This window comes from Bos javanicus, chromosome 27 (assembly GCF_032452875.1).
Source record: "Bos javanicus breed banteng chromosome 27, ARS-OSU_banteng_1.0, whole genome shotgun sequence".
Classification (NCBI taxonomy): Eukaryota; Metazoa; Chordata; class Mammalia; order Artiodactyla; family Bovidae; genus Bos; species Bos javanicus.
The window spans coordinates 29,295,570-30,449,002 of record NC_083894.1 but is presented as its reverse complement, the minus strand read 5'-3'; the positions used below and the strand labels follow the sequence as shown (position 1 = coordinate 30,449,002).

At 40.3% G+C, this 1,153,433-nt stretch overlaps 1 long non-coding RNA gene and 1 other non-coding gene across 2 annotated transcripts; one reads left to right on the top strand and one right to left on the bottom strand.

Annotated features, from left to right (window-relative positions):
* Positions 1 to 193,358: 193,358 nt before the first annotated feature.
* On the top strand, positions 193,359 to 193,431 carry TRNAK-CUU (transfer RNA lysine (anticodon CUU)). The gene has a single exon. It is a non-coding gene; the product is annotated as a tRNA-Lys (tRNA).
* An 850,205-nt stretch (positions 193,432 to 1,043,636) lies between these two features.
* On the bottom strand, positions 1,043,637 to 1,048,007 carry LOC133239981 (uncharacterized). The gene is made up of 3 exons (XR_009734062.1): positions 1,046,935 to 1,048,007; positions 1,044,497 to 1,044,570; positions 1,043,637 to 1,044,107 (listed from the first exon to the last, which is right to left on the bottom strand). It is a non-coding gene; the product is annotated as an uncharacterized LOC133239981 (long non-coding RNA).
* Positions 1,048,008 to 1,153,433: the final 105,426 nt, after the last annotated feature.

The window sequence follows — 1,153,433 nt, the reverse complement described above, 5'->3', positions numbered from 1 at the left end:
TTGCCATGCCCTCCTGCAGGGGATCTTCCCAACCCAGGAATCAAACCCAAGTCTTTTATGTCTCCTGCATTGGCAGTCAGGTTCTTTACCACTAGGACCAAATGGCAAGCCCCAAATTGCTTCTTGGCAGCAGTAGGAGTTGAACCAGTGCCCCTCCTCCCCGAAGAGACTGGAGTCTTAATCCAGTGCCTTAGACTGCTCTGCCATGCTGAAAGTGAAAGTGAAGTCGCTCAGTTGTGTCTGACTCTTTGTGACACCATGGATTGTAGCCTATCAGGCTTCTCCCATCCAAGGGATTTTCCAGGCAAGAGTACTGGAGTGGGTTGCCATTTCCTTGTCCAGCGGATCTTCCTGACCCAGGGATCAAACCTGGGTCTCCTGCATAGCAGGCAGACGCTTTACCCTCTGAGCCACCAGGGAAGCCCCATCTGCCATGCTACCTGGTGCTTAAGGGAGTACAAGCCCTGCTTATACTCTAATCTTATCTGAGATCCTATCTTTGGTTCACTGTTATAAAGCCTTTCATCAAATCCTTTGGGATTGAGACATATTTTTTCAAGGCAAAAGCCTATTGTGTCTCCTTTTGCTTGTGAAAGCAATAAAGCTGTATTTTCCTACTTCACCCAAACCTCTGTCTCTGGGATCTGATGATAATGGCACTGGTGTACAGAGAGGCTGAGGTTTCAGTATTAGTCCAGCTTCCAACAATGTTTCCATAGAATTCTCAGAAAGTTGAAGATCTTAGGAAAAATGATGGATCAATCTTCAGATGATTATCATGAGTAGGGCCCTTGATTAATAGTCTGTGATTGACCTGTCTGTGTGTGCACTCACTCATGTCCAACTCTTTGCTATCCCATAGACTGTAGCCCATGAGACGCCTTTGTCCATGGGATTTTCCAGGCAAAACTTCTGGAGTGGGTTGCCATTTCCTTCTCCAAGGGATCTTTCCAACCCAGGGATCAAAACTGCACCTCTTGTGTCTCCTTCATTAGCAGGTATATTGACCTAGACCTTCCCTAATCTGATTATGAATGCTCATTCCAGGGAGATAAGGTATAAGAAGGCTTCCCTGGTAGCTCAGCTGGTAAAGAATCCACCTGCAATGTGAGAGACCTGGGTTTGATCCCTGGGTTGGGAAGATCCCCTGGAGGAGGGCAACTCCTCCTGGGTTGGGAAGATCCCCTGGAGGAGGGCAACTGGAAACTTACTCCAATATGCTTGCCTGGAGAATCCCCATGGACAGAGGAGCCTGGTGGGCTAAAGTCCATGGGATTGCAAAGAGTTGGACATGACTGAGCGACTAAGCACAACACAGCACAAGGTATAAGCCAACTGTTCGGTAATTTTCAGGACGAGGAATGCTTAGGAGAAAGACTTTGTGAGACAATGCCAATCTTTGGTGACTATTTGTTTGCAGTGGGGAAAACAGGTAGTTCTTTAACTGCCCCAATTTTCTAGCTAGGAAGGTAGAAGTATTAGCAGACAGACAGGCAGATCATATAGAGAAGCATGGTTAAACACCGCTCCAGAGTCAACCTTAGCACATTTCCCCCTCCGTTATGGTGGGACCTGATAGCTAATTGGGTCTCTGTCCTCTTCTCAATGTTGTAGCCATAAGTGCTAAAACCTGGCATCACTGACTGTGAGCTCTTGATTCAAATGTGCCCAAAGCCAGAGATGGCCTTAGACAAACCTAGCGAAAAACTGATGTGACTCAGTTCAGGGTCAAGCCAGCCTTAGTTCTAATCTCCTTTTTCCTTTTTTCAGTAACATTTAAGTACCAGGCTTTCCAATATGGATTTTAGACCAAATTCTTATCTTACACTCTAAATCCTATAACTGGATCTCCATTTCTCTTGGCTCCTGAATTGCTAACTTGCCTGGTATTCAAGTATTTTTTAGAACTTCAGCAGTGTAAATCACTTACCCAAGGATCCATAATCATCAGCCACAGAGCCGAATTTCACCCAGAGTTGTTGGACTTCAGGGCCTCAACTATTAGTTACAAAGCTCTGATGACTTTGAGATTTTTTTTTTTTCCTTTTGTGGGTCATATTGCTAACTCTCAGAACTTTATGACTCATTTACCCTCCTCTTTGAAATTCTATTTAGACACACAAACTCTGAAATCACAGCCATCAGATTTCCAGGAACAAGAACAACAACAAAAAGCAAATAACTGCCAGGCTCCTCTGTCCACGGGATTCTTCAGGCAAAAATATTGGAGTGGGTTGCCATGCCCTCCTCCAGGGGATCTTCCCAACCCAGGGATTGAACCCCAGTCTTTTATGCCTCCTGCATTGGCAGGTGGGATTTTTACCACTAGTGCTACCTGGGAAGCCCAAATAGAATGATACATACTGCTAAATTAGAATGCTATAAGGTCTGCGGAAACTGTTGCATGTGCCGTTTCCATAGTCAAGTGCAGAGACTAAAGTGCCAGGTTGCTGGTTTCAAAAATTAGCTTGTGAAACCTTAGATAAGTTATTTGATGCCTTAGTTTTCTCATCTGTATGCAGTGATAATAATACCTCCCTCACAGTGACGATTAAACTAATTATTATATGTAAAACACTACACTGGGCATACAAATGTAACACATGTGTTTGCTATTATTATTATTCAGCCTGGCACATAATTGCTTGAGGAATGGTTTTCTAAAAAAACAACAGAACAATGTTTGCTATGTGGTTAGTCAGCTATCCCTTTGACTTTCCTACCATCAATAAATGAACCTCAGGTATAATGAAGCCTTTAGAGGAGGTCTCAACTGATTATGGAATCATTTCTAACCCCACAAAGCCTCAGGATTAATATTATAAAAGAAACATCTTAGGATCAAAAGGGATCCCATATCTGGGATTTCTGCTCCTAGATGATACAATTTTTTTTTTCTAGAAGGAAATTCACAAAAATATTTTAACTGCCCCCTTTCATCCTATTCCAGGAAATTTTGGATTCAGAGGTTGTTTTAAATTATTAGGGCCTAGAGTTAAAAGGTATTTGCTCCTGAGTCAAATATAAGTCAGATGTAGGTAATGTACCCTCCTGGTGTAAGATCAGGGGGACTAGATTCCTGGCAGCCACCAACCATATCCCAGTTCAGATGTGGTTGAAAGCTGGAGGGCTGATACTGGTCCTGAATACATCACACAACCGTGACCCTACATCACGCTGAAGGGGAAAGTGGACGTAAATGTGTGCATGATCATTGGGCCATGAATATACTTTTTTCCCCCAATATTAACAAAGTTATTTAAATGCCTCCTGAAGGATAACAACATTTAAAAGATATTCTCCATCTCGTATTTGGAAATTGTTTTAAAATGTACCTACTCCAACTCCCCCATTTTACTTTTTTCAGATAAGGAAACTGAGGCTCAGAAAATGGATGTGCCCTAACACTCGTCACACCATTTAATTTATGCTCTCTGACTCTAGCCACAGGACTCTTTCTAGTGTTTTCACCTGAACTATCACTGGATTCCACTGTGTTGAATTAACTAAATCATGCCTGGGAAAAAGAAGGTGTGCATATGGGCCCTTGTGAATCTGGCCCCAAATCCTTGGGGAGCACTGCTTACCTGCAGCTTTTAATGAACAAATGAAGTCCATGTGTAAATAAGCACCATCATTTCCACTTGACCCTAAAAAGCTGATCAGGTTTTCCAGTTGGGTCCATTGCCAGCAGTAACGTTCAGATCAGGTTGATGTCTGCTTTCTGTAACATTAAATGTATAAACTTATTTTCTGTAACATTAAATGTATAAATTTTTTCTTCTTTGAATCTATTGCTTCCTCCTTTGGTTCCACAGTAAGATTTGCAACTACAGCTGCCTTCTTCAAAAGGAGGGCTTGAAATAAAGATTAGTATATCTAAATGTGCCCACTACAGTTCTAAATGAAACCTCTTTCTAAAATAAAGGAATCAGCACTCAAGTATTAAATTATAAGACCCAATTAATAATTCATTTTTATTAATACAGATAATTCCTCTGAGTCATTTAAAATGCTTATGGTAGTGCAGCAGGAACCAAGACAACATAAATTCATTTTCTCAAGTCAGTCTTATTTTTCTAAGATAAACGTAGGCAACCTGACACACTGTGGAGGGAAAAGAAAAACACAATATTTCAGATGGAAAAAAATAAAAAGACAGTGCCTAACAATAAATAAATTCACCATGGCCTTCAAAAATCGAAAGAATGCAGGAAACTTTCACAGTCAGAAATAAGACAGAACAGTGTATGTCTGGTATTTCTCCGCCCTTGGCAAAGAAATATCTGATTTTTCTAAATTGTGAGAAGCTATCTGAGTAGAAAAAAGTCCTTTCTTCTCTATAATTAAAAGGAAAAAAAAGGAAGTGCTCTAGTCTCATGGACATTAAACACCGGATCATTTGGGGGGTAAAAGACTGTCAGTTTCAAGCATGGTAACTCCTCAGCTGCAAATAAATCCCAAGATATGCAGTCCAATAAAGTAAAATTTCAAAAGTAAGGTTAGAAAGTAGAGCATATCTCTGGCCCTGAAGAAGACACCATACATGGATCAGGTTATAGCATCAGGATGTGGACACATGACTCAGGTTTGAACTGGACTTCATATTAAACAGCATGGCTCAGACAGTAAAGAATCGCCTGCAGTGCAGGAGACCCAGGTTCGATCCCTGGGTTGGGAAGATCCTCGGAGAAGGGAATGGCAATCCACTCCAGTATTCTTGCCTGGGGAATTCCATGGACAGAGGAGCCTGGCAGGCTACAGCCCATGAGATCGAAGAGTCAGACATGACTGAGGGGCCAACACTTGCCTTTCCTTTCATGGCACTCAACTAGCCTCAGCTTTTCTCACATTCCTGAGAGTCAGAAAAAGTCCCTGCAGCTCTGGATGCTGCTGTTCTATGCAAGTGCAAGTGCTGCTATTCTATGCAAGGCCACACGATTTCTCAGTCCTCCTAGGCAAGGTGATACACGGAGCAGGAGATAGGCCTCCATCCATTTGAGACACTGTACATGTCTCTGTGGTTTAATTTTAGCACATCCTTTTTTCCCTCTCAGGAAATGGAATGCAGCTTCCCCAGGAAAAAAATGGAAGAATGGCTTCTATATTGAGGCTCTTAATAGATAATTAATGATTTAGATGGGGTTTTTATGGAAGCTTAAGTCCGAACTTTGGATTCACCCTTAATGAATCTACGTTCAAAATACTTTAAGAAAACCACCACCTCCACACACCGCTGTTCCCACCTGTGTCTGAGACATGGTATTTCTCACCTGGGTTTCCGCTGCTGGATCTCCTCTCCAACAGAGTTCCCTGTTTTCAGCCAAGTGTCCTGACACATGACAGTCTGTTCTCAGTACAAAGACAAATAGGATCCTTCTAAATTGTGTTGACCTGAAACAAAAAGACAGATATTTTTCCAGGAAAGCAGGATTTCTCAGCAATCAACAGAGAACTGTAATTCAGGGTCTGCAACAATGGCGAGCCATGGTTAAGTCCCCACCCAGCAAGGGAAGGAGAACATTTTCAAAGAGAGGAAAAAGAAGTTGGGAGGGTTATAATAAAAAGTCCATGGATTTTTTCCTTAGCTGAGTTTTTGCCAGGAAAGAACTGGAGTCTTTCCTCTTCCTGTTGGGTTCCCCTTCCAGGGGACTTCCCAGGTGGTCCAGTGAGAAGGACTCCACAATCCCACTGCTGCAGAGGGTGTGGGGGGAGGAGGGCTGGGGGAAGCATTCAATCGCTGGTTGGGGAACTAATACCCCAGACGCCTTGCAGCACAGCCAAAAAGAAAAAAAAAAATAGTAATAATAATAAAACTAAAAAAAAAAAGCCAACAAAAAACCTCACCCCTTCCCCTCTGGTCTCCCAATTCTATTTAATTATGGATATCTTAATTAATTTTTACAGCTGTAAGACAGATCATGCCATTCATCTGCTCAAAATCCTCTGACAATTTCTCCTATAGGAAACTGGCCTTCACTACCCTACTGTCCTTATTTCTCTTACTCTCTCATTTCCTTTCTCTCTCCCCACTGACTCTCTGCTCATTATGAAATATGTTAGGTATACTTCCAACTCTGGACCTCTGAATTTGTTTCGGGGAATTCTCCTTCTCCAGATTACCACATCGCATCGACTCTCCACTTCTTAAATCTTTACTCAGATATTCCGTTATTAGAGAGGTCTTTCCTAACCAAATCTGAACAAAATGTCACACTCATCCATTCTCCATATGCTTCATCAACTTTGTCCCTAGCATTTATGATCATTTGACTGGTTTGCGTTGATAGATGGCCGAGTTGCCTTCTTCCTCTAGCTCCCTGAGAATGGGGATTCACTGTGGTGGATCCTGCATCTAGAAAAGTGTCTTGCATCTAATAGTTGCTCAAAACTTACTTACAGAATGAAGGAGGATTGCAAAGATTATTCTAATGGGTTACAACTGGTTAAATTCATTCTGAATGGTCCACACAGATTTTGGTTGCATCACAGAAGGTCCAAGATGTGAAGTCCAGTTTTCACACACTTTCCCACCAACTCAAGTGACTAACTTCTGGAAACTAACTAGACTGTGAGGTCCTTCATGGAAGGGCTACCTCTTTGTGTTGTTTTACCTCCAGCAATGAACACAGGCATGACCCGTTGCTGTTGTTCAGTCACTAAGTCATGTCTGACTCTTTGCAATCCCATGGACTGTAGCAGGCTCCTCTGTCCTCCACTATCTCCCGGAGTTTGCTCAAATTCATGACCTATATCAGGGACTTAGTAAATGTTAACAAATTAAAATTTTGCCAACACAGGGTACAATTCTTTCGAATCAATATTGCTCAGTTTGCACAAGATTCACAGACTTAAAATTCATCTTTAAATATAATAACATATTAAAATTACTGCAACAGCATACTTAAACAGATTAACTACTTTTACATTACCCTTCCAGAACAAAACATTATTATTATTATTTTGTAATTGCATCTTTTTCTTATTGCAGTTGCCTTACAATGTTGTATTAGTTTCTACTGTACCATGAAATGAATCAGCTCTATGGATACATATATTCCCCTCCCTTAGGCCTCTCCCATCCCCTCATCTCACCCCTCTAGGTCACCACAGAGCACTGAGCTAAGTTTCCTGTGCTTTATAAAGACTCCCACTAGCTGTCCATTTTCCAGTACAAAAAATTATATTAGCCATAAAGATCTTCTCTTTTACAAATTCCATTGTCAAAATTGCATAGAAAGTTGGTGCACAGAAGTGTTATGAGTCTTATAGTATGAAGTGAAAGAGATTAAGATTAGTACAAATAGGATATCTGAACTTTTAAAAAATACTGAAATTTCAGTATGGCAGAGTTGAGGATTTTCTTCCAAATTAATAGTATGACCAGCTCTGTCTTTTATAAAATTCTCTGGGGAAAAAATACTGGATGCTTGGGGCTAGTGCACTGGGACGACCCAGAGGGATGGTATGGGGAGGGAGGAGGGAGGAGGGTTCAGGATGGGGAAAACATGTATACCTGTGGCGGATTCATTTTGATATTTGGCAAAACTAATACAATTATGTAAAATTTAAAAATAAAATAAAATTTTAAAAAAAGTCAAAAAAAATTTATTTGTGTGCAAAGTTTCTAATGGTCTTCATTTAAAGAAAGAAATTATGAAAATTTCTGCTGCTACTGCTAAGTCACTTCAGTCGTGTCCGACTCTGTGAGACCCCATAGACCACAGCCCACAAGGCTCATCCATCCCTGGGATTTTCCAGGCAAGAATACTGGAATGGGTTGCCATTTCCTTCTCCAATGCATGCATGCATGCTAAGTCACTTCAGTTGTGTCCACTCTGTGCAATCCCATGGACAGCAGCCCACCAGGCTCCTCTGTCCATGGGGTTCTCCAAGCAAGAATACTGGAGTGGGTTGCTATTTCCTTCTAGCCATAAGCAATTAGCTAATTACAAATTGACAGTTCCTGTATTAATACACTTGATATTACTAATACTTATAACATTTCTTGAGTACTTCATCAAATGTCAAGCACTATGTTGAGAGCTTTAGATATAATGCTTATTTAAGCCTTAAGCAGACTTGTGATGTGGGTACTAATATTATCTCTATTTTGTAGACAAAGGAATTAATATGTAGATATGTTAGTTTTCTAAGATCACACAATTAGTACTTGATTGAACTTGGTTCAAATTCAGATCCTTTCAGCCCCAAAGTCCAGGGTATTAGTTTCCTGTTTTATAAGCTCTAGTCAATTATTTGACTGGGGAATGTGCCCTGTTTTCTCATCAAAATATATGACTTAATTACAAAATATTATCTAAAGTATACTATTCTTTATACAAGAAAGAAAGTTAAGAAATTATGCATGTATCTGCTAACCTATGCAAAAAAAAAAAAAAAATGGAGGGTGAATAAACCAGAAACTAATGAGCTGAGTTACCTAACAGTTCAGTTCAGTTCAGTTGCTCAGTCATGTCCGACTCTTTGCAACCCCATGGACTGCAGCATGCCAGGCTTCCCTGTCCATCACCAACTCCTGGAGCCTACTCAAACTCATGTCCATTGAATCAGTGATGCCATCCATCCATCTCATCCTCTGTCTTCCCTTCTCCTTCTACCTTCAATCTTTCCCAGCATCAGGGTATTTTCCAATGAGTCAGTTCTTTGTATCAGGTGGCCAAAGTATTGGAGGTTCAGCTTCAGCTCAGTCCTTCCAATGAGCATTCAGGACTGATTTCCTTTAGGATGGACTGGTTGGATCTTCTTGCACTCCAAAGGACTCTCAAGAGTATCCTCTAACACCACTTCAAAAGTATCAATTCTTCGGCACTCAGCTTTCTTTATAGTCCAACTCTCACATCCATACATGACTACTGGAAAAACCATAGTTTTGACTAGATGGCAGAGCTTTGACTTTGATGTTGGTAAAGTGATGTCTCTGCTTTTTAATATGCTGTCATGGTTAGTCATTCTTGCCTGGCGAATCCCAGGGTTGGGGGAGCCTGGGGGGCTGCTGCCTGTGGGTTCGCACAGAGTTGGACATGACTGAAGTGACTTAGCAGCAGCAGCAGCATGGTTGGTCATAGCTTTTCTTCCAAAGAGCAAGCATCTTTTAATTTCATGGCTGCAGTCACCATCTGCAGTGATTTTGGAGCCCAAAAAAATAAAGTGTGTCACTGTTTCTACTGTTTCCCCATCTATTCCCATGAAATGATGGGACAGGATGCCATGATCTTCGTTTTCTGAATGTTGAGTTTTAAGCCAGCTTTTTCACTCTGCTCTTTCACTTTCATCAAGAGGCTCGTTAGTTATTCTTCGGTTTCTGCCATAAGGGTGGTATCATCTGCATATCTGAGGTTATTGATATTTCTCCTGGCAATCTTGATTCCAGCTTGTGCTTCATTCAGCCCAGCATTTCTCATGATGTACTCTGCATATAAGTTAAATAAGCAGAGTGACAATATACACATACATATGTGTGTATGTGTATATGTATATATATTTGTGGTCTTCATCCAATTTCTGACACAGAGCTCAGAAAACCCTTGGTATTTCCTAAGAGATGAGAGTAATAAAAGTGTCTTTTGTTGTGTTAATGAGGTGACTTTTGGAAAGTGCCTATGGGTGGGGGCTGGTTGCCAGGAGAAACAGCCACCTGATTAGAAGGCTGCAACTTTCAGTCCTCACCCCCACCCCACCTCTGAGGAGGAGAGAGGGGCTGTAGGTTGAACTGATGGTCAACAGCCAATGATTTAATCAATCATAACTGTGTAATGAAGCCTCCACAAAATCCCAAATGGATGGGGTTGAAAAGTTTCTGGGTTGGTGAACACTCAGAGATTTGGGAAGAGTGTTGTTCTCAGAGAGGTCAACGAAGCTCTGCACTCTTCCTACAACCTCACTCTATACATCTTTTTATCTGGCTCTTACTGGTTCCCTGAGCTCTGTGAGCCAGTCTAGCAAATTAAATGAACCTAAGAAGGGGGTCTTGGGGCTCTCTGATTTACACCCAGTGGTCAGAAGTGCAGATAACAAACTAGACTTGAGATTGGTGTCTGAACTGTGTGGGGGGCAGTCTTGCAGGGCTGAGTCCTTAAACTGCAGGATCTGACGATACCTCCAGGGAGTGTCAGGGTTGAGTCAAACTGTGAGACATGCAGCTGCTGTCCAAGAATGGTTTGTTGGATCTGAGGGGAAGGTTCCTCCGCCTTACCACCACTACATCACAAGCCGGTGACGGGAACCCCTTCCTCAAAAATAAATAAATAATTGAAACCAACCCCAGGATGCTGGGGAGATCCCAAATGGAATTCAAACGATAACAAATGAGTTTGTATTATGCTTGAATAACTTGAATAAAATAATCACATTGAAGGGCATGGAACAGAGAAGAAGTGACCTAAATACTTTGGAAAAGATGACTTTGGTTACATGCTGGAAGGATGATGACAACAAAAAACTGTATACTGATATGGTATTCTTGTTAGTAAATTTGATTTTCATGGAGATATGGCTAGTAACTCTAAAACTAATTTATGTACATGTTAGGATTGAGAAGATAAGCTAATATATAGCAACTAACGAAAGTCATGTTTCTCAGTGTTGGAAAAAGAAGTTACAGTTAAGAAAATGGATAAGGCTCTATCTCTGTAAAAGTGCATATACAGGCAGGCCTTGTATCATTGCACTTGACTTTATTGCATTTTACAGATATTGCACTTTTTACAAATTGAGGATTTGTGGCAAGCTTGTCTATGGCACCATTTTTTCCCCCCAGCATCATTTGCTTACTTCATGTTTCTGTGTCACATTTTGGCAATGCTCCAGATATTTGAAACTTTTATCATCATAACTGTATTTGTTATTGTGATCTGTGATCAGTTATCTTTGGTGCTACTACTGTAATTGTCTTTGAGGTCCTACCAATCACACTCGAACAAGACTATGAACTTAATGCTGTGTGTGTTCTGACTGCTCCACCAACTGGTCTTCCCCTGTCCCTTTCCATCTCCTTCAGCCTGTATCGCCTAAGACACAATACTGAAATTAGGTCAGTTAATAATCCTACAATGGCCTCCAGGTGTTTTAGTGTAAAGAAAAATTATACATCTCTCACATTAAATAAAAATCTAGAAATGATTAAGTTTAGTGAAGAAAGCATGTCCAAAGCTCAGACATGCCAAAATCTAGGTCTCTTGCACCAAAGTGCCAACCAAGTTATGAATGCAAAGGGGAAATTCTTGAAGGAAATTAAGAGTGTTCCTCCAATGAACACACAAATGATAAAAAAGCAAAATAGCCTGGTCTGGATAGAAGATCAAACCATTTACAAGGTTTCTTAAAGTGAAAATCTAATCCAGAGCAATGTAATAACTTTGTTTAGTTCTATGAAGGCTGAGAGAGGTGAGGAAGCTCCAGAAGAAAAGTTCAAAGCCAGCAGAGTTTGGTTCATGAGGTTTAAGAAAAGAAGCCAACTCCATAATATAAAGTACAAGGTGAAGTAGCAAGGGCTGATGTAAAGGCTGCAGCAAATTTTCTATAAGATTTAGCTAAGATAATTAATGAAGGTGACTACAGTGAACAACAGATTTTTCAATGTAGATGAAAGGGTATTATATTTGAAGAAGATTCCATCTAGGACTTTCACAGCTAGAGAGGGGAAGTCAATGTCTGGCTTCAAGGCTTCAAAAAAACTGGCTGACTCTCTTGTTAGGGGCCAATGCAGCTGGTGACTTGAAGTTGAAGCCAGTGTTCATTTACCATTCTGAAAATCCTAGGGCCTAAATCTACTCCATTTGTGCTCTGTAAATGGAATGACAAAGTCTAGATGGCTTTGTTTACAACAAGATTTACTGAATACTTTAAGCCCACTGTGGAAACATACTGCTCAGAAAAAAAGATTACCTTCAAAATATTTCTGCTCATTGATGATACACATAGCCATCCAAGAACTCTGATGGAGATGTTCAACAAGATTAACGTTGTTTTCATGTCTGCTAGCCCAGCATTCATTCTCCAGCCCACTGATCAAGGAGTAATCTCAACTTTGAAGTCTTATTATTTAAGAAAGATATTTCTTAAGACCACAGCTTCCACAGATAGTGATTTCTCTGATTAATCTGGGCAAAGTAAATCGAAAAGATTCTGAAAAGGATTCACCATTCTAAATGCCATTAAGAACATTCTTCCTTCGTCATGGAAGAGGTCAAAGAATAAATATTAATGGGAGTTTGGAAGAAGCTGATTCCAAATTTCATGGACTTTGAAGGGTTCAAGACTTCAGTGGAAGACATAACTGCAGATACGGTGGAAATAGCAAGAGAATTAGAGAACTAGGATTAGAAGTAGAGACTGAAGGTGTGACTGAATTGCTGCAATCTCAGAATAAAACTTGAATGATTGAGAAGTTGCTTCTTGTGGATGAATAAAGAGAGTGGTTTCTTGAGATGGAATCAACTCTTGACGAAGATGCTGTGAAAACTGTTGAAATGACAACAGAAGATTCAGAATATCTGATACACTTCAGCCTTGTGTGTTACAGAAAGATCACTGATGAAGGGAAGAGTCATTCAATGTGGCAGATTTCAATGTTGTCCTTTTTTAAGATATTGCCACAGCTACCCCAGCCTTCAACAACTACCATCCTATCAGTCAGCAGTCATTGACACTGATGCGAGACTCTCCACCACCCAAAAGATTACAATTCATTGAAACCTCACAAGATGGTTAGCACAGTTTTTAGCAATAGAGGATTTTTAAATTAAAGGAGCCAACTGAAAGACCCTTAAATGACCAAACATGTGACAACTTGAACAATGACAAAATATGACACTAATAGATTATAACACAAAGAATAAATATTCATAAGATTGTACTGATATAAATAAATGATGGAATGAATAAATAATTTAGGGAGAAGGGAAAGCCCTTCTCTAGAAAAATTTCAATTATACAGTGTGGAAGAATGATGGAGATGAAAAATTATCACTAGGAAAAATTTCAGTCCTAACAGTTGCAGATAAGAATTACTGCTGCTGCTGCTGCTAAGTTGCTTCAGTCATGTCTGACTCAGTGTGACCCCATAGACGGCAGCCCACCAGGCTCTGCCATCCCTGGGATTCTCCAGGCAAGAACACTGGAGCAGGTTGCCATTTCCTTCTCCATAAGAATTACTGATGGATGCTAAAATTGGTGGAAAAAATAAGGAAAAATTATATTTGCATAATCTCAAATTATCTCCCCACAAGACAGTTAACAATTTTAAAGGAAAGTAACTGTAAAGTGGAGATATGTGACTGATACTACCTTAACAAAGTCATCAGAATCAACATCATCAGTAACAAGACATATCAACATCATGTGCCCCTGCGATAAAGCACTGAGAAGCTCACAATTCATTTCTGTGCTTTTCTTGCCAAAAATGGATAATCTCAATCAAATCCTGAGAAAATAGCAAGGAAATCTAAACTTTAAAATATTGTATAAGAAAACTAACCAGTATTCTTCAAATGTCTAAGCACCTGAGAGAGAAAGGTATCAAGTACTTGTAACTGTCACAATTTGGAGAAAAGGGATAAATAATAATATGGAATCCTGAATTGGAACCAGAACTATGAAACAAACATTAGTTGAAAAACTAGTAAAACAAGAACAGAGTCGATAGATTATTTACTAATACCCCATATATTCCAATGCTAATTTTCTGGATTCCATCATTTCATTCTGGTTATATATGATGTAAACCTTAGGAAAAACCAAGTGAAGAGTACACAGAAACTCTGTGTCCTAGCTTTGCAATTTCTGTAAGTCTAGTGTTTTGAAAATCAAGTTTAAAATATAAAAACATTTGAAAATAATTCTAAGAGGGCAAGATGAAAGAGGCTAGATTATATGAAATATATTCATCACTAAGAGGAGAGAAGATAATTTGGAACATGCATTTTACTGAGCACTATATTCATCTGCTTAAGTTGCCATAATAGAATGTCACAGATGGTGTGGGTTAAACAACAAAAATTTATTTCTCACAGTTCTAGAGGCTTGAAGTCCAATCAAGGTGCCGGTAGGGTTGATCTCTAGTGGGACCTCTCTTCCTGCCTTGCAGACAGCTGCCTTCTTGCTGTGTCCTCACAGACTGAGAGAGTGAGAAATCTCTGGTATCTTTTCCAATTCTTCAGTTCAGTTCAGCCGCTCAGTTGTGTCCAATTCTTTGTGACCCCATGGACTGCAGCACACCAGGCTTCCCTGTCCATCACCAACTCCGGAGCTTGCTCAAACTCATGTCCATCGAGTCGGTGATGCCATCCAACCATCTCATCCTCTGTTGTCCCCTTCTCCTCCCACCTTCAATCTTTCCCAGCATCAGGGTCTTTTCCAATGAGTCAGTTCTTCTCATCAGGTGGCCAAAGCACTGGAGCTTCAGCCTCAGCATCAGTCATTCCAGTGAATATTCAGGACTGATTTCCTTTAGGGTGGATTGGTTGGATCTCCTTCCTGTCCAAGGGATTCTCAAGCATCTTCTCCAATACCACAGTTCAAAAGCATCAGTTCTTTGGGACTCAGTTTTCTTTATGGTCCAACTCTCATATCCATACATGACTACTAGAGAAACCATAGCTTTGACTAGACGGACCTTTGTTGGCAAAGTGCTGTCTTTGCTTTTTAATATGCTGTCTAGGTTTATCATAGCTTTTCTTCCAAGGAGCAAGCATTTTTTAATTTCATGGCTGCAGTCACCATCTGCAGTAATTTTGGAGCCCAAGAAAATAAAGTGTGTCACTGTTTCCATTGTTTCCCCTTCTATTTACCATGAAGTGATGGGACTGGATGTCATGATTTTAGTTCCCTGAATGTTGAGTTTTAAGCCAGCTTTTTCACTTTCTTCTTTCACTTTCATCAAGAGTCTCTTTAGTTCCTCTTTGGTTTTTGCCATAAGGGTGGTGTAATCTGCATATCTGAGGTTACTGATGTTTCTCCCTGTAGTCTTGAATCCAGCTTGTGCTTCATCCAGCCTGGCATTCTGCATGATGTATGCTGCATACAAGTTAAATAAGCAGGGTAACAATATACAGCCTTGATGTACTCCTTTCCCAATTCTTACAAGACTCCTTCCTATTCTTACAAGGACTCCAGTGTTCTGGGAGTAGGGCCCCACCCTATGACCTCATTTAACCTTAATTACTTCCTTAAAAATCCTACCTCCGAAATCACAGTGGGCTTAGGCTTCAATGTATGCTTTTTGGGGGAACAAGATTCAGTTCACAACAAGGACCAAATAGAAGCATAACCTTCATAAGTAAAAAAAGACAGTGCATATGTTGATGGCCACTTTCTATCGATGAAGGGAGATAACAAGAAGGAAGGTGAGAAAACAAGAGATTAGTTCAGTATAAGATAAAATGCTGGAAAAAATAATTTCTTCTGCTGCTAAGTCGCTTCAGTCGTGTCCGACTCTGTGCGACCCCATAGACGGCAGCCCACCAGGCTCCCCGTCCCTGGGATTCTCCAGGCAAGAACACTAAACTGGGTTGCCATTTCCTTCTTCAATGCATGAAAGTGAAAAGTGAAAGTCAAGTCGCTCAGTCGTGTCCGACTCTAAGCGACCCCATAGACTGTAGCCTACCAGGCTCTTCCGTCCATGGGATTTTCCAGAATAGGGCAGGCAGTACCCACAATTTGATTCTCACATAAATTATACAGTTAATGGCACAAGAGAGCATATGGACTGTGTGATTCTGTGTGTGTGTGTGTGTGTGTGTGTGTGTGTGTGTGTGTGTATAAGGCATAAAGACATGCTGATTTCACATCATACTGCCCAGATTTTCATATAACCTCTGAAAACAAGAGGAAAAATGGTACTTAGTAGCAGAAGTAGCTCCATTAACTCATACTTGCTGAATCTCAGTTATATTCAATCTGACATAAAACTCCATGAAACAGACAAGAATGACATTTAAATGCAAAGAACTGACAGACCTACCTTCCCCCCTCCACTCTAAATAATAATGTACAGCCACATTCTCCAGCCAATTCCACTTCCTAAGTACCTTGTTTGACATTTTCTTGCAATGAATGGAACCCCTACCAGCATCATTAGCTGTGTAGGATTTTCTCCCGGGAATGGGCAAAGCAGCTGCCAATTCTAACCAGCCAGGATAGAAGGGAAAAATAAAGAAACAAAAGGCAGAATAAAATAAAGTAAATCCCTGCAGTAAATTTGAGAGGTTTTGTTTGCAAAAGTAAAAGATGAAGCAAATGTTACAGCTTTTGGATATATCAGTGAAAGTAAACCAAACACTGGTGTGTGTTGATTTGCAGTCCAACAAAATCAGAGACTACAGTAAATCAAAGGATAAAATAAGCACAAAAACAGCACTATCTTCCATGACATATATATCTGTAGAATTTTATATGTATGGTTTGGGTAGCTTGTCATCATTTTTTGTTATTGTTTAGTTGCTAAGTTGTGTCCAACTCTTTTGCGATCCCATGGACTATAGTCCACCAGGCTCCTCTGTCCATGGGATTCTCCAGGCAAGAATACTGGTGTGGGTTGCCATTTCCTCCTCCAGGGAATCTTACAGACCCAGGGATCGAACCTGCATCTCCTCCATCAGCCGGCAGGTTCTTTACCACTGAGCCACCAGGGCAGCTTCATGTACAATACTTTGGATTGAGGTAAATAGCCAAAGTGATGCACATTTGAAGCTGTGGGGCACTCAGGCTCAGGCCTGTGCAAGTCCACTGCATTTTTCTGAATCATTCATGATCGATCTTTGGTACTCTTGCTTCTAGTGGCACCAAAATGGTAGGAAAGAATCAGACAAAAACAGGAAAAAAAAGGAAATTGTGGCTGTTTATAAAATTACCTATGGATTACAATGGTGAAAGGTTAGCAGATAAATGCTTATAATAAACTGAACAAACTCACTAAGGTTGATGAGTGACCCTTCAGACAGTTGATAGGCATTCATGAGGGGAGAGGAGAAGGAAGTCTAAAGCTTCGGCAGGCCTTTTGCTGTGGACTAGGATTTGGTCTCAAGGAGTATCAGGGGACATTCTGTCAGTCTGTACTTCAGAAAAGCAAACGAGACCCATAAAGGATGCTTTAGACTCAGAATTATCATTGTTTTGCTTGCCAAGTTCTCATCAATCTTTGATTAATTGTTAGTCTCCAGAAACCATCAAGTGGTAAAGAGAAGAGGTGAAAGTAAGACAGAACATGGAAACATAAACTACAAAACAGGAAGGAGCCAAGGCACTTGAAGCTAAGAAAGAGAAAATGGGGAGAGCGCTGCATCACAGTGATGTGTGGTCTTCGATGGTTCTCTGGCCAAGAGATAGTACAGCAATGCCCAGAGTGACGTGCACAGCCAGCACCCAGGATTGAAGACCTTGGTCTCTCAACAGTCTTTGACATAACATACTGAGCTTTAAATTTTTCCTCCTACTTCATTTCCACCCTTGTCCTGTGTTTCTAACTTCCCATCTATTCAGCTCTTCGGATGCAGTTATCTGGATGAACTCTCCTCCTTCTCCACTCTTGTTTCTGATCTACTGCATAATTCCTCCCTTCAGAGATGGCATGTGCTTTTAATAACAGACCCAATGGTTCACAACTCTTTGTCTTTCACCTTCCTTCACAGGAAGTCTGGATTAGGGAATCTTGATATCAGGACTCTGTCCAATCCCTAGCCCAGACCCTAAAGCCTAAGTCCAAAGGCTTGGAACAATGTAAAGGCAGCCTTCAAGGGAAGTTATCTTGACTCTAAATATCCATGTGGCCTTATGTAAGTCACTTAAACTTCAAATTTTTTTCTTTTAGAAGTTTTTTTAATCTATAAATCTTTTTTCTTTGTGTGTGACCCCATGGACTGTATCCAACCAGGCTCTTCTGGCCCATGAAATTCTCAAGGCAAGAATACTGGAGTGGATAGCTATTCCCTTCTCCAGGGAATCTTCCTAACACAGGGATCAGACCCAGGTCTCCCTCATTGCAAGCAGATTCTTTACCATCTGAGCCATCAGAGAAACCTTTTTATTATCTATAAATATATCTACAATTTTTGTTTTTATCTATAAAACAGATTATCCATGCTTCCAACATGACAGGGATACTCCTCTGGTCCATGAGGGAGTGTACTAAAAGCTGCGAAGACTGTGGGAATCCAATGTACTGGAGAAAAGCGGCTAAATTCTCAAGGCCATCAGGCATTTGCTCTCCTTCTATCACAGGAGAATAGACTTGTAGGACCTGATCCAGTACCCCAGGCACCAAATATCTCTTCATGGCCTCCACATGGACTACAGGCATCTCAATGCTCCCTGGGAGGGTGTGATATGGAGGGACCATAGCCATCCTCAGGGAGTTAGAAGCCTGAATGCCAGGGTTGAAGTGTGGCTTCATGAAGCTTGAACAGACATATATCCATCTCATCTCTTCCCTCCAAGATGGTGGGTTACAACATAAGACAAAGACAGAACGAGGTATGTAACAGTTAAAAATACCCAGGAGGAAGTCAGGGGTTGGGCACTGGAGAGACCAACTGGAGACATCTTTTAATTTAAGATACAGTAAGTACAGAAGAACAGTGCAGTGTTTCAGAACTCAAAGGTTCCCCATCAGTGGAAGGAACCTTTGGGGTGAGCTTTCTAAGACAGTAAGTGTGATTCCTAGTAACTGTTTTCAGTTTGCCTTCATGGACTTTGATCTGTGGTGACTATGGTATGACTGGCTGAAGATCACATTCAGGAAAACAGAATCACATTGGTAAGAGAAGTCTATTTGAGGTGGGGAAGAACCCCCCAAACTCATCAAATGATGGTGGCAAATGTCAGAGAATCTTTGATAAACACAAAAATGAAAATGTAGCTGGCACTATCATAATTCCATACAATTTTCCATAATGTATGCAACAAAGTAATAACAGCATATCTTGGTGCAATGAAATCTTGTTAAATTGATATAGTTTTATTCAAAACAGCATGAATTTGAAGTAGCTATTTCTCCCTAGTTGACTCAAATGTCTTACTGCTCTTAAATAAAATATCAGATAATATATACTTAAAGTTCTTCTTTTCATAGCTCCCTTAATATAGAATTAACAAGGTGTTACTCAATTATTTAGAGTTTTCTGGTAAAGGGCCCATAAAGCTTTCACAAAAATAATGGGAAACGTGTCCATAATTCTCATCTGGCATGTGATAAAATTCAAATTTGGAAAGTTGCAGGAACTTCTTCAGCCAGCAGGGCTAGTCTTTCAGAGCGTGAATCTAACTATTGTGAGAGCAGTCAGGATGATGCTGAGATCTGGAGTGAGTCGTGGTGAATGTGTGAGCCGGAGCGTGGGGAAGGTGGAACCACAGCCAAGCTGCCAGAAGGAATCAGCGTTCAGAGAACGTGGTGTCAAGGAAATCTGATCTGGGCAAATGACTGCCTTAGAGAGAAATGGCAAGACCAAGACATGTCCCAAAAGGAGCAAGGAAGTACAACTGCAGAGTGCACAGGCGTGGTGTGCAGGCGAGGTGTGCTGCCGTGGGATGCTGCAATCCTGCCTTTGGAGTTAGGTGTGCATTAATTTTTGGTGTCTGCCACTTTCAAGCTGTGGGACTCTGTGGCATTTCCAAGCCCCATTTCCTTTATTTGTAAAATGGAATGTCAATCTAAAATTTATGCCAGAGCTGAAGTGAGCCCAGGTGGCTCAGTGGTAGAGAAACCACCTGCCAATGCAGAGATGAAGGATACATGGGTTAGATCCCTGGGTCAGGAAGATTCTCTGGAGGAGGAGATCACAACCCACTCCGATATTCTTGTCTGAAAAATCCCATGGATAGAGGAGCCTGGTGGGCTATGGTTCATGGGGTCGCCAAGAGTTGAACACAACTGAGCAACTGAGTATGCATGCATGCTGAAGTGAGAGGACCAGAGAAACCAAGTCCAAAGATTCTAATACTTTATCTTATAGGATTGCTGAGGGGACCACGTGAGCAAAGTTATGTCAAAGTGTTCTGTAAACTCTTAAGGAAATACATGACTCGTACTCATTTTTTTAAAGTGTGCCAAATGAAACGAAAAATGTGTTTTTTCAAATTAAAAAGAAATAAAAGTTTAAAAATTCTATATGTTGAAAGAGTTAATCATACTACTAAAAATGTTAAAAAATGATGTGGGAAAATTTTCTGCTGTGTTGATATATATGTATGTGCATTTGTATTCCTATTAGAATTATAGTGTACAGTAGACAGTCCTAAAACTATTTTTTCTTCTTATCTAACAGCACTTTTCCATATTCTTGAATATTTCATTTTTAAATAAGGGAAAGGAAGATAATGCTGACTTAACCCCAATAAAATGAATCAGTGAGTGAGTGAAAGTTGCTTAGTCGTGTCCGACTCTTTGTGACTCCATGGACTGTAGCCCACGAGGCTCTCCTCTGTCCATGGGATTCTCCAGGCAAGAATATTGGAGTGGGTTGACATTCCCTTCTCCAAAATGAATCAGAGGGGACTTTTATAAGAAAAATATTTTTATAGACATTTGTTGGCAAGTAGTTACTACTAGCGGCTGTGATTTTTGTTGCTTCAGCCAAAGATTATGAATAAAAGGTTGAAAAAATATATTCAAAGCAAAAGTCAATATGGAAATGAAAAAATCTGTAGGGAGAAAAAAAACAAAACAAAATTGGCTATGTAGTAAAGGTTACAGAGCAGTATTGAGGATTTAAAATATATTATCAGACAGTGAGGTCTAGACTACCTAGACCTTACTGTGAAAATAAAAATATAAACAAAGCCCTATTAACAAAGAGAAAAGCTAATTCTGTAACACAGTGAGTAGTTGAAGAATGCAGACACCAAACCTTTAGTAAAATTTAGAGCCCTCATCATCAGCCCTTTTTGGAATAAGTAACTCCAGATTACCCTATAAACATACATCCAGCAAATGACCTGAGTTGTGTGTAAAACTCTTTCTTATTCTGGAGTCTGCTCCAATTAAAGAATTTTCACTACAAATGAGTATTTGATTCAAACTACAATGTCCCTTTCACTTTATTGCTTCAAAAATGCCATTCCTCTAAATTCCATCCTACTAAAGATAAGCGACAAGGATATATTTTATAGCACAGAGTAATATAGCCATTATTTTGTAATAACTTTAAGTGGAATATAATCTATACAAAATATTACATCTCTATGTTGTATACCTGAAACTAATGTAATATTGTAAACCAAGTATACTTCAATTAAAAAAATACTGTCCCATATTCTCTTCAGGTCACTGGCACAGGAATGCAGTACACGCCCCAGGCATACCCCTGCTTCTTGGCCAAGCAAGTTGTTTATATGCTATTTAATCATGATCATGTTCTCTATTGCCACATAACCATTTTGAAATTAGTGGTTTAAAAGAACGATGGGGCTTTGTGCTTCTTACAAGTCTGAAACTTTAGTGTATTGTGTGCTGACTCACCTTTGCTTCTGGGGTCTCGGACAGGCTCACCCAGTGGCTAGAGGCCCAAAGCGCTGAGCTGAGGCTTCTCTCTCCTCCTGTGTGGTGGCCATGGCTTTCTACGTGGGACCTTTAGCGTGGTGGCCAAGAGTTAGCTCTCTTGCAAGGCAGCTTAGGGGTCCAAGATGGAATGTTCCCAGAGGCCTGGATGAAAACTACAGGGCTTTTTCCTGGCCTAATTTCAGAAGAACTGGAATAATTATTGATCAGGCAAGTCAATAAGACCACCCCAGACTCAATGGGAGAGGGGTTAGATTCTGGCTGTCAATGGGAGGAGAAGCAAAGTCTGGGAGATCATCTTTAATTTACCATATGTTCTCCTGTTTAAAAAAAAAAAAAAAAAAACTCTTTCAAAGAATTATTTGAAAGAACTGGAGAGAAATAAGAATCTGTGAGAATTCATCCTAATTTTGTGACTGATGTAAAGAGAAAAGGATGACTTACGGGATCTTTTCTCCAGTTTGCCTTTTTGTTGCTTTGACTCTAATACAGATGACTTGTTCTCAGTTCCTCAAAATACTGGCATCTGGGGCCCACTCATTTACACATTCAGGGACTTACACTCCCACTGTCTTACATTTTTCATCTTACTTAAAAAAATAAGCAAGCTGCCTTATAGTTCATAAAAATGTCAGAATTATTGGATGTTTTAGTTTTTAGAGTCTTCATTTTAATTTTTCCTTTCAGTAGGCCATAACTAATAGTGTCCCTATAGGTTGAAACTGAGAGAAGAATTTTTGTTATTGCTTTAATATCATCAGGTGAAATGTGCATAGGAAAATTATTTCACGTCTATTCAAATTGCCACTGAACATCAGTGATATTGTGGCAGTTGATGAGCAAAATAAACTGAATGAAAGGATGATGGATTTAATAAAAAACAGAAATTGAGAAGTACATTGCTTACAGATTACAGAACAAGCAGTGGGAGAATGAAAAATTAGAAGTGTGAATTAGTCTCAGTAATCTCTACGCTTGGAGAAGCAGTACTTGAGCTGAGGGAAAAACAGGAGTGAATGACCACTTTGCATGATGTTAATTTCAACCCTCTTGAATCATGGCCTCATTTATCAACACCTGTTGCTGGTTTGGGTATAACTCATAGACCTTCCCTCAGTTGTGAATCAAAAATCTCTTCATTGTTAAGGTCCCTAAAGCCCTATAATCTCATCCAGTTTCCAAGGTTATGAAGACCATCAGACCCTCCTATTGGAGAGGTAGTAATAGAGAACATGCTCACTTCATCAGAGTTGGAATGAGAACATAGATCAGGAAAATACTCTCATTTACATTTGAGACACTCATAATGATTCTCTATATACATCCCTTTCTGGATATTGCCTACACCCTGTGTTATTCAAGGGGCCTAACTTCAAATGGTGGCACATTCTTATTCAGTCTTTTTCTGATAACTTGACATTATTCAGAGCGCTTTTACTCTTCAGTTTTCAAAAGGTCATTATTTAAAGCTGTGGAGTTGTCCTGAAGAAGCAGGGCTGTGTAATTCTACCTGTGAACTACAAGTCCTGTGATACACACTATTTCCCATGTACTGTTCAGAGCACTTTATATATAATAATATCTTTTATCCTTTCAGTTCAGTTCAGTTGCTCAGTTGTGTTCAACTCTTTGCAACCCCGTGGACTGCAGCACAGCAGGCTTCCCTGTCCACCACCAACTTCCAGAGCTTATTCAAACTCATGTCCATCAAGTCAGTGATGCCATCCAACCATCTCATCCTCTGTCATCCCCTTTTCCTCCTGCCTTCAATCTTTCCCAGCATCAGGGTCTTTTCCAATGAGTCAGTTCTTTGCATCAGGTGGCCAAAGCATTGGAGTCTCAGCTTCGGTATCAGTCCTTCCAGTGAATATTCAGGACTGATTTCCTTTAGGATGGACTGGTTTAATCTTGCAGTCCAAGGGACTCTCAAGAGTCTTCTCTGACACCACAGTTCAAAAGCATCAGTTCTTCGGCACTCAGCTTACTTTATAGTCCAACTCTCACATCCATACATGACTACTGGAAAAACTATAGCTTTGACTAGACAGATCTTTGTCAGCAAAGTAATGTCTCTGCTTTTTAATGTGCTGTCTAGGTTGGTCATAGCTTTTCTTCCAAGGAGCAAGCGTCTTTGAATTTCATGGTTGCAATCACCATCTGAAGTCATTTTGGAGCCCCCCAAAATTATCCTTATAACAACCCAATGAAGTAGTTACCATTAATTATGTCCATAGTACTAATGGGAAAACAGAGACACTGGATGGTTAAATTAATCACTCAAGACATTATTCCAATGGCGAGTGGCAGAGCTGGGATTCAAACGTAGGCAGTCTGAATCCAAAGTTATTACATCACTTCATAAAAGGCTCATACAGCACATTGTTATAGAAAACTATTAAATGTTCACATTTCAAAGAAAAAAGTGATTTTTATCCAAGTTCAAATTTAGAAATAAGAATTGTGACTTGTCAGAGTCTTCTCAAATATCAAGCCGTGTTTACCCATTGCTTTGTCCACTGCAGCCTGGGTGGAACGGAATCTAGAGCTATTACTAACTTACACAGTGGGAGAGATGCTGAGAGATGGTCTCGGTGGGAACAGCCATTCCAGCAGGTGGAATATAGTTTCTAATGAGTATATATGTTGACTATGAGGAAGTGTAGATGTGTGTTGTAGTCAACATTATGGGGATATGTTAATCATGAATAGAGGGGCCTGGGCATAGCAATTCAGCAGCTGGTATATGGAGGTCAAAGTGATACATGGAGGTAAAAGTGATCTACTAGTTGTCATTGGATAAGTCAGTTACTGAGGATCCAAGGCATGGCTCAGTTATGGATACTGGTGAATAGGAACAGAATCATTAAAGAGAGGTGTGACTTATTTTTGTGTCTTAGAATATTGGAGTAGAACTTCCTAACTTGCTCCTTTTGAAGAAAAAACACATAGATCAGTTTAGCAAGAGTAAAGAGTATGATAGGAAAGATGAGAAAGGAAGGCTATAAAGTCAAGTCTAGATTTGAAATTTGAATGAGAACAGAATGAAATAAAAAACATGCTGTATTATTAGTATTTAATTATTTAAAAACAGCAAAAAAAGCCAACTTAAATTTCTTTATTTATAAATAGCCACTGTTCAATACTTGATATATTTTTCTAATTTGGCTAATAGAGTTTTCCAAGAGAACACACTGGTCATAGCAAACACCGTTTTCCAACAATACAAGAGAAGACTCTACACATGGACATCACCAGATGGTCAACACCGAAATCAGATTGATTATATTTTTTGCAGCCAAAGATGGAGAAACTCTATACAGTTAGGAAAAGCATGACTGGGAGCTGACTATGGCTCAGATCATGAACTCCTTATTTCAAAATTCAGACTTAAATGGAAGAAAGTAGGGAAAACCATTAGACCATTCAGGTATGACCTAAATCAAATCCCTTATGATTATACAGTAGAAATGAGAAATAGATTTAAGGCACTAGATCTGATAAACAGAGTGTCTGATGAACTATGGACAGAGGTTCATGACACTGTACAGGAGACAGGGATCAAGACCATCCCCAAGAAAAAGAAATGCAAAAAGGAAAAATGGTTGTCTGAGGAGGCCTTACAAATAGCTGTGAAAAGAAGAGAAGCCAAAAGCAAAGAAGAAAAGGAAAGATATACCCATTTGAATGCAGAGTTCCAAAGAACAGCGAGAAGAGATAAGAAAGCCTTCCTTAGTGATCAGTGCAAAGAAATAGAGGAAATCAATAAAATGGGAAAGACTAGAGATCTCTTCAAGAAAATTAGAGATACCAAGGGAACACTTCATGCAAAGATGGGCTCGATAAAGGACAGAAATGGTATGGACCTAACAGAAGCAGAAGATATTAAGAAGAGGTGGCAAGTATACACAGAAGAACTGCAGAAAAAAGATCTTCATGACCCAGATAATCACGATGGTGTGATCACTCACCTAGAGCCGGACATCCTGGAATGTGAAGTCAAGTGGGCCTTAGAAAGCATCACTATGAACAAAGCTAGTGGAGGTGATGGAATTCCAGTTGAGCTATTTCAAATCCTGAAAGATGATGCTGTGAAAGTGCTGCACTCAATATGCCAGCAAATTTGGAAAACTCAGCAGTGGCCACAGGCCTGGAAAAGGTCAGTTTTCATTCCAATCCCAAAGAAGGGCAATGCCAAAGAATGCTCAAACTACCGCACAATTGCAACTCATCTCACACGCTAGTAAAGTAATGCTCAAAATTCTCCAAGCCAGGCTTCAACAATACATGAACAGTGAACTTCCAGATGTTCAAGCTGGATTTAGAAAAGGTGAGGAACCAGAGATCAAATTGCCAACAACTGCTGGATCATCAAAAAGCAAGAGAGTTCCAGGAAAACATCTACTTCTGCTTTATTGACTATGCCAAAGCCTTTGACTATGTGGATCACAATAAACTGTGGAAAATTCTGAAAGAGATGGGAATACCAGACCACCTGACCTGCCTCTTGAGAAACCTGTATGCAGGTCAGGAAGCAACAGTTAGAACTGGACATGGAACAACAGACTGGTTCCAAATAGGAAAAGGAGTACATTAAGGTTGTATATTGTCACCCTGCTTATCAAACTTCTATGCAGAGTACATCATGAGAAATGCTGAGCTGGATGAAGCACAAGCTGGAATTAAGACTGCTGGGAGAAATATCAATAACCTCAGATATGCAGATGACACCACCCTTATGGCAGAAAGTGAAGAAGAACTAAAGAGCCTCTTGATGAAAGTGAAACAGGAGAGTGAAAAAGTTGGCTTAAAGTTCAACATTCAGAAAACTAAGATCATGGCATCCGGTCCCTTCACTTTATGACAAATAGATGGGGAAACAGTGGCTGACTTTATTTTGGGGGGTTCCAAAATCACTGCAGATGGTGACTGCAGCCATGAAATTAAAGACACTTGCTCCTTGGAAGAAAATCTATGACAAACCTAGACAGCATATTAAAAAGCAGAGACATTACTTTGCCAACAAAGGTCCGTCTAGTCAAAGCTATGTTGTTTTTTTTTTCTAGTAGTCAGGTGTGGATGTGAGAGTTGGACTATAAAGAAAGCTGAGCACTGAAGATTTGATGATTTTGAAGTGTGGTGTTGGAGAAGACTCTTGAGAGTCTGCAAGGACTTGGACTGCAAGGAGATCAAACCAGTCCATTCTAAAGGAAATCAGTACTGAGTGTTCACTGGAAGGACTGATGTTGAAGCTGAAATTCCAATACTTCGGCCACCAGGTGCAAAGAACTGACTCATTGGAAGAGTCTGATGCTGGGAAAGATTGAAGGCAGGAGGAGAAGGGGAGACAGAAGATGAGATGGCTGGATGGCATCACCGACTCAATGGAGATGAGTTTGAATAAACTCTGGGATTTGGTGATGGACAGGGAGGCCTGGCGTGCTGCGGTTCATGGGGTCACAAAGAGTCGGACACAACTAAGAGACTGAACTAAACTGTGTTTATTTTATAGAACTGGGATAATATTTATACCTGAATTTGTATCCTAAATATTACATTGTAAACATTATTCTATTAATAGTTATATTATGAATAATACAATCTGATAACATGTTTTAATAGATGTATAATATTGCATCCTATGTATTTAATATCTTCATCCCCAAATCCCCCAACATTTAAATTATTCAATTTATTACTAACACAAAGTGGATATCCTTATATGTAAAACTTTATGTACAGTTTTGGTTATTTTTAATACTAAGCACTAAATTTGTAGAGAAACTATTAAAAAATGGATAGTGGAACTTCTTGAAATTTTTACATTTTGCCCAATTGTTTTTCAGAAAAGTTGTACCTGTTTATGCTCCCACCACAAATCTGAACTATTACTTATGAAAATTTATTCTCTCTCCATCCACTTTATGATTGAGAATAGAATTATGTCATTCATTCATTTGATAAACTGAATATTCATTAATGGGTTACTGCATAAATACAGTGTACCCATGTCTGCTCTAAATTCCAGGGAATCAGTCTCATATTTGCTTTATTTTGAATTTTTATAGTAGCCAGGTTTTTCATACATGCATTGATTACTTATCTTCCTTTTTTGCAAGAAGAAAACTTGTGATTTTTCTTTCTTAAAAGAGTAAGAATTAGTGTCTTTTATATGAAAGGAACATAACAACTGAATTGAAGTTAACTGTAAGAATATAAAAGAAACACAATTCTGGCTCAGTTAAGCAGTGAAGAATTGAAGTTGGCTTCATTTATAATTTGTATAAAACACATTTTTGGGGGGTTTTATTCTGCTTTTGTTTTGCATGTTGTTTGGACTAAGAACCTTACTTTAAAATTACTAGAGTATGATTAGCTGAACCTATCTAATAATGGAAACTCTTGACAGAATCCTGAAGAGAAGTTCTTCTCATGGAAAACTTTGGTCTTTTTGCTTCAGCATTGTTTTACCAGTCCTTGTAGCTCGATCAGTGAAGAATCTGCCTACAGTGCAGGAGACCTAGGTTCAGGAAGACCCCACAGAGGAGGAAACGGCAACCCACCCCAGTATTCTTGGCCAGAGAATCCTATGGACAGAGGAGCCTGGCAGGCTACAGTCCATGGAGTCGTAAGAGTCAGACATGACTTAGTGACTAAACCACCATCTGGAAACCACCATCCACCAGTCAAGGAAATCTTATTTTGGGGCATCCTGCCTTTGGAATTTGTACTTTTTTCACCTTTAAATATAACTCATACAGGTACTGCTTGATATATATTAATGTTTATCACATGCCTTTTTACATAAACTATTTTGGAAAAATGACTATCTTATATATATCTTTGTGTTATCGTAGTGCTAAGAATAAAATAAACATTTATAAATTGTTGAATAAATTAATTATTGGGAAAGAAAAGTTAAAAAGAGGCAAAAGTAATGTCTAATAATATTAAACAAAATAGATGTCAGATATCATTTTGCTTCATGAAATCAAAACATACAAAGGCTATGTGATGTACTGAATCGTTTATCTACTGAATAAGAGAGTTAGGCAGTTTGATATAGGACACAAATCTCCAATGAATAAAGTTCAATGAAGTTCATTGTTATACATGCAAGACCATAAGAGTCATTTTCTACCTCCACAGGTTTTTAAAACCAAATTCATCAGCTTGAAACACTATTAAAGTATGTTATTGGCATATATCTAATCACAAAAAGCAAAACTAAATTTAAATTTTATTTCTTCTTCGCCTTGACTTCCCTTTCAAATCGACACAAGTTACCCAAAATCAAAGACTGTGAAACAATGAATAAGCTAAAATAAGCACTCTGTATTATTCACTACTTTATCACAGTCATATTTAAGGAAGCAGGCCCTGGGGCTGAAGCTGCGGGAGGTGCAGCGGGACAGGTGAGGCGGGCCGGGGAGCGCGGGTAAGGGGCGGCGCCCCGGTTCGTGCCGGGGCTTAGCGACCGTCTCCGGGCGTCGGCGGAGCCCGCGAGCCCGCCAGGCGCCTCCTCTTGAGATGCTCGAGGCGTCCCCAGTGGTCCTCGTCCTGGCGAACTGTATGGTCCTGACAGAAGGTCTCCCTTAGATCGGTGCCCGGGAAGCACCCCCCTCCCCCCAGCAAAAATGTGACTCTTAAGCCAAGACCTGAGGGAATGAGATGGAGCCAGTCACCCCCACCCCCGCAAAAAAGGTGACTTTAAGCCAAGACCTGAGGGAATGAGATGGAGCCAGTCAGTCAGAGAGCAGGGCCCTACGAAAAGCTGTCATGTCACAATGATGGTCAGACAGACGCAAGGAGGTGTAAGCCCTACTTGACAGGATGCTAGGACTCCTTTGAGACCTTACTGTTGGGTATTGCCCTCCTGCCACACTCGGGAAATTAGGCCTACGAGGACCTGTCGTTTGCTAAGTTGAAGGCTGCTGCTACTGCTGCTGCTGCTGCTAAGTCGCTTTAGTCGTGTCCGACTCTGTGCAACCCCACAGACGGCAGCCCACCAGGCTCCCCCGTCCCTGGGATTCTCCAGGCAAGAACACTGGAGTGGGTTGCCATTTCCTTCTCCAATGCATCAAAGTGAAAAGTGAAAGTGAAGTCGCTCAGTCGTGTCCGACTCTCAGCGACCCCATGGACTGCAGCCCACCAGGCTCTTCCATCCATGGGATTTTCCAGGCAAGAGTACTGGAGTAGGGTGCCATTGCCTTCTCCTTCTCTTAATTCTTCCTTGCATGGACTTCAGTTTCTCCTCTGTGAGCAGTGCCGCTTACCCAGAATTGGTTGGGGGGTTCAGACAGGAATCTAAGTCCAGCTTTATAGGTCCAGCTTTTTGAAAGAACACTGGGTAAACAGATGGGATAGTAGGAGGGAGAGAATGGATGATGGGAAGGAAAAATGACCCCAGGAAGAGGGATATGGATCCAGGAGTGTGGAGGAAAGAATAAAAAGGGTAGGGAGAGGGGAGGAGATCAGTTAGCATCCCCATTGTGGGGGTAGGTAAAAGTGAGTCTGGTTGCAGGAGTGTGGCACTGTGGAAGAGGCAGTATAAATAACAGCCTGGCTATTGTTTCTTCCTTCATCTGGGGGCTCAGCTAGGCGAAGAGGCAAGAATAAGATGAAGCTGAAGACCATACAGAATGGCCTTAGCCTTAATCGTGGAAGAGGGGCAGGAAAATGTTTTTTGGATTACATTATGTTGCACCTTATTAATCAAGATTGTTTATGACCTGGCCTTAATTTACCTTTCCCAGTTTTCCTACACAGAGAAGGCGATGGCACCCCACTCCAGCACTCTTGCCTGGAAAATCCCATGGACGGAGGAGCCTGGTAGGCTGCAGTCCATGGGGTCTCGAAGAGTCAGACACGATTGAGCAACTTTCACTTTTCACTTTCATGCATTAGGGAAGGAAATGGCAACCCACTCCAGTGTTCTTGCCTGGAGAATCCCAGGGACAGGGGAGCCTGAAGGGCTGCTGTCTCTGGGGTCGCACAGAGTCGGACACGACTGAAGTGACTTAGCAGCAGCAGAAGCAGCAGGATTCTTATCAATGGTATAGCATTATACTACTTTTTGATTATTTTTGAACATAGGTTCTGGTTTCATGGGACTATCTAAAACTTTATCAAACTTCAGGCTTATGATTTATTCGATTTTGTGTCATATTAATAAAAATTTTTAGTAAAATGCTGTATGAAATAAGCTTTTGTATTATTTGGACTTTAGTAAAACAATGAGAAGGCAATGGCACCCCACTCCAGGACTCTTGCCTGGAAAACCCCATGGACGGAGGAGCCTGGTAGGCTGCAATCCATGGGGTTGCTAAGAGTCTGATACAACTGAGTGACTTCACTTTCACTTTTCACTTTGATGCATTGGAGAAGGAAATGGCAACCCACTCCAGTGTTCTTGCCTGGAGAATCCCAGGGACGAGGCAGCCTGGTGGGCTGCCATCTATGGGGTCACACAGAGTCGGACACGACTGAAGTGACTTAGCTTAGCTTAGCTTAAAACAATGAAAATGTAAAATGAAAATTTGCATTTAGTAAAAAATTAAAATGTAAGACAAGTTTGTTCTATTTTCATGTTCTTACATATAAAAAATTAAAATGTAAAACAAGCTTTTTCTATTTTCATGTGATTTTGCTGAGTATAATATCATAGTATAATGCACCAATTGTTAAGCATATAGTTCAATGAAATTTTCTAAACCAAACACACCCACAGATCAAGCAATAAAATATTCCCAGTACTTCACAACTTCAGTTCTTGTGTCCCTTTATACTATCCTGACTTGAAGCTCCAAAACGCGTTTTTAATCCACTGGTATACACACACACAAAACTCTAAATGCATATGATTTTTTATTTGTTCCCTTTGTCAACATTATGTTAGTGATGTTATAGCTATTCCTATATTTGTGTGCAGCCATTTGTGTTCTTTTCCACTGCTATGTAGTACTCCTTTCCATCATTATACCATATGATATATTTATCTATTCTACTTTTGGAAAATATTTGGGCTGTTTCTAAATGGTACTCATATGTACATTCTTGTACATATCTTTTGGTGAGTACACACACACACAACGTCTGTCCCAGTACATACCTGGGAAAGGAACTGCTCAGTCAAAAGATCCAAAATTATACAAATTTAAAAATAACAGACATGAAAGCATATTTAGGAATGAAGAAGAATTATTAGGCATTTATACGATTCAAAATGGTCTCCCCAGAGAACAGATTTTCTCAAGTGTGTAGCTCAAACCAGTTGGCAAATATCTACAGCAGCTTATTTGAGCATCACCGCTTAGCCTTGGAGGGATATTTACATATCTACCTGTGCAAGACTGTCTCTATTTAAATAGACTCTGAAGTGGGTCCTATGCTCCCGAGGCAAATTAAAAATGAAATCCAGGAAGAATTGACAGGCTGTTCCCCAGAACTCTGAACAGCTCTAATTATATTACAATATGTTTAGCTGGTTTAGCACAAGTAAGCTACCTGCCTTTTGAGAACTGAAACCCAAGTAGAATTTCCCCAAAGTGCTTCTCTTGATGTGCTCAGGGAAGCTTCAACATTACTCATTAATGTTGTAGGAACAATTGCAGGTTTTTGTACTACTTTGTTCATTACTGTGTTTGACTTCTGTTTTTACATTCAGTAATATAGACAGTTTCACAATGCTGGATCCATATTTGAAGTTCTGAGCTTTACAGTTTAAGTCATCCCCATCATCAACACCATCTTTGCAGTCGTGCAGTATACAATGTGTGATTCTAGTTCATCAGCCACAAGCTGGGCAAAAACCCTAGTCCGAGAGAAGCACAGAGGTGAGAGGAAGGGAGCACCCAAGTAGGAGAGTAATTTGCTCAGCCTCCACTCCTGCAAACAGGAACTTCTCTGGGAGACATGATTAACTAGCTGTCCCTAGCCAGCCTGCAGGAAGTCCACACAGTGCCAGTTCTGTGTGACAGCGTGAACAGCAGGAGGCGAAAAGTTTTCCCGACCATCGTATCCTACTTTTTTTATACAAGCATCCTATGTGACTTATGCTGGAAGGAGAGGCATACAAATAAGATGGTAATAAATGAGCAGCTCTGTCTCAGGCGGTAATGTATTTGCAAAGGTGTCTGTGGGGAGTCGGCAGGGCTGTCATCCTTACTGCCTAATTTGCGTGGCTTCCTATAATCATTTCCATTTATCTGCAATCTAGTTAAAAGCTACTAGCTAGTTTATCCATTTCTACATGGAGATCCATTATAAGAAAGCACTTCTCTTTGTAAAGTAAGATCCATTCTTCCCTATTCCCCAGAGTGAACGATCAAAGGTTAAATTATTTTCTAGACAGGCGCTCCGCGCTGCTGAACAACTCAATCTGTGCTCTTTCATCTTCCCACCTCTCACACTCTGTGAGATTCTGTGCTAGTTCATTAGCTGTATACAGGCACGTCTCCCCGTTTTCTAGCAGGCTCTACAGCCCCAGAATGGTCTTGGTTTGGGCTCCCTTCTCAAAACTTATTTTTCTGTTTACATTGAAAATTACAGGTGGGTAAATTTCCAACAAAGATGGTACTTTGTTTTTATTTGCTAACTTAACTATATTTTGCAATTCTTGTTTTTTGAATGGGAGGAATTAATGGTAGATTTTAGGGGCCACTATGCTAGATGAGAGAGTCAATTCCTAGGCAGGTTGATAAGAAGTCCGGGGTCCCTGAGGAGGAGAGAGGGGTCTGGAATTCTCAAGGAGGAGGAAAGGATATACTTTTATTTTCTACATTCCTTAGTCTGCAGTTCAGTCACTCAGTCATGTTCAACTCTTTGCGACCCCATGGACTGCAGTACACCAGGCTTCCCTGCCCATCACCAACTCCCGGAGCTTGCTCAAATTCATGTCCATTGCGTTGCTGATGCCATCCAACCATCTCATCCCCTGTCGTCTCCTTCTCCTCTCACCTTCAATCTTTGCCAGCATCAGGGTCTTTTCCAATGAGTCGGTTCTTCACATCAGGTGGCCAAAGTATTGGCATTTCAGCTTCAACATCAGTCCTTCCAATGAATATTCAGGACTGATTTCCTTTAGGATGGACTGGTTGGATCTCCTTCCTGTCCAAGGGACTCTCAAGAGTCTTCTCCAACACCACAATTCAAAAGCACCAATTCTTTGGAACTCAGCTTTCTTTATAGTCCAACTCTCACATTTATACATGACTATGGAAAAACCATAGCTTTGACAAGATGGACCTTTGTTGGTAAAGTAATGTCTCTGCTTTTTAATATGCTGACTATGTTGTCCATAGCTTTTCTTTCAAAGAGCAAGCGTCTTTTAATTTCATGGCTGCATTTACCATCTGCAGTGATTTTGGAGCCCAGGAAAGTAAAGTCACCCACTGTTTCCATTGTTTCCCCACCTATTTGCCATGAAGTGATGGGATCAGATGCCGTGATCTTAGTTTTATGAATGTTGAGTTTTAAGCCAACTTTTTTACTCTCCTCTTTCACTTTCATCCTCTTCGCTTTCTGCCATAAGGGTGGTGTCATCTGCATATCTGAGGTTATTGATATTTCTCCCAGCAATCTTGATTCCAGCTTGTACTTCATCCAGCCCAGCATTTCACATGATGTATTCTGCATATAAGTTAAATAAGCAGGGTGACAATATACAGCCTTGAAGGACTCCTTTCCCCATTTGGAACCAGTCTGTTGTTCCATGTCCAATTCTAACTGTTGTTTCTTGACATGCATACAGATTTCTCAGGAGGCAGGTCGGGTGGTCTGGTATTCCCATCTCTTTAAGTCACAAAAAATGCTTTATTTTTTTCTTTAAGTCTGAAGCTGATGATTACACAACAAAACAACTCTGCTTAAACTCTGTACTAAGGATTGGACTATAAAGAAAGCTGAGTGCCAAAGAATTGATATTTCTGAACTGTAGTGTTGGAGAAGACTCTTGAGAGTCCCTTGGACTGCAGGGAGATCCAACCAGTCAATCTTAAAGTAGATCAGTCCTGAATATTCATTGGAAGGACTGATGCTGAAGCTGAAGCTCCAATACTTTGGCCACCTGATGCAATGAACTGACTCACTGGAAAAGACCCTGATGCTGGGAAAGATTGAAAGTGGGAGGAGAGGGGGATGACAGAGGATGAGATGGTTGGATGGCATCACCGACACGAGGGACAAGAGTTGAGCAAACTCCAGGAGTTGGTGATGGACAGGGAAGCCTGGTGTGATGCAGTCCATGTGGTCACAAAGAGTCAGACATGACTGAGCCACTGAACTGAACAGAATTGAACTGAGGACAGTTTCTCCTTCTTGAAAACCTTCTGGCTAACCCTGTTATCTTAAAATGTGTATTATGGGAGTGGGTCTGATAAGATCTTTCTATTGTTAATTCTAAACCTGTCATCTTAAAATGTAAATTATGGGAGTGGGTCTAGTAAGATCAAGTACAACCTTCAGACATTCTTTTCATTTATTGTAATAGGCAATTAAAAAAAGTGTACAGCTCCCTTGCTAAGCCTAGAGAGAAGGGCACTTTCCATCCCCCTTCTGGTGTCTATGTCAGAAGTTTTCTCTGTCCCTTTTTATACTTTAATAAAACTCTGCTACACAAAAGCTCTTGAGTGATCAAGCCTGGTTCCTGGTCCCAAAGTTAAAACTTCTTTGGAGATCAGGAATTTGACATCATTCACCGTAACCTATCATAAAGCTATGTAAATTTAAATTGATTAAATTAAACACAATTAGATATTTTGATCTCAGTCACACTGGCCACATTTTAAGCACTCAGTTATAAAGGATTCATGAGATAAGTCCTGGGTGTTCATTGGAAGGACTGATGTTGAAGCTGAGACTCCAATACTTTGGCCACCTGATGCTAAGAGCTGACTCATTTGAAAAGACCCTGATGTGGGGAAAGATTGAGGGCAGGAGGAGAAGGGGACGACAGAGGATGAGATGATTGGATGGCATCACTGACTCAATGGACATGAGTTTGAGCAAGCTCCAAGAGTTAGTGAAGTATAAGTCTGGCATGCTGCAGTCCATGGGGTCACAAAGAGTCAGACATGACTGAGGGAGTGACTGAACTGAACTGAACACTTCAATTTAAAAATTAATAAAAAAAGGAAAAAACAACTTCATCTGATACACAAATGACAGAGGAATGGAACTGATGTCCCAGTGATCTGAACTGCAACTTATTGGATTTTCTAGTTAGGAAACATTCCTTCCACCTATAGAGGTCTTGAAAATTTTATGTAATTAGCAAAACAATAGAAGGAAGAAAAAAAATAAGTATATGACCTGAGAAATGAGAGATTTAAACCCTCAGATACATGCCATTAAGCAAGTAATACTTCAAGCCAGTGAAATAAGAAATGTCATCCGGAAGCACATGATCAATTGCAGGATGGACTACAATTGTTGTATAAGAAGTCTGAAGAATGAGAGAGTGAATGGGTGGGTGATCAGTGAATGACACAGAGGAACCAGAGTTCTGCACATCATTATGGTGTGAGTGGTGTGATCAACACCTTCTAGTTGTGGTGAGAGGTGTGGAGGTGGTCTGGGTCCACCACCATCAGCACGCCTTTCATCACTAAGCATAGTTTCAGAGATCTTCAGGTTAGACAGGAGCCCTTCCTAGTTCAGTTCAGTTCAGTCACTCAGTCATGTCCGACTATTTGTGACACCATGGAATGCAGCACACCAGGCTTCCCTGTCTGTTACCAACTCCCAGAGCTCGCTCAAACTCATGCCCATTGAGTTGGTGATGCCATCCAAGCATCTCATCCTCTGTTGTCCTCTTCTCCTCCTACCTTCAATCTTTCCCAGCAGCAGAGTCTTTTCCAATAGTCAGTTCTTTGCATCAGGTGGCCAAAGTATTGGAGCTTCAGCTTCAGCCTCAGTCCTTCCAGTGAAAATTCAGGAATGATTTCCTTTAGGATGGACTGGTTGGATCTCCTTGCAGTCCAAGGGACTCTCAAGAGCATTCTCCAACACCACACTTCAAAAGCATCAATTCTTTGGTGCTCAGCTTTCTTTATGGTCCAATTCTCACACCCATACATGACTACTGGGAAAAACATAGCTTTGACTAGATGGACATTTGTCAGCAAAGTAATGTCTCTTTTTTTTTTAATATGCTGTCTAGGTTGGTCATAGCTTTTCTTTCAAGGAGCAAGCGTCTTTGAATTTCAAGGCTGCAGTCACCATCTGTAGTGATTTTGGAGCCCACAAAAATAAAGTCTGTCACTGTTTCCATTGTTTCCCCATCTATTTGCCATGAAGTGATGAGACCAGATGCCATGATCGTAGTTTTCTGAATGTTGATTTTTTTAAGCCGGCTTTTTCACTCTCCTCTTTCACTTTCATCAAGAGGCTCTTTAGTTCCTCTTCACTTTCTGCCATAAGGGTGCTGCCATTTGCGTATCTGAGGTTATCAATATTTCTCCTGGCAATCTTGATCTAGCTTGTGCTTCATCCAGTCCAGCATTTCATATGATGTACTCTGCCTATAATTTAAATAAGCAAGGTGATGATATACAGCCCTGAGGTACTCCTTTCCCAATTTGGAACCAGTCAGTTGTTCCATGTCTATCTGTTGCTTCTTGACCTGAACACAGATTTCTCAGGAGGCAGGTCAGGTGGTCTAGTATTCCCATTTCTTGAAGAATTTCCCAGTTTGTTGTGATCCACAGAGCCATAGGCTTTAGTGTAGTTAGTGAAGCAGAAGTAGATGTTTTTCTGGAATTCTCTTATTTTTTCTATGACCCAACTGATGTTGGCAATTTGACCTCTGATTCCTCTGCCTTTTCTAAATCCAGCTTGAACATCTTGAAGTTTTTGGTTCATGTACTGTTGAAGCCTAGCTTGGAGGGTTTTGAGCATTACTTTGCTAGTGTGTGAGATGAGTGCCATTGTGTGGTAGTTTGAATTGTTCTGATGGTGGAGTAGAAGGAATGTGCTCACCTTCTCCTGTGAAAAACTGCAACTAACCACTGAACAACCACAGACAGGAGAATGTTGGATCCCACCACCAAAAGATACCCCATCCAAGGGCAACGGAGAAGTCCCAACAAGATGGTAGGAGGGGTGAAATCGCATTTAGCATTGGTCTCATAGGAAGCCCTTCCCAGCTTCCTATGTAATTCCCAGTATTGAATACTCTTCCAGAGAGAGCCCTCTTTACTGATGGAGAAATCCCACCTTCTTCAAAAGATTATTGTAGCTTGGCAACCTCCCCAGGATCAATGAACCAGTCTTCACCAGTCTTGCACTGGGTTCTCTGGGCATCTCCACCACAGGAGCCCAGGCCTGCTTCCCCAGGATCCCATCCTGCCGACATCATAGAGACTGCCCACTTCCATAAAGGATTTAATTAGCTCTGGCAATGGAAGGAAGGAGGATTAAGGGCTGATTAAAGAGCTTATGGAAAAAAATATACAATTAGGAGAATAATCCTCTGGAAACCCAAGGCTGCAAGAGACAAATCCTGCCCAGCTGACTACTCTGCCAGTCACCACCACTCCTGAATGACATACAGCAAGAGGTCATGCTGGAAAGTTGGGGCCCATAAGAGATGCTCCATGTGGAAGCAATTTAAGGGATGGACAGCAACACACGCAATATATCTTTCCTCAAAAAGAAAAATGGAAGTGATTGTTCCCCACCATTTCATGAAGAAAGCAAAATAGGAAGTGTTGATGGAATGTGATTTATGCAACACAGTTTTTCTAGGTAATATTTTATTAACACTTATTTACCGAGGTCAGCAACTACTCTGACAAACACCCTATTTAAAGTTTAATGTGAGAATCAGAGTTAGTGGAAGTGACATGGAAGGCATGGAGTGGTCTCAGCCCCATTTTTAACACCTCTGTTAAATATTTGATATGGCACTAAGGGGCAAGTGACCATGCTCATTCCAGGGAGGGATAAAACTTGCCACTAGAGAAATTTCTTTCTTCCTCAGACTAGATCACAACCCTGAAAACATTAGCTGCCCAGAAACGTTCCCTGCCACCTTAAGTTGTCAAAAGTAGAAGGAAGCAGAGGCCAGGGGAGGGCACAACTCCAATCAGCTTTGTGAGACCCCTGGCTGCCTGGTTTTTGCTTTAAGGGACCTCAGTTCAAACCCAATCAGCTGTTATTACACAGGACAGCATCTTGATGAGCTTGTAACCTTATCAACAGTCCTCTGGGGGAGATGTGGTGAAGTTATTTGAATATAATTCATCCAGGCAACAAATTGGCCCATCACTCAGCTCACAAATCTCTCTGTTGACCAGGCTGCCAAAAATGGGAAAGGCATTCCTTCTGTAGAAAGCTTCCTCTAGAACTATGCTAATGTATAGAAAATCCAGAGTCCTTTGGGAGTAAAATAACAATAGAAAAGTAAAAACAGTTGTAATTTTTTAAAGTACTGGGTATTTTTTTTTTTTTATATATTTTTCCAACAATCCTGCAAATTAGGAGTTATTTACAAGTTACGTATGAAGAAGACTGAAACTCTGAGAAAGTACAATTTTTAAGTTATACAACCTATCGACGGAGAAAGTCATGCTCAAATTTAGGTCTTTAATTGTTTGAAAAGAGAGGCTCTGTCTATTGAACCACATGGTTCCCTCATCTTCTGCTGTGAAAACAAAGTTGCAAACTATATGAAATATAGGAAAGAGACTTCTGGTTTTTATGATGGAAGAGAGTTGGTTTGATTTTTTTTTTTTTTAACATGGTTTAACAGATGATCTTCTACCTGCTTGACCCTATGTTTTAGAAAGTGTCTTAATTTCTGATCACAAGGAAACAGCAAATTTCTCTCTGTCACATGTGTCAAATTAGGGTTTTTCAACTATTGTGATATTTTGAGAGCCTGACATAGGCTGAATGGGAATAGGGGTGATTATTACCGCACAAAGTAATATGAGACAAATGCTTAGGACAAAGAACAGAATCAAATGCCAGACAGTAATGCTGGCTGCGTCTACCTAAGGGGCAGGAGAGAAAGAAAATTCAGTATCAGGCAATGACAAGAGCATCCTTATGAAAATTCTAGGATTATCTGTAATATAGTTCTCATATATCTCTAATTAGTTCTTCACTTTCTTTGTTGAAGGTATAAATAAGATGATGGAGTAAAGTAAAATGGTAGTACATTAGGATTCGAATTGCTACAGAAGAATCTAGATGGCTACCAAACCTAGTCAACAGGAAAGGAGACTTCATTTCTAGTTGAAGATGTGAATAATTGGAGGTATTGCCTGAGCATACAATTAAGGAATAAAATACTAATAAGGAACAGTAATTATCATCATAATCATCACCATTCTTATTCAGAACTTTGACAACATTGATTTATTGTATTCCAGCAAGCACATTGCAGTATAGAACTCAAAAGCCAATTTATTCGTCACTAATTAAATTATTTCCAAAGCACTTTAAGTATCTTTCAAGCTTTGTTCTTTCTGTTTTCTACTCCAGAGTCTCCTATTAAAGCTGTGCTAATTGTCAGCTAAGTCTCAGTGCAATGTATGATGGGATTTCCATTCTTGTTTTTTATTTTGGTCATGCTGCTCAGCTTGTAGTATCCTAGTTCCCTGAACAGGGATTGAACCTGTGTACTTCGCAGCAAAAGCACAAAGTCCTAAATACTGTATCTCAGGTGACTTCCATTCTGAGTGGTCTGATATCTGTTATGACTGTCTGGTATCTTTGCCATATGTTTAGCTAAATATTGAAAATATTTCTCCTTTTCAGTGGGATATTAAATGTTCAACACAGTTACTCCATTCTTCTTCATTTTTTTTTTTAATCTCAGAATTCTTATTCTTTTTACTCTTATTTTGGCAATCTGAAAGACACTTTGGCTTGATCTTTCTGCAAACTAACAAATTCACATATTTTAATATTTGTAACCTGTGAACTTTCTGCTCTTTAGTCCAACTTTTTTATTGTTGCAGCATCATTTCAGAATTTAATTTCCAATAACTCTGATTATTGCTCTTTCATAGCATTTCCATTCTTTCTTTCTCCCTTACTCCCTATCTTTCTCATTTTCCTTTTCTTCCTATCACATTATTTTCTAAGAATTAAAGGTCTACTTAGATTATATTGAAAACTTAAATATAATATAATTATATATGTAAAATATAATGTAATAATTTAAAATGTTTCTTGTGTTAACTCTATTTCCTTAATAACTTTCTTGTGTGTTCATTTCTTTCTTTTTAAATTTTATTCATTTATTTTACTTTTGGCTGTGATGGGTCTTCATTGCTTTGTGCGGGCTTTCTCTAGTTGCGGCAAGTGAGGGTTACTTTTTGTTGCAGTGTGACGGCTTCTCACTGTGGTGGACTCTTTTGTTGTGGAGCACAGGTTCTACACAGGTCAGGAAGCAGCAGTTAGAACTGGACATGGAACAACAGACTGGTTCCAAATAGGAAAAGGAGTACATCAAGGCTGTATATTGTCACCCTGCTTATTTAACTTCTATGCAGAGTACATCATGAGAAACGCTGGGCTGGAAGAAACACAAGCTGGAATCAAGATTGCCGGGAGAAATATCAATAACCTCAGATATGCAGATGACACCACCCTTATGGCAGAAAGTGAAGAGGAACTCAAAAGCCTCTTGATGAAAGTGAAAGTGGAGAGTGAAAAAGTTGGCTTAAAGCTCAACATTCAGAAAACGAAGATCATGGCATCCGGTCCCATTACTTCATGGGAAATAGATGAGGAAACGGTGGAAACAGTGTCAGACTTTATTTTTGGGGCTCCAAAATCACTGCAGATGGTGATTGCAGCCATGAAATTAAAAGAGGCTTACTCCTTGGAAGGAAAGTTATGACCAACCTAGATAGCATATTCAAAAGCAGAGACATTACTTTGCCAACAAAAGTCCGTCTAGTCAAGGCTATGGTTTTTCCAGTGGTCATGTATGGATGTGAGAGTTGTACTGTCAAGAAAGCTGAGTGCCAAAGAATTGATGCTTTTGACCTGTGGTGTTGGAGAAGACTCTTGAGAGTCCCTTGGACTGCAAGGAGATCCAACCAGTCCATTCTGAAGGAGATCAGCCCTGGGATTTCTTTGGAAGGAATGATGCTAAAGCTGAAACTCCAGTACTATGGCCACCTCATGTGAAGAGTTGACTCATTGGAAAAGACTGTGATGCTGGGAGTGATTGGGGGCAAGAGGAAAAGGGGACGACAGAAGATGAAATGGCTGGATGGCATCACCGACTTGATGGATGTGAGTTTGAGTGAATTCTGGGAGTTGGTGATGGAAAGGTGGCCTGGCGTGCTGCAATTCATGGGGTCACAAAGAGTTGGACGCGACTGAGCAACTGAACTGAACTGAACAGGCTCTAGGTGCATGGGCTTCAGTAGTTTTGACACAGAGGCTCGGTTGCTCCATAGCATGTGGAATCTTCCTGGATCAGGGATTGAACCTGTGTTTCCTGCCTTGGTAGGCAGATTCTTAACCACTGCACCCCCAGGGAAGTCCTCGTGTTGATTTCTAAACTTTATTTTCATAATAATTTTTTCTCAAACTTTTTGAGTGAGGTTCTATGTTTGACCAATTTTTGTCACTAGGGAGAATTTCCTCAGCTTTGGGGAAAATCTCAGTTTTCCTGGTAATCAACAAGGATTCCAGATATGTCACCTTTGCCCCTGGCATATTAAAGAACTCTTAATTATTTTGTGGAAGTAAACTAGACCTGTAGTTTTATCCTAAGGGCAAATACTGGAATCTACTTATGTGAAAATGGATCCTTGACACAACCTTTCAACAACAGCTATTAATTACTGTCTGGCTATGGCAAATTGAAATTTTATTTAATATCTATTCATTTCTGTCTTACCCTGTCAGTGGAAGAATTATACTCACCTGCCCTAATATGCTGGGTTGGCCATATCTTTGGCTATTACAAAGACATCTCGCTCTAGCAGGGAGCCCTTCCAAATATATTTGTGCTTTTTGCTTATGCTCTTTTACTCCTCCATTCAAGCATGAGAAGAAAATGCCCCAGGCAACTGCTGCTCCTTTAGCCTAATCTTGGAAAAAAGGGCATATATAACAGATCTCAGCTCACCTCTCTCCACCCCAAACTCAACTACCAACATTCTCTCTTCCTACTGAATCAACCAAAGACAGGGGTTCATCATATTTTGAGTACATTCAAGATACTGCAACACAGAGTGTTGGTGGTTGAGTTGATCGCTACTGGTAGGGTTTTGAGAAGGTTCTATAAGAAAATGATACTGGCTTAGAGGAAAACAACACACACAAGAAGAGTTTAACTTCTTTGAAAATAGGAGAAGAAAGAGAAAATCCATAAATATTGTCGCTTACAGGGCTGAATGATATAATTCCCTTTGACTGAGAAAGATCTAGTGAGATCAAGTTCAACACTGGACCTGGGAGCAAAGAACTAACAAGGGCATGACAGTAGCAGCTTTTTAAGAACCCACTTTTTGGATTAATCTGACCCATCATCCTTTCAGCTGGTCAAAATGATTCTTATAACAGGTTTTAAAGGCATGTTCCCACAGACAGCCAAGAAATTCAAAGTCACATCAGAAACTCAGTCATAGTTTGCAAAGAATTGTGGATAAGGACATTTGCATATGGAGCTGATTAAATAAAATAGGTAAGAATAAACCTAACAAACAAGCACACCAAGTTCTGACAAATCCATTTCCAATCTGAATTAGAGTTATCATGACTCTTTGAGATGTAAAATGACCCTTGCACACTCAAATTTTGGGTAGGCAGAAAGCTGGCTGAGATGCTGTTCAGCCATCCTGGAAATATTTTCTAATGCCCTTCTCAAATGTGTCCAAGGAGAAAAATGAATAAGAGAAGAAATTTCTAAGGACAGAGTCAAGAGCTAAAGGAGCAGAATGGAATAAGCATTACCAGGGAGTAAGACTGGTGTCTAATCAGTGCTCCACCACGTGAGGGGGAACCTTGCAAAGTTTGTCCTGCTAGATTTCAGAATTACTGTGGATCAGTGACTGCCATGTGCCTCCCATTCTTACCCTTCTGAACATGAATTTTTTTGCTGGTACGTTGTTTTCTGTTTCAACATCATATGTTGTGAGATATGAGAGCGGATAATTAGCATTTTAGGTCAGAGGTCTCTGGATCAATAAGACCTATATTTGGAACCAAAAAGAGGAGTATCCTGAGGTCCTGGACTTTAAGCGTGATGGAAAATTCAAGTGGAATTTTGGAGCTTCTGTATTGAGGATAAGGTGAATGCACTTTTTATTTTGAATGAAGTGAATATTTGTGACTAAATGAGAAGACTGTGGTAGATTTTATTATTAAATACTTAAACTGTCCTCTTGCTATGCTATGTGGATACAGGAACACTTTCCCAAACACTGATGTGGGGCTTGATCATGTGACTGCCTTTGGTAAATGGAATGTGTCCCAGTTCTTAGCACAAGCTTTGGAGGCCTCACAAGTTTGCACTCACCCTGTTGTACTCCATTCTTTGGTCCTGAAGACAGGACACCCTGGATAGGATGTGTTATATATTCATATGATATGCTCTAGCCTGGGTTTTGGAATTAGAAAACTTTTGAAGAGGACTTGAACCTAACTCACATGCTAAGCTAAGATTTCCTAGTCAATCTTCATATAAAAGAGAAAGAAACTGATATTTATTGCTGCAAGCCAATGAGATCTGGGATGTGTTTATTGATAGAGCAAAAGTTTATTGATACAGCTGGTGATTAATACACCACTCTACTAGCCTATGGCCCATTGTTTGAACTGGACTCCACTAACTGAGTCCTTATTATAAGTTTCTGCCAAGAAGACTCATCATATTTAAGAGGATTTTCTGTTCTTTTGTATATGTTTGTAAGTTCCTCCTTTCTGTTGAATTTTACCTCATAGCATATATTTATGGTCTTCTCAGGTGACATAGTAGTAAAGAATCCACCTGACAATGCAGGAGACACAAGACTTGGGTTTAATTCCTGGGTTGGGAAGATCCTCTGGAAAAGGAAATGGCAACCCACTCCAGTATTCTTGCCTGAAAAATTCCATGGACAAAGGATCCTGGTGGGCTACAGTCCACGGGATCGCAAAGAGTCCAACACAGCTGAGCATGCACACACACACAATATATTTATATCTTTTAGAAATCACTCTTTCAGCCTGGGCATTAGCATTCTTTCATTGTTCCAATATTACTGCTGGTTTCTTCTTATATTTTCATTTATTCTGCCTTTTCAGTGGAATTTTAAGAGACAGAAATAACTTGCAAATTTACTTAGTCAAATTTACTATGTCCATCTGATTAGATTCTCTTTAATCCCATTGGAGTTAGAAATATGTACCATAAGAAGGTTTGCTAGAAAAGGGGGACAGCTCGTTTGTATGAAGGTTTGTACTGTGTCCGACTCTTTGCAACCCCATGGACTGCAGTCCACCAGGCTCCTCTGTTCATGGGATTCTCCAGGCACAGATACTGGAGTGGGTTGGCATGTCCTCCTCCAGGGGATCTTTCCAACCCAGGGATCGAACCCTGGTCTCCTGCACTGCAGGTAGATTCTTTATCATCTGAGGCACCAGGGAAGTCCCTTCTCCATATAACTGCTCCTAAAAATTCTTTGTTTTTTTTCTAAGATGATTGGTCATCTCTACAGTTTTTAATTGCTTGCCTGACATGGGACAGACAATCTTTTCCACACGTGTCTCAATGACAAGAGCACAGAGCTGTGCCTACTAGTTGGTGTCTTCTCTTTGTTTTTCCTGTCATGTACACTTTTATATCTTGAATTTACACCATGAAGATCTGTTTCTCTGCTCCTCTGCATATACAATGACTTTCATTTTAATACAGCATCTCTGTCTCATCAAATGTGCCATTTTTCTGAAAATACTTTAAACATTAGAAATCCAAATGTAAAACTCAATTAATTTTTGGTTATATTAGTGCAAATATTGCAATAAGATGATAATTAGGTAAACAGAAGCATGCTATCCTTGTATAAGTTTATAAATACAAACAAGACTTAAAATTTTAATGAAATATGTTCTAAATTGAGGGACTAATAGAGTGACTGCCTATCTTATAGGGAGCACTTTCACATAATTTTTTATTTAAGCTTACCAGCAGCCTTTTTGGGTTCCAAATGAGGACACTACTGCTCATGAAGCTTAGATAACTGTTCAGGCATGTTAAGATGTAAGAGAGCAACTCAGAATTTAATTCTCAGTTTTCCCCTCCAAATATTGTGCTCATTCTAGCATACACTGCTGCTTCTCAAATGATATTATTGATTTTACTGTAGTCTTTAGCAATATCGGTGAGAACAAATTCGGTTTGCTTTCAGCTTGGGAGATGGAAAAGGATCTAATGCTCCTGTTGTTGTCTCAATACTCACCCTGCGACTGACCTCAAACTCTGTGTGCAAGTCTTTCTGGATAAAACTTCTCACCTTTTCCTTTAAAAGCTGTTCTATATGTACCACATCTGAAGAGCAGCACTGACATACATATATACACTACCATATGTAAAACAGAGAGCTAGTAGGAAGTTGCTATACAGCACAGGGAGCTGACCTCAGTGCTCTGTGATGACTATGATGGGTGGGATGGGAGGAGGTAGGAGGGAGGCTCAAGAGGGAGGGGGTATAGGTATACAGATGGTGGACTGACCCTGTTGTACAGCAGAAACTAACACCACATTGTCAAGCAATCATTCGTCCAATTTTTCAAAAAGAGCTGTTTTAGCTTTGGTTTCAGAGAGGTGGGCAAAAAAGGAGTAAGTAAGTGATTACTGGCAAGGAAATCTAAGATTTTCGCAGAAGATAACTGATTTCACCCATGATAACTCAAAAAAGTCAAGCATCCAAAAGGCAGGCTGTTGATGCCAGATATTGTCTTTGAACATCTTACAGATGAGATGCTATTGTGCATAAAAGAATCTGCGTATGTGAACCAGAAAGTGCTAGATGTAATATGTTTGTTCAGAGAAACATGTGTGAAAAAGGAAGAACTTTAATTCTATTGCCTCCATCCCCAAGATTTCTCTCCAGTTACTTAAACAAAATAGTTTTTTTTAAATTAAGGGGACTCTCTATAGAGAGACTGCATGATCAAATAAGGCCGGAATCCAACAGAGGCAACTTAGCAATTCAGGGTGATATGTTGGCTACAGTTATGGAAACCATTTCCCCAACCAGTTAGCTGCTGCTTTATTTACCTTTCTGGTCAACTACACCTATTACAAAATCCAAAAATCCATCTATTTTGTTTATCTTAATCTTCCTGTCAAAAATATGATGGTATCGAAACAGCTTTTTCTAAAGATGATGGAAGTATTATCATGTGTCTTCCAGATGCAATGGTGGCCTTCTGCAATTTTGGTGTTTGAGACTTCATGTTAATGTCTTCTAATTTTTAGATGAAAACTTTAGCTGTGTGCCTATGTCAAAAATGCATGCTCCTATAGAATTCCCCCCCATATAAAGAAAATGCCATAGAACAAAATAATTGTATATATAAATTTTTATGATAGTAAAATGACAATACTTAAGAGATCAGACTATGATGTGTTAGAATTTGTAGAAATCGTGTTGACCAGCTTCTGTTCTAGTTGAGGAAATTGAGTTTAGTCTAAGAAACATGTTGTTCAAACACACGTGTTCATGCTAAATCACTTCAGTCATGTCCGACTGTGTGACTGTATGGACTGTAGCCTCCCAGCTTCCTCTGTCCATGGGATTCTCCAAGCTAGAATAATGGAATGGGTTGCCATGCCCTCCTCCAGGGGATCTTCCTGACCAGCAACTCTTATGTCTCCTGCATTGGCAGGTGGATTCTTTATCGCTAGTGCGACCTGGGAAGCCCCATTCAAACACATACATTTTTAAAATACTGAACTTTTTCTCCATTGTCACTTGCTACTCTTGTGATTTCCTCAAACCTCGGGGCTTTAAATGTCATATGTATGCCACTAGCACCCAAGTTTGTATTTCCAGGCTGTTACCTCCTCCCTGAACTTCAGACTCAGATGTCTACCTGTCTACTTGGCATCTTCTCTGTGATGTATACTGTGCATCTCAACTTGACTATATCCAATATAGAGGCCCTAACCTTTGCATGGAAGACTGCCTCTCTCAGTCAGCCCCATTTCGTTGAATGGCAGTGCAGTTCCTTGGACCACAGAATGTGAGTCATACTTGATGACATGCTCCCTTTCTCTCTCTCTCTCTCTCTCTCACACAAGCAAGTAACATTAGCTCTACCTTTAGATTAGATACAAATAGTCATTACCTCTTACTACCTCCACTGTCTCTACCCTTGATGATGTAAACATCAAAACATCCTGAGAGATTGTGTTAAAACTCAAGTCAGCTCAAAAGCTGGTTTCCCTTTCCACCCAGAGTCAAAGTCAAAGTCCTGTAGAGGCTCTTGGATCCATACCCACCCTTCCCTAGCCTTCCCTCTTCCTTCATACCGCTGACCCCTTCATCGGATGCCTACTATTTACATTTGTACTTACTCTGGTCTCACTGGTTTCTTGCAGTGAGTCCTTCAAATGTGGCAGGCAGGTTCCCTACCATATGTGTTTGCCTCATCCTGTAACATTTTGCCCTCAAACACTCATGTGGCCAGCTCCCTCCAATCAACGCTCAGATGTCACTTTCTCAGTGAGGTCTTTTCTGCCACTCTCTTTAAAATCACAATCCCAGCTCCAGCATTCCTTATCCCTCTTTCCTGCTTCATTTGCTTCTCTATTTGGAGTGAAAGCTTCACAAGGGTGAAGACTGTGTCTGTTTTGTTCAGTCATATATACATAGTATAAAGGACATTGCATGGCATATAGTCTGTGTTCAAGAAATAATTGAATGAGTGAATAAAGGAAAGAGCAAATATATTTTGTTAATTTCTAGTAATCAATCAATACATTAAAGCCTTAGGAAAATATCTGAACAAGATGCCCCCAATAGGAAATGTTTTTTGGGCATTAATCATTGTATTTTAGTGACATTTGGTTACTGAATGATTTAAAGGCTACCATGTAAACAGTTTTCCATTCATAAAGTGCCAAAGTCACTTGAGGAATGAATGCCACTCTGGGACATATGAAGATGTACTTTCTATCTTTGAAAGAGAATGACTTAGGAATTACCTTCTTTGTTAAATGATGTTGTAGATGGTGGGTGAGGGGGGAGAGATGGTGGGTATCTGGTCGACATTCTCAGTTAAGATTAGAGGATTACAACTTATATTTTTGAAATAATGTGTTTAGGTCTAATAAAGGACAGCTGCAGAAATCCACTTGATACTTGCTTAGAACACTCAAACCCCAGCCCCCATTTAAACCATCTATTCATGTGACTTTTAATGCATCATGTCAGAGCATTTATGTAAGCAGTTAACTTTTAAATATAGGAATTTAAGTAACTGTGAATAAGTTGTGTTGTCTCTTATGGAAGGAGTCTGTTCTATGTTACTCTGAACTTGACAGAAGACTGGAGACTCAGCAGCCAAATGATAGCTGACTTGATTGAAAACCAAGCAAAACAAAGAATATTTACTTAGAAAAGTCTGTCAATTCTTGGCGTATATGAACACAATGTAAAATTTTCCTTCATTTTATCACCTTAATGCCATGCTGCATAAGTACTGTCCATTTTTCAGCATAAATTCCTAGCAGGAAGCACTTTTGGCTGTTGAACCTTTCTCAGAACAGAAGTGTATGCAAAGGGATGTTTAGTAAATGCCATTAGACAATGACTGCCTGTGTTTAATATTTATTGAGCATCAATAGGGATCTTGAGACCTTGGTCCAGAATGAAAAGCTTCAAAAAAAGTCTATACCTAATTAAGAAAAACATGGTACCTGCTCCCAAGAAGCTTATCTGCTGAAGCAGACAACAGTGGTGTGGGTGTACAGAGAAAATTAATTTTTTTACTTAAGTACGGAAAACAACCACTACCTTTATGAAATTGCAGGATTTATCTCCTTCTCTCTTAAATTTGTTTTTCTTTGTGAGGTCCTCATGTTAAATGTCTGGCAAAGAATGAAGATAGAGAAGGCTGGCACAAGGACAGGGGGATGAGGCAATGAAGAAAAGGGATAGTAACAGATGGTGTGGTGGTAGGCTCTATGGCCTGAGGGAAGGAGCAGTTGGGGAAGAAATAGAGTTCCTATAGGTGGCTGCTGTATTTTCTATGTTTTAAAATAATTAAAATGTACCATCATCATTATGATTAATTAATATGTAAGTTCAGGTTGCAAAGGAGACCAAACAGGAGTGAACCAAACATTGATATCTTTTCTTTCAGGCATACTAAAAGCACAGCTGTGATAGAAGGCAGGATTGGCATGGATTTAAAACATATCACAGTTTATTAGGAATGACTTCATAATGCATCCCTATTTATTGCCAGAGATTAGAGAACTGAGAATAAACGGAAATAATTACAAACTATGGTTCTGTTTATACTCCCATAGCAAAAAAATTAATGTCTGTTAGTTTATTCACATTCCATATCTTGTATATATTAGGGTCAGCATGGAAAGTTTTGCTTATGTGTGGAAGATACAGCTAATTGTATAATTAAAATGTTTGTTTTATACAGAACATTTTTTGATCCAATCAACAAAAGAATTTTAGTCCCCAGTCTACATGTTCCAAAAGTTATCTTTTGCCACATTGATTGGTATTTGATTTCTGTGTGATAATTTCATCCCAGGTTTCCCAGTTCAGAATGACTATGAATTTAGGGAGATAAGACAAATAGTCAAAATCCAAAAAAAGGCTGGAAGTGAAGTTTTGGAGAAACCAAACAGATGTTAATTTCCCAAATCACAGAGAAGTAAAAGGCAGGGACAGCAAAGACTGTTCAAGGTGAAGGAAAAGATCAAGAGAGAGATGGTAATAACTAGCAAAGGAAGCAGACACCCAATCATGTTCTTGAAGCCAGTGATTCCTTGGCAGAGTTGACATTAGATTAAAATCTTAAAAGGCACTGCTCATCTGCGCTGTATGGATGGAGAAGTCTTGAGGCTACAGTAAGAATAAGACTGAAAGCCAGAGGCAGGAGGCTTAAATCCAAAACATGAGAACACCAGAAAACTCCTGGCTCTGGGGAACATTAATCAATAAGAGCTCATCCAAAAGCCTCCATACCTACACTGAAACCAAACTCCACCCAAGAGCCAACAAGTTCCAGAGCAAGACATACCATGCTAATTCTCCAGCAACGCAGGAACACAGTACTGGTCATTAGAATACAGGCTGCCCAAAGTCACAACAAACCCATAGACACCACAAAATTCACTACTGGACACTTCATCGCACTCCAGAAGAAGAGATCCAGCTCCACCCACCAGAACACAGATGCAAGCTTCCCTAACCAGGAAACTTTGACAAGCCACTAGTCCAACCCCAACCACAGGGAGCAACCTCCACAATAAAGAGGGACCACAAACTTCCAGCCTACAGAAAGGCCACCCCAAACACAGAAATCTAAACAAAATGAAAAGACAGAGAAATATTCAGCAGGTAAAGGAGCATAATAAATGCCCACCAAACCAAAGAGGAGGAGATAGGGAGTCTACCTGAAAAAGAATTCAGAATAATGATAGTAAAGATAATCCAAAATCTTGAAAACAAAATGGTGTTACAGACAAATAGACTAGAGATAAGGACTGAGAAGATGCAAGAAATGTTTAACAAGGACCTAGAAGAAAATTTTAAAAGTCAATCAATAATGAATAATGCAATAACTGAGATCAAAAGCACTCTTGATGGAACAAGCAGTAAAAAACTGAGACAGAAGATAGGATAAGTAAGGTGGAAGATAGAATGGTGGAAATAAATGAAGCAGAGAGGAAAAAAGAATTAAAAGAAATGAAGACAGCCTCGGAGACCTCTGGGACAATGTTAAATGCCCCAACATTCAAATCATAGGAGTCCCAGAAGAAGACAAAAAGAAAGGGCATGAGAAAATACGTGAGGAGATAATAGTTGAGAACTTCCATAAAATGGGGAAGGAAATAGCCACTCAAGTCCAAGAAACCCAGAGAGTCCCAAACAGGATAAACCTAAGGCAAAACACCCCAAGACACATATTAATCAAATTAATGAAGATCAAACACAAAGAGCAAATATTAAAAGCAGCAAGGGAAAAGCAACAAATAACACACAAAGGGATTCCCATAAGGATAACAGCTGATCTTTCAATAGAAGCTCTTCAGGACAGAAGGGAATGGCAGGACATACTTCAAGGGATGAAAGATAAAAAAGCTACAACCCAGATTACTATACCCAGCAAGGATCTCATTCAAATATGAAGGAGAAATCAAAAGCTTTACAGACAAGCAAAAGCTAAGAGAATTCAGCACCACCAAATCAGCTCTTCAACAAATGCTAAAGGATCTTTTCTAGATAGGAAATGCAGAAAAGGTTTATAAACTTGAACCCAAAACAATGAAGTAAATAGCAATGGGATCATACCTATCAATAATTACCTTAAATGTAAATGGGTTCAATGTCCCAACCAAAAGACAAAGACTGGCTGAATGGATACAAAAACAAGACCCCTATAAATGCTGTCTACAAGAGCCCCACCTCAAAACAAGGGACACATACAGATGGAAAAAGACATTTTATGCAAATGGAGAACAAAAGAAAGCAGCGGTAGCAATACTCATATCAGATAAAATATATTTTGAAATAAAGGCCATGAAAAGAGACAAAGAATGACACTACATAATGATCAAAGGATCCATCCAAGAAGAAGATATAACAATTATAAATATATATGCACCCAACATAGGAGCATCTCAATATGTAAGGCACATGCTAACAAGTATGAAAGGGGAAATTAACAGTAACACAATAATAGTGGGAGACCTGAAAACCTCACTCACACCTATGGATAGATCCACCAAAAAGAAAATTAGCAAGAAAACAAACTTAAAATGACACAATGGACAAGTTGGATCTAATTGATATCTATAGGACATTTCACCCCAAAACAACGAATTTCTCCTTTTTCTCAAATGCACACAGAACATTTGCCAGGATAGATCACATCCTGGGCCATAAATCTAGCCTTGGTAAATTCAGGAAGATTGAAATCATTTCAAGCATCTTTTCTGATCACAATGTGGTAAACTTAGATGTCAACTACAGGGAAAAAACTATTAAAAATACAAACATATGGAGGCTAAACAACACACTTCTGAATAACCAACAAATCACAGAAGAAATAAAAAAAGAAATCAAAATACGCACAGAAACAAGAGAAAATGAAAACACAACAACTCAAAACCTATGGAATTCAATAAAAGCAGTGCTAAGGGGAAGGTACATAAGAATACAAACTTACCTCAAGAAATGAGAAAAATCAGATAAAAAACCTAACTCCATACCTAAAGCAACTAGAAAAAGAAGAAATGAAGAACCCCAGGGTTAGTAGAAGGAAAGAAATCATAAAAATTAGGGCAGAAATAAGTGGAAAAGAAACAAAGGAGACTATAGCAAAACATCAACAAAACTGAAAGCTGGTTCTTTGAGAAGATAAATAAAACGGACAAACCATTAGCCAGACTCATCAAGAAAAAAAGGGAGAAGAATCAAATCAGCAAAATTAGAAATGAATATGGAGAAATCACAACAGACAACACAGAAATACAAAGGATCATAGAGTCTACTATCAGCAACTATATGACAATAAAATGGACAACTTGGAAGAAATGGACGAATTCTTAGAAAAGTATAACCTTCCAAAACTGAACCAGGAAGAAGAAGAAAATCTTAACCATCATCAGTATGGAAGTAGAAATTGTAATAAAAAATCTTCCAACAAACAGAAGCCCTGGACCAGATGGCTTCATAGGTGAATTCTACCAAAATTTAGAGAAGAGCTAAAACCTATCCTACTCCAACTCTTCCAGAAAATTGCAGAGGAAGGTAAACTGCCAAACTCATTCTATGAGGCCACCGTCATTCTAATACCAAAACCAGACAAAGATGCCACAAAAATGAAATCTACAGGCCAATATCACTGATGAACATAGATGCAAAAATCCTTGGCAAAATTCTAGCAAACAGAATTCAACAACATATTAAAAAAGATCATACATCATGACCAAGTGGGCTTTATCCCAGGGATGCAAGGATTCTTCAATATTTGCAAATCAATAAATGTGATATACCACATTAACAATTTGAAAGATAAACACCATATGATTATCTCAATAGATGCAGAGTAAGCCTTTGACAAAATTCAACATCCACTTATGATAAAAATCCCCCAGAAAGCAGGCTAGAAGGAACAAGCTCAACATAATAAAAGCAATATATGATAAATCCACAGCAAACATTATTCTCAGTGGTGAAAAATTGAAAGCATTTCCCCTAAAGGCAGGAACAAGACAAGGGTGCACACTCTCACCGCTACTATTCAACATAGTTTTGAAAGTTTTATCTACAGCAATCAGAAGAAAGAGAAATAAAAGGAATCCAGATTGGAAAAGAAGAGGTAAAACTCTCACTGTTTGCAGACGACATGATCCTCTACATAGAAAACCCAAAAGACTTCACCAGAAAATTACTAGAGCTAATTAATGAGGATAGTAAAGTTGCAGGATATAAAATCAACACACAGAAATCCCTTGCATTCCTATACACTAACAATGAGAAAACAGAAAGAGAAATTAAGGAAACAATTCCATTCACCATTGCAATGAAAAGAATAAAATACTTAGAAATAAATATACTTAAAGAAACAAAAGATCTATATATAGAAAATCTATATATAGTGTCATATAAGACACTGATGAAAGAAACCAAAGATGACACAAAGAGATAGAGAAATATACCATGTTCATGGATCAGAAGAATCAATATAGTGAAAATGAGTATACTACCCAAAGTAATCTATAGATTCAATGTAATCCCTATCAAGCTACCAGGGGTATTTTTCACAGAACTAGAACAAATGATTTCATAATTTGTATGGAAATACAAAAAACATCGAATACCCAAAGCAATCTTGAGAAAGAAGAATAGAACTGGAGGAATAAACCTGCCTGACTTCAAATTATACTACAAAGCTACAGTCGTCAAGCAAAGAGCTGACTCATTTGAAAAGACCCTGATGCTGGGAAAGATTGAGGGCAGGAGGAGAAGGGGATGACAGAGGATGAGATGGTTGGATGGTATCACTTATTCAGTGGACATGACTTTGGGTAAACTCCGGGAGTTGGTGATGGACAGGGAGGCCTGGTGTGCTGCAGACCATGGGGTCGCAAAGAATCGGAGATGACTGAGCAACTGAACTGAACTGAACCATCATCAAGACAGTATGGTACCGGCACAAAGGCAGAAATATAGATCAATGGAACAAAACAGAAAGCCCAGAGATAAATCTATGAACCTATGGACACCTTATATTTGACAAAGGAAGCAAGAATATACAGTGGAGAAAAGACAATCTCTTTAACAAGTGGTGCTGGGAAAACAGGTAAACCACTTGTAAAAGAATGAAACTAGAATACTTTCCAACACCATACACAAAAATAAACTCAAAATGGATTAAATATCTAAATGTAAGACCAGAAACTATGAAACTTCTAGAGGAAAACATAGGCAAAACACTCTCTGACAAAAATCACAGCAGGATGCTCTATGACCCACCTCCAAGAGTAACGGAAATAAAAGCATAAAAACAAATGGGACCTAGTTAAACTTAAAAGCTTTTGCACAATGAAGGAAACTATATGCAAGGTGAAAAGACAGCCTTCAGAATGGGTGAAAATAATAGCAAACGAAGCAACTTACAAATAATTAATCTAAAAAATATACAAGCAGCTCATTCAGCCCAATACCAGAAAAATAAACGACCCAATCAAAAAATCAGCCAAAGAATTAAACAGACATTTCTCCAAATAAGACATATAGATGGCTAACACATGAAAAGATGTTAAACATCAGTCATTATCAGAGAATTGCAAATCACAACCATAATGAGATACCATCTGACGCCGGTCAGAATGGTTGCTGTCAAAAAGTCTACAAACAATAAATGCTGGAGAGGGTGCACAGAAAAGGGAACCCTCTTACACTGTTGGTGGGAATGCAAACTAGTACAGCCACTATGGAGAACAGTGTGGAGTTCCTTAAAAAAGTGGAAATAGAACTGCCATTTGACCCAGCAATTCCACTGCTGGGCATAGACACCGAGGAAACCAGAATTGAAAGAGATACATGTACCCCAATGTTCATTGCAGCACTGTTTACAATAGCTAGGACATGGAAGCAACCTAGATGTCCATAGGTAGACAAATGGATAAGAAAGCTGTGGTACATATAAACAATGGAATATTACTCAGCCATTAGAAAGAATGCATTTGAATAAATTCTAATGAGGTGGATGAAACTGGAGCCTATTATACACAGTGAAGTAAGTCAGAAAGAAAAATACCAATACAGTATCAGTTCAGTTCATCGCTCAGTTGTGTCCGACTCTTTGTTACCCCATGAATTGCAGCATGCCAAGCCTCCCTATCGATGACCAACTCCCAGAGTTGACTCAAACTCATGTCCATTGAGTCGGTGATGTCATCCAGCCATCTAATCCTCTGTCATCCCCTTCTCCTCCTGCCCCGCAATCCCTCCCAGCATCAGAGTCTTTTCCAATAAGTCAACTTTTCGCATGAGGTGGCCAAAGTATTGGAGTTTCAGCTTTAGCATCAGTCCTTCCAAAGAACACCCAGGACTGATCTCCTTTAGAATGGACTGGTTGGATCTCCTTGCAGTCCAAGGGACTCTCAAGAGTCTTCTCCAACACCACAGTTTAAAAGCTTCAATTCTTCAGCACTCAGCTTTCTTCACAGTCCAACTCTCACATCCATACATGACTACTGGAGAAAGCATTGCCTTGACTAGATGGACCTTTGTTGGCAAAGTAATGTCTCTGCTTTTGAATATGCTATCTAGGTTGGTCATAACTTTCCTTCCAAGAAGTATGCATCTTTTAATTTCATGGCTGCAGTCACCATCTGCAGTGATTTTGGAGCCCCCCAAAATAAAGTCTGACACTGTTTCCACTGTTTTCTTGAAGATACCTCTAGTCTTTCCCATTCTGTTGTTTTCCTCTGTTTCTTTGCATTGATCACTGAGGAAGGCTTTCTTATCTCTCCTTGCTATTCTTTGGAACTCTGCATTCAAATGCTTATATCTTTCCTTTCCCCCTTTGCTTTTCACTTCTCTTCCTTTCACAGCTATTTGTAAGGCCTCCCCAGACAGCCATTTTGCTTTTTTGCATTTCTTTTCTATGGGGATGGTCTTGATCCCTGTCTCTTGTACAATGTCATGAATGTCAGTCCATAGTTCATCAGGCACTCTATCTATCAGATCTAGTCCTTAAATCTATTTCTCACTTCCACTGTATAATCATAAGGGATTTGATTTAGGTCATACCCCACTTCCAAGGTCAGGGGCGGCAGCCAAGAGGAGCTACCCCACGTCCGAGGTCACGGGTGGCGGCCAAGAGTGCCAGGCTGCAATGGCGCAGAAGCGGTGGTGAAGAGCTACCCCATGTCTGAGGTCAGGGCAGCGGCCGGGAGGAGCTATCCCACGTCCGAGGTCAGGGGCGGCGGCTGGGAGGAGCTACCCCATGCCCGAGGCCAGGGGCTGTGGCCGAGAGGAGAGCAACCCAATGTCCAAGAGCAGTGGCTGTGCGGGCACAGAAGGGCCTAAAGGAGCTACTCCACGATCAAGGTCAGGAGGGGTAGCGGTGAGGAGATACCCCTCGTCCAAGGTAAGGAGCAGCAGCTGTGCTTTGCTGTAGCAGCCCTGAAGAGATACCCCATGTCCGAGGTAAGAGAAACCCAAATAAGATGGTAGGTGTTACGAGAGGGTATCAGAGGGCAGACACACTGAAACCATAATCACAGAAAACTAGTCAGTCTAATCACAGGGCCCACTGCCTTGTCTAACTCAATGAAACTAAGCCATGCCGTGTGGGGCCACCCAAGATGGATGGGTCATAGTGGAGAGGTCTGACAGAATGTGGTCCACTAAAAAGGGAATGGCACACCACTTCAGTATTCTTGCCTTGAGAACCCCATGAACAGTATGAGAAGGCAAAATGATAGGATACGGAAAGAGGAACTCCCCAGGTCGGTAGGTGCCCAATATGCTACTGGAGATCAGTGGAGAAATAACTCCAGAAAGAATGAAGGGATGGAGTCAAAACAAAAACAATACCCAGCTGTGGCTGTGACTGGTGATAGAAGCAAGGTCCGATGCTGTAAAGAGCAATATTGCATAGGAACCTGGAATGTCAGGTCCATGAATCAAGGTAAATTGGAAGTGGTCAAACAGGAGATGACAAGAGTGAATGTCGACATTCTAGGAATCAGTGAACTAAAATGGACTGAAATGGGTGAATTTAACTCAGGTGACCATTATATCTACTAATGTGGGCAGGAATCCCTTAGAAGAAATGGAGTAGCCATCATGGTCAACAAAAGAGTCCGAAATGCAGTACTTGGATACAATCTCAAAAACGACAGAATGGTCTCTGTTAATTTCCAAGGCAAACCATTCAATATCACAGTAATCCAAGTCTATGCCCCAACCAGTAATGCTGAAGAAGCTGAAGTTGAATGTTTCTATGAAGACCTACAAGACCTTTTAGAACTAACACCCCAAAAAAGATGTCCTTTTCATTATAGGGGACTGGAATGCAAAAGTAGGGAGTCAAGAAACACCTGAAGCAACAGGCAAATTTGGCCTTGGAGTATGGAATGAAGCAGGGCAAAGGCTAATAGAGTTTTGCCAAGAGAACACACTGGTCATAGTAAACACCCTCTTCCAACAACACAAGAGAAGATTCTACACATGGACATTACCAGACAGTCAACACCAAAATCAGATTGATTATATTCTTTGCAGCCAAAGATGGAGAAGCTCTACACAGTCAGCAAAAACAAGACCAGGAGCTGACTGTGGCTCAGATTATGAACTCCTTATTGCCAAATTCAGACTTAAATTGAAGAAAGTGGAGAAAACCACTAGACCAATACAGTATATTAACACATATATATGGAATTTAGAAAGATAGTAACAATGACCCTATATGCAAAAGAGACACAGATGCAAAGAACAAACTTTTGGACTCTGTGGGAGAAGGCAAGCGTGAGATGATTTGAGAGAATAGCATTGAAACATGTATATTACTATATGTGAAATAGATCGCCAGTCCAGGTTTGATGCATGAGACAGGGTGCTCAAGGCTGGTACACTGGGATGACCATGAAGGATGGGATGGGGAGGGAGGTGGGAGGGGGTTCAGGATGGGGAACACATGTATACCCATCGCTGATTCATGTCAATGTATGGCAAAAGCCACTACAATATTGTAAAGTAATTAGCCTCCAATTAAAATAAATTAATTAATTAAAAGAAAAAAAGGCACTGCAGTTCAGCTAATACATACTACACTCAGGAGCACGCATAGACACATGTGTACATGCACACACACACACACCAACATCTCTCACACAGTCTCACTGCTGTTGAGTCAATTAAAGAAAATTCCATCTGAATAAAGCTGAGGAAAAACTACAGATCCAGGTATATTCAACAAAATGACATGATTCTTTTACTATGTGCTTAAATTCTCTGTTGCTGGTCCCTTTGTTAATTGTTCTCTGTTTCTAATCACTTTGCCATCAAATTCTGCTTTGTATCAAGGTCTTTCTCAAAAGCCACCCATATCATCTTTTATGTGATTCATCAAACAGACGTGATTTCTCCTATCTCTGACCCCTCAGTAATTTGTTTCGATGATTCATATGAAATGTATTATACCCCACCATACACTATTATTCTTCTATTTCTCTTCAATAGAGTAGAAGATCTTTAAAACAGATCTTATTCACCATCGCCTATCCTGCATCTAATCAAGAGTCAGTGAAATTTTGTGACATTTGTAAATATGGAAGGAAAGACTTGGTTTTCAACACATACCTGGAAGGTCATGTGTAACATCATCTATCTTTTATCTGTGTCTTTCTTCATCCAGCTGATAATCCTTAGATGCCCACTGTAGTGAAGACCCTCAGCTGTTACTAATAATCTATAGGATAAAATTAGTAAGACATTATGGATACATCATGAAGAACAAGGGGGGGAAAAAAAACACTGCACTATACATTTTGATACTTCAGCAAATATTTTAATATAGAAATCTCTAACTTTGCTCCTTGGGGAAAAAATGCATTCACACAGTGAGAGTCAAGATATATAATTCCATTTGAATTTCACGTATATCCTAGACCTGTCCTTCAAATTCACCTTTTCTCTTGAGATACATCTACTTTCTGAATCTGATTGCTGACTCTCATTTCAGGCAGTATGGCTGATGTGGGCTTGAGGCATCTCAAAATAATTATTAAGTTTTCAATTTGTGTCAATCCCTGTGAGGTATACAGAAATGAATCAGATACAAATCGTATTCCTGAAAGCTTCCTAAGGTGGTAGGAGGCTCAACTCTGTTTGCAGAAAGAGAAAGCTGTAAGAGGGTCAGGGGAGAAGACAGGAGGCATTTGCCTTCAGTCTAGAAGGATAGAGACACTTATTAGAGAGCAGGAGACAGAACTGTCCATTGAGGAAACAGCAGCTGTCATAGGCGTTTATCTTACATTTGTCTCCCAGGTAGAAATTTACCTGAGCATGTCCAAGAGGACACATGCTCTTCAAAACTGTATCCAGTTTGTCTTTCCTCCATGGAAGGTGGATTATAAACCATTTCTTCATTGTCTTCACTCTCCTGTCAACGAGGACACTTTATTTTTTATTTTTACTGGAGTATAGTTGCTTTACAATGTTGTGTTAATTTCTGCTGTGCAGCAAAGTAAATCAGTTATATGTATACATATATCCACTCTTTTTTAGATTTCCTTCCCATTTAGGTCACCAGAGAGCACTGAATAGAGTTTCCTGAGCTATACAGTAGGTTCTCATTAGTTATCTATTTTATATATAATAGTGCATATATGTCAATAAAGGGACACTTTAAATGTGAACTAAATCCATGATTATAGAGTAACTGCCACTCTTAGAGGACAAAAAAGTTCAAGATAAATCCAATAAGGTGAGATAATCTTCTGTCTCTGAGCTTTCCAATCTTTTCAGTCTTTGCTCAGTAAGGATGTAGAATGTTGTTTTTTTTTTTTTTTTCTTTCTTGGGAAAGCAGTGGGAGGTGTGAAGTAATAAAAACCTATTCTGTGTTGCCCTGGGAGGTCTCTGTTCAGTAGTTAGTAGCACATGGCTGGCACTTGAGATTGAGGGTTTGGGGAGTTAACCAGAGTGCACTAAAGCTTGGAGGAAAGGTTCCCTTGGGGAATTAGACATTTTAGTGGGACAATGAAATTTCATCGACTGAGAAGGGCTAAACAAAAACTTTTACCAAAGGTTCTGGGAAGTGGAAAGAGCACTGGGAGAACTGCGATGTGGAAAGAGCACTGGGAGAACTGTGATGCAGAGGAAACCACTGCATAGTGTACCACATATTCAAGTTTGCTTGAGGGACTTGCTGCCTCCTGCCCTGGTCGGCCCAAACCCAGACTAGTGCATACACCCAACACTTGGACTGGGGGACCCTACTCTTCCTGTCTGGTGTTCCAGCTCTTGGCACCCGCTGAGATCCTGGGCTGGGACCTCCATTGTCAGAGGTACGTGAGGCTTCAAGCTGCCAGAGCACCTTCCCTGGTGCAATGGTACTGAGACCAAGCAGGATGCTATGGGGCTCCTGGGCACAAAAGCCTTTTTATGTCCATTTCTTGATTGCAGGCAATAGGCTCCATTCAGCACCCACGATCTCCCCTGAGTTCCAAAGGGCTGGTTCAAATGGCTGCTAATTAGGGAAGGGAGGGGATGAAGAGACAGAGGAGGAACAGTCAAGAGACATTAGTAGCTGGACTTCCCTGGTGGTCCAGTGAGCTTCCACTACAAGGGGTGCAGGTTTGATGCTTGGTGGAAACGAGGATCCCATATGTGGAGAGGTCAAAAACAAGATGAAATAAAACCGAAAGAAACAATAGTGCAGCTGTGGGTCAAGGTCCCGGTTCTCCCTCAGCAGATATACATAATAATATCTCTGAGCTGTTTGGTAGATGCTGAAATCCCTGCCAGGTAGAAGTAAACTATATGCTACCCACAAGCACATAGACTCAGACCTATTGGAATCAGAAGGTTGCCGATGCTAACTCCCATTTACCTCACCACCAACCAATCAGCAGAATGTCCACAAGCTGGTCACTCCCTCTTTGAACAATTGCTGCAAAACTTCTCACCATGCACTCCAGGTTGGGACACAGTTTTCAGGGCATTAACCTGCTGCGGCTCCCTTTGCCTGGCAAAGCAACAAAGCTATTCTTTTTCTACTTCACCCAAAGCTCTATCTCCAAAAATTACTTTGGTGTCAGGGTACAAAGACCGGATTTGGCTTCATGGGCAAGTTAAACCCACAGAAAAGTATTTGTGTGACTCTTGCCTTGGTTCTTCCCAGGATGGTACCTAGTTTGTAGATATATTCTAGATGCATAAGAGAGAAGCTATTTCATTACACTCTTGGATGTTTTTAGTCATGAGGTCTAAAGTTTTTTCTGCACCCTGAGGAAGTCACCCCTGGGTTTTAGTGGTGCCATAAAGTGGAAAGATCCTGAAACCCTGAGTCACTATTTGGCAGGGAATTGCCAGGAATTTTCACATTTAACTTCACAGAAGGGAAAAATCAGTGACTTTTGTGCATTCTTTCTAAGATTTGTGAACTGAAGTATTTAATAGGATTAGCCTACTGGATAATTCATCTCCCAACTAGCTTTATCAGGGGGAATGTTTCTTCTCTCTTCTTCAAGGTATACCCACGTTAAAGTGTGTCTGTTGTGAGATGAACTTTTGTGTAACCTTCCTGTTCTGTCTAATCATCACTGCAAAACATGCTTTCTTTGCCCCTGCTCTCCTTCAGGCCCAGCAACAGGAACAGGATGATTCAGTCTGGCTTGAAGTAAAAGTCATCTATTGGGCTGGCCAAAAAGTTCATTCAGGTAAGAAGTTATGGAAAAGCCCAGATGACCTTTTTGGCCAACCCAATACACAGGTGATAATAGAAAACAACAAAAAAATTTGTTGAGATATGCTGAAAAGACAAAACCAAATACTTCAGAAAGTAAACCTAGGGAGTAATACTTATATTTCTTGAAGAGAATATGTAGAAATGTGCCTATTGTTCCAGGAAACTGAATTTTTTCAGTTATTTCAAGGCTTATGAGAAATAGGATGAGACTTTTATGATACTGATACATAGGTTAAAGTTTTAAAGCATATTTTATGGTCTGGATCTGACATGGGAGAGGTGGGAGAGGGCCCTGTAGATTGCAGTGACTTTACACAAAGGTATCCTAAACACTTCAAGTCATCTTATATTAGCAGGAAAAACAAGGAAGAGGGAGAAGAGGAGTCAATGAACTTTACCACCCAGAAGCTGCTTCAAAGTCCTCTCTTCTCTGGGAGGGAAGTCAGGCTAAAGATCTCTAAAGTTTCTAATAAGTTAAAAACTTAGGAGAGGGTGGGACAAATTGAGAAAGTATTGACATATATATACTACCATGTGTAAAATAGATAGCTAGTGGGAAGCTGTTATATAGCACAGGGAGCTCAATATGGTGCTCTGTGATGACCTAGAGGAGCGGGATGGGGGATGGCTGGAAGGAAGGCTCAAGAAGGAAGGGATATATGTATACATGTGGCTGATTCATGTTGTTGTGCAGTAGAAACTAACACAACATTGTAAAGCAATTATATTCCAAGAAAAAGTAAATTAAAAAAAAAACAAAAAACAACTCAGGTAGTAAGAAACAGAACAGATCCTGGCAATGGTAATGTAGCATCGGCCTCAAGCCTCAAGTCGTGGGGAGCGGACTGAATGAAGTAACATTTGATGAAAGCCTAAGCATTCTCACTCGTACGCTTTCAGGACGCGTGGCTGCGGGGCTTGCAACAGAGCCTTACTATACAAAGAGAAGATGACTGTGGCCTCATTGTTTCATATGTTCCCAACTAATCTCTACGCTTCTTGAGAAGAACTCAGTTTTATATTCCTTTTTACCCGCTGGCCATCGTTACTCAGTCATACCTAGGAAAGCTTTCAGCGTTTAATAGGTGCTGAGACTGATTTATTGGTCTCCACATGTGACAAACTGCATGCTCTCATTGTGTGTGACTCGTATTTATGAATTGTTAGAAAAATAATGACTAACTGTATTTTTGAAGACTAACATGAAGCTCAACACTCATGGTTTAAAGACATTCATACAAAACTTTATTATAAAGGCAGTCTTTATTGTGTGAGCAGTTATGTACTGCTTTACGCCTCCAAGTTATAATAATAAGAACATTAAGTTTATAGCATGAATATTAACATAGTTGAATATTTTAATCATGCAAAGTAGTAAACACTTTTGAATTTAACTCTTTTCTTACTTCTGCTCTCTCTACCAGTTTCATTTGAATAAACTGTCACTTTAAATACTTGTCTACAGTGGTGATCATTTTGTAAAATGTAGAATACTGAGTTACTTTGTTGTGTACCTGGAACTAGCATAGTGCTGTAGGTCAATTATTCTTGAAAAGAAAGTTTGTCTATGATATAAATATTTTCCTTTTACTGCTACACCTCCAGAGAGGGAGCACATCATCATTTCAGACTCATGTAGTATCCATGTGGTGTCATTCTTCTCTGGAGTTTTAATATAAACAGTATTTATTGAAATAAATGTGAATTTTCAATCACAAACACTGATTGGATATCTTTTGTTTTTCAGGAAATGTGTCAACTGCTTTTGGCCATGAGAAAACACAGGGAAATAGGAAATTCATTTTAAGATCCAAGATCCATTGAGGAAAGAAGACTGCTAGCTCTCAAAGAAAGAAATTTTGCAAGATCTGTTTTATAAGTGAATGCATGAACCATTCAGCTCCCCTCAGTATGGCACGGAGTAAGTCCTAATTTCTATTCTGAAGGATCCCTCCATCTGTAATTTCTAAATCAGGGTACATGACTGGTTAACCTAGCTGATTCAAGAACACAGGGCTAAGGGTTTGTGGCTTGAGAGTTGACCTTGTTGCCAACCTCACTTATTTCAATGACACAAAATGTGCCCATCCCCAGTCCCCTAAGCCTACAGTGATGTCACTCAAAGTGTGGTCCTGGTGTGAGTGGGGACTAATGGGCCATGGTACATAAAGAAAGTGAGAGTAAGCACTGGGAAAGCATTCAGAAGTCTCTATAGCAATGTACAGGGTAATTGTATGCATTTTGAATCTAATGGTCATTTAAGAACTGGAGTTCTATTTTAGGTATCTTCTAATTTCATTTTTCTACTAACTGGTTTTTAGTGCAGTTTATAAAAGTATCTGCTCATAAGACACTAAAAAACAAAATAAGCCTTTGACCATCATGACGGCTCAGAGTCGGACACGACTGAAGCGACTTAGCAGCAGCAGCAGTATGAGAAGAACTGGCATGAGATACATTGTCTTGGGTACAAGAATGTGCCTTAGAGGAAGAGTTCATGAGTTTAAATGTCAAGTCCATTGTTTTCTGGTGGTGTGAAAATAAGTCAGTTAATTAACTTCTCTGTGTTCACTTTTGTTGTTTCATTGTGAGGTTACTTTTAGTACATCCTCCTAGGATCATTTGGTAATGTACAACAATTAAAACAGAGTCTGATACATTGTGAGGGTTCCTATTCTTACAGACTAAGGGGACAAGACTGTAGCAAGGTGGTTTAGCTATGATGAGAACTCTGAAGGGCAGAATCTAGGAAAAAGTTTCTGTGAGCCTAATGGATTCTGCAGTGATTCTCTCCAGAAACAGATCTCTAATGTGCTGAGGGGTCTAACCCTGTAAGAAGTTAAATCCTAAGAGTTTAATAGTTTCATTACACTCTGTCCTATATCAGCTTGTCAATGGATGGTAACAAGGCTGTACAAAAGTTAACGAGGTCTAAAGTACCAATAGGAATGACTGTTTCTAACACCTTTCTTTGCATTGATCACTGAGGAAGGCGTTCTTATCTCTCCTTGCTATTTTTTGAAACTCTGCATTCAAATGGATGTATCTTTCCTTCTCTCCTTTGCCTTTCCTACCCTTCTTTACTTAGCTACTTGTAAGGCCTACTCAGACAACTGTTTTGCCTTTCTTTTTCTTGGGGATGGTCTTGATCATCACCTCCTGTACAATGTCCCAAAGCTCCGTCTATAGTTTTGCAGGCACTCTGTCTATCAGATATAATCTCCTGAAACTATTTCTCATTTCCACTGTATAATCGGAAGGGATTTGATTTAAGTCATACCTGAATCTAGTGGTTTAGGTCTAGTGGTTTACCCTACTTTCTTCAATTTAAGTCTGAATTTGGCAATAAAGAGTTCATGAGCTTAGCCACAGTCAGCTCTCAGTCTTCTTTTTGCTGACTGTATAGAGCTTCTCCATCTTTAGCTGCAAATAATATAATCAATCTGATTTTGGTATTGACCATCTGGTGATGTCCACGTGTAGAGTCTTCTTTTGTGTTGTTGGAAGAGGGTGTTTGCCATGACCGGTGCATTCTCTTGGGAAAACTGTTAGCCTTTGCCATGCATCATTTGGTACTCCAAGGCCAAACTTGCCTGTTACTCCAGGTATTACTTGACTTCCTACATTTGCATTCCAGTCCCCTATGATGAAAAGGACATCTTTTTTGTGGTGTTAGTTCTAGGTCTTGTAAGTCATCAGAGAACTATTTAGCTTCTTCAGCATTATTGGTTGGGGCATAGACTTGGATTACTGTGATACTGAATGGCTTGCCTTGGAAACAAACAGAGATCATTCTGTTTTTTTGAGATTATATCCAAGTACTGCATTTTGGACTCTGTTGACTATGATGGTTACTCCATTTCTTCCATGGGATTCTTGCCCACAGTAGTAGATATAGTGGTCATCTGAGCTAAATTCACCCATTCCAGTCCATCTTAGTTCACTGATTCCTAAAATGTCCACATTCACTCTTGCCATCTCCTGTTTGACCACTTCCAATTTGCCTTGATTCATGGACCCAACATTCCAGGTTCCTATGCAATATTGCTGACCTTACTTCCATCACCAGTCACACTCACAACTGGGTATTGTTTTTGCTTTGGCTCTGTCTCTTCATTCTTTCTGGAGTTATTTCTCCACTGATCTCCAGTAGCATATTGGCACCTACTGACCTGGGGAGTTCATCTTTCAGTGTCCTGTCTTTTTGCCTTTTCATATTGTTCATGAGGTTCTCAATGCAAGAATACTGAAGTGGTTTGTCATTCCCTTCTCCAGTGGACCACATTTTGTCAGAACTCTCCACCATGACCCCTCCATCTTGGGTGGCCTTACATAGCGTGGCTCATAGTTTCATTGAGTTAGAGAAGGCTGTGGTCCATGTGATCAGATTGGTTAGTTTTCTGTGATTGTGTGGTTTTCATTCTGTCTGTCCTCTGATGAATAAGGATAAGAGGCTCATAGAAGCTTCTCCATGGGAAAGACTGACTGTAGGGGAAACTGGGTCTTATTCTGATGGGTGGAGCCATGCTCAGTAAATCTTTAATCCAATTTTCTGTTGATGGACTGGGCTGTGTTCCCTCCCTGTTGTTTGTTCCCTCCACCAGAGACTCCTGGACACTCACAGGCAAGTCTAACTCAGTCTCTGCTCCTTTCTTCTGGCTCCTGGTGTGCACAAGGCTTTGTTTGTTCCCTCCAAGAGTCTGTTTCTCCAGTCCTGTGGAAGTTCTGTAATCAAATCCCACTGGCCTTCAAAGTCAAATTCATTGGGGGTTCTCAGTCCCTTTGCCAGATCCCCAGGTTGGGAAACCTGTCGTGGGTCCTAGAACTTTCTTAACAGTACAAGAATTTCTTTGGTATAATTGTTCTGCAGTTTGTGGGTTATCTGCTCAGCGGCTCTATGGTGGGGTTAATCAAGACCTTCTTGAAAAGGGCTTATGTATGACCCAGGTCTGCTGCAGCCAGAGCCCCTGTCCCCATAGCAGGCCACTGTTGACCACTACCTCCACAGGAGACACTCAAACACTCAAGGGCAGGTCTGGCTCAGTCTCTGTGGGTTCTCTGGGTCCTGGTGTGCACAAGGCTTTGTTTGAGCCCTCTGAGCATCTCTGGCAGGTATGGGGTTTGATTCTAAACATGATTTCACCTCTTCTACCATCTTGTTGGGTCTTCTCCTTTGCCTTTGGATGTGGGGTATCTTTTTTTGGTGGGATCAAACATCTGTCATTTTCCTGTTGATGGTTGTTCAGCAGTGAGTTGCAGTTTTGGAGTTTTGCAAAGAAATAGAGTAAAACAATAGAATGGTAAAGAATAGAGATCTCTTCAAGAAAATTAGAGATACCAAGAGAACATTTCATGCAAAGATGGGCACAATAAAGGACAGAAATGGTATGACCTAACAGAAGCAGAAGATACTAAGAAAAGGTGGCAAGAATACACAGAACCATGCAAAAAACATCTTAATGACACAGATAACCACAGTGGTGTGATCACTCACCTAGAGCCAGACATCTTGGAGTGCAAAGTCAAGAGGGCCTTAGGAAGCATCACTACAAACAAAGCCAGTGGAGGTGATGGAATTCCAGCTATGCTATCTCAAGTCCTGATAGATGATGCTGTTGAGGTGCTGCAGTTAATAGGCCAGCAAATTTGGAAAACTCAGCAGGGTCCACAGGACTGGAAAAGGTCAGTTTTCATTCCAATCCCAAAGAAAGGCAATGCCAAAGAATGTTCAAACTACTGTACAATTGTACCCATCTCAAATGCTAGCAAAGTAATATTCAAAATTCTCCAAGAGAAGCTTAAACATACATGAACCAAGAAATTCCAGATGCTCAAACTTGATTTAGAAAAGGCAGAGAAACCAGAGGTCAAATTACCAACATCCATCGGATCATAGAAAAAGCAAGAGAGTTCCCAAAAAAATTCTACCTGCTTTATTAACTATGCCAAAGCCTTTGACTGTGTGAATCACAACGAACTGTTGAAAATTCTTCAAGAGATGGGCATACCAGACCACCTTATCTGCTTCCTGAGAAATCTGTGTGCAGGTCAAGAAGCAACAGTTAGAACTGGACATGGAACAACAGACTGGTTCCAAATTGGAAAAAGAGTAAGTTAAGGCTGTATACTGTCACCCTGCTTATTTAACTTCTATGCAGAGTACACTATGAGAAATGCTGGGCTAGATGAAGCACAAGCTGAAATCAAGCTTGCAAGGAGAAATATCAATAATCTCAGATATGCAGATGACACCACACCACCCTTATGGCAGAAAGCAAAGAGGAAGTAAAGAGCTTCTTAATGAAAGAGAAAGAGGAGAGTGAAAAAGCTGGCTTAAAACTCAACATTCAAAGAACTAAAATCATGGCATCCAGTCCTATCACTTCATGGCAAATAGATGGAGAGGCAATGGAAACAGTGACAGACTTTATGTTTTTGGGCTCCAAAATCACTGCAGATGGTGATTGCAGCCATAAAATTAAAAGATGCTTGCTCTTTGGAAGAAAAGCTATGAGCAACCTAGACAACATATTAAAAAGCAGAGACATTACTTTGCTGACAAAGGTCCATCTAGTCATAGCTATGGTTTTTCCAGTAGTCATGTATTGACATGAAAGTTGGACCATAAAGAAAGCTGAGTGCTGAAGAATTGATGCTTTTGATCTATCGTGTTGGAAAAGACTCTTGAGAGTCCGTTGGACATCAAACAAATCCATCCTAAAGGAAATCAATCCTGAATATTCCTTGGAAGGACTGATGCTGAAGCTGAAGCTCCAAAACTTTGGCCACCTGATGTGAAGAACTGACTCCTTGGAAAGGACCCATATGCTGGGAAAGATTGAAGACAGGAGAAGGAGATGACAGAGGATGAGATGGTTGGATGGCATCACTGACTCAATGAACAGCAGTTTGAGTGAGCTCTGGGAGCTGGTGATGGACAGGGAAGCCTGGCATTGCTGTACCCATGGGGTCATAATGAGTCAGACATAACTGAGCGACTGTTCTGAATTAAACCCCTTTCTATCTAATTCATCTCCTTTGTCCTGATTCAGGTAGATGAACTACCTATTATGTCCATATCCCCCTCTATAGATGATGTGTTTAGTCTTTCCTAAAAGTTTTTCTCAGTCTCCAAGTGTGTCTCCATTCATTCACCTTAAGTTGTTCTATGAAGTAATTTAAGTGAGCGCCTCCCTCCCACAGTTTTCCTTCCTCTCCTGCTGCTCACAACCAGTTACATCCTCCTCCTCTAATGTACCTCTTTACCAGCAAGCATATTCAACCAAGAACTAAAATCTCATGAAATTTGGAGAAAAAAAGCCAAGGTAAAGAACTGGAGGTTTCTTTAAAAAATTTTTGTTATTTGTCCAGTTTATGAGTTCTAGAGTGATGGAACTAATAGTTTATATATTTGAGTGATATGTTTGAGTCTTTTTTCCCCCTTCCAGCTGGGGATCTTGGGCAAGTCAATGAAATCTGAGCTTCTGTATCCTCATTACTAGAATGATAACCACCCTAAGTCACATGGCTCATGTTACAAGTCTTAAGAGTTCCCATTTAATGGGAGGCTCTCTATTCTATGAAGTGTGGAATTTAGGTATAACACTTAAATTACGTATGGATTGTGATCCCAACAATGACATTAGGAAGGTGGGCATGATCATCCTCCAATTTATAGACAGAGAAACCTTTGTGCTTAAAGAGCATTCATAATTAGTTCTAGGTAATACAACCAGTAGGAAGCAGAGCTGGGATCTGAACTGAGATCTCTGTCTGAAAACCCATATTTTTGCCATTCTATTTTCAGATGAGTTCACAGAAGTGAGTGTGTTTTGTAAACCAAGTTTTTCATAAGAATCTCACAATCTCATTATCCATTCTCACTCCAGAAAACTCAGTCCTACCCATGGCAGGTCAGTAGCATGATTTTCAAAGCCCAGGAACAATCAGTTCCAATACTTTACTAGCCAGGAGCAGACAACTTGAAACTGCTGTATTCCCAGGCAGCCAGAACTGTTTGCCATTTTTAGCCTCTGATACCAACTGCGTCTCCTACAGGCATCTTTACTGGTGCACCAGTTGCCAGAGCAGATCTATCTTTTTTGAAGCTTGCTTTTGCTCAAACTCCATGGGCTCATTTGATAAAGAGGTTGACTCCAAGCCATGCTTAATCTCTTGCTCCATGGGCTATGCTTGGGAGCTGGTTCACAAACTGCCCCTCAAAGGGAGGAGGGAAAGTGACAATAAAAGGAGAGTTATGGACTGTGAAACCTTGCCCGACAGGCTCACTTTCCTGGAATAGCTAGGAAAGCAGAAATGGATGTTATTAGAGGGCAAGTGTCTGGCTTTGCAGCTCTCAATGGGCTCTGTCATTGGTAAGACTCCTTAATGGCTGAGCTTGGAAAGACTACACAACAGCTGTGCCTGGAGATAGCACACATTGAGTGTGATTAGGGTAATGTTTTCTTCATTGCTTAAGCAATAGAAGGAAAGAGCAGAGCTAATGCATCAGACTTTCATCTCAGGCACAGGGGGACAAAAGGATGCCAGACAGCTACAAAATGGTAGTCCCTGTGATCCAGATAGAATTGAGTTGTTCACTCCAAGCACAATTGGAAGAAGGAAAAAAAAAAAAAATATATATATATATATATATATATATATATATATATATATATATCACCTCCCATGATAAAACAATTCAAAAAGACCTTGGAATGATCTAAACAGAAATATGCATGAAAACCATGAAGTTATTTATGGGACTGTGATATGAAAGTTAGAAAGTCTATCCCCTTTTTAGATCTGCTACTCAATTTTTGTGTAATAATCCTCCTGGTAGTAAAGAATCCACCTGCCAAGCAGGAGACATGGGTTCAATTCCTGGCTTGAGAAGATTCCCCTGGAGAAGGAAATGGCTAGCCATTATTGCCTGGGAAATCCCATGGACAGAGGAGCCTGGTGGGCTACAGTCAATGGGGTTGCAAAGAGTCAGACATGACTTAGTGACTAAACAGCAAGGAAATATATTATCCAGAATTGTGTCTCAGTTTTTCCATCTGTAAATTGAAGATAAGACACCTATTGTTATCTCCTATTTGACATCCGAGCCATTTTATAAGAATCAAATACATTAATGGATCTGAAAGTGTTCTTAAATGTACCTATGTATTATTGTATTCATATTAGTAATTTATTGATAAAGAATATCCAGCATCTGATTTCATTAATACATGGAAGAAAAAATCAGAAAAGTCTTATGTGCATTGTGTCAGGAGTTTAAAAATAAACTCTCAAAAATCACATTTAGGTAACTATTGCTAAAGCCTTCTTACATTTTTCTTTGTTTTGATTTTTACCTGCTCAGCTTCTTTTAAAAAGTGCTAATTACAGACAATGCTTTTCAGTGCTTTTCCCAAGAAAATGACAATTGTCAAGGCTATTCTAAAGGTAGAGAAAATCTTGATTCTATTTTATGTTTGCCTTGTCTGCCAGTGAAGGAATAATCAAGAAAAACTGCAAGAGTTAAATCTGTCACACATACACATATTGCTAAGGCAATACATACCCTTCCATGTTTATAACCCGAGTCAAGGCAGGAGTAAAATGGTTACTGTGTGTTTCTTTAACTCTCAGTTCAAGATAACTGGATTACATCCCTATTTGGGTTTTCATATAACCTAAACTTAATTTTGGATTTCTCTTCTTGGAGGTCCTTGTTCTTTGCAAAGACACTTGATTTAAGGTCATCATGTAAGTGTTTTTGCCACAAATCATTGCAATGAACATATGTTTTTTTAGACAGAAATAACATCAAAGGTCCATATTATTATTCGTTTTGTAAGTTCTACATATTTGTTATAACATTAGTTTCTTTTAGTCATTGTGATGGTTAATTTTATGTGTCAACTTGACTGGGCCACAGAGTACCCAGATATCTGGTCAAAAATTCTGGGTGTTTCTGCAGGATGTTTTTGGGTGAATTAGCACTTAAATTGGTGAACTGAGTGAAGCAGATTGGCCTCTTGCTGTCAGTGGGCCTTTCAAATCAGTTGAAGGCCAGAATAGAACCAAAAGGCTGACTCTCCCTCAAGTACTCAAAAATAAATCATCAATTCTCCTGGGTTTGGCAGCTCACCTTACAGATTTTGGGATCTGTTAGCCTCTGCAGTTGCATGGGCTGGTAAGTCAATTCCACATAATGAATCAACCTCACATAAGTCCTGGGGATGTAATGTATAGTGTGGTGAGTATAATTAATAATACTCTGTTGTACATTTCTAAGAGAGTAAATCTTAAAAGTTATCATCACAAGGAAAAACAATTTGTAACTAGAGCCTTTGACTGTGTGGATCACAAGGAACTGTGGAAAATTCTGAAAGAGATGGGAATACCAGACCACCTGATCTGCCTCTTGAGAAATTTGTATGCAGGTCAGGAAGCAACAGTTAGAACTGGACATGGAACAACAGACTGGTTCCAAATAGGAAAAGGAGTACGTCAAGGCTGTATATTGTCACCCTGTTTATTTAACTTATATGCAGAGTACATCGTGAGAAACGCTGGACTGGAAGAAACACAAGCTGGAATCAAGATTGCTGGGAGAAATATCAATAACCTCAGATATGCAGATGACACCACCCTTATGGCAGAAAGTGAAAATCAAAAGCCTCTTGATGAAAGTGAAAGTGGAGAGTGAAAAAGTTGGCTTAAAGCTCAACATTCAGAAAATGAAGATCATGGCATCCGGTCCCACCACTTCATGGGAAATAGATGGGGAAATAGTGTCAGACTTTATTTTTCTGGGCTCCAAAATCACTACAGATGGTGGCTGCAGCCATGAAATTAAAAGACACTTACTCTTTGGAAGGAAAGTTATGACCAACCTAGATAGCATGTTCAAAAGCAGAGACATTACTTTGCCAACAAAGGTTCGTCTAGTCAAGGCTATGGTTTTTCCTGTGGTTATGTATGGATGTGAGAGTTGGACTGTGAAGAAGGCTGAGCACCGAAGAATTGATGCTTTTGAACTGTGGTGTTGGAGAAGACTCTTGAGAGTCCCTTGGACTGCAAGGAGATCCAACCAGTCCATTCTGAAGGAGATCAGCCCTGGGATTTCTTTGGAAGGAATGATGCTAAAGCTGAAACTCCAGTACTTTGGCCACCTCATACGAAGAGTTGACTCATTGGAAAAGACTCTGATGCTGGGAGGGATTGGGGGCAGGAGGAGAAGGGGATGACAGAGGATGAGATGGTTGGATGGCATCGCGGACTCGATGGATGCGAGTTGGTGATGGACAGGGAGGCCTGGCGTGCTGCGATTCATGGGGTCGCAAAGAGTCGGACACGACTGAGCGACTGATCTGATCTGATCTGATGGCTAGATGTTAATTAAATTTATTTTGGTGATAATTTCACAAAAACACAAAATATTGAATTTGCACACTTGAAACTAATGTTATATGTCAATTATAACTCCAATAAAAAATCCATCTCTTTCTATATAGGTAGAGAGATATAAATATATGTGTATATATGTAATCGTTTTATATACACACATCCTTTCAGTTCTGTTTCACTGGAGAATGCTGAAGAATACGGTCAGTCACATTTTGTACTTTGAGAGAAGGTTGGCCATTACTCAGTATTCTGCTGTTTTCTCTGCACTGGTTTTCCAAGTAAATTTCAGAATAAATTAGTTGGGAAAAAAAAAAAAGATATTACTGCATGTGTGTGTATGTGTGTGTGTGTGTTTACATAACAGTTCATATACAGAAAATTCTTCCAGTGTAAAGGATCCTCAAACTCTTTTATGTGCATCTAAAATATTCCTACCTGTTACTTGTTTTCCTTCACTTTTGATCAGTAATCCTTTTCTTGGCTAGTTTGCTGATGTTCTCCATCTCAGATATGCCACAAGATTGATGGCTTCAAACCTTCGACTTCAGCTTTCCTTCTTTTGCAAGTTGGGGTTGGGTTTGGGTCAACTCTGGGTCAAAAATATATTAGGTTAGTCTTTTCAGATTGTGTTTAGACCCATATATCAAGAACACACTGAAATTGAGATGGCTTCCTCGGCTGCCCTCTCCTGCTGTTTGACCTTTCCAGATTCTTTTTTCCAGTTGTGGTTTCCTCTTTGCACTCTGCCTATACACAGTTTATGTTGAAAGTGCTACAGGAAAGCATTTCTTAAAACCTCAAAGTCCTACACATATTTCATTTCTTTAAGTTTCTTTTTTTATTCCAGGAAACAAAGTGCTCCAAATAATCTGTGGGCAATTAGGTACGAGTATATTAGGAAGAACACTGTGCTGGGAGTCAAATCACTCTTAACGTGCTAGAATCTTTACTTGGAGCTGTGTTACTTTTGGTAAATCACTGAACTCTGATGAAAATTACACTGTCTGCCTTAGTGATATTGAGGAACAGAGATGATAGTAGATTTGGAAAATTAATTTGTTAGCTGTCAATGAATCTTAAAATGGATTAAATTTTTCTTCATCTTCTAAATAAATAGTACTTTATTTGTGGTCCCATAATGACCACTTCCCATTTTCACATTAAATCAAAATTATATCCTTAGTTTTGGACTGTGAAATAGGCACACTGAAACCTCTAAGCATATCTGATCTAGGTGTTCCTCAATGTGTTATTGTATATGAAAATATATGATATAATTTCATTGGAATTACAATTAAAATATAACCTGGAAGTTTCATGCTGAGGACATGTGGTCTCTTCACTTCCTACTTCTTCTAGTGGGATTCATTTGATCCTATTATTTCAGTGGCTCTCAAGGTGATAAACTGATCTCCACAGAGAGGACTCAGGTTTTCACAGGATAGATAAGGTATATTAAATACATAGAAAGTAAAGCTGCAAGACTGCAAATAATTCAACCTAGAAATGCTTAAGTTTGGAAAGCAATTTAATTACAGACAAAAATTATAAAAAGAGAAGAATGACTTCATTGAACAAATGATGGGAAAATCCACAGATCTGAATTTTAATGTTGTCTGTACCATGAAAGAGCAATAGGATTTTAAATACATCTTTTAGTTCTGGTTCAGAGTTTTCATTCATTTAAAAAATAATGAAAACTGCCTTATGATCCAGCAATCCCACTGCTGGGCATACACACTGAGGAAACCAGAATTGAAAGAGACACATGAACCCCAATGTTCATTGCAGCACTGTTTGCAATGGCCAGGACATGGAAGCAACCTAGGTGTCCATCAGCAGATGAATGGATAAGAAAGCTGTGGTACATATACACAATGGAGTATTACTCAGCCATTAAAAAGAATACATTTGAATCAGTTCTAGTGAGGTGGATGAAACTGGAGCCTATTATTCAGAGTGAAGTAAGCCAGAAAGAAAAACACCAATACAGTATACTAACACATATATATGGAATTTAGAAAGATGGTAACAATAACCCGGTATACGAGATAGCAAAAGAGACACTGATGTATAGAACAGTCTTTTGGACTCTGTGGGAGAGGGAGAGTGTGGGATAATTTGGGAGAATGGCATTGAAACATGTATAACATCATATATGAAACGAGTCGCCAGTCCAGGTTCAATGCACGATACTGGATGCTTGGGGCTGGTGCACCGGGATGACCCAGAGGGATGGTATGGGGAGGGAGGAGTGAGGAGGGTTCAGGATGGGGAACACATGTATACCTGTGGTGGATTCATTTTGATATATGGCAAAACCAATACAATATTGTAAAGTTAAAAAATTAAAAAAAAAAAGATTCAGAAAAAAAAAATAATAATGAAGATGTTTGTCCCAGGAGATCTTTAAGAAAATTTCTAGCACTAACTCTCTAATTCTGCCTCTCTCCTCAAGCCTCTAGTTCCTAGAACAGCCACACAATGTCTATTTGCAGGAAATAGCATGATAGCATCTTCCTACCTCCAGAAAAAGTAACATGAGTACTGAAGGAACTGCCTTTTCTAGCAGTGAATATATATTATAATACAATCACTCACAACAAACAATATGGCACTTACCTTCACAGAGCTTTTTTTTTTCCATTGCTACCATTTAAGGGCTAGTTCTGATCCAGGAACTTATCAATTTGAACATCAAGTGGATACTGTTAATAATAAAAAACACAGTTATTAAGACTGACAATAACTTCCATTTACTAAACAGTTATATTACACACATAACATTCTTATCTCACTAAAACTTCACAATGATACTGCAAAATAGTTACTATTAGCATGTTTGAGATGAAGAAGTTAACAATATGGTCAGATCAGACAGGTAGTAAGCAACAGAGTCAGGAGATGGATCTCTTTCCAGATGGCTTTTTTGATGGGTCTTCCTGTGAGCTAACGGTCATCTAAATTCAGCAATGTTTACAAGAAAGCCAATGTGTGAATGTTATTCTTGATCGACTGTGTGTCTTTAATTTTCCTTTCTTTGAAACAGGAACACTAAATTTCATTAAACCTCACATGGACATTGTGAAAGTTACATGTGACAAAACGATCAGACATCCATCATAGATGCTGCCAAGTGGTCTTTATTTTTTAACTTTTATTTTATATTGGAGTACATAATGATTTACAATATTGTGTTAGTTTCAGGTGTATAGCAAAGTGATTTAGATATACTATCAGTTCAGTTGGGTTTAGTTGCTCAGTCGTGTCTGACTCTTTGTGACCCCATAGACTGCAGCACACCAGGCCTCCCTGTCCATCACCAACTCCCGGAGCTTGCTTAAACTCATGTCCATCAAGTCGGTGATGCCATCCAACCATTTCATCCTCAGTCATCCCCTTCTCCTCCTGCCCCCAATCCTTCCCAGCATCAGGGTCTTTTCCAATGAGTCAACTCTTCATATGAGGTGGCCAAAGTACTGGAGTTTCAGCTTCAGCATCAGTCCTTCCAATGAATATCCAGGACTGATCTCCTTTAGGATGGACTGGTTGGATCTCCTTGCAGTCCAAGGGACTCTCAAGAGTCTTCCCCAACACCACAGTTCAAAAGCATCAATTCTTCAATACACACATCTATTCTTTTTCAAATTCTTTTCCCAAATATGTTATTACAGAGTATTGAGTAGAGCTTCCTGCGCCATACTGTAGGTCCTTGTTTATCTGTTTCATATATACATAGTTGTGTATGTGTTAATCCCAATCTCCTCTTCACAATTTATCCTTCCCCCTGCCTATCCCCTTTGGTAACCATAATCAAGTTGTCTTTATTGTAACATTGCCCACCCTGACCTTGATTCTGAATGGATTTCCAATCATCTTTTAGAAGTTATTTTAAAGCTCAAATAACAGAAAAAAGGCAGAATTTTGACTATACTTAGGGTGATCCTACATGTGCAGAGAAGGCTCAATAATTCTCAATTCTTGATAATGATAAATTAATTTTTAAAAAGTATTACTTTAATTTTACAGAGAGATTCCATGTTATACTTATTTGTGGTTTCAGTGTTTCCACCTTACAGATGAGGCATCATCTTAAAAGACACACAAGTTCTAAATGGTGAAAAAAAAAACCTTGGAAAAGAAATTATTTCCAAAAGAAGAGTAAGTTGAAAACAAGCTATTAAATATTTTCTTTAATCATTCAGAACCTCATTAATAGATGTCTGTGCCCTGTGTCTGAAATGTTTTCTGTTTCCTTACTCATAAATTCTCACTTGCCTTTAAAAATTTTCTTGAAGTCTTTGTTGATCATGAGTCTTTTTGTCTTATGGCAAAGAAATGAGCAACTTATTGATCAATTTACTAAGAATATTTCAGTACATATATTCATAATGTTATTGCTTGTCATATATTACATTTATATATTATATTACATATAATCATATAGATATAGAGATCTCCAAAGATTTGTTTTGGATTATAGGACAAACACAATTTGATTTTAGCCAACATGCTAGCTGGAGACACATTATATGTATCTGTTTGATCTTTTATGTGTAATTTACATTTCCTAAGCCACAGTAACCTGGAGGAGTGCCCTCAAATGAGTGGGTGTGGGTTGTCAAAGCCTTAGTCTTTAGCTCCAAGGCTCATTGGTTTAACTGTGTGAACCAGCCTAGCTTGTCCCTCCTTCCCCTTAAGGTAGGGGTTCTTAACCCTTGCTGAATATTAGAACTCCTAAGGATTCTAATCACTGATCATGAGGTTTCATGCCAGACCTGCTTGAATCTGGATCCCTGAGGGTAGGATTCAGGCATCAGTGTTTTGAAAAAGTTTCCTAGATGATTCTACCACGTAGCCAGGGTTGAGAAACACTCATTTAGAGCAAGACTTGACCCCTGTTGTTGTAATGATCTCTTTGAGGCATCCTCTGCCCAGTGGAGTCCATCCTTGGTAACAGAAACCACTTCTGCTCTCTGTTGTAGGATCTGTTGCTCTCAGCTGATCCTGAAGTTGAATTTGGAGTTTGCAGGCATCATTCATGTGTTGCCTCCAGTGTTGTTGTAGTTACTGATGTCTAGTATCACTTCACGGAGAAGGCAATGGCACCCCACTCCACTACTCTTGCCTGGAAAATCCCATGGGCGAAGGAGCCCGGTAGGCTGCAGTCCATGGGGTCGCTAAGAGTCTGACATGACTGAATGACTTCACTTTCACTTTCCACTTTCATGCATTGGAGAAGGAAATGGCAACCCACTCCAGTGTTCTTGCCTGGAGAATCCCAGGGAGGGGGGAGCCTGGTGGGCTGCCGTCTATGGGGTCGCACAGATTCGGACACGACTGACGTGACTTAGCAGCAGCAGCAGCAGCAGTATCACTTCAACCATCATATGCTGGAATGGAGGACTCTATCCCCTCCCTGTTAGGATTAATTATAAAACCAATAAGAGGAGGGGCCTGGATGTCCATTTCTTTATAAAAGACTACTCATAATATTATTTCTGTTATTTAATACTGCTGTTCAGTTGATTTGGACAACAGTTGTGCATGTCTTCCCTGAGAACTAGGTCACAAAATGCTTTGGTTAATACCTCACAGGCCTCACTCAGCACGGCCTGCTCACAGAAGCACATGACTGTGGGAGGAATGACAAAGTCAAGGTTATTCCTCCAGGTTAAACAGTGGAGACAGGATACGGGAAAGGGGAGGGGAGGATACAGGAAGTTGATGGAGGCATGCTCCCAACCTGTCAAATCATTTCTCACACTGATATTCATGATAAGATCATAAGATATTAAGATCATAAGATATTCATCATCACAAGATGCATACCAACTTGAAGTGATTTTCTTTACTAATAAACTTCCCAGGAGTTTAAAGGATTTTTATTACCTACAGTTATTCTATTGCTCCAATTTGGGCATTGGTCATTTACCATCATATGCTGGGAGGGATTGGGGGCAGGAGGAGAAGGGGATGACAGAGGATGAGATGGCTGGATGGCATCACTGACTCGATGGATGTCAGTATGAGTGAACTCTGGGAGTTGGTGATGGACAGGGAGGCCTGGCGTGCTGTGATTCATGGGGTCACAAAGAGTCGAACACGACTGAGCAGCTGAACTGAACTGAACTGAACCTTGACTGTAGTAAATAACCAATGCCGGATTTGGAGCAACAGAGTCATTGTAGGCAATAATACCATTTACAATCATATACCTTAACTGGGCTTCCCTTGTGGCTCAGCTGGTAAAGAGTCAGCCTGCAATGCAGAAGACCTGGGTTTGATTCCTGGGCTGGGAGAAGGGAAAGACTACCCACTCTAGCATTCTGGCCTGGAGAATTCCATGGCCAGAATGGAATAGTCCATGGGGTCACATGGGCTTCCTAGGTGGTGCTAGTGTTAAAGAACCTGCCTGCCAATGAGTGGATGCGGGCTTGGTCCTTCGGTCAGGAAGATCCCCTGGAGGAGGACATGGCAACCCACTGTAGTATTCTTGCCTAGAGAATCCCATGGGCAGAGGAGCCTGGCGGGCTGCAGTCCAGTGGGTCACAAAGAGTCGGATACAACTGAAGTGACTTAGCATGCGGGTACCTTAACTGTCTCTCTCATTGGGCCTATTGGGTGTTCGTGTAAAAAGAACCTCCAATCACTCAACTCCACAATGCTCAATTGCAGCAGACTAACCCCCTTCCATCTCCCCTGGGACCTATATATTTATAGGAATTTGTTCAGTTCAGTTTTCATAGTCATGTGAATCAAGATCTTATGGGACAGTAGCTAGACATCTATAGAAAGTGTTAGTCACTCAGTCATGTCTGCCTTTTTGCAACCCCATGGACTGTAGCCTGCCAGGCTCCTCTGTCCATGGGATTAACCAGGCAAGAATACTGGAGTGGGTCCCCATTCTCTTCTCCAGAGGATCTTCCCAACTCAGGAATCAAACCCGGGTCTCTAGCATTGTGGGCAGATTCTTTAATATCTGAGCCACCAGGGAAGCTCCCTATAAACAATCTCAATTAATCTATAAACAATCTTAAGACATCTATAAACAATCTCAATAAATGTTGCATGAATGAAGAGTGAACAGTACCCAGTAAAAGACAACCAACAAGTGAAACCAGCCTCAAACATTACTCTTCATGATGGTCAAAGAAGTGGAGTTGGGAGTTTTGAAGAACAGGAACACAATTTCACATCCTGTTGTTCCCTTTCCAAGTTCGGCACATACTCCATCTCTATCTACATATTTACTCTATCTCTACTGCATAGATTAAGGAGAGGCTGGTCCAGAACCTTTCAGGGAGAAGCAGTTCCCAAGGCCAAATCAGGTGGGACTGGATCCCATGTTCCCCAAACCCTTGACTCCTGCACAGACTGGTTACGATAATCAATGCTGCTGTGACAGGTAAGTGCCAAATTAGACATCAATGCCATGGCTCAGTGAACAGAAGCAGACATTCTCTCTCAAATGTGTAAATCCATTTAGCTGTAATACCTGGCTGCCTCAGCTAGAGTTAAGTCCCTGACAAGTTAAAAGGATGCCTGACATGTATTCCTGCTCCTCCTTAGGGAGATGATGAGACAGGGGCAGATGGGACAGAGAAAGCACCAGAGGAGGGGAAATTGAATCCCTTGGGGTTTCATTTACAAGCTGTTTACTGAAAAATTTAATGTCTGAACACATTGTGCTGGGTGGCATCCTCAGCCTTTTTGCTCAGCATCTGGCCATTCTCCTTCCCTCTGCCCGCCAGCCCCCGTCTTCATGGCTGTCTGACTTGGATGGGAAATAACCATCTTCTTTCCCAAAGACCCGGTAAAAATCAGTAATGTAAGGGATCAGTCAGGCCAGCCTGCCGGCCACTCATTCCTTATGAATCATCTGACAGTTTTTTAGTTTGACAATTGCACCTCATATATTTTAATATTGGTTTTCAAAGAAGAAAGCGGAGAACTTACATTTCTTTACAGCTCCCTGTAATTTCAACTTGCTCTTTACTTATGTATGAAGTCGACTTGGGTGGAAAGGTTAGAGGCAGATGAATTTCTAGTTTCAGAGCCTAGGAAAGGCCAATAAAATGTGCAATAATCTTAATGCTAAGGTTTCACAGAGCTGAAAGTATGCTTTATATTCATGGGTGACACTCCTTGAAAATGATGACAAGGACCTCATATTTTCAAAGGTTTAAAAAAATTTTTTTCTACATCTTAACCCATTTAAACTTTCTTAGACAATTGTAAAAGATATAAGAAAATAAAACAGAATAAAAGAAAACAAACAAAGAGCCCATCATGATTGAAAAGTTTTCCTGATACTTTTAGGTCCAACAAGCAAGGAATGTGTTTGTTTGATTTAAACCCTCCCTATACCATTTAGAAAAGAGCTGACTACTTTTCTAACCTCAAATATTTACCAATCTTCCTATGTATGAACTCTGCTTCTCTTAATTTTTATTCATGAATCAGCTTGGACTTATTGGAAAAGACCCTGATGCTGGGAAAGGTTGAAGAAAAAAGGAAAAGGCAGTGGCAGAGCATGAGATGGTTAGATAGCATCACTAACTCAATGGACATGACTTTGAGCAAACTCAAGCAGAAACTGGAGGATAGAAGAGCCTGGTGTGCCCCAACCCATGGGGTCAGAAGGAGTTGAACACAACTTAGCAACTGAAAAGCAACAATGAACAATTAAATGATTGGATTAAAAATTCTGGAAGACATCATAGAGGATTACTTATTTCTGTTTTATAGGTGTAAATATAATATCACAGGGCAAAAGTTACTTATTTAAATTCTTATATTTACTATGACAATGAAATAAGAAAAAAACTTTGATTGTACCTTCTTTCCTTCCTATTGTCCTAGGGTAAATAAAATAAAGCAGAGAATCAGGAAGTAAGGGAAGGAAAGAAATGAAGAGATGGGCTGTCTTTTCAAACATGAATTTTGGGGATTTGAACCACTATAGCATACATCTACCCTAAAATTGTCTGTTCCATCCCATTCTACGAGTTTAGATTCTATTCAGTGCCAGCAATTGTATTTATCACTACACTACAAAACATCAAAATAATAGCGTATTTTTATGGAGATTCGTACTTCTCAAAGTACTCTCATTTTCATTACACCATTTTATCTTAACAACAACCCTTGAATCATAAAATTGTATAGTTAGAGAAGGACCCTCCTATAACATTACCTCTAAAATAGTCCCCCAAATTATGATCTCGTCTCTAATTTTGGAGCATTTACCATTATCATGAAACAAACAATTCCATTTAAGAAATTTTTTTTTCTTTATATAAAAAAGTAGCACTTGTTCAGTTTTGAAAGTTTAAGAATCACAGAATAAACAATACAAGTAAAATTACTTTCATTTCTACCACCAAGGATTAACTGCTATTAATATTTTGGTAGACTCCCACGTTGTCTTTAATCTACACAGATATGTGTATAATTGGTTGAGAATATTATTACTGTAGTGGGCTTCCCTCATAGCTCAGTCAGTGAAGAATCTGCCTGCAATGCAGGACACCCGGGTTTGATTCCTGGGTTGGGAAGATCCTCTGGAGAAGGAAATGGCAATACACTCCAGGATTCTCTCCTGGAGAATCCCATGGACAGAGGAACCTGGCAGGGTACAGACCATGGGATCGCAAGGGTTGGACATGACTTAGCGACTAAGCCATCAAACCATTATTACTGTAACAGCCAACATATATATAACTGTTTCTAGGGTTCAGACTGAGCCTCCCCTGGATGTGCCACTATTGCATGAGGATTATTTGGAGCTAAAGGCAATTGAGACCCTGTAGGTTCAAGAGAAACTACTGCCCTCCTGTAGCTTTCTGGAAGAATTTATATTGGGGATTTTTCCCAGAGAAGAGTTTTTAGCAGAGATAGATTTTATCTAAGTGGCTCTGTCATCATAGCAGTTCAGTTTAGTTCAATTCAGTCACTCAGTCGTGTCCCACTCTTTGTGACCCCATGAATCACAGCATGCCAGGCCTTCCTGTCCATCACCAACTTCTGGAGTTCACTGAGACTCATGTCCATCGAGTCAGTGATGCCATCTAGCCATCTCATCCTCTGTCGTCCCCTTCTCCTCCTGCCCCCAATCCCTCCCATCATCAGAGTCTTTTCCAATGAGTCAACTCTTCGCATGAGGTGGCCAAAGTACTGGAGTTTCAGCTTTAGCATCATTCCTTCCAAAGACATCCCAGGGCTGATCTCCTTCAGAATGGACTGGTTGGATTTCCTTGCAGTCCAAGGGACTCTCAAGAGACTTCTCCAACACCACAGTTCAAAAGGATCAATTTTTCGGTGCTCAGCTTTCTTCACAGTCCAACTCTCACATCCATACATGACCACAGGAAAAACCATAGCCTTGACTAGACAGACCTTTGTTGGCAAAGTAATGTCTCTGCTTTTGAACATGCTATCTAGGTTGGTCATAACTTTCCTTCCAAGGAGTAAGCATCTTTTAATTTCATGGCTGCAATCACCATCTGCAGTGATTTTTGACCCCCCCCCCCCAAAAAAAAAGTCTGACAGTTTCCACTGTTTCCTCATCTATTTCCCATGAAGTGATGGGACCGGATGCCATGATCTTTGTTTTCTGAATGTTGAGCTTTAAGCCAACTTTTTCACTCTCCACTTTCACTTTCATCAAGAGGCTTTTGAGTTCCTCTTCACTTTCTGCCATAAGGGTGGTGTCATCTGCATATCTGAGGTTATTGATATTTCTCCCAGCAATCTTGATTCCAGCTTGTGCTTCTTCCAGCCCAGCATTTCTCATGATGTACTCTGCATGGAAGTTAAATAAGCAAGGTGACAATATACAGCCTTGACGTACTCCTTTTCCTATTTGGAACCAGTCTGTTGTTCCATGTCCAGTTCTAACTTGATTCTTGACCTGCATACAGATTTCTTAAGAGGCAGATCAGGTGGTCTGGTATTCTCATCTCTTTCAGAATTTCCCACAGTTTATTGTGATCCACACAGTCAAAGGCTTTGGCATAGTCAATAAAGCAGAAATAGATCCTTTTCTGGACTCTCTTGTTTTTTCGATGATCCAGCAGATGTTGGCAATTTGATCTCTGATTCCTCTGCCTTTTCTAAAACCAGCTTGAACATCTGGAAGTCCACGGTTCACGTATTGCTGAAGCCTGGCTTGGAGAATTTTGAGCATTACTTTACTAGCATGTGAGATGAGTGCAATTGTGCGGGAGTTTGAGCATTCTTTGGCATTGCCTTTCTTTGGGATTGGAATGAAAACTGACCTTTTCCAGTCCTGTGGCCACTGCTGACTTTTCCAAATTTGCTGGCATACTGAGTGCAGCACTTTCACAGCATCATCTTTCAGGATTTGAAAGAGCTCAACTGGAATTTCATCACTTCCACTAGCTTTGTTCATAGTGATGCTTTCTAAGGCCCACTTGACTTCACATTCTAGGATGTCTGGCTCTAGGTGAGTGATCACATCATCATGATTATCTGGATAGTGAAGATCTTTTTTGTACAGTTCTTCTGTGTATTCTTGCCACCTCTTCTTAATATCTTCCGCTTCTGTTAGGTCCATACCATTTCTGTCCTTTATCGAGCCCATCTTTGCATGAAATGTTCCCTTGGTATCTCTAGGGCAAATGTCTAATTTACAAATATCTGCTCTTCTTCTTGTTGTTGTGCTGTGAGAGACTCTCCCATCCTTGGAAGCCCCAGGGCTGTAGTCCATTCCTTAGCTCAGGATGGCATAGAGACCTCATTTTAGCCTTCTGTCCCCAAACTTCTTGTTTATGTGGGGTCTCTAACCCTCTCATGTATGTGGGATTTTTGTACATATGTAATGAAATTTGATTTTTTCCTGTTAATCTGTTTTGTGTGAATTTAATTCCTAGACCAGCCAGAAAAACCTACAAAGGTAGAAGGAAGGTTTTGCTTTTTTTTTTTTTTTCTGCCCAGCACCTTCTTTGTTGATCCCTAGGCAGGGCCTGGTTATCAAATGGCACCAAAGCACCCGAGGGAGGGGGTGAGGCCCAAAGGTGAGTGGAGGGGCAGGGGTCGGGGAGGAGGAAGTGTGGAGGCCAACAGAGGTGGTAGAAACTCCAGGGCCCTAAAGTGCAGCTCCTCCCTGTAACCCCACCCCCTTATCTTTAGTGAATTCAAGAAAAACTCATCCTTTGCTTAGTGTGAGTGGATATATTATGGAAACTGATAAAAGGATGGGATATTTTACCTGAGGTGATGAAGCCTGAAATTGACATCATCCATAAATTTAGGCACTGGATCAGGAGCACTTGAGCCCTTGGGAATGAGTAGAAAATTGGGGAGATGGTTTTGCATTTCTACAAATCATGACTAAAGGATGCAAATCAAGCTTTCACGAATTTTCTGAGAGCCAGTGTGCTCCTGGATGACCTCTGAGTTGCATATACATGTGCAATATGACTTTATGCAACACTGTTCAAATGATCTTGTACTTTCCTTTTGTCTTTCAGTTTTACACAGTTATTTACCCTGTAATTACATACTATTTATAAAGTGATTTTTTAAAATTTACTTTTTACTGGAGTATAGTTGAATTACAATGTTAATTACTACTCCCCGGCAAAGTGACTCAGTTATACATATATATAAATACATTCTTTTTCATATTCTGTTCCTTTTTTTTTTAAGTTCAGTTCAGTTCAATTCAGTTGCTCATTCATGTCCTACGCTTTACGGCCCCATGAACTGCACCATGCCAGGCCTCCTGTCCATCACCATCTCCTGGAGTTCATTCAAACTCACGTCCATTGAGTCGGTGATGCCATCCAGCCATCTCATCCTCTGTCGTTCCCTTTTCCTCCTGCCCCCAAATCCCTCCCAGCATCAGAGTCTTTTCCAATGAGTCAACTCTTCGCATGAGGTGGCCAAAGTACTGAAGTTTCAGCTTTAGCATCATTCCTTCAAACAACACCCAGGACTGATCTCCTTCAGAATGGACTGGTTGGATCTCCTTGCAGTCCATGGGACTCTCAAGAGTATTCTCCAACACCACAGTTCAAAAGCATCAATTCTTTGGCGCTCAGCTTTCTTCACAGTCCAACTCTCACATCCATACATGACTACTGGAAAAACAACAGCCTTGACTAGATGGATCTTTGTTGGCAAAGTAATGTCTCTGCTTTTGAATATGCTATCTAGGTTGGTCATCACTTTCCTTCCAAGGAGCAAAGTAAAAGGTTTATTGAAAAGAAAAGTGCACGTGGAAAGGCGCATGGGCAAGCTCAGAGAGAGTTGCGCCTTTGGGAAGTTAAAATCCTTTGTAAAGGGGCAGTTTTCCAGGTCTTCCTCTTCCCTCAGGCCAGTCACCTTTCTTTGTCTCCCTCACCACCCTCCCCCCACCCCAGGTTAATTTGTCTCAGGACCCTCCCCTGGGGTGTGCAAGCACATCCTAGCCAAGATGGATCTAAAAGTGAAGGCTTCTGGGAGGAGCAAGACTGCTTATGGCCTGGAATTATCTTCTGACTTTTGATTCCAAGGAGCCTTTCCATGCATGTGTAGTCTCTTCCCTTATCAGACATGATTTTTTCCGTACTTTGTCCTTGCCATGAACAAGTATGAAAAGGCAAAATTATAGGATACTGAAAGAGGAACTCCCCAGGTCGGTAGGTGCCCAATATGCTACTGGAGATCAGTGGAGAAATAACTCCAGAAAGAATGAAGGCACGGAGCCAAGCCAAAAACAATACCCAGTTGTGGATGAGACTGGTGATAGAAGCAAGGTCTGATGCTGTAAAGAGCAATATTGCATAGGAACTTGGAATGTTAGGTCCATGAATCAAGGCAAACTGGAAGTGGTCAAACAGGAGATGGCAACAGTGAACATCAACGTTTTAGGAATCAGTGAACTAAGATGGACTGGAATGGGTGGATTTAACTCAGATGAGCATTATATCTACTACTGCGTGCAGGAATCCCTTAGAAGAAATGGACTAGCCATCATGGTCAACAAAAGAGTCCGAAATGCAGTACTTGGATGCAATCTCAAAAACGACACAATGATCTCTGTTCGTTTCCAAGGCAAATCATTCAATATCAGTAATCCAAGTCTATGCCCCAACCAGTAACGCTGAAGAAGCTGAAGTTGAATGGTTCTATGAAGACCTACAAGACCTTTTAGAACTAACACAAAAAAAAGATGTCCTTTTCATTATAGAGGACTGGAATGCAAAAGTAGGAAGTCAAGAAACACCTGGAGTAACAGACAAATTTGGCCTTGGAATATGGAATGAGCAGGGCAAAGGCTAATAGAATTTTGCCAAGAGAACACACTAGTCATAGCAAACACCCTCTTCCAACAACACAAAAGAAGACTCTACACATGACCGTCACTATATGGTGACACCAAAATCAGATTGATTATATTCTTTGCAGCCAAAGATGGAGAAGCTCTATACAGTCAGCAAAAACAAGACCAGGAGCTGACTGTGGCTCAGATCATGAGCTCCTTATTGCCAAATTCAGACTTAAATTGAAGAAAGTATGGAAAACCAGTAGACCATTGAGGTATGACCTAAATCAAATCCCTTATGATTATATAGTGGAAGTGAGAAATAGATTTAAGGGACTAGATCTGATAGAGTGCCTGATGAACTATGGACTGAGGTTCGTGATATTGTACAGGAGACAGGGATCAAGACCATCCCCATGGAAAAGAAATGCAAAAAAGCAAAATGGCTGTCTGGGGAGGCCTTACAAATAGCTGTGAAAAGAAGAGAAGTGAAAAGCAAAGGAGAAAAGGAAAGAGATAAACATCTGAAAGCAGAGTTCCAAAGAATAGCAAGGAGACATAAGAAAGCCTTCCTCAGTGATCAATGCAAAGAAATAGAGGAAAACAACAGAATGGGAAAGACTAGAGAGCTCTTCAAGAAAATTAGAGATACCAAGGGAAGATTTCATGCAAAGATGGGCTCGATAAAGGACAGAAATGGTATGGACCTAACAGAAGTGGAAGATATTAAGAAGAGGTGGCAAGAATACACAGAAGAACTGTACAAAAAAGATCTTCACTATCCAGATAATCATGATGATGTGATCACTCACCTAGAGCCAGACATCCTAGAATGTGAAGTCAAGTGGGCCTTAGAAAGCATCACTATGAACAAAGCTAGTGGAAGTGATGAAATTCCAGTTGAGCTCTTTCAAATCCTGAAAGATGATGCTGTGAAAGTGCTGCACTCAGTATGCCAGCAAATTTGGAAAAGTCAGCAGTGGCCACAGGACTGGAAAAGGTCAGTTTTCATTCCAATCCCAAAGAAAGGCAATGCCAAAGAATGCTCAAACTCCCGCACAATTGCACTCATCTCACATGCTAGTAAAGTAATGCTCAAAATTCTCCAAGCCAGGCTTCAGCAATACGTGAACCGTGGACTTCCAGATGTTCAAGCTGGTTTTAGAAAAGGCAGAGGAATCAGAGATCAAATTGCCAACATCTGCTGGATCATCGAAAAAACAAGAGAGTCCAGAAAAGGATCTATTTCTGCTTTATTGACTATGCCAAAGCCTTTGACTGTGTGGATCACAATAAACTGTGGAAAATTCTGAAAGAGATGGGAATACCAGACCACCTGACCTGCCTCTTGAGAAACCTGTATGCAGGTCAGGAAGCAACAGTTAGAACTGGACATGGAACAACAGACTGGTTCCAAATAGGAAAAGGAATACATCAAGGCTGTATATTGTCACCCTGCTTATTTAACTTCTATGCAGAGTACATAATGAGAAATGCTGGGCTGGAAGAAGCACAAGCTGGAATCAAGATTACCGGGAGAAATATCAATAACCTCAGATATGCAGATGACACCACCCTATGGCAGAAAGTGAAGAGGAACTAAAAATTTTCTTGATGAGAGTGAAAGAGGAGAGTGAAATAGTTGGCTTAAAGCTCAACATTCAGAAAACGATCATGGCATCTGTTCCCATCACTTCATGGGAAATATATGGGGAAACAGTGGAAACAGTGTCACACTTTATCTTTTTGGGCTCCAAAATCACAGCAGATAGTGACTGCAGCGAAAAAATTAAAAGACACTCCTTGGAAGAAAAGTTATGACCAACCTAGATAGCATATTCATAAGCAGAGACATTACTTTGCCAACAAAGGTCCATTTAGTCAAGGCTATGGCTTTTCCAGTGGTCATGTATAGATGTGAGAGTTGGACTGTGAAGAGAGCTCAGCACTGAAGAATTGATGCTTTTGAACTGTGGTGTTGAAGAAGACTCTTGAGAGTCCCTTGGACTGCAAGGAGATCCAACCAGTCCATTCTAACGGAGATCAGCCCTGGGTGTTCTTTGGAAGGAATGATGCTAAAGCTGATACTCCAGTACTTTGGCCACCTCATGCGAAGAGTTGACTCACTGGAAAAGACTCTGATGCTAGGAGGGATTGGGGGCAGGAGGTAAAGGGGATGACAGCGGATGAGATGGCTGGATGGCATCACTAACTCGATGGACGTGAATCTGAGTGAACTCCGGGAGTTGGTGATGGACAGGGAGGCCTGGCATGCTGCGATTCATGGGGTCACAAAGAGTCGGACAGGACTGAACAACTGAACTGAACTGAACTGAAGAGACAAAGATTGGCTATTTACCCTGTGTTTGTTCACTGTAAATTCCTCATCTGGAGCCCTCCTGTATCTTATCTCAAGAAATGCAAAGCCATTATGGTTTAATCACAGGGTATTTAATGCAGTTCCCTGTGCTATACAGCAGGAGCTTGCTGTTTATCCACTCTCTAGATTCCACTTTGCCTGTGCTAACCCCAAGCCCCCAATCCATCCCTCTATCACCCCCTCCGACCCTGTGCCCCCTTGGCAGCCACCAGTCTATTCTCTATGCCCCTGAGTTTGTTTCTGTTTCACAGATCGGTTCCTTTGTGTCATACTTTTGATACCACATATAAACGACATCATATGGTACCTGTCTTTCTCTTTTTGACTTATTTTACTTAGTATGATAATCTCTATTTGCAAATACCGTGATTTTTAAAGTGCATCATCTTTGACACACATTCTGTATATATGTATGTATAGGTAGATATATCACTAATGTGCTTAATTTTTCATCTTTACTATTTCAGACAACTGTGGTGTTGGAGAAGACTCTTGAGAGTCCCTTGGACTGCAAGGAGATCCAACCAGTCCATCCTAAAGGAGATCAGTCCTGTGTTCATTGGAAGGACTGATGCTGAAGCTGAAACTCCAATACTTTGGCCACCTCATGTGAAGAGTTGACTCATTGGAAAAGATCCTGATGCTGGGAGGGATTGAGGGCAGGAGGAGAAGGGGACAACAGAGGATGAGATGGCTGGATGTCATCACCAACTCGATGGACATGAGTCTGGGTGAACTTCGGGGGTTGGTGATGGACAGGGAGGCCTGGTGTGCTGCGATTCATGGGGTTGCAAAGAGTCGGACACGACTGAGTGACTGAACTGAACTGAATGAGCATTCATGTATAAAAACACAAAATTAAACAGCATGTATGGTTATTTCTTTGACAATATCCCTAGGCATGAGATGTTTGATTTAAAGCTTTTTTTATGTTTTTGATGTGTTACCAAGTTTCCAAAAAAAGCATATCAGTCAATTTACAATTTCATCAGTAGTTTATGAGAAGACCCAGCACCCATTCCACAGTTAAATCCACACTTAAATCCACCAACTCCAGCTTGTCGAAACATTTTTGAATTTTTACCTTGTCACCCATTGTATTAGAAGTCTTAATAGGTTGGGGAATCAAAAGCATGAGATCTACCTCATTCAAGGTGACAACTACAAAAATGTTAAGTGAGGTAAGGTCGGGTTACACCCTTTGGGAAAACCATGTGAAACTTCCATGCGGAGAACTGCTCATTGATTTAACATTGCTTTCTGAATATGCCTCACCAATCATCACCTCATCTATATTTCCACTGTATTTTTATGATCACTGTAACCTATTATAATCATTAGGCTTTCCTGGTGGCTCAGAGGTTAAAGCATCTGCCTGCATTGCGGGAGACTGGGGTTCAATCCCTGGATCGGGAAGATCCCCTGGAGAAGGAAATGGTAACCTATTATGATCACTGACTACCATTTATATCTACTTTACCATATTGCAATCTACTAATTTGTCTATTTCCCCTCCCCACCACATTGTGAAATAATACCAACTGGTACAACATCCTGAGAGGAAGATGATTTACTCTGCCGATAGAAACAGGGATGCATGCCTTAGAAAGTGCCTCAGAGATGAAGTTACATCTGACGTTGGCTTTGGCAAACACTTCAAGCAGCCTGCGTAGGGCTGCGACTAAAGGGAATTCCAGGGATAGAGAACATTTTCCTTAAAATGCAGAGAGAGAAATAATAGATTGTAGGGAACACACACAGTAAATGGTTTGGTATAACTGAAGTGCAGCATGAGAGGATAGAGAGGAGCAATCTGCTCCATGGCATCTTCAGGATAAAGCTGACTTAACTCTGGCTGGACTTAGCAAGCTTCTCAGGTTGATTTTAATCCAGATGACACCAGGTTCAGAGGCAAGAGATTCACTCCTAACTTCCAATGTACACTCAACTAAGACGTGAAGAGCAATGAAAGGAAAATGGAGCTCTCCATATCTAGTCTGCTTCTTATCTAGGCTTTGTAATCACTCTATTGGTTTACTGAAGTAATTCCTCCTTCTTCCCTCCCTCCTTCCCTTCTTTCCTCTTTTCCTTCCTTCCTTCCTCCTGTAACAGACCAGTACTATTTAGACTCCTTTAGGAAATGGGACTGGATGAAGAAAGCAGAATTATTTCCCCTATTCCAGCTCCCCATTTGTTCAAGATGCTTCAGACTTTTGTTCCCTGTGGCCTCCTTGTCCTTTGGAAAAAATGGGCCCACCTTCCTCTTCCAGCTGCCTGAGCTGCCAAACAGGGTGTGCCCTTTGAATGATACCAATATCGGGGTGTGCTAAGATGGAGGGTACTGGGTGTCTCATGAGGAAGAGTCAGAAATCCAAGTCAGCAGTCCAAGAGCAAGCTGAAGATCTGATCTGGATTATCCTGGTGCTGTCAGCCAGAGGTGAGGATGGATGAAGGGTAGGGACTGGAAATCAGGACGGAGTCAAAGTGGGATGTAGTTGGCTTCAAGAATCTTAGAGATGGACATGAGCATTTAGGTAAGTTCAAGTGGGGCTCTATTTACCCTCTGAGACTACAGGGCTCAGATCCAGAACATGGGGTGCTGGACACTGGTATAAACTAGATGGAGAGGAATGAGTAGGAAGTTCAGTTCCTCTGTCAACCGACCTACAGTTTACTTCGAGGTTCTAGTCTTAGTAGGGAACTAAATTTTCTTCTGAAACTATGTGAGAGGACAAATTAGATGGGCTGGGACTTAACACAGCAGTTTGGTTCTCATATGGGTGCCCTCAGATAGAGGCTTAAAGCCATGAACTCACCCACTCACGAGGAAGGCTCCCCTGATTTCTGTCCAGACTTAGCTATCATCGATTCAGGGAGCTGAGTAGAATCAAGTTGGTTGTAGGGTAATTTGAGATACCTGGGGGCCAACATCGATTAAACCCAGGGCAAGTGTAGGTTGGAATCCTTGATGAAGCTCTGCTCCCTGTTGCTGTGAATTCTTTTGTGACAGCATCTGAGGTGAAACATTGCCAAACAACGTGCCAAGAGGCCTTTAAATGGGTCATAAAAATGCTATAAAAACATGAAAATTGCTGCCATAAAAAAAAGAGTTATGGCAAAACAGGGAACCTACTAAATTTAGAAGCATAAGAAAGACTGAGAAATGAGACCATTCCACACAGTGCAAGGAGTTGGTGGGTACGCCCACCACAGCCATTTACACAGGTAAGAATTACTTGTGTTTATACTAGAAGATCTCTCAGCATTCTGCCATTAAGTATGTGGTCCCTGGTGGCTCAGAAGGTAAAGAGTTTGCCTGCAATGCTGGAGACACAGAGCCAGGAAAATTGATGCCTGGGCCAGGAAAATTCCCTGGAGAAGAGAATGGCAACACATCCCAAATATTCTCATCTGGAGAATTTCATGGACAGAGGAACCCAGTGGGCTACTGTCCATAGGGTTGCAAAGAGTTGGACACGACTGAGTGACTTCACTTCACCTGGCTTTCCCTGGAATTCTTCTTTACTTGAGTCCCTCCTTAGCTTTGTTGGTTAAATTGAAGAGTGTGAATTTCTTCTGCTCTGTTTTTATTTTGAAAACACCTATTACATGGGAAGGGGTGTTTATATTCCTCTGATGCCTGGGAGAAAGGGTGCCATGTTAGAGGGATAGTTCATCATGAGGTCATCAATTGGAAATCAATAAAAAGCTTATTTGAAATAACCCTTATTAAAAAATCTGAGGATCAATCTTCCTGAAAACTACACCTTAGCTTTTATATCCAGTATTTGTTTTTCCAATAAAATTTCTGAATATCCATTAACACTGGTAATTTGGGGTAAAGTGTGCAGAGGGAATTCATCTCCATATGCCTTTTATGCAGATGTGGTTTATACTGAGATACAGTAAGTACTATTCATAACTCCGTACATAAAATTCTGAACATGCTTAAGCAATAGTCATAAACACATTAAATGACACCATCCCAAGCACTAAGAACCTCTGTCTGCCAGCTGGGTGAGCCCCTTCTATATGTCATTTTGATGTAATGCACTCCTATTTCTGCTGTTATTAGATGCAAAGTATTTGAGAAGACGTTAGATTGAATGGAAATCTGATTACATCGCAGTTTGGGTTTTTTAAAATATTGCCTATTTTCCTCAGATACACTGTTCTGTTTTCTTTTTAAACTCACAAATATGTACAGCCACTCCTACTCTTTCTTTTCTATCTTCTCTTCTCTACATTCATGGATCATTCATGGGATTTCTGATTCTTATTTTAAAATGTAATTGAGATATAGAAATGATGAAGCAGTAGATGACAGACTCTAACACAGAGAAAGCAAGATAAAAGAAGGAATAGAAAGAAGGAAAGGAAAAAGAGGAAAAAAAGAAATGTTTAGCCTTTGATATGGTTATAGATTAACGATCTGCTGCATGTTGAAGTCCAAAGTAAGTTCACTTGTATTAATACTTCATTAAATTATAAACCTGTAGGTCATTTAAGAGCATCTCTATAATCAGAAATTGTTTCTTATAGTATTGCTTTCCTTATGCAAGCACCTTTCACAAGGAAACTTAAATAAATAGGAAATATTTGATTACTTCCCACAATTGCTTTATTGTCTGGAAGACAAGGAAGACGTGGTGGTTCAGTATGAGTCACCCAGGCCTGTGTGAACCGAGACCATGGGACTCTCTCACAATTATTCTCTTAGATTTTCTCTTTGAAAAGTGACATCTACTTATGAATATTTTATCACAATCAAAATGTGAGCATAGATCAGGAAAATTTTCTCTATCATACCTTCCAAAATGATGAAATTGTATCAATTCATTAATGATAGAGAAGAGAAGATAAGAAAAGAAATGGTAGGGATGCCTGTACATATTTGTGCGATTAAAAAGAAAGCAGAATAGTGTATTGAGGAAAATAGAAAATATTTAAAAAAACCCAAACTGCAAAATTTCAATTCCTCCAACAAGCCTCCAAGGATGAAATAGAGAAGTTACATCTTAGCTAGAATGGGGATAGTCCCATCTCTGCAGTTTGAAGGGAACAGTGCTGTGAGATGGGTAAGGAAAGTGCAAAGGGAAACAAAAGGAAGTGGCAAAGCTAGTGTAACCAGCACCAAAACAAGACCCTAAGAGGAAGCATGACCTTGGTTACTTGGGCACAGTGAAGAAGTGGTCTCAGAACCTCTATTCTGTCCAAGCCCCAGAGTTAACCAGACCCAGTGAGACACATTTAGTTAGTCAAATTTACAGGCAACATATGTGTAAACCAGAATGCCAAAGATTCTTGTACCATGGGGATAATACTTTCTAGAGTCTGTATAATTCATGATCTCTAGCCAGTACTTTCCTGATGTGTGTGTGTGTGTGTGTGTGTGTGTGAAACCAAATAAACAATTACTAATAGAAATGTGACTGGTGGTGAGCTTGGGTACAGAATACAGGGCATGGGTTACACATTTGCAGATAGTCTCTTCTTTTACATCCACAGATAACTGATCTCTTCCATGAAGGCTGAAATTCACTACATGAAGTCTCCCTCTCTTACTCTACTGGACACTCTATCCTGCCCTCATAGCATCTACCGAGTAAATACTTTCATCCTTCTTCACACAACCAGCTATGTTAGAGAGTCATAAAGTCTTGTTTCATCTTTAAAACATGTGAATTCCAGTACTTCTCACCTTACTTCTGCTTCTGAACATCACTTGCTGGAAGCCTTTAATATCTTATAGGATTTCCCTGCTTTCAATCTCTCAGGATTCTTGAATTTCCCAAATAACTCTGCATGTTGACACCTAATCAATTTTCCTAAAACAGTAGACTTCACTCAGCAATTGACCTCTTTTACATTTTGATAGTTCTCTGTTTTATGAAGTCCAGATTCCTCAGTGTGGTCTTGAAAATCTACACCCAACCTACCTATCAAACATCACTTGCCACAGTCTCCAACAAAAGCAAACTTCTGTTCCCCCAGTCTCCCAGCATACCATGTTATTTTCACTTTACCCCTTTCTTGATAATATTAGTCTCATTTTATTCTTTTTCTTTAAAACCATTATATATCCAGAATTACTCAATACTTAAACCTAGATTAAGTGTCATTGTTAGTTAACTCCCTTCTCTGACTTTCGATGTCATGTCATGAGCACTTGTGCTTGTTCAGAATTTTTATTTATGAACGTCTATCCCAAAACTAGAATACAATTCCTAGGTGATTTACAATCTAGTTAATTGTTACCAAATTAACATGGCCACAGCACTAAATACATTTTATTGATAACTCATGACAATTCTATTTTTAGAAATCCTCCTCTCACTTAGCTTAGCCAGTGCTGGCTGTCCTGGGTGATAAAAGCTCAGGGAACAAGAACTGACTTTGTCATTTTGCGGCATGTCACAGACACTTAATAGTTTACTAAGCGATCTGCAATGACAAGTATAATGAGAAGGACGTCTCTCTGACTTAAAAAACAAAAAGCAAACAAAAGAATCCTCCCCAAAACAGAAAGTGATCTTGAAAACAAAGGTTACAAGAATTTATCTCACTGTTTTCTGTTAAAGGGTCAATTAGTATTTGCGAAACCACATGTACACTGAGCTGTAACCTCTCCTTCTCCTCTCTTAATCCAGTGCCTGCTTTTCCACTCCGTCTCCTGATGGTTCTAATCTAGTTGACCTTCTCTGTCTTGCCCAAGAGCACTGTCCTCCTAGGCACAGACCAAATGCTTCAGGATTTTCTCTCCAGACTCTTTACCTAGCTGTAGCTAGCTGAGGACTGAGTACCAGACAAGAAAAGGGCTCACTCCTTCTCAGTTTCAATAAACTGACACAGGCGTTTTCCATATTTGGAGGTTTTCTGGTGAGTCCATGAAGCAGGATAAGCAGTCTTAATGAGGGAAAGTGCGGTGCAGCAGAAAAGTGTACTGGTTTTGAAACCACTCAGAAGAATTTCCATATCTTAGCTCCATCACAATCTATGTGACCTTGAACAAGTTATTCAGATTACCTGAATGTCCTTACAGTTCACAGAGGAGCAAAAACAAATAAATAAGTAAATTGACTAATGGCGCTATAAGGCAAACACTCTATAGGGGCTAAAATTGTAGTTTTGAAGACAAAAGTCCATGTATGCTCATGGCAGTACTACTGATGAAAGTCCTTCAAACTTCCCCACCAGTAAAATGGGGAATAATAATAGTACTAATCTCCTAGAATTGTGATGATTGCATATATAAGTAATATATGCAAAATGCATGGAAAAGTTTCTGCCATGTGCTAAGTGGGTGAATGCTCACTGAAGATCAGATATTAGTACTGAGAGAACAAAATGAATTAGCACGCAGGAAGTGGCCAACATGCTGTCTGGATAGTTGTGATGCTCTACAAACATCACCTTCCCTCTCTTTGTGGCCAAACATAGTCTTTCCTCCCACTGCTCTTATGATCAGTCTGGCAGTTTACAGAGTCAGGCTTCCACTTCCTGGTGGTAGGGAAGTACCAGGCTCCCCATCTTGGCTCGCTCCTACTCTCAAATTTGGACTTCCTTGACCCCTAGCTGGACACTCAGCCCAAGCCACCGTGGACCCAGGTTTTGTGCAACTCAAAATTTGTACAATTTTGGGAGCCCTCTTTGAGAAAAAAGACTACAAAGTTATGAATACAAAATCACATGCAAAAATGGATAAAGAGAAAGCTCTGGGAAAAATTAATATGTTTAATATACGATATGTAGCACAGTTATCAGAAAATTCAGAGAATAGTATAACTTTTCTTAACTACTTGACATTTCTAAATTCTCTTTGATCCTCTGTGATTTAGCTACACACTCTCTGAAAGCCTCTTCTTATAAGGATTTTTAAATATACTTTCCTATAGAAAAATAGATAATTTATTTTGATTGGCTAAACTTTTCGACTGTGGCTGCATGGCTTGCAAGCTCTCGGTTCCCCAATCAGAGACTGAACCTGCACCCTGGCAGTGAAAGCACCAAGTTCTAACCACTGGACCACCAGGGATTTCCCTAAGTTGTTATGTTTTAATGACTGTTAGTTTTAAAAAGTATCAGCTTTACAATTTATTAAAAAAGTCATAAAAGTTTTATTGTGCTGTCAACTTTTAGGAGCTTTTTTGAGGTGTTTTTTTTTCCTTATATAAGCTGTAGAGTTTGGAGAATCTTGCCTAAGATTAACTTCTGGCTTCATGCAATTTGCATTTTGTTTTTGCTCCATTGTCCACATCCTTTGGTACCAAACACATGGCTACCTTCATCTGGCTAGACAACCTGAGGTCATCCACTTTAATGTGATGGCCCTGAAAGAATAGAGGATGGTAGGAATATTTCTGCAGGATATTTCTATGATGAAGTAATGGTCAAATTTTATCTCTACATTTGTATCTGTTAATATAAACCACATTGCTATTTCACTAAAAACAAATTAAATATATTCCTAAATTAAATTCCACTTAGATAGATCCCTCCAATGCTCACAGCCATTCTTTGGTTACCTGACACAAGGAGAAGCATGGTGGAAATGAAGCTGGAGTAGAAATATATAGCAGTTTTTATCAATTATAAAAATATCACATGTTTTTGAAATTGTACAAACACATATGACGAAGAATAACATTATTAGGGTCCCTCTAATTTTTAGGAGGAGTAAGCATCTTTTAATTTCACGGCTGCAGTCACCATCTGCAGTGATTTTGGAGCCCAAAAAAATAAAGTCTGACACTGTTTCCCCATCTATTGCCCATGAAGTGATGGGACCGGATGTATGGATGTGAGAATTGGACTGTGAAGAAGGCTGAGCACCGAAGAATTGATGCTTTTGAACTGTGGTGTTGGAGAAGACTCTTGAGAGTCCCTTGGACTGCAAGGCGATCCAACCAGTCCATTCTGAAGGAGATCAGCCCTGGGATTTCTTTGGAGGGAATGATGCTGAAGCTGAAACTCCAGTACTTTGGCCACCTCATGCGAAGAGTTAACTCATTGGAAAAGACTCTGATGCTGGGGGGGGGGGGGGTTCGGGGCAGGAGGAGAAGGGGACGACAGAGGATGAGATGGCTGGATGGCATCACTGACTCGATGGACATGAGTCTCAGTGAACTCCGGGAGTTGGTGATGGACAGGGAGGCCTGGTGTGCTGCGATTCATGGGGTCGCAAAGAGTCGGACACGACTGAGTGACTGAACTGAACTGAACTGAATTTTTAGGAGGAGCCTGTGAAAATCACAGGTCCTGAAGGTAAGTTATTATATTGGCTTCACCATAAGTCTTCTTTCAAGTCAGTTTCCTGAGTCATGTGTGACCTAACAAGCCAAAGTCTTGCTTCAATATTGTAGGTAAACACAATCAGTTATTTTCCCTTTATGTGACCTAATTTTTCCCCTTTTCTCCAGCACTATTCAAACCCCCTTTTCTCTTTGTTCTGCAAATGTTCTTTCTTTACTGGCTCTTTTCCTTTACAACTAAAAATAGATGCAAAGATTTCACATTATAGAACAAGTGTTAAACCCTTCCTCTCCACCACTGCCTTAATCTCATAATCAAAATCCAATCTTATCTCTCACCTGTCCTTCACCACTGTAAACTTCTTATAAGAAAAGCTACAACCACTGCCCATCTTCCTTCACTTTTATTCTTAATTCAGTCTATTGCACTCTGGCCTCTTCCTCTGTCATCTATTAAAATAGATGTGTGGTGATCAGCCATGACCTACTTGTTAAATTCAAATGCCCTTTAGTTTCTCAATATGGAAGACATCAACATGGCATTTTGGGTGCCTGCGACATTTGGAATTTTGAAACTTTGTAATTATTCTAATCCTATCTGGCTAAATAGACACCTACTGTCTATATGGAGGTTCATCTCTGAGCATGTGACCCACTGAAATTGCATTCGTGACGTTCCCGGATCCTGGCGCATCCCACTCTGACTCCTTCTGCTGCCTGCTGAGATCTCAGTTCTTGTTGTGACACTTCCCTCCTTGAAAGGCTGTAAATAACATTTTCAGACCACATATGGGGCCCTGTGAGAACTGATGCTCATTAAGTGTGTTAAATGAAAATCATGAGTGGAGTACCAAACATTATCTATAAATCAAAATTAACAAATGTGACTTGCATTCTCGGGAGGCAAAACACACTGAATCTTAAATAATATGGCTGTCAGGAATCACATTGAAAGACCCATTTCTTCCCAAATATGTGCACAGATGAAATGCAAAGAAGTAAGCTGTCAAGACAGTCAAGAAGAAGGAAATATGTCACTTGGCCCTTGAAACAAGTTAATTTAGCATTATAAACCATTGGAGTTTCCCTTTCAAATGGATCCATGTGGAAAATCCAGATGGCCAAACACTCAACTCACAAATGTGGAAACTAAGCTTCAAGGCCTGAATATAGTCAAAACATTTTCCTTACTTATTGCTGAACATTTTTAATCACTTTTCTTTAAGAGAGAAACATCTAAATTATTCCTTAAGAAAACAATATTAATTCATGCTGACTTTCTCAAAGGGAATCTGTTTGCAGGGCTGGATAAGCAGCTGTATTAAAAGGAGTTGGATCACTTAGAATCAATTAAAAATTTACAAAACATCAACTCTGTACCAAAACACTCTGCTGCTAGATCTCCAGGGGAGAAAAAGTTAGCTCTTTGGGGGAATTTCCTAATTCAGTGTATTGCTTAAGCCAGAAAGGTGGAAATCATCATAGACTACTTATTCTTTGTCCTCTTCTCTACCACCTCAAACATTACCAAGAAGCATCATTTTTACCTTTTACAAGTCTCTTCAGCATCTTCCTTCTTCTTATTCATACTGGCACTGTCTACTTTAGGCTTCCATAATCTCTTAGCAAGATAATTACAATTGCTTCCTCTTTCCAGGCCATCCTTTCCCCTACATTCCAAAAGCCCTTCAAACTAGAAAATAACTTTGTGCTGGCCTCCTGATGAAAATTTCTTAATGGTCACCTATTGTCCACGTGATAAGGTTTCAGTTTCTTCCTAAAGCCCAAAGCCCCCACTGCTGGATTATCTGAGTTCTCACTTTTACCCTTCACACAGGCCAGTCTTTCCTCTGAGTTACCAGCTATTCTCCTGAATATGCTATGTTCTAGCTCGCCTTCATACCTTTGCATCTCTACCCCTTCTGCCTGTAAACTCTTCATTTGTCTTGTTGGCTTGGAAATCTGCTGCTGCTGCTAAGTCACTTCAGTCATGTCCAACTCTGTGTGACCCCATAGACAGCATCCCACCAGGCTCCGCCGTCCCTGGGATTCTCCAGTCAAGAACACTGGTAGTCATCCTCAAATTTCACCTGCAATATTACTTTATCTTTAAGTCTTCACTGGCGACCAGGGAAACTCATGTAGTTCTTGCTTTCTATTTCCTCTTATACCAACCTTCCCAACTCCCTGCTGAATTTCCCTTAAGGAAGGGACTGTGTCTGCATGTTTTCAGGGACTAAATACCTACTACAGTAGCTGGCATCTAATAGGCAGGCACTGAATACATACTAAAAGGCAAGAAATGCCAAACAAACTCATTCTCTGCCTTACAGGGTATCTCAATCAGGTCTTCCCAGCAAGAAGAGCCAGAAACCAAAAAAAAAAAAAAAAAAAAAAAACCAGTACACTCGTGGCAGATTCATGTCAATGTACGGCAAAACCCCTACAATATTGTAAAGTAATTAGCCTCCAATTAAAATAAACAAATTTATATTAAACAAACAAACAAACAAATCACACACCCATACTTTATCAAGAAGCACACTATCCCCCTAGATGATAGGGAAAATTTGAGAAACAGGGCAGGAAGAAGCCGATATCACTGGTATATCATTAAGAAGCCTCCCACAATAGATGGTAGAGAAGAGCAACCAGCCTGGGTCCTACTCTACATTTTCAAGAGAAAATGTTAAACCTCACTTTTTTTCTCAAGAAGGGTGGTACAATTTGAACAGTTGGCCAGTCACAGCCTCTGAAAGGTCTCAGTGAGAGAAGTTTCTCTAAACAAGCTGTGCTCTCTGCTGCTGCAGTGTGTTCTGAGGATGCCGCTGATTTTCATCCTCTTCCTCTTGTACCCTTCAAACAAGAGGAATCCCACCTTCACCAGCACTCTGTGCTTTGACTTTTCTGGTAACCTGCCTAGTGGAATGACCAAAATCACATCCCTAAAGGGCCTCGCAGTCCTTTTTGCCTGGTTTCTCTTGGGCCATGGTTCCAATGATTCTCTATGGTTATTGCTGTTGTTCAGTCATCCAATCATGTCCGACTCTTTGTGACCCAATGGACTGCAGCACGCCAGGCCTCCCTGTCCCTCACCATCTCCCGGAGTTTGCCCAAGCTCATGTTCATTGCATCAGTGATGCCATCCAGCCATCTCATCTTCTGACACCCTCTTCTCCTTATGTCCTCAAACTTACCCAGCATCAGGGATTTTTCCAATGAGTCATCTGTTTGCAATAGATGAACAAAATACTGGATGACCAGTGATACTATTGTTATTACTGGCAGGAAACCATCATGAGATGTCTTTTAGTAAATCCCAAGTTTCAATTATACTACTTATTTCCTACTCTGTGTGTGTGTGTGTGTGTGTGTGTGGTGTATGTGTGTGTGTGTGTGTGTGTGTGTGGTGTGTGTGTGTGTGTTAGTTGCTTAGTCATGTCTGACTCTTTGCGACTCTATGGACTGTAGTCTGCCAGACTCTGTCCATGGAATTCTCCAGGCAAGAATATTGGAGTGGGTATTCACTCAATGGGAATGGGAAGAATGGGAAGAGCCATTCCCTTCTCCAGGGGATTTTCCAGATCCAGGGACTGAACCTGAATCTCCTGCATTGCAGGCAGATTCTTTACCATCTGAGATACTGAGGAAGCCCAATTTCCTTGACACTAACCTACATTGGCTAATTTCAATTCCATATATAAAAATATATATATTTTTTGTTTTTCTAGGTTCATTACTCTGTAAGTATACTAAATGCTTCCTTGTCTGTTGATCTGCTGACATGAACAGCTCAAAGTAACCACATGGCAGTAGAGGAATCTAGTTCATTGGAATACTTACCCTACTCTGAAAAGAATTATTCCTCTTTTTAGAATGAGAAACTGTAACCTAGCAGAAGCCAAGTTTGTGAGGCTAGCGAGTAAATTTTAGAAGTAGGGCTCTGAGATGATGTGAAAGGCCAGTACTATGGCCCACAGTTCCCAGATCCATGTGTGTCAACTTTTGAGGAGTCAGCATCGAATCTTGGCTTTTGGTTCAGCATAACAGATTTCTTGATCTTACAAGAACCTGAGAAGATATACAAGTTCCTGAGTCTCAACACAATGTATCTAAATTAGAGAAAGAGAGAAAAGCAGATCCTCTGACATCTCATATATACAGGAGACACCTCCATACAAATCCCTCCATATATGACGCCTCCATACAAACGGAGAACTAGGGATGAGAAGTGCCTAATGTGAACATAAGACTAGGCACAATCGGAATTTTTCATCTGAAACCAGTCACATACCAGGTGGTGTAAAGGAAGTAGGCAAAAACATCAGAAGCAACACAAAAGATATATCTGATACACAGGGATTTACAGTATAGATGGAAAAACGGGCTTGCAAATAAATTATAAGACTAACACATACACAGTCCTTGCTTTGCACCATTCCAATATATGTGAAATTTAGTTATGATACACAGTTTACACAAAAACCACTAGTCCCTTAACAACATGGTTTAAACTTAATTTCGACAGTACCTTTACTATGAGTAATTACAAAAATGACAAACCCCACTGCCAGCTCTTTCATTCACCAATAATGTAAATAACAGATGTGTATCACAATCAGTGATGAACACATCAATTCTTTTCAATTCTTGCATTGATTCTTCACAGACAAGAAAGTGTGTAGTTGTGTTTTTGTTATTTCCTAGTTGTAAATCCATATGATATTTTCTAAGTATGAGTAACTAAAAGAGGAAAGTGGCTAACAAAGATAAAATCTGTACAAAGAAATAAAAAGTGATGACATTGGAACTGACACCCGAATTGAACTTAAAACAAAATATAATTGGCTGAGGGAATGCTGCCACTGCTGCCACTTGAGAAACCCTGGCTATGCCTCTGGAAGAACTCAATAAAGGCAAACTTGCCAACAGAAATGAGAGAAGAGACTATAGCAAAAAGGATGGAGATGTATCAGAGGAAGTGATCCTGGCAAAAATAATCTTCCTGTTAAAGAGAACCTTCGAGGTACTTCAGGACCTTGACAGTTCAAAGAACAAAGTGTTGGAAGCTGATTCCAACTTATAGAGGATATGACAACTTGCCAAGGCGTAGAAAAGGTGCTTGCTCTATAACACGACGAGGAGGAAAGCACTGTTACCTTCTTTACAAGGAAATTAAAGGTTTTCAATTTCAGTCTCTAATGTTTTTAATCACAGTGTATTAAATACATGTTTATTCCTTTTTTACTTCTCTATATGTTTATAGTTGACACAGTGATTTTAATTTATTAACAAAAAATTCAAAGTTAAGTTCAGTTACTTAGGTGTGTCCGACTCTTTGTGACCCCATGGGCTGCAGCACACCAGGCTTCCCTGTCCATCACCAACTCCTGGAGCTTGCTCAAACTCATGTCCATTGAGTCAGTGATGCCATCCAACTATCTCATCCTCTGTCATCCCCTTTTCCTCCTACCTTCAATCTTTCCCAGCATCAGAGTCTTTTCCAATGAGTCAGTTCTTTGCATCAGGTGGCCAAAGTATTGAGGTTTCAGCTTCAGCATCAGTCCTTCCAATGAATATTCAGGACTGATTTCCTTTAGAATTGACTGGTTTGTTATTCTTGCAGTCCAAGGGACTCTCAAGAGTTTTCTCCAACACCACAGTTCAAAAGCATCAATTCTTCGGTGCTCAGCACTTTTTATGGTCCAACTCTCACATCCATACATAACTACTAGAAAAACCATAGTTTTGACTAGATGGACCTTTGTTGGCAAAGTAAAGTCTCTGCTTTTTAATATGCTGTCTAGGTTGGTCATAGCTTTTCCTCCAAGAAGCAAGCAGCTTTTAATTTCATGGCTGTAGTCACCATCAGCAGTGATTTTGGAGCCCAAGAAAATAAAATCTGTCACAGTTTTCATTGTTTCCCCATGTATTTGGCATGAAATAATGGGACTGTATGCCATTTTCTTCATTTTTTGAATTTTGAATTTTAAGCCAACTTTTTCACTCTCCTCAAAGTTCATGAAACAATTATAATTTTTCATAGATTATTAAAATAATCTCACTTGGTTTTAGCTTGCACCGTCATCTTATGGTCTCACACTATTGTTCAAAATAGAGACAGGACTGCCTCTGTGTATGTATGTGTATATACATGTGTACATATATACATATAAAACAAAGAGTGTTGCCAATCATCTTGTTCTGCAAGGACCGAGTCAGCCACTGCAGTTACTGACCTACAATACATTCTGAAAAGGATTTCAGGGTGAAGATGAGGAAAACTGTGCTCTAGGAAAACAGACAGAACATGTCCTCAGATAGAAATATTTCAGGATAAATTTTTTATGAACCTGGATTCTTGCATCTTCCTGTATTTAGAAAAGTACTAGAATTATTACCTGAGTATTTATTCCTCATGATTAGTGGTAACCTTCTATGAGATGCATGCTTGAATGCCCTACCCCTTTGCCAAAATCACACATGTACTGACCTCTCCCCCGACCTCTTCAGAGCACGTCCGCAGAACTATCTGTGAGGCTGTCTCCAGGCTATAGTCCTCAGGAAGACACTGAATAAACTCAACTCACAGCTCTTGTGTTGTGAAGTTTTTTCCTAGTTGATGTACATATATCTGCACATACATACAGTGAGATAAGATTGTATTGGATCTCAGTCTTAAAGAAAGGATAATTGTTCACCAGTAATAAAAGAGATGGGGAGGATTATCATGGTCATCACTGACAGGTGAACAGCATGTGCAATGACCCTGTGGATAAGGTACGGCAAGTTGGGAGAATGAAGGGGGTTTTGAACAGATAATGCTCAAGTGTGCATGAAATAAAGAGCAGCAGGAGATAAAACTGAAAAGGTCATCTGGTGCCAGGACTAACAGGGATTTCTCTGCTTGACTGAGGATTCTGATCTTTATCCTTCAGGTCATGGGGAACTCTGAAGGGTTTTCAGCAGATGAGTGATACGATTAGACTTTCACTTTAGGACAATCACACTCAGGATTTCGAGTTTGGATGGGATGGGAGTCTCGAGCGTTGCATAGGAACATTAGACACTGAACAGATGACTGATGTGGGTAGGAAATGACGAGAGAATGAACTAAGATCCATGGGAAATGCAGCCCCCTCACTCTGCCCTTTGATCACTAGAAGGTGTTTCCTCACAATTCACTTTTCCTAATAACGTCTCAGTATGTCTCCATTTAACTAGACTGAATAACACACCCTCATGGACTGCAGTCAATCAAATATGCCAGGGATTCTACACAAATGCAGTCAGAGTGCCATCCCCACTGGTCAGGCCGAATACCTTAATCAGTGATTCTTTTCCTTCTCCTGCGTGGGCACTTTTTGTTAAACATAGCTTTGTTTTCCCTGGCCTGATTAGTAAAAACTTGTTCAGGTAAGATGCTTTATTAACAAATAGTGTTCTCTTGTTCCTTTCAAGCTGTCTCCTACATTTTAATTTACTGGGCAATGCTAATGAACTCAACAGGAGACTTAATAGTTTCCCCCGAGGATAGAGAAAATTAGAAAATTGCCAAGCAAACATAGCATAGTGAAGACAAAGCAATGGCAAATTCAGATTTTAATGAAACCACCTGTTGCACCAGTGGTAAAGGGTAAGAATGTCACCCAAGCCTGCTTTTTCATACACTACCATTTAAAAAAGACTAATAATATTCCAGGAACAACCCCGCTGTATCCTTTTGCATCCAAAATGATTGGAAAAAATGAAAATATTTTCTTCTTTATATTACAGATTCCAGCCTCTCAGCCATCATAATCACAATCAGAAGTTTTTTCATCAGAATTTTGCTCTTTGAATCCAGAAGCCAAGGCCTTCTAATAATAGTAAAACATCTTTGAATTATATGGTTCAGTCTTGTGGATCTGAGTTTTACTCCATAAGAAAGGGAAAGAAACCTATTATAAGTGTGCACTGTGATTTCATACTCCTGGGTTACATCATTTTCTCCAAGGATGTTCACCATCCTTCAACCAATGTGTTTATTTCGTTCATGTTGACTCTATATTATTAGTTCTGCCCTTGGATGTGACTTTATTCTTTTCCAGAGAAAACACGTCCTAATTTTTTTTTCCCGTTGTTAAGACATTTTATGTTGTAAAAGATGGCGTTTCATGATCTCACCACACACTTGGCAGATTTCCTTATTCCTCAAAATAATCGCATCAACATCAGCAATGAATATCTATGATAATAATGTCCCTCTTCAGGCTCTTTCCTCGCTGATGCATCTGGCCTCCTTGAATGGCACTCATTAGAGCTCAGGCACCAAGATAATAATGTGCTGAAACCAGTGATGCCAGATTTTCACTCTGACCAATTACCTCCTGGACCTGAAGACCCTGAGTAAGTTTACTCAACTTTAGAAGTTACAAAAATACATGAGAAGCTACAAATAATATTTCAGAACTCTTTATGATGGAAAAGAGATACTCATCGTATCTATATAATAGCAGCACTTGAATATATTATTTGTTGCAGCAGCAGCTGTGCAGAGTGATAGCTTTCCATGGACATTCAAGGTGATAATGCATGGAATATTGGAAGTTCAGGGCACCTACTTGTATCCACAACTTTATGTAAGACAACTTTTGTAAGATAACTTTATGGTCATTAAATTGAAGTCCTAAACTACAGAGAAAATGGATTGAGAGTTTTCTGAATTTCTATGTCAATTGAAGGAATCATATTATTTGAATGATTAGTGGCTATGTTTCACAGGTGCTTATCACAACATAGTTATGTGAAGAATGAGATGAAATATAGACGGGGTAGTAGGACATACATGTAGGAAAGGCAATTACTAGATTTTCAGGCTCAAGAAACACAGTAAAACATGGTAATCGGGAAACCACAGGAAAGGAACGGAGTTGTCAGAAATATTGCAAAACCAGACTGAATATAAATCAATGTGTCACAGAGATGTACATATTTGTGGAAAGAAAGCAGCTGTCCTTCCGCCTCAAATCACAGGTTACTCTCTTTGAAAGGACTAATTTCCTGCACTGACATACGTTATTGCCATTTTATAAGTATAATTCCATGCATGCTGACGCACATATTTATATATAGATACAAGAATAGTTATACAAATAAGCTCATATAAGACTTAGCATAGCTTTAAGTGATTCTATGCCATTTAAATCTATAATCTCGATTATCTAACATTCTGCTTTTCATAACTGTAACTGGCATTTCAGAAGATATACAGTACTATTATGCTTATAATAATGTCAAATAGCTTAATAATTAAGAGAATGGATTTTGAACTTACTGCCAGTGAAAGGTAATTCTCTGGTAGACATCAGAGTTTAACCAGAATATTCCATTTTAAACAATACTAGGTAACCGAGAGTTAATATTTTTGTATTAGTTACATCTGTTTATGTTCATTGATACCTGCATTTCTTCTCTACTTATAAGCTTCTCAAGAGCCAGACTTTTAAAAAACTTTATTTCTGGACCTGTGATGGTCATTGAATATGGACTCAGGGTTTATCTCTAATGGTACCTTTTACGAGATCATCTCATAGGTTATACTCATTTAGATACTATTGGGTCATAGTTGTTACAGCTCAATTAATGGATACACTCAAGACCACAGGTAACAAGTGTCTAAGATGTAGGTCTGTTCAGAGGTTGAATGATCTGTGGCCTACTCATGAAGTGAATACAGAAAGAATTTATCAACCATGAGCTTGGCACATGTGAATGAGTAAGCAATGTAAATCTTTGCTGGGAAGAGTTCAGCTCTAATCAGATACATTAAGCATTCACAGAAGGAAAAAATGCTTGGCTCCTAAAGAGAAACCAAACCAAACAAAAACAAAAAAATAGAGAATTTAAACGTATATTGAAGAAAATTCTGCCACGTCTCCTTAGTCTAAGGGGAGAAGTAAAGCATGTTTCCAGAACATCTATTTCCCAAATGGGTAAATGTTAACATTTTATTAGTATTTGGATGGTTATTTCTTTCTAGCCACAATATATCAACTTGGTGATTAAAAAAAAAAAAAAGATTTAAAACAAAACAAGAGGATACTTTCCCCTCTTCTGTTTGAAAAGAAAAGTACAGTCATTAGAGCAATAAGTATCTGGAGATTTGGAGGGAAATGGAGACAATAAAAAGCCCCTCATTTTTCACAGACAAAAGTCTCAGGAATTTGCTTACCTGAAGTCTATCCTATCACCTACAATCTACTAGAAAAGTCAAGGCAGTTGGAGAAAGAGGGGAAGCCCGTGCCTCAGGGTGGAGCAATCTTTAAGCTCTAACTATTCTGCAGCATCACCTGTGGGGCTCAGAGTGGGCCAGATGGATGGGGTGTGACATCCATGAGGAATAATTTCTGAAGGAAATAATGTTTATAGGGGGACATTACATTAAATGTAATGTAAGCCTTACATTTATTGGGATGGGGGAAAGGTGAGGGCAGTCTATGTGGACAAAGAAAACGTCATTCTTATCTGTTCTCACACTCACACACAGCCCTGTATGTGTTCACCACACACCCTACACACATCGGTGAACACTTCCTTGGGCTTCATGCCTCCCTTTGTCTGGAAGAGAAGCGACCTTCTGGGCTACCACAAATGAGACAGTTGATGACACCTTTTAATTTGACTCACATCATCCAAACATCAAAGACACACCGTCTATATATACTAGCTATAAACAGTTTCTGGTTTCATGATGCCTGTTTGTTGGGGTTGCTCGCTCTTCTCTACACAGGCAAGGTTAGCGCTGTGTGTGGGCTGACCAGGCGGAAAGACAACTACCCGTTCCCTGTGATTTGAGGGCTGCTGACAGCTGCCCACCAAAAATAGATTCATCATATGCATATCTCAGTCACCAAAAGACAAAAAAAAAAAAAAAAAACTCCATCATGAATAACTACAACACAGACAATCATAGGCTATTAGAAGGAAAAAGGTTTTGAAAAATTCAGTCAAATTCCCTCATTATACACAGGAGAACATAAGGCCTGGAGGGAGGATGATTAGTCCACATTTTTTTTTCTCCAGTTACTTCATGATTATCCTGTGTCAGCAAGTAAAGAACAGATATCTTGGGTAGAGGCATTCCTGAGAGATATTATTAATGCAAGAAGTGCCATGCAGGCATAGAATCCTGTAACAGAGCTGAAAGGTCTTCAGAAGAAGACCCTTCTCTTCTCTTATTCATAAATTTACCATCTAAAGGTAGCACATATGCATATAGATGGGGGAAAAGTGGAAACAGTGACAGATTTTGTTTTCTTGGGCTCCAAAATCACTGTGGATGGTGACTGCAGCCACTAAATTAAAAGACGCTTGCTCCTTGGAAGGAAACCATGATAAACCTAGCCAGCATATTAAAAAGCAGAGACATCACTTTGCTAGCAGAGGTTTGTATAGTCAAAGCTATGGTTTTCCCAGTAGTCATGTATGGATGTGAGAGTTGAACCATAAAGAAGGCTGAGTGCCGAAAGAATTGATGCTTTTGAAGTATGGTGCTGGAGAAGATTCTTGGGAGTCCCTTGGACTACAAGGAGATCAAACCAATCAATCCTAAAGGAAATCAACCCTGAATATTCATTGGAAGGACTGATACTGAAGCTAGGGCTCCAATACTTTGGCCACCTGATGCAAAGAGCTGACTCACTGGAAAAGACTCTGATTCTGGGAAAGACTGAAGGCAAAAGGAGAAGGGGGCGGCAGAGAATGAGATAGTTGGATGGCATCACTGACTCAGTGGACATGAGTTTGAGCAAATTCTGGGATATAGAGAAGGACAGAGAACCCTGGTGTACTGCAGTCCCTGGGGTTGCAAAGAAGCCCATATCAAATCCCAATATTAATAACTATACATTCACATAATCCTTCTCCTTTAGTAATTCAGGGCATGAATATACCATGATTTGTTTAGCCAATATTATTAGTTCACACTTAGGTTACACCCTATTTTTTTTTTTTTTATTTACATTTTTTTTACATTTTTTTTTACACATGACACAGATATTTTTTAAATTCTTCAAATTTCCAAGGTGTAGTATCTTTATACACACATTTTTTTAAAAAAAATTGAAGTGTAGTTGATTTACAATATTATCTAAGTTTTAGGTTTACAACATAGTGATTCAATATTTTTACAGATTGTCTTCCATTTAAAGTTTCTATAAAACTTTGGCTACATTCCCTGTGCTGTATAATATCTACACACATCTTGGGTTTTATTTCTATTAATAAGAATATAGTTTTGAAGATGGTATCTCTTAGGTCAAAACTAACTATTATTTTAAAGATCTCATAGAATACAACAGCATTTCTTTATGAAAATAAGAGTATATCTACTACCAGCTCCACTGGTAGGAAAAACTATTCTCAGAGATCTGTAACTACTTCAATGCACAGCCATTCCCAGTGAGAGGAGGGCAATCTCTGGCCCCCTTCTGTCCTTTTGTGTTCTGCTTGCACTATTTCTTTTTGACATTCTTGTTTTGAAAAACCTGAGGGTCATTTGAAGTGGACAGAAATCAGACAGAAGAGGGGAGAGGAAAAGGGCTGAGAATAGAAGAATGAGGTAATGACCAAGGAAATAACTCTTCATGTGATCAGCTCTGCAATCATAGCAACCCCAATTACTGAAGAGAAAAAAAGATTCCATGCAGCATGAAACATCACAGGAAGACCAGCCAATCAGAGTAACTGTAATAGGACCTGCCATCACTACCAGAGAGACAGTTTTTACTGGGAGGGGAGAATGAAGAGGGTGAGAGGGCTGTGAAGACTGTTGATTGTGCAAGAATTTCCCACTGTCCTTTGTAGATTTCAACCCCATCCCTGTGGGAAGGGTAAGGCCTCTTCAAAGCTCAACTAAGCCAGGCTCCAAGGTAATATTTAAATATGCCTTGAGTCATGAGCAAAAGCGAATTATCAGGTTTTCCAGCTCTGTCATTCTCAGGAAATGTCTGCCTTTTTAATTGCTCAGCTAGGGTTCACTGGACATAACTGAACAGCTACCTGATTAGAGGGCACAGGCAGGAGAAGGTAGGAGCAGCTGCCAGGAGAGTCTCTGGCACCTTGAGGGGCTCCCTCTGCCTGTTTTTGCCCTGCTGGGTCAAAGGGAACTGAACCCTTTGCTAAAACTACCTTGACTAGGGAGGAGGACAGGAATTCTCCATGATCCAGCCAGCCAGTCAGCAGTACCAACACAGCCTGCCAAGAGTTTCTCTAGCACGGCCTGATGTTAACTGAAAGCCTCAAATTTCAGGGGTTTCATTAAATTTGAGAATCACACCTTTTTCTCATCACCTGTAAAGCACGGCAGGCTCCCCGAGGGAAAAAAGCAGCTCCCTGGCTGAGTGTCTCTTTTCTGACTCCCTGCTGACATTGTGAATAGGGCTGATGCCATGAAAAGGACCTTGTCTCTACTCTTGAGAGGCCTCAGGACAGAAAGCATTCACATGGAAGGAGGGAGACCACTTTTCATGAGCATTTATTTCTGCCATGGCCAAGGTTACACTTCCAGCAAGGGAAGCGTTCCTCTGAGTCTGAAATACAATTGTCTTGCAAACAGTTGCTCCAGCTTGATTTTGCTGATGGTTTTCAAAACATTTCAGGCAAAAATTTCTTCTTAGCCCACCCACGAATTTTCATTTGTACCTCTTTCTCACACCGGCTGAAGCAAATCTCTCATTATTATCTATAATTTCTCCCACTCTTTATATCTAACTAGATAGAATTTTAGAGTTGGTAGGAGTGAAGTTTTTTGGAATAGCTTTACTTTCACAGAGTTTGTTTATTTACGATAGCAATAATAAAAGTGTTGCCAAGCCAGGTTTGTTTATCCGACAGGCAGCAATCTAAAAGCTGAAGACATCGAGGTTTGCAACAAAGGGTTTATTCATGAGGTGGTTAAGTGAGGAGACAAGAGAACAAGCCTCAGATCCACCTCCCCTAAGAGAAGAAACTTGGGATATTCATGAGTGAAGAGTACAGGGCGGACAGAGTGCAGAGGGAGGTGACTGAGGCAGGAAAAAGGTAAGTAATCACTGCTCTGAGTTATATCCTTCTTCATGAGAGGCATATTCAGAAAATGGGGACATTAGAATGATCTGAGATTGAGGTTTTTGTCCCTCTGACATCAAATGGTCAACCATCAGCCACTTGCCCAGGCCCAGTTGGAGAGTTGGTGGTTCCAACTAGTCGAAACTGGCTTGAACTCGAACTGGACAAGAGTTGACTCTAAGTTCCTGAAAAAACGATTTCAGCAACTGTGAACAGAGTGACTCATTTGTCAGAGGTGTTATCTATAAAGGGGCCATTAAAGGAGTCTTGTGACGTACTGTCTAAGTTATATGAGACACATTGTCTAAGTTATGTGACTTGGAGGGCACGCAATTTGTAGGAACGATTAAAGCAAGCTTGATTGGTGAAGACAGGCTATAGAATATTATTTGTTAAGCAAGTTGTAGTTCAAAGACTCTAACTGATGGTTAGCCCTTGGTTTCAAAATATAACCTTATGTGATTGAAGATGCAAAAAATAAGGCCAGTTGAGCATACATTATATTTGATTTAACAGATTACTTCTTTTAACCTCTATCCAGCAACTCTTCACGGGCAATGTAAAGGTGGTAGAAACTGGTCACAATTTATTTTTCTCCGATGGAATGATTTTAGATAATTTTTTCCCAATTGCACCCTTCATTGAAGTTTAGTACTACAGATACACTGCCTGTTTATATAACACATATACATTGAATATATACTATTTTATATGTGCATCAACAAAAATTGACTACTTTGTGGTTAAAAAAAAAAGTGCATTAGTTGCTCAAAAATGTCCAACTCTTTGTGAGCCCATGGACTGTAGCCCACTAGGTTCCTCTGTCCATGGAATTCTCCAGGCAAGAACACTGTTGTGGGTTGCCATTCCCAAAGTACTCACACATAAATATATATGTACATGTCTAGGTGTGTGCACATATATATGTATGTATACTTGTGTATATAGTGTAAAAGGAAAATCAAAATGGGGTTCATTTTGCTGTGAGAACTCCCTAAAGTGGAGCTGGGAGGCCACTGAGGAAGGGTGACTTATGCATGTGAACTTTGCCCTCTAGCTGTCTTAACATAGCATCGGAAACATCCAGCCAGTGTTCCAGAAATTCAAGACACTTATCAGACCCTCACCCTAAAACAACTCACGTCAGCCTGTCGCTGAGGACAAACATTTCCTTTCTCGAATCAGTCGATCATAATTCCTGTCAGACAACTTTAACAACCTTGTGCTTTCGCCTTTGTAAGTCCCTGACTCTTTTCTCTTCCCTGGAACACTCTTTTGGTTTTACTGTGTCTCCCGAATTGCAATACCTAAGACCCCAAATTAACTTTTTTCTTGTTTCTCTGGTCGACATTACCTAGATGTCACTTTTTTTTTACCACATGAGAATCAATTTTGCCCCTCGGGGAGTGATATTACCTCTTTTGAGAATATATGATCTAGAGAAACATGTCTGGGACCTCCTTCAACTCTACCTATACATAGCTTCTGTTTCAAAAACTAACAACAACAAAATCCAAAATATTAGCTTTCACACCTTCAAACTTCTTGCTAAGCTCAGAATGCATATCACTAGCTAGGAAATTAGCCTACAAACTTTTGTGTACTATCCCAAGTCTATGCTATGAACATGTCTTCATTTTAATTACAATTTCATGTTCTTAACTTCTGAGGTCAATTCTACTCATGGTTATCATTAGAAGGGGATGTTTTCAGAACAGATACTGACGCAAAGATAGTGATGGGGTTCAGGAGACTTTATCCAAAATCGGTAGCTTTGCATATTGAATATTTCACTCTGAAGGAGTCAGAAAATGGCAGCAACAGGAAGGTTAGTCCAACCTTCCCACTACCCTTCTCCCTGAAACCAGTCATAGACCCTCATGTGAGTGGCACCCTCCCTACCTCTGGAGGAAAGGAATATCCCTATTCCCAAAGACAAAGGGACACAGAGAATAATTCGAACAAACAGGCCTTACTCTTTCCCTTGATTTATTACACTCACCCCATAGCCTTTCACTTATCATATTTCTCCATGACTATCCACTCTTCATCAAACCTATCATGAAAGTACTAGGGGTTAATCATTACTTCAAGTCTTTGTTCTCTTATGAAGCCTTCTGTATCACGTAAAACTTATATTAAACAAACCTGTATGCTTTTCTTCCTGTCAATCTGTCAGTTTAATTTTCAGACCCATCCAGGGACCCTGAGAGGGTTGAGGAAAAAAAAAAAATGTTTCCTCTCAACAATAACAAATTATTCCCTGCAATCATGAAAGGGCCATGGATTATCCAAGTCCTAGAAAGATAAGCTTCCTTCCAGCTTATCAATTTCATGAGAAAGAGATGGATTGAAATTCTCTGGGCATAGATACTTATTACAAAGCCAATTTGCAATATGGAATGTCTTTTTTTTTCCTTTTCAATAAATAAGGCAAAGAGGAGACTTCCCTGGTTGTCCAGTGGTTAAGAATCTGCCTTTCAGTGCAAGGGATGGGGGTTTGACCCCTGGTCAGGGAACTAAGACCCCATGTGCCCTGGGGCAGCTGAGCCCACGAGGGGCATCTACTGACCCTGGGAGTTACAACGAGAGAGAAGTCCATGTGCTGCAGCAGAAGATCCGAGTGCCACAACAGGGTTCCTGCATGCGAGGACTAGGACCCAACACAGCCAAAAATGGATAGATAAATAAATACTAAAAGAAAGAAACTTGACAAAGAGTGCTGCTGGAACAGCTCATCCCTGGACAATGGGAACACCGCCACTGGGTTTGACCAAGAATTGGATGGGAAACTACCTGAAAGAAGAAAAAGTTGCACAGATAAAGGACTGTAACACTTCTAGCCAGATCTCAGGCAAAGAAAGAATGGTCTAAGAGTGGTCGTGAAACAACAAAAAGTACCACTTTTCCTAAAGACAAGATATAACTTTCCTGGATCTTTTTCAATGATATTCTATGGCTTGATAAATGATCTCTTTTCTTGCATGAAGACATGGCAAGAAGACTAAAGTAACTACAAAGTATTTACTTCCATACAGCAACTAGTTAACCATGGAATGAATTTAACTCAGCTTGAAACAGATAGTATAATTTAAAGCAATTTTCTCTCTTGGAATTATATTGCTTAGGCCACCTTGAAATTACATTGCCAAAGCAGGACACCTTAAAAAAATATCAGTGAAATCATCAATCCCCATTTTATCTTGTTATATGAGTTTCTTTTATGTCTAAATCTCTTTACCATAACAACTCCTAAAAAAAGAGAGATACAAGGGTTTTTTTTGTTTTGTTTTGTTTTTTTATCTAAGGAGGAGCTATATATAGTAAGCAATGAAAGACCAAATGGGAAAGGGTATGAGAGAAACTGAAAACAGTCTATCAAGAACATGTGCTTACTGGATGGAAAATCAGGCACCCTTGCACTTTCAAGGGTGCAAGCGTGTGTGATGTTCATTGCTTAGTCTTGACTTTTAGTCTTCATTCAACAAATGGTCATTGAGCACCTATCACGTACAAATGATTATGCTAGATGTTCTATGAGATTGGATTCACACTGTAGAATATATTTCTCCTAATTCTGTCTTCTGAAATATTTATATATATGTTTACAAAGTTTCCTCTCTATGGCAATTAAAGGCTCCCTCCTCTTCCCCACCTCCTACCCACCTCAGACAGAGCTTAAGGCTGTTTCATAATTAGCTGCAAATGGCTGTGAATAAGGCACATCCAGGAACATATATAATGGCTAACCTTCATGCGTCTATAAAAAATTCAGTGCTTCAGTACCATTTCTCCTAGTTATATTAAATCTACATTTGGAGTGAGAAAGGAAGCAGGGAAGATGAAACTGGACCTTTTAGCTGAGAAATTTTGTTTCCTAGAGACTCAAGCCCTCCGGCTAAGAGTTTTGTTCTTGGTGGTGGTGGTGGTAGTGGTGTAAGATCTATGTTGGTTTCACCATTTGGAGTACAAGTAAGGTCACTTTTAATTTTTCCAATTAATTACTTAAAACACTACCTCCTGGTATAACTAAGAGAATATTCAGCACCTGCCTCTTAATGACTTTTCATCATTACTAAGTAATCCCAGAACCTCAGTAGGGGAGACAGTCTTGGTCAGGAGCCAGTATTTTCCATTCACTCTCCATACAACTTATTCTGCTTTATTTCCCTCATTCTGATCCCATCTGAAATGATTCAATTTCCTTAGTTGCCTGTTTATTTTATGCCTCTGCTACTAGGATTTAAACTCCTTAAAGGCAGAGATTAGGTCTGTTTTGTTTGTAGCTGTAGCCCCAGTGTCTGGGGATGAGATGAGATCTCCTTACACTGTAGTCACTCAATAAATATTTATTAAACGAATATTTGAACTGTCAAGGCAAATAAGATACCACTAGGGAAAATGAGTCTCATCTAGTTGCAAGCACTCTTGCCCACTGCTACACTGCTTTTCTTAGTTCACACCTTTGGACATCTGCAGCAATGCTGCACACTTACCTTGACTAAGTAGCAACCAATCTTAGTTCCTAATCACATTCTCTGCTTTTGCACTTGTAAAGGGGGAAAAATAATTTTCCTTCTTTCCTTCTAAATTATTGACTGGAGCTCCTATAACAAAAAACAGATTAACAAGAGAATCTACCTCATCTTGAGTACAACCTTTCAGATTCCAAGAAACCACTGGATTATTAGGCCAGATCTGCTAAGTTGGACTATAAAAAAGGCTGAGCACTGAAGAATTGATGCTGTTGAACTGTGCTGTTAGAGAAAAATCTTGAGAGTCCTTTGGACTGCAAGGAGATCCAACCAGTCCATCCTAAAGGAAATCAGTCCTGAATGTTCATTGGAAGGACTGATGCTGAAGGTAAAGCTCCAATACTCTGGTCACATGATACGAAGAACTGACTCACTGGAAAAGAGCCTGATGCTAGAAAAGATTGAAGGCAGAAGGAGAAGGGGACGACAGAGGATGAGATGGTTGGATGGCATCACCGACTCGATGGACACGAGTTTGAGCAAGCTCTGGCTGTTGGTGAACAACAGGGAAGCCTGGCGAGCTGCAGTCCATGGGGTTGCAAAGAGTCAGACACAACTGAGTGACTGAACTCAAGTTCTCCCTTAGTTTTGTCGCTGGTTCTTTCCTGCCAATGAATCTCAGTAATATCTCAGTAGAGATGTAGAAGATTATCTACTTATAGTATTAAATCTCAAAAGGGAAGAGGTCAGGGGCTCTACTTTTTCCCTTTCAGATAATATTTAGCAAATTTACCAGTGACTAGTTTTGCTTATCAAAGCATATTTGGAAAAGAAGCTTTGAGGTCACAAAAGGTCCTCTTGCTCAACTCCAGGGCAGTGGGAGTCTACTAAAATTATACTACCTCCATAACTAAAGGAGGTTACTCAAGGAATGCTCTCTCAACAAAGATTTGCTCTGAGGCAAATTTGTGTGTTCCTCTATATCTAGCAGAAGATATTAAGAAGAGATGGCAAGAATACACAGAAGAACTATACAAAAAGATCTTCATGACCCAGATAATCACAATGGTGTGATCATTCACTTAGAGCCAGACATCCTGGAATGTGAAGTCAAGTGGGCCTTAGGAAGCATCACTACAAACAAAGCTAGTGGAAGTGATGGAATTCCAGTTGAGCTATTTCAAATCCTGAAAGATGATGCTGTGAAAGTGCTTCACTCAATATGCCAACAAATTTGGAAAACTCAGCAGTGGCCATAGGACTGGAAAAGGTCAGTTTTCATTCCAATCCCAAAGAAAGGCAATGCCAAAGAATGCTCAAACTACCACACAAATTGCACTCATCTCACATGCTAGTAAAGTAATGCTCAAAATTCTCCAAGCCAGGCTTCAGCAATACGTGAACCGTAAACTTCCAGATGTTCAAGCTGGTTTTAGAAAAGGCAGTGGAACCAGAGATCAAATTCCCAACATCTGCTGGATCATGGAAAAAGCAAGAGAGTTCCAGAAAAAAACATCTATTTCTGCTTTATTGACTATGCCAAAGCCTTTGATTGTGTGGATCACAATAAACTGTAGAAAATTCTGAAAAAGATGGGAATACTGGACCATCTGACCTGCCTCTAGAGAAACCTGTATGCAGGTCAGGAAGCAACAGTTAGAAGTGGACATGGAACAACCAACTGGTTCCAAATAGGAAAAGGAGTACGTTAAGGCTGTATATTGTCACCCTGCTTATTTAACTTATATGCAGAGTACATGATGAGAAGTGCTGGGCTGGAAGAAGCACAAGCTGGAATCAAGATTGCCTGGAGAAATATCAATAACCTCAGATATGCAGATGACACCACTCTTATGGCAGAAAGTGAAGAAGAACTAAAGAGTCTCTTGATGAAAGTGAAAGAGGAGAGTGAAAAAGTTGACTTAAAGCTCAACATTCAGAAAACGAAGATCATGGCATCCAGTCCCATCACTTCATGGGAAATATATGGGGAAACAGTGGAAACAGTGTCAGACTTTATTTTTGGGGGCTCCAAAATCACTGCAGATGGTGACTGCAGCCATGAAATTAAAAGACGCTTACTCCTTGGAAGGAAAGTTATGACCAACCTAGATAGCATATTGAAAAGCAGAAACATTACTTTGCCAACAAAGGTCCATCTAGTCAAGGCTATGGTTTTTCCAGTAGTCATGTATGGATGTGAGAGTTGGACTATAAAGAAAGCTGAGCTCCGAAGAATTGATGCTTTTGAACTGTGGTGTTGGAGAAGACTCTTGAGAGTCCCTTGGACTGCAAGGAGATCCAACCAGTCTATCCTAAAGGAGATCAGTCCTGGGTGTTCATTGGAAAGACTGATGTTGAAGTTGAAACTCGAATACTTTGGCTACCTAATGCGAAGTGCTGACTCATTTGAAAAGACCTTGATGATGGGAAAGATTGAGGGCAGGAGGAGAAGGGGACGACAGAGGATGAGATGGTTGGATGGCATCAGCAAGTCAATGGACGTGGGTTTGGGTGGACTTCAGGGGTTGGTGATCGACAGGGAGGCCTGGCATGCTGCAGTTTATGGGGTCGCAATGAGTCAGACACAACTGAGCAACTGAACTGAACTGAACTAGATCTAGCTGGGGCCCCCTGTGATGTGTGGTCAGTCTAACTCTTCTTTAGAAATGAATGTATGAGCACAGCTTCTTGGACAGCCAGTCTTTAGGAGTTAGCTCTCTGTAGGGCTTGTCTCACCAGGAGAAAGCCAAAATCATACCCCTCGCTGAGGGACTGCCTACATTAATGATTAATCTCGGTGGGAGGAGAGATTAGTCATACCGACTTGGAATAGCTTTGTAGCTTCAGAATTCTCTGCAGAGTTGGCTGCCACTTCCATCAACTCTATACTGCATTCAACTTCTCCTTCTGACCAATTCTGCTTCCTATCCTTTCTTTCCTGGCTGCTTTTTCTAAAAGTCTTCCCAAAAAACCCTTTTGCCTGGGGACACAACATCAGGGAGCCTGGTAACAGTTGCTATTTTTACTGTTGAAAAATTCATCTTATTATAATGGGAAATAATCTGTGACAATGTACTTAGACTTTATTTACAATTTGAAAATACAGCTTCAATGTGATATAAACAACATCTAAGGTTTTGTTGGAACTTCTTGTTTAGTCGCTAAGCCGTGTCCAACTCTTTTGCAACCCCAGGGACTGTAGCCCACCAGGCTCCTCTATCCATGGGATTTCTCAGGCAATATAATGAAATAAAAAGATAGATGAAAAGGGCGGAAGTAAAAGAAAAGTTCAAATCATCAGAGTAGATGAAATTAAGATGGAAATGTATCAGAAAAAGAGGCAAATGGCTTGCCCCATATTTTGCATGTGGTCCTGACTGGTGAGTCAAATAATTCACATTTACATTTTGTTTTAAAATTTCTAAAGAATTTTTATACACATTGACTTATTCTGACAGCTGAACAGATCTGGGGTGAAGGAGGTTAAAAAAAAATAGTAGATTTGTAAGAATCAATGACACTCCTGGAATACATTCGGTCTCTCTAACTATAAGAATATGCCTTAGATTTATCATCTGTAGGGGTTCTGGGAGAATAAAGCAAAATATTATTTGTAAAATATTTACAATAGTGTTTATATTGATTAGTGGAATACATTCTGTCTAACTGTAAGAATATGCCTTAGATTTATCATCTGTAGGGGTTCTGGGGAGAATAAAGTAAAATATTATTTGTGTTTATATTGATTAGTGATCAATTAATATTAGTGATCATCACTATCCACAATCAGCTCCCCAGATCCTTTATAACATCCTTCCTGAAGACAGAGGGTAGAACTTTATAGTTCACTACTGCTTTTCATGTTTTGGAACTTATAATCAGGATGGGAAAAACTCTACTGAAGACTAACGAGATAGTGTTAGTGGCAAGACTAAACCTCCTGAGTGTCGGTCCAAAGCCTGTTCCAAGAATTTTCGAAATGTATTGGAACTCTGCGTGAAATGTAAGAGTCTGGCTTCTTCCATTTGGTAGATACCAAAACTGAGAAACCATGAGAAGTGATATAATGTTTGAATGTGAGACAAAATGTTTAAGGAACTTCCATTCCCTGGATACTCAATCCAACCCATCCTATAGCAAGGGTGAAAATAAACACTAGGTATTACACATTCAACAGGGCCGAGGTGGACCAGATGATTAAGTTAAGGGATCAGTTAGATCTCTATTACTTATAATAGAGACATACATAAGGTTCTCAATGTGAGCTGATTCACATTATTGACTCAATCCCCTCAGAACCTCTCCCTGTCCACGAAAAAAGTCAAAGTTGCTCAGTCTTGTCTGACTCTTTGAGACCCCATGGGCTATGCAGTCCATGGAATTCTCCAGGCAAGAATACTGGAGAGAGTAGCTATTCCCTTATCCAGGGCATGTTCCCAACCCGGGGATCAAACCCAGGTCTCCTGCATTGCAGGCAGATTCTTTAGCAGCTGAGCCACAAGGGAAGCCCTTGTCCATACTCCCTGTCCGTACTCTTGTCTAAACCTCTTCCCTTTCTCCTTTCCCTCTCAATTTTCTTATAAAGTACTACATATTGCATGTATTTCCTTAATGCCTTGGAGATGCTGTTCAGTTGGTTATTTTTATTTACTAATCTATTTACTTCTTGGTTTTTAAGAGGAAGGTTAATTGAGGAGATTTACATAGGCTTGTGAGGAGCTTTGGGTACTGTTGCCTGGAAAATCCCATGGATGGAGTGGCCTGGTGGGCTGCAGTTCATGGGGTCGCTAGGAGTCGGACATGACTGAGTGACTTCACTTTATTTTTTCACTTTCATGCACTGGAGAAGGAAATGGCAACCCACTCCAGTGTTCTTGCCTGGAGAATCCCAGGGATGGGGGAGCCTGGTGGGCTGCCGTCTATGGGGTCGCACAGAGTCGGACACGACTGAAGTGACTTAGCAGCAGCAGCAGCAGCTAAGGGAAAAGTTGAAGAGCTGCTGAGTTGTTTTGTAACTTTATATTTGTTAAGAAACAAAAGCAACAACAACAAATCTCTCAGCACCTAGTTCTCTGAATGAAGATGGTAATAAAGACAGAGGTGTTGTAGGATTTTCTACTGTGGTCCTACTTAATGGTTGCAAAGAATGCTGTCTGTAGTAAAACTGGCATGTGTGGAATCCACATTTTTCTTCTCATTTTGTGAAAATGGACGACAGAGTGAGTAGGATTGAAAAAAAAAAAAAATGAAGTCCTGACTCAGGTAGAGCCCTGAGGAGAATTCCTGAGTGTCTGAGTCCTAAAATATAGAAGACTTGGAAAATCATTACATTCATTTCCTTTCTTCTTATTTAGCCTTTCTGGAAAATTAAACACAAAATGTAGGGAAGTTTCAGCTATTTTTGGTGAAATGGTTTGCCATGGTCTCTCAGTGCTAATAGTGGACATCGAGAACTGAAGCCATAAAAAGGAATGATACTGGGTCATTTGTAGAGACGTGGATGGACCTAGAGTCTGTCATACAGAGTGAAAGAAAGAGGAAAAAAAATGCTGCATGTTAACACGTGAATGTGGAACCTAGGGAAAATGGTACAGAAGAACCTTTATTATTATTTTTTTTTTTGCAGGGCTGGGGTAGAGATGCAGACAGAGGTAGAGAAGGGCCATGTGAACAAGGTGGGAGGGGGATGAGCTGGGAGCCTGGGGTGGACGTACGGACACTGTCACGTGTGAAACAGACAGCTAGTGGGAATCTGCAGTGCCGGGAGCTCAGCTCAGAGCTCTGTGGTGATGTACACGGGTGGATGGGTTGAGGGGGCGGTCCAAGAGGGAGGGGACATACGTACACATACAGCTGACTCACTTCCTTGGACAGCAGAAACTAACATTGTACAGCACCTACACTCCAATTAAAATAAAGTTCAAGCCTTCAATAGGCTGTATTTATATGAAAATAAAAGTTTTGTTACTAAAAAAAAAAAAAAAGAATTGAAACCAGAAGGGATATCACAAGGTAAATCTAAGTGATGACCTTTAACGTTTCTGAATAATCTGTTTTTGTTGCTGACACCAATTTCTCTTTCCTGATAATCTCCCTCTTGGCCTCTGAACTTGAGATCCTGTAGAGGTCTCTTTGTAACTGTTTCATAAGCATGTCTTAAATTTTAAAGTTTCTCATAAAAACAACAATAAATGACAACAAAGGTCAAACAGGCATGTTCAAATTTCATAGAAAAATTAAATATTTATTCCCTGAGGCCAAAGAACTTTATGTTGTGTTTAGACCAAGAATCAATTTTGGAAACAAACTGCAAGAACCTCTAAGGCACATTTCTAAAATGGAAATATCGAAAAAAATGTCCCTGTAACAAAACTACCACTGGAAAAGGGTACCACTATGAAAGGACTAGTTTCCTCGTCTCAGATCTTTGTTCAGAACTAGGATTTCTCCTTTGCCAACCTGAAGGGGGGCAGTTTTTGAGCCTTTTATTGAAAGAAGAGCCTACAGCTGACACTAAAGTAAGACTCTGTTGATAGCAAGGACAGGGTGATTTTTATTTCATTTATTTTATTTTGTTATGTTTTTTTGTTTGTGTTCAACTTTTCAAAAAATTTCCCAACATTTTATTAATGAAAAAATGTTAAACATATTGAGAAGCTGAAAACCTGTTCAGGTGAACACCCATGGACTCGTTACTAGATTTTAAAATTAGTGCTTTACTCAACTTATTAACATCACCCACCAACTGTCCTTCTCATCACTCCATCTTGTTTTGTTGATGCATTTTACAGTAAGTTATAGAATCCAATACTTTACACGTGTTAATTAGCGTCGTTCGTTTTCTTGGTTTCTGTTTGTTTTGGCCTATGCCTCGAGGCCTGTGGGATCCCAGCCAGGGATGGGACCTGCACCCCCTGTGGAAGTGCTCCACTGGACCTCCAGGGAAGTCCCAAGTTTTCTTGCTTTTATTCATTTACAATTCTGACTATAAGAAAAGTTTGTAAAGAATCTAGACATGTTGAGGTAGATCCATAGCACTGGTCCCCATGCTCAACTTTTACAATTATTCTGATGTATCAGAGAAGACGATCTACAGTGATCCAAAATAGCTATTAAATTACTCCTCCCTTCTGCAGCAGCAAGTCTGTGTGAAGGCAGATTTTCTGCCTAGAGAGCAACCCAAAAAACCAAATCCTAACAGATTATAGGCAGAAGCAAATATGATAATCCAGTTGTCTTTCATTTAAGCCAAACATAAAAGAGATTGGCAAAAATGTATGAACAATGTCACTCTTCATTATTTTTTTGTTGTTTTTCATAGTTACTCTCCATGTTAATTTAATGGCTTTATGATTACCACTTAAAAATAGATCAGTAGTATTTAATTTTCTCAGTGTTGATTTCTAATATGATAAGTATAAACAAACATAACTTTATAAACAAAACTTGATGCCATTGGCTTTCTGTCTTACAGAAATGGGTTAAAATCTTCTATCCAAAGACTTCCTTTTTTCTACCACTTCCAGCACTCTTGTGGTGTTACTTTCTTTTAATACTTTTATATACTAGAAGTATATAGAATAAAAGTAATACTACTATATAGTAGCTATATAATGAATAGTGTTATTATTATTCCTATCATCATTATTACTGTTATTTCAGTAGAATTTGGAGTGAAACAGGAGTTTAATCACATAGTCAAAAAAGCTACCTATTTAAAACCAAAATTCATAGCACTGAAAATATTACTTTTTTATATCCAATATATAAAATGCGGTGTGATTTTTAAGAGAATCAGTCCTTTTATGAAAGAATTAACTGATGTATATGAGAGAGAGATAAATAATATACATCCTTTAATATAATTTATATATGTATGCTCAGAGATTAAATGTCAGAAAAAGCATGAAGTAGTAGGAAAGAAGCAAAATTCAGGAGTTTCAAAAAGTTACTTTTAAGCTGTGTGTTTTACATTTTTGTGATTGAGCTCTCCCACTTGAAATGGAAGTCACATCAAAGTTCTTACAAGGTTCTTTTGGGTCTGCATATTGCTATGTTGCTTCATTTCATTCAGTAATACATTAAAAAGAAATCTACTACGTTAAAAATTTTTAGCTGGGAATGTTGAGATTCCAGCTAAAATGCATAAAACATACATTTCTCACTCACAAATAATTTATGATTCTTTTGATATATAGAAAGTATAAACAAAAATTAAAAGTAACAATTAGTAATGGGATTTTAAAATTTTCTTTGTTTTCCTTTCTCCATTTTTTTTTTTTCTTTTTTTCTGTGGAAATAAACAAAGACTAACCAAATGAGAAAAGCAAAGGCTATTTATTCAGAGCTACTACCGCAAGAGAGTCAAACACTGTTATTTGCATTCTGGCAAAGACTCAAAAGTTTTATAGTGGAAGGCCTCGGCTATGTTGTAACTGGAGGCTGTTGGCCTAAGGAAGCTGTAGGTGGGCCGACTAGAAGTAGGGCTGCTGCTGCTACTGCTAAGTCACTTCGGTCGTGGCCGACTCTGTGTGACCCCATAGACGGCAGCCCACCAGGCTCCCCCGTCCCTGGGATTCTCCAGGCAAGAACACTGGAGTGGGTTGCTATTGCCTTCTCCAATGCATGAAAGTGAAAAATGAAAGGGAAGTCGCTCAGTTGTGTCTGACTGAGTACTGGAGTGGGTTGCCATTGCCTTCTCCTAGAAGTAGGGCATCCTTTGCCATTGGGAGGGTACAGATCTGACTTTCCCTGGTTGGTGCTAAGGTGAAAGTGAGGACAAAAATTAGAGAACCTGTCAATTATTAACCAAACCCTGGTCATTGGGGGTGGGTTGTTTAGAGAGATTATTGCTTAGCTTTCTGGATTGTTACTAGAGATGGCCATCTGACTTCCTATATGTTCCCATGCCCCCTGCCCTGGAAGCAAGGAGTCAACTACCGGCCCCACCAGGGAATTAATTCCCTGACTTCTCGGAAATCTCATTTGTAGCAGGCTAGCTTCCTGGGCTGGTTCTTGTAGATAAGGAGTTTGGTTTCTGGGCAGATTCAAATTCTATTTTTATATAAGGGCTGGCCATTGTCCATTTGTATATTTATCTTTCCTCCCTCTTCTTCCACTGATTTCCCTCCCTTCCCTCTTTCCTTCCTAGTTTTTTTGTTTGTTTTTCCCTGCTTCTGAGAGGAAGGGGGAAAGGAGAAAGAAGAATGGACAGAGAAGAAACAGAAAGAGAACAATGATTGGATAGGGTGTCTGGGACCTAAGGTGTTATCAAAGTGTCTCCACAGAGAGGTCAATAAAGGACATGTTTAAGAGGAGGGAGCCAAATATTCTGTTAAGCTATACATTGTAAATACCATGTGTCACTCTCTCCCTTCCCTCTCAAGCTGCCGTCCCCAACTACCATGTCCAGAAGACTCTAGCAAAAAGTACACCTGTGTGTGTGCCTGTATCATATTGTCAAAAATGAGCAAGTAGTTAAAACTGCTCACGCAGATACCTGGATAGGTTAGGTAGATTAATCTTCAATTAGCATGTTCTGCCATGCCACAAATGAGCACCAAAGTTCATCATTGACCACAAATAATTAAAAATAGAAAGACAAAATTGGTTCACCTGAAAAACCTCAGCACATACCCCTGAGGTAGCTACAAGGAGCAACAAGTTGACTGTGGCAGATGACTTGGCCTCACCTCCCCCTACTCATCCCCAGCAAACTGTCCTTTTCAGAACTGCCCCTCTGCGTGAGGAAGGCACTCTGTGTGGCGTGTCAATCTGCGCTTTAATACCAGTCCAGCCAAGCGGCTCAAGTTCAAATCTTTGGACTGTGAGTTATGCCATTTTACAGTTCCCAGCCCTTTGTAACTCCACCCACTTAATGTGCTTTCCTCTGACTTCACTGCAAGATTTTAATTTTAGACTTGTAGCTAAAACTAACAATCATTTTTATAAAGCAAACAAAAACACCAAACAACAAAACTCCCAAGAAATTGGGAAGGCCCAGAAAGTTTTAGTCTCCCCACAAATTCAGCTAAGATCTTTGAGAGAGAAAACTATAAGAAAAAGAAAAATTGCTAAAATCCAGCTGGAAGCTTCTGACCCACTGAGCCATTCAAAATAGAGTCCATCCATTTTGTTCTTACCAAGATGGCTATTTTTTTTTACCTGCCATGGGGAAGGAGAAAGGCAGTGTCCTCCAACATTTTAGAATTTGAAATCCATTATTTGATTTCTAAGCCACAAGCTGCCCTCCTAAAATCTATGCCTTATTCATTTCTTTGAATTTTAGTTCAGTTTAGAGAATATTTTATTAAAGGAGAGCATACCAAAATGACTAAGGACACTGGGGTTGGATGCCATGGTTTTAAATCCTGACTCTATTGATTACTGGCTGTATGATCTTGAATTAAGTTTTTAAATTTATCTTCACCTCAATTTTAGTCATTAATGAAATGGGATAATAACTGTTCCTGGATCATTAGTTTTCTGCAGAGTTAAATGAGATGATTTATAGAAAGTTATTGGCCTACTGTCTCTCCAGCATATACCAAGGTTTCAATCAATATTAAAATAACAATGAGTAGAAACTGGAGAAATGGGAATCATTGCTTTAAGGAATTTGGTGTTCAAGAAGCAAATGTTAGGAGAAAGATGTTCAATTAGGCAATGTGTTTAAGTTTTCTAATATTGATATTTTAAAGCTATTTTTTCTTTAATTTCTTACCTTGTCAAAATTTAATTTGCTTGAACAAACAGACACTGAGTTTCATGCTTAGGGTATTACAGATATTATTTATATTTTCTATTTCTCCAAGGGTTCTTTAAAATTATAATAAATTATTATTATTGTTTTTTATTTTGTGGCTGGGGATACAGTCTCTAGGCTAAAGATCGATCATAAAAAGTGATTATTAGAAATGTTCACAATAAAATAATGTTTCTTTCCTCCAGGCATGTATAACCATTTGCCTATTTGATTCTGAGGACTCCCAAGTTTATTAAAATTGTTATTATGAGTCTGAATGGTCCTATCAAGGGGCCACTCTTGGTCAATATTATTTATTAAGTGTTTTGAAAGGCCTAGGATACTCAAGCAACAATGTAATTAAATGTTACAACAAATGATTATCATGGCTCTAAACATAACTGTTATCTCTGGACCACTAACTTGTCTGTGAACTTCATACCAGAAGAACAAGTATGTGGTCCTGTTCATTTCCATATTCTCACAATCAAGCCCTGTGACACCTGGTAGGAGGTTGATATTTATTAAAATGAATGAAAATAAAAGATCACAATTCCCTTTTTAAGAGCATGGCCATTATGGAACATCAAAGATTGGAGTAAAAGAAACCTATTCTCATTAGACTAAGTAATAAGGTTTCTTTCCTGCTGTGGAGTATTGTGAATTTTGAATTGAAAAGTGGGTGGTTTGGAGATGAAAAGTTATTCCAGAATACTGAATTTATATAAAAAGCCCAATAACTAAGGTAAAAGAAAAAAAAAATCAAAGAATTCACTTTTTCCTTTACTAGAAAAAAACTAAGAAACTAAAATTTCACTAACAGATGTTGCTTGACTGAGATATAGGAAACATGAAAAATAAAGAAATATAAAAAACACTGTGTTCTAGTTTATTGTTCTTATTTTGAACGTGATGTTATGCTCTAAGGTTCCCTATACACGTATCTATTCATACTCTTATCCATTTATCTGTTGAATAACAACAAAAACACATACTGAGTTCTTATAATGAGCAAGTTTCCAACAGACTCTGTCCCAGTTTCATGGAGAATCTGACTTTGTGAGGCAGTCAAGATGGGACAGGCACAGAATAAAGGAACATGTGAAAAAAGCGAAGTGGACATGTGAAAAGGAGGCGGGTGCTTCAAAGAAAAGGAATCTAGTTTAGCTTGTGGGTCAGGCAAGCCTGTCTCAGGAAGCACTGGCTTGAGCTGAGGTCAGGGCTGATTATGAATTTACGCTATGACAAAGAAAGGACAGGTATGCAGACACCGCGAGCTGACTGGGTTAAGTCCCCGTTAGAGAGGGAAAGTGGCACACTGGAGGGATTTCAGGAGAGAGGGCCGGTGTGGCAAGATTCCAGACCGTGGGGCCAAGAATACAGAGGAATAGTCGTCAGGGATGGTCAGGAGCTGGGCCACAGTCCCATCTGTTCTCCTTATCCTTAGAGGAATGGGACACACTAAACATTTTTGACAGGAATGAGATTGAGCGAGCACAGCCATATTTGTATTTTGAGACAATCAATTTAGCTTCATTTTGGAAACTAAATTATAGATTTGGAGGACCTAGTAATAGACTATTATACGACTCTAGGTGAGAGAAGATGGCAGCTTGGGCTGTGTTAGCAACCATGAAGATGGAAAGAAGGCATGGAATTTAAAAGATATTCGCAGTACAAAGGCTATGAAGGGACCAGAGCAGTAAATGGAAATGCAGGTTGGTGGACAGGGAGAGTCAGGTTTGCCCTGAGGAGTCTGGTTTATTTAACTGGGTAAATGATTATGCTATTCCACTGAGATTAATGGCAGCACACAAGAACCAATAGCATGTTCTCCTGTTCACAACAGCAAATTATACAATCACTTTTGACTATGCAATACGTAGAGTATATTTGATGTATCCAGGTAGTGTGGAGGATTGTGGTCAAGTCATAAAATATTCAATAAATGGGCCTGGGTGGCTGGTAGGTGGGTGTACCTAGTGGACGATGGGGTAGCATAATCTGATAGCACAGACTGAATGACCAGAGCTTTTGAGGTGGTAGGATAGACACACACATGAAGAACTTACCTGCAGTAAATGTGACAAGTGCTTCAGTGACGATCTAAAGCACAGTTGTTCTCACAATAGAACAAAGGGTTCAGTTCAGTTCAGTTTAGTCGCTCAGTCGTGTCCAACTCTTTGTGACCCCATGGACTGCAGCACGCCAGGCCTCCCTGTCCATCACCAACTCCCAGAGTTTACCCAAGCTTATGTCCATTGAGTCAGTGAAGCCATCCAACTATCTTATCCTCTGTCGTCCCCTTCTCCCACCTTTAATCTTTCTCAGCATCAGGGTCTTTTCCAATGAGTCAGCTCTTTGCATCAAGTGGCTAAAGTATTGGAGCTTCAGCCTCAACATCAGTCCTTCCAATGAATACCCAGGACTGATCTCCTTTAGGATGGACTGGTTGGATCTCCTTGCAGTCCAAGGGTCTTTCAAGAGTCTTCTCCAACACCACAGTTCAAAAGCATCAATTCTTTGATGCTCAGCTTTCTTTATAGTCCAACTCTCACATCCATACATGACCACTGGAAAAACCATAGCTTTGATGAGATGGACCTTTGTTGGCAAAGTAATGTCTCTGCTTTTTAATATGCTGTCTAGGTTGGTCATAACTCTTCCAAGGAGTAAGTGTTTTTTAATTTCATGGCTGCAATCACCATCTGCAGTGATTTTGGAGCCCCCAAAATAAAGTCTGCCACTGCTTCCACTGTTTCCCCATCTATTTGCCATGAAGAACAGAGGGTACTGGCTCTATTTGGGAGACGGGTCCAAAGAAGACTCCCAAATGATATGAAAATTTAGCTACTAGCACTCATTTGAGCCATTGCTGTTAACATACTAATTATAACTCAGAGGTCAATTCTTGTAACAAGAAATATGTCCCTTGTAATGTTCAAATTAAGTTCTGTAACAAAAAGACGACTTTACCTCCAAACACTTCTTCTCTTTGCCCAAAACTGTGCTTTAAAAAAATAAATAAAGCCCTTAATCAGACTGAACCATTTCCAATGGTTTCAAAGCCTGAGAATTTCCATGGTTGGCACATTGTTTCCAACACCACCAACCAAGATGAGGAATTCCCTAGAATATTCAAAATCCATTGCAGACTGCTAAGGAATCAGCTTGGGGTGCTGTCGTGGGCATGCCTGTCAGAGGAATAACTTTGTCCTCATAGTTGTTTAGCTCTCGCATCCAAGTTTTCTTCAAAGCCGTGACTTCTCCGGATGTACATGGTTAATGAGAAAATGCTCTGCTGCATTATTTCTGCCATACTTATGGTTTCTGGCAAGTCATTTATGTAGTCACTATGTTGTTTCTGAGCATTATACTGTTCTTTACTCACTTTTAATATGTAAAATGTTTTAAAAACCTTGCAACCATCAAAGTAAAAGATGCAGCACAGTGCCTCATTTTCCAGCGTTGCCACAGGGCTCAATAATCTATAGATCATGTAATAATTTCATTTAGCAGCACAATAAAAGTCAAATTAGTTTCCATGAGACAGTTATGTATGATAATCTGGACTACTGCGGCCTCCTACTGACTGTATTAGCATTGTAATGTTATTTCCACTTCTGGGATTCTGGTGGAATTTTTTCTTTCAGTTTATATTTATTGAATAATTATGAAAACTGAGTTCTTAAAGTCTAGAAGAAGTGGATTTATACCAAAAAAAAATTAATGGACAGTGATAATGATCTTAACTTCCAATGTATCACTCCCTCCTTTTAAAGACGTTACTTCAACTGCCAGGGTTTCAAAGTAGTTGAAAATGTATCTTAATGAGTTTGCAGCTAAACACTGCCAGGTAAAACTTACTTCTGTACTGGTGAGGGCCAGCATTTGCCAGAGGCTTTCAAAACCATGTGTAAGTTGGAGTTCATACAAAACTTGAGTAGTAAGAAACTTGTTTACCTGCAGAGGACTGATAGGGCTGCTTAAAAAAGGGAGGACTTTTCAATGCAAATCCCAAATAAATCCTAGGGGATACTTCTGTAGAAACTGACAAGCTTAAGAGACACTGATGTATAGAACAGTCTTATGGACTCTATTGGAGAGGGAGAGGGTGGGAAGATTTGGGAGAATGGCATTGAAACATGTATAATATCATGTATGAAACGAATTGCCAGTCCAGGTTCGATGCACGATACTGGATGCTTGGGGCTGGTGCACTGGGACGGCCCAGAGGGACGGTATGGGGAGGGAGGAGGGAGGAGGGTTCAGGATGGGGAACACATGTATACCTGTGGCGGATTCATTTCGATATTTGGCAAGACTAATACAATATTGTAAAGTTTAAAAATAAAATAAAATTAAAAAAAAAAAAAGAAAATGCAAAAGACCTAGAATGGCCAAATAATTTTTTGATAAAATAACAAAATTGGAATTCCTATTGTACCTAATTCAACACTTATACCAAAAAGCTACAGCAAATAATCAAGAACAGTTTGGTTTTGGAGAACAGACAGACATGTATATCCACTGAACAATACAGTCCAAAAATATACTCAAACTACTATGTATCATATTGTACACTTTTAATGCTAAGTTACTTCAGTCGTGTCCGACTCTGTGCGACCCCATAGATGGCAGCCCACCAGGCTCCGCCGTCCCTGGGATTCTCCAGGCAAGAATACTGGAGTGGGTTGCCATTTCCTTCTCCAATGCATGAAAGAGAAAAGTGAAAGTGAAGTCGCTCAGTCACGTCCAACTCTTAGCGACCCGGTGGACTGCAGCCCACCAGGCTACTCTGTCCATGGATTTTCCAGGCAAGAGTACTGGAGTGGGGTGCCATTGCCTTCTCCGACACTTTTAATACACACATTTTATTACACACGTTTTATTATGTTTCCATTGTACCTCAATAAAAGTGCAAAAGAGGAGGAGGAAGAGGAAGAAGAAAACAGGAGAGGAAGAAGGAGGAGAAGAAAAAGAAGAAAAAAGGAAGCAGGAGACAGAAAGACTAGAACTTGGGCACACTGCCCTGGAAAATGCCATTCAAAATATCACAGTAATGAGTAGGTACACATTGGAAGACATAAACCAGGGGCATTCCTATTATTAATTGTGGGAGATCATGCAAATTACCTTATCTGAACTGTAACTCTCTCAGCTAAAAACAGAGGCAAAAATGGTTCTTCTCACAGTGTTGTTATGATACAGAACATGATTTATTTAATATTCTGGACATTCTATTAATGCTTAAGTTTAAGTCAAGGTTTAGAGCTAACTTCCAAAGTATCAGAAATACAGAACACAGAAGTGAAAAAAAAAAATGACACTAGGAGAAAATAAAGAGCCAAATCCAGAGAGAAAGAAAGTTTTCTGCAGGATAACGGAGTAGAGTTTTGTCTGTCTGTTAGGTTTTGTTTTTTAAATAGGGCTCTGCTGTTGAAGAAGGAAACAAAGAAACAAACAAAACCTCTCTCCTAAAGCAAGAGAGAATTATTGGGTGTATAATGATACGTGATGCTTGGTCCTGGATCAATTCTGGTTTGGACACCTGACTGCAAAGGCATTTTGTGAACAATTAAAGGAATTTGAATATGGGCAGAATAGAGACAGCATTAAGGGATTGCTAACTATATCCACTGTGACCAGTTATTGAGGTGAGATGGGAAATGTTCTTGTTCTGTAAAACTCTACACTAAAGTTAAACAAAAACAGGATTCTGGGTTAGCTGTCTCCTACTCAAACATATAAGAGAGAGAATACTGTCTCTATGGAACTGTCATGTGGAAGCTGTAATACTTCACACCTCTTTGAAGGTAAAGAATAATAACTGTAATAAAGTTGTTCATACTCTTCTAAATTTGCTTTATAAAGCAAGTCAACATACACTTCATACTGTGATGCTCCAAGCTGGCTGCCCTTAGACATGGCACAAGTTCACTGGCTGTCCCTGAGTTCCATGTATCGATATGTTCTTATCTGCTACAGAGCTTTCCTTCAAGTGCATTGCAATGGAGAGCCCATCACTCTGGCTGAATTTTCAGACTAATTGGCCATAATCCACAATCTTCTATATGTGTTCCTCCTATACCTATCTTTTGATCTATTCATCAGTCATCCATCTATCAATAATTTAACCATCAGGTACAGTCTGGTGTATCCTATGTGACAAAAAGAAAAAAAAAAACAACAATGAAATAACTCTTCATAGGATTAGCCAGCTATTTCTCCATGTTTCCAAAGCATTGTACCTCATACTTTCTATTAAGTCACATGGGTAATATTCTGAGCTATCTTCCAAATTGTCCAACTTTTTTTCAAAATTGACACCATTTGTGGTGATCCTGGTATGACCAAAGAGACTGACAATTAGGAAAGCTTCCCACCTTAAGAAAAACAGAAAAACATCAACCTAGGAAGTTTCAGTATCAATTATTATGGCCTCAGAGTCAGCTAAAATGTAGTTTTCAATTTCTACATACCGGGTCATCCTGTCTGCTTCCCCGTTACCTAGGAGCTCCTGCTATGGCAGATTGCTCATCTCCATGCTTCGGTACACCTTTTAAGTGTTTTTTCACCCTTCTTACTTGCAGCTGCCGCACTTCAGCTCACCCGACAGCATCGTCTGAGTATCCTGTTATTTTAGTGCTGCCGTGTGTGTCCAGCTCAGCAAAGCTATGCACCAGAGAGCGTCATTTCAGGGCTGTGAGACTGGACTCCAGAGCAGGAGCCCCGTGAGCATGCTCCTTCGGGGGCATTTTTCATTAGGCGCAGTGGAAAATGAAGAAAAGTAAAACACGCACTGTGTTTGCGATCCAATATACATTTATGAGAGGAATGGAAGGATGCAGGTATGATAAGGGGAGGAAGAGAAGGAAAGAATTAAGGAAGAGAGGAGAAAAGAAAGTGAGGGGATGAGGGTGGGAAAGACAAACAGGGAAGGAGAGAAGATGGAGCAGATTGATAGGAAGACATTTGACTTTATTTCTCATTTAAGGCTTCACCTTCTCGGGGCATTTACCTCCCCAACAGAAAGCAAAACAGTGGTTGACAATGCTCACTCACCATTCTGTGAATGTTGGAACTTTGGTCTATGTTCTGCCTCATTGCTAAATAGGTCCACCCACCTGAGAATAACTATCTTTTAAAGGTTTCTAAGTGTATATAGAAAAACAACAAAACTGCTTAAAAAAATGATGGGAAAAAAATCCTGAAATGAATGAGTTTACCAAACTATTACTAACTATGCAGAGAGACAAAGTGAAAGCCCGCTATACATACCGTGTGCAGGGCCAACTCCTGCCTACTAAGGACATGGCAGATCTACAGCTGGGGGCATCTGTAATGAATTCTCTCAGCTTTAGTACCTTCCAGATCTTATTCTGATTTCATGCCTTTTGTTCATTGCCTGTACTGTTCTTAATCGTGAACTTTTTTCATGATTGTGGCTTTTACAATAAATGCAGAGAATTCTCAGTCTTTTAGCTCAACTGCAAAAATATCAAGATTTCAAGACACATATTCTTTATCAGCTGTAAATCCATAGCCCTATTTCTCTCTCTTCTGATTTCCTATTTTATGTTAAAAGCTCCATTTCTGTCAGTCTTCCCTACAAGACGACTGGTACCAGTTACCCTCAAATGACAACTTTCTTTGCTCTGCCTTTGGATGTGGTGGTTGAAGAGAGTGTGTAAATTGCCCTGTTTTGGGGTATGAAGAAAAGATTTTCAACTTGGGCATTAAGTGAAAAAACCTACCCTGTTAAGCAGAAGCCAATGATTGGATAAATTTCTCTTCCTATGTTATAAATTGACTCTTCTCTTCCCCCTTTAATGCTATCTCTTCACCTCCAGCAAGCAGCTCTGTTGGCACTGATGGATTTTTTTTTTTTTTTCTATTTCAAATTTTCAAGCTCCAGAGTACAGACTGTACTGTCATGGGACAATAGTTACTGCGTGTATGAGGCATGATGTCCGGTGAAATCCCACTGGTTTTTTAGGGGACAATCAGTTACTCAGAAGTCATATGACATTATTAAGAATGACAATTAACAACGAGTCCTAGAGATTCTGAGAAATCTGTGCCACAACTACTCAGAACTTTAAAAGTAGTATTTATAGTTACTCTTCCATGACTCAAGTTCTGTGTATTTTATTTTAAAAATAAGAATGCAGCCTGGGTCATGATAACCTCCTGAAACAATATGCTAAAACAGGGATAAGCAGCATAAACATTAAAGAAAAAGTTATCGCTGTTTAGACAGATATAAGACTTCTCAGGTAGCTTAGTAGTAAAGAACTTGCCTGCAAATGCAGGAGATGCGAGTTCAGTCCCTGGGGTGGGAAGATCCCTTGGAGAAGGAAATAGCACCCCACTCCAGTATTCTTGCCTGGGAAATCCCATGGGTCACAAAAGAGTCAGACACCATATAGTGGTTAAACAACACAACATGATAAATATGAAGTCAAACCTTTACTATTTCTAATTCTCCTGGATTCTTAAACACTTTTGATAGGGAAAAAATTTATTCCTGGGGGGAAATTTGAGATAACAAAAACAAGAGCATCACCTACATCTGAAAAGTACATATTCCTGAGATTCCAATTCAATAGGTCCATGACTAAGCACAAGAATTTGAGTATTGAAAAGGCTGTACAGGTTATTCTGATGCAGACTCATCACTGACTGTTGGCCTTAGGTTACAGAGCTCACCAAGAACAGAATCTGGACCAGAAACAAGTTGTAATATATTTTAGTAATATTTCTATTATGACATCTAAGGAAAAAAATACAAATACAGTCATTTCTCTTGTATTGCCATATTCTGAGGATGAGAAACTTAAGTCAAAGATAAAGCCCTGCACACCAGGTGAGACAATCTAGACGGGGGCAGCTTTGGGAGTAAAAGGATCTAAACGGTCCAATCCGCAGTCACTGGTAAACTGTGTGAGTCTGGGAAAGAATGAGACTAGAGGTGGAATAGTAGGGGTGGCAACATTCAGAGTAACAGAAACAGGGGAAGACTTTGGAAGAAAGCTGAAGCATCAGACGTAATCACAGCCTACTGAGAACAATAATCAGATGGTAATCATCCAAGGAAAGCAGACACAGAGGTGGAAGCCAAGCCAACCGAGAGACACAAGATGCTGTGGGGAGCATCAAAGGGAAGAAAACCAAGATCTGCAAGCAATGGTCTTATGGCACAATTCCATAGGATGGGCACGACTGCTCCACTTGGCCTTGGAAGGTGCTTGTCAGCAGGGCAGGACTCCCATTTCCCACCTCCCCTCTCTATTCTTCGAGGGGACTGGGCGAGCTTCTGACACCAACTTGAAAGACTATTGCAGGACTGGTAGATTAAGTTAAATTTTTCACACATCAAACATCATATTTGATCGTTCTTGATTTCTTATAATGAAACAATATGAAGAGAGAAATTTTAGAACGCATGAATAAACTAATACTAGCATTATACAAAAAAAGCATAAAATAAGGTTTTATTCAAGATGGTCTTAAAATGGCTGCCTGTATCTGAACACATGGCACTTTAAAGAAGAATTTAAATTGTTTGGCAATTTCACTAATAGCCAAAAGTAATTTATGAAAGGCCTGAAAACCAACCATTAATGGAAAGGAAATGAGAGAGAGAAATGTCATTGGGTTGAAACAAAGAAAAGTGAAAACTCAAGCCAGCACACTCACACTGATGATCTGACACATCTAACAGCTATTCTTACTGGACTAAAATTACCTCACAGAAGCAAAAAGCAGATCGAGACATTCTGAAAAAGGACTCAGACGTGTGATTTATTTACCAAAAAAGGTCCAGGGAGAGCAAAACTAGGTGAAAGGATCTCTGATTTCTTTGGTTCTAATCCTAACTGGCGGCAGAATCAAAAGGACAGCTAAAGCAGTTGTACCAAATCAGTTCAAAATGTAATGAAGAGCACTCATATCTGGTGTAGGCCAGTCACTCTGAATAAAATGACATCTATTGGTGTGAAACCTGGGAGCTTCCCTGAGTGAAAACTGGTCCTCAGACTTAGAAACCATGGAGAGACCAAAAAAAGAGGCAGTCCACTCAGATTGGTGGGTGGCAGATTTAATAAGCAAGGGAATCTTCATACAGACTTGTGTTGGACACCACAAGATGAGTAATCTCTGCACCGAACTCCAGAATCTTCAGAGTTTATGTAGAAGCCTTAAGGGGGTTAAGTCACATATACTGTCCAAATGGTCTCAATGTGTGGGAACAATGGGTAGAATGCATATTTCAAGAACAGAAGATCCGTAAGGAGACTTAATTGCCTAGGTCCAGCTCAAGGGTCAATCTATAGTCACATACTATCAATGACCGTCAATGACCTCCTGCAACACCATCCATGCTTTAAAGAGCTAGAGCAGTAAACAGTCACCAATGACATAAGATACATTCCGGCATGATGGAAGATGGATCACAGTGCCATGGAGTAATCAAAAGGCGTCTAGGGACAGGAGGTGGGCAGAGAAATTCACAGGGGACAGTGACATTGGCGGCCTTGGAAGATGGAGTTTCTCCAGGTGAGCACAGGGAAGAGGGAAGGGGAGGAAAATCCCAGGCAAGCGTGGGCACATCGCAAACAGTAGGCAGTCTAGTGGAGTGACAACACAGCACGCATGGGAGTGAGAGGGCATTACACTAAGTGAAGTAAATCAGACAGAGAAAAACAAGTACTGTATGATGTCAGTTAAATGTGAAAGCTAAGAAATGCAGTGAATTAGCAGATATATCAAAAAAGAAGCGGACTCACAGATATGGAAATTAAACTAGTGGCTATCAGTGGGGAGAGGGAAGCAGGGAGGGGAAATATAGGTGTAGGGAATTAAGAAGTACGAACTATTAGGTATAAATAAGCTATAAGGATATACTGTACAATACAAGCAATATAGTCAATATTTTATAATAACTACAAATGGAGCATGATCTTTAAATATTGTGAATCACTATATTATACACCTGTAACTTAGATCCAAAATCACTGCAGATGGTGGCTGCAGCCATGATATTAAAAGACGCTTGCTCCATGGAAGAAAAGCTATGACCAACCTAGACAGCATATTAAAAAGCTGAGACATTACTTTGCCAACAAAGGTCCATCTAGTCAAAGCCATGGTTTTTCCAGTGGTCATGTATGGATGTGAGAGTTGGACCATAAAGAAGGCTGAGCACCAAAGAACTGATTCTTTTGAACTGTGGTGTTGGAAAAGACTCTTGGGAGTCCCTTGGACTGCAAGGAGATCCAACCAGTCCATCCTAAAGGAGATCAATCCTGAGTGTTCATGGGAAGGACTGATGTTGAAGCTGAAACTCCAATACTTTGGCCACCTGATGTGAAGAACTGACTCATTGGAAAAGACTCTGATGCTGGGAAAGATCGAAGGTGGGAGGAGAAGGGGACAACAGAGGATGAGATGCTTGGATGGCATCACCAACTCCATGGACATGAGTTTGAGTAAGGTCTGGGAGTTGGTGATGGACAGGGAAGCCTGGTGTGCTGCAGTCCATGGGGTCACAAAGAGTCGGACATAACTGAGTTACTGAACTGAACTGAACTTAGATTAACTATACTTCAATTAAAAAAAAGTAGAAAATGTAGCCTGTGACCAAGTTTCAGTGGTTATCAATCCTGAGTGTGGGCCCTGGAAGAAGAGGGATGTGTGGTGCAGAGTTAGAGGTTTTGAATCTGTATCCTGTCCTCCAATTTAGTAACAGTGTGATTTTAGCAAGTTATCACCCTATGCAAGCTTCAGTTTTCTCTTCTGGAAGTCAGGAATAGTAAAGCAATTCCAACTTCATGGTATGATTTAAAGGATCAAAAGAAATTTTTACCTAAAGAACTAAGAACAGTGCCTGTCAAATATAAGTATACTAAATAAGGTTAATAACATGTATAAATAATGTGTTAACATAACTGTTAATATGCATAAATAATACATTAATAATATGTGTAATGTTAATAATGAAGAACTTGGGAGGCAATGTGAAATGACATGTAATAGCCTGGACTCGAGAGTTAGCATTTTGCACTCAACACTCATAGAACACTGAGGGAGTTACTTCTTTGTAGGTGTGAATTAAGGACAATTAAGTGTGAGGTGTCACAGCCAAGATGCAAAACTCTTATCAAAATTACCTGTTCTTTTAGAGTCATTAAAGAAGAGGTGAGATTCATGAATTTATATGGGTTAGGTAGGAAATTAGATACACTTACCTACTATAGAAAAATATTTCAAGAAAGCAAAAGTGAAAGTAAAATGCAAATAGTTTATTTTGACTTTGGAAAGCAAATGGCTAATGGCTTGGCAGTGGTGGTGGAGATGGTACTGCAGTATGGTTTATGTGTGTGTGTGTGTGTATTTCCTTTCAAAACATAGCTTTTAACTGTTTTAAAAGATCAGGCATTTGTAGCATTTGCTTGGCTGATATACTGGCTTTTAGCCCTTCCATTCATCTGAATGTAATTGCTACAATCAAGCAGGGCCAAAAATCTCTCTCAATGCAGTGACTAGCAAGACTCCTGCCTCTGAGCAATGAAAATGTGTTTACCCTATGCGGTAGTTTGGCTTTGCTGGTGATTACAAATGGCAGAAGCCATGGTGTGATGGGGGGAGGAGAGACAACAGTCTGGGAGAGAGAGCCCAGAAGGCTCTACAGACTGAAACTAACAGGAATCCTTAAGCATTTACCTGTTTGTTAAAAAGCAGTTTTAAAATGTTATGTTTTAACTCTCACAAAGCATTCCTGGTTATGATTATTCCGTTTTCCAGATGAGAAATGGAGATTTCAGATGTGTGAACTGATTTACCCCAAACTTCATAATAAAGAAACGGCGGAATGTATCTGTGTTTTGGTATCTGTGTTTTCTTGTATATGTTCTAAAATATCTTACTGCATGTAAAGTGTGTGTCTGAGGTTTTATGCCATTGGAGGTTGGGGGCAAAGGTCTAGCTGATCATGAGATTCAACAGTAGGTTTTCCAAAGAGACATTAAAGAAACTAAAATGTATCATTCTGCCTTCCTGGTCACAATGCTTGTGTAAGTGGTCATCTCCAATTCAGCATTAGGGATATCCTGATAGAAGTATCATTCAGTTGATGTGTACATTTGTTGTGAAAAATTCAATAAGATATTAATCACTTCTCAAAAAGAAACAAAGACAAGCCATGGGCTCATATAAATGAAATGAACCTTATCACATTCTTTCATCTCATAATCACTCAGCATCTGTGGAGGAGTAAGAATTGCATTTATGTTCTCAGACACTTAGTAGTATCATGCCACACCATTCTTGAACTGTTTCTGTTCTGTCTCAAGGCAGTGATTTACATTTGCTTAATTTTTTTCAATCCTATTGAAAAGATTCATTTCAATGCTTGGTACATAAAAATCTTCAAATCTGGAATTTGTATATAAATATAAATAATAAGACGGATGGGACATGGTGGAGAGTTGTCACAAAACGTGGTCCACTGGAGAAGGGAATGGCAAACCACTTCAGTATTCTTGCCTTGGGAACCCCATGAACAGTATGAAAAGGGAAAAAGATATGACACTGAAAGATGACCTCTCCAGGTTGAAAGGTACCCACATGCTACTGGATAAGAGAAGAGAAATGACTCCAGAAAGAAAGAAGAAACAGAGCCAAAGTGAAAACAACATCCAGTTGTGGATATGACTGGTGATGGAAGTAGAGTCCAATGCTGAAAGAACAACACTGCATAGGAATCTGCAATGTTAGGTTGGTGAATGTCAGGTAGGTAAATTGGTAGTGGTCAAATAGGAGCCGGCAAGAGTGAACATCAGCATTTTAGGAATCAGTGAACTAAAATGGATGGGAATCGGCAAATTTAATTGAGATGACCATTATATCTACTACTGTGGGCAAGAATCCCTTAGAAGAAATGGAGTAGCCCTCATAGTCAACAACAGAGTCTGAAATACAGTACTTGGGTGCAATCTCAAAAATGAGAGAATTATTTCTGTTTGTTTCCAAGGCAAACGATTCAGTATCACAGTAATCCAAATCTATGCCCCAACCACTAATGCTGAAGAAGCTGAAGTTGAAGGGTTCTATGAAGACCTACAAGACCTTCAAGAGCTAACACCAAAAAAAAAAAGATGTCCTTTTCATCATAGGGGATTGGAATGCAAAAGTAGGAAGTCAAGAGATACCTGGATTAACAGGCACGTTTGGCCTTGGAGAACAAAATGAAGCAGGGCAAAGGTTAACAGTTTTTCCAAGAGAATACACTGGTCATAGCAAACACCGTTTTCCAACAACACAAGAGATAACTTTACACGTGGACATCACCAGATGGTCAACACCAAAATCAGATTGATTATATTCTTTGCAGCCAAAGATGGAGAAACTCTATACAGTCAGCAAAAACAACACAGCAAAAACAACTGTGGGTGGCTTAGATGCTGAACTCTTTATTGCCAAATTCAGACTTAAATTGATGAAACTACAGAAAACCATTAGACCATTTAGGTATGACCTAAATTGAATCCATGATGATTATAGTGGAAGTGACAGATATATTCAAGGGATTAGATCTGATAGACAAAGAGTACCTGAAGAACCAGGGATGAAGGTTAATGACACTGGACAGGAGGTGGTGATCAAGACTATCCCCAAGAAAAAGAAATGTAAAAATGCAAAATGCTTGTCTTAGGAGGCCTTACAAATAGCTAAGAAAAGAAAAGCAGTGGAGAAAAGGAAAGATATATCCACTTGAATGCAAAGTTCCAAAGAACAACAAGGAGAGATAAGAAAGCCTTCCTTAGTGATCAATGCAAATAAATAGAGGAAAACAATAGAATGGGAAAGACTAGAGATCTCTTCAAGAAAATTAGAGATACTGAGGGAACATTTCATGAAAGACAGGCACGATAAAAGACAGAAACGGTATGGACCTAACAGAAACAGAAGATATTAAGAAGAGGCGGCAAGAATACAAAGGAGAACTATACAAAAAAGATCTTCATGATCCAGATAACCACGATGGTGTGATCACTCACCTAGACCCAGACATCCTGGAATTAGAAGTCAAGTGGGCCTTAGGTACATCACTATGAACAAAGCTCCAGATGAGCTATTTCAAATCCTAAAAGATGATGCTGTGAAAGTACTGTGCTCAATATGCCAGTAAATTTGGAAAACAGCAGGGGCCACAGGACTGGAAGAGATCAGTTTTCATCCCAATTCCAAAGAAAGCAATGCCAAAGAATGTTCAAACTACTGCACAATTTCACTCATCTCACACTCTAGCCAAGTAATGCTCAAAATTCTCCAAGCCAGGCTTCAACAATATGTAAACCAAGAAATTCCAGATATTCAGGCTGGATTTAGAAAAGGCAGAGGAACCAGAGATCAAACTGCCAACATCTGCTGGATCATAGAAAAAGTGAGTGTTCCAGAAAAATATCTACTTTTGCTTCATGGACTACACCAAAGCCTTTGACTGTATGGGTTGTAACAAACAGTGGAAAATTCTTAAAGAAATGGGAATGCCAGATGACCTGACCTGACTCCTGAGAAATCTGTATTCAGGTCAGGAAGCAACAGTTAGAACCAAACGTGGAACAAGAGACTGGTTCCAAATTGGGAAAGGAATACATCAAGGCTGTACACTGTCACCTGCTTATTTAACTTCTATGCAGAGTACATCATGTGAAATGCCGAGCTGGATGAAGCACAAGCTGGAATCAAGCTTGTCGGGAGAAATATCGATAACCTCAGATATGCAGATGACACCACCCTTATACCAGAAAGCAAAGAAGAACTAAAGAGCTTCTCGATGAAAGTGAGAAGAATAGAGTGAAAAAAGCTGGCTTAAAAGTCAACACTCAAAAAGCTAAGTTCATGGTATCTGGTCCCATGACCTCGGGGCAAATATTTGGGAAACAATGCAAACAGTGGCTGACTTTCTTTTCTTGGGCTCCAAAATCACTGCAGATGGTGACTGCAGCCATGAAATTAAAAGACGCTTGCTCCTTGGAAGAAAAGGTATGACCAACCTAGACAGCATACTAAGAAATAGAAACATTACTTTGCCAACAAACGTCCATCTAGTTAAAGCTATGGTTTTTCCAGTAGTTATGTATGGATGTGAGAGTTGAACTATAAAGAAGGCTGAGAGCTGAAGAATTGATGCTTTTGGACTGTGGTGTTGGAGAAGACTCTTGAGAGTCCCTTGGACTGCAAGGAGATCCATCCAGTCTATCCTAAAGGAAACCAGTCCTGAATATGCATTGAAAGGACTGATGTTGAAGCTGAAACTCCAATACTTTGGCCATCTGATGCAAAGAACTGACTCATTGGAAAAGCTCCTGATGCTGGGAAAGATTGAAGGCAGGAGGAGAAGGGGATGACAGAAAATCAGATGATTGAATGGCATTACCAATTTGATGGACATGAGTTTGAGCAAGCTCTGGGAGTTGGTGATGGACAGGGAAGCCTGGCATGTTGCAGTCCATGGGGTTGCAAAGAGTCAGACATGACTGAGCGAATGAACTGAACTAATAAATATATATATATATATACACACACATATAAACACTGGAGTGTAAATACACTTCCACATCCCTGAGCTCTTCTGTAACCCGCATGCATGTGTGCCTAGTCACTGAGTCGTATCCAACTCTCTGTGACCCCATGGACTGTAGCCTACCACTTTGGTACAAATTCTGTTTTCTCAGCTTTAAAAAAAATGCAATTCATATAAACCAATGTGTAGCAGACTTTTTGAGGAAGATCAAGAGAATAAATGAGATTACACAGAGTCATGGGAGAGTCAACACTTGAACACTAACATGTCTCTTCTAAAATGTTCAGGCATGCTCACCATCATGTCTCGATTGCTTTTTCCTTCAGATACCAGGTCTCCTGCTATAGGACCACCTCTGCCTCTTGTTCCTGTTTTCATGTCTGTCTTTTCTTCTCTCCATCCCTGGGCCCTCCCATCCTGTCTTTCCAGGCCACACCTAGAAACTCCATTGTTTTCCTTATTTTATCATGCATAGCAACACAGCTTTCTCTTAGTCTTACTCCTCTCGTCTCTTCTTCTCTGAAATCTAACATCAAAATAATTAATCAAGTCTTTTTGGTAAACAAAAGACAGCTCATTTCCCAATCTAATTTTCCTGCCTTGAAAGAGCAAAGTCTTACGGTGGAATCTCAGTTCGGGTGCAATTCAGTAAAAGACCATTCAAAGTAAACTTTTGATGGGGGAGGGAGCTTAGACTTAGGTCAGTTACCAGTGAGCTTCCCAGCTGCTGCTAATGGTAAAGAACTGCAGGTTCCATCTCTGGGTCAGGAAGATCCCCTAGAGAAGGAAATCCAATCCACTCCAGGATTCTTCCCTGGAAAATCACATCGACAGAGGAGCCTGGCTGGCTATAGTATAAGAGGTCGCAAAGAGTCAAGACACAACTAAAGTGATTTAGCACACACATATACCAATGAGCTAGCTTGAGGATAAGAAAGCAATGTCTGTTTTGTTTCATGCTTTTTAAAACAATGTAACTAGAAAGCGTTCAAATGTACCAGAGAAACCTATTAAAAGTGCTTCACCCTTGGTTTAAGAAGCATTTCAAAGGTGCTTCTGAACTTTGTGGGTTTTGATAGCTTGTGTCAAATGCCTCTTTTCCAGTTAAATATTTCATTAGAGTTTAGGTGTGGCATTGAGAAGACGCACAGTTGTATGTCCTATAAATATACAAGAAAAGCATGAATAAGAAGAAAAGCATGACCAGGTGAATAAATAGCTCTGAGTACATATTCATTCAACTCTCCATGGTATGATGCCGAGAGCTCCCTTTCTGACTCAGAAAAAGAAGGATCTCAACAAGCTATTTGAAAAAGTCCAGCAACTGAAAAATATGTATTTATCCAAGAATCAGTTCTTAAAACCAACTAAGTAGATGGAAAGACTGACTTTTTACCAGTCTTCAAAACATCCCAGCACTCACTCTGTCTGTCTACTCAGCACACACAACAGTAAGCACCAGAGTTCTGCTCTGTGGCTCCCTTTCACTCAGGAAGACCATGGTTAGTCAGAAGAGTGGTTTGTCTGAAGCCACACTCAAAAAAGAGGAAATTTTGCTATTCTGAGCATGAATGTCCCTGTGACCTAGTATCTCTATTGAATTTATAGACTGGTATTACGAATACATGTTGGGTAGACGGGTACATGGCTGGGTTAAGGGTCCCTCCAGCTATTGATCTCAGCATGAAAGAGTAAGTGGTGCCACTGGAAATTAGATTTTTATGTGAAGGAAATGTGCTGGGTCATCGATTATAGTTCTACCCCATGTGTTTCAGGGACATTTATAAAGCTATGGGGCTAAATCAAATCAGATTTGGAGAATCTAAAGAAAATATTAGCAGCAAGTGCACGTGGGTCATCAAAACTATGACTTGAAAGAACAAGGTTTAGGGCCTCCCTGTAAGAATGCTGTGCCAGATGTTTAAAACCACTTTTGAGCATGCCTGCATTAACTGAACTCCCAGAAACTAAATGCAACTGGAACAATTTTACTAACATAATATATAAGAAGGGCACAAGAAGGCTTAGGTATTGCAATGTCTATGAATAGGTTTAAAACATCAAAAATATCAGGCAAATAGTAAACATCCCTTACATGTACATCTCCTCCTATCAAACATGGGAGGGTAAAAAGATAATTCAGTGATTTGGAAACAAGTAGATTTTTAAACATTCTTCATATAACCTTACATTAAGCAGGAAACTAGCAGATGAATGCTGATATGGAAATCTATAAATGTGTGAAATTTTTAAGTGAATGATGATAAATGTTAGGGTGTAGAAAAAACACAGCAACACTTAATATGGGGATGGGGATGTTAATGATATAAATTTAACTGCACCTTCAAATTTTAACTGGAAAAATCTCATGAAGAAGACTGACTCTGTTGTGAATAGCCTGTTATTGTTTCTGATTTGTTGGAGAAAACGGGATGGCAGTAGCATGCAGGCTGATGGAAGTGACGTAACACATTGGTAAAGCCTGGCCACCCTGTGTGGTTTGTAAGCACATTGTGAGGGGATATGTTTCTTTTCTGGGTCATCTCACCTGATCAAGTAATGTAAGAGACCCTAGGCACCGGCCATTGCCAGAGTGTTTGGTATTGGGTATTATCTGAACCAAGAAATCCATAGTTTAAACTTTTCTTTTCCATAACTAGATATGTGACCTTGGGCAAGCCATTTAATTTCCCTGGGTACTGAGATGAAATAGTATTAATAATTCTAGTTTATTAAATGCCAATACTCTGCTAAGTATACTTTCTTATCTCATTAATAACCCTTTTCTAAGTAAATACACTCTTCATTGACACAGAGAAAAAACTGAGGTTTACAGATGTAAGAAAACTGCCCAAGGTACAGAGCTAATAAAGACTAGAAATGGGATTTTAATTGAAACCTCTTTGTTCTAAAACCAATGTCCATCATTACTATGCTATGATGCCTTCCTAAAGAAGTGTGCGTCTTCCAAGTTGATGTGGTCACTAAATGGTTAACAGCACAGATTAAGGGACTTAGAAAGTCCGAGTTCAAATCCCACTCGCTGACACTCTAACTTTGTGGCTTTCAGTATGCGACTGATCCTCAGAGGGTCTCAACGTTTGCATCTGTAAATTGGGGACGATAAAAGGATTGTTATGTTGTTAAAATACATTTACAATAACACACTTAGAAGAATGACTATACACACTAAGTACAATACTAGTCTTCACTAGTATTTTTCTTGGCACAGAATTTATAGACATAAACCCTGCCCCCCTGCAATGTGAAAAATGTGAGTGAATCAGTGAACAAATATTTATCAGTATCTTAATATATTTTATTAATATAACAATATAAGTATTCATATTATATATAAAATAACCTGTGTGATGTGTTCAAGGAAACACAACATTAAAAAAAGATTTACACAGTCCCCGTTCTAAACCGTAACCATTCTACATAGGGAGATCTCTACTTTCCTGGAACTTCCCTTTAAAGTATTAATGGTCGTAAGGAATTCAAACTCCACGGGAGAAAATAACGTCTCCTGCACCGTGTTCTTTGCTCTGAGATCCTGATCACTATCACATTACACACTCCTGTGTCTTTTATTGTGTGTAGTACGGTAGCATTTTTTTCCTATTTGGGAGGAAAATATTAAATGACTTATTACTAGTAACTTGATTTTTAGATTATTGCTTTATAAACATGCTCTTTCATTATGATTCTAAAGATACTTGGAGTCTCTTCATTCATTTATTCATTATGGCTTTTTTTCCTTGTGGCCTGGAGAGGATATGTTAATACTTCATGAGAACTTATTTATAGTAATAAAGTTTCAAAAAATGAAGCTTCAAAGTCAAAGATTTTGAATTTGGGACTTATGTATTGTAACAATTGATGTCTGAAAGGCTGGAAAGTTCATGATATTCCCTGAAGTGGAAAGTGGATTTTACTTAAAACCAGTTCAGTTCAATCACTCAGTTGTGTCTGACTTTTTATGACCCCATGGACTGTAGCACGCCAGGCTTCCCTGTCCATCACCAACTCCTGGACCTTACTCAAACTCATGTCCATCAAGTCAGTGATGCCATCCAATCATCTCATTCTCTGTCATCCCCTTCTCCTCCTGCCTTGAATCTTTCCCAGCATCAGGGTCGTTTCCAATGAGTCAGTTCTTCACATCAGGTGGCCAAAGTACTGGAGTTTCAGCTTCAGCATCAGTCCTTCCAATGAATACTCAGGACTGATTTCCTTTAGGAAGGAATGGGTGGATCTCCTTGCGGTCCAAGGGACTCTCAAGAGTCTTCTCCAACACCACAGTTCAAAAGCATCAGTTATTCAACCCTCAGCTTCCTTTTTAGTCCAACTCTCACATCCATACATGCATGACTACTGGAAAAACCATAGCTTGGACTAGCCAGACCTTTGATGGCAAAGTAATGTCTCTGTTTTTTAATATGCTGTCTAAGTTAGTCATAGCTTTTCTTCCAAGGAGCAGCTTTTAACTTCATGGCTGCAGTCACCACCTGCAGTGATTTTGGAGCCCAAAAACTAAAGTCAGCCACTGTTTCCATTGTTTTGCCATCTATTTGCCATGAAGTTATGGGACCAGATGCCATGATTTTCATTTTCTGAATGTTGAGTTTTAAGCCAACTTTTTCACTCTCTTTTACTTTTATAAAGAGGCTCTTGAAAAGTATGAAATGGCAAAATGATAGGATACTTAAAGAGGAACTCCCCAGGTCCATAGGTGACCAATATGCTACTGGAGATCAGTGGAGAAATAACTCCAGAAAGAATGAAGGGATGGAGCCAAAGCAAAAACAATACCCAGTTGTGGATGTGACTCGTGATAGAAGCAAGGTCTGATGCTGTAAAGAGCAATATTGCATACGATCCTGGAATGTTAGGTCCATGAATCAAGGCAAATTGGAAGTGGTCAAACAGGAGATGGCAAGAGTGAACATCAACATTCTAGGAATCAGCAAACTAAAATGGACTGGAATGGGTGAATTTAACTCAGATGACCATTATATCTACTACTGTGGGCAGGAATCCCTTAGAAGAAATGGAGTAGCCATCATGGTCAACAAAAGAATCCAAAATGCAGTACTTGGATGCAATCTCAAAAATGACAGAATGGTCTCTGTTCGTTTCCAAGGCAAACCATTCAATATCACAGTAATCCAAGCCTATGCCCCAACCAGTAACACTGAAGAAGCTGAAGTTGAACAGTTCTATGAAGACCTACAAGACCTTTTAGAACTAACACCCCCAAAAGATGTCCTTTTCATTATAGGGGACTGGAATGCAAAAGTAGGAAGTCAAGAAACACAAGGCAAATTTGGCCTTGGAATACGGAATGAAGCAGGGCAAAGGCTAATAAGAGTTTTGCCAAGAGAACGCATTGGTCATAGCAAACACCCTCTTCCAACAACACAAGAGAAGACTCTACACATGGACATCACCAGATGGTCAACACCAAAATCAGATTGATTATATTCTTTGCAGCCAAAGATGGAGAAGCTATACACAGTCAGCAAAAGCAAGAACAGGAGCTGACTGTGGCTCAGATCGTGAACCCCTTGTTGCCAAATTCAGACTTAAATTGAAGAAAGTAGGGAGAACCACTAGACCATTCAGGTATGACCTAAATCAAATCCCTTATAATTATACAGTGGCAGTGAGAAATAGATTTAAGGGACTAGATCTGATAGATAGAGTGCCTGATGAACTATGGACGGAGGTTCATGACATTGTACAGGAGACAGGGATCAAGACCAACTCCATGGAAAAGAAATGCAAAAAAGCAAAATGGTTGTCTGAGGAGGCCTTACAAATAGCTGTGAAAAGAAGAGAAGTGAAATGCAAAGGAGAAAATGAAAGGTATAACCATCTGAATGCAGAGTTCCAAAGAATAGCAAGAAGAGATAAGAAAGCCTTCCTCAGCAATCAATGCAAAGAAATAGAGGAAAACAACAGAACGGGAAAGACTAGAGATCTCTTCAAGAAAATTAGAGATATCAAGGGAACATTTCATGTAAAGATGGACTCAATAAAGGACAGAAATGGTATGGACCTAATAGAAGCAGAAGATATTAAGAAGAGATGGCAAGAATACACAGAAGAACTGTACAAAAAAGATTTTCATGACCAAGATAATCACGATGGTGTGATCACTTACCTAGAGCCAGATATCCTGGAATGTGAAGTCAAGTGGGCCTTAGAAAGCATCACTATGAACAAAACTAGTGGAGGTGATGGAATTCCAGTCGAGCTATTTCAAATCCTAAAAGATGATGCTGTACAAGTGCTGCACTCAATATGCCAGCAAATTTGGAAAACTCAGCAGTGGCCACAGGACTGGAAAAGGTCAGTTTTCATTCCAATCCTAAAGAAAGGCAATGCCAAAGAATGTTCAAACTACTGCACAATTGCACTCATCTCACATGCTAGTAAAGTAATGCTCAAAATTCTCCAAGCCAGGCTTCAGCAATACATGAACCATGAACTTCCAGATGTTCAGGCTGGTTTTAGAAAAGGCAGAGGATCCAGAGATCAAATTGCCAACATCCACTGGATCATCGAAAAAGCAAGAGAGTCCAGAAAAGGATCTATTTCTGCTTTATTGACTATGCCAATGTCTTTGACTGTGTGGATCACAATAAACTGTGGAAAATTCTGAAAGAGATGGGAATACCAGACCATCTGACCTGCCTCTTGAGAAACCTACATGCAGGTCAGGAAGCAACAGTTAGAACTGGACATGGAACAACAGACTGGTTCCAAATAGGAAAAGGAGTACATCAAGGCTGTATATTGTCACCCTGCTTATTTAACTTCTATGCAGAGTACATCATGAGAAACGCTGGGCTAGAAGAAGCACAAGCTGGAATCAAGATTGCCGGAAGAAATATCAATAACCTCAGATATGCAGATAACACCACCCTTATGTCAGAAAGTGAAGAGGAACTCAAAAGCCTCTTGATGAAAGTGCAAGTGGAGAGTGAAAAAGTTGGCTTAAAGCTCAACATTCAGAAAACGAAGATCATGGCATCTGGTCCCATCACTTCATGGGAAATAGATGGGGAAACAGTGGAAACAGTGTTATACTTTATTTTGGGGGGCTCCAAAATCACTGCAGATGGTGATTGCAGCCATGAAATTAAAAGACGCTGACTCCTTGGAAGGAAAGTTATGACCAACCTAGATAGCATATTCAAAAGCAGAGACATTACTTTGCCAACAAATGTTCGTCTAGTCAAGGCTATGGTTTTTCCTGTGGTCATGTATGGATGTGAGAGTTGGACTGTGAAGAAGGCTGAGCACCGAATAATTGATGCTTTTGAACTGTGGTGTCGGAGAAGACTCTTGAGAGTCCCTTGGACTGCAAGGAGATCCAACCAGTCCATCCTAAAGATCAGTCCTGGGTGTTCTTTGGAAGGATTGATGCTAAAGCTGAAACTCCAGTACTTTGGCCACCTCATGCGAAGAGTTGACTCATTGGAAAAGACTCTGATGCTGGGAGGGATTGGGGGCAGGAGGAGAAGGGGACGACAGAGGATGAGATGGCTGGATGGCATCACTGACTCGGTGCACATGAGTTTGGGTGAACTCCGGGAGTTGGTGATGGACAGGGAGGCCTGGCGTGCTGTGATTCATGGGGTCGCAAAAGTTGGACACAACTGAGCAACTGAACTGATACACACTACGTACAATATTAGTCTTCACTAGTATTTTCCTTGGCACAGAATATACAACGAATGACACTCAGTTGGATGAGCGACTAGGAAAAAAAAATCCAGTAACTCAACAAATATTTACTGGATGCCAATATATGCCAGGCAGTTTCCTTCTCAGTTCTCACAAAGCAATTTCAGAGCCCCATTTGTTACCATGACTTTTAATTTAAGGAATAATCCGTACTGGGGTCTGGGTTCAGCAAATAGTTTTACCTCACCCTCTGGGTAAAGAACAGTTTCCTACATCATTGATTGTGAGCTTTGCCATATCTTTGATTTGGGTAAAAGATGTTGTAAGATGTAATACAAGCAAAGGGTTGAAATACATAAACTGAATCTTGCTACTCCTCACTGTTACTGTCTGCTGTCTCACTCATTAAGAATTTAGTTTCTTGTTCATTGTCTCTTTCTCCATGCCAAGTCCTGTCATTATCCTGGGAAATTAAATGTCTAACATGCTCTAAACTGCTAAGCTTCACATTTCAAGCATTCATTTCCTCTTTCGTCTTGAGTCTTTTTCTCTACCTAGTCATCCCCTAGGTTCTTTTCAGAGTGAACTTTTCAATAGCAAGGATATAATGATTTCACTTTCCTGCTTAAAATCCTTCTATGGCTTTCCATTGGTATCAGTATGAGACCCAAACTTCTTGAGTCATTCTTCCATAATGTAACTCCTAGCTATTTCTAGGGTCTCTCATTAAGCTTCATACACTCTTACATTCTAGGCTCTACCTATATTACACTTCTTTTAGATATTCAAATATACTATCAAAGGTCATCTGAATATGTGGTTTTTTCTTCCTGAAGTTCTCATACTTCTTTGTTTTCCCAATTCCTCAATCCAGGTTCAGCCTTTCCATCTCTGCCCTTAGGATGCCTATACCACTGTAGTAGGTACAGGAGATCAATCCTCCTTTTCATTTGCTAATACTTCCTAATATGCTCACTATATATTATTTTCAGAATTTATGATAATTCCTTGTTTAACTGTGTCTCATTTTTTTCTACTAGACTGAAAGTTCATGCATTAGTGATCACAAATGTCTTATTCATTCCTGTATCTCTGGTGCTTAGCATAATACATGGAACATGATGGAACCCATAAATATTCATCAACTAAACAATTACACTATTAGAATGTTGGTTAGCTGCACTGCAACAGACCCAGTGGCTCAGTATGATCAGGGACAGGTTAGGTTGTGTTTTGAGTTAAAGATCTATGGGAACTGTCAGGAGTGTGGAAGTTAGGAAGATAATTTGAGGATAAATGATTGAGGGATTTGAGTCCTCCAGGACTTCCTGCAGGCAATAAAGGCAATACCCCTCAGCGCACACCTTCTCTGAAGTACTTCACCTGAGTGCCCTCTTCTCAATTTATTGTCAACTTTCTAGTAAGGTAAGTAAGGAGAGCTAGCAATTGCTTCTGCTCAATCATTTTTGATTCTGGGGCATCCAGACACAGGGTATCATCTACAATTACACTGGCAGCTAAATGGTGACAATTGAGGGAAGATCTGATGTAAATACAACAAAGAAATTCTGATCTTTCCTGAGGATGCTTATTCTATTGCACTTAAAATGAAAGCATTCATTACTATAACCCTCAAAGGAGATGGCAGAATTCATATTGAAAGTGCAAGGTTAGAATTTGATGGGCCACTTCTGTTACCAACAACACCTTTGTGATGACAGACAATCTGATTACAGAAGGTGGATCAACATGTACATCTCCTTTCTTAAGAAAGAGCTGGAGAACAAAGAATTTCTTGTTTTATTCTGGTTTCAAATTAAAGGTTTAGCATTTTGACACTCAACCTCATGGAGAAATCTTCAAAAAAAATCTGATCTTTTGGTTTTTAATAAAGTCAATTCAGAAGCATGACATTCAACCCCAATGATTCAATTAAATTTGTCTGTGGATAAATAGAAGAAAATGATTTTGAGGATAAAATTCACTGATTCACATAATGAAACTCAGATTTAAACAGTTTTTTCTAAGAAATGTGTTACATATTAGAAAGTTTTTTGGTATATGGGATTTTTTTTTCTCCATTGTGACTTGGGTCTAGTTACCAATGGTGCAGAGAAGGAACTGGCAAAACATAGATTGCATTGATAGAAAAATTAAATAGACATGTTGGATGTTATCAAGATCAATGTGCCATGTAGCATATTCATGACTTGCATAACAGCTACTCCCTTTAAGACTAAGAACCCTATATAGCAGATTTAGCCTCACAAAGGGGTTGGGAAGATCCCCTGGAGGAGGGCATGGCAACCCACTCTAGTATTTTTGCCTGGAGAATCCCCATGGACAGAGGTGCCTGGCTGACTACAGTCTATGGGGTCGCAACGAGTTGGACATGACTGAGTGATTAAGCCCAGCCTCAACAAAAGAACTAAGGCTCCCTTTAGCTATCTTTCAAAGCTTTATAGATTTTTGTATATAGTGATGATGTTACTGATATAGATATTTTGTACCCACACAAATATGAGTAGAAAGATCAATGAATGACTAAGAACTGGGAGGCAGATGTAGAGAGAGAGAGAGAAAGAGGAAAGGAGGAAAGGAGAGAGACAGAGATGAGAGAGGAAAGTCTGTTTTAACAAAGGTCTAAGGCTCTGATGCTTACTGACTTTCTCCAATAGGTTTCCCTATCTCATGGTCTTCTAGAACAAGCCCTCTTTTCATACATTTCCTTATAAAGTTTCTCTTTAACAAACCTCCTTCCTGTTCAGCAAAAAACATTTTTTCTCAACCCTATAAGATAAGCTAAAAATATTGGAAACCTAGACAGTCTATTAAAAAGCAGAGACATTGGTTTGTCAACAAAGGTCTGTATAGTCAAAGCTATGGTTTTTCCAGTAGTCATGTATGGAAGTGAGAGTTGGATCATAAAGAAAGCTGAGCAGCAAAGAACTGATACTTTTGAACTGTGGTGTTGGAGAAGACTCTTGAGAGTCTCTTGAACTGCAAGGAGATCAAACCAGTCAATCCTAAAGGAAATCAGTCCTGAATATTCATTGGAAGGACAGATGCTAAAGCTGAAGTTTCTACTTTGGCTCCCTGAAGCGAAGAGCTAACTCACTGGAAAAGATCATGGTGATGGGAAAGACTGAGGGCAAGAGGAGAAGGGGGCAAGAGAGCATGAGATGGTTGGATGGCATCACTGACTCAACGAACATGTGTTTGAGCAAACTCTGGGAGACAGTGAAGCACAGGGAAGACTGGTGTGCTGCAGTGTCCATGGGATCGAGAGTTGGAGAAGATTTAGTGACTGAACACAATGAGGAGGAAATAGGTTGATCCCATGTCAACTTATCCCCAAGTGATGTCCTAGAAACCCCATCTGCATAAATGAAGGCCTGGTTTGTTTATTATAAGCACATATTTCTGAATCTTTCCAGAGATTTATAATGAAAGAATCTCTGGGGATATGTCCTAGGAATGTGCATGTAGAACAGTCTTCCCACATGATTCAGATGCAAACTATACCTTAAACATGTCATGGTTTGACAATGAGAGAGTTGAGATAGGTATGAACCTTAGCCAAGGCTGGATTTGTCACCTGGGAAAGAAATCTATTATTGGCAAAATGAAAGTAAAGGTTGCTCAGTCATGTTTGATGACTCTTTGTGGCTCCCTGGAATTCTCCAGGTGAGAAGACTGGAGTGGGTAGCCTTTCCCTTCTCCAGGGGATCTTCCCAACCCAGGGATAGAACCCAGGTCTCCCCCACTGCAGGTGTATTCTTTACCAGTTGAGCCACAAGGGAAGCCCAAGAATACTGGAGTGGGTAGCCTTTGCCTTCTCCAGGGGATCTTCTTGACCCAAGAATCGAAACAGGGTCTCCGGCATTGCAGGTGGATTCTTTACCAACTGAGCTATCAGGGAACTGAGACTTAAATCACAGATACAGTAACAGGGACTAACAGTTAGCATTTATTGAGTTCATAAAATATGCCAGAAACTGCCAAGTAAAATTATAAATGTTTTTCCTCTGTGATAACTCCTTCTGATAATTCCTGTATAGAAACGGTCTAGCACTCACAGTGATTGTCCACTAGGTACCGGGCCCTGTGATAATGTTAAGAATACTGATGAGGAAGAAATCTTAGCACTTTGTTTCACTTCCACATGAAACTAAGTGTTTAAAAAGGCTGAAATAAAAAAGCCCCTGGAGAGACCAATTTTAATTGGGATGATCAAGGAAGTCTTCCTTGAGGAGGTTGCATTTATGCTGAGACTCACAGAAAGGAGGACAGAGGGAAATCATCTCATAGAGGGAGAAAATACAAAAGTTCTGAGATGACAAAGACCTTGCATGTTAAAGGAAGCTTTGGTGGGGCCGCTTTCCAGTGAGAAATGGGGATAGTGATTTATTTCTGAGACCATTTCATGCAGGGATGGATTAAAAAGTCAGGGTTTCTTCTGAGCTGATAGGGAAGCCACTAAGGGATTTTGTACAGGAAAATATTATTTAATTTACCCCGAAGAGGACCCCTTTTCCTAAGATGTAGAGAAGAGATGGAGGGAAAGGAAGTCACTGAGAGATCAGTCAGTAGTAGTCAACCACAGTAGTTCAGACAGGAGACGGTGGTTGTCTGACTAAGGGCATGATTTTGGAAAGAGACGAAGTGGATGACTCAGAAATATAACTTATATAATTAACAGGAAATAAGAAAAGAATCAAGGATGACCCCTTAGTTTCTACCCTTGAGAATTACTTAGATGGAGAATTCAGAAAGAAAGAGGTTATTTCTAGGGCACATGCGAAGAGGGGGAAAGATTTTTATAATAAAATCTTGTCCTAATAAAATTTAAGAAAATCAAGCCCAGATGACAATTGGATATGCAATCATAAAATGCAAAAGAGAATTATATAGTAGAAATATAAATTTGAGAATAATCAACATCAATATGCTACTTAAGTCCACAGAAGTGAATGAGATCATCTAGACAGAAGGATTTAGGATAGAGCCCTGAGGAGCTGCAGTACTTAGAGGTCAGATGGAAGAAGTCAGACATCAAAGAAATTTAAGTAAGAATAGCCCTAGAGGTAAGGGGAAAAAAATAAATAAGATGATGTTGTCATGGAATCCAAGTTAGAAGTGTTTTAGAAAAAAAAAAAAAGCAGATGTGGTCAAGTGTATTGAATGCAGGTCAAGTAAAATAAAGACAAATAATTTGTATAGTCAATTTAGCACTACGGTTATCACCAGCGACCTTGACAAAAACAGCTTCAGTCAAGTGTGGGAGAATAAAACCCGATTACACAGGGTCAAAGAGTAGTGGAAGCAGAGCATGATTTCAGAAGACTGTACTGTAATCCAATGCACAGAGTCCAAAAATTTCAACCACATAAGATGTGAAGTTCCGTTATTTCAAGGTTAATGAAATGACCTGTGTAACTATCATGCTGGTAGTTAGAAGGGTCTGGCTACATGATCCACATTTGTCCAAGTCCTGGCTGCACCTTTCCACCACACAGTAGCTGTCTGCTCCTGGTCAGATACAGACAGGGATGACTCTGGATCCTATGTCTGTCTGGAACTCCTGGGACATCTGCAGGGACTCTGCTGTCTCCTGCTATTAGACCGACTGAGATTGTGCTGGAGAAACATTGGGCATTTGCCGGTCACGCTGCATCAGCTTAATTCAAATCCTAAGATTTCCCAGCCCGGACACTCCTTGTATTCTCTATTTCAAGGTAAAGAAATTCATCCCACCTGCTCCTGCAACTGCTGGTTGGTTAAGAGAACAAGATTAAATTTGGCATTTACTCCAGATGTTCATGTACCAAGACAATATACAAGTTTTCTGTTGCTGAGGAAGAGGGGAAGCCTAGGCAGTAGAAGGAAACTAGAGATTTTTCTGAGACTGAACCAGAAAGATAATTTTTCAAAGTGAGTAGTAGTGGTAGTTACACAAGAAACAACTTGGATAAAGAAAAAGGCTGTGGTTGACATGAGATGTTTAACTGAAGTTTGGGAGGTGGAGCAGTTATAAATAATGAAACAGCCAAGGCAGGGGGGAGAATGTCCTTGGAAATGAGGTGAGGAACTGAGAGGCATGTTTGGATGAGTCAGGGAAATGGATGTTAATGTTGTTCCAACTGAGAGCACCCCTTGGAGCAGGGAAGAAGCTTGTCCCAGGTACCAACGTTTTTGATGAATGAAAAGGAGTTATCAGAGGCATGATAAATGATAACAGTGAAGAGCAGAAAGGATGATATAACAGAATGTCATGGGCCTCAAAGGGATAGGCTGTTAAAATTATATTGGTAGGATAATGATCTGAAGGCAGCAGTGGGTAGCAAGTATGACTGTAGATCCATCTCTAGTTTGAGGATAGGATGTTTGAGAAAATAAACAGCCACCACCTCAGAGGGTCTTAAAGGAGGTAGGACCCTCAAAAGATTGGCAAATGTCAGTTAAAGTAATGAGAAAAGAAGTCTAGTAATTGATAAGTGTTTTTTGTTGGTGGTGGTCAGAGCTGCAATTTCATGGAGGGAGAGGTTGGGGGCAGTGGGCGCATAGAGGACAGGATGTGGGAATGCTTCAGAGAAATACAGAGACGACCACTTTCAAGAAGGCTAATAGGAATATCTTAAAAAAAAAACAGGGCGGAAAAGAAGGTATGTGCTATTTCGGTGTCATCCTGAAGGGAATGGGCACTGTATTTAAAGGACAGCAGACTTCTTACTCTGGTGGAATGATGACAATCTCGACCTCAAAGCCTTGAAGAACACTGCTACATAGGCAGGTATTAAAACAACAGAATAGAGGTCTCTTACAGAACCAGTGCCCTCTTCCCAACCCCTCACTTCCACAGCACTTTTTGTTACCCTCTGAGTGTGTCCTGCTCTGAGGGTCTGTTCAGGCAGCAGCCCTCTGTGCTGCTCTGGGACATCTCTCTCATGTCTCCATTTGACCAGCTTTGTATGTAAAGTTGTGTGTCCACTTACTTTTCATCGTCAGTGTAAGTTGTGGGTGGATCAGGTCTGATCCATCCATCTTTCCTCCACAACAAGCACTCTCTCCCAGGCAGGGTGGACTTCCACATTGGAAGTCCAATGTTTGCTGAATATATGACAAAAGAAATCTGCTCCCTTTTCAGAGTGACAGTGTATTATTTGACTTGACAGAGGGATGAAGAAAGAAAGAGTGAGGAGTGTTGCTGCTTAACCAAGGCACAGAGTGCCCACTGTCCAGAGGCACTGCCAGGGAAAGAGGTTGTTTAGAGGATGTGAGCTGAGGAGGAGGCTGCCCCGAGAGACTGAGGCCCCCTGAGGATCACACCATGTATACAGAGATGGGAACGCTCAGGTTAGTCTGACATATCTTTCAATGTTTTTATTATCTCTGTAAACCAAAGTTCTGAAGTGTATCAGGACTCAAAGCCAGTCTTTTGCAGTGAATAATGAACTTAAATGAGGCCTTTTGTGTTGATTATCTGATGATTCATTCCAATGTAGCAGTCACTTTGGGCTGTGCTGAAGGGAAAAAAAAAAAAAACAGGATGTGTTCAGGTGGCATTTTTGATTCATGGCCTTTCTCTTATGATTTATTATTCTGAGATATTCAATTTGAAAAGCAAATAGTTTGATGCTAAATGATAGATTATTTATCTTCAGTGTGAAGAAAGCCATGTTGACAATTCTGAAAGAAGTAACAGAGACAGGGGAACGCTTTCTTTCCTCATGATCCATCACCAAGTGGGGTTGACTCTAAAAATAAGAGACTCTCTGGATAAAAGAACCACTTGTGGAAGTCTTTTGTTCCTTTAATAAACAATTTTGAATGCCAGCCTAACTAATGTCAAGCTCTTTACTAAGTCCATTGGAGGAATGACAAAGCAGAGCAGTCATAGGCTCTACAAGAGAAAAGACATGACAAGCAACAAAAAAAAGAACAGAGAACCAAAGACCACTGAAAAGGCCTTATTACAACTGCACACTGAAGTTCAGCAAAAATATATGTGGAAGTGGAAAAAGAGTAAGAAAGGGATCCTGATGGGATAAAATTTACCAGGGAAGACTTCAGAGGAAAAAAAATAGGGTCTTGAACTTCTATTGGATTTAGGCATTTTTAGAAATCTGGAGCTGGAACAGCAGCTGCGCAGAGATACCCATGTCCAAGGGCAAAGAAGAAGCCCCAGAAGAGGGTAGGAGGGGTGAAATCACACTTAGAATCAAAACCCATACCTGCCAGAGATGCTCAGAGGGCTCAAACATACTTTGTGCACACCAGGACCCAAAAACCCCACAGAGACTGAGACAGCACTGTATTTGAGTGTCTCCTGCGGAGATATGGGTCAGCAGTGGCCTGCCGCAGGGGTAGGGCCTCTGGGTGCAGAAGGCCTGGGTACGGCATAAGCCCTCTTGGAGGAGGTCACCATTAACCCCACCATAGAGCTGCCTGAAGTTACACAGGACTGGGGAAATAGACTCTTGGAGGGCTCAACAGAAGCTTGTGTGCACCAGACCCCAGGAGAAAGGGTCCCCACAAGAGACTGACGCAGACTTGTCCGTGAGTGTCCAGGAGTCTCTGGCAGAGGCATGGGTCAGCGGTGGCCTGCTGCAGGGTCAGGGGCACTGAGTGCAGCAGTGCATGCATGGGACCTTTTGAAGGAGGTCACCATTGTCTTCATCACCTCCACCATAATTTGGCCCCAGGTAAATAACAGGGAGGGAACACAGCCCCACCCATCAACAGAAAATTGGATTAAAGATTTACTGAACATGGCCCCGTCCATCAGAACAGACCCAGTTTTCCCCTCAGTCAGTCTCTCCCATCAGGTAGCTTCCATAAGCCTCTTATCCTTCTTCATCAGAGGGCAGACAGACTGAAACCACAATCACAGAAAACTAACCAATCTGATCACATGAACCACAGCCTTGTCTAACTCAGTGAAACTATGAGCCATGCTTGTAGGGCCACCCAAGATGGATGGGTCATGGTGGACAGTTCTGAAAAAATGTGGTCCACTGGAGAAGGGAATGGCAAACTTCAGCATTCTTGCCTTGAGAACTCCATGAACAGTACAAAAAGGCAAAGAGAAAGGACAATGAAAGATGAACTCCCCGGGTTGTTAGGTGCCCAATACGCTACTGGAGATCAGTGGAGAAATAACTCCAGAAAGAATGAAGAGACAGAGTCAAAGCAAAAACAACACCCAGCTGTGGATATGAGTAGTGATGAAAGTAAAGTCAGCAACATTGCATAGGAACCTGGAATGTTAGGTCCACAAATCAAGGCAAACTGGAAGTGGTCAAATAGGAGATGGCAAGAGTAAATGCCAACATTTTAGAAATGAGTGAACTAAAATTGACTGGAATGGGCAACTTTAACTCAGATGACCATTATATCTACTACTGTGAGCAAGAATCCCTTAGAAGAAATGGAGTAGCCATGATAGTCAACCAAAGACTCTGAAATGCAGTACTTGGATGCAATCTCAAAAATGACAGAATGATCTCTGTTTGTTTCCAAGGCAAACCATTTACTATCACAGGATTCCAAGTCTATGCCATGACCAGCAATGCTGAAGAAGCTGAAGTTACATGATTCTAGGAAGACCTACAAGACCTCCTAGAATTAACACCCCAAAAAGATGTCCTTTTCATTATAGGGGACTGGAAAGCAAAAGTAGGAAGTCAAGAGATACCTGGAGTAACATGCAAATTTGGCCTTGGAGTACAGAATGAAGCAGAGCAAAGGCTAATAGAGTTTTGCTAAAAGAACATACTGGTCATAGTAAACATCCTCTTCCAACAACACAAGAGAAGACTCTACACATGGACATCACCAGATGGTCAACACCAAAATCAGACTGATTATATTCTTTGCAGCCAAAGATGGAGAAGCTCTATACATTCAGTAAAAATGAGACTGGGATCTGACTGTGGCTCAGATCATGAACTCCTTATTGCCAGATTCAGACTTATATTGAAGAAAGTAAGGAAAACCACTAGACCATTCAGGTATAACCTAAATCAAATCCCTTATGATTATGCAGCAGAAGTGAGAAATAGATTCAAGGGATTAGCTCTAACAGAGTGCCCGAAGAATTATGAATGGAGGTTCATGACATTAGACAGGAGAAAGGGATCAAGACCATTTCCAAGAAAAAGAAATGCAATAAGGCAAAATGGTTGTCTGAGGAGGCCTTACAAATAGCTGTGAAAAGAAGAGAAGTGAAAGACAAAGGAAAAAAGGAAAGATATACCCATTTGAATGCAGAGTTCCAAAGAATAGCAAGGAGAAATAAGAGAGCCTTGCTCAGTGAACAATGCAAAGAAATAGAGGAAAACAATAGAATAGGAAAGACTAGAGATCTCTTTAAGAAAATTAGAGATACCAAGAGAACATTTCATGCAAAGATGGGCTTAATAAAGGTCAGAAACGGAATGAACCTAACAGAAGGAGAAGATATTAAGAAGAGGTGGCAAGAATACACAGAACTGTACAAAAAAGATCTTCACGACCTAGATAACCACGATGGTGTGATCACTCACCTAGAGCCAGACATTCTGGAATGTGAAGTCAAGTGGGCCTTAGGAAGCATCACTACGAACAAAGCTAGTGGAGGTGATGGAATTGCAGTTGAGCTATTCCAAATCCTAAAAGATGATGCTGTGAAAGTGCTGCACTCAATACACCAGCAAATATGGAAAACTCAGCAGTGGCCACAGGACTGGCAAAGGTCAGTTTTCATTCCAATCCCAAAGAAAGGCAAAGCCAAAGAATGCTTAAACTACCACACAATTGCACTCATCTCATACGCTAGCAAAGTAACGCTCAAAATTTGCCAAGCCAGGCTTCAGCAATACATGAACCATGAACTTCCAGATGTTCAAGCTGGATTTAGAAAAGACAAAGAAACCAGAGATCAAATTGCCAACATCCCCTGGAAAAAGCAAGACCTCCAGAAAAACATCTACTTCTGTTTTACTAACTATGCCAAAGCCTTTGACTGTGTGGATAACAAACTGTGCAAAATTCTTAGAGAGATGGGAATACCAGATGACCTGACTTGCCGCCTCTTGAGAAATCTGTAGGAAAGTCAGGAAGTAACAGTTAGAACTGGACATGGAACAACAGACTGGTTCCAAATAGGAAAAGGAGTGCGTCAAGGCTGTATATTGTCACCCTGCTTATTTAACTTATATGCAGAGTACATCATGAGAAACACTGGGCTGGAAGAAGCACAAGCTGGAATCAAGATTTCCAGGAGAAATACAATAACCTCAGATATGCAGATGATACCACCCTCATGGTAGAAAGTGAAGAACTAAAGAGCCTCTTGATGAAAGTGAAAGAGGAGAGTGAAAAAGTTGGCTTAAAACTCAACATTCAAAAAACTAAGATCATGGCATCTGGCACCATTACTTCATGGTAAACAGATGGGGAAACAATGGAAACAGTGACAGATTTTACTTTCTTGGGCTCCAAAATCATTGCAGATGGTGACTGCAGCCATGAAATTAAAAGACGCTTGCTCCTTGGAAGAAAAGCTATGACCAACCTAGACAGCATTATTAAAAAGCAGAGACATTACTTTGCCGACTAAGGTCCATCTAGTCAAAGCTATGGTTTTTCCAGTGGTCATGTATGGATGTGAGAATTGGACTATAAAGAAAGCTGAGAGCTGACTTGATGCTTTTGAACTGTGGTGTTGGAAAAGACTCTTGAGAGTTCTTTGGACTGCAAGGAGATCCAACCTGTCCATCCTAAAGGAAATCAGTCCTGAATATGCATTAGAAGAACTGATGCTGAAATCGAAACTCCCAAGACTTTGGCCACCTGATGTGAAGAACTGACTCACTGGAAAAGAGCCTGATGCTGGGAAAGATTGAAGGTAGGAGGAGAAGGGGATGACAGAGGATGAGATCATTGGATGGCATCACTGACTCAATGGACATGAGTTTGCATAAACTCTTGGAGTTGGTAATGGACAGGGAAGTCTGGCATGATGCAGTCCCTGGGCAAAGAGTCAGACAGGACTGAGCAACTGAACTGAACTGAGAAAGCTGGGCCCTGGGAGAGCAGGTGTCTCGAGGTTACTTTCAGAATTCTACAGAAAGGAGAAGGAAAGGGAAGAGAAAGAAGTATAAAACTGTAGGAAGAGACATTTTAAAAGATCTAAGTAAATGAAAATATATATTATTTCATGGAGAAGAATATTGTGATAATATAAATTCTAACTAAGTTTACCTGAACCTTCAATCCATAGGTAATAATTCCTAAATCTTTCATGAACTTGATATGGACAACATAGTATCATCATAACATTTACTTGGAAGAACAAGGAGCTAAGAATAGACAGGAACTTCTGGAGCAGTGGGGGACGTTCTTGCCTTCCCGGATCAGAACTTTTTCTAAAGCTCCAGTGACAAAGAAATGTTGTGAATCCAGAGGTAAACCATTATCACAGAGGAACAGACAGGAAAGCTTCGATCCAATCCACATCTTTCAGGGTCCATGGATGAAAGAGAATATAAAGTTCATTTAGAAGAAAACCCTGATTTCAAAGTAACTTAAAAAAAAAGTTTAAGTCCTTGGCTAGCAAAAGTGAATCTGCTTCATTATGGGGCCCACTCCCCAGTGAATGCCAAGGATTGTCATTCACTTAGCCAACCATTTCTTGAATACATACTTTTAATTTTTAAAATTTAAAAATAACTGTAACTATGTCCTCATTTGATTTTCAATCTATCATTTTAAATTTAAAAAGGGTTGTTAATGGCCTTACTTGTGCATCTTTAAGTATGAACTTCCTGGTGAAGCTATTTCTTCTCCTTCCCTGAGGCACAATAAACTATTCTGTCCTCTGGGATTTTCCCCAGCTAGGATCTACGCAAGTATTTATCATAATGTCCACTTTTCCTTTTATCCTTGGTATCTGTCTTCTCCAGAGAGTGAGCTCAGCAAAAGAAGAGGCACTGTCTTTTCATCTTTTGTGTCACGTGGGCTAGGTGGGGGTTTTGGGTGCATGGTAAGCATTCAATAACTATTGAATGCAAGAATGAATGGATCTCTCCAAGATGGTCTACAGGAAGTGCTTTCTGAACATAGGAATAGGGCCTGGAAGAGTACTTAGGGAATCATTTCTAATGCTTTTATGATTCAGTGATGACATAGGAGTGGGGGATGTTAAAGATCACAGGAGTAAAAACAAGTAAGAATTCAATTCATCCAGAAAGCATTTCCTTTTTCAATTGCTGACATTTTAAAGGCACATCATTATTCTCAGTACTAAGACAGTAATTTCAGAGCAGGAAGAAAAAAGTTTTATTTTATGTTGCCGCCACAGCACAGAACACATTAATGTATTTGTGTGAGCTGAATAAAAGGTATCTTGAAAATTCCAAACAAGTGATTTCTCAATGACAAGAGGTGAACCAATTAAAATCAGAGACTGGAAAGAAGAGTTTGGCAACTGCTTTGTGATAAGACATTTTTGAGAGAGCTTCAGGGAAAATGATGCACGTACATCATTTGTTTCAACCTAAGACTAGAAAAAAAGAGACTTGACACGAGAATACTGCATGAATCAAGTCATGAACTAGCCCAATGTCTTGACTTTGGGATAGGCTTGTAAATTTCCAGGATGGACTTCTCCATCTTATGTCATATAACTAATCAGCTGTTCAGTCATGTCCATATATATTCCTCTCTCCCCAACTGTGTTATGGGAATTTGATTTAAAAAAACTTCAGCATGTTTCCTATTTTAAGGCTTTTTCTTCTTAGAAATCTTTATTAGCCAAGGCTTCATTCATTGCCAAGTAAGCAGTTTATTATAATTCAGGGCCGTGAACTCTGGACATACTTTTTAAATTATTAATTTAGATAGCTGATAGACTGTGGGGGTTAAATCTACTATAAAAATTGTTTAGCGTGGTAACTCTCATTTGGTATGTTCTACTTTGCATTAGCTGAAACATGTCCATCATCAGAGCATACTATTGGACATCATGACACTTTGGGATATTATCAACTGCAAAAGCTGAAGTACATTTTATAGGGAATATAAACAGGACTGTTGGAGGCAGGCTACCTGGATTTAAATCCCAACTTTGTCACACACCAGCTTCTTGAGCTTGGACTCATGACTTAACCTCTGTGTACTTTTATTTCCTTATCTATAAAATGGTGGTGATCATAATAAAAGTAACCACTCATTAATTTTATTTTAAATTTTGAACAACTTATTTTACATTTAGAATAGAGCCCAGAGTATAGGGAACTTTGTAGGAATTTATTACTGCTCTTATTATTTCCATTGCGAAAATAGACTTCTGAAAGATCCCATACTGTCTTACTATTATAATTTTTCAACCTACTCACTAATTAAAAAAAGATGTCCAGATGAGGAAAGTAGATTCTACTACAGTGGAATCAATGGTTGAACCATTGTGATGTCTTTGACTACAAAGTAAACACTGTTTATGGGGCACAGAAGCACTTATTAGAAAGGCATATGGGGGTTTAGGGGGAGAAAACCACCCGGCAACCCTGTCTTAGCACCACTACCCCTACACACAATACAGGGCACTTTACATGTTCTGTTTCTGCAGATTAAATGCCAGCAAACGTTTTCCATAAAAATCAAGAGGAAAAAAAAAAAAATATATATATATATATATATATATGGAGAAGGAAATGGCAACCCATTCCAGTATTTTTGCCTGGAGAATCCCATGGACAGAGGAGCCTGATGGGCTACTGTTCATGGGGTCACAAAGAGTTGGACATAACTGAGTGATCAAGCATACACACACACACACATGCACAGTTCTGTTGGTCACATAATGTGCTACATGACCCCTCCAGATGTTATAACTACCCATCTGGAGATATGTGAAAGCAGCCCAAAGCAATAAGTAAACAAATAGGCTTGAATGTGTTTCAATAAAACTTAAAAAAAAAATAAGCATAGTTTCCTGGATGTGCTTGCCAAGACCAATTTCTATAGTCAAGTTAGCTGCCCCAGGCCTGTATTCACAACTCAGACAAGGGACTCCGACCAAGAGGCTTCATCTTGAGTCACTGCATGATGCTCATCTTAAGTTTTTCCCATTCTAAACTCCTACTATCTTGATCTATCTGAAAATGCACTATGCTTCTTGACCTTGAAAAATCCATACATTTAGACACACACACACGCACGGAATGTAAAATGCCCTTTGATATCTAACCGCAGTTGGTTAAAAGCAACAAAATGGAAGTGTGAGGAAGTGAGAAAGCAGAAAAAACATCTACTGAGAGTCAGAATGCAGAACTAGTCATGATTTCAATCTTTGCAAGCAAAAAAAAAAAAAAAAAATCAAAACAGGCCAAAAGTGACATATGAAGAGTGAGAAAAGTGCAAACTAACGGGTGGCTGGTTAAATTCATCCTCAATAATTCATTTAGAAATGAGTAGCAGAAAAAAAGCCAGAGAAATCTGAAAACGTCAAGAAGAGAGACCTATTAAATGACTTTCCAACTGTTACCCAAGGTCAGGGGAAACATGAGCTTGAAACCATGAAAGTCCTGGCTCCCAGGTTCCAATTTTAACAGCAAGATGGCATGCCTTGTTCTGGAAGGTATAGTCCCTATGCTTAAAGGAAGGGAAAGGAGACAAACCCAGATATAAACAAATTTAATCCAGATTACTCTGGCCTTATCTGTTAAAAGGCATTAGTTTAGTAGAAGTGGCACTGGGTGTGAATTATTCAATGCCCATATCCTTCCCAACTTTAAGGATTTTTTTTTTTAAAGCTAGGTATCAAGACCATTAATAATTGATAAAGCATTTGTAAACCCTTTGCAAATGAACAGTCAAGGGACACATTAATAAAACATCTTTAAAAATCTCCATCGCTGTGCTGATTCTCATCACGCTTCCCCAAAGCAGAGTAAATGGGCAGCTCATCCTCCAGCTCAAAGCAAAGGCCAGCGCCTCTGACAAGGTGACACAGAGGGTGGAGGGCACTGCCTTTTAGGAAACCATGGCCATCTTTTACTTTTATCCACACCCCTCCAGCTAACTCTGAGCTTATGAACCATTCCCCCAATAAATTAATTCTTGGGCCAAATTTTTCTGCTGGGTCACTCTAGTGATATAAATTCATAAATAAACCTTTTGACATTTCTATTTGCAAAGAAAACATTTAAGATGCTGGAGGAATGGAGGGTTAGGCATTTAGGAAGGGTCAATGAAAATCTTCACCTTGAGGTCACTGCACATTTAGCTCAGGCTAAGAGAGCGGTCAGGGTTGCCGAATGCCACAGCTTCAAGGCAGTTAAGTGGCTTGGCTCATCTTATTCTCGCTGGATAATGCAAAAGGAATAAAAACGTATTTTATTGACATGGCATCTTTCTTCTTAGGATTGAATAGTGAAGGCACAAGAAAGAACTATTAGCTTTTAGCATATCAGCCTGTCACTGCCCTTGGACAGAGAAGAGATTGTCAAAAATGCTATGTAAATAAGATCAGTGGACCAGGGTCAAGATTTCCAAGCAGGAGGTCATGGGTCATAATCCTTTAGAGAGAACTATCCACCTGCGTGTGATCTGAGATGACCTAGTAAGAATTCCTTCATCAGGTAAAGGCCCTTCCCTCATGTCAAAGTACAGAGGTCATTTTAGAGGTGGTGATTTTCTCATTAGTAGCACCCTAAAACATTTATTGAACACTGCTGTATGCATGACTTCACAGGTGTTGAGAGTACAATGTTAAGACTCCAACTATGCTTTTCCAAATATTTCATTTGAATTTTTGCAGGCAAAATTCATAGATAAACAGAGAAGTGATTTCTCAAGGGGACAAAAAAGCCCAAGGAAACCACGTAAATAGAATCCTACTGGAGTACTGAGGTGGGTATTTCAAGGATCTGCAACTGATGTAATCAGGGGCATTATAGGATAATGAAACATAGGTTCTCTTGATTCCTGTAATTTCTGGACTAATTAATTTAGTACTGCATCTGCCTAGATTCTCAGTAGTTGATTCAGCTCTGTTCAGACAAAAAGAGAGAGGAGAGCCCCTTACTTGGGGAATATTAATTAAGACATAGAGTCTGTTTTTTCTGCTCCAATAAATTTCAGAGTCTTCGGTCCATCTTTAAAATTGCACTTTTTTTTTCCCAAACCTGTATCAAAATGTCCAAAGAAGAATAAGGCTTTTCCCAGTATAATCCTTTTAGTTTGAGTAGGGTTAGGATTTGGGTTAGGGTAAGATTGTGAATTGGGCTTCCCTGGTGGCTCAGAGGTTAAAGCGTCTGCCTGCAATGTGGGAGACCTGGGTTCGATCCCTGGGTTGGGAAGATCCCCTGGAGAAGGAAATGGCAACCCACTCTAGTATTCTTGCCTGGATAATCCCATGGACAGAGGAGCCTAGTGGGCTACAGTCCACGGGATCACAAAGAGTTGGACACGACTGAGCGACTTCACTCACTTCACTAAGAGAGTGAATTAGGGTTTGGGTTAGGACTGCCTCAGATTTTCAATTTATGAAAGGAAATTTCCAAAATGGAGATATTCTTATCCCAGGAAAAGCTTCCTCTTCATTTATTTAACCTCCTCTAAATTTGTTACTGTTCAACAAAGCTCAGCGTTATATGCTACAATCCACCCTAGTCCAAGCCCCATGCATTCTCACCTGTACTAATGCTTCATCCTCATAACTGGTCCTCCTCCTCTATGGTGGTTCCCTCACAATCCTAACCTACACAGCATCCAGAATGATCTCTACTAATGAGAATCAGTCTGTGTAACCCCTGGACCTAAGATCTTCCTTTTCACAGCCAACAAGTTCCTATGTTATTTGCTACCTGATGGCTCTTCCAACTTCACCTTCAACTTCTTCCATTTTCCATTCTCCTTCCACACATAATAGTAAGCTCATGATTATCTAAGGGACTTTCTCATTCTATTTATTTTCCCTAAAATCACCTGATCCCAGATATTGGCATTTTCTTCCTGTCTTTTCATTCAGGCTTCATTTTGCACAACAGAGTGGTCTTCCCTGTCTATTCAACTTACCTACAGCCTACTTCTGCTTGCAGACAATTCCCCCTCCTCAGCTCACTCTCTGCCATCTCATTATTTTTTTCAGAAATTATTACTGTTCATATGTTTATTTACTTGCTTATTTTTCTATCTTCCCCACCCCCCATCTCCAACTAGAAATAAGCTGCATGTGATCAAGACCTTGTTGAATGAATGTTGAGTTTATACATCAGCCCATTTAAGACATAGTCCCTTCCTGTAGAAAGTAGAACAAAACAGCTATTAAAGATAACATGTGAAAAGTATTACAGATGAGGTCAGGCCACAGAGTATAGGTGTTCAAGGCAAGATGGCTTGTAGCTGGAATGAATAGGGAAAACTTCATGATGCAGGAGATCTTTTACTTAATTGGTCAAGGGTCTGAGACCTGCAGTTGGTTTTAGATAAATATGATCCCGGAGAAAAAGTATAGCTAGATATTCTTCAAGACGTGTGGATGATGAACCCCAAATCTTGTTGCATGAATAAGGGAAGGGATGCCAGACAAGGCAGCCATGGCCCTTCCAAGGAGTTCATTATTGGTTTTTTTATGATGTGGGGTGGGGGGGAACTTCCTTGTTACTAAAATGAAGAAATGTGTGGCACTTTTTCTTTGCGATTTAAAAATGAAAGTGAAAGTCATTCAGTTGTCTCCAACTCTTTGTGACCCTATGGACTATCCAGTCCATGGAATTCTCCACGCCAGAATACTGGAGTGGGTAGCCTATCCCTTCTCCAGGGGATCTTCCCAACCCAGGAATCGAACCCAGATTTCCCACATTGCAGGCAGATTCTTTACCAGGTGAGCCAGGGAATTTCAAAGCCAAAAATAAATAAAACAGGAAATAAACTTATTTTCCTAAATTATATCCTTCTAGTAAAAAAAAAAAATAAGTGCACCTAGCCTAATATATCTGGCTAGCTGTGATAAATTGATTTAATGTTCAATAAATAAGAGTTTGTCTCTTAAATAAACTAGAATTAGAGATAAATTTCAAAGACTTATATCTGCTGTTTCTTCCTCTCACTTATCCTCTCCCCAAAGACAACACACGGACTTCTTTAAAAAGAAACTAAAATAAACAATATCTGTGACCATAAATATAAAAAGCCTGGGAATAATTCTTTGTTGTACGTAAAGTTGAAAACAAAGTGCCCTCCCCTCCCAGATGACATTTAAGCCCTGCCAGTATCCCAATCACTCACTCCCTGTCCCTCACCCAGATATTTGTTCTTGTAATAATCTTGTTCCTCTTGTAGCAACAGAATTCTCTCCAGCAGCCTCCTATATCCTTGCAGGCAATGGGCTGTGTCCATCCCCATCAGCACAAAGGACACAGTAATATAGATCTGGAGACACACTGTCTAGTGAGGAGCCAAGGAAAGAGGTTTTGGCAATGACATGGCCCTGATTACTTATGAGCGCTGTCAGCGCAATCACCCAGTTAGAGCCCTGCCGCCACCTTGCTTCTGTGCTGTGGTGGTTTGATCTTTTTCAAAGCAGAGTCCACCCAGCCGTTAAAATAGATAAGGAGGCCAATATGGCCGTTCAGTCTCCTCACAGAAGAATAAGTTACCAACATCAACACACACAGCCACGTACACACTCCAGAAACCAGTGGCACTGAAGATTTCATCAGCTGTCTGACAAGAGGATATTTAATTAACTCTTGTACCTGTCTCTCCCTGCATGAGACAAACAAATCAAGGAGCTCTGGAAGAATAATTAGTTCAAGATGTAAAAGCAGCATCTGACTTTTAAAAGAATTAAAAATAAGTAAAAACCCTTCAAAACGAGAGACAGAAGCAGTGGGAGTCCAGAGTGTTTAATTATCATGGATTAGGAGCCCAGGACCCTCGCTAAGTGCTTTGCCACCAAGCATTCTTCTGAGATCAGGAGCCAGCTGGGCCCTGATGCACCAAAATATATACAATAAAACCCAGAGTCTGAACATATGGCCACCTCAGAAGGCAAAACGTGTGTCTTTGAAAAATGCACTTGGAGTATAAAAGCTCTACTCTCTCACGTTTGGAAGTGTGTGTACTGGGAGTTATTTTCCCAGTGGTGTGGATGGGTGTGCAGTATTAGAGAAGAACCAACTTTCCTCACTACTAATTTATGCACAGAGAGAGACGCTCGCCTCTTCCCCCATCTTTAATCAGTGTGCACATGGAAACAGAAATTAAGTTACTTGATTGATGAATTTGGAAAGTATACCTGAGTGTGCTCAGTTCCACCCCTTTTACACTCAATCTGTTGGCAGGAAGCTTCTATTTTCTGCTAGACAGATCCCCACGAAGGAAGCCTTTGATTCTCCTGTTGCTCCTGTGCTAGAGACGTGGCATTAACAAGATCGCTGTATCACAGAAATTTTAATAGAGATGTGGTGTTAACAAGATCACTGTTATCACAGAGATTAAACCACATTCTCGGATTTTGTTGTTGTTGTTGTTTACTTCATTTTTTGTTTGTATTACAGATGCTGTTTTGTTTTCTGCCTTCTGATGTCTGTGCCTGTCTTTCAATTATTTTAGAATTTAGACACAGAGGATGAATGTATTTATTGGTGCCTCAAACACCTCTTTCACCTAGTGGGAGAAATGCCTGGATACCATAATGAGAACTTTTAACAATCTTCTGTTATCCTTTGTTACATTAATGGACTCGTAATATCTTTTTGACTTAAGGCAAACCAGGATAAAGATAAAAGGAACAGTCACAGAGCCAGAAATAATTTTTTAATATGCATCAACTTGAAGTTATAAAAACTGGAGAACTGTCTTAGGGGAGAATTCTTGAATGGAGGGATGTGGGTCAGGAAGCCCTAGATGCATTCACAAAAAAAATGTCAGAAAGAGAAGAAGTCATCATTTTTACTTCCCATAGCCTAAATCCATTACATTTCCATCAATAATAGTCGAGAATTTTTTTTCCCCCAAAAAAAGCGCACTTGCCAGCCCTTCTGCAATGAGTCATTTACTTCCTTTGTGGCTTTAACAATAGTTTGCTATCCATTCCCGGCAAAGGACTCCATTCACTGTGGCCTTGGACTTTTTCTTCTGACTTTGATTTTCTTCTCCCCAAACACGTTGGTTCAACTGGATTTGCAGATTCTTTTATGTCATGTCGAGTTTAATCCTCCTCTTTCCTCTTGGTAGACTTTGTCCTTTAGACTGTCTCTTGATTTCCCACCTAGGATATTTTTTTTCCTCTTTATACACTGGACATGAGTAGTCAATAATAACCTCCTAGAATGCACTTCTGGAGAAGGCAATGGCACCCCACTCCAGTATGTTGCCTGGAAAATCCCACGGATGGAGGAGCCTAGGAGGCTGCAGTCCATGGGGTCGCTAAGAGTCAGACACGACTGAGCAACTTCACTTTCACTTTCCACTTTCATGCATTGGAGAAGGAAATGGCAACCCACTCCGGTGTTCTTGCCTGGAGAATCCCATGGATGGAGAAGCCTGGTAGGCTGCCGTCTATGGGGTCGCACAGAGTCGGACACGACTGAAAGGACTTAGCAGCAGCAGCAGCAGAATGTAGCTCAGGCCCTCTCATGCTTGGAAGGATTGGTAACTAACATTTATTATATACCAGAAACTATAAAAGTATTATAATACCTTCAACAATACAAAAATATATCTATACAAGTTTATTAATTTCAGCATTCTTTATTAAAAGCAAAATACTGGAAATATCCCCAATGTTCATGCATAGAAGAAGGACTGAATAAACTATGATATATCCTAACAGCACAGAAACCATGCAACTACCAAAGAATGTGAAAGATCCCTAAAAAGTGATATGGGGAAATTTTCTGCATATACTATTAAGTGAAAGTGAAAACAAAAAGCACATACAAGTATCTACAGTGTGCTACTTTTGAGGAAGGGGGAAAAAAGGGACATAAGAAGCTATATATGTCTCTGATTATATGTGCAAAAATAAATACAGGAAGACTAAACTAGAAACTTATGAGACTGATTACTTAAAGGGGGAAGGTGGGATTGGGATGAAAAGACTGTGAGAATGGCAATGAGCTAATACGATGAGGGAGGACAGCACAGCTCTGAGGACAGCTTTTGTTACGTCCTGACCTTTAGAATATCCTAAAATGAAAGAATGAATGAATCATAAATCAATGAAACCCACTGAATTGCTGGGGGAATGCAAAAGGGAATACAAACAAATGAATCCAACTGTAGTAAAAGTAAATAAGTACATTGAAATACATGAAGGAAGAAAATAAATAATTTAAATAACTGGAATATAATGTTTTGACTATGTATTTTGTAATTTAAAAAGACCAAAGAATCCATCCACACATAGTGTCCTCTATTTTCTAAGTTCAGTTTTCATAGGAGTATAGTTTAGCAATTCTGAAACAACTTTGTGCACATACAGAGACTGAACAAATAAGTAAACAGACTGCAAGTAACGAGAGTCACATTCCTCAATGCTGGAAAAAGGAATTCTGGACAAGGAAAGAAGGAATGTTAAACTGAACTCTGTAGTACTTAATTGAATTCCTAACTTAGAGGTGGAGAAGGCAATGGCACCCCAGTCCAGGACTCTTGCCTGGAAAATCCCATGGATGGAGGAGCCTGGGAGGCTGCAGTCCATGGAGTCCCTAAGAGCCGGATACAACTGAGTGACTTCACTTTCACTTTTCACTTTCACGCATTGGAGAAGGAAATGGCAACCCACTCCAGTGTTCTTGCCTGGAGAATCCCAGGGACAGGGGAGCCTGGTGGGCTGCCATCTATGGGGTCGCACAGAGTCGGACACGACTGAAGCGACTTAGCAGCAGAAGCAGTAGCAGTAACTTAGAGGACAATAGGAATCAGAATGAATCTGTGTGTTCCTATATATATAAAGACAGATAAATACAAAAATGTAGATGTGTGAATGTAGGAATATATAGATAAGAATTTCCTAGCCCTGTCTGAAGAGAGGACCTAGAAGAAATGCTATCTTGATAGAAAGTAGCACACCTTGTATCCAGATTTTAATTTCTAAATTCCATTCTTCAATAAAAGGAACCAGAGCTCCCTGGAAAAATAGCTGATCCCAAGGCTGGTGTAGAAAAAAATAAAAACAGAGCTTGGGATAAGTCTTTGTGGTGCCTGAAAGTAGATAAATGTTCAAAAGAAGATAGGGGCATGTCCAAATAGTACAGGGGCCAAGATGTACTCCCAAAGGCCAACTCTTGGACACGTGAGCAACAAAATGTGTAACAGTAGTAATGGATTATAATCCACAGAATAAACTAATGATGCACAAGTCTGTACTGAGGTAAGTAAATAAACGAAGAACAGCTCTTCCTTATAGTAAAATTCCAACTAAAAAGCAAGAATAATGGAATGAAAAAGAAATTACCATACTCAGCATATTAATAACTGTTGTAGGCAAGGATAAAGAGAGTAAGAACAGATAGAAATTATAAACATTAATATTACTAAACAAATAAGATGTTAGACCCAAATTGAGCTGACTACTATGAACGGGTTTTCCCAATATGCTAAACCGCTAAATCTTTCCCTGGTTGATGAGCTCTAAAACTGAATGAGATAAGTATCATCTCTTTTATTCCCATCACCTAATGCAACAGACACTAACAATAACATATTCCTACTTTAGAGGACAACAGAGGCCAGGAATAGTTCTGCAATATCACAACCAAACGGACAGTGATTGAGGAAATAAGTGGTTCCAAATATACCTAGAATCAACATCAATTAACCAAATTAATCAAAAACAGTAACTTCTTCCAGATCTTTATGCTTTCCATTAGATGACAAATTCCTTTAGTGCAAGGCAAGGAGCTTATTTTACCTTAAATAGCTAACATTTCTTAAGGGTTTTCCATGTGCCAACCTCTCTGCTTATAAATTTATGTACACGACTGCACAGCTTCATCAGAGTCCTTTACGGATTAGAAACTAGCATAACCTCCATTATCACAGGAAAACTTGGAAGGTGGTAGACAACGTGCAAAATCTAAATCCAGGCTTTCCATCTGACTTGCTCTTATAAACTACACAACACATTTGGTGTAAAAGGAAGAGACGTGCATTGGATCTAATATGCTGTCCTCATGCCTTCCTCTGTTGGTCTCCTTGGAAACTCAGTGTGTTTCTAGTGCATAATTACAACTGCTGATTTCTTGAAAAGGTCAGGCAGTGCCCCTCAAGGTGCATTTTTTCCATCACATGCCATGCGAGCATGACTCTTCCAGCTCTGTCATTTACTGTGATAGATTTCCTATATTTCCAATAATGTTCTTTTGGGGGAAAGTTTTAAATCAGATTTGAGGGCAATGAAGGGTTAATGAAATGATCTTGGTGTAATTATTCACTATAAAACATCTTCCTTTTTAGTCGTGGCTTTAGATGATTTAATTTATGAATAAAAACAAAAAATCTCCTGGGGCAACAGAGAAAGCTGATACGGAGAGGAGAGGTACCTATTCTGTAACAATTTTGATCACAAGTGGAAAACCATGTTACTTGTCAAAGGCACTATTAGGAAACTCACTAAGACGCAAAGCGGAAACAAACCACTACCACAACCACAACAGCCTGCTTGCCTTTTCCTGTTGCTCAGAAATATCTGTATTTTTCCATCTAGAACAACTGTTTGAAATGTAAGACAGAAAATCCCTGGGTGACATGAGTCAATGTTTTCTGTTCTGTGTCCATTGTATTGAATACATGGGGATTCAGACACACCCAACTCCTGTCAAACCTTCTCCCTCTCCGAAGTGGCTTCACAGCAATGTGATTAGAATCCTTAGAACTCAAGCAAAGTTGTTTGATGTATGACAGAAATCAAACCAATATTGTACAGCAATCGTCAATCAATTAAAAATAAAATAAATATTAAAAAAATAAGAAAGTCAGAGGAGGATGGTAAGTATGCAGGGTGTCTTTTACCTAAAGCAAAATGGGTCTCTCCGCATTTAATCTTTATTACAGTGCCATTTTGTGGAAGGTTTCTGGTTGATGCTTTACTTTTCTGAACCAAAAAGCATTTATATAACTCAGCTGTTAAAATCATGGGGAGGAACAGCACAGGTTTTTGTTTTTTCTGTGTGTTTTCTCCCCCTGTGTAGAGGCATGGTATATCAGTGTCCAGCGCCCTAAGTCCACACACCCCTTGTACTGACAAATTATTGCTAAATAAAGCTGGATGAAAAGCAAAGGTCAAGACAGACTGGGCTTCTCAGGTCATTCAATTGATAAAGAATTCTGCCAAGCAAGAGATGTGGGTTCGATCCCTGTTTCAGGAAGATCCCCTGGAGAAGGCAATGGCTACCCACTCCAGTATTCTTGCCTAGGAAATCCCATGGACAGAGGAGCCTGGGGGACTACAGTCCATGAGGTGGCAAAACAGTCAGACATGACTTAGCAACTAAACCACCACCACAAGGCAGACCATCTCAAGTGATCCACGTCTGAGATATTTGATCAGCTTTCTGTGTGACACCACCAAGGAGCAGAAGGCAGAAAAGCCCTGTGTTCTAGTCAGACTTCTGCCCTTAACCAGCTTGGATGCTTGCAAAGCCTCTCACTAATATCTTACCCACTGTGCTCAGTGAATTTGTCTTTTCTTCTCCCAGGCCTTCCCAAAGAGCAACATTAATCATGACACTTCCCTGTGTAAAAACATCTTTTAATTGCAATTAAATAAAATTAGAATTCTTTAGACAGACATATAAGGCCCCTCATAACCGTATCAGAAGTGTCCTTCAGAAAGTCTATTGCTGTACAGCCTCTTCTAGGATTGTCCCACCTGTTATCTTTTTCAGGGGGATGACCTGGAAAAATGGAATGGGATGACCAGTAGCTTATGACACAACCTGGTGGGGAAAATACTGCCTGAATATAAATGATGATTATTAAATGAGCCAATCTGATTCACTTCTTGGAATCTGTGCTAGAAAACAAGGGGAGAAATTAGCAAATTAACAGAAACGTGGACAAACAGAAAGGATATGAATTAATGGTAGATAACCAGAGTGAAACCTCATAAGTTTTGCTTCCAAGATTCCTAGACCTGCTTTGGATTTCAAATGATCTCCCTAGTTCAAGCTCAGGGCCCTTAGTTTTGCTTGGTTCCTGCTCTCCCCTGCCCGGATGTTTGGCTTTGCCTAGCTTCTCTCCAGCTTCGGGCATATGACTAAGATCCTTGCTTACTTACTCTCATGTGTATCCTTAGAATACACTCACCATAATTTAAGATAACCATATTGAGTGTATTGCTGTTCAAATACCACCTTCACTACCAACTTCATCTGCAACAACAGAAATAAAACAGAAATATGACTTTAAACTTACTTCACTTGAAACATACTTATTCTTTCTTAAGATTCTGGACTAAATATCATGTTGTCTAGAAAACCACATGGCTCTGGAGGCCAGACTTTGAAACTGAGATGGTGACAGCGCCCTGCTCCCTCTGAAATCTTAGATGGTGACTCTGTCTTAGGGGCTTCTGCTTTCTGGCATTTTGGTGGTCATCCTTGAAGTTCCTTGCTTGGAGATACATCACTGCTCCTTGTCACATAGGAGATACAATAGCTGCTCCTTGTCACATAGGAACTTTGTCCCTGTGGGTCTCTACCCTTGTTTTAGGAGGGCACCAGTCATGTGGTTTATGGTTAACATATTATCCTACTATAATATGACCTTGTCTTAACCAACTATATCTGTAAGCACCCTATTTCTTAATAGGGTCACAGTCTGAAGTCCCAGGGGGTAAGACTTCAATATAACTTTTGAGCAAGATGCAATTCAACCCATCAGATCAGATCAGTCGCTCAGTCGTGTCTGACTCTTTGCAACCCCATGAATCGCAGCACGCCAGGCCTCCCTGTCCATCACCAACCCCAGAGTTCACCCAGACTCACGTCCATCGAGTCAGTGATGCCATCCAGCCATCTCATCCTCTGTCGTCCCCTTCTCCTCCTGCCCCCAATCCCTCCCAGCATCAGAGTCTTTTCCAATGAGTCAATTCTTCACATGAGGTGGCCAAAGTACTGGAGTTTCAGCTTTAGCATCATTCCTTCCAAAGAAATCCCAGGGCTGATCTTGAGAATGGACTGGTTGGATCTCCTTGCAGTCCAAGGGACCCTCAAGAGTCTTCTCCAACACCACAGTTCAAAAGCATCAATTCTTCGGCTCCCAGCCTTCTTCACAGTCCAACTCTCACATCCATACATGACCACTGGAAAAACAATAGCCTTGACTAGACGAACATTTGTTAGCAAAGTAATGTCTCTGCTTTTGAATATGCTATCTAGGTTGGTCATAACTTTCCTTCCAAGGAATAAGTGTCTTTTAATTTTATGGCTGCAGTCACCATCTGCAGTGATTTTGGAGCCCCCAAAATAAAGTCTGACACTGTTTCCACTGTTACCCATCTATTTCCCATGAAGTGGTGGGACCGGATGCCATGATCTTCGTTTTCTGAATGCTGAGCTTTAAGCCAACTTTTTCACTCTCCACTTTCACTTTCATCAAGAGGCTTTTGAGTTCCTCTTCACTTTCTGCCATAAGGGTGGTGTCATCTGCATATCTGAGGTTATTGATATTTCTCCCGGCAATCTTGATTCCAGCTTGTGTTTCTTCCAGTCCAGCGTTTCTCATGATGTACTCTGCATATAAGTTAAATAAACAGGGTGACAATATACAGCCTTGACGAACTCCTTTTCCCATTTGGAACCAGTCTGTTGTTCCATGTCCAGTTCTAACTGTTGCTTCCTGACCTGCATACAAATTTCTCAAGAGGTAAATCAGGTGTTCTGGTATTCCCATCTCTTTCAGAATTTTCCACAGTTTATTGTGATCCACACAGTCAAAGTCTTTGGCATAGTCAATAAAGCAGAAATAGATGTTTTTCTGGAACTCTCTTGCTTTTTCCATGATCCAGCAGATGTTGGCAATTTGATCTCTGGTTCCTCTGCCTTTTCTAAAACCAGCTTGAACATCAGGAAGTTCATGGTTCACATATTGCTGAAGCCTGGCTTGGAGAATTTTGAGCATTACTTTACTAGCGTGTGCTGCTGCTGCTGTTAACTTGCTTCAGTTATGTCCAACTCTGTGTGACCCCACAGATGGCAGACCACCAGGCTCCGCCATCCCTGGGGTTCTCCAGGCAAGAACACTGGAGTGGGTTGCCATTTCCTTCTCCAATACATGAAAGTGAAAGTGAAGTCGATCAGTAAGTGTCCGACTCTTCGTGACCCCATGGACTACAGCCTACCAGGCTCCTCCGTCCATGGGATTTTCCAGGCAAGAGTACTGGAGTGGGTTGCCAAGATCAGTGCAATTGTGCGGTAGTTTGAGCATTCTTTGGCATTGCCTTTCTTTGGGATTGGAATGAAAACTGACCTTTTCCAGGCCTGTGGCCACTGCTGAGTTTTCCAAATTTGCTGGCATATTGAGTGCAGCACTTTCACAGCATCATCTTTCAGGATTTGGAATAGCTCAACTGGAATTCCATCACCTCCACTAGCTTTGTTCATAGTGATGCTTTCTAAGGCCCACTTGACTTCATATTCCAGGATGTCTGGCTCTAGGTCAGTGATCACACCATCGTGATTATCTGGGTCATGAAGATCTTTTTGTACAGTTCTTCTGTGTATTCTTGCCATCTCTTCTTAATATCTTCTGCTTCTGTTAGGTCCATACCATTTCTGTCCTTTATCGAGCTCATCTTTGCATGAAATGTTCCTTTGGTATCTCTGATTTTCTTGAAGAGATCCCTAGTCTTTCCCATTCTGTTGTTTTCCTCTATTTCTTTGCATTGATCGCTGAAGAAGGCTTTCTTATCTCTTCTTGCTATTCTTTGGAACTCTGAATTCAGATGTTTATATCTTTCCTTTTCTCCTTTGCTTTTCTCTTCTCTTCTTTTCACAGCTATTTGTAAGGCCTCCCCAGACAGCCATTTTGATTTTTTGCATTTCTTTTCTATGGGAATGGTCTTGATCCCTGTCTCCTGTACAATGTCACAAACCTCAGTCCATAGTTCATCAGGCACTCTATCTATCAGATCTAGGCCCTTAAATCTATTTCCTACTTCCACTGTATAAATATAAGGGATTTGATTTAGGTCATACCTGAATGGTCTAGTGGTTTTCCCTACTTTCTTCAATTTAAGTCTGAATTTCACAATAAGGAGTTCATGGTCTGAGCCACAGTCAGCTCCTGGTCTTGTTTTTGCTGACTGTATAGAGCTTCTCCATTCAACCCATAACAGGAGTCAAAAATTGTGATCCCTACCACCTTTACCGCTAACCAACTGTGTGCATTTAGACAAGTTATTTTTTCTAGGTCCTCTTTTTCTTTTCCAAACTAGGAGTTCAGTTCAGTGCAGTTTAGTTGCTCAGTCGTGTCTGACTCTTTGCGACCCCATGAATCGCAGCACGCCAGGCCTCCCTGTCCATCACCAACTCCAGGAGTTCACTCAAACTCACGTCCATCGAGTCAGTGATGCCATCCAGCCATCTCATTCTCTGTCGTCCCCTTCTCCTCCCGCCCTCAATCCCTCCCAGCATCAGAGTCTTTTCCAATGAGTCAACTCTTCGCATGAGGTGGCCAAAGTACTGGAGTTTCAGCTTTAGCATCATTCCTTCCAAAGAACACCCAGGGGTGATCTCCTTCAGAATGGACTGGTTGGATCTCCTTGCAGTCCAAGGGACTCTCGAGAGTCTTCTCCATCACCACAGTTCAAAAGCATCAATTCTTTGGCGCTCAGCTTTCTTCACAGTCCAACTCTCACATTCATACATGACTACTGGAAAAACCATAGCCTTGACTAAGCGGACCTTTGTTGACAAAGTACTGCCTCTGCTTTTGAATATCCTATCTAGGTTGGTCACTTACAGTGCCCAAATAACTGGTTTGTTGTAAACAACCAATGAAATACTTTACTAACAGGTTCCTCTTACAAGGCAGGTATTCAACACTATTAGTCCACAGAGAAGTAATATTTAAAAATCCCTATCTTAACCAGTATCCAAAGGGGAAAATAATCCTCAGGCCCATCCACGTTGCTGCAAATGGCATTATCTCATTCTTTTAAATGGGTAATATTCCATTGTATGTATGTACCACATCTTTATCCATTCACCTGTCAATGAAGGAACCTGGAGACTATCATACTACGGACTTAAATTAAACAGAGACAGACAAATATCATACACTATCGTTTATATGTGGAATCTAAAAAAAAAAAAATACGATACAAATGAATTTATTTAGAAAAGAGAAACAGACTCACACACAAAAGAACAAAATTTATAGTTATCAGGCCGAAAGGTGGGGGAAGGGGGAGGGATAGATTGGGAGGTCAGTATTGACAATTACACACAGCTATATTTAAAATATAATCAATAAGAACCTCCTGTAAAAATAAATAATTAAAAATCAAAAGGAAAAACAGGAAAAAAGCTAGCATGAATTCAGGGCCTATAACGTATCAAGCTCTTTAAGAAACTAAGAAACTATTCAGGAGGCATGGGTGGGAGGCCCCCCTCAGGATGCGACAGAATCTATTTTGAGACCATTAGCGTCTCCCTGTACGTACCTCAAAGGTCGATCCACAGCACCTTCCACGGCTCCATGCAGACCAAGTTCTAAGAGGCCAAACTGGAGCCACAGGCCCTGCACTTTGACTAACTTAACCAAAGTGCACTTTTGACGGACTTACCCGTTTTAAAGTGACGGCTCTGTCTGCCGATTCCTGCGCTCCCTGAAGCCCTCCACCCCAGACTCGAGCTGAGCCTCCACTTCCTGTTGAACTGGGCCCCAGTTCCAGAAACTCGTGGATCTCTACGGGGCGCTGGAGGGGCCACACTCTGCGGTGACGGAAGCCGGGAGGCTTTCGCGTAGCCAAACCCAGCCGTTCTGATCAGCTGCTTCGCGGACGAGGAGCAGTCAACTGCAGGAACGGGACCAAGCTGAAGGTAAGGATGCCGGTGAGATGGCGAATGAAGCTCTTCCTGGATCAACTTAACTTGGTTAGATTAAGTTAAATAATTTAAAAAGAAACATGGGAAGAGAGGGGAAGAATCTCCAATGACCTTTTCTCTTTCATTTTTTGAGATGCTGTGTTCAGAGGCCTGGCGTTCAAGGCCAAGTGTGGCGAGCTGGACTAGGCTTTTTCATTTACTAAGGTGTTTGCCGCTTTGCCACCTCACAGAGGCTGTGCTTTTCAATTCAGAGGTAGCAATTGAAAACAGAAAGTTCTACTCGCCGATTCTTTTTTTTAATCTTATTTTTTCTTCCATTTAAGAGTTTTCTTGACTCATGCAGCACAAACCGACCGACACGAAGGATTACTGAAAAAATTTTCCCTTGTGAAATTAACCTACTTGTTCTGGGATGGATGGAATATTTTTTTAACTCTTAAAACTTGATTAAGGCCGACTTGGCCTTGCATGAGGGTTGGGGGCGGGGAAGGGGGTGGAAGAAGGAAGAGGCCTTGACTTTAAGCTCAATTTAATGCCTGAAGCTAGAGTTGTTGAGGTTAAAACAAATCCACCTAGATCAAGTCAGATGCTCTTGTTCTCTCAGCTCTTTAAATGGAAATCAGAAAAATCTGCCTCTTTTGAGCTATTGATGTCTCTTTCATGTGCCAAATATGGAGATGAGATGCTACAAGTGAAAGGCAAATAAAAACAAGCTGGTTTAAAAAACTGAAACCTACTTTATTCCACACTTGACACCTTGCTTTAGTTTTGTTTCCTAGTTTGTGTTTTAGTTAGTTTTGTTCTCAACTGGGAAGTATAATTTTTGATTTACTTTGTTCACCAGGTAAATCGACTATCCTTTATTTTTGTTGGACTGTTTTGACTTTGCTTATGGGTGTATATGTATGTATTCCATTATTTTAACTATTATTTGCCTGATTTTGTAACTGCCATTTGTCTGGGATTCATCTTTGGTTTCTCTTTTTTGGGTATTTGCTTTAATCTCACTTAATGCCATAACAAACCACTTGTGAAATCTTTGTTCCTGACCAGAGATCAAGCCCCGAGCCTTTGGAGTGGGAGCACTGACTCCAAGACCCTAGACTATGAGAGAACGAACCATAGGTAGTATCAAATAGTGAGAACTAACACAAAGGACACCACTTGAATACAAGAGCCAGCTTCACCCAACCATGAGCAGCACCCTGTGCAGTATGCCTCATCTAAACAACAAACAAAACAAAAATACAAACCCAGTCATCAACAGACAGGAGTATGACCTCACTCAACCTTGCCCATCAGAGAACAAACAAACAAAAACTCAGCACAAATCTCACTCTATAGGAAACTTAAACAAACCACCAGACCAACCTTCAGTTCAGTTCAGTTCAGTCGTTCAGTCATGTCCAACTCTTTGCAACCCCATGAATCGCAGCACGCCAGGCCTCCCTGTCCATCACCAACTCCCGGAGTTCACCCAGACTTACATCCATCGAGTCAGTGATGCCATCCAGCCATCTCATCCTCTGTCGTCCCCTTTTCCTCCTGCCCCCAATCCCTCCCAGCATCAGAGTCTTTTACAATGAGTCAACTCTTCGCATGAGGTGGCCAAAGTACTAGAGTTTCAGCCTCAGCATCATTCCTTCCAAAGAAGTCCCAGGGCTGATCTCCTTCAGAATGGACTGGTTGGATCTCCTTGCAGTCCAAGGGACTCTCAAGAGTCTTCTTCAACACCATAGTTCAAAGGCATCAATTCTTCAGCGCTCAGCCTTCTTCACAGTCCAACTCTCACATCCATACATGACCACAGGAAAAACCATAGCCTTGACTAGACAAACCTTTGTTGGCAAAGTAATATCTCTGCTTTTGAATATGCTATCTAAGTTGGTCATAACTTTCCTTCCAAGGAGTAAGCATACCTTACGAGGGCAGAAACCAAAAGGAAGAAAGAAATCAACCTTAAAGCCAGGGAAAAGGAGACCTTAAACACAATAAGTTTAAAAAAATAATGAAAAGGCAGAGAAATACTACACAAATTAAGGAACAAACTAGAAACACAGAAGTCCAAATAAATGAAGATGAAATAAGCAAGCTACCTGAGAAAGAACTCAGAATGATGATAGTAAAGATGATCAAAAACCTTGAAAACAAAATGGAGAAAATACCAAGAATCAATTAACAAAAACCTAGAAAATTTAAAGAATAAACATATAGAGACGAACAACACACTTACTGAAATTAAAAATACTCTGGAAGAAATCAGTAGCAGAATATCTGAAGCAGAAGAACGAATCAGTGAGCTGGAAGATAAAGTGGTGCAAATAACTTCTGAAGAGCAGAATAAAGTAAAAAGAATGAAAAGAACTGAGGACAGTCTCAGAGACCTCTGGGACAATATGAAACACACCAACATTTGACTTATATGGGGTCCCAGAATAAGAAGAGAAAAAGAAAGGGTATGAGAAAATTTTTGAAGAGATTATAGTTGAAAATTCCTCCAACATGAACAAGGAAATAGTCAAATCCAAGAGGTGCAAAGAGTCCCATACAGGATAAACCCAAGGAGAAAAATGCCAAGACACATACTAATCAAACTAACAAAGACTAAACACAAAGAAAGAATATTAAAAGCAGCAAGTAACATACAAGGGAAACCCCATATGTTTAACAGTTGATCTTTCTGCAGAAACTCTGCAGGCCAGACAGGAATGGCAAGATATATTTAAAGTACTGAAAGGGGAAAATCTACAACAAAGATTACTTTACCCAGCAAGTATCTCATTCAAAATTGATGGAGAAATAAAAAGCTTTTCAGACAAGCAGAAGTTAAGAGAATTCAGTACCACCAAATCAGCTTTACAACAAATGTTAAAGGAACTTATGTAGTCAAGAAATACAAGAGAAGAAAAAAGATCTACAAAATCAACCCCAATTAAGAAAATTGCAATAGAAACTTATATATCAATAATTAAGTGTAAATGGATTAAATGCTTCAACCAGAAGACACAGACTGGCTGAATGGATACAAAAATAAGACCCATATATATGCTGTCTACAAGAAACCCACTGCAGACCTAGAGACACATATAGACTAAATGTGAGAGAATGGAAAAATATATTCCATGCAATTGGGAAACAAAGAAAGCTGGAGTAGCAATCTTCATGTCAGACAAAACAGACCTTAAAATAAAGAAGATTGCAAGAGATAAAGAAGAACACTACCTAATAATCAAGGAATCAATCCAAGAGGAAGACATAACAGTTGTAAATATCTATTCACCCAACATAGGAGCACCTCAATACATAAGACATACACAAACAGACATAAAAGGAGAAATTGACAGTAACACAATAGTAGGAGACTTTAACACCCTACTCACACCAATGGACAGATCATCAAAACAGAAAATTAATAAGGAAACACAATTCTTAACATTAGATGAGATGAATCTCATTGATATCCTGAGGACATTCCAAATGCAGATGAATGCACCTTCTTCTCAAGTGCACATGGAACATTCTCTGAGATAGACACATCTTGGGTCACAAGTGAAACAACTGACAAAGGATTAATTTCCAAAATATACAAGCAGCTCATACAACTCAATACCAGAAAAACAACCCAATCAAAAAGTGGGAAAAAGACCTAAACAGACATTTCTCCAAAGAAGACATGCAGATGGCTAAAAAACACTTGAAAACATGCTCAACATCGCTCATTATTAGAGAAATGCAAATCAAAACTACAATGAGATATCACCTCACACAAGTCAGAATGACCATCATCAAAAAGTCTACAAACAATTAATGCTGGAAAGGGCGTGGAGAAAAGGGTGTCTCTTGCACTGTTGGTGGGAATATAAGTTGATACAGCCACTATGGAAGATAGTATGGAGATTCCTTTAAAAACTAGGAATAAAACCACCATATGACCCAACAATCCCACTCCAAGGCATATAACTTGAGAAAACCAAAATGGAAAAGACACATGTATCCCATTGTTCATTGCAGCACTATTTACAATAGCTAGAACATGGAAACAACCTAGATGTCCATCAACAGATGAATGGATAAAGAAGTTGTGGTACATATACATAATGGAATATAACTCAGCCATAAAAAAGAACCCACTTGAGTCAGTTCTAATGAGGTGGATGAACCTAGAACCTATTATACAGACTGAAGTAAGTCAGAAAGAGAAAGATAAATATCGTATCTTAATGCATATAGAAAGATGGTACTGAAGAATTTATTTACAGGGCAGCAATGGAGAAACAGACATAGAGAATAAACTTATGGACATGGTGGGAGGGGAGGAGAAGGTGAGATGTATGGAAAGAGTAACATGGAAACTTATATTACCATATGTAAAATAGATAGCCAATGGGAATTTGCTGTATGGCTCAGGAAACTCAAACAGGGGCTCTGTATCAACCTAGAGGGGTGGGATGGGGAGGAAGATGGTAGGGAGGTTCAAAAGGGAGAGGATATATGTATACCTATGGCTGACTCATGTTGAGCTTTGACAGAAAACAGCAAGGTTCTGTAAAGCAATTATCCTTCAATTTAAAAAAATACATTAATTTAAAAGAAAAAACATTTCCATGTCATGCTGTTTGTTTTTATGTTGTAAGACAGAAAAATATGGATACCAGTTTATACTCCCCCCAAGTTAATCTTCAAATAGCTGATACTCATGTAGTATGTATACACACTGACACACACCCAACATTCTGCATATGATTAGGGTTGTGTCTCTGATTATGTAATATATAATTGGAAGTACTGAAATAAAATGTTCTTCTAGTTTAGAGACTGTTTTTATATTCTTGTTTAGTTCTAAGTGAATCATTTTAGAAACTATATATATATGGTTTCCCTTGTGGCTCCGCAGTTAAGAATCTGCCTGCAGTGCAGGAGAGGAGGGTTCGATCCCTGGATTGGGAAGATCCCCTGGAGAAGGAAATAGCAACCCACTCCAGTATTCTTGCCTGGGAAATCCCATGGACAGAGGAGCCTGGCGGGCTACAGTCCATGGGTCATGAAGAGTCTAACATGACTTAGCAACTAAACAAGAATATGTGACTATATGTTGTATATAGAAACTATATTGTGTGTGTATATATGCATATGTATATTTTGTTTATCTTGTTTCTCTAAGACATTAAGAACAAAGAAGCAAACCCCCAAAACTTTTGTTTGGTTCATGGTTCAGTAGCAGAGTAAACTCAAAATAAAGTAAAATAAAATATCTTCTGAGCTCAGGTTTGTATTCAAAGTATTAATGTTGCTTTTTCTGGCTTTTAATTCACAATATCATCCCACTTAAGTCTCCTGTAATGATTACAGCCCTTTTGGTTGGTGTAAAGGATGGATGGTTTTTCCTGTTATAGAATGATTATTTATTTGCTTTTTTACTTGTGGGTGTAGCAGCAAATTGAAATCAAAATGATAATTTAAAATGTCCTCTTTGTTGTTGATTCATCTTCAGCTTCCAGTGGACTGTGACAAGTGCTGCCAACCCATTTGTGCCTCCTGCACTTGTGTGTAGCCTCACACGAGATAAACACCCCCTCCTCTCTGCTGGTTATAAATTGGATCTTTGTGTCATTGTTAAGTGAGAAGGTAGGGGCACAATATAGTTTAAGATAACAGCAGACTTGTGCTAGATGCCTGAATGAAGCTAGAACAATAAAAGCCCTGTCCTGTTTTCAACAGGATGTGTGTGCAGTGTACCTGGAGCATATTTTTTGACAGAAGATCATTCATAAAAGGCACTGCACTGCAGAAAGTAAATAGCGCAACTGAAGGAAAACAAATCTATCTAAAACACTAATATCTATTTAGCCCCTTTGGGATACAGTAAGAATGTTAATACAGCTTAGTTTGGGAGCAATGACATCTTGGCCTCTAGGCTCAATTTATATCAGGTTAGCGTTTTAAGAATCATAATTTTTAGAAGATTTAAACTTATTTTTTTACTCATTCTCCTGTTATGCAAATCAATTCAAAATATAAACGATATTTCTCAATATTCATTCTCACTCTGCTATTTACATTGATAGACTTTCCCTGACTGTATCATTCAGTAATTCCATTTGACTTTTTGGGTCCATTGATACTTTACTTTTGTTAATTTCATATTCATTCCTTGCTGACGTTTCTCCTGTAGACAACAGCCTCTTTACTCATCCTGAATCCTGCATAATTTTCCATACTTACAGCTATACCTCTAATAATTGGTTTTCCATCTGCCTCCCTTTTTTCCTATCCCTTAGGTCTTCCTATAATCCCCTTTGATGCTGATTGCTGAGTCTGTACCACTAAGAATTAAGATGGAATGCCCATCAATGCCAATGCGGATTTGAATAGAATAAAAGAAATACAATGGGAGATCATCAAGACTTCTGGCTAATTCTCTCTCTCTCTAGGACAAACATCTATACATCATCTGGTAACTTCAGGCACTAGGGAGAGTTCTTAACAAAAGGGAAAGGAAGGGAGAACGAGATCTTAGGTTGTTCAAGTGAAGAGGTATTTGGGGTACTGAGAATCTCAGCCTGGGGAGAACAGCATGGGGTACAGCCATTCAGTTGAGTGAGGTGTATCCTGCAGGTTCTTCCAGGCCATTAGAAGAAGTTTTGAATGTATCAAAACCTAACAGGAAGTTATTGAAAGAGTTTAGATAGAAGAATGGTATTACCAATTAACTCTGTTTTCGAAAGATTCTTCTGAGTGTGTCAAGAAAAATGAATAAAGAGGATGACAAGGATAAAAGCTAAAAGACAAGATGCTCAAAGAAAGTTAAGTGCAGGGTGAAAGATTCTGCTCATAAGTATTTGTGGACATCTCTCAAACAGTTAAAAAGCATCTTCAAACCAGGACACAAAAGTGAGGTTTCTATTTCTAGATTTTCTTTCTCCCTGCTACCCCAAAGGAATTTCTATTAGCAGATGGCAAAGTCTCCAGAAAATTCAGAAAGTTAGAATGATTGTGGTGCAAGTATATCTCTCTTCAAAAAAAATTATTTGCTTATTTTTGGCTATGCTGGGTCTTTGGTGCTGCATGTACTTTCTCTAGTTGCGGTGAGTGGGGGCCAGTCTTCACTGTGGTGTTGGAGCTTCTCACTGAGGTGGCTTCTCTTGTTGTGGAGACAGGCTCTAGGCACATGGGCTCAATAGTTCCAGCTTGCAGGTGTAGTTGCTCTGCAACATATGAGATCTTCCCGGACCAGGGATAAAACCCTTGTCCTCTGCATTGGCAGATAGACTCTTAACCACTGGACCACCGAGAGAATCCAAGTATGTCTCTTCTTGTATTTCCCAAGGCTTGGCGTCCCACTGTAACTTGGGTTATAAGCAGTCTACCTAACAGACGTCATCTAGATGTCCAGTTCCAGTATCTTGCTACTTTGTGAACTGCTGTGTCTTTTTATTTATAGGGGAAGAAAAATTTCCTTCTACCCTCCTAGATTCTTTAGGTCATTTATTAATTAAGTTTACATAGACAGATTAATAGGAGAAAAGTGGCTTAATTTCTTGTGTTTGAGACACTCATAAAACTCTTGAGACTCAAGGGCAAGTCAGGCAATTAGTGTTTATATGCTATCATCCTGAGCTAAGGAATGGGATGCGGGATGGGGCTTCAAAGGGGAGGAAGATAATTCACGTTGATAAGATGGGCAAATGTTTGGTAATTAGATGTTTGCCCCACCACACAGGTAAGTCTTTCAAATGAGAATGTTATCTCTGACCATATGCAGGAGACATAAGAGATGTGGGTTCCAACCCTGGGCTGGGAAGATCCCCTGGAGGAGGAAATGACAACCCACTCCAGTATTCTTGCCAGGGAAATCCCATGGACAGAGGAGCTTGGCAGGCTACAGTCCATGGGGCCGCACAGAGTTAGACATGACTGAACATCCAAGCACACACACACATCTCTGGTACCAGCTGTCTTTCTGAGCCAGGTTCCCTATCGGAATTATTTTAGGGAGTTAGGAAAAGGTAAAAGTTCCTCCTGAATCTGCTGGGTCTTGATTGCCTTCAGCTCAAAATAATTCATATGACAAAGTGGCACATTTTGGGGTGGCCTTTTCTGCTCCCCTTCAGTATCTTAGAGTTGATCACATCATTTCATTTTTAACTTTGCTTTGATCAATATAGCTGCTTGTTTTTTTCTTCCAGTTTTATTGAGATATTATTGATATACAGTACTGTATAAGTTTAAGGTGTACAGCATAATGGCTTAATTTACATACATCATGAAGCAATTATCACAATAAGTTTAGCGAACAATCCATCATCTCTTATAAATACAGTGTGATGAGAACTGTTAGGATTTACTGTTTTCAGTTCAGTTGCTCAGTTGTGTCTGACTCTTTGTGACCCCATGGACTGCAGCATGCCAGGCTTCCCTGTCCATCACCAACTCCCAGAGCTCACTCAAACTCATGTCCATTGAGTCAGTGATCCCATCCACTGTTTTAACAACATTCATATATACCATGCTGTCGCTGTCGCTGTTTAATCTCAAAGTCATGTTTGACTCTCTGCAACTCCATGGACTGTAGCCACCAGGCTTCTCTGTAGGTTGCCATACCCTCTTCCAGGGGATCTACCCAACCCAGGGGCTGAACATGCGTCTCCTGTATCTCCTGCATGGCAGGCAGATTCTTTACCGCTGATCCACCAGGGAAGCCCGACATTCTGGCAGGAGGCAAATACCTTGCTGTGTTCTTTTAGGTAATGGCTGTCTGGCTAGCTCAGTTGGTAGAACATGAGACCCTTAATCTCAGGGTCCTTGGTTAGAGTCCAAGGTCAGGTGGGGTTTTCACTGCTTATTGTGGATTCCAGTCCTATGTGGGTTTGCTTTCTGTTCCCAGCTGTCCACTTCTATCTAAAAAAAAAAAAAAAAGCTCTGTTAGGGAAAAGTGAGTTGATTCAGGGAAACCATTCAATTCTTTACAGGTGCTCACTCATGTCTCATCATTTCTGTTTAATATGCCTCCTGCTCTGATTTCCTTTCATCTTTATTATCTTTCCAGTGTTCACCAACCATCACTCTTTACTACTAACACCAGAGACAACTGTCTGTAAAGCTCTTCTCCTGTGAAATTATTCTACTTCTTTGAAAATTCCTATAATGTAACACTTTGTATCCCTCTTGTGTCCTTTGTGTTTTTTCTGCTTTGATATTTTTTCCTGTTGTTTATTAGATCTTGGTTAACTTAGAAAGACATCAGAAATAAAGCTTTAGCAAGATTTTTCATCTCACTTTCCTGGCCTGTGATCTTTCTGACTTTTTTCCCAAAGCCTGTTATAGGTCTTCCCTGCAAGGTGGCAAATTCAATATAATGCCATTAGCTGTTTCCCTGGCTTTTTTTTTTTTTTTGAGAAGAATGGCAGGTATAAATCTTGAGTTTCATCACCATTCACATTGCCATTTCTTAACATCTGTCTAATTGCTATTGACCACAGAAAGTAGTTTTTGATTGAGGCACAATGTAAAGGAATATTGATTGCAGTAAATGAACTTTTGTACAGTCACTGAGTCAATTAAGCAAGAAGATATCTAGCATTGCATCTCATGTAACAAAGTCCAGTTTTCATGTCGCTGACTGGTAGCCCTGGTTCCTTTGCCTCAGCCTGGATATTTGCAGTAAATCCCTTCCTTTGTTTAATATAAAAATACCATCGCCTTGAGCAGAAGGATAGTAAAAAAAAATAAGTCTGTACTCCCGCTGTCCAAAGAGAACAGAAGGAAATTAGAACAAAAACCGATTTTACTTTTAATCCTTCAAATAAGAAGCTTTTCTGCATGCATTTTTTTATCAAAGCAATATACATTTTATTCTGGGTTAACAATCAAGAAATCCGTATCAAGAGGATATCAGCAGCTTGCAGCTGCTGTCACACTGGAAGGAAGCTCAGCTCTGATTTTGCTGAGATGACTGGTAATGATAGCATTGTAGGGGGATAGAGCACCTTTCACCCCAAAAGGCTTTCCAGACATCACTCCTGCCAGCTGTGACTGCTGACGCTGAGGCCTCAAGGGACTTAGATGCAGTGACACAAATGCCACGTGAAGGGAATGGAGAGAAAAAAAAGCACGAGGCCACAGGACACATATAACCTTATGACCAGAGACCCTTTCAGGGACAGAGAGGAAGTCTTAAAGTCACACAGACTCTTGAGATTTGAACACGGGGGCAAGAAGTTTACAACCCTGACCTCTGATGTGTTAACCTAGCCACAGAAATTCACCCTGGCCTTTGATCCTAGGGCTTGGGTATCCCTGGGGTGTAAAAGGAGACAGCGGGTTCAGTATGTTGTTGCTGTATCTCTTACTCTATTAAGTTTTCATTCAATGGTGATAGCAATTGGTGCTGTGAAAACAAAATATAAGTGAGTTGGCATGTTGCTATGTGTTGGAGGATTCAATGCCTAGCAAATCTAGTGTCATTATTCCTAAAATGCATAGCTCGTTTTTATTATTGCCTTGTAGTTTATGAAATGATATCATAGTTTTTGCATTTGAGCCTCTAACTGGCATATGTGATGGAAAGGCACATTGCTGTTGTTATGTGTATTTTGTCTCTGGTAGTAAAAAATGGAAGACTTGTGGAACTTAATTTATACAAAACTATGCAGGCAGCAATGATTGTTGAATACTAGACCCAGAGATGCCTTCCTCTGGAAAATGCTAGTTAGTCAATGGTGATGAAGGTTAGTTACATTTTTGTTGACATAGATCTCCAAAATATTTCTCACAGAAAAATCTTGCACGCTTATGCCAATGAGTCTCAAACTTCTGATTCACTAAATATCTTCCCCTTTTTAATAGGGTTTTCTTGGCAAGTGGTACCCTATGACTATTGAATTTCATTTGATTTAGAGTTCATGTTGTATGATTTGAGTGATCCATACTGGTTTTAATAAAGACTACTATGCCAATATTAGCCTCTGAGCTTTTAGAAAAGTATACTCCTTAATAGGTCTATTTTATAAATTGCCCAATGAATTTAAGCCTGCTGGTTTCCAGGCCAAAAGTGCTGAACAGCTCCATTATAGAATTTTATCACTGCTAATTTATTATAAAATAATAATTAGTATAATTTTATTCTCCTGCTGAATAAATCAACCACTATCCCCTGACCTGCCTTTCTGTGGATGTAATACACAGCCACAGTTCTGATATTAGAGTGATCAAGACTTTTGTCAAGGTAATAAATCATGTTATCTTGAGTACTGGGGGGAAACTGGTTTAAATAAAAATGTCTCACTTACCCCTTATAACTCTATAACTCTTTTATGAAGATTAAATTATAGCATAAAGGGTTTTTTGTGCTTTATCCTTCAGTGGCTGCCTCCCATGGGTGGTTGGGCAGGTTGTGCACTGTGCAATCGTACTTAATGACCTTGCACGCACACTGAGGACAGTTATTATTTCATTCAAACATTGAGGGCTAATTGTGTGTCTCTTCCTAAAAGAATGAAGATGTAGTTTAACAAGATCTAATTATCTGTTTTATAGAACTGGTATTTTAGTGTATGTGGGGAGGGGTAAAAATAAATAACCAAGAAAATATATCACAACGAGATACTACCTTACTCCTGTTAGAATGGTGGATGGTCAATTTCTTCCCTTAGTTTTTCTCAGACTTTTACTTCATCCATTTTGATGCACACAATAACAAATATTAGGTGACTACATGTTTATAATTGTTTTATCTTTCTGCTGAATTGATATAGGTGTATGTGCGATTAAAATAAAGTGGGGATACTGTGAAAGTGACTTGTGGGCCCTTTTAGCATAAGTGGTCAGGAAGGGCGTTTCTGAAGAGACAACATTTAAGCTAAGCTCTGAATGGTAAGAATTCTCCAGCCAAGCAGTGATCTGGAAAAGAACGTTTGAGGCAGAGAGAAGAGGAAGTTCAAAGGCTGTATGATGAGAACACGTGTGCCTGGAGTGTAGTGAGCATTAAGACAGCGAGACTAGATAAACCCAGTGACCTAACGAGAGGAGGGACAGATTGTGTAGGTAAAAAATGACAAGAGTAAAGAGTTCAGATTTCATTTTAAATGGCCCATGAAGTTACTAAGATGCTTTGTGAAATCACCTGAATTTCACAGGTGAATGAGAAACCCAGCATATTACAAGGGTACAAATTCACCTTTTGATCGGCACAGGTGATATATTTAGGTAAAGCTTTGGACATGATGCTAAGTTTAAATTTTCTTCTGAAGTTACTGGGAAGCAAAGATGAATGACAATCTAATTTCCCTTTTAGACAAGATTCTCTGGGGGAATAGATTAGAGTTGAATAACACTGGACACTGGTTAACTATTGTATTAGTTTTCTATTAATGCAGAACAGATTACCACAGATGTAGTGGCTTAAACAAAACTCATTTACCGGCTCACAGTTCTGTAGATAAAGAAATCTGAGCGAGCTTGGCTGAATTTGTAGCTTAGGGTCTCACCAGTCTGAAAGCAAGTGTTGGCTCTTCAGGTGTTGGCCTCTTCTGGAGGCTCTTCTTCAGGTGTTGGCCTCTTCTGGAGGCTCTTCTTCAGGTGTTGGCCTCTTCTGGAGGCTCTTCTGGTGCATATTCAAAGCTGAGTCTCCCTGGGGACCATGCTGCTGCTAAGTACCTTGAGTCGTGTCTGACTCTGTGGGACCCCATAGACAGCGGCCCACCAGGCTCCCCTGTCCCTGGGATTCTCCAGGCAAGAACACTGGAGTGGGTTGCCATTACCTTCTCCAATGCATTAAAGTGAGAAGTGAAGTCGCTCAGTCATGTCCGACTCTTAGCAACCCCATGGACTGCAGCCCACCAGGCTCCTCCTTCCATGGGATTTTCCAGGCAAGAGTACTGGAGTGGGGTGCCATTGCCTTCGGGGCTATATCAGAAGCTAAATATTGAAAGAGAGAAATGCATGTCAGTAGAATAGATTGCAGCCATGAAATTAAAAGACGCTTACTCCTTGGAAGGAAAGTTATGACCAACCTAGATAGCATATTGAAAAGCAGAGACATTACTTTGCCAACAAAGGTCCGTCTAGTCAAGGCTATGGTTTTTCCTGTGGTCATGTATGGATGTGAGAGTTGGACTGTGAAGAAGGCTGAGCACCAAAGAATTGATGCTTCTGAACTGTGGTGTTGGAGAAGACTCTTGAGAGTCCCTTGGACTGCAAGGAGATCCAACCAGTCCATTCTGAAGGAGATCAGCCTGTGATTTCTTTGGAAGGAATGATGCTGAAGCTGAAATGCCAGTACTTTGGCCACCTTATGCGAAGAGTTGACTCATTGGAAAAATTCTGATGCTGGGAGGGATTGGGGGCAGGAGGAGAAGGGCATGACAGAGGATGAGATGGCTGGATGGCATCACTAACCCGATGGACGTAAGTCTTGGTGAACTCCAGGAGTTGGTGGTGGACAAGGAGGCCTGTCGTGCTGCGATTCATGGGGTCGCAAAGAGTCGGACACGACTGAGCGACTGAACTGAACTGAACTGAAAATAATATAACTAGTAACTAAAGAAATAAACAAGCTAGTAACAGTAACAGCCCTGGACAAGAAACAGTACCCCAAATTGCTACAATCTCTTCTCTAAAAATCCAATTTCCAACAACAAAATAATGAAACATACCAAGAAACAAAGTATGATCTATTTGCAAGGAATGAAAGAAACAAGTATGCAACAGAAACTGACTATGAAAGTGACTAGATGTTGGATTTAGGAGAAAAAGACTTCAAAATAATCTGTTATAAGTATGTTTAAAGTAGCATGGAAACATATACATTACCATAGGTAAAATAGATCACTAATGGGAAGCGGCTGTATAACACAGGGAGTTCAGCTCAGGTGCTCTGGGATGACCTAAAGGAGTGAGATAGGGAGGGAGTGTGAGGGAGGTTCAAGAGGGAGAAAACATATGTATACTTACGGCTGATTCATGGTGTACAGCAGAAACCAACACATTGTAAAGCAATTATCCTCCAATTAAAAATACATTAAAAAATAGAAGGAGACAGAATGGCAACTGGAACTTATGGGGAAAAAAGAGAAATAAGTTTAAAGAACTAAAGAAAGTTGCAGTTAATGAAGGAAAGATGTGGGTAAGAACAAAGTTGTGCAAGGGTAAGAAAGTGACTCCAAATAGTGACTTGAATCCATCAGAAATGTTTAAAAAAAGGTTAATATGTCAAAACCTATAAACATGTACTTGATCGCTTTTCTTCTCTTGGCTGCTTTAAAAGAAAACTATATAAAGTAATAATTATAAAAGTGAATTGTTGGATTTGTAACATTAGTAGATGGGAGATAGATACATATATATATATATAGATATATATAATCATACCATAAAGAGAGGGAGCATTAATAGAGCTATACAGGAGTAGTGTTTATGTATCTTGAAAGTGAAAGTGGCTCAATCATGTCCAACTCTTTGTGACTGCATGGACTATACAGTCCATGGATCTCCAGGCCAGAATACTGGAGTGGGTAGCCTTTCCCTTCTCCTGGGGATCTTCTCAACCCAGGGATCAAACCCACGTCTCCTGCATTGCAGGTGGATTCTTTATCAACTGAGCTGCTGCTGCTAAGTTGCTTCAGTCATGTCCGACTCTGTGTGACCCCATAGACGGCAGTCCACGAGGCTCCCCCATCCCTGGGATTATCCAGGCAAGAACACTGGAGTGGGTTGCCATTTCCTTCTCCAATGCATGTAAGTGAAAAGTGAAAGTGAACTTGCTCAGTCGTGTCCAACTCTTAGCAACCCCATGGACTGCGGCCCATCAGGCTCCTCTGTCCATGGGATTTTCCAGGCAAGAGTGCTGGAGTGGGGTGCCATTGCCTTCTTCATCAACTGAGCTATCAGGGAGTTAAAATAGTATAAACTTGAAGTTGTTCTGATTAGTTCTGTTCAGTTCAGTCACTCAGTCATGTCCAACTGTCTGTGACCCCATGGACTGCAGCACACCAGGCCTCCCTGTCCATAACCAACTCCCCGAGTTTGCTCAGATTCATGTCCACTGACTCAGTGATGCCATCCAACCATCTCATCCTCTGTCATCCCCTTATCCTCTGCCTTCAGTCTTTCCCAGCATCAGGGTCTTTTCAAATGAGTCAGTTCTTCGCATCAGGTGCCCAAAGTATTGGAGCTTCAGCTTCAGCATCAGTCCTTCCAATGAATATTCAGGACTGATTTCTTTTAGGATGGACTGGTTTGATGTCCTTACAGTCCAAGGGACTCTCAAGAGTCTTCTCCAACACCACAGTTCAAAAGCATCAAGTCTTCAGCTCTCAGCTTTCTTTATAGTCCAACTGTCACATCCATACATGACTACTGGAAAAACCATAGCTTTGACTAGATGGACCTTAGTTGGCAAAGTAATGTCTCTGCTTTTTAATAATGCTGTCTAGGTTGGTCATAGCTTTTCTTCCAAGGAGCAAGTGTCTTTTAATTTCATGGCTGCAGTCACCATCTGCAGTGATTTTGGAACCCAAGAAAATAAATTCTGTCACTATTTCCATTGTTCCCACATCTGTTTGCCATGAAAATCATGGCATCTGGTCCCATCACTTCATGGGAAATAGATGGGGAAACAGTGGAAACAGTGTCAGACTTTATGTTTTTTGGCTCCATAGTCAAGGCTATTGTTTTTTCTGTGGTCATGTATGGATGTGAAAGTTACTGTGAAGAAAGCTGAGCGCCAAAGAATTGATGCTTTTGAACTGTGGTGTGGGAGACGACTCTTGAGAGTCCCTTGGACTGCAAGGAGATCCAACCAGTCCATTCTAAAGGAGATCAGCCCTGGGTGTTCTTTGGAAGGAATGATACTAAAGCTGAAAGTCCAGTACTTTGGCCACCTCATGAGAAGAGTTGACTCATTGGAAAAACTCTGATGCTGGGAGGAATTGGGGGCAGGAGGAGAAGGGGACGACAGAGGATGAGATGGCTGGATGGCATCACTGACTCAGTGGACGTGAGTTTGAGTGAACTCCGGGAGTTGGCGATGGACAGGGAGGCCTGGCATGCTGTGATTCATCGCAGGGTCGGACACGACTGAGCGACTGAACTGAACTGAACTGAATGGTGCCAGATGCCATGATCTTAGTTTTTTGAATGTTGAGTTTTAAGCCAACTTCTTCACTCTCCTCTTTCACTTTCATCAAGAGGCTCTTCAGCTTCTCTTTGCTTTCTGCCATAAGGGTGGTGTCATCCACATATCTGAAGTTACTGATATTTCTCCCAGCAATCTTGATTCCCTGATGATTCCAGTCTTGATTCACATGATGTACTCTGCATAGACATTAAATGAAACAGGGTGACGTACTCCTTGATGTACTCCTTTCCCTATTTGGAACCAGTCTGTTGTTCCATGTCTGGTTCTAACTGTTGCTTCTTGACCTGCATACAGATTTCTCAGGAGGCAGGTAAGGTGGTCTGGTATTCCCATCTCTCAAAGAATTTTCCACAGTTTGTTGTGATCCACACAGTCAAAGGCTTCAGCATTGTCTGTAAAGCAGAAGTAGATGTTTTTCTGGAACTCTCTTGCTTTTTCGATGATCAGTGGATATTGGCAGTTTGATCTCTGGTTCCTCTGCCAGGAAACTTATGACCAACCTAGATAGCATATTAAAAAGCAGAGACATTGCTTTGCCAACAAAGGTTCACCTAGTCAAGGCTATGGTTTTTCCAGTAGTCATGTGTGGATGTGAGTGTTGGACTATAAAGAAAGCTCAGTGCCGAAGAATTGATGCTTTTGAACTGTGGTGTTGGAGAAGACTCTTGAGAGTCCCTTGGACTGCAAGGAGATCCAACCAGTCCATTCTGAAGGAGAGCAGCCCTGGGATTTCTTTGGAAGGAATGATGCTAAAGCTGAAACTCCAGTACTTTGGCCACCTCATGCAAAGAGTTGACTCATTGGAAAAGACTCTGATGCTGGGAGGGATTGGGGGCAGGAGGAAAAGGGGACGACAGAGGATGAGATGGCTGGATGGCATCACTGACTCGATGGACGTGAGTCTGGGTGAACTCCGGGTGTTGGTGATGGACAGGGAGGCCTGGCATGCTGCGATTCATGGGGTCACAAAGAGTCGGACACGACTGAGCGACTGATCTGATCTGATCTGAAGTGGTTTCTAGAAACAATATAACAATGTTTCTAAAGGTGTATTATTAATATGATTATAATATTGTATGCCATAAAAGTTGTATGATTCTTTCATTACTGTTTGTAGTAGGCTGCCATGAAATAATTGTATCAATTGTATTGATAATACTAGGTTACCCTGGAGCAGTCATATTGCTGCTTCTTTATTATCAATGCATGAATAATTACAACTATAAATATATGTGAATTTCTTTTTCATATTGTTGTTTTCATTTTTATTTTTATTTTTTTATTTAATTTAATTTTATTTTTTAACTTTACAATATTGTATTGGTTTTGCCATATATCAACATGAATCCACCACAGGTATACATGTGTTCCCCATCCTGAACCCTCCTCCCTCCTCCCTCGCCATACCATCCCTCTGGGTCATCCCAGTGCACCAGCCCCAAGCATCCAGTATAGTGCATTTCATATATGCACAATATATGAAATGAGGCGACTCATTTCATATATGATATTATACATGTTTCAGTGCCATTCTCCCAAATTATCCCACCCTCTCCCTCTCCCACAGAGTCCAAAAGACTGTTCTATACATCAGTGTCTCTTTAAACACAAACTTTAAACAATACAATAGACCAGTTAGACCTAATTGATATCTATAGAACATTTCATCCCAAAACAATGAATTTCACCTTTTTCTCAAGTGCACATGGAACCTTCTCCAGGATAGATCACATCCTGGGCCATAAATCTAGCCTTGGTAAATTCAAAAAAATTGAAATCATTCAAAGCATCTTTTCTGACCACAATGCAGTAAGATTAGATCTCAATTACAGGAGAAAAACTATTAAAAATTTCAACATATGGAGGCTGAACAACACGCTGCTGAATAACCAACAAATCACAGAAGAAATCAAAAAAGAAATCAAAATTTGCATAGAAACGAATGAAAATGAAAACACAACAACCCAAAACCTGTGGGACACTGTAAAATCAGTCCTAAGGGGAAAGTTCATAGCAATACAGGGATACCTCAAGAAACAAGTAAAAAGTCAAATAAATAACCTAACTCTACACCTAAAGCAACTAGAAAAGGATGAAATGAAGAACTCCAGGGTTAGTAGAAGGAAAGAAATCTTAAAAATTAGGGCAGAAATAAATGCAAAAGAAACAAGAGACCATGGCAAAAATCAACAAAGCCAAAAGCTGGTTCTTTGAAAGGATAAATAAAATTGACAAACCATTAGCCAGACTCATCAAGAAACAAAGGGAGAAAAATCAAATCGATAAAATTAGAAACGAAAATGGAGAGATCACAACAGACAACACAGAAATACAAAGGATCATAAGAGACTATCAGCAATTATATACCAATAAAATGGACAACGTGGAAGAAATGGACAAATTCTTAGAAAAGTACAACTTTCCAAAACTGGACCAGGAAGAAATAGAAAATCTTAACAGACCCATCACAAGCACGGAAATTGAAACTGTAATCAGAAATCTTCCAGCAAACAAAAGCCCAGGTCCAGACGGCTTCACAGCTGAACTCTACCAAAAATTTAGAGAAGAGCTAACACCTATCCTACTCAAACTCTTCCAGAAAATTGTTTTCATTTTTAATGTGTAATGTAAGTCGTACATATAACATAGTCCACAGTGTTCTATGTGAGACAATATTGCCTAGGATAAATCATAATGGAAAAGAATATCAAAAAAAGAATGTATATATGTATAAAACTGAGTCACTTTGTTGTACAGTAGAGATTGGCACAGCATTGTAAATCAATTATACTTAATTTAAAAAAAAGACAATATTGATGTAGGTACTAACAGACCATCCTACAAACAGAATATGAAACTTATGATTATTGATAAATATAGTACAGTACTGTAAATGTGGGGCTTTCCTTGTGGCTCAGCTGGTAAATGTATTTTCTCTTAGGATTTTCTTAGCAACGTTTTTTTTAATTTTTAGTTTTTATTGTAAGAATACTGCATATAATGCATGTAGCATACAAAACATGGTATTAACCAACCATTTATTGTATTGATAAGGCTTCCAATGAACAGTAGTATATTAGTAGTTAAGTTTTGAGGGAGTCAAAAGATATTCATAAATTTTCAACCATTGAAAGTTTGGAACCCTTAACCACTGTGTTGTTCAAGGGTCAAGTATACATCAAAAATAACATGAATTAAACAGAATTCATTCAAAAGTCAGAGTTTGTCATACTGAACTAAAAAAACACAATCCAACTATATGCTATCACACTTCAGATTAAAAGGTAACGATAGATGAATGTAAAAAGGCAGAAAAAGTATATCATGCAGTCAGTAATCACAGAAAGAAGTGGCTATACTAATATGAAACAAAATAGACTTTAAACTAAGAACTGTAGCAAGAGATAAATAGGGATGTTTGTAATGATGAAAGGATCAACCCAGAAAGCTAGAAGAGTCATAAACATGTTGGCACCAAATAACAAAGCATCAAAATACATGAAGCAGAAGTCTCACAGAAATGAAGGGAAAGGGACTTCTCTGGTGGTCCAGTAGTTAAAGGTGTAAGGAGATACCTCATTATGGTTGTCATTTGCACTGCCCTCATGATTAGTGATGTTGAGGCTTTTCTCCTGGGTCTATCTATTCGTTATTTGTCTTTGGAAAAATGTTTCTTCAGATCCTCTAGCAATTTTTTTCTGTTGATTTATGTGAGTTCTTTATATATTTAGATATTAACCCCCTTATTTGAAATATGTTTTGCAAACATTTTCTCCCATTTTTTATACTGGTGACTTCTATGGCATATGGATTATATATGAATAAAACTGTTTAAAAAAAAAGAAAAAATATATTTTAAAATGGTAAAAAGAGTTAATGCTGATCTCCATGAAAATTTAGTTCTAATATTTAAGACTTTATAAAAATGTATTTTAAAAAGTAAAAATCCTTAAAAATGACACAACAACTATAATTTATTCCAACTATTTCATGTTATATGTATTGCTTTGAACCTATCCACTATATGGATCTTCTATTTTAAATGACCTCTGTATCATCGCTTTAAAAAGCTGGTACCCCACAGTGAACATAATGATCATGGTGAAATAGAACTCTCCCTTTTCTTGTCCAAGGCAGTAATAGAGTTCTAACCTAACTGACAACTACATCCCAATTTATGGCTATTAAGCTTAAACTACAGTGGAGTCAGAAATAATTGTGGTAAACCAAAGACCTTGAATGGACATAACCGTCATACCAGAACACCCCTTCGTCACTACATCTTTTGTCTATCACTTTTTGCCTAGCTTATCATATCTCTAACTGAAACCTCTGTTGTCTCTATATATCTTTAAATACTTTAAAACTGATACAAAATAAAATTCAAGGAGAAAGCCCTCAAATCATACTAGGATGTTAAATACTACCCGTTTGTAGTTAAGCCTACCTCCTACTCTGGTTTCATGTGTGGAATGAGGGGGGTGGAGCGAAAAACTCTGAAAGTTGGGCAGATTTAAAATTGATTGATCATGAAATGAAAGAATAGCAAGGATGTCTTCTGCTATGGAATGAATAGTGTGAGGGATAAGAGAAGGGACATAGAAAAGGTACATGAAAAACGTGGAAAGAAACATACAAACATAAATGTTCTTCTATTGCAATGAGCTCTCCAGCAGATTCTCAGTCCCTAAATACAAGAGGTAATAACTGTGTTTATAATGCTTTGTACAGTATTTGGCATATCATAGGCTCTCAATGAATGTCTTTCAAACGAGTGACCTTTATGCGATCCCAGGGGCTGTTGCCTTTCAGGGTTCTCTCTCCATGGAATTCTCCAGGCAAGAACACTGGAGTGGACACCCATTACCTTCTCCTGGGGATCTTCCTTACCCAGGGGTTGAACCTGGGTCTCCTGCATTGCAGATTCTTTACCATCTGAGCTGCCAGGGATGCCCCGGGCTCTCGATGAATATCTTTGAAATGAATGAAGTAATGGTGGCTTTGGCTTGATAAGAAGCAAGCCATTTTGGAGCTGGAAGGCATCTTAAAGTCTGTCTAGCACAACTCCTTATTTTATACTCAGAAAATTGGTTTCAGAAAGATGATGTAATTTTTCCAATACTATTAATATCTAGTTACAGATTTTTTTTTTAATCAAAATACAGTTGACATCCTATAATGTTATGTTAAATTTCAGCTCAGTTCAGTCACTCAGTCGTGTTCACTCAGTCGTGTCCAGCTCTTTGAGACAGACTACGGCACGCCAGGCCTCCCTGTCCATCACCAACTCCCAGCGTTTACTCAAACTCATGTCCATTGAGTTGGTGATGCCATCCGACCATCTCATCCTCTGTCGTCCCCTTCTCCTCTCGCCTTCAATCTTTCCCAGCATCAGGGTCTTTTCAAATGAGTCAGCTCTTCGCATCAGGTGGTCAGAGTATTGGAGTTTCAGCTTCAACATCAGTCCTTCCGATGAACACCCAGGACTGATTTCCTTTAGGATGGACTAGATGGATCTTCTTGCAGTCCAAGGGACTCTCAGGAGTCTTCTCCAACACCACAGTTCAAAAGCATCAATTCTTTAGCGCTCAGCTTTCTTTATAGTCCAACACTCACATCCACACATGACTACTGGAAAAACCATAGCCTTGACTAGGTGAACCTTTGTTGGCAAAGTAATGTCTCTGCTTTTTAATATGCTGTTTAGGTTGGTCATAACTTTCCTTCCAAGGGGTAAGCATCAAATTTAGATATACTTAAATCTATTTCTGGTGATGTTAAAAGCAAACAAACTTTATAAAATCTTTGGCTCCAGAGATGGAGCAGCTGTTCATCAACAAGTATTAGAAGAATTTAAATTTAATATGTGATGCTTGAAAAACGGTCTCCTTAAATTTTGAATTGATACAACTCGAACAAATCAGGATGTGAAACCTGTCTTTCAGATGAAAGACTAGAACAGTTTGAATTAAAAGAGGCTTGCAAGGAATAAGTTTGCTAATAAAAAATAAGGATAGGGAAAGAGATAAGTTATTTGTACCATTCTGCACAAGAAGAGCAATTAACACAGTTAATTTATTAAATGTTAGAACATTAAATATGGACAAATACCATTTTATACCAGTTATATGAGATATCTAGAATAGTCGAATTCATAGAGTCAGAAAGTATATTGGCAGATGCCAAGGGCTGAAGGGTAGAGAGGGGTCATAGGGACAGAGTTTCAATTTAGGAAGGTGAAAAATTTGGGAGATGGATGATGGTGAGAGTTGTACAACAATGTGAATGTACTTAGGGAACTGTATAGTTAAATATGGTTAAAATAGTATGTTTTATGTGTGTGACTCTTACCATAATTAAAAAACGTTAAAAAAATTACCAATGTTATAGAAAATCTGTAGCGGTGGAAAGAAAGAGTTTTGGGCAGTTGTAACTCAGTATGATACCAGCTAGGGTCTTTGTTGTAAGTTCCAAAACATACTTTCCATGTGTGTACCCGTTTTATCTCTCCCTGACATATACCAGCTATGAGTTGTTAGTCAGACAACTAAATATTTAAACTTCAGGATCTTTATCTGAAAACTAGGGGAAATAAAAACAGCTCCTGCTGCTGCTGCTGCTGCTGCTGCTAAGTCGCTTCAGTCGTGTCCAACTCTGTGCGACCCCATAGACGACAGCCCACCAGGCTTCCCCGTCCCTGGGATTCTCCAGGCAAGAACACTGGAGTGGGTTGCCATTTCCTTCTCCAATGCATGAAAGTGAAAAGTGAAAGTGAAGTCACTCAGTCGTGTCCAACTCTATCGACCCCATGGACTGCAGCCCACCAGGCTCCTCCGTCCATGGGATTTTCCAGGCAAAAGTACTGGAGTGGGGTGCCATTGCCTTCTCCGAAAGATAGCTCCTAACTAGGGCTAATGTGATAATCCATGTGAAATTCTTCTATTTTTTTAGAGCTCACTTTAGATAACGATGTGAACAATGAGTAGCAAGGCAAAAAGCAACATACTTTTCTGGAGGAAATGTGTGCACAAACTCTGGTGACCGACAGCCTTGGGTCCTTTGCTTTTCTTCTTCCACGGGTGACTGTAGATAAATCATTTCATATCTTTGAACTTCAGTTTTAGGTGTTTTTTGTTTTTTTGTAAGATAAATGGGTTTGGTAATGATTACTTCTCAAATTCTCTGTAAGAATTGAGAAATACATATAAAAGAAAATAGTATTTGGTTATTCTTTGTGTGTGTCATTGGCATCCTGGCTCCCTATTTGTGCCTCTGCCTGATCCTGGTAGCCCTGCTTCTTTCTGGTGGATGAATGTGTGACTTATTCCCCAATGACCTTCCTCTTAGGATATCATTCAAACCACTTCAAGTATATGGACTAGAAACACTCTAACACGTTATTCCTCCCCTAAGGTACATGTTTTAACGGCAATCCTTAAAAACCTAAAAGCCTTAAAAACCAAAAGAAATCAATGTTTAATGGTGGAATCTGAAACATTATGACAGGGGAGAAGAGCTAAAAGGGATTTTAGATTTCACTGAGTGCAACCAATTCATCTTATGGATGAGAAAACTTAGGAGAGAGAATGACAGGTCACACCCAGTAGACCCTGCTTTTCAGACTCATAACAGGCTAGTCTGCTTGAAGTCGCAAGTGCCCTATAGGAACCCTTAGGAGCTTCCTTACCACCAGCAATAAAGATTTCCTGTTCTTTCTACCCAACACTCATATGCAACAGCAGCTGAATCAGCTTCCTGGCTTCCAGGACCCAGAGCTGGTATTCTCTTCCAGGCATTTCATCCTAAAGTACATTAATACTTTGCATCTAGAAGTGGTGAGGAAAATGGTGAATACCTTACTTGGAGGATACAAATGAGGATACAAAGGAGGATACAAATTATGCTGTTATTCACAGAGCATTCTGTTACAAGAGAGCATAAATTATCTTTATATTTATTTCACATCACACAGAAGCAGCAGCTAAGCCTTAAAAGCATAGATGAGAAAACCAGAATGTAACAACTTGTTTATTCCTGTATCTTTTTTTTCCCCCCATCCCAAGTTAGCTCATACAGAGGTCGAAGAGAGGACTGTCTTCACTTTAAGTGCAAGCCTTATGTCTGAGTCAGAAACTTGGATTTTAGTTTCCAATAGAGAGAGAGAAAGTAAAAGACACCAGAAGCCCACCAGGCAGCTGTGTTTTCTTGGGCTGATATCGAAAACCACTGAGTGTATATGGTGCAAAAGACCTATAAAATCCTACACCTTAACCTAACTTGAACTTTGAAGTCATAGCTGATATCTAGCTCTGTCTCTCAAGTTGTCATCTCTCAGGTCTTGCTCATTGCTTTAGGTGCTGAGGGATATTGCCAGCTAAAAAAAAATGCACAATGTCAGAGTTGCGAGTTAAGTGTTATTTGGGGCAAGTGAGAACTATAACTCAGGAGACAGCATCTCAGATAGCTCTGAGAGACTGCTCCAAAGAGGTGGGGGTGGGGGGCAGGGAAGGTCAGTATGTATGTGATTTTGTGAAGGGGAAGTGCATGCAATCAAGCACATGGTTTGTTGTTTTTTTGTTTTTTTTTTTGCAGAAGGTTCTGCTAGTCACAAGGAGCAGAAGTTACTATGAACGATTTTAGTGCTTCTCTAGATATGAGGAGATAAAAGAACTGACCTCATAAAATCAGCTCCTGAAAATTTCTATCTGAAGACCTGTTCTGCTAGTTTTTCCCAGAGCACAGTGTCTCATTCCTGATCTCCACCTTGAACTCCTTTCAGAGGGTGTTGAAGGTCAGCAGCTGTAGCAGCACCTGATTTAATCCTTGAGGAGGTAGATGGCAAGTGCCAGTTTGTAGTGGACAATATCAGTTTGATCCTCCTTTCAATAACTAAGAAATCCTGGGGACCCATTGGAGGGATGGATTCTAAACAAACAGATAAACAGCAATAATGATAACAAAAAACCCAGAAAAGTAGAAGACAGAAATTAACTAAGAGAATAAAGAATTTAAAACTGTAAGGTTGAGTAGGGGATGGGACAGATGGGATAGAAACATTAAAAAGAAAGTTGGGGGGGCAGATCCTGTTTCAGAGACATCAAGGAAAAAAAGTAAAGACATCGAGAGCAAACTGTAATAAAATTGTCCAAGGATGATCAGAGACAGGCAAACAAAGGGCATTAAATAAAAAAAGAATTTGCATAAAAAGGGATTAAAAAGAAGTGAAAAAATTACAAAGTGAAAGATCTAATAAAGATTACTGGAAAATGAATGAACACAGCAACAAGAAGCGTTTGCGAGGAACAATAAATACATTACAGCATTGCGAGAGGAACACATCAGAGAGACACAGCAGAGCGAGGAAAATAAAAAGAGGAAGAATAATTTAAAGTTCAGCCCACAGAGGAACCGAGAAGATGGAGATAAAAAGGATAAAAGACGCGAGTAAGTGACAGATACTATTACAATACACAGAAGGCACATGAGATCTATTCAAAGCATTAAAGAAGGGAGGTAGGTGACAGACACAGGCGTGAAAAGAAATGCATGCAGCACATAGGCGGAGCTTTTTTAAAAAAAATAAATCTACTGAGAAAGCATTCCCTGCTTTACATAGCATTGACATGATAAAAAGTATTTTCAAAACTGTAATTAAGAGTTTATTCATGCATAAAGGCAGCAACTGCAATATTAGAAAAGTCACAGACCCTTATATCTTCGTAAACATCTAGAGAGCCAACTGACTGCACAAGAAATTTAACAGATTTCTATCACCTGAAGCAAGTATCTTGGAAGTTTGCATTTCAGTATCAAAGGAAAATGGTGTTGAACTTTTTCTTCATAGATATGACATGAATTTCAGGACATTTGGAAAAACAAGACTGAGTTCTAAGTGTAGGGCTCTCAACAATGTGGGGATTTTCTTCCTCTGTACCCTTCCTCCATCTTGAAGACCCAGTTGAAAATAGAAGAAGAATCACTTACTTCCTAGCATCTGGGTAACCGTAGGTACCTAGGTGTCAATACCCAGGTGCCCAGGGTCTCCCCCTGGTGTGCTTTATTTTGTACATACCTGAATAAGTGCAACCTTCATACACATATCACAAATTTGGTCTTTAATAGTGACTGATAGATATCCAGAGGGGAAAATAGACAGTAAACCACAGATTCAACAGATTTGAGGTTCCTTACAATCCTTAAACAAAATGGAAGCAGGAAATCAAACCCATGTGCTCAGAATGAAACTGTTAAAATGCAGTTTTATTTATTTCTAAAATATCTAGAAAAAATTATTACCTTCAAAATAATAATTAAAGTGAAATGTCACTCTTTAGCCAGACAATGGGAGAAATTAATGTTTTTGTCATTAATATGTCAAATATATTATGATTTTTAAAATATTTTTTCAAACCATAATTCAAAACAATAGATGTACCCCAGTGTTCACTGTAGCACTATTTATAGTAGCAGAACTTGGAAACAACCTAAGTGTCCACTGGTGGATGAATGGATAAAGAAGATGTACTGTGTGTGTCCTTGGAAGAAAAGCTATGACCAACCTAGACAGCATATTGAAAAGCAGAGACATTACTTTGCTGACAAAGGTCCTTATAGTCAAAGCTATGGTTTTTCCAGTAGTCATATATGAATGCAAGATTTGGACCATAAAGGAAGCTGAACCCCAAAGAACTGATGCTTTTGAGTTGAGGTGTTGGAGAAGACTCTTGAGAATCCCTTGGACAACAAGGAAGTCAAACCAGTCAATCCTAAAGGAAGTCAACCCTGAATATTCACTGGAAGGACTGATGCTAAAGTTGAAACTCCAATACTCTGGCCACCCGATTTGAAGAACTGACTCACTGGAAAAACCCTGATGCTGGGAAGGGTTGAAGGCAGGAGGAGAAGGGTACGGCAGAGGATGAGATGGTTAGATGGCATCACCAACTCCATAGACATGAGTTTGAGTAAACTCTGGGAGTTGGTGAAGGACAGGGAAGCCTGGCATGCAGTGTATCTGTGTGTATACACACACACACACACACACACACACACACACACACATGCATATGGATATGTATACACACACACACGATGGAGTATTACTCAGCCATAAAAAAGAACAGCCTAATGCTATTTGCAGGCTTCCCTGGTGGCTCAGATGATAAAGAATCCGCCTACAATGCAGGAGGCCCAGGTTTGATCCCTGGGTCAGAAAAATCTCCTGGAGAAGTATTCTTGCCTGGAGAATCCCCATGGACAGAGGAGCATGGCAGGCTACAGTCCATGGGGTCACAAAGAGTCAGACACAACTGAGCAATTAAGCACACAATGCCATTTGCAGCAACATGGACCACATAGATTTTCATACTGAGAGAAGTCAGAGAAAGATATATATCACATGATGTCTTTTATATGTAGAATCTAAAACAATGGTGCAAATGAACTTATTTATAAAACAAATAGAATCACAGATGTAGAAAATGAGTTTGTGGTTGCCAAGCGATAGGCTGGGGGGATACTCCCTTATTGGGTCATTGCTTTTAGACAGAAGATGTATTCTCTTCCACCTAAACTGTGGTGGGATTGCAGTGGGGTGGGGTTCTCCTCATCCTACCCCCTGGATGACTCTATCATGAGATTTCAAGAATTTTTCAAGTTTATAGCACCGTATAATACTAGAAAGGATTTGAGGGTATAGAATACATGCTTATTTCACAGGTGAGAAGGTCAAGATCAACAGTGGTGATGTGACTATCTTAATCCCATGGTGACACTAATACATCAGAACACTGATGGCTCTGCAAGTTGTCCAGGAGGAGCACATGTAAAATATTTTATTATGTTTAGATTGGGTAAAAAATAATTTCTTGAAACCCCCATAAAAGAAGAAGGGAATTTTAACACAGAAATGAATCAACTGTGGAGTACTTAGCTACATAGGAAAATCAAACATTTTATTGCATTAGGCAAGAGACTCCCAATTTTTCTTGGTTTTCAGTGTCCTTGATGGCTCAGTAATTTTTTCACAGCACTCTCAGATAAAAAGAAACACCTCACAAGTTGTTCATTAAGAAGATACGTCCAAAAAACTTAGTAAGTATTTATGTCTTAACAACTTATTAGTTGTCTGAAGAAAAAAAAACACATAAATGATAAGATATGTTTATTTAATTCTTAACTCCGGTACTGAAGAACAGGATGTGTGTACCTCTTGGGCACTGCATGACTTCCCAAACTTTGGAATCAGATTGTACATTGCAATTATCATTTCCTGTTCAGTGTCAATTTTCACACCGTGTTTGCTTTTTTATCACAACCACCAAGACAAAAGATATATGATACATGCCATTGAAAGGAGGACAGCATGATTTAGGGTTGAAGCTCTGAACTAGTAGTTAACACAGGATCCAATAAAAGTCAACTATTACCATGTTTACCTTGAAAAATTTAAATATCCCACTGGAGTGTCTGTGAGGCACCTTGGCACAGGGATTGGGATCCACAGATCAAAATTTTTGTTTTGACCTTAGAGGACTATCTTTATTCATGGTAATCAAGGGAAAGAGTTTAAACCTTCAAAACAAAATCAAAACTAGTTCCCTGCTACAGTAGAATATTTTATGCAAAAAAGCTCTTTCTTCTTTCTGTCTTTTAAGTTGCATAACAATTTCCTAACGAGCCTGCAGGGTTGTCTTCACGACTGGATTTAGCTCAGATCTGGAAAAAAAAACCTCCAAAGTCATCCACTTAGATGCAAACCATTCAGTGCATATTTGGAATTTGTTTTCTTTGCTTTGATGATATTTCAAAGAAGGAGGCAAGAAAGTATAGCCTATAAAATAAAGAACAATTTCAACGGAATTTGCTGTAATAATCGAATGCATGTCCGTAGTAGTAGTGTATCATTGGAATAATTTTCCTTCTAATACCTGATCCCCAGGATACCATATGAGGCAGGCAAAGGCATCGTCGGTATTTCAGTTTGACTTCCCATGCTCATTTAATACGGGTAGTAAAGAATTGAAGCATTAATTGATATATCAAAATGCTTTACTGAGTACTTTCCTTTATCAGCATTGTGCCTCAAACTGTGGAATTCAAGAGAAGTATAAAACATGTTTCCTCCCCTCCAAAGAAGAATTTAAGCTAACTGTTGTGAAAGAAGGTACACACACAGAGAGAACAATTAATGAGTTATTACAGAGGACAATGACAAACAATAGCTTTACAGAACAATTAAAGCAGAGAACAACATATAATACCTAGCAGATGTGCAGTGCGGCCAATAAATACAAAGTGAGTCAAACCGCAGAGAGATCAATGTGCCTGCAGTCCTCCGGGGGTTTTATCCTCAGGATAAGGTCACCAGTTGAGAATCTCAAAGACACTCCGTTCAGTTACCTAGTTTATATCTGGGATAATTAGGAGGGCTGAAATGATGATTAAGAGCATCTGTTTTTAGTTTCAGTTTTGATATTGTCATTAACAGGTAACCTGTAGACAAAGGTGACTGTCGTATTAATCTTCACATGGCAATTAAGAGATTCTGACTCTTAGAAAAATAGAATCCGATAGAAGAATTCTCTGTTATCTACTAAAAATCTGCCCAGAGTTTAACATAGCTAAACTGGAGGCAGGATTTTTTTTTTCTAATGGAAGATGAAAAATATGAGTGAAAGGTGGGTGAAAGAGAACTCCTAGAATCAGAATCTACTGCCGCCACACTTAGGAGAAATATCACCTCTCAAAGACTAGAGACAAGTACTGTGGAGCAGACAATGAACAGGTTCAGGTACGCTGCCTTTGGAAGGCAGAGGCTTAACCACTGGATGCTTGGGAAGTCTCCAGCTCTGCTTTTGGATACAACGTGCGCCAGTCCCCCGGTGGGAGAGCAGACAGCGTGCAGCCCAAGTGTAACTGAGATGACAGATTTTTGACGCAGCATTAAGTGGATATAAGGTCTATCGTATCATCATGTAATGACTAACAATGCTGTCATTACACACACACCCCAAACACCTTCCCATCAAATACTCTGAGGTGAATGGGCATCTTTTTTTCACCTCTCAAATGTCATTTTTTCTACAGTTGGTACTCTGTGTCCATTTTTTTCTTATTCCATATTATCTTCCTTGGCTATATCACTGACTCCTACATCTTTCTATCTACAATGTAAATACTATAAGAGACAAACACCAACTTTTACCTTTAACCTGCTATCCTGGACTCTGGATATTTGACATCTCCATCTGGAAACTCAGGTTTGATAAGACAAATTTGAAATGATTGTTTTCCCTAAGTCTGGCCCTCTCTGTACACCTGTGTATTTCCACTCTTAGGAAATAAGCATTTTCTTCCCAGTCTCCCCATCAGAAACTTTGGGGTCATTTCTGACTCCTCCCTCTTGCTTATGGCCATGGCCAGTCTGTCTTCCCTGATCATTTCTGTTACTTTTTCTCTATTTCTTCTTTCCTTCCTTCCTTCTCCCCTTGAGTGCACAAGGTAATACCATCCAATAACCTCCTGGTCACAGTCACAGTGGAAGCCGCTGCTGTGGGGAGGGTGCACCCAGCGGGGCTTTCAGCACTATGAAAATGGAGAATGCAAGCAGAAAGTGGTGCTGTCTGTAAAAAGAGATTGAAGTGCCTCTCATCACTAATGAGAACCAACTGTACTGCACCGGGAACTCTGCTCAGTGCTCTGTGGTGACCTAAACGGGAAGGTCAAGGAAGAGGGGATACATGTATGTGTGTGGCTGATTTGCTTTGCTGTACAGCAGAAACTAACACAACATCGTAAAGCTACTGTACTCCTATAAAAACAAAATGATCAAGTGCCACTCATCATATTAGAAGCACTGAGAGTGTAGACCCTACAAAAAAAATGTGACGGCCATAGGGAACACAGAGAACTGAGTGTTCTGTTTATGGATTAGACAGTTACAACACCCCATGGCGGCTCCCAGTACTTTGGTGGTTATGTTAGAAGAGAGTAACTCTTTCCGTGCAAATCAAGTGAAAAAACAGTTGCATCTTAAGAAATTGATCTCGACCAAATGCATAAGTCTCATTGGCAGAGGTCTTGATGTAAGAAATCGACTCCCTGGTGCAAGGCCCTAAGAAGAGAGGCAAAAAGACAGAGCTCCCGGTAGAGATTCAGACTGTCAGAGCTGTTCCTGTAGGAACCCCGATTGAACAGTTATTAGTTTCCTGGTTAAAAAAAAAGCATCTGGAAATTGACCAGAAATACAGGGTTACTCTCACTTTATATTGTTTCTTTCTATATCACATTGCAGAATGTGGGATTATTCGTTTCTTGAAACAATTTCTCAACTTCATAAAATCATATAGTGTAGAGCCCCTCCTGGAGGAGGACCTAGAGGAATATTGGGCATGATGAAAATGTATATTTTTATAAGGGTGGTGGTTACATAGGTGTGTGCATATGTGCGGAGAAGGCAACGGCACCCCACTCCAGTACTCTTGCCTGGAAAATCCCATGGACAGAGGAGCCTTGGAGGCTGCAGTCCATGGGGTCGCTAAGAGTTGGACACGACTGAGCGACTTCACTTTCACTTTTCACTTTCATGCATTGGAGAAGGAAATGGCAACCCACTCCAGTGTTCTTGCCTGGAGAATCCCAGGGACGGGGAGCCTGGTGGGCTGCCATCTATGGGGTCGCACAGAGTCGGACACGACTGAAGTGACTTAGCAGCAGCAGCAGCAGCAGTACATATGTGAATTAATCACTGCACATTTAGGATTTCTATGTTTAATATAGTTTGAGAATACATTTTAAACAAGTTTATTCCCTCTAGATATTAAATGTATAGCTAGTTAGCATGGTTTGTTAGAACTTACCTATTAGAGTTAATATTCTGGGGCTCAAATGAACTAGACAAAGGTCTCCCCTCTAATAATCACTCCAGCATTAGGAGGTTCTTGCTGTAGAAGCCTATTTCTCTCTGTGTGTGCAACGGACTACCGCATACACATGAGAAAAAGCCATGGTACAGCCTCACAAGTCTCTCCTTTACATTTGCCTTTGCCCAGGCTGTCAGCATTTATTGAGAGCTGGAAGTAGTCGTGTTTCAAAAAGGCTTTTATTTTGCATTGGGATTTTATTTTAAAAAGGCTTTTATTTGTATTTTATTTTGTATTGTATAGCCGATTAACAAAGTTGTGATAGTTTCAGGTGAAAAGCGAAGGGACTCAGCCATACATATACATGTATCCATTCTCCCCTACATTCCTCTCCCATCCAGACTGCCGCCTAACCTTGGGCAGAGTTCCTTGTGCTTTACAGTAGGTCCTTGTTGGTTATCCATTTTAAATATAGCAGCGTGTACATGTCCATCCCAAACTTTCAACGTCTCATCAGGCTCCCTCCTTTAACGCCGGCCACGTTTCTCTTTCTCTGTCTCTCTGATCTTGGCCCTCAGGAGAGTGTGCACACTTGTGCTTCCGATTAAGTTGGTGCTACACACACCTTCAAGCCCCAGCAAGCACAGGCGGCCTCTAGGCCCTTGAGTCCTCATGCAAAGTCCTTCACACTTCGTGATGGGGCTTCCTTTTTCCTAGAAATTACTTTTCTCTTTCTACAGCTCTGCTGAGGCCAGCTCAAGGCCAGAGAACACTGAGTGTGCCGATGACAGATTGGATGAGAGAGAAGATTGGAAGGAGGAATGGCAAAGAAGATGAACTAAGTTCCAAAACAGTGACTTTAATTGCTTTTGCCTGTAAAATAGTGTGGGAGGACAGCTGGGGTAAAACTGAACGAAGCCCTATGCATTACTGAAACCGGCCCAGCAGCCTCTAATAATGGGATCTTTCATGATCTGAATTATTTCAGATTCCTCCATTAACTCCCCCAAATTATAATGTTACATTGAGTCAGTGTTTACTGAGGTTTTATCATGATAACAACTAACATATTGTACCTACAAGCACCAATGAGTCTCCAGACAGTTCCAGAAAGAAACATAAACTCTAATATATACGCTAATTAGAGAAAACCCTTCTGTCTCAACCAGATCTAGAGAAGGAGTAAAAACGTACTATAATTGTGTTAAATTTAATATAGTTGGCCAAAGTGTTTCGTTGCTCAGGCTCTACTGTCCATGGAATTCTCCAGGCAAGAATACTGGAGTGGGTTACTATGCCCTCCTCCAGGAGATCTTCCTGACCCAGGGATCAAACCTGCATCTCCCACATTGCAGGGAGATTCTTTACCATCTGAGCCATCAGGGAAGCCCAATAGTTGGCAAGGAAGGTGTAAATGTGAAATAACACCAATACTCATTTTTTAAAAAATAGAAAATATGTAGTGCCCACTTTCCATGGATAGTAATGGGACATTTTAGGAATTATCTGGTGGCAGATGTGGAAGTTGCTGCAGACGGAACTCTTGGGATGTCTTGGGTTGTCTTGGGTTTGGGTAGCAGAGTTGTTTCTGGTTCTCTTTCTGATAAGCTGTCACTCAGTGGCCTTGGAGCAGTGAGCAAAGCATGAGCTTTGGATTTAGAGTGACCAGGCCAGCTATATTTCTCAGTCTCACTCTACTCTAGACCACTGAATTTAGAAATGTCAACTGGACATTGTGCTGGATGCTAATCAGAGGGTGATGGACATAAAAAAATGACATTCCTACTCTTGTAAAAGGGCTTTCCAGGTGGCACTAGTGATAAAGAATCCACCTGCCAATGCAGGAGACAGAAGAGATGCAGGTTTGACCCCTGGGTCAGGAAGATCCCCTGGAGGAGGAAATGGCAGTCCACTCCAGTATTCTTGCCTGGAGAATTCCATGGACAGAGGAGTCTGGCAAGTTACAGTCCATGGGGCCGCAAAGAGTCAGACATGAATGAGCATCTAAGCAGCTCTTGTAAAACTGACATGCTGATAGTTAGGAAATAGACATCAAACAAAGAAATAAAAAGATAAGAAAAATAATATTAAACAATGCTAATTATCAGAAAATAAACCTAAGAATTAGGATAGAAAATGAAGCAGATGTTGCTATTCCTCTGTATACTAAATATTTGGAAAAGTCTTCTGCAGTCACTGTTTATGCTCATGAATTTTTAGCGAATGATGTAGTTACCTTCCAGAGACCCTATGGACATTTTATGGAAACATCAATAGTTTCTACCTCTCCCTGGACTCATTTCCCTTATTTACAAAATACTACCAAACACTGGTAGCTCATCTATGACTCGTTTCCTGACATTTAATTATTGTTCACTAAATCATTCACCCAAATAAAGAAAAATCGTGTAAAGGGATTTTAGAAATATTTCCTCATGATTTACTTAGCTTCTTGGTAATAGCACAGAATCCCTCAGTAAATAAAAGAAACCAGAAAACACACTTGAAAATGAGAATAGGGAAAAGGATAAAAACAAAAATAATTACAGCTACAGTTTATTGATCACCTATTAAAGTCAAGGTTTATTTGAGGATGCTGTATATTTGTTCTGAGATGTTCAATAGCCTTCCAAAGGAAGCACTGTGCCTAAATGAGGAAACAGATTAAGACAGTTTTGTGGTTAGCCCAGTTCCACACAGTGGGCAGTTTTGAGGTTGGTGTCCTCCTGGATAACACATACATGCTGTTTATTTCCCACATCAACTACTGATTCTCCAGTTCTCTGGCATCCTCTGGGTGTCTAGCAGTTCAGTTCAATTCTGATACTTTCAGAGTTAGATCAGACCCTCCATTGCACCAGACAGCCCTGTTTCAGACACACCCACCACAAATGGGTTGCCCAGGCTACCCCAAGTGGCACTAGTGGTAAAGAACCCACCTGTCAATGCAGGAGACGTCTGAGATGTGAGTTCGATCCCTGGGTGGGGAAGATCCGCTGGAGAAGGAAATGGCAACCCACTCCAGTATTCTTACCTGGAGAACCCCATAACAGAGGATCCTCGTTGGCTACAGTCCGTGGGTTCGCAAAGAGTTGAACATGACTAAAGTGACTAAGCACAGGCTACGAAGCATTCTTTGGCATGCCTTGCTTAGGGATTGGAATGAAAACTGACCTTTTCCAGTCCTATGGCCACTGCTGAGTTTTCCAGATTTGCTGACATATTGAGTGCAGCACTTTCACAGCATCATCTTTTAGGATTTGAAATAGCTCAACTGGAATACCATCCCCTCCACTAGCTTTATTCGTAGTGATGCTTTCTAAGGCCCACTTGACTTCATATCCCAGGATGTCTGGCTCTAGGTGAGTGATCACACCATCGTGATTATCTTGGTCATGAAAATCTTTTTGTATAGTTCTGTGTATTCTTCCACCTCTTCTTAATATCTTCTGCTTCTGAAAGAGATGGGAATACCAAACCACCTGACCTGCCTCTTGAGAAACCTATATGCAGGTCAGGAAGCAACAGTTAGAACTGGACATGGAACAACAGACTGGTTCCAAATAGGAAAAGGAGTATGTCAAGGCTGTATATTGTCACCCTGCTTATTTAACTTATATGCAGAGTACATCATGAGAAACACTGGGCTGGAGGAAACACAAGCTGGAATCAAGATTGCTGGGAGAAATACCAATAACCTCAGATATACAGATGACACCACCCTTATGGCAGAAAGTGAAGAAGAACTAAAGAGCCTCTTGATAAATGTGAAAGAGGAGAGTGAAAAAGTTGGCTTAAAGCTCAACATTCAGAAAACGAAGATCATGGCATCCGGTCCCATCACTTCATGGCAAATAGATGGGGAAACACTGGAAACAGTGTCAGACTTTATTTTGGGGGGCTCCAAAATCACTGCAGATGGTGATTGCAGCCATGAAATTAGAAGATGCTTACTCCTTAGAAGGAAAGTTATGACCAACCTAAACAGCATATTAAAAAGCAGAGACATTACTTTGTCAACAAAGGTCCGTCTAGTCAAGACTATGGTTTTTCCAGTAGTTATGTATGGATGTGAGAGTTGGACCATAAAGAAAGCTGAGTGCTAAAGAATTGATGCTTTTGAACTGTGGTGTTGGAGATGACTCTTGAGAGTCCCATGGACTACAAGGAGATCCAACCAGTCCATCCTAAAGGAGATCAGTCCTGGGTGTTCATTGGAAGGACTGTTGTTGAAGGTAAAACTCCAATACTTTGGCCACCTGATGCGAAGAGCTGACTCATTTGAAAAGATCCTGATGCTGGGAAAGATTGAGGGCAGGAGAAGAAGGGGACGGCAGAGGATGAGATGGTTGGATGCCATCACCGACCCAATGAACATTTTGGTGGACTCCGGGAGTTGGTGATGGACAGGGAGCCCTGGCGTGCTGCGGTTCATGGGGTCGCAAAGAGTCGGACATGACTGAGGGACTGAACTGAACTGAACTGCATATCTCTGCTCCACTGACTGCAATGTGGAGCTCCCCATGACTACCCCTCAGGCTCAAGACTTTGCTAGAAGGAGTCATAGAACTCAGGAAAGAACTTTAATTATTATTACATGTTTATTATGAAGGATGTAATACAACTCAAATGTAGTCACACGAAAGAAATGCATAGGCCAAGATGGGGTGGTGGGGGTGGAGGAGGGCTGCCCTGTCCTTGATGGATGAGCCATCCTCCCTGAACCTCAGTGTGCTCACCAGCCTGAAGGCTTTCTGAGCTTGGTCACTTAAGGGCTTTTTATGGAGGTGTCTCATGCAGAGGAAGAGACGGCTGGTTAACATCACCAACTTAATGGACACAAATTTGAGCAAATGCCAGGAGATATTGGAGGACAGAGGAGCCTGGTGTGCTGCAGTTCCATGGGGTTGCAGAAAGTCAGACTGACTTAGCAATTGAACAACAGCATTATGTAGGTGTGATTGATTAGATTATTGGCCATTGGTGATTGAACTCAGTCTTCAGCTCCTCTTTCCTTCTCAGAAATTAGGAGATGGGGCAGAAAGTTTTTTTAAACAAGGTTTGTTTTTACTGGTAACCAGCTCCATCCTGAAACTGTCTTGGGGCCCCCTGGGAAGAGTCAGTCTCATTAGCATAAACCCTGGTATCTTTGAAGGGTGCTGCTTATGAATAACAAAAGATGCTTCTATCCCTCTAATGACTCAGGAGATACCAGAGGTTTTAGGATTAGGGGATTTTTGCCAGTAACCTGAAATAAAAACCATATCTATATCCCCTACCATGCCCTGTGGTGGAGGTGGGAAAAAAAAGGAATGCTTCTTCCACACTCTTTTTCACACCTAAGTGCGGTGCTGTGCCTACTTCAATTGCAAAAAATGAGATTTACAAACTAATTGGAAGAAGCTTATTAGTCACCTCAGGCAAGGTCCATACAAGTAGCAAAACTCAGTGGCTTAAAACAACAACATTTATTTTCTTATAGTTTCTATGGGTCAGGACTCCCACATGGCTTAGATGGGACTTTACAGGCTGTGATCAGGATGAAGTCGGTTCATGTATTTGTTTTCTTCATCTTTGTCTGTATTTCTGCTTTGCAAATAGGTTAATCTGTGTTGTTTTTCTAGATTCTACATATATGTGTTATTATACAATGTTTGTTTTTCTCTTTCTGACTTACTTCACTCTGTATGACAGTCTCCACTTGTTCGAGGTATCTGGAATAGTCAAATTCATAGAGTCAGAAAGTGCATTGGTAGATGCCTGGGCACGGGGCGAGGTGGAATTCGTGTTTAAAGGGATCAGAGTTTCAGTTCAGGAAAGTGAAAAATTTGGGAGATGGCTAATGGTGAGAGTTGCACAGCACTGTGAATGCATTTAGTGCCGCTGAGCTGCACAGTTAAATATGGTTAAAATAGTATGTTTTATATTATGTGACTTTTACTACAATAAAAAACATTAAGAAAAGAAAAAAAGATGACATCTGGTTCAGCGGTCATTGCAAAGATCCACTGGGGAGAGTCCTCTTCCACGCTAATTCACCCGGGTGTTGCAACCAGACTGCAGCCTCTGTTTTCATTGGCTGTTGCCTGGAGACCACTCTGAGGCCCCTCCCACGGGGACCTCTCTGTAGGGGCGCTCACAACAACACGGCTTTCTTCATCCGAGAAAGAGAAGAGCCAGAGAGATTGTAAGCAAATGGAAGTAACCGTGTTTCATAACCTAATCTCAGGAAGTCATTTTGCCACTTTTGTCGTACCGTATTTGTTAGAAGGAAGTTACGTGGTCCCGCCCACACTCACTACCAGGAAGCTGAGATCACCAGGGGTCACCTTAGACGTCTGCCGACTGCATCATCCAATTTGTGGCCAGTAATTCTGTAGAGCTCGATGTGCCATTTTCATTTCCAGACAGAGACAAAGGGTCACGAAAAGAGAGTGTTAGGAGGGTAAAATCAGTAAGACCTCAGGGTGCAAACTGACTTTTCTGCTTCCACACATCCCGCCTACTCAGAGCTGATAATAAGGCAAAATGTGCCAGAAATGCCAACCTGACACACCATTTGAAAACTTTTCCTTTTCTCCTCAGTTGAATTCAAATAAGTAAAAATCTCCAACATACTCTCCAAATGCCTTTCAGAGTGGTGGAATTTCTCTGATTTCAGAAATCAGTCTGTACAATCATCTTAAGGTTGTATGCTTTTGTATCATGTGCTCACCCTATGATGAATTTTGAGATTTTTAATGAGATTTTAATGATTTTTTAAAATTGTGAGATTTTTGAGATTTTAAATGAGAAATTCATCTCAAATATTCTTCCCTTCACTACTTTTTTCAAAAAGTCAACTGAGGGACTTCCCTGGTGATCCATTGCTCCCAATGCAGGGACCCTGGGTTCCATCCCTGGTCAAGGAACTAGATCGTACATGTTGCAACTAAGAGTTTGCATACTGCAGCTAAAGATGCTGTGTGCTGCAACTAAGACCCAGCACAGCCAAATAAATAAAAAATTAAAATAGTGAACTGAATTCTCTCTGCCACTGCCTGAAGAACAGAGAGCATTTTCCAGGACTTCAGTGGATACCAGGAGAAGGGGACGACAGAGGATGAGATGGCTGGATGGCATCACTGACTTGATGGACATGAGTTTGAATGAACTCTGGGAGTTGGTGATGGACAGGGAAGCCTGGCATGCTGCCATTCATTGGGTCGCAAAGAGTCAGACACGACTGAGCAACTGAACTGAACTGAACTGATGCCTTCCCAAGGTTAGAAAAGAAACATCATAGAGCTTTCCATCTCATCCACAGAATCAAATGTCCTCTAGCTGATGTAATTCCACCCTTTTCCACCTGACTTTGATCTTTGCCTCTTTATCATTCCCATTCTGAGCCCCGAAAGTAACACAAAACTGACAGAGATGTCACTTTAGTATGTTGGGAAGCAATTCAACATAGTTCTAAGCTCGTGTCATTTCTCCTTTAGCGATATGGCATCATAGTTAAATGTGGAAATCTAGTGAGAGATAAAAGTGATGGAGGAACAGAATCTTGGAGGTTATAAATTCATTGTCCAGTGTTTCTCCAAAGTCCCCTTGAAAGTGAAAAGTGAAAGTGAAGTCACTCAGTTGTGTCCAACTCTTTTCGAACCCATGGACTGTAGCCTCCCAGGCTCCTCCATCCATGGGATTTTCCAGGCAAGAATACTGGAGTGGGTTGCCATTTCCTTCTCCAGGAGATCTTCCCGACCCAGGGATTGAACCTGGGGCTCCCTTACTGTAGGCAGACGTTTACCGTCTGAGCCACCAGGGAAGTCCATAAGAATCCCCTTAAGATTGTTGAAAAACTTCTATTCCTAACCCCTCCAGGTGAGTAAAATAAGGAAGGTGGAGAGTTTGAACAAAGGAATGGTGTAATTCGACTAACATTGTACTTATATTCATCTGGCTGCTGTGGGAAGAATGGGCTGTTTGAGCACAAAGGTCAAGGCAGAGAAAGATGCCATTTCTGTGGGTCCAGGTGAGAGACGATGGTAGCAGCCTCCAAAGAGCTAATGTAAAGTGGTATGGTTCTGGATGTATTTTGAAGACACAGACAAGCTATGCAGAAAACCTATTGTAGATTGTGAGAGAAAGAGAGGGATCAGGATGACTTCTCAGTTTTCCTGGCTGAGCCTCCAGACTTGTGGAGTGCCATCAGCTGGTGCAGAGGCCATGGATGGAGCAGATAAAGGTGAAGACTGGAGTTTGAGTTTGGACTTGACTTCTGTTAGACATCTCTGTAGGGATGCCAATACACAGGGGTTTGTTTTAAATACAAAACAGAAACTAGCAGGGTTAAAGTGAGAGGATGAGTGGAGAAACAGTGGATAAATACTTTCTCCATGCTTACTCATCTTTCCGGTTCTGCAGCTTTAGATGTAACTCTGTACCATCTCAGCAGCCTTTGTAACAAATCTTAAAAAAATTAACCTACTTCACCATCCTCATTTATAAATGTAGAAACATGTTGTTCAGTCCCTAAGTCATGTCTGACTCTTTGTGTCCCTGTGGACTGCAGCACACCAGGCTTCCCTGTCCTTCACTGTCTATCTCCCTGCGTTTGCTCAAACTCATGTCCATTGAATCGGTGAGGCTATCCAACCAGCTCATCCTCTGTCACCCCCTTCTTCTCCTACCCTCAATCTTCCCCAGCATCAGAGTCTTTTCCAATGAGTTGGCTCTTCGTATCAGGTGGCCAAAGTATTGGAGCTTCAGCTTCAGTCCTTCCAATGAGTATTCAAGGTTGATTTCCTTTAGGATTGACTGGTTTGAGCTCCTCACTGTCCAAGGAGAAACATGGGTTCCCTGTATTTACATAGAAACAACTAGTAGATGATTTCATATTCAGATAGTAACAGAATCTGGGCTTAAACCCTGGCCCTTTGACCCCCAGTTCACTGTTTTTCCATCTATCAACAATGGCACTTTGGGTTCTTGAAAACTCTCTTATTCCTAAGACATGGGCTTTTCTGGATCAGTTAGATTTCAAAAATCCTTAAAATTTCCACAAAAGTTTTGCTATCTTCTTTTTTCCCTCATATATCCACTCTATTTTAAAAAGATTTGTTTCTCATATATGCCATTACAGAGAATCAAGTATAGTTTTCTGGGCTAAATATCAGGTTCTTATAAGTTATATATTTTATATATAGCAGTGTGTATATGTCAGTCCCAATCTCCAAATTTAATCCCTCCCCCACATAATCCCTGGTAACCATAAATTTGTTTTCTACATCCATGATTCTACTTCTGTTTTGTAAATAAGTTCATTTAAAGTATTACTACATTCTAATTTGTCCCAGTAGAAGTCTTTTAAAAGAAAAAATAAAAAAGCTAACAAAAACAAAATAGAAACCAAAGAACAAATGTAACACTATCACCATCATTTCTCATAAGCCAGCAAATACTGACAGGCAGAAACTGGAAAGGATTTAATCTTGGAATGAAGGATAGTGCTTCTTAAGAAAGGACAGTTGGCAACTTGACATTGGAGCTCTTACATACACATCTATACTTGTGTATTTGTATGCCCCTTGTTTTTCTTAATTTCCTGATTTATGCAGTGTCATAAAAATTTCAGCACAAAATAACTTTACCTGCAGGGTTTTCTAAGCTATTGTGTTCTACCAAAGGGCATGTGAAAAAAGTAAGATTGATAGAAAATGTCTTGATATACTCGTAAATGCTTTCCTATTTATCTTACCCACTCACCTTCTTTTGGTAGATCCCAATCATTTTATCTCTGAAGAGGAAACAGCTGTGCCTCTCTTGACAGCCAAGCTGGCTGCAGAAGACAGAATGTTTGTTTTAAGAAGAGAACGAGTGATGCTCCATTCCTCTGTAAACTCAAAAGGGCACATGACCATCATTCTCCTGACGTTAAAAGGTCTCCCAATCTCTTATACTCAATAGCATGACTATCTGTTATTGTTTAGTTCAATTTAATTTATTTGGGTTCTGAAGAATTCAATCACTGTTTGTTGCACGCCGGTTAGATGTCAGACACTATACAAAACATCAGAGGTTCAAACATAGATGCCTTCTAGAAATAGCTTCCATTACAGTAAATCTGGCAAGGTGCTAAAAGAGCTCAGAAAAGTATGAATGAAGTGTTTTAGGAGCATAGACAGAAAACAGCTAATGTTGGTGTGAGGCTATGAGAAACATAATATCAGAGAAGATTGCAGAGGGGAAGGTATTTCTGAGTTAGGGTTTGAAAGGTAAGTCAGTGATTATTAGGTAGAAACACCTGTCAGCGCAAAGGAGAAGCATGAGCAAAGGGGGATCCGTGGTAAAGAATCTGCCTACCAACGCAGGAGACACAGGAGATACGGGTTCAATTCCTGGGTCGGGAAAATCCCCTGGAGAAGGAAATGGCAACCTACTCCAGTATTCTTGCCTGGAAATCCCATGGATAGAAGAGCCTGGTGGGCTAGTCCAGGGGGTTGCAAAGAGTTGCACATGACTTAGCAACTAAAACAGCAACAGCAAGATGAAGAGACTTGAAATGACACATGTGGGAGAAAAGAATCATCTGGCTTGTCATGAAGTGGCTGGAAAGGAGACTTGGTCTCTGTGAACGTATGTCCCTTCATGCAAAGAATTTGAGCCTCATCCTTCAGAATTGTTAAGCAGGAGAGTGATACAACCTGATTACTTTAGAAAATTCACTCTAGTGGCAAAAGGGATGCTGGATTTGAGGGGACACAGAAGAACAGCTAGCGTGCTGCTAAGATAATCTGATCAAGAGATGGGAGGGTTCTGGGAAGCTTGAGGGGAAGGGATAGTTAGGGAGTTGGGGATCGGCATACACACACTGCTGTATTTAAAATGGGTTACCAACAAGGACCTACTGTATAATTCAGGGAACTCTGCTTAATGTCATGTGGCAGCCTGGAGGGGAGGGCAGTTTGGGGGAGAATGGATACATGTAGATGTATGGCGGTCGCTTTCCTGTCCACCCGAATCTATCACAACATTGTTAATCGGCTATACTCCAATACAAATTAAAAAGTTTAAAAAAAGAGAGATGGGAGGCTTCTGAAGTAGGCAGTGTGGATACAGAGGAAGATAAAGATTCAAGACGTCTGGTGGTCTGACCTGCAGAGAGTTGCCATAAGGGTCCCATCATCCTGCCCTTTTGACACAACTGCCATTTGTTTGAAAATAGCGGTATTAATTTTGGTAAAGCAAAGCACCCTAGTAAAAAGAAAAATATGGTAACCACCTCAGGCTGCATCCTGGAATCACCATGATGGGCAGTAAAAGCCATCCATAGCCAGGCGCTAAGTCGAACTCCATAGAAATTCTTAACAGCAGTAATAAAAATAATGCAGCCCTCTAGAAAGCTAGAAATGTATTTGAACACACAGATTTTTATCAGTCCTACAAACTTTCCAACAGGCTCCCACATGTGAGTATCTGAGCAGTGATGGGACATGTGAGTAAACCTAGTGTCATCAAGGTGAGGAACGGGTCTGGGGTTTTGTGTTTCACCCTGAGGTTTATGGGCTTTTGTGGTGTCAGTTGGTAAAGAATCTGCCTGCAATGCGGGAGACCTGGGTTCAACCCCTGGGTTGGGAAGATCCCCTGGAGGAGAGCATGGCAACCCATTCCAGTATTCTTGCCTGCAAATCCACATGGAAAGAGGAGCCTGGCCGACTGCAGTCCACGGGGTCGCAAAGAGTCAGACACGACCGAGCGACTAAGCAGTAAGGACCAAGCCCTGGGGTTTACTGGCCGGGGGGCTCTCTTCATGTTCATCCGAAACCCCCTGGCTTTTGTCTTGAAATAGGAATTTGATGTACTTGATTTTCTTTAGACTGTTGGAGCTGGAAAGCCCAGAAATTCTGTCTAAATTCTAGCCTTACTTCCAAGCCCTCATTATATCTATAAACATGCAGGCATGCTCAGTCGCTTCAGTCATGTCCAACTCTTTGCAGCCCCATGGACTATAGTGCTCCAGGATCCTCTGTCCATGGGATTTTCCCAGCAAGAATACTGGAGTGGGTTGCCAAGCCCTCCTCCAGGGGATCTTCCCCACCCAGGGATCAAACTGGCGTCTCCTGTGTCTCCTGCATTGCAAGTGGATTCTTTACCGCTCAGCCACTGGGGAAGCCCCTGTGAATATGAGATGCCACCATCTACTCCAGCCACATGCAGGATCTGGAGCTGATCTAGGATCAATGTCCTGAATTCAGTATTTTTCCATTGATCCCTGCTCTTTTCAAGGAATTCCTCCAGACTCTAGCTCTTATGTCTCTACCGCTCAATGATTTAGTTCCTATTTTAATGCTAATTCCACTGCTCTTGTCCTCATCCTTCATCTCAGACTGTGTCCTGCAAATTCTGTCCTTAATTTATTTATGCTCCCTTAGGGTAGCATTGTTGTTTTTCCTTGGCTTTTTCCTCCCTCATCTTTAGTTTTTCTATTTCGTTTGATATTTTGTGTTCAGAGGACCTGCTTTCTTCTCTAGCAACAGAAGCAGTTTTATTATATAGTGTTTATTACTTTACAAACACAGGATCAGAGAAAACCCTTCAATATTCTGCTAAGTTAACCAGTCATTCCCTTATGGAGCCATCTTTCTCCAGCCCTGTTATTACCCAAAGGTTTAATGTCACACCTGCCATTCCCTGCTGTCCTTTTCTGCAGATTTCTCATAATTGGAAGTTTTGGTCCCAGTAAAACAACCCAGGCAATTCGATATTTCACTTTCTCTATAATAAGAAACTAGGTTTCATTCATTCATTCAGCCAGTAATTTGAGCTATACGTTGAGCATTGTTCTACATCCACAGGATATACATATACAGCTGAACAAAATAGGTATGATATTTATTTGCTAGTGGAAGAGATAAAAATCAAACAATGACACAAATATGTAATTCCAGTTTGAGAAAAGTATTATGGAATATAATCAACATGTATAGGAGGATAATTTGTTTGCCATGTGGGTTGTAGGACAAAGAGGGAAGGTCAAGATAAAGGTTTGTGAGAAAGCAATATTCAAGCAGAAACCAAAGGAGTGGTCCAGGTGATGGGAAGACAAGCAGGAACATTCCAGGCCAAAAGAATGTTGTGTGTGAAGACTCTGTCCAAGGCATAATCTGATTGGTATTTGAAGACCTTTAAGGCCAATGTGGCTGGAACCGGGCATAAGATGTTAATGAACTTGTCAGGACTTGGATTGTCCAGGACCTTGGTCAACGTAGTGAAGCTTTTGAGATTTTATTCCAAGTTCAATGGAAAGTCTACTGAGGTTTGTAAGCAGGAAAACAATGAGATCAGTCTTTCTTTTCAGGAAAATTGCTAATTTCTTCATGAAGCATGAGTGGGAGAGTGAGAGAGTTGTGTGGAATTGTAAGGAGAAACGTTAGAAAGCTTTTGTCCAAGTTTTGTCCGTGGATAATGGTGGCTCTGGCAAAGAAGAGCCTCTTTATTGCAGGGTGGAAGAGACAACCCCCTTCTCTGTAGAAATGGTGCCCACTGGACTTTTGCCAAAAGATGCCACACTCCTTTTCCCCCTTCTTCCCTTCCTCCTCCTCCTCCTCCTCCTTGTCCTCTCACCCCGCCCCTTCTCCTCCTGCTTCTTCGTCTCATTTTTTGTCTCCTTCTTCTCCCTCCTCTCCTCCTCTCCCATCGTCTTTCTTCTCTCCCCTCCCTCCCTCTTCCCCCTCCTCTTTCTTCTTCTTGTTTCTTCCAACATTGGGAACTACTTCCTTTTAGAGTTTGAGTCCATTCTAACTATACCACCAGAGACAGCACACATGGTATTTAACTAATGCTCTGAATGCAATATGGCCATTAACGATTATGAGATAAAGGTGGAGTCCTTTGGCATAAATGTTTATTCAGTGTCTTGTAATACTCTGATTCTCCTTGTTCCATCCACAATTTGAATTTTGTTTTCAAACTTGTTTTTTGAATTTACCATTAGAAATGCATGCCTTTTCCCCCTCAAAAAATAAACAACACACATTTAAAATGATAGACAAACGCACCAAATACAGTGGAGGTTTTCCAAATGGAACTCAAGATGTTGGTGCTAAAGTGAAAGCTGTTTCCGAATAATTTATAATACAGAAGTATTTTAGAGCTGGGAGACAATTAGAGATCGTGTATACAATATTCTATTTTTAAATAAGAGGAAACTAAAGTTTGGAGCAGGAGACCTGGCCCAGTTCACACAGCCAGAAAAAGCAAAATCTAGAGTAAATATAGGTGTCTTGACTTCTGGGCTAGTATTTAAGTATTTTATTGTTGTTGTTAGTCGCTCGGTCATGTCCAACTCTTTGTGGACTAGATCCTACATGTTGCAATGAAGAGTTCTCATACTGCAGCTAAAGATGCTGTGTGCTGTAACGAAGACCCAGCACAGCCAAATAAATAAAAATTCAAATAGTGAACTGAATTCTCTCTGCCACTGCCTGAAGAACGGAGAGCATTTTCCAGGACTTCAGTGGATACCAGGAGAAGGGGACGACAGAGGATGAGATGGCTGGATGGCATCATGGATTCGATGGACGTGAGTTTGAGTGAACTCCGGGAGTTGGTGATGGACAGGGAGGCCTGGCGTGCTGCAATTAATGGGGTCGCAGAGTTGGACGCACCTGAGTGACTGAACTGAACTGAACTGAACTGATGCCTTCCCAAAGTTAGAAAAGAAACATCATAGAGCTTTCCATCTCATCCACAGAATCAAACGTCCTCTAGCTGATGTAATTCCACCCTTTTCCACCTGACTTTGATCTTTGCCTCTTTATCATTCCTATTCTGAGCCCCGAAAGTAACACAAAACTGACAGAGATGTCACTTTAGTATGTTGGGAAGCAATTCAACATAGTTCTAAGCTCGTGTCATTTCTCCTTTAGCGATATGGCATCATAGTTAAATGTGGAAATCTAGTGAGAGATAAAAGTGATGGAGGGACAGAATCTTGGAGGTTATAAATTCATTGTCCAGTGTTTCTCCAAAGTCCCCTTGAAAGTGAAAAGTGAAAGTGAAGTCGCTCAGTTGTGTCCAACTCTTTTCGATCCCAAGGACTATAGCCCACCAGGCTCCTCCATCCATGGGATTTTCCAGGCAAGAATACTGGAGTGGGTTGCCATTTCCTTCTCCAATTTAAGTATTTAGGTAACTATAATTCATTGATTTTTTTTTTTGCTTCTTTTTATTTTTCCTTCCAATCTCTAGCTTTTCCACAAACTGTCACTGTCTTTCAACCACTGTGATTTCCACTGCAAAAATCCAATAAGGTAAGCAAAGAAATCTTGTTGGATGATGTTTCAGACTAATAGCTTTTCCCATTTTCAATTGAATTGAAACAGTAATTTTCCTACTCCAAGCCCAGTATTGTATTTGTACAGCCATATTTGACCATAAAGAAGGTTCATTCAGCTGATTAGGATCAGCTTATAATTTCTCCTGTCATCTATTATTATTTATACCAATGGAAATCATCCTTAGTTTCCTGTTCACTCCTCTTATTGCACAAGCTGATAGAAATATCATACTTATGAGTCAATGCGAATTCAATTACAGCCATTTAAAGACTGGTATTAAAAACTTAATGGACTGTTTTCTCTCTCTTATTCTGGAAATTCAGCTCATTTCCCACAGAATAATTGAATGTGCTTTGTTGATATTTGACAAATGGCCTCTGTTCTAACCTTTGAACTTTACCCTTTCACCATGCATAACCAATCTACACTTTGGTATTTCATCACTGAAATGTTTGAAGGCACATCTCTGCCTTGTTTTTAATCCATAATTGCTAGTTTTCTTTTTTTATTGGCAGTGTACCCAAAACTATAAGCTATAAAGACCCATGTATTGTTGGTCTGAGGTCCCTGTTGCTTAGAAACTGAGGACCTCAATTGCCAGAACCATCAGTTAGGACTGTGTGCATTTTGCTCTGTAGTACAAGCCAGTCCTCAGCTACAGGTGGAGGTTATGATCTACATGTTGCCCTTACTCATAAGCTGGAAAGAGAAGGCTAAGAATCTTGCCCCCTGCTCAGTCTTGGAAGTATTTTGACTGGCTGTGACAGCCATAGAGTAGGAAACATTAGCACAGGTAAATTTTTGTGTGTGAGAGTCTAGGCAGCCTTTGCTGCAACTGAACTATTCAATACTAAGCTCTACATCTCCAGCAAACCAATCCAAACAAAATACTCATCCCACAGCTGGCTCAAGTTTGGATTAAAATCGCTCAATATATTCGTCCTAAGGGTTCAGAACTCTTTTTCTTACAAAATGCATACAATGGCTAGGTAAAGAGCCATCACAAATTTGAGAGGTTTAGTTGGGACTTCGAACTGTAGTTGTTGGTGTGATACATGAAAATAGTGGAGAGGATCCCAAACAGCCCTCGTCTCTCAATCCAGTCTCTGTTCCCAGTTCCTTTCTGCTGCCTTGCTAGAGAGGGATTCCAACGGCAAGTCATATTTTATTTATTTGGCTGTGCCGTTCTTAGTTGTGGCGCATGGCGTCTAGTTCCCTGACCAGGGATCTAGTTCCCTGCTCTGGGAGCCTGAATTCTTAGTCACTAGACCACCAGGGAGGTCCCTGAAGCAGTCCTATTGATGAGCAACGACAGAGCCTCGCTGACTTGCATTCTCAGTTTACATGACTTGGTCACCAGGGTCAGTTTCATGCAGATTATAGCGGAGAAGAGAAGGCAGCATTTGTGGGGTAAGAAAAGACAGAATGAGTGTTGGAGAGTGTGCAGGGAAGAATAGGTCTATTAAAATGAGGGGACTAACTGCTTTCTCTTGTCTGTAGACAGATACACTGACCATGATTATTCTTTTAAAATGTAATTAAGTAAAGTGATTTCCTTATGGTTTTTCTTTGAGCCCTTTTATGCTCACAAAACTTCTACCCCTCTAGAATTATTGTAACTCTGATATAATTATATCCTGGAGATATCTATGTAAGTGGTATCAACTTTTACCTTCTCTTTTTATTTGTTTTTCTTTTATTTTTTACATTTTCTTAGATTCAAGGACTATACATATGATACTCTATCTGATTGCGTTTTTAAAAGAAACAAAATGCCCACAGCTATATAGTGAATATGGTGATACCCATTCCTCCTCCTTTCTTATAAAATCTGAATTACTTCAATTTAGGAAAAAAGATGCTATGACTTAAAAAAAAAGTAGACTCCAAATAGGAAATCAAATTGCTTTATTCTTTCCATTTTTTTGGTTTCCACAGCTAAGTTTCAAGGACACCATAATGGAGACAAATGTAAACTGGGTGTGATTCTTCGGAATCAGGTGCAAAATCAAATATAGCCTTTATTTAAATTAATAAAAATTAGTTACAATTTGTCCAAGTCCTGAAAGGTACTTAACCTCTGAAACCAATGGGGTTACTTTCCCTGAGGGACAAATCTTTATACTTAATGTGATCTCAGTCTCCATTGCAATTGATTTCTGTGTTTCTGAGATTGGTATCAATGTGAAGCATCTGAAAATAGAAAGGCAGAATATCATTTCCATCCCTGTCTTATCATAAAATCCCACCCACTGAGTGGATAAATAGATGAACCAGATCTAGAAATCACAGGTTGGGCTAACAGCAGGGTTATTTATAAGAGCTGTTTATCTCTTTTCCTTTTTGCCTTGTGAAAAATATATTCACTATTTGTAATACCTTAAGTACCAAGACTGTATCTGGGACTAAGGGATTGGAAAAAACTATGTACCATAACGATACCTTAAGTTTCCCATCAGTAAGTGTTGTTGACTTTCCATAAATTATGGGTCCCCATGACTGAAGCGACTTAGCAGCAGCAGCAGCAAGGCAATATCTATTCAGCAACTCAGTGTCACCTTGACAGTTCAAAATATTAAACAGATGAGGATGGTCACATAGAAAGCCCATGCCTCTCATATTCATTCTTAGTGTCTGTTTCACTGAAACCTGCAAGGTTTTCCCCCCAACCTCTTATTTCAACTGTGCTTCACCTTATGTTTTTCTTGAAGCAGTAAAAGCTGTTTAAGAGTACTTTTAAATCATTTGAGAATATTTCCTAGTGACAATGCAGTTGCCAATTTTGGAGCCATTCATTGAGGGGATCCTGCCTTGGTGATCCACTACTTTAAATGTAAACAAACATTTATAGCTCTTACTATGTATCTAGAGCTTCCCTGTGACTCAGACAGTAAAGAATACACCTGCAATGCTGGAGACCTGGTTCAATCCCTGGATCCGGAAGATTCCCTGGAAAAGGGAATGGCTACCCATTCTAGTATTCTTGCCTGGAGAGTTCCATGGACAGAGGAGCCTGGCGGGATACAGTCCATGGGGTCACAAAGACTTATGCACTAAGTGAGGTTTATTATCTCATTTAACCTTTGTAGGCAATTTTGAGACATAAGTATGTTATTTGCATTGTAAAGAAGAGAAAATGGATGGTGAGAAAATATATGATCCCCTCCAAATTCACCTAATCATTAAGTGAAGGGTTGTATAATTATATAATTAAGTGGAGGATTGTATAATCATTAAGTGGAGGACTGTATAATCATTAAGTGGAGGATTTGAAGTTAGGTCACCTGGACATGAAATTACAGCATTTATTATTGTTTCTCATCTTATTTTCTATGATTTAAGATTCTTTAAAATAATAAAGAACTAAATTAAAGATAAATCATGGTCTATTGTTTTATTTTGTTTATTTTATTAATCAATGACTATTTTACTCGTTTGTTTGTTTTTTTTCCAGTGGTGATGATATAATGAAATAGTGATCCATTATCTTTAAGTGTAGAGTAAGAAGGTAGAAATTTCCACTCTATATAAATAAGAGCACCTATTACAGTGAGCAAGTCTTTTTCTCCTTTCTTCCCCTCCCTTCCCAGTCCTTCCTTCCTTCTTCATGTGGCACTAATAATCTCATCATTGCCAAGATTTAAACTCTCATTCAGATTGGGTGATTCCACCATGAGAATAACAGATGGTAATGTCTGACCTATTTTACTGGGAATTTCCAAGAAGCTCTCAACTCAGAATATTATTACAATAATGTATGTAAATAAGGATACAGATCACATTAATGGGTCTGTGTATGTACACAGTTAACAATGGAAGGGCAGGAGTGTGTGCCATGCACCACTTTTGAAATGGGATGTTTAATTACCCATAGGTCAAGATTAGAGAGAATGTTACTGAAATAAACAACAATTTGATATCATTGTTTAAATATTTTATTAACTATTTAATAGGGTTTGGAGAGTAAGGATAGACAACTTTGCAGTGTAATTACCAAATAACACTGAAGATTAAGTGTAAGAAAAAACTTACAAAACTCTCAGAGGGGTTCACATTTGCATGGGGGAAATAACTTTGTTATTTATGCTATGATTTGCTTTCTTTTACAAAGTGGAGTAATTTTCTTTAATTTTTCTACAGATAATATTGCCTAAAAGAACTTAAGAGAAATAATTCAGAGACATAAACCTTTCAGCTGAGATCATTAACATAACTTTAACCACAGTTAATGTGACTCCAAATACCTTAACTGTTCTGTATCATTTTCTGTTTTATATTGTGAAAGGCTTAAAAAAGTCTCAATTAAGTATCCAATTATCTTGAATTAATGCAGTAGCAGGAATCATTGCATTTAATTTGGTTTTTTTTTTAAATAAATTGAATCTTTCAATACTGGATGAATTTCCCTAGAGTCACTGGGAAGCCATCATCCAAATTCATGAATCCTATTATGTGCCCCTTCCCCATATTTAGGAAAATGAGAGTTTCTGTGGCTTCCTGCAAGTTTCTTTCATCCAAGAGAATCCCACTGACAGATAAAAATATGATTTTATACTAATCTATCATTTCACTTTTTTTTTTAAATTTCCTGAGCCATACAGCAAATTCCTGTTGGCTATCTATTTTACATATGATAATGTTACTCTTTCCATGTTACTTTCCATGTTACTCTTTCCATACATCTCACCCTCTCCTCCCCTCTCCCTGTGTCCATAAGTGTATTCTCTATGTCTGCTTTTCCATTATCATTTCACTTTTTAAAAGGAACATCTTGCCTTTACTAATGCTTTCAAACACTAATCACAGCTCTGAAAGTTCAAGCACATCGGTTAGGTCTAGAAAAGGACTTCTGTGCAGATGTGAAATGAAAGCGAATAGGATGCTACCTTGAAAATAAAATTCAGTCCAGTGGTATCATTCTGCAATTAGGCAGGCAGAGTCCTGACGTGATTTACCGGATGTCACCGTCTAAATTAAAGGCGAGTTCCAGCCTAGAGCATCCCTCTTAAGCTCTCTCTCTTCTTTCTGTCTTTGTTCCCTGTTTCCTGTTCATTATTCATCAGCAATCACTTCCTTCCTTTGTCCTTTAATAACTCTTGTTTCGTTCTCTCATCCAGCTTTAAATGATTTAAATATTTAAAGAAGACTCACCCCTCAGACTTGCTTGCCTTTTGTCATAGACACGCCTTTGTTTTCTCTTTGGAGCTGTGGGCACTCAGAACCTTATTATAGTTCCCAAAGAGTCCCTTGAAGCATATGGCATGGTATAGTAAATTAGTTGGCATGGTTACTTTTGTGGTCGCCAAGAAGTGTTCACTGTGAGCAAGACTCATGGTGAAAGCAGAGGCCATACATTCATGTTCTCTTGTCGGTTCAGGCTTAGCTCTTGGTATGGCTGAGTTCCTGATGTGCCGTCAGCAGTAACCAACCTGGAGCCTGCATGTGGTACCCTAACTTCTAGGAGCGGTCACGTCCTTGATGACAGGGTGCTTCAACTGACCCCTTCTATCACAAAGAGGGCACCATTTGTTCTCACAATCTAGGCAGCTGACCTCTGGAGAGAGGGAAATTTTTCTCAGGAAAGTTCCTGGGCATATGTGTGTGCATATATATATATATATATATTTTTTTTTTTTTTGAGCTAGCATTTGTTTGGAAGCCCAGGCTGACGATTGTTCAGTGTTCACTATGTAAGATTACTGATAAGGATCTTGGGGTCAGAATAAACCTCTGTCTTGAATGAACTTATTGCTGTGGGGAGGATGGCGTCGGAGGGGTGGGATAGTTAGGGAGTTCGGGATGGACATGTACACACTGCTGTATTTAAAATGGATAACCGACAAGGACCTACTGTAAAGCAAAAGATAAATAAATGAATAAACCTTTCTCTTCTCCACTGTATCTATCTTTGCCTTGGGACATGTTCTCTTTTAAGACAAACAGTAGTAGCCTTTGGTGGACTTTCATGGTGTCATGATGGCAAGCCATTTTTAGATTTTCTAGGTCAAGTGAAAGCTGCTTTGGCTTTAACACAAAAAAGTATATTTCTGTGTTAACATGTTTAAATGGGAATTTACCAAAAGTATGTACATGTTTTGCTTTCTCATTTAGCTAACTCACTGCTAATTGGATATCTAGGATGCAATTCAAATAGCTAATCCTTTCTATACCTCCTCTAAAACAAATTCATCTTGCTATACATACAAATATATTTTCAAAGGTCTGGTCCCCCTTTAATCATCAAAGCTAAAAGATCTTGATTTTTTCTTTTATCTGGCACCAAATTAATTATAAAAGCTGTATGTTAATATTAATATTGCTCCACTGTAGATCAATAGCTTTTATTATCTTTGAATCAAACATTTCCATTTTATGACAAAACTTCACAGTACAATTCAGAAAATCCAGGCTGATAAATTTAGGTAAAGATTTAAATGGAAGTGTTTTATCTTTTAATCATTCAACCAAGCTCCAGTTCAGGAGCATAATCTGCTTAAACTGCAGAAGTCCTCACATCAACAGGAATCAAATGAAAGGAAGGTTTATGACATTTTTCTGTCATTTTCACCAGTAATGCTCCATGATGGATTGCTGGGATTCACGGGGCTGGGAAGAATTACTGCCTACCAGCCATTCAGTCAAATCCAGTACGCTTTAGTACAGTTCCAATATTACCCTCTTCCTTCATGGCTGCATGACAGCAAGCGTGAGAGTTATCCATGAATCCATCATATTGTTCTCTCTGAAGTAGAAGAAAAAGAAAGAAAATACCCTATTAGTTAAACGCAGTCTGGCGTACAACCTTACCCAGTCTCAAGAGGAGCAATATCTGATTTAACACTCCAAGGGGTTTTCCTTGTATGGTTCTAGGCTTAAGGAGTGATAGCAAAAGTATCACTTTTGATACTTTTAAAAAAAGTGATAGCAAAAAGATGGCGGTGTTTCCTTTTCTAGCACCACACCCTCAGAACAAGAGGGATGGACTCAGATCCTCGATTTCTAGACCTTCTCCTTGATGGATGCTATTTCAGAGGAGGATAGAGGGAGAAGATGGAGGTTGCCCCTCTTGTTGGAAACACTTCCTTGTCTACTTCTTCTTATAGACAGGTCTACATGTAATGGATAAATGATCACACAAGAAAGTCCTCATTATTAACCCTTCATGGTGCTAACAGCCTCAGCAGTAAGTTGCCAAAGAATTGCCTCTTGGGAATCCATTAAGCAGAGTTTGGGGTACGGAGATGTCTTGAGGCTTAGACGGACCAACACTGAGAATAATTCCAAGTGTGAGTCAATGGCCGGCATGTATGGGTCATGAAACCATCAAAAGATTAAGGAGACACAATCTTCTATCTTGACTCTCTTATCCACTTTTCTGTGGGCTTTTCTATCCTTGCATTTATTCCTTTTCTTGTTTGTCTTACACTTGGTTTAGTTCCCTTTTTATTTGTCCTTTTTATCCAGCTCATGAAAATCTTACTACAAATCATTTTCCATTAAAATCTTACTCATATGTTTTTCTTTTGATAGTGACAAAGAATGCAGGTGGTACAAAGAGCTTTTGGGTCACTGAAAATCACACAGCCAGAAACAAAATTTTCAAAAAAAGAAACGAATTTGTGAATTGCTGCTCTTGCCTTAGTATTTGAAAACTCTCTGTTTAGACTTGTTTCTAAAAGCTTATGGTTTTGGAAACTAGTTGAATGAATTGGTTGCTGTGTTAACGTTGCGAAACTGTCACTTTAAACAGAAAAACTAAACAATGGGTGCATAGATGACAGCATGTAAAAATTACAGTGGTTTCCAGCAATTCTCTGATGTTGGATTCAGCCTCTCAGGTGAGAGTGAAGGTAGATTTCACATGCAAACAGTACATCGTGTATGCTTCCATACTGAACAACGTATTCCATTCTTAAGTTTCAAATCTTCCTCATGAAACAGATATTTGTGGCCTATTCTGTGAAAAACAAAAAACAAGAGAACATATTCTCTGATTCTTTGGGTCATAGACATCCCAGTACCCTGGGAACAGAATATTAGTCAGGAAATGCATATGTATGTATATGTGCTTAGTCGTATCCAGCTCTTTGGGACCTCAAGGACTGTAGCCCACCAGACAGGCTCCTTTGCCCGTAGAATTTTCCAGGCAAGGATACTGGAGTGGGTAGCCATCTTCTACTCCAGGCAGGAAATTTTTTTAAATTTTTATTTGATACTAAAGTATAATTGATTAACAATGTTGTGTTAGTTTCAGGTGTACAGCAAGGTGAATCAGTTGTACATATGCAGATTCTTTTCCCATTTAGGTTATTACAGAATATTGAGCAGAATTCCCTGTGCTGTACAGTAGGTTCTTGTTGCTTGTCTATTGTAAATGTAACAGTGTGTGTATGTCCATCCTTATCTGCCAATCTGTCCCTCCCCACCACCTTTACACCTTGGCAACCAGAAGTTTGTTCTCCAAGTCTGTGAGTCTGTTTCTGTTTTGTAAGTAAGTTCATTAGTATCATTTTTTTTAAGATTCTGCATATAAGCAATCTCATATGGTATTTGTTTTTTTCAGACTTCCCTTAGTATGGTAATCTCCAGATCCATCCATGTTGCTGCAAGTGGTCTTATTTCATTTTTTCTAACGGTTCTCATATCGGAGAAGGCAATGGCACCCTACTCCAGTACTCTTGCCTGGAAAATCCCATGGATGGAGCGGCCTCGTAGGCTGCAGTCCATGGGGTCGCGAACAGTCGGACACGACTGAGTGACTTCACTTTCACTTTTTCACTTTCATGCATTGGAGAAGGAAATGGCAACCCACTCCAGTGTTCTTGCCTGGAGAATCCCAGGGACGGGGGAGCCTGGTGGGCTGCCGTCTGTGGGGTCGCACAGAGTCGGACATGACTGAAGTGACGCAGCAGCAAATGGTTCTCATCGTACCACATAGAAAGTGTATTCTTAATGTGCTAGATTGAACATCCAACTGCCATTCATGAAACCATTTTGTTGGCTTAAATAGCAGATTTTCCATTAACTTATTTGCTGAAAACAGTACAGTTCATCTTTTTGGCCTTAATTCTCTCATTCATGAAAGGCATTGATCAGATTAAACCATCATGTGAATTCCTTGGGGATATAGCATTCTGATTTTAAAGACAAACTGGTGTGTATCGCCAAGACAATATAATTTCATTATTCTCTCTGCTTGGCGTAGACTGACTAATCAAACTCTTTTTGCTAATATTTTGACTGTTCATCAATACCATAGTTAATGCTAGTTTTTACTCAGTTACATTCCAATCTTTAGTTGGGCTGTGTTCCTGGCCTGGGATTAGAGATAAAAGGGAGTGATCACAGAAGAGGAAAAATAAGAGCTTTTGAGTATTAAACCTGAACTACACTCTGGCTAGATACAGATGCATAAATCTCAGAATAATTAGAGTAGGGCTTTCATAAATTTTATTATTCAAGAAAGACCTGCGAGCCCAAGGTCAGCTGTCCCATTTAAAGTCACTATGTAATTAAGTGGTAGAGCCAAGATTTGAGACTCAACTGCTTAATTCCAACACCCACCCTATACCACTCCCAGTTGCTAAGTCATTAGAAGGCTCTACTGCTGCCTATGGGGTCCTGCCATGCTCAATTCCAGACTGAAGACTGTTCTACATCTGTTTAAAGACACAGAATGAAGATTAATATTCTTCCTCAGATATATCTGTAACTTCCACTCAATCTATTTATTTTTTAGTAGGTTGCCACTATTTCTGAAATAATCATATTATTTTAATAATCACATCTTCGGTTCTGTGTTATACACAGTCTACCCTTATAAAAGACAACAAACAAACAAGAGACAAAGCAAACAAAAATCCACTGCTCACATTACAGAAAACCAAATTCTAATTGCTCATAACTCTCACCATTAGAAAAGTTTGTTTTTAAGATGACACATTCTAAACCCAAACAAACCATACCTTGTTTTCTCCTGAACTTTCAAAGAATTATTTTGGTTTTTCTCTCTCTCTCCCCCTCTGTGTATGTTTAAAGGAAATATGGTGGAATCTTGACTGGATTTCTGGCAGGAGCAAACTTCTAATGAGTTAACTTTGCACGGCCAGATAACAACAAAGTCAAACTTTAAACTTCCCTACTCTTGTTTCACTGCAGGTTCTGCTGCCTTTCATCTATCGGCAAAGACACCGAAGTCTCACTCACATCCAGGGGGTTAGTTCACATTAAGGGTTTGTAGAGGGAAGCTTGTTTATATGCCACACAAAACTATTTGCCTCTCAGCAACGAAGGGAAGCCACCATATTGAGGTCACTCTAATTACTCATCTGTATGCAAGAAACAGTCTTCTAGAGGAACCCTTTCTACCCCTTTTTAAATTATGCTTTGTTCTCTAACACTTAAGAAATTAAATTGAAGGTGTCAAATCAAGGTAGAGAAATGACAGCCTTTAAAGTGCATTGAGCCAGTGCTTAAGCAAAATATGATGACTCAAATCATGGTAAACAATTTGGAAAAAAAAAACTATCATCATATTTTGCTTAAGCACTGGCTCAGAAATGAGCTAAGAATTTACAGAAATATTATAACCACTTTTTTAAAGGCTGGTTTAAAACCATAGTTTTTTTATACCATCAAGTAAAACAAAGAGTGAGGAAACAGACTTTTTTCATGAATTATGAAAGGCAACTTGAGGCTATGGAGGAGTTGCAATAAATTTAGAATGGTATATAGTGAATTTCAGGGAGACTGATGTTCAGAAAACAAACCATAATTGTAAATACTAATAATTATTATTGATAGTAAAAGATACTATATATGCAAAGTTTTATGGTTATGAAACTTCTTAAATTGCATGATTTCATACGATGCTTTTGGCAACTCTGGAAGTCAATTGTAACTATAATATTTTTATCTTTTTTTCCCCCCCAAATAAAGACATTAGAAGCCCCTCTCACACATGATTTGGACGTTTAATGTCTAATATCTATAAGATTCTGTGACAATTCCATATATGAGTAAGTAAAAATATATGACAATATGAACTACTTTGTTTAAAGTTTCCTTTTTCTTTTTTATGGATAAATATGTCTCCCTCCTAAGGAAATGAGTTACATAAACAGGACTTCTAATAGAAAGGTTAAATTACCTAATAGAAAAAACATTATATACTTAGTGTTTTAAAATACTTGAAAACACTCATTGACTATACTGAAATTGGTGAATGAATTTAAAATCGTACTAGTTAAGTGATCAAAGTATTTGTTTTAGACCTGGACATTTCAGGAATTCTATTCATATGTTGCATTATTTGCTTAAATATCAGTTAGGGATAGCTTTGCATCCATGATGATGGGCCAAAGAAATATCACTTTGAGTACCAACAATCCACCAAAAAGAAGAAAAAGAAAACTGAGCAAACTATTCCACTTACTCTAATCATCAGATTGTTTTTTTGTTTGTTTGAGTGATATAGTATTTTTAGTGTGCCTTTATAACAAAAAACAAAGCAAATCTCCATTTTATTCAAAATCTTTTTTCCTTTTTTAAAATTGATACAGAGATTTTCCTTATAGACCTTACCTCATACATGCCTCAGTTCAGTTCAGTCACTCAGTCGTGTCTGACTCTTTGCGACCCCATGGACTGCAGCACATCAGGCCTCCCTGTCCATCATCAACTCCTGGAGCCTACTCAAACTCATGTCCATTGCGTTAGGGATGCCATCCAACCATCTCATCCTCTTTTGTCCCCTTCTCCTTCCGCCTTCAATCTTTCCCAGCATCAGGGTCTTTTCCAATGAGTCAGTTCTTCCCATCAGGTGGCCAAAGTACTGGAGTTTCAGCTTCAGCATCAGTCCTTCCAATGAACACCTAGGACTGATTTCCTTTAGGATGGACTAGATGGATCTTCTTGCAGTCCAAGGGACTCTCAGGAGTCTTCTCCAACACCACAGTTCAAAAGCATCAATTCTTCAGCACTCAGCTTTCTTTATAGTCCAACTCTCACATCCACACATGACTACTGGAAAAACCATAGCCTTGACTAGATGGACCTTTGTTGACAAAGTAATGTCTCTGCTTTTTAATATGCTGTCTAGCCTCCCCCATTATCAAATCCTCCACCAGAGTAGTATATTTGTTATAACTGATAAACATACATTTATACATCACCATCACCAAAAATCTATAATTGGCATCAAAGTCTTGGTGTTGCACATTCTGTGGTTTTGGACAAATGTATAATGACACGAACTCATCATTATAGTATCGTAGAGTAGCTTCACTGCCCTAAATTTCCTCTGCGCTCTCTCTGTTTTTTCCTCCCTCCTCCCTAACTCTTGGAATCTTCTTTATTTTAATTGAAATTTGTATTTTGAGATCATAGTAAGTTCTCATGAATTTGTAAGGAAAAATAGAGAGAGGTCCCTTGTATCTTTTGCCCTGGTCCTTCCGTGATAACAACTTGCAAAACTATAGTACCATATCATAAGCACAGTATTGACATTGATATAATAAAAGTATTTACACATCAGTCACCGCCAAAAGACTAGCTTGTGTTATTTTCTATAAGCACACTCACTGTCCTCCCTCCTCCACTCCTTCCTTAACCCCTGAAACCAGCTCATCTATTCTTAATTTCTACAGATGTGTCATTTCAAGACTAGTATATACATGGAATCATATACTCTGCAAGCATTTGGAATTGGCTTTCTCTCATTCACCCTAATTCTCTGGAGATTCATACAGGTTTTCAAGTGTATCAATAGCTTATTTGTTTTTCTTGTTCTTATTCCATAGCATGAATGTGCCACAATTTAACATTTACCCATCACTGAAGGACATCTGGGTTGTTTTTATTTTTTTGGCTATTATGAATAAAAATGCTATATACATCTTTGGATAGGATTTCTTGTAAACATGTTACTGAGTGCAAGCATACACTGTTTTATTACAACCAGCCAATACATTGAGAAATGAGGTCTTGGGGCAAACAATAGCAACTTTATTCAAAAAGCCAGAAGGTGGAGAAGATGACAGGCTAGTGTTGGAAAGAATCGTCTTACCAGAGTTAGAATTCAGGCTTCTTTTATACTGAAAGGGGAGGAGGTAAAACTGGTTGCTGCAAACTTCTTGATACCTTTCAGACCCCAGAGGGGATGTGATAATCCTTTGTTCTTGCAGCTGTCCACATATAATCACAATGTTCCAAGAAGCCTCCAACAAAACAAACGTTATTCTCAGTTCTGCAACTTTTTATATCTGTATGACTGAAAAGTGTTATATTTTAAAGGTCAAGCCTGGGAGGCAGAGCCTTAAGAACCATGTTTTTTTTCAGGGTTTAGGTAACTTTCTTTTACAAAAGGTGCAGAGTCAGCATGACTCAGCACAGACAGCAGAGCACAAGGGTTAGAACTGAAGGGAAAGATCCAATATGGAGTCAGGTTTGTTCTTCTCTATTACAAACATGTCTTTTTTTCTCTGGTACAAAGCCCAGAAGTGCAATTGCTAAATCATATAGTAGTTGTATGTCATTTATTTTTTTTTTTTTTTAAAGAAACAACCAACTGTTTTCCAAAGGGGCTGTACGATTTTATGTCTTCACTAATGGCACCCCACTCCAGTACTCTTGCCTGGAAAATCCCATGGACGGAGCAGCCTGGAAGGCTGCAGTCCATGGGATCACTGAGAGTCGGACACGACTGAGCAACTTCACTTTCACTTTTCGCTTTCATGCATTGGAGAAGGAAATGGCAACCCACTCTAGTGTTCTTGCCTGGAGAATCCCAGGGACGGGGGAGCCTGGTGGGCTGCCGTCTATGGGGTCGCACAGGGTCAGACACGACTGAAGCGACTTAGCAGCAGCAGCAGCAGTGCCATTTTACATCCCTATCAGCAATATAGGCATGACCTGGTGTCTTCACATTTTACTGGCATTTAGAAGTTGTCACTGTTTTTAGTCATTCTGATTTGTAAGGATACCTTTTTATACTTTTAACTAGCTTTTGCCTAATACCTAATGATGTTGAAAATTGTCCTATGTGCTTATGTCAGATCTGAATTCTCTTGGGAGATAAATTTATTTTGCTCTTTTCTAGTTAGACATTTTGTTTTATTCAGTTTTTTTTTTCTTTTGCTGTTGAGTTTTGGGGGAAGTATATAAAATATGTTCTAGCTACTCGTGCTTTGTCAGATAGGTGGTTTGCAAATACCTTCTCCTGTCTCTAGCTAGTCTTGTCATACTCTGATCAGAATCTTTCACAGAATAAACAGTTTAAATGATGATCAAGTCCAATTTACTTTTTTTTTTCTTTTATGAATTTTGTTCTTCTTTGTGTCCTATGCTACTTTCTGAAAACAAGCATATTGGATAATTAATCATTTTACCTAAGGTAGAAGTCTCTATGGTGTAGTGTATCTTAGAAGAAAGCAGACAAAAATAGCTAAATTCTGTATGTGTTTCTTTCTTAATCTAAAAGCATAAAGAAGCTATTGAGCTTTAGTAAATGAATCAATTGTCTATTCATATAGATTATAAAACCTTAAATTTTTATTGATAAATTTGCATTATAAAAGTCAAAGTTATGGAGAGCATTATGAAGAGTTCTACTCAGAGTTTCTTTTCGTTTTGTGTATCTGTCGGTTAGTCAAATTTTTGATACATCGACCTTTTGCACTGTTCACATTTTCTTGATGGGAAGGTCTTTCCATATGCCACTTTACTGCAGTTGAGTCTTGTTAGATAAATGTTTTAAAATAAACAATTTGACCATGTAAGCAATACTAACCATGTACATTCAAGAATAAATATCAACCAAAGCTGAAGAGCAGAGAGGATATGTAATGTATTAACATTGCTTTTTATTTGTGTCATAAAATCTCTGCTAATTGACAGATTCTGAGAATATTTCTATTGGCATGAAATAGCTATACTATATTTGTTTATTTTTACCACTTAATCACTATGTATCTTTATAGTGATGTTCAATTGTGTTAACTCCACAGCGATATGGAAAGTGATGTTACATTAAAACTTTGACATTGTAATCCTTGTTTAATTGCCTAATTTATAGAGAAATCAGTTAGACCTAAAGACTAGTTATTAGGCACAGACCACTAGTTAGCTCAGTTAGTAGCAGGATTTGGTAAAATAGAAAGGAAGCTAGGAGCTAGTAATGGTGGGAATAGAGTAAATATATTTAAGATTGTCTTGGAAAAGAATTGTCTTGGGGAGAAACTTTTAACAGTTTACATTGCTCCAATCCTGTACTTGCTAGCATTTCTTTAATTATATTTCTTTCAATGTAGCAGTGGCTTAAAAATGGGCAACCAGGTGTAGATACAGCTTGATTTGCTAAACAGTAACACATTATCTCGGAGAAGGCAATGGCACCCCACTCCAGTACTCTTGCTTGGAAAATCCCATGGATGGAGGAACCTGGTAGGCTGCAGTCCATGGGGTTGCTGAGGGTCAGACACGACTGAGTGACTTCACTTTGACTTTTCCCTTTCATGCATTGGAGAAGGAAATGGCAACCCACTCCAGTGTTCTTGGCTGGAGAATCCCAGGGATCGGGGAGCCTGGTGGGCTGCCATCTATGGGGTCGCACAGAGTCAGACATGACTGAAGCGACTTAGCAGCAGCAGCAGCAGCAACACATTATCTTGGTAGAGATTCAAAAGAAAGGACAAGACAGGGACAGTAAATGCATGTCACACTACTTGCCATGCTTAATGGAAGATATTTTTTTGTTCATCAAAGCACTCTCCAACATTGAACCTTCAAAAGCCTTCTTATTATGGTGTTCCCAGGAGACAAATTCAATTAACTGAAATTACTAGTTGACATAAACCTCTTGCTTTTGCTAAAAAAAAACAAAATTAAGGATGAACTGAAAATTATAGTTTTATAGACAAAGATCAACTTTGACCTAGATCGCTAACAAAGTTGAGGCTAAACCATCAGAAATAGAATCAGGAAGTTCACAGTAGAATCATTGTGAAGAATGAGCCTCAAAAATGGTACTTCATTGGCTCAGGAGCAGCTAGGACTTGGCATGATGTGAGCAAAGACCAAATTAGAAATAATAAAACTGAAATCCTGGAGCCAAGACCAGAGATGATATGAGCATTGGCTCTTAATCTTTATGTTTAGACAGAAGCCATCAATATAGAAAACTTTAAAGATGCCAGAGTTATTTTTCTTTTAAAAACAAGTTTTTTTCTTTATATTGATTTTTATTGCAGTATAGTTGGTTTGCAATGTTGTGTTTCTACTGTACAATAAATTGAATCAGCTATATGTATGCATATATCCCCTCCCTTCTGGATTTCCTTCCCATTCAGGTCACCACAGTGCATTAAGTAGAGTTCCCTGTGCTCTACAGTATGTTCTCCTTAATTGTCTATTTTATGTTGTTGTTGTTTAGTTGCTAAGTTGCATCTGACTCTTTCCCACTCCAAGGACTGTAGCCTGCCAGGCTCCTCTGTCCATGGGGTTCTCCAGGCAAGAATACTGGAGTGGGTTGCCATTTTCTTTTTCAGGGGATCTTCTCTACCCCGGGATTGAACCTACATTTCCTGCATTGGCAGGCAGATTTTCTACCACTGAGCCACCTGGGAAGCCCTATCTATTTTATACTTAGTATAAATAGGGTATGTGTCAATTCCATCTCTCAATACCTTGCACCCCCATCTTTCCCTGTTCTTTCCCTATATTTCTCTCTTTGTGAAATCCAAAGGCCCCAGAGTTTTAGGGACTATTCTGACTTGCCATACCAGTAACATCATTCTCTAACGTCCAGGAGCTGTTGGATATTTGCTGGGACCCACAGATTGGTGGCACAGCTGGGGCTACAGAACATTTCCTGGGATATGCAGAGGGCAGTCTCCCAGAAACAATGGTTCCATCTGGTAGGAGCCTTCTTCATGGGACCTCTTTAATTCCCTCTTATAATCTTCACATGATGAAATAAAAACATGGTTTGGAGAGATAAGAGATAGAAAACTTTTTTTTAATATATATGTTTAGTGCTATGTTTTATATATATTTAGTGTTTGCTTTGATTACACTCAAAAGCATTTGAACAAAACGTGGCATAATTCCTACTCTTTGGATGGCTCTAGCCCCAGAGTCATGGTCACAGTTTATAGTTGTATACAAATATACGTGATAGTAGGTAGGGCTCTTTCATTACTGCTTTTTTAAATGAAACTAGTTATTTTCCAGTTGGCTAGTTTCACGAGTGATCCCTCTCTCTAGACAAATTCTGACTCTGATCATCAGTCAGAAACACAGAAGTACTATAATTTTATATAATCCTTTCTTGCTCTCTCCAGCCCCACCCCACATCCCCTTCTCATTTTCTTTTTTTCCCCCCTTTTGGGCAAAAAGCAGTTACTTCAACTCCACCCATCCACCTAATTTGATCAACACAGGAAAAGGGGGAAAATAAAATTTTAATTTGGCTAGTAAGATTAGTACCTTTCCTACCTATCAGCAGGGAATAGGAGGGGAATACTGTCATCAAGGTTAAATCTACTGCTGTGTGCTTGTGTGTGTGTGTGGATTTGTAAGTATCTGTTATGTATCTTTTTATAAAGTTGAGTTACTTTCAATAGTGTCACTTTATTTCAAAGAAATGAGTAGCATGTGATTGGTAAGAGGTGAAAATTCTTTTCCATAAGCAACTTCAGTTATTGGAACCAAACTATATTTTACTACGGATCACTGTCATGAATCAAACATAATTTGAAAAAAAATGATTTAAAACATTTCTGGTGGGAACAGGTGGATTAACTCTGATCCTTATGCTGGTACATTGCTCGGGTACCATCAACATAGTCTTCTCACTTGACAGCAAGCCTACAACAGTTGCCATTTTGTGGTTTCCAATTAATTCAAAAGTCTTTTCTAAAATAAAAGTGTTTCTTTCCAATCACTGCCTTTCAAATATTTGATAAAATTCCTGTGAATAAGCAGAATTTAAATAAAGTCAGATAGTGTGAAGACTGCCTGAACAAAACAATTATTTACAGAGTGCCATGAGTTTAAACTGGGACTCTTACAAATCAAACTTCTTATAGTTGAGGTGGCTAATATTCCACACGTTCCTTTCCATGACATGAAATTGGTTTATTGTAGACATTTATCTTTACAAAAATTGGTGAAGGTGGAGGTGTTATAACATTAGCAAGTTAGAATTAGGTTTCTAGACAATTTTGGGAAATGAGTTTTTTGCTTCTAATTGCTTACTTTACATATCATCTCAACTCTCATTCCACTCATGAGTTGGACTAAGAATGACAATGTGCAGGAAATGAACCCTCCTTGGGCTAAGTGTTGGGAAATGTGAGTTCTCCTGCTTACTGTGGCGTCAGCAGCCTTCGGTACAGTCACTTCAAAAACTCGAACCTTAGATTTCTTATCTGGACAACATGAAAATTGAATTTGATATCCTCTGAAGTCATTGAAGATTTTGATTCATTGCCTCCAAGAGTGAGATCAACAGTTTATTATTTTTTTTTAAAGATTCTGCCAAGTTCTTATCCATAGCTGAGTCTGGAACAACTGATGCAGAATTCTGTTTCTTACATTTGATGATTTATGATTCAGGCTTTTGGAAAGTAAATGCTTATGTGGTAGATGAAATTGTGTGCCCCAAAATTTGTATGTTGAAAACCTAACTTCCCTTCTGACTGTTTTTGGAAATAGGCTCTGTAAAGGAGGTGATTAACATTACCGCAATACGCTTAACTAGAGTCTTTATTCAGATTTTAGCATTTTCCCATCCTTTGCCCTATTCCTGTTCCAGGACCCAACGCAGGCACCGCGTTGCATTTAGCTGTTATGTTTCATGTATCTCTAGTTTCCTCCAATCTGACACCATTTTCTCAGTCTTTCCTGGTTATCTATGATACAATGCCCTCAAGAAGTACTTGTCAATAGTTCTGTAGAATGTCCCTCAATTTGGATTTGTTTGATATTCTTTCATGATTAGAGTGGACATAATGGCTTTTAGGAAGAATACCACAGAGATGAAATGCCATTCTCCTCACATCATGTATCAGGAAGTTCATGATAGACACATCACTTATCATTGAAAATGTTTATGTTTGTTAAGAGTGTCTGCCTGGTTTCTGCACTGTAAAGTTACCTTTATCCCCCATTCCATATTCTGTTTATTAAAAATGCATAATTAAGCACAGTATACATTCAAAGGGAGAGCAATTAAGCTCCCCTTTCAGGAAGAAAGAGTAGCAATGACCTTGCAGCTGTCTGGTAAAATTGCCACAGTAATTAATAAGCAATTTGGGGCAGTTAGTCTGGGACTGGGCAAATATTGTTACTTTGTTACTTTTACCCAGTGATTTTTAGCATTCATTCCTGGATATTGCCTGAAGTCCTTTTAACCAATGTTCTAATTGTGATCTTCTGTTTCTCTCATTGTTTTTGTATTTATTATTGGGAAATAATATGTAAGGAAGATTTGTTCCTTCTCCTCTATTTACTTGCATAATTACTTATTTATATCAGTAATATACTTGTTGACACATTTCATTCTTTGAACTTCCCCAGTGGCTCAGTTGTAAAGAGTCCACTTGCAATACAAGAGACAAGGCTTTGATCCCTGGGTTGGGAAGATCCCCTGGAGAAGGAAATGGCAACCCACTCCAGTATTCTTGCCTGGGAAATTGCATGGACAGAAGAGCCTGGCAGGCTATAGTCCATGGGATTGCAAAAGAATGGGAGACAACTTAGCAACTAAATAACAACATTTTATTCTTTGAGTTTTATTACAGTACTACCCTTATCAGGCAACAGGACTTAGGATGGAAGCACCAAATGGATACTTCCTCAGAGTTTCCAAAAGGGAGCAGCCTTGCTGACAACTTGATTTAGGATGTCTGGACTACAGAGGTGTGAGATAATAAATTCCTGTTGCTTCTAGCCACCAAGTGTATAATTTACTATGGCAGTCCTAGGAAACTAATATAGTAATTAGAATATACACTGAATTGGGTGAATTAGATAAGATGATATTAAATCTTATGTAAGAATAAATTACCAAGAACAACAAATGATATTATGAAAAAGTAGTATAATAAAGCACCACAGGCTTATCAGATGATAGACAGTATTATAAAGTACTTGCCATTAAATAATTACAAAACAATTATGACTATGACTCAGGTATTTTTCAAAGTACATGAATTTGAAATAGACCCAAAATATATGAAAAATTAATATATAGATCCTAATTGGATTCAGACACAAAAGGCAAATTAATTCACAAATAGTACTGGTGTACTCATCTCACACGCTAGTAAAGTAATGCTCAAAATTCTCCAAGCCAGGCTTCAGGAATACGTGAACTGTGAACTTCCTGATGTTCAAAATGGTTTGAGAAAAGGCAGAGGAACTGGAGATCAAATTGCCAAAGTCTGCCAGATCATCAAAAAAGCAAGAGAGTTCCAGAAAAAACATCTATTTCTGCTTTATTGACTATGCCAAAGCCTTTGATTGTGTGGATCACAATAAACTGTGGAAAATTCTGAAAGAGATGGGAATACCAGACTACCTGACCTGCCTCTTGAGAAACCTGTATGCAGGTCAGGAAGCAACAGTTAGAACTGGACATAGAACAACAGACTGGTTCCAAATAGGAAAAGGAGTACGTCAAGGCTGTATATTGTCACCCTGCTTATTTAACTTATATGCAGAGTACATCATGAGAAGTGCTGGGCTGGAAGAAGCACACGCTGGAATCAAGATTGCCAGGAGAAATATCAATAACCTCAGATATGCAGATGACACCACCCTTATGGCAAAAAGTGAAGAACTAAACAGCCTCTTGTTGAAAGTGAAAGAGGAGAGTGAAAAAGTTGGCTTAAAGCTCAACATTCAGAAAACGAAGATCATGGCATCTGGTCCCATCACTTCATGGCAAATAGATGGGGAAACACTGGAAACAGTGTCAGACTTTATTTTTTGGGCTCCAAAATCACTGTAGATGGTGATTGCAGCCATGAAAGTAAAAGACGCTTACTCCTTGGAAGGAAAGTTATGACCAACCTAGACAGAAAATTAAAAAGCAGAGACATTACTTCGCCAACAAACGTCCGTCTAGTCAAGGCTATGGTTTTTCCATTAGTCATGTATGGATGTGAGAGTTGGACTATAAAGAAAGCTGACTGCCAAAGAATTGATGCTTTTGAACTGTGGTGTTGGAGAAGACTCTTGAGCGTCCCTTGGACTGTAAGGAGATCAAACCAGCCCATCCTAAAGGAAATCAGTCCTGAATATTCATTGGAAGGACTGATGCTGAAGCTGAAGCTCCAATACTTTGGGCACCTGATGCAAAGAACTGGCTCATTTGAAATGAGTGATGCTGGGAAAGACTGAAGGCAGAGGAGAAGGGGACGACAGAGGATGAGATGGTTGGAGGGCATCACTGACTCAGTGGACATGAATCTGAGCAAACTCGGGGAGTTGGTGATGGACAGGGAGGCCTGGAGTGCTGCGGTTCATGGGGTTGCAAAGAGTCGGACACAACTGAGTGACTGAACTGAACTGAACTGAATACTGGCGCAGCAGATTTTCATCAAGAGAAAGATAGCTGGACTATTATCAAACCTACTCCAGAAATTAAATCCAGACATAGTAAAGATTGAAATGTTTTAAAAATTCTTGAAATAAAGAACTCTGACACTACATTTAACCTTGGGAGAAACAAGACAAGAATTCCAGCAGCTATTAAAAAATATTGACACACTTGATCATATAAAAATTAAAAACAAACACATGTTTTTATACAGAAGCAGACACTTGAAACAAAGTCACCAAATAAATATTTAGGGAAATTATATTTGTAAAGCTCAGTGTTCATAAAATGTTAATATATGTAATCTAATACAAAATGATATATATAATTAATGCTTTTCATTTTAATAAGGGACAAAATGATCTAATAGAAAAATGGGTAATTCAAGAAAAGGATATTTTAAAAGCTGACAGATTTATTAAAGTTTTTCATATTCTCAGATTGAAAAATGCAAGAACAAGTCATATGAAGATGCTAGTGTGTAACCATTAAACTGGTTAAGAAAGGGGGAGAACTATTGCTGACATCAATGAACAGAAATTTTAAAGGCTAACTGGAGACTTACCAAGAGATATCTGTTTATGAACAAAAAATTAGGGCCTTCTCTGGTTGTCTATGGGGTTAAGACTCTGTACTCCGAGTGCAGGGGGCCCAGGTTCGATCCCTGGTCAGGGAACTGGATCCCACATACCACAGCTACAAATTCCACATGCTATGACTAAGACCTGGCACAGCCAAAGTTAAAAAATAAAAACAGAAGTAAATTATCATTTGACTCAGACATATCACCTTTAAAATATCTCACATATATGTAAAACCTCCTGTCTATGAAGGAAGTCTTGGTTTCAACACTTTGACGGTGACCAAACACTGGGGAAAAGTGAATGCATATTATCATTATGAGTGAAGTAACTTAATAAATCATGATGTTTTTATTATATAATAGTATGCCATAATTTTTAAAGAATATAGCAAAAATATGACTGGACTTGAGTGATGTGCCATTATATAAGATCAGCATCGTTTTTAAAACCACAGTAACACATGTTTATGAGTGAGAAGATAAAAATGGAAGATGTGTCTTTTTAGAAGAAGTCATTTGACATAGGGTTATAGGTGATGCTGGAAAAGAACGGAAAGAGATTAGAAATAAGAGAAGCAAACATGAAAATGGAGAAATAAGAACTATACTAAGAAGAAACATGGATTTCTTTTATTCAGTAATTATGTGAAGTGGAAGTGTTAGTCACTCAGTCGTGTCCTGACTCTGTGACCCCATGGACTGTAGCGTGCCAGGCTCCTGTGTCCTTGGGATTCTTCAGGAAGAATACTGGAGTGGGTAGCCCTTCTCCTCTCCAAGGGATCCTCCTGACCCAGAGATCGAACCAGGTCTTCTGCTTTGCAGGCAGATTCTTTACCATATGAGCCACCAGGGAACAATGTAGTTATGTGGATAGTATATTCAATGTGTTTAAATTCCATAAGTAAAACCCTAATGCTCTCAGATGTGTGTATAGGTGTGTATGTATTTGCATCAGTAAAAAGAAATTCATGGAAAGAAAAAGAGGCTGTTAGGGGAGTGGGTAAATAGTAGTAAATAATTTGTTTTGTCTTCATACGTTTTGCATTGTTTGTTATATGATGGGGTTCAGAACATACTACTGCAAAATGTTTTTCCTTGGCAAATCGAATATCTTTAAGTTGAAGGAGTCTGAGAAACAGCAGAAGCAGAAAGGTCATGCTGACCTCCCCACCTTTCTCAACCTTCTTCCCTGAAATGATCATCTATCTTTCGTGTAGAATTTACCCTTCCAGTACTAGAAGGAAAGAAGTCATTATTATTACCAGAAACTGGAAATTTAGGGCTGAAAAAGCGGTACAAATAAACCTCGTTATACTAACCCTTATCTTCCTAACTTATTCCTTCACCATTTACTACCCCCTCCCAAACTCTTTCGTCTTGTTAATTCTTCACAAATGTATTGTTTCTTCATCTAAATGCTATAAAAGTTTCCCATTCTGGAGACCTTTTCATTCTCGTGTGAAGGCCCCGTGTGCATGTGAAAGTTAACACACTTTGTATGCTTTCCTCTTAGTCTGTCTTTGTCCCTTTACTTTCAGATGCAGCCAAAGACCCTAAGGGGTTGAGAAAAGCTTTTTCCCATTCCTACATTATGCACATATTACAATGAAAATGAGGGGGGAAGAAAACCTCAAAAAAAAGAATTAATTTGATTACATAAAAATGTTTAAATTGCTGGCACAAAATGCCAAAAAGCCACCAAGAAAATACAAAGAAATATTTACTTCAAATAAGAAAATTTTAAAATCCTTAATATTTAAGGAGTCAAACTGAACATGAAAAACAATGAGAAATAGAGAAGCCAAGAAATAGATTAATCATTATGAAATTTCTGAATTTTCAGAAAAGAAGAAATATCTACATAAATATTCAAATTTACTATAAATCAGAATAATAAATATTATAGCTGCAAAGTTTTTACTTGTCACCTTTCTAATTAGTAAAGTTTAAAAACTATATTGGTGAGAGCACAGCATGAAAAACACTACATTATTCTGCTGATGAAAGTGTAAATTAGTAGATATTTTTGGAAAAACATTTGACAATCCATTTTAAGTAATATAAAATATTAATATTCAGTGATTAAAAGATTCTAAGTTTAGAAATACTCTTAAGAAAATTTAAAGAAAAGTATGAATACAGAATGGAGAAGGAAATGGCAACCCACTCCAGTGTTCTTGCCTGGAGAATCCCAGGGACGGGGGAGCCTGGTGGGCTGCCGTCTATGGGGTCGCACAGAGTCGGACACGACTGAGCGACTTAGCAGCAGCAGCAGCATGAATACAGAAATTGAAGAATTATATAACATTTTGAATAATTATAAACAAAAATGTCAGTATTAACTTAGTGGTAAGGAAATAATTTGTATCCAACAGTAGAATTGGATGTGGTATGATCCATAGCGATAGGCTACTGTTTTTAATGACATTAAAAGATGCTTATTATAAAATTATAAGCATGTAAATAAGGTAAAGTCCTGTATATTATTTTGATTTTATTTGCAGATTATTTAACATTACTGAAAATAAAGATCCTACAGTATCATTAGAGCTAGAAATGGAATGTTCTGTTGTATAAACTTGTAAATATTCTGTTTTTTCATAATGAACATTTATTGATTTTATGAAAATCCAAGTTAAAAGTTAGTTGCATAGTTGTGTTTGACTGTTTGGGATCCCATGGATTGTAGCCTGCCTGACTCCTCTGTTCATAAAATTCTCCAAGCAAGGGAATACTGGAGTGGGTTTTAATTTCCAAAAGTAAAGAATAACTGCTTGAATATGTGTTTGCTTTTTGATGATATTTACTTGTGTTAATGTCATTTTGAAATAACTAGAGTAGATTGATGCAACTATTGTTAGTTTCTGAGTTTAGTAATTCAGTATATATTGGATATAACTGCACCTAGAATTCCCAGGTCAAATTTCATGTTCTTTTCCCTCTCCTACACTCATCTGTGTGTTGGTTGAATAAGAAATTGATCTTTTGTATGTCTTATGTGGTAATTGACATCATTATTCTGATATGTTTGTCTGTTTTTGGTTATAGATTAAATCACTGCTCCTAAGAGTTAGGGGAAGAATTTCTTCTGAAAAATAGAGTCTTTCTAAATATTGGTCATTCAAGCAGGAGGAAAGTTGTTTCTTTTTTTTTAATAAGTTCTTGCCTTATTAATGAAGAAACTGATCAGTTCTTTTACACTAGGTAAACACAGATATTGGATGCTATTTATAAATAAGAATTCAGAACTGTTCAAGCTCAAAGCAACTTTACATAACTTTAAAAATTAATTACTTAGTTAATGGGCCCTTGGTCAAGGGCCACCATGCTATAGATAAAAAGAGAATGTCTTTAAATGGATGAGTTATATGGTGTGTGAATTACATCTCAATAAAGCTTTTCAAAATAAAATGCATAACTTTTTAACCAGGACAACGAAACTCAATTTGACAATGGAAATAAAGAAAAATATTGTATAGAAAACATGAAAAAATGATGGCAGAAATAAATTTTAATATTGTATAAGTGGAAACACTTAAAAGCAATATTTCTCAGATTAAATTTAAAAATGTGATAGTATGTTCTCTATAAAATTATACTTAAAAATACACAAATAAAGGTTGAAGACTAACTCAAAAGAATGTATAAAGCCAATATGGTGGAGGAGAATATGCTATAAATGTTACATCTCTCAAAATTAAGAACCAAAAATATAATAAGAGACAATGAATGAATAAATGAATAAAGTGCAAAACTAAAACCTTTTTAGAAAAAACAGGAGAAAATGTAGGTCTGGTTATACATTTTTAGATATAACATCAGAAGTACGAGCCATGAAACAAAAGTTGATAAGATGGACTTACTAAAAGTTAAAAAAAAAATTTTGCCTTGTAAAAGACAAGGTTAAGTGAATGAAAAGGCAAGGAAAAGGTGAAAATAATTGCAAAGTCCTCATATCTTATAAAGGACTTGTATCCAAAATATGCAAAGAACTTTTAGAATTCAACAATAAGAAAATAAACGATCCAGGTTAAAAATGGGTGTAACAGATTGTTCACCCAAGAAGATAAACAAATTATAAACAAGCACATGAAAAGTGCTCAGCGTCTTGTATCGCTGTTGTTGTTTAGTCAGTAAGTTGTGTCTGATTCTTTTGTGGCCCCATGGACCGTAGCCCGCCGGGCTCCTCTGTCTGTGGGATTTCCTAGGTAAGAATACTGGAGTGTGCCATCTCCTACTCCAGGGGATCTTCCTGACCCAGGGCTTGAACCTGTGTCTTGTGCATTGGTAGGTGGATTCTTTACCACTGAGCCACCAGAAAAGCAGCCTTGAGTCCTTAGGGTTTTGCAAATTAAAGCAACAGTGAAATATAACTAAAAACTATTACATTGGTACAAAAAAGAAACCCTGCCAATATAAATTGCTGACGTGCATGTAGATCAGTAGGAACTCTGTTCATTGCTGATGAGAGTGAAAAATGGTACAGCTACTTTGAAAGATAGTTTGACTATTTCTATTTGTCTACTTTATTTTTTAAGTGTTTATTTATTTATTCTTGGCTGTGCTGGGTTTTCATTGCTGCTCGGGCTCTTATCTAGTTGTGGTGAGCTGGGGCTACTCCATAGTGTGGTGTGCGAGCTTCTCACTGCAGTGGCGGCTCCTGTTTGGGAGCTCGGGCTGTAGGGTGCACAGGCTCCAGTGCTTGAGGCATGTGGGCTCAATACTTGCAGTTCCTGGGCTCTAGAGCACAAACTCAATAGCTGTGGCACACAGGCTGAGTTGCACAGCAGCATGTGGGATCTTTCCACACCAGAGATCCTCTACTGCTAGGTGGGTTCTTAACCACTGAGCCACCAGGGAAGCCCATTTGGCTACTGCTTACAGAGATAAACATAGCTTTTCCTTATGAGTCAGTAACCACTCATCTCGATATTTACATAATTGACTTGAAAATGTATGCTTACATGAAGCTCTGTACATTTATAGCAACTGTATTTTGTATTTTTTTTGTCTGCACTGTGTGGCATGTAGGATCTTAGTTCCCCAGTCTGGGACTGAACCCAAGCCCCCTGCGGTGGAAGCACAGATTCTTAGCCACTGGACCACCAGGGAAGTCCATGGCAACTTAATCATAATTGAAAAAAATCTGGACACAACCAGGATGTGCTCCAATAGATGGAATTAATAAACAAACATTGGGTCGTCCATACCACAGTATTCAGGAATGAAAACAAGTTAGGTATCCCACCATCAACAGCCATTAAAGAATATTAAATATATATTGTATCTGTTTAAAAAATGAAGCCTTGAATACAGTTAATGGACAGATGACAGTGTATGTTGTACATAATATAATGTTCTACAAATCAACATGAAGAAAGGCACCTCAATAGAATAACTGGTCAAAATATGAAAATATATGATGAGGCAATTCATATAAGAGTAAACCCAAAAGGCTGCCATGTTTACAAATATCCAATTTCATTAACAATAAGAAAAATGTAAGTGAAACCAACTGTGAAAAATCACTTTATGCTGAAAAGTTTGATGCTCTCTAGAGCAGGCAGGCTGCAGAAGGCAATGGCACCTCACTCTAGTACTCTTGCCTGGAAAATCCCATGGATGGAGGAGCCTGGTAGGCTGCAGTCCATGGGGTCGCTAAGAGTCGGACACGACTGAGCGACTTCACTTTGACTTTTCACTTTCATGCATTGGAGAAGGAAATGGCAACCCACTCCAGTGTTCTTGCCTGGAGGATCCCAGGGACGGGGGAGCCTGGTGGGCTGCCGTCTATGGGGTCGCAGAGTCGGACACGACTGAAACGACTTAGCAGCAGCAGCAGCAGCGGAGCAGGCAGTGATGAATGGCTGCTGGAACTCTTCTATACTGCCAGTGAGAATGTAGGCTGTTACCTCCATCAAACAATGTGGGAGAGCAGGCTAGTAGTTTTTACTGAAGTAAACATACACAGTGCTGGCCATCCAGTACTGTGTTCCACTCCTGTATGAGCCTTATGGAGATTTCTCATAGATACATGAAGAGACACGTGTGAGGATGTTCCTCACAGTGTTATTCAGAGGGCCACGCATTTAGAAAAGGAGACTTGGCCATCCAGCACAGGAGAAGTGTCCGTATAAAGTGCAGTGAATGCAAACAAGAGTACTAAGCACCTGTTAGAAGAAATAGAGTAGAGATAGCAGCGTGACAAATCTTAAAAATCAAGTGCTGGTTAAGAAAAAATAAGAAACAGAATACCATTAGGTAAATAAAAATTTCATACGCACAAAATAACAATTCTTAGTTTGCAAGAATGCATAATTCATACTATCTTGGTTTGAGAATCTAGCAAAGCAGAGGCAGAAGCAAGTTGTCAGTCCTAATTATTTATTGGAAGGCACAAGTCCAGGGAAAACAGAAGCGAGGTGGCGAAGGATAAGATGCTAAAGCAGAGTGATGGTTACTGCTGTGGCCACTGCTTTATGGAGAGCTACAAAAAGATACAGCTTGTCTCTCCTGTGTCCTGTGCACGTGCTTGGCCATGTGAGATATTTCTGGACAGACTCTATGGAATAATGCTTTAGAAAAGTCAACAGAAGGTTGGAATAAAGAGGGAATTTGTTGATCTCGTCTCCTGTCTCCGTTGGTCAAAATCCTTCACAGGGAAATCATTCCACTTCAATTCAAGGTTGAGAATGGTAGTTGGCTCTTTGGGAAGTCAGACCCCATGCCTCCTGGGTGGCATGTTGTGGAGTGGTGGGAGAATTTAAAAATCCCAAGCTTCAGATGAAGGATGCGTATGGGCACTCATGGGTTCCTGGCTTCGGCCGTGGCCGAGGTAGAACAAGTAGGCAAGATTCAAGAAAACTGATTATGAAGAGACATGTGTCATATATGACACACATGTAGTAAAAAAGGTGCACATGGAACATGTTAAAATGTTCGTCTCTGCTGGGAGAACAGAAAAGAGAAATGTGGATAAAGGGGATACATAAAACAAGAGAGTACTTGCTGGGTGTAAGGATGACAGTCATGAATCAGAGTTTAATCAACTTCACTTCTTTACCTAAATTCAAAAAGAAAAGGTGATGGAGAAAGTTCAGTAGACTTTATCATAATATCAGCAAATAAGTGGGGCGTGCATGCATGTTCAGTCATGTCCGACTCTTGCCACCCCACAGACTGTAGTCCGCCAGTCTCCTCTGTCCATGGGATTCTCCAGGCAAGAATACTGGAGTGGGTAGGTATTTCCTCTTCCAGGGGATCTTCTTGACCCATGGATGGAACCTGCATTTCCTGCATTGGCAGGTGGATTTTTTTTTTTTTTTTCACCATTGAGCCACCTGGGAAGCCCAAATAAGTGGGGCATGAGATCCTAAATCTCTTTACCTGTTCCATTATTAGACAAGCACAAGATTGGGTATTGTGGTTGAAGATAAGCCATTTTCCCCTCTTTTTAATGGAGAAAACTAAATCAATATTGATTTTGTTTAATTAAAGCTGTGAATAAAAGTGGGATAAAAGTAACATTTCCCATATTACAAATATTATCAAGAGTACTGAGAAGGGCCAAGCATGATTTGTGTGTATCCATAAATCCAAATGGAGAGAAATTATTTGCTAATGCCTTGCCAAATGTGGAGCTTCCCAGGTGGCTCAGTGGTAAAGAATCCACCTGCCAATGCAAGAGACACAAGAGACATGGGTTTAATCCCTGGGTCGGGATCCCCTGTGTTTAATTTAGAAAAGTATTGTTTATTAAGTATTAATCCCGGAGGTCTTGAGTCAGCAAAATGCTATCTCTGTGAAAGAGAAGTGCTGAATATTTGAGGGAACAGTACTTGTGTCCCGTTCAAATTCCCATGTTGAAGCCCTAACTCCCAGTGTGATGTATTAGGAGGTGGGGCCCTTGGGAGGTGATTAGATTTAGGTGAGATCACAAGGGTGGGGCTTCTCAGGATGGTACTAGAATAGACATTTGCTTCATTCCTTACAAATTAAGAGGTGCAGTTATTCTCGTTGCTGAACTGAATCTATAATCTCAAGCAGTATCGGGAATTTAGTGTCTGGCCTCCTGTTCTCTCCCTTTTCATTGTCTTGTCACAGCTTCTGTCATTGTGTTGACCCTCTCTCCAGTTTTTCTTGGCCAGCACTCTGAACTTTTAACTGTACAATAGCACAGCATAAAAGTTGAAAGAGAGAGCTGCAGCTCTGTCTCAAGTTCGGGCGATTCCAGAGAAGAGCTCTGAGTGATCAGAATCTCAGCTTTGTAGCCACAGAGTGAGTGGGGCTTGAGGCATGTTAGAACGAAATGGAATGAGTGAGGAGTGAAAGCAAGTCTTCAGATGAAGATTAGGACAATATAACCAGGAGGTAGAAATAAAAGTTGGTCAGGAGCTTAAAAAAAGGAAATTATGATTTCCTAGTGTTTGCAAATACTTAACAAATATTAATTTGGGGGATTTTAAAATAAAGTTCCAGGGATTTCTTGAGAAGTCTCCAAATCATATTATAATTAAAGATATATGTTATAATTCTGATAACATATATCTTTAATAATGATAAATGATTATAATACTAAAAAATTAATCATTTTTCTGTGATAGAAATCTGTGATAGAAAGTTTTGGAGTTTTTCTATTAAAATATACAGTATTAACAGATGCATGTTTTGTTATCAACAAACATTTTGTTTAGATTATAAATTTCAATATCTTGTACACATAATCAGTATCTAAATAGTATATTTCATGATAGATGGGAAGATGATTATAAAATGCCTACTAGGAGTCATTTTACAAATTGAAAAATAATATCACAAAAATTTATCACACTCCAAATGAAGTTTTAAAACATCTAAAACATTGATTGCCATATCCTTTAGTTTTGATCTTGACAAAAATTCTAGATGTAGAAAAATGCCTTCCAGTTTGCAGTAAAATTGGTTGAAATATCAAGTGTCTGAAACACATTTATTCTGGGCATTTGAATACAAATTGTTTTACATAAGCTCTTTTTTGGTTTTTTTTTGTTTGTTTGTTTAATGATTAAGGTAAGTATTTTGTGTGCTTGCCCTGATTTTGATATTGATATTGTTTTTTGCTAATTCATATTTTAGATCAAATTTTCATCTTATGTGCACATCTTTTCTTCGCATTTCTTCTGCTAATGGGTTATAAAGAAGAATCAAATATAGCCAACATGCAAAACTGGAGAATGCCAGTGGTCATTTTTACATGCTATGCAAACACAGCAGCATTAATATATTTCGGCAAAGATAACATCTCTAAACGTGGTCATGTGTCAAGGTTTCTTTTGCATCCAAACTTATTATTTCTTGGAATCCTATTTCCTGGATTAGTATGATGCATCCTTTGAGTATGAACTTGCTAATATGTATTTTATTTGCAAGAAATAATGCATTGCTCTTAGCAGCAGACAGGGTCTCAGTACACTTGAATAACATATCAGTGGCTACAAGTGAGAGGGACCGAGAGGGACTGATTACATCATGAACACATTCCTTTCCTAAGCAGTTCTTATCCTGGTTTCCAGAAATCTTGGTCATAAACCCCTACTTCTCCTGCAGCCTCTTTTTTCTTTTCTTTCTTTTTTTTTTTAACTCTGCTTCAACTTGACCTCTGTGGATTCTTTCAAAGCATGAACATTTATGTGTTGATAGTTCAGCTTTAATTCTCTCAGGAGAATTATAATTTCTTATTTCCTTATTTCTCAATTCATTTATTCTCAGAACTCAGGATTAGGAAGAACATAAATTTTCTAAGAGGTGTTGCTAAGGGATCCCCAGGTGAATACACTACATTTTTCTGAATCCCTTAAATACCTCATCTCAAAAAAAAAAAAAAATTGTTTGATTCTGAAAGATGCGATGACTTTTGATGTTACCAAGGGAGACTGTGTTCACAAAACAAGCTCTTAGCTGGTTGTTCATCCTTTCTCTTCCACTAACAACCTGTCCCTTCAATCCCAATTGCTATCACTGAGGGGAAGAGCTGCTCCTTAGGGCAACTTAAGCTCAAAAGGAAATTTTATTCAATGCATGGATCTCTTCATCCTAGAGATAAAATTATGTCTATTTTATATTGTATATTTAAAACTGCTTTTGATAAAACAGCACACATTTGATCATTGACTTCTGTAAGATATGAAAATACAAGAAAAATAGGTCTAAAAGCAAGTATAAAATTTTAAAAGTAATAAAATATCTACTGTTGTTGTTGTGTTGTTTTTATTTAGTCACTAAGTCATGTCCGACTCTTTGTGACCCCATGGACAGGAGCTTGCCAGGCTTCTCTGTCTGTGGATTTCCCAGGCGAGAATACTGAAGGGTATTGCCATTTTCTTTTCCAGAAGATCTTCCTGGCCCAGGGGTTGAACCCATGTTTCCTGCTTGGCAGGCTGGTCCTTTACCACCGAACCACCTAGGAAACTCAAAATATCTATTAGTGTCTCCTTATCTTTTATTTTGTTTCTTCTTTTATATTAGAGGATGCCACAATCTAAATGCTTGACTGAAACAGTTCTTCTAACTTGTTATGATATTATTTAACCTTTTTTCAGTTATTTCAATCATTCCTTTCTTCAAGCAATAATTAAATAGTACAACATTTGTTCTGCTGTTCAGCTAATCTGTGTTTTGTGCTTGATTTGTGTCTGGACTTCCAAATGGTACATTCTCTGTGATAATTTTCTTATCAGTTCAAAACAAATAGATGTTTTCAAAAGATCTTTCTCCTTTCCAAATTCAGATCTGGAGCTCTACAAACCAAAATCAGGATATGGTTACCCGGGTAACTATGATTCCATGTAGGATTCTCTTGCCTCTATATTCTTGATTTTTTTTTCTTAATCAGTAGTTAATTCCTTTAAAAAAAATCATTTTTTGGAGAATGGGCATTCCCAATAGCCCAAATGGTTTACAATTCTTATTCAATAGTTCAACCTCTGTCTTTCCTCCCGAGGAGTTAAATTGGTGTCCAGGACACAAACTAAAGACACACAGTGCTGCAGCAGAGTGAAAGGTTATATGATCAATCAACAAGCTGTTGGGAAAGGTCAGTAATATTACAATTATTAAAAAGTACATTTTCTTTGGGGATCAGAAATAAAGATCCTCAATGAAGAACTAATGAAGCTAAAGTTTGCTCTTCTCTGTTTACACATTCCAGGTACTCTCTGACCTTCAGAAATTGTACATTGTCTCAGATCCTGCACGGCAATTTTAATTTTCTTGAATTGCAGCAGAGCTATGCTCCTGTTCTATTTGTCCGTATACTTAGATTTATTAAAGTCGAATATTTCAAATATGTCTTTCCCTTCTTTTGGTTCTGCAATTTTCAGGTGGTTGTAAACACTTTTTAAAAATAAATGAAAACAAGTAAAATGCTGAGCTTGGCTCTTAATCTCCTTTTTTTCTAGAGTTGTTATCTGAAATCAGTTACTAACAGCTGGAAAGGTGTATAGAAATATGGGTCCAAAATGACCAATGATTATCTCTATCTGCCTGAGAGAGGTTTTAGGGATTGAACTGAAGGATCTGGAGGAGTACTTGGCATATTTCAGCATTATTTTCCTTTGGTGTTTTTTGGACCATATATTTTAAGATTTTTATATCAAGCTTTAGAGAATGCAATATATTTTTCCAACTGTTACAGCAAACATAACTTAAAATACATAAAAACACTATGGAGCACAAGTTTGAAAATCCTGCATGTAAGTGTTCAATATCATCATACTGATTAGCATTGCATACACAAAACCAGAAGAAATCTTCCTAGCTTACCAACTCAAAGAGGAAATTTTCCAGTAGATAGTTCATGAAGGCAGGACAGAATAGAAACAATTCTAGTGTGTATGTTCTGTAAAAGACAAGGTAACATAGTGAAAAACACTTTTTAAATACACTGGTAAGTAATAGAGAAATCAAGTATTTTGAGCCCAGTTCTTCCCTACATATAACAGCAGAATATACCTATATGTTTTTTTTCCCCTAAATTATCAGATTTTATGAGAACCACTGATAGACACTGATCCTAGAGAAATGGGGGAAAAAAGTTGGGATAGACATGTACACACTGCTATATGTAAAATGGACATCCAACAAGGACCTACCGTAGAGCACAGGGAAATTTTCTCAATATTATGAAGCTGTCTGGATGGGAGGGGAGTCTGGGGGGAAATGGATAAACGTACGTGTTATGGATGAATCCCTTTGCTGTCTACTTGAAACTATCACAACATTGTCAATCAGCTATACTCCAAAACAAAACTGAAAAGTTAAACAAAATTAAAAATACAAAAAATTGAAGTGAACACTGTTATTGTTCCAGCTTACTGACTTATAGCACAGGGAAGAGGAAACTTAGACTCTGGTGGATTCCTTAAATTGACAAAGCAAAGTTGAAAATCCAATGAGACAAAAATACAGGTAACAGGACAAAGTACCAGAGAAGAGAGGGCTACACAGATAAAAAGCGAATAGGGTCCCTCTCACATATGCAGCCAAATACTAGGCAGCGCCCTCATGTACCTACGCCATATGTGTGAGGAAAATACTCAAAGTCAGGGAAAGAGCCAGAAATGTTTCAGAGGAGAGCGGTACTTGGTGCCTACAATGCTCCACAACCAGGCTGAAAGCATCATAGTTTATGGGGCATTGGGTAATACACTCAGAAGTGTTTTGCTTTAGTAATGAAATAAAAAGACGCTTACTCCTTGGAAGGAAAGTTATGACCAACCTAGACAGCATATTAAAAGCAGAGACATTACTTTGCCAGGAAAGGTCCATCTAGTCAAGACTATGGTTTTTCCAGTGGTCGTGTATGGATGTGAGAGTTGGACTATAAAGAAAGCTGAGCGCCGAAGAATTGATGCTTTTGAACTGTGGTGTTGGAGAAGACTCTTGAGAGTCCTGTGGACTGCAAGGAGAGCCAACCAGTCCATCCTAAATGAAATCAGTCCTGAATGTTGATTGAAAGGACTGATGTTGAAGCTGAAATTCCAATACTTTGGCCATCTGATGTGAAGAGCTGACTCATTTGAAAAGACCCTGATGCTGGGAAAGATTGAAGGCAGGAGGAGAAGGGGACGACAGAGGATGAGATGGTTGGATGGCATCACCAACTCAATAGACATGAGTTTGAGTAAACTCCAGAAGTTGGTGATGGATAGGGAGGCCTGGAGTGCTGCAGTTCATGGGGTCACAAAGAATTGGACATGACTTAGCAACTGAACTGAACTGACTAACTGAATGAATGGGATAAAATTTGAATGTGGAAATGCCTAGTAATGGCTTCCCTGGTACCTCGGTGGTAAAGAATCTGCCAATGGAGTTGAGTTCGATCTCTGGGTTGGGAAGATCCCCTGGAGCAGAAGTGGTAACCTACTCCAGTATTCTTGCCTGGAAAATCCCATGGTCAGATAAGCCTGGTGGGCTACAGTCCATGGGGTAACAGGACTTAGCAACTGAGCAACAACAATGCCTAGTAAGACCGATGGGAAAGGAAAAATTATTTTTTTGCCCAGTAATTTAAGAATGAAGCTCAACGATCCTTTAAGGAATATAAACAGATCCAGCTCTCAACAAGAGAAAATTCATAAAATATGGCATCAATTAAAAATTGATACATGTATAGAAACAGGAATATGCAAATTATTACAAAGGAAACTCAATCATCAAAACTCACCCAGAACTCATGCATAGCCTAGAAATAGCAGAAAGACATATTCAGACAATTATTATAACTGTACCCTGCATATTCAAAAAATCAAGTAGAAACATGACAATATTGATACTTTTAGAAAGACCAAAATTGAACTTGAAAGGTGAAAACTAAAATATGTGAGGTGAAAAATATACTGGACAGAATTAATGGTGTGGTCAGTACAGGATTACTACTTGGTGATTTTATCCCCATCTATTTAACTTTTCTCGTTATGGGTTTCTTTAAGCTCATGTCAAAGTCTAAGGTGGCTGCTTTGCATCTGGGGCCAAAAGAAGAATAAAAGGTAAAATGGCAGAACAAGATTTGCAGACAAGCCAGCTTCCTTTAAGATTAACCACAAGCTGCACAAAACTTTTCTCCTTATATCTCATTGTCCAGAACTTAAAAAAAAATGGTTACCCATGTTTGCGCATTAGGCAAGCAAAGGTAATATTTTATTCCAAGGGAATAGCAAAATGTGTAGCTGACAACTAGAGAAAGAAAAGTGAGCTTTATGGATTTAAGAAAAAATAGAATTAGTTGCTTCAATAGGACTGATCTTTCAGTTGAAATTCTTAGTGTTTTGGGGAGGATCTATTTGTAGTATAGATTAAAGTTGAAAGGTCAAATGTAATGAGGAATAAATAGATTGTTGCCTTTTTAGATTAGAGAGAAAAGCCTTAAATTACTTGATTCAGTGATTCATGAATAGTAGACATTCAGTTAATATTTGATGAATGAATGAATAATTTCCTATAAAGCATATTCTTACTAAGCATTGAGAATTTCATTAGTGTCAGTCATGATAGGCTCATGTTATTGTGCAAAACCCTTCACTTGGGATCCTCTACCATGGTTGCAAAAGATCTGGAGAAGACAAAGCACATTTCTGTTAATAAAGTTTTCCTATTTGAAATAATCCAAAGGAAACTAGTATATCTGGTTTAATGAAAAATATCGTATTTATGTTTGTTATTCTCTGCTTCTCATCTCCTCTTGAAAGCAAAATTCAGTTTGAATAGTATTAATTCAGCCACAACATGGCATTTCCCTGATAAACTTGAACTGAGGCAGAGAACATAAAAGCCTCAAGGTGCATTTTTATATAATAGGACCATGTGTTCCTTGGTTTGCAAATCTTCCTGACTTAGTGATGGTACCTCTCACAATTCCCCAGACCTTACAGACAAGTCTTAGGAATTCAATTCTGAGAAGCAACAGTCTAGTGCATATATTTTTCTTTTGACAAATCCTTGCTCAGAGGATTTCTGAGCAAGTCTCAGAGGGATTTGTCATAATACACTCGTTCCTCTTGGGTAGATCAGTTGTGTAAGAAACTATTCCAAAGGGTATCTGTGGGACATACTTGAGAATATTCTAGTAGCAAAAAATTCAGTTTGATAGAATTCTATCAAATAAATGAGACTCGCTTAAATGTAAAAGTTAACAGAAATGTATTACAAAATCCACTTCATTGGCCCATTGGCAATCCAAAGATCACTCAATAAGCATCTAAAAAAAATTTTTTTTTCATTAAGCTGGTTTTCCCTTTCAAAGAGCTTTCTAAGAAAATCAGTAACTTTTTTTATCTGTCCTTTCTACATGCATCTTGGTATTTCAAAACAACGGGGATGTTTTTGGAACATCACTAAATGTTCCAAGACATCCACTTATTTTAAGTGATATTCTTTTGCTCATTTTACATTCCTTACTTAGTGTAGTTTGTAAGAGAGAAGTCAGCATTTGGACGCAGAGAGTTGTGAGACTGTGCCAGTAACTAAGCTATTAGTTGTCAGTTTCAAACTAACTCTTTGTAATGCTGGGGCTAGGACTCCGCCATCTGCATTCAGTTCCTCCAGCTTCTCTCTTTTAGCCCCTGATCATCTGGAGCCCTGGAAAGAGACTCAAAACCAGGAAGAGGGAGGACATACTTCTTCCAATCACAACTTTCTTCTGTTTTTTTTTTTTTTTGCTCCCAGTTTTAACACTGTCATTCCAGCAATACTTCACTACAACAGGAACAATTTGTTTATAGCAGCAATTAACTACAGTCTGAAGGGTTTTCTGCTTTTAACCAGACTTCTGTTAATAGAACCAGCCTCACAACCCTTCAAGTAATTCAGCACCTGCCAGCTGATGTCCTTCACAGAGGTCTGTCCCCTAGCCCCTAAGGTCTCTCTTTGAACTAATAGACAACAATGCCCACCGATAAGACCTACTACTTAACGTAAGTTCAGCTCTCAGGAGTTCTCCACCAAGCTTCTTAATCTTAATAACTCCAACCTTTTCCATTTTCCTCCAGCGACTAAGGGTTGTGGCTGTGTCCTGTAGCTGTTTGTCATAGAACACCTTAGTGTTGCCTTTCAAATTTTCAGGTTTTCAATAATTGGTCAATAATTGCTTATCTTAAATTCTCTGTTAAAATAACCGATGTGATTTTTTTTCTTATGACTGCACTCTAGCTAACATGCTTTGTGATCCCCAAACTTAGAATAATTACCATATTTATGGGAGTAAATGTTTTCATTTCATGATTAAAGTGTTATCTAAGACTAACTTTTTTCAAAACACTGCTTTGGCACCGAGGAGACATACATGTGTTGTGCTGGGCACTGCAAAGAATTCAGAGAATCATTAGCTATGACTTCAGCTGCAAGTGTTTAGGCACTTTTAAATTATAGAACCTGGATATGTATGTAATAATTATAATACATTAAGTACTTTGTGAGTATTATACAGAATGAGCTTTAGAAAAGCTCAGAGAAGGACATTAATGTCTTTGGAAATCAGAATATATCTGAAGAATTTTAATAAGGCTAAATGATAGTAGCTGAAACTTAAAAGATGTTTATAAGGGAAACTAAAAACACGGTTGATAGACATTTTGAGGCATGGGGAAAAATAACATGAACTGGGGAGAATATCAGAAGGGTTCACATAATTGCATCAATATTTGGTAGGAACAGAGACCTTGTCAAACATCATGCTGCTGCTGCTAAGTCACTTCAGTCGTGTCTGACTCTGTATGACTCCATAGACAGCAGCCCACCAGGCTCCCCTGTCCCTGGGATTCTCCAGGCAAGAACACTGGAGTGGGTTGCCATTTCTTTCTCCAATGCATGAAAGTGAAAAGTGAAAGTGAAGTCGCTCAGCCGTGTCCGACTCTTAGCGACCCCATGGACTGCAGCCCACCAGGCTCCTCCATCCATGGGATTTTTCCAGGCAACAGTACTGGAGTGGGGTGCCATTGCCTTCTCCGTGTCAAACATCAGAGTGGGAGATAAAATTCACAGGGAAGTTTAGCGTGAGATAGTAGATCTTCAGTGACTGTTTAAGGATTTGAGGGTTTCTCAAGTAACACAGAACAATGACTGGAAGGGAGAAACAAAAATAGAATATTTTAAAGTCCTCATACCATGGATGTAATAGTATAAAAATTGAAGGTAGATTGCAATAAGTTAAAGCTATACACTGTAACTGTTTGAGAAATCACTGAAAAAAGAAAAAATAATAGAGCTAATAAACCTATGGCAGAGGTAAAAAATGGAAAAATCAAATTTGGGTCTAAAAAAGATATAAAATTGAAAATGAAATAGCATATGAGATTAATAGAAAGCAATAATATGAAAAGTTTAAATCCAACTGTGCCAATAAACACATTTTAAAATAAATTGAATATGTCTATCAATTAAAAGACATAAATAATCATATTGGAAGTAAAAGTTCCAATTATATGCTGTCAACAAGAACAAATTAATTACAAATTGCAGATAGAGTTAAAGGAAAAGTATAGATAAAAAGGAAAGCTATACCATGCTTATATTTATCAAAGAATATTGGAGTGGCTATATATTTGAAAAAGTAGATTTTGGAACAAAGAATTTTATAAGGAATAAAAAGAAGCATTTTACAGTAATAAGGAATTGATTCATAAAGAGAGCATAATGATCTCAAATATTTATGCAGCTAATAATATCATTTCAGTATATATAATATAGAATCTGATAGAACATCAAGGAGAAATACATGAAAATTCTGTACGTTTGTCAATAATGAATAGAACACTATTGACCAACTTGAGTTAATCAACATTTATAGGATTCTTCATCCCAAGACAGCAGAATATATGTTTTCTTCAAATATACATAGAACATTTACCAAGATAGATCATATATTTGAAGATATAAAAGTCCTTATTTATTTAAAATAGTTGAAGTCATATAAAATAGATTTTCTGAGTACAAAAAAGTTAAACTAAAGAGGAACGCAAATATTTGAAAAATCTTTAGATTTTTGGAATTATAAACATATCTTGAAATAATTTATGCATCAAAGATAAATCATAAAATTATGTTTTTTGAATGGATGGGAAATATAAAACATGACATATATATGTATATATATATGTCAAATATCTTTATATATACATATATATGATGGTTACAAAATGTCAAGAGGATTCAATGGAAGAATGGTAATCTTTTAAATAAGAGTAGGATTATTTCGATAACTATTTTTAAAAAAGACTTTAACTTTTACCTCATACTACATATAAAAAGTAATTAAAAATGGATCATAGATGCAGTGCATGAATTAAAAAAGAACCTCAAGAAGTTAAAAAAAAAGAGAAAATCTTAATCATAATGATCTTGAATGAGGCAAAGATTTCTTAAATAGGGAAGAAGAACCAGGAGACAGAGAAGGAAAATTTATAAACTGATCTTCAGTAGAATTTAAAACTCACTGTTCCAATAATTATGTGAAGAAACTGAAAAGGCATACCAAGAAGACATTATTTCAGCAAAGAGAAAATATTTGTAAGAATGCGGAACTGGACTTGTGTCTTGAATGTAAACTCTATCAATTCAATTTTTAAAATGAACAGTAGATTTTAAACGACACTTAACCAAGAAGGCTGAGCGCCGAAGAATTTATGCTTCTGAAGTGTGGTGTTGGAGAAGACTCTTGAGAGTCCCTTGGACTGCAAGGAGATCCAACCAGTCCATTCTGAAGGAGGTCAGCCCTGGGTGTTCTTTGGAAGGACTGATGCTAAAGCTGAAACTCCAGTACCTTGGCCACCTCATGCAAAGAGTTGACTCATTGGAAAAGACTCTGATGCTGGGAGGGATTGGGGGCAAGAGGAGAAGGGGACGACAGAGGATGAGATGGCTGGATGGCATCACTGACTCGATGGACATGAGTCTGAGTGAACTCCAGGAGTTGGTGATGGACAGGGAGGCCTGGCGTGCTGTGATTCATGGGGTCGCAAAGAGTCGGACATGACTGAGCAACTAAACTGACTGAACCAAGAAGATGGAAGGGTCACAAATAGCACAAAAAAATTGTTGAAAATTATTAGCAGTGGGGGAAATGCAAATCAAAACCACAGTGATACTACCATATATTCTTTTGATTTGCTGAAAATGTTGATAGCTTAATTTCTCATTGTCCCAAATGGAAATAGTACAAATATAATGCACTGGTGAATGGATAAATTCTGTTACTTTCTTACAGTAGAATTAAGTTCAGTCCAGTTGCTTGCTATGCTATGCTATGCTATGCTAAGTCGCTTCAGTCGTGTCTGACTCTGTGCAACCCCATAGACAGCAGCCCACCAGGCTCCGCCATCCCTGGGATTCTCCAGGCAAGAATACTGGAGTGGGTGGCCATTTCCTTCTCCAACTCTTTGTAACCCCATGGTCTGCAGCACACCAAGCTTCCCTGTCTATCATCAACTCCCAGAGCTTGCTCAAACTTGTGTCCATCAAGTCAGTAATGCCATCCAACCATCTTGTCCTTTATCAGCCCCTTATCCTCCTGCCTTCAATCTTTCCCAGCATCAGGCTCTTTTCAATGAGTCAGTTCTTCACATCAGGTGGCCAAAGTATTGGAGCTTCAGCTTCAGCATCGGTCCTTCCAATGAATATTCAGGACTGATTTCCTTCAGCATTGACTGGTTGGATCTCCTTGCAGTCCAAGGGATTCTCAAGCATTGTCTCCAAAACCACAGTTCAAAAGCATCAATTCTTCGGTGGTCAGCTTTCTTTATAGTCCAACTCACATCCAACAAGACCACTGGAAAAATCATAGCTTTGTTTAGATGGACCTTTGTTAGTCAAGTAGTATCTCTGCTTTGTAATACGCTCTCTAGGTTGGTAATAGCTTTTCTTCCAAGGAGCAAGCATCTTTTAATTTCATGGCTGCAGTCACCATCTGCAGTGATTTTGGAGCCCAAGAAAATAAAGTCTGTCACTGTTTCCATTGCTTCCCCATCTATTTGCCATGAAAGTGATGGGACCGGATGCCATGATCTTTGTTTTCTGAATGTTGAGTTTTAAGCCACATTTTTCACTCTCCTCTTTGACTTGCATCAAGAGGTTCTTTAGTTCTTCTTCACTTTCTGCCATAGGGTGGTATCATCTGCACATCTGAGGTTATTAATATTTCTCCTACCAATTGTGATTTCAGCTTGTGCTTAGTCCAGCCCAGCATTTCACATGATGTACTCTGCATATAAGTTGAATAAGCAGGGTGACAATATACAGCCTTGATGTACTCCTTTTCCAATTTGGAACCAGTCCCTTGTCCCATGTCCAGTTCTAACTGTAGCTTCTTGACCTGCATACAGATTTATCAGGAGGCAGGTCAGATGGTCTGGTATTCCCATCTTTTTCAGAATTTTCCACAGTTTCTTGTGATCCACACAGTCAAAGGCTTTGGCATATCAATGAAGCAGAAGTAGATGTTTTTCTGGGACTCTCTTGCTTTTTCAAAGATCCAACGAATGTTGGCAATCTGATCTTTGGTTCTGCTGCCTTTTCTAAATCCAGCTTGAACATCTGGAAGTTCATGGTTCATATACTGTTGAAGCCTGGCTTGGAGAATTTTGAGCATTACTTTGCTAGTGTGTGGGATGAGTGCAATTGTGTATTGTTTGAACATTCTTTGGCCTTGCCTTTCTTAGGGATTGGAATGAAAACTGACCTTTTCCAGTCTTGTGGCCACTGCTGAGTTTTCCAAATTTGCTGCCATATTGAGTGCAGCACTTTCACAGCATCATCTTTTAGGATTTGAAATAGCTCCACTGGAATTCCATCACCTCCACTAGCTTTGTTCGTAGTAATACTTCCTTAGGCCCGCTTGACTTCGCATGCTAGGATGTCTGGATCTAGGTGAATGGTCACACCATCGTGTTTATCTGGGTCAGGAAGATCTTTTTTGTATAGTCTTCTCCATAGTCTTCTGCATAGTCTTCTGTGCTTTTGTTAGGTCCGTACCATTTCTGTCCTTCATTGAGCCTATCTGTGCATGAAATGTTCCCTTGGTATGTCTAATTTTCTTGAAGAGATCTCTAGTCTTTCCCATTCTATTTTTCCCCTCTATTTCTTTGCATTGATCACTGAGGAAGTTTTTCTTATCTCTCCTTGCTATTCTTTGAAACTCTGCGTTCAAATGGGTGTATCTTTCCTTTTCTCCTTTGCCTTAAGCTTCTCTTCTTTGCTCAGCTATTTGTAAGTCCTCCTCAGACTGCCATTTTGCTTTTTTGCATTTCTTCTTCTTGGGGATGGTCTTGATTCCTGCCTCCTGTACAATGTCACGAACCTCCATCCATAGTTCTTCAAGCACTCTATCAGATCTAATCCCTTGAAACTATTTGTCACATCCACTGTATAATCATAAGGGATTTGATTTAGTCATACCTGAATGGCCTAGTGGTTTTCCCTACTTTCTTCAATTTCAATCTGATTTGGCAATAAGGAGTTCATGATCTGAGCCATAGTCAGGTCCCAGTCTTATTTTTATTGACCAAATAGAGCTTCTCCATCTCTGGCTGCAAACAATATAAACAGTCTGATTTCAGTATTGACCATCTGGTGATATCCATGTGTAGAATCTTCTCTTGTGTTGTTGGAAGAGAATGTTTGCCATAACCAGTGCATTGTCTTGGCAAAACTATGTTAGCCTTTGCCCTGCTTCATTTTGTACTCCAAGGCAAAATTTGCCTGTTACTTCAGGTATCTCTTGACTTCCTACTTTTGCATTCCAGTCCCCTATGAAGAAAAAGACATCTTCTTTGGGTGTTAGTTCTAGAAGGTCTTGTAGGTCTTCATCGAAATGTTCAACTTCAGCTTCTTCAGCATCACTGGTTGGGGCATAGACTTGGATTTCTGTGATATTGAATGGTTTGCCTTGGAAATGAACAGAGATCATTCTGTCACTTTTGAGATTGCATCCAACAACTGCATTCTGGACTCTTTTTTTGACTATGAGGGCTCCTTCATTTCTTTTAAGGGATTCTTGCCCACAGTAATAGATATAATGGTCAACCAAGTTAAATTCATCCATTCCCATCCATTTTAGTTCACTGATTTCTAAAATGTCTGTGTTCAGTCTTGCCATCTTCTGTTTGACCATTTCCAATTTACCTTGATTCGTGGACCTAACATTCCAGGTTCCTATGCAATATTGCTTTTTACAACTTTGGACTTTCCTTCCATCACCAGTCATATCCACAACTGGGTATTGTTTTTGCTTTGGCTCCATCTCTTCATTCTCTCTGGAGTTATTTCTCCACTGTTTTCCAGTAGCATATGGGGCACCTACTGACCTGGGGAGTCCGTCTTTCAGTGTCATATCTTTTTGCCTTTTCATACTGTTCATGGAGCTCTCAAGGCAAGAATGCTGAAGTGGTTTGTCATCCCTCCTCCTGTGTACCACATTTTGTGAGAACTCTCCACCATGACCCATCTGTTTTGGGTGGCCCTACATGGCATGGCTCATAGTTTCTTTGAGTTAGCCAAGGCTGTGGTCTATATGATCAATTTGATTAGTTTTCTGTGATTGTGGTTTTCATTTTGTGTGTCCTCTGATGGATAAGGATAAGAGGCTTACGGAAGCTTCCTGATGGGAGAGACTGACTGAGGGGGAAACTGGGTCTTATTCTAACAGGCCATGCTCAGTAAATCTTTAACCCAATTTTCTGTTGATGGTTGGGGCTGTGTTCCCTCCTGTTCTTTGACCTGTGTCCAAACTATGGTGGAGGTAATGAAGATAATGGTGACCTCCTTCAAAAGGTCCTATGCAAGCACTGCTGCTCTCAATTCCCGTGACCCTGAAGCAGGCCATTGCTGACCCATGCCTCCATTGGAGACTCCTGGACACTCACGGGCAAATCTGGGTCAGTCTTTTGTGGGAGCACTGCTTCTTTGTCCTGGGTCCTGGTGTGCACAAGCTTTTATTTGTGCCCCCCAGCAGTCTGTTTCCCCAGTCCTGTTTCAGTTCTGGTGACTCTATGGTGGAGTTAATGGCAACCTCCTCCAAGAGGGCTTATGCCATACCCAGGTCTGTGGCACGCAGAGCCACTGTTGACCCATACCTCCACAGGAGACACTCAAACACTCAAAGGCAGGTCTGGTTCAGTCTCTGTGAGGTCTCCTGGTTTGCCCAAGGTTTTGTTTGAGCCCTCCAAGCATCTCTGGTGGTTATGGAAAGTGAAAAGAAAGTGAAGTTGCTCAGTCATGTTTGACTCTGCAACCCCATGGACTGTAGCCTATCAGGCTTCTCTGTCCATGGGATTCTCCAGGCAAAAATATTGGAGTAGGTATAGTGGTTGATTCTAAACATGATTTTGCCCCTCCTACACTCTTGCTGGGGCTTCTCCTTTGCCCTTGGATGTAGGGTATCTTTCTTTGGTGGGATCCAACATTCTCCTGTGAAGAAAGCTGAACATTGAGGAATTGATGCTTTTGAACTGTGGTGTTGGAGAAGACTCTTGAGAGTCCCTTGGACTGCAAGGAGATCCAGCCAGTCCATCTAAAGGAGATCAGTCCTGGGTGTTCATTGGAAGGACTGATGCTGAGGCTGAAACTCCAATACTTTGTCCACCTCATGCGAAGAGTTGACTCATTGGAAAAGACCCTAATTCTGGGGGGATTGGGAGCAGGAGGAGAAGGGGACGACAGAGCATGAGGTGGCTGGGTGGCATCACTGACTCAATGCACATGAGTTTGGGTAAACTCCGGGAGTTGGTGATGGACAGGGAGGCCTGGCATGCTGCGATTCATGGGGTCGCAAAGAGTCAGACACAACTGAGCAACTGAATTGACTGAACATTCTCCTGTTAATGGTTGTTTGACAGTAAGTTGTAATTTTGGAGCTGTCGCAAGGGAAGTTGAGCACACGTCCTTCTATTTCGCAATCTTGTATACACTATATACTGTGGAATACTACTCAGAAATAAAAGAGTAAGCTATTGATATGAATGTTTCAAAACCATTATGCTAAGAAATAGAAGCTAGACAAAGAAAGAAAAAGTAAAACATAATGTAGACTTAATTTTAGAAAATGCAAACTACAGTGGTTCCTTAAAAATGAAGATGGGGAGAGAGAGAGATTACAAAGAGCATGAGAAACTCTTAGTGCTGGTGGACACACCAGTTATCTTGACTATGGTGATGGTTTTATAGACAGATGTATTTCAAGCTTTATGGAATTCTATGCATTAAATATGTGCAGTTTATTATATATCCAGTTGATCTCCATAAACAGTTAAAATAAAAATCCAAGTCAATATATATATATATATTTTATCCTCCACACAGCAAAGAAGAGGAATAGTTGAGATACAGCAAAACTCTTTGGGCAAAGAGAATGCCAGTTTTTTGGAGACAATCATGCAAATTATCTGATAATTCAGAAACATAAGAAGAAATTCCTCATGACTATGGTGCCCTGGCTCAGGGGCCATACACAGTATAGCATCATGAAACTTAAAAAAATACACCACTCCTAATCCATGCAATTCGTACTGTGAGCCAAAGGAGAAATTTATTTTGGTACATTTTTTTAAAAAGGTTAAATGTTAATGTTTTTAAAGACTGTCTCTTATATGAAGTAAGCAGTCAAGACAGTTGAAGATTTGTTCATACAAAGTGAATTTAGTCAAAGACCTCAAGGTGCTTCTTTCCACTGAAGATAACACAAGGAGAAAAATGAGATTTAGGTGATAGTAAAGGTGTTAGAAATGCCAGTAGGAAAAAAAAGTCTTTGAAGGTGAGCATCATAAAACACTATTTTTCAAGATAATTGTGAACCATTACTGGATGTTATAATTTTATAATGCACCCTCATTTCTTGTTCCTGTCTTGAAGTAAAAAATGTTCTACTATTTACTCATTCCAAAATAGAAATACTAAGATGGTTAAAATTTTATATTTTGCATAGTTCTTAAACACTTGTTGGCTCAGACATGCTCTCAGAAAGGCAAGGGTTTAAATTAGTATTTCTTAAACTTCTTTGATTGTAAAAGTCCTCTGGAGTGCTTCTTTAATAATCAGTTTCCCAAGTCCCTTTTATGGGGTTCTGGTTAGTAGTTCAGGGACTGAAAATCTATAATCAACTTTGCAGGTGATCTAGTGACTGTTCAAACTTCAGAAACACAGGACTGAAGCAAAGATGGCTTACTCTATTCCCAGGTTGCCTTTGAAGTTGAACATGTCTAGGTCTTTATGATAGTGGAACGTACATTCTTCAAATTAGGTATTACTAGTCTAACATTTCTAACAAACAGCTAATGAACAAATTAATTTTAATAACTGAATAGCTGAAAGAAAACATTGATAATTCCCTTCTTAGAATGCCATGGTGAAAGAGTATCAAATCTATGGAGTATCTAGGTATCTACCTAAATTTGAATCCAAATTCTATAAATTGCTGTCACTGACTTAATGGACCTGAGTTTGGATAAACTCCGGGAGTTGGTGATAGACAGGGAGGCCTGGCATGCTGCAGTTCATGGGGTCACAAAGAGTTGGACATGACTGAGTGACTGAACTGAAACTTGGCAAAGCTTTAAAGTCCATGTTATATACTTGGATATATGTACATTTACCTACCATAAACATTGTATAAATTTTACAAACACAATATATAGAATATCTGTATGTTATATATACCTATAGTAAGTTTTACATAATATATATACATGATATATACATTAGACATTCTACAACATATAAAATATATATAATGTGGCTTCCCTGGTAGCTCAGTGGTAAAGAATCTGCCTGCCAATGCAGGAGACACAGGTTCGATTTCTGGTCAGGAAGACCCCTTGGAGAAGGAAATGGCAACCCACTCTAGTATTCTGGCCTGGGAAACCCCATGGACAGAGGAGCCTGGCAGTCTACAATCCATGGGGTAGCAAAAGGTTGGACATAATGACAAAAAACTACATGTTATATATGTGCACTGTATATTATAATATATTAGATATATATTGTATGTATTATATAATATATATCTTATATAATATAGATATATAAAGTATATAATAGGTTTCTTATAAATATTTTATATATTATATAATATATACAGTGTATGAGTATTATGTAAGTATTATTTAATATATGATACATTATACATATGTATCTTCTTTGTCATGAATGCAATCATTAGATTGCATTAGATGACCTTGTGAAAGTTCTTTTAAAGCATAAGTTTTCATATAAATTTAAAGTGATAATAGTCAAACCCTTCTTTCTATGTTCTTCAAACCTATGTTAATTAGTGATATTTTCTAAGAAGAATGTAGCTGATTATTTGAATGTAGTTGTCAGCTGTCATCATATTTGATTATCATTTTTTTTTTTTGGACAGTCCTGATGCTTGAATCTTATTCATTCTGTACAATTACAGTGAGAAAACTCTTTGCCCTCTCACTTGTGTAGCTGAAGTAATTCATATTACAGTTGATACATTTCAATTGACTTTCCTCCCTGACGGACCATTCAGATAGTCTGTTTCCATCTGCTTCCCAGTGGCCCAGATGGTGAAGAATCTGTCTACAATGCAGGAGACCCAGGTTCAATCCCTGTGTTGGGAAGATCCCCTGGAGAAGGGAATGGCTACCCATTCCAGTATTCTTGCCTGAAGAAGCCCATGGACAGAGCAACCTGGCGGGCTATGGCTCATGGGGTCACAAAGAGTCAGACACTACTGATCAGGGAACACTCTATCTGTTCTAGTAACACTGGCCTCTTTATTACTTTGCTTGAACTACAGCGGTAGTGTTTTTGCGAGGGATTTCTTGCACTTTCTTTCTTATACATTTCTTATTATTTCCTAAGAGCTTTTCTTCCCTCCCTGTCATCCATCTCCCATCTGTCCTCTATTCCTGCTGTTGTTTCTTGTCTTTGGGTCTAGTAAAATCCTTTATTTTTCTATTTTAATTAAAGAAAGAGATACATAGTCTTCATTATTCAATTATACATACTTTTAAAGAAGATGTTAAATACTCATTTTTATGATTACAGCACCACACAGCAACTTCCATGACTCCTGGGACAATCAAATTCACACTCATCATTCAGCATACCCTCTGAGAATAAAGAAGTGACAAAGCTCTGCATCTGATGATACATTACAAGCTGTTCTCAGTCAACAAGATTTGCTGTCCCCACTTAAGCCCCTTGCTGTCCTCAAAGGGCTTTTTTTTTCCATTTGGAGGTTTTACACTTGTCAGTTGTAGGAGTTCATGACCTGACTTGTTCTCCTTTGACTATTATTGGCAGGTCACTCATCTCTAGTGGTTACTCTGACAATGGATGAAAAACAATGGATTAATGGCTTTCTAGGAATATTTCTCCAGAGAAGGCGATGGCACCCCACTCCAGTACTCTTGCCTGGAAAATCCCATGGATGGAGGAGCCTGGTAGGCTGCAGACCACAGGGTCACTAAGAGTCAGACAGGACTGAGCGACTTCACTTTCACTTTTCACTTTCATGCATTGGGGAAGGAAATGGCAACCCACTCCAGTGTTCTTGCCTGGAGAGTCCCAGTGATGGCGGAGCCTGGTGCACTGCCATCTATGGGGTCGCACAGAGTCGGACACGACTGAAGTGACTTAGCAGCAGCAGCAGCAGGAATATTTCTCAGACATAATTAATCCCGGCCTTTGGTTTTTACACCTCTTGTACCAGTGCCATTGTTTCCTGCTAAATTTCTATTCTATCAGGCTTTGAAAGAACCCTCAGTTTATCTTCCTATTTCAGTACAACTAAATTACCTACTTCTCTGCAACCCGAAAAGTGTTCTCCTTTTATTCCTTTCCTCAAATGGATTTTTTGAATAAAAAAAAAAATCAAGCCATAAGCCCTATTTGGATCTTGATGTATTATCATTTGGAGTTCATTAACTCATTGTCTACCACAGGAAAGACATTTCAATAAATCAAGAAGTAACAATTTGAGTAAGGGAGAAAACTAGAATTCTCTTCTGCAAGAGTAATTCATAGATATAATTACTTCTGGTTCAATATCTGTATTAGCCAGGAGTTTGCTAACTTCAGTAATAAACAATCCTAACATCTCAGCAGCTTAAAAAAAAACAAATTGACTCACTCAAAAAGGACAGTGGAGATGCCTGTGTTTGAGGCAATCTCCTTGGAATTTCTATTCTAAATGTGGGAGATCTAGAATCCAGGCTGTCTTCCATCTCACGCAATCCCAACCCTTCAAAACCTTGAGAACCTCTTCCGTATCCTCTGCATTTGATTGATTGATAGACAAAGAACAGGGGAGCATCTTAAGGGTAAAATTGATTGTGGCCCTCCAGGGGCATTCGAACCTTTCTGAGCATTCCATTGGCACTGACTAGTTCCTGGCTCCAAATGATGCAAGTGGTAGAAATCCTGTCTTCCTGCATGCCCATAGCATTCGTGAACATTGTCTCTGTCACAATTACATTTCACTTTTCACCACTATGGGTATTCTGCCGTAGCTTTGTGTGCTGATACTTGGCTTCTACTTTTCCTGCTTCACTGGCTAGCTGGGAGACCTTTAGGTTCTAGAGCTCTGTTGCTGTTGTTTCCTCACTAAGTTATGTCCAGACTGCGATCCCACACACTCGCACTGTAGCCTGCCAGGCTCCTCTTTCCATGGGAGTTCCCAAGAAAGAATACTAGAGTGGGTTGCCATTTCCTGCTCCATCTAGAACTCTATGAGTCCCAGTTTTTTTTTAAGGAAGTGGAGTCCTAAACAGTCCTAACAGTCCTAAAGAGGCATTGTTGACGTATGGCAGAGGCCATCACATTTTTGTAAAGTAATTATCCTCCAATTAATATAAATAATGAAATTGAGAAAAATAAAAAGAAATAAAGAAGAATTGTGAGGATCAAATATAGCAATGAGTAGGAAAGTGCTTCAGGTGCAAAAGTTTTGGATAAAAGTGGATTGCTACTAATATATATTGCCAGTTTGTTGATTTCTGTGGGGGAAGGAAAGTGGAGATTAAATAATGTCTCAAGACTCACAGACAAGCCAATCAGGTGGTCCAGAGGTTAAGACTCCATGCTTCCAATTCAAGGGGCACAGTTTTGATCCCTGGTCAAGGAACGATATCCCACATGCCATGAGGTAAGGGCCAAAAAAAAAAAAAAGCCAGTCACCTTCTGATCAAAATATTAGAAGACTTCCTACCCTATCCCATACAATGACCCAATGCCACGTATTGTAAAAATCTAATTTATACTCAAAAGTAAGAAGGCAGCAGGAAGTCATTAGATTAATTGGGAACAAGGAAATTATCTTCCATATCTTTCCTTATATAATGCTATCATACATTGGATTGAATACCCTCAGCAGCTGTTGTTTAGTCGCTCAATCATGTCCAACTCTTTGTGACCCCATGGACTGCAGCACGCCAGGCTGTCCTGTCCTTCACCATCTCTCAGAGCTTGCTCAAAGTCATGTCCATTGAGTCGGTGATGCCATCCAACCATCTCATCCTCTGTCATCCCCTTCTCCTCCTGCCTTCAATCTTTCCCAGCATCAGAGTCTTTTCCAATGAGTCAGTTCTTCACATCAGGTGGCCAAAGTATTGGAGCTTCAGCTTTAGCATCAGTCCTTCCAATGGATATTCAGGGTTGATTTCCTTTAGGATTGACTGATTTGATATCCTTACTGTCTAAGGGACTCTCAAGAGTCTTCTCCAATACCACAGTTTGAAAGCATCAATTCTTTGGCACTCAGTCTTCTTTATGGTCCAACTCTCACATCTGTACATGACTACTGGAAAAACCATAGCTTTGACTATACAGACATGTGTCAGCAAAGTGATGTCTCTGGTTTTTACTACACTGTTGAGGCTTGTCATAACTTTTCTTCTAAGGAGCAACTGTTTTTTAATTTTGTCATTGCAGTCACCATCCTCAGTGATTTTGGAGCCCAAGAAAACAAAATCTGTCACTGTTTCCACTTTTTCTTCATCTATTTGCCATGAAGTGATGGGACTGTTTGCCATGATCTTCACTTTTTGAATGTTGAGTTTTAAGCTAGGTTTTTCACTCTCTTCTTTCACTTTCATCATGACCCTCAGTAGAACAATATACAAACATGACACATTTCTAAATTTTAAAAATAATTGTTGTCACCTTAGTGTTGTCTATTCCCCATCCTTCCCTTCTCTAGGGCAAAAAATATGGAGTGGCTGGAAGAAATAATAGGAAAGCATATTAGAGCTGTCTGTGATGAGTGCTTGTTCCCTCTAGGATTTTTAGTCCCTTCCAGTGATTTATTTTCCAATTCATCTTTATGTTGCATTATTTGAGGGTAAATACTCAATCCCAGTTGGGCTTCCAGTGGTGCTAGTGGTAAAGAACTTGCTTCCCAAGGCAGGAGACTTAAGAGATGTGAGCTCGACCCCTGGGTCAGGAAGATCCCCTGGAGGAGGGCATAGCAACCCAATCCTTTATTCTTGCCTGGGGAATCCCATGGACAGAGGAGCCTGGCGGGCTATAGTCCATGGAGTTGCAAAGAGTCAGACACGACTTAGTGACTGAGTACGCAGGGTGCATGCAATATATCAGAAGGAACCGAGTCACTTCAGTTGTTGGAGTAGAGAGAAATTGTGTGAGTTATTCAGACACAGCCATGTATTTAAAACTTGTGCTTTCCTGACATTTGTTTGTCAGAACATTGAGCTAAGTATTACTTGCTGCAAATAATCTAGAGTTTGCAAAGACATATTATTCATTTAAATAGCTTGAGCCTTGTCCTGTGGTAGATATAGTTTGGTTAAAGTATATGCCCATGCAGTAATGATGAAAATGTAAGCAATTCCATGGATAAACATGCTTAAAATAAACAGGAAAAAAGCTGGCCATTGCTGACAATAAAGGCGATGCATCTGTAAATTTACTGCATAATTCTGTCCTAGTTACAACAATGTACAGCAATGATGAGCAAGGCTGCTTTTCAGAAACAAATTTATTACTTCTGGTCGCTCTTCTATTGCTTTCAATAAGAAATGCCAAAATAACTGTGATTTAAAAATGCTATCAGCTGATTTGAGTGCTCAATAGATTCAGTGCATTATAATAAAACTTGCCTCTAAGTGTTGTACTTCGGGGAAAACACTGTACGGACTTAAATCCTCTAGTTTGGCTCCACGTTTCTGCAGATGTATTTTCTGCGGACCACTGGTAGTCAGTTTGGGGTTTCTTATCTGCATATTCATAAGGCTGTCAAACAGCTTGCAGAGAGTTTTTACTTCATTATCCCATTTTAAATATTAGGACTTGCTAATGTTCAATTAGGATGTGAGAGTTGGACTGTGAAGAAAGCTGAGCCCCGAAGAATTGATGCTTTTGAACTGTGGTGTTGGAGAAGACTCTTGAGAGTCCCTTGGACTGCAAGGAGATCCAACCAGTCCATTCTGAAGGAGATCAGCCCTGGGTGTTCTTTGGAAGGAATGATGCTTAAGCTGAAACTCCAATACTTTGTCCACCTCATGCGAAGAGTTGACTCATTGGAAGACTCTAATGCTGGGAGGGACTGGAGGCAGGAGGAGAAGGGGACGACAGAGGATGAGATGGCTGGATGGCATCACCGACTCGATGGATATGAGTTTGAGTGAACTCCAGGAGTTGGTGATGGACAGGGAGGCCTGGCGTGCTGCAGTTCATGGGCTTGCAAAGAGTTGGACACGACTGAGTGACTGAACGGAACTGAACTGAGTGTTCAATTTATGCAAATCTTAAGTTGGGCTCAAATCCTTTCTCTGATGTGAGTCATGATTTTTCTGCAACACAACCCAGAGACTACACAACAGCTGGAACATAGGCCTGCCTTTGTATTAATACCTGTACCTCAGGATTCCTCTAGCCATTGAGAAGTTGGGGAACCGACACCCTTCCAAGAACAGGTCAAGGACTTAACCATGACCCCGTTTCACTGAGGAATGAGAAAACATAGGCAGCAGGTAGCGCAACTAGCCCCCTTGCCATGAACCCTTCAGACTGAATTTCCATCATGCCAAAGTGCTGGCTTTCTTTTTTTTTTATGCAGACCATTTTTAAAGTCTGTATTAAATTTGTTGCAATACTGTTTCTGTTGTTTATTTTCTGGTTAATTGGCTGGGAGGCATGTGCGATCTTACCCTGAACAGGGATTGAACCCACACCTCCTACATTAGAAGGTGAAGTTTCAACCACTGGACCACGAGGGAAATCCCCCAAACACTCTTAAATATACACTTTTTAACTGTAAAGAGCTTATATGTGTGTGCATGGGTGATTGTGTGTGTGTGTAAGACCATCTCAATTATCATGAAATTGTCATAGTCTTTTGAGAGTCATACTCTGTCTTTTGAATTTGAATTCATTGCTGATGTTTTAACTTATCCAATGGTGGGAACTCTAGGATTGGACACACTTCTATTAGGGAAAAATTGTAATCATCTCTGGTAGCTTCCGGTTTGCCAGAACATTTCAGAGTTAGTCCAGTTCAATTCAGTTCAGCTCAGTCGTGTCTGACTCTTTGCAACCCCATGGAGTGCAGCATGCCAGGCTTCCCTGTCCATTACCAACTCCCAGAGCATGCTCAAACTCATGTCCATCGAATTGGTGATGCCATCCAACCATCTCATCCTCTATCATCCCCTTCTCCTCCTGCCTTCAATCTTTCCCAGCATCAGGGTCTTTTCCAATGAGTCAGTTCTTCGCATCAGGTAGCCAAAGTATTGGAGTTTCAACTTCAGCATCAGTCCTTCCAATGAATATTCAGGACTGATTTCCTTTAGCATTGACCAGTTGGATCTCCTTGCAGTCCAAGGGATTCTCAAGAGTCTTCTCCAACACCACAGTTCAAAAGCATCAATTCTTCAGCACTCAGCTTTCTTTATAGTCCAACTCTCACATCCATACCTGGCTACTGGAAAAACCATAGCTTTGACTAGATGGACCTTTGTGAGCAAAGTAATGTCTCTGCTTTTTAATATGCTGTCTAGTTTGGTCATAGCTTTTCTCCCAAGGAGCAAGCGTCTTTTAATTTCATGGCTGCAGTCACCATCTGCAGTGATTTTGGAGCCCAAAATAATGAAGTCTGTCACTGTTTCCATTGTTTCCCCATCTATTTGCCATGAAGTGATGGGACTGGATTTCATTATATTAGTTTTCTGAATGTTGATTTTTAAGCCAACTTTTTCACTCTCCTCTTTCACTTTCATCAAGAGGCTCTTTAGTTCTTCTTCGCTTTCTGCCATAAGGGAGGAATCAGAGGACAAATAATCCAAGAGTCATTTCAGAGTCATAGGATAAATAATCCAAGGTTTGGAAATGATAGGCCAATTTAGAAAGCAATTGAGGTTAATGGCTGAAGGACTGATTACTCATAGGAAACTATGAGTATTTTAACCTATCCAAGTAAAAGGGAATTTGGTTTGTGTGTGTGTGTTTACCTGCCAAGGCTATTGGTTTTCAAAGATGAATGCTATCTGATCCAAGTTAAACTTCCTATTTCATGTCAGGACTTCTGAAATCTTTTTCCACTCCCAAGGGTGCCCTCATCATCCAAAGAAAATAATGTGTTATTTTCTTAGTTAGTTAAGTGTGAATTATGTGTGATCAACTCCATCACTTCCCAAGCCATTCTTATTTTAAATTAATATCTTTATTAATGTGGTTATAATTTTCCTGAGTGCAAAATTGGCTCTTCAAAGATAGAAGCTAAATGAGAAGTGCTTAGGAAAAAATAGACATCGATTTGTTGGGGTTTTAGAAGTGGAACTTTATGCATAAGCAAAGAATCTGACAAGATAATGTCTGATGACCCTACAAAATTTGAGATGCTACTGGAATTGCAACTAGTTTGAAGAGTATGGGTGAAAGGACTTTGGGAGCTAAATGTAACAGACATGAGTTTTATTTCATTCTGCTGCTGCTGCTGCTAAGTTGCTTCAGTCGTGTCTGACTCTGTGCGACCCCATGGACTGCAGCCTACCAGGCTTCTCTGTCCATGGGATTCTCCAGGCAAGAACACTGGAGTGGGTTGCCATTTCCTTCTCCAATATTTCATTCTATGGGCCTCAAATAGTAACCCCTTTTCTTACTTATGAATGAGCTGGATGTTCAGTTATGCAATTGATTTTTACAGTAAACATGCTCTTATCTATGTAAACAAAAGGTACCATTGTTTAAAATTCCTTCTAGATAACATTTGACATTACTAGGGATGATTTAGTCGGTAATAGAGACTTGGAAAGTGTTCAAGGTTTATGGGGGCTGAGTTAGATCCATACATCTAAGATGTCTAGAGGAAGATGGTCTAGATAGAGATAGTATTCAAAGAATGGTTGAACGGACAGATAAAAGCATAAAGCTGAAGAAACAGTGAATTATGTAAAGTGCATTATATATATTATTTAGCAATGATAGATTCATTATTATGTATATCATTTAGCAATGATAGATGGTTAAAAGATTTAAAAGAAGATGAATCCAAGGTCAAAAATAACGAAGAAGAGAAAAACAAGAGAAAATTTGTTACAAGATAGAGGAGTCAAAGTGGTTCAACATTAGGATCATAAAAATATATTGGAAGCATATACATGACATCAAATGTGTCATATACAGTCGGTGACCAGAGAGCTCAAAAATACAGAATTCTACAACACTGGGTTCAAAAAAACATTAATTTTTCCAGTGCACTCTTTGCTCTGAAGTGCCACTCTTTGACTTAATTTGTTCAAAAATCCCTGTGCATTAAATATTTCCCATGAAAACAGTTCCAATGAGTAAACTGTTCCCTATAAGATTATGTGTTGCCTCTCAATTCCAGTTTCATTATAGTTCTCTGGTATGATATCCCTTTTGAACAAAAATATGTTGGTATTGGATTAGATTGGATCTGGCAGCTAACTAAAGGGAAAGGTTGTAGGCCAACTTATTGGCTGCTGTAGTACTTTCCAGATTTTAGACAGTTGAGAATTAAAGCCATTCTCTGTGTTGCTTTAATGGATATACAACTGAAGTGCAGTCAACATGATAATAAGTACATGAGCATTGTGAAAATAATCTTTTAGATTATTACAGAGTCCAAAAGTCCAAAGGCTACAGTGGGATGTCACTCAAGAATGTGAATATAGAGAAAATAATGTTGTTGTTGTTGTTTATAATTTGGATATATTATCTAATGATAATGGGTCACAGCAGAGATAGACATGGTCACCTTGAAGCGACCTTGACTCAGTTACATCCTGGAATGTGCTACTCTCTATGGATACAACAAGATGGAGAATTTTTATTTACCAGAGCTTGTCCTTGAGAATTCTATACTAGAATATCTCCTGAGAAATTCAGGCTAAATGAGAAAAAAATTCCATTCCCAAGGTCCTCTGTGAACTTTATTGCAGATGGAGGGAGACTGAGGCATGGAAAGTTGCTGGTTTCTCCAATCCTCTAGAAACAAGTTGGCACAGCTGGTGGGCACGACCATAAATGTAAATGGCCCCTCTCAGGAGGGGGTTGCTGCAGGATGCCAGGGAAAGCGGAATGCAAAGATCCCACATGGGCAGGACGTCCTGGGGTAGTTCCTGGAGAGAGTTGAAAGAAATGAGCCAATGGGAGTTCAAGGTACCTGCAGTCTGTGAGAGAATTGAAAAGGAGAAGAAAGGGAATTCTTTTTGTGGATTCCTGCTGTGGGTTAAGAATTGGATGCTCATTAATGTTCATTGAGAGCTTACAAGTAAAGGCTACAATTGTCTTTTAATTACTCTTGCTAAACTGTGGTGTCTTTAAAGTGTTGCCATGTAAGAAACAGGCCATATGGGACCCCAGTTACTGTTGCGCTACGCTGAGAAAAAATGACTTCAACCCTAAAACCAGGGAAAATGGAGAAATACTTGGGCAAATACTGGCAGTGTTCATTGGAGCCCTTTCTTTCTTTCTTTCTTCCTTTTTTGTATTTTTTTAAGGTTTTGTTGCTGGGTTTTATGTGTTTGTTTAATTCTGGCCATCCTGGGTCTTCCCTGCTGCTCTAGCTTTACTCCAGTTGCGATGAGCGGGGCCACTGTCTAGTTGCGGTACGCGGGCTTCGCACTGCCATGGCTTCTTTTGTTGTGGAGCGAGGATTCTATGGCTGGCAGGTTTCAACACTTGTGGTGTGTGGGCTCAGTAGCCACAGTTCCTGGGCTCTAAGGCACCAGCTCAAGAGTTGTGGCACATGGATTTAGTTGCTCTGCAGCATGTGAGATCTTCCCAGACCAGATTTCAAACCCATATCTCCTGCACTGGCAGGCATATTCTTTACTCCTGAGCCACCAGGGAAGCCCCTGTTGGAGCCCTCGCTGGTGGACAGGTAGGTCTAAGGACTCAATCTATCTGTATTATTGATAGTAAGAGTCATAGCTGGATATCCGTAAACATTAAATTATTTAACTATTTTTGTTCTGATTCTGTGCAGTCTTCTCATTACACTCTGGCTTTTCACGTTATCTGTCCACAGAAACAATGCATTAGAAGAAGAAAAGTTTCCATCCCCTTAGTAGTCTCAATTTTTAATACACATTCATAGGTGGATTTCCTGATTTTGCATCTGAGGATCTGTAACCTTGGTTAAATGTGAGTTTGCCTCCAGTTAGACAATGCATGCCCTGAGGCATCTGAACACAAAAGACTAAGCAATTTACACTTGATCCTGGAAAATTTTAAACTGGCTCCATAATGCTAAGATATCTTCAATCTCCCTAACTTCATGTGACCCCTTTGCCTTTTCTATTCAAAGTACCCTATCAGCCAAGTCAATCTAGTTAGGGAAGAAAACCCACTCACTCACAGACACACACACAGAAAAAATACTCACCCAATAAGAAAAGAAGGGAAATGGAAAGAGACAAGAGAAGGCTTTCTGACCTGTACCAGAAAGCACGTTTTTATTTCCGCCCTGTCCTGACATGGTGAGCTCTGGATGGATGGTCCCCAGACAGTTAGGCTGATTAACTTCTGCGAGATTTGTTTTTACCATTTCTTTCTGAGACTGAAAAGACCAATGAAAACAATTGAAAACCATGTACATAGTTTTTTGCCCAATGATTGCCTTATAAACACTCGCTAAGCACTTAAGCTGTTAACTGTTGTTGCTGTTTTTGCTTTCTGTGGGCATTTTCTGAGAATCAGGTATGATATTTATGACCACAATGAATCATGTGAGTATCCTTTCCAGCTTTAATATTCTATGATTCTTATAAGACTGAACACGATTTTGAGAAGGTGCAAATGAGCAAATTTATAGACTTGAATAAATAACATCAATGAGTCAACAGTCACCCAGGTTCTTCCCTGGCTTACAACTTCACACAATCCTGGGCCTTAGCACCTTTCTAACTTCATCTTCTATCTCCTACTAACCTACCCTCTTCCAACACATTACCTTCCTTGTTGCTTGTTTCTTCCACAGGGTGTGTGTGAGTATTCTTCTTGATGGTTCTTTGACCACATGCATGGCCTGTTCTTATCTCCTTTTAGTTTTGGCTCAGATGCCATCTCCTCAGGTAGACCTTCCTGATCTTCTATTTTAAAAAATTGCCCGTTATTTTATTATTTTTATCTTCACCTTCTTTATTTTACTCCGTAACTCTTCAAACTTTAACACAGAGTGTCGTTACATTTTATGACATACATTTGTCTGTACCTGTCTTCCTGAGTACAAATTCCATTAGAATAAGAACTTGGCTTCAGCCCCTATCATAATCTCACCACCAAGAACAATGCCCAGTGTGTAGAAAGCACCAGAAAATATTTGTTAATCTCCCTTGTATTTCTTTTTAAAAAATTTAATTGGAGGATAATTGCTTTATAATGTTGTGTTGGTTTCTGCCATACAGTAACATGGATGAGCCATAAGTATACATACGCCCCCACCCTCTTGAACCTCACATTCCCACCCCTTCCCACCCCTCTCATTTGTTACAGAGCACTGGGTTGAGCTCCCTGTATCTCCCTTCTATTTCTTGTAGTGTTCACTGTGCCTGGAATTGCGCCCCCAACTGCTTACAAAGTGCATTGCTGAAAAATAATGAATTGATGAATATGTAAATAGGAGTAAACCCAAAAATGCTGTTTCTTTATTATTATGATTATTATTGAAGTATAGTTGACTTACAATGTTATACCAATGTCAAAAATGCTATTTCTTTCCTCACTTGTGAAGTTGCTGGGCAGAAGCTTATTGTTCCAATTGGGAAAAGCCAGTGTCTAGAAAATAGAATGTTCCTGGGAAATATGCATTTGGCCTTGGGAATAATGCAGAAATCCAATTGTCAGAGTTAGGCTATGAGATTAGAGCTTACCAAGCGACAAATAAATTCACTGAAGCCCCTGATGTGTTAGTTTAGAATTTCTTAAACCCCTGTTGAGGTCAGAATTGGCTCCTGAGCCTCAAGGAAACAAACTCTAGAGCCAAAGAACACATGCTCAAATTCTAGCTTAATGACCTTGTGACATTTCTTAGAGTTACTTAATCTCTGTATTTGTTTCCTAACCTGTGCAATGAAATAATAGCACCTATCTTTTTTGATCCTTGTGATGATTAAATGAATCATTTTACGTGAAGTGCTTTAATACTCGCTGCTCATGAAAATGCTGTAAAATTGTTAGCTACAAGTATAGTGAGCACAGAGTTGAGGGGTAAGGGACCTCAGCCATGGAAAGAGGCAAGTATCTAATTCCTACAATTCACTACTGTCTCTGCACCAGAACCTAAAAATTAGTACTTTAGTTCAGCCTGGAAAAGAAGTAGGATCTTCATACCTATTACATAATCATGATTTTGCTGATGATAAACTGTATCATAATCTAAGGGTTTCTATTTTAAATGAATTTATCTATAAAACAGAAATAGGGTTACAGATGGAGACAACAAATTTATAGTTACCAGCTGGTAAGTGGGGATGGACAAACTGGAAGATTGGGATCGACATAGTTAATACACATATTACTGCATATAAAATGGTGGCTTGGGGTTAAAAATCCACCTGCAATGCAGGAGACTTGCAGGAGATACAGGTTCAATTCCTGGGTTGGTAATGTCCCCTGGAGCAGAAAATGGTGACCCACTCCAGTATTCTTGCCTGAGAAATCCCATGGACAGAGGAGCCTGGTGGGCTGCAGTCCACTGGGTCACAAAGAGTCAGACATGACTGAGGGACTAAACAGCAACAAGCATATAAAGTAAATAAGTAATAGGGATGTACTGTATAGACAGGGAGCTCTACTCAGTCCTCGGTAATAGCCTATATGAGAAATGAAGCTGAAAAAGAGTGTGTGTGGGGGTTCATTTGGCTGTACATCTGAAACAAACACAATGTTGTGAATCAACTATTGTTGTTCAGTCACACAGTAGTGTCTGACACTGCAATCCCACGGACTGCAGCATGCCAGCTTCCCTGTCCTTCACCTTCATCTCCCTGAGACTACTCAAACTCAAGTCCATCGAGCTGGTGATGGCATCCAACCATCTCATCCTCTGTTGTCCCCTTCTCCTCCCACCCTCAGTCTTTCCAAGCATCAGGGTCTTTTTCCAATGAGTCAGTTCTTCACATAAGGTGGCCAAAGTACTGGAGTTTCAGCGTCAGCATCAGTCCTTCCAATGAATTTTCAGGACTGATTTCCTTTAGGATGGACTGGTTGGATCTCCTCACTGTCCTAGGGACTCTCAGGAGTACTTTCCAATACCACAGCTCAAAAGCATCAGTTCTTCAGTGCTCAGCCTTCTTTTTGATCCAACTCTCACATCCATACATGACTACTGGAAAAACCATGGCTTTGATTATAAGGACATTTGTGAGCAAAGTAATGTCTCTGCTTTTTAATATTCTGTGTAGGTTCGTTATAGCTTTTCTTCCAAGGAGCAATCATCTTTTAATTTCATGGCTGCAGTCACCATCTGCAGTGATTTTAGAGCCCAAGAAAAGAAAGTCTGTCACCATTTCCATTGTTTCCCCATCTATTTGCCATGAAGTGATGGGACCAGATGCCATGATCTTAGTTTTCTGAATGTTGAGTTTTAGGCCAACTTTTTCACTCTCCTCTTTCACTTTCATCAAGAGGTTCTTTAGTTCTTCTTCACTTTCTGCCATAAGGGTGGTGTTATCTGCATATCTGAGGTTATTGATATTTCTCCCAGCAATCTTGATTCCACCTTGTGTTTCATCCAACCCAGCATTTCACATGATGTACTCTGCATATAAGTTAAATAAGCAGGGTGACAATATACGGCCTTGACGTACTCCTTTCTCAATTTGTAACCAGTTGATTGTTCCATGTCTGGTTCTAAGTGTTGCTTCTTGACCTGCATACAGATTTCTTAGGAGGCAGATAAGGTGGTCTGGTATTCCCATCTCTTGAAGAATTTTCCAGTTTGTTTGATCCACACAGCCAAAGGCTTACGCATAGTCAATGAAGCAAAAGTAAATGTTTTTCTGGAATTCTCTTGCTTTTTCTGTGATCCAGCAGATGTTGGCAAAGGTGGTGGAGTAGAAGGATGTGTGCTCATCTTCTGGAAAAGCACCAAAATTGCCACTAATTGCTGAACAAACATCGACAGGAGAATGTTGGATTCCACTAAAACAAGATAACCTGCGTCCAACAGCAAAAGAGAAGCCCTAACAGATGATCGGAGGGGCACAGTTGTGTTTAGAATCAAACCTCATATCCACAAGAGACGCTCGTAGGGCAAAACAAGACTCTGTGCACACCAGGACCTGGGAAAGGAGCAGTGACCCCACAAGAGACTGAGCCAGCTCTGCCTTTGAGTGTCTGAGTTTCTCCTGCAGAGGCACTGGTCAGCAGTGGCCTGCTGTGGGGACAGGAGATCTGGCTGCAGCAGACCTGGGAGGTGAGGTGTGTGGTATAAGTCCTCTTGGAGGAGGTCGCCATTAGCCCCACCATAGAGCTGCTGGGCAGATGACCCAGAAACTGGAGAACAATTATACCAAAGAAGTTCTCACACTGATGCAAAATTTCTAGGGCCCCCCAAGTAGGGTGTTTTCTAGTGAATTGGCTTTTTGCATCAGGTGACCAAAGTATTGGAGCTTCAACTATAGCATCAGTCCTTCCAATGAATATTCAGGGTTGATTTCCTTTAGGATTGACTGGTTTGATCTCCTTGTTGTCCAAGGGATTCTCAAGAGTCTTCCCCAGCACAACTCAAAAGCATCAATTTAGTTCAATCAAATCAATTAGAGCCATAGGAATATTTTATCAATTTTCTGGAAAATTGTCCCTATCTTCCTAGTTGCTTTGACTGTGGATATCAGGCCACAGTGTTCTGAGATGAATTCCCAAAATACCCATGGACCCTCCTCAGAACAGTACCTCCAGTGCAGTTAAAGCTTGGGTTCTGAGGTTGCCAAGCAACAAGTCACGTACCTGGCATGGTAGTTAGCCTCCTGGAAACATTAGCAGAAGCAACTCAGACGTGTTTAACTCTGCAGGTGTGTCCAGGTCTGGCTTCCAAGTTATTTCCTGACATTAGATCAAATTGTGATAAGAATCTTTGGAACACACAGCCTATCAGTCATCATATTCATTCCATTCAAAAGCAACAATGGGTTGGGTGAAAAAACAAAACCCTTTAAAATAAGAAAATAAACAATGATTACTGCTAAGAAATCACCTGCTCTTCTCCATGCTGCTTCTGACCTCCATGTGCCAGCCTCTTTTGTCTTTTTTTCACTTCCCAAAGTCAATACATTGATCAAGTGGCAAGTCTTATAATTCTACCATGACAGGCAAATGTGTTGGAACTTCATCTTCAGCATCAGCACCAGTCCAGCATCAGACAGGCATATTTTTTATCAGGTGCTTAGAGGTTAAAAGTCTTGTTTTTAATACAGTTACTATGCTCTACAGTTTTTACCATTCTTTGAGAAAGTCAAAGATTTTGGAACTTTTTACTCCCTTGATGGTAATTAGGAATTTGAAGAAGGGGAGAGATGAACAGGCAGGATGCAGTTAGATATTTAGGGCACTGAAATCTTCTGTATGATGCTATATTTATCATATATATATATATATATATATCTCATACACATTTGTCAAAACCCATAGGATGTACAATGCCAAGAATGAGCCCCTAATGTAAACTATGGGCTTCAAGTAATGATGACCCTAACTCTAACCCTAACCCTAACTCTAGCCCTTCCACTAACCCCATCCTGGTGTAGAGTCACTGATTTTTATAATTGCACTATTATTAGTAGTGGTGTGAGATGTTGGTGGTGGGGAAGGCTATAGTGCGTGGGGCAGGTTTAGGAGCACCCTGTCTACTTTCTAGTCAGTTTTGCTGTGGACCTAAAATACTCTAAAAATAAAATTTATTTTTAAAATAAATAAGTGTTGATGCAGTGTGTCTCCAGCTATGAAGAGAGGCAAATCAAGATAAGAAGTACCAATGGGAAGGCTGTTTCAGAGAAGGTGAGCAGGGAAAGGATTTGAAAGGAGAGGCCAAAGGCTCAGATGCCTGTAGGAACTGAGTGAGCCATGGGAAGAATGTTGCAGGCAAGTTCAATCACAAAAGATAAATAGCAAAGAATATAGTCCTGCATTTCTATTTGAGACTATTAACCAAGTAGTGCATATGCAACAACAGACAATAAAACAGATGAGAAAAAAACTCTCAAACCTCCCAATACTTTTAAAAGTACTGCTTAGCTAATCTACCTTTTATTTTTGCCAATGGGTACCTATTAGGGACAGTTGTTTTCTTTAAAGTTATACTTAGACATACTGATCCCATTAACTTTTACGTAATGACTCCTAAGTTACCAGTCACTATCTTTCCTTGTTGAACCCTTTGTCACCACTTACCTGCCGTATTACAATTTCTTTCTTCATGGTCCCATGGACTTTCAACTCGCCTGTACTGATAAAGTCTCTCTTAATCTACAATAACTTTGCCTGTGGGAAAGAGATATCCAATGCTTTCTAACCTTAACACTAAAAATTACTGTTATCTACCAAAATGAGCCAAATATCTGACTGCATGATGGATTCTATGAAATAAACATGTAATTAAAGATCCAAAATTTGGGACTAAAGCAAAACATTGACTATGTAAAAGTTTAATATCATTCTGGAATGGGTTGTCCAACATTTTACCTAAGTGCCAACTGACTCTTTTGGGGATTTTATGTTTAACATAAGTTTAACTATCAAGCATGGCCCAAATTTAACTCCATAAATCTAGACGTTAACTTGTGATAAGACAAGGTGATTTTATTTTTTTGTAACTAGGAAAGGTAAATTAAATCCATGATTTTAATGAAATATAAGATGTGAATGTTTATTTTAAATCTAATGTAAAAAATCTCAGGGCAGTGTTTTACTTTACTTCACTGACTATATAAAATCCCATTTCTTTTATGTATTTTTGAATCAGTTTTTTTTTTTTTCAAATCGCTGCTTTCCCCATTTAAGAATTAAATTAAAATGTTGACAAATGATCACTGTTTATTTACATAAAAATTACGTTTTTAATATTTTGAGAATAAGCTTTGACACATGATTGATTTTATGATATCAGATTCAGCTAGCTAAGACCAGAATTAAATATAGCTTTCTTATATAAATTCTGAATATTATCTATGTGTGAAACTGTTCCACAGATGTATTCAAACACTTCTACAATCACACTTGCAAAATATTCTTTGGGGAGTTATAAATGCTTTGAAAATCAATTTTGCTTAATTTGATTTAGGATTTCCTAGCAAATACGAATTCTAAATAGGATTTCAAAGATGGGAAAGTTTGATTTAGAACATTTATATTTGGGTAGCATTTCTGTGTAATATTTTGACTGCTTTGTATGAAACTTCAGTAAAGAGACTGAGTAATGAATGAGTACCTTTAGCTACCATGAAAGAAGAAGATAAAGTATTTTTAATTATTGACGCAAAGTGCACAGTAACCTGAAGCATCGAGATGCTGGTAGCAAACTTGTAATTTTAAAGCAAACAAAGCCATGGTCAAAACTACTTATAGAAAATTGTTTTAGATGGACCAGAAATAAGAAAACCTGGAGCTTTTTCAAAAAGGCTGCATAATTCCTTGAAAGCAGAGGTCTTATTATTACATGTTGTAACATGATGCTACCCACATTTCAAGGTGCTCAGGAAATTCTTGAAGTTATTTAAGGTGAATTGGCATCAACATTAATTAGGAATTTACTAGTAGGAATTAAAAGATAAGAATCAATCAAGACAGAACCCAATAAAGTATGGAAACAGCAAAACTGTACCAATAAACTAGGTTCAGAAGAGCATAGTAGTGAGTATGAATATTGGAGATAGACTTCCTGGGTTCAAATTCTAGTTTAGTCTAGTATTAGCAGCAGGACCCTGAATAAATTATTTAAACCCTCTGAGTCTCATTTTCCTCATCTGTAAAATGGGTTAATAATTCCACCAATTTTACTGAGTTGTAAAGATTAATCTAGTTGACAAATAGAACTTGAAAGAATTCCTAGCCCAAAATGCATGCTGTGCTTAACTACCATTATTATATTGAGTATACATAGGAGACTTTTGTTAAAGTAACTTCAAGGTCAGATAATACTGTTGCTTCTAGTGGTTCATAAGTTAAATAAAACAAAGTTTATGAAATATACAAAGCTTTCCTGGTTTGGTGACAATACGATGTTCTTAAGAAATTGTCTGTTAGATTTTTAACTGATGAACAATTTTGAACACATTTAATCCAGATTTATAAACTTAGAAAGTCATGAGAGAAAGGATTCTTAGAAACTGTTGGTCTACTCTTGAGTTTGTCCCAAAATCACTAGTAGGTTGCTTAATAATACAGACATCTGGTTAATCTCCAAAATCAACTGACTCAGAGATTACACAGAAATATCTTCTTCAGATTATTCTGATGCAATTAAAACATGGGAAATACTAATCTATTGTCCAATTACCTCCTTTTACACATTGAGATTTACACGAGATTCACATTGGAATGTTAAGTCAAGTGGGCCTTAGGAAGCATCACTACGAAAAAAGCTAATGGAGGTGATGGAATTCCAGTTGAGCTATTTCAAATCCTGAAAGATGATGCTGTGAAAGTGCTGCACTCAATATGACAGCAAATTTGGAAAACTCAGCAGTGGCCACAGGACTGGAAAAGGTCAGTTTTCATTCCAATCCCAAAGAAAGGCAATGCCAAAGAATGCTCAAACTATCGCACAATTGCACTCATCTCATACGCCACCAAAATAATGCTCAAAATTCTCCAAGCCAGGCTTCAGCAATACATGAACCGTGAAATTCCAGATGTTCAAGCTGGTTTTAGAAAAGGCAGAGGAACCAGAGATCAAATTGCCAACATCTGCTGGATCATGGAAAAAGCAAGAGAGTTCCAGAAAAACATCTATTTCTGCTTTATTGACTATGCCAAAGCCTTTGACTGTGTGGATCACAAGAAACTGTGGAAAATTCTTCAGGAGATGAGAATACCAGACCACCTGACCTGCCTCTTGAGAAACCTATATGCAGGTCAGGAAGCAACAGTTAGAACTGGACATGGAACAACAGACTGGTTCCAAATAGGAAAAGGAGTACGTCAAGGCTGTATATTGTCACCCTGCTTACTTAACTTATATGCAGAGTACATCATGAGAAATGCTGGGCTGGAGGACGCACAAGCTGGAATCAAGATTGCCAGGAGAAATATCAGTAACCTCAGATAGGCAAATGATACCACCCTTATGGCAGAAAGTGAAGAAGAACTAAAGAGCCTCTTGATGAAAGTGAAAGTGGAGAGTGAAAAAGTTGGCTTAAAGCTCAACATTCAGAACTAAGATCATGGCATCCAGTCCCATCACTTCATGGCAGATAGATGGGGAAACAATGGAAACAATGGCTGACTTTATTTTTTTGGGCTACAAAATCACAGTAGATGGTGATTGCAGCCATGAAATTAAAAGACACTTACTCCTTGGAAGGAAAGTTATAACCAACCTAGATAGCATATTAAAAAGCAGACACAACTTTGTCCACAAAGGCCCATCTAGTCAAGGCTATGGTTTTTCCAGTGGTCATGTATGGATGTGAGTGTTGGACTATAAAGAAAGCTGGGCACTGAAGAATTGATGCTTCTGAACTGTGGTGTTGGAGAAGACTCTTGAGAGTCCCTTGGACTGTAAGGAGATCCAACCAGTCCATCCTAAAGCAGATCAGTCCTGGGTATTCATTGGAAGGACTGATGTTGAAGCTGAAACTCCAATACTTTAGCCACCTGATGCGAAGAGCTGACTCATTTGAAAAGACCCTGATGCTGGGAAAGATTGAGGACAGGAGGAGAGGGTGACAACAGAGGATGAGATGGTTGAATGGCATCACCGACTCAATGAACATGATTTTGGGTGGACTCTGGGAGTTGGTGATGGACAGAGGCCTTGCGTGCTGCAGTTCATGGGGTCGCAAAGAGGCAGACATGACAGAGCGACTGAACTGAACTGAACTGACACATTGAGAATCTAGGTCTAGAGACACTAAGTGGCCCTGGCAAATTCCCATTCTTAATGACACCTCTGGGTTCAGAATTCAATGGCACCCCACTCCAGTACTCTTGCCTGGAAAATCCCATGGATGGAGGAGCCTGGTAGGCTGTAGTCCATGGGGTCGCGAAGAGTCAGACATGACTGAGCGACTTCTCTTTCACTTTTCACTTTCATGCACTGGAGAAGGAAATGGCAACCCACTCCAGTGTTCTTGCCTGGAGAATCCCAGGGACGGGGGAACCTGGTGGGCTTCATCTATGGGGTCGCACAGAGTCGGACACGACTGAAGCGATTTAGCATATTCAGATTGGCACATATCTCAATGAACAGTGCAGCGTGCAAGGACCCTGATGAACACTGAAGACCCTGATGAACAGAAAGCTGATGCATCCTTGTGGGCTCTGATTGAGCAGACATTATACCTTCCTATTTACCTGCATCTTGAACAGAAATATCTGATCTGTTGCTTAGCAATGGCATTGTTCCGGAGTTTCAGATTTCAGCAAAGAAAAGAAAAGAAAAGGAGGGAGCAGTCGATTGCTAAATAAGCTTCCATATCTCATTTTCATGCTTCTTCCAACAGAGTGTTACATTTCTAACCTGTCTACCAATGAAGAGAATGCAGAAGCTTGGCAAAGACGATAGTGACACAATACCATCTTTTATTTGCTAAAGATGATGCCTTTTGTGAGACTAGGGCTAAGAGAGATGGCTGAGGTGACAGAAGACACACTGATTTTTTTTTCCCTTTCTCATCAAAAGAATAAGACATAGCCTAGAAAATTGTTGTATTTAAGAGCTACTTCTCGCCCTTGCTTTAAATGTCCCCCACCCTATATTTTCACTGCACTTGAAATTTCTTCTGCAGGAAATTCCACTCTAGGCTCAAGAAGACATCTGGCAGTAGTGAGTAGTGAGATCTGCTTGGTGGACAGTTGCTGGAAAGATGTGATAATTCCATTTTCTTTCAAACAGCTGAGTGCATGTTGGTAAATGTCAGATCTCTCCACTAACAGCTGGAAAAATGAAGCCACAGAAAGTCTTGTTTATTACCCCACAGCTTCTTAGCCTGTACAGGAAACATAACTTTATTTGAACATGTGGTTCAGAATATTAATAGCATCTCTATCTGGGATAGATTTATTCTCTCTTTTAACAATAAATATGTCTATTTTTCTTCCTCTCATTTTTCTTCCCACCAGTTCAACTCAACATCATTGGAGGAGGAGATTTGCCAAATCAACTCAAGCTGCGAAAAGGAGACCCCTCATACAGATTCTTCAGGCATATAATAGTATTATTATGCTGTGTGAGGATTGATTGAGTTATATAGTAAGATCGTGAAATACAGTCATTATGAAAAAGAGAATTTAATCATTGTTATAATACAGGCATCTCCTAAATATCAGGAATCAAAATCATATGATCATTTCTTGAAATATCAACATATAAACCCTCTCTTCTCTGTGAATAGTCTACCCAACCTGATTAAAAGTCTATAATTTCTGGATATTGTTATTGAGGATACATCTGAATTCCCTTTTACGGATGCTATTTTGTTCTGGTAAAACTATTTCGATAAACCAGAGCATATATTGTATGTGCTGTGTGCTGGTTGCTTCAGTCGTGTCCTATTCTTTGCAACCCCATGGACTGTAGCCCACCAGTCTCCTCTGTTCTGTGAGATTTTCCAGGCAAGAATATTGGTGTGGGCTGCCATGCTTCTCCAGGGCATCTTCCCGGCCCAGGGATCGAACCCATGTCTCCTGTAGCTCCTGCACTGCAGGCAGATTCTTTATCACTGAGCCACTGGGGAAGCCCAGAGCATCATATTACAAAATTCATGTAATCAAATGTTTCTTCTATAGATTATGATATTGAGGCTAAAATAGTAAAGTTAACTCAAGTTATAACATCAACTTGATAGAAGTATCATGGTCTCTTGTTTCTCTGTCAGTTCAGTTAAACAAATACAGTGAATGAGAGAGTTCATTTTGCAGGCCCTGTGTTAGGCAGTAGGGCAAGGGAAGCAAGACAGCAAGGGGAAAGGTGATAAAGTCCAATGAGCACGAGAGAACAGCTAAGGTGAGTGTTGTTGGTGGGACAGGGATCAGATATGACACCTTGGAATGAGTGTTAGCCAACGTGGGACCTGAATGTGAGTTAACATTTCTTAGAATCCGCCTGCAATGCAGGCAGTTCGATTCCTGGGTCAGGGAGATCCACTGAAGAAGGGATAGGCTACCCACTAAAGTATTCTTCGGCTTCCCTTGTGGCTCAGCAGGTAAAGAATCCACCTGCAGTGTGGGAGACCTAGGTTCGATTCCTGGGTTGGGAAGATCCCCTGGAGAAGGGAAAGGCTACCCACTCCAGTATTCTGGCCTGGAGAATTCCATGGGGTCACAAAGAGTTGGACACGACTGAGCAACTTTCACTTTATTTCACTTCATTCTTGCTTCATCTCTTCCTGTCTGAGACAAGAAAATAATGAAGTCATGGAGTTGAAAGAAAGACAGAAAGAGAGTGAGACAGAGAGAGCGCACAGTGTAAGGAAATTAATTTCATTATGTCTGGAATGACTGGAACACAGAGAGGAAGCCTAGAGAAATGTAAACCAATCACATTATACTAAAGACTTGACTGTTACTCTAATAACAACTGGGAGTTGCTAAAAAGTTTTAGTGGAGTAGTTGCACTTCTCATTTCATCCTATCACACGACAATTTTGGACTGAAGCAAGGCAAAAGGTGGCATAAAGGACATGTGCAGAGTAAGCAGAATGATCTGGGCGATTTTAGATTCAGGTCCTTCTGTCCCCAAATAGATCGCCTGTCCACCTCTTACTGTTCTCAACATCCCAGACTTTTCTGTCTCCATTCAGCATCATCAGTGTGAGGTCCTGATCCAGAGTAAGGTGTGGAGCAGTCAACAAGGGATCAAGGGACAGATACCCTCAAACATGGAGTGAGAAATGATATTAATGGGGACCAAGGCAGAAATGATATGCATAGTTCTCATTTAGTGCTATTCAGCTTAATTTTTTCTCATGAAATGAAATCATGATCCCTAAAGGAACTTTCAAAACACCTTTAACCCCACTACACTATGACCCAGAGAAGGTAAGTGACTTGCAGGTGTCATGTAGCCAGGAAGTAGCTATAGTTGTACTAAGTGGCAATGAGGTTCCTGGCTTCTGATCCAATATTCTTTCCACTACACTACAGCTGTTTTTGAGGATGAAGTTCAACTCTTCATCCTTTTACCAAGCACTGCCCATCCACCATGGCTGTCATTTACCATGAATTCATCAAGTGTTCGTGCTGTTTGCTCGCAAGACCCAGGAACCACTGCTGTTCATCCATAATTTTTAATAATCCAGATAAAGAAGCCAAGTTCATCCTATTGGGATGATGTAGAAAAGTTATACATAAAGAGATAAAATGAGAAAAAAAGTCTGTGATTAGAGGTTACTGCTAACCTCTGGGAACATCTCCCTACTTATTTAAGATGTTGCCTTGGAACCTTTCATTTAAATATTATTAGCCAAAGCTTAATTACTCTGCTGGTATCTGGGATATTACTTAGCACCCTACCCACACACAAACTTTCTTCTTTTTTGGCCCAGTCACCACCTAATCCAGTAAAATAAAGTTAGTGCTAAAATCCTTACTTGCCAGATGCTCTACACAGTCCTGCCACTGCTACTAATTTGCAAAGAAAAAAAAATTCCCATACTTAGGTGCCAAATAAAACAATCAACTTCAACTACCATTTTAGCTTAATCAGAAAGATGAAATGGATTTTATTAAGTTTTGTTCCCCCCTCCCCTCTTCCATTAGAGCAAATGTTCATGCTGGCTCTTTGAATATTTTGTCAGCATAAATAAGTGCAATGTTTTGAAGGCTTTGATTTCTCATTCTGTTTTTCTCCAAGGAAAAATGTACTCAACTCCAAGTCTGGCCTGGGTACCCTGGGCAGCCCTTCTATCTGCTCCTAGGCTTCAATGCTTGGTCCAAAAACATCTAGCATGGAATTTGGCACAGAATGAGGACCCAGGAAATGTTAGCTAAAAGTGAATGCTTTCCTGTTCTATTTCCAGAAAAACGAAAAATATAGACCTCTCAGCAGGTAACCAGGGTGACTGATGCTAATCTCCAGTTAGGACAAGGCAGGCTGTCAACATCAAGATTTCTCACCATTCATGCGATGGTGAGAATGTCAGGGGGTGCTTCATAGTGATGAGGTGACTCAAGCTTAATAATGATCAAATTTGTTTTACTTTTCTTGAGATATTGCTCAAAAAGACAACTTCCCGCTATCCACTGCAGACTTGAATTTCCTATGAGCCAGGCCTGGGCTCTGGCCAATGGATTGCTGATTGGTTTGGGAAGAAAAGTCTTTATTGTAAGTACAAAACGAGAGAATCAACTTAAAATCTCTCCTCTGGGTGTATTGTGTTTTCTTTCTCCCAGAGATAATCAAGGGGAAATCCTAGCCAGGGTTTAAAAGCTGTGTTTTACTCTGAGATGCAAATCAATGCAATGTCTTTTGAGACTTCCGCTGATGATCAGTTATTCATGAGGGAGAAATCATCATACTCTTTGTTACAGACAAAAAATTTTAAAAATAAAAATAAATACATTCTAACATCTAGCAGACATGGTCACCCTTCAAGAAAGCAAGGCTTAATTGGAGTGAAAATTCAAGGGCAGAGCAAACGCTTGCTTATTTTCTTCAAAACTAAGGTTTTATGAGCTCTGAAACCTAGAATTTAAAAACTTTGGTTTCAAGATTTTGCTGTAAATTACTCAGTTATTGAGAATTTGACTGATGTTGGGAGAAGAGAAGACACAAAAATCATTTGTGAGAAAATGAAATGTCTTCTAGGATCAGATCTTTTTATCAGCTCCTGAAGCAAAGACCCATGAGTTTTGCTAGAGAATATATACCACCAAGGAGAAGGCAATGGCACCCCACTCCAGTACTCTTGCTTGGAAATACCATGGACGGAGGAGCCTGTTAGGCTGCAATCCATGGGGTCCCTAAGAGTCGGACACGACTGAGCAACTTCACTTTCACTTTTCACTTTCATGCATTGGAGAAGGAAATGACAGCCCACTCCAGTGTTCTTGTCTGGAGAATCCCAGGGATGGGGGAGCCTAGTGGGCTGCCATCTATGGGGTCACACAGAGTCGGAAACGACTGAAGTGACTTAGCATAGCATAGCATATCTACCACCAAGTGTTAACATCAACGCAAAAAATGACAAGGTCTGGATAAGAGCCCAGGAGTAAGGGGCTCCAAATTCCCATTTGTGCTCAGCTGTCTAATCTTTTTTTTTTTTTTTCAATGCATTTATCTATCTATCTATCTATTTATTTATTTATTTATGGCTCTGTTGGATCTTTGTTGTTGCACGCAGGATTTCTCTAGTTGTGATAGGTAGGGGTATTCCTTATTACAGTGCACGGGCTTCTCATTGCAGTGGTTTCTCTTGTGGCTTCTCTCTGTAGAGCACACAGGCTTAGTTGCCCCGTGACGTCTGGGATCTCCCCAGGCCGGGGAGGAAATCCATGTCCCCTGCAATGGCAGGAGGATTCTTAACCACTTAACCACCTGGAAAGTCCTCAGCTATCTACTCTTATCTTTTATGTTCTGGTCTTGATGCCATAGAGGAGCTGATTCTCCATATTGCTTAGACTTCACTATAATAATCAACAGCTATAAGAATAAAGTTTCCACTTCAAAGTATATAAAATTGCTATATGTCACCATTGATCTGTCATATGTCACATTTGAAAGCAATGGTTGCAGGTAAGTTACTCCATTGTATTAAGAATAAATTTTTCATGAAAATGGAAATAAGAATATCTACTTCACAAGGTCCTTGTATTAATTATGATGTTTGTAAGGTGTCAGGTGGAAACCACATATTTGTGATTATTATTATTCAGTTCAGTTCAGTTCAGTCACTCAGTCGTGTCCGACTCTTTGCGACCTCTTGAATCACAGCACGCCAGGCCTCCCTGTCCATCACCATTTCCCGGGGTTCACTCAGACTCACGTCCATTGAGTCAGTGATGCCATCCAGCCATCTCATCCTCTGTCGTCCCCTTCTCCTCCTGCCCCCAATCCCTCCCAGCATCAGAGTCTTTTCCAATGAGTCAACTCTTCGCATGAAGTGGCCAAAGTACTGGACTTTTAGCTTTAGCATCATTCCTTCCAAAGAAATCCCAGGGCTGATCTCCTTCAGAATGGACTGGTTGGATCTCCTTGCAGTCCAAGGGACTCTCAAGAGTCTTCTCCAACACCACAGTTCAGAAGCATCAATTCTTCGGCACGCAGCTTTCTTCACAGTCCAACTCTCACATCCATACATGACCACTAGAAAAACCATAGCCTTGACTAGATGGACCTTTGTTGGCAAAGTAATGTCTCTGCTTATGAATATGCTATCTAGGTTGGTCATAACTTTGCTTCCAAGGAGTAAGGGTCTTTTAATTTAATGGCTGAAGTCACCATCTGCAGTGATTTTGGAGTCCAAAAAAATAAAGTCTGACACTGTTTCCACTGTTTCCCCATCTATTTCCCATGAAGTGATGGGACCGGGTGCCATGATCTTCGTTTTCTGAATGTTGAGCTTTAAGCCAACTTTTTCACTCTCCTCTTTCACTTTCATCATAGGCTTTTTAGTTCCTCTTCACTTTCTGCCATAAGCGTGGTGTCATCTGCATATCTGAGGTTATTGATATTTCTCCCGTCAATCTTTATTCCAGCTTGTGCTTCTTCCAGCCCAGCGTTTCTCATCATGTTAAATAAGCAGGGTGACAATATACAGCCTTGATGTACTCCTTTTCCTATTTGGAACCAGTCTGTTGTTCCATGTCCAGTTCTAACTGTGGCTTCCTACAGGTTTCTCAAGAGGCAGGTCAGGTGGTCTGGTATTCCCATCTCCTGAAGAATTTTCCACAGTTTCTTGTGATCCACACAGTCAAAGGCTTTGGCATAGTCAATAAAGCAGAAATAGATGTTTTTCTGGAACTCTCTTGCTATTATTAGATGATCCTTAAATACCTCCCTGCCTTGACATTTTTAAAAGTCCCAGATGTATAACTCTGCATCACTGAATCACATCAGAGATGGTACTGAGTGATTTGGAGAGTTTCCAGAGTGCACATGAATATGTATCATCAGGAGTGAATTATTACATCTCACTGGACTTCAGTTTCTCTTTAGTAGGAGAATTTCAGTTAGCATCTTTGCTCTCAGTATCAAGTATCAAATGTTATACTTAACATTTACTTAACATATATTTAACAACTAGAAAATTAAACCCTCTAGATTCTGATATGATGACTTACTTAAAACTTGTAGGTGCTTTTGAGAGAAAATCAGCAAGGTATTATTGATCTGTATATTTTTGCAACATGTACCCACACGCACATACATACACATAGGAAATTCTTAATTTGGCCCAAATGAACTCAGAATTCAAGCATCAACTATTTTAACTAATAGATGGCAGGGGTGCAAAATTTGGAAGGTTTGGGGATAGAAAATACTGGGATGAAAAAGGGAGAGTCATTAACGGTAATAGCTATGTGTCGGAAACTTTGTATAATAGAAAATGGAATAAACTAAGTGTGAAAACAGGTAACTACAATGTCCACATTTAAGAAAAGAAAGCATTGATAACTAGTAGACTCAGAAAAGGCTTTACAAGGAGTTAACATTTGAGTTAATTCTTGAATGAAAAGATTTTTTGGTATATGCAAAGAGATAACTTGATAATTCTAGGATGAGGGTAATTCTAGGATATGTATAAAGTCAGGAGGAATTGAAAGTCTCTGCCCAGTGCAGGAATGTTCATGATCAGCTGTGAAAGGAGTAAAAGAGTAAAAGAAGATGCTGGAGGATTTTAAGTCAGAAGAATTGGTTGGTACCATCACATGGGGGACTCTGAAGTAAAAACTTGGACTTGATTGTCCAAGTTCTGAGGTTTTAGGTATTGGAGTAGAAAAAAATAACATGAACTGATTTGTTCAGATAAGAACTTTGACAGCCATGAAGGATGAGTTGAAACACCATTTATAGTTCCAGAGACAAGTACTAGCAATGGAATAATCTCATCAATATGGGCAGAAGCAATAGGAATGGAAAAGAGAAAAACGATGTGAGATGCACTGAGTTGGTGGAGGTTTTACTTGAAGAGCTGGGCTGCCATTGCTGACTAGTCTCTCCTGCTTTGGGTTTTGTAGGCCCTCTTCCTGGTTTTCTTCCTTCATCTTCAATTCCTTTGTCCCAGCCTTCTCCACAAGCTCTTTCCTCTGTCTACTCTGTATCATTGAGTTCTGACCTTGGCCATCTTCATGGGTTGAATAACTCAGTGCATGATTAGATATAAAAAAATAGATTAAAAGCTGGGGTTAAGTGTTCCTGAAGTTTACAGTCTGAGTGATTGGGAAATTAATGACCCCAAATGCAGGTCAAATCTAATCCATTCTCCACATGCTTACTGTCTTTACCTATTCAGCTGAAGATGGCTGAAGAAAAATATGCCATCTTGATTGGATATATTTCAATTTTATCACCTCAAATCTCAAGCGGTTTCTCCATACCACCCCATAATTCCACCACATTGTGCTTAACAATATAGTGTCCTACTTTCCAGGTCACTATGTTGTACCTTATTCCCCAGCTTAACTTGTTAACACATCTTCTGCTTATGATCTTGCCTCTCATTTCACTGTGAATAGACATGCAAAAGAAAAACATCCATATTCCTTACCTCTTTTACATTCTTATTTCTTTCCATAGTACTTATAAATTAGAACGTTTATAATAATCATTTATTTTAACTGTCACCAATCTGCCCTTCAGTCCATAAGAATGTAAACTTTTTAAAGGTAAGGTTGGTTCTGTGGGTTTTTTTTGCTTCTGCACTCCAAGCTCTCAGGATAGTATCTGGCATGTAGAAATCAATCAGTTAATCTATATGAATAAAATAATGAAATCTTCTACAAATAAACCTACCTCCTCTCTAATGGTCCCAGCGTACTGTGTTGTACTGTTCATTTTACTGGGTAAACTATTCTTCCTCCTAGGATCAACTTTTATTCTCATGATCTGGAAACAGGGTCACCATGTTATTAGCATGTAATTCACTCACTGTACAACAGCGAGTGGGCATTGTGGGGCTGAAAATCATCTATCTAGTAAAAGCGTTTATTTCTTTGTGTACTTTTTTACAGGTAACTACAGTATGGAATAGCAACAGTCTTCATTACATTTTATAACGTTTTGCCTATTCAAAAACTTTTAGTCAAAAATGTCATAACTAACTCCCAACTTATTAAAAAAAAACTCATCTTCAACTCTACCTCCTTTTTTTCTTGCTAACCTTTATAGCAAAAATTCCTGAAATGACTATCATATCACTGGAGGTAATCAATAATATTGTAATATCTTTGGATGGTGACACATGGTGACTAGATTTACTGTAGGGGTCATTTTGTAATGTATAAAGATATGTATAATAAACGCATAAACACTATGCTGTATATCTAAAAGTAATATACTATGGTAAATCAATTATACCTCAATTAAAAATAAATGCATAAATAAGTAATGTGCAAAACTGGACACATTTTAATATGTATGTGTATATATGCATATGTTCATATATCTGTGGGTCAATCATAATCAAAATATTGAATATATTCATTACCCTATAAAGTATTGTTACAGCTTTTGTAATTGTTTTATCCTTCTAATTAGATTAGTTAGAAATTTCTAGACTAGTTAGAATTCCCAGAATTTTAAACAAATCAAATCATACAGAATATAATTTTGTGTGTCTTAAACTCCACATAATTATTTTGAGATGCATCTATGATATTGCATATATGAAGAGTTTATTCCTTCTCATTGCCGAGTACCATCCCGTTGTATGAATATGACACATTAGTTTATCTATTCCGGTATTGCTGGGTACTTTGGTGGTTTCCATTTCTGGATTATTACAAGTAACATTGCTATCAACATTTAGGTACAGTTCTCTGGATGAACACATGCTTTACTTTCTCAGGAGTAAACATCTAGGCATGTAACGGTTGAGTATTTTGGTTGATAGGTCTAACTTACAAAACAGTGCCACAGTTTGCTCAGGAAGGTGGCTGTTTATAAGCCAGGAAACAACTTCTCATCAGAAACCAAATTTCCCAACAATTTCATTGAGGACTTCTAGCCTCCGGAACCATGAGAAAAAAATGTCGCTTAAGCCACTCCATCAGTATTATTTTGTTATGGCAGCTCCTGCAGATATTACAAGATGGACAACAGACTGATGAGAGTCGGTTGAGAAGACAGTGGGTAGTCAAGCAAGTGATGACTCAACGTTAGACAATTCTTTCAAATGCTGTTAAGGAGCAAAGAAATTGAATGGTAGCTGAGTAGGTGTATGAAACAAGGGAAGACATTGTTTCCTTAACATGGGCTTTATCGCCATAGCTGTGTGCATCAGAGAATAGACAGAGGAAATGTCTCTGCAAGCAGAAGAGGAAATGACTGTTGTGTTGATTGCCTTATGCAGGTGAGTATGGGATCCAGAACAATAGCGGAAGAATCACAGGGTGTGTGGATTCATAAGCATCTCAGCTAGATGGTATGAGAATTACCCCGTCCTTCTCTGAGGTAGTGTAGTTAGAAGTCTAGAAATGCAAGCAATATAAGATGAGAAGACAGCTTGATAAAGATGGAGGATCAGGAAAGGTAGTTATTTTAAATGTTCTTCAGTCTATTTATAGACAGTAGATAATGAGGGTTGTCATGTTTATGATTTTAAAAATGATGGTTTAATAGAGAAAGGGAATAACTGATAATAGCACCAGTCAAATTTTCAGCTAAGGAAGGGGTATTTGACTTTTTTCTCAAAGAAACAGGAAAGAATGAGTCAGGAGGCAGGAAGGAAAATGTGGGGAAGGAGGAGAAAATTGGCAGAGACAGAGTTGAAGTCACCTGCTAAAAGTAAAGACAATAAGAGGTCAAGGGTTGAGGTTTTCTTTTTAATATTTTTGTTTAAGTTTTTATTGAATTTGTTACAAGGTCATTTCTATTTTATGTGGGGTTTTTTTTGTTTTTTTGTTTTTTTTTTGGTTGGTTGGTTTGTTTTGGCTGCAAAGCATGTGGCATCTTAGCTCACTGACCAGGGATTGAAACCACACCCCCTATGTTGGAAGGGGAAGCCTTAACCACCGGACCCCCAGGAAAGTCCCAGGCACTAAGGTTTTGAAAGAGCAAAAAAGGACTAAATGGCCACATGGGATACTGGGGATATTAAATGGGGAAGAATGAAATTGTTTGAGATGGATTACCAGCATTACTGGTCCTGGGTGACTTAACAACAACAATAAGACCATAAAGCAAATATTTTAATTTCTGCAGCAAGTAGCAGAATAAGAGAAAATGGGCCATTGATTTTTCCTTTGGAATGCAAGTAGGTGGGGTGAGAGCAGGAAGAGATCTACTGGCCACCAGGGAAATATCGAGCGGGTAGACAAAGTTGTGAGATGCACGAAACAATGAGTGTGTGCATGCTTAGTTGCTTCAGTCGAGTCTGACTCTTTGCAACCCCATGAACTATAGTCCACCAGGCTCCTCTGTCCATCGGATTCTGTCACAAGAATACTGGAGTGGGTTGACACGCCCTCCTCCAGGGAATCTTCCCAACCCAGGGATTGAACCTTCGTGTCTTTAGTCTCCTGCATTGGCAGGTGAGTTCTTTACCACGAGCACCACCTGGAAAGCCCTAGGAGAGCAAATGCAATCTCACTTGATTGGTAGCCTAAGTTAATTGGCTAATTATGAACCGATTGAGTAATATTAACCATTTTAGTGAGGAAAGCATCAGAAACATGTTAATAAGTAACGATATGCTTCATGTCAGAGCAGGCAATGGCACCCCACTCCAGTACTCTTGCCTGGAAATCCCATGGATGGAGGAGCCTGGTAGGCTGCAGTCCATGAGGTCACGAAGAGTCAGACGCGACTGAGCAACTTCCCTTTCACTTTTCACTTTCACGCATTGGAGAAGGAAATAGCAACCCACTCCAGTGTTCTTGCCTGGAGAATCCCAGGGATGGCGGAGCCTGGTGGGCTGCCGTCTATGGGGTCGCACAGAGTTGGACACGACTGAAGCGACTTAGCAGCGGTAGCAGCAGCATGCTCCATGTATTTCAGTCTATGGGCACAAGTAATGTGCAGTAGATCTCTTCCAGCAACAAAATACAGAGAAACTGTGTGGGACTAAAAATAACGCATTTATGGGCAGTTAGTGCAAATTATGGGCAAAAGATACCAAGAGACAAAAAACCCAGCTGTCTTTGTTCCAAAGAACTTGGAGCAAAGGCAGAGGATCGGGAGCAAAAGCAGGGTACTGTGCATTACCCCCTCACACACAGCACCCAAGGGGTGGGAAAAATAGCTAAGCTATCCCTCCAGCCCAATCCCTGGACCTACATCATATAAGGAATAACTCAGCCCCTCCTTAGGGAGCAAGCAAGCAAGTGGACCTGATGTTTGTCATTGCTCCCCCCTGCTGCAGCAGGGGCTCCAATAAAGCCTTGCCTGAAATGAAGGTGAAGCTGAAACTCCAATACTTAGGCCACCTGATGCGAAGAGCTGACTTATTTGAAAAGACCCTGATGCTGGGTAAGATTGAAGGCAGGAGGAAAAGGGGACAACAGAGGATGGTGAGATGGTTGGATGGCATCACCGACTCAATGGACATGAGTTTGAGTAAACTCCGGGAGTTGGTGATGGACAGGGAGGCCTGGCGTGCTGCAGTCCCTGGGGCCACAAAGAGTCAGACATGACTGAGCGACTGAACTGAATTGAACTGAAATAAAGATCTAAGGAAAAGCATGAACGAGGGTATGAGATTCATTAAGAAAGAGTAAGTAGAATCATGGGTGATTATGGGTGTAGATACACAAATTATGGGTATAGATACACCCTTTTTAAAGCTGTATTATAATTTTACACCTTTTCTCACTACAAAATGACTACTCTTTTAACATTCCAGGGGAAACTTTCTGAGTAGCATTGAGAATATTTATAAGCTTGAGTTCAAGCATCTTTTTATATTTAAAAGAAAATAAAATCTTTTTATCATGAAAGCAAGATAATATACTGTGCAGCAAACATGTTCAGTTACTATAGTTTGGGTTCCATAAATGCCATGTGAAAAGGGCTATGAATTAGTATTATGAATTCATTTCATGGTTTCCACCTATCTCTTCTTAATAGAGAACGTTGGCAACACAAGAACTTCTATAGCTCAGAGAAGCTAAGTCCTTGGTGATAGTGAACATGTTACCTTAACTTCCAAAAGGCTAGGTTTTGCAACATCAAGGACCTTTCTGAGCTGGATAATGAGTGCAAACTGTTTATAGTGAGCATTTGACCATGGTAAATCTTCCCATGACACTGGTGTGCCCAGGGAAGGGAGATTTAAATTTCTATGAAATGACTCCCTTTTGATCCTACGGTTTAGAGCCTGAAAGATAAAAATGACCTCAGCACTCCTCAAATTTCACCTTGATTTTACTGCTTCAGAAATTTCAATAAAGTCCTACTACTTAAAAAAGATCTCTTATTCTACCACGTGGTGTTTATCATCTTTGGTCATTTTAGATGGAAGAGCTGGCATGCGGCCAGAAGCAGAGAACTAGAAGCGTTTTGGTCCTCTTCTGGCTATTAAAAATATCCTCATGCATAAAAGAAAAAAGAACAATGCCCCAAACAAGGTATTCCTGTGCCATGTAAACAATGCCCCAAACCAGGTACCATTAAATCACATGTTGTGATTTAATTTGCTAATTTTCAAATTTGCCTTGGAAAATAAAGGGCTACCTGTCAGCTGCCAGCCTGGAGAGAAATCTTATTGTTAGTTTGCTAGCCTGATAGCACACTTTTTAGGATTAGATCTGCTCATTGTGTGGGAGCATGACCTCTGCATATTCCATGAGCAAAAGAAATCAAGAGTGTGGCTTTGATGAGCGATGTTCCTGCATGAATGCCATGTGAGGGAATCATCTAATGGAGTGGTTTCCTTAAAACTAGTCAGAATCTCTTACGTCTGCTTAATAAGTTGAATCTTCCATGATAGTCACTCTCTAAGTAAGGCCAGGAATACCACAAGAGACTTTCTGAAAATAGACATGATCAAAAAAGGATTAGGCTCCCACCTTTGTGAAATAAGCACCTTGTATTTGGGGAATGAAGAGCCAATATCAGCAAATGTTGCCTCTGAGTAGAGAAAAATCAATAAGTTTGTTTTTACATTTGACCTTCCAAGCTCCAAGGCTACTATCTGGATCCATTTTAATAAGGCTATGTGCAGGTAATGAAAAAAATTATGAGTGTCCCCACTAAAATATATGTTGAAGCAAAGTGGATCATAACTAATGTTTAAAGTGCATTTTGAATCATTTCCTTTTTCCAATTAGGTTTGAAAGTTCTTAAGTAAGATGATACTGTGTGGTACTGCTGTCTGTAGGTTTTTCCATCTATCCTTCTGTATAAACAAACTTGAACCAGGTCCTTTTATCAATTCCACTTGCCAACAAGATCCCATTGTCAGTTTTTTTTGTTTTAATGATGTCATCATCATTCAACATTTCTTGAGTGCTTTCAGCTTTCACGGAACTCTACTATTTATTCATGGTCATCATTTTACTATACTTACTTATAGTGATTTATTACTTATTTATAGTGATTTATTATTTTACTCATCATTTGTTTGTAGTCACCATTTTACTAATCCACTTTACAAATTACTCTATATAAATGTGTAAGTGAATTTGTGTACATGTAACAATACAGTTTGCTTGCCTTAGTTGAGGCTGAAAACCCTCCCCTGCTACCATAAATATCTGTTTATAGCTATTGTTGTATATGAAAACTGGGAGAAGAGAATTCATTTGTGACACCATAAGGAGCTTAATGCTCACAAGGAACTTCTCAGAAATAAACATAGAAAAAGCTAGGTAAATACAGACAGCATACTTTATAATACATGAATAAAGAGTTAGCCAAAGTAAAACATCCATAGAAGGAAGTTATGAAAAAGTGGAAATACAGGTGTTTGTCATGAATGTATGAAGCCATTATTCAGCCTAGGATATTTGCAAATCATAGAGGCTAGAGCTTAATTACCTACAATATGAAAATGCAGGAGAAAAAAAAAAAACCTAAGGCATAAGCAAGAAGAAGAGTTAGATTGGAGGCCATTAAATAAAGGTAAATTTCCTCTCACAACATCCCACCAAGAAAAATAAGAAACTCTTGAACAGTATGATAAGTAACAGCAACAAGAAAAACTCTTGCAGAGAGAGAGAAAAATCAGGATTGGCTGCCAGTCTTGACTTGGAGGAAAGGAGATGATGAGAAGGGAGAGAAAAAGTGTGTCTTATAAGAAATCCTATCATAAACTCACCCATACTTATTTGTGTGATAAAATGCATAGTATCCATCTATATCACCAACATCCAAATCCAATAACCTTCAACTGAATGCTTAGCCCAAAGTGGCCCTGGGGTGCTGTTGTCTTCAGACACCAGACAGAAGCAAATTCAAATCATCTTTGGAAGAATATATTTCAGATATAGAAACTCAGGCAACAAAGAAAAAGTTACAGGGGGAATAAGTTTGTAAAAATATCAATAATCACAGCATGTACAAATTAATAATCCAGTACTGATTGAAAGCAAGAAAAAATGTTGCAGAATTAGAGTCTCAATAAGTTATCAGAATTTGATTATGAAACATGAAGACCTGATACACTTAAGAAAAACATGGTCATGGTATACGGAAATACAGGAAGGAAGTACAAAATGACCAAGGAAAAAAGTTTAATATAATAAATCTTTTAGAAGCAAGTCATATGATAATTTATATTACTAGAATAGTCAAGTGTAAAGAGATATTGAGTGAAAGGACAGATGGAAAAATATCTAGGATGCAGTGTGGCCAAAGAAAAGGTACATATGAAAAAGAGATGAAGAGCAATGTAAGTTGAAGTCACAGAGTCTGGCTTGTTCTCTAGATATCTGAAGTTGCGGACTTAGAGAAGGAAGAAATTAGACTGTGTTAGTTGGAGTAATGCTAGTTGTTCCTACAGATTTGTCCCATTGTCTCAGTAGATTATTAAAAAGCAAGTTTATTACTCTATCATATGATCTACCAAATGTTCCCAATCACTAGGTCACCTATTCCATGACCAGGGAACATGTTTTTCTTGAATATATTAGGTCTTCATGTTTTGTAATCAAATTCTGATAACTTTTTGAGACTCTGATTCTGCAGTATTTTTTCTTGCTTTCAATCAGTAGTGGAATATTAAATTGTACATGTTGTGATTATTAATATTTTTACCAACTTATTTCCCCTATAACTTTTTCTTTGTTGCCTGAGTTTCTCTATCTGAAATGTGTTCTTCCAAAGATGATTTGAATTTGCTTCTGTCTGGTATCCTTCATGGCCAGAAATGGGGATATCTTCTGACTGTGACTAAAAATGGTTGTGTTTGCCAGCATCATGTCAAAGGGAAAAAAACATGAGGGATCACCCACAGAAGGACCCTTCTGGTATAGGTAGGTCTGGAGATGATATTTATCACTTTCTGTTCAATATCCATAACTAGAACTTCCTTGACCATCATACCTAATTGCCAGGAAGATCAGAAAACATAGCCTAGCTGAGTGCTGGGAAGAATAGGAAATGGATCTGAAGATCAGTCAGCAGGTTTTGTCATAGTCAACACTTCTGATCATCAGATATGCATTTCACCCTCCTCCAAACATGTTAGACACACTCAGGCCCTCCTTAGTGGAACTAAAGTCCAAACCTTTTACAGCAGAATCCAGGATTCTGCTGATGTCCATTATTCCCCATTTATATATATGGCTTCTCATATTCTGGCAAAGTATTACCTGAAAGAGACAAGTTGTAGCTATTCCCTCTTTGCCATCACTAAAATATAACAATGGAAAATGGGGCAAGGAAACCACAATAGATGTTCTCATTCAGAGGAGGAGGGAAAAGGAGACACACAGAAGCTACTGATTCCAAAACAAGACAAAGACAGTACAAATATATGAAAACTGTGGGCCAAGCTCATGAATATTGATGAATACATCTTGAACAAATTGTTGACAAATCAAATTCAACAATCCGGAAAAAGGGTGACATATAATGACCAAATTGGTTTTTCTAGTTATACAAGGTTGATTTAACACTGGATACCCAATATGGTTATATTGTTAATAAAAAGGCAGTTGAAATATAACACCAAGTTTCTCAGATGTTATTCAAAACATCTGATGAGGGCCACAGTGCATATTCGTTTCATGGTCATGCTGATATGGGTTCCATTCTTGAATTAAATTTTTACAGTGTTCCAAAGCCCCTAACCTGTAAGGCAAGTCCACATTCTTAGCCTCTGGTCTTTTGATCTAGCACCTTAGAATGAGTGAAGAGACTTGAACAGAGCCACTTGATTTCCTTAGCTTGCAACACATTTGATTGTTTGAGTTGACACAGGACTCGATAGCTTTGCCTCGTGTTCAAAGCTTCTGTGGCTGAGATATTGCAGTCGAGTCTAATTGCATAAAATAACTACAGCTAGAAATTCACTTACTGGAGCACTCAAAAGCACAAAGACTAATGGTGGGAAAATGCTTCCACAATGATGATTTCAACAAACTGCCCTGGCATTTATTCCTGTCCTTTGTATTAAGTCATTCTAAGTCAGATCTCTTCTTCCAGCTACCCTAAAAATGAAGCTTTTCTATACAGTTCAACCTGCTTACCAGGCACATTCCATAGACTTATTATTATATTTTAAAATGAGCTTCTCCTCTCTTACTTTCAAATGGATCGAAAAGCAAAAAGCAACATCCATCAGATGAGGTCATCTCAGCAGGAAGCCCAATTAACTCAAACTAAAATCTCAAATCTTAGATGAACCAGAACTTATAAATAAGTCTTCCCTATGGTACCATGGCCAATTCATGCATTAAAACGTTTTAATATGATCTTTCCCCATCATTTCCAGGCCTGTTGCCTCTTTTACCAATATATTATTATCTTTACTTTAATGTGTAAACTATTAGGTAAATGCATATATACATATATATGTATGTACGGTTTTCTCACAGTTACCTGGACAGAAACATTGGCTTTTGTCAGTTTGCAAAGACTAAAGATTACAGGGCTTTATTAAAAATTTATCATAGCATAGTTATTTTCTGGGAGGTTGGCAAAAGGGGCTAAAGAAGATAGGAGAGGAGAGAGAGAAACAGAGAGACTGAGAGAGACAGCAAGAAAGACAAGGAGTCTAATTATGCACCAGATGTTGGGAGTGGTATTTATTCACCAAAACCACATGGGTCATTCATTAAAATCTCAGTTTTAATTAGCAAACACCTGTTTTCTGTTTGATTTTACACTGATATCTACTGTCTGCAATTTGCTTTCTTCAGTACAAGCAATTAGATAGCCCTGACAGTAACAGTTAATCTAATTAGTCCAGAGGTGCTCTGGGAGGCAACCATCGACTTCAAGAAGTTTTGGGATATAGCAATCATTGCTTCCTTCACCTGATTGGATAAGATTTGTATCCGATTATTGGTGGGCATCACCTTTACCCCTGGCCCTTCCTTTTAAATTCAGATTTAGCAGTAAGAGTGAACTAAGGGAAAATTTGAAATGTTTACCATACACCAGTCAACACACTAGGTTCAGAAAGAAGAAAGATTCAGCTCCTAGCCTAGAGTAGATGCTACTCTGATGAAAGAGACAGTTACATAAACAGATTATTTTACATGTGAAGGATTTGGGAGGCCAGAGAAGTTGAGATGAATCCAGGCACTTATAAGCAAGTATTAAGATACTTCTCTAATAAACTCTAAGCTGACTCCTCAGTGACTCAGTGGTAAAGAGACCACCTGCAATGCAGGAGACTCTGGTTCAATCCTGGGGTCAGGACGATTCCCTGGAGAAGGGAACGGCAACCCCCTCCAGTATTATTGCCTGGAGAATTCCATGGACAGAGAGGAGCCTGGTGAGCTACAGTCCATGGGGTTGCATAGAGTAGGATACGACTGAGCAACTAACACAAACTCTGGTTGCTGCCAAAAGAACAGGATAATGACTTTGAACTGTGCAACTTGTGCTTGTTTTCAAGTGGGTAGAAATTCACTTATAACTGTGTAATCTGAATCTGAGTGACTCTATCAGCAACTATCGTGAAACTTAACAATGCAATCTGACATCTCTCTTTCTATAGATTATGGCATATAAGGTGTTCTGTCTCCTAATTCTGAAGTTTGGGGAAAGCAACATGTCTTTAGGTTCTCAGTTTAGTTCAGTTCAGTCGCTCAGTTGTGTCCGACTCTGCAACCCCATGAATTGCAGCACACCAGGCCTCCCTGTCCATCACCAACTCCCAGAGTTCACCCAGACTCACGTCCATCAAGTCAGTGATGCCATCCAGCCATCTCATCCTCTGTTGTCCCCTTCTCCTCCTGCCCTCAATCCCTCCCAGCATCAGAGTCTTTTCCAATGAGTCAACTCTTTGCAAGAGGTGGCCAAAGTACTGGACTTTCAGCTTTAGCATCATTCCTTCCAAAGAAATCCCAGGGCTGATCTCCTTCAGAATGGACTGGTTGGATCTCCTTGCAGTCCATGGGACTCTCAAGAGTCTTCTCCAACACCACAGTTCAAAAGCATCAATTCTTCGGCGCTCAGCTTTCTTCACAGTCCAACTCTCACATCCATACATGACCAATGGAAAAACAGTAGCCTTGACTAGATGGGCCTTTGTTGGCTAAGTAATGTCTCTGCTTTTGAATATGCTATCTAGGTTGGTCATAACTTTCCTTCCAAGGAGTAAGTATCTTTTAATTTAATGGCTGCTTTAGGTTCTAGAGTCTAAGAAATACACATCAAAGAGGAGGCAGTCATCAGTTCTAATTCTGTACTCATATTTCAAAACTGGTGTAATTAGATATAGAGTGAATGTGTCCATAAGTAAAAACCAAAAAAAAAAAAAAAATGATGCTGATAAAGATGTCTGGTAAAGCTTCTCTTCCTCTGCTCCAGTCTCAGTTTAATATACTTGTTTGAAAAGATGAGAGCCTTGGGCTTCACTTGACTCAGTTCATAAATTGGGCCCAGAAGGAGAAAACCTATCTATCAAGCACAGGCAAGTTGATGTCCCGGCCGGTTTAAAGAGGCATCTTCTATGCGTTACACAACTTAATGCAAATAGCCTCCGACTGTGAGCATCACATTATGCTAAATGTTGTGAAAGAGGGATGGCATGCAGACGTTTAACAGTCCTACAAAAAATTAAGTTATGCTCTGCCTAAAACTTCCCAAAGGCTTTTCCTGGAAGACATTTGTCTGCTGGTGTGTTGATAGTGGTAATTAATTGACTGGAATTTTGTTTCTTCTTTGTAGAACAGAATTACACCTAAAGTGACCTGGATTTTAACTTTCTTAAAGAGGTTAGTTACTAATATATGAGATCATCACTTTGAAAAGCTTGTCCGTAGAAACTCCATTTGTGCTGAGGATGACTGTTGTGATTGAAATGATAGAGATTCACATCATTGGGCAGTTTGGTCTGTACAAAGGTTTTACTACGTAGAAGAAAGGGAAAGGAATTAATATCTGTCAAGCACCTACTATACATCAACAATGGTGCTGGTTACAAGCGTCATATTATAATATCTCATTGCAATTCTCATGTTAACTCCATGAGCTAGGATTTATATACTTATAAATTAATGTGGAAATGGGCTCAACATGGTTTGCTTAAAGCTTAAAGTTACATGATTTTCTTAAAGCTTATACAGTTGAGAGGCTTCCCTGGTGGCTCAGATAGTAAAGAATCTGCCTGCAATGCAGGAGACACACGTTCAGTCTTTGGGTCGGGAAGACCCCCTGGAGAAGGGAATGGCAACCCACTCCAGTATCCTTGTCTGGAAAATCCCATGGACAGAGGAACCTGTACAGCCCATGGGGTCACAAATAGTCGTACAGGACTGAGGGGCTAACACTTTCACATACAGTTCAGAAGTGGCAAAACATTGTTTTGACCAAGATCTTTCTTATTTTTTAATAGTATCTGACTATCGCCAATGCATCCAACAAATACAGATATTCATATCATGCTCTGAATTTTTTATCATTCTTTGGAAAATATATTTGAGATTTCTACCTAGGAGAGTGGCTGGCAGTTGTCTTTTTTCGTGTTATTATCACAATAATCTCAAAAGATTGTTGGGACATGTAATATTTTCATTCTATTAGAGGAAAAGAAATTTGAAGGCAGCCACTCTAGAAACCATCGGGGCTTTGTTAGAAATGACCAAACACTGGATACATGAAAATAAGTCATATGCAGTTCTAGCCTTAAGGAAATCACCTTAAGGTTATGGATAAGAGGAATATAGGGAACTAGATCAATATCTATTCTAACGATAAGAGATTCAATAGAAGCAAGTGCAGGGATTAGAGGGGAATATAAAAATAGCATTTTGCCCTTCAGAGCAATAGCACGTATTGCCATTTCTAACTAACCTGTGACTCATTCAATATTTACCTTCCTATTTTACATTCCTGCTGGAAAAATCTAACCCAGGTGAGAGTATTTGTGGTGGTTTATCAGCATGTTTGGAGACAGGACTGTCTACCCACTCCAGTATTCTTGCCTGGAGAATTCCAAGGACAGAGGAGCCTGGTGGGCTACAGTCCATGGGGTCACAAGAGTCAGATACGACTGAGCGACTAACACACAGGCATGTTACTTATGATGGATCAGCCATAGTCACATGCAAATTTGTCGATGTTTGCATGCGTGCTAGGTCGCTTCAGTCATGTCCAACTCTTTGTGACCCTATGGACTGTAGCCTGCCAGGCTCCTTTGTCCATGGGATTTTCCAAAGCAAGAACATGAATGGGTTGCTATGCCCTCCTCCAGGGGATCTTCCTGACTCAGGGATTGAACCCATGTCTCTTATTGAGTCTCCTGTACTGGCTGGTGGGCTCTTTGCCACTAGCGCCACCTAGGAACAACTGGCATTAAAGGCAAAGGAAAAAAAAAAAGACCTTATTTGTAGTATTTGCCACTTCCCATGGTGTAAGTATCTGCACAATTTCAAATGACCACCAAGTTCACCATGTTGCAACTGAATACAGAGTTGGAGAGAGATGTTCCCAGTGAGCTTGCAGGAGCTGCCAGGAGCAGACCTCATCCCACCACTGGCTAGTTGATACTAGAGTGTGGAATATGTTTCCTTAGCAACCCCACTCCTTAGCAATACATATTCCTCTCTCCATGCTGCCTGTCCTCATCTACATATGTATCCTGATTTGCCCTCCCAGCCTCTCTCTCTTGGGGATAACATTTCCATCAAGAAAAGAGTCAATCAATTAGTCATCTCACCCAAAGACCTTTGTGCTTACAATTAGGGAGAAATGATGGCAAGATAAGCAGGCAGGGAAAGTATTGTCAAGGTTGAGTTGCATCTCAGGGTTCCTGTAATCACACAAAAATCAAGCGGCTGCCGGCATTAGCTAGACTTGAAGGGAAACCTGGCAGTGTTAGCTCTTGTCTCTGACAAGGAAGGCACTTTTTTGCAGCAATATTTTAGCAGAATCAATGCACTAACTCAAAGGAGAAATTACAATGCAGGGAATCCAGTGACTGAGGTAATAATAGACATAAATAAATCTTTGTGTTTTCATTCTCATCAAAGCCTACTGATGCTGCCAAGACACAGGAAGAGGCTCACAAGGAATGAGTCAGCTATTTTCACAGTCGTGTCCCCTTGGTTATTTTACTGTTGAATCTTTCGCTCGGGAAGATTTCCATTTCTCTCTTCCCTTCAGCCTGGACCACTTTGCTTTATTTCTAGACATTGTCAGAAGACAAGACTTAAATACTTGGAGGGTTACTAGTCTTCTAAGGAGTACTGGGGGGACGCACCCCTAACTTGAAATTACTTCTTGGTGTGTTCAGCTCTGATAAGTTATGCTATTTTTTCCCCTCTAGTCTTATTTGTTTGTAAGACAGAGAAACAACCTGGCTACTGTCTCATTCATATTCAGTGACTTGATTTCAGTACTGTTTTAATACTTCATCAGAAAAATTATCATTCTCTTTTTTCTTTAAGCCTGTAATTTTAAAAAGGTTTGCTGAATTTTAAGAAGTCTTTTTGTCATATCTTCAGGCTTATGTTTTTATGAGAAAACATGCCTTCAATCTGCTAATAGAGGTCACAAAGTGATTCCTTTTCAAACGTACTCTTCACTAGGTTATTTATTTAATAATAATAACTACAAGCACATATAACACTCGCCATGTCATTGTACAAAACACTTCACATATGCGAACTCATCCATGCCTCAGAACAACCTACTAGTACATACTATATACTCTTCCCCCAATTTTATAAATAAGGTGTTGGAGGCACAGAAGTTCACACAAATAGTAAATGATGGAGCTGACATTGAAGCCAAGACAAGCTGGCTCTGGTATGTATGATTTTTAACGTCTACCCTGTATTTTGACTAAAAACACAAGTCACGATCTATGACTTGGCTTATTGAATTGGGAGCACTAAAGATATCAAAGGGTTTTCAGTATTTAATATCAGTTACTGCGGTTTTCCTATTGGAAGCACAAAATATCGCTAGCTAGCACAGAAACACGGAGTGCATCTGACATAAAAGTCGTGTTTCTCATTGCTACAATGTGTAGGTAGTTGACATAATCCTTATTAACAGCTTTAGTCTGGGGACTTCGCTAGTGGTCCAGTGGTTAAGACTCCAGGCTTCCACTGCAGGGGGCACAGGTTCTATCCCTGATTGGGGAACTAAGACCCCACACGTCCCATGGCATGGCCAAGAGAAGAAACAGATTTTTTGTTGTTAAAGAGCATCAATCTGGACAATAAGTTTTCTTCTCTCATTTTTTACCCCCATACAATAGTTCCACTTGAGCAGCAGCATCTTTTCCTGCATGTAGAGCATGCTATGTGCACATGCTCTGTTGTGTCCAACTCTTTGCGACCCCATGGACTGTAGCCCACTGGGCTCCTCTGTCCATGGGATTTCCCAGGCAAGAGTACTGGAATGGGTTGCCATTTCCTCCTCCAGGGGATCTTCCTGACCTGGGATTGAACTCATGTCTCCTATACAACAGGCAGATTCTTTACTGCTGAACCACCTAGAAAGCCCATGCTGCAGCTGCTGCTGCTAAGTCGCTTCAGTCGTGTCCGACTCTGTGTGACCCCATAGACGGCAGCCCACCAGGCTCCGCTGTCCCTGGGATTCTCCAGGCAAGAACACTGGAGTGGGCTGCCACTGCCTTCTCCAATAAAGGAAAGTGAAAAGTGAAAAGTGAAGTTGCTCAGTCGTGTCCGACTCTTCATGACCCCATGGACTGCAGCCCACCAGGCAGCCCATAGAGTATGCTATATGACTCACAAATTAAAGATCCCAGGTGGGGTATGAACGAGATTTTAGGGTTGTGTCAAATCATATGCTAAATTACAGTCAAGTCTCTGATTTAACACCCTACAGAGGAAGATCTTGTCAGAATTATTTTTTCTGGAATTTTGGTTTTGTTACTTTTTTTAGGCTGTCTTCACTGTGATCCTTTAAAGGGTGACTGATTTTAGAAGGATAATTGATTCATCAATGCCCAAAGCTATTAAGTTTTAGCCTCTTATATTGTTGATTATATTCTGGAATGTGTGTGTGCACTTACTTGCTCAGTCGTGTCTGACTCTGTGACCCCATGGATTGTAGCCTGCCAGGCACCTCTGTCCATGGGAATTTTCCAGGCAAGAATACTGGAGTAGGTTGCCATGCCCTCCTCCAGGGGATCTGTCCAACCCAGGGATCAAACCCAGGTCTCCTGCATTGCAGGTGGATTCTTTTGCTGTCTGAGCCACCAAGGAAGCCCTTTATCCTGGAATATATATTATATATTCTATGTTGTAATGCCAAAGTATTTGTTAACATGTTAAATATTAGAAGAAATGATAATTGTTTAAAAAAGGATGTCTGTATTACAAGTTTGCTTCTCTAATGAGAAACACAGAAAATGGAATGAGCTTACTCATTTTAGTAATTTGACAGTTAATACCCTCGTTTCTGATTGCCTAATGGAAGGAGAGTGATAGATATTTGGAACAAAAAGCCCATGTCTCAATCACCTTTCAGCTCTAAAACGCTCTGATCAAATTTTAAATAATCATAGTTTGCCTTTCCTTCTGGGCTACATTGAGATGTAGAATGTTTAATGACTATGAACATGGACTTTTGAATCAGACAGGTCTGTGTCTTTCCCCATCTCTTTCATAACTAGCTGTAGACCTTGGGCACATTATTTAACATTTTAAACATCAATCATTCACAAAATAAGAATAATACTATATACCTAGAATTAGTGTAATTAACTTAGCATAGATCCTGGCACATTGTAAATGCTCCATAAATATTGGTACATATTAATTAGTTAAATATAGTCAACTCTATGTCCAGTTCTTTCTGGACCCATTAGGTGACCACATTTGGTACTTAGAACTAACAGCATGTATAAATGAAATGTCAGCCCTGAATCTTATGCTTTTAGCCAAGTTTAGTGATTAGTATTTTGGAGAAGGCACTGGCAACCCACTTCAGTACTCTTGCCTGGAAAATCCCATGGATGGAGGAGCCTGGTGGGCTGTAGTCCATGGGGTCACTGAGAGTCGGACACGACTGAGCGACTTCACGTTCACTTTTCACTTTCATGCATTGGAGAAGGAAATGGCAACTCACTCCAGTGTTCTTGCCTGGAGAATCCCAGGGACGGGGGAGCCTGGTGGGCTGCCATCTATGGGGTCGCACCGAGTCGGACACGACTGAAGTGACTTGGCAGCAGCAGCAGTGCTTAGTATTTAATAGTGTGTCACATCTTGAACATCTCCCAATACCCTGGGCATCTGAACATGTTCCCATTTTCCTGTTTTTTATGTCAAATTCACACTGGATGTCTGGATTCCTTTTACAGCTGTGGAGATACTGGGTTGGTCAAACATTTTGTTTTTTTCTATACCATTTTATGAAAAAATCTAAATGAACTTTTTGACCAATCCCATAATAGCGACATGAGCAAAACCAAGTAGTGGCTAGATGGCAGAGGCTCACACCGTCTGAACCAGATGTGCTGTGTTGACCATTATCCTTTATTACTTAAATACTATTTACAATATCCCATATTATCTACCTTTACTCAGTGAGTATGTATCCCCATATGGTTGTTCTGCTTTGGTCTGTGTATGCCATTTTTGACAAACCCAAAGGACTTTGGATCTCAAGCCCACCTAACTGGCAATGAAGGAGCTTGAAGCCTCTCCCCACATCTAGGAAAATGTGTCCGTTGGCAAACTGGAAACATGGATCACACAACTAATGGTCGGACGTGGTGAAAATGTAATCTTGCAGCTCTAGTCACTGACTTAAACTCCACCAGCACTGCTGATGCTTTTAACAGAATGTTCCTCAGGCTCATTGTAAAAAAATACTTTTGTCAATGAAATCTCCCAAGTTTTAGGAGGTAGAATTAGGGGAGCTTTTGGCAACCTGCTTGATATGTGTTAGTGGCTCAGCTGTGTCCGACTCTTTGCAACCCCATGGACTGTAGCCCGCCAGGCTTCTCTGTCCATGGGATTCCCCAGGCAAGAATACTGGAGTGGGTTGCCATTCCCTTCTCCAGAAACCTGCTTGATGGATGAGACAAAATACATCTCTGGTACTGAGTCTTCCAGCTTCCTCCAAAAGGCTTTCTACTAGTGTTACAGTGGCTTTGCACTCTTGTACATTGCAGGTCAGCCACTGTGCTCCTGGGTTTCAGTCGTTGATGTGAGGCTTTTTTTTAGGAATAGTGTCATTCTTCCCACCTAATTCCAAAAAGATGACTGAAGAACTCTTTCATTATTAAAGGACACACAAGCTGCCCTAATGCTGGGATTCATAAAAGCAGGTCCTGGGTCCCCTCTCATCATTCCTGTTCCAGGTGGGAATGGCCTACCCTAAAATTTCTGTGTCTCATTATCCATTGGAACTCCCTCTCCTTGTTTTTCCATTTGTACCTTCACTCCAGAGACTTGGAACTTATTATTTTCCTGCCTCTGATCACAGCTGTCTCTGGGATCACAATTCGGATTCTACTCCCTGGCTCTGTAATCTCTGATAGTTCTGGACAGACGCGGATCTGGAGTGATTCAGTGAATCTTAGTGGAGCACTGCTTCCTTCCCCCGTTCAGTCCAGCCCATTCAGCAAGTTCACTCGGTCTTCAGAAAGTGAGGTCTCTCCATAGTATTTGTGCTCCTCTTGCTCTTTCCTCCTGTTTATTCTTTTTTCAAGAAAATATGCATTGTGCATATATATTTGGAGCTTCAGCTGGTCAAGAATCAGCCTGCAATGCAGGGGATCCCGGTTCAATTTCTGAGTCCAGAAGATTCCGTGGAAGAGAGCATGGCAACACACTCCAGTATTTTTTGCCTGGAGAATCCCCATGGACAGAGGAGCCTGGCGGGTCCTTGTAATCACAGAGAGTCGGACACGACTAAACGCAGCCCACACAGTGACACATATGTATTTATTATTTATAAATTTTTAACTTTTTATTTTATATTGGAGTATAGCCGATTAACAATATTGTGATAGTTTCAAGCGGAAAGCAAAGAGAGCCAGCCATACATATTTGTTGTTGTTCAGTCGCTGTCATTTTGAAATGAGTCAGCCACACATAGACATGTATGCGTTCTCCCCTAAACGCCCCTCCTATCCCGGCTGCCATTGAGCAGAGCTCCCTGTGCTGTACAGTAGGTCCTTGTTGGTTGTCTATTTTAACCTCTTGTTAACTCTAACATTCAGATGTGGGCCTCACATGCTCCAAACGCAGACAGAGGCAGCGCTTCACAGATAGTTTGCTCGCCTGACAGTTTCTGTGTTAAACACACAGCAGATGAGGGAGAAGAAGGAGTAGGTGAAAGATTTTGGCTACATTAGTCAGATTATAACCCAAAGGGATAATTTCTCCTTGGGAGAAATTAAAGGCATTTGCTAATGAAGTTGTGTAGCCTGGAAAAGTGGAACAACACAGTTCATCCAGCCCATCTTCTTACAGGACCTCCTGATGCTCTGGGTAGAATTTTCTTTTGGCAGGTGAGTGAAATTTGATGGGAGAAACTGAAGGGACTTCAGTTCTCCTGACTCTAAGCAGGTGAAATAGAACCTGGCAGACCAGGGCAATGAGACGCGTAAAGGACCCGGAGCCACTAGGATTACACGTGCCTGACAGGAGCCCTGAATTAATGCACATTAAACTTGAAGGTCAAGTTTTAAGTGGCCTTCAAATGCTGACTCTCCTCTGCTATACCCACTCAATAAACTGTGAAATCAAGGCTACTAAAGAAAACCCTTGGAAATGTATTCATTTATTTGACCATTATCTAGATAGTACATAGGGGCTTCCCTGGTGCCTCAGATGCCAAAGAATCTTCCTGCAATGCAGGAGACGGGGTTTCGATCCCTAAGTTGGGAAGATCCCCTGGAGAAGGGAATGACTACTCACTCCAGTATTCTTGCCTGGAGAATTCGATGGATAGAGGAGCCTGGCGTGCTACAGTCCATAGGGTCACAAAGAATCGAACACGACTGAGTGAATAATACTTTTTTTCACAGTAGATAATGTCTACTGTGTGACAGATGCAGTTCTAAGTGATGGGGATTCAATAGTGAGTAAAATAGACAAAATTTCCTGCCTTTGTGGGGCTTATTGTCCAGTAGTAAAAAGTCAGCAGTAAACAAGATAAATAGGTTAAATATATACTGTTAGAAAGCAATTAACATAGAGAAGGCATAAAACTCCATGAGTTGGATCGTGCAGGAAAGTGGTGCAAAATTTTAACGAGAGGAATTTTGAATTAAGGTATGAAGGAAGGGGGGAGAAGGCAATGGCACCCCACTCCAGTACTCTTGCCTGGAAAATCCCATGGATGGAGGAGCCTGGTAGGCGGCAGTCCATGGGGTCACTAAGAGTCAGACACGACTGAGCGACTTCCCTTTCACTTTTCACTTTCATGCATTGGAGAAGGAAATGGCAACCCACTCCAGTATTCTTGCCTGGAGAATCCCAGGGATGGGGGAGCCTTGTGGGCTGCCAGGTCGGACATGACTGAAGCGATTTAGCAGCAGTAGCAGCAGCATGAAGGAAGGGGGAACTAACCAAGAAGGTATCTGAGGTTCCATCATTCTAGGAAGAGGAAAGAGCAAATTTAAAAGCCTTGAGATAGGATCTCCTCTGGAAAGTTTGAAAAATACCAAGAAAGATGGTAGAACCGGAGTGAAATGAGGTAAGAATATTAGATAAGGTATATGTATGTAGCTGGAAGGTGGTGTTTAGGAACATAGTAAGAACACTGATTTTGATATAGAAGCTATCTGTGAGTTTTGAGCAGAGGAGTGACAAGATCGAATATGATTTAACAGATCGTCTGGCTGCTTGGTTGAAAGCAGATTTTAGGAAGTAAAAGTAGAAGCTAGGACGCCAGGTGGAGGAGATTAATTCAACAGTAAAGGGTGGGGGGAATTGATTGTGGTTTGGAAAGGGGCTAAACTAGAGATCAATTTTGAAGGTAAAAATCTGTGATTTTTCTAATAAATTCACTAGAGAACAGAAAAGAAAAATCAAGACAAAAAGCAAAGATTTGGGCCTGATCAGCTAGAAGAAGTTAGTGTTGAGAGGTATGTGGATAATGGTGAAAAGACTAAGTTTAGGAGCAAAGAGTAAGGGACTTGGTTTTGTTGGTGGGTTTTTTTGTTTTTGTTTTTTGGTTTGTTTTTTTTTTTTTTTTTGGCCTCACTGCTCAGCATATGGGATCTTACTTCTCCAAACAAGGATGGAACCCACACCTCCTGCAGGGGAAGTGAGGATTCTTAACCACTGATCACCAGGGAAGTGGTTTTGAGTATGTCTATTCAGGAGATCAATGTTGAGTATGTCTATTCAGATGCTTTTTACACATCTCAACAGAGATGTCAAGTAGACAGTTTGACATCAGAGTCCTCTTGTTTTATATTTTTATTCATCAGTTCAGTTCAGTCACTCAGTCGTGTCTGACTCTTTGCAACCCCATGAACCGCAGCACGCCAGGCCTCCCTGTCCATCATCAACTCCCGGAGTTCACCCAAACCCATGTCCATTGAGTCAGTGATGCCATCCAACCATCTCATCGTCTGTCATCCCCTTCTCCTCCTGCCCTCAATCTTTCCCAGCATCAGGGTCTTTTCAAATGAGTCAGCTCTTCACATCAGGTGGCCAAAGTATTGGAGTTTCAGCTTCAACATCAATCCTTCCAATGAACACCCAGGACTGATCTCCTTTAGGATGGACTGGTTGGATCTCCTTGCAGTCCAAGGGACTCTCAAGAGTCTTCTCCAACACCATAGTTCAAAAGCGTCAATTCTTCAGTGCTCGGCTTTCATGGTCCTTTTCAAAAGGAAAGGAAAGCATGAGGTAGCATCAGGATTAGAAGACTAGGGTTCCTCCAAATGTCTGTGGTTCTGAATGGCTGTTGGATCATGAAAGGACAGCAGTGTTCATGGTAGAAGAGGTGAAAGTGAAAGTGACTCAGTCCATGTAATTCTGCTGGCCAGAATACTGGAGTGGGTAGCCTTTCCCTTCTCCAGGGAATCTTCCCAATCCAGGGATCGAACCCAGGTCTCCCACATTGCAGGCAGATTCTTTACCAGCTGAGCCACCAGGGAAGAGGTGATGAAGTTCTTGAAGCACAGAAATGCCTACATTTTCTTGAAATGACAGCTTTATTACAATGGATTTTTAAAGCTGTTATTACTCTGTGTTGTATTAACTTCTAAAACTTTAGTTTTATGTCATAGTCCAAACATTAGTATAAAGATTTTATCTTTCAATCCTGATCATAAACAAACTTCATTTGTGAGAGTTAAAACTCACCAAGATTTATGCTGTGACTTGCTGAGTAGGAAACTCAAGCCAAGTGGATTTCAGCATTTATCTCCTCATTCAGTGTTTCCAAGTCAATGACAAGATGAAAGGAGGCCATGGGACATTCTGGTGGAACGCCATGACTTCCTCTCCAAGAAGAACAGAGACAAACTTTGACCTCAGGACTGAAAGTCACACGTCAGTCTCTTGCTCGTGTCTGCCCCAGTCAACACTGACTATGATGTCTATGGTTCTGTTTTCTTCTCTCCTGATTCAGCTCCTGTGAATCAAATATCAGCTTATGTACCAACAACATTGTGTACCATGCCATTGTGCCATCAGTATTCTGGGGAAAATTTCCCATAACCCTCTGCATGCTCCAATTTTGAAAGCATCCCATTTTTAACAATATGCAGGCTCCCATGAATAGGCAGCTTTTCATCACTGTTAACAAATGGCAATTATTTCCCCTCTAGCACATAATTTTTTTTTCCCATTTGTTGCCTACCTAGGTGACCTTCAGACTGCATTCACCATTTATATTTTTAAATTGCATTTTATTTAATTTTAAAACTTGAACAAGATGAATAAATGTTTGATCTTTTTCCCCCCTGTTAAGCAGTGTTTCTCAACATTTTACTTATTATTGGGGGAAAATAGAATCTTATAGACATTTCCCCCCTTATTATATCCCCCAACTATATCATTTTAATACACAGAAGTACTGTAAATGTCTTTCTGTACTGTGGGTGTTTGGAGTAACATTTAACATCCTTCCTCTCATCTCGAAATGGTACAGATGAACTTGGCAAAGAAGTAATTTATTTATTTGCAAAGAAGAAACATAGACTCAGACAGAAAGAATAAACTTACCAGTACCAAGGGGGAAGGGGGTGGGATGACCTGGGAGATTGGGATTGACACATAATGTACTACTATGTATAAAATAGATAACTAACGGGAACCTAGTGGATAGCACAAGGGACCTACTCAGTGCTCTGTGGTGACCTGAATGGAAAAGAAATCAAAAAAAGAGGGGATATATGCATGTGTATAGCTGATTCACGTTACTGTACCATAGAAATTAACACATTGTAAAACTATTATACTCCAATAAAAATTGAAAACAAGAATCAATTTTTGCTCCTTTGGGGGCAAGACTGTCTCTGTTGAAAATTCATGTTCTGGAGTATTTTAATGTCAGAACTGAGGACAACGAACAAGGACAAGGGAAAGAAAGGAAGCGTGTAGCTGCTGCTGCGGACATGATTTCCACTTTCCCTTTCTTCAGAGTTGAATGAGACACTCTCTTAAAAGCTGACATTGATAAGATGCACACATTGGTTTTGCCAAGTGGTTTCTTTACATTAGACAGTCTAAGGTCATCAGAGACAAGTATACCTGCTACTCTGAATTCATAGATAATTTTCTAGGTTTGCCATCTATGAAAATTCCCTCATAGAATTAATTCTGCTTAAAGGATTAAAACCAACCAGGAACTTTGCAAAAGTAGCAATACTTCAATCCATTCTTTGTAGTCTTTCCAGCAATGCATTATCATTTGGGTCAAGATAGATGAAAGGTCAATAATCAGGGTGATAAGAAATGAGACTGGGGCTGAAGGGCTGATTTTGTTTTATCAACAAAATATGGCCTTAGTAAGGCCTTTCTACTTAAAAGTTGTGCAAGTGGACCTGAATTTGCAACCTATATGGGTAGGTGCCATGCTTGGCTACATGCCAGTATATTGGCCTTTATAACATTGGTTATGCTTTCTTTTTTAAAATTCTTAAATAGGCTCCATGTTGACTATTTGATAACAATTTTTAGGCAGAAAGCTTATAATCATGACTATATTACAAAAACTGTTACACATCCAATGTGAATAATGTAGTTGAGGCGAATACGTTATATGCTTGCTATTTTATAGTTTTAAATAAAATTGGATACATATTGAAGTTAAAGGTTAAAATTGTATTTATTAGTAGCATTTCAGGTGATTTTAAATGTGGAAAACATATTCAAGATGTGAAATAGAAGCACCTGTGTACAAGTTGTCCTTTCCCCACTAATCTTCAACTTTTGGCATTACTTATTACATTATTTATATGATAGAAGAAAATGATTTTTTTATCTGTTTTTTTTTTTTAATTTCCAAAAGATTCAGTTCTAGCTTTGATATTGAAGTTTTCTGGCATCAAAAGCCCTTCAATAGTTTTTAGTGACCCACATATTTACAGCTCACAATAAAAAATTTTAAACTTCGCAAAAAGTATTTTTGGTTTTTCTAGTTGGCCTCCTTGATCATATTGAGCTCTGATGTTTTCCACTCTTAGAGTGCAAGGAAAGCACTTTATTAATTTTAATTTCTGTTTTATTTATTTTTTTAAACTAAAATGACTTTTTTTTCCCTTTCCAACTGAATGTGGAGGCCTAATAGTTTTCAGTGTTGATGTTCCATAATCCAAAGAGACATTTAGATAGTGATCCCCTATTATTTAACTAATTCATAAGCAACTGTCTTACTTGATATTTACCCTCATCTTTATTGGCTACTAATGAAAGTGAAGAGGAACTAAAAAGCCTCTTGATGAAAATGAAAGAGGAGAGTGAAAAAGTTGGCTTAAAGCTCAATATTCAGAAAACTAAGATCATGGCATCTGGTCCCATCACTTCATGGGAATTAGATGGGGAAACAGTGGAAACAGTGTCAAACTTTATTTTTGGGGGCTCCAAAATCACTGCAGATGGTGACGGCAGCCATGAAATTAAAAGACGCTTACTCCTTGGAAGGAAAGTTATGACCAACCTAGATAGCATATTCAAAAGCAGAGACATTACTTTGCCAACAAAGGTCCATCTAGTCAAGGCTATGGTTTTTCCAGTAGTCATGTATGGATGTGAGAGTTGGACTGTGAAGAAGGCTGAGCACCGAAGAATTGATGCTTTTGAACTGTGGTGTTGGAGAAGATTCTTGAGAGTCCCTTGGCCTGCAAAGGAGATCCAACCAGTCCATTCTGAAGAAGATCAGCCCTGGGTGTTCTTTGGAAGGACTGATGCTAAAGCTGAAACTCCAGTACTTTGGACACCTCATGAGAAGAGTTGACTCATTGGAAAAGACTCTGATGCTGGGAGGGATTGGGGGCAGGAGGAGAAAGGGACAACAGAGGATGAGATGGCTGGATGGCATCACTGACTCGATGGACGTGAGTTTGGGTGAACTCTGGGAGTTGGCGATGGACAGGGAGGCCTGGTGTGCTGCAATTCATGGGGTCACAAAGAGTCTGATACGGCTGAGCAACTAAACTGAATGAATATTTTTGTCTCTGAATGAAAAAAACTTTCATCGATTTTATGATTTTGACCATTTGGAATCATACTTCAGACCAGACCACAGAAAGCATACAGTTTTGTGTGTGTGTGTGTCTGTGTGTGTACTTTTCCACTTAAAAAAAAATTAATTGGAGGATAATTACTTTACAGTGTTGCATTGGTTTCTGCCATACAACAATGTGATTTAGCCACAAGTATGCCCCTCCCTTTGGAGCCTCCCTCCCACTCCCCCATCCCACCCCTCTAGGTTGTCACAGAGCATGGTGTTGAGCTCCTCGTGTGATGCACCAACGTCCCACAAGCTATGTATTTCAATATGATAATGCATATGTTTCAATGCTACTCTCTCAAGTCCTCCACCCTCTCCTTCCCCTGCTGTGTCCACAGGTCTGTTCTCTACGTCTGTGCCTCGATTCCTGTCCTGCAAACAGGTTCATCAGTACCAATTTTCCTAAATTTCATATATAGCATGCAATTTTAGTACTTAAATGCAGTTTTTCAAATAGGTGTCTTTCCATCATCATTACCAAAGAAATTGTATATCCAAATTTCTCTTTCATATAGTTCTACAAAAGCAGAGAATATTCTTCCTATTTGACTGGAAAAAAAAAAAAAAGACAGAAAAACCCTCAGATTTTTTCCCACTTGTATAAGGTCAACTGAGTTTGTGGCAGAGATGAGAATAAAATCCTAACCCTTAGGCCCTTCCACCGGAATACATTTTCTTTGGGAAATAATCATAGGTACTCGAAAAGGACCTCTTTGGGGGGAAAAAATGTGGATTCCAAATCACCCATTCAGTTCAGTAAGCGCTTGCAGAGTGTTTTTTATTTCTCAAATAAAACAGTGAGGACACCAATTCTGTTTTCTCCATGCCCAGCGTGTGAAGTGTTGCCCCTTAGACAATAGGAAATGGTCTTCTTTTCTCTGTTTCCAGATTATAAAATAAATGCTGTTTATGTGCCTTTACCTGTCAATCCAATGCAGTTACCATGCACACGCAGAAGAGCAGAAGAGCAGCAATTTGTAAGGTGGTATTTTACATTCACCTCATTTGTTAGCCTAATGGGCCAGTAAGGAGCACTATTTCATGCTTGATTGACTTTCTCTTTTCAGGCTCTGCTTAGGGGATTAGAAACTTCCTAGGCTTTGAACGGAGAAAGGATTTAAAGACAGGAGACCACCTCAACCCCAGAAAGACTTGCATTTTCCCTTCTACTGGCAGAGTTCTACTTATGAAATGAATGTAATTTTGAAAGGTTGCTTGAAATGTTAAGTATGTTTTAAACAGCTGTTCTACCACCAGGCTAAAGGAAACACTATGATATAATGTAAATAGGACTCATAATTTTAAAAAAATCTCATCTCTAGTTGTAACTTTTCTTCTTCTTGTTTTGAGATCTTTGGCACAATATTTGGAGAGACTCACTTTCCACTTGTATATCATACAAAAGTCCTGAGAGATATTGAAGAAAACAGAAAAGGTAGAATATTGAGCTAATACAGAGCCCACTCACCTTATCTTATGTTCAAGCTCCAACTGTTCTTTCAAAATACTCAGGAATTTAGATGAAAAGGAAATTGAACAGAATCATAAACTAACAATAGGAAGAATCCACATAGTGAGGTCTAGAGAAACTTTCCACCAACTATTAGGATGTACTTTTTTTTTATACTACAGTTGATCCAACTTCTGAAAGAGGACAGTAGATTGTCATGAAAACAGGAGGGACAGGATTTTATTCTCCTGTCAATTTGTTCTGAAACTTTGAATATAGCTGCTACACCAATTAAAACAATAGGTAGTTGATCTCATGTGCACACATACTCAGTCACTTCAGTCATGTCCAACTCTTTGCAACCCATGGACTGTAGCCCACCAAGCTCCTCTGTCCATGGGATTCTCCAGGCAAGAATACTAGAGTAAGGTGCCATTTCCTCCTCCAGGGGATATTCCCGACCCAGGAATCAAACCTGCATCTCTTATGTCTCCTGCATTGGCAGACAGGATCTTTACCATTTCATATATACGTTTGTTTGCATAAAGTTGTTCATTGTGGTCTCTTATTATTATTATTATTTTAATATCTGTAAGATCTGTGGTGATAATTTCATTTTCACTCTTGTCCATAATAATTTGTATTCTTTCTCTTTGTTTTCAGAAAACCTTGCTAGATCAATCTTATTGACCTCATCAAAGAACTAGCTTTGGACATTGATAACTATTTTTTTTTTTTTACTAATTGTGTTGTTACCTTTTCTATTTTATTTAATTTTTCTTATTTTTACTATTTCTTTCATCCTTTTTGCCTGTTCCCTTTTTTGTTTCTTAAGTTGGAACCTCAGATTGTTGATTTTAGATTTATCTTATTTTCTAATGTACACCCTGTAAGAGAAATAAATTTCTCTTAGTCTTGCTTTTGCTGCATCACATACAATTTTATATGTCCCTTGTCATTTAACATAACATTGGAAGTCCTAGCCATAACAACCAGACAAGAAAAGGAAATAAAGGACATCCAAATTGGAAGGGAAGAGGTAAAACTCACTATTTGCAGATGACATAATCTTTAAGTGAAACAGGTAATATTCACTAAAGTAATGTTAGTATTTCTTAGTAAAGTCCAGAATTTTATGTCCCACATCTCCTTAGCTCTGCTTCCCTTGAAAAAAAAAAAAAAGCTCCCTGAAGAATATTCAGACATTTATTAAATCTGTAGTGCCTAAGGAAACCTCAAGTATCACTTTATGGCAACTTTCGTCTTGATATGCCCAATCGAGAATACCTAATCTCACAAGGTTAACATTTTCAAAATAATCCTCAACACTATCCTCATAACAAGACCCTAATATTGTCTTCCAAAATCTATTTTTGAAGAAATAATTTTGGGGGAAACTTGAAGAAACAAAACTAATTATCTGACCACTAGGGTAGCATTTGAGGTCTGAAATCATTTCTTAGATAAAGTCTATTAACTGGAGGCAAAATTATCGAGTCACTACACCTTCCTACTTATCACACGTCCAAGCAGTTGGGTGCTTACACCAGCAAATCATCTTTGTGAGCAGGATTTGGCTCTAGAACAATCCAAATGTTCAAAAAGAAGATTCCCATGTTGATATTCTTTCTGAAAATCTCTATACCCCCAAAGTCATAGCACCACTGACACGGAATGATTCTCCCCCTTGAAATCTTTGGCTCTGTACAAAGGACTGTGGCTGTCATTACATGAAGCATTCATGTAACACTACAAAGCTGACTTTGTTATCAATCCAGAGTCAGACTGGTATGAATCCACCTTCAAGATTACCTCCAAAATTAATATTCTTCCCAATATACAATTTTAGGATCCTGGAGTGCATATTTTCCAAAGATGTCATGAAACATTTTAAATAAAACAGCAATAAAGTGCGTAAGACTTTTAATGAGGTCAACTGACATTTTTGGAATGACCACAAAGTAACACAATACATAGTTATCTATTTATAAACTAAATTGACTCCAAAGAAAAAGTTCAAGCAAGCCAGTATTCTGAAAAATATTTCCATAGATTTGATTACAGCTGTTTTCCTACCTTAGAGACACTGTGCCATCCCGAACCTCATCAATTTTCTGACACAAAAGGAGTCATTTCATACTTAGTATGTATCAGAGCTGAGACAACCATCATCTTTCTGCAAGAAATCTTCAGGTTTCACATGAAATGAGATTAGATTATTTTAGACTTTAATGTTCTCCTGTTTATTGTAGACACTTTCTGATGCTGTCTCAACCAGAAACCCAGAAGTATAAGGAGTGTCTACTGTAACAAGTGGATTCTATTACATGAAATGCCCAGCTTGCTCTGATTGACTCACAATTATGTCTGGAGAACGAGACCATTTCAGACTCGTTAATCAGTATCCGTGGCTCTAAGAATTGAGATGCTCTGTGCCTGTATAACTCTCCTTGCAGTGAAGCTATGAGTCTGCTACCTCAGGGAGGGAGGGGAAAGGATACACAGGAAAGTGTATCATCAAAGGTCACAAGTATTTAAAGCCTCCCAGGTGAGAGCCAAATGCAAGCTGTGGATCAAATAAAAACGCAACGACAATCGCACCATGGTTACAAAGCAGAGTTAAGCTGAATTCAACCGTGGCAAATTGTTTCCAATGCCTAGTTCCCCTCCTGATCTCAATCCTCATCTCTCTCTTCAGCTTTGTGGTTATTCTCACAAAGACTTTCCCTCCTGCTCATCTTACTAACACCATTACTAGTCTCTTCTATCATTTTTCTAGAATGTCCTCATATATTGAAAACATTCCCATGCTCACTTCTGCAATGTTTCTTCCTCACTCTTCAACCCCAGTTTGCACTGTATTATTATTAATTTTTGGCTTTTAATAAAACATTTTATTTTATATTGGAGTATAGCTGATTAACAGTATAGTGTAGTTTCACGTGAAGAGCAAAGGGATTCCACCATACATAAATACATGTATCCATTCTCCCCCAGACTCCCTTCCCATCCAGGCTGCCACATAACGTTGCTGTTATTGTTCAGTCACCAAGCTGTGTCTTGCTCTTTTGTGTTGCCATGGAGTACAGCCCACCAAGCTCCTCTGTCCATGGAATTTCCCAGGCAAGGATATGAGAGTGTGTTGCCATTTCCTTTTTCATGGATCTTCCCTTCCTAACTCAGGGATTGAACCTGTGTCTCCTGTGTTGGCAGGCATATTATTTTACCACTAAGCCACCAGAGAAGCCCCACAAAACACTGAGCAGAGTGTTATTAATATTAACCAACTAGAGGTAGAGAGCAGAAAACCATACTAAAAAGGAACCAGCATATTATTTTCATGGCTAGATGTATTTTCTGTTTCATCTGCCACTATGAATAAAGATACACACACTAGAGCAGCCATACATGGCTGTTTGCGATCAAATGTGAGCTGTACAGTGGCTCGTGTGTGTACCACGGTGTCTGTCCATGATCTCCCTCTAAGGACTCTAAGATGTTTAGCATCATTTGTGCATGTTTTTTGAAAGGAATGTTGACATAGCATGAGTATGGTCATTCTTTTCCTCTGCTTAAGGCTGGCATAACAAATAAGACTCTCTAAATTTATATGCCCAATTGCCTTTAGGTTAACAGGCTCTGAAGAGCTGTGGAAATACTCCCCCAGAGTTTCATTGTGGGTTAATGGAGAATCATCCAGACTTTCTTCAGGACAATTAGAATAATAAACATCAGGCAGTTTAATCAATTAGACCTTTCACCAGGACCATCACTCAAGTGGACAAGCAATTCGGACTATTCCCCAAGGAAATCTGGACTCAGTGATCTCTGCTCTTTGCCAAAACCCTGGTGAGAGACGGAAGAGTTATTCTTCCAGTGATACAAGGCAGGGCCGGTGGGAGAGGCTCCTATGGTGCTTATTTTGGGGAAGTTGTATAAGAAGGACCAGAAGCAGAGTCCAGTGCAGGAGTGGGGATCCCCTACCCTTCATTCTCATAGACGAAGAAGTCATAATCAACATTGAGTTTTCTTCTCTGAATGGGAAGAAAATATGGTAAAATCTCACTATTATTATGGTAAAATCTCAGAGTATATGTGGCTCGATGTGTGTGGAGGGGCAGATTCCAATTTGAATATGCAGAACATTTTTTAAAAGCTGAATGTAGAATTCTGTCAAGGCAACTTTGTAGCTTTCAAAGACGTACAGTAGCTGGCAATGGAGTGGCAAATTGCTTCCTACGGAGAAGGCAATGGCACCCCACTCCAGTACTCCTGCCTGGAAAACCCATGGACGGAGGAGCCTGGAAGGCTGTGGTCCATGGGGTCGCTGAGGGTCAGACATGACTGAGCGACTTCACTTTCACTTTTCACTTTCATGCATTGGAGAAGGAAATGGCAACCCACTCCAGGGTTCTTGCCTGGAGAATCCCAGGGATGGGGGAGCCTGGTGGGCTGCCATCTATGGGATTACACAGAGTCGGACACGACTGAAGTGACTTAGCAGCAGCAGAGGTCTTTCAGTTCAGTTCAGTTGCTCAGTCATGTCCGACTCTTTGTGACCCCATGGACTGCAGCACACCAGGCTGCCTTGTCCTTCACCATTTCCTGGAGTTTGCTCAAGCTTATGTCCATCGAGTCGGTGTTGCCATCCAACCATCTCATCCTCTGTTGTCCCCTTCTCCTCCTGCCTTCAGTCTTTCCCTGCATCAGGGTCTTTTCCAATGAGTCAGTTCTTTGCATCAGGTGGCCTAAGTATTGGAGTTTCAGCTTCAGCATTGGTCCTTCTAATGAATATTCAGGACTGATTTCCTTTAGGATTGACAGTTAGAGGTCTTTAGGCACCTTGTTCATTAACACACACATAAGGGTAATTTATAAGTAGTATGCCGATTAATTGTTTGTAAATGATGCTTCTCGAGTGCTAGAGGGCTCTTGAAATTAATTGTTTCTTTTAAGTATTTTAAATATCGTTCCAGCACACTTACTTATACCATGAATTATTTAGGAAACTCTTTCTCTATTGCTAGCATAAAGATAAAATTTAGTCCTGTTCTAATCAAAATTATCACAAATTCTATTTGCTGCTGTCTGGTGGACTGTCTTGCTAGATAACCAGTACTCTGCAAGCTTAGTTGCCATTATAAAGACACAGCTCCTACCACAGCATTGAATTTTTATTTCTGAAAGATAGTAAGAAATGGAAAAACCATCCAAAATATGATGAAGTAGTTTGACATTTCCGCCCTTAAAGCTGGTATTTTTTTCCTAATAGTTATTATAAGGTCACGTTTTAAAATAAAGACCAGAACTGGTATATGTGTGTGTGTGGACAGGTCAACAGTTCTCCAGCTTTTTCTCATAAATACCAAGTGAATGCGTATGCTCAGTCATGTCCAACTCTTTGCGACCCCATGGACTGTAACCCACCAGATTCCTCTGTCCATGGAATTTCCCAGGCAAAAATACTGGAGTGGGTTGCTGTTTCCTTCTCTGGAGGAGCTCCTGGGTCTAGGGATAGAATCCGCATCTCCTGCATTGGCAGGTCCATTCTTTACCACTGAGCCACCTGGGAAGCCCCTAAATACCAAGGTCATTGTCAACTGTGCATTCTGACAGTGAGCTGAAATTCATGAACAAGGGTAGTGTTGGTGCAGCAGGTTCAAATTTTGACTTTTTACTAACATTTCTACTGGCCTTGCTTGGTGTCTTGATGTGTGTATGAATACACACACACAAACACACACGCACGCACGCACACACACACACAGTTTTTGCAGCTTTCAACACTGAAAGAGATCAAATAAGATAATGTATTTTCTCCCCTTGGGATAGGAATAAGATAATATTCTCATTTTATTTAAAAAAAAAAAAGAAATTTACCAAGGTTGTCCACTGCTGGCAAAGGCAGTGTACTTTTAGACAAGACTTTCAAAAACAAAAGGAGAATCTTTCGCCATCCAGAGAGAAGTGAGACAATTATTCATCTTCTTACTCGACACTTATTATTAAGCATGTACCCTGTGCCTGACTGTTTTCTAGATATGAGAATGTGTCAATGAACGAATGTCCTTGAAGTTATGAAGCTTACATTCAAGCACCTGCTTGTTTTTTCACAACCTTTTAACTTCCTAATTACCATGTGACATTTACATACTTCCTTATAGTCTGTAGTACAGTTTCATGTGCATTATCCCCTTTTGATCATCATATGCTATGCTATGCTATGCTAAGTTACTTCAGTCATGTCCGACTCTGTGCGACCCCAGAGATGGCAACCCACCAGGCTCCCCCGTCCCTGGGATTCTCCAGGCAAGAACACTGGAGTGGGTTGCCATTTCCTTCTCCAATGCATGAAAGTGAAAAGTGAAAGTGAAGTCGCTCAGTCGTGTCCGACTCTTCTCGACCCCATGGACTGCAGCCTACCAGGCTCCTCCATCCATGGGATTTTCCAGGCAAGAGTACTGGAGTGGGGTGCCATTGCCTTCTCCTTGATCATCATAAGGAAGTTATAAATTAGACAATATCTTACTAGTTCCAGTGTAAAGAAAAGGAAACAGGCTCGGTGAGGCTAACTGACCGTGCTGGATAAGAGGACTTTTAATGGCCAATCCGTTTATGGGATCTTAGTTCCCCAGCCAGGGATCAAACCTGGGTCCCCTACAATGGAAATACCAAGTTTGACCCACCAGCGAACCCTCAAGAACTTCTGAGAGTTCTCAAATCTCAATCCGACTTGAGATTTCCAAATAGATCAAATAAAATTGTTAATTCTTCACAGGATCAAAGAGAGGCATGCTACTGCTACTGCTAAGTCACTTCAGTGGTGTCCAACTCTGTGCGACCCCATAGACGGCAGCCCACCAGGCCACCAAGTCCCTGGGATTCTCCAGGCAAGAACACTGGAGTGGGTTGCCATTTCCTTCTTCAGTGCTTGAAAGGGAAAAGTGAAAGTGAAGTCGCTCAGTCGTGTCCGACCCTCTTTATCTTTTAATTTCACCTCTAGAGCCTGTACTGGATTTTGCACTTGAGCATGACTATTTTTGATTCTGTGTCCAACAATGCAACTGTCTCCTTCCAACACCAACCCTTGGCCTTCGGGCCCACAATTGAAAAAGATGGAACAACTCTCCATGTCCCCTTTCTCTCTGGGTCCAGTTTTTCCATGATAATTCACTCCTCTTGGAGTGAGTACTTGTCCATATAGAAATACCTTCGGTTCCAAATAATTCAAGAGAAATCTCTCTAACGTGAGGATGTGAGCCAGAATTCTTCCTGTCTACACTCAAGGGCCCCCAATTGATGACACCATGTTTCCATGTTAAAAGGGGCTTAAAATAATGTCTGAAGAGATTCTTTTGAGAAGACAACCTTGGGTGCTTATATTTTAAAGTTATATTTCCACAACCACACTGACATTATGAATACAGGATGGAAGTTTCACTTTATTGCTGAAGGCTGTTATTTGAAGCTATTCCAGATTTAATGTATCTAGAATCCACTTCATCTCTCTGGCTTTATTATTTCCACACACTAAACCTTACCATTTATTTAGGTGGCAGGTAACATTATTCTTGCTAAGAACTAGATACCATTCTCAAGGTGGCACCCGAGACGGCTTAACTATTGCCTTTGGGGGGCTTCTGACTTTCCCTGGCTGCTGATAACATGGATGAAAAACTAAGAATCTGATAGTAAATTATATGAAAAGCCATCAGGACAACTTTCTCAAAAAGAGGACATGTTGACAAGTGGAAACTGAAAAAAATTATATTTTTAGGAAAAAAGTGTTATAGACAAAGCTTACCCTTTTCCATTTGGGAGCATTTTCTGTGTTTTCTTCTCCCTTTAAAAATCAATAGCAGGTCCCCTAGGCTCCCTGAAATGGGACCCAAGTGTGACACAGTTGAACACTCCTCACTTGATTACAGCATGTTCTTTTTATGTTAAATGGCTGACAATGCCACTAAAGTGTTGTGCCTTGTGTTATGAGCACAGCTGGATCTGAAGCTAAAACCCTGGGTCCCTGGGTAGCTGGGTAATTTCCTCCTAAACCCAGGCAGCTAAACAATAAGTAATAATGTGGCCATGATTTGATCTGCCTGGAATAAATGACTGGGGCTGTTTACAATGGAACACACAGCAAGACTCTAACACTTTTTCTTAACCAAATCCTCCCCTCCAGCTCACACAACTGAGAAAAAGAAAAAAAAAAAAAGGGGGGGGGGAGCAAACACTTTTTTCCAGGACAGGAGTCTGGAAAGAATTTTGAAATTTATTTTTAAATAAGGCATGATTAGGAAAGAGAAACTAGACAGCATTTTAAAAAGCAGAGACATTGCTTTGCCAACAAAGGTCTGCCTAGTCAAGGCTATGGTTTTTCCAGTGGTCATGTATGGATGTGACAGTTGGACTATAAAGAAAGTTGAGCACAGAAGAATTGATGCTTTTGAACTGTGGTGTTGGAGAAGACTCTTGAGAGTCCCCTGGACTGCAAGGAGATCCAACCAGTCCATTCTAAAGGAGATTAGTACTGGGTGTTCATTGAAGGGACTGAAGTTGAAGCTGAAACTCCAATACTTTGGCCACCTGATGTAGAGAGCTGACTCATTTGAAAAGACCCTGATGCTCGCAAAGATTGAGGGTAGGAGGAGAAGGGGACGACAGACGATGAGATGGTTGGATGGCATCACTGACTCGATGGACATGGGTTTGGGTGGACTCTGGGAGTTGGCGATGGACAGGGAGGCCTGGCGTGTTGTGGTTCATGGGGTCACAAAGAGTCGGACACGATTGAGTGACTGAACTGTGGTGTATATGTGTTTCTATAACCTTCTAACGTTTTTCTCTAGGAATAATAATCGGACAAGTTTACCTGGCAATAACTGTCTTCCCAAAGGCTCACATGGCAGGAGACAAAAGTTTTAACTTAGAAAGCTTGATAGAAACACTTCAGTATAGCAAATCATTTACTATCCAGCTCTAAGAATCAAAAGAGAAAATGGGACCTAGGAGAAGTTACCATCACCAACACATACATACGCTGCTTTCTACTAGTCTCCAATTAGAAAGGTCTTTTAATTATTATTTTCCTCATATCGTGTTGAGTCTCAGCTTCTGGCAGGGACCTAAGTTTGGATTTTGTCACTGTCATCATGGGGATAATTCTGGGCAGTACCTATAAGTGTGGAAGTCACAGAATTGGAGCAGTGCAATACTATTTCTTTTATATATAAAGCAGTTGTATAGTGTTTAGGGAAGTAGACTGAGGCTCAGACTTTGCACTCTGCCACCGTTTCTGTGTCACTCTCTATGCAAGTTACATTAACACCTCTGTGCTCCAGTTTTCCCATTAGCAAAATGAAGATAATAAGAGTAAGTTATAGTGTTAGTCACTTGAGATTTCCACTCAAGATAAACCTCATGGACTGGACTGTAGCCCACCAGACTCCTCTGTCCACAGAATTCTCCAGGCGAGAATACTGGAGTGGGTTGCCATTCCCTTCTCCAGGGGAATCTTCCAGACCCAGGGATCGAACTCGGGTCTCCTGTATTGCAGGCATATTCTTTGTCATCTAAGCCACCAGGGCAACCCTAACTGATAAACTAAGTTATAAGGCAGTTGTGAATAATACATGTTATTCTGTATAAAGGACTCAGAGGAGTGTCTGGCACATAACAAAACATCATATCATCGTATCAATGTTTGCTCTTGTGGTCGTGGCTGTGGTTGTAGTTATATTTATAATGATTATTTTGTGGTAATTTCTAATTACACTTTCTTTTCAGAATTCAAGTCCTGTGATTTGTATTTTTTAAATAATCTTAGCTTAGTGCCTCACTTGTGATATATATTTTTTTCTCTGTCTGCCTCCTCTTTGATGGTTTTAGGACTTGTGAGTAGAGGGGGATGTGGGAAGGCTTAAAGTACTAGAGCCAAGTATTTGGGAAAGTAGCCAGTCACTACATTGAAAAAAATTTTCTGCTGCTTATTTCCAAGATTTCTACTCAAGACAAATCTCATTGTATCTGGTAGTTGGTCCAGTAGTGTATGGGCATCCTTGAATGGTAACTGGACAGTTACCTGAGGCTAACAGTCTTCCAAGATGGAGCCAGGGAGATGGGATGCTTATAATCCCCAGGGAGGAATGTGCATGTCACATGATCCAGAAGCATGTCCCTTTATCCCCATAAGAAAACTCTAAACTGCTTCTTACCCCCGCCACCACCTCTCTATCTCTGGCTCCATCTCTATCTCTTCTCTTCCCCACCTCTCTTTCCCAGCAGTCATCTGCACTCCCCTCTGAGCTCACAGAAAATTCTGTGCTACTTGGGTGCTGCAGGTAACTCACGGATCTGAACAGGAGTCCTTTGCCTCTCATACCTCTTATGGCTATTTATTAGATTTCTAGAACTGATCAGTGTAGCCGAGTTTTTCTCTTTTCTCATTTGCCCCAACTTCAAAGGAAAGATCAACAAACACTTTCATCAACACTCCATCTTCATCTCCCAGCTTAGCCCTTGTTGGAGAAGCTTGGAGAACACAAAGACAGACCTTTTGGTAAGAGTTTCAAATCCCTCTGGTTTAGCGCTCTCTTTCTTTGCTGGAAGAATTCTTCTTAATGTCCAGGGGGCTGTTGGAAGGGACAGAGAAGGAAATGATTTGCTATAACATCTGAAGCTTTTCTTTCTTCTGCATGCCTTAATCTGTAGCTCTTAAATCCAGAAACTCCGAGTTTAGCATCTTTATTGTTCAGCATTGATCTGACAGTTTTTTCTCAGGTTGACATCAGCCCATGTTGTGCAGCCAGAATGTGGGCAGTTGAAGGGGGAAAATATAACATTCAGGGTAAGGAATCAAAGTTTATTCTGCCACAGAAGAACTGATCCAATGAATGCAGTAGAGTAGGGAAGGGGATTGGCACACTTTCTTAACTGTTGCACAAGCATTTTAAATAAATGCCATATGTACCCAAAAGTATCTATCTTAAACATAATTCAAAAATCTTTATAAGTTATGCCCAACCTTAAAATAGTAAAGATCATCATCAAGTAGATAGAATATGATTTTAAAATAATAATAATATCAATAAAAGGGATTCTTATGGCAAATGTTTGAGCATTCTTTCTACAGTCCTATATGTGGGTATTAGTATTTCCATTTTATTTTATTTTTTCAAATTTTATTGAAATATAGTTGATTTACAAAGTTGTGTTAGTTTCAGGTGTACAGCAAAGCAATTCATTTATATATATATATAAAAATATTTTGTGCTTTCCTCATATAGGATATCACAGAATATTAAGCAGAGTTTCGTGTGCTATACAGTAGGTCCTTGTTGCCTATCTATCTTATGTATAGTAATGTCTGTATGTTAATGCCAAGCTCCTGATTTATCCCTCCCCACCATGGAAACATTTTGGTAACCATAAGTTTGTTTTTGATATCTGGAAGTTTGTTTTTATTTTGAAAATGAGTTCACATGTGTCAGTTCTTAACATTAGATACAACACATGAGCGATATCACATGATATTTGTCTTTCTCTGTTGGATCAACTTCATTTAGTGTGATAACCTCTAGGTCCATCATATTTCCATTATATTGATGAAACAGAAAGCTCAATGGTGTTGGATAATTTGCACAAGCTTACACAGCTAATGAGTAGAAGAGTCAGAATTTGACCCAAAGGGCTACTTGTTTCCAAAGCGCTTTCCAATAACACACAGCCACCTCCCATTAGTAAAACCAATTTCTTCAACCTTAGTTAACTGATGGAAAAAATTATTTACTCTGACTCTTCTCTACCTAGGTTAAAACTGTTCCCTGTGGATAATTGCACATTAGGAATAAATAATAAATGTACTTGTCATCCTCATTTAGAAATCCTGTTGCTAAAATGTCAGAAAGTACAGGTTATTGGAAGTTATTCGAAAGGTAGAAACAAAAAATCTCTAGGGAGTCAACAATTATTTTGACTCTCTTTCTGCAAACCTTTCTCACATTTTGAGTATCTTGAGCAGGTCTGCGAGAGAATTAAGTTTTAAATTAATTTTCTCCTGGCAGGTTGTATCGGTGATAAATTGAAGAACCCCACAAAATCAGCCCGATAGCTAGGTGTTTAATAGCTCAGTCATTTCAACGCCCCATTGGGGTCACTTTCGTTTTTTTCCCCCTTTCCTTCCATCCAGAATAACGCAGAGCCTTAACAAAACTTGGAAGCAATTTTGATATCAAAAACTAAGAGACAGCTCTACTTTTAATAAGCTTTAATATCAAGGTATCAGCAGCACCCTTCGTGCTATGGCCGGAAATGAGAGTTTTATTATCCTTTCCTTTGAAACTGATAAATTGGTTCAGGCGAAGGGCAGCTTCTTTAGCTGCCACCAAAAAAAGCAAGAAGAAAAGAAACTGACTATCACTGGAGTTATTTAAAGCTCTATAGAAAATTCTAATAGACAGGACATTTCATGTGGCTGTTGTCATTGAGTGCTGAGTCCTGAATGCTTGCCAATTGCAAAGGGAAGTGTGTGTGTGTGTGTGTGTCTGTGTGTCTGTGTGTGTGCACGCGCGCACGTATTTCACAGGAAGAGAGAGAGGTGGGGGGCACTAAGAAAGAATATTTGGGCTTGGTGTCACTTTCAACTTTGGGTTTGCATATTGCAGTCTATGAAGAGCATTTTAACAAGGTTACATTATTAACAATATAGATCCAAGTTCAGTATCATCTCCTTTAAGGGAATAGATTGATAGGTTATCCTTCACATTCGCCCAAACTGGTCAGAACCTCTTAAGTACAGGCTTCAGAAATGTATCTTCAATGTGCTTTGATGGTGAGTGGAATTATTCTAATTTCATAAGGAAGGCCTACCATGCCATGAATATTCAGCATAGGCTCTCTGAAGATACAGAAGAGTGACTATCACAATTATAGATCTGTGTTGTATTGTGTGATTCCAAAATTGGAGAATTACTTGTGAGAGGTCTCCCTCAGTTCCCTGGATAGGAAGTTGTGTCTTTCCAGAGGTTCAAATTCCAGGGCAGAGTCAGTTGGTCAGACCATACTCCCTAGTCAGAGGACTAGGGAAAGGGTAGGCTGGCTCTTTTCTTCTCTAAAATGAGGCAGTAAGTTCGAGCTCATACCATCATTACTAGATTGCAGATTTTTTCCCAAGTATCATAATTTTATTTTTCAATTGAAGATTTTGGAACTGAAAAAACTTTAAAATGATCTGGCTTATTGAATCACGGATAGAAAGTTTAGCCCTAGAAGGATAAAATTGCAAGGATGGGAAGAAATTGGTTTAAGATCCAGATTTTTGTTTCCTTGAATCACTTGATCCATTTCTCACTTCACCGTAGTTCATGCCCAAGTCAGTTAGGGAGTTTTTGTTTTTAAAATAGAAAAGAACGGCTTCAATATGACAGAATATCCCGTATGCTGGCAAGGGATCCTATGCATTCTCCCCAGTACCACCAATCTCTCTACGATAAATCAGTTGCCTACCTGTGGGATGATCAGGACTTAAGTTGACATTTTTAGTAGATTTCCAAATTTGAATTGCTTAGTACTCAGAGTACCAAGGTTAATGATCAACACTATCACAAAACGTCATGGATTTGTGGCTCCGGAGTGCTTAGGTCGGAGAAGGCACTGGCACCCCAATCCAGTACTCTTGCCTGGAAAATCCCATGCACGGAGGAGCCTGGAGGGCTGCAGTCCATGGGGTCACTGAGGGTCGGACACAACTGAGCGACTTCACTTTCACTTTTCACTTTCATGCATTGGAGAAGGAAAAGGCAACCCACTCCAGTGTTCTTGCCTAGAGAATCCCAGGGATGGGGAGCCTGGTGGGCTGCCGTCTGTGGGGTCGCACAGAGTCGGACACAACTGAAGCGACTTAGCAGCAGCAGCAGCACCAGTGCTTAGGAAATCCTAGCAATACCATAGTCTCTTCTGCCACCCCTGGCAGAAGAGACTTGTTGTATCAAAGTGAAACATCACTCAAATTATTAGAGCTCCCTCATAATATCATGAGAATCAGAGCTGGCAGGACTGTGATCTTCAAAGATGAAATTCCATCATATCATGATGACAGCATCCTCTCCTCTAACTTTCACAGAGCAAAGATGGGAAAGGATGTACAGAGTAGTGGCTAAGAGTGTGCGTTGCACATTTGGGAGTAAGTTAGACACAACTTTGAATCCAGCCTCCACTGGTTTTTGTGTTGCAATAAAGTTTTATTTATGGATGCTGAACTTGAATTTTGATATAATTTTCATGAGTCACAAAAGATGAGTTTTCTTTTGATTTTTCCAACTATTAAGAACTGTACAAATCATTTTTGTCTCACAGGCAGAAGGTTGGGTTTGGCTTATGGGTCACAGTTAGCTGACCTCTGGGTTAGAGCATGCCAAAATCTGTATCTAATAGCAGCCTCCATTACTTTTAATGAAATTCTGAACTTATTTCCGTATCTGTACAACAACAACAAAAGACATTACTGCATATCAAGAGTAAAAGAGATGGTTTATTTAAACTCTTAACACAGAATCTAGCATACATAATGTGATTGAAAATGGCATTTGATATTGTCATCACATTTTTCACTTTACACAGTTCTTAGATCAAACGTGTTTATAAAGCACTATCCACGTTGAACTGGGCACCTGAATTTTAGATATAGTAAATCAAGACAGTTCTCTCTCTCTCCTGCAAGCTTATAATGTATTCAGGTCTTGGTCAGTTTCACAAAGCAGATGAAACTATACCAACAGAAAAAGTTCTTCATCAACTATATGATAGTGTTATTTTTAGTAGATATTTTGTATTAAAGTATCATTATTAGTTTTATGCAGGTGAAATTTTTGGCATGGAAGAATGGAAAAGCTATGAACTTTGAAGTCTGATGCAGCTGGATTTCACAACTCTCAGTGGTTTGGGGAAAATTAATTCACTTACTTGAACGTATTTCTTCTACTAAAATGGGATTGCTGCAGCTTCAGTGCAAAATTTTTTTCTTCTACTCCACAAGTCCTGACAATTCACTATGAAAGTTGTATCAGCCATTTTCCTTCCAGCTCCTCAATCTCCATTCCATCTTACCCTCTAGGGAAGGTCCACTTCGTATTTGTGGCTCTGTGCTAACAATGTGGAGAGTAGGAGAAACAGGGAAAACATAGAACCCTAGGTAATATCTGTATGCCCTCCTGTCTGGCTGCATTCTGGGCTGTCTGCTAGTTCCCTTGTCTGACTGCTGCTGTTGCTGCTAAGTCTCTTCAGTCATGTCCGACTCTGTGTGACCCCATAGATGGCAGCCCACCAGGCTCCCCTGTCCCTGGGATTCTCCAGGCAAGAACACTAGGCTCAGTTTATCAGGAGGCCCTCTGAAAAATTCCACCTGTCAAGACATTTACTGGAAACACTAAGATGTTATTGTCCTTGCTCAAGTCAGTGTGAAAATTGTTAAGCATGTGGACCCTTGTGATGTTCTCAGACAAAAGCTGCAAAATCAACAACATATCTACAGCAGTTTTCCATTTCATATTTTTGTTCATATGGAGCAAAATGCAGATGAATATTTAGAAAAGCAATGAGATACTAAGAAGAGATCATCAAACCCAGAGAACAAATATTTGTTTCTTTTAAACATCTTCCTTTCACTGAATCCTTTAATATGGAAACTAATTAATCAAAAACAATTACTCGGCAATGTAACCGAGTTGGAAACTCTGGCGCTTGTTTTCTTTGAAATCAGAATTGTCAGCAACGTTGATGGACTTGACGCCATCTATGGCCATAACTCTCTTTAATTAAGTAAATTTGGGTTTCTGTTTGGCTGAATATAATATGTAAACAGCAGCATCTGCAGCAGCATTGAGAGGAGGACCAAGTAGTGCCAAGCACTACGTGTTCCAGTCTGCAAATATTTGACACGTTGGTTGTGAAGGTTGACATAGCATTGCAATCAATTAAACAAACAAGCTACGAGGATGCTATTGACTGGGAGCACGGTGCTTCAGCAAATCTGGGCACTGGAGAGCATGTGTAAAAAAATCCATCATGCTCTTTCTCAGCAATTTCTGTATTCGAAACAAGAGCTCAATATTGTGCTTAATACACTAGAATGTTCTATAGGCCAGATTGCTGAAAAGTGCTATAAAGCACATTGCAACACACAGTTAGCCTTAATTTATGCACTAGCTATTTTGTTTAATATTAGTCTATCACCTCTTGAAATGGACAAGACTATCTCATTCCTTCTTTTTTTCATATGTCTGTATTGTTTCTTCTCCAGCCAAAGGCATTGAATTCAACACTCCTTCTGACGGCTTTTGATAACTTCCGTGACCATGATTGTATCATCAGTGATAGGTCAGGCTTGGGAATAGAACTCAAGTGTATAAATGGGAGAAGGTTCTTGATTTCCTGTGTCTTACCCCTCCCACTCTGCAGAATATAATATTATTGCTGTTGTTGTTCAGTTGCTCAGTCATGTCCAACTCTTTGCGACCCCATGGACTGCAGCATGCCAGGCTTTCCTTTCCTTCCCTATCTCCTTAAGTTTGCTCAAGCTTATGTGCATTGAGCTGGTGATGCCATCCTACCATATTATACTCTGTTGCCCGCTTCTCCTTCTTCCCTCAATCTTTGCCAGCATCAGGGTCTTTTCCAATGAGTCAGCTCTTTGTATCTTGACTGTATGTGTTGTGTTGTTCATAGTCACTTAATTGTGTGTGACTTTTCGAGACCCCGTGGACAGTAGCCATCAGGCTCCTCTGTCCATGGGGATTCTTCAGGCAAGAATACTGGAGTGGGTTGCCATGTCCCCCTCCAAGGGATTTTCCCAGGGGGTAGAACCCAGGTATCCCGCATTGCAGGCAGATTTTTTCACTGTCTGAGTCACCAGGGAAGCCCAAGAATACTGGAGTGGGTAGCCTATTGCTTCTCCAGAGGATCTTGACTGAATACAAAGAAAAAGAAAGAAATACAAGAAAAAAAGAATTCTTATTAAATCACACATAATGATTATAACCTAAATGTCTTATGTCCTTCAAAACAGTATTATCTGAAAACCAACTTGGAAGCAGAGGGGAGTTGCTAATGAAAGAGTTTAGATTCAAAGTTTATCCAGTGTTTTTCTGTCTGATCCTGGTCTCACTCTGATCAAGAGCACATGACAAAAGTGATATTGAATGTTTTCTGAGAACAGACCACAAAAAGTATTGAAATTCCATCCAGATATTTTGTTACACTCCCTCTTGGGAGGACCTGTAGAGATCCCTATACTGTTAGATAGCTATGAAGGGAAGTCCTGAATACGGTTCTGGTCAATGAAGTCAGTCAAGTCCATGGCCAGAAGTCAACCCCAATTGGCATTATTGGGAGTGATCCATCTTGGGCGTCCAGCATAGTTAGGTCTTCAAAGAAATGCAGCCTCAGCTGATATCTGGCTGCAAGTTATGAGAGTTCTCTCTTTTTTAAAAAAATAGTTTAATTAATTACTCTATTTTTCTCCTTTGGCTGCACTAGGTGTTCATTGCCTTGTGAGGGCTTTCTCTAGTTTCCGCAAGTGGGGGCGACCTTTCATTGCATTGCACTGCCTTCTCATTGCTGGGGCCTCTTCTGTTTCAGAGCACAGGCTCTAAGTGCATGGGCTTTGGTAGTTTAGGACACAGGCCTAGCCACCGTGCCTAGCATGTGGAATCCTCCCGGACCAGGAATCGAACCCATGTCCCCTGCCTTGGCAGGCAGACTCCTATCCAGTGCACCACCAGGGAAACCCATGAGGGCTCTAAACAGAGCCTGCTGTGGATCCCAGTGGACTAACTGTGCTGTAGGAGATAATAGTAACTTTTTAAAGCACTAAGTTGTATATAAGAATGGATAACTGAAATAGGTATTTTAATTGATAGGAGTTTGATCACACAAAAGTCTCTACAACGAAAGTTATATTTGATTTAAATCTTCCTAAAAATAAAGAGCAAGTCTATTATTATTCTCTTTCACTTTATTCAATTCATTGCAATTAATCTTATGATACATCCACTACTAATGCTCATCTTTTGAAGATCACTGGTGACCTCCTAATTGCCTGTCACATCTTTATAGTGAAATCCTATGATCCTATTCTCGACCTTTGAGCTTCTCTATAGCATTTACCATGCCTTCAGTCTTAAAAGTCTATTACTCTTTGATTTCACTGCATATAATTTTCTCATAATCTTCTTCCTCAAACTAGGAAAAATAAGAAAAATGACACCTCTTCCCAAGTGCAGAAATAACTGTGTGCCTGGATTACCAAGGCCGAAGGTGAAGAGAGGGCAGGCAAAGAAATTCAGACTGGGAAGAAATCTCCAAAAGATAAGGGAAGGGCAAGTAGAGTTTTGGAGAAGGAAATGGCAACCCACTCCAGTATTCTTGCCTAGAGAATTCCATGGACAGAGGAGCCTAGTGGGCTACAGTCCATGGGGTCACAAAGAATTGGACATAACTGAAGTGACTGAGCATGCAAGGAGAGTTTTATCTTTTATTTCATTGATTCCCTATGCCTTTGGCCCAACTCTGTACCCTTGACCATTATGCAGAGGTCAAGAGGAGAGAGTAGGAGGAAAGAACAAAAGCCTTGATATTTTTCTAGAGGTTAAGAACGTGAAGTGAATATTGTCTTAAGATACTGACTATTTTATCTCACAAGTGTTTGACAGTTTTCACCTCAGTTATAGCTTGAGCTCCTATCATTTCTGTAATAAATGTTGGAATGGCAATTTTCAACAATGCAAAACACTTCTTAATTTGTGAATCAATATGACTAAAGGTCACAGTTATCACCTCTCTATTATAAAAAATATTGTGTCTCCATCCATTGTGGCAGGGGATGGAAAAAAGATAATGGACTTAACAGGAGGTGAGGCAGTTTCCTTGGGTCTGCATCCCAGTGTGATCACATTTATGAGGAACTTTCTTTTTTTTTTAGGATTTTTTTTTTCATGTGGGCCATTTTTAGTCTATATTGAATTTGTTGCAATATTGCTTCTGTTTTATGTTTTGGTCTTTTTGGCCACGAGGCATATGGCATCTTAGCTCCCTGACCAGGGATCAAACCCACAACCCCTGCACTGGAAGGCAAAGTCTTAACCACTGGACCACCAGGGAAGTCCCAGTGGGCCTTTGTTTTTATTGCACTTCTTTCTCTGTCTTTCTTTCTTTTTCTTTCTTCTCTCTTCACTTCCTCTTTTGATTGCTTTATGTATTTTCTGTGTTCCTTAAATATGTGAAGTTTGTTTAAAAAAAAAAAAACAAGCAGATAGGCAATCTTTTTTTTTTTTTTGATGTTGAGATGTTTTCATAAGCAGAGCCCATGGCCACACAAATCTGTGGATGAGCAGTGTGAAAACTGAGACATCGATTTGAGTCCATCTGTGTTATGATACAGAACTTGAGAAAGAAGAACATCTCTTATGTTTGAAGATCTATCAGTTTTGTGGTTCCTGAATCAGATGAGCTTCCTAAGGAGATGTTTTGTTATTGCACAGCTACTGTCCCTGGGATCACTTTCATCCCTGAGCCACTTCAATTCCAGTTACAGTCATGGCTGCTTCAGAGACCCCAAAGGCACAGCACTCTTCCCTGGATTCTTAAGGTCAAGGAATATAGTTTTTTGCAGAAGAAGGAGTATGAACCCTAGAACTAGAAACCAGCAGTTCTGATTCTGACATTTACTAACTGTGGAATCTTGATAAAATAAATTGTCCTCATTGAGTGTTGATCCATTTATTCATCAGATAAAGAAATTAGCCCATAGAAAAATACATGTTAAGTATTAACCAACACCGACCACCTGACCTGCCTCTTGAGAAACCTATATGCAGGTCAGGAAGCAACAGTTAGAACTGGATGTGGAACAACAGACTGTTTCCAAATAGGAAAAGGAGTACGTCAAGGCTGTATATTGTCACCCTGTTTATTTAACTTACATGCAGAGTACATCATGAGAAACGCTGGGCTGGAAGAAGCACAAGCTGAAATCAAGATTGCCAGGAGAAATATCAATAACCTCAGATATGCAGATGACACCACCCTTATGGCAGAAAATGAAGAAGAACTAAAGAGCCTGTTGATGAAAGTGAAAGAGGAGAGTGGAAAAAGTTGGCTTAAGGCTCAACATTCAGAAAACTAAGATCATGGTATCCGGACCCATCACTTCATGGGAAATAGATGGGGAAACAGTGGAAACAGTGGCTGACTTTACTTATTGGGCTCCAAAATCACTGCAGATGGTGATTGTAGCTATGAAATTAAAAGATGCTTACTCCTTGGAAGGAAAGTTATGACCAACCTAGATAACATATTAAAAAGCAGAGACATTACTTTGTCAACAAAGGTCCATCTAGTCAAGGCTATGGTTTTTCCAGTGGTCACGTATGCTTGTAAGAGTTGGACTATAAAGAAAGCTGAGCACAGAAGAATTGATGCTTTTGAACTGTGGTATTGGAGGAGACTCTTGAGAGTCCCTTGGACTGCACGGAGATCCAACCAGTCCATCCTAAAGGAAATCAGTCCTGGGTTTTCATTGGAAGGATGATGTTGAAGCTGAGACTCCAATACTTTGGCCACCTGATGCAGAGAGCTGACTCATTTGAAAAGCCCCTGATGCTGGGAAAGATTGAGGGCAGGAGGAGAAGGGGACGACAGAGGATGAGATGGTTGGATGGCATCGCTGACTCAATGGACATGAGTTTGGGTGAACTCCGGGAGTTGGTGATGGACAGGGAGGCCTAGCATGCTACAGTTCATGGGGTCGCAGAGTCGGACACAACTGAGCGACTGAACTGAACTGAAGGAAAAAGTCAAGATATTCAGTGGGTATATACTTTTCAATAAGTCTTATTATGCAAGGAGTAAAAAGCTTGATCTTCAAGTGATGTGGAAGAGATGATCCTGCGACCCTAATTTTTTTTTTCCACCGAGTTACATTCCTGGGGGAAGAAATTTCACCTTGGCCCTCCTCTTTCTTTAATTATCCAATTTCTGTATTCACAAATCTCTTCCCCTGTGTTTACTTACATAACAAAAAAAGACTGAAGTTTTCCAAAGAATTTTCAAAGTATTGTATTATCAAGGGAGAATTTAAAAACCCTACATATTTATTTTTGATACTGCTTTCAGTAAGTCGTCCCCAGGGATGGCGGAACCTATTCTTAAAGGTGGAAAGGGGGTACACACGCACATAAACACACATGTTTCAAGAACACAAATACTATTTCTTAGATATCCCAACTCTTGTTTAACCACAAAAATAATTTCTCAATCTTCTCCCTACCTAGGACTTTATTGGGCTCTGGGATCACAACTGAGAGAAATACTGCTTCTTTAAATACACACACACACACACACACACACACACACACACACTGACCTCTTTATTTAAATATAATCCTACAACCTGTATACAGACAGCAGTCTTTTCCCGGTATGGTTCCAATACATGAAAAGCATGAAAATCCAGAGTATTTCATTGCTGTTCCAATAAGGGACACCCTCTACTGCATAGTTCAGAGGGGGCCTGTGAACACTGCATAAAACAACATATAGGAAGAAGCTTCAAAAACTACAGAGCAGCATAAGTCAGTCTAAATTTGAAAGAAGACAGCTGTATTTTATGGGGAAATTTTCATTCAGGAGCTGGATGGTCTGTTTCTCCTCAGGCACCTCTTAATATTCAGGAGCTGACTACTCGCTTTGCTCTCTGATTTGTTTCTTTTTACATGACTATTTATATTCTTTACTAATATCTACCCGTGAGGGGTAGTCAAAATATTTAATAATACACAGGGCAAAAGCACCGATCAATGGCAATGAATGCTAGCTATAAACATCTCTTGTTACTGGCTCACGTGGTTTGAACATCAGGCCGGCTCCATCATAGGGTTCAGGGTGGAAGAAAGGCAAGTGATTCTATTTTAGTTCTGATTCATCCATTATCTGATTTAATATCTAATAAAGGAATATGTTTTGAATATTAGCTAACATGACATTTAGAAGTGATTATGTGCTGAATTTTCTTTCTGTTTGGTGGGTTGGAGGAGTGGAAAGAGGAAAATACAAGCAGTGCCTGAACGGGGGAAAGTTATCCTTCATCTCTCCTTTGGCAATTTATTTATACTCACTCACAGCCAGTCCATTCTGAAGGAGATCAGCCCTGGGATTTCTTTGGAAGGAATGATGCTAAAGCTGAAACTCCAGTACTTTGGCCACCTCATGCGAAGAGTTGACTCATTGGAAAAGACTCTGATGCTGGGAGGGATTGGGGGCAGGAGGAGAAGGGGACGACAGAGGATGAGATGGCTGGATGGCATCACTGACTCGATGGACGTGAGTCTCAGTGAACTCCGGGAGTTGGTGATGGACAGGGAGGCCTGGCGTGCTGCGATTCACGGGGTCGCAAAGAGTCGGACACGACTGAGCGACTGATCTGATCTGATCTGATTGATTACATCTCAGGCATGGCATCCACCGTAGTCTGATTGACTTAGCACAGTGTCCTTATGAGTTACATAATTTCATTTTAATTTATACAAAAGGGATGCAGAGCATATAGAGATTAAGAGCTTTCCTATATATATATATCTGTGATCCTTGGGGCTGGGAAGAACTCTAAGTGTTCCTGATGATGATGTCAGTTCTTGAAGTGATGAATATGGTGAATTAGGACATAACTTGTGTGTGTGTATGTGTGTGTGTGTGTTTGCTTTCCTTCACTTTAAGAGAGAGAAAGCAAAAAACTTCATTTTTCAAGTTTCCCTAAAGTTGGTCTTCAAAATATGATTTACCTTTTGCCAGCTTGGAGGTTTTTATGACTTTTGGAGGACGGAAACAGAGGCTTCATTTTCACTGCTTCTGAGTTTCTGCCCGTAGGCTATATCAACAGACTATTAGGTTTACCGGTATCAGTGTTAGCAGAGATGGTGGTAATGGTGGTATCCATTGAGTCACTAGCTTCATAGATGTCTAGACAGAGGGCGAAGAGTAATTTCTGCAAGTGTGACCCATAGAAAGTGCTAGAAAGTGCAGCATGCTTCATGAGTTTTTTCATAAGTTTGTGATTGTGGTTACTTCTTGATTAGAGCATTTTCTAGACCTTAATAGCTTTCTCAGAGTGGCAGTCATAGTGTGACTTGTTGGTCACATTTTGCAGTATGTCTTTTGGGGTCAGTCCTGAACATTCAGTTAGAATCTATTTCTTCAACTCTGCCAACAATTCTAGAAGCCAATTCCTAAAATGTAAGGAAACATTCATTGCTCAAACTAGTTATAGTGGATTCTGTTTTCTAAAAGTAAACTCTGATGGACACTTAGATAGCTTGACTCTTGTTCAACCACAAAAATAAGTTTTTAATCTTCCCCCTACCTAGGATTTTATTGAGTCCTGAGATCACAACTGAGAGAATTACTACTTCTTTAAATACACACACATATTGCATGTGTAGAACCAGTAGGGGTGGCAGGTAGGGTACTAAAGAGCATGGGAATTTGATTTTGGTTGTCTAAACCCATTAGTATGAATGCAAAGATGATCCTGTTAACATAGCAATCCCGGGGACCAATGCAGACATTGTGTGTAATTATACAAAGGGTGACTGAAGGCAAACATTTGGTGAACAAGTAGGTATCTGCTCCTGAGATTCATTATTGCACAAAAAAAGAAAGAAAGAAATGTGAACACTATGGGGAGTTTAAACAAAGCAAGTGACAATCTGATGGTTTTAAAGGTTCAACTGACACCATGGACAGGATGTCATGGAAGCATCAGTGACTAACCCCGAATAAATTTTCCCTTCTCACTTCAGGACAGACATATACTTGAATCAGAACCTGAGTCTGATTCTGAGTGCTACTGAATGACAACAAATTTGAATTCATAGACTGACGAGTTAGACTTCTAAGTGAAAGTTGGAAAAATATTTGAGAAAGAGATGGACCCCAATAATTTAACTAAGAATTTCAAACAGATTTGAATGGTTTGGAGTACCCTGGTCCTGAAATCCTGCTGAGATGCCGTTGCCAACAGAAACAACCTCTTTTCTGCTGAGACCAGGTTACATTATTTAGGCTTGTACCCAGATGACTTCATCTGAAGATTTATTGTGTAAAGGGAAGCCATTTATCCTCACCTCTGTTGGCCACCTCTCAACCCACTGCTCAGCACACCCCAGGAGAACAAGAATAAAGTTTGACCTTCAAGAACAGTTATACACCAAAAAATGGCAAGACTTTGAAAATTTATATCAGCAGAAACCTGGGGAATATGTGTGGAAATTGATTTCTTATTGGCCTTATAGCAGAGCAGAAGGAACATAATTTTATATTGAACCAAGTTTAGGAAAAGTTTATCAGCGATCCTGTATTCAAAGGATTAATTTATGTACCTGCTCAGCTGGTGAACTGAAATCTACACTCAGAGGCAGACTGTGTAGTGAAGTCAAGTCATCAGAAATTTCTGGGTACAAAGAAAAAAAAATTTGGGTACAAATCTTATCACATGCAGCCTCCACATTAAGTACACACACCTTCACTAAAGCTTAAGAAATAGATGAGTAAAGAGAAAACTAGCATTCTTTAAATAAACAAACCTGCAAACAAACATATAAATAAATAAAACCATAGTGACTGTCATCAAGAAAAAGATGCTGCACTTAATGTCATTTCCTCATTATGGTGGAGAGAATCAGATTCCAAAGTGCCAGGAACTATCTGGCAGCATTTCTTAAACACCAGAGTTCAAGCGAACATAGGCTTACCCTGAGCTACACAGGCCCCAGATTTGACTTATTTCATAGGCTAAGAGCCTTTTGTACAAAGAAGAGCCTGCGAAATTTTTAGCAACTATCCTTTGATGGTACAGAAAAATATGAGTCCAAATTGTCCTCATAGCCATCTCCAAAGAAACACCTGTAAATATTTACCAGGGGATCTGTGTACAGATTGAAAGTAAATCCTCAGCCTTCTGCAGCTCTAAGCAAGTGCTAATCTCTGTGGATCAAGAACATCACTTTGGTGCATGGCTGAGTCCCTTTGCTATCCACCTGAAACTACTTCAACGTTGTTAATTTGTTGTTCAGCTGCTAAGTTGTGCCTGACTCTTTTGCAACCCCTTGGACTGTAGCCAGGCCTGTCCATAGGATTTCCCAGGCGTGGAGGGAATGGCAACCCAATGGAGCGGGTTGCCATTTCTTCCTCCAGGGGATCTTCACAACCCAGGCATCAAATCCATGTCTCCTACATTGGCAGGCTGATTCTTTACCACTCCAATATAAAATAGAATGTTAAATGTGGAAAATAAATAAATTTAAAAATTAATAAGTAAATGAATTTATACCAACAAAAAGGAAAGCATCACTTTGGTCCACTTATCAGAGTCAAGGTTGTGAGGTTCAGGTAACAAATAACTTATTGTCTCAAGTCAAATGAACTGTATGTAGGTCTAAGGAGTTCACAAAACCAAACTCCTGTTATTTCTTTGATTGCTGAATGCATAGTTGAAATAAGTTACTGGCAGACTTCCTAACTGGCTCCTAAACTGTGGCATGAGAGATAATGTGGTACCAGGGAGCAAGTAGAAGCCCCTGGAAATCACAGTACCCACCAAAATAGCACACAAAAATCAATACCACATTCTAGTGAAATAACAAAAATTAGAGCCATCATTCAATAATCGGAAGATTCGGGTTAGTGGTTTTTTTTATCACAGTTCTATTTATTTTTATTTCTTTTTTTTCTTTTTTTCCCCACAGTTCTATTTAATCCTCCCTTTTGGATTATGTGTAAGATATACAGGTAAAATTTTAAATGACAGGGCATTTCACAAGTTTTATCAGGTGGTGAACAAATTGCAATCATCGTCCCATTTGGTGTCTCTTTGTTGGAGTTCACAACACACTCCCTACTTCTGGAATGCAGACATCAAGCTGACTGCTCCCTGCATCTGGGCAATTATCAGAGAAGAGCAGGATAAGTTTCCATTCCCCAGAGAGAGAGAGAGCATTATCATTGTCTTATTCCAAGACTATGCCAACTTTCGTTCTTTCTTTCATGATTTAATGGCAAAAAATCTAGATGGTCTCACCATATCACAGGACATCTCTCTGGTCTACTATATTGATGACATCATGCCAATGTGGAAGGAAGAAGCAGTTACCTCTAGGCTTGACAAAAGGTAGGAGAATAGGTCTCTAAGTTCTCAGAGTTCTGACATATCTGTAGTATTCTCATAGATGGAGCAAACTAGAGCTTTGCAACATTTTAGCAATGGCACCCCACTCCAGTACTCTTGCCTGGAAAATCCCATGGATGGAGGAGCCTGGTAGGTTGCAGCCCATGGGGTCGCTAAGAGTCGGACATGACTGAGCGACTTCACTTTCACTTTTCACTTTCATGCATTGGAGAAGGAAATGGCAACCCACTCCAGTGTTCTTGCCTGGCAAATCCCAGGGACGGGGGAGCCTGGTGAGCTGCCGTCTATGGGGTCGCACAGAGTTGGACACGACTGAAGTAACATCGCAGCAGCAGCGGCATATCATCACTACTGCTATGGCTTATTAGACTTACCACTATGGGAGAGGGTGGGAAGATTTGGGAGAATGGCATTGAAACATGTAAAATATCATGTATGAAACGAGATGCCAGTCCAGGTTCGATGCACGATACTGGATACTTGGGACTAGTGCACTGGGACGACCCAGAGGGATGGTATGGGGAGGGAGGAGGGAGGAGGGTTCAGGATGGGGAACACATGTATACCTGTGGCGGATTCATTTTGATATTTGGCAAAACTAAAACAATTATGTAAAGTTTAAAAATAAAATAAAATTTTAAAAAAAATAAAAAGCAACTTCAATGGGGGTCTCTGGACCTTGAAGGCAAATATATCACATTGACCCATTTACCAAAAAAATTTTAAGGCACCAGCTTCAGGTAGGGTCCCTTCTCCAACTCTGAGTGGGGCTCTTGATTGAGTTGCAGAGCAAGCAACCAGTACATCAAAAAGTGCTTGAATTCTCTGGGGCATATCAGATGGGGCACTGATGAAGATCATGAAGCCTGTGGTGATCGCTCAGGGGAGAATCACAGCCCAAGGTACTAGGATTTTAGAGCAATGTAATCCTTGGCAGGTGATCCTTCACTTCTGCTGGTTCCTGCATGGACAAGACAAACCCAGTGAAGGGGAGCGTTTCATGTAGCAGGAATAACCTGAGCTAAGAAAAAGCAAAGTGCGTACTGAGTGCTCTGAAAGCCGTAAACCTTGTTTGGCTGGAGCAGTTTCCGCATGAAAGTAGATGTATTAACTGTGGGGAAAGATCTTCCTGTTATATTACAGAACATGCATCCAAATGGATTTGAACCAGTCTGATTTGCACGTGGATCTAAAGTCCTATAGGCAAGAATGGCTGGTGGAAGATAGTTTTCACTTTGGTCAAGAACAAGTGTTCTGTGAGTGGTGCTTGGATACTAGGAGATTCAGTGCACAGCTTGACACAGCTGGAAACGACTCCGTGATGAAACCAACTCAGTGTCCTGCAGTGGCTGAGAAAACAATATATCGCCCAGAGCATTTAGGTTGATCATAAACTGACAGTTCTCCATGTAAAGAAGCTGCCTTAGAATTTGGAATATATATGTATTTCCATTATATGTATATACAATGATTTGAACTCCAGCGATCGAACATTTTTAATAATTGCTGTATTGCTACAGACCAAAAACACTGTATGGCCATAATAACTGTATTTAAGTATGCTATGTCATTTGGGATTTGAGTTCTTGGCAGGTGAAATATAAAGTATTCATTTCCTTATTCACTGTTATTCTGGTTCCAGAACTAAAACTTTCAAAAATAGATTTTTTTTTTTTTAATTCACCAACCTAAGCTCTCAGGAGGAGAAGGAAAAGTGACTTTCTCTAGTTTCTCTTTCTTTTTTAGTTTTTGGGGCAAAATGTTGTAGTGGATGAGATGACTATAAAATCAGTCCGGGTTGATGAATGGTAGATGAATAAGCTACAGATGAATGACTTGATAGGTACTTTTTCATACTAAGTACCCTCCCAAATATTAACATAATACAGAATACAATACAATTCATATACACACAATCTTTATCAGTGTTGCAATACTCTCAATGAATCCTCTAAACTAATTGTTTTGTTCTTTTTTTTCCCCCATATTTTCTCTACTATGTGTCTGGGAGATTAAAAATAACCACATGAATCATGGACACACGAAATACAAATTACTCTGAGTATGTGTTTGTGTGCTCAATCATGTCCAACTCTTCGAAACCCTATGGACTGTAGCCCCCCAGACTCCTCTGTCCTTGGGATTCTCCAGGCAAGATTACTGGAGCGGTTTGCCATTTCCTCCTCCAGGGGATCTTCCTGACCCAGAGTGAATTAGAGTCTCTTGCATCTCCACTAGCACCACTTGGGAAACCATACTCAGCATAGGGATTCCCAGGTAGCTCAGTGCTAAAGAATCTGCCTGCCAATGCAGGAGACTCAGGAGATGTGGGTCCGATCCCTGGGTTGGAAAGAGCCCATGGAGGAGGAAATGGCAACTCACTCAGTATTCCTGCCTGAAAAATCCCATGGAAAGAGGAGCCTGGTGGGCTACAGTCCAGAGGGTTGCAAAGTTGGACATGAGTTTAGCATGCACGTACATACTCAGAGTAATTTTTATTTCATGTGTCCCAGTGGTTCATGCGGTTGTTTTTTGTCTCCCAGAGTAGTAGAGAAAACATGGTTAAAAAACAATAGAACAAAATAATTAGTTTAAGGGATACATTGAGAATATTGTGACACTGATAAAGATTGTGTGTGTGTGTATGACTGTATTATATTCTGTATTATGTTAATATTGGGGGGGTACTTAATATGAAAAAGTACCTATCAAGTCACTCATCTGCAGCTTATTCTTCCACCACTCACCAACCTGGGCTGATTTTATATTCGTCTCATCCACTACAACATTTTGCCCCCAAAAATAAGAAAGAGAAACTGACTTTTCCTTCTCCTACTGAGATCTTAAGTTGGTGAATAAAAAAAGTATACTATTGAAAGCTTTATTTCTGGACAGAGGAGTCTGGCAGGCTACAATCCCTGGGGTGGCAAAGAGTCGGATGCACTCATGCTCATGCTGAGTATGGCACTCCCAAAATAAAAGGAAGGTACAACTTCATACCATCAAACCAATGGTCTGGTATGAATCCTTGAGATGATTATCTCAACTGTCAGACAATACTAGGTGCTTTCTCCACCCACTCCAAACTGGGCTTGCTTTGCAGAATATAGAATTTCTTTTGAGTGGACTTAAACAGGCTTTTTAAATTTTTTAGTAGTCTATTTTTTTTAAGTAGTATTAGTTTCAAGCTGTAGATGTGCCCTTTAAAATCTTTGGATCTTCCACATAACCCAGCACTACATTTTACCCATAAAGATATTCAGATTAACATTTTTATTATTTTAATTTTGGGTTCAGTTTCCTTTTTACACATGAAAGAATCAAAATGCCCAAGGTTTTCTTTTTCTGGATTGGTTTGAAAGATTATGGAAATAAAATGCAATTAACAAAATGTATTTTTCTTCTTCTGATGTTAATTCTTCTTCAGAGATATATGGTGGGGAGAAACGTTGTTTTGAGGAAATTGATAGCCTGTATCAGCATAGTAAGTGACACAGCGTTGGCATTTTAAAAGACTTCTCAGTGCTTCAACTCACATTCCCAGCCTCACCACCAGAAGTGTGCTGATTCTGCAGGACATTTATGTTTGAACAATAACGATGCTGATTCAGACCCTCTTTTGAAAAATACCACTTTTATCGTGTAATTAATCACACACAACATTTACAAAGTCAAAATGCAGGTAATAATAAAACTCAGAATAGAATTCTGAGGATGCCAGAGAAAGACAAATTGAATGTTTAATGGAAAAGGGGTGTTTACATAGCAATGTTGGTAAAATTCCTTGAGCCTCAGTGTTTTAAAAGAAAATACACAACTACACAAAGCAGCCATGGGAGAGATTGACCCCTAGACATCCACTCCCTGACCTGAGAAGAATTTCCAGAGAAGATCTTGTTTTGAATATACAGTTAAATTTCTTGTCAGTGCTACCGAAGTCGCCAAAGAGATCAACATCACAACTTTCTGATTTTAAATTCAATTTTAACTTTTAATTTTAACGAGAACTTTGAAGGATGAAAGACGTCTGAGTGTGAATGTTATAACTGTTATTCCTCTTACTGAAATAGTTTCTGACTAGGCTTTGATGTTTCACTAGTCCCTTCAGTGAACTCAATGCTTAAACGCATTCTATTCTTTGATTACTTTCTAGTTCATAATTTTAAAAATAGTTTTATTTATTTGTTTATTTTTGGCTATGCTGGGTTTTCACTGCAGATCAGGCTAGTCGTGATGTGCAGGCTCTCGTTGCAGTGGCTTCTTTTGTGGGGCACAGGCTCTAGGGTGCATGGGCTTCAATAGTTGAAGCTCTCGGCTCTTGAGCATGAGCTCAATAGTCGTGGTTCATGGGCTCAGTTGCTGCGCAGCATGTGAGATCTTCCTGGATCAGGGATGGAACCCATGTCTCCTGCATTGGCAGGCAGATTCTTTACCACTGAGCCACCAGGGAATCCTTGTAATTCATAATTTGAATTTGTTTGCTTATTACTTGTTTTTAAAACATGATATGCTCAGAGTTTTAAAAAACACTAGAGTGATCTCATGTACCCCCGTGGTAATATTTTACATACAATTTTACAGTACAATACTGAAGCCAGGAAATGGACATTGGTACAATCGACAGACCTCATTCAGATTTCACGTGTTCTCACTTGTATCCCTGGTGGGTCATGTGTGTATGTGTCCTTCTACAAGTATTCATTTGAGTGTTTGTGCCTAAGTCTGTCCTTCCATGCAATTTTACCACAACTACGGATTTGTGAACCTACCACCTCAATCAAGATATAAAACTCTCTCCAGCTGCTACCTGTTCAGTTGCATTTCACCCTGCCCTACCCCCGCCTCTCTGAACTCCTGACAACTACTGATCTGACCTTCATCTTTGTTATTATTTGCTTGAGGATGTTAGAGAAATAGAATCATAAAGTATGTAACCTTTTGAGACTGACTTTTTTTTTTTTTTACTATATCATTGCATGGAGAATGTATGATTAGCCTTATAACAAACATCCAAATTCTTCCAGAGTGGCTATAACCTTTATACATTCCTACCAACAACATAAGAAAATTAATTTTTTCTGTATCCTTGCCAGCATTTGGTGTTGCTATTCTTACATTAGCTATTCTGATAAATATGTAGTGATAACACATGGTGGTTTTAATTTTTGTTTTTCCTAATGACTAATAATGTTGAACATATTTTCATGTGCTTATTTTTTATATTTTCTCTTTGATGAAATGTCTTTTGGTTTTTTTTTTTTCCTAATTAGATTGCTCTGTTTGTTTCTGTATTTGTTTTATTTTGAGATTTCTTAATATACTATAGATACAAGTTCCCTCTTAGATATATTTGCAAATATTTTTACCCAGTTCATAACTTGACTCTGTTTATGTTTGTTCTGGAAATATCATCAAGCCTCTATAAAACTCTTAATTTAATATTTTGCAATGTTAGTACTGTGCTTTACTAATTCTAATGCACATTTTAATTATGATATTGCTTTAAATGCCTTTCTTTTTTCAACGAATACTTTTCAATATGTAGTTTGTCACTTCAATTTATTTTTTAAAATCCAAGTTTTCTTTGATTTTACTGAGGATAAGGAACAATAAATTACAGCTTTTTAGACAGATATTATTTTTAGATGTCTACTAAAACAAATATACTAACTTAGGTATTCAAATAAAATAAAATTTAAAGATACTCTAGAATAAAATAACAAATTATAATATAATACACAAAACAAATATAAAAAGGGAAATATAATAAAGTTAAGATCAAACACCTGAGTTTCATCAATACAAAGAGGTTTTCAGTTCAGTTCAGTTGCTCTTTGTCCAACTCTTTGCAAACCCATGAATCGCAGCACGCCAGGCCTCCCTGTCCATCACCAACTCCCGGAGTTCACCCAGACTCATGTCCATACAGTCAGTGATGCCATCCAGCCATCTCATCCTCTGTCCTCCCCTTCTCCTCCTGCCCCCAATCCCTCCCAGCATCAGAGTCTTTTCCAATGAGTCAACTCTTCACATGAGGTGGCCAAAGTACTGGAGTTTCAGCTTTAGCATCAGTCCTTCCAAAGAAATCTCAGGGCTGATCTTCTTCACAATGGACTGGTTGGATCTCCTTGCAGTCCAAGGGACTCTCAAGAGTCTTCTCCAACACCACAGGTCAAAAGTATCAATTCTTCGGCACTCAGCTTTCTTCACAGTCCAACTCTCACATCCATACATGACCACAGGAAAAACCATAGCCTTGACTAGACGGACCTTTGTTGGCAAAGTAATGTCTCTGCTTTTGAATATGCTATCTAGGTTGGTCATAACTTTCCTTCCAAGGAGTAAGTGTCTTTTAATTTCATGGCTGCAGTCACCACCTGCAGTGATTTTGGAGCCCAGAAAAATAAAGTCTGGCGCTGTTTCCACTGTTTCCCCATCTATTTCCCATGAAGTGGTGGGACTGGATGCCATGATCTTCGTTTTCTGAATGTTGAGCTTTAAGCCAACTTTTTCACTCTCCACTTACACTTTCATCAAGAGGCTTTTGAGTTCCTCTTCACTTTCTGCCATAAGGGTGGTGTCATCTGCATATCTGAGGTTATTGATATTTCTCCCGACAATCTTAATTCCAGCTTGTGCTTCTTCTAGTCCAGCGTTTCTCATGATGTACTCTGCATATAAGTTAAATAAGCAGGGTGACAATATACAGCCTTGACGTACTCCTTTTCCTATTTGGAACCAGTCTGTTGTTCCATGTCCAGTTCTAACTATTGCTTCCTGACCTGCATACAGATTTCTCAAGAGGCAGGTCAGGTGGTCTGGTATTCCCATCTCTTTGAGAATTTTCCACAGTTTCTTGTGATCCACAAGTCAAAGGCTTGGGCATAGTCAATAAAGCAGAAATAGATGTTTTTCTGGAACTCTCTTGCTTTTTCAATTCTCTGGTTCCTCTGCCTTTTCTAAAACCAGCTTGAATAGCAGGAAGTTCACGGTTCACGTATTGCTGAAGCCTGGCTTGGAGAATTTTGAGCATTACTTTGGTAGCGTGTGAGATGAGTACAATTGTGCGGTAGTTTGAGCATTCTTTGGCACTGCCTTTCTTTGGGATTGGAATGACAACTGAGCTTTTCTAGTCCTGTGGCCACTGCTGAGTTTTCCAAATTTGCTGGCATATTGAGTGCAGCACTTTCACAGCATCATCTTTCAGGATTTGAAATAGCTCAACTGGAATTCCATCACCTCCACTAGCTTTGTTCGTAGTGATGCTTTCTAAGGCCCACTTGACTTCACATTCCAGGATATCTGGCTCTATGTCAGTGATCACATCATCGTGATTATCTTGGTCGTGAAGATCTTTTCTGTACAGTTCTTCTGTGTATTCTTGCCACCTCTTCTTCATATCTTCTGCTTCTGTTAGGTCCATACCATTTCTGTCCTTTATCGAGCCCATCTTTGCATGAAATGTTCCCTTGGTATCTCTAATCTTCTTGAAGAGATCTCTAGTCTTTCCCATTCTTTTGTTTTCCTCTATTTCTTTGCATTGATCACTGAAGAAGGCTTTCTTATCTCTTCTTGCTATTCTTTGGAACTCTGCATTCAGATGTTTATATCTTTCCTTTTCTCCTTTGCTTTTCACTTCTCTTCTTTTCACAGCTATTTGTAAGGCCTCCACAGACAGCCATTTTGCTTTTTTGCATTTCTTTTCCATGGGGATGGTCTTGATCCCTGTCTCCTGTACAATGTCACGAACCTCAGTCCATAGTTCATCAGGCACTCTATCAGATCTAGGCCCTTAAATCTATTTCTCACTTCCACTGTATAAATATAAGGGATTTGATTTAGGTCATACCTGAATGGTCTAGTGGTTTTCCCTACTTTCTTCAATTTAAGTCTGAATTTGGTGATAAGGAGTTCATGATCTGAGTCACAGTCAGCTCCCGGTCTTGTTTTTGTTGACTGTATAGAGCTTCTCCATCTTTGGCTGCAAAGAATATAATCAATCTGATTTCGGTGTTGACCATCTGGTGATGCCCATGTATAGAGTCTTCTCTTGTGTTGTTGGAAGAGGGTGTTTGCTATGACCAGTGCATTTTCTTGGCAAAACTCTATTAGTCTTTGCCCTGCTTCATTCCGTAATCCAAGGCCAAATTTGCCTATTACTCCATGTGTTTCTTGACTTCCTACTTTTGCATTCCAGTCCCCTATAATGAAAAGGACATCTTTTCTGGGTGTTAGTTCTAAAAGGTCTTGTAGGTCTTCATAGAACCATTCAACTTCAGCTTCTTCAGCGTTACTGGTTGGGGCATAGACTTGGATTACTGTGATATTGAATGATTTTCCTTGGAAACGAACAGAGATCATTCTGTCATTTTTGAGATTGCATCCAAGTACTGCATTTCGGACTCTTTTGTTGACCTTGATGGCTACTCCATTTCTTCTGAGGAATTCCTGTCCGCAGTAGTAGATATAATGGTCATCTGAGTTAAATCCACCCATTCCAGTCCATTGTAGCTCGCTGATTCCTAGAATGTTGACATTCACTCTTGCCATCTCTTGTTTGACCACTTCCAATTTGCCTTGATTCATGGACCTGACATTCCAGGTTCCTATGCAATATTGCTCTTTACAGCATCAGACCTTGCTTCTATCACCAGTCACAGCCACAGCTGGGTATTGTTTTTGCTTTGGCTCCATCCCTTCATTCTTCATTGAAATAACTCCAATTAGTGGAGTTATTTCTCCACTGATCTCCAGTAGCATATTGGACACCTACTGACCTGAGGACTTCCTCTTTCAGTATCTTATCATTTTGCCTTTTCATACTGTTCATGGGGTTCTCAAGGCAAGAATACTGAAGTGGTTTGCCACTCCCTTCTCCAGTGGACCACATTCTGTCAGATCTCTCCACAATGACCCACCTGTCTTGGGTTGCCCCACGGGCATGGCTTAGTTTCATTGAGTTAGACAAGGCTGTGGTCCTAGTATGATTAGATTGACTAGTTTTCTGTGAGTATGGTTTCGATGTGTCTGCCCTCTGATGCCCTCTTGCAATACCTACCATCTTACTTGGGTTTCTCTTACCTTGGGCATGGGGTATCTCTTCACGGCTGCTCCAGCAAAGTGCAGCCACTGCTCCTTAGCTTGGACGAGGGGTATCTCCTCACTGCTGCCCTTCCTGATCTTCAAAGTGGGATAGCTCCTCTAGGCCTTCCTGCGCCCTCGCAGCCACAGTTCCTTGGACGTGGGGTTGGTCCTCCCGGCCGCCGCCCCTGGCGTGGGGGCGTGGGGTAGCTCCTCCTGGCTGCCACCCCAATAACCTGTTAACAGAAAGACAGTATAAGACATTTTCACAAAGCAAGAGCCAATGTAAAACACATGTAAAACAAAATGATTCAAAAAGGCTAAAAAAATTTTTTAATGTACGAAGTAGATCAAGTAGGTGCAAACTTTAAAAGCAGCTCTGGAAATCTAGATAATTAACAATATTAGTTTGAATATAGATCCCCTTTGAATACAATCCTAAAAGCATTAAACAAAAGCAAGAAGGACACTTTATGATACAAAAGAACATCATTCACAATAACACCATAACAGTTTTGAATGTATATGCATCAGGTATGAAATCAACCAGCCCATAGGCTTAAAATGTAGAACATACAAGGAGAAACTGATAGAATCACACTAATCATAGTTAACGTTCATATATAAATCTTAATTCAAGATGGTTTGTGTGGACAAAAAAAAAAAAATAAGAATATAGAAGACTTATACATGTAATAAAAAAGACCACAAGAATATATAGCAATGCCTTCCTCCTAACAATGCATTTATTTTTTGAAGAACTTGGAATACTGTCCCAAACTTTCCATAAATTAGGTCACAGAGATCACTTCAGTACATCCCATAAAGTGGAAATAAAACAAACCATATTTTCAGTAAACAAATTATGAACACAGTTTAGAAAACCATCTCACCTTGACGTTTTAATTCTCTTTGATATAACTCTTGGGTCTCAGGAGATTATATACAAAATGTCAGAATTTCTTTCAGAGGTGATAGTAATAATAAGAAGCACTATATACCAAAATTTGTGAGGTCAATTAGAGCAATGGCAACAAAAATTTAAAATAATAAATATGTATATTAATAAAATAAGTAATAGAAATAATTGACTATAATAATGGTCTCAGCTGGAAAAAAAATAGCTATGTTTGGAAAAACAGAAGAAATTATAAGAGTAAGAGAAGAAATGTTAGAAGAAGAAAATGATGACAAATAATTCTAAAACACTAGTTAGCTTAATTTACTAGATGGGAAAAAAAAGTGTAAAAATTATGCAAAATAGAAATGGATGAGAAGATATAAAAGTATTTGTAAGAGACTAGTTGCATGAGTTCAGTTCAGTCGCTCAGTCATGTCCAGCTCTTTGCAACCCCATGGACTTCAGCACACCAGGCCTCCCTGTCCATCACCAAGTCCAGGAGCCTATTCAAACTCAGGTCCATCGCGTCAGTGATGCCATCAAACCATCTTATTCTCTGTCATCCCCTTCCCCTCCTGCCTTCAGTCTTTCCCAGCATCAGGGTCTTTTCCAGTGAGTCAGTTCTTCACATCAGGTGGCCGAAGTATTGGAGTTTCAGCTTCAGCAGGTTAGGTGGTCTGATATTCCCAATTCTTTAAGAGGTTTCCACAGTTTGTTGTGATCCACACAATCAAAGGTTTTGGTTGCCTACCTCTATGCAAATAAATTTAAAATACATAAATAAAATAATTACATAAAATAATTAATTTTTCTAGGGAAATATAATTTACCCAAACATCCCCAGTAGACAGAGAATATTTAAAACAACCAACTATCAGAGGTTGAAAAAAATTATCAAAGGACTAGTCACAACAATCACCAGGTCTTAATTCTTTTACTAGACAATTCTGTTAGACCTTCAGAAACCATATAAACCCAATACTGTTATTCCAGAAAATAGGAACAAAATTTAAAAAAAAATACATAATAAAGATTGCTATCACACTATGAATATGGATAGAAAGATCCTAAATAATATATTATTGAATAGAGTTCAACAACATATTCAGTTCAGTTCAGTCGCTCAGTCGTGTCCGACTCTTTGTGACCCCATGAATCGCAGCACACCAGGCCTCCCTGTCCCTCACCAACTCCTGGAGTTCACTCAGACTCACATCCATCGAGTCAGTGATGCCATCCAGCCATCTCATCCTCTGTCATCCCCTTCTCCTCCTGCCCCCAATCCCTCCCAGTATCAGGGTCTTTTTCAATGAGTCAACTCTTCGCATCAGGTGGCCAAAGTACTGGAGTTTCAGCCTCAGCATCATTGCCTCCAAAGAAATCCCAGGGCTGATCTCCTTCAGAATGGACTGGTTGGATCTCCTTGCAGTCCAAGGGACTCTCAAGAGTCTTCTCCAACACCACAGTTCAGAAGCATCAATTCTTCGGCACTCAGCCTTCTTCACAGTCCAACTCTCACATCCATACATGACCACAGGAAAAACCATAGCCTTGACTAGACGGATCTTTGTTGGCAAAGTAATGTCTCTGCTTTTGAATATGCTATCTAGGTTGGTCATAACTTTCTTTCCAAGGAGTAAGCATCTTTTAATTTAATATATCATACCAAAGGGCACTTATTTCACAAATATAAAGATGATTCAATATTAGGAAATCCATTCATGTAATTATCTATAATAATAAGCTTATAGAGAACAAAGAAAACATTTGATTATTGCATATTACACTGAAGAATATATTATGCTGCAGCATAACATATTATGTTGTGGTAAGAGTCAATAGCTATTTCTAACTCAAAGGAAATTATTTAATAAATAATCGATTGATATTCCCTTAAAATAATAACACATATACCTCATTCCAAATGCCAATGTCCCACTTAATGGAGAAATACTAGAAATCTTCTTGCTAAAATCAGGATAAGATGAGAACTCCTATCTCTGCTTCTTTTTAATGCTGAGTTGAAGATACTAGACTTTGCAGACAGAAATAAAAAAACAATTCTAGGCACTGAAATTGAAAAGGAAAAGCTCTTAAAATATCTCATTGAAATTGATATAATTTTGTGTCTGTAAAACCCAAGAGGTTTAATGCTGAAATAATATAAGTAATAAGAAAACTTACTCAGGTAGAAGGATATAAAATTAACATACGAAAATCAATAATATTTGTCTACACAAACACTAGCTGTTAAGAAATATAATGAGGAGAGGGAGGAGCCAAGATGGCGGAGGAGTAGGACGGGGAGAACACTTTCTCCCCCACAAATTCATCAAAAGAGCATTTAAACGTCGAGTAAATTCCACAAAACAACTTCTGAATGCCGGCAGAGGACATCAGGCACCCAGAAAAGCAACCCAACTCTTCGAAAGGAGGTAGGAAAAAATATTAAAAACAAACAAAAAAAGAGACAAAAGAGGGAGGGACGGAGTTCCGTCCCGGGAAGGGAATCTTAAAAAGAGAGAAGTTTCCAAACATCAGGAAACCTTCTCACTGCCGAATCTGCGCCGAGCTTTGGAAGCACAGAGGGCAATATAACAGGGAGAAAAAATAAATAAACAATTTAAAACTCGCAGATTGCGAGCCCTACGGTAACTCCCCCAGCAGAGAAGCAGCGCAGACGCCTGCATCCGCCATTAGCAAACCGGGGCTGGGCAGGGAGGCGCGGCGTGGGCTGCATCGCTGAGAGTAAGAATCTGGCCTGAATACCCTGAGCGCTATCTGAGCGAAATAATTTGGGCTAGCAAACCAGACCATGGGATACCTACCACGCGAAAAGCCAGCCCTAACCTAAGACCGCCAGGCCTGCGCACGGAACAAAGGACTGAACAGAGATAGCCGGCTGCAGACCTTCCCCCTCCGGTGACAGGCAGCCAGAGCCAGAAGGGGGCAATCGCAGCCCCAGAGAGACATTATCTATAAAACTGTAAGCAGGCTTCTTTGCTAACTAAAACTTCTTGGGGGTCTGGACGGTCAACATCTGCCTGAGAAGGTGCGCCGGTTTTACATCCAGATAACCGAGTGGCGGGGAGGCGATAAGTCGCAGCATTGGCGCTCGCCTGGGAAGAGCAAATTGGCGCTCGGACCTGGGAAGAGCACAAAACGCAGGCCCAACTGAGTCTGCGCCTCTGAGGACTACCCGAGTACCTGAACCTGAGCGGCTTGGACCTGGGAGGTGCATGCAGCCCAGGGCCAGCCTCGGATTGTTCCCGGCGGAACAACCTAGAGTCCGAGCAGTGTGGACAGGGAGGCTACACGCGCCGTGAGCGGGGGCAGACCCAGGGTGGCTGAGGCACTGCGAGCCCACGCCAGTGTTATTTGTTTGCAGCATCCCTCCCTCCCTCCCCACAGCGCGACTGAACAAGTAAGCCTAAAAAAAAAAAAAAAAAAAAGTGTCCTCCACCGTGCCCTTTGAGTCAGGGCGGAAACCAGATACTGAAGAGACTAGCAAACAGAAGATGTAACAGAGGGAAACGCCTTGGAAGCTACAGGCAATAGATCAAAACCCTGTGGTTACTACGGACTACATAGGAAGGGGCCTATAGATTTTGAGAAATATAAATCTGACCAAGGAACTAGCCAAAAATGAACTGAACCCACAACACCCACAAAAAAAAAAAAAAAACCAAAAAAGCCCTAGATATATTTTTATTATTTTTACGATCATTCTTTCTCTTTTTTTTTTTTAATTAAAAAAAAAAAATTTAAGTCCTCTATTGTTCCTTTAATTTTCACTTTTATAACCTATTACTTTGCAAAAAAAAAAAAAAGACCCTATTTTTTTCTTCTTCAGCAAATTTCATATATATATATTTTATAATTTTTTGACCTTGTTTTTTTTTGTTTGTTTGTTTGTTTTTGTTTTTTTCTTCTTTTCTTTAACACTGTATTTTTGAAATTCCAAACTCTATTCTAGATTTTTAATTTTTGCTTTTTGGTATATGTTATCAATTTTGTACCTATAGTTTTTTTTTATATAATTTCTGTGACTTTTTTTTCTTTTTTCTTCTTCTCTGTTTCTTTCTCTTCTTCTTTTATATAACATTGTATATCTGAAATTCCAAACTTTACTCTAGATTTTTAATTTATGTTTTTTGGTATTTGATATCAATTTTGTACCGGTATTTTCTTTATAATTTTTGTGACATTGTTCATATTTGTTTGTTTGTTTTCTCTCTTTATTTTTCTTCTTTTTTTTTTTTTTAACATTGTATTTTTGAAATTCCAAACTCTACTCTAGATTTTTAATTTTTGCTTTCTGGTATTAGTTATCAATTTTGTACCTGTACTTTCTTTATAATTTTCGTGACCTTGTTTGTTTTTGTTTGTTCGTTTTTTCTCTCTTTCTTTTCCTTCTTCTTTTCTTTAACATCGTATTTTTGAAATTCCAAACTCTACTCTAGATTTTTAATGTTCGCTTTCTGGTATTAGTTATCAATTTTGTACCTGTACTTTCTTTATAATTTTCGCGACCTTGTTTGTTTTTGTTTGTTCGTTCTTTCTCTCTTTCTTTTCCTTCTTCTTTTCTTTAACATCGTATTTTTGAAATTCCAAACTCTACTCTAGATTTTTAATTTTTGCTTTTATGTATTTGTTACCAATTTTGTACCTTTAAGGACCCAATCTTCAGGACCCATTTTTCACTAGGGAGTGAGATTACTGGCTTGACTGCTCTCTCTCCCTTTGGACCCTCCTTTTTCTCCACCAGGTCGCCTGTGTCTCCTCCCTAACCCCTCTCTACTCTACCCAACTCTGTGAATTTCTGTGTGTTCCAGACGGTGGAAAACACTTAGGGAACTGATTACTGGCTGGATCTGTCTCCCTCCTTTTCATTCCCCCTTTTATCCTTCTGGCCACCTCTGTTACCTTCCTCCTTCTTCTCTTCTCTGTATAACCCCGTGAACATCTCTGAGTGATCCAGTTGTGGAGTGCACATAAGGAAGTGACTACTGGCTAGCCCACTCTCTCCACTATTGATTCACCTCATCTCATTTGGGTCACCTCTAACTCCCTCCTCCCTCTTCTCTTCTCCATGTAACCCTGTGAACCTCTCTGAGTGACCCTCACTGTAGAGAAACTTATCATCTTTAATGTAGATGTTTTATCAATGGTGCTGTATAGAAGGAGAAGTTTTGAAACTACTGTAAAAATAAGACCGATAATCGGAAGCAGGAGACTTAAGTCCAAACCCTGACTCCAGGGAACTCCTGACTCCAAGGAACATTCATTGACAGGAGCTCATCAATTGCCTCCATACCGACACTGAAACCAAGCACCACACAAGGGCCAATAAGTTCCAGGGCAAGACATACCAAGCAAATTCTCCAGCAACAAAGGAACACAGTCCTGAGCTTCAAGATACAGGCTGCCCAAAGTCACCCCAAAACTATAGACATCTCATAACTCATTACTGGACATTTCATTGCACTCCAGAGAGAAGAAATACAGCTCCACCCACCAGAACACCGACACAAGCTTCCCTAACCAGGAAACCTTGACAAGCCACCTATACAAACCCACACACAGTGAGGAAACGCCATAATAAAGAGAACTCCACAAACTGCCAGAATACAGAAAGGACACCCCAAACTCAGCAATTTAAACAAGATGAAGAGACAGAGGAATACTCAGCAGATAAAGGAACAGGATAAATGCCCACCAAACCAAACAAAAGAGGAAGAGATAGGGAATCTACCTGATAAAGAATTCCGAATAATGATAGTGAAATTGATCCAAAATCTTGAAACTAAAATGGAATCACAGATAAATAGCCTGGAGACAAGGATTGAGAAGATGCAAGAAAGGTTTAACAAGGACCTAGAAGAAATAAAAAAGAGTCAATATATAATGAATAATGCAATAAGTGAAATTAAAAACACTCTGGAGGCAACAAATAGTAGAATAACAGAGGCAGAAGACAGGATTAGTGAATTAGAAGATAGAATGGTAGAAATAAATGAATCAGAGAGGATAAAAGAAAAACGAATTAAAAGAAATGAGGACAATCTCAGAGACCTCCAGGACAATATTAAACGCTACAACATTCGAATCATAGGGGTTCCAGAAGAAGAAGACAAAAAGAAAGACCATGAGAAAATACTTGAGGAGATAATAGTGGAAAACTTCCCTAAAATGGGGAAGGAAATAATCACCCAAGTCCAAGAAACCCAGAGAGTACCAAACAGGATAAACCCAAGGAGAAACACCCCAAGACACATATTAATCAAATTAACAAAGATCAAACACAAAGAACAAATATTAAAAGCAGCAAGGGAAAAACAACAAATAACACACAAGGGAATTCCCATAAGGATAACAGCTGATCTTTCAATAGAAACTCTTCAAGCCAGGAGGGAATGGCAAGACATACTTAAAATGATGAAAGAAAATAACCTACAGCCCAGATTATTGTACCCAGCAAGGATCTCATTCAAGTATGAAGGAGAAATCAAAAGCTTTTCAGACAAGCAAAAGCTGAGAGAATTCTGCACCACCAAACCAGCTCTCCAACAAATACTAAAGGATATTCTCTAGACAGGAAACACAAAAACGGTGTATAAACTCGAACCCAAAACAATAAAGTAAATGGCAACGGGAACATACTTATCAGTAATTACCTTAAATGTAAATGGGTTGAATGCCCCAACCAAAAGACAAAGACTGGCTGAATGGATACAAAAACAAGACCCCTACATATGTTGTCTACAAGAGACCCACCTCAAAACAGGGGACACATACAGACTGAAAGTGAAGGGCTGGAAAAAGATTTTCCATGCAAATAGGGACCAAAAGAAAGCAGGAGTAGCAATACTCATATCAGATAAAATAGACTTTAAAACAAAGGCTGTGAAAAGAGACAAAGAAGGTCACTACATAATGATCAAAGGATCAATCCAAGAAGAAGATATAACAATTATAAACATATATGCACCCAACACGGGAGCACCACAGTACGTAAGACAAATGCTAACAAGTATGAAAGGAGAAATTAACAATAACACAATAATAGTGGGAGACTTTAATACCCCACTCACACCTATGGATAGATCAACTAAACAGAAAATTAACAAGGAAACACAAACTTTAAACGATACAATAGACCAGTTAGACCTAATTGATATCTATAGGTCATTTCATCCCAAAACAATGAATTTCACCTTTTTCTCAAGCGCACATGGAACCTTCTCCAGGATAGATCACATCCTGGGCCATAAAGCTAGCCTTGGTAAATTCAAAAAAATAGAAATCATTCCAAGCATTTTTTCTGACCACAATGCAGTAAGATTAGATCTCAATTACAGGAGAAAAACTATTAAAAATTCCAACATATGGAGGCTGAACAACACGCTGCTGAATAACCAACAAATCACAGAAGAAATCAAAAAAGAAATCAAAATTTGCATAGAAACGAATGAGAATGAAAATGAAAACACAACAACCCAAAACCTGTGGGACACGGTAAAAGCAGTCCTAAGGGGAAAGTTCATAGCAATACAGGCACACCTCAAGAAACAAGAAAAAAGTCAAATAAATAACCTAACTCTACACCTAAAGCAACTAGAAAAGGAAGAAATGAAGAACCCCAGGGTTAGTAGAAGGAAAGAAATCTTAAAAAATTAGAGCAGAAATAAATGCAAAAGAAACAAAAGAGACCATAGCAAAAATCAACAAAACCAAAAGCTGGTTCTTTGAAAGGATAAATAAAATTGACAAACCATTAGCCAGACTCATCAAGAAACAAAGGGAGAAAAATCAAATCAACAAAATTAGAAACGAAAATGGAGAGATCACAACAGACAACACAGAAATACAAAGGATCATAAGAGACTACTATCAACAATTATATGCCAATAAAATGGACAACGTGGAAGAAATGGACAAATTCTTAGAAAAGTACAACTTTCCAAAACTGGACCAGGAAGAAATAGAAAATCTTAACAGACCCATCACAAGCATGGAAATTGAAACTGTAATCAAAAATCTTCCAGCAAACAAAAGCCCCGGTCCAGACGGCTTCACAGCTGAATTCTACCAAAAATTTAGAGAAGAGCTAACACCTATCCTGCTCAAACTCTTCCAGAAAATTGCAGAGGAAGGTAAACTTCCAAACTCATTCTATGAGGCCACCATCACCCTAATACCAAAACCTGACAAAGATCCCACAAAAAAAGAAAACTACAGGCCAATATCACTGATGAACATAGATGCAAAAATCCTTAACAAAATTCTAGCAATCAGAATCCAACAACACATTAAAAAGATCATACACCATGATCAAGTGGGCTTTATCCCAGGGATGCAAGGATTCTTCAATATCCGCAAATCAATCAATGTAATACACCACATTAACAAATCGAAAAATAAAAACCATATGATTATCTCAATAGATGCAGAGAAAGCCTTTGACAAAATTCAACATCCATTTATGATAAAAACTCTCCAGAAAGCAGGAATAGAAGGAACATACCTCAACATAATAAAAGCTATATATGACAAACCCACAGCAAACATTATCCTCAATGGTGAAAAATTGAAAGCATTTCCTCTAAAGTCAGGAACAAGACAAGGGTGCCCACTTTCACCATTACTATTCAACATAGTTTTGGAAGTTTTGGCCACAGCAATCAGAGCAGAAAAAGAAATAAAAGGAATCCAAATTGGAAAAGAAGAAGTAAAACTCTCACTATTTGCAGATGACATGATCCTCTACATAGAAAACCCTAAAGAGTCCACCAGAAAATTACTAGAAATAATCAATGACTACAGTAAAGTTGCAGGATATAAAATCAACACACAGAAATCCCTTGCATTCCTATACACTAATAATGAGAAAACAGAAAGAGAAATTAAGGAAACAATTCCATTCACCATTGCAACAGAAAGAATAAAATACTTAGGAATATATCTACCTAAAGAAACTAAAGACCTGTATATAGAAAACTATAAAACACTGGTGAAAGAAATCAAAGAGGACACTAATAGATGGAGAAATATACCATGTTCATGGATTGGAAGAATCAATATAGTGAAAATGAGTATACTACCCAAAGCAATTTATAGATTCAACGCAATCCCTATCAAGCTACCAACAGTATTCTTCACAGAGCTAGAACAAATAATTTCACAATTTGTATGGAAATACAAAAAACCTCGAATAGCCAAAGCAATCTTGAGAAAGAAGAATGGAACTGGAGGAATCAACCTACCTGACTTCAGGCTCTACTACAAAGCCACAGTTATCAAGACAGTATGGTACTGGCACAAAGACAGAAATATTGATCAATGGAATAAAATAGAAAGCCCAGAGATAAATCCACGCACATATGGACACCTTATCTTTGACAAAGGAGGCAAGAATATACAATGGATTAAAGACAATCTCTTTAACAAGTGGTGCTGGGAAATCTGGTCAACCACTTGTAAAAGAATGAAACTGGACCACTTTCTAACACCATACACAAAAATAAACTCAAAATGGATTAAAGATCTAAACGTAAGACCAGAAACTATAAAACTCCTAGAGGAGAACATAGGCAAAACACTCTCCGACATACATCACAGCAGGATCCTCTATGACCCACCTCCCAGAATATTGGAAATAAAAGCAAAAATAAACAAATGGGACCTAATTAACCTTAAAAGCTTCTGCACATCAAAGGAAACTATTAGCAAGGTGAAAAGACAGCCTTCAGAATGGGAGAAAATAATAGCAAATGAAGCAACTGACAAACAACTAATCTCAAAAATATACAAGCAACTCCTACAGCTCAACTCCAGAAAAATAAACGACCCAATCAAAAAGTGGGCCAAAGAACTAAATAGACATTTCTCCAAAAAAGACATACAGATGGCTAACAAACACATGAAAAGATGCTCAACATCACTCATTATCAGAGAAATGCAAATCAAAACCACTATGAGGTACCATTTCACACCAGTCAGAATGGCTGCGATCCAAAAGTCTACAAATAATAAATGCTGGAGAGGGTGTGGAGAAAAGGGAACCCTCTTACACTGTTGGTGGGAATGCAAACTAGTACAGCCACTATGGAGAACAGTGTGGAGATTCCTTAAAAAAACTGGAAATAGAACTGCCTTATGATCCAGCAACCCCACTGCTGGGCATACACACTGAGGAAACCAGAAGGGAAAGAGAAACGTGTACCCCAATGTTCATCGCAGCACTGTTTATAATAGCCAAGACATGGAAGCAACCTAGATGTCCATCAGCAGATGAATGGATAAGAAAGCTGTGGTACATATACACAATGGAGTATTACTCAGCCATTAAAAAGAATACATTTGAATCAGTTCTAATGAGGTGGATGAAACTGGAGCCTATTATACAGAGTGAAGTAAGCCAGAAGGAAAAACATAAATACAGTATACTAACGCATATATATGGAATTTAGAAAGATGGTAACAATAACCCTGTGTACGAGACAGCAAAAGAGACACTGATGTATAGAACAGTCTTATGGACTCTGTGGGAGAGGGAGAGGGTGGGAAGATTTGGGAGAACGGCAATGAAACATGTAAAATATCATGTAGGAAACGAGTTGCCAGTCCAGGTTCGATGCATGATGCTGGATGCTTGGGGCTGGTGCACTGGGACGGCCCAGAGGGATGGTATGGGGAGGGAGGAGGGAGGAGGGTTCGGGATGGGGAACACATGTATACCTGTGGTGGATTCATTTTGATATTTGGCAAAACTAATACAATTATGTAAAGTTTAAAAATAAAATAAAATTGGAAGAATAAAAAAAAAAAAAAAGAAATATAATGAAAGAGATGACATCTTCATTTACAATAACAAGAAAAGATGAAGTACTTAGAAACGGACCAAATGAGCAGTGCACAAAACTTACATGTGAAGGACTTAAAAAAAAAAAAAAAATCCTGAAAGTCACAGAAGTAGTTTTGAGCAAATAGAAAGATCTCTTTATTTTGGATAAGAAAACTCAGCATCATAAAAATGTCACTTCTTCCAAAGTTAATATATAAATTTGTGACAATAGCAATAAACATCTCCACAAGAACTTTTTATTCTGCAGCTAGCAATCTGATTCTAAGATTCATATGGAAAAATAAATAAGCTGTAACGGTTAGAGAAGGCCTGCAAAAGAAAAAGTAGCAGAAAGAAGAAAAAGAAGATGTGACTGCTCCAAATATAGAGTAAACTGTACTGTGTCACGCTTCTCTTTACTATAATTAAAAACAAGTGATATTAGTGTGTGAAGAAACAGACAAACGCAAATAGAAAATCCAGAGTAGATTGGAGTACAAAGAAGGATTTGGTGCACTATGAAAGTGATGTTTCAAATCACTGAGGAAATATGCAATGTTTACCCATTGACAATGGGATAGTCATTTGGAAAAAGATCAATGGCAAACATACCTTGGACTCTTTCTTCTTTTGGGCTACATAGGTTTCTCCATCTTCCAAGGAAGTGGGAGAGCAGTGATGCAAAACAAAATCCACTGAAGTATTGGCACTGAAACAGAATGCTAGTTTTGGTACATTTTCTGGACTGACTGATGCTCTCATTGACTTAATTTTCACGGTGCAGGAAACTGAGAGGACAGAAAATAAGTTAAACTGCTTTTTGAGAAAACAGACTGATCCAGGATGTGGAGTATTTAAAAGACAGTTGGTACACACTACTATATTTAAAATGGATAACCAACAAGGACCTACTTACTGCTTAATGTTATGTGGCAGTCTGGATGGGAGGGGAGTTTGGGGATGAATGGATACATGTATGTGTATGGCTGAGTTCCTTTGCTATTCATCTGAAAATATTGCAGCATTGTTAATCGGCTATGCCACAATACAAAATAAAAAGTTTAATAGAGAAAAAAAGACAGTTGTCCTAGACTCTGCCAAATGTCAATGTCAAGGAACAAACAAGGAGAGGATGTTGTTCTAGATTAAAGACAAAAGAAGACCTAATGTAATATGTTAGCTATGATTAGATCTTTGTGTAAAGACACAAGCTCTATACAAAATATTCTTGGGATCACTTCAAATTTTCTTAGTTGAAATCATGATGCTTTGGTTACGTGCATAATGTTTTTAGGAGATGATGATTATATACATGAGGTCTGTGTATATATTTTTTCTTTTATATATGAGTCATTGATATTCCTATTGGCTTCATCCCAGGTGTGTGACTGTTTTTGTAAAGGCCAGGCAACTGACCATGGACCTTAAGTTACCTGCCTAAACACTTTTCCCTCTTTAAATGAAATAAGTGCCTCAAGAAAGGTACAATCCGTCAGCTTCAGGAAAAGTGAGAAAAAGAATTTCAGAGATATTGGTTGAGGTCCTCACCAAAAATGGCTTTTTAGTAATAGCACAGACTCTGGATCTTCACGCGTGCGTCCTTAGTCACGTCTGACCCTTTGCAATGCTATGGACAGGTTCCTCTGTCCGTGGAATTCTCCAGGCAAGAATATTGGAGAGGGTTGCCATTTCCTCTTCCAGGGGATCTTCCCAACCCAGGGACTGAACTCACGTCTCATGTGTCTCCTGCATTGACAGGTGGGTTCTTTACTGCTGAGCCACTTAGGAAGCCCCCCAAGGATCTTGATCACAGGCTTATTTGCATCTGACTTTTGCAGATGCCGATAGTATGGACAGAGCTGAGTTTAGCCGTGTTGCTTCAACAAAGGTGAGGGTGTCAACACAGGAGTAGACACTGGGTGTTTTGAGATGTACTTTGCTGCAGCTTGATTTTGAATTCAAAAGTATTGGCCTTAGAATATGTTCACGAGTCTTTCAAAAACCTCAGTGGATGTTGGCAGGCTACAGATGCACAAAAGTGTTAATAAGCAAAGAAGACAGAAGCAAATATTCATTATAGAGTAAGACTGTCTTTCCATAATCAGGCCTTTCAGGTATCAATAAGCACAATGATATTTGCTACTCTTCAATATTCAGTTCCTGACTACTGGACATGACTGAGATTCCAGTTTTAAACTGTTGATGCCCAGAGGAGTCTACCGCAAGGGGTCAGCTGTTCCAAATTGTATTCCTTATTTAGGCTGAAGATAGAAATTGTAGAGATGTTACTTTTGTCTGACAGACCACAACAATGGAATTTTTGCACTTTTGACTCTAGCCAAAAAAAAAAAAAAAGCACAGATAAGGAATATTAAACATGGGACGAGAAGGATGATGATAGTAGATAAAGTTAAATCCTGTTTAAATGTTGGAATAATGTGAAGTGATTTGCTGGATAGAAATATCCAATTCTAGAAGGAAAAAAAACTTTTTTGAATGGTGTCTGTTTTGGCAGACCCGGAAGTCATTGATTTGGAATATTCATACCTATTTCAGAGCTCTCTGCAGGCAAAATCTCAAATTTCCCTCAGTGGTGCCCTTATAGACAGTGATCGGTCCCCTCATGAAATTGGAAATAGATTTTCCTGATGCATTGCTGATCTCCTCCCCACATCCCTGGTGGACTGTAGGTTTAGGCCAGTTTAAGAGAACAGAAAAGTTAGAGAAGGTAGTAGGGAGGTAGGTGAGCATGGGACATGTCTTCATTACGAATGTTTTCTTCCATAAAGAGGTAATACCAGTAAAGTAATACATGTTCTATTCTACATCTTTTTCCTGTCTCCTCCAAGGAAGAAGAGGCAGTTCATCGGGTTGGGAATTTTGGAGAAATAAAATGGACATCTGTGGTGCACCTTCCTCTTCCTTTCTCTTGAGAGCAAGCTGTCCACAGACATCATGCATTTGATCTTTTTGCCTCCTGAGCTTTGGCCAGGGTCAGCCTCTCCCCGGGTGTGAGTTCTGTTCCGGCCCAGAGCTGTGGGTGTTGGATGGATGACTGTCCATAAGATTCAGTATTAGAACTTGCCCATAGATGAAGGCATAACCCCAGTATCAATCGGAAAAGGAGCAACATTTAATAGTGAAGAGCACTCTGGCACCATGACTTAGATCTGAGCCCTGCAATTTACTAGTCATGTGACTTTGGTCCAATTATTTAATACATCCTTGCTTTAGTCTTATTTATATGTAAAACGGGATAATAATATTACCTTTCATAGGCCTTTTATGAAGATGAAATGAGTTAATATATGTAAATCACTTAGAGAGCACTACTTGAACTATGAAAAATTCAATATTTTAGCAGTTATTATGAGTATTGTCAACTGTAAGTAATATTTCAATTTTTGAAGGATTTTTCTTTTCTCATTTCTCAGTTGGTTCTCAGATCAGCTGGGAAAGAAGGGTACTGTTTTTCTATGTCCTTAAAACTCATATACTGTGTATAAACTATAAATACGCCCAACTTTCTCCTGTAAAAAGACCTGAGTCTTCCATGCCCTCCTAGGTCTGTATTACATAGAAACTGTGTAAAAATTTGGAGAACCATTAATGTCACAATTTTCAGATACTGCTGGTGAAATGACATCTAATAATGCCAATGAATTTGACATTAGACTAAGTCAATCCCTTTCTAATTAGATCATGCTTACAATTATAGAAGAGTTGTGTCTACTTAACTTTTTACCAATTAAGTGAACTAATTTTAATAACATTCAACTGAATGTAATTTTGCCTGGTGAATATGAGTCTACATGGTGTCAATGCTTTCTTAATATGCTTCCTGAATATGCTGCTATTTTGCAAGAGGGAACATGTACATTGACCTATGTTATCATACTTCAGTCTGTTGCCGTCATTGCTATTTTTAACAAAACTGAAAAGTTTTGTCAAATGGATTTCATCACTGATTAGTTTTCAGCTCTTCTAGAATCTTCCACTTTTATATACAGGTCATTCTAGTGAGAATTTGAGACTCATGATTTTATCCAAAAATCTTTTAGATCTGTAATTAATTGATCAATTAACAAACACTTATTGTGAACATAATTTACTAGATTTCATGTGTTCTGTACAAAAACATAGAGATGCTTATAGCCCTCAAGTAGAACATGCTATAGTCAGAGAAACACAACACGGAGATGTTTTAGAGGATAACGAGAATTAAAAGAGAGTACGCATGTCACTGTGTCACTGAAAACAGACAAATCTTGTTAAAAACAAACAAACAAACAAACATGAAAGCACTTTCAGCACAAAAACAAAATTCCTCCCCTCCCCAAAGCAGCTAGCTGGGACAAAAACTTCTGTCCATAATTATACAAGTTTTCTCAAACCTTCCTTGGGAAATACATTAAAATGGCAATAAATAAATGGAATCTAAGTACTTTAATATCCCCCGAAGTGTATTGAATCCCCTTCCCTTTTGTTGCATTAATTCTGTATGTAGCATTCTGCTAGAAAAAACATTCAATCTTATTTGAATGAGATTCAGTGATCTCAGGCTTTTCTACAGGCAATGGTACCGCACTCCAGTACTCTTGCCTGGAAAATCCCAAGGACAGAGGAGCCTGGTGGGCTGCTGTCCATGGGGTCGCTAAAAGTCGGACACGACAAGGCGACTTCACTTTCACTTTTCACTTTCATGCACTGGAGAAGGAAATGGCAACCCACTCCAGTGTTCTTGCCTGGAGAATCCCAGGGATGGGGGAGCCTGGTGGGCTGCCGTTATGGGGTCGCACAGAGTCGGACATGACTGAAGCGACTTAGCAGGAGCAGTAGCTGGTGCTGAAGGTACTATTGACTGATCATGATTTAAGCCAAAATCTGATTCCCTCTACTTTCTGATTATTGTCATCAATTTTTGCTCTTGCAGTCACAAGGAATACATTTAATACATCTTTCATATGACAACTTCTTGAATATTTGAAATCATCTGTACTCCAGGCAAAATTTTCTAGTTTCTAATTATTCTATATATATGTATATAATTACACCATCTTATTTTTGTCATCTCATCTAGTCAAGGCTATGGTTTTTCTAGTGGTCATGTATGGATGTGAGAGTTGGACTCTGAAGAAGGCTGAGTGCCGAAGAATTGATGCTTTTGAACTGTGATGTTGGAGAAGACTCTTGAGAGTCCCTTGGACTGCAAGGAGATCCAACCAGTCCATTCTGAAGGAGATCAGCCCTGGGATTTCTTTGGAAGGAATGATGCTAAAGCTGAAACTCCAGTACTTTGGCCACCTCATGCGAAGAGTTGACTCATTGGAAAAGACTCTGATGCTGGGAGGGATTGGGGGCAGGAGGAGAAGGGGATGACAGAGGATGAGATGGCTGGATGGCATCACTGACTCGATGGACGTGAGTCTCAGTGCACTCCGGGAGTTGGTGATGGACAGGGAGGGCTGGCGTGCTGCGATTCATGGGGTCGCAAAGAGTCGGACACAACTGAGCGACTGATCTGACCTGATCTGATTTTTGTCATCCTTCAGGAATACGTTTTGATCCTCTGATATACCTTTTAAAATATGTGCCCAAGAAATAATGACAAACAAGTAATAAATGAAACATTCTTTCTTATTCAGGACACCATATGTGAATTGATTCATCATAACTTTCATTTAGCTATATGGAAACAATGTTACAACCTGACTTAAAATTATTTTAATGTCAACTTAAATTCAAAGACCCATATCATCCCTTTACTGTAATTTTGTAATAGATTTGTGGGTGGCCAAATATGCAAAAACAGTTAAAGATAAACAGGTAATTTTCAGGACATTTAGCACAATTTCCCTCAATTTAAAAATGAAAAGGTTCAAGGTAAGAGGCTACATGACTTGTTAAGATTTTAAAACCAGTATAATGAAGTTCAATTTCCCTTCTTGGGTTATTTATTTTCTGTGAAATCCTATACTTGGTTTTATTTTGAAAGATCATCATTTGGTTATTTGGATATTGATAATCTTCCCAGATGTTTTGGCCTAAAATTTCTTCCCCATAGGCTTCACATTTTAATGTTAGAGTCAAGAAGCTTGTGAATGGGAATAAGGAAAAAATGCCTACATCTTTAAAATTCTATCTGACTAGAATCCTATAGCAACTAAACCCTCCAGATATTTAATATCATCTTCCAATGTTATTATTGTTCAAACTTTCTTTAGTCATACTGGATAATTTAAGAGTATCTCTTAAAAATCATTAAAGCAGCATCCCTTAAGTTATAACACACAAATAGGCTTCTGCCCGGAACAAAAATATGCCAAATTGCTTCCACAGTAAATAAAATTTTCTTGCTAGTAAATTGACCCCACACAGCCCGTATTAGTTCTGGAAATGCTTTGTATGGTAATGACAGGCAGCCTGCTATGCTCTCTATAGCTAATAAGAAAAGAACAACACCCGATTTTGACAGATGACTGTCAAAACCTACATGCTCATGGAAGAGAACTGGAAGGAGAGAAACCAGTTGGTTACTTAAGGAAATTTTGTACGATGCCAAGCATATCACAGACCCAAGACATACGCAGTGAGTGGTTCACAGCTCTTCTGTTCTAGCCAAGTAGGTGGTATCACTGTCTGTCAGCTGAGTGAATGGTTCAGTCACGGCAGCAGGCTGTAGTGAATAATACAATCTCAGCTGAACTCACAAGCACTGCTTTAGGAATCCATGAAAGGTCTTCTTCCTCAGTCTAAAACCGGTGCTTACATTGAGAAGGAAAACCGGAGAAGCAGAGGAGGCAAATCTCTGTACTTTCCCAACCTTTCTTTTATTGTTGTTACTTTTTAACTTTTTATTTTACATTGAAGTATAGGACTTCCCTGGTGGCTCAGACAGTAAAGCGTCTGTCTACAATGTGGGAGACCTGGGTTCCATCCCTGAGTTGGGAAGATCCCCTGGAGAAGGAAATGGCAATCCATTCCAGTACTATTGCCAGGAAAATCCCATGGATGGAGGAGCCTGGTAAGCTACAGGCCATGGGGTCGCAAAGAGGCGGACATGACTGAGCGACTTCACTTCAGGTAAAGGCCGATTCACAATGCTGTGATAGGTCAAGGTGCACAGCAGAGTGACTCAGCCATACACATAAATGTGTCCATTCTTCCCCAACTCCCCTCCCATCCAGGCTGCCACATACATTGAGCAGAGTTCCCTGTGATACCTAGTAGGTCTTTGTTGGTTAACCGCTTTAAATATAGCAGTGTATACATGTCAATTCCAAACTCCCTAACTACCCTTCCCCACATTCTTTGCCCCTGACAACCATGCTACTGACTGCCCCCAAGTCAGTGAGACAAATGTAAGGACTACGGCACTCCAGTATTCTCAGTTCTTCCAGTTTGGGTTTTTATGGGACACATACCAGTGCCTCTCTTCCTTTCTTGGTTCCTTCTTGTAACTTTTCCTTGGTTTTTTACCTCACATTGGGTCTTGTTTAACAATCTTTGGATAATCCTACATTGCTTCCCTTCAGTTCAGTTCAGTTCAGTTCAGTCCCTCAGTCGTGTCCGACTCTTTGTGACCCAGTAGACCGAAGCACGCTAGGCTTCCCTGTCCATCACCAACTCCCAGAGTTTACTCAAACTCATGTCTATTGAGTCAGTGATACCACCCAGCCATCTCATCCTCTGTCATCCCCTTCTCCTCCTGCCTTCAATCTTTCCCAGCATCAGAATCTTTTTAAATGAGTCAGCTCTTTGCATCAGGTGGCCAAAGTATTGGAGTCTCAGCTTCAACATCAGTCCTTCCAATGAACACCCAGGACTGATTTCCTTTAGAATGGACTGGTTGGATCTCCTTGCAGTCCAAGGGACTCTCAAGAGTCTTCTCCAACACCACAGTTCAAAAGCATCAATTCTTTGGTGCTCAGCTTTCTTTATAGTCCAACTCTTATATCCATGCATGACTACTGGAAAACCCATAGCCTTGACTAGACGGACCTTTGTTGGCAAAGTAATGTCTATGCTTTCTAATGCACTGTCTAGGTTGGTCATAACTTCCCTTACTCCTGTACCAAGGTCAGCTCTGTAAACCCATCACTTTGTCTTCCAATAGCATTGTAATTGGATAGTGGCTCAGTGTCTCTGTATCAGAACAGTCCTTCCTTCGTGCTAAACTTGGTGCTAGCTGATTTTGTTCCAGGCATGTGTAACTCTTAACAATGTTTTGCAATCTAAATTTCACCAAAAAAGGAACAATTTAGTTTGTTATATGTCATACATGTTGCATTTTTAAAACTTCTCCCCTGTGCAAATTTGTCTTTTTTTGTATTTTATGGTCAATCTCTAATCCCAATAGGTTATTCCTAACTTTTATTAATGCATTATTATTGATCATGTAAGTATGGATTCCAAAGAAGAAACTGAGTGTCTATATCTTGCTTTAGCTCCTTTCTTTACCACCTCTCCTTCCATTGCTTCTTCCTTCTTAAATGATATTGCATCAAATCCCTATCAAGCACCATTGCCATTCAGAATCCTGTGTTCATCATGGGCTGAGAATATGACTGCACGGAATCAGCTTTCAGACACTGTGGGGTCTACAGAAGACACAAATCCAAATTAGTTCTCTTCCCCCCAATTTATCTTTAATTCTGTCCAAGGTAAACCTGAGAAATCAATGCTCCACTGAGCATCATGTTAAGTGTGGCCCAGGAAAAGGACCAGAAATGAATTATTCCAATTTCCTACCACACAGAAAGCACATCACCACTACCTGATATCTGGTTTCCCGACTCTACTAGATTTGCTTGCCATAGCAAGCAGTAATTTCTACAGCATTGACAGTGACATTAATTATAAGAAAATTCTTTCTTTTCTTGAACCCAGAACTTTATTATTGTAATTTCTATTGATTGGTCATTTTTTTTCCTTCTAGAATACAACATTCTTTTCCAAAGAATGGAATCTAAAAGAGTATGCCCAGTGAATTCTCTGACATTCACTGCCTAGCATGTATATATAATACCTGGTATAAGAAAATAATCTCCCCTGTCTAACACTGCATGAAGATATTAGTGGTGTGGATCATAGTTTTCTAAACCTAATTTGTGAAAAGGGGTATGAGTTGTCACTTCAATTTTTTTTTCTTAAGAAAATGCATATTCCTGCATTGAAAATATGTACATTTATCTGTCCTCATCATGCTTTAAAGTTCTTTCAGTGCTCTTTGCATTTTGTGATGTGAACAACCAGCTCTGTTTATATTTGTATTTACAGGAATCTTATTATAGGAATAACTTCTAGTTTGAAATTGCATTTGCCATTCCAGAGCTTTTAGATTTTCTTATTCCAATTTTATCTCTCTTTCTCTTTTATTTTCATTTTCTTTTCATCTTAACCCAGAAAGTGGAGTGGCCTACTTTCTTGTTCAATAGATAAGAATTTACATACTGCATGTATAATAGGAAAGTTTTTCAGCCACTTTATTATGATTATCATGTTTTGGTTGGTTGACATAGGCTTTGAGTAAAATATATTCACCATTAGTCTCCTGGCCTTAGGGAGCTATCCTTAAATAATTTGATTTGAGGATAAGATTAAAAGATGATACAGTTTATGGATAAAATGACCGTTTACTGAATATGGCATTTTTTACCTGCTGTATGGAATTTCCTAGCATATTTATCAGCAATGTGATAGTATCAGAAGGTGTGCAAATATGTGGGCTTATGCAGCACTGGAAGAGTTCAATCAAAAAATAGACTAAGGAAAATAAACACTTGGAATGAGAACAGAGATGTTCATTATGAGCCAATTTATCTGGTCCAAGAAGAGGGTGTGTCCTGAAGACAGGAGTACTTACACCTCCTAGGTTTTTGGGAAATTTGGGTCATGCAATTATGATCTCAGAGTTCTTCACCCAACTGTAGCCTCTGTCAAGCTGACAATCTAAAGTATTTTGGTTTTCCTAAGCCTTTAAAGAAAAAGCAAGTGTCTTATTCTTTACATTTAATATGTACTCTTTCCATCTAATATTTCAAATAAGGAGGAAATCTAGCAGTTAAATCAACAGCTAATGTTGACACAAAAGAAGAAGCAAGACACACATAAATCCTTCCTGTAATTCACTATGGACAAGACGGTTCACGAAGGTAAATACTATGAGTGAGCAATGATTAAATTTGAAGATTGGTGAAATCTTCACAATGCTTGCAGAGAGCAAAGAAACATAGATTATGAGCATCTACACTTTCCTAGATATGTGTTAAGCAGTTTATATTCAAAAACCTATCTTATGCTCCCCAAATATCATGAAAGTGCTTTCAATCTTGTGTTTGTGAATGTGTGTGCTCAGTTGCCTCACTCCGGTCTGACCCTTTGTGACCCCATGGACTGTAGCCTGCCAGTCTTCTCTGTTCATGGCATTTTCCAGGCAAGAATATTGGAGTGGGTTGCCATGCTCTTTTCCAGGCAATTCTTCCCCCAAATTCTATCTAACATCCTATTTCTAACCTCAAAGACTATTCTCTTTTGAAGGGACATTTTGAAAACCCAACTTATGAGCAGAAAGCCAGCAAAAAGTTCTAACTTCAAGGCTGTTGAATTGATAATTAAATGTAATACTAAAATGCAATTAATGATTCTTTTTAAATGAAATTTGAAAGAATGAAATAAAACATATATAGAAGCATCAGGCAACAGCTCTGTTTCTAGAAGCAGTAAGAATTGACTTTAGTTGTCAAAGCAGTTAAGAAGTGGCAAGCAGAGCTGTCCCTATCTAATTCCTCTATAATATAAACAGTAAGACCAAACCAAAGTAACCCCTCCCCTGCAAACTCAATAACCAATGACAAAAACAAAAATTACCTAGTACTGAATTAAGAACTAATTGAGAACAATTGAGATCTGATGCTTTTGAACTGTGGTGTTGAAGAAGACTCTTGAGAGTCCCTTGGACTACAAGAAGATCTAACCAGTTCATCCTAAAGGAGATCAGTCCTGAGTATTCTTTGTGAAGAATGAAGCTGAAACTCCAATACTTTGGTTACCTGATGTGAAAAACTGACTCATTGGAAAAGATCCTGACGCTGGGAAAAATTGAAGGCAGGAGAAGGGAACGACAGAGGATGAGATGGCTAGATGGCATCACTGACTCGATGGACATGAGTTTGGGTAAACTCTGGGAGTTGGTGATGGTCAGGGAGGTCTGGCGTGCTGCGATTCATGGTGTCGCAAAGAGTCGAACACGACTGAGCGACTGAACTGGAGGTAAACTCCAGAAAAAAATAAAAATAAAAGAAGAGCAAGACCTGTTGGAATCCGGGCAGTAGAGGTTAATGGATTTTGGAAAAATCACCTTGGTTTGAGAAAGTTCAAGGATAAGGAAAATAACATCCATATAGCTCAGGCTAGTAATTTAAGTGCATGTAAAGTTCTTGTTTTAAATTTGGACACAAAAACAAAGACAGCAAGTCTACAGGAATTCATTTAATGCTTAATCAGGCAATTCTTGGTACTTTTATCAGAAGGCAATGATCATTCAGAGAATGTGTGCTAAATCGCTTCAGTCATGTCCGACTCTTTGCGACCCCATGGACTGTAGCCTGTCAGGCTCCCCTGTCCATGGGAGTCTCCAGGCAAGAATTCTCGAATGGGTTGCCATTCCCTTCTCCGGGGGATCTTCCTGACACGGGGATAGACCTGTGTCTCTTATGTCTCCTGCATTGTCAGGTGGATTCTTTACTACTAATGCCACTTGGGAAGCCCTCACTCAGGGAATATTCCAGACAAGAAAAATCCTATCAAGCATGGACCATGGGAAGGAAAGAGACAGGATTTTTCTCTGATAACAAATTGACACCCAGAGAAAGGGACCAAGTTTCTAGGCAGGGACACTGATTGGTCATAAAGGGCAAGGAAGAAGTATGGTCTCCATAGCCTTTCAGGCTGTTTGCCTGTCACCTTCAATGTATGAAAAGCAGCAAAGGAAGGAGTGCTAGAATTTGACGTTTGTTACAAGTCAGCTTAACCTCAGAACTAGGTTAATTGCTTCATTCCAAGTTATCCCACAACTCAGTTCTAGGGACAGAGATTGTAATAAAGGGTGACAAGCTAGTTGATTGAAAAGCAAGAACAGATAATCTTACAGGTGAAGAATATCAGTGGATCCATCTGGGGATAAAAGAGCTGAAAAAATTAGAAGAAAGATATGGACAGATATTTTATTACTTTGTTGCTAAAAATAAAGAATGGGATTTAATGTGAACACAAAATCTTATTTGAATGTATCTGTTGCAGTGGAAAAGGCATCATTGACTAAAAGATACAAATTATCCAAACCTGGTGTACTCAGTGTATACACAGGTATGCTAACATGTGTCATGATCTACCTGGCGACACTTACAAAAGTGGAGTCACATTTATTTCCTCCTTCAAGATACACTTACTGAAACTCGTTATGTACTTCCAAATGCAGAGTTCCAAAGAATAGCAAGGAGAGATAAGAAAGCCTTCCTCAGTAATCAATGTAAAGAAATAGAGGGAAACAGAATGGGAAAGACTGGAGATCTCTTCAAGAAAATTAGAGATACCAAGGGAACATTTCATGCAAAGATGGGCACAATAAAGGACAGAAATGGCATGGGCAGAACAGAAGCCGATGATATTAAGAAGAGACGGCAAGAATACACAGAAGAGCTGCACAAAAAAGATCTTCATGACCCAGATAATCATGATGGTGTGATCACTCACCTAGAACCAGACATCCTGGAATGCACAGTCAAGTGGGCCTTAGGAAGCATCACTACAAACAAAGCTAGTGGAGGTGATGGAATTCCAGTTGAGCTATTCCAAATCATGAAAGATGATGCTGTGAAAGTGCTGCACTCAATATGCCAGCAAATTTGGAAAACTCAGCAGTGGCCACAGGACTGGAAAAGGTCAGTTTCATTCCAATCCCTAAGAAAGGCAATGCCAAAGAATGCTCAAACCACTGCACAGTTGCACTCATCTCACACGCTACCAAAGTAATGCTCAAAATTCTCCAAGCCAGGCTTCAACGGTACATGAACCATGACATTCTAGATGTTCAAGTTGGATTTAGAAAAGGCAGAGGAACCAGAGAGCAAATTGCCAACATCTGCTGGATCATCGAAAAAGCAAGAGAATTCCAGAAAAACATCTACTTCTGCTTTATTGACTATGCCAAAGCCTTTGACTGTGTGGATCACAACAAAATGTGGAAAATTCTTAAAGAGATGGGAATACCAGACCACCTGACCTGCCTCTTGAGAAACCTATATGCAGGTCAGGAAGCAACAGTTAGAACTGCACATGGAACAACAGACTGGTTCCAACTCAGGAAAGGAGTACGTCAAGGCTGTATATTGGCACCCTGCTGATTTAACGTATATGCAGAGTATATCACGTGAAATGCCAGGCTGGATGAAGCACAAGCTGGAATCAAGATTGCCAGGAGAAATATCAATAACCTCAGATATGCGGATGATACCACACTCATAGCAGAAAGTGAAGAACTAATGAGCCTCTTGATGAAAGTAACAGAGGAGAGTGAAAAAGTTGGCTTAAAGCTCAACATTCAGAAAACTAAGATCATGGCATTTGGTCTCATCACTTCATGGCAAATAAATGGGGAACAGTGGAAACAGTGGCAGACTTTAGTATTTCTGGGCTCCAAAATCACTGCAGATGGTGACTGCAGCCATGAAATTCAAAGACACTTGCTCCTTGGAAGAAAAGTTATCACCAACCTAGACAGAATATTAAAAAGCAGAGACATTACTTTGCCAACAGCTGTCCATCTAGTCAAAGCTATGGTTTTTCCAGTGGTCATGTATGGATGTAAGAGCTGGACTATAAAGAAAACTGAGTACTGAAGAATTGATGCTTTTGAACCATGGTGTTGGAGAAGACTCTTGAGAGTCCCTTGGACTACAAGAAGATCTAACCAGTCCATCCTAAAGGAGATCAGTCCTGAGTATTCTTTGGAAGGACTGATGCTGAAGCTGAAACTCCAATACTTTGGCCACCTGATGTGGAAAACTGACTCATTGGAAAAGATCCTGATGCTGGGAAAGATTGAAGGCAGGAGAAGGGGATGACAGAGGATTAGATGGCTGGATGGCATCACTGACATGAAGGACATGAGTTTGAGTAGCTCCAGGAGTTGGTGATGAACAGGGTGCTGCAGTCCATGGGATCGCAAAGAGTCAGACATGACTGAGCGACTGAACTGAACTGAATAGGATTATAACTGTTTAAAACACACACAAAAAAACATTTCTGTCCTCTTGAAAGTTCCATTATAGTAAGGGACAGAAGCAAATTAGCAAATAGATAATATAGTATCAGGTAGTAAAACAGAAGTCATCATATAAAATATGAAAAATGAAGAATAAGTAGATGGAGAGTTATAGAAGTTCCTCTGTCAGTCTCTGCTCCTGAAATCTCAGTTAACAATATTATCTTTATATTGAAATCCAAAAGGTGTAAAATACCAATACAATTTTGAAAAGAAGAACATAGAGAGCTTAAATTTCTTGATTTAAAGGATAGAAGTTATTTTATGTATATAATACAAGAGAATATTGCTCTTCAATTAAAAAGAATGAAATAATCCCACTTGCAGCAACATGGATGAACCTGGAAATTATCATACTAAGTAAAGTAAGTCAGACAGAGAAAGACAAATATGATATTGCTTACATGTGGAATCTAAACAAATGATATAAATGAACTTATTTACAAAACAGACTCACAGACTTAGAGAACAAATTTATGGTTAGTAGGCGGGACAGTGGGTGGGAGGGATAGATTGGGAGTTTGGGATTGACATGTACATACTGTTTTGTTTAAAATATATAGTCAACCAGGATTTATTATACTCAGGGAACTCTGTTCAAGATTATGTAACAGCCTAAGTGAGAAAAGAGTTTCAGATAGAATAGATACATGTATATGTATAACTGAATCACTTCTCTCAACACCTGTACCTAAGACGACATTGTTAATCAACTCTACGCCAATAAAGAATTTTAAAAATAAAGAATTTCCATAAGGCTACAGTACCAAGATGTTGTGATGTTAGACTGAGAGACAGGAATATAGATGCAGAGAACAAAATAAAGTCTAAAAACAGATGTAAACAGCTCACATATAAGCAGCCAGTTGATTTTTGACAAAAGTCCAAAGAAAATTCAATGGGGTGAAAATAGTCTTTCTAAACACATTTTGCTAGATAGAGCAAAGGAATGAAGGGGTTGTGGAAACACTGAACAGGTAGGGGTAGAAACTTTAGATTTAAAACAGGTCATCGTAAAAGGAGAGAAAGTTGTGTTTAAGGAGCAAAATACGAAGGCAGGTAGAATGTTGATGAGCTGAGTGGAGAAGGCGTATAATAAATAATCTCTGAGAGTAGGATATAAAGTAGGCGTGCTGGGCAGCATTAAAAATAATTTATATTTATAGGTCAAAAATTCATTGTACACATATCTCAAGCATTGAATCCATTCTAGAAATTGCCAGTGGTGATTGAGGATTCAGTGGTATACAGAACAGAGATGCATGTATTTTCGTTCTTGTGGAATTTGTATCATAGACGGCAGGACAAAGATATATCAATCATCAACAAACAAATAAATACTATCTTATAAAAACTGATAAACACTATGAAGAAAATGACGCAGGGTAATGGGAGAGAGTCCTTGGGAGATTTGAGTGAGAATGACTTTAGATAAGGTGTTTAGAGAAAAAGGTCTCAAACATGCTTTCCTTTGAGGAGAGACATAAACAAGCAGAAGCCTAGGGTAAGTTGACTGGCTACAGAGGAATAAAAATTGTGAATTCAGGGGAAATAATAAAGCAAATGATAAGAATACTTATAAAGCCTTGCAAGGTACACCTCATCCTTGACTCTGTACAACCTTATCCTCAACCTGATTTCCAGATTTGCAATGTTCAGACTGGGTCCAACGCTACTTTTCTGAATGAGCCCCCACCTAGCGGGCAACGTACAATTTTAAATCCAGAAAAGAAAAGCACAGTGGTAAGGAAAACATAACAAGACACAGAGGCTGTGTTAATTTTCCACCTCCCCCTATGGCCCTGTGCCTCATTCTGTTCTATTTCCTAACAGCTGGCAGGCTTTTGTTCTTTTCCTCTATAACTGTTTCTCCAGCAGGTACAGCTCCATTTGGCATCCAGGGCATATGATTGTTATAAGCAGTGTCCCCATGACATTTCATTAAGCTGGTCTTTCTACACTTAACCATCAGACTACTGGAGCCTTGTTAGAAGCACTTAATTGCATCCTATTTTTGAGGCTGTAGCTGTATATCAAGATTCTACTCTCATGTTAATTTCTTTTTAGTTTCTCCCAAGGTCTTGCTGATTAGAATTTTTTTTTTTTTTAAAGCAAAGACTTTATCCTTTTACCTTCCCTTATTTATCTTTGTCTCCCTCCCTGCTTCTCTCTAATTTGAGACAAAGCTGTCGGCTATAATAGGCATTGCCTTTTTACTGATGTGATTTGTGTTTGCCTGGGTGTCAAGAATCTCTGAGTCCTCATGGGAGTATTGAGGCCAGGAAACTGAGCTGATGCCCACTGCACAACTTTCTAAAGGCATTGATCTCTGTTTCTTTCACTGATTGAATAAACTTTTTAAATATAACAACAAAAAAAATGACTCTCTTTTTAAAATGAGCTGCTTCTATGTTTAATTGATCCTCTTGGAATTCCATGTGCATTTAAAAAAAAGGAAAATAAGCAAGTCAGATAATCTGAGTATTTTAGGGTAAAGGGAATGAACTGGCTATCGATGTATCTTTTGAGGTTGATAACGTCTACCACTGCTTCTAACGGCTGCTTCTTTTTGAGGCTTTACCATATGCTAGACACTCTTTTTAGCATTTTACATGCATTATCTCATTTAATCCTCGCCACAGTCTCACTTCTTATGAGAGGTATTATGGTGATTCTCCCTTTACAGATTAAAGCACAGGAATATTATGTACCTTGCTCAAGGTGCTCAGTGATTAAACACTGGAAATGGATTTAAATCCATGTATTCTGAGCCAAGACCCCAGGGCCTTCAAGCTGCACATTTTCGAGGAAGAGGGCCATCTTTTTCACAGGATGAGTTTTTGTTTTTGTTTTAACCTGAAGCAGATGTATATTTCTCTTCTCTTTTGTAAGACATTTCCTTGTCATGTATTTCTTCATCTTGACTCAGAGTATTCCAACCAGGACTAGAAACTTCTAGATTGAATTAGACATAATTTTCAAAGCCTCTCCCTGCCATCTTCTCTGTTTCTGTGTTCATTCCCCTCCTACCCCGGGTCATCACAACTTCCTAAACCGTTCTCCCTGCTTTCAACAAGTATCCCTCCTTATCTTTGGCCACCTGCCAATGAATATTCTGGCACACAGTTCTGATGGTGGTCTTCCTGCTTCTACTCCGTCATTGATGGCCCATTGCTAAAGGATAGAATTCATATTACTCAGCGTGGATTTTGGGTTTACTTACAATGTCAGCTCTACCCTTCAAGCCACGATTCCCTTTTTACAACCCCTCCTCCTTTTTACATCATATCCTTTGCTTAGTCACACCGATCTACTCATTTCTCTCCAAAACCACCATCTCATTGTTCATGCTATTTCTGTTCTATTTCTGGGATGAAACTTTTTTCTACCTAAAAAAACCATGTGTGTCCTTTGACATTCATGAGTCACATCTGCTGATACGATTTTGTAAACTTCTCCCTGCTTTCAGGAAGAACTAACGGATATGGTCCTTCCTTCCTGTCTGTCCATAACCCTTGGTGTTGATCGTCGGTGTAGCAATTGGCATCTTCTTCTCACGCTCACATTTTTTGCTTCTCACAACAGATTGTGAGTTTCTTAAAGGCAGGAATTGTGTCTCACACTCACAGTAGGTGCTCATAAATTTCTGTCACATGAGTGATGCTTGAATAAACATTATACATTGCTGTATCACCAACTGGATAGAGTGATCCAGCTGGCAGCACGTGCACAGAGCACAATGGTTGCAATTACTGTGATTCTGGTTTCATTAAATTGGGTTTATGCCTTTCTTTAAAAAAAAAAAAAAAAAAAAACCCTCTAGCATAAATCTGAGAGTGATTACTAATGCCTCTTTTCTTGGAATAAGGAAAATCACACATAATAAATTACGGTGGAGTTCTTTGAGAAAAAAAGAAGAACAGATGCCTTGAAAGAGAGGTGCAATGCCAGTTGGAAAACCTTCTGTACCAAGCGCTGTGAGTGCTTCCTGCTCACTTTCTTGCATCATCTTTGCTCCCCTTACAGCCCAGAGATTTTCTTGCCCTACTCTGACTCCTAAATGAGCCAGTTTATTTGTCTTTCATTGCCTCTTTTCCCCCTCCCCTCCTCTGACCCACTGCTATTTCAGCCTTGGCCGCATCTCACTCTTTCCCTCTGCTGCAATTAAATAACTTCCTGAGGTTTTTTATTAGGTTATTCTTCCAGAAGGTAGACTAGTGCCTAGGGGTATTAAAGAATAAAAACACTAAAAAGGACAGCCCAGACATTTTCTGTTGAAAGCAGTCACCATGTGCACACACGGAGAGCAGCAGGAGGGAGGGAGAGGGAGGAAATTTAAGGATTAGGAAGCTTGCATATTGCATTTAACTGCTCTTTCCACCTGTATAAACACAAGACATCAAGCAGCTTTAAAGAGAGTTGTTGTCCATCTCTGCATATTAAGAACTGTATCCGAGAGCTTCAGATGGAGCATTGGGACTGCAGAGTAGGAGCTGGGTGGGCAATGGGCCATCATGATTCCCTAGACACAGAAACTTTAGATGCCTCTGTGGGACAGTGATGCTCCTTTACAAAATCTCTGATTAAAATAGCCACTACCGGGGAGCCAGAGGTGAGATCTTCATTTCTATAGTCAAAGCAAAAAATTAGAAGTAATTAAAAAGTGTTTTCTCTGCCTTCCCATCACCTTTTTCTGTCTCTCCTGTACCTGAATGTCTCATCTTTCCTCCTTCATCCTAAGAAGATTCTAGACTAGAGTAGTGATGGTGCCTCTGGTTTCTTGAAACCCCAACCCTGATTTAGCAAATCATACTCTGAAAACCAGATCTTAGATTCCAAAATTATTCAGTCTCTCTGTATCTATTCCACTATTTCCTCATTCTAAGTCATATTATCTACTGGTTTAGGATAATTTTTTTTTAATTAGCACACACAAAATTAGGAGAACTGAATGCTGACTCAACGCTTACATTCTTCCGTGATCATTTCAATTTTTATCCAAGTTTTATTACTGAATGCAAATATATCTCCAGAAGATATAGAAGAGTTTCCTGGTGCCTTATCAAATGGCTTCTGTGAGCTATGCCTTTTCAGACACTCCGTGTCCCTTACCCTCTTCATTCTCCTAGTACAGTGGTAACAATAAGGAGAAGCTGCTAAAAATCTATCTGTTGAGTTCATGGAGGGCAATTGTCAATGAAGACACAATTGGGGATATGCTAAGAGAGGGAATATACATTATATTTTGACTTTAGTTATGGACATATAATGCTCGCTTTTGACATCTTACATCAAAACCCAAGGAGGATGGGAAACTGACATGTACTGAGCTTGCATTAGCTATGAGGCCAAGTGTTAAGTGTCTTTGTGTTGAATATTTTAGACCATGTTGTTTCCTTTATTACTCATAATAGCATTGCACAGTGGGTGATCTTAGCCTCATTTTCACAGAAGATAAATCATCCATGTTGTACGCTGGTGAGTGGTGGCATTCGAACACAATCCAAGTCTAAACCCCAAGTCCACACTCTTTCTATCACATGATTTTTGCTGTTCAGTTCAGTTCAGTTCAGTCACTCAGTCATGTCCGACTCTTTGCAACCCCATGAATCGCAGCACGCCAGGCCTCCCTGTCCATCACCAACTCCCGGAGTTCACTCAAACTCACATCCAAAATCGAGTCGGTGATGCCATCCAGCCATCTCATCCTCTGTCGTCCCCTTCACCTCCTGCCCCCAATCCCTTCCAGCATCAGAATCTTTTCCAGTGAGTCAACTCTTTGCATGAGGTAGCCAAAGTATTGGAGTTTCAGCTTTAGTATTAGTCCTTCCAGAGAACACCCAGGACTGGTCTCCTTTAGAATGGACTGGTTAGATCTCCTTGCAGTGGCTGAGGCCAAATGAGATACTTGCCAACAAAGGTTGTGTTTTCTTCTAGAAGCTGCAAAACTCAGCTGACCTTCAGTTTGCTTTTAGGGGTGGGCAAGATGGGACAGTCAGCTATTTCAGGAGGTAGAACCAACTCAGGAAACGAAGTAGCAGGAAGTGGGAAAGAGAAAAAGTCCATCCTTGCAGTGAGCCTGGAAGAAGAAACAATTTGTTCTGCAATCTCTTTCCATAGGAGCCCAAAGAGATCTGGTGCTGAAAGCTGCACCCTTTAAAGGTGAGGCTAAGGAAAAGGCCAGAACAGAGCAGAGAAAGCTCCCTACCGCCTTCTTTGCAGCCTTTTCAGTTTGGAGTGTAGCAAGCCCCGAGCTATAGTGCTCTGAACGCTGTAGAGTGCAATTCCATGTGGCTTTATGTTTACCTTGGGCATCTTTTGATCCTTATACAACTTTAATTAATCCATTATGAACTATAGCGAGAGAAATGCCAAGAAGCTGAATTCCCACTCTTCGTTCCTGGCCATGGCCACTGGCCATTAAATAGTCTGTCTTCCAATTATGGTGAGACCCTCATCTGGCCTAATATTATGCCTTCTTCAATTAAGAGCAGGACAGCAGCGCACACTTACTCCTTTAACAGCACAGCTGTTTCCCTGGACTAGACCCAATGTTGTGTGTGCTGAAGAGTTTGGGGGAGTCTTAAATCCCTAAGTTACAGCTTTGATCCCAACTGTAGTTCTCAAGCCTTCATGCTCTCCATTTACAGTCCGGACAAGTGTGGGATGTTGACTTGGGTGTGGGGTGACTTCTTTTCAACCGATGTAGACATCTCACCTATAACATAGGCTCTCGGGGATGCCCTCTGGAGCTCTTCGGAAAACCAGCAGCTGGAGTCATGGAGAAGCCTGTTTATATGCCACAGACACTGCTGTCTAAAACATTTTTGCAGACTTTGAGTGCATCCTGAGACTGGTTGTGGGGCATGGCACTCCCCCTTCCCCTCTTGCCTTGTGAATCAGAATCTCTGCACTTTGCTTTAATCTTTTTTTTTTTTTAATAATTTTATTTATTTACTTATTTATTTTTGGCTGTGCTGGGTCTTCATTGCTGTGAGGGCTTTTCTCTAGTTGCAGTGGACTTCTGACTGCTGTGGTTTCTCTTATTGCGGAGCATGGGTCCTAGGGTCCTGGACTTCAGTAGTTGTAGCGCATAGGCTTAGTCACTCTGGGGCAAGTGAGATCTTCCCAGATCAGGGATCAAACCCATGTCTCCTGCCCTGGCAGGTGGATTCTTTACCACTGAGCCACCAGGGGAACCCCTGCTTTAATCTTGATTTAGATGCCTTAAGCCTTTGTTTTGATTTTTTTTTTACTTTGTGCTATATAATTTTATTTTATTTTTACTATTTTATTTTCAATTTTTATTGGAGTATAGTTGACTTACAATGTTGTGTTTGTATCTGCTGTACAGCAAAGAGAATCAGTTATACATTGACCTGTATCTACTATTTTTGAGATTCTTTTCCCATATAGGTTACTACAGAGTACTGAGTAGAGTTCTCTGTGCTCTACAGTAGATCCTTATTACTCTTTTATCTATAGCAGTGTGTATGTGTCATTATTTTATTTTCTTAAAATTTGTATTTTATTTTGGAGTATAATTGACTAAATGTTATGTTAGTTGCGGGTGTATAGCAAAGTGACTCAGTTACACACATACATGTATCTATTCTTTTTCAAATCTTTTCCCATTTAGATTATTAGAGAATACTGAGCAGAGTGCCCTGTGCTATACAGTAGGTCCTTCTTGCTTATCTATTTCAAATATAGCAGTGAGTACATGTTAATCCCAAATTCTCAATCTATTCCCCCCTCAGCCTTCAGCCCTGGTAACCATAAATTCATTCTCTAAGTCTGTAAGGCTGTTTCTATTATGCAAATAAGTTCATTTGTATCCTTTATTTATCCATTTCTTTAGATCCCACATGTATGTGATATCATATGACAGTTGCCTTTGTCTGACTCCCTCACTCAGTATAATCATCTCCAGATCCATCCATGTTGCTGCAAATGATAGATCCTTTAAATTTTATTTTAACCAGACTCACTCTAAGGAAAAGACCATGATACTGAGAAATATTGAAGGGAGAAGGAGAAGAGGAAGGTAGAGGATGCGATGGTTAGATAGCATCATCAACTCAATGGACATGAATTTGAGCAAACTCCTGGAGACAGTGAAGGACCGGGAAGCCTGGTGTGTTGCAGTCCATGGGGTCGCAAAGAGTTGGACATGACTTAGTGACTGAGCAACAACAACAGCTCTAAGAAAATACATTCAAGGGGAAGACTGCAAACAAGAGATGTGCTGAATCATCAGAGATGGCCTGAGGATGTATAAATGAGCACTGGTTTGGTGATGCTATGTCTATGAAATAAGGAAGGTCTATTAGCTGATAATAGGTAGTATTGTACCAACCACAAATATCACCAGGATATGAAGAAAGATGTTGAAAAAAATCTGCTGCAAAGCCTAAGACAGAGCTAATGCTGATTGAGATCAGTGTCTCCCAGATCCTCTCATGACTTCATTTAAAGTTATTCAGGATTTAAGTTGAATTCCATGTGACAAATTCAAATTCAACCTGAATGTCCCCTTGGATTTTAATGTCCTCCCCAATCTCTCTTGATAACATCCATATCAAGCCAATGAGAATCACTTGCCTGCTTAATTTCCTTGTTTGTTGAAAAAGTTGTTCTCTTTCATAGAAGGAACCTCCTCCCTAATTATCTGTTTACTTTTATCCCTTTTAGAATATACAAAGGTCACCATATGCAGATAAGGAAATTATATGACGTATGACTATACATGTAGGTTCATCATGGGTAAGTGATTGGTACAAATGTGTAAAAATGCCTCACAGGGAAAACAATTGGTTGAATTACACAACCAAAAAATGAGAGTGGTGAGAAAATTAACTCACAGAGTACGGCTCAGAAACTGAAGAAGATTCTAAGAAAAATGAAATGAGTAGGCAGGAGATAGCCAGGTCTTAAAGATATTGTGAAGCTTGCAGAAGAGTTTAGATCTCAACTGATAGGCATAGACGCCAAGGAAACTTTTTGAGCAGAAGGATGGAATGATTAGATGCATGTGGTATAAAAGTCACATTGGTGGTGTCTGGAGGGGGCACATTTCCTTTCACTCTTTGCTTCTTTTTGACTGAGCAAATAATTCAAATGACATAAGACAGATTAACATTAGAAAGTCAAATTTAGCTTTGTATGTATGGGAACCCACCTATAGGAAAAGCTCAGGACCCTGCTTAGATGAAAGATTCAAAGACAGAAAGATGAAATAAGGTTTATATGTCCAATTGAGCTAAAGAATGGGATGGAGCCTGGGGCTTCTAAGGGGAAGAAGGTCATTCATTCACAGAAGCTTAAGAACAGATGTTTCGAATGACTGTTCACTCTGCGATTTAGATGGGACCACTTAGACCACGTTTATCTCCAGTAATAACTCTTCCTTGGGAAAAAAAAAATCCCAATTTAAATTCTTCTAGCTAGTTAAGGGAGGATAGTAGTTTCCCTTAAAACTGCAGTTTCCATTGCCTTTGACTCAAAATAATCCTCATGCAAAAGTAGTATATTTGGAGGATGGCTTCCCTGGTGACTAAGCTGGTAAAGAACCTGCCTGCAATGCAGGAGACCAGAGTTCGATTCCTGAGCTGAGAAGATCCCTGGAGAAGGAAATGCAGCCCACTCCAGTTTTCTTGCCTGGGGAATTCTATGGACAGAGGCGCCTGGTGGGCTAGAGTCCATGGGGTTGCAAATTGAGTGACTAACACTTTCACTTTCTTTCTTTTCTGAACCCCTAAAATGGCAAGATGAAGTTTAGAAGGGAATGAAAGGTGGTGAGATCACTGAGGAACCTCTGGTCTGCTTCAGTGTAGTAGCCATGCAGACGCAGAAGAGAAGATGAATGCAAAACTAGAAACAGCATTAGCAAGACTCAGAAATAGGGTAGATGTGAAAACTATGGGAGCTTCAGCAATTCAGGAGGCTTCTCAAGTTTGTGTCATGAAACTTACACTACTATGTGTAAAGTGGATAGCCATCAGGAATTTGCTGTATGGCTCAGGGAACTGGGAAAAGGGGCTCTGTGTCAGTCTGGAGGAGTGGGATGGGAAGGGAGGTGGGAGGGAGTTTCAAGAGGGAGGGGATATGTGTATACCTATGGCTGATTCGTGTTGAGGTTTGACAGAGGACTGCAGGATTCTGTGGAGCAATTGTCCTTCAATAGAAATAAATAAATAAAGTTTGTATCACAACTGGTTTCAGTTTGAAAAGATGGGAAATCTCAAAGAAAAAATTGCTCTAATATTATGGAGCTGAGGCATGGGGGTAAGAAAATTTCAGTAAGGAGGGCAGGGTTGCAGTACATAACACTAGCTTTGCACAAAATCTACATTTGCAACAGTCTTGAAGGAAAGCATTATAGGAAATGGCAGTGTTACAGAGAAGTGAAAAGGGATGAAGGTTGAAATATTCTCATGATATTTGATATTGGTTAATTTTGCTAAAACATGTGAGCAGAAGATTAATTGCATTTGTATGAGAGGAGAATGTGAGATGAGGAAGAGTGATGAGGGAGAAAGTGACGTGGAAAAACGACCAGTTATGAGCATCTATTCTACTGACTCTGGAGCAAAGATTTCCATACATAGGTGTCTAGGCAAAAGATCTGCTTTCCTGAGAGAAAAAGTAGAGGGATATTAGCAATAAAAATCAGATACCTCAGGATGTCAAATAGGAAGATGGCTTAAATATGGAAAATGGTCCACTTAAAATTCTCCGTTTCATCACTAATTTATTGACCTTAATATACTATGTACTTCAAGAGCCTATTAATTTTTGTAAAGATATGAATAGCTGGCTGAGTGGGTTGCCATTTCAATTGAGCATATAAATAAGGAGATATTGGACAAAATTAAAGAATCAGGGCTTCCTTCTCAAAGTCAATATCTGAGGTAGATCTACCCAGCTATCCAATCACTAGTGGAACTGAATATAATTAGAGCTTTAAAAAAAGTCTCTAATATCATTAATAGATCTGAAACTGAATCTGTAATTTATTTTGATTGGTGTATAGTTGCTTTGCAATATTGTGTTAATTTCTGCTTTACAACAAAGTGAGTCAGCTATATACATACATATATCCATATATCCCCTCCCTCTCGGACCTCCCTGGTACCCCCTCCCACGCCTCTAGGTCATCACAGAGCACCGAGCAGAGCTCCCTGTGCTCTACAGCTGTTTCCCACTTGTATCTACTTCACACATGGTGTTGTATATATGTCAGTCCCAATCCACCCCACTCTCTTCCGCCACTGTATCCACACACCGTGCTCTGCATCTACACCTCTATTCTTGCCCTGTGATAGGTTCATATGCACCAGTTTTCTAGATTCCACATATATGTGTTAATATCCAATATTTTTCTCTGTCTGACTTACTTCACTCTGTATGACAGATTCCAGGTCCATCCACGTCTCTACAGATGACCCAATTTTGTTTCTTTTTACTTTCTAGGTGGTGCTAGTGGTAAAGAACCTTCCTGCCAATGCAGGAGACATAAGATATGTGAGTTTGATCCCTGGGTTGGAAAGATCCCCTGGAGGAGGAAATGGCAACCCACTCCAGTATTCTTGCCTGAAGAATTCCATGGACAGAGGAGCCTGGCAGGCTACAGTCCACAAACAACAAGGCTGAGCACCGAATCTGTTCATTTCTCTGATTCTAATGCACTTGATCATCAGCCACATACTAATGGCTCAAATTTAAAACATATTAAAATATCTGAAAATATTATAAATGATTATAGAATATATGGTTTTGATGAGTTTTCTAAGCACACACAACATCAAAGGTGAAGCTATAAAAATAAAGGTCAGTCTATTTCACGATCTAATTTTCTGATTAAAGGATCTGTTGTCAAGAACAGAAGTAAATGTTGAGTGACAAATGGTAAGCTGAAAAATATTTGCAACATATGCAAAAGGCAAAAGTAAATTCTTAAGATATATTAAATTCTTAGACATAATTTTAAAAAGATAATACCAGAGCTAGAGAAATGGGGGTGCAAACAAAAAGGAACTTTATAAACAGAAAAAGTGAACAGTAAAAGTGAGTTCAGTGTCTTATGAGAGATTATATTATCAAAAACTCTGCAGCAATTATAAATACTGTACAAGATTATTGCATGTGATAGGAAAATGTTATAATATATTTTAATAGGAAAAAGAAGCTAAAACAAAATTACATAGACAAAACATTGTGAATTGTTTGGCCTCTTTTGTGTCATATTCACACATACATGTCTAATAGTTATTTCTAGATAGCAAAGAATTTTTTGTTCATTCTGAGTGTCTTAATTTCTACAGTACTGAATACCTATTGTCATCATAAAATGTTATTTAAAAATTATATATATATATGTGTATGTATGCACATACACACAAACGTAATTGAGACCTAGAGTGATAATAAATATTTTGTAAATATCTTTTAATCCTTTTAATACACATATATACCTTCCAGGTTATTCTTCTTTAGGGATGGAATCTTCTTCAAAATCTCTTCTCCATCAATAAATGTGATTGTCTATGAAAGGGAATATCATAAGTGTTCCAAGGTAGTATGTGTGTGTGTATGTAAGGGAGGATGTTGTTGTTTAGTTGCTAAGTTGTGTCCAACTCTTTTGTGACCTCATGGACTGTAGCCTGCCAGGCTCCTCTGTCCATGGGATTTCCCAGGCAAAAATACTGGAATGGGTTGCCATTTCCTCCTCTACGGGATCTTCCTGACCCCGGGATCAAACCCGTGTCTCCTGTGTTTCCTGCATTGGCAGACAGATTCTTTACCACTGAGCCACGAGGGAAGCCTATAAGGAAGGATAGGATTTATCAATAAGAGATTGATCAATGATCAATGCATGGGGGAAAAAAAGACTCAGTATTAACTCCCCAAATTCTATCAAATATTATTCATGTGGTTGAACTATTTCTGGAATGTTCACTCCCAGCACCTCTCTGGGGAGCTATCCCAGGGCAGGGAACCAAAAGGGAAAAAGCAGACTGCCCTAAAATCAGCTCCCTTCCAAGAACCAAAGACACAGGGGGATCATCTGACAAGGATCATTTTAAAGAGACTCCATGTGCTTCAGCTTTGCCTGCTGCGCATGGAATAAAGTGGTGGCTGGTACTTTGAAATCCATCCTAGCACCTTGTGTTGGCAGCCCCTTGCCAAGTAACTTCAAGAGAGAGCAGCTGTCTTGGAGCAACAGTGTGGTTGCTACCTCCCTGGACCAAAAAGCAAGAAGAGGGACCCATCAGAATTCAGTTTCAGTGAACAGAAGGATCTGAAGGGGGGGGAGGGCTGTCCAAGAGTCAGAAAACATTTGCCAACCGAGAAATTGGATTATTACTCTTAGAGCTTCTTTTCTAGCCCATGAAAATCTTCGGGGGTTGCCTCCTTGGGATCTGCAAATTGCCAAACAAAATTTGAATTAGGCACAGAGTGAGGGAAAACTCAGATGCTTTATTTTGCTTCTGGGCAAACATATGCCTATTTAAAACTTAGTTTCTTCTGTGACTGTGTTTTAAAGGATGTTGTGAATTCAATTGCTTTTCAAAAGGGAATGAGTTCCGGGTCTTCCACTGCACCAGAATTTGGCCACATTTTGGACAAGAAGAGGATTGCATTTGCAGACAAACGGCCCTCCTCTGTGAAGATCATTAGGATAAACAGTATAATATACAGCACTTTTCTCTTGGAGTAATGAAACAATCAGTTTTGTGTGTGTGTGTTGCAAATTTATACTCAGGCTACCTGAGTAATAGCTCCATCTTCTCAACTCCGGTCCCACAGGGGAACCATGTCCCTTCATCCAGAACAATTCCCAACCCCAGGGTGAATTTTGAGAACGAGTTTGCTAGTCAGTGAATTACTTCCCTTTTCTTTGGTGCTTGGGGTTAGCTCTAGAAAGTTCATAAATTTTACCTCTGCTGATGGGCTACTTAATTCTCCAGCCACTGTGTGAAGAGTTAAAGATTTATGGGAAACGAACTCAACCAGATGCTTTTCTACAGACTGGTCAGGGGCTTCATTTAAATCGTTAAAGATTTAGAAAGTTGAGGGGACGGTATGAATGAAACCTCACCATTCTGTCTTCCAAAAGAAATCCTTAAGAAAATAGTCGCTACTTCTCAGGATTCCAAATCGTTATAGTAGTTTATGGGTTGCCTGTCAACCTGGGGAGGATTTGGGTTGTGGAATTGGCTATGCAATCTGTAGAGCTTCCTTGGTGGTGGTTTAGTCACTGAGTCATGTCTGACTCTTGAAACTCCATAGACTGGAGCCCACCAGGCTCCTCTGTCCATGGGATTTCCCAGACATGAATACTGGAATGGGTTGTCATTTCCTTCTTCAGGGGATCTTCCTGACCCAGGGATCAAACCTGTGTCTTCTGCAGTGCAAGTGGACTCTTAACTGACTGAAGCACCGGGGAAGCCCCCATAGAGCTTCCTTAGCCCTGATAAATTAAGGAAAGAGAGAGAGAAGGGGAGGGAAAGAGAGGGAGGAAAGGAGGAAGGAAGGAAAGAAAGAAAGTAGGAAGGAAGGGAGGGAGAGAGGGAGGGAGGAAAGAGTGAAGGAAAGAGGGGGAAAACTAGCAGCCTATAGCCTTGAGAAGATTCCAGCTACATAGCCAGAACTTTGATTTCATCCTTCTTCCAGCCTAATTGTAAATGGTACACAAGTTGAACCCTCCAGTCTTTGCATAAACACACAGGAAGATAAATATAGGAAAGACTTTGACCCCAGGGTCCTCTCTGGGCACAGACTCTACAACGCGAAAGGGCTCAACAGCTCCCAAACCTCCGGCTTGCGAGGAAGATTGCCCCTGCTGCCTTGTAACAGAAACCTAGCAACTCCCTGTCAGGTTGGCAGGATGGCTGTAGCTTTGCAGCAGCTTGCTCTCTGAGTTTCTGTGAGAACAGCAGAGAGCTCGGTGCAACACAGAAACTGCTATGTTTGATTAATGCATAAGATAACGGCACCATGGTTCTGCCCAAGCCTCATTTCAAAACTTACCATTGTACTTCTGCAGGGAGCAAATATTCAGTACAGCTGGCCTCTTTGTAACTTGTCATACAAAAGAATCAACAGATTCCATGACTGTCAGGAAGGCTGTAAGCTGAAATAATTGCTCTCCCTCGCACCTGCTTCAGCCCCTGCCCTCACTGTGCAACAGGAAGGTCTAAATATTGTGATTTAGCCGCGTGGCAGTATGTCTTTTCAAAAGGATTCCCTTTTATACTCACCTGAAGGCGTTAACATTTCAGTGGCAGCTAAGGGATGATGTAAGCATTCAAGGATGAGACCCTTGCGCCACTGAAGTCCCGTAATCAACAGTGAGTACCCAACGCTATGGAAGGACCCTCGTGGAGAGGTGGAGTTTAATACTCTAACCTGGAGACGAGCATTTTCATTCCTCCATGTTTTCCTGAATGAAGGAGAAGGGTTAGGCGGTGCCGAGGTGTACGGAGTCAGAGGGAAGATGGCGGCACCTCTTACTATTCCTATCAGAAGTCTGGAGGAGAAACGGAATGGGTCCAAGTGACTCCTTCGGTCTCCACATAATGTTTAAGGACAAAATAAAGCACATGCAAGTTGGGTTTAGCTAGCTTTGGGGATTTCAGAGTGAGCAAAAGACAAAGGGATAATATATTCTACGTAACTAAATGTGTACTAGCGCTTCCCTGGTAGCTCAGACAGTGAAGAATTCCACCTGCAATGTGGGAGTCCTGGGTTCGATCCCTGGGTTGGGAAGATCCCCTGGAAAAGGAAATGGCAACCCCCTCCAGTATTCTGGCCTGGAAAATCCCCATGGACAGGGGAGCCTCGTGGGCTACAGTTCATAGAGTTGCAAAGAGTCAGACACGACTGAAGCAATTTAGCATGGACAGATCTCAAGTTTAAACCACAAGAGAGATCCCTATTTCATTTACTTTGTTAAACAATCATTTTCTCATTTTGTAAGTCGGTCTGTATTCAATGTGAATGTTGTATAAAGCACAATAACAAAAAATCGTATTAACCCACTATTCCACCATTCAACACTGATGATTATTACTGCGTTCTTTCGTCTAAGTCAGAATTTCCAAAACTGAGTCATATGGATCTAGTACCTATGGAATATAAGTAAGCATTATGAGTTATTAAATGCTATGGAAGAAAATTAAGTGGATAATTAGGTTTAGAAAATGGCCACCTGATGTGAAGAACTGACTCATTGGAAAAGACCCTGATGCTGGGAAGAATTGAAGGTGGGAGGAGAAGGGGATGACAGAGGATGAGATGGCTGGATGGCATCATGGACTTGACGGACATGAGTTTGGGTAAACTCTGGGAATTGGTAACGGACAGAGAAGCCTGGTGTGCTGCAGTCCATGGGGTTGCAAAGAGTCGGACACGATTGAGTGACTGAACTGAACTGAAGTTAAACAAAAAAACTGATCCTTAATACCTTTTATAATTTTCCAGAGGTAAGTCAAATAGACTTGGGTTAATATCTACATATTCTTTATCAAACCTATTGGATCATATATATCTGACTGGACTAGAGTTCCGCAGAGAAGGACTGATGTGTGGAATGAGGGTGGTGAATAGAAAAAATGATGCTATGGTTCTCTGTTGGTGCATAAATGTTTGTGTCTATGTCCACGTATGTGTGTTGTGTTCTTTTAACTTGCCAATCCATGAGAGAAGAAATTATTCTGTATATAAGTGGATCTTCTTCAAATACAAACTGATTCTGTTTTCATAAATAAGACAAAATTTTATTACATAAATGTATTTGCATATTGCCTTAATTTAATTTTTATACCTTTCTCTGTGTCCCCAAGAAGAGAGTAAAGCAAGTTGATGTCTCAAGAGAGTTGTGTTAGGATTTCACAAGTTTCAGTTCCAAATAAAAATCTGAGAACTCCTAGCTATAGGCAATGATTTGATTCTGCAGGTATAGTATATACTATGAAAATCAAAACTTTAGCAAAATTAGGAAAAATCAGAATGAGAAGCAAGGAGGATATGAAGTAAGATTTTTTCTTTAGTCAAATTCTTATCCATATTTTATTTTATATATAGATTCTCGATTTAAAAATCAGCCTGTTTAATATGTATTAAAGGATATATATATATATATATATATATATATATATATATCAGAAAGATCATCACATAATTTCACAACAATTGCAAAAATCCTGAAAGCTAAAAAAAGGAAAAAGGAAGGGAGGTACAGTAAAGGAAAAAGTAAAAGAAAAACATACTACAGTTGGTGAAACAGAAAACATAAGTGAATTTTTTTAAGCTTTTCAACAATGGTTTTATTTCTTTATAATGGTACAATCATTAAATATTTTATCATAATTTCCTCTCAGATGGTATAGGAAATGGAAAAAAATAAAAAATATACAACTCAAGTATTATTAATGTAATAGAGGGAACAGTCTTCCTGAAAACAATGTATCTTTAGCTTGTGTCAGATACTCATTGAACTTAGAGAGACCCCTGTGTTTATAATTGTAAAAGAAAAGAAGAAAACTGAAGAATATGTTCAAAAGTCAGAAAATATATTATCAAGTGTTTTCTTAAGGGCAACATTTTATGACATCATTCCAAATGAATTTTTGATGAAGTATAAATTGGCCAAGTTCTAGTGAAGATTGCAAGCTAAATAGCCCTTGACATGCTCCCCAAGATTCCTGTAGTTTCAGATTCTAAATGAGCCTGAACGGGGTGTTCTGGAAACAAGCCTGCTCCTGCTGATGTTTTTCTTGCATCTGGTTTTAGCCTCTTGTCTGGAGCAAGAACAAACAAACAAACCACTTAATCTCCATCCCCTGAGTATCATCATTTGGCTTTCTGTAGAATGGATCAAATGTGTTGCCAACTCCATCCTTCTTTCCACTGTTCCTTAACTGCAGATGCTTCGGTCCCACTATGAGGAGCTCCCTTATGGCTTCAAACCAGTCTGTCATCAAGTACCAATCAAAGCACTACAGCAAATTGGTAGGAACACCTGTTGGACGGGGTCTATTTTGATTGTAGAAGTATCTTACAGAAGGAAGGCACCACCTAGCATGTTATGATGTCAGGAGCAAGAGGATCATTCCTTCCATCCCCAAATGGATCCCTTGAAGGCTTGCTGAAGATCCAAATTATATTGTTGAAAATGAATTCCTTCAGTCTGATTTTTCAACTTCTGGTGCAATGTGATTACTTTAAAAGCTAGTGTAGTTAAAAGCACACACCACATAGGGAATGGGGAACATGTGTTCCCTCCCTGGTTGGACCAGTATAACTATAGACTCTTAAAGGCACCACTTTTTCTTACTGAATCTTAACACTTTCTTAGATATGAAATATAAGAATTAGATGTCCTGGTTTCAAACCTTGACATTCCAAGAAGATGTTATACCTCCAACTATTATCAGTTACTTATGATTTGGTGTGTGGATGAGTTTCAGGTTCATTGTTGGGAAAAGATTTGTCATGTCGGGAAGAATTAGGAATTTGTATGTTTTGTATGAAGACAGGTGAGTAAGGTTCAAGTGGGGCAACTGAGGTCACGAAGGCAAATCTTACAATAGGATTTTTTTGTCCTGGTGATACATCCTATAGAAAAAATATTTGTAAGTTTCTAAGATCTACTATGGACTTCCACGGTGGTTCAGTGGTAAAGAATCTGCCGGTCAGTGCAGGAGATGCAGGTTCTATCCTGGGGTCAGGAAGATCCCCTGGAGAAGGGAATGGCAACCCACTCCAGTTTCCTTGTTTGGAGACTCCCATGGACAGAGGAGCCTGGTGGGCTACAGTCCATGGGGTCGCAAAGAGTCAGACATGACTGAACAACACCAATGACAAAGTAAACGGGGCAACACAGAGCATTACCACCATATCAGAAAGCTCTAATGCACAGCATTTTTTCTAAACCAAACTTTTCTAGTTCTCTCAATTGTTTATTTCACACACTGATTTAACATCACACTACAATATCATATTGTTTTAATAGCTTTGGTAAAATATTATACTGGCAATTGAACATTATATTCTCCAAATAAAATCTGACCATCTCAGAATATAGGGGAATCACCACCCCTTACGCTGGATATGATTGAAATGGATCCCTAAGCTATCCATATCTCGGTAGTCAGGCTTGTTTTCCTATCTACTATGGAAAAAGTGGTTCCATGTAGCTCTGTAGCCTACCAGTAAATAATTTTACTGTGTAAATAAAACTAATTAATAGAGAGGAGATAGGGAGAGAGAGAATGTAATCTCAACAGCTGCAATGCTGAGATATTTGCATTGGAAAGATTCAGATTTACTCATATAGAGAATATAATAATAGTAAGAAAGCAGAGAGAGAATTAAGGGAAACATTGAGGACTACAGAGCAGAAAATAGAGAAGAGATTAAGGGTGAGATATGGGAAGAGGTGAATCCTCTAAGCATGTGAAGAGTCTAAGAAGGTTGGAGAGAGAGAGAGGAGGGATAGATGACTTTAAAAGGTGATGGTTGCTCTTTGGAATAAATCTTCGTTAATGTTAACCTAGAAATGTATACAAGGACTGGGCTTAATTTTTTATTACTATTATTATTTTTTTTATTGGAGTACAGTTGTTTTACAATGTTGTTAGTTTCTGCTGTGCAGCAAAGTGAATCAGCCACACATATACATGTATCTGCCCTTCTTTGGATTTCCTTCCCATCTAGGTCACCAGAGAGCACCGAGGAGAGTTCCCTGTGCTGTACTGTCTGTTCTCATTAGCTATCTATTTTATACATAGTATCGACAGTGTATATGTGTCAGTCTCAGTCTTCCAACCCATCCCATCTTCTTTTCCCCCTTGGTATCCATATGTCTGTGTCTCTATTTATGTATTTATGCTTTGCAAATAATTCAAAAAGATACATGCACCCCAGTGTTCACTGCAGCACCATTTACAATAACCAGGACATGGGAGCTATATAAATGTCCATCAACAGATGAATGGATAAAGAAGATGTGGTTCATATATACAATAGAATATTACTCAGCTATAAGATGGACAAGGCAATGGCAACCCACTCCAGTACTCTTGCCTGGAAAATCCCATGAACAGAGGAGCCTGGTAGGCTGCAGTCCATGGGGTTGCGAAGAATCAGACACAACTGAGTGACTTCACTTTTTCACTTTTTACTTTGATGCATTGGAGAAGGAAATGGCAACCCACTCCAGTGTTCTTGCCTGGAGAATCCCAGGGATGGGGGAGCCTGGCGGGCTGCCGTTTATGGGGTCGCACAGAGTCGGACACGACTGAAATGACTTAGCAGCAGCAGCAGCATAAGAAGGAAGAAAATTTGGTCATTTGTAGAGACACGGATGGGCTTAGAGACCGTCACACAGAGTGAAGTAAGTCAGAAAGGGAAAAACAAATGTCATATATTAATGTGTGTATGGGGAGCCTAGAAAAATGGTATAGATGAACTTATTTGAGCTTATTTATTTTTCATTTTTAAAATTTGCTTTTTCATGAAGTATTGCCCTCTGCTTGAATTATGGTGACCCAGATTTTATTCTGCATATACTATATTCCTATTAATCTGGTATTACATTACAATTTGAATTTATTGCAGTTGCATCTTTTTGCTCATTTATGTTAAGCTTGTAGTCAATGCTGCTGCTGCTAAGTTGCTTCAGTCGTGTCCAACTCTGTGTGACCCCATAGACGGCGGCCCACCAGGCTCCCCTGTCCCTGGGATTCTCCAGGCAAGAACACTGGAGTGGGTTGCCATTTCCTTCTCCAATGCGTGAAAGTGAAAAGTGAAAGTGAAGTCAATAGAAATTGCTTAATGCTTTTACCATGAAATGTTTCTAGGTCTGCTCACTCCTTCCTTTATTTAGGGAACTAATTCCCAGTACAGGTATAGAAATTTACATTTTCTGTTAAATTTGCTACTGTGAATTTTTTCCCTTAATACTAGTGTGTAAAGAAATTTGTAGTCATTTCTCTGATACCTTGTATTTCATTTCTCTCTTACAAGTAGTTAAAGATTTTGTAACAAAGCTCCAGCAAACCTCTTCTCATTGGTCAGATTACCATGGCATGCTCCTTTCTGAACCATCTCTGGCAAAGTAACAGGCCCTTCCTAGACTATGTCCTCACTTGTAAGGTGAGAGCAGTCAGCTTCCTTTAAATAAAATTGTATTTAGGTTGAGAGGAAAGAAGGAGTTAATAGATGTTAAATCAGTAATCTACAGCTCCTGTTTCAACAACCCTTTCAGTTTTGGGTGACTGAAACTTTTTTGATTATGTCTTTATCCAATTTTTAATTAAAATGTTGATAAGGTGACATTCAGGGATACCTCCAGGAATCACTTTCAACACAGCCTCCGTTTGTTAATTAACAAGCTAAGTGTTCATTTTAAAAATCACCGGCAAACTATTAATTCATTCGGATCCAGAGTTTCTAAAGTACAGTAAGTTGAAGATGTGTTGTAGTTTGTTGCTAATAAGGAATTTCCAAACGTTTACTGAGCATCTATAATGTGTCTTTTCTGGGTGCTGGAGATGTCGAGTGACCAGAATAGGCTAACATACTTGCTTTCATGGAGTTTATATTTTAAGGTGAGGCGCTGAGTCAATAAATAAGTGAGTTAAGCTTTTAACATATTTATTTGTGATAAAGATGGGGAGAATAAAGCAAGAAAGGTGAAGAGAAAGTATCAAGATGTATCAGGTTTATTAAGATTTGAATAAGATGGTGAATAAAAACCTCAGTGAGATTCCTGGGTGGTGCGGTGGTTAAGACTTCGCCTTCCAATGCAAGCGGTACAGGTTCCATCTCTGATTGGGGAACTAAGATCCCCACATGCCTTGTGCCCAAAAAAACTAAAACATAAAACAAAAGCAATATTATAACAAATTCCGTAAAGACTTTAAAAATGGTCCACATCAAAAATACATTTTAAAAATATTATTTAAGAAAACCTTCAATGAGGAAGAAGCAAAGATATGAAGGACATCAGAGAATAAGATACAAAGGTTTGTGAGGAAAGATCATTCCATGCATAGCGAACAGCAGGGGGAAGTATGGGTGGAGCTAAGTAAGACTAACAGAGAGGGAGCACAGAGGGAGATGATAGCAATCCTGTTGGGCTAAGATAATATGGGACCATTTAATGATTTTGGCTTGTCTCTGATGGAGATGAGAAGCAAAGAAGACTCTTAGGCTGTAAAGAGAAATAATCCAAATTATGTGCTTCATAATATTTTCCTGGATGCTATGTTTGTCGGTAACTTTTAGAAGACTGAAGGAAGTGGCTGGAAATCAGTCTGAAGACCACTGTGATATTTCAGGTGAGCAACGATGGTGCAGACAGAAAGGCCATGGTGGGTGTGTTCATAAGGGGTTAGATTCTGGATCCTTTTTGGAAGTAGCAATCATAAGATTTGCTTTCAGACCCTATGGGGATGTTAGGGAAAAAAGGAAGCCTGAACACCTAGAATGAGTGAGACACTGCCAAAATAGGAAAGGGTACAGGAAATTTTGGAAGGAAAGTTATGACCAACCTAGATAGCATATTCAAAAGCAGAGACATTATTTTGCCAACAAAGGTCCGTCTAGTCAAGGCTATGGTTTTTCCTGTGGTCATGTATGGATGTGAGAGTTGGACTGTGAAGAAAGCTGAGCGCCAAAGAATTGATGCTTTTGAACTGTGGTGTTGAAGACTCTTGAGAGTCCCTTGGACTGCAAGGAGATCCAACCAGTCCATCCTAAAGGAGATCACTCCTGAGTGTTCTTTGGAAGGACTGATGCTAAAGCTGAAACTCCAGTACTTTGGCCACCTCATGCGAAGAGTTGACTCATTGGAAAAGACCCTGATGCTGGGAGGGATTGGGGGCAGGAGGAGAAGGGGACGACAGAGGATGAGACGGCTGGATGGCATCACCGACTCGATGGCCATGAGTTTGGGTAAACTCTGAGAGTTGGTGATGGACAGGGAGGGCTGGCGTGCTGCGATTCATGGGGTCGCAAAGAGTCGGACATGACTGAGGGACTGAACTGAATTGAACTGAACTGAACAGGAAATTTAGATTTAGGGGGAAAGGGGTCAAAGGAAAACTATTCTGCTTATGCTTTCCTCTAGAAGTTTTATAGTATCCGGTCTTACATTTAGGTTATTAATCTCTTCTAAGTTTGTTTTTGTATATGATGTTAGAGAATGTTCTAATTTCATGTAGCTGTCTGGTTTTCCCAGCACCATTTTTTGAAAGTGAGAGAAAGCAATAGGTTTGTACATTGATGAAAAAGATTCAGAGGAGAGGGAGTGAAAGATGATGAAAGAGAGAGGGCAGAATTCCAGATGTGGCACCAATGTCCTTTAGTTAAAGCACTTGAATGACATTTACTGTACATTTTTCCTAAATGTGAATCACTACCAAATGAGTCCTTGGGAGATGCCACAATGAGATTAGGAAGCTGTAGCAGGTAAGGATCTTTCTCTTCAGTGTATATAGGCCATTCACAGATGAATGATAGCTAGATATTGGGATATATTTTATCCCTTCAAAAAGTTAGTTTCCTGCTAAAAAATACATTACTCTACATTATTGCACAAGATGATAGCGCATTACACATTCATAAAAATATTTCTTAGATTGTGTTAAAATTAATTTTATTATTGATTTTAAATGATACAATTAAAAAGACATAAAGAGATAATGGGTCCATTTAGAGAAAGTCAAGAAGAAATCTAAAGGGAATTAAAGTCTGTGGGCACCTCGGACAATGTATTAGTTTCCCACTGCTGCGTAAGCAAACTTAGAGACCTAAAAAACGCCACAAATATATGATGCTGAAGTTTTCATGTGTCAAGAGTCCAGATATGGGTTATCTAGGTCCTCTGCTCTGCTCTCACCAGAGGGAAATCAGCTGGGGCTGTGAACCTCTCATCTGAGGTTCAAGATCCTCTTTCAAATTCTGGTTGTGGACAGATTCATTTCCTTGAATCAGTATGACCACTATGCTTGCTTTCTTGCTGGCTGCCAGCCTGGGACATTTCTCAGTAACTAGAGGCTACCACAGTTCCATGCCACATGGTCCTGATAGGTAGTCCAAAGCTTGGCTATTTGCATTGCTCTGGGCCAGCAAGAACACATTTTTATGACACTTCGCCTTCTTTTAAAGGGTCCTCTGATCAGGTGACGTCCACTCAGAATGATTTTTCTTTTGAAATACTCAAATCACCTGATTAGCAGTAAAGCACTAAAGTAATAGCCTGTTGTATTCACAGGATCTACACACAAAGCAAAGGGATTACCCATGAGGTGTACTCCTGTGGGTGGAAATTTGAGGGGGCACATCTTAGAACCCTGTCCACGATAGGCAGTCAATTGTTCAATAGAGATGTGCGTGAATCCCCCTCACCATTCTTAGTTTTTTGCCTTTAACTGGGAAAGGGAATAAAGATAGAACTTTGAGAAGAATATTGTATGATAAATAAGTACCCTTTATAGGGAAAAATTATGTTCACTAAGGATGATCTGCAGCCATGCGAAAAGAGAAGTTACCATTCATCCACATGGATCATTTTACTGTCCTCTGTTGACCTCAACATATGCATATATATGTGTGTATATAGATATTTTTCAGACCAAATGTACAATCAAATCCTGCACTGAGACGCAGTCAGAATACTATTTCATTTTAGCGTGTTAGTTTACTTTGGCTTTTACATGGCTATAGGATTAGAGATTTCAAAAGGTCACATTTATACAGGTAACGCATTCTGAAGCCAGAATGATGGCAGCGTAGAGGAAGCGAATACACTATGGGCTCAGAGAGCCTCATTCAGAGAGTCTGTCATGTCCATATTCATACCACTTACCTGGGTGCACAGCAGCCACGACCACAAAACAAAAATATCAGGAGCATCTTAAGGTCAAATATACTTAATTCCAGATAGGCCCAAGAGTAAAGCCTAGAAAGCATGGAATTACTTGGGATGCAAGGTCCAGGTGGCCTTGTTTGAGCTAATTGTTCAATTCTCAGGATTTTTTGCAACCTGGTTGTTAAACACTGCTGCTGCCGCTGCTGCTGCTGCTAAGTCGCTTCCGTCGTGTCTGACTCTGTGAGACCCCATACATGGCAGCCTACCAGGCTCCCCCGTCCCTGGGATTCTCCAGGCAAGAATACTGGAGTGGGCTGCCATTTCCTTCTCCAATGCATGAAAGTAAAAAGTGAAAGTGAAACTCACTCAGTTGTGTCTGACTCTTTGCAACCCCATGGACTGCAGCCTTCCAGGCTCCTCCATCCATGGGATTTTCCAGGCAAGGGTACTGGAGTGGGGTGCCATTGCCTTCTCCTTGTTAAACACAGTCATTATTAAAACTTGAACTATAAAAGCTTACAATTAAATCAGATCAGATCAGTCTCTCAGTCATGTCCGACTCTTTGCGACCCCATGAATCGCAGCACGCCAGGCCTCCCTGTCCATCACCAACTCCTGGAGTTCACTCAGACTCATGTCCATCGAGTCAGTGATGCCATCCAGCCATCTCATCCTCTGTCGTCCCCTTCTCCTCTTGCCCCCAATCCCTCCCAGCATCAGAGTCTTTTCCAATGAGTCAACTCTTCGCATGAGGTGGCCAAAGTACTGGAGTTTCAGCTTTAGCATCATTCCTTCCAAAGAAATCCCAGGGCTGATCTCCTTCAGAATGGACAGGTTGGATCTCCTTGCAGTCCAAGGAACTCTCAAGAGTCTTCTCCAACACCACAGTTCAAAAGCATCAATTCTTCGGCGCTCAGCCTTCTTCACAGTCCAACTCTCACATCCATACGTGACCATAGGAAAAACCATAGCCTTGACTAGACAAACCTTAGTTGGCAAAGTAATGTCTCTGCTTTTGAATATGCTATCTAGATTGGTCATAATTTTCCTTCCAAGGAGTAAGCATCTTTTAATTTCATAGCTGCAGTCAACATCAATTAAATAGCTTATATTAAAGGCAAATCTAATAAATGCTTGAAACTCATTACTTCCTAATTACTTTACAACATTTTACCATTGCCTATAGTGCTGAATATATTTATGTCTGTTGTATCCGTAGAGTGGAGACACTATACAACCATGAGTCCTTGTATGTGTGTGTGCTGAGTTGCTTCAGTTATGTCTGATTCTTTATGAACCTATGGACTGTAGCCCGCCAGGCTCCTCCATACATGGGAGTCTCTAGACAAGAATTCTGGAGTGGGTTGCCATTTCCTTCTGCAGGGAATCTTCCCAACCCAGATCCTGAGTCCCCTGCGACTCCTGCCTTACAAGCGGATTTTTTACTGCTGAGCCATCGAGGAAGCCCCAAGTCCTTATATGTCTCTTCCCAAATCTGTGCTCAGTCAGGTCACCTTGATGCCTTGAACTTGGCCACAGCATATTTATACCACGAAAATCAGCAGACACAATAAATTGAGGGTTGATTTAGTGCTGAAGTTGCAAAAGGTTTCAATTTAATTAATATAACACAAAGATGAGAAATAGTTTTTTGTACATCACATATCAGATTTAGTGAAAATAAATTTATTAGGAGAGAGCTATTAAGTTAGGAGGAAGCCCAGTTTGTCAAATCATGATTGAATTTAGATGGTAGGCTGGCTTCAAATGCAAAGACAGAAGCATTCTGTAGGAAACAGTTGGCTAAAGGAATTTACAAGAAAGAGTAATGAATATGTGTATTATCATTTTAAATTGTATTTTACATACTCTTTATATCAATACATTCAATTGATATATATTAGTCATATATATTTGGAGAAGGCAATGGCACCCCACTCCAGTACTTTTGCCTAGAAAATCCCATGGACGGAAGAGCCTGGTAGGCTGCAGTCCATGGGGTCACTAGAGTCGGACACGACTAAGCGACTTCACTTTCACTTTTCACTTCCATGCACTGGACAAGGAAATGGCAACCCACTCCAGTGTTCTTGCCTGGAGAATCCCAGGGATGGGGAAGCCTGGTAGGCTGCCGTCTATGGGGTCGCACAGAGTCGGACGCGACTGAAGCGACTTAGCAGCAGCAGCAGTCATATATATTAATCAAATATATGTATAGTAATATTTACATATATGTGTATGTATATATATATGTGTGTGTGTGTGTATATATATATCCCCAGAGATAAGACTATCAAACTTTCACCAGGATACCACTGGTTCTATACCCAAGATATAATTCTGCATGAAAAGACTTGTGGTACTTCCCTGATGGTCCAGTGGTTAAGACTTAGCCTTCCAATGCAGGGGTTGTAGGTTTAATTCCTGGTCAGGGAACTAAGATCCCACATACCACAAGGCCAAAAAAACACCATTAAAACATAAACTACAGAAGCAATATTGTAATAAATGCAACAAAGAGTTTTTAAAAATGGCCCACATCAAAAAATCTTAAAAAAAAAAAAAGAAACTTGGGATGAGATTCTGGCTTATGAGATTTGGAAAACTATTAACTTCTTGGCTTCAGATTTCCCTTCTGTAAAATGAAGCTATGAGTCTGATATTCCTGCTTGATACGATTGCTGTGGGAACAATGAAGTAATGGATATAAATGTTCTTTAAAAATTTAGTGAGCAGGAAATCCACACTCCTTGCCTTCCTGGAGCTTACATCTTTGAGTTCAGTGAAGATTCCTGGAGCGTGTGAGCTGGAGGCCATCCAGAGGTCACCTGGCCCAAACATTCACTTTATAAATAATGAGAGAAGGCCCCTGAACTGCTTGAACTGTTGGGTGTGTGCAGAAGTGTGGGTTTGGGGTGTGTATATATATCCATTTTTCCGTTCTGAGCTTCATTAACTTCTAGGGCCAATTCAATAATACAAAATAATCAGGGAAAATAAGATATTCAGCAGTGTATAATCCAAGAAATAGCAGCCTAGCACATCACAGGATGGTAACGTAGTTAGCTAAGAGCATTTAAGAAATATGCTTCCATGGGGAATCTAAACAAATGGTACAAATGAACTTATTTTCAAAAAAGAAGTAGAGTCATCATGTATACAAACAAGCTTACAGTTACCAGAAGGGGGAAAGGGGGGAGGGATAAACTGAGAGATTGAGATTGATATATACATGCTGCTGCTGCTGCTGCTAAGTCGCTTCAGTCGTGTCCGACTCTGTGTGACCCCATAGACGGCAGCCCACCAGGCTCCTCTGTCCCTGGGATTCTCCAGGCAAGAACACTGGAGTGGGTTGCTATTTTCTTCTCCAATGCATGAAAGTGAAAAGTGAAAGGGAAGTCACTAAGTCATGTCTGACTCTTAGCGACCCCATGGACTGTAGCCTACCAGGCTCCTCCGTCCATGGGATTTCCCAGGCAAGAGTACTGGAGTGGGGTGCCATTGCCTTCTCCAATATACATGCTACTCTATATGAAATAGATAATGAGGAACTATTGTATAGCACAGGGAACTCTACTCAGTACTCTGTAATGACCTATGTGGGGAAAGAATCTAAAACAGAGTAGATATATATATATATATAACTGGGTCCCTTTGCTGTACAGCAGAAACTAACACAACATTGTAAATCAACTATACTCCAATGAAATTTTTAAAAATAAAAAAAGGAATAACTACAGTAGCACAAAGTTAGAGAGTCGGGTTGCTCTTTCAGGATCTTTGACACTAGAAAAATTTAATGTTTAGATTACAAGAAACAAAGTGCACATACAATTATTTGGTTCAAAGTAGATATCTCTTCCCAACTCCAGTCTGAATATTAAAATCTCTTTCAACATCAGGATTCAACCCTCACAGTGATTCAGCTCGTCTGATTCAAAAGATTTTTGTTCCCTTTGCCTTGTAAAAATCTTTTATCCTCTACACTTTTGCAAGTAGACATTAATTCTTGTGCACCTAACTACATTCCTGATAGAGGAAATAGTCTACATCGACCAGCTGAGGTACATTGTGTGACTTTGTACCCGCTATGTCCTAAATTTTGCTGCAATCTTTTTAAACACCTCGACTCTGAGGCTACTTGATCTCAGTGAAATATAGACAAACCCATCCCTCAAGGAAACTACACTGTCTCCCAGTAGCACTGATTGATGAGTGAATTAAATGTATGTGAATATGAATAACGGATGATGTAAAAGAAAATCTTCCTGCTGCTTTAGCATGGTTCATTTTCAATAGCTACACACACACACACACACACACAATATACACAAATAAAACCACACACAAAAAACTTGGGATAAATTCCTGAGTTGCTACCATGGGGTTTCCTTGTGCCCAAAGCAACAACAGGCTCTTCAGATTCATTCTTGTAGATGAACTTGTTTACAGTCATAAATTCTCTTAATTATTATTCATAGGTGATTTTCATTAGATAGCCCCTGCTTGAAAGAAGAATTTCCCCACAATCTGCCCTCAAATAAAAACCACATCTAGTGTAATTTCCTGCTTACTTAATTTCTTTTGCCTGTTTGAGGCTAAACAGCTAGTCATTGCATTAACATGCTGGTAGCTGATTACACTTTAGAATTTCTTCTCCTCTAATGATTTCAGGTAATATAGAGGTAGAAGAGAATATGATTAATGACAGAGAATCATTTCAACCCTTCAGAGTTTATTAATCAAGTGTTTGATACACTGGGGCTCTAACTGGAATGCCAAATTGCAGGGGCTCGTGTGCCATTTCTAAATGAATCTTAACACGTGTAAATCCACCGTATGTGAAGATGTAATTATAAAATGATGATAGAATGACTCAGGGCCAATTTGAGGTCTGCTCATTGGCTGTCAGAGTTTATTCCTGATTCACTCAGACTTCACTCACCTCTGGGACCCTGGGAGAGAGCTATTCTGTGTTCAATCTCCTGTAAAGTTTCCCCTTTATTTGTTTTTTTTTCCCCCCTTTAACCTAATTCAGGAGGGAACACTGGCTCTCAAACCAAACTTAATGCAAAATAAGCAGTTAGAGTAATGGAAAAGAACCCCAAAGGATATGTGAATATGATTAAAGAGTTTGCCTCGGGCTTATGGACCTTGTCTGGCATTGGTCTTCTCAATGAGAAAAAGTTGTAAATCAGCGACAGTTCCATCATTGATGCCCCAAAGACTCCCATGAAGGAAAGTCTTCCCAGGGGACTTCCCTATTGGTCTCCCAAGAAAACTATTTTTAGTTTATTTGATTTTGTGGTGATCGTGTTAGATATGCTCAAATCCCTTGTTACTTGAAGGCACAGAAAGGTGATTTTGAATTTCTGTTGATTTTCCCAATTGTGTGGAATAAAAATGCCACATAGCCTAGTCTTCATGAGTCTGGTCTCATCTATTCCTAGTCATTGCTGGCTTTACTTTAAGGGAATTCAGGTTAAAGGATGCTCAAATATCAAAGCAAAAATCAAGTTTCACTCTAAAACTATCTTAAACCCATATATCTGATGGACTTCTTAAACCATCAGAATGTTCTTTTCTTTTATTTCCAGGTAGGTGTGGCATAGCAAATTTTTATTCTGCCCCCCCTTCTAATTTTTTTAAATGCAAATTTTTAAAAAAGATTTTTTTTTTAAATGCAGAACATTTTAAGTCTTTATGAATTCATTACAGTGTCATTTCTGTTTTATGCTTTGGTATTTTTTGGCCGTGATGGATGTTGTATCTTACTTCGCTGATTGAACTGACACCCCTGGTATTGGAAGGTGAAGTCTTAATTACTGGACCACCAGGGAAGTCCAGACCCAAAGATTTTTGTTTGAAAAAAGTACAACTAAAGTTCTGACCTAAACATACACCTGGAGTTCATAATAAAATGCCCTTTATTTTACAATTTGCAGAAATATGTGATCAGTGACAAGAGACTTTGATGCTTCAACGATGCATAGTTTCAAAATTAAAAATTAGATGTCACTTCAGCATGCTATACGTATGGGCATATTTAGCTTCTTTGGTGAACTGGTTACTAAGAAAACACTTGCCTCCATAGCAGACCATGGTGTGTCTGGGCTTCCATCATATAAAGATCTTACAGAGTCTTGTAAGATGGGGTTACTGATTTTCAGGGTTTCAATTCCATTCATAGGTTATGAGTGTCCAAATAGTTGACAACTTAATAAGACAGAAAAAAAAATCACTGGAATCAGCCATTTGTTTACAGTTTGAAAAGAGCTTACCTTGCTCTTAGTCTTATTTCTCTACAGCATCACAAAAATGTGCTCTTATCAAGCCAATTTCAAAAGGGTCTTTCTGAGGCAGGTATCTGCAAATAGACTATCTGTCCAGGTCTTTAAGAAAAAGCCCAGGCCGTGTCCTAAGTATTAGCCATTGAGCTTCTACTCAACTGTCAGACACAGACTGAGATAAAACTGGTTCCTCAAGAACTTTCTGAATCCTTGTCAACAGATTCCTGATCAATCCATAAATCTTTTAGAATAGTTTTATCCACATTTTTTATTATAAATTCCTACTTGCAAAAACATCAAAAAATTTTTTTGATGTGGACTTTATTTTAAAGCCTTTAATGAATTTTCTACACTATTTCTTCTGTTTTGTGTTTCAGTTTTTTTGGCCACAAGGCATGCGGGATCCTAGCTCCCCGACTAGGGATCGAACCACAAACCCCTTCATGGGAAGGCAGTCATAGTCACTGGACAACCAGGGAAATCTCACAAAAACAATTTTAAGGATTCAGTGTATATATAAGTGTTCAGTTCAGTCCAGTCACTCAGTCATGTCCGACTCTTTGCGACCCCATGGACTGCAGCAAGCCAGGCTTCCTTGTCCATCACCAACTCCCAGAATTTGCTCAAACTCAGCCCATGGAGTCAGTGATGCCATCCAACCATCTAATCCTCTGTCATCCCCTTCTCCTCCTGCCTTCAATCTTCCCCAGCATCAGGGTCTTTCCCAAGATATATAAGTGCACAAATAAGCAAATATATAGGTGACATAGAAACATTATTGAATATGTACATTAAAAATAAACTCTAAGGTATAACAGGAGGGCCTAGAGGAGCTATCCCACGTTGAAGGTCAGGAAGGGCGGCAGTGAGGAGATACCCCTTGTCAAAGGTAAGGAGCAATGGCTGCACTTTGCTGGAGCAGCCGTGAAGAGATACCCCATGCCCAAGGTAAGAGAAACCCAAGTAAGATGGTAGGTGTTGCAAGAGGGCATCAGAGGGCAAGCACACTGAAACCATACTCACAGAAAACTAGTCAATCTAATCATACTAGGACCACAGCCTTGTCTAATTCAATGAAACTAAGCCATGCCCGTGGGGCAACCCAAGACGGGTGGGTCATGGTGGAGAGATCTGACAGAATGTGGTCCACTGGAGAAGGGAATGGCAAACCACTTCAGTATTCTTGCCTTGAGAACCCCATGAAAAGGCAAAATGATAGGATACTGAAAGAGGAACTCCCCAGGTCAGTAGGTGCCCAATATGCTACTGGAGATCAGTGGAGAAATAACTCCACTAATTGGAGTTATTTCCATGAAGAATGAAGGGATGGAGCCAAAGCAAAAACAATACCCAACTGTGGATGTGACTGGTGATAGAAGCAAGGTCTGATGCTGTAAAGAGCAATATTGCATAGGAACCTGGAATGTCAGGTCCATGAATCAAGGCAAATTGGAAGTGGTCAAACAAGAGATGGCAAGAGTGAATGTCAACATTCTAGGAACCAGCGAACTCAAATGGACTGGATGGGTGAATTTAACTCAGATGACCATTATATCTACTACTGCAGGCAGGAATCCCTCAGAAGAAATGGAGTGGCCATCATGGTCAACAAAAGAGTCCAAAATGCAGTACTTGGATGCAATGTCAAAAATGACAGAATGATCTCTGTTCGTTTCCAAGGCAAACCATTCAATATCACAGTAATCCAAGTCTATGCCCCAACCAGTAATGCTGAAGAAGCTGAAGTTGAACAGTTCTATGAAGACCTACAAGACCTTTTAGAACTAACACCCAAAAAAGATGTCCTTTTCATTATAGGGGACTGGAATGCAAAAGTAGGAAGTCAAGAAACACCTGGAGTAATAGGCAAATTTGGCCTTGGAATACGGAATGAAGCAGGGCAAAGACTAATAGAGTTTTGCCAAGAAAATGCACTGATCATAACAAACACCTTCTTCCAACAACACAAGAGAAGACTCTATACATGGGCATCACCAGATGGTCAACACCAAAATCAGATTGATTATATTCTTTGCAGCCAAAGGTGGAGAAGCTCTATACAGTCAGCAAAAACAAGACCAGGAGCTAACTGTGGCTCAGATCATGCACTCCTTATTGCCAAATTCAGACTTAAATTGAAGAAAGTAGGGAAAACCACTAGACCATTCAGGTATGACCTAAATCAAATCCCTTATAATTAGACAGTGGAAGTGAGAAATAGATTTAAGGGCCTAGATCTGATAGATAGAGTGCCTGATGAACTATGGACTGAGGTTTGTGACACTGTACAGGAGACAGGGATCAAGACCATCCCCATGGAAAAGAAATGCAAAAAAGCAAAATGGCTGTCTGGGGAGGCCTTACAAATAGCTGTGAAAAGAAGAGAAGTGAAAAGCAAAGGAGAAAAGGAAAGATATAAACATCTGAATGCAGAGTTCCAAAGAATAGCAAGAAGAGATAAGAAAGCCTTCTTCAGCGATCAATGCAAAGAAATAGAGGAAAACAACAGAATGGGAAAGACTAGAGATCTCTTCAAGAAAATCAGAGATACCAAAGGAACATTTCATGCAAAGATGGGCTCGATAAAGGACAGAAATGGTATGGACCTAACAGAAGCAGAAGATATTAAGAAGAGGTGGCAAGAATACACAGAAGAACTGTACAAAAAATCTTCACGACCAAGATAATCACGATGATGTGATCACTGACTTAGAGCCAGACATCCTGGAATGTGAAGTCAAGTGGGCCTTAGAAAGCATCACTATGAACAAAGCTAGTGGAGGTGATAGAATTCCAGTTGAGCTATTCCAAATCCTGAAAGATGATGCTGTGAAAGTGCTGCCCTCAATATGCCAGCAAATTTGGAAAACTCAGCAGTGGCCACAGGCCTGGAAAAGGTCAGTTTTTATTCCAATCCCAAAGAAAGGCAATGCCAAAGAATGCTCAAACTACAGCACAATTGCACTCATCTCACACGCTAGTAAAGTAATGCTCAAAATTCTCCAAGCCAGGCTTCAGCAATATGTGAATTGTGAACTTCCTGATGTTCAAGCTGGTTTTAGAAAAGGCAGAGGAACCAGAGATCAAGCTTCCAACATCTGCTGGATCGTGTAAAAAGCAAGAGAGTTCCAGAAAAGCATCTATTTCTGCTTTATTGACTATGCCAAAGCCTTTGACTGTGTGGATCACAATAAACTGCGGAAAACTCTGAAAGAGATGGGAATACCGGACCACCTGATCTGCCTCTTGAGAAATTTGTATGCAGGTCAGGAAGCAATAGTTAGAACTGGACATGGAACAACAGACTGGTTCCAAATAGGAAAAGGAGTACGTCAAGGCTGTATATTGTCACCCTGTTTATTTAACTTCTATGCAGAATACATCATGAGAAATGCTGGACTGGAAGAAACACAAGCTGGAATCAAGATTGCCGGGAGAAATCTCAATAACCTCAGATATGCAGATGACACCATCCTTATGGCAGAAAGTGAAGAGGAACTCAAAAGCCTCTTGATGAAAGTGAAAGTGGAGAGTGAAAAAGTTGGCTTAAAGCTCAACATTCAGAAAACGAAGATCACGGCATCCAGTCCCATCACTTCATGGGAAATAGATGGGGAAACAGTGGAAACAGTGGCAGACTTTATTTTTCTGAGCTCCAAAATCACTACAGATGGTGACTTCAGCCATGAAATTAAAAGACGCTTACTCCTTGGAAGGAAAGTTATGACCAACCTAGATAGCATATTCAAAAGCAGAGACATTACTTTGCCCACAAAGGTTCGTCTAGTCAAGGCTATGGTTTTTCCTGTGGTCATGTATGGATATGAGAGTTGGACTGTGAAGAAGGCTGAGTGCCGAAGAATTGATGCTTTTGAACTGTGGTGTTGGAGAAGACTCTTGAGAGTCCCTTGGACTGCAAGGAGATCCAACCAGTCCATTCTGAAGGAGATCAGCCCTGGGATTTCTTTGGAAGGAATGATGCTAAAGCTGAAACTCCAGTACTTTGGCCACCTCATGCGAAGAGTTGACTCATTGGAAAAGACTGATGCTGGGAGGGATCGGGGGCAGGAGGAGAAGGGGACGACAGAGGATGAGATGGCTGGATGGCATCACTGACTCGATGGACGTGAGTCTGAGTGAACTCCGGGAGTTGGTGATGGACAGGAAGGCCTGGTGTGCTGCGATTCATGGGGTCGCAAAGAGTCGGACATGACTAAGCGACTGATCTGATCTGATTTGAAGGTATAAATTTAATGGATGTGTTTGAAGGGACCTTTAAGTAACAATTATAGTGTCTCTCTCCCATTTCCTTCCTCCAGAATGGACCACCAAGTATGGTCCCTGGTGATAATAATAATCCTGCTATTGGAGACTGACAACACAGTTTCCAATTGGAAGCAGAATGCCCTGCTAAAACAGGAGGAAGCCAAGCCCACTGCAAGAAAGACATTCCTTTGACTTAATGCTAGATGTGTTAATTTCATAAGATGACTTCTGTTTTCTGTACGTACTCCATTTCCTGAGTGTGGTTTTCTCCCTATACAGGCTGTTTTTCTCATGTTTATTCCTTCCTACCTAAACATCCCATGCAAACACTCGGCGTCTCTTCCCTTGAAAACTCTATGAGCTGAGCGCCTGTACCTCTCTGCCTCAGGAAGCTTGGGGACCGCGTTTCCTTTTTAGTGGGCTTACCAATGTAAACGCCCCTTTAATTCACACTGCACTCCTATAGGACGTGATAAAAAGGAAGATGTGCAACATCTGGCTGGATTTCCCAGCTGAACATCATAAGCAGCTGTTGCAGCAGAGCTGAAAGAACCGCTTCTGAGCAAAAGTGCTGTGAATGGTGTTTCCACAGCCCCTGAGAGACTGTGGAGGTGGTGTGTTAGCTTCAGTTATTTTATGACTGAGTTATTCAGGCTGAGAATTATTCAGTCTCAGATTTCTTTTTTCTCTCCTGTTGCCTTCCTAGCATCACTTGCATTTAATCCCTTCACTAACAAGTGACAAGAGGTTGAGAAATCCAATCCTCATTGGCCAATGTGACTGCTTTGCATTACCTGGGCATGTCTAATCTTGGCCGCCCATGGGATGTATAAAGCTCTGTGCTAAATTATAAGCTTAATTTGTCTAATAAAAACTGAGTAGAGATAATCACCAAAATGGGCTTTCCTGGTGGCTCAGTGGTAAAGAATCCATCTGCAATGCAGGAGACCTTGGTTTGATCCCTGGGTCAGGAAGATCCCCTGGAGCAGGGCATGGCAACCCACTCCAGCATTCTTGCTTGAAGAATCCCATGGACAAGGGGAGCCTGGAGGGCTGCAGTCCATGGGGTTGCAAAGAGTCGGACGTGACTGAAGTGATTTAGCATGCATGCAATCACCAAAATGTGTGATATAGACTTGGATTACTTCAATAAGTATGTACCTGGGGGAAAAAACAGCTCCTCCCGTAGATTTAGAACCAGGAAAACCACTTTCAGGGAAACTTAACCTTGTTGGTTTGACCAGATGGAGAGCTTTACTGCAAATAATGCAAATGTCTTAAAATATGTTTTCTCTATAGATGGATCCCTTGCTCACTTGCAGGAGACCTGCAGCCCTCTGGCCCTCTCCCTCGGGCCTCTTTCCTTTCTCTCTTCTTTATCCTTACCTTCTAAGCTGCAGCAACAAATATCCCTCATTTCCCTCTTAAACCAGTTTTGTTCTTTTTGCCACTGAGCTCCACACTTAGGTAACTGATACCTTTGTTAAAGTGTTGATATTTCAATTTGGAAAAGCCCATCAAGTTGAAGCCAGAGGGACCCCAGAGCTTGATGGTTTATCCTCCAAATCTGTCCACCCTCATCTTTCCTACACACCATGGAGGCTTCTCAGAGGCTCCTCCAAAGACAAGGCCAAGGTCAATGGAGTAGCTTTTAAGTGTCTTGTTCATGGATCAACAAGTGACAGTGTTCACTTCCTCATCATGTTGCTCTTCCTCACCAAGGTCCATGTGCTGTAAGTTTCCTGCTTCCTCTAGAGTAACTGATAGGGTAACTGTTGGTGAGAATCCACTTATTTCGTTCGATTGCGTTCACATAATCCTCATCTGAGGTGAGACAAGAGGATGTATGAACAATTCAATTTAAACCTCTGGTGTTTTGCTGAAAGGTGTTGTAGGATGATACCCCACACAGGTTTACATGTGCTTAAAATTAAATGTTTAGATGTTTCCAATGTCTTTTTCAATTTTCCATCAAGCTTGATCATATAGAGTGTATAATAATCCTGTGAGGAAGGGTTATTTTTTTCCCCAATCCACTGATAAAAAGAATCACATAATCAGGAAACCTAAGCTATATAATACATCATGGAATTAATAAGTAATCATACTAGGAACTAGCTTCCCTGGTGGCTCAGATGATAAAGTGTCTGGCTGCAATGTGGTAGACCGGGGTTCAATCCCTGGGTTGGGAAGATCCCCTGGAGAAGGAAATGGTGACCCACTTCAGAATTCTTGCCTGGAGAATCCCATGGATGAAGGAGCCTGGTAGGCTGCAGTTCATAGGGTTGCAAAGAGTCAGACACGACTGAGCAACTTCACTCTCTTTCTTTTCTTTCTTTCACACTGGGAACTGAGTCCAGATTTCTTCACTTAATCTGTTAATACTATTGTTGTTAATTAATACTATTGCAATTAATTACTTTGTAATTACCAAGGTAATTTCAATATCTAACTCACATCTTCTTCCTTGAGATGCCTTACTCTGCCATCCTCACCTTTGGAAAGAAAGAAGAATGAAGCCTCGAGCCAAGTGTACACTGAACCATGACATAAACAATTCAAACCTGTGTAAAGCCCATCCTTTGGGGCTGATGGGATCAACAATGGTATAGGAAAGACTTTGACTAATGAGAACTCCGCCCCCAAACTTGGGTCTTCCTCCATCCACCTTTCTGTTTCAAAATAGAGAGTTAGTGGAATAGATTTTGAAGAGTCAGTTACAGTGTCCTCTACAGGATCTGTGTGCTCGTGGGAAGAAACCACAGCTTGAGTCAGGATAGAGCAGGTGGAGACCCACTGCCGCTACAGGAGCATGAAGCTAGCGATGCCATCTCCTCATGGCACCTCTCCAGTCTTACCCCAACCCTACCAAAGAGACTTCTGTGTATGAGGGTGTCCTGCCAAGCACCAAGACTTGGTAACAATCACACAGGCATCTTTTTCGAGGGGTGTGAATTCTCAGTGGGGAGTCAGAGCAATTGGTTAGTGTACAGAAGGAACTGGAGTGGGGGAGGGGGAGTGGAAAGGATAACATTTGTCAAAACTCAGAAAATCTTCAAATGCTTCTCTTTTTGAGCCAGAATGAGGAATGTGAACAGATTGAAACACACATCAATGCCATATTGTTAATTCACAGCCAGACTCTCAGTTGAGACGTGTAGAGCTGGGAAGGAGTTTGAATTCATTTCTGCTCTTTTGGATCTTCTCATTTGCCAAAGAAGAACCCTGCTGACTTCATCCTCACTTTCAAATACTCAGAAGAGTCCTGTTTGTCAAAATAGGAGTGAGCCTGTGCTGGAAAATAACTTTTTAGAAGAATGGATCATATTAGCACTTTGCTGAAATTGCCTCACGTTTTCCAAAATTTATGAAATTACTTTAAAAAAAATGTGTTTGCATTATTCTAAGGTGCTTGAGCCTCTGCAACACTTGTTGCTTGGTCTCTCCATTCTCTGGATGGCAGTGAGCTTCATAACGCAATCTCAGATATTAAAATTATTGGTCTGCAGGGCTCTGTGTGCAAATAACACATCAATGTTTTAAAGGAACACCTTCTAAGTAAGACAAGGAAAATTAATGCAATGTTTTACCTAGTGAAAAGTTAATGTCTCCTAAAAGTTGGCATGTGCAGAAAATGAAAATAGATACAAGAGTGCTTTGGCTCAATGATGTTCACACTATGTTTTTTGTGGTCTTGGACTTTCTGAAAATGCCTTTGGGACCTCCTTAGATATGAAGAAAGAGGGTAGGAAGTCAGGAATTCTAATTACATTGCAAAAAACATATATCCTATTTTAACCAGCATCCTTTGAGAGATTTAAATAGGTAAAAAGAGTTCCAAAGCTTAAAATCGTGGAAAACACCAGTATAGCTAAATTTCTCCATGATAGCTACACAAAGAACTAAAGGGAAGTTAATTCATTTTCTTTGCCATTGTTGCCTTCTGATACAAAACCTTAAGTCGCTCTGAGTTGCCTAATTAATTAGGTTCAAGTTCCTAACTAAAGCATTCAAACCTCTTCATCATCTTTTCAACTTTATCTTCTATATTCTCTTACCTTTATGTTCCAACCAACCTGGACTACTTGCCCAGGACAAGCTTTTCACTAACCTGCTTCTCTCCTCCTGTGTTTCCTCGTGCTATTTCCTCAGCGTGTCATGGACTCCCAGGAAGCTGTCTCCACTTGTCAGCATCCAAGTAGTCCTTAATTTCCAGTTTACATGTTACTTCTGCAACATACATGCCTGCCTCTCCCAAGAAGCTACTTTCCTTCCTCCCAGTGAACTTCCCCAGCACATTTTCCATCTTCAGTGGCATCTCATAATCTCTTTTATTCATCAGTGTTTTTAACTTGTCTTTTTAATTCATTTTTCCATTCATTCATTTTATTTCATCCATTTAAAAATGAGTATTGCTTTACCGTATATCTTCCAGAACCTTGCTCACGAATGGGGCTCAGTCAGTTTAGGTTGAAATTAAGATATAACATCGGCCTGGGTGGATCATTTTCAGAACTGACTTTCCTTCTATCATGGAGAAAATTTAATATTTTCCAATTACCCAGCTACTTCTCAGTCTTCTTGGAACAATACATGTTCTCAGCTTTCACTTGGAATTGCTGTTCCACTCATATTAGGAACGAGAAATAACCATTATCTATAAATGTGTACTCATCTCCTCTTCTTCTCAGCCACCCTCATTGTGCTGGACACAGTGGCCTCATTGCTAGTCTGTGAACAGAAACACACAACATTTATTTTTGCCTCAGGCCTTTGCAATTTTCCTCTCTGTGTGCTTGTTTTTCACCCTCAGTTCAGCCAAATCACTGTGCTTGCAACACAGCCTCGAAGAGGCTTTTTCTAACACCTCGTGACAGAAGACACCCTGTTCTTCTCCATCCCCATTATTCTGGCTTCTATTACTTAACCTCATATGACATCGTGTGTTTCGATTGATTTGCTCTCCAGCCGAGACAGAACTTAAGTTCCATGAAGGCAAGGACTTAGCCTTATTTACTGGCATAATTCCAGCCCTGGCAGAAAAGAAGAGCTCAATGAATATTTATTAAGTAAAGGAGAGCTACAGAAATTAACACACAGAGACCACCAGAGAGGCAGTATGATTTTTCAGAAAGAACACTGGTTTGGGAGAGAGATTTGAATTGCTTAACTATAAAGTGAACTAAGTCGATGCTCTAATTTTAATCTTTTGAAAACGTTTTCTTTGTTAAACACTGAGAAAATTAGACAAAAAGAAGACTAAAATTTTCAAATCTAACTTTCTCTTCTCTTTTAATCAACTGCTGCTTCTTCAGTGAGGTTCATGATACTTCCTTATACAATGAAGACTTGTAGGCTGCTGACATATACACTGGGGGGAAGTCAGCTTTCAGAAAACAGTGACATAGACAAGAAGTGACCAGAATTCACCCTGGAGCTGTTGATATGTGTGGAGCAGCTTAATGAAATGACAGCTCTTGTTTTGTAAAGCAGCTAATGGACTTGACAAGAATCACAGTTTCCACACAGGACACTAGCAATCCAAATAATGAGTCTTTAACTCACTCACCAGGACTGTCATAGGTTCCAAATGCATTTGTTAGGAGCTATATTAGGCCAAATGCTTAATAAATTCAATAACCTTTTCACTAAGTGCGTTAGTAGTGCCTGGCTATGATCTTATTGGATTGTATTAGCTGTGCTTAAGCAATTAGAAATAAGGCAATTGTTCCAAGGAAGTGGGAGGGAATGGGAAAACCAGAGCTAATTGGTCGCTTTCCTGAACTGGGATGGGGCAACCAACCTAACTGGGATGTGAAGTCAATTACCAAATCCACTTAAGTGTAACAAATGAAGGTCTGAAAGACTAAACTACTAATTAAGGTCAGGAACATTAAATTTAAAAAGGTGACCATTTAGCCTTAGTCCAGCGATGCATATCTCTTGCCAAGTAAACAGGAGATGGAATTTTGGGAAGAAGACCTTGCTAGAACCCCAAAGTGCAAACATGAGGCTAGAGCAGGAGGCATGAAACTGTGGAGTCTAACTTTCAGTGGCTTCTGGACTTCCTGGCTGATTCTTGGCAGCAGAAATTTCTTACTATGAACGTCACTACGGGTCTATAGGTCAAGGACTTTGAAAAACACAGCTATCAAGCAAGGCAGAATTAAGTCAGAACTGGAGTCAAGACTCAGGGCTACACGCAGGTCGGTGTTTTTAAGCTTTCTGGGTATTATGGCTGAGGCAGACCCAGTTCAAGGTACAAGGCTTCTAAATGCGGCTAATGCGATTGCCCATCTCTCTTTGTTGTGAGCATCTCTTGTTACTCAGCGTATACGGTTATGCTGCTCTGTTAATCTTCTTGGCACTCAGGGATATCACACATGCTCTGGGAAGCCCAGGGATGTATCCCATAATGTCTTTCTTTCATCCCAAACAGCTGACTGTTCTTCCATCCTTTGCCTACTGTATCCATCACCATGATTACCTACCCACACTCTTCCCTTTGCTCAAGAAGGAACTCTTCCTTCTGTGATGGCAAAAGACTAATACACAAGGATCAGTCCTGATAATTTGCAAGAAGTTAGTATGTTTCCAGAAAAACACAAAGCCTTACTAGCAAAAGCATCAAACAGATGTTGAATTTTACAATGAACCTGAATGCCAAGAATGTGGCTCTTTTGACCTGGTGACATAGTGTTTTTTTCCAGTAACCCATACTGACACCTTACCAAAGACATAAGGTTAGACTATGAGACAGTAGCCTGCCAGCCCCCTCTGTTCATGGGATTCTCTAGGCAAGAATACTGGAGTGGGTCACCATGCCCTCCTCCAGGGAATGTTCCCAACCCAGGGATTGAACCTGAAGCTCATGCAGCTCTTGCATTGCAGGAAGGTTCTTTACTGCTGAGCCACCAGGGAAGCCCCATTAGACTTTTAAAATATTAGATTTTTAGACTTTCTGGCAGGATAGAGAGAAGGACAAGCATGTTGGTGTCTCTTAGATCACCCTCATGTCCTCTGTTAATCTATGGGTTAGAAAAACAATCCATAGAGAATCCCCATGGACAAAGGAGCCTGGCGGGCTACAGTCCATTGGGTCACAAAGAGTTGAACACAACTGAGCGACTAAGCATACAAGAACAATAGTATTGTTAGCAGACAGAGAAGTAAGATATTGGAAACAGTTATACATCATGAGAAGCATAGTCTTCTTAAAGACTTAACATGCCTCAAGTCACACCAAATATCTGGCAGGAAAGAACCCACTAGAAAGAAGCATGGCTTGGGATCCTGCCATCCCTGAGTTTACACACGGACCTCATCAATTTTGTGAAGAATCATATATCCTCCTTTTATCTTCCTTTCTTTATATGTGCTTAGTCTCTGAGTCATGTCTGACTCTTTGTGACCCCATGGACTGTAGCCCGCCAGGCTCTTCTGTCCATGCAGATTCTCCAGCCAGAATACTGGAATGGGTAGCCTATCCCTTCTCCAGGGGATCTTCCTGACCCAGGAATTGATAATATATACACTTTTCAATAATATTGTGAGAATGAAAGATGTTATATATATGTAGGCATACCTACATGCACACGTTTGACAGTGATTCTGGCATGTCGTAGAGAGTCAGAGAAGTAGTTATGGCTTTCATTTTTATTAAAGTGTCAGGAGAGGGCTTTCTTAGTTACTGTGAAGGATGAATAGCCACCAAGCTACAAATGAAGCCTTTTCTTGGTCATGGACTTCTACTGTGTCAGAACAACTTTGTGAAATGGTAACTCTGAAAATCGGTGGTGGTGGTTTAGGCAGTAAGTCGTGTCTGGCTCTTGCGACCCCATGGACTGTAACCTGCCAGGCCCCTCTGTCCATTGGATTCTCCAGGCAAGAATACTGGAGTGGGTTGCCATTTCTTTCTCCAGAGGATCTTTCTGACCCAGGAATTGAACCCAAGTCTCCTGAATTGCTAACTGAGCTACAAGAGAAGCCTGTGAAAACTGGACCTGTCTGAAAAGATACAGACAACTTTGAACAGCACTTATGCCAAATCATGTGCCTTTCCTACTGACCGTGTCCTCGAATACACACACACACACACACACACACACTATAAGTCCTAAGATTTTGTGGAATTGGAGAGAAACACAGCTTCTTCCTCCTTTTCCTCCTCCATTACCTGCAAGAATTACCTTACACCATGAACCTCACGGACTCCTCCAGAATGATTCTCCCAGCTGCATGGCCAGGTGATCCTTTGCTGCCAGTTAGCATCTGGAAAGTTCTCCTTTCATGAGTACCCAACTACAGGTTGATACAGGAGAGACCAGGCTTTCCATTTCTGTTTCTGTAATCCTATTCCCCACTATACAATCATGTATCTTTCTAACTGTTGTGTATGTTTTCAGGTGCCTCTCTACAAAGTGGTATGAATATTTCACAAACCTTGGCACAATTAATTATCTCCTGCTTTTCAATCTCACCCTTTAAGACCTCTGTACCTTATTTCTCCTAGTGGTCACTCTTTTGGATACAAAAGACCAGGTCAAAGATGTGAAATTATTCCCTGATAGGATTATATTAAGTTCTTTGCCATGGACACTCATGTATGTCAATTTCCATTTTGAATAGAGGTGGGGAGGATTTATTTATTTTTACACTAGAGGAGTATTTAAAAAAGTAATTTTCCTTCTAAAAATTACATGACCTTTTCCCTGCAGGTTGACCTCCTCTGATAGACTCTGCCTAGAAAATTATCTTTTCCAGATCTAGCTTAAACTCAACCTGATGCCTCAGCCCGAAACTCTTCCCTTTAAATGTTATTGACGTGCACATTGGAATAAGCTGGAGCAAAAAATAAAGCAAATAGTCTTTGTCTCGTAATGGACCAAGCTTTTAGTCAAAGACTGAAAGTAATCAAGGGATTTTCTGGCTTCTTTAAAATGGGTCCCACAATATCTAGCCTGGTGCTCAAATGCCTTCTAAATCCCCTTTGAGTGCATTTTAATCCCCACTAACGTGCAGCAACAAATCAAAGATTATACATCTTCTTCCATCTATGTATTTGCCTGGCACATAGCACTCAGCATCCTAGGTATTGTTAGATGCGGAGCTATTAGGGGAGGACAAGCATGTGAGCAGGCAGTAAGGAGGGTGGGAAAAACACTTAACCTAAATGCTTATCCTTTAGACGTGATGTCTGCAGTTAACAAGACATATGGCTGTATTGAGCAAGGAGGAGAATGCGTTCCAATTCAGTTAAATGTCTCTTTCCATAACATATATAATTGAATTACATATCTGATTAAATCAGAAAATGGGAAAATCTTTGGATATCCAGCATCCTGTGCTGACTACCTTAACATGAGCTCACTGGCTACCTCACTGCCAGCTTTAACACAGCAATTAGCACTGGCAAAACTCTATTTGCTTATAGACCTAATTAGAGATCAAGAGAGTGGCTCACTTCTGATAATTGCATGGCTGCGGCCCATCTATCAGCCATTGTTAAATTGTTGTTATATTAATGTAAAGCTTATAATCACTGCTGTTCCAAATTGAGTAAAATGTTCTTGCCAATTCTCCAATGCAATTAATTTACATAAAAGCCTCTGGAACCAAAATTAAAATGATATACATCTTTGCAAAGGCTTCAGTTAAAACAAAGCTAAGGAAGAAGGGCCTCATACATCTTATTCCCCTGCATTTTTATGTTTACTGGAGTTAATGGCCAAACAATCATTAAAATGTGCCTAAAACTAATTAAAATTGTTATGCTCATACCTCATTTCCTATGTACTCTAATTTATTATTCAAAGCATTAATATTTTAAACTACCCATTCCAGAGTCCAAGGAGATTCCAGGCAATAGAACAGAAGGTCAGTAGTTCTCCTTTTTTCCAGGAATCTGCATATAAATCACATTAATCTCACCAAGGCGTTTGATATTGGCTCAGAAGAACTGATGGTGTAGGTAGATGTGTCTATTTTGTTCCTTCTGCTTAAACTAAATAAATAAAGCATAGTCATGCATCATCCAAAGATCTGTACAAGGATTGCAAACAGGAAATGGTACATGATAGACGCCACACTTAAATCAACTCCAAAATAGAGAAAAGCGAAATTTATTATAGGCTGTGTGCCAGGCAGCTCCCCACTAAGACGAGCAGATGCAGATAAACTGGGATGGTATTAGGGGTCTTCAGGGTTTCATTATAAATATACAGTTGGTGTGATCATTTATAGGAGAGCCAGGTAAGAGAATTCAGTCGTGAGTCTGACATTAGAAATCATATTAATAATGCAATATGCTCTCTGATAATTTTACACTATTAGTTGAGTTATGTTGTTACTCAATTACTAATACCTACCATTTATTTAAAGACTACTCTGAGGCAATGTCTCTTACATAATTTATCTAAGTCAGTCTATATGACAATACTATTATTGCTGCCATTTTAATGTTTGATGAGGAACCAAAGCTCAGAAATATTAAACAGCTGGCCCAAGGTCATGACAGTAGATGACAGAGCAGGAAATTAAGCATTTGTGTCCCTGATCTTTCAGTAAGATCCTGGGGATCATTTTAAATAATTTTTGTTCTTTTGGAGTAAGTATGTCTTCCTCACACATCTCCTAGTTGATCTACCTTCACAGTCTTTGTTCTTTAATTCTTTCTTATTCTCTCTTTACCATCAGACCACCATACTGCACATCTGGAACTGTCACCTTGGGTAACTCAAACCAGAGTAGAAATCTTCCACTACCAAAATAGCTGCTGGGAACCTCAGGTGGTTAAAAGCAGAGTATTTAGCAAGTCCCTCAGTTACCTTTAGTCAAGTGTCACTGCTCAATGGACTGAGTAATATTTCCGACTAACTTAAGGGAAAAGAAAATGCTGGTTATTTTGGCAAGATGGAGGATAAAATGTGCATTCTTCTTGAAACCCATTTCTGATTCTTGATCTTTTGACTTCTGAATAGAGTGTCAGTGTGAATGTGAATGAATCAATCCCTCTCAGGGCCAATTTTCATCATCTTAAAAAAAAAAAAAAAGCCCCACAAGATGCTATACAGGAAGTTCAAAAACATCCTGCAGCTCTATTATCTATAATTTTTACTTAAAAGGACCTGAATCTGGACAATGACCATTACTTGGAGCTCATAAAGTTGAAAAAGGAAAGTCATAAATGTGCTCTAGAGTGTGATTCAAAAGGCAGTTGGAAAGGGAAAATTCCTGTGCCAATGGTTGATCATATATTCAGTTTTTTAAAATATCTTGAAGAACAGAGTAATTTTGCCAAAGAAAAACTGCCCCTGTGTGTGTGTGTGTGTGTGTGTGTGTGTGTGTGTGTGTACAGGTGCCCATGAGTGCATACATGTATGACGGTATAATCTCAATGATCAAATAGGTTCAGCAGAAATAGGTGTGGGGGAGAGAGCTGTCTTTTGACTTCCTCCTTTATCTCTACAACAAGAAATTTGGCAAGACCCCAGGTCTCTGAAGACCACAGCTTAAAAAAACACTTCAACAGTGTTATTCCAATGGGAGACAGAGAGAGAAGGGGGGAAAAAAAGTAGGCATCTATAGAAGTAGAACTACATGAAACTCCCCAGGGAGCAATCTGGAAGGTTAAGTTACAATCAAAATGAAAGAAATGGAAAGAGTGATTAAAAAGAAATCAAGGAGAAATATAGACAAGTGGTAAATACTGTAACAAGGAAGCCAGACAAAGTGCATCAGAACTAAAGACAAAGAAATGATTTACGGGGCTCAGAATGTGAATGGAAGGGGAGACTTCACGCTGCCGGGGGATGGACACTTTGGAGGAATGCTGTGGCTGTTCAGAAGGAGAGAGATTACTTCCAAGTGTAGCAAATCTGTGACGAGAATCAAAATAAAGCCATGCTCCCTTCGGTTGAGAGGGCACTCTAAAATAGCCATGGGCAATGGTATCTTTTTGAAGAGATATGAAGATTTATGAGATTTGGCCTTGCAAAGATTTAGGGAAAGGATGAAGGATGTGCCAGACAGAGGAAAAGGCTGCCAAACCAAAGAAAGGAAGAAGATGATGTGTATCTGGGAAGTGCATATCTGTGTTTCTTGAAAGTGAAGGCTGAAAAGTAGTGGAAGCTTCATTTATTAATTCAGTAATTAATTACTGAATCAGTGTTTTAAGTGTTGGGGTAACACTAGTGCACAGAGTAGACAAAACCCTTTGACATCATTCTCTGAGGTGAAAGATATTATGCAAGATACTACATAGGAAAAAAAATAGGTGTTACAGTCAAAATATATACAAAGAAAAAGAACTAAAAATAGAAACATGGCATGTTGGGGTGAGAGTTGAATGAGAGCCTCATTAAGGAGGTGAATTTGGGGACAAAATCGGAAGTCGTCACACTGGAAGCATGAGTGAAAAGCATCATCATCATGAGAGCAGAAAACCACCTCTGCCAAAGATCTAAAGTGGGAGAAGCCTGGAAGAGGAGCGTTAGGTGGGTGGACTGTGAGTGAAGGGACGCTTGGTGTGAAATGAGAGGAACACGATAACCAGGGACCAATTCATGTAGAGCTTATGGAAGATGGTATGTGCATTGGTTTTCACTCTGAGACAATTAAGAAGCCACCGGAGGGTTTTCACCAGAAGAGGAGTTTGATTCATTCTGTATTTTCAAACGGTAAATCTGTCTACTGTGTTGAGACAAGATAGCAGGAGACAAGAACAGACATAGGAAGAGCAGTTAGGAGGCTAGACCAATAATCCAAAAGAGAGAAGATGGTGAATGGGCCAGGATGATGGTGGGGGAGGAAGTGCTCAGATTCTGCATACATGTTGAAGGGGAAATGTGCAAAAGAAAGGTATCAAACATGATTTCCAGGTTTTTAGCCTCAGCACTTAAAAAAAAGATGAACAAGTGATACGGGAAGACTGAGAAGGGAATTATTTTTTTACTTCATGTTATTATACCTTTGCCAGAATACCAAGAAATCAACTTTGGACATATTAATTTTTGTGTGAATATGAGACATCAAGTGGAAGTGTTAATCAAGCAGTTATTTGTATTACACTGAAGTTTCAGGGAGGGGTCTAGACTTAAGATATAAACATAATATTGAAAGAGTTAATTCCTAGGCAGGTTGATAAGATGTCCGGGGTCCCCAAGGAGGAGAGACAGGTCTGGGGCTCTTAAGGGGGAGACAGAGGTCTAGAATTCTCAAGGAGGAGGAAAGGACAAATGTTTTTTTCCTACATCCCTTAGTAAGGATTATAAAACAACAGTGTATCCTGCTTGAGGACAGTTTCTCCTTCTTGAAAACCTTCTAACTAATCCTGTTATCTTAAAATGTATATTATGGGAGTGGGTCTGGTAAGATCTTTCTATTGTTAAGTTCTAATCCTATTATCTTAAAATGTAAATTGTGGGAGTGGGTCTGATAAGATCTTTACAATCTTGAGACATTCTTTTGATTTATTGTGACAACCAATTACAGAGAAGGCAATGGCATCCCACTCCAGTACTCTTGCCTGGAAAATCCCATGGATGGAGCCTGGTAGCTGCAGTCCATGAGGTCACTAAGAGTCGGACATGACTGAGCAACTTCCCTTTCACTTTTCACTTTCATGCATTGGAGAAGGAAATGGCAACCCACTCTAGTGTTCTTGCCTGGAGAGTCCCAGGGACAGAGGAGCCTGGTAGGAGGCTGTCTATGGGGTCGCACAGAGTCAGACACAACTGAAGCGACTTAGCAGCAGTAGCAGCAACAACCAATTAAAAAAGTATATAACTCCCTTGCTTAGACTAGCAAGGGGAGCACTCTCTGTCGCCCTGCTGATGTCTATGTCAGAAGTTTTCTCTGTTCCTTTTCATAGTCTAATAAAACTCTGCTACACAAAAACTCTTGAGTGATCAAGCCTGGTCCCTGCTCCTTAAGCTAAATCTTCTTCAGAGATCAAGAATCCCTACACTGTTCACTGTAAGCTATCAATATGAATGGCATATAAAACCCTGAAGCTGTATAAAATCATCTAAGGAATCAGTGTAGGTGGAGAAGAAAAGAAAGCTCAACTCTGGAGCTTTCCAATATCTGGAAGCTGGAGACATAAGGAAACACCAGTGAAAAAGATGATCTAAGAAAAAGAGACCAGAAGCACAGAAGAAAAATCAGAACAGCATAAAAGCCAGGACAAGAAGGTGTTCCAAGAAGGAGAAAGTTGTCAGCTATGTCCAGTGCTTTTCATAGACAGAGATAAGTGAATATTAAAAAATGCCCATGGCCTCTAGCAAACCAAGTTTGGTGATGTGGTTAGGAGTGTGTTCAAGAGAAAAACGGACACAGTGAGTACAGACTCTTTTAAGAAGGTCTAGAAGGAAGAGAAGTAATGAAGCAATTCTGCAAGAGGAAGTGAGATCCAGTTAGGACTTTTCCTTTCTTTCACATTTTTAAGGTGAAAAAATATAATAAGCATGTTTGTGTGGTGATGAGAATCATGCAGTCAAAGTAACTGGAAGGAGAAAATAAAATCAAGTAGAAGAAATATTAAAATATAAGTATTAGGCTGATGAATTTGAGTCTTGTCTCATAGGCAATGATGACATGCTGAAGTTAGGAGGCATATGTGTTCAAAACCGATACAAAGTCAGAATTATTAAAGTGCAAGTCTGTGGGAATTGTGGCTTAAATTAGGTTCAAAGTAGAAAACATGCAGAAATGGAAGGGGATTCAACTGATGTTACAAAATCAGAATCTAGCATATGTCATGACAAATAATGGGAGCTGAGAGTGAAAAAAAGTGAAAAGTTCAAGTGAAATGTAAACTTCCATTTAGAGATGATTAAGAAAATAATGGTAGTATTCATTGAAACAGGGAAATTGGGCAAAGGTGGGATGTGGACCATGTTAACTAGTTGAGATAAGCGAGTATTGTCAGGCTCATAGGATATCTGTGTAGAACATTCTAACAGGCAGGGGAAAATAATCTCTGTGTTGAAGATAATTAACTTAAGAAAACTCTTGGGCATAATTAACTCAGGAAAACTCTTGGGCTGTTCTGAATGTTTACAAATCATAAAGGTCAGTAAACCAAATTAAAATAAAAATATAGCCAATGCTTTGGGGTTCATTTCCCTTTAATGTAATTTTGAAGGCAATGAATGATGAGTGTGATCACATGGTTATGCAAGAATCCTTTAATACTGTCTTAACAAGCTAAGTCATCATATAAGAAATAAAATAATACTTCCTTATCATTCTACATTATCATTTATGAAATAAAAAGTAATATGACTAATTAGAAAAGTAGGAGGATTTATACCTTGACATTTTGATTCCAGTAGATACCTCTAGTTTGATGGTGTCTGAGCTATGAAGAAACCATTGTCAGCAATGAGAGTAACCAACAGTACCCGAACCCTGAGCATTCTCAGATAATAGGTGTATATAACCACTGCCCAAGTCTATCCCACCAAATTGCCTTCACCTCAGTCTTGGTGTCTATGCCTAACCTATCATTCTTCTCTACCATTAATACCATTTTGGGCTTCCCTGGTGGCTCAGATGGTAAAGAATCTGCCTGGAATGGAGGAGACTTGGATTCATTTCCTGGATCATGAAAATCCCTTGGAGAAGGGAATGGCAACCCAATCCAGTATCCTTGCCTGGAGAACTCCATGGACAGAGGAGCCTGGTGGGCTGCAGTTCATGGGGTCACAAAGAGTAGAACATGAATGAGAGACTAACACACACACACAATATCATTTTGCCCAGGCTTTGATGTCAATTTAGTTTTTTGATACTTGACTTTCCGAATGTCCCACATCCTCACCCCCAACTTTACACTTAGTCCTTCAGCCCTCTTCTCAGCCCTGAGCATCTCCTTCTTTCTACCCACAAATACTATCTTAAAAAAAAAAAAAATTCTCTGGGGCCACACGGCATGTGGGATCTTAGTTCCCTGTCCAGGGATCAAACCCATACCCCCTACATGTGAAGCACAGAATCTTAACCACTGAGCTGCCAGGGAAGTTCCTACCCCAACTACTTTCATTAAGTGCTTCCCAGCTCAGTAAGAAAGCATGTTTCATTACTTAACGGGATCAGCTATCTAGATATGACATATTTAAACAATCTGAAAAAAGCTTCTGATCCAGTTATCTGCTACCATAGCCTCAAAATACAAGAACAGAGGAATTATGTGCCTTGCATCCCCAGGCATGGTTAGATAAGAAGGAAAAAAAAAAGGTATAGAAGAAAAAAGTAGAGAGAAGAAAAGAAAAAATGAAATGCATACATACAGAAGCAGAGAGGCTATGTTTATCCTGGTCTGGATACCTGTGCCAGAGGTCAAAGGTCAAAATGTTCCAAATACCAATTTGAGGATGGTTACCAATTCATAATAAATCTTTCAAATGTGTGTGGCATGAGAAAGTAAGACCAATTTAATAAATTTTTCATAATTCAGATTTGTTCAATTTGTATCTATCATTTATTCTGAGAATATGTCCTTCCTATGTTTTGTATTAAAATGCTTCATTGAAAGTGATAAAACCAAATGGTACCATTTGTTTATGATAATTCCTAGAAAAATTAAAAGTGGAAAATTGTAAATAAATATGCTTGTCTGAATATGTAGTTGCTATATTTGTTGTTACAGTTGTCACTAAGTCACTTAGTCACTGAGTCATGTCTGACTCTTTCGTGACTCCATGGACTGTAGCCCACCAGGCTCCTCCGTCTACGAGATTCCCCAGGCAAGAATACTGGAGTGGGTTGCCATTTCCTTCTCTAGTAGTTAATATATAATTTACTCTAAAAAGTCCCCAAATCTGGCAACTACTGTCTTGCTTACTTCCGTATCAATATATCTTATCATGCAAGTTAGAGGCATTTTTGAGTAATTAAAGGAACTCAACAACACAGCCTCAGTATATATATACTTCAATGAGTTTAGTTGGCACTACTTTTGTCTTCAGTGGCCAAACGAAGCAGAAACAAAGTAAGTTATATCTCAAGGAGAAAAAGAATAAAGAATGTGGAGCATCATAAGAGCCATCATCACCTCAGCTGCTCTAACATCTGTAAGTTTGGGTACCAGCCTGGCTGGTGATCCTTAACCCCACGGAGGAATAATTTCAAGTGAAATTATGCAGTTCTCCATATTTTTCTTTTATATCCCATTCAGATTTGCAAATGTCCTCATCTTATTTGGACTGAACTGAAATGTTTCCTAGGGCTGAAGCAGCTCTTGCTGGATTGTCTCTTGTGTATTATTCTCCTCATTTTTTTCCTCTTGTCTCTACTAATCCTTTCCAGACAGGAACTTCTAGGGAGCTGAATCGTGTTTGTCTCCATGTGAATGACCCCAGTTAGAATACCAGAGAAGCTCCTAGTGCTCACTCAGTTTCTTCTGCTGCCTCTAAGTCATTATTTCAAGTGACCTTTGATATAACTTCCGTCCCCTTCTCTAGTCTTAACCGAGAAGACAGCAGTGTCAGCTCTGCAAGCATCAGCCCACAGTTCAAGAACGTGGATCATCTTCTCTTCCAGCTCAATCTTCTTTGCTTGTATAAATATAAATGCAAAAGAATTGTATCCACCTCTCCTTAACATGCTCACTTCTGACCTTTCATGTTTTCACAAGTCAACATTTGCAAAGACAATACTAAGGAAGGGAAAGAAAAAAATAGGAGGGAAGAGAGAAAGCACAGCCTAGCATTTTCACTTCGTGGGAGATGTGTATTTACGTACAACAACAGCTGACCTTTCTCAAGAAGGACATCTTCAGACAGGTGGTGTTCCTGTTAATCATGAATTATCATTCTGCTCCCAGCTTCTGGGCCTTCCCTGCTCACAAATATGAAGATAATGCAGTAGCACAGGGGCATGCCAAATTCTCTTACAATCACTGAAAGCTGGTCCTGAAAAAGCATTTGGAGGTCATCCTATGCACAAAGTTATTCATTCCAATAACAAACACGACTTGAGAACCTTTGTGTGTTTGTGTTTGTGGTTTTGAGGGGCAGGGAGGGGATCTTCCAGGCAATATGCTAGGTGACGGGAATATACAGATGAAAAAAAAGTTTCTGTCCTCTTGAATAAATAAATACTATCCAGAGAGGTTAAGTGGCTTAGCAGAGGTTATATGTTTAGTGGCTGGACTATAAAATATCCTGATCCCTCGTAACACACACCCCTCACCCTCTCTTCAAGGCTTATTTATTTACCCTTCTAACTCCAAGGAGATGAATAGCATCTTTCCTCATGTTCCTACTGAATATCATTGCATCATCCCTATTCATCTTTGTGGATCCATGAATCCACCAGATTCCCTGTGGACCTTACTTTACAGCCTTGGTTGTAGAAGAGCTGTCTTGCTGCTTCAGGTCACTGTCAGCCAGAGTTGTTCCATGCGTAGCTGTGGTTGGACGAGACCGTGTGGGGATGTGAGTCCCGTGTCCTCCCACTCCGCCATCTTGATCCTGCCCCTTAATCACGTTTTTATTGATTAAACGTTTCTCTCCCTTAAAGCATCTTCACAGGTTAGTTTTATATTTTTTATGGTATAAATTTATTTACTTTTAAACTTTGAGTTTTGTATTGGAATATAACTTATTAACAATGTTGTGATAGATCCAGGTGGACAGCAAAGGGATTCAGCCGTACCTACACATGTATCCATTCCCCCCCGAACTTCCCTCCCACCCAGGCTCCCACATAACACTGAGCAGAGCTCCTTCAGCTATACAGTGGGATCCTGTTGGTTATCCACTTAAAACATAGCAGTATATACATGTTCACTACGAACTCCCTACCTGTTCCTTCCTTCGCTCCTTCCCCCTAGCAATCATAAGTTCATTCTCTAAGTCTTTACAGGTTAATTTTAGAATGCATTATTTTTCCAGAAACATAATTGCAATCATTACATGACTTTTAAAAAATAATTTAATTTTCTGAGCTTATTTTAAACTAATGCTGGGGCTACTTTACTGACAGCTTCATGTGCAGGCCATGCTTATTCATTGAGTGCATTTCAAAAATGTTTTGAGTATCCTTAGTTCATAGGCAGTAGATATCTTGTCAGACATGCAGCTTTCTGATTAGGAGCAGACATTTTTGTGGACAGAACTAGAGTCAAGTCCTACCCTGCTGCTACTGCTGCTGCTAAGTCGCTTCAGTCGCGTCCGACTCTGTGCGACCCCATAGACGGCAGCCCATCAGGCTCCCCCGTCCCTGGGATTCTCCAGGCAAGAACACTGGAGTGGGTTGCCATTTCCGTCTCCAGTGCAGGAAAGTGAAACGTGAAAGTGAAGTCGCTCAGTCGTGTCTGACTCTTCGCGACCCCATGGACTGCAGCCTACCAGGCTCCTCTGTCCATGGAATTTTCCAGGCAAGAGTACTGAAGTGGGGTGCCATTGCCTTCTCCGAAGTCCTACCCTACGTATGTTATTTCAACTGTTTGTGTCTTAATTTTTTCACCGGTAAATTATCAATAATAAAATATATACCTTTACCGTCCTTTTAGGAGGACTAAATGAAATAAGGCATCCAAAGAGCTTAGCACAGTTTTCAATACATGGTAAACATTCAAATGTTAATTTTTCACTGTTAGTTTTACTGTCATGTCTGATTATTATGCATGGATACTTAATCAGAGATTAATGAAAAAAGTGTGCATGTTCAATATGATTGTTTATAGTCTATGAAGTGAAGCATTTAATCTAATATAAATCAACTAAACATACAGCCATAGCAACAACCGACAGATAAAAACCGAGTGTAACAACTGTACTCTTAGAGATTCTGTAATCAAAAACACTTCTTAAGCCAAACTTCTAAATGCAAGTGATGATCATTCTTTGAGGCACTAGGAATATTCTTAGTTTCTGTTTCTAGTAGCAAAAAGCAACCAAAAGTAATGATGAAAAAAACAATATTGAAAATGACAGTGTTTTTCATGCATCTAAGATGGTGCTTTTTACAAAGTCTTTCTTGTAAAGAAAAGACAATGTTGGAGCAAAGTACTTAAGAATAAGGACTTTGGATTCAAATCCAAGTCTTGCAGCTTTTCATGTTTGTGATCTTAGACAATTTATTCACTTCTTTGTATCCTAGTTCTTTCATCTATAAAATGGAGAAAATATGAGCATCTATAACATCAGAATATTATGAAACTTATTCCTTCAAGAAATTCACAGCAAGCTCAGAACATATTGAATATCATTAGTATTATTAACTCTCACAACAATTATTCTAAATACCCAAGACAAATATTTTCACTTTATAGAAAAAAAAACTGACTTTACAGTCACTTCTTTGACCAAAATTAGAGTACTTATTTTGTGATGGTGCTGGAATTACAATATAAACCTTCAAACTTCTAACTCAGTAATACTGATGCAGTGATATATTGTCTTGCCCATTGATGTGAAAAATAGTGCAGAGAACAGAACTAAGGGGCAGATAACTTATTCAGGATTCACCATCACGTTTCATTCTTAAAATAATGAAACATTTCCATACTGGTTGATAAATACCCACTGCCCTGAGCTCCCCAGGTGCGCTCTCCCATCCCCTCCCCTACCCCCCAGTCAGTGCCTGCACTGAGCTAGTCCTTTCCTCCTGAACCCCTGAACCTTTCACAGTTAGCAACTGAAAGATTAATGTCTCCTACAGGAACCTCTGGATGCTGTTTGCTGCCTCCTTGGTTGTGATCATTTCGTGCAAGTGCAGTTCCTGTTTTAAATATTTTTAAAATCATCAGTGGGAGTTAAAGACCTCACAGGAAGGATCAAAGGAAGTTATGTTTATGATGATGATGATAAACTAGAAGATGCAGGGTGTAAAGATGAGCTCTCTTGATCTATTCTAAGCACAGAGTGGCATTCCCATGACACAAGTCTGAGCGTTGCTAAAGGGTGTTGAGTGCTGATACTCTTTATATTATTAATACAATGCCAGTTATGTTATATTGAGATCATCAAAAGTTATCAATAAACTTTAAGCCAACCAAGAATATAATTATCACTCTATAATTCTAGTCAACATTGCATCTATCTATTTATCTATCTCTCTAGTTCATTTCATTTCCTGAAAAAGTGTCCAGAAAAAGGCAGCCTGGAATTAAATAATTAAATCCATTAATTCCATGAATTTGGTTTTGAGGTCAGTTAGAAGAAAAGTTATGACCAACCTAGATAGCATATTCAAAAGCAGAGACATTACTTTGCCAACAAAGGTCCGTCTAGTCAAGGCTATGGTTTTTCCTGTGGTCATGTATGGATGTGAGAGTTGGACTGTGAAGAAGGCTGAGTGCCTAAGAATTGATGCTTTTGAACTGTGGTGTTGGAGAAGACTCTTGAGAGGCCCTTGGACTACAAGGAGATCCAACCAGTCCATTCTGAAGGAGATCAGCCCTGAGATTTCTTTGGAAGGAATGATGCTAAAGCTGAAACTCCAGTACTTTGGCCACTTCATGTGAGGAGTTGACTCACTGGAAAAGACTCTGATGCTGGGAGGGATTGGGGGCAGGAGGAGAAGGGGACGACAGAGGATGAGATGGCTGGATGGCATCACTGACTCGATGGACGTGAGTCTGAGTGAACTCCGGGAGTTGGTGATGGACAGGGAGGCCTGGCGTGCTGTGATTCATGGGGTTGCAAAGAGTTGGACACGACTGAGCGACTGCACTGAACTGAACTGAATCTCTCCCCTCAGGAATCACATGGTGAAATTATCTGAGTTAAATTTCTAGGCAATTTTATTGATAGAAAAAATTTTTAAAGCATTCTAAATATAGTAAAATGATCTTTTCCTTTTTTCCAAAGCTCCAAATTTTGTTATTTATATTTCTAATTTCATTTTCCATTTTAACATGCTTAAGCGCATGACATCTTTGCCTCACTAGAGAATGGAGTGAAATAGAGAAAAATACAGTATAGTAAAGTGGGAAAATGCATGTTTCGCAAAACTAAGAAAATACATCATTTAAAATGTAATTCAGTCTGCAGTATACTGGGGGCATTTTGAATGTTATCTGTAATGTGTGCACTGCAGTTCATCCATATCCATTACAGTTTATTTACTATCTAACTACATTGCCTTTAGAATAATCACTCCCCAACTTTAGAAAGAAAACAACATAAACATTTTGGAAACTGTGCCTTTTGTCATAATTCCAAAGGTATCAATGGCAGAGGCTGTGCTTCAAGAAAGTGAAGGACTCTGTGATGCTTCCCCTCCATAGCTCCCACCTACCTTAAAATGCAGAAAGAAAGGAAAACAGTCAAAGCAGACCAAATAATAATAGTCTAGTCATTAAACAAAGTCAAGATCTTTAGTTCCTTCTCAGGGGCTGCAGATAACGTTCTGAGCCATATCCTGTAAGCTGTCTTATAGATATCGAAAACCCTACCAGGTGGAAGAAGTTAACCATATAATGACTAGACTGTAACCATGACATAAGCTTCCATGAGTCCAAGAACTGGCCTCAAGGAAATGGGGACAAACTGACCCTGGAACTGAAAATTAACTGTATTTAAAACAATCAAGATGACACTGGTCAGACCACTGTGTGGTCAATTTCAAGATGACTGTCAGCTGACTGTGCTGTTTCTACATGTAGCCCACTCCTCCATCCATAAAATCTCTTGCCCACTGATTGTCTAGTGGGGTAGGGGGCACTTGGCCTTTGGACAGTCGCTCCAGCGCCTCTTCTTGCTGGCATCCAAAATAAAGCAAACATTCCTTTCCACTACTTTGCCTCTTTATTGGCTTTGGAGCAGCGAGCAGTCGGACTTCCACCTTTGGTAACAAAAGAATAAGAAAACAGAAAAGAGATTTAAAAAGATTGTGAGGAGTGAAAAGGAGAGACTTAATTTGCATAAAGTTACATGCTGAAATGTAGCTTTGGACCGCCTTCTATATTTCATTTTTTCCCTATACATAGTAAAATACATTTGTTTTAGGCTGTGCTGACGTGGCGCTAACATCGCTGGCTCAATAGTGAAGGTTATTGGGAATTTTTTCATGGGCACATAACTGGTTTGATTCAATTTACTTAATTAACTAGTTAGTTTAGTATTGTGCCCTGGAGGAGGAAATGGCAACCTATTCCAGTACTCTTGCCTGGAGAATCCCCATGAACAGAGGAGCCTGGTGGGTTACTGTCCATGGGGTCACAAAGCATCGGACACGACTGAAGCAACTTAGCACATTAGTATTGTGCGGACAAAAGTTTCGTGGCACAGAAATGTAGACTTGATTTTCAACTTGTGTTAGTGATGTTTGATGTCAAGTGGCAGAGGGAAAAATTTAAAGACTTGTCATTATATGCACACTCAATTATCAGCTCATCAAAGCGGAATCTGTTTTCCTCAAACCGGTCTACCCTAAAGGAAATCAATCCTGAATATTCATTGGAAGGACTGATGCTGAAGCTGAAACTCCAATACTTTGGGCACCAGATGTGAAGAACTGACTCACTAGAAAAGACCCTGATGCTGGGAAAGATTGAAGGCAGGAAAAGAAGGGGATGATAGAGGATGAGACGGTTAAATGGCATCACGGACTGGATGGATACGAGTTTGAGTAAGCTCCAGGAGTTGGTGGATGGACAGGGAAGCCTGGTGTGCTGCAGTCCATGGGGCTGCAAAGAGTTAGACACGACTGAGCAACTGAACTGAACTGAATAGGGCATGAAGATCCTATAACCAGGAACCAACAAACTTGTATTGTCCAAAGGACTAGGGTGAAGTCCACGGAAGCCATCTACAATCCTTCAGGGAACTGATGGATGGAGCAAGCATGCCACTGAACGTCCAATCCATTATCAACCAAGGCTGCTTTAAGATGATACAATTCAAAAACATCAGAAGAACTTCAGAAGGAAAACAGGTATGACTACATCGTGTGGTCATCAGGCAAACAGAACACACTAAACACTAATCGTTTTGTTTCAGCTGTTCCTTTCATAGACAATGTGAAATAGAAGCGAGAGAAAAACCGCTCCTGGCATTGGTAGATGACACCCCGATATTCACCAATATCATGCTGTAAAACGTGTGCCAGGCTTCTTTAGAGGCTGGTATATTTGCAAATTCACTTTCTTCCCGACTCTGACTTCGCAGTAGGATCTATAATTTTCGTATACAATGCAGGATTCATTGAAACTATAATTTAGAGAATTTTCACAATAGGGCACAGTGTCACCTGTCTCAGATAATTCCCTCTTAAAAAGCAAATCCCATTTTTGGAGTAATTCATCCATGTTTCCTTTGCTTCTGGAGTAAATGAAAAACTTGGTAACAAAGCACATTATCTCCCCATCCGCCTCAACTCTATCAATCTTGCCACCCGCTACAATTACTTTTCACACCACCCTGCCTGAACCAGAGGGCCAGCCATTAAAACACTACCACGCATTGGAAGCCAAGGCTGCTCCAGCCCACAGCTGAACTTAATAAAACCGTTAATGTCAGAGCCTGCCGGCTAGCTTCCCAGGAATGCCACTTGCTCAAAATCCTTCCATTCCAGCCATGCATGTGGCATTTCATTCTTCTCCCCATGCAGAACCATGCCATCTGCTATGAGACACAGATATACCACATGCCAGGTGACATTTTCCTTTAAATTTCTTTTTTTTTTTTTTTTTATTATTTACGGGAAATATACTCAACAGGCAGAGAGAGCAAGAAGAAATCTGTGTACTACCTAGGCCTGTTTTTTTCGGTCTCTTGATATTTATTATATTCTGGCTCTGCCTTTGAATGGTTGGTGAGTAATTTATGGGCAGGCATCCTTAGAAATAAGTCTGTAGATATGTAATAAAAAGCTCTGAGTAGTGGCGCTCTAATAAACCAAGGGGTAACTTCAGAGTTGAATAAAAAAAAAAAAAAACAAAGAGGAAAGAGTCATTAAATCAATAATACTGAGGTCTGATAGAGCTGTGTGAAGTCAATAACATCATAAACTTTTATACTGACTTCAGAATGGGAACATGCTATTATCTGTGGCAAGTGATGGCAAAAGAATTTAGATCTGATACATTTGATCTAACAGGAAAAGAGATGGAAGATTTTGGAGATACATCTTGCTTTTGGCCATTTTGGATAAACATTCAATTTTACATGTGTAGAGGACAATTTATTTAAAGTCACTTTTAGACTGTGATAGGGTCAAAGAAAAATATGGGAGAGTCTATTTATTCAAAAGCAGAGACCAATCCTTTTCTCTGTATACAATTCAAATTATGGCTATAATATGTCCTTTTCTTCAGGCACTTCTGTAAAAATCTTAAGCTATAGATTTGGAGTGTTGTAAGTGACATGAAAGTGAAAGTGTTAGTCACTCAGTCGTGTCCAACTCTTTTCGATCTCATGGACTGTAGCCTGCGTCTCCTCTGTCCATGGGATTCTCCAGGTAAGAATACTGGAGTGGATAGGCATTTCCTTCTCCAGGGGATCTTCCTGACTCAGGGATCTAAGCCAGGTCTCTCCATGTTGCTGGCAGATATGTTACATATGTTGTATGTAACGAAGAGAGAAGTAAACTAATATGAGATTCATACGTAGGTCCTCGGTAGTCTCTCTTATGGAAGGGAGCATGTTCAGTTAGGTAGCAGGACCTGTCTTAAGCCAGATCAGTTACACTATGCCCCACTGAATTTGGTGCATACTGTAAGATTATCTTATTGAGTACTATTTCGTATAACTGGGAATGCTGGTAGTGGGACACCTAAACAACTTTATTTTATTTATTTTTAAATTATTTTTATTGGATTATAGTTACTTTACAATGTTGTGTCAGTTTCTACTGTACAGCAAAATGAATCAACCACACGTATCCATATGTTACCTCCATTTTGGACTTCCTTCTAACTCAGTTTAGCACACTGCATTAAGTTCCCTGTGCCATACAGAATGTTCTCATTTGTTATCTATTTCATACATAGTATCCTTAGGGACACCTACACAAATTTAGATTGAAATTTGCATTGAGCATGGAATTTAAACCTGAATACAATCAGAATTAATTTCTCCATATACAGTTAGTCAATTATTAAACATACACAAATTATTTCACACCTTACTACTCTTAGAATTGACTAGTAAACAAGAGATTTGTATTTAATAGATTCTTAATTATGTCATATGTCCTTTTATTAACTATTAATTCCCTCCTTAATAGTTATTGCTGCTAAGTCACTTCAATCGTGTCTGACTCTGTGCGACCCCATAGACGTCGTTCCTGGGATTCTCCATGCAAGAACACTGGAGTGGGTTGCCATTTCAGTTGTTGCATACATTCAAATGTCTACTCACCTCATTTCACTAAAACTCACCCTAAACCTATCAACAACCTCCCGTCACTAAACTCCATGAAGTGGAGTTTGGTAAACAGACAGATACCTTGAAAACATCAATATGATCATGTCAGTTCTAACTGACTCCTCCCTTCTCCTGTCCTCCGACTCCCAGCCCTGATGAAATACTTACATATTGATGTCTTAGGATTCTTGCCTCTGGTCTACACGTGCCCCTTCATCCCACCTCATGCTAAAGTACCTTCTGTTCAACACTCCAGCCTTCCTGTACTTTCTTGTATTTGTCATGGTCCCTCCACCTTTTCACACACAACTCCTCTTCTGAATGCTCTTCCCTTTCTCTTCCAACAAGGTTATCTTATGGCACCCTCAGCTGTGGCATTTATTGCAACTTCAGGTTTATACGGATTCCTTGGTTATTGAGGAAACTTGTTCTCTTGACTAGTATGTACACGTCCTAAAGCCATGAGAAACATGTTTCTCTAACCTTTGAATCTCTAACATCTAGCATGGCAGTGGACACATACTAACAGATAACACACTTACTCCTTGGAAGGAAAGTTATGACCGACCTTGATAGCATATGCAAAAGCAGAGACATTACTTTGCCAACAAAGGTCCGTCTAGTCAAGGCTATGGTTTTTCCAGGGGTCATGTATGGATGTGAGAGTTGGACTGTGAAGAAGGCTGAGCACCAAAGAATTGATGTGTTTGAACTGTGGTGTTGGAGAAGACTCTTGAGAGGCCCTTGGACTGCAAGGAGATCCAGCCAGTCCATTCTGAAGGAGATCAGCCCTGGGATTTCTTTGGAAGGACTGATGCTAAAGCTGAAAGTCCAGTACTTTGGCCACCTCATGTGAAGAGCTGACTCATTGGAAAAGACTCTGATGCTGGGAGGGATTGGAGGCAGGAGGAGAAGGGGACGACAGAGGATGAGATGGCTGGATGGCATCACTGACTCGATGGACGTGAGTCTGGGTGAACTCCAGGAGTTGGTGATGGACAGGGAGGCCTGGTGTGCTGGAGTCGGACAAGACTGAGCAACTGAACTGAACTGAACAGATAACAAAAATGTGCTCCATGAATGAATGGAGAAGTATCATTTCTGCTTTGGTCCTTCTCAAGCCTCATTCCACTTCTGTTCATTAAGTGTAAAAAGTTAAGAGAATAGATTTGAAATCAGGATGCAAGAAAATTAGCTTTTGATTTCATCACAGAAAGTATATTGTTATATCTTTTCTGAAAAGAGATTAACAAGACAGTGATGGTTACTCTACTCAAAGAATGTATGGTTCTAACATGAGGATAAGCAAAAGAACAAGTCAAGAAAAAAATAGGGTAAACAAAATTACAGGTTGTAATGAATGCTGAAAAGGAGATACATAAGAGAATGAGCTAAAGACTAGGATTGTCCTTGGGGTGTTCAGGGAAAGAATCTCTGAGAAGAGCAAGCTGAGATACCCATGAGGGAAAGAAATGAACTCTACTGAGAAAAAAGAAGAAAATTCCAGGTAAAAAGGATAACATATGTAAAGACTATACTGTAGCAACTGACCTGGCATCTTCCAGAAATGGAAACGAATTTAGCAAACTAAGCATAGACCAGCAAAATGGAACCAAAGATAGTCAGGGCTCTGCAGACCAACAGAAGGAGTTTAGATTGTATTTTAAATACAATCATGGGTACTGGAGGGTTTTTAAAAATATGATATTTCTTTTTATTTTCTTTTTAAAAATTATTTTATTATTCTTCTTCTTATTAATCCACACTCCTTGTACTGGAAATGTGGAGTCTTAATTACTCGACTCCCAGGGTAGACCCTATGGTAGGGTTTTAAACAGGCAGTGGCATCCTCTGGTTTACATATTGCTTTGGCATGAAGAATGGATGTGAGTGGACAAAAGCAATTAAAAATGAGCCAACTAGAAGGTCAAGGACTTGCTGAAATAACATGGTGTGGAGAACAATATGGCATTGGAGATGGTGTACATTTGAAATATATAGTGAAGATAGAAATAAGAGGACTTGCTAATGGCTTTGGGTGTTAGGATACACAAAACCTCCAATTAAGGATGACTTGGAGTTTCTGGCTTCAACACCTGGCTAGATGGTGGTGACATTTGCTGAGATGATAAACTTGGAGGTGGAGAGAAAAGGGGCAAGAGAGCCAAGCAAGACAGATAAGAGTGGGAATTAGAGAGATGGTTGCTTTTTTTTTATTGGAGTATAATTGCTTTACAATGTTGTGTTAGTTTCTGCTGTACAATGACGTGGATCAGTTATATGTATACATGTTCCCCTTCCCTCTTGGACTTCCCTCTCACTCCTTCCATCCCATTCAAAAAATGGGTGGAAGACCTAAATAGACACCTCTCCAAAGAAGATATAGCCAAGAGGCACAAGAAAAAGATGCTCAATGTCACTCATTGTCAGAGAAATGCAGATCAGTTTTTTTTTTTTTGAACAAGATATTTTGCCTTCTCATAAACATCTCTACAAAGCTATCTCCATGTGTTTGTATCACCCAGTTAAAATTATAGATCTTTATCCTACACTGGTTATTGGAAAACCAGATTTTATCCCCTTTCTCAATGTCAACTATATAACCAATAGAGTCTAAATGGGATATGAATACTGGATTTAGTGAAATTATTTCAATATACAAGGTCAATGTCTGCCCCAGTCTGTAAACATCCACAGGAAACATCATTGTACCAGACCCGCTGGAGGGAAGAGTGGAAAGCTAGCAGGTAGAGGACCAGAGGTGTCCTCTACTAATTAGAAAAGAAAGTCCATTTAGCAGTGGAGGAGAGAAGTGAGCTCCAGCTGATCCCAACTTGTAGCATCAGAAGAGAGTCCAAAATGTTCCAAGAGATGAACAGAGGCTGTGAAAGCATCTAGTCAATATAATTCAATTAAAGAAAATGGGCTCCAACAGGTTGCCACACATGAAGATCACTGGAGTGAACTTTTAAAAGACAAAAGCAATGGCAAAACTAGAAGTCTAAAAGTAAAAAAACAAAAAAGTCAGGAGGAAAACCCTTGAAAAGTACAAATAAAGACATCACCATGGCTGCAGTTGTACTTTTCAATACAATGGGGAGAACACTTGAGACAGCTGGTAGATACTCTACCTTCCTTTTGACTAATACCTTCTCACTTTCCTCTCTCAAAATAAAACCCTTCGAGTAATTAACTGAATCCCAGCCATGATATAATAATTTTTAGACACTAGTTATTCCTTTAAGACCAACTGCTTTTGGTTTTAATAAGACACAGTGCCCTTTTAAAAGGTAACAAAACCAGGCACTCTCTCCTACGGAAAATGAATTTATAATGACACACATTTATTTACATATAATTTCAGGCTGCTCACAGTTCTCCTCTCCCTCCCCCAAAACTGATCTTGCAGGAATAGAAGGCTACCAGTTTAAGAGCTCCTCCTGTTTTAGCTTAAATGAAAATGATCTGATAATAAAAATATTATCAGATAATAAAAAGTCTGACAACAGCATGTAGATTTCCTTTGTTGAGTTGGCATCTGAGTCAGGCACCACATACATCTTTTCTGTGGCTGTAAATGACAGATGGTTGTGTCAGGTCCCTTTCAGTCTCTGGGACTCCCAATATTTCAAGAGCCTTTTGATGTTTCTGCAAAAGAAATTTGGTCTCAAAAAGTCACAGTGCTAACCTTCCAAGTTTAATAACTAGCATTTATCACACATTTCCTCTGGTCAGACATACTCACACCAGCCTAAGAGGTAAGTACTGTTATTTGCTCCATCTTATATTTGAAGAAACTTCAATAAAGGAAATTTCCCTATGTTAACCATACAATCCCCAGAGCATGGAAGACTACAGTTCCCAAAATCCTTCTTGCATGTAGCTTGGGTCATATTTCTGATTCTGCCTAATGGAAAGTGATGTGTTTCCCTTGTCTCCAAAATGTTCTGTGGGATGTTTTATGTTTTGCTACTCATTCATCAGCTAGAAGAATGCAGATATTCAGCAGAGCACCTGTATGATGGCAGAAGTCATCAATGGAAGGAGCATGGATCCCTTAGTCACCATCTGGAGTAAAGACACCCAGGAAAGCCATACAACCAGGAACATCTGAGCTGGATTATATGAGAGCTAGAAACAAACACACCTTTATTATGTTAAGACACTGAAATTGTAAGGGGGTTGGCTGCAGCAATGTGTGTTAATAGTCTTGATTAAGATAATTATATACAATCATTTGATAGAATGAGATTAAAATCCAGGTTTTCTTATTTCAAAACACTCACGTTTAATGGCACCTTGATCAGGTTCCTATCTAAGACCCTTATGCCTTTAAAAAGTTTAAAAATAAAAAATAAAAAAAACCCAGAAAACTAAAAAAATAAATAAAAATAAAGATAAAGATAAAAATATTTGAAAGATTTGGGCAGTGTGTCTTAGAAGCAGTGGAATATTTGGGCAGTGCATTTTAAAAATGAAAGGACAGAGAATACTTTGAGAGTATTGGCCCAGCCTCTGTCTTAATCATATGATCCTCTGGCTGTAAAATCCTTCTCCGACTTAGCTGTAAAACTGCGAACAAAACAACTTGAGAGCTTGTAAAGAAATCACAATCATTTCCACAGAATGGGTCTCTGAACCTTTAGGATAGAAAGAACTTTGTGTGCGAATTAAGATAATTACTGAAGGAAGATTGACAGAAATTGTTGTATCAGCATGAGTGAAATCTGGAGCTGTGTTAATAAGAACTGGGATGTGGAAACATAGGGAAGAAAATCTTGTTGGTATGTAAGAGGAATAAGTGGCTGTCACTTCAGATGGAATGCTATTAGGTCCTGGGCTCTTCCAGGAGTTGTTTTTTGTTTTTTTTGTAAAGCAATAAAAAAATATAATTTTCTTGAATAAAAGGAAAGGAAAAACTAGAGAACCTGGGATTAAACTCTACTCTGTATCCTGGGAAACAGAAAATGAACAGATGGCCATAAAAAATGTAGAGATTTACAAATATGAGAAAAAAAACCAAAGAATTTTATGGCTGTAAAAGTGGATCAAATTGGCTCCTCATACTGGGAGATATTAAAACGGAATGATGCAAGAAGGAGAGTTGGCAGTGGAAAGAGCGATAGGTAACCTCTTGGTTAATAGCTTAAATTGAGTTCCATATGACTAAATGATTTCTGGTTTCCTCATTTAATTAGTGAAACATACTGTTAGAATTTTTTTTTTCTGTACATTGGTAAAGAAGAGAATGGAGCATTGACATTATATTCTCTTCTTTGCTGAGAAGGTGAAGCAATTTCTAATGACAATAGAGACTCTATTCTTACCTTAGAGATTGGTTGACACGTGGGAAGAAGAGACCAAAAGGCCTTCCGGACTCCCTTCTACATTACTCTCTGCTCCAGTTTAGACTTGGAGAGTGAAGCAATGCTATCATATATTATTTATCTTTTTCTTCAGAGGTGAATCGCTTGTGAAATTATAGGCATCAATAGACTGCAAACAACTCACTTATAAAAATGTCACTTCCCTTCATTTTGATCTAATAGCTTCAATGTTATCTGATCAAAATAAAATGGTTTTCATTGTTGCTGTTTTTCTTGACAAGTCAGTTTAAAAGTCTATATGGAAATGCATGTAAATGAATTCTGACTTGTCTCTACTATGTAAAGAGCATCTATAAACAAATAAGAAAAAAACATGCAATACAATAAAGCAAACGACTAAAACAAGCATTCAAAAAGTGGATTCCAAACTACCATTATATGTTTGAAAAGCTGCCTAAGTCCATCAACAATCACAGACATGGTAATTAAAAGCAATATTAGATAATACTACATAAACAATACCAAGTGTGACAGGAGCAGGGAGCCCAGGACACTGTTGCTGTTAGTGGAATTTTTATAATCTCCTAAGAAAATATTTAGTATTACCTACCAAATTTGGACACATACATATGCTGTGGCCAGAATGTACATATGCTGTGGCCAGAATGTCCATATGCTCTATTTTAAGAAGTTCAGTTCAGTTCAGTTGCTCAGTTGTGTCTGACTCTTTGCAAGCCCATGAATCACAGCACACCAGGCCTCCCTGTCCATCACCAACTCCCAGAGTTCACCCAGACTCACGTCCATCGAGTCAGTGATGCCATCCAGCCATCTCATCCTCTGTCGTCCCCTTCTCCTCCTGCCCCCAATCCCTCCCAGCATCAGAGTCTTTTCCAATGAGTCAACTCTTTGCATGAGGTGGCCAAAGTACTGGAGTTTCAGCTTAGATTCAAATTAGACCTATGCCTCTGGTGTGATGATTAGGAGTATCTCCTTTAACTTTAATGTGTACTGGCTTGGATAATAAATTTCATTCTACCAATAATCTAGATATTTCAATTAGGTATATACCCAATAGAAACGTTTGTATATGAGTTGCAAAGGACAGGAATGTTGACAGCAGCATGATTCTTAACCGACAAGCACTGGAAATAGCCCTGATGCCCATCACAGTAGACTAAAGAAATAGAACTTGGTAAATTAATTCAGTTGAATGTTATATAGCATTATAAAACATCTTATATTTATAACAGTCTATTTTAAGCTGATAACTTAAATTTTAAAGCATTCTAAAGCTCTGTATTTGTGCTCTCCCCCGTCAACATTTTGTTTTTGATGATACAATTTACATTTTTTACTTCCTGAATCTATTAACAAATTATTATGGCTATAATTATTTTACTACTACATGTAGCTGTAGATTTGGAGCGTTTCTGGGAGAAGGGAGTTCAGAAGACTCTTATGTTGGACCAAATGGTATAGCAATAAAATGAACGAATTGCATCTACATGCAGTGATCATTTTTATAGTGATAATTCATTTACTGGTACATTTTTGTTGTTTATAGTCTTCTGTATGTGTATTATTACTTCAATTTAGAAACTTAAATTCTGATCCTGGCTACATATATGCATTTTTTTTCCCACAAAGCCAAAAGTTATTCTAGATACAAAGCAGAAGCATACTGAAAATCCTCCTGTTAGATTACTTTGTATTCCCCAAAGTGGTCTTCACACCTACTGAATTGAACCTAAAGCACAGGCAGGTTTCACATAGAGCACCAACTTTAATCCAGTGGTTTTGAATGTTTGAGGTTTTATATTCAGAAGAATTATAAAGCCTTTGTACTCAACAATACAAAATTTTAATCAAATAATAATGTCTTCTGTGGGAATTAGAGAGGGAAAAGACAGCAAATATCTTGCCTTGGTTTTCCCAGAGAGAAAATCTGCCATTCCCCAGAATTACAATAAAGGGAAAAAACACATTTACAAGTAGAAAACTCATTTGACTTGTGAAGGCCAAAGGAAGAGTTTGCATGGGACTACGGACTTCTAAATGTGGTACTGAGTACAGTGTTTAGAGGAATGAGCAAGAGAGAGGAAACCAGGATCACAATGCTGGATTATGCTCTTTCTTCTTGAGCTTAACACTAAGTCTGCAATCAAATAGAAAAGGGGAGACTCTGATCTATGCACCTCTAATCATTTTAGAGTAAGACTACGTTAGTATGAATTCAAAAATAGCTCAAAGACAAAAGCTTATATTTTCTCATACTTTTTTAAAGGATTTTTTTTTAATGTGAACCATTTTTTAAATTCTTTATTGAATTTGCTACAACACTGCTTCTGTTTTATGCTTTTGGTGTTTTGGCCTTGAGACATGTGGGATCTTAGCTGCCCGACCAGGGATTGAACCCGTGCCCCACCAGCCCCCCACCACCAACACACACCCTGGTTTGGAAGGTGAAGTCTCAACCACTGGGCTGCCAGGGAAGTCCCTCATACTTTTAAATAATATCATCAGTCCAAAAAATTAACAACTGATGTAGAATGGTTTTGTCACATTTGAAAGACCTCAGTCTGGGTTCAAATGTGGAAAATAGATTAGGCTGAGGCAGCCACACCCATGGTGAACAACTATTAGCAATTGAGCCCAGGTGTCACTACTGGAGAAACAGACTAGATTCTATTCCTGCAACACTCTAATGACACTATAAATACCTGTTTCACATATTAGATCCCCTTCTGATTAATACAATCTAAAATAGGTTCATTTTCATTCAACTGGAATCTGAAGTATAGCATTGGTTTCAACTGCTTGAATCCACTTAATATGCGGATTTTTTCTAAATAGTTAATACTACTTGATTAGTGGTTGGTTGAATCTGCAGATGCAGAACGGTGACTATAGTGGAAGCATATATATGGAGGACTGACTTTACTGTGATATGCAGATTTTTAACTGCATGGAAGGTTGGTGTCCCTAAGCCTTGTATTGTTCAAGGATCAAATACACACACACACACACACACACACAAGCATGCATGCATGCATATATACACAAGATATAGTTATTGATTATATCACCAGCTTGGATTTCAAGGAGATAAGATCTAGATGTTATTAGGAAATAAAATACTGATGATCCAAGGGATACAGCTTCAAGTGAGTTATTAGAATTGAGATACTCTCACCTGGAAGGAAGTAGCTATTAAAGGAAGCTTTAGCAATAGGCTGCTATATGACATTTCAAAAAATGTGCTTTCACCTGCACTTAAAGAAAAAGATTATAAGCCAAAATTTTGGAATTCTTAGCTTAAACTATAGTCAAGAAACACCAGCAAGACATATAAGACTTTCTTCTAACAGCTGAAGGCTAACATAGTGAAATATCTGATCATTAGGTTGCTGAATTATAAGGTGAGTTGAATTCACAGTCTCACCACCCCTATTATTTAAAAATGGGAAAGGATTAATTGTCAGAGAATGCAATCCTAAAACTTGGTTAAGGGACATTTGGTTAGATTAAGATGACTCTGGATTACTTAAATCCTATAAAATTGCAATACCCAAGGACTATTCCTTGACAGAACTATCTCACATCTATTCTCCTGACTTGTTGAGAGAGCTTAAAATAAACTTGTGTTTAAGGCAAGAGCATTGGACTGTCCCAGAACTCCACCCCTATCAACTCTCTTTCCTCTCAGATATATCTATATCTATATATCTATATATATATATACTCAAGTCAGGTCTCTAATGGGAAAATACCTGATAGGTCTCTTAGTGGGAAGATACAGTTAGGTAACATCAAGAGAAAATCTTTTAGGTATTTTTCACTTTATTTTTAGTTAAAGTATAGTTACAATATTGTGTTAATTTTTCACTTTTCAAGTCACCTATTCATTTGAGACATATCACTGAGTGCTTACTCTGTATCAGGCAGTGTTCTAAACATATGGCATAGAGTAATAAAAAAGACAAATGCAATTTCTGTTCTTATAGTAGAGACTCTGAATGCAGACCATATGAAGATCTGGCAGAGGCAGGAGAATTTACAGAGGTCCTGACATAGAAATTAACTTGCTCTGTTAGCAAGGCCAATATACCAAAGGCAGAATGGATCTGGCTGAGAGTTGTAGGAAGTGGAATCAGAGAAGAAGGCAAGACTCCAGGTAATACAAGACTTTGTGGCCCATCATAAAGACTTTGAATTTGTGCCATCATACTATGACAACAATGGCTATTGTTTATCTGGGAGTGTGCTTTAGAACCTCACAATTAAAATAGCATCATGCACTATATGGGGCTTTTTATATGTAGATATGTAAAATGAAACAAGCCTGGTTACATATCCCAGAATATCAGAGCCCACCTCAGAATCTCCAAAAGCGAGTTATAACCATTAGCATCTTTTATAAGCTTTGCAGGTAATTCTAAAGCAAGGCAAAGCTGAGGAACATTTCCACAGAGAAGATGTGATAAAGTACCCGAAGACTGTCTTTTCCAAGGACTGGAGAAGAAGGAACAGCTCCCGATTTCCATGCTATCCTGGACACTAACAACCTGGTTCAGTTTAGCTCTGAGTCTAAGCGTTTAAATCATCTTCCAAATGGGCACCACAACAACGATGGCTCGTTCACATTGAAATGATAACTAGTAAGGCCCCTGCTCTCGGCAATTAGTTCCTGGGGTTTCTAAAATATTTATAAAGCATATATCATTTCTTGGTGTTATACATGATATAGTATTTGCCCTAAAGGAACTTATATTCCAAAACAGATAAATTTAAGAAGAGGCTCAAAAACTCCAGGGAAGTATTTTCATTATTTATCAGAATTGCAAAGTTTTATTTTTCTCCCAATAGCCTAAGGCTCATTATCTACTGTCTTGCTTGGTAAGAGGGTGGATACACCATCCTGGATAATGGATTTTAAGTGACCTGTTTACATTCAGGATCTCATTGCTTTTCTTGTTTCTCTTATTTTCTTTTTTTTCTGGATTACCTAAAAAATCTTCACTCAACTCTTACTTCAATTGAGTTGAAGAAGCAGAATTTTGACCATGACTTAAGTTTCACGACTGTGAAATCCTCAGGCATTAGAAATGAGATTCTGGAACTCTAGGATGCTGACTTGGAGTTGACTTCTTATTGGAATGCTACATATGTCTGCATGGGATGCTCAGTATTTATACTAATATTACCCCAAAAGCAGTACTGCTTCATGGATTTCCCCCAAGTCTGGCCCTGGGATAGTAAATACGTGTTACCAAGTTTGTAATCTTGGATCACAGTAAGGATCATCACTCTTCTGTTCCACTACAAGGGAGAAGTTAAAAAAATCGAGAGGATCTTTCTGTGCCCTGATTTAAATGGAAGTTTAGTTCAGATCATTTATCTGCGCCTTTTATCAAGCAAAATGTAAGAAAATTAAAGAGGGAAGCAGATGTGTCTTGCTCACTATTATAGACCTCAGTATCCAGCAAGTTATGTACCTAAAATAAGGCTTCCCATAGATTTCAGCTGAAAATATGGGGGCAGTTTAATAGACATTGTAAACATTATAATGTATGCTGTAATGAATTGAATGGCCTCTCAATAACAGATTCAGAAACTGTCCTAAAGAAGTACATAGAGACTGATCTTGAAAACTGAAGGGTTCATCAAGAGAAGAAGAAGGAATCGTGTACCCTGGTCAAAGAAACATTCATCCAAAGGCATGAATCCAAGAAACCAATGGAGCAGTCTGGGATGTGAAGAGACCGTGGCTTGAGCACAATGTGTAGCAGGGAGGAGCCTGGAGATGTAGTTGCAAGGAAAGGCAAGAACGTAGGCATTTGGGCTAGACTAGATAATGTGTGTTTCCCTAAAGGCAATCAATACAGTACTTCAGGGTCGGCACTACCAAAACTACACTTACACCTTAGAAGATCACGCTTGGAACTCTTAAGATTGGAAGGCCAATTGGAATCTGGACATAGGGAGACTATCAGAAGATAGAAAATGAGACTGACTAAAGATAGCATGTGTGGGATATTGGGCATATTCAAGAGATACTGAGGCATTAGCACAAAAAGGTTTAGTCACTGTTTTCATGTAAAATTTGGAGGACAAGAGAAGTCTAGGATGACCATTAGGTTTATGGCTTATACCACTGAGGGCTGGTGTTGCCATAATATTAAAAAGAAAATTAGATGGGAAGCAGCAGATACTGGGATAGCAAATTAAACCTCAAATACATACCTGTGTGATATCTAGGTGGCACAGCTTTTTCAGTAAGCAAAAGAAAATGACCACCACTCTTGAAAACCTATCAGACACTAAGCATTACTCTACTGTAAACCTTATACAGTTTATAGTTCATAATTAATCATAGTGAGAATTATTCTCTCAGGAGCAATGCTCTGACTTTTTAAACATTTGATTAAGACCAGCATTCTTGCCTGGAGAATTCCATGGACAGAGGAGCCTGGTGGGCTACAACCCAGATATACTGTCTTTAAACTGTTACCCTATTGTAGGGTCACAAAAAGTCAGACATGACTGAGTGACTAACTTTCACTTTTTCACTTTCCAGACCAGCCCAAAAATAATGTTGAATGTCAGAGTCATAATAAAATTTACATATATCTGAATCTAAACCCCATATTTCTACACCTTTCCAGTGCTTCTGTGAAATTTAGTAGACAGATCAAGGCTAGAAATAATTACTTGGGAGTAATCCAGCTATATGCAGTAGAGAGAACCATAGTAAAAACATTTCATGCAGGGGTCTGCATAGTCACACTAGTCATTGTAAGTTATTGTTTAAAATCCAAACGTTTGTTTTTCTTATCTTTTCTTGATCCCCTACATTTCAGAATTATTCCTTCTTTCCTAATTCATTCTCAATCAAAAATTAATCTTGATTAATTTTTTCTAAAATAATTGTGGTCAAATTATGCCACATGCTGGCTTAAACATCCATTTATTCAACAGATATATGAACATTTCTGTCTAGGCCTTCTAGATAAAAAGTCAAAATTCCTGCCTTCAAGGAAGTCACAGTCTATTGCGGAAAACATGGAATTAAGAGGCCAGTTTAAAGATAGTATATCTATGGGACCTCCCTGATGGTCCAGTCAGTAAGAATTCACCTTCCAGTGCAGGGTTCGTGGGTTTGATCTCTGGTGAGGGAATGAACATCCCATGTGCCATGGGGTAACTAAAGCCCTGTGCCTCAACCAGCGAGCCACATGATGCAACTAAGACCCAATGCAGCCAAAATTAAATAAAATAAAGATTTTAAAAAGTGCAACTGAAAATAAAGGGAAGCCCAAGGTTCTACAGCAACACAGACAAGGAGAAACTACACTGTCATTATAAGGGTGGACATCCAAAAAAAAAAATATATATATATATATATTATAGGAAGTTTTTTTTTTTTTTGGCAGGGAGAACTTTATTGCAAGGCAAAAAAAAGTGTGATGCTTTTAAGAAACTTAAGATACTGACAGATTATGTAGGGATCAATGAAAAGACCTATGGGAAAAATCAGGTGACATCATAAATAGTCTTGTATGCTTAATTCAAGACTTTGGTCTTGAAAGATATGAGAAACCCCAGAAATGTGTGAACAGAGTGATTTATACAGATTTATAATTTGGAAAAAGATTCTCACTCTGATGGGTAGAAAAGCATTAGATGAGTCTAGGAACAAGAATATCAGTTAGGAGGCTCTAGAAATAATCCAGGTAGAAACTGATAACCTTCAGTATTGTTCCAAATGAATTCCTTAAGCTTAACATTCAACACACCCGCCATTCTGGCTCTACCTTACCTTCCAGACCTTCTGTCCAAAATCCCCTTTCCAATAGACTATGCTTCCATCAAAAACCATCTGGCCCTTTTAGAAGCATTACTCTCGTATTCTGTATTTTTAACCCCAGACTCTGGTTCAGATTATCTTCATGGCCTATCACACTGTACAGAAGCTAGTGGCTGATCAACACAAATTAAGATGATTGATTTTTAAAAGGCAGATACTTTAAAAAATTAGGTTCAAGCACTTTTTTTTTTATAGTCAAAGTCACATCTTACCTTGAATTTTTGTCCAAATACTTTCAGAATTCTTTCCCTAAATCCTAAATACTTTGAGAATTCAGCCCCTTTGCTTAGACTTTTAAAACTTATTTCAATGAGCTAGTGGTACTGTGGTCATTATTGGACACACACAAAAATCTTTGCATCCTACTAATTGATGGATGTGTCAAAAATGATGCTAATTCTGGTTAAATGTCATAAATAAATTCATGAAGTGTGACTGCCTTTCAGATTCCAGCATATCAAATTCCCACTAATTGAAGTCAGTCTACTTTCTCAGCTCTTGCAGCTACAGGATTATTATCCTCCAATTTATTAACTATCAATATAACTTAGGAAACTCCAATAATTAGTGCAGCTGTTTGGCCCTTTTAAATGCTTTTACGACCCAGGGAGGTTACAAGGAACTTCAAAGTATGAGTGCAAATTCGAGGTGTCTTGGGGAAATGGTTTAGAAACATGTTTTATGCCATAAACAAACAAACAAATAAATAAAAACTTTCCAAGACCAAACTTTATTTTCGCAAGGTTGTAGAAATTATAGTGTAGCCGATAAAATGAGGGTGTCATACGCCTACTACAATGTAGTACAAATCATGAATTATACAACAGGCAAGAATGAGAAACTGCAATGGAATTAAACCTATATGGAAATAAATAAAACATACAAGCAAAATAGCAATCATGTTGCTTCTATTAACAAAACGTGCATGCTCAGGGGGCTCTTCAGAAAATGAATGTAATATGTGAATAGTAATTATTATTTTAGAACTTTATTGCAACTATGAAATGGTAATTAACAAGTAATTAGAACTGTAAGTTCTTTGGAAGGTAAAGCAATGGTTTGTAAAACACTCATAGACATTGAATGAAAGGATAAATCACATCAAATAGACACTTCTGATTGGATACAGTAGAGTTTTTTAGAGTATCTCTTTACCAGAATTCTGGATGATTGAAGAAACTCTGATGTTTTGTTGTTTTATATGTGTATTTTATATGTATATCTGTTTATGTTATTAGAAGTGAGGTGAGGGTGTGTGATTTTGTGATTTATAATAGTAAACATATCTTTGGTCTTAGTCTTGATTCTTCCACAGATCCCCTAAAACCCTTGAAATTTCCTAAGTGGTAAGAGCTACAGCGATGTGTCTTATAATTCATTGCAATCTCCTTTCAACCACTGCTGTGTTTTGTTACTGAGGTGACTTTTAGAAAGCCCCTACTGTGGATGCTGAATCCCAGGGGAACCAACCCTGTGATGAGAGGGTTGAAACTTTCAGCACCACCCCACCCCAAACCTCCTGTGAGGCGAGAGGGGCTAGAGATTGAGTCCAATCACCAGTGGTCAATAATTCAATCAATCATGGCTATGCAATGAAGCCCCCATAAAAGCCAAAAGGATGTTTTAGAGAGTTTCTGGGATGTTGAACACGTGGAGGTGTTGGGACCTCGGTGCACCCAGAGAGGACATGGAGGCTCAGCACCCTTTCCCCCATATACTGCCCTGTGTATCTCTTCCATTTGGCTACTCCTGAATTATCATTTTATGATAAACTGGTAATCTAGTAAGTAGCATAAGTGTTTTCCTTGAGTTCTGTGAGCTTTCTAGCTAATTAATGGCAACCCACTCCAGTGTTCTTGCCTGGAGAATCCCAGGGACGGGGAGCCTGGTGGGCTGCCGTCTATGGGGTCACACAGAGTCGGACACGACTGAAGTGACTTAGCAGCAGCAAGACGGAAATGGATTTATGTAACCCCCTTATTTATAAACACAGGTGACTACCTGGACTTGGGATTGGCATCTGAAGTGTATATGGGGGGAGGTTAGTTTTGTGGGATCTCATACTATCTCTAGGGAGTGTACTTTAGGACAAATTTTAGGACATCTAGCCGATGTCCCAGAATTGTCTGGTGTATGGAAACCCAGGCACACACCCACATTTGGTATTGAGAAGTGTTGGAAGTATTGAGTGGGAGGAATAAAGGAAAAAGGAGGATGTGAGGTTTCCTTTACCAGGTGCAAATGAAAAACGTTAAAATCACAATCACTTTTTTTTTTTTTTGAGAAATCAGGCAAAGTTCATTGGATCTTATCCTCCACCCTTACTGAGTGCTAATTTGTGAGGAAGGTTGTTTCATATGATGAATAATGGTGACATGTCTTACCTCTTGTCTTTAGGGTCATTAAAAGCAGTGCAAAAATTTACTTATGAAACTACATACCTGCTGCTTGATGTGATAAATTCTATGTCCTACATTTCTCCTTATGTCTCACCATCTCTCCATGGCCCAACCACCCTGCCCAACCAAAAAAATCAACTTTCGAATTGAATATGTGAAATAGTTCAGTTAAAATGTTGAGAAAAATGGCGGTGTTCAGCTGGAATCTGGAGAAGACAAGACTTATCAGCCTTCCTGCGCTACATTTGCGAGTCTCTCCCTGATGGGCCATATACTGTAGCCAGATTGGTCTCTGTGATTTCCCTGATGGTCAGGGTATTTCAATGGCTGCAGAAAGAATCAATGCACTACTTATGTGACTCACTTTTCACCTTTACTAATCTGTCCCACAAGGAAGGGCAGGATTGGGCTAAAGGAACTTATTACCTTTATTGGCCAGAATTAAATTAGTCACCCTGACTTTTAAAGAGGCCACAATATTATGTGATCCATGATGACTTAGAACAGCCTTTTGTAAGCTAAGAAGAGTCAGAATTCAGTTCTTAAAAAGTATTAACTGGGTTTCTGAGAAAAAAAAAAAGAAGTGAAGGCACTTTACCCCAGAGCTTCCTGGAAACATAAAGTTTGTTCCTTCAGATCTTGTCTAAGACACAACTGATAGGTAGTAATAAACATATTGTAACTTCCATAGATCCAACTGTTTAATTAGATGGACACCAGGACGCAGTATCAGTACTGTCCCATTGCTTGACAAATAGAATATTGCTTTATAATATATATGCTTCACGTCTTTTTTTCTCAGTAGTTTGCAAACAGTATAAAGAATTGCTTCCTAATTCCCTGAAAGGATCTACTTAAACTGTCCAACTCAGTGACTAATTAGCAGTTAGCTATCGATATCCTCAATCCTCATAAATGCCAAACATTGAGCTCTAAGGACATGACGTTTTCAACAGATCTGCTGGAATTTATATCATCCCTTAAACATTAATATTGCCTTTATGGCTTGATCTACCTACCTTAGGCTCTATTCCCACCCAGAAATTAATAGACATAGTTAGGCTTTATTGAATAAGGTTTGATATTTGTTAAGAAAATATTTTACTGAAATAAAATGTCCCTAATCACAAATGTACAATTAAGTAAATTTCCCCAAAGTAAACACAATGATGTGTCTGGAACAAAGATTCAAAAAGAGGACTCTATGATCTTTCCCCAGTTATTAGACACCTTAAAATATTCAGTATTTTGACTTCCATCATCATGGGTTAGTTTTGCCTATTTTTGAGTGTTGTATACAGAAATCCATATTATACATGCTCATTTGTATCTGCAAATTTCTGTGTTATGCATGTAAGATTCATGTGTGTTGATGTATATAGCAGTTCATTCTCATTGCTGAATTCTTACTCATCCTGTTGTATGAATGGGCAATAATATTTGCCTATTTTGCTGATGAATATTTGGATTTTTGCAGTTTGGGGGAAGCACTGTGTAGCAATGAACATTATAGCATGCCTTTTTAAAATGTATGTGTGTTTTCCTAAAGGAATACACAAAGGAATGGAATTGCTGTGTGGTGGTGTTGGCTCAGATGTTAAAGAATCTGCCTGCATTGCAGGAGACCTGGGTTCGATTCTTGGTTCGGGATGATCCCCTGGAGAAGGAAATAGCTACCCACATATTCTTGCCTGGAGAAATCCATGGACAGCAGAGCCTGGCGAGCTACAGTCCCTGGGGTTGCAAAGAGTTGGAGACGACTGAGCGATTAACACTTTGACTTTTAAACACTAGTATTTGCTTATATTCAGCATTGGCAGACACTAACAGTTTTCCAAAGTGATTTACCAATTTACATTTTAGCTAGAGTGTTCTTTCTTTAGTGTGACATCTTTGTTATCTATTGTAGTGTTTAGTTCCTTTGCACTTTCTGTAATTAATGATGTATGAGGATACATATCTCCTATCACTTTCCCTTTGCTCTCCTTTCTTGCCTTCTTTTAGGTTAATCAATTTTGTTAATTACTCAGTTTTTCCTCTGTACTGGCTTGTTAATTATATATCTTTTATCTACAACAATTTAAAATATGCATGTTTGATTTATTGCTAGTTAATATAAATTAGGATTTTTTTTAAATCAATTCCTGGACAATGCTAAAATCTTGGAATATTTTAAATTCATTTATGAGTCTCCATCTTTTTGTATTACTGTTATAAAACATTTTGTTTCTACATACATTTCAAATGACACAAAACATTCTTATTGTCTTGTACCATTATTAACACTAAGACTCTATCTGAAATTATTTACAGTTATCTTCATATTTACTTTGCTCTTTATTACCTGCATTTTTCTAATTCCAATTCAGGTTATTTCCCACCTGCCTATATAAATCCCTTTACCATTTTTCTTCCTGTGGCTTTTACAGCAATAAATTATCAGATTTACTTTTGAAGTATTAATATTTACAGTAGTCATTGTGGGTGTGAGAGTTGGACTATAAAGAAAGCTGAGCACTGAAGAATTGATGTTTTTGAACTGTGCTGTTGGAGAAGACTCTTGAAAGTCCTTTGGAGTGCAAGGAAATCCAACCAGTCCATCCTAAAGGAAATCAGTCCTGAATATTCATTGGAAGGACTGATGCTGAAGCTGAAATTCCAATACTTTGGCCACCTGATTTGAAGAATTGACTCATTTGAAAAGACCCTGATGCTGGGAAAGATTGAAGGCAGGAGGAGAAGGGGATGACAGAGGATGAGATGGTAGGATGGCATCACTGACTTGATGGACATGAGTTTGAGCAAGCTCCACGAGTTAGTGATGGATGGAAGCCTAGCGTGCTGTAGTCCATGGGGTCTCAAAGAGTCGGACATGCCTGAGCGACTGAACTGAGCTGAACTGACTGATTTACTGTTTTGCATTATACAAGGTATTTTCACTGGGCAAATATCAGTGGCTATTTTCCTGTTTGGGAAAAGCATCTTAGGAACTTGTTTGAAATCAGCAATTTTCAGAAGATGGCTGCTCTCTACAGGTTCTGGACTTCTGGACTTCGATATTCCCCAGCCTCCAGTCACCCCTACTCGATTTCACAAGGGCACCCACAGTCCCAATTGGCTCTGGCCAATCCGTCCTGTTACTGCGTGTCCTGAATTCAGTAGTTTGCCTACACTGACTGACTCCCTCTGTTTGTCTCAAGTCTGAAGTCAAGGGGAGATTCTGTCAGCAACCAAGAATCTCTGTTCAGTCCTGAATGCTGGGTTTTTCCTCCAATTCCAGGGCTTATTTTAATCTTCATTTCAAAAATCTGAACATAGGGTGAGCATATATTTGAACTCTTGGTGAAATTTAAATGTTAATAAAACAATATATCCCTCCCCCCACCCCCCCAAAAAAGATCAGTGACTATTTTATTTCAGTATTTTAAGGCTGTTACTGTCTTCTGCCTTCCATATTTTGCTAAGTCAGTTGTCAATCTTTCAGTTACCCTCTGAAGACAGTGTGCATTTTTTTCTTACTGCTTTAAAATATTTTACATTGTTATTTGTCTTAATCAACTTTACTCTGGTGTGCCTCTATGTAATTATCTTTGTATATATCTAGCTTGGAGATATTAGTGCTTTTACAGTCTGTTCTGAAAGTTTTCATCAGTTTCAGAACAGTATGTGCTGTTATGTCATCAAGTCTAATTTCTGTCTTATTCTCTTTGTTTTGTTTTTTTTTTTGATATTTCAGTTTCATATATATTTGATGATTTAATCATGCCTAATATAGCTCCTTTCCTAAATATATATGTATGTCTGTGTCTATATATGGAGAAGGCAGTGGCACCCCACTCCAGTACTCTTGCCTGGAAAATCCCATGGACAGAGGAGCCTGGTAGACTGCAGTCCATGGGGTGGCTAAAAGTCGGACACGACTGAGAAACTTCACTTTCACTTTTTAGTTTCATGCATTGGAGGAGGAAATGGCAACCCACTCTAGTACTCTTGCCTGGAGAATCCCAGGGACAGGGAAGCCTGATGGGCTGCTGTCTATGGGGTCGCACAGAGTCGGACACGACTGAAGTGACTTAGCAGCAGCAGCAGCAGTGTCTATATATATATATATATATAAAACCCTTTATATATCCTTTTTGTTTTCTTTTTTTCAGTGGTGGGGTGAGGTTTTTCTGGGCTTTAGCCTGCTGCTACTGCTAAGTTGCTTCAGTTGTGTCCGACTCTGTGCGACCCCATAGACAGCAGCCCACGCGGCTCCCCCATCCCTGGGATTCTCCAGGCAAGAACACTGGAGTGGGTTGGCATTTCCCTCTCCAGTGCATGAAAGTGAAAAGTCAAAGTGAAGTCGCTCAGTCGTGCCTGACTCTTAGCGACCCCATGGACTGCAGCCTACCAGGCTCCTCCGTCCATAGGATTTTCCAGACCAGAGGACTGGAGTGGGGTACCATTGCCTTCTTGTTGTCAAATAGCTTACTCCATTTAATAAAAATTAATTCTTTCTTTCCCTTTATCCAATTTGCTTTTAAACTAATAATTTCAGCTATCATATTTATTAGTTTTGAGATATGTATTTTTTTCTTATAGATTCTCCTTCTCTGGTGAAAATTATCATCTTGCCACTTATTTTTTAAATATATTAACCACAGTGGTTTTAAAGTCAATATCTGATAACTTCAAAATCTGGGACATTTGAACATTAGTTTCTATTGTCTATTTTTTTTTTTTTTTTTTTGATGAGCACAGTATTTTTTTTTTTAATTTAATGTGTGGTATTTAGTAGAATATTTTGCAGAGGGTAGAGATGATGGTATCTTCTTCCAAGTAAGGTCTCCTCTATTTACTATGGGCAGTTAGAGCAGAGGTATGTTGCCTAACTTCCATCTGGGACTGGCCAGCTGATTCAAAGCAGATTTTCAGATTTTAAAATGTTCAATTCACTTTTATTTGAATCACTATACTCCTAGGCTTTTAGGGAGTCTTTTAGGGAGTTCCAAACTAAGACTCTGGTTGTTTACAAAGACTCCAGCTCCTTGCTTTTAAACAGTTTTCTTCTTAACTTTTCAATATGTGATACCGTGAAGCTTAAAATTTCGGAAAATTTTCTGACAGTTTGGCCAAAAAATGTTGCTTTTGAGTATTTTGCCCATGCCTTATTTTCTTATTGCTTCATTGACATTTTAGTGTGATATCATCAAATACAAAGGTTTTTAACAATACTCTTTATTCTTATAGTCCCTAAATTTAAACTTTTAGCCAATCTGTCTGTTCATTTTCTTACCCAAATACAAAAGGATCATTTCCACCTGAATGTAGAAAATGTGAATTTCTCACAGTCAAAATTAAACTCAAATTTTTCTCAAAATGATGTTCTCCTGTATTTCATACTTAATTATATTCATCAAGATTGCTGGGAGAAATACCAAAAACCTCAGATATGCAGATGACACCACCCTTATGGCAGAAAGTGAAGAGAAACTAAAAAGCCTCTTAATGAAAGTGAAAGAGGAGAGTGAAGAAGTTGGCTTAAAGCTCAACATTCAGAAAACGAAGATCATGGCATCTGGTCCCATCACTTCATGGGAAATAGATGGGGAAACAGTGTCAGACTTTATTTTTTTGGGCTCCAAAATCACTGCAGATGGTGACTGCAGCCATGAAATTAAAAGACGCTTACTCCTTGGAAGGAAAGTTATGACCAACCTAGATAGCATATTCAAAAGCAGAGACATTACTTTGCCAACAAAGGTTCGTCTAGTCAAGGCTATGGTTTTTCCAGTGGTCATGTATGGATGTGAGAGTTGGACTGTGGTGTTGAAGAAGACTCTTGAGTCCCTTGGACTGCAAGGAGATCCAACCAGTCCATTCTAAAGGAGATCAGTCCTGGGTGTTCTTTGGAAGGAAAGATGCTAAAGCTGAAACTCCAATATTGGGCCACCTCATGTGAAGAGTTGACTCATTGGAAAAGACTGATGCTGGGAGGGATTGGGGGCAGGAGGAGAAGGGGATGACAGAGGATGAGATGGCTGGATGGCATCACTGACTTGATGGACGTGAGTCTAAATGAACTCCGGGAGTTGGCGATGGACAGGGAGGCCTGGCGTGCTGCAATTCATGGGGTCACAAAGAGTCAGACACGACTAAGCGACTGAAGTGAACTGAATATTCATCAGATTGTACAATAGTAATACTATCCTTTCCCATTTGCATCACCAAATATTCTCAGTTCTAAATTTAGTTATATATTCATCTTATCATGTTTTTTATTTTCACTCTATTTCCCTAGCTAAGATTCTCTCATTTAATTTTTGACACTGTTTCCAGAACTACTGGAGGCACAGACCCGTACACATCATCTTCCCATCCACAACTCTTCATTGAATTCTAGTTCTTGAAAAGGTAATTTTAAATTCCTGAGTATTAGTGATTTCTAAATCCTTTCACAATCTTCCCCATCCTTCCCCTTTTTGTCTTGTTCCCAGTCTCTTATGTCTAGCCTATGTATACCAAACCTCACGTATACCCAACTCTACCACAATCTATTTTCTCCATTCCTTTCCTTCATGCTATTATAGTCAGCTCTACAGATGCTTCCTTCCTTTTTTCCCTTTGAAAAACTTCTTCAAGGCCCATCCTAAATAGTTTTCTCTGATGCCTCTCTTTTCTTGCTGCCAACAGAATTAACAATAATTTTCTCTATGTATACCATGCGTGGACCTCTATTTTAAACTCAGAACCTTGTATTGTAACTTTGTGTTTATCCCTGACTGAACTATAAATTTCTCCTCAATAATAATCATTTCTTACTTTGGCCACCTGATGCACAGAGCTGATTCATTGGAAAAGCCCCTGATGCTGGGAAAGAGTGAAGGCAGGAGGATAAGGGGGTGACAAAGGATGAGATGGTTGGATGACATCACCTACTCAATGGACATGAGTTTGAGCAAACTCTGGGAATTGGTGAAGGACAGGGAAGCCTGTGTACAGTTCATGGGGTCTCAAAGAGTCAGACATGACTTATTGACTGAACAACAACAATAATCTCTTATTGAATTTAGTATTTCCATAACTTAGCATGGTACATGAAAACACATTTGTCATTTAATGTGTGTTAGAATAAATAAAGGTAAGCCTAATATATTAAAGTAGGTAGTGCTGGTGTCTTATAACTGAGTTGAGATACCATTAAGTAGGTGAATTAGACTCTATTTCTAGTCAGTAAAACTGTCCATTGGGCTAAAGTCTAGGAATACATTGTAAAAGATTAAGTTTTCCTGTTCAAACCTTACTTTTGCCAGCTAGCTTTCCTCCAACTCTTCAGTTTCACAGGTTTTACCATTTAACTTCATTTAGTTGTCTCGCAGATACCTTGCTTATATAAACAAATTGAATTAAAATAAATTCATTGATGATCAAAGCGCACTCAACCCTCAGTATCTGCAGGTTCCACATCTATGGTTCCACCTGAGGATTGTGGATACAGAGTACCTACTATTAGGGACCTGAGCACCCACAGATTTTGGTATTCAAGGGGTGGGGGAGAGTCTTGGATACAGAGGGACAACTATAATCTCTAGACAGAAAGAGTAACCTCAAGATGTGAAGCCAGTAGAACTGTCAAATAATTAATGTATTTTTTTTTTAAGATTCAAGCACGAAAACCAGTAACATACACTTCCCAATTACCTTTACTGTCTTTATGAGCACAGAGCTTCAACCAAAAGGAAGAACAGGATATAAGCAAAAAGATCTTCTTTATTGTCATTCAAATTATCTACTTCCTCACCCAACACTTCCTTTTTTACCTTCTAGTATTTCCTTGACACCTATTCCATTTTTCTCTTAAAGATACATTTTAGTCATTTTTGTTTATCCACCACATAACTTGATTTTGTTTCTCCTTAATACGTATTAGAATTGCACCCATCTTTCAAACCCTGATTCAAATTTTTTTCTTAATCATTCCAGCTTAAAGGTATTACCCTTGCACCTCAATTTTGGTTCCATTTACTCTCTAAAACATACTTGCTAATAATCACATATTGTCTTTATATCTGACTTACTTCCTCCCCAGATGTACTTTGAATGATGAAAAAGAGGTACTATTTCATGTCTTCTTTGTTCTTTCTCACACATCTCACAGAATGCAAGTAACCCCAATAGACACTTAATAAACATTAGCAGTGTTTAAATGACTTTGTATCTATCAAAAAGAATCAGCAAAAGTTCAGAATTACAAAGTAAGCAGCTGATGGTGCAAATTTTATCTGTAGGATCTATTGTAAGACCAATATTACCAACATTTATCAATACTATTTTCTTCCTCCTACAATTTTGATTAATATTTTGTTAATTAAAATGTTTTTATTATGTTTTCTGAACAACTTGCATATTGTGTGCTAATTTTACATCTCTTATTTATGGTCATTTTTTTAAAGATTAAGTTATTGATCCAGTTTTGTTCTCACGCAGACAATCTTTGAGTAACTTTTATTAATATCAACATGGTTCCATGTACGTAGCTTTCACTCTGTTTACTTTTGCCTCTTTTTTTTGTTTCTTTCTCTTCTAAGACTCATTTAGCTCAGATGCAATTTTTAATTTCCCAGGGGCTTGTGCTTGTTTTCATATCATGTTTTCCCTGTTTTTTACATCTCTGTGAATGAAAAGAGAAATGACCTGACAAAGACAGTTGGGCTCAAAAGAACGAAGCATACTAAAATGCTGGAGTGGGGGAGGGGAAGCAGAACTCAACGTCTGCCGAGGAAATTGGTTTCAAGAAACAGTAATAATTTAGCTTTAAGGTTTTAAACAGAATTTTCTAAGGTTCTGGAAGATGAGATCCAGGGGAACTTGGCCAGCCCTAATTTCACCAGAATACATTTGTCTCCAGCAGTCATGGTTAACTTGAACGCAATTAAGAAAGCACAAATTTATTTTGGGATAGGGATAAATAACTTTGTATAAAATCAACCTTTATTTTCTTTCTTTTTTTAAATTTTATTTTATTTTTAAACTTTACATAATTGTATTAGTTTTGCCAAATATCAAAATGAATCCACCACAGGTATAGTATGATTTACTCACTAGAACTTTTCTAAGAAGAAAATACATTAGCATGAACTAAAAATTGCTACATAGTACAACAAGATTGTTCATTTGTGTAGACTCTGCCCCTTACTACTTATTCCAAGGGTCTCAAAGAGTAAGCCATCAATATTAACAGCTTTAAGGATCAGAAAGAAGTAGCAAAATATTTCTTATTTGATTCCATAAAATTGCCATAGAAAAACTTTACTCTGCCTTTGGTCTCATAACATAAGGTATGTTCTTTTATAAGTCTCTCTTTTTTTTCTATTTTCTATTGCATCCTGTCCTACCTTCCACTGTGTACTCAGAAAAAAACATGGTGAACTATTTTTCTTAGAGGAGAAACGAAGAAAGAATATGATTGAGGTTGGGAGAAAAGAGAAGCCAAGGGAAAAGAGAAGAAGGGAAGAAGAGGAATAAAAGAGAAGGAAAATAAGAGTGAGAGGAGAGGAGTTATTACAGGAAGGAAGCTCCTCGAAAGTCAGGAAACAAAAGGGAAGAAAGCAGGCTCAGAGGTACCAGGAGCCCTCATCCAGACCCCAGCAAAGCCTCTCTCCATGCACTCCTTAAGGACATTAAGACACAGGCGCTCTGGGCTCTCCAACAATCACAGGTGTTGAAATCTGAATGCGAGTCATTTCCACTGCTGACACAGTGCATATATCTTCCACACATCTACCTCCTGTAACATAGTATTGATCTGAAGGAACAAAGGGTACCAGCATGGTTTCAAGAATAAAAAGTGAATGTCTTTGGAAATAAGTCAAAGAAAACTCTAGTGCAGTAAAAAGTCAGATAAATAGCGAATTCAAAGAATTCATTATTAACAGAATTTCAGAGCCTGTACGTAGTCAGAAAAATGTCAGATTATTTCAAGGAGAAACGCATTGCAGCTTAAATTTTTGATCAGATATTGTAAAATAACTTTAAAATAAAATATAATGTGCAATTTTTAAATTCCTTTGTGATTTCATGGAATTATTTTCATTCGTTACTTTGTCAAGGTTTCCCGTAGTTGTGCATATTTCCTCAGAATGTTTTCCACTTTAGGAATTATGATTGTAGGAGGGGTATCTATGAACCCAAGTGTCTGATACTAAAATGCAAATAGGATTCTATAACTTCAATTTAATGATAGGGTCTTAGATCCTATTACAGATTCCCGTGAAGAAATTATTTTAACAGGACATTATATGAAGTTAGCAAATCAGGATATTCTTTTCTTTTTAATAAGCAATCAAAGACATTAGATGAAGAGTTAATGATCTCATTCCAGACTTGAGAAGAACACAAGACCTAGTGTGCCCCCTTCCTGAGAGCAAGGAAAATTTCTACTGAAAAGATCCGTTGTCTGACTCTGGACATCACATCCTCCTGACTTTTTCCATGATGTTTACAGACATGTCTCAATAACCCCCGCCCTTCACCCCTGCATTATCTCTTCCTCTAGAGAAGCCACCATATTCAAAGAAATAGCTTCATAAAACATGGTACATATTCCAAGACAGGGATGAACTGTAAAAATATAGATCTTTATAATTTAAAAAGAAAAACAAAACACTGAAACAAGAGAAGATTCTTAGCAAATGAACCGTTCCTTCCATAGCCATAACAGGTTCTCCAGAACTTGATCAAGTTCCCAGAAAAAGAAAAAAATCAACCAAAGTAAGTTCTGATATTTAAATATCCTTGACAAATTTCTTTCCATCCTTGTTAAAGGGTCAAGTAGTAGAATCTTTCTAAAGCTTCATGAATTAAAAAATAAGTGCTTCAAGAAATTGAGGAAATGAAATGTTTTAAGCTGACATGCTCTGGAATAAGTAACATATTTGGGTGGATGAAGAATATGTGTGACCTTTCTAAAAGCTGGAATCCCTGGAATCCTCTGGAATATGGAATTCCTGGCAACTGGCCCCAGTGCTCCAGAAACTGATGCCAAGTGTGATAGAAGAGGCAATTTCCTAACAATGTCTTGACAAGCAGCTAGATAAAACAATAGTCTGAGAGAGTTAACAACGGGATGGTCAACCCATCCAGCTTGCTCAGTTCTATCCTGGTTTTAGCACTGAAAGTTCAGCAAGAAATCCTAGTATGCAGAGTTTGGTTCAAATGTTTGGAGGGAAACTACAAACAAAGCGAAACAAAACATGGGACATTTCAAAAATCAGGGGCTGAAAGTGATACTGTCTTTAGTGTCAAACAAATAAGGCATAGTTACTCACCTTCTTTAGTCACTGATTTCTGCCCTGACTGGTGATGTTGAAAATCATGGTTGATTTAGCCGTCACCATAATGTATCCATCACCATAATGTATCCATCACCATAATGTATCCATCACCGTAATGTGTCACCCATTGTTGTGTGACTTAAGTGTGCACCTTAAGAATGTTGCAAGCATGAAAACTAACAGTCCATCTCTGACTTTGCCTGAGAACAAACTGGGCTTCCCAGGTGGCACTAGTGGTAAAGAACACACCTGCCAATTCAGGAGACATTAGAGATGAGGGCTCAATCCCTGGGTTGAGGGTATGGCAACCCTCTTCAGTACTCTTGCCTGGAGAATCCCATGGACAGAGGAGCCTGGCAGGCTACAGTCCATAGGGTTGCAAAGAGTCAGGCATGACTGAAGTGATATGGTATGCACACAAGGATGAACTGCTCTGCTTTTTATCCAGATGGTGCTAGCTGAATTTTTAATCTTGTCAATATTGGGACCATGTTTTTCTAAGAGGTCAGAAAATGACAGTGAAAACAATGTCAACATCAATGCTAGCATGACCCAGACATCACCAAAAAAAGAGCGCTAAATAGCTGTGTTCATTTAGAGACAGGTGAAAGGATTAGCAAAGGAAATAAAAACAGAACATTCTGCCAATATGCCAAAAATTGGATTGGGCATAGTGGATAAAGAAGTAAGAAAGAAAATATAGAGTCTGAATCTCACACTTTAGACATGAGACAAGCAAGTACCTCTAAATCAATCATTTTTTAATATCACCAAATAAAGGCTCATCTGAAAATAGCAGGCACTGATGAGCCCTAATTTCTCAATAAAACTGAGTGAAGAGACAGTTCCTGATATAGATATGACAGCTCATAAAACGTGGACAGAGACTTCCCTGGTGGTCCAGTGGTTAAGACTTCACCTTCCAATGCAGGAGGTGTGGGTTAATTCCCTATCAGGGAGCTTAGATCCCACATACCTCGCCACCAAGAAACCAAAGCATATAACAAAAGATGGTAATGATGACTCTGTATGCGAGACAGCAAAAAAGACACAGATGTAAAGAACAGACTTTTGGACTCTATGGAAGAAGGCAAGCGTGGGATGACTTGAGAGAATAGCATTGAAACATGTATATAACCATATGTGAAACAGATCACCAGTCCAGGTTCAATGCATGAGACAGGGTGCTCAGGGCTGGTGCACTGGGATGACCCTGAGGGATGGGATGGGGAGGGCGGTGGGAGGGGAGTTCAGGATGGGGAACACATGTATGCCTGTGGCTGATTCATGTCAATGCATGGCAAAAAACACTACAATATTGCAAAGTAACTAGCCTCCAATTAAAATAAATAAATTAATTTAAGAAGAACAACAACAAAAAAAAACAAAAATGAAAGAGAGAAAAAAAGATACTGTAACAAATTCAATAAAGACTTTAAAAAAAATGCTCCACATAAATAAAATCTTAAAAAAACGGACAATCAACAGCCAAAATTTTGATACAGGTGTGTTAGTGGTTCTGTTAGGTCTTACCATCATGTTTCATACCACGTATCAACAAAAAATTGAATCACAGCAACAACAACACCACAAAATGTTCTCTCTTACGAATAACGTGATTTGAGAAACTAAGTTTCAAATACGCTTGTTTTCTCTGGAAAATGTAGTAAAGTCATAGAAAATATGTCAAGATTGTTGATATCACGTCCAATACAACTATATTCATCTACCTGGATATATATAGTTCATCTACCTGGATATTTGACAGACAGTTGCAATTTTGGCAAATGAGAAATTTTTCTAAAATCTACTCAGGTTATGATTTCTTACCTGAGAAATAAAAATTTCTAACTGCTAAATATCCTGCACTCAGCACTGTTCCAAGGGCTGTGATTAGTTTACCTGTGGTATAGTGCTTTTATACTGAAGTTTTGGGTCACTTTTCAGTTTTCCAACAGTATGCAGAAGGGGTTAATATGGAAGTCTTTACTATATATAAACATATATCACAATATAAAACCTTCTTCAGTTCAGTTCAGTTCAGTTCAGTGGCTCAGTCGTGTCCAACTCTTTGCGACCCCGTGAATCACAACACACCAGGCCTCCCTGTCCATCACCAACTCCCGGAGTTCACCCAGACTCACATCCATCGAGTCAGTGATGCCATCCAGCCATCTCATCCTCTGGTGTCCCCTTCTCCTCCCACCCCCAATCCCTCCCAGCATCAGAGTCTTTTCCAATGAGTCAACTCTTCGCATGAGGTGGCCAAAGTACTGGACTTTCAGCTTTAGCATCATTCCTTCCAAAGAAATCCCAGGGCTGATCTTCAGAATGGACTGGTTGGATCTCCTTGCAGTCCAAGGGCCTCTCAAGAGTCTTCTCCAACACCACAGATCAAAAGCATCAATTCTTCGGCGCTCAGCCTTCTTCACAGTCCAACTCTCACATCCATACATGACCACAGGAAAAACCATAGCCTTGACTAGATGAACCTTTGTTGGCAAAGTAATGTCTCTGCTTTTGAATACGCTATCTAGGTTGGTCATAACTTTCCTTCCAAGGAGTAAGCGTCTTTTAATTTCATGGCTGCAGTCACCATCTACAGTGATTTTGGAGCCCCCAAAAATAAAGTCTGACACTGTTTCCACTGTTTCCCCATCTATTTCCCATGAAGTGATAGGACCGGATGCCATGATCTTCGTTTTCTGAATGTCGAGCTTTAAGCCAACTTTTTCACTCTCCACTTTCACTTTCATCAAGAGGATTTTGAGTTCCTCTTCACTTTCTGCCATAAGGGTGGTGTCATCTGCATATCTGAGGTTTTTGATATTTCTCCCGGCAATCTTGATTCCAGCTTGTGTTTCTTCCAGTCCAGCGTTTCTCATGATGTACTCTGCATAGAAGTTAAATAAACAGGGTAACAATATACAGCCTTGATGTACTCCTTTTCCTATTTGGAACCAGTCTGTTGTTCCATGTCCAGTTCTAACTGTTGCTTCCTGACCTGCATACAGATTTCTCAAGAGGCAGATCAGGTGGTCTGCTATTCCCATCTCTTTCAGAATTTTCCACAGTTTATTGTGATCCACACAGTCAAAGGCTTTGGCATAGTCAATAAAGCAGAAATAGATGTTTTTTCTGGAATTCTCTTGCTTTTTCAATGATCCTTCTTAGCCATGTGCAAAAAGGTGGATATTGTTGTTCATAGAAATAATGCTAAAAGATTGGCCTTCCACAAAATCATGTTCTTAAAGGGTGTACCAAGAAGAATGGTCTTCTCTAATGTAGAAATGCATTGAGGATGAAAATGGAGGAAAAGAATTAAAGTAGAAAATAAATTTTTATACTTACATACCTTACTATAGTTTTCCAAAATTATTTGGTGATTCTAGAAAGGCATAAAGATCATAGAAAAAGATGAACTGAGTTCATTTGAGATGTTCACTGTTAAATATAGGTTGAGACCAAAAATTATACGAGGATAAAATTACTTTTTTTTTTTTTTTTTTGCCACACTGTGGCTTTCAGAATCTTAATTTCCTGACCAGGAATAAACTCGCACCTTCAGCAGTGAAAGCACACCGTCCCAATCACTGGCATGCCAGAGAATTCTCTGAAATTACTCTTTTCGTTGTTGGAAATAAGATTGCTTCAGAACTCAAAAAATGTCATTATAAAAGGGCCACCAGGGGGACTTCCCTGGTGGTCCAGTGGTTAAGTCTCCATCCTTCCACTGCGGGGGGCACAGGTTGAATTCCTGTTTGGGGAACCAAGATCCCACATGCTGCGTGATGTAGCCAAAAACAGCAAAGGGCACCCAAGTTAAGAAGGACTTTCTCAATTAACTGTTTTGGAATCCAACTTAGATTTTACAAGTCCAGATTACCTTTGCCTTTTAAAACCATTTTCTCTGAGAAAGAACAGTTTAACTTATGCTGACATCCAATGTGTCTAAAAATGGTGACATATTAAACATGGACACCCTCTGTATGAAACTGATAGATGCCCAGGACACAATCAGCAAAAAACTAGTTTACCAAGAAGACATGCTTATTGATACAAAATAAACGCACATTTTTTTTGAAAGATAAAAACAATTTTATACAAGTGTAGAAACCTGTTGTTAACAGTAAGTATAATCTCAAATATTCCATGCTCAGATATTTTTGTGGAGAATCTATGTGGCTTGATGTCATGACATTGAAATGATAGCAAGATTCAATGTAAGTGGGTGTGAGCAAAACAGCCTACAAGTCAGTGTTTGTACTTAGTTTCATCATCACATAAAAGCAGGAAATTCCAATCAAAGAAAGAGCATTAGGAAAGAAACAAGATAAAAATACCCTATGGTATGGCACAGTAAGAAATATATCTCTTTTTAAAATTAAGTATATGTAGCTTCTGTGTAATTAGCCCTATTGTTCTACCTTTGAAGTATATTTTACTCATATATCCTAAGAAATAAAGCCACATTGCCTACAAATTTATATACCCAAGTAAAAGATTTCTGAAAAGTTAATAAGGCACAACTAAACAAGAGGATAAAAAGAAATATAAAATATTGCTCTATTTTTTCATATGCATCATTTAATTAATCCTACCATTAATTACTACTAATTGTCACTGTTAACAAGTCCTGTTAGTTTTGCTTAAATAAAAGCATTTATAGAACAGATAATTAAATAATAAAGTATACTATAAACTTCATACAGATATATTTTACATTCGTTTACAATTGAGTTATAAATATATGTGTATAATTATTAATCATATATCTTATTTATTTTTTTGTATGGCAATGCCCCCAGGTTCATTTTCTAAAAAAATCGGCCACCCTGTTGGTAGAAAAATAGAATCAGAGTTTGAAGGAAAAGAAGATGCATCAGTCAGCTTTTGCAAGGTTAACAAACAGCCCCAACATATCAGAGCCACAGAAGTTTACCCCATGCATGCTTTATCCAATGTGCTTTGGGTGCATCTCTGCTGTCCATTCATCTTCACTGAGGAACTGAGGCTGATGGAACATCTCTCTGAGACGTGCTGCTCTGGCTATGGCAGAAAGACAATAGAACTTTCTCAGGTGTGGCTTGGACCTCCTGCTGACATTTTATTGGCTGGAGAAGACATGTGGCACTAGCGAATCACATGACTAAGCGTGACACCAATGGATCAAGGATGTGTAATCTTCCCACAGTACCTGAGAGAATTAACACAATTTTCTAAGTACAGTGAGTCCTCTACATAGAAACCTTCAAGTTGTGAACTTTCAAAGAGGCAAATGTGCATTCCACTAATGTCAGGGATAAGTGAAATTGCAGCTTGCCCTCCGTCTCCTATTGCTGACGACCCTTTAGCTCTGCCGTCGCCCACCTCCCCGCCCCCCACCTCCGGTCAGTAACTCTTCTTGGCTGTTCACTGGATGCCAGCCCCTGCGTGCCAGCTGTTGTGTTCTACTATTGTACTTGTCAAGATACTGTAGTTTAAGATTTAAAATGTTTTCTTTATATTTTTGTGTTTTTTTTTATTATTAGTGTGAAAAGTATTATAAATCTATTACAGTACAGTACTACATAGCCAATGGTGTTATCTGGGTACCTTGGCTAATTTTTTGACTTACAAATTGAACTTATGAACATGCTCTTGGAATAGAACTCATTCATACATGGCAGACATATGAATACTTCGCCGCAAGTATTTGTTTCCTTCTCTTCTCCATTATGCACTAACCTCTCCCCAAGGTAAACAAAGTTTAAATCCAATCGTAGGTGACTCTACTCTTTGTCTTCTTTATTCTTAGACTAGGGCTGAAAGGGAAGCCCATATATGGGGATAGAAGGAAGAGAGATGGTAGAACACTGCTATTGCTTTCAAAGTTTCGGTTCACACATGGAATGGGTCATCCTGTTCATACTTCCTTCCTTGGTTCAAGTTCCATTGCTACCCCTGGTGTCAATGAGAAGATGATACCATCTCCTTTGTCACCAAATTGGGCAACAGGTACTTGGAAACAACAGATAGGCTTTGCAGAAGGAGAAAGATAGATGACAAGGCATAAAGAATGGATATGCAAAAACAGCCGCCCCCAACTTTTTAGCACCAGAGACCGATTTTGGGGAAGACAATTTTGCCAGGGATGGGGAGGGGGAGAATTGGGATGATTCAAGCGCATCACATTTATCATGAAATTTATTTCTATTATTATTTCATCAGCTCCAACCTCAGACCATCAGGCATTAGATCCTGGAGGGTGGGGTCCCCGGAAGGAGAAAATAGAATAGTGTGGTCCTATGAGCCTCTAGAAGAGCAGCCCTTTAATCAGGTGCTTGAAGCTTTGGTTTCAGGTGGGAAAAGGATTGATTAAGGTAGCCAGCTGCCTCCCCTGGTGTGTTAAGTTTAAAACTGCTTCCATAAAAGCATCCTAGACATTAGGCACACCTCGAGTGAGTATTGTTGGTATGGTGCAGGTAATTCACAAGCTCATTTTCATCATAAGATTAAACAGGTATTTTCAACTATTAGCTCATTTATTTCCCCAAGGTTATTTAAAATAATATAGGAACATAATTGATAAATTTAAGCATTCTTGATGAGAGCAACACAACACTCTTAGAATTAAAAGATACCTTTAAACATTATAAACACTATGCATTTCAAGTCCACAGTGAATATAACAATAAAGAATGAGTCTTAAAAACTTTCCCGTAAGTGGCATAAACTGCTTGAATTAACCATGTTTGCTACCTCCATTACCAAATGTTTTCTGAAATTTCTCTGCTACCCACTAAGATCAGACACAAGTTTAAATGTGTTTGAAATAAGATTTCAAATAAGTCTTAAAAAGACAAAGCTCATCTGCTAGGCCATACAAGATATTTATTTAAAAATCAATGATTCCTTATATAACTTCAGTTATAAGATGTGTTTAGAAAATAATATTCCATTTGCAAAAGCATCATAAACTATAAAGAGAGATTGAACATTAAATGTATTATCAACTGGAACTGAATTTGAATCCCAATTCTGCCACTTATTGTGTGTCTCATCAAATTGTTAAGCTTGCTAAGTTTCGATTTCTCTCACTTGTGACATGTAGATAAGACAGTAATGTCATACGATTATTGCAGAGAATAAGTAACAAATAAGACTTTTGGAGATCTTACTGTCTGTATGGTACAATTCTAAGGAATTTGTATGTGTTATCTCTTGATGAAAGTGAAAGTGGAGAGTGAAAAAGTTGGCTTAAAGCTCAAGATTCAGAAAACGAAGATCATGGTATCCGGTCCCACCACTTCATGGGAAATAGATGGGGAAACAGTGGAAACAGTGTCAGACTTTATTTTTCTGGGCTCCAAAATCACTGCAGATGGTGACTGTAGCCATGAAATTAAAAGACGCTTACTCCTTGGAAGGAAAGTTATGACCAACCTTAGATAGCATATTCAAAAGCAGAGACATTACTTTGCCAACAAAGGTTCGTCTAGTCAAGACTATGGTTTTTCCTGTATGGATGTGAGAGTTGGACTGTGAAGAAGGCTGAGCGCCAAAGAATCGATGCTTTTGAACTGTGGTGTTGGAGAAGACTCTTGAGAGGCCCTTGGACTGCAAGGAGATCCAACCAGTCCATTCTGAAGGAGATCAGCCCTGGGATTTCTTTGGAAGGAATGATGCTAAAGCTGAAAGTCCAGTACTTTGGCCACCTCATGTGAAGAGTTGACTCATTGGAAAAGACTCTGATGCTGGGAGGGATTGGAGGCAGGAGGAGAAGGGGACGACAGAGGATGAGATGGCTGGATGGCATCACTTACTCAATGGATGTGAGTCTCAGTGAACTCCAGGAGTTGGTGATGGACAGGGAGGCCTGGCATGCTGCGATTCATGGGGTCGCAAAGAGTTGGACACGACTGAGCAACTGATCTGATCTGATCTCAAATAATCCAAACAATGGCTCTAGGAGGTCGGTATTCTCATAATATCATCAATAATTTTATCAGAGAAATAACATGAAACCACAAAATACCAAGTGTGCAAAGCAGTGGTGGAATTTTAAGTTGGGCGATTTGACGCCAAAGCCCTAACCACTGCATACCATTCACTGATATTTACTGAGGGGTTCCTGAGTTCTTGGGATATATCAATGAGCCAAATAAAGATCTATAACCTCAAGGAGGTCACATTCTAGCCAGTGGACAGAGATCAGAAATAGAAAATGTACACAGTCCATAGGTTACATAGCAAGCTAGAAGTCATAAGTGCCCTGGAAAAATTGAAAGGTAGGATCAGAATCAGGATGAAGGGCTAAGAGTTGTGGAATAAGCTTCATTGAGAAGGTGAGATAGAAGCAAAGCAGGCAATGGAGGAAGAGTGTTCTAGGCAAAGGGAAATAGAGCAGAAGACCAATGGAAGGGTCACACGCAAGACAGGAGCCAGGGTGAAAGTACACGTGTGGACTGAGCAGGGGGGCACTAAGAGATGGAAACACAAGTAAAGACGTGCTGGCTCTCTTTTTTTAACTTCTGAAATTTATGTTGGAGTAGAGTTGATTTACAGTGTTGTGTTAGAACCAGTTCTTTTATGAACTTTTATGTGTATTTTGACTTTTACTCTAAGATGGAGAGCCATGGCAAGAATGACAAACATCTAACTTATAGTTTATTTATTTATTTAATTTTTATTAAAGTATAGTTGCTTTACAATGCCGTGTTAGTTTCAGCTGTGCAGCAAAGTGAATCAGCTATATGTATACACGTATCTCCTCTTTTTTGATTTCCTTCCCATTCAGTCACCACAGAGAACTGAGTGGAGTTCCCTGTGCTATACAGTAGGTTTTCATTAGTTATCTACTTTATACATGGTATCAATGGTGTACAGATATATGTTAATCCCAATTTTGCAATTCATCTTACCCCCCTTTCCCCTTTGGTATCCATACATTTGTTCTCTGTGGCTGTGTCTCTATTTCTGATTTGCAAGAAATATCATCTATCCCATTTTTCTAAATTCCCCATTTACATTTTAAACTTTCACCCATTTTCCATGTTAAAAAGAGATTATAAGGGAAAAAAACAGGGCCATGAAGACCAGCTCAGAGTTCTGGCTATAATGCAGGAGAGGAAAGTGTTTGGATTGTACTACCAAGATAGTAGTAAGAGAGATGGTGAGACTAAAGAGAACATAAAGTCAGATTCTATCAATAGAAAATAGGTCCAGCAATTGCATTGAATGTGAAATATAAGAAAAATGAAATAGTCAAAGATGGTAACTTTCCTGCCTGAATCGACTTGAGCAAGTAGAAGGATGAACTTCCATCAACTGAAGTAAGGAAAATTGTGAGAGAAACATATTTGGTAAGAAGGACCAGGGGTGCATTTGGGGCATGTTGAATGTGAGATGTCTCTTGGTCATCTGAGTGGAGAGGTTGGAACCAGCAGATGGACATATTTATAAAGAGTTTAGGAGAAAAGTCTGTCCCAGAGGTATTAAACCGTGAGCCTGGATGAGATCAAATATTCCTAAGAGCCATTTGGAGATAGGTATCAAAATCAGTTGAAAGCTGTCATGAATTCCAGACTCATCTATGGCAAACTAAGATTTAGGAAAGACTTGACTTGGCTCTATTATTCAACGTTAAGGTGTAAACATCCTGGGAAGGGCAGTAAGTCATTGTTACCAGTTATAAATGCTTGGTTCTATTAAGACCACTTTCCAGGACAACTGATTAGTAATAGCATCCCATAGGGTGAACACATAATCCAGAAGTTTTAAGAGAGAAAACAGCCCTGGGACCAGTCTGGTGAACAAATCCTGCCCAGAGTCAAGAGGATGCTTTGGAACCAGGGAAGAGCAATGGGAACAAGCGTAGCCAGGTATGCGGACTAGTTACCAAGGATACAACAACAACAGAATGGGCAGAACACTTCGAAATGTAGATGGCACCACAACTCTGGCTTCTGATCATCCCACACTGAAAAAAAATAAAAATAAAGAAAATATATTACAAAGAAGGATGGCATGACTGAGAAAAGACATCCAATTTAATCCAGGTTGGTCACCAAGATGAGGGAGAAAAGGCTTTCCCGCTCTGCCGCCTCTGGATTTTGTGAGTCAGCTCTCAGTACCAACCGTATCAGAATGAAAGCATAGATTATGCTGATGTTCAATGAAGTTCACTAGCAGATGCAATCAAGGCGGAGACCCAGGGGAGAAGCTCATCTAGGGCCTCCCGTTCTCACATTTGTTAATATGACAAATGAGTTTTTGGCATCCGTTCCTTCTTTTTTTCCCTTCACACTCTGCAATACTTTCAGAAGAACTTCCTAATTGCCTCTGTACATTAAATCTTTCTAATGATAACAGCATTAACTCAAGCTCACTTTTATTTGGGGCCAAATTATCATCGTCGTACCATACGGAATTAATTAAAATGTAGCCAGGAAAGGCTGCTGTGAATGACAGAGGCAGAGTTTGATTCTAAAAACCGGTGGGAATCATCAGTGAGATGGGTAGAGCAGCCAGCAGCCTGGTGCCAGGGCCCTGGCTGGTATTTCAAGTGCTGTTTGTAAGGGTTTAGTGGCTCGGGGAAGGGGCCAGTGGAGACCGAGTGAAACATGGGTAAGGCACTGAGATAACAGTTTCAAAACCAAGCTTGGGCTGTTTAAGTTGGGAGCATCATTTGGTGTAATTGCATACGTTTGGCATTTAATATCTCCAGAGAGAATGGGCCTGAGTGGCGCCTTCTCGCATTTAATGAAGCGAAACTCTCTCAGGCCACTGCATGATATATTTAAGGATGAAAACCGGTAATTTACAGCTTCTGTGACCTTATTACAGTGTGCTTTGTGCTTGGCTGCTCTTTACTCTTATCTGGGACATTATCAAAGGCTTTATGGAATATTGGCCATTAGCGACCTGCAGACCAAGGGGCTTTTTCTTCAAGGGCTGTGAGTGGTGGGAGAGAGAGACATTGAATATTTCAGCTTAACTCCTAAGAAAAATCAAAATAGCAACATACTCTTTGAAACACTAATATGCATGTGAATGGTGGTGATGAGGCAAAGTCTCCAATAACAAACAAGGCTTGGTGCAAAGCCTTCTCAAAGATGAGCTAATTACACTGACAACCCAAATAACAATGAATATTCTCCACTAGCTGATGAATAGCTCCTGATTTTGAGATGCCTAACCTACATCTGTGCTTTGGAGATGGAAATAACAACAGGACAGAAAACACTATCATGTTTGCCAGATGCCGATGGCTCACAGCAAGAGACTGGAGACATTCAGGTTTTCTCGTGTGGATGGGTCTTATTGCCAGGAATTAGTTCCGTGGGAGAAGATGCTCTTCAACCCAGGTGCATGCATGCCCCATTCATTCAACAGATACACAGAACACACCTACAGTGTGCTGGGCAAATTTCTAGACCAGGAGTTGGCAAACTTTTTCTGTAAGGGGCCAGACAGTAAATATTTTAAGTTTTGTGAGCCATACGTGATTTCTGCCACATGTTCTTCTTCAGTTTTTTTAGCAACCCTTTAAAATATAAAAAACAATTCTTGGTTTGGGAGGTCAAGTGAGAACAAACTGCAAACAATAGTCTGCTGAGCCTTGTTCTGGGGACTTAACTCCATAACCAAAATAAAGCAACCACACACGTGTGCGTGCGTGCACACACACACACACACACACACACAGACAATCCTATCCTCAAGGAGTGTGGAGAAAGGAGTGCAACAGAAATACATCATCAATATCATGAGAATATATTAAAAAGTGATCAGTGCTAGAGCACAAAGGAAAAAGTAGATCTGAGGACAATATTAAAGAAAAAGAAATATTTGGAAGAAAAAGACTATCTTTTATTTGAGATGTCATGACTTGTGATCTTGATAAGGAGAGTACCTCCTGAGTCTCAAGCTTTGGAAGAGGTGATACAGTTCATGGAAACCCCAGGTATTTCAGAGCCCACACACTTGAACTGAAATAACAGCTCTGTCACTTGGAAGTGGTATGGCCATGAGAAAGTGGCTTCGTCTTGTTGGACTTTCTGCATCTGCAAAATGGGAACCCTCATGCATGTTCTGCCATTCTGCAAGTTCCTATGAGGCTCACTCAGTTAATCAGCATGACAGTGCTTGGTAGGTGGTCAAGCAGGAGACAGATTTTCATGATATCAGAGCTGCTGCTACTAGAAAGGGGGGTTTTGCTGTTGTTTAGCAGTTCACCCTTTATTAATATTAGGCCCTAAAGCTGGAGTTATTTTTTGTTGTTTGTTTATTAACTTCATGAAAATAGACAGTTTGAAACAAATGATAAGAATACGGTTTTATGTTTCTACAGTGAAGACTGGGGTATAAATAAAGAGCAGTTTGTGAGTCAGCAGCAAAGGTATTAAGTGAATAACCACATCCAAGACTTGAATAACCCCATCCAAGAGTTCCAATTAACATAAAATATGTCACCACAGAGCATTAAGTAGAGTTCCCTCTGCTACACAGTATGTTCTCATTAGATATCCACTTTACACCTAGTATCAATAGGGTATATGGGTCAATCCCAATCTCCCAATTCATCCCATCCTTACTTTCCCTCTGGGTATCCATATGTTTGTTCTCACATCTGTATCTCTATTTTTGCCTGCAAATAAGATCATCTATACCATTTTTCAACTTCTTAATTAAAGGAAGGCTGGCCTCCTGAATGAAGATTAATCCAAAGCCCAGTACACCAGGTTGGAAAGCAGAAGTTCAGGGACATCTATAGAGTGTCTGTAGAGTTGAGTATAAGAATTATTAGAGCAGCAATCTCAGCAGTGTGGACAAGACAGAAGTTCACTGAGTGCCCTTGGCTAGTGATTGGGGTGGGAAGGTAGACAAAAAAAGAAAGCATGTAGACCCCAGATATGGCTTTGACCTTTTTACTTTTTTTCATATAAAGCCAAGCTTGAAAACCTAGCAAAAAATAACGTATGGGTTGAAGAAAAACCCGCTGTAGGCTTCATGGAATTTTGTTAACTCCTATTCATCTACGTACTCCTTTGAAGCTGACAAATAAATAGGTGGTGTATCCTCTTCCTTCCATTTAGCAGGTACTGTGGTTCCCTAGGTAGAATCTGCTAGTTTTATCCTAAAATATGACCAAAGACAAGTCTAAAATATAAGATACTTTAAAGTCATTTTCCTTGAGGGAGTCCCTATGATGGACTCCACAGTACATTTGCAGGGGAGAAAAATGTACCACAAAATTCATAAATGGTGAGTGTACCTTATAAATGCCATGGTCTCCATGTCATGAGGGTATTTTAAAAGAAACAGCTTCCTGAAAGAGCAGAAAAAGCATACCTGAGACTGAGCCTGTAATTAAGCCATTAAACAAAGATCTTTTCTTTGCAGTTAATCAAGAGATACCTTTCTCCTCTACACACACACACACACACACACACACACACACACGACAATGTACTTACTTAAAAGCTATCCTTTTTAGAAGCAATGAAAGATAAGGTTTACTTCTTTCAGACTTCCTCTGACAACCTGTTACAAAACTATTCCCTTTAACTCTGCCTGAGGCCATTTCATTTCTAAAGATTTCTTCCTGTTTAATTAAAGAACCACTGCCACACTCTGGCAAGCTGTACCAGACGTACTTAAAAAAAAAAAAAAAAAACTACTTCCAACTCCATTTTAGCTGGCATTTGCCCATGTTTGCTCGCTTGTCATCGCTGATTAACAGGATATTTCTCGGTAAACAGAAGCTGTCTAGGTTCTAATCAGCCTGCTCCACACCCTGTGGTGACTCACTAACATACACCAGCACCATGATGAATCCTCTCTGCTCTGCTGTGTCCCAGGCTCTGCTGTGGCTGCAGCTGTGAAGCTGAGTTGTCCAGAGAGGGAGCTGATGAAAGGCAGGTCCTAGGTCTCATTTTTGAGTCAATTGTTCAACAAGCTATGGAAGAGTCACAGATTTTGCTCACAGTCTTATCATTATTTTGTTAATATTTATTTACTTGGCTGCACTGGGTGCTGGTTGCAAGTAGGATAGTTCCCTGACCAGGGATCTAACCCAGGCCCCCTCCACTGAGAGCATGGAATCTTAGTCACTGGATGACCAGGGAAGTCCCTTTTCACACATTATTTTTGAAATAATGATCAGATCAGATCAGTCGCTCAGTCGTGTCCGACTCTTTACGACCCCATGAATCACAGCACGCCAGGACTCCCTGTCCCTCACCAACTCCCGGAGTTTACTCAGACTCACGTCCATCGAGTAAGTGATGCCATCCAGCCATCTCATCCTCTGTCGTCCCCTTCTCCTCCTGCCTCCAATCCCTCCCAGCATCAGAGTCTTTTCCAGTGAGTTAACTCTTCGCATGAGGTGGCCAAAGTACTGGACTTTCAGCTTTAGCATCATTCCTTCCAAAGAAATCCCAGGGCTGATCTCCTTCAGAATGGACTGGTTGGATCTCCTTGTAGTCCAAGGGCCTCTCAAGAGTCTTCTCCAACACCACAGTTCAAAAGCATCAATTCTTCGGTGCTCAGCCTTCTTCACAGTCCAACTCTCACATCCATACATGACCACAGGAAAAACCATAGTCTTGACTAGACAAACCTTTGTTGGCAATGTAATGTCTCTGCTTTTTAAGATGCTATCTAGGTTGGTCGTAAGTTTCCTTCCAAGGAGTAAGCATCTTTTAATTTCATGGCTGCAGTCACCATCTGCAGTGAATTTGGAGCCCAGAAAAATAAAATCTGACACTGTTTCCACTGTTTCCCCATCTATTTCCCATGAAGTGGTGGGACCGGATGCCATGATCTTCGTTTTCTGAATGTTGAGCTTTAAGCCAACTTTTTCACTCTCCTCTTTCACTTTCATCAAGAGGCTTTTTAGTTCCTCTTCACTTTCTGCCATAAGGGTGGTGTCATCTGCATATCTGAGGTTATTGAGATTTCTCCCGGCAATCTTGATTCCAGCTTGGGTTTCTTCCAGCCCAGCATTTCTCATGATGTACTCTGCATATAAGTTAAATAAACAGGGTGACAATATACAGCCTTGACGTACTCCTTTTCCTATTTGGAGCCAGTCTGTTGTTCCATGTCCAGTTCTAACTGTTGCTTCCTGACCTGCACACAAATTTCTCAAGAGGCAGGTCAGGTGGTCTGTATTCCCATCTCCTGAAGAATTTTCCACAGTTTGCTCTTACCCTCTTTGCAAGGCTCATACAGTCTTTGGCACATTGAAAAGTGTTAGTTGCTCAGTCATGTACAACTCTTTGCAAGAAAGAACCCAATAAATATTTACTGAGTAAATATTGAGTGATGTTTTTTCTTCCTGGTATGGAAACTCAAGTTCAGCAAGGTTAACCAGCTTAATATCAGATGAAAACATAGATCTGAGAATTTATGTTCCACCCAACCTATATAATAGACTCCATCTTATGAAAGATTTTCATTAACAAAGTGGATTTGCTAAATACATTGACTTGCCAATGGATTTGTCAAATACATACTTTAGGTATGTATTTTAGGTACTGACACTTTAGGTATCACAGAGATACAAACCTGTCAAAGGAATATGAATAAAATAACCAGCTTTACCAGTTAGAATGGATATACTTCCAGTCAAAACAAGAAATCTTTGATTTGGTGGGCTTGTGCAGCTAATTATAGCATCAGAGTATATAGAATAACAAAAGGAGCTTCACAAACCCAACTTGCTATGAGGATTCAGAGAACTTGGATGGGGACTCAATAGCTAAATAAAATTCTTATACATCTGTCAGTTGTCATTGGGAATAAAGGCTTCTAGGTGATTGCCCAACTTCATGGTGAGGCAACAGCATTATTTGTTTGTGTAAAGAAAAACAGTGTGAAAAGTCAGGAAGACTGAGAAGATCTAGATTTCTAATTTTAACTTGACCGCTAACTAGCAAGTGAACCCAGGCAGGTCACTTAGCAGCTATGACTGTGTATCTTCAGTTTTCTCCTGCAAATTGGTATGGTTGTTCTGAGTACTACATAAAATCAAGTCTATGAAATTATATTTAAGCTATAGAATACTATATTGCCTTAGAGGTTGTAAAATAAGGAAAATAGTTGAATATCGTTAGGAACTTTATCTATCATGCTTATCTGTTTTGCCTGCTAAAAATGTGAGTGCTCAAGAGAAGGTCAATGGCACAGAAATATTCCCTGTTGCAATTAAGTCATCTGCATAAACATTTGATGAACCGTGTACAAATGGCAGTGGGGAAAATGGGTAATATTGATGGATTCTTAATTTTAAAAGAACAAAAATATTTGATGGCCATTCTGTTTGATAGCTTCTAGTGAAAGTTATTATGTAATATTGATCTTTCTTTCCATAATGAGGCTTGTTCTGAGCGCTGGCAGCTGAAGGATGAAGAATGGAAGAACTTCATTAACAAACAATCCTTGAGTGACTATTGTGTGTTTGATTTCAGGCAAGGAGGGAAAAGAAATGCACACACAGGAAAAATGGCACAGTTTTTTCAAATAATCTGGAAAATTGTTTTTCTGAATGAGAAAATACATCACCTTTTATTCAATGGCCATAAGTGGCTACTGGGTACCATATTGAACAGTACGTATTTAGAAATTTTCTATCATTACAGAGAGTTCTGTGATCACATCCTTTGAAAATGAGGGTTGTGTCCACTTTGCCAGTGAAGACTCTACTTCCTTTATGTGGTGACTCACAGCTAGCATTTCGATTCTTTAGTTAGAGCAATGTATCCTTGCATCTAAAGGATTGAAAATTCAATGCATTCAAGAACAAAGTAAGTAATGAAGAAAAAGGAGCAGTTGGGAACAGAGAGGACTGTGAAGCATGGGCTAATTCACCCCCTTTCTAAAGTCTTTTGTCATGTGCTATTTGAGAATGCAAGCCAGCTTTGCATTTTGGGGATTTCTCCAGAGAAATTGAAAATTCTTCATTTGGGGTGAAATCTCCCAATTTAAAATATGACAATTACTTGTTTTTTAACTCTTATGGAAACAAAACTCTGGCCTCTGTTCCAAAGTTTGTTTTTTTTTTAACCTTATTTAAGATAAGTACTAAAACTAGGGATGGCAATTTGAGGTATAATTAATTGTACATTGCACAATACATGTTTCCTCAAAAAAGAGCATGTAGGTCAATTATATATAATTAAGCCAAATTCTGCTGCTAAATCGCTTCAGTTGTGTCCAACTCTGTGCAACCCCATAGACGGCAGCCCATCAGGCTCCCCTGTCCCTGGGATTCTCCAGGCAAGAACACTGGAGTGGGTTGCCATTTCCTTCTCCAGTGCATGAAAGTGAAAAGTGAAAGTGAAGTCACTCAGTCATGTCCGACTCTCAGCGACCCCATGGACTGCAGCCCACCAGGATCCTCCGTCCATGGGATTTTCCAGGCAAGAGTACTGGAGTGGGTTGCCATTGCCTTCTCCGAAGCCAAATTCTAAGTCCATCAAAAATGCTTGTGATTTAAAGGAAAGCCCATGATGAATCCTTTTCTCTTGTAAAGAATTAATCCCAATTTTGTTTTGTTAAATTATTATTGAAGGGATAGAATGACATTACAGAAAGAGTAAACAGCAAAGGCAATGGAGTCATACAAATGTATGTCATATACTAGTTTTGCTACACACAAATTTCCTAGACTATAACTCTTTTTACCTTATATCATTTTTATAGCAATTAAATCAGACAATATGTTTAATACAGTTTTAGTAAAATTTAAATAATATATTTAAACTCAGCGAAATGTTTGATTAAAGGTAAATATTGCTTTTATAAATAGTCTTGTGGTTTGCACAAGGAATATTTCATATAAACATTAATAAATTCCAATTTTAGGGAGATTTGAACATAAGAGAAAAGACAGCATAGGTATATCATTACTGTTTTTAGGTATTGAAATATATACGAAGCTGATGATTTCCTTCAGCTTAATTCTGTTCCCTAGGTTTGGTCTTGAGGCCATGGGGTGATTGTCAGTGTTTAGTCAAACATAACTAATATCCTTGATCTAAAGGTTATTTAATACCATGGCAGGACATCACTGTCTCAAGAGACCTTTAAAAATTGGATAGACAATTTTGTCTTGTACAATTTAGGTGTTTAATGACTAGGACAGGACAAAGACAAGCCAGTTGCCCTCCTGTGATTTTTTTCTTCTGCTGATTTTGATTAACTCATATGATCTTGGACTAAAACACTTCTGTGACTACTTCTTACTTCTCAGCAGCAAAGAGGAACTGATAATGTCATCCCACTTCTAACCTCATAGAAATTATGCGACAGAGATGAGACATGAAATGACTTCATGAGAAACCCTAGAGCACTTTGGAAATGGGTACTTTGGCCACAGTGTCATCCAAACTTAATGTTGGCATTGACTCACAGAATTCTGGCTACTGTTATTTAAAACTTAGCCTGTGACATTAAAACAGCCATCTAGTCCACACAAAAGTAAAACCTCTTCTCTTAAATTTTACAGATTTTCATGGCATCTTTTTGTTTTAATTTACATGTTTTTGTATTATCTTGACTATCTGACTATGTTTACTAAGTAATGTGTGTACATTCAGGATCATAAAATATATTCACAGTTTCGTAAAATATCTTTGTAAGACAGATGTGTTATTCATCCAAATATAACTAAAATCAGATGATAAAAGGAAAAAATGTGGCTTAGTATGTCCTAAATAAAAACTACACATAAAATCTCTGCTTCTCTGTAGGATAAAAAATCACAAGAGATTATACCATAAGCCAAATAAGCTACAAAGCCCATACATTTTTTAACCTCATTAGAAAGTTGAGATGCTATCAATCATCAGAGAAATTCACATCAACACCACAATGAGATACCATCTCACACCTGTTAGAATGCCAATCTCAAAAATAGAAGAGATAAGTATTGGTGAAGATGTGAAGAAAGGGAACTCTTGGACTCTATTGGTGACAATGTGAGCTGTTGCACCTATTATGGAAAACAGTGTGCAGATTTCTCAGAAAATTTAGAGAGAGCTACTATGTGGTCCACTTTTGGATATATACCCAAAAGAAACAAAACAAAGATCTCAAAGAGCTATTTGCATCTCCATATTTATTACTACATTATTCATAAAAACCAAGACATGGAAAAAACCTAAATGCCCATTAAGGAGATATAATCATAAAATGTAGTGCACATGTATGCAATGAAATGTTATTAAGCCATGAAAAAGGATCAAATATTATCAGTTGTGATAACACGGATGGACTTTGAGGATGCTATTGTAAGTGAAATATGACAAACATAGAAAGACACATATTGCATGATCTCACACAAGGAATCTAACAAAGCCAAACAGATGGAATCAGAGTAGAATGACGGTTGCTGGAGGGGTGGGGAAAATGGGAAGATGTTGATCAAAGATACAAGCCTTCACTTTTAAGATAAATGAGTCCTGGGACACAAATATAAAACATGGGCACTATAGTTAATGATACTGTGTTATATACTTGAAAGTTGCTAAGAAAGGAGATCTTAAACATTCTCTCCTCTTGAATAGGGAGGCACTGTAGCATGTGAGGCAATGCATGTGTTGTCACATGATGCGCGTGTTAATTAAGCTTATTGTGGTAACATTTCACAATATATACGTGTATCAAATCATGTTAAACACCTTAAACTTACACAATATCATATGTCAATTATATATGAATAAAGCTGTGGAAAAATAAAAAGGATATAAAAATACATCAGAAATGAAAAATTCCTTTAATGTATTTAAAACACATTCAACATGGAAGAAGAAAGAGTAAGCAAACTTAAAGAAAGGCATTAGAAATTAACCAAAGTAACACATAAAAAGAAGAAAAATAAAACAATCAGAAGAGAGCATCAAAAATCATCAGGACAATATCAAATGATTATAATACATCAAATATATCAAATGAGAGGATGGTGCACTAGCAATATTTGAAGAGATAATGGCTGAAAATTTTACAGAATTGTTGAAAGACATCAATCCACAAAGTAAGGTAAGTAAATGAAGCAGGACAAATATAAAGAAATACAGATACAAAGACACTTGGTCACAGCATATTTGAAATCGCAGAAAATCAAAGTTAAGGAAATTTGAAAAAAGGCAGTAAGACAAATAAATGAACAAATACATACAGTGAAAATATAGTGAACAAAAATATGAATAATTGCTAGAGTTCCTTTTCAGAAGTAATGGAGGACAGAAGAAAAATAAATGACAACTTTAATATACTGGAGAATTTTTCCAGTATATTAAATTTCATATGCTATAAAAGTTTCTTTCAAAAACAAAGCTAAGTGAAAACATATTTGGAAAGTCAATAACTAACAGATTTGTTTTCAGTAGACCTATACTGAGAGAAATGCTAGCAGAAAATCTCCAGGCCCAAGGGGACTAATAGCGGATGGAAGTCTGAATCTTTGGGAAGTAATGAAGGGGTCTCATATACATAGTAAATATAGAACACATTTCTCATTCTACGTGTAGATGATAGATACATACAGACCACATATGTACACAAGTTGATAGACACATAGATACTTTGATACATTGATAATTACATAGATGCATAGGTAAATACTTGTATTGACATTCTTAAATGTATTTGAAAAGTCTTTAAAAATTTTAAACAAAAAATAATAACAACAAATAATGTTTGTAGATATGTTGAAGTAACATATGGGGCAACAAAAGCATACATGGCTAAAAAGTTGATGTTATTGAAGGGGCAAGTGGCATAAGAAAATTTATTTCATCAAAAAAGATAAAAGGAAAGGTATCAAAGAGTAACAAAGAACAGATGAGATAAAGATAAAACAAATATCGAGGTGGTGGATAAATTTAATTGTGTCAAAGCTAAATTAAATATTAAGATACCAATCATTCCCATTAAAATTGTAAGATTGACAGACTGAATTTAAAAAAGCAAAACCAATTATATGCTATTTACAGTAACCACACTTGAAATATGAAGACATAGGTTAAATTATAGAGTGGAAAAAACATGTACAATGTAAGTTCCAAGCTTACCAAATAATCAAGACGGAAAATACTACCAGACAGAAAGAGGGACTTTCTCTAATGCTAAGGGGAATATTCATCAAGATGACACAGAGATCATAATTATTGACGCCAAATAATAGAGCTTTAAAAACGAAAAAGCAAAAGTGACATAGCTAAAGAAATAGGGGAGTCCACAATTGTACTTAGAGGTTTTAACTTTATCATTTTAATAATTGATATAAACAAGTAGACACACACAAAAAAGTAAAAATATAGAGTATTTATATTTCTATATTTTAGTTAGTAGGTAATACTAACATATACTGCTAACAAATTAGACCCAGTTGATATTCATAGATTGCACCCATTAGCTTCAGAATAGTCATGAATATCACATGTGGAACATTAAACATGAGGTGCAAGACCATAAAAGGTCTTAACATTTTTCAAAGAATCAGTTATTTGGAGAATTCTCCAATGTTTGAATATTGACCAAGAACAGCTTTGAATGATTCGTAGATCAAAAAACCCTAACAAAAATTATATTTTAAATGGAATGAAAATGAAAGCACAGCATAATGAAGTTTGCAGATAGAAGTGAAAAGAGCTCCAAGAAGAAAGCTTTTACCTTTAAGAGCATATATTATTAAAGAATAAAAGTAGAAAGTCATTGAAATGTGACTTTAAAAGAAATCTAGAAATAAAAACAAATTATAGTAAAAACACAGTGGAAAACAAAAATAATATGAATGGAAATAATTGAAATAGAAAATATACAAACAATAGAGAAAATCAACAAAGTAAAATTTGGGCCTAATTACATTGATCAATGAAAAAGAAAATAAAAATTAAGGAGGTGAGAAATAGATTTAAGGGCCTAGATCTGATAGATAGAGTGCCTGATGAACTATGGAATGAGGTTCGTGACATTGTACAGGAGACAGGGATCAAGACCATCCCCATGGAAGAAATGCAAAAAAGCAAAATGGCTGTCTGGGGAGGCCTTACAAATAGCTGTGAAAAGAAAAGAAGCGAAAAGCAAAGGAGAAAAGGAAAGATATAAACATCTGAATGCAGAGTTCCAAAGAATAGCAAGAAGAGATAAGAAAGCCTTCTTCAGTGATCAATGCAAAGAAATAGAGGAAAACAACAGAATGGGAAAGACTAGGGATCTCTTCAAGAAAATCAGAGATACCAAAGGAACATGTCATGCAAAGATGGGCTCGATAAAGGACAGAAATGGTATGGACCTAACAGAGGCAGAAGATATTAAGAAAAGATGGCAAGAATACACAGAAGAACTGTACAAAGAAGATCTTCACGATCCAGATAATCACGATGGTGTGATCACTGACCTAGAGCCAGACATCCTGGAATGTGAAGTCAAGTGGGCCTTGAAAGCATCACTATGAACAAAGCTAGTGGAGGTGATGGAATCCCAGTTGAGCTATTCCAAATCCTGAAGGATGATGCTGTGAAAGTGCTGCACTCAATATGCCAGCAAATTTGGAAAACTCAGCAGTGGCCACAGGACTGGAAAAGGTCAGTTTTCATTCCAATCCCAAAGAAAGGCAATGCCAAAGAATGCTCAAACTATGGCACAACTGCACTCATCTCACACGCTAGTAAAGTAATGCTCAAAATTCTCCAAGCCAGGCTTCAGCAATATGTGAACCGTGAACTTCCAGATGTTCAAGCTGGTTTTAGAAAAGGCAGAGGAACCAGAGATGAAATTGCCAACATCCACTGGATCATGGAAAAAGCAAGAGAGTTCCAGAAAAGCATCTATTTCTGCTTTATTGACTATGCCAAAGCCTTTGACTGTGTGGATCACAAGAAACTGTGGAAAATTCTGAAAGAGATGGGAATACCAGACCACCTGATCTGCCCCTTGAGAAATTTGTATGCAGGTCAGGAAGCAACAGTTAGAACTGGACATGGAACAACAGACTGGTTCCAAATAGGAAAAGGAGTTCGTCAAGGCTGTATATTGTCACCCTGTTTATTTAACTTCTATGCAGAGTACATCCTGAGAAACGCTGGACTGGAAGAAACACAAGCTGGAATCAAGATTGCGGGGAGAAATATCAATAACCTCACATATGCAGATGACACCACCCTTATGGCAGAAAGTGAAGAGGAACTCAAAAGCCTCTTGATGAAAGTGAAAGAGGAGAGTGAAAAAGTTGGCTTAAAGCTCAACATTCAGAAAACGAAGATCATGGCATCCGGTCCCATCACTTCATGGGAAATAGATGGGGAAACAGTGGAAACAGTGTCAGACTTTATTTTTCTGGGCTCCAAATTCACTGCAGATGGTGACTGCAGCCATGAAATTAAAAGATGCTTACTCCTTGGAAGGAAAGTTATGACCAACCTAGATAGCATATTCAAAAGCAGAGACATTACTTTGCCAAGTAAGGTTCATCTAGTCAAGGCTATGGTTTTTCCTGTGGCCATGTATGGATGTGAGAGTTGGACTGTGAAGAAGGCTGAGTGCCAAAGAATTGATGCTTTTGAACTGTGGTGTTGGAGAAGACTCTTGAGAGGCCCTTGGACTGCAAGGAGATCCAACCAGTCCATTCTGAAGGAGATCAGCCCTGGGATTTCTTTGGAAGAAATGATGCTAAAGCTGAAACTCCAGTACTTTGGCCACCTCATGCGAAGAGTTGACTCATTGGAAAAGACTCTGATGCTGGGAGGGATCGGGGGCAGGAGGAGAAGGGGACGACAGAGGATGAGATGGCTGGATGGCATCACTGACTCAATGGACGTGAGTCTGAGTGAACTCCGGGAGTTGGTGATGAACAGGGAAGCCTGGCGTGCTGCGATTCATGGGGTCGCAAAGAGTCGGACACAACTGAGCGACTGATCTGATCTGATGTGATCTGACCGTGAATTAAAGAGCCTATTACACAAAGTACTATGGGTATTAAACATGTGATGTGGGGACTTATAAATTTCTTGCCAATAAATTTGAAACCTTAAGTACAATGAACAGGTACTTTGGAAATTTTAACTAACCAAAACTAAAGCAAAGTAAAAATCTTAACACTATATAAAAACATTAAATTTGTGATAAAGAAAACTCTAGATGTCTTCACTTATTGAATCCTAGGAAATATATGTGAGAAGTAATACTAACATACACAAACATATGAGAAAGAATGAGGATACAGTTCTTGACTCATTTAATAAGTCAAGAATAACATGATTAGAGGGAAAGAAAATGGGAGATAAATATCCCTTATTAAATAACAGAAAATAAAATCCATTAATTATTGAAAAGCTAACACATCACAATCTATGAGATATATCACAGAAATGCTTATTTAACATTAGAAATTAACCAATGTAAATCATTCACTAAAAGAAGAAAAGAGATTGTGATCGTTAGAAGTGGTGGAGAAAAAGCATTTGGCCAAATTCAATCACCATTCACGATAAAACTCTCAGCCAACTAAAAATGGAAGAGAATTTGTTTAACCTTGTAAGATATACCTACGAGAAATGTAGAGTTAGTACCATAGTCAATGGTGAAACAATTAACAATTTTTCTTTGAAACTGAGAATGAGACAAGGATATCTATTCTGAGGGCTTTATTTAACCCTGTGGGGCAAGCCCTAGCCAGTGCACTAAGATGAGAAATAAATGTTTTAAAGATTGAGAAGATATAAAATTGCCTTAATTTTCAGACGAAATTGTAGTACACATGCAAAACATTATGGAATAATTACAAAGACACTTTCTGGCACTAATATGGAAACTTAGCAAGCAAACAGGAGACAAAGGCAATATTAAATAAAATATATTTCTACACACTGATGATCCAGAACTGAAGTTGAAATTTTTAAAATATGCTATTTGTAATATAATTAAAGAACATTAAACACCTTGAAATGTACACTTAGAGCTGATTCACACTGTTGTACAGCAGAAAACAACACAACATTGTACAGAAATTATCCTCCAATTAAAAATAAAATTAAAAATTAAAAAATAAATATAATAAAAATGTTTATGACCTCCACACTGAAAATAGTGGAACACTGCTACAAGAAAATACAGAAGTCTTACATAAATGAAAAGATAAAAGATAAAAATAAAAGATTTCATACAATAGAAGAAGTATTGTCAAAAGTGTCATTCTTCTCAAAACAATTTTTAGGTTTAGTGGAGTTCCAGCCAAAACTTCATATTAGAAATTTGTCAAAAAGGAACACAATTCATAAAAAAAATGGAGTTGGAGGATTTTCTATTCAATTTCAGGACTTATTATAAAGGGTACAGTAATCAAAATAGTGTTGTATCAGCATAAATTAGACAAATTAATCAAAGGCAGACAACAGAATCCAGATAAACTCATTAATAGTATTCATTAATTCCAACCAAGCTACTAAGTATGGTAGGTAAAAACATGACTGCTTTTTCAACAGTGCTAGGACAATGGCATATTCATAAGGAAAAAAAGGGACTTGAAACTTCTTTTAACTGTTGAGGCATAATTAACTTTTGATGGATCATCCAGTTTAATATAAAAGCTGGAACCACAAACCCTCCCAAAGAAAACACTTGTGAATACACAGGTGAATACTTGTGTGACCTTAGGCTGGGAAAATATCCTGTAGGTAAGTCACAAAATACTAACCACAAAAGAAAAAGTGATCATTTCAGCTTCTCCAAAATTAAGAATCTCTTCTCATCAAAGACATTGTTGAGAAAATGAATAAACAAGCCTAGGTCCTGCGCATGCAAGTCAACTAGCAGTCATAGCTTTTCATTTACCTCCTCCAACAGTGAAAAAAACAGAAAATCTCAACTCATTGCATGTGAGGGTGCAGAATTATTCAATCACTTGGGAAATTGTTCTTCAGTTTCTCATAAACAAACAGCCACCATATGACCCAGCAATTCAACTTTCAGGAAATTACAAAAGAAATCATATGTGTTTTATACACAAACATTGTGTATATAAACTTTAATTATGATAGTTCCAAATTATAAACAACCCCAGTGTCCACCAACAAAGAAAAGGATTGACAAATTGCTGTATCATCATAGAATAAAATACTATGAAGCAAAAATAATGGAACATAACCACTTATACATACAACATGGATGAATCTGAAAATGTTATGTTCAGCCATCAAACCCAGACACAAAAGAAGACACTGTATGATTCTGTTTATATTATAGTCAATTCATGGTGACTTCAGCAAGTGGTTGCTTCTTGGCTGGGAGGTGGGGAAGGACCTCTCAAAAACAGGCTAATTAACTGAAAGCGGGTACAAAGGGTCTTTTGCAGATGATGGTAATATTCTACAGCTTGTTTGGTGTAGTCATTTCATGGGTGTTTGCTATGCTATGTTAAGTCACTTCAGTTGTGTCCAACTCTGTGCAACCCCATAGACGGCAGCCCACCAGGCTCCCCCGTCCCTGGGATTCTCCAGGCAAGAACACTGGAGTGGGTTGCCATTTCCTTCTCCAGTGCATGAAAGTGATAAGTGAAAGTGAAGTTACTCAGTCGTGTCCGACTCTTAGCGACCCCATGGACTGCAGCCTACCAGGCTCCTCCGTCCATGGGGTTTTCCAGGCAAGAGTGCTGGAGTGGGGTGCCATTGCCTTCTCCGTCATGGGTGTTTACTTTATGACAAACACAGTTGTCAAAAATCAACAAACTGAATATGTACTACCTGTGCATTTTTCCTATGGTACTTACATCTCAATAAATACAAATAAATAAACACGAAGGGAAAATATTAGTGAGCACACTGAGGAAATTTGGGAGTAGCGATATCCTCGGATAATATTATTCATACCACCCTGTGGAAAGTGAACTCTCACACATAAACATTCATCTGCTCTGTGGGAGGCTTGCTGTGGAAGAACATATTGTACAGACAGCCTTGCAAGCGGCTGTGTTTATTTTCGGTTTAAGACAATGAGACAATAACAGGCTGTGAATTTGAGATGAGGAAAATTATTGTGGGAAGAGCTGTTAGGTGTGTGAGAAATGGCAAGAGGAATGGTTTCAGAAAAGAGCAGCCTGAGTGCCTTCTCAAGTGGCTAAGACGCTTATGAGGGGAGAGGAGTCTGATGTTCTTTTGTGCACACATTGATTTGTTCCATCCTCAGATTCAAGCACCATCCTCTCAATAAGCTTAAAAACAACCCTTGGGCCAAACTTAATCTGCAAGGGAAAGAAAAACCTCCCTGGAACATACATCTATCTTCCCACCCCCCATACATCGAGCTCTACATCCCTGATGGCCAATGTAACGAGAAGAAAAGAGACCTTTCTAGTCATGACCATTTGCATTCATGTCAGTAGAGGTAGTATATTCCTGCAGTTACTAGCTGGACCAATTAGCAATTTGAGGAACAATTGAGATTTAAGCCTTTCTATTTTAATCTAAAGAGATCAACGAACTGTGGCCAACTTGCTGTGATAATTGTTGTTGTTTAGACCGACTTTTTTTCCATCCCATAGACTGTAGCCCACTAGGTTCCTCTGTCCATGGGATTTCCCAAGCAAGAATACTGGAGTGGGTTGCTATTTCCTTCTCCAGGGGATCTTCCTGACCCAGGGATTGAACCCATGTCTCCTGCTTGGAAGGCAGATTCTTTACCACTGAGCCCCCTGGGAAGCCTGCTGCATGTATCAGTACTGTTAGAAGCCTGGATGGACAGCCTACAGAAAGCGGAGAGCCAGATAGCCCAGTAGGATAGTTTCAGGGCAAGAACCAACGTTTAACATATGAACTCTGCAAATATTTATTGAGAATATACTATTTGCCAGACATAGTGCTCAGTGCTAGGAAAGCAATTATAAAGAAGACCAACCAACAAGAAGTATAAATGATCATATTCGACTGCATGAATAGAGCCATAAATGGACACATTGAATTATGGAGAAAAGGTAGAAACATGGAGACAGGAGCTTATATACCTTTTCTCCTTTTTAAAATGTTCCATTCTGGGCTTTTCTGTTTGGTTTTGTCTTACTTTCAAAAACTCTGAATGACTCTATTGGAAAATTCTATTTTGAAAACCCATATCACCTGTTCCTAATTTCAGAACACCATTTATCTGTTTCTTTAAGAAGCTTGAAAAAATTAGTTTAATTATATGATGTTTTCTTCAGCAATTCTCTCTAACTGTACATGGGATTAGAACTATTTTTTTCCTGCTGTTCTGTTGCATTCTTCATCCTATTGTACCTGCCTCACGTCCGGAGGTCCCATCTTATTAGATGCTACAGCTCTGTGTGCAGAGAGTTGGCATTATTATGATTGGAACATTATTTATTCCTATTAAACAAAAGGTGGTTTTATGTAAGTATAAAACATTATTGCTTTTTGACTCCCTGGATCCATCAAATACCAGCTTGTGCTATATGGCCTGGCAGGGAGTGATCAGACGTTAACATTCAGCCCTGATATACACAGAAAATGAAACCAGTGTTGGTTGTCTTTAAATGTTAGAAACGTGCTCCCTTCTCATGGCTGTATTTTCCCCCCCAGAACACCAGCTAGAAGGAAGTAAACAGAGAGCTTTCCTAAATCCTGTGCTTGGAAGGTAGGGGGACAAAAAGCTTTCAGAAACCTAAGCCTCGCTCTCCAGCCATGAGACAACAGGTCAGTAGATAGAAACTTGGGGGCTTTGCAAAGGCTTTGGGAAAATCTAAGAAGGAAAAAAAAGATACTGAGTTGATATGAGTAGGACCTGGCCCGAGAAAAGTGGAAGAAGTTGGTCTCTAATCCCCAGACCAAGCAAACTGGTCAGCTTACCCTGATCCAAAGGATATCTTTAAAAAAGGCATCTTTTTTACCTTTTTCCTTGGATTTTTTATTTCTTAAATGCAACTCTAAAAACAAGCAACCAGTTTCAATGGTCTTTTTTATTATCTGCATATATTTATGTCATCGTCATGAATAACTAATACTGTCATGAACAATTATACAAAGCACCTGGGTGTGGAGCCACCTTATGCGGTCCCCAGTCAGCAGCATCAGCTCAGCAGGGAATGTGTAACACACGAAGATTCTCAGGACCTAGAACTACTGCATGGAAATTCTAGAGATGGTTCCAACATTGGTGTCTAACAATTAGTGCTCTAGGTATTCTGCCAAAAGCTAAAAGAGGAGGACCACTGCTTCAAGCAATAGACTTTTTCTGTGACTCAGTTTCCTCATCTGCAACATGAGAGAATTCCTCTAGGTGATATTTTCAGGGTATCTTACTTTACTTCATATTGATTCGGTAACATTTTAAACTGGATAAAGGATCTTTGTCGGTGTGTGTGCCTAGACAGCATAGTACCTGCTACAGGGTAGGTGCTCATGAAATAAGATAGTTATAAATGGTCTCTGTCCTGACTGGAAAACACTCACATCTTCATAGGGAACTACTTCAGTATTATTAGCATTTGTTTATACAAATTGGATCTCCCAAGTAGAATTCTTCTTAGAAGCAAAAGTAAATAACCCTACTCAGGAGGGCCAGGAAAGTGTCATGCAAGAGTCCAAAAAAGAGGGGATGATATTTATACATATGGCTGATTCACTTTGCCATACAGCAGAAACTGACAAAGTATAAAACAACTATACTCCAATAAAAACCATGCCATAAAGAAGAAATACACATGTCATGTGACTCTGAAAGATTGAGTTCATGAGAGAGTAGGAAAAAGCTAAAGAATTCAGCAAATACAAAAGAATTAGTTACAGAAGAGCATTTTGCTTTGGAGTATGGAAAAGTGTATGTAGTAAAACAAAAAGAATATGATTTCCACTCAGAGTTTTGTTAAAGAGGGTTGTATATATTTCTCAGACTTCTGTAGCCAGGGTAAATTTGCAACTGTGAATTTGTATATATGGGAAATATCAGGTTTTTTTTTTTTTTTTTTTTATCAAGGCAAATCATATTTGACTCCAAGCTTCCATTCTGCTAGACTGACAAGAGATTCAGTAATCTCACTTTGATACGAACCTGCACCTCCCGCCGAACAAGGACAGCGGAGATACTGGGCCAAACTGAGTATTCTGAAAAGCTTCAAGTTCATTTTATTTCTTTCAAGTGATTCTGTAGTTTCTATGCCTTCTGGAGCTGAAAATCTTTGCAGGGACTGTCGTCTTTCTCAGATGGCAGGGAACTGCCAGAAAGTAGGTGGTATATTTCTTCTGATATAGGAGTGTGTGAACCTCTACCCCCTGAAAATCTAAAGAAACCTCTCCTTTGTCTTGCTGCCTCTGAAAATACTCATTCCTTTCTGGAGCATCAGGCATGTGTGTGCATGCTAAGTCGTGCTTTAGTCGTGTCCAACTCTCTGCAGCTCTATGAACTCTAGCCTGCCAGACTCCTCTGTCTATGGGATTCTCCAGACAAGAACGCTGGAGTGGGTTGGTGTGCCCTCCTCCAGGGGATCTTCCTGACCCAGGGATTGAACCCACATCTCTTCAGTCTCTGCATTGGCAGATTTTTTTTTTTTTAGCACTAATACCACCTGGGAAGCCCCTCTGGACACCCTAGATCATTTCAAACACATATGAGATGCTAAATGTGAGCAACTTCTGTGAGGGCTAGCTTCAGAAAATGATGGGAAGAAAAAAAACTATAGAGAGCAACGTAGGAAAGAATGCTATCGTATTTTGTAAAGCAGAGTCACTGGGACTGAGTTCTTTTTGATATTTTGGGTGAATCATGGTAGTCCACAAAATAAAACCAAGATGGGATCACATATCCCAAAGGACTATTATTTTCATAATTCAAAGGAATCTGAGAGATAGACTGTTTCTTCTTGAGTTCACGGCCTTGTAATGAATGAAACGGCTGCACTGGTAAGAGCACCAGAATTGAATTTATCTAACCAAATCCATCTCCTGTAAGGCACCAGAAACTAAGTTCTCCGGAGAATGAGTAGCTAACTAAATTTTCTCCTGATGTGAATTAAACCTCCATCCTGCTTCTGGGGTCCAGGCTTATTTTCTGATAATTTCCAGAAAGTCTTGGCAAGGTATGGAAGGCTTATTTCTAGAGGAAAAGGTCTGCTATGTGTGATGTTTATGCAGTTTTCTGAAAGGGAGATTTAAGTCAGACATAAATCATGTGCTTTGCTAAGCATTAAACTATCACATTTGAGCCATTTCATATTTTCTGGTTTTTCCTCTTGAAAACAATTGAAAGGAATGAGCACATTTATTCATCTTAGCTTTACAGCAATCAGTGAGTTTACCCTCTTCTTAAGAAAAATATATTTTTTCAGTTTGTATCTCCCCCATCTTCAGTTCAGTTCAGTTCAGTCACTCAGTCATGTCTGAGTCTTTGCAACTCCATGGACTGCAGCACACCAGGCCTCCCTGTCTATCACCAACTCCAGGAGCCTACTCAGACTATGTCCATTGAGTCAGTGATGCCATCCAACCATCTTATCCTCTGTCGTCCCCTTCTCTTCCCACGTTCAATCTTTCCCAGTATCAGGATCTTTTCCAATGAGCCAGTTCTTCACATCAGGTGGCCAAAATATTGGAGTTTCAATTTCAGCATCAGTCCTTCCAATGAATATTCATGACTGATTTCGCTTAAGATGTACTGGTTGGATCTCCTTGCTATCCAAGGGACTCTCAAGAGTCTTCTCCAACACCACAGTTCAAAAGCATCAATTCTTCAGTGCTCAGCTTTCTTTAACCATCTTACAACCCCAGAAAATAGTCCTGGATGAAGACATGATGATTCAAAAAAGGGGTGATCCATTTGCTTAGGAAATCATCCTATGTGTCTCTGAAGAATCACTGTATTTCAGATCTCCCTTTCTGATTTCTTATCACCATTTGGATAAATTTATCCTGACTGTTGTTCTTTTAAAGAAAAAAATAAGTGTTTTCTTTAGCTTTTAAAGAAGTACATATTGATCATAAGTGTTGAGAAAATTCAGAAAACCATACACACACACACAAATACATATAAAACACACCCATGATCATACTTTTATCTCTCAGAATTAACCACTGCTGACATTTTGGTGTTTATCCTATCATACTTTTCCCTACCTGCACACAAAATCACCTATTATGCCATCATGTAATCAGTTAGACTTAATAACTTAAAATTAAAAATAGATTTTTAAATACAACTATACATGCATACACACACATTTTACAAAATCGAAGACATACGCGAGGCAGTAAGTTGCTGCTTACTTTTCTCCACGTACAACATATCACAACCATGTTCTAAAGCCCTTATGAGTTTCTTTGAGTTAAATGATGTAAACAGAAATTTACATCAATTTATTTAATTTCCTGTTGTCTTCAGCTTTTTACTATTATTAATATCATTGTGATTAACATTCTTAAAGACAAGTCCTTGTACACATCTAATATATTCCTTAGCATGAAACCCCAAAATTGGATTGCTGATTAAAGCTATGCAAATGTTAAATGTATTTGTGCAAAAATGGATTTTGAGTAAAATTAATTAATCTGTATTACTAACAAAAATTAGAATACCATTTTTCCACTCTAACAAACTAAGTATTTTCTTTTTCCTTTAAGCTTAAGTAATTGTTAATTGAAAATGGATATAATTGTAGTTTAAATTGCAGTTCAAACAATTAGTAGTGAGACTGAGCTTTTTGCCAAAATCTTTCATTGTTGCTCTGTATCTTAATCTTTAATTGCTTTTTCATTTCTCTGCAATGTGACTCAGTGTTTTTTATGGTTAATTTTTATGTAAACTAACAAAATATCAGCAACAATAAACATAGCTCTGTAAGACATGGTCATTAATAGACCACCTAGGAGCTTGTTTCTACCTATAAATGGGGAACTTGGGGCTCCTCTGGCTACTTAATGTCACATATGGGTGGAAAGGAATGTTTTAAAGTTTCTATTAGCTAAAATGTCACTTAGGGCTTTCTATTCTAAGACCTTAAGTTGAGTAAATTTCTTTATGTTTCTATTAAGGTACAGCTTTCTCATTTCTTCTCCAGCAAATAAGCAAACATGACCTAGCCCTTCTTGAAAAATACTAACAGACATCTCAGTTCTTAAGTTTTGTTAGTTTCAAGCTTAACATTTTCAGATTGCCTTTCTAACTCCTTTTCCTTTTGAGAATGTGTTCATGGACATATTTTGTACTAGGCTTCTGCTATTTCTCATTCTCTAAAAAAAATTTGTTTATTATTTCATTATTTTTGGTTGTGCTGGGTCTTTGTTGCTGCGTGGGCTTTCTCTAGTTGCGGCAAGAGGGGGTTACTCTTTAGTCGTGGTGTGCAAGCTTCTCATTGTGATGGCTTCTCTTGCTGCAGAGCATGGGCTCCGGAGGACACAGGCTTCAGGAGCTGCAGTGTGAGGGCTCAGCAGTTGCAACTTGAGGGCTCCAGAGTGCAAGCTCAGTAGTTATGGCGCATGGGCTTACTTGTCCCGCAGTTGTGAGATTTTTCCAGACCAGGGATTGATCCTGTATCCCCTGCATTGGCAGGCAGATTCTTGATCACTGAGTCACCAGGCAAGTCCCCTTATTTCTCATTCTTGACTGATGGTGCGACTGTGCCATGAGAAGTGCTTCTTGGTTCCATTTTTTCTTGGATTTGTCACAAGACTATGATATCAAATATTTAAGGTCCTATGTATTCTGTGAATAATAGCACAGTGGATGAGATACAATGACCTTTTCAGTATTCTGTATTGTGACTAGCTATAGTCAATCCATTCATTTCACTCTTTTTATGGCCTCCCTGAGCTGGAGAGAAAAGAGTGAATGGCCATCCGAATCAAAATATGATGTGCCAAAAGGTCAGAATAGTAAAGTACACTAGTATATTTCATACAATATATTAAGGCATTAAAATCCTAATATCTTGCCCTGGTGCCAGAATCTATAATGGGAAAAGAAAATGGCAATTTAGGAATTTGTCCTTGTGAGAACTGGAACAGATCCAAATGGAGAATGACTATTTCTCATTTTAATTACAGTAAAATTTTATTCCCTATATTCGAAAACCTAAAGATGGTGTTACATTTTTAAAAGCATATGTGTTGGGAGTTTGTTGACACATTTAATCTCACCACTAAAGGTGAGACAACTTGTCTTCTCTAAGCTCCTGCCATCTGGTAGATTATATTCTATAGTTCCCCGCATCTTTCTAATTTCATCTCACTCTTAAAAAATATGTTTATAGTGTATATGAAGATACATACATAGCAAGATAGATGACACCATTGCTTTTCTTATTTCTTTCCTTTGCTTTTTATATGTGATTAAAAAGTTTAAACCTAATTTCACAAATAATCAGGTACAATGCCCTAAGGTCAGAATTCTAGCTCAAGGATATTGTTGCTTTTATTTAACTCTTCTAATCTTATGAGAACTGAAAATTCCCACACATTTTTATCTAGGGTTATTTCAACCAAAAATGTTGTCAAGTGTTGAGCCAGTTCTATGGATACAATAGTCTAAGAAAAAATTCTCATTTCAGTAGATGTTATAAAATTAATTCAGATCAAAATTTTCTATCAGGTTCATGCTGAAATTTATACTGAATCAGCAAAGTGTGGTCTGTATATTTGTGCTTGTATGTTCTCCCTCACAATACAATAAAAATATTTATTTTATTAATGAGAAGACATAAAGGAAAATATTATTAAGCTATTCTTACCCAGACTCAAGGTCAATATTTCAATAGTCTGTTTTAAATAATCTATAATCAAGGATTATGCTTAGTTTCAACTTTTAATTTTTAAATTCCATCAACTTTGAAGCCACTTTAGGAAATACTAGTCTAAACCAATATTATGGCAAGGACTAGCTATGTCATATTTTTTCTAACACATTAAATATTGAACTTGTTCACTGATAAAGTTGGGAAGATCATGAACTTCTTTCTTGATGCCATTTAAGAGTCTTTTGATGAATAGCAAGCATTTATTATCACTAATGACAATATAAAATTATCAGAACTGTACAATTAATTAGCTCATTTCATAAATGTAAAATCCTAAGATAGGCCCAATGTACTATGATAAAATAGGATAAGAAACATTTGATCACCACAAGTTTAAAAATATGAATCACCTTGCATGAAATCCTTAGAAAAATGCACTCCACTTTCTAATCATTTAAACAAATTATTCTGTGAATAATGACATTTTTTTTAACTTAAAATGGTCCCCGTGAAAATGCAGTGAGGCAATAATAGCTCTTGGGAACGTTTTTAAATGGCCCCAGACTTCTGGATTCTGAAGTTCTCATACTCAGGATATATAGGAATGCAATCTTTCTACCTAAACTCATGTTAGGGGACGTTTTCTTTCATTGTATGGTTGACGTCTTCTCATCTTCTTTACTTTTTAGTTCTGGTTCTCCGCCAAGGATTGAGTGTCTGACATACAGGTATGTGAAGAATTACCGAATAGTCCAGACTTCACATAATTTAATAACTCTTAAAGTGTGTTTCTTAAGTATTTGTTCAACGTTTGTTTAGATAGCAGCCGAAGGATGCTTCGGGGAAGGACAGGGAAGGTAGAATGCTGATAGCAGAGCTCACCCTTTCTTCTGCTGTCCTGACCTATTCACTTTGCCCCCAATTTTTGTACCTCATTCAACGATTTTTCTTTTCCTTTTTATTATAGAAAAGTAGGAAGAATGAAATGCCCAGATATCCATTACTTACATTCAACAATTGTTAACATTGTGTCATATTTGCATCATCTATTTTATTTGCTGATGTCTTTTAAAGCAAATTACAGACAGTAAGGCCATTTCAATTCCGCTTATTTCAACATGAGTCTTCATAAAATAAGGACATGTTCCTGTGCAAACACAAAACCATTATTATACCTAAGATGATTAAAAATATTTTTAGGTCATCTAACAGCCTGCACTTTAACCAGATCCAGGTTCCTTAGATGGTTGCTTGGAGATGGATCTCTTGTTTTTGTTCAAATCCACATTTTGGAGCGTTGCTCTAACTCTGATGTTAACTGAAATCTCTCACGTTTGTCCTCCCAACCACATGAAGCATTTCCTCCATAGATGATTCTGGTGAATGAGACTGTCTCTTTTGCATTAGATCTCCAATAAATCTTCATTGTAGCAGTGACCCTTCAGCAGCCGCATACGTCTTTGTCATTTTCCAAATCTTGGAGGTTTTAAAGAAGATGTCCTAATTGTGTTTGGGGGGTAAGAAATCATCAGAACTTAGCACCACAGTTGAAGTTCAGGAAACTAAGAAAAGAATCAAGGACAAAGTCAAAGTTGTGATCGATTTCCTATAGTGGGAAGAAAGCTAAGTCTTTTAATATCAGTGAAATGGACTCTTGCACATGAAATTCTAAGCTTTGTAATTCCCGCTGCTTAAATAAACTGCAATATGGATCTTAGATTTTTTGGTCAGAATGAGTTTAGCAGCCTCTGTGGTTTGAGTTTGCTTTTCTACCCCACCTCTTTGGCAGTGGTTTTCAGTGTTTTTACTGGAGTTGAAACCCTGTGCACCAAATGCTAACTGTAGGCATTAAAAGCAGCCATGAATCAAGGCTGAGACAGAACATATCTTCAGGGCTCCATGCCCTAAGATGTGTGGTGGGAATGAAAATAGCAGTTATTATACACATTTGTTCCCGAAGGGAACATGAATCTGGAAGAGCAGAAGCTGCCACCAAGATGCAGGATAGAAGATAAAATGTCCTTTTTCATCTACAGGACAAAAACTGATGTTCAGACTAAAAATTTCCAGGAAGGATGCTAAACAAATTAGCTCTAGAACTGTAAGCATTTGTGATGATGATATTTAAGCCTATGTTTTTCTGATGACAAATAGGAGAACTTTTTTTACTTTGGGAATTAAATACTTCACAGTGCTGATTCTCAGATACAGGTTTGCCTTATTTATGAAGGATCAGTGGAACAGGAATTGTGGGAGGAAGGGGCAATGCAGATAACATCTAGGTGGCAGAATACTAAGCATAATTTGCAGTCTGACTTATCAGTGCAGAAGTAAAAATATATGAATGATAAGGATGCATGCCCTTATGAATATTGCTCCATCAGGAAAGTCAAGATGAAAAGAATGTTATATATTATTTTGCAGAAATTCAAATGGGATACATTGCCCTGATTGTGTTCAAAACATAGTCTTGCAGTTTACTCCTTGAATAACAGTGAATAATTCACTATGACTTTTTTTTTTTTAATTTAAGCTTCTTCATTTATAAAATGGGAATCTACCCCCAAAAGAGTGATTGTGAGGATTAATTAAGTAAATAGAAGGTCTTTTGCAACCTTTTATTGTGGATAAATCCTATCCAGGTAGTTTTCTTTTGGGGGCATGGCAATTTGATTTGTTATCAGTCTAACAAATGTATCTTAATGCCTCACTCTGGCAGTCAGGCTTCAAGATGACACCAATGATATTAACATTTACCTCCTGGTGCTCATGGTCTTGTGTGGCCACTTTCCACAATGAATGAAACCACATGCACAACCACGAGGATGTTGTGGAAATGATAGCTTAAGACTTCCAAAGCTTGATCTTAAAAGACATGATGGCTTCTGCCTTAGTTTTCCTTGGGGCACTCTGGGGAAGGCCAGGCACCATATTGTGAACACATTCATGCAACCCTATGGAGAGACACAGGTGTCAAGGAATAGAGTCGTCTGTCAACACCACGTGAACAAGCCACCCTGGAGGTGAGTCTCTCAAACTCCAGTCAAATCTTCAGACGACCGTACCCTGGGCTAAATTCTTGAATACAAGCAGCCCCCTACATTTGGACGGATTCTGTTCCAAGAGTGTGTTCGAAAGTCCAATTTGTTCAAAGGTCCAGAGAAGGTAGCCTAGGTACCCCACTAACACACTCAACAATATAGTACTGTACTCTAGTAAGTTTATAATAGTTTTTACACAAATAATACACAAATAAGCAAACACAAAAAGAAGACATTTTTAACCTGACAGTACCTTGAAAATACAGTAGTACAGTACAACAGCTGGCCTACAGGGGCTGGCACTGAGTGAATCGGCAACAAGAGTTACTGACTGGAGGAGGGAGAGGAGGTGGGAGATGGTAGAGCTGAAGTACTGCCAGCAACAGGAGATGGAGGGCAACCTGCAATTTCACTCAAGTCTGATGCTGATGGAATGAATGCACATTCACATCTTTGGAAGTTCACAACTTGAAGGTTCATATATAGGGGGCTTACAATCTCATGAAAAATTCAGAGCCAGATCACACAGCTAAGCCACCCCTGAATTCCTGACCCAAAGAAAATGCAAGATAATAAATATTCACTGTTTTAAATCACTATGTTAGATAAATTTGTTAAGTAGGAATAAATAGAATACCTCCTACTCTTTGCTAGACTGGCAATGAATAACATTTGTGTGATCTTGTTATAATGCAATCCAAATTGTGTATCAAGATGTTTTCAGATTCATCAAGCCCTAATTCCATTACAAGATTTTTTTTTCTTATGAATACATGGTGATATCCTTTTAGAATTAAACTCTCAAATTCAAAGAGAGGTTAGGTAATAGGAAGACTGAGAACTACGCAAGTAGGTGGGCTGAAAGCAAATAAAGCTGAAAGATAATCTAGGAAGGAATCTGGAAAACAACTGATAGGCAGAAGTTTTAATGATAAGATTTTTTTCACATGAGAGCCTATACTATCATATGTAGGCTGGCCAACCAAAATCATCTGTTTAAGATTTGGTGAGATAGTTGCTGGCTTGGTGAAGTGACTAGTCCTCATTGACTTTGCTCCCTCTGGGATGTGTTCCATGGTTCTGAAACTCTGCCTGGGCTCCAAACACAGCAGATGGCTCAACCCACTACTGATACAAAGGCAGGCAGCCTGTGCGTCCTCTGTAGCATCCCTTCCATATCCCTTACTCTGTCAAGTGCAAGGTCAGATTGATACTCATGCTTTACCCATGAGCTAGGAAATCTGAAGGGTCATATGAGTTTAAGTGCATCAGGTCCCAGTTAGTTGTATGATATCTTCTTGAAGAGAGTTTTCTTAAGACTTTGTGTTTTAAAGCAGCTGTAAGCTTCCCAGCAAAATCAGTTCTGAGACTCCTTCAAGGATACCAAAATCCATGGATGCTCCAGTCGCTTATATAAAATGGCATAACATTTACATATAACCTACACATATCCTACCCTAGACTTTAAATCATTCCTGGGTGACTTGTAATAATGAATACAGTGTAAGTGCTATGTAGATGGTTGACAGTGTGGTAAATTACAGTTTGGCTTTTTGGAAATTTCTGGAATGGTTCTCAAATATTTTCTGTCCTCGGTTGAGTCTATGGATATGGAACACATGGATATGAAGACCAACTGTAGACTTGAGGCCCATACATGTATCATAACTTAGAAAACATCCTTGGGAATTCTTTTTGCTGACATTTAGATACTTACTCAAAGGCAAGTTCAGTGCTAGAGGGAAATAGTAAAAGATTCTTGATACTTCAAGATAGTTTGCTAAATTTCACCAGGTCTCTTGCTGGTAATGAATCATATAGGTTTTACTTGGTAACTGGAATCATCTGAAATTAGAGAATGGATGAGCAAAAACTCTTAGTGGCTCTTGGAACTTTGGAAATTCAAAGCAATTTGCTTGCTAACTTGCTGCTAGTTTGTATAGAGAAGAGTATCTCAATTTTCTTTATCAACTCAGTCTTAACCAAACATAAGCCAATAAACTTAATATCTCCAGGGTTTAAATATCTACCTGATAAACCAAAATTAAAGTAAAATATTTGCTCGTGAGGGAGAGGATATATGTATACTTATAGCTGAGTCATGTTGTACAGCAGAAACGAATACAATATTATGAAGCAATTATACTCCAGTTAAATAAAAATAAGAAGTAACAGAAAAAATAAAGTAATATCTTTGTAGTTTTATGTCTGTAAATGGTTATATGAGAAAATATTGACTTTAAATTAGTAATTAATTATGACTTTGAAACAGGTGTGATTATAACATCATAATACTATAATATACCTTGCTCTTCGTCTCTTCTTCTTGTCTCTCCCTATATCTCTGTCTCTCTTTCTCCATTATTTAAATATGATGTCTATTATATTTAAATATGAATCTTATTATATTTAAATGTGATAATAGGTCAGTCTATCATTAGCAGAATTATGATTCTAGAGTAAAGTTTGCATTTGCTCTCAAAGCACAGTAAAAGTAAATAAGTAGATATCAGATAAATAATGGTAAGTAGGTAGCTAGGTAGATAAATGGAGAAGGCAATGGCACCCCACTCCAGTACTCTTGCCTAGAAAATCCTGTGGACAGAGGAGCCTGGTAGGCTGCAGTCCAGGGGGTCGCTGAGAGTCGGATATGACTGGGCAACTTCACTTTCACTTTTCACTTTCATGCATTGGTGAAGGAAATGGCAACCCACTCCGGTGTTCTTGCCTGGAGAATCCCAGGGACGGGGGAGCATGGGGGGCTGCCGTCTATGGGGTCGCACAGAGTCGGACATGACTGAAGTGACTTAGCAGCAGCAGCAGGTAGATAAATAGACAAAACCAAACAAAACACATACCCCCATCTCTGTCCCACAGTAGTAAGTATTACTAGACACTACGATACCTGTGTATTACTAGACATTACAGTAAATCCCCTATATATGGACATGTTCTGTTCTGAGAGCACATTCGTAGGTTTAATTTGTTCGTAAGTCCAATGAAGTTAGCCTAGGTACGCAACTACTGCAATCAGCTATATAGTACTGTATTGTAATAGATTTATAATATTTTCATGCAAATAATAAATAAAAAACACACACAAAAATAATGAAAACATTTTTAACTTTACAATACAGTACCTTGAAAAGTACAATAGTACAGTACAACAGCCAGCATACAGGGGCTGGCATCAGGTGAACAGGTAAGAAGAGTTACTGATCGGAGGAGGGAGAGGGGGTGGGGGATGGTAGAGCTGAAGGATCGGCAGCAAGAGGAGACAGAGGATCCATACAAAAGCACAGCCATTTGTAGAGGAGGCACGCACGGGACAATGTACACTGAACACGTGAACAAACTTACGTGATCGGGCATGTGAACGCACATTCGCATCTTTGAAAGTTCACAACTTGCAGGTTCAGATGTAGGGGGCTTACGGTCTTATCTCCCTCACACAAACGGGAACCATACAGAGAGAAACACTTTGCAGTCCCTTGTCTTGGAGTGGCTTGTTCACCCAGGACTCCTCAGCTCTCACCGTCTTGAGTAATCTACCATTAACATGAACAGCACCATCATTTCAGTGTCTTCCAAATTCGTCAGAAGAAAAAAAAAAATAAAAACATGATTATTTGTTAAAATCACAAATTATGGTCCCCACACAGAATCTATTACATCAGACTTTCTCAGGGTAAATCTTTGTAATCTGTATGTTTGACCAAAATTCCAGATAATTCTTATTATTAGGAAAGATTGGGAAACGTTGATAAATTGTTTCACTTTATTTAAAATGTATCTGGCCATCTATCTGAAGTAGGAATTATGAGCTAGAAAATATATCAATTATTACCAATGATGAAACTGACACTTGGAGATTTAAATGACAGCTGGGGAAGGCCACACAGCTGAACGGTGGTAAGGTTTGATCTTAAGCCCATGTATTCTGGCTCCATTTGTGTTACTCTTCTCCACATCCCAAGGCTGATAAACAAGATGAAGGTTCTGAACAAAAACAAAAAGTAAAAAATAACCCCCTCTTAGAAGTCAAAGAGTCTCTGCTATCTCCTAGATTTCTTCAACATATTTCTTGAGACCTCTGGTTCTCTGAAGCATTCCTTTACAATTTCCTTCTATGACTACCCTGCCTTCCTCTTGAAGGGTCCAAGCTCAATATTATCCCATCTTGTGCAGCCTTTTCTTCCCTTATAGTCCACTTCTTTTAAAGCAGCTGTAGTCAGTGACTTGATGTAGACAACAAGCCAGTAATCCAGGGCTGAGATATATGATGTAAATATCCTTGAGTATAAATGAAACTAGAGGTAGAAAACTGGACTCTTGTGGTCTGAGACAAAATATCTCCCTTCTCTCAGTCTCCCTTATGAATTTCTTTAATCTGATGAGAGAGTCTAGAGTTAGAGGAACTTAGATTGTCTGATCAAGCCCCTTATTTCAGAAGAAAGGGTCATAAAATGCTAAAAGGTAATTTGGTAATTCAGATGGAATTATAAAACTGAAATATATAAAGTAATATGCTCAAGGGTATGAGGCCTTTCTTTGTCCCTTGCCTATACCGGGCTCACCTTTCCCTTAGCCCATGCAGGCCAGGAAGTAGCTCATTCTTTTTGTTATACAAGTTCCATGGCGAATTTTGTACTGAGTGCTTTATATAAATTATATTTTACTGAACTTCAAAGCAGCCTTTCAAACTAAATATGGCAATCTCCAATTGATTTACGAGGAAACTGACTCACAGGTTAAAAGCCTGTTACTTTTTGCCAAAAAAACAAGAATAAGGTGGAGAGAAAATTCTCATTTTGAGTCCTTTAAAATTACAAAATAGACCCTTTAGCCTTTTCTTAGTGGTTGTCATTTTATAGCTCCATTTTATATATAAATGCTTCAACAAAACACTTGAAACAAATATATGCTAGAAAACAGAATGTATTTGTTTATAAAACTAAGAAGTAGAGCTAATAAAAAAAGGCAATAGATAAAGGGTAAGAGATTCATATATGAAATTGGATGAACTGGCCAGGGCAAAGGACCAAAATCAAGACAGTGAGATACTATCTTAAAAACACACTCAAGTGGTAGCAGAGCAGATGCAAAAATGTGAGATAAAGAATTAACATGACTCTTTGTCAGTCAAAATGTATTTAGTGTTTATTATTTGCCAGACGCATTTACAGGTCCTGGGAATACAGTGTCTAATATTTATAGGAACTTACATTTTAAAGAGGAGTGTAATGGTAAAAAGAGTGATAACACATAGAAGAATAACAAAGCTAATTTCAGGAACTGATTATATCAATTAAAAAAAAAACATAAAAAAGAATCACTTGATAACATCTGATTGAGAGAGAACCCCTAGAGTGATAAAGGAAGATGTTTGATAGAGAGGTAATATTTGCATTGAGTCCTGAATAATAAGCAAGTAGCTATGCAAAAATACAGGAAGAAGAAGATGGTCCAAGAAGAAAAATCCACCAGCCCATATGCTCTGAGATGGAAAAGACCTTAGGATGTACAAGGGACAGAAAATACGTCAATGTGAATATTATGTCATCAACCACTGAGAGAATGAATATAGATAAATCTGGAGACATATTCAGAGGCCATTATTATGTAGATCTTGGAGGATTTTACTCCTCAAAGATTTTACTCTAGATGTCATGAAAAGTCTATACAAGGTTTTACACTGATTAAGGACATGCACTGATTTTTTTTCTTTTTTTAAACTTGTTATTTTATATTGATTTTAATTGGTAAACAATATTGTGATAGTTTCAGGCATACAGCAAAGTGATTCAGTTATACATATACATGTATCTATTGTTTTTCAAGTCAGTTTCCCATTTAGGTTGTTACATAATATTGAGCAGAGTTCCCTGTGCTATACGGTAGGTACTTGTTGGTTATCCATTTTAAATACAGCAATGTGTACGTGTCGATCCCAAACTCCCTCACTATCCTTTGCCCCAACCCTTTCTCCCTGGTAATCATAAATTCATCCTCTAAATCTGTGAGTCTGTTTCTAATTTTGTAAATAAATTCATTTGTATCATTTCTCTTTAGATTCTGCACATAAGTGATATATGATATTTCTTTCTCTGACTTACTTCACTCAGTATGACAAGCTCTAGGTCTATCCATGTTGTTGCAAATGCATTGATTTACTTTTGAAAATATCACTGTGGCTGTTTTGTGGAGAATGATCTCTAGAATAAGGAGAATATAAGAAGCAAGCAGATATTTAAGAAAGTTCCTGGTGTATTTCCATAAGGATGGTGGCTCCTGGGACTACTATCTTGCAATAGAAATGAGAAGTGGTCAAATTTTAGTTATGTTTTGACAGTAGAGCTGGCAGGACTTAACTCATACACTGGATCTAGAATGTGAAAAGAAGAATCAAGAATTATTAACTTCTGGGTTTATAGCCTGAGCATCTAGGTCACAATGGTAGTACCGTTTCCTGAGGCGAGGGATGGGATGGACTGGGGTGGAGGACTATAATTGATACTTCTGCTTTGGCCAATTTGTGATACCTCTTGAACACCCTAGTAGTAATTGTCTGGCTATGTTAGTTGGTTATATAAGACTTGGGCACTGGAGAAATATTTGGATGAAGGTTTTTGGGTTTTTTTGTTTTTTTTTTTTTTTGGTCGCATCATGTGGCATGCAGGATCTTAGTTTCCAGACCAGGGATCAAACCCAACCAGGGAACAAACTTGTGTCTCCTGGAGTGGGAGCATGGAGTCTTAACTACTGGACCACCAGGGAAGTCCCAAAACAGAATATAAATGTATTTGAAACAATAAGATTGAATACGATAACATAGTGAAAGAATATAGATAAAGAGGATCGGTAGGCTGAGGCCAATCTTTGGGCAATTTTGGGCATTAGAGATTTCATGGATAATGTGGACCTGTGAAAGAAGACTGGAAAGTACAATCATGAAGTAAGAGGAAATCCAGGAGAGTATGGTGTCCTAGAAGCAAAGGAAACCATGTTTCCTTATGGACAGAATAATGAGTCATGTTAAATACTGTAGAGCGTGCTAGCAAAGATGATGGAAAACTAGCCCTTCGTGACAGAGGATGGAGATTCATGGTTACCTTATTAAGAATTGTTTATATACCATGATGAGATCCAGTGTCCAGTTGGGATGGATATGAGTGGGAACCAAAATGTGAGATTAGCACCTAGAAAATACAGATCTAAGGAATTACTTTTGTGATATTTCCCCCATGAATAGAAACAAAACAACAGTATTTTTGACTGTAAGCTTATACTAGGATAAGGGACAATATTTTTTAAAATTTATTTTTTAATTGAAGGATAAATGCTTTACAGAATTGTGTTGGTTTCTCCCAAACATCAACATGAATCAGGCATAGGTATGTATACATATGAGGGACAATATTTTTTAAACTATTTTGAAAGAACCAGTAAAGAGTGGATATTTGATGTATCAGGAGAAAAAGACTTAATTTGCAGAAATCAAATCCTTAAGATGGTAAGAGTAGATGAAATTGGCAACACGGATTAGCTTGGCCTTAAGTATGTACATCATTTTTATTATAATAGGGGAAACTACAGCAAGGAAAACTATAATAAGGGAAATGATACAGTGGAGTAGTGGGATTTTAATTAAGATGAATTAATTTTCATCTAATTCCACTTATTGTGCACAAGGTCAGCAACTAAGGCTATATGTGGGGAGTAGGTATTGAAGATTTGAGGATAAGACATGAAACTGTCAGTTTGAAAAGTAAATACATTTAACAGGAAGGTTTAGTAGGATAGCCTGTCAGTGTTGAGACTACTTTTGATACTGTGGACATAAATTTAAAGTCTAGTCAGTGAATTTTCTCTTGATTATTGGTGCAAAATAAAAGGAGAGTTGAGCTAACCAGAGTTAGGGATAGTCCAGATGAATAGAATTTCAGGTGAGAGAGGTCAGAGAACTTATAAAATTTTCAAGAGAACACAGGACTGGAAGAAAAAAAAAACTAGGTTTCTAAGAAAATTGAGGACCTAAGGAAATTGATGTACAATGAAATAGTGTTAGGATAAATGAATTACAAATTTTCATGTGTTTGTAGAGTTTTGGAATAAAAGTACTAAAGCAAGTTGGAAGAATAGAAGTTAGTAATTAGAGATTATTAAAACATTTGAAACTAACATTTTGGGAATAATATAGATATAGGTAATGATTACATGATGGGGTGACCAAGTGAGATTGAAAGGAAATGTTGTGAGATACAAATAGATGAAGGTTCTAACACTGTAGGAGTTGGATGTATCTTCTATTTGCACCAGAAAACCCCTAAAAAATTATAGCTATGGAGAGAGGGGACAGTTAGATGCCATATGAATGGGGAAAGTAAGAAACCAGTAAGTGACAGTGATGGAAGTGAAAAAAATTGGGGGAAAAATGGAAGTGAAAAGCAGCAGAAGCTAAAAATTTTCTATTGTGTTGAAACTGTAAAAGGTTAGTGTTTTTAAGGAGGAAGAAGAAATGGTTTTCAAGTAGCGATAGGTAATAGGAAAGACATTTGAGTTATGCGCATCACAGAAGAAAGTCTCCATTCAAGGGGTTACAGAGAAGCCGTGTCTTTAGCACAGCCATGTTCCGGTTAAGCTAGAGGATAAAAGAACCATTCAATGAAAGAGCTGAGAATAGAATGGAGAATGCTTGTGACTGATCCCAAAAGATGCTGAAGGATTTGAACAGGTAGAAGTGTTGGGTGTTAGGATCAGATCAGTGAAGATAAACACTTGCAATGGGACAAAATCATTTGTATTATGGTATAGGGTACTGAAACCTGGATTTCTGTGGCATCCAAGAATCTAGGTACCCTGGATTAATTCCGGAAATCAGAAAAAGGACTGAAGATTTGAAGCAGCTGCTTCGGGAAAGGTCAACTCAGCAAAACATAGAACAGACTGAGAATTCAACTTTCCCCTAAATAAAGGAGCTGATCACCAATGCGCAGAGGTGATGGTGTTCAACAGGATACAATTTCATTTGAGAAATATGCGAAAGATATGAATGTTTTAACTAACTTGTTTAGTTGCTAAGTCGTGTCTGATTCTTTTGTGACCCCCATGGACTGTACCCCACCAGGCTCCTCTGTCCATGGGATCTTTCAGGCAAGAACACCAGAGTTGTTGGCCATTTCCTTCTCCAGGGACTCTTTCCAATCCAGGGATTGAACCCACATCTCCTGTATTGGCAGGCAGGCATTGGCAGGTGGATTCTTTACCACTGGGCCATCAGGGAAGCTCTAGCTAACTACCATATCAATGAAAGCTGAAAACATGACTTTACTAAAGAGAAAAATACACTCTTTGCATCAGTAAAAATTTACTGTCCAGAAAATTTCTAACACCCACTAGTAATAGAATATATCTACCTGACTAATTCTGGGTCCATCCTTAAAGAGTAATGTTGGTGAGTAAAAGTCTATCTGCAGATCCCTAAGGTCTGGTAGAAAGTAGGAAGTGGTCATGAACGTGATGAATGATAAAGACATTGTCAAGGCATTGAACAAGCCATGTATCAATAAAAAGAAATTACAACTTCAGCAGATATGGGTATCCAGGACATAAGAGGAACCTTTAAGAGAGTAAGGGACAGATTGCTTGGGAAATTTAATCTCTCCTTTGAAAATTATCATTCTAAAATGCAATCTATGGGCCTGCCTGATGTTTCAGAATAGTTTAGCAAGGTTATTAAAACTGTATATTTCCTAGTCTCATGTGAGATCTATTTAATCAAAATCACTGAGAATGGATCCAGAGATTTGTACATTTTAACATGTTATATATCACAATTTTTCCCATGATTTAATCACAGGAAGTCTCAATAAAATCATGAATGCCCTAGAAGAAGGTTGCTTGACAGGTGGTTAGGTTTGGTACACTGTGCTGTATTGCATAAAAGTGAGACTTACCTTGATAGATCCAGTGCCCAAACAGTGCCTATCACAGAGTGAGTACTCAACAATTATTTGGTGAATTAATGCCTGAAGGAATGAATGGTCTTTCCAATCCGGATTTAAGTCTTCTGTCCTCTCAGCTCCAAATTAGGATATTATTATGGTTAAACACTTCGGTTTCTCAGTCTCTACCCACAGACTTCCCAGCCAGATCGACCCATTCTAGAAAGGAGTATCTCTATGCTTGAGCTCTTACCGACTCAGTCTTTCCTCAATTTACTTTAACCTTTGATTTCTGACCTTCTTATTCTAAGCTAACTGACTAAGAAAGGGTCAGCCCTTTTATTGGATTGTCCCAACTTGATGCTGATACATGCCTCTCCAAATCTCCAGTCTGGGTTTTAGCCATTCAGTCATAAATTGGTCAGGACAGTAATACCTGGCCTGAGAAACTCCGGGCTTCAGTCAAATCTACCATGGTTAAACATGCCAGGTCATCTCCACTTCCAGCAAAGTATGAACAAAATTTGCCAAAGCTTATTGTGGTCATTCATTTCAAATAGCTGAAGAACCAATCCATGAGGAAGAAAATATAGTTATTTTGAGTGTTTCTAAGGACATATTTAAGACTAGTGGGAATAACACTAGTTAGAAAAAACATTTTAATTCAAAATAAAGGAGAACAATATAAAATTAATCAGCATTTCAATGTGTCAAAGTATCCAGCTCCTTTTTACTTGGGCTTCCCTGGTAGCTTAGATGGTAAAGAATCTGCCTGCTAAGAGAATTCTAAGAGAAGCAAAATAATAATTTATCTAGAACAGAATGAAAAAGCTTGAAGGAACTTTCAAGATAACTTTAATATAGTATTCCAACCTCATCCTTTTATAAGTATGGAATCAAAGGTCTAGAAGTACTGAGATTTGTCCGAATCTTCATAGCCTATTATAGTTAGTGGTAGGAACATAACCTAACTTTAAGGTTTTATCCATATATCTCTTTGATTTATATGATTCCAAATGTCTTATCTAAATTCTAACAGCCCCCTATTTTGAACTCATTTTTCTTTTTTTTGTTTATATCCAGAATTTTATAGTTAATTAATTTCACATGGAAATGAAGTGAAACATTCACTCAATTTGCATATTTGCAAATTGAAAAAAAAATCTGCCTGAAAACAGCTCATGACAACCTGTTATTTACTGACAAAAGAAGTAGCTCTCTCTTTTTGGCAGGTGAAACAAATTCAATGGCACCCACCTTATTGTTGTGTAGAACAGGATCCTCCCCTGGGGCCTGAGAACAGGATTTTGCCAACAATAGAGAAAATAAATAACATTTATAGAACATGTGCTTGTAGGTCCTTTATATGTGTAATCACATCTAATTTCATTTAATCTACACTCTTATGTGAAATGGATATTATAGCTATTTTACAGATGAGGAAATGGTATCTCAAAATGGCTTAGTGTTATGTTCAAAGCCCTATAGCCGATGTGTGGTAGAAGGAAACTTGAAATCAGGTCTTAGTCGTCGTTATTGTTGTTGTTCAGTCACTCAGTAGTGTCCGATTCTGTGACTCCATGGACTACAGCATGCAGGCTTCCCTTAGTTAGGGGGGCCAACTGTTCCAATCTTCTCAGGACTAGGGCTTCCCTGGTAGGTCAGCTGGTAAAGAATCCACCTGAAATGCAGGAGAGTTCAATTCCTGGGTCAGGAACGCCACTGGAGAAGGGATAGGCTACCCACTCCAGTATTCTTGGGCTTCCCTGGTGTCTCAGGTGGTAAAGAATTTGCCTGCAATGCAGGAGATCCAGGCTTGATCCCTGGGTTGGGAAGATCCCCTGGAGAAGGGAATGGCTACCCATGTCAGTATTCCGGTCTGGAGAATTCCATGGACTGTATAGTCCCTGGGGTCACAAAGAGTTGGACACAACTGAGCAACTTTCACTTTTCAGGGAGTTTTCCAGAATATGGGACTTATCATATTAAATCTGGACAAGTCCCAGGCAAACAGAGACCATTACTCACCATAAATCCAGGGAAAAGAGAAGTAAGTTCTCTCCTAAGCTCATCAAATGCCAATGACTCAAATAGGGGTGGTGGTAAGGATGAGAGTTGTGATATAGCATGTTAAGATGTCCAGATTTCTAGACACAGTCTCTGTGATTTTAATTGAATGTGTCTGGAAACTTAAATTATTCTGATACACATGGTACATAGATTATATTTTTGGAAACATCATTTTAGAAAGAAAGATCAGACTTCCCAAGCAAGCAGTCATTCATACTCTTAAAGTGTCCCACTATGTACAGAGGATCCTAGACACCTATATTTTCTGACATTGTTGCTGTCATTTCATTTAAAGACCATCATCATTCTGAAAACCTCTGTTGTAGCTGTGTTTGACAGTAAGTGGATAAGTACAGTCTTTTCCTTAGAAGAAAATCAAAAGTCACCCTATGGGTCTTTGCAGCCAAAGGCCAAGGTTGAGGGACACCAGATATTCACAAAAGCCATTTGTGAGCCTTTAGGCCAGTGGTTCTCAAACATCATGTGTACAAGAAGCACATGCATATGTGCCCAATCGTATCTGAGTCTTTGGGACCCCATGAACTGTAGCCCACCAGGCTCCTCTGTCCATGGGATTCTCCAGGCAAGAATACTGGAGTTGGTTGCCATTTGCTCCTCCAGGGGATCTTCCCACCTCAGGGATCGAAATTGCCTCCTGTATCTCCTTGCATTGTCTGGCAGATTCTTTACCACTGAGCCACCTGAGAAGCCCCTTAGGGATCACCTATAGCATGCACATCCTCACATTCTATGTTCTAAGAGTCTGATTTGGCTGGTCTGAGATAAGACCCAATGCGATGATTAATTTTATGTGTCAGCTTGGCTGGGTCCGGGTTCCCAGAAATAAACATTCTTTCTGGTGTGTCTGTGAGACTATTTCTGGATGTGATTAGTATTTGAATCAGTAGACTGAGTAGAATAGATTGTCCTCCCTGCTTGCGGGTGGGCATCATCTGATCCACTGAGGACCTGAATAGAAGGAGCATTCGTTCTCCCCGCCTGAATGCAAGAGCTGAGAGATGGGTCTTCTGCCCCTAGACTAGGGTTTACACTGGTTCCTGGCTTTCAGACCTTGAGACTCAGATTGGACTTTAATCCATAGGATTTCTTGGGTTTCCATCCTGCAGACAGTAAATCACAGGGTGTCTCAGCCTCCAAAATAACATGAGGCAATTCCTTATAATAAATATCATTATGTATGTATTTCATATAACATATTATATATAATATATACACACAACATATATTCTTGTTGATTCTATCCTTCTGGAGAACCTTGATTAATACATTTAATACATTCCAGAGCATTTGTTTTACATGCCTCTTTGTCTCCCATCTAGTTGATTCTGATGCTTTTTTTGATTTTGTGATCTAAACCATAACCTTCATTTTTGGTTATTCTGTACCTAACATAATACTAGACACTGGCTGAGGGCGGGGAATTTAAATAATACCAAATTTCATAATAGTAGACTGCAAACAAGTTAAAGACAGTTTTAACCTGGATAACAATAGAGTCAATCATCTGCCCAGTTTGTTGTTGGTTTTCTTTTCTTTCTTTTAATTTTTTTTTTATTCTTTTGGTGGCAAAATCCATTTTTAAACTGTCCTCAGAGAAAAACATCTGGAGGGGGGAAAATTAGATGTGTTTTACTTATTTCTTCTACTTGTCATTCATATTTCAGTGCTAATTTTCTAAAACCTTTTACACAAAACAATTTTAAATTCCATAGAAAGCAAATTGGGCAAATTCTATTTCAGAATTGCAGTTGTGTTGACACACGGTAATCTTATTAGCAATAAAGGGATATTACCTATAATTGAATAGCTCTGCAATTAGCAAATTTCAGAGCCAGAGCACACCGTCATTCTTCAGTTTTACATTTGTTTTTATCCACAGCAGGAAATGTCTGAATTAGCAGGGAAACTATTAGCATGTTCTTACTCTACTAAATGAAAAAATAACAATAAAAAACTGCTTCACCCAGAATAAATATTAACTACAGTTCATGCAGATAAGCTTAACTTGAGCAATTAGGACTGTAACACTCGTATTTTAATATATAATGTGTGAGTTTATTTCAAGCAACATACTATCTGTGTCACCCCAAAATCTGATTGGGTAAAATTCTGTGTTGATCAAAACAACAGGCTTCCATTTATTTAAACAAATATATCTGTGGGAAAAATAATTAAAGCATTCATCTGGGGAAGTTATATTTGGTGTCTTCATGACAGCTGTATAATTGGGTCATTCTAATATTATAACACAGACACACACAGAGACACACACAACTATTTCTTTTAAAATGGATTTAGTTATGTTCTAGGGGTTCAACATCACCCATGGAACAAATTACATTAAAATTACAATTAACTTCCGCTCAACTGTCAGCAGAAATCAATGTTGCTGTGTACATACTGCCTTTTCCTCACTTTTATTAAGCCCCTTTCAATTATGAGGGAACATAAATTGGAAGGATGTCACTATGTCATCTACAGTATTAAAATGTACGAGGAACATTGACCCTGGCCTCTAGAGATTATGTGAAAAGCCATTTATATGCACAGCTGTACAAATTGCCTGAATTTAATGCTAAATTCCGTGGAAAATCATCTTTGCTGCTGTGCATCTGAGGAAGGACAAGGTTTAAATATTTAATGTGTTCTCTTACCAGACAAGCCCAGTCAGCAGTGAATTAGTGAACCGACCAGTACAAGGAGCTCCTCTGGGGAGTGACAGGTTTTGCCTCTAAATGCAAGCAGTGACCTGAGTTCACACTTTGCTGGAAAGAGCAGCCAAGGGAAGAGCCAGCAGGGTGAGTCACCTTGCCCTCACCGATGTCGTCTTCCATAAACCTACCTCTAGATTGATTCCTCAGATCTGGTTGCCAATCCATTCTTTTTTTTTCTTCTTAATGTTGTTGTTGTTCAGTTGCTCAGTTGTGTCTGACTTTTTATGACCTCGTGGACTGCAGCATGCCAGGCTTCCCTGTCCTTCACCATCTCCTGGAGTTTGCTCAGACTTATGTCCATTGAGTCGATGATGTCATCCAACCATCTCATCCTCTGTCACCCTCTTCTCCTCCTGCCTTGAATCTTTCCCAGCATCAGGGTCTTTCCCAGTGAGTCAGCTTTTTGCATCAGGTGGCCAAAGTATTAGAGCTTCAGGTTCAGCAACGGTCCTTCCAGTGAATAGTCAAGATTGACTGGTTTGACCTCCTTGCTGTTTTATTTATTTATTAATTTTTGGCTGTGCTGGGTCTTCGTTCCTGCGTGGAGTTCTCTCCAGTTGTGGTGAGCAGTTGGGGTACTCTCTAGTAGGGTGCTCTCATTGTGGTGGCTCCTCTTGTTGCAGAGCACAGGCTGCAGGGTTCGGGCTTCAGTAGTTGTGGAGTGTGAGCTCTAGAGCACAGGCTCTGTAGTTGTGGCACAGGGGCTTAGTTGCTTCACAGCATGTGGAATCTTCCCCATCAGGGATCAAACCTGTGTCTCCTGCACTCGCAGGCAGGTTTTTTTGTTTGTTTGTTCTTAACCACTGAGCCACCAGGGAAGCCCACCAATCCTTTCTTGAATGTTGGCTCTGGCAGCATCCCTTCATCCCCTTCAACCCTTTCTTCATAGACATGATCCGTCTTGAAAATCTATTTTCCATGTGTTACTTATACACACCATTTCATATTAAAAATGCTTGGATGGTATCACCAATGGACATGAGTTTGAGCAAACTCCGCAAGATAGTAGAGGACAGAGGATAGGGAAGTCTGGTGTGCTGCAGTCTATGGGGTCACAAGGAGTCAGACACAACTTAGCAACTGAATGACATATTAACATAAAGCAAAAAGAAAACTAAAAACAAATGAAACTGGCTATAGATGGAAGTCTTAAGTCAAAACGCAGCATGGGAGTGATAGCTACAGCTCAAATCCCACTTGACAGTTTACTGGCTGACTCTGTCAACTTACTTATCTTGCATATGTCTCAGCTTTCTTATCAAAATTAGTAAAATAGCCTTTTGCTTAAACAAGAAGACATGATTATAACATCTTCACAGGGTTGTTTTGGGGTAGAAAACTTAGTAAATGAAAGGTAGTCAGTATTCAAAAAAAGTTAGCTAATTTCAAGAGACATTATAACTCAAATTAGGATTTGTTTTTAAATGACCACATCCTTGTGTTGAGCTGAAATCTGTCTCCTTGTCATCTTTACATCTGACCTTCTTGAAGACTCTCCAAAGACAAAAAGAGTTGCTAAAGTGTTAGTGAGTTTCCTGTCATAGAAGATGTTTAGGCAGAAGCAAGTATGAATGCTGCAGAACATGTCTAAGCCTTGAAGGTACATTTGCATCAGGTCAGCTCCTAGCTGGAAGGCCAAAAGGATATAAGGGAAACAGATAGGGGTTTGGGGTTATGAAAATATAAAATGGGTGTCAGAATTACTAGGGAACACTTTCAAAATGTGCATTGAGGCCTCATCTTAGGGCATAGGGAGTGAGATGGAGGAGTTAGAAGATAAACTAGCCCTCTTTTCCAACCCTGTTTTGAAAATTACTAGACCAACGGGAATTTTGAATTACTTAGGCTGAGTGACATCTTGAGTCAGGACTGGAGACATTTATCCAGATTGGTGAGTCTCAACCCCGTACACTTTAAAGTCACCTGGGGAGCTTTTTAAAAGTACTAATGATCAGGTCTCACCCCAGATCAGTTCAATCAAAATCTCTGGGAGATGGGCCAAGGCATCGAAGCTTTTAAAAAGCTCCCTGGGTAATTTTAATGTGCAGCCAAAGTTGAGAATCAATGTTCTATAGAAACTTACCTAGATAACCTTAAATGTTCTTTTTCAATCTGCAAACCTATGACTTTGTAGCATTTCAAAACTAAACAAATGCAAATCTTCAAAATAACAGCTACTATATAGATCAGCAAATGGATCAAGATACATCATCATCATCATCATCATCAATATCAGTTTTCATTTGAACAGTGAATAAGTTCATTTAACACTAAACAGCACAGTAGCTATAGTTTAGGAAATCTAACTGACTTGAGCAAGATTTCATACAATGACTCAAGGCCAAGCTGGGACTCAAGACCAGTTCTTCACATTCTTGAATTAGTATTGCTTCCATTCTGTCACCATCAGCTAGTCTCCCAAGTCTTTGAGTGCCTAATTATGTTTGCATTAACAGATCATTCTCCTCCACAGAAGTTGAACTATCAGTTATGACTCTAAGCCCATCTCTAGCTTCCAGCAGATGCTTTCAGACCAAACACCTTTCACATTTGCTTTTGTTGACAAACTGTGGTCCCCCAGGACTGGCAGCTAGTTGGAGTTCAGTGAATCAAGACTTTGATTATCCTTACAGTAGTTTCACATGCAATAATTCTTAATGCAATAAAGCAATCAACTTACCTGCTTATTTTTTAAAAGCAAGAGGCAATGCTGCCTCTTACTTCAATACACACAAATCAGATATTTTTAAAATGTAGAGGGAAATAAGAATTTTAATAGCCAAGCCATGATGCTGAAATTGAGTTTAATATTTCTTAGCTACTGGTATCTGCAATTTAAGAGATTATAGCCCTTGAAAACACAGCTAACTTCTAGTTTCAGGAAGATGGAGTTCAGTTCAGTCACTCAGTCCTGTCCAACTCTTTGCAACGCCATGAACCGCAGCACACCAGGCCTCCCTGTCCATCACCAACTCCTGAAGTTTACCAAAACCCATATCCATTGAGCCAGTGATGCCATCTAACCATCTCATCCTCTGTCGTCCCCTTCTCCTCCTGCCCTCAATCTTTCCCAGCATCAGGGTCTTTTCTAATGAGTCAGCTTGTCACATCAGGTGGCCAAAGTCAAGAAAACCTTGACTAGATGGACCTTTGTTGGCAAAGTAATGTCTCTGCTTTTTAATATGCTGTCTAGGTTGGTCATAACTTTCCTTCCAAGGAGTAAGCGTCTTTTTGATTTCATGGTTGCAGTCATCCTTTCAGGAAGATGGAGTAGAATTAAACTAAAATTCTTGATTATATGTACAACAAACAGAAGATCCTGAAAGGTGAAAAGAAGAAAGAAGATTGGGTAGGGGACTTGGGACCTAAAGAATAAGTAAAATAAAGGTGAAAGTCAGGGTTTTCTCTTTGTCTCATATATTCCAGCTTGAAGATAAAGAAATCAGTGGCCAGAAACATCTGGAGATACAGACCAAAAAAAAAAAAAAATCCAAACAAAGGATAACCTCTCTATCCAGATGACCAGGATATGCTGTTGAGCAGGACAAGAAATGTGTCAAAGAGAATATCTCAAGGGAAATTTTAAAATATGTTGAACTAAATGCAAATGAAAATAGAAGATACAATAATCCCTCATTATCTTTGGAATACTGGTCCCAGGGTCCTTGTGGATACCAAAATCTTCAAAGATTCTTACATTCCTTACATAACATGGCACAGTATTTGCATATAATTTATTACTAGGTACTTCCTCCTGTATACTTTAAATCATTTCTACTTATAATACCAACTACAGTGTAAATACTATATAAACAGTGGTGAGGTGAAGTGAAGTGAAGTCGCTCAGTGGTGTCCGACTGTTTGCGAACCCATGGACTGTAGCCTACCAGGCTCCTCTGTCCATGGGATTTTCCAGGCAATAGTACTGGAGTGGATTGCCATTTCCTTCTCCAGGGGATCTTCCCAATCCAGGGATCGAACCCAGGTCTCCCACATTGTGGACAGACACTTTACCATCTGAGCCACCAGGAATGTCCATAAATAGTCATAAATACAGGCAAATAATTGCTGGAGTGCTTTTTGGGATTTTCCAGATTTTTAAAAAAATATTTTCTATCTGTTCAGTTCAGTTGCTCAATCATGTCCAACTCTTTGCAACCCCATGCGGTGCAGCGTGCCAGGCCTCCCTGTCCATTACCAACTCCCAGAGCTTATTCAAGCTCATGTCCATTGAGCCGGTGATACCATCCAGCCATCTCATCCTCTGTCATCCTCTTCTCCTCCTGCCCTCAATCTTTCCCAGTATCAGGGTCTTTTCCAATGAGTCAGATCTTCGCATCAGATGGCCAAAGTATTGGGGTTTCAGCTTTAGCATCAGTCCTTCCAATGAATATTCAGGACTGATTTCTTTTAGGATGGACTGGTTGGATCTCCTTGCAGTCTAAGGGACCCTCAAGAGTCTTCTCCAAAACCACAGTTCAAAAGCATCAATTTTGGGTGCTCAGTTTTCTTCATAGGCCAACTCTCACATCCATACATGACTACTGGGAAAACCATAGCTTTGACTAGATGAACCTTTGTTGTCAAATAATGTCTCTGCTTTTTAATATGCTGTCTAGTTTGGTCATAGGTTTTCTATCTGTGATGGGTTGAATTCACGGTTGGTTGAATCTGTGGATGTGGTAGCTATGAATATGGAGGGCCAACTGCTTCAAAATTGGTGGAACACAGCCAAAGCAGTACTGAAAGGGAAATTTATAGCACTTAATGTGCACATTAGGAAAGAAAAAGACTGGTAACAATAACCCTGTATGAGAGACAGCAAAAGAGACACAGATTTATAGAAGAGTCTTTTGGACTCTGTGGGAGAGGGCAAGGGTGGGATGATTTGGGAGAATGGCATTGAAACATGTATAATATCATAAGTGAAATGAATCACCAGTCCAGGTTCAATGCATGATACAGGATGGTCAGGGCTGGTGCACTGGGATGACCCAGAGGGATGGGATGGGGAGGGAGGTGGGAGGGGGGGTTCAGGATGGGGAACACGTGTATACCTGTGGCAGATTCATGTTGATGTATGGCAAAACCAATACAATATTATAAAGTAATTAGCCTCCAATTAAAATAAATAAATTTATATTTAAAAAAAAAGAAAGAGAAAGGCTCAAAATATCTAAATTCTTATCTCAAATCTTGGAAAAAATAAAGCCAAAATAAACCAAAACTATTAAGGAAATTTAATTTATAATTTCAAAAAATGTAACCTCCAGACCAAGATGGTTCCACTGAGAAGTTTGTCAAGTTTTTAAGGAAGAATTACATCAATTCTAAACAATCTCTTCTTGGAACTAGGAAGGAACACTTTGTAATTCATTTTACTGTTAATATCACCATGATATAAAAACAAAGACAGCACACAAAAATAAAAATGAAAACTCTACTGACCAATATCTTTCATGACTATAAACAAAAATTCTTAACAAAATGTTAGCAAATAGAATTCAACCAAACTGAAAAAATTATATGTCATAAACATATAGTATTTATTTCAGGGATGCAAGCAAAAACCAATTAGTATAAGCCACCATATTAACAGGCTAAAGACCACCTGATCATATTAATTGATGCAGAAAAATCACTGTACAAAATTTAATACCCATCAGTGATTAAAATTCTCAGAAAAATGGGTACAGAGGGAAGGTCCATAACTTGACAAAAAAGCATCCACAAAAAAAAAGAAAAAAAAAACCTACCACTAGCATACTTAGTAATATAAGACTGAAATACTTTCTACCTAAGATCAAGAAGAAGGAGGGAAAGATCTTTACTTTCACTACTCTTATTTAACAAAATGCAAGAAATTCTAGCAATACAGCCAGAGAAAGGAATAAAAGTCATGCAGATTAAAAAAGTAAAAAATGGAATTGTCCCTATTTACAGATGAGATGTAGAAATCCCAAAGAATCTACCATAACACAAGCAACAACAAGCAAAAACAAACAAACAAACTGGAATCAGTGACAAGTTTGCAGGTACAAGATAAAGTTGCAAAATTAAATTGTACTTTTTAATACTAGCAAGTGTGCTTGGACACTGAAGTTAAAAATATGACATCTATTACTCAAAAAATAGGTATAAAATATAGCAAAACATGTGTATCAGTTGAATGCTAAAGCTGGAAATGATGATGAAAGAAATCAAATATATTTGAATAAATGGATGGATATATTTCTGAGTATAAAGATTCAACTTGTCAATTTTACCCATTTGATATACAACTTAACAAAATTCCATCCAAATCCCAGAAAGATATCTTGTAAATATAGAGAAGACTATTTTAAAATTCATATGAAAAGGTGAAGGAAATAGAAGAGCTAAAACAACCTTGAAAAAGAATAAAGTTAGAGGAATGACTATCCAATTTCAAGGCCTATTATGTACCTACAGTAATTAAGATTATGTGTTACTGGTTAAGACATAAACATATAGATTAATGAAACAGAATAGAAAACATAGAAATAGACCCTCACAAATACTTCCCACTGATTTTCAACAAGGATACAAAGAAATTCAATGGAGAAAAGATAACCTGTTCAAAAAACAGCAATTTGACATCCATAGGCAAAATTACTAACCTTGATCTAAGCCTCATATCTTATACTCAAGGTTAACTCAATATTGATCATGAATCCAAATGTAAAATGCTATATAAAACTTTCAGGAAAAAAAAAAAAGAAAACATCGGAAAAAATATTTGGAATCTGTAACAAGGTAAAGAGTTCTTAGACTTGAAACCAAAATCATGATTCATAAAAGGGAAAAGCTTGACTTTTTACAAATTAAAAACTTCTGCTCTGCAGAAAACCTTGTTAAAAGAATGAAAAGACAAGGTACCATCTGGAAGAAAATATTTGCAAGTTGTATATCCAACATAGACCAGCATCTAAAATATGTAAAGAGCTGTCAAAACTCAGCAGTAACAAATAAACACACACACACAGAAGTCGCTCAGTCGTGTCCGACTCTTTGCGACCCCATGGATTGTAGCCCACCAGGCTCCTCGGTCCATGGGATTTTCCAGGCATGAATACTGGGGTGGGTTGCCGCTTCCTTCTCTAAACAAATAAACAACCCCCCTCCAAATACATTTAGACTATGATGGAAAGATAAACACTTCACTAAAGAGGATATACAGATATTCATGTCAAATAAATACATGAAAAGATGCTCGTTATTAGCCATCAGGGAAATGCAAGTTAAAATGATAGCAAGACATCCACTACACACATATCAAAATAGCTAAAATTAAAAATGGTAATAATTTGGAGATAAGATCATGCATACATTCTTAATGGGAATATAACATGGTAGAGTCAATGTGGAAAATGTTTCAGAGGTCTCTCAAAAAATGAAATAAGCAACTACAACATGATCCAGCAGTTGCCCTCCAGGGTATTTTCCCAGATAAAAAATAATGCTCACACAAAAGCTTGTACATGAATGTTCATAGTAGCTCTAATCCCCCCAAACTGGAAACAACCCAGATATCCTTTAAAGGAGGAACAGTTAAACTGACTGTATCACACTTATGTCATAGAATACTACTCAGCAATAAAATGAACAAACTATTGATACACACAGCCTGGATGAAACTCCGGAGATTTGTGCCAAGTGAACAACACAGTCTCAGAGGTTTGCACCCTGTGCTGTGTTGTGCTTAGTCGCTCAGTCGTGTCAGAACTCTCTGTGACTCCATGGACAATAGCCCACCAGCTTCCTCTATCCATGGGGATTCTCCAGGCAAGAATACTGGAGTGGGTTGCTGTGCCCTCCTCCAGGAGATCTTCCCAACCCAGGGATAGATCCCAGGTTTCCCTCATTGCAGATGCATTCTTTACCATCTGAGCCACCAGGGAAGCCCATACTGTATGACTCCATTATATGACATTCCCAAAGGACATAATTATAGAAAGAGAAAACATAGATAGAAATGGTTGCCATGGATTAAGAAGATGTTTGTGGAGGTGTGCGGTGAAGGGGTGGGAGTGTGTCTGGCTTTCAAAACCAGCAGGTGGGATACCTGTGGTGATGAAAATATTCTGAATCTTGACTGCATCAATATCACTATCCTGGTTATGTTACCATACCATAGGCTTTCTAAGATGTTAACATTGGGAAAACCTTTTTTTTTTTTTTTAAATGTGTGTGTGTGTTTTTCCTTCTGGAGAGCTATCTACTTTAAAAAAAAATTACTGATTTATTTATGGCTGCGTGTGGGCTTTCTCTAGTTGTGGCAAGCGGGCACTACTCTTCATTGCAGTGTGCAGGCTTCTAGTTGCCATGACTTGTTGCAGAGCACGTCCTCTAGAGCCCAGGCCCAGTAGCTGTTGTGCACAGGCTTAGCTGTCTCGCAGCATGTGGAATCTTCCCAGACCAGGGATTGAACCTGTGTCCCCTGTACTTTCCCGCAGATTCTTTTTTAATTATATTTTATTTTTAAACTTTACAACATTGTATTGGTTTTGCCAAATATTGAAATGAATCCACCACAGGTATACATGTGTTCCCCATCCTGAACCCTCCTCCCTCCTCCCTCCCCATACCATCCCTCTGGGTCGTCCCAGTGCACCAGCCCCAAGCATCCAGTATCGTGCATCGAACCTGGACTGGCAACTCATTCCATATATTATATTATACATATTTCAATGCCATTCTCCCAAATCATCCCACCCTCTCCCTCTCCCACAGAGTCCAAAAGACTGTTCTATACATCAGTGTCTCTTTTGCTGTCTCGTATACAGGATTATTGTTACCATCTTTCTAAATTCCATATATATGCGTTAGTACACTGTATTGGTGTTTTTCTTTCTGGCTTACCTCACTCTGTATAATAGGCTCCAGTTTCATCCACCTCATTAGAACTGATTCAAATGTATTCTTTTTAATGGCTGAGTAATACTCCATTGTGTATATGTACCACAGCTTTCTTATCCATTCATCTGCTGATGGACATCTAGGTTGCTTCCATGTCCTGGCTATTATAAACAGTGCTGCGATGAACATTGAGGTACACCTGTCTCTTTCAATTCTGGTTTCCTCAGTGTGTATGCCCAGCAATTGGATTGCTGGATCATAAGGCAGTTCTATTTCCAGTTTTTTAAGGAATCTCCACACTGTTCTCCATAGTGGCTGTACTAGTTTGCATTCCCACCAACAGTGTAAGAGGGTTCCATTTTCTCCACACCCTCTCCAGCATTTATTGCTTGTAGACTTCTGGATCGCAGCCATTCTGACTGGCATGAAATGGTACCTCATAGTGGTTTTGATTTGTGTTTCTCTGATAATGAGTGATGTTGAGTATCTTTTCATGTGTTTGTTAGCCATCTGTATGTCTTCTTTGGAGAAATGTCTATTTAGTTCTTTGGCCCATTTTTTGATTGGGTCGTTTATTTTTCTGGAATTGAGCTGTAGGAGTTGCTTGTATATTTTTGATATTAGTTGTTTGTCAGTTGCTTCATTTGCTATTATTTTCTCCCATTCTGAAGGCTGTCTTTTCACCTTGCTAAGAGTTTCCTTTGTTGTGCAGAAGCTTTTAAGTTTAATTAGGTCCCATTTGTTTATTTTTGCTTTTATTTCCAATATTCTGGGAGGTGGGTCAGAGAGGATCCTGCTGTGAAGTGTGTCAGAGAGTGTTTTGCCTATGTTCTCCTCTAGGAGTTTTATAATTTCTGGTCTTACGTTGAGATCTTTAATCCATTTTGAGTTTATTTTTGTGTATGGTGTTAGAAAGTGCTCTAGTTTAATCCTTTTACAAGTGGTTGACCAGTTTTCCCAGCACCACTTGTTAAAGAGATTGTCTTTAATCCATTGTATATTCTTGCCTCCTTTGTCAAAGATAAGGTGTCCATATGTGCGTGGATTTATCTCTGGGCTTTCTATTTTGTTCTATTGATCTATATTTCTGTCTTTGTGCCAGTACCATACTGTCTTGATGACTGTGGCTTTGTAGTAGAGCCTGAAGTCAGATAGGTTGATTCCTCCAGTTCCATTCTTCTTCCTCAAGATAGCTTTGTTTTTTGTATTTCCATACAAATTGTGAAATTATTTGTTCTAGCTCTGTGAAGAATACCATTGGTAGCTTGATAGGGAATGCACTGAATCTATAAATTGCTTTGGGTAGTATACTCATTTTCACTATATTGATTCTTCCAATCCATGGACATGGTATATTTCTCCATCTATTAGTGTCCTCTTTGATTTCCTTCACCAGTGTTTTATAGTTTTCTATATATAGGTCTTTAGTTTCTTTAGGTAGATATATTCCTAAGTATTTTATTCTTTCCATTGCAATGGTGAATGGAATTGTTTCCTTAATTTCTCTTTCTGTTTTCTCATTATTAGTGTATAGGAATGCAAGGGATTTCTGTGTGTTGATTTTATATCCTGCAACTTTACTATAATCACTGATTAGTTCTAGTAATTTTCTGGTGGAATCTTTAGGGTTTTCTATGTAGAGGATCATGTCATCTGCAAACAGTGAGAGTTTTACTTCTTCTTTTCCAATTTGGATTCCTTTTATTTCTTTTTCTGCTCTGATTGCTGTGGCCAAAACTTCCAAAACTATGTTGAATAGTAATGGTGAAAGTGGGCACCCTTGTCTTGTTCCTGACTTTAGAGGAAATGCTTTCAATTTTTCACCATTGAGGATAATGTGTGCTGTGGGTTTGTCATATATAGCTTTTATTATGTTGAGGTATGTTCCTTCTATTCCTGCTTTCTGGAGAGTTTTTATCATAAATGGATGTTGAATTTTGTCAAAGGCTCTCTCTGCATCTATTGAGATAATCATATGGTTTTTATTTTTCAATTTGTTAATGTGGTGTTACATTAATTGATTTGCAGTATTGAAGAATCCTTGCATTCCTGGAATAAAGCCCACTTGGTCATGGTGTATGATCTTTTTAATGTGTTGTTGGATTCTGATTGCTAAAATTTTGTTAAGGATTTTTGCATCTATGTTCATCAGTGATATTGGCCTGGTAGTTTTCTTTTTTTGTGGGATCTTTTTCAGGTTTTGGTATTAGGGTGATGGTGGCCTCATAGAATGAGTTTGGAAGTTTACCTTCCTATGCAATTTTCTGGAAGAGTTTGAGTAGGATAGGTGTTAGCTCTTCTCTAAAGTTTTGGTAGAATTCAGCTGTGAAGCCGTCTGGACCTGGGCTTTTGTTTGCTGGAAGATTTTTGATTACAGTTTCAATTTCCATGCTTGTGATGGATCTGTTAAGATTTTCTATTTCTTCCTGGTCCAGTTTTGGAAAGTTGTACTTTTCTAAGAATTTGTCCATTTCTTCCATGTTGTCCATTTTATTGGCATATAATTGTTGATAGTAGTCTCTTATGATCCTTTGTATTTCTGTGTTGTCTGTTGTGATCTCTCCATTTTCATTTCTAATTTTATTGATTTGATTTTTCTCCCTTTGTTTCTTGATGAGTCTAGCTAATGGTTTGTCAATTTTATGTATTCTTTCAAAGAACCAGCTTTTGGCTTTGTTGATTTTTGCTATGGTCTCTTTTGTTTCTTTTGCTTTATTTCTGCCCTAATTTTTAAGATTTCTTTCCTTCTACTAACCCTGGGGTTCTTCATTTCATCCTTTTCTAGTTGCTTTAGGTGTAGAGTTAGGTTATTTATTTGACTTTTTTCTTGTTTCTTGAGGTATGCCTGTATTGCTATGAACTTTCCCCTTAGGACTGCTTTTACAGTGTCCCACAGGTTTTGGGTTGTTGTGTTTTCATTTTCATTCGTTTCTATGCAAATTTTGATTTCTTTTTTGATTTATTCTGTGATTTGTTGGTTATTCAGCAGCGTATTGTTCAGCCTCCATATGTTGGAATTTTTAATAGTTTTTCTCCTGTAATTGAGATCTAATCTTACTGCATTGTGGTCAGAAAAGATGCTTGGAATGATTTAAATTTTTTTGAATTCACCAAGGCTAGATTTATGGCCCAGGATGTGATCTATCCTGGAGAAGGTTCCATGTGCACTTGGGAAAAAGGTGAAATTCATTGTTTTGGGATGAAATGTCCTATAGATATCAATTAGGTCTAACTGGTCTATTGTATCATTTAAAGTTTATATTTCCTTGTTAATTTTCTGTTTAGTTGATCTATCCATAGGTGTGAGTGGGGTATTAAAGTCTCTCACTATTATTGTGTTATTGTTAATTTCTCCTTTCATACTTGTTAGCATTTGTCTTACATACTGTGGTGCTCCCATGTTGAGTGCATATATATTTATAATTGTTATATCTTCTTGGATTGATCCTTTGATCATTGTGTAGTGACCGTCTTTGTCTCTTTTCACAGCCTTTGTTTTAAAGTCTATTTTATCTGATATGAGTATTGCTACTCCTGCTTTCTTTTGGTCCCTATTTGCATGGAAAAATCTTTTTCCAGCCCTTCACTTTCAGTCTGTATGTGTCCCCTGTTTTGAGGTGGGTCTCTTGTAGACAACATATGTAGGGGTCTTGTTTTTGTATCCATTCAGCCACTGTTTGTCTTTTGGTTGGGGCATTCAACCCATTTACATTTAAGGTAATTATTGATAAGTATGATCCCGTTGCCATTTACTTTATTGTTTTGGGTTCAAATTTATACACCGTTTTTATGTTTCCTGTCTAGAGAATATCCTTTAGTATTTGTTGGAGAGCTGGTTTGGTGGTGCTGAATTCTCTCAGCTTTTTCTTATCTGTAAAGCTTTCGATTTCTTCTTCATATTTGAATGAGATCCTTGCTGGGTACAATAATCTGGGCTATAGGTTATTTTCTTTTATCACTTTAAGTATGTCTTGCCATTCCCTCCTGGCTTGAAGTGTTTCTATTGAAAGATCAGCTGTTATTCTTATGGGAATTCCCCTGTGTGTTATTTGTTGTTTTTCCCTTGCTGCTTTTAATATTTGTTCTTTGTGTTTGATCTTTGTTAATTTGATTAATATGTGTCTTGGGCTGTTTCGCCTTGGGTTTATCCTGTTTGGGACTCTCTGGGTTTCCTGGACTTGAGTGATTATTTCCTTCCCCATTTTAGGGAAGTTTTCAACTATTATCTCCTCAAGTATTTTCTCATGGTCTTTCTTTTTGTCTTCTTCTTCTGGGACCCCTATGATTCAAATGTTGTAGCATTTAATATTGTCCTTGAGGTCTCTGAGATTGTCCTCATTTCTTTTAATTCGTTTTTCTTTTTTCCTCTCTGATTCATTTATTTCTACCATTCTATCTTCTAATTCACTAATCTATCTTCTGCCTCTGTTATTCTACTATTTATTGCCTCCAGAGTATTTTTTATTTCATTTATTGCATTATTCATTATATATTGACTCTTTTTTATTTCTTCTAGGCCCTTGTTAAACCTTTCTTGCATCTTCTCAATCCTTGTCTCCAGGCTATTTATCTGTGATTCCATTTTGATTTCAAGATTTTGGATCAATTTCACTATCATTATTCGGAATTATTTATCAGGTAGATTCCCTATCTCTTCCTCTTTTGTTTGGTTTGGTGGGCATTTATCCTGTTCCTTTATCTGCTGGGTATTCCTCTGTCTCTTCATCTTGTTTAAATTGCAGAGTTTGGGGTGTCCTTTCTGTGTTCTGGCAGTTTGTGGAGTTCTCTTTATTGTGGCATTTCCTCGCTGTGTGTGGGTTTGTACAGGTGGCTTGTCAAGGTTTCTTGGTTAGGGAAGTTTGTGTCGGTGTTCTGGTGGGTGGAGCTGGATTTCTTCTCTCTGGAATGCAATGAAGTGTCCAGTAATGAGTTATGAGATGTCTATGGTTTTGGGGTGACTTTGTTGCCCGCAGATTCTCAACCACTGGACCACCAGCGAATTCCAGGGAAACTTCTCAAAGAGTACATGATGACTCTTTGTATTATTTCTTAGAGCTGCATATGAATGTATAGCAATCTAAAAAGAGTTCAATCGAATAATATATCCCTCTCCTCAATTTGAGCTTTGTATTGAATTAATCAACTTTGGTTTTATAATTCATTTGTATAATGTATCAGAACTGATAAAAAATGTGAAAACTTATATAGTGTTTACTGTATCCATCCCATTTTCAATCTGGGAGGAAAAGTCTTCATGTTCAGTGGGTCTTGGGGATTACAAGAAATACTTAACACTACTCAAAATAAAAAATAAAACCCCAAATTTTAAAAAACAATTCATGTCACAGCAATTTTTTTTAGTAGCAATTCTCACTCTTTTCCTTCAAGTACTATGTCTTATAATCATACAATCATACCAATAGGTTGCAAAATGGATAAATATTTACACTGATATTTACTGAGTTCATATTATAATTAAGAGACTGAACTTGGTTCTGTAGCCTTGGAAAGAAGCCTCACATAAGGATCCATTCAGAACCTGCAGGGAATCAGTAAAAGTTTCTATGCTTAGCATGTTGTTCAGAATTCTATTTTCATACTTTCTCTTTTTGTGAAAATATAATGGTATTGAGTTAATTTTTATTGAGTTATTTCTGTATGTCAAGTATTCCTTTAATTGCTTTACAAGTATTCATCATTCAACCCCACAGCAAGTCTGAAGATGATACTATTTTTATAAATATTTTATGGTTAATGAAAGTGAGACACAGAAGCATTATTAACTTGCCTAAAATCATATAGCTAATAAGTTTAAAAGGTTAATTATCATCCAAGGCTGTCTGGCCCCAAAGACTACACTATTAAGCATTAGTAATATATAATATTTATCAAAGCACACCATAATTTAGACTTTTTCCATATCTGTAAGAATCAAAATACAACCTTAAAAGATCATTATAAGCTGTTGTAATGATATTAATCAGTCTTTTTTATTCATGTTAACTATCTTAAATCTCAGTTTGAGGGATATAAAAGACTTAGAACAAAATAAGTAAAATGAACCTAGTTTTTTCACGGGTAATATGAGTTAATGTGGATTCGCAGGTGGCACTAATGGTAAAGAACCCACCTGCCAATGCAGGAGATGCAAGAGATACAGGTTCATACCCAGGTCAGGAAGACTCCCTAGAGGAGGGCATGGCAACCCACTCCAGCATTCTTGCCTGGAGAATCACATGGACAGAGGAGCCTGGTGGGCTACAGTTCATGGAGTCACACAGAGTTGGACACACCTGAGCACTGAGTTGCACAACTGAGTTGGCCACACCCACACATATGTGTTAATAGAAATGTATAATCCAAGCTCCAGGTGACTGTTGGCTAGGGAAACTGGTGGCCAATCTGGAACTCAGCATGGGTCTTTTCTGTTCCTGATCTGTTTCTAATAAGCCAATATTCTTCTCTTAGCAAAGGAAATGTGGTCCCATGAAATGACTGCTCTTAAGACTGATCTCAAGTGGCTTCAGCCCACAGTGGCTTGAAGTAGGGCTTTGGTTCCTGGCCAAAGATTGAGGTCAGCTCACAGCGGTGAGAGCAATGAAACCTAACCACTGAACCAGTGGTCAGTGACAAAGTCTTTTGTTGTGCAGAAAAAGAATCCCATAAAGATGGAAACTAGTGAGACAAATACAGTTATTTATTAGGAGGAATAAAGTGTACAGCACCTGTGGTTAAGACACCTGGGCAGCCTCAGAGAGAGAGGTTGAACCTTGTAAGCAGTTTAAATCATTTAAATGGGCATTTCTTCTGGTTTTCCTTTGGCCAATAATTTTGATTTATCTGCTTTAGAGTCCATACTTGGCCTATCTCTGGATCCCCCATGTGTGCATGTGCATCTCTTAGCCAAGATGCATTTTACCGCAAAGGCCTATGGGTAGAGCATCCCTTAGCATTACTCTCCTTTTGACCTCCAAGGACCCTTTCTGTGTATGTGCAGTCAGGGAGGTCTTATTACTTTAAGAATGAGAAATATGTGGTATCTTAACGTTTATCTGGGCAGAGCCCAGTCTCCTCTCTCAGTTGTCCTGCTGTTAGTATTTTGGAGTTTCAGTCCAGGGGGAATGAATCTCTAATTCCCCCTTGGATGGGGTGGGGGGGGGATGCATCTACCTCCCACCTCAGGACACCTGTCACTGGGCATACAGCTTGTCCCTTAAAACCAAAAGGTATCAAACCTGAAAGGAATCCATGGTTACCTTGGGGAAGAGGAGCGTTCCTTTTTATGATATTAGAAGTTCTCAGAATGGTATTCTTATACCCTCATGGCACCCCACTCCAGTACTCTTGCCTGGAAAATCCCATGGACGGAGGAGCCTGATGGGCTGCAGTCCGTGGGGTCACTAAGAGTCGGACAAGACTGAGCGACTTCATTTTCATGTTTCACTTTCATGCATTGAAGGAGGAAATGGCAACCCACTCCAGTGTTCTTGCCTGGAGAATCCCAGGGACGCGGGAGCCTGGTGGCCTGCCGTCTCTGGGGTCGCACAGAGTCAGACATGACTGAAGCAACTTAGCAGCAGCAGCAGCAGCAGCAACATAGTACAAAGATTAAGAAAAGATCATTTGATTCCTCTTTTGAACTGTATCAGTCCCTTATTTCATGACACATCTAGGGGACAAGGCAACTATTGGATAACTTCTTCCATCCCCACAGATGAGCTTGTCCAAAAGGCTTATAGAGCTTCATCAAATGAGTTTCTGCCATTTTTCCCCTCCTTTAGTGTACCCGACATGCTAAGATTTTGCTGAGTACCAGACTCGAGCTACAGAACTATTGCCACATTGCAAGACTGTAAGATAGACATGAACATTGCTCCATGCAGAAGTTGTTTGTCTATATGTTTTGCTTCTATCTACAGAACTAGTAGTTCTAACATTTTGACTTCCAGCCTTCTGAATTATGATGAATTCTAAAAAAAATAATTTACAGAAAAAACACAAAGCCAGAACTATTATATTCAATTTGATGTATATGGATATACAACTGTATGACATAGATTTCATTTTCTCTCAAACACATTTCATTGATTGTCTAAAATATTAGTATGTTGAACTTAATATTTTTTGTCAAAAAAGCAACAAAAAAGGTCAAGAACTCAGTGATCCAAGCAAAATTCATAATGAGATTTTTACATAATGAAATCTCTGACTCCAGGAGACAATGATTTGCAGAGAATGGGACGTAGTGCATCTTATTCTGTGGGTGTATTTCTTTCATATAGTGGGCTGTGCACAGGCAGATACAAATTCATTGTTCTGCATATCAGATATAAGCTTCTTGAAGAATGCATTCTGATTAAAAATGAAGTGTTGAACCGATGATCATTGAGCTGTCCAAATGATCTTCTCCAGCTTCTTCTAGAAAATGGAGGTTCTGTTTAGTCAGGGCTGAAACTTATTGACCTCATAATTGAGCTTCATTTCAACTTTTCAAAATCTTTCCGCAAAGAAGACCTACTCACCACATTTATCTCTATAATGACATGTTGCTCAGGTCTCCTAGAGAACCAGGGAAGAATGGATCCTGGTTAAGATCCGTCTTGGATCAGCATGACTCTGCTGGTCATTAACAAGCCTTAATGATAGCTGCAAAAATCAGATTGGCCATGCAACATGCCTGCATGTTACTAGTCAAACATAAGCAAAGTACCACAGCTCAATCTGAACCATAAAAAATGTTAAAATGGTGCCACATTTGACTCTTGCTTTCTGCAAAGGTTGGAAGAGCATGAAACCTTATGACCATCAAATTTTGAGCCTTCACTGTCCAGGGCAAGATTAGACTATTTCAACATGGGAGTTATTAGGCCGTTTCCCTTGATACTGAGAATGAATGCCTTATTTCAAAATTCTAGTTATTTAATTAAAGGCAATTATAACCAAGAACCAGGGAACCCATGGAGGGGAACACTTCTCAAAGTTACACTGTCAGCATATACCTCCCTTCAGTGGTGATTTAATCACCTTCTGAAACATTTCTTTTTAATTTGTATACCTAGAGATACGATATATGAAACAAATAACTCAAGGCTGAGTACAATATTCCAAGACCGAATGTAATTTATACAGAAAGCTGGGTATTTATTACTGATGCTAGAGGTTATTAAGTTATCTGAAAGGTAGAGACTTTATTTCTGTTTTCAAGAAATAGAGATTTATATTGCTTATTTATTCCCAGCTGTTGAATATCTGAATTGTGCTCAGAAAAGAGATTAAAAAATATTTCATGATACCAGTGGCCGACACAGCAGCAACATGGGGAATTTCACCCAATTTTTATCCAGAATGCATTTCTGAGTAAATGTGTATACGTATGTGTCTGTATTTATAAGTCTGATTGTGAGTGTCAGACCCAATAAAAAACACAGATTTTGACAGCCAATCATGATATATTCCATTGTTTCATTTTCTTTTTGAAATGTGAAAAACTTTGTTTTTCAAGGTATTTTCCTGACGTTAGGGGTTTTTTTTTTCCCCCCATTGGAATGATGCAAATCCTCACTGGAGCCTTGACCACTGGAATAAGACCCTGAGCCCAGATTTCATCCTAGCCTTGCTACAAACTACTGGTGTGGTCTCAAGTGAGCCAGTGAACCTTTTGGTATGTATATTTTCTCATTTGTGGAGAAGAGAAGTAGGCCTTTCAGAATCTCGTCCTATGATTATTGAATTGGGAATCATTCCTGGGTAGCTTTCCTTTTAGATATGGAGAAGGTAAATCTGCATTGTTACTACCCATTTACTTACTAACCAAGTTTCTTACAAATGCATACAATTACTTATTCTGCAGAATTTTGAACATAAGAACTACTGAGGGTGCTTGTCAATATGCACACACAATCTCAAGAATCACAGGCTTGACAGTGACTAAAACCAGAAGACAGTCTTGCAATATGTATTTATTCTTGAAATGGAAAGAGCTTCAGGTATACATCAATCTTTTCAATCTCTTGGGTAGTACCAATGCCAGCACAGGATTCTGGAAAATGATGATATATACCATAAGGATAGATCACTGTCTGTAGATTGAGACATGCATCTATATTTCTGTCCAAAACTTGACTAGAGCATGCTTAAAGAGGTTTGGAAACACCTGAGAGTCTGAGCATGTGTTCAGAAGTCTTGGCAGAGATTGAATCTTGCCTCTTAGTTTTAGGGCTGTGACTGTAGGTGGGCTATGTCCTCACTGAAAGTGCCAATAACCAGCAAAGTAAGAGTCCTGGAAGATGGAAATAATCGAGGGCCAAGGACCAGAGGCCTTGAGTTCTAGTCCCAGATCTAATACTCACAAGTTCAGTGTTGAAGAGCAAATCATTATATAATTCGTTGGCCATAGAACTAGGTGAAAATTCAGTATGTGTTAATTATTCAGTCATGTCTGACTCTTTGTGACCACATGGACTGTAGCCTGCCAGACTCCTCTATCCATGAATTTTCCAGGTAAGAACACTGGAGTGGGTAGCCATTTCCTTCTCCAGGGAATCTTTTCAACCCAGGGATTCAACCCAGGTATCCTGCATTACAAAAAGTTTCTTTACCATCTGAACCATCAGGGAAGCCCCCAAAATGCAGTATATTAATCTTCAAACTAAAATTAGATTATCCCCCAAACTCTTTGATACATCCTCTTTTGTATAACCATTACCTCTTTTTTAATTTCTTTCCAAAACTTTTTTTATTTTTATATAATTTTTTCATCTAAATAACATTTATTATTGGCAATAGATGTTTAAAATTTTTTTATTTTGGATTATAGTATAGCCAATTAACAGTTGTGATAGTTTCAGTCGGACAGGAAAGGTTCTCAGCCATTCATATACATGTATCCATTCTATCCCAAATTCCCCTCCCATCCAGGCTGCCACATAACATTCATCAGAGTTCTCTGTGATACACGGTTAGGTCCTTGTTGGTTATCCATTTTAAATACAGCAGTGTGCACATGTCCATCCCAAACTCCCTAACTATCCCTTCTTCCCATTCTTCCCCTTTGGCAGCCATCATTTCATTACCTAAGTTTGTTTCCATTTTGTAAATAAGCTCATTTGCATCATTTCTTTTTAGATTCCTCATATAAGGAATGTCATATATTTTTCCCACTCTGACCTACCTCACTCAGTTTGACAATCTCTGCTGCAAATGACATTATTTCATTCTTTTTATAGCTGAGTAATATTCCATTGTATATTTGTACCACATCTTCTTTATCCATTCCTCTGTTGATGGATATTGGTTGCTTCCATGTCTTAGATATTGTACACAGAGATGCAATGAACACTAGGGTGCATGAATCCTTCTGGACTGTTTTTTATACAATTTTTAGAAGTTACTTTCCACTTACAGTTATTAAAAAAATATGCTCTCTATTCTCCATATTGGTGCACTTCATCCTTGAGTCTATCTCACACCCAGTAGTTTTTAGCTCCCACTTCCCCACCCCTCTGTAGGATGTTGCAAAGATTAATTGGTTGCTTCTGCTGCTGCTAAGTCGCTTCAGTCATGTCGGACTCTGTGTGACCCCATAGACAACAGCCCACTAGGCTTCCCTGTCCCTGGGATCCTCCAGGCAAGAACACTGGAGTGGGTTGCCATTTCCTTCTCCAATGCACAAAAGTGATAAGTGAAAGGGAAGTCGCTCAGTCGTGTCTGACTCGTAGTGACCCCATGGACTGCAGCCTACCAGGCTCCTCCTTCCATGGGATTTTCCAGGCAAGAGTACTGGAGTGGGGTGCCATTTGTAAAAATCTGCTATAAAGTGGAGTCTAAGCCAAAGTGCAGAGAACAACTGTTTCTTCTAGATCCTCCCCTTCTCCTTGCAGGGCCCCATGTGTTTGATGCTTTTCTTTACTTGTCAGGCTGCTTCACTCTTCTAACCCTGCGCAAGCCAGTGGCACACCATGCTCCAGAAGTGCCCAAATCCTTCTTCTAAAAAAGCTAACTTTCTACTTTCCATAATCTCAGCTCAATATTTAATGACCAAAGCCAGTTACCTAAATTGACTCTTCGTATACCGTATTTTGGGCGGGACCCTCTGAAGCCAGTATCTTTAACAAAGGAAAAGGGTCAAATAAATATTTCAGGTGATATTAAGAATTAGCAAAGGAGGAATTTCAATTTAAATCTTCTGCCAATTTTTTGACTGGATTGAGCTATTTGTATATTTTGGAGATTAATCCCTTGTCAGTTGCTTTGTTTGCAAATATTTTCTCTCATTCTGAGGGTTGTCTTTTTGTTTTATTTATGGTTTCCTTTGCTGGGCAAACGCTTTTAAATTTTGTTAGGCTCCATATATTTTTTCTATTTTTATTTTCATTACTCTAGAGGGTGGGTCCAAAAAAAAAAATCACTCTTTGAAAAGTGGAGTCTTTGAAAACCTTTGTCTCTGAAAACAAATATCAAGCACAGTGAAGACATTTTTTTTTGAAAGAACTAAGTTTGCCATTTATTTAGCAATAACAAATAGACATTAAAATAGCATGTGCCTTAAAAAAAAACTAGCAAAAAATTATGTTGATGCTTTTTGATGTCCCTTAAATCATACCACGTAAGCACACAATTTAACTGCAACTTTGCTTGTCACCAAGAAGTTGCTGGGAACATTCAGGTCATAGTTATATGAGAATTTTTTTAAAAACCTCACTCTATTCATTCTTAGGAGTTAATTGAGCTTAAAAGGTAATGTTAAGTCATCATATCCCTGCATTAACTAACATTTTGGAGGGCTTATATAAATCACATGAAAATCTGAAATTTAAACAAAGCCAGGGTGAATTGTGCCAAAAAGCAGAAAGCTTCTTACTCTCGCTTCTTTCTCTGTACCTTAACCAGAGATCTGTGATTCTTCCTCAAAAATGCTGAGTATCATTGAATGTCTCTATGCTTACATATTGGTCTTTCTCTGTTCCTTGAAAAGGTTTTTTTTTTTTTTTTTGTCACTTGAAACACTTGTGTGTGTGTGTGTATATATATATATATATGTATATATATATATATATAAACATATGTGTGTGTATATATATACTGTTAAGTCACTTCAGTCATGTCTGACTCTGTGCGACCCCATGGACTGCAGCCCACCGGGGTCCTCCATCCATGGGATTCTCCAGGCAAGAGTACTGGAGTGGGGTGCCATTGCCTTCTCTGGTGTGTATATATAAATTGGGATATGGTTGCTTTACAATCTGTGTTAGTTTCTGTCGTGAGTGAATCAGCTATATGGATACATATATCCCCTCCTTCTTGGTCCTCCCTCTGACCCCACCCCACCCCATCCTACCCATCTAGGTCACCACGGATCACCAACCTGAGCTCCTTGTGCATAACACTAGCTATCTATTTTACACGTCAGTCAGTTCAGTTGCTCAGTTGTGTTTGACTCTTTGTGACCCCATGAACCACAGCACACCAGGCCTCCCTGTCCATTACCAACTCCTGGAGTTTACCCAAACCCATGTCCATTGACTTGGTGATGCCATCAAACCATTTCATCCTCTGTCGTCCCTTTCTCCTCCTGCCCTCCATCTTTCCCAGCATCACAGTCTTTTCTAATGAGTCAGCTCTTTGCATCAGGTGGCCAAAGTATTGGAGTCTCAGCTTCAACATCAGTCCTTCCAATGAACACCCAGGACTGGTCTCCTTTAGAATGGACTGGTTGGATCTCCTTGCAGTCCAAGGGACTCTCAAGAGTCTTCTCCAACACCACAGATCAAAAGCATCAATTCTCCGGTGCTCAGCTTTCTTTACAGTCCAACTCTCACATCCATACATGACCACGGGAAAAACCATAGCCTTGACTAGACAGACCTTTGTTGACAAAGTAATGTCTCTGCTTTTTAATATGCTGTCTAGGTTAGTCATAACTTTCCTTCCAAGGAGTAAGCGTCTTTTAACTTCATGGCTGCAATCACCATCGGCAGTGATTTTGAAGCCCAGAAAAATAAAGTCAGCCACTATTTCCACTGTTTCTCCATCTATTTGCTGTGAAGTGATAGGACTAGATGTCATGATCTTATTTTTCTGAATGTTGAGCTTTAAGCCAGCTTTTTCACTCTCCTCTTTCACTTTCATCAATAGTCACTCACCTAAAATATATTTAGTATTCCAGATTCCCTATTCTTTGTGATATAAAATCTCTATAATCTCATATGTTTGCAGGGCATTGGGAAGAAAGACACGCATTTAGGGTAATATGTTGGAAAATGGTAATTCTGGAATATTTTGAAACTGACAAAATTGGTAGAATGACTAAATAAATGTCAAATAAGTGACTTTCAGCTCAAGTCATTAGGTAATAACAGATATTGTACTTATCATTTCATCTTAAGATACTGTAAAGCTGCACAAAATATATGAAGCCATTCTTTTCATACAGTGTAGGAATATAATTCCTGAGATAAAGGAAATATCTAATGTAAGCTCCAAATTCATCAGATTTTCTGCCTGTGCTGCTGCTGCTGCTAAGTCGCTTCAGTCGTGTCCAACTCTGTGCGACCCCAGAGACGGCAGCCCACCAGGCTCCCCAGTCCATGGATTTTCCAGGCAAGAACACTGGAGTGGGGTGCCATTTCTGCCTGTACCCAAGTTCAAATCATAGCACAAGGAAGTGGGGTACAATGAAGAACAGCAGGTAAACTCTGCCCAGAACAAGCTGAGGTTGACAATCAGACTCTCAAAAATAACATTCTCAACATACAGCCCCAAGTAAATATTAGATACATATGAAGAAACAAGAAAATATGACTCTTAATTGGAGGGGGAAACAATTACACAGAAACTACACAAATGATGACATTTAGCTTCTAACCATCTCTTTGGAGGCATTGTAAGAGGGTAGTGAGAAGTTTGTGCTTTAGGAAAAAAAATCAACAAATCTCTTTCCTGCTACTGACAGATTCTATGATCATGGACAAGTTACATATTATCTTTGTATCCTAATATGTTTACCTGTAAGATACAGACAGTAACTTCTGTTTACCTTAACAGAGGTGTTTTGCAACTCATTTACAAGGAAATGTTTATCATCTTACACAAAACATGCAAAATATAAAGTTTTGATACACCTGTGGCACAAATATTATCATGATGACAGTAACACCCCATGACTGGGTCATTTGCCATTTGACAAATATCAGAGTTTCAACTCTGCTTATTATTTAGAATGCATATAAACCTGCTTCAATTAGCCAGCATATCTGCTGTGATGGGGCATTTCAATATAAGAAAGTAGGAAACATACAGCTACGGGAGGGATTTTTTCCCCCCTAAATTTCTTATTTTCCTTTCTTCCAAATTGTTTCTCACTCACACTAAGACCTAATTTCCTTTTAAGTGCTGCTGACTTAAGTATGTATATTGATTTGGACTCTCCTCTGGTATCTACTGAGATACGAGTCAAACAGATCAAGAGAAATGCAAAAATGATTCCTCAAAGTGAAATCAGCCAGACAATCACAGCAGTAAAAAGAAAGTTGGTGGGAGAAAAGAAGAGAAAACAAATAAGAGTTGAGCCCGGGAAACAACAAATTGTCCTCTTCGGTTCTGCCTTCATAAATTCTGTTCAATGGGATGGATAAATGCGTAGAAATATCAATATGTAGATAGAAGGTGTCCAATAAATACACATTAAACTCCTATACAAATAAACTTGAAACCTACATTATGCCAAATGGCTGTTTTTATAGCTAATCTTCTGAGCCTGGGAGTTGGAGGAGGAAAGGAGTCCTTTTTTTCAGCATGAGTTCAAACATAAAGAAATTATGGCTGGGTAGTTAGCTCTGGGCTTTGAAGAAAGTCTATTTGTGTGTTTATGCATACTGTGGTTGGTTTCTACCATACTATTATTTATGAATATTTTATTTTAGTTATCTATTCAGCTTCCTAGATACTTTGGAAAGTTTTCATAAATAAGTGAATATATTTTCCATCTGAGCCTTTGATACTGTCCCTGGAACAGTGACAGATATGATTCACAAGGTCACCTAATAGTCTCCTACCATTCTTTGTATCTTAAGATATCCCAGCAGTTTAATGTCTTTTATTATATACTCTTTCATCAGATCACTGACACCATAAACCATGATGGCTTCTTCAGAACTGTTAATGTATCTGGCATCAGCCTATATTGGGTAAGTCCTTAATCCTGTAAATGGTTGTTAATAGCTTACACTTACACAGAACATTTTGTCCCAATTTTAAAGTGATATATATATATATATATATATATATATATACACACACACACAGAAAATACAAATCCATCCACCACTACTATGACAGCCATTTCTAAAATGGAATGCAACAGCTGGAGAGCTACTGCCCCATCTAAAGAATGGAAATGAACATGATATTTAATATGAGCTGAATTAGGCATCTGAACTGGTGAAGGAAATGGCAACCCACTCCAGTATTCTTGCCTAGAGAATCTTGTAGACGGAGGAGCCTGGTGGGCTGCCATCTATGGGGTCGCACAGAGTCAGACACGACTGAAGCGCCTTAGCAGCAGCAGCAGCAGCAGCAGCAGGCATCTGAAATCTGCTCTCACTTTTACGTGAGGATTAAAACAGGTCACTGTGACCAATATTTCCATACTTGTATAAAGCAGGAGCTACTGAGTTTGGTATTTCCCATTTTTCTGGTGTTTTTCTTGGATCTGGAAGGACACTTGAAAAAAATGCTGAATCGGACAGCAAGAACTTTGACCTAGAGCATTTAGAAGTGATAGAGTGAAAGTTGAAAAGCAAAGTCAATATTCTAAACTATAGAACAGTACCAACCAGAAGGTAGATAGAGAAGACAAGAGTAACTCCAGAAGAGACAGAAAGTTCAGAAAGTCTTAATTTGCAGTAGGTCAAGGTGATGCGTTTAGGATGCCAGTCATGCACTAGAGAGCAAGAGAAAGGCCTTTATGGGTTGCTTGTACCATGGCAGTTGAATACAATAGTGCTCATTCTGTAACCTCCAGTCATAAATAATGGAGGCATTCAGCTGAAAGAATGAATCAGATGGGTCACTGATTATTTTTCTAATTTTAGCATGGAATCTCTTCTGTTTGATGTGATGAAAATACATTGATTTCAACATATCCTAGCAATTAATTCAAATGAACCATGAAGAGTTCAAAGTTGCCCTTTTAAATTAGTATGTGGTGGTTATTCTAAACTCCTCTATGAGTACAGAGAAAAGTCAGACTCTGGTTAATGTTGAACATAAATATACCTTGAGTTTTCTAAACGTATATTATGACTAACCCAGAACTATGCTTTACTATAAAGAATGTGGACTTGAAAAGCAGACAGGTCTTGCCCAGAGTAGGTACTCCAGAAACACATGATGTAAGAATATACAAAACTAGTTTAGTTCTCTCACTGAGGAAACAAAAAAACAGATTCAGACAAATAGAATCTTGCCACACAGATAGTTGGTGGCAAAGATGGAAACTGGATAGTGGTCATTCCAGATATCATTTTGTAAATGGAAACACCCCATCCTACTTAGTGGCCTTCAAATAAGTAAAAAGCAAACAAACAAACAAAAACCCCTTTTATTTTCAAACTATAAGATTTGTAAATTACTGGCCAACATTCTGCTTCTATATTTTTAAAAGAATCTTTTCCTTAATACAAAATATAAAACACAGTCACTAAAAAAATATGAAATCATCCAAAGATCAGAAAGAAGGGAAGAAAATTTTGAGACTCTAAATTTAGGGTCTCAAAGAAATTCATGGTCAAATCTTGCTGTATAAATATCCAATCTTTATTATGTCTTTTCTTTATAAAAATACTTAAAACCACAACATTGTTTTTAAATGAATATATAATGTGATTTTTGTATTAAAGAAAAAAGCCAAAGACTGGATTTTGAGTCTCAGCTATGTAATTTGTCCATTTGCTATGTGACTTGAACTGATTTTATGCTGGAATATTCTCATATAAAAAGTGAAGACAGTAATACCTAACTCACCTTATTAAACCAACAATCAAATGGATTAAGGTGTAGTAATGATCTTTGGAAAAATTAAGACCTCATAGAAATATGAGCGATTACCAATGGCTTGACTAGGGACACATTGCTTTACCTAACCTCAGATCACTAAAGTTCATGACCTTAAATACTAGAAATAACCTGGATAAAATGTCTAATATACCTAAATGAATTGTTTCTGAATTACCATATGAAAAAAATATTTTCTTGAATATACTTTTTCATGGCTGGATTTCCTATTTATACCTTCCTTCTTAAAGGATAAAATTACTGATATATACCACGTAACATTTTAGACCTGAAATACAGGTGAGACCTCTTGACCTTTAAAGGATTTACATGAATGCTAATGAGAATATTTCAAATATATAATGGCCTATTATAAAACTAGTTTGTCTTTCTTCATGTCTGATTCATTTAAGCACATGTTGATTGAAAAGGGTCAAGTGCAAAGGATATATTCTGATTAACAATAAAAAATACTTAAAGATTTATTATTTAAAAAGTTCTAGGACAAAATTGTATAAACAATGGAAATTTCCAATATTGAGAAGTTTTATAATATAGTGAGCTCCCATCCACCTACTTAATTGCATTTCTTTTCATAATCCTTTTATGTTGAAGACTCTCCCTCCATCTAACATAACTTAATGGGGTTATATCCTGAGAAGCAAGTGCAGCTGAAGCCCTAACTACATTAGTTGCTTGACTCTACCTGTCAAGAATTCTGGCTCCAAACCAATTCAAGACAAATTTATACTGGAAAATAAGATTGCAAATAGGGTTACAAATAAACATATTTGGAGAAGAGAGTGGTATCTAAAACTCTTTTCTATGAAAACATGATAATACGTGATTGTTTTGAGGGCTTAAGGGCTCATAACACTCTTAATCAACTATATACCCAAACTAGATTGGAGATTGCTTTGGGAGATATGATAAATAAGCTTCCTTTTTTCTTATCAAAAATATAAAGGTAAGCAAGCATAAAGAGCTCCTTACCCACCCCACAGCACAATACCCTCTGTCAACATTTATCTAGTTAATCAAATATGTTATAATATCAGGTTTGGAAACTCCACAAGAGCCAGGTTCAATGCTTTCTATATTTTTGTTACTAAGAACCACACCTATGTTGCACATTTAAATTTTATCTTGATAGAAAATTGACTGTGAACTGAAACACTATCTCTGTGGCCTGGTTCCAATCTACATGGACTTCCCTGGTGGCTCAGATGGTAGAGAATCCATCTGCAACACAGGAGACCGAAGTTCAAACCTTGAGTTGGGAAGATCCCCTGGATAAGGGCAACCCACTCCAGCATTCTTGCCTGGAGAATCCCATGGACAGAGGAGCCTGGCGGGCTACAGACCATGGAGTTGTGAAGAGTCAGGCTAAATTGTGATTCAGTTCAGTTCAGTCACTCATTTGTGTCCAACTCCTTGAGACCCCATGAATTGCAGCACACCAGGCCTCCCTGTCCATCACCAACTCCCGGGGTTCACTCAAACTCATGTCCATTGAGTTGGTGATGCCATCCAGCCATCTCATTATCTGTCATCCCCTTCTCTTCCTGCCTCCAATCCCTCCCAGCATCAGAGTCTTTTCCAATGAGTCAACTCTTCGCATGAGGTGGCCAAAGTATTGGAGTTTCAGCTTCAGTATCAGTCCTTCCAAAGAACACCCAGGACTGATCTCCTTTAGAATGGACTGGTTGGATCTCCTTGCAGTCCAAGAGTCTTCTCCAACACCACAGTTCAAAAGCATCAATTCTTTGGTGCTCAGCTTTCTTCACAGTCCAACTCTCACATCCATACATGACCACTGGAAAAACCATAGCCTTGACTAGACGGACCTTTGTTGGCAAAGTGATGTCTCTGCTTTTGAATATGCTGTCTAGGTTGGTCATAACTTTCCTTCCAAGGAGTAAGTGTCTTTTAATTTCAAGGCTGCAGTCACCATCTGCAGTGATTTTGGAGCCCCAAAAAATAAAGTCTGACTCTGTTTCCACTGTTTCCCTGTCTATTTCCCATGAAGTGATGGGACCAGATGCCATGATCTTAGCTTGTGATTATTAAACCTTGAAATGAAAAAAAATGGGATGTTCTATATGTAGCAATCTCTTTGTGTTATTCTGTCATGAATTCATGGAAGAAATAAATTTATGTAAGGAAACTATCTGATCTCCACCAAAAAACAAGCTCTTCACAGCTCCATATTTCTAGAAATACCTTGCCTATCATATCTGAATTTAGAATTTCAATTAGAATTCAAAATAATGTCTAGTTGAAATCTTATGTCCTAATTCCCTTGTTAAGAATTTTTTTTTTTTAATGAATCCTTGTACTTCTTTGCTAATGGCCATCTACAGATTTTCCTTAAAACAATTTCATTCAAATTATTTACTAAATTGCTGTCTGGTAGTGTGTTAACACACCCTCCCTGAGGGCAGGGAGTATCTTTCTCTTCACTATGTCTTCGAATTGTAAACCTGGATATTAAAACTAAATCCTGAAACTAAACTAAGTCTTTGTTGGCACAGAGCACTGTAATTCTTGGAGTTGCCAAAATTACAATATGAAGTGTCCCAGGCCAACCAGAATCCAAGCATGCGCCAAGAACCCAAAACAATGCCTTCAGGTCCATGTAAGGAAAGAGACAAAGGTCTAATTTATTCTAGAAGAGCTGACTGTAGAGCAGTCAGCTTACAGTTGAGCAAAGCACAAAACACAATCCTGAATTCCACAGATGGAATGTCTGTGAATTTGGATCAACTGAGATTCTAAAGATGTGTTGTTCTCTTAGATTCTTAAAGAACAAGAGAGCAAAGAAAAGTAGCAAGTCTCTCTTGGGGGAGAATCTGAGATCCGTGTGCCTATTCCTGGAAGGATGTTCTTCTCAATTCTGTGGAAATAATAAAATGCACCAGAATGTTTCAAAACCCTTTTTCAAAAAAAAATTTTTTTTTTTTAGTGGTCACTTTTAAAGAAATCATTTTCTGTGATAGTATAAGTAAATAAGTTTTTTAAAGTTCTGTTTCTCTTCCTTTATATTAAAAAAAATTGAAATAGAAACTTTATTATATAGCAGCTCACTATTCCAGTGCGAAAAACTTGACTTAAAATCTGGAAAAATTGCCTAATAAATACATTGGAGGAATACATGTTCTCAATCTCGTGAATCCAAACAGTTCCCAACATCACTGAAGAGCTGACAGTATTCACTGTCCCTTTCTGCTATTTTCCCCCTATTTCTCTGGGGAACATCTCTATGCATCACTTGAAGAATGTTTGAGAATCGTCAAGCAGGAAAGAATAAATAATTAAATAAATTTGCAATATTATTTCAGAAAACAGAGGCCAGTAAAACTGGCATTGATACGTTCTGTATTTATTTCAATACAAATTTGCAAATCAAACATCCTTGACATTTTTTTTTTTTACCCTAGTCTATTCTGACGCTGAAAAACTCACTTGGGATTCAGAACTCCATCTGTGTTCTTCTAGCTTCCTTCATTGTCATTTGTAATGAAGAGTTTGCTGTAATTTTTCAGGAGGACTGCTTTGTTCACTGATTTTTGAAATAGAATTGAATCCAGAACAGCTTATGCCTAGCTACCTGGGTCTTCAGAGGCTATAACAAACATGAAAATCTGCTTATGACAGTGAAAAGAAAATGATATGCAGACAGAAGCTATTTCTAAGTGAAATAGAATCATTTTGACAACTTTCTCTTCTTTGATATGGAAGGGGGAAATTTTTCTTAGAATTAATACACACGAATAAAAAATGTTCATATCCAGGATTCTAAAATATGTCCGTATGAGACACAAACTGCCAAAAGAATGGATGACACTCTGTTTTGTTCTTGCCTTAGTGTGCCTTTCAGAATGAAAGACAGGTTTTATTACAAAGAATGAAAAAGCGATCCAATCTTTAAACATGATTAAAAATAAGAGCTGCACTCAATACCTTCACAGGGGCCAATCGAGCCCTTATAACTTTATTTCCCAGCAATGTTTTCATAGGTTGACTACATCCTAGGGTTTACAGCAGAGATCTAAGCAAGAAAGCCTTTGAATTCAGAATAAGCACTCTCTCTGGTGTTCAGAGGTGAGGCTGCTCACAGAGGTTCAGTGACCCTGGAAACTAATTCCTCACTAGCAAACCTTTCTAGAGGAAACCTGTGATTAAATTGATGGAATGGCAATTGGTGGTTTGATTAAAGTGGGAGGGCGGGGGGCGAAGGGGGAGAACTCTACCTTTGGAAACAGAAAAATCCTCTAATGCTAATTGACCCAGGCTTTGCTCAAAAGCTGGGCACATTGGTACTTGATTTTCTGTGTGAAGAGACTCTCTCTTCGGTGACAGAGAGCTCATCACCTGCCTTTCCTTTCCATAGAGAGAGAGCAGAAAACATGGAAAGGGTTTTCTCTTCTGGCTTTCTTGAAATTATCAAATAAGACATCAATACAAAGAGAAATGTAACAACCGCTCCTCTCATTTGTATCTACATATGCCTATGTATTCTGCCAAAGTTTTCTGTTATCCTAGTTCAGAGCATCTCAGCAGTAGCTACACCTTTAAAATTCCATGACCCTTTCTGATTCACAAAAATGGTACAGATGAACTTGTTTCCAGGTCAGGAATACAGGCACAGACGTAGAGAATGGATGTGTGGACACAGGCGAGGGAAAGGAGGGTGGGATGAATTGGGAAAATAGGATTGACATCCATACCCTACCATGTGTGAAATAGATAGCTAGTGAGAAGCTGCTGTATAGCACAGGAAACTCAGCTCGTTGCTCTGTGATGACCAGAGCATGGGGGTGGGGGTGGGTAGGAGGCAGGTCCCAGAGGGAGGGGATATATGTGTACATACAGATGACTCACTTCACTGTACAGCAGAAACGAACACAATATGGTAAAGCAATTATACTCCAATTAAAAAAAAAAAAAAAACCTTGACAACCCTCAATAAAGAAATAAAATTCCACAACCCAGGCACCATACTCAGGCTCTACTTTAACTGCTCTGGGGTGACCTAAGGTATCAGTGTGTGTGTATTTGTATACACACACACACACACATATGCACACATGAATACACAAACAGGTGCTTGCATAGTATCCTCATTTAAAAAAAAAAAAAAAACATGCAGACAAATTTGATATCCAGTGTGCCTCATTCCAATCCTCCTTATCCATCTCTTCAGTAAAAATGAGACAACTCATATCTTGGTAAATAGTACCACCAGTAAGTTCTTTGAAGTCTGTTGTGTCTTTTTCAACCAAGTATCTCCCATAATGTCTTAGCCAGAAGCTCAAACAATCTTCAATAAATGGAAATGTATCATCATTTTTCCCAAGAAGGCCAATGACTCTCTAAGAATGGATTCATAGTAAACAAAAAATGCCTAACCCAGTTTGGATTTTTTAATGGGAACTCTTCCTCAAATGGGCCATATTATTTATATTTTCTCCATACAAACCATTGATCTTTGGGTTTACTACCTGAATTTTTTTTAAGTGGTTTTGGAGAACACAGAGGCCACCGGCAGATCTATTGCTAATGTGAATTATCTGCAGGCAGAAATCCATCGACCTCATCTTCACTCCATCAACTTCAAGGGAAGTCACTGACTTAGCAAGATGGTCTCCGTTATTCAGTGCAGAGAGCAGGTAGATGACTGACCCAACACAGATAATTCACACGAATTCACACGGGTCCTCAGTCTGGCTTGTGCTTGCGGGGCACAATGCTCTCCCTCTTATTCTATTAGGGACAATGGGATTAAGCCTTTTTTCCATAAAAAGAACTCCCAAGTCCCTGAACAGATACCATGCCCTAAGCTTTATTACAAAATAATGGCAGTGATCATCATTATCATAAGAGTGACCTTTGGTTTTCATGGTAGAATGAAGACACATGTGACCCCTCTTCCAAATGAGAACCACTCGCCCTCAAACAACAATCATAATAGACACAGGAGCCAAATGCTATTCAGTGAATGTATTCAATGAATGAGAGGATGGATATCTGTAACAAGGAAGCACAATGAATGAACAGCTGTTAGTAAAGGACAATAAATGAGTCACCAAGGCAGATAATTATCAAACATAAAAATTCAGAGATCAACAAGCAGGTTGACCTCACAGAATCCCACTAAGATTGAGAACACTGAAGGGGGCAGGCAAGGTTGGGTATTAAAGAGGTGGCTGTAGGGACTTCCCTGGCAATCCAGGGGTTAAGACTTTGCCTTCCAATGCAGAAGGTGTGGGCTCCATCCCTGCTTGGGGAACTAAGATCCCACATGCCTGGCAGTCAACAAACTAAAACATAAAAACTGAAACAATATTGTAACAAATTCAGCAAAGACTTTAAAAATGGTCCACATTAAAATAAATAAATAAATAAAAATCTTAAAAAAAATAAAAGTGAATCTAGAGAATTCCCAGCAGTCCAGCAGTTAGAGTCTGCACTTTCAATGAAAGGGACCAGGTTCGATTCTTGGTCGGGAAACTGTCTCACAAGCTGTGTGGCTGGCAAAAATATATATTGATTCAAAGTCCAGCATTTCAGCACCACTTGGAGCAGACAACCACTCCTGCATGATCTTCATGGGAGACCAGAGAGATGCCAGACTTGGAATCACTGGTAAAAGATGGTACAGATGAGAGGCTGATCTGAAGACGAAACGGCTATGTGAAAATCTGTCCATTTGAATGGTGAGACCTTCAGCTTTCTTTCCCTAACAAGTTCCAGGAGAGCTTACATTCTCTCTCCTCCCACCCTGCCCCGCAGACAGGAGCTTAGACGATTCATCTAGAGAAACTGAATCACTAAGATTTTTTGTTGTTTGTTTTTTTATTTTAGAGTACATTATTTTACCCTGCTGTATCAGTGTCTTATGTAAAACAAAGTGAATCAGCTATGTGTATATATCTGTCCCCTCTTTTTTAGATTTCCTTCCCACTTAAGTCACCACAGAGCACTGAGTTCCCTGTGCTAGACAGTAGGTTCTCATTAGTCATCATTAAGTTTTATCAGACCCAAGAAAATCTAACCCAATCTGAATCTAACCCAATCACTGGGAAAGACTATCAGGATGTCATTTTATACTGATGAACCCCAACAAGGCTGAGAAATTGAGGCCCGGGTGTCTCAGACAGTGAGGGTGCCGTATGAAACATTAAAAAAGTTAACTGAAGGTTTATATGAAGCAGCTGAACATCCCCGATTCGTATGAAACATTAAAAAAGTTAACTGAAGGTTTATATGAAGCAGCTGAACATCCCCGATTCCCCTCCACAGCTGTCGTTGGCAGAATGCTAAAAAGGTGCCCCAGATCTTCATCCCCTGAGATCCACGCCCTGTATCATCCCATCCTCTTGAGTTCAGGAAGGAATTGTGGGTATAATAGGATCTCACTCCCTTGATGGGGTCACTATATATGGCCAAGGTGATGGGCTAGCTATTCCTGTGGTTACATTACAATGTAAAATTGATGAACTGGAGAAATATATTTGTAACACAGGATTAATCTCTCTAATAAAGGACAATTCTACAATGAAAATGAAAAGACAGCCAGTCTAATAGAATCATGGGAAAAAAATTGCAAATAATTTACCAAAAAGCAAACTTGGAACACATGGAAGGTTATGTAATACCTCTGATAAGTGAGGAAACATGGGGTAAAACAGCAGTGAATTATACTAGACTCTATATCTGTAAGCCTGGAAGCATTCTGGAGATGGAATCTGTCACCAGTACTAATAGTGGGAAGATACCTCAGTGGCTGGGGTATCAATGTGGACAGAAGAAAAAGGACAGGGAACATATGATTTGATTGTACTTATGCATTTATAGGAAATGTCTGTAGGTCAATTGTAAAGAATTTCAATCATGGTTTTAAACTACAATATCAATTTGTACTCTGATAAACCCCTTCTAGAGATACATTTGCAAGGGTACACAAAGATGCTCATTGTAGCATGTTTATAACAAAAGTGAAATAAAGCAAAATTCACTATGAAGGTAACAGATTCATAAATTATAGTATATTACCACTATAGAATACCACAGAATGAAGAATAAGGTAGAGAGACTTATTAAGGAGAATGACTATTTGAAATGTCCAGATTATAAAGCAATATTCACAACATGATGTCATTTTAGGTGTAAAAATATATTTATATTTTTTATATATGTACATTTTCCATTTATGTATTTACCTATATATGTACATGGAGAAGGCAGTGGCACCCCACTCCAGTACTCTTGCCTGGAAAATCCCACGGACGGAGGAGCCTGGTGGGCTGCAGTCCATGGGGTCGCGAAGAGTCAGACACAACTGAGCGACTTCATTTTTACTTTTCACTTTCATGCATTGGAGAGGGAAATGGCAACCCATCCAGTGTTCTTGCCTGGAGAATCCCAGAGACGGGGGAGCCTGGTGGGCTGCCGTCTCTGGGGTTGCACAGAGTCGGACACGACTGAAGCGACTTAGCATATATGAATGCCTATTTATATGTTTGAAAATAAATTATGAAACTCTCTTATGTTATGCTATGGTATGCTAAGTCACTTCAGTCGTGTCCGACTCTGTGTGACCCCATAGACAGCAGCCCACCAGGCTCCCCGTCCCTGGGATTCTCCAGGCAAGAACACTGGAGTGGAAACTCTTTTAGGATACATGCTAAACCCTTAACAATAGTTACCTCTGGTGGGGAGTAAAATTTAGGGCTATAGATAAACACACACAAAATAAATATCAGTGTGTATGTCTGAGTTGAGTTTTTCAAAGGAGAATAGATTTATACAGTATATGACCTGCATAATAAAATAATAGTAATAATTGCACCAAAAATTACATATTGAGTTTCTTTAAAAGCATAAGATGTTATGTTGTATGTTTTAAGTCACTTCAGTCATGTCCAAGTCTTTGCAACCCTATAGACTGTAGTCCACCAGGCTCCTCTGGCCATGAGATTCTCCAGGCATAAATACTGTAGTGGGTTGCCATTTGCCAGGGGATCTTCCTGACCCAGGGATTGAACCCACGATTCTTATGTCTCCTGCATTGACAGGTGGGTTCTTTACCACTAGCATCACCTGGGAAGTCTATGGGAAGATGTTATATTGGTGGTCCACAGATTAATGCCCCCACCCTTGCTCCCCAAAAGATGTTCGCAATCTGATGACTGGACTCTTTGACTATATTAGGTTACATGGCAAAGGGGAATCAGGTTGCCCATTATCTGATTCTAAATTAGGGAGATTTTTAGGGATTATCTGGATGAGCCCAATGTAATCAGAAGGGTCCTTAAAGTCGAAAGCAGGAGACAGAAAGATTAATGTCAGACCCATGCACTGTGAAAAGGACTCAGCTGGTTGTTTCTGAAGACGGTGGAAGGGGCCATGAGCCAGGACCTATGAATGTCCCCCAGAAGGCGGAAAAGGCAAGGAAGCAGATTCTCCAACAGGGGTCCTGGAAGACATGTAGCCCTCGTGACATCTTGATTTTATACAGCAGGACCCATTTTAGCCTTCTCAACTTCAGAATTATAAGACAATTGATTTGTGGGGAATTCCCTGACAGTCCAGTGGTTAAGACTCTGCATTTTCAATGCAGAGGGAGCGGGTTCCATCCCTGGTTGGGGAACTAAGATCCCACAAGCTGCGTGGCATGGCAAAAAAATTTAATTAAAAAAAAAAGATAATCAATCTATGTTGCTTTAAGCCACTAAGTTTGTGGTAATTTGTTACAGCAATAGGGAAGTTATGCAATATGCATGACCTCATTTAAAATTTACAAGAGCCTCAGAATAGGTACAACTGCAGGCCACAGTTTACACAGGAGGAAACCACAGCTCAGAAGACCTATTTAAGGTATCACAGCAGTTAAGAGTGGTGGATGGACTTGAATTAGTTCCATAGGATTCTAGAGTTGGTTCTTCTCTGCGTCTCTCCACTATTTCGTGTCCTCTCTTCTCTAATCTGTCTTTGTCTTTCTCTCTCCTCCATCACCTCTCACCCCAGTATCACGGCTGAGGGCATGGTCCCCAGTGAATACTTGGTTTGTCAGTAAGAATACAGGTTTGAGGGCAGACACATCTTCATTTGAATCCAATTACTAGCTGTGTGGGCGAAAACAAATGATTCAATTTAAGCCTGTTTCCTTATCTATAAAAGAGGAGAAATAATTTCTACCTTGTAGGCTGAGAGAAAGCATTCAGTGAAATAATGTATGAAAAATGTCCAACAAAGAACCTTGTATAGATTTTGTTTTTAATAAATATTATTTATTGTTGGTGAGGACCATTACTTTGTTATAATGACTCTGGGAAGCCAGTTTTTTTTGTTTTTTTTTTTTTCTTTTTTTTTCCTCCAGATGAGGTTTGGGCTTTGTTTTATACCTTTTTCATATCTGTCATCTCCTGACTCAGAGATGCTGGTTCATGCCTCTGGCACAGAATTACAACTACAAACTAGGGAACTATTAAGCGCATACAAGTGGAGAGGAAGTGGCTTTTAGTGGTGTGGGCCCTGGTGATCCATATTATGAATCCAGTCAGTAGCAGAGATGGACTGTTAGCAATATATATTTACCTCATGGGATCACATCACAGAGGAACAAAGAAAAAACAAAACCCGCTGAAAACTTCCTACTATTTAAATTTGGTCACTATGCTGTGGGAACCTAGAAAAGGGGGTATCTTTATCAGAATCCGGATTGTGATGACCTTCTGTTTTCTTTTTTCAATTTTTTTATTGAACTATAGTTGATTTACGGTGTTGTGCCAATCAATCTCTGCTGTCCAGCAAAGTGACTCAGTTATACACATGTAGACATTCTTTTTTAATATTCTTTTCCTTTATGGTTTATCACAGGGTATTGAATGCAGGTCCCTGTGCTCTACAGTAGGACCTTGTTCTTTATCTGTTCTAAATATAATAGACTTTCTGTTTCTGATTATGGGGCCCTAAACTGAGTTGTGTCTATTTCATTTATCTTTCATTCAATTAACATATTCTATTGGTCTAGACCCTTCATAAGCTTCTTCGAAAATGCTCTTGAAAAATCCCCTTCAGTTCTTGACCATGAGAATTTTTCTTTTTCAAAAAAATTCAAAATGTTTCTTACCTTTTTCTTTTTGAAGAACTATTTTCAAAGATAATTTTGGGTGGTTCTCCGTAGAAGATCATCTGCACTTCCTTTCAAGGGTCCATCCGGTTCTGGGTGTCCAGCACCACATCTGATGCATAAAATGTACTTAATCTGGATTCACCGAATAAGGAAATTATCAAGTGAGGATGGGGCCACAGCTGTTGTTCATGAAAACGGATCCCTCCCGCTGTTCAAAGGGAAATAAGTCAGAGTGAGTATGCATTCCCAAGAGACCTCAACCTAAGTGGTCCAAAAGTCTTAGCTGGTCTCAGGCACTTGCATAGATGCCCCTCGTACCTTATAAAAGAAAACTAAGTGTGGGGGGAAAAAAAAAACCTTCTTGGGAATTGTGTTCTGTTCTTAAAAACTCAGAGGTACTAAACCGTTTGCTTGCTAATGGCTTTTTCAAAGTGTGTTGACACCCGAGTGGGTTTGGGAGAACAGTTTTTCCATGTGGGAAACACCATTTATGACTTAGGTACTGTGATTCTGGGTTTTTCTATAAAAGTTTTGTACTTGTAGTGCCCTTTATTCAAATAATCGTTGTCCTGCTTCTTGTTTCAGAGTCTTTGAACCAACTGCAGAGGCCATGAAAGCAGCAGGATAACTGAGCCAAATGGAATATTTCTGGCAATAACAATTTATTGAGATCATCATTATTAACCATGACAGGGGCCTTTCTTAATCACATCAGTGACTGCTATCCCCTAATGATCCTGCTTCATTGTACTGTACTACTCTAGAGCACTTACTATATGTGACAAAGCTGAGAAGTCACAAATCTACAGTCATTGAGAAGACGTTTCTAACCTGTTTATTATTCAAGTTGTATTTACCCACATTTTAAAATCTGCTATACAAAAGGTATAAATGAACACAGAATCATACCTTTGAAGATTTCCAAAAAGTAATTTTATCCAGTCCACTGCCTTAGATGGTTAAGTATTCAAACCGTCAAAGACGTATAGTTGCAATCCCGTTTTTTATTGGAATATAATTACTTTACAATGTTGTGTTAATTCCTGCTGTACAATGAAGTGACTCAGCCATATGCATGTATATATATATATATATATATATATATATGCCTCCTCCCTCTTGGACCTCCGTCCCACCCCCCAACCCTCTAGGTCATCTCAGAGCACTGAGCTGAGCTCCCTGTGTTATATGGCAACTTCCCACTAGCTATCTCTTTTACACATGGTGATGCATATATGTCAATCTCAATCTCCCAATTCATCTCATCCTCCCCTTCTCCCACTGTGTCCACATGTCCTCTATGTCTGCATCTCTATTTCTGCCTTGGAAATAGGTTCATAGGTACCATTTTTCAAGATTCCACATATATGGGTTAATATATGATACATGTTTCTCACTTTCTGCCCTACTTCACTTTGTGTGACAAGTTCTAGATCCATCCACACCCCTATAGATGACCCTGTTTAGTTCTTTTTAGTGGCCACCAGGCTTGGCGTCTTCACCATACCTTAAATAGGCTGTTTTGGTACTTCACTTTTTGGTTCTCGAGTTTTGATGTGTGTGTGTGTGTATATATATATATATATATATATATATATATATATATATATGGGGTTGCACAGAGTCAGATATGACTGAAGTGACTTAGCAGCAGCAGCAGTCTCTCTCTCTCTCTCTCTCTCTGTCTATATATATATATATATATATTTCTTTACAGGGTTTGAAATAATATTTCATATCTACTTCATCCCACTGAAAACACAGAATAGAATTCACTTCTCAAGACTGAACACAGAACTTCCTCAACTGCCTTAACTCTTTCTCACAATTAATATAAACACTGACTTTAATCCCTTTGGACATTCTTTGGTCCCTAAACACAAATTTCATTATTGGTACTCTAGGGCAAAGGCACCAAATCAAACACTGAGAAAGGAGAAACATAAATGAGGAATTCTGCCCCCATCTAGAGTTTAGTTATATTGAGTCATCAACTCTAAGCAAACTTCTTAAATTCAAAATCAGTTCATATGCCAAATCTTGAACAGGAAGGTGAGTTTGTAATTAACCTGAAGGTTATTAACCTTTTTTTTTTTTCTTTAAGTGAAAGTTCATTGACAGAATAATGTTTCACAAAGAAACCCAAAAGAGCCTGAGGCATTTAGGTAACCTCAGAAAACAGAGGAAAAAAACAGAGTGAAAAGTGAATATGAGGCTCAAGAGGGAGGGAATATATGTGTACATATGGCTGATTCACTTCATTATACAACAGAAACTAACACAATATTGTAAAGCAATTATCCTCCAATAATAAAATTAAAAGAAAAGAAAAAAGAAAAGTGAATGGTCAAACTTCATGAAGAATTAAGACAGTCATTACTCTTCAGATACAACAGCTGATGTCTGGTAGCTCCACTTGAGTATCTTGTTATTAAAATGCTCACTTATAAGAATAAGAATGACTTCTTATTCCAGAAGCTTCTCATACTCGTGACTCAGCCTCTGTTTCTCTTCTTCTCTCTTTATTCTAATTCTCTCTCACTTCCCCACTGTTTCTATGACTACTTTCAACATTTTCCACTGCTTTTCTCTGATCCTTATAGTCAAAATTCCACCAAAAGGAATACCCAATTGAATCAGTAGTCACCTTTCAATCAGGAAGAACATACTAGTCAATATTCTCCTGTGGCAACATGGCACAGATCCAGCCTTTCAACGTGCCCCGTACTCTTTATCCAACAGAATCACATGACCAACATGATGCCCTAGGTGTAAGAAACTGACCACGGCCACTTATCTCAAACAAGTTTGTGAGTGTGGCAAGCACTTCATGCCACCCAATGCCTGGTAAGGAAGAAAAAGTGTCTTACCAACTTAAATATAAACCTATTTAGAATAGTGACTAAAAGTTATTCTTTATGTAGTCCTGTGTGATTTGCAATGGAGAATGCAACACATTAATAGGCTTGCAATACATTAGTAATATTAATATGTTCTATTGCATTTTGTATAAAGATATACCAGAGATAGGCATTTTATTTAATAGTGTCAAGGGTGACCTACAAAGATCAGTGTGCTGAGTCCTGCATGAAGGTGATGCAGTACTCACACTTTCAAGATGTGGACATTTTCAGTGGTTTCCATCTGTTTGTATATTTACTCATTCAATCAATTTTTATGGCAGCTCTAATAGATGTTGACTTATATAAAAGGTGAAACATACATAATCCTTGCCCTACACAATGTATAACATCATAATTGTAGCACATTTTATTATATTTTTGTGTCTAGCAATATAATGAAATTTTATTCAAAATGCTACAGACCCTCAGAAAAGGAAACTGCATGATGGGTAAGAATATCAAGTGCCATAAGGAAGTTAAACCTTCAAAGATGAATAAGAATGATTTAGAGCCAATGGAAAGTTTACTGTACGAAGAGATGAAGAGGAACAGACTGCAAAATGCACACTTGTTAAAAAACGATGATCTGTTCTATACATCAGTGTCTCTTTTGCTGTCTCGTACACAGGGTTATTGTTACCATCTTTCTAAATTCCACAGTCTTATGGACTCTGTGGGAGAGGGAGAGGGTGGGAAGATTTGGGAGAATGGCATTGAAACATGTATAATATCATGTATGAAACGAATTGCCAGTCCAGGTTCGATGCACAATACTGGATGTTTGGGGCTGGTGCACTGGGACGACCCAGAGGGATGGTATGGGGAGGGAGGAGGGAGGAGGGTTCAGGATGGGGAACACATGTATACCTGTGGCAGATTCATTTCGATATTTGGCAAAAGTAATACAATATTGTAATGTTTAAAAATAAAATAAAATTTAAAAAAAAAAAAAACCAATGGTCTGAAGATGACTGAGCTTGTGACTTCCCTGGTGGTCCAGTGGTTAAGACTGTGTACTTCCAATGCAAGAGAAGCAAGTTCAATCCTTGGTCAGGGAACTAAGAGCCCACATGCTGTTCAATAAGGCCAAGGCAGGGAAAAAAGACTCTTGAGCTTTTCTGTGAGACCAGGTCAGGTTTGGGTGATGTCAGAGAAGACATGGCTGGACAAATGATATAAATCAGTAATCACCACATAATGCTGTAAATGAAATGGTTATAGACAAATTCACTGATTGTATTTATCTCATATGTATCTTGATCATTGGCTTTGAATATGAATTTATTTTTCCAGATCAAGCTAACACTGTGTGTGGAAGTACTTGATAGTAACATTTTTGAAGGAAGTTAGATCCTATTGAAATTTCAGCTTTGCCATTTACTAGCTGGGTGATACTAACGAATTATGTAACCTTTCTAAGGCTGTTTCGTGTATGAAGAGAGGATAATAAGGCTACATAAGCCTATTTTAAAGATTAAAATGATAATACCCGTGAATGTGGGTTACGTGGTGAATAATGAGTGTGGCTACAATAACGTGTCTAGGGTAGTTGTTTTCAAATACAATTCAGCCGTGAAAGTTTCTTCAAATGTTAGAAGTCTGGTATGTAAAATGGATTAACTCTGAGCTGCTCTGTTGGAAGCAGAGTTGAGGTACCAAGGCATGCACAGCCCTGCTCTCTCCCAGGCTCACTTCCACACCTAAAGGAACCTGCAGATTGCAACTCGCAAAGCACCTTCCTTCAAAATGAATTGAATAAACAGATGAATTGATCTTTATCCATAGTTCTCTTTTCTAAGATTTATTTCCCGTTATCAGTGCTTTTGAGCATTAGTATTCAAAGCATTCTTCTCTCTTATATGGGCACCATGTGTCATTTAAAATCCATGGTGCATTTCAGGCTTTCTTACTTTGCTAAGCTGTGTCTGACTCTTTGGGATTCCCATGGACTGTAGCACTCCAGGCTTCCCTGTCCTTCACTATCTCTCAGAGTTTGCTCAAATTCATGTTCATTGAGTCGGTAATATTATCTAACCATCTCATCCTCTGCCACTCCTTCACCTTTTGCCTTCAGTCTTTCCAGCATCAGTGTCTTTTCCAATGAATCGGCTCTTCGCATCAGGTGGCTAAAGTATTGGAGCTTCAGCTTCAGCATCAGTCCTTCCAGTAAATATTCTGGGTTGACTTCCTTTAGGATTGACTGGTTTGAGCTCCTTGCAGTCAAGGGACTCTCAAGAGTCTTCTCCAGCACTACAATTCTGCAGCGCCACAATTTCCTACTTTATGTTCTTTAAATCAGTAACTGTGATAAAGTATCATTCGAAACAGTTTTAACTATGTATATATGCACAATACCTTCAAGTAAATCAGAAGTCTTTCCCTCTGTGAGAACTTCCTTTCAGTGGAAAAGTTCCCATGACAATACGGCTTGGTAAGCCCATAGCACCTATAGGCAGATTAGAAAAAGATAGCATTTTCCTTGACAAACCCAGATCTGACCTATTCATGGCTGGGTGGGCTGAGCAAGCAGGTTCAGATCTCACCTGGCCCCTTGACTGCGGTCTCGTTTTAGAGAACTCCACACATGATGATGCTTGAAAGCCCTATTTACACTTGATTATTTTGGCTCCAACTCTAATTTATCAAAAGATATTTTGGAAGCAAAAATGAATTCAAATTTATCCCAGGTCCTGGTTAAATTCTCACTTTTTAGAGAATTCCAAACATAGGCAATGTTTTAAAGCTACTTTGTGCCATTAATGATTATAATAGGGGCTTTCTTGTGTATCAGTTTCTCTTGAAATATCCTTGGTAGTATCATTTCAAATTCCAAACAATGCCTTAGTCCAGAGGCAAAGCAATGAGGTGCCATTGCTAGGCAGAGGGAGAGAAATACACTTCCTGGTGTTAACTCTGCTTTATGGGAATAAGCTTTACAATTGCTGAGCCTTGACTATTTGCAGGCATAACTTAAGGCAAGATGTCATATTACTGTACATACAAACATATGAGAAAATAGTTAGTCTATGCATAACAAATGAATATGACACCTTTGATGGTGGAAAGCTTTAAAATTCTGTCTTCCAGAGGGGTGTGAGCCTGAAGTATTGAAATAGGAAAGTCAGCTTAGAGTATCTAAGACTGCTCGTTAGGCACAAACAGTATCTGGGGTTTGAAAATGCAGGTTATGCCAAAGTTTGCCATCTGAATTCCAACTGCCTAGGTTTGTAAAAGAAAGATATTACTTCCCTCACATGAGTGTTAAAGGGCATAAATAAGATAACCTATATGACAGTGCCTACAGCTGAAGAAATATAGCTTCTTTTTAAATAATTTATTATTTAGAATAATTTAACCTAAATTTCATCTTGATTCACTTTGTAGCCTGGAGCACCTGATCTGGAACAATGCTGCTCAACACAATTTTCTGCAGTGATGGGAAATATTCCGTATTTGTGATATCCAATATGGCAGGAGCTAGTGCCATGGGCTATTGAGCTTGTGAAATGTGGTCAGGATGACTGAGGAACTGAAGTTTTTAATTGCTTAATTTTAATTAATTGAAACTCACATTCCAGTAGACACATGTGGTTAGTAGCTACTGAGGGGGATATAGCAGCTTCAGAAAAGAATTTGACCCCAATAGGGTAGTCCTATTATAGCTGAGTATTTATTCTTAGCGATACATCCCTAAGAAAGATAATATTTGTTTTTGCAAACATTTTTAGGGACAGAGGTTCTTAAACTGGAGCCAGTGGGCAAAATTACATGATAATCATGTTAAGGTTGAGGTATGTTTTTCTGAGGAGAGGATTCCTATCTACCACTGTGTTTAGACAGGGGATGTCTCACAAAATAACAGTAAATAAAGAAAATAATAATATACCTAAGTTCCTTAGCCCTTCTCTAAGTTTAAAAGGCCCAAAGTTTGGTTCAGAAGACAGAGGTATCCTAGCTATTGTATTAGTTCATAGAGCTATAATTTTCCATTAACACTAAAAAATAAGCAGGGTTTTTGGTGAAAATATCTAAAATATGGAATTCATAAAAGTGTCCCATTGCTCTATTTAGATCAAAGCTAGCAAACACATATTAATATATTTAATTACACATTAATTACATATTTCTTTTCATTGATTTCCTCTAGAATATGAAATAGCACAGAATAGTATAGAAATGTACAAGGTAAAAAGTGCAGTTTTTCCCACTTCCTAACCTATTTCTACCCCCATCCCTAGGGATAACTATGTCAATAATTAGTTATATTTTCCTACAGCCTTTTAAAAAAATTATCCATACATTATCCATGTATGGATAAAAATTATCCATGCATGTGTGTGTATATGAGTCTGTGTTTGTGTGTATAAATATTGACTTCTATGGTATCAATACCTTTTGCAGTGGGTTGAATAATGACCCCAAAGATGTCCACATTTCTAATCACTTGATCATATGAATCTATGACCTTATGTGGAAAAAAGATCTGTGCCAGTGTGGTTAAGGGTCTTGAGGAGGGGATATTACCCTGGATTATCTAGGGGAGCCCATGTAATCACAAGGGTCCTTAGAAGAGCATAAGATCTTGAAGTACAAAATGTTATGACAAGCAAGAGGTTCTAGTGACTCGAGAAAGGGGACATAAACTCAAGAATGCAGGCAGCCTTCCAAAAGGAAAGAAGGCAAAGAAATTGATTAAGTCTTCCCCGATGAAAGAACACAGTTCTGCTGACACCTTGATTTTAGACTTCTGACCTTCGGTGCTGTAAGAGAATAAATTTATGTTGTTCTAGTCACTTACTCCTTGGAAGGAAAGTTATGACCAACCTAGATAGGATACTCAAAAGCAGAGACATTACTTTGTTAATAAAGGTCCGTCTAGTCAAGGCTATGGCTTTTCCAGTGGTCATGTATGGATGTGAGAGTTGGACTGTGAAGAAAGCTGAGCGCCGAAGAATTGATGCTTTTGAACTGTGGTGTTGGAGAAGACTCTTGAGAGTCCCTTGGACTGCAAGGAGATCCAACCAGTCCATTCTAAAGGAGATCAGTCCTGGGTATTCATTGGAAGAACTGATGCTAAAGCTGAAACTCCAGTACTTTGGCCACCTCATGCGAAGAGTTGACTCATTGGAAAAGACCCTGATGCTAGGAGGGATTGGGGGCAGGAGGAGAAGGGGACGACAGAGGATGAGATGGCTGGATAGCATCACCAACTCGATGGACGTGAGTCTGAGTGAACTCCGGGAGTTGGTGATGAACAGGGAGGCCTGGTGTGCTGCGATTCATGGGGTTGCAAAGAGTCAGACACAACTGAGCGACTGAACTGAACTGAACTGAGTCACTAGATTTGTGGCAATTTGTTACAGCAAGTGATAGGAAATGAGTACACTGTTTTACAACTTACAGTTGTTTAACTTAGTATAACATATGCATCCCTCATATGTTAACATTATGAAGCATTACTCCATTCTTTGCAGTAATTGTCTAGAGTATTAGTTTGCCTCCCCTTTATACTGTGATGCATAAGCCTTCAAAAAGGGATGGTATATATGTATTGTTGTTATTGTTCAGTCGCTAAGTTGTGTCCTACTTTTTGTAACCCCATGGACTTCAGCATGCCAGGCTTCCCTGTCCTTCACTGTGTCCTGGAGTTTGCCCCAATTCATGTCCATTGAGTCAGTGATGCTATCTAACCATTTCATCCTCTGTCGCCCTTTTCTCCTTTTTGTCTTCAATCTTTCCCAACATCAGTGTCTTTTCCAATGAGTTGGCTCTTTGCATCAAGTAGCCAAAGTATAGACTGCAAGGAGATCAAACCAATCAATCCTAAAGGAAATCAGTCCTGAATATTCATTGGAAGGACTGATGCTGAAGCTGAAACTCCAATACTTTGGCCACCTGATGCAAAGAACTGACTCATTGGAAAAGACCCTGATGCTGGGAAAGATTGAAGGCAGGAGGAGAAGGGGACACCAGGGGATGAGACGGTTGGGTGGCATCACCAACTCGATGGATGTGAGTTTGAGTAAGCTCTCGGAGTTGGTGATGGACAGGGAAGCCTGGCGTGCTGTAGTCCATGGGGTTGCAAAGAGTCATATATGACTGAGCAACTGAACTGAACTGAAATGAGCCAAAGTATCCCAGCTTCAGCTTACAGCTGATTCACATTGTACTGCGGAAACCAACATATCACCATAAAGCAATTATCCTCCAATTAAAAGTAAGTTATAAAAATACACACCCTTGATCTTTGAGCATTTGTCCAGATGGTTTTGTGGAACAGCTAATTTCTGAGAGGAACTGCCTGGTGAGAGGATGAAGGTATACAACATAAATGTATTGTTCCTCAGAACACTTGTCCAGGCTCCCTACAGACTGTCTGGCTCACCAGAGATTATATGTCCCTGCTTCACAAGAAAATAGTCACGTGACCTGGTCATGTGACCTGCTCTGGCCAATAAAACATAGGCAGAAGGGATCTGGGTCCTGGCACTGTAGAAACTGGCGTGTATTTGTTTTCTTTCCCACTGCTAACCCATGATGGATATGTAGGGAGACCAAAGAATTAGTAGTAAGTCTTGGTGGTTGTTAATGACTGCAGTTATGGGGTTCTTGAACACAAAAGCATAAATTAGCCTAAACTGCTTGATGATATATGTGCATTTAAATCGCTCATAATTACTACCAGATTGCCTTCTCAAGAGCTGTTCATGTCCACCAACATTGTTTCAAGTGTCTTTTTTCCACACTCTTGCTCACAGTATATAGCAATCATTTCTAACTTTTGTGTTTCTCTTGAGAAAAGAAAATGGTTCCTCACCGTTTTAACCTGCCTTTTTCTGATTTCATACAAGATTCCTTCATATGTTTATGATTCAACTGTATTTCCTCTATGAAATATTTCCATGTTTAATGTCTGTTTTTATCTACAGTCATTTGTCATTTTTACATAACTTTTCTTGAGCGTTTGTATATTGTATTACTGCTTGCTTCATTTGTCCACATTTTTAATGATTTATTTGGTTCTCTTTTTTGGCTGCACTGTGTAGCATGAGGAATTGTAGTTCGCCAACCAGGGATTGAATCCATGGCCCCTGTGATGGAAACATGGAGTTTTAATCACTGGACCACCAGGGAGTCCCTCGTTTGACATTTTAAGATGGCTTTTACTACACAGAAGTAGTTATTACAAATATGTGTGTGTATCTATACTAGTTTCATTTGAATTAAAACATAACAGGCCAACACCAAGTTGATCTCTTAGTCACTACATAGGCTACTCAGAATGGCTCACTTTGAAATCCAGATGACAACTGCTGATTCAATAGCTGATATTTTGAGCCAAAGCATGCACCAGGAATGTTAGTGCAGACATATGGTAGATCAGAAAAATGGAAAAAAAAAAATCCAAGGCCAAAAAACACCCAAACGACAAAAATATTAAAGGATGAAGAAGGATCCAAGTAAGTACAAAAATTATAAATTTATATAATCATAATTAAGGTAAAAATAATAATAATTCAGCAACATATAGCAACACTCATGAAATGTTTATAAATCAAAAGTAAATACTGTAATACTGCAGGTTTTTTTCTATATATTTTCAACAATTTCTTTTAGCTGACTTCCTAGTATGTAGGGTTTTTGAATTAATGTGATCATAGTAACACTACTACATAAGGGAGTGAAAACTTGAAAGCAACTAAGATGGACATTGTTATAGCTATAATTAAACAATTATATTAAGTAAAATCTGACATATAAATTGACTGAAATATAATGAAGCTGTTAAAAATTAATTTATATAATTATGTGGCATCCTGAGCCAGTCTGAATGTCTTTTTTTTTTTAATAAAACCTTTTCTGTCTTGTCCACTTTTGTTTTTTTCTATGTTTTTATGGAACTTTGTCCCTCTATTCTAACATTTATCAAGATACATCTTGTTTATTATTTTCATCTCTAGACATCAAGGTCTCCAGAACTAGATTTATGTCTTTTCTTTTTTGACATACAATTCATGTTTTCTAACTTAAAATGTATTTATCCACTGCTTCAAGAAAAATAGAAAACAAAATTGCTTGGAGACCACAAATACAATTATACAAAATTATATAAATATGTTGATATAGGTTAGAAGGGAACAAAGAAATGAAAATAACACACCACAATCATAGCCTTATACATGCTATTTCAAATGATTCTCTTATAAGAAAGTATTTTTAATGCCAAGTGGTATAAAGAAGATTTGCATGATGCATGTTTCTTCCACACAGATATAGCCATTGTTAATGTGGCTTATTCTTTTCAAACCTTTCTATGCCTTTTTGAAAACATTATTGAAATGATTGCACCTATAAAAATTGTTTAGTCTATTTGCCCAACGTTTTCACTTTAAAGTTACTTTTTAACAGTTTATTATTAAACCCACATAAACAGTCTCACCTGAGTGATATGTAGCCCTCAGAGGAGGACAACGCAGCATGTCAAAGCTCTCAGAAGAGATGAAGGACCGAAAGAAGGATGTTGTCCATGGAAATGTGATGGCACCTCTCAAAAGACCGAATTTGTTTTGGTTTCAAGCAAATCGGCCAGTCCCCACGACAGACACACACATGTAGGTAAAATGATAGGAAACAAATCTCTGGGTAAGAAGTCAGAAGGTTTAGAAAGAATTCCTGAAAGATAACTCTTGGAAAAAGAAGAGGTAGAACACCTAGAGGGTATACAATGTTGTCTAAGCTAATCTGGGGCTTCCCTCGTGGCTCTGAGGGCCAAGCATCTGCCTGCAATGTGGGAAACCTGGGTTGTGGGAAGATGCCCTGGAGAAGGAAATAGTAACCCACTCCAGCACTCTTGCCTGGAAAATTCCATGGATGGAGGAGCCTGGTAGGCTATAATCTGACTTTATGAAGAAAGAAGATGAAGGTAAGAAATAAGATTGTATTTACATCTGTGATCTCAAGCGCAAAATACATATGGCAGAGGTGGGGCATTTCACTAAACTACAGAGTAAGATGATTCTAATTAACAGAGAAAAGGGCATCAGTGTATGTGCTGTGTGTTAAGTCGCTTCAGTCATGTCCAATTCTTTGCAAGCCCATGGACGATAGCCTCCTGGTTCCTCTGTCCATGGGAGCCTCCAGGCAAGAATACTGGAGTGGGTTGCTATTTCTCTCTCCAGGGCATCTTCCCAACCCAGGGATCGAACCACCTCTCTTATGTCTCCTGTGTTGGCTTTACCACTACTGCCACCTGGGAAGCCCAAGTTCTATAGTCTTCCCATGAGAAAAAATAAAGGTCCTGATAAGGAGATAGACTCTTGCTCTAGAAAATTCTTCTGTGACCTAGTACTTCCATACTTGGGAATAGTTTCCCCACTCCCATCTCTGCCCACAAAGACTTCAGTTCAATGTGGGTGCTCCTTCTTATAGTAAAAAAGTAAGTTCCTATCTAGATTAAGTCAATTATTTCTTCTTATATGGCTGCTTCAGGGACATAAAGACTAGAATGTTCTGTGTAGTCACAGAGCTACCTTAAGTGAGCTGAATATCCATAAAACAAAACAATGGCAATTCTCTTGTGTTCCTCAATACATTTTCTGCAATAAGGACATTATCCTATACCTGCCCTGACCAATACAGTAGCCACTGACAATGTATGGCTACTGAGCACTTTAAATGAGGCTAGCGTGATGCAAGAACTAAATTTCTAATCCTATTTAAGTTTAATGCATTTAAAATTACATTTAAACAGCCACACAAGGCTAGCAGCTACCATACTGGACAGCACAGCTGTCAGCCGTAACTTTGGGCTAATCACTTAAGCTGTAACTTTCTCTGATCTTTGTCAATGTAGATCCAGGTATCATTTCAGTTCAGTTCAGTCGCTCAGTCGTGTCCAACTCTTTTCGACCCCATGGACTGCAGCACGCCAGGCCTCCCTGTCCATCAGCAATTCTCGGAGCTTACTCAAACTCATATCCATTGAGTTGGTGATGCCATCCAATCATCTCATCCTCTGTCATTCCCTTCTCCCACCTTCAATCTTTCCCAGAATCAGGATCTTTTCAAATGAGTCAGTTCTTCACATCAGGTGACCAAAGTATTAGAGTTTCAGCTTCAGCATCAGTCCTTCCAATGAATATTCAGGACTGATCTCCTTTAGGATGCACTGGTTGGATCTCCTTGCAGTCCAAGGGACTCTCAAGAGTCTTCTCCAACACCACAGTTCAGAAGCATCAGTTCTTCAGCACTCAGATTTGTTTATAGTCCAACTCTCACGTCCATACATGACTACTGGAAAACTATAGCTTTGACTAGACAGACCTTTGTTAGCAAAGTAATGTCTCTGCTTTTTAAAGATCCAGGTATATGGGTCCAATCAAATCAGATTGCATGATAATGGCACTTGTCTGGTCTTACCCACTGCTGAGGTTTGCACGTGTGAACAGTATACTGATTGTGCCTCATATAAACAGGCATCACGATGCCAAAATCCAGACATGCATTAACTCTGTGCATGGAGCTTTTACGTTTGAAATAGAAAATCTCAGAATTATAGTACCTTTCCCCAACTTCCTTTTCTTAGTTTGGTCATATATTCACCAATCCTATAGATGCTGACAAGTTATTTGGTCTTTGACTCCTATTGTTCAATAGAGCTAATGAAGGAAAAAATACGTCTTCATATGTATGTATGTATGTATTCATATATATATATATATATATATATATATATATATATATGAATTTTATGTCTAAAAAGGGAAACTGAAGTCTTAAGTTTGAGCTTTCTACTGCAAACACATAATTTGGTAACCTGGGAACAGACATTATAAGTACACCCATAAACCCCAAATCACCTTTTTTCTCATCTCTGAGCTCTGGTTGATCAGACCTGTTAAACAGTCTCTCACGATAAGCCACAGTGTTTGCTCTCTGCTTGTATTTCTTCCTTAACCATCAGAACAAATGGAATCAAAGATTTCGGGTGATGAGATCAGTGAGATGGAACTAAGATGTACCACTGAGCTACTAAGTAGAAGGGATGAACTCCAGGAAAACCCTTGAATGGATGAGAAATCAAGAAGGTCGAATTAAGCTTATTGAAAGATCTATCTGCAGAGTCATTACTCCCTCGTTTCTTTGTGACTGGTTCTAAGGGAAATTCAGCCCAGGGATGTTTTTCTCCCTTTGGCTTCTTGCTGTCTGCTTTTCAACAGGACTAACTACTCTCTGAGTGCAGTGGGGGCTTTTATGGATGAAGGTGAGGTTTTGAAAGGCTATTTTTTTTTTAATGTGGTTTTTCTAGAACCTGAACCGATTAAGGAAGTAAATGAGAGACAAACTGCTGCAGGGCTCTGAATAGGAAATGATCTGTGAGTAAATTGAACAAGCCAGGAGACAGTAAATAGGCAATTAACATTCATTTTGGCAAATCTGCACCTGTTGGAGCTGAAAATACAAAGGGAAACGTGAAGGAGAATGACAGAGCATACCTGTCAAACATCAAAGTATCGAAAGATTTTAAATCCTGAACTTCATGAAATCATGAGTGTGAATTATATGAAATTGCACATATGGCCAGACATCAAGAGAGATAGAATCTACAGTGACATCGTGTCTTAGCCACCTGTTCTCTGCCTCAGTGTGCCTGAAGAGTTTTAGTGGGTTTGGTATGGCTGATGGTGTTATTTTAGATTATCGTTATCCTTGGGGACTCAGGAAGTCTTGATAGATATTGTTAGGGGCAAGATTGTTTACAGAGAAATTTAAGGACTCCATTCTCTTCTCCGTCTACTGTTTCTTTTCCATTTTGGAAAGGATCTCCCATCAGCCTACAAAGAAGACCCACTGTTTGAAAGGAGCCTATATGGTCAGGCCATTCAAGATGGCTATTCCCTTGCTATCTGTATATCCCCTACTTGACCAGCCCCTGCTTCACTCACATGACTATTCAATTCTCTTAATCATAAGGTTTAATCAGTAACTACCCATGTGCTTGCTTCCTGCTCCAGCCTTTGGTTTCCCTAGTAACTGATGAGCCACCCTGACATCAATCCCTTTTAAATGGTAACCTCCTTCTCCTCCGAGTAGTAAAGATTGTTGCCATATCCTGCCTGCCATCTCCTGCACACGGTGGGGTTTCACTCTGGGACATTTTCCTTCAGATATGTAAGATCCCCTTGTCCAATAAGCCACTGATGACTCTGTTGCTGTCCCTGGGCACTTTCTTCAATTTTGAGCCTGGGGAACTGTAAAATTTGCAGGATTGTGGGGTGTAGCCCAATAGAGTCCTTTGGAAAAGTTAGAATCATGTTTTGGAATCCACATCACTAACTCTGCTTAGTGAAGTGTGCCGTGTCCCACATTTCCGTGTCCTTTTTTTTTAATCTTTCTATTGTGTTTTTTTTTTTAATTTATTTATTTTAATTGGATGCTAATTACTTTACAATATTGTAGTGGTTTTGCCATATATTGACATGAACGGGTATACACGTGTTCCCCATCCTGACCCTCCCTCCCACCTCCCTCCCCATCCCATCCCTCTGGGTCATCCCAGTGCACCAGCCCCGAGCACCCTGTCTCATGCATCAAACTTGGACTAGCGATCCGTTTCACATATGATATTATACATGTTTCAATGCCATTCTCCCAAATCATCCCACCCTCACCCTCTCCCACAGAGTCCAAAAGACTGTTCTATACATCTGTGTCTCTTTTGCTATCTCGCATACAGGGTTATCGTTACCATCTTTCTAAGTTCCACATATAGGCATTAGTATACTGTATTGGTGTTCTTTTTCTTAACGATTCCTTGTTTACCGTCTAAATTCTAAATGTCTCTGATAAACCCTATCCCTGGAATTTATGGCTGATCTTTTGTAAGTCTTGGCTCCATTTTAATGGAGCTTTCTAGAAATGATCCCCTAAGATAAACATAAAATGAATGTTTGGAAGTCTAGGCCTCATGGCTGACCTTTGGAAGATATTCTTAAGCAGATGTGCATGTGGCTTTTGTTAATTACATAGATTAGGGGAGCAACTGCCCTTGCATGAAGGCGTACACATGACAGAGGCATCCTCACTGTAAAGAACTTAAGATAATAAGATGGTTTTAAAGGAATTGTTTCATTCAGAGACAATTTAGATCATTGAACATTTCTCTAATTCTGAAATTTTTGTATATGCTTATTAAAGAGGCAGAGGATGAGCTGGAATTGCCTTCTATGATTTAATACCTTATAACCCAAGCTATAGTCAATACAACATTGGTATCTTGGGAAAAGTGAAGTGAAAGCCTCTCAGTCATGTCTGACTCTTTGTAATCCTATGGACTGTAGCCTTCCAGGTTCCCCTGTCCATGGAATTCTCCAGGCAAGAATACTGGACTGGGTAGCCTTTCCCTTCTCCAAGGAATCTTCCTGACCCAGGAATCAAACCCAGGTCTCCCACATCGTGGGTGGATTCTTAACCATCTGAGCCACCAGGCAAGCCCACGGATACTGGAGTGGGTAGCCTATCCCTTCTCCAGGAGATCTTCCTGACCCAGAAATCAAACCAGGGTCTCCTGCACTGCAGGCAGATTCTTTACCAGCTGAGCTACCAGGGAAGCCTTTTCCTGGGAGACACTGACAGAAATTCTCCATCATCAACTAACTTCTAGGAAGGTGTGTCTGTTTATGCTACCCCTGAAAATGAATAGTGTACAACCCAGTGAAATTTACAAGAAAAAAATACACCTCAACATAGTTAACTTCACGAAGGATCCCATTGTTCCACAGAGCACAGTTGGGGTAATTCTGATTTAATTTATAGTTTGGGGTACACTTTTATCCACTCTCTTGCTGGAATATAGTATCATATTGATTGTCCCCTCAAAGAGCAAGCAAGCACTTAACCCCAGTTTTTGGCTGCTCTAAATATGAGCTACCTGACCTCTTTTAACTCAATAAGTTACTTCCTTCCCAGACTGAGCTTAGTGACCCAGGGCCCAGGAGTCAGGTTCTCTGGCAGGATTGGCCTTCTTCAGCATCTTTCCTGACAGTGGTAGTGATACCACCTCCATGAGAAGTAAAGCATAAGTCAGCACTTACACATATAACCCAGGGACTTTTCACCTGTTCATCGCACAGGGGCACTGGATCTGTATTGAGCACTAAGGAAAACGTGAGCGAATACAAGACTAGACTCCTACCGCTGCCTGTCTCTGCAGTTCCTGGAAAACGGACCTGCAGAAAGCAGTTCGTTGTTATACTTTAACTGTTAAAATTCACTTCAGTTATTTCCATAGGCTAGCCTGAGCTACTTGCTTTCTAAATTCTAATAGATCTAAAGCTTCAACTTTTTATATATATGGTCTCCCAGTAACAAGGTTCAAATGTGTTATAAGTTCCTCTACAGAGGGAGTGCTGGGTTCCAGAGTTAAATCCAGCAGCATTTCGTTGCTCACGATGGCAGCATGCCCTCTAGGGGTCGGGAAAGGACAGCTGTACTTGATGCATGGATGCGACACCTCCCCCCTTCCCCTACAGGGAGCTAGAGCTGGGGTCTGTTATGAGAAACCCCCAGAAGCAAAGGCAGAGTGTTGGGACAATGAGGCTCTTGTTTGCTCCAACTAGGCTCCCTACGTTCATGCTTTCTCCTTTCTACTCTTTTCTCCCACGTGAAAACCAAAGTTATATTTTTTTCTTTGTAGTTTTCATGTGTTAGTTGCTCAGTCATGCCTGACTTTTTGTGACCCCATGGACTGTAGCTCGCCAGGTTCCTCTGTCCATAGAATTCTCCAGGCAAGAATGCTGGAGTGGGTTGCCATTCCAGGAGATGTTCCTGACCCAGGGACCAAGCCTAGTTCTCCTTCATTATAGGCAAATTCTTTACTATCTGAGCCACCAGGGAAGCCCAATTATCTCCCACATGAAAAAACCAGTTATATTTCGTGGTTTCTTTTTTTTGTATTATACTTTCTGTTTATTTACAAATTAAACATTCTTTCTCTGAAAAATTTCCTGATACATAAAAATTACTCCCTGATTACCTCAGTTGGTAATTTTTTTTCTGAGCCAAAACAAGACCCCTCTTACCCTTAGGCTAGTTTGCTAGGGCTGCTGACACAAAGCACCACAAAGCTGAGTGGCTTAAGACAGAAGACGTGTATTCTCTCAGGCTTCTGCAGCCTAGGTGTCTGAAATCAAGATGGCAGCAGGGTGGTTATTCCTGAGGGCTCTGAGGGAGTTCAACATATTGTTTCATGGGAAGCACAATTCAATCCTTCCTCCTGTCAAAACCTTTCAATGGTTCCTATTGCATTCAGGATGAAATTCAAATTCTTTTGTCCCTTTCTGTCTCTCCAGCCTCATGTCCCACCCAAACTCTGAATTTCAATTATTCAGAATTGCTTGTTTCTCTGCATATGTTGCATCCTCTCTTGCTTTATCCCATGCTGTAATAGTGGTCATTCACAATTTATACCATACTGCTACGCTTCAGGTACATGTTAATATCATAGTTTTTACAATAACCCTATAAGATAGGTAATTTCCATTTGTTCCCACTTTTCAGAGGAGGAAATTAAGGCCAGACAAATCAAGTAAATTGCTAAAGGCCTAGGGATAAGAATGGCTTCCCAGGTGGCTCAGTAGTAAAGAACCCACCTGCCAATGCAGGAGACACTAGAGACTCGGATTCGATCCCTGGGTCAGGAAGATCCCATGGAGGAGGAATTGGCAACCCACTCCAGTGTTCTTGCCTGGAGAATTTCACAGACAGAGGAGCCTGGCAGGCTACAGTCCATGGAGTTGCACAGAGTCGGACACCACTGAGTAACTAATGCTTTCACCTTCCCTGGTGCTCAGCAGTAAAGAATCTACCTGCAATGCAGGATACAATAGAGATTCTGGTTCAGTCTGTGGGTCAGAAAGATCCACTGGTGAAGGGAATGGCGACCTATTCCAGATTGTTGCTGGAGAATTCCTTGGACAGAGGAGCCTGGAAGACTACAGTCCATGGGGTTGCAAAGAGTCAGACACGAGTTAGCAACTACAACACACAGGGATGAGAATCCGGGTGGCTCGGGACCAGAGGCCTTCTTCTTATAAGTATTCATATGTGTTTTTTAAAATTTTTTATTTTGGCCATGGGGTGTGGCATGTGAGATCTTAGTTTCCCCACCAGGGATGCAACCCATATACCCTGCACTGGGAGTGCAGAGTCTTAACCACTGGACCACCCGGGGAGTCCCCAGAGGACTTCTCAATATTTCATCACAGGATCTTTCAAGTAGAAGATTCGGGGAGAGCCCATCCAAAGAACCACGCTGCTCCTTCTTCTTTCAAATGCTTCCTCTCCTCCAGCTTCCCTCTCTACCCTCCCCTGAATCCCAGTCTGATTTGGCACCTCCCATGTCTGCTCCCCAGTCGTACAGACACACATACCTGTCTGACCTGAACACTTACTTCCCAGGCCCCAAGTTATTTAGTCTCTGGATGGAGTAGCATTTAAAAAGAAACAAACAACCCAGCAACACAAAATAATTAAAAACAGACTCCATTTTTTAACTGTGATTTGTGAAGACCATGAAAGCAGACCCAATGAATAACCCATTATTCTCCAAAACCTCCATCCTGTACAACCTCAGTCTCTCTTTCCCCAAGGCCACGGCAGGGCCTCTTGTTCAATTCCCCAATTAAAAAAAGAAAAAAAAAAAAAAAAAAAACCCACAGCACCCAGATCACATGACATATTTTCTCTCTTCATCCACAACATTTTATCTTTACCTACCAAAAATTTCATTCGGGTTTTTCTATAACATCTTATGGAAAAACCTGAGTGAACTTTTAGGCCATCCCTCACTACCTGAGCAAACTTTATTCCTATACTTTCCTTCATGTGGGAAAACTTAAATGACCATCAACTCTCTTCATCATTAATTTTAAAGCTGCAGTGCTTCAATCAATGCAAAGCTAAGCCCAAGCATCAAGCTGTTAATATGGATGATATGCACTTTTATAATTACATATTTCAGTTGACTATAAAATCTATTATTACACTAATAAAATGTATAAAACTCCTTAACCAGCTAGGAACTTGAAGCAGTTTCCTACCAGAGTTTGCCATTTCAAAGTTGTTCAGAGATTGTGTAGAAGGAGTGACACAAACTGCTGGGGAGCTATTTTTGCATCAAATCACAGTATGTTTTTAGGTGAACCTAAAAACATAAAGTATGTTCTAGGTTCAGTTCAGTCACTCAGTCATGTCCAACTCTTTGAGACTCCATGGACTGTAGCACACCAGGCCTCCCTGCGCATCACCAACTCCCAGAGTTTGCTCAAACTCATGTCCATTGAGTCAGTGATGCCATCCAACCATCTTATCTTCTATCATCAACTTCTCCTCCCGCCTTCAATCTTTTCCAGCATCACAGTTTTTTCAAATGAGTCAGTTTTCATATCAGTTGGCTGAAGTATTGGAGTTTCAACTTCAGCAACAGTCCTTCCAATGAAAACCCAGGACTGATTTCCTTTAGGATGGACTGGTTGGATCTCCTTGCAGTTCAAGGGACTCTCAAGAGTCTTCTCCAACATCACAGTTCAAAAGCATCAATTCTTCAGCACTCAGCTTTCTTTATCGTCCAACTCTCACATCCATACGTGATTAATGGAAAACTGTAGCTTGGATTAGATGAACCTTTGTTGGCAAAGTAATGTCTCTGCTTTCTAATATGCAGTCTAGGTTGGTCATAGCTTTTCTTCCAAGGAGCAAATGTCTTTTAATTTCATGGCTGCAGTCATGATTTGCAGTGATTTTGGAGCCCCCCAAAATAAAGTCTGTCACTGTTTCCATTGTTTCACCATCTATTTGCCATGAAGTGGATGCCATGATCTTTTAGGTCAAGCATGATTTTTAGATTAAGCATTTTAAAATTTGCATGCAAGAACTTGGAATACAAGAACACAGTGAGTAGAGATTATACACCAAGACCAACATTTACCACAAAAACATGGCAGGATGATTGAACTTGTTGCCTAATAGTACCTGCTCATAAGGTCTTAATTAATAGGAATTATTCCCCTCAAAATTATATTCACATTGCAAAACAATGTCCATTTTCTGTGTTACATAAAAACTGAAATGCATAGCAATTTACTACTATTTTATAGAGTGTATACTTCTTTAAAAGATACATGTGAATCATATAGCTGTATGGGGAGCTATCTCTAAATATATGGAAAAAATAAACACTAGTATGAAAAGCCTAAAGAGCTGGAGGTTAACTCTTTTTTTTTTAATTGAAATATGATTGATCTACAATATTGTGCAGGTTTCTGGTGTGCAGTCAAGTGATTCAGTTACATGTATATATGTGTGTGTGTGTGTATTCTTTTTAGATTCTTTTCTATTATGGTTTATAACAGAATACTTAGTATAATTCCCTGTTCTCTGCAATAGGACTTTGTTGTTCTACTATTTCATATATAATGGTTTGTATCTGCTAATTCCCAACTCCTAGTTTATCCCTCTCCCACCCCTTTCCCTTTTGGTGACCATAGGTTTGTTTTCTATCTGTGACTCTGTTTCTGTTTTGTGGGTAGGTTCATTTGTATCATATTTTAGATTCTGAAAAAAAGTGATATCATAAGGTATTTGTCTATATAGCTATTTTCTTTTCCTTACAAAAAGTCTTGATTTGGAAGTGAGAGTTATTAGACATGTTTACTTCTTGAAAAGTAGAAATACTGATTTAATATGAAACTCTGTACTAAAATGTTATAACATAGTTTTTCATTATTTCTGTACAATTATTCCCTGTAATTATAAGCTAAGTTTATAATTTTTACTTTAATGAGAGACTGATCACATTGATAATAGAAACAGAAGATGTCTAAAAAACCCCTAAAATATCTAAGTATAGTACTCCTTTGGAGGAGGATATCAGTATCTTACATCGCTGGAAAAAGTCCATGAGGAAAACCTGATGCAAAGTATCCACCAAGTGGTAGCTAGCATCACTCTTTTTGTGAAATGAATAAACCCACGTGTTTATCCAAGATGGAATGCCAGAGATCCCAGGAACAACAAAGGAGGAATTAGAAGTCAAGAGCAGAGCCAGGGAACACCCTCAGTTAATACAGGAGGAAGACTCAAGGTTAGACAGGAGCCAGCTGGATATCTTGGTCCCCAAGTCGTGCTAATGGATGCCAAGGGGCACCTGCTGATCTGAAGCTCTGAGCAGAGTCTCTGTTCTTGCCCTTTCTAGTCTTTCCTGGCTCCATTTAGAGATAAATGGACCAAATGGGAAGGCCTGAATGCTAGTGTTGTTCCAAGTCTTAGTCCTTCTTGGGCTTGCCTGTGCTTCCATGTCCTTCCCCTGCTCTCAGCATTAGTAAAAGTGAAAGTGTTAGTCACTCAGTCGTGTCTGACTCTTTGGGACTCCAGGGACTGTAGTCCACCAGGCTCCTCTGCCCATGGAATTTCCCAGGCAAGAATACTGGAGTATTCTTGCCATTTCCTTTTCCAGGAGATCTTCCCTACCCAGGGATGGAACCCAGATCTCCTGCACTGCAGACAAATTCTTTACCATCTAAGCCACCAGAGAAGCCTGCTCTGCATCAATTATCTCTCTGTTGCTCACTCTGTTCTGAATGTCTTCATTCTGGCTTCTTTCATTCCCCACTACCACCATCTATTCCTGGATTCTGACTTTTCTTCCATCCTTTTTTTTCTTATCCAACCATATAAATGTCTTGTTTATTACAGATTACAAATTATGCACAACTTCTGTGGAGCAATTTTTATCATTTTCATGCAAATTGGTTGCATTTTATTTGAGGGATGGAATCCTGAAGGCCGCATTTAATTGGAAATACACATTTTGTAAAACTAATCCTGTCAAATGACACAGCTCTCTCTGTTCACCAGCTAAAGTGGCAATGCCATGTGGCAGTCACAATGTCAACACAGCTCATGCTGCCTGCCAACTCTGGAATTCTGTGATTCTGGAAAAAGAATTTTCAATTCACAGCATTAGCATAATTTTGTGTTATGTTCATAAGACTTTTATATTTTCATTGCGCAGCTTTGGATTTGCATTTTTCACAATTACACTTATATGACCGTACATTGCATGGTGGTGGGGCGATCCATTTCAAAGGTAAATGAAAGGGGTAAAACAGAGTCTTAGAAAGAGCTCTGGAGAGCCTGCAGAAGGTAAGATCAATAGCTGTCCGCCCAGTTATCTCAGATGGGTGAGCTATTGTTCTATGTGGAGGAGACAAATTACATGATTCTGGGAGTGACTCATAAAGAAGTGGAAAACCAGTACCTACCAGCCTGCAGGATGACATTCGGGAGACAGCAGTCAGTATAATTCCTGAGAGAAGCATTCCCTCTTCTTATGTAAGCCCATGGAAATGCTCTGCAATTTCAAAATCTCCATGAGCTCATATTAAACATATATATTTTCTTTCAAACAAAACTAGCCTTAAGACTTCAGCTCTTGAAATAAGGAAACCATTCCTATCCTGGCTTTAAAATAAAAGAAGTAAGGAGAGAAGCAAAACAGTGGTTTGCGCTCTCATTAGAATTATCATTCAGTGGATACATGTATATGTGTGGCTGAAACCCTTAGCTGTTCACCTGAAACGATCACAACATTGTTTATTAATCAGTTATACCCCAATACAAAATAAAAAGTTAAAAAAAAAAAAACACCAATATAAAACCAAAAAAGAGTGATCACTCAGTTTTTCCATGAGGAGCAAAGCACAGTTCTATGACTTTTAAAATTATTCCTTCATGATACTCAACAATCATCACTATTCAATTTATGAGACTTATAACAGCAAAAGAGTTGTTCTCCCCCTTTTCTGTTATAGAAAGAACACTGCTGCTTCTAAAGTCAGAGCTACAGTAGCAATAACCTTCTTGTCCTCTTGTCCCTCCAAACGTCATTAATATTTTTTGTGTTTTTTTGATGTGGACCTTTTTGAAGTCTTTATTGAATTTGTTACAATATTGCTTCTGTTTTGTGGGGGTTTTTTTTGTTTGTTTGTTTCTTTTTTTTTTTTTTTTTTTGTCATGAGGCATGTGGGATCTTAGTTCCCTGACCAGGGATCAAACCCACACCCCCTGCATTGGAAGCACAGAGTTTTAACCACTGGAGCACCAGGGAAGTCCCTGTCAGGGAAGGAACTAAAGAAGAGCCAGGAAAGACAGGTCACAACCAAGTCACAGATGTGCATTTAATATAATTTGGTGAGCATGGGAGGGTATTCCATCCTGCTGCTGCTGCTGCTAAGTCACTTCAGTCGTATCTGACTCTGTGAGACCCCATAGATGGCAGCCCACCAGGCTCCCCCGTCCCTGGGATTCTCCAGGCAAGAACACTGGATGGGTTGCCATTTCCTTCTCCAATGCATGAAAGTGAAAAGTGAAAGTGAAGTCACTCAGTTGTGTCTGACTCTTTGCAACCCATGGACTGCAGCCTACCAGACTCCTCCATCCATGGGATTTTCCAGGCAAGAGTACTGGAGTGGGGTGCCATTGCCTTCTGATTCCATCCACAACTGTATATTAAAAAATCAATGTTTGTTGGATCACCTACTACATTTTATGAATTATTTCAGGCATTAATGATGCACTAATGGAGAAAAAAGATCCTTGTTATCAAGATGTTAATAAAACAGTGGAGAGACATATGTAGAAGTATTTACAATCCACTGGGAAAATGTCTATAATAAGCACAAGTAGAAAGTGCAAAAATACCTAGGGAAATAATCTAAAGCTATATTGAAATTTTAATATAGATTTAAATTTTAATTTGGCACCCCCAAACAGTAACAATAGCAACATCAAAGATCGATGATCACAGATCACCATAACAAATAGAATAATAGTGTAAAAGTTTGAAATATTCCAAGAATTACAAAAATGTGACTCAGAGACATGATGTGAGCAAATGCTGTTGGAAAAATAGTGGGAACCGATAGAGTTGCTGGACACAGGGTAGCCACAAACCTTCAATTTGTAAAAAATACAGAATCTGCAAGGCACAATATCAAAACTCAATAAAACGAGATCTGCCTCTATAGGCATTTGAATTCTGAATAAATAAATTTCACATCTATGGTGAAGAAAGTAAGTGAAAAGTGCAGGTGAGGAAGGTATTTGATTTTATTTCAAACATCTATATATTTCAGTTCAGTTCAGTCACTCAGTCATGTCCGACTCTTTATGACCACATGGACCGCAGCATGCTAGACCTCCCTATCCATCACCAACGCCCAGAGTTTACCCAAACTCATGTCCATCAAGTTGGTGATGCCATCCAACCATCTCATCCTCTGTTATCCCCTTCTCCTCCTGCCCTCAATCTTTCCCAACATCAAGGGTCTTTTCCAATGAGTCAGCTCTTCGTGTCAGGTGGCCAAAGTATTGGAGCTTCAGCTTCAACATCAGTCCTTCCAATGAACACCCAGAACTGATCTTTAGAATGGACTGGTTGGATCTCCTTGCAGTCTAAGGGACTCTCAAGAGTCTTCTCCAACACCACAGTTCAAAAGCATCAATTCTTCAGTGCTCAGCTTTCTTTATAGTACAACTCTCACATCCATACATGACCACTGGAAAAATCAAAGCCTTGACTAGATGGACCTTTGTTGGAAAAGTAATGTCTCTGCTTTTTAATATGCTGTGTAGGTTGGTCATAACTTTCCTTCCAAGGAGTAAACATCTTAATTTCATGGCTCCAGTCACCATCTGCAGTGATTTTGGAGCCCTAGAAAATAAAGTCTGCCACTGTTTCCCCATCTATTTGCCGGATGCCATGATCTCAGTTTTCTGGATGTTGAGCTGAATGTTGAATGTTCTATACATTTATAGGAATTTAATCAATAAGTTTCATTCTAGAACTGAATATTAGACCATAGGAGTAGTTTAAATTTAGGAAATTGTAAGTGTTACCATTTATACCTATCTATTCTGTTTGTTTGTTTGTTTGTTTTCATTGTATTTGGGCTTTTTTTTTTTCTGGCTATTCCACAGCATTTGGTTTCTTAGTTCACAACCAGTGATCGAACCCATGCCCCTCACATTGGAAGCATGGAGTCTTAACCACCAGACCTCCAGGGAAGTCCCATGTATCTATCTATTCCTGATGAAGAATAAAGATTTGTTCTGTAAGCAAAAGAAATATAATGATGGGTAATCATGCCAAGACACAGAGTATAAAGTATAAGACCTTATCACTTGTCTTACATAAAAAATAGCCATTTTATTGGATTCAGTTATAAACCTGCATTTAGATACTGGATGAAAATATAAACTAAAACATAGAAGTGAGAGGGAAACATACTGAAAGCGAGCAATTTTTTATATATACTGATTTAGTCCTTAACACTTATGTTTCATAATCTTTTTCAGATCTTACAAAGTGCTGTCTATTTTTCTAAACAACAGGAATAGCTCTGTCTTCAGAACAATACTATAAGAGCACAATATAACTTATTTTCTCTCCTTAGTCCCCATCCCTTCTGCCTTCTCCCTAGTATAACACAGTCAACAAAAATCTTAAGTAAATACTTTTGACCAAACAGAAAAGGCTTTCATATGCATATAAATTTTATATAAATATATAAAATTCAATTTAAAAAGACAAAGAACCATGAGAAAAAAAACTAGGAGAAATGTAAATAGAAAATTTGCAAAAAACGAAATACAATTCAGATGAGAAACATTAAAAAAGCTGAATTTCATTAACATTCAGGGACATGTCATGAATGACAAGAAGCAATATTTCCCACTCCAGCAAATCTATTTCTAATACCAATACTGGCAAATAGTGGGGGAAATGGTATTCCTCTAAATTGTAGAAGAACAATTTCATAAGATTTAATATAACTTTAAATGCTCAAGCCTAGTTGACAAAGCTGTTTTAAGTCTTGAAGTCTATCCTGATAGATTCACAAATAAATGCACACAGGCACAAACACACACACACAGTCACACACGCATGCACATGCTGTACAATAGCATTGCTTTTGAAAATCTGAAAAGTATTCAAGTGTTCTTCAGTATTAAAGGGTTGGGTAAATTATTGTACAACTGCAAATGGAATGAAATGTAGCATTTAAATAGAATAAGGTAGCCATATATATACTGGAGAAGGAAATGGCAACCCACTCCAGTGTTCTTGCCTGGAGAATCCCAGGGACGGGGGGGCCTGGTGGGCTGCTGTCTATGGGGTCACACAGAGTTGGACACAACTGAAGCGACTTAGCAGCAGCAGCAGGCACAGCCATATATATATGTGTGTGTATATATAATATATAGGTAATACATATTAATATGTATTTATATACATATATATCTTAATGTCAGAGAAGTTCTTGTCATTTTATTATGTGCATATATACATAATAATAATATGCATATACACATATATATATAGGATATCAGATCAGATCAGTCGCTCAGTGGTGTCCGACTCTTTGCGACCCCATGAATCGCAGCACGCCAGGCCTCCCTGTCCATCACCAACTACCGAAGTTCACCCAGACTCACATTCATCAAGTCAGTGATGCCATCCAGCCATCTCATCCTCTGTCATCCCCTTCTCCTCCTGCCCCCAATCCCTCCCAGCAGCAGAGTCTTTTCCAATGAGTCAACTCTTTGCATGAGGTGGCCAAAGTACTGGAGTTTCAGCTTTAGCATCATTCCTTCCAAAGAAATCCCAGGGCTGATCTCCTTCAGAATGGACTGGTTGGATCTCCTTGCAGTCCAAGGGACTCTCAAGAGTCTTCTCCAACACCACAGTTCAAAAGCATCAATTCTTCGGCGCTCAGCCTTCTTCACAGTCCAACTCTCACATCCATATATGACCACAGGAAAAACCATACCCTTGACTAGATGAACCTTTGTCGGCAAAGTAATGTCTCTGCTTTTGAATATGCTATCTAGGTTGGTCATAACTTTCCTTCCAAGGAGTAAGCATCTTTTAATTTCATGGCTGCAGTCACCATCTGTAGTGATTTTGGAGCCCAGAAAAATAAAGTCTGACACTGTTTCCACTGTTTTCTCCATCTATTTCCCATGAAGGGACCGGATGCCATGATCTTCGTTTTCTGAATGTTGACCTTTAAGCCAACTTTTTCACTCTCCTCTTTCACTTTCATCAACAGGCTTTTGAGTTCCTCTTCACTTTCTGCTCTAAGGGTGGTGTCATCTGCATATCTGAGGTTATTGATATTTCTCCCAGCAATCTTGATTCCAGCTTGTATTTCTTCCAGTCCAGCGTTTCTCATGATGTACTCTGCATATAAGTTAAATAAACAGGGTGACAATATACAGCCTTGACGTACTCCTTTTCCTATTTGGAACCAGGCTGTTGTTCCATGTCCAGTTCTAACTGTTGCTTCCTGACCTGCATACAAATTTCTCAAGAGGCAGATCAGGTGGTCTGGTATTCCCATCTCTTTCAGAATTTCCCACAGTTTCTTGTGATCCACAGAGTCAAAGGCTTTGGCATAGTCAATAAAGCAGAAATAGATGCTTTTCTGGAACTCTCTTGCTTTTTCCATGATACAGGGGATGTTGGCAATTTGATCTCTGGTTCCTCTGCCTTTTCTAAAACCAGCTTGAATATCAGGAAGTTCACAGTTCACATATTGCTAAAGCCTGGCTTGGAGAATTTTGAGCATTAGTTTACTAGAGTGTGAGATGAGTGCAATTGTGCGGTAGTTTGAGCATTCTTTGGCATTGCCTTTCTTTGGGATTGGAATGAAAACTGACCTTTTCCAGTCCTGTGACCACTGCTGAGTTTTCCAAATTTGCTGGCATATTGAGTGCAGCACTTTCACAGCATCATCTTTCAGGATTTGGAACAGCTCAACTGAAATTCCATCACCTCCACTAGCTTTGTTTGTAGTGATGCTTTCTAAGGCCCACTTGACTTCACATTCCAGGATGTCTGGCTGTAGGTGAGTGATTACACCATCGTGATTCTCTGGGTCGTGAAGATCTTTTTTGTACAGTTCTTCTGTGTATTCTTGCCATCTCTTCTTAATATCTTCTGCTTCTGTTAGGTCCATACCATTTCTGTCCTTTATCGAGCCCATCTTTGCATGAAATGTTCCTTTGGTATCTCTGATTTTCTTGAAGAGATCCCTAGTCTTTCCCATTCTGTTGTTTTCCTCTATTTCTTTGCAGTGATCGCTGAAGAAGGCTTTCTTATCTCTTCTTGCTGTTCTTTGGAACTCTGCATTCAGATGTTTATATCTTTCCTTTTCTCCTTTGCTTTTCGCTTCTCTTCTTTTCACAGCTATTTGTAAGGCCTCCCCAGACAGCCATTTTGCTTTTTTGCATTTCTTTTCTATGGGAATGGTCTTGATCCCTGTCTCCTGTACAATGTCAGGAACCTCATTCCATAGTTCATCAGGCACTCTATCTATCAGATCTAGGCCCTTAAATCTATTTCTCACTTCCACTGTATAATCATAAGGGATTTGATTTAGGTCATACCTGAATGGTCTAGTGGTTTTCCCAACTTTCTTCAATTTCAGTCTGAATTTGGCAATAAGGAGTTCATGGTCTAAGCCACAGTCAGCTCCTGGTCTTGTTTTTGCTGACTGTATAGAGCTTCTCCATCTTTGGCTGCAAAGAATATAATCAATCTGATTTCGGTGTTGACCATCTGGTGATATCCATGTATAGAGTCTTCTCTTGTGTTGTTGGAAGAGGGTGTTTGTTACGATCAGTGCATTTTCTTGGCAAAATTCTATTAGTCTTTGCCCTGCTTCATTCTGTATTCCAAGGCCAAATTTGCCTACTCCAGGTGTTTCTTGACTTCCTACTTTTGCATTCCAGTCCCCTATAATGAAAAGGACATCTTTTTTGGGTGTTAGTTCTAAAAGGTCTTGTAGGTCTTCATAGAACCATTCAACTTCAGCTTCTTCAGCGTTACTGGTTGGGGCATAGACTTGGATTACTGTGATATTGAATGGTTTGCCTTGGAAACGAACAGAGATCATTCTGTCGTTTTTGAGATTGCATCCAAGTACTGCATTTTGGACTCTTTTGTTGACCATGATGGCCACTCCATTTTTTCTGAGGGATTCCTGCCTGCAGTAGTAGATATAATGGTCATTCTGAGTTGAATTCACCCATTCCAGTCCATTTGAGTTCGCTGATTCCTAGAATGTCGACATTCACTCTTGCCATCTCTTGTTTGACCACTTCCAATTTGCCTTGATTCATGGACCTGACATTCCAGGTTCCTATGCAATATTGCTCTTTACAGCATCAGACCTTGCTTCTATCACCAGTCACATCCACAGCTGGGTACTGTTTTTGCTTTGGCTCCATCCCTTCATTCTTTCTGGAGTTATTTCTCCACTGATCTCCAGTAGCATATTGGGCACCTACTAACCTGGGGAGTTTCTCTTTCAGTATAAGATATATGTATACATTTATACATACACATGTATACACCTATACGTATATACATGTAGACATATAGATGTATACATGTGTATGTATAAATGTATACATATATCTTATAATGACAGAGAGATTCCTAAAATATATTATTAGAAGTCACAAAACAGTATCTGTAATATGTATAGTAAAATACTATTAATTTTTAAAAACTAAATTATATATGTATGTTTGTCTATAATATATACATATAAATATAAAATGTATATGAAAAGTATGGTGTGAGACAGTGTGTGCTTCTATGACTAACTATATTAATGAAATTAATTCTGAGACAGTTGACATGACTGGAGGCTAGCTCAAATTATAATGTAGTGTTCTCTACGTATCAGAGGGCTGGAATTTTTAACAGGCAGATACCCATGTATTACATGTAACATCTGAGAAAAGTTTATCTTAAAAAATAATTTGATAGCAACCTGCAGCGAGAACTGAAATCGGGAGATTTTTCAGATGAGTAGCCAATTGTGTTCTGGCTGACTAGAGTAAGTAAACCTTCTCTCTCCTTACTGATCTGCTTAATTGGAACGGGAGGTGACAGTGTGAGGGACGGAGGTTCGCTTTGTACATGTATCGCATAGTAGGAATTATTATTTGTAGGCTCCAACAAAGAGAATGGTTCTGAATCCTAAGAGGTCCACGAGGCTGGATCTGTATGATTTATTATTCAGCTAAAACCTCTAAAGAGGGAAATAAGACCTCGTTGTCAACTCTGATTTATATTCTCTCATTTTGCAATTCAGTGAGCGAGTCAGGTGGGTATTGCCGAAAACTGGTTATGGATTTCACCCAAAGACGTGGGATTGTATTTGTATTCAGAGTTTCAGCTTCATGAGCTTTGTATGATTTTATTTTTAGACCTTTTCTCGTATTTAATTTTTATTTATGCATATTCTTCACCCACTCGGACCAGAATGGCAGGACGTAGCTGCTTAATATTTAAGCCATTTTTCATGCATCGCTCTTGTTTAGTTCTGGCCTCTCCACTGCTCTAGAAATAGGCGAGCTGTTTGCAATTCCCACGCCCTCCTTAACACCACATCTGTGCTGAGCTACTCCACCACTGCCCAACTCATCCAAGGAGGTACATTTTTACCCTCTACATCCAGAAACAAGAGAAATAAAGATCAGAAGATTTTTGGCTTTAGCTGTAATTTAGACTTTGCTCTTATTTAACAAGCAGGATGATTCAGACCTCTATTGGAATCCCACTGCCTATAGGGGTTACTGAGATTTAGTCAACTTCTGCATAAGCACTGATGTTCTACATCTTCTAGAAGCATTATTGGCGATAAGATCTGGGGACTGGAAAGTGGGAATTTAGAAGGATGCATTGGTAAAATCTACACATCTACATCTTCTCAAGAAATAGGCCCTGACAAAATACATTTAACCATGCAAATCTTCATATCCTTTTACTAGTAATTCTATTAGGTAAATCCCTTCCAAAGGTGGTGGGACGGGGGGGCGGTGGTGGGAATGTAGGAAAGAAATTATGCAGTAAGATGACCATCAAAACAGTATTTATAATAAAAAACCATTACGCTCTCCAATAGTAGGATGATAATGGCATAAAATGTTTATATTCAGTCTTAACAGTGCTTTCTGGAGATTAAAATGAGTGGTAATGAAAAAGATTTAGCAACACAAAAAATACTTATATCATTAGTGAGAAAGGAATATGCAAATTAATATTTACACTATGGTGAAAGCACTGCAAAAAAAAAAAAAAAAGATGCAGGGAAAATAGACCAAGAGGAAATGAAATAATAATGTTAAGAAGGAACAAAACACCATAATCCTATTTTCCCGATTTTTATTGTATGCCTGTACTTTTTTACTAAAATCACTTATAAACTAGTAAAACTATGTATTTAAATGTTTAGCTCCTTTTAAGAAAATAGGAAACAGGAGTTAGGGCCACATATCCTTGTATCAAATCTGTAAAATTCTACGTATCTATAAAAATCTCTGTATCCCTATTCTCCCTAATCCTTTCCCCAACACACATGGTTATGCACACGTGCGCGTGCACACACACACACACACTCCTTCTTCCAAACAAAGGATATAAGGTCAGGCATTTGTGTGTCTTCCCATCAGTGGGAGCATTTCTGGCAGGGGCACACTAGGTTAAGAGATCTTGCTCTTCCATACTTCTTTTTTCAGAAATAATCATCTCTCACTGCATTACTCTTCCTGGAAAAATCCAGCCTTATAAACATGTGAAATGCTGATATCAATGTCTGTTTACACTCCAAATAAACAGCAAAACAGGACCAGCCTAGGCATTTTCTTATCAGCAGATTTTGAATAATCTATCAAAAAGCAGGAAATGGATTATACGATTATAGAGATGCAGCCTTTCTTTTCAAGATTTCTCCCATGTCCACAAAAGATTTGCCCTTTTAAATCTTCAGTAAGAAAGACGCTACGCCACTCTCACCCCCACCCAGACACACATGCGCACTCACTCCACATTCCCACATTCGAAGTTTCCTGAGTAACTTGAATAGCTAAAAGGCTGCACAGGCTCTCCCAAGCTCTTAATTAAAAATAAAAGCAGTAGCAAAAACTAAAATGTACTTCAGTTACCAGGAGTCTACTGAATATTTAACCATCCTTATCTTTTTCCATCCTCACATGTGCATAAGGAACTATTTTACAAACCTGATTTTAATTGTGGGGAAACGCAGATTTACAAAAGATAATTTTAACAAGGTCTCATGGCTGTGAAATATCATATGTGTGATTCATAGAAACCCACAGCTCAGACTCTATTCTGCCTCTACTTCCCATTAAGTTATGCTCTTGTATCCTTGGCAATTTGGACACTGCACAACTCTACGGAGTGTTATTTACTTTGTTATGTGAATGATACTCCCAAGAGTTAAGCAGCCTGCGCAATCTACCTACGTGATCCCTCCAAATGTTTCTATCATCACTTACCTGCTCAGCCCATCACCTTCAAAGATTTCTCCAACTACTCCAGTACATGGTATACTTTTTTTTCCTAAGAGGTCAACTGACACAGACACCATAAAATTCAATCTGGTTGGAGTCAGAAAATCAGCACAAATGATTTTTGAGCTCCCGGTCAGCAGAGATTTTTCTCATGTTTCTTTAGTAGCATCGTCAGTTACAAACCCAGTACTGGACACAGAACAGAAATTTAATAAATACACGTTAAAACTGATTGTATGATTTTCTAGGGAAACTACTATAAATCATATAAAAAGACCTTTAGGAGGACATTAGGAAATATTTTGCAGTAGGTGTTAAACATATTTCAGACTATAAATTGGAATGCGGTATAATAGGTGGCTCTTCTGCAAATGAGCCAGGGCAGCTACTTAGTATCTGTGCTGATGAAAATTTAAACTAAAGTTCATTTCCTCCAGGTTTATAGAGGAATAGTACTGAAATGATTTGCACTGATATGAATATTCAATTTTGCGATCTTCTGGCCCAACCACGATGCAAATTACTGACAGTTTTAGAAATGATTTAAGAGGATGATTACCAAAATTCCTAAAATAAATCAAATACAGTATAAAAATAAAAAGATTACAAATTCTGCTTTCTGGTTGCTTTCTATTTGCAGACTTCTGCCCAACTGGATGCATGTGTAAATGTGATTCCCCATATACAGGTGGAAAAACTAAGATTCAGAGAGAGTTGATTTATTCAAGGTGAGTGATGAACTAGGAGTGAAACACTATAATTCAGTCTTTTGTAAATCTTAAGCAGATGTTTTGCAAAGGGAGGGAGTGAAACATTTCGCTTCTTCTTTTTCTCTGAGTTTGGTGTCCTAGGCTGAGCTACTTTAAAAAAAAAGCAGAATATGCTAAGTGGATAATCACTACTGCAGAGAAGTTAAAAACACACAAAGACACCTTTGTTACACAAGCACAAAATCACATTCAAACTCATTAAGGACTCAGACTATGGAGCACAGGTAACTTTACTCAATATTCTGTAATAACTTATATGGGGATATAATCTGAAAAAAAAAATGGCTATATGTGTGTGTGTGTGTGTGTGTGTGTGTGTGTGTGTGTGTAACTGATTCACTTTGCTGTACACCTGAAACTAACACAAACTTGAAAATCAAGTATACTCCAATAAAACGTTTAAAATAAATAAATAACATTGATAAAGGGGCTTCCCACGTGGCTCTAGTAGTAAAGAGCCTGCCTGCCAATGCAGGAGACATAAGAGATTTGGGTTTGATCTCTGGGTCAGGAAGACCCCCTGGAGAAGGAAATGGCAACCCACTCCAGTATTCTTGCCCTGGAAATCCCATGGACAGAGGAGCCTTGTGGGAGACAGTCCATAGGGTCACAAAGAGTCAGCCACAGCTTAGCACACATGCATGTACTCCAATAAAAATTTTAAAATAAATAAGTAACATTGATAAAGAAAGCCAATAAATAAATAAAAAGCAGAGTAGATCAACCAATGAATACAGCCTTCCAATAAGCTACTGACTTCATTGAAGAAAATAAATGGATGTAAAGTCATGCATTTATCTCTAGGGCTTGAGCTCACCAGCCAGACATTCCATGTCATGCTGGATGCCGGGAAGTGAAGGAAGGGTGAAAAGAGAGCACCTGGCTATAGCTCTACTGAATTTAATTCCCTGTGGCAAACTAAAGCCCTTAAAGATCTGCGCAGAGCAGGTATGCCCTTCCTGGGAGCAGAAAATTTGTAAGACCTGCCGGCTTCTTCAGCTTCCATGACTTTCCCACTGCTCCTAACATTAAGGCTGTTAATAGAGGCAAGAAATACTTCCTCAAATCAGCATGAATCATTTCGTTGGAGATAGCATAACTGCCAGTAATTTTCAGATCAATTTACATGATGTTTCACTTATCTTGGACAGTTCCTCATTGCTGTCTCTCTTGACTGCACTAACAACACGGGCTTTTACAATTAAAACTTTTCATCTTCTCGGAGCTCACATTTCCCATGGATATATATTGAGACATCCTCAGAGTGGACATAACACAAGGATGAAAACAAGCCCAATCTTTTCTTGCTTCCTTATTTTTACCTCCAAGGTAATTACAGTAACATTTATTCCATAAACCTCTGTCATGGCCCAGTGATCCAGACAGAAAACAGGGAACTGAACTGAACTGAACTGAATACTGTTGGATTCTAAATAAGGAAGACTTTTTCTTTTACTTGTTTATTTAAATTGGAGTATAATTGCTTTACAATGTTGAGTTAGTTTCTGCTGTACAACAACCATGAATCCGCTATATGTATATACATATACGCCCTCCCTCGTGGACCTCTCCACCACCCAACCCCATGCATCTAGGTCATCACAGAGGAACGGGCTGGTCTCCGTGTGTTACACAGCTACTTCCTACCAGCTATTTACACATGGGAGTATATATATGTCAATGCCACTCTCTCAGTTTGTCCCACCCTCTTCTTCCCCTTCCTATGTCAACAAGTCTGTTCTCTGCATCTACAGTTCTATTCCTGCCTTGCAAATTTGGTTTATCTGTACTATTTTTCTAGATTTCGCATATATATATATATATATATATATATACATTAATGTGCATTAATATTTGTTTTTCTCTTTCTGACTTAACTCATTTTGTGTGACAGACTCTAGGTTCATCCACTTCACTACAAATGGTCCAATTTCATTCCTTTTTATGGCCAAGTAATATTCCATTGTATAGATGACCACATTTTCTTTATCCATTCATCTGTCAGTGGACACTTGGGTTGCTTCCATGTCCTGGCTTTTGTAAATAGCACTGCAATGAACACAGGGGTAGCAATGTGTCTTTTTGAATTATGGCTTTCTTGGGCTATATGCCCAGTAGTGGGATTGTTGGATCATATAGTAGTTTTATTTTTAGTATTTAAACTATTTTTAGTTTTTTAACTTCATTCTGTTCTCCATAGTGGTTGTATCCATTTACATACCCACCAACAGGTACAAGAGGGTAAGGAAGCCTTTTTCAAACTTTGCTTTTCAAAACAGCAATGAAGCTGATACATAAGTGACCAATGTCTATTTTGCTGCTTATAGTTGGGATTTGGTTTATTCATTTAATAAACATTAAGAATATTTTACTGGGTTTTATGCTAACTCTTAGGGATGAGAAGATAAGAGACACTGTGTTCTCACTCATGAAGGGATCAAGTAAAGGAGACATGATCTATGGTCAAGATTAAGATAAGAATAGTTCAAGAATAGGCCATGCCTTGTGCCCATGGGGTGAAAAAAGCCATTATGCATAGAATCCCCATTATTCCATTCCAGTTGTCTTTCCTATATGATTCTTCAAAAAATATGTGTATAAAGTATCATCTTGATATTATACTTAGGAACAACTGTAATTTTCTAACATTACACATCTAATAAATGCCCAAAATTGGATCCAAATATGAAAACATATTACTCTAACACCATTGCCGTTTTCATGAAAATTTTCCCAATTAAATGGCATATGATTGCTTTTCTCCATCCTTCCTTTCCTGATGTACCATCATATTCTTTCTGATTATTTGCTGAAGATTTTCTAGTTGAGTTTTACTAGGGTTAGGGGGCAAAGTCATGGTGAGGAGAGGTGGAAGAGAACAAAGCTTGAGGACTGAGGTATAGATCTCAAACTAATCCTGAGTGTCCATGGTTTATTTATTTACTTTTTGAAAATACTTATTTATTTATTTAATTTATCTGGCTGCACTGGGTCTTACCTGTGGCATGAGGGATCTTTCAATGTGGCACACGGATTCTCCAGTTGCAGCACTCAGGTTCAGTTGTCCCAATGGCATGTGGGTCCACTGGGTTTCCCTGCGTTTGGAATTTTCCTGAAGGTCAGCAAACTGGCCTAGGAGGACCTCATTTAGGATGTTGGATTACTTAGGCTGGCTCCCTGTGACTCATCCTCCAACACGCTGAACTGAACATCCATCCCGCTGGCTAACGGAGGAGAGCAAAAGCGGAAGAGGAAATGTGCAAGTGCTTTTTGAAGCCCGTGTTGGCACTGCTGTTGCTAACATTCCATTGGTCAAGAAAGTCACGTGGCCAAATTCAGACTCACAGGTAGGGAAAACTCTCCTCCTGGTAGAAGGAAATACAAAGTCACATTGCAAAGAGTGTGGGTGCAAAGAGGAAAGAAGATTTGGGGCCACCCACCCCTGGGACTAAACGAATGGTCTTCTGATAAGGAGGGTGTACATTTTTTCAGTTTCACATGCTGGTGTAACTGAGAAAATATGCTTTTTATGTCCTTAAAGAAAATACAACAAAAAGACACTTAAGGAAAATATAGTGTACTCTCTTGCTCTACTGATGGACTTTTCTTTGAAATTCCCTACTAAAGTTTTAATGTATTATCATGGAATCATCATCCTCTGTTAAACCAAAGGGTCAATAACCAAACTTCTGAGATTCTTTAAATACAGTAGGAAATAAATAATAATAAATAAAAGAAATATACTTGATAAGATAAAATTATTAGTAAGTATTTAATTCAATAATAGTATTTAGTAAATATTTTATTTACAACTTATTAAATCCTTTTCTATATGCCAATCTCAACATTAAGTTACATTTTCTCATTTAGTGAAGTACAAATTTCTTTCCCAATTTTATAGATGAAGACACTGAGACCCAAAGCTAAGTTTGAATACAAGTCTCATTCCAAAGCACCTTCTCTAGTCAATGTACTTTCTTTTTACTCTTGATTCTACCACATTCCTTACATTAAAGTTTGAGCAATATTATCCTTTTTTTTTTTTTTTTATCATTTTGTCTTTCCTTTTTCTGAATCAAGACTCACATAGCAATTCCCAGACCATGTGAGATGAAGGATGTGCGTGAATGCTCCAGTTGCCCTGTCATGTCCAACTCTTTGCAACCCGTCTGTCCATAGGATTTTCCAGGCAAGAAAACTGGAGTGGGTTGCCATTCCGCAGGGGATCTTCCCAACCCAGGGATTGAACCTACATCTCCTTCATGTCCTGCATTGGCAGGCAGATTCTTTACTACTGACCCACCTGGGAAGCAAGATAATGATTACTTTTATGCACTTGATCCAAGAATGGTTGCCTATCCCCTATGATTCAGTTCCAAACTTTAAAAGGGATGATTTAAAACCTCAGGAATTCCAGGTGAAATCTAAAACCGACCCGAATACAAGGAGGGCAGAAAGAGACAGTAGAAAGAAGCAGACCACTCCAGGCAGGCTTAATAATAAAGGGAATGTATATACAGGCTTATCATGAATGGCTGTAAGAAGTAGACCTCTGTACCTGTCAGAACCTTCCCAGTCTATATAGCAGCCTTAATGGGATCAAGTCATGTTATCTCATCCAGGTTGTCTCAGTAACGAGTTGCCCTTTCAAGGTTGTGTCCTTGAAATGACTGCTAGGGCAGGAATACTGGGCAGAAGATACATTCTAAAGACAGCGGAGAGAGGGAAGAGTCTCTGCCTGCCTGGGTCCATATCTCAGGTCAACCAGAAGTTACATTCTCTCAACACCCTCCTCCAACAAGGCATTTTCTTCCCTCCTTAAATCAGGTATCTTATCTACCAATCTCTTCTATCCCTAAGCTTCAAACTGAAAAAATATCCAATAGCATAGTATTTTACTCCATACTACTTACCATCATATTAGGGTTTTTCTTGAGTTTCTCTTTGTCTATATTCTTTCTCCCATAAAGATACTGTCCTCTGTAAAATCCCATCCATTTTTCAAGGCATCTTTCAGGAAGAATATTCAGATCTCTTTTCTGGCATAGACTCATAGAAAATCAGTTTCAACCTTGTCTGGGAGCAGTCAATGAGTATGGATAAAGAGCACAGGTCAAGAATGACTCAGTCCACATACAGAATGCTGCAGTTCCTCTACAAAGTACTTTTAAAAAATGGATAAGAAAAGGACAAAAGAGAAGTTTCACAAATTGTCTCTGCATAAGGAGTTGGATATGGCAAAAGAGTTTTATTTTTCCTTTGAAAAGTCTCTTTATTCAAAGATATAGGGCCCAGCGGTCTGTCACCCTTTCCCACAAGGAGTCGACAGCAAAGGGAAGAGTCAGAGACAGTCTCTAATGGGGTACCAAATTAGCACAGGGAAAAGAAACAAACATGTCCTCTCATTATGAATTGTTAATGGCCTGTTTACTGCTGAAGCTGTCACAGAAAACAAGAAAGTCTGGTAAGTCAATAATTTATTTCAGACTGTGGAATTAATTAGGAAGACAAATAATTGTGGGAAAGCAAAAAATATGTTTGGACATTTTGTTTTTAGAAGTGTAGTGGTTTACATGGATTTGGATACTGCATGAGGGATAAAAAAAGAAGAGGCAGAAAGGAAGTAAACTTTCTAGGTATTTCTTTATTATAAGATCAAGTTCACTTTCCATCAATGTCTTCAAGGAAATTTCAGTCAAACATCAAGCAGCAGTAAGCTGCCCTAATCCATAAGAGTATTTGAATGCTTGTACTTTTCATGTAAGATTAGGTGGGCAAATTTACTGTGGCTGTAATTTGTTTTGGCTCCATTTTGAAATTAAACAATGAATGAGTGACCTTTCACCTTCACATCTGCTACATGAAAAATCCCAATGAAAAATAAAACTATTTTTAAGTCTATTTGAAAGCAGGTGTCTTTAGAGACTTCCAGTCAATTCAGAGATCTTTTTTTCCCCCAGAATAATAAGATTTAAATAGAAATGAAATTTCACAAAATAGAATTTTCCATGTTGGAATTATAACTGCCGTATCTGTTTCAAGAAAGCTGTTTCTATGCCTTAGTAGTCACCTACATTAATAAATAAAATGTTTGGTGATCTGGTTACAAGAAATAATTCTTTATAGCAATCAGTACTGCAGAGATTGGACTTGGTTATGCTCTGGATTGTTGACAATAGAAGCCTACTAGGCAAAACTGAGGTTTCTTTGTTGTATTCTGTTGACTGGTATATCTGTCCCTCTGTCCTTTATATTCCCTACTTTAAAAAAAATCAACATTCTTAAAACATCCACCAAAAGATTTTTTAAATAAGCCTAGTACTTGGTGTTGTAAATATGAAGCAAGGTTATATGTGTGAGTGAGTAAGTGAAAGTCACTCAGTCGTATCTGACTCTTTGTGACCCCGTGGACTGTAACCCATCAGGCTCCTCTGTCCATGGCATTCTCCAGGCAAGAATACTGGAGTGGGTTCCCATTCCCTTCTCCAGGGGATCTTCCCGATCTGGGAATCAAACCCAGGTCTCCTGCATTGCAGGCAGATTCTTTACCATCTAAGCCACCTGGGAATTTCAGATTATATGAGGGACACTGTAAACTACTCCACCCTGAACTCCTTTCAGGGGATGTCGAAGGCCAGTAGCTGAAGTGGCTCATAAGGTAATCCATATAGAGGTAAATGAAGCAAGTCATGTGCTCAGTCATATCCAACTCTTTGTGACCCCATGGACTGTAGCCCACCAGGCTCCTTCTGTCCATGGAATTTTCCGGGCAAGAATACTGCAGCGGGTTGTCATTTCCTCCTCCAGGTGATCTTCCCAATCCAGGGATCAAACTTGTGTCTCTTGAGTCTCCTGCATTGGCAGGAGGTTTCTTTGCCACCATGCCACTATGCGAATGTTATCTTTTTTTTTAATTTATTTGGCTCTGTGGGGTCTTAGTCTTGGTAGGTGGGGGTCTTTTTTTCTTTTCAGTTGTGGCATGTGCAATATAATTCCCTGACCAGGGATCGAACTCAGGCCTTCCACATTGATAACCTGGAGTCTTGGCTACGACCGCCAGGGAAGTCCCTGTGCATGTATCTTTATATATGTGTCCTGTGCTTAGTCACTTAGTCCTGTCTGACTCTTTGCAATCCCATGGACTGTAGCCCACCTGGCTCCTCTCTCCTTGGGGATTCTCCAGGCAAGAATAACTGGAGTGGTTTGCCATGCCCTCCTTCAGGGGATCTTCCGAACCCAGGGATCAAACTGGGGTCTCCTGCATTGCAGGCAGATTCTTTACCAACTGAACTACCAGGGAAGCCCATCTTTATATACAAAGATACGTATTTACAGATGCAAATCCTCCTCACTTGGCTGACAGAGAGTATTTTATGCTCATAAATTACTACCAGATTATTTTCATTATTATCTAAAGAAGTTGAGAAAACAAATATTTGTTGAAAACGTCAAAAATGAGAGAGAAGCAACCAGAAGCTGTTCTCTGATTTCTGTTCTGTCTTTGTCAGGCTTAGGTGGGGCGTGGGATGGAGATGATGGGAAGTGTCCACAGGGCCAGCTGGCTGGTGAGCACTTCCTTGAAGCACTGGAAGCATCAGGACACTCAAGAGGGATCAAATCAGCCGGGAGCCATGCAACAAAATTGCAAGTTTAGAGTTTCACTGGCCTGAGTGATTGGACCAGATGATCTTTCAAATTCCCTTTAAGGCGCTGCTTCTGTAATCACTTAAGTTGTCTAGTTTGGAATTCCGCATGTCCTTAGGACTGGCCCATCTTCGTAGAAGTCATGTTAATTCAGAAGCACTTGTAGCTGTGGTTTTTTAAGCTCAGAGCTCTTGAAAATTTGTCAGCAGACAGATGCTGGTTTGTGACTTAAGTCTGCATCAGTCATTTCTGAGAAAAGGCTAACAATTCTTTTAGATTATTTCCCTTTTTCTTACTTTTGCATTGAAAAGTCCTTTCTCTTATTAAGAAAATCTTTTCAACCTGATTTTCAACCTGCATTTCTTACAAGTTCCCAGTTGATGTTGCTATTGTTGACCACGCTTGGAGAAACTGGGGGTTATGAGATGTAGATCGTGGACCACTGAGCTGTGTAGAAACCACAAAAAAGACAGCGTTATGAATAGTACAGAGGAGCAAGGATATTCATTGTTATTTTTCAAAGTCCATATTTAACAATTACAAAATGGCAGCACTGGTTCTAGCAGTCCTATATTTTTTCCTTTTCTCTTTTGTTTTTGGGCTTCCCTGACAGCTCAGCTGGTAAAGAATCCACCTGCAATGCAGGAGACCCCAATTTGATTCCTGGGTTGGGAAGATCCCACGGAGAAGGGATAGGCTACCTACCGCAGTATTCTTGGGCATCCCCTGTGGCTCAGCTGGTAAAGAATCTGCCTGCAATGAGGGAGACCTGGGTTCGATCCCTGAGTTAGGAAGATCTCCTGGAGAAGGGAAAGCCTACCCACTCCAGTATTCTGACCTGGAGAATTCCATGAACCGTATAGTCCAAGTGGTCGCAAAGAGTCAGACATGACTGAGTGACTTTCACTTTCTAAATGCATTTGACCTATGAAATTTCAAAGATTGGGAACCACTTTGCAGGAAGATTTCCATGATTACTCAGATTCATAAAGGGAGCAGAGACCATTGTCCATACAGTCATTCAAAAGTATTCACTGAGTGTTTACACTGTACCAGTCCATGTTCTAGACATTTAAGATCCATCAGTTAGCTGAATAACAGATAAAAAGACATGTTGTCGTGGAGCTTATCTTTTTATTGGGAAGAGACAGATAATAAGCAGCAATATGATTTAACAAATACTTTGCTTATCTACTGCTGGTACACAGATCTTGAACAAGAGATTTTTGTACCTGAATTCAATTCATTGGAATCAGCATCTTCCTCTTCCAGGTTCAGCATCTTCCTCTTCCAGATTCCCCAATCTGGGGAAAATAAGGCAAAGCTCAATCCTTTGAGATGTTCACTTTATAATACAGAAGATAAAATAGGACACTGTTTCCTTTCTAGGTATGAGTTCTTAGCTTATGAGAACTAACAAATAGCTTTTTTAAAAACTCCCCAGGTTGCCTAACAGTGGTATCTCCTTGTTAAAACTGTTGAAATGCAGGACTTTCTTGTGGTTCAATGGCTAAGACTCTGCCCTCCCAATGTAGGGGGCGTAGGTTTGATCCCTGATCAGGAAAATAGATTCCACGTGGTGCATCTAAAGATCCTGGAGGTCCACTCCTTCCCTGCAAATAGATTCATCAGTACTATTTTTCTAGATTCCATAGCATTGACATATATACACTATAATGTGTAAAATAGACAGCTAGTGGGAAGCTGCTCTGTGATACAGGGAGGTCAACCTGGCACTCTGTGACAATCTAGAGGGGTGAGATGGGAGGGGAAGGGAGGCCAAACAGGGAGGGGAATACACACAATTATTGCTGATTTGCATTGTCGTACGGAAGAAACCAACACAACATTATAAAGCAATTATCCTCCAATTAAAAAAAAAAAGATCCCGCATGCCATAAGATTGAAGATCCCATGTGCCACAACTAACACCAGCACAGCCAAATTAATTAATTAAAAAAAAAAAAAACCATTGACATGTACTTGTTTTGCAATTTCTGTAACTCCTCTTGTCCCATCATCCAGTCCAAGCTGCATAGGCATTGAGATCCTGTGGTCCTGACAGCACAAAACCCAATATACTACCATGTGGATGCCATCAAGCTGTTCTACTGCTGCTGCTGCTAAGTCGCTTCAGTCATGTCTGACTCTGTGCGACCTTATAGACAGCAGCCCACCAGGCTCCCCCATCCCTGGGATTCTCCAGGCAAGAACACTGGAGTGGGTTGCCATTTCCTTCTCCAATGTATGAAAGTGATAAGTGAAAGTGAAGTCGCTCAGTCGTGTCCGACCCTCAGCAACCCGATGGACTGCAGCCTTCCAGGCTCCTCCGTCCATGGGATTCTCAAGGCCAGAGTACTGGAGTGGGGTGCCATTGCCTTCTCTGATCAAGCTGTTCAGCTTAGTCCAAAAGTGTGAGCGTCTAAAAGCTTCACTTGGTTTTAAGAAACAATGACTGGTGCTGTGGGTATGCGTATTAAGAACCTAGTTCAAAGCGCAAGTGGAGAATGTTTAGAAAACAAGATGAGGTCTCCCTGGATCAGGTTCTGTTACTGAGTCAAGTTTCAGTAGGTACATAAATGGCAATGTTTTCCCTGCAAATTGCTGCACAGGTGGGAGATCACAGAGAGATGATGCAAATGAGCTGGGAGTTTAGAACAAATTAAAAAACACTGTCAGATATTAACATGCAAAATGCCAATACTGCATATGTGCAAGAGTGAATGGAATATTGAATAGGATTTTCATTTTTATTGGACTGCCAGCTTATGTCAGTGGGCACTTCACAGGCTGGGACAGGGGAGGAGACAATGAAGGGATGCTATTCCCATTGTTTCAGCCCGTAAAACCCATCAGGTTCCTGTTTCCGGTGAAGACAGATTATAGGTTAGAAGGAGAAGGAGAGCTTAACAAATGGAACTGGGAGAGAGCCATATTTTACATGCAAAGGGCGCTTTGGGGAAATAAAACCTTCTGGCAGTTTGGTTGTGTTTATCCCAAAATGTTTGCAGGGAACACAGAGTGTATTTGCATTTTGTAAGCGAAATGATGATAATCATAGGTTTCTGAGAGATATTAATCAGGGAAGATTCAATGAAAACAGAAAAATTTGAATATGCATGTCTTGACCCTCCCTCACCCTCTGAAGCAGAGGCTCCCTGATGACCGGATAAGTAGGGTAGGGAGAGTGTTTAGTATTTTCAAATTCTACATAGAGAATGACCAGAGCCACAGCCCGTGGCCAAGATGGGTTTCTGGGGGTAGAGGGGATAAAGCCGAGTTCTCTGATGCTCTTTTTTTTTGGGGGGTGGGGGGGTGGGACTCATTTTACTTTATTTTTTTTAACTTTTTATTTTGTATTGGAGTATGGCCAATTAGCAATGTTGTCATAGTTTCAGATGAACTGCAAAGGGACTCAGCCATACATATACATATATCCATTCTCCCCGGAAATCCCCTCATTCAGGCTGCCACATAACTTTGAGCAGAGTTTCCTGTGCTATACAGTAGGCTCTTGGTGGGAATCCATTTTAAATATAGCAGTGTGTACATGTACATCCCAAACTCCCTAATTTTATTTTCTATTCGAGTACAGTTGATGAACAACGTGTTAGTTCCAGGTATACAGAAAGGTGATTTAGTTATACAGATTCCTGTCCCTAATCTTCCACAAATTCTTTTCCCACATAGGTCACTGTGACACCGCCTGCCCCCTGTGCCCTCTGTGGCTTCCCAATCAGTCTGCCAGCCCGAACACAGCTTGGACATGTGATGACTGCTATTACACCCCCTTCCTCCCAGCTCTCACCACCTACACAAATCAAAAAACAGAGCTTACTAGTCAATAGCCTTCAGCTAGCTCTCAAATATAATGTAGATATAATCATTACTCTGTATCGATCCGAGTCAATAAACCTCCCATTATGCCAGTTGATCTGTTGATCCAATTTAATCAAAAAGATGTACAGGCACTTCTAGAAAATTCTTTGACATACACTGAGATTTTTCTGACATCACAAAAGGGAAATGTTTATAAAAGCTGGTTTGGCTCATTGATTCCTTAAGTCCACAAATAGTTATAAAATGTTTGGGCATTACCCCAGGTGAACAATCTCTTTTTCTCTCGCCTAATTTCATTGTAATTATCCTTGCTTGAAAACAGTCCATTTTGGGACTTCTCAGGCAGGCCAGTAGTTAGCAGCTTTCACTGCTGAGGGTGTGGGTTCCATCCTGGTTGGGAAACTAAGATCCTACAAGCCACTCAATGAGGGGGGTGGGGGGAGTGAAAATTGTCCATTTCCCCAATTAAATCAACCAGGACATGTACTGTTCTTTGACCTCCTGCAGTTTGATCCACAGAACATCTCTTCCTCACCCCCAGGATGGTGGTTATCAAATATAAGGAGATTCTATCAGATAATATGTGTATCTGAGGCTCAGGACTTGCTACTGGGATCAGTATAGGCAATAAGTTCAAAGAATGGAAGGAGCTCACAGATATATCACTGATCAAATGTCTCTTCCTAAACATTTTTATAACAATCTTGGGGTTTTTGTGCAAAGTAATATATGAATACAGTTTGAAAAATGAAACCATAATGAAGATTCACCTAATGAAAAATCAACCATCCACTGCTACTATCTTTCCTCCTTCTAAGTCCTGCTCCCAGAGAGAACCATTTTTATCCATCTCTGCTTTTTCCTTATGTCCCGGTACTCTCTGACACACATATGTAAATAATACATCTAGATTGCTCTTTTCATTTACTCATTCATTCCAGAAACAACAGCTTATCGTGGACCAGCATTTTTTAAAGAATATACATTAAGAAGGGTTAAAAAAAAATCATGCCCTTTTGGCTCATTCTTGAAACCCTATTGCATCCTCTTTTAGGTTGTACATCTCTGATACCTTCTGCCTTTTCTGCAGACAAACATCATTTAGAGGGACTCTGAGAAAAGGGAGGAGATCAGCGCTGAGCTCAAGTCCCTCCACCAATGGGAAGGTCCTAAGCTTCTCTTTATGAAACTTGTTGGATGTGTAAGATCCTGGAAAGACATGAGACTCACTGTACACTCAAGGAACCAGAGCAAAGTTGCCTCAGTTGTGCTGGAGAAAACATGGCATGGTAGAAAAGATCTGGGCTGGGGACTGAGAAGCCTAGACCACCTCCATCATCGCGGCGACATCCTTGGCATTCACAGGACTTGGCAAATAGACTGAGCTAACATGGTTATTTATTTATTTTTATTGAAGTATTGTTGATTTATAATATTTTATTAGTTTCAGGTATACAGCAAAGTGATTCAGTTTTATATATATATATTTTTTTCAGATTCTTTTCCATTATAGGTTATTACAAGATATTGGATATAGTTCCCTGTGCTACTTAGTAAAGGACTTCCCTGAGATGGCTCAGTGGTAAAGAATCTGCCTGCCAATCCAGGAGATACAAGTTTGAGTCCTGGTCAGGAAGATCCCCTGAAGAAGGAAATAGCAACCCACTATAGTATTCTTGCCTGGAAAATCCCAGGGACAGAGGAGCCTGGCGGGCTACAGTCTAGACACAACTTAGAGACTAAAATAACAACAGCTACACAGCAAATTCTTGTTATCTGTTTTATATGCAGTAGTTTTTGTTCATCTCATATTCCAAATTTATTCCTCCCTTCTGCTTTCCCTTTAGTGACCATAAGCTTGTTCTCTATGAGTCTGTTTTCTGTTTTGTAAATATGCTCATTTGTATTATTTTTTAGATTCCACATATAAGTGGTATCACATATTTGTCTTTGTCTATCCTACTTCACTTAGTATGACACGGTTGCTATTCGTATCTTCAATGAAGTTAACATGTATTGAGTTCTTTCTATATGCCAAGCACTGTGAATGCTGGATTGAAAGTTCCAACTCTCTTTTCATGGATGGTTCCCATGTGACCAGTCCTGCTCTGCCATTTTCAGGAGAGTTCTGAAAGTCACCTGATTAACAAAACTCAGCTGTGGTAGAAAGAGACTTGTTACGAATACAATGACACCGATTTTACCTTTCATGGCTCTGAAATGATTTCGGGAACTGAGGACAAGAAACAAAATATTGTAAGAAAAGATGCTCCCACTACTTTTATGGCTCAGGACATGCCAAGGGTGTGAAGAGCTGTGAACCAGGAAGCATGGATTAAAGCTAAATATTCATTTCCTTAAATCATAACATCACAGGGGCAGAGAAGTGCGAGGATGCTATTTTTGAGAGGCTGGCCCAAGATGGCATCTCAAAGGAAGAGTATTTGATTTAAGAACTGGATAAAATGAGAGCACCAGCAGCTCTCTGGGGAAAGAGTGTTATTGGGCAGCCAAGTACATGTGAGGTGTGCTCAGGAAATACGGTGAGTCTGAAGCACTGTAAGGGGAGGGGTAGACGGAAAGTCAGCCAAGACTCCAAAGGGCCTTGAAGGCCAGCTAAGGCCTTTGTCTTTGCCAAGGGCTTTATCATATATTTGTCATTGTTTGGGGGATTGAGTTCTCTTATAAAATGAGGAAGCTATAAATGTACAAATGTCCTTTATAATTTTTATATCCCACACACCTATGTGTAAGCCCATTGTCATGCCCACGATAGCCCTGCTTTCCAATACTTCTTTGAAAGCTTGGATGGCTTATGGGGAGGAAGATTCTCAGTCAAGCTAAGTATGTGAAAGTGTTAAAATACCCTAGTTTCCAAATATGCATGCATGCATGCTCAGTTGCTAAGTTGTGTCTGACTCTGTGAGCCTATGGACTGTAGCCCACCAGGCTCCTCTGTCCATGGGATTTCCCAGGCAAGAATATTGGAGTGGGTTGTGTTTCCTTCTCCAGGGGGCATTCCCAACCCAGAGATGGAACCTGCATCTCTTTTCTTTGGCAGGTGGGTTCTTTACTGCTGAGCCACCTAGAGAAGCCCCATTTTCCAAATGTAGGTGAAGTTAAAATGTAACATACACTGGCATGGCTCAGCCAAGATGGTACCCAGGACAGCTCGCCCAGAACTTGATGCTCCATGGGGACTCGTCCACTGTGGCTCTAGGTGAAGGCTGGGATTATCCTCCTTTTGTGCATGTCATCAGGAGTGACTGAGGACACAGGGAGCTTGCCCCAAGCCTTAGGTTTGAAGAAGTTCCACCTGCCACACCCAGAACTCAGAATTTACCTCTGACAATGTCCTTGTATGAGGAGTGGGGACAGAGTCTATGGTGACAAGCAGGTGCCAACGTTGTGATTAAGTCCATCTTAATCTCTGGCCTCTGGAGAACTGTTCCGCTTGGTATTACAATCCGGACTGGCTCCCTTAAGTAATGAGAGTGAAATAAAGGTTATATGTCCTTGTAAGTTAGAAAGGGCAGATTGGATGAAGGTCAGCTTAGCACAATGGAAGTAAGACAAGCCTTTTTTCTTTAAAAAGGATTTATTTTTGCCTGTGCTGGGTCTTCATTGCGCCTCTCAGGCTTTCTCTAGTTGCAGAGTGGAGGCTACTCTCTGGTTGCAATGGGTGGGTTTCTCACTGAGGTGTCTTCTCTTGTTGGGGAGCACGGACTCTAGGGAGAGTGGGCTTCAGCATTTGTGGCGTGTGCACTCAGTAGTTGTGGGACACGGACTTAGTTGCTCTGCAGGCACGTGGGATCTTCCCAGACCAAAGACTGAACCCGTGTCCCCTGTACTGGCAGGTGGATTCTCAACCACTGGGCCACCAGGGAAGCCCAAAACATGCTTTAAATAACATCTAGGCTTGACTTCTGGTTCTTCCACTCCCTTGCTCTACCTGGAGGGCATCCCGACATCTTGGATATAAGGTCCATCATCTGTTACACCTTAGATAATGAGTCACCTTATATATAACTATTCTAAGTGTCACAATGCTACGGTGCTTCAGTCGTGTCCGACTCGGTGCGACACCATAGACGGCCTCCTACCAGGCTCCTCTGTCCCTGGGACTCTCCAGGCAAGAACACTGGGGTGGGTTACCATTTCCTTCTCCAATGCATGAAAGGGAAAAGTGAAAGTGAAGTCACTCAGTCGTGTCTGACCCTTAGCGACCCCATGGACTGCAGCCCACCAGGCTCCTCTGTCCATGGGATTTTCCAGGCAAGAGTACTGGAGTGGGCTGCCATTGCCTTCTCTGAAGTGTCACAATAAATACATGTAAAAATGTCTGATCCTTTAAAAATGGCAGATTCTGCTATTATTATCATTGGTGATGAAAATGATCAGTACTGTGTCTTCCTGTGGCTGACAAACAAATTTTAGACCCTGAGAAAAACCTTCTCTTTGAACTTAGCCTGCCCATGGCAACACAGCATGGGAGAATCTAGGGTCTCTACCAAGGATGTATATTCTTTTTCCTTTGGCTTGAAGTTTTAAGCTGCTTACAACATGTGGAATTCAAAGCTGCAGGCACACGACTGTCAGAACTGTCAGGAAGATTAACAACAGGTATTTGAAAAGAAAACAGTAGGCAGTTAAGGAGCTGTTCTTGGAGTATGATTTATGAAGGTTCTCATGACAAGACCATGGTTTTGATGAGAAAACAGCACACATTTCATGAAACTCAACTACATGGGTGTTTTGATAAACAAGTTGCATTTGACCAGTAGATGTTATTCATATACCTAAAGCATCCTTGAGAATAAACAAAGGAAATTCCAAAGTGATAAAGAGGCAACCCTGAGGTCTAACAGAATAAAATTTTTGTGTCCCCCATTTTATATGTCATCTGGACCACAGGCAACGCTTCATTTATGATTACAGGGGTATCAAAAAATCAGCCTCAAGCCATGCCTTGTAGAAAGTACCAAGTTCTTTTATTAAGTGTGGCTGTAAAATAACTGACATATTAAAGGTGAAAAAGCCTCAAAAAACTGTATTTAATATATGAAGGCACAAGAAAAAGAAAGGGTTTAGCGTTATAGGTCACCATGATGATCATAAGGATTATTCAGTCATTAAAAATGCCTAGTCTCACAGGATTCCCTCTAGGATATACTTCATATGACATTGAATTTGGTGCCATTAGGAGGAATTATACACACAAATATGTAACTTGAACAGTATTTGGTCCTGCTGGTAATTGTTAACAACTCCGCTGTTTTATAAAATCTATTGGATTTACGCTCTTTGACTTTGTTTTGCTTCTTCCTGAGAGCCTTATGGGCAATCGGCCAACTTGAACCAATCTGGGGATGGCATCTTGTGGCCAGAGGTTTCTCCACCATTGTTTCCCACCATATGGCCCTCCATAGCCATCAGGAGCTCTCTTACCCAAGCCTAAGGCTTCAGTTGGCCTCTGGTTCTGCCATATTATTCACCCGCTCCTTTCCACTCCAGAGAAGCAGTTACAACATAAACCAGGTGCACCCGCTGGAATAACTTGATTGAGAAGATTAAACAAGGATCAGCCATTAAGTTTCATCAAGCCACATTTTTGCTCTATTTCATAGAAACAGCAGGTGAGTCAGACTGGTTGCTTGCTAAAGAAAAACACATTAAGAAGGTTTAAACCTCAAGCAGGCATGGGTAGAGAAGTGTCGTCGGTGATAAAAATCTAACCCATAGGACATTTCTACAGCTATCATCTAGATGATTGAGATGAACATTACTATTTTAGGTTTAACACAGAGGATTTCATGCCTCAAGGGGTATTTTTGAATCCCCAAGCCAGTACCCAGCACCACTGAAAAATGTCTCTCCACGTTCTGCAGCTACATGGAATCTGATGAGAATATTTAGAGCATACGTCTTTGGCAATGGGTGCTTGGCTGCTGCAAATATATCAAAATGACTGTACTTGGGCAAAATGGGAGAAAGGAAGGAGAGTGACAGTTTAAAGAAGATTAAAAAACCAACCAACTTTTAGGAAGATTAAAAAAGAGAGAGTCAGGAGGATCATTTATAAAAGGAAGGATGTAAATTCTTTACAACCTGATTGGTTTTCCCTGGAATTTGCTTGGTTTAATGAAACTGTTATTCCTGAAGGACTGAAAGCCCTTTTTTAATGTGAATAAAGCAGTACTAGGGGTTGACATATTGTTAGTCTTTGGCCTCAGGAGACTCTCTCTGAAGACCTAATTAGGTTACAAACATGTGAAATGAGTTTAGTAATCCCTGTGCGGGAGCTTTCAGGGTGGCTGATTTCTGAACGTTGGATGCTTAACGCTTCCCAGAGTATCCTTTGTGAACTCTATAAATCACTGCTTTTCTGCCTTTCATACAACAACTAAGTCATCATCAAAGACTCATATTCATCAGATGACCTTTTCTATAGTGAAAAAATTAAAGATATATTGGTGTTTTCATGGACTTCCTTTATGAGAGTGTCCCTGATAAAGCTTGCATATTACCCAAGTTTTTTTTTTTAATAATTTTCCTGCCAAATGGAATAGCGAGTTTGATTTATGATTTTTTAAATCAATCATTCCAAGGAATTAAAAAGCACACTCTTCAGTTGAATGAAATGTGGCTTGAGCTTTAGGAGCTAAAGCTTTGCTGGCTAGCAGCCTTTAACAGTGAACTAAGGCCAAAGTTTTACCAACTCAGGAAAGTCAGAGGAGGCAAGTGAGACAGAAAAGAGAATGACCTTTGGGGGTCACAGGAGGGCAAACCACTCAAACTTGTTGAACTTATAACTGCGCAATGGAAATAATAATATATACCTCATATTGTTTTTCTAAAGAATGCGATAACAGAAAGCATTTTATCAAAGAGAAAGTATTGTACAAATAGAGGATATTTTCACATATACAGAACCATACAAATTCCTCTATGGCCAGTACATGTGTTACTAGTAGTTAAATAATTCACGGAAGTATTGACTATGAGATAATAGATTTTATTACAACTGGGTCATTTATAGGCAGAAAGAGAGCATTAATATTGGCCACTCCAGTTAAAATACATGGTATTCCCACCAAAATACATGTCATTATTCACTAAGAAGTTAGTACCCGCTACTGAAATCCCTCTAGTAAAATGTGTGTGGTCTCATCACAGTCCAGTTGGTCAGATGATTCAGTATTAAAATTTAAAGAGGGACTTCCCTGGAGCTCCAGTGGTTAAGACTCCGAGTTTCCAGTGCAGCAGGCATGAGTTCAATTCTTGGTTGGGGAACTAAGATTCCACTTGCCATACAACATGGCCTAAAATATAAGATATGTATATATGAATAGGTATGGGCTTCCCTGGTGGCTCAGACAGTAAAGAATCTGCATCAAATGCAGGAGACCTGGGTTCAGTACTTGGGTTAGGAAGACCCTGAAGGAGGAAATGGCAACCCATTCTATCCTAGAAAAGCCCAGGACGGCGGGCTGCAGTCCATGGGGTCTCAAAGAGTCAGATACAACTGAAGCAACTTAGTGTATACACACACATGTATACACAAAGTCAATACCCTAACTAATGTAAAAAGAAGTGATTAAAAAATAAAATAATACATAAAAAAGAGGCAGTTGGTACCTAATATGCACTGAGGTTTTTAATCTCTAATAGGTTGTGTTAATAAGAAAATTAATCAAAAATGTTTGTAGCACCAACTGTGTACGAGACACTCCACTGAACCATGTAAATACAAATAGAAGATACAACTCCTGCATTTGAAGGAGCTTAAACTGGCAACCCACTCCAGTACTCTTGCCTGGAAAATCCCATGGGCAGAGGAGCCTGGCAGGCTGAAGTCCATGGGGTCGCTAAGAGTCGGACACAACTGAGCAACTTTACTTTCACTTTTCACTTTCATGCATTGGAGAAGGAAATGGCAACCCACTCCAGTGTTCTTGCTTCAAGAATCTCAGGGACGGGAGCCTCGTGGGCTGCCATCTATGGGGTCTCACAGAGTCGGACACGACTGAAGCGACTTAGCAGCAGCAGCAAAGCTTCCATCAAATTGATATCTGTGCAGTGGCATTTCCTGATAATGTGTGCTGTGGTTAGTCACTCAATTGTGTCCAACTCTGTGACCCCATGGACCATCATCCACCAGGCCCCTCTGTCCATGGGGATTCTCCAGGCAAGAATACTGGAGTGGGTTGCCATGCCCTCTGCCAGAGGATTTTCCCAACCCAGGGATTGAACCCAGGTCTCCCACATTGCAGGCAGATTCTTTACCATCTGAGCCACCTAGATGGTGTTTTTAAAAGTACCTGGGCTCATTTGTCAGGTAAGACTTCAAGGTAGAAATGGAATTTCAGCTGCCTCTGAAGGATGTGAAAAGGAATGAAAAGTGCATTCTAGTAAAGATGAATATAATAAAGACAAAAAGAGTAGGAACATACAAGATGCATTTGGTAAAATACAAGAACAATCACTAGAAAAAGGAGTATAAGAGCATAGGAGATAAGCGTAGGAGATAAGGCTGGAAAAAATAGTACTCTTCAAATAAAATAGTACTCTTTAATATTCTTTGAACTTGAAGCATTTAGGGGCTAGGCAGGGACAAACCTCTGAATTAAAAAATGGGCTATGGAAACCTGCAAGGAATTGGGTAAAACATTTTCAAATTAATATTAATGAAAATGTTAAAATCTATTTCTTAAATTGCTGCACTGACCCCTAAAGTTAGTTCTTCCCAACAGCCACCACTTTGCAACCAGTAAATAAAGAATAAGAAAAGTACATAAAAATAATACTGGAATGGGGTAGCCATCCCCCTCTCCCAAGGATCTTTCAGACCCAGTGATTGAACCTGGGTCTCCTGCATTATAGGCAGATTCTTTACTGTCTGAGCCACTGCTGCTGCCGCTGCTAAGTCACTTCAGTTGTGTCCGACTCTGTGCGACCCCATAGACGGCAGCCCACCAGGCTCCCCCGTCCATGGGATTCTCCAGGCAAGAACACTGGATGGGTTGCCATTTCCTTCTCCAATGCATGAAAATGAAAAGTGAAAGTGAAGTCGTTCAGTCGTGTCCGACTCTCAGCGACCCCATGGACTGCAGCCCACCAGGCTCCTCCGTCCATGGGATTTTCCAGGCAAGAGTGCTGGAGTGGGTTGCCATTGCCTTCTCCGGTCTGAGCCACTAGGAAGCCTAAAAGCACAGTTTGAAATAAATCAAGTAGAAACAATTAGCATAATTAGAGTCAATTGTATATATTTACATATACAGTTCTAAAGTTTTCCTGTTACCAGAAAGAAGAAGTACAAATCAATTTTCCAAAGCTAAAGTTATTGTTTCAGGTAGATTGTTCCCTGGTCTCTAAAATTTGAGTAAGCTAGACAGCCTGGTTTGCAAAGTTTAACATGCATGAGAATCACCAGGAAAGCCCAATGAGAATCCATCCTCAGGGATTCTGATTCAATAGATCTAGGCTGGGTCTGAGAATGTGGATTTGAAACAAGTTTCCAGCAGATGCTGATGCTCTGGTACAGAGGCAACCCTTAGGGAACCAAAGGGTCTGAAACAAGCTATATTACCACTGCTACCACAATTTCCCTTGTAAGGGACACCAGAAAAGACCATTTCTCAAACCGAACTGTTCTTTGAATGACTTCCAGATATTGTTCTTTTGTGCTTGAGTCACACCTTTGGTTAAACTTTTTTATGTATGCAGATTGAAAATACATTCTAAGGAGAACTTGGACTTGACAAGCGGAAGCGGAAAGCCCTCTCTCCCAGGGCATCCTAGTAAATCCCACAATTTTCTAAACATAAAAATCTTACACCCAGCTTGGCTGCTGTTAAAACATATGGCTTAGATTTAATTGTAGTACAGGTGGCTGAATGGTTAAGAATCTGCTTGCCAATGCAGGGGACGCGAGAGATGTATGTTCAATCCCTGGGTTGAGAAGATCCTCTGGAGAAGGAAATGGAAACCCTCTCCAGTATTGTTGCCTGGAAAGTCAATGGACAGAGGAACCTGGTGGATACAGTCCATGAAGTTTCAAAGAGTTGGACATGACTGAATGACTGAACAGGCGCACACACACACACACACACACACACACACACACAGCTACACTCTAGGTATCTGCCAGATAGTTCAGTCTTAAACTCACCCAATACTATTTTTAAAAGCCAAAAGAAATAATATTTGTCAAGCATTGTCTGAAGGATACCAGTCCACACATTCCTCTCCAGGTAATTTATATATTGCGGCATAGCAGTATGTTGCTGTCAGTTGTGGAATATATTCAGTTCATTTCAGTTCAGTCTCTCAGTCATGTCCAACTCTTTGCAACCCCATGGACTGCAGCACACCAGGCCTCTCTGTCCATCACCAACTTCCAGAGTTTACTCAAACTCATGCCCATTTATTTGGTGATATCATCCAACCATATCATCCTCTGTCGTTCCCTTCTCCTCTCACCTTCAATCTTTCCCAGCATCAGGGTCTTTTCAAATGAGTCAGCTCTTCACATCAGGCGGCCAAAGTATTGGAGTTTCAGCTTTAACATCAGTCCTTCCAATGAAAACCCAGGACTGATTTCCTTTAGGATGGACTGGTTGGATCTCCTTGCAGTTCAGGGGACTCCCAAGAGTCTTCTCCAACATCACAGTTCAAAAGCATCAATTTTTCAGTGCTCAGCTTTCTTTAGAGTCCAACTCTCACATCCATACATGACCACTGGGAAAACCACAGCCTTGACTAGATGGACATTTGTTAGCAAAGTAATGTCTCTGCTTTTTAATATGCTGCTAGGTTGGTCATAACTTTTCTTCCAAGGAGTAAGCATCTTTTAATTTCCTGGCTGCAGTCACCATCTGCAGTGATTTTGGAGCCCAGAAAAATAAAGTCTGATACTGTTTCCACTGTTTCTCCATCCATTTGCTATGAAGTGATGGGACCAGATGCCATGATCTTAGTTTTCTGAATGTTGAGCTTTAAGCCAACTTTTTCGCTCTCCTCTTTCACTTTCATCAAGAGGCTCTTTCTTCTTCACTTTCTGCCATAAGGGTGTTGTAAAGCTATTTATTAGTAATGAGAGTTAAGAGTGAAATTTTCAAATGATTTATTTAAAACAAATAATTAGATCAGATGTAGGGTTATCCCTCCAAAATCACTCATTAATTTGCATTCTTAAATGCTTCTTTTTTTTTTTTCCAAGTTGAGAGACAGAGCTTGGGTATTTATGAAGCTTATCTTACATGTATCTTTAGCAGTGCATTCATCATGAAAGTATCATCTACCTAATATTTAAAAATTTGAAACCATCACTTAGGTGATCTTAAATGTGACCCTCATGGGAATGACTTGGAATGCATGTTGAAAATGCACATTTCAAGGTTCTCTCTGAGAATTCTTGAGAAAGAATGTCTTGGGTAGGTAAGGGGTGGGTATCTGCACATTATGAGCTATTCAGTTGTTCCTAATGCCTGTGAAAGTATGAGGCCACTCCTTCCTGCCCCTTCCCAATTCTGGGCTCCTACACAGCTGTACAAGTGATATATTGTCCTACTTTGCAGGCATTTCATGAAATAACTAGCTGATCTATCATTGCATCTACTGTAAAGATGCTGAGAAGGAGTTCTGTGTATATTAAATCACTTACAATGAGTCCCAGAAAAAAAAAAATCCATTTTCACTACTAATGATTGTTCTCTTGCTTTGTTTTTGCTTAACTATCAATAGTATAAGAGAAGCATTCTCTTTATGGAGGATTGTAAGTGTTAGTAATTCAGTCGTGTCCAACTCTTTGCCACCACGTGGACTGTAGCCCACAAGGCTCCTCTGTCCTTGGGACTCTCTAGACAAGAATACTGGAGTGGGTTGCCATTCCCTTGTCAAGGGGATCTTGTAGATGCAGGGATTGAACCCAGGTCTCCCGCATTGCAGGCTGATTCTTTACCATCTGAACCACCAGGGAAAGTGGCACCATTTTTGTGTCCACCTTTAGTGAAGAGGATGCTGGTGGATATTTCTGTCTGAGCTTCCTTCCTGTCCCTACTTCATGTGTCCCTTGACTGATGTTTTGTTTGTTGCTTTCCCTCTTTCATCTTCTACTTTCTGCCATGTCTTTTTATTTGATGTAGCTGTTATATACCATCTTAGACATTTAGTAGAACAATGTGGTAAATAAACCTATGTGTGTGTATAGTGGAATTTGGCAAATGGCATATTTTTCTCTTGAGAAACAAACAAAGGAGATTCAGAGCTTTATCTGAAAAATGTTGTCTTTTTAGGAATGTATAAAAAACCCTCACCTGGTATTAATTCAGTAACATTTAGCCCAGATTTTCTTGTAATTTACTTTTAAAACAATGTGTAAAAATGGTAGAGAATACTAGAAATGGCCTGCTGAGATTCTGACCAGATCAGGGTGTGTGTGTGTCTGCTTTTGCCTTCCCCTAGATATGTGTGTTTAGGTGCTGTGCTACTCTCCCTATGTTCTGTAACTTTACTTTGGAAATTGTGAAAACAGAGTTTTAACTCAGAAAAATCTATAGCTAGAAAAACAAACTAAATGCTAAACAATCATTTTTTCTGGAAATATATGTTTACACATAACCATCACAAGACCTCTGAAGTTGATCTCCCCTTTCTTCCCCCCCACTTTCTGAATATGTACATGCGATATTGCAAGAAAATCTTAGCTATCACGGCCAAGCTTCCAGCTGCCTTAAACAAAAGGAACTGATTTGAGAAATTGTGTTTCCAGGAATTATTAAAGGGCCAGTACTGCAGGGAATGGGCTAAGTCCTAACTGGGCCTTAATGCTTGGAGCAGAGAAAAGACAAAATTCCAAGAGGGAGACCACTTTTTCTGCCAAATGTTTGAATAAGGAAGATAAGTAGAGAGGAAGATGTAAGAACAAAGCTTTTGCTGGTGAAATAGAACCACCACGGCTCATATTCCTGGAGTGGCTTAGGGTGTGAAGACAGAATCAGTTAACAAGAGAAGTGAGTTTTAAAAACCTACTGTCCAGGAAATTCCTGGTTGCCCAATGGTTAGGGCTCAGTGCTTAAAAAGCCTGAGTTTAATCCCTGGGTGGGTTTTTACATAGTTTAGGAACTTGGGTAATTGAAAGGGTTTGCTCAAGTTTTTAACTGTTAGTGAGGATTAAAATATCCTTTAAATTGAAATTAAATATTGATTTGGCTTAATAGTAACTGCTAAGTTCCCTACCTACTTCAATTTGACTTTATACAATTTATGATCACCATCTCTGTTTCAGATTTCTTTCTAATGAAATGAAAGCAATAATTTATGTCACGCACCTTTAAGGTTCCTCCTAAACAGTGTGATGACATATATTTCAAGCCCAGGTACATGATTCTGTGTGATTCATAAATAGAAATATTAAAATTTGGATACCCTGCTGTTAATATGCCAAGTCTGCATATTATTTACTTACATATTTATTATTTCGACTCCTCTCCCGTCAACACACACTAAAATGGATGCATCTTTCAGATGAGGGACTTTAACCATCCTGTTCAACTGCTAAATCACCAGTGCCCCAAACAGTACCTGGGCATAAAAGATACTCCATAAATATTGCTTGAATAAATTAATAGGAAGCAGGCAGTTAGAGCATCTATAAATCAGATTGTACTGCTGTCGACAGTGATTGAAATCCAGGAGATAAAAAACAAGCAAAGGGTGTGTGTGTGTGTGTGTGTGTGTGATCAGAACAAGCTGAGGAAGGAATAAAAGAAGGCAAGTGCTAGTCAAACCATATTACCCTATCAGGCTAAATTTATATGATCCTTCCCAAATTTTAGCTTCACTGTTTCTTGCATTCTCTTTCATATATTCTCTCATCCCATAGTTTATCTTCAGGGACCTTCTCCTTTTAGACGCTAAATTACATTCTATCTCTTCTGTACAAAGACACAGCTCTAGCAAAAATGCCAGCTCTCTTGTTTGGATTAGCTTTTCTCTCTTTACCAGATGATCGCCATCAACATATTAATACACACCCCAAACTTTCTAAAAACCTGCTCTTGGCTCCTGTTCTCTGTCCATCTGCTACCCAATTCCTCTGTTTTAAATTTATAGCAAACCTGGTATTGAGTGGTCTCTACCTGAAATATTTGATTTTCCCCATTTTCTCTTTTATTTAATCCAAACAGGTTTTCACCCATCCACTGAAAGTACTCATGTCAAGGTCACCAGGTTGCTCAATTCAATGATCAAAAGTCACTGTTGATCTAATTATACCTTCTAGAACATTTGACCCAAGTGATTATCCCCTCATCCTTGAACATTTTCTTGTTGGCTTCCTGGACTACATTTTTCTTGTTTTCCTCTCATCGGGTGCTCTTACTGTCAGTTCGCTGGTTCCTTCTCACAGTTCTGGCCTTTGGCTTAATCCCTAAACTCCTTCTCTTCTCTACTTACAGTCCCTCCCTTGGCAACCCAATTCTGTCATGAATACTCTGATACCTCTCTAATTAATATCTTGAGTCTAGACCTCTCTGCTAAGCTTCTGAACTCCAAATTCATGTATCTAAATCAACACCTCCAATAGGATGTCTATTAAGTAAATTAACTTCAACATGTGTAAAAATGAAAAATGAACCCCTGGCCTTGCTCGCTAGCTTTTTAGAGTCCCTGCCAACTACACCCCGCTTATGTCAATGAATTGTAATTCTTCCAGCTGCTTGGACCAAAAATCTTGCCACTGGCTTTACCTGCTCTCTTTCTCGCAACCCCACATCAAATCTGTCAGCCAATTCTCTTGCTTTTATTTTCAAAATATATCCCTGACCTGACCCTTCTGTTTTACCACTTGACCTGCTACTTCTCTGATCCAATCTACCACCATCTCTTACCTGAAATATATTGTGATGGCTTTCCAACTAGTCTCTTTGCTTCCATATTTATCTTCCTTACTATATATTTTTATACAAAGGTGGAAAGATTATTTTAAGACTTTGAATCAACACTCATTGCTCTAGTCTAATCTTCTCAATGATTTCTTTTGTTACTCAGGGGAGGAAAAGGTATAGTTGTCAACTACCACTGTGCTCTAGCTCTTCAATTATTCCATGCCTTTTTCCCTGCTACACAGCCCACCCATCGTGCTATTCCAGCCATCAGCCTCTCTATGTGCTTCAAACAGACCAACTGTTCATCCACCTCATTACATTGTTCTGGAACACTCTACATAGAGGTCTTCTTTCAGATGAGATGCTTCAGTGAGACCTTCCCTGACCACTATGTTAAAAATTGTCTTCATATCCTCACCTACCTCCTATTGTTCTTCCCTGCTTTATTTTTCTGCATTTACTTACCACTTTCTAATATGCAATATAACTTCTATATAATCATGTTATTGGTCTCCTCTCCTTAGAAATCAGGCAAGAAGGATGTTCTTCCTCTTTAGTCTAACTTCAGAGTCAATGTGATGCTTCAGTTCAGTTCAGTTCAGTCCCTCAGTCCTGTCCGACTCTTTGAGACCAATGAATCGCAGCACGCCAGGCCTCCCTGTCCATCACCAACTCCCGGAGTTCACCCAAACTTATGTCCATCAAGTCGGTGATGTCATCCAGCCATCTCATCCTCTGTTGTCCCCTTCTCCTCCTGCCCCCAATCCCTCCCAGCATCAGGGTCTTTTCCAGTGAGTCCACTCTTTGCATGAGGTGGCCAAAGTACTGGAGTTTCAGCCTCAGCATCAGTCCTTCCAATGAACACCCAGGACTGATCTCCTTTAGGATGGACTGGTTGGATCTCCTTGCAGTCCAAGGGACTCTCAAGAGTCTTCTCCAACACCACAGTTCAAAAGCATCAATTCTTCAGTGCTCAGCTTTCTTCACAGTCCAACTCTCACATCCATACATGACCACTGGAAAAACCATAGCCTTGACTAGATGGGCCTTTGTTGGCAAAGTAATACCTCTGCTTTTCCATATGCTATCTAGGTTGTGGAGGCAGCTGCGATGGGCGCACCATAGCGCAGGCGAGAGGAGCCACCCCATGTCCGAGGTCAGGGGCAGAAGCCAGGAGGACCCCATGCCTGAAGGGCAGCGGCCAAGAGGAGATACCCCTTGCCCCAAGCCCGAGGCCAGGGGCGACAGGTGGGAGGAGGCCAGGGACGACGTGCGGGAGGAGCTACCCCACGCCCCTAAGCCCGAGGCCAAGGGTGGCAGCAGGGAGGAGCAACCGCACGTCCAAGGAGCCGTGGCTGTGCGGGCGCAGCAGGGTCTAGAGGAGCTATCCCACATTGAAGGTCAGGAAGGGCGGCAGTGAGGAGATACCCCTCGTCCAAGGTAAGGAGCAATGGCTGCGCTTTGCTGGAGCAGCCGTGAAGAGATACCCCAAGCCCAAGGTAAGAGAAACCCAAGTAAGACGGTAGGTGTTGCAAGAGGGCATCAGAGGGCAAACACACTGAAACCATACTCACAGAAAATTAGTCAATCTAATTACACTAGGACCACAGCCTTGTCTAACTCAATGAAACTAAGCCATGCCCATGGGGCAACCCAAGACGGGCAGGTCATGGTGGAGAGATCTGACAGAATGTGGTTCACTGGAGAAGGGAATGGCAAACCACTTCAGTATTCTTGCCTTGAGAACCCCATGAACAGTATGAAAAGGCAAAATGATAGGATACTGAAAGAGAAACTCCCGAGGTCAGTAGGTACCCAATATGCTACTGGAGATCAGTGGAGAAATAACTCCAGAAAGAATGAAGGAATGCAGCCAAAGCAAAAAGAATACCCAGCTGTGGCTGTGACTGGTGATAGAAGCAAGGTCCAATGCTATAAAGAGCAATACTGCATAGGAACCTGGAATGTCAGGTCCATGAATCAAGGCAAATTGGAAGTGGTCAAACAAGAGATGGCAAGAGTGAATGTCGACATTCTAGGAATCAGCGAACTCAAATGGACTGGAATGGGTGAATTCAACTCAGATGACCATTATATCTACTACTGCAGGCAGGAATCCCTCAGAAAAAATGGAGTGGCCATCATGGTCAACAAAAGAGTCCAAAATGCAGTACTTGGATGCAATCTCAAAAACGACAGAATGATCTCTGTTCGTTTCCAAGGCAAACCATTCAATATCACAGTAATCCAAGTCTATGCCCCAACCAGTAATGCTGAAGAAGCTGAAGTTGAACGGTTCTATGAAGACCTACAAGACCTTTTAGAACTAACACCCAAAAAAGATGTCCTTTTCATTATAGGGGACTAGAATGCAAAAGTAGGAAGTCAAGAAACACCTGGAGTAACAGGCAAATTTGGCCTTGGAATACAGAATAAAGCAGGGCAAAGACTAATAGAGTTTTGCCAAGAAAATGCACTGATCATAACAAACACCCTCTTCCAACAACACAGGAGAAGACTCTATACATGGATATCACCAGATGGTCAACACCGAAATCTGATTGATTATATTCTTTGCAGCCAAAGGTGGAGAAGCTCTGTACAGTCAGCAAAAACAAGACAAGGACCTGACTATGGCTCAGACCATGAATTCCTTATTGCCAAATTCAGACTGAAATTGAAGAAAGTAGGGAAAACCACTAGACCATTCAGGTATGACCTAAATCAAATCCCTTATGATTATACAGTGGAAGTGAGAAATAGATTTAAGGGCCTAGATCTGATAGAGTGCCTGATGAACTATGGAATGAGGTTCATGACACTGTACAGGAGACAGGGATCAAGACCATCCCCATGGAAAAGAAATGCAAAAAAGCAAAATGGCTGTCTGGGGAGGCCTTACAAATAGCTGTGAAAAGAAGAGAAGTGAAAAGCAAAGGAGAAAAGGAAAGATATAAACATCTGAATGCAGAGTTCCAAAGAACAGCAAGAAGAGATAAGAAAGCCTTCTTCAGCGATCACTGCAAAGAAATAGAGGAAAACAACAGAATGGGAAAGACTAGGGATCTCTTCAAGAAAATCAGAGATACCAAAGGAACATTTCATGCAAAGATGGGCTCGATAAAGGACAGAAATGGTATGGACCTAACAGAAGCAGAAGATATTAAGAAGAGATGGCAAGAATACACAGAAGAACTGTACAAAAAAGATCTTCACGACCCAGATAATCACGATGGTGTGATCACTGACCTAGAGCCAGACATCCTGGATTGTGAAGTCAAGTGGGCCTTAGAAAGCATCACTACGACCAAAGCTAGTGGAGGTGATGGAATTCCAGTTGAGCTGTTCCAAATCCTGAAAGATGATGCTATGAAAGTGCTGCACTCAATATGCCAGCAAATTTGGAAAACTCAGCAGTGGCCACAGGCCTGGAAAAGGTCAGTTTTCATTCCAATCCCAAAGAAAGGCAATGCCAAAGAATGCTCAAGCTACAGCACAATTGCACTCATCTCACACGCTAGTAAAATAATGCTCAAAATTCTCCAAGCCAAGCTTCAGCAATATGTGAACCGTGAACTTCCAGATGTTCAAGCTGGTTTGAGAAAAGCCAGAGGAACCAGAGATCAAATTGCCAACATCCTCTGGATCGTGGAAAAAGCAAGAGAGTTCCAGAAAAACATCTATTTCTGCTTTATTGACTATGCCAAAGCCTTTGACTCTGTGGATCACAAGAAACTGTGGGAAATTCTGAAAGAGATGGGAATAGCAGACCACCTGATCTGCCTCTTGAGAAATTAGTATGCAGGTCAGGAAGCAACAGTTAGAACTGGACGTGGAACAACAGACTGGTTCCAAATAGGAAAAGGAGTTCGTCAAGGCTGTATATTGTCACCCTATTTATTTAACTTATATGCAGAGTACATCCTGAGAAATGCTGGACTGGAAGAAACACAAGCTGGAATCAAGATTGCCGGGAGAAATATCAATAACCTTAGATATGCAGATGACACCACCCTTATGGCAGAAAGTGAAGAGGAACTAAAAAGCCTCTTGATGAAAGTGAAAGTGGAGAGTGAAAAAGTTGGCTTAAAGCTCAACATGCAGAAACGAAGATCATGGCATCTGGTCCCACCACTTCATGGGAAATAGATGGGGAAACAGTGGAAACAGTGTCAGACTTTATTTTTCTGGGCTCCAAAATCACTACAGATGGTGACTGCAGCCATGAAATTAAAAGACACTCCTTGGAAGGAAAGTTATGACCAACCTAGATAGCATATTCAAAAGCAGAGACATTACTTTGCCAACAAAGGTCCGTCTAGTCAAGGCTATGGTTTTTCCTGTGGTCATGTATGGATGTGAGAGTTGGACTGTGAAGAAGGCTGAGTGCCGAAGAATTGATGCTTTTGAACTGTGGTGTTGGAGAAGACTCTTGAGAGTCCCTTGGCCTGCAAGGAGATCCAACCAGTCCATTCTGAAGGAGATCAGCCCTGGGATTTCTTTGGAAGGAATGATGCTAAAGCTGAAAGTCCAGTACTTTGGCCACCTCATGTGAAGAGTTGACTCATTGGAAAAGACTCTGATGCTGGGAGGGATTGGGGGCAGGAGGAGAAGGGGACGACAGAGGATGAGATGGCTGGATGGCATCACTGACTTGATGGACGTGAGTCTGGGTGAACTCTGGGAGTTGGTGATGGACAGGGAGGCCTGGCGTGCTGCAATTCATGGGGTGGCAAAGAGTCGGACACAACTGAGTGACTGATCTGATCTGATCTGATCTGATCTAGATTGCTCCTAACTTTCCTTCCAGGGAGTAAGTGTCTTTTAATTTCATGGCTGCAATCATCATCTGCAGGGATTTTGGCACCCAGAAAAATAAAGTCTGACACTGTTTCCACTGTTTTCCATCTATTTCCCATGAAGTGATGGGACCAGATGCCATGATCTTAGTTTTCTGAATGTTGAGCTTTAAGCCAACTTTTCACTCTCCTCTTTCACTTTCATCAAGAGGCTTTTTAGTTCCTCTTCACTTTCTGCCATAAGGGTGGTGTCATCTGCATATCTGAGGTTATTGATATGATGCTTCAGTTCAGTTCAGTTCAGTCACTCAGTCGTGTCCAACTCTTTGCGACCCCATGAATCGCAGCACGCCAGGCCTCCCTGTCCATCACCGACTCCCGGTGTTCACCCAAACTCATGTGCATCGAGTTAGTGATGCCATCCAGCCATCTCATCCTCTGTCATCCCCTTCTCCTCCTGCCCCCAATCCCTCCCAGCATCAGAGTCTTTTCCAATGAGTCAACTTTTCGCATCAGGTGGCCAAAGTAAATAATCAATATTTGTTGAATGTATGAACAAATGAATAAAGAAGTGAATACACAAATGAGTGAGTGAATAAGATATTATTCAGAAGTTTCAACTCAGTAGCCACAGTGTAAATGATGATTGACACGAAAGTGTATAGTGAGAGTCTATAAAGCAAACGTCTTGAAGTAGATTCAAAGAATCAATAGGGAAACTCATGAACATCAAATGAGTAATGGATGTTGGAAATGTCAGGAATTTCACAAGGTGGATTTGGCGAGGGTGGGTGCTCTGTTACAAGTCCTATCTTCTTAATCCAAATGGAGAGGTGGGAGGAGGGAACTGTGCTTCTGCTTTCACCTAAAGTCAAAAGAGAAGAACTTCATCAGGACTGCTCATAGAAATTGCTATACATCCGATACACCCTCCAAGTTTGAGAGTAGGTTGAATGAGTGAGTGCAAGTTGTTTAGTTGTGCCTAACTTTTTGCTGTCCTATAGTCTGTAGCCCGCCAGGCTTCTCTGTCAATGGGATTCTCCAGGCAAAAATATTGGAGTGGGTTGCCATTCCCTTCCCCAGGGGATCTTCCTGACCCAGGGATCGAACCTGGGTCTCCCACATTGCAGGCAGATTCCTTACTGTTTGCAGGGAACTAATGTTCACTGATCGATATAAAGAGACAAGATTTTAGCTATTTATCTAAGGAATGGTCCTCTAAGAGCATCTGTGTAAAGGGAGTTATCAAAAAACAAACAGGATTGGGACTTCCCTGGCGATTCAGTGGTTAAAACTCCATGCTTCTACCACAGAGGGCACAGGTTCGTTCCCTGGTAGGGGGACTAAGCTCCTTCATGCCAAGTGTAGCGTCAAGTCTAAGGACAATGTGCTTACTATTTCCCAAAGGAGCTTCCAAAAACCTACAGAAGCATCCAGCAGGGAGTCAAGGCTACATACCTGGCAGGCCTAAAGAGCTGAAGCTCCCAGCCCCATCCCATTCACCTCTCTTCTTTCTCTGACTGTAGACCTGACAGTGTTCTGAGCCACAGGGAGGAAGGTGAGAAGAAGGAGAAACACTGTGCAGAGAAAGAGAAGGGAAAGACACATAGACACACTCAAAGCAATGGCACAGCCCAGGGAAGAATGTAAGATCAAGTTCAGAGTTTGATTCGCCTTTGAGACGGGGAGAAACAAATTTATCAGTTAAAGTTCTTTGTGACTTTTTGACCCTAAGAGGGACCAGAAAATTCATGGCTACTTGATCAATGTTCTTTCAGAGACTGAGGCTAGGGAAAAAGAAGACACACTCATTTGATTTAAACATACAGTGGGAAATAAAAATAAATTTAATGAGTAGATATGCATTAGACTTATTTCAACATTTATTACAGGAAGATGAAATGCAGGCGGAACATATGCTTCAGTATGTGATTATCCTTGAAAATAGCAAATATTTTCTTGCTATTTCTAACCTTGACCTCCTAACAACCCTTGGACCCTTGTAGTTCATTATCATGCTGGACATGATGATTCTTTAAGAATACTAGAGTTCCTAGAGTTTAGAAATATCATTATTTGTTAAAGTATTTCTTTCTTTTCTCAAACCTTGTACTTTGCTATTTATTACTTTAAGATATGAGAATAGGGAATTAACTGTGTGTATGCACTTTTTGTGAAATAATTTGAAAAGTAATTAACTGATGGTATAAATAGTGGGGGCCTTCCCTGGTGGCTCAAGGGTAGAGAATCTGCCTGCCAATGTAGGAGATGCAGGTCAATCCCTGAATCAGGAATATCCCCCTAGAGAAAGAAATGGCAACTCATTCCAGTATTCTTGCCTCAGAAATCCCACTGATGGAGAAGCCTGGCAGGGTATAGTTCATGGGGTCACAAAGAGTCAGACATGACTGAGCGCACACACACACACACACACACACACACACACACTGACAGCATAGGTTTAGAATTCACAAGGTCATTCACGAGACTAAGTCTGTATAGCAAAGACAATCTTAAGAATAAAATGGAGAACTTACAGAAGTTTGTATCAATAATTTTATATAGTATTTAAAACAGTGTAACATTAGCACAAGGATAAACAAAGAGAGCACTGGAAAACAATAGGAGTAAAAATGTTGCACATATCTGGTCATCTGGCTTAGAATAAAAGAGGCACCGTGCAGCAGTGAGAAAGGGCCGTATTTACAGCAAGGGGCGCTGCATCAGTGGGTTATCTACATGGGGAAAAAAAAACGAATCTTGATTCTTACCTTAGTCCATTCACAAAATGAAATCCAGGTGAGTTGCAAGTCTAAATATGAAAGGTAAAGTAATACATTTACTAGAATACTGAAAAAAAAAAGGATATCTTCATGTCCTTTATGTAGGCAAAATTTTCTTAAACAAGACACACAAAATATTAACTCTGGAGCAAATTACTGTTACATGAGGCTACATAAAAATAAATTCTGCTTTACAGAAGGCATCGCTGAGAGATTAAAAAGGTGAATCACATAGTGGAAAAAGACATTTGTAATATCTGACAGAGGATTCATTGTCAAAATATATAAAGAACTCCCATGAATCAATATAAGAAAGATACATAACAAAATAGAAAAAGTGGCAAAAATCTTGATCGAGCCCTTCAGAAAATATCAAAATGATTAATTGCTGTTAAAAGATATTGTCTCACTGATGATCAAGGAAATATAAATTAAAACCAAATGAAATTCCGGTTAAGTACTTAGTGGAAAAGTTTAAAAGCCAACAAACTACCAGGAAAAACAATGGGAAGATATAAAACACTTGGAGTTTCAGTACTGGTAACAGTATAATTTGGTGAATCACTTCAGAAATTGTTTTGAAGCATTCCTAAAGTATAACAAATGTATTGAGTTAGAAATCAGGATTGTATTTTTCAGTGGGTTGAGGAGGTGGGTAGTGATGGATAGGGAGCACAAAGGGCTTTCTGAAATGCTGATAATGTGTTTAATCTCTTCGGCTTGGAAGTTACAGAAAGTGTTCATTTGTGTGAAATTGGGTCAAGGTATATATCTACAGTTTGGAAGATTTTTTGTATTTATATATGAATCAGTTCAGTTCAGTTCAGTCCCTCAGTCATGTCTGACTCTTTGTGACCCCATGAACCGCAGGACACCAGGCCTCCTTGTCCATCACCAACTCCCAGAGTTTACCCAAACCCATGTCCATCGAGTCAGTGATGCCATCCAACCATCTCATCCTCTGTTATCCCCTTCTCCTCCTGCCCTCAATCTTTCCCAGCATCAGGGTCTCTTCAAATAAGTCAGCTATTCGTGTCAGGTGGCCCAAGTATTGGAGTTTCAGCTTCAACGTCAGTCCTTCCAATGAACACCCAGAACTGGTCTCCTTTAGGATGGACTGGTTGGATCTCCTTGAAGTCCAAGGGACTTCCAAGAGTCTTCTCCAGCACCACAGGTCAAAAGCATCAATTCTTTGGTGCTCAGCTTTCTTTAGAGTCCAACTCTCACATCCAAACATGACCACTAGAAAAACCATAGCCTTGACTAGACGGACCTTTGTTGGCAAAGTAATGTCTCTGCTTTTTAATATGCTGTGTAGGTTGGTCATAACTTTCCTTCCAAGGAGTAAACATCTTTTAATTTCATGGCTGCGATCACCATCTGCAGTGATTATGGAGCTCAGAAAAATAAAGTCTGACACTGTTTCCACTGTTTCCCCATCTATTTCCCATGAAGTGATGGGAACGGATGCCATGATCTTCGTTTTCTGCATGTTGAGCTTTAAGCCAACTTTTTCACTCTCCTCTTTCATTTTCATCAACAGGCTCTTTAGTTCTTCTTCACTTTCTGCCATAAGGGTGGTGTCATCTGCATATGTGAGGTTATTGATATTTCTCCCGGCAATCTTGATTCCAGCTTGTGCTTCTTCCAGTCCAGCGTTTCCCATGATGTACTCTGCATATAAGTTAAATAAACAGGGTGACAATATACAGCCTTGACATACTCCTTTTCCTATTTGGAACAAGTCTGTTGTTCCGTGTCCAGTTCTAACTGTTGCTTCCTGACCTGCATACTAATTTCTCAAGAGGCAGATCAGGTGGTCTGCTATTCCCATCTCTTTCAGAATTTCCCACAGTTTCTTGTGATCCACACAGTCAAAGGCTTTGGCATAGTCAATAAAGCAGAAATAGATGTTTTTCTGGAACTCTCTTGCTTTTTCCATGATCCAGCAGATGTTCACAATTTGATCTCTGGTTCCTCTGCCTTTTCTCAAACCAGCTTGAACATCAGAAAGTTCACGGCTCATGTATTGCTGAAGCTTGGCTTGGAGAATTTTGAGCATTACTTTACTAGCATGTGAGATGAGTGCAATTGTGCGGTAGTTTGAACATTCTTTGGCATTGCCTTTCTTTGGGATTGGAATGAAAACTGACCTCTTCCAGTCCTGTGGCCACTGCTGAGTTTTCCAAATTTGCTGGCATATTGAGTGCAGGTTTTCATAGCATCATCTTTCAGGATTTAAAATAGCTCAACTGGAATTCTATCACCTCTACTAGCTTTGTTCGTAGTGATGCTTTGTAAGGCCCACTTGACTTCACATTCCAGGATGTCTGGAAAAATTATCTAATTTAGAATGTTTATCTTACCACAAAGCAGAAACCCAAATAGTAAATGTAACAGACAAGAGACCAGAAAGTATATGTGTTGCCATACTAAAAGCTTCTATTTGGCTGGCTTACCACTTTATGTTCTGTTTTTGCTTTTGTTGTGTTTCAATCAGAAGAAAAATCCACCAAGCTTTGCTTCCATGTTTAATGTTCCATCAATTTGTCGTCCTACAGAGATTGTCATAAAAATATGACTTGACCTGATATTATCTACAACTATCTGGAACATATTTTTTCCAGTACTTGATTTTAAGCTTATGGTAGATGTAAGACATAATCTCAGATTCAGTGATTTGTAACTGATATCTAGTCAATAAAAGAAAAACATCTAAGTCATGAGTAATGTTTATGTGAACCTAAGACGCTCCAAGATTTTGGGGAATCCAAGTAAATTAGAAATGCTATCAGTGACATCAGTGTTTTAGGAGTCAATTACCCCTGTATTAGTTTAAAAAGTTAATTATACAAAAGAATTTCAAACAATTCATGAGTTTATAAAGCAAAGCATTGCATTTCTAAATGTATGTAGTCCAAAGATTTTTATTGCTAAACTCATTTTGCCTTGATTTATTTATTATTTTATTTTTTATAAACATAAATTTATTTCTATATACAGTTGTAAATACAGGTAGTTCTATTTTTAAAAAAAATCTTTACAGAAAGAAAATAAACTATAACCCTCACTTTGAAACTCAGTCACCTGGATATTTGGCTTCATGGTAGGGGTGGAATGGGATGGGATCCAGGCAACTTTGAAAGGTCTCAGAATTATAGAAACATGGGCAGAATAATGGAGCTCTGCTTTGCTTATTTTTTCCTAGTGACGTTCTGCTAGAGTCAAGGCACTCTTCTATTACTTGTTTGTCACCTAACAATACGGCTTAATGACTTTGTCAGTACAGAACTCTACCGCATTCTTGCCAACTATTGCACCAAATTCCATAGACCCACTGGTTCAGGGTTTGTGCCTTTTAAACTTCAGTAGATAACACCAAACTGTCCTCTGAAAATAATCCCCTCGTCAGTTTTCCAACTAAGAACATGAGAATCCCTAAGATGGCTCTCCATGATCTCTACATCCTGATATTCACACACTTCTGTAATTCTCTCCCCTTGATTAGGGGCTGGATGTATTGACCCACTTTTAACAAATAGAATATTTCAGTGATGCATGCCTCTGTGCTAAGTCGATTCAGTCATGTCTGACTCTCTGTGACCTGGGGACTCTAACCTGCCAGGCCCCTCTGTCCCTGGAATTTCCCATGCAAGAATACTGGAGTGGGTTTTCATGCTCTCCTCCAGGGGATCTTCCTGATCCAGGGATCGAACCTGCGTCTCTTACGTCTTCTGCGCTGGCAGGCAGATTGCTACTGCTAGGGCCACCTGGGAAACCCATTTCAGTGATGGGATGTTATAAATAGACTGTGGCTTCCATCTCTCTGTCTGTCTGTCTCTTTCCGTTTTGTGCTGGGGCAACCAAGATGCCATATTACCCCTTGGAGAAACCCTTGTGCCCAGGCAAGGAACTGAGACCCTCAGTCCAGTCATTCACAATGAACTGAAGGATCTAAATGTGTGAGTGAGCTTAGAAGTGGACCCTTCAGTTCACTTGTTGAGCTTTGAGATTAACTGCATATTCAAAAGCAGAGACATTACTTTGCTAATAAAGGTTCATCTAGTCAAGGCTATGGTTTTTCCTGTGGTCATGTATGGATGTGAGAGTTGGACTGTGAAGAAGGCTGAGTACCGAAGAATTGATGCTTTTGAACTGTGGTGTTGGAGAAGACTCTTGAGAGTCCCTTGGACTGCAAGGAGATCCAACCAGTCCATTCTGAAGGAGAGCAGCCCTGGGATTTCTTTGGAAGGAATGATGCTAAAGCTGAAACTCCAGTACTTTGGCCACCTCATGCGAAGAGTTGACTCATTGGAAAAAACTCTGATGCTGGGAGGGATTGGGGGCAGGAGGAGAAGGGGATGACAGAGGATGAGATGGCTGGATGGCATCACTGACTCGATGGACGTGAGTCTGGGTGAACTCCGGGAGTTGGTGATGGACAGGGAGGCCTGGCGTGCTGTGATTCATGGGGTTGCAAAGAGTCGGACACGACTGAGCGACTGAACTGATCTGATCTGATCTGCAGCCCCAGCCAAGAGTTTGCAATCTCCTGAGAATCCTTGAGCCAGAAACACTAGGTCAAGCACCTCCCAGATCCCTAACCACAGAAACTGTGAAGCAATAAGTGTTTGTTGTTAAGAATTACTGTTTTAGTATGATTTGTTACATAGTAAGCTTTCATGGAGAAGGCAATGGCACCCCACTCCAGTACTCTTGCCTGGAAAATCCCATGAAGGAGCCTGGTAGGCTGCAGACCATGGGGTCGAGAAGAGTCAGACACGACTGAGCGACTTCACTTTCACTTTTCCCTTTCATACATTGGAGAAGGAAATGGCAACCCACTCCAGTGTTCTTGCCTAGAGAATCCCAGGGACAGAGGAGCCTGGTGATCCCGGGGACGGGGGGAGCCTGGTGGGCCACCGTCTATGGGGTCGCACAGAGTTGGACACAACTGAAGCAACTTAGCAGCAGCAGCAGCAAGCTTTCATTATAAAACCTTGCTGAGTCTTAATTTTCATGTATCTAGTTTTCCGCTAATTTAGTGTGAACACTAGTGATATTGATGTCTATATTTGTGTGTACAAGTATGTGTGTGCGTGAATTGCTTCTTCAAATCCTCTGCTCATTTTTCTACTGGTCTGTTTGTCTTTTTGCATTGATCTGTAGAATTTAAAATGTATTTAATGATTAATGCTTTGTCAGAAATGATGCATATATTTTTTATCCTTTTAACAATATATAATTTATAATTCATATGCAGCCAACAATACAGATTATTTACCTTGTTGCTTTTAGGTTTGTATTAGAATTAGAAAATCATTCCAACTCTAATACTTTTAATATTTTCTTGCATTTTCTTCTGAAAGCTTTGGGATCTGTCTTTCATCTAGCTTTTGAACCCGTCCACAGAAAATTACGTTTTAATGAGGTTATGGAGAGAGCTAAATGAAATCCCCAGTTGGATAACCAGTTGTCAAAGTATCAGTGTGAAATATTTTATTGTTTACCTCCTACTTCATATGTCAGTTTGTGGATAAGTTGAATCCTCATAAAAACAGACAATTCCGAATGCTATATTCTGTACCATCAATTTTATCATTATTCCTGCAATAACCAAGCTGTTTAAATTGCTTTAATGCAATAATATGTTTCAATATTTGATAGGACTAGTCTCTAGTTGGTCTTCCTTTCAAATATTATCTTAACATTTTGCTCATGTTTTTTCATAATAAGTTTAAAATCATCACAGATTTACATTTTCAGTTTAACCCTAATATGAAGAATAATTGGTAGAGACACTACTTATTTTGAATACTGAATTCTTTTTAGCCAGGGACATAAGGTAACTTTCCCCTTTCTTCAGGGTGTGCTTTATGACCTTCAGTAAATTTCTAGTTTTTTAAAAATAGGTTTTACAAGTTTCTTGCCACACCCAATCATAAGTATTTAATGAGCTTTGTGGCTATTCTAAATGGGACCCATTTTTCTATTACATTTTAAATTAGTCATTACTACTGTATAAGAAAGTTATTGATTTTTTAATATTGATTTTTTTATCTGGCTACTTTCCTGGACTCTTACTATTTCTGATGTTTTTTTTTTCCCAATGATGCTTCATGATACATTTTTTTTTGGTCGACAATCAGTTTGTTTTAGATAGATTATAGATAGATATAGATAGACGATTGCATGTGTGTATATACACACACAGACATATTCTTTTACTTTCATTTTATTGCATGGTCTATTATCTTCAAAAATATCAATATTAGCATAATAACTGGGATTCTTTTCTTATTTCTGACCTACTACAGATTCTTTTTTGTATTCGTTTTCTTGGTGCTACTGTAACAAATGACCACAAACTTTGTGACTTAAATATCATATATTAATGCATGTATGTGGAATCTAGAAAAATGGTATAGATGAATCTGGTTGCAGGGCAGGAATAGAGACACAGACGTGAAGAACGGACATGTGAACACAGTGGAGGAGAGGAGGGCAGGACGAATTGGGAGAGTAGGACAGGCATATGTATGCTTCCGTGTGTAAATAGATAGCGTGGGAAGCTGCAGCACAGGGAGCTCAGCTCACTACTTTATGATGACCTGGATGGGTGGGATGGGAAGGGGAAGGTCCACGAGGGAGGGGATGTATATATACATAGAGCTGACTCACTTTGTTTTACAGCAGAAACTATCACAACATTGTAAAGTGATTAAACTTCAATTTTAAAAAGACAAAGAAAAAAAGTCAATAAGGATATGAAATGTAATACATTAAAGTCCATTTGATCTACTAACATCATTCATAAAAAGCCATAAATGCCTCATTTTATAGTTTTGGAGGTCCTGAATGAACCTTGTGTGCATGTTCAGTTGCTCAGTCGTGTCCAACTCTTTGTGACCCGATGGACTACAGCCCACCAGGATCCTCTGTCTATGGGATTTTCCCAGGCAAAAATACTGGAATCAATTCTCCAGGGGATCTTCCTGACCCAGGGATCGAACCTGTGTCTCCTGCATGGCAGGTGGACTCTTTACCCCTGAACCACCAATGGGGTGGGGGCTACAATCAAGCTATTGGCAGAGTTGCTTCATGCTGGAGGCCCCAGAGGAGAACCTCCACCAGCCTCTGCAGGCTGCCTGCCTCCCCTGGCCCCACTTTCCTTCTTCATATCACTCAAATCTTGCTTCCATCATCATGTTGCCTTCTTCTCTCTTTAACTCCCGTTACCCACATAACCCAAGCCCATCTTCCCATCTCAAGATCCTTGACTCAATTACGTCTGCAGAGTCACCTTAAGCATGTAAGGTAATGTCTTCACAGGTTGCAGAGATGAGGACCTTTTTTCGGAGGAAGGTGTGTTATTTAACCTCTCACACTTGAAATACTTTACTATTATTTATGATGTTTTTTAAGGTTTCTGGTAGATTTTTTTTAAATCATGTTTTAAAAGTTTTTTTCTGTAACTAACTTACTAAGGTAGGTTTTTTCCAAGTCACTAACAAATATTATAATGAATCAAGTGATTTAATCATCCATATTGAAATGTTTATTCACTTTTCTCCTTTAATTTGTTAATGCACTTATTATATTAATGCACATGTCTCATAATCTAAAATATTTCTGTGTTCTTGGCATACACCTTTCGGGCATAATGTATTAGCAGTCTGCTAATGCATTCTTGAAATTAGCTTGGTAATAGTTTATTTATGATTTTCATATCTGTATTCATGAATTTTCTTTTATGTGCTATTTTTATTCAATTTGACATCAGAATTATATTACCTCTATAGAATGCTTTAAGAAAGAGTCTATTCCTTTCTGTTAATCAAAAAAAAAAAAAAAACTACAAGGAAATTATTTCCTTTTCAGAGGCACAATTAGCCTTACTCTGATTCTGTTATTGCCATGTCATATCATAAGCTTTCAATCCTTTCCCATGTACTAGCAACACTTTTTACCATTCCTTAGATGAATTGGTCAGAGAAGGCAATGGCACCCCACTCCAATACTCTTGCCTGGAAAATCCCATGGATGGAGGAGCCTGGTAGGCTGCAGTCCATGAGGTCGCTAAGAGTCGGACACGACTGATCGACTTCACTTTCACTTTTCACTTTCATGCATTGGAGAAGGAAATGGCAACCCACTCCAGTGTTCTTGCCTGGAGAATCCCAGAGACGGGGGAGCCTGGTGGGCTGCCGTCTATGGGGTCGCACAGAGTTGGACATGACTGAAGCGACTTAGCAGCAGCAGCAAACGAACTGGTAACTTTTTTTACTAGAAAAATGAATTTTTTAAGGTGCTTAATTTTTAACATAATCTATACCAAACCAATCAAAGGAAATTAATCCTGGATATTCACTCAGGAAGGACTAACACTGAAACTGAAGCTCCAATACTTTGACCACGTGATGCAAAGAACCAACTCACTGGAAAAGACTCTGATGCTGGGAAAGACTGAAGGCAAAAGGAGAAGAGGGTGACAGAGGATGAGATGGTTGGATGGCATCACTGACTCAGTGAACATGAGTTTGGGCAAAGTCTGGGAGATAGTTGAAGGACAGGGAAGTCTGGAGTGCTGCAGTCCATGGGGTCACAAAGAGTCGGACATGACTTAGCAACTGAACAATAACAAATATTTAGAATGCCATTTATTTTCTCCTTCCTACTGTTATTTGTTTGTATTTTTATTGGTATTTTATTGGTTTATTTTGTTTGTATTTTATTGGTGATAGTTATCGAAGTTTGTCCATTTTATTGATAATTTGGCAGGGTTTATTTTTCGTTTTATGGATCACTTCCCACTTTCTGTTTTCCATTTATTCATTTCTAGTTTTGTCTATATTAATTCCTTTTATTTTCCCTCACTTTGCTTTGTTCCCCTGCTTCTGCCCTAGCTTCTTACTTTTGTATACATAATTTGTTTTAAATGTTTATTCTATAATATATTCACTTTAATGCTCTGATTTTCAGCTCAGTACAACTTCAGACAGATACTAGAGCTTTTGATTTGTGCTACTCTTAATGTCTTTAGCATCAAAATAGTTGTTCATTTTTGTTTAGACTTTGTCTTTATTTCATAATTTATTTAGAAGGACATTTTTGAGGTTTTACCTGCATATATCTTTCAATCTTCTGACTTTATGGCATTATATCCAGGGACTTTGGACTGTATTATTTTTGCTTTAGGAATTAATTGGAATTTCTCTTAAGGCATAATTCTTGACCTATTTTTATATGTCCTATTTGTTCTTGAACAGGCTACATGTTCCCTATTTCTTCAGTGCCAAGTTTCTCTTCCTTTCATCATATCCATTATATCATGCATATTAATCACATGCATAAATTTCAACATTAAACCTAAAACATCCATTAACATAAAAAAGTTCTCATGCTGAATAAAAATGCATATTGTCTACAAGAAATGTTGAATTAAAAGGAAACAAGAAAGAATGCCAGAAAGAGAGATCAAGAGAGTAGAATATACAGTATTAATATCAAACATGTTATACTTAAGTTTAAAAATTAAATAAATAGGATTTAAGAGATTTAACTGAAAAAACTAGATTTCACAGTAAAGATACAAACTTTATAAATATCTGTGCATCTAGTAGTATTTAAGCATGTGTCAAAATGTTGTTAATATGAGGGAATTTGGAGACCTAAACACACATTTCTTATTTCTTGAAAAAACAAAAGGTCAATGAACTGTAAAAAGATATGTTGGGCAAACTTCAACACTTCTTCAAAACAAACACACACAATTAGGAAGACAAGAAAATTTCCTCAACCTGAAATGTGCCATGTAAAACAAAAGCTACAGCTAACGTCGTATGCAATTTTGAGAACAAGGGAATCCTTCCGGTTGGGAGTAAGGTAAGGATATTTACACTTACCACTTTTATGCAGTAGTGTATTAAAGGTCCTCCTCAGTTCAGTCAGGCAAGTTAAACAAATAAAAGCAGAGTCTGAAGGAAGATGTAAGTAACTTAAAGAATGGTGAGCCTTCCCTACGTCATTCAAGCATAAGTGATGGCACCAATAGATGCTCATGGTGATGACATTGTTCTGTATCTTGATCATCATGGCAGTTTGAAGAATTTACACATGTAATAAAATGGCATAAAACTATACACGGACATTCCTGGGTTTGCTATTACACTATATTTATGTAATCATTAGAAGGAAACTTGATAATGAGACCCGTCTGTGTTATCTTTTCAATTTCCTATAAATCCATGATTAGTTCAAACTTTAAAAGATGATAAAAGAAAATCTAAGCCTACTTGTACTTAGTAGAATAAACCTTAACCAGTCTTAGGACAACCCACTACCTACATTCCGTATCCCTGCTGCATCACTAAGATTCAACTGAGGTGCTGCAGGAAAATATCTGCCTTGTTTAACTGCTAATGAAGATACATCCATATTTGTGGCTATGGAAACGTCTATTACCCATTTTCTCAATGCCGTGCTAAATAAATACAACGGACAAAGAGAGGGAAAAAAACTTAGGAATGAGAAAATAAAATAAAGAAAGCAGAAAATAGAAATAGCACAACTTAACACTAGAAGAACAACACAAGGATTAGTCAATACCTTTCGTGTAAATTTTCTTACATTAGTTTTATTTAGTTACAAATTTCATGAATCTTCAGCAGTGTGTTTCACTAAAATGCATTGTGAAATGGCCCTTTTTAAATATTATAAATCCTGACACTTTATAGACTTTCATGTCACTGAAAACTGTAACCACATTAAAAAAACACAGGTAATGTATCTATTGATGCAGTTCAGTTCTGTGTCTGTTTTATCCCTCTTCATCTATTTATTTTTTTTACTCTCTGCCCCTTTCCCATCAAACAAACCTGGCCTTCAGCTTCTTAGTCCTTTTTGAGTCAATGGGGTCAGAATTGAGAGTAATTAAGAAGGTTTTTAAAAACAGATATTTTTAGACACTATTTGTGAAACCACAGAAATCCCCAGAACACAGGAATCAGAAATTTCTCCATCTCAGGTTGACTCCTCCCAGCTTGGAAATGCCCTGAATTCTCCGACTTCTTTCTTAGAGGGTGTTGGTCCCTTGAACACGTATGAACAGAAAGACTTATAAAAGAAAATCTAAAATTTTCTTAAAAGTGCCTGAGGATATGTTTTGATATGCACAGAGACAGTCACTATTTAATTTCTTATTTAAAAGTCTCTCACTTGATTTCTTTTTTCACTTGTAAGAAAGGTGGGACAAGGGTGTAAGTTCAGGTCAGCTGATTCAGAGCTACAGCCTGTCTCTTGGAAGTATGACTGTAGGAGCTCACTCCGAGACACCACATCTCAAGAGCTAGATTCTAAAAAGATTCTCAAGAAGATTAAGGAGTTACATGAAAGGCATCTAATCCCCTCCCTCCCAACCTGTGTGTCCCTCTTAATAATGGCACCACCACCAACCTAGTTGTCCTAACAAAAACCTGGCTTTTCAATCACCAGCTTCTGTTGGTTCTATGTCTGACATGTCCTTCTTTACCTTTCTTCTCCCAACACCATTTCCACTGGCAGTCCTGTCTTGCTTACAACTCATGCTCACTGTGATCTCCACACTTCCATTTCACTACTTCACACCAACCCAGTCTTCACTGCAGCTAGAGTAATCCTTCTGAAATGTGGACATTAGCCCTCCACTGAAAATTCCCCAAGGTTCCCCTTTGCCAAAATTACAAAAACCCCAAACTCTTTTGTGTATGTTTTTGCAATGTAGATATTTCCCTAAGGATGGAAAATAAGTTAAACTTGTCACTGAAATTTTACAGGAGGAGGAAAAAATAAGGACTGTGTAGTTTCACGTCATTTTAACCTCCATGAAAGCCACTGATATCACGAGGTGGTGTGTGCACACCTACGTGAATAAACCTCCAGGAAGTCCAGAAAACAAATGAACAGATCCCACTGTCCAACATGATTTGAAAATGGAAACTAAGTCCTCTTCCAGACATCATTAGAAGTGGGATCTTCCACGTTCTACACACAGTTCTTTCATCTGAGTGACTACACCACACAAACCTCAGAATAGTAATATCTTTGAGTTGTATGCCAACAGAAACCATTTTCACTCGATGAGAAGAAATCCCCCCAAATTCTCAAGCTTCATCCAATGTTTAGTTTTTGCAAAGTGATTGTTTACTACAGTCAGAAATTACATGTAAGAAGTTATGCAATTGTGAATAAGTTGATACTACACCATTCATATTCTGCCTTGTTCCTCTTTAAGTAATTGGAATTCAACAGGTAGAATATTTATTCATATCTATGCAATTACCAAAGAGTAAAAAAGATAAAACTATGCTTAAATTTCTTTAGTATAAAATTGTTGTTTGTATGTGCAGCTCTAAACATGCTCCCAGGATTCAAGCATAAAGGATACTGCTTTGTGAGTGGCTACAGAGATGGAAGAATTTGTTTAGGATTCTTGCTACTAATATCTAAGTGGAAACTCCCCACCTAATAATTTAATTTTTCCCATTCAAAGACAGTAGTGTCCACCAAAACATACCTTACTTCCAAAGCACACGGCATCCCACTTTCCAGGACTAAGACGAGTAAGATCTTTCAAGTATTTGATGAGTAGACAGAAGGAATCCTCTTTTTCTCCCCTTGGTCAGTAAACAAACCCAGAGAGAATAGGTTTCCAGCATGTTGAAGATTCTCTGGCAGATCATTAATCCCAGAAAAATCTCTCCAAACTTACTGATGCGTGGATTCCATTTTCAAATTTCTCATTAGTTCCTCTTTATGGATTAAATGCTGATGTTCACGAATGAATGCACACAGCTTCAGCTGATGGATGTAATTGGGTTGTAATGGATTTTAGCTGCTGTTCCTTCTGATCTAGCCAATTTGAAATGCAGTATCAATGTATTCTCCCCATCTCTCGGTAGGGAATGAGAAATTGAAACCTACAAGATGAAATTTATCAACTTTCATAAAGTCAGCTTCAACCATCATAAAACTGTTAAACTTCTCATTATCATTCTACCACAGTTATTTCTTGAACTCTGGTCTGGCAGTCAAAATATTAAAGTGTATTTGGAATAAGTAGAGTTGATCCTCCAATATTCTGCGTGTCCTCAACATTGATTTAGGTGCTGTAAATATTACCAAGTGAAGATGACATTAACACGGCAGAATTTAACACCAGAAACATAAAATGACAAGAAAAGATTTAAAGCTTGCAAAACCTTCTGCAATTTTATATTTTAAAACATGATTTGCAGCTACAGTAGGTTTAGTAACACAGATTACATGTCTCCAAGTCTCAAAATTTGCTACCAAGCTGTTCTTCTGGATTCCTGTGTCTCAGCACTGAAACATCTAGTGATGAATGAGAGACACAGATCAGGGAGAACTTAAGTTGTTAGCTGTCTCAGTCCCTTTGTTTTCCACATTGCTGTATGTGTGTGTGTGTGTTTCAAGTCCCAACCAGTATTTTCCTGGAGTTATATATTCATGAGCTCAAAATTCCACTGCACTCAAACAGACTGAAATTTCCTCTTATCACCAATACTGTAAAGTGGAACATAGAGTGAAATAGCTGTTCTATTAAGAAATGTCGGTGAAGACTATTATGGGAAAACAATCCTTTATTCCTCTCTTCCTTAAATGTTCCTTTTAAATTAATGCAGAAATTCAAGGTTCTCATACAATTCTAAAGTTTATTTAAATAATGCAAAGCACCCTGTAAAACACGACTAGACATTTACACATCACCTCTATTTTACTCTACTGAGAAAACTTATCACTGGTAAAACCAGAGGACATAGACTAGATGGAAAGAGAGGGAAAAAATATTACCTAGTTATTATGTGTCTTTAGATTTAAATGACACTTTGTACTGTCCATCTTAGAAAACTACAAAAACGCACTATTCTTTGGGTTCATAAAACTTAGCCAGATAAAGCAACATACCTGGGAGGAAATAGAAACCATTAATGACTTATTTGCTTTTCATAAATAATAATTAGCACATACATTTCACTTAGCATCCTCAAAACACTTGACAAACATTAAGTAATTAATTAATTAAAGAGAAGACCATGATGAGTTTAATTGGAATCTCCCCAAGGACACTCAATACTTCTTGGTTCAAACAGGTTTTGAAATAACAAGAATAACCTTTCTTGTGATATTTGACTGCCAGTTTGAGCCCGGAAAGTATCTGAGTGCATGACAATTAGATGTTTTTAAAAAGGTCAATTGGATTTTGTGTAACCTCTAAAATGAGAGGTTACATTTTTTCTGATTGCTCTCTCTCTCTCCCTTTCCCTCCTTAAACACACACACATACGCATATACACACAAGTGACTTAATCTGACAAATAAAATCCTCCCTCCCACTCAAAAGACCATATCCAAAGCCAAATTTATGAGTATGATGTTACATTAAAATCCAACCAAAACTGCATAGAAAAAGCATCATTTTAAAGAAACAATGGATTCACTCCTGTAAATTAATATTAAAATCAGCCATTCTCCATGAAGACAATCCCTTCCTTTTCTCTCCATAGGAGAAAAGTGAACTCCGATCAGTAATCTGTTTTTCTGCAAAGGAGAGACCTTCCTATTGATAAAAAGTAGAATTTAATCTCTTAATCATTCATTGTTTTCATTTGTACCTGAGTTAAAGGTTTCAAATGGAATCATCTTTCTTATGGAGCAGAATCTCATTTCAAACATGATAAAATTTCAGATAAAAGATGATATATGAATTTTCATAGCCATCCCATCAACTTTAAGTTATTGAACTGCCTTAGTGTCATGGAAACTGAAGCAGTGAAACAAGGAAGGTGAATCCAGCAACACCATCTTCTCTTCATCCTAGAATATCTCCTTTTATCAACAAAAAACTTTCAAAGAGAGTAAAGTAGGTCTGTGATGCATGTAACAAGTATTCTTTAGTCCAATTGTAACTAGAACAGGATTTGCAATTGCCTTTGTAGGCAGTATTTGTACTACTAAAAAAAGCCAATTCAATGCTAAATATACACCAATTATATTTTATTAAAAATAATAGAAGCTAGCCTGACCACCTACCCATTATTTACACTTGATGAAATTGGTTTTGACTACTTTTGAAAACCAACTTCCCCACTTGGAAGGTGAAGGTGTGCTATAACTAGATTAAATCAGTTACAAGCTATATGTCCGCATATATCCCCTCCCTGTGGACCTTCCTCTCTCCCCCTATCCCACCCCTCTAGGTCATCACAGAGCACCAAGCTGAGCTCCCTGTGCCATACAGCAGCTCCCCACTGTCTGTTTACACATCAATTCCAATCTCCCAATTCATCTCACACCCCCTTTCCCACCCCATGATCACACGTCTGTTGTCCACATCTGGGTCTCTATTCCTCTATTTTTTTTTAATAAATAAATAAAAATAAAATGATATCCCTTAAAAATAATTAAAAGAAAAATGTGCCCAGTGCACAGAGAACAATTCCAAAAGAGGATTTCAAGAACAAAACCATTTGTTTTGGGGTAACTTTATTCAATGTGGCACCCCACTCCAGTACTCTTGCCTGGAAAATCCCATGGATGGAGGAGCCTGGTAGGCTGCAGTCCATGAGGTCTCTAAGAGTCAGACACGACTGAGCGACTTCACTTACACTTTTCACTTTCATGCATTGGAGAAGGAAACGGCAACCCACTCCAGTGTTCTTGCCTGGAGAATCCCAGGGACGGGGGAGCCTGGTGGGCTGCCGTCTATGGGGTCGCACAGAGTCGGGCATGACTGAAGCGACTTAGCCGCAGCAGCAGCAGCAGCAGCAGCAGCAGCAACTTTATTCAAAAGGGATCGAAATCAGGGAGGTTTTGTAATACTTACTGTCATATACTTTTACTTCTCAAGCTGATAATCTACAGTTTGCACATCTTTTCCGTCGTAAGTGATTCTCAGTTTCACCTCTGAGAGATCAAGGCTTGTTTTACACTTACTTGCTCCACATACAAGCTGCCGCTGCTCAGTTGCTCAGTCGTGTCTGAGTCTTTGCGACTCCTTGGACTATAGCCGGCTGGGCTCCCCTGTCTATGGAATTCTCCAGGCAAGAATACTGGCGTGGGTTGCCATTTCCTTCTCCAGGGGATCTTCCTGACCCATGTATCTTGTGTCTCCTACATAGGCAGGCAGATTCTTTACCACTGAGCCACTTAGGAAGCCCATTCCATATACAAGGCTGAGTGCCAATGAAGGGATCACTTACCTTAAATATCATCATGATACCTGCGCCATTTAGATAAGATGAGGAGAAAGTCAACACCTTTCATCTGGAGCTTTAAAAACAAAGCTAATTTCTAAGTTCATTATGTGGAAAATACAAATCAATTGTATTAGAGTTTTCTATATTTAAAAATAGACCTGGAGTGGTTTGTTTGGGGTTCTAGAATGCTTTCTGCACCCTTTAATACATTTTTTCCCCTGACTTTTTATTGTTCTTCTGTTTTCTAAGGGTAGGTTGTTTTATGCTGGCTGTGTGTGTGTTTTAACCACTCTTCCTCTGTTAATCCAGACTCCATCTTTGCGCTACAGTGCTTAGCATTTCTTGAGTATCCGTGTACACTCATTAATTTGTATAGATTACATTATTAGCTTGTGTTGCTAGGCATCAGGTCCTCATTTTTCTCCTGCTCCTAAATATGTAATTGGAGAAACCCTAAGCTAATTATCTAATTTCAGCCAATACGGAGTCTACATTTCATAGCTTTATTATCTTTATTATAAAGCTCTTCAATTCCACTTCAAAGGCAGTCAGAAGATTTGTATCAATAACTAATTGTATGGCAAGAACACTGCACTAAACTCTTTTCATGCTCCTCAGCACTGAAGGAGATTTTATCTGTCCAGATTACGCAAAATTAATCAGTTTTGGAGATAGCACTGAGATATTGTTTCCTTCAGTTAAGAAGAATGATTCAAAGGAGGAGAACTGATCTTTTCCTATATTTATAGAGTAAAAATTTAAGAACCCAGAGGGGCAGCAGAATCTCTCATTCTGCTTCTTGCTGCCTCTCTATTTGATTTATGGACAATCTCTAGGTTTTTCTGGTGAGGAAAAAAAAAAAAAAAACCTTTTACAGGAAGAAACAAACAGAATCTTTTTCAGTTTTCAAGAAACTTCTCAGATACAGCACCCATAGTGAGAAGACCCTTTTGGTAACTACGTTGGGCAATTCACTTGCTCACATCATGTTCATGACCACTTAAGTGGCTGTGCCCAATAAATATATTACACATTTTATTAGCATTTGACCAAAGCCAGCCTCTCACACACTTTCCAATGACTGTCACCATTCTCCATCTTTCTCTCTTTTACACACTCACAAACCCACACTCACACATACACATGTGTTGCGTATTCCATTATTCTTCATATTCAGCTGCAAAGCTTAGCCTGAACTACTTAGGTAGATAGACAATTAGATAGATAGAGAGTAGAGTAGGAAATGGCAACCCACTCCAGTACTCTTCCCTGGAAAATCCCATGGACAGAGAAGCCTGGCAGGCTACAGTCCATGGGGTCTCAAAGAATGGGGTGCAAGTAAGCAACTGAGAACATAGATAGGTTGATAGACAGGTAGATACATATTGTGATTAGAGAGGAAAAATAAAAGGATAGCCCACAAGCAAAAGTGCTTGGTCATTATTATTTTCATTGTATCTTATTAATCTAATTGTCTACATTACTCTTGATGACTTAAGATACAACTGCCTTTAGCCATGTGTGAGAATAAAGTTTATCCAGAGGAGATCTTGCTTATGGCTCTGACTTCAGAGCGTCATCCATTTTTTACTAGTGCATTAATGACTCAGACAATCAAAAGGCAACAGAATGCCATGAAATGTGCACGTAGTTCTGTATCAGACAAGCTGTTTTGAATTTGACTCCATCACTTCCTAGATGCAAAAGTGTGTTAGTCACTCAGTCATGTCTAACTGTTTGCGATCTCATGGACTGTAGCCCGCCAGGCTCCTCTGTCCATGGGATTCTCCAGGCAAGAATACTGGAGTCAGTTGCCATTTCCTCCTCCAGGGGATTTTCTTGTCCAGGAATTGAACCCAGATCTCCTGCATTGCAAGCAGATTCTTTACCATCTGAGCCAAGGGTCTTGCGGTACAAGATGCAGAACTACAGGTTAATTTCTTAACTTGGTGTCAACCTAATTTAGCAAACACATCGGTTCTTACTAGACAATTTATTAGTAATATAATGGGAACCACTCCCTACCCACCCCACCCCACCCAAAAAAAAGGAAATAATTGGAGCTTTAGGCCTCAAGCAAGCAGTTTATAGTCTAAATGGGGAGTTGGCAAACTTTTTCCATAAAGGATCAGATAGTAAATATTTTAGACTTGGTTCACCATTTGGTCTCTGTTGGAACTACCCAACTCAGCCCCTGTAGCACAGAAGCAGCCAGAGACGATGGGAAATGAATGGGCAGCGCTGTCTTCCAATAAACTTTAATATATAAAGACAGGCAGTGGCCAGATTCTGCCCACACTCTGTAGTTTTAAACCTGTGATCTATAGCAGCAGTCCCCAACCTTTTTGGCACCAGGAACAGGTTTCATGGAAGACAAATTTTCCATGAACCTGGGGCAGGTTTCGGGATGATTCAAGTGCACAACATTTATTGTGCACTTTATTTCTAATCTAATGCCTCCACTGATCTGACAGGGAGTACCAGTCCACAACCTGAAGGCTGGAGACCTCGATCTAGAGCATCATTATCTGAAACATTCCTGTGATGATGGAAGTGTTCTATATCTGCTTTATCTAATACAGCAGCCAATAGCCTTATGCAGCTCTTTAACTCATGGCATGTGACTAGTTGACAAAAGAACTACATTTTAAAAGTTATTTAATTTTAATTTACATAGCCACATGACACTCATATTTATTGTATTGGACAGTACTGGTCTCAAGGAAAAGATAGGCATAGGAAAATGTGAAGACTATTAAAAATGACAGACATCATACAGATACAAGGAAGAAGTAAGTAGAATTAACTGGTAATTTAATTGAAGGCTTCATATAGTAAGTGGCATTTGAAATGGGCCTTGAGAAATGAGTAGGCTTTTAGTATATAATATATATATTTTTTACTTTATGTTGAATTGCGGCTGATTAACAATGCTGTGATGCTTTCAGGAGCACAGCAAAGCTACTCAGCCATATAAATACATGAGAGATTTTTTGGTAGTCTTTCTAACCTTGCTTGCAAAACCAAACTAGAAATAGCCAAGGCTGCAATAGGGACACTTTATAACATAATTCTGCTTGTAGTGACAGAACTTCATAATTGACAGTGTTTTCTACTTAGAGACATTTGTTAGACACTCTAGTTTTCCAAGATTACTATGGTACAGGGGGAAAGGTACAGGCTTTAGGACTAAGAAGAACAAATTTAAAGCTTTGTTCTCAATATTACTTATCGTGTGAGTTTATATAAGCCCCTTTATCTCTCTAAGTAGTAGTTTTCTCATCTTTAAGATGGAAAGGTACTGTTGACTCTTAGGTCATTTGTGAAAATTAAAAGATGACTCAATTAGAGACTTCCCCAGGTGATCTAGTGATTAAAATTTCACCTTCCAATTCAGGGGGTGTGAGTTCAATCCCTGGTTGGGGAGCTAAGATCCCATATGCCTCGGGGCTAAAAAACCAAAATATAAAACACAAGTAATATTGTAACAAATTCAACAAAGACTTTAAAAATCAACCACATCAAAAAAAAATCATAGAAAAAAAGTGACTCAGTTATAGTACTTAAGATAATGCTAAGAACTTGGGGTATGGTTCCTGAGTTATTATTTAAGTACTATTATGTTACAAATATAATTTCAATCAATTTTCACAGTTCTTTGTGAGTAAAGAAGAGTAGGCATTAGCATCTTCTTTTTTTTTTTTTTTCCTGTAGGAGAATTAACTGTCTATGACATGTATCTTGCCCAAGACCACATATCTTGTAAACAGTAGAATCAAATTCAGAAGGTTCAGAACTCCTCATGTAGATTCCAGACCTGTTATTGACTTCCTTGTTAAGACAAACTAATGAAATATTTGGAATATCAGTTCTAGATTGAATCTTCTATCTGAGGGGTTTTTATTTTTTATATTTTAGGTTTTTTCAATGTGGACCATTTTTAAAGTCCTTATTGAATTTATTACAATATTATTTTTGTTTTTTATTTGTTTCGCAGCAAGGCATGTGGGAATCTTAGCCCCCCAACCAGAGATCTAACTTGCATCCTCTGCATTGGAAGGCAAAGCCTTAACCCCTGGACCACCAGGGAAGTCCCTCTTAATAGGTTTTAGGAGATTTTCAGGCTGATAGGGTTTAATCGAACTAGTCACTCATGTTTACTGGTTAGATTTCTTGTTTTGACATGAACTCTTTGCAGACTTCATTTTATTATTTAAATACTTTTACAAGATATTAATATCTCCATCTTCAATTGTTCATCCTTTCACTCTCCCTTTGAACTGGATGTGTTTTACACGTTCCCAACTCAACCTCAACCCATAACGAGCTTTCCTGCATTCCAAATTACTATAACCTGTACAACCCTACACGTTTTTCCTAATCAATTCAAAGAGAATTTTAGAAGTGTAGAGCAGGAAAGGAGCATTGAAGCAGTTGGGAAAGCTTACTTATGTACATGTTTACTTATTTTATCCAATTCCTTCTTATTATAGAAGGCCAAATGGACGTCAAGAGAGGTGACATCTCTTTCCAAAAGTTTGATATTAGTTAACAGCAGAACTGAGTTTAGCAGTCCTGTCTTAAAATTTTCATTGCAACTTATTCTATTGCATATGATGCTCTTGATATATAGGCATCTCTGTGAATATCACGATGGTGTGAACACCAACCTAGAGCCAGACATCCTGGAATGAGAAGTCAAGTGGGTCTTAGGAATCATCACTATAAACAAAGCTAGTGGAGGTGATGGAATTCCAGTTGAGCTATTCCAAATCCTAAAAGATGATGCTGTTAAAGTGCTGCACTCAATATGCCAGCAAATTTGGAAAACTCAGCAATGACCACAGGCCTGGAAAAGGTCAGTTTTCATTTCAATCCCAAAGAAAGGCAATGCCAAAGATTGCTCAAACCACCGCACAATTGCACTCATCTCACACGCTAGTAAAGTAATGCTCAAAATTCTCCAAGCCAAGCTTCAACAGTATGTGAACCATGAACTTCCAGATGTTCAAGCTGGATCTAGAAAAGGCAGAGGAACCAGAAATCAAATTGCTGACATCCATTGGATCATTGGATGAAATGATCCAAAAGAGAAAAAGCAAGAAATTTCCAGAAAAACGTCTATTTCTGCCTTATTGACTACACCAAAGCCTTTGACTGTGTGGACCAAAACAAACTCTGGAAAATTCTTCAAGAGATGGAAATATCAGACCACCCGACCTGCCTCTTGAGAAATCTGTATGCAGGTCAGGAAGAAACAGTTAGAACTGGATGTGGAACAGCAGCCTCGTTCCAAATCGGGAAAGGAGTACATCAAGGCTGTATATTGTCACCCTGCTTACTTAACTTATATGCAGAGTGCATCATGAGAAACGCTGGGCTGGATGAAACACAAACTTGAATCAAGATTGCTGGGAGGAATATCAGTAACCTCAGATATGCAGATGACACCATTCTTATGGTAGACAGCGAAGAAGAATTAAAGAGCCTCTGGATGAAAGTGAAAGAGGAGAGTGAAACAGTTGGCTTAGAACTCAGCATTCAGAAAACTAAGATCATGGCATCTGGTCCTATCACTTCATGTCAAATAGATGGGGAAACAGTGGAAACAGTGAGAGACTTTATTTTGGGGGGCTCCAAAAGCACTGCAGATGGTGACTGCAGCCATAAAATTAAAAGACGCTTGCTCCTTGGAAGAAAAGCTATGACCAACCTAGACAGCATATTAAAAAGCAGAGACATTACTTTGCCAACAAAGGTCAGTCTAGTCAAAGCTATGGTTTTACCAGTAGTCATGGGTGAATGTGAAAGTTGGACTATAAAGAAAGCTGAGCACTGAAGGATTGATGCTTTTGAACTGTGGTGTTGGAAAAGACTCTTAAGAGTCCCTTGGACTGCAAAGAGATCCAACCAGTCCATCCTTAAGGAAATCAGTCCTGAATATTCATTGGAAGGACTGATGTTGAAGCTGAAACTCCAATACTTTGACCACCTGATGTGAAGGACTGACTCATTTGAAAAGACCCTGATGCTGTGAAATATTGAAGGTGGGAGGAGAAGGGAATGACAGAGGATGAGATGGTTGGATGCCATCACCAACTCAATGAACATGAGTTTGAGTAAACTCCAGGAGTTGGTGATGGACAGGGGGCCTGGCATGCTGCAGTCCATGGGGTCACAAAGAGTCAGACACCACTGAGTGACTGAACTGAACTCTGAATGTGCCATCGCTTTGCCTGTTTTTTATTTTAACAAGAAACATAGTGGTCTAGGGTCTTTCAGTATAAAATTCTCTTCCTATAAGCAAGCTATACATTTTAAGAAGTTAAACACATTGGGACTTCCCTGGCAGTCCAGTGGTTAAAATTTCACCTTCCAATGCAGGAGGTGAGGGTTCAATCCCTGGTCGGGGAGCTGATATCCCACATGCCTTGGGGCCAAAAAACCAAAACCTAAAAAACAGAATGAAGATTGTAACAAATTCAATAAGGACTTTAAACACGGTCCACATCCAGAAAATAATCTTTAAAAAAAGAAGATAAATACCTGGACTTCATAAATTTCACAATATTGTGAAATAACAAAATGTTCACTTTTTGCCTTGCTGATTCTCATAAAGCCACTTTCCTATGGACTTTTCTACCTCTTTCACAAATTCAAATTTGTCAACTCTTCCCAGCCCAACTCCATAAAGACTTCCCTGAAGAGTCCAGCCTTCACTGATTCCCCCTTGGATTCAATCCTACACATGTCAGCCCTAGATGAAGCCTTCATATTGCATGTGTCAGTGCTGTGGCTCCCAGCTAGACTGCATTCAACATCCACCTAGGAGGGAGCATAGATTCTTCTGGTGTCATGTTAGGCATAACTCCTTCTCAATTATATACGAATTTAAAGACTGAATTAGTGCTTTGATGACTTTACAGAGTGGCTGTGACTTCCCAAATTACTGTGAAATACTTCTTATACCTGGGTTATTAACGAGGTGAACGAGCCTCAGACTCTAGTCTAAGTTTGACCTTTATTACTGCATTAGTATTCTTACCCCGAAAGACCTCGCTACGTTTAACTGAGCGAACAGCCTTCACAACCATTGATGTTTCATTCATCTCATAGTTTAGGAAGCTTTGTTTTCCTCTTAATGTCTGAGGATAAAACTTTAAAGGAAAACATCTCCACGGGAAGTCTAGCATCACTTAGGAATGGATCATCTGTGGCTGCCAGAAAACACTGTTCGATTATCAGTTCGAATTTTCTCTTGCTCCTTAATTTCATCCCGTTAGGTATTTCTTTTATTCCCTTGGACCACCCCCAAACTATTGTTCTCCCTCCTCGTTGTTTCTATAGCTTTCAAGTATTTGGCAAGCTTCGGATTTTGATTGATCCTCTTTTTTTTTTATCTCCTCCTCAAGTGCCAACTTCTGTCTTCAATGGACTCCTGTCTGTTGTTCTTTGAGATTAAAAATCAATGAAAATTACAAAAGCTGAATAATTCTTTAACAAGCTTCTTTGGCCCTCCCTTTCACCTTCTCAGAAAGAATTTTTTTCCCCGTTTTATCACTTCCCTTCCAAAAGTACCATACACCTTAATTAAATTATTACAATTCTTTTGAGGATTATGAATAAATCTTCATTTGTTTTCTTTATTAGCATTCGATCTGCTTTTGTTAATTGTGTAAATGTTCCCCGTAGGCAGAAAAGCAATATAACTCAAATGAAGCAGGGCTTTTTGTTAAGGATAGTCAATTTGATTAACATCACCGTCAATATGATGAATGGAAGCATTTTGGAACAAGTTGCTCAGTAACTTGAAATTGACAATATAATGTGTGTGTCATTAGGACTAAAACAATAAATTCAACAATGTATCATAATATTGATCTGGAATGCTCCGTGGTTTGGGATAAAATAATGATTCTGTACATTTACATAATATCATTCATTCTTGGATTCAATGCTTATAAACAGACCTTATCATCTTGAGGCTTAAATGACGTGGAAACAAGTGAACTTCATCAGTGCTGAAGGAGTAAAATGGTAATTCAGAGGTCTAGATTCAGTACTTGAAGTGATAGAAATTGATTTCCCCTGTATGGCTAACATGATATAGTTAATAAAGAAGGCTTTATAGCAAATATAAGTAAATTTTCATGGGAACCACTGAAAATGCAAACCAAGAAATTGCAAACTTCCAACTATAGACTTTCTCTGTGTCAACCAAATGTTTGCCCATATTCAACAGTGGATAAATATCTGATTAACAAGTTTTCTTGAAGAAAGAAAAGTAGGTGAAAAAGGAGAAGTAGGTAGAAGAAAATACACCTAAGGATTGTACTAAGGGTGCCATAAGAATAAATTTTCTTCAAGGATTCTGAATCTTAATAATGGATCCTTTATTTCCATAAACTACGGTTTCCAAGCTCAAGAGAGCAGAAAATAAAGAGAATAGTTCTTGTTTTTTTTCAATGTTGTTTTGTAATTGTTTTTTTGTTTTGTATGTTATTTTTTTAAAAGCAAACTTAGGATAATTTTATTTCCTGGGAAAGAGAAGATAATTTCTAAGGATAAAACCCCATCAAGTGAAACATCAATAAAAGGGAGAGAGACAGAGATAAGAGATTTTTGTGAATCACTTATTTACTTGACACAAAAATGAAATCACTACAACCATGAAACATAAGCTGTGACTAAATTTGTCCTATATGAAAGAAAAAACATTAATTTAAATATATATTTATACTTTACATGTGAAATCTATGTCATCGCCAGTTTTTCTACAAATGAGCAAACCAACCCTTAAAATTAACAAGTTCATATAAATTGGCATCAAGTTATTATGAACCAATAGCTATTCTTCATCCAAGCTCTCTTGGCTTCATCAATAAAGGTTAAAATACACAGATTTCTCTAATATCAGTTTAGTTTCACTACATTCTATGTATCACCTCTAAGACTTACTGTTAGACTCTTTCAAGAAACAATCATGTGTTTCTATTTTGATAAACTATCATATGCAAACAAAACATAGACAATTTACTTTTTAAGAAACCTAGAATTAATGTAAGTTCCAAAAGAAGAAATTCTATTGTAGACTAAGAAATCTGTCCCAGGCTATAAATCCTTAGATGTAAATGCAGCTTTTAGTACAAAGATAAATTATATACAAATGCAGAACAAGCATCTTCTGGGAAAAGAGTTTAAAAGTATTTTAGAGGGAAAAAAAGGTAAAGCAACCTAAATCAAAATCTCCTAATAGTCTTTCTTCTATCACAGTTTTTCTCAACAGTTACTTTATTTTCCCTCTCTTTCTTCAATGGGGTTAAAAAAAAAAAAAAAATATATATATATATATATATGTATATGTATGTGTATGCCAAAGGTTTAGTAAAACAAACTTAAATGAATATAACAAACAGAAAGGGACTCAGAGACACAAAGAACAAACTAGTGGTTACCAGGGGCGGGGGGAAGGGGCAAAAGAAGGAAAGGGATTAAGAGGTACAAACCACTAGGTATAAAATAAACAAGACACACAGATGTAATGAATAAGTATATAATGAACAGGGAATACAACCAGTATTTTATAACTTTCAATGGAGAGCAACCTATAAAACTATTGAACCTCTATGTTGCACAACAGAAACTAATATAGTATTTTAATCAACTGTACTTTGATTAAAAATTTGAGGGAAAGTGTTTTTAAAAAGAGAAGCTTATCATGAAAGAAAAGCAATACAAGCTGAATAGGAGACAAAAGAAGTGGCCAAACTTGAAATGCATGAACAACACTCCAGGCAAATTAGAAATGACCACCAGTGTAAGTCAAAAAGGAAACAGTAGGGACTTCCCTGGTGGGCCAGTGGCTAAGACGCCACACTCCCAATGCAGTGGGCCTGGGTTCAATCCCTGGTCAGGAAACTAGATCCCACATGTCAAAAATAAAGATCCCACATGCTGTAATTAAGATGTGGCATGGTTAAATAAATTTAAAAAATAAACATTTTTTTGAAAAAGGAAACAGTAAAACTGTGATTAAAAACAGTCCAACACTGAGATGTCAGTAACCATATTTCTTTATATCTTGTATAAATTACATCAAATAAGGCAACAGATACAGTCAATATATTTTATGTTATTTTTTAAAATGTTGTCTTTTTTTAATCTACTTGTTTTACACATTCTTCCAGGGTATGAGATACCTGTGTGATTTTCTTTTTTAATTTAGAAACACATGAAAATACAAAAGCGTACGCCCTCTTTTCATTTGCTTAACACTAGACATGGAAAGCATGAATCTTCCAACGATGATAACCAAGACATTGTTTACCTGGCATTACATCTTTATTTTACCCAGAGGAATCAGGGAAAAAAATAAAGTCTGTGATTTAACTGGTTTGAGATTCAAAGAGCATCTTTGTTGAGGTTAGTGCCACAAACTGAATTTAGGCCTTTTTATGCACTGTTTCAATGTGTTTATGTTTCGTCAATGAACTTGGGGTGCTATTTACCTCCCTGAACATGCCCCAATTTTGTCTGAACTTAGTGTGCTATCATTTTTTCCCAATGCACACATTTAGCATCATACTTGTACAGAACATTCAGAATTCTTAAGAACAAACAAATAATGAGCTACCCCTAGAAATGGAGGGAGAAGAGATGGTTTATCCTGGCTTCTGTGCTTCTTTCATCACATCCCTCTCCCTTGGCAATGGCCATTGTCCTCCATGCTCACGTCAGTGAACAGACCCAGTGCTAAATCCAGATATTTCATTATCCCACCCTCTCCTTGTCCCTTTGCCCCAAACCTCCACCCTGAGGAAGGATTCCAGGCCAATGACCTTTCCTTGCTTTCTTTTTCAGAAGCATCTTGCTGTCAGCACACTTGATCATTTCTTTAGTCCAAATGTGCCCCTTACAAAAATATCTACTGACCCTGACCTTTGAAAAGGGCAAAAGGAGTTTTAGCCAGTGATAACAGGGGAGAGATGAAAGCCTTGGCAATCTCCATGGAACTCAAGGATACTATAATTTCTCATGGCGCAGCCCCTCTCTCACCGTTTGCCAAATCACTGTGCTTTTTGAACAACTAGAGTGAGTAAATCTGAAGCAAAGATAAGGAAGGAAAATAGTTCTCAAAGGGTAAATTATAGCCTATAAAAGGGGAAGGAAAACTTGTCATCTTTCAACCTAACTTTCCTTGACAGAAGTAGCCTTTAAGAATTCCCTTTAAATGAGTTCTCGACTTCTGGCAGGCTTCTGACGATGCAGTTCCCTTTGTTCAGGAATGATTATTTAAGCTTCCCATTTTAGCCTCACAGCACAGATTTCAGGAAAGTTTTTTATTTTCCATGTTCTTTCTTTTTATCCCTAAGACAAATATTTCTGCCCAGTATGACATCAATTTCCAAAGAACTGACCTACCTCTGATAATGTATTTATGACTTCCTTGATGCCTATTTATCATCACACAGACACAGACACACACAAAGAAGTCATATACCAATTAAAGAGTGTGTTTCACTGCACATTTCCTTTCAAATTCATGCATGACTTTGGGTGCAATATTTAAGTAGCAGCAATACAGCAAAAGATGGCTGACTCTTAGAAACTAGAAACTCACATACAGACAGGGTCTCCTTCCCCCCTCATTATCTTGTGTGTGCGTGCTTTTAATTAAATATCCCCGGGTTTTGGTGATCCTGGAGATGTTTGACACAATACCCGTTCATTAGAAATGCCTTATACTTATCACATCTTAAAGATGGACTTATCAGCTCTTTCTTTCAAATGCATGTCTCAGATTAATATGCATTGTTAGAGGACTTATTTGACAGGTTCAGAAGGGTTGAGCCGCAAGGAGATAACATTACGAATCCCCCTAGTTTAGTAAAAAGAGGTAGAGTGGCTGTGCAAAGTCATAGTCAATAGTTCATTTTGAATGAGTACATGTGCTATTATCTCATGAGCACATAAAAGAAGAGCGAGAGCAATAAGAGCTGTATTTTCCACCTGTTGGCACATCGATGGGTTTATTCTAATCCCCATATCTCTCCATGCCCTTCACAAGAGCTTATTCATTTAGCTCTGATGGGCCTACCGAACGTGAGCATTATCAATGACTGCTAATGAGACAGCAATTCTCTCATTTCAGGTTCATAACAACCTCAAGCCACAGAATATCAGAGATGCCCCATTTCCTTTTATAAATTAACTTTTATTAGGGTATGGTTGATTTACAATGTTGTGTTAGTTTCTAATGCACAGCAAAGTGAATCAGTTACATATATATATATATATATATACACACATATACGAAGTGAAGTGAAGTCGCTCAGTCGTGTCCGACTCTTTGCAACCCCATGGACTGTAGCCTACCAGGGATTCTCCAGGCAAGAGTACCGGAGTGGGTTGCCATTTCCTTCTCCAGGGGATTGTCCCAACCCAGGGATCAAACCCGTGTCTCCTGCATTCCAAGCAGACGCTTTAGCCTCTGAGCCACCAGGAAAGTCCTATATATATATATATATATATCCACTCTCTTTAAGATTCTTTTCCCATTTAGGCCATTGTAGAAAATTGAGTAGAGTTCCCTGTTCTATCAGAGAAGGCAATAGCAACCCACTCCAGTACTCTTGCCTGGAAAATACTGTCTATGGGGTCATACAGAGTCGGACACGACTGAAGCGACTTAGCAGCAGCAGCAGCCCTGTTCTATACAGTAAGAGTTTATTAGTTATCTATTTTGTATGTAACAGTGAGCGTACTTCAGTCCCCAACTCCTAATTTATCTCTCCCCTCCCCTTCCTCCCTTGGTAACCATGTTTGTTTTCTACATCTCTGACTCTGTTTTGTAAATAAGTACATTTGTGCCATTTTTTTTTAGATTCCACATATAAGCAATATCACATGGTATTTGTCTTTCTCTGTCTCACCTCACTCAAAATGACAATCTCTAGATTCATCCAAGTGGCTGCAAATGGAAGTATCTAATTCTTTTACATGGCTGAGTAATATTCCGTTGTATACATGATGCCCCATTTCATTCATATTGGACAGGTGGCAAACCAGTTTCCCTTTGGGTCTGAGTTGTCTTTCTCCCTTGATACCTCCATCTGCCCCACTACAGACCTGTCTGTGTGATGGCAGCATTGCCAAGTAGAGCAAAGAGCTGAAGAGGCTTCCACCCAATCACATCCTGAGTGCTGTCCTCCTCTTCCTCTGCTACCCATGGTCTCTGAGCAGGGGACATCTCCTGAGTCCACCTCCCACCCACACCACCTTCCTACCACTGCTTATTTGGGTGTCTACACTGTGCCCCACTGTGTTCAGAGACATTAGTGGAAGGGTTGAGGCAATGCTATAATAAAGCAGACAGTGATGACAGCCTTAGTCCTCTATAGCCACTCAGAATCCTTTGCAAAATTTTATTTTGCTCCAAAACATTTTGCCTTTGGTGCTTGTCAAAGAGAGATGCTTTTTTTATTTGGGGAGGGCGGGGAGCGGTTGGTTTGTTTTTATGAAATTGTCAAGGTAGCAGAAATGTTTATAGGAACAGGAATATGGTACATTTGGCCCTAGGGAAGGGAGAACATTGGCCACTTGCTAAATATACCGGATCTACACCTTTATGATGAATTTACTTTGCTTTTAAAGAGTTGATGGGACTGAGAGCAGGTTACTCCAAAATGTGCCATATTAGCATATTAATTATTTAAGTTATTTAAGGAATAGCCAGTGCAAAGAGAACATTCTACCCTCCTTTGTCCCACCTGAAAACAGGAAATAAACTCCCAGGTGAAAAGTACCCTCCTTATACTGGAAAGTAGAAATATATGCTATCACCAGAGACAGAGTATTCAAACCCTGGAAGGTTGAATGAACAAACCTTGGTACTTCTTTACTAACTTGATAATTTTTTGCAAATGTATTATTTCTTTATCTAAAAGGTATAAAAGCTGATAGCTTTGGTCACTTCTTTGGATCTCATATCTTTGTATATATAAAATTAAATTAAATCTTATGTCCTTCTGTTAATTTCTCTTTTAATACAGGGAGTGTCTCAACCAAGAACCTGGAAGGATAGAGGGGAAATTATTTTTCTTTCTCTACAGGATCAGTGTTTCATCTTGATATTCACCCAGGTCTATTTCTAGATTGTGACTTCTACTATTAGTTTCCTTCATGTTCCCTTTTTTTTTCTCATTAAAAGAAAGCTATTCTTATGTAAATAAAGGAATGCCACCATCTACTTTTTGTCAACATGATAAGATAATAAACATGAAGAGGTCAGAAAAAGAGAATGAAGAAGTCTCCTATGAAACACTTCAAATGAGAAGTAGTTTCTTTTCTCCCTCAAAATTTTTTGAAACCAAATCTGGTTTAAGCTAAGACTTTTTACCAGACATGTGCATTGTCTATCATGATACACTTGCATTGCAAATGCAAAGACTGTCCTTGACTTGTCCTTGACGTTTTGTTGACAAGATATGTTGAGGCCAGGTCCTAGGACTCCTGCTGCATGTTTTTTATGTTATCCAAAGGATACAAAGAGATCTTTGGAAGTGAATGAGTTGTGTGTGTCCCGGGAGATCAAGTCATATGTAGGGTTTGTTTGAGCCCTTAATGGAAACAGTTGCATTCCAGTTGAGAGAACACTTCACTTCGATGAATGTCACAGAAACCCACAGGACTGATGAACAAGGTTTTCAGTACCAGAAAACTCCCCATGATGGGGAAAGAGAGGAGTCACAGAAGATGAGCAAGCAGAAAGTACCAAAAGAACAACAACAACAAAATGATCCCATTTTGGAGAACAAGTGTGATATGGAAAAATTGCATGGGTACCTTTGACCCACACTTATGCACTGATATTCTCACTCAGCTCACTTTGCAGGGGCAATGCCACCCATTCTCATGGCTCCTGTGTCATGGCCATTACACAGCCATTGTCTGAATTGGAGCAATGTGCAAGGTTTTGTAGACATCTGGTCCTGTCCAAAACATCCATAAGACATTTGGTCTACACCAAAGTCTTTGACATTTGGTCCTATCCAAATCCATTTGGCATGGACCAAATATGCTCACGGATGTTTTGGGTAAGACCAGTTTCAATGACACTTTGGCAAGGGCCAAATGACTTAAGGACAAGAGATGGAAGCAGACTCCCAACTTGAATGATGGGTAATGCGCAAATCGCCACGCACTTGGAGAAGCAATAGCAGTGGAAGCCATGGACAGCTTTCCTTAAACGAAAGTGTAAACATTTCAATGGAATCCGTTGCTATGTCAGTTATGACTTAAGAGTTAAAAGAGAAATAATGCCTACTTGACCATTTTATTTTTATTTTGAAAGTATGACAGCCCTTGTGACCACAAAATACCCAGATGGTTTCTCTAGTTCAGTTAAGAGCCTTCCCATCATGGGAAGGAGGAAAGTTGACTGGAGAGTTGAGGAGACTATTACACAAAGGTCCACCTGGGAAGAATTTATCCAGCAATGACAGGTTGTATGAAGATGGTGTGAGGTTGTCAGACACTTTTATGATCCTTCCCTTCAGTCTGGCTTATGTACCTTTTGAAGGAGCACATGGCATGATAGGGAGGCAGCCTTGAAATCAATTGACAGAGCAGAGAAAACATTAATAGCATCTGCAGCCACAGGACACTCTGCTACAGTGAGATTTGTTGTAGGACAAAAATGACAGCTCTATAACAACATCTTATTGATATGGGTTTCCAGAGCATGGGCAGAAAAAAAAAAAAGGATTCTCTGGCAGAAAGTGTTTGCAACATGACTTAGGGGCTTTGATGAAACAAACTGGGCTACCATCAAGAAGTACAAGAAGAAAAACAAAGATTCTGTGGCAGTGAGAAAGACCACAGGGCAAATATCATACCTTGGAGTATGCATCACATCTCCACTTTTAGCAACAGAACACGCCAACAACAGCTTAGACTTCTGGTTTTCCCATTTGAAGTATCAATAGATTATCACATATAGGATGACCTTACAGAGACAATATAATAACAGCTTAATATGAGACAAAAATCTACCTGATTGCACAGGTGGAATTCATAGAAACAAATGCTACCTTTCAATTCATGCTGCTTATAATAAGTTCATAATGATATTAGCTAAAAAATCAATTTCAAAGTTATGGTCAAAATTCATTGATTTGTTATTTTTGAGTGAACAGACAGATTTTCAGTTGAATTGCTGAATTTATCTTAAGCCCCAAGTTCACACATCTTGAAATACTGATTTGATTGTTTGAAAATGGGGAAACTTTATATAGCACCATCAGGTCAAACTGCATAAGTCAATGCATGCTGGTTTTTCTAACATGTTACAATCACTGTTCAGAATAGCTTTGATTTGGTGCGTTTCTGGTTTTTTGTTTTGTTTTGTTTTTTTGCCTCTAGGGACAGTTTGGATGCTAATCCCAATTTTTCAAGGCAGGAAATGAGGTGTCTGGTCTGGTAAAGAAAGTCGTTCATCAGAGTTACAGTTCTTCCTGGTTGGGGATGCAAACGGAAACAACTAAATAGTCTAAGAAAGCTGATCTTATGCTATCCCCGGAAAAGATGTCATAACACGAGCATCAATCATCATTCACTCTCCACTTCCAAACCATCATCAGTCTCCACTTCCCAGGACCTAAGTACTTCAAGGTTCAGTTCAGTTCAGTTCAGTCGCTCAGTCATGTCCAACTCTTTGCGACCCCATGAATCGCAGCACGCCAGGCCTCCCTGTCCATCACCAACTCCCGGAATTCACCCAGACTCACATCCATAGAGTTGGTGATGCCATTCAGCCATCTCATCCTCTGTCATCCCCTTCTCCCCTTGCCCCCAATCCCTCCCAGCATCAGAGTCTTTTCCAATGAGTCAACTCTTCGCATGAGGTGGCCAAAGTACTGGACTTTCAGCTTTAGCATCATTCCTTCCAAAGAAATCCCAGGGCTGATCTCCTTCAGAATGGACTGGTTGGATCTCCTTGCAATCCAAGGGACTCTCAAGAGTCTTCTCCAACACCACAGTTCAAAAGCATCAATTCTTCGGTGCTCAGCCTTCTTCACAGTCCAACTCTCACATCCATACATGACCACAGGAAAACCCATAGCCTTGACTAGACTTCAAGGTTAGTGATAGCTAAATAGGTTCTAGTTTTATGAAAAGATGTAAAACATTAACATCTCTTCTATTCTAATTCCTAATAATGCCTGTGTGATTACCCTCTTTGGAGAGAGGGAAAGAACCCATTAGGAAAAAAGGCAGTGTCTGATTCCACTTCTTTCTTGGTTGTTCCTTCTCGAATTTGAAGAGTTTCTTTCCCCCCCTTTCTGAATGTAGTTATATCCCATATGGACAGCTCTGAAGGGTGTTTCATTTTTAAACTAGGTTTCATTTTTGTGACATCACACTTATTGCTAAATCTTGTGCACTTCAGACAATTCTACATACTATGGGAGACAAAAAGAATTATGAGATTTCCTTGCCTATATTCAAGAAACTTGCTCTACAGTTCAAGAGAAAATATATATCATTCTTTTACCTCTTATTGTGGGGTTTTGACATAAATAAAAATAAATGTAGCTTCAGTTCAGTTCAATTCAGTTGCTCAGTTGTGTCCAACTCTTTGCCACCCCATGAATCACAGCACTCCAGGTCTCCCTGTCCATCACCAACTCCCAGAGTTCACCCAAACTCATGTCCATCAAGTCGGTGATGTCTTCCAGCCATCTCATCCTCTGTTGTCCCCTTCTTCTCCTGCCCCCAATCCCTCCCAGCATCAGGGTCTTTTCCAATGAGTCAACTCTTTGCATGAGGTGGCCAAAGTATTGGAGTTTCAGCTTCAGCATCAGTCCTTCCAATGAACACCCAGGATCTCCTTTAGGATGGACTGGTTGGATCTCCTTGCAGTCCAAGGGACTCTCAAGAGTCTTCTCCAACACCACAGTTCAAAAGCATCAGTTCTTTGGCTTATGCACTCTAAAATAGGACACTCCACTCTGTTATTTAGTATTGGGTGACCTTGGCCTTGTGCCTTAGTTAAATGATGTACAATATGGGCTTCCCAGGTGGTTCAAGTAGTAAAGAATCTGCCTGCCAATACAGGAGATGCAAGAGATGTAGGTTTGATCCCTGAGTTGGGAAGATCCCCTGGAGAAGGAAATGGCAACCCACTCCAGTATTGTTACCTGGAGAATCCCATGAACAGATGAGCCTGGTGGGCCACAGTCCATAGAGCTGCAAAGAGTCAGACACTACTGAAGCAACTTAGCGTGCACACACAGAGAGTACAATATCCGTTATAAGGTTTTGGTAAGTGTTAAATTGCCAAATACACATAAAGTGATGAGAATTGCACTTACAGACATATTAAACATATGTTTATGTCCCTTTAAACATTATGATTAATTTGTTTATTCAGCAAATATGTGTACGTACCAGTGTGTATTGAGCATGTGAGAGTGACTAAGACAAGTTGCCCTCCCTTATGGAAATTGCAAGCTTGAGGAGACAGATTCAGTAAAAATACATGAACAAGAAAGTGTTGGGGTAGTGAGTGCCATGAACCAAGCAAGATAAAGGTATCAAAAGAGATTGAGAGAGGACTTGCCTTAGATTCATTGGGGAAGCCTCCCTGAGGAGGCAATATTTGAACTGAAACCCAAGTGACAGACAAGCCAGCCATCAATCCGTATGTAAGGTAGGTACTCGAAAGGAAACTCAAAGGGAAAACCACTAAGCCCTGGCAAGACTGGCTGAGATTTCATGGCAGAAGTGGGTTTCCTCCATGTTTAGAGGGATATTTAAAGTAGCTGAGACACCTTTCCTGCAGGCAGAGGAATTGCAACAAATATGGAAGTTCAGAGGTGGGAGACTCTGGACACGAGGCATACCCAGTGGGCTTGCTGTATCTCTCTATCCTGGTGACTGGTGCCTGCAGAAGAGTAGGAGGTAAAGGGAGGAGATAGGTTGAACCAAGGGTAGGAGACATTTCACCTCAGCACCTTCATTTATTTGGCTGTGCTGGGTCTTCGTTGCTGCACACAGGCTTTTCTCTAGTTGTGGCAAGCAGGGACCACTTTCTAGCTGTGGTGCTTGGTCTTCTCACTTCAGTGACTTTTCTTGTTTTGGAGCACATTCTCTAGGGCACTCTGGCTGCAGTTGTGGCTCCCAGCTCTAGAACACAGGCTCAGTAGCTGTGGTGCATGGGCTTTGGTGCTCCATAGCATGTGGGGTCTTCCTGGACCAGAGATCAAACCTTTGTCTCCTGTGTCTCTGTGTTGACTGGTGCATTCTTTACCACTGAGCTACCAGAAAAGCCCCTCAGCATCTTCTTAAAGTGTCACTCTGTATAAAAATGGCCTGATGGATGGTTTCTGAGATGGAGAAAGAAATCATTCTATGACTATGGTTAAGTTGATCCCCACCTCAGTGACTACCTCCCTGGAGTTGTGGGGATGGTGCTCTTGATAACTATTCATTAACTGAGTGATTGATGGCATAATTGATTGGTTAGTTCATTTATTGCACACACCCTGGAAAACTGCTGAATAAACTTTTAAGAAAAGAAAAAAATGGAGGGATGATGGGTTACAGTAGTGATAATATTGATGTAAAATTTTGGAGGCAAGAAAATAGAGGAAGAATTCAGTCCCCTATTAGTGTAGAAGTGATCCAAGATGACATGTCAAAGATGAATGAGGCGTCAAGCCCTGAATGACAAGTGCACAGTAACAGGAAAACACTAAGGGGCACTTGATTTAAGGGAAGAAGATAATGACACTCTTTTATATGTATGAACATCTGAAATGTGGATACACTCTGTGATGTGCAAAGTGATGGAAAATTTGTAATGGTGAGTTGTCTTTGAAAAATAGGAGAAACATGGAAATAAGGTTAGCAATAGAATCAAAATATATAGCTTTGTTTAATCAAAGAGGTGGTTGTTCATCTCTCTTCATTTCTTTCATCTTCATAGATCTATTATCCATTATCATGATTTTTTTTAATTATTGAATTTAATATTGGTGGCTCAGTGGTAAAGAATCCACCTGCAATGCAGGAGATGTGGGCTCAATCCTGGGTTGGAAAGATCCCCTGGAGAAGGAAATGGCAATTCACTCCAATATTCTTGCCTGGGAAATCCCTTGGACAGAGAAGCCCAGCAGGTTACAGTCCATGGGGTTGCAAAGAATAGGACACAATTTAGCAACTAAACAGCAACAATATTAGTTGAACTGCCACTAAACACCAGGCTAAGATGAATAGAGCATAGTTTCTGTACTTCCCTAGAGTGGATAAAGAGAACGGGGAACAAACACACACAGATACACACACACGCACACACACACACACACACACAAATGCACACACAGGAATAGTGAATTGATTAAAGGAGATCCAGAAAAATCTGATTCAATGAGAGTAAAAATTTTCAAGAAGAGCTCTCTCAATCATTTAGCAAAATATTTCGGGGAGAACAAAAGCCAAGAAATAGCCTTTAGATTTGTCAACTAGAAGATCATCGTTACTCTTTGAAGGGGCAAATTCAGTAGAATATTAGGGGTAGAAGCCAAGGTGCATCTTTTATCCCCTCATGCTTCATCCCCTTGAGTTTTCAAGAAAAGTCTTCAGTTCAGTTCAGCCACTCAGTCATGTCCGACTCTTTGCAACCCCGTGGACTGCTGCATGCCAGGCTTCCCTGTCTATCACCAACTCCCAGAGCTTGCTTGGTTGTCAAAAAATCATGGTAATTATTTCTATAGATGCTGACATTGAATGACTAAACCATATTCATAATTATTAAATTGCCATATTCCAGTTTAAAAAAAAATAAGACACCTAAAAGCATTGAGAAGATAATCAGTTAGTTATAGGTTCACCTCCCCCCAAATAAAATAATGTCACCAAAATAAAACTTCTAAGTTTTTGTAATAATATGTAATTAAAACTGTAAGACAATTGCATTTTCTGACATTTCATGCCAGTGGAGTTGCTATCTTGAAGACTGTCTCCAAATCATAGAATAAGTGAATAAGGGTGGGGAGTTTTTAAGGATAATTTTTATTTACTTTGTCTTAAGAGGCAAATTTCAAAATAAATAAGAAAGAAAAGGGCAAAGGTTTTGAAGGTCAAGTTAAGCATTTTTCTTTAACAAGGTTCTTTTGACATTACTAAATGGATCAGCCACAGAACTTTGAGCAGCACTATTAGATTAATGATAGCATCAATGATACGAACAAGTACTATTTGTTAAGCACCGTTCCTCCTCAAGACTTTAATTCACTTGGGATAGAGAAAATGGAGATGGAAAGAAAGCCTAATCTAACCCTGGCCACTATATATTTTCTTTTCCTCCTTTTTGTATTTTTTTAATTGCATGAGAAGGAATCTACAACAAAAATATAGCCTTCTCCAGACAGTACCATGAAAATCAATAATCAGTCTTGCCAGAAGAAATTCAACAACATTTTCAGTGCTGTTACAGATTAGACAGACTGTATTTATAATAAAAAGCCATATGCCCAGTCTTTTATAGACTCTGAAAGGAAGTATCTTTATTATTGCATAAAGCTTCTTGACCTACTCACACCCTTCAGCCAAGAATAATCTCTCCCTCCACTGACTTCTGTAGAATTTTACATTTCTAGTATAAAGTGAGAACGTCTGGTTAAACGTGGAGGATTAAATACCTGAGGGTTTTTTCTTTGCTGTTTCCAGGAATCCCATTCGAATGGGAGTAAAGACAAAATCACAACACAAAGAGCAGGGGATTGAGCCATCAGGGGATAAAGAGATATCAACAAGTGAATCATGCAGCAGGGGCTTCTAAAGGCTTGTATATTGAGATACTGTGTGCGTGCTTAGTCGCTTCAGTTGTGTCCAACTCTGTGCAACCCCATGGATGGCTGCCCACCAGGCTCCTCTGTCCCTGGGATTCTCCAGGCAAGAATACTGGACTGAGTTGCCATTTCCATCTCCAATGCATGAATGCATGCTAAGTCGCTTCAGTCATGTCCAACTCTGTGCGACCCTATGGATAGCAGCCCACCAGGCTCCTCTGTCCACAGGATTCTCTAGGCAAGAATACTGGAGTGGGTTGCCAGTTCCTTCTAGGGTTGGCCAAAAAGTTCATTCAGGTTTTTCTGTAACAGCACATGAGAAATCCTAATTAACTTTTTGGCCAACCCTATAGATTTTAAGGAAGGCTACAGTGAGGCATGAGACTGAAAGCTAAGACCACCTGAATATCCTTGTGGGGAATATTTAAATACTTGGTCCCTTTCCAGAAACTGGGGGTTTATTTTGTGGAGGAATAGAATCAGAGATTGCCCATATTTTAGTATATCTGGCACAGAGGAAAGGTGAGGAAGAGACATTCGGCTTGAAAGTTACTGTTTGACAATACCCCTCAAACCTACTTAATTCTGCTTCACTGCAAAAATATCGTGATTTGGCCAAAAATAGGCAGGAGTTTCAAGTAGTCATTCCTGGAAAAATTCAACATACCCAAAAAAGACTTATAAATACTGACCTTTGGTGGTCCCTCAAAAAAAAAAGCACAGCTGGGTCTCTACCCAGTAATACTACAGTGAGGCCCACTGATCCTAAAGACATATCCACATATATGGAAAAGCAGAGGATCAGTGCAAGAGATCCATGTTTCTTGCATGTTAATCACTCTCTCATAGTCTGTTTTCCAAGAAACTAAATCTGGGGTACAATGATATTATTTTCCAGACTAAAATAGTTTAAGTCAGAGTATAATAAATGATAAATTTCCTAAAATACATAAGCATGCAAATTTGGAAAGAGAAGAAAGAAAATCCAAAGACCTTTGAAACAAAAGAAATAAATCAGCATCAAAAAGAATAAAGACATTGGACTTCTCAGCAACAACCCGCATATCTAAAAGATGATAAAGCAATTCCTTCAAAATTCTGAGGGTAGATGGTTTGCAAACTGCAATTATAAATGCTGCCAGATTGTCAATTAAGTATGGGAGCAGAATAAAACACTTTCAGGTATATAAGTTTGAAACAATATCTCCCTTCCTACTTTTTTCATGAAAATACTGGTGTGCGTGTGCTGTCAAAACAGGACAGTAAGTGATGACAAAGGAAGACACTGGACCCAGTAAAGGGGATGCAACCAAGGATGGGGGTGAAGTCACAGGAGAACTGTGTGTCAGGCTTTAGCATAAGTCCAACAGGGGCTTCCCCAATGGCTCAGTGGATTAAGAATTCACATGCAGTGCAGGAGATGCAGGAGAAGCGGGTTGGGAAGATCCCCTGAAGGAGGAAATGGCAACCCACTCCAGAATTCTTGCCAGAAAAGCAGGTAGTAAAGCAGCCAAATGTGGACTGAAGACACTTTTCTTAATACTTGAAAGAAGGAAGGAAGAAAAGAAGATGCAAGGGAGGGGAGAAAGAAGAAGACAGAACAGAATCTTGTCGATGAAGGAAACATCTAAAAATTTGAACAGAGAACAAATCAGAGTTAGATTAGCAGCATGGGGATGGCCTGGTAGTGAGACCATTTTACTAAGGAGTAGAAAGGAGCTGGCTCTAGCAATGGAGCAAGATGGGTGGCAAAACCTGGTAAACAGGCAGGATTTATTACCACAAAGTTAAATTGCAAACGTCCCTCTCGGTTTGAGAAGTTACCTTCCAAATTCACTTTTATTTAGAAGTAAAAATTTTTTGGATGTGGACCATTTTTAAAGCTTTCACCGAATTTGTTAGAATACTGCTTCTATTTTATGTTCTGGTTTTTTTTGGCCACAAGGCATATGCAATCTTAACTCACTGACCAGGGATCGAACCTGCACCCCTTGCATTGGAAGGCAAAGTCTTAATCGCTGGACTGCCAGGGAGTCCCTGAAGGAAAATTTTTTAAAACTCTCTTTGTAGAGAAATGTTGAAAACTGGAAAGACCATAGTATCCATCAAGTTGAGGAAAATATTATTAAACAGAATATACTTTAAAACAGGATATTAGAGAAAATGCAAGCTTCTCATATACATAGAACAGGATATTTTAAAGCTATGGAATTAAAGCCATTCTCTAATAGTTGGTGTCAAATTAGTTTTTACCATTATGTTATTAGCCTAAGTGTTCCAATTCATCTACAAAATGAAGGGATATCTTTCCCCAAGTAACCTCAAGTCAATCTTCTTTCCATAAGTTGATTATACAACTCGAAGTGATTTAGGCATGATCTCACCACAGCTTAAATCTATCCCAATATATGGCATGCATAAACACTAGAAGATTGACATATTCATTAAAATGAGGAGCATTAATTCCTTAATATTTATTTAAGTAGGAAAAATAAACGTAGTGGTACAAATGCAGATTAGTTCAAATAGGAAATTATGTCTAAAAAAGAAATGCATATTCTTTCTGAAGATATCAGACCAAGGATTCCGACTCAAACACCATTTATTTTCTTTGTCAGAAATTACAAAATGTGCATTCTTTAGCAGATACTAATTGCGCCAGTGGGATTTGCCCAGGCTACTCTCATGTGGGATGTGGTTAATTCTTACTACATCAGCACATCTATTCTTTCTCTGAGGCTTAACTAGAAAAGCATATAATAAACTTTATGCCCACCCTTACACAAAGGGAAGCTAAAAATACACAGGATGTTTCATCTTGTTGGGATCTCTCAAGGATAGACTATGTTACCCTGTGCTATTTAAACGGTGTGGGCAGGTGCCACATGGTTGAGAAAATAATTTAAACACACATGAAACAACTTAAATCTCAAAACAACAGACGATAACAGAATGTCATTTGGGGCAGTATATATTGACAATCAGGGAACAAGAATGAACTCAATAAGTTATCAACTGTATGATAAATTCAAAACATTTAAAATGAGTTAGAGAAGGGAGAGACAAAGGCAAGTAAGTTTCATGTTCTTGGTTTAATGGCCCTTGTTAAGAAAACCCAAGGATGCTCTCTGCTCACCAACCCCTGTCTGTTTCTCTGAACCAAGTAGCCTTCAACAATATTACTGACTCCATAGATGCACATCCGATTTTACACTTTCCAAAGAACTTTCATACGTGAACGATAGGTCAGGGCATGAATTGTTGTCACTACTGTCCAAATACAGGAACAAGACGTAGCAGCATAAGGTGACTGTATTAACACAAAAGCAAAGTGTAAGGCCTTCTAGAATCCAGCCACGACTTAGCACGACTGCGTCATGATGGGCGGCCTAATGAAAGGGCATGAGAACAACAGAGAAAGGAGGAAGGCAGCAGAGATGGTTTTACAGCATCCAATTGTCAAATGGGCTCCTGAGACAAAGGTTAAAAATCACTCTGAATAGATTATCTGGCATTTGTTTTGCTGAGTTAACAAGGAAGGGACAAGGGGAAAGGGCCATGTGGTTGGTTATTACGAGAGAGAGCTTCCCTTCTGGTCTAATAAAAGTGGCCTGTTTTAAATGCCATGCATTTTCCCTAGGCAGGCACCCATCTGTGTGGCGTGGCAAGGGAGCCCCTCACCCCCACCGTACGTGTAAAATGAAAGGAAAGCTGTAAACAAAACGGTCAGTGGAGGTGTTAACAACTTGCTTGGGTTTATAGCAAAAATATGAAAAGCCAGTTGCCACTTAGGGAATAGTCCAACCGTATGGAGAAAAATATATTGTGGGTGTATTTCACAGAGTAGTCACACACAAGCAGACTGCTCCCTCTAGACCGGACTTTTGTCCTAAGTCAAACTGTCAAATAATTTTCATTCATCCCCTCTGTCAGAGGAAATCAGTCAGACTCATAGAGGGAAGAGTTTCTTTGTCAATGAACAAAATCCCCATTCCAAGAGAGACACGCATTTTAGACAATTTAGTCCTTGCGGTGGGCCTCTGGGCATCTCTCCTGCCTTAAATTGTCTGTGTACCCTTCCTGCTGCATTCCATTTGCTGCTGAACTGGGTAAATCCATAAAGAATGCAGATCCGCTGGGAAGAATTCATTAGTTCTCTCTCAGGTAGCTTTATTCGATCAATGGACTCCAATGGATGAAATGTATTTTTTTCATTAGTGAAAGTCAAAGTCACTCAGTCATGTCCGACTCTTTGTGATCCCATGGCCTATACAGTCCATGGAATTCTCTAGGCCAGAATACTGGAGTGGGTAGCCTTTCCCTTTTCCAGGGGATCTTCCCAACCCAGGGATCCAACCCAGGTCTCTCGCATTGCAGGCAGCTTCTTTACCAGCTGAGCCACAAGAGAAGCCCAAGAATACTGGAGTGGGTAGCCTATCCCTTCTTCAGCGGATCTTCCTGACCCAGGAATCGAAATGGGGTCCCCTGCATTGCAGGTGGATTCTTTACCAACTGAGCTATCAGGGAAGCCCATTAGTAAAAGTCAAATATGGCTTGAATCCAGATGTCCATTCTCTATATCTGTGTCTCTCTTCCTTCTCTGCAAATAGGTTCATCAGTACTGTTTTTCTAGATTCTATTATATATATATATATATATATGCATTAATATATGATGTATTTTTTCTCTTTCTGACTTACTTCACTCTGTATTACAAACTCTAAGTTCATCCACATCGCTACAGATCAAGGGAAGGAGAGGGCAGGATGAACTGACAAAGTAGTGCTGACACATGTACATGGTGCCATGTGTGCTGTGCTCAGTCGCTTCAATCGTGTCTGACTTTGCAACCCCATGGACTGTAGCCCACCAGCCTCCTCTGTCCATGAGATTATCCCAGCAAGAATACCAGAGTGTTGCCATTTCCTCCTCCAGGGCAGTGGGTTGCCTTTTCCTCCTCCAGAGGGTCTTCCCAACCCAGGGATTGAACCCAAGACTCCTGAAGCTCCTACATTAGCAGGCAGATTCTTTACCACTGATCCACCTGGGAAGCCCCATATATACACTATCATGTGTAAAATAGCTAGCTCGTGGGAAGCTGCTGTATAGCGCAAGGAACATAGCTCAGTGCTGTATAATGACCTGGTGCACGGTGGGGAATGGAGGCTGGGGAAGGAGGGAGGCTCAGGAGGGAGGGGATATAGGTATACTTATGGCTGATGCACTTCATTATACAACAGAAACTAACACAATATTGTAAAGCAATTATAGTCCAATTGTTAAGAATTAATTAAAAATAGGAAAAAAATAATGACTTGAAAGTGCACCAGGAACAAATATTCATGGTAAGAGCTAGTGTGTTTATGAGTATTAGGTCACTTTCGGACCACAGCTAACCTCCCTAGGAGAAGGGAAAGCCTGGGAAACTCAATGAAATAACGGGAGGTGACAGAATCCACTCATTAGAATACACAGCAGGTCATTTCAGCGCTGTTTGCCACACTCCACGGTGGTAATGCTTTTGCTTCCACTGAACAGATCCATCTCCAGAGCCCTCTTGGAACTGTCAATATAGTCATTATCAATTATGTAATGCAGGGGGGAGCAAAGATTAATAATTCAGGGCTAAGACATCACCATGATTTATAATCTTGTATGTAACTGTCTACAGCTAGCATTGGGAACCTGTCATTAAAAGGCATTAACTTGAGAAAATTAGAGTTCTGTATTGATCACCAAACACATATAGTTTACTGTGAAGTGGTGCTTTAATTTATATTCCAAGCAAGGCTCGAGACGAATATCATTTGCATAGGGAAGATCGCATCCTGAAGCCATCTGGTCCCACACTGCGACAGTAGCTGCAGGTAAGCATCCTCTCTAAGTGCATTCCAGTTGCAGGAGGCAAAGATCGAACCCAACGCATTCATGCATATGGCATATAGTTAAGGCACAATTGCTAACCAAAGAGATAAAATGTTGATTTGTCTCCAATATGCAGAACTTGACCTAGTCAATGACTTGATGGATGATCTAAAGGGACTATTACTTCTCCACATTTCTGATTTCAGGATAAGTGAACTGCCCCTCTGCTCACTTGCTGCCCCCACCTCTCTAGAAATTTTCCTCCCTTCATACAATTAGAAGACATTTATTAACTTACTTTGCCCAATCTTTGAGTTTCTGCAAGTGAGTATTAGAGGATTGTAACTGTGTAGGATTGCAACTTTCTCCCTGGGAGAATTGGATGTGAGACCGCATTAACTCAGATAATCAGACTGTCAGCACCAACCTTTACAGAAAACATCTGAGAGACTTGAACTGAACTTCAGAGAAAACAAAAGGCCCCCTTTTTTTTTTCCCAAGCAAACACTGCCTAATAATTTATCTTTAGATAAGCAAAAATCTCACAACAAACTATTGGGTTAACAATAGTTTTCAAAACTTAACTGCATAGTGTAATTACCTGGGGGAATTTTACATAAAATACTGATGTCTGAGCCTCATCCGGAGATTCTAATTTAATTGGTCTGGGACGGAGAACCAGGCAGTGAAAATGTTTTTTTAAGTTCCCTAAGTGACTCCAATGTGCAAGCAATTTTAAGAAGCACTGGTTATAGAGTGTTCAAGTATGAATGAGTAAATTCAGTATAGAAAGAATGGAACACATTGAAATGGTTAAGATTTGGTTATGAACATCAGTGTATGGGGAAAATTGAGCAGCAACTAGAAAATTAGTATACAACCCAGAAATACGGGTACCAAGTGTTGGCTTGTCCATCTTGGCTGGGCAGAAGAGTCTTAGAGGGGATGTCATGGTATAAGAAAGCAATAGCATGCCTGCTCTACATATACCATATTTTGACACCCAATAGCTAAGGTAGGTAGGTGGTGGACATGGGCTGAACTTGAATATTAGACATGCCCTTCCTAACTATGAAATATAGGGAGGGGTAGAAGACAAATGTGGGATCAGAGAATTGGATTTTGCCACCTGGAGGTTAGAACTGGAAAATCATGCCTCTAAAACATCCTTGAGAAGTTGGTGAATGTCTCATGTCTCATGTTTCACAGGGGCAGCTGAGGAAATCTTCACTGTGTCCCAGTCATCTTTTATCTGCATGCTCAGATCTGGATGTAAACAAAAAGGAGACAATGATATTAGGAGAGCCTGTAGCCAGATACAGTGCAATTCGATAAAGGGAGATTAAAAGAGGGTTTTTAACAGCTTAAAACCTCAAAGATAAGCATCTGACAAAGAGCATTCAAGGCAAAGAACAATAGATTAGAGAAATAGCTTTGATAAGTTTACATGCTGAGAAAACAAGAAGAATAAAGACAGAAACCATCTAGAAGGAGCCCAAAGACCTCTCTGCTTATGCATTATTAATAACTAAAGAGGAATAAAAATAACTAATCTTGACAAATAGAATGATGACAGCTTTGATGTTTCTGTGCTCATCAAGGATGAATGAAGAATGTGTATCTTCTACATATAAAGACATGTTTAAGTTTGGATAAAATTACATTATTTAAAGCATATTACTGTCTCTAGATCTAAACGGAGTCTAGTTTAAATGTTAGTAAACAATTCTAGGTAGATTTCAGGATGTCTCTGAGCACTATTTGTGGTTTAGGGGATAGTATTATACAGATTTGTTCCCCAATATGGCCAGTCTGATGGAACCTACTAACAGGTTGAAATTTTCACTTCCCAACCCCATGAGGACTTTTAGCACTTGCTGAACCATTGGAAGCAAACAGCAAACTTTTTTTCACCTCCTCCTTTTGTGATAGTAATCTTGTGTTTTTTTAATCCAGAAGTCTGTGGAGCCTTATTATCTGGGGGAAAATGTAATGGAAGAAAAGACATGTCAACACGACCCCATCAAATAAGTATTGGCCATCATTTCTCGCGATTCGATTAAAGAAATCTCAAGGCACCTCAAAGCAATTTATAGAAAAACACATTCCTATTTACCTGGGGAAAAGTGACTCAGATAACAACTCCCAGATTCTACTTTTACTGCCTTAAATTTGATTAATGGGGCATATTGCTTGGTATTAAGCTACATCAAGCTAGGTGTAATGAGAGGTGGTATTGACAGGGGCTTTGCAATTTTGGCTGGACCATTCAGAGGAGAGCACTTATCTGAAAGGAAATATACTTGGTGTAAATTCCCTTCTAATCCCTTTCCTTAGATTCGGATGTTTATATTCTTAAGACCTACTTCCATTATGTGTGTACTTCCATTTGTCTTCATTATCAAACACCATTCTAAGTGGTCACCCACCCATCAATCCAAAGGAGAGAAGAACTCCATCTGGATTCTATTATCATTTTGGACCACCAAGGAAGTCGCCCTCTTTTCTCTTGATTCCTTTCTTCCAAAGTACAAACACACACAAGTTTCTCAGACCTCAGAATAGATCTCAAATGCGTATCCTTCCGCTACCTACTACTATCCTTGAAAATGATGATCTGTAATCTCTTTCTCCCTTTTCATCCATTCTCATTCATTCCATAGACCTTATGATCTCGGTGCACCTCCTTTACTCCATGGACGAAAAGAAGCAGCTGAATGACGAGCACAGACATGGCATTCAAACAGGAATCCTTAGACAAGCACGACCCAAACTTGAGCTGTATAACCTTGGGAAAGATATTTCAGTCAATTCAGTTCAGTCGCTCAGTCGTGTCTGACTCTTTGCAACCCCATGAATCGCAGCACGCCAGACCTCCCTGTCCATCACCAACTCCCGGAGTTCACCCAGACTCACATTCATCAAGTCAGTGATGCCATCCAGCCATCTCATCCTCTGTCATCCCCTTCTCCTCCTGCCCCCAATCCCTCCCAGCATCAGGGTATTTTCCAGTGAGTCAACTCTTCACATCAGGTGGCCAAAGTACTGGAGTTTCAGCTTCAGCATCAGTCCTTCCAAAGAAATCCCAGGACTGATCTCCTTCAGAATGGACTGGTTGGATCTCCTTGCAGGCCAAGGGACTCTCAAGAGTCTTCTCCAACACCACAGGTCAAAAGCATCAATTCTTCGGCACTCAGCCTTCTTCACAGTCCAACTCTCACATCCATACATGACCACTGGAAAAACCATAGCCTTGACTAGATGGACCTTTGTTGGCAAAGTAATGTCTTTGCTTTTGAATATGCTATCTAGGTTGGTCATAACTTTCCTTCCAAGGAGTAAGCGTCTTTTAATTTCATTGCTGCAGTCACCATCTACAGTGATTTTGGAGCCCCAAAAAATAAAGTCTGACACTGTTTCCACTGTTTCCGCATCTATTTGCCATGAAGTGATGGGACCAGATGCCATGATCTTAGTTTTCTGAATGTTGAGCTTTAAGCCAACTTTTTCACTCTCCTCTTTCACTTTCATCAAGAGGCTTTTTAGTTCCTCTTCACTTTCTGCCATAAGGGTGGTATCATCTGCATATCTGAGGTGGTTGATATTTCTCCCAGCAATCTTGATTCCAGCTTGTGCTTCCTGCAGCCCAGCGTTTCTCATGACGTACTCTGCATATAAGTTAAATAAGCAGGGTGACAATATACAGCCTTGACGTACTCCTTTTCCTATGTGGAACCAGTCTGTTGTTCCATGTCCAGTTCTAACTGTTGCTTCCTGACCTGCATACAAATTTCTCAAGAGGCAGGTCAGGTGGTCTGGTATTCCCATCTCTTTCAGAATTTTCCACAGTTTATTGTGATCCACACAGTCAAAGGCTTTGGCATAGTCAGTAAAGCAGAAATAGATGTTTTTCTGGAACTCTCTTGCTTTTTCAATGATCCAGCAGATATTGGCAATTTGATCTCTGGTTCCTCTGCCTTTTCTAAAACCAGCTTGAACATCAGGAAGTTCATGGTTCACATATTGCTGAAGCCTGGCTTGGAGAATGTTGAGCATTACTTTACTAGCGTGTGAGATGAGTGCAATTGTGCGGTAGTCTGAGCATTCTTTGGCGTTGCCCTAGCATTTCTAAACTTGAGTGTATACATCTATAAAACAGCGACAATGATAATAATATCTGCCTCTCACAGTATTAAAAGAGAATAGGAAATATTAAAAGAGACATTACCTACAGAGCATAGCACAGAGCTTCACACAAGACAGGGTAGGAGTATTAAGATGTGACTTATAAAGCACTGGAAGCTCAGCTTGGTGGTCTGTGATGACCTAGAGAGGGGAGGTTGGAGTGGTGTGGGAGGGAGTTCCAAGAGAGAGGGGTATACTTATACAGTTAGTTGATTCACTTCACTGTACAGCAGAAACTAACACAAAACATTGTAAAACCATTATGTTCCAATTTTTTTTTTCTTTTCAGAGGTAAGCGTTTATTTTTTTAACCTATTCAGCAATTTTTAATATAAATTTATTTATTTTAATTGGAGGCTAATTACTTTACAATATTGTATTGGTTTTGCCATACATTGATATGAATCTGCCACGGTTGTACATGTGCTCCCCATCTTGAACCCCCCTCACACCTCCCTCCCCATACCATCCCTCTGGGTCATTCCAGTGCACCAGCCCCGAGCATCCTGTATCATGCATCGAACCTGGACTGGCGATTTGTTTCACATATGATAATATACATGTTTCAATGCCATTCTCCAAAATCATCCCACCCTCATCCTCTCCCACAGAGTCCAAAAGACTATTCTATACATCTGTGTCTCTTTTGCTGTCTCACATACAGGGTTATTGATACCATCTTTCTAAATTCCATATATATGCGTAAGTATACTGTTCTTTCTGGCTTACTTCACTCTGTATAATAGGCTCCAGTTTCATCCACCTCATTAGAACTGATTCATATGTATTCTTTTTAATGGCTGAGGCTGGAAGAAGCACAAGCTGAAATTAAGATTGCCGAGAGAAATATCAATAACCTCAGATATGCAGATGACACCACCCTTATGGCAGAAAGTGAAGAGGAACTCAAAAGCCTCTTGATGAAAGTGAAAGAGGAGAGTGAAAAAGTTGGCTTAAAGCTCAACACTCAGAAAACGAAGATCATGGCATCTGGTCCCACCACTTCACGGAAAATAGACGGGGAAACAGTGGAAACAGTGTCTGACTTTATTTTTGGGGGCTCCAAAATCACTGCAGATGGTGACTGCAGCCATGAAATTAAAAGACGCTTACTCCTTGGAAGGAAAGTTATGACCAACCTAGATAGCATATTCAAAAGCAGAGACATTACTTTGCCAACAAAGGTCCATCTAGTCAAGGCTATGGTTTTTCCAGTGGTCATGTATGGATGTGAGAGTTGGACTGTGAAGAAGGCTGAGTGCCGAAGAATTGATGCTTTTGACCTGTGGTGTTGGAGAAGACTCTTGAGAGTCCCTTGGACTGCAAGGAGAGCCAACCAGTCCATTCTGAAGGAGATCAGTCCTGAGTGTTCTTTGGAAGGACTGATGCTGAAGCTGAAACTCCAGTACTTTGGCCACCTGATGTGAAGAGTTGACTCACTGGAAAAGACCCTGATGCTGGGAGGGATTGGGGGCAGGATGAGAAGGGGATGACAGAGGATGAGATGGCTGGATGGCATCACTGACTCGATGGACGTGAGTCTGGGTGAACTCCGGGAGTTGGTGATGGACAGGGAGGCCTGGCATGCTGCAATTCATGGGGTCACAAAGAGTCGAACATGACTGAGTGACTAAACTGAACTGAATACTCCATTGTGTATAGGTACCACAGCTTTCTTATCCATTCGTCTGCTGATGGACATCTAGGTTGCTTCCATGTCCTGGCTATTATAAACAGTGCTGCGATGAACATTGGGGTACACATGTCTTTTTCAATTCTGGTTTCCTCAGTGTGTATGCCCAGCAGTGATATTGCTGGGTCGTATGGCAGTTCTATTTCCAGTTTTTTAAGGAATCTCCACACTGTTCTCCATAATGACTGGACTAGTTTGCATTCCCACCAACAGTGTAAGAGGGTTCCCTTTTCTCCACACCCTCTCCAGCATTTATTGCTTGTAGACTCGGATAGCAGCCATTCTGACTGGTGTGAAATGGTACCTCATTGTGGTTTTGATTTGCATTTGTCTAATAATGAGTGATGTTGAGCATCTTTTCATGTGTTTGTTAGCCATCTGTATGTCTTCTTTAGAGAAATGTCTGTTTAGTCCTTTGGTCCATGTTTTGATTGGGTCGTTTATTTTTCTGGAATTGAGGTGCAGGAGTTGCTTGTGTATTTTTGAGATTAATTCTTTGTCAGTTGCTTCATTTGCTATTATTTTCTCCCATTCTGAAGGCTGTTTTTTCACCTTGCTTATAGTTTCCTTTGCTGTGCAGACGCTTTTAATTCTAACTAGGTCCAATTTGTTTATTTTTGCTTTTATTTCCAATATTCTGGGAGGTGGGTCATAGAGGATCCTGCTGTGATTTATGTCAGTGAGTGTTTTGCCTATGTTCTTCTCAAGGAGTTTTATAGTTTCTGGTCTTACATTTAGATCTTTAATCCATTTTGAGTTTATTTTTGTGTATGGTGTTAGAAAGTGTTCTAGTTTCATTCTTTTACAAGTGGTTGACCAGTTTTCCCAGCACCACTTGTTAAAAAAGATTGTCTTTTCTCCATTGTATATTCTTGCCTCCTTTGTCAAAGATAAGGTGTCCATAGGTGCGTGGATTTATCTCTGGGCTTTCTATTTTCTTCCATTGATCTATATTTCTGTCTTTGTGCCAGTACCATACTGTCTTGATGACTGTGGCTTTGTAGTAGAGCCTGAAGTCAGGCAGGATGATTCCTCCAATTCCAGTCTTCTTTCTCAAGATGCTTTGGCTATTCGAGGTTTTTTGTATTTCCATACAAATTATGAAATTATTTTTTCTCAGTTCAGTTCAGTCGCTCAGTCATGTCCAACTCTTTGTGACCCCATGAATCACAGCACGCCAGGCCTCCCTGTCCATCACCAACTCCCGGAGTTCACTCAGACTCACGTCCATCGAGTCAGTGATGCCATCCAGCCATCTCATCCTCTGTCATCCCCTTCTCCTCCTGACCCCAATCCCTCCCAGCATCAGAGTCTTTTCCAATGAGTCAGCTCTTCACATCAGGTGGCCAAAGTACTGGAGTTTCCGCTTTAGCATCATTCCTTCCAAAGAAATCCCAGGGCTGATCTCCTTCAGAATGGACTGGTTGTTCTAGCTCTGTGAAAAATACCGTTGGTAGCTTGATAGTGATTGCATTGAATCTATAGATTGCTTTGGGTAGTATACTCATTTTCTCTATATTGATTCTTCCGATCCATGAACATGGTATATTTCTCCATCTATTAATGTCCTCTTTGATTTCTTTCACCAGTGTTTTATAGTTTTCTATATACAGGTCTTTAGTTTCTTTAGGTAGACATATTCCTAAGTATTTTATTCTTTCTGTTGCAATGGTGAATGGAATTGTTTCCTTAATTTCTCTTTCTATTTTCTCATTATTAGTGTATAGGAATGCAAGGGATTTCTGTGTGTTGATTTTATATCCTCCAACTTTACTATATTAATTGATTAGCTCTAGTACTTTTCTGGTGGAGTCTTTAGGGTTTTCTATATAGAGGATCATGTCATCTGCAAACAATGAGAGTTTTACTTCTTCTTTTCCAATTTGGATTCCTTTTATTTCTTTTTCTGCTCTGATTGCTGTGGCCAAAACTTCCAAAACTATATTAAATAGTAGTGGTGAGAGTGGGCACCTTTGTCTTGTTCCTGACTTTAGGGCAAATGCTTTCAATTTTTCACCATTGAGGATAATGTTCGCTGTGGGTTTGTCATATATAGCTTTTATTATGTTGAGGTATGTTCCTTCTATTCCTGCTTTCTGGAGAGTTTTTATCATAAATGGATGTTGAATTTTGTCAAAGGCCTTCTCTGCATCTATTGAGATAATCATATGGCTTTTATTTTTCAATTTGTTAATGAGGCACATTACATTGATTGATTTGCAGATATTGAAGAATCCTTGTATCCCTGGGATAAAGCCCACTTGGTCATGATATATGATCTTTTTAATGTGTTTTTGGATTCTGATTGCTAGAATTTTGTTAAGGATTTTTTCGTCTATGTTCATCAGTGATATTGGCCTGTAGTTTTCTTTTTTGTGTGTGGCATCTTTATCAGGTTTTAGTATTAGGGTGATGGTGGCCTCATAGAATGAGTTTGGAAGTTTACCTTCCTCTGCGATTTTCTGGAAGACTTTGAGTAGGATAGGTGTTTGCTCTTCTCTAAAGTTTTGGTAGAATTCAGCTGTGAAGCCGTCTGGACTTGGGCTTTTGTTTGCTGGAAGATTTCTGATTACAGTTTCAATTTCCGTGCTTGTGATGGGTCTGTTAGGATTTTCTATTTCTTCCTGGTTCAGTTTTGGAAAGTTGTACTTTTCTAAGAATTTGTCCATTTCTTCCACGTTGTCCATTTTATTGGCATATAATTGCTGATAGTCTCTTATGATCCTTTGTATTTCTGTGTTGTCTGTTGTGATCTCTCCATTTTCATTTCTAATTTTATTGATTTGATTTTTCTCCCTTTGTTTCTTGATGAGTCTGGCTAATGGTTTGTCAATTTTATTTAACTTCTCGAAGAACCAGCTTTTGGCTTTGTTGATTTTTGCTATGGTCTCTTTTGTTTCTTTTGCATTTATTTCTGCCCTAATTTTTAGGATTTCTTTCCTTCTACTAACCCTGGGGTCTTCATTTCTTCCTTTTCTAGTTGCTTTAGGTGTAGAGTTAGGTTATTTATTTGACTTTTTTCTTGTTTCTTGAGGTATGCCTGTATTGCTATGAACCTTCCCCTTAGCACTGCTTTTACAGTGTCCCACGGGTTTTGGGTTGTTGCATTTTCATTTTCATTTGTTTCTATGCATATTTTTATTTCTTTTTTTATTTCTTCTGTGATTTGTTGGTTATTCAGCAGTGTGTTGTTCAGCCTTCATATGTTGGAATTTTTAATAGTTTTTCTCCTGTAATTGAGATCTAATCTTACTGCATTGTGGTCAGAAAAGATGCTTGGAATGATTTCAATTTTTTTTAATTTACCAAGGCTAGATTTATGGCCCAAGATGTGATCTATCTTGGAATATGTTCCGTGTGCACTTGAGAAAAAGGTGAAATTCATTGTTTGGGAGTGAAATGTTCTATAGATATCAGTTAGGTCTAACTGGTCTATTGTATCATTTAAAATTTGTATTTCCTTGTTAATTTCCTGTTTAGTTCATCTATCCATAGCTGTGAGAGGGGTATTAAAGTCTCCCACTATTATTGTGTTATTGTTAATTTCTGCTTTCATACTTGTTAGCATTTGTCTTACATATTGAGGTGCTCCTATGTTGGGTGCATATATATTTATAATTGTTATATCTTCTTCTTGGATTGATCCTTTGATCATTATGCAGTGTCCTTCTTTGTTTTAAAGTCTAAGCCTTTGTTTTAAAGTCTATTTTATCTGATATGAGTATTGCTACTCCTGCTTTCTTTTGGTCTCTATTTGCATGGAATACCTTTTTCCAGCCCTTTAATTTCCCTTGTTTCGAGGTGGGTCTCTTATAGACAACATATATAAGGGTCTTGTTTTTATATCCATTCAGCCAGGCTTTGTCTTTTGGTTGGGGCATTCAACCCATTTAAATTTAAGGTAATTATTGATAAGTATGATCCCATTGCCATTTACTTTATTGTTTTGGGTTCAAGTTTATACACCCTTTCTGTGTTTCCTGTCTAGAGAAGATCCTTTAGCATTTGTTGGAGAGCTGGTTTGGTGGTGCTGAATTCTTTCAGCTTTTGCTTGTCTGTAAAGCTTTTGATTTCTGCTTCATATTTGAATGAGATCCTTGCTGGGTACAGTAATCTGGGATGTAAGTTATTTTCTTTCATCACTTTAAGTATGTCCTGCCATTCCCTCCTGGCCTGAAGAGTTTCTATTGAAAGATCAGCTGTTATCCTTATGGGAATCCTCTTATGTGTTATTTGCTGTTTTTCCCTTGCTGCTTTTAGTATTTGTTCTTTGTGTTTAATCTTTGTTAATTTGATTAATATGTATCTTGGGGTGTTTCACCTTGGGTTTATCTTGTTTGGGACTCTCTGGGTTTCTTGGACTTGGGTGATTATTTCCTTCCCCATTTTAGGGAAGTTTTCAACTATTATCTCAAGTATTTTTCTCATGGTCTTTCTTTTTGTCTTCTTCTTCTGGGACTCCTATGATTCAAATGTTGGGGCATTTAACGTTGTCCCAGAGGTCTCTGAGATTGTCCTCATTTCTTTTAATTTGTTTTTCTTTTTTCCTCTCTGATTCATTTATTTCTACCATTCTATCTTCTAATTCACTTATCCTATCTTCTGCCTCTGTTATTCTACTGTTGGTTCCCTCCAGAGAGTTTTTTATCTCATGTATTGTGTTATTCATTATATATTGACTCTTTTTTATTTCTTCTAGGTCCTTGTTAAACCTTTCTTCTCAATCCTTGTCTCCAGGCTATTTATCTGTAACTCCATTTTGTTTTCAAGATTTTGGATTAATTTCACTATCATTATTCAGAATTCTTTATCAGGTAGATTCCCTATCTCTTCCTCTTTTGTTTGGTTTGGTGGGCATTTATCCTGTTCCTTTACCTGCTGGGTATTCCTCTGTCTCTTCATCTTGTTTATATTGCTGTGTTTGGGGTGGCCTTTCTGTATTCTGGCAGTTGGTGGTTCCTCTTTATTGTGGAGTTTCCTCGCTGCGGGTGGGGTTGGACGGGTGGCTTGTCAAGGTTTCCTGGTTAGGGAAGCTTGCATCAGTGTTCTGGTGGGTGAAGCTGGATTTCTTCTCTCTGGAGTGCAATGAAGTGTCCAGTAATGAGTTATGAGATGTCAGTGGGTTTGGAGTGACTTTGGGCAGCCTGTATATTGAAGCTCAGGGCTATTCTCCTGTGTTGCTGGAGAATTTGCATGGTATGTCTTGCTCTGGAACTTGTTGGCCCTTGGGTGGTGCTTGGTTTCAGTGTAGGTATGGAGGAGTTTGATGAGCTCCTATCGATTAATGTTTCCTGGAGTCAGGAGTTCTCTGGTGTTCTCAGGATTTGGACTTAAGCCTCCTGCCTCTGGTTTTCTGTCTTATTCTTACAGTAGCCTCAAGACTTCTCCATCCATACAGCACCGATGATAAAACATCTCCTTTCGAAGACAATGGGCTGCTTTTCTGGGTGCCTGACATCCTCTGCCAGCATTAAGAAGTTGTTTTGTGGAATTTACTCGGCATTCAAATGTTTTTTTGATGAATTTGTGTGGGAGAAAGTGGTCTCCCCATCCTATTCCTCCACCATCTTAGGACTGCCTCTCTATATTCCAATTTTTAAAAGGACATGACTTAAATCATTATTTAAGCTACACCAGCAAAAGGCACTTGTTCACAGCTGATTTTCAAACCCAATGGAATGTTTTCAAACATGGTCTTTTTATAACTTCCTTTTGATGTTTGATATTATTGAACACTCCTCTCATCTTGAAGTTTTCTACTGCCTTGACCTCCATAACACCACTTTATCCTGGTTCTCATTCTCTGTATCTCATTGTCATTCTTATTCATCACTATTCCTCCTTGGTACGCTGTGCTAAATCATCTTCCTCTACTTCCTCTTGTTCTCTCGGAACACTTCTTTATTATTCTAGGCCTCCCTCTGGTCATTCACATGACCTTGATTGCCATCTATACATTAAATATTTTCAAAAGTAACTTTATGCTGATGCTTGTTCTGTGAGCTTAAGATGCATTAAACATGTTCTCAACTATTAGCAGAATTTCTTCACCTTCATGTCCTATAGAAACTTCCATGTCAGCACTGATATACTGTTTTTCTTCCTTTGGTTCCTACCTCATTTTCCATTACCAAGATCTGTCTGATTTTTCAAGAAAAAGTATCAGCAACATCTTAGTCTGCTTGCCAGGCACATCAAGGATAAATACCAAATCACTTGCCTTCAGTACACTTTGACTCAAGTTACTGAAATTAGCAATTTACAGCATGTTCTTTAGCCAAGTAAGTAATAGCTTAATATTATTACCCTTCAATAATAATCAATTTGTTGTCATTGTTTAGTCACTAAGTAGTGTCCAACTCTTGCAACCCCTGGACTATAGCCTGCCAGGCTCCTCTGTCCATGGGATTTCCTGGGGAAGAACACTGGAGTGGGTTGCCATTTCCTCCTCCAGGGGATCTGCCTGATCCAGGGATCAAACCTATGTCTCCTGAATTGACAGGAAGATTTTTTTATCACTGAGCCACCAGGGAAGCCCATTAATCAATTTAGGGCATAATAAATCAAGTATGAGAAGGAAAAAAATGTCACAGAACTGTGACTTACTAGTTTTTAAGTTTTCCTACCACTTAGATCTCAAGATAGTAACTGAATTTGTTTTCCAATCTAAGAAGCCCCAAATTCTTGGATTACAAACCCTTGCCAACCACTACTTTGAGTGAGATGGTTGACATTTGTTTATGAGCTGAATGGGAGAGTTGTAGCACTCGTGGGGTGGGAGGCTGATGAAGAAAAGGCGTGGAAGAGAAAGAAGAAAAAGGCTTTTCAACTTCATGTGTCAACTTGACTAGATTATGGTAGCCAGTCAAACACTAGTTTAGATGCTGCTGTGAGAGTATTTTTTAGATGTGATTAACATCCCTGGTGAGCTTCTCTGGTGGCTCAGATGTAAAGAATCCACCTGCAATGGGAGATACCTGGGTTCAATCCCTAGGTTGGGAAAATCCCCTGGAGAGAGGAATGACAACCCACTCCAGTATTCTCATCTGGAGAATTTCATAGACAGAGGAGCCTGGCAGGCTACAGTCCATGCGGTCACAGAGTCAGACACAACTGAGTGACTTTCACTTTCAACATTTAAATTGGGCTTCTCTGGTAGCTCAGTGGTAAAAAAAAAAAAAAAAAAAAAAATCCACCTGCCAATACAGGAAACACAGAAGACATGGATTTGATCCCTGGGTCGGAAAGATACCCTACAGGAGGAAATGGCAACCCTCTCCAGTGTTCTTGCCTGGAGATTGCTATGGTTAGAGGAGCTTAGTGGCTTGCAGTCCATGGGGTTGCAAAATAATCAGAAACAACTTAACGACTAAACAGCAACAACAATTTAAATCAGTAGTTTGCAGTACTAAAGCTACAATAACAACTTTTCCCTCGATCTAGAGCTTGCTAACCTGCCCCAGAGATCTCAGATATGTGAGCCCCTACAGTAGTATGAGCCAACACTTTAAATAAGTCAGTTTCTCTCTTTCTCTCATTAGTAATGTTTCCCTGGGGAATCCTGATCGATGCATACCCAATATTTTTGCCTGTATTGTTAGAAACATATCTTTAGCACTCTGCCAACTTAACTTCTCTTTTGCACATTTGTATTATTTACTTTTACATAAATAGATGTCTTGTATGCAATTGATAAACTACTCTATTTTTAGAAATGGTGTCAGTATGTTCTTCAGTCTTAAGAAGAAAGGGCAATTTTCCTCTTTTCTCTCTTTCACTCACTTCTTTTCATCTGCTTCCCACTGCACCAGCTCTGTCACTCTCCTATCCAGCTCATAAACAGATTTCAACTATCTCAGTCAACGTAGTGGTTGGCAAGGATTTGAAATCCAAGAATTTGGGGCTTCTTAGATCAGAAAACAAATTCAATTACTATCTTGAGATCCAGGTGGTGAAAACTTAAAAACTAATAAATCACAGTCCTGTGTCTTTTTTTCTTCTCATACTTCTACCTGATTATTATGTCCTAAATTGATTAATTTGCCATCTATCATTGTTCTCAAGTTATAAATTGAGGACAGCAAAAGCTTTGCATGTTGCCAGCTCTTCAGCTTCTCAGAAACCAAGGACACAAATCTGATTTGAAGAGAAATCTCTAAGGGATTAATTAACTCAGCAAAGACATTTACAGCACTGGGTAAAATCTGGATGATGGACTGAAGGTTGGGTTCATTCCTTATGTGCCTCTGGCTACAAAAATGCAGTTAATCTAGGATATTAAGCAAGTATTTAGGATGTAAAAAGAAGACAAAAGTGTTTTGCTTGTCCATTTGTTTCACCAACCAAAAGTTCAACTTCTGTTTCTTCTCCTTTCTAAATAAAAAGGTAGTATCTAAGAAGAGCTCTAAAAGAAGCGGGTTAGTGTTCCTGTTAAGTTTGGTGCCTTGAGATGTTATTCATTGATTCTACTTACACTTGCTGAGTTGCCAAAACTTTTAATGCACACATAGACCTTTGGACTTCTAGTTTCTGGCTTCTCAGGATTACAGCATTTTCCTAGTTTAGCCAGCCTTCTATCTTGGACAAGGCTGTATGACTATTTACTCAAGTAACCTATCTCAGGGGTTGTAAATATTTCCCCAAATTTCCTGCCATATCCTCTGCATGTCTGGATTGTAGAAATTAATATTCAGAAGGAAGTAGAGGAATTTTTCATATAAAAAAGGTAAATAATATGATACCACCCTTATGTCTAGTGAGAGAAATGAAAATTTGGTCTCAAAGAGGCCATTTCTTCTTTTCCTTTTCTCTGTGTGCTATTTTTCAAAGACGGTACCTTTAGTTAGTCATCACTTGATAATGATAAACATTTTATTTTACCTGCCTATCTATTTCCTTCTTTCAATAATATTTTTGATAATTAACAAGATATCAATGAAAAAATATAAAAATAAAATAAAACCTTAACATTTCTGAAAAACCCTATGATTGAGGGGAATGCCCACCTCTCTCCCGCATATATTGGTACAGAGTCTTGTTTTAGACAAAAGGTTCATTTATTTTTACTAGAAACGTAGCTCTCTAACTTAAAATACATAATATGCATGATATCTGCGCAAGTAACACGTGTCATTTAAAGGAAACATAAAACAAGTAAATCCATGGAGCTCCTTTAAAAATATACTTGGGATGATTTTAGAAGTGGTTTAGTCTAAAGCCAGAAGAATGGAGGAAATAACTTTTTAATCTACCCTCCTTATTCTAGAATTGTAAGACAGAAGAAAATATATTCTGACCATAAAAAACATCATTTTCTTGAGTAGAATACTTGCCAAAGGGAAGAAAGACATGTCCTGATGTTGTTGCAGTAAAATACCATGTTTTTCTCTCACTTCAAAATCCTAAAGCATATTTCATTAAAATTATGCTTTAATTATTCATTAGATATAATACACTTAAGATTTCAATAATTAACTGCTCTAGCAAGAGGAGGGAAGAATTCAGTGTGTTTATCTCCACCCTTTAAAATATCTAATTGTTATTGCTGTCTTCCACACCTACTTCAGAATGTCCCAATGACTAGAAATCATCAGGAATTATTTAAGAACTGAGTTTTCAGATGAAGATTTCTTCTTCCCATTAAATTGCCCCTTGAAGGCCATCAAGAATTGCATTTCTGTTCAATCTCTGTATTTCTCTGTATCTCTCTATATATCCCTCTGTTTCCCTCTCTCTTTCCCTCCCTCTGTCCTTCCATCTCTAACCCTCTTTGTCTCTCCCCACAGGGTATAAAGAGATTCAGAAAATTCAAGACAGATTAAATAGCATGATGGGATGGGAGGATAAATTGGGAGACTGGGATTGACATATACACACTACTATATAAAAATACATAACTATTAAGAACCTACTATATAGCACAGGAAACTACTCAATACCCTGTAATGACCCATATGGGAAAGGAATCTTAAAAAGAGGGGATATATGTCTTAGTATAACTGATTCACTTTGCTTTGCACCTGAAACTCACACAAGATTGTAAATCAACTATACTCCAATAAAAATTAAATTAAAAAATAAATAGTATGATAATACCAAATACTGGTAATAAAACATGGGTATGTTTTCCTTATAAATGGTTTTGCAGTTGATCCTGGTTGGTTATCTATCTTAAATATAGCAGTGGGTACATGATAATCCCCAAATCCCAATCCTAATAGTTTAATATACTTAAAACCTTGGAAAATTCCTACACACACTCGTGTGTGTGCACATGGTTTATGTTATCAAGTAATAACAGCTGAACAAAGTTTCCAGAGCCAATAATAAAAAAGCTGTTTTTAATAAAATAAGAAGTTTCCTGCATATTTCTGTAGCTCACTGGCCTTCACGTGGGGCCCTCCACAGTAAATATGATTCAAGAGCTCAATCATTAATTCTATTTAGGCTTAATGTGTCATAAAGCTAAGGAAAGCAGGGCCATTTTCCTCTCTGCTGGGGCAAGGAAAGTGTATTAACTATTCCAGCCAGTACTGTGAATGATTTATTAATTCAATTTTGGAAAGTGAGACTGTCAGATCATATAAGCACATATTATAAACAGACATTCTCTCTGAAGATTCTTATTTATTTTTGTAGCTAAGTGATTGACAATGTACTTCACTGATGAGCTCTAGTTCTCCCTTTCCCTCCAAGCTCCCAAACACACACAACTGAAAGAATCCAGGGGTGCCCTATAATATCCTCTCATCCTTGAAACAGTACAACTAGCTCTAAATATAAATTTAAAGCACCTGGAATGAAAATGAAGGAATTCTTCTAAACACAGGCCTGAAAGTTCCTGAGCCAACTGTGATGTGGTGAAAAGAACATTTGAAGGGACTCCAGGAGATTCTAGATCAGGATGTTCCAGGAAGCACAAATAATCTTGGGCAAGTCATTTCACCTGCGTCCTTATCTACAGAGGGGAGAACCAAGTGATCTCTACCTTCTCTAACTTTCTGTGAACCTTTGTTGTGACACGAGTGGAACACGGTGACATAGTGAGAGTCTAGAATCAACCCAGCAGGACGATTCTCTGTGTGATTTTCCTCCATATGAGTTGAGATAGTAACTGACAGATCTCAATGATCAACCCATTCGTTTTTGAGTAGATACACTATGGGGAAAATGGGGTCATCCAGGCTTAGAATCCTGGAGCAATAAGTCCCTTACTTAGGAATGAGTTCCATCCTGAAAGTGCATTCATAAGTCGAATTTGTTTATAAGTCCAACAAAGTCATCCAGGCTTAGAATCCTGGAGCAGTAAGTCCCCTATTTAGGAATAGTTCCATCACAAGAGTGTATTCATAAATCCTATTCATTTAGAAGTCCAAAAAAGTTAGCCTAGGTCCCCAATTACCACGATCAGCTACATAGTGTGTGCATGAATCCTAAGTTGCTTCAGCCTTGTCCGACTCTCTGAGACCCTACGGACTGTGGCCTGCCAGGCTCCTCCGTCATGGGATTCTCCAGGCAAGAATACTGGAGTGGGTTGCCGTTTCCTTCTCCAGGGCAGCTATAGAGCACTGTACTGTAGTATATTTATAATACTTTTCACACAAATAATACATTAAAACATACACACACACACTCACACACACATGCTAAGTAACAAAAAATGTTTAATCTTACAGTACAGTACCCTGAAAAGTACATTAAGTACCAGCTACATCACCGCTGCTTCTACTCTTGCTTTCAGACATCCTGGTCTTGAAATAAAGACATTCTCTACTGCCCTCTATACAGTACAGTAAAGTACACAAAAGGACAGCCACTAGGAGAGCATGCACTCACGTGACAATGAATGCCAGACACAAGACCTAACTTACACGATTGGACATGAGAATGCACCATTCCCATCTTTGAAAGTTTGCAACTTGATGGTTTGTATGTAGGGTACTTACAACATCAGGAAGAGTGTGTGTGTGTGTGTTTTCTTTATGTTAAATCCACTAATCCCCCAGCATCAATTTATCAATTTTTACCAAGTCTCTCCAGTCATAGAATACTGCTAGCATTGTAGGGCTCTAAAAGCATTTTTATTTTTCTTTTGGTAAGATTTTGCATCCCTTCTTCAATTCCTTTTTACATACAGAGAAGCTTGATTTTATTCCCATAGGAGCCCTGAGAATTAAAATACAGAGGTTATTTTAATCATGTGATGGTGATTCATTTCCTAAGATATTCAATATGTGATAAATATGGGTGAAATCAAAGGATAATTTTCAAGATCACAGAGCTATTTGTAATTTTGCATCACTCAGGAAGTATACTCACCTGTTTCCTAACCAAATTATGCTCAATAAAAAATGTTTATTCTCTGTTCCCGACTAAAACGTTTTATAGGGAATATGCCCATTTCTCGGCTTTGCTGGTGGCTCAGATGGTAAAAATACGGCCTGCAATGTGGGAGACCTGGGTTTGATCCCTGGGTGGGGAAGATCCCCTGGAGAAGGGAATGGCAACCCACTCCAGTATTCTTGCCTGGAGAATTCTATGGGCAGAGGCCATTCTATGGGCAGAGGCCACCAGAGGGCTGGTGGGCTACAGTCCTTGGGGTCACAAAGAGTCAGACATGGCTGAACGACTAACACACACACACACACACACACACACAGGTGCCCATTTCTGGATCAGACAAAAACCTCAGGTGTAAAGCATTTAAAGATAAGATCAGGAAGGTGTGGTGAAGGAAGAGGCAGAACCAAACTTGATTTTATGAAAGTAGAAAAAGAACACAAATGGCTTAATATTAGAAAGTCATCACTTATTCCTAGAAAAAGCTGTGTCATGATGCTTTCTGTGGCAAGAGATATTTCAGTCGTAAAATTATGTCCCACAATATCTATTAACACCTTTCTGCCTGGGGCTCTCTTTATAGGTATTATCCTCAAAACCATTCACATATGTTGTCCCAAATACCACAAATAAGATAGTTTCAATATGACTATGACCTTCTTTAATTATGACACAGGAGCTACACTAGAATTTAGTTTCTTAAATTGAAATGTAATACCTTTTACTTTATTTTCTTCTCTCCCTTTTTAAATTTGGCTATATTAAAATTCATTATTACATCCATGCCTGTTATGGGTAAAAGTGCATCTCTCAAAAAATTCATGTGCCGAAATTATGCCAGTACCAGTGAATGAGACCTTATTTGGAAATACAGTCTTGGCAGTTGATTAAATTAACATGAGGTCATTAGGGTGAGCCCTCTTCCGTTAAGATTGCATTCTTACAAAGGGAGAAATTTGGACATAAAGACAGACTTGCACACAAGGAGAAAGACATGCCAAGTTGAAGGAAGAACTAGGGAGGCGTATCTATAAACCAAGGAATGCCAGCAAACCACCAGAAGTGAGCAGAGAAACCCGGGACAGGTTCTTCATCCAGCCTTCAGGAGGAACCAACCCTGATGACACCTGGATCTTAGACTTCCGGCCTCCAGAACTATGAGATGACAAATTTCTGTTTAATCCACCCAGTACATATGCAAATAATAAATACAGGTGTTGAATTAGTTTCATAAAAGTGAAGTCGCTCAGTCGTGTCCGATTCTTTGCGACCCCATGGACTGTAGCCTACCAGGCTTCTCCCTCCATGGGATTCTCCAGGCAAGAGTACTGGAGTGGGTTGCCATTTCCTTCTCCAGGGGATCTTCCCGACCCAGGGATTGAATCAGGGTCTCCCACATTCCAAACTAATTCTGAATTAGTTTCATAAGGCTGTATTATTATTACTTGCATATGTGCTTGTTTTTTATTCCAACATGAAAAAGCTTCAGGCTCAAAATGAGGAACACAGTTTGCGGACATTGTCTGATAACTGGCTGAACTTCAGCTGAAATGGGGCTTCCCAGGTGGCTCAGTGGTAAAGAATCCACCTGCCAATGCAGGAGACACAGGTTCGATTCTGGGGTTGGGAAGATTCCCTAGAGAAGGAAACAGAAACCCACTCCAGTCTTCATGCCTGGGGAGTCCCATGGACAGAGGAGCCCAATGGGCTACAGTCCATGAGGTCACAAAGAGTGGAATGCGACTGAGCATGCACCCAGATGAAATGGAGGGATGTTCCCTTTGTGGTCCACATCTTTTGGTATTGTCTCTGTTGCTTTCAGTTCAGCCCGTTAAATTGATGCAGTAGCACTGTGCCAAAAAATTCAAATTAACTCCCATTAGAGAATCAATAGATCCCTCCCATCCCATTTTTTCTTCCCCTCTTTCCCCCTCCTCCACTCTGTTCCTTTTACAGTTTACCCTTCAAATTTCTCTCTGCACTAATAAGATTTTGGCAATTTGCTTCAGGAGAAATTAGCCCCAATGTCCCCCAGGCAGCTGGTCAAGTTCTCAGAATCCCTGTGACTTTCTTCCAAGTCTACTGTGTAGAATACAGAATGGGGTGAGCAGGAGGAGCCTGTGAATCTGAGTCCAACTTTTTTTCTTTACCTTTTTAAAGATTTTTCTTTTTTTTTTTTTTTGCATGCAGACCATTTTTAAAGTCAGTATTGAATTTGTTACAGCATTGTTTATGTTTTGGTTTTTTGGCATCAAGGCGTGTGGGAACCCACATCCCCTGCATTGGAAGTCAAAGTCTTAACCACCAGACCACCAGGGAAGTACCTGAGTTCAACTCCTTATTTAAGCCTTTTGAAATGTAGAGGTTGGGCTTCCTGCATCCCTTGAATCCTCCTCCAGACCTCCTGTTTCAGAGGACATGAGATAATAGACCCCCAGATCACCTGTATTCTGTTCCCTGATATTTGCTCAACCACCTGATGTCTGACTTTGTAATAATACCACTGAAGACACTTCTCCATGTCTCAGTCAGAAAGTAAATAATTAAATGCATAGTTCTATCATCATTCTCTATTTATACAGTGTTGTGAATAGTGAATTAATATCTCCAAAGATACCACTCATAATACAGAAAAACTGGACGAGAATTGATTTATATCTACCACTATTGTGCTTAAATCACTGTTTTTCTACTTGTTTTTTAGTCTCAGGCAAGAGTAATCCAGGAAAAGCAAACAAAAAGTTTTGAAAATGAGAAGACTGTTTTTTTCCCAAAAGCCTTTTCTCCCAGAACGTTAACACATCATCATGGACATATTTGGATGAGTTTTCAGAGCCTCTTTCATAACTTGTCTGCTCCCCTGCAAAGAAAGAAAAAGCCCACGAACCAATAATACATTTTGATTCTCATCTAAATTTACTGGGTCAGCAAAGCTGAGCTGTAAATTTCCCTACCACTGCTTCTCCAGAGATTTCCAGTATTTCTGAATGGGCCAGAAATCAGTGAAAATGGCCTCTCTCTTGCCATATTTTGGCATTTGAGCTACAAAAAAAGAAAAAAAGTGTAGATTTATATAAAGCTTTTACCACCATTTTTCATCACACTGCTTGGGCCTCAGCAACTGATTGCATTGGGATTCTAGGTCTTGGTCTTAGAACCCAGGAGCCATCAGTAAGATCCAGGAGCCAGGCTCCATCTCTCAGGACTCTCATAGCAACTGTGGGCATGGAGGATGGCATTAACCCTCCTCCCAGGAAAGTGGGCTTCCCAGTTGGCAGTAGTGGTAAAGAATCTGCTTGCCAATGAAGGAGACGTAAGAGATGTGGGTTCGATCCCTGGGTCAGGAAGATCCCCTGGAGAAGGAAATGGCAACCCACTCCAGTACTCTTGCTTGGAAAATTCCATGGACAGCAGAGCCTGGTGGGTCCATGTTATCACAAACAGTCAGATACAACTAAGCGACTGAGCCTGCACGCCAGGAAAGTGAGGCCCATTTAACTCCTCTGGAAATAACTGTAAACTTGATTCCTAAGGAGAAGATGGAAAGGTTATTGTGCTTCCTCTAAGGTTTTTCCACCCTTAGGAAACTTGCTGGAATCACTTTCCTGTAAAGGATAAGTGACAAGGCTAAAGTGGTCCACTGGGATTTACTCTCAGTGAAACAGACCACAGAGATGGAATAGGAGAGGACATGTTTTCATAACACACCTTTGGGGTGGAGTCCCCTCTAGGATACATGAGAAAATATTTTTTGAGTCGCCCCAAATCACTGTGCCAGCATCTTTTTTTTTTTTTTTTTGGCTGTGCTGAGCAGCTTTCAGGATATTAGTTCTCCAAACAGATACTGAACCTGTACTCCCTGCAGTGAAAGCACAGAGTCCTAACCATTGGACTGACAAGGAATTTCATGTGTCAGTATCTTTCTGGGGGTCCAGTTTCCCAAGAATGAAATTAGGTGACTGTAGCAAGAATGATGGGCTGCCCAGACCATCTTCCAGGAAGTGACACGTAAGTGGTTGCATGAGTTACAGGGCTCCTCCGGGCATCTGGTTGACCCCACAGATGGATGGAGAATTGAATGTCCCACTTGGAAAGAGTATGGGCTCATGGTACCTTGCCTAGAAGGTAATGCCACCCTGACGGTTGAAGGTTAGGGGCACTTAGAAAATTTCAAGGCAAGATCTCCAAAGAGCTAGAGGGAGAAGAGGTCCCTTAGCACAGACCAGAATCGGGTCCATTTTCCTACATTCAATAATGGTATTGCTTGGGGTTACCTGTTAAATTGATGTGATTTAAATGTGTGATGCTCAAAAGATAACTTTACAAACAGTGTTTGACTATATGAATCGGCATCAAATAATAGGGAAAAGGGGGAAATCACTTCTATTTGATTGAACTACATTATCTGAGTGTTATTCAAATATTTAAACAGCCATGCTTTCTTACACATCTATGTACTGTTTTATTGTTTGAGAAAATTACTTGCACAAATGACTGTATATGATTAGACTATTTGCAATATGTGCTTCACAAAGTAAAAATGAAATGGCTGAATCATATCAAATATTTGAACAACATATGTTGATGTGTAAAGAGTTGTTGGAAAATGGGTCATTTTTACAGAAGTTCAAAAATGCTGCAATGGTTCTTTTTGTTGCCACAATTTCCAAATTGTTTTATAATGTTACATGGTAGGTTTTGGTCTTCACATAAACTTTTTTTCCTTGTCCATTTTTAAGGAGAAACAGCAAATGTAAAAAACTTCCATTTTTAACACTATGACCAGCTGATATAAAGCAAGGCTAAAAGCTGGAAAATATGTGCTATACATCTTTTAAAATAACTATTTGAGGAATAAAGACATAAAGGAAAAAATGTTCAAACTATCGCAAATTGCACTCATCTCACATGCTAGCGAAGCAATGATCAAAATTCTCCAAGCCAGGCTTCAACAGTATGTGAACCGAGAACTTCCAGATGTTCAAGCTGGATTTAGAAAAGGCAGAGGAACCAGAGATCAAATTGCCAACCTCCGCTGAATTGTAGAAAAAGCAAGAGAATTCCAGAAAAACATTGCCCCAGTCATAATTCTTGGTATTTGCCAATGATCTTTTAAAATGATCTTTCCAATATAACACCAGTGCAGCAATATAATGCCTTGGTTTCCTCCTCTTTGATAATGTTTTTCCTATTGCACTACAGTTGCTTTACAGTGTTGTGTTGCTTTCTGCTGTGCAGCAAAGTGAATCAACTGTATGTATACATAAATCTCCTCTTTCTTGGATTTCCTTCCAATTTAGGTCACCACACAGAGCATTGGGTAGAGTTCCCTGTGCTATACAGTAGGTTCTCACTGGTTATCTATTTTATATATAGTATTAATAGTGTGCATATATCAATCCTACACCCCATTTTCCCCTGCTTGGTGCCCATACATTTGTTCTCTATGTCTGTGTCTCTGTTTCTGCTTGGCAAATAAGATCATCTATACCATTTTTCTAGATTCTTGTTTTTCTCTTTCCGACTTACTTTACTCTGTGGGACTGTCTTTAGGTCCATCTACATCTCTACAAATGACCCAGTTTTGTTCCTTTTTATGGCTCAGTAATATTCCATTACATGTATCTACCACATATCCTTTATCCATTCATCTGTCGATGGACATCTAGGTTGCTTCCACGTGTCTTGGCTATTGTAAACAGTGCTGCTATGAACACTGGGGTGCATGTGTCTTTCTGAATTATGGTTTTCTATGGGTGTATGCCCAGGAGTAAAACTGCTGGGTGACATCATACTGAGTGAACACAAAGAATTCTATATGTAACTGCTATAGACTGAATGTTTCCTCCCCAAACTCATATATTGTAACCTAATCTCCAGTGTGATGGAATTTGAATAGAAGATTTTGGGGAGGTGATTAAGTCATGAGGGTAGAGATCGCATGAGCAGGATTAATGCCCTTCTAAGAGATCCCAGAGAGTTGCCTCTCCCCTTCCACCATGTGAGGATGCAGCATGAAGATAGTGGTCTGTAAAAACCAGTTAGGGGCTCTCACCAGAGACCAAATCTGCTGGCTCTTTGATCTTGAACTTCTACACCTCCAGAAGTGTGAGAAAAAAATTCTTTTGTTCATAAGTCACCCAGTCTATAGTATTTATATTATAGCAGCCCAAATGGACTAAGACAGAAATTGGTCCTGGGGGTGGGCTACTATTGAAAAAAATACCTAAAAAATGAGGGAGCAGCCTTGAAACTGGGTAATGCATAGAGGCTGGAGGAGTTCTGAGGTTTATGCTAAAAAAAAAATCGGTCTACATTACAATGAACTGTTAAGAGTGATCCTCATGAGAGCTCAGAAAGAAAAGAGAAACCTTTAGAGAAACTCAGTCTTCTTAGAGAATACCTAAGGGATCTTGGGGCTTCCCTGGTGGCTCAGAGGGTAAAGCATCTGCCTACATTGTGGGACACCCAGGTTCAAACCCTGGGTCGGGAAGATCCCCTGGAGAAGGAAATGGCACCCCACTCCAGTACTCTTGCCTGGAAATTCCCATGGACTGAGAAGTCCATGGGGTTGCAAAGAGTCAGAAACGACTGAGTGACTTCACTTAAGGGATCTTGAACAGAATGCTGGTAAGAAAATTGTTGGTAAAGACCATTCTGGTGAGATCACAGATAGAAATGAGAAACATATTTTGGACAATGGAAGAAAGTCATCCTTGGTACAACATGGCAAAGAACTTGGCTGAATTATGTTTATGTTCTAGTGTTTCTGGAAGGTAGAACTTGCTAGTAATGAAACTTTACATTAAACTGAAACTAATTCTAAGCAGAGCTTCCCAGGTGATGCAGTAGTAAAGAATCCACCTGCCAATGCCGTAAGCACAAGAAGAATGGGTTTGATTCCTGGGTGGGGAAGATCCCCTGCAGGAAGAAATGGCAACCTACTCCAATATTCTTGCCTAGAAAATTCCATGGACAGAGGAGCTGGGTGGGCTACAGTCCATGGGGTCACAAAGAGTTGGACACGACTGAATGTGTGCATGCACACATGTTTCTAAGCAAAGTGTTTAAGGTGTGGCTTGGCTACTGGCTGCTTATAGTAAAATGTGACAAAAAAAAGATTTAAAAACAGAATTGTTAATTAAAAGGGAAAGCATAACTTAAATGGAAGATTCTCAGCCTATTAATATGAGAAAGAATAAGAAAGCTTGCTCAGGAAAGAATATTAAGAGTGTAGCCAAGAGGTGAAATGATCAGGTGATTAGTCAGGTGATCAGCCATCTCAACCGAATGCAGGAGCTCTTCTCCAAGACAATGAAAGGATGACCTGTAAGGCAGTTCAGAGACCATCCAGACTGCCCCTCCCATCACAGTCCCAGAGAGCAAGACCTGAGACTAGAGCAGTTTCACAGCAGGGGCCCTGGTGCCCGCAGGACCTTGGAGCCACTGCCCAGCACCATCTCCCATCATGGGCTGAGCTGCGCTCCCTGCACTCCATTGCCAGGCTTCTCAGCTGCCCCAGATAGGGCTCTGGCAGAACTCAGTCCTGCACAAACCTTAGTAGTCACTCTGCAGGGAACACAGGCAGCAAACTTTGGTGGCTTCCCTGTGCATTGCCTCCACCAGGTGCCTAGGCACTGGGGCCATGGATACCTCCACCTAGATTTCAAACAAGACCAACATCCAGAGGCAGAAAGGGACCCAGGCAGAAAGTACCCAGAGTGGCGGGGACAGGGCTGCACAAAGCTGTAGGCAGAGAGCCTCAGGGCTCCAACCTATGCCTGCCAAGCTGCAAAGGCAAGATGGGAGCCCCATTGGATCCAGAGGCAAGATCTTCACCCCAGTGTATCAGAAAGCAGGACTTCTGCTCAAGGGCATCAAAAAGGTGAACTCCCTTATGCCAGGGGGGCTGAAAGGCAGAGCATTAGGCTAAGGGTTATCCTGGAGCCCTAGGATTTAATGATGTTTGCCCTGTTGGGTTTTGGACTTGCTCAGGACCTGTCCTTTCTTCTTTCATATTTCTCCCTTTTGGAATGGAAACGTTTATCCTATGCCTGTTCCAGTATTGCATTTTGAAAGCAAAAAATTTGTTCAGTTTCACAGAGCTACAGCTAGAAAGCAATTTGTCTCAGGATGAATTGTATCTTGATTCTCATTCATATCTAATTTAGATGATATTTAGATGAGACTTTGGGCCTAGAAATGACATTAACACAGGAATGGGTTAATACTTTTCAGACTATTGTAATGGAATACATGCATTTTACACAAAAAGGACATAAATGTGAGAGGATCAAGAGAAGAATGCGGTCAACTAAATGTGCTCCTCCCAGAGTCATGTGTTGAAACCTAATCCCTGAAGTGATAGTATTAGAGATGAAGCTTTGGGGACAAGATCAGGCCATGAGGGTGGAGCCCTCATGAATGAGATTACCACCCTCTTAAAAGACAGTCCCAGATGTTCAAGCTGATTTTAGAAAAGGCAGAGGAACCAGAGATCAAAATGCGAACATCCCTTGGATCATCAAAAAAGCAAAAAATTTCCAGAAAAACATCTATTTCTGCTTTATTTACTATTACTATGCCAAAACCTTTGACTGTGTGGATCACAATAAACTGTGGAAAATTCTGAAAGAGATGGAATACCAGACCACCTGACCTGCCTCTTGAGAAACCTGTATGCAGGTCAGGAAGGAACAGTTAGAACTGGACATGGAACAACAGACTGGTTCCAAATAGGAAAAGGAGTACGTCAAGGCTATATATTGTCATCCTGCATATTTAACTTATATGCAGAGTACATCATGAGAAACACTGGGCTGGAAGAAGCACAAGCTGGAATCAAGATTGCTGGGAGAAATATCAATAACCTCAGATATGCAGATGACACCACCCTTATGGCAGAAAGTGAAGAGGAACTAAAAAGCCTCTTGAGGAAAGTGAAAGAGGAGAGTGAAAAAGTTGGTTTAAAGCTCAACTTCAGAAAACTAAGATTATAGCATCTGGTCCCATCACTTCATAGGAAATAGATGGGGAAACAGGGGAAACAGTGTCAGACTTTATTTTGGGGAGCTCTAAAATCACTGTGGATGGTGATTGCAGCCATGAAATTAAAAGGCCCTTACTCCTTGGAAGAAAAGTTATAACCAACCTAGATAGCATATTAAAAATCAGAAACATTACTTTGCCAATTTCCAGTGGTCATGTGTGGATGTGAGAGTTGGACTGTGAAGAAAGCTGAGAACGGAAGAATTGATGCTTTTGAATTGTGGTGTTGGAGAAGACTCTTGAGAGTCCCTTGGACTGCAAGGAGATCCAACCAGTCCATCCTAAAGGAGATCAGTCCTGGTGTTCATTGGAAGGACTGATGCTGAAGCTGAAACTCTAATACTTTGGCCACCTCATGTGAAGAGTTGACTCATTGGAAAAGACCCTGATGCTGGGAGGGATTGGGTGCAGCAGGTGAAGGGGACGACAGAGGATGAGATGGCTGGATGGCATCACGGACTCGATGCACATGAGTTTGGGTAAACTCCGGGAGTTGGTGACGGACAGGGAGGCCTGGTGTGCTGTGATTCATGGGGTCACGAAGAGTTGGACACGACTGACCGACTGAACCCCCACTCCAGTACTCTTGCCTGGAAAATCCCATGGATGGAGGAGCCTGGTAGGCTGCAGTCCATGGGGTCACAAAGAGTTGGACCCGACTGCACGACTTCACTTTCACTTTTCACTTTCATGCATTGGAGAAGGAAATGGCAACCCACTCCAGTGTTCTTGTGGGGTCGCACAGAGTCGGACACGACTGAAGCGACTTAACAGCAGCAGCAGCAGGCCGACTGAACTGAACTAAAAGACAGTCCAGAGATTCCCCTCACCCTTGTGAGGATACAGCAAGAAGATGGCTGTTTTTGAAAATCAGAAATCTCTCACCAGATCCCAAATCTCCTGGCTCCTTGATCTTGAACTTCCCAACCACCAGAACTGTGAGAAATAAATTTTTGTTGTTTATGAGCCCACCTAGTCTATGGTACTTTTATTGTAGCAACCCAAATGGACTTAGCTTCTAAATGCATTGACTCAATATTATTTAGGTTAGTCTATAAATTCAATGCCGTTCACAACCACAATAGGGTTTTTCATGGAAGTTGACCAACTATGAGCAAGAATAATCGTGACATAATTATCCTGAAAATTTTGGGGAAAAAACAAGCCAGAAAAATGTATCTAATGAGATAATAAATTATCATAAAGCTGTAATTTTTAAGACAATGCAGAATCACATAAAGATATAGAAATAGACCAATGGAAGAAAGAATTCAGAATCGAGACCCATACAAATAAAGAAAGAAGTGCATGAATGAACGGGGAAGCAACACAGATCAACAAGGAAAAGATGGACTCTTCATAACATGTACTCAGATATTTGGTTAACCACGTGAAAAAGCAGGATTATTTTTATAATACCACAAATGTATGTAAAATGAAGCATTAATTATGAAGTGCAAAATATTTAGAAGAAAATATTGGAGTGTATCTGTATATACTCACGCTATGTAAGGAAACTGTTTCATTTCCCTTTCTTCCAAAATCCTCCTCTGAAAAAGTGAAAGTGTTAGTCACTCAGTCATGTCTGATGCTTTCTGACCCCTTGAACTGTAACCCACCAGGCTGCTCCTCCATCCATTGGACTTTCCAAGCAAGAACACTGGAGTGGTTTGCCATTTCCTTGTCCAAGGGATCTTCCCAACCCAGGACTGAACCCCGGTCTCTTGCATTGCAGGCAGACTCTTTACCATCTTAGCCACCAGAGAATCCCCAAATGCTCCTCTATTGCCAGCTAATGGGTTATCTTCTATCTCCACTGTTCTTATCAACTAAGCTTTCTATATTCTTGGTTCTAGACTCCCCTGCCTTCTCCCCTCACTCCTTTCATAAAAAGAACAGCTTATTCATACCCTTTCTCATGTTCTATTTCACATCTACAAAATACTTACGGTCTGTTTTCTATCCACACATTTATTAAATGGATTGGATGACAAAGAACCCTCCTTCATTTTCTTGCTATCTATCTAAGCAGCATAAAGTTGTAAACAAAGTTTGCCATCTAAAATTAGAAAAAGGGAAACTTCCCTGGCATTCCAGTGGTTAAGATTTTGCCTCCCAATGCAAGGGGTATGGGTTCAATCCCTAGTCAGGGAGCTAAGAGTCTGCATTCCTCAGGGCCAAAAAAAAACAAAAGAGAGGCAATATTCAATAAATGCTTTTAAAATAATCCACATTAAAAAAAATTGAAAGAAAAATTCCCTGACCAAGAAAACAAAACCAGAACAGCAAACTACTGTAAAGAAACAGATTTATAGTAATAAGAAAAAAATTTTATATTAGCATCATATTCTCATTTATGAATCTGTTTCCCATGGGGACACAGGTTAAATATTCAGGAATAACTGTGTGTGTTTACTGAAACTGAACAATTAAGTCAATGGATGGTGGATGCAGGGATGCAGGTTTCTAATTGTTGGAGTTTTCAGATCAGCAAGGGGATGAAGCTTGAGGAAATAACGTGATAATGGGTTGGAGTTAGTGACATCAGTATGCACTCACATTTAGGTTAATACATATAGAGTTAGTTACATATAGAAATATTTATAAATTTTGTATATTTATTTATGTGTTATTATACACACATGGCCTTCCCAAGTGGCTCAGTGGGTAAAGAATCTGCCTATAATGCAGGAGACACAGAAGTCGGAGGCTCAATCCCTGGATATGGAAGATCCCCTAGAGGAGGGCATGGCAACCCACTCCAGTATTTTTTCCTGAAGGATCTTGGTGGGCTACAGTCCACAGGGTCTTATAGAGTCAGCCACGACTGAAACGACTGAGCACACACATACGTATATTTCCTTGCACTCTCAGCTTGGGGACTAGAAGCAACAACACCCCAGCAGCAATAAGCATGCAGATCTTGGTTTCTAATTTAGTTCTCCAGTAAAAAGGAACAAGGTCTCCTCAGAGAAAAGGTTCATTTTAAGACTGTACCACAAAACTTACAAGATGAACCCGGAACTTCTTACAGTGCCAGAAAGTAAGGAAGTGCTCAAAAAAAGAAAACTACAATGATGGCAATATATCAAAAGGATACAAAGAACTAACTGAAAGATTCCTCAACGGCCAAAGCTGAAAAAAATTTGAGTAACAAAATAAATAAGGTAAAACTGCATTATAAGTCACAATATAAATGATGTACCTGTGAGTTCACACCAATATAAACAACTGAATGAATAAATAAGTGATGTAGAATACACGTTTCCCATGCGGAATTCCAGATAGTTTGCTTACATGCTCCACCCTTGAAACATAAATCCCCACTCCTTAAGTGTGACTTTCTTCCAAATAACACACTAAAAACAGGTACTAAAAACAGGAGCAGGGGACAGCAATTTTCCAGTGAGTAAAACTGACAATTACTAACTCAATCAGATCAATGTTATATCCACAGTGATAATTCATTGATATCTCATGATGCTTGTATATATCCTTGATATGATGTAATGAGAATGAGTTTACCTCTCTGGTCTGCTCTTAGACACATCTAAGTCCAATCCAATTGTGAGAAAAATCATCAGACAAATATTAATTTGAGGGCCAAATACATGACCAATACTCCACAAAATTGTCAGGGTTATCAAAAACAAACAAACAAGAATCTGAGAAACATTCAAGCCGAGGGACCTCTAAGGAGATAGGACAAAAAAATGTAGTGTAGTTTCCTGAATCCTGTAGATTCCTGAATGGAATCCTAGAAGAGAAATAAAGGCCATAAGGTAAAAACTAAGGAATAAAGTATGGCCTTTAGTTAACAACAGTGTGTCAAAATTGGCTCATTAGTTATGACAAATCCACCATACTACTATAAGATGTTACCCATAGGAGAAACTGGTATGATGCATATGGAAACTCTGTACTATTTTCTCAATTTTTCTATAACTCTGAAACTCTTCTAAAATGCAAAGTTTACTAGAAATAAACAAACGAAAGAACCCCACCGTCTTTACTGAATACCACAGGCTCTTTGACAAAGGATCTGGAAAGAGGGGTCTAAGATCAGATACAACCCAAATGTCATCATCTCAGTCAGTAAGAATTCTCCAACAATTTGATCTAACAGTCTCCACAGCTACTTGTTGCCATGGTTCATTTTACTCAGAACTTAGCACAATCTTAATAGTCTTGTTTATTTATTTATGTCATATATCATCAGTCTCCTGCAGTAGAATGCAAGCTCCGTGAGACCAGGAGCCTTGTATGCTTTGTTTAATCCTGTGCTTTGCATAGTGTCTGACCTTTCATGGACTCTCATTAGATACTCATGGGATAAATGATCTTCAAAATCACTTGCAATCATGAAATCACATGGCCACACAAGATGAAATCAAACCACTTACCATGTCACCTCAGGAGTGCAATAATCCAGCAAGCACATACCCACCCAGGAATTCTGAATCCACATGTCTATATTCATGGAATTTCAAATCTGGACATACACTGAATGACTTTGCAGTGTAGGGTCCACATTTTCTAAATGGGATAAAAAATAAGAAATCATGGACTTGAATGTCTTTGAGTAACTTTAGGTAAAGAAATGAAAGTCTCAATAATAAGAACTATGCCATCCAAAGTGTCCTCCTAACCATGAAATCAAGGGAAGGATGATAATTATCCGCTATTTGTATTTCAGAGTCCATGGCAATGACCACTGCCATATGAACAAAAAAAAGGGAGATTGAAGTCTTACAGAATTAAACCATACCAACTTTCTAAGCTCAGTTATGAAATTCTTTTCCTCTATTTCCTAAAGTAAGGCTTCTATAACTAAAATAATTTGACCATTTAAATTGGTAAACTATTTTTGGTATTAGAAATTGTGTTTGTTATTGGAAATTGTGTTTGTTCACTTAGGACATAAAATATGTTTTATAAGAATTAAATTTTCTCACTAAAGCTGTGAAATGAATTCCCTAGCCTTGTATTAATTTACCATCTTCTCTATAAATTATGTGGCACCTCTTGCTAAACCAAAACCCATAAGCAGACAAACCAACCAACCACTGGGTCTGGTTTTCTCCTTGCAGAATTGGAAACTACAACCAATTCAAATCCAGAAGCAATATAACGTCTTGGGTGGTTTTTTTTGTTTGTTTGTTTGTTTTTTGCTTTTTTGTTTGTTTTTCACAAAGGAGGTTAAAATATCTTCAACAGTACTTAAAGGCTTACTATGAGACAATCCAGGGTCCCCGTTGGCTCAGCAATAGAGAATCTGCCTGCAATGCAGGAGACACAGGTTCAATCCCTGAATGGGGAAAATCCCCTGGAGGAGAGCATGGTAACTCACTCCAGTACTCTTTCCTGGGAAATTGCATGGACAGAGGAGCCTGGTGGGCTACAGTCCATGGGATCTCAAAGAGTCAGACATGACTGCAGCAACTTAGCATGCACACATGCGTGAGGCAATCACTGTTCTGAGCATTTTATTCCTATTTTTATTTGATCATCACAGAAACTCTTCCTATTTGGAACCAGTCTGTTGTTCCATGACCAGTTCTAATTGTTGCTTCCTGACCTGCATACAGATTTCTCAAGAGGCAGGTCAGGTGGTCCGGTATGCCCATCTCTTTCAGAATTTTCCACAGTTTATTGTGATCCATGCAGTCAAAGGCTTTGGCATAGTCAATAAAGCAGAAATAGATGTTTCTCTGGAACTCTCTTGCTTTTTTGATGATCCAGAGGATGTTAGCAATTTGATCTCTGGTTCCTCTGCCTTTTCTAAAACCAGCGTGAACATCTGGAAGTTCATGGTTCATGTATTGCTGAAGCCTGGCTTGGAGACTTTTGAGTACTACTTTAGCAGCGTGTGAGATGACGCTGGGCTGGAAGAAGCACAAGCTGGAATCAAGGTTGCTGGGAGAAATATCAATAACCTCAGATATGCAGATGACACCACCCTCAAGGCAGAAAATGAAGAGGAACTGAAAAGGCTCTTGATGAAAGTGAAAGAGGAGAGTGAAAAAGTTGGCTTAAAGCTCAACATGCAGAAAACGAAGATCATGGCATCTGGTCCCATCACTTCATAGGAAATAGATGGGGAAACAGTGGAAACAGTGTCAGACTTCATTTTTGGGGCTCCAAAATCACTGCAGATGGTGACTGCAGCCATGAAATTAAAAGACGCTTACTCCTTGGAAGGAAAGTATGACCAACCTAGATAGCATATTCAAAAGCAGAGACATTACTTTGCCAACGAAGGTCCATCTAGTCAAGGCTATGGTTTTTCCAGTGGTCATGTATGGATGTGAGAGTCAGACTGTGAAGAAAGCTGAGTGCCGAAGAATTGATGCTTTTGAACTGTGGTGTTGGAGAAGACTCTTGAGAGTCTCTTGGACTGCAAGGAGATCCAACCAGTCCATTCTGAAGGAGATCAGCCCTGGTGTTCACTGAAAGGACTGATGCTAAAGCTGAAACTCCAATACTTTGGCCACCTCATGCGAAGAGTTGACTCATTGGAAAAGACCCTGATGCTGGGAGGGATTTGGGGGCAGGAGGAGAAGGGGATGACAGAGGATGAGATGGCTGGATGGCATCACCGACTCGATGGACATGAGTTTGAGTAGATTCCGGGAGTTGGTGATGGACAGGGAGGCCTGGCTTGCTGCAGTTCATGGGGTCGCAAGAGTCGGACACGACTGAGTAACGGAAGTGAACTGAACTGAAACTCTTCAATAATTATTATTGAATAATTCAATAATTATTTCTAAACAATAATAAGTAAATTGAGGAACAGAAAATACAGGTAAGTTTTCCAAGTCACATATCTGGTAAGTGATAGGCTTTAGAACTAAATATTCTGATTCCAGAAAATAAGTGCTCAGCCAGTATAGGAATGCCTTCTTTGGGCTAGAATGATGAGAAATCTACTTGGAACAAAAATAAAGAGTCTTACTGAAATTTAAGTCCATTATCTTCCTTGCTTTCTCTTCCTCAGGCAAGCACATGTCTCTTATCAGTGCAACTCTGAATAAAAACGAACTTGGTGGAAAAAATATAATAATGAGCATTATAAACATGGACAGGAATGAATCATTTGCTATTGACAAATTTCTGATGATTAATTGAGACATGTAAAAATAAATGTCTTCTTCCTCCAGTCATCCTATGCGGTACTGCCAGATTGATTCTCTTATGGCACACATTAATCATATCAGCACCTTTTCAAATGCTGCAGACTAATCAACTTATTGAAGGCCTATTGAACACAGCGTAGGCTTCTTTGTTTAGAATTCAAATTCTCCATATTCTGATCCAAATCCTCCTCTCCACTGATTACTTACTTACAACTCATTCTATTGGCAATCCAAACTGGAAGTCACCCTCCAAACAAGTTTTCCATCTCCCGCTTCTACTCTGCAGCTTGTGACAGACCCAATGGACCTCCTTCTGATTTCCATTTGGAGAAATACCTCAAAGCCTTCAATGTCCAGACAGATTTGATGGAGCCTGATTAGGTGTCTGAAAACAGAAGCAATTCTTCCCTCTTCTGAAGTGTCATAGACTGTGTTCATACATACTTCTACTTACATATTACACGGATTCAGATGATATGTAAATATCACCCACCTGAAGAAAAGCTCTTTGAAATAATGAACTTTATATACCCTATTGCCCCAAGCTCACTACCTTATTCGTTGTCATCGGTTCTATAAATATCTGTGAGGAAATGAATGAAATATGTGTAGTTGGAGGTACTAATGTCATCTCAATTTATTTGATGAATAATTCTGTAGTAGGGGCTATGGAGAGAAACTGAAGAATACAGAATAAGAAACTGCTTACTGTCTTCATAAGTCTTATGTATCAGTGATCATCTCTCTTTGGATAAAAACATCAATTTAAAATTAACCATTAATATTACTCACAGTTGTCAATGTCATTAATTCCCAAAGAGAAAATAAGAAAATAGTTGAATATAAATTGAAGATAAGTAAGGTTTCACATAAATAAAAGATAAAATGCAATTCAAGGATAACATATTAGCAAGGGAAAAATAATGCAATTTAAAGTTTCTAGTGGGTCTTACCTTAGGCAGTCTTTCTGCCATGTATTAATATGAACGATGTTCATTCAGTGTATAATAAGTACACTAGTTTTATTTAGTTAGAGCATATAATACCGTCTATTTTTTATTGTCACTTTGATTTAAAATTCAGATAGAGTGTTTGAGTGATCCCCTAGCAGAATTTTTTTTTCATCTTACCAGTTCCAGTTTATAGTAGAAAAACTAAAAACTGTGAACAATCAAAAATTCCAAGAAAAGAAAGATATTAGTGGGCTTATTATACAAAGAGAAATTCTGGGCACATTTTATCATGTATTTTAACATTATATATGTATTATATGTATCATGTACATAAAAATCAGAATCATACTACAAATATGGTTTTGAACATTGTTTCTCTCACTTAACATGTGAACATTTTCTTAAATTGGTAAATATAGATTGATATTTTCATTTCAATGATTGCATGTTTACATTTTTGTATACTTAAAGGAGCCTCACAGTTTTTATCTACTATAAATAACACAGCGAACATCCTTTCTGTACATCTTTGCATATTTTTCCAAATACTTCCTTAAGAAAAATGACGATGTGGAATTGTTGACTGAATATATATTAACATTATAATGATATATTTGAAACATCCTTACAGCCCTCTGAAGAGACTGCACTAATTTAACACCCAGTAACATAAACTGGGCTTCCCAGGTGGCTCAGTGGTAAAGAATCTGCCTGTCAATGCAGGAGACACAGGTTCAATCCCTGGGTGAGGAACATTCCCTGGAGGAACAAATGGCAATCCACTTCAGTATTCTTGCCTGGAAAATTCCATGGGCAGAGGAGCCTGGTGGCTTGCAGTCCATGGAGTCCTAAAGAGTTGGACACGACTGAGTGACTGAGCACACACGCAACATGCAAAGTAACACCGGATAGTCACTTTAAAGGTAATATGTGCTTATTGAAAGAAGAAAATAATCTCTTACAGATCTTTAAATTTGGGCACAGTCGTCTAGCCAAGTTAATATCATGAGTCCCTCTAATTATGAAGGACAAGACCTGAATCAGAGACTTCAGCTCCCAAGTCACAGAACTACTGCCAAATGGCATCTTCATGCTTCAACCCAGACTTTAATTAACCCTACCAGAATAGATGCCCTGTTTTTTTTTAATCAAATAACAACAAAACCAAGCCATGAATTGGAGACTTGCTTCATAGCCAATTTCATTTCAATGAGTCCAGCATGAACTCTTTCTCTGTGTTCTTACACCTTGTGCTTCTGAGACTTCTTGTTTTACATGAGTCTCATCCTTGGCACTTGCTCTGTCAGAGGGAGGGTTATGATTAAAAGAAAACTTGGCCCCTCCATCTTGCTGGCTGCGTACCATTCCTGGTGATGTCTCTCTACCTCCTCTAATGATCTGCCCTTAGCAGGTGGGAGAGGGCATGGATAAGCCAGGCCACCGTGGAATTCAAGGAACAGGATCTGTCAATATAATTGGCACCCTACGTGTCAGAGGATCTCTCAGGAACTGACAAGTAAGAGACACGTAATTACAGGGCACAATTTTCTCCTTGAAAGTAAAATAGAACTGAATAAACATAACGCCCACAGAGTGTACAGACCAAAGCAGGTCGTCTGGTGCACTTCTGAGTATTTCACTGCTGCTCATCGCCCCATGCTTCCTGTAATAAAGTGACCTCTCAAACAAAGATGAATGATTTATTACATTTTTCAAGTTGCTATAAGGTGGAGTTGCCAGTTGCATCTACTGCTGAGTGGCTAACTGAAGTCTAAATTGGGAGATGCAAATTGCATTCAGATTTTGTTTCTTTTCTGTGGGCTGCAGACTTTTTTTGGACTCAAACTTATCCCTAAACTTCCTAAATTATAAAATGAAATGACTCTGGAAATGCTCTGTGCCAGATAGATGCAATGTCCACTGTGAAAAAGAAAAAAAGAAAATCTTTATTGAGAAAAGCAAAGAATTGGTCATTAAAATGCAAGCAGGGCCAAATTAGTGATAGCTAAGTTTCAATCCTTAGCTCTGTGATTTTGGAACAATTACTTATCTCTACAATTCAATTTCCTTATTTGTGAAAGGGAATGATAACAAAGAGATAAAGGTTAAATAAGAAACTAGATGGAAAAAAAATACCTGAGTAATTTAGGCTGGTCTATATTCACTTATCGTGAACTTATCTTTATCTTCTGATGGTTAACTGTTTTAGTCTTTAATATTAAGTTTCCATACATTATGCATTTACACGATAGAAAATGAGAAAAGAAAGAACACATAGTGAAAATTCTCTCTCCAGTCCTCAACTTCAGACAACTAGTCTCTCTCCTTCGGGTCAACAAACTTTATCACTTTCTTTTGTTTCAAAGATATTTCATGCATATATAAGAAATTAATTCTCTGAATATACATGCACACATACATCTAATCTTTTTCCCATATTATGTAAGTATAGAATATAGATGTACCTGCTTGCTCCTTGATTTTTTTCATTGTTACTAAGTTCTATAACAAGACATAAAGAAATTCTTCTTGTTTCTTGATACTGTTGCATGTTATTCCATAGCCCGTCTGCTTTGTAATTTCATAATGCACCACTGATGGATGTTGTTTATAATATTTTGCTATTTCAAAAATATTGTCTTGTATAAAGTTAGGCATACATAGTTTCATTAATGCAAAGTATATCTTCAGATATACATTCTTAGAGGTAGACTTATTGGCTCAAAAGTTACTTAGTTATTTTGCATTTGCTATTTTGATAGCCTTCATCACACTGCTCCCCCGCTGGAGACTATGCTATGGTATGCTAAGTCACTTCAGTCGTGTCCGACTCTGTGCGACCCCATAGACGGCACCCCACCAGGCTCCCCCGTCCCTGGGATTCTCCAGGCAAGAATGCTGGAGTGGGTTGCCATTTCCTTCTCCAATGCATGAAAGTGAAAAGTGAAAGTGAAGTCGTTCAGTCATGTCCGACTCTTTGCGACCCCATGGACTGCAGCCCACCAGGCTCCTCCATCCATGAGATTTTCCAGGCAAGAGGACTGGAGTGGGGCGCCATAACAATCTACATTCCTCTCCAGAGTGTCTGAAAGGGCCTGCTTCCCCAATAGCTTGTCAATAGTAACATATATGCCAAACTGGTGGTGAAATTGGTATCACAGTAAAGTTCTGATTTGTATTTTTCATATTATGAGTGAGATTGGACATCTTTTCATATATTTGAGCCATTTATATTTTTTCTGTGAATTGCCTTTTGCTTATTTTTTTTCTATTGAGTTATTGGAGTTTATTATTTGAAAGTCAATATTAGAAAAATTAGTCCTTGCAAGTATGTTTTCTTGATTTGTCACACCTTTTGACTTTTGCTTATTGTGGGTTATGCACATAGATGATGGTGATGGTGAGGATGATGATCTAACTGAGTTTATCAGTCATTTTTCTTACAGATTGGTGTTTTATTTTTCAGGTATAAATGTTCACATATATGATTACATATATGTAATTCTACCATGTATCTTCTAAAAGTTAAGATTCAGGTTTTCACGTTAAATCTATGATCCATTTGTAATTTTTTGGTATAAGTTGTGAAAGTGAAAAGTGAAAATGCTAGTTACTTTGTTGTGTCCAGCTCTTTGTGATCCCATGAACTGTAGCCCACCAGGCTCCTCTGTCCATGGGATTTCCCAGGCAAGAATACTGGAGTGGGTAGCCATTTCTTTCTCCAGGGGATCTTCCTGACTCAGGGATCAAATCGGGGTTTCCTGCACTGCAGGTGGATTTTTCACCATCTGAGGCAGAAGTTGAGATCCAATTGCATTTTATTTTTCCAAATGGCCATTCAACTAACCTAGTACCATTAACTGTATCCTAGTTGTTTCTAAGAGTCATTTCTCATTTAATACAAACACACATAGTTTGAATCTGGCACCCCACTCCAGTGCTCCTGCCTGGAAAATCCCATGGACGGAGGAGCCTGGTAGGCTGCAGTCCATGGGGTCGCTGAGGGTCAGACACGACTGAGCGACTTCACTTTCACTTTTCACTTTCACGCACTGGAGAAGGCGATGGCAACCCACTCCAGTGTTCTTGCCTGGAGAATCCCAGGGACGGCAGAACCTGGTGGGCTGCCATCTATGGGATCACACAGAGTTGGACACAACTGAGGTGACTTAGCAGCAATAGCAGTGTGTATCAAATAGGTGAAGAATATGCAAAGGTAGAAAACCAATTGACTGAGAATCCTGAGCCCCAGGATCTAGGCTTCATTTTTCTTTTGTTCATTGAATAATCAAGTAGTTTGGTTTCTGCTTCAGTATATGGCTATGTATATATGAATATGCATGTGTGTATTTAAACACTGCTGCCAGACTGATCTTTTTAAAAGACAAATATGACTATTTTCCTACCAGTCGATAGTTCCACAACACACATAGGGTAAAGTCTAGATTTTTAATATGGTATTCTCCTTCTTGTGCAAATAGTCCATCCTCCTGTTAGACTACTTCTCTAATATTGCATTTTCAGTTAAAATTTTAGCAAATTTAATTATGTATCACATCTCTCCAAGAAGAATATATGCTCTCTAAGGGGGAAAGTTCAAGTCCGCATTTACTACATTTGAATATATGGTTGTTGTTGTTTAGTCGCTAAGTCGTGTCTGACTTCTTGTGACCCCATGGACGGCAGCATGCCAGGTTTCCCTGTTTTTCACACCCTCCTAGAGTTTGCTCAAACTCATGTCCATTGGGTCGATGATGCCATCCAACCATCTCATCCTCTGTCACCCCCTTTCTCCTCCTGCCCTTAATCTTTCCCAGCATCAGAGCCAATGAGTTAGCGCTTCATATTAGGTGGTCAAAGTATTGGAGCTTCAGCTTCAGCATCAGACCTTCCAATGGATACTCAGGGTTGATTTCCTTTAGCATTGACTGGTTTGATCTCCTTGCTGTCCAAGGGACTCTCAAGAGTCTTCTCCAGCACCACAGTTTGAAAACATCAATTCTTTGGCACCCAGTCTTCTTTATGGTCCAACTCTTACATCCGTACATGATTATTGGAAAAACCGTAGCTTTGACTCTATGGACATTTGTTGGCAAAGTGATGTCTCTGCTTCTTAATATGCTGTCTAGGTTAAAGTTGATTTTCCTGTTAATGACTTACTAATTCCTTTCTGTGCAACTCTGTTAGCAAACCTCTAGCTATCAGGTTCTAAACCTGCAGAAAGGGGGTTGGTGATTATGCCTCTCTTCTACCTGTCTTACAAGAAAGAGTACTGGATAAAATATTTATTTATAGCCTTTCAGTAATAAGACAACTACAAGAAATTCCAGAATCATACCTAGAGATTAACCAGGAAAGACTAGTCCTGTAGATTTAGACTTTTAATATCATACACACAGAGAGAAACAGAGTATTTCTCAGTGTCCTAGTACTACAGAACACTGAGAGGAAGAATCACATTGCAGATCAGATGAATAGGCAAATATCCTCCAATAGACATCATCGGCAGCCTAATGAGTTGCAGAATAACCACAGAGATGGTTATTACAAACCACTACAAATCAGCCATTCTGAACTTAAAATTTGCATTAACTTCCCAGATTGCCACTTCCAGGCAATCTCAGAAGGATGATACCTTGTATTCTGTCCACAGATCACCCAGAAATCATTCCTTCTTTAGATGAAGAGGTGGGGAATGCTAAAGATTTCTCCCTTCTGCTTGGTCTGTGAGCAGTTTTCACTGAATGACAGCACGGAAACCCGATACTGTAGGACAGATGGCCGCATGGTCCCTGCCAGCATGGCTGAAAGCACATGCTATTGCCAGCCAACAGAGGCTGCAGGCAAAGTTCATGAGCTGTTATTCCAGGGACTGCTGCTTGCAAGGCTGTCACCTTTTCAGTCTGTCTGGGGCTCCATTCTAGTCCCAGCTGCCAGTTAGTGAATTACTCCACAATTCATCAAATTCACTTGATGTCCACCACCCTTAGTCAGATGCTCCAGTGATTGAACTAATACAGTGTGTTGATTTCTATCGCCAACTGGCATCAGACTTCATTGACATATGCAGGCAAACCACCAGGCTAGAGAGGCTCCATGCAGGCTTGATTCTTGCCATAACAAAAATATTCAGCCAAACCATGGGCTCACCAGAGGGAAATGGGATAAAAGACACAAAATTATTGTGCTACCTTCTTCATCATTATCGCTGATCCTCAATTTAAAACAGTGATAAAATCGGGACTGTAAACCTTTAGCTTTTATGGGGCTTCCCTGGCAGTTCAGCTGTTGGTAAGGTAACTAAGATCTCACCTGCTACATGCACAGACAAAAATAAATAAATAGGTAAATGAATAAGCCTTTAGTTCTTAGACTTGAACTTTTCATTTGTATCAGATTAGATCAATCTCCTAGTTAAACCTCCACAGTGAGCTCCCATTGCAATTATTTCCCTACATGCTCGGAATCATTTTGACCTCTTCTTCCCATTTCCCATACTTCAGCAACGCTGGCCTGAATATTGAAGAAAACTTTTGCTTGTATATTCTAAGAGAATTCCTGCTTCCTCTGCTTCTAGAACCTGTGCCTTGTCCTTCCTGTAACTTTTTCTAACAATGCAGGATTGGGCTCACATTTGATGTGAGCTTGCTTTGAATACCCCATCTAAAAAAAAAACAGCCCTCTTCTTCATGTCCTCAGTTGCTCTCTCTATTTTTCATGTTTCATGTCCCTAATAGCACTTGTCTCACATACACACACACACACACACACACACATCCCACCAACAGACACAAAGTAGATACTCAATATGAAATCAATGAAATCAAGAAATGAGTAACATTTTTTATAATCTTCAACAAACATGTATGTGCAAGAAATTAAATGAGTAAGCAGAGGGTAATGACGTGTTTGAAAAAGTAAGGAAGATCATTTGAAAGAGCTCAGAGTCTAGTGCTTCCAGCTGAAGTGTCCACTGCATCTTGGACCAAGCATCTCACTTTCTTTTTCATCTTCTTCAGCGTCTGCTTTTGGAAAGCCCATAACCAAAAGGAGCTGGTGAGAAACAAAATGCAATTAGACTGTTAAACTTATTCTTAAAATACTCAAGTATTTCACAAAGGTTGTTGCTCAAAAACACTGTATATAAAAACAACCTGTAGTTTCAAAAATGCAAACACTTGTCTAGTCTCATAATAATTTATATTCTAATAATATCTTCTCATTCCAAAGCATGTCAAACCCTAGCCACTATTTTTAGTTCCAGGGGTGAAAATAGAGTCCTGCTCTTTCTAATAACGTATTTAATCACCATGATTCCAAAAGAGGATTTGTTTTTCAAATTAAATGTAGCAGGTCAGTGAGCCTATAATGCAGTCCTTCAGATGCCAGAAAGGAAATAGAAATGGACATGTTATTAATGGCTAAAAATTAGGTCATTCTCTCTGTCTAGGGAAACTCCTTTTCCAGTTTAAACATTCAAACCCATATTCATGTCAGGATGATAAATCACAGACTGATCACTGAAAACATGTGGAACCATCAGATCAACAAGCAGTTCATTGAGGAAGAAGGAACCATGAAATTCTGATTAGGTCCTGATTGTCTTCTCTCTAGAATACTAACATTTTATCATAACATTTCATCTTCTTTCCTCTCATAGTGGTGTATAAGGGAGGACAATGGCCTCTTGGTACACACATGAGCAAGAGCTCTTAAAAAGAAAGCAAAGTAAATAATCAAAACACTGCCAGATGAAAAATCAGGACACAAGAGTTCGAACCTTGGTTCTACTCACTAGTAGAAGAGTGGTCCAGTCCAGGACAGTGGTCCAGGACTCCAGTCTGTGTCTACACATACGTATCATGAAGAGTTCTTTTATTCATTGGAGTATAGTTGCTTTAAATGTCGTGTTAGTTTCTGCTATGTAACAAAGTGAATCAGCGATATATACACATATATCCCTTCCCTCTTGAGCCTGCCTCCCACACCCTCTCCCCATCCCAGCCATCTGGGTCAGCACACAGGACCGAGCTGAGCTCTCTGTGCTATACAGCAGCTCCTCACTAGCCATCCATTTCACACGGGTAGTGTATATATGGCAATCCCAATCTCCCAATTCAGCCCACCCCCACCCCCTCCCCATGTCCACATGCCCATCCTCTGCATCTCTATTCTTGCCCTGCAAATAGGTTTATCTGTACCATTTTTCTAGACTCCACAAATGAGCGCTACTATATGATATTTAGTTATCTCTTACTGATTTACTTCACCCTGTATGACAGATGCTAGGCCCATCCACGTCTCTACAAATGGCCCAATTTCACTTTTTATAGCTGAGTAAGCATCACTACAAACAAAGCTAGTGGACGTGATGGAATTCCAGTTGACCTATTTCAAATCCTGAAAGATGATGCTGTGAAAGTGCTGCACTCAATATGCCAGCAAATTTGGAAGACTCAGCAGTGGCCACAGGCCTGGAAAAGGTCAGTTTTCATTCCAACCCCAAAGAAAGGCAGTGCCAAAGAATGCTCAAACTACCGCACAATTGCACTCATCTCACATGCTAGTAAAGTAATGCTTAAAATTCTCCAAGCCAGGCTTCAGCAATATGTGAACTGTGAACTTCCTGATGTTCAAGCTGGTTTTAGAAAAGGCAGAGGAACCAGAGATCAAATTGCCAACATCTCCTGGGTCATGGAAAAAGCAAGAGAGTTCTGGAAAAACATGTATTTCTGCTTTATTGACTATGCCAAAGCCTTTGACTGTGTGGATCACAATAAACTGTGGAAAATTCTGAAAGAGATGGGAATACCAGACCACCTGACCTTCCTCTTGAGAAATTTGTATGCAGGTCAGGAAGCAACAGTTAGAACTGGACATGGAACAACAGACTGGTTCCAAATAGGAAAAGGAGTACGTCAAGGCTGTATATTGTCATCGTGCTTATTTAACTTCTATGAATAGCACATCATGAGAAACGCTGGGCTGGAAGAAACACAAGCTGGAATCAAGATTGTTGGGAGAAATATCAATAACCTCAGATATGCAGATGACACCACCCTTATGGCAGAAAGTGAAGAGGAACTCAAAAGCCTCTTGATGAAAGTGAAAGAGGAGAGTGAAAAAGTTGGCTTAAAGCTCAACATTCAGAAAACGAAGATCATGGCATCTGGTCCCATCACTTCATGGGAAATAGATGGGGAAACAGTGGAAACAGTGTCAGACTTTATTTTTGGGGGGCTCCAAATTCACTGCAGATGGTGACTGCAGCCATGAAATTAAAAGACGTTTACTCCTTGGAAGGAAAGTTATGACCAACCTAGATAGCATATTCAAAAGCAGAGACATTACTTTGCCAACAAAGGTCCATCTAGTCAAGGCTATGGTTTTTCCAGTGGTCATGTGTGGATGTGAGAGTTGGACTGTGAAGAAGGCTGAGCACTGAAGAATTGATGCTTTTGAATTGTGGTGTTGGAGAAGACTCTTGAGAGTCCCTTGGACTGCAAGGAGATCCAACCAGTCCATTCTGAAGGAGATCAGCCCTGGGATTTCTTTGGAAGGAATGATGCTAAAGCTGAAACTCCAATCCTTTGGCCACCTCATGCGAAGAGTTGGCTCATTGGAAAAGACTGTGATGCTGGGAGGGATTGGGGGCAGGAGGAGAAGGGGATGACAGAGGATGAGATGGCTGGATGGCATCACTGACTTGATGGACGTGAGTCTGAGTGAACTCCGGCAGTTGGTGATGGACAAGGAGGCCTGGTGTGCTGCGATTCATGGGGTCGCAAAGAGTTGGACACGACTGAGTGACTGAACTGAATTGAATATTTCAGTAATATATATGTATATATACACCACCTCTTCTTTATCCATTCATCTGTCAATGGATATTTAGGTTGCTTCCATGTCCTGGCTATTGTAAATAGTGCTGCAATGGGAGAACAGATGGAAGTTCCTTAAAAAACTAAAATTAGAGCTACCGTATGATCTAGCAATCCCCCTACTGGGCATACACCCTGAGAAAACCATAACTGAAAAAGACCCATGAAGGGTTCTTAAGAGAATGAAATATGACAATAAAAAATACATAGCATACAGTCTAACAGATAGATTGTCAGTGAAATATCCCTTTCCTCTTAGCCTCTTATTTCCATTTATTCTTAAAAAAAAAAAAAAATAGATTCTCTGCACTTAGTATAAAATTGTAGATTTTTAAAAGGTGGAAAATCAATAGAATTTCATAAATTTGTACTGAATATTTGGGGCTGCCCCTCCTCTAATGGAAAATGACCTGCTTTCATCTAAGTATAAAACAAAACTTGTACTTTAAAATTGTGCCTCTTTTTCCTTATTTTTAGCCATGTTTGTTGTCTCACAGTAGTTTTCCAACATGTGGAGATGTAGATTTCTCTAAAACTGTGATAATATTTATTTTTGAATCTAATATTACTTTTACCATCACATTATTTCAGCAAATATTTAATGAACATGACTATGTGACACAAGCTGATTATAGGCTCTAATGATAAGGTCTCTGTTTTCAAGGCAATCTGGTCTAGTGGAAAAAAGCATATATAAAATCAATGATTGCATTACAATGAGGTAAATATTATAAATAAAGGCATGTTAAAGGTGATTGTAAAACATAGAGTGGGAACATGTAACTTTGGCTAGACAAGTACAAAGAGAAAGGATTTAGAAAAGTTTCTTTAAAAGGAATGACTGGGGCTAAGGTTAGCAAATGGAAATATAGGTCTAAAGCTTGAAAGAAAGATAAAGTTTCAAATAGACATTTAGAGTCTTCAGTATTTTAGTTGGATAAGATTCCTCAAGGTCAGTGTATAGAATAAGAAAAACAGCCTAAGATTAGCCTATTGGTTTATTAGGCAGCTTTCTTTCAAATCATAACAAATAGCCCAATACATCAGTAACATACGAAAAGGCTCTTATTTCTTGCTCATTCATTTTGTCATTAGGACTATAGTTGACCTCAGCTCTGCTGGTCATTACCTAGCTGGACTGGGCTCGTCTGTACCCCATGAATTTTCTTATCCCATGACCCAGAGTGAAGGAGAATCCATAACCATGGAAAGGCTTTTCTGTTGGTGGAGGTAGCAGAGAGACAGACATAGTCAAACCACACAAACACAAACCTTCTGCTCAAATGTGACACATGTCTCATCCCATTGGCCAAGGCATGTCACATGATCATGCTCAAAGCCACTAAGGCAGAGGCCAATGGGTGGAGAGACTTCATGGTGGTCCAGTGGCTAGGATTCTGTACTCCCAATGCAGGGGGGCCTGGGTTCAATCCCTGGTCAGGGAACTAGACCCCACATGTTGCAACTTAAAAAAAGAAAAGAAAAAAAAAAAAAAAAGGTCCCTCATGCTGCAATGAAGATCAAGTTTATTTGATCTTAATTTATTTGTTTAACTGCAATGAAGACCCAGTGCAGCCAAATAAATTAATTTAGAAAAAAAATTTTTAACATAATGGGTGAAGCTGTATAACCCTACAGAGAAGAAGAGAGCAATAATCCTTTCTTTAAAATTATAATCTGCCTTTTCTTATGTCTCTCTCTATTTCTGAAACTTTTATTCTGGTTTATCGGCAACTTTGATGATCCCCGTCAGTGAACATAGCACTTCAAACACACTTTTTAGAACCACATTCCTATTAAAAAACAGACAACCAATGCTCATCAGATATTGAAATTTAATACATGAAAATACTAATACAAATCAGAAGAAAAAAAGAGTTCAAAGGAAACAGAATATTGGTACAGGAAACTGTTTTGTTTTTTTTTTTAATGGTATGAGCTCGTAGTTAAACAAATTAGTCATGGGGATATAATGCACAGCATGGTGACTGTAGTTAATAATACTGTATTGTATCTTGAAAGTGACAAAGAGAGTAGATCTTAAGAAAAACTATCAATCTTCTCAAGAATCAAGACACACACACACACACACACACACACACACACAGAAGTCGCTCAGTCGTGTCCGACTCTTTGTGACCCCACGGACTGTAGCCCACCAGGCTCCTCAATCCATGGGATTTTCCAGGCATGAATATTGGAGTGGGTTGCCGTTTCCTTCTCCAAGAATCAAGACACCCATTTATAAAATAGAGGTTATTTTTAAAAGGAACACTCTGAAAAAAGAAAAGCTCTTAAAAATAGATGTTCTTTAAATATTTCATCAAATCAAGTGATAGTAAAAGTACATGTTGTACTTAAGAATAAAAAAGACATTTTGGAAAAAAAATCTCCATTTCATACATTGGAAAATCCATCATGAAAAATGCTAGGCTAGAAGAAGCACAACCTGGAATCGAGATTGCAGAGAGAAATATCAATAACCTCACATATGCAGATGACACTACCCTTATGACAGAAAGTGAAGAGGAACTCAAAAGCCTCTTGATGAAAGTGAAATTGGAGAGTGAAAAAGTTGGCTTAAAACTCAACATTCAGAAAACGAAGATCATGGTATCTGGTCCCATCACTTCATGGGAAATAGATGGGGAAACAGTGGAAACAGTGTCAGACTTTGTTTTTTTGGGCTCCAAAATCACTGCAAATGGTGACTGCAGCCATGAAATTAAAAGATGCTCACTCTTGGAAGGAAAGTTATGACCAACCTAGATAGCATATTCAAAAGCAGAGACATTACTTTGCCAACAAAGTTCTGTCTAGTCAAGGCTATGGTTTTCCCTGTGGTCATGTATGGATGTGAGAGTTGGACTGTGAAGAAGGCTGAGCGCCGAAGAATTGATGCTTTTGAGCTGTGGTATTGGAGAAGACTCTTGAGAGTCCCTTGGACTGCAAGGAGATCCAACCAGTCCATTCTGAAGGAGATCAGCCCTGGGATTTCTTTGGAAGGAATGATGCTAAAGCTGAAACTCTAGTACTTTGGCCACCTCATGCGAAGAGTTGACTCATTGGAAAAGACTCTGCTGCTGGGAGGGATTGGGGGCAGGAGGAGAAGGGGACAACAGAGGATGAGATGGCTGGATGGCATCACTGACTTGATGGACGTGAGTCTGAGTGAACTCCGGCAGTTGGTGATGGACAGGGAGGCCTGGTGTGCTGTGATTCATGGGGTTGCAAAGAGTCGGACACGACTGAGGGACTGAATTGAACTGAACTGAACTGAAGAAATCTAAGAAAAAAATTCCAGGACTAATGACTGAGCTCAACAAAAATGTATGACACACAATAAAAAATTAACTGAGTTCCAACATATTAACAATGAGCACATGAATACTGACATACAATCAATACCATTAAATTATGACAGCAGTTATCATTGTTCCCCCCTAAATGAAGGAATTACATATAAATCTTAGAAAACATTTACAGAACCTGTATGCTTAAAGCCATAAAACTCAGACAAAAGTAATCAAATAATATTGAAATAAAGGAAAAAGTTGCCATATTCAATGATTGGAAGACTCAACATAGGAAAACTCATTGCCCTGTTCAATGATTGGAAGACTCAAACCTCCTCAAATTGATGACAGGTTTAGTGCATTTCTTACCAAAACCTCATATCTTTTTGTGTGTGTATGTTCAGTCGCTCAGTCATCTCCAAGTCTTTGAGACCCTATGGACTGCAGGACGCCAGGCTACCCTGTCCATCACAAACTCCCAGAGCCTACTCAAACTCATGTTCATCAAGTTGTTGATACCATCAAACCATCTCATCCTCTGTCGTCCCCTTTTCCTCCTGCCTTCACTCTTTCCCAGCATCAGGATCTTTTCCAATGAGTCAGTTCTTGGCATCAGGTGGCCAAAGTATTGGAGTTTCAGCTTCAGCATCAGTCTTTCCAATGAATATTCAGGACTGATTTCCTTTACGATTGACTGGTTGGATCTCCTTGCAGTCCAAGGGACTCTCAAGAGTCTTCTCCAACACCACAGTTCAAAAGCATCAGTTCTTCTGTGCTCAGCTTTCTTTATAGTTCAACTCTCACATCCATACATGACCACTGGAAAAACCATAGCCTTGACTAGACTGACCTTTGTTGGCAAAGTAATGTCTCTGCTTGTTAATATTCTGTTTAGGTTGGTCATAGCTTTTCTTCTAAGGAGCAAGTTTCTTTTAATTTCATGGCTGCACTCACCATCTACAGTGCTTTTGGAGCCCAAAAAAATAAAATGTCACTGTTTCCATTGTTCCCGTATCTATTTGCCATGAGGTGATGGGACCAGATGCCATGATCTTAGTTTTCTGAATGCTGAGTTTCAAGCCAACTTTTTCACTCTCCTCTTTCACCTTCATCAAGAGGCTCTTTAGTTCTTCTTCACTCTCTGCCATAAGAGTGGTGTCATCTGCATATCTGAGGTTATTTATATTTCTCCCGGCAACCTTGATTCCAGCTTGTGCTTCTTCCAGCCTGGCATTTTGCATGATGTACTCTACATATAAGTTAAATAAGCAGAGTGACAATAAACAGCTTTGACATACTCCTTTTCCAATTTGGAACCACTCCATTGTTCCATGTCCAGTTCTAACTGTTGCTTCTTGACCTGCATACAAATTTCTCAGGAGGCAGGTCAGGTGTTCTGGAATTACCATCTCTTGAGAAATTTTTCACAGTTATGATCCACACAGTCAAAAGCTTTGGTGTAGTCAGTAAAGCAGAAATAGATGTTTTTCTGGAACTCTCTTGCTTTTTCAATGATCCAATGAATGTTGGCAATTTGATCTCGGGTTCCTCTGCCTTTTTATAAATCCAGCTTGAACATTTGGAAGTTCATGGTTCATGTACTCTTGAAGCCTGGCTTGGAGAATTTTGAGCATTACTTTGGTGGCATGTGAGATGAGAGCAATTGTGCAGTAGTTTGAACATTCTTTATTATTGCCTTTCTTTGGGATTGGAATGAAAACTGATCTTTTCCTGTCCTGTGGCCACTGCTGAGTTTTCCAAACTTGCTGGGATATTGAGTGCAGCATCATCTTTTAGGATTGAAAGAGCTCAACTGGAACTCCATCACCTCCACTAGCTTTGTTAGTAGTGATGCTTCCTAAGGCCCACTTAGGGTCTTCCAGGATGTCTAGTGCTAAGTGAGGGATCACATCATTATGGTTATTTGGGTCATGAAAATCTTTTTTGTACAGCTTCTGTGTATTCTTGCCACCTCTTCTTAATATCTTCTGTTTCTATTAGGTCCATACCATTTCTGTCCTTTATTGTGCCCATCTTTGCATATGAAATGTTCCCTTGGTATCTCTAATTTTCTTGAAGAGATCTCTAGTTTTTCCCATTCTATTGTTTTCCTCTATTTCTTTGCATTGATCACTGAGGAAGACCTTCTTATCTCTCCTTGCTCTTCTTTGGAACTCTGCATTCAAATGGGTATATCTTTCTTTTTCTCCTTTGCCTTTAGCTTCTCTTTTTTCTCAGCTATTTGTAAGGCCTCCTCAGACAACCATTTGCCTTTTGGTATTTCTTTTTCTTAGGGATGGGCTTGATCCTTGCCTCCTGTACAATGTCATGAACCTCCATCTGTAGTTCTTCAGGCACTCTGTCTATCAGATCAATCCCCTGAAGATATTTCTCACTTCTACTGTATAATTGAAGGGATTTGATTTAGGTCATACCTGAATGGTCTAGTGGTTTTCCCTACTTTCTTCAATTTAAGTCTGAACTTGGCAATAAGGAGTTCATGATCTGAGCCACAGTCAGCTCCCAGTCTTGCTTTTGCTGACTGTATAGAGTTTCTCCATCTTGACTGCAAATAATATAATCAATCTGATTTTGGTATTGACCATCTGGTTATGCTCATGTGTTGAGTCTTTTCTTGTGTTGTTGGAAGAGGGTGTTTGCTATGACCAGTGTGTTCTCTTGGCAAAATTCTGTTAGCCTTTGTCCTGATTCATTTTGTATTCCAAGGCCAAATTTGCCTGTTACTCCAGGTATCTCTTGACTTCCTACTTTTGCATTCCAGCCCCCTATGGTGAAAAGAACATCTTTTTTTGGGTGTTAGTTCTAAAAGGTCTTATAGGTCTTTATAGAACCATTCAACTTCAGCTTCTTCAGCATTACTGGTTGGCAGCATAGACTTGAATTACTCTGATATTGAATGGTTCGCCTTGGAAATGAACAGAGGTCATTCTGTCATTTTTGAGATCACACCCAAGTACTGCATTTTGGACTCTTGTTGACTATAAGGGCTACTTCATTTCTTCACTCTTGCTGTCTCCTGTTTGACCACTTCCAATTTACCTTGATTCATGGACCTCCCATTTCAGGTTCCTATGCAACCTTGTTCTTTACAGCATCAGATTTTACTTACATCATCTTGTGTATATTTACACATTTATGTGTATTTACACATCACCCCGTGTGTATTTATACCTCGTGTGTATTTACACATTGTGTGTATATAGACAAGATAATTGTAAAATATATATACATAAAAAGGAAAAGGAACTAGAAAAGCTACAATAATTTTGAAAAATAAAAATAAAGTCTGAAGAATGAGTCTTTCTAATTTAAATATGTTATATTATATACCTACAGCCATGAAGACTATGTTTATATTGGCAGAAGGATAGAGACATAAACTAACTGAACTCAGGAACAGACTCTTACAAATAAATGAACTTAATTTTTGACAAAGGTTCAGAAGCACCTTTTCAACAAATGGTTCTACAGCAATTGGATCTGCTGCTGAGAACAGGTTTTTTTGTTTTGTTTTTCAAGTTATTACATTTTTCAGTTCTAAAATTTCCTTTTTTCATATATTTTCTATTTCTTTGCTGAAACTTTCTGGGCTTTTTTTTCCCTGAGACTTTTTTTCACTTATCTCAATTAGTTGTTATTGTTCACTGATGCATTTTTCATACTGATGATTTTCAAATCTTTGTCAGAGAACCCTAACATCTCTGTTATCTTAGTGCTGGCAACCTTCGTTGGTGACAGTATTGAAGTTTTCATTTGGTTTCACCTTTTTCTGTTTCTTGGTAGGACAGTGATTTTTTATTGAAACTGTGGGTTGGGATATTATGTTATGAGACTCTGGGTCTTATTTAACCCTGGAAGTCAGGGTTCCCTCCTCAGCTCTCACTGACAGGGGCGCTGGCACTTGTCACACTTGCTTGATAGGGTAGGAGTTCTGGCTCCTGTGGTGGCCTCCACTGACCACGTGGTCAGGGGAAGAGCGGTCCTACTGCCTCTAATGATGGTAAAAGGCCTGAGTCTCCACGAGGCACCCTCTAGGCATACTCCCAGCACATAGGCAAGGAGACTTCTCATCAGTGCTGGGAATAAGTTTCCTCATGTGGTCTTTGCAGACATCAGTGACGAGGGGAGCAGGACAGGAGATGAAAGTTCCAATTCAACTTTGACACTACCACAGCGAGTCATTGAGGTTCCTTGTTACAGCCCAATGAGGGTAAAAGTCTAGGGTCCTCACTCAGCCTTTGCAAAAGGGTGAGGGTGTGAACACTCTTTTAGTGTGGTGTTTGGCTGGGATAGAGTTGTTATTATCTTACAGTTTTCTGTCTTGCTAGACTGCCCCTTTCTTGGTCCTTTGGCTTGAGCGAGCAAGCTTTGTATGGAGTTTTGTGTGTATAATCATTGGCGTTTCCAGGTTATTAATTTCTTCAGCCCTGAGTCTGAATACAGAAGGCAAAAAGAAATCCTAGAGAAATCACCAATATGTCATTCCTTTGAGCCCTAGGGCCCTAATCCACCTGCCTCACTCTTTCCATCTTTCAGAGTTGTCTTATGGTATAATATTTTGTGTGTCAGATAATCACATATAATAATATGCCTATAATGTATAATATACAATAATATCTAATGTGCACACCTACTCAGTCACTTCAGCAATATGCAACTCTGGCAAACCCTATGGAGCCCACCAGGCTCCTCTGTCCATGGGTTTCTCCAAGCAAGAATACTGGAGTGCATTGCTATGCCCTCCTCCAGGGGATCTTTCTTACCCAGGGATCAAAGCTGCATCTGCCTGCATCTCCTGCATTTCAGGCAGATTCTTTACCCACTGAGCCACCTGGGAAGCCCCAATAATATATAATATCACAGCATATATAATAATATCACAGTATATAATATTATGGCATATATCATTTAATGACATTAAAATTATATTACATTGTACATATTATATGCATTTTTTTAGAGTTTTCAGTTGTGCTTAAAAGAATAAGGAAAGTACATCTGCTCCCTCTTTCCAGAAGTGGAAGTCTCCATTGAGCTTTTAATTTTAGTTATTACATTCTTTTCCAACATTTTATTTTCTCTAATTGTTAATGACCATTCTTTTCTTGTATTTTTATCTATTTTAAAATTGCTATTATTTTTTAATTTTTATATTTTCAGATTATTTTACTCTCTCAAGTTCTTAGAATACTAATCCTGCAGTTCATTGTATCTGCTGAATCCCTTCATTATAGTTCATTTCCTCGTGGAGTGTATAATTTTTGAATGAGTGTTTATCTTCAGCTCAAATATTTCTTTCCTGAGTGAATCCTTTTCCTCCTATAAGACAAAAGCTCTAAAGGGAAATTTTGTTTTGCTTCTACTGGGCACCTCTGAGAACTCTCCTGTCCAGGGTCAGTATTCACATGTTTAATTTATCAGCTTAGAATTCATGTCTGTCCGTGGAGTGTAAATTGATATTCCATACCTGGGCAAGGGCTGAGCTTTGAACTTCAGTTCTTAATTGGAGATTTGTTCATTGCTCTCACCCAAAACATAAAGGGGATATTTCCATGCCATTTCTTGGGACTTAACAATGTTTTCTCATTCAGCTAACAACCTGGGCAGCTCTTAGGGACCCCAGCTCTTTGCCGATGTCTGTTCCAGCAATTGGTCTCATCTGGACCCACAGCTACATCTTTTACTCTGTATGGACATTAAAATCCTATTCCCTAATCACTAAGTCTTGTATCTATTTATACACCTTTGGACCAACTTGACATTTCTGATTTGTCTAGGTATGAATATTTCTGTCATCTTGGGATTGTGTTGATGTGTGCTTATGCCAGCTCATATAGGCTGGCAAATTTTCTGAAATTTGTAAACAGATCATTATAAACCTGCTCGTTGAGACATGCTTTTCTACATGTTTCCAGGAGAAGGAAATGGCAACCCACTCCAGGATTCTTGCCCGGAAAATTCCATGGACAGAAGAGCCTGGCGGGCTACAGTTCATGGGGTCGCAAAGAGTCGTTCACAAATGAATGGTGAACAATTTTCTATGTGTTTGTAACAGTAGTGGTTCTGCATTAGTTTAGAAAGCCATAATGAGGAAGTTAGAATTTTGTCATCAATTTAATAGTCATAACATCTGTAGAAAATGATTTTATTTTTCATCCAGGGCAGTATCTTTCCAATCACCCATCCACCCACCCCAATCTGACACCTACTTCCCACTTATGAGAAAATGAAGGCTCAGTGAGATTAAATGGCAAGTGTCTATACAAGCATTTTCCTCACTCTCTATGACACACTGCTCTTTCTACAACTTCACCCTGTGGTCTTGCCTGTACTTGTGTAGGTAAAAGACCATTTCTGCACCTTTCTTTTAAAACAAGTACCTATAAAATGATGGAGATGCTGAGCCTCTTGTTTCCAGGTGACAAGGGTAAGGGAAAGCATTATCCAATGCCCTCCAGGCTCTGCAATCTCCCTTAAGGTACCTCCAGCTTGACCAGTCAGAAAACCCACCTCTGAAGGACAGATATCTTTCTGCAGAGGACACTGCATGCATACTCAGTGGCTAAGTCATGTTTGACTTTTTAAGACCCCATGAACTGTAGCCAGACAGGCTCCCCAGTCCATGGGATTCTCCAGGCAAGAATACTGGAGTGGATATTGCCATTTCCTCCTCCAAAGGATCTTCCCAACCCAGGGATTGAACTCACGTCTCGTGCACTGGCAGGCAGATTCTTTCTCACTGAGCCACCTGGGAAGTCCCCAGAGGACACTAGCACTTGGCAAACAACCCCCATGTCAATGACCATTTCTGAAGTCAGCTCCACCAAAACCTTTATATGAGCCAAAAGATGTCATTTTGAGCTACTTCCATGTTTTCTCATTTTTATCTCATACACTTCCCTCTCTTTTCATGTCTTCTCTTTGTACCACTCTTCTTTTTTTAAAATATCTTTTATTTGTTTGGTTGTGTCACGTCTTAATTGTGGTACGTGGGGATCTTTGATCTTCTTTGTGGGTATGTGGGATCTAGTTCCCTGGCTATGGGATTGAACCCAGGCCACTATTTTGGGAGTGCAGCCTTTGGAACAGTAGGAAAGTCCCTGTACCTCTCTTCTTAATTGCACTGTCCCATCAGTATCATTATTGTTATCATCATTATTATTCTGCTAAAGCAATAATCATTGTAATGCCTATCCAAACATCCATCAACACATCATACGAATACCCTGTTTCTCAAGGGCTACGTTTTGTAAAGAAATCATTGATTTCTAATTATCAGCAGGACATGTGTTTCTAGGAACTAGAAAAGGAGATGGTTTAAGACATTTTTGAAGAATATACAGGAGTCCCTGCCCTTATCCACAGGGGATCCATTCTAAGACTCCCAGTGGATACCTGAAACCCAGATAGTACCAAGCCCTATTATATACTTTTTTCCTTTATATACAGACCCATGATATTTGTAAATTAGGCACAGTAAGAGATTAACAATAATAACTAATAAATAGTAAGATTATAAAATTATAATAATGTACTGTAATAAAAAGTTAAGTGAATGTGGTATCTCTCAAAATATCTTGTAGAATTTTCCATCTTAACTAAGCTTATCCCTCATTGCGGCCACCAGTTGCAGTTTGAGGTGCTACCTCAATAACGGCACAAATTTCTTTTTCCCTTTTCACAACTTCATGGATGGAAGATTAGTTCTTCACATAGCTCTTAGCAACCTCAAGATGCAATTTTTGAGCATTTTTCTAGGTAAGTAAAGAATTTTCATCTTTTCACTTACAGGAAGACCTTTACGGCCTCTCTTTGTCACAACCGGATTTCCAGCGTCACTCTTCCTGTCTTTGGGGTCTTTATTCCTTAAAATTAGGGTCACTTGAACACCAACACCGCAATACTGACAGTGAGTCTGATCAATGATCCAGGCTGCTAAGTGACTAATAGGGTCAAATACACAGGACAAAGGGATGATTCACATCTGGGTGGAATCTAGTGGGATCCCATGAGATTTCATCACACAACTCAGAATGGCTCACATTTTAAAACCTAGAAAACGTTAATTTCTGGAGTTTCCATTTAGTATTTTCAGATCATGGTTGATCATGGGTAACTGAAACCATGAATAAGAGGGGACTCCTGTACAGAAAATCAAAAACTGGAAATACCACCCTGCTGTTTGTAGTACATTCCTTATGCTTACTATAGATAATCCTTAAAGAGCTTTAGATCAACTTACAACTGGGATGCTAATGGGACTTTTAGAATGTCATGAAACCAGATCACTTAGTTAACTCCCTCACTTGATAAATGAGGAAATAAGACTAAGTAAGCACCAAGCTCTACCCCCCAACTCAGAGACTGTAAACTTCCTCTGTTAGCTTTTTCAAGCCTGTAATAAAATCTCATTGTAGCTTTAATGATACAAGCTGAATTCACTTGAATGTCACTTATAAGACAAAGTAGTTTAAAAGGACATGGAGCGTGGTCAAAAGAACCAGCATTGACCAAAATGTCATGTGTTGGTAGTATTTGACCCTCTTGTTGGCATACAGAAATAACCCTCCCCAATTAGCTGTCACAATGTCACCCCTATAAACAGAAACTTTGTTACCAGTGTAGGAGTTACAACCATGGTCTCTAGAGCCACCCTGCCTGGGCATGAATATTATTTTAATTATTTCCCAGCTCTGTGACCTTGATACATCACCTAATAATATGTTCTCTGTGTTTCAGTTTTCTCACCCATAAAATACGGATCATGTCATGAAAAACCCACATTTAGGGTTGTTTTGAAGATTAAATGACCGATACATCTAGAATACTTAGAACACTTTTTTGATGCAAAGTCAACACTACATGAGGATGAGTTGCTGTAATAGATTAGTTTTTAAATGGCTGCAAGTATCCCCCTCCTTATCCAGATGATCCTTTTGAAATGACTGTACAACTCCCATTAAAGGGTAGATTCTGTCTCCCCAAGGGCTTCCCTTATGGTTCAGCTGGTAAAGAATCTGCCTGCAATGTGGGAGACCTGGGTGGGAAGATCCCCTGAAGAAGGGAAAGGCTACCCACTCCAGTATTCTGGCCTGGAGAATTCCATGGACTATATAGTCCATTCGGTCGCAAAGAGTCGGACACGATTGAGCAACTTTCACTTTATCTCCCCACACCCTGGAATTGGGCTTGCAGAGGTGATGATGGGGCACTTTTGCAAGGAGGTCTCAAGAGTACTCAGACCTTCTTTCCACCATGGGAAGGGGCTAAAGGTAGCCAACCAGAAGACCTGAGTCCACACAAACCAGAGTCAACTCTGCCCAGAGTCCTCAGAGAGATCAGTCAGAGCCAGCATGCTGACCACAGATGCATGAGCAAACCCAGCAAAGAGTGCAAGAATCTCCCAGCCGAGTCCAGTCCAAATTACTAGTTGCAGAATAGTAAGCTAAATAGTTGACTCATTGTTTCTAAATTTTGCAGTGGTTTTTACTATTTCTATATAATCAGCAAATTCATACAGTTTTTATTCCTATAACTGCATTTTGATTGTATTCCAAATCCTTTGACATTACTCTACTGAAGAAGGGAGGGTCTATGCCCCTTTCTCTTGAATCTGGGTTGGTCTATGACTGCTTAGACCTATAGAATTCAGAAAGGATATCACTGACTTTTTTTCATTGAGGTACAGTTGCTTACACTGTTGAGTTGCTTTCTGCTGTACAATGATGTGAATCAGCTACATGAGTACATACATCCCCTTCCTCTTAGACTTCCATCCTAACACCGCTATCCCACCCATCTAGGTCACCACAGACCACCAAGCTGAGCTTCCTGTGCTATACAGCAGGTTCCCACTAGCTGTTTATTTTACACATGGTAGAATGCCACATGATTTCTGAGACCAGGCGACAGGAGGCCACACAATAACCACTTGATTCTCCTGGAATAGGGACTCTGGAAGAAGCCAAGGATCAAGTGAGATGCTTGACGATTCTGAGACTGTCATGCTGTAGACACTACATATAAGAGCTCTGGTTGTCAACCCCAGATGAGCCAGAAGCCAGCGTCCACAGCTACCTGCACACTGAACCGTGTTACAGGTCTAACCCAGCCAAGACTTTAGAGGACGCTGGCCCCAACTGCCATTTGGCTGCAATTTTGTGGGAGATCCCCAAGTGAAAATTGCCCAATCAAGCCTACTCAAACTCCTGACCCACAAAACCGTGAGCAAAATCAAATGATTGATTCAAGCCTCTAGGTTTGGAGTATAGTTAAACAGCAAGAGTACCCACACACCATTGTATGCAACTGATTCATAGCAGAAAAATAAGGTGGTATTTGCAAGGGGATCTGTTATCGCATTAGGAGATTCTGAAATCAAATCAAAATGACCCCTTAACATACATAGGAACAGATCCAAGGTTATCAACAGTACAAGAAAATGGAAAACTGCCTGACCCCTTACCCACAAACCCACCAGGCCCCAGTGGCATTCTCCCTCGATTCTAAGAAAGATGCTTTGAGTCATGTACTGTTTTTTTGGACCAAGGCTGAGATTTAAAGTTCTGCAGACTGTTCTCCAAAGTAGCTTGTAACTGAAGACCTAACATTAATGTAGAATCTGGTCTCCTCTGGTTTGTGCTTGTCTTTAAAGTTCTACCTGCTGCAGCAACTGAAACAGTTGGGTCCCATGAGCTAAAGTGAAAGTGTTTTGCTGTTGTTGTTGTTTTATTTACACTCTCAAAGTATTTGGCTTGTATGTCCATAAAAACCCTGCCTGAAGAGTTCTCCTGGGACTCAAAGACCTGAGGAGTAAAAAAGGAAACACTAAATGTCATGCAGAGATGCAGTGGTGTTTGCATTTGAAACTTTACCCAACTGAATGAAATTTTGAGTCTTTATATTTTTAGGTCACTTTCCAATGACCCAGAATTATTGGGTCAGAGCTTGAGGACAAAGAACTGGAGTGATTTGACATTTCCCCTGCCGATTTTTCTTACAGGGCTAAGTTTCCCAATCCTTCCTTCACTAGGGAACCAATTTCTAAAAGCACTTCACTAGAATGACATATACATGCTAAAGATTCTGCGTGACTGGCCCACATTTTTGCACATTTTTCTCTCTAATGGAAGTAACCTTTGAAGAGGACATGTCATCGAGATTTGGACCTATTAGTTTTGAAGCTCATGGTGTAGGTCATCTATTCTGAGGCCAGGAAGAGATGGACTCTAAGATGAACTCGATAAAAGGATTTTGGACACATGGGCTCAATAGCTGTGGCACAGGGACTTAGTTGCACTGTGGCATATAGAATCTTCCAGACTAGGGATCGAAACTGTGTTCTCTGGAGAAGTCCATGCACTGCAATAGAGGATAGGCCCCACTCACCACAACTAGAGAAAGCCCATGAGCAGCAACAGAGACGCAGTACAGACAAAAATAAACAAAAAAATTTTTAAAGGTTTTGGACAAATCATCTAATTATTTTGTGCCCCAGTTTCCTCATCTATAAGAGCAATAATATTTATCTTCATCTCAGGACAATGTATATAAGAGCATCTTGTACTGTGTTTGACATACAGCAATTGTTCACTAAATACCAGTCTCAGAGTTGACGTGTAAAACCAATGCAAAGTTTCACACTGTTGACTTAAAAAATAGTCACAACCTAGAAACGGAGAGTTATGTATATTTGGTGGGAATTTTTCGGACTTCAAGCCTTGGAGAGAGCCTCTCGGCGTCACTTTTGAGAGGAGGTGGGTGGGGGGAGGTAGGGGTGAGTGGAGGACTGAGGTTGCAGAGAAGTTTGCAGCAAGAGGCAGGTAGTCTGAATATCAAAAGATTATTGCTAATTAAGGAAAACCAGATATCTCGAGTTAAGGAATTTAGTGCTTTTCTATGTATGGGAAGATGCAAGCTTCTGGGCTCACTGAAATCATTTCTTCCATATGCATCTCAGCTATCTAGGGCCAGCTTCCTGTTTCTTGGCTTCTTGGTTTTTCACATCCTTAGTTCCTACCTTATGGAGTAGCAGCAGCCAACAGCTGCAGGATCACAGGCTTTGCTCTCCCTTTTGGCCACCCTCCAGGGTCAGAAATTCTTATTTGGAGGCCTGAAATCGCTAGAGGCTATGACATCCTTGTTTACTGATATGGCAGGAAATGCTCCATTTTACAACATTGATCTAGTTAATTACCTCTGCAATCCTGGATAAATTACCCCTACACACATGTCTTAGTGTATTCACTGACTATTTAATCTCTGAGCCTCTGCTTTCATATCTCTAGAATAGGAATAATCACATACAGGACATGATGATAAATGCTAAAAAAGCAGCTCTCTCAGGAAAAAGTCCTGATTTGTAACATTTATCAATTTTGGCCATGTCCATAGGTTCACAATGACCCCATTTCAAGCAACCAATGTAAAACTTTACGCAATGCAGAACTGGGAAGAGATGTGTCATTAATAATGTTATACAGTATTTTCCTGGTGGCTCAGATGGTAAAGAATCTGCCTGTCCAACAGGAGATAAGAGTTTGATCCCTGGGCCAGGAAGATCCCTTTGAGAAGGGAATGGCAACCCACTCCAATACTTCTAGAGTATTCCATGGACAGAGGAGCCTGGTGGGCTACAGTCCATGGAGTTGCAAAGAGTTGGACATGACTGAGCAATTAACACTTTCACTTTTCATTTTGTGAAAAATAGACCTTAAAAACTGGAAAGGACCTATAATAGTAAAATGTAGTAAAACAATTAGGAAGGAGTTTGAGTTTTCATTGCAATTGTTTTTGATATAATTTCTTTCTAATTTCTATCTAATTTAATTTTTAGTAATGTCAGTAGTTTACAACTTGCTCCCAAAATTCCTGAAAGTTTAATTATCTGCTCTTGCTCTCCGGTATGAGTCTGCTCCAACATACCGTTGATTACAATTGCTTAAAGGGCTTTTTTTTTCTTTTGGAGAATTATCAAGGTACATTTTAATTTAAATCTTCAAGAAATCACATTTTAAGTTATAACTATATTTTTCAAATTTGGCAAACCCAAATAACTTTTTTAGTAACTCTGGATGTTAAAGAAATTGATGCTACTCAGATGTTTATTGTACTGTTGGTGAAGTTAAGTCTAGAGACATACCATATTCTCAGAGAAAATGCCAGGAACTTTAACAGCTGCAAAGGGGACTAGAAAGTGTGACAGTGATGAAATCAACAGCAACAAAAGAGTCCAGAGGAGGAATAAATCATGGTGGTCACATCTAATTCCTTTTGCTGACATATCACATGCCTAAGGGAGAAGGACCCCTTGAGGCCTTGGGAGAGGGGCGGGGAGAGGTCTTCCTGCATATCCTCTGCTTTAGCTCCTCTCTGAAGTACCTATTGAATAGATAATAGTGTTTGGTGTACATTTCCTGAGTTGTTTTGCCGATTTGACAATCCCCCCACCAAATGGAAGATGTTAACTATTTGATGACCTTGAGCAGATGGCCCCAGACATCCTGAAGCCTAAGGACTGATAATGTTAACCCCTGTGACACCACCTGCTATGTCTCATCATTAGCTAATCAGAGAAAAGTACACAAGTTGATCACAGAACCTAAGACCCCACCTCCCTCATCTGGCTTCTAAAAATGCTCTGCTGAAACACTTCCAGGAGCTCATGGGTTTTTAGGGCAAGAGCCACCTGTCTCCTTGCATGTCCTTTGTAGTAACCTTTTCTCTGCTCCACATTCTAACTTTGTAATTTGGCCAGCCTCACTGGGCTTCCCTGGTATTTCAACTGATAAAGAATCCACCTGCAATTCAGGAGACCCCAGTTTGATCCCTGGGTCAGGAAGATCCCGTAGGGGAGGGCATGGCAACTTACTGCAGTATTCTTGCCTGGAGAATCCCCATGGACAGAGGAGCCTGGAGGGCTACAGTCCATGACGTCGCAAAGAGTCGTTCACAACTGAGAGACTAAGCCCAGCACACAGTTTGGTGAGCACGGGAACTGTTCTAACACCTTTGGTCCTCATGGGGATCTAGTAAGGGAGACAAAGGAGCTGACAGTACTGGTGATCCAACTGGCAAAAGAGCCATGAGATCACTGTCTCTGAATTTTTTTCTATTGGGTCTAGGAAGGCTTCTGGAATTCCCTTGCTCGGGCAGGTGGGTTGCAGATGCTTGTTGTCGGATGAAAAGGAGTAAGGAAAGACATGAATCACAGAAATAATTTGATAATGAGAAAGATTATGCAAGAGGGGGAGAGAGGAGAGACAGAAGATTGGAGAAAGACAAAGACAGATTGATCCAGCACCCTATCCTGAGGCTAAAATCTGATCAAGTTTATTAAGCAGAAGAAATTTTTTATAGGAGCCAGGCTTCCAGAAAAATTCTTCAGAGTTAAATTATGCCTTCCACAAGCAACGCCCTTCTGTCTGAATGGAAAACAAAAAGGTAATAAAGACCCAAAAGGTAGAAAACACCGAAAGACCTTTAGTAAATTTAACAGATTCCATTCATCCATTTATGACTAATGCTAACAGAGACAGTCTTTCTTTGAGCAGGCAGAGATAATGTTTCCATTTTTAATATTTTTAAGAATGGACTAAGCATTTTAAGACAAAAGGCAATAGCTATGACAAGTGTTGTAAGCAAGTGTTTGACAAAAAGCATGTGTCGAGCGTTAATGTCAATCTACTGTTTTTTTTTTCCTTACCAATCAGACACTTTGCCAAGTCTTGAAGAAGCATAACCCATAAGTTGACAGGGTAAAAATATCTGAAACTAAACTAGCATGGCAGAGCTGCGTTACCTAGGCAGCTGGAAGGTAGATGGAGAAGATTCTGAAGCTCAGTCAGCCCCCACTTTTTTTCCTAGCAGAAAATGTGTAGAATCCAATGTAAAGGTTTAGAACATCTGGAAGACAGGTAAGGCTAAGAAAGAGCAAGAAATAGAAAGACTTAAACACAGAGGGGAAAATTATGTTTTAGAAAGAGGTCAACATGACTGCTTTTAATACAGTGTGTGTGTACACCCACATGCTTGCTTGTCCACACGCTCTCAAGATGTAGCGGTTCAAGTCATCAGCTGAGAGAAGAGAAATGGCATTATTTTCTTTTAGATAATAAGAAGACTTTTCCATTTCTTTAAATAACAAAAAGCAAAAAAATCCCCAGTTGCTCGTGTGTCATTAGGATTGAAGTAGAAGAAACTCAACATAAGTAAAAAAGATGGGAAAATGTGGCAGAAGCCCAGTTGGCTGGTATTATTAGTTATTCTGAAATGTAGCTTCCAGAACATCCCTCTACCTTTTAAAATTCAGTTTTCTTTTGAAATACTAAGAAAATAATTTCCTCAATAACTATCTCCATATACATGCTGAGTATGATGGCAAAATCTATAATTACAGACAGAAATATGCTGTGAAGGAGAAAGGCATAAGATAATAAAAATATGAAGAAATTATATGTCAACTATGTTAAAGGTACCGTGTCTCCACCTACTGTAAAGTAGAAGGATTCAAAATTCCAATCTCACTTTTTGTCCTTTTACTCCAATCTTCATTTTCCCTCCTCTCAGCACAATTATCCTTCAGAGGACGGTGTACCTACATACGGTGCTAAGGAGGCTACAAGCTTTTCCTTTATTTGTAAAAAGACATCATCAATGAATGAAGAATGAGGTCATTGTTTCCACCCTCCACCCCCCATGCCCCCCACCCCTGCACCACCAGCAAACTTTTTAAAAAGTTTTTCTTTTAAAATTTTATTTATTTTTGGTTGTGCTGAGTCTTTGTTGCTGCACACAGGCTACCCTCTAGCTGTGATGTGCGGGCTTCTCATTGAGGGGGCTTTTCTTGTGACGGACCCGGGCTCTAGAGATCCAGCTCAGTAGTTGTGGCACACGGGCTTAGTTGCCCCGAGGCTTGGGGGATCTTCCCGCACTAGGGGTCGAACGCGTGTCCCGTGCATTGGCAGGCTGATTCTCAACCACTGGACCACCAGAGAAGTCCACCAGCAGCTAGTTTATTTTTAAGCAAGGATACCTTCTGTTTTCTTCTACGTTTTTTCCCTGTTCTCCCTTTGTAGAAACTTGAAATCCGATCCCAGTTTTACTACTCTGGCAAGTATCAGAATGCAGAAAGTAAAAGGAATCTTTGCTTTGGTGCCAGATTCTGGGTTTGACATATTATTTCTTCAAAGAAGGGATTGCAGAAGAAATGTGTTTCTGTGAGATCACAAGAAAACCAAACCTAGCAAATAATGTCTCTGTGAAAGAAAATATCGGGTCACCTCTGAGTTGGAGTCGCTTATTACACTTGTGTATTCCCATAACGATCTAGCTTGTTAACACTCACAGATAGATAAATACTGCAGGCAAGTCATGTCTCCCCAAATATGAGCTAATTGATCTATTAACCAAAGTCTCCAAGGCATTTCCCCTTAGCTCTGCCTTTTGCTGAGTACGCATGAGGCATCTGCTGCTGCCCAGGTAAGAAGATAGTGTGATTCCAGCTTTGTGGGAATTTCCAAGGCTCCTAAGGGTCAGCCTCAGCAGACTTGGAAGCTGAAAACAGAAAAGTACCTTAAGAGCAGCTTCCCTGGTGGCTCAGATGGTAAAGAATCCACCTACAGTGCAGGAGATCCAGGTTCAATCCCTGGGTCGGGAAGATCCTCTGGAGAAAGAAAGGCCAACCCACTCTAGTATTCTAACCTGGGAAATCCCATAGACAGAGGAGCCTGGCGGGCTACAGTCTGTGGGGTCACAAGAGTCAGACATGACTGATTGACTAACATACACACACATATCCCTCAAGAGCAGAGTCTCAATAGACTCATTCTCCAGAGTCTGATATGCCATCTTCCCTACTGAAATACCACTCTCCAGGACTGCCAGAGGAAAGAAATCTATGCAAATATTCCAACATGCTCAATAAAGCTGAAGTCTCCATGAGGAAACCCTACTTGCCACATGGTATTCTTAGACCATTCCTGTCTCAATGGGCCACACTTTAAAGAGTTGTATCTAAGAGCTTTCTAGCTTGAGCTGGGTCATTATGGGCATAAGTGCTGTCAGAATGTGGTTTTGAAGAAGTCTCAGTCTTAAAGAGTCAGGAATGTGTAGCTGGCTGACTTCGGTTTGAGTCTCAATTCTACCACTTGGAGATTCACTGTATGACTGAGCAAATAACTTATTCTTTCTGAACCTCAGGTTTCTCATCAGTAGAACAGGAATGACGTTTCTTATCTCACAGAGTTATTTCAAAGGCTGGATGAACCTGTGAGATAATTCATCATTTGCAAAACATTTGCCTTTCTAGATTGCACATTTATGGGTTAATGCACAATATTTGTTTTTCTCTTTTTGACTTACTTCACTCTGTGTTACAGATTATAAGTCCATCCATGTCTCTATAAATGACCCCATTTTGTTCCTTTTAGTGGCTGAGTAATAGTCTGTCATGTATATACACCACATCTTCATTATCCATTCACCTGTTGTTGGACATTTAGATTGTTTCCATGTCCTGGCTATTGGAATGGGAGGGTGGAATGAATTGGGAGACTGATACATATACACCACCATGTACAAAATAGATAGCTAGTGGGAAGTTGCTGTAGAACACAGGGAGCTCAGCTTGGGGTTCTGTGATGACCTAGAGGGGTGGGATGGGGGTGGGAAGGAGATCCAAGAGGGAGAGGGGATAAATGTATATATATAGTTGATTCATGTTGTTGTACAACAGAAAGTATCACAACACTGTAAAGCAATTATATTCCAATAGAAAAATAAATAAATAAAAAACACACTTGCTTTATTGTTATCAACAACAATCAGTGCAGTTCAGTTCAATTGTTCAGTCATGTCCAGCTCTTTATGACCCCATGGACAGCAGCATGCCAGGCCTCCCTGTCCATCACCAACTTCCAGAGTTCACTCAAACTCATGTCCATTGTGTCAACAACGCCATCCAACCATCTCATCCTCTGTCATCCCCTTCTCCTCCTGCCCTCAATATTTCCCAGCATCAGAGTCTTTTCCAATGAGTCAGTTCTTCACATCAGGTGGCCAAAATATTGGAGTCTGGCCACCTGATGCAAGGAACTGACTCATTGGAAAAGACACTGATGCTGAGAAAGTCTGAAGGCCGGAGGAGAAGGGGATGACAGAGGATGAGATGGTTGGATGGCATCACTGACTCTATCGACATGAGTCTGAGTAAACTCCGGGAGTTGGTGATGGACAGGGAGGTCTGGCCTGCTGCAGTCCTTGAGGTCACAAAGAGTTGGACACGACTGAGCAACTGAACTGAACTGAACTGAGTCCCTGTCAAAGATATTCTTATGGAAAACATTGAGGAGAGCTGACCAAGTCCCAAATGGCATGAGAGCCTGCATCTTTTTTTAAAAATGTCAACTAATCAGAATATATGCAATCTCAAAAATGACAAAATGATCTCTGTTCATTTCCAAGGCAAGCCATTCAATATCACAGTAATCCAAGTCTATGCCCCAACCAGTAATGCCGAAGAAGCTGAAGTTAAACAGTTCTATAGGTCTCTATAAGACCTTCTAGAACTAACACCCAAAAAAGATGTCCTTTTCATTATAGGGGACTGGAATGCAAAAGTAGGAAATCAAAAGATACCTGGACTAAAAGGCAAATTTGGCCTGGGAGTACAAAATGAAGCAGGACAAAGTTTTGCCTTTGGGATTCCCGAACAGAGTTTTGCCAAGCGAGCACAGTGGTCATAGCAAACACCCTCTTCCAACAACACAAGAGATGACTCTACACATGGACTTCACCAGATGGTCAATACCAAAATCATATTGGTTATATTCTTTGCAGCCTAAAATGAAGAATCTCTATACAGTAGGCAAAAACAATTATACATTGGAATTGACAAATAGATTCAAGGGATTAGATCTGAGAGAGAGAGTGCCTGAAGAATTGTGGATGGAGGTTCATGACATTGTACAGGAGGCAGTGATCAAGACCATCCCCAAGAAAAAGAAATGCAAAAAGGCAAAATGGTTGTCTGACTGAGGCCTTACAAATAGCTGAGAAAAGAAGAAACGCTAAAAGCAAAGGAGAAAAGGAGAGAAATACCCGTTTGAATGCATTGTTCCAAAGAAGAGCAAGGAGAGATAAGAAAGCTTCCTCAGTGATCAATGCAAAGAAATAGAGGAAAACAATAGAATGGGAAAGACTAGAGATCTCTTCAAGAAAATCAGAGATACCAAGGGAACACTTCATGCAAAGATGGGCACAACAAAGGACAGAAGTGGTGTGGACCTAACAGAAGCAGAAGATATTAAGAAGAGGTGACAAGAATACACAGAAGAACTGTACAAAAAAGATCTTCACGACCCAGATAATCACGATGGTGTGATCACTGACCTAGAGCCAGACATCCTGGAATGTGAAGTCAAGTGGTCCTTAGGAAGCATCACTATGAACAAAGCTAGTGGAGGTGATAGAATTCCAGTTATGCTATTTCAAATCCTGAAAGATAATGCTGTGAAAGTGCTGCACTGAGTATGCCAGCAAATTTGGAAAACTCAGCAGTGACCACAGGACTGGAAAAAGTCAGTTTTCATTCCAATCCCAAAGAAAGGCAATGCCAAAGAATGCTCAAACTACTGCACAATTGCACTCATCTCACACGCTCGTAAAGTAATGCTCAAAATTCTCCAAGCCAGGCTTCAGCAATATGTGAACCGTGAACTTCCAGATCTTCAAGCTGGTTTTAGAAAAGGCAGAGGAACCAGAGATCAAATTGCCAACATCTGTTGGATCATCATAAAAACCAAGAGAATTCCGAAAAACATCTACTTCTGCTTTATTGGCTACTCCAAAGCCTTTGACTCTGTGGATCACAACAAACTGTGGAAAATTCTTGAAGAGACAGGAATACCAGATCACCTGATCTGCCTCCTGAGAAATCTGTATGCAGGTCAAGAAGCAACAGTTAGAACTGGACGTAGAACAACAGACTGGTTCCGAATCAGGAAAGGAGTACCTCAAAGTGTTTATTGTCACCCTGCTTATTTAACTTATATGCAGAGTACATCATGCAAAATGCCAGGCTGGAAGAAGCACAAACTGGAATCAAGATTGCCAGGAGAAATATCAATAATCTCAGATATGCATATGACACCACCCTCATGGCAGAAAGATAAGAAGAACTAAAGAGCCTCTTGATGAAAGTGAAAGAGGAGAGTAAAAATGTTGGCTTAAAGCTCAACATTCAGAAAAGTAAATATCATGGCATCCAGTCCCATCACTTCATAGCAAGCAGATGGGAAAATAATGGAAACAGTGAGAGACTTTATTTTCTTCAGCTGAAAAATCGCAGCAGATGGTGACTGCAGCCATGAAATTAAAAGACACTTGCTCCTTGTAAGAAAAGTCATGACCAACCTAGACAGCATATTAAAAAGCAGAGACATTACTTTGCCAACAAAGGTCCATCTAGTCAAAGCTATGGTTTTTCCAGGAGTCATGTATGGATGGGAGAGTTGGACTAAAAGGAAAGCTGAGTGCTGAAGAATTGATGCTTTTGAAATGTGGTGTTGGAGAAGACTCTTGAGAGTCCCTTGGACTGCAAGGAGATCCAACCAGTCCATCCTAAAGGAAAGCAGTCCTGAATACTTGCCGGGGTCCAGCCCCAGTGGATCCAGGGAATTCGAAGGGGAGATGGCTTCGGTGATCAGGATACGATAGAATTAAAGATATAAAAAGTGGTTAAATAAGGATAGCTCAGCGAAGAAATTCAGTGAAGAAAAGAGGCTGAATAACTTGGTTTACGTGGAAAGCCAATAAAATTCCAAAACAAGGAATATGCATCACCTACATAGGCCGCAGGCATCCTCCCATTCTCCCGAAGGAGAGAAGACACTAAGGCCTCCCCAGTCAGATCTCAGAAGCCCAGGCAAAATTAGTAGGCTTGACGAGCCTCCACTCTCCAGATGGGAATTCAGCCAGAAGGTGAGCAAAAGAACGACATGGGGAGACCAAGCTTCAGTGAACAAAGCCTGCACTTTATTTTCCAAAGTAGTTTTTTATACCTTAAGTTGTGCATAGAGGATAATGGGGGAAGGGTAGAGTCAGCAGTAAGCCAGGCTTTCTTCTTGCAAACTTATCATATGCAAAAGTTTAGGTGATTTACATCATCTTCTGGCCAGGAGGCCTGTTACATTTTATGATCCTTTCTTCAGAAAACTTATTTTTCTCTAAAGGTGATTACTAAAGTCAGGTGCCACCCTCCAAAAGCATTAGATAAAGTTGCATTCCTATAGGGCAAAGGTGTGGTGGGCTATAACAAGAAAAGAATTAACTCAAGGGTCCAAGGTTACAAACATTAAAGCTACTACTTACATTCCTATACACCAACTATATTAATCAATACACTCCCAGGGACACAGTAGGTAAGGGATATGGAAACTTAGCAGGAAACATTGGCCCAACAAGTGAAAAACCATTCACCAATACAATTTCTAATCAATCTTTTAACTGCTCAAAGGAATCTGTATTTAGACAGTTTAGAACATCTCATGCCTCTCACAGTTGGGAGGCTCTGAACAATCACATGTGGCCGGAAGAACCTGTTCAGGCAGGCTAGAGAACTTCCAAAGGAGTTTGTGAGTTGAAACACTCTTGTCACGCCCAGGAATTTTTATTAACTGGAGCTGTAAGTTAACTCTTTTTCAGAGAGAGAGATGGTGGTGGGGGACAGCCCCCCATAAAGTCAGAGGTGTAGGTGAGAGCACAAAGCAGTAAAGTAGGCAGACTCTGGTTTTGGGGGTAGATGCTCGAGAATTTCCTGGGGGACTCCTGAGTCTCGATCCCACCTTTGCGTATGCCAAGCCTCCTTCCTCATGACCTTTGCCACGGGCGGAGTTCCTCACGCTGGCTCCCGGCAAATACTCATTGGAAAGACTGATGCTGAAGCTGAAACTCTAATACTTTGGCCACCTGATGCAAAGAACTGACTCATTGGGAAAGATACTGGTGCTGGGAAAGATTGAAGGTGGGAGGAACAGGGGATGACAGAGGATGAGATGGTTGGATGGCACCACCGACTCGATGGACATGAGTTTGAGCAAGCTCTGGGAGTTGGTGAAGGACAGGGAAGCCTGGCGTGCTGCGTCCATGGGGTCGCAAAGAGTCGGACACAACTGAGTGACTGAACTGAATTGAATCAGAATATTATGGCTGGCTTTCACACCAGCAGAAAACACTGCTATTTTTGCCTCCCTTCCATCTTGCCTGGTACCTATTGTTGCACTATTTCTTTTCGCAAAGATCAAAGACTCAAACTAGTACTGTCACCCACAGTACTTGCAGATTTTTAATCATTTACACTTTGACTCAAGAGGGTTTAAAATCATGTACCAGAAGGAAGTCTGACTGACAGAAGTGCAATTAGGTGTTAAGGCCCAGAGCCCCACGTAGGATGCTAAGAGGACAAAGTATCCACCAGGCTCCATAAAATGCTGTCCTCAGACCCCCAACCCTTGTCCCAGAGAACAGACCTGCATGGATTCTTATTCATGGCCACCCCCCAAAGTCCTACAAAGGAAGCAGTCCTGACTCCAAAACAGGTGAGAAGACTTCTCAAATGATGACCTTAGGGCTCCCCTGGTGGCTTAGTGGTAAAGAATCCACCTGCCAACTCAGGAGACACTGGTTTGATCCCTGATTCAGGAAGATCCCACGTGCCGCAGAGTGACTAAGCCCATGCCCCCAACTGCTCAGTCCGTGCCCTAGAGCCTGTGCTCTGCAACTAGAGAAGCCACTGCGATGAGAAGCCGGGGCACGTCACCGAAGGGTAGCCCCACTCACTGCAACTGAAAAGTGAAAAAGTGAAAATGTCAGTCGCTCGGTCATGTCTGACCCTTTGTGACCCCATGGACTCTAGCCCACAAAAACCTGCACAAAGCAATGAAGACCCCAGAGCAGCCATACATAAACATAAATAAAATTATATTTTAAAAAATGATGACCTTGGCACATTTGCCCAGGGACGATGAGAACGTTCCCGATTGGCTAGTTCCTTTTACACTGAGCTAGGACCTGGAGAAGGAAATGGCAACCCACCCCAGTATTCTTGCCTGGAGAATCCCATGGACAGAGGAGCCTGGTGGGCTACAGTCCATGGGATCACGAGAGTCGGACATGACTTAGGGACTAAACTACTACTTCTACTAGGACCCCAGCAGGTGAGCAGTAGAAGAGATAATACTCAGAGTATTAAACCGAAGTCTCAGCAACAGGCTTGGAGGCAGAAGCTATCACTCTGGCCTGGGCCCAGCTGCTACGTTATGGTCTCTTCTTCTTCCCTTGGCAAGGAAGCAACATCAGGGAGAAAGGTCTCTGTTCGCAGAATGGCATTGGCTGGGTCAGTGCCCAGCTGAGCCTCATTGAAGCCAGAAGCAAAAGAAAAATCAGTAACACTGAGCCTGTTTTTATTAAAAATTTTGATAGTTGATTCACTGTAGGGATTTTTTTCATTAATTTTGACTTCAGACCAGAATTATGCCTCCAGCTTTCTTGGGTCTCCAGTTTACAGACAGCAGACTATGGGACTTCTCAGTCTGCATGATGTGTGAGCCAATTGCTTGTAATAAATCTCCTTTTATATATGTATACATAATTTTATATTATATTATCCCATATTTTATATGTATATCATATAAGTATTTACACATATATTATATATTACATACAAAGTAGTGTGTGTAGGCATATATATGTATACTATTGATTCTTTTTCTCTGGAAAAGCCTGACAAATACAATCATTTTCCACATTCAAGGTGACAGGAGCACCTCTTCAAATGGCCAAGCCAGGTTGGAAGGGAAGTCACTCCCTGACAAGGATGGTACCCAAGTCTTGGGTGGTGGGTGGTGAGCAGTGTTCCAGCCAGACACATGGTCAAGCAAGAAGCCTCAGCTTCTCTAGTTTCTGCTGGTCCCCAGTCCCAGCCATGCCTGGGGGTAGGGGGCCCAGTCCTGTGTGACAGGAATTAATGCACCATATGACTGTTCCCCTCTCCTAACTACACACCAGCAGCAAAGTGCAAATTAAAAGTATCCCTTGAAAGATACACCTTATATTTCAAAAAGCCGCATGTGTTAACAAACTCTAATCTCTTCTAACCCCTGCCAGGAGAAGGGGTTCTGATAATATATGCACAGCCGCATCTCTTCCTGTGTTCATTTTCTCGTCTCAGAAGCAAAGAGGCAGACTAAAACGACTCTGCTTTCCTCTAAAGGAGACTCCAAACCAAGTTCAGCTATCGAGACAATATTGTTAATGTGTCTGAACTATTTAACTATTTGTACAGATAGTCAAAGAACGGGGGTGGACATGGGGAGGGGGAAACTTCGATTCTGTCCGGCCCCTTGCCCCAGACTTCTCCCCCTTGCCTTTCTCTTCTGCTGCTTTTTCCTCTCTTCCTTCTTTTCTTCCTCTCGCCGTGTCTCCAAGAGTCTAATTTGTGGAAAGGCAGAAAGTACACGGTGTACTGGTCTCGGGCACTTGAGCTGCCAGATCTGATTTCCCTGGTAGATGTGGTAGATTGAGGAAAGAACAACTGTGTCTGAAGATTAGATTTATTTTTCCTCTGTGTGTTCTAACCCCTGACATGGTATGCAGCAGTCTGAAACTAACCTACTGTCTCCAGCAGGATGGGGCAATTTTATCAGCTCCCAGAGTCAGGGAGACAGAATTTTTCAGTCAGGTCAGAGCCTCCCTGCTTGCTTGCCAGCCCTTCCAGCATCTCTCAAAACAAGTCCCATACGTCCTTGCAGAAAACACTGGGAAGAAGGCAGTGGGGTATCTCTGTAAAATGTGCTGGACCGAGCTGGGATGAAATGCTACATTGTTTTCCTATAATCCCTGACTCCACCATCATGAAGTCCATGGCCAAATAGTTTTACAAGTCAGTACAACATCATTCCATCACTTTGCTCTTTAAGAATAGTTATGTTTCTGGCAGTCATTAACCCCTTAGTGTGCCATGCCATAAAAACATCTTTGGGGTTGGAAGGAAAGCAGAATGTAAAATGCAAAGAAACAGGGGTGTATTTTGTGCCATATCAGATGGAAAAGTGGAGAACCAGCTCTGTTATACAGCTCACTCTGCACTAGGCGCTACGCTGGGAGAAAGTGTTGAAGAGTGGCACGTGACAAATTTTAGACAAATCTAAAATTTGAAAAACCAGGGTCCCTCCTCCAGGAGAGACTGAACATCAAACAGAGTTTTTATTTTATTAATTAAATTTTTATTCAATATAGTTGCTTTACAATGGGAATTTTTTTTAAAGAAAAGAAATAAAATGAGCAAAAAAAAAAAAGAAGAAAGAAGAAAGCAAAAATCGCAAGAGGGGAAATAAACCTGAGATGGTGTTTTCTCTATGAATATAGTATAAAATCCCCTTTTATTGGCTTCTGCTCCTTGATACAAGTTTTCTTGCTAAAGTCATCTCCTCTTTTGGCCTGTTGATGCTCAAATCTTAAAGATCTTAGCTTTTTAGAAAATCTGAATTGTGCCCAGGAACCACGAATGTGTTTTTCCCTTCCTGTATCTCCCTGATTCTTCCAGCATGGACTGGGAGGTATAGCTCAGCTCACAAAGCTTCAGTGCCCACACTTGCCTCTGAGTTTGGAGTGGCTTTGCCTTCTGCCAAGGTTAAACAGATTTTGGATCCAGAGACTGTATTTAAGAATTACACCTGAACACCAGCTCCATGGCCCACATTTATCTGATTTGATACACATCCAAACACTGAGGACTCTGACAAAAAGGACACAGTCCAAAGTCTTAAATACCAAATTCTGCAGCTTGTAAATGGACCAAATTACACTGGTTTCAGGATCCCCTTTTATAAGGAGAGCACACTTTCCCAGAAGACACGAGTCTTTTTAGACTTTTCCACTATTGTTTTAGGCATCAGATTCAAACCCAATTTGAGATGCCCAGATTCCGATTTACTTTCCACCTTTAAAAATCAAATACGCATTAGAGGATTCTGCTATTGCTCCCAAGAGACTGGAATGGAAACAAATAAATGAACTTTTAAAGATAATTGATTTCCAAAATGCCTTCCCATCCCTCCTTCTCTATTTGTTGACAACTCCTTGGGGGACAGTATGGTAAAACAACTTGGGGTTCTTGGGGTACTTGACATGTGGCAGAAAGTCAGTCCATGGAAACTAACTGGAACCATGGAACTGAGGTGACCTGTCACACGGCTGCTGCGTCTTGGAAGAAATTTACTAACTCTGCTCAAACGTCTGCTTCTGACCTTATTCTGCTGGATTCCCCTCACGCACGTCGTGCTGCACCCCACTGTAGCTGCTCCTTGAACAGTTCAAAACGGCTATTTGAATCCTCACATCAAAAGTTTTTCCCATCAGGGATGGCAGGAGGAGATAGGGAGCTGGGGATGGCCATGTATACACTGCTATATTTAAAATAGATAGGCAACAAGGACCTACCGTACAGCATGCAGAACTCTGCTCAATGTTCTATGGCAGCCTGGATGGGAGGGCACTTTGGGGAGAATGGTTACATGTGTATGTAGGGCTGAGTCCCTTTGCTGTTCTCCTGGGATTGTTGCAACACTGTTAATCAGTTATATCCCAAAACAAAATTAAAGTTTAAAAATGAATGCATAGATAAAGATTTTCCCATAAGAATGGATACACGCATGTGTATATACATGGCTGAACCCCTTTGCTGTCCACCTGAAACTATCACAGTATTGTTAATCAGCTATGCTCAAATATAAAATTGAAAGTTTAAAAAAGTTGATGTACAGAAAATGTTTACGATAAAATGACAAAAATGAGAATATATAATTTAATATTGTATCAATATGCTGCTGCTGCTGCTGCTAAGTCGTTTCAGTCGTGTCCGACTCTGTGCGACCCCATAGACGGCAGCCCACTAGGCTCCTCTGTCCCTGGGATTCTCCAGGCAAGAACACTGGAGTGGGTTGCCATTTCCTTCTCCAATGCATGAAAGTGAAAAGTGAAAGTGAAGTCACTCAGTCGGGCCCAACTCTTAGCAACCCCATGGACTGGAGCCTACCAGGCTCCTCCGTCCATGGGAATTTCCAGGCAAGAGTACTGGAGTGGGGTGCCATTGCCTTAGAATGAATTGTCTGTTTCAAGAAGAAAATATGCAAAAGTATGAAAATATTTGTATTAGGGTATTGAAATTGTGACATTATTATTATTATTATTATTAATTTACTTGGGATCTTACTTCTCCAACCAGGGGTTGAACCCATCCTCCCTGGAATGGAAGTGCAGAGTCTTCACCACTGGACAGCCAGGGAGGTCCCCAGATTGTGACTTCCTTAAATAAAAAGTGCTTCCTTTAAAAAAAAAAATGGTCTCCCATAGTTTATTTACCCTTGGTTACATTTTCCCACGTGTTCCTGTTGAAAGGTGATGAAGTGAATTGCTCACAATCTGTTTTCAGGAAGTCCTCAGAACACCTAATGCATTCACTTAACAAATACTGGTTGATCACTAGTAATCGAGGCGTCCGTCTAGTTGCTGAGGGTACAGCAGAGTAAAAAGAAAATAATACCTCTGCCATTAAAGAGTTTGTGGTCCTACAGAGGGAGACAAAAAATAATCAGGCAAGTGAGGAAATACATAATCATTTCAGATTCTTCAAAGTGCAGGACCTGCAATGAACAGTGTTCTGTGCTAGAGAGTGGTGAAGAGAAGTGTTTGCTCTAAGAAAGAATAACAGATGGGTCCCGTTTTAGATCTGTAAGTGGGAGAAGCCCCCTCCAGAAAGGCAAACTTGTACCTGAGATGTAAAAAAGTATAAATCAATGGATCAGGCAAAAACCAAGGGAAGAAGACTTAATGCAAATGGTGCAAGTGCAAAAGACAGGTGGATTCGGCTAAAATTGAGAGTGTCAGGGCAGAGGTTGGCAGAGGTCTGGAACACTAAGGATTGACAGGTAGAAAGGGGGTGGATCCCTTAGGACTTCTCCATAACAAAAGCTATAATGAGAAAATATTTTTAGCAGGTAGATAACCACCAGCATGTTCCCATGATTTGCTGAAAACAATACCTCAAATCTATGTTCCTACAGCCAGATTCAGCTGACCCCCTCTTCATATGGTTCTGGCTTCAATTCTACTGCAGAGTTCCCAGCAAAATCAACAAAAGAGGCATAAAAAGGAGAGGAACTGTCAGATATCTGCATTCTTTTCCACTTAAGTTGCTTAAATCAGCGTGTCCAAGGTGGCCAAACATCTCTAAAACAGCATTATTTTTCAGTGCTGAATATCATAGAACATCTCCTTAACCTTGACCAACTTGGACCGCCTTAGGGTATCTGTTATTGGAGAATCTTGTCAATGATAATAAAAAAAGTGGCTGTTTAATTAGGAGGGAAGAAGCCAGCATTTGCAGTGAGATGATAAAGGAATCCAATAAAAGTTCATGATGACCATAATAGGAGATGGCTGTCCCCAAGTGCTTCCCATGCTAAGTATTGCTACTGCAAGCTGCCTAGGAACCACTGAGCAAGTGAAACACACTTCTGCTGGACCCCTGGAGGAAGAACCAGCTACAAAGGGAGAGGAGTAGAGTAAGCTTGCAAGAATACTTTGAAATTTTATTGTAATTTCTATCTGCAGATTCTTCCCACATGATGAAAGTGAAAATGCAGCAATGAAGTTAACACAGAAAGTGAGTTTCGACTTTGGAGTCCGGGAGAACCAGACTTACATCTTCATGCCTCCCTCACTTATAGTAATGTGACCTTCTCACCTTATACTGTCCCTCATCTCAGCAACCAGTGAGTGAAGAAGCTCCGTCATGTTCAACTCTTTGCAACCCCAGGCTCCTTCATCCGTGGAATTTTCCAAGCAAGAGTACTGGAGTGGGTTGCCATTTCCTTCTCCAGGGGATCTTCCCAACCCAGGGATCAAACCCAGGTCTCCCACATTATAGGCAGATGCTTTACCATTTGAGTCACCAGGGAAGCCCCATCTCAGCAAAGGCACCTCTGTTTTCCTAGGTGCTTGTCGTCATCCTCAGTGCTTCTCTACATTCCACAAGCAATCTGGCAGTAAATCCTGTAAGGGTGTACCTATAAAATATACACAGAAGCCAACATCCCACCACCTCCACTGCTGCTACAATAGCCCGAGCCATCAGCATCTCCTGCTGGATTTGTGAAACCGAATCCTAACTGATTTCCCTCCCAGGCTTTTCTGGGCACTGCAACCAGGACCACCTGTTAAAAAGGAGGTCAGTTCAGGTCAGTTCAGTTCAGTTCAGTCTCTCAGTTGTGTCTGACTCTGCGACCCCATGAATTGCAGCACGCCAGGCCTCCCTGTCCATCACCATCTCCCAGAGTTCACTCAGACTCACATCCATCAAGTCGATGATGCCATCCAGCCATCTGTCATCCCCTTCTCCTCCTGCCCCCAATCCCTCCCAGCATCAGTCTTTTCCAATGAGTCAACTCTTTGCATGAGGTGGCCAAAGTACTGGAGTTTCAGCTTTAGCATCATTCCTTCCAAAGAACACCCAGGGCTGATCTCCTTTAGAATGGACTGGTTGAAAAGGAGGTCAGGGAGGTGTAAATTAATTCACCCGCTGCTTTGAGCATGGGCTGGACTTACTGACTCAATTCCAAAAGATAGAGTAGGGAAATAGACACATCATAATTTTACAGTTTAAGGTGGAAGACACCACCTTAAACAAAGATCAAAGTTCATGTCACCAAGTCGGAAGTCACACAGATGTCACCTACCCACTGATACGTCATGATATGAAGGGTTCTTTGCCTCTGTGACGTTCTTCCCCCAAAGTCACAATCCCAGAGAAAAACTGGACAATCCCAAGCTGAAGGATGTTCTACAAAAAATATGACCAATACTCTTCAACACTCTCAAGGTCAGGAGAGACAAGACAAGTCTGAGAAACTGTCACAGGTTAGGGAAGACTAAGGGGACTTGATGACACAATACAACATGAATCCTGGAATGAATCCTGGAACAGAAGAACGTTCATGGGAGAACCTAGTTCAAGTCTGTCATTTATGGAGGGATAGGGTACCAATATTAATGTCTTGGTCTTGACAAATGTACCAATTTTAGGTAAGATGTTAACATCAGAGGGACTAGGAGAATGGTATATGGGAACGCTGTTTGCTAGCTTTGCAACTTTTCTATAAATTTTTAATTATTTTTGGTGCATTTGTAGAGACATGGATGGACTAGAGTCTGTCATCCAGAGTGAAGTAAATCAGAAAGAGAAAAACAAATATTGTGTATTAACGCATATATGTGGAATCTACAAAAATGGTACAGATGAACTTATTTGCGGGGCAGGGGTAGAAACACAGGTGCCGAGAATGGACATGTGAACACGGAGGGTGAGGATAAAGAAAAGGGTGGGATGAACTGAAAGTCAGAATTTACATGTATACGCTACCACGTGTAAAATAGCTAGCTAGTGGAGATCTGCTGTACAGTACAAGGAGCTCAGCTCAGCTCGGTGCTCTGTGATGACCCAGAGGGCTGGGATGGGGGGTGGGGCATTGGAGGAAGGTCCAAGAGGGAGGGGACATATGTACACATATAGCTGACTCACTTCGTTGTACAGCAGAAACTAACACAACTTTGTAAAGCAACTGTAAGTGAAGTGAAGTCACTTAGTTGTGTCTGACTCTTTGCAACTGCATGGACTGTAGCCTACCAGGCTCCTCCATCCACGGGATTTTCCAGGCAAGGGTATTGGAGTGGGTTGCCATTTCCTTCTCCAGGGTATCTTCCCAACCCAGGGATTGAACCAGGGTGTCCCGTATTGTAGGCAGATGTTTTACCCTCTGAGCCACCAGGGAAGCCACTATACCCCAATAAAGAAATTAATATTAAAAAAAGGAAAGGAAGCCAAATCATATTTCTCCACTCAACCCTTCAAAAGACTTCCTACCTTACTTACTGATTTATCTGACCCTCTTTCTGATCTCATGAGTTCATTCTCATCACACTGGCCCCTGGATGCTCTTCAAACACTCTTGACATACTCCCAACTTTGGGGCATTTTCCACTTCCTGAACTGTTCTTCCTCCAGCTGTTGCACAGCTGGTTGCCTTAGTTTCTTTAGGTTTCTAGTCAAATATCACCTTCTTAGCTGGGCCTTTCCTGATCACTCACCTAACATAACAATATCCCTGACACTTTCTAACCTGCATTTCCGCATTATTTTTCTCCTTATTACATTTATCATACTATATGTTTATTTTGTCTGTCCTTTGCCTCTCTTGCTAAAATGAAAGCTCCAATAGGGAGATTTCTGACTGTTGTATTAAAGTCTATACACCCAATTTCAGCCCAGGATCTTCCTATGAATCATATTATGATATGCCATTAAAATTTCTCTAAGAATTAAAATGACCTTGGGTATTAACTCTGAATCTGTTTTCACATATCTAAAATTAGGATAATAGAATGATAACTCCTGTATAATAGGTTTCTTGTAAAGTTTAATTGTGATAGAGAATGTAGTGTTTTGTGAAATGTTTAACACAGAAAATGGGCTTCCCACGTGGCTCAGTGGGTAAAGAGTCTGTTTGCAATGCAGGAGATGCAGGAGACTCGGGTTCAATCCCTGGGTTGGAAAGATCCCCTGGAGAAGGACATAGCAACCCATTCCCCAGTATTCTTGCCTGGAGAATCCCATGGTCAGAGGATGCTGGTGGGCTACAGACCATGGGGTCACAAAGAGTAGGACACGACTGAAGTGACTGAGCACACAGCACAGAAAATATTTAGGAATTATCTATTATCACTGCTACATTTCCATTACTACTATTACTTCTCTCATTAATTATTATTTTCATTTTGATTGTTCCCAAGTACACTAAATAAGAATTGTTCTGGATGATTGTAACAACCTGTGTTTAACCCCTAATGCATGGGATTCCCAGGTGGCTCAGGGGTAAAGAATCCATCTGCCAGTGCAGGAAGTGCAAGACACACTGGTCTGATCCTTGGGTCGGGAAGATACCGTGGAGAAGAAATGGCAATCCACTCCAGTATTCTTGCCTGGGAAATTCTATGGAGAGAGGAGCCTGGCGGGCTACAGTCCATGGGGTCACAAAAGAATCAGGACATGACTCAGCAACTAAACAACAACAACCCCTAAGGCACGCGGGTCCCCTCCTTTGGGAAGAATCCATAGGTCCTTCCCCCCTTAAAATAAATGGTTTTCTACCTATTTCTCTGAAAAAAGTCTAGTTGTGTCCTCCCTTGCCTGTTTTATTTATTTTTTTGTTTTTTAACATAGATGAAAAGACTGAGAAACACGTTTAAGTCCAAATCTTAGGTTTTACTTCTGGGTCTGAAAAGAACTGGAGTCATTCTTCACAGGGTCTCCTCACCTAGGAAATCTCTGAGCTCCTTTGCAAAGTGGCATATATGGATTCTCACTCTGATTTCTGAAAATGAGTTCAAATTCCTTTGTGTCTTCCCATACCTATTTCACATGTAACTCTATATTAGGTGCTCTCTAGCATGATGTGTGGAGAAGGCAATGGCAACCCACTTCAGTACTCTTGCCTGGAAAATCCCATGGACGGAGGAGCCTGGTAGGCTGCAGTCCATGGAGTTACTAAGAGTCGGACACGACTGAGCAATTTCACTTTCACTTTTCACTTTCATGCACTGAAGAAGGAAATGGCAACCCACTCCAGTGTTCTTGCCTGGAGAGTCCCAGGGATGGTGGAGCCTGGTGGGCTGCCGTCTGTGGGGTCACACAGAGTTGGACACGACTGAAGCGACTTAGCAGCAGCAGCATGATGTGGTTTAATTCCAGTTTAGGGTGATCTATGGGTTAAAAAGAAAATAAATTCCATGCTATCATACAAATAAGATATGACACAGACTGTATGCCTTTGTCCTGAGAAAACACAAAAGAGGAAAAATATCAGCATAAGAGTCAGAAAGCCTTTGTGTCTGTGAACTGCTTTTAGGTCTTTGGAAGAGTCATGTGTGTAATGATGTGTTTGATCTCTTCTTTTAGCCCTTGATAATGAGGATAATGGTAAAAAAGGCTTATTAGTAGTATTCTTTTTATTAAAGGCCAGGAGGGTAGATAAAATGCATCATTATAGGATATTTGTTATTAGCTGCAAATGATTATAGTATTCTTTTATTATTTTTATTATTATTAATAGTAGTTATTACTATTTTCTCATTAAAAACTCTAGACCCTGGATGAAGCACATTGCATGCCCTCATTTAATACTTACAACAAGGTTATAGGACAGGGACTATTGCTATTCTCATTTTTAAGATTAAGAAAGTAAAGTTTAGCTAAGTGAAGGAATGTACCCAAGGGAGCTTCTAAGAGATGGGAGAAATGAAACTAAGACCCTGGATCTACTAGGCTCCAAAGCCTGCACTCCATCCCTTCTTCTGTGTTGGAAGGTCCAAAGTGGAGACCAAGTGCTTGGAACACAACTATTTATACATGCTAATTGGAATTAGGTTTATATTTATTCTGCTGAGGTCACAAATCTTATTGTTCAGGCACACACGTCAAGTCTGATCAGGAACAACCGGAGCCTGGAATTGAATTTCCTCTGCTCTTTTGCCCTCAACAGCTTGCAGGTTAAAGCTAAACGTATGTGTTATCCATCTCTGCAGCTGGGCTCCAGGAACGTTTATTGGCCGTAAAGTTAAACAGTACAAGAGACATTTTTGTCCAAACCAGACTCTTTTGTCTTCTGTTGTCAGACTCATGGTGACATTCAGGGGAAGCGTGCACCAAGCAAGTTGGAGGTCTCTTTCCAGGACCTCTGCAAAGGAACAGAGAGCTCTAGATAGAAGCATGGTCTTGTAACTTTGATAATCATTTTCTTTTCTGGAAGAAGAAATTGAGAAACATAGTGAAATTAATGTTGATAGACAACAGACATGATCAGATTTATATTGTATCAAATGAATGTGGATCCGGAGTTTCCAGCTCTCCCCTGCAGGATGGAAATGTTGATTCACGGCTCAAAGTGCTAGGTGATTGATAGCATGGGCCCAAAGAGGCCTCCTCGGTCAGGGTCAAGAGTGAATTACAGCAATAGAGCTCAAGGCCAATGACAGTCAGTCCATAGACCCAGACCCTCCAGCCCACGCTGGGCCCTGCATATTGTGAATATTGATTTCACATTGGTGAATTTTATCCTTGCAAGCCTAAAGAGAGGACAAGAATGAGGAAGAAACCATAATAACAGGAACAACAGAAATTATCAGTTCAGTTCAGTTTCTAAGTCATGTCCAACTCTTTGTGACCCCATAGACTGCAGCACGCCAAGGTTCCCAGTCCATCACCAACTCCCAGAGTTCACTCAAATTCATTTCCATCAAGTTGGTGATGCCATCCAACCATCTCATCCTCTGTCATGCCCTTCTACTCTCACCTTCAATCTTTCCCAGCATCAGGGTCTTTTCCAATGAGTCACTTCTTCACATCAGGTGGCCAAAGTATTGGAGTTTCAGCTCCAACATCAGTCCTTCCAGTGAATATTCAGGACTGATTTCCTTTAGGATGGACTGGTTGGATCTCCTTGCCAAGGGACTCTCAAGAGCCTTCTGCAACACCAAGGTTCAAAAGCATCAGTTCTTCGGCGCTCAGCTTTCTTTATAGTCCAACTCTCATATCCATACGTGACTACTGGAAAAACAATAGCCTTGACTAGATGGATCTTTGTTGGCAAAGTAATGTCTGCTTTTTAATATACTGTCTAGGTTGGTCATAGCTTTTCATCCAAGGAGCAAGTGTCTTTTAATTTCATGGCTGCAGTCACCATGTGCAATGATTTTGGAGCCCCAAAAAATCAAGTTTGTCACTGTTTCCACTGGGCATTCAACATACCATTATACGTAATAAGGATGACAAAGAGAACTGCTCTTAATTAGTTTCTATCTTTTTGATCAAGCTTAGTTATTTAAAAACTATAAAGGTTACGTATAAAATAGATAACTAATAAGAACCTCCTGTATAAAACAGGGAACTCTACTCAATGCTCTCTGGTGACCTAAATGAGAGGGAAATCTGAAAAAGAGGGGATATATGTATATGTGTGTGCATGCTAAGCTGATTCAGTCATGTCTGACTCTGCAACCCTGTGGACTATAGCCTGTGAGGCCCTTCTGTCCGTGGGATTCTCCAGGCAAGAATACTAGAGTGGGTTGCCATGCCGTCCTGCTGAACCAGCGATGGAACCTGGGTCTCTTACATCTTCTGCACTGACAGGCAGGTTCTTTACCACTAGCACCATCTGGGAAGCCCATTTTTGTGTACACATATAGCTGATTCATTTTGTTGTATAGCAGAAACTCAATATTGTAAGGCAGCTAAACTCCAATAAAAAAAAAAAAACTATAGAGGGTATGGAAAGTAAACAACATCATTGAGAAGGAATCATACCCCAAGCTAGAAAAATGCCTCATATCGGGATGTCAACTTCCTCCCATCCCAGAGGAAACTGCTAGCGGTGGATGAGGTCAGAGATGCTGAGATGTCTGTTCACAGAGGACTCAGGCAACAGCCCCATGTTGCATGATTATTCCCTTAAGGTTTGTCCCAATTTTCAGTATGAAAAATAAAGACCTGGAATTGTTGCTGTATTTATCCATTTCAAGAAATAATATGGCATTGGAGAATGAGCAAGTAGAGGTGAGAACAGAGGGTACCTTTGCTATTTCCCAGGAATCATCACCCTTTTTCATAAGCACAACCTGTCCCAGTCCAGCCATTTTTTTCTTCATGGCTGTGGTGGATTATTATAAAATGGGGATAAGACCACTATATAGATACAGTCAAACATCTTGCTCAGATGAAGAGATACTACCTCATTCTGACCTTTGTCTGATCAGACTCAATGTGAGGTGTTTTTGTTTTTTTTTTTAGTGCTCCATTTTTTTTTTAAATGAATGGTTTTGCAAAAGTTATCTTTTGTCTAATTTGAAGTTGAGACAAAGTTGAAAGTCAAACAAATCTAAAGTATTGAGAAAAAATTTCAGGAAGATATGACATGTTTGTAAAATAAAATCATGAATTAAAAAGCAACCATCAAGCTAAGAAAAATATTTACAAGAAATACTACAGGAAAAGGACTGATATTACTAATATGTAAAGTCTTCTTACAAGTTGATAAATATACAAAACTCCAATAAATACAAAGTATACAATTCACAAGTGAAAAAAGGTAACAAAATGTTTAAATATGTTCAACTGTACCAACAAATTAGTGAAAATAGCAACAACTCTATTTACCTGTTAAAATAGCAAATTTCAGCAAACTAGTGGTTAGCAGAGAGGAAAGGGTAGAAGGAGGAGCAAAATAGTTGGACGGGATTCAGAGATACAAACTGTTATGTATAAAGAAAGAAAGTTACAGAGTTTGAATGGGAATATGGTCAATATTTTATAATTCTGGATGGAGTGTACTCTATATAAATATAGAATCACTACATTGTACACTTGAAACTGATGTAATATTGTAGGTTAACTGCACTTAAATTTTTAAAGAATAAAAATTTTTAAAAACAGATGAAACAGCAAACCTTAAAGGAATGTTGATGTTTAATTTTAGGGTTAAACTTATTTTTTAATTAATTTGTTTATTTTAATTGGAGGATAATTACTTTATAAACAGTAATCCAAGTCTATGCCCCAACCAGTAACGCTGAAGAAGCTGAAGTTGAACGGTTCTATGAAGACCTACAAGACCTTTTAGAACTAACACCCAAAAAAGATGTCCTTTTCATTATGGGGGACTGGAATGCAAAAGTAGGAAGTCAAGAAACACCTGGAGTAACAGGCAAATTTGGCCTTGGAATACAGAATGAAGCATGGCAAATACTAATAAGAGTTTTGCCAAGAAAATGCACTGGTCATAACAAACACCCTCTTCCAACAACACAAGAGAAGACTCTACACATGGACATCACCAGATAGTCAACACCAAAATCAGATTGATTATATTCTTTGCAGCCAAAGATGGAGAAGCTCTATACAGTCAGCAAAAACAAGACCGGGAGCTGACTGTGGCTCAGACCATGAACTCCTTATTGCCAAATTCAGACTTAAATTGAAGAAAGTAGGGAAAACCACTAGACCATTCAGGTATGACCTAAATCAAATCCCTTATGATTAGACAGTGGAAGTGAGAAATAGATTTAAGGGCCTAGATCTGATAGATAGAGTGATAGATAGATAGATACATAGGCTAGATAGAGATAGCCTGATGAGCTATGGAATGAGGTTCGTGACATTGTACAGGAGACAGGGATCAAGACCATCCCCATGGAAAAGAAATGCAAAAAAGCAAAATGGCTGTCTGGGGAGGCCTTACAAATAGCTGTGAAAAGAAGAGAAGTGAAAAGCAAAGGAGAAAAGGTAAGATATAAACATCTGAATGCAGAGTTCCAAAGAATAGCAGGAAGAGATAAGAAAGCCTTCTTCAGCGATTGATGCAAAGAAATAGAGGAAAACAACAGAATGGGAAAGACTAGGGATCTCTTCAAGAAAATCAGAGATACCAAAGGAACATTTCATGCAAAGATGGGCTCGATAAAGGACAGAAATGGTATGGACCTAACAGAAGCAGAAGATATTAAGAAGAGATGGCAAGAATACACAGAAGAACTGTACAAAGAAGATCTTCACGACCCAGATAATCACCATGGTGTGATCACTGACCTAGAGCCAGACATCCTGGAATGTGAAGTCAAGTGGGCCCTAGAAAGCATCACTACGAACAAAGCTAGTGGAGGTGATGGAATTCCAGTTGAGCTGTTCCAGGTCCTGAAAGATGATGCTGTGAAAGTGCTGCAGTCAATATGCCAGCAAATTTGGAAAACTCAGCAGCGGCCACAGGACTGGAAAAGGTCAGTTTTCATTCCAATCCCAAAGAAAGGCAATGCCAAAGAATGCTCAAACTACTGCACAATTGCACTCATCTCACACGCTAGTAAGGTAATGCTTAAAATTCTCCAAGCCAGGCTTCAGCAATATGTGAACCATGAACTTCCAGATGTTCAAGCTGGTTTTAGAAAAGGCAGAGGAACCAGAGATCAAATTGCCAACATCCGCTGGATCATGGAAAAAGCAAGAGAGTTCCAGAAAAACATCTATTTCTGCTTTATTGACTATGCCAAAGCCTTTGACTATGTGGATCACAATAAACTGTGGAAAACTCTGAAAGAGATGGGAATACCAGACCACCTGATCTGCCTCTTGAGAAATTTGTATGCAGGTCAGGAAGCAACAGTTAGAACTGGACATGGAACAACAGACTGGTTCCAAATAGGAAAGGGAGTACGTCAAGGCTATATATTGTCACCCTGTGTATTTAACTTATATGCAGAGTACATCATGAGAAACGCTGGACTGGAAGAAACACAAGCTGGAATCAAGATTGCCGGGAGAAATATCAAAAACCTCAGATATGCAGATGACACCACCCTTATGGCAGAAAGTGAAGAGGAACTCAAAAGCCTCTTAATGAAGGTGAAAGTGGAGAGTGAAAAAGTTGGCTTAAAGCTCAACATTCAGAAAACAAAGATCATGGCATCCATTCCCATCACTTCATGGGAAATAGATGGGGAAACAGTGGAAACAGTGTCAGACTTTATTTTTCTGGGCTCCAAAATCACTGCAGATGGTGATTGCAGCCATGAAATTAAAAGATGCTTACTCCTTGGAAGGGAAGTTATGACCAACCTAGATAGCATATTCAAAAGCAGAGACATTACTTTGCCAACAAAGGTTCGTCTAGTCAAGGCTATGGTTTTTCCAGTGGTCATGTATGGATGTGAGAGTTGGACTGTGAAGAAGGCTGAGTGCTGAAGAATTGATGCTTTTGAACTGTGGTGTTGGAGAAGACTCTTGAGAGTCCCTTGGACTGCAAGGAGATCCAACCAGTCCATTCTAAAGGAGACCAGTCCTGGGTGTTCATTGGAAGGACTGATGCTGAAGCTGAGACTCCAATACTTTGGCCACCTGATGCAAAGAGCTGACTCATTGGAAAAGACTCTGCTGCTGCGAGGGATTGGGGGCAGGAGGAGAAAGGGACAATCGAGGATGAGATGGCTGGATGGCATCACTGACTCGATGGACGTGAGTCTGAGTGAACTCCGGGAGTTGGTGATGGACAGGGAGGCCTGGCGAGCTGCGATTCATGGGGTCGCAAAGAGTTGGACATGACTGAGCGACTGATCTGATCTGATCTGATTGTGATGGTTTTTGCCATACATCAACATGGATCAACCACGGGTGCACATGTGTCCCCCGATGCTGAACTCCCCTCCCTTTAGAAATCCCTGCTCCTGCTCTGCTGCTGCTGCTGCTAAATCGCTTCAGTCGTGTCCGACTCTGTGCGACCCCATAGGCGGCGCCCACCATGCTCCCCCGTCCCTGGGTTCTCCAGGCAAGAACACTGGAGTGGGTTGCCATTTCCTTCTCCAGTGCATGAAAGTGAAAAGTGAAAGTGAAGTTGCTCTGTCGTGTCCGACTCTTAGCAACCCCATGGACTGCAGCCCACCAGGCTCCTCCTTCCATGGGATTTTCTAGGCAAGAGTACTGGAGTGGGGTGCCATCGCCTTCTCCTAGAAATCCCTATCAGTAGCCTTAAAAATTTTACTTGTACCCTTTGACACAGTTTCAGTCTCTAGAAATCTTTCTTAAAGATGTTAAAAAAATAAATCAGACCAAAATTTGCATGCCCAGACACTCTTCTCAGCATTAAATGTGTAAGCAAAGAATAGGAGAAAGAGAAAGATAGGGAAGAGAGGGAAGAAGAGGATAACAGACAGAGAAGGAGGTGGAGATGGAAAAACAGGAGGAGACTGGAAGAGGAAGACAGAGAAAGGAGAGAGAAGGTGAAGGAAAACAAGAAACCAACAACTCAGATTCAGGAGGACAGTTAATTTGTTATCAAACATTCGTTAAATGGAACTTAATATATGACTACCAACCCAAAGCCTTAAAATATGTTAAATATCATGAAAAAATGCTGTGATAAAGAGCTATTTAAACCCTAGTGCCAAACTTCACGTTTATCTATATTACACATCAACTGTACTAATATCAGTTAGAAAAGTTGGGATTTAACAATGATTCATAAGAAACACGCAAAAAAATATATTCCCTCTATTAGGTTGTGGGCAACTTTCCAAGTAAGTGCCATAACTTTTCAGCACATTTCTGGAGTACCTGGGAAGCATTAGTAAATGTGTATAGAATAAATGAATTAGAATGTGGCTTAGCCCAAGTTCCCTAGATGACAGAACCCAAGACAAAGTTTATGTACTGTTGTTTTTATGGCAACATTGACCAGCTAGATTGAGGAAAGTAGGAATGTGAGGCAGGAAAAGAGGAAAAGCACCTAAATGTTGTGTATATCATGCTGCTCATAGCTTTGCAAGAAAACTTAGTTGATTTTTCATTCACAGAGAATACCTATGAATTTTAGACTGAGTTCATCTCAGAACAGTCCATCAGGAGAAAGGGAAAAATTCTACTGCTTCCATCTATCTCCTCTCTCCTTAAAGTCATTGGTCAAACTTTATCCCATGGGATGTTAACAACCTCAGGTATCTTTCTGGGACTGCTGGCTGTTCAAGCAGCCACTGGAGCAGCCAGAACTTATGCCCAAGTCCAAAGAGATCAGTTGAACTAGAGACTCTCTTGCTCCATTTGGGTTGCATCTGGATACTGGAGGGGTTGAGTCTTCTGCCATAGTGGGAAGAATGGGGACAGTGCTGGAGACCAGCCTAAAACGGGAGAGGCAGAGACAGCTAGAAACGTCAGGAGATGAAGTCAATAATATCACAGCTTGATAGAACAAATGGCAGAGGGACCAGGAGCAAAACTGGAAAAGTACATAACTTGAGTATAATTTGTGTCATTATTTTGATGTCACAAATCTAATGTATTTAACTGCACTAGTAGAAATTCTGTGTCCTGAACAAATCAGGTTATCACTCCTCTGTGACTCACTAAACTCACACCATAGATGGAGCACTGTGTTCAGTTCCATCGTCCTAATATAAGGGGGATGATGATCACAGGACAAGAACAGGAAAAGATGAAGATAGTCATAATGAGAAAGAGTCTGGAAAACATGCTATTTGAGGAACTGCTGAAGGCTCTGTGATAATGACTGAAGAAGGTGGAAGAAGAAGGGGAGGGGTAGGGGGGAAGGAGGGACAAGAAGAATTAAAGATTTCTAAATTCTTATTAGGACTTCCCAGGGGTGCAGTGGTAAAGAAGCTTCCACGGAAGCTTCTTGTGCAGGAGACACAAGAGATGTGGGTTTGATCCCAGAGTCGGGAAGATCCCCTGGAGTAGGAAATGGCAACCCACTCCAATATTCGTGCCTGGAAAATTCCACGGACAGAGGAGCCTGGTGGGCTACAAAGAGTCTGTGTGGTCGAAGAGAGTTGGGCATGAATGAGTGACTAAGCACACACCCAAATTCTTATTCACTGTTCTACTACAGGGTCCTTCAGATATTCAGCTGAGAAGTCTGGCGCTATGAATCTAAAGACTGGCTAATTAAATACCACTGAAACTATGCACCCTTTGACAAACATCTTCCCATTTCCCTCCACTTCCCAGACCCTGGAAACCACCATTCTACTCTTTGTTTTTATGAGTTCAGTTTTTGAGGGACTTCCCTGGTGGTCCAGTGGTTAAGACCATGCTTCCACTGCAGGGAGTGCAGGATCGATCCCTGGTCAGAAAACTAGGATCCGTCATCCTACCATGTGGCCAAAAAAATAGAGTGAGGGAGAGAGATTGGTGTGTGAGTTCAGCTTTTGAGCTGATGGTTAATCAGTGTGATTGCAGCAATCATTTCACAATATATACAAACAGTAAAATACCACATGGTACACTTTACTCTTTTTTTGTAAATTATACCTCACTAAAGCTGGAAAAAATACAAATAGTATCATCAAAATATGTCTTTTATTCAGAGATGTTAATTACAGTTTTTTTATTATTCTTGTTGTCCATTATTTAGCAAGTTACCTCTGGCAACATATACTGATATTTGCAGAAAGAAAATACCAGTAGTAAAGTAATGAAAATAAAAACAATGATAATATGATTGTTTTGCACCCTTACAGGGTACTAAAGGTACAGAGGATATTTATATCCTATATATTTTGGTTTTCACAATAGTCCTATCTTAAGAAGAAAAACTGAATCTTGGGATGACATGAAAAGAAGAATGATTCTGGATTATGAGGATAGCAAAAAGACCACAGCCTCAAGAATGAGAAAAGTAAAGTAATTACTTACTTTGTGCTGAGCTGAGAGGCAGTGATTTCTTTATTCTTGGGTTAAGGGTGAGAACCTTAAATCATCCATTTCCTGTCCTGCCCTCACGGGCTGTCAACTGCAATGCCCTTGTTGAACTCCAACTAGTCATTTCATATGCTTCTAGGGGCCATCAGTCATCTTTGATAGGACAATTTCTACAATTTCATTCGGGTACTGGTCATTCCTCCATCTCAGCCATTTTTCTGGCCCCATCAACACTGGACGGTTCCTCTCTCCATGACTGATCTCCAGAGTTTAGCGTCTTACTCACCTCTTGTCTAATGCTTTGGGGTAGGTTTTTCCAAATCTGCTTTACCCCAGATTCATGAGGTGTGATGTTGCCAGCCTGGCCTTAAACTTGAATTTCCTCAAACTGAGTCAATTACCTTTGCTTTTTTTTTTTTTTTTTAATGTGACCATGTGATTACAATGTGGTTACAAAGACTGAAGATCGTTCAGCCCACCATGATTAAAATTTCACAAGACATATGGTCTCCAACATTCTATGTGCTTCGCTCAGCTGAAAATTAATTATTTTAAAATTCTATTCTCTCGGACTTCCCTGACAGTCCAATAGTTGGGATTTTGCCTTGCAGTTCGGGAGATGCTGGTTTCTTCCCTGGTTGGAAAGCCAAGATCTCACATGCCTCTGGGCCAAAAAACCAAAGCATAAAACAGAAGCAATATTGTAACAAATGCGGTAAAGACTTTTATAATGGTCCACATAGAAAAAAAATATAAAACTCTATTATGCCACTACTCAGACAAAACCTCTTATAGGACCTCATTCCTGCAAAATTACCATCCCAAATCCTGGATCTAGCAGTCCAAGCCTTCCACGAACTTGATTCCAAGCTTCCTTACTCCTGCTTCTTTATCTGTGGCTTCCACATCACCCAAACTCATTACGAAATCATTAGATTAGGCCTTCCACCTCCGTGCCTTTACCTCTTTCCTAAGATGCTACCTTCTTCCCAGCCTTCGAAATTCTACTGATCTTTCAAATATCATTGAGTCAAACCTCTTCCAGGCAGCCCTCTTTGATGTCTTCACCCCACAGTGGCGTCTCCTGCTTCAGAGATGTTATAGTATTTATTGGGAGAGGGAGATATGAATATAAAATTATCAAGTTCTGCTTTGATTTGTAAAATAACTTTTTATGTATATATATATTTCATTTTTGTCTACTAGATTAACTATGTGTTTATATATATATATATAGAGAGAGAGAGAGAGAGAGAGTTTATAAAACTCTAGTTTATACTCTGATAATTAACCATATGCTTCCTTATAATCTTTATAAACTCATAAACATAGTTTTATGTGTTACATGGGTTAAATTTAGAATTATTCGGGTGTTTCTTATCATTTACTATGCCAAAGTCTTATCTATCTATATATATGTAAATTATATTTAAAAAGCAGAGTAATGGAGATCTTCAGGAATAAGAGAGAGGACAAAATTCCTGGCCTGAAATAATTATTCACCAAATAAGCTAGGACTCAATTATTTCCTCTATATCATGGAATTTAATTTAACCTCTACCCTAAGCATAAGATTTAAGTATTAACCTCTTCAAGGCCCAGTTTTCCCATCTGTAAAATAAAGGTAAGCATCCACCATTATACAACAAGTATATAACAGGGCAAAGATTTCAGCCAACTTCCACTTGAAAACTCTCTGCTCTTTCCATTAGGCCATGCTGCCTCCCATGGGAAATAGCAAACCTAAATTCTAAATTTGCCTTTGGCCACTGACCTTCTGGGTAACCTGGGTCAGTTTACTTCACATCCATGACCCTCAGTTCCTGAGTTATAAAATAAAGAATGCTGGACTACAAGGATGACTTTAAAAAGTTTGTTTTAATATGGCCAACAGTAAGAAATAATAATTTAAATTGTAACACTGTATATACCTACATATATACAAATACACATTTATATGTATACAATAAAAACATTTTATTAACATTTGCTCTATGAATCAAATCTATTTTCTATTTTATTCTTTTTATCTCTACTCTGTTTCCCTTTTTAAAATGCTTGTCTACAACCCACTAAACTGTTTTCACAAGCAGATCAGAACCCAACCCTAAAAGAGAAGACTCTGACAGCCCTTTTTGCTGTATAGTCTAGACTCTGACTTGCAGCTGAGTGAGAGCTTCAGGGTAGAAGCCAAGTCCAAGGACTCAACCTGTCGTCACCTACCTATAAAAGCACAGGTCAGCAAACTGACAGAGTCTCGGGCCGTGAGCTTTTATGGAAGTTCAACTACCAACATATCCTGTGAACTAGGGCACACTTCCCGCATCTAAACCTCTACCCATAAATTGAGAAGAGGGAAAGCTCTCCCTGACCTCACAGGATCGCCACCAGGAAAACTCAGAATGTCTGCAGTGCCCTTTGGAAATGCCAGGTGAGCCCTTTGGAAGTACCTCTTTCAGCGCAGCAGGAACTGTTCTATAGCAGAGACCATCGTAAAAGCCATACAGAAAAAAACACCATCTGGAGTGCATCAGTTTCTGACCTCTGGGTCTTTGACAAAATCTGGGTAGATGTTTTTGTAGTACACTGGTTCTCAAAAACACACGAATCCTTTATACTAATTTGACAGGGGATTGGGGGGCGGGGGGAGAGATAGAGAAGGAAGGAGAGATGATCCCTATTTCAGAAACCATGCACGGCATCTTATTAAAAACATACTCTTAAATCTATTATGAATTTTGAAGATCATTCTAATATTTCACAGAAAAACAGATGAGTAATTTCTTCAGTTTAATGCAGTTCATTGGTTCCAGAAGTGGGCTATAATTGAAGGTAAAATTTCCTATTATGGATGGTGCTCAAGCAAAAGCTGGGTGACAATTTGGATAAGATGTAGTAGAGAGCATTGAAGCTTACAGTGGTGAGGGATTAGGTGTCCTTTAAGGCCACTGATTCGTTTGGCTGAAATGTATTTAGCATCATCAATCAGGCCAATTACAAAGATGGCTCCAATTATTCCCCTTTCTACATTGGTATCCCTGGCCATGGGTGCTATGCCACGTGACTTTGCATCCATTCCCATCAAAGAGTTGAGGCTTTCCCCTTCCCACCTCCTTGAATCTGGGTTTATTTGTGAGAGTGACTTTGGCTAGCAGCATATGGTAGATGCAACCATGTGCCACTTCTGAACCCAGATTCAAGAAGTCTTGTACTTTGGCAACCCTGACCAGTTACTATGTGAAAAAGCTTGGACCAGCCTGGATAATGAATGATAATCACCCCCATCACACCAACCAATCATCAACCAACCACAGGACATGAAAGTGAGACCACTCTAGACCAGCCAGCCTACCCCATTCTGACAATTGACTGACCACAAACACATGAACACAACTCACTGAGATCAGTAGAACTTTATCTAACAGAACCAACAGACCCCATAGACTTATGTACAACTTTTTAGCCCCGATCACCTTTAATATAACTGTACTGAGGCAACAAGATTGTTTCTAGTGTATATTAAAGTGAATTTTCCAGCTGTCATGGATTTATATCCTCCACAGTCCAACCCCCAACCGAAATCATGACATTCTATGGAGCAAGAGAGAGAAAAATTCCCAATAATGGGTGGGGGATTTCAGTGTAATACAGGAGGATATCTGCTAACAATGAGGATTTTAAGGTCTTCATTCTCTGAGGAAGTTCACATGCAGGCCACATGGCCCCTGAGAGGGGGTAGGATTTGGAGCCCTGCAGTTTTGAGACTCTCAACAACAAGTTATAAAGATGTTCTTCATGCCAGAGGAGTCTCCTGCTGATTGGAGAGTTGAATTTAATAACTGCAGCATCCTTCTTCATCTCAGGGCATGAATTTCAGTCATTTTCCTTTGACCTTATAAAAGCTGGGAAAGGACAGGAGGCAAAGAAGCTTGGTGGTAGTTTTTTGTTGTTGTTGTTGTTCTTTGCCAAGATCCAGAATCTCTAAAAGCCAATTTTATTAAAGACTAAGACCAGCTAGGTAGTATTAAGGCTGGGAAACCATCCCCAAGCCCACCACCCACCCTCTGCCATATAAATCCGCAACATTTCACCCTGAATCCTATCCCACAAGCAATCAAGAAAAGAGTCTTGAATGAATTGAGCTAGAGAAGGCAGAAATTATAAATACAATTGACCTCGAACAATATGAGTTTGAACTGCATGGATCCACTTATGCAAGGAATTTTTTCAATAAATACATTGGATTTTTTTGAGATTTGCAATAATTTGAAGAAACTTGCAGATAAACTGCACAGTTTAGAAATATGAAGATAAATTAAGAAAAAATTTGGTATGTCGATATGACCATATAGATATTCATATAACATACAAACTGTGTTAATTGACTGTTTATGTTATGAGTAAGGCTTCTGGTCAACAGTAGGCTATTAGTAGTAAGTTCAGGGGGAAGTCAAAAGCTATACATAAATTTTCAACTGCACGAATGATCAGATCCCATAACCTCCATGTCATTCAAGGGTTAATTGTACTTACCGTTTTAAACCTTTGAGTTCTGGGGATTTGGAGAGACAGCAATAACTACCCAGTCAGACTCTGGAATAGATAACATGGAACAAGATGGGTGATCTTAAAAGTTCTTGCCTATCCTAAGAGTAAGTGATTCTTTTTTTTTAATTAATTAATTTATTTTAACTGGAGGCTAATAACTTTACAATATTGTGGTGTTTTTTGCCATACATCGACATGAATCAGCCATGGGTGCACATGTGTCCCCATGATCCTGAATCCCCCTCCCACCTCCTTCCCCACCCCATCCCTCTGGGTTGTCCCAGAGCACCAGCTCTGAGTGCCCTGCTTCATGCATTGAACTTGCACTGGTCATCTATTTTACATATGGTAATACAAACACTTCAGTGCTATTCTCTCAAATCATCCCACCCTCGCTTTCTTCCACATAGTGCAAAAGTCTGTTTTTTACATCTGTGTCTCTTTTGCTGTCTTACATATAGGGTCGTCATTACTGTCTTTCTAAATTCCATATGTATGCGTTATGCTATGCTATGCTATGCTATGCTAAGTCACTTCAGTCGTGTCCGACTCTGTGCAACCCCATAGACAGCAGCTCACCAGGCTCTTCCGTCCCTGGGATTCTCCAGGCAAGAACACTGGAGTGGGTTGCCATTTCCTTCTCCAATGAATGAAAGTGAAAAGTGAAAGTGAAGTCACTCAGTCGTGTCCAACTCTTAGCGACCCCATGGATTACAGCCTAACAGGCTCCTCCATCCATGGGATTTTCCAAGCAAGAGTACTGGAGTGGGGTGCCATTACCTTCTCCGATGTATGCATTAGTATACTGTATTGGTGTTTCTCTTCCTGACTTACTTCATGATGTAGAATAAGCTCCAGTTTCATCTGCCTCATTAGAACGGACTCAAATGCACTTTTTTTATAGCTGAGTAATATTCCATTTTGTATACATACCACAACTTCCTTGTCCATTCATCAGCCAATGGACATCTAGGTTGCGTCCATGTCCTAGCTATTGTAAACAGTGCTGCAATGAAAATTGGGCTACATGTGTCTCTTTCAATTCTGCTTTCCTCATTGTATATGCCCAGCAGTGGGACTGCTGGGTCATATGACAGGTTTATTTCTAGTTTTTTAAGGAATTTTCACACTGTTCTCCATAGTGGTTGTACTAGTTTGCATTCCTACCAACAGTGTAAGAGGGTTCCCTTTTCTCCACACCCTCTCCAGCATTTATTGTTTGTAAATGCTGTGTTGTTTGCAAATGTATTGTTTGATGGCAGCGCTCAGTTGATCAGTGTCTGATGGTACCTCATTTTGATTTGCATTTCTCTGATAATGAGTGATGTTGAGCATCTTTTCATGTGTTTGTTAGCCATCTGTATGTCTTCTTTGGTGAAATGTCTGTTTAGTTCTTTGGCCCACTTTATGGTTGGGTCATTTATTTTTGTGGTATTGAGCTGCATGAGCTGCTTGTATATTTTGGAGATTAATTCTTTGTCGATTGTTTCATTGGCCATTATTTTCTGAAGGCTGCCTTTTCACCTAGCTTATAGTTTCTTTCATTGTGCGGAAGTTTTTCAGTTTAATTAGGTCCCAATTATTTATTTGTTTTTATTTCCATTAGAGTTAGTGATTCTTACAAAATCCCAGAATGTATCAACTTTTTTGAGTAAGTACCACCAATATCTCTGTATTTATATCTTTGTAATTTTTGAATGAATTAAACATCAGGTATGGCCTCAGTGGTATAGAATCCATCTTCCAAGTCCAGAGACGTGTATTTGATCCCTAAATCAGGAAGTTCCCCTAGAGAAGGAAATGGCAACCCATTCCAGTATTCTTGCCTGGGAAATGCCATGGACAGAGGAGCCTTGTGGGTTCATGGGGTTGCAAAGAGCCGGGCACAACTGAGTGACAAAACAGCAACAATAGATAGACTAGTCATGAATTCTTCCTGCATAGCAGTGAACATGAGCCCATGTTGTAGGGGCCACTGCTCTGGATTGCTTCAGACCTTCTATGTTTCGTGGTTCCAGCACCCAGGAAAGGCATGCTGCTATTCCCTCTCCTTCCTCCCCACAGACCAGCAGTCTGGGAAGCACACAGCTCCTCAGAGCAGCCTTCCCATCCTGCATGGTCCTTACACTTCCAGTGGTACTTTGCAACATTGACTTTTCATGAAATGATGAGGAATCAAATCAGTTCTCACTCTAATATAAAAACAGTATCCATCAGTGACTCTCCTTGCTGTATCTAAATATGAAGATACACTTATTTTCAGGCAGGGAGAAAAGAAGAAGAAATGGACATGGTGAACAAATAAACTTTACAGTTTAAGGGAATTCAAGTCCACTTGACATTTCTCATATGTTCTGCAAAGGACAGAGCTTGTATAATAAACTTATTACTACCCACCTTCCTGTCACTGCTTTTCATGAGTTTGGATATCAGTCCACAGTGACATTCTAAGTGTTGAAAGGGCAGTTTCAAGCAATATTTTACAATCAAAAGAACCCTGAGCTCTTGAATAAAAGGATGAGAAATCAAGAGCTATGGGAAAGACTGGCTGTTCATTTATTCAACAAATGATCATTAAGCATCAGTGACATTCAAATACACTATAAGAGCCATTCACTACAGAGAACAAAGCTCTAGAAAGCAGAAAAAGGGACCTACCTAATTTTCTATTCCCTATTCTAGGACAAGAGCTCTTAGGCAAGGAACATTTATATTACAGATCAGGAAGGGAGAAGGAAATATTTCCTTGGCTTAATAGAACCAGTCTTCATTTACAAATAAAAATATTAATAATAATCATAGTAAATATCTGTACTGTATAATTATATGGCAAACACTGCTCTGAGAAGCTATGTTATTTTTATTAACTAGACATGAGACCTTGTTCTAAATGCTACTGGTGAATCACTCACGTGATCACAACAATGAATGAATGAGGTGTGAGGCAGATCTTCGTATCACACTTACATCATAGATAGGAAACTACGGTGAGAAAAGATTAGTAAATTTCCCTTGCTCACTTTCTTGGTGAACTTATGAATGGAGCCAGGCAGCTTGACCCCAGAGCTTGTACTCTATACTCTAATGGCTACAACATACTGCCCTCATTCTAGGTGCACTTGACCTAAAGAGAGTTAAAGACATGGTAAGAGGAGAAATATATCTTTTCTATAGATCATAAAGAAAATGTTTAAGGAGGAAATTAATCCTCTTAGTCCTACCAGTAGAGATGTGATTGATTTTAAAGGGACATACAGAGTGAAGTAAGGCAGAAAAAGAAAAACAAATATCATATATTAATACATATATGTGGAATCTAGAAAAATGGCACAGATGAACCTGTTTACAAAGCAAAAATAGAGGCACAGGCATAAGAACAAACATATGGATGCCAAGGGTGGTGGGATAGATGGGGAGGATGGGATTTGACATATGTACACTCCCGTGACTGGTGAGGGTCTACGGTATAGCACAGAGGGGAGAAAAGGAGGTACAACCTGTTTGTAGGACATATATTAAGTTAACCTTAAAATTGCGTTACAATGTACATTGCGCTCAGTCAGTCAATCACGTCCAACTCTTTTCAAACATATGGACTGTAGCCCCCCCAGGCTCCTCTGTCCATGGAATTTCCCAGGCAAGGATACTGGAGTGGGTTGCCATTTCCTTCTCCAGGGCCAATATACATTAGGTGCAGACAAATACTGTTTGATTCCACCTGTATGAGGCACCTAGAATAGTCAAATTCATAGAGTCAGAAAGTACATCGGTGGATGCCAGGGGCTGGGGTTTGGGGAGGGCAAATGGGGAATCAGTGTTTAATGGGGGCCGGGTTTCAGTGCAGGAAGGTGAAAACTTTGGGAGATGAGTATTGTGCAACAATGTGAATGTACTTAGTGCCAATGAACTTTACAGTTAAATACTGTTAAAATAGTGTGCTTTATTTTTTGACTTTTACCACAATATTTTTTTTTTAATTTTTTAATCTACTGAAAAACCAGCAACAGCTTAGAGAAACAGATGCTTTTGATTCTTTACCCACAACCATATTCACAAAACCAGAGCTAATTCCCCGTTTTTCACCTTCCCCCTTGCTCGCCTTAGGAAGTGGTTGACAAGAGGCATGTGTCGCAACAGTCACCATGAGATATCTTTTTCTGTCCAAGATCTGGTTACTATGTGGCAGAGCTAGAAATTCTCAGGAGCTCCTAACACTGCCCTAGTCTGCTTCTCTAAAATGAAAATTAAATAAGCACACTTCTCAGCCCGAGAGTTGAAGAGGAGCAAGACACAGGTAGAGAGAAGTGTCTTCACTTTCCTTCCTGTGACCTGGAACAGGAAGAGGACAGTAAATAAGGGAGGAGCATGCCAGCATAGAGGAGGAAAGGTGTTTCCTCCTATCTGTTGAAGTTTCTTGTTTATCCTCACCTCAAAGTCTCCACGTACCCACACAACATCCTGGGAGTGTATTCATCAAGACACAAGACACTGTGCACAACAGAGCTGAGAAAAGAGAAAGGACCCAAAGCTAACTCTGCAGAGTCACCTTCAGCCCACGTATGGCATCAATGAAATTCAGAAATCCCTGTGGATCCTCTGGAATGCTTTTGAAGGTAATGAGAAAGCCAAAACACAGCTGCTAATGTTTCTAGAACTGATCTAGCATTCACTATCAGATCTCAGTATTACTACAAGCTGGTCTGATGCTCACCATCAAGCCAGTTTTTTCTCCTTTTGATGCTGATGATCTCCCAGAACATTATGTGAGGTGAATGGCTCTGAGACCTCGATAAAGCAACACAGAACAAAGGTCACTGTGCAACACAAAACACCCATCATCTCCCCTCCTTAAGTGAGAGGCTGCTACTTCTTTACAATTACAATTAATTCTCACTTATAAACTAATCCCTATAGATAAGATTTCCTGAAACACCCAATCGTAGAACTGCCTTCGCTTTCTGAAAACACCCAATCAAGAAGACTCTGCTTTCTTAGACCCTCTTCCAAATTGCCGAACAAAAGCCCAAATTCTCTAATAAGTTCTTTCAAGCATACTTTTACTGAGGCACTCTGTGGCTTTCTCACTATAATGAGAAATTAAATCCAACTTATTTCATCTACAAGGTTTTTTTCCAGCTGGGGTCTAGTTGAAGGACATTGACTGTAGGCAAAGAAGGTTGGCAAGATTTCCAGACGGTGGCCATATTTAAGGGTGAAGTGGTTTACCAGTTAGCGTTTGCTGTAAACAACAGCAACAATAAACCTCAATGGCACAATACAGTAAGTAGTTATTGTTCATGACTGTGGCAATCAGTTGGTTTGGGCTGCATTAGCTCAGATTTCTGGGGTAGCCTGACTTCTGGCTGATCTACACTGAGCTGGACTGGGATTACTAGTCGCTTCTGCTCTGTTGCAAGTATGTCTTATCTTCCAGCAAGGTAGCTTTTCCATCATCTCATGGGTGGTGGAGGCACCTGAGAGCAAGGGGAAACGTGCAAGCCTCTTGACTGTCAAGGCTCAGAACTGTCACACCATCACTTTGCCTCATTTTGAAATGAAGAAAAGAACCTGCTCTTCCAAGAAGCATCAAATGCAAGTCACACAAATAGATCTGATTTATGGCAGAAATGGGGAAGCATGGGGAGTAGACTCCACTTCCTTAGTGAGAGCAACCGAAAAGTGCATTACAAAATACATGGACAAAAGAAGCATTGAGGAACTGGAATTATCATTGCAATCTACTACAGGCAGAACTGAGTAATAACTGTAACCAGACCTCAAGGGACCTGTACTATCAGGGCAAATGCCAAGGTGATGCCTGGACAGCCAAGTCTCCTTCCCCACATGCCCTGAACTAATCAAGCCAAGAGTGAACAACCAGGTCCAGTGGTTAAGACTCCTCACTCCCAAGCCAGGAGACCTGGGTTCGACCCCTGGTCAAAGAACTAGAACCTGCATGCCACAATTAAGATTTCACCTGCTGCAATGAAGATGGAAGACCCATGTGCCATAACTAAGACCCAGGGCAATCAAATGAATAAATATTTTTTAAATAATAATAATAAAATAAAATTATTTTTAAAAAGAGTGACCAGCCAGACTGTGATTTACACTAGTTACAGGCTTCAATCATAAATCATGAATCCCAGCAGAGCCAAAAGCAACCAGCAAACAAGGAACATGACTCCACAATTTGCTAAAGAGAGAAGATGCTTCTTCAAAGACTCATGCCTTCTCTTCTATCCCAAGTTTGTCTAAGTTTTTGCTTCAGTCTTCATATTCATATTCTTAGCTACTCTCTCACTGTGAGAGGTAGAGATAGCTGAGAGCCAAAATATTATTTTCTAGATAGAACTGGCATTTAACTTGGGGGAAGATTTAAATGATTAGTATGGACCAAGTATTATATGCTGCCGCTGCTGCCAAGTCGCTTCAGTCGTGTCCGACTCTGTGCGACCCCATAGACTGCAGCCTACCAGGCTTCTCTGTCCATGGGATTCTCCAGGCAAGAACACTGGAGTGGGTTGCCATTTCCTTCTCCAAAGTATTATATAGGATTGAACCAAACCAAAATTGAGTCCACCTAAACAGCCAGTGTGGTATCAAGATAAGGCCTGAATAGCAAGATAAAGAAAGTACGTTTTCTCTGCACATCAGAGTTGGGCTATGTGTAAATTTGTCACCCTTGATATAGTCAATACTAAAAAATGTGACTTTTTCATGTCTTTTTCAAGTCTAAAATGTTTGAAGATGTCATCCATAAAACTATTTTCCCCCATCTCTGGTCTAGAAGATGCTACGGGAGAAAGATGAACGTTTTCTCCATCAGTCTGATTGGACATATCCTTTTTAAATGCTGAGACTTGCCCTAATTTGTGGGGTTGTCTCTCTTTTATTTTTCAAATGAAATTACTTTATAAATACTTCACAGGCTATTGTGTGAATCAAATTCAATAGCAGATGTGAAAGTATTTTGAAAGTTCAAAATGTTAAAAAAAATAAATATAAAGTTATTTGATGTGCAGTTACAATAATAACAATCTAGGCATGCTAACAGACAGTTTTGTCATCATCGAGGTGAATGGTAAAGTGGCATTAACACTAGACTGACTTAGAAGCCTCGTGTTCAAATTCCAGCTCTGACACTACCCAGTGGGCATGATCCTAGGCAAGACCTTCACCTGCTCCAGACCTCAGCACTCTCAATAAAGTGAGGAGATAGACTGCCGGGAGAGATACCAATAACCTCAGATATGCAGATGACACCACCCTTATGGCAGAAAGTGAAGAGGAACTCAAAGCCTCTTGATGAAAGTGAAAGTGGAGAGTGAAAAAGTTGGCTTAAAGCTCAACATGCAGAAAACGAAGATCATGGCATCCGGTCCCATCACTTCATGGGAAATAGATGGGGAAACAGTGGAAACAGTGTCAGACTATTTTTCTGGGCTCCAAAATCACTACAGATGGTGACTGCAGCCATGAAATTAAAAGACGCTTACTCCTTGGAAGGAAAGTTATGACCAGCCTAGATAGCATATTCAAAAGCAGAGACATTACTTTGCCAACAAAGCTTCGTCTAGTCAAGGCTATGGTTTTTCCTGTGGTCATGTATGGATGTGAGAGTTGGACTGTGAAGAAGGCTGAGCGTTGAAGAATTGATGCTTTTGAACTGTGGTGTTGGAGAAGACTCTTGAGAGTCCCTTGGACTGCAAGGAGATCCAACCAGTCCATTCTGAAGGAGATCAGCCCTGGGATTTCTTTGGAAGGAATGATGCTAAAGCTGAAACTCCAGTACTTTGGCCACCTCATGCGAAGAGTTGACTCATTGGAAAAGACTCTGATGCTGGGAGGGATTGGGGGCAGGAGGAGAAGGGGACGACAAAGGATGAGATGGCTGGATGGCATCACTGACTCGATGGACGTGAGTCTGAGTGAACTCCAGGAGGTGGTGATGGACAGGGAGGCCTGGCGTGCTGCTATTCATGGGGTCGCAAAGAGTCGGACACAACTGAGCGACTGAACTGAACTGAACTGAAGGACTTTTTGATCTCTATATAGCTTTTCTGGTTAACATATTTTCAAACATAATTTTTATTTGAAGAAGAAAACTACCTTTATATATACGAAACCCTCTTTAGAAGCCTGCCTTTCAAACAATAACAAAACAATCCTTATCTTGGAGTCAATTTCATTCCACCCACTTTGAACCTACTGGAATCATCTAGAAGAAAAACCAATGCTATGAGTCTTACGAATGCCCAAGTTCATTGCCTTAAAGACATTTCCAGGCTATGATGCAGGGAGGGGGAAACCAGGCAAAGCTTGACATAGCCCTTGAGTTGAGGAGCCAGAACTGAGAGTCCTAAGATGTCAAAGCAGCTAGTATAGATGTCAGAGATCTGCAGAGGTGAATCCTGAACAGCGCGTGTGTATGAGTAAACTACTTAGCAACAAAGAAGAACAATCGAGAAAGAGTCAAGAAAATAATGCTGGGGCTCAAACTGGATCCAGAAACAGTGCCCATTTCCACCACCCAGACTGAAAAATATCGCATTAGTTTTTCTTCTAGATGATTCCAGTAGGTTCAATACCATGACTGACAGGGCATGGAGTAGAATACTCAGAAGGATCTTACCTAGATAGTAGGGAATAGTCATCCCTGAACCAGGAACTACTCAGATCTCACCTAACAAATCTTAGGAGAATGAAAGAATCAAACTATTTCCAAGTAATTTAACAGCATCCCATGGCAAAGCTCAAAAATACATGTAAGAATAAAAAAATATATATCCAGCACCCAAAAAAGTAAAATTCACAGTTTTGCAAAAAACAGCAACATATGATCCAGAATGAGGAGAAAAATTAATCAATCAAAACCAACCCAGAATGGACACAGATGTTAGAATTAGCAGGCAAGGATTTTAAAAGAGCCATCATAACAGAGGTCCATATGTTCAAATGTTAATTAAAGACATGGAAGATACCACAACCACTCAAATAGAACCTGTGAGATGAAGATCAATCAATGCAAAGTGTGAGATGTAAGCTACACTGTATGGGATTAATAGTAGGTTAGATACTACAGGGAAAAGATAGTGAGTTTGAAGAGATGATAACAGAAAATAACCAAAATGAGACACCAAGAGAAAAAATAATTTTTAAAAATGTGAAAAAAAAATCTGTGAGCACTTCAAGTGGCTTAATATGTGGATAACTAGAAATAATGAAAAGGGAGAAAGAAAATATTTGAAGAAATAACAGTTAAAATTTTTCCACTTTTGATGAAAATTATAAACATACAGTTTTAAGAAGTTGGATGAAACTCAACAATAAACATGTACAAAACTATGCAAAAGCATATTATAATCAAATTGCTTAAAACTGGTAATAAAGCATCAAAGTTCTAGCAAGACTTTAATAGCTATAGACAAGCTATTTTATAGTTTCTATGGAGACAAAGGAACTAGAATAGCTAACACTAATTTTTTAAAGAATATAGTAGAATGAATCACTCCACCCAATGCTAAGACTTTGTACATGGTTACTATAATCAAGAACAGCACAAATATGCCCAACTGATTTTTGACAAATGCTTCAGAAGTAATTTAATGAAGAATGAATAGACCTTTCAACAAATGGTTCTCGAACAACTGACAACCACAGACAAAAAAGCGAGCCTCAATCTAGACCTCACACCACACACAAAAACTAACTCAAAATGGATCATGGATTTGAATGTATAACATAAAGCTGCAAAACCTTTAGAAGAAAACATAGAAGGAAATCTTTGGGACCTAGGACAGGAAAAGAATTTTTAGAAAAGACACCAAAAGCACGATACATATGAGAAAAAAAAAAATTGATGTTGTACGTTTTCCAAAATTTACAAACTTTAATGCCATGATAGGTCCTGTTAAGGGGATGGACAGGCAAGTCATTGGATGAAAATATTCAAAGGCCACATATCTGACAAAGATCTTATATCTAGGATATACAGTAAAAAAATTCAATTAGAAAATAGACATAAGACTTGTATATAAATCTTCATAGCAGCTCTATTTGTAACACTCCCAGACTGCAAACAACCCAAATAACCATCAAAAGGTGAATTGATAAACCCTGTTACATCCATGCAATAGAATACTTTTCCACAATAAAAAGGAATGAAATACTGATACATGAGACAGCATGGATAAATCTCCAAATAATTATGCTGAGTAAAAGAAGTCAGACCAAAAAAGAGAACACACTGCATCATTCCATTTATGTATCTATAATGACAGAAAGCAAACAGGGATCGCATGGGAATAAAAGTAGGGTGGATGAAAAAAATACAAAAGGCAGTGAAGAAACTTTAAGGGTTGATGGAAACGTGCATTATATTGATTGTGATGATGGTTTTATGAAGGTATACATATGTCAAAACTTACTAAGTTATACACAAAAATGTATGGCTTATTTTATGTCAGTTTTGCCCCTCAAAAGCTGTCAATAAAAGAACATGTTACTTTGGGACTTTCCTGGCTGTCCAGTAGTTAGGATATCAGGCTTCCAATGCAGGGGCTGCGAGTTCAATCCCTGGTTGGAGAACTAAGATCCCACATTCTGCACGAAGCAGCAAAAACAGACAACAGCAACAAAAAAAAAGTGTTACTTTATCTCTACATGATATTGTTATGATGTCATGTCTGCATATGGATGTGTAACTGATGACTTCAACCATTGGAACTGAACTGCTAATATCCCTTCTCCTCAAGTATGCCCCAATCAGAGTTATCCTATTTGAATGACTAGCAACCCGAATCTTCAAACTGTTGACCAAATCATCATTTTCTCTTGTCGTTCCCTTACAAAAAATCCATATTGAGTCCATCAGCAAATCTGTTCATTCCATCTTCAAAAATACCCCAATTCTGCCCATTTATACCACACCCAGTGGTGTCACCCTGGTCAATGCCAACATCATTGTAGCCATCAACACCTAACTGGTGTCCTTGCCTCTGCCCTTGCCCTCCTACGCTTTGCTCTGATTGCTGAAATGAACTTAAAAAAAAAGTTTTTTTAATTTTTTTTCACTATGCTGGGTCTTCATTGCTGCACATGGACCTTCTCTAGTTGTACTGAGCAGGGGCTGCTCTCCCACTGCGACACACATGCTTCTCATTGCCCTGGCTTCTCGTCACAGAGCGTGGGCTCCGTAGTTGTGGTGCATGGGCTTAGTCGCCCCGTGGCACGTGCAATCCTCCCAGACCAGGAATCGAACCTGTGTGCCCTGCAGTGGCAGGCAGGTTCTTAATCACTGTGCCACCAAGGAAGTCCCTGAACTTCTTGTAATATGTCATATTTTTACATTCCTCCTCTCAAAATACCTTCACTAGATTTCTATCTTACCAAGATTGGAAAACCAAAGTCTTTAAAATGTCCTACAAGTTTCTACATAATCTGCCAAACCCCCCGCCCCTCCACCCCACCCCCCCCACCCTCCCCACCCCCCCCCGCCCTCCCCACCCCCCCCCACCCCCCACCTACCCCGGCTTTGCATTCCTCTCTGGACTCATCTCTTTTTACTTTTTCCCGACTCATTCTACTCAGTCACATTGGTCTTCTTGCTGCTTATCAAGTAAACCGGGCATGTTTACACCTCAAGTTCTTTGCACTGCCTGGAATTTCCTCTCCCTTAAATACCCATGTGGTGCCAAGTAGTCAAGCAATAGCTAACCTGCAAGAGAGAGGATCAATAAGGAGACAAGCCCAAATGGGTTTAGACAGTCTGTTACTCATGGAGCAGCAGGCAGCACACATGTGGTGCTGGCATCGGTTCCGTTGCCCATCCAAGTCACAGGAAGACAGGAACAGCCTCTGGTGGAAGTAGCTCATGCATGTTTCTATCACAGTTGAGAAACATTCAGTTTAGGAGATGCCTAGTCTTACACGGGGGCTGCTATGAAGTCTGTTCGGCCTCCCCTCCAGAAAGAGCTGGTATCTAAGTACCCTGGAATGGAAGCAAATCTTCTCTGGGGGAAGGACGGGGTCTTTATTATCCTAGAAATTCTCCAAGGAGGGGGATAGAGTCCATATTTATTATATGCATCAAGAAATGAATCTACCCAACTTAAAGAGACAGGCTCTCCTGAGCTTCCAAGCCTGTTTACTACTCAAATATCCTTGAAAACCTAGTCCAAGATGTGTGGGAACATAATTTCCAACATGGTTACCCATTTTTCCCCCTTTGAGCTTTTTTCCAAACACCGTCTTCTCTGAGAGACCTCCCTCATGTGTTTACTTGTGTAATACCCCTTGTCTTGCTCCATCCCCTTGAGTTATTTCACTCCAGACCACTTAACCAATTCAAAACAAAAAGTAGACCCTTCAGCAACATAGGTTTGAAATACAGGAGTCCACTGATAATGTGGAGTTTTGCCATAAATACATTAGGAAAAAATTTGGAGGTTTGCAACAATTGAAAAAACTCACAGATGAATCACATAGCCTAGAAATATCAAGAGAATTATGAGTAAGTTAGGTATGTCATGAACACATAAAACATATGTAGACATACAGATAACATACAAAATAAGGGTTAATCAACTGTATGTTATCAGTAAGACTTCTGGTTAACAACAGGCTATTAGGAGTTAAGTTTTCAGGGATTCAAAAGTTATACATGGATTTTCAACTGCACAGGGGGTCAGTGCCCCTAACCACTGTGTTCCTCAAGGGTCAACTATATTCAGATTTACGGCTTGCCTTCTTCCACTTGGAGAATGTGCAGTCTGTGAGGGCAAGCAAACTTTTTTGTTTGATTCACTGCTATACCCAGCATCTACAATTGTTGACTACTTATAAGCACCTAACAAATTATTTTCAACTCTAACTCAGAGTCTAACTCAGTGTTAAGTGCATTATGTTACTTTTCCCTGCAATGCTTTGCAGGGAATACCAGCCTTCTGAAGAACTGCTGCTGCTACTGCTAAGTCGCTTCAGTTGTGTCCGACTCTGTGCGACCCCATAGACAGCAGCCCACCAGGCTCTCCCATCCCTGGGATTCTCCAGGCAAGAACACTGGAGTGGGTTGCCATTTCCTTCTCCAATGCATGAAAGTGAAAAGTGAAAGTGAAGTCGCTTAGTCGTGTCTGACTCTTAGTGACCCCATGGACTGCAGCCTACCAGGCTCCTCCGCCCATGGGATTTTCCAGGCAAGAGTACTGGAGTGGATTGCCATTGCCTTCTCCCTTCTGAAGAAAGAGATACCCAAATAAAACAACAGGTTTTAAGGGGAAAAGTCATGAGGTTACCAATATCTGGAGGCCCAATATTCTTTCCAAAGGGCCAACTGGAGGGAAAATAATTGATCGACAGTAACCAGCCATTACATCTTTAACTTTACTGTCATAGTGGTCCACGCCAATCACTAAGGATAATAATAGACTACAAGTGGACAATCCCTGCCCAGTGTGGGGTTCATTTGATGGGTAAATTTGGTTCAGAGACTCCCCACTAGCCTGGGCAAGATGTTCACAGATGTCCACTGCAGTATGAGACTTTCTGCCCACTCCCCTCTCCCCTCCCCGTTTTCACAGGTGTCACACCTGTATTGTGGTTGGGGGAGACACTTAACTCCTCCTCATCCTTTATCCATCACACACTTTTCCCAGAAGAAAGCACACGTACATACATCTAATCCCATTCGTGTCTGCTTCTTGGAAGACTCGAACTAACCCACAGAGACACAATAGGTCTGTCCTTGGTGGGAAAGCATCAGTTTCCTCACACGATGGTTCTAAATGCAAGCTCATCACATGAGTACAGAAGTCAAAATTGCAAAAGTCCAGGACAGAATTATTTTCATTAGAAAGGTAGCAACTAACTAGAGTTCAAGCCTTCTTTTATTGGGGGGACTAGTTCAAAACAGAGTATTCCTGCTTACTGAGTTCATCTAAGGAGGCAACGTGATTTGCTTTGTTTTGTTTTGTTTCTGTCAGTGGGATGTGATGTGATTATCCCTCATCCAACAGGGCAAGGCATCAGTTTCACTTCTTCAGAAGCAAAGGGTATGGATAAAAAGTTCATTGCTCTGGAAATCTGCGCATTGCTGCCAACTTACTGGTTTGCTCCATACTACAGTCTCAGGTAAACCGACTGAACACATCTAGCCCACAAATACCATCTGCAAAATGCTGGATGTTAGAGACGGCAGATCGAAGAAATCTTACCATCTCTGCTTCTGCAACTTACTAGGAGGCAAAGGTAAATTAATCCTTTAATATGATCATGGCCTGATCATTTTGTTCAGCATCCCAAAGGGTAAAACTAGGAAACATTTTTAAGGTAAATTGTGGCAGTGGTAATTTCTATATTGTATTCTCCTAAAATGTGTACATGTAAGAATGAATGGGACGTTGGGGGAAGGGGAGTCAGGAATGGAAGGAGGAGAAAGGAGATCCAAGAGGGAGGGCATATATGTATACACAGAGCTGATTCACTTCATTGAACAGCAGAAACCAACGAACCAAAGAAACTATGTGCGTGCGTGCTAAGTCGCTTCAGTCGTATCTGACCCTTTGCCACCCTATGGACTGTAGCCCGCCAGGCTCCTCCATTCATGGGATTTTCCAGGTAAGAATACTGGAATGGGTTGCCATGCCCTCCTCCAGGGGATCTTCCCGACCCAGGGATTGAACCCACATCTCTTATATCTCCTTCATTGGCAGATGGATTCTTTACCACTAGCACCACCTGGAAAGCCCATAAAGCAACTCTATTCCAATTTTTTAAAAACTCACGTATTTCTCAGTACGGATCCCTCTCTGATTCCTAGGGATGCTCATGTCTACAGAAAACCAAGCAGAAAAGCCCTGAATTCAGTCGTCAAATGCCCTGACCCTTCACCAGTGGACACTGATATTGCATTAGGTGCAAACTAGCACTCAAGCTGCATTTTCTCATGAACACCCTCCCAGGACTCAGCACGAAGCCTTCACTACCATTGTACTCAAGCCTTTGTTTGAACGAGGCTCTCATTTTCCCTCATTCAGTCCTCAGAACACTGTCAGAGTGAATCCTGCCATGAGCAAGACAGGGGTCCCGAGAGAGGCCATGTTGGGTTCTGTATGTTTAACGTTTTATCCTTCGTGTCAACCCAAGATGTTTCTAAAACATTTCCAATCCCCTGGCTTCACAGAAAACAAATAACTCTGCACACTTCCCCTCTTCCTTCATCCCTCATATGCAATAGCCACGGAGGAGGATGGCCACAGAGACAAAGCCTGAATGCTGAAGAGGGAGGTTTGGCCAACTTCAGCTCCACCTCAGAGAATCATCTTACCACTGGGCCATGAGACTTTCCCAGTGGGATGGGAATAGTGTCATTGCAAGTCGAGATCCTGATTCTATCATGGGAAATGCTCAGGGCTTTGTGGGCTTCCAGGGTGGCTCAGTGGTAAAGAATCTGCCTGCCAATGCAAGAGACACTGACTCAATTCTTGGGGTCAGGAAGATCCCCCAGAGAAGGGAATGGCAACCCTCTCTAGTATTCTTGCCTGGGAAATCTCATGGACAGAGGACCCTGGCAGGCTACAGTCCCTGAGGTCACAAAAGAGTCAGACATGACTTGGCGATTAAAACAACAGCAGCAGGGCTTAGTGTCCTAGCCCAAACTCAGTGAAATGTTGCCCATATGATTTAAAAGAGTGGAGATAATTCTTTCTCCAGACCTTAGTGTCTTTATCTATGATGAAACATGCTGAGGGGGTAATTAAATAAGGGGCTTTTCAAACCAAACTGATCACTTTTAAATTTGAGTTTTGCCACTTAGTAACCATGCAACCTGGAACAAATCACCTCATTTCTGTTTTAGAGAGCTTATACTTGTTTATGCTGCACAACAAACACCTCCCCCCCAAAAAAAAAAATCTCAGGGGCTTGCCACGGTGAAGATCTGTTTCTCACCCAAGTCACAATGTGACTGTGGATCAGCTGTGGTCCTGAGGCTCTGTGGCTCTGTTCTATGCATCTTCCTTATTGATGGATATAGGCTTTATAACGGATTATAAGAAAGCAATGGGGTCGCTAAGAATCGGACACGACTGAGCGACTTCACTTCCACCTTTCACTTTCATGCATTGGAGAAGGAAATGGCAACCCACTCCGGTGTTCTTGCCTGGAGAATCCCAGGGATGGCGGAGCCTGGCGGGCTGCCATCTATGGGGTCGCACAGAGTTGGACATAACTGAAGCAACTTAGCAGCAGTAGCAGCAGGGTGGCATGGGTAGAGACTATGGAGGACAATATGGAGATTCCTTAAAAAGTTAAAAATAGAAAGACCATATGATCCAGCAATCCCACTCCTGGACATATATCTAGATAAAATCATAATCTAAAACAATACATGCACCCCAATGTTCATTGTAGCTCTATTTACAATAGCCAAGAAGCAACCTAAATGTCCATCAACAGAGGAATGGATGAAAAAGTTGTGGTACCCATATATATAACAGAATATTACTCAGCCATTAAAAAGATGAAATGATGCCATTTGCAGCAGCATGGGTGACCTAAAAACTATCATGCTAAGTACTTAAGTCAGAGAAAGACAAATATCGTATGATATCAGTCATATGTGAAATCTAATTTAAAAATGATACAAATGAGCAGGAACATACTTTTAGATATTGAAAACAAACTTATGGATACCAAAAAGGACATGTAGCAGGGAGAGGGATAAATCAAGAGTTTGGGATGAACACACACACACACTACTATATATAAGATAGATAACCAACAAGGACCTACTGTATGGAACAAGGACCTCTACTCAATGCTCTGTGATAACTTACATGAGAAAACAACCTGAAAAAGAATGAATATATGTATATATATAACTGAATCACTTGGCTGTACATGTGAAACTAAAGCAACATTGCAAATCAACTATGGTCCAATTAAATAAAACAAAATAAAGCAACGACCAGCCATGAGATGGCTTCTAGAGCAAATGAGTGAAATAAGCCTACTGTCTCTTCCACTGACATTTCATTGGCCTAAGTGATGACAGCATCTCAATGTGCAAAGAAGCCTATCTCAACTGTAGGAAGCATGAGCAAGTCAGGCAGCAAAGAGCAGGGATCCACGATCCTCTTACATGGAAGTGGGTAAGTGATTGTACAAAATACAATCTACCTTCTGCATTGCACTTTATTCATATGTGGTATAAAACTGATAGTAATAAAGCTTACCTTGTAAAACTGTCAGGAAGATCAGGTAAGCTTTCATACAAAAGAAAAACATTTAAAATGGTACCTGGAATAGAGGAAACTCCCATTAAATGTTAGCTATTATGATCCATCCAATAGGAATAATATGACTCTTTTTCTACCTCACGGAGATGTTTGAAGATCCTGTTATTAGTGTTTTTTAATAGATACTATGCAAGAGGAGATAAGTCGTATTAAATATCATACAAAATTCAGAAGTTGTATTACATCAATTGGAGGCAATAATGTAGACTTGTACCCTCCACTCATCTCCATGTAGATATTCAGTTAGGAGACTTCGAAAAGTATTATTAACAGCACAATATCTCTTGGCAACATCATCATCACCAATAGCAGAATCATTCACAGAGCCTCTATTATGCATGAAGGATTATACTCAGCACAGAAAAAAAAAAAAAAAACGATGAAGAGGATCTAGCTCTCTGTATGCCTACAGCCCAGTCAGAAAGACTTTCCTTATTTATGTGCCTTACCTAAACACTGCAGATGAGAGCTACCTGGATGGTGATACAGGCCATAGATGCTAGGGAAGGTCTGCGGGGAAATGACCCCAGGGGCTGCATGTTGGGGCAGACTTTTCAGAAAGCAAGACACTCGAACTAGCCCTTTAAGAAAAGTAAGATTTGGATAACCAGAAAAGGAAAGGAAAAGGAGAAAAGCAAAATAAGAGGTAAAGACAGCTTCCCCTTTTTCAAGAAAAATTTCATGTGAAGGATGTGGCCAATTGGGACTTCCCTGGCAGTTCAGTGGTTAAAACTCCGCTCTTCCAATGCAAAGGGTGTGAGTTCAATCCTTGGTTGGGGAACAAGATCCGACATGCCACACAGCCAAAAAAAAAAAAAAGATGTTATCAGTTGATATAGTGGGGAAAAAGAGAGAAACCTAGCAGAATAAGATGCCCGGACTCCCAGTACTAGGTGGGACTTTCCTCTGGACCTGTGATCTCTTTGGATATTTCATCCAAAATATTTCATCTTCTGCTCATGTACTTGATTTCTTTCTCCCAAAACCCCATCTTTCTTCTTCCATCTGTCTTTTTATAAGGTTATGTAACATGTGAAATACATTTTAATGTAGTTGCTTTAATAATATTATCACTTATCAGCATTTATTATGTCTTTTATAGACACATAATAATCTTCACAACACTCAATGAATTAATATAATCCCCAAAGTCACCCACTAAGGGGCCAAGCCTGTACTCAGACACAAAATCTTTTTTTAATATTTATTTTATATTGATTTGTTTGGCTGCACTGGGTCTTAGTTGTGGGGTGTAGGACCTTTTCTTTTGGGCATTTGAACTCTTAGTTGTGGCCTGTGGAATCTTAGTTCCCGGGCCGGAGATTGAAGCCAGGCCTCCTGTCTTGAGAGCACAGAGTCTCAGCCACTGGATCCCCAGGGGTGTTCCAGAACCAGTCATTTTGCCAAAGAATTAATGCTCTTCTCCATAACAGTGTACTCTTTTCCTTTAAAGTACATCATGTAGACACATAAGCATGTGCCAGACATGTGTACGTGGCTCTGCATATTTGCCAGTTTGCTGTGGGCACAGGGCCACAGGGAAATGCCTTTCAATCAAATCAGTTGGTCACATGATTCTCCCTACTTGGCAAGTGTTGGTGCCTTGAACCCTACTTCTTAACTGCATTGGTTAATTGCAAGGGCTTTGCTGGCTCTGAAGAACATGGGCAATGGTGAATGCACTTTCCTTGTTGGTTTATTTGAAAGCCAGTGGCGACTGTGCATCACAGTCACATTTTGGAGGATCATGAACCTTCATGATCTCCCCCAGGGCAGTGGTTGGCAGGCAGCCTGCCTGGAAGGTGGGGGGAATCGTTAAGCCTCCTGTGTCTCAACACAGACAACAGTGAATCCCTCAGTCATACCTGTGTCAGCGGTTCAGTCTCTCTGCTACTACTGCTGCTGCTGCTGCTGCTAAGTCGCCTCAGTCGTGTCCGACTCTGTGTGACCCCAGAGACGGCAGCCCACCAGGCTCCCCCATCCCTGGGATTCTCCAGGCAAGAACACTGGAGTGGGTTGCCATTTCCTTCTCCAATGCATGAAAGTGAAAGGTGAAAGTGAAGTCGCTCAGTCATGTCCGACTCCTAGCGACCCCATGGACTGCAGCCCACCAGGCCCCTCCGTCCATGGGATTTTCCAGGCAAGAGTACTGGAGTGGGTTGCCATTGCCTTCTCCGTCAGTCTCTCTAGTGAGAGCAATTTAGCAAGAGCTTGGTGATTCTGGCTGTCACACGGCTGCCCCAAGCTCACACCTGGCCCTTCAATATGAACCCAAGATCAGGTGGGAAAAGACCTGAAAGTCATTTTTAATATGATTCTTTTATTCCCCGTCTCCCTGACCAAGTTCTCAGTGCATATTGGTGTGTGCACACACACACACACACACAGTCTTCTGCAGATTTCTTCACTGTATCAAGACCTCATAAGGTCATTAAGAGCATGACTCTGTATTCTCCAGATCTTGTCATACAGAGCCTGACTTCTAACTGGAACCTAATGAAAATCTGTGACGGGAAAAAGCAAAGAGATTAAAAAAAAAAAAGAAAGAAAGAAACTACCTAGGCTATAGAATTTGAGAAAAAATTTAGAACCCAGTGCATGAGCTAGAGAGAGAATTTTTATGTCATTTCAGATTCCTCTGCTCATGCAATTTTCTCTCCCTCTCCCTTAGACCACCGCAAACCTATCCACTCATTTTCACTTGGATTATCATAAAAGCAGAGCCTGATGCAAGGATGTTTGAATAGGTAGTTTATCTGGTAGGTAAACCAAGAGAGGTAGAGTGAGAATCTGAAGAGAGTGGAAACAGAACAGGAGGTAAAGCTATTGTCAGCATGATGTATCAAGGTCACACCTGTGTGCAACGGGAACTTGATTTTGTTGGGTTTTCTGAGAAATATACAACTGTCAGAAGCATCAACTAGAAACACAATGGAGCTCCATTGTCCATTGGTTAATGATTGTCCCAAAGGATGTTGATTCAGAAGGCAAGTCCAGGTTTTCAGATATATCAGAAAAGGAATGGGTTCATTCTAGCATCTGTATGATGGTAGCAGAAAAGTCCTAGAGCAGAAAGTAAGAAATCCACAGTGCCATTGACGCTTAATCAGGTCATGAAGTGAAGTGAAGTGAAATGAAGTCGCTCAGTCGTGTCCGACTCTTTGCGACCCCATGGACTGTAGCCCACCAGGCTTCTCCATCCATGGGATTTTCCAGGCAAGAATACTGGAGTGGGTTACCATTTCCTTCTCCAGGGGATCTTCCCGACCCAGGGATCAAACCTGAGTCTCCCACATTGGAGGCAGACGCATTAACCTCCGAGCCACCAGAGAAACTAATTAGGTCATATGAGACGTAAATTTCACAAAGATGTCTATCAAAGAAGTCAAGCACAGGTTAGCCTTTGAACGACTTGGCTCCACTTACACCCTATGTAAATTCTTGCCATCATACAGCCTTCATGATGGTAGCAAGCTCCATCTTTACAAAAGACTCAGTATGAAATGGTTAGTGAAACAAACTCCAGTCTTTGCTGCAGCAACTGGTCCCAACTCCATAACTTCTATTCATCATCTCCTATCTCCACCATCCATTCCAAATATTCCTTATACTCAGCCATAAGATTAATGGATTTAAGTGCACTCCTTGTTAGGGTATTCCAAACCTTTATCCCTGAGAAATTTCAGCCCCTGATAGCCTTAAACTTTCCAGGTCATGATTGCTCCAACTGCTCGTTCATCATTCTCACCAAGTGTGAAAACACCAAGACACACCCCAGTAACCACTGAGTTTCATATAATATCCTTTATGCCACCCTATATAGTGATGAAGCTAGGTTTTCTTAATGCTCAGGGTCAATTACAACCCAATGGAAACCTTACTCATCCTCTTGTGTACATGTGTTCTTTTATGGGAACCAGAACCTCTAAACCAATAATGGCTAAGGATGCACAGATGCTTGTGAGAGGGACCGATTCAGCTTTCACCCTTTGGTTTCTTGACTCATGTTTCTGACTATGGGATGCATGATATCACATGTCAGTTCTTGGTTCAGGGTATAAACTGAATTTTGGATGAAGCGCTCTAGTCCCACATGGTGTGGCCTCAAGTTGTCACCTTAACTGACCTCTTAATAGGTCATTTCTTCATCCCATGAGCCGATTAGTTCTATTGGGTATGGAGTAGGGCAAGGCCAGTGATTTCTATGGTCACACTCACCTGTCACATTCCTGGGACTGTGTAAATGGTTAAACACTGACTCCTAGGAAAATCAAATGTGGTTCGACTGAGTGTAAGAGAAGGTATGAGTTATCCTATGATTAGATAATAATCAGATGAAACAGATACTATGTCCCGAAAAGTGGACATTATATGATAGACTCAGTTAAGACAAACAACAAAGGTACTTCTGTTTAGAGAATGAAATAAGAGAATAAAAGAGAAAACTTGAAAAGGTTTTTCAGAGTACCAACACCCACCTTTTGGTTTCTAGCTTTACCTTCCAATAAAAAGAACCAGGGCACTTTAGAGCAATGGTGAATTTTAAGACTACAACAGAAAATTTATAAGATGATCCTGGAGCATCTTGCAATGTAATACACAATGTAATATAACACACAGTGACGGAGTTATATCAAAGGAATCCAGAAAGCAACCGAAAGAGCTCCCAGTGGCCAACGTGGAAACTGTACAAGAAAATAAAGTAATACTGGATTATAACTCAAAGGAGAACAAACATCCTTGAGTCCTTGGTGACATTTATGAATGACTGAGCAAAGAAATAAATGGGACAGAATAAACAAATCTCCTATGCAGGAGAATTCCAAATAATTCATCTAGAAACTCTGCCCTCAAGAAACAAGAATGAGGGAGGTTCAGGAGGGAAGGGACATATGCCTACTTACTGCTGATTCACACTGTTTTGTGGCAGAAACCAACACAACATTGTAGAGCAATTATCCTCCAATTTAAAATTTAAAAAAATTTTTAAAGAAACAAGAGCACAATTCCCCCTTTCTTCAGCGTGGGCTGTACCTAAAAACGTCCTTCCAAAGAGTGAAGTAGGTATGGGGAAAAGTAACTTTACAGTGGAGAAATCTGATAAAGAAGCCTAAGGCATCACTGACCACTACACATAAGTGGTGTCCTGAATGGGATCCTGAAACACAAAAAGGACTTCAGGTAAAAATGAAGGACATCTGAATAAAGCGTGTGTACATTCTAAGTTGCTTCAGTCATGTCTGACTCTTTGCGACCCCATGGACTGTGGCCCTCCAGACTCCTCCATCCACGGGGATTCTCCAGGCAAGAATACTGGAGAGGGTTGCCATTTCCTACTCTAGGGGATCTTCCCGACCCAGGGATTGAACCCATGTCTCTTGCATCTCCTGCATTGGGCAGGTAGATTCTTTACCACTAATGCCACATGGGAAACTTCAAATGAAATATGGACTTTGCTGCTGCTGCTGCTAAGTCACTTCAGTTGTGTCCAACTCTGTGCGACCCCAGAGATGACAGCCCACCAGGCTCCCCCATCCCTGGGATTCTCCAGGCAAGAACACTGGAGTGGGTTGCCATTTCCTTCTCCAATGCATGAAAGTGAAAAGTGAAAGTGAAGTTGCTCAGTCGTGTCTGACTCTAGCGACACCATGGACTGCAGCCCACCAGGCTCCTCCATCCATGGGATTTGCCAGGCAAGAGTACTGAAGTGGGGTGCCATCGCCTTCTCCAATATGGACTTTAGTTAACAATAATTGTTAATTAACGATAACCAATGCACCATACACATGTAAGGTGTTAATAATGGGATATATGAGAACTCTCTATACTCTCCTCACAACTTTTCTGTAAATCCAAAATTGTTATATGATAGTTTATTTGGGGACATCCCTGTCAGTCCAGTAATTAAGACTCTGTGCTTTCACTGTAGAGTCTGTGGGTTTGATCCCTGGTTGGGAAACTAAGATCCCGCCTGCCTTGCAGCATGGCCAAAAATGTTAAAAATAAATAAAATAATTTATTTGAAAAAAATAATTATTTTTTAAAGGTTTTTCACCAGAGAGGATAGAAGGGGGAGGGAAAGTGCCTTCATTTGACAAAAGAAAATGGATGAGGATAAAAACACCTTAGCTAGATTTCCTGATAAAAGTAGAGTGTGAGACTGACTTAAATGAAGGCAGTTTTTATTAATATTTGGGAAGTGATTCTGAGCTGCAGGAGCTAGGGACTGGAGAGGGTAAGGCAGGTGCATAGAAAAAGAAATCTCACAGTGATTACTGAGAGAACCGCTTTGGGCAATGGAGACTTGATTCTAACAAGGACTTAAACACATCAGCTCTCCCCACTGTATCCACATGAGACAGAAAAAGGGAGTGTTTTCCCTCTGGTTCCCATCTTCTCTTTGTCAAATGCTACTTAACAAGGAGTTGATGTTCTTATACTTACAGGTGCGCGCATGCGTTGAAATCACCCAGTGGCACCCCCCGAGGTTTTAAACATGGTGGCGGCAACAGATCCCCGGGGTGAAAAAGGACAAAGGCAGGCAATGCAATTGAAACAACATTCCGGAAGTCTAGATGTGCAGTGACTGGTTCCTGCAGCAATGAGCAGAGCAAAGATGTGGGCCACAAAGTTGCAGACAGAGGATAAAGAATGCCCCCACAAACCCGCATCCAAGTTCCAACTAAAACATCTCTCTAGGGTTGTTCAAAGTGTGCCAGGAACCAGAGCATTTGACCAAGCAGTTCATGGCAACTGGGAACACAGATGGAACATTTACTTGGCCACAACAAATCTCCAAGAGAAAGATGAGAAACCAGCAATCCTAACTGGGCCATGAGACCCGGATCTTATCCTGTGTTCCCATGTGTGGATTAAGCAGGGGTGTATGGGGAACAGCCCGAGACTGTTGCTACACTCCCTGTCTCTGGCTAACTTAAGTGTAAACCCAGGGCAGGATTTTAATCCATGCTGCTACTGCTACTGCTGCTAAGTCGCTTCAGTCGTGTCCGACTCTGTGCGACCCCACAGACGGCAGCCCACCAGGCTGCCCCATCCCTGGGATTCTCCAGGCAAGAACACTAGAGTGGGTTGCCATTTCCTTCTCCAATGCATGAAAGTGAAAAGTGAAAGTGAAGTCGTTCAGTCGTGTCCAACTCTTAGCGACCCCATGGGCTACAGCCCACCAGGCTCCTCCATCCATGGGATTTTCCAGGCAAGAATACTGGAGTAGGGCGCCATTGCCTTCTCCGTTAGTGAGTATATCTCTTCCCAATAAGGGGGTAGGACACTCAGGGACCACCAGAAACTGGTGGGAAAATATTTGTCCATCCCAGCAACAAAGAAGTGCTCAGGTGAATCTTTTAGTAGTTGCTTTTCCTGTAGCACCCAAAATGGTACAGGTTTGTGAGAAGAAGGCTCCAGAGTAGGAGATCAAGACAGAGTAGGTAGCCCCTCTGTCAACTAAGAAATTAATTTTAATCCATAGATATGGACCAATCTTTCCTGGGTTGGGAAGATCCCCTGGAGGAGGGCATGGCAATCTACTCCAGTATTCTTGCCTGGAGAACCCCATGGACAGAGGAGCCCGGGGCGGGGGGGGTGGTGGGGGGTGGCTACCATCCATAGGGTCGCAAAAAGTCAGACACTCTTTCACTTTTCTTTTCATGGACAAATCATAGACCCATCCACAAAAAGCTGGAGAAAGGGAAGTCAAAAAATAAGGTAGTAGCTAACGTTTTTCTTTAGCTGAATTCGGACACCTGTCTGTTCTTGATACTTATTCTACTGGGGAACTTCCCTGGCTGTTCAGTGGTTAAACCTCCAAATTTCCAATGTAGGGGATGCAGGTTTGAAACCCACTCAGGAACTTAAGACCCCACATGTTTCATGGTACAGCCAAAAAATAATAATTTTTTTAAAGACTTGTTCTGTTGAAAGTTTGCCTTTTCCACTTTTGATTCCAATTTTTCATCCAAAGCAAATCTCACTATTGCCTATGCAGCTTTGTCACAGGACAATGTTTTTCATTCCATTGTTCTCTTCCTCAAGCTAATACCTTCCAAAGACCAGAGGAAAACTCCCTCTCCCTTCCTGTTTCAAAGCATTCCATCTTCTTTGCCCACTCCCTGAGTTCCTATTCCCCAGTGGGGATGACCTTCATGGAACAGAGGTAACTGATAAGCCATGATCCCAGAGAAAAATCCAAGATTTCGCCCCAGCTCTGTTTACCACCAACTTCCCAAGCTCTGTGTGAAAAGTCATTACTCACAGGCATCTCTCTCCTTCCTTCTGACTCTAGGTCCACGTAAGCAGAAAGATTCCTCGCTTTTACAAAATTCCTCACTTTTGCAACATCAGAATTACATTTGCGAGACTAATGGCTACTTGCAACAAGGAGAATAGAAGGTCTTTCTCTCCCAGGATCAAGAGAGGAATTGTGGGTGGGGAATCCCCACAGGACCTTGTCTTGAACTGGTCCTTCAAGAATCCCTTAGGTTTTCCTGTTGCATGATTAATGACCTCTTCAGTATAAGTCTTGGGACCTCCCTGGTAGTCAGTCCAGTTGTTAAGACTTCGCCTTCCAGTGCTGGGGGCGAGGGTTCAATCACTGGTAGGGGAACCAAGAACCCACATACCTCGCAGCCAAAACACCAAAACATAAAACAGAAGCAGTAGTGTCACAAATTCATAAACACTTTAAAAATGGTCCACATAAAAAACAATCTTCCAAATAAGCCTTAGTCCAGGAAACACAAACACAATTGGTTTATATTAATGACTCAATTTTCCCGAACTTTCCGGGTCTAAGAAACTCCATCTTCATTTAAATCACAGAGCCTCAGCTTACCCTTCCAGGTCATATGACTTCTTCCAGTGCTTGGCCCTCAGCCAGGCAGACTAACTGCCTTTTGATAGCAGCAAGGATCCCTTTTAGAGGCTCTCACAAGCTTAACTTTGAAAGTTCACTCTTGTTGTAGTTTCTGTAATCATTACACCAAAAAGACAAGCTGCTCTTTCAGTCTCGACATGGTGGACGCCAAAGACTTCCCTAAGTTGGAGGTATGTCAGTCAGGGGTCACTTAGAAACCCAACTTAACAAGATTGCTTCTCTCACCGTGTGAGCTATTTAATTATTTTTAGCTCTGTTCTGCTGCTGGCTGATTGGCAGACGGAATTGTTTCAAGGTTACCTCTGAGGGACTGTAGATACCCATGTGCAGCATGCTTGCTGGAAATCACATGTGGTAGAATTATGGTTTAGTTCTTTTTTTTTTTTTTTTTGCATTTGCTAGACATGAATGTCTATTTATTTATTTTTAATTTTTTATTTTATATTGGAGTACGGTTGATTTACAAAGATGTGTTAGTTTCAGGTGTACAGCAAAGGGATTTAGTTACACATATTCATACATCTATTCTTTTCATTTTTACCCAAGCAGATATGAAAAATTCACAGATGTCGATGTTCTTTTTTTAATTTGGCATCATATGCTTTGTTTTTTCCATATTGCTATTAATTATGTACCTTCATGTTTTTCTGCTATTCTCTCTAGCTGTTTGCACCATAAATGTTTGAATTTTGCAAAGTCTCACTTCTGTTCTGTTTCCTTTCTCCTTTGACATACTTTCTTTCTCCCTGTAAGTTTCCAGATACCCTGAGGACTTTAAGTAGCACAGTGTCTGATGACTCGAAATCATGATCTCCCTATAGATCTCTCACCTGAGCTCTATTTCAGTACCTACCTTCTTACCTGGATGCTGTATACTTACTGTGTCTTTATTTAAGATCCCTTTGAACAGAGTCATCTATTTTAAGGACCAACTCTTAGAGAATATCAGCTTTATTTTGTGAACAGACATGGAGATCTTAGACATCAGAGCATCTAAGACCACATCCAAAAGACAAGAAACATTATTAGAGAAAAGCAACTCTTCCCAGACGGATACTCTGTGATGTAGAACTGCCCTGCCCTGGGATGCCTTCCATCAAGAGAGAGGTGGGGTGGAGAGGCCAGGCAAAGGGGGACAAGAAAACGACAGAACAGAAAGCTTCACACCTCCCCAGCCCTTTCAGCATCTAGAATTTAGGACACCTTATTTTCCAGAGTAAGTCTGAAAACCAACCCCTAGACCCCGCCTCAAAACTCACTCTCTTGCACTCATTGTTCTTCCATCTCTACAGTTAACCACTCACTGTGAAAGCAACAAAGCAAGGCTATTATCCTTGATTTTTTTAATGCTTTTTTTTTCTTAATGAGACAGAGAATGACCATTTAACTAGACCAATTCTGCACATTTGTAACCCAGCAAGATCACTTCCTGGGGATTCTGGTTCGCAGCTAATTTCTCCTTCCACAAGGATCGACTCTTGCTGTTTGCCATTCATTTCTGGTGTGGCCCTCTGAGTTTAGGAAAAAGTACAGCCAAAAAATAATATGGCTAAGCATTATTTTTATTAGTTTTCCTTTTATTCCTAGGAGAGTTTCTCCAGGGAAGCCCATGTTATATTCGGAAGACAGTAATGTGGAATATGCAAACAAAGAATGCAAGCTGTGGTTGTATTTTCTCTCTGCTGCAGAGCCCCCAGGGGTCTCACCTGGAGCTGTATTTAAACTCACATATTTAAATCTAGAGGGTAATTCCTGACATTGGATGCCCTGTGGGATCTACTGACTATTATTCTCACTTTAGATAAAAATAACCAAGCAACAGGCAGAAGAAAGGAAATTAGTGCTGATACAGACTTTACAAAAGCTAGAAATTGCTGAGATTATATTTTCCTAAGGAAAACTTTGACAATAATAAAGTAATATTAATAATTAACTTGTGAAAATTTTAAGACAAATTCTCCCAAGATCAAAAGGCACTTAGGCACCTGAGGATCGCTTTTTCATCCCTTTAATTGGTGAGTAACAGTTTCCCCAAATTGGTAGCCGTTGGGATTATATAAATACACTTTTTTTTTCCCCAACAGAATACGTTTAAGGGCACAGATGTAAAACATAGAAGTCCCTACCAAAAAATTCCTTAAGGGAAAAGGTTTTTTTCCTCCCTAACTCCCCTTCCTCTATGCCTCTCCACCTTCCCAATCTGCTGCCCACAGAGCCCTATATCTCGGAATAGGAGTGATGATTGGGAAGGTACTGAGGGGAGAGAGAAAATTTAAAAGATTAAGGGCAAGTCACCTAGGAAACGAGACCTCCGGGAAGTGCTCCTCAGATGCGCCTGTCTCCTCTGGGATACTCGGAGCTAATGAGGTCACCGAGAAAGCTGCTGTCAAAACCCTAAGGATGCTCCCCCGGAGTCACAGAGTCAGGTGCGCGGAACCGAAGGGCTCTGGCCAGGGAAGCATAACCTTAAGTACCACCAGTGACACCCTGCGCTTCAGAATCCTTTGTCATTTGCTTGTATGACAGTCCACTGTCTGAGTGATGAATGGGGAACAAGCTGATATGACTGTTAGGAGAAGGAAAATAAAACCCACGTTCCCTTAATACGTCTTCCTCTAGTCCGTTTTGCCTTTGAGCCCTGAGTCAGCTGCACTGAGGCTGACTTCCCTGTGTTACAGGAGACACTGCCCTCTTGTCCTGTGCACGGGGTCCCCAAGCCCCCACGAAGAGCTCCTTTCTGAACATCAAGTGCACTTATGCATGCTGTTGGCTCTAGTTATTGGCTCCAGTGGCTACTTAGGTATCATTCTTTTTTTCTTTCTATCGTAGTGTTTTTTCAGTCATTGTTGTTTTCTGGTGTATAACTTTGAAATTATGTTGAGTGAAATATAACTGAATTATATTTGAATGAAATTATACATTGAACTATAATTGAATGAAATATATTGAACAAAATGAAATACGAAGGAGGAACAGGGCAACTGGCAGCCAACAGAAGATGGAGCTATTTGAAAAATCTGGGCATAAGGAATTCAGAAATAATTATAAAGAAGACAGAGCAGGGGTGAGAGATGAGTTGGTGAGAAGACTGAATATAAGGAACTTGGGGATTCCATACAAGATAAAGCCTGAGGCTGAATGTATCACGACCAACCCCAGCCTCTCCTCTATGCATCCCTCATCCTCTTGATACCTGGACTGGACCATCTTGGTTTTCTCTCTCTTTTTTTTTTCCAAAATATACCAAGTCAGTCTCATCTTGGTGTCTTTGCACCTACTGTCCTCTATGCTTAAAGTGCCCTTGTCCCCACATCTATATTATCTTATTTCTGTCCATCTTTCAGGTTTCAGGTTGAAGCCACTTCATCCCAGAGACCTTCCCTGAACCCCCAATAGAAACAAGACTTCCTGCTTATTTCCTCTCATGAGCCCTACACGTTTTGTTTTTTTTAATTGGGGTGTAGTTGCTTCACAATGTTGTGTTGGTTTCCATTGTACAATGAAGCAAATCAGCTATGTTGTTGTTGCTTAGTTGCTAAGTCATGTCCAACTCATTGCGAGCCCATAGACTTGTATGTGAGCCCATGGACTTGTATTCGAGGGCATGGACTTGTATGTGAGCCTGTGGACTTGTATGTGAGCCTGTGGACTTGTAAACATATATCCCCTCCCTCTTGGACCTCCCCTCCCACCTTCCCCGTCCCACCCCTCTAGGTCATCACAGAGCACAGAGCTGAGCTCTCTGGACTATACAGCAGGTTCCCACTAGCTATTTTACCCATGGTAGTGTGTGTATGTCAATCCCCATCACCCACCTCGTCCCCCCTTCCCCCCGCCACTGTGTTCACCCTTCCATTTTCTGCAGTCTCTTACCTGCCTTGCAAATAGGTTCACCTGTACCATTTTCTAGATTCCACATATATGCATTAATGTGGCTTCCCGGGGGTCTCAGCAGTAAAGAATCTGCCTGTCAGTGCAGGAGATGCAGGAGATGTGGGTTCAATCCCTGGGCAGCAATTCCCTGGAGGAGGAAATGGCAACCCCCTCCAGTATTCTTACCTGGAGAATTCCATGGGCGGAGGAGCCTGGAGGGCTACAGTCTATGGGGTCGCAAAGAGTCAGATACAACTGAGGAACTGGGCATACATGTGGAATCTAGAAAAATGGTAAAGAAGAGCCCTGTGAATTTTTACACTCATCACAGCTTGTAATGATATGTGTATCCTTCACCGCATAGCTGTACCATTAGGCATGTGATTTCTACCTCCTCGTTAGGCTATCAGCTTCATGGTGTAGAGATTTGTCTGCTTTACTGAAGACCAGAGCGCTGTCAAAGCACAGTCCTGGCACATGTTAGGATGAGTCCTGGTGGTGGTCAAAGGAAGAAGGGTGAACACTGACATGAACTAACAACCTAATAAAGCGTCAGAGGAGATGATATTAACAAGAAAGAGCAGACACAGATCATTTTGAATGATAGCTATAATAATAATCCAAGTGATGTGTTTACACCTTTATACTTCTCAACTACTTTATTTTTTTAATATTTACTTATTTATTTGACTGTGCTGGGTCTTAGTTGCAGCACGCAAGATCTTCATTGCGTCATGTGGGATCTTTTGTTTCCGCACACAGACTCTCCAGTTGTGGCACGTGGGCTCTAGAGCTTGGGCTCAGTAGGTAGTGCCTGGGCTTAGTTGCTCCATGGCATGTGGAAGCTGAGTTCCCCAACTAGGGAATCAAACCTGAGACCCCTGCAATGCAAGGTGGATTCTTAACCACTGGACCACCAGGCAAGTCCCAGATTCTCAACTGCTTCAGCATCCTTTACATCATGAGGATCCCAGTAAGAAAAGAAGTACAGCAGATGGGTGCAGGGAGGGAGTAGGCAGCTTACTGACCCAGCTCTAGAGGTGTTTTCTGTGTGTGTGGTAAACAGTTATTTTTAGGAACAAAATCTTGGATTTTTGTCACACCTTCAACTTTTCCGACATGCTTTTCTTTGACCTTTTCTGGCATGCTCACACCTAAGACTGTTCTTATTCTGGATGCAGCTTGATTTTCAACATCTCAGCAATAGGTTTTGCAGACTCTTCCAAGATTAATACCGATTTGGCACCCAAAATATTGTCTGCATGTTAGATGAATTCACTCAAATATGGTCATTTCTGTTCTATTAACTCAATATTCTTTAATTTTTATTTTTTTTTTTTTTTAAATTTTATTTTATTTTTAAACTTTACAATATTGTATTAGTTTTGCAAATATCGAAATGAATCCGCCACAGGTATACCTGTGTTCCCCATCCTGAACGCTCCTCCTTCCTCCCTCCCCATACCCTCCCTCTGGGTCGTCCCAGTGCACCAGCCCCAAGCATCCAGTATCGTGCATCGAACCTGGACTGGCGACTCATTTCATACATGATATTATACACATTTCAATGTCATTCTCCCAAATCTCCCCACCCTCTCCCTCTCCCACAGAGTCCATAAGACTGATCTATACATCAGTGTCTCTTTTGCTGTCTCGTACACAGGGTTATTGTTACCATCTTTCTAAATTCCATATATATGCATTAGTATACTGTATTGGTGTTTTTCTTTCTGGCTTACTTCACTCTGTAGAATAGGTTCCAGTTTCATCCATCTCATTAGAACTGATTCAAATGTATTCTTTTTAATGGCTGAGTGATACTCCATTGTGTATATGTTTAATTTTTAAAAAGTAAGAGATAAGCATGTGTGTATCTTATTCATTTCAGTTTAATCCAACTCTTTGTGACCCTATGGACTGTAGCTTGCAAGGCTTCCCTGTCCATCACCAACTCCCAGAGCCTACTCAAACTCATGTCCATCAAGTCAATGATGCCATCCAACTATCTCATCCTCTGTTGTCCGCTTCTCTTTCCACTTTCAATCTTTCCCAGTGTCAGGGTCTTTTCCAATGAGTCAGTTCTTTGCATCAGGTGGCCAAAGTATTGGAGTTTCAGCTTCAGCATCAGTCCTTCCAATGAATATTCAGGACTGATTTCCTTTACGATTGACTGGTTGGATCTCCTTGCAGTCCAAGGGACTAGAAAGAGTCTTCTCCAACACCACAGTTCAAAAGCATCAATTCTTCAGCACTTAGCTTTATAAAGAGTCCAATTCTCACATCCATACTGACTACTGGAAAAACCATAGCTTTGACTATGTGGACCTTTAATGTCTCTGCTTTTTAATATGCTGTCTAGGTTGGTCATAGCTTTTCTTCCAAGGAGCAAGCGTCTTTTAATTTCATGGCTGCAATCACCATCTGCAGTGATTTTGGAGCCCAAGAAAATAAAGTCTGACACTGTTTCCATTGTTTCCCCATCTATTTGCCACAAAGTGATGGGACCATAAGCCATGATCTTAGTTTTCTGAATGTTGAGTTTTAAGCTAAATTTTTCACTCTCCTCTTTCACTTTCATCAAGAGGCTCTTTAGTTCTTCTTTGCTTTCTGCCATAAGGGTGATGTCATCTGCATAGGTTATTGATGTTTCTCCCAGCAATCTTTGTTGGGGGCCAGCGTGAGGCACTCCGCCTGTGGCAAAGGTCATGAGGAAGGAGGCTCAACATACGCAAAGGCGGGATCGAGCCTCAGGAGTCCCCCTGGAAATCCTCGAGCATCTACCCCCATAACCAGAGCCTGCCTACTTTACTACTTTGTGCTCTCACCTACACCTCTGACTTTACTGGGGGCTGTCCCCCACCACCTCTTTCGGAGAAGGAGTTAACTTAGAGCTCCAGTTAATAAAAACTCCTGGGCGTGACAAGAGTGTTTTAACCTACAAACTCCTCTGAAGGTTCTCTAGCCTGCCTGACAGGCTTGTCTGGCCACATGTGATTGCTCACAGCCTCCCAACCGTGAGAGGCACAAGATGCTTTAAACCTTCTAAAAACAGGTTCCTTAGAAAAGTTAGAAAACCATTAGTATAAGTATAGTGGGCTGATTAGAAATTGTATTGGTGAAGGGTTTTTCGTTTGTTGAGCCAATGTTTGTTGCTAAGTCTCCACATCCCCTGCCCTTACACACATTAATGAATATATAGAAGAAATAAGTATTAACCTTTGATATTAATCACGTTAGACCTTAGGCTAAGTAAATTCTTTCCTTAATTAAAACCCACTACACCCTCACCCTATAGGAATGTAACTTTATCTGGTACCTTCGGAAGGTGGTGTCTGTTTTAAGAATAATCACCCCAGGAGAAATAAGTGTCCTGGTTGACTGACCGTTGTCACAAGGAGAGGGTCATAAATTGTCAGCAGGCCCCCTGGCCAGAAGATGATGTAACACCCCTAAGACCTCTGTATACATTTGTATGAAGCATCTGACTTTGATAAAAGTCAGGACTGCTGACCCCACGTGACTTTTGCATAACATCTCAGTATACAAAAGTAGACCATGGAAAACAAAGAATTGAGATCAGTTTCTCAAAATACTGATCTCCCCATGTCGCTCTCTCTCTCAAACTCTGGCTGAGTCTCCATCTGGAGCACGGAACCCACCAAGCTTACTAATTTTGCCTGGGCTTCTAAGATCCGACCGGGGAGGCCTCAGTGTCTCCTCTCCTTCGGGAAAATGGAAGGACGCCTGCGGCCTACGTAAGTGGTGCAAACTTCTTGTCTTGAAGTTTCATTGGTCTCCCGCATAAACCAAGCTACTCAGCCTCTTTTCTCCACTGAATTTTCCTACTGAGCTATCCTCATTCTATTACTCTTCACATCTCTAATTAATATCTAATTGAAGCTATTGTATCCTGATCCTCGCCGACGCCGTCCCCGCTTTGAACTCCCTGGATCAGCCGGGGCTGGACCCAATCTTGATTCCAGCTTGTGCTTCTTCCAGCCCAGCGTTTCTCATGGTGTACTCTGCATCTAAGTTAAATAAGCAGGGTGACAATATACAGCCTTGACGTACTCCTTTTCCTATTTGGAACCAGTGTGTTGTTCCATGTCCAGTTCTAACTGTTGCTTCTTGACCTTCATACAGATTTCTCAGGAGGCAGGTCAGGTGGTCTAGTATTCCCATCACTTGAAGAATTTTCCACAGTTTGTTGTGATCCACACAGTCAAAGGCTTTGGCATAGTCAATAAAGCAGAAGTAGATGTTTTTTCTGGAACTCTCTTGTTTTTTCAATGATTCAACAGATGTTGGCAATTTGATCTCTGGTTCCTCTGCCTTTTCTAAATCCAGTTTGAACATCTGGAATTTCTCAGTTCACGTACTGTTGAAGCCTGGCTTGGAGAATTTTGAGCATTACTTTACTAGCGTGTGAGATGAGTGCAATTGTGTGGTAGTTTGTACATTCTTTGGCATTGCCTTTCTTTGAAATTGGAATAAAAACTGACCTTTTCCTGTTCTGCGGCCACTGCTGAGTGTTCCAAATTTGCTAGAATATTGAGCGTAGCACTTTCACAGGATCATCTTTTAGGATTTGAAATAGATCAACTGGAATTCCATCACCTCCACTAGCTTTGTTTGTAGTGATGCTTCCTAAAGCCCACTTGACTTCACATTCCAGGGTGTCTGGCTCTAGGTGAGTGATCACACCATCGTGGTTATCTGGGTCATGAAGATCTTTTTTGTATAGTCTTTCTGTGTATTCTTGCCACCACTTCTTAATATCTTCTGCTTCTGTTAGGTCCATACTGCTTCTGTCCTTTATTGTGCCCATCTTTGCATAAAATGGTATCTCTAATTTTCTTGAAGATATCTCTAGTCATTCCCATTCTATTATTTTCCTCTATTTCTTTGCATTGATTACTGAGGAAGGCTTTCTTATCTCTCCTTGCAATTCTTTGGAACTCTGCATTCAAATGGGTATATGTTTCCTTTTCTCCTTATTATGTTGACATAAAACATAGGTTTGGTTCCTCTATAATTCCTAATCCGCTAATTCTGAGTCTTGGTTGAGGTCCTACTAAGATCCTCTAATGATCCACACCTAATTTCCTCCTAGAGGGTTCCTCTAGAACCTTCCCCCAGATGTCAGTGAGCACCACCTCTACCTTTAAGCTCACTTGGTAATATTTAAAGTCTTTACTAAATTTGTTACAATATTACTTCTGTTTTATGTTTTGGCTTTTTGGCCAAGAGGCATGTGGGATGACAGCTCCCTGTCCAGAGATCGAACCTGCATCCCTTACATTGGAAGGTGAAGTTTTAACCACTGGTCCGCCAGGAAAGTCCTCCCCCTTGGTAATATTTAACAGCCTCTCTTTTAGCTTCTGTTACTATTGCCCTTACCATTATTCTTTTTCCCCCCACTTTTTTATTTAAACTTTTTATTTTGGAGGATAGCCAATTAACAATGTGATAGCTTCAAGTGCACAGCAAAGCAACCCAGCCATACACACGCATGTATCCATCCTCCCCCAAACTCCCGTCCCACCCAGGTTGCCACATAACACTGAGGAGACTTCCCTGTGCTACCCAATAGGTCCTTGCTGGTTATCCACTTTAAATATAGCAGTGTGTCTGTGTCCATCCCAAGCTCCCTAACTATCCCTTCCCCCGATCCTTCCCCCTGTGTTTCCGTGACTCTTTTTCTTCCACGCATCTGTCTCCTTGGCTTTTACCTCTTGCTTTGTATCACATCGTTTCAGGGAAGCGTTGCCTTTGCCTCTAAACTGGAAAAACACTGCACTACTTTGTATCTGATGCAGCACGAGCACTGGGCATCTCGCATTGTTCTGTGCTGGGCTCAGTTTTCTGGCCAGAGGTCCCAATTTGTGTTTCCTTCAGAGTGTTCATCACAACCTCGAAAAGCAAGTGATTCTTTTCAGTCTCGCTGGCCTGGCTGGCCAGGGGCTATTGTTGTACTGTCTGTCCAGGCTTTGTACTGTCGCTCTTTCTGGTCTGTAGAGACTCTTGAATTTCAATGATTACTCCACTTCGGTTGATTCTTGGGCCCCAGAGATTTTTATGATCTGATTTGGGATAGGAAAGAACTACTCATGGGAAAACCATACTGGGAAGACTACTATTTTCTCAGGGAAAAAAAGCCAAAAACAAATGCCTGACTTTGTTTGCCTCTGGGTGACTTACATACGTTTTATCAATATGTAAAATTCTGGCGTATGCTCAAATTGCTGCTTTTATAGGAGAAAATATCCTTCATTGTTTTTTCTTTTTATTTTAACTCCTTCCAGAAATAACATATTGTTGCATTTCCAACTAGATTAACATATTTGATATTTATATCCATCCTATGTATTAAGTAAGGCTGTTACTACAATTTTTTTTTTCAGATAAATATACTCAACTTGGGTTATTTAAAATGTCAGTGGTCACACAACTAGCTATACTATTTAGTTCTTCTGATTCTGAACTCAATGTATGTTTGACAACATTATGTAACCACCAATGCTAGAAATAAAGCAATTTCCTTTATCAATGCATTTCTTCTTGCACATCTTGGACTTTGGAATATGGTTGGGTACACGAGAGTGGGAAAAAAAATGGTGAGGAGCAAAGAAGGAATTAGCGATAAAAAGGTAAAAATACTAGTGGTGATCACTTTGTGACGCATAGAAATATGGAATCACTACATGATGTACTTGTAACTAATACAGTGTTGTAGGTCAGTTACACTTCAATTAGAATAGACAAATAAATAATAAGTAATTTTTTAAATTTAAACAAAGGTAATGGACTTCCCTGGTGGCCCAGTGGTTAAGACTCCATGCTTCCAATGCAGAGGGCACCAGTTTGATCCCTGATCAGGGAGCTAAGCTCCCACATGCTATACAGTATGGCCAAAATCTAAAATTACAAAAAGAATTTACAAAAAGAAAAAAAATTAATAATAACAAAAAAAATTTTTTAAGATAAAAGAAGTAAATGGAAGGATGATGATTCATAAATGTTGGCAGAGACTCAGAACCAATTGGAGAAGAGGATTTAAAGCTTCCAAGAGAAAAAGATTGCTGTTCACTCTCAAGGACACACAGCACACACTCTTTTCCAGCAGTATAAGCATTTTACAGGTAGTGGCTTCTTGACATCTTAAGAACGGATGAAGCTAGAATGTTCCAATGAGCTAAAAATAGCTTATGGTATTTCTAGACTCCGGTTCTGTCACTAGACACATGTCTTACCCTTCTAAGATTTTCTACTTCAAACCAAAAGAAAGGAAAGATATTTTTCCTTAAGAAATGTAGACATTAACAAGATGTTTTGAGCCAAGCTAGCAAGTCTTTAGCATCACTGTTAAATCAATGACCTACTACTACGCCCAACAGCCTTGAAATTATAAACAGCCATCAAGTTATTCAAACTACCTTGTATTCATCTCAGAAGAACTTGGTACATTACAAAGCCTGGGCCCTTGAAGAGCTTTCCCATGGAAGCGGGTTGTACCAATTCTCTTCTTTTCCTTTTCAAGGCAATTTCTTAAGAAGAGAAAGAGAATGGTGGTGGGGAAAGGTTTCATTTGTTTGTTTTACTGTTTTTGACTTATTAGAATGAGCTGTCACTGAAAAGATGTGAGAGGGGTGAATTGGGGGGAAATAAAATAAATAAAAAACTAACACAAGACTGTTTGAAACTGCCGTCATCTTAATGTTTCTCGAGAACATCCAATAAGGGGACTGATCAAGTATTAACAAAGATCAAGGATCACCATCATCTTTCCTTGGGAAACACTTTAAAACTAACCTTCAAGTTGTGTCACAAAGGTCAGCAAACATGGATTTACAGATAGGAGCGACCGCATCAGTGTTTCTGATTCTTCAGATTTGAGGTGAAGGACAAGCCAACAGGTGTCTCTGGGTAGGTGATCAGAGACATCACTGGAAGGAACAGCTCTGGCCACACAGCTTCTTTCACTGAGTTTTACCTTACAGGATCTCCTGTTCTGTATTGGCCACAGATTTGGTGGTGCTATAAGAAGCTTGTCAATTTGGTGTGCGACTCTAAACAAAATAACGACCATCTGAGATTTATTAATGCTGATTTCCTGTTGGGCGAGTGAGCCAACAGGAGGTGTCAACTCACGTTTGTGTCTGTTCTGTGACAGGATAAATGTATGTTACTTTCTATTTACAGAAGAAGGCAGTTGGCCCTCTCGTGTGGTGCAGAAATGGATAAGGATGAATGGTGCAGACAGTTCTGTCAACGGCACTTGGAGCTGTCGAAATGGTTTCTACACATTCCCACCTACAATGGACAAGGTCAAAAGCATCAAGGAGGTGCCACCTCATTAAGACGGAAATGCACTTGGCTCCACGCCCCACACAATGGTCCCTGATGCTCAGATTAGTCCTATAGATGCCTGAGTATTTCTTTCCATCTCACATTTGGTCCCGTTAAGCACAGGGAACAGTTAATAAAGGAAGAAAAATTAGCCCAACTGAATTAATTGAGCTCGGGTAGAAGGGAGGGGAGCATTGCCATTCAGTCTATTTCTGAAAGAACAATGGTGCTTTTGTTGCCCATGATGCTGAGTGCCTGGATTCTGATTTAATTCTTTCTTAGGCTTCAGGGGCAGGGTCCCCCCCCCAGGAAGAAGTTTAAAAGTATATCTCTGCTTCAGTTTAAGAGAAAAGAGTGCTACATATACCAAACTAATGAAAACACACACAAGTCAATCACGTGAATAGAATAAGGTTGACTAATTGTTCACGAAGTGATATCAGAGAACTTTGCACAGTGATATTCTCTGTAGTGATCTGTTATCGGGCAGTTGAATGAATGTCTATGAGCCCCACCCGCCCAAATGGACAGTACTGTCTGGACATATTGTTATGAGAAGGACAAGGTTTATCCTCATGCTGAGTTAGCACAAGAATAAATCAAACTTTAGGATTGAAAGAGTCATAGAGGTCTTTAGGTTCAAATCCTTTCCTGAAAAACCCAGGACCAGTGAGGTTTATAGAATTATTCAGGTGACCTGACAATTTTTGACAGAGGACTGATCAGATTTACGTCTTTGAAAGCTATGGTGTTGTTCTTTATACTGGACTTCACTAGCCATTTTAGTAGGAGTTCCCCATTATTCCTCTGGAATATAAAAATATTTTCTACAACCCTAGTGTCCAAACTTCAGTAGACTTAAGAGTCATCTAAGACCTTTCATAAAAATTCAGGTTCTATAGCCTCAGCTTCCAATATTCTGATGCAGTAGGTAATGCCCACCACTCAAAAAATTCTATTTTAAAAATCTATTTTTAATAAACCCATGAATGATTCTAATGCAGTTAGACCATGGAACCCACTCTGAGAAACACACTTATACACAACATTATAATCCTGACTAACAGCTTGAAAAATGTAAGATCTTTTTCCATTTTATGAAAGGCAGTTAAATAACTTCTCCTTGCTTTTACCTCATTGCCTGAATAGAAGTATTTTTTTATCTTCTCAATGAAACTATAAGTAGAAAGATTTCAAAGAACATCTACTCCTATCTTGTCTGTTTCCTACCAGATTCTATGTCATCTCAGTTCAGTTCAGTTCAGTCGCTCAGTCGTGTCCAACTCTTTGCAACCCCATGAATCGTAACACGCCAGGCCTCCCCGTCCATCACCAACTCCCGGAGTTCACTCAGATCCTGCCTAGTTTTCTTCAAGACCACTTTCTGGTGCTAAAACGAGATTTAAATCAAAATACAATCAAATGTAGCTTCATAATACTCAACTTTATGATGAAGCAGCTACAGTACTAAATACGTGGACATTCAGAGGGAAGAGTACTTCCAGCTCAGGGAGGCGTTGCAAAGCATGCGACATGGGCTGAGAACAAGTCAGGAAGCGCAGGGAGAAGCGGCCTTTACTGAATGTGTTTAATGTATCAGGTGTTTGTTTACACAGTAGCAAAAGGGAAACAAAGATGGCGCCCGCATTCCTCTGGGAAGAAAGAATAGATCTTTGTTTAGCCATCTTGCCTAACTGAAGGACAATTTAGATACTGTGAAAACAGTCCATTCTGTACATGGTCAAGATAAGCCAGGAGTGAGCTGTCAAGAAAAACTGTGCACTGACTTTGAAATAGAAAAAAAAAAAAAAATCAGGGAAGGGAGTCCTTTCTGGCATGCTCATCCAGGTTATCTCCTTCTTTTATTTTTCTTTGAGTTCTTTTTAAAAACTCTGTCAGTTGCAGAATATTGATAGTAATGCAAGTGATTCTTGTGCATAGATGTGAAAATTGTGTCCATAGAAGAGACAGTTTCTTACAGCCCTATGAATATTGACCAATTTTGCCATTATATACCTGTGATTCTTCGAGCTTTCCTTTGAATCCAACCGGAATATCTTGCTTGACCTCTCATTAAATAATAAGTTAAATATTTTTCATATGTTAATTTCTAAATTTATTTATAAAGCTGTGATTTCACCTTTTGAAACATAATAATTCTTAACAAAATTAAAGAAAGAAAATTGATCTGCATTAAGAAAGTAAGCTTCTTTTTTTTTTAGTTTCTCCAGGTAGACTGAAAAGAGAAAAATAAGAGGAGAACAGAACTGCAGGTACAAGGGTTAATAAATTGCAATAAGACAGTAAAGCTTTATGTGATGGTACCAGTGAATTGTCCTGATGGCCGGTAGAACCTAGAGACGTTTAGAATAGGAATGTTAAAACTTTGGATTGGCTGTGCTTTTTTTTTCCCTCCCCGCTCATTCTCCCAAACATTCTCCCATACATTCTTCTGCTCACACTGCATGGTACTGATCAGTGCCATTCAGTAAGAAACAAGGGACAGGGCAGGCAGACGGAGAAGGCAGAGCTGAGGTTGGCAGTGCAGTAGAACCAGAGGTCAAGGCCTCAAGAACCTGAGTAAGACAGGAGAATTCTCAAAAACCAGCAAGATATCCAGACGGATGCTGAACTAGCCAATGTATGATGGATGGGTGATCCAACTAATACTTATTCATGTTATTTTTCAAATTAATAAGCTTTATTTTTAAAGCAGTCTTAGGCTCCCAGGTGGCACTAGTGGGTAAAAGATCTGCCTGCCAATTCAGGAGATGCAAAGTCACAGGTTGAATCCCTGGGTTGGGAAGATCCCCTGGAGAAGGAAATTGCAGTGCACTCCAGTATTTCTGTCTGAGAAATCCCATGGGCAGAGTAACCTGGTGGGCTACAGTCCATGGGGCTACAAAGAGTTAGACACAACTGAGAAACTGAGCTGCTGCCTAGGCTGGGAGCAAAATACAGCAGTGAATCAGAGCATCTCCCATACCCACTGCACATACCCCCCGACACACACACACAGCCTCTCCCACTATGACATGCTACCCCACACAGGTACATTTCATTACAATTCATGAACCTTCATTTCACATCAAAATCACCCAAAGTCCATGGTCTACACTGGGATTCATTCTTGGTGTTGTACACTCTATAGGCATAAAGACACATATCCACCACTGCAATATTTAGTGTCAGTTTTTAAAGCACAAGTTGATATCAGTTGAATGCCCATTGTCTGACATCCAGGTACCACATTCCACATCTTCCTTTAAGCAAGCAGATAAGGCAAGTCTTATTAACTCTATTTCGTATAAGAGGAAGCTAAATCTCAGGGAAGTAAATTGTTCAAGCTGAGACACTAAGCGAGTAATGGAAGATGTCCCTGGTGGTGCAGTGGTTGGGAATCCGCCTGCAATTGCAGGGGACATGGGTTCAATCCTTGCTCTGGGAAGATCCAACATGCCGTGGGGCCACAAATACTCAGCCCGAGCACCCTAGAGCTTAAGAGCCACAAGAGAAGCCACCACAGTGAGAGGCCGAAGCACAACTAGAGAAAGCCCAAACACAGCAACAAAGACCCAGTGCAGCCAAAAATAAAATACAAAAAAAAAATTTTTTTTAAGTGATGGATATGTATACATTGCTTGACTACAACATCCTCACTCTTGACATTATTTTGTACCACTTAGAGTATTTGTACTTGTGGAAATAGTACCAGCTGGGGAATATTTTGTTTTGTTTTATTGGGGTATGAAGCAAATGAAGCTCCAACCAAAATATTAGCAGCAAGAGGACCAGAGAAAACATATCCCAAGTAGATAAATCCTCAGTCAACAGAGCTAAACCAATAGGGACACCGAGGGAAAGTACATTGGCACACTTTAAGCACTTTTTAGAGCCTTTCAAGAAAAAAGAAATGGGTTTATAATTGCAGTACTCAGGCTGTGAGCTCCTTAAATGCAATGGATTAAGTCCTCACACCTCTCAGGATGAATAATAATTTACCAGTAAAGAGAAACATATTAGACTTGTCATAGGCAGATTTTGTAATAATCAGGACTGCATTTGTAACAGAATCAAGGTTCCACATTGTCAGTTTCAGCTTTTCTTGTTAAATTAACTTCTTCTCCAACAATACATCCTTCTGTGAGGAAATGAAGGCAGGGTGGGGGGAAGGATTTATTCAGTGAAGGAAATACGCTACTAAATTTATCTGGCTTTATTTGTTATGAGTTAGAAAAAAAAAACTGAGATCAAAACACATCTGCACATATTTGAGAATCCAAGCTCTTCTCTGAGCTTTTTATAAATTGCTGTCACTTCTCTCTGCCTCTCCCATGTCACCCTCTTCTGTTCCAAAGTGTTCTCACTGTGCCCCTTCTTCCTTCCCCCTTGGAGTATTTGTTCAAATATCAGGTGCTACCTCCTCAAAGAAATCTTCCCTAACCACCTACCTTAACCCTGACCCTCACATTTTCCCTCAGCCACCTCTCCTGAGTTCTTCTCTGACTCCTTCCTTTTTCATTATTCAATCAGTTCAGTTCAGTCACTCAGTTGTGTCCAACTCTTTGCGACCCCACGGACTGCAGCACACCAGGCTTCCCTGTCCATCACCAACTTCTGGAACCTGCCCAAACTCATGTCCATGAGTTGGTGATGCCATCCAACCATCTCATCCTCTGTCATCCCCTTCTCCTCCTGCCTTCAATCTTTCCCAGCATCAAGGTCTTTTTGAATGAGTCAGCTCTTCGAATCGGGTGGCCAAAGGATTGGAGTTTCACTACAGCATCAGTCCTTCCGATGGATATTCAGGATGATTTCCTTTAGGATTGACTGATTTGATCTCCTTGCAGTCCAAGGGACTCTCAAGAGTCTTCCCCAACACCACAGTTCAAAAGCATCAATTCTTCAGTGCTCAGCTTTCTTTATGGTCCAACTCTCACATTCATACATGACTACTGGAAAAACCATAGCTTTGATTATATGGACCTTTGTTGGCAAAGTAATGTCTCTGCTTTTTAATATGCTGTCAGATTGGTCATAGCTTTTCTTCCAAGGAGCAAACCTCTTTTAATTTCATGGCTGCAGTAATTTTGGATTTTTTATTCATCTGCAGTGATTTTGGAGCCTAGGAAAATAAAATCTGTCACTGTTTCCCTATCTATTTCCCATGAAGTGATTTACCACTAACTGAAATTATTTTCCATCTTGATACATCTGTGTATTGTCTGTCCTCTGCTCACCCAGCACAGAAATGTAAGTACTACAAGGGACATTTTCTGAATTGTTCACTGATATTTTTCCACCATCCAGCATAGTTTCTGGGTCACTGGTAATGCTCCATCAATATTTGTTGAGTCAACAAATGAGTAATATATGTAAGGAGATGACTAGAGAAGGAAGGAGCCACAAGCAGAATTGTCTCTGATCCTTCTGTTTCCTCAAATCTGGACTTAGAAGCCAATCTCGGGCCTCCATCACCACGCTGGTCCCTAAAGGGACGCATCAAGTCATGTATCTGTCGTGTCCTATTATACTGACTGAGGTTTGCCAAGACTATTTTTTTTTTTACCCTTGAACAAACCCACAAGCTATTTTTACATCTGACCGGGCAAGTTTGCTTAGAAACACCTAGCCAACAAAGAAAACACAACGGTGCCCTCACAGGGTTTGTGAAATGGATGGGTTTACAAGCAAGGGAAATCTTCCATAGTTACAAGTTTTGTAGTCTAGAATTCAAAATGACAAAATTGAATTCAGACCATTCAGACTTGTTCCGGCCATAGTCTATTGTATCTAAGCTATGTTTTTAAGTTTCCCACACTTCGAGATTCAGAGAATTTTCTCTCTGTCCCAAAACCTGTTTCCAGCCTTGCATGTGGTTCCCGAATTGGTCCTGTTCCAGCCCTGGGTGGGGTGGTGTAGTTTCGTGGGATATTGTTGTGTGACCTTTGCAAATGCATCTTAAAAAAGGAAGGCTAGGATGAGATCCACCTTAGCTCTTCCAATAGGTTTCTCTTGGCCAATGTATCCATCATATTATCTTCCTTGACAGTTCCATGTCCAGCATGTACAAGCAGGTGAGGGAGGCAGTGTTACCACGGAAAGCTCATGAACTTTACCATTACAACCCAGTAATTAAATCATGACTTCAGAACTTTCTCGGTATGTAGTCTTCAGACAATTAAATTTTCCAAGTTTAAGGAAATCAATCTCCAACATTGAGACAATAACCATTATACTACAAGATTATGAAAATGCGGTGATGTATATATTAGTAACATAACAAATTGCACATAGTAGTAACTGAATAATTTTTTTATAACTTCTTCCCCAGGTGCCTGAAGTTGTAAGTGCCCCTTTATGAAACCCACTCCTACCCTCAATATTGTTTCTAAGTGAGCATCTTGGCTTCTTCCCACGTGGTCTTGAAAGATTGTTGTTGAATGATGCAAAGACGCCAGGATTTTTGGCCCCTGGAGGAGAATTTAATCTGGGGCCAGAGACAAGGCTTGATCGCTCAGAGCTTTTGTGTAATAAAGTTTTATTAAAGTATAAAGGAGATGGAGAAAGCTTTTGACACAGGCATCAGAAGGGGGCAGAAAGAGTATCTCCATGCATCCATAACAGCTGGATGTTATATAGTCACTAGCAGTCTGTTAATGAAAGAAAGGAATGTCTTAAAACTCAGAATGGCACCAGGCCCCTCACCCATAAGATGCATTTTGGGATAATCTTGGCACCAAATGATTCATCCTGGGCCATAAAATGATTAACTTGAATCTTGAAGAAGGGCAAATCACCATATAAATAGTTTTATTTACATAGATTAGGGTAACAATATCTGAGTATAACATACTGGTTTGTCAGGTAGGTTCTGAGCCAAGAGGCGAACCGACTTGAAGACAGAGTTTGGGGATAAATGCATAGTACATTAGCATAGCTTAAGACAAACATTTCCTTAAGAGAAATGCATTGGTTATCTCTAGGTTTGAGAATAGTTAACTTCAGGTGAAACCATGTGTCATTATGGCAACACAGTATTTTAAGAGAAACCTCCTTTTAAATTTGTATAGAGAAGGAAACAATATCGCTAGTTTGTTTCCTCTTGTCGCTTAAGAGAGACAAAAATGTCTGACACTTGCAGGCTATTTCCTCCGTTTGGAGACCTCTGACCTTCCTGCCTGTTACCCTTTCAGTATCTCTTTGGTAGGTACCATTTTGCCTGAAGGTTTCCCAAGGGGCTCATTGTTAAAGAATCCATTTGCCAATGCAGGAGCCCCTGGAGAGGTAGGTTTGATCCCTGGGTGCGGAAGATCCCCTGGAAGAGGAAATGGCAGCCCACTCCAGTATTCTTGCCTAGAGAATCCCATGGACAGAGAAGCCTGGCGGGCGACAGTCCATGGAATCCCAGAGTGGGACACTACTGAAGTGACGGAGCACACACGCACTCATCTTGCCTGAAGACAGTGGGTGTATATGGAGTTCCTTGCCCTACCCCACCATTCTATTTACCTCCAATCCCAGTTTCTCTACCATATTGTGCACAAATCATGCATAAACTTTGCTGCATCTCAGTGACTTTCCTGGATAGAGATCATTAAAATTTCCTGTAGCTAATGAATGGTCAAGATACATAAATCCCAAATCACCTCATTTTTTTTTTCTCCTCAACACTTTATATGCATTCTGTCATTTAACTCTCACAACTCTGAGGTATAATTATGCTATTATAGGAATTGAGAATTTCCATAGTTCAAATCATTTGACCAACTTGATCCATTAATAAATGGCCAAGCTCATCTCAAAGCAGGCTTGTTTGACACAAAAGCCTGAATTTGAAGCTCTCACTATATTGACTCCTTTGATAATTTACATTTAATTATTTCCATGAAAGAATAATCTATATTCTCAGGATACCTTAATAACACCAGAGGGAAAGGTGGAAGGATAAATTGGGAGATTGGTCTTGACATATGCACACTGCTACATGTGAAATAGTTAACTAAGGACCCACTGTATAGAATGGGGAACTCCAGCAGTACTCTGTACTGACCTATATGGGAAAGGAATCTAAAAAAAGAGTGGACATAGGTATCTGTATAACTGATTCACTTTACTGTACACCTGAAAATAACACATAAATCAACGATACTCCCATAAATATTTCAAAAACTAACATTCATTCAGAGCACAATATTTTTAAGCTTGGGTATTACTGGGTAAGTAGATTCGATCCCTAGGTCAGGAAGATCTCCCAGAGAAGGAAGTGAAACCATTCCAGTGTTCTTGCCTGAAAAATCCCATGAACAGAGAGGAGCTTGGTGGGCTACAGACCATGGGGTCACAAAGAGTCCGACATGTCACATGACATGAATTTTTTTGGATATTCTCTTGCCTGATCTCAATTTCAGAAGCTAGGTTCTGGGAAAGCTATATTTCTGGTATTTTTATAAACCAACAGATTTTCCTATTCCTAAACTTTGGAAACTAAAATCTACAAGTCAGACTTTCTAAGAATGGCAACTTTCACTACAAAATCATTCAGGTCCCTTTAAATTCCATCAGAAAATAATTATAATCATTATGTTCTTAGCATTATAGCACACTAGCTAAAATAATACTCTCAGTGTTTCTAAAATAATGTGATAATATGCCATACATGTGACATAAAAGATAATTAATTTTCAAAATGACAGCTGCAAAAATCTCGTCCTTTTAATTTTGGAGAGTAGAAACATATTTCTCAATTGTGAAACATACAATTTCTACTTATAAATTTCTTGAGAGGTTGTAGAAAGAACGACATCAAGATTTCAGAAAAAGCTTTCAAGACACAGCATGAAACAATGTATTTAGCAAAGCTGCTCTTCAACTAAGAAGAAAGGATAAAAGTCAGCAAAAAAGTTTACGATATGAATGCTGAACTATGGACATACCTATTCCATCATATTCCAATGTTTGATTCTAGTCTGAATACTGACTAAAATTTGCAGAATGTTTGTAGAATATGAATTATTGATTTTCTCCTCCTTGGTCTGAAGGCTTATAATAGTCAGAGACCGTCCATTTTCCTCATCAAAGTTGGTAGGAATCAACTTGTTAAGTTAGATGTTTGTATAACCTCATAGGGAAGTGAATGTCTCTGTTCATGCCTCACATTTCCTATTGATAAAATGGAGATAATCTTACAAATGACTCAAAAGCATAAATGCTCCCATCCATGTCACAAGACTGTATCTCTGTCTTGAGTTCCTGAACAAGTTTTCTGTTTTCCATTTGTTTCTAAAACCCCTTTGCTGAGTTTTCTGCCTTGTTTAATAACACCTTTATATCCTAATCAGGAGAAGGCAATGGCACCCCACTCCAGTACTCTTGCCTGGAAAATCCCATGGACGGAGGAGCCTGGTAGGCTGCAGTCCATGGGGTCGTGAAGAGTCAGACACGACTGAGTGACTTCACTTCACTTTCACTTTCACTTATATCCTAATCACATGTGAAAATTTGGGAGTCATCCTCAACAGCTTTCTCTTCTTCACCCCTTGCATTACAGGTTCTCAACAAATCTGGATAACTCTGTTCTCTGTAACACCTCTGCTCTTGACTGTATTCTTGGTTTTTTTTGTTGTTTGTTTGTTTGCTTTGTGTCAGCTTTCAGTTCAGTTCAGTCGCTCAGTTGTGTCTAACTCTTTGCGACCCCATGAATCACAGCACACCAGGCCTCCCTGTCCATCATCATCTCCCAGAGTTCACTCAAACTCACGTCCATCGAGTCGGTGATGCCATCCAGCCATCTCATCCTCTGTCGCCCGCTTCTCCTCCTGCCCCCAATTCTTCCCAGCATCAGAGTCTTTTCCAATGAGTCACCTCTTAGCATGAGGTGGCCAAAGTACTGGAATTTCAGCTTTAGCATCAGTCCTTCCAAAGAACACCCAGGGCTGATCTCCTTTAGAATGGACTGGTTGGATCTCCTTGCAGTCCAAGGGACTCTCAAGAGTCTTCTCCAACACCACAGTTCAAAAGCATCAATTCTTTGGCGCTCAGCTTTCTTCACAGTCCAACTCTCGCATCCATATATGACCATTGGAAAAACCATAGCCTTGACTTAGACTAATTCAATAGCTTCTTAAGTAGGTTCACAGACTGTACACGTTGTCTGTGACAACATTTGTTGTCTGATCCTCTGTTGCCTCTCTTGTTCATCATATTGTAACTGAGCAGGACATGATGAGGCCTTCCAGAGACAGATCCTATCCCTGCTCCCGCCACCCCACTGGCCATGTCTTCTGTCTCCTCTTGTTTATAGAAAAGCTGTAGTCTCCCAGGACTCCCTTGAGTCACAAGAATAAATGATTGAAAGCATGTGAACATGTAATGACAAAAATAGCAGCTGGACCAGGAGAACTAGTAAGAATTTAGACAAGATATCAGTTATATGGCAGTCACAGAATCTTTAGTTCCTTCCTGAAATACCTATGTAATAGGATCTGATGGGCATTTCCTGAGTTGTTTCACAGATGCTTAAGCTCCCACCAAGTGGAAGAAGGTAACTACTTTATGATTATGAGTAATTATATTGCCACCAGCCCTACTGGAGCTTAAAGATTGATAATGGTAACCCCTGTGACACTGCCCTGTAACCTCACCATCAGCCAATCAGAGAATTGCATATGAGCTTATCATACACCCTGCAACCCCACTCCCTCACCTTGCCCTTAAAAATGCTTCCCTCAAAGACATGGAGGAGTTTGGGTCTTTTTAGCATAAGCCACTCTTTCTCTTTGCATGGCCCTTGCAGTAAGCCTTGCTCTGCCCCAAACGCTGACATTCATTTCCCTCCTTTAAAATTGCAAAGCCTTCATGACTGCTTCTAGAATAAAATGCCAAATTCCTATTGTGAATTTTAAAATATCTAATTGCAAATTATCATTCTAGTCCTGTCCCTCTCTCTATAATGCTGTGTGCCCTATACTCTGATCAGCTTCAAAATGCACCCTTAACTTGTGTGTCTTGATATTTTTGGTCCTGCTGCTTCCTCAATTCTCAAGTCTTTATTAAAATCTTTTCTGTTCTTTAAGACTCAATTCAGTTGCCACTATGCCTTTGGAATATCTAACCCCATGTCAGAAAAAATTGCCTCATTTGGATGCCTTTACTTTATGTGTACATTTACTTAGAGTTTATTTCATCTCCTTCCATTCTATCTCAAAAGGCAACATAAGGGCTTTTAAGAGACAGCATGCTAACAACATTAGAAAGACCTGGGTTGCAACTGCAGCTTCACCCCTTGCTAGCCGTGTGACCTTGGGCAACATACTTAGTTGAAGTTGTCTCAGTCTCTTCTCATCATCTCTAAACTGTAACTAATAGTAGATATTCCACATAATTATTATGAGGAAGAGAGAAATCTATATACCTATAAATATCAGCTATACATGTCTGCTGTAATTCTCAGGCGGCCCTAGTGATAAAGAGTCCACCTGCCAATCCAGGGGAAAGAAGAGACACAGGTTTGATCCCTGGAAGGAGCAGATGCCCTGAAATAGGAAATGACAATCTGCTCAAGTATTCTTGCCTGGAGAATCCATGGACAGAGGAGCCTGGTGGGCTACAGTCCATGGGGCCGCAGAGAGTTGGACACGACTGAGCGACTGAGCGGCAGCAGCATAATTTGAAGAAGAGGCGTCAGAAAGAAATATTTTCTCTAATAACTTTTACTAAATCAACTCGTCTGATATTGTCCTTCTGGAGAAATAAACATAGCAGTTTAAAAAATCTGAGACAATAACCCACCAACAACAAAATTATATGAATTTTGTAGATGAGTTTTATCCTTCCTCCACCCAGAAGGACACAGGAAATACACCCTCTAGGATACGGAGGAGAGCATGAAGTATACCTTCTAGTAGAGACTGGTACAGTCATCACACAAGTTGTTTATATTTCTACTTAATCTTCCCTACTCCTGCTAAACTCCTGGAAGATGAGAACCTCACTTTACTCAATCCTGGATAAGCTCAGTGCCTAAATGAAGCATTGAAGTTCATAACATTGAACTGAGTTGAATTCAATTTAATTGAATTGAAGCTAATCAAATCTATGCTAACTAAATGTGGCCATCAAAAAGAGAAAAGTATGCTATCTGAAATTCATTTGCGACCCCCTCTGTTCTGTCTCCTTGACCCCCTCAGTTCAGTTCAGTTGCTCAGTCATGTCTGACTCTTTACAAACCCATGGACTGCAACACGCCAGGCTTCCCTGTCCATCACAAACTCCTGGAGCTTACTCAAATTCATATCCTTCAAGCCGGTGATGCTATCCAACTGTCTCATCCTCTGTCGTCCCCTTCTCCTTGACCCCCTGCTCTTTGTTTATAGCTAAACAAGGAGTGTCACCCAGCCTTCCTTTTCCTTTGCTTCCATTGCTTTCCTTTGCTTCTGCTGTATCACATCCTTCCTGGGAAGAGTTGCTTTCCCTAAGGATTTCACTTGGGTGTACACTCCCCTTTCCTGATGGGCACATTATTTGTACAATCTGTAGGGTTTTTCGTTAGCAGAGATGTGTATGCTAGGAAGTGAGCATGTTTATTATTCATATTTGTCATCGTGCTGGAACTGCGATCTTTTTGAATTGCAATCGTTTTTCTCATTTGGGCTCTTCTGTGCCTCCTCAATTTGTCTTCTGTTTGTTTGCTCATCTCCCTTCAGAAACAGCCTGACTGCAGTTATAATTGTTTGCATTCATAACAGATTATTTGGGCCTTCAGATGTCTGTCTAACTTCACAAGAAAGGGAAAATATGCACCGATGCCTCCCAGCCAGTGGACTTTCAGTGATTTTCCGAGGCTCTTCCCCAAATGAGTCCACAGCATGTCTGCTGACCTATGAAACCATCTCCTGAAAGCAATCGTTGAACTCATCCGTCTGTTCTGTCAGTGTTCATGCCTCTGCTTCCCCCAGTGAAATTAAGAAGATTGAAACCAAGGGTAATTGTAATCCTATTATCAATAACAGCTCTTTCATAACCTATAATAGTCAAAGTATTTTTTCTATCAGCTTGAAAGTTGGTGGTGAACAGCAGGATTTTAGAAATCATTTCTCTTAAAGCCATGTCTAAGACTCACCTGAGAAGCCTAATAAACACATGCTGATCCCCAACCCCTGGAAATTCTGATTCCTGGCCCCTTCAATAATGGAGCCAGAAATCTGCATTCTAATAGATTCTCCAGCTGATCCTGGGGTCGGTAGTCTGCATACACTATACTGAGTAACACTGGTTAGAAGTGTGATAATTATCCATTAGATGTCAAAACAAGCGTAACATTTAGGGAAAAAAATGATCTGAATGGGGGTAAGACAATGGGTAAAATGACTGGTTTTCAGCCAGTTGTTCATTAGATTATGAAAACTAGAGTCAGACTCTGAAGGGAAGATTGTGTACATGCATGTCGGAGACAAATCTTCATTTCTGCATTTTGATGCTTCAACCACAACCAGTATTAAACAACTGCTCCAGTGTATCTATTTCTGTGTAACAAACCCAAAATTTAGTATTAACATATCAGTGATTATTTCACAGTTTCTGTGGGTCAGGAATTCAGGAAAATTGGGGTGATGAACATTTCTAGTTTGCCTAGGACTCAGGGAATTCCTAGGACATGGGGTTTTTGGTACTAAAACCAGAAAAGTTCTTGGCTAACCAGGATGAGTTGACCACCTTGGGCTTGCTGGGTGGATGTAGACAGATGTCAGTAGGGTCTACTGCATCTGATGGCTTCACCATGGCTAAAGGATCTATTAATTCTGCCAAAAGGGTGCACTAACGCCACTATCGGCCAGATCCTTTGTTCCTTGCTAGTTCTTGGCAGGAGCCTTCAATTCCTCACTTACACGGTCCTCTCCCCAGCATGGAGCTAACATCACCCAGACACAGCAGTGCAAGAAAGTGATCAGGAAGGAAGCTGCCTGCCTTTTTACAACCTTGCCTCCAAAGTTGCACATCATTACTTCTGCTTTATTCTGTTAGAGGACAGTCACTCAGTCCAGCCTACAAAAGAGGAAAATTAGGCTGTATCTCTTGAAGGGAGGCATGTCAAAAGATCTGTGGATATATTTTAAGCGACCATCATTCCCAATGTTTTCTTCAGATTCAAAACCTTCCTAGGAGATGACTTAGTAGCTACTCCTGCCTTCTGAATCTGAAAGAACTTCATGTTAGAATAAAACAATCTCCTCACTTTGCTTTTGGTAGCTGAACTATAGCTGACCTTTCTGGCATTAGGAATTATGTTCTTGTTGCTTTAATAAAAAAGAATAAACTTTAATGCCATTTTATTCAATGAAAGCTCATATTTCTAAGGTAAATGCCAGTAGGTTTCCTTCATAACGAAGGTTTGGAGGAAACTTGGCAAGTTCATAATTAACTAGATCAATGCATTCAATCAAATCAGAAAATGGTTGTCTCAAAACTACTGCAACTTGTTCTATTTTTATTTTATTTTTTATCAAATTAGTAGCTAGGTAGAGACCAGAAACCAGACTTCAACAAATTAGCTATGTGGGGACTTCCCTGCAGTCCACTGCAGGGGACACGGGTTTAATCCCTGGTCAGGGAACTAAGATCCTGTGTGCCATGTGGCATAGCCACAAAAAGAGAAGAGGAAAAAAAATAGCTATGTCACTGTAGGCAAGCACCCTTTCTAGCTACTTTATATACCTGTAAGATAAAGAAATTTATCAAAAAGTTTTTTAAGATCGTTTCTATTTGTATTATCAGATTATCTGAATCTCTAGGAAATTTGCTGGACTTTAGGATGGGATGGCCTGAGCTTTTTTCCCTTTCTCTTGAACTTGGAAGAGTGGAGTATTTATTGGTATACTGGTCTATTCCATTGGGAAGCTGGTATAACACTCCAGTCATTCTTTTGGGAGATGCATCATCATAACATGTGCCTCTAAAGACACAACCAATATTCAAATAACCAGATCATTTTTTAAAACAAAAAGTGCCTAAGAAGTGAGACACAGCCACACATGCTGGAAATCTTCCTGGCTATCCAAATCCTGAAGTTTGCAGAAAAGCATGCGGTGTGCCGTCTCTTTTGTCTATTATTCATTTTCCATTGCACACGTTACCACCTGATATGTCACACTGCTGCTAAGTCGCTTCAGTCATGTCTGACTCTGTGCAACCCCATAGACGGCAGCCCACCAGGCTGCCCCGTCCCTGGGATTCTCCAGGCAAGAACACTGGAGTGGGTTGCCATTTCCTTCTCCAATGCATGAAAGTGAAAAGTGAAATTGAAGTCACTCAGTCGTGTCTGACTCTGTGTGACCCCATGGACTGCAGCCTACCAGGCTCCTCCGTCCATGGGATTTTCCAGGCAAGAGTACTGGAGTGGGGTGCCATTGCCTTCTCTGGATATGTCACACATATCAGCTCAACTCCACAATCAACTTCCCTCTGCGTGTTCTAGGAGAATCATAATCTTTACCTAACTGAATAATAACAGCCTCAAACATTACGTACGTTCCTTCTCCCATTTCTATTTTCCTTCTCTTTTGTGTTTATAAAATGTAACTGATTTAACACAGTTAATACTGATAGTATTAACTATCAGTTGGGTTTCTTTTTTCCTTTAAATGATTCCTCTAAAAATGCAATGACTTGTTTTCTCTGATATAAAAGTGATTTTAATACATAGACATATCAATAAATAGTTCAAAAGAGTATCCTAAAATTATAAAATAAAAATTCTGATATGTATAATGGGAAATCATTACATTTTAACAACTCCATTTCAAAAGTGTTTTCTCACATCTTGCTTTATTTAAATCCTTACGACAAATCTGAAGCTGATGAGTCAAGTATTTTTATCCCCATTTTACAAATGAAGAAATGGAGGCTCAGAGAACTTCTGATGTCACAATATTTAGAGTTAAGAAAACAGGGGCACATGTTTTAGACACACACTTGAATATGCAACCCTTCTCTATCTTCAGTTCCTTTCCAAAATGCTATGCACACCTATAGCATTTATATCTGATGCACAGTCTTTCATAAAAACATAAATTCTTTCATCATGGATAAAGAACAACCAACTTTAAGGAGCTGTTACTAGGCAGAGTAACATGAGTCAACAGTTCATGCTAGAACATGACATATTCTTTTATGCAATATACAAAAAGGAAGTTCAGAGCAGTCCACTCTAAGAACCGTTTCAGTTGTGAAATATCCTTGGACTCTAATTCCTCCTTACTGTGTGACATTCTTAGCCCTGAACAGTGGTCTAATTGTTCTGCCTTAATCCAGAATCACTCAACATGTTAATATCAGTTATCTTCAACATACAGCACACGTACAGATGCCTTATGATCCAGGTACATCATGATGACATTTATTTATGCAAATTCAAATAGGCAAGACTAGATGAAAATAACCTTTTTAGAAATAAACATGTTTAGAACATATGGTTCTAAACACAAACCAACCATTTCATCTAATACAAAAAAAGTCAAAAAAACAAATAGTTCTTTCAATGCTGGAGGGCAAAACTGGCTGCGAACTGGATTTACTAGGACAGTGCAATCTGCATAAGCTCAGAGAATGTGTTCTTCATGGGGAGCCAGGGGGATTCTTCTAGAGTAATTGTGACTACATGCAGACATAAACCATGACTTTGGAGCCTACCTACAGAGGAGAGAACAGTTGATGGGCGAAGAGGATGGGCAGAAAGTAGTCAAGGACAGAGTCTGTCCTCCTAATAACTAAGCTTGACTCAAAGAAACAAATCTAACTTGGCCTTGTAAACAGCATAGAAGGAACCCAGGTATCCCAAATGGATAATGCATCCATCATCCCAGTTGGATGGATTCTCATAAAGATTTGACCCTGGGTGATCAATACACACACACTTGAATTTGTCTTTTGACATCAAAGCAAATATAGAACTACAGCTTTCTCTTTGTTGACTCTGTGTGTGTGTGTGTGTGTGTGTGTGTGTGTGTGTGTGTTCAGTAGCTCAGTCATGTCTGACTCTTTTGTAACCCCAGGCATTGTAGCCCACCAGGCTCCTCTGTCCATGGGATTTTCCAGGCAAGAATCCTGGAGTGGCTTGCCATTTCCTCCCCCAGGGGATCTTCCCAACCCCGTGATCAAACCCAGTCTCTTGCTGTCTCTAGCACTGATATACCTGGGAAGCCCCTTTATTGGCTACAGTATAAGAAAGAAGTATATATTTAGTTACACAGGAGGGCTCCGAAAAACTGCAAAGATCAAAGAGTCGTGTTTCCAAAGAGTTTCCCATAAGATATCTTGCAAGCTCTCCTCTTCCCTGCCCCTCCCCAACCTATTCCCTTTTGCTTGCTTGAAAAGATAATCATTGCGTTAAGTGATTAAGTGTTTCTTTTCTTCTGACTCATAGTTCATAAGACCGTGGCATGAATTTCAATTAGCTTTTCTTCCTGTGCTAAAGGGAAAAAGGAAAAATCAGACGTTAGAGAACAGGATTGTTGGGAAGACTTTTCTGTGTCTACATGCAATTTTTTTTCCCTTGGGAGCAAAACTTCAGTAAGATGATGAAAGGGCCAAAGATTCAAATGTTCCTAAATGAGCCGTTTCTGTATGAATACCCTGTTTGACATCGTCTGTCAATCTGGATAAACATGCTACCTGGAAGGATTACTTGTAGTTAGAAATCTTAGTTCCAAGATCCAGCAACAAGCTGTGAAAATTTAGGCAAATTGCAAAGACTTTCTAAAGCCCTGTGCCCTCATCTATAAAATGGGGAAATATTAATACCTGCTTTACACCAGCTAGCAGAATTAAATGAATTGTATATACGAAACTGCTTTATAAACTCTAAAATACTATGTATGAAAGACAATACTCCACAGCAGTAAAGACTGGGAATTCCAGAGCTGGGTTGCCTGGGTGAGAAATGTCACTCCCCGGCTTCTTAGCTGGGTGACCTAGGAATCCTCAACCTCTTGGTGCCTCAATTTCCCTTCTATAAAATGCAGGTGTCATGACCCTGTGACATTTCAAATCAGTATTTAGACTAGTGCCTGATACCCTGCAAGCACTATTTAAATGACAGCTACTATTACCATGCAACTCATAAAATCCAGATCCAAAATGAATATTTAAGGAAGAGAAGACACAGCAAAAGGGAAGCTAAGGCCCTGCTTGCTGCAGGCAGGAGTGATCCCAAACGGGTGGCTAGATCCCAGGGGCACCAACATAAGGCACGGGTCCCTTCAGCAGTGGCCAAGGTGCAAGCTGTGTGGAGGGGCTGTGTGCTGTTGCTTCCTCAACAATCGACTCTAATGCAGAAGGAGAGTGTCATTAATAATCATTAGCGTGAGGCTTACAGGTGCTACAGCAGATGTTGCCTGGCAGGAAAATTGGCAGCATCTGAGAACACAAACCGGGAGGTAATTTGCATCGTGGGACATACTCGGAAGATGTCCAGCCTAATTCAAAATGTATTCACTCTTCCAGCCTTCACTGTGATGGTAACCTCACTTTCTCTGACTCTCCCAGGAGTTAGATGCCCTGCCAATGTGCTCAAAATATCCCACCAACTTACATCCATCAAAACTTCTGTCCCACTGTATCATGTTTGTCTATTTACGTGTATTCCTTTCTTAGTAGACTGTCACTTTTTTAAGTACAGGATGCATGTTTCGTTCTTCCCTGTATCTCTAGCACCCAGCACATGATGGCTGCTCAGTTATTGTTGAATGAATGAGTGAGTACAAATGAATGGACCAACAGATGGATGGATGGATGGATGGATGGAAGGATGGGTGGATGGATGGATGGGTAGATAGATGGGTGAGTAGGTAAAAAGAGTAGTCTACATTTTAGTATTTTAGTCAACTTTCACCTCAGGACCAACACTCTCAAAAATAACCTTATTTTCTCAAGAATATCAAATTATCTTTGGAAAACATTTTATTATTTTGCAGTATGTTTGCACACCCATAACCCAATTTAAACCTCAAAATGGTATTTTATGACATAGAGAGACAATGTGATTTAGCCATTCCAAAAAATGAGATAAACAAAGGATAAATGACTTTCCAAACACCAAGCAGTAAGTACGTGGCAGAGCTGAATTGTGACCCAAGTTTCCTGATGACCACCATGTGGACTCTTCCCGCCACTGCAACACATCCCTCCCCAGGAATTCCTTCCCTGCTACAGAGAAGCAGCTCTCACTCAGGATGGAGTTGTTTTCTGTGACCACCACCCAGGAAGTCAAGCTGAACAGACTTCTGTATATCTACAGCATAAAACAGACACTTTAAGCTCTCCTGCCTGTTTGTTCTCTATTACTGCTAGTGGCATTTCGGTTCCCCTAGAACAGGGGATTAGAGACCAAAGCAGGGTCCCACATTGCACTGAGATTCCTCGATGGTTCCTTGGAGGGGAGAGTAAAGAGGTGTTCCATACTCTCTGGAGCCCAGGCCCTAGTAAAGATCAGAGGTGATTGTAAGAAGAAAGTGGCATGTGATACCCATCTGCTCATCTAATATAGACAGAGAATTTGCTCTTGTGCTCAACAGCAAGTCAAGCATGGCACACTTCATGGAGGGAGATATCAGGACACAGAGCAGGAACAGATGTACATCAGTTGTATCCCAAATTTGGCACAGCAAGAATGAGAGGATTTCCTGAGGGTCAAATGGAAAAATAAAAGGACAGCCTGGTTTAAGTCATGTAGCTGGTACATTTTCCAGGGGTAAAAGGACCAGACAACCAGTATTCATCTGGCAGCTTGTCAAAAAGTTAAATGTAGATTTACTATATGATCCATCAATTCCATTCCACAGTATATACCCCCCAAAAACAGAGACTCAGGCAGATCCTTGTATACACATGTTCATTATAGAATTATTCCCAGAAATCAAAGGTGAAGGCAACTCAAGTATCCATCAAGAGGTGAATGAATTAAGAAAATATGGTATATACATAACAAAGTAATATTATTCGTCCATAAAAAGGAATGGCATTTTGATACATGCTACAGCATGAATGAATCTTTTAAACATTGTGCTAAGTGAAATCAGCTGGTCACAAAGGAACAAATATTTTATGATTCCACTTATATGACATACCCAGAATAAGCAAATTAATAGAAATATAAAATACAGTAGAAATGCCGAGGAGAGTTATTGTTGAAGGAATATAGAGTTTCTATATGGAATGTTTTGAAAATAGTGATAATGGTTGTGAATATAATTAATGCCATTGAAAGAAAGTGAAGTCACTCAGTCGTGTCTGACTCTTTGTGACCCTATGGACTGTAGCCAGCCAGGCTCCTCCATCCATGGGATTCTCCAGGCCAGAATACTAGTGTGGGTTGCCATTTCCTTCTTCAGGGGATCTTCCAGACCCAGGGATGGAACCAAGGTCTCCATCACTGTGGGTGGATTCTTTACCATCTGACCCACCAGGGGAACTGTACACTTAGAAATTGTTAAAATGGTGTATTTGGAGTTATTTTATTGTTATATTGTATATATAAAACCCAAAATTAAAGAACTACCAGACTCATTGGTATATATAGAATGGATAAACAAGTTTGTACTATTAATTTATGTAGCATAGGGAACCATATTTAATATCCTGTGATAAAGCATAAGGGAAGAGAATATGAAAATGAGTGTGTAGACATGTATAACTGAGTCACTGCTATACAGCACTAAATAACACAACACTGTAAATCAACTATACTTCAATATAAAAAACAAATTAAAAAGAAAAGATCCCACTTTATGGGCTACAGCTAGGATGAAACCTCAGCATAATCCAGCCAGAATTATATCATCCAGCTAAGAAAAGACTATAGTGCAAAGGAGTTACAGAATTAGCCAGTGTGGATCAACAAGAATCACTGGAATACCCATAGGACTGAATTTTGAGGCTGCTTGATCAGAAAAGCTGAAATATATGACTGAATGATGAAAGCTGATCGACCTCCAGGCATCTTCTTGGGATAAGGGATTTCACACCCTATCACGGATGCCTGGAGAAAGCAAAGTGTGCTGAGAAAAACTGAAACCACTGAGTTGCTATGATGGAGACTAGAGAAAGAAATTAAAAGATTCATGGAAGTGGGCATGCTGGAGAGGACATGCCTTATATGGTGAAAATGATGATTTTGTTTCCTAGAAAAGCCAGAGGGCACATCATCACCAAACCCATCAGGAGCAAGTTGGTGAGAAGGTATGAGCATCACCACGTTCAGTACGGCTCTCCTCTCTGGAAAGAGATGGAGGTGGAAAACGTCATGGAATATTTCTCTGGAAGCAATAGAAACCAGGTGGCAGCATTTAACTGCCAGGAGCCGAGGGGTTGCAATTATTGCAACAGGCTGCCAGGTCAGAGAAGCAGCTAAAGGTCTTGATCTTCGAGAGCTGTGAAGATGTTTAATAAGGCATCCTATGGCCAAAAGGAGGGGTGAGGGAACCAACAAGGATACAGCTTGGTACATATAATCAGAAGTAAGTAAAAACGGGTGAGTAGATAAATAAATAAAAGTCACCATCTCTTGCCCAGATCACATGCCTAAGCCGGTTTTCAAAACTAAAACATATTGCCCAATATACTGGCAACACCATGGCAGTATATACTCTAATGATTCTCCCAATCCTTTCTCAGGGCTTCCCTGGTGGCTCAGATAGTAAAGAATCTGCCTGCAATGCCAGAGACCTGGGTTCAATCCCACAGTCTAGAAGATCCCCTGGAGAAGGGAATGGCTACCCACTACTGTATTCTTGCCTGGAGAATCCCATGGATGCAGGAGCCTGGCGAGCTGGGCTAGAGTCAAAGAGTCAGACACTACTGAGTGACTTGAAAAAAAAAAAAAAAAGAAAGAAATCCTTTCTCAAAGAGACCTATTGCCATTTAATTGGATGGGGTCAATCTCACTTCGGGTCCTTGACCTTTGAGGTAAGAGCCATTGACAGTGGAAGGTCAAGTATGAATCTCTGAAACTGACTGTCCCTTTTCCGCCTTAGATAGCAAATTATAAACAGTATTGCATTCTGGGTGAAATTCAGAGATTAATTACACCTTTATGAGCTTCTCTGATGGCTCAGATGGTAAAAACATCTGCTTGCAATGCGGGAGACCCGGGTTCAGTCTCTGGGTTGGGAAGATTCCCCTGGAGAAGAAAAGGGCAACCCACTCCAGTATTCTTGCCTGGACAATCCCATGGACAGAGGAGCCTTGTAGGCTACAGTCCATGGGGTCACAAAGAGTGGGACATGACTGAGCGACTTCACTTTCACAGAAAATGAAAACAGTGACAGACTTTTTATATATCTGAAAGATGCAGAAGTGCCAGTCTTATATCTTCATTGAATTCACCAGTCAGCCCACGTGGCAACTGGATGCTTGCTGGGGAATGCTGCACACAGGAGGTTATGTCCTTAATAGAGCAGAATTACAAGGAGTCAAATAAATGCATGCAGCCATTGATTCGGTGAAGGTATTCTTCCTATCCTTATCAGGAAAGAGAAGTAAAATCAGTTCACATAGAATTCATATGGAACTGAGAAGATTATACGTTTATAGTTTTGTTCACAGCTCTGCAACTCTTCCTCTGGCCTCACAATCTGTTATTCTGTCCAAATATCCCATATAATGTCACATTGAGCCATTACGTTGATGGTGTGATACTAATCCAGCAAACCAGTCAAGAGCAGCTGGGATAGAGGAGGGTTTAAGACAAATAATCCACAAGTCCCTTGGACCTGTCACTTCCATTAAGTTTTTAGGGGTCTGGTGTCAGGAGTGTGCTGAGACAGCTGTCTAAGGGGAAAAAAATTGCCACAGCTTGTATCCCCTACCGTGTAGAACAATGCACACCACCTAGTAAGCCTCTTCTGAGTTTGAGAGGCAACATATCCCACACCTGGGCTTCTCCAAGTGTCTCAGTGATAAAGAATCTGCCTGTGATGCAGGAGACTTGGGTTTGATTTGGCAACCCACCCCAGTGTTCTTGCCTGGAAAGTCCCATAGACAGAGGAGCCTGGTGGACTACAGTCCATGGGGTCGCAAGGAGCGACTAAAACAACAACAATTGTTCCACACCTATGAATCCAGCCCACACACCTGGTGATGGGGAAGAATAACTGGGAGTGGAGCCAGAAGTAGGAAGCGCCCCACGCCAGGTCCAGCCAGCAGTGCAATTAGCCCCATCCCTTGGGGAACATGTGCTGGCAACACTATGGTATCTGAGGTGTCAGTGATGGCAAAAGATGCGTGTTAACCACAAGCTCAGAAGGAGAATCAAAATGCAGAATCTGTGGTCCTGGTATTCCTTGACTCCTCTAGTGGAGAATTATAAGCCTTTGGGGAAACAAACAACAACAAAAAGCTAAAAAACAAGAGAAAAAAAAAGGAAAAGAAAAGAAAACAGCTCTAACACGCTCCTGAACCCTGATGGAGAGAAAATAGTTAACCATGAAATGCCGAGTAAATGTGCAACCAGAACTGCCCGTCATAGGCTGGGTCTCTGACCGCCTAAGCAATAATGTCGAGCTAATCCAAAGGCCACGAAAAGAGACTGAGCACTAGTGGGAACAGAGAGCACAGTCAAGCTGGCATCAGCTCACATGATATTCATCACAGTTAAACCAACACAACTCTCAGCTCATAAGGAGACTGTGTTGGGAAGTCCCATAAGACAAGCTGAAGAAGAAAGGAAAAACTCAAGCCTGGTTTATGGATGGATGTACATGGCCAGGGAGTGCAGGCCAAAAACGGAATAGAGCTACTTCACAATCTCACTCAAAGATAGCCTTGAAAAACAGTGGAGGACTTCCCTGGATCTCCAGTGGTTAAGACTCCACCGTTTCAAGGCAGGGGGCTCAGGTTCAATCCCTGGTCAGGGAACATGCCACGCATCTTGGGCAAAATAAAATAAACAAATGTGTGTTCAGTCCTGTCTGACTCTTTGTGACCCCATGGACTGTAGCCTGCCAGACTTCTCTGTCCATGGGATTGTCCAGGGAAGAATACTGGAGTGGGTTGCCATTTCCTCCTGAAGGAGATCCTCCTGACCCAGGGATCAAACCCATGTCTCCTGCATTGGCAGGCGGATTCTTTAACCACTCCACCACCTAGGAATCCAAATAAATAAATAGTTAAAAACAGGCAGTAGAAAGAAAATATCTTCCCAATGGATGGTTTGAGTAGTACACTAATCATTTACTTTGAATGAAAGGAAAAGAAGCCTGAGCTTAATTTATCTGTCTCTCATCTATCTATCTCTCTATGTCTATTTTGGTCAGATTCCATTATTTCCCAGATAACTTCAGTTATTAAAAGACTATCCATTTTGAACATGACTCTCATATCACATTCAAAGATTTCCTTGCTCTCATTATATGTCAGGCTTATAAGCAGGGAGACAGAAAGTGGGGAAGCAGAACAGAGCATTACTATGTCAAGACGGCTGGCTGCTTCTGGATGGTTCAATACATAATGAAACCAAGGAATCCCCTGGTCATGGGCTCACCCTAGCACTTCCTTCATAGAAAATGGGTCCTTAGGTTAAGTGCTACCTTGTGAGTGATCTATGACTCTGTGATTCCATTGGCCTCTGGATGGTGGTGATACATATATATTGTGAAAAGTGAACATTGCTTAGTCGTGTCCAACTCTTTGCACCCTGATGGACTATACAGTCCATGGAATTCACCAGGCCAGAACCCTGGAGTGGGTAGCCGTTTCCTTCTCCACGGGATCTTCCCAACCCAGGGATAGAACCCAGGTCTCCAACATTACAGGCGGATTCTTTACCAGCTGAGGCACCAAGGAAACCTTATAATGGGCAACAACAAATGTCTCAGGTGCTGATCAGGGCCAAAAAAGTCAACATTCAGGGAGATAAGGAGCTCTGAGTAGAAGTATATGGATGGCAACACAGGCACAAGTATAACATTACCCTTTAACATCCATGAGAAAGCATCCCCCACATTCAGTTCAGTTCAGTTCAGTCACTCAGTCGTGTCCGACTCTTTGCAACCCCATGAATCACAGCACGCCAGGCCTCCCTGTCCATCACCAACTCCCGGAGTTCACTCAGACTCATGTCCATCGAGTCGGTGATGCCATCCTCTGTCATCCCCTTCTCCTCCTGCCCCCAATACCTCCCAGCATCAGGGTCTTTTCCAATGAGTCAACTCTTCGCATAAGGTGGCCAAAGTATTGGAGCTTCAGCTTTAGCATCATTCCTTCCAAAGAACACCCAGGACTGATCTCCTTTAGAATGGACTGGTTGGATCTCCTTGCAGTCCAAGGGACTCTCAAGAGTCTTCTCCAACACCACAGTTCAAAAGCATCAATTCTTCGGCGCTCAGCTTTCTTCACAGTCCAACTCTCACATCCATACATGACCACTGGAAAAACCATAGCCTTGACTAGACAGACCTTTGTTGGCAAAGTAATGTCTCTGCTTTTGAATATGCTATCTAGGTTGGTCATAACTTTCCTTCCAAGGAGTAAGCCTCTTTTAATTTCATGGCTGCAGTCACCATCTGCAGTGATTTTGGAGCCCCCCAAAATAAAATCTGACACTGTTTCCACTGTTTCCCCATCTATTTCCCATGAAGTGATGGGACCAGATGCCATGATCTTCGTTTTCTGAATGTTGAGCTTTAAGCCAACTTTGTCACTCTCCTCTTTCACTTTCATCAAGAGGCTTTTTAGTTCCTCTTCACTTTCTGCCATAAGGGTGGTGTCATCTGCATATCTCAGGTTATTGATGTTTCTCCCGGCAATCTTGATTCCAGCTCGTGCTTCTTCCAGCCCAGCATTTCTCATGATGTACTCTGCATAAAAGTTAAATAAGCAAGGTGACAATATACAGCCTTGATGTACTCCTTTTCCTATTTGGAACCAGTCTGTTGTTCCGTGTTCAGTTCTAACTGTTGCTTCCTGACCTGCATACAAGTTTCTCAAGAGGCAGGTTAGGTGATCTGGTATTCCCATCTCTTTCAGGATTTTCCACAGTTTATTGTGATCCACACAGTCAAAGGCTTTGGCATAGTCAATAAAGCAGAAATAGATGTTTTTCTGGAACTCTCTTGCTTTTTCAATGATCCAGTGGATATTGGCAATTTGATCTCTTGTTCCTCTGCTTTTTCTAAAATCAGCTTGAACATCAGGAAGTTCACAGTTCATGTACTGCTGAAGCCTGGCTTGGAGAATTTTGAGCATTGCTTTACTAGTGTGTGAGATGAGTGCAATTGTGCAGTAGTTTGAGCATTCTTTGGCATTGCCTTTCTTTGGGATTGGAATGAAAACTGACCTTTTCCAGGCCTGTGGCCTCTGCTGACTTTTCCAAATTTGCTGGCATATTGAGTGCAGCACTTTCCCAGCATCGTCTTTTAGGATTTGAAATAGCTCAACTGGAATTCCAGCACCTCCACTAGCTTTGTTCGTAGTGATGCTTTCTAATCCTCCACATTAGAAGCAGCAAATTACTGATGAGATACAATGAATCAGTCAGTTGATATGAGCTGGTCTTTGTCAGCTGCAATCCCAAGTGATGGAAAACAGACTCCTGAACAAAGTGGCAGAGGCAGAGCCACGCCTGGGACCAACAGCAGGGATTCTCACTGACCAAGGCTGATCTAGCCACCACCACCTCTGAATGTCTAACTTGTAAGCAACAGAGACCCAAAGTGGGATTGCTACTATTCCTTGAGATCAACTGACCACACGATGGCAAGCTGACTACAATGGGTCCCTTTGAATGTTGAAGAATCCACAATACATTCTCACAAAAATAGATACCTATTATGGATATGGGTTTGCCTTTCCTGCTGACAGAAGCTCAGCCAGCACCACCACTAGAATCACAGTCACAGAATCACACACAAGGTAGCGCTTAACCAGAGGACCTACTTCAGTATGAAGGAGGCCCTGGGCTGTGCCCGTGACCACAGGATTCCTTGGTTAAGTGTCCCTTGGACAGTAAGGAGGTCAAACCAAACAATCATTAAGGAAATCAACCCTGAATATTCATTGGAAAGACTGATGATGAAGTTGAAGCTCCAATACTTTGGCCACCTGCTGCTGCTGCTGCTAAGTCGCTTCAGTCATGTCCGACTCTGTGAGACCCCATAGACGGCAGCCCACCATGCTCCCCCATTCCTGGGATTCTCCAGGCAAGAACACTGGAGTGGGTTGCCATTTCCTTCTCCAATGCATGAAAGTGAAAAGTGAAAGTGAAGTCCCTCAGTCGTGTCCAACTCTTCATGACCCCATGGACTGTAGCCTACCAGGCTCCTCCGTCCATGGGATTTTCCAGGCAAGAGTACTGGAGTGGGTTGCCATTGCCTTCTCCAACCTGATGCAGAGAACCGACTCATTGGAAAAGACCCTGATGCTGGGAAAGATTGAAGGAAGGAGGAGAAGGGGGCAAGAGGATGAGATGGTTGGATGGCATCACCAACTCAACAGACTTGAGTGTGACCAAATTCCAAGAGATAATGAAGGACAGGGAAGCATGGCATGCTGCAGTCCATGAGGTCACAAAGTCAGATATGACTTAGTGACTGAACAACAACATCACACACTGAACCATCCAGAAGCAGCCTGCTTGACACAGTATCGAAAAGTTCTTCCTCCCCACTTCCCATCTCCCTAGTTGTAAGCCTGACATATAATGATAGCAATAAAATCTGTGAATGTGGCATGAGTCAAGTGCAAAACAGTCTTTTAATAGCTGAAACTATCTGGGAAATGGTGGAATCTGACCAAAATGGATTAAGGGATCTACTCTCCAAAGGGAAGAAAGATTTGACATATAAGAGTTGGGCCCAGTAATCCTAGAAATATAAAAATCATTTTCATGTTTGTCCCTTAATTAATTGAGAGGGCATAACAGATTGCATTTCTTGTTTTCCACCCATCACCAGAGAGGATATTCGGGATGGCCACAGATGCTGCCCTCATACTCTTCACTTCTTATCCAGCGGCTGACATTCTCCAAAGTTTTCTTTTCTCTAATGGCTGCTGAATTATTCACATTGCCAAGTGCTTTCTGAGCATAGATTGTAATTATTAAGAGTCCTTTCTGCACCACCCATCCTGTCTCCCCCATAAAAGAACCTTCTTCCCTATTGTCTTCCTCATTTGCAATTCATTCTACTAATCATCACAGCTTTGTCTGGAGGAGAGAGCGCCCTGGACTCCTTCTCTGTAATTCTCTCTCGCTTCAATTATGGGAGAGAAGCAGCAGCTGACTCACTTCAAAGATTCACTCTTAAAAAAAAAAAAAAATCATTGTTTCCTGATTGAAAAACACTTTAAATAAAGTGTCCTAAATATATTTAACTGCTCTTTCATTTTGATTTAATACTTGGAGGTCCAGGGGGGAAAAAAAAAAACTGAGCTTTAACAGTATGCCTTTGAAAGGTTGGAAATTTTTAAGTAGCTTTATATTGTTAAAGAGTTGGGAAAACTCACTGAAGGAAAAATTATTTGTTACTGTTTTCCACCTCATAGAGAATATCACAACATACATATGCCATTTGCAATATATATATATGTGTGTACACACATATATATACATACATATGCATATACATACATACATATATACATATGCATGTGTGTGCATACGTATGTATATTTTTTCCGAATGGACAATCTTTGCATTGTATTATATATGCTTGCGTGCGTGTGTGCTAAGTCACTTCAGTCGTGTCCGACTCTGCGATCCCATGGACTGTAGCCCACCAGGCTCCTCTGTCCATGGGATTCTCCAGGCAAGAATAGTGGAGTGGGTTGCCATGCCCTCCTCTAGGGGATCTCCCAACTCAGGAGTCAAACCTGTATCTCTTATGTCTCCTTGCATTAGCAGGCAGGTTCTTTACCACTAGAGCCACATGAGAAGCCCCTTATATATGCATATACCTGCATATTTGTAATACACACACACTGCACAACAATAAATGCTGAATGATACAAATAAACAGTCTTTGAGAAATCTTTGACCAAGGAAGCCTAGATGAATCAGCATATGTCTATTCTGTCTTCCCTCCTGTTACTATGAATGAGGTAGAAGGTAGACTGCTCCTACCCTTGCACATCTGCACATGATGCCATCTCCCCTTCCGACAAGGACCTACAACCTGTCTCTTACACTGCCCATTCTCACCTCTATCATATTGGGTTGGCCAAAAAGTTTGCTGGGATTTTCCATTACATGTTGCGGAAAAACCTGAACAAATTTTTGGCCAACTCAATATTTTTCTATAAGCACAAAGCAACTTATTCTTCTCCAACTTAAGAGATAATGATAATAATAAGTATTTTCTTAGTCCCGCTTTCCTCTCTTGCTGTTGCTTTATTTCTCAGTTCCCTTTACATTAAAACTCCTTGAGTTACTTCTGTCTTCAGTTTACCTCATTCTACTCTTTCCTAAACTCATTCCATTTAGGCTTTGGCCACCAAAACTCCACTGAGACTGCTCTTATTATGGTCACCAGTGAACTCCATATTGTTAGATCCTGGGTCCATGATTAGTTCTCATCTTAATTGACTTACCAGTAACATTTAACACAGTTGTTCATGGCTTCCCCTTAGATATACTTTTAATTTTCTTCCAGTACACCATGTAGTTCTGATTTTTCTCCAGACTCTGACCACACTTTGTTAATAATATTCCTTGTGAATTTCCATTTTCTTCCCTGACTTTGGGCCCGAAGGGTTGAATCCTTGAACTCCTCTTCTTGTTTTCCCCCAAACTGCTTTAAGTTCCATCCAGATGCTTGTCACTCCCAGTTATTTTTAAAAGTCTCCGAGGCAGTCATCTCCTCTAAACATCATATTCCTTATCCAGCCTTCAAATAGACAAATGCCTACTAGACACCACAAATTTAACCTGTGTAAAATTGCAATCTTGATCTTCTCCCCATAACCTGCCCCATCAGCAGTCTTCCCCAGCTCAGGATATGGCAATCCCAGCCTCCCCTTGCTTGGAATCATCTTTGACTCCTGTCTTTCAAATTCTTACTGACTATTTCCACCTCTTTGGTCCCAGCCACCATCATTGACTTGCCAAGATCATTACTATGGCTGCTTGATTAGTCTTCCTGCTCTAACCTTTGCTTCTTCGGTATTTGCACTCAACACAATAGCTACAGTGATCCTTTTAGGATATAAATCAGGTCACTGAGGCTCAGCTCCCAGCCCTCCAGTGGCTTTTCATTGCATCATTGTAAGAGTCAACGTCTTTATAAAACCCTCTAAGAGGCACAACTCCCAACTCTCTGATCTAGCTCCTCCTCCCCTCCCCTCTTGCTCATTCTTCTCCAGCTACAGTTGCCTCCTGGCTATTTCATGTCAGGGCTTTCCCACTGCCTAGAACATTTCCCTGCATGACACATGGCTCACTCCTTTACCCTTTCAAGTTTCTACCCAAATACCAGAATTTTATTGAACCCCTCCCTCTCTAATTTGGTGAAAGTCACTCAGTTGTGTCTGCCTCTTTGCCACCCCATGGACTATACAGTCCATGGAATTCTTCAGGCCAGAATACTGGAGTGGGTAGCCGTTCCCTTCTCCAGGGGATCTTCCCAACTCAGGGATCAAACCCAGGTCTCCTACATTCTACCTTATTTCCTTGTACCAATTATCATCTTCTAATATGCTGAGTCTCCACTATTTTGGCCACTTGATGTGAAGAGCCAGTTCATTGGAAAAGACCCTGATGCTGAGAAAGGCTATGCACAGGCGGAGAAGGGGCTGATAGAGGATGAGATGGTTGGATGGCATCATCAACTTAATGGACGTGACTTGAGCAAACTCCAAGAAATGGTGAAGGACAAGGAAGCCTGGCATGCTGCAGTTCATGGGTCACAAAGACTTGGACATGACTTAGTGACTGAACAACAAATATATAAAACAATTTACTCATCTATTATTTATGCTTTGTTTCTTTCTAGTAGAATTGAGGTCTCTGAGAACAAGAATTTTTTCTGCATTTTTTTTCTACTATTCTATTTTCAGTGCCTAGAAAAGAATCTATCACTTAATAAATGTACACTGTAGAGTAAATTAAAGATTTGGTTCAACAATCCTTTATTGAGCACTTTGTGCAAAGCACATGCCAGGCACTGATGAGAAGATATTGAGATGAATAGAACAAGATCTCTGCCCTCAAAGAGCTTCTTACAGTCAAGTATCAATAGAATTAACCATACAAAGACTGCCCATGAGGCATGACTGTTAGACCTTTAAGAGATTTCTTTTTCCCCAACTTACCCCATGTAGAAATTCACTGATGCTTGAAATTTCATAACTAAAGATCAATCACTCTGAAGCTCTAACCTTGAGCAAATTACTTAGGATTTTTAAGTCTCAGATTTTTCATTTGTAAAATTGGATAATAGAGCCCATCTCATAGGGTCATTGTGAGGACTAAAATGAGACTGTCCTTGTAAAAAGGCTCAGCACTGTCCCTAACATGAAGAAAGCATGAATGCATGTTAGCTGTGACATCTATTCTCTTCACTCAAAATGCTTATCCTTGCTAAGAAGCAAAGTCGTCTCATAGAAGTACTGAAAAGTTCTGAAATCCAAATAGAGCAATTGCTAAAAACCAATATACAAGCACTCATCTCACACCCTAGTAAAGTAATGCTCAAAATTCTCCAAGCCAGGCTTCAGCAATACATGAACCGTGAACTTCCTGATGTTCACGCTGGTTTTAGAAAAAGCAGAGGAACCAGAGATCAAATTGCCAACATCCACTGGATCATGGAAAAAGGAAGAGAGTTCCAGAAAAACATCTACTTCTGCTTTATTGACTATGCCAAAGCCTTTGACTGTGTGGATCACAACAAACTGTGGAAAATCCTGAAAGAGATGGGAATACCAGACCACCTGACCTGCCTCTTGAGAAATCTGTATGCAGGTCAGGAAGCAACAGTTAGAACTGGACATGGAACAGCACACTGGTTCCAAATAGGAAAAGGAGTACATCAAGGCTGTATATTGTCACCCTGCTTATTTAACTTATATGTAGAGTACATCATGAAAAACGCTGGGCTTGAAGAAGCACAAGCTGGAATCTAGATCGCCGGGAGAAATATCAATAACCTCAGATATGCAGATGACACCACCCTTCTGGCAGAAAGTGAAGAGGAACTAAAAAGCCTCTTGATGAAAGTGAAAGAGGAGAGTGACAAAGTTGGCTTAAAGCCCAACATTCAGAAAACAAAGATCATGGCATCCAGTCCCATCACTTCATGGGAAATAGATGGGGAAACAGTGGAAACAGTGGCAGACTTTATTTTTGGGGCTCCAAAATCACTGCAGATGGTGATTGCAGCCATGAAATTAAAAGACACTTACTCCTTGGAAGGAAAGTTATGACCAACCTAGATAGCATATTGAAAAGCAGAGACATTACTTTGCCAACAAAGGTCTGTCTAGTCAAGACTAAGGTTTTTCCAGTGGTCATGTATGGATGTGAGAGTTGGACTGTGAAGAAAGCTGAGCACAGAAGAATTGATGCTTTTGAACTGTGGTGTTGGAGAAGACTCTTGAGAGTCCCTTGGACTGCAAGGAGATCCAACCTGTCCATTCTGAAGGAGATCAGCCTTGGGATTTCTTTGGAAGGAATGGTGCTAAAGCTGAAACTCCAGTACTTTGGCCATCTGATAGGAAGAGTTGACTCATTGGAAAAGACTCTGATGCTGGGAGGTATTGGGGGCAGGAGGAGAAGGGGACGACAGAGGATGAGATGGCTGGTTGGCATCTCTGACTCAATGGACATGAGTTTGAGTGCTCTTCAGGAGTTGGTGATGGACAGGGAGGCCTGACATGCTTCAATTCATGGGGTCGCAAAGAGTCAGACACGACTGAGTGACTGAACTGAACTGAATATATAAGCTGTCTCTCGGGCAAGAAGGAGCATATGGATCAGACATATGTATCACCATCCAAAAATGGGAAGATGCTGGGACTTCCCTGGTGGTCCAGTGGTTAAGATTCTGCCTTGTAGTGCAGGAGGCACAGGTTCAATCCCTGGTTGAGGAACTAAGGTCCTATATGCCATGGCAAGCATGAGTGCTCCGTCTCCTCAGACGTCTCCTCCATCTCCTCCATGTCCATTTCTTTGTAATCCCATGAACTGTAGCATTCTGTCCATGGGATTTCCCAGGCAAGAATACTGGAGTGGGGTACATTTCCTCCTCTAGGGAATCTTCCCAAACCAAGGATTGAACCCACGTCTCCTGTGGCTCCTGCATTGCAGGCAGATTCTTTACTATGGAGCCACCAGGGAAGCCCATATGCCATGGAGTGTGGCCAATAATTACCAAAAAAAAAAAAGAGAGAGGATGTTTGTTCATGACTGAGTTTTACAGCAAAGGATTCACCAAGCACTAGAATAGGAGCCAGAAAAGGAAAATCAGAGAAAGGATCCAGCGCCCTTATGTGGAAGCAGCGGCCACTCTCATATATGTCCTCAATGATTACTGTTTTCACTTCTTTCACTAAAATAAGATTAAACAGAAATAAATAAATATAGACATGAGACTTCTTTCCAGAAAAGCAGATTTGAAAACCATTTTTTGAGCCACTAACATGTGCTAGCTTCTTTCACATCTTTTATATGATTTCATTCTCAGAACACCTCTGAGAGATATATATTATCCTTATTTTTATAGTCAAGGAAATAAAGGCTCAGTGATGTTAAATTGTCCAAAACCATAAAGTTTGTAAGTAATGGAGAGATCCAGGATTCAAAGCGAAGTTTCTCAGTCTAACCCTTAATATTACTCTATCTTACTTCCAGAAAAATCAGAAAGCTATAAAGAAAAATGCAAGATCTACACTGGGCAAATCCCTTAAAAAAGGGCCAGGAAAAGAGTTAGAGTGGCTCACAGGAGCTGATTATATGAATCTCTTTCCAGCTCCAAATTCAGTGCCTTGATGTTGGTAGCTTGAACTCAGCCATTACGGGAATAGCTATCCTAGTGAACACAGCGAAAGTTACAAATCTGGGCTTTCTTTTCTCAGTGCCCCAGTTTATCGGCACACACGATGGAGCCCTTGGGCACTCATCCTTGGATTCCAAGAATGCCTGATGGCACTATCTGAGAGCAATCAGATTTTCAATGCCCAGATGGATCCACACAATCCACATTTAAGGTGTTCCAGTCTCCTACTGCCATTAATATTCCACCAAGAGCAAATCCATCAAATCCCTTTCTGAGATCTGGTCTCAACAGGGAGAGAGGACAGAGCTGAGGATCCTGGTTCACTGAAAGATGAATGAAGGGGAACTCACCTGGGTGGCAAACAGCTTCTAACGGGACCCTGGGGCCACTGAAAATCAGCTAAGCCTGATTCAGTGCTGCCTGAGGCCGGTTCTGGCCACACCTGTGTTGGTGTAGGTCGTCACAGCCTGTGTGACTTGAAAGGAAGGACCAGGACTCGTGCCTTTTACCCTACTCCTTCATCCAATGATGCTTTTCATCACACCTTTGTTCCCTTCTATTTCATTAGCAGAAAACCTGAAGGATGAGTAGGCATATTCACTGAGGGTAATTGAAACACGTACAGATTGAAAACAGATAATCAACAAGGAATATACTATATAGCATGGGGAAACTTGTAATAGCCAATAATGGAGAAGAATCTGAAAGAGATTCTCATATATATGGGCTTCCCTGGTGGCTCAGAAGGCAAGGAATCTGCTTGCAATGCAGGAGACCTGGGTTCAATCCCTAGATTGGGAAGATCCGCTGGAGAAGGGAATGGCTACACTCCCCAGTATTCTTGCCTGGAGAACTCCATGGACAGAGGAGCCTGGGGGGGAATGGTCCATGGGGTCACAAAGAGTCCATTTATACTTTCCATACATATATATGTATATGACTGAATCACTTTGCTGTACACATGAAACACAACATTGTAAATCAACTACACTCCACTAGGAAATAAGAAGCACACACAAACACACACACAAACAGAACAAGATTTAGTCAAAAACGTTAATGTGGTTTTCCCAAAGCTTGGAAGTTTCTGACAAAATGGACACACTTTCTTTCCTGGTAAGTAGAGAAAAGGCCCCTCCCCAAACTAGGAGAAACTTCTGGATTTTGCTAGATAAATGAAAAGAGGACCTTTCCAGACAGAATGTTCAACCCAGCCTGAGAATTTATAAACAGAACTTGCTTTTCTGCTGGGGCAGGGGAGGGGGAAGGAGGGGATTCCAGGTTTCCAGGTCACTGCTTCTTCCTACACTAAGGGGAAGGAGGTATCAATGCAGGTTGGTTGGTTAAAACTGGCTGGGGATGTATTTCTTCCTGACACCTAGTATTATTCAAATGACAGCAGATATGACTGAAAGCATTTATCATACTCCCTGACTCGCTTTAATCTCCTGCAAAGGGAAGCCAAGCTCAGCTCACGGGGCAGGGGACATAATGAGGCAACAGACCAGGCTGCTGGAGGGGGGCATTGATTTTAGGTGCTGAAAATAGAACCTGCTACAGTTTCCAGCTTGCTGTCCCACGTCTAGAAGTGGATTATCGGCTGAACAGCAAGAGCACAGAGAGATGTTTCCAGGCAATCAGATTGGCCTGTACACAGGGCATTGTTCTCCAGAAATATGCCGTGTTGACGAATCAAAATGACTCCATCTTTAAATAAAGCCTGTGGTTTCTAAGGCAGCATTCGCACTTTCAAAAAGCAATAATGACCTCTGTTTGCAGGGCATGTTCGAGAAATTAGCACCTGGCTCGGGTTAATGGTATAAAGCACAGCTTCTCCTAACTGGTCATTAATCCCAAGTAAATACCCAGCAACTCGATTTCTGTGGCTTAAGGATAAACCTGAAATCAAATGGACTACTCAGACCCAGCAGATTTAATGCCGGAAAAGCTAATGACCACAATAGCCTCTCTCTCTGGGTCCAGTGGGGGAGAAGCTAATCTAAAAAGCATTTTTCCTTTCATGATGTTCAAAATGCTGATTTACAAGTAAGAACTTGCCTCCCTTACTAAATGGGGCTAAGTCACCCACCCACAATCAGTGAGGAATGAGCTGTGAGTGGTTTTTCTCGTTAGTGATGATGGATTTTGAACTGATTCATTCACATTCTCGAATGACATGTGTCTAGAGGCTGGTGAGTTCTGCTTAGGCTGCTGTCCGTGGCTAAATGGTCAATGATACAGGGATGGGGGTCTGGCTAGGTTTTCACTGTGTTAATAAGGCTAGCACAGCGACCCACTGAAGCTCAGAAAAGTTTGATCTTTGACGAATGAATTGCTTTTAGCTTTACACCTCTGCAGTCATCATGCCTGATAATTTTCAAATTCTGTTCTATGACCTTTAGGGCTTCTGAGAGGTGCCTTTTGGACTTTGGAAGGTATGAGGACACGGCATCCAGTGATCTGACTCTGGGTTAATGCTTCACAGAATCTTGTCTAGTTTATAGATTGAAGGTCTTTGTAAATGTCCATTAATAAAATAGTTCTGCTATTAAAACTACAGTTGCAAAACATCTGATGCTAGTCAGCGTTCTCATCTGACACCTGAGGAAATGGCTCCCCTGCACTCCGTGGTTTGGGCAGCCCTCCAAGCATGTAAAGTTCAGCCAGGCTCTTTCCCCTCAGTTCCAATAACATTTATTACCTGTTCCACTCTCTCGGAAATTTATAGCATTACCTCATTTTGCTAATTACCATTTTCCCCAAAAAGCCATATCCTCCTCAAGGGCAGGATAATAATGAACATTTCTTATCCTTCTGAACACCTAGCATAATATTTTATATAGAATAAACATCAATTTCTCAGGGAAATGATCAACGGGAATAGTACCGAAGGTGTCGGTCAAAGAAATACAGGATCTGGCTAACAGTAGATGATTTGGTCTTGGTTTCTGTTGACTTGAGAATTTGTTTTCATTCACTTCACTTTCTTTTCTTTTAACGTGATCACAAAGTATTGAGAAGCTGCTGGCATTTGTTAAATGACTCAGTGATATCAGAATCCATCTCTACCTCATGATCTCAAGGTAGATACCACTGCTCCAGACTTCACATCCAGGCTTGGAATAGGCAGGTGGCAGGAGGTAGAGAAGTGAGAAGTTGTGCCAAAATCTGTTCCTTTCTTTTTAAGTTAAATCCCCCCCCAAAAAAAATCCCTCCTAGCATAATTTCTTGTAAATCTCTGTCAAGAACTGAAAAGCTAACTTATAAGTTAACACATTACCTTGTCAAGATTCATGGATGTTGGCAGAAGACATGAGACTCTCTAGGTCAGAGATAAACAATTTCATTAACCAAGGCAAATCAAGCAAGATGAGCATCCACATATTTGGGTCAGACCCTTTTGTGCCCAAGTCCCTCAGGGGTGACATCCAGATGCCCGCACAAGGAGTTGGACATATTACAAGAGAGAAACCCAGAGCTTAGGGAATTCCAGTCTTTTATAGTGGGCAGTAGATATGCCTGCCATTTGATCCAGAAGGAGACAACATCTCTACCTTCCAAGGTGAATCACTATACATGCTTGAAAAAATAATAGAGATGAAAAGGACAAGCAGTATCTCTTAAGACCTTCAGAACCATGAGAAACCCATGAAGAATCATCTCTAACAAAGTTTCAATGGCCAAGACCAGGATGTAAGGCTATATCTGTCTGTATTCAAGCTTAGAATAATTATCCTCTGATAAAATAGGGTCAATGATCTTACATCCAAAAAGAAATAAATACTGACTTCACCAGATAGTTTTTAAGTAAATATGAAATTGCACAGTTATAATAATGTAAATTATTGTAAATCTGTTACATTTACATTATTAATGTAAACAATATAAGTCTGTTCATTTGTTTTCCAATTTATGATTAACCCATTGCAAAATCATGAAAGACTTCACTGTGGTTACTGAAAATATAGTAAATATCATCAACCAGGATACTTCTGGAATGATGGAGAGATGTACATACCCCACTGGTTCAAACAACTTGAGAAAGTTGAATAAAACACAAAGTTCTTGGAAACATAACCAAACTCGACACCAAGAAAGGAAGGTCCTCAGGTGCTAGCAAAAGAGGGGAGTCCAGGCTGTAACTTTTAGAGCTGCACTTCAGAGCTACCTTATTTTCATGAGCTGAAAGTCACAAAGACTTAGCCTATCTGTAGAAGGGGCTGCAAGAACTTGACACTGAAGGACGTGTGACAAGGAAATCTTCCATCCATTCGGGCCCATGTTCAGAAAAAGTCTGAATCCCGACCAATGCCATTTTCAGGACTATGATTTGAATTTACATGAATTCCAAGACAACAAATTCACATCAAAAACTGATCCAGATTTTATCAGAGACCCATACAAGACCATACTATAAAGCTATTTCTATAGACAAGATTTACAGTTGTCACTTCCATGGAAGTGGCCATTGCTGAATCTGGGTTCATAACCAAATATTTCATGTAGAATGAGGAAATGAAGTATAATTGGAAACAATTAAAAATGCAAGTAGATAAAAGAATGTGCAGCCTAAAAATTAAAAATAGTAAGCAATAAGAAAGAAGCTTTGAAAGTATTATGTTTAAAATGCTTAAAGAAAGAACAGAAACCAAAGGCAAGTGTAGGACAGTATGAAAAAAAATAAAAACAATTTTAAGAATCTAAGGGAATTCCATAAACAAACAATAATATCTTGGTAAAATTAAAATATCATGGAAGGATTTAACAGTACAGACAAAGATAAAATTAATGAATTGAAAGAAAAACCTGAGACAATCATCCATAATTCAATACATAGAAAAAGAGATAGAAAATAATAACTAATATACTTGTAGTCTAGAGAATTTAAGAAGGTATAATACATCAAATAAACATTCTTAACAGGAAAAAATAGAGATAAAGGAAGAATTTTTATTCAAAGACCTAATTTAAAAGAATTTTCCAGAATTTCAGAAAGACACATTAGAAGAGTCCCACCAAACCCTCTGCAGAATAAATAAAAATAAATCTACACCTAGCCAAATTATAGTGAAAACTTTGAAGAACATCAAACACAAAGAAAAAAAATGTAAAAACACTGCACTTATTTTAAAATATGATTAGCTTCAAAAAAAAAACAAAAAAAAATGTAATGCCTATAAAAAGATTGGAATTCATTTTCTTTTCTCATGTAATGGTCTAAAGCATCTCTGTCCAAAAGAAACAAAATGCAAGCTACATATATAATTTTAAAGAATATAATAATCACATTTTTAAAGTAACAAAAGCTTTAATATTTTAACTTTATTTGGTACAATATTTTAATTAACTTTAATATTTTACTTTATTGGGTACAATACAGCTAAACCTTATTATAATATGTAGTCAACCTAAAATTAAAAGCAAGCTCAGCTTCCAGAAATTGTTCTAAACAAGTAACGTGCTCTCCTAGCTATTAATACATATATAATCTTGCCCATCTATCTATCTAAACTTCTCTTCTTTTCTTTCTTAGTTGGACAAAATCCTATCTTTTTCATTTAGTAGTCAGCCCAAATATTTTCTCTTTCCTAAAGTCTTATTGTGGTTTATCAGATCCAAAGTAATTGCTATCTAATCTATGCTACATGGTACTACTTTACGCATTTCTACTGAGGCATAGTTGACATATAACATTATGTTAGTTTCATGTGTATAATAAGTCAGTGTTTGTATATATTCCAAAATGATCACCACAATAAGTCTAGTTAACATACATCACCATGCATGCATGTGTGCTAAGTCACTTCACTCATGTCCAACTCTTTGCAACCCTATGAATGTAGCCTGCCAGGCTCCTCTGTCCATGGGATTCTCCATGCAAGGATACTGGAATGAGTTGTCATGCCCTCCTCCAGGGGGTCTCCTGGACCCAGGAATCAAACCCACATGTCTTATGTCTCCAACACCAGCAGGTGGGGTCTTTACCACTAGTACCACCTGGGAAGCCCAATCCATCACTATACATAGTTACTAAAAGATTTTTTTACACTGACAACTTTTAAGATCTACTCTCTCAGCAACTTTCAAATATACATATTTTTTAAATTTGTCTTTTTCTCATAATTTATCATTTGTGTGTCAAATTACATCTAGATCATAAATTTTAGTAGCAAAAGTAGTGTATCTTTAACAATATCTAGGCTTGTAAAAAGCAGGTAACTATGACCATAATATGTATCTTTTTATTTTGTGTAGTCACTAAGTGGTGTCTGACTCTTTGTGACCCCATGGACTGCAGCCCATCAGGCTTCTCTGTCCATGGGATTTCCCAGGCAAGAATACTGAAGTGGCTTGCCATTTCCTTCTCCAGGGGATCTTCCCAACCCAGGGATTAAACCCGCATCTCCTTCATTGGCAGATGGATTCTCTACCACTAAGCCATCAGGGAAGAGTAGCAAGAGGCCATGCAGATTTTAATGCATTTTGTAAACTGCAAAGTATTCTAAAAACATGTTATGATTAATACAAAAATATTAATATTGCGTGCAAAGTGTTACTCCAAGAGGGTCTTTAGCTAGACTTGATCTAAAAATGCTGGGGAGGGAAAATTGCTAACTATTCTGTAGAAGGGAGGAGGAAGAAAGGAAGGAGTGGTTTTGTGTGGTGTCAGAAAGCTGCCTGTTGCTTGTTTCTTTTCACCTGTCAATTCTTATTTTCTTTTACTTAAAAAAAAAAAATCAACTCACATGGTGTACTTTTGTTTATAATGAAAAAAGAGAAAAAAAAAAAAACACGTTGAATTCATTGGTGAATATTAAACAGATGGAGCCAGACCATCAAGGGGAGAGAAAATAGAGACAAATACAGTTGTCATGGTTTCTTTGAGATACAGTAAACAAAGGGACCCCAATGGACAATGAAAGCCCTATTGGGAAAAACCACACGTTGCCCCTTGCTTGTTTCTTCATGAGATCTCTCCTGTGACCCTCTTTCCCTGTCCTCAGCTCTCATACTGTCAATAAAATTACTAAAAAAATAAAACAGGAAGTGAGATGATGGGAACAAGCATTGTGGAGTCCAAGGTGATCAAGTTTTTTGTCAAGTTCTGAAAAGCCAGGGATTCCTACAGGACCCTTTGGTTGCCTTAATGCTAGTTTCAACAACAGCTATGGTAGTAGCTATACCTGCCAGGAAGCTGGTTCAGTTTACATAACAGGCTTGCTGCTGCTGCTAAGTCACTTCAGTCATGTCCGACTCTGTGCGACCCCATAGAAGGCAGCCCACCAGGCTCTCCCGTCCCTGCGATTCTCCAGGCAAGAACAATGGAGTGGGTTGCCATTTCCTTCTCTAATGCATGAAAGTGAAAAGTGAAAATGAAGTCGCTCAGTCGTGTCCGACTCTTAGCAACCCCATGGACTGCAGCCCACCAGGCTCCTCCGTCTATGGGATTTTCCAGGCAAGAGTACTGGAGTGGGGTGCCATTGCCTTCTCCCATAACAGGCTTATATTTTATTAAATGAGACATAGTCATTCAATTAGAAATATGGAGAAATTCCTGATCAAAGTGGTTTCACTAATGCAGTCCTTTACCAATCTTCTTAACAGTGAAGCTCTTTACAAATAAAAATCTCTGCTGATCCCCATTATATAAAAAGTTACAAATAATGGACAGCTCCCTCTGTGGGATTAAATTTTTATGGTCTGATAGATATCAATCTATTGTTTGTGGAACAGAATGTAAATACTAAAGTTTCCATGAAAGCAGTACTATAAGCATCACTCATATTTTTAAGAGATGACTGAAAGAAAGCTCCATAAATCGTGGATCCTTCCAAGGGATCAAGAATATAAGCAGAGTCAGACAGTAGAGAAAGAAAAAGGATTTGTGACATTTCCAGTTGTTGAACTGCTGAGTTCTCCCCTACAAAGCAGGATGGGGAGCTGGTATGAGACAGATGATAACATTTAACTGAAGTACTTAAGATGGAGCTCTAAGACAGTTTTCTGTATGTTCCATGCAATTGTGAAAAAGCTAAAGTTCCCCAATGGCTCAGCGGTAAAGTATCTGCCTGCAAGTAGGAGACGCAGTTCCGATCCCTGGATCAGGAAGATCCCCTGGAGAAGGAAATGGCAACCTGCTCCAGTACCTGGAGAATCCCATGGACAGAGGATGGGATACTGGTGGGCTACAGTCCATGGAGTTGCAAAGAGTCGGACACTATTGAAGTGATTTAGCACACAAGCTCTGAAGAATCCACTGAAGATCCCAGAGACAGTCAACTCAACATTGACGAGATGGAGAGAGCTTGATGGAGCACAGCCATGAAAGTTTTGCCCTTATCCCTTCATCTCTTAGTTCCCTAGTCCCCAGTTAGGGGAACAAAATGGTGTAAATTGCTATATTGGGAAGGAGGTGAGCGAGAGATAAAAGAAACCAACCTCGAAGGAGGACTGCAATCAACTACACACCCAAGAAAAGAAAAGGAATGCTTTGAATGGAAGATTGAAGAAGGTTGGTTAATATCTTGGATCAGATGCATTCCAATTACCAAGAAAAAGCAGTGTTTGTGTTGTTAGACTCATGATCACGTGACTGTCAGTTACCTAAGAATAAGCAGAAAAACTATGGGATGTGCCAAACTTTTCATCTAGGGACATAGAAAAGTAACTTGCCCATGGGGGAAAAAAATGATATTGGGGAAGGGGTGGTAACAAAAAATAGAATTGCATTTTGAATACATCCTGGGAGTTCTACATTCATCAAACCAAGGACATTTGAAAAAGCCCTAGATCATCTCTTTAAAACCTCTAGAAGTTTAGAATCCAGAATACCAGCATTTCAACTGAGGTCATGCAATAGTCATCATTTATTCAGTAACTGCTTCCTACTTTGGGCTGAGCACGGTGTTTGAAGCTTTCACCTACATTGTGTCTATTATCCTTGTCAACTTATAAAAGATGTATAATGTGACAGTTGTGAGTTAAATTTTTTTGGGGGTAAAATGAGGACTGTAGCCTAGGAAACAGCGCCTCAGAGAGCTCTGAGAAACTGCTCCAAAGAGGTAGAGGGGGACAGTCAATATATGTGATACTGGTGAAGGAGGAGTTCATACAATCAAGCATATATCTCACAAAAGGATTTCTGCTACCACAAGGAGCAGAAGTCATCATGAAGGGATTTAGTGCTTTTCTAGATACGAGCAGATGCAAGGATTGGACTCATAACATTAGTTCCTAAAAAGAATCTAACCGTCTAAAGACCTGTTCCACCAGGTTTCCTGGAGCGCAAAGTGCCTCATTCTCCACCCTGAACTTTCTTCAGGGCTTGTTGAGGGTCAACAGCTGCAGCAGAACAGGATTCAATCCCTGCAGAAGCAGATGGCAAATGCCCCTGCTGCTATTGCTGATAGTTGCTGAGTCCAACTCTTTGTGACCCTGTAGCCTGCCAGACTCCTCCATCTATGGGATTTCCTAGGCAAAAATACTGGAGTAGGTTGCCATGCCCTCCTCCAGGGGATCTTCCTGACCCCGCCATCAAACCCGGGTCTCTTCCATCCCTGCATTGGCAGGCAGGTTCTTTACCACTAATGTCACCTGGGAAAGTCCTGAGACCCTGCACGTATCCTAATCTTGTTAGCAATCTCACCCTTGAACTGTTGCTATAAAAATAAAAACGGCCCATCATATCCTCCCTGTTTGGGACACACGGTGTTTTTTGAGGCAGCAGTCTGCTGTGTCCCCTTTTGTCTGGCAAAACAATAAAGCTATTCTTTTCTACTCCACCCAAAACTCTGTCTCCGACATTCAATTCGGTGCTGGTGTACAGAAAGGCTGAGCTTTTGACATCACCTTCACATGCTTTCTGCAAACAGTCTATATAATACATATTTATAACTGACAGCATTTCCTTTATTCTACCTTAACGAATATTCATTTATCAACTTGACTCTTCGTTCTCTTTGTGGCCTATTTGATTAGCATTAGTGCAAAAGTTTGGGCCCTCATCGGAAAAGTAATTGTGATGAAAAGAAAAGTTTGTGGAAACCATATTTTCTCTTCATTTGGTTACAGAAGTGTTTCCTTTTTTTTTTTCTTAACCCATATTTGGTTATTAATTATTTCAAAGGACTCCTTTAAAAAAAGGCAGGCAGCTAACCCAATGCAAATTCTTAGACAGTAATCATTTCAATTCTAGGATATGTCAGTCACCTTTGAGCTAGTAAACCCTTCATTCCTGCATTTTTCAGTAGATTATCAGAAATAGAAGATGTATTCATCCCCTTGGATTGCCTTAAGAGAGTATCATAGACTGAGTGGCTTAAACAGTAGCAGCACATTTTCTCATAGTTCTGAAGGCCAGGGTTAAGGTGTTGCTCTCAGATATAGTTTTTGGTGGCCTCTCATCCTGGCATATAAGTGACCCCTTAATGCTATGTCCTCACATGGATTTTCTTCTGTGCACCTGCAGACAGAGAGAAAGAGAAAGAAAGAGAGCTCTTTCATGCCTCTTCCTCTTCTAATAAGGTCAACCATCCTATCTGATTAAGGTCCCACCCCATGACTGCAGTTCAGTCCAGTTCAGACGCTCAGTTGTGTCCAACTCTTTGTGACACCATGGACTGCAGCAAGCCAGTCTTCCCTGTCCATCACCAACTCCTGGAGTTTATTCAGACTCATGTCCATTGAGTTGGTGATGCCATCCAACCATCTCATCCTCTGTCATCGTCCCCTTCTCCTCCCACCTTCAGTCTTTCCCAGCATCAAGGTCTTTTCCAATGAGTTAGCTCTTCACATCAGGTGGCTAAAGTATTGGAGTTTCAGCTTCAACATCAGTCCTTCCAATGAACACCCAGGACTGATCTCCTTTAGGATGGACTGGTTGGATCTCCTTGCAGTCCAAGGGACTGTCAAGAGTCTTCTCCAACACCACAGTTCAAAAGCATAAATTCTTCAGCACTCAGCTTTCTTTATAGCCCAACTCTCACATCGATACATGACTACTAGAAAAACCATAGCGTTGACGAGATGGAGTAATGTAATGGCAAAGTAATGTCTCTGCTTTTCAATATGCTGTCTAGGTTGGTCATAATTTCCCTTCCAAGGAGTAAGCATCTTTTAATTTCATATCTGAAGTCACCATCTGCAGTGATTTTGGAGCCCCCGAAAATAAAGTCTCTCACTGTTTCCATTGTTTCCCCATCTATTTCCCATGAAATGATGGGACCAGATGCCATGATCTTAGTTTTCTGAATATTGAGCTGTAAGCCAACTTTTTCACTCTCCACTTTCACTTTCAATCAAGAAGCTCTTTAGTTCTTCTTCACTTTCTGCCATAAAGGTGGTGTCAATCTGCATATCTGAGGTTATTGATATTTCTCCCGGCAACCTTGATTCCAGCTTGTGCTTCACCCAGCTCAGCATTTCTCATGATGTACTCTGCATAGAAGTTAAATAAACAGGGTGACAATATACAGCCTTGACGTACTCCTTTTCCTATTTGGAACCAGTCTGTTGTTCCATGTCCAGTTCTAACTGTTGCTTCCTAACCTGCATACAGATTTCTCAAGAGGCAGGTCAGGTGGTCTGGTATTCCCATCTCTTTCAGGATTTTCCACAGTTTGTTGTGATCCACACAGTCAAAGGCTTTGGCATAGTCAATAAAGCAGAAATAGATGTTTTTCTGGAACTCTCTTGCTTTTTCTATGATCCAGTGGATGTTAGCAATTTGATCTCTGGTTCCTCTGCCTTTTCTAAAACCAGCTTGAACATCTGGAATTTCACAGTTCACGTACTGTTGAAGCCTGGCTTGGAGAATTTTGAGCATTTCTTTACTAGTGTGTATAATCTTTAATACTTCCTTATGGCCTTCTCTGATAGCTCAGATGGTAAAGAAACTGCCTGCAATGTGGGAGACCTGGGTTTGACCATGGTTGAGAAAGATCCCATGGAGAAGGGAATGGCAACCCACTCCAGTATTCTTGCCTGTAGAATCCTATGGACAAGAGGAACCTGACATGCTACAGTCGATGGGGTCTCAAGAGTCAGACACAAGTAAGCAACTAGCACTTTCACGTTCGTTTTATGGGGATTTACAGTAAAAGGGTGGCTCTAATGGTAAAGAACTGGCCTGCCAATGCAGGAGAAGAGGAGAGGTGAGCTCAATCCCTGGTTTGGAAGATTCCTTGGAGGAAGGCATTTCAATCCACTCCAGTATTCTTGCCTGACGAATCCCACGGACAGAGGAGCCAGGTGGGCTACAGTCCACAAGGTCTCAAAGAGTCAGACACAACTGAAGCAACTTAGCATTCATGGGCTTTGTGTCCAAATATGGTCATGTTGGGACTTACAACTTGAATATGTGAATTTGACGAGGAAAAAAATTCAGTCCATAGCAGGTAGCACCTGATCCCCAGTGTTGTTCCTAATAAGTAGAAAGCCAAACAAATGTCCCAAACCCCCAAGCCTGTACTCAGAAAAGGAAAAAAGAGAGATATCTTATGATTTCTGTTTTCAGATATGAGAACAGAGAGACGAAGAAAAGAATTAAGTTCTTTGGGTACAATCTCCCCATAACGCTCTAACACTTCCAACCTCCTCTACCATTTTCACTAAAGCAGAACATCTGGAGAGAGCCTTGCTTCCCTCTGAACCTCTCCAACCTGAATAGCCTCCATTAAAAGAGAGTATGGGGACTTCCCTGGTGATCCAGTGGCTAAGACTCTGGGCTCCCAATGCAGGTGACCCAGGTTTGATCCCTAGTTGGAAAACTAGATCCCACATCCCTCAACTAAGAATTCATATGCTACAATTAATACCTGGTACAGCCAATAAATAATTTATTTTAATTTATAAAAATAAAAGACAATATGACCTCATAGATAAATAGGTAAGCTCTGGACACCGATTTATTATCTTTGAGTTGTCTTGTACCAAGTACTAACTACATAATTGAGACAAATCACATAATGTTGCTCAGCTCAGTTGTTGTTTCAAATCAAGTATGGATCCTGGTTTTGTAGGGCCTGAAGCTTTAACAACTTTGAAGTCTCCCTTCAAGAAAAAGAGCAAAAAAAATAGGGTACACAAATATATGGGAGGAGAAATCATAACAGATCACAAATTTTTTAAAGTTGGGAAATCCCACAAGCATCACAAAAATCCAGAAAATAGTATTTTTATTAATTAACCTTGTGACACACACCTGTAATATTTTGCCACAATTTTGACTTCTATTTGATTACCTATTCATATAATACTAATGTGATAAAAAATCATTTTCTACCAAGAGAATAGAAGAAATAATTGAATCTTTAATTTAGCTACCTGTGCTAAGTTGCTTCAGTCCTGTCTGACTCTTTGTGACCCTAAGGACTGCAACCCACCAGGCTCCTCTGTTCATAGGATTCTCTAGGCAAGGATACTAGAGTGGGTTTCCATTTCCTTCTCCAGGGGATCTTCCTGACTCAGGGATTGAACCCTTGTCTCTTGCATCTCCTGAATTGGCAGGTGGGTTCTTTACCATTAATACCACCTGGAAACCCCAAAGTTTGCATCCCAGCATGCAGTGTCTTTAGTTGCAGCATGTTGGACCTTGTCTCCCCAGTCAGAGATTGAACCTGGGCCCTCTTCAGTGGGAGTACAGAGTCTTCACCATTAGACCCCCAGGGAAGCCCCTAATTTAGCTATAGCAGATGAAAATTTCCTGTATCAATCGCTTGGAAAGATTTCAGCCTCATAACTCAACATTAGCGATGTCATATTGATTTGTAAGATTGCCAAGTATGGGGAAAACTCTTTAGAGCTTCTTTCATACTGAATTTGCAAGATTTGGGGACATTTAAAATTTTCTTGTGTAGCAGCTAACTTAAATTCCCTGTTAAGTGACAACTTTCTAATTAACCAGTTTGCCCTGAAGACAGCTCAGTAGGTGGGAGTGTTCCTGAAAACCAGGCTGGCAATAACTTAACTCTGTGTGGAAGGGACAGATAGTCACATAAATGTAGCTCATTAAACCCAAACTAAATACGTCCTCAACTAGAATTCCCTTAGGGAGATCCTTAAAACACCCCAAGGTCATTGGAGACAGTGGGTCATTGGGAAAGTTGGAATGGAAAAGAAGCCAATTGTGGTTTAAAATATCTTACTTTGGCAAGTTTTACAGAGCATATAACCATGTGAACATACTGCTGGGACCTCACTCAGGGCTTTAGCTTTATTAGCTCTGTGACATATCCTCCTTAAAGTCAGAATTCACAGAATTGTGTTTATGAAGACAGAATAACGGGGATGTGTGTTTCTGTGTCAAGAGTTCTGTGTGGTCAAGGGGCTAAAGGTGAAGACAGAATCTGCTTGCAAGGAAATATCTTTATAGTCTTTAAAATATTCAGGTCTACATTTTTTTTTTCTCCTTATTCATAATCCCTCCCAAACTCTTCCCGGTGGAGTCTTTTAAAATCCTTCCTTACCTTGTTTCACCTTTATTAGAGGAGAGCAAGGAGTTTTGTTTCAAAATGCAGACTGTCGATTCCTCGGTGAGGGAGGCAAAAAGTGAAAACAATGGAAAGGAAAGGTCAAAGACTCCCTCAGGTGAGGCACGAAGCTGTTTATGTATTTTTTCAACTCCGTGTCTAAGAATTGGGGGAAAGTGACAATTCAGGATGGCTGAGTGGGAGGGAAAGAAAAAAATCACAGTCCTGTGACGTGACTCGGCTTCACACCCTGCCTATTATTGATTTACAGAATTAGATAGGATAGTGAGAAATTTGCAAACCCTGGCACCGAAAAAGGCAAGCCTGCAGTCGTGATGGGAAGTGACGAGCAGGTGAAGGTCACAGGACAGTTACAGATCATGACTCCACAAGTGTGGTCACTGGATGAACTACAGGAGGAAGGGGAACAGAGAAAAGTCAGGTTGGAACCTTCCATGGCAGGAGCCAACCGCAAGAACGTCCTGGCATAAAAACAAACAAAGATGGGGCCCACAGTTCCACGAATCAGTGACGCTTTAGTGCAGAAAAGAGAAGCAACAGAGCAGGAACACAATCTCTTTCCAAGAGTGACTACGTTAGCATCCGGGCACAGAACGAGGACGCTTGTCACTGAAACTAGAACGGAAATCAAACCCCCAACACATCTATCCTTTCACTGCTACCTTCTTCTCAGGTTTGGTAAATAAACTCACTTTGCCCAACCTCTGTTTTAATAAATGTTGAATAACCTTAAGGAGTTCTGAACAGTCAGACCTCGGAGGTATTGTGGGTTTCGTTCCACAGATAAGCAAATGTTGCAATAAAGTGAGACACGTGAATGTTTTGGTCTGCCAGGGCATGTGAAAGTTGTGTTTTCATTGTATTGTATATTCAGTGTGCAACAGTGTTACATATTAAAAAAAAAACCTAATTTTTAAATATTTTATTGTTAAAAAATGCTAAGCATCGCATGAGCCTTTAGGAATTCGTAATCTTATTGCTGGTGGAGGGTTTAAAATATTGCAAGAATGACCAGAACATGATGCCAAGACACAAAGTAAGCAAATGCTGTTGAAAATGGCACTGATAGGCTTGCTCTTAACAGGTGTATCACACACCTTCGCACGGTAAGCCAGGCAGCAGCAGCAGCCATGTGCCCAGAGGCTCCCCCAAAGATAGCTAATCTATAACTTAGAAAAGATATTTTAATAGTTACAAAGGGAAGATTGAGGTGTGGTGGCGAAGTGTCTTCTTTTTTCCCCTTCTTCCAAGCTTTGCTAGAAGTATGGAGATTCACATTCCAAAGAGAGAATTGTTTCAGGGGATAATTTTCAGGATTCTAACCTGAAAGACAACTTTACCTAAGGAGCCCAATTTCAGCCGGTCAAATTTGCTAGGGAAGGCAGGGCAGGTGTCCCAGTCCCCGAATGCCATGCTGACCCAGATTTGGAGTGGAGGAAGCACCCAAGTGTCACCTGGCACTTTGAATGCTGATTGAGCAGGGATTCTATTTTCATTTTTTTAAAACTGCCATTTCTTAAAAAAAAAAAAAAAAGCCCCAGGGCATGCTAAGAGTAAAATATACCAATCATTAAAATATTTAAATTCACTGGCAGCAGTGATTAATAAAACATCCAAATGATACAGTTTACAAAAAGTGTGGTCTCAACCTATCTAACCTAAAATAGCATGCTCCATCCAGCCAGCTCATTTTCTCCAGTCCGCCCTCTGAAGGCTGCCTGCAGTTCTTCAAAAACTTACTAAACACCTATTCCAGAAAAGGCACTCTATGGTTGGAAAGATGATCTCACATTGTTCTCACTCTCAGTGTATTTGTAATTAATAATTGAGATAGTATATTCTGATCTGTACCATTTATCCATCCCCAAAGTTACCAGGTAAGGTCAGAAAGTAGGATCATCCAGCATCATCCAAATATAGCCTTCAGACAGATTTTTGTTTAACCCACTGAGATTTTCAAAAATATTTGAATTATTTATTTTCCAATATTTTTTCTTTTAAAAAAATGTATTTATTTTAATTTGAGGATACCCTTGTGGCTCAGCTGTAATGAATCTGCCTGCAATACAGGAGACCTCGGTTCGAACGCTGGGTTGGGAAGATCCCCTGGAGAAAAGAAAGGCTACCCTCTCCAGTATTCTGGCCTGGAGAATTCCATTGACTGTATAGTCCATGGGGTTGCAAAGAGTCGGACACGACTGAGCGACTTTAACTTTCACTACTTTACAATATTGTGATGGTATTTGCCATACATCAACATGAACTGACCATAGGTATACATATGTCCCCTCCATCCTGAACCCCCCTCCCATTTGCCAATATTTTTAAAACCAAGGAATTTCATACACACACACACACACACACACACACACACACACACACACGAATGGGCTCCTTTTATGCCCAGAACTGAGCAGTGGCTTCCTATGAGGGGAAGAGCTCAGGGACTTGCCACAATCATCATTGTTCATGTATTTCACATTCAATAACCTCCTTTGTTCATCTGGCTGGTTCATGCACATATTTAAGTTTGCAACCCATGCTATAAAAATGCAAACAAAGGCCTTCTCTGGAGCTCCCAGTGCTGACGGCCCAGATTTGATCCCTGGTTGGTTAACTAGATCCCGCATGCCGCAACTAAGACCCAGAGCACCCAAATACATGAATCAATAAAAATAATTAAAAAAAAAAAGATTCAAAAAAATGCAGTGAGAATACACAGTATGGACAGGCAGCTGGTGGGCAGGAGGAAATGGAGGCCATACGCGAAAAGACTTCGTGTGAGTCAGATATTGACTGACAGGTAGAATCGTACAGGTGGAAACAGAAGAAAAGAGCATTGCAGCATGATGGAAATAAGAAAGGACTAATAAGCCTGCCTGGTCATCTGGTGCAGCTGTGTGACCCACATATACGATGGGAAATAAAGAGGCTGGAGTGGGGAGTATCAGCCAGAGAGAGGAAAGCCTCAGCCACAGACTGGTAATCTACGTTTCAAAGCAGAGAAACTATGAAATCAGAATTGTGCTTCAGGATAACTTTCCTATTGAACTCTTATAACCTATAAGAATCCCTTGAGTTACTGTGACAACTATCCCCAAACAGCAGAATCCTTGTCCTTAATTGTATTCTATGTTCCTTCTGCGATATGAGCTCATCAATAACATCGCATTGAACCGACAGCTTAGAACGCAAGAAATCACTCCCTCCAGGGTACGGATGGGATATGGAGGTGGTGGGGAGGATATTGAACCTCCTGTCAAAAGACTAGGGCTCTCTTCTCAAAGCTCCGCCACTTACTATGCGCAGGTGTACAATGTCGATAGTAACAACTTTCTTCCTAAGACTGTGGTTAAGATTAAATGAAACAAAGAGGAGAGTATTTGCAAGTACTTTGCAAATGGCACAACATAATGCAAATAAAAGTTTTATTATTATTGTAGACATAGGGTTGCTCAGATTCTTTTCCTTGCCTTTAGCGCTCCCCAAGAAGACTATCTCTTAGGCTTTCTGTCCAAGCCTTAACCCCTTTATTTTATTAATACAGCCTTTGATGGGTCCTACTGAGTTGGTTCACTTGCTGACCTCCCAGGATTTGGACCAACCTCTAGACTCAGTTGATTTCCGATAACTTAAGCCCCTTGGTCTTCCTCCCAGTGACCTCCAATACACTCCAGTTCGTTCTTTATAAGCTCCTAGTATAATTTAAAATGCAAGGCTCTCTTTTTCTCGATTCTGACTTTATCAACACAATTCTTATCACTCTCAATAATACTCCAATTTCTCTAACCTATTTTCAGATACCCAAGATAAAGTGCTGAATAAACACTATTCCAATAAATAAATGCACAAAAAAACACCAAAGATCTGAAAAACAGTTTATGGAAGAGAGAGGATAAGCAGAGAGATAAGATAACAACCAGGATGCCAGAACTGCCTTTGCTCAGAGGGAAGTTACTAATGCCACAAACTTTGTGCTTAGGTGGGTAATGTCAGTGATGGGAGGCTAAAGATGCAGAGCCCAGTGTGGCTTTGGGGAGATGCTCTAAGAGGGAAGGGATATTTGTATACTTATGGCTGATTCATGTTGTTGTACAGCAAAAAGCAATACAACATTGTAAAGCAATTATCCTCCCATTAAAAATAAATTTTAAAAAATTTTTATAAAGTAGTTAAAAATTGTTTAAAAAAAAAAGAGAGAGAGAGAGAGAGAAAGTAAAGGCACATATCTTAGTGCTTAGTTACGTAGGATGCTGTTCTTAGAAGTGGGGAGAAATAGATCTTCTCACACCAACTATAAAATCCTACCCCATTCCTGGAACCCAAGAAAAGGACAAAGTCAAGATGGCAACCAAGTTATGCAGGAAACACCAAGGAACACACATTCGAATCTCAGAAATTATGAACAAATCAATGTCCTGCCAGCTAGATTTCTACCCAAAGGAAATGTTTCTGGTAAGACAAATCAGAAGCAATTTCATAAAGACCAAAGTCTCTTGTAATTCTAAGTGGCCAAGAAACTTCCAGAGCACCTAGAGAAGGCTAATACAAACTGATCAGCCCAGAGGCCTGTTTCCCTGGAGACGGAGCCTTTATCCCAACCCTAGTAACCAATCAAAGGAGGGCAGAACCAGGTGATTGCAGGGCCTCCTCCACCTGTGACCGCCATCATGGTCTGCAGGTGAAGAGTCAGCAGCCATCAAGATAACGCAGCCTGAGTTATGTCTAGTTGGTGCCCTTATAAATATGCTTCAGTTGTCCAGAATAATTGCTTCCAATAAAGGCCAAGCAGACAATTCTGACAGGGGTGTCCTTATGAGTTTGTGCTGCTTGTAAACCTGTCAGAATGGATGCCTTCTTGTATTTCCATCTTTAAGCCAAGCTAATACATCAGGTTACGTTTCAGGAAATCATTCCATATGTTCCATGCAAAGGCAAATTTGAAAGCTCAATAAGGCCCCAAGGACCAATGGTTTTAATGAAGCTGGCTTCACGTTTGCTGCCAACAAGGTAGGAATTCCATGTCCTCCACCACTCTCTCTCATCCACATCCACCCCTCCTTTTATGTTTCCTATCTTGGTAAAAAGCCATCACTGTTTATCTAGTAGAGATAGAACCTGAGAGTCATCCTCTAGGATTCTCTGTTCTGACTGGCCACCTCTTGTGACAACACTATAGTCTCAAGGTTTTGAACCTGTGATTCTATCTTCATTTGCATGGTCACTGCCTATTTGGGTCTTCAGCACATCACATCTGGGCTACATACAAATGACTTATCACTGCCTCCCTCTCTCACTCCTTTAGAACCACCTTTCCCCAAAGACTGATTATTAGAAAACAGTGATTTTGGACTTGCCTAGTGGTCCTGTGGTTAGGACTCAGCACTTCCAATGCAGGCGTTGCAGGTTTGATCCCTGGCTAGAGAACTAAGATCCCACATGCCATTGGGAGGGGCCAAAAAAAAAAAAAACGACAGAGATTTGACCAAGTTACTGTCTTACTTAAAATCATTCACTGCATCTCACCATCACTTTCAAGAAAAAACAAGATTTTTAGCAATTAGCCAGGACCTCTCACTATGCCACCTCTGCCCACATGGATCCCACAGGGGCTCTGCACTGTGTAGAAAGACCTGCCACTCAGTCACAATCCCAGGATCCCTCGCCCTCCAATTCTGCATGGGTCTTCGCCCTGGAAAACTCTTCTTCTCTCCCGTTCTTCATTAGTTCAGCTGGTTCACCCCTACTCATGCTTCATGACTCAACCAAAACTTCAAATCATCCCCAAGTCTCTTGCCACTGTTCCTAGACACTCCTGTAGAATTCATTTGAAAGCTGGATAAGCCTCCAGGGGCCTCTGGTTTTAATTAGACTGACTTCACGTTTTTGCTGTTCCTCACTTCAGCCGTACTGACATTTGGGGCCGGATAAGTCTGGCACCCCACTCCAGTACTCTTGCCTGGAAAATCTCATGGATGGAGGAGCCTGGTGGGCTGCAGTCCATGGGGTCATGAAGAGTCGGACACGACTGAGTGACTTCACTTTCACTTTTTACTTTCATGCATTGGAGAAGGAAATGGCAACCCACTCCAGTGTTCTTGCCTGGAGAATCCCAGGGATGGGGGAGCCTGGTGGGCTGCTGTCTATGGGGTCTCACAGAGTCAGACATGACTGAAGCGACTTAGCAGCAGCAAGTCTTTGCTGTGGGGGCATCCAGAATGTGGTAGAATGTTCAGCAGCATCCTCGCCTCCGTCCACTAGGTACCACACCCTCCCCCCAAGATGTAACAACCAAAAATGTCTCCAGACATTGCCAAATATCCCCTGGGAGCAAAATAATTTCCACTGAGAACCACAGTTATAGTATCATATAGACCTCATTTCTCGGCTTGGTTGGACTTGAAGCTTATTTGACCATTCTTCCCACTGAAAAACTCTTTATTTGCCAGAAACTGGAGACACAGAAAATGCAGGTTCAATCCCTGGGTCAGGAAGATCCCCTGGAGAAGGAAATGTTAACCCACTCCAGTATTCTTGCCTGGAGAATCCCATGGACAGAGGAGTCTGGCAGACTACAGTCCAAAGGGTCGTAAAGAGTCAGACAAGATCGCACACGTGCATACATATACTATCTTTTCCTTATCAAGTATAACCCCTGTGCCTTGATAGTGTCCATCCTATAATAGGTGCTTGAATATCTAATAGGTGCAATGAATGAAAACAAATGAATAAGCAAATGTTAAACAACCCTTAGATGTACTTCTCTCTGTTCTCAGATACACTTCCAAGAAATCCCAAGATAGAAACCAAGCAGTCATGGGCCAAGAAAGCAGCTCTGAAATTGAGAATCCTGAGCTCTTCGACACATAGACAGAATGAGAACAGATTTTAGGGGTCAATTAACTACTTCACCAACTTCTTTGATTTGAGAAAACAGAGGTACAGACAGATAAAGAGGTTCTATGTCTGCCACAGAGAATATATGCAACCCAAGCTCATCTTGAGTCTCCCACTGACCTTGGTAAAGCTTTTTGCTTCTCTGTTCATACAGACAGGATAACTTGCCATACAAATTTCATCTTGCCAATGTATACAAACAATCCTTCAGCAGGTCTCTTTGAATCCATCCTAATAGGGTAGCTAAGATTTCTTTCTGAGATAATTCTGAGATATATTTGGAACCTTGGGTGAAACTTGAGCTGCACTGGGGCTGATTCGCTTTGCACCGGTAACCCTCTGAACTTTGGTATTCCCATTTCAAACCTTCTTGCTTGAAAGGTGTGTCCCAATAGCACATCAGAGTTTAAACACGGTACTCCCAGATATTGAAGATGAGACGCAAGCATTGAATATGACACTTCTCCAGGCACTAGTGCTCAGGGAGAAGAAAATACACCAAGCTAAACAAAGCTGTAAAATGCCCGTTACATTGGAGATTAGACCGCACACCCATGGCAATGATAGTCTGCCTGGAGCAGTTCACTTATGACCACAAGCTGTGAGAACAGCTCAGTTTCTGCCCTTCTAGTACCCAGTGCTGCAGACTAAAGCCAACTGTATGAGTGATATACTTTTAAACTTAAAATGGACAGGTAGCACCGTTAGGCATTTTCAAGGCCGTACAATTCATATTCTGGTAGCCATAGGGATGCAGTAACCTTAGCATTCACAAAGTGCTGAGAACAGAACTGCCTAACCCAGAGATAGGTCCATGAACAGTGACCTCTTTTATTCATCTCTTCTGGTATAAAAAGCTTCTTCTCCTATATGCTACCAAAAAAAGACAGCAATTGTCTTTCGTTTTTGCTTGCACAAGCTCCTTGAAATGGGAGAAGAGGGTTTTTGTTACCTACAGGGCTTGAGTGAGACACGATAAAATATTTCCTTTTGTTCTTTTGTGGGAGAAAGAGAAAAAAAAAAGTAGACAGTGATGGCTATAGAAACCCAAGTGCTGAAGCACCCCAAGCAACGTGAATGAACATCAAAATAAAGCTGAGTGAAAGCAGCCAAAGAGCGCATAGACTATGATTTCATATTTATGAAAATCTACAAAATGCAAGCCAACTTACAGTGACAGAAAACAGATGAGAGTAGAGAAAGGGCATGGAGGGGTGAGAGAGAGGGACTACAAATGGTCAAAGAAAACTTTTGAGATTGATGGATAAGTTCGTTTTCTTGATTGTGGTTATGGTTTTATGAATGTATGTATATGTAAAACTTATCCAATTGTACACTTTAAATATATGCAGTTTATTATATGTCAACTGTACCCCAAAAAAGCAGTTTAAATACTCTATTTGTTTGTGGTTAGTATATGCTGTGCTGTGCTTAGTCGGTCAATCGTTTCCGACTCTTTGCAACTCCATGGACAGTAGCCCACCAGGATCCTCTGTCCCTGGGATTTTCAGGCAAGAATACTGGCATGAGTTGCCATTTCCTCCCCCAGGGGATCTTCCTGACCCAGGAATCAAACCCGCATCTCACATCTCCTGCATTGCAGGAAGATTCTTTACCCTCTGAGCTACCAGGTAAGCCCCAATAATATAGAAGTTATAATAGATTTTATATACAGACACTGCAACTTCACTAAAGTCACTCATTCTAATAATGCTTGTTATTGTTACTATTATTGTTGCTGCTGTGATTAAAATCATAAACATTAAAAAAAAGAAATCCAAGCGCTTTCTGGAAGAAGATAACATCAAGAAATATGGAACTAAAGGAGACTTCTCTGTATGGTTTTGTGATGATGAACATGAAGGCAGGATGCACAATACTTCCAATCAATTGGATTTTGTCCAAGTCCTGATATGAGCTTTCTGGTCCAGCCGAGGCAAAGCCATGTATGTCAGCACTCTAGAAAATGTCTGAGAAGAATTCACTAATTGCCATTGCCATTACTAATAAAGAGTAAAATCAGTCTTGAAAATGTCCATGGTGTCAGTATTCCTGAAACTCCTTATTCAAACATTTGCTATCCTTCTAATAGTAATCCATGTGGTTTTAAATCTGCCTCTAGTATAGTGATCCCCAAACTTTTGGGCACCAGAGACTGGTTTCGTGGAAGACAAGTTTTCCATGGACAAGGTGAGAGGGGAGAGATGGTTCCGGGGTGATTCAAGTGCGTTACACTTACTGTGCACTTTATTTCTGTTATTATTACATCAGCTTGGATTCAGATCATAAGGCATTAGATCCTGGAGGTTGGGAACCCCTGCTCTAATGGAAAGGAGAGCCCTACCTATTAAGATTTAGTACAGGATGCCTTCTTATATTCTTGAATTTGAAAATCCTTGGAACCACCTGGCATTAGAGCCAATCTTACTGAGGCAGGAAATTAACACCTTCACAAAATATAAAGTGAAACACGCCCGTCTATCCGCAGGATGACAGATACAGAGTTCGGCTAGAAGTTAGTTTACCTCGTTTGGATTCATCATGCATGTATCATTATATCTTCAGCGCTTTTTCTGGTTTCTTGATTGACTTTCCCTGATGCTCAGTTATTCTTCCTCAAATGAAGACAAATAAATTGAGATGTGTTCTTGGTGTGTGATAGATTATAAAAGAGCCTTCGGTAGCATGGCTGATTTAAGCTCAGACTTTAGGTAATTACAAAGCTCAAGTAATTACATTTTATAATACCTGGGAGAAAGGAGTTACTAACCTAGTTCTAGGGTTTGAGGTCTGAAGAGTAGTGGCTATTTATTTGCATGTTTTTATTATTATTTATGTCTTCATATTATATATACAGTTGTAATTACAATTTTCTTGTTAGCTTCAGCAAAGTTATTTCATTTTTTCCAATGTAATCCTAAGCATTATTTCAGTAGATTGGAGTTCATATGATCAACATCCCTAAATGATATTTATGATATTATCTTTTCACGGATACTCAACACCTGAACAATTTAATTGTATCCGAGGTAATGAACTCCTCATTCTTTAGAAATCTCTATTTTAGGACATGGCTATCTTTGCTTTAATATAGAATTTTAAATCTTAGCAATGGATGTAGGCAGAAGGGTAAGATCAAGAACTCAGTGTAACATATGAAGTGCCTCTTTCTCTGGCGTTTCTTTTTTTCAATGATTTTGTTCATTTATTTTCAGCTGCGGTAGGTCTTTGTTGCTGTGCACCGACTTTCTCTAGTTGCGGCAAGCAGGGCTGCTCTCTAGTGGTGGGGTGTGGGCTTCTCACTGTGCTGGCTTTTTCTTTTGTGGAGCACAGGCTCCACAGTACAGACTTCAGTAGTTGCAACTCCTGGGCTCTAGAGCACAGGCTCTGTAGTGGTGGTTCGTGGGCTTAGTTGCTTCACAGCTCATAGGATCTTCCCGGACTAGGGATCGAACCTGTGTCCCTTGCATTGGCAAGGGATTCTTAACCCTGAACCACCAGGGAAGTCGTCTAATTTTGCTCTCTTACTCAGCCCTCTTCTCTTTCAACCCCATATATTCTTCAAGACCTCAAGTATTATCTGTATATTGATAAATGCCAAACGTATATTCAAGTTCAGATCTCTTATTTTTAATGTGCACCCTTCTCCATCACCTGGATAACTAACAGGCTGTTCAGAGTCAACATACAAAAAGCTAAATTCATCTCCCCTTTGGCTTTGAAACTGGCTGCTCTCTGTAACTCATTTGAATTTCATATTAATCCACTCAGTTATCCAATGAAGAAAACTATGAGTCACTGTTGAGTCATCTTTTCCTTACCCTACATTACAGGACTGGAAAAGCTCAGTTTTCATTCCAATCCCAAAGAAAGGCAATATCAAAGAATGCTCAAACTACCGCATAGTTGCACTCATCTCACAGGCTAGTAAAGTAATGCTCAAAATTCTCCAAGCCAGGCTTCAGCAGAACATGAACTGTGAAATTTCAGATGTTCAAGCTGGTTTTAGAAAAGGCAGAGGAACCACAGATCAAATTGCCAACATCCACTGGATCATCAAAAAGCAAGAGAGTTCCAGAAAAACATCTATTTCTGCTTTATTGACTATGCCAAAGCCTTTGACTGTGTGGATCACAACAAACTGTGGAAAATTCTGAAAGAGATGGGAATACCAGACCACCTGACCTGCCTCTTGAGAAATTTGTATGCAGGTCAGGAAGCAACAGTTAGAACTGGACATGGAACAACACACTGGTTCCAGATAGGAAAAGGAGTACGTCAAGGCTGTATATTGTCTCTCTGCTTATTTAACTTATATGCAGAGTACATCATGAGAAATGCTGGGCTGCGTGAAGCACAAGCTGGAATCAAGATTGCTGGAGGAAATGTCAAAAACCTCAAATATGCAGATGACACCACCCTTATGGCAGAAAGTGAAGAGGAACTAAAAAGCCTCTTGATGAATGTGAAAGAGGAGAGTGACAAAGTTGGCTTAAAGCTCAACATTCAGAAAACTAAGATCGTGGCATCTGGTCCCATCACTTCATGGGAAATAGATGGGGAAACAGGGGAAACAGTGGCAGACTTTATTTTTTGGGGCTCCAAAATCACTGCAGATGGTGATTGCAGCCATGAAATTAAAAGATGCTTACTCCTTGGAAGGGAAGTTATGACCAACCTAGATAGCATATTGAAAAGCAGAGATATTACCTTACCAACAAAGGTCCATCTAGTCAAGGCTATAGTTTTTCCAGTGGTCATGTATGGATGTGAGAGTTGGACTGTGAAGAAAGCTGAGTGCTAAAGAATTGATGCTTTTGAACTGTGGTGTTGGAGAAGACTCTTGAGAGTGCCTTTGACCGCAAGGAGATCCAACCAGTCCATCCTAAAGGACATCTGTCCTGGGTGTTCTTTGGAAGGACTGATGCTAAAGCTGGAACTCCAATACTTTGGCCACCTCATGTGAAGAGTTGACTCATTGGAAAAGACTCTGATGCTGGGAGGGATTGGGGGCAGGAGGAGAAGGGGACAACATAGGATGAGATGGCTGGATAGCATCACCAACTCGATGGATGTTAATTTGAGTGAACTCCGGGAGTTGGTGATGGACAGGGAGGCCTGGCATGCTGTGATTCATGGGGTCACAAAGAGTTGGACACGACTGAGTGACTAAACTGAACTGAACTGAACTGAACACCCCAGTAATCACTGGTCTTGTCAATTCTCCCTCTGATATTTCTCAATTTATCCTATTTCTCTTGTCCTTAAGTTCAAACCATCATCATTTCTTGCACTGTCTGCTAACTGGTTTCCCTTTCTTCACTCTAATTCGGCCTTCACAGTATAGCCAGGGCATGCATGCGTGCCTGCTAAGTCGTTTCAGTCATGTCCAACTCTTTGCGACCCCATGGACTGTAGCCCGCCAGGCTCCTCTGTCCATGGGATTCTCTAGGCAAAAATGCTGGAGTAGGTTGCCGTTCCCTTCTCCAGGGGATCTTTCTGACCCAGAGATTGAACCTGTATCTCCTGATGCTCTTATGTTGCAGGTGGATTCTTTACCGTTAAGACACCAGGGAAGCCCATTGCCAGGGCAACCTCCCTAAAAACCAAGTCTAATCTGTCAGACTCATCTATTCCTTCTCTTGTTCTCTGGATAAAGTCCCTTAACAATACAGACCCTGCTTTCCCTCCCTGCCCCAAGCACCACCACTATTCACACTTAATTCTGTGCCCTAAGCAGATTATACCATTTTCATGCTTTCTCTTTCCTTAGGATTAATGACAACTGTTCCCTTTACTTAGCAAATGTTCTCTTGCTACATTTTCCCTTATCATGTAATTACAAATCATCCCTTAGGTACAGCCCATGGGGTCGCAAAGAGTCAGACATGACTGAACGACTGAGCACACCTCCACACCCTTAGGTATCAGCTCAAGCATTCTCTCTTAACAAGCAGCCCAGGACCACCAACTGGTTCAGCCTCTGATGAGCCTCTAATCTAGGATCTGACTGTGATCCTCTCTAAAGCCTAAAAGAGTCTGTGGACACTTCCCTCACACATTCTTTCCCCAGCTCACTCTAAGAGCAAACTGAGTCATCACTCAAGAAGAGGCTTGTCCACACAGCTGGTGCCCTAGCTTATATAGCTGCCACTTGAGTAAGGGCCCCTCAGCCATCTATCTTTGATAGTCCACAGGGTTTGGCATTCATGAGTCCCCAAGTCCGTATTAAACAAACAAAAAGCAATTTTCCAGTAGGTGTATAAGTACTCCCTGCAGCTGTCTTCCCCAGGTTCAACACAGAGCAAGCAAAAACACCCACCTCCCACATTCTTCCTGGAAGGGATTTGACGGGATGTTTTCCCAGCTGCAGCCTGAGGTTTCATCTCCTAATAAGCCTACACGTGGAAGTTGACTAGGATCCTCCTGGGAGCCTGATAAAGTTGGTAGTCACATCTCCTGCTGTCTCTCCTCAGAACTAAGCCTCTAGCTTCTTCCTGGAAGGAATTTGTCAACACACCTAGCACCCTAACCGTTACTGCTGCCACCCAAGAGACAAGTTCCCAAGTCACCTAGCTCTGGGAGCTGACAGAGCTTAGCAATTATGAGTCCCCCGGGACCACACAAAACAAACAATTCTATCTGGGTGCACAAGCTCTTCCAATGACTATTCAGTCTGGCTCAGCACAGAGTGAGTAACAAAGGAAAAATACAAATAAAAACCCACCAGCTCCTGATTTCTTCCAAATAAGAGCTAGACTGAAAATCTAACATTCTGACTTTTCCAGATGCGGCATGAATCCTGGGCCTCCAATTAGGGAGGTGAAGGGGCAGGCAATTAGTTCCTCCAGGAGCCTAAAGAGACATCTGGGCATTTTGCATGCCTTTGGGGGCACTGGTGGGTGTTGGCACACCCTTAACTCCCAGCAGCCACTAAGAACAAAGACAGAAGTTTGGACGATCACAAAGGTCCTCAGATGGGACTACGGAGGCATACCTCCCACATGAGACTCGTCTCTTGGTACTGGGATAGGTGACTCCTTTATCAAATGTGGAGGGGAATATGCTCCAAACCATAGAACAAGATAAATCTCTAAAACCAATCTTAAAGAATGTAGAAAAGTGATTTACTCACTAGAATTCAAAATAACAGTCAGAAAAAAATGCTCACTGAGATCAGGCAAGCAAGACATGAACAAAATGACACTTTGAACAAAAAAATAGAAAATATTAAAACAACAACAACAACAACAAAAGGTTAAAGTTGAAGAATATAACAATTGAGCTAAAAAAAAGACTTCTATACAGGGCTTCCAGAATTAACTATATTAAATAGAAGAAAGGATCAGCAAACTTGAAAATGGAAAAGTGGAATTCATCCAATCAGACAAAAAGACAAAAGAATGAAAAAGAAGGAAGATAGTTTACGGGACTTAATGGACATCACCAGAAGGACTAAGATATGCAAACTCAGGATCACAGAAATAAAGGCAGAAGATGTCTCTAACCTGGGAAAAGAAGCAGACATCTAGATCCAGGAGCCCAAAGAAGATCAAATAAGATGAATCTATAAGGGCTCACACTGAGACTCATTAAATAGTCAAAAGTTAAAGACGATGAGAGAATATTAAAAGCAGCAAAAGAAAAATAACTTGTTGGGACTTCCCTGATGGATCAGTGGTTAGGACTCCATGCTTGCACTGCAGGGGGTGAGGGTTCCATCCCTAGTCAGGGAAATAAGATCCTGCATGCCTCAAGATACGGCCATAAAAAAAAAAAAAAAAGGAAAGAAAAATAGCTTGTTAAGTATGAGGGAATGCCCATAAGACTAGCAGCAGAATTTTCAGTAGAAACTTTGCAGTCCAGAAGTGAATGTGATGTTGTATTCATGGTGCTGAAAGGAAAAAAAAAAAAAAGTTGCCAAACAAAATTAGTTTACCAGCAAAATTGTCTTTCATAATTGAAGGAGAAATAAAGAATTTCCCAGATAAACAAAAGTAGAAAGATTCATCACCACTAGCCTGGCACTAGAAATGTTGAAAGGAGTTCTTCAGGCTCAAATGAAAGGCTGCTAATTAGTCACATGAAAACATATGAAAGAATAAAACTCCCTGGCAAAGGAATATATAGTTAAATAGTTCATATGTTGTTAACTACAGTTAAATATTTAACTATAGTTAAATAGTTAATATATTATTAAATGGTTAATATACAGTTGAATTCAGAGGTCTCTAATAATATCACTGGGCTTCCCCAGTGACTCAGAGGCAAAGAATCTTTATGCAGTGCAGCAGATGCAGGCTCAACCCCTGGGCAGGGAAGAGCCCCTGGAAAAGGAAATCGCAACTCTTGCCTGGGAAATCCAACAGAAGAGCCTGGTGGACTATAGTCCATGGGGCCACAAAAGAGTCAGACACAGTGTGAGTGACTAAACAACAATAATATCATGGTGGATGGTAATCATTTATAACTAAGGTAAAAAGGTTAAAACATAAAGGATTAAAAATAATTATAACTACAATAATCAGCTAATGGAAAAACATAAAAGATGTAAATTGTGACATCAAAAACATAAAATGAGGGTGTAAAATGTATAGTGTTTGTATTGTTCAAAATAAAGCTGTTATCAGTAAAATAGACTGTTGTAGCTCTAAGATGTTAGCCTCGTGGTAACTATGAAACAAAAATGTATAGGAGATATATAAAAGAGAAAGAATCAAGCATACCATCAGAGAAAATCATGAAATGACAAATGAGGAGGACAAGAAAGAAACAAAGGAAACACACTAATACAGTATACTAATGCATATATACGGAATTTAGAAAGATGATAATGATAACCCTGTATGCGAGACAGCAAAAGAGACACGGATGTATAGAACAGTCTTTTGGACTCTGTGGGAGAGGGAGAGGGTGGGATGATTTGGGAGAATGGCACTGAAACATGTATAATATCATATAAGAAATGAATCGCCAGTCCAGGTTCGATGCAGGATACAGGATGCTTGGGGCTGGTGTACTGGGATGACCCAGAGGGATGGTATGGGGAGGGAGGTGGGAGGCGGGCTCAAGATTGGGAACATGTGTATACCCATGGCGGATTCATGTTGATGTATGGCAAAACCAGTACAATATTGTAAAGTAATTAACCTCCAATTAAAATAAATAAATCTATATTAAAAAAAGAAAGGAACAAAGGAATTATAAAACAGCCAATTAACAAATTTGCAATAGAAAGTTTATACCTATGAGTAATTACTTTAAATGTAAATGGGCTTGTTTCTCTAATCTCATACATAGAATGGCTTGATGGGTTAAAAAGAAATACCCAACCATATGGTATGTATAAGAGATGCACTTCAGAAGTAAGGGCACATGCAGACTGAAAGTGAAAGAACGGAAAAAGATATTCTTCACAAAAGAAAACCAAAAGAAAGCAGGGGTAGTTATATCAGACAAAATAGAATCTCAGCCAAAAACAGTAACAAGAGGCACAGAAGATCATTATATAATGATAAGGAGGTCAGTTCAATTATAGTAATTGTCAGTATTTAAGAATCATAAATATTAACAACTTTAAGAGATTTTGCTATTATAAATATTTATGAACTCAACATCATAGTACCCAACTGTGTACAGAAAATATTAACAGATCTGAAGGAAGAAAGAGACATGAATAGAATATTTGTAGGGGACTTCAGTATCACACTTTCAACAATGGATAGATCATTCAGGCAGGAAATCAATAAAGAAACATTGGACTTAAACTATGCATTAGACCAGACAGAACTAGTAGACATATATACATATATGTATATGCCATCCAATGGCAGCAGAGGACACATTCTTCTCAAACACACATGGATTATTCTCTAGGAGAACACATATGTTAGAACTCTATATGATCCAGCAATCCCACTTCTGGAAATACATCTGAAGGCAACTAAGCCATTATCTCAAAGAACTACATGTACTGCCATGTTCATATTGTTGACCATTATTAACAATAATTATTGCTATTCACAATAGCTAAGATGTGGAAACGATCAGTGTCCATCAGAGGATGAATGGATAAAGACTATGTGGTATACAGTGGAATATTAGTCTCTAAAAAAAGAAGGAAATCGTACCACTTGAGATAAAATGCATGAATCTGCAGGTCACTACGCTACGGGAAATAAGCTAGACAGGAAAGATAAGTACTGCATAGTGTCACTTACATGTGGAATATATTTTTCAGAAAGTCAAACTCATAGTAATACATGTTAGTAATACATAGTAATATAGCTTAGTATGATGGTTGCCAGGGACTGAGGAGTGGGGGAAATAAAGGTCGGAAAAAGAAAGCAAGCTTTCAGTTATAAGACGAACAAGTTCTGAGAATCTCAAGTATAACAAGGTGACTAGTTTATAATCATATCATGCTCAGTCACTCAGTCATGTCTGACTTTTTGTGACCCCATGGACTGTAGCCCGCTAGGCTCCTCTGTCCATGGAATTTCCCAGACAAGAATACTAGAGTGGGTTGCCATTTCCTTCTCCGGGAGAGCTTCCCAACCCAGGGATTGAAACCACGTCTCTCGTGTCTTATGCATTGGCAGGTGGATTCTTTACAACTGTACCACCTGGGAAGCGCCTATAGTTCATAACACTTAGCTTTAATTTAAATTTGCTGAGAGAGTAGAACTTGTGTTTTAGCCAAAAATAGAGAAACAAAACACTCACTGGTAGATATGTGAAGTATTAGATGTGTTAATTAACTCAATGTTGTGAATCCTTTCACAAAGTATACATATATCAAATCATCAACTGTACAGTTTAAACACATTACAATTTTATTTGTTAATTATACTTTTATAAAAGTGAATATTAAAAAGAAAAAAGCAGATAAATTCTCTTTCCAATATCCTCACTAGGAAATTTTATTACTTTATGATTTTTTCATATGAATTGTTAAATAATAGTATTTTGATATCAATTTTCTCCTCTCCAGGGTACTTCTAAGCAGAGTATCAATTCTCTTTCACATAAAATTATTTACCTTTTGTCCATGTGATTATTTTTTACCGATATCTCAGGAAAGGAGAAACAAAAGGCTATGTCCAAAAGTCCTAAGAATTTCCATTCATTAACTGTGCCTAATCCCTAATCATAGTTACAAATCCTGGTTTTTCCTACCAAACTAGTACTGTCTGTTCTGTGCTTAGTCACTCAGTCGTGCAACTCTTTGCAATTCTGTGTACTGTAACCCACCAGGCTCCTCTATCCATGGGATTCTCCAGGCAAGGTTACTGGAGTGGGTTGCCATGCCCTCCTCTAGGGAATCTTCCCAACCCAGGGATCGAACCCAGGTCTCCCACACTGCAGGCAGATTCTTTACCATCTGAGTCACCAGGGAAGCCTGTCTACTTGAGACTAAGTTTTCAAACTCTGAGCTGTGACTTCAGCTGACAATCAGCTTCTTACCTGAGTCATGTGTTCAATTGGTTAGAATGTGCTGATGATTAAGCCAAAGACCCATTTCTGCAGGAGCCAATTTCACCCAGAGAAATCCCCTTGCACAGTCATGATGGCATCCTCTCCTCAGTCACTGCTCTCAGAGACGCAGGACCCTGGTATCAAGGAGATCAGTGTCAGAGTGAAACACAGCTCACAATAAAAACAGAAAGCACTGGGCATGTCTTCTTGTTCAACAGTGCTTATCATAGCAAGCTCACGTTTGCTAGACACTGTCTTAAATGCTTTTCATATATTATTTTATTGTATCTATACACCCCGACTAGGTAGTATCCCAACTTAACCTTTAAAAAACCAAGAGGAGTAATTTGCCAAGGTCAGAGTCAAAGACCTGAAAGCTGATCCCATGTCTGACTTGAGTGTCCAGAGTCCAAGTGATTTACCCAGAGCACACCCCTTGCAGAAAGAGGGCCACAGGGTAGCAGGAAAAATGGAAACACAGGACTTTATGTTGGTTCTGCTCAGACTTTCTGTGTGACCCCTTGAATGAAGACTTGTCCCTTCGGCTCTGGGTGCTACAAATGTCTCTACAGGGAGGGACACACGAGAATATCACTGCTCTGGGGATTCACGTGGATCACTGTTTCAGTCTTCATTTATTTAATTGTTTCGGACTTCCCTGGTGGCTCAGTGGTAAAGAATCCGTCTACCAATGCAGGAGACTCAGGTTCGATCCCTGGATTGAGAGGATCCCCTAGAAAAGGAAATGGCAACCCAGTCCAGTATTCTTGCCTAGGAAGTCCTACAGACAGAGGAGCCTGGTGGGCTACAGTCTCCGGGGGATCACAAAAGAATCAGATACAACTTAGCAACTAAACAACAGCAACAACAATGTATTTATTTATTTTCGTCTCTGCTGGGTTTTCACTGCTGTGCTCAGGCTTTCTCTAGTTGCAGTGCACAGGCTTCTCATGCCGGGACTTCTCTTGTTGGGGCTCACAGCCTCCAGCGGATGGGTTCAGCAGTACTGACACTCAGTTATCCCATAGCACGTGAAATCTTCCAGACCAGGGATCGAACCCATGTCCCCTGAATCGACAGGCAGATTCCTAACCACCAGGGAGGTCCCGCTGTTTCAGTTTTGTTTCTCTGATCTCATATTCTCCAGTAACACATTTAGATCCTGAACATTCTCTTAGCTTTCCTCTGTTCGAAGAACCCACCGGACACGTTTCTCTTCCAGCCCGATACTTACCCTTTATCTCCACTGCCACCCTGTCCTGGTTCCCCGCATATCTTATCCTGAGAAGAGATTGGGCAAGTCCATTTTTCTAAGTATCAGTTAACTCACCTACTGAATAAGGGATTTGGACTAGATTACACCTAATGCACTTTTGATCACCTATGCATTATCATTAATAAAATGATAACCAGGATTCTTACTGAGGAAATCTTCCCTTCACTGCAGAGAAGTATTATCTACTTCAGCTCCAACTCCCAGGTCTTACGTGATGATAGCAGTTGTATATTTGTCTACCCACCTTTGAAGTACATAGTGAAAATGAAACTCAAAAAAAAAAAAAAGGACTTACATTTAAACCCAACCAAATCATCTTTTCTTTTTCATACAAATTTTAAGAACAACCCCTAGTGTTATATTTTAAGAGGATGCCTTTTGCTCTCAATAAATGCACCCCAGGAATATAAAATGGAATAAAAAATAATGAGAAGGGAATCAATTTGGAGCAATTCTGGTTTTATATGACCATATTTAATCAATTTTTTTCTACTCACTATTACGCCTTCAATTCAAAGTTTTGGCCAAAGCGGGGAGGAATGCTAGAAGGGATTAATTTCCCCTTGTTCTGCTAATAGAACAATTTTCCCCTTGTCGTTCTTACTGTCTCAAATGAAGTAGCATTTTCCAACCATGATCAAGTAGAAGTAGAAATGATTAGGGTACGGAAGACATAACAAGGTATACGACACCCTCTGTCTCCACAGAGCTCCACCTTTCACATTACTTTAAACTTCAAGTGTATTCTGGAGTTTCATATCTGTGAAGAATATCCCAAGGGATAGCATCCCCTTGGGAACTTCCTCCTTGTTGACTGGAGATAGGATCTGTACCTTCTTCAAAACCTCTCTCAACATGAGGAGCAGAAAAGCAGTGACTTTAAAGACACTGACTCACCTCCCACAGGTCAGAATGGCCATCATCAAGAAAGTCTATCAACAGTAAATGCTGGAGAGGGTGTGGAGAAAAGGGAACCCTCCTACACTGTGGGTGGGAATGCAAGCTGGTATAATCACTATGGAGAACAGTACAGAGGCTCCTATAAAAAACTAAAAATAGAGCTACCATATGATCCAGCAATCCCTCTCCTGGGCATATGAACACCAATGTTCACTATGCAGCACTATTTACAATAACCGAGACGTGGAAGCAACCTAAATGTCCATTGACAGAGAAACGGATAAAGAAGATGTGGTACATATATGCAAGGAATATTACTCAGCCATAAAAAATAATGAAATAATGCCATTTGCAGCAGCATGAATGGAGATTATTATATTAAGTGAAGTTAGTCAAAGACAAATCACTTATATGTGGAATCTAGAAAAAAAAATGATACAAATGAACTTATTTACAACATAGAAACAGACTCAGAGACTTAGAACACAAATTTATGGTTACTAGGGGGAAGGGATAGATTGGGAGTTTGGGACTGATACATACACACAGCTATATTTAAAATAGATAACCAAGAAGGGCCTATTGTATAGCACAGGGAACTCTGCTCAATATCACATTATAACCTAAATGGGAAAAGAATTTGAAAAAGAATACTTACATATGTATAACTGAATCACTTTGCTATACACCTGAAGCTAAAACAGATTATTAACCAATTATACAACAATATAAAACAAAAATTTAAATGGGCTGGTCCAAATGATGTAATACCTCTGAACCTATATGTGTGTCTTTAGAACTGGAGTGATGACAGCAACTATCTCAGGGCTGATGTGGGAATGAAATGAGGTAATGGTTATGGATATGCTTTGCAGGCAGTAAGGCAGAAAGGTCTAGAATTTGGCCAATGGACTAGCTTCCTGAATTTGACTTCCAACTCATCCTTTATAAACTATGTACATAACCTTAGGTGATTTGCTTGAACACCCTGATCCACAGATTCCTACTCATCTGTTGGATGGGAAGGATAGTTGCACATGTCACATCAGTACTTGTGAAGATGAGGCAATGTCATCAGGGCTCAGCATACAGTAAAATGTTCATGAGTGTTAGCTGTTACTACTAATGCCAGCACAGAATCAGGAAACGAGCTCTTTAGCACTAGACAGGTCAGCAGGATTTCTGCAGGTGTTTGAGCATCCTCAATATGTACATTAAGTGGAAGGGGGAGAGAAAAGAGGAAAAAAAAGGAAAAAATTAAAATATCATTGGATAGAGCAAAGAGAGAAAAATCCAAAAGTAACACTTAATTGACGTCTTTGGCCAAGGATCAACAAAAATAAAACACTTTCTGTATCTAATGAGGCTCCAAGCACCAACTTTTACCATTCTCCACTTCCTGGCCTCAACCCTCTCTCTCTGAGCTCCTTGGATTTTATTCTCATTTCATTCTTGAAAACAATCAACTGAGGAAACTTAGATGGAGTCTCTCAGTGAGTTTTTAAGAGTGCATCAGGGTCATAAAAATGGAGTGGTTCTATCTATATGGAAATGTAGGTTTCAAATATATCCATTCTAATAATCAAATTATAAGGGAAATGGTCCCCTAATAGGGAGCTAATAAAAGTTGATTCTTAAGGCTGCCTGGAGCTGTAAGCAATAAGGAACAGATTTATAATGTGAAGCTTTGCTGTTTACTTCTTCCTCTCCACAGCTCCTCCCTCCCACCCCCATATATATATATCGGCATAGGCCGATAACTAGATGGCCCAAGCTTGGATTAGAAGGAAATAGATTAAGTAGTCAAAGTTTTGACTTGACCAAATCTTTCTCGCCACACACACACACACACACACACACATACATACTCCTACATACTCACACATTTTTTTCAGTCATGTAAGGATTTGCCTAAAGATGCTAAATTTACTTTCCTGTTGGAGTGGAATTATTCCCTTCTGTACATTGCATAAATATTCCCTGGGGCACTGTTGATTAGCCATTGAGACCATGCTTTGGATAACCAGAAGACTGTTAACAGGGCACAGGACAGCCAATTTGGCATAACCAATATTTATTTCATACATGGGAAGGGAGAGGCAGATTTTTTTTAACCTCTTAATTGTTTAGATGCCTTCCCTGAAAATGTAACATTTTAGACCTCAACTGGCTTAAGGAGCTGTGCATCTGTAACTGCAGAAAAAGCAAGCAGCAGAGGAGAGAGGATAGACCCCAGGGTTATACTGAATTGTCTCCCAGATGAGGAAATATAATAACCAGTCGCACACCTCTGTGTGACCAAACATAGATTTTTCTCATTACCTAGTTGTCACAGTGATAGTAAGTCACAACAACCTGAGTGGCAATGCATACCTGGGGCAGGCAGGTATGGACACCAGTATGGCCGTGGTGCTCCAGAGCTTGGCAGTCTGCCTGCCAATGCAGGGGACATGGGCTCAATCCCTGATCAGGGGAGGTCCCACATACCAAGGCGCAACCAAACCCATGTGACTATTGAGCCTGTGCCCTCGAGCCTGGGAGCCGCCGTTACTGAAACCTGGGCACTAGAGCCTGTGCACTGCAACAAGAGAAGCCACCATAACGAGAAGCCGCTGCACACCACAGCTAGAGAGGAGCCCCGCTCACTGCGACCAGAGAAAGTCCGCGCACAGCAACGAAGACCCAGCACAGCAGAAAAATAAACACAATTGTTAAAATATGTACGGACACCAGCGAAGCCATTCCACCCAGGGAATTCTAACTGACTAAGAAAGGACTCTTCCACAAGGCCTCGTGGATAAAATCTCCCAAGCCAGTGAAAAAGGCCTTTCCCACATCCACTTATCACCATGCTAAGACCCCTTGTCATAACCAAAAAAGAGAATATCATAGGGGAAAATGCCCACAGGATCGTCTCCAGACTATGCGTTATTACACATGGTATAAGAGTAATATTTTAATCATAATTCAAGCAGTAATGCTCCAAGCTACTGTTACCAGAAGGTAGGGATGGAATAATGGAAATAGTGGAAGAACATTAAGACAATATTTCAGGGTATTTTGGTGCCAAAGAGAATGCAGGCATATTGCTTGGGTTATACTGAGGATAATACTGTCCCCCCAAAAATTTTAGACTGGCACAGAGTTGTTGTTTCTTTGGGGGCTTTAATTTTGAATTTAGGCTGGACCCACATTTTCCAAATCCCCTGTAGATTCAACCACTTCTTTTTTCTCACACCTGGCTAGATCCACACATTTCTATGACCTATCTCATCTTTTTAGAATTGACATTTGATGCTGATGGACCTCGAGATTGTTGTACTGAGTGAAGTAACTCAGAGAAAGAGAAATATCTTATGATATCTCTTATTGCGGAATCTGAAAAGAAATTAAGCAAATGAGCTTATTTACGAAACAGACTCACAGACTTGGAGAATGAACTTTATGGGGGGAAGGGAGGGGGCAGGAATAGTCAGAGAGTTTGAGATCTGCATGTACACACTGCTATATTTAAAACGGACCTATATTTAAAACCAACAAGGACCTGCTGTACAGCACAGGGAACCCTGCTCAGTGCTCCGTGGTGACCTATATGAGAAGGAAATCAAAAAAGACAGGATATATGTGTACATACAGCTGACTCACTTTGCTGTAGAGCAGAAACAATGCAACATTGTAAAGCAATGTCAAACAGCTGGACACGACTTAGCAACTAAACCACCACCATCACATGTCTGTGGACAGCTCTGGTCTAGAGGAAACCAGGACTCTTTGTACACAGACTTGTTAGCACATTTTGGAATTTCTTTAGTGAAAAAAAACAAACAGAGCCATATCAGTGAAAAGCATGGCACTTATAACATGTGTGTGTTGTTTGCTGTTGTTTAGTCACTCAGTTGAGTCCGACTCTTTTGCGGCCCCAAGGACGGTAGCCCACAAGGCTCCTCTGTCCACAGGATTTCCCAGGCAAGAATACTGGAGTGAGTTGCCATTTCCTTCTCCAGGGGATCTTCCTGATGCAGGGATTGGACCTGGATCTCCTGCAGTGGCAGGAAGATTCTCTACCACTGAGCCACCAGGGAGGCCCACGTGTGTGTAGAAGTCATATATATTAATCATTGTACAGAATAGATTCAAGCATTCTTAAAGAGCTTTAAAAAAAAACACTCTTCAATTAGTATATGTAGATTCTTCCATTGAATGGACTCCACTGGACTAATTAATTAAAAATAATTATAGAATCCTAACTAACAGAAGCTCATTTAATCATTACAGAGTATGTGCCGTCCTTTTTTCTAGGTTCTCTGGACACTGACCTGGGAACAGACCTCAGCTCCAGAAATAACCCCAATGACCACTCTGCAGAAGCAAATGATCGTAAGGAAGAAGCACTGAGCTTCCGGTCTGACGGTGGAGACGGGTATCCTAGCTTTACCGCACAACCCAAGACCCTTCAGCTGACTGCTCTGAGACTCAGTCCTTCAAATCTAATAAACTGGGTGATAAGGTCTGTTCCATCAGGATTCTATGACACCCAAGGGATAAAGTGTGTGAAGGCGCTTTGTAGACTGTACAGTTTTACCTAAAAGCTTGGTGCTATTAACGTGACTGGAACTTTATCACACCTTCCTCTAGAAGCGGAGCCTAGAGGGTGCCTGGGATCAGACTGCCCCAGGTTAATGGCACTTCCTTTGCAAGCTGTGTCCCCTCTGGCAGCCAGTCTGCAGACAGTGGGCATGCACGCATGCTACGTCGCTTCCGTCGTGTCTGACTCTCTGTGACCCCATGGACCGTACCCTGCCAGGCTCCTCTGTCCATGGAATTCTCCAGGCAAGAATACTGGAGTGGGTTGCCATGCCCTCCTCCAGGGGATCTTTCCAACCCAGGGATCCAACCCACATCTCCTATGGCTCCTGCACTACAGGAGGATTCTTTACCGCTGAGCCACCAGGAAGGCCCTAGACAGTGTGCACCATCCAACAAAAGCTGCTAAAGTTTGAAGACCCTGTAAGGTAACCAGTTGTTCAGTCTTCAGTGTCAGACAACTGATGAGATTAAATTTGTATTGATCTGGACGGTTTTTGAGGAGCTCTCCAGGTTCTGTTGTTGGTTTGTGTTGACATCATTCAGCTAGCCGGCTTGTTCCCTTTCAGTGGACCAGTGAGTTTGGCTCAAAGTAAGACACCAGGGCAGAGAAGGCAATGGCATCCCACTCCAGTACTCTTGCCTGGAAAATCCCATGGATGGAGGAGCCTGGAAGGCTGCAGTCCATGGGGTTGCTGAGGGTCGGACACGACTGAGCGACTTCACTTTCACTTTTCACTTTCATTCATTGGAGAAGGAAATGGCAACCCACTCCAGTGTTCTTGCCTGGAGAATCCTAGAGACGGGGGAGCCTGGTGGGCTGCCATCTATGGGGTCGCACAGAGTCGGACATGAATGAAGTGACTTAGCAGCACCACCAAGACACCAGGGAAGCCATGGTGGCTTCACAGTAAAGAATCTGCCTACAATGCAAGAGACCTGGATTTCATCCCATGGTCGGGATGATCCCGTGGAGGAGGGCATGGCAACCCACTCCAGTATTCTGGTCTGGAAAATCCCATGGACAGAGGAGCCTGGCAGGTTGCAGTCTGCACAGAGTCAGACATGACTGAAGCAGCTTGGCGGCAGCAGCAGCAGCAAGACACCATAGAGCCAGCACCGAGTGCCTTTCTCCCCCGTCTGCTAACCCTAACCCTAACCCTAACCCTAACCTGTTACCTTTTGGGTCTTCTACTCCTCTCTCCCTGTTTTCCAAGTGCCTTCTATTATTAAAAAAAAAAAAGAAGAAGAAGAAAAAAAATCAACAGATAAGTCATGGTTGGTCCTTCCAGCTTCTTTACCGAAAACAATTTTCCCCTGAGACAGTAAACCTCTCCCCAAAGAGCGACTAGTGATTTTAATCATTCAAGTTTTTTTAAAAGCATAATATTTATATGGATGTTTCTTCTTGCTGTTTCCTCTGAATATACTGGTTGTGACAAACCATATTTTACTGATTATTTTTCTAAATTCATTAATTTAGTGTTAACTACTGTATACAAGTGGAGAAGGCAATGGCAACCCACTCCAGTACTCTTGCCTGGAAAATCCCATGGATGGAGGAGCCTGGTAGGCTGCCGTCTATGGAGTCAAGCACTCTGAGAGCCCCTAGAAATCACAGGAAAGAAGCATGAAGCCGGTCCCTGCTTTCTCCCCTTTAGACCTGGTAGAGATTTCTTCCTCTCTTCTCCATCACCACGACTCTCAACTCCTCAAGCACATCACCTCGACCACTGTACAAGAGATCTTTTGCCTCCTATCCTCAAACATAACCAGTTACTAACTTTCATATGTATGGGGATCTGCTGATATGGCCATAGGTGTCCCTCTTTTTAAAAAGTATTCATTTATTTAGTTGGTGTGTGGAGGTCAGCTGTGGCAGGTGGGCTCTTTCATCGCGGTGCACGGACTCTCAGTTGTGGCACGCAGGCACCGGCGTGTGCAGGCTCGGTAGTCCTGGCACACGGCCTTAGTTGCTCCCCGAGGCATGCAGGATCCTAGTTCCCCAGGCAGAGATCAAACCCGAGGCCTCTGCATCACAAGGTGGATTCTTAACCACTGGACCACCAGGGAACTCCAAGAGGCATTTCTCTTTTTGGAAGTCTTTCCTGAGCCTTGCAAGAAGCTGGGTGTCCTTACACAAGTTACTTAACCTCACTGTGCCTTCAGATTCTGTGAAACAGAGCTGAGCAATCGCATCTAACCTCAAAAACTTGTGGTGAGAATTGAACATTTCCTAGCACATTATAAGCACTCAATAAATGTTAGACAGTACTACAATATCAGTGAAATCTACCCCAAAACTCTGTTAGATGCTCTTTCTCTATAGCTACTTTGTTTGTGTCTAGCATAGCAATATTTACTCTGTCATAGTCTTTATACTTGTCTACCAAATTAAAAATAATACTACTTACTAAGAGTTTGCTATATATTTTTTTTAATATATTTATATGTATATATTAGATTTTTGCTTATACTAGCTCATTTCATCCACCCTGGACCCTATGTGATATAGACAGTCATTTTCATTTTTTTGAACTGAAGACTTCGGCAATCATAGATGCAAGAGCATTCACTTAGTAAACAAAAGAAGAAGGGCTTGAGTCCAAAATCCATGCTCTCAACCACCCACCGCTCTCAACCACCTCCCTCGAGGGCCCAGTCTACCATGTCCATGGTCCCTGTGCTGAGTGAGTACAGTGACACCTAAGATCGCATTCACTCTTAATTCATTAATGTAACACCTTTTCAAGCTAAAGGCAAAAATATTTTTGTGTTTCAACCAAACATGTAAGACACACAAAAAAAATGAAGTGACTGTCCCTTGGATCCATGGTAACTTTTTAAAGGGTTAAGTTGACCCAGCTTTCTCATTTTAGAAGTGTTGGCATTTCCTTTTCAGGAAGGAAAAGACATAACAGGAATAAATTGTAGGCAGATGTCTCATTTCTCCAATTTATTATTCTGGGGTGAAAATATTGAGTGACATAATGCATCACAGGACTGTCATGACCAAGTAGGGAGCAATGCATCAAACAGGCTTGGCTCTTGGAAAAATGACCAAACAGACCTTAGCTAATGATAGATTAAGTTATTGGGATGTTTTTAAGTTATTAACATTAAGGGGGATGGGAGACATGTTTTAGGGAAGCGTATATATTCCTAAGCAGAGAGTAATAACAGTTTCAAACCCAGTTATTGTAGGATCTAAGACAAATCACAGAATCAATTGTCCTTCAACAATGAATGTAATCTATGGAGGTCTTTCCCAGCAAAGAGCTTCTGAAGTGAGGGTCTCGGGGTTTGCAGGATGAAGGGAGTAGAAGGAAAAATAGGTCTGTGGGGTAGGTACAGAAAAGTGTATACAGGACCTTGAATAGTACGTCAAGGAGTCTGACCTTCATTCAACAGACAGTAGAGAGTCACGTCAGCTTTAGGGGGGGAGGGGTGGAAAGAAAGGCATCAAGGTGACACATAATTCTAGATCAAGCAAAGTAAATTGGGAAACGAGAAATTTATATACACTAGGAATTAAAAAGTGGAGAAGGCAGTGGCACCCCACTCCAGTACTCCTGCCTGGAGAATCCCATGGATGGAGGAGCCTGGTGGGCTGCAGTCCATGGGGTCGCTAAGAGTCGGACATGACTGGGTGACTTCATTTTTACTTTTCACTTTCACGAATTGGAGAAGGAAACGGCAACCCACTCCAGTGTTCTTGCCTGGAGAATCCCAGGGACGGGGGAGCCTGGTGGGCTGCCATCTATGGGGTCGCACAGAGTCGGACACGACTGAAGCGACTTAGCAGCAGCAGCAGCAAGAATTAAAAAGAGGGACAGATTTAAAGAGATATATAGGAGGGAGAACATATAGGAGGACTTAACAGCCCTTTGGATGAGAGAAGAAAGGAGAATAAGACAGCAGATGGAAGACAGGAAGACAAAGAGAAACAGATTTGAGAAAGAATGGAGAATGGTGATGTGGGAGAGGGTGGGGGATGGGAACTAGGTGAATAGGAGGCGGGGGTGGGCATTACTGGTTACTAAGTAGGGTAGATTCCCCACTCTTAGACTGAGGAAGTAAGATAGCCTCCTCAGTCCTTGACATGGTAAGTTACTGTTGTCATATTCATAGCCAGATCAGTAAATACAATAATTGGTTGCTGGTGCTGGAGCCAACGAGGATTTGGAAACTAATCCTCTACTACCGGTTGCTATCGTGTGTACATTTGTGTTCTGTGTTATTTACTTTTCAGTTGTCTGAGACTCGATTCCCACTATAGGTATCCTTGCCTTTTTGTATCCCCTAGAGAGAGGCGGCATGGCTCCTGGTTTCCACCAAGTGCTCTGAAAGCAACCACGATTTCGCTGACCACTTGGTTGACTGACCTTCCCTGTGAGATTCCCCTTTCTCCCACTTCTACGAATTCTCTATCCCATCAGCCTCTCCCTGGTCCCTGGATGCCTTTTCTTGAGCCAAGCAGAATTAGTGGCGGGGCGGTTCAGTTGCTCAGTCATGTCTGATTCTTTTGCGACCCCATGGACTATATAGCCCACCAGGCTCCTCTGTCCATGGGATTTTCCAGACAAGAATGCAAAGAAGTACAAGAAAATACTTGACTTGCTTATACTAAATTGTGTGATGGTTTCATAGGTGTATGCATATGTCAAAACAGATCAAACTGTGTTCATGAAATATGTAAAGCTTAGTGTTAAAGTCCTTAAAAGAATAAAGTAGATAAGGGACTCCACATATATCACCTGTAATTATTACAGCACTCTATAACTAAATTATTACTGTCTACCTCTTGCTTATGAGGATCCAGAGGCTTTCAAAGGGCTAGTAGCACAGGTCCAAAAAGTCAGGCAGTAGGGAGTGGAGACGTCAGTTCTGTCCAGTGGCAGGGAGCCCGTTCTTCCCACTTACGGGACTGGCGCACAGGCAGCCCACAGATTTGTTTGGTTTAGCCAGTACAATCCTGGCCTTATGGTGTTTTTCAAAAAATGTGAATTCATTGCCAAGATTTTTTTAAAGGAAGATTTGTTTCAAAAATCCAATTTTTTTCTTTTTTTTACTTTTTCTTTTGAAAAACATCAGAACTGGCAACACTTGGCTTGTTTTCCTCTGGGTGACTAGGTATCTATTAGCCCTGAGGAGCAACCTCTCCCTTCAGACAGACAGGATGGGCAGCGTCTGACTGGCCACAGTCCCCACCACTCCTGTATGCATTCCTACACCACGCTCTCCTCACTCTTTGGGTACCTGCCTGGCCCTGCAGACGGCTGACTTTGTCGCCTATGCTGTTAAGTCCTGTTCCCAGGGGAGAGCATGTTTTCCTCTCTGTTGTGGGTCTCAGGAAGGAGGCAGTTTCCATTTCTACACCTGGACTGAGTGCCTTCCCATCCTTCTTCCTTGTGCTGTGATGTCTTCCTGGTTTTGATTTTTATCTGACTACTGACCCCTGGTGACTCAGACGGTAAAGCATCTGCCCGCAAAGCGGGAGACCTGGGTGCGATCCCTGGGTGGGGAAGATCTCCTGGAGAAGGAAATGGCAACCCACTCCAGTATTCTTGCCTGGAAAATTCCATGGATGGAAGAGCCTGGTAGGCTACAGTGGGATAGCAAAGAGTCGGACATGACTGAGCAACTTCACTGGTTCACTGACCCATGCCTGGCCCTGACTCACCATCACAGAGCTTAAGCTAAGCCTCTGGTTCGCCCGCACTCAGGTTCTGATTCTCTAACTTGCACTGATCATCCAGGCTAGACTAAGGTCCAATCTGAATTACTCAGCAGGTCCACTCTGTTGTTCAGCTTGGACTGCTCCCATCCCACCAAGCCAGTCCAAGACTTCTCCGCGATTTCATTCTGCTCCCTTGTATCTGCCCCGCTCTGAGCATGAGCCAGTGGCTGGCCCAACACATAATTACTTTCCTTCCATTTGCCATTTCTCTTCTTCCCTTCCTCCATCACTCTGGCTGTCCCAGCCCTGTCCTCACAGCAGAGCCAAGAAGGGAGATGTAGAGACAAGAAAGGACTGATCAGTGTTCCCTGAATAATACAAGATGAGGGAATTTTTTAAAGGCCCTCTAGACTTCGTGCATCAAGGATATTTCATAGGACTTGACAGAGACTTGTAAAATATGTTTCGTATAAGAAAGAAGTGGAAAAGGGCAGAAAAAAATGCTACAAGTCTGACAAGGAGAGAAAGAAAGGTGTAGACCAGAATATTGGGACTGAAAACCCTACTGAGAGCAAAGCTGGCTTTGACCTTTGTGCCTCCCTAAATGAAAAGCAAACGTCTCCCCTCCTCCCGCATCCCCGACTTTGTCAAGCGTGATTGATGACAGGGCTTTTGCTGAGGACACTGCTGATACATTCCCACATATAAAACGAGAGCTCACCTGGCGCTTATCTGCAGAAGAAAAGGCACTCTATTGTAAAAAGATAGACGCCTGGCAATTAAAGAGAAAGGAGTGGAAAGGAATCCAGTTGCTGGCAGCATGACATGCCACCTAACTGATGTTCCCCACCGAGGTGTACCCTGATGGTCCCTGTCTTTAAAGTTTCTAGGGCAAAGTCAAAGAGAGAAGGACACATCCCCTACTACTCTCCAAACCAATTCCTGTCTTAAAAAAAGAAACCAGTTTAAAAGACAAAAGTTACAAAGCGCGTGCGCGCTCAGTCCTGTCAGACTCTTTTTGACCCCATGGACTGTAGCCTGCCAGGCTCCTCTGTCCATGGGATTTTTCAGGCAAGAATACTGGAGCGGGTTACCATTTCCCCATCCAGGAGATCTTCCTTACCCAGGAACTGAAAACATGTCTCTTGCATCTCTTGCATTGGCAGGCAGATTCTTTAACACTAAGCCACTTTGGAAGCCCAAAAAGATAAAAACCCTAATTCAAAAACACCCATGCACTCCAATGTTCATAGCAGCAGCACTTACAATAGCCAAGACATGGACACAACGTGTCATTCATTTGTTGACAGATGAATGAATAAAGAAGATGTATACATGTGTGAGATCAGTCACCCAGTCATGTCTGACTCTTTGCGACTCCATGGACCGTAGCCCACCAGGCCTCTCTGTCCATGGGATTTCCCGGACAAGAACACTGGAGTGGGTTGCTATTTCCTCTCCTGTTGTATACATATGCAATGGAAAATTATGCAGCTATAAAAAGAATGAAATAATGCCATTTGTAGCAATGCTGATGAAGCTAAAGATTATCATACCAAATGAAGACAGACAAAAGCAAATGTCCTATGACATCACTTACAGGTGGAATCTAAAATATGATACAAATGAACTTATTTACAAAACAGAAATCAACTCACAGGCCTAGAAATCTAACTTATGGTTACTAAAAGGGAAGGGGCAAGGAAAGGATAAATTAGAAATTTGAAATTAACAGCTACACCCTGCTGTATATAAAATAGAAATCCAATAAGGACATACTGTATAGCACAGGGGAATATATTCGATATTTTGTAATAACCTACAATGGAAAAGAATCTATATATATATTTATGTCTAGTAGATGTATAACTGAATCACTTTGCTGTACATCTGTTACATTGCAAATTAACTGCACTTCAATAAAATAATATTTTTCTTAAAAAAATAAGCCAGTCAGCTCCTTTTCTAACCCATTTTATCATGTATATTCCAGCTTCCAGCCCTATATTCCTCCTCTTCGATTACAGCTGACTCCTCATCTTCAACCACCTAAATCTTACCCATTATTTAAGAGTCAGCTGAAATTCTGCCGTTTCTCAATTATCCCAACCTACTATGCCCTCCCCCTTATCAAATTCTCTAACAAATACAACCTATGCCCACATCACTCACCAATCAGATAGTAAGCACCTCTGAATCAAAGCAAAGTCCAATCATTTTACCCCTACTCCCATGGCTAACATTTAATAGGCGTTCAGTGAATATCAATATGAATAGAACACTCTACCATAATTCTTCACCACTTATCTCATTTCATATGTATTTCCTTTAACTCAGTAAGTATATAATTTCCCTGAGGTCAGGGGCCATAACTTTTTTAGTGTTTCTTTGGCAGTCTTCCCTGATGACTTAGATGGTAAAGAATCTGCCTGCAGTGTGAGAGCACGGGGTTCAATCACTGGTTTGGGAGGATCCCCTGGAGAAGGAAATGGCAACCTAGTCCAGCATCCTTGCCTGGAGAATCCCACAGGCAGAGGAGCCTGGTGGGCTACAGTCCATGGGTTGCAAAGAGTACACAACTGAGCGACTAACACTTTCACTTTATTTTCACTTTGGCAGCCTAGATGGTACCCAGCCCACAGTAGGAAATAAATACTTATTTGACAGAGTTGGTTGATTGACTTACACGAATTGTAAGCTTTTCAAACTACTTAACAGTTTCAATACCAAACATTCCTTATTTGAATAGGAAATACCACTTCACGGCTAAAACAAAATCATGTGGGTTACAGACAGTCTGAAGGCCACGGACAGTCTGAAGGCCTTCCCAGGTGGCTCAGTGATAAAGACACCACCTGGTAATGCAGGAGACAAGGGTTCAATCCCTGGATCAGGAAGATCCCCTGGAAAAGGAAATGGCAACCCACTCCAGCATTCTTGCCTGGGAAAATTCCATGGACAGAGGGTAGGCTACAGTCCATGGGGTTGGAAAAGAATTGGACACAACTTAGTTACTCAACAACAACAACAACACAGACAGTCCAAAGGTTTTCGGTGCCATAATTTTACTTTGCTCCAGAGTAAAGCCCCAAGTTTGCTCTGGGATGTTAACATACCACCTTGGACTGAGTGACTAATGTCTGACCAGCCATCCTGTGGGTCTTACTTCAGAGTTCTCCAAGTTTATCCTCAAAGGGAAGGGCATTTCACACTTAATCAGTTCACATGTCAAAAGGCAATTTTGTTTTTAAAATGCTTTTGCGATGAGTTCCACCTGGGACTTACAAACCCTTGTGAGATCTTGATTTGCACATCAATGTTGGTTGCAAGGCACCATGATGAGAGCTCAGCTGTCAGTGTGAAGTGAAGCAGGATGTCAGCCTCTGTTTCTTTCCCCCCGCCCCCCGGCACCGTCCCCCACCCCAACTCCTTGAATCTCCTGGGCAGATTCAGAAAGAGAGCAGTTAAAGACAGATAGGATGTGAAGGCCTGGGATAAAACCACACGTGGGTAAAGAAAGACTGTTATCAGGTTGCTTTGCCATCTTGTGATTACTGCTCTAAGACCATGAGCTTTAAGTAATAAGTTTTTGAGAACCCAAAACGTTAGATACAATTTTGTATAAGCAAATCATTTGTGTGCACAAAACTCTGTATTTTCTCGTGCAAACAGCATTTTTCACATGCAAATAGGGCTGTTAGAGCTTTAGCTAATTAAGCAGTGCGTGCAATTCAATGCTTTTTGCAAGCGCACATGGGAAGTGATCCTGGTGTAGCTACAGAAAACATTGACAAGCATGGCTGGCAGTCACCGTTTGCCTACAATTGGGTGGCTTGGTCTCCTTGCATGCTGGAACTCTCTTCAGGGGTGGAGTCCACAGTATTTTCCAGCAAATGATTGGTTATAACCACTGTCATCACATCAACTAGGTTTACTCCACGCTCCAACTCACGCATGCTGAAAGTTCCCTGATGGTCCAGTGGATAAGACTCTGTGCTCCCAATGTAGGAGACCTGGGTTCAATCCCTGGCCAGGTAACTAGATCCCGCATGCTACAACTAGAGTCCACGTGCCACAACTAAAGACCCCACATGGCACAATGAAGATTGAAGATCCCACGGCCAAATAAATATTTGCTTTTTCCTCTTTTTTTTAAATTGGAGGATAATTGCTTTACAATGTTGTGTTTGTTTCATAAATGTTTAGAAAAGAAAAACTCACATGCCATCCGAGTTAGCATCTCAGCTTGGCTTGGAAGAAATGGTCTGATGGGTAGATGTAACCGCTCAAAGCTCCTCTGCCGTCCCAGAATCTACACTAAACTAGAAATCAGCAGCTTGCTGCAGTTGGGTACTTGAGTGTAATAACAACTCTATTTACCAAGCAATGGACATAGGCAGGAGGTAGATGCCTTCCACTCCCACTCCCCACCCTCACACCCAGGGTAAAGAGATTGGAGATTCATTCATTCCATGTGGACTGAAACTCTAAGACGGGAATAGTAGGGCAATTAAGGGAGGAAGCTGGGCCCTGCCCAGACCATGTATTTCTCGTTCTTGAAGTCTGGAGACTTCCCGGACCACACATGCACAGAAAGGTTCCTTGCAGGTCAAAGATGAGGGCTGTCAAGGGAGGTTCTGCCCACAGGCCTTTGCAGCAGAATCCATCTTGGCAGAGAGATGTGTGTGCACACAAGGGAGGATCCTGAGATAAGCCAAATATGGGCTGTGAACCAGGCAAATCAAAATGATTGGCCAAGGGAAACCCAGAAGAAATGCCCCATAAAGGTAATTCAAGCTGCCACAAGGGAGCCCCTCAGCGACTCTCTCTGAGCCCGCCCATGTGTCTGTCCACACCTACAGTACTCTTTTTCTCCTAAGAAGTACTTTACTTGCTTCACTACTTCCTGTCTTTGTAGGAATTCTTTTCTGCAAAGCTGAAAAGACCAGGGCCCTTGTCGCCAACCACTGGTCTAGTGGTTAGGATCTGGTGCTCTCACCACTGGGACCCAGCCTTGATCTCCAGCTGGGAACCCAAGCCCCACTTCAAGCTGTTGCAGGCTGAGGCTACCCGAGTTCAGGCAGGGTGTCAGGAAGTCAACAAGGATTTGTACAGTACCTTAGGACTCGTAGGTGGTTCATCTCTAGACCTAAAGGGGCAAGGATCACTTAATAGAATCAGGAGTGACAGCTACACAAAAAGGACCCCCAACAGGAGTTGTGACCTTTTAGTTAATGAAGGCAGCCAACCCATCATGATTCCAAAGTAGAAAGCCAGAGGAATCAATACTCTGACTCCGTTCGCCTCTCTCTCTCTGGTGTCTTGCCAGCCTAATCCATTGACCAAGCCCAGCTGGAAAGCAGAAGGCCAAGGCATCTCTTGATTTCATCTACACTGGTCAACCTCCAGGCACAGGGCAGGACTTAGAATAGTTGTAAAGGCCAGATCAAAGGTACCCTATGTTGATTCCTTGGAGCCAAAGACTCTGCAGCTGTCGGGCATTTTCTTTTGTCTCCTATTTCAGTCCTTCTAATCTTCAGAACTTCTCTGAGAGCTACAACACAATCACCCCCTGCGTAGCACTATTCCCCAGCCTCAGTGGAAATTTTCATGATTAACAATAGTTGTCTTAAACTATAAGGATCATTAAGACCTCAATAAATTTAGTGTACAATGCTAATATGGAAATGGTTACAGGTTCATCAGTGGTCATGGATTTGATTGGCTTAGTTTATCTACTAATCATAGACCAAAGCTATTGTCTGCATAAAAGAAGCCAAAAAGGAACAGAGACCTCCTCTTCTCTACCTCCTTTCTCTTTAGTTTCACTAAATTTTTTCTGCCATGCAGCACAGCTTGTGGGATCTTAGTTTCCAGAGCAGGCATCGATTCCAGGCCCTCAGTGGTGAAAATGTGAAATCTTAACCTCTGGGCCACCAGGGAATTCCCTAGTTTTTCTCCTTTAAAATGCCTATTTATATTTAAAATAATCACCGTCTCACAGTTTAAATTTAATTGTTCGATATTTATTTAATGTCTGCTGCTTTTTTCCCCTCCCTGCCTAAACTGCCAGCTCCCCGAAGGCAGAGAATATGTACAATGTTTAGTCGGTAAAGAATCCACCTGCAATTAAGAGACCTGGGTTCGATCCCTAGGTCTGAAAGATCTCCTGGAGAAGGGAATGGCTACCCACTCCAATATTCTTGCCTGGAGAATTCCATGGACAGTAGAGCCTAGTGTGCTACAGTCCATGGGGTTGCAAAGAGTCGGACACAACTGAGGAACTTTCACTTTTTTCAGGGTCTCGATAAACACTCCTCCCATGCATTAATTCCCCAGTAATTTGCAAGTTCTGGTAACCAACATTTATAGAACAATCTCTACACACTTAGAACTCTGACAAATTCTAGGCTATTTGAGAGCAAAAACCAACTATGCTTTATCTCAGGCCCTGCCACAGTGCAGAGCACAGAGCCTTTCCAAAATACATAGTAGTAATCACTCTGGAAGGTTACAAGAAGGAAGAGAGTAGAAGGGAAGCAGAGAGAAGAGATGGCTAATTGTGTTCCTTGTTGGTAAAGACACTCATTACATTAGGTATGTGGGCAGTTGTTAGATAAAAAGCAAGCAGAGCAACTAGAAAATAACTCAATCCATAACCTAACCCATATAGTGTCACCTAGATGCTGTGAAGATAATTGGCCTCTGGGTATTTCAAACGTGGTCTTTGTCCTTCCTTTTATAGATGGTCCTGTACATCTTTGTGTATAATAAGCCAACTGGATGAAGGTGGTGCTATGATTCAGATATGTGCATCCTAGGAGCCATAAAGAGAACTCAAATACATCTATAAACACCTTTGAGAGCTTGTGCAATAAAGAAAACTTCCTGACAAATTAGTCATGGCCTCAGAATACAAAACTAATGAAACATCAGCTCACTGCTCTAACCAGCAAACACAGCGAGAGAATGGTGTTGGACTGAAATTAATCAACCTAACACAATCTGGAATTCAGGGGAAATTTTTCTGAAGGAAGATATTTTTTAAAAGATATTAAGACATAGCTTCATCTCTCCATTTCATCTGGCCTTGCAAAAACAATCTCGGAAGTCAACAGCAGCCCTGAGATTGATACCAAGCAGGACTCTGTGGGGCCCCGGGGCACAATAGCTTTTCTTTGTCCTTCATTTCTTGATTATAGGAAATGGGCTTTATTTAGCCTCTAAGACCTTCACTTCAGTTCAGTTTAGTCGCTCAGCTGTGTCCAACTCTTTGCGACCCCATGGACTGCAGCACGCCTCAAACTCATGTCCATTGAGTCGGTGATGCCATCCAACCATCTCATCCTCTGTTATCCCCTTCACCTCCTGCCTTCAATCTTTCCCAGCATCAGGGGCTTTTCCAGTGAGTCAGTTCTTCACATTAGGTGGCCAAAGTATTGGAATTTCAGCTTCAGCATCAGTCCTTCCAATGAATATTCAGGACTGATCTCCTTTAGGATGGACTGGTTGGATCTCCTTGCAGTCCAAGGGACTCTCAAGAGTCTCCTCCAACACCAAAGTTCAAAAGCATCAATTCTTTGGCACTCAGCTTTCCTTATAGTCCAACTCTCACATCCATACAGGACTACAGGAAAAACCACAGCTTTGACTAGATGGACATTTGTTGGCAAAGACCTTCACTGAGTTCCAAAGGGCACGTCCAAACAGATGCTAATTAGGGAAGGGAGGGGCTGTAGAGACAGGGAGGAACAGTCAAGAAATAATAGTGGAACCTTGGGATAGAGTCCTGGTTCCCCCTCAAGGGATATACATAGCAATATCTTCAAGCTGTTTTGCAGAAACTGAAATTCAGGCCAGGTGGGAGAAATTAATGGTATGATGCCCACAAGCACCTACACCCCAAACCAGTTGAAACGTTGACGATGCTGACTCCCATTTACCTTACCACCAACCATCAGAAGAATGTCCATGAGCTGATCACATCTTTAAACCATAACTATAAAACTCCTCACTACCCCCTCCAGGTCAGAACATGCACTTTTTTATTGCTAGGCCCCCTCTGCCTGGCCTAGCAATAAAGCTCTTCTTTTCTACTTCACCCAAAACTCTTGTCTCAGAGATTTAATTCCGTTTTGGGGTATAGAGGCTAGATTTGACTTCAAGATCTTACTTTTCCTTAAGCACAAGACTTGTCAACACAGCCAAGCAAACTACATTTAAAAACAAAGAGGTTTTCAAGGAAGATTGTTGGTGCCATTGTTTAGTTGCTCAATCTTGTCCAACTCTTTTGCAACCCTATGTACTATAGCCTACCAGGCTCCTCCATGGGACTTCCTAAGCAAGAATACTGGAGTGGGTCACCATTTCCTTCTCCAGAGAATTTTCCCAACCCAGGAATCGAACCCATGTCTCCCACATGGGCAGGCAGATTCTTTACCACTGAGCCACACAGTGAAACCCAATGTCGGGGATGGCAGTGGGAGGGGGAGGGTAGTGGGAGGGAGTTGCAGAGGAGGCAACGGTGGCAAAGAGCTGTTAATATGGCAATCATTCACCTAAACATGATCAGTATTTCATGCAATTGTATTGCAATGATTTATCATAAGTCATTATAATTGCACTGTCCAATATGGTAGCCTGAGCCACATGCAACAATTTAAACTTAAAATTAATAAAATTTAAAATTTAGTTCTTCAGTTGCATTAGCCACACTTCCATCCTCAACAGCCACATGTGGCTACTGGCTGTCCTATTGAACAGATAGACATAGAGCATTTCTACCATCATAGAAAGTTATTTTAGATGGTGCTACCCTTTAGTATGTTACCAAGCCTTCTGGCAACGTATCCTCTTGGCTCAAATTGTATTACACATTTATGTAGATAACAGTTTATATTCTGCCTGGCATCTTTTTCCTTTATGGCGTCTCAAAAGACCATCATGTTTATGAGCAGCTAATGCTTTTACACGTTCTTCTATATGAAGTTTGTACTAAATATTACCTTGGATACTAATTAAGTGGGATTTGAAAGTAAAAACACATTGGCACAGTTAAGGTTAATGGCTTAATCCTTTAGCACAAGAGACAACTTCAAGAGCTTGTTTGAAAGACTTTTATTGAAGCACAGGGATGCCCTGCTTCATTATCCATGAGCATAGTCTATTCTGCTCCCTCTGGGAACGGTGCCATCGATATGTCCTTCAAGTTCCTGATACTTAGAAAACGTTTCCAGGTCTTTGTATTTCTTGCTATGAGAGTAAACTGCTAATAAAAGGGAGATGGTTCTTTTTCCTGATAATTCTAGAATCACCAAGATCTATACTTGATTTTTAATCTCTTTCTTATAAATTAACTTAATTAATTCTCTTTCATTTAGGAAGATTGTCAGTAAAAAATAAAAATGATTGATGGCGTACAAAAAAAAATAATAACTTCACTGGTTACCAGCAGGTAGATGAGGGAAAATTAGAATCAGTTTGTAAACAGACACAAACTTTCAGTTACAAGAAGAATAAGTTCTGAGGATCTAATGCGTGACATGGTGACTAAAGTTGATAACACTGTATTATACAATTGAAATTTACTGACAGTAGAACTTCAATATTCACACAAGCAGACACAAAGATTGTCAACCCTCTCAATAATGTATTTGGATTGCACGGTGAAGAGATTCTGCTTTAGCAACATGATTAAAGGAAATGCTATGAAAATTGTTTTAAAAATAGCTTCACCAATGATTGTTACAGTAATTCTAACTCTTGTATTTACAAGATTCTCACATTTCCAAATAAAGATTTGAGGGCACAAGGCAGGTGGGGAGTGTTGGAACAGTAGATTGGAATAAAAAGAGCTATTTTTGGTTGTCTTAGTATGCCTTTCCTTGTTTTCTTTTCAAAACTTGGCTTACATATGGACGCATGAAATGCATGTGATATGGTTTTGTTGTTGTTGTTGTTTATTTGTTTTGGGGGGGAGTGGCAGGGGCATGTTTTCTGTTGGCCTCCTGCCTGCAGGATCTTAGTTCCCTGACCAGGGATCAAATCCACGCCCCTTGCAGTGGAAGCACAAAGTCTTAACCACTAGACTATCGGGCAAGTCCCATCATTTTAAAAGTGTCTCATTCCCACCTCCAGCAATTTACTAATTTGAGAAAATTAACTGTCCCTTTAAAATTCCTTTGAGGCAGGAGCTTGGGTTTTTTTTTTTTTTTCTCCTTACATGGTGGAGAGAAGAAAGAGGAGGCAAGCCGTTCTGTGTCTCTTCTTACACAGGCACAAACCCCATCTTGAGGTCTCCATGCTCATGACCTAATGACTCCCAAAGACACCATCTTCAAATGCCATCATAATGGGCATTAGAATTTCAGCGTAGAGATTTTGGAGTTCAGTCCATAACATTCAGTCCATAGCAACAGGTTTTGGTTTTTTCACTGAAGGAAGGAAGAGTTCGAACTAGAATATACTGCCAGCTTCTTACATTGACCAGAAGCCTTTAGCTTCCTATAATTATAACAACTCACTCCCTCAGGAATAATTTAAAGCTGCACTTTTTGTACTAAGAGTTTGTGGACTATTCCTACATGATAAATAAGGGGGCCCAAATGTCTTTAATCATTTAGAGCAACGAGAACAAAAATCAAGCAGCATTAAATAAAAGCAAGATCTATGAGCTGCAACTCAGAAACATTTTGTATCAGCGACTTCAGAACTGAAGACGTAACAAAAAACTGAGGTTGGTCCCAAAGTAAAGGAAAAAATTGTTTTCAGGCAGTTGAGAAAATAATTTAGTAACATGACCAATCAGCACTGAGGAAATCTCCTTTGCTCAATCTATACCAAAGATGAGAGAGGAAGAATGAGAGAGAAAAGGATAGAAATCATTCAATCAAAGAAGACAGAATCAAAATAGTAGAGGAGAGAACGTTATACAGGGACCTTAGTCCAGCTTTTTGCAAACCAAATCAGCAGTAGATTTTTCTAATAAAATTTTCAAGCAAAATGAATCATGCTTTTAACATCGTCTGTATGGGTTCCAGATTGTTTGGAAGAAAACTACCATGTAAATCCAAGATAGAAATAAACATCATCAATAATGCCTTCTATAAACTTTAAGATTAGAAAAAATGCTATTATCCCTTGGATGAGTTAATCTTCCTCTCTAGAAGACAAGGGTGTGACTCAGAAATGTAATGTCTATTCCTCCTTTCCTCCTTTTTAAAAGAATTTTATTGAAGTATAGTTGACTTTTGATTTTTTTTTTCCACCACACCACGAGGCATGTGGACCTTAGTCCCCCAACCAAGAATCAAACCTGCACCTCCTGCACTGAAACAATGGAGTCTTCATTACTGGACTACCAGGGAAGTCTCATTCCTCCTTTCTTTCTATACCTTAGCCTCAATTCAGGTCTGGAAGTTGGCTATACACACACAAATGTGCAGAGATTTTAGTAACTGGAAATCTATTGTTACAAGGCACAAAATTGATGGTATGGTTTATATACCTGTGTCTGGTTTTATGGTTCCTACTCACTGATATTTCCCCATAGTCCTCAATTTCTCGTTATGTTTTTGCAGAGCTTCAGTGGAATTTAGCAGTAATCAGTCAATTCCATTGTCCTTGTAGACATCATTCTTCCATGTCAGCTGCAATGATTTTCCCTTCCATCAGGACATTTTCTACCTGCCCACCAGTGAAATCCTTTGCCACCAGGCAACCACCTTGCTCCATGGGCATCAACAGCCAACCCAACACTCAAGACATGGTTCTCTTTGTCCACCAGAAAGGGAGCTAGCCAGTCCCAAGTCTTCATCTCTTTTCTGTTTTCTCGGAGCTTTCTCAGGACCACTTATATTCGTGTGGATCTACTGAGAAGCAGGTGTCAAGACAGGATCTGAAGTGCAAGAGGAACAACGTAAGGTGGGAGAATCTTCAGATGAGAATGCAGAAATGATGCTACGAAAGGAAAAACAAGAGGAGTGGCCAGGAAGAGATCTCAATGGCAGCACGATTCTAAGAAGGCAGCCTGCTGGGATGTCTCCAAACAAACATCCTCTGCTGGAAGAATCCTGTGATGCTGCCAAAACACACTATCCTTCAAAATATTGCAATCCACACTCAGTAGCTGGGGAGCAGTCCAAAGGAATGTGGGTTTGATGGACTTTCCTTGGTGGTACAGTGGATAGGAGTCCTCCTGCCAATGAAGGGGACATGGGTTCGATCTCTAGTCTGGGAAATTCCACATGCCTCAGAGCAACTAAGCCCACCCGTTGTACACCACCGTTACTGCGCCATGCTGAGCCTGTGAGCCACAGCGACCGAGCCCACGTGCCGCCACTACTGAAGCCTACGTGCCAAGAGCCTGTGCTTTGCACAAAGAGAAGGCACAGCGATGAGATGCCTGTGCATCCCAACAAAGTATGGCCCCTGTTCCCCGCAACTAAAGAAAGTCTACATGCAGCAACGAAGACACGACCAAAAATAAATAATTATTAGTAACAATAATAAAAGAAATGTGGGTTTGACATGATTGTGACGGTGGATCCAGAGAGGCCACATCTGGGATCATCATTATACTGCCCACAACAAAAGATCTCAGTAGCCCATTTTCAACTTTTTCCCTTGGCTCTCCCCTCCAAGACCACCAGCACCACCAAAATACACAGTAAAATTTAGATAAAGGAAATTAAGCCAGATAAAGGAAGGATCAGGGAGGTGAGGTTTTAGAGGTACCAAAAGACCCTCTTGTACTCATCCAAAAGTCTCTCATCATCTATTTGCCTGATGGAATTCCATTAACCCAAGGTGAAAACAGACCTAATTCCCCATGAATAATGTGAACGTGTGGCTCTTCTCTTAAGGCTGTTTTGTTTTATGGCTGATCTCTCAGTGAACTAAGGAATAGTTAATGGAGAAGAAAGATTCTTTTTTAAAAAAGAGTCATGACTATAAAACTAGGCTAAGTTTTGCATTGCCACGAACATGCTGTCCAACCTTGGGGATGTTAAGTAACATCTGTGGGATTCATCAGGGGGCAGAACACTGAGTTGCAAAAGTCAGTTCTCAGCATTATGTTCATTTGGGGGGATACAGTCATCACCCTATAGGAGCTCAGTCGTGACAGAGCTTTGAACTGAATGTTCTCCATGCTACTCTCAGCTTTAAAATTATATGATTTCACAGATTTTCTTAAAAATGAATTTTAACTCTATTAATTTAGTTGCTGGAATAGCTGTATATAGCATGTCACATAAAATCATCTAGGGAGTGGATAATTATGTAGGTTTGGGGTGAATAAGATTTGTTATCATTAAAGCAAGTGTGTCTGTGCTAAATCGCTTCAGTCATGTCCAACTATTTGTGACCCAATGAACTGTGGCCCACCAGCCTCCTCTGTTTGTAGGATTCTCCAGGGAAGAATACTGGGGTGGGTTGCCATGCCCTCCTCCAGGGGATCTTCCAGAAACCAGAATTGCAAGAGACACGTGTACCTCAGTGTTCATCACAGCACTGTTTACAATAGCCAGGACATGGAAGCAACCTAGATGTCCATCAGCAGATGAATGGATAAGAAAGCTGTGGTACGAACCCAAGTCTTGGTTCTCCAGAAATTAGTCATAAATTTTTAAAGAATAATTTGGTCCTAATTCATTTCTTACTTCTATATACCTAATTGATTGAAATTTCTATAACAAGGCTTCTATCACCAAGGCTTGAGGGGTCTACCCTCAAGCTAGGACTGAATTCATGATCTTTCATTTCTCTTTCTCCCTTGATTAGCAGTAGGGTGTTGAGAAAATAACTTGAAAGCTTTTAAAATCCTGTATGATGAGGCACTTCCATAAAGATAAACTCTTCCTTATCCAATCTTATATTTCACCTTGATCCAGCATCTCAAGACTCAGTCCCATATGTAACCCAGACCACGCAAGTACATGTTAGGTAAGTCTTGACATTCCTTCATTTTCTCTTAGCTGGTCCAGAACTTCCATGACCAAGTTATGCTGTAACTTCACCCTAGTTATTAGTCTGATGACCAGGATGGGAGGTCCTAAGGGGGATGCTCATGTCTTGCAAGGCAGAGACCTCTGCACTATCTTTAAGCAACAGAAGAACATTAGCCTACAAGGGGAACCTTTAATAGTTTTACAGTAGCCGTTAATGGATCATGTCTGTGGGCCCAGAGAACCTTTAACCAGGGAAGTTTCTTTTAAAGACTCATGGGTTCACAAGGATAATCCAGGAAAATCTTTCCATCTCAGGATTCTTAACCTTAATCTCATGTGTAAAGGGTACATTTTGCCCTAGGTAAGGTCAGGGTCAAACAGACTAAATTTGAACCTTTGCTATAAGAAATTCCCCAGATTTGAGACACACCGTTTTCGAAGAGCTCAAGCCCTCTGTGTCTCCCTTTGCCTGGCAAAGCAATCGAGCTCTTCATTTCTGCTGCTGCTGCTAAGTCATTTCAGTCGTGTCTGACTCTGTGCGACCCTATGGTCTGCGGCTTGCCAGGCTCCTCTGTTCATTTCTACTTCATCCAAAACTCTTGTCTCCAAGATTCAATTTAGCACCAGTGCACGGAGGCCACATTTTCTGCATCAGTACCCGTGTTGGGCATCTAAGCTATAGAATTTTAAGATAATAAATTTTTGCTGTTGTAGGCCACTTAAGTTTGTTGCAGCTTTGACTCCGAAGGGTACTTGATTATCAGTTTTTGCATAAATAGCTGAAGTATAGCTCAAGTACCTGCTTTATCAGCAGCTTGAAGAAATAGTTTTTATTTTAACCTTTCTCTCTGTCACCTAATGCCTGTAACAAGGACAAACAGCCCCATATACAGGATGATTGAAAGTACTTTTATCTATGGGCTTCCCTGGTGGCTTGGTGATAAAGAATCCACCTGCCAATGCAAGAGACGTGGGTTCGATCCCTTATCTGGGAAGATCCCACATGGTGCAGAGCAACTAAGCCCATGTGCCATGACTACTGAGCCTGTGCTCTAGAGCCCAGGGGGCTGCAACCACTGAGGCCCTCACCCCCTCTAGCCTGTGCTCCGCAAAAAGAGAGGCCACCTCAGTGGAAGCCCTTGAACTGCAACTAGAAACTAGCCTCTGCTTGCCGCAACTGGAGAAACCTGTGTACACAGCAACAAAGACCCAATGCAACCAAAAATCATCATCATCATCATCAATTACTTTTAAGTACCTTTATCTAATCCAACCTTAAGCTGTTTGGGCCTTAGGCACAGCCCCTTCCCTAGAATTGCATCATGCTTCCATCATAAGGGAATGCCTCCCTGCCCCCAGCCCACCAACTATTTTTGGACCTAATGTTACCCTCTGAAAATCATCATATTTGCAAAACGTTGGGTGGTAATCATCAAGAAATTGTATCATTTTAATTTTCCAAGGGATTTTAGTAGTAAAATCAAGCATATAAGTTCACTGTTCACTTCTAGAGCAGAGTTACTCTATGGCACTATTGACATTTTGGGCCAGACAACTATTTGTTAGTAGGGGAAGAGGGGGCATCGCATGTATTGTAGGGTGTCTAACAGCATCCTTCGCCTCTGCCCATGAGATGCCAGTACGAGCCCTACAGTCTATCTCCCCTTCCCCGGAGTCATCACAATCAAAAATGTCTCTAGGCACTGTCAAATTTCCCCAGGGAACAAATTACTCCCCACCTCTCCCTGGGAACCATTGTCCTACAGACAGATTTATGCAACGCAGACTTGATAAGGTGCTTAGGCATTCTTCAGTCTTGCAATCTAATTTTAAAAAACAGGACTTCTCAAAGAGGTTATGTGACTTGCCCAAGTGAGTGGCAATGCCTACTTATACACCTACCATCTCCCTGGAGGTGCTAGAATAGACCATTTGAAAACTAAACATTTTTATGAGTATTAATTAGTTTCCAGAGCTTCAGCCACCTCTGCAGACAACTCAAATAAAGCCCTGCAGGTTGACCCAGTTTTCTTATCCTTCTGTGGATTTTTTCTTTAAGGTTTCATCCTTCAGAACTTTTGTGGCTAAAATTGCCTCTAATAACGGATGTCAAGAAAGCGTTTCTGCTAATTAGCAGGGGTGACATGACAGGGCTCTATGGAGCCACAGAGTAACTCCACCACAGACATCTCTCTCCTTTCCTTCGGCAGAAACACCTTCTTCCTCCTTGTTCTTAGAGGATGGAGGGCATAGACTGAGAAGTCCTTCCCTTCTGGGACAAGGAGGTCATTCTTCCCACTTCCTCAGAGGTTTGATCATTAATCAGTCATCATCTGCCAGGGGTTGGTTGGTTTTGTTCATTTGTAGTTCCATTTTTACTGGGTAGAAAAAAACATCAGTAGCAGTCATGGAGGCGTCTAGGTGGCTCCAATCGTCATTCTTCCTCGGATTTTGAGGCATAACAATGTCAGTAGAATTAATTCAATTGCTTCCACTGTTTTTCATACATCACTCACTCACACGCTCCTGTGTTAACACACACTGAGAGCACAGAATACACATTTACATAGGCATCCACCTACACAGGAAGAAAAATATGCTAATTTTTTTTCATTTGTATCTTTTATCTGTGGTTTTTGGATCACTCTGAAAGCATATTTAAAGAATACCAGGAGGGTGAAACAACCAGCCTTTATCAAAACTCTAAACATTAAGCACCCTGAGGCATCTGCTTCAGTCCTCGGAAAACATGGGAATTTGCTAAATGATTAACCAACAACCTAATGAAATTTTGATTTTTCTATTTCATGGTGGTGGGGAAAACTATACACATTCAGCAGAAACTGTACTTGGGAGCTTGTTTGGAGGTTCTAGCGGGGGAGAGCAGCTACTTGTATACCCTTGATTGAAGACTGGTCCTCCTCTTTCGGGGATGGTTGTCCTCTTCGGCCAAGCATGCAGCTTCCGGAGGGGTGCACACGGAGCAGCGAGGGAGGAAGGGGACAGTCGCCCAGCCAGCCAGATCAGCCGAATCAACCCTGGCGATCAATAGGGTGATAAATGTCGTAATCAGATTGCCTGAACATCCAAAACTGTACTTGGACTTTTAATCTTTCCCCAGGCTAGTGACCCACTCTCTTGAGATACTGAGCAGAGGAAGCTGAAGTTCCCAGCAGCCCCATCATCACAAGAGTGAACAACTGATACACTTACAACCATTCTGCACCCAGACAACCATGCCCTTTTCCACTTTCAGTACAGTATTTTTAAAACGACATGAGATATTCAACACTTCATTATAACATAGGTTTTGTATTAGGAAATTTTGCCCAACTATAGGCTAATAGAAATGATCTGAGCACAATTAAGGTAGGCTGCTCCAAGCTTTGATATGCTGTAGGTTAGGGGTATTAAATGCATTTGGAGTGGGGGGCTGCATCAAGCTGCTTGTGGGATCTTTGGGATCTTCATTCCCTAAGCAGGAATTGAACCTGAACCTTGGCAGCAAGAGTATCAGTCCTAACAACTGGATCACCAGGGAATTCCCTCAGATGCATTTTTAACCTAACAATGGCTTATGGGGATATAACCTCATCATAAGGAAGACCTTAATAGAGGCTGCTGCTGCTGCTAAGTCACTTCAGTCGTGTCTGACTCTGTGCGACCCCATAGACGGCAGCCCACCAGGCTCCGCTGTCCCTGGGATTCTCCAGGCAAGGACACTGGAGTGGGTTGCCATTTCCTTCTGCAATGTATGAAAGTGAAAAGTGAAAGTGAAGTCACTCAGTTGTGTCCGACTCTTCGTGACCCCATGGACTGCAGCCTACCAGGCTCCTCCGTCCATGGGATTTTCCAGGCAAGAGTGCTGAAGTGGGTTGCCATTGTCTTCTCTGTAACAGAAGCTAAATAACCTATATCACTCTAGCCACATTTTACAGTGCAGTAGATGAAATCCAAATTGTGGGAATGCTTCTCCATGGCCAGAGAGCTGGAAAGATGTCAGGCAGGCCCTATTCGGGTTTCCAGTCACAAACTGACCCAGTGCAGTTTCTACTACACCACACTGTTGATCTACAGCAGATACTAGCTCATCCTTCCATCTTTAGCTCCCATTCCCATTCCCACACGGATGACTGTTTTTCCCAGAATCATTGGAATGATGTGCGTGTCTTGGGTGATGGTGGTGCAGGCCAATGATTTGGCTGATGGTTGGTAAAAAAAAAAAAAAAAAGAATAAGGAGATTTGAGTTCGTTTTACAAAAGGAGCTTTGAAAAAATAAAATTTCTCTACAAAGGATGTTATTTCCCATCCCTGGGGACTTCAGGTGTCCAAGAGAACTTTCCAGGACACAAAGCCTTGCAGATTCATATTTGGAATGTTCCCACATAGATTAAGCAACTGTAACTGGTCCCCGGGTCCTCTTTCAATTTGAGGACCAAGGATCAGTACAGGAAAAACCCTTCCTCCCCATGTCCTTTCCTGTCTTTCATGGTTGGGCAACTGGGCTTTCATCTCTAGCAAATTGGGGAGAGACCCAAACACTCCCTTGGTGGGAACAAAATCCAGTTAAAGGACAAACAATGAAACTGCCTTTCATACTGACAAGCTTCACATTTCACTCGTTTTTCCCCTTTCTCCACGCTTTGCTTCATCTGGGAAGAAAACTTATTTTTAAAAGCACCAAACCCCCTTTCTGTCAGGGAGCCTGACCGGATTGATAAATCAGGGAGGTCATCTTAATGGGGGTGCTGTCAGCAAACGCCTGCCTTGAAACAAATCAATGTGACAAAGGAGAACGTTCAAGAGGCCCCTGTGTCCTGTAAGAGAAAAGGAACAGGAGATTCGTTTCCACAGCAATATTGGACTGGACTGGGCCCCAAGGAACCTGCCTCAGAATTGGAAAGGGTTGTTAATAAGAACATCAGACTATCTGGTCGCTTCCTCCCTAAAGGCTGGGGGAAAGGTTTGCACAAGCCTCTGGGCATCCCTGGCTTCCCCCATTCCCAGCCCTCCCCATTTCCTGTCTGTGTTCTGCCAGGCTCCAGGTGTTGCTGTCTGCTCCAACACATGTCTGGCTGCCGCAGATGTGCTGGGTTTAAATAAGAATCGGATCGCTTTCGTTCTGTCTCCAGGCAGACAGTGCCATTTGTCAAACTCAAAAGTGCCCATTGGTGTAAAGGATTTGGGGAGAGCCGGAGGATTGAGTGAGGAACAAGAGACTGGTGTGGCGCATGAGCCTCGGAAGGAAACCGGTTTGATCCATCAACTGCTAGGCAGACCGGGTGCCCTCCTCCACCTCCAGTAAATCCCGCGGAGCCTGCCTGGAGCAGCTGTCTTGCACACAGACGGGGCAGGCTACTGAGGTCCATCCAGATAAATGCAGAAGCCTAGTCGGTTCCATTTCAAGGAGGAGCATCTCCATTCATTTCCAAACTGAATGCCCTCTGCTCTGGGAGTGAAAAGTGAAAGTCGCTCAGTCGTGTCCGACTCTTTGCAACCTCATGGACTATACATAGTCCATGGAATTCTGGAGTGGGTAGAATCCTCCAGGCAAGAATCCTGGAGTGGGTAGTCTTTCCCTTCTCCAGGGAATCTTCCCAACCCAGGGATTGAACCCAGGTCTCCAGCATTGCAGGCAGATTCTTTACCAGCTGAGTCACCAAAGAAGCCCAAGAATACTGGAGGGGGTAGTCTATCCCTTCTCCAGCGATTCTTCCTGATCCAGGAATCAAACTGGGGTCTGCCGCATTGCAGGCAGATTCTTTACCAGCTGAGCCACAAGGGAAGCCCCTGCTCTGGGAGCCTCACTATAAAAACCAGATCCCAGTATTATATATTAATGCATAGGTGTGGAATCTAGAAAAAAATAAAATGGTACAGAGGAACCTATTACCAGGGCAGGAATAGAGATGTAGATGTGTGTGTGTTGGGGCGGAGGGGGGGGGGGGGGGGAGGAGGGGGGAGGGGAGGTATGGACTCAGAGGAAGGGGAGGGTGGGATTAATTGGGAGAGATTAGGGTTGCTGTACCTACATGACCATGTGTAAAAGAGATAACTAGTGGGAAGCTGCTGTATAGGGCAGGAAGCTCAGCTCGGTGCTCTGTGATGACCAGAGGGGTGACTGGTGGATGGTGGGAGGGAGGTCAAAGAGGGAGGGGATGTATGTATACATGTAGCTGATTTGCTTCATTGTACAACAGAGACTAACACATTATAAGGCAATTATATACTCCAATTCAGACTTAAATTGAAGAAAGTGGGGAAAACCACTAGACCATTCAGGTATGACCTAAACCAAATCCCTTATGACTAAACAGTGGAAGTGAGAAATAGATTTAAGGGACTAGATCTGATAGACAGAGTGCCTGATGAACTATGGATGGAGGTTTGTGACATTGTATAGGAGACAGGGAGCAAGACCATCCCCAAGAAAAAGAAATGCAAAAAAGCAAAATGACTGTCTGAAGAGGCCTTACAAATAGCTGTGAAAAGAAAAGAAGTGAAAAGCAAAGGAGAAAAGGAAAGATATAAGCATCTGAATGCAGAGTTCCAAAGAATAGCAAGGAGAGATAAGAAAGCCTTCCTCAGCAATCAATGCAAAGAAATACAGGAAAACAATAGAATGGGAAAGACTAGAGATCTCTTCAAGAAAATTAGAGATACCAAGGGAAAATTTCATGCAAAGATGGGTTCGATATAGGACACAAATGGTATGGACCTAACAGAAGCAGAAGATATTAAGAAGAGGTGGCAAGAATACACAGAAGAACTGTACAAAAAAGATCTTCATGACCCAGATAATCACAATGGTGTGATCACTGACCTAGAGCCAGACATCCTGGAATGTGAAGTCAGGTGGGCCTTAGGAAGCATCACTACAAACAAAGCTAGTGGAGGTGATGGGATTTTAGTTGAGCTATTTCAAATTCTAAAAGATGATGCTGTGAAAGTGCTGCACTCAATATGCCAGCAAATTTGGAAAACTCAGCAGTAGCCACAGGACTGGAAAAGGTCAGTTTTCATTCCAATCCCAAAGAAAAGTAATGCCAAAGAATGCTCAAACTACCACACAATTGCACTAATTTCACACGCTAGTAAACTAATGCTCAAAATTCTCCAAGTGGATGTTCAAGCTGGTTTTAGAAAAGGCAGAGGAACCAGAGATCAAATTGCCAACATCTGCTGGATCATCGAAAAAGCAAGAGAGTTCTGAAAAACATCTATTTCTGCTTTATTGACTATGCCAAAGCTTTTGACTGTGTGGATCACAACAAACTGTGGAAAATTCTGAAAGAGATGGGAATACCAGACCACCTGACCTGCCTCTTGAGAAACCTGTATGCAGGTCAGGAAGCAACAGTTAGAACTGGACATGGAACAACAGACTGGTTCTAAATAGGAAAAGGAGGACGTCAAGGCTATATATTGTCACCCTGCTTATTTAACTTATATGCAGAGTACATCATAAGAAATGCTGGGCTGGATGAAGCACAAGCTGGAATCAAGATTGCCAGGAGAAATATCAATAACCTCAGATATGCAGATAACACCACCCTTATGGCAGAAAGTGAAAAAGAACTAAAGAGCCTCTTGATGAAAGTGAAAGTGGAGAGTGAAAAAGTTGGCTTACAGCTCAATATTCAGAAAACTAAGATCATGGCATCTGGTTCCATCACTTCATGGCAAATAGATGGGGAAACAGTGGAAACAGTGGCCGACTTTATTTTTCTGGGCTCCAAAATCACTGCAAATGGTGACTGCACCTATGAAATTAAAAGACACTTGCTCCTTGGAAGGAAAGTTATGACCAACCTAGACAGCACATTAAAAATCAGAGACTTGACTTTGCCAACAAAGGTCCATCCAGCTATGGTTTTTCCAGTGGTCATGTATGGATGTGAGAGTTGGACTGTGAAGAAAGCTGAGCACCGAATAATTGTTGCTTTTGAACTGTGGTGTTGGAGAAGACTCTTCAGAGTCCATTAAACTGCAAGGAGATCTAACCAGTCCATCCTAAAGGAAACCAGTTCTGGGTGTTCATTGGAGGGACTGATGTTGAAGCTGAAACTCCAATACTTTCACCACCTGATGTGAAGAGCTGGCTCATTTGAAAAGACCCTGATGCTGGGAAAGATTGAGGGCAGAAGGAGAAGGGGACTACAGAGAATGAGATGGTTGGATGGCATTACTGACTCAATGGACATGGGTTTAGGTGAACTCCAGTAGTTGGTGATGGATAGGGAGGCCTGGCGTACTGCGGTTCATGGGATTGCAAAGAGTTGGACACAAATGAGCGACTGAACTGAACTGAACTGATATACTCCAATAAATAAAATAAAATAAGTTGCAAGTCTGGACCAATAAGCAAACAAAACACCCTGACTCCGGTCTGACTCTAACCTAGTAAGAGGGGGGGTCTTCCCTCAACAGGGGTGCCATCAGGGTAACCAACACACAATTTACACCAAATACTGTTGGCCAGTCTCCTACACATACGATGCTCTCTGGCCACTCAGCGACTTCACTTATATTGTTTCCAAGAAAGTCTCTCCCCCTGAACTATGTACTACGACACAGCTCTTAAGGAGATTTCAAGTTGCTTTTAGTCTGTGTGAGAGAATTTAATTAAATGCTCATCAAACTTGCTTTTTTGTTTTTTCTGGGCTCACAGTTAAAGTTCATTTCCAAGCCTCTCACATAATCAGGAAAAGCTATGAGACCAAACTCTGGAAAAAGGAATACAGGCAGAAGTGCTTTTTGCCACATCCAAGCCTGACCCATGAAAGACCCATTCAACCCTCCTCAGTCCTTTCTTCCCTTGCCTACTGGCCTGAGGCAAAAAAAAAAAAAAAAGAAAGAAAGAAATCTCAAGCAGGATTTCAGGAACCCCCCTACTTGAGGCCCTAGAAAGAATCCTAGGTCTGGGGATGTGACTAGGGAGCAGAGATTCTCCATCAACCTGCCCTGGACCAGGACAGGCGCAGAAACACAAACATCTGTTAAATTAATCCATTGAGATTTGGGAGTTGCTTGTTAAAACAAGGGCTTCCAAAGAGGCTACCCTGGAGAACAAGGGCTTCCCAGGTGGCGCTAGTGGTAAAGAAGTGAAAGTGAAGTTGCTCAGTCATGTCTGACTCTTTGTGACCCCATGGTCTGTAGCCCACCAGGCTCCTCCGTCCATGGGATTTTCCAGGCAAGAATACTGGAGTGGGTTGCCACTGCCTTCTCCAGGGGATCTTCCTGACCCAGGGGTTAAACCTGGATCTCCCGTATTGTAGGCAGATGCTTTACAGTCTGAGCCCCCAGGGAAGTTTGCTAAAGAATCTACCTACAAACGTGGGAGACTTAAAGAGGCACAGAGTCGGACCCGACTGACACGACTTAGCACAACCCAGCTTGGTGAATACAGACCGGCAGGAGAAAGATTTATGTATGCTGCCTTTCACTTCGATCAGCCTGAAGGAAACCAAACCTTAAGGCACTTTTATACCCCCAGCCTCAGAAGATGGAGAGGATGAACCAGGGACAGAAGAATAGGGAGACATCTGTAAAATGTGGTAATATATGCTGCTGTATGTCATATGGAAAAACTAAATTAGATCTATGGAAGTGAAAATATGAAAGTCATGTCCAAATCTTTGCAACCCCATGGTCTGTAGCCCACCAAGCTCCTCTGTCCATGGAATTCTCCAGGCAAGAATACTGGAGTGGGTTGCCATTCCCTTCTCCAGGGGATCTGCCCCACCCAGGGATCAAATCCGGGTCTCCCAAGTTACAGGCAGTCTTTACCATCTGAGCCATATAGTGGAGGTCAAGTGTGCAGTAAAGAGAGCACAAAACAATTGTTTAGGACCAGGAGAATCTGGAAAGTCTTCATGGAAGAATTACAAAAGATAAATAGAATTGCCACAATTAGAGTAGAGAAAAGGGCATTCGAGAAAGAGAAAAATCTGCTGGTTAAGCAAAGCTGCCTTGAATTCCATGGCTATTCTGAGTGGCAAGTGGTAACCCAAAGGAACAATTTTTTTAATGGTTAAAGTGGTAAATGCCATGTTATATATTTTTACCACAATTTTAAAATCCTTACCATCTTGGAGTGGAGTTTATAATCTAGGAGAGAGATAATCAAATAAAAATATAAAATAAAAAAGTACATTCTAGATCAGCTTTGAGTCCATCTCTGTTTTACAGCTAAGAAGCCAGAGGATACAAAAAAATAACAAGCATTTACTCACTAGGACCCTCATGACTCACTCCTGGGTCAATGATTTTTCCACTGAGCCAAGTGTTAATATCGCTCGGTCGTGTCTGACTATTTGTGACCCCATGAACTGTAGCCTGCCAGGCTCCTCTGTCCATAGAATTTTCCAGGCAAGAATATTGGAGTGGGTAGCCATGCCCTTCTCCAGGGGATCTTCCCAACCCAGGGATCAAACCTGGGTCTCCTGCATTGCAATAAGATTCTTTACCATCTAGGTGACCCCCACTTCCTTTTATTATTACTATTATTATTTATTTGGCTGCATCGGGTCTTAGTTGTAACAAGCCAGTTTAGTTGCTCCAAGGCATGTAGGATCTTCCTGGACCAGGGATCAAACCTGTGTCCCTTGCTTTGGCAGGTGGATGCTTAACCACTGGACCACCAAGGAAGTCCTGAACCAGACTTTCTTTTTGAAGTAGTTCTGCTACCTCTATTTTAACTGAACCATTTGATAACATACTAGAAAGAGAACAAGTTCTGGAACCTGAGTTTAGATTTCAGCTCAGTTGCTTCCCAGAAGATTTCCTTCTCAAATGGAAATAACAAGACCTGCTTCACAAAGATTAGCTGTAATTTGCTACATTTACCTCCAGGTACAAAGTAGGAAGATGATGTAAATTAGCTCCCTTTCTAAAAATAAAGGTGTTTTGGTTTTGTTTTGTATTTAAGAAGTTAAATGATCTTTACCGGAGTTTTAAAAAATCAACTCTGACAGTCATATGAAAAATAGATTTGAGAAGCCGCAGATTGGTGTTAGAGACGAGATAAGAAGTTATTGCACTAAGGGACGGCGAGGGGTCCTCCCAGAGACCCTGGGAGCTCTGAGTGGCTTTAATGGTAGAAAATTAGTTTGACAAAAACATTTGGATTAGCCAATGAATCACCAGGGTACTGGGCATAATTGCGCCATGCAAATGTAGGTAAAACTTCATTGTGGTTGGGGAAGTTTTAAAATTGAATCAATTCAGCATGAAGGATTTTCATGGTAGCCACAGAACATTGCAGTAACAGAGAATCTTACTTCCTGTTATCATTAATATCAGTCTCTGAACTTCCCTGGTGGTCCAGTTGTTAAGAGTCTGCCTTGCAATGCAAGGGGGCGAGGGTTCAATCCCTGGTCGGGGAACTAAGATCCCTCATGACACATAGCATCTAAGCCCAAATGCTACAACTAGTGAGCCCACATGCTATGGAGCCCACATGCCACAACTAGAGAGCCCGTGCACTGCAACCAAAGATTCCACATGATGCTGTGGAGGTCCCAAGTACCATAACTAAGACCCAACACAGCCAAGTAAATACAAAAAAAAAAAAAATTAATATCAGTCTCCTGTGGGTAACCTCTGACAGTAACCAATGAGGAAGTATACAAGAGCAGGTCATATACCATAGCATCAGGAAAGCTGAGAATGCAGCAAATAATTGGAAGAATTCAGCTAGACCAGAAGAGTGCAATCCTATAAGACACTCTTGAGCTTTAAACCTTCCCAGAGCTTCTTGTTACCTACAGAAAAGCTTCTGGGACGGTGATTCTTAGACCTCGTGCATCTAAATCACCTGAACCATTAAAAAGGCATATTCTTACTCTGGCCTCGCTCATGACCTATTGAATTGTCATCCGAGTAGATAAGACAGGAATTTGCACCGTAAGCACTGCTTCCTTCTCCCCTACCCTGTGATTTGTGATTAACACAAAAGTTTCAGAACCACTAGCCTGAAAAATAAACTCATGGTTCCCAACATGATGCTTACAAATCCTTCATAAACTTGCCCCAACTATTAGCATTTTTTTAAGATTTTCATTGGAGTGTAGTTGCTTTACAGTGTCATGTTAGTTTCTGCTGTGCAGCAAAGTGACTCAGCTATGCATACACACATAACCCTCTTTTTTGGATTCCCTTCCCATTTAGGTCACCACAGAGCATGGCGTAGTGTTCCCTGTGCTGTACAGTAGGTTCTCGTTAAAGTATTAGTCACTCAATTGTGTCCGACTATTTGTGACCCTGGATTTCCCTCATTGCTGGCAGATTCTTTACTGTCTGAGTCATCAGGGAGGCGGCTCAGACAATAAAGAACTTGCCTACAATATGGGAGACTCCCTGGGTCAGGAAGATCGCCTGGAGAAGGGAATGGCTAACCACTCCAGTATTCTCACCTGCAGAATTCTACGGACAGACACCCTGGCGGGCCACAGTCCATGAGGTCGCAAAGAGCTGGACACGACTGAACACTTTCAGGTTCTCGTTAGCTGTCTATTTGGTATATAGTAGTGTGGACATGTCAATCCCAATCTCTCGATTCATCCCACTGCGCCTCCCCCACCTTTGGTGTCCATGCGTTTGTTCTCTACATCTGTGTCTCTGTTTCTCTTTGAAAATAGAGAAAGATTTTGTACCATTTTTGTTTGTACCATTCTCTAGATTCCACATATATGCACTAATATATGACATCTGCTTTTTTCTTTCTGACTTACTTTACTCTGTATGACCCTCTCTAGGTCCATCTACATCTCTGCAAATGGCACGGTTTTGTTCCATTTTACGGCTGAGTGATATTCCATTGTATTTATGTACCAGATCTTCTTTATCCATTCCTCTCTTTATGGACATTTAGGTTGCTTCCATGTCTTGGCTATTGTAAACCATGCTGCAATGAACATCGTGATGCATGGATCTTTTGCAATTATGGTTTTCTCTAGGTATATGCCCCAATTACCTTTTTTTCCTCATTATTCTCTTCCATCTGTGTTCTAGCATACAAATGAATAACCATTTGTGAGCATACTGAACTTTTCTCCAGCATCAACACCCCAAAATATATTGTTTCCTTTGTCTAGACAGCTTCTTCCCTAACCATCTCGTAACATCCCATTCATATCAGTAAGTGGTAGATACTATATTACCCTTCGAAAAACATTGAGAAATCAGTCCCCAAAGCTCTAACTGGATCTCTGCTGTGAGCTTCTGGCAATACGTCAGTAAATTCCACATCCGGGGTATGAACAGGGAAAGTGATTGAGTCTGGTTTGGGTTTCTCATTGCCAAGCAGGCTCTACTGTGTAATAGCAGCCCTGACTCTGAAAACCCCCTCCCCCAGGTAGAATAAGATGGGTTCAATGACACATGATTGTTTTTCATTCAATGTTTGAGTGAATGGTTAGACTCGATGAATTGTCTTAATCACCTCCCCCCTTTTCATTTTGGTTAATTTGAACAGTCTTTTATTCCCATTCAAATTATGGCCAATTCAGTTAAAAGCGCAAACTGTCTAAATGTTTTGAGTACTAAACAATGGGTTAATTGAATAGATTTTTCACTCTTCAGCTGAGTAGTATTGTGGGATAGAGCCATGGCCTAACATAGAACACAAGACTGACCTTCTGTCTTTGCTGAACAGCCAAAGCAGGTGCAGTTCAGATCGATGGGCCATTCCAAAACAGGCCTGGGTTATTTATACAGGTGGACTAGCCCATCATGCCCACAACCCAGGCAAGCAGGTGGGACCACAAGGAAAAACATTGGGTGCACCTGTCTCCAAGGGTATGCCACACCACAGAGCCAGCCAAATAAGAGGCCAGGAGTTAAGGAATTCTGCCCTTTCTCAGAGAATACTGTCCTAGGGCAAGCTTTTTCTAGCACATAGGCTGCCGGGGGCATCACAGGCTTTTAGACATAATTGCAAAATCAACAAATGGGCCTTTGTCACACTTCCTTCGTGTTTCCCTCCAGCCATGGCTCTCACAATGACCACAGACTGCCTACCAAGCTCGACTTTCCCCTGACACCATCTTAGATCCAAAATTACTTTGGCCTCTACCCATCAGTGAGAACATATCCCTTCAAACATGCAGCTCTTAGGAGACCCTCTGATGAGGGTGCTGGTAGTTTAAGGCTTTCCCACATGCGGTCCTCTCTACCCACATGGCTCCCTTTGTCTTGCATCAGCTAAATGTCATCTTCTCATTGAACCTTCCCTGACCACCCCAACCAAGGATGCTACGTCCTTCCCCCATCCTCTGTCCTCTATCACATCACCCTGCTTCTTTTGTTGCACTTCTACCATTGCTCAATTGTTTATTTACTTCTTTATTGCTTATCTCTTTCAGCGTATTATAGGCTCCATGAGGAGAGGAACTACACACTATTTACTGCTCCGTTCACAGCTGCTAGTACAAATGCTGGGCGCATAGAAGGCACTTAGTAAATATTTGTTGAGTGAATAGATGACTGGCATAACTGCCTCACGAAGGACTTATATTTTTGGAAGAGCAGCTTCTTAACAACCGAGACCAAGTAACAGTTAATGAGCAAAAGAGCAATTCCCTTTACATCTTTTTCTTTTGCTGTCGAACCTATGCTACATGTTTGTATAATCTTTTTCAATGTTTAAAATTTTTTAATTTATTTTAATACTTTTGGCTGTGCTGGGTCTTGGAGCTGCACAGGCTTTTTCTCTAGTTGCAGCAAGTAGGGGCTGGTCCCTAGGTGCGGTGCTCGGGTCTCTCAACGAGATGGCTTGTCTCGTGGCAGAGCACAAGCTCTAGGCACGCTAGGCTTCGGTGGTTGCAGCTCAAGGGCTTTTGAGTCTGGGCTCAGTAGTTGTGGCCTGTGAAACCTTCCCAGACCAGGGACTGAACCTCTGTCCACTACATTGGCAGGCAGATTCCTAACCAGGGAACCACCAGGGAAGTCCTGTAAGATCTCTTTTAAGAGATTATATAGTATTGTATGCTTACGTACACACACACACACGGGATGTTGGCTGAGTCACACAACTCTCTAGAACAGAGTTCTGACTCTATGTCTACCCAGTGGGCAGTTGGACTGGGCTACAGTGACCTTTTATTTCCTTTGTCTTCCTCCCTGCTACTGATTGTCTGGGCCAGATTAATCACAGAGTGGTCCAAATGGATTACAGAGCTGGCTGGAATAACTGGTTTGGAGTGTGTGCATATCACATAAGTTGACAAACAGGCAAAAGAGTGATGAGGGGAAAAAAAACCTTTCAGTTCTTTGTACGCTAGTGTTTGCTATCATTCAACCCTGATAATACAGAAGTAAAATATTAATGCACCCACTTAACTCTAATGTCCATAATGATAATGTACGCCATTGTAACCAATTTAAGGCCTGCAAAACCAAACGTTATAAACATAATTTCTTAGTTTTCTTTTATGATAATTGGTAGTAGTTAGCATTAAATTGTAATACCCAGCTTCAAGACAGCGTCGAAAAGCATCAGCCCTCAACCAGAGTTCTCCTAAGGGGAAAAAAATACGCTGGAGTTACATGATGAAAAACTCACTAAATAAAACAAACCTGCTTCTTTTACGTCTCTCCATGTACACACGCATACACAGTTCAGGAAACAGACAACTAAGCGTGTGAAGGAAATCGAAGACCATGGCTAACAATGACAAATCCCAGAGTCACCGTCTTCTGCATGGCTGGAAATCACCACACCGAATGGAGGGTAAACAGCGCCATCTCACAGACAGATGAAGCGCCTATTCGAAGCAAACAGCTCAGAAAAATACAGAGGAAAAGGGGGAAAACTGGGAACAGTGGCAATCTTTATCTCCAGTGAGCAAAATGAGCTTCTTAAAGATGGCAGTCGGAAGAAAAAAAAAAAAGAGCTTCTACCACCATCAACCGGAAAAGAGAAAACCCACAGCCGGTCTCAAGGCCACCGACTGCCAAGCCCCTGCAGAGTCTTGCTCAGCGCCCTCTAGAGGTCATGAGGGGTGTTGGCGCTGGGTTGCCGGCTGAACCCTGAGCTTGTGACCCCGGAAATGTCATAGACCAGCAGCCCGCAGCATCACCAGGGAACTTCTTTGAAACGCAGTTTCTCAGACTCCACCCTGCTGCTACTGCTGCTGCTAAGTCTCTTCAGTCGTGTCGGACTCTGTGCGACCCCATAGACGGCAGCCCACCAGGCTCCCCCGTCCCTGGGATTCTTCAGGCAAGAACACTGGAGTGGATTGCCATTTCCTTCTCCAATGCATGAAAGTGAAAAGTGAAAGTTAAGTCGTGTCCGACTCTTCGTGACCCCATGGACTGTAGCCTGCCAGGCTCCTCTGTCCATGGGATTTTCCAGGCAAGAGTACTGGAGTGGGGTGCCATTGCCTTCTGTGCAGACTCCACCCGGGACTTACCAAATCAGAAACTCTAACCAACAATCCGTTTCCACAAGGCCTCCAAGTGATTTTATCTACGAGGCTGAAAGGAGAGAACCATCGCACTGAGCGTGCAATTTTGCTGTTGGGGAGACACTGCTTTGGGAAAGATCCCCAGTGTTTACCGAACTTGCTTCAAGTAATAAATCCTTCCTCCAATGAATCTTTGACTTGAATGTGTCTTTTGGCTTGACACCCACCGAGAGGCAAATCCAGTTTTCAGGTAACAAAATTTATAGAGGTTCAGTCTTTGATACTGAAAGGTCAGTGCAATCTTTGCCTGCGTTTGATCATATTAAAGAAAAAAAAAACTTGAAAGAAATTCAGCTGACTTAAGTTTAAATCTTCACTTTGCTATTGATTAGTCATGTGACATAGGACATGGTTCTAAAACATTTCTACCCACAGTTTCCTCTTAGGTAAAGTGGGGACTAAACAGCTATTCCTCAGGTGAACATACAGAGGATTAAGCAAGATAATTTTGCCACTGATTTAGTGCTGTTACCTACACATAACTAACATTTACTGAGTGCTTATTATTAATGGAAAAAAATGCCTTTTGGAAGAAAATAATTTACCTAAAACCCAAGGTATCTTACATGATTTCTTGTCTGAAAGTATATGGTCAGAACCACCCAAGATGCTATTCTCTTCTTCTCTGCTCATCCTCTACTCATCAGTCCCTGATTTATTTACACTCTACTCACATGATTGACTTCCCTCCTAATCATAGAGCCTAATCAATAAATGCCTACTTGCCCCAGCCCCAGCTAGGGATAGTTCTAATCTTTATAACAGAATGTCTCTTCTATGATAATTTATCAAAGAGGTAGCGAAGGGGGCATGTTTCACTCTTGGTTTCCCTGGTAACCAATGAGCCAACATGAAGTCAAATTTGCTCTGTAACTGGTAACCTGGTAACTCTTTCCCTCTAACTCCACCATGCTGTCATGTCCAGCCCCTCACTGGCCACCCACTGTGGAGTATTGCTCCAGGACCTTTTTGCTTCATACATGCACGATCCCCTATCCAGTAAACCACTGATGTCACTGTCTCCAGGCTCTTTCTTTGTTCTTCAGGCTTGCAGGTTTGTGATGAGCAGCTCATCAGAAAGGCTGATTGTCACAGGGTCACTAATTTCTCTACTTCCATCATCTCATTTCATTCCTGCTCTTCTCAATTTGCATCACTTCTATATTTCTTATTCCTGTTCTCTTTTTCCAATACTATTGTGTATTGGTCTGCCAATTTCCCATATTTTGCCCTTTTTAATCTGTATAAGAAACATAACTAGTGATTTACTTCAATTTTGAATGAGGTATTTTAACCATAAGGAAAGCTGAACACCAAAGCATTGATGCTTTCAAATTGTGGTGCTGGAGAAGACTCATGAGAATCTCTTGGACTGCAAGGAGTTCAAACCTGCTGCTGCTGCTGCTGCTGCTGCTGCTAAGTTGCTTCAGTCGTGTCTGACTCTGTGCAACCCCATAGACAGAAGCCCACCAGGCTCCTCTGTCCCTGGGATTCTCCAGGCAAGAACACTGGAGTGGGGAGGTCAAACCAGTCAATCCCAAAGGAAATCAACCTGAATATTCATTGGAAGGACTGGGGCTGAAGTTCCAATACTTTGGCCACCTGCTGCGAAGAGCTGACTCATTGGCAAAGATCCTGATACTGGGAAAGACTGAAGGCAAAAGGAGATGGGGGCAACAGAGGATGAGATGGTTGGATGGCATCGCCAACTCAGTGAACATAAGTTTGAGCAAACTCTGGGAGACAGTGAAGGACTAGGGAGCCTGGCATGCTGTAGCCCACGAGGTTGCAAAAGGTCAGACATAACTGAGTGACTGAACAACAAAAAAAGATAGGCAACATTGTTACTCAACTGTGTAAGATTGATCTAGCTCTCATTACCAGTGAGAATGGAATAGCTAGTAGCACCATTGAAATAATTAAGATATCGTACTAGAAAAAAAAAAAAACACATCAAGCTAAGAGTTAAGAGCCTGGCTCTTTCACTAACTGATTCTCTAACTGAACAATTTGTGTTACCTCTTTGGGCCTCAATTTCCCTACTTGTAAATCACATGGTGGACTTTTTCTTGAAAAAGAGCATTAAAATATATGTATACATTCTTAATATCTTGCAATCAGGTTAAGATCCTAGAGAGCTAGTGGGTAGGGGGAAAAGGATGGGGAAAAAAAGATGAGACTGTGAGCAATGAGGTGCTGGTCCTGATGACAGGGCCAAGAAAAGAGTGGGTGATAGAAATCACTCAGGAGACACGGTGATGACTTTTAAAATATTTTTTTTTCTTTCTTGCTTGCTTTCTTTCACGGTGCCAGGTCTTAGTTACGGCCCATGGGTTCTTTCATTCACTGCATATGTGATCTAGTTCCCTAACCAGGGATTGAACACAGGGCCTTGCACTGAGAGTGTGGAGTCTTAGCCACTGGACCACAGGGAAGTCCCAACATGGTGTTACTCTGTAAGACTTTTAGAGTTACTATGTGACACTCCACCATCTGCTCGTATATCCTAATCTATAGCTAGTGCACTAGGCTTCCCTGCGGGCTCAGTGGTAAAGAAGCCACCCACCAATGCAGCAGATTCAGGTTCGATCCCTGGGTGGGGAAGAAGGAAAATGAAGGAAATGACAACCCACTCCAGTATTCTTGCCTGGAGAATCCCATGGACAGAGGAGCCTGGAGGGCTACAGTCCATGGGGTCGCAAGAGTCGGACATGACTGAGCAACTAAAGAGTAGCAACAATAGCTAGTGCTCACCCATACAGGTTAAAATCACAGGACTGGGATATACATTCAAGGCAGGCAGTTCATTGCAATTTGGGTTTCCAGAAAAAAAAAATAATAATAAATTGGAAGGAAATTCAACTGAATTGAGATGTTCCATTTTCTCTACACTATCAGATGCATTTATTCTAAGAATATCTGTACAATCATCAACTTCCCATTTTTAGGCTTTTACAATCATTGGGTCTTATTCATAATGATTACCATCTTTGTACTTTCCTCTAGTAAGTGAAATTAGCATTCTCTCATGAACTGTAAATGCTAAATTGCTAATAACCTCCCTGGGGTTTTCTTCACATGATGATGCCTTCAATGATTTCATCATAGTTTAGCATATTAACATATCACAATTTACACACTTAAGCATAATAAGTTCCCTAAGGCTTGATCTAAAAATGGTAGGTGTATTTTTAAATAACTCAGTAAAATCTTGGATAAACATTTAACCAAGTGACCAATTCTAAAGAAACAGCATTTTTTTTTTTTAAGGAATTGTTACTAGGAACAGAACTTAATATTTCTTAGAGAATTCAAAATTTTGTAACAAAAAACTGAATGTCTGAAATCTCAAAAAAATGCAATTACAAAAGTCATTTTAAAAGAACTTATATATGTTAATTACTACCAGCAAGGGCCATAAAACATGAATTTCACACTTTGATTAGTTCCAGGTAGAAAGCACCATAGAATCTAATATTTATTCCATTGGAAAAGTAAGAAAACAACTTTCAGTAAACCAAAGGAAGTACCTTCTCTTTTTCTCAACCATTTTATGGACTCTGGGGAACTAAGATACACTGAAAGAGGTGGCAGTGAGCAAAATAACAAATTATATTACATGATCAGGGAACATAAGGACACTTATTTGCCTACTGTTTCAAAACCACAACTCTGCTATATTTAAAATCTCTGTGAGACCAAACTTCTATATACATTCTAGTTTAGGGATAAAAAAATTCTGAAAAATCAAAATAAAACACTGTCAAGAGATTTCATGTAAAACTCAGATACCAAGAAAGGCCATTTAGAAAATTCTGTCTTTTCTGTATTTTCAGCTAAAGGGAGAAACGTAAATATCTTCTTTAAAGAAAAGAAGAAACAAGAGAACAGTATAAGAATAAATTTTATTGGGTCATTTATTTTTCTGGAGTTGAGCTGTAGGAGTTGCTTGTGTATTTTTGAGATTAGTTGTTTGTTGGTTGCTTCATTTGCTATTATTTTCTCCCATTCTGAAGGCTGCCTTTTCACCTTGCTAATAGTTTCCTTTGCTGTGCAGAAGCTTTTAAGTTTAATTACGTCCCATTTGTTTATTTTTGCTTTTATTTCCAATATTCTGGGAGGTGGGTCATAGAGGATCCTGCTGTGATGTATGTCGGAGAGTGTTTTGCCTATGTTCTCCTCTAGGAGTTTTATAGTTTCTGGTCTTACGTTGAGATCTTTAATCCATTTTGAGTTTATTTTTGTGTATGGTGTTAGAAAATGTTCTAGTTTCATTCTTTTACAAGTGGTTGACCAGTTTTCCCAGCACCACTTGTTAAAGAGATTGTCTTTAATCCATTGTATATTCTTGCCTCCTTTGTCAAAGATAAGGTGTCCATATGTGCGTGGATTTATCTCTGGGCTTTCTATTTTGTTCCAGTGATCTATATTTCTGTCTTTGTGCCAGTACCATACTGTCTTGATAACTGTGGCTTTGTAATAGAGCCTGAAGTCAGGTAGGTTGATTCCTCCAGTTCCATTCTTCTTTCTCAAGATAGCTTTGGCTATTCGAGGTTTTTTGTATTTCCATACAAATTGTGAAATTATTTGTTCTAGCTCTGTGAGGAATACCGTTGGTGGCTTGATAGGGATTGCATTGAATCTGTAAATTGCTTTGGGTAGTATACTCATTTTCACTATATTGATTCTTCCAATCCATGAACATGGTATATTTCTCCATCTATTAGTGTCCTCTTTGATTTCTTTCACCAGTGTTTTATAGTTTTCTAGTCTTATGGACTCTGTGGGAGAAGGAGAGGGTGGGGAGATTTGGGAGAATGGCATTGAAACATGTATAATATCATGTATGAAACGAGTCGCCAGTCCAGGTTCGATGCACGATACTGGATGCTTGGGGCTGGTGCACTGGGACGACCCAGAGGGAGGGTATGGGGAGGGAGGAGGGAAGAGGGTTCAGGATGGGGAACACAGGTATACCTGTGGCGGATTCATTTCGATATTTGGCAAAACTAATACAATATTGTAAAGTTTAAAAATAAAATAAAATTTTAAAAAAAAGAATAAATTTTAGCATTTCACTCACTCATTCATCCATTCATTTACTCAGTATGAAGCATGAAGCATGTAGCATCTTAGTTCCTCAACCAGGGATCCCACCCACACCACCTGCATTGGAAGCATGGAGTCTTAACCACTGGACCACCAGGGAAGTCTCTATTCAGTATATTTTAATTTACTGTTCTGTGCTAGGCACTGTGCTAGGTGTCAGAGATTCAGTGGTGGGCAAAATAGAAGCAAACCCTGCCCTGAGGACACCTAATGTCTAAATGCACAATTAAAGGGTTGTTATTTATTATACTTTCAGATAAGGAGGTGCTGTGGGTGCTCTGAGAACATAGAGGTAATGTGACCAAGAGAACAGGGATGGTGTTGCTAAGGAAAACGCATAGAAGTTGCCATCTCAGAGGATGGAGATGAAGATGGAGTGAACCATTCTCTAAGGACCAACACTCTCCATTACATGAGACCAGACAATGACTTTTAGGACCCAGCAAGTTCAATGGTTCACAGGTGAAGGTCATGTTTTTTCTTGTATTTGATCTTCTCACTAACTGCTAGATAAGAGACAATCATAAGTTAAAGCATATTAATAGTGAATATTGACCCATCAATGACTTTGCAATATGTATGGATGAGAGGAGCCTGATGGTCTATGGTCCATGGATTCACAAAGAGTTGGACATGACTTTGCAGGCACCCACACTAGCACACAAAACTTATACACAAAATGTGATTATAACTTTTTTTTTTAAAGAAACATCTCAAAACATCAGCGTCTGATGAGTATTTTTCATTGTAAAGTGATGATTAGGAGAGTACTTATTCTACTAATGCTATCATTGCTCAAAACACTTTTGAAATCTTGCTTTAAATTTGGCTTTAGAGCATTAGACCCATTCTTTCAAAAATCTCCCGTGGTTGAAAATGCCAGACAGCAGTGATTGTTTTTTTGAAAGCAATCGTAAGGCTTGAAGATAAATAACTTTTACTTAAGAGGAATAATCAGAATTAAGGTGAAGCTATAATAGGAGAAGATTAATTTTTGTTCAGTCATGATGTGATGAGAAGTGATAGGGGGAAAAGTAGTGACTAAATAAGATGAGAAACATTAGACACAGAACTCTCCAGAAAGGAAAATAAGCCACTGTGGGCACTCCTAGATTTTAGCAGGATATTGAGTTTTCCAGAGAAGAAAGCAAAATCTTTCATTTTTGAACGCTTAGTGCCCAGTACAGAGAATAGCATGTAGTAATCACCCAATAAACGTTTGAAGGATGAAACTGAAGCAAATTGCTTCCATTATCTTGCTGGAAGACAATAATCGTGCCTCCCAATATATGAGCCACAAAAAAAGAAGAAGGAGTACAGCAAAGGCTGAGACAGTTGGATAACATCCCGGACTCAATGGACATGCATTTGAGCAAACTCTGGGAGATGGTGAACCGCAGAGAAGCCTGGCGTGCTACTGTCCACAGCATCACAAAGAGTCAGACACAACTTAGCAACTGAAGAGCAACATACATACATATATATATAAGCAATGCAGATGGCATTTAGAATATTCCTACATGATGATCTCATTCATTTACCATTCCTGGAGTCTTTTTAATAAACTCAAATTCCCAAGTCCATCTTTTAATTTAGAAATTATCATAATTGGGCGAGGGGCGTCCCTGGTGGCTCAGTGGTAAAGAATCTACCTGCCAGTGCAGGAGATACAGGTTCAATCTTTGGTCCTGGAAGATCTCACATGCCGCAGAGCACCTAGGCCAGAGCGTCACAGCTGCTGAGCCTGTGCTCTAGAGCTGAGGAACCGCAACTGCTGAGCCCTCGCACTGCATCTACTGCGGCCCACGTGCCTTAGAGCCTGTGCTCCGCAACAAGAGAAGCCACTGCAGTGAGAAGCCCCCTCTCGCCACAACTAGAGGAAAGCCCTCACGGCAGCAAAGACCCAGCACAGCCAAAAAAGAAACAAACAAATGAAATTATTATTTTTTAAAACAAAGTATCATATTTTTTTCAAAAAAAATACAAGGGATAATATAACAATCACCAAGTTTTTTAAGGACTCTCAAACACACCAATAAAAGTATAGATAATATTCCTTAATGTAGTAGGCAGGACAAGAAAAAGTACCCAAAGTGTACTTGGAAAAATCGTGTCCTTTCCTATCTGGCTGCATGTAACTTTCCTCTTTTTCTTTTACTTTCTATTTGTATGTTTTCCTGACTCTTCAAATTATACCTTTAAAACTTCACTTTTACTTTGTGCCTCTGTCTGGCTCTTGGAAAGACTTTTGTAATTTGGTGTTAATGGCGTATTTTGAACTGTAATCTCCATCTCTCTTATTTGGAGTACATTTTTCTCCCAAATTTCTCTTCCTTTCCATTCGACCCAAGCTGCAAATAATAATAATTTCTTCCAAACTCCCACCTTGGCGGCTCTTTTATACACTCCATTTTACTCCCAGTTCTGTCCTCCAAACAGATCCTTTAGAATAAAAAAAAAAAACAGCAGAAAAGCCTCTCATTTTAAGAGAGAATCAAGCCATTTGTGCTATGTCATTTTACTGTGTTTAGGTACTATGGTTATCATGTTCTAATGTTCTATGCTTCTTGGCATCAAAGAACATTGCTTTATTGTGACATTTTCAAATGAAAACTATATGACAGTAACAGTTTCCAAAGACCTCTCATTTACCTTGGCAACATTTACGAATAGTGGGGGAAAAATACATAAAACCACCGCTTTGAGCAAAACGCCACAATGATTATTTAGCAAACAAGCTCGCATATTAGAATGGCGGCGGGGAGATTGCTTCTACAGACTAAATTACACTTTACACACAGGCGCTACTGAATGGCTTTCCGCAGAGGTTACATTTAAATTATAGCTCTTGCTAAGCAAACATCTCACGGTTTGTGTGTGAATTTGAATTATGCATCTATCAGGCAGCATGTTTATGGGAAAAAAAGTCAAGTCGATAGATTGCTAAATTGCTGCAATATTTGTAAGGGACAAAAATGGCTGGAATGTTGGACAACGAAGATGGTTTGAGAGCAGTCCCACTTACTGTCCAGTAAGAAAATGCTTTGGCAATTCTGGACCGCAGTGGATGATCGACCTTTGGCTTCATTCAGAAGCATCCAAAACTTGCTTTCATGCTTTCTCTTTAGAAATATAATTTGATACCTTATGCTTGGAGACTCTGAAAGTGGAAAAGCACATTGTATGACTTCTAATTTTATTCTAATTCCCAGAAATAAGGCAAATGCACATGAGCTGATTCAGGGAAACAGACTATTAGACAGTAAAAATAGATAGATAAGAAGAGCGTAAAATGACCCAACAAAAGGGCATTCAGCCTCTTAAGAACCTACCAAGCTCCCAAAAACATCCTAAAGAACAATCATGTATCTGCAGCAGAATGTGTCTTATCTGTATTAGTGTGAATACATCCTTGATAAGGGTTTCCCGGGTGGCTCAGGGGCAAAGAATCCTGCCAGTGCAGGAGACGCAAGAGACATGAGTTCACTCCCTGGGTTGGGAAGATCCCCTGGAGAAGGAAATGGCAACCCGCTCCAGTATTCTTGCCTGGGAAATCCCATGGACAGAGGAGCCTGGTGGGCTACAGTCCATGGGGTTGCAAAGATTTGAGCGCAACTGAGTGACTAAACAACAGCAGCAATCCTTTATAAAGGCGAGAGAAGGAACAAAATGGCTTCACAGTTCCACATAACTCTAAGACTGTGTGATTCTATTGCTGATATGTTAATGTGTTTTGCCATCAATAGCCCTTGGGAGGGTCACGATCTTTCATGTCTTAAGACTGACAACTCTTCTGCATGTTGGAAATCCAAGTCAGGGGTCTGCTGCAATAAGAACAGGTTTACCACAGAGGAGTGTGGTGGTGAGATGTTTCAATCTGTTCCTCAGAGAGCAAACATGTCTCATGGTCCCCAGTCCTCCCTGGGCAAAGAAGATGGGGAAGAAGGAACTGCTAACTAACGCTCTGTACAGGCCAGCAAAGAGCCCAGAAGAAAAGAACTGGGGAAACCAAGGATGAAACTCTTGCCATTTGATGGTCTAGAAAATCCATAGGTGCATTCAAGTCCCCTTTAATACCTTTGTGTGTGAGTTTTAGATTTTAAAAGTGGTCTGTATAATTGAAATTTCTGTAACATTCTTCAAATGACAAAATTGCAGAGATGGAGAAGAGATGAGAGATACTCCAAGAGCATGTAAGGGGAGAAGAAAGGAGAGGGAAGAAGGGGTCTGTGGCTATAAAAAAAAAAAAAAAAAAAAAATCCTTGCAGTGATGAAACTGTTTTTATCTTGAGTACAGTGCTGGTTACACAAATTTATACATGTCATAACATTGCACAGAACTCCTATGGATTGAATTGTGTCTCCCCCTGTCCTGCAAAAAGATATCCTAATATCTTAGTCCTAGATATCCTAATCCCCAGTACCTCAGACTATGAGGTTATTTGAAACAGAGTCACCACAGATGTAATGAGTTAAGAAGCAGTCATACCTGGGACTTCCCTGGTGGTGCATGGTTAACATTTCATCTTCCAATCGGTGTGGTTGATCACTTGTCTGAGAGAGAAGATTCCACATGACTCACTGCCAAAACACCAAAACATAAAACAGAAGCAAGATTGTAACAAATTCAATAAAAACTTTAAAAATGGTCCACGTCAAAAAAAAGTGTTTTTTTAATTTTTTAAATAAATAAGTAAAACAGGGAAATCAGAGGTCAGTGCATTGCGTCAATGCCAGTTTTCTGGTTGTGCTATGGTACTATAGTTGTGCAAGAGTTACTGTAGGGGGAAATGAAGATTTTCAAGCTTTCTTTATGTTATTTCCTATAACTGCTTATGAATCTATAATTGTCTCATAACAAAAGCATAAAAATGTGCTCTGAGTTCAAGTACATAGATTCCTCAATATACCCTCAAGAAATATTTAGGTCAGCTAAATATAGCTGATTAATTTAGCTAAATTAATCCCAGTTTTAAAAAATGAAAAAAAGTGGGCTCAAAGAAATTAAAATTTCCCAAATTCATAAGGATCCTGAGAAGTTCAGTGTTTACATCATTAGCAGTCCATCTTGTTCTGCTATGCCATGATTTTCATGTGCATAATTCAATTTTTTAATTGATTCAGGCTGACAAAGATTTCAAATCAAGAGGGGGAACGATCACCAGATTGCAGAACCAATAGTAACTGTAGAGAAAAAAAGGAGAAAAAACCTGAAAGAAGAGATATGGTGCACCTTGCCTTTTTTTTTTTTTTTTTTTTTCACCCAAGGAGAGAAGACCCAACACTCTGTATGTATTTTAAAGTGGAAATGCAGAGGTGAAAGATGGTTCAGAGGCTGGTCATTGAGAAAAGACAAAGGAAAGGAAAAAAATGTTCTGCCATTTAGGTCATGTGGAGATCCCTCAGAAAACCCCAGACAGATTAAGGCAGGACAACTGTTAAAGAGAGAGAGAGAGAGATGAATCAAGCATCTAGAGCTAATTCACCCCCAAACCCCACAACACTAGCATTGCCCACACAGTTGTCACTTCTTAATTGCATTCAAAAGTGTCAGAAATGGGGAGCGATTTGCCAGCCTTATTACCTGTGCTAGGCAGCTGTTCTGCAAGACTCTCAGGACAGAAGACACGGAAAACAGCGGCAGCTGGACGGCAATTCTGGAAATAAATGCCTTGAGGGATAAAAATTCTACTTCTTGTCCAGGCTTAACAGGAAAATGGGGACAAAGGTACCAAATGATGTCCAGAATCACGTGTAGATCAGAAGTAGGAAAAAAGACTACAGCAGTGCTGGTTGCCTTGAATGATCACAGATCTTTTTATTCCTGAAAAGTTTGATGGAGATGGAAAGCCCAGATTAAATGTTTTAAAGCAAATAGATAAAGAAGAGAAAATGGTAAAACATTTGTCCTAAGGTGGAAAGGATTACAAGTCTTTATAAACTAGGTTTTGAGAAAATCTTTTTGCTCCTTTGGCTTTCTGGAGCCATCATCCAGCTACTCTTTCTTTTAAAAAATTTTATTTATTTGGTTGCATCTGGTCTTAGTTCCAAAAGGTCAGTTTTCGTTCCAATCCCAAAGAAAGGCAATACCAAAGAATGCTCAAACTACGGCACAATTGCACTCATCTCACACGCTAGTAAAGTAATGCTCAAAATTCTCCAAGCCAGGCTTCAGCAAGACGTGAACCGTGAACTTCCTGATGTTCAAGCTGGTTTTAGAAAAGGCAGAGGAACCAGAGATCAAATTGCCAACATCCACTGGATCATATAAAAAGCAAAGAGTTCCAGAAAAACATCTATTGCTGCTTTATTGACTATGCCAAAGCCTTTGACTGTGTGGATCACAATAAATTGTGGAAAATTCTTCAAGAGATGGGAATACCAGACCACCTGACCTGCCTCTTGATAAACCTATATGCAGGTCAGGAAGCAACAGTTAGAACTGGACATGAAACAACAGACTGGTTCCAAATAGGAAAAGGAGGACGTCAAGGCTGTATATTGTCACCCTGCTTATTTAACTTTTATGCAGAGTACATCATGAGAAATGCTGGACTGGAAGAAACACAAGCTGGAATCAAGATTGCCGGGAGAAATATCAAAAACCTCAGATATGCAGATGACACCACCCTTATGGCAGAAAGTGAAGAGGAACTCAAAAGCCTCTTGATGAAAGTGAAAGTGGAGAGTGAAAAAGTTGGCTTAAAGGTCAACATGCAGAAAACGAAGATCATGGCATCTGGTCCCATCACTTCATGGCAAATAGATGGGGAAACAGTGGAAAGAGTGTCAGACTTTATTTTTCTGGGCTCCAAAATCACTACAGATGGTGACTGCAGCCATGAAATTAAAAGATGCTTACTCCTTGGAAGGAAAGTTATGACCAACCTAGATAGCAGATTCAAAAGCAGAGACATTACTTTGCCAAGGTCCATCTAGTCAAGGCTATGGTTTTTCCTGTGGTCATGTATGGATGTGAGAGTTGGACTGTGAAGAAGGCTGAGCACCGAAGAATTGATGCTTTTGAACTGTGGTGTTGGAGAAGACTCTTGAGAGTCCCTTGGACTGCAAGGAGATCCAACCAGTCCATTCTGAAGGAGATCAGCCCTGGGATTTCTTTGGAAGGAATGATGCTAAAGCTGAAACTCCAGTACTTTGGCCACCTCATGCGAAGAGTTGACTCGTTGGAAAAGACTGTGATGCTGGGAGGGATTGGGGGCAGAAGGAGAAGGGGATGACAGAGGATGAGATGGCTGGATGGCATCACTGACTTGATGGACGTGAGTCTGAGTGAACTCCGGGAGTTGATGATGGACAGGGAGGCCTGGCGTGCTGTGATTCATGGGGTCACAAAAGTCAGACACGACTGAGCGACTGAACTGAACTGAACTGGTCTTAGTTCTGGCACACAGGATCTTTATCAACACCATGTGGGCTCTTTTGTTTTGACCCAAGGACTCTCTAGTTGCGCTGCGTGGGCTCAGTTGCTCCATGGCATGTAGGATCTTATTTCCCTGACCAGGAATCAAACCCTGCATTGCAAGGTGGAGTTTTAACCTGTAGACCATCAGGGACGTTCTCATCCAACTGCTTTTTTGAAGTAGGGGTTTCATGGGATGACCATTCAGTTCTGCTGATCAGCTCTCCTTCAGGCAGAGCAGAGACACTGTTCAAATGCAATCTGCGAACACTGTGTTGGCAAATGAAATCCAGAGCAGATTCCTGTGGATGTTTGCTTTCTCCCTTTGAGGAAGCCCATTTTTTTTTCTTGCAATTGTATCTGATGAGAGGAAATGCAGAAGTAAATGGAGCAGAAGCCAATCAGAATCTTCGCTGTGGGCTTATTCTTTATTGACTCATAGGCTACCTGCCCTGAGACAAATATAATTATGAGGAAATTATCCTCTGTCCCTCAGGGGGGAAAAGATCCAGGGACATATGATGTCCTGCTGTTCAAGTTTACAAAGACTGTGTAAATTCAGACAGTTACAGTTGCAGCATTAAGAAAGGAGTTGGACAATTATAGTCATTTTGTTTTATACACAAGTATTTCTCAAAATTTAATGAACAAGTGAATCACCTGGAGATTCTGATTCAGAAGGTACAGGATAGGGCTGAAAATTCTGTGTTTCTTCTTTTTTTATCTTTTAAGGTTTTTTTTTGTTTTGTTTTACTAGCTTGATGAGATTTAAGAATTTTCCACAGTTTATTACACAGTCAAAGGCTTTGGAGTAGTCAATGAAGCCAAAGTAGACGTTTTTCTGGAATTGTCTTACTTTTTCTATGATCCAGTGGATGTTGGCAATTTGATCTCTGATTCTGCTGCCTTTTCTAAACTCAGCTTGAACATCTGGAAGTTCTCAGTTCCACATACTACTGAAGCCTAGCTTGGAGAATTTTGAGCATTACTTTGCTAGCATGTGAGATGAGTGCAATTGTGTGGTAGTTTGAGCATTCTTTAGCATAGCCCTTCTTTTGCATTGGAATGAAAACTGACCTTTCAGTCCTGTGGCCACTGCTGAGTTTTCCAAATTTACTGGCATATTGAGTGCAGCACTTTCACAGTATCATCTTTTAGGATTTGAAATAGCTGAACTGGAATTCCATCACCTCCACTAGCGTTTGTCATAATGATGCTTCCTAAGGCCCACTTGACTTCACATTCCAGGATATCTGGTTCTAGGTGAGTGATCACACCATCATGGTTATCTGGGTCATGAAGATCTTTTTTGTATAGTTCTTCTGTGTATTCTTGCCATCTCTTCTTAATATCTTTGGCTTCTGTTAGGTCCATACAGTTTCTGTCCTTTATTGTGCCCATCTTTGTATGAAATATAATTCCTTTGATATTTCTAATTTTCTTGAAGAGATCTCTAGTCTTTCCCATTCTATTGTTTTTCTCTATTTCTTTGCATTGTTTACTTAGGAAGCCTTTCTTATCTCTTCTTGCTATTCTTTAGAACTCTGCATTCAGATGCTTATATATTTCCTTTACTCCTTTGCCTTTGGCTTCTCTTCTTTTATCAGTTATTTGTAAGGCCTCCTCAGACAACCATTTTGCCTTTTTTTTGGGGGGGGGCAGGGCAGGGGATGGTTTTGATCACCATCTCCTGTAGAATGTTACAAACCTCTGTCTATAGTTCTTCAGGTACTCTGTCTATTGGATCTAACCCCTTGAATCTATTTGTCACTTCCACTGTATAATTACAAAGGATGTAATTTAAGTCATACCTGAATGGCCTTGTGGTTTTCTGTACTTTCTTCAAATATGTTAAATGGGAGGAAAGTTCGAAATAATTATATACATGATTCTCTTCTCATAAAGCATAAAACAACTAAAATAAAGATATATAATTTTAGTTATAAGCGGTGCTAGTGGTAAAGAACCTACCTGCCAACACGGGAGACATAAGAGATGTAGGTTTGATCCCTGGGTTGGGAAGATCCCCTGGAAGAGGGCATAGCAACCCACTCCAGTATTCTTTGGAGAAAGAAATGGCAAACCACTCCAGTATTCTTGCTGGGAGAACCCCATGGACAGAGGAGCCTGGTGGGCGGCAGTCCATGGGGTCTCAAAGAGTCGGACATGACCTAGCGACTCAACAGCAATACAAAATAAAAAGCTAAACAAAAAATGAATATGGTGACCTCAAGTACAGGGAGGAAAGGAGAGAGGATAGAGAGGCCACGTGGGTAGGTGAAGACTGGCAAGGTCCCAGCTTTCATGTAGGACAGTAGTTTTACAAGAGCTTTTTATGTTAAATAAGTAATCTAACACAGAATGTGAGTGGATGGTATGTCATGAGCCAAAGACTATGATTAATCTACTTTTATGCATTTGAGATCTAAGGTAAATGAACAGAAAATAGAGAAACTTCCAACCCATGAAAGCTAAAAAGAAAAATATCCAAATAAAGGAGAAGAAGAGAGATGAATAAAGATAAAAATAGACATTAATGAAATAAAATAATAACACAATGAAAACATTAGAATTGATCAATGGGGAAGAAAAGCTTGTTCTTTGAAAAGATCAATAACAGAGACAATCCTTTGGAGAATATGATCAAGAAAACAAGAAAGACCAGAAGTGTGCCAGGAGCTGTCCTAAATATGCAATCAATCAGAATTTGTCTTACAAAAATGTTATTCAAATTTTCTGGTCCACAGAGTACTAGGGTAGAGAAAGGGAAAGAATAAAAGTGGATTTTTTTTCTGGCGTCAATAACCATAATTCTCGCTCCATTGTTTGACAGTTATTTTTTCAAGTGATTTCCAAGCACTTTGCATATCTTTATATGCATATCATTCCTACACCTTGGACTTTAAATCAGCCTTTATAGCACCATGATCATCTGAGAGACCACACGTGCCAACTCTGTGTCCCCAAGCATCTGGTTTACATCCAGCAGGAGCAAGAGGAAGAAGTTTGGGGATTTACTGGAGGGGTTCCAAGTACTCCTTGTTATTACATTTCCTTTTTCCTGTTTGTAGTGCAAACAGGAAGTTCAGATCATAATTGTTTTACCTCTGCCCGTTTAAATGTACTATTAAAAATCATCTTAATGAATAGATATTACTATCTGGTGATGACTGCTCTGACCCTCCTGTGTAACAGCTCCGTTTATGTCTTGTTTGATGAAAGTTCTCCACATCCACAAAGCAAAAGGGCAAACTGATTTATGAACAAGACTTATTGTCACAGCAGCAGATTTGTATAATGAGAAATATATTAAATCTAATGAAGGGAGAGCGTGCCTAGCAAGGCAGCAATGCGTTGTGATTAAGTGATTCAATATCCCTCAATGGATTAATTTAGACAATGCACCAGGGTATGTAGCCACTGCCAGACCCCTTTGCTCTCATGACAAATGCTAAGCAAGGCTGCATAGTTGTGCATATGTATTGGGTCTTTAAGGTGTGATGATAAAGTAAGGTGTCACCCTCAGGCCTCTACATTAACATGATGAATCCCAAAGATGCAAATGTCCTACCGATAGAGAACCTGGAAGATCTATCAACAGTGTCATCTTTTAATATCTGCTTACAGTAAAGCATTTACTAGAAAAGAGACACTTCGTTTTACCTTTTCAACGAAGACCAGCTTCCAGTATCTGACAAACACTAGATGCAACCCACGTTAATTCCCTCTCTGGTCCTCAGCAAAGCTCAGTCGCAGGATGATCCATCATAGGCTCTGGTTTTCAAACACAAGAATGCTAGCTATTATTTCACTGTCTACATTTACACACCCAGTACAGTAAGCGATGTCATTGGTGAGACTCGAAAGCCACAGTGATCCTGCCAGGGCTCAGCAGTCATTTCTACAGTCTGGAACAAGTCCACTTTCAGTTGTTTCTCACCAGTGTGACTGCATAAAGCAAAACCCTGTAAGCTTCAGTTAGAGAGAGTTGAATTCTCCATTAAAAATAGCATGCTTGCAACACAACGCTCTTGGGGTACCCAACTGCATCACACACCAAAGAGCAACATAAGCTGTCCTAGCCTGTCAGTGCCACGTGGAAAAAAAAACATTCATCAGTCTGAGAGTTTGCAAGTAATGGATTCAAAACTTCTAATGTTTTTTCCCATCCCTTTATTTTCCTCGAGGAGAAAAAATATCTCAGGAGTACCAGCACCAGAATTAAGAAGCTAGAAGAAAACAACCACTTACTTGGTGTCCAGCAGGCTTAATAGGAAGAATGAAATTTCCATTACCTTGGGTATCCATTCTGATGACTCAAGAACAGAGAGACATATAACATAATATTATATATATTTACCAAAACTGGAAGAAAAAGAGGAAGTGTGACTTGTACATGAAGCAGGGGATTTTTAAAAAAAAGCTCTCACACACACCAAAAAAAGACTAAATGTAGGTTTCAGCTTCCATTTTTTGTGTCCCTAGACTGTTGGGTTCCCCCAGGCTTAATGGAACCATCTGAACTGTTTGATGTGAGGAATACAAACACTGTAGATCTGGGGACAGGCAAGCTGAAATTGGGATCATACTCTGAAACATACTATGTGTTCCTGTGTGTGTTCTCTACTCCTTAAAGCATTATTATCCCTAATAATTACATCATTTCTGAGATACTTCTGCTAATACCATCAACCAAAAGGACACATTTATTTATCAAAAGTTCCTCACTGAGCTCTAAGGAAGGTGGACCCTGGTACTAAAGAAGCATTTTTGGATGAAGAATGTGCTAGGTAGGGGAGGACATGCAAATGAGGAAATAGAAGCAGGAAAAGAGATCAATCGCTCTGCACAAGCCCGTTGTAATAGATTGTGAAGCCTTGGGCAAGGCTGTGTAAGGCACACACAGAAGCCACAGTGGCTGAGTGTTAAGTCTGATGTGGAAAGAGGAAGAGACTTTTCGAAGAGGCAACTGGGGGCTTCCCTGGTGGCTCAATCTGCCTGCCAATGTAGGAGACATGAGTTTGATCCCTGATCTAGGAAGAGCCCACATGCCTGGCAGCAACTAAGCCCGTGTACCAAAACTATTGAGCAAAACCTGTGCTCTAGAGACCAGGAGTTTCAACTACATGCGCTAGAGCCCACAAGAGGAGAAGCCACCGCAAGGAGAAGCCTGTGCACCACGGCTAGAGGGCAAAGCTAGAGAAGAGCCCGCGCGGCAGTGAAGACCCAGCACGGCCACTAAATAAATAGCTACAATTACAAAAAATAGAGGCAACTGATAGCTGGGTTACACCGTGAGTACCACCATGTAGGGTTATGAGTAAAAGGGCTTGAGAAACATAATGTTCAACAGAATCACTGCCAAGCATTAGGTAACCCCCGCTGGCATGAGTCTTTGTTGAGACCAGACTGCTTCCCTAGAATGTCTTTTGCTCCTGAGAAGATAACGACCTAATGCAAATAGACCTTTCTTTTTTTCAAAGTCACGTCATTTCCATTCACCCAGGAAATAGCAAATTCACTTCTAAATGTTTCAGAAAGCAAATCAAGGAGCTGGAGGCCCGAGCACAGCAATGCAAGTAATTTAGTCCCAGGACTCAGTAAGACTTCCCTCAATACTCAAATGTAACTATGAACTCCGACAATTTAAACAGTACTGTGCACCAAACACTCCTCTAAGTACTTTACGTATACTAACTCATTTCCTATTCACTACAAACTCATGAAATAGACATTTCTAAATGGGATAAGTTGTTATCCCATTTAATAGGTGAAGAAAGTCAGGTATGTAAAGATCAGATAACATTCCCAAAGATGCATAATAATTGGTGGAATGGAATTCAAACCCCAGGAGCCTGACCCTCATATCCACTGAGTCGGTGATGCCATCCAACCACCTCATCCTCTGTTATCCCCTTCTCCTCCCGCCTTCCATCGTTCCCAGGATCAGGGTCTTTTCAAATGAGTCAGCTCTTCGCATCAGGTGGCCAGAGTATTGGAGTTTCAGCCTCAGCATCAGTCCTTCCAATGAACACCCAGGACTGATCTCCTTTAGGATGGACTGGTTGGATCTCCTTGCAGTCCAAGGGACTCTCAAGAGTCTTCTCCAACACCACAGTTCAAAAGCATCAATTCTTCTAAATGCTTGCATTTGTCGAAATTCATTGAACTGTATACTTAAAATGAGTTCATGTTGTTATATGTACGTAAGTCAGTAAATTTGACTGTTTTAAGTTCCTAAGAGATCTATCCCCTCCCACTCCTATTTTTCAACAGGAGAAACTGAGGACTAGAGAGATTAATGTCTTCACCGATGTCTCATTGCCCTGGTAAATGTCACTGAGATGGTCCTAAAACCTTAATCTAGAGCACTTTGCTTTTTTACAACCAGGCATGGAACAAGAGAAAAGGGATGAAATGGACCAGTTATTCTGTCAAAGAGGACAAAATGTTGAAAAAACTTTGCCACTTGCTGGGGTGGCAAGAAAGACCTTTTCCGTTTTCTTTTTTTCTTGGTACAGAGATGGAGAGAATCATGACACCCATTTGGTACAAATTGTCTTCAGCAATTAAACTCCTATGTTGCCTCTTCGTCCCTGAGTACTCAAACGACCCCCTTTAAGGCATTCTTCCAGTAGAGAGAAGATCCTTATACTTCATGTTCAGAGTCATTCATTCCTTGTTTTAAAACTCCTTTCAGAACAAGCCTTCTTACACGCTGAGATATTGAAGTTTAGCATATTGATGTTTTTCACTTACTTTAAGTAATATAGGTATATATGTAGCCGATTCACTTTGTTGTACAGCAGAAACTAAAACAACATTGTAGAGCAATTATACTCCAACAAAAAAAAGTTTAAAATAAATAAAATCAACATAATTACCCATTTAGTATACACATAGCAGTCTCAATACCAAAAATAACAATACTACCACCAAGTATATGTTTATTGAAAATAGCTTTTTTTTTTTGGTTCTCTTTCTCCTTAGAGTCATTCACTAGTGATCTATAGCCAAATTAAGGTATTTTGGAGCCATTTGAAGTAATTTCTGTTTTATGTGGTTTCCCAACTTGAAATACTATTTTGTTCCTTTGTTTCATTTTGTTTTGATTTTGGTTTGTAGAGATGGCTTTTAAAATTTTTATTCTCTTATAATTATGTAACATACTTACATGATTTCAAAGTTGAATGTACAAAATGTGGTATACATAAAAGTTTTCAATTTTTTAAAAATGATTCAGCTAAAACGAACAATGCGTGTATATTTACAAGCAGATCTATACCCATGTGGAGAGAGGTGGGAGGATAAAAGTGGCAAGACAGTAACTATCTATAGATTCAAAAACGGTGTTAAATAAAATGGTAGAAGTGGCCAGAAAGAGAAGCAGCAGCAGAAGGGAATGTATTCATTAGCGACATCAGCTCATTGCAAAAGGAATAGGAGGAGGACGGAGTGGAAAGCGCGAGAGGTGAAGGTCAGGGGAGAGGAAGTGAGGAGCCAGAGGTGGAGGAGAGGAAGAAGAAGGAAAACAGAGAGGGAGCCAGGGCTCCTCCTCACAGAACTGAGAAGCTCTGAGCTCTTCTTGGAAGTGGCTAAAGAAACATTTCAGCATTTCCCCAAGTTGACTTAGAAAATACTCAGTTCACTGACTTGGATAAGTGCATCTGTTTTATTTTATTTTATCTTATCTTATTTATTTTATTTTACTTTACCTTATTATTTTATTTTAAGGAATGCAATATTACTATTCCCTTGTTGCTCAGTTGGTAAAGAATCTGCCTGCAATGCAAGAGACCTGAATTTGATTCCTGGGTCAGGAAGATCCCCTAGAGAAGAAAATGGCAACCCACCCCAGTATTCTTGCCTGAAGAATCCCATGGACAGAGGAGCCTGGTGGGCTACAGTTCATGGGGTCAGACACGATTTAGCAACTAAACTACCATATACAGTTAGACACGACTTATGACTAAGCCAATATATAGTAATATATATTTTTTCAGAAATGTTCAGAATTAGGGCATGTGGTTATAACTGAATTTTTTATGAAGAAAAATTCATGAAGAATTCAGAAAAAAAATTTTTTTTTTTTTTTGCCTCACTGCATGGTGTGTGGGATGTGAGATCTTAGTTTCCTAATCAAGGATCGAACCTGGGTCCCCTGAAGTGGAAGGGAAGCTCAGAGTCTTAACCACTGGACCACCAGGGAAGTCCCTGTGTTCTTTTGTTTTAATCTGGCTGCGGTGGTGGTTTTTACTGAGGTACGTTTGATTTACGCTGGGATATGCGTATCCCTGTTAGATATGTCAGCCAGTCTAGGAGTGGGAGAAGCCAGGCTCCATGGGAAGGGGCAGTCTCCCAAACCCGTGTTGTTCCTGGGAAACAAAACAAAAAGAAAGAAAACTCCTCTTAAACAATAGTGCTGTCCACGGAGAGTCTGGAATATGAAGGCTGGAGAAGCCAAACATTGATAAACTTAATTAAATTTCTAATGAAAACAGAGGCAGCCTGTAGCAATTACTCTCTGTAACTGAGACTAATATTCCAATTAGGCTAATTCATCCCCTGATGCTCTAAACACAGTTATAGGTTTAATCCATATTTCTTCCCTCCTGTCAACAATGGATTTCCATCATTTTGGAAGCTCTGCTTTCAGGATGAAAGCGAGGGCTCTTGGCTCCTGTGAGCCGTGATTGCAGTCAGCCTCGTGCTTTCAATACCACTCGGTTGGTTTTCTCTTCCCTCCCTTCTCTGAGACACCAGAATCTTCCTGCTCCTCTCAAAAGCCGCATTTCAGATATCCTTAATCTTGTTTTTCTTCTCACTGCCGAGTGAGTCCTCCTCCAAATTTTTAAAGTAAAATAAATGCGACAGAGAAAAGATTTTGTTCTTTCTCTGCCCTGAAGAGAAGACGAACAAGCTGTCCACGACGGCTGATGATTAATGCGGTAGAGCCTGTGTACTCAGCAGAACGCACCCATGTCTTTGTGGGGTGTCTGAGGTGCAGGTTACCCCGCTGGCAGCCACCCAAACAGAACCCCATGGTGAGTCAAGCTGGGCAGGGTATTCGAGGAACCAGGCAATCTGAGTCTGTGCCTGTGCCACTCCACTTAGTACCAGGAGAAGTTATTCTGAGCCCGTGTTTCCTCATATGTAAAATGAGAATAGTTAGAATTTTCTTAGGTTCTCGGATATGGGTGAAATGAGACAACATAGCTACTTTTTGTTGCTTTATCATTATATGTCCAGAACAGCGAAAAGCACTTTACATATATTATTTCATTTACTCTTCTCAAAACTCCTTTGAGAAAAGGAAATCGCAGCTTATAGAAAAGAAATACCTGGGACTTCCCAGGTGGTGCTGGTGGTGAAGAACGTGCTTATCAACGCATGAGACGTGACAGATGCAGGTTCAATCCCTGGGTCGGGAAGATCCCCTGGAGAAGGAAATGGCAACCCACTCAAGTATTCTTGCCTGGAAAACCCCATGGAGAGAGGAGCCTTTTAGGCTATAGTCCTTATGGTCACAAAGAGTCAGACACGACTGAAGCGACTTAGTACTGAAACACTCCCTGGCGGTCCAGTGATTAAGACTCGGAGCTCCCAATGCAGGGAGTGAGGGTTTGATCCCTGGTTGAGGAACTAAGATCCCACATGCAACTTGGTGTGGCCAAAAAAAAAAGGACATACCTTGCCTACATGGATGATTTTGTCCCTGTCATATAAGTAAACAAAGGATGCTGTGGCCTTCAAGCCATCACCCACTGCAGGGGCCCAACTGTGCACCCTGAGGGGGGGGGGAGATTCAGGATACAGAAGAGCAGGATACTAGCCTTAAATAGGGAGAAGGCGATGGCACCCCACTCCAGTACTCTTGCCTGGAAAATCCCATGGACGGAGGAGCCTGGTAGGCTGCAGTCCATGGGGTCGCTAGAGTCGGACAGGACTGAGCGACTTCACTTTCACTTTTCACTTTCATGCATTGGAGAAGGAAATGGCAGCCCACTCTAGTATTCTTGCCTGGAGAATCCCAGGGACGGGGAGCCTGGTGGGCTGCCGTCTCTAGGGTCTCACAGAGTCGGACACGACTGAAGCAACTTAGCAGCAGCAGCAGCAGCCTTAAATAGCTAAGCATGTGCTGTGCTAAGTTGCTTCAGTCATGCCGGACTCTCTACGACTCTATGGACTGTAGCCCACCAGGCTCCTCTGTCCATGGCATTCTCCAGATGAGAATATTGCAGTGGGTAGCCATTCCCTTCTCCAGGGCATCTTCCTGACACAGGGATCAAACTAAGGGGCATATCAAAGGAATGATTTTGATGAGCCCAGACTGTTCCATCTTCCCATGCATAGCAAAACGCTAAATTTACTAACTTGAGATGTTTGGTTTCCTTTAATTAACAGTTATAGTTGGAAGTTTTTGTTGCAAAAACTCCTATATATCCTGAATCCTTCCTCATCTCCTAGGAGCAGTCCCTCAGAGGCACCTAAAAGGCTGACTTCCAGACTTAAGGGCTCAGCAAGTCTGACAAATAGAACATAGATTCTATCTCAATTTTTAGGTTGTGCTTTTTTTTTTTCCAGTTGACACCCAAGTTCACAGGCAAGGCCAAGAAGAAAAGTCAAGTCTGTCTGATTCCCAGGTCTGCTCTCCCCTCAACCAACACCTTACTTTATGTTTCATGACAGAAGAGGGCAAAACTGCAGAGTATTTTTAAAAGCAGTTTCATTATTTTCCATTAAATACATTTACTTGCACTATTCATTTTTAAGTTGTCAAACAGGAATCTCCCTCAATATGCTTTAATGAACACATAAAAGTCATTTGTAATGAGCACATTGTTTATATGTCAATGGTATTACGAAGGGCTTGAAAATAGTTTGTTTTCTTAATTAGATTAAACAGGCTTCCTGCAATCTTCTTTACTTTATTGATTTACTTAATGAACCTTTTTTTTCATAGATAGTACAAATGTAAATTTCAGCTTGGCCTGTGAACAAATTATCTTAAATTCTGAATCAGTGAGGCTTTAATTAATGAGGCTTTATATCACTAGTGAGGCACAGAGATTTATTACATGAAAATAGTCATCAGGAGAACAACTCTCCATGTGTGGCCAAGGAAGATGGTCTGGATCAGGTCATTGGAAAAGTTAGAGCTTTCTTCCCACTTTCAATCGGGTGACCTGAGGTGGCTGCAGCATTGCTACCAAAGGGTTCAGTTAGAAGCAACAGGTGGGAGTGGGTTGCCATTTCCTCCTGCAGGGGATCTTCCTGACCCAGGGACTGAACTTGGGTCTCCCGAATCGCAGGCAGATTCTTTACCATCTGAGTCACCAGGGAAGCATTATTATAAGCATTCTTTAATCTTCACCATCACTCAAGCTACTAAATTATTTTGGATATGAGGAAGCTAAAGCTTGGAAATTTCAAGTAATGCCTGGTGGCTCACCTGGTAAAGAGTCTGCCTGCAATGCAAGAGACCCGGGTTCAATCCCTGGGTCTGGAAAGATCCCCTGGAGAAGGAAATGGCAACTAACTCTAGTTTCTTGCTTGGAGAATTCCATGGACAGAGGATCCCGGTGGGCTAGAGTCCATGGGGACGCAAAGAGTTGGCACAACTGAGAGACTGACACTTTCACTTTCCTTCCCCAAGGCCATGCTACCAGTAAGCAGCAAAGCTAGAATGGGTCTGGTCTGGAAACCGACCCCAGAGCCCACAGCAAAACACACAGTGATGTGATATTGAAGAGAAAGAAGGAATCTGGAAGGCAAAGACCCACAACCACAATTACAGGCGCAGCGAAAAACTATGAGCAGACACGGCCAACTTGAAGATGCCAGAGCATCAAAGGAAGGCTTATGTTGTCCTCAGACCACTGTAATCAGAGAATCACAAATAGCCAGCAACTGGCACGAGCCCAAGTGAAAGGTGTGATCCGACTTGACAAAGGGTTTTTTGTCTCAAGGCAGGACCCTGTGTCTGAATGAGGACCTGCCCAGATTCCGTGGGTAAAGCAGGGAAGTGATACCTGTGTCCAGCACATCCTGCTAAGGTCAATGAGGACAAAATGGGATTACAGGAGAACCCAACAGGGGGCGCCAGAGAGCCCCTCTCTACCCTTGGAAAATAACTGCCACCACCGTTATTTGTAAAATCATTGGAGAAATAAAATATTTTAGCAGAGATTATTTAAAGGGCTTCCTTGGTGGCTCAGACAGTAAAGAATCTGCCTGCGATGTAGGATGCCCAGGTTCAATTGCTGGGTCAGGAAGACCTCCTGGAGAAGGGAAAGGCAATCCACTCCAACATTCTTGCCCAGAGAATCCCATGGACTGAGGAGCCTGGTGGGCTACAGTTCATGGAGTTGCAAGGAGTCGGTCATCGCTGAGCAACTAACACTTTTGGAGAACCTGAGTACCAGTGTTACCCTGACCTAGGCTAGAATCCTTGTTCTGCCAGTTGTCATTACTTCTGTGATGTTGAACAAGAAACTTCACCACTTAAAGCTCTGTACTCACATCTGTAAAATAGTGGTACCAAAAATAGTAGTTGACTTCATAAAGTTGTCATAAGGATTAAAATAAATCACATATATATGGGCTGTATTAAAATAAATCAGGTATACAAAATGCTTAGCAAGTGCCTGGGTCACAGTGCTCATAAATGCTGGCGATTACTATTATTTATGCTTTTAAATACTCTTTCACAGTCACAGTTTCATCTGAATTGAGAAAATCTGGTACCAGGCTCAGCATACAAATGTGAGAGCACGTAAAGACAGCAAAATTTTCTTGGCTCTGTGTCTGTTCCAGTCCTCCAGTAAGTGATATTTCCAAACAGAGCTGGCAGGCCAGGAACTAGCTTGCCAATGACCATTTACTGTTTCTTCCAGGGACAGAGGAGCCTGGCAGGCTACAGTCCTTGGGGTCACAAAGAGTCGGACACAACTGAGTGACACATACCCACGCCCAGGTAGAAAAAGACAACAGTGGAGACATCATTTGTTGAATTTGGAAATTTCTCAACTGCGAAGCACAATGACGTTATGTTCTGTGCTCTCTCTTTGCAGAGTTGCTGAGGAGACACGAGGGAACGACCCCAAGTTAGCCTTCAGGAATTCTGAGCCTCTACCTTCTCTGTACTTACAATGCAGCAGAATTTAGAACAAGTCCCTAAGGCATGTCAGTTGACACAAATAACTGACTTATGTGTAGCTATTTTAAGGTTGAACACGCACTGTCTCCCTAACACATTGTAAACTCCTTGAGGACTCAAACTTTTGACTGATACTCCTGTCACTTCCCCTGGAGCATCTAGGATGGTGATGTATGCATAAGAAGTAACCAATAAATATGTAGTGATTCATTAACAGCAGAGACAGGATTCAGAAAGCAAATGCAACTGCATCCAGGTGGAGGGGACCTAAGAATCCTTCGTTGCTTCATCCTAAACAGCTCTGGGTACTGTGTGTGTGTTGGAGAAGGCAATGGCACCCCACTCCAGTACTCTTGCCTGGAAAAATCCAATGGACGGAGGAGCCTGGTAGGCTGCAGTCCATGGGGTCGTGAACAGTCGGACACGACTGAGCAACTTCACTTTCCCTTTTCACTTTCATGCATTGGAGAGGGAAATGGCAACCCACTCCAGTGTTCTTGCCTGGAGAATCCCAGGGACGGGGGAGCCTGGTGGGCTGCTGTCTATGGGGTCGCACAGAGTCGGACACGACTGACGCGACTTAGCAGCAGCAGCGTGTGTGTGTGTAATGAAGAGCTTTATGGGAGTAAGCAGGAGTGATCAGGGTGCTTTTCCAATGCAGGAATTGGAGTTCCAGTGTTGTTCCAATGCAGCCCAATTGCACTAGGGAGTAATGGACTGCCAAAGAATGCCAGCCTGCGTGACACCGGAGCCCTCCAGTCCTGGCTACTGATTCAGGGACAGTGATCTCTCTGCATCACAGAGCAACCACCACTGTGGCTCAGAAGAGAGAGAATGGTGTGCCTTGGTGCTGACCAAAAACCCTCTCCAGGGATCTCTGAGTATGAGATGTGACCGTCACAATCAGCAACTCAAAAGACACTCTTTGTGTCTTTTGGAGCATCTCTTTGCCTGGCTGTGGGTTTAGAACTGCTGGCTGCAATGTGGATGAATAAATAGATGGGCACTGGGGACCCCTTCCAACACAATGATTTTATTATCCTCCCACTGACCATAGCCTCCAGCAGACAGTCTGGCATCAGGAGCAAAATATCAGATAAAATGAAGCACCTGATAGTTAAAATTTTTGAAAGAGCCATTTGGCAACTTCTATTCCTTCCTGGTTGACAGTGTAAACTTTGCTTGGCAAGTGGAAAAGCTGTACCAAGCAAACCCTATCTCTGGCCATTAGAAGCACTTTAAAAAGCTAATATAATCAATTATGTCTTTTAATTTGCCAGGCAGCATTTACAGGGTTTAATTTTCTGCTGCTACACCTTCCAAATTATCTTCAGGTGGTGTTCAGGATCTAATAGAAACATGCATTGATATTATCTATGTTGATTCCCCACAAGCACTGGCCCTCAGACCAATTCCCATTCCTAGAGGTGAAAGGTTTGTACAGTGAGGAAGAAAAGTCATAAGATGTTTACTCAATTATTTTACAACATTCATATCATCCTCCTTCCATATTCCCTACAAAGTAATATAAAAACCAGCTCCAATAATAATGGACCAAATGCAGAAAAATCTCTTTAAAGGGAACACATCAAGCAAAAATTGAGATCTAAATAAATAAGAGAAATAAAAGCCTAAATCTCTTCTCATGTCCCGATATCATATGAAAAGAAAATTCCCTTGTAGGAAAAGAAATTAGATGTAGGATTTTGGTCAGCATAAAACATATATACCTACCTATTGGATGTCTTTGAGCAAAACCGTAAAGTACTAATACTAACTAGATTGTGATATTTTAAATATCATCGTGGTTTAGGAGATAATGCAGGGTGTGTCCCGCACAACAGAGGAATTACTTCTCAGTAGAAGGATGAAGTTCACAAATAATTCTTCCCTATATCTGGAGAGCATGAGAGTCACATGTAATGACAGTCGTACTTTCCTCTGTGTCATCAGGAAGTAATCATATAGATGCAAAGAGCAACCATCGTCTTAGAAAACTGCAACCAGACAGTGTCAGAATGACAGACGTACATGGTAACATTGAAAATCTGGAATAAAGGAAACAGAACTCATTGGTTTTTCCTGTTCTCTCCATGGACTGGAAAGGACTCTTACATTTGGCATATATAAGCACGGGCTTTCAGTTCTCCCAACAGACATTTCATTAAAAAGAGTAACCTTGGAGATTTACTCCAACCATCCTGGAGTTTGTCATTATTAGAGCTGTTCCCCCTCATATTTTCAATGAGTCAATAAAATTCTGTTCACTTACAGTTCATTTTCCAAATTAATTAATTGTTTTTATTTTTATTGGAATCAGTCTTTTTTTTTTTTTTTTAGTTTGATTAGTGATAGCCCATCTCCCAGAGTCATGTCACCTTCTGAATATATTGATGAAATAGTTTCTTTGAACTCAATGCTGAACCACAAAGTCAGAATGGAGTTCATGGGGAATCCCAGCAGGAAAAAAGATGGAGAATAACCAAAAGGTCAGGAATCTCCTGAATTAGACAGGGAAATTTTGGAAATGTTTACCATAAGTTAATAGATTATATGGCATATATATTTGGGGGATTAATATATTGTACACTATACTATATACAAAACAGATAATCAACAAGGACCTACTATGTCACACAGGGAACTCTACTCAGTATTCTGTAATAACCTATGTGGGAAAAAAATCTGAAAAAGAATGAATATACCTATATGTGTAACTGAATCCCTTTACTGTACACCTGAAACTAACACAGCATTATACATCAGCTATACTCCAATATAAAATTTAAGTTAAGAAAGAGACTCACAAATGTAGAGAATGAGCTTACAGTTGCCAGGGGGAAGAATGGCGGAAAGAGATAGTTAGGGAGTTTGGGATGGACATGCACACACTGCTATATAGAACCTACTGTAGAGCACAGGAACCTCATCTCAATGTGATGTGGAGCGGAGGGGAGGCTGGGGGAGAGTGGATACATGTATACATATGGCTGAGTCTCTTCGCCATTCCCCTGAAACTATCACAACATTGTTAACTAAACCCCAATACAAAATAAAAAGTTCCCCCCCAAAAAAGTTTATATCTTCCAAAAAAATAAAATTTAAGTTAAAAAAGACTTGATAAATGTATAACTGAACCATTTTGCTGTATGTCTGAAACTAACACAACATTGTAAATCAACTATACCCCAATATAAAATAAAAATTAAAGTAAAAAATATTTGTATACAAGCAAACCTCAAAAAGGGCTTCCCCAGTAGCTTAGCAGTAAAGAATCTGCCTGCAACACAGGAGACTCGGGTTCTATCCCTGGGTCAGGAAGATCCCCTGGAGAAGGGATAGGTTACCCACTCCACTACTCTTGCCTGGAGAATCCCATGGACAGAGGAGCCTGGCGGGCTACAGTCCATGGGGTCACAAAGAGTTGGACACGACTGAAGTGACTGAGCATGGACATATACCACAGAAATACTGCAGGTTCAATTCCAGATCATCACAATAGAGACAATATAGCACTACAGGGAATCACATGAATTTTTTGGTTTCCCAGGACATAGAAAATTTATGTTTGCACCATGTGTACAATAAATCAAAGTACAGTAAAACGAAGCCTGCCTGTAATGTTATGGTCCAATGTTTGTGCTGCCTCCACGTTCATCCTAACCCCCCAAAATGACAGGATTAGGAGGTCAGCTTTGGTGAGATGCTTAGGTCATGAGGGTGGAGCCCTCATGAATGGATTTAGTGCCTTTTAAAAGAAGTTCCAGAGAGCTCCTTAGCCCCTTTCTTTGCTTCAGATGAGCCGACTTCCAACCAATGGCTACTTTCTCTTCGGTCCCCTCTGTGGTCCTAAGAGTGGCCTATAGCCAGCTATGAACCAGGAAGGGGGCTGTCACTACAACACAACCATTCTGGAACCAAGATCTTGGATTTCGGAGAAGGCAATGGCACCCCACTCCAGTACTCTCGCCTGGAAAATCCCATGGACAGAGGAGCCTGGTAGGCTGCAGTCCATGGGGTCGCTAAGAGTCGGACACGACTGAGCGACTTCAATTTCACTTTTCACTTTTCACTTTCATGCATTGGAGAAGGAAATGGCAACCCACTCCAGTGTTATTGCCTGGAGAATCCCAGGGACGGGGGAGCCTGGTAGGCTACCGTCTATGGGGTCGCACAGAGTCGGACACAACTGAAGTGACTTAGCGTAGCATAGCCTCCAGAACTGACAGGAATAAACTTCTGTTGTTTATAACTTATCTAGTCTATGGTATTTTTTTTTATTGCAGTCTAAAAAGACTAGCAAACACAATACATAACCTTTTCTGAAGATAATAATAAATATATATGAAATCTCAGTCAGTCAGTTTTGTCACTCAGTCATGTCTGACTCTTTGCAACCCCATGGACAGCAACATGCCAGGCTTCCCTGTCCATTACCAACTCTGAGAGTTTACACAAACTCATGTCCATTGAGTCAGTGATGCCATCCAACCATCTCATCTGCTGTCATCCCCTTCTCCTCCTGCCTTCAATCTTTCCCAGCATCAGGGTCTTTTCCAATGAGTCAGTTCTTCACATCAGGTGGCCAGAATATTGGAGTTTCAGCATCAGTCCTTCCAGTGAATATTAAGGACTCATTTCCTTTAGGATTGACTGGTTAGATGTCCTTGCTGTCCAAGGGACTCTCAAGGGTCTTCTCCAACACCACAGTTCAAAAGCAACAATTCTTCAGTGCTCAGCTTCCTTTATAGTCCAACTCTCACATTCATACATGACTACTGGAAAAACCATAGCTTTGACTAGGGGGACCTTTGTTAGCAAAGTAATGTCTCTGCCTTTTAATATGCTGTCTGTGTTGGTCATAGCTTTTCTTCCAAGGAGCAAGTGCTTTTTAATTTCATGGCTGCAGTCACCATCTGCAGTGATTTTGGAGCCCAAAAAGATAAAGTCTGTCACTGTTTCCACTGTTTCCCCATCTATTTGCATGAAGTGATGGAACCAGATGCCATGATCTTAGTTTTCTGCATGTTGAGTTTTAAGCCAACTTTTTCACTCTCCTCTTTCACTTTCATCAAGAGGCTCTTTAGTTCTTCTTTGCTTTCTGCCATAAGGGTGGTGTCATTTGCCTATCTGAGGTTATTGGTATTTCTCCAAGAAATCTTGATTCCAGCTTGTGCTTCCTCCAGCCCAGCATTTCTCACGATGTACTCTGCATATAAGTTAAATAAGCAGGGTGACAATACACAGCCTTTACATACTCCTTTCCCTATTTGGATGCAGTCTGTTGTTCCATGTTCTAACTGTTGCTTCCTGACCTGCCTACATATATCTGAAAAGGGAGGTCAGGTGATCTGGTATTCCCATCTCTTTCAGAATTTTCCACAGTTTCTTGTGATCCACACAGTCAAAGGCTTTGGCATAGTCAATAAAGCAGAAATAGATGTTTTTCTGGAACTTTCTTGCTTTATCAATAATCCAGTGGATGTTGGCAATTTGATCTCTGGTTCCTCTGCCTTTTCTAAAATCAACTTGGAAGTTCATGGTTGCATCTGGAAGTTCATGGTTCATGTACTGTTGAAGGCTGGCTTGGAGAATTTTGAGCATTACTTTGCTAGAATGTGAGATGAGTGCAATTGTGCAGTAGTTTGAGCATTCTCTGGCATTGCCTTTCTTTGGGGTTGGAATGAAAACTGACCTTTTCCAGTCCTGTGGCCACTGCTGAGTTTTCCAAATTTGCTGGCATATTGAGTGTAGCACTTTCACAGCATCATTTTTTAGGATTTGAAATAGCTCAACTGGAATTCCATCACCTCCACTAGCTTTGTTCATAGTGATGCTTCCTAAGGCCCACTTGACTTCACATTCCAGGATGTCTGGCTCTAGATGAGTGATCACACCTTTGTGGTTATCTGGGTCATGAAGATCTTTTTTGCATAGTTCTTCTGTGTATTCTTGCCACATCTTCTTAATATTTTCTGCTTCTCTTAGGTCCATACCATTTCTGTCCTTTATTGTGCCCATCTTTGCACAAAATGTTCCCTTGGTATCTCTCATTTTCTTAAAGAGATCTCTAGTCTTTACCATTCTATTTTTTGTTTTCCTCTATTTCTTTGCATTGATAATTGAGGAAGGCTTTCTTATCTCTCCTTGCTATTCTTTGGAACTCTGCATTCAGATACTTATATCTTTCCTTTTCTCCTTTGCCATTCGCTTCTCTTCTTTTCTCAGCTACTTGTAAGGCCTCCCCAGACAGCCATTTTGCCTTTTTGCACTTCTTTTTCTCGGGGATGATCTTGATCCCTGCCTTCTGTACAATGTCACGAACCTCCATGCATACTTCTTCAGGCACACTGTGTATCAGATCTAATCCCTTGAATCTATTTCTCACTTCCATTGTGTAATCATAAGGGATTTGATTTAGGTCATACCTAAATTTAGGTCTAGTGGTTTTCCCAACTTTCTTCAATTTAAGTCTGAATTTGGCAATAAGAAGTCCATGATCTGAGCCACAGTTAGCTCCCAGTCTTGTTTTTGCTGACTCTATAGAGCTTCTCCTTCTTTGGCTGCAAAGAATATAATCAATCTGATTTCCATATTGACCATCTGGTGATGTCCGTGTGTAGAGTCGTCTCTTGTGTTGTTGGAAGAGGGTGTTTGCTATGACCAGTGCGTTCTCTTGGCAAAACTCTGTTAACCTTTGCCCTGCTTCATTCTGTACTCCAAGTCCAAATTTGCCTGTTACTCCAGGTATCTCTTGACTTCCTACTTTTGCATTCCAGTCCCCTAAATGAAAAGGACATCTTTTTTAGGTGTTAGTTCTAGAAGGTCTTGTAGGTCTTCATAGAACCGTTCAACTTCAGCTTCTTCAGCATTACTGGTTGGGGCATAGACTTGGATTACTGTGATACTGAATGGTTTGCCTTGGAAAGGAACAGAGATCATTCTGTCATTTTTGAGACTGCATCCAAATACTGCATTTCAGACTCTTTTGTTGACTATGATGGATACAACATTTCTTTTAAGGGATTCTTGCCACAGTAGTAGATATAGTTAAATTCACCCATTCCAGTTCATTTAGCTCACTGATTCCTAAAATGTTGATGTTCACTCTTGTCATCTGTTTGATCACTTCCAATTTGCTTTGATTAAGGACCTAACACTCCAGGTTCCTATGCAATATTACTGTTTATAGCATCGGACTTTACTTCCATCACCAGTCACATCCACAACTGGCTGTTATTTTGCTTTGGCTCCATCCCTTCATTCTTTCTGGAGTTATTTCTCCACTGATCTCCAGTAGCATGTTGGGCACCTACTGACCTGGGGAGTTCCTCTTTCAGTATCCTATCTTTTTGCCTTTTCATACTGTTCATGGGGTTCTCAAGGCAAGAATACTGAAGTGGTTTGCCATTCCCTTCTCCAGTGGACCACATATTGTCAGAACTCTCCACCTAAAGGTTGAGAAAAAAAATTGTCCATCACTGACTCGATGGACATGAGTTTGAGTAAGCTCCAGGAGTTGGTGATAGACAGGGAAGCCTGGTCTGCTGCAGTCCATGGGGTTGCAGCGTCAGGCACAACTGAGCGACTGAACTGAAAAATTGAGAAAAAGTATAAAGAAGAGAAAAACTGTCCTTTTTTTCATCCATGGATAATCACTATAAACATTTTTCTGTACATCCACAATATTTTTGCATGGAAAGATATATCTACTTTTTAAAAAATGGTGTCTGCTCATCAATTCTTCTTTTTCACTTAATAAAATATCATGAGCATTTTCTTAAAAAGTTCTTTGAGATCATTATTTTTAATGATCATACAGTATTCTGGCTATAAATGTATTGTAATTTATTTTACCAACACACCCCCCCCTCCATTGTTTGACATTTAGGTCATTTCCATTCTGCTGTTGTTTTTTAAAAAAAAAGAGGTTGTGATAGATATCATCATGCATAAATCTTTGGGCACATCTCTGGTTACTGCCTTAAGATAAATTCTCAGGCATGCCAAATTGCTCTCCAAGAAGTTGTTCAAGTTTACAGGCCCATCAACCATGTAGAAAAGTGACCCCAAGTTTTAATAAATGCTCACTTAGAATGGCTAGAGAACCCTACAAACTTATTCGAAAGGGAAAGCTATATTTTAAAGGGCATGTAAGCCATATTATCTATCTTATTCTCATGTGGGATTAATTCCAGGGGAACTTAGTTTCAAGGGTATTATTTTACTGGGTGGCTTATTTTAAATACTGGTGCTTGGACTTCCCTGGCCATCCAGTGGTTAAGACTCCACCTTCCAATGCAGAGCGACCGGTTTGATCCCTGGTCAGAGAGGTAAGATCCTAGATGCCTCATGGCCAAAAGCCCAGTTTTGTAACAAATTCAATAAAGGCTTTAAAAATGGTCCACATTTTAAAAAATCTTTAACATTGGTACTAGTGGATTGTTTAAAAAGATGACCTAAGAAGTGTGAGATTTTGAAAATGCATTAACCATTACTTATGATTTTGTGCCTTGAATTTCTCGCTCCCTGAATATATTCTGCTTTTATAAAGAAAATTGATAGAAAATCATATTTTTTTAATCTGCAGAAACGATTCCATAGCTCAATGTATAGAATTAAACCCTATCCAAAGGATAAGACACATCTGTTTTCATGTAAAAATCCAAGGTCAAAGAGGTACCTCGGACCTCATTTATGCTCTCAACTGCTATGAATGGCAGAAACAAATCCAATGGGAATATTTCCATCTTCCAAATGGAGTAACTGAAATGCAGATGTGTAAACTGACTTTGCTATCATTACAGAAATTAGTGATACTACCGCAAAACTCCAATTTCTTTATTATGATATCATATAGTAGAATATCCTACCATGCTTTTAAAAAAATCAGAACCCAACACATAGCAATACCTGTGTTCCACATGTCTCAACAAAGGAAGGTCTTTTCCAAGGTGATGGATAGCAGGCAGGAGCAGATGGCCAGGAGGAGAATGTTCCAGCCGGGGGCTCTGAAGGACAGATGGGTTGCAATGCCCTGAGTCTCTTGACCACATGCTCAGTGATCCACAAGCTTTAAGAGCCTTGAAGAGGTGGCTACTGTCATCTAGCCAAGGGGTTGCAATTGTAGAGCCATACACACCCCAAACACAGAGATCAGAGTTATTATTGGTCAGAAATTTGGTGTCTAATTGAAAATGGACCTGGTTCTCTGGCAAGATCCTAAGAAAAATAGTTCAATTAAAAGTTGATAGAACTTTGATCACAATGCTGCCTCTATATAAATGTGTGTGTGTGTGTGTGTGTGTGTTAGTCACTCGGTCGTGTTGACTCTTTGCAACCCCATGGGCTGTGGCCCATCAGGCTCCTCTGTCCATGGGATTCTCCTGGCAAGAATACTGGAGTGGGTTGCTATTTCCTTCTCCAGAGGATCTTCCTGATCCAAGGATCAAACCTAGGACTCCAGCATTCCAGGCAGATTCTTTACTATCTGAGCCACCAGGGAAGTATATTGTTGCCTAATTCAGCATATCAAGATCCTAGCTATTTCTCCTTTTTCATCTCAAAAATTGTCTTCTCTTAGATTCCCCAGCCAGAAACTATCTTAGCCACACATGGTCTCTCCAAGTCCTTCACGTCCATATCTCATTATACTTAATATTTCTTGTTTTGTATTAAAATAACGTATATGCACGCGTATGCTGGCCTCAGTGAGCTGGTAGTCTAGCTGAAGACATGCCTGTTTTATTTTTCCCACCCATCCTATAGAGTTTTACACAGTATATTGGAGCAGAAGTACTTTAACAAATGTTTATGGAATAACTGAATAAATGAAAATGCACTAGTTATTTCCTGCCAATTCTATGATGTAGCTCAGATACTAATCAACAACTCTCTTGAACTTTTGCAAGCCTGCCTCATGGACCAGAAATAAATTATTATCTCCACATAGATTTCACCCTCCAGAGCAGGGGGCGTAGGGTCAGGGAACTAAGATCCCACATGCTGTAAGGTATGGCCAAAAAAAAAAAAAAAATCCATATATTTCCCCTAAGACACAAAGCTTATTTATTCCAGCTTTAAATTTTTGTTTTTATAAATGTATAAATGGACACCAATGGGAAAGATGAGAAATAGCATGCTGACAGTACATTGTACGAACAAAATCACCATTCTGGGAAGTTTTCTTCATCAGGTTTTAAAGCAGCCAGATTTTCAGCTTTATAGATATTAAGTTTCCCATACTTGCCCAGGAGGGCCCACGTGTAATAGCTAAGAGACAGTGTTGATGGTAAAAATAAAGCTATTGCCCATGTTCATATTGCATTTCTTCAAAAACATGGTTCGAAAGGATACAGGCATCCCAATGTCCTTTGCAGCACTGTTTTCAATAGCTAAGACTTGGAAGCAATCTAAATATCCACCGACAGAGGAATGGATAAACAAAATGTGGTACATACATACAGTGGAATATTCAGTTCAGTTCAGCTCAGCTCAGTCGTGTCCGACTCTGCGACCCCATGAATCGCAGCACACCAGGCCTCCCTGTCCATCACCAACTCCTGGAGTTCACTCAAACTCATGTCCATCGAGTCAGTGATGCCACCCAGCCATCTATTACTCGGCTGTTAAAAAGAATGAAATAATGCCATTTGCAGCCACATGGATGGACCCAAGGATTCTCATACTAAGTGAAGTAACTTAGATAAAAACAAACATCATATAATATCCCTTATATGTGGAATCTAAAAAAAATTATTTAAACTAGCTTATTTACAAAATGGAAACAGACTCACAGACTTAGGGAAGAATGAGGGGGCATGGATAGTTAGGGAGTTAGGACTGACATGTGAACGCTGCTATATACAAATAGATAACTGACAAAGACCTACTGCATAGTCCAGGGAATTCTATTCTAAACTCTGTAATAACCTAACTGGGAAAAGAATTTGAAGAAGAACAGATAAACATATGAAGAACTGAATCACTCTCCTGTACACCTGAAACTAATACATTGTAAATCAACTCTACTCCAATATAAAATTTAAAACAAAAAAATTAACATGTATTTCTTCTAGAAACAACTACTATATCCAGCCCATGTCCTTTGTTAGCATGAGAGCTTCCCAGTGGCTTATGAGAGATTCATCCCTCAACAGTAGCCAAAAAGCTCAGAGTAGACATCTAGAAAGACAGTAAACAAATCAATACTTTATTTTTAAACCATATGACCTTTTTGAATAATCTTAAATAAGAAGTTTTTCACTTTTTGTTATAAATGAAATATGTTTGTAAAGGAAAACACCCAGAACCTACTACACACCTGGCCAGGCACTCAACTGATAGGAGTGTGCAGACGGAGGTCTGGCCAGAAAGGAAAACAAAAACAAAACAGTCTTCATAAAGCATGCAACCACATGCAGTGTGTTAGAAGAAATATATATGTATATAATGCAGTGCCATGGTCATGAGACCAGAGCTACTAGATTAGTATCCAGGATATGTTAGCACAGAGCTGGGACAGATTAGTTTAGTATGGGCAGAAGGCTGAGCAGAGATTTTTGTAGGGGAAATGTTGTACTTGCAGCTCTCTTCTGGTAACAACAATCGGGTATGAGCAAGATATACTATACAGAATAAATCACTAGAACACATTTTACACCAAAGACATTCAGGCTGAGAATGAAGATTTTGGAAAGTTGCTGAAACCACAGGAGCCCTGGTCAGAAAACCAGTTAAGTCCAACATCTCTTATAACATCATTAAGTCAAAGAAGACTCCTTTTATATCCTCAGTACTTGTGTGTGCTGAGGCAAAGCAATATGTGCTTAAAGAAATGAAGGACAGGGATTCAGAAGATATGGGTTCAGTTCCCAGTTCTGTTACAAACAGGAATACATCCTCATCTATTAAAGTGACTCTTTGTGAGTTACGAGTGTGTTACAGGGGAAAGATCAAAGAACCTTGATGAGTACAGCAGCTGGTCCCTGATGAGCTCAAGATCACTGCAACGTAAAACATTATTACTGAAATCATCTTTGACAGATGATTTATGATTTTAGGTTTTCTTTAGTCCATTTGCTAGAATATGGTGGAATTGGTTATAACTAATAGCTGCCCAGACAACTGTCATCAGAACCATGTTTTCTCTGAAATAATATATATATCCCATATATATATGTATGTATGTGTGTATATATATATATATATATATATATATTCCTTGATATCGAAAAGAAACCTATCATGCTGCCATGTAATAATAAAGGTCTAGCTTCTAATCCAGAGGTCTTCAAACTCCAAGTTTATGAAACTCTGATTTCAGGAAAATTTGCCAAAATTTTGGGATAGAAACTTCTAGAAATTGCTGATTTTTTTCATTGAGTAGATCTAACTGAAGATATATGATTAATTTTTTAAAAATACTACATGAACTTGTATAGATATGTGTTTGTATAAGTGTGTATGTGAACACTCATTGTTTATACTGTAAAAACTCAATGTAATTTTACTTTTTATTTATGTTACCTGTCACTGCATAAGAGCAGTTGCATTCGAATATCTGTCAATTTCTTGTTTATTTACTGCAATTTTAGCCTTAAATATTTGGATGCTGTGTTAGTTGGTACAAAATTTCCAGTGTAATGGTGGTGTACACCATTACTAATATAAACTGTTTATTTTGGATTCATGTAATGCTTTTTGTTTTGAACTCTTGTTTTCGAATATTAATGGTTACGACCCCTGACTTTTATCACTGTTATTTTTAGTCTGGAGGTTTGTTTGCCATTGTGTTATCTGTTACTTACACGCGTATATTCATCTGCCAAAGATGGCTTTGTCAATTGATTTGTATTTGATCTTTTCAAATTATTTTATTTAAATCTGCCCCTCATATAATCTGAGACATTTTGTTTTACTTTGTGAATTTACTCCATTTATACTCATTTTCATAAGAAACATAAGTTTATTTTTTATTAATATTATGCTTTGTTACTGGTTCTGTTTTTTAATTTGGTTAGTTGCTATTTTTTTCTTGTAGTCTTAGTAGTGTAGTATTTTCTTAGTGCTAATTTTTTTTCCATTCTGATAATCTAAAAGATATGTTGTCAGTCTCTTCTTCCAAGTTCTCTATAACTTTAAATTGTATGATTCACAGAGGGACTCCCTGGTGGTTCAGTGGTTAGGATTCTATGCTTTCGCTCCTGAGGGTGCAGGTTCAATCTCTGATCAGGAAACTAAGATCCCATAAGTTGTGAGGCCACAGAAAATTTTAAAAATAATTTTTTAAATTACAATGCTTCAACCTCTGTTTATTGACTTATCAACTCTGTCCAGTGTCTTTTGACTTCCAATTATGAAAGATGAACAAATTAGTCCCCTCTCTTGTACTTCTAACTCCGCGCTTCCCTGTCTCCCTGCAGATTTTCTAGTTACTATCATTTTATATTGTCAAGGCTTATATCAGTTACATCCTCTTCTGTAACCAGAACTCCTGTAGTTTATTTATTCCTTAACTTTCTTATATTTTTAAATAGATTCGCTGGTCACCTCCAGATCTTTCATACTGTTGCTTCGCCACCTCTGATTCCCTTATTTAATTTCCTGTATTTGGCTGCTAGATTCCATCATAAAGTAATTGTTTAAGAGGATTTATGAGCATTACATTCTTCAATTACTTGCATGTTTAAGAATGCCTGTCTCTTCACTTGAAAGTCAAGTTGGTAGAGAACACGATTTTTATGTCTTTTTTTCATCTCTACAGAAATGTGTAGACATTTAGCCGCTCTATTTTAAAATAACATACTATTAATAGAGCATAATAAGCTTCACATCTACCCTCATGCTTTTCCTACCTGGATTTCTACAAGAGTTTTCTTTCCCTCCAAGTTTACTAATTAGGCTACAACTCAATACCTTTTATTTTGAACTTTTTTTCTTTACTTGAAACCATGTGCTTTTAAGACAATGAATTCTTGAAAGTTTTACTGCATGTGAAAGTTACTCAGTCATGTCTGACTCTTGCAACCACATGGACTGTAGCCTGCCAGGCTCCTCTGTCCGTGGGATTTTCTAGGCAAGAGTACTGGAGTGGGTTGCCATTTCCTTCTCCAGGGGATCTTCCTGACCCAGGGATCAAACCCAGGTTTCCTGCATTGCAGGCAGATTCTTTACTGCCTGAGTAAGTAAGTAAGTAAGTAAGTAAAGTCACTGAGTTGTGTTCGACTCTTTGCAACCCCATGGACTGTAGCCTACCAAGCTCCTCTGTCCATGGGATTTTCCAGGCAAGAGTACTGGAGTGGGTTGCCATTTCCTTCTCCAGGGGATCTTCCTGACCCAGGGATCAAACCCCGGTCTCCAGCATTCCTGACAGACGCTTTACAGTCTGAGCCACCAAGAAAAGTTTATTAGATTTTATTAGTCTATTAGTTTTATTAGCGTATTTATCTCTCATTAAAAATAATTATTAACTTACTGAATTCTGCTTTGTTTTACATATCTGTTTCCTCTTTGGAATTGAAACTGAGTGAGCCCCTGTGGGGCTCCTAGGCCTCGAGACCCCATAGTCCCCTTGTTTCTTGCAGGCAAGGCTTCAGCCTCCATAACTTTCCTTTAGTTCCAAAAGGCAGATTCGAATAGGGGCTAATCAAGAGAAGAACAGCCAGAAAGCACCTGAGGCAAGATGAAAGGGACCAGAGAATCTCATCAAGATGAGCTCTAATCACCTGAGACCATATTAAGGGAGTTTGAACCCTCAGATCAGATCAAATCAGTCGCTCAGTCGTGTCCGACTCTTTGAGACCCCATGAATCGCAGCACGCCAGGCCTCCCTATCCATCACCAACTCCCGGAGTTCACTCAGAATCACATCCATCGAGTCAGTGATGCCATCCAGCCATCTCATCCTCTGTCATCCCCTTCTCCTCCTGCCCCCAATCCCTCCCAGCATCAGAGTCTTTTCCAATAAGTCAATTCTTCGCATGAGGTGGCCAAAGTACTGGAGTTTCAGCTTTAGCATCATTCCTTCCAAAGAAATCCCAGGGCTGATCTCCTTCAGAATGGACTGGTTGGATCTCCTTGCAGTCCAAGGGACTCTCAAGAGTCTTCTCCAACACCACAGTTCAAAAGCATCAATTCTTCGGTGCTCAGCCTTCTTCACAGTCCAACTCTCACATCCATACATGACTATTGGAAAAACCATAGCCTTGACTAGACGGACCTTTGTTGGCAAAGTAATGTCTCTGCTTTTGAATATGCTATCTAGGTTGGTCATAACTTTCCTTCCAAGGAGTAAGCGTCTTTTAATTTCATGGCTGCAGTCACCATCTGTAGTGATTTTGGAGCCCAGAAAAATAAAGTCTGACACTCTTTCCACTGTTTCCCCATCTGTTTCCCATGAAGTGATGGGACCAGATGCCATGATCTTCGTTTTCTGCATGTTGACCTTTAAGCCAACTTTTTCACTCTCCACTTTCACTTTCATCAAGAGGCTTTTGAGTTCCTCTTCACTTTCTGCCATAAGGGTGGTGTCATCTGCATATCTGAGGTTTTTGATATTTCTCCCAGCAATCTTGATTCCAGCTTGTGTTTCTTCCAGTCCAGCGTTTCTCATGATGTACTCTGCATATAAGTTAAATAAACAGGGTGACAATATACAGCCTCAATGTACTCCTTTTCCTATTTGGAACCAGTCTGTTGTTCCATGTCCAGTTCTAACTGTCCCTTCCTGACCTGCATACAAATTTCTCAAGAGGCAGGTCAGGTGGTCTGGTATTCCTATCTCTTTCAGAATTTTCCACAGTTGATTGTGATCCACACAGTCAAAGGCTTTGGCATAGTCAATAAAGCAGAAGTAGATGTTTTTCTGGAACTCTCTTGCTTTTTCCATGATCCAGTGGATGTTGGCAATTTGATCTCTGGTTCCTCTGCCTCTTCTAAAACCAGCTTGAACATCAGGAAGTTCACGGTTCACATATTGCTGAAGCCTGGCTTGGAGAATTTTGAGCATTACTTTACTAGCGTGTGAGATGAGTGCAATTGTGCCGTAGTTTGAGCATTCTTTGGCATTGCCGTTCTTTGAGATTGAAATGAAAACTGACCTTTTCCAGTCCTGTGGCCACTGCTGAGTTTTCCAAATTTGCTGGCATATTGAGTGCAGCACTTTCACAGCATCATCTTTCAGGATTTGAAATAGCTTAACTGGAATTCCATCACCTCCACTAGCTTTGTTCGTAGTGATGCTTTCTAAGGCCCGCTTCACTTCACATTCCAGAATGTCTGGCTCTAGTTAAGTGATCACACCATTGTGATTATCTTGGTCGTGAAGACCTTTTTTATACAGTTCTTCTGTGTATTCTTGCCACCTCTTGTGAATATCTTCTGCTTCTGTTAGGTCCATACCATTTCTGTCCTTTTTCAAGCCCATCTCTGCATGAAATGTTCCCTTGGTATCTCTAATTTTCTTGAAGAGATAAACTCCTCATCAAATCCTCCAAGGTTGGGACACACAGTTGTCAAGGCAAGAGCCTGCTGTGTCAAAGCTCTGCTTTTCTGCTTCATCCCAAACTCTGATTCCAAGACTCGGCAAACTTTCAGTAACAATTCTGGTGACCACAAGGGAACTGACTTGGAGGCGGTCTTGGGGCAGGAGTTCCTAGAGGACAGGTTACCTGGGACCCTTGCCTGGAAAGGACAAATCCCAGGTCAAATCCTTGTTCACCATCCCAGCAGCTGGAATACTGAGGCAGGATTAGACAGTGGAAGAGGGATGATCCAGCAGCTGCCAGGCCCTTTCTGCCTCATGGACAGTTGTCTCCTCCTGCCTGGACCATGCTGGACTTCCTACTCTGAGAAATCATTTTCAGTGATTTTGGGGAAGGAGAAAAGATAGCATCCGACATCGCCGCACCTCTGCTGGAATCTGGGTAAGTCCCTGGGAGTGCGTTTCCAGGCTCCTTTGATTTTATCCCACTGAGGAACTTTGGTTCTGTCTGGGAAACGTCCAGTTCCTATCTGGGGATTTTTCTGCTTCGGAAATCCAGAATGTAAGGCACAGCTTGGATGAAGGTCATGGGCCAAGTGGAACATGGAAGCGGCTACTCTGAGCTTTCTGCTACCTGCTTTTTCTGGCCTAAGGCTTCCATCTGCTGACAAGGATTCCGTTTTGTTTTCAGTGTGTGAGTGATCAAACATGGGAAGGACTTTTCCTCCTTTTTCTTCTCTTCCTTCATCTTCTCCTGCTTCTTTTTTTTTTTTTTTTTTTTCTTTCTTCTTCTTGTTCTCCTTCTTTTTCTTATTCACCTCCTTCTCCTTTTACTTTATTTTTCTTCACCTCCCCATCCTTATTCTCCTTCACCTCCCCCTTATTCTCCTTCACCTCCTTATTCTCTTTCACCTCCTTATTCCCCTCCACCTCCTTCACCTTCTTTTTTTTTAACTTCTCCTTCTCCTCCTCCCTCCAACTGATAGTTCTCACCGCCCCCAACCCCAGAGAAAATCTGGGCAGAGTGGTCAACCTATAGTTCTAAACCTATGACTATGAAAAAAATAGAAATTCTATTATAATTCTGTTTGCCCAACATACATGGCTGAAAATGAGGAAAGATGGCCTTTGAATGGTAGCCTAAATCACTAGACTATTCTCCAGCTAGAGCTGTTTTGTCACAGGAATAGAAAGACAGGAGAAGTTCCATAGGTTCAGGCATTCATGCAGTTTGTAATGAAGTGAGCAGCTAGGTAGCAGGCTGATGATACAAAGAGGAAGGAAAGACATTTTGTCTAGAACTGGTTGTTTCTGAAAGGAAAGGAAAATTAGGAACACAGAAAAGAGTTGTGCACGTGGTGTTTGTGGGACCATGTTTGCTGTTTGTGTGCGAGTGTGTCAGTGTTTACACTGACCCGTTTTCGAAAAAAGGGCTCATGTGCGACAACACCAGAGTGTCCTTCCCTATCGTGCCTGGTTTTGCCTGTGAAAGAATGTTAGTTGCGATTTTGCATTTTGGACTAGCCTTGTTAGGGGTGATCAGAGCTCTCTTCCATCTTATAATCCCCCTCCCCCAGAGTATTTTTACAGAACTGAGAGATCTTCAGCTATGTCCCCATTAAAAGAAATCATTCCTTGCCACTGTGTTCAGGCCCTCTGGAACACTTCATCTATACCAGTCTCTAGTTTTTGAGACTGAAGAAAAAGGTGAGGAAAGAAGACCTCTTCAAACTCAAGCAGAAGACCATGAGATTTCTGGTTCTCTCTTTCAATTCAGTTCAGTCGCTCAGTCATGTCCAACTCTTTGGACCCCATGGACTGCAGCATGCCAGGCCTCCCTGTCCATCCCAACTCCTGGAGCTTGCTCAAACTCATGTCCATTGAGTCGGTGATGTCATCCAACCAGCTCATCCTCTGTCATCCCCTTCTCCTGCCTTCAATCTTTCAATCTTTTCCAGTATCAGGGTCTTTTCCAATGAGTCAGTTCTTCACATCAGGTGGCCAAAGTATTGGAGTTTCAACTTCAGCATCAGTCGTTCCAATGAATATTCAGGACTGATTTCCTTTAGCATGGACTGGTTGGATCTCCTTGCAGTCCAAGGGACTCTCAAGAATCTTTGTCCAACACCACAGTTCAAAAGCATCAATTCTTTGGTGCTCAGGTTTCTTTATAGTCCAACTCTTACATCCATACATGACTACTGGAAAAACTATAGCTTTGACTAGATGGGCCTTTGTTGGCAATGTAATGTCTCTGCTTTTTAACATGCTGTCTAGGTTGATCATAGCTTTTCTTCCAAGGAGCAAGCATCTTTTCATTTCATGGCTGCAGTCACTACCTGCAGTGATTTTGGAGCCCAGAAAAATAAAGTCTGACACTGTTTCCACTGTTTCCCCATCTATTTCCCATGAAGTGTTGGGACCGGATGCCATGATCAGTTTTCTGAATGTTTAGTTTTAATGTAACTATTTCACTGTCTTCTTTCATTTTCACCAAGAGGCTCTTTAGTTCCTCTTCACTTTCTGCCATAAGCATGATGTCATCTGCATATCTGAGGTTATTGCTATTTATTCCATCAATCTTGATTCAAGCTTGTGCTTCATCCAGCCTGGCATTTCACATGATGTATTCTGCCTATAAGCTAAATAAGCAGGGTGACAATATACAGCCTCAACATACTCCTTTTCCTATTTGGAACCAGTCTGTTGTTCCATGTCCAGTTCTAACTATTGCTTCTTAACCTGCATACAGATTTCTCAAGAGGCAGGTCAGGTGGTCTAGTATTCCCATCTCTTGAAGAATTTTCCACAGTTTGTTGTGATCCACACAGTCAAAGGCTTTGGCATAGTCAATAAAGCAGAAGTAGATGTTTTTCTGGAACTCTCTTGCTTTTTTGATGATCCAATGGATGTTGGCAATTTGATCTCTGGTTCCTCTGCCTTTTCTAAAACCAGCTTGAATATCACAGTTCACATACTGTTGAAGACTGGCTTGGAGAATTTTGAGCATTACTTTGCTAGCGTGTGAGATGAGTGCAACGGTGTGGTAGTTTGAGCATTCTTTGGCATTGCCTTTCTTTGGGATTGGAATGAAAAAAGACCTTCAAGTCCTGTGGCCACTGCTGACTTTTCCAAATTTGCTGGCATATGGAGTGCAGCACTTTCATAGCATCATCTTTTAGGATCTGAAATAGCTCAACTTGAATTCCATCACCTTCACTAGCTTTGTTCGTAGTGATAACTTCCTAAGGCCCACTTCACTTCACATTCCAGGTTGTCTGGCTCTAGATGAGTGATCACACCATTGTGATTATCTGGGTCATGAAGATCTTTTTTTGTATAGGTCTTCTGTGTATTCTTGCCACCTCTTCTTAATATTTTCTGCTTCTGTTAGGTCCATACCATTTCTGTCCTTTATTGAGCCCATCTTTGCATGAAATGTTCCCTTGGTATCTCTCATTTTCTTGAAGAGATCTCTAGTCTTGCCCATTCTATTTTTTGTTTACCTCTATTTCTTTGCATTGATCACTGAGGAAGGCTTTCTTATCTCTCCTTGCTATTCTTTGGAACTCTGCATTCAAATAGGTACATCTTTCCTTTTCTCCTTGCTTTTCACTTCTCTTCTTTTCACAGCTATTTGTAAGGCCTCCTCAGACTGGTTGGATCTCCTTGCAGTCTAAGGGACTCTCAAGAGTCTTCTCCAACACCACAGGTCAAAAGTATCAATTCTTCAGCGCTCAGCTTTCTTCACAGTCCAACTCTCACATCCATCCATGACTACTGGAAAAACCATAGCCTTGACTAGATGGACCTTTGTAGGCAAAGTAATGTCTCTGCTTTTGAATATGCTATCTAGGTTGGTCATAACTTTCCTTCCAAGGAGTAAGCGTCTTTTAATTTCATGGCTGCAGTCACCATCTGTAGTGATTTTGGAGCCCAGAAAATAAAGTCTGACACTGTTTCCACTGTTTTCCCATCTATTTCCCATGAAGTGATGGGACCGGATGCCATGATCTTTGTTTTCTGAATGTTGAGCTTTAAGCCAACTTTTTCACTCTCCTCTTTTACTGTCATCAAGGGGCTTTTTAGTTCCTCTTCACTTTCTGCCATCATTGGAAAAGACTCTGATGCTGGGAGGGATTGGGGGCAGGAGGAAAAAGGGACGACAGAGGATGAGATGGCTGGATGGCATCACCGACTTGATGGACGTGGGTTTGGGTGAACTCCGGGAATTGGTGATGGACAGGGAGGCCTGGCGTGCTGCAGTTCATAGGGTCGCAAAGAGTCGGACACGACTGAGCAACTGAACTGAACTGAACTGATGGCCTACAAAGGATTTCCTCATTCACATACCTCTGAGCTTGTTCAACATATCTGATCAGTTTTCACGCAGCATGAATTAACCAGGCAAATATAAAGGAGGTCTAGCACCAAGGGACACGATCTACACCTTGGCAGAGAGCTAAATCAACGCAGCACCGAGGGATAGACATTTTGATCATCAGTGTCTTCTATTGAAAGGCTTGGAAGCAAAAGGGGAAATGACAGAGGAAAGAAATCTACGTGTAGTGAGGTATGAGGAAGTCACTACAGCCTGTCCACGGTCTAACTTTTAAAAGCAGCCTATTTTGCGGCCTTTCACACATGCCTTGTGCATGTGCTTTGACAGTGGTGGGGGGAAGGCATCTGAAAGCCAAACTGGAGTTACTAAGGCAAAACTAGTGGCCACTGCGGATGTGATTTCAGGCCTGTATTGTTGTGAACTTGAATTTTCTGAGCTTTGTCAGACTCAAGGATGCCACCAGGATTTAAAAATTCCCCCTGCCCTCTTCAAAGAGAGTTTGGCTAAAGATTTAAGAGGATTACACCTGGATCAAGGTTGAGTGGAGGCCTTTCCAGCCAGAAGGAAAAAAGCAGTGGAAGTGACAAAAACTCTTAAGGACATTCCTATATACAGACCTTCCTTCTACTATTCAAAGCCAACAATGAATCTGCTTTCATTGCAGAAATAACACAAACAGCAAATAAAGCTTTAGTATTAAAAGGGAAACTTCAGTCATCACAGGGACCCCAAACTGCAGAAAAGGCTAAGAAGATGAATCACACCCTGAAGAAAATTCTCTCCAAGGTATGCCTGGAAACTCATCTAAAATGGGACAAGGTCTTGACAATGTACTGGTGGCCCCTAGAAGTGGGCTAGGATTGAGTCCTTATGAAATTATGTACAGGAGACCAACATTGCTAATGCAGGAAGAAAATAAACAGGTGTCCAAAGCACTGGTCAATCGCTAACTGCTATGAATGGGTTTGTGTTCCACAGGTCTCCTCCTCACCTGGAAGCTCTCTTTCATTCCTTCAAAGCAGGAGATCAGGTGCTGTTGAAAGTATGAAAAGAGCAAGGATGTAAGCAGCAACTTAAAAAGAAATTGAAGGGATTCTATGACATTCTTCTTACTACTCACACCACCCTAAAATGGGATGGAGTGAAATCATGGGTGCATCGCACCAGAGTAACAAGATTACCATAGCCTGACCAGCCAAGCGTGCCTATGACCAGAAAGCAGGATCCTGAGAAGTAGGCATCATTTCTAACTGCTAGATATGTGGTTAGGTTCCTACTTTCAGGTCTTGATAGGATTGCCTTGAATGGGTTTTTCCCATACAAGGAAAGGTCTGAGAGCCTAGTCTCTCAACTACAAGTTCCAGTAGTCATTCACCAGAGAAACTCATCAAGATTGGGGCCCAACTACCTGAGATGAGAGTAAGGGAATGCAAGCCCTGATCACACCCTGATCTAGTTAGTTAGTTCAGTCGCTCAGTCGTGACTTTGTGACCCCATGGACTGCACATGCCAGTTCAGACCACTGTTATAAAACCTTCATCAGATACTCCCAGGTTGGGATCCATAGTTTTTGAGAGCAGAAGGCCCACTGTGTCTGTCTGGCAAAGCAATAAAGCTATTCTTTTCTACTTCACCCAAAACTCTGTCTCTGAGATTTCATTTGGCACCAGTATACAGAGAAGCTGAGCTTTCAGCAACAGAATCATTTTTATATCTTGGTTCTTCCCCCATTTGACTTTATGTGATTTTTTTCAAGCATCTTCTCCATACCTCAGACTCCATCTATTCTACTTACTGCTTCTAACATGGCCTTTCATTCTGATAAAATGTTATTGGTTGTTTTCAGTTCCCTTCCTGAACTCTACCATCCATTTTTCGTTTTTGTTTTTTGTCATTGAATTCCTACATCTTTTTATTTCAGTTGTTTTTCCTCAAAATTCAGAGTATTATTTTTATTTTCTCTCTAGCATAAACACTAACTATATAATCTTAAGCAAGTCAATTGCATAAGAAAACAACTTCTCATCTCTGCAACAAAAGACAGTAATATCTCTCTGACAGATCTGTTGTGAATATTAAAAAATGTTCAACACACCTCTTAATCTATAAAGTACTTTACAAACTATTAACAACAAATGGCACATGATAACCGCATAGCAGTACATTTTTTTCCTAACCACTGCAAAGGTTATAATATTAATACAACAAAACCACTACTACCACCATTTACTAAAAACTTATCAAGTCCAACACACTGCATTTCTCACATACGTAGGTCATTTAATCTTGTCAATAATGCCATGAAACCAGTATTGGGGTGGATACAGTATACATTTTATATTGGGGATTAATGAGACTTAGATTAATTTGCCCAAAGCCATAGAGTTTGTAAATAACATAGAGTTAGGATTCAGATGAGTGTATCCAATGCCAAGAACATGCTTTTCATATCACTCTAAGCCCTAATAAGAAACAGATTAAAAAAAATTTTTTTTAGTTTCAAATTCCATATTCATTACAACCTCTTCTGGTAACCTCCAATTTATTAACTGGTGCTTATCCGTGTATCTTAGGTGTTTTTCTTTAATAGATTTTACTTTTTAAAATTCATTTTATTTATTTTTGGCTCTGCTAGGTTTTCACTGTTGTGTGACCTTTTCTCTAGTTGAGGTGAGCAGGGGCTACTCTCTGTGATGCATTGGCAGGCGGATTCTGAAGCACTGGGCCACCAGGGAAGTCCTTAGACTTTGCTTCTTAAAGCAGTTTTAGGTTCATGGGAGACTGAGTGGAAGGTACAGAGGATTCCTGTATTCCCTCTGCTCCCTGCATATGCACAGGCTCCTACGCCATCAACAGGCCCCATCAGGGTGGTCCAACTGTTACAAATGATGAACCACTACTGATGTCCTTACCACTCAAAGCCCATAGTTTAATTAACTTTTCTAATTTATTTCTCTGCTCTTCCATCTCCTGATTCAATCTTATTCCTTTGGAATACCAGAATTGGGAGACAGAGGCCATAAAGGGATTGGTGAATAAAAATTTCTCTTTCTGTTCTCCTTGTCCCTCTGCTAACATTGAACTGTTATTCTGGAGTTTGTTATTTTTTTCTCTTTTGGCCCACACCACATGGTTATGGGATCTTTGTTCCCTGACCAGGGGTTGAATCCAGGCCCTCAGCAGTGAGATCACAGAGTCCTAATCACTGGACTGCCAGGGAATTCTCATAGAGTTTGTTATTTCTTTTGAAGTGATATTTTGTCTTTACATTAGGTTGCCATTTTCAAGGCTCTCACAACCATTAATATCATGGAGGTCTCATTACATTTCATTGGCAAGTTCAAGGAAGCCTGCGCCTTCACGTCTAGGGCTCAGCTGGGAAGGAGATGGGTTTTGGACACTATCTTCTGTAGACCAGCCATGCCTGCGCCTTCACGTCTAGGGCTCAGCTGGGAAGGAGATGGGTTTTGGACACTGTCTTCTGTAGTTAATAATTCACCCCTCAGCTTTAATTTAAAAGTTTCTAATTCATTAACAATGCAATTTTCAAAATGAGATTTGGTATGAGATGCTTAATAACTAAAATGCTCTATCAATCTTTTCCCCCCTTAGAATCTAGCTTCTAGGCTGGGATTTCAGACAGCCAAGCTCACGCGCCACAGGGCAGTCATCCGAACGTAGATGTCAGAATAATACTGACACCACAGTCCTCAGCAGCACTTTACAGTTTACGAAACACATCCATATGCATCGTTTCACTTCAGCTTGGCAACATCTTTGGAGAGGACCTGGGTCTGCCTGTAATTAATGAGAACCGTGAGTTACTGTTCTCTGGTCTCACCTTGGAGGTGGCAGTATTCGTCTAACCCAGACTGAGGCCTCTGGCCATAGACTACATTATGCAGCACTAATGATGCAATTAATTCCTACATTAGCTGACACATCATTCCTTAAAGTAAAAATTCCCAAGTTGAAATCATAAAAAAGTTGAAAAGCCAAAGCGGAGGGCCAGCTGAAAAGACTGTATAAGGAGTCTTAATTCATTCCCAGTTTCTGTCTATTGTATTGACAAATACACTACTTTAATCTCTCCCTACCAGACCTCGTACACAGTGGTCAAGAGACCACTTTATTAGAGTTCCTTTTTTCATCCTTTGGTTGTGAGAAAGGTTATGTGTACAAATACCTCACCACCAGTATTAAAAGGACATACTGGCAGGAAAAAAAATGATATAGTCAGTCTTGCTAAATTAGTTTACCTAAAATTGTATGTGTGAGTGATTTTAATCAAAATCTAATTTCCCCTCTTTTTAGAGTAACTGAAATGAGATTTTTCTAATTTACTTTTTGCGGTTCAAGTTTCTCATAATTCTTCGATGGTCGTGACAGCACCGTGAACATGTCTGCCGCTACAAAGCATTAAAAAAAAATTAGATTTTCAAATTGATGTACTAAATTAAAAATGTTTAATGTTTCTCATCAAAAGGCACAGGAGTATACATGGGGCCTCCAGTACAGTTAAAGGCGTGATATTTTTTTCATCTGTTTCTTTAATTCACAACCCAGGGCAACTGTACTGTGAAAATTAACAAGCTCTAAGTAAAGAATCCTTGTAAGCAGTATCCTCTCAGATGCTTCCTTTTAATCTCCGTTCATGCCTTGACATGGTGACCCTAAGGATGTCATAATAAAAATGGGTGATGGTGCCTTGGGTTTGTTTCTTGTTCATCTGCTTGTTGTGTATGGTGTGGGTTTGTTTTTTTTTTTTTTTTTTTTTTGCTTTGTTTCCTTCTCCCCCAGCTGGAGTTTGCTAGATGTTATTAGGGCTTCTGAGTCTCTGAATAATTGTAACTCTCAGGCTTGACTAGCTAATTCCAATGATTTAGAAAATCATATTACTCCTGTAAATTGGCTGTGTTGTTATATTAAAAATCCAAGCCTCTGCCCTTAGTAGATGTTTGCTGCCTAGCTCAGAGCAAGGCTGGACATATTCCAGGGGCCACATATGCAGACTTAGGAAGATGACTCTGAAGGTGAAGAAGGTTTGGGAAGGCTTTTGGGTGGGGAGCCTGAATCTCAACCCTAGTATACAATAAATTCTCTCCAAGTATAATAACAGGATTAGAACTTAGCAATTTTTCCAGTAGTCATGTATGGATGTGAGATTTGGATGATAAAGAAAGCTGAGTGCTGAAGAATTGATGCTTTTGAACTGTGGTGTTGGAGAAGACTCTTGAGAGTCCCTTGGACTGTAAGGAGATCCAACCAGTCCATTCTGAAGGAGATCAGTCCTGAGGATTCATTGGAAGGACTGATGTTGAAGCTGAAACTCCAATACTTTGGCCACCTGATGTGAAGAGCTGACTCATTTGAAAAGACCTGATGCTGGGAAAGATTGTGGGCAGGAGGAGAAGGGGATGACAGAGGATGAGATGGCTAGATGGCATCACCAACTCGATGGACATGGGTTTGCATAAACTCCGGGAGTTGGTGATGGACAGGGAGGCCTGGCGTGCTGCAGTCCATGGGGTCACACAGAGTCGGACATGACTGAGCGACTGAACTGAACTGAACCCCAAGAAGCACTGCAATGGAATTGGTCCCCATGGTCCTTTCCACCCTCCTCCCCACTGCTCACCCCCACCATGTCCTCCACCTGCCTTTGTTTTTTCTTTCTTGTGGAAAAACTTTAGCCAAAAGTAAGTTTAGTCAGAAAAGTAAGAACACACAGAAATGAAGGAAAACAGTCATAGGAGACCAAATAATTGTAATGCAGTCATTAAGCATAGTCAAAGGCTTCCCTGGTGGCTCAGTGGTAAAGAATCTGCCTGCCAAGCAGGAGACTCAGGTTCGATCCCTGGGGCAGGAAGATCCCCTGGAGAAGGAAAAGGCAACCCCCTCCAGTATTCTTGCAGGGCAATTCTGTGGACAGAGGAACGTGGCAGACTACAGTCCATGGGGTCGCAAAAGAGTCAGACACAACTTCACGGCTGAACAATAACAACTAAACATAGTCAAGGGCCTCTAGTTCCTTCTCAAGGGCTATAGATAATATTCTGAGCCATATCCTGCGAGCTGTCTTGTAGATACTGAAACCCCCACCAGGTGGAAGAAGTTACTATATGGTGACTAGACTGTAGTCATGACAGAAACTGCCACAACTCCAAGAACTGGCCTCAAGGAAATGAGATAAAAAACAAGCCTGGATCAGAAGATTAACTGTACCTGAAATAACCAAAATTTTATTCGGGTCAGACCTCCAATGACCAATTGCAAGGTGACCACCAGAACAGACTGTGCTGTTTCTGCATGCAGCCCCTCCCTCTGTCTATAAAAGCTCTTGCCCCCTGATTGTCAAGGAGGGGAGTCAGCTTTTGGGCAAGAGTCTGCCCTCTGCCCCCTAGTTGCCGGCCTTCAGAATAAAGCAAACTTCCCCTTTCACCAGCCTTGTCCCTCTATTGCCTCTTAAGCAGCGAGCAGCTGGACCCCCCTTTTAGTTACAGCATGTGGGAGTTGAGAACCACATCTTCCAGTGAAACTGAAGTTTAAATATTTCTGAGACCATTCTGCGTAAGATCCAGTTCTCAAATACTACAGATTTCTCTGCTTTTATAAAACATGACATGATGTCCAACTAGAGCCAAGACAACTACTCCTATACTCCCCCTCCCTCCAGCACCCCTGGCATGGATAGTTAGTGAAACTGGGTCTCCAGGAAAATGAACAGCTTGACCTAAGGCCACCCAGTAAATCCTGGCAGAGCCAAGCTGGGGCACCTGGCATGCAGTCCAGTGCTATCTCCAGCCCCATGGAAATACTCTCCTACCCAAGACAGGAATCTCCTGGTGTTTGGTTTGGTTCATAGCGAAACCATCAGTCCTGACCTTACAAGTAAGCTCACACATGTTACCATTTGATGCTGAGTGACCTCAGCCATCCCTCTGGATCAGGAAAAGATAAAGAAGAGAGAAGGCAAGACTATAGTTTCTCTGGCCCCCGGAAGATCAAAACCTTCAACACATTTTTCTAAAGCCAATTAGCAACTCTAAATTGTTTTCTCTCTCTCCTACCCACCCTTCATCAAACTTTATCAATTTCTCATTCTTTTCACCCAGCTCACTTCACTCCCTTGTTGTTGTTTAGTCGCTAAGTCATATCCGACTCTGCAGCTCCATGGACCATAAGCTCTTCTGTCCATAGGATTCTTCAGGTAAGAATACTGAAATGGGTTGCCATTTCCTCCTCCAGAAGATCTTCCTGACACAGGGATGGAACCCACGTCTCCTGCACTGGCAGACGGATTCTTTACCACTGCTCCACCTTTGTTGCTGTTGTTCAGTCGCTAAATCGTGTCCGACTCTTTGGGACCCCATGGACTGCAACAGGCCAGGCTTCTCTGTCCTCCACTGTCTCCCAGAGTTTGCTCAGATCCATGTCCATTGAGTCAGTGATGCTTTCCAACCATCTTGCCACCCTTAGGGGAAACTTAATTTTATGGGCTGTTAGGGCTACCTAAGAATCCGCCTGCCAAGCAGGAGACAACGGGTTCAATCCATGGATCTGGAAGATCCCCTGGAAAAGGAAACGTCAACCTACTCCATTATTCTCGCCTGGGAAATCCCCATGGACAGAGGAGCCTGGCCGGTTACAGTCCATGGGGTCGCAAAGAGTCAGACACGATTTAGCAACTGACCAAGCACTAGATAAATAAAGCTGTGCTATAATAAGCTATCTAAGACATTAACCTTCTAGGTAACAAAGTCTTAATCCATCTGTGGAGTAAATATCTCCAGAAAGCACCTACCTGCAAACACTAATGGTGGGAGTTTTGCTTGCTGCCATCCAGGAGAAGAACCGTGGCAAGTCATCTTGGCCTTAAGGTCACACTACGCAGATGGCATACCTGGCTTTGCTTCTCTGTCAACAGGTAAGGGTAGTCAAGACCCTAGCCCATTTTTTTTCTTCCTTCATGTGAGCTATCACTTGATGCCACTTGAGCCAAAATTCTCCTTATCCCTTCCCTCCCACCCACTACCAACAACTGACTTTCATTTCTTGTTTCAAAACAAAAATGAAAAAAATCCCATTATTCTTTATCCCTATTCCCTTGTTCTGGGATTTTCAATATATCACTAGGCCATTTTATAGTTTCCAATAATTTAGTAAATTGTTTGCTTTATGGAAGCTGCAATTAAGCCAAGTAATATTGTCTTGAGGTCATTTCTCTCTTGGCGTCGTTTAAGCCTGATCCAAAGTGCGCCTCTTCTTGTCACCACTGCAGAAAAGGTGATAGCTTCTTTCTGCAGAATGTGGTAGATACTGGAGCCTGAGGACAAAGGAAAAATCAATTCTCCTAGAAAATAGAAGTTTAATTATAAAGGAATTAGCTTCCTCTACTAGGGTGTGAACAAGCTCCTAAGAGCAGAGCTGGGTCTTATTCATCTTTGTTCAGTCCTCTGCAGTTTACTTATGGTAGGTATTCAACAAATGGGCTTCCCAGGAAGCGCTGGTGATAAAAAAAAAAAAAGAGAGAGAGAGAGAAAGCCACCTGCCAATGCAGGAGACAGCAAGAGACACAGCTTCGTTCCCTGGGTCTGGAAGATCCTCTGGAGTAGGAAATGGTGACTTACTCCAGTATTCTTGCTTGGAAAATCCCATGGACAGAGGAGCCTGCTGCTGCTGCTGCTGCTAAGTCGCTTCAGTCGTGTCCGACTCTGTGCGACCCCATAGACAGCAGCCCACCAGGCCCCGCCGTCCCTGAGATTCTCCAGACAAGAACACTGGAGTGGGTTGCCACTTCCTCCTCCAATGCATGAAAGTGAAAAGTTAAAGTGAAGTCGCTCAGTCGTGTCCGACTCTTCGCGACCCCATGGACTGCAGCCTACCAGGCTCCTCCGTCCATGGGATTTTCCAGGCAAGAGTACTGGAGTGGGTTGCCATTGCCTTCAGGCTGCAGACCATTGGGTCACAAAAGAGTCAGATATGACTGAGCAGCTGAGCATGCAGCCATAGGATAAGAAAATAGGAACAAAGGTTCCAGTTATTACAAAGATAGAGTCTGGAGAGCAGAGGGTGCTCAGTGACTCACTGAGTACAAGAGATTCAACTCCAAAGAACCTCTTGGAGTCTTCAAGTTAAGCTAAAACTTCAAGCTGAACCAAACAAGGAAGCAAAACTTCTGAATCAATGGCACAGATATGAAGAGAAATCTTGCAAAGATTCCAGGATTCTAGAGCTTCATAATGATTGATAAATATGCATCCAGGAATTCTCTGGTGGTCCAGTGGATAAGAATCTGCCGGCCAGTGCAGGGAACATGGGTTCAATCCCTAGTCCAGGAAGCCTAGAGCCTGTGCTCTGCAGCAAGAGAAGCCACTGCAATGAGAAGCCCACCCACAGCAATGACGAGTAGTCCCCTGCTTGCCACAACTAGAGAAAGCCTGCACGCAACAACGAAGATTCAGCAAACCAAATGAGCAAATGAAAGCTGGAAAAGCTTCAGAAAAATGCATCCAGCAAAATCTTGAAAATACCAACTCTTCATCATTCCAAACATAGTAAACACTCGTCTTTAAGGTCTGGTAGTAGAGAAGAACACTATTTCAGTTTTATCTCTGCACCGAATTTTACACAGGATATCATGTAAATAAGAGTCTAGAGACAAAGGTACTTGTGAAACCACTTAAGGGAATAAACAGTTTTTAAACATTTTCAGAGCTCACACTGATGTATCAACAATAAAAGTTAATTACCTATCAGTCTGATACATTCACACAAAGATCTATATTTGGCAAAACACCCTGGCAACATTTTGTTAGCCTAGCGTATTTACTGTGCCCGTTTGAAAGTAATAAAAATGGCATTTCTGAAAAACTATCCCATAATTCAAACTATTCACTGCCCCCCCACCCCCCGAGCACAGGAGTTTTCCCTGTAAATCTCAAGAAAAATTTCTCCCTTGTAAAAGTGATGCTGATTGGCACTTTAAGTAATGTTAAGTATAGGAGTCGAGACACATTAACTAATCATAGTTTTAAACTATTAGAATTAGTTAGACAGGAACTTCCCTGGTGATCTAGTGGTTAAGAATACACCTTCCAATGCAGGGGATGTGGGTTTGATCTGAGAGCGAACTGAGATCCCACCTGCTGCAAGAAAACTAAACTCGTGAGCCACAACTCAACTAGAAAGAACTTGGCATGCGTCAACAAAGATCTGTGTGCCACAACTAAGACAACACAGCCAAAAATAAAATAAATATTAAAAAATAAAATGTATTTGTTAAAGGAAAAAGAAGAACTAGTTAGGCAAACTTTAACCCCCACACATATTAAAAAGTAGAGACATTACTTTGCTGACAGAGGTCCCTATAGTCAAAGCTATGGTTTTTTCCAGTAGTCATGTATGAATGTGAAAGTTGGACTATAAAGAAAGTTGAGCACTGAAGAATTTATGCTTTTGAACTGTGGTGTTGGAGAAGATTCTTGACAGTCCCTTGGACTGCAAAGAGATCCAACCAGTCCATCCTAAAGGAAATCAGTCCTGAATATTCATTGAAAGGACTGATGCTGAAGCTGTAACTCCAATACTTTCTTTGGCCACCTGATGCGAAGAACTGACTCATTGAAAAAGACCCTGATGCTGGGAAAGACTGAAGGTTGGAGGAGAAGGGGATGACAGAGGATGAGATGGTTGGATGGCATCATCGACTCAATGGACCTGAGTCTGAGCAAGCTCCGGGAGCTGGTGAAGGACAGGGAAGTCTGGCTTGCTGCAGGCCATGGGGTCACAAAGAGTCGGACACGACTGAGTGACTGGACAACAACCCCCACACAATACTGATGAAGAAGTAGTTTCAAAGAAGTTAAACATTCTGCCCAAAGTCAAACAATAAGTTGTAGAGTTGGGACTTGAACACTTTTGCCTCCTTCCTCCCAAACTATACTAAATTCAGAAGATGCCAGATCCAGGGCTTTATGCTGCCATCTTTCGACAATTCCGGAATGACAGAGAAAGTTGCTATGGAACTGAGACCCACACTGACTCCAGTACTCTGCCTGCACGATGATCCTGTCCACTCCTGTTCAACTCTTCCATAGAACAGCTCCTTTTCTAAAATATAGCTTGTGCTTCTGTACCATCCATAAGCCTGTTTGGGGCGGCATCCAAGCACACACAGGAAACTTCCCTCCTTACTTGGTAGTTTCATGCGGAGATAATGTAATTTTTTCCCAACTTAGCCCCAGAGCCATCAGTTGACAAGTCCACCATAGACTCCTGTGGTAAAGTGAAACATAAAGACTCTCTGGGTAGCAGGTGTTTCCTTTTCAATGACAGCTTAACTGGGGAGGAGTGGAGCAGGGCATGGTCGTTTCTCTCTGCTGTTTGCATAGGACTGAGAGCCAGCACAAACCTGCCTCGGTGGCATCGCAGGTCAGACCACTAGGTCAGGAATTTCCCTTGCAGCCAGTGGACGGAGGAAGGGCTGGCTGCAGCCTAATCTAATTACACACCTGTAATTAGATTCAGAAAGGGAGGAGCCAGAGGAAAGAAGGGCACTCCTGGGGCCGTGGTCCATGATGAGGGCTTTAAGGTGGCAGAAGGGAACAAAATGTGGACCTCGCCTGAAAATAGTGGCCCATCTACATGTATGGAGCTAAAGAAAAGTGTCGTGTGATGGGATGAATGGAGAACAATAGGACTCATACATAGGACTGGGGTGACTATTTGCCCCATCGTTTTCTCTTTTTCTTTTCTTTTTGTGATATTTATTTGGCTACACCAGGTCTTAGTTGCAGCACACAGGATCTTTAGTCACAGTATATGGGATCTAGTTCCCTGACTAAGGATTGAACCCAGGCCCCCTGCATTGGGAGCACAGAGTACTAACCACTGGATCACCAGGAAATTTCTCCCATCCTTTTTTCATTCTGTAGATTTATGTCATTAAGCTCCTTCAAGTGGCTAAGAACCTGTTAGAGAATGGGAAACTAAAAGCTAATGTGCTTTAGCTTCTGTCTTCGATAAATTTATCATCTGGAAAACTGGGGAATATATATACAAATAACTCTGAAGCACAGTAAAATATGACCTAAAAAGAAAGTACTTTCCTAATTCAAAAGCAGCAGAAGATACTTTTCTGATTGGGGGTAATAAGAAAGGATTAAGGGGAAAATGAATTTGCTAAAAGAGTGGAGTTTCTATAGATTGGGGAAATAAAAGAATTTTTTATGTTTAACAACCAGGATAAATCAAAGATTAGCACGTCATGGAAATAGATCTATTTCATGTCAATATATAACCTTCTTAGGGCAGCCTTATTTATCATGTAAGAGATACCTCAAAATCTTAAAAGGATAGAATGATTCCTAGAATAATCTATATCCCCTGCTTCTAAAATGTCTTGGCGCATAATAGATCATCAACAAATATTAGATGGTTGAAGATGAATAAGAATTGATTTTAATTAGGCCAAAGATCCATGTCTAAGGAAACGTGATATCAGTGAGGAATTGGGCTGATGAGAGGTGAAACGATGAAAAGGCAGATGTTGGGCATTTTCATTCAAAGCATTTGATCTTTCTCAGTGGTCCCTGGGCAGACTGATGCAGACCACGGAAATGAAAAATAAGAGTATTTCAGGTACAAACTGCCAAGACTTAGTTTTGTGAATAAGTGTTTAAAGCCCTCAGGCTATTAAAAACAGTGAACTCTCCTACTTAAGTTTCTAGGCACATTTGGAAAACTTCACATGATCATTTGGCTCCGACAAAGCTTTTCTACAGGGAGAAGGAGTGTCCTCAAATAGAAATAAATTTTGTTCTCTTTGATCATCATATGTCTCACTGTAAATTAATAAATTACCATTGTGTTTCATGGATCAGTGTTTGATGAACTTTGTATCCTGATTTATCCAGCATGGCTGAGTTTACTCATTTCTGGAACACCAAAAGGATCAGGCTTCTGGTTTTCAGGGCTGAGAGCAAGTTTCTGGGCCATGGGGAGCCCAGCAAGTTCATGACATTCTGAAAGATCTCTCAGGAGTCAGCCTACTGACATCCTTTAATTAGCTGAATGGGAATGTACTATGCTGAACCACACTGCACAGTTTTTGGAAAAATTAAATTGAAATTCAATAGTTTTGCACAACTTTCCAAGATGAGAAATAGATGAACTTTCAAACTGGCAGAGGAAATATTAAAAGCCTTTCTCTCCTATACTGATTGAAAGACCATCAAAGCAGAGTATAATACTAAGGGCATGTGTTCTGAGGTTAAACTGCCTGGGTTTCAGTGCCGTTCTGCCACCTACTGGCTGTGCAATCTTAAGGCAGTAATTTGATGTCTCTTCTAGTTTCTTCATCAGTAAAACTGATGAGGTATCTATTTATTATTAAATAATTGTTAAATTTTTATTACTATTATTTATTGTGAATTACAGAGGAATAATAGTATTCATCTAATAGGATTAAGTTAGTATTTATAAATATTTTGGATATCAGCTACTATTTAAAAAAAAAAACTGACAATACCAAGTGTTTGACAAGGAGGCAGAGGAACTGGAACTCGCATACCTTACCAGTGGGAATACAGAATGGTACAGCAACTTCGGAAAACACTTAGAATCTGAAGAAAAATGAATATATGTATATGTATAACTGAATCACTTTGCTATACACCTGAAACTAACACAAAATTGTAAATCAACTACACTCCAAAAATAAGAAAACAAATGAACAAAAAAAAGAAATAAAAACACAGTTGAAAACTAATCCATAGCCCGCCAGACTTCTTCCTATACCTGAAAAAGCAATTTTTAATTATAAAATGGCTTCATACCCTACATTTTGTTTTGGTTTTTACTTAACACTATATTCCAAAAAAATATAGACCTGCACCCTCCATGTTCATGATTGCTAATTTATGCTACCAAGTCTCTGCTCCTGAATATTTACTTTGGCTCCAATTTTTGGCACTATAAGCCAAACTGTGTGGAATATTTCTGATACATGCAGCATATCTTTATACACACATTATTTCTCCATGGTAAACTCCTAGAATGGGAATTTCTGTATTTCTTTAAATGTATATTATACAATTTTTCATTCAAATTGCCAAATGATTATATAATCTCCAGAAGATTACATAACTTATTTACAGCAGCTGTGAATGAAGTCTGGGGCTGTGATTCTGTGGTCCTTTTCCTTTAAGATCTGACAGATCTGTTTTCCTAACTACTTTATAGATTATAAAATGTCCACCTTTTTTTTGAAAGATTAATTCAACTTCAAACAATATGAAAATATGCTGTTTTTATTGGGTGTCAAGTGATGTGAAACATAATTGGGAAGGTAAATCAACTGGAGCATCTAAAGTTACTTTTGAATTATTTGGGGGTACACTTCTGCTGGCCACTTTTATTGGGTAGTTCTGGGAGAGGTGACTTCATTTTGTAAGGGATGTATGCTCCCTAGAAAAATGGTAGTATTTTTTTATGAGTGTCTCCAGGACAATTAATCATGACAGTTTCCAGTCTTGTTTTACTCTTCAGCATATTTATAAATGGCCTTGAGTTAAATTCATCCCAGTGGCCTTTCCCTTTGGGGTAAGAACCTAAGTCTTTGAATGACTACTTTCTTCTATAGTAGACAAATGGATAGCCTCTGCATTTCTTTGGTCTGTTTCAGTCAAATATTTTGGGAGCCAATGAAGAAACACCACCCATTACAATCAGGCTGAAGCTACAAACAAATAAATAAAACCCTCACAAAGGATCTGTTCTTTACTTTGTAAATCATGTTTCATCACCATATTCCAATCTGTCATTAAAGTCTAATACAGTTTTGCAAGATACCTCTAGGCTCATTTCAATTAAGTCTTGGTCAAGAGAAATGAAAGCCAATTGAATGTTCAACAACTAAGAAGACAAGAAATAGTAAAAATGAATGTATACTTTGCTCAGTAAGAAAAACTGAGTCACTTCAGGGAAATGAAACTATACAGCTGCTAGCCTGTAATTTTCCAAGAAAATATTGCTTATAAGACCTTGAGTTACTTTCTTTAAAATCTGAACTTTCCAGATAATTAGATTCTAATTCATCCTACGTTAATATAATTCAGAAGATTTGTCAATTACACCACGGAGATAGAAATAGCAACCTGGTAAGAGTGTTTGTATAATACACTGATTAATTACATAACGCAATTAGGATTGTTTTTCAGTTAATGTACATTAACATCCAACTCTGTGCCAGGCTTTGTTTTAGGTGGTGGGGACACACACAGGCCCTTGTGATAAATCGCCATTGTCATAGAAAGCTGAGGGGCAGTCCCTTTGTGACAGTGGGAACCTCATGCTTGTTCGTAATGTAGTGATGACTGAGCAGAAAGCAAATTTAGTACCTCTCTTCCCTGGCTGATCCCTCAGCCCTGTAGTGCCCTAATAATTGAAACATTTTAACTCCACATGTTCTGGGAAAATGATTTCAGCAAAAATAGTTTCAGCTGTTTTGAAGGTGATGGTGCCAGTATAGTGGAAATTATAATAGTAGACATTTCTCAAATAATCAGAACCAGTGATATATCCTAATTGCTCAACTCTTTCCTGAGATGAGGGTGGATGGGATGACAGTTAAGGGGCCTGTCCCATGTGAGGATACCTAAAAACCTGCTTCTTGGGGCCCTGGAAACTTGCCAGGCCTCTTGTGCCTCCCATTCTGCAAGAGAAGCAATACTTTAACATGCCTTCTGCTCCACTTTCATTGAGATCCATTGTGAAATATGAGAACAATGCCCTTGGGATTGTGACAAGGATAAATGACTGGGGAAATAAGGAAAGGGAGAGAGGGATGTCTAGCCACAATTTTCCTGGGACCACATCTGAAGGAAAAATGATCTGTGCTTCATACTTACCATTTCCAATACAGTAGTTTAAGGTTTCATCACCACCTTCTATTTCCTTTTCAATGGAGCATTTCTCTCCAAGGTGTTTATTCACAGCATGTTGGTCTTAAGACCCACAAAGTCTTAGAGCTCAGAGATGCCTTGGCGATCACCTAAGCTAAATCCCTGGTTTTACGGAGGTGTTCCCCGGCCTGCCCCACAGTTACTGAGGGAAACAACAAGGCTAGTTATGGAGGGAAATGGGCAGCCCTGATATCCTGAACCCCCATCCAGGCTCCTCCAACACCACACATGACCTCTTTTTCAAGACTCCCACGTTCAAATCTAACGGTACCTGCAAAGCTATAAGGGAACTATACCTTAACTCCTCCAAAATTGCCACTTATGTCTAATAATATAGTCTTAGCTTTCCTGTTAACATTATTCAAAGACATCACCTTTGAACCTTCAGTGTCAAAATGGTACAGATGAACCTATTTTCAGGGCAGGGATAGAGACACAGAGGCAGAGAACTGACATGTGGACAGTGGGGAAGTGGAGTGTGGGACGAACTGGGAGAGCAGGACTGCCATATATACACCACCATGTGTAAAATAGATAGCTAATGGGAACCTGCTGTATAGCACAGGGAGCTCAGCTCAGTGCTCTGTGAGGACCTCGAGGGGTGGGATGGAGTGGGGAGAAGAGGGCCAAGAGGGAGAAGATGTATGAATATGTGTAGCTGATTCACTTCACTGTACAGCAGAAACTAGCACAACATTGTAAAGCAATCATATTCCAACAAAAAAAAAAGAAAAGAAAAAAAGAAATTACACGGGAATGAAGCAAGTTGTTAACATCAGAAGGATAACAAGAAAATACTTCTGGGATAAAATGTACCCTTTTTTGGTCAAAAATCCCACAATGAAAATGTTTATTCCATGGATCAGCACTCCGGGAGTTCAGTCACTTGTATGGCCTAAAAGTGCTTAGACTTTAAAAAAAGAAATACCAATGGTACATTCACTTCAGTTTCAACCGTATTGTGGAAGTTGATACATATCTTGCAATAATCTGAAGATGTGTAAATCATGGTACCTGCTCCCAGGAACTTAAGAGCCAATAGAGAAGATGTGTATAAAAATAGAGACTATGTCTAGGATTTCCAAGAAAGGAGAATCTTTACAGAGGTGATAAGAATTTGCTTCCTGGCAGAGGGAACATTTATGCTGGACCTTAAAGAATAAGATTTGGGCAGGAGACATACTGATGGATGGGTTGTTTCAGATAAAGGGAAGAGTCTGGTAACAGGAAACTGCCAGCTCTGCCTAGCAAAAGCTGAGATTCCAGGTGACTGAGTTACTGGATACATCCGTAGTGCACAGTGGGAGAAAAGACTTCAGTTAACAGGAAGATACTTAGTGGAAGGCATTAAAGACCTCACCTGGAGTTCTTCTTTTTCCCTCTAATTTGGTGGGCATTTCAGACTTCAGGGGAACAAGGGTACATGTACAGAAGCATTTGTTCCACTTGCAAAGTCTTGCCCAGCGCAGTTCGCATCCTGCTTGTAGTTTCACTGCTTTATCGATCCACCAGCAACGACCTCATTATGTTTGGGTGGACAGGAATCAGGAAGTCTGCAGCCTATTTTGCTGTAGTTCAAAGATGTTCCAAACACCTCTGTGGTTCCTAATTACAAACCTTCCCGTGGTTGCAGGAGCTGAGTTTTGGGCATCCTTAACCCAGCAAGAAAGCTTTGAGAGTTAACAGACTGGGTGTTATCATTTAATTCAACTTCATGTTTTTAACTTTTTATATCAGAATGCTGCCAATTAACATTGTTGTATTAGTTTCAAGGGCACAGCAGAGAGACTCAACCATATATATACATGCATCCATTCTCCCCCAAACTCCCTCCCATCCAGGCTGCCACATAACATTGAGCAGAGTTCTCTGTGCTCTACAGTAGGTTCTTGTTAGTTATCCATTTTAAATACAGCTGTGTGACCTGTTGATCACAAACTCTCTAAGTATCCTTTCCCCCAGCCCTTCCCCCTAGTAACCATACTGTGAGTCTGTTTCTATTTCAGAAAAAAAGTTCATTTGCGTCATTTAAAAAATTAGATTCCGCAAATGAGCGATATCATACAACATTCGTCTTTCTCTGACTTATTTCACTTAGCGTGATACTCTCCAGGTCCATCTGTGTTGCGCAAATGGCATTATTTCATTCTTTCTCATGGCTGGGTAACATTCCATTGTATATACATTCCTTAAAAAACTACAAATAGAGCTACCATATGACCCTGCAATCCCACTCCTGGGCATATATTTGGAGAAAAACATGGTCTAAAAGGATACATGCACCCCAGTGTTCGTTGAAGCACTGTTTACAACACCCAGGACATGGAAGCAACCTAAATATTCATTGACAGATGAATGGATAAAGAAGGCATGGTATATATATATATATATATATATATATATATAATGAACTTCATTTTTATAACCTGTCCAAGATTGTTGTGGTTCTTCCTATAAACAATTAGAATAAAATATTCCAAATCCAGAGTTATCCAGTACCTCAGCCTAGAGTCTCTGAAGGACCATCTTCTCAACTCTGTACCTGAGGACTTCCACGACCCTAATGAAAAAAGAGGATTTTCTGCACATTTTCCTGAACCCCACCCTGTGTGGGATTTATCTGTTCCCCCAGGATGCTGTCTGTCAAGGATTACTCATTCGTGTGGGTGGTAGAGATATGACATAAACATCTAAGCCTTAACACTGTTTTTCCATCACTCCAGCGAAATCCCAGAAATGACTCACCTGCCATTGGCACATGTGTTATCTTTATGCTGAGCCACAGGAAAAAAATCCACATACTCAGCTCTGCTTGCACATGGGCAGAAATGTGTTTGTCCTTTTTTAAAATATTTATATATTTATTCAGCTGCTTTAGGTCTTGCTTGCAGCACACAGGATCTTCACGGCAACATTCAGGATCTCCTACTGTGGTGCACCGACTCTCTAGTTGTGGGCCGGCTCAGGTGCTCCGCGGCATGGGGATCTTAGTTGCCCATCCAGGGATCGAACCTGTGTCCCCTGCATCGCACGGCAGATTCTTAACCACTGGACCACCAGGAAAGGCCCTGTCCTTCTTCAGATTTGGTCTTAGACTGTAAGCCCCTTTGCTGGGCAGAAGACGGTATTAGGTTTTTCCCTCGTTTCGCAGCAATTCTATTGCTTCCTCCTTCTCTTAGATGTCTCTTTCTTAGTTCCTAGCACAGTGTGCTGCCAGAGGGGCTGAAACATCTGGAAAAAAGAAAAACCTCCCTGCAAAGAGCCAAGCAAGTCATACTCTACCCGCTTGCTAAGGAAGACTTTGACCAACTCCATTTCAGAGAGAATAAAACTCTCCCAGCTGTATCTTCAAAGAAAGAGCAGCATTTTCTACCATGTTATAATCGTCCTTCATCAAAGTGCATTCCTCCACATCCACTTTCACCTGCTTCATTAGCTATGATTTTAATTTAAATATTAGATGTTACAGAACAATAGAATGCTTAAATCCTTCCATCCTAATTGCATTAACGTGTTAAGTATCTCTGTATCAGTGACTACAGTGCCAAGTTCTGAGCAGGTTACAAACTAAATCTGAGATTATGTCTACATCCTAAACTAAAGATCATATGTTGTTTCCCCCCTAAAGCAATGCTAAAATAATCTAGCCGGTTATTTTCAACTCCAGGGTGCAAAGTAATAGCAGTTCTCTTTATGGATATGTGATGTGAACTATTGACAAAATTACCCCGTAATTACTATGTGGAGTCAAGGTAATTACATAGCAATTGTCCTATAATTATTGGATTTTGTATCTGATTTATAAACTGCAGTATGAATTACATGGTGATTAATACTAGGTCTTCCCAGTGTAATTTAGTTATTATTCATTAGTTCATTAGTAAATCTTATATTCACACAAATCAGTGTGTTTCAACAATAGAAATCACTATATAAACCTCTAAGACTTGGGAATCTGACTCATGCATTAAATAACTCAAAAAAAAAGTGTAAAGATATGGTTTGACAAAATTAACCAAAGAAGTGCTCAAACGTGATCTTAATCCAAATTACAGTATGTAGGAAACATACACGCATAACCACCCACACATACATATATTTATCCTTATATTTATCTATCTATGTAAGCTATCACCAGTTTCACATCTGTTCCTGATGAATGTGGGCATTGCTTACTATAAAGCCTATGAGTGAAAAAAAGGTATCAAACATCACTCAGAATATTTTCATACAGTTGTCTGCATCTTTGGTCACAAATAATAATCACCCGGGGAGTTTTAAAATACTGATTTTTGGATCCACCCCCAGAGATTCTGACTTAATTGATCTGAGTCATTAGAAGTTTTAAAACTTCCCTAGGTGACTACAACATATAACCCAAATGATTCTTATTTGCAGCCGTGTTGAGCACTACTGGCTTTGAAATATTGCTAGAGACAAGACTTAAAGATTGCTTAATATTTGCAATTTCCAAATCCCTGAAGTTAATTTTTGAACAAAAAAATCAAAGAATTTTAAATATATCACTGTTGATAATAAAGCTTATGTGGCTTGCCTACCTTGTTAAATGTGTTCTATAGCTTATGTTAATTTAATTATTTATTTTTTAAAATTTTTATCAAAGTACCCACATACATATTTTTAAAAATTGAACAGTGCCATGGAGTAAAAGTAAAAAATAAAGATAAAGAAAAACAGTGTCATGGGGCTCATAATAGAAATCAATATTTCCTCCATTCTAATACCCAATTCTAGAGACAAAATTATTAACTCTGTTGCATGTATAAATAATATGCTTATACTGCTATACTTGATTTTACAATTTTATAGTTTATCATTTGATGTCCATTCACCTAACTTCACCACCCACCACACACACCACACCCTCCAACAACCTCCCAAAGCATTTAAACCACAGTGTTGGTAAAATTAATAGTAAATGCTCACATAATTTTGATGGTAAATAGCCTTGACATCTGTAACTTGCACTACTTCAATATTTATAACTGAATCATGGAAAGAGGTATATTTGTTCAATATTCCATATGCCTATCAGTAATTCCTCTCCCAAAATATCCAACAGAACTCTGAAACATTTTTACTAATAAAAAGCCAAGAGCAATTGAGCACATATGTACCAGAAACTATTTTAAGCCCTCCACATGTATGAATTTAATCCTCACCTCAACCCTATGTGGTGGACCATTATTATTCCATTTTGCAAAAAAGAGAATTGAATTCATTAATTTGGCTATGAGGATAGTAAGTGATAAATTGAGTTGAAAGCCAGGCATTCTAGCTTCTGACAGCTGAGCTCTTCACCCTCACAGAATGCAGGCAGATGAAGAACCTCATCCACCTCTGCCTGGCAATGCTCCAGTATGGAACAGCTGCTTTTGAAAATTCTGTTCTGTCCTATTGCAAATATTTTTGTTATAAGGGTAACAAAATACCCTTCTACCCTTGTCATGGGAATGCCCCTCACCCCCCTCCCATGGGCATCTTGTTTCCTGGACCTCATGTCATACTCCTTCTAGTGCTGGACCCATTTTATATTTCTTTTTTTGGCCATACCACATGGCATAAGGGATCTTAGTTCCCCAATCAGGGATCAAACCCACGCCCCTTGCAGTGGAAGCTTGGAGTCTTAACCACTGGACCCGCAGCAAAGTCAATGCAAAGTTTTTTTATTAATTACAGTGAATACTTAGTTAATCCTTCATACATGAAAACTCATGCTTTTTACTTTGCAGAAATTTTATTAAATTATTTCTTTGTTATGCCCTCTATAATTTCTTTTCTTTTATTCTAAAATTCCTATAATTGACACCAGGGCTCTTAAACTGAGCCCCCAATTCTTATCATTTTTTCATTTCATACATTCTGGGAATTTTCTTCAACTTTATCTTCTAAGTCTTCAACTGAGCAGCACTGTTTACAATAGTGAAGACATGGAAGCAACCTAGATGTCCATTAACAGGTGAATGCATGGAGAAGTTGTGGTATATATACACAGTGGAATATTACTCAGCTATAAAAAAGAATGCATTGAGTCAGTTCTAAAGAGGTGGATGAACCTAGAGCCTATTATGCAGAGTGAAGTAAGTCCAAAGGAGAAAGACAAATACTGTATACTAATACATATGTATGGAATCTAGAAAGAGTACTGATGATCCCTCGTGCAGGACAGCAAAGGAGACACAGACATAAAGAACAGACTTTTGGACTCAGTGGGGAAAGATAGAGTGGGATGATTTGAAAGAGCAGCACTGAAACATATACATTACCATATGCAAAACAGATAACCAGTGGGAATTTTCTGTATGATGCAGGGAGCTCAAAGCAGGTGCTCCGTGACAACCTAAAGGGGTGGGAGGGAGGCTGATGAGCGAGTGGACACGGGTATGCCTGTGGCTGATTCACGTTGATGAGTGGCAGAAAATCATCACAATATTGTAAAGTGATTATCCTCCAATTAAAAATAACGTAAAATTTTTAAGAAAAAATATTCTGCTGTTATATTTTTACATTCCAAGAGTTAGGCCTGGTTCCTTTATGTTGCCTTAGGGTAGGGGGCAGGGGTTGTTGTTGCTTTTGGTCAGTCTATCCTATTTCAGTTTTATGGATATATCTACTTTTATGGATCTGAGAATATGGACCATAGCTTTGCTGGTTGTTTTGTGTGTTTTATTTTAAAATTTTCCTTTGCTCTCTGCATTGTTTCTGTGGTCTCGAGTTTATTCTTACTCACTTTGGTTGATTTTTGACACTGTCATGTTTGACGCTTTTCTTGATTATGCAGTGATTCTTGTCTTAATGCAATATTGAGGACTGAGGCATTGAGCAGCTAAATGGAACTTCTGGGTATAAGGTAGATAGTCAATAAGTGAGCTCCACTATCATCTGTCAGGGCCTGACCTTTTCACTGGGGGACATCCAAATGTCAGTATCTATAGATCTTTTTTTCTAGGAACAGCCAACTTCAGCAGAGAGGAAGGTCCCAATTTTCTGCCATGCCAACATAAAAGCAGTAAGTACCTGGCTACAAGCACTCTTGGAATGGTGAGGGCTGAGAGATGGCCAGGGAGCCGTGGGTTCTGACATTTTAGTGTATGCATTCTCATTTCACATCTCCTGTTCTTTTTAAGGCAAATTGCTCCTGCTCATCACTATACCCATTATCCACAAATCCGGATTCTCAAGGATTCAATTTCTCTAGAAAACCCAGGTGTCTTTGCAAGGGTTTAGAAGGCATCCTAAGGGCTCTAGTCACCCTTCCTGCAGACCTTATTCAATCCTTCTGTTTTCTCGTCCGCTTTTTTAAAGATTTTTTTATATGGACCATTTTTAAAGACTTTATTGAATTTGTTACAAGATTGCTTCCATTTGATGTTCTGGTTTTTTGGCCACAAGACACGTGGGATCTTAGCTCTTTGGCCAGAGATCTAGCCCACACTCCCTGCATTGGAAGGCAAAGTCTTAACCACTGGACCACCAGGGAAGTCCCTCTCCTCATCCTTTATCTCAGCTTTCAGGTATCTCAGTTTTCTCAGAGTTTCTGGGTAGTCATGCAGCAAGACTTGTTCCTTGCTGGCTTTTTCTTCTTCAAATTCTTCATTTCTGATTTCCTGCTTTATATAGATTTCTATGTTTCCATCTATAAAGATGGAAAATGTTCTATATTTCAAAAAGATTAATTTTTGTTAGCTCTCACATTTTCTTCATGAGTCTAAAGTTTTTGTTTTTTTCCTCAAAGAGAGATTTCCAGAGGTAAAAACAGACATTTTGGCAGGTTTTTTAGAAAAACTCCAATCGTTCAGGCTAGATCTTGGCGGGGAACAGAAGACAAACTCAAGCTGGATAACAGGAAAGTTTAGTGAAGCTGTCTCTTTAGGAAGGTATAAACAAGGACAGCTTAGCAATCTGCTAATGACAGCATGAGTCATTAGCACCCCTAAGGGTAATGAACAAAAACAGAGAAAACTTACATGAACTCAGAGAAAAAACTGGATGAAGAGAGATTTGGATGGAGGATGTGACTTATTAGATTATCAAAAGGGCCCCAATTCTTTTCTTGTGCAAGGGCATAGCATCCCTTTGCAATGCAGCTTTGTAGTTTTTTTACTAAAAACCAGAGTGTCTTCCCCTGCCCCAGCCTTTGAATATGAGCTGATCTTGTGTTTTATCAGTCAACAGAATGTAGCAGATGAGGCCCCAAGACCTCTGGTGTGTTTCACTTGCTCCTTTAAAATCCCACGCAGGGACTTCCCTGGTGGTCCAGTGGTTAAGAACTTGCCTGCCAATTCAGGGGACACGGGTTTGATCCCTGGTCCAGGAAGATCCCACATGTGGTGCAATTAAACCCATGTAGGACTACTGAGTCCTAGAGCCTGTGCTCCACAACAAGAGAAGCTGCCACAATGAGAATCTTGCCCACCACAAGTGAGAAAGCACCCGCATAGCAATGAAGACCCAGCAAGCCAAAAATAAATAAATAAACCCACCCAGCTTCCTTGAGAATGACCCAGAGGCTTGCTGGATGACGAGACACAAAAGTCCTTATTTCCTTTGTCCCAGCTGATAGTCAGACAACCACCAAATTTCTAAAGGATGCCATCCTGGACCAATCAATAGCCAGGCCACCTACAAACTGACCGCAGATTCCAAAATGACCTGGCCACGCCAGGCTCAGACCAGAACTAGCCAACTGAGCCCAACATAATTTTCCATCCCACAGAACCATGATCTAAAGAAAGCCTGTTTTTTTTTTTTTTAACAGTCATTAAGTTGGGAAACACTTTTTTTAATGTAGCAGTTGCTGATTGATATAAACTTTTACTCAAGAGAAGCAGCCAAGGTAGAAAGTCATCAGAATAAATGTCCTGACTTACTCTTCCTGCCTTTCCTGTCACCTGTGAGTGCCTGCTATTCATCTAACTGCAAAGTGAGAGAACTCATTGATAGGTTTCATATTGGTCAGTCTCCCAATGCACAGAGTGGGATAAAGAAAGTCAGAGGGTGGGCTTGAAAGAAGAAATAAGGAGAGACTCACCATACCCACTCATCTGTTTTCTAATTCAATGAAAATCTAGAGTTTTTAACTGTAGACTTAAAAAATATTAACAACCTAAAAGTTGAGAGTTATGTTTCATTCAGCAGAAATTTTTAGGACTTAAGCCCAGGAGACAACATCTCAGTTAACCCTGAAAGAACTTCTCTGCAGAGGTGAAGGGAGGTTCCAGGTTATATAGAAGTTTTGTGACAAAGGGCAGGTAGTCTGAATGCCAAAAGATTATTGCAAATTAAAGAAAACCAGATGTCCCAAGCTAAAGAACTTTGTGCTTTTCTATGTATAGTAAGATGCAAGAGTCTGGGCTCACTGAAATCATTCCTTTGATATGCCCTTCAGCTATCTGGGGTTAGTATCCTATGTTTTCACATCTTGTGTTTCCTCCGGGCTCACCGTGGGGAGTGGCTGCAGTCTGATGGCTGATAGACGGCAGGTATTCTTTCCTTCCTGAGTTCCTTCAGGGCTCACCATCTGTGGTGGCTACACTTGCTAATGACTGTGACATCATTTGATTACTGATACAGCAGGGAATATTCCACTTCCCATAACCAAGTGTCTATAGTTACCCTGGAGACTCCAAAAAGAATATCAAAACAAGATTTGGGAACAAGGAATTTTTAGGTAACAGCTATTAGAAAAAGATGGGAAGGAGTGTGTTTATACCAAGTCTACTTTCTTGTACAGACTCAGGACAAGGATTAATATCTTGTTCTGCCTTCTCAACACATGTTTGCAATTATACATTATAAATCATAGGAAATTCCCTGGCAGTCTAGGAGTTGGGACTTAGCACTTTCGCTGCAGTGGCCTGAAGTTCAATCCCTGGTCGAGAAACTAAGATCCCACAAGCCGTGTTGCTGCTGCTGCTAAGTCACGTCAGCTGTGTCCGACCCTGTGCGATCCCATAGACAGCAGCCCACAAGGCTCCCCTGTCCCTGGGATTGTCCAGGCAAGAACACTGGAGTGGGTTGCCATTTCCTTCTCCAATGCATGAAAATGAAAAGTGAAAGTGAAGCTGCTCAGTCATGTCTGACTCTTAGCGACACCATGGACTGCAACCTACCAGGCTCCTCTGTCCATGGGATTTTCCAGGCAAGAGTACTGGAGTGGGTTGCCATTGCCTTCTCTGCCACAAGCCATGAAGTATGGCAAAAAAAGAAATTATAAATCATGCACTCAAGGTATGATCTGTTTAGAATATTATGGTAAGCCTTGATTATATAAAAATCCAGCTAACCTAAACAAAATTCAAATTTCAGTCACACTTCATGGTTTTTTCTTTTAAGTGTGAGAATATTAATCAGAGTGGATTAGGTGTGGATGCAAGCCATAGAAAACTTGAAATAACGTGACTTAAATAAAATAGAATTGTATTTCTCTCTCACAGAAATGATGTCTAGAGGTAAGCAGTTTGGGGCTGGGCTCATTCTAACTCCAGACTCTCAACATGAAGCTTTTACATCATGGTCCCAAAAGCCTGCATGCTCCCATCATCACATCTGCATCCCAGGCAGTAAGAAGGGGAGAATGGAGTAACAGAAGCGCCTGTCTGTCGCCTGCAGACACTTCCCTCAAGCCTAACATATCTCTCCAACTTGCATTCCACTGTTCAGAGCTTAGTAACCTGATGGCCCCTGGACACAAATAAGGCTAGGAAATGCACACTTTAGGGCCATGTGCTCAGCTGAATACTTGAGGCCTAGTGTAAAGGTGAGGGGGGAAGCAGATAATAGAGAACAAATCATAATTAGTCTCTATCTCAACTTCTATTAACTAACTTTAATTATTCAACTACTAAGGTCATGTTATAATCAACACATCTCCAACTTGGTGGCCTATATATACCAAGTCTACAGTAAAGACGTCACTGATGAGCAGATTGATCATTTGGAATCTGTGAACATCTTTAATTATCAATTTCATTTTTGTGTGTGACATTGAATTTCTAAGGCAGGAATGTGGACAAGAATGGTTTGGTGCTGTTTTGTTTTGGTAAGAAAGATGCAATGGTGTCTTCTACTTGACCCACAGTAAACATTAGAGATAATTTTGGCTGCAAGTTATAGAACAGGGGCTTAAACTTTGCAGAAACATATTTCTCTGACACAAAGTCTAGCAGTGTATAGTCCAGGATGTAAGGATGAATTCAAAAACATATTAGAAATCCAGGGTCCTTCTTTCTTTTTTTCTCTGCCATCTTCAATTTGTAGCTTTCACCTGTGATGGGAGATATTTACTCAGGTTTCACCTGTCACATATGTGTTCCAGCTGGCAGGAAGTAACAAGAGGTGAGGGCAATGTATATCTCCTCTCAGAGGTATTTCATGGCCAGAAGAGGGTAACGGGCATTGCAAGTGGGTAGAGGATGGGGAAGAAATAGAATAAGATTCACAGAGTGTTGATAACTGTTAAAGCTGGGTAACAGCTACCTAGCAATTTATTATATTATTCTTTCTACTTTCCTAAAATTTTGGCATTTTCTGCAAGATAAAAGTTAATCAAATAAAATGAAAAATATCAAAAGGATAGCTCTGGAAGCTTCGCATGGCTTCTCTTTATATACCAAGAGCTAAACTTTATCACATGCCTACATCCAGCTGCAAAGAAAGCTGGAGAATGCAATCATTAGTCCTTAGGTCCATGTGCCCAGTTACAAAGAGCTTTAGTTTATCACATAGAAAGAAGGGGACCATCAATACAGGGGGACCACTGACAGCCTCTGCTATGCTCACATATGATAGGTTATGAGCACAAAGTGAATCATTAATATCTGCCCTCCAATCCCTTCCATAACATGAAGGTGGCATTACTGTTCAGCATGTATGTAAAATAATGTAACAACAGTAAAGGGCTTCCCAGGTGGCACGGTGGTAAAGAATCCACCTGCCAGTGCAGGAAACTTGAGACTCCGGTTCAATTCCTGGGTAAGGAAGATCTCTTGGAGGAGGAACAGGCAACCCACTTCAGTTTCGTGCCAGGAAATCCCATGGACAGAGGAGCCTGGTGGGCTACAGTCCATGGGGTTGCAAAGAGTCGGAAATGACTAGCCACTGAGCACAACAGGAAAATGGGGCCAGAGTACCTGACTGGTGGTAGACACTCGATACATGTTAACATCCTTTTTCTACTGATTCTGAAGACCAAATGCCTCAGATTGATAGATAGAAATATATATATGTACACATACACACACACAAATAGGACTTTGATGATACAAATCACTTCAGGAGAATAAACCATCCTCAGTGAATTACAAACCTCATTCTAAGAGCAGTCCTGTGTGTCGGGGAGTTAATCCTCATGCTACCTAAGCTTGCATTCACCTTTTTTTTTCCCCTTGGCCACGGGATCTTAGTTCCCCGACCAGAAACTGAACCCTCGCCCCTGCAAAGGAAGCTCAAACTCCTCACCACTGGCAAGTCAGGGAAGTCCCTCTCACTCATCTTGAACAGAAGTTCTCAAGCACTGGTGAGCATAAGAATTTTCCAGGTACTTGTACAACACAGACTCCTGGCTCCCACGCTAGACCTCCTATTCCCACAGATTCCAAGGATCTTGTTTTCACAAGAAACTTAAACAAGGAACCCAGGCAGTTGGTCTCTAGCAGAGGGGGACTGAAAAAAGATGAGTGGCACACGTTATGAGGCACTTCAAAGATGCCTGTAGGAGAATTCGATTCATCGGTCTTCAGATTGGTTTTCCTAGGAATGCAGAAACTTTTTTTTTGCTGTGTGTTTCCCAAGAAAATTCTAGCACAGCCATGGGAGAGCAAGTGCAAACACCTTATACTGTCCCTGGAGTCCCATTTGCCCTCTGCAGAAGCACTGGGTCTCCAGACCACACCTTCAGCCACACTGCTGTTAAACAAAAGTCTGGTCGTTTAACCCGAAGCCATTGCAAACTCGCTGTGAACAACATTACCATGGACACTGGCATTGTTGTTGTTCAGTCAATAAGTCGTGTCCGACTCTTTGCAACCCCCATGGACTGCAGCACGCCAGGCTCCTCTGTCCTCCACTATCTCCCAGAGCGTGCTCAAATTCATGGACACTGGCTTAGAGATGCTTCAGTTTTCAAAGAGAATGCGAGTGGTGGAGCCCTGTAATGCAGGTGGAGGGTATAACGCGAGAAGAGGGAAGAAGTAAGATTGTAATTTAAAAATGATTTATGAATGCAGAGAAGAGTGCTTCAGCTAATCGTTTAGAAAGAAGCTGGCTGAAATTCTCCTTCATACCCCTCAGCAGGGCAAGGTATCATTAGACCCCAAGCAATGCTGGACACACCACATCCCAAGGCCACTCCTGCTTTCTTTCCATGTGAGCTCTCACCACCTTGTAGGGAGAGAGAAAGCCATCTAACCTGGTGACTCTGGACGGCGTGGTAGGCAAATAGCGTTCCGCTTCACATCAGGTGATTTCTTCCCAAGAAATGATCGCTGTTATAATAGCAAGACAATTAGGGAAGCAGTGAGAAGGATTTGATTAATACCGCTTCCAGTTTTTCTCATCTAACAGGAAAGTGGGTTTCTATGCCAGAACAGTCAAGAGGCTTAGATCCCAAATGGGAACAGGAGTGGCGGTGTCTTTTCATATATGCAGTGATGTATCTATGCGAGTGTGGATGTGGGTGGATGGGGGGGTGTGTACATTTTAATTGCTTATTATAAATCAAAAGTAATTAGGTGCATATTTATTCATAGTTTCCTGACTACTTTGCAGATCTGTGGGAAGTGTTTATTGCAAGACAATTCATTTCATTTCACTGCAAAATACCACTGTAGGTATACAGGGAGTGAAGCTGTTCAGACAAGAAGGGGGTAACCCGTAGACTGTCCAACTCCTAAAGTCTCAGTGCCCTCAATGATAGTATAAGGGCTATGAAACCTCAACTTGGAAAACATCCTAGCTACTGAAAATGTGCTTTGCAAAACCCACATGCACATACATGTACACATAAGAACGTTTTCAATACGGCTTAGCATTGCTTCACAAACATAATTCTAACGTGAATATCCTTTAATATATTGTCTTTTCCTATTCGTTGGGAAAAGTCTATTTTTTCTGCATCCTGTGTAGTAAAAAAAAAATTGGAGCACTCCAGTGTTCTTGCCTGGAGAATCCCAGGGACAGGGGAGCCTGGTGGGCTGCCGTCTATGGGGTCGCACAGAGTCAGACACGACTGAAGCGACTTAGCAGCAGCAGCAGCAGTACAGCCCTATCGGAGAAGGCAATGGCACCCCACTCTAGTACTCTTGCCTGGAAAATCCCATGGATGGAGGAGCCTGGTAGGCTCCATGCAGTCCCTGGGGTCACTAAGAGTCAGACACGACTGAAGTGACTTGGCAGCAGCAGAACAGTCCTGTAGGCAATTTGATATAAAATAAGACTATCTGCTTTTTTTAAATTTTTTATTTGCGTTTAGTTGCTTTACAATGTTGTGTTAGGTTCTGCTGTACAGCAAAGTGAATCAGCTCTACATATACATATATCCCCTGTTTTAGATTTCCTTCCCACTTAGGTCATTACAGAGCCCTGAGTAGCGTTCACTGCGCCACACAGTACACTCTCATCACTTATATATTTTATACATGGTAGTGTGTGTCTATCAGCGCCCCGTTTTTCTTTGTGGTTCCAGCACTAAATACTTAATTTGCAAAGAATTTCAAACCAATATAAAGAAAACATAAAAAAGAATCACAGGAATGAATCCCCTGGAACACCAATGATTTTATTCACCTGACTTTTAATTATGAGCTGGCGCTTCAACATCACGTGGAGACTGTCTTAATCATTAAGTCCTGAACTCGCAAGTTGGCATGTTTCTCCCACGTGCGTTGTTTGGGACTTCATTGCCCACCGAGAACCATATCTATTGAACCAGCTTCCTTCCGATCATTTCCCTGATTGCTCTCGCTTTCTCTCATTTTCTCTGATCGCATGTGCACATAACAAACACACATCCATATGTCTGTCTTCTCTAGCCATCCAATTCCATGTACCTTGGGCCCAACCTTCCTTAATTACGGAGTATATAAGCATAGAGTCCTGAACAATCGAATATATTCTGGGTTTGCCTTATGGAATGTTGTCCCATTTCTATTTAGTCTTTTAAAAAAATTTTTTTCCAGCTTAAGATATAATTAACATATAACATTGTGTAAGTTTAAGGTGTACAAAATGATAACTTGATATATGTATAGATTATGAAGTGGTGGCCACAATAAAGTTAGTTGACACCTAACTTTTAATTAGTTACGTGTGTGTGTGGTGAGAACATTTAAGGTCTACTCTGAACATTTTTCAAGTACACGTAACAATATTGCTAGTTAGAGTAACCACGCTGTACACTAGATTCCCAGAACTTATTCATCTTAAACTTCTCATAACTGGAAGTTTGTACCATTTGACCAGCATCTCCCCATTGCACCTCCTCTCTGAGTCCCTGACAACCACCAGTCTGGTCCTTAATGTATACGTCCAGGGATATGGATAGGCCTGCTGCTGCTGCTGCTAAGTCGCTTCAGTCGTGTCTGACTCTGTGCGACCCCAGAGATGGAAGCCCACCAGGCTCCCCGTCCCTGGGACTCTCCAGGCAAGAACACTGGAGTGGGTTGCCATTTCCTCCTCCAATGCATGAAAGTGAAAAGTGAAAGTGAAGTCGCTCAGTTGTGTCCGACTCTTCTCGACCCCATGGACTGCAGCCTACCAGGCTCCTCTGTCCATGGGATTTTCCAGGCAAGAGTACTGGAGTGGGGTGCCATCACCTTCTCCACATGTATAGGTCTACACTTAGTGATTTACTGTGAAATATCATAAATATAATTATGCTCAAAAATGTAATAGGAGAAGGTGAGGGTGGGATGATTTGAGAGAACAGCATTGAAACATGTATATAACCATATGTGAAATGGATTGCCAGTCCAGGTTCAATGCATGAGACAGGGCACTCAGGGCCGGTGCACTGGGATGACCCTGAGGGATGGGATGGGAGGGAGGTGGGAGAGGGATTCAGGATGGGGGACACATGTACACCCATGGCTGATTCATGTCAATGTGTGGCAAAAACCACTACAATATTGTAAAGTAATTAGCCTCCCAATTAAAATAAGTAAATTAAATTTTTTAATGTAATAGGATAATTTAAGATGCTGGCCTATTTTAGTTATTATTGTGCAATAAAACACCCCCAAACTTCCTGCTTTTCTTAAGAGGGGACATTATTTTGGGGGATCCTATCAATGATTGGGTGCTCCTTGCAGAACTCTCCCTGTGCACACCATGTGGCTCACCCAGCTGGAGGGGCTGCTGGCAGTGAGGCTCAGCAAAGACTCGGATGGCTCAGCCCCTCACTCTCTGTGGCCTTTCATCCTGGTTTTTGACATGGCAATGGCCCAGGGCCACATTCCAAGAATAAAGCCCCAATTTGCAAGCATTTGACTATGTCTTACTTGGGTCATTGGCCAAAGCAAGCCAGTGACCCAGGTCAAGTCCATGTGGGAGAGGAATACATAAGTTCTTGAAAACTATAAGGTAAGACTCATTGGAAGTTAACAATCTTCCACATGGCCCAGTATCATATAGTTGCCCAAAGATACAGGATACTGTCCCTTCCTATAAAGAATCAGGTGTATGAATTCAGTCTAAAAATGTTTATACTCTGTATTCCGTAGGACACATTTTACCTTAAAGACAAATGATAAACACTCCTGGTTATAAAAAATGATTGATCGTTTCTTTAATATAAGATACACATACCTCCTGCCATGAACAAAAATGAGAAATAGAGAATGAACAAGAGTAACACGAAGAAGACATTTCAGGATGGAGTCCTTTTTCTTATCAGCTAACATTTCCTGTTCATACACTGTCCCTAAGATCCTGACCAACTACTGTGACTCTGTCTAGATTGGTCTGAGATTTGCAGCTGTCCTCTTCCAACTTTTCCTCTTTATCCAGTGTCCTTACTTTGAAGTGTAGGAATAGGTTGTTATTGGGGGAAAAAAATTTAAGGGTAAGGAAAACAAGCTGATGAAGCTCCAGTTTCCTGGGAAAGAAGAAACAAAGAAATACTTTTTCTAAGTAATTTGTATTGGACTATACTTGCTTTACAATGTTACAGCAAAATGAATCAGCCATGCATAGACATAGAACCCCTCCTTTTCGGACTTCCTTCCCATTCTGGTCACCACAGTGCATTAAGTAGAGTTCCCTGTGCTCTACAGTACGTTCTCATTTCTTGTTGTACAGTCGCTGAGTCATCTCCGACTCTTTTTGTGACCCCCTGGATCACAGCACTCGAGGCTTCCCTGTCCTTCACTATCACAGTTATCTATTTTATTAACAGTGTATATGTGTCAATCCCAACCTCCCAATTCTTCCCACCCTTTACTTTTGCCCTTGAAATCCATACATTTGTTCTCTACATCTATGTCTCTATTTCTTCTTTGCAAATATCATCATCTATACTGTTTTTCTATATTTCAAAAATATGTGCTAATAAATGATATTTGTTTTTCTTTTTCTGACTTACTTCACTCAGTATGACACTCCCTAGGTCCATCCACATCTCTACAAATGACCAAATTTCATTCCTTTTTATGGCTGAGTAATATTCCATTTTTGGTAACTCAAACGATAAAGCATCTGCCTACAATGTGGGAGATCTGGGTTCGATCCCTGAGTCGGGAAGATCCCCTGGAGTAGAAAATGGCAACCCACTCCAGTACTCCTGCCTGGAAAATCCCATGGACTGAGGAGCCTGGTAGGCTACAGTCCATGGGGTCAAAAAGAGTCGGACATGACTGAGCGACTTCACTTCTTCTTCTTCAATATTCCATTTTTTAAAAAATGAAAGAAAAGAAAGAAAACAACTTCCCTAAGGTCACACAGCTAATATATTGCAGGATTTGGACCTAGATGGTCTGGAATCTAGAGCTGACATACTCCTCAGATCAGGAAGAAATATATCAGACAATTAACAGAAGTTTCCTGGATGATGAACTGAAGATAATTTACATTTTCTTTTTAAAAATGCCCTGAAATTCCCAATTTTTCCTAATAATGATAATAAATTCGTGCAATTTAAAAAAATAATAATCAAGTGGGATGAAACACCCAAAAAAAGAAACCCTGAGAGAATCAAGCAAGCAAGTGGTACCCAGGGGGAACTTGTGGAGGAGCACAGTGGCTCTTATTGGCTGGCTCTCTGCCTGAGTTATTCCTCAGGGGAATAACATGAATAGTTTTGTGCCTCTTGCCCTTCTTTGTTGATCCCTAAGGACCAAGGGAAGTTCTAAGCCTAATAAATTACTTGAATTTTATCCAGAAAGTAAACTTCATAAACTGAACCAAACACTTTCATTTTAAGCACATGTGGACATTATTTATAAAAATTTTAATACTAACCCCAGGGAAGGAGGTTTTTCCTAGGCTGAATTTTTGAGGTTGTCTCATTAACAGACTCCCTGCCATGACCTTACTTGCAATCTCATCTGAAACAATGCTGCAGCTGTTCTGTAAAACCAAGATCTTCTAACACAAGAGATGTGATGCCAAGGAGAAGTACCATCAATGCAGTTCAGATGAAAGTCACTTCCTGGAAATGGGCTGCAGGAGCAAAACTCCCCTTCCTGTCAAATCTCCAACCCCAGACGCAAGTAACTAGAGGCAGGAGCTTGGGCTCAAAGCCTGTTTTAATGCACTGGGCTATCTAATCCTATAACTGGATCCTGTTCACTATTAATTAAGTAGTAAAGTTAGACTCCCTTTGAGGCTTAAACATCTGCTATGGAGGAAGACTAAAATCTCTCTGTTGAAAGAAAACCAGAATCGCGTGGGAAATTCTCAGATGGTCTGGATCAACAAGAATAATTTTATTGTAGGCTTGACATTAAAGGAACTAGGGTGAGTCAATCAAGCCAAATATTTTAGCTCTGCAATACCAATGTGTGGTTTATGGAGCCAACTCTAGATAAAGCCATGAATTGCTATCTAATCCACACTTAAGCCTCCTAATATTGAGAGCTCAGGATCCGTGCTGTCAGTCCATGCTTGTTCTAGCCATGCCAAAATAGAGCTGCTAAAGACCTGAAACCTATTGTTGCAGTACCATCTGGGCCCAAAAGCAGTGAGCACCAGCCCACGCCACAGGTCTCCATGGTTACTGTCTACTCTCCTGTAAACCTCTTCTAACCTGGCTTCTGCCCCATTATTACTTCTCAACAGCTCTCCCTAAGTGTACAATGGCTACATCACAAAATTTACAGGTTATATTTAGTCTTCACCCTTATTTGACTTTGCTTTTGACCAAAATATTATCTATTTTATTCACTTTTAAAATATTTCTCAAATAAAATTATTTATGATAGCTTCATTTTTTAAAAATGTCTGTTAAGTATGTAGCAATGCCCTTTTTTTCATTCTTGATATTGGTTTCTTTATTCTTTTCTTCTTTTTAATCCAACTGAATTATTCTTCAATTTTACTTTCCAGTTCACTAGTTCTCTCTTCAGCTGCATATACTGTTGTTTGGCCCACATTGTCTGCTTCTTTTTAACTGACAAAATTTCATTTTACTTTAACATTTTTATTTGGTTGTTTTCAAATCTATATGGTTACTCATCTATTGCCATGGTCATTGTCATTTTTGTCATTCCATTCTTTTAAAAACCATCTTTAAATATTCATGCATAGTGTGGTACACAGAATAACATACTTCCCCCTACCCCGTGCAATGATATTCTCATTCTAATAGCCTAAAGCTGTGAATATTAACTTATATGGCAAAAGGGATTTTTCAGATGTGATTAAGGACCTTGAGATGGGGAGATTATCCTGGATTATCTGGGTTGGCCCAGAGTAATATAATCACAAGAGTTCTTTTATAAGAGAAAAGCAAGAAAATGAAGTCAGAAAAAGGAAATACGACAACGGAATCAGAAGTTAGAGTGATGTACTTTGAAGATGCAGGCAAGGGCTGTGAGCCAATGAACGCAGGCATCCTCTAGAAGCTGTAAAAGTAACAGAAATGTTTTTCTCCTTTGATGCCTCCAAAATGAACACGTTCCACCCAACACCTTGATTTTATATGTCTAAAGTCCAGAACTGTACAGGAATAAATCTGTGTTGTTTTAACCCACTAGATTTGTGTTAACAAGATACAGTAACAATGGAAAATCAATATACAAAGTTATATCCATATATAATAGTTCCATCGTCTGAAATCTTTTTTTTTAATAATTAAGCTTTTTATTTTTTTAATATAAATTTATTTTAATTGGAGGCTAATTACTTTACAATATTGTATTGATTTTGCCATACATCAACATGAATCCGCCACAGGGGTACACGTGTTCCCCATCCTGAACCCCCCTCCCACCTCCCTCCCCATCCCATCCCTCTGGGTCATCCCAGTGCACCAGCCCCAAGCATACAGTATCCTGCATTGAACCTGGACTGGTGATTCATTTCACATATGATATTATACATGTTTCAATGCCATTCTCCCAAATCATCCCACCCTCTCCCTTTCCCACAGAGTTCAAAAGACTGTTCTATACATCTGTGTCTCTTTTGCTGTCTCACATACAGGGTTATCGTTACCATCTTTCTAAATTGCATATATATGTGTTAGTATACTGTATTGGTGTTTTTCTTTCTGGCTTACTTCACTCTGTATTATAGGCTCCAGTTTCATCCACCTCATTAGAACTGATTCAAATGTATTCTTTTTAATGGCTGAGTAATACTCCATTGCGTATATGTACCACAGCTTTCTTATCCATTCACCTTCTGATGGATATCTAGGTTGCTTCCATGTCCTGGATATTATAAACAGTGCTACGATGAACATTGGGGTACACATGTCTCTTCCAATTCTGGTTTCCTCGGTGTGTATGCCCAGTAGTGGGATTGCTGGGTCATAAGGCAGTTCTATTTCCAGTTTTTTAAGGAATCTCCACACTGTTCTCCATAATGGCTGTACTAGTTTGCATTCCCACCAACAGTGTAAGAGGGTTCCCTTTTCTCCACACCCTCTCCAGCATTTATTGCTTGTAGACTTTTGGATAGCAGCCATTTTGGACTCTCCCACAGAGTCCAAAAGAACTAAGTGTTATCTCTCCCCCTCAAGATGACTTGTGTGCTCATAATGTTGATTTTGACCTGTGGAAAACCTCAGAATCTAAATTGATAAGACATTCCTCTTTACATTCAGTTCAGTTCAGTCACTCAGTCGTGTCCGACTCTTTTAGACCCCATGGACTGCAGCACACCAGGCCTCCCTGTCCATCACCAACTCCCAGAGTTTACTCAAACTCAAGTCCATTGAGTCAGTGATGCCATCCAACCATCTCATCCTCTGTCATCCCCTTCTCCTCCCACCTTCAATCTTTCCCAGCATCAGGGTCTTTTCCAATGAGTTGGTTCTTTGCATGAGGTGGCCAAAGTATTGGAGTTTCAGCTTGAGCATCTGTCCTTCCAATGAATTTTCAGGACTGATTTCCTTTAGGATGGACTGGTTGGATCTCCTTGCAGTCCAAGGGACTCTCAAGAGTCTTCTCCAACATCACAGTTCAAAAGCATCAGCTCTTCGGTGCTCAGCTTTCTTTGTAGTCCAAGTCTCACATCCATACATGACTATTGGAAAAACCATAGCTTTGACCAGACAGACCTTTGTTGGTAAAGTAATGTCTCTGCTTTTTAATATGCTATCCACGTTGGTCATAGCTTTTCTTCCAAGGAGCAAGCATCTTTTAATTTCATGGCTTCAGTCACCATCTGAAGTGACTTTGGAGTCCAAAAATATAAAGTCTGTCACTGTTTCCACTGTTTCCCCATCTATTTGCCATGAAGTGATGGGACCAGATGCCATGATCTTAGTTTTCTGAATGTTGAGTTTTAAGCCAACTTTTTCACTCTCCTCTTTCACTTTTATCAAGAGGCTCTTTAGTTCTTCACTTTCTGCCATAAGGGTGGTATTATCTGCATATCTGAGGTTATTGATATTTCTCCCGGCAATCTTGATTCCAGCTTGTGCTTCATCCAGCCCGTCATTTTTCATGATGTACTCTGCATGTGAAAGTGAAGTCACTCAGTCGTGTCTGACTCTTTGCGACCCCACGGACTGTAGCCTATCAGGCTCCTCCATCCATGGGATTTTCCAGGCAAGAGTGCTGGAGTGGATTGCCATTTTCTTCTCCAGGGGATCTTCCCTACCCAGGAATTGAACATGGGCCTCCCACATTGCAGGCAGACACTTAACCATCTGAGCCACCAGGGAAGCCCCATACTCTGCATATAAGTTAAATAAGCAGCACTATTTGTATATTATTATTTAGCTTTGCTCTAGTTTTGTTCAGAGGCCTCACTTCTCTGGGATCTCCACCATTCATTCCCAGTCTCACAGGGTGTATCTGGGAGTCTGGGGTTTAACCCCCTCATTTTCTCAACTACCCAAAGCACTTTGTTTCTATAGTGTGTGCGTGCATGTGTGCTCAGTCACCAGGCTTCTCTGTCCATGGGATTTCTCAGGCAAGAATACTGAAGTGGGTTGCCATTTCTTTCTCCAGGGGATCTTCCCAACCCAGAGATCGAACTCACGTCTCCTGCATTGGAAAGCAGATTCTTTACCGCTGCGCCGCCTGGGAAGCCTTATTCACCTATCCTCAAAAAACACACTTAACAGAGGAGAGTTATGCAGGTGCAGGTGGTGTAAAATCCCTGCAGACAGTTTCTTCAAATGCGCTCGTTGTTTACAATTTTAGTTTCAGTTTATATTATTTCCTTCTTTTTTTTAACTTGCCCCTTGAAGATCTTTCTTCTTCAGAGCCCAACTATGCAAAAAAAAAATAATGAGAACTCCATTTTCTTTTTTTTTTTTCAGTAGAAAGCCTTTTTATTTTGGGAGGGCCCATGGTTGCTCGTTCTCCATCTGGTAACTACAGTAAAAAGCACAAAAAAATAAAGCAGGTAGAAGCAGAAATTAGCTTCTGATCTGGAAAATTAGCCTTGATCTGGAAAATGCTTTGTTTTCTAAAGCATGGAACAGAAATCACCAGGAGTGGATTACTTTGCATTTTTGGTCAGGAGTATAACTTCACTCTCTTACTCCAGGGCCACATCAACTATCCAAATTTTGGGGACCTCCCTGGTGGTCCGGGGGTTAGGACTCTGCACTTCCATTGAGGGGGGCATGGGTTTGAGCCCTGGTTGGAGAACTAAGATCTCACATGCTGCACAGCAAAGCCAGAATATTTTTTTTTTAATTTCTAAAATTAAAAAAAAAAGACTATCCAAACCTTTTGTTCACAGGGATTCTGAGGATTTCACGATGTCCTAGACTATCATTCTGGTCCATGTTACTGATGACATCACATGAGTAGAACCTGGTGAACAAGAAGCTCCAGGTACCTTAAATGTCTTGGTAAAACACAGGTGTGACGGCAGATGGGCAATAAACGCCAAGATGATTCAACTCAGGGACCTGTCTGGAAGTCCAGTCATGTAGACTGGACATCCTCCAAAGTGAAAGACAAGTTGTTCTACTTTACATCCCCAAATACTACCAAAAAATAAAATAAAAGGGCTGAGCACTTGGGGTCAGTTCAGTTCAGTCACTCAGTCGTATCTGACTCTTTGAGGCCCCATGAGATATAGCACACCAGGCCTCCCTGTCCAACACCAACTCCTGGAGCCCACCCAAACTCATATCCATTGAGTCTGTGATGCCAGCCAACCATCTCATCCTCTGCCATCCCCTTCTCCTCCTGCCCTCAATCTTTCCCAGCATCAGGGTCTTTTCAAATGAGTCAGATGTTCGCACCAAGTGGCCAAAGTATTGGAGTTTCAGCTTCACCTTTTGAAATCAAAACTTGTCATTTTTGATGTGTTGCTCTGATTCATGTACCAAGGATGAAACTTCTTCTATAGTTTATTTATTTATTTTGATTTTGGGTTGTGCTGACTCTTTGTTGCTGTGTTCAGGCTTTCTCTAGTTGCAGCAAGCCAGGGCTATTCTCTAGTTGCGGTGCTCGGACTTATTGTGGTGGCTTCTCTTGTTGCAGAGCACAGGCTCTAGGGCTCATGGCTTCAGTAGTGGTGGCTCAGTGGTTGCAGTTCACGGCTCAATCGCCCCACTGCCTGTGGGATCTTCCCTGACCAGGGATCGAACCTGTGCTCCCCACATTGGCAGGCGGATTCTTAACCACTGGACCACCAGTGAAGCCCAAGGATGGAGCTTTTAACTGAAATCCAGAACTAGAGGAAATCTCTACTGATCCAGGTTACAGTGAGTCCTGGCACTGATTTGGTTGCTTTTTGTTTGTTTATTTGTTTTGTTTTTGCCCCAGAAGATTCAATGATTCTTGCAATACCTATGACAAATTGGAATTCTGTGAGTGATGCCCTGGTATGAAAAGTTCTGCAGTGATTTTTTGAGCAGCAATGATATTAATATCTGTTTGGGAGTTAAAGATATTTCATTATAATGATAGAAGTGGAGTCGATTTCATTCATATCAGCAGGTCCCTCTTGTAAACTCAATCACGTGACATAGTTTAATCATTTTAAATTATTTCTGAACCCTCCATGACAAAACTCAATCTTGCACAGGGGCTAGTAGTTAAGAAGTCAGTCCAGGTCAGTTTCTAGAAATGTGTAATATACAGAGTGCATAGTAGATCTTGTTAAGACACAAAACTAAGTGACAGAGATGCAGTAAAAAAAAAAAGAGTAATTCATGAACTATCAAAAAACATACTGGTCTTCCTCTTCTCCCATTTAAACAATATTCTCTAATTTTCATTCTGTGATTCTAGAGTTTCTTTCTCTCAAACATCCGGGAATTCAAAGACTTGGTAGTGACAGTAAGATGATTTCTTTCTGAACGCTGGTTAATCTAAAGTTCGTTTCTTTCAGCTCCTCAATTCAAATGTAGCTCACAATCAAGGTTCAACTGACATCCCTAAATACAATCTTTTATTAAAACAACCAGAAGAGAGAATTTTCTACCATCTTAAGAAGATATGATTTCCATGGTAATAACAGCAAATTACAAGAATAAGAGAAAAATTAATTTTAATACTGGTAGTGTCTTCAGTGAAATTTCTCTCCTTCTGCTAATGCATAATGACCACAGAGGAATTGAATGGGCCCCCGATGGGAAATGTAAGAGCACATCAGATGGGCCTGATGATAATGGATAGAGCCTTAAATTAAGGAATAATAGGTACGTGAAGCACTTAAAACTGGAATAACTGAGATCTTACTGTGGCCATTACTTTTGGCCTTAACAATGATCTCATTTTAGGGTTTAAAGCCACATTTTGAAGGGAAAGAGCAGAGAAACAGCTAGTTTCTTTTAAATAGTGAACAAGATTTTGCCTCTCGATTTATGAAAATACCAGAACTGTTCACATTTTAAAGTCTATGCTTTACCTCTGTGATGATGGAATATAAAAAAAATCACGGTTTATACACTATTGGTACTATTTATAAAACAGATAACTAATGAGAACCTGCTGTATAGATAGCATAGAAATCCTGAGTGAACTGTGACCTGAATGAAAAGGAAATCCAAAAGGGAGGGACTATGGGTATATGCATGGCTTAAGCGTCAGACACGACTGAGCGACTGAACTGGACTGAACTGATGGCTTAAGAGTCAGACACGACTGAGCGACTGAACTGGACTGAACTGATGGCTTAAGAGTCAGACACGACTGAGCGACTGAACTGGACTGAACTGATGGCTTAAGCGTCAGACACGACTGAGAGACTGAACTGGACTGAACTGATGGCTTAAGCGTCAGACACGACTGAGTGACTGAACTGGACTGAACTGATGGCTTAAGAGTCAGACACGACTGAGCGACTGAACTGGACTGAACTGATGGCTTAAGAGTCAGACACGACTGAGCGACTGAACTGGACTGATGGCTGATTCATCTTGCAACTTTCATAAAAACTGATTTTAAAAAAATAAAAAGCATTGACAGATTTGAGTCATAGCTCAGTCTCCTGGTTAAGTGACCTTGGCTGACACTTAAACTTTTCTAATCCTCGGTTTCTTCATCTGAAATATGGTTATAACAATAATATTAATGCTCAAAGCTATTTTGAGGATTAAAGAGCATGTCCTCCTTCCTTCTTCTCTCATTAAGGTTGTAGAGTTTCACCAGGCAACTTTCAACTGGTCTTATATTCAGGAAACACTCAAAGTATAAAGGCAGAATGGGAGGACGCACAACACTATTTCCACATCTTTCAGTAAATTCTCCTATTTCACAAGTATTTCTGGCAATATTGCAAAGATCATAATGTGCCCTTCGTACTTAGGCTTTTTTTCCTTTGCCATTTAGACTTCAGTGACATGGATGATGATGGAGTGTGAGGGAGGAAAAAGAGCCCTGAACACGGCAGCCAGGAAACCTGGATTTGAGTGCCAGCTCTGCCAGTGGCTCAGCAGGTAAACTGTCAATGCAGGAGATGCAACAGACATGGGTTCAATCCCTGGGTTGGGAAGATCCCCTGGAGGAGGAAATGGCTACCCACTCCAGTATTCCTGCCTGGAGAATTCCATGGACAGAGGAGTCTGGTGGGCTACAGTTCATGGAATCTCAAAAGAGTCGGACACAACTTAGCAACAAAACAGCAACAAAAGTCCTATGTGGGAGGCTGTGTTTACTATCTTTATTACCTAGATGGGGAAACTAAGGTTTACAGAGAACAAACTTATTTTTAAGAAGATACTTTTAAGCATCAAGAACAAAGCTAATGCTTTTGATTGGCTCTTCCAGTTTGCTTGTTTGGATCAAGCTCCAGATAAAGCCCAGCCTTTCCAACTGATGCACATTTTGGCTTGTCAGGCTTAATTTATAAACACCTGCTTTCTTTCTGTCTTTCTTCTTTCTTTCTTTCTCTCTTTCTTTCCTTGCTTCCTTCTTTCTTTTTAAAAAAACATTTATTTATTTATTTATTCGACTGTTCTGGGTCTTAGTTGCAGCATGTGGGATCTGGTTCCCTGACCAGGAATTGAATCCAGGCCCTCAGCATCGGAAGAATGGAGTCTCAGCCACTGAACACCAAGGAAGTCCTCCTTCCTTCCTTCTTTTTCTTTTTATCTTGCAAATTACTTGTTAAGGAAACCGAATCATTTGTCTTGTACAGATTCCAACATTCTGACTTCCACTAATTACACCTCCATGTTGTCGTCAAAGGTATTGCTTTGTTCTTCGAACTTCCTATACTGCTGGCTTGACCTAGAGGAGTGACCAGATTCAAGTTTGATTTCTTAGCAAACTGTTTCTTGAGAAGTGTGTGCTCTTCCATGATGAGGTCCATAACGCCTGATTCTTTCTCTTTTTATAGTGTTAGCAGCCACAGATGTTCAACGTCTAGATCCAGTAGTTTCACTGCTGCTGCTGCTGCTGCTAAGTCGCTTCAGTCGTGTCTGACTCTGTGCGACCCCATAGACTGCAGCCCACCAGGCTCCCCTGTCCCTGGGATTCTCCAGGCAAGAACACTGGAGTGGGTTGCCATTTCCTTCTCCAATGCATGAAAGTGAAAAGTGAAAGTGAGGTCACTCAGTCGTGTCTGACTCTTAGCGACCCCATGGACTGCAGCCTACCAGGTCTTCCATCCATGGGATTTTCCAGGCAAGAGTACTGGAATGGGGTGCCATTGCTAGGGGATGACAAATGGTGATATTCTAATTTCATCTTCCTTCTTCATTAACTAGCAGGAATACTTCTATAATGATTAGTTTCCCTAAATCTACCATTCAATTATCCAATCATACAGTTCATGGGAATAACAGCATAAATGCTTGATTCTTTCCCTTTTTCTAATTTCTAAATTCTTTCTCTTTTTCTAAAACTAGTATTTAGAATACCAGTTTTCTAAATAAGTGGATTCACTGGCAACCTTCCATGATGAACAGTTAGGTTTGTTTTCTCAGGGTTATTATTAACTGATGGTAAACTCATGGATTTAATTCTATGTGTATTTAAATTTGGGCTTCCCTAGTGGCTCAGAGGGTAGAGAATCTGCCTGCAATTAGGGAGACCTGGGTTCGATCCCTGGGTTGGGAAGATCCCTGTGTTGGGAAGATCCCTGAAGAAGGGAATGGCTACCCACTCCAGTATTCTTGCCTGGAGAACTCCATGGACAGAGCAGCCTAGTTATGTTTACTGATATTCATTTAATCCATATTTGGTGAAACTCAAGTTGCTTCCTGAAACTTTTTGGCAAAACCCTAGTGGTTCTTGATAGCTGCATTGCTATTTGCCCAGACAACATTTTCCAAATTAATTTCATGTTATTTCCTTTCCCAGACATCTTTCCAAGGATTGCTGGTTCCTTTTAGTAGAAGTGGTATTTAAAGACAACAATCTGCACGTTGCCACTGAATTGAGCAGGGCTTCTCAAGTGGCTCTGTGATCAAGAATCCACCTGCCAATTCAGGAGATGCAGGTTCAATCCCTGGTGGGGAAGATCCCCTGGAGAAGGAAATGGCAACCCACTCCAGTATTCTTTCTGGGAAATCCCATGGACAGAGGAGCCTGGCAGGCTATAGTCCATGCAGTCAAAAAAACTTGGACATGACTTAGCGACTGAACAACAGCAACAACTGAATTGAGCATTCCTTCTAGACCTCTTTCATGGACAGAACTAAGAAAACAAGACAAAATACATGATGAGTTTATACTTATTTCAATACCACTTCAAATTCAGACCTCAAAGTTCATACTTAGTATTTTCAAATTTACATCTCTATTTCCTTTCTCCCACATAAAGAAATACAGTTCTCAATGATGCCAGGAATGATAAAATTAGATTATCCACAGACACTTTTTAAATTCATTCTACAATATACACAGTATTTACAAGAGCAACTACAACTATTGCCGATCATATTAAAAGCATAATCAGTTTAAGGTGTTTTTTTAACAGTTCTTCTTGTTCCTACAGTACATGCCACTAGAAATGTACAGTCAACTCACTGTGTTTTAAAGTCCTTTGAGTATATGCATGGCTGAGTCCCTTTGCTGCCCATCTGAAAATTCCACAACATTGTTAATCAGCTATATGCCAATATAAAATAAAATGTTAAAAATAAATAAATAAAGTCCCTTGGAAGAGCTAGAATTCTAACTCAGGGATTATGACTCACCTAACTTACTCCCCAGTCTATATACCATTAGTCAGGACCCGAAATTTCCAACCCACTTGAGACAGATGATAAGAGCTTTTAGACAGGACAACCTTTGAGATCCCCCACCACTTCCAGGGCTTCCTGGGTAGCTCAGCTGGTAAAGAATCTGCCTGCAATGCAGGAGGCTCCAATTCAATTCCTGGGTTGGGAAGATCCTCTGGAGAAGGGATAGGCTACCCACTCCAGTATTCTTAGGTTTCCCTGTTGGCTCAGACAGTAAAGAATCTGACTGCAATGAGGGAGACCTGGGTTCAATTGCTGAGACCCAGGTTCAATCCCTGGGTTGGGAAGATCCCTTGGAGGAGGGCATGGCAGCCCACTCCAGTACTTTTGCCTGGAGAATCCCATGGACAGAAGAGCCCAGTGGGCTACAGTCCATAGGGTCACAAAAAGTAGGACACAACTGAGCGACGAAGCACAGCACAGCACCATTTTTAACTTAATACACTCCTAACACCACAAGTACAGGTCCCACCAAAGCTGTGTGCATGGCAGATCTATACTGTGATTACTTTAGTTATATAAGCCAGTTCTTAGTGCCAAAGATTTATGAAATTGATGAAACTTCATGTGTTTTCCTAAGAAACAAATTAACCCGTGCAGAAATACCAAGCTTCGCAAAAGCCATTGAGAGTTTTCTCAACCAGTACTGTATACCCCAACCTTCCTCCAAACAGTTTGACTTCTAAGAGCATCTAGTGATAATTCCAAAGACCTCCACCTTCCCTGTCATCACTTTTTTCTATTAATAAGACAGCACAATACAGTGCTTTTCAATTTATTAAGTAATGTCACACTGTTTTGAACCAGTTTACATTCCACCAGCAGTGGATAAGAGATCCCGTTCTGTTTCTCCACATTTTCACAAAGGGTAGAGAGAGACCTTTTATTAACTTTTGCCCATCTGGTAGATATGCAATAAAGTTTCATTGTGATTTCAATTTGCATTTCACTGAATACTAATGACATTGAGCATCTTTTTATATGTTTATTGGTTATAGGTTACCTCTTCTCTGAAATTTATATTCCTGTCTTTTGCCCATTTTAGAATTTAGTTGTTTTCCTATTGCTTAATGATTCACAAGAGGTTTTTATATGTTCAGGATACTAAATCTTTGTCAGTTACATTCATTGAAAATATCTTCTCTCAGTTTATGGTTTGTCTCTTTATGGTGTCTTTTGATGAACAGAAGTTCTTATTTTTAATGTAGTTGAATTTATCAAACTTTTCCTTTATGTCTGTGCTTTTTTTTAACAATCATCTTGTGAAAGAAGTCATTTGTAGCCAGAAGTGATAGATACTCTCCTACACTTCTTCACAAATGTTTATAGTTTTGACTCTCTTAACTTTCATGTGTGCGTGTGTTCGTGCTAAGTTGTTTCAGTCTTGTCTAACTCTGCCTACCGACTGTAGCCTGCCAGGCTCCTCTGTCCCTGGGATTCCTAGGCAAGAATACTGGAGTGGACTGCCGTGCCCTCTTCCAGGGGATATTCCCAACCCAGGGATTGAACCCGCGTCTCTTACATCTCCTGCACCGGGAGGCGGGTTCTTTTCCACTAGCACCACCTGGGAAGCCCTCTCAGCTTTCATATTCATCTTTAATTCGGTAGGCCTGTATTGTTGTGTATGGTTTGAAGTAAGAGATCCAATTTTATTTTGTTCATATGGATCATGGTTTGCTAGATAGACAGTTCATTTTGCTATCTGATGGTCTGCAGTGCTTCTTCTGCTGTATATGAAGTTCCCATGTAATCATGAACCTGCTTCTGATCTAACTACCCTGCTCTAGGGGGCTATTTGTCAGTCTCTACACCAATGCCACACCATCTTAATTGCTCTAGCTTTATAATGAACCTATTTGGAGCTTCTCAGGTGGCACTAGAAGTAAAGAACCCACTTTCCAATGCAGGATACACAAGACGCAGGTTCAATCCTTGGGTCAGGAAGATCCCTGGAGAAGAAGATGGCAACCCATCCGAGTATTCTTGCCTGGAGAATCCTATGGACAGAGGAAGCTGGTGGTCTACAGTTTATAGGGTTGCAAAGAGCTGGATAAGACTGAAGTGTCCTAGCACGCATGTACAGTGAACTATTTACAGGGCAGGAATAGAGATGCAAACAGAGAAAGGACTCGTGGACATGGTGGGGAGGGAGAGGGTGGGAGGAACTGAGAGAGTGGCACTGACATATAGACACTATCGTGTGTAAAACAGAGCCAGTGAGACACTGCTGAACAGCACAGGGAGTTCAGCTCAGTGCTGTGATGACCTAGAGGGGTGGACGGAGGCGGTGGTGGGAGGGAGTCCAGGGAAGGAGGGAATATATGTGTACATGGAGCTGATCCATGCTGTTGTACAGCAGAAACTAACACAGCGTTGTAAAGCAACTGCACTCCAATAAATAGAATAATTTTTTAAAAAGAAAAATCTTGATATCCATTAGGTAAGGGCCCCATTCTACACAACATATTTTTTGCCATTTTTTGAGGAGTGTCTTGTCTATTTTTGACCCTTCCCCACTCTACATAAACTTTAGAATTATATTTCCAAGCTTTCCAGAAATACTAAGATTTTTGTTGAAATTTACTAAATATATGTAAATTTTGTTCAATCTGGGAATTAAATTTAATGCAATCTTGGAATAACTGACATCGTCATGATATTAAATCTTTCCATCCAAGAACATTATTATATATAATTTAGAAAACATTAAGCAAGACCTTGTTGACTACCTATTCATAGGTATGCATTCATTAAAAGTATAAAGAAAAGAAATTGAAAGTATAAAAACAGGAAATGATTCATTCAACATCCAGTGGTCGTCTGTGAGTACAAGAGAGGAATGTGTGATAAGGCTTTCTCAGAGAAAACACAAAGGCATTTCTAAGGTAATAGTTTATTTCTTAACCTGAGTGGTGGTTATGTGAATGTTTATTCTAATATCATTCTTTAAACTGGATATATACATTTGATAAACCTTTTTGTATACATGCCATGTTTCACAAGATAAAATTTAAGACATGCAATAAAGGAGGTATTCTCCAAACCAATTGATTTAGGACAAAAGTGTTACAATTTTGAAACTTTTTCTTCACATTATACAAACCTGCAGGAATTGTCTATCAACATTTTCAAAAATAGCTATGCCCCTCTATGTACCATGGGGAAAGGCTTTCTTTGCTTAAAAAAAAAAAAAGTGATTTTGACATTCAAATTCAACTCCCAGCATTTTAGAGTGTACTATCTCTTGGTGAATTTGAATCATGCCTCTTGTTCTACAAGTAAAGTTCAAGTCAAGATGAGTATACATTCATTCATTCACTTATTTGCAAAATATATGCATCATTCATTGTGCTGGGAGTCTGGAAAATATAAGAAGATAAATATGGGCATTTCTGAATTGCAAGAAGGATTTATTAAGTAAAATGAAATAAGATAAATCCTCAAAAAACTGTAGTACCTGATTGAAGTGGAAGGAGGAGGAGGAAGAAGAAACAGCACAAAATTTTGCAAGGGGGTTCAAAGAGGGTGAACTGACATCTGATTGAAGGACATAGGATTGGGGAAATAGTCATAAACTTTTTGAGTCTTTAATAAGACTATTCTAGGGGTGTTGTTTAGTCACTAAGTCATATTTGATTCTTTTGCAACCCCATGGACTATAGCCCACCAGGCTCCTCTGTCCATGGGATTTCCCAGGCAAGAATACTGGAGTGGGTTACCATTTCCTTCTCTGAGGGATCTTCCTGACCCAGGGATCAAAGCTGCATCCCCTGCATTGGCAGGAGGGTTCTTTACCACTGAGCCACAAGGGAAGCTTTATTTCTTTAGTTTAATAACATGCAAGAAAATATGTATAGATTTCAACCTTTTTACTCATCTTCCAAGTTTCTGTCTGGTTGAAAGAAGACAACTGTTAGACTTGTAATTACCAGGCCTGTTCTTTTCTGGCTCCACACTGTCTTGGTTTCAGGTTTTCAAACTGCAAAGACTTCCATCTCTAGTCCAACCCTACCATGATAGAAAACCACACAGCCTTAGGAATTGCAAACGGAGCACATTTTGAGAGGGCAAAGAGGTTGCTTTCTCACAAAGGTTTTACCTGCATGAAAGCCTGGAGCCAACCCTGCATAATTTATATACACCTCTGAGAACAAGCCTGAAAAGAAGCCAGTGCTAATTGACTGAATTGACCATTCAGTTGGCTGCTCTGGTTTCATGGAAACCTGCTCACACATTCAATAAGTTCACTGGGGGTAATACATTTTAAAAAATGATTATCTGATATCATATTGCCTATTGTCTGCTATCTACTTCCTCTCCAACTCCCTCCCTTGGACCCTAAATGGCTGTTTGACTAAATTTTTCTGTTTTCAATTAGTTTCACTGGTTCTTTGTTTACATGACCCATTAATATCCCACAGTCAATGGAAAGAGTGTTCAGTTGCCAAAGGGGCTTAAAAAATTCCTAAGAGATACGAAGATGATGGCAGAAAGAGGCTGCCTGTTCTACAAGGGGTCCTACAAAGCTAATGTCATTTTTCTCATTTCATATCCCAGAGCCAAAGTCTTCCATGGGACAAACCCAGCAATCATTGACATTTCCAAAATGGCAGCACTAGTGATGTGAAGAGCGCTTCTCCTCTGAAGGCGCTGGTGATTTTTAAGCCTGGGAACAGATTGGAGGCTGTATTCTTGGCCCAGTAGTGCTGCATTTGCACTTATTAATGCAAAAGTATGTAATAATTAAATTCGGGACCAGCAGCAACTGCTGCCATGAGAAACTTAGCTCCCAACTGTATACTCAAGGAAAGTCCAATTGCCCACTGAAAGGATTAGTAGATCCATTTACCATTCTGAATCCTGGGCACTGTTTCAACCTCCCCCAAATTATGTAAGTTGATAATAAGGAGCAGCCTGAAACATTGGCAGAGTAAGTATGAGCTGGGAAAGCCAGAGCAGATGAAAATGTATTCTGTCTCTTTGAAACAGCTCTTTCCTTAGGATGTCTTTAAGATTGCAATTGATGGGATCACATCATGCTATGCTGGGTAGGCTTTACGAAGTCATTTTCCTAGGTTTTTAGTTTACACTGCAGAGCTGACTCAGGAAGCTAAGCTTCTATAGTAGCTTCATGATGGTTCATTAACTGTGTCACCTTGACTGGACCACAGGGAATCCAGATATTTGATCAAACATTACTCTGGGTGTCTGTGAGGGTGTTTCTGGATGAGATTAACATTGGAATCCATAAACTATGTAAAGCAGATTGTCTTCCCTATATGTGTGAGCTCCATTCAATCTGTCAAAGGAATGAGAACAAAAAGGCAGAATAAGGGAGAATTCACTCTCCTTGTCTTAATGTCTTCTAGCTGGGATAATGGTTTTCTCCTGTCTGAGGACTCAGGGTCAATTCTCCTGGTTCCCAGGCCTTTGAGAAAAGGCCTGCAAAACTCAGACTGGGATTGTACCATAAGCTCTCTTGATGTCTCCAGCTTGCCAACTGCAAATCTTGAAACCTCAGCCTCCATAATCCCATGCACCATTTCTTTATAATAAATCTCACTTTTACCTCTCTCTCTCTCTCCCACCCTCCACCCCCCCAACCCCGCCTCCCTCTTCTATTGATTCTGTTTCTCTGGAATGGACTAATACTGCCCACTATCATACAATCTTTGAATGAGGACTCCATTTGTAATAATACAGACTTCCACATGTCCATTCAGCAACTGTAGATCCTAACCATCAAACACTAAACAAGCACTGATTTCTTTTTCATTCAGAAGAAATAATATTTTTGTTTTAAAAAATGATTACTGAACAGCCTATACATCACTCAAGCACAAGGGCTTCCCAGGTGGCTCAGTGGTAAAGAATTCACCTGCCAGTGCAGGAGATTTGGGTTTGACCCCTGGGTCAGGAAGATCCCCAGAGAAGGAAAGGGCAACCCACTCCAGTATTCTTGCCTGGGAAATCTCATGGACAGAGTAGCCTGGCAGACTACAGTCCTTGGGGTTGAAAAGAATTGGATATGACTAAATGTATGTGTCTTTTTGTTCTGCTTTTTGTTCTTTTTGTTCTGCCTTTTTGTTCTACTCAGCCCTTCAACAGATTGGGTGGAGCCCACCCATATAGGGAGGGCAATCTGCTTTACATAGTCTATGGATTCCAATGTTAATCTCATCTAGAAACACCCTCACAGACACCCAGGGTAATGTTTGATCAAATATCTGGATTCCCTGTGGCCCAGTCAAGTTGCTAAAACAAGCCACTAAAACAATGTCTGCTGCTTCCAATCCTTTATTGCTAGGACTCCACAAGGAGTATAGGATCAGACAATGGGCCTGCATTTGTGGCTGAGTTACTCCAATTGGTTTGCAAAGCAGTAATTAAATGGAAACCACATACAGTGAATAGGCCGCAAAGCTCAGAAATGGTTGACAGAATGAACCAGACTATCAAGGTGACTCTGGCAAAATGGGTGCAAGAAACTGGCACCACCTGGATGGACAGGCTGCCATTAGTGTTAGTGAGGATCAGAATGACCCTCTGGGTCGCATGGGTATTCCCCCATGAGATAATGTTCGGGAGGCCTCCCCCACTTATTGGGGAAGTAAAGAGAGATTTATTACAAAGAGGAAGGAGGGAGGTGTCATGGCAACTGGAACATTCACACATGTACTCAAGTACAAAGGACCTAAAATAACCCCACTCAAGGACCCTGCCTCACAGCATCATGCTGCTGCAGCTAAGTCACTTCAGTTGTGTCCGACTCTTTGCGACCACATAGACGGAAGCACACCAGGCTCCCCTGTCCCCGGGATTCTCCAGGCAAGAGTACTGGAGTGGGTTGCCATTTCCTTCTCCATCACAGCATTATAGATACAAACAAAACAAGTAGCCTTCAAACTTATGAAAACAAATTCCCTTGAGTACTCGATTCTTTTTTTAATTTGTATTCTCCTATTTAATTTGCACTAGGCTTTCCCTTGGTGGGTCAACCCACTTCAACAAATGATAAACCAATGGAGACTTTACAGTAATCAAGAAACAGGAGCTAAGCCTTACCGATGTGCTTACACCAAGGATAATTTGAAACATTCTCGAATTGTCAACATTTTCATGGATAAGAACATTATGGAACAGGAACTTCCCTGGCAGTCCAATAGTTAAGACCACCTTCCAAAGCAGGGGGGTGCAGGTTCAATCTTTGGTTGGGGAGCTAAGACCCCACAGGCTTCTTGGTCAAAAAAAAAAAAAAACATAAAACAGAAGCAATATTGTAACAACTTCAACAAAGACTCTGTAAAAAAGAATATTATGAAACAAAAAACAGAGAACTTGAAATTCTATACACAGAAGTCCTATTGAAATCAAGGTTGATTTGATGGAGTATAACTAAATATATGAAGTAGTAGACCTTTGTGCTATGCGACTCTGAGTTCTCTTGAGTGCCTTCTCAAATTCAACCACAGCTTGGAAGCAATTCCAGTCACTCCAACCTTCCATGACCTTGACAGACTCTCTCTCCTTGAACGATGTCCCTGTTGGTGTCTGACATTCAACTGTGGATACCCCCTTGTCCTAAAACCAGAAATATTCACTGGCTACATCTCCAAGAAAATATTATTAAAAGAAAGCATTTTGCACCGACTTACTAGTTCCAATTCTCACCCAAAAGTCAGAATTAAAATGTGTCACATTACCTGAAGCCACCTTAAGGAGTAAGGTGAGTGTTTAAGGAGGCATATTAACCCTAGTGACCTTGGAATGTCAAGGCACTTGCCCTGGGAGTCACGATTTCCAAGATCTTTCACCATTGCCCCCAAAGAGTCAATTTAATTTTCAGTAGGCAATGCCCCACCTCCCTTGTACCTTACAAGGTTTCCTACTGAGAGAATAAATTGAATTATCATTTTCATTTAGCATATTGAACACTTTTGCAAAGCGAGTGAAAGTATAGCAAGACCAGGTCCTGTTAAAAATGTTTAAAAGGGGGGAAAAGGATTTCACATTCCTGTCTAGACAGCATTGTTCGATATGACCTATCAGGAAATATTTTCATAGTTCTCTATCTGCTGAAATAGTCACATAGAAGATAGGGGACAGGTACATAAGTTTTTCCTCTCCACTACCCCGCCCCCCAAAATCCGGGTCACGGTTGAAGTACACTGTCCCAGAAAGACTCTGCCATCTGAAGTGTGGGCGTTCCCATCACCCCATGGGCCAGAGCAGGAGGGCACAGAGGCCTCCGCAGAAATAGACCTTGGATAAATGCAGCTTTCAGAAAAGAGGAGGGGCAAGCAAAGGAAACCAAGCACCGAGGGTCCTGCGGATGAATCCTGGCAAGGCAGAACCGTCCCTGGCAACAAAAGCCTCAAAATAATAAAATGCAACATTTACATTGCCCATTTGCATTTAGTGCACGTTAAACTTCCTCGCATACGAAAGATAATGACAGATGCAAAGTGAGTGCTGAATGCTGCAGGTCTGTCAGTGGGGACTGGGCGAGGTGCCAGCTCCCCAGATTGAACCAAACAAGGCCACTCCATGCAGGGCTGGTGGAACTGGGAAAGAAGTGGATCCAGGACCTCTGGACCTGCAGCGAAATTGACAGAAACCCGGAAGCTAAACCTGCGACAGTGAATCGATGGCGGCAGTGGTGAGTGAGTAAAGGAATGCAGGTTCTTTAGTCTTCAAGTAGACTTGAGATGGTCCATGTAGCTTGATCTGGCATTTTATGGCCGTCTTCTGCACAGTTTTCTATCTGGGCAATGTTGTCTACTGGAACCAAAGTTTCTTGAAACCCAAAATGGGTCAATACCAGCATGGCTGGTATTGAGGGGTAAGAGTAGGTGTGAGTCACGCAAGGGGATTGCATTCCAAAGCAGCGCAGCCTGCCCCTTGGAGACTCCACTGTTTCGAGCTTTTTCCTGTGGATGCATTCTGACACCTCTCAGGTCCCACCTAAAATGTGCTATTGACGGAGTGACCGACTTTTTGACAGCCCAGAAGCCCTTTCTTAGGCAAACCTCCTCAGGCTCTCTCTCACCAGCGTCCCAATGCCATGTATTTGGAAGAAACATTGATTTTTCGCCAGCCAACAAATTTATTCCAGCTGCATTAGTGAGACTGGGTGGACGGAAGAGTGGAGACCAGTGACCCACTTCCAGATCTTCGCTCTCTCTCCGACTCTAAGCCACAGACATGGTGGGACCAGGACAAGGGAGGCGGGGTGGGGGTGGGGGGGTATTGTTGAAACCCTCAGGCCAACCTCTTAGCTCCCTCTCTGCAACTGCCCTGGAAAAGGGCGGTCCCCTTTGCTTTCCAGCAAAGCCTGCTGCAAACACATCACTCTTTTTTTAGGTCGCTGGCAAGCTCTTGCATAGCTGGAACCTAAGCCCCAGCCTCCTTACCCCAGCAGAAAGAGAACAAAAGCTTCCAGGAGCTAGAAACAATGAGCTCCCCATCCTTTCCCCCCTCCCCGCAGTCTCCCACCCTATCCTCACTGGTCCCACCCCTTTTTCCTCCTCCAGGTGGAAAATCACCCAGAGAGCTTCTCTCTCATCACCAGGGCTTTATTTATTTCCTTACGAGGGTGATGGCGTTTACCTGCCTTGCTTTTCAGAAGCTAAAACGCTTTGGCAGCCAAGAATGAAAGTGTTTGTCTTAATTCTGCCCTCTCGGCAGGAGCCGAGGCAGAAAACGGCTCGCCGCTTCCTCAGCTGCTGAGGCTGCCGCTGTTGTGGTGGCGAAGATAAACAGCCCATCAGCGCGGAGCTGAAAAGAAATAGAGAAAAGGGGATGGGAGTCGTTTAATTACTTTGAATGGCTTTTTGTGTTCTGTGTGATTGCTTCCTGTGATACAGTAGTTTCTCATTCTCCATGCAAGCTCCGTGTTTCTATTCAGAAGAATAAGATTGGAGCAGGAAATTGGCTTTCAAGAGTGAGAGTGAGAGAGAAACGGCTGAGAGGTCGCGACTATTTCCATCAGAGGAAAAAGCGAGGGACGGGGCATTTCCAACCGCGGCTGAGCTGAGCCCGGTGGTGGGCCAGCTGGGGAACCTTGTAGTCTGCTTCTTTACTCTGCCCTGGGGCAGGGGGATGACCTCACTTCGGTTCAGTTCAGTCGCTCAGTCGTGTCCGACTCTTTGTGACCCCATGACTGCAGCACGCCAGGCCTCCCTGTCCATCACCAACTCCTGGAGTTTACTGAAACTCACGTCCATCCAGTCGGTGATGCCATCCAGCCATCTCATCCTCTGTCGTCCCCTTCTCCTCCCTCCCTCAATCTTTCCCAGCATCAGGGTCTTCCAATGAGTCAGTTCTTCACATCAGGAGGCCAAAGTATTGGAGTTTCAGCTTCAGCATCAGTCCTTCCAATGAATATTCAGGACTGATTTCCTTTAGGATGGACTGGTTGCATCTCCTTGCAGTCCAAGGGACTTGAAAGAGTCTTCTCCAACACCACAGTCCAAAAGCATCAATTCTTCTGGAGCTCAGCTTTCTTTATAGTCCAACTCTCACATCCATACATGACCAATGGAAAAACCAGTCACTGGGAAAGCTGTCCACCAGGTTGGGCAAAGATAGAGCATCACGGAGTTTAGGACAGGTCAGAGCAGCATCAGGGAAGGTACACAAGCAAAGCCAGGGTTATTCTGGGTTGCAGGCCAGTGCCCTGTACTCTTCCTACCTAGGAAAGAGAGAATGTATGTGTGTGTGTGTGTGTGTGTGTGTGTGTGTGCAATTCCCTTTCAAGTTACCTATGATAGGATAGATCTTAGTATCTAGGCTGAAACCCAGGAGATGGCTGCTCTTTAGTTCTATATTTCTTAACCTTACTGTACTATTTCCATAAATTGAGAACATGTGGTTCATAATAACAGTTACCTCTATATATGACAAAATTATATGATCAAAAGAGATACCTAGCCCTGAGTCTCAAAGAAGCAAAGGTTCCTGTTTTATGCAATCACTATGACCCTTAGCCAAATTCATCTATTTTTTCCATTTACATTAAATTGCCTTCTAAGAAAAAAAAAATACTTGAATCCGCTAAAGGAGTTTGTTATTAGAGGAAGCTGTATGATAAATCCTTTTGTAATACAAATAATATGTTTCTGTAAATTCTAGTTTTTATATATTGGGTTTTCTTAAATTAGAGTAAAGCTGTGCTGGGGCATTTAAGTTAAGGATTGAGATTTACAAGCCCATCTAGAAAATTGAGAGCCCACTGTGAGAGCATTCTTCAAAAGGCAGGGGTGGGGGGGCAAAGTTTGGAAAAGAGAAATTATGTCATCTCTACTGATGAGTTTACAGTGACAAGAAAGGTAGAGCCCTGAGGTACCTGGAACCTTTACACAGGCAGGCAGGTTGGGCAGTTCCGTGAAGCAAGCCCTGTAGATACACTTTGCAGTCTTCAAGGTAACAGACTCATAATAACATCCACCATTGTTATTACAAGATGCCCACAAACGTGCAGCATTAAAGTCTGGGCAATTCTTTTAGCCAAGGAAGCCACTGAGTTCTGAAATATCATCCTTCTACACTCAGAAGTCGAAAGACTCAATGTTTGCTTCAAATCCAGAAACCCACACAGCACCAGTAAATGTGAAGAACATCTAACACCAACAGGCAGAGAATTGGAGAGAGTTCACAAAGGGAAACTTCTCCAAGACAATGCAACACAGAAAAATTGCTCAGCCATTCAAGAAAAAATGTGCCTACAAGAGCATTCCAAGCAGTAGAACAGGAGAAGCTCAGGAAAGAGATTAACAACTACAAAACACAACAAAGTGAGGACAAAGTGAACCACAACTGCTGGAGGAGAGCTGTAACACAACAATGAAATGGTGGGAATGGAAAACCTATCTTTCCTCCTCCCTCATCTCCATATGCCTCTCCTTGAGTTCTTGCCTTCAAGTGCCCTGTCCCAGGGGCCCTTATGCTGCTCTTGGCTGAGCTCAATGTCCAGTCATATCAACCCCCATGCCTACCTCTGGGAGGAAAAGACCTGAAGATGGAGGAGGATCAAAATAGCAGAGCTGCAGCCTCGATGCAAAAGGTAGGTTCAGAATCATACATGAAGGACCACCTGCAGGCTCAAGACAACTCCTGAAAGCCATAAGGCAGTGGAAAAGGCTCTGCCATGCAAAATCATCCCATGGGGTGGTCACGATGTCCGGGGCTCCGCAATATTCCCACTTTGTGGAGCAGGACACTTATGGTCCTCGCCCCTCCACCCCCACCCCATGTCCTCAGTCTGTCTTTTGTCTGTGGAAAAACTTTGCCAGAAAATCAGAGAAATGAGAAAATGTAGAAACAAGGGAAACAGTCAAAGGAGACCAAACAATGATAGTTTAGCCATGAAGCAAAGTCAAGGACTTTTCATTCCTTCTCAAGAGCTATAGGTAATATTCTGACCCATATCTGGTGAGCTGTCTTACAGATACTGAAACCCCCATCAGGTGGAAGAAGTTAACTACATGATGACCAGACTGTAGCCATGACATCAAGCCACTATTCCAAGAACTGGCCTCAAGGACCTGGGAACAAACTGACCCTGGAACTGAAGACTGTACTTAAAACAATCAAGATGACGCTGGTCAGATCACTGCTGACCAATTTCAAGATGACTGTCAGAACTGTTTCTATATGTAGCCCTCTCCCTCTGTGTATAAAACCCTTGTCCACTGGCTGTCAGTGGGGGTGGCGGGGGCGAGGGAGAGAGTCCACCTTTGGACAGGAGTCTGCCCTCCCCCCCTCCAGTTGCTGGCATCTAAAATAAAGCCAACTTTCCACCAAACTTGCCTCTTTACTGGCTTTTGATCAACGAGCATCCAGACCCCACTTCTGGCTACAAGAGGAAGAAAGGGGTAAAAAAAAAACACAAATTTGGGGCCCTGAGTATCTCAGCTGGAAATGGTGTATATCCTGTAAGAGTGATATCCTTCAGAGTCCCCAGGCCACCCTATGGTACCAGATCAGGAAATCTCCAGGCAGGGGCCACGTGGCACGTTGATGGAGGGCAGCAGAAAAGGTCAGAGGGGGATAGATAGCAAGGAACACACCCCATATACATCACATTGGTGGACAGGGGAGACAGGAAGTGGCATCGGGCATTTGGTAAGCACGTCCAGGAACATATTCATCAGAACAGGAGGTATGTAGGGGATGGAGGAACACTGACTGGGATAGCCGACTTATAATCTCACCCTTGATACTTTTTATTTACGATTTTTTTTCATGTGGACCCTTTCTAAAGTCTTACTTGCATTTGTTACAATATTGCTTCTATTTTTTTACATTCGGGGTTTTTTGGCTCCACAGCATGTGGGATCTCAGCTCCCCAACCATGGATCAAACCCACACTCTCTGCAAGTGTAGAAAGTAGAGCGTTAGTCACTTGGTTACATCCAACACTTTGTGACCCCGTGGACTATAGCCCACCAGGCTCCTCTGTCCATGCAATTCTCCAGGCAAGAATACTGGAATGTGTAGCCATTCCCTTCTCCAGGGGAATCTTCCCAACCCAGGGCTCGAACCCAGGTCTCCTGAATTGCAGGCAGATTCTTTACTGATTGAGCCACCAGGAAAGCTGCACACCCCCAGAGCTGGAAGGCAAAGTCTTAACCACTGAACTGCCAGGGAATTCCCAGTCTCGATACTTTTTGACCATGAACTTTTGGTCACATTTGCGCAACAACAACAATAAAAACAAAACAAACAAAACAAAACAAAAAAAGCAGGTCCATTTGACCTTAAGACCTTGGAAAGAATATCAGCCTGAGAGTCCAGTTCTAACCCAGGCCACTCTTCAACTTCTTTCTCTAAGCTTGACTTTCTTCACCCTACAGTTTAAGAATGGTCTCTAACATTCTGATTCCATGATTGCTTTTATCCTTTCAGTTCAGTTCAGTCACTCAGTCATGTCCGACTCTTCGCAACCCCATGAATCGCAGCACGCCAGGCCTCCCTGTCCATCACCAACTCCCAGAGTTCACTCAGATTCATGTCCATCGAGTCAGTGATGCCATCCAGCCATCTCATCCTCTGTCATCCCCTTCTCCTCCTGCCCCCAATCCCTCCCAGCATCAGGGTCTTTTCCAATGAGTCAACTCTTCGCATGAGGTGGCCAAAGTACTGGAGTTTCAGCTTCAGCATCATTCCCTTCAAAGAAATCCCAGGACTGATCTCCATTTGAATGGACTGGTTGGATCTCCTTGCAGTCCAAGGGAGTCTCAAGAGTCTTCTCCAACACCACACTTCAAAAGCATCAATTTTTCGGTGCTCAGCCTTCTTCACAGTCCAACTCTCACATCCATACATGACCACTGGAAAAACCATAGCCTTGACTAGATGGACCTTAGTTGGCAAAGTAATGTCTCTGCTTTTGAATATGCTATCTAGGTTGGTCATAACTTTCCTTCCAAGGAGTAAGCATCTTTTAATTTCATGGCTGCAGTCACCATCTGCAGTGATTTTGGAGCCCAGAAAAATAAAGTCTGACACTCTTTCCACTGTTTCCCCATCTATTTCCCATGAAGTGATGGGACCAGATGCCATGATCTTTGTTTTCTGAATGTTGAGCTTTAAGCCAACTTTTTCACTCTCCACTTTCACCTTCATCAAGCGGCTTTTGAGTTCCTCTTCACTTTCTGCCATAAGGGTGGTATCATCTGCATATCTGAGGTTATTGATATTTCTCCCAGCAATCTTGATTCCAGCTTGTGTTTCTTCCAGTCCAGCGTTTCTCATGATGTACTCTGCATATAAGTTAAATAAGCAGGGTGATAATATACAGCCTTGATGTACTCCTTTTCCTATTTGGAACCAGCCTATTGTTCCATGTCCAGTTCTAACTGTTGCTTCCTGACCTGCATACAGGTTTCTCAAGAGGCAGGTCAGGTGGTCTGGTATTCCCATCTCTTTCAGAATTTTCCACAGTTTGTTGTGATCCACACAGTCAAAGGCTTTGGCATAGTCAATAAGGCAGAAATAGATGTTTTTCTGGAACTCTCTTGCTCTTTCCATGATCCAGCGGATGTTGGCAATTTGATCTCTGGTTCCTCTGCCTTTTCTAAAACCAGCTTGAACATCAGGAAGTTCACGGTTCACATATTGCTGAAGCCTGGCTTGGAGAATTTTGAGCATTACTTTACTAGCGTGTGAGATGAGTGCAATTGTGCCGTAGTTTGAGCATTCTTTGGCATTGCCTTTCTTTGGGATTGGAATGAAAACTGACCTTTTCCAGTCCTGTGGCCGCTGCTGAGTTTTCCAAATTTGCTGGCATATCGAGTGCAGCACTTTCACAGCATCATCTTTCAGGATTTTAAATAGCTCAACTGGAATTCCATCACCTCCACTTTTGGTTATTCTACATGAGTGTAGTATAGTCCAGGTGAAGGAAACAAATTTTTTTCAGAGAAAGGGCTGAATAAGTCAACAAATAACCCAAATGTTGCTCCCCTAATGGACTAGCCTAAAGAGAATGTTTCACAAACCAAGTGGTGGTCCAAGGTCTTAGGGTATCCATTGCCTAGAAATGTGAAGACTAGAAAGAGAACACTGTATTAAACTGTAAAATCTTCAATAATGTGAAGAAGGTAAAAACAGATTTATTTGCCAAGTCTCAAAATACTAGTATAAGGGGACATCTTTTGAAACTTTACAGAGGAAGTTGTTCACCCAAAGGGTAATAAACTTAGCCAATGCGTTACAGCAACAGGTCGTACGGGAGGAAACAAATGTATAAGCGCTCCAAACAGTTCTAGAAAGTTTTATGAATGGCCAAATCATGACAGGCAACAACATTATAGAGGACTGGAAACACTGAAGGTTTACATCTGGGAAAACAATAAAGTTGGCCCTCATCCCTGAGGGCCTTTGAAGTCAGGTTAGGAAAAAATCGGCTCAATGTTCTGCCGAGAGTGTGGCAAGTCTTCATTTCAGTAAAATGAAAGGAACATCATAACAAGGAGAAAAAAAGATGCTCCGGATGAAAGACAACTGAAGATTGTGCGGAGTTGTGCTACACCAGTGATGGTAGCGGGTGTTTGGTTCAGCCCCGTCATGATGTACTTTGCCTCTGTCTTTGAGAGGGGATTGGATTGACACGTGATGAATTCTAACTTGGGTCATATCGACCCAAGTTGTATGAGATGTTGGCTCTAATAAGGAGATTCTAGGAGGAAAATACCCATGTTAGTCCAAATTACTGTTTATTTCTGTTGCTGTTGAGTTTAAGCCCTGTGGACTACTCCCTGTGGTTTCTGTTCGTGACTTAGGGGTCACCCAAACTTTGGTGCCACTGGAGTCACCATTCTGCACAATCACCTGCGCATTGTAACCCAATCCCACACCGTTGGAAAACAAAGAGCTCAACATGCATCGTCTGAGACATGTCACAGTCTCACTGCAAGTCTCAATATGAGAAGACGTTCTCAGGTTGAAAACACGTTAATGGGTGTTCTGCCTAGGAAAGGATTTTTCGAAAGGAGCCCCAGTACATTGCCTTTTCTCTTTGCATTTTAATCAGCTTGTCATTTCATTATCTGCATTCTGTGTCGGCTGTTTGGGATCATTAGGCAAAACCTAGTGATCGCTGCCTATTACTCAGTACGTTTGCTCTAATAAGCTTTCGTAAATAAAACCCAAAGAGATGAAAAAGGCCAGTGGCTGATTACATGCAACCAATTTGGTCTCATTAGGTTCTTATAAGGAGAAAAAGTAAATATAATCTTTATAAATCATACAGCTATAGCAGAGATGCCTGGCAAAATTCATTAGTTAAGATAGTAAGAGTGAAGACCATTTAAACGTGCGTAACAGTTTGGTTTTTGAAGCTGTTAAGTACTGTTTCATCCATTATAAACTTTTACAAAACTCACAGATGTAATCAGGCAGGGGAAATCATATATTCTTCCGTGATTCCCTAAGGTTTGGGCTTAATAAATTGCTATTAAAACAATGATTAAAATAACTAATGCTTGTCTTGAATCTTTCATTCAAAGACCCTTGAGTGACTCGTAAAACACTAATTTATTTTCCCTTGATGCCCAAGGCCTAGATAAAGTTTATTCAACCTCTTTTACAGAGGGTACCATTAAGGCTCAAACAGATAAAATGATAAACTAAAATTCAAAACAAACAAAAAACTACAGCAAAATTGAAAGCCAACAAAGAATATACCCTAAGGTTATTCCTTCTCAAGTCAAAGTAAAGTCAGAATTTTCATTAAAAAAAAAAAAAAAAAAAGACCGTTGCCTCTTTTATTACTTTGCCCTAGGCATATCTCGATTTGATTCTTGGGTGGCAAGTAAGGCAAATGTTCATGGCTAGACTTGATTATTGCTTCCCAACTGAAGAATCTGTTCCGGATAAAAATAAAACAGCTATGGAGAGAGTGTAGAACTTGGAGGCAGGCCGCCTGGTTTTAAGAAGTGGCTCTGTTCCTTCACTCTGTGAACTTGAGCAAGTCACTGAATGGACCCAAGACCCTCCCAGGTGAAGTAGGGATAACACTGCTATTTGGAGGGAAGGAGATGATTAATATCAGAGAGAAAACGTCTTTGCAAACTTTATAGTGCTGCCAAATATTATCTCTTTTTTTCCCCCAGATCTTTCCCTCTCGTTCGTTGCAGTCAGCCCTCCCCTCCATAGGAGCAAGGGCTTGACTCCAGAAGCCCCAGCTCACACCAAAATCCTCAGGTGCTCCAGTCCTTTACGCAAAACAGTGACCTACAGTGCATGTGGTTGGCCCTCCTTACTCGTGGATGCAAAATCTGCGGATGTATTAATAAAATTTGCAGATGCAAAGTCCACAGATACAGAGGGCAGACTGTATATGCTATGATGTGGTGAGAATTAGTCCCGTCTCCCAAAATTCCCACCTTATTTTTTGCACACACCTTTAGGACTGTTCTCAAGCCTTTGCCTAACGGGTCAGTAGGATGCCCCGTTCACAGCACCAGGAAAACAGAGGCTGTGTGAATGAATGAATGGGCACGTCCCTCTGCGTCTCCACGTTACTACCTCTAGTTAGACATCAGAATGTGATCCGCACACTTGGCCTAAACCTGTCAGCCCAGGAGGAGACAGGTTTTCTAGACAGCCAGGAAGAATGGACAGGGAGAGGCAGTAATGGGTTCTCTTCCCTCTGTCCCTTCCCCATTTGGGTCACGTTGCCATCTCCCCTGTAACATCACTGCCCACCTGCTCCCTTCAGCCCTGATTTCCATTATTAAGCGCTGCCTTCTGGGTCCAAGGAAAGGCCTCTACCGCAGCCCAGGTTCCCACCGCAGTAAACATCCCAGCAACAAAGAGAACTGAGAGGGTGGGGGCGGGGGAAGTAAAACGGAGAGAGGCGAGTATTATCTTGGGGACTTTAGCTCTCCAGTGAATTATCCCTGAGCTTGCTATATGCACACAGAGCAAAGGAACTGAAAGAACCACTGGCTTTAAACAAAGCATACGAGGTTAAACAACATATCGTGTCCTTTGGGCTGCATGGAGCGGCTGTGCCTAGATGGAGAGGGTCGTGATGTTAGGAAGTGGGTAACAGGAGAGCAGCAGGAAGAGGCAGCTGTATTTTATTCAATATTCTTTTTCTCCCCTCCCTCCATCTTAAACATATCAGGGATGTAGCTACAAAGTGCTTCTTACAACAGGTGCAACAGCGCCACCTAGAGGCCAAGAGGTAGTAACCGTCCCTCCAGCCAGGGAGAGGCCAGTACTGAAACGGATTACCTCCGTCCCCTGGCACTGCCTTTTTAAGGAAGCTTCCTCCCACTGGGCTCGACGCCAGATTCCCCGGAAGGCAGTCCGCAGACAAGACTTGGAGGAGCTGCCTGCAAAGCAGAGGATACCAGGGGCCGTCTTTGCAGACAACATGCAGCACAGGGCAGCTCCTCCTGAGTGTAGCTCCTAAACATAAAAGCAGAGAAGACCTTCTGGAGCATAGTCTCCAGGCCTCCCCTACTCCCATCAAAATGCAAATTTCCTGTAGTTTTTCCTTCCTCTGTCCTATGCTTCGCCTGTTAGGATAATTCATGCAAATTTTATGCATTTTGTTCAGAGGCATCTAATTAGACAGATTAGCTCGAAGACTCAGTAACCTTCTATTTTATTCTTCTAAAAAGGAGGTTTTGTCAGTTAGGAACCTCTCACTCTGACCGGGCAGCAGGCTCAGCCTGTTGGCCTGCGAACTGGAGCTCACAGGTCTGCCCCCGTGCGAAGTCCACAAACATCTGCATTTTGTGTGTGTATCATCATATGCTTGCTTTTAGGGGCGCTCCTATGCCTTCACGTCCAAAGTCTAGCACAAATGCATGAGCGTCAGTCAATGCACCCAAAGTGCCCTTTTCCACAAGCCAAAGGGAAGTGAAAAGTTAGCTCACAAAGGTCCAAGGAGTAGGAACACCTGATTGGCGTAAGTGCCGAACAAAGGAAATGAAAGAGAAAAACATGCCTGCGTGTCCTCCTTTGTTCCAAAAATGAACTCCAATTCTTGTCGGCACGCTGCCAGCCTGCATTCCAGAAGAAAAAAAAAAAAAAACTCACTTATCAGGGAAAGATAAACCAGAGACGGGAAGGCTAACAAGCTCTCAGATTGACAAAAGCATCGTGGGTTGCCATGGAAAGAGATCTTTTTAAACTGTGAGGGTCATTATCCCCTTCCTTTCAAAATCCACCAGGTGTGTCAGCCGAGGATCTCATTAGACAAACAAGATTCCTCAGAGCAGCATCTGGAATGACCTCCCAACACGCTTCCTTCCTTGAAGAGTCTGCCAACTCCCAAGAGCCATTCATATGTGCATCTAAGTCCCCCACTTGGATCAAACTCCCTGAAACAGACACCCACTATCCCAGCACACAGCAGTCAGTAAAGCTTTTAGGTCAGAGAGTACAAACTCACCTGCCTGTCTGTGCCATTTGATGGCGGCCAGTTGGCCAGAGATGGTGACAAGTTGCAGAACTCCACTTGCCTATCTGTAAGGAACAGCCATTACTCAATTTCAGCCACTCGTCACCCAGAGGCACAGTATTGCTGGATTGTTTTTTTAACACAAGTTTCCCTCATAGCTCAGTCAGTAAAGAATCTGCCTGCAATGCAGAAGGCCCAGATTCGATCCCTGGGTCGGGAAGATCCCCTGGAGAAGGGAATGGCAACCCACTCCAGTATTCTTGCTTGGAGAATCCCATGGACAGAGGAGACTGGCGGGCTACGGTCCATGGGATCCCAAGAGTCGGACACAACTTAGCAACTAAACCACCACCAAAATCTGTAGGTGTATGTGAAATCACCTGATTTTTAAATGCTGGTAGCAATTTTAAAAAAAATGTAAAACCTAGTGCTGAGCCAAATAAAACTTGACCAGAGGCCTAATTTGACCTTGAAAATGCCAGGGCAACCCCTGCGTTGGGTCATTCACAGACCCTGAAAAATGTCTTCCAACCCCAACCAACTCTTATACCTTCCTTGCCTACTGAGGGCAGAACATTTCAGATTTCCATGCTTTTGTTTATCTTGCTTCACCTATCTGAGTTGGTCTTTCCTGCAATCTCTGCTTGTCAAAATCCAATATCAAGGTCCAACTCAAATGTCAGTCTGTTTGTGAAGTCTGCCAGGATCACTGCAGTCAAAATTAATCATTCCTGTAACACTTCGTTTTTATCTTTTTTTCTTGCACTTAGCAGATCGGCCGCACAGGAGGGGTAAGCAGTGCTGGTGTGAGTCCCAGTCATGAGTCCTGGAGACTTTGTATTTTATCCAATGCATCCTCTCTCTCTGCCCAGTGCCCAGCACGGAGCCTGTGTGGATGGTTGGTTCGAATTTTCTTTGGGCAAGTTATTACATGAGAAGCAATACATGCAGTTCACAGACTAAAAAAACTAAAAAACTCAGAACACTTCAAAGATATTTAATTCAATCCCTGTCTTGCATTAATCATGTCAGGTGATCAGATGATAAACCCCGAGTACTTCTGAAATTGGGTTTATTGTTGTTCAGTTGCTAAGTCGAGTAAACCCGTGGACTGCAGCACTCCAGGCTTCCCTATTCCTCACCATCTCCCGAAGTTTGCCCAAGTTTATGTCCCTTGCATCAGTGATACCATTCAATCATCTAATGCAATCAGGTCTACACAGTGGTGATTAAATCAACAGCTATTCAAATAAGGTGCATCACTTTGCCAGACCCCAGAGGTGTGTTATTATTACCATGAATATTATGACTTCCAAAGTTCTTTTTCTTTTTTTTCATGCTTTCATCCTATGTACCCACTACACTTTCTGGCACAGAGAAAGTGAAGTGAAAGTTAAATTGCTCAGTCGTGTCCTACTCTTTGTGACCTCATGGACTATACAGTCCATGGAATTCTCCAGGCCAGAATACTGGAGTGGGTTGCCATGCCCTCCTCCAAGGGATCTTCCCAACACAGGGATCAAACCCAGGTCTCCAGCATTGCAGATGGATTCTTTACCAGCTGAGCCACAAGGGAAGCCCGGCACAGGGAAAGGATTCAATAAAATATTTGTGGAGTTTAATCATCATCATTGAAACAAGTCTCTAATGAGCACCTACTTTAAAAAAACAGCACACTCTGGGGTGGTGATGCAGGCAACACCCTCTAATAGCTACAATACCATTGGAAAGCAAAATATATTTAAGTGAAAAAAAAATTTTTTAACACCATCCATAGGTGGTAAATGCTGGAAGGTATTTCTTGAGCTCCATTCCCATGGCATACCTTTTGCTAAATGCTGGGAATTGAAAGAGAGCAAAAGGCAGTGCCCACCCTTGTGGAGATTTGAGTATTACATAGAGGATTTCGAAATGGAAAGGTCATTGTGGACTGAGCCATCGGAAAAGGTGCAATTTGAAATCACAGGGAGCAGGAAGCTAGTAAATTCTAGGTGGAAATTGATGCCCTATTGTTTTAACGTTGAAGATGTTGATGCAGGGAGAACGTCAAATAAACTGAAATGTTGCAGAAGGGAAAATATTCGAAAATAATGTTACTCGAACATCCCAGTGGCCTTTCTGGGACACAGGAAAGTAAAACTTCCTACTGCTGAACCTTGGGATCACGCCTAGCTACGACCAACAGTGATGATCCAAGGGAGGGATGAGTCGGGGGGTGTGAGGTCCAACAGGAAGACCAGCTCTGCCTGGTGCCTGCGGTTGCCCTTGACTCTCTCCATTCTGGGGACACAGGTGCTGAAGGAAGGAATGGGTGAGACAGACCCCCTGTTCTACCCTAGCATCATCTGGCTTCTGCCTTTCATGTCTCAAAAACACTGCTCTCTATCTGTCTCAGTCCATTCAGGCTGCTGTAACAAAAATACAGTTACCTGGGTGGCTTATAAACAGCAAAAATTTATTTCTCACAGTCTGGAAGCTGGAGAGTCCAAAGTCAAGATGCAAACAGACTGATTCCGATGAGGACATTTTTCATGGACAGCTAAGCTACCTTCTCCCTAAGCCCTCACATGGCCGAAGGGACAACTTCGGCCCTGGGTGGGCCCTCTTCTTACAATGGCACTAACCCCAATTATGAAGGCTCCACCCTCATGACCTAATCATTCCCCAAAGGCCCTGCCTCCTAATGCCATCACTTGGAGGTGAATTGGGGGCAACACAGATGTTCAAACCACAGAAGTATAGAAACTCCCATCTCTCTCATGGATCACCTCTGTCTATTCACAAACTTTCCAATCCTTGGGTACAGCTTCCCTCTTGGGGATAGGGATAGGATTATGACCACAACCATGACCATTGTTCACCCCTTCTGTTGCCCAGCTTGCATTTGGTCAGTTGGTCAGGAAAAGCAGTGACAAAGGAGTAAGAATAGTCTTGGTTTCAGTGTAAGTCTTTCTCTCTCTCCCTCTCTTTTTTTTTCAGCCAAGCCACATGGCACGTGGCATCTTAGTTCCCTGACCAGGGATTGAACCAACCATGGATGGAACTTGCACTCCCTGCAGTGAAAGCTCAGAGTCTTAACCACTGGATCTCCAGACTTTCTCTTCCAAGAGAGTAAGTTGATATCATGACATGTATTTGCCTTAGCCCACGAAACAGAACAAGCCATCCACCAGACCTGAATATGTATAGCTTATAACTATCCTATAAAACAGACAAAATGCAGTTAAGGAAATAAGAAAGAATGAGAAAGGTGGGGGGGGGGGAGTGGAAGAAAGGAGGAGATCAGCATAACAGGTAAACAAATAAAATAAGAAGGATTTATTGAGAGAATCTGAGGTGCATCTGGAGTTGCTGGAAATAAAAGGATGAGGAAAAGGGGAAAAAAACAATTAGATAGGATCAAATCCCTGCTTTGCAAGCCCATGCTCTGACAATAATTTATTCTTTACAAAAAAAAGAGGCAGAAGGAGATCAGAAGATGGGAAAGAAATAATCAACACAGAAGTGAAGGTGTCAACCTGAACAGATTTCAAGCTGAAACAAAGAGTTTATATGATTATCTGTAATTACATGGAGATGTATAAACATCTTGGATGAGTGGTACCAGTAGAACTCCAGCGCTTCCTAGTGCCTTATTAGTTTAGTCTTTTGATATTTATTTTACGTTCTGCCAGCAAAATTTTTTGTCCTAGCTGATGTGTTTGGCAAATCCTTTATTTGGGATGCTTCCTGATTTCAATATTTTTAGCTGCAGTGGTTTTTTAATCATGAGGGTATTGTTTCTAAAGCAATTATTTTATGTGCAACCAAAAGCAAAACTGAAGCCCAGTCCAGATTCATCTGTCATCCTCTAAGCAAGGGGCACAGCAGAAAGAGGCAGAAAACTGCCCTTGAGGACCAGAATATGAAGGGATTTCAGATTTTTCTTATAACACATGGTAGGGGGTGACCTTTGCTGCTCTCACCCAATGTCATTGATTGAAAGCGGCAAACTGCAACTTTATCTGTGTTCATCAGAAATGGAGTCTCATTTACTCCTCCCACCTTGAAATCGAGCCTCTTTGCAATCAGCCGGCTTTCTGAGTGGCCTACAGTTCGGATGAGAGGCACAAGAATTAACATCTTTCTAGAACGAAATGTTCGACTGTTTTTCTGAGGAAGCAGTGGCACCCCTGGTTTGGGGTATAGAGGCTTGGAATTAGCACCTGGAAGGAAGAAGAACTGAAACTTCCCAACTGATCTCATCTTAAGCCATCTCTAGACCGACATCTTCAAAGGCCCCCTCACAAAGGGACAGGAGCAAATCCATCCATTCCCTGAGGTCCTTGTTGCTGGTTTCCATTGCCACTTCCCCCAAAAAATGATGGGAAAAGACAGGGTCAAGTCCTTTGTGGCAAGGCAGATGTACACACAGCCATCAGCCGGTAGAGAAACAGCCCTAAAGACTGGGCTCCAGGGTCAACTCCATGTTTCAAGCCCACATCTAGGCATCAGATGGCTTCTGTCACAAAGTGCTTCCTTTCAAGAATATTTAAATTGATTCAATAAAGGCATTGTTCAGAGAGGAAACGTGCAGTACAACCAACGCAGTCATTTCTACAGCAAACGAATTACGGGCTGAAGAACAATGCGAAGTCTCTTTGACAATTGTCCGTGGGAAGGTGCTCATTTGGAGTCATTACCTCATGTGTCTGTCAGAGGGGATCTGCGCCAGGCCATCATGAGGCACGTTCCCTTTCCTTCCGAAACAGTGTTTGGTGACTTGGCTCTATCACAGCTGTGAGACTGTGGTTCAAGGAGCTGCTTCAGATCCAGCTTTCTGTCTTTCTAGAAAGTTCAAAGCCAACCAGGCTACAGTTATCAGGGCAGATTTTAAAACCCGCAAGAAGATTTTAAAACAGGTAAGAAAGGAGACAGAGGGGCAATCCCAGAAAAAGAGTTTTCTTGGGGAATCCCACTACAAACTGAAGGCAGGAGTTGCTGCCCTTAGGGGTGGGAGGGAAGGTCCTGACAGCTGCTGTGGCTGCCTCAAGGAAAGTGTTATAACACCGGAAGGCAGGGAACCTGAGGTAAAACAGCCAGACGGTCTCCATCCCAGCATTGATTTTATTCTGTCACTGTGTCCCTTCTGCTCAAAAACTCTCCATGGTCCCACTGCCTTCACAATCATATCCCAGCACACAGTTCTCTAGAGTTGACAGGATGGCACCAGCCAACCTTACCTGCCTTCGGTGTTCCCCCTCTGTGACAGGTATCTTCTGTCCTGCCCTCCACACCCGCGATCTACCTGTCTGCACTGACTCGCATCCTGGGGGCCTGACCTGTGGGATCCCATCCAGTTCCCGCGGGAGGTGGCGTCTTGGTTGGGTTCAACCAATAGGGAAAGAGGGGCGGAGCCAGGCAGGCGGGTCGGAGGGACGCGGCTGAGGCGTCCATTGTCCTAGTCTCTTGCAGCCGCGCCCCTCTTATAAAGGGCAGGGGTCCCTGAAAGGCAGCTCCGTCTACACTGCGCTCGCTGGTTCTAATGACCATTCTTTCCCTCAGTTCTAGAGGATGAGGTTAATAACCCTCCCTTTTCCGTCACCCCACTGCTTCAGGTTGCTCATAAACAAATCATGCTCCTCTTATCTATTTGGAACCCTTCATCTGTTGGGACTCTCGCTTTCCCTCAGTCTGCCTCCTTCTGGATGAGAAAACTGAGTTTCAAAGAGGTCAAATTGGGAAGTTCCTCAGGACGTGAAGCTAATAAGTCATTGAACCAGGGGTTGAACCCCACCAGTCTAGCTCCAGGAACTTCTAGGGTAACCCCTGACAGTAACACACTAGGCTGGAATTGCACTGTCACCTCCACTCCCATCAAAGTCCTATCCACCCCACAAGGTTGGGCTCAAGTTGCCCCCTCCCCAGGACATCTCCCTGACTTTGTATCTCCATTATAAATTCAATTTCTACAAAGCAGAGTGTCTGTGTCCTCCCCTTGGATACATAAAACACATTATTTCACCAAGTCCTTTCAGGATTCAGGGGTTTGCTCTTGTTTCTCTGATGAACAGCAAAGCTCTTGGAGGACAAAAATTGTGGCTTCCAAATATTTCCCATTGTCCTTAGCCCATTGAAAATCCAGTGGCCTGTATTAGCTGAATACACGAACAGGAAGGAATTTCTATGGCTATTTATATTGCCTGTCAAAACGAATAGTTGCCCCAGCAATTCTTCTTAAATTTAAACTTGGGGGGAAAAAATTGAGCAGTGAAGAGAAAGGTGACAAACTAAATAAATAGCAGTCACCTGGGAGCCAGTATATTTCCTTTACAGCAAAGCTTGCTTAAGATTCCAGTGAAAGTCTTTTCTGAAGAGCCGTTCTAGCTTGGTAGCTACAAGACAAATTTCTGGGGCTAGATGGCCAAGTTCAAGTCTTGGTTCTGCTACTTGTTAACTGTTATGTTAGGAAACATAGCTAGTCAAGCTCTGTGAGCTTAGTTTTCCATCTATAATATGGGGAGAATAGTAGTCCCCACCCCTATCTTGTGAGGATTAAAGAAATTAACACAGAGAAGCACAGAATCTGATATACTGTGTTCAACATATGTCCTTTATTTGCAATGGTAACATGGTTATCCTGTCCTGTCAGAACTCTTCCCAGGACTTCCTAAGACCTGGAAGTTTCCAGGAAAGGCAAGGTAATACTCTCTAGTATTTATTTATACAGACTCTTACCTTAAGGAGTTAATAAGCTCCACAGACTTAATCTCAGTGTAGTGAATATGTGACAGTGAAGTATTTTCATGTACAGTTGGAAAAAATGGGGAGGGCATTTTTGGTGTATTAGATACTATTTTACAATTGAGGAAACTGAGGCACCAAAAGCATGCTGCTATTGCTAAGTCACTTCAGTCGTGTCCAACTCTGTGCGACCCCATAGACGGCAGCCCACCAAGCTCCCCCGTCCCTGGGATTCTCCAGGCAAGAACACTGGAGTGGGTTGCCGTTTCCTTCTCCAATGCGTGAAAGTGAAAAGTGAAAGTGAAGTCACTCAGTCGTGTCCGACTCTTAGCAACCCCATGGACTGCAGCCTACCAGGCTCCTCCATCCATGGAATTTTCCAGGCAAGAGTACTGGAGTGGGCTGCCATCGCCTTCTCCAACCAAAAGCATAGAAGAGCCTAATTATATGCATGTTGACTTGGCGCCTGCAGTTCACCCAACTGTGCACTCAAGACTGGTGGAGGATGCAAATAAGCAGCACACCACCTGTCCAGGATGACCCAGTACAGCAGAGTCTGAGCTCTGACCCAGTTTTTGACACATCACCTAGTACTTAAAGATCAAGAAGCAGCTCCAGGAACTTCCCTGGCGGTCCAGTGGTTAGGACTCAGCACTCAAAATATAGGGGGCATCGGTTCAATTCCTGTTCAGGGATCTAAAATCCTGCATGCTGCACTGCACATGTTTTGCCAAAAACAAAAATGGAAACTGCTCCACTTTTTGAGAACAAGCTATCAGTCTCTTGGGAGGTGGATGGGTAGATATCCATCAGAAAAAAACTATGATAAAGCTGGGGCCACTGCAAATCCATTGAATAATGCATCTGACCCTGATTCGCTCTTCTCTTCTACACCTGCCAGTCAGCCAGTGACCCCTTCTGTGTTGAAAGGCCGATGGGGTGAGAAGAATTCCTTGACAGGAGAGCAAATAAAGCAACTTCCGTCCTTGATGGGTCTCTTTCTTCTTTATAATCTTACCTTTTTATTACCTTCATTAAGCATGGCATGCACAGAGGACCTGAAAAAAAACGAGAAAGAAACAATCTGAGTGTGGGTTTGGCAGCCGCTCTCCTTCCCCAGAGAACTGAGCTTATACGCATAGTTTATTACTTTCTCATGCTCCTGAACACTGCTTACAGCCATATAATATCTTCTGGTGGGTAAATGAGGAACAGCTCTCTCTAGTCTGTCAATCAATTCTATTTTCCCCTTGAATCAAGGAATTTAACAGCTTACCCCTCTGACAGCTGAGGCAGGGTTTTCTTCCTGCTTTCCTGCCAGGGTTCTCATAGCAGGAAGAGGAAGAAGAAAAAAAGCTGTGTCCTGGAATTGCCTTGGCCCTGTGGCCACCAGAAAGGGGAAAGTCAGTACACATTCCTACAGCATCACTAGCTAGAATGTGGCTGCTGAAAAGAAAAAGCATTCACCTTTAACTAGAGCTTGGCTGAGGCAAAAATGGTGTCCTTTCATTACGGTGATCCAGACAGACTCCAGATTGCAAAGGGCAAGAGGATAGTGACAGAAATAGAGACAGAAAATAGAGGGACTTCCCTGGTGGCTAAGTCCAGTGACAAAGATTCAGCACTCCCAGTGCGGAGGGCCTGAGTTCAATCCCTGGTCAGGGAACTAGATCCCACGTGCAACTAAATACCCAGTGCAACCAAATAAACATAAATAAATAAAAATGTTTAAATGGACAAAGGATATGAATAGACATTTTAAAAAGAAAAGAAAATAGAGACAGATCAAGGATAAAACTATCCATCTCCCTTTCTGAGAAAAGGCACCCCAGCCCATGCTGAAGAAATGTCTGGTCATCTTTAATTTTGTTGTAGTTATTATTTAATATTGGTTATATTCTCTGTGCTGTACAATATATCCTTGCAGTTTGATTATTTTATACATAGTAGCTTGTACCTCTTAATTCCCTTTCCCTAATATTCCCTCCCCTTCCCTCTACCTGCTTGTAACCACTAGTTTTTTTCTCTACATCTGTGAGCTTGTTTCAGTATTGTTCACTAGTTTGTTTTACTGTTTACACAAGTGATATCATACAGTATTTGCCTTTCTCTGTCTGACTTGTGTCACTAAGCATAATACTGTCCAAATCCATCCATGTTGCTGCAAATGGCAAAATTTCATTCTTGTTTATGGCTAAGTGATATTCCATTCCATTTCCTCTCTCTCTCTATCTGCCTGTCTATCTTTCGATCTATCTGTACAACACATCTTCTTTATCCATTCATCTGTTGAAAAGCCACCCATTTCATACTGAAGAAATGCCTGGTCATCTTTAATTTATGTCAAGTTTTACTAAACCACTACTGTCTCTAAAGTATTTGACTAGATTCTTGGGAGAAGAGATGCAGAGATAAACAGGAGGGCTTGTCATCTCTCCATGGTGACATGTGGACCTTACCTCCTTCAGATCTTTGCCCAGATCTCCCCTTCTCAATGAGGTCCACCCTGACTATCTACTATTTTTATTTTTTAAATATTCATGTATTTATTTATTTGGCTGTGCCAGGTCTTAGTGGAAGCATGTGGGATCTTTTAGTTAATGGCATTCAGAATCAAGTTCCCTGACCAGGAATTGAACTCCAGCCCCTTGACTGGGAGCATGGAGTCTTAGCCACTGGGACAACCAGGGAAGTCCCCTGACTGCTTTCTAAATGCTGCCACTGTCCCCCTCCAGCACTCCTGATACCTCTTATCTTAGCATTTTTCTTCCTTTAGCACCTATCTCCTTCTGACAAACTTTATATTTACTTACTTTATTATGTTTATTATTTATTATCAGTTTCCACACACACACACACCATCCGCAGGACAGAGAATCTTTGTGAGTTTTATCCCCTGATGTACTTTAAGAACCTAGGACAGTACCTGGCCCATGGTCAACATTCAATGAATAGTCATTGAACAAAAAAATTGTTCCTCTCAGAGCCCAAATACATTCCTTTCTACATCCTGAAGAATCTGCTGGAATTATTAAGGAGAAACTGGCCTTTTCTGCACTGAATGCTTCCAGGAATGTAGACAATAAACCACCCAAACCCTTGAACAGGTTTTGGTTAATGAGTGAATGCATCCTCACAGCTCACACATCTCACTGTGTGATTGACTTGTCACAAAACAATGTCCTATGGTTTCCCTTCACAGATCATCCCTCAGTCAATAAGCATCTGGGTCATATGAGCAGCTTGATTCAGATGTTTTATTTCTGAGCCTGATGTAATATCGTTTTTATTTTTTTAGCAGAAGTACATTCATGGTGTGATGCAGAGGACATGTGCATTTAGGAAACACATTCTAGAAGTTCCTTCAATTCTCTTACATGCCAACAAGCACAAATTCCAAAGGTCTCTAATAACTTTCAATGGATTACACAGTTTAATCATTAGCAGATTCCTGGAGTCTGATCCCTGAATGAAGTTGTAAATATCCACCACTCCCCTAGACTCAGCAACTGGGTTCTGAACAAGGGAAAACTCCCAGCCCATCCCAAACACACTCATGGGCCAGCACAGATCCAACACTGCTCCTACCCAATACTCCTTCCTCAGGCTGCCCTCAACTGGCATATCCCAGTTTAAGGACTTCTAGAGCATCCATCCAGGAACTGTGGCAGGGAGCCAGATATTTGTGTCTTAGGATAAATGATCTGAATTTCCTAGGTATGAAAATGTTCTCACAAAGCCACAAAAATTGGTTAATGGCAGTGAGATAAGATCACATTGCTTCCCTTGCTGGACCTCACAAGTGACCCCCACAACTTGATGCACCTGCCTTTGATTTTTCAACCATTCTTCTCCTTGGGCTCCCCTTTCATTTATGATGGGATTACTCAAGGACTGATGTTGAAGCTGAAACTCCAATACTTTGGCCTCCTGATGCAAAGAACCAACTCATTAGAAAAGACCCTGATGCTGGGAAAGGTTGAAGGTGGGAGGAAAAGGGGATGACAGAGGATGAGATGGCTGGATGGCATCACCGACTCAGTGGACATGAGTTTGAGTAAAGTCCGGGAGTTGGTGATGGACAGGGAGGCCTGGTGTGCTGCAGTCCATGGGGTCGCAAAGAGTCGGACATGACTGAGCAACTGAACTAACTAACTGAGATAACTAACTCCTAAGATAACCAGTTCAGGGAAAATAGTGGCTCTGCTAGCTGATTCCCTGGATTCCCTATTTTAACTTCTCAAAAATTAGACCTTCGTGATCTTTCAGTTCAAAAATTATCCAAATCTCTTGTTAATATGATCCACCACACTAAGGTCTTGAAGCTGTAAAGACACACTGGCTTTGCAGACCTGCCTTTCTACCTCTGAAAGAGAAAAGGTACCAGGAGAATAAGAAAGCACTAATTCTCTGCATAAAAAAAACAAAAAAACAACAAAAAAAAAACCCTCATTAAAGGCCAGGTATATCCACCCTGTGGCCCAGCAGTAATAATGTTACCCCTTGGGCTTGACCTAGTTATTGGAACTATGAAATCTTACACCATCATCTGTCAAAGCCAACTAAAATCCCATTCTCTCACTATTTAACTCTTACCTTCTCACACATGTATCAGTTACTTTTTGCCAGGAAACAAACCCTTCCAAATATGGTGGCTTAACTGCATTGCCATTTAGGCCATGATTCTGCAAGTCAACTGTCTGGGCTGACTCAGCAGGGCAGTTCTGATGTGAGCTCAGCCCACTCTCAGCTGGGATCATTTGTGCCTCTGAAGTCAAAGACTGAGGTTCTGAGTGTTGGCTCAGTGCCAGCTGAGGCAGGAAGGAAAGTGGGCCACGTGTCCCATTCTACAGTGGGAGGCCCTGTCTTGATCGCATGAAGGTTCAGGGTCTCATCATACAAAGTGAAAGAAAGTGAAATCACTCAGTCATGTCTGACTCTTTGTGACCCCATGGACTGTAGCCTACCAGGCTCCTCCATCCATGGGATTTTCCAGGCAAGAATACTGGAGTGGGTTGCCATTTCCTTCTCCAGGGGATCTTCCCGACCCAGGGATCGAACCCGGGTCTCCCACATTGCAGTCCAACGCTTTACCGTCTGAGCCACCAGGGAAGCCCCTCATCGTACAAGCACCTTGCAAATCTGTGAATGCTTTATGTCTGTTCATGTTCAGAGCAAGGCACAAACCTAGCCGAAGAATTGAGAAAGACTCCCTTTTTGAAAAAAGCTACAAAGCCACATTGCCAGGGCATGAATCCAGGGAGGGTAAGAAATTGCGGTCATTGCTTGCAATGTTCCACCAAGATATGCATGGAGATGGTTGTGAGAAGCGTGAAGTGCTGACATAGGGAAAAGATTGGGGATTTCATAATCACTAAGTCATCTAGTCATCTCTGATCGCCTCAAGAGACTGTTGGTTGAAGACGCCTGAGTCACACCTACCATGTACCAAGCAGCCTTCTAAGCAATGATGACAAAAAACAGATAATGTCCCAGCTTACCATCTACTGCAGGACAGACAGACAATAATACATAAATGTCTGAGAGATCTGGCTGTACGTGCTATAAAGAAACGAATAATAGTTAAAGGTGTGAAGAGTAACGAGAGTGGGTGTTGTTATATTTAGAGTAATTATGGATGGTCTTATGGATAATATATTGAAGAAATACTTGAACGTTGATGGGACAATCCATATGGATGGCTGGAGATGAACATTCCAGGCTGAGGAAAGGGTAAATGTGAAGTTTCGAGGCAAGATTATCTCTGCCTCACTGAGTCACAGCAAAGACACTAATGTGGCTGGCGTGGAGCCTGTGAGGGGGCAGAGAGAGAGGATATTCGGCAAGTGTGCGTGGCCAAACTGCCCTGGGAAGTTTAGAATTTATTCTGACTATGAAGACTTTATTCTGGCCCTTGGCCAGTTTAGACCAGAGATGGGGGTGACCTGATCAAAGTTCTTTTAAACGATCGCCACACCACAGAAGGCAAGAGCAGAGGAAGGAAAACAGCTGCCAGGCCATGGTTCTGGTCCCACTGGGTTCCCAGGCTTCATGAGTCACAGCAAGTAAATACACCCCTCAGTTCTGTTTCTGACAGCCCATGTTGGATTCCAGTTGAATTTGGCAAGAGGATGGGGTGGGCGGGTTTGGGCATTAAGTCTTTACTGAATTTGTTACAATATTGCTTCTGTTTGGGGTGAGCTTGGGGGTTTTCCCTCAGTTGTAAAGAATCCACCTGCAACACAGGAGATGAAAAGTTCAGTCCCTGGGTTGGGAAGATCCCCTGGAGAAGGAAATGACAGCCCAGTATTCTTGCCTGGGAAATCCCACGGACACAGGAGCCTGGCAGGGGCAGACTATAGTCCACGGGGTCGCAAAGAGCCAGACGTGACTTAGTGACTGAACAACCACCACCAATATTGTCATTCACCTTATTTTATTAGAGAGGGAAGCTGGAATCCAACCATCTCTGCACAGAACGCCCATAATGACTGATTGCACAGCCTGGGAGTATTGACTGGCAGGGGCGAGCAGGGTGCAGAGTGGGTCTGCTGGCAGGGGGTTAGGAAGAGAAATTTACCTTCTCACTGTGAAGTTCACTTAAAAATAATATAAAAGCACATTTAGCGATGTTGTAGTAAAGAGGATCCCAGTAAATGGAATTTTTCACAGATTTCCCTGCCACATACTCATAATAGGTGGGGTGGCAGGTGGCCAAAGGAGGGAGCCAAAGCTCCCACAGCGGCCCCATGCAGGGACCAAGGCCTTCCCATCCCCTCTCCATCCATCTCTGACTCTCTCCAGGTGGGCAGAAATGCCACTGTTCATTAGAGCAAATGTTTCAAACTCCTTTTAAGAGATGGCTCACAAAATGATCCTCCAGGATTTACTTCTGATGGCCAAATTAGAGAGCTGGAAGTTTAAATGAAAAGACTGAAAGGCCCTAAGGGCAGACAGCTAGAGAAATAAAGAAGTTCTGACACTGAGTCTGGGATGTCTGTCCTCCTGAGAGCTCCTTTATGTAATCCATAATCGTTATCAGGCTGCCTCGCTCCAGAGCCCCATGCTACCATCATGATGCTAGGTAGCTCTGAGCCTCGTGTTCTCTCATCTTTAAAAAAATGAAAACATTTTCTGGGTCAGTGTTTGTTAAGTTGGATGCCAACTTCGGAATCGCCTGGGGAGTTTGTTTAAAATTGCAGAATGGGACTTCCCTGGTGGTCCAATGGTTAAGAATCCACCTCCCAAAGCAGGGGACATGGGTTCAATCCCTGGTCCTGGTAATAAGATCCCACACATACATGGCAACTAAGCCCCAGGCAACACTTAGACAGAAGCCCACCCCTTACTGCAATGAAGAGTCTGCATGCTGCAACTAAGACCCAACACAGTCAAAAATAAATGTATAAATAAATATTTTTTAAAAAAGAAAAGAAAATGTAGAACATTGGAACCCACTTGAAACCAAGAAAACTGGAAACCCAGAATCTGTTTTTGTAATAGTCCCTTCACAGTCAAGTTGGAGAGAGAAATTTCTGTGACACACAACTCACCCACGCAGAAGAGGAGGCTACAGTCCATGGGATCACAAGAGTCGGACACAACTTAACGACTATACCACCGCCACTAACCTGAAAAGTCAGTTAGGGACTTCCGGTCCAGTGGGTAAGACTCCACTCTTCCAAAGCAAGGGGTCCCAGTTCCATTCCTGCTCAGGAACTAGATCCCACAACCAAAAAGCTCACGTGCCATAAGGAAGATACTGCAAGCCGGAACTCAGACCCAGTGTGGCGAACATAAATAAATACGTGTTTTCTCAACACCACCATTAAAAAAAAAAAAAAAGAGTCAAATTGCACAAAGTCTAGTGATCACCACCCCCACCCCCACCCCCAGCCCATCACCCAGGTCAATGGAGCTCTACGCCAGGAGAAATGTGCAGGAACATTTTAGGTTGTCACAGAGGCTGAGGACTATGGGCAGGTAGAACGTGTAATTGCTAAATGGTCCATAGCTCTCCAAACAGGTCCAATACAGGAGAGTTGTCCTCCAGGTACAAGAATGGTAACCATGGAGAAACACAACCCCTTACCCATAGGGGAGGTAGATCAGCGTCTAGGTCAAGAGTTCTAATGGTTCTGCGTTCCCCTCCCCGCAAAACAGGAAGGAATACTGAGTAATCAGGGTCTCACCCAGCTCTCTCTAACTCAGTTGCAACTGCCTGACCTTTTTTTCTTTTTTTTGGCCAAGGAGAAGGAAATGGCAACCCACTCTAGTATCCTTGTCTGAAAAATCCCTTGGACAGAGGAGCCCTCGGGCTACACACTCCATGGGTCGTAAAGTCAGATACAACTTAGCGACTAAGCGACAACAACCTAGCATGCAGGATGGGACCCCAGCCCCTCGCAGTGGAAGCACTGAGGGTTAACCACTGGACCACCAGGGGATTCCTCAGCCTGAGCATTCTTACTGAGATTCAGTTTATAAGAACTATGGCAAATCCAGATGTTTATCTCCAGTGGGGGAGAGGAAACATACTGGTATTTGGGTTGTCCTCCCATCATCTATCTGAATTATATTGAGTGTGTTTTTGTCAATTACGTAGAGAATTCAGACCAGGGCAGTTTATCTCCAGCTGTGCATGATCTTCTTCCCTAACTGGAGCATGAAAGATTGCAACAGTGTAAACAAAGCCAGGACTAAAATATGTTCCTTCTATGAGTCTGTACCTAGTAATGGCTATATTAATCACCATTATCATTGTAGTTATCCTCCTCCGCATCATCAGAATCAATTCAGCAACTGTTTCTCTTGGTGATGTCTCCTTATTACAACATAGTATTAATTGTATCCGAGTTGATTTTCTGCTCCTACTGCTGAACAGCTGTGTGGGAGTAAATACCCCTCAATGAAACATCAGCTTAGGCTGCCAGGACTCAGGAAATTTATCCAGATGTGAGCAGCAAGTCCAGGGGGCAGCTGTGGAATAGAATACACCAGCATCACCTGGAAAATCCCATGGATGGAGGAGCCTGGAAGGCTGCAGACCATGGGGTCGCTGAGGGTCGGACACGACTGAGTGATTTCACTTTCACTTTTCTCTTTCATGCATTGGAGAAGGAAATGGCAACCCACTCCAGCGTTCTTGCCTGGAGAATCCCAGGGACGGGGAGCCTGGTGGGCTGCCGTCTCTGGGGTCACACAGAGTCGGACACGACTGAAGTGACTCAGCAGCACCAGCAGCATCGATACTAAATTCTGTGATCGGTGTCCAGTCTGAGGAATTCTGAGAATTGCTTTCCAATACTGTGAGCCATCCAAGAGTTAACAGCTTGAGTTTTACTTTCTGTTTAATATAGGTCAGAGACATTATCTCCGAAGGAACTTTTGTCTGGCTCCCTTTTAAAAATTAAAAAATAAAAATGCAACCTCCATCAAGAGAAAAACCACATGGATTCCCTAAACATCTGATTAAAAACTATAACTATCCCAAATTTCTATTGTGGTTCTTGAGAAACAAAGCTGTCTCAGCACTTTGATTTTTTTTTTCTTAAGTACATTTCAAAACACTTTAGTTTGTCACTTCCCCAAATTAGAGCTCTCGCACTTTTTTCCCTAGACAGACCAAGGCAATTACATTTCAAAGCAACAGCTATTTCTGACTCTCCCTTTAGAGTCACCAACTGGCTGGTGAAATGCCAGAAGACCTGTTGATTTGTATCTCTTTTGCTGCTTTGTATCCGTTTTGTTGCCTCTGGGGTTCACAAAAGGCCTTTACTTTATTTTGTTTCAAGGATCTAGCAGGAAGTTAAGATTCAGGTCACTTAGCCACTCCTCTTAACTGTTTGTTCTTGTGACTCTGGTGAGGTTACCTGAGCTACCATTTCTTCATCTAAAAGAGGAAAGAAGCGCTAGTCTTTCGGCTGCTCCTTGGATGAGCCGCAGTGAGGTGCAGAGGGCTACCGTGGGGCTGATCGCAACAAGCCCTCTCACGTCCTCTAGGACAGGGGTCCCCAACGCTGGGTGCTGGTCCATGGCTTGTTGGGAACTGGCCACGCAGCAGGAGGTGAGCAGTAGGCAAGCGAGTGAAGCTTCATCTGTATTTACAGCTGCTCCCCACACTTCAGAAGTCACTGTCTCTCAGCACTCCCAGGTGGAACAGTCTAATTGCAGGAAAACAAGCTCAGGGTTCCCACTGATTCTGCATTATGGTGAGGTGTATAACTATTTCATTATATATCACAATGTAATAATAATAGAAATAAAGTGCACGATAAATGTGATGTGCTTGAATTATCCCGAAACCATACCTCCACCGCCCTGGTCCATGAAAAAAAAAAAACTGTCTTCCATGAACCAGTCCTTGGTGCCAAAACAATGGGGATGGCTGCTGTAGGAGGGCACATCCAGGGGAAAGCCGCTGGAAAGCCTACGTGGTATCCAACAGAAGACTCACAATATCTCCTTTGACCCTACTCTATCCTTTCTAAGAAACTGTCCTAGGAAAGGCCCTCATGTCTGGCTCACATATGATAAGTTTTTGCATATGAATGTAGTTTGCATCATTATTTACAAGAGTGAAAATTTGCAGCCAATCTAAGTATCAACAATATAAAACGATGGTTGATAAATAGTGAATGATGATACCTCCATTCTATAAAATATGATGGCTCTATTAGATTAAGGTTGTCAAAGATTTTTTAATGCCATTGGAAAAATTTCAAACTCGTTTTTTTTTTTTAATTGGGGGAAAATTGCTTTACAGTGATGTTTGGTTTCTGCCATACAACAACACAAATCAACCATAATTATACATATATCACTTCCCTCTTGAGCCTCCCTCCTCATCCCATCCCTCTAGGTCATCACAGAGCACCAGGCTGGGCTCCCTGTAAACTAGTGTTAAATAAAAGAGTAAAAATCACTCGATTTGACTTTTTTCAACATTTAGCATCCACACAAATGTGTGTGTGTGTGTGTGTTTAACATGCACGTGGATAAGGGGTGTGGTGGGAGAGACTGAGAGAGAAAAAATACACTAAAAATATTTATCATTTGATAAATCATGCTCTTTATCATGCTCTTCTGTGATTTTATTTCTTCATGTTTCTAATTTTCTGAATTTTCTAATAATATTCATTACTTTTATAATCAAAAAAATTCATATTATTTTAAAAGCTTAATTGATGAGTGAAACCATTAAAATTATACTTTAAAACAGTTTGAAAATATGGGGAAATGCCTATTAAAAATGTCAGGGTAGGGAATTCCCTGCTGGCGCACTGGCTAACCCTCAGCGCTTCCACTGCCTCAGGCAGTGGTTCAATTCCTGATGGGGGGGCAGAGGTCCCACAAGTCTCAAGGTGCAGCCTAAAGTAAAAGGAAATACACTAAAATATTAGCTTTCATATTTCCAAATGGCAGGATTAGAGTGACCTAAACGTTTTCCTTAAATTTTTCTGAATTAGCACACAGCAAACACAAAGGTATTTCTTAAAGAATGAAAAATACAAAGGTGCTGAGATTGGCAAAACTGAGCACTTTAAAAATAAAACTCTTTTAAAATAGTTTTTGCACACAGTTAAAATGAATTCCCTCCTTGTAGATATAATACATATGGCTTAATTAAGATTTTTTTGTTTATAGTTGAGTTACAATACTGTGTTAGTTTCAGATATATAGCAAAGTGATTCAGATATGCATACATATGTATGTGTATGCTGCTGCTGCTGCTAAGTCACTTCAGTCGTGTCCGACTCTGTGCGACCCCATAGATGGCAGCCCACCAGGCTCCCCCATCCCTGGGATTCTCCAGGCAAGAACACCGGAGTGGGTTGCCATTTCCTTTTTTTCAATTATTTTCCATTATTATGTTATCTCAAGATATTGAACATAGTTCCCTGTGCTATACAATAAATCCTAGTCATTTATCTATTTTATATATGGTCCCTCGTGGCTCAGAAGTTAAAGCGTCTGCCTGCAATGCGGGAGACCTGGGTTCAATCCCTGGGTCGGGAAGATCCCCTGGGGGAGGAAATGGCAACCCACTCCAGTATTCTTGCCTGGAGAATCCCACGGACTGAGAAGCCTGGTGGGCTACAGTCCACAAGGTCGAAAAGACTCAGACACAACTGAGCGACCACTCACTCACTCAGTGTCTATCTGCTAATCCTATACTCCAAATTTATTCCTCCCCCATATAGCACATATATTTTAATACATGGAATGGGAAGAAACTTGCCTTATTCTGAAGCAAGTGAAACATGGCCAAGCAAAATATCTCCATAACCCAGGAGAATAATTAGAGCCAGCTGTTGCACAAACAGCCAAACCTTCTATCTCTCCCAGACGTGGAGCCACCATAACCAGCCAGCCAGGGAGGCTGTGGGCATTCCCCTCACTGTGTCGGGACTGGGAGAGCCTGATGAGGTGAGGCTTCCGAGCAAGCAGTGCAGTGTCCAGAAGTCTCGTCTCAGCACCCAGCAGCACCGATTCCCCAGCCTGCTTAGAACAGCCTCTCATATTTGTTCATGCTAACGGTGTGGAAAATCAAGCTGTGATTCATTAGACATATGATTGTGAAGGAGAAAAGCATCACTCTGGCTTTGAGAAAAGTTGCGGAACCCTCATTCTGAGAAACACATTTTTTCAAAAAATAATTACATCCTGAGGACATGGGATTCACGCTGTAAAATGGACCCGTTCCATAATCCATGACATATATACATGCACTTGTACCTATATTGAAAATCTTAGATAAATAGGTATAACCTATTCATCTTTGTCATATATACATATATATAGAAAGGAGGGGAAATGCAGATTCTGTTAAAATTATTAAAATTGAATTTTAACTTTACTAAGTATTTTTGAGCTTTTTTTTTTCTTTCTGTGCAGAGACATGGGGAATTTTTTTTAAAGTTGGGTTTTTCCCCTGTCTGGCCCATAAAGAGACTTGGACCCCCTAGTTTATAATCCCCTAAACCGGCTCAGCCTTTGCCCGGCTCTCGTGGTCTCGGTGTCTCCTTCCGAGCACACAGAAAACTGATGGCTCCATATGTGATGGCAGGCGCTGTCTACCCAAAGCATATGTGTTCAATCAACTTTAATACCCCTACAGTCCGGAGGAAGGGAAATGCTAGGCCCTGGGAATAATCATCGTTTCCATTACATTAGTGAGGTTTGCTGGTGTGCCAGAGGGGCAGGGCTCTCTCCATCACTCTGCTAACACTAGCTGGCAGCTCGGAGAAGAGCATGGGTGCCCATCCAGGCAGGCACTGAAATACACACCTTCTCCTCTCGCTCTTCCCGATCATCTTCCCTCTATTTTCCCCCTTACCTTGGGGTCACAGAGTCTACTGTGGTTCATGAAGAAAGTGGCTGAACTGTTTTCATCAATGCTGCCTTAGTAAGACTTTCCATTAAGAGAATAAAATCAAAATGGGTGTCTCATGTACACACTGCTATATTAAAAAAATAAATAAATAACCACCCACAAGGACCTACTGTATAGCACAGGGAACTCTGCTCAACGATGTGTGGCAGCCTGGATGGGAGGGGAGGTTGGGGGCGAGTGGATGCATGTACAGGTAGGACTGAGACCCTCCACTGTTCATCTGAAACTGCAACATTGTTAATTGGCCAAACCCCAATACAAAATAAAAAGGTTAAAAACAGAAAAAAATCAGTGGTCTTTACAAGCCAGGGATATATTGGTGAGTTCACAGGAAGTCCAAGCAAGGAAGATCCTGAGAGTACTGGGGACCCGTCAGATAGGCCAGCAGCTGCCTGGCTGGGCTGGGATCTCCAGGTTCGCACCATGGCTCAGAACAGGAGTGTAGGGGTGCCCCCAGCTCCCACGTGGTTCTCTCCAAAGGACACCTTTGTAGAGGGTGCCTGAGAGCCCCGGAGATGACACACAAGCCTGAGTTCTTTTCTGGGCTCTCTCGCTCCCCATGCAAACCATGTGAGCTATTTGATTTCTCCAAGTGTTGATCTCCTCTTTTGCTAAGTGGGAAGAAATATATCTGCACTTTCTACTCATGGCACTGTTGTGACAATAACAGGGATAATATTTATGAAGGCTCTTTGTATGCATGACAAACTAGGATAGTAACTAAGAAGTGACGTGAAAGAGTATTGAAGTTTTCTATATAGTTGACCCTTGAACTGCATGGATCCACTTATACACAAATATTTTTCAGTAGTAAATACTAAAGTACTACATAATCTGCACTTGGTTGAATCTGCAGATAAGGAAGGTTAACTACAAAATTACACTTGGATTTTCCAAGCTGAGCAGGGTTGGGAAAAATGCACCTTCCATTACACTGTAGGAACAAGGACAAACAGGTTTAAATTTTGGTAAATTTTGCAATTTACCAGTCTATTTCAAAAGGCATTCAATACGCACATTCCAAGGCACCCACTTCATTGCTCTTATTTAATTTTCACTTGCAGCATGCCAAAGTGACATGCAGATTGAACCCTAGATTCTTATATCTCCTGCGTTGGCAGGTGGGTTCTTTACCAATAGCACCACCTGGGAAGCCCTCAACTCAATACTTGTCAGGGTAATTCTAGTGTTGAGAATGTTGCCAATGACATTTGTATTCCAGTAACTTCATATAACGGAGAAGGCACTGGCATCCCACTCCAGTACTCTTGCCTGGAAACTCCCATGGACGGAGGAGCCTGGTGGGCCGCAGTCCATGAGGTCGCTAAGAGTCGGACACCACTGAGCGACTTCCCTTTCCCTTTCCACTTTCATGCATTGGAGAAGGACATGGCAACCCACTCCAGTGTTCTTGCCTTGAGAATCCCAGGGACGGAGGAGCCTGATGGGCTGCCACCTATGGGGTCGCACAGAGTCAGACACGACTGAAGCGACTTAGCAGCAACTTCATATAAACGTAAAGTAAATTATATAATTTTAAGTTGCTTATTGACTATTTTATATATAGCAGTGTGTATATGTCACTCCCAATCTGCCAATGTGTCCCTCCCTGCTCTCCCCTTGGCAGAGGCTGCCTGCTTAAAGACACTGGCACAGGTTGGTCTAGTGCCCACTCACGCCAGCAGTCCTCAAGCTTCAATTTCTTCTTTAAGAGGGAGTTTGCTCCATCTATAGAAAGCATGTTTTACTTGTCTCAGTTTTAACTTTTTGCCATTTGTTCCATGGCACTATAGAGCGTGTGTGCGTGCAGGCTAAGTCACTTCAGTCGTGTCTGATTCTTTGCGACCCCATGGACTGTAGCCCGCCAGGCTCCTCTGTCCATGGGGTTCTCCAGGCCAAAACATTGGAGTGGGTTGCCATGCCCTCCTCCAGGAGATCTTCTTGACCCAGGGATAATCCCACGTCTCTTATGTCTACCTGTATCTTCAAATGGGTTCTTCACCACTAACACCCCCTGTGGAATCATCCAGGCCAGAATATTGGAGAGGGTAGCCTATCCCTTCTCCAGAAGATCTTTCTGACCCAGGAATCCAACCAGAGTCTCCTGCATTGCAGGCAGATTCTTTACCAGCTGAGCTATTAGGGAAGCCCAGTATAGAGCATATACAGTCAAATCATAGAGACAGGAAGTAGAATGATTGTTATCAGGGGTTGAGAATAGGAGGAAATGGGGACTTCTTTTCAGAACAATGTGAGTCTATTTAACATTATTGAGCTATAAGTTTAAAAATGGTTAAGATAATCAATTGTATGAGTATTTTATCATAGTTAAAATTTTTTAATTATAAAAATATTTATAGCATACATTTCTGTCATGACAAGAAGAAATCACAGTCTGAGTTAAAGATCACAAGCTGATCTCTTGAAAGCTGCTTGTAATCCCTAGACGTGCCTTGTTTGGTCATAATAAGCTTTTTTAAATTATGCTAATATCTTAAAATTCCACAGAAGATCCAGATTTCAAGTGCCTTCTGAGAAGGCGGGAGACCTGGTGTCTCTGACTCACTCCCAAAGGCCACCATCATCTGCGTGGAATAGAATTTCCTCTGTTAGATGTGACACGTGCGCTCCAATTCACCACATCCCTCACCCCTCCCTATGGTTTTGTAATGAGGTTTGTTAATTTCTTGGTCCCTGAGGCATCTGGGCTTGCCTCCCTTGTTAAGCAATGGGACCATGGCAGAAACACCCAAGATGACTGAGAATGTGTGCTAAGAGAATCAAATAATACAAGAATGTCATGACCAAGGGAAGGTTTGGAAGACAAAGAAACTAAAATCAGCAAAAGGTAGGAATGACCGATCTCGAGACCAATAGTCAAAAGATCTGGGTTCTAATCCCAGCTCTGCCACTCAGCGAAGAGGGGCTCCAGCCACAGCTCGCCATATCTTTGGGCTTCTGAGTCCTCATCTCTGACCCAAAGGAGGAAAGCAAACTGATGTCTTAACATCTTATAGATCGAAGACATGGGTCAGTAAAACACAGCTCAGGTCAAATCTAGCCAGCTGCCTGTTTTTGTACAACCCACTAGCCAGGAATGATTTTTTACATTTTTTTAAAGTGGTTGGAGGGGGAATAAAAGCCAAATGAAAAATAATGTTTCATAGTACAGGAGAAGTATATGAAATCCTAATTTCAGCAGCCATAAATAATAAAGTTGTATTGGAACATTGCCACCTTTATCCATTTACATACTATCTGTAGCTGCTTTTACACTCCAGCAGCAGAGTTGAATAGGTGCAGCAGAGACTGCGGTCCACAAAGCTTCAAATATTTACTAGCTGATTCTTTATCAGAAAAGTTTGCTGAGCCTAGTCTAAAGAATCCTTCCAAGCTCCTCCATGAATATATCAAATGCTACCAGAGAATTCCTCACTCGTGTTCATATAAAGCATTCTTTCTAAAAGATGTTGAAGGTTCCAGGTGATTATTTCAGTAGCAAGCTGTTTAAAATATGACCAAAATATTTACATAGGCTCTTTTTCCGATGGAAATATAACAACTCACTTAAACACGCTGTCTGTTGCAGGCACTTCACAGGTGTTATGTCATTCAAATTCTCTGCAATCCCTTGAAGCAGGTTTCATCATCCCCCTTTTTAAGGTGAGCAAACCAAAGCTTAGGAAATTTAAATATTATTCCCAAGGTCAAGCAGTCAATAAGTGGTCAAGTGAAAATTCAAGTCTTGTCTGACTCCAAAGCCTAGTTCATTATAAACGCCCTCATGTAGAAATCGAATACCCATCCCCAGAGAAGCCAGACTGAAAAATAAATTGAGATTAACACCCCACCTCTGCACCCAAATTTTCTTTTCTCATCAAACTCATCCCATCCCTAATTCTAAAATCCATGCAAGTATCAGATTTCAATGACTGATTCTCCCCTTAAATTTCATCTTTCTCCTTCAGAAACATTGCCATGGAAGCTGAGAACACCCAGTATCCTTTCATTTGCTGATGGGATGATAAGTCCTTATGAAAATAAAATAAAATAAAATCCCACCAGCCACCGATGTGCTCAGTCAGTGGCAGGTAAACCCATGCTACCTTAAAGTGGCCTTAGTACGTTCTTGCCACTCTTGATAGCTGTTTATTCCCAGTCTTAAAGCTTCCTTTCGAAGAGGCAGTATTTTTTTTCACTTCTGTAGTTAAATAGGATTTTCTGGAAATAAGGGAAACTCCTCAAGCAGTACACATGTGCCTTTAAGCAAAAGTAAATCACAAATGAAGGGATAAAGAAAAAGAGTGGAGATAGAACAACGGTAACAGAAGTGAAAAGAGACAGACAGGTAGATGGAGGGAAGAAAGAAAAGAGGAAGAATCGGTCCATAGAAAAGACAGAAGAGAGGATGAGAGGACAGAGGGAAGAAAGGAGAGAATCATTTTGTCCCAGAGGAGAAAGAAAATGCCCAACCACCCCATTTCCCTAGACCTTTTCCCACCTGGATTTTTCAGCAACAGTTCCAATTTGAATCCAAATAATGTCTGAGATTTGGGATTCTCTAGTAAACTAGCTCTGACTCCCTAATCCCAGCACCGGATGTTCAGGGGTGTTGGGAGTTGGAGTTAATTAATTCAGCCACCTGTAACACTCATTCAGATGTTGTTACCATCTCATCTCAGTGCAAAGTTATCAGCAGATGTTGAAAGGGCTTTCCCCGCCTCGAACTTCCCCAGCTCTGAAAAGCTGTGTCTTTGCCTTCATCAGCAACCTCTTTCACCCCTGGCTCCTTCATTTCCAAGTGCAGATCTTGGACCTCAGGTAGGGATCCTGGAGAAGGAATACTTCTCTACACTCTCTAAACTTTTTTATTTATGACCTCTTTACTGTGCAGATTGCATGACCGTCTTGCTATGGAAAACAGAAAGAAAAACCTGTATTAGGTGAAGAGGGTGTGATTTCAGTTTCTCAAACACAAGTGCTTGTTACTTTGTGAGAGAGGGCAGATTCAAAATAATTTTGCAAAGGAAATTTAGGGCTGACCTGATGGCACTCCCTTAATTTGCCTTCACACGGATGAAGAAACCTGCTTTTCAAGAAAGTGACCTTGGGATTTCTCTGGTAATACAGTGATTAAGACTCCATGCTGCCAAGGCAGGGGCGTAGGTTTGATTCCGAGTCAGGGAACTAAATTACCACATGCCTTGTAGCGTAGGCAAAAAAATAATAATAATATTTTTTTAAATAAATGAACAACAAAGAAAGAAAGTCACCTTGCTGGTGTCTGCTTAGATTTTTGCTGTAATGTCCAAGTGCAGTGTTTATAGGCACTCACCCTGAAAACATTGAGGATAGTCATTAGGGAGCTTAAAAATATTAATAGTAAACTCCTGAAACTTCCCTGGCAGTCCAGCAGTTAGAAACCCACGCTTCCACTGTAGGGGACATGAGTTCCATCCCTGGTCAGAGATCTAGGATCCTCCATGCCACTCAGCCAAAAAACAAACAAGCAAACATGTGTGTGTGTGTGTGTGTGTGTGTGTTTATACTAACTACCAGTATTAACTGCAAGTTTTAAGAGGTATAATATACAAGGTGGTTTGTTTGAAGGACACCAATTAAAATCACTCCTCAAACTATTTGCTTAGAATATTCTAGGACCTTCTCCGGAGAAGGCAATGGCACCCCACTCCAGTACTCTTGCCTGGAAAATCCCATGGACAGAGGAGCCTGGGAGGCTGCAGTCCATGGGGTCGCTAAGGGTCAGACATGACTGAGCGACTTCACTTTCACTTTTCACTTTCATGCATTGGAGAAGGAAATGGCAAGCCACTCCAGTGTTCTTGCCTGGAGAATCCCAGGGACGGGGGAGCCTGATGGGCTTCCGTCTATGGGGTCACACAGAGTCCGACACGACTGAAGCGACTTAGCAGCAGCAGCAGCAGGACCTTCTCCAGCCAGGATAACATGTGAGGGTCTTTCTGAGACAGATAAGACATCTAAGTAATCTACTATTTTGATCCTATTTAGCAGCCACTCCCCAAAAATATTTTATATATATTTCTACCTATGTTATAGTTGAGAGAATTGAGACTAAATTTAAATTTGGGGAAGAATTGAAATTAAAACCCACGTCCATGACTTTAAGCCTATAGTTCTTGCCACTTTATCCCATTTCTCCAACTTTTAGAAATAAAATAATTTATTCCAGGAACACAGATCCCCTCTAGTTTGCACAGTAAGTGTTTGACCAGCGCGCAGTTTAAAAATCTCCATACGTCTCCTCCTACCTTTAAAAAACAAGGCCATTGTGTAAGCAATCTGATTAAACAGACTTTGTAATATCCCGGTAGACATTGAAGGACATTAAAAATGGTGGTCACTAATAAGCATGCTGGCGTTGCTATCTGCATTTTAAAGGATCTCTTGAGAGAAGGAGAAAGGTTGGTCAAGCACAATTATCTTGTATAGCAGTTAAAATTTTAACTACTCCAATATGTTGGTGGTGAGATTTAATCTTAGGGTAAGGATACCTTTAGCAACCACTGGGATTTATCATGCACACAAAGCAATTTAGACACACATGGTTCTTGCCTTTTAGAATCTTTCTCAAATGGGATTCCTCTCCATGGATCCTCATTTGTATGGGTGGAAATTCTTGCTAAGAAAACAAAATGTCTTTCAAAATCCCAGGTTGTTACCAACTTGTCATATTGGAAAGATAATACAATTTCAGCTGCATATTCCCTCTCCAGTCACAAGTTAATGAGATAATGAGCTCAGTTTAATTTCCTGGTAAGGACACCATTTTCAAATCACAAGGGCCCCTGACAATTCTGGCATTTCTCGCTGCCTTTTTAGTGTCTGCTTTTTTTGGCACCCTTCATTTGCAAAGGAAAAATAGAAGATGCTAGTTCCAATTTTAGCATAATCTTTCCCCAATTTAAATTTCATCTTAGCCTATATTTTATTCATGTATCTGGCCCCACTGTCCACTTTTTCATTCATATATTATAGAAAGAGAGAGAAACAGACAGGCAGAGACAGAGAACCTGCAATGAACAAGATACCTTACTAGGAACTAAAAATACAGAGCCCAGTAAGAGCCTGTTCTTAGGCATTTAGCCTCATGTAGAAAACTGACCGAACCCCCATACGCAATCTGTCTGGTGGATGAGGTGTAGCCATGGTGGGTGAATATAATCCTGCTTGGAGGAATCAGCAAAAGGCTTCTTAGAGAAGGCATATCTGAGCTGAGCCTTCAAGGATGAATAAGAATATCCAGCATAAGTGACGGAAGATACAGATGCTCCCTAAACTCTTTAAATGTATCAGGGACTTAGGACATATGGCTGAAAAGCCAAAGTGGATGAATATATCCTGATCCGATGAGGAACTTGAATCCTAAGTAAAGATTCTGAACTTTATTCTATAGTTATCAGGGATTTTTCAGCAGGGGAGTCACAGCATCCAATGTGTATTTGAGAAGAAAAAAAAAAATTTGCAGGAGTGGTTCAAGTAGAGTAACAAAAAGTGAAGTCAGAGAAACTTGGCAAAACATTTCAAAGACAGAATAGGATGTTGGGATAGAAAAAAGAGAAAAAGGGGTGTGTGTTGGACATCTTGCCTCCTCTTCGGATCCCAAGCAGGTTGCCCATGAACACTGCTGTTCTCCGTTCTTCTACCCTTTAAACTCTATAAACAGTTGCTGAAACCTTGTGCACACTTTGGCTGAAAGCTAACAAGGGTCCCCTGCATCCATCTGAATCTCTTTTTATTTTTGAAAATGAAGACTGGCAGATAATAATATCTCATCGGCTCAATCCCCCAAATACCAGCTGGTGGCCTCTTCAGGATGACCCAGAACAAGGAAGAGGGGGTGTGGATGACCGTGTTTGCCACTGATTAAGTCTGACTGCGGGTACCATAAGCTGCCCCCCAGCCAGCTGGCATGCTGTCACCTTCCGGCAGACACCTCACGTCCATCTTCATCTGCACCAAAAGGCAGAGGCTCACACCTTTCATCAGAATAATGAGCAAAGATGCCCACACTAACGAGATAGGAATCTTTGGGGAGATGGCATCTCTTCCTAATCATTCCATCTGATCAATTCTTCATTCTGTCTCTAGCAAGTTAGAAGGGGCTCGGTGACAGACATACCCAGCCTCCTGACAATCTTTCCCAATTCCGGTTTTGAATTAATTCTCTGAATTGGTACGGCGAAGCCTTCAGGATAATTTAGGGCAGAGGTCTCCAGGCAACACGGTGGAATTTAGTGACATGGCTGAGTGTTTCCAAGTTACTCCTCTTGATGAGATCTCTCTGGAGAAGGTGAGCACAGCCTGATAAAGGAACTATTCCTGCCCTCTGACACTTTAAGATCTTTAATTTTAATTGGAGAAAAATTTCTTAACAGCATTGTGTTGGTTTCTGCTATACAACGACACAAATCAGTCATACATACATATATATATATATTTTATACACACACACAAGCGCACACACACATATATGTATATCCCCTCCCTCAGGGGCCTCCCTCCCCTTCCCCCATTCCACCCCTCTAGGTCATCACAAGGGCTTCCCTGATAGCTCAGCTTGAAAAGAATCTGCCTGCAATGCCAGAGACCTGGGTTCAATCCGTGGGTCGGGAAGATTCCCTGGAGAAGGAAATGGCAACCCACTCCAGTATTCTCACCTGGAGAATCCCACGGACTGAGGAGTCTGGTGGGCTACAGTCCACGGGGTCGCAAGAGTCAGACACGACTTAGGGACTAAACCACCAGGTCGTCAGAGAGCACCAGGTTGGCACCCTAATATCTTAACTAATTTTTTGGTCACAGTTTTACTGAGCTATAATTCACATACCGTAAAATTCACCTTGTAAAAGTATACAGTTCAGTAGGCTTTAGTATATTCACAAAATCAGGCAACCATCATCACTATGTAATTTTAGAACATTTTCATCACCCACAAAAGAAAGCCCACATTCATAGCAGTTACTCTTCTTTGCTCCCTCCCTCCAGTCCCTGGCAACCACTGAACTACTGTCCGTCTCTCTGAAATTACCTATTCTGAACAGTTCATTTAAATGGAATCAGACAACATGTGGCCTTCTGTGTCAGACTGCTTTCATTTAATAGAGCATCTTCAAAGTTTGTCCATTTATCCTTGGACCTAGTGACCTCATTTCTGGGAACAGGTCTAAGATACATTTGCATATGTACTAACTGTGTGTGTAAACATTTTTTTCCAGCATTGTCCATAATAACAATGTGTTTGAACAGTGCAAGATTCCCTCGGTGGGGAACCATTTAAGTTACTTACGGTACATTCATATAATAGATTCTTACACAGTGTGACTTAGAATGTAGAAGCTATCTATATACAGCTGTTATGGCAAGACTTCCAAAATGCATTGTTGAATGAAAAAAAAAAAAAAGATTCAGAGGACTGTTTCGGTGTATTTCCTTTTGTGTAAAATGTTGTGTGTTGGGGAAATAAAAATACACGTTCCTATTTGCAGAGGATGGAAACGGGCAATGGAGACATGAATAGAATCAAGATTGTTAGCGTGTACATTTTATGTTGTTCTGATGTATGCTCCATCTGCATGTATCACTGTTAAAATTGTTTTAAGTAGGCAACTGTGAAGATCGTAAACCTTCTCCAGGTAAGAAAAAGCCTATATCTCCCTTCCTTTTAAAAGCACCCTCCGTGTGAAGAACCGTCCTACATGTTGGTGGGAATGTAAATTGGTACAACCACGTTGGAGAACAGTTTGGAGGTTTCTTAAAAAGCTAAAAATAGAGCTACCATATGATCCTGCAAAACCACTCCTGAGCATATATCTGGAGAAAACCATAATTCAAAAAGGTTTATGTACCCCAATGTTCACAGCAGCACTACTTACAATAGGAAAGACCTGGAAGCAGTCTAAATGTCTAGAAACAGAGGAGTAAATAAAGATGTGGTACATACATACAACGGAGTGTTACTCAGCCATCAAAAAGAATGAAACAATATCATTTGCCGCAACATGAATAGATCTAGAGATGATCATACTAAGTGAAGCAAGTCAGATAAAGACAAATACATATGATATCATTCATATGTGGAATCTAATTTTTTAAATGATGCAAATGAATGAACTTATTTACAAAACAGAAACAGACTCAGAGGTATGGAAAATGAACTTACAATTACCAAAAGGGAAATGTGGGGTGGGGAGGATAAATCAGGAGCTTGGAATGAACATATATACACGGGACTATATGTAAAATAGATAACCAACAAGGACCTACTGTATAGCAGAGGGAACCCTGCTTAATATTCTGTGATAATGTAGATGAGAAAAGAATCTGAAAAGAATAAATGTATGTATAACTGAATCGCTTTGCTGTACACCTGAAACTAGCAAAACATAATCAACTGTAATCCAATAAAGTGTTTTAAGTGAATAAATAAAATCACCCTCTCTTCATAAGGTTCTCTTTTTGCCTGTATAGATTACCATGTATATATATGCTCACACATGGAGAGAAAGGCTTGAAGGAAACTGGAGACTTTCTATTAAATCTGCTGAAGGGATAAAAAGTCTCAAAGCCATCCAGAAGTCCCTAAGCACTTGAAAAAGCTGGAGAGAATGTTTCTAAGCCATTCCCAGGGATCAATGGTTTCTTATTCTATTGTGAGTGTGTGTTAGTTGCTCAGTGGTGTCTGATTCTCTGTGACCCCATGGACTGTAGCCCACCAGGCTCCTCTGTCCGTGGAATTCTCCAGGCAAGAATATTGGAGTGGATTGCCATGTCCTCCCTCCTCCAGGGGATCTTGCTGACCCAGGGATCGAACCCAGGTCTCTGGTATCTCTTGCATTAACAGGCAGACTCTTTACCACTAGCGCTACCTGGGAAGCCTTTATTATTCTCTGGCTTCCCCACCACTCTCCTAGGTTGATGTGGCCTGAGGAAATGCCTGTGTGTGTGCTCACCCCAGGCTCCTATTGTTTTTAGCCACCTTGTTTGCTGTTCTTGGTCTTGGCAGCTCTAGGAAAAGAATACAGCCATTCTCTCATTTCCTTCTCAATGCTTCCTTTGACCTGCGTAGTTGACCCTAAGTGGAGAAAGACGCCTAGACTCTTCATGTGGCTTCAGCCATCTCAACTGAGGCCCCTCTACCTTTAGACCTAAGAGTTACTCCAGGGGGTCTGCTACCAACAGTAGAGCAACTAAAGAAAAATAGTAACTGTTATTGTGGGGGTTTGAATGGTCGGTGAAATGACTTTACATGAAAACATGACCTCATACCACTGATCGAGACTTTCACTAGACAATGGTGAAATGGAGGCAGATGGAATATAAAAAGCTTTTCTTAGTTATCACTGTACCTTTGAGATATGTAGCTTTTAGGAAAGAGAAGAAAGTATCTTTCCTGCAGAGAAAGACTCCCTGGCTAGTCTTTTTGTTCTATTCAGGCCTTTAATGGAGTGGATGATATCCTCCCATATCAGGGAAGGTCATCCCGTCTACTGATTCAAACTCTAATCTTATCTGAAACACCCTCACAGACACACTTAGAAATAAAGTTTAATATGTGCTCCCTACATCCCCGTCAAGTTGACATATAAAATTCACCATCACAATCACCATCTCTATACAAATCATTATCTGTACCAATTCTTTTGTTCAGAAGAAGAATGAGGGACTTCCTGGTTAGGACTGAGTTTCCACTGGAGGGTCCACAGTTTCAATTCCTGACATGAAACATGACCAAAAAGAAAAAAAGAAAAAATGTGAACAACTTACAAATGTCTCCTCCAAATTCCATGCTTTTGAATGTGTGTGTGTTTAATAAGCATAATTATATAGGCAAAATCCTTAAACCTATTTAAAATAAAAGTATTACTTAATGGTAATGTTATTTCAGGCCATTCTGCTTCTGACATTCTCTGAATCGGTTTTAAAAGGCTACACTTATTTAAAACAATAAATGAAAATGCAATTAAGATATTTCCCAATAACACTGAGTTTTTAAAAATCAGGCTACAGACAATATTATTGTGTAATCATATCTCTATTTTAAAGATAAATAGATGTTTTCCTGTGAATACAGGAGGAGGTTGTAAGAATACAAAATAACCTAATTACTAAGATTTTTAAAAATTCTTATCTCTGGGTGGTCGAACTATGGGAGAGATGCATTGTTTGCTTCTTGTTCGTCTACATTTCCTAAACTATAAAGACCATGCTTTATTTTAAAGAAAATAAAAGATTTTTTAAGCAGAAGAATGTCTCATCTCCTCGAACAATCATGCCAGGAGTTTTAAAATCTGAACCTGTGCTTGTTGTCAACCTTTAGATTTTGCCAAATGCAGCAACCCACAAGAATTTTTAAGGAGTCTAGTCTCATAACATACAGTGTCCTCACAAAGTTAGTTGAGTAAATGTTCTCTCAAATACATGGAATGAACCAAGAAAGAAGATGTCTTTTGGTCCACGCAACCTTGAATCCCACCCAAGAGAGAAATGAAAAGCTACAAAAAGACTAGAAGGATTTGAAAAGGAAAGAAAAAGACTGGATGGATCTGGACAGGGTTTGGCTCCAGGAGAGGGGAGTCTGATGAGGGATGGAAGAAGGAATGTCAGGGAGATATATGTTCCATCTCTGGAACTTGAAAATTCTTCAAAACAGAACTTAAACTCAATAAGTGTGAAAATCATGGTTAAAGAATGGAATTAAATGTTATAAACACCAACACAGTAAAAATAGTAGTTGGGAGGTTGGGAGGAGAGGGGAGGTGCAGAAAGCTGTTTGGAGTGCTAATTTCTTCATCTTCATAGTAAGGAGCCCTTCGCACCATCAAAAATGGAAGTATCGAGTTGTAAAACACACACAAGGGTTTCCATTTTCTAATTTTTTTCCCCTTGTCTTTGCTCATAACCTTAACAAGATATTTTCAAAACCTAAAAACTCTTGAGGTGAGGAAACATTTATGTAAGTCCAGCAACACCTAAAAATTCACTTGTTTCTTCTGCTTCTGTTGACTTCATATAAAACTAAAGCTAATATGTTGCACAAAAAGCAGCAATATTGGCTGGATTCTATTTTACGGAATTACTCCTTTCTCTCTATCAAAACGTACAGTGCCTATTTATAGAAGGATGAACATTTTAATGCGACTGTGGAAAAAACCTGGGAGGTGGAACTGGGGTATGAGAACTTTTGTTCTTTTTCCTATGCTCTTCTAATTTTGTTTTAAAAATTATCAAAAATAAGAAGTAAACATATATTTCTATAAGAAGTATACAGATTCCTATATGAAGAAAGCAGTCACCTCAGAGACAGAGGGTTGTTCTTTATGTATTCATCTGAAAAGGATTCTGGCGTCTTCGGAATAAGAATCTTTTTAGAGCTGTAATTTCACCCCTCCCCGCAGTGCCCTCTGTTAGACATGAGGGGAGAAACATGGTCTGATTCCAAGTTTCAGAGAAATCTAGGACTACTAGTAATTTTTGTAATTGTCCTTGTTTGGTTGAAAAGAATGAAATAATTAACTTGGCATATTTGCACAAAAATCTATCCAGATTCCAATCGGGAGAAAAAATAGAGAAGAAAACAAAAAGAATGAAACCATTTATTGACAAAGGCATTTTGCCACTCTGTATCCATCATACCCATATACTCGTCATCTCAATCCACCACACTCACAGGCAAACAAACCTCTCTCTCGTATCTCTTAAAGATGCTTATTTACTTTTTCAAAGACTTGTGCATCAGATTCCATCATAGACCCCTGAAAGAAATTCATTTAACTTTCAGACAACCACTGCTCCCTCATCTGCTATTGTCAATGGGTCAACTTTAAGAATAAGGACTGGATGTGGAAATATTAGAAAAAGATGACCCACCCTAGCCAGTTAACTGTGGTCTTGGCTCACCAGAATCTTCAACAGGGTGACGAGGGTCGAAACAAAGCACGTTGACACATACCAGTTGTCATATGCCAGAAGACAGCCGGCACTCAATTCCCAAAGGCACATCCTGAATAGGTAGAGAAGGAGATAACTAGTGGAAACTTTTCATAAAGAAACCAGCAGTTCTATGCCTATCTTACAACTTGCAGAGTTCAAAGTATTCATGGTTTATATTAGATCTGTTTTCAAGACTCAAAAGATGAAATAGCTCATGGTCTAAGAAACAGGGTTGATTATATTAAATTTCACATCAGCCAGAGGCACTCTTTCTTCCTTTATTGGTTTGTAATTTGTTTATACGTGGCCTCATTCTGAAAAAGAATTTGCTATTGACTGGGAAAATGTGCACAGGACCAACTGTGGTCTGGAGGAAACAGTCTCCCAGCCTCTGGTTCTTCAGGCTCATCTTCCCCATCACTGCCAACCCCACGGCAGACAAGGAGCCACACAGACCCAGGAGTCTCCTGGAGCTTTGCCTGCATCTCCTCTTCAGATTCTTGGATCTACGAGATCCAACAGACTCCCTCCAATCCCAGGATGAGGTACTTGTTCCTGATCCCCACAGGATTTGGATCTTAACTTTTCTTGTTTCTTCCAGTTTTCAGCATCTTATGAGCCTTCAGCCAGAAAGCTCCCCCGAACTCTGACTCCACAGAACCCAACACCTAACATGGCCCTTTGACTTCAGTCCCTTTTGAGTCAACTCCGCTCACCCAGAGAACAGTACTGAGGCCAAAACAGGATGTGCTGGCATTGAAGAGAGATATTTCCTTCTAGGCTCAGGTGGACCCACCTCCAATTCAGTCTGTCTGTCTCTCTTTCTCTCGTACTTTCTCTCTAGCTGCAGGGTCCTTATCTGCAAATGAAAATTGTAATGTCTGCCCTGTCAACACCCAAGTTCATGTGTTGAGCAAATCTAACAAAGTGCTGAATGTAAATGCAGTTTAAAACCTTGTAAGAGGAGCTTCCCTGGCAGCCCAGTGGTTAAGACAGTTCTTCCAGTGCAGGAGATGCAGGTTCAATCCCTAGTCAGGGAAACTAAGATCTCACATGCCTCTTGGTGTGGCCAAAAAAGAAGTTTTTAGTAAACAAAATAAAAACAGCAGGGAAAAAAAAAAACCCTTAAAAGATAAATGTAAATGAATATAATAAGTCAAAACCTTGAATTTCATTTTGGTCTATTTTAAATGTGTTAACTGTATAATTTTTTTAAAAAAGAAAAATAAAAACTTCTCTGTTGGAAAAAAAGAAAAAGCTGAATTACTATTCTGTCAGTAATTTGCCATGATTTGGGATAAGTTCCTTGATCTTTCTGAACTTCAATTTCATCGTCTGTGGTCTTAATCAATGCTCTTTTTAAATTGTTTTTGCACTTAACAGAAGCCTCCTTTGACTTGAGGAAAAGGAGATGAGAAATAAGAACACCAGTCTTTTATACAGAACCCAAGGACAGGAAGTCCACTCAGGCTTCACGGACAAAGAAGGCCAAAAGACACAAAGTGCTCAGGAAGCTAGTCTGTCCCTTCACCTCCTTTTGACCTCATGAGTCATCACATCTATGTCTCTTTACAGACAGACTTTCTCAGAATCTCCAGGCATAAGGCATAAAACGATGGTCACCACTTCAGTCAACTGGTATCCATCCCTGGGGCAGAACAGTTGATTGATTGACCTAACCTGATCCAGGATCTACGCCTGGTCCACTCATCAAAGGTCAGGAGAATGGTATCAAAAGAAAACATGGCCACTGGGACCTGATGAGAGAGAAGCATTTCCAGAGACGAAGGGCCTGGTCTCCACGGAGATCAGAAACATGTAGTGGGTGCCATGCTGTGCCGTGAAATTCCTCCTTCAGAACTGAATGGCTGGCTCCCTCAGTGTCTGGGGGTGCTGCCCACAGCTATCAGCACTCTTTGGGAATTGTTCTTGAACAAGGGGAGCCATCTTGCTTTGCCCCAATTGCACCCCTTCCCAGAGACACCACACATCTAGGGGTCTGAGCCCCTCTCCCACTGTGGGACTCAGAAAGGCCATCCCAGCTCCAGAACTCCCCGTGGGCTTGCTGGGGCCTCTGTAGTGACTACACTGCATCCCTGCTTTTCCCTCGACCCAGTGCCTGCTTCCTTCCTCCCATCCCTACCCCAACTCAGGCGTTAAACCCTAATAAACTTCCCTAGTAAATTTCCCACATGCCAGTCTCCACCTGAGAGCCTGCTTCTTGGAGAATCCAACCTGCCATGTGTATGCACTACGTTTGTAACACAGAGATGCCACTTTTAGGTAACGACTGTCACATGATTCCCACAGAGAGCACTCAATATTAGTTTCTTCCACTCCTATCGGCTTTCCCAAAGGTCAGTTTCACAGCAAACCTGCTACTAAATTCTCCAGGATCAGAGCTCTTTTCTGTGTGACTCTGATTTGAGGCCAGAAATGGTGACGACCCCCGGAATCAGCTTCCCTGTATCAGATGGCAAGAGCCACGCAGAGCATCAGCAGCAGGACCAAAAATAAGAACCCGGAGATTTTGCTTGCCACAACCTGGAGCCCTACTCCTTCTACAGGCCCATCTGCACGATCTCACCTGGCCTTACTCTTTCTGGAAGGTTAAGCAGCAACCGTGCATTCAGCACCCACTCTGTACCTGACTTATATCTTAGATGGACAGACGAGGTTTGCATTTATAAAAGTATAATCAGCAACACAAGACACTGCAATGATGGATGTGCCCAGGACTGGAGCAGACCTTGAATAGAGGCATTTAGAAAACAACAATATCATGTCTTAGGAGATAAGGGAAATTTTCATGGGAAGATTCCATCAAGGACTTGAAGAATAGAATGGATTAATGGATTTAGAGCTTTGGATAGCCAAGGAAGGTAGTGAGGCTGATCCCTGAAGCAAGCAGTTCAGTTCAGTCACTCAGTCCTGTCTGACTCTCTGTGATCCCATGAACCACAGCACTCCAGGCCTTCCTGTCCATCACCAACTCCCAGAGTCCACCCAAACTCATGTCCATTGAGTCGGTGATGCCATCCAACCATCTCATCCTCTGTTGTCCCCTTCTTCTGCCCTCAATCTTTCCCAGCATCAGGGTCTTTTCAAATGAGTCAACTCTTCGCATCAGGTAGCCAAAGTATTGGAGTTTCAGCTTCAACATCAGTCCTTCCAATGAACACCCAGGACTGATCTCCTTTAGGATGGACTAGTTGGATCTCCTTGCAGTCCAAGGGACTCTCAAGAGTCTTCTCCAACACCACAGTTCAAAAGCATCAATTCTTCAGTGCTCAGCTTTCTCTACAGTCCAACTCCCACATCAGTATATGACTATTGGAAAAACCATAGCCTTGATTAGATGGACCTTTGTTGGCAAAGTAATATCTCTGCTTTTTAATATGCTGTCTAGGTTGGTCATAACTTTCCTTCCAAGGAGTAAGCATCTTTTAATTTCATGGCTGCAATCACCATCTGCAGTGATTTTGGAGCCCAAAAAAATAAAGTCAGCCACTGTTTCCACTGTTACCCCATCTATTTGCCATGAAGTAATGGGACCGGATGCCATGATCTTAGTTTTCTGAATGTTAAGCTTTAAGCCATTTTTCACTCTCCTCTTTCACTTTCATCAAGAAGCTTTTTAGTTCTTCTTCACTTTCTGCCATAAGAGTGATGTCATCTGCATATCTGAGGTTATTGATATTTCTCCCAGCAATCTTGATTCTAGCTTGTGCTTCATCCAGCCCAGCATTTCCTGCAAAACAAGATAATATTCAGGCCCCCTCGTGGTCTGTCATCTCCATGTATCTTGAAGCTCTTGAAAAGCAAGAGAGGACTGAGGCCCCCACAGTTGTTCAGGCTGCAGCCCAGGACAAAGCATATTCAAGGAATCATGAATGTTATGTGATGCTAGTGATTTAAATAATCAGATGGCCCCAGAGGTGAGGATGGCTAGAAGGAGAGATTTGAGGTACCTAGACCACCCATGGTCCTTCACAGGGACTGTGCAGCCTGGCGCTGGACTTTGAGTCTGCAACCTTAGAACTCTATTAGTTACGTAATTTTCTTTAAGCATCTTAGAAAGAAAAGAAATAGAGAAAGTGTCATAGATTCTAGAGAATTCACTCAAAGATCAAAACCCGAGACGTCTTCTGGTGAAGACTAGATTCATGTCTGGAGCAATACAGTAGGGTAGGTATGCAGCTAAACACCTTACAGACAAGACGGAACGGGCATAATATTTGCAACAACCTGAGGAAGTACAGACAGAATTATCCCCATTTGCAAGTGGGTAAATTAAGACCCAGGAATGTTAAGGAACTTTCCCATCATCCAAGAGCCAAGGAAGGTAGTGAGGATGATCCCTGAAGCAGGCAGTTCAGTTCAGTCACTTAGTTGTGTCCGACTCTCTGCGATCCCATGAACCACAGCACGCCAGGCCTCCCTGTCCATCACCAACTCCCAGAGTCCACCCAAACTCATGTCCATTGAGTCGGTGATGCCACCCAACCATCTCATCCTCTGTCGTCCCCTTCTCCTTCTGCCCTCAATCTTTCCCAGCATCAGGGTCTTTTCAAATGAGTCAACTCTTCGCATCAGGTAGCCAAAGTATTGGAGTTTCAGCTTCAACATCAGTCCTTCCAATGAACACCCAGGACTGATCTCCTTTAGGATGGACTAGTTGGATCTCCTTGCAGTCCAAGGGACTCTCAAGAGTCTTCTCCAACACCACAGTTCAAAAGCATCAATTCTTCAGTGCTCAGCTTTCTCTACAGTCCAACTCCCACATCAGTATATGACTATTGGAAAAACCATAGCCTTGATTAGATGGACCTTTGTTGGCAAAGTAATATCTCTGCTTTTTAATATGCTGTCTAGGTTGGTCATAACTTTCCTTCCAAGGAGTAAGCATCTTTTAATTTCATGGCTGCAATCACCATCTGCAGTGATTTTGGAGCCCAAAAAAATAAAGTCAGCCACTGTTTCCACTGTTACCCCATCTATTTGCCATGAAGTAATGGGACCGGATGCCATGATCTTAGTTTTCTGAATGTTAAGCTTTAAGCCATTTTTCACTCTCCTCTTTCACTTTCATCAAGAAGCTTTTTAGTTCTTCTTCACTTTCTGCCATAAGAGTGATGTCATCTGCATATCTGAGGTTATTGATATTTCTCCCGGTAATCTTGATTCTAGCTTGTGCTTCATCCAACCCAGCATTTCCTGCAAAACAAGATAATATTCAGGCCCCCTCGTGGTCCGTCATCTCCATGTATCTTGAAGCTCTTGAAAAGCAAGAGAGGACTGAGGCCCCCACAGTTGTTCAGGCTGCAGCCCAGGACAAAGCATATTCAAGGAATCATGAATGTTATGTGATGCTTATGATTTAAATAATCAGATGGCCCCAGAGGGGAGGATGGCTAGAAGGAGAGATTTGAGGTACCTAGACCACCCACGGTTCTTCACAGGGACTGTGCAGCCTGGCACTGGACTTTGAGTCTGCAACCTTAGAACTCAATTAGTTACATCATTTTCTTTAAGCATCTTAGAAAGAAAAGAAATAGAGAAAGTGTCATAGATTCTAGAGAATTCACTCAAAGATCAAAACCCGAGACGTCTTCTGATGAAGACTAGATTCATGTCTGGAGCAATACAGTAGGGTAGGCATGCAGCTAAACACCTTACAGACAAGACGGAACGGGCATAATATTTGCAACAACCTGAGGAAGTACAGGGAGAAGGCAATGGCACCCCACTCCAGTACTCTTACCTGGAAAATCCCATGGATGGAGGAGCCAGGTAGGCTCCAGTCCATGGGGTCGATAAGAGTCAGGCAGGACTGAGCTACTTCACTTTCACTTTTCACTTTCATGCATTGGAGAAGGAAATGGCAACCCACTCCAGTGTTCTTACCTGGAGAATCCCAGGAACAGAGGAGCCTAGTGGGCTGCCCTCTATGGGGTCGCACAGAGTCGGACAAGACTGAGGCGACTTAGCAGCAGCAGAGGAAGTACAGACAGAATTATTTCCATTTGCAAGTGGGGAAATTAAGACCCAGGAATGTTAAGGAACTTTCCCATCATCCAAGAGCTAAGTATTGAAGTGCAAACTTGCACATCCACCACCAGGGCCTGGGCTTATTCCCTCTCCTTCTACAGCTGCCCTGTGTCCACTTACAGGTGGGAGTGCTGTGGTCTAAGGCCTGAAATAAGGTCAATATTATATGCTTTCCCAGTATCTGGTTCGCGCGTTTGGCCATCCTGGAAATTCTAGGGCAAGAATTCCTTTCTCACTTATAGGGTCAATAGAATACATTTAAATCTAGCCAAGCCAGAAATGAGAGGCAATACCAACTGGGCAGTGGCCAGTGGCTGGTGGAATACTGTAATAAAATTTGGTACAAGAACAAAGATGAGAACAAACAGAAGACCAAATGATGACCCTGCCTGATTTGTGTGTGTGTGTGTGTATCTGTGTGTCTGTGTGTCTGTCTGTGCAGGCAGGCACATTACCTCCATCAACTCTGTGAAGCTGGGATAAAGAAAAACATTCAAATGAGGCAGGAATGAGTAATTGACGATCATAACTGTGATTATAAGGCATAATTACAATTAGCTGCACAAGAGTGCTAATCATGGAAATAATTACATGTCAGCTTTCCTCCTAAAGAAGAGAGAATATAATTAAGTGGCCCGAAGGAGGCGACGAAAACACGTCTCTGGGTGACAGAGGTGTGGGGTGAAGGGCTGATGTTTGAAGGGGCAAAGCTTTCTCAGTGTCTGAAATGTATCAACCAATTTCTTCCACCAAAATATAGGAAAGTAGGTAAGAATAAAACATGGCCTGAGGCTTTTTTTTTCCAAACAAAACAAACTCAAACTTAAGATATGAAGCAGAACAACATAGTAATTGAAAGTCAGCCAGACTTGAGCTCAACTTTTAAAATTTTTACTCATGACCAGCTCTCTGAGATTCAACAAGTTCAGTAACTTCTCTTCAAGCCTCAGTTTCCTCCGTAATAAAATATTCATCATGCATGCCTCTCCAAGTCGTTGTAAGGAAATAAAGCTTGTAAAACTCACATGCAGTACCTTACCCATAGTAAGCTCTCAATAAATGTCTGCAATTGTTACATAACAGAGAAAACAGAAGAAAAGACAGGTGTGAGAAAAATCCAAGGATGTCTTGCTGAGTTTTTCTGCTTTGGTGCCTGTCTGAATTCAAAAGAATCCTAACATTTCTTTCCTGTACTTCCAGAGTTTCTTGTTTTCTTCCTGAAAAGCTTCTGTTTTTTATTTCCCTAAAGTCAATTGATTTTAAGGTGTGAGATGGGAGGTGGGTTTATAAGCTGTGTTTCTTGGGAACGTGGTGACAAGTGGCTGAGAGAGGCCAGGTCAGATAGAGCTGCTGGTGTTTGCTTCCTCAGATGCTGGCTGGCAAGCTGTCCCCATCTCATTCATCTACTCACCCATTCATCCATATATTTTCTTTGTTTTTTTTTTCAATAAAGGCAATGGCATCAGTTCCCTGTCAACTATGCATACAGCAATGGGTAAGATAAACATATGTATGTGCTTATTGTGTTAACATGAGAATCTTCCTGTGTATGTTTCAGCTGAGTCTTGAAACTAAGAGATGCCATATCCTTAAGTGAATACATTGTAGACATTTGAAAGGAAGAGGAATGTTATTGCTGTTCCTCAGTGGCTCAGCTGTGCCCAACTCTTTGCAAGCCCATGGACTGCAGCACGCCAGGACTCCCAGAGGGATCCATTTCTTGAATCAATGACTTTGTTTCACCACGGCTTGTATCCATCCACTTGGCTTCCAGGGCTCTGCCACGCTGACTCAGGACTTCTGGATCTGGCTATGTGACTAACTTTGGTGATTGGAATATCAGCAAATATGATACAAGCAGAGGCTTCAAAAGCGCTGTATAATTGAACTTGCTCACACTCCTGCTTTTCTGTCATTGCCATAAATACGTGACCAGGCACGCCTTCTGGTGGATGAAAGACACATAGCACCATCACCCCAGCCGAGCCCCGCCCAGATCCAGAAACGCAGTTGACCTCCAGATATGTGAGCAAGCTCAGATGAACAGCACCCTAGCAGACCACACGAAGGACACGGACAACAAATATGCACATCGTTATATACCATGAAGTTCTTGCGACAGAATTCTTGTGACAATAAATAGCTGATAAATTTTATAATACTAAGTTAGAACGAACTTGTGGTTACCTGGGGGAAGAACAGGGGGAAGGCATAGTTAGGGGGTTTAGGATCAACATGGATATATTGCTATATTTAAAATGGGTAACCAACAAGGTCCTACTGTATAATACAGTGAACTCTCCTCAATGTTACGTGGCAGCCTGGATGGGAGGGGAGTTTGGGGGAGAATGGATACATGTATATGCATGGCTGAGTCTCTTCGCTGTTCACCCAAAACTATGATTTCAGTTCAGTTCAGTCGCTCAGTCGTGTCCCCCTCTTTGCAACCCCATGGACTGCAGCAGGCCAGGCCTCCCTGTCCATCACCAACTCCCAGAGCTTACTCAAACTCATGTCCATTGAATCAGTGATGCCATCCAACCATCTCATCTTCTGTCATCCCCTTCTCCTCTTTCCCTCAATCTTTCCCAGCATCATGGTCTTTTCAAATGAGTCAGCTCTTCACATCAGCTGTTCAAAGTATTGGAGTTTCAGCTTCAGCATCAGTCCTTCCAATGAATATTCAGGACTGATTTCCTTTAGGATTGAGTGGTTGGATCTCCTTGCAGTCTAAGGGACTCTCAAGAGTGGTTGCTGCTGCTGCTAAGTCACTTCAGTCGTGTCCGACACTGTGCGACCCCATAGATGGCAGCCCACCAGGCTCCCCCATCCCTGGGATTCTCCAGGCAAGAACACTGGAGTGGGTTGCCATTTCTTTCTCCAATGCATGAAAGTGAAAAGTGAAAGTGAAGTCGCTCTGTCGTGCCCGACTCTTAGCAACCCCATGGACTGCAGCCTTCCAGGCTCCTCCGTCCATGGGATTTTCCAGGCAAGAGTACTGGAGTGGGATGCCAAGAGTGGTTAGTTATGGTTAATTGACTGTACTCTAATATAAAGTTTAAATTTTTATATTTTATTATGCTCAGATAACTCCTATGACCTTCACCCACACCAAAGGCATAGAAGTGGAAGAAGAGGAAAGATTTAGAAGGAAAATTTCTCTTTAAAAAGCTGTACCGTATGCTCCATTCCCAAATGAAGGAAGCAGGATTTCAGCGGGACCACTCGGAAAACTGCAGTCTGATGGATCTGGGCAGGGGGTGTGCTGGCTGAGTGTTGACAAGTCAGATGAAGGAGACAGACTCCAAAGATAGCCACCTGCAAGCCCGGAATTTGTTAATATAAAGGATGTATGAGAGTTTCAACTTGGGTACTACTGACATCCAGGGATAGATCATTCTTTGTTGTGTGAGGCTGCCCTTTGCCCTTTAGAAGATGTGAACCCAGGTCTCCCACATTGCAGGCAGATTCTTTACCAGGGAAGCCCAAGAATACTGGAGTGGGTAGCTTATCCCTTCTTCAGTGGATCTTCCCAACCTAGGAATCAAACTGGGGTCCCCTGCATTGCAGGCGGATTCTTTACCAACTGAGCTATGAAGGAAGCCAGGAAGCCTGAAGGTATTGCCAAATTCCCAAGCGCTGAGGAAGGAGTAAGTGACCAGGCAGAAGGCAGGTGTCTCCAGCTGCTGGTGAGAGATCTCCAGCAACTAGGAGGTAAAGCATGTCCAAAGAGCCAACCAGAGTAGTGTAAGATAGAAAGATTCTATTTTAAGTATCTCCCAAGCTTAGCTGGAAGCCAGCTCCCAACAGTGTCCATTAAATAGTATTCTACCCTTCTGGTCCCTCCTTCTGCCTCTCATCTCTTACCTGGAAGGATCAGAAATAACAGGGAGACAGAAAGAAACAGAAGATGTAGGAGAAGCTGACCACCCCCTCTTCATCTGCTGGAGGCTTCCCTTGTGGACTTGGCTAGGGCTGGAGCAGGGAGAAGTCTTAGCTGTGAGTGAGAATTGACTCACTGGTGACTATCAGGCAGTAGGCGTTCTGCTTTCTGTAACTATTAATAGGCTGTTTGTTACTGAAAAGAATTGTTGGATTTTATAAGACCTACGAGTGACCAGAAAAGTCAGCAGATGCTTGAGGTGTTATCCCATGGCATCAAAACCAGCTGCTGTGAAGAGTTTTAAAGAGGCAATGGTGGGGTGGGGGTTGGGGAACAGTATTAGCTCTCTGGTTAATTTCCATTCATCTCCATTGTTCAGAGGACCAGATACCCATTCCCCTTGGTAGAATCCCTTGTTACCACAAGATCAAGATCCATTCCATTTCTGCCCACCCCATTAGTTCTAGCATACACCCAGCATTCTCTGCTCCCTTGCAAAACACCCCCACAGGCTCGATGCATATGCAACAGCACCAACCAACACAACCACCCACAAGTGTGGAGCACCACAAAGCTAAACGCTGACTGTTGGGGACTTTTGCACGAGTCATCTCAGGCCCCTCAGAACACTAGTGACTGTGGGTTTAACTGACAGTGGTCCTAAAGACTGTCCCTCTTGGGTGGCCAGCTCCCAGTCTGTTGCCATGAGTGGCTACATTTGAAATCCTCCCCTCCATGTGTTCCCCACCCCCGACCTCTGCTGCTTGAGCAGCAGCCTTGTGGCGAGGTCACAGGGCCACAAGCCGTCATTCAGCATGGCAGGTCCTCGCCTGCCTCAGGCTCCCAGGGGGTGAGTGTCATGAATCACAGAAGTGTCCTCCCCTGGGAGCCAGGGTGACAAGGTCCTTGAATTTATCTCACATGAAATGAGCTGGATTATTTGACTAGGCTGAAGGAACTCAGTCCATTAATTCTCAGAGATAGCTCTTGGCACTTGAGGATTTTATTCTGAGCCCACATTGCTGACACCCCGCCTCCGTCTCCTTTCCTGAACCCTAATGGCATGCCAGGGGCTTCATTTGCACTCCCCGATAGCTTGATGCTACAACAAAGAATAAGACCACCCTTCATGCAGGAAGAATACAAATATCACTTAGCCTTTTAATGCTCTTTTATTAAGCCCCCTGCTCTTGCCATCTCACTACTCCCAGCCAACTCCCACCTTCATTTCATGTAACATCAAAAGTGTAAACCATAAAAGAAAAAAACTGATAAATCGAACCTCATGAAAATAAAAAACTGAAAAAGAAAAAAAAAACACCTGTGAAGAAAATGACAAAACAAGCCACAGAGTTAGAGAAAATAAACATTACACTACATATTCAACAATGGACTCAGATCTAAAATATATACAGGAGTCTCAAAAATCAGCAATAAAAAGTAAACAATTCAATTAGAAAATTGGCATTGCACTGAATAAACACTTCTTTGATAAGAATATACATATGGCAAAAAAAGCACATGAAAACATACTCGATATTATTAGCCAGTAGGGAAATGCAAATTAAAAGCATAATAATACATCATGACACAGCCATTGAAATGGTTAAAATGAAAAATAGTGGTAATATCTTATGCTGGTGAAGATGCAGAGAAACGGGACCTCTCACACCGCTGGTAGGGCTAGAAATGGTTGAGCTACTCTGGAAAGCAGCTTGGCAGTTTCTTAGAAGCTAGTAAGGCCTTACTGTATGACCTGACATTGCACTCTTGTACCTCTATACCAGAGAAATAAAAAATTATGTCCAAAAAAATCCTGTACGTGAACGTCCATAGAAGCTTTATTTTTAACAGTCGATAAATGGAAACAACCAAAACGTCCTTCAACAGGTGACTGGTTAAACAGTGGTACGTCCTCACCATGGAATACTACACAGAAATAAACAAGGAATGGACTTCCCTGGTGATTCAGTGGCTGAGAATCCACCCTGCAATGCAAGGGACACGAGTTTGATTCCTGGTGAGGGAACTAAGATCCTACATGCTGCATAGCAACTAAGCCCGCGTGCCTAAGCAACTAATGAGCCCTGGTGCCACAGCCAGAGAGTCCATGTCCCCAAGAAGGAGCCCACATGCCACAGCTAAGACCCAAGGCAGTCAAATAAATAAAGAAAAGGAGCAAACCACTGATACAAGTAACAGATGGAGCTCGAGGGCATTCTGCTAAGTTTAAAATATAAAAATCAGTCTCCAAAGGCTAAATACTGCTTGACTGCACTTACATGACAGTCTTGAAATGATAGTATTACCAAGAGAGATATAACAGAGGCGTGATTGCCAGGGGTTAGGGCTGAGAGCGGCCATGGGTGTGGCTATAAAGCAAGAGCACGAGGGAATTATTAGTGGTGATGACAGAATTAATATCTTGATTGCAACCATGGTTTCATAAGTGTACACATGTGATAAAGTTGCAAAGAACTGCACATACATGTTCTTATCGTTTAGTCGCTAAGTTGTATCTGACTCTTTTGCGACTCCATGGACCATAGCCCACCAGGCTCCTCTGTCCATGGAGTTTCCCAGGCAAGAATACTGGGGTAGGTTGCCATTTCCTTTCTCAGAGGATCTTCCAGACCCAGGGATCAAACCTGTGTCTCCTGCATTGGCAAGCAGATTCTTTACCACTGAGCCACCTGGGAAGTGCTCTATATACATCAGATCAGATCAGTCGCTCAGTCGTGTCCGACTCTTTGCGACCTCATGAATCGCAGCACGCCAGGCCTCCCTGTCCATCACCAACTCCCAGAGTTCACTGAGACTCACGTCCATCGAGTCAGTGATGCCATCCAGCCATCTCATCCTCTGTCGTCCCCTTCTCCTCCTGCCCCCAATCTCTCCCAGCATCACAGTCTTTTCCAGTGAGTCAACTCTTCGCATGAAGTGGCCAAAGTACTGGAGTTTCAGCTTTAGCATCATTCCTTCCAAAGAAATCCCAGGGCTGATCTCCTTCAGAATGGACTGGTTGGATCTCCTTGCAGTCCAAGGGACTCTCAAGAGTCTTCTCCAACACCACAGTTCAAAAGCATCAATTCTTCAGTGCTCAGCCTTCTTCACAGTCCAACTCTCACATCCATACATGACCACAGGAAAAACCATAGCCTTGACTAGACGGACCTTTGTTGGCAAAGTAATGTCTCTGCTTTTGAATATGCTATCTAGGTTGGTCATAACTTTCCTTCCAAGGAGTAAGCGTCTTTTAATTTCATGGCTGCAGTCACCATCTGCAGTGATTTTGGAGCCCCCAAAAATAAAGTCTGCCACTGTTTCCACTGTTTCCCCATCTATTTCCCATGAAGTGATGGGACCAGATGCCATGATCTTCGTTTTCTGAATGTTGAGCCTTAAGCCAACTTTTTCAGTCTCCACTTTCACTTTCATCAAAAGGGTCTTTAGTTCTTCTTCACTTTCTGCCATAAGGGTGGTGTCATCTGCATATCTGAGGTTATTGATATTTCTCCCGGCAATCTTGATTCCAGCTTGTGTTTCTTTCAGTCCAGCGTTTCTCATGATGTACTCTGCATATAAGTTAAATAAACAGAGTGACCATATACAGCCTTGACGAACTCCTTTTCCTATATGGAACCAGTCTGTTGTTCCATGTCCAGTTCTAACTGTTGCTTCCTGACCTGCATACAAATTTCTCAAGAGGCAGATCAGGTGGTCTGGTATTCCCATCTCTTTCAGAATTTTCCACAGTTTATTGTGATCCACAGAGTCAAAGGCTTATATGCACACAAATGTGTATATCTAAAACTACTGAAATCTGAATACGTTTTGTGGGTTAACATTTGTACCAATGTCAATTTCGTACTCTTGATATTATACTCTAGCTATGCAAGATGTTACCGTTGCAAAAAAAAAAAAAGGGTCTTTCCTATATATGTATTTTTTTCTTGTAACTTTCTAAGAAACATTGTTTTTAAACAACATATTTTTCTAAAGACAATTTTCTTTCTAATCACACTAAAGATAGCTTCAGAGATAATTCCATTTGGATTTATTATTTTTAAATTATAATCTGGGTTCAGTTACAGAATTTCCTTCCCTAGAAACTAATCTTATTCTTTCTCTGTTTTAGAGCATCCAAGTCTCTTGAGATAAGTTATATGGAAAAGGGTCTTGTAAAACCAGGAGGTAATCATTAGTAATATTATTATATTAGTTACTTCTTCTGTACGCTTATGAAGGATGAGCAGCTTCATCCTGAAAGAAAACAGACCCTGGAAGAAAGATTCTCTGTGCTGAGTTACAGAGAAGGAAATTAGAGTTAATATAAATGTAAATTCTGCTTTCATTTTCAAAGAATATGTGCTTCTCCCCATCATGACAGGGCCAGCATCAGAAAAGAAGCAAGAATACTGCATTAAATGGGCTATGAAAGTGAGGCTGGGACTTCCCTGGTGGTCCAGTGGTTAAGACTCCACAGTTCTGATGCAGAGGGCACAGGTTCAACCCCTGGTCTGAGAACTATAAGATCCCACATGCTGTGTTGTATGACCAAAAATAAATTAAAGTAAAAAAGATGAGGCTGACCCCAGAGTTTATCTTCACAGGTCCAAACCCCAGCCCTACCACATTCCAGCCTTGTGATAATGGCCATGCGACTACATTGCTGTGCTTCTGTCTCATCCTCTTTGAAATAGGAATAAAAATACCCCCTACCCCATATGTTTGTCATAAGAATCGGTGACATCCTCATAAAAACAATGCCAGGGCTTGGCACACAGTAAATGCCCCATAAATGCTGGAGTCTACGCCTCCTACAAAAAACAACAACAACAACAAAACTAAACACATCAAGTTGAAGAAGTTGGCCACACCTATGAATTCCCTCTTACTGTGGACCCTGCCCCAAATCTCCCACTACGACCTCCCTGGACTCCAACAGTCACTGTGTTCCAGACCTTTCCCTCTCTTACCCTTTTCAAAAACTTACTCTTTGTAGGATCCATTTCCTCCTGATGTAAATGGTGGCAATTGGAGAAGCAGAACCTTGAGCAGCTGTGGTTGATACCCTGGATGTAGGACCCGAAGCACAAACAGAGAAACAGAAAAGATGCTCTCCATTCAGACTCCTCTTGGTGCAGCCACGGGACCCAGGGCAGGTCACTCTACCTCCCAGGCTCGTGTCCTCACAGGAAATGAGAGATGAGAGGGTAGACCAGGTCAGACATCTGCAAGCTTTTTTTTAACAGGCCAGAAGGTAAACATTTTAGACTTTGGGGGCTAGGTGGTCTCTGCTGTAACTTCTCATCTCTGCTGCCATTAGGAAAGCAGACACAACACAATGGGCTTGTCTAGGTTCTAATCAATTTTTACTTTAAAAAACCAGTTTGGCCTAACAGCTACAGTGTGTTGAGCCTGGTCTAGATCAACAGGTCCAAATTATCTCCCCACTGGGAATCCCTTTTATCAGCTGTCACCTTGTGGGTGCCATACTTAGAATTATTGTATCTATCAAATCCACTGCATTGAGTCTGGATAGAATTAGGTCTCCAACTTAACTATAAGTATACTATATGATGGGCTTCCCTGGTGGCTCAGATGGTAAAGAATCTGCCTGCAATGCAGGAGACCCGGGTTCAACCCCTGGGTTGGGAAGATCCCCAGAGAAGGGAATGGCAACCCACTCCAGCATTCTTGCCTGGAGAACTCCATGAACAGGGGAGCCTGGCCAGCTACAGTCCATGGGGTTGCAAAGAGTCAGACACGACTGAGTGAACAGCACTTTCACTTTCACACTGTATGATAACTATTTTATATTTGTACAAAAATAAGCTTTTATATATATATATAAACATATTATAATCCCAACCAGAGTTTTCTAGTTGCAGGCAAGAACCAGTGTTAACACACTAGGTTAATACATTTGTGACCAAAATAATAAAACCCAACATTCAAGTTAACCTATTTGACCTAAACATGGATAAATATAGGTACAGAAAACCACTCACAAATCTAATAAAAACTTCAAAACAGCTTAGAGGTCTAGGAGTCCCACTGAGTCAGACCCTTCACATCACTTTCATTTTTAAAAAAATATTTATTTGGCTGCATTCGGTCTTAGTTACAGCACGTGAGATGTTTCACTGCAGTGCAGACTCTCTCTAGTCATGGTGCTCAGGCTTAGCTGCTCTGAGGCATGTGAGGGTCTTAGTTCCCTGACCAGGGATCGAGCCTGGGTCCCTTGCATTGCAAGGTAGAGTCTTAACCACTGGACCATCAGGGAAGGTCCTCATATCACCTTCTTTAATTTCATAATGTCCAAGCCCTGGTGTGTGACTGATGGTATGGCCTTGGATTGGTCTCGTCTCATTTCTAGGGCTTTTTGCTGCCTCATGAAGAGAACGCAGTTGGATGGTCTCCACAATCCTGTCATTTTGTGATTCTAAGACCCTAATCTTTCAAATGCATTGGCTAGTCTAGGAGACAGCTCCCCCAGGTAACCGCTATTATAAATACTATCAAAATGCATGTCTCCTTCCTAAGGACCCTTCAGGATGATTCCTGAGGGCTGTTAGGTATCAACCCTCAGGCTTCAGCCCCCAAGAGGACACAGGGATGTTTGACTTAAAGCTGGGTTATGTGAATTCTTCCAATTATACCACAAAGCCTGGTCCTGCCCCCTAAGGCTTCAGATTCAAAGTCTTTTCTGAACATTCCCATGAGTGAGTCCAAATCTCTGATGACTCAGAAAGGACCCTGATTTTTTATGAGACAGCAGACTGCCTTCTGCCTGAAGGGAGTTCGGGGAAACACGTTAGGTCAAACACAATAAACAAAAATGCAGCCCTGGGTCTCCCGCTCTGGCAGTCTCCCTCCTACCATCCTGGTTGGGAAGATCGCAACACACAACTGTTTCACACTCACAGGGAAGGACCAGGAGAAAGGCCAAAGGTCAGAAGAGAAGCCAGTCAGGAGCAGTCAACAAGCACACCTGCCTGGCAGGTATACAGCCCTGTGTGCTGGCAAGCCAGGCAGCATAACTCTGTGCATGCGACGCAGTGGAAAATCCCACAGGGCTGCATTCTAAACATGACTGACGCACGTGAATTTTGGAAAAATGAAGGTCGTGAGTCAGACCCCGCCTCCACCTGTGCACCCCGCCCCCAGTCTTCGCAGCTGCCAATCCTAAGGCACCTTGCATATTCTCTTTAATGTTTGTTGAGTGGCCTTGCTCCTCCCGATTTTTATACCTTGTAACAGAGGCCAGGAAACTTTTCTATAAAGGGCCAAAGAATGTCAGGTATGCTGTGTGTCACAGTTACTTAGCTCTGCCACTCCGACCTGAAAGCAGCCACAGACATCGGGAAACGAGTGAATGTGGCTGAGTTCCAATCAAGTTTCATTTACAAAAACAGGTGGCCCCTGGATTTAGCCCTCTGGCTATAGCTTGTGGATACCTTCTCTACAATAATACTTAATGGTTCCCCCCACCCAGAAAAAAAAGCCTATGCAGGAGGCACCTTTATTATGCCCACTAGACAGGTAAGGAATCCGAGGCACAAAAATGAGAAATACTAACCCAGGTCCCTGAAGGTAGTGAGTGCCTGTGCTGGCTGCACAGGGAGGGATCCACCACCCAGACCCACAGCCAGTCTCTTGACCATCTCCCTGGGCACTGCCTCACAGCTGTGTGTTCATCCACCCCGAGGGCTCCATCCCTTTGGAGTCGAAAGGGGGTCTGGCCATTCTGCTGTCTCTGTGCTGAACAGTCTCTAACCAACCCCCCACCAGACAAGGAAGAGCTATGCATCATGCCCTCTAGGTCCTCCCTACGGGTGGGTTCACTGACAAGAGGAGTAAATTGATGGTTTTTACCTGTGTAGGAGGAACTTTATGGCCAACACTGTCCCCTTCAGTGACGCAGGTTAGCAAATAACCCAGAAACCAAGAAATCATCACCTGGCCTGGCTTGTGGGCGTGTTCATCCCAGACCAAGGTCCTCTCTCTTCCACCTCCAGAATCAATTTAAATTCATTTGATCCTAATCATTTTTCTCATCATCGATATGACCACTTGCATAAAAATTTTTTAGACTAATGTATCTTGAGAGGATCAGAAACTTGCTCATATAGGCACCAATCTGTATAATACTCTTCATGCACGTGTGCATGGTAAGTTGCTTCAGTCGTGTCCAACTCTCTGCAACCCCTGGGACTGTAGCCCGCCAGGCTACTCTGTCCATGGGATTCTCCAGGCCAGAATACTGGAATGGGTTGCCATGACCTCCTTCAGGGGATCTTCCCAACCCAGGGATCCAAACCACATTTCTTATGTCGCCTGCATTGGCAGGCAGGTTCTTTGCCATTAGTGCCAGCTGAGAAGCCCATAATACTCTTCCCTGTGGCCAATTACACCTGGTGCTCTGGCTTCCTCTAGAAATCAGTAACCATCAGCCACCCAATGGACAGCTGCTAGAAAATCTCCCTCCCAAGCTATCAGTTGAAGATGCCTGACTCGGGGCTGGCTCACAGGGGTTCCTTTTTTTTAACTGCTGGGCCACCTTTGTGAATCTTTTAAGGGCACCAACTTTCTCCCAGAATCACTCTGATGCATGTCCCCGAGGCCCCAACTTTCTCTTCTCAGCACTCCATCCATGCATCAGCACTATGATTTTTCTAATCAGCTCTGTGAGACATAGACGTAAAATCAAAGCCCTAAAGAAACTGGGACTCATGGAGTAAAGTAATTCGGATCTCTACCTGGACGTATGGATTGAATCCTGATTTCCAGCATGACCACAGTCAAGTAGCCAAGAAGACCATTTACCACCAGCAATCTGCCTATGTTTCCCAGGTCCTACCAAGATGCTGTATGGAAACTTGCTTTCCCATTCCCAGTTTATTGATCTCCTCTTGAGTTTAGGTGAACAAGAAGGAGGCTACCTGACCAAGCCTTGAGTCTAGAAGATCAGACCTTCGGGAATAAATGCACCAATCATGGTAGCTCCAGCAAGCCCATTAGGGATTTCCAAGGATCTCTCCAGATTTAGAAGCAACATCTCCTGCAATTCTGAGGGCCTCCACCAGGACTAAATATATCTATATAGCCCAAGTTCAGCCCAAGACCACAGAGAGTCTTTGCAGCTACCTACTCTTCAAAGAAGAATCACTTTAAGCTCGGATTCTGTTCACCACTTCAAAGAGAGTCCTCCTCTTAGGAAAACTCCACAGAAGTCATCCTTGATAAGGATTCAGGAAAATCTTCCTGCCCACACCCTGGAAGCTGCAAAATAATGTGAAAATCTCAGAAAGATACCAATAGAAGTCTTTCAAGGGCAATCTTTATCCCACAGATACTACCAGATTTCTGGAAAGCTATTTAATGTGGGAGAGACATCTGTATTATTAGACTCACTGACAAATAGATAGATTATAGGTATATACTACATGCATACATGCATACAGAGATGATACATAATAGACAGACACACACATACTTACATATCTATATACATATATATTTAATTCATAGATAATAGATACATTATATACATGATAGATGATAAATATATGTATATATACATACTTACATACACAGGTGATAGAGAGATAGATAAATAGATAATAAATAGATCCATACATATATGCATAATGAATACATACATACAGAGATGATGAATGTGTGTGCTAAGTTGCTTAAGTCGTGTCCACCTCTTTGTGACCCCATAGACTGTAGCCCGCCAGGCTCCTCTGTCCATGGGATTGTCCAGGCAAGAATACTGGAATGGGTTGCCATTCCCTTCTCCAGGGGATCTTCCCAACCCAGGAATCAAACCTGCATCTCTTATGTCTCCTGCATTGGCAGGCAGGTTCTTTACCACTAGCACCACTTGGAAAGCCCTAAATAATGAATAGATAAATAGAAAATGGACTAATACATATATACATACATACTTCCATACATAACTGATAGACCAACACAAAGATATATACAAATTCTATGAATTATCTGAAGGCAATGTACAAATGTTTTCGGCTCAACAGAAAGATGAAAAACATGGCATGACCTCCTTGTTTCTATAGGGACTAACAAAAAGCTAAACTGTCCCTTCTCTGGGTCTTAATGCACAATTACAATAAATTCAATGTAACCTGCATCAATTAAGCTCTTTCCATGTACCTGGCTCCATGCTAAGAGATGAATCCCTTAAAAATTTCCCAGTCGAGTGGAGAAGACTCACCAACGAATAACCATCATATCAGGCAGCTATAATAAGTACTATAATAAAGATACAAAAGTGCAGAAAAATAATAGGGTTGTTTGCTTTGTTTTCTCAAGGACCATGAATTTTAAAAATTTACCGAGGCATCCAGTGAGGGCAAGGGCTAATTGGCAATCTTCAGAGCTTAGAAACAACAAATGAAATGAAAGCAGGATTTCTCATTCCCCAAAATAAAACATACTGAATTACGACCACAGTTACCTTTGCAGCACTCCTACAAATGATCTAAACATCTCTTCTTCATTTATGGCCTGAAAAACTCTGTAATCATAGGTCAAAGTCTAGAGGAGAGACTGAAATAAAAGCTCTCCATCTTTTCACTCATCGTTCTTTCATCTCTGTACCTCAGCCTCCCAGGTCATTAAAGCCCTTCATTTCTAGATTTCTGCAACAAGAAAGGCTTTTGCTTATGGGCCAGCCCAAGATGAATCAGGATAATAGCCTTCCACAAACACTTGAAGGGATTTACTTCTCACATCCACAAACATGTTATTAAGCCCTTGCCATATGCCTTACACTGTGTCAGATTCTGAAATCAAGAGAACAAGACAGGACCCACAGTCTCAGTGAGCCCAGAGTCTAGTGGTAGGGGGAAGGGAGGAAGGAACAAGCAATATTTGAAAGTGATGAATGCTCTAATATTTTCAGGCCCAGGGGATCATGTGTGCATGCATGCCAAGTCGCTTCAGTTGTGTCCAATTCTTTGCAACCCTATGGACCGTAGCCCACCAGGCTCCTCTGTCCATGGGGATTCTCTAGGCAAGAATACTGGAATGAGTTACCATGCCCTCCTCCAGGGATCGAACCCACATCTCTTGTGTCTCCTGTATTGGCAAGTGGGTTCTTTATCACTAGCATCACCTGGAAAGCCCCAGGGGGTTATAAATTCAGTCAGTTCAGTCACTCAGTCGTGTCCTACTCTTTGCAACCCCATGGACTGCACCACAGCAGGCCTCCCTGTCCATCACCAACTCCCAGAGTCTACCCAAACTCATGTCCATTGAGTCGGTGATGCCATCCAACCATCTCATTCTCTGTCATCCCCTTCTCCTTCTGCCTTCAATCCTTTCCAGAATCAGGGTCTTTTCCTATGAGTCAGTTCTTCACATCAGGTGGCCAAAGTATTGGCACTTGAGCTTCAGCATCAGTCCTTCCAATGAATATTCAGGGCTGATTTTAAATCAGGGGATTATGTGAGCATCCAAATACTACTTCTTACACACAAGGATAAAGGGAGAGGCTGGAAAACCAGCAATATTTTAGAAACAGTCAGTTACTCTAGTAACTGGTTTCCTACATAACCTCTAGTCCCCTTTCTAATTCATCTCTCCTCCCACCACTAGCTAGTTCTCCTGACGTTTAATTGTAATTGTGTTAATCTCCTGCTCAAAGATTCACAATTCTTCTCTTGATTATCAAGCAGAGTCCAGATTCCTTAGCATGGCACCTGAGCACTCCCAAACCCAACCTCCAGCTGCTATTGCAGACTTGCTTATCTATTCAGTAAATATCTAGTAAGTGTCAGACACTGTTCTGGACATGAGAGATACTGGAGAATGCAAGACCATCAAGATTCCTAGCTGCATGAGACGTAAATAAGCTATAAGGATATGTTGGAACTTTCTTGGTGGTTCAGTGGTTAAGACTCCAATCTTCCACTGCAGGGGGCACAGGTTAGATCCCTGTTCGAGGAACTAAGATCCCACAAGCCCCATGACATAGCCAAAAAACAAATAAATAGGCTACAAAGGTATATTGTATAACATGAGGAATACAGCAAATGTTTTATAATAACTACAAATGAAGAATAATCTTTAAAAATTGAGTCACTATATTGCATACCTGTAACTTATATAATGCAATATAGTGACTCAATTTTTAAAGATTTTTCTTCATGTGTTCTGCTGCTAAGTTGCTTCAGTCGTGTCTGACTCTGTGCGACCCCAGAGATGGCAGCCCACCAGGCTCCCCGTCCCTGGGATTCTCCAGGCAAGAACACTGGAGTGGGTTGCCATTTCCTTCTCCAATGCATGAAAGTGAAAAGTGAAAGTGAAGTCACTCAGTCGTGTCCGACTCCTAGCGACCCCATGGACTGCAGCCTACCAGGCTCCTCCATCCATGGAATTTTCCAGGCAAGAGTATTGGAGTGGGTTGCCATTGCTTTCTCCATTCTTCATGTGTAGTTATTATAAAACATTTGCTGTATTCCTCATCAACTATACTTCAATTTTTTAATGTCAATTAGAAATTTTCTAAAAAGATTCCTAGTAGAATAGATAAGCAAGCAAGCAAAAATTTTAAATGGTGATGAATGCTGTGCAGGAAAAAGAAATTGAGGGACAAGATGGCAGGGGAGCTGGTTAGAAGGGGTGATTAGGGACAGCATCAGAGCAGGTGACATTTAGGCTGAGATGTGAATAACAAAGGGCAAGTCACATGACTCTCTAGGGGGTAAGGGTGTCAAATAAAGAACCAGCCAAGATAAAGACCCAACAGAACCAAAAAGAAGACCCCGGAGGGCAGATTGACTCATCCATGAGGAGCAGTGAGAGGACTATGGGGAGAGGCCACACCTGGACCACTTAGGCTTTGCAGGAAAGGTGAGAAGTTTAGATTTTTCTTCCATGTCTGATGAGAAGACATTAGCAGATTTTAAGCAAGGAAGCAAACCACTGTGATATTCAACTTTACAGGGGTAGTTTGGCTACTCTGAAGACAAGAGATGGAACCAAGGCAAGGGAGGAAGAGCCCAGTTGGAAGCTGAGGTCAAGTTCAAGTGAGAGATGATAGTGAGTTGGACCAGAATGGGAGAAAGAGAGTCAGAGCGATGAATGGATTCTTGGTACGTGGGAGATGTAGAGTGCCAAAGTGTGCTCTTGGATCACACATGGGAGGCAGAGGAAACAGAGGAGGGAAAGACATCAGAGACGACTTCCAAGTGCTTGGCGAGAGCAAGCAGGCTGACACGGTGCCATTTGTACAGTGCTGTCATGTCCTTTGAGTGCCCCTCAAGCCCCCAGGCACCCTAGAGTCAGCCTAGATCACGTCACCTCTTGCACACAACCTACTCTTTTCTAGTATGTTTCATTGTCCATTTCCTTCATTTCTGCATTTTCAAACCCTAGACACCGTTCAAGACTCACAGCCACTGTTCTCTCTCCTGAATTCATTTGCTGAAATTCTCTTATATTCACAATGCTTTTTCAAAAATATCTATTTATAAAATGTATTTATTAAATATTTATTTGGTTGTGCCAGGTCTTACGGAAAAGGCAATGGCACCCGACTCTAGTACTCTTGCCTAGAAAATCCCATGGATGGAGGAGCCTGGAAGGCTGCAGTCCATGGGGTTGCTGAGGGTCGGACACGACTGAGCGACTTCACTTTCACTTTCATGCATTGGAGAAGGAAATGGCAACCCACTCCAGTGTTCTTGCCTGGAGAGTCCCAGGGACCGGGGAGCCTGGTGGGCTGCTGTCTATGGGGTCGCACAGAGTCAGTCATGACTGAAGTGACTGAGCAGCAGCCAGGTCTTAATTGCAGCATGTGGGATCTAGTTCCCTGACTAGAGATGAAACCCGGGTCCACTACACTGAAGTGTATAGTCTTAGCCACTGGACCATCAGGGAAGTCCTCCCACAATGCTTTCTGTACTTCAGTTACCACATGTATTCCATCCCACCTTGTACTAGTGTTATTAATATTGTTGCTCAGTCCTGTCCGACTCTTTGAGACCCCATGGGCTGTAGCACACCAGGCTTCCCTGTCCTTCATCATCTCCCAGAGCTTGCTCAAACTCATGTCCATTGAGCCGGTGATGCCATCCAACCATCTCATCCTCTAGTGTATTAATATTACATGTTATAGTGATACTATTGTGTCCATGTAGGCCATCTCTACCCATAAACTATAAGCCTCACCTGCGACTATCTTCTCTTTATCTTTGTACCCACCATGAATCTTTTCATCCACAAACATTTGTTGAAGGTACGGATAATATTGCCACCTAATGCCTGGAAAATCCCATGGACGGAGGAGCCTGGTAGGCTGCAGTCCATGGGGTCGCTAGGAGTCGGACACGACTGAGCGACTTCACTTTCACTTTTCACTTTCACGCATTGGAGAAGGAAATGGCGACCCACTCCAGTGTTGTTGCCTGGAGAATCCCAGGGACGGCGGAGCCTGGTGGGCTGCTGTCTATGGGGTGGCACAGAAACCTAAACTAGAAAATCCTTGTTTAGTTTCTCAGTCCTAGACTGCCTTATGACAACTCTTAGGGAGAGCTGGGGGATTATTCTATTTTCCCCATGAGAGAAGTGAAGTTTGAATAACTTGTCTAAGAGACACCAAGGTGCCAGAATTAGCATTCATGTCCTTGGAGTCTTACAGTATCACAGTCACGTGGATCGTATCCATTCCCACTTTGGATCCTACAACGAGCCCACACAGTACCTTGTTTCATCAAACTTAAAATGCCAATTCTGAGACCCAATATTATTTTATGGAACACTAAAAAAGAAAAAGTGAGGTCCTTGAAACTTTGACACCTGCCCAAACACCATCTGTTACAAGGGCATCCTGATTTCAGAGATGGTAAAATGTGAGAGAGGAAAAAAATGTGCATCTTCAAACTCCATTTGATAAGCGAGGAAACCAAAGCTTAGAGGTCATGAGCACTGGTCATGAGCAGACACCAGGCACGGGGCAGAGTTCAGAGGCCAACTCGGGTTTCTCAGCTCTGAGATATGTAGTCTTGACATATTAGCAGGGCGTCCTGGTTGGTGTCTCTTGGGTATTTCTTTTTCATTTTTATTTATTTATTATATTTTTGGTTGTGCTGGGTCTTCCTTGCTGCGAGAGGGCTTCCTCTAGTTGTGGCGAGCAGGGGCTACTCTGTAGTTGCAGAGCATGGTCTTCTCCTTGCAGGGACTTCTCTTGTTGCAGAGTCAGGCTCTAGGCACACGGGCTTCAGTAGTTGCAGCTCATTGGCTCAGTCGCTCAGAGACATAAGGCATCTTCCCCGACCAGGGATCAAACCCGTGTCTCCGGCATTGGCAGGCAGAGTCTTATCCACTGTACCAGCAGGGAAGTCCTTCCTGGGGTTTTCTAAGGAAGCGCAGTCACAACAGGTGAACATAAAGAAATAAAGATCACACATGGAGCCCAGGCTGAGTCTGTGTTGGACACTAATGCACTGGCCCAAAGTCCACAACTTCCTGGGCTTTATTGAAATTAGGAGGGGACACCGTCTGGCTGAGCGAGTTCTCTGTGGGGGGCCCTGCCCAGAATTGTCACAGATAATGGTAATTTATGTTTTCTTCCACACCTGCTCTCTTTCCTGCTTTAGTCAGCTGCGAACTCAGCTTCTCCCCAGGGCGAAGTGAGGGAGGGGCCGAAGCAAGGGGAAGGAAACAGCTCTCGCTCACAGCAGCTCAGCTAAATTGCCTTTGCCCTCTCTTGCATAGAGCAATAAAGTGTTCCAGAAAATGCAGCATGGATTTTTAATTTTCTCCTTGTCACTGGGTGCTGTAATCACATAATTAACCAAGTGCTAGAGATAGTCATTTATAGCAAATGGGCAAAACAACCACAGAGGTGAGCTACCCGGGACCCGAAAGCTTTCATCTGCCTCTCGAAAAGCCGCGTGTGGACAGAGCTTCACCAGTCCTGGACTGGTTGGGACTCGACGCCCAAAGAATGCAGCGTGAGGATACAGGAAGGTCATGGAGTCTGTCCTTCCAGATGAACTGCTGTCGGCTCAGTGGTTTAGAAGGCCTTGAGGTAACAGGGATGGGACGGGATGCCAGGCCAAGAGGCCACAGGCTACCTGTGCTCATCAATCCCTTTACCCGGGACATGCGCCGTCGGGATGAGGAGCATCTATCTGCCTGGCCCCTGTCTCACCCCGAGACGCTGTTCCTGTCGGACCCCTCTTCCTTCAGGTACATTCTTTCCTTCCTCCCGTTGACCCCCTCACCCATGGCCCCTCACTGCCACCACTAGCGGAGCATCTGACATTGTGTATCTTGGAAACAAATAGCAAGAAGTTATATATATATATATATATATATATATATATATATATATATATATATATATGGGGTTCCTGGTGGTTCAGACAGTACAGAATTGGCCTGCAATGCAGAAGACCCAAGTTTGATCCCTAGGTTAGGAAGATCCCCTGAAGAAGGGAATGGCTACCCACTCCAGTATTCTTGCAGGGGACATAAGAGATGTGGTTTCAATCCCAGGGCAGGGAAGATCCCCTGAAGGAGGAAATGACAACCCGCTCCAAAATTCTTGCCTGGAGAATCCCCATGGACAGAGGAATGATCTATTTATTTATATTTGTTCATTTTTATATGTTTATATATAGCTACCATATACACATATAAATGTAACATATACAAATAAATAGATCTAGAGACATATTGGAGAAGGCAATGGCACCCCACTCCAGTACTCTTGCATGGAAAACCCCATGGACAGAGGAACCTGGTAGGCTGCAGTCCATGGGGTCGCTTAGAGTCGGACACGACTGAGCGACTTCACTTTCACTTTTCACTTTCATGCATTGGAGGAGGAAATGGCAACCCACTCCAGTGTTCTCGCCTGAAGAATCCCAGGGACGGCAGGGCCTAGTGGGCTGATGTCTACGGGGTCGCACAGAGTCGGACACGACTGAAGCAACTTAGCAGCAGATAGATATTACAGAAAATACAGTTGTCTGTATTTTTAAAAGCCTCTGATGTCCACCAGACTTTGAGGACCAGTGCAGTGGACTGAAGAAAGGAGAGAGATGGATGGTAACTGCAGTCATTTTTGAACAGCAGTTGCCTCTGATTAAGGCTCCAGCACTAATTCAGGAAAGGACAGTCATGCACATTGGGAGCATCTGCTGACAAAGGCTAACTTGCCCTCATTTATGGCTCCCTTTCCCATGAGGAGCCCTAGCCCTGAGGCTTGGGTGACAAGTTGTGAGGTTTTTTGGTTTTTTTTTTTTTGCTTGTCTGTGGGGGTTTTTTGGCCACAAGCGTGTAGCATTTAGTTCCCTGACCAGAGATTAAACCCCTCCCCCTTGCATCAGGAGCTCAGAGTCTTAACCACTGGACCAAGCAGGGAAGTCCCAGAGGCCAGAGTGAAGTGGAACACAGTATATTCAAAGGATGCCTATTACCCTGGATTTTCATTTCCTGGACATGTTCTTCAGGCCAGCTTCACCTGATAAAAGCTCAGAGTCTCCCTAAAATGAGAGAAAAGGAAGTGATTGTTGGCTCCCTACCCCACCTCCTCGCCTTGAAATTGTTTTTTTCCATCCTAGCCCACTGGCTTTAATTAGGAGTGAAGGCTGCATGCAGAGTGGGAACAGCAGGCGGCCTTAGCACAAAAATGTGTTCAATAAACAACTTTGGATGATCAGAGGTCACCGCATCTGTGTCTGCGTGCTTGTCCCCCAGCTCCTGATTTCTCTCTGGCCATTTTGTCTTACCATTTATACCTCATTAGTTATACAGAAGCCACCAGTTCAGAGTCCTGTGGCTGTTGGCTTGGGGGGGGGCGGGCAGGGTGGGGGGGATGGGGAGAGTCGGGAGGGGCGTCCTGTCTTCAGGAGAGGCTGAGGATCAGGAGGTGGGAAGTCAGAATAAATGAAATCATACTGCATGTTCACAATCGGCTGTTATTAAGGCATCTTATAAGTAGCTATTATACAAATGCATTACAATGACCAAATCCTGCAGGCTTGAGTGCCTTTATGCTCTGGCCAACAGTGGGTAATTTTTTGGACCCAAGAGGCATCAGCTACATTGAAAAGAGCATGAAGTGCATTGTTGCTGTTCAGTCGCCCAGTCATGTCCAGCTCTTTGCGATCCATGGACTGCAGCACGCCAGGCTTCTCTGTCCTTCACTATCTCCCAGAGTTTGCTCAAACTCATGTCCATTGAGTCAATGATGCCATCCAACCATCTCATCCTCTGTCGTCCCCTTCTCTTCCTGCCTTCAGTCTTCTCAGCATCAGGGTCTTTTCCAATGAGTCAGTTCTTCACATCAGGTGGCCAAAGTATTGGAGCTTCAGCTTCAGCATCAGTCCTTCCAATGAATATTCAGGATTGATTTCCTTTAGGATTTATTAAGTGCATATTGCTAAGTAAAAGAAGCCATCTGAAAAGCCTTCACGCCTGATGATTCCAACTCTACAACATTCTGGAAAAGGTACAACTACGGAGACAGTAAAAAGGTCTGTGGTTTTAAGAGGGAGGAGGCAGAAAAGGATGAACACATAGAGCACCAAGGATTTTTAAGAAACTATTTTGTATATTATTATAGTGATGGATATATGTCATTCATACATTTGTCCAAATCCATGAAATGGGCAACACCAGACCAAACCCTAGTGTCTGTCAACAAGGACTTTGAGTGATGATGAGGTACATTGCTTGATGGTACCAAATGTACCACTGTGGTCAGGGGCTACTGTACATGTGTGAGAATGGGAACATGTGTATGGGAACTTCTGAATTTTCTGCTTCATTTTGCTGTGAACCTAAAACTGCTCTTAAAAAAATAATAAAGTTTAGGGACTTCCCTGGCAGTCCAGTGGTTAAGACTCCACACTCCCAATGAAGAGGACACAAGTTTGATCCCTGGTCAGAGAACTAAGCTTCACAGCATGACCTAAAAGAATTTTTCTTTAATTTTTTAAAACAAATAAAATCTATTCATAAAACAAAGAAGGATTAAACTTGGACTTGAAAGAGATGGACTCTAATTTTATCATGGTATTGGTCACAGGCTGGCTGTGTCAACATGGGCAAGTTATACTAGACTTCTCTGGGTCTCAGTGACACCATCTTTAAAAAATGTAGAGGAGCTCGGAGAGACATGTGTGAAATTGTCATGCACACCCCTGGAGGAGGGAGCAGGACCCTGCCCATTGCTGCACTGTTGTTACTTTCTACCTTCCCTCACTTCCCTAATTAGGGACTGTTTGAATCTGCCCCTTGGAACCCAGGGATGGTCTCAGCCACTCCCTGCCTTCCCAGGCCTTCCCCGGTAGCTCAGCTGGTAAAGAATCCGCCTGCAATGCAGGAGACCCCAGTTCGATTCCTGAGTCATGGAGATTCCTCTGGAGAAGGCATAGGCTACCCACTCCAGTATTCTTGGGCTTCCCTGGTGGCTCAACTGGAAAAGAATCTGCCTGCAGTGTGGAAGACCTGGGTTCAATCCCTGGGTTGGGAAGATTCCCCAGGAGAAGGGAAAGGCTACCCACTGCAGTATTCTGGCCTGGGGAATTCCATGGACTGTATAGCCCATGAGGTCACCAAGAGTCGCAAACGACTGAGCAACTTTAACTTCACAGCCACTCCCTGTCACTCTCCTATCACGGCAAATAGGACCGTCAGCTGCAGGAAAGCAAGCTCAGGGCTCCCACTGATTGTGCATGATGGTGAGTTGTATAGTTATTATATCTCACAATGTAACAATAACAGAAATAACATGCACAATAAATGTGATGTGCGTGAGTCATCCCAAAACCATCCCCCCCACCAGGTCCGTGAAAAAATTGCCTTCCACAAAATCGATCCCTGGTGTCAAAAAGATTGGGGACCACTGTTCTAAACTAGGAGACAAAGTAATGACCGATCCATCAGCAGACTAAGGGAATGCAAGGGTCTGGGGACTGGCCATACTCCTCTGTAGCCACCTCCTCAGAAAACAGGAGGGCTGCCAGTCCAACCCAAAGTAGTTTCCTTAACTTGTCCCAGAAGGAGGAAGTGGGGTCCCCTGGGGAAATATAATGGGCGTTTCTTGCTTGCCTCCATTTTATTCCTTTTCTGGGGATTCCCTGTCCCCCCCGAATGCTCAGCCTACACGCAGGGACTCCTCTGTGACTGTTCCAATCAATAGCTAGCTAATGACGGTCTCCTTCTGTTTGCCCCTTGGCTGTGAGATTGCAGAAGGTACAACGTGTGCGCACCTGCACGCATGCATGTGTTGTCTGCACAAGGATCTTCGGTGTTCTTCAACTCTCTGGACGCCCAGGGGTCAGTGAAGTAGGAAGAAAGGGAGCCCCTGGCTCTGGGCTAACAGGACCCTCACACCCTCCCCAGACTCTCTTAGGCACCACTTACTGGGCTGACAGCCACCACCAACCGCAGCCACACCTCCCCATGTTTTTCCCAGGCTGAAATGTTCAATCCATCGGGCATGCCACCCACAGAAGCTGGGGCCGCCGACTCACGGGGTTTGAGGGAAGCAATCACCACCACAGCTCCTTCTCCGGGCAGTTTCATTTGAACCCAGTCCACTGCATGAAGCCCATTACACATCAATCCTTCTGAGGTCTTTCCTCCCTCGATGGCTTTATGCTGCACTTGGCTAACCCATAACTCCCAGACAAGTCACATATATTTAGAAACGCAGCCACACAGAACCAGGCTGCCTAGGGCGGGGGAAGCATCCTCCTGAAGACACTCAAGAAGATGCACAACATTCCCCCTGGGTTCAGGACCACTGAGGGGACTGCAGCCTCGCTGACCAGGTCAGATGGTGCAGAGCCCGTCCTGAGGAGATGACACGTCAGAAGAAAAGAGACATCCATCTGCAGTGTCCCCTCTTGCAAGCAGGCAGGCCATGGTAGTTGAAAGGACAATGGTTTAGTTTATTTGCATTTTGTTTTTAATAAAATAGGGGTTTCCCTGGTGGCTCAGACGGTAAAGCCTGCAATGCTGAAGCCACGGGTTCGATCCCTGGGTCAGGAAGACCCCCTGGAGAAGGAAATGGCACCCCACTCCAGTATTCTTGCCTGGAAAATCTCATGGATGGAAGAGCCTGGTAGGCTACAGTCCATGGGGTCACAAAGAGTCGGACATGAGTAAGCGACTTCACTTTCTTTTCTTTCTTTAATAAAATAAGCCACAAGAGTCCAGTGTCCTGCACTTTTTCAGGCTGCACTGCTATCCATATGGGGTGACTTTCTTTAAGCCTCACCTTTTTCTTTTTTTTTTTCAGTCGTTTTTTTAATTGGAGGATAATTGCTTTACAGTGTTGAGTTGGTTTCTGCCTGATAACAACATGCATCAGCCATCAGTATGCACGTATCCCCTCCTTCTTAAGGCTCCCTCCCACTGCCTCTGTATCCCACCCCTCTAGGTCATCACAGAGCGTGCAGCTGAGCTCCCTGCGCCATACAGAGCTTTCCACTAGCCATCTATTTTACACGTGGTAGTGTATGTACGTCGGCGTGGTTCTCTCAGTTCATTCCACGCTCTCCTTCCCTGCTGTGTCCACACGTCCCTTCCCTATGTCTGTGTCTCTATTCCTGCCCTGCAAATAGGTTCATCTGCACCATTTTTCTACATTCCATATATATGCGTTAATGTCTTTTTTTTTTTTTTTTACATCTTTTTAAAGGTAACTGATCTTGAATCTTATGCATTCTCCTCCCAAGCCCACTTTACTTATTCACACTCACCTATCTGTTCACTCCACCTGCCCAAAACATAAGCACTTAAAACAAGTTCAACATCCTTCTAGAAAAGACCAGAGAGGCCAAATCTTGTAAAAAAAAAAAAAAAAATTCTCTTGAGTAAGTCCACTGAGGCACTGGGGGTGTTAAAACCTCGATAAATAAAAAGAGGGAAATTCAGGATTCCCTGGAGGTCCACTGGTTGAGACTCCATGCTCCCAGTGCAGTCGGCACCAGTTTGATCCCTGGATGGGGAAGATCCTGAACGCCATGGCCAAAACATAAATAAATAAAAGTTACTTCCCTGATGGCCCAGTTGTTAATGCTCTGTGCTTCCACTGCAGGGGGTGCCGGTTTGACCCCCGGTTGGGGACCTAAGATCCCAAATGCCACTTGGCCAAAACTTAGGGAAAAAAAAGAGGGAACTGAGGGGGAGGGGCAAAGCATACAGAGGCAGAGGTCAGATACAAAGACATGTGTATGGAAACTCCACCCAAACAGGCTATATAGGCATCCTTATGCTTCAAAATTTTAAAAACCCAGGGCCTCAACCCACGCAGTGAACTTCATCCCCTGTGCAAAACAGGGAAATGGCGCGCTCAGGATTCCAGCATCCATATTTAATTTGTTAACACGCGAGACATCAGAGGCATCACTGTGAACTGGAGGCATCAATATGATTTAAACGGCTGCCACTTAATGCGGTGAAGAGGAATCAATTGTGCCCTGAAAACAGAAGACAAGGAGGAGCGTCATCCTGTCGGTTTCCCGGAAAATAATGAGCCCTATTAATAGTTGTTAACATGAATCAACGGATCACTCCTCTGTCAGCGGCTGTCGGGCTGGGCCCCCGAGTCAATCAGTTAAGAGAAAGAAGCTGATGATTCAGGGAAAGTCTCAGCCAGAGAAAGAGGGCAGGGCCTTGGCCCCTGTTCCAAACAGAGCCAGCTAGCGCCTCCGAGGGAGGAGAGAGCATTCAGCCGAGCAACAAGGCCGAGGGAAACATGCACCAGTCAGAGACAGAAAGGTCAACCAGAAAGCCCCGTACGGGGTTCATAGCCAAGAGAGTGAGAAAGTGAAGTCTGAGGCTCCGACTTTGCGACAAAGGCTCCAACTCTTTGCGATCCGGTGGACTGTAACCCACCAGGCTCCTCCCTCCATGGGATTCTCCAGGCAAGAATACTGGAGTGGGTTGCCATATCCTTCTCCCAGGGATCTTCCGGGATCTTCCGGATCCAGGGATCGAACCCAGGTCTCCTGCATTGCGGGCAGACGCTTTAACCTCTGAGCCACCAGGGCAGACCCCGAGAGGCCATTAAAGCGTAGGACTCCCAGCTCCCTAAAGACGGAGAGTTTTGATCGGCCGCTGCTGCTGCTGCTGCTGCTGCTGCTAAGTCACTTCAGTCGTATCCGACTCTGTGCGACCCCATAGACGGCAGCCCACCAGGCTCCCCCGTCCCTGGGATTCTCCAGGCAAGAACACTGGAGTGGGTTGCCATTTCCTTCTCCTTTGATAGGCTAATACCATGCTAATGAAAGGGTTTATGAAGCCAGATCTAACCAGTTAGGAAGACTGCCGGGTTTTGTTTAGGGTACAGCTTAAGTTTTGATGGTGTGGTCCCCTACCAGGTATGTGACTGTACAGGTGTGTTTTTCCTCTGCATTTCTACAGGTTTAAAATATGCTCACACAAAGTATTTTGCAACGTCCACCTCAAAGGATGTTGTTGTTGTTTCGTCACTAAGCCCTGTCCAACTCTTTGCAACCCCAGGTACTGAAGTCCTCTGTCCATGGGATTTCTCAGGCAAGATTTTTGAAGTGGGTTGCTGTTTTCTTCTCCAGGGGATCTTCCCAACCCAGGGATCGAACCTGAGTTTCCTGCATTGGGGGCAGATTCTTTACCACTAGCGCCACCTGGGAAGACATGTCAAAGGATAAAGAGCTTCTCAGTTCAGTTCGGTTCAGTCTCTCAGTCGTGTCAGATTCTTTGTGACCCCATGAACTGCAGCACGCCAGGCCTCCCTGTCCATCACCAACTCCCGGAGTTCACTCAGACTCAGGTCCATGAAGTCGGTGATGTCATCCAGCCATCTCATCCTCTGTCATCCCCTTCTCCTCCTGCCCCCAATCTCTCCCAGCATCACAGTCTTTTCCAATGAGTCAACTCTTCGCATCAGGTGGCCAAAGTACTGGAGTTTCAGCTTTAGCATCATTCCTTCCAAAGAACACCCAAGACTGATCTCCTTCAGAATGGACTGGTTGGATCTCCTTGCAGTCCAAGGGACTCTCAAGAGTCTTCTCCAACACCACAGTTCAAAATCATCAATTCTTCGGTGCTCAGCTTTCTTCACAGTCCAACTCTCACATCCATACATGACCACTGGAAGAACCATAGCCTTGACTAGACAGAACTTTGTTGGCAAAGTAATGTCTCTGCTTTTAAATATGCTATCTAGGTGGGTCATAACTTTCCTCCCAAGGAGTAAGTGTCTTTTAATTTCATGGCTGCAATCGCCATCTGCAGTGAGTTTGGAGCCCCCCAAAATAAAGTCTGACACTGTTTCCACCGTTTCCCCATCTATTTCCCATGAAGTGATGGGACCAGATGCCATGATCTTAGTTTTCTGAATGTTGAGCTTTAAGCCAACTTTTTCCACTCTCCTCTTTCACCTTCATCAAGAGGCTTTTGAGTTCCTCTTCACTTTCTGCCATAAGGGTGGTGTCATCTGCATATCTGAGGTTATTGATATTTCTCCCGGCAATCCTGATTCCAGCTTGTGCTTCTTCCAGCCCAGCGTTTCTCATGATGCACTCTGTATATAAGTTAAATAAACAGGATGACAATATACAGCCTTGACGTACTCCTTTTCCTATTTGGAACCAGTCTGTTGTTCTATGTCCAGTTCTAACTGTTGCTTCCTGACCTGCATATAGGTTTCTCAAGAGGCAGGTCAGGTGGTCTGGTATTCCCATCTCTTTAAGAATTTTCCACAATTTATTGTGATCCACACAGTCAAAGGCTTTGGCATAGCCAATAAAGCAAAAATAGATGTTTTTCTGGAACTCTCTTGCTTTTCCAATGATCCAGCGGATGTTGGCAATTTGATCTCTCGTTCCTCTGCCTTTTCTAAAACCAGCTTGAACATCTGGAAGTTCACGGTTCACGTATTGCTGAAGCCCGGCTTGGAGAATTTTGAGCATTACTTTACTAGCATGTGAGATGAGTGCAGTTGTGCGGTAGTTTGAGCATTCTTTGGCATTGCCTTTCTTTGGGATTGGAGCTCCTGTAAATCACAAAGAATAAACAGAAGATCTCATTAATTATAATTACTGATATTTATGAAAACTTTACTGGATGCCAGGCATAGCCTGAGAGCTTTCAATTGTTGTTATTGGTGTTCAAGTCGTTAAGTCATGTCCGACTGTTTGCGACTCCATGGACTGCAGCATGCCAGGCTCCCTTGTCCTCCACTGGGTCCTGAGTTCGCTCAAAGTCATGTCCACTGAGTAGGTGATGCTATCTAACCAACTCATCCTCTGCAGCCCCCTTCTTCTTTTGCCTTCAATCCTTCCCAGCATCAGGGTCTTTTCAAACGATTCGGTTCTTCACATCAGGTGGCCAAAGTATTGGAGCTTCAGTATCAGTCTTTCCAATGAATATTCAGGGTTGATTTCCTTTAGAATTAACTGATTTGATCTCCTTGCAATCCAAGGGACTCTCAAGAGTCTACTAGCACCACAGTTCAAAAGCATCAGTTCTTCGGCACTGACCCTTCTTTATGGTCTGGATCTCACATCCATAGATGACTTCTGGAAAAACCACAGCTTTGTCTATATGGACCTTTGTTGGCAAGGTGATGTCTCTGCTTTTTAACATGCTGTCTAGGTTTGTGATAGCTTTTCTTCCAAGGAGCAATCTTCTTTTAATTTCATGGCTGCAGTCACTGTCCACAGTGATTTTGGAACCTAAGAAAAGAAAATCCGTCGTTGCTTCCACTTTTTCCCTTCTATTTGCCATGAAGTGGTGGGACCTGATGCCATGTTCCTCACTTTTTGAATGTTGAGTTTCAAGCCAACTTTTCACTCTCTTCTTTCACCCTCATCAAGAGGCTCTTTAGTTCCTCTTCACTTTCTGCCACTAGAATGGTATCATCCACATATCTGAGGTTGTTGATATTTCTCTCAGTATTCAGTTACCTCCCTTAAATCTCTCAGATACCTTAGGAGGTAAATAATGTTACACTCATTTGACAGGTGGAAAAATTGAGGCTTAGACGATTTGAGTAAGTTGCCCAAGTTCTCACAACTAACAGATGATGAAGCAGTGATTCAGACCAGGTTTGTCTGTTGAAAGTCTATACTTCAATACTATGTCAAATCAATTTTTCACAGGCAGCCCATGAAGAAAGAAATACGAGGGACCAAAAAGCATTTTTTAAAAATTTCATTGTGATAGTAACCAAAAAGTCAAAGCCAAAAGAATAATGATGCATTTATCTATTTTTTTTTTTCACTTATCAGGTAGACAAAGACTAAGATTAACAAAGCCTAGTGATAATGACTTTACAGAAACACTGACTCATTTATGCAGTGTTGTTGAGAATGTAAGTTATAAAACCATCCTGGAAGGTATTTTTTTCAAAATATATAAAAATGTAATTTATGCATACTCCTTGAACATCTCCACTCCCAGGAATTACCTTTATAGGATATTTAATGAGTAAGATGAGATAAAAAGGCATTAATCACAGCATTGTTTTTAAGAGCTAAATAGTGTAAACAACATAAATGTCCATTTATAAGAATTGCTTCAATAAATTATGAAATATCCATACAATTGAATAGTACTCAGTCACCTAAAATCATGGGTTTGATCTATATTTACTGACACAAAGATATCTATGAAAAATTGTCCAGTCAAGAAAGTAATTACAGAAATGTATATAAAATATAAATATTTATCATACACACATGCAAAACAGATTTTCTAGAAAGACATTTGTGAGAATGGTGTTAGTGCTTGCTGACTTTTAGGTTATGCAGTCTCTGGGAGCTTTTACTGTATTTTGTGCATTTTTATGTATTGTTTGACTCTCTTTGAAGAAGCTCTATTGTTTTTTTTCAATAATAAGGTTATTTCCAAAGGGAAAAAAAACCCCCACATCTTCTATTTTCTAATTTAACATAGTGTAGGATAGTCCTGGACCTGGAACATTTTAAAATATGAAACATTATATATGGCGAGAACATGGGCTTTGCAATATGACCTCAGGTACAACCTTGCCTTTTACTAGCTTTGTGACTATATTAACTTTCCTGTTGCCATAATAAATTATCACAAACTTAGCAGTTTGAACAACACAAGTTTAGGGACTTCCCTCATGGTCCAGTAGTTAAGACTGACACTTCCACTGGTGGGGATATGGGTTTTGATCCCTGCTTGAGGAACTAAGATCCCCCATGCCTCGCAGCCAAATACACACGCATATACACACAAATGCATTATCTTACAGTTCTGTAAGTCATACCTACAGACTCACTGAGTTAAAATCAAGGTGTTGGCAAGGCTGTGTTTCTTTCCAGAAGTTCCAAGGGAGGGTACATTTCCTTGTTCATCCAGTTATTGGCAGAGCTCTGTTCCATGTGATCATAGAACTGGCTTCCTTGTCATCTGTAGCTAAGAACAGTTCACGGTTTCTAGAGGCTTCTAGAGGCTGCCATATTTCTTGAAAGCCAGCAATATGGAGTCAAGTCCTCACTCACATCTGACCCACCTTCTGCTTCCCTCTTCCACTTTGAAGGATTCATGTGGTTTGACTGGACCACTCAAATAATAATTCAGAATTATTAACCCACTTAATCCAGAGTCACTCTCCCTTTAAGTCCGTCTGCATATTCCCTCATGCTGTATATAGTAACATACTCAAAACTGCCAGGGATAAGGGCATCTTTGTGAAGCCACTGCTATTATATTGTAGATTATACAGAAGGATTCAGGCATATAAACCATGCAAGATGGGGCAAGGCATAGAGTGATCAACAGAGACATGTTTAATAGATGTTTAAAAGGCAATGAAGCTCCAATTCACACCCATTAAAATGGTTATTACCAAAAATAACTTCTAGTAAGGGGAAACTGGAACTCTTGGGCATAGCGAGTGGGAACATAAAATGGCACAGCCAATGTGGAAAACTGGTCAGTGGCTCCTCAAAGAGGTAAACATAGATTTTAACAATTCCACTCTCAAAAAATTAAAAGCTGGGATTCAAACAAACAAAAAGTTGGGACTAAAACACTTAGACACCCACGTTCACAGCAGCATTATATAGAATAAGCAAAAGAGAAACAACTCAAGTCTCCATCAACAGATATAAACAAAATGTGATACACACACACACACACACACACATGAATATTTTATAGCCTTCAAAAGAAAGGAAATTCTGATACATATGATAACATGAAAGACCCTTGAGGATATAATGCTAAGTAAAATAAATCAGGCACAGAAGAACAAATATTATGTGTTTCCATTTACATGCTGTACCTACTCAAGGCAAATTCATAAAAACAGAAGAAATAAGTGAGGTTCAGTTCAGTTCAGTTCAGTTCAGTCGCTCAGTCGTGTCTGACTCTTTGCGACCCCATGAATCGCAGCACGCCAGGCCTCCCTGTCCAACACCAACTCCCGGAGTTCACCCAGACTCACGTCCATCGAGTCAGTGATGCCATCCAGCCATCTCATCCTCTGTCGTCCCCTTCTCCTCCTGCCCCCAATCCCTCCCAGCATCAGAGTCTTTTCCAATGGGTCAACTCTTTGCATCAGGTGGCCAAAGTACTGGAGTTTCAGCTTTAGCATCATTCCTTCCAAAGAACACCCAGGGCTGATCTCCTTCAGAATGGACTGGTTGGATCTCCTTGCAGTCCAAGGGACTCTCAAGAGTCTTCTCCAACACCACAGTTCAAAAGCAAAGGTTAAAGGGAATAAGTAGTTTGGTATTTAATGGATACAGAGTTTCTGTTTGGGATAATGAAAACATTCTGGAGACGGATGGTTGCACAACAGTCTGTAAGTACTTAATGCCACTGAGCTTAATAATGATTAACATGATCGATTGTATGTTGTGTACACTTTACCACAATTTTTTAAAGCAAGAAAGGGAAATTTTCATTCTATGAGAATGAAATTTAAGAGAGCACTAGTAACAAAAGTTACTGAGAAATTATTATGTGTGATTTGGGCTTTGAAGGGTGAATAGGAGTTCACTGGACAGTGAGTCAGAAGTCTGACTTTATGTCCTGCAGCCACAGCTTCCTTTGATGTGGCTCTTTTTCTTCATCTGTAAAAGTAATAAAAGTTCTACCATGCACTTGTGGTGAGGATCTCATAACATGCCTGAAATAGTTTTACAAACTACAGGCTGCTTTTCCAATATAAATTTACTGATGACAAGTGATATAAAGTACAAGGATGGAAAGCAAGATCTTCGTGTTTCCATTTTCTCAGTTTTGGCCAGCCCAGGGTATTTTCTAAAGTTTAAACATGATATGTACTTCTTCCTGTCCATGTGGGATGAAGTCAAGAAAGATATTAAGGCAGAGAAGTAATAATAGTTAAAGAGCAAGATTTTGAAAGTATGTTCTTACTTTAACAGATGAATAGTATCTAGCCATTAAAACTGAGAAACAGGAAGATAGGAAGAAGAAATGGGAGAAGGGATTTAGTATCCGGCTACTGACACATAATATAATCCAAATTACATCACTGATGTACAACTGTGTAACTATACACAAGAACCAGAGTCAATGTGCAAAAGTGAAAATAGTTGCATAGAGATGTAGGGCTAGGGGTCATGTTTTTCTATTTTTTTATTTCATTTTACATTGTTGGATTGCTTTTGCCGTAACAAATGAGGACAAGAGAAAAAGTCATACGTTCTTTCGTAAACATTTATCAGCTAGTTTCTCTGCTGACTACTTACCCACCATCCCTGCCTCATCCAGCTTCCAAGATGCTCAGAGGCCCTGTACCGTTAAGCCCTGGGGGCCCCGAGGGTAGCATTTGCTTCTAGCAATGACAGAAGCTTCCATAGAACTGGAGGATGCTCCAAGGCCCCTTCAGGGTAAAGAGCTGCCGCCTTCTATAGATTTGTGAGTCAGGGCTCCAGGGGATGCTGAGGGCACAGGCAAGGCCATCATATTGTGTTTGGCTCTGGGCTCTGATTCAAAGGCTGCGGTTTCCAAGGCCCTCGCCCTTCCCGTTCTGAAAGAAAAGGTACTGACTCCGGATGCTTATGACCCTCTTTTTTGATTTGCTCAGATGCTGGCTGAGTTAGTGCAAGGACATTATTTCTCAGAGCGGGGTTCCCCCAACAACCTCTCCAGGCAGCAGCGGGCCATAAACTACTTTGGCCCCTAAGCTCACGATGAGATCCAGAGGAAAGACAAGGACTAGCAGGTTGATTTGATGCCCTCGTGCCATCTCCCCAGTCTGTCAACCTGGAGAATCAAAGAGTATTAGCACCCCCGACAGACATCAGAAGCCACAGCCTATAAACAGAAGGATCAGAATCAGGGAGACGACTCAATTCCACTCTGCAGACAGAAGGGCATCCGCATAGACAGAGGACCCTTAACCCTGTAGCAACATGGGCTAAGCCTTTGATTCTTCCAACGTTAGGACCCCTGTTCCCAAGGTGGCAGCGTTGCGAGTGGGCGTGCAGGTTGAATATAAACATGAGGGAGTCCGACTAAGCAGGAAACGGGGGACCAGACCCACACACCCAGTCTTGTCCCTGTCATGTGGACCACGGCCGGTGGGAAGGATCACCTCTCTCTCAAACACATGATCTGCTCCCAAGCCACATTCCTAAGGAGCTGTGCCTGCCCCTGGGGAGCCCTTTCCCAAATGCACAAACTTCTGCAAAGCTCCCCAAATGCAACAACACTGGTCTTGCCTGTGCAAAATGAGAGAGCGATCCAGCGCGTATCTGTGCCCTGTATCCCAACAGCACAGAAATCTGCCTAAAAACTGAGCATCCACTGTCCAGGCAGAGAAGCCTAGCATTTTATTTTATTTGACTCTCTTATATTCTTTTACTTTATTCTATTCCATTCTCTTCTGTTCCAAAAACTCTTTAGACACCAACAAACTGCCCTAGACATCATTTAACTTTCAGATCAGATTTTCCATTTAGGTCCTGCCGTCCACAGTTCTCACGTTCAGTCATTTTCCCTTCCGAGTTTCACTGTGTCTGACCCCTGACGAATGCCAGCCTTTCTCCTTGATTCTCCCCATCAGAGCCCAGTCTCGACTTCCTTGCCTCACACCTTCTTTCCTCCAACCCTGGCGATTCTCAGAATAATGTCATGATGCTCCTAACCAGGCCCTCTGTCTAAAATTCACAATTTTAGAACTATGCTATGGAGCCCCTGAAACTGTATGAGAATTTAGGAAGGTGTCTAAAATGATTCATTCCATAGAATTAAAAATCCAGTTTCTGGAAGGAGTCTTCATCTCATGCAATTCATCTCATGCAATTTTATCTTCAAAAAAGAAAATGAAGCATGACTCAGCAATTCCACTCCTGGGTTTATAGCCAAAAAACCCAAAAACACTAATTTAAAAAGATGTGCTGTGCTGTGCTATGCTAAGTTGTTTCAATCGTGTCCGACTCTTTGCAATCATGGACTATAGCCCGCCAGGCTCCTCTGTCCAGGGGATTCTCCAGGCAAGAAGACTGGAGCAGATTGTTGGTGCCTTCCTCCAGGGGATCGTCCATATCCAGGGGTCAAACCCACATCTCCTGCATATCTCCTGCACTGGCAGGCAGGTTCTTTACACCTGGGAAGCCCTTTAAAAAGATACATGCATCCTAATACTCATAGCAGCATTATTTATAATAGTCAGATATGGAAGTAACATAAGTGTCCATCAACAGATCAATGGATAAAGATGTGGTGTATATATATATATTTTTATATATATATATATTTATACAATGCAATATTACTCAGCCATAAGAATCAAATTTTGCCATTTGCAGCAACATGGATGAACTTGGAACTTGTGAATATAACAAAAAAAGAAGCAGACTCACAGATACAGAGAACAAACTAGTGGTTACCAGTGGGGAGAGGGAAGCAGGGAGGGTCAAAATAGGGGTGGGGAAGTGGGATTGAGTGTAAGACAGGCTCAAGGATGCATTAAACAACACGGGAAATACAGCCAATACTTTGTAGTAACTGCAAATGAAAAGTAAGCTTTTAAATTGTCTATTTTAAAAAAGGAAATGAAGCAACTGAGGCTAGAAATATTAAGTGACTTACCCCAAATCAGACAAATGTTTGGGCAAAACTAGGAAGAGAGAGCAGTCCTTGCAATCTGTCCCTCCCCAGATCCTGCCTTTACCCATCTACCAGAGAGAGAGCAAGCTTCTATACAGAGAAAGTGCCTCTGATATTCTCAAGAAAGGCAATACCCAACAGACTGAGATGATGAAGCTATTGTGCTTTCATGAATGACTGTTAGCACACCGCCCCTAGGGGCCTTTGCTAGAGAACACAGGAAGGAAAGAGCCATTGAATGTGGACTTCAGAGTCCACTAGCTGGGTTCAAACCCCTCTTCTGCCATTTCCTAGCTTTGTGAGCTTGGGCAAGTGCTTTAGTTTCCTGATCTGTAAAAATGGGAACAGTAATAATCTGATCCCAAAGTGTTGAGGTGAGGATTAAATGAGACAACTCAAGGAAGAAGTGTTTAACATGATACTGACACGTAACTTAAAAGAAGTCCTTCTGCCTTCTGCTAATAACCTCCCAATCGCAAAGTGTATTATAGCATATTTATTTTATGCACATGCAAGCCAAGGCTAGTCAGGCTAATGTGAAAGTCTAAGATTCTATCTGATTTTCATGACCACCGGCATCACTCAGTATATTCACAAATGTTCCAGGAAGAAAACATGCACTGGGCACAGCCAATAAGTATAAAAATTGCTAAGTCAAGTTCATTTAAAAATCACATGGTAATTCCCTAGTAATTCTGGGTTAATTGCATATTAATTACCATCTTGTTATAGCATCAATGAGCCATACATTTGATGTGGGAACCTGCAGCAGAGATTAAACACTAAAACGAACCTTCTCCGACTGCTGCAGGAAATGATCCCTGACCACTCCATATAGTCAATGTTTTTCAGAAAAACTTTCTATGTTACTCCTTTGTTTTCTTTTTTTTTTTTTTGGCTGCGTTGGGTCTTAGTTGCAGCACACAAGATCTTCATTGCATTACGCAGGATCTTTAGTTGTGGTGCATGGGCTTCAGAGTTTGTGGGCTCCATAACCACTGGGCCATCAGGGAAATCTTTATGTTACTTTTTTTTTTTTTTAAAGAGGTCAGTCATTACCCTAAGTGGTAAAGAAACCATCAATGCATGGATTGGCAGACACAAGAGATACAATTTTGATCCCTGGGCCAGAAAGATCCCCTGGAGTAGGAAATGGCTACCCACTCCAGTATTCTTCCCTAGAAAATTCCATGGACAGAGAAGCCTGGTGGGATCCATGGGGTTGCAAAAAGCTGGACACGACTGAGCTACTGAGTGCACACACGTACACCTTTCAACTAGAATTTCTTCTAGTGTAAGTATGTAAAGAGTAGCCAATAATATCAGAGAAGGCAATGGCGACCCACTCCAGTACTCTTGCCTGGAAAATCCCATGGATGGAGGAGCCTGGTGGGCTGCAGGGGGTCCATAGGGTCTCGAAGAGTCGGCCATGACTAAGTGACTTCACTTTCACTTTTCACTTTCATGCATTGGAGAAGGAAATGGCAACCCACTCCAGTGTTCTTGCCTGGAGAATCCCAGGGACGGGGAGCCTGGTGGGCTGCCGTCTGTGGAGTCACACAGAGTCGGACACGACTGAAGTGACTTAGCAGCAGCAGCAGCCAATAATAAACACCACCTGTAACCAACTGTTCTCCCCCAAATCCACTGGATTAAAGTCCTTTATGATGAATGCTCTACCCTACTGACTTCTACAGGAGTGATGGTTTAGTAGCTGCAAGTATCTTGGTCCATGCCCCCACCTCCTTCCTGGGCTTTTAGAAGTTGAGTTGTCCATATTTTCTGCATTGAAATACGAATGCAAAAAGTAAGTCACATGAGCCCAGCTGGATTTCTTGGGAGAGGAATTATGTATAACAAGACAGTTGGCAAGGTTATATCACTCCGTGAAAGCTGTGATTTCCCTGCAATTGATTTCCTAAAGATAACTCACTGTTTTCGTGCAGTGAAAGCTAATTTAACCAGAAAGATGAGTCTCTTCAGAACACCTTGATTGGCAATTGTGATAAATTTCTATAATTACTATTGACTCAGAGGAAGATTTTCATTTGTTAAGATGTTGCTGAAATGACAGCCTGGTGATGGTTTAAGAAGAGGAAATGGGAACACCACGTGCTGTTCTCATCGTTACAAAAGAAAACACTGGGCCCAACACAGGTACAGATTTTAGAGAGTCCTTGAAGACCCCACTGAACCTCAGAGAGACTTCCACATCCTCCGTAATGGGAAATTCTCATAGAAACCATAGTTCTTAGACCCAGAGAATCTGGCTCGTCCTCTTAAGAAACAAAGCCGGAGCTGCATCACTGCTTCCATAATGGGGGTAACTAGGTGTTAGCATTCAGTCGTGTCCGACTCTTTGCAGCCCCATAGACTACAGCCCACCAGGCTCCTCTGTCCATGTGATTCTCTAGGCAAGAATACTGGAGTGGGTTGCCATTTCCTTCTCCAGGGGATCTTTCTCTCCCAGGGATCGAACCTGGGTCTCCTGCTTCGCAGGCAGATTCTTCTGTTTAAAATCAAATAATATTAACAGTCCAATGTTAGACAATTGGTTAAATGAATTAGTATAACTCCAAGTGACGTCATATTATGCAGCCATTGATGTGATTTTATGGAGAGTTAAAGATGCAGGAAAATGACTGCAGCAGGTTTTTCACTTGGCCACACCACGCAGCATGTGGGATCTTAGTTTCCTGACCAGGGATTGAACCTGAGCTCTCTGCACTGAAAGCACGGAGCCCTAACCAAGGAACCACCAGCCAGGGAAGTTCCTACAATCTGTTTTTCAATACGAAAAGTAGAACGCAAAGTTACACCTACAGTGTGAGCTCAGCCATGTAAAAATCTGAATAAAAAAGAACAGGAAGGAAGTTTGCCCCAGAATGTTAACAGTGATGGGGTGGTGAGAGGAGCAAAACAATAATGAAAAAAAGAAATTCTACTTTTTAAGAAGTCCAGACTTATAATAAGAGGTTATCTTAAGTAAGTGGGCTTACTGAAGAGAGTCAAATTACAGATTTATCTCCTTCCTAAGTAAAACTGTCTCTTGCTATTGGGACTATCATCCAAGACCATCTTAACCAGCATTGTCAGCACCACCAAAGAGCTCGCTCATAAATTTGCTGTGTTTCTACATGACACATACAAAAACCAAACACGCACTACTCTTCACCTTCAATCATATCACAAGCTAAGCTAATCTGCATGTGCGCTAAATCGCTTCAGTCATGTCCAGATTCCTGCGACTCTACTGACTGTAGCCCGCCAGGCTCCTCTGTCCATGGGATTCTCCAGGCAAGAATACTGGAGTGGGTTGCCATGCCCTCCTCTAGGGGATCTTCCAGACCCTGGGATTGAACCTCCATCTCTTATCTGTCTTGCACTGGCAGGCAGGTTTTTTACCACTAGCGCCACCTGGGTCTACTCTGACATAAAGCATAGACTTCTATATAATTTGACATATAAATGTAAGGCATTACCAGTATGATCATAATTCCATAATTATAATCATTAATATTCCTAAATGCTCTTTTGTCATTAACTCATCCAGTCCACTCAATAATTCTGAGAGACACAAAGGATTATTATCCTCATTAAAGATGAAAAAACTGGCTCAGAGATGTCACAGAGCAAAGTAATTATTTAAATCCGAATCTCCCATCTCAAAGACTAGGATTCTTCCTACTTTACCATTTTCATGGTAAGCTTTACTAACTAGGAGTACTTAGTAAATTAACACATTGTACTGGGATCCACACTGTCCATCTCTATTTAAAATCTGTTTACCGAGGACTTCCTGGGTGGGCTAGTGGTTAAGAATCTTTTGCTCCCTGGTCCAGGAAGATTCCTCATGCCCACAGAGCAACTAAGCCCATGCGCTACAACTACTGAGCCCATGCTCCAGAGTCCAGTCCTCCAGCAAGAGAAGCCCACACGATGCAACCAGAGAAAGTCCAAGCGCAACAACAAAGACCCAGGGCAGCCAAAGATAAAAACAGATAAATTTTAAAACCGTTTACCCAATACCCATAGTACCCAGAGCAGTCGATGGATTCAATGCAATCGCTGTCAAAATCCCAATGGTGCTTTTTCAGAAGTAGAACCATCCTAAAACTCATAAGGAATCTCAAGAAACCCTGAATAACTGAAACAGTTTTGAAAAAGGAGGACAAAGTTGGAGGTGTCACAGAACCTACTACAAATGACAGTAATTAAGACAGTATGGTAAAGACAGACTTATAGACCAATGGAGTAGAAGAGAGAGCCAGAAATGAATTCTTGCATATATAGCAAATGATTTTCAACAAAGGGGCCAAGACTGCACAAAGGGAAAGGACAGTCCCTTCAACAAATGGTGCTCAGAAAACTGGATATCCACATGCAAATGAATGAAGTTAGACGCTTACCTAATACCTTAATTTTTGTATAAAATTTTGTATAAAATTTTTGTAAATTAATTTTTGTATAAATTAATTCAAAATGAACCAAAGACTTAAATGTAAGACCCAAAACTATAAAACTAGAAGAAAACATTGTGGGGAAATGTTGGGACCCTGGATGTGTGATGGTTTCCTGGATATGACACCAAAAGCACCGTAATAAAAGCTAAAAAAGACAAATTAAACAAAAACTTCTGCACATGAAAGGAAAAAATCAACAAAGAAAAAAGGCAACCTAAGGAATGAAAGGAAATGTTTGCAAATCATATATCTCATGGAGTTAGTATCCCAAAGACATAAGGAACTTCAACAATTCAACAATTTAAAGAAAAACAAACAAAAAACCATTTTTAAACGGGCAAAGGATTTGAGTAGGCAGCTTTTCAAAGTAGATATATGAATGGCCATATAAAAGACATTCAGACAATCATAAGAGAAATACAAATCAAAACCACAGGGACTTCCCTGGTGGTTCAGTGGCTAAGACTCCACTCTTCCAATGAAGGGGGCCCAGGTTCGATCCCTGGTCAGAGAACTAGATCTCACACGTTGCAACTAAGACCTGGCACAATAAATAAATACAATGCCTCTAAAATGAAAATAAAAACCACAATGAGCTATCACCTCATACCCATCAGAATGGTCAGTATCAAAAGAACAAAAAATAGCAAAAGTTGGCCAAGATGTGGAAAAAATGGAATTCTTGTTGATGGAAATGTAAAACGGTGCAACCATTGTGGAAAACAGGACGGAGGTGCCTCAAAAACTTAAAATTACCACATGATCCAACATTCCCATTTTGGGGGTACATTTAAAAGAATTTAAAGCAGGGGGAGGAGCCAAGATGGCGGAGGAGTAGGACGGGGAGAACACTTTCTCCCCCACAAATTCATCAAAAGAGCATTTAAACGTCGAGTAAATTCCACAAAACAACTTCTGAATGCCGGCAGAGGACATCAGGCACCCAGAAAAGCAACCCAACTCTTCGAAAGGAGGTAGGAAAAAATATTAAAAACAAAAAAAAAGAGACAAAAGAGGGAGGGACGGAGTTCCGTCCCGGGAAGGGAATCTTAAAAAGAGAGAAGTTTCCAAACATCAGGAAACCTTCTCACTGCCGAATCTGTGCCGAGCTTTGGAAGCACAGAGGGCAACATAACAGGGAGAAAAAATAAATAAACAATTTAAAACTCGCAGATTGCGAGCCCTACGGTAACTCCCCCAGCAGAGAAGCAGCGCAGACGCCTGCATCCGCCATTAGCGAATCGGGGCTGGGCAGGGAGACGCGGCGTGGGCTGCATCGCTGAGAGTAAGAATCTGGCCTGAATATCCTGAGCGCTATCTGAGCGAAATAATTTGGGCTAGCAAACCAGACTGTGGGATACCTACCACGCGAAAAGCCAGCCCTAACCTAAGACCGCCAGGCCCGCGCACGGAACAAAGGACTGAACAGAGATAGCCGGCTGCAGATCTTCCCCCTCCGGTGACAGGCAGCCAGAGCCGGAAGGGGGCAATCGCAGCCCCAGAGAGACATTATCTATAAAATTGTAAGCAGGCTTCTTTGCTAACTAAAACTTCTTGGGGGTCTGGACGGTCAACATCTGCCTGAGAAGGTGCGCCGGTTTTACATCCAGATAACCGAGTGGCGGGGAGGCGATAAGTCGCAGCATTGGCGCTCGCCTGGGAAGAGCAAATTGGCGCTCGGACCTGGGAAGAGTACAAAACGCAGGCCCAACTGAGTCTGCGCCTCTGAGGACTACCCGAGTGCCTGAACCTGAGCGGCTTGGACCTGGGAGGTGCATGCAGCCCAGGGCCAGCCTCGGATTGTTCCCGGCGGAACAACCTAGAGTCCGAGCAGTGTGGACAGGGAGGCTACACGCGCCGTGAGCGGGGGCAGACCCAGGGTGGCTGAGGCACTGTGAGCCCACGCCAGTGTTATTTGTTTGCACCCTCCCTCCCTCCCTCCCCACAGCGCGACTGAACAAGTAAGCCTAAAAAAAAAAAAAAAAAAAAGTGTCCTCCACCGTGCCCTTTGAGTCAGGGCGGAAACCAGATACTGAAGAGACTAGCAAACAGAAGAAGATATAACAGAGGGAAACGCCTTGGAAGCTACAGGCAACAGATCAAAACCCTGTGGTTACTACGGACTACATAGGAAGGGGCCTATAGATCTTGAGAAATATAAATCTGACCAAGGAACTAGCCAAAAATGAACTGAACCCACAACACCCACAAAAAAAGAAACAAAAAAGTCCTAGATATATTTTTATTATTTTTACGATCATTCTTTCTTTCTTTTTTTTAATTAAAAAAAAAAAATTTTTAAGTCCTCTATTGTTCCTTTAATTTTCACTTTTATAACCTATTACTTTGCAAAAAAAAAAAAAAAGACCCTATTTTTTTCTTCTTCAGCAAACTTCATATATATATATTTTATAATTTTTTGACCTTGTTGTTTTTTTTTGTTGTTGTTGGTTTTTGTTTTTTTCTTCTTTTCTTTAACATTGTATTTTTGAAATTCCAAACTCTACTCTAGATTTTTAATTTTCGCTTTTTGGTATATGTTATCAATTTTGTACCTATAGTTTTTTTTATATAATTTCTGTGATTTTTTTTTTCTTCTTCTTCTCTGTTTCTTTCTCTTCTTCTTTTATATAACATTGTATATCTGAAATTCCAAACTTTACTCTAGATTTTCAATTTATGCTTTTTGGTATTTGATATCAATTTTGTACCTGTATTTTCTTTATAATTTTTGTGACATTGTTCGTATTTGTTTGTTTGTTTTCTCTCTTTATTTTTCTTCTTCTTTTTTTTTTTTTTTAACATTGTATTTTTGAAATTCCAAACTCTACTCTAGATTTTTAATTTTTGCTTTCTGGTATTAGTTATCAATTTTGTACCTGTACTTTCTTTATAATTTTCGCGACCTTGTTTGTTTTTGTTTGTTCATTTTTTCTCTCTTTCTTTTCCTTCTTCTTTTCTTTAACATCGTATTTTTGAAATTCCAAACTCTACTCTAGATTTTTAATTTTCGCTCTCTGGTATTAGTTATCAATTTTGTACCTGTACTTTCTTTATAATTTTCGCGACCTTGTTTGTTTTTGTTTGTTCGTTCTTTCTCTCTTTCTTTTCCTTCTTCTTTTCTTTAACATCGTATTTTTGAAATTCCAAACTCTACTCTAGATTTTTAATTTTTGCTTTTATGTATTTGTTACCAATTTTGTACCTTTAAGGACCCAATCTTCAGGACCCATTTTTCACTAGGGAGTGAGATTACTGGCTTGACTGCTCTCTCTCCCTTTGGACCCTCCTTTTTCTCCACCAGGTCGCCTGTGTCTCCTCCCTAACCCCTCTCTACTCTACCCAACTCTGTGAATTTCTGTGTGTTCCAGACGGTGGAGAACACTTAGGGAACTGATTACTGGCTGGATCTGTCTCCCTCCTTTTCATTCCCCCCTTTTATCCTTCTGGCCACCTCTGTTACCTTCCTCCTTCTTCTCTTCTCTGTATAACCCCGTGAACATCTCTGAGTGGTCCAGTTGTGGAGTGCACATAAGGAAGTGACTACTGGCTAGCCCACTCTCTCCACTATTGATTCACCTCATCTCATTTGGGTCACCTCTAACTCCCTCCTCCCTCTTCTCTTCTCCATGTAACCCTGTGAACCTCTCTGAGTGACCCTCACTGTAGAGAAACTTATCATCTTTAATGTAGATGTTTTATCAATGGTGCTCTATAGAAGGAGAAGTTTTGAAACTACTGTACAAATAAGACCGATAATCGGAAGCAGGAGACTTAAGTCCAAACCCTGACTCCAGGGAACTCCTGACTCCAAGGAACATTCATTGACAGGAGCTCATCAAATGCCTCCATACCGACACTGAAACCAAGCACCACACAAGGGCCAATAAGTTCCAGGGCAAGACATACCAAGCAAATTCTCCAGCAACAAAGGAACACAGTCCTGAGCTTCAAGATACAGGCTGCCCAAAGTCACCCCAAAACTAGAGACATCTCATAACTCATTACTGGACATTTCATTGCACTCCAGAGAGAAGAAATACAGCTCCACCCACCAGAACACCGACACAAGCTTCCCTAACCAGGAAACCTTGACAAGCCACCTGTACAAACCCACACACAGTGAGGAAACGCCATAATAAAGAGAACTCCACAAACTGCCAGAATACAGAAAGGACACCCCAAACTCAGCAATTTAAACAAGATGAAGAGACAGAGGAATACTCAGCAGATAAAGGAACAGGATAAATGCCCACCAAACCAAACAAAAGAGGAAGAGATAGGGAATCTACCTGATAAAGAATTCTGAATAATGATAGTGAAATTGATCCAAAATCTTGAAACTAAAATGGAATCACAGATAAATAGCCTGGAGACAAGGATTGAGAAGATGCAAGAAAGGTTTAACAAGGACCTAGAAGAAATAAAAAAGAGTCAATATATAATGAATAATGCAATAAGTGAAATTAAAAACACTCTGGAGGCAACAAACAGTAGGATAACAGAGGCAGAAGACAGGATTAGTGAATTAGAAGATAGAATGGTAGAAATAAATGAATCAGAGAGGATAAAAGAAAAACGAATTAAAAGAAATGAGGACAATCTCAGAGACCTCCAGGACAATATTAAACGCTACAACATTCGAATCATAGGGGTTCCAGAAGAAGAAGACAAAAAGAAAGACCATGAGAAAATACTTGAGGAGATAATAGTGGAAAACTTCCCTAAAATGGGGAAGGAAATAATCACCCAAGTCCAAGAAACCCAGAGAGTACCAAACAGGATAAACCCAAGGAGAAACACCCCAAGACACATATTAATCAAATTAACAAAGATCAAACACAAAGAACAAATATTAAAAGCAGCAAGGGAAAAACAACAAATAACACACAAGGGAATTCCCATAAGGATAACAGCTGATCTTTCAATAGAAACTCTTCAAGCCAGGAGGGAATGGCAAGACATACTTAAAATGATGAAAGAAAATAACCTACAGCCCAGATTATTGTACCCAGCAAGGATCTCATTCAAGTATGAAGGAGAAATCAAAAGCTTTTCAGACAAGCAAAAGCTGAGAGAATTCTGCACCACCAAACCAGCTCTCCAACAAATACTAAAGGATATTCTCTAGACAGGAAACACAAAAACGGTGTATAAACTCGAACCCAAAACAATAAAGTAAATGGCAACGGGAACATACTTATCAGTAATTACCTTAAATGTAAATGGGTTGAATGCCCCAACCAAAAGACAAAGACTGGCTGAATGGATACAAAAACAAGACCCCTACATATGTTGTCTACAAGAGACCCACCTCAAAACAGGGGACACATACAGACTGAAAGTGAAGGGCTGGAAAAAGATTTTCCATGCAAATAGGGACCAAAAGAAAGCAGGAGTAGCAATACTCATATCAGATAAAATAGACTTTAAAACAAAGGCGGTGAAAAGAGACAAAGAAGGTCACTACATAATGATCAAAGGATCAATCCAAGAAGAAGATATAACAATTATAAACATATATGCACCCAACACGGGAGCACCACAGTACATAAGACAAATGCTAACAAGTATGAAAGGAGAAATTAACAATAACACAATAATAGTGGGAGACTTTAATACCCCACTTACACCTATGGATAGATCAACTAAACAGAAAATTAACAAGGAAACACAAACTTTAAACGATACAATAGACCAGTTAGACCTAATTGATATCTATAGGTCATTTCATCCCAAAACAATGAATTTCACCTTTTTCTCAAGCGCACATGGAACCTTCTCCAGGATAGATCACATCCTGGGCCATAAAGCTAGCCTTGGTAAATTCAAAAAAATAGAAATCATTCCAAGCATTTTTTCTGACCACAATGCAGTAAGATTAGATCTCAATTACAGGAGAAAAACTATTAAAAATTCCAACATATGGAGGCTGAACAACACGCTGCTGAATAACCAACAAATCACAGAAGAAATCAAAAAAGAAATCAAAATTTGCATAGAAACGAATGAAAATGAAAACACAACAACCCAAAACCTGTGGGACACGGTAAAAGCAGTCCTAAGGGGAAAGTTCATAGCAATACAGGCACACCTCAAGAGACAAGAAAAAAGTCAAATAAATAACCTAACTCTACACCTAAAGCAACTAGAAAAGGAAGAAATGAAGAACCCCAGGGTTAGTAGAAGGAAAGAAATCTTAAAAATTAGAGCAGAAATAAATGCAAAAGAAACAAAAGAGACCATAGCAAAAATCAACAAAACCAAAAGCTGGTTCTTTGAAAGGATAAATAAAATTGACAAACCATTAGCCAGACTCATCAAGAAACAAAGGGAGAAAAATCAAATCAACAAAATTAGAAACGAAAATGGAGAGATCACAACAGACAACACAGAAATACAAAGGATCATAAGAGACTACTATCAACAATTATATGCCAATAAAATGGACAACGTGGAAGAAATGGACAAATTCTTAGAAAAGTACAACTTTCCAAAACTCGACCAGGAAGAAATAGAAAATCTTAACAGACCCATCACAAGCATGGAAATTGAAACTGTAATCAAAAATCTTCCAGCAAACAAAAGCCCCGGTCCAGACGGCTTCACAGCTGAATTCTACCAAAAATTTAGAGAAGAGCTAACACCTATCCTGCTCAAACTCTTCCAGAAAATTGCAGAGGAAGGTAAACTTCCAAACTCATTCTATGAGGCCACCATCACCCTAATACCAAAACCTGACAAAGATCCCACAAAAAAAGAAAACTACAGGCCAATATCACTGATGAACATAGATGCAAAAATCCTTAACAAAATTCTAGCAATCAGAATCCAACAACACATTAAAAAGATCATACACCATGATCAAGTGGGCTTTATCCCAGGGATGCAAGGATTCTTCAATATCCGCAAATCAATCAATGTAATACACCACATTAACAAATTGAAAAATAAAAACCATATGATTATCTCAATAGATGCAGAGAAAGCCTTTGACAAAATTCAACATCCATTTATGATAAAAACTCTCCAGAAAGCAGGAATAGAAGGAACATACCTCAACATAATAAAAGCTATATATGACAAACCCACTGCAAACATTATCCTCAATGGTGAAAAATTGAAAGCATTTCCTCTAAAGTCAGGAACAAGACAAGGGTGCCCACTTTCACCATTACTATTCAACATAGTTCTGGAAGTTTTGGCCACAGCAATCAGAGCAGAAAAAGAAATAAAAGGAATCCAAATTGGAAAAGAAGAAGTAAAACTCTCACTATTTGCAGATGACATGATCCTCTACATAGAAAACCCTAAAGAGTCCACCAGAAAATTACTAGAAATAATCAATGACTACAGTAAAGTTGCAGGATATAAAATCAACACACAGAAATCCCTTGCATTCCTATACACTAATAATGAGAAAACAGAAAGAGAAATTAAGGAAACAATTCCATTCACCATTGCAACGGAAAGAATAAAATACTTAGGAATATATCTACCTAAAGAAACTAAAGACCTATATATAGAAAACTATAAAACACTGGTGAAAGAAATCAAAGAGGACACTAATAGATGGAGAAATATACCATGTTCATGGATTGGAAGAATCAATATAGTGAAAATGAGTATACTACCCAAAGCAATTTATAGATTCAACGCAATCCCTATCAAGCTACCAACAGTATTCTTCACAGAGCTAGAACAAATAATTTCACAATTTGTATGGAAATACAAAAAACCTCGAATAGCCAAAGCGATCTTGAGAAAGAAGAATGGAACTGGAGGAATCAACTTACCTGACTTCAGGCTCTACTACAAAGCCACAGTTATCAAGACAGTATGGTACTGGCACAAAGACAGAAATATTGATCAATGGAATAAAATAGAAAGCCCAGAGATAAATCCACGCACATATGGACACCTTATCTTCGACAAAGGAGGCAAGAATATACAATGGATTAAAGACAATCTCTTTAACAAGTGGTGCTGGGAAATCTGGTCAACCACTTGTAAAAGAATGAAACTGGACCACTTTCTAACACCATACACAAAAATAAACTCAAAATGGATTAAAGATCTAAACGTAAGACCAGAAACTATAAAACTCCTAGAGGAAAACATAGGCAAAACACTCTCCGACATACATCACAGCAGGATCCTCTATGACCCTCCTCCCAGAATATTGGAAATAAAAGCAAAAATAAACAAATGGGACCTAATTAACCTTAAAAGCTTCTGCACATCAAAGGAAACTATTAGCAAGGTGAAAAGACAGCCTTCAGAATGGGAGAAAATAATAGCAAATGAAGCAACCGACAAACAACTAATCTCAAAAATATACAAGCAACTCCTACAGCTCAACTCCAGAAAAATAAACGACCCAATCAAAAAATGGGCCAAAGAACTAAATAGACATTTCTCCAAAGAAGACATACAGATGGCTAACAAACACATGAAAAGATGCTCAACATCACTCATTATCAGAGAAATGCAAATCAAAACCACTATGAGATACCATTTCACACCAGTCAGAATGGCTGCGATCCAAAAGTCTACAAATAATAAATGCTGGAGAGGGTGTGGAGAAAAGGGAACCCTCTTACACTGTTGGTGGGAATGCAAACTAGTACAGCCACTATGGAGAACAGTGTGGAGATTCCTTAAAAAACTGGAAATAGAACTGCCTTATGATCCAGCAACCCCACTGCTGGGCATACACACTGAGGAAACCAGAAGGGAAAGAGACACGTGTACCCCAATGTTCATCGCAGCACTGTTTATAATAGCCAAGACGTGGAAGCAACCTAGATGTCCATCAGCAGATGAATGGATAAGAAAGCTGTGGTACATATACACAATGGAGTATTACTCAGCCATTAAAAAGAATACATTTGAATCAGTTCTAATGAGGTGGATGAAACTGGAGCCTATTATACAGAGTGAAGTAAGCCAGAAGGAAAAACATAAATACAGTATACTAATGCATATATATGGGATTTAGAAAGATGGTAACAATAACCCGGTGTACGAGACAGCAAAAGAGACACTGATGTATAGAACAGTCTTATGGACTCTGTGGGAGAGGGAGAGGGTGGGAAGATGTGGGAGAATGGCAATGAAACATGTAAAATATCATGTAGGAAACGAGTTGCCAGTCCAGGTTCGATGCATGATGCTGGATGCTTGGGGCTGGTGCACTGGGACGGCCCAGAGGGATGGTATGGGGAGGGAGGAGGGAGGAGGGTTTGGGATGGGGAACACATGTATACCTGTGGTGGATTCATTTTGATATTTGGCAAAACTAATACAATTATGTAAAGTTTAAAAATAAAATAAAATTGGAAGAATAAAAAAATAAATAAATAAATAAATAAATAAATAAATAAATAATTTTCTTGAGGACAAAAAAAAAAAAAAAAGAATTTAAAGCAGTATCTTGAAGAGAAATCTACACACACATGTTTATCTCAGCATCATTCATAATAGCCAGGAAGTGGAAGTAACACAAATAGCCAAGAGGTCAATCAACAGATGAATAGAAAATGTGCAGGAAGTGGAAGTAACACAAATAGCCAAGAGGTCAATCAACAGATGAATTAGATAAAGAAAATGTGATCTATGCATACAATGGAATGGGGAGGGGCACAGTAAATTAGTGTTTGGTGGGTATAGAGTTTCAGTGTTGCAAGACGAAAAAGTTGTAGAAAGCTGTTGCACTACAATTAAATACATTTAGCAGAATATTCACTTAAAAATGGTTTAAATGGTAAATTTAGAGCTGTGTTTTTTACCACACACACAAAAAAACGTTTGCTTACCATTAATGCTACTTATCAAGGGCTTTTGGCATTTCAATGGGTTTTCTTTAAATGTTCATTGTTAGAAACATTAAAAGAACAGAAGCAAACAAGCTATTTTGCTTCCTGGTCCAACAAATATGATTTTAATGTGTTAAGAGTTGCGATTGAAATTTTAATTAACTACAAGCTGAATCTACTACATAATGACAAAATACGATGTTTTATTTGTTCCTCTTGGACAAGTTACTTTTTTTAAAAATTCTTAACTGTGCTAAAAATATAACACAAAATTTACCATCTTAACAATTTTTGAATGTACAGTTCAGTAGCATTAAGTATATTCCCATTGATTTGCTGACAGATCTCCAGAAATTTTTTTTTTTGTCTTGCAAAGCTACGATTCTACATCCATTTAAAAACTTGCCATTTCTCCTTTGCTCCAGACACAGGCAATCACCATTCTGCCTCTTCTGTCTATGAATTTGACTACTCTAGGTACCGCCTACAAGTGGAATCACACAATATTTGCATAAATGGCAAAATACAATTTTTAAAATATGTGAAATGTTGCCTTGCATCAACTTTTAAGGAACTCACACATTTAGCACTCTGAGGGAAACCAAACGGAAAAAAAAAATTTTTTTTTTCAGAAACCAGAAACTATTCAAAGTTATCATATTCTGGAAATTTTCTAGAGGTTTAACCTCTCTATGCCTGTATTTCCTCATCCATAAAATAGAGACAGTAATATTGGATATTACTGGGGATACCTGTGAGGGATACCTCAGAGCACGGCATGAGAATTAAATGTATTAATACACATAAAGTGTCTGGAACAGAGGCGAGCACAGAGTGTAAGGTATAGTTCTGGCCGAGGCAGAAAGAGGAAAGACGACCTCAATAGAAGTAGGTTACCTTTATTCAGGCAAGGAGGGGCAACAGCCGGCCTAAGCACCAGGCTGAGCTCGGAGAGGGATCAGGGAGGCTCCATATTTATAGGGAGGTTTGTGTAAGCGATAAGGGACACGTTAAGGAGGCGGGATGTTTTTGGTATGCTTTAGTTGAGATGGCATTTGTAGTTGGGCAGGAGGTAAGTCTTTTGGGCAGGTGTAGGGGGTGAAGGCAATGCCAAAGAATGCTCAAACTACCACACAATTGCACTCATCTCACACGCTAGTAAAGTAATGCTCAAAATTCTCCAAGCCAGGCTTCAGCAATATGTGAACTGTGAACTTCCTGATGTTCAAGCTGGTTTTAGAAAAGGCAGAGGAACCTGAGAGATCAAATTGCCAACATCCGCTGGATCATGGAAAAAGCAAGAGAGTTCCAGAAAAACATCTATTTCTGCTTTATTGGCTATGCCAAAGCCTTTGACTGTGTGGATCACAATCAACTGTGGAAAATTCTGAAAGAGATGGGAATACCAGGCCACCTGACCTGCCTCTTGAGAAACCTGTCTGAAGGTCAGGAAGCAACAGTTAGAACTGGACATGGAACAACAGACTGGTTCCAAATAGAAAAAGGAGTACGTCAAGGCTGTATATTGTCACCCTGCTTATTTAACTTATATACAGAGTACATCATGAGAAATGCTGGACTGGAAGAAGCACAAGCTGGAATCAAGATTGCCAGGAGAAATATCAATAACCTCAGATATGCAGATGACACCACCCTTATGGCAGAAAGTGAAGAGGAACTCAAAAGCCTCTTGATGAAAGTGAAAGTGGAGAGTGAAAAAGTTGGCTTAAAGCTCAATTGAATTCAGAAAACAAAGATCATGGCATCCGGTCCTACCACTTCATGAGAAATAGATGGGGAAACAGTGGAAACAGTGTCAGACTTTATTTTTGGGGGCTCCAAAATCACTGCAGATGGTGATTGCAGCCATGAAATTAAAAGACGCTTACTCCTTGGAAGGAAAGTTATGACCAACCTAGATAGCATATTCAAAAGCAGAGACATTACTTTGCCAACAAAGGTCCATCTAGTCAAGGCTATGGTTTTTCCTGTGGTCATGTATGGATGTAAGAGTTGTTGGACTGTGAAAAAGGCTGAGCGCTGAAGAATTGATGCTTTTGAACTGTGGTGTTGGAGAAGACTCTTGAGAGTCCCTTGGACTGCAAGGAGATCCAACCAGTCCATTCTGAAGGAGATCAGCCCTGGGATTTCTTTGGAAGGAATGATGCTAAAGCTGAAACTCCAGTACTTTGGCCACCTGATGCGAAGAGTTGACTCATTGGAAAAGACTGTGATGCTGGGAGAGATTGGGGGCAAGAGGAGAAGGGGACGACAGAGGATGAGATGGCTGGATGGCATCACTGACTTGATGGATGTGAGTCTGGGTGAACTCTGGGGGTTGGTGATGGACAGGGAGGCCTGGTGTGCTGCGATTCATGGGGTCGCAAAGAGTCGGACACGACTGAGCGACTGAACTGAACTGAGGGGGCGGACGGTTTCTGGACAGGGGGTGATAAGTCTTCTGGGCAGGTGTAGGGGGTGGAAGGTTTCTGGACAGGGACTGATAAGTCCCAGATAGATGTAACCGGCCTGGAGCATCAGGGTGGGACCTAAAGTTCTGTTTTGTTTTCTCCAAAGTTAGATGATTCAGCAAAGGCCTTTGAAACTGTTGTTTTCTTTCCTAGGCCCCAAAGACTCCTTCACAGAGTAGGCACTCAACTTGTACGAAATATCATGATTTTTACAAATATTCTATCAGTATTGATAATACACCATAATCAAGACACAATGTCTACTCTCAAGAAGCTGATAATCTAAGAATTTAAATGTTCTGCATAAAAGTCAGAAAATGGGAGGAATTTGCCAATTACTATTGTTTAACAAGGCATTCTTCAAAATATGAACAGAATCAGGAAAAAATATGTAAAAAAATAATTTCTCCAGCTGACAACTGAGTTGGTCTTTAGTAACACAATGATTATTTTCAGACTGCAGCCTGGCCAAGATGTAGGCACTAACATTATTTTGTAGATACAATTAAAAGCAGATCTATTTTCACTGAGGGCAAGAAGTTAACAAATTCTTATCTCTGAAATAGCCACACAGGAGCTTGTACCACAACTACCTTATTTGCCTGCTCTAGAGACATACTGAAAATGTTAAATGATTGTAAAGCAGTAAGAGTAGTCTTTCTCTTCCTAATGAAATTCTAAAAAGCTACAGTCTGTTGTAATGCAAACAAGCGTTTCTGCCGTGGCAGATGCATCACACAGTCAGCCAACCGTGGCTGAGAAGCGCTTGAGGCCAGCAATGCTGCCACCTGCTGTAAGGAAGTGAAATCGCTTTCCGTGGACGGAAAGAAGAAAAAGATTGCGGATGCCCTGGCAACCTGGAGAAGGCAACGGCAACCCACTCCAGTGTTCTTGCCTAGAGAATCCTGTGGGTGGAGGAGCCTGGTGGGCTGCCATCTATGGGGTCGCACAGAGTCAGATATGACTGAAGCGACTTGCAGCAGCGGCAGCCAGGGCAACCGGGAGTTCCTTGATTTGGGTAAAGAGCTCTACGATCCCAGTAGCTCAGCACATTATTGAAGCAGATTATCCTTCTACTTACCTAAACTCACCTGGTGGTTTTGCAAACTTACCCCAACTTTCATGTTTTACTAACTTTGCCTCTTATACAACAACTCGACTTTCAGTGTTTCTTTCATTTCATTGACTCAAGATGGGTTATTTAATGTATATAATGTATTTAATGTATATTCTGACACTGTAGTGTCAGAATTTACAGTGATGAGCCGCATCTCCTCATGTCTCAGGTACAGCCTGTGTACCACTCAGTTCAGCTCAGTCGTGTCCGACTCTTTGCGACCCCGTGGACTGCAGCACGCCAGGCCTCCCTGTCCATCACCAACTCCCGGAGTTCATTCAAACTCATGTCCACTGAGCTTGTGATGCCAACCAACCATCTCATCCTCTGTCGTCCCATTCTCCTCCTGCTACTATATATAAAATAGATAACCAGCAAGGACTTACTATATATAGCACAGGGACTCTGCTCCTTATTCTATAATAACCTAAATAGGAAAAGAATTTGAAAAGATTAGATACACAAACATATATGTATAACTGAGTCACTTTTCTGTACACCTGAAACAAACACAACATTTGTAAATCAATGGCAATTGTATATGCCGTGCTTAGCCGCTCAGCCGTGTCCAACTCTTTGCCACCCCATGGACTGTAGCCCACCAGGCTCTTCTGTCCATGGAGATTCTCCAGGCAAGAATACTGGAGTGGGTTGCCATGCCCTCCTCAAAATCAACTATACTTCAATTAAAAAAAAAAAAAAAAGGCAGAGACTTCCCTGGTGATCCAGAAGTTTAGACTCTGGGCTTCCAATGCAAAGGGCGCTGGTTTGATCTCTGGTCAGGAAACTAAGAGCACACATGCCATGCAATACAACCAAAAGATTAAAAAAAAAAAAAGCCTGTGTACATGGGAGTAAGATAATAAGTGCATAGCAAACTTCTTCCTCAGGGAATACAAATACGCACTCATTACACATCTCCTTTTAAGTTGTATATATGTATCCACCTAGGCGGGCTGCCGTCTATGGGGTCGCACAGAGTCGGAGACACTGAAGCGACTTAGCAGCAGCAGCAGGCATATTGAGTGAGAGACTATTTGCTTAATATGTAGGCAGCAAAAAATAATTAGGGGACTTTCCTAGTGGTCTAGTGGTTAAGAGCTTACCTTGCAATGCAGAGAATGAGGATTCGATCCTAGGCCGGGGAACTAAGACCTTACATGCCAGGGAGCAACTAAGCCCGCAAACCACAACCTCACGTGCCACCACTAAGACCCGAAGCAGCCAAATAAGTAAATAAATATTTTTAATAATTTGTTAAATATAAAATGGTCAGACCCTCTTATTGCATCCGAATTGTACATACACTGACCCTTAACTACAATGAAGCAAAGCAGAGACAGAGCCAGATTTCAGAAAACTTATGACATAAGCCAAGTTGATCTTCAGCATTCTGGTCACCTTTTGGAGATGTATTGTCCCTTCTCGCCTGCTTCCATGCCCATGACCTTCTGATGAGCCTTAGTCATCCAAGTTGTCTTCCTGAGACACTCAACAAAGCATATTATAAAATCTGGGACCTTGCAAACTCAGTCAGACCTTCCCAGATTCCTCTTCAAGCACCACCCACCACCACCTCATCAAAACTTACTACTCTGGGAACCTCCCTGATGGACACGTGCTGTGCTGTGCTAAGTCACTTCAGTTGTGTCCGACTCTTTGCGACCCCATGGACTGCAGCACCCCAGGCCTCCCTGTTCATCACCAATTCCCAGAGTTTACCCAAACTCTTGTCCACTGAGTCGGTGATGCCATCCAACCACCTCATCCTCTGTTATCCCCTTCTCCTCCCACCTTCAATCTTTCCCAGCATCAGGGTCTTTTCAAATGAGTCAGCTCCTCGCATCAGGTGGCCAAAGTATTGGGGTTTCAGCTTCAGCATCATTCCTTCCAATGAACACCCAGGACTGATCTCCTTTAGGATGGACTGGTTGGATCCCTTGCAGTCCAAGAGACTCTCAAGAGTCTTCTCCAACACCACAGTTCAAAAGCATCATTTCGGTGCTCAGCTCTCTTTATAGTCCAACTCTCACATCCATACATGACTACTGGAAAAACCATTGCCTTGACTAGACCGATCTTTGTTGGCAAAGTAATATCTCTGCTTTTTAATTTGCTGTCTAGATTGGCCATAACTTTTCTTCCAAGGAGTAAGTGTCTTTTAATTTCATGGCTGCAATCACCATCTGCAGTGAGTTTGGAGCCCCCATAAATAAAGTCTGCCACTGTTTCCACTGTTTCCCCATCTATTTCCCATGAAGTGATGGGAACAGATGCCATGATCTTAGTTTTCTGAATGCTGAGTTGTAAGCCAACTTTTTCACTCTCCTCTTTCACTTTTATCAAGAGGCTTTTGAGTTCCTCTTCACTTTCTGCCATAAGGGTGGTGTCATCTGCATATCTGAGGTTATTGATATTTCTCCCGGCAATCTTGATTCCAGCTTGTGCTTCATCCAGCCCAGCGTTTCTCATGATGCACTCTGCATATAAGTTAAATAAGCAGGGTGACAATATACAGCCATGACGTACTCCTTTTCCTATTTGGAACCAGTCTGTTGTTCCATGTCCAGTTCTAACTGTTGCTTCCTGACCTTCAGACAGGTTTCTCAGGAGGCAGGTCAGGTGGTCTGTATTCCCATCTCTTGAAGAATTTTCCACAGTTTGTTGTGATCCACACAGGCAAAGGCTTTGGCATAGTCAATAAAGCAGAAATAGACGTTTTTCTGGAACTCTCTTGCTTTTTCCATGATCCAGCGGATGTTGGCAATTTGATCTCTGGTTCCTCTGCATTTTCTAAATCTATCTTGAACATCTGGAAGTTCATGGTTCATGTACTGTTGAAGCCTGGCTTGGAGAATTTTGAGCATTACTTTACTAGCGTGTGAGATGAGTGCAATTGTGTGGTAGTTTGAGCATTCTTTGGAATTGCCTTTCTTTGGGATTGGAATGAAAACTGACCTTTTCCAGTCCTGTGGCCGCTGCTGAGTTTTCCAAATTTGCTGGCATATTGAGGGCAGCACTTTCACAGCATCATCTTTTAGGATTTGATACAGCTCCATTTTTTAGGGTTTGATATGGCTCCATATAGTTCCATCCCTGGTCAGGGAATTAGATCCCACATGTTTCAACTAAGAGTTCACATGCCACAACTAAAACCTGCCTGCGTGCATGCTAAGTCAATTCAGTCGTGACTCTGTGCCACCCTATGGACCCCGGGGGATCTTCCCAACCCAGGGATCGAACCTACATCTCTTATATCTCCTGCATTGGCAGGCGGGTTCTTTACCACTAGCACAATCTGGGAAGCCCAACTAAGAGCTGCCTGAGCAACCAAATAAATAAATACTAAAAAAAAGAAAGAAAGAAAACCTCACACACACACACACACACACACACACATACACTAGTCCTTTTGTTTAAAAAAAAAATCCCCGGTTTTTAATTGCTGAATGATCTGTTTAATTGTTTCTGGCAAATCACATAAACCAAAAGCCAAGTTACTGTAGCTAATTACTTGATACATTAGCTACCCTCAAATATTTGTATGTTGACAAAGGCCTCTGTCAGTCCCATCACTTAATTAAAGGCATGAATAACCAGCAGGATTTTAGGCTCCATGAATACTGACAAAGCCAGTAGGGAAAATACGTAGATGGATCAGATGAGGAAAAGCTTTCAGTGACAGCATTTATGTCATAAAATATAGACAACGGCCAACTGTTTTACCTATGTCTAGGGGTTTTTAAACACATACACCTGTTTATGCTGTATACCTATATACACGTACACACCCACACCTCTAAACACACGGAGACTCCCCAAAGGAAAGAACACACCATCCGCCTGTAAACACAAACATCCTTAAGTGTCTCTAGACACTAATCATGCAAGAGATGAGAAGCAGTACCTGGTTGAGTTCACATGCTCTTTCAAAAATACAGCAGCTGCCCTTCACCCACAGTGGAGTGGCCCTGGTAGCAAAGTGAAACATACATCATTTTTGGCATGAACCATCAGGCAAGTGCTTTCATCATGTTGGGTTAATGTTCCATAACTTTTGCTCTGAGCTTCCACACTGAAAGCAGGAGGCTGTCCCTATATGTCAACATGTTTCTTTGAAAAGACTTAGATGAAGCAACCCTCTAAAAAAGAAACCCAGGGACTTGCCTGGTGGTCTAGTGGCTAAGACTCCATGCTCCCACTGCGGAGGACCTGGGTTCAATCCCTGGTTGGGGAACTAGATCCCTGGGAAATGCCCCAATGAAGATCGGAGATCCCGCATACCACAACTAAGATCCAGCACAGTGACATAAATAAATAAAAATGATTTAAAAAAAAATTTTAATGGATAACTATGTAGGAGGACCCTTTGCCAGATGAGTTTTCCTTACAGTTCCAGCAAAGCCCAGATTGAATGGCATCTCTTATCAGATTCAGATGGTGCTGAGTAATTTCTGAATTTGTTTTCCTAAGCTCAGAGATGGATATTATTCGCATATTACCACTCACTATTTGGCCCTGGTAAATAACCATTTGCTCCCTAACTTGGAATATATGAGAGAGAAATCCTATAATGTCGGTTATGCACTTAAAATAAAATTGTGTGCTCTGAGCTTTAAACAAGGTATCTCTGGGGCCCCACAAGAAAATATCACTCTGCACACAGAAATATTTCAGACGACAACAGCATGAACCCCAAAAGCATAAACTCCAAGGTGGGGATCTGGGCCATCACCTGTAACATTATTTACCTGCTATTTACATTTTCTTTGGTTTGGCTGCTGAATTCAAAAGAGCAGGAGAATCCATTTTGGTACGTACATGGCATTTATTATACATCTGCATTTCATTCGGGGAACACAAAGGAAAAAGAACAGAATGCTTGACTTTAAAACACTTAGCCTTGGTATGATAACTCATTTCTCCAGTCCCCAGCAGGCTGAAATGTAAAAGTCCGGATTGATACCTTACAGTCACAGTGCATGTGGGCTCCTAGCACCCACCAGAGACATCACAGCCTGCTGATAGCATTTCTCCTTCAGGGGTGCCCCAGATTTTAAAATTCAGCCTTGACTAAAAAATGTAACTGAAGCCAAAGGCTACAAAACCTAATTAGCAGGATAATGAGCACCCTTGAAAAGAACCGGAAGACAGTTGAATGGGAACTTTGAAAAGACAAAGTATTCTATTGGATACACCATCTTGTTTAGGCTTCAGGAAAAGCTTGGTGAATATTTACAGGCAACCCATGATAAAACTCTAAGTTAAATGTAGACTTTTGCTGTGACCTGTCAGCATAAAGTTGAGTTTCTGTCTGAGAAGTTTTCCTAAGAATATCAAAGAACATTCCTGTGATATTGAGAGATTTAATAGTCCTGGGAAATAAATATTTATTACAGTATTTCCTACAGAAAACTATTAGAACACTAGATTGCAAACTATTTTTCTCACAGAAGGTTTATTTTAACCATCTACTTTGTGACAATCTACTTTCTATGACCTCACTGTTTTCTTACTTCATTTATATATAATTGAATCAGCAAGTCTTGTGACTCCAAGAAAATCATCTCTTTTCAGACTTTTTCCCTTTTTTTTTTTTTTATTTTTTCTTTTTTTTTTTCTTTAATAGAAAATTATTTAATTAGTATACATGTGTTCCCCATCCTGAACCCTCCTCCCTCCTCCCTCCCCACACCATCCCTCTGGGTCATCCCAGTGCACTTTTTCCCTTTTTAAATAAATCTTCTGTATTCTAAAAGTTTTATCTCTCTAAAATAGATTTAAAATTATTTATATTTAAATTTTCTGGGTTTTTTGTTTGTTTTCTTCTTTTCACAGCTTTGGTAATATTTCCTTTAGTCTTCAAACTAATGAAGAGATATACCTCATCCCAAAAGACTAGGTAACTCAAGTATTTGTTGGACACTAAATATATTGTCAAATATGAATCAAATCCCTTATGACTATAGAGTAGAAATGATAAATAGATTCAAAGGATTAGATCTCATTGACAGAGTGTCTGAAGAGCTATGGATGGAGATTCGTGCCATTGTATAGGAGACAGGAATCAAGACCATCCCCATGAAAACGAAATGCAAAAAAGCGAAATGGTTGTCTGAGGAAGCCTTACAAATAGCTGTGAAAAGAAGAGAAGCAAAAAGCAAAGGAGAAAAGGAAAGATATACCCACTTGAATGCAGTTCCAAAGAATAGCAAGGAGAGATAAGAAAGCTTTCCTCAGTGATCAATGCAAAGAAATAGTGGAAAACAATAGAATGGGAAAGACTAGAGATCTCTTCAAGAAAATGAGAGATACCAAGGGAATATTTCATGCAAAGATGGACACAGTAAAGGATAGAAATGGTATGGACCTAACAGAAGCAGAAGCTATTAAGAAGAGGTGGCAAGAATACACAGAAGAACTATACAAAAAAGATTTTCACGACCCAGATAATCATGATGGTATGATCACACTCACCTGGAGCCAGATATCCTGGAATGCAAAGTCAAGTGGGCCTTAGGAAGCATCACTATGAACAAAGCTAGTGGAGGTGATGGAATTCCAGTTGAGCTATTTCAAATCCTGAAAGATGATGCTGTGAAAGTGCTGCCCTCAATATGCCAGCAAATTTGGAAAACTCAGCAGTGGCCACAGGACTAGAAAAGGTCAGTTTTCATTCCAATCCCAAAGAAAGGCAATGCCAAAGAATGCTCAAACTACCACATGATTGCACTCATCTCACACACTAGTAGAGTAACACTCAAAATTCTCCAAGCCAGGCTTCAACAGTATGCAAACCATGAACTTCCAGATGTTCAAGCTGGATTTAGAAAAGGCAGAAGAACCAGAGATCAAATTGCCAACATCTGCTGGATCATCAAAAAAACAAGAAAGTTCCAAAAAAAACATCTATTTCTGCTTTATTGACTATGCCAAAGCCTTTGACTGTGTGGCTCACAATAAACTGTGGAAAATTCTGAAAAAGATGGGAATACCAGACCACCTGACCTGCCTCTTGAGAAATCTGTATGCAGGTCAGGAAGCAACAGTTAGAACTGGACATGGAACAACAGACTGGTTCCAAATAGGAAAAAGAATATGTCAAGGCTGTATATTGTCACCCTGCTTATATAACTTACATGCAGAGTACATCATGAGAAACGTTGGGCTGGATGAAGCACAAGCTGGAATCAAGATTGCCGGGAGAAATATCAATAATCTCAGATATGCAGATGACACCACCCTTATGGCAGAAAGTGAAGAAGAACTAAATAGCCTCTTGATGAAAGTGAAAGAGGAGAGTGAAAAAGTTGGCTTACAACTCAACACTCAGAAAACGAAGATCATGGCAACTGGTCCCATCACTTCATGGGAAATAGATGGGGAAACAGTGGAAAAAGTGACAGACTTTATTTATGGGGGCTCCAAACTCACTGCAGATGGTGATTGCAGCCATGAAATTAAAAGACGCTTACTCTTAGGAAGAAAAAGTTATGACCAACCTAGACAGCAAATTAAAAAGTAGAGACATTACTTTGCCAACAAAGGTCCATCTAGTCAAGGCAATGGTTTTTCAAGTAGTCATGTATGGATGTGAGAGTTGGACTACAAAGAAAGCTGAGTGCTGAAGAACTGATGCTTTTGAACTGTGGTGTTGGAGAAGACTCTTGCGAGTCCCTTGGACTGCAAGGAGATTCAACCAGTCCATCCTAAAGGAAATCAGTCCTGACTGATGTTGAAGCTGAAACTCCAATACTTTGGCCACCCGATACGAAGAGCTGACTCATTTGAAAAGACCCTGAAGCTGGGAAAGATTGAAGGCGGGAGGAGAAGGGGATGACAGAGGATGAGGTGGTTGGATGGCATCACCGACTCAATGGATGTGAGTTTGGGTAAACTCCGGGAGTTGGGGATGGACAGGGAGGCCTGGCATGCTGCAGTCCATGGGGTTGCAAAGAGTCGGATATAACTGAGCAACTGAACTGAACTAAAATATATTGTATGAATATTTGTTATGGTAAAAGCAAATTTTTAAAAAATTTTAGACTCATGTGCCAAGATTTAATTTAACCATATTCTTCATGGTACACTGTCATAATTATCTGTAAAAAACTTCCTTATTTAGTTTATATTTACTTTTATTTCCATCCTTACATAGCAAACAAATTAGTCCCTCTCCACCTCTTGGCTTTATGGTGGTGGTTTAGTCATTCAGTCGTGTCTGACTTTTGCAACCCATGGGCTATAGCCTGCCAAAATCCATGGGATTTTCCAGGCAAGAATACTGGAGTGATTTGCCATTTCCTTCTCCAGGGGCTCTTCCCAACCCAGGCTGAGATTCCAGCGAAGCCCTTGGCTTTATAGTGGTGGTTTTTAACCTGCTTCCCTGGAGAAACTCAGATTGCCTTCAACTCCTGATCTGCACCTGTTACCAATGGATTGCCTGCTCAGCAAAAAGGAATATGGGCCCTTTTTAATGTTTTTTTTTTTTTCTGTCAGCTGACACAATATTAAGCCTCATCAGTAAAGGGAGGAAGATGAAGAAACTGTTCAGGAGGAAGGGGTGTCTTTCCCGGTTCTGCTCTTTCATCAGGGGTCTGACCACAGGCGGATCCCACGTGCGGGGCTCCTGCAGTGTGCAGCGGTTAACAACACCCTGAGACCAACAGTTTTCCCCAGAACTGTCCCTGGGGACAGTCAGGCAGCTCTGCAGCAGCAGGCCTCCAGCACCCAGCAGACTTCAGGAGGACTGAAGACTTCACTATCACCCTCCTCCATGCAGTTGTGTTCTTAAGTGTTTTTTAAATTTATTTTTGTAATTGGTGAAAAATTGCTTTACAATGCTGCATTGGTTTCCTGCTATACATCAATGTGAATCAGTCATAATTATATAAATATATATTTCCCCTCCCTCTTGAGCCTCCCGCCCCTCCTGCCTTCCCACCCCTCTAGGTCACCACAGAGCGCTGGGCTGGGACCCCTGTGTTATACAGCAGCATCCCACTAACTATCCATCTCATACACAGCAGTATGCATATGTCAATGCTACTTTGACAATCTGGCCCACCCTCACCTTCCCCCACTGCGTCTACAAGTCTGTTCTCTACTAGGTTCATCAGTACTATTTTTCTAGATTCCATATGTGTATATATACATGATACTTGTTAATATGGGATATTTGTTTTTCTCTTTCTGACTTACTTCCCTTTGTATAAGAGGCTCTAGGTTCATCCACCTCATGAGAACTGACTCAAATTCATTCCTTTGTATGGCTGAGTAATATTCCCTTCTGATATATATATATATATATATACCACATCTTCTTTACCCGTTCATCTATCAATGGGGATCTATGTTGTTTCCATTCCTGGCTATTGTAAATATTGCTGCAATCAACACTGGGATACATGCGTCTCTGTTAGAATTGAGGTTTTCTCAGGGTATATGCCCAGTAGTGGGATTACTGGGCCTTATTCCTAGCAGTTTTGCAGTGGAGAGTTGGCAGTAAGACACCTTCCACCAACAGCTTTGTCCAGCACCCTAGAGGGAGGATTTCTGGAAAACTCTAGAGGACAGATTTCCAACAAGTTACACTGTCCAGGCCCCACAGTGACTTCTCTGCCATCCATGAGCCACAGACATGCCCTTTCCAACGAGGTCTAGACCCCAATCCTAGAAGACGGCGGGCCCCTCCACTGGGCTCCTGATCTCAGGGATCAGGAAAGGGATCCATTCTCTCTTTCTCCTCCTCCTCCACCTTCTCCTCCCTCTCTCTTTCTGTCTTTCTTTTCTTCTGTTAAACTTAACCTTGAAGTGAAAGTGAAAGTCTCTCAATCATGTCTAACTCTTTGGGACCCCATGGACAGTCCATGGAATTCTCCAGGCCAGAGTACTGGAGTGGGTAGCCTTTCCCTCCTCCAGGGGATCTTCCCAACCCAGGGATCAAACCCAGGTCTCCCACATTGAGGGCAGATTCTTCACCAGCGAGCCACAAGGGAAGCCCAGCTTAACCTTGGGTAGATATTATCCTGCAGTTGCTAAAGACTACCATAGGAAGCCTGCCAGTAAATCTGACTATAAAGCCAGGAGATGGAGAGAAACCAATTTCTAATGACATTACCTAAAGCCAGCTTTACTCTGGGAGTTTTCAGCAAGATAAGCTAAAAGTCTCCCTTTGGCTTCAGTCAGTTGGAAATGGATATCGTATTATCCACAACATAACTTACCATTTAGAAGTCAGATGGGGCATAATTTACCGATCTTGCCAGCTGAGAAACAGCACAGTGAGAAGTGATTCAGCAGAGAGGGAGGGACTCAGCTCTCCCTTGGAGTGAATTCTAACCCACCACATAACCAGACCCTACCTTTGCGTCATCACCTGTCCCTCACCACCCAGGGCAGAGAGTCCCCAGACTTGAACTGGGCAGGATCTAAGCACATCAGAGTTGGGAAAAGTGTAAACATTCACTTCAAAGTCTTCCTTAGGTTTTAAACTTCTCTCTCTCTTCTCCATCTCCCTTCCCTTGCTCGAAAATAAAAAGTGAAAGAGCCGCTGCCAAGAAGGACATTAAATCAAGCGAAACAGAAAAAGGCAAAGAGAAGGAAATCAAAGGGAGAAGTTCTGAGCACCCACAAAGGCTTCATTAGGCTCACCACAAAGACAAGCTCAATTTCTTGCTTATTGACATTAACAAGTTTGATGCGAGTCCAACAGCAAAGCCAGGCAAAGCTGCTTGCTCTTACTGGGGGCGGCGGGTCGGGGGGTGGTCCCAGGATATCTGCAGCTGCTTGTAAATTGCTGAATTCCACGAAAGGTCGTCTTTCTTGATTGGTGTTCATTTCTTTCTATGTGCCACCAATCAAGTGCTGGCCAAGCGGATGGCTGCCGGCCGGTCCTGACCTGCCAGGTCTGCAGCTGCCACCTCATCCCGGAACTGGTCCACCCGCCCCTGCCTTGAACATCCTCCCTCCAGGAGCGGCTCTTTAACTAGACACCATAGGGGCCCAATGGGTATTTCATGAATAAATCTATGTGACTGATAAACTGCGCATAGCGCTGTGGGAGGGGCTGGGTGAGAAACAAAGAAATGTAACTTAAGGAATAAAATGAATACAGCTTACATGGTACAAAAACATAGCAAATACAGACAGTGGCAGAGCTGAGATTCAAACTCCCATCTTTATATCCAGAGTTATGTATTCCATCAACATGCTGTCTCTCTGGGGACTTCCCAGGTCCAGTGGTTAAGACTTCAATTTCCCAGTGCAAGGGGCATGGTTTCCATCCCTGGTCCTAGAAGATCTCACATCCTGGTGTGGCGTGACCAAATAAATAAATTAATTTTTTAAAATCTTGATATCTGTCTGGGAAGAAAGGGGGCCAAGACGGGAGGAATCAAGCAAAGAGACTGAGAGTTTGGGGAGAAAGAACTAACCATAGCATTGTTGGTTTTCTCCCACATGGCAAGCATTCAACAAGATTTCTCATGTTATATTTCACCTTACTCCTTACAACAATATGAGTGAGTGAGTGAAAGTTACTTAGTCGTGTCCAATTCTTTGCAATCCCATGGACTATACAGTCCATGGAATTCTCCAGGCCACAATACTGGAGTGGGCAGCCTTTCCCTTCTCCAGGGGATCTTCCCAACCCAGGGACTGAACCCAATCTAAAAGTAGTCATTTCTACTGAAAAGGATTCCAAAATTCAAAGAGGTGAAACAATTTCACTGAGGTTGTAAGCCTTACAAATGCCAGTGAAAGTGGAAGTGTTAGTCGCTCAGTTGCGTCCGACTCTTTGTGACCCATGGACTGTAACCCACAAGGTTCCCCTGTCCATGAGATTCTCCAGACAAGAATACTGGGCTGGGTAGCCATTCCCTGCTCCAGAGGATCTTCCCAACCCAGGGTTCAAACCTGGGTCTTCTGCATTGCAGGCAGATTCTTTACCATCTGAGCCACCAGGGAAGCCCTATAAATGTCAGAATCAGAATTAAAACACATTCCTATCCAAAATCCATACCCCTCAAATGCCAAGTAAGATCATCTCTTCCCACTCAAGTGCATCAGAGACTTGTTTTATGAAAAAATCCTGACATTGTGCCCATTTTCTACTACATTTTTTTAAAATTTTAGAAACCTTGATGTAAATATGATTTAATCCTAGAGAAACAGATATGTCTTTAGAACCTGTTTTATTCTGGATGCATGTTCAGTAATTCAACAAACATTTACTGAGAGCCAGGCACTCTGGTAGGTCCTAGAAATGCAAAGACATAGTTCATTTCTTCAAAGAGTCTGAGACTCTGGGAGAAAATGGACAGAAGTAAAGTGAAGGTCACTCAGTCATGTCCAACTCTTTGGGACCCCGTGGACTATACAGTCCATGGAATTCTCCAGGCCAGGATACTGGAGTGGGTAGCCTTTCCCTTCTCCAGGGAATCTTCCCAATCCAAGGATCGAACCCAGGTCTCCCACAATGCAGGCAGATTCTTTACCAGCTGAGCCACAAAATGGACAGAGAAATAGACAATTACAAAATAGTGTGCCTACTTCCCTTTAGTTTACAAGTCTATACAGGCCGTCAGGGCAGCCCAGAGGGAGGGAAATTAGCCTGAACCGGGTGATGAGGAAAGTCAGGAAGTATTTCTGGCAAGAAGTGATGTATGAATGGAGGCAATTTGTATGAATCCAGGGTAGCACTATGTTTCATAATCAGACTCCCCTATAGCCTTAGCTGACCTTCTTCATTTCCTCCTTTCTGATGCCTGGAATCACACAATGGCAGGGTCTCGGCATTGGAGATCCTGCCAATTGTGACTCTGCCAGGGTCACCTCATGGTCCAAGACATGGTCCATGTCTTGGACCATGAGGTGACCCTGATGACAGAAACCATCTTCTATAACATTAGGTCAGAAAGATAGATGTAATCCAGGTGTGTGGACATAAGAAGCCATCATACCAGCCTGAATTAGCTTGGTTATGAATTTTCTCTTAAGAGAAAGCCCAACATCTTTTTTTAATGCACTGTTATTTGGGGTTTATTCAATCCTAATCCTAGCTAATTCAGAGTAATGCTGATATTATTCTCAATTAGACACTCTAAGAAGAGACTTCAGCCTAGTAAAAGAGAGAGAAAAGATGGCTTCAATGTAAGACAAGATCTTCTTAAAGTGTCTGTGAGACCAAGGAGAGGATAAATGCTCAGTAAGTAATAATGGCCATGGAGCTATAAATAAAGATTTTGAAGGGGATCAGGATTGGTCACCCCAAAATAGGTCACATTGGCCTAAGGATTATTTTTACTGGAGGAAGGCGATAATCAACAGATGAAAGAGAAATTCTGTGTCCTCCCTTTATCTGCCTAAAAGCAGGGCGTGAATTTCCCCTGTGAAGGTGGACGCTCTCCCAGACAAGGGAGAGGACCGCAGCTCGCATCACTGAAGTTGGCAGTGGAGATGAGTCTGCAGCCACAGACCTCTAAAATAATCTTTGTCTTCCATTAGTTTCTAAAGCAGGGTGTGCTAAGCTACTTCAGTCATGTCCAACTCTTTATGATCCTATGGACTGTATCCCTCCAGGCTTCTCTGTCCATGGGATTCTCCAGGCAAAAATACTGGAATGAGTTGTCATTTCCTCCTCCAGGGCATCTTCCCAGCCCAGGGATCAAACCCACATCTGTCTTGTCTATCTGCACTGGCAGGCATGTTCTTTACCACTAGTGCCACCTGAGAAGCCCATCAAAGAACTTAGTGGAAAAGTCAACTCCAACATGCTACCCCAGAAGATTTACTTCATCAGAAATTCTGGGGATGGGGCCTGGAAATCTGTCTAATAAATTCCACAGACAATCTTGATATACGCACAAGTCTGAGATTAAAGAGACAAGCTCATTTGCTAAGACTGAGAAGGAAGTGGTGAGGTTAAAGACTTCAAGAGGATGGGAAACTTTGAAAGAACTACTGGGAAGAAAAAGAGAGATTGACTGAGAACTTAGAAAGGATAGCCTGAGATACATTCTGCCAGACTCCAGGTGCTGAATTCTAGTCCTGGGTGTAAAAATGGAGTGCGAGGTCCAATAGGATTTTGATCAAAAAAAAAAAAAAACACACACACACAGTGTAATATAAGCAATTGCAATAGGAATTCTTTGACAGCATGTATAGGGCCATAGGAATAACTGATGACAAGAAGGCATCCCTGAAGGGAGAGAGAACACTGCTTTTATTTATTTTTTTAAGCCCTTTATTTCTTTACTTTTTGGCTGTCCTGGGTCTTTGTTGCTGTGTTCGGGCTTTCTCTAGTTGTGGCCAGCCAGGGCCACTCTCTGACTGCGGTGTCTCCTCTTGTTGCAGAGCACCAGCTCTAGCACGCGAGCTTAGTAGCTACAGCACACGAGCTCAGTAGTTGGGGCGCATGGGCTTAGTTGCTCTGCAGCATGTGAGATCTTTCCGACAAGAGATCCAACCTGTGTCCCCTGCACTGGCAGGCAGATTCTTATCCACTGTACCACCAGGGAAGTCCAGAACACTGCTTTCAGAGTCCACATAACCTGGATTCACTTCCTAGCTCTGCCACAACCAGCCATGGGAGTTCAAGAAATTTACTTAATCCCTCTGAGCCTGTTTCCTCAACATGGGACTGGAAACACAACAGCGATATGGAGGCTCCACCTACATTAAATACGGCACATGGAAATTCCGAGCTCAAAACCCAACATGACAGAGCTAATGTTATGCATTTGTGTATGTGTCAGATTGCGTCATATTAATGTGTGAACCCTGTAACGTTTGTTCCTTGATCTTGTCACTTTCTTGGTTCTCCTGGGCTAAGCTGGACTCTACTTAGGTTCTCATTTCGGGACCCAGGATACCCCATAGGCTCTTGGCAGAGAGTGGAACAAAGAGAGTAACCCCATTGAAAGCTTCTGTT